This window comes from Acinonyx jubatus, chromosome B4 (genome assembly GCF_027475565.1).
Source record: "Acinonyx jubatus isolate Ajub_Pintada_27869175 chromosome B4, VMU_Ajub_asm_v1.0, whole genome shotgun sequence".
Lineage (NCBI taxonomy): Eukaryota > Metazoa > Chordata > Mammalia > Carnivora > Felidae > Acinonyx > Acinonyx jubatus.
Window position 1 is genome coordinate 57,350,896 of NC_069387.1, and position 982,654 is coordinate 58,333,549.

The following is a 982,654-nucleotide window of genomic DNA, read 5'->3' on the forward strand; positions in this document are numbered from 1 at the left end:
AGTTCCCCACCCAGGGGCTTTCTAACCACGGCTTGGTGATTACCAGCCTCAACACTCTGGGGGCTGGGAACCTAGCCCCAAGCCCAAACATTCGTGACATACGCTTTCGTCATTAATCCCAAGAGGGAGGAGGTCTGTTGTTTTATGTTACTGTTTTTATGGATGTTTTGAAGTCATCACAGGTCATTCTAAACAGCGACCTCAGATGTACCTACTGCCCAGGAGGGCACAAACAGAAGACAAACAGTCTTTAAGTATAAGTGCCCTTGATAGTTTAACCTGAGGAGAATCACTCAAACATTAATTAGAAGATTGAGATTAGTCAGTTAACAGTTCAGGGAGTTAACATGTTTAACAATGGAACAATTAAAACTGTTGGCATAACCCAGAGTCTGATAAAGTACCTAGAAAGGTAAATTGGGAGAGTTTTGAAGATTGAGGACCGGCGTCTATACCTAATAGGACCACCCATCTGAGCCTCTTATTTCTAGTTCTGTCTTTCTAGCCCACATCATAAAACAAGAATAAAACGATTATTTTAAATACCAATTATTATGTCTGTTAAGGTAAGCCTTTCACCAACTGTCACCCTTTTCTTGTACCCGTCATGTGGGCTGTCACCTGAAAGGCTTATCCTGGTCTTTCTCTCCTAGCACCTGGTACCAGGTAGAAGAGAGAGAAGAGAGGAAGTGGAAGACATGAACGGGAAAAGAATACACCTACTCTATGTCAAGTCGTTGGTAAATGTTTTGCACATATATCTGCTTTAATCATCACAACAGCTTCATGAGGTCAAATACTTTTCACTATTTTATAGATGAGGAAACAGATTTACAGAGATTAAAACTTGGGTCCAAGTTCACACAGCTGAAATGAAGTACTCTTCATGTCAGGTTACATTCACTCCTCTGCTCCCAGCTCTAGGGGCTCCCATCCCACCTAAGGGAAAAGCAAAAATCTCCAAGTGCTACATGGCCTTAGATTATGTGACACCCCTCACCCCTTATCTCTCTGATTCTATCCTACCAGTCCTTTCCTCACTTACACACACACACACACACACACACACACACACACACACACACACACACACACACAGGTTCCCGGCTGTTCCTTGAAAATGCCAGGCGGGCTTCTCTCTTGGGGAATTTGCACTTGCTTCCTCTACCAGAGCACGTATCCAATATATATCCACAATCTCCCTCTGACACTTAAAACTCTTTGTCCAAATGTCTTCTTCCAATAAATTCTTGCCAAAAGATCATCTTTGATATTGCATCTCGCCCTCCTCACCCCCAAATTCTGTCCTTCTTCCTGCTTTATTTTTTCCAAAGCACTCACCATTTTCTAATATACTATATAACTTATTTACTGTGTTTTCTTGTCTTTCTCCTACCAGAATATTAAGCTCCAGGAGGGCAGGGATTTTTTTCATCTGTTTTACTTACTGCTATATTTCCAGTGTCTACAACACAGTAGACACTCAATAAATATTTATGGAATGTTGGATGAATGAAGTTACGTCCCCTCCTTCTGAACTCTGTGACTCTAAATCCTTATTTAGAGTGCCTTAAACTCTCTGTAATCTGTTTTCACTTTCTTTCAAAATCTGCCTTTAAGCTCGCCAGGTCACCTTCTGATAAACCACACCTTTGTGGAGCCTGCACGTAACAGACACGATGAGTTCTTGTTAAATGAATGAATTTGTACTTATTGTATGTTGCTTTGTAGTCACTCCTAGATATAAATTACAGATTTTGTTTTGGTTCAACTTCAAGTGCATGATAAGCTCTTGTTTTCTTTGACAGCTGCTAATGCAATGTTCTCACTGTAGTTGGTGCTCTATAAATCTTAAAAGGACTATAATAAAAGGGAGGGGGGTGACTTTCCATACCATTTTTATGCTGATTGCAAAAATTCTGGCATTAGCAGAAACCTAATCCATCCCCATGGTCTCAGTTATCATCGAGGCTCATGATTCCCAGAGCAAACCTGCATCCTGATCCCTGTTCTGTGCACCCTATACTCTAGTTGTACCTCACACACCTTCCCTCCCCTTCCTTTTCACTCCTACAGCAATGTATGCATATGTTATGCCATGCTTTTCCACCCTTCAGTCATGGGTGCTTTCTCAGAAGCCAGCACCCACTCCCCAATATTTTCTTTCTTTCCTTGACCTGGGGCCAGTGGCAGTGGGTCTCAAAGGGAGATGCTTCACAAAGCACCTTGCATACTTAACAAAACTGCAAGTTCCCTCGCCCAGAGATTCCATTCGGTTGGTCCAAGGTAATCTAGAAATCTTCATTTTTAATAAATCAGATGATCCTAAACTGGTGGTTAGCAGTGTGTACACTGAAAAACCCTGATCTAGACACTCACATTGCTTGTGGTGGCCGCACTTTGTACTGTCTTCAGGGGTTTTCTTCCAAAGCTTGGTGGCTGCATTGAATAGTCTCCATGGCTCTCCTTTTCCTTTCCTTTTCTTTGCTCTCCCCCAAGACAAGCACACAAACCTACACGGTGATCATGACAGGAAAAGAGAGAAGAAATTGCAAAAAGTATAAACTTGGGGATTCTGGGCTTGCTCTAAGAGGTAACTGAGGTTTTTACCCTCCACTGTTGCACTCTTCTGGGAAAGCAGCCACATACATGCAGACCCTTGTGCACATCCTTTTATCTTGCTTTATGAAGATCATTCTGGCCTATCCTTCACAAGATCCTTCTTCTGTAGATATAATCAAAGCCAAAACAACAGGAATTCCTTTGTGCTAGCTGGGCTCTTGTGTGAGACATAAAGTACCAGGACACGTTCAGAGCCCTACAAATGCTGAGGGTTTATTTAGGGAACAAGGAAACTTCAGAAAACCATATCAACCGTCAGAACTAGTGTTGATTCCAGAAATTAACTGCTGTTTTTATGATCCAGCAACAGGCTCTGGTGCCTCGCTCATCCTCTCATTAACAAGCATCTATTGCCCACACTCTAGTTAATTTTGCCATTCTCCTGAATCAGCATCTCTCTGCTTCTTCCTCATATACAGTCTCAACTTCAGCTGCTATCTCTGCTTCTAGTGACTACTCTCTGTGACTTACATTTACAACATCCCAAGTGAGAAGATCTAAATGTATCTGTCATTCACTATTCAATAAGAAAGTCCTTTATGGGGCACAATTTTCCTGATGGGCCACCTAACTGGTGGCTGGTCTTCTTTATGCCTGGCTTAGAGGTGATTGCCTTCATTTGGGGGCCAATCCCGAGTCCAGACAACTGTGGCCAGAGTAGCAGGTCATAGAGCAGGAAGAATTAAGCAGAAGGAGCTACCTATGGGTGCTTTCATGGACTCTCCATCAGTTTTCTTTCGTGGGAAGTTTGTACCAATGATAAGTTCTATTTAATTCACTTTCTCTGCATATAATCTCCTCTGGACACTTACTTCATTAGACTTTATATTCCCTTTTTGCATATGTTTCCCCCCCATTAGGTTGTTAAATTCTCAAAGTCTCTACCTCATTTGACCCTGTATCCCATAGCCCTTAGCACATAGTAGGGCTTCTATAAGTATTTGTTGAAGTGAACAAAATTATAACAAAACTTCAGCCCCATTTCTACATAGTCACTTCCTTCTCATCTAGCCAAATTCTAGGCCATTTCTAAATGAATGTCCTCTCATCTTGGATGCCTATTTCCCCAAATCAACTTATTTCCCCAAATCAACTCCCTCTCCCAATTTTTCCATCTTACCTGAGCAGCATTGTGGCCCTTTGAAACACTTAGATTTAAAAACTTACATTAATTTTTAACCCACTCCACATTCAAACTGCTTCAGCTCCTTTTAATGATACTTCCTAAGTATTTGCTCATATATGTCTCTTCCACATCCTTTCCTTCATGCTTACATTTCCTGGAACAACTTCCTTGTGATTTTCCTCTTGGCTTTCTTCTTTTCAATTCAGGCCATATGCTGTTGCCAAATTAATCTTCCTTGCACATGTCTTTCATCATCATCATCATCAAACATTTACTTGGTACCTACTCCATATAGGCTGCAGTCATTCAGATTATATAGTTTTAAAGTGCAAAGAGTTCCAAGCTAAGTACCTAATGAGTACCTAAAGATGATGATAATTACCTTAGAAATTAGAAGGAGAAATGATCACTAGTCCCAGCAAAGCGTTCACTATGACCAAATCTTGCTTTCGCATCTTCAATAATGCTTTATATGTAGCTGAATCAGGTCCAAACCCTTGATGCCCGGCTTTTGCTCACAACATGCACAGACTGACACCATCCTGCCCTGTGACTTTGTCTTCCACCTTCCCACAAAACATCAGGTAAGATGTTTTGTGAATGGTGTGACAGTACCCAGTGACAGTGCGAACAGTGCACTGGCTGAATTTGCTAATCCTGTGAGTTAGAACAAATTCCTTAATCTCTGCAAGCTTCTTGCTTAAGAATAGACCAGTGACGTAACGGCTACCATTTGTTAAACTCCTCACATGAGCCAGATGAGTTTTATGCACAATTTCAAACAAAAAACACATCAACCCGTATCTGTCCTGCCCTCTTCCTCACTGCTACCACTGCAGTCCAAACCACCATCCATTGTCCCTGTCCCACAGGAACAGTCATCTCCAACGGGTGTCCTTGCTTCTATGCTTGCTCCTCTACAATCCAGTTCCCATGAGGCAGCCACACTGATTCTTTTCAAAATGCTAATTGAGTCTCGTGATTAGATCAAGCTCTTCCAAGGCTTTTCATTGCACTCAAAAATAAAATTCAAACTTCCTCAAGCTATTTAATGACGGGGTTTTTACGGGCCTCTGAACACACCATGTAGGACTCGTCTCCTTTCTGGGTTCCAACTGCAGTAGCCACCTTTTTCTTCTAACCTCTTTGGGGTTTTACACTTGCATGCTCCTGCCACCAAGCCTCTCCCTGCCTTTCAGGTGTCCACTTAATACCGCCACTTGAGTGAGAGATCCCCCAACACCCAGTCTATATCAGCGCTCCCTACCCTATTCCCTCACTTCTACCCTTCAAATAATCATCCTTTAACACAATGGCCTGTTTCATTCTTTTACTTAAGCACTCATCATATCTGGAATTATCGTGGTGGTTTATTTGTTTGCTTGTCTCTTCCTCTGCGGAAATATAAATTTTATGAGCCAGGGACCACTGAATTCTCAGATTTTATGAGCCAGGGAGAGTTTAGCATATAGTAGTTACTTAATCAAGATTTGCTGATAAGCTGCCCTAAAGAAAATAATAGAACTAATAACCCCCTCTAAGTGAGGTCTTTGCAAATCAATTTAAGTCTCTTGCTTTTGTTTCTATCTGCCTAATGCAATAGTACTTTATTTAATCTTGTTTTGTTTTTAAGAATATTAAAAGTCATATTAGGTTTTTTAATTGCTTTCCTCTAGTTCTCGAAGGAGGTGCTCATTGGACTACCTATTAATTATAGGCCTGAATTTCCTAGTTTCTGTCTTTTCTCTTTAATCACAGTTATTAGGTATGTTGTAACATTAATTCTAGAGTCTAGGAGCATTAACCCTTTGGGACCATCTAATTTAGTATCCATATGTCCTCACTTGAAAGAAGCAAGTCCTCTTTTTGGCAGATTCTTCTTTGTCAAGCGAAGATGATTTGCCTTGTCAGACGTCCAGTGAAAAGCTAAGATACAGGGGTTTGTGAATGTACCAAAATATACGAGGACCGGCCATTCAGATGCTGAAGACCCAGAAGAGTTTCTTGGTTTTCACTGCAAAGGTGATTATTTCTTATATCAGGGGTCTGTAAATGCATGGAGAGGCTGCAGATGGAAATATAAATGATTACTTCACTTTATTCAGAATTCTTGTCACAAATAATTCTAACGGGTGCATAAAATAAGTCCATCCTAATGTATGTTCAATCCTCAACAACCCCCAAATTACTGTTTGTTTCAGGGCCTTAAAAAGCCCATATTCATCTGACATGTTAGTAACCATTCATTCATTCATTCATTCATTCATTCATGTATTCAGTCAACGAATATTTGTTGAGCACTTACTACATACCGGGAACTCTGGGATACTCGGTGCATGATGCACAAAACAAAAAACTTCTGCTGTCTTAGAACTCACATTCAAAACAGTGGTTCTCAGACTTTTTGATTTCAGGATCCTTTCACACACTAAAAAATGATGGAGTTCCGGGGGCGCCTGGGTGGCGCAGTCGGTTAAGCGTCCGACTTCAGCCAGGTCACCATCTCGGGGTCCGGGAGTTCGAGCCCCGCGTCAGGCTCTGGGTTGATGGCTCAGAGCCTGGAGCCTGTTTCCGATTCTGTGTCTCCTTCTCTCTCTGCCCCTCCCCCGTTCATGCTCTGTCTCTCTCTGTCCCAAAAATAAATAAAAAACGTTAAAAAAAAAATTATGGAGTTCCGTATTCACTCATTTCAAATAACAGTAATAAACTCATTGCATGTTTGCACAAATAACATTTTTATAAAAATAGCTACATATTTCAAAGTAGTGAGAAGAACAGCATTGTTTTAACATCTTTGCAAATCTCTTTAACGTCTGCTTTATACAAGAAGCTAGATTCTCATATCTGCTCCTGAACTCTGTTTATTTATTTAAAAAAATTTTTTTAACATTTGTTCATTTTTTGAGAGGCAAAGAGAGAGCACAAGCAGGGGAGGGGCAGAGAGAGGGGGAGACACAGAATTGGAAGCAGGCTCCAGGCTCTGAGCTGTCAGCACAGAGCCCAATGCGGGGCTCGAACCCAGGAACCGCGAGATCATGACCTGAGCTGAAGTCAGACGCTTAACTGACTGAGCCACCCAGGCGCCCCCAATTCTATCTGTTTAGATATGAAACAGCCTCTAGAAAATTCCACTGTACACTTATAAGAGAAATGAAGGTGAAAAAAGAAAGTAAGAGCTTGGTATTATTATATAAGTGTGTCTGACCTTGCAGCCCTCCTAAAAAGGTTTTGGAACTTCCAGGGGTGTCAGGACCACACTTTGTGAACTGCTCTTCAAAAGAACTTTTTGTTAAATTTTTTTTTTTGTATTAAAACAGGGCCAAAGTTAATAAAAACCAGTGCCATAATTAGCTTTTCCAAAATTATTGTTTTTCTTCTCAGAACATTCTCAGAACAGGCTCTGTTGGGTCCCTATTAGACATTATCTATTGAAATAGTATTGGGGAGAAATTATCACTACGATAATATATAAAGGTGAAACAGATGTCCCAAATAATGTACTTCCTTGCAATAATTGAAAACTCTTTTTTTTTCCAGTTTTTTGTCTTTCAGGATCTTGAAGTACTTTACAGACATTACTTAATTGAATTTCCCAGAATGCCAAGGAAATGTTTCTAAATGCAATTTTTTGTGCGTTTTGCAGACAGTTGAACTGACAGGGTGGCAGGACTTGTCCTGGCTTGAAGAAAAGCTGTGAGCAAAAACAAAGAACTATCATGTATTTATTATGGCTAGAAACACACCACAAATCTTCCTTGACTTATATCCTAATAAACCCATCCTTAATTGAAAATATCGTAAGTCGAAAATGCATCGAACACACCTAACCTGCCGAACATCCCATCATAGCCTTGCTCACCTTAAATGTGAGAACCCTTCCATTAACCTACACGTGGACAAAACCATCTAACACAAAGCCTATCCTATAATAAAGTGTTGAATATGTCATGTAACCTATTGAATACTGTATATTGAAAGTGAACAACAGAACAGTTGTACAGGTACAGAATGGTTGTCAGTGCACGGGTTGTTTACTCTCATGATTGTGTGGCTGATTGGGAACTGTGGCTGCCACTGCCCAGCACCAGCAGAGAGGGTCATACTGAGTATCACTAACTCGGAAAAAGATCCACATTCAAAACTCAAAGTATGGTTTCTACTGAATGCGTATGGCTTTCTCAACATCATAAAGAAAAAACTGTAAGTTGAACCATGGTAAATTGGGAACCATCTGTATATATTTTCCAGATTGTTTGAATGTGTCAAGCTCGTCAGGAGTATGGATAATGTTACCATGAAAATTTCTATTCCCAATGTCTCAACAATACTTGATTTTTTTTTCTCTCTCTTCCTTCTTCCATCCTCTCCTCTTCCTTCCCTCTCTCCCCACCCTTTCCTTCCTTTTTTTACAAAGAAACAAAAACAAAAAACAAAAACTATGAAACTTCTCAGACTAAATCTTAGCCCAGCTCCATAAATCACCTTGGCTGTCTAGAAGTCATCATTCAGTGACCTCAAACTTATCCACTGATGTTCAGGTCCGTAACAATAAAACCCTGTTGCTTCTTTGTTCAAAATCTCCAATAACTTCCCATCTCATTCAAAAGCAAAACCCTCAAAATGACCTATGAGGAGCCCCCCTAATTTCCTAATGGTATATCCTCCTCCTCCTCTTTTGTGTGTGTGTGTGCTCCAATAAAACATTACTTATAGACACATTTTTATTTCATGCAACTTTCACATACCAGGAAATGTTCTTTTGACTTATTTCAACCATTTACACAAGAACCATTCTTAGCTCTTAGCCTGTATAAAAACAGGTGGTGGGCCAGGCTACAGGCTGTAGTTTGGTGACCCTTATCCTAGAGGGCAGATTTCCAGTAAGTTCCACAAAGCAGATTTTCAACAAATCCTGCCAGTGCAGTACCACAGCAACTTCTTTGATTTTGAGTGAACCACAGCTGCCCTATCCCACAACTTCTAGATCCCAGCCCAGGGTGTGGGGTTTAGGGGCAAGTAAAGCATCTCTTCTTTGGGTGCTTTGTCTCAGCCCTAGGGGTAGCGGCTCCTTATTATCTGCTATTCCTATTGTCTTAACTTAAAAGTTCTCGATACTTTCTGCTAGCTATATTGATTTCTATTGCTGCATTGAGCATCTTCAGATAATAAACACTGATTATCTCAGTTTTCACAGTCAAGAGTCTAGGCATAGCATAACTGGGTCCTTTTCTCAGTGTCTCAAGACTGCAGTGAAGACATCAGCCAGGGCTATGAGCTCATCTGGAGCTGGGGTCCTCTTCCAAGCTCACTGAGTGTTGGCAGAATTCACTCGTTGTGGTTGTGGTAGTGAGGTCCTCAGCTAAGCCTGCCACGACCATCTTCACAACATGGCAGTTTGCTTTAAGGCGTTAGAGCACATCTGCAATTTCTGCTTCTTGTGGCACTCTTAGCTTTAGGCACTCTTTGTAATTTCCCTTTTAATCCAAGTCAAGTGATTAAGGATCTTAATTACATCTGCTCCTTCTCTTTTGATGCCTCCTTTCTTGTTCCCTAGACGGACCAGCACACACTCACCTCAGGGCTTCTGCACCTCGTGTTCCTCCTACCTGGACGGCTCCTCTCCTCGGGTAACCATATGATTCACCCTTTCCTTTCCTTCAGGTCTTTGCTGAGATGCCTCTTTCTCAGTGAGGTCCCTGGCCACCTTATTTAAAATTGCAACGTTCACTCCAGAGCTCTCTCTTTCCTTTATCTGCATTGCTCCTCTCCACAGATCTTATCACCATCTGTCACACAATATGTTTTACTTATTTATTTGTTCACAGTCTATCTTCCCCCAACTAGAAACTAAGCAATACGTGAGCTAAGATTTGGGTCTTTTCTATTCACTATTGAATCCCCATCACCAGAACACATAGTAGACCCTCAAAAAAAAATGTGTTGAATAAAAAAAAAATGCAGAAATCCTAAAATGAACTTTGACATGTGTCAGATGATAAGAATGTGGCCAACCAAGAAAATATACTAAAATATAATTAATATGTACTTCTAGAAAACCATCCTGAGATGAGCTATGACATCAACAAACAAGGACAAATGGATACTCCCCTCAATTGTTTTTTCTGGTTTCAGAATGTTACACAGCTTGTATTTTTAAAAGTTAAAAGGGGCACCTGGGTGGCTCAGTTGGTTGAGCATCCAACTTCGGCTCAGGTCATGATCTCACAGTTCATGAGTTCAAGCCCCGTGTCAAGCTCTGTGCTGACAGCTCGGAGCCTGGAGCCTGCTTCAGATTCTGTGTGTGTGTGTCTCTCTCTCTGCCTCTCCCCCACTCATGTTCTCTCTCTCTCTTTCTCTCTGTCTTAAAAGTAAATAAAACATAAAAAAAAGGTTAATGGTAGGCTTATCTAAGGAGCTCTGTTAATAGAGAAGAATGCAAATTCTCTTGATTTTATAGGGGAGAAGGTACTAAACTACCTTCAAACATATTTTGTATATATCTCATTTTCCCCTTATGGTTTAGAATACCTACTATCCTGAAATCAGTTTGATGAAAATGAATAAAACAAAATGAACTCTCAATAACCAATCCAGTTTTGTAAATGAAAATTTGTTGTGATTAAATGTACTTATATCTAAGGGGCACCTGGGTGGCTCAGTCAGTTGAGCCTCTGACTTTTGATTCCAGCTCAGGTCATGATTTCAGAGTTGTGGGATCCAGCCCCACATCAGGGTTTGCCCTGGGCATGGAGCCTGCTTGGGATTCTCTCTCTCTCTCTCTCTCTCTCTTTCTCTGTCTCCTTCTGCCCTTCTGCCCTGCTCTCTCTTTCCCAAATAATCAAAAAATATTTTTAACATTTATTCATTTTTGAGAGACAGAGAGAGACAGAGTGTGAGTGGGGGAGGGGCAGAGAGAGGGAGACACAGAATCTGAAACAGGCTCCAGGCTCTGAGCTGTCAGCACAGAGCCCGACGTGGGGCTCGAACTCATGGATGTGAGACCATGACCTGAGCCAAAGTCGAATGCCCAACCAACTGAGCCACCCGGGTGCCCCACTCCCAAATAATTTTTTCAAATGTACTTATATCTAAAATCAAAGAGCAAATTCTATGTAATTGTATATAATTATTGAGAGTTTGGAAAATCAAAGTTCAGAAAACAGAGGTAAGAATGAGAAAAATCTAAGGGTCTATGTATAGTTAAGACTGGGAATATGCACGTGTGTGGATGGTGAGGGGGAGTATGTTGTGTTGAGTGTGCTTTACCAACACTGAGTAATGCTTGATGGTGACAGGATCATTTAGGCTAGCAGCTCTCAACTAAGCAAGGTGTTGAGATGTGTTTAGTGGTAAGAATGTCCACAAGTCATTGGTAGTTAATGCTAAAGTATTTCATACTTGAGTTGGCCTTAAACTTCGTCATTCATGGTCAGTTCTGCTTCCCAAACTGAAGTGCATGTTCATATGCTTTCCTGAGTTGGAAACGCAGCTCATTTTCGTGGATGTGTATGATGCATGTGATTATCTCCAATCGTTTGTGTCTCAGATGGAAAAGACTGAGAACCCTTTGGTCTGGTTCTTTTTCTAAGGAAAATCAGAAATCCTGTAAAATAAGGCAAAAGAAGAAAGAAGAACTTTGATGCCGTTATCAGTAGACCGTTGGGCCATCTTTCTCAAGTATTTCTAGAGCAGAACACGTGAAGGCCATTCATCACAAGCTTGCTCTCAGATCGTGTGATGCAGGCGGCTGTAATGCGCGGAATTAAACAGGGTGAAATGTGCGTTTATAAAATCCCAACCTGTTCAGTGTTCTGCCCTGAGACATTAACCTGTAAAACTCACCGTCCAAAAGTCGATTGCTTTTGGGTGTTTGCTCAAATCTGAGAATTCTCAAGAGCATCTGAGTCGGGGGGTGGGGGAGAAGCACTACTTTGTGAAAGAATTTGGGACTGGTTAGGTTTCAGTAACATCTCTACCCAAAATAGTAAACAATGTGTAGAATGGTTATTATTTTTCCTTATGTGCTGTGGAAGAAGCAAGCTGTTATGGAATTTTGCACCTTGCATGCGATCCCATTGCTATAAATTAAAGAAAGATGTGTAGTATTGCTGCAGTACTGACTTACCGTAAAGAGTTGTAATAAATAAATAATGAAGATGGACATAAATGCAAGACACTAACACAAATACTAAGTAGTAACACTGTTCAGTAGATGTAGTTTTACACTGACCATAATCCACACTCCGTCTCACCTAGGCTTTTGCACTGGGTTCCTAACTTGCCCCCACTGACTCTTCCAGTCCACTTCATCTACTCTTTTCAGGTGAATCCTCTTGAAGTAGAACACTGACATGCCCCGCCTTGTTTAGAATTCATAAATGCCTCTGGAATAAACACCTACAGAATAACATTCAAATCTGAATCTACTTTTCCAACCTCATTTCCCATGAATATCCCTCTTTTGGTGCTTGACTTGAAGGCTAAACGACTTCCCTACTTGCCCAGCCGCTAACACTTTGTCTGCTGCCTGGCATTCTTACTCCCTGGTCTGAATCCTCCCTAATCCTCATGCATTAGCAAAGACTTGTTCTCTTCAGGGAAAGCGCCGGGTGTAAGACCTAGTCCTTGGGTTTATGGGGAAGTGAATACCTTCAAAAGGTGCAACCCTTTAACCGCTCTTTTCATAAAGTTCTCTCCAATGTATTTTCAACATAGCTTTAAAAACTATCATGACAGTGGAATACTTTAAAAGCAGCTTAAAACTCCTGGGGCACCTGGGTGACTCAGTCTGTTAAGCATCCGACTGCAGCTCAGGTCATGATCTTACCATTCATGGGTTCGAGGCCCAAGTCAGGCTCCATGCTGCCAGCTGGGAGCCTGGAGCCTGCTTTGGATTTTGTGTCTCCTTCTCTATCTGCCCCTCCCCTGCTCACACTCTGTCTCTCTCTCTCTCAAAAATGAATAAACATTAAAAACAAATTAAAAGCAGCTTAAAAGTCCCATTTTAAGAGAGTATTTTCAGGGAGCAGTCCCTCCCTTCACTTCCAAGTAGGCATCCTCTGACCGACCTCAAGGCTCTGCTCAGATGATACTGTGTCTGTGAAGGCTTGTCTCTGATTCTCTCAGCAAGGGATAATTTACACTCTTCTTAAGTCTCATTGTACTTTACCTGTGTCTCTTGTTCAATAAGCAGTCCAATATCTGTGAGTCCTCTATGTGTCCAGGCTAAAACTTCAAAACGAGACCAATGCATGTAACCCTTTAAACCTCCCAAGTTTTGTTGTGTTGGGAGGGGTCTCCTCAGCATGCAAGGAACAGGCACACCCGGATCGCCCAGAATAGAACCATTGTCTCAACAGGAGATCCATGGAGAACAGTCCCACCTTCAAGACACAGTCGTGCTCGGGGCCCTCCAGGCTCAGAAGGAGCGCTAGCTATCTGCTTGGATAGCCATCCCCATTCCTTCTGCTCAAGTAGGACATCAGTGCTTGCTCCTTATTCTGATTTTCTGCTGTCACAATGACATAGTAAGCTTATCTCTCTACTTCTTCAACTTCAGCCAAATTATCAACAAACTTATTCTCTCTGCCTGTCTCACATTCAAACTTCTGGATGGTGAACCCAATCAAGCGGTCAGTGAGGCACTTGGCAATTTTGGACTCCTGTCTTGGGCAAAGCTTGTGCTCCAGACCGTTTCTAGATTTGAGTGTGGGTCTCAGATCTAGTCTTTAAAACACCGGGATGTATAACGTATATGTAAAGTAACAATTTCAAGCTATTTTTCTTTGAAGGTGTGTATGAATATATCAGGCTATCACAGTTTCATATTGGACCTACCTTTATTATAGCTGTTTGTATAATATTTCAGGTCCCCTACTTATTGTAAGCCTCTTGAAAACATAATTCCATTCATCTTTGTATCCTCCACAGAGAGTAGCTTAGTACCTGGTACAGAACAGATACTCAATAACCATACGTTAATATTTGCCAAGATTATATGCTGAATATAAATCCTGTGCCTCCCTACAAAATGCTGAAAAGTGCAATCTGGCTCTGGTTATTCTCTAAGGTGGTTATACAACTCCTGTTCTCAGCAGCGGGCACACCGAAATAGTTTCTTTTTTTTTTTTTTTTTTTTAACATATGGTCCCAGCCAGAAGGGTGTAAAGCCAAAGGTGGGGGTCATTTGTCAGTTTGTTTTTTTCTCCACTGTGGAATATGTTATAAACAGTTTTAGAAGATTTCACTAGAGCCTGGGGCCCCTACATACATAGGAAACGCTAAACTAATTACCAATTGATGTTTTAAATGTGGTAGAAAAGAATTTCAGGGGTGGAGCAAGAATGGGAAACAAAGATTATGCCTTAGATCCCATAACCGCACTGCTAGTCTGGTGATTTGGCAGCCATCCAGGGGGCGATACAGATGACATTCTGAACACAGAGTTTTACTAGTGAATTTTCTGGGTTTTGTTTTTTCCAAGTAATTTGTTGTTTCTCCTTTGTATTTTTTGGATTGTGTTTCTAGGTAACAGTCCTATGTTCACATAAAGCAAAACGTTTTTGGTTTTGTCTTTAAAGCCACTCTCCTGGAAACTGTTTATCACCAGGTTCTTTCTCATATTCACTTTGCAAGGTTTCTTTATTTCTCTACCACAAGCGATCAATAACTGTACTTTGTCAGACATATTTTTGATACATGCATATTTCTTTTAGTAATGACTCTTTCCTGAAAAGCATATCAATAAAGATAAGTCCATAAAAAATGTAAAATGTTTACATAAAATCTCATTTTACTTTCAAATCACTTATCAAATATGAATGCTTTCACCCCAAAAGAGAATGATTTATTTGCTTTTCCTGCATGATCTCCTCAGTGCTTGAAAAGAGAAACACAAAATCATTTTGTTAGACATTCAGTTTGAAATTTTTTCATTAGAGGCATTGCTGCTGGAACTGAACAAATGAGAGGAAAGAATGTTACACGCATCGTAAGCAAAATTTTATGGATCTATGAAACAGCACCGACCCTGTTTAGAGAATAATTCTAGTCTAAAGCATTAACAAGTTAAAGAAATGAATATTTTGCCTGTCTACTGGAAAAATAAAACAGGATGAATTCCTCACAACACTCTTTTTCAATTTATTACCCATCAGCTTTAACCTCTTGAGTTGACTTGTGAAATTATGTAGTTTCTATATTAAACGTTTTGTTACCCAGGAAATGCAGGCTTTTGTGGCATTAGCTCTTTAATAGTATACATAATGTATGACCGCCACCAGCCTCAATTTATATTCAGCAAGTCTTTGTTGCAAAGCATCCATACCATTAACGGAGAGATAAACATAGGTAAACACATTCGCCCCAAACTTTACACACCGCTCTGCGTTTTCCATAATAAAAACGTTAATAGTCCACGTGACATTCTATTTTACCACTGAATGCTCTTGTTGTCTATTATTTGCAAATTAAGCCATGTCATTCATGTGCATAAGCTAATATCATCAACATACAGAGAGCCCTTCAAGAATCTCAATATAATAAGCCATCTGTGTCTTGCTCCTGTAGGAATCTGTGAGAGCCAACAATATGTTTAGAGTCAGAGGTACTCTGGTAGTTGACAATTTCTGCTAGAAAATGCTTTTCTGTGTTTTCTTGGGAACAAGGACCCTTAAAGTCATGTTCAACAGCATAATTTGCTTTCATTTTAGGAGATGATTTTCCTTTCTCAAAGAATAGTTTCTGCTTTTTAGGTCTCAGCCCAGGGATTTTCAAGGTAGAACACAAATTATTTTATATGACAGCATACAGTCCAAAGCACAGCTGGCAATGGAACTTCGAACTTCTCACTCACATGTTTAGGTTAGAATGATGTGATGAAAGGCTTGTTAACTTTCATTTATTTATTTGTTTGTTTGTTTGTTTAGTGTTTATTTACTTTTGAGAGAGAGACAGAGTGCAAGCTGGGGAGGGGCAGAGAGAGGGAGACGCAGAATCTGAAGCAGGCTCCAGGCTCTGAGCTGTCAGCGCAGAGCCCGATGTTGGTCTTAAACCCACCAACTGTGAGATCCAGACCTGAGCCGAAGTCAGACACTTAAGCGACTCAGCCACCCAGGTGCCCTGGTAACTTTTACTTTTAATTTCTAGTTTGTTTTGTGATGGGAAAATCTCCCTTTAAGTATTTAGAGCAGTTTTTAGAAATCAGGCCCCCTAGTAACTCAGTAATCCATAGACTCCCTCCCTCTGGTTTTGTTGTTCCCAGGGGACTCCACTGCTATTTTTCTTTTCCTCTTCTCCTTCTCTGCTTCACTTTAATATTGGATCAGAAAGAACAACGCTGAGGTGCCTGGGTGGCTCAGTCAAGTAAGCATTCTACTCCTGGTATCAGGTCAGGATCTCACAGTTTGTGAGTTGGAAACCAGAGACAAGCTCTGTGCTGGCAGCACAGGGAGCCTGCTTGGGATTCTGCCTCTCTCTCTCTCTCTCTCTCTGCCCCTCCCCCTCTTGCTCTCTATCTCTCTCTCAAAATAAATTAAAATAAACTTAAAAAAAAAAAGAAAGAATAACGCCTACACCAGTGATAAAAAGGGAGGTTATATTAAAATAATTTACAGAAATTTAAAATAAAATAATTTACAGAAATGTATGTTTGGACTCTACTGATACACAATAGAATGGAAATAGGCATACTAAAGGTATGTCCAGCCACGAAGAAAAACTAAATTACGGCTACACACTAGTAAGAAACTGACTGAGAATAAAAAGTTTGACTCTGTTCAACAGTTTGTTTCTTGAGTGGTACCATTTGGCCAGGAGATAGAACGATTTGTCTTAACACCCTCGCAGCCTTACTACACAGCATTGGCAAACTGGGAAAACCAAACTGTGTAGTCCCCAGCCTTCTTAAATCACGTCAATGCTGGATCTGGTGCCTTTACTCCCACTCTGTTTATCCCTACAGGAGCTCCTAAAGGAGCACTTACTGTGCAGTTTTTGTCTCTTTTACTAGAGTATGAAGCTCTTTAGGACAAGAGTCATATCTTATCCATTCATTCATCCAGCAAATATTAATCAAATATCTACTCTCTCCTAGTCATTTTGGGCACTGGGAAGACAGCAGTGCAAAACCCAGACAAAACCAAACCAACCAAATGAAAAAAAACCAACAAACAAAACAAAACTCCCTGCTTCATGTAGCTTATAGTCTAACAGGTTCTGTGTCACGTTGCCTTTCTCGGACCTACTTGCCAATGTGTTGTCCGTGCTTTAATGTCTCTTACTCTCTCAATGTCTTTACTCCCTGTCCCTGTCCCCAACTCTGTCTTGCTTCAACAATAGATAGTTGTTGAATTGAATAATTTTTTCTCTCTGTTCCATGGAGATATGGCCTGTGGCATTCCTAAAGTTAGAAAAACATCAGCACGTTGGCGTGGGGCCCATCTGCAGGTAATGTGGGACCTACAGAGAGAAAGTTTTGTGGTGGTGACTCAGGCATGCAGAATAGGAGTGGCACAGGGTTACTGTGGCATGGCCTGTGCCCGTGCAAGATTCACTCAGGATATTGGCTAAGGAGATATGGGGGTGATTAAGGACATTGAAAAGTGATTTAAGAGGCACCAGGAAGCTCTCTTTCATCACCTAAGGGTATAAGCCTTAAAAAGCTGGGCAGAAGGCAATAAGCTGGTTGTTAACTGGTAGGTCACCCTGACATGCAAATATTCTTCTTGAATTGATGAAAACTGTTCTGTCCTGCTAGGGTTACATATTCTGACTGGGAATGAAGAAAAAGGGAGAATGGAAATGGAGGTGGACAATGGATAATGAGACTCTCCAAAAAAATAAGCTGCAGAGGTCTATTCTAAAGATAAATCAAAAGGTGGATAGAGGTAAGGAAACTCTACAGTGGGGCAGCAGGCTATGATTAAGGGAAGAGATGGCCTCCAGGCCCTTGGGGGAACCCTGTAAAGGGCTTTGGGCCTGTGGACTCTGAGAGTTACCAGCTCTAGTATCCAGGTTTGAACTGCTTTCTGTATTGTCCTCTCTGGTTAACCTTAGCGTTCAGTAAAACCTTGGTCAATGTTTAAAAACAAGATAGATATTTAGCATAGTTGTACAAGCAAAAAATAGGTTGTAGGACATTGCTAGTATAGACGATAGTATGGCCCCTTAAGAATGTCACATAGCTAGTAAGAAAGGTGACATAGAAGTATTATTTCTTATAATGTATTCCCAATATATCATTAAATGAAAACAGTGGACTGTAGAATTGTATGATACTGTTTCTGTTACAGGAAACGTATGTTTGCGTATGTGTGAAGGCTGTTCAGTGAACTATTAGTGGTGAAAAATAGTAGGTGGTGAAATAAAAGTTTTAAATTCTTTTTCAATTTTAGCAATACATTTCTTACTTATAAATTAATAAAACCATGCATGGCTTATAAAAATAGAAATAAAATGCAAAGGAAATTAGGAATAAGAATTTCTCTTGTAAGGCTTTGCAATCTTTATAGCTGCCAATTTGGGGTTTCTTTACTTACATGCATTTTTTTTCCCAGAGTGATTAGGAAATGAAATCCTTAAAACAAAACATGCCTTACTTATTCAAGCTACAGATATTTACTAAGCACCTACTGTGTGCAGGTATGACTGAGTTAGATGCTCGGTGTGCCAGTGAGCAGGTCAGATGTGGTTCCTAATCTCCCAGAATTCCGAACCTAAGAGCAGACCCATGCTAACAGCTTGCCAGCATCTGTTCCATAGTGGAGTACACCGAGGCCTGGCTTTGCAATCTGGCAGAAGTGGGCTCAACTGTCTTGTCTATAAAGCCACTGAGTGAAGAGCTCAGTCACTGTGGTCCAGTCCTCATGTCATCCACTGGTACACAATCATCACCCCACCTTCTAGAATCATGTTCTTTGGCTTTCCTGGCAGACTCCAGCAGACACAACCCCCTTTATTAGAGTTCTTCCCCCACTAAGGATAACTATGCAGTAAGATACTTTCTCCTTATCACCTTCCTTAAATGAAATTTATTTACTTAACGGAGCGGTTTTTAAAGTGGTGCAAGTTAGACAGTATGACTCGTGAATGGAGAGCATTTTAAAGTGTATGTATGCGCAAGAGCTATGGTAGGGAGACTGGGGAGCATCCCAGCAGCCCTCAGATCATGCTCCCATCAAAAGGCTAGTCCTGCTCCTAACGTAGTAATTTCCTGTACTGCTTGCAGATTGAAGACCTTAATGAAAACAGTAGCCGATAATATATGTTTGACTAATTAGTGATATCTACTCACTGCATTTCCCAGAGGCCATCAGAGAGAAGGGGCATGTATCTATTCATTTCATACACATTTATTGGGCATTACTTTATGCCAGGCATTGGATTGAATGGAAAAGATAGAACAATGAATAAGACTGGCAATACTCCCATTTCCATAAAGTATACAACCCAGCTGTGAAACAAAAGACCCCATCCACATAATGGTTTCTATCTTATAAATCCCGTATGCAAGTACTAGGAGGGCAGCAAAGCATAGACTCTTTGCATTGAGTTCAAGGCATAACTGGCGTTTTTTAAAACTTTTTTTAAAGTTTATTTATTTTGAGAGAGAGAGAAAAAGAGAGAGAAAGGGACCATGAATGGGGGAGGGGCAGAGAGAGAGAGAGAGGGTCAGAGGATCCGAAGCGGGCTTGGCAGAGAACCCGATATGGGGTTCGAAAAACAGTGGGCCAAAGTTGTACACTTAACTGACTGAGCCACCCAGGCGTCCCAAGGCAGAACTGGGTTTCATCTCAGGTCCAGTGATTTTTTTTTTTTTCAGATTCCATGTTTTAGAAATTTACATATAATATATCTTAAATAATAATATCTTATTATTGTCTTCCAGCCACGTGATTGGGTTCAGTTAAAACCTAATGTTATTCCTGGACTTACAGGCCAGTTGTTGATGGCCTTTCAATCCCTGTGTCATCTGTCCAAGGGACATTTGGGTGGTGGCCACATCTCTGGAGTGACCCAAGTACACTGTGTTCAGGGTCAGAGTCATGCCAGTGTTGGAAAAAGAAAAAATCTTACTCTAGGAATTCTTGATTATGTAACCATTAAATCATGGTCATCCTTTTAGACAATTGACATAATTATTAGGCTGGAAGAATCTAGAATTGCCACGCTTCATCCAACTGAATTTAGCCAGAAATGAGTAAGCTCAAATGACTCACTAATGGTGAGAATGGCCAACCAGCCAATTGGAGATAAAAGAAATTTGAAGACAGCATCACCAGTAACGCTTTAAGCTGTGCTAATAAAGTGTGCATGACTAACTCACAATGTGTGTTTTAAAAAAAATCTATCTTTACTTGGCTTTTATAGAAATTTTTTTTCGAAGAAAAATGCTTAGATTCATTGCCATGGGAAATACTAGTGATTATTTTTACAGCAAACATTTTTTGAGCACTAACAATATGCCACGCACCATATTGGGAGCCATACACATATTTCCTCTCATAATCCTCATGACAAGTCAGAGAGGCAGGCACTGGTACTGTATCCGTTCTTTGGATGTTGAAAATGACTGAATTTGATTCCGGAGCTTGTGTTTTTAGCCCTTGGACATAATAATGTTTTATTCAACGAATAGTTTGAACACCTGTATTATGCTGGGCGGTGGGAATAATGGGGAACAAGCAGAAATGGACTCTACCCTTACACAATTTACAGTGCAGAGGAAAGACAGTCAATTATGAAGTGATTTCAATAAAGCCTGATGACTATTATAATGGGAGAAAAATAAGGTACCAAGGGAACAGAGTTCAAGTGTAATTTTACACCAGCTGAGCTCTCCTGGTAGTTCTGAGACTTACTGCATTCCATAGCAAAATGTGGGTTGTTGATTACAAGTCATTTAGTTCACAAACCTATAATCCTTTATCATCTCAGTAGGCCTTTTTCCTTCTCTTCCTCTTTCTCTGTTCTTCTCTTTTTTCCCTTTCCTTTTAACACCTAGATTGAGAATATGTTTGGTTTCTTTCCTATTGCCTATTAATTTAGAATATGTTTGGTTTCTTTCCTATTGCCTATTGCCTAATTGCCTATTAATTGTTCATAACTGGAAGAAAGATTTTTCAGAGATTACTTTTTTCTGTTATACAAAGGAAGGAAAAATATTTGGTAAGGTTTGAGTCCGAGCTCTGAGACCCTTTTAAGAAAACATCTAAGTCAACTCTTTTTTGAGAAGGCAGTTTCACTGTCCAAAAACACCTCTTCGTTAAAAAACTTACTGAATTTTTAAACATCAATCAATTCCTATTAAACAGTACTGAGTTAACTAAAATGAATTAGAAATATGTACATCTCCCTTGAGACCATTTGAATGTTGAAAAGAGAAATTCTTTTAAAAAATCATTTTGTTTTTGCCAAGCAGATAATATTCGAAAAATAATTTGAAATATTTTGTGAAACCTCATATCCCAAAAGATTCATCCATCTCTCCCAAATTGTTAGAACACATGTTTTATTTCCACACCTAACTTATCTAATTTGGGCCCTCTCCTAGAATTAAAAAAACAAAACAAAGAAACAAACAAAACAACAACAACAACAAACACCTTTAAAGCAAGAGGGGAAAAAAGCTACCAAACTACAAATCCAAACCAACCGTGACTCCCGGACTCGAGTGTTAGCGTGCAGTTTCTGCCTTTGCTTGAATGATCTCTTCTAAAATAATAATCGCTACAATCTACGGAGCTCCTGTTTTGTTTTAGGAGCTGTGTAGGCTTCCACTATTATGTTAATTAGATTCTTTGGAGGTGCAAAGAACAGAGAAATGATCACTTGGCTCAATTAATGTGAGTTTATTAAAAAGGATATGATAGGGAGAAGTAGAAAAGATAGGTAAGGGTCTCCTCGGCAGACTTGTGGAAAACTAGATTTTTGTCACAGCCACTCAGCAGTAACTGAGTACTGGCTCTCTCGTCTAATAGTACAAGCTACCCTTTGGTGACCTCACAGGAACTCTTGGCTTCTTGCCAGGCACATGATTCAGCTCTTCTGTCTCTGTTTCTGTCTACCTGCTTATTTTCCATCTATTGCCACTGACTACACTCCACTCACTTTCTCTCTCCCTCATGGCTTTGCTTACTCATGGCTTCTGTTTCCTGTCTTCCTTCTTTCCACTTCTGCATTTACCCAGTGCTGACACTCCCGGGATGTTTCAGACTCAAACTCTGTAAGAGAGAAGAAAGGGCACTCCTTTTGTGCCACACTTCATCATAGGCCATTAGTCTTTAGGTCATGCCAATCCCTGTTGAATTAGCAGGGTACCTGGCAAAAACACATGGTTCATGCACCTTAGGGAACCTCTCACGAGGAATTACTCTGATGCTTTTCTGAAGAGAGAGGAATGCAACTGGCTATGTGCCTTAAAAGGTCTGCACACATGTTACTATTTAACTCTGAAACTAAACAAATGCACACTTTTTATATAAAGTGAACTCTATCATCACCATTATCATCATCACCGTCATCATATCTACCTTGAATAATAATATCTAAAGCTTGACAAATAGCACCTTGCATAAGTGTGTTGCTCTGCTTGTCCAATATTCTTGTTAGGAGAGAACGTTTTGGGACACTGAGGATTGTTAATTTTAGAAAAAGTCAAATAAGAAGGCATAACAGCATAATCTAATCTTCCAAACTGGGGATGTTACAGGGCAGCGGAGGGTGAGAGGCAGGGAGAGAAGGGAAGCAGCAAAACCAGCTGCTCAACCAGAGCATCCAGTTTATCTGTTTGATATTTTTCACATGCATAGAAACTGTTACCTCAAGAACAGATTCCATAGCTTAACAAAATGTTTGAAAGCTAGTTTTAGAGATGTTCAAACACCAGTTCTGCCTCTTTATCGCCATGTCAAAATGTGCCAGCTACCTTCTTTTGCTTTTCTTTCTTTGTTTTGAAAATGGGTATGGGGCACCTGGGTGGCTCAATGGGTTAAGCATCGACTTCTGCTCAGGTCAGGGTCTTGCGGTTGGTGAGTTTGAATCCTGCATTGGGCTCTGTGCTGACAGCTTGCTCGGAGCCTGGAGCCTGCTTCCAATTCTGTCTCCCTCTCTCTCCCCTCACTCACTCACGCTTTGTCCTTCTCTCTCAAAAATGAGTAAACATTTAAAAAAAAATGGGGATTATGGTAGTTCCTTCATAGGTTTGATGTATGAATCCACTGAAATACACACAATGCATCAGGATCATTGTAACTAGATAAACGTTAGTTCCTGTCTGCATCAAACACTGAACAGTAAAACTCTACTGGTAGCGACTTAATCTTTCATTACTGGTTTAGAGAAGGATTTTTCAGCAGCTTCAAAAATAATATGTTGGCTGAGAGTTACATAAAGTGTCTGTTATACAAATATTTAAACTATATTAAAGATACCAAACTATACTATTATGAAGATCAAGTGCTCCAGAAACTTTGCATTGTACAATCAAGGAATTAGGGAGAACATAAAGAAAAAACATTATCCCATTAGATTATTCACACATATTATTTAATATGTAATCAGTTATAATTTAAACCATAATTTCTTGACAATATTGGGTTTTTCAAATATAAAGTATTATCATTTTTGTAATTATGACTCATTCTATGTACTTTTGGCTTCTATGTACTTTTTCATGACAGCATTTTAAAACATTAATTTTACCCTATTGATAATGTTTCCTTTTCAAAATATTTCTAACAGTGAAATTAATTATACAAAATACAACTCCAGGGGCTCCTGGCTGTCTCAGTCAGAGAAGCGTGTGACTCTTGATCTTGGGGTAATGAGTTTGAGCCCCCCCATTGGGTGTATTACTTAAAAATAAACAAAATCTAAAAAAATGCAACTCCAGGTATCAAGAACACAAATGTGACTAAAGACCTATTTCCTTACACATACAAATGTTGATGATTTTTTTTGACTTATCAGTATACAAGTTGGATAATTGAAGTCTCAATAGTTGGTGACATTCCCAATTTTATACAATTTTAGGATTGTACATGTTTGAGGCACTTATCTGATAAATGAGGGAAATAAATGCAGAGAAGGCATGTGGAGTTATACCACAGTTAATCCTGGGGCCACAAACAGATCTGTTGGTTCTCAACCTCTGCTTCACATTGAGGCCAACGGAAAAACCACCTGCAGCCATTTGCTTAGTTATCATCTGAACAGGAAGTGGAACTAGAGTCTGTTCTTTTAAAGTATGTAATAATTGTCAAAACTAGAAAACTTACAAAATAAAAGTAGAAAAAAAAGAGTAAAAATGCAATGCTATTTACCAAGCTTAAAAACACAACAAAAACCAAAAAATTGTATTGTATTTGCATATTATTCTACATGAAGTTAAAAATCCAATATTCTGATAGAGAAGTCGATGAGAAAATCCAAGGATTAGAGTCCTCTTTAGATGATAGTAGCAGAACTCCTCAATTATTCATTTGTCTGAAAGAAAGTCTTACCTTTATTGTATTAACCAGTGGGAAAATGTGTTTAAATATCTACAAGTTAATATTTGTTTTTCTATGAGTAACAGCGACCGAGATTTAATATGTTTAAGTAAGCGTCAATATAGAATCTTATTTAAACTAACAGATTCTAAAGTGGAATTCAAATAAGTTGATTTGCTTTTTTTCTTCTATATCGACATATTAGCATCTATGATGGTTCGTGCTAATGTATATAACCCAGGTAAGTGTGTAAAGTATATAGCAAATGAATACTGAGTATCTATGGCTGCCAACTTAGTCATTGACCATCTCTCTGGAGAAGAACCATATCATTGTACGAGGCTTCTCTCTCCTCTTTACAATATCCCCACAATGCTGTCTGAATTATCTGTTGGTATATAGATAACATATTTGCATAGGGCAACAAATTACCCCAAAACAAGTGGCTCAAAACAACAAGTCTCTTACAGTTTTTGTGGTTCTGGGATTTGGGTGGCTTGCTAGGTAGGTTTTTTTTTTTTTTAATGTTTATTTATTTATTTTGAGAGAGAGACAGAGAACATGAGCAGGGGAGGGCCAGAGGGAGAGGGGGAGAGAGACAGAGAAAGAGAGAGAGAGAGAGAGAGACAGAGACAGAGAATCCCAAGCAGGCTCCACACTCAGCTCAGAGCCTGACATGGGACTTGATCCCCTGACCCTGGGATCATGACCTGAGCTGAAATCAGGAGTCCGACATACAACTGACTGAGCCACCCAGGCGCCCCTTGGTAAGTGGTTTTAAATCAGGTCTCTCATGAGGTTGCGGTCATCTGAAGACTATTTTGGGGCTGCAGGAACTGCTTTGAAGGTGGCTTGTTCACATGCTGACAGGTTGGCACTGGCTGTTGGCAAGTGGCCTTAGTTCTTCTCCATGTAGGCCTCTTCTTGAGACTACTTAAGTGATCTTACAACATGACGGTTGCCTTCCTTCTTGGCAAGGAATCAAAAAGACCAAGATAGAAGTCTCAATACTTTCTGTAGCTATCGAAGCCACACACCATCATGCACACTATACCTTATCAATCATATTTCTATTCGGTCTATGAGGATACTACAGAAGGGTGTGACTCCTAGAGTTTAGGATCATTGGGGGTCATCTTGTAGGCTGGCTACCAAAAGGATAATGTATTAGCCAGGGCTTTTTTGGTCCTCAAGTGATAAACACAACTCAAATTTACCTAGGCAAAGGGGAATTTATAGGTTCCTATAACTGAATAGTCGTTAAGGGTGGGATATATCTGTGCCTTCGATATTAATGAAACAAGATACACAAGCACCCAGAGAACTCCAGGCATCTGCTCCTCTTTGCATGTCAGTGGTATGCTTTCAAACCTATCACATGGTGAGGCACACCCCATTTACCTTTGTATTCTTCCCAGAAGAACAGACTCGTTTCCCTTCATTCTAATCAGAAAAGTCCTAGGGAAAGCTCTCATCAGCATCATGTGGTCATTTTTATGGCCATTGCTTTGGGTACTACAGTTGGCCATTCATACCACAACCAGAGGGTTGGAGTGCAAAGCAGACAAGTGTCCCAAAATGAATGGTGCTGTTCTCAGAAGAGAAGAATTGGAGAACAATGAAACGATAGTGGTCTATAAAAATTAAATATCTTAAATTACCTAAAAGACAACCACTTAGGTACTCTTTTTTTAACTAACCCACTTACAGTAGGCTACAACTGCCTCTCTTCACTGCCACTATTTCCTTTTACTCACTCTTATCATTAACACACTTTTAAATTTTTTGCCATCAAGGACAGTATTTGTTAAGCAAGAAAGCCTTTTAAAATCCTTTTTTCAAAGGTTTATTTTAAAAGCTATAGATTATGCATTATTTTAACTTGATATCAGTGTAATTTGCAGATAGTTCAAATGAACAATGCAGGTGCTGAATAATGGGAAGTTAATAAAAGATAATTACATTTGTAGACTGGACAAATAGAATATTTGAAATCTGGAATGAGACGAATTGGATGAAAATGCTAAGAACATAAAAATTGGTTCTATCTATTTGTCTACCTACATATATATATAATATTTAAAGTAAGAATGTGTATATGTATATAAAACATTTTCAGAGTAGAAGAACAAGGAACAGACATACTCACTGCTGACAATATATGATAAGATATTAAGAGACCAAAAAATGCAGAACTCCTCAAATCCTCCTTCCTTTTTCTAACATATATAACACTAAACTTTCAACTGGGAAATCTAGATCAATCACTGCTAAAGGAAACTTGAAGCTAAAGATAGATAAAAGGATAACAAGAGAGCACCTATTTGCTTTAATGAAATCAAATTTTCTGAGCCAGCCAAAGACTTACTACGTTACTACATAACTTGCAAATATGCTTGAGAACTCAATTTCAATAATCTTTAAGAAATCAAGAGGTTCTTCAAGTAGGCTGTGTTGACCAGATGTTATTACTATGTCTATACCAGAAGTATTTCCCCTCATGGATGTGAATAAATCAAACAGAGGTGCTTTCAAAAAGTAATCTCAATAAACCACCTCATCTAATAACAGTGATGGCCATATGCCTCAGAAATGTGGGCTGGAGAGGCTCAGTACAATCCAAGTGTTGGAGTGAATCCATACAAGTTACCCAGAGGATAGTCAATACCATTCACATTTCATTGAAGCTCAGAGAAAGACCCCAGAAAGAATATGGAGTCCTTTATTTGCCCCATCCTTTTTTTTCAGAATACTCAGAGGTAACTTCTTACAGATCCTATGAGCATTTTGAAAAACTGTTTCAATGATAGGATTTTTGTAGGACAATTCTTTGTCTCCTAGACAAGTTGGTTTCCAATAGACACATAATGCAATCTACAAATGTGAATCACATATGTAATTTTAAATTTAATAGTTACATTTAAAAACGTAAAAAGCAACTTGAAATTAAGAACATATTTTATCTAACCCAACATATCAAAAATGTTATACTCTGAACATGTAATCGATATATAAATTATTGAGCTACATTTCATTTTTTGTTTGTACTAAGTCTTTAAAATACAGCACATATTTTAAACTTAGAGTACATGTCAACTCTAACTAGTCACATTTCAAGTGTTCAGTAGCCACATATAGCTCGTGGCTACTGTATCAGACAGTACAGGTCTAGTCCAGAATTATGGACAGTTGGTTCTCAAAGTATTGTTCCTCCCTTCCAGGAAGACCCAAAGATTTATCAAGATTGCTCTTGGTAAAGTCCCCAGATAAAGGGAGCTTTGAAATCTAGTGCACAGGTCTTTAGCTTCTCTGCATCCTCTGTCACAGGCATGTTTCTTTCTTTCAGTTAACTTGATAGTGCTAAAAGTGGGGCCAATTCAACACATTTTCTAGATCTTTCTCCAATGAACAAATCTGGTTTAGAAAGAACACGAAGGTAAGATGTATCTGAGTTCAAATCCCATCTTTGTCACTCATGACTGCTGTGGAGACTTCTAATTGTCCCTAATATCTGTCTTCCCCTTTTGTAGACTTGGAAAACATGGCTTGACGCAAAGCCACTTAGAAAAAGGACTTCTACATTTCCAGAGTAATTTGCAGCTAGATATGGCTACATGCCTAAGTTCTGACCAATGGGGAAAAGAAGTGTCAAGGGGAAGCTTCTGGGAGTCTTCGCAAAGTGCAGAATGTGTGCCCGCTTTGGCATTTTCTAACTTTTTCCTGCTTAGAACACATATGCTGCCATCTTGGGCCATAAGATCAAGGCCATGCATAACTTGAAACATATCAGCTCCCTTTTACACTCCTATATATGCCACTTTGGCTTTGGATTTTCTGTTACTTGCAGCCAAAATCCTTAAAGAAATGACCTTGGGTAAAGGTTTAACCTCTAAGATTACAAGAAAGGTAAACGTGTCTGTTCTAATGGCTAGTACCATGTAGGTACTTTATATGGCTAGTTTTTTTTTAAGTATGTTAAAATTACAAATCCACTTAATTCTGTAAGATTCTAAATAAACTCATTTGTCCCTCTTCCAGCTCAGCTTCCTGGCTTCTTTCTGAACTAACTTGTAGATGATACAAAGATCTTCATCGTATTCGCATTTCTCTCCAGAAAATTGCCTTACTGCCAGTAGAGTCATGTTCATGAATGTCTGATGGCTCGGAAGAGTCTCTGCAGGAACCCCTCAGGCAAACATTTGGAAAGGCATTATGAGAGTACTTGGCAATGCTATTCTAGAATTTCTAAAGCAACACGAGGTCCCTCCTCACTCTATCTAAGCAGATCTATTTACTGTACTATTATTTTTAATAGGAAAACAAGATCATTAAAGGACTCTTAATAGGTCTCTCCCTTCTTAGGAGAATGAGAAGCAGACAGTGAAAAAGCACAGGGATCACTCAACGTTCTACCAGTCGTTTCCAAGTTCTTTTTTTTTTTTCTTTTGGTACTGGAAAAATACATGAAAAATGTCAAGGAACCTCATTTTCCAAAACAAAAGTTTAACTAAAAACAGTGATATCAGGAAGTATTTATTTATTTATTTATTTATTTATTTATTTATTTATTTATATTTTGAGAGGGAGGGAGAGAGTGTGAGCTGGAGAGGGGCAGACAGAGAGAGAGAGAGAATCCCAAACTGGCTGCAGACTGTCAGTGCACAGCTGGATGTGGGACTTGATGTCACAGAACTGTGAGGTCATGACCTGAGCTGAAATCCAGACTCAGTCGCTTAACCTACTTAGCCACCCACGTGCCCCTCAGGAAGCATTTATTGCAGAATGCCATAATGAAGGTAACTGCTGCTACAAATTAAAGTTCTAGAAGATGCCAATGTATGTAATTTGTATATAACACATTTTAGTGTGCATCATCATTTATTATGCTTTCAAAAAATGGTTAAAAACAAAAAAAGATTGGGAGTATGTCAGAAAGACAATGAGTTAGCCCAAAAGAACTCCCAATAACCACAGCTGGAAAAATTTGAGCAACAAAATAAATAATGGTAGTATTGGTTTGTAATTCAAAGAATAACATAAATATCTATAAGCCCCTACTAATAAAAATACATGATTGAATAAGTAAATAAATTTGAGGCTAAGGGAGAAATCCTTCTTATTCCTTGACCCTTGGGTATGAGCTGGACTTACTGACTTGCTTTCAAGGTATGGAAAGGAAAAAGGAATATGGAAAGAAAAAAATAGTAGTAACCGCATAGCAGAGAAAACTGGCAGACACGACCTTAACAGAGTGATCAAGGCTACTATCATCAGCGTTAAGTCATGTGGGTATCACGCACACTCTGATACGATGCAGTGACAATGGCACTTCACCCCGTGGAATTCTTTCCCAAATGTATAATCCTTGTCTAATCATAAGAAAACATCAGACAAACCTCAATTGAGGGACATTCTACAGAATACCTGACTGGCACTCTTCAAAATTATCAAGATCATGAAAACCAAGGACAGACTAAAGCATTGTTGCAGATAGGAGGAGACTAAGAAGACATGACTAAATAGCATGTGCTACCCTGGACTAGATCCTGAAACAGATTACATATGTATTACATAATATGGATGTATATTACATATGTAGTAAATATATTATATACATTACATATGTAATATTCATCTTATACATAGTTCTCCCAAGAGCTATTACATTTTTTTTTAACGTTTATTTATTTTTGAGACAGCGAGACAGAGCATGAACAGGGGAGGGGCAGAGAGAGAGGGAGACACAGAATCTGAAACAGGCTCCATGCTCTGAGCTGTTAGCACAGAGCCCGACGCGGGGCTTGAACTCACAGACCGTGAGATCATGACCTGAGCCGAAGTCGGACGCTTAACCGACTGAGCCACCCAGGCGCCTCCTAACAGCTATTAAATAAGAGAAGCATGGTTGCCCTCAGGGAGTTAAACTATAAAAACGAATCAGAGCAGATAGAATGAAAATCAATTTTGAATGATGATTAATATTTATATAATGGTTTATGTATACCAGGCACTATTCTAAGCACTTTACATAATCATTTCAAATCACTCAGTCCTCCTAAAACCCTACGAAGCAGGCACTATTACTATTCACAATTTTCTAATTTATTTATGATTTATTTTGAAATCATTTCAACTCTGTGGAAGCACTCTGTGAAAGTTACAAATGGTGAATTTGGGGTAGAAAATAGCGTAATGTTGTGCTGTGGATAGTTTTATCTTACTTGTAAATGATCAGGCAATTAAATGTTAAAATTTTACTGAATTGAATGTTGAAGTTTTCCATTTTTATAATTTAATTTCCATAGTTTTAAGAATCATGAGTATACTAAAATAGTTTAACACTAATGTTATCTGCTTTGCAAATTTTTAAAGATAAAAGTCAATAAACCAACTGCATGTTAAAGGAAAAATACAAGGTCAGGGAAACGTAGAAACAAAAAGGTAAAACATTACAAGATTAGCAAGCATAAGATATGTAAAATCTATATATCAAAGCAAGAGTGGCTAAAGAAGTACTAGGCAAGGAAGAATTCACAGAGCAAAAACATTAAGTGGAATAAATAAAAGCATTTTATAAAGATAAAATGTACAAGAAAAGTATAACAATGGAAAACCTTAAAGCACCAATGACCATAGAACAACATTTAGTTATATGTTTACTGGTAACGTCTCATTGAAAATGGAGTGCTCAAGAACTAGTATGTAAACTCAAGTGAAAGTTCTTTCAGTGTCCATTTTGTTCATGCTGCCTCTTGTTGAGTGAGTGAGTAAATGAGTGAATAAATGAACAAAGAGATTGGTGCTGTTGTCAGCACCTGCCCCTGGCCCTCATTTAGCTATAATTCTGGATGCCTTCCAGTGCTTTTCAGCCCTCTTCCATTCCTAACATCCAATCAATCCTCAAGTCTTAAGCAGACTCTACCATTTTTTCACCCCTTCACTTATTTTATTTTGTTTTTCCACCACCAAAATTATCATCGTACCTATATAAGTACCTATGTACTCTGCTTCCCTTCCTCTTATGATGAAATAAATGTCCCCTCTGTCTAAGGCCAAGCCCTCATTTTTTGCTCTCAGTTCATTTCCTCGTTTTAACAAGGATATTTTTTGGCTGATATGTTCATAAATCAAATAGAAAGTAGCCATTTTTTTCACATTTAGTATGTTAATAAGATTTTAAATAATAAAATAAAATTGAGTTATATTAATATAATTTTTTCAAATACTCTCTTGGTTTCCACGGTCATGTTTGAAGATGGACTTTTTCAATCAGCACCATTAGCATTTTAGTGAATGCCAACAATTCATAGCGTTTCAGTCAATGCCAACAGGGAAATACTGACAGCAAATTGAGATGGGAATGATAGATATACTAATTAGAGATTGTATATTTTTAAATATCTGTAACATTATGGTGATTTTTACAATTATGCCTGAGACAAAAGAGTTGGAAAATAGCAGAAAAAAGAATCACTGTATTTTGTTTAAGGGATACATATTTGATGGGTTTTCTCCATTCATTTTTTTCTTATGTAAATTAAGTATCCTTCAGTTTCTGCTTTCTTTATTAAAAGGTTTTTTTAAAGGAGTAGTTACCAGATTTAATAAAATTTTTTCAGCTTTATTGTGATATAAATGACAAATAATATTGTAATTATATTTAAAGTGTGCATGGTAGTGATTTGATATACATATACACCGTGAAAGATTCCTACCACCTAGTTAATTAACACATCTATCACCTCACTCATTCATTCATTCATTCGTAACTTAACAAAGATCTTGGCTCCCAGTTATCTCATTTTCTTTCACTTTCTTCCTCATGGCTGGGTTATTTCCATCTGCTGACAAGCGTGTTTTAATGTCACCTATGTTAAAATAAATGATGAAAACAAATCTTTGACTTCAAGCCATCTCTAGCTACCATAGATTTCTTCAGTCACCTTCAGGACAAAATTTTGAAGTTGCCCATGTTACCTGCCTCCTTCTTTCTCCTTTACGATCACTGCTCAATCCACTATGATCAGGCTTTTGTAAGTATCACTCCACCAAAACGGATTTTATGAATGTCACCAAATAATTTCATTTGGCAAGGTTCTTAGAGGCCAGCTTTCCACCCATCATTTGATCTCTCAATTACAAAAAATTTTTTTAATGTTTATTTATTTTTGAGAGAAAGGGGGAGGGGCAGAGAGTGAGAGACATAAGCGGAAGCAGGCTCCAGTCTCTAAGCTGTCAGCACAGAGCCTGACACGAGGCTTGAACTCACCAACCACCAGATCATGACCAGAGCCCAAGTCAGACACTTAACTGACTGACCCACCCAGGTGCTCCTGATCTCTCAGTTATTCTTTGTTGAAATATTTCCTTCTCCAGGCTTCCCTGGTATCACAGCCTCCTGATTTTATCTTCTCATAATAGTTCTTTTTCAATCTCCATTGTTCCCCATCCTCTTTTTTTTTTTTTTCTCTGCAGTGATCTCATCCAGGTCTATGGTCTTGGAGACCTGCCATATGCTTCTGACTCCCAAGTATATCCAGTTTTGACCTTTCCTCTGAGTTCCCAACTCACATATACAATCATGTACCTGACATCTCTTCTTGGATATCTAACAGGCATCTTAAACTTAATATTCCCACAGTGGAACTACTGATTCCTGGCCTTTCTCTGCTTCCCATTCTCCCTGCTCAAATGTACTTCTCCTCCTCATTTTAGTAAATGGTCCCATGACACACCCAGGCCAGAAAAAGTAGCGCTCATCTTTGACCCTGTGCTCCTCATGTCTCATATTCAAGACCTACCTGTGACACCTTCAATATAGCCTGAAGGTGAAAACTGCATCCATTCCACTGAGAACTCTGGTCCAAATCTCCTTTATCTCCCATCCAGTCCACTGTAACAGTCTTCCAACTGGTCTCAGGGCTTCCACGCTTGCCCCACCCTCCCATCTATCTGTTACTCAGGACCCATAGTGGTTTTCACACAGCATATGACATATTGATTTTTGACTTTAATGACTTTCTTTTGCCATCAGAATAAAATCCAAGCTATTTTTGAAGGTCCACAGACTTACATTATTTGGCTTCTGCCTACCTCTGTAACATCATCTCCTACCACTCTCCCCTTTGACTGTATATTTCTCCTTGCCATATATAGTTCCCTCTGCCTGGAATATTTTCCCTCTGACTTCTCTGACAGGATAACACCTACTTATTTCCTCAAGCTTCAGCTCTGTGAAGCTTTCCCAGGCACTCTTCTCTGCTAGATACGCAATTGCTCAGTATTTGTCCTTTCCTTGGTCTAAGCTTGATTTCACCTCAGGGCTTTTGTATTTCTTATTCTTTCTGCCTAAAAGGGTCTTCCCCCAAGAAGTCTTTATGGATGCTCCATTTTTATCATTTATGTATCAGCCCAAATGTCACTTCCTCAGAGACCTTCTGTGACCATGTAAGGTAAAGTAGTTTTACCATGTTCCCAGTTCCCTCTATGTCCTCCCCTGGTTTTATTGTCTTTATATCACTAAGAATTATCTGCAATGATTTTATTCATTTACCTGTATAAATGTTTTTTCTTGTGTCCCCCAGCTAAGATGTAACCTCTGGCACATAGTACGACACATAATAAAGAGTCGAATGGATAAACATTTAAGGGTAGTTTACTATGTGCCAGTTACTAATACTAGTTAAAGGGGAATGACACTGAATAAAATATTGGTCCCAGCTCATGACCTTTCAGGCTAGTTTTGAAGAAAGATATGTAATCAAAAACAATCATAATACAATATGATAAGTTCTACTGAAGTATGTATAATTAGTTGCTCTAGGAGCTCAAAAGAAGGAATAAGCAATTAATTCTACCTGCAGAGAAGATGGACTGGGAAGACTTAACAGAAGTGTTTGAACTGAGTCCTGAAAAATGAACAGAAGTTGCCTTTTAGTGAAGATAGAAAAAGTATATTTCAAGCAGCGGGACTAGTATACAAAAAATCATGGAGAACAAAAATTTTTTTGAAAGGGTGTAATACAAAATTGATCTATAGATCAATGCCATCCAAGTTATAATCCCAGAACTTTGTTTTATTTTGTTTGTTTGTTTGTTGTCGAAACCAACAAGCTGATTCTAAAATGAAATGGAGGGGCATCTGGGTGACTCACTCAGTTAAGTGTCTGACTTTAGCTCAGGTCGTGATCTCATGGTTCATGGGTTGGAGCCCCGAGTCGGGCTTTTGTGCTGACAGCTCAGAACCTGGAGCCTGCTTCGGATTCTGTGTCTCCCTCTCTTTCTGCCCCTCCCCCGCTCATGTTCTTTCTGTCTGTGTCTGTCTGTCTCACTCTCTCTCAAAAATAAAAATAAACATGAAATAAAGCAAAAATAAAAAAAATAAAATAGAAACATAGTGTGCAAGGCAAACTTAAAAAATAGGAGTATTTATACTACACGATTTCACAACTTAATATAAAGTTGTAATAATCAATAAATTATGGTACTGCCAAAAATATCAACAAGATCAATACAACAGAATTGAAAACCCAAAAATAAACCTATATTTAGAGGGTCATTTGATTTGATACCTACCAAAGCAGCCTTAGGGGGAAAGTAAAGTCTTTTTTTTTTTTTTTTAATTTATTTATTCGTTTTGAGAGAGACAGAGAGAGTACGAGTGGGAGAGGGGCAGAGAGAGAGGGATAATCTCAAGCAGCGTGTCAGCACAGAGCCCATGTGGCTCAAACTCATGAAACCGTGAGATCATGACATGAGCCTAAATCAAGAGACGGACCCTTAACCGACTGAACCACCCAGGTGCCCTGGGAAAAAGAAATTCCTTTCAACAAATGGCTCTCCCATAACGATGTATTAATACGAAAAAAAATTGTATCTTAACCTCTACCTCACACTGCGTACAAAAAAAGTAAATCCAGTTAGAGTATATATTGAAACATAAAAGCTACAACCATAAAGCTTTCAAGGGAAGGTATAGAAGAATATCTTTGTGACTTGGCAAGAGTTTCTTAGGATACGGAAAGCCATAGCCATAAAAGAAAATTTTGTTAAACTAGACTTCATGAAATGCAAAATTTCTGATTATCAAAAGATACCATTAGAGGGGCACTGGGTGGCTCAGTCTGTTCAGCATCTGACTCTTGATTTTGGCTCAGGTCATGATCCCACAGTTGTGAGATCCAGCCCTGTGCTGGGCTCCATGCCAGGCATGATGCCTGCTTGGGATTCTTTCTCCCCTCTTCCTCCGCCCCTCCACATCCCTCAAAAAGAAATAAATAAAATTTCCTTAAAAAAAGATACAGTTAGGAAAATAAGGAAGTACGCTACATAGCAGGGAAAACATTTAAAAAACACACCTGACAAAGGACTGGTAACCAACATATATAATGAACTCCTACAACTCAGTTAAAAGGGCCATGAGGGGCGCCTGGATGGCTCAGTTGGTTAAGTATCAAATTCTTGATTTCAGCCTAGGTCATGATCTCACAGTTTGTGGGTTTGAGCCCCATGTTGGGCTCTGCACTGACAACTAGGAGCCTGCTTGGGATTCTCTCTCTCCCTCTCTTTCTGCCCCTCCCCTGTTTGTGCACTATATCTCTCTTAAAATAAAGAAACAAACTTTTAAAAAAAAGTCTTAAAAAAAGGCAACGATTTGGACATATCACAAAAGTCTAGATATATGCAATGAGCATATGAAAAAAAACTCACCATTATCAGTCAACAGAGAAATGCAAATTAAACAATATGAGATGACACTACACACCTACCAGAATGACTAAAATTAAAAATGGTTAAAAAATTAACCAAATGTTGATAAGTATGTGGAGCAACCAGAACTCTTACATGTTGGTAGAGAAGCATAACATAGTACAACTACTTTGAAAAAAAATTGGGGTATTACTTATAAAGTTAAATGTATACCTACCTTATGACCCAGCAATTCCACTAATATTTACCCGAAAGAAATTAAAGTATATGTCTGCAGAAAGACTTGTCCAAGAATGTTCATAGCAGTTTTATTCGTAATAGCCAAACGCTAGAAACAGCCCAGGTTTTTGACAATAGGAAAATGGATAATCAAACTGTGATATACCCATACAGAGGAATACTACTCAGCAATGAAAAGGAACTACAATACACTCAGCTACACTCAAAAGCAGTATGCTGGGCAAGAGAAAAGTATATGCTGTATAATTCTATTTATATGAATTTCTATGACAGGAAAAACTGATCTCTGGTGGAAAAAAAAATTGAGCAGTGGTTGCCTCTGGAAGGCTGAGCTGGAATCAACTAGAAAAGAGTGTGAAGGATAGGGGTTTATATTACATGGCATTGGTCAAAATTCAGTGCATGGCATACTTAGGATTTGTACATTTTACTACTATATGTAAATTTTACCTCAACAAGAAAATAAAAGGCCATAAATAAGTACTGATCTCTTGTTAATGAATATACATGCTGAGGTGTTTAGGGGGAAGACTCCTGATGACTGCAATTTCCTTTGATGGCCAGAGGGATAGACAGATGGGTGGATACATGATAAAATAAATACAATAAAATATTAGTGATAAAATTTAGGTTATGGACATATGGGTGCTCACTGTAAAATTCCGGAAACATTAAGCCTGAAAATATTCAAAATAAAATGTTGCGGGGAAAGGCCGGGAGATGTGGAGGATGCAGGGAATCCCAGATGGTGTTCAATAGCTGGAACATGGGGTAGTTTGGCCAAAGCTGAAGCAGGAGAGGCAATCACAAGCAAGACTGTGAAGAGCCTTTCATGTCATGCTAAGGAGCTTGTATTTTATCCTGTGCGGCAATATTGCTCAATTGTCTTGCTCTGCTCACTGCTAGTGTATTTAGTCATGCCCTCATTACCTTCATCTGGGCTTTGGCGTCATATTTATTTAATCAAATTGGATTGAACTGAATCAGATATGAAGGATGCGCTTATATTTCTTGGAGTTTACATAATGTTTCCTGCTTTCATGTCAGGTAACTTGGAGATTTTTGCATATAAATAGAAATTGCCATTTGAATGCATTTTCAGTTGAGAGTAGTTTCAAAACTGTATTTTTGTTTTAGCCCTTAGGGTCTCACTTTGCATTTTCCCCTAAATAAGCAAGAAGCATACTTCATACGAAAATTTTACAAATTGACAGTGAGGATTGAATTCTTTTAATTTTTCTCAGTATAAAATATTGAAGCAAATGTTGTATATAAAATATTGTAGGAAACACTAGGGAGTTACATAAATTAGCTATTAATTAACTATTAAAAAATAGCTCCTGCCTCCAGGATCCTGACAGTCAAAATTCCTACACTTTATGAAACATGAATATAATTCTTTAAAATGTATGCTTTGTTGCTAGATTCTGTGGGCTCCCCCCCTTTCATTTTTCTATTCACATTTGATAATGAGACAACTATTTGCAAAGGTGTAATGGTAGATGATGTCATCAGTTTGGGCACATTGTTTACCCTCTACAGAGATAAGGCAACAGAGACTGAGTGAGCCTTCTATTTCCCAATAGCTTCCTCCAAAATGCAAACTCACATCCACAAGAGGCTTTTAAGAAAATAATTCTTAAAACACAATATTACTCATGCATCAATTTCTCCCTTTGAGGAAAATGGGGCTTTTTTTTCCTTCTTCTTACTTCTTACAAGATCTTTTTTCATTTAGATGATTTTTAAAATATGGGTATCTCTTAAGAGATTAAATCTTCTAAGCCTACTTAGTAAAAAATCCATTTTTTTCATGAGAACCCTTTTTGTTTTCACCAAACTTGTATCCTTGGAGTTTTGGCTAATGCCTGGCATCAAATAGTAGATACTAAATATTATATGAATAAATAAATGGATGCGTAAATAACAGACATGATAGCAGAATACTAGAAAATGCATTTATGACTATGCATTAAATAGTAAATTAAACAACATACAATCCCCTCTCAGCATTAAATCATAAAGCATTAGATATCCACGCATGTATCAAAGTAAATTTCATTAAATTACAGGAGTCATGATGTATTTTATCTGTGAAATCATTATTACAAAAAATAGTTGTCGTATACTAGCTTTGGTTGGGAAAAGGAAGCATAATGCCCTAGGTAGTGAACCCAATAATTCCATTAATATACTGTTTCTATCAACAGTTCCTTTGTAAATAGAAAATATCTATTGACAGGTGTTTCTGTGACTGGTGTACAACGACAATGGATATTAATTAAAGATAAGTTTAAAACCAGAATTGAGCTATAAGGAAAAGTTTGAAGCTTATGAATTGTGTATTTGGAGCCTTCCCTCTTGGGTCTTCCCCTCTCTCTTCCACTTCATAGGAGTATGTACCATTCATTCCTTGTAATAGATACTAGTTGCATAATCAATAACCAATTTTCTTGTTGTTTTTTTTTCTGTCCTAATAGAACCCTGCTTTTGTTTAGGGGCTAAATTCTGCTGGATCTAAGTAAATCGTGGCATTCTAATTCCCTTGTCAGAGACTAATATGGGCACTTGTTGATGACATCATTTCAACTAGTGCAACATAATCGGGAAGTTTACCTGGGAGTTTTGGGGAGACGTTTAGCCATCTCATGACACACAGGAGTAGACAGTGCCATCTTCCTCTGGACATTGTTGAGCTGTGCCTGGAGCTGGCAGCTGGACTTGTTATGGCCTTCCTGCTAGTAGGCTGGAGATGAAGCCAACTGGCAGAGAAAGACAAAGGCAAGAGATTACAGAGAAATGTGGCTGAATTCTATGTAGTCTACCTGACTTCTGTGTAAGCCGATTTTATCTGAAGTTTTCTGCTACAAGCAGCTTCACTAATCACCTTTCCCCTGAGTACTGGATATTCTCATGCTTTCCTTTGGTACCCAAGTCCCCTTATTAGAAACCATCCAATTTACTCTTTGTTTTTTTAAGATTTTTTTTTTTTTTTTGAGAGAGAGAGAGAGAGAGAGAGAGAGAGAGAGAGAGAGAGAGTGAATCTCCATCAGGCTCGATGCTCAGTGTGGAGCCCCAAGTGGGGCCTGATCCCGCGACCCTGGGATCATGACCTGAGCCGAAATCAAGAGTCAGATGCTCAGCTGACTGAGCCACCCAAGCACCCCCAATCTACTCTTTACAGTATTCCTCCCTCTACATTACCATTTCTTTTAGCTCGTTATTCATTAAAACTGCAATTATCTGACTGCCTCTATTTTCAGCTAGATTCTAGGGGAAAATCTATCTGATGCTAATTTTCACTAAAATTTTTCCAGGAGACAACTAATCTGATGCTGTATCATACTAAGCTGAAAATAACTGGACCCCTTGGAGCATCCATATTCTCAACGCAGAACTTGTTTACTGAAATAAAACTTGGATTGGCTTAAGTTTAGGAAAGTGAAAAATGAAGAGAATTTCAGGCAATGTGAGGAAATATCTGAAGTTGGCTGTTAACTCGTTTTTCCTTGAAGGTAGGCTAAATTATATCAACATATTTATAATGTTATATGGATTTTATCAACTCTAAATTTTGGAAAGTTGATCATCTATGAATGATGTGCATAGGAATGTAATTAACCAGAATGTTTTATTCTCAACCTGGTCTGCAATATGAGAATTTAATGTGTATGTTTAATAATTAATATATAATCTTTCCTTAAAGTCTTTTTGTTAGGGCTTAAGAAGATATGACATGAATTACATTAGAAAAGAAGAAAATTATTTTCTTAACCAAAAAGAATACTTTCACATCATATCTTGTGCAGTGCATCCTTAGAACTGATTGCAAAGAGTAAAGCTTACTTGATGGTCTGTGATTATTTACCCTCCACAAGGCCTGTAAATCTGAAGGATTTCATTCAAATGGGGCTAGCTCGCTCCACGGACACATGATGGGCTCTCAAACATAATTGGCGCCACTTAATAGGTTGGTGGTTAATATTGCTGTCTGAGTAAGGAGAACATGTGACTGAGGATCAATTTCACATCATCACAACTGAAGATTTCCTTTTCAAATCAGATTCTTCAGGGAATACTTTGAAAACCTCAGGTCAAGTGACAGAGAAGCTGAGAAACGCTTTTATGAGCATTTATGATGAAAGGAGCTATTTTAAAAGCTAAGATAAAAAAAAGAAAAGCTGATCCTTTCTCAATGGGGTATTCCAGGCATCTCCTATGAGTGAAGGCAAACGGGAAATTACTGTTCTCAGACCGAATCATGATAGCTCCATTATTCCACCAGGTGTAGAGTGCCATGAAAACAGGATTATGATTCATTGTGTCCCAGTACCTGGCACAGTAACTGGTACAGAGGGAACATCTCGTTGTTATTTACTGAATATCCATACAATATAAAGGCTGAAATGAAAGAATCAGTTATCCCCTAGCAGCAGCCATTGCCTGCTCTCTCAAAGGAGTTTCCTTATTCGTTTGCTACCGTTGTTTTTATGGTCTGCAAAGATTCGGAAAAAAAGAAGAGAGTTACATGTTACTGAGCACTGACTATATGCTAGGTACTATTCTGTTACAAAGGTCAATAAAATAGTCTGCTGTTTTTAGAGAATAAAGAGTTACAAAACAATAATCACAAAAGAACAAGTTGCTTTGGGAGCCCAAAGCAGAAAGCAATTAAATGCCTGGGGGAGGCAGGTGTATCTCCACACAGGTCTAACAGCCTCAGGGTCAGTGAACTCTTACTGAGTCCCTACTGTGTGCCAGTGGAGAGAAATGGGCAGCTTATCCAGGCACAGGAAGTCTGGGTTGGGACAATGCCCAAGGTTCAGGGTAATATACTTTGGAGTTCCTGGGGATGTGGGGAAGGGATTGGTGGCAAGAGATGAAATCAGAAGCTGAGTAAGCCATCAAGATTTCAAAGAGAGGGACTGACATGACAGAATCTTCTGTTTTAGAACGTGTTTCATGTGAAGAATGAATTCGTGGACAGAAGGATTGGAAGCAGAAAAGCCAGTTAGGAGGTCATTTTAACAGCTCCTAGGAGAGAATTAAATCTGTTTCTAGTGAGAAGAAAGAAAATACAGTATCCAGAGATTTTTAAGAAACAAGACAAAAGTACAATCAGGAGGACCAGGTGGCTGATTAGTTGTGGAGGGAGAAAAGGGGAAGCTGAGGATTATTCCAAGGGTTATAGTATAAAACTCTAAGAAGATATACAAATAAATTTTTCCATAAAAGCTCCTGTGTTTATGTATGTCACTAAATCACTGGAGAGAGAAGAGCACTATGAAAGTAATGTATTAAAAATTTATTAATAATAATAGGTAACAGATGGAAGCCATGGTAGAGCCTAAGAAAAGATCCTAAGTTCACAAAGTGAATGATATTAAATAACACATTCTCTGAAATTCAGCATATATAGTATTTCTTCTTATTACTCTTAGAGATGTTAACAACAATAATAATAAATAGCAACTATTTAAAATAAACCTCAACCGTACACAAGAAGCCAGAAGAAACATAATATTTTCAGTAATGTGTCTACATCTTCAATTAAAATTTTCTTCTTTGGTCTTCAGTTTTTACCCTGAGATTTCTGACTAAATCTTCACATATTTAGCCCCAATGTCCTATCAGTGAGCATTACTAGACATATTTTAAAAGAAAAGGAAATAGCTAAGTCATCTGTTTTCACTTTTGCTGCTGAGTGGGTCTAGACAGGATGAATTTATTTTAACAGAGCTTTCGGCTAGTAGCCATTATGTCCTTAGAAATGTGATTTTTCAATTAAAGGTACGCTACTGTAGTACTTCCATTGTTAAGAATGGCTCTTTGGTCCTTCATAAGTAATTACCTATTGTTATCACTAAAAATAACAACACCATAGAGGTATGGTAACATAGTTTTAAAATGCCTTTACATCTCTTACTTGACTCCTAACAGATATTTGATAGAGACAGGGCTGATAGAATTGAGTCCTTTAAAATAAGTTAACTCCTTTAATTATGAAATATAGTGAACATAAAGTTAAGTACACAAAACTGAAAGGATTAAGATAATCAACCGTGGAACCACCTCTAGGTCACAAACCATTGTCAGAGCTCCCAAATCCCTTCTGCCCTCCTCAACTCTCACATCAACCTGTACCCCGCAGGGAACCACCACTTTTATGGCCATCGCTTCCTGGCTTTTCTTTACAATTTTGCCACCCATTTATGCATCCCTAAACACTGTAATGTTTGTTTGTTTGTTTAACTTGATTTAAATAGAATTGTATTCTGTGAATTCTTTCCAGTTTGGCTTGTTTTGCTCAAGATAATGTTTTTGAAATTTATTGACATTGTTTCCACCTGTAGTTCACTCATTTTCATTGAAATGAAGTATTTTCCTTGAAAGGATATCCCACAACTTATTTATCCCTTTACTATTGATGGATACTGGATTGTTGTCAGGTTTTGGCTAATGCAAATAATGCTTTTATGAACTTTCTTCTATTTGTGTTATGGAGTGTACATATGCACACATTAGGGTAAATATATCTGGTAGCAGAATTGTTGGGTCACAAACTATGCACTTATTAGATAATGTCAAATTGTTTTCATTTGATTATACTAATTGATTATTCAACAGCAAATGATTATTCTTGTTCTGGCCACTCATTAGCATATTGCTCTTTGGTCTTTAATTTCATACTTTCTGGTGGGTATATAGTACTATCTCACTTTAATTTACATTTCTTTGATTATTACCAATGGGATGGACCTCTTTTTTCATGTGTTCTGAGGTATTTGTTGAAATCCCTTGCCCATTTTTTTCTATTGGGTTACCTGCCTTTTTCTTATTGATTAGTAGGAGTTCTTAATATATCTTAAATATATAAGCGCTTTGTCATTTATATTAAAGATATATTTTTTCTGGCTTATGGCTTGCCTTTTCACTTTCTGCATAGTGTCTTCTGATGAACAATTCTTAATTTTAATGCGGTCCAGCTTATCAATCTTTTCCTTTATGGTTATCGCTTTTTGTTTGCTTTCTTTGTTGTATAAGATCTCTCCACCTCCAAAAACATGAAGGTGTGTCCTTTTACAGACAAAAAAATGGAGACATAGAGAGATGGGGTGGTTTGACAAACCTGAATCCCCAGTTATTTTGATATCAAATTCTGCTTTATCTCTATTACACCACGCTAATTTCAAGTTTTAATGCAAAATTATTTTTATTTATTTTAGTCCCTGATCTTTCCTCATTGCTTGAGGAAGTACAAAGCTTTAAGAATCTGGAGAAGCAGGTGATGGTACTTAGGGATAAGAAAAGTCCATAAAGCTCCCACATGTCCCTTCATGCCCTCAGCCAGTTCTAGAAGTACTCCAGCTTTAATGCCCTTACAGCCTTTTTTCAGCTGGTTAATATTCCCACACATCTTCTGGCCTCACTTTTGTTCTACAGATTCAAGGCCAGGCAAAATACAGTGCAACAGGGGATTTAGGTTTGTAGAGAGTGTATATGCTAAGCCAATAAATCACCTAAAAACATTAAAAAAATTCTTTAATTTTTATTTATTTTTGAGAGAGAGAGAGAGAGAGAGAGAGAGAGAGAGAGAGAGAGAGAGAGAGAACAAGCAGGGGAGGGGCAGAGAGAGAGGGAGACACAGAATCTGAAGCAGGCTCCAGGCTCTGAGCTGTCAGCACAGAGCCTGATACGGGGCTTGAATTCACAAACTGTGAGATCATGACCTGAGTTGAAGTTGGACACCTAACTGACTGAGCCACCCAGACGCCCCGTAAAAACATTTTCTTTTGAATAGCAAAGTATATGGAAAATTTGGGGGAAGGATATGTAAACAAAGCAGTAACCCAGCATATTCCCAGTTGAATGTGGGCCTCCGCAAGTTTCCATAGGGATGTACAACTACATATGATACTACCTGTGCTAAATAAAGATTCCACCAGATTTAAGAAGCTTCCAGAGTTCCTATAAACACTCTGGCAACTTCCCCAAAACAGTTCTAAAAACTCTGGCTGCATCTCTGCTTGCTCACTGGGAGCAAATGACCAGTACAGATCAATTCCAGCACAACGCTAACATTATTTGACCTAAAATTAGTTTGACCTGATTTTAAACCCGCAAAAGTTGCAATAATACATGGATCTCCCTTTATGCAGCTTCACTAATATTTTTACATATTGCCCTCTTTGCCTTATCATTCTATCTATCTACACTGAATAGATATTTTTTCTGAAGCATGTAAGAATGAATTGGAGACGTCGTGTCAACTTTTCTCCTAAATACTTCATTACATTTCCCATTATCAAAATCAGGACATTCAACATAGATTTAATACTATCATCTAATCCATAGTTCATATTCAAACTTTACCAATGGTCCCGTAAGATTTTCTTTCTATTTTTCCCCAATTAAGGATCCAATCCAAAGGCAGACATTGTATGTAGTAGTCAGTCTCTCTGTCTCCTCTAATCTGAAATAGTACCTCAGCCTTTCTGTGTTTTCCTTAACCTTGTTATTTGTTTTTTTTTTAATTTTTTAATGTTTATTTATTTTTGAGAGATTAAGACAGAGCATGAGTGGGGAAGGGTCAGAGAGAGAGAGAGAGAGGGAGGCACAGAAACTGAAACAGGCTCCAGGCTCTGAACTGTCAGCACAGAGCCCGACACGGGGCTCGAACTCGGAAACGGCGAGATCATGACCTGAGCTGAAGTTGGTCGCTTAATCAACTGAGCCACCCAGGCGCCCCTAACCTTGTTATTTGTAAAGAATACAGTTGTTCCCTTGTAGGCTGACCCTCAGTTTGTGTTTGTCCATTGTTTCTGCATACTTAGCTATGTGTTTTGGTCAGGAAACTCACAGAGGTGATGTATGTCCTTCATTTTGTATCAGTCATATCGAGGCACATACTATTGATAATATTAACTTTGATCACTTGATTAGGGTGGTGTTCTTAAGTTTCTCCACTGTGAAACTATGTAAATATCTAGTTCCTCAGAAAAGTCTGACAGATTTGCTTTACCATTCATTGAAAATTTTTTAACTCTTTTATTTCTTCTATATTTAATGAGTTGGCCTTCTATTGGAAGGAAAAGCTTCCCTTTACGTATGTATGTCAGTATGGGCTCGTGGATTTTTATTTTACTCAATGGGCTAATCCATTACTATCATTATTTATTTTGATGACTAAATCGTCCAAGATTTGGTCAGTGGGGAATCCTTTACATCTGTCTCCTGTGTCCTTTTGATATAGGCCCATCATTGTTTCATTCTTAGAGTAAATCCTAACTTTCTGGTGCAATTGGTATTTTCCCTGCCTGAGCTTTGGAATAATTTTTTTTTTTTTAAGAATCTCTAGTTCTATGTAGTGGAGAATGGCATTTAGGAAGCTAGATCTGGATAGCATTTACACAACTACATGTATTTATCAAAACTTACAGAATGTACAGAGAAAGGGTGATTTAATTTTTTCTTTCTACTTCTTTGTATTTATAAAATATGTAATCATTGTAATAAGAAAAAATATGTTCTAAAAATTACAGTCAGGCCATTAGTATAGTCTCCACCAAGCAATCAAGATATAGTACTTTTCCAGCACCCACACAAATCATCTCTGCCCCCTTAATGTCAGTCTCTCCCCCTACCCAGACCCTGTTGGCCACTGATATATTTTATGCCCCTATAACTTTGCCTTTCCAGAATGCCTTATAAGTGGAATCATATAACATACAGCCTGCTTTCTCTTAACATTACTCATTGAGCTGTCTCCATGTTATCTCATGTATTGGTAGTTTGTATTTTTTTTTTATTGTTGCATGACATTCCATTGGATATATTAAGTTTATCCATTCATCAGTTGAAGAACATTTGAGCTTTGGCAATTATGAATAAAGCCACTCCAAACCTATATGACAAGTTCTTGTGTGAACATACATTTTTCATTTCTCTTGGTGAAATACCTAGGAGCAAGACTGCTAGATTTAATGATGGGTTTCACTTCATAAAATAAAACTTCATACTTTATAAGTTTTACAAAATGAAGTGTAAAAATGCCCTTAACTTTATACAGTTTACAAAAAACAACAAAACAAAACAAACAGAAACAAACGAACAAAAAAACACCTTTATAAAGTAAAACTGCCAAACTGATTTTTGGCTGCATTCCCACCAGCAATGAGTGAGAGTTCTAGGGGCTCTAGTCCTTGCCAGCACTTTGTATTGTAGCATTAGAAAACAACAACAACAGTCAACCTTCAGGTATTCTAATAGATGTATAGTTATAGTGATATCTCATTTATGCTTTATTTTTTTAAAGTTTATTTATTTATATTTGAGAGAGAGAGCGTGCATGAGCGGGGGAGGGGCAGAGAGAGAGGGGAAGAGAGAGAATCCCAAGAAGCTTCTGCACTGATAGCATGGAACCCAAGGTGGGGCTAGAATTCAGGAATCACGAGATTGTGACCTGAGCTGAAATCAGGAGTCAAAGTCTTAAACGACAGAATCACCCAGGCACCCCTCTTATTTGTGTTTTAATTGGTATTAACTTAATTACTAATGATATTGAGCATCTTTTTCTACAACATATATGCTTTTAAAAAACCAAAGTAGAGTTATATTGCATGTGCTGTTTGTAACCTACTTTTTATTTCCCACTTAACATGTCATTCACATTGTTCTACAATAGAATCAACTACTTTGTCTGCAGTCCAAGTAAATTATTGGCTAACAAATGTGAAAAATAGATGAGGAATCCTGTAATATATGACACTTTCTCTAATAAAAATAAATCTAGAATTCACATTTTGGTGCCAGAAGGACACTTATCCCCAACTCTTTCCCATTATTTGCTTACCCTCTTGGAAGAGCCTACAGATTGTTATGTAGTGTCTCATTTTTCAATTTCCCTTATCTCTTGCTGGAAGAAGCTTTCACTGGAGATGGAACTGGCAGAATCAATCTTCAATGTCTTCCTCTCTTCCCCCTAGTTCCCCTCTCACTATTTTATCAGCCTCTCCAAGAGGGAAGCCTTCAGAAAGATTTTGCTCCTCTCCTCACAGTGTGGGAGACTTTCCTTACTTAGTGTCTTTTAACTGAGATCTTAGAGCCAGTCTACTACCACGATGACAACTAGTTACCTGGGATCCATTGGACCACTCAGGACCCAATTGCTAACTTCCCTGCTCTCAACCAGTTCCTAGTTTATCACAGGGGTGTTAGTTTTCCAAGATCATGCCACATACTTATGTTGGGGTTGATTTTGTCAGGCAATTTTTTCTAAAGTTACTTTTCCCCGCATCATTTCCATGGAGTCTTCTGTTTAGCTGGGTAGATTCTGTAGAGCAAGACATGTAGACTAATTTGGGGTTTTGTTCACCTCACCCATATGGAAATTTAACATAGAAATTTGGTAAATAAGAATAAGAGAATGACTTCTCGGCGTTGGGATTTTAATGTCCCCTTCCCCGGGTATGCTTCCCTCTGACAGGAGATTGTTGACAGGCTTCTGTGCTCTCCCTTTTCCAGAAGGCAGATAGATCCCTTAGAAAGGATCACTGTGAATGCCTGGCTCTCAGACCCCACTTTCCCAAATGATATCTGACTCTGCTGGTGAAAAACAAGGTGAGACTCTTCTTGTTTTGAATGGTCATTATCCTCTCCCCTTTGATGCAGAAGATTTGTGGTAAGTAAGTTTCTCCACTAGCCTCTTCCTCCTCCATGTCAGTAAGTACTTCTTCCCACTCTTGAATAGATTCCCACAAGCTTCTCTCTGCCTGGACACTGACTCCACGTGGTCCTCTCCAATTGAGTTTCCATTGTCCAGAGAAGACATTTTCCTCCCACTTTGTTGGAAGATTTAATGAGGACAAGCTAAACTACCATCTTAATGCTTAACTAGTAATCAACACAAAGTCCATGGTATCAGAAGATGTGCTGAGAATGAGCTGGGATGTTGGTAAGATCTGAATCTGTCTCCCCTATTTAACATTCCTTCTAGACTTCTTGGCTCTATACTGCCATGTCTTCCTTATCTATCATTGTGTAATGAATCATCCCAAAATTTAGCAGCTTAAAACAGCAAACAGTATTATCTCACATAGTTTCTGGGGGTCAGGAATCTGGACTGACTTAGCTGGATGACTCTGGTGTGGGATCTTGCATGAGGCTGCAGTCACAGTATCAGTCAGGGCTGCAGTTTCTGAAGGCTTGACTGAGGCTAAAAGATTTGCTTTCAAGCTCATTCCTGCTGCCCTTGACAATTAATTTCAGTTCTTTACCACATGGGCCTCTCCACTGGGCTGCTCACGGCATGACTTCCCTCAGAGAAACTGACCTATGAGAGTGAGATAGAGATGAAAGAAAGAAAGAAAGAAAGAAAGAAAGAAAGAAAGAAAGAAAGAAAAGAAAAGAAAAGAAAAGAAAAGAAAAGAAAAGAAAAGAAAAGAAAAGGTCTCCTAAGATAGAAGCCAAAATCTTTTCATAGGCTAATTTCAAAAGCAACATATCATCACTTTCTGTTGTATGCTATATGTCACACAGCCTAACCTTGGTATGGTTAGGTATGATGGTATGATGCAAGAGGGGACTACACAAAGCTGTGAATACCAGAAAGTGGGATTCACTGGGGGCCATGTAGAGGCTGTCTCCCATATGCCAGCTACCTGTCTCTACTGATAGCATTCTTAGAAACTTTGTCATAAAGGCCAGCCTTCATGATTTTTGTGCCGGTCTGTCCATCAACCCTTTTTTTTCCCCTGAGATATCTCTCCTCTCCCGATTACATGGCTTTTTCCTTACCAATAAATACTTGCTTGTTGGCAATAAGCATTCTGGTGTTATGATAGACTTTTTTTTCTACCCTTTATTCCTAAATGTCTGCATTTAGTCTTAAAGTAAAACTTACTCAAATGCAAGGTATCATGTATGCCCTAAGCTGGCCCCTAAATCTTCTTTGTGTCTATACAACCTCACTGGCTTATGGAAACATCTCATTTGTAGATAGGGTAGGTGCTCCAATCCTACCTACAAGGTAAAGTCACTTTTCTTCATCTGGTAAAACTCAGCACCTTCTAAGGGTCGGTACAGAGTGTTAGAACATGAGTCATGCAGATCCCCTTCTCCTTCTTGGGAGTCTCTTGCTCAGTATTATTTTTTGTGACCACTCTGGTGTTAAAGCTTTGTGATATCATCTCCAAAACGCTTACCCATTTCTTCTTTTTGTAATCTTTAAGGCCTAACAAATCTGTAACTGGCAAATAAGTTTTTACTGAAAAGTTGCACAATTACAGAGGAAGCTAACACAGAGAGTAACAAATTTAGAAAATACAGCTAACAAGGTGGTTTAGAGGCTCTCATCTTGCACTCTACTCTCCAGAGCTGGTCCATCCTTCCTAGCTGCTTCCCTGCATCCACCTGGAAAAGTCTTCCGTTAATCCCAACTGGTAGAGCCCACTTCTCCAGACATCTAGATTCCTTATTATCTAGCCAGAATGAAGACAGAGCTCTTTATCTACCTAGAAGTCACCCCTACAGTTTTTCAGCCTCAGGAGTTTTCTCTTCTCAACAATGCAACAGGAAAGACATTACCTACCCTTAAGGGGAGAGACTGCCTTCAGACCCAAAGAACTATGGCTCTGCCCTTGTTAGCCTTTCCTGGTTACCATTTCTCAAAGAGCACAGTGACCCAATATTTGCATATGTAAATGCAGAAACTGGAAGTTGTTTTCTTACAACTACTACCATGATCAATTATTTTAATTACTGACTTAATTTCAGTTCAATTTATTCATGCTGAGAGGGTAATTCCCAGAGTAAATCAGAAAATGGCTACAACAAATACTGACAGAAGACAACAAATATATCATTTCTCCTACTAGGATGGGCATTACACTTAACATCATATCCTTTCAGAAGTGAGAAATAGATTCCAAATTAATTCCCATCACATGGTTTCACTCTGGCTTATTTCCCTGGTTCACACTAAGAATAGGAATGGCATCTAGAACTTTCAAAGGAATTTGAAAGTTCTGGAGGACAGCTCTAATCATAGGGTCCCCTCTGTTGTGAGGAGTAACCCTTAGGATGCATTTTTCCTTTACACAATATCTGTCATTAAAATTACATACATACACTCTGTCAGTATTCTCTGTACCTGGGATGGCAAGAGGATTTCCTATCAAGGTCCTAGAATACTGTACTGTGAGATATGACAAGGTTCCATTCATGATGAATAGCAATGAGTCTCTATAATTGATCATAAATTTCTACAGTTGGGTCTGGGTGGTCTTGTGTAGCCCAAATGCCATGAACAGGCTGTGCCCACCTTAAAAGCATTGCCTAGTTGGTGGGCTCTGGGATCACCCTGGGTTCTTCAACCAGTAGCCCATCTAGGCCAAATGTGCAGGATGCACAATTCCAAGGATCTCTTGGAAGAAGGTATTTATTCATTCCCTCCCCTGGTCCATGGAAGATGAATTCAAGTAGTTCTTTAGTTTAACAAGGTTAACTTAAAAAAAAAAGGCAGGGGAGAATCTAAAATTTTCTTATTTATACCCCTTTTGGCAAATTTGCATTTTAAATGGAACAAGTTAAAATCATAGAGCTAAACTGAAAAGCTTAAAAGAACTTGTGAAGTTGCTACAGATATTCAACAACAAACACTAACATGAAGCAAATTGTGTTTGAAAAGAAGCTCAAGAGAACAATGGTTTCTCTTAAAAGCAAAGGGGAATAAAAAACCTCCTGACACGACTTTATAAAACACCACACCAAGTATTTTAGGCATTCATGAGAACTAGTTCTGGAAGCTTGTGTAAAGAAAAGACATATTCTTTTCCAGCACCCACATAGCTGTAACTACCCTCCCAACAGTCTCCAGAGTTCACATAATTGGCCCCAAGATTTTCAAATGATTTAGCCAAGTCCCTGGAGTAAAATATTTGCCTTTTAAATGTTCATTGTGTCTTTCAATCATGCCTCCTCTTTGGTATCTTACTTCTTTGTCTAATAATTCATTTACCAATTTGTGAAATCACCAAATTTTTCTCTTTTAGTGTGAACATATGGTTTCAAGGCAAAGAATAATTTCCAGGATTTGGGATATGCTATATGACTCAATATTAAGGATCTCTATTCTAGTATATGTGGATGATAGGAAGGAGAACATCTTTCCATACACTTGAAGATGGGAAGTTACTAGTACTTAACGGTACATCAACTCTCCCTTTAGGTGACTAGCTAATATATATAGCATCCAAAAATATTTGCTAAATACATACTCTGTGTGTTGTGCATACAATGGGGGCTATATAGATTAATAAGGCAGAATTCAGAATTCCTGCCCTAAAAAAACTTACAACCTCATGAAGAAGGTAAGCAAGCAAGTATAATTTCCTATTCTTCTGTGATAATTGAGTAATAATGAATTGTGGCTAAATGACCATGCTCCCATCCCCCCCAAAATATGGTTTAGATCTTTTTTTTAAGTTTATTTATTTATTGAGAGAGAGAGAGAAAGCAGGGGAAGGGCAGAGAGAGAAGGAGAGGGAGAATCCCAAGCAGGCTCTGCACTGTCAGTGCAGAGCCCAGTGTGGGGCTTGAACTCATGAACCATGAGATCATGACCTAAGCGGCAACTAAGAGTGGGCTGCTTAACTGACTGAGCCACCCAGGCACCCCTAGATCTTTTTAATAGAAGATAAAAAGGTGAAGATAAAAAGGTGACTTCACCTTCTATAAAGGTGAAGTCAAAAAATAGAAAAGGATTTGGGGTTTATACATGGAACACAACAGTCATGCTTCATATATGCCCAATATTTCAGTGTTTGAAACACGTCTCTGTTGGGTTATTATGATCTCATCTTATACATAAAGAAATTGAACCTCATAAAGATTATATTATATTCCTTTAAAGCCACATAGCTAGGATGAATTAGAGCCAGGACTCAATCTCAAATATTCATACTCTAAGATCAGTTACACCATACATCCAAGTAACTTTTCTCTATATTCATATAGGTATCTTCACTATCCAGGAAGGCCCCACATGCAGGGGTTTATCATTGCATTAATTCGATTTCCTAAATTTCCTCATGTCTCTTCTTGAGAAAGAGAAATGACTTTGCAAAGTAATTACCCAAAGTTACCCAGTTCTCAAGCTCCACTGAAGAGAGGAAGAGAAAGAAATGTCACAGAGAAGATTAGATTAGAAATAAGACTCGAGCCATTAAACACAACAGGTTCCTGGTGATAGTTGTGCAATCTGCTCTAAAAGTATCTAAAAACAGGACAGATTCCCAGCTGCTCGGTGAAGTTTTAAAATGTAGTTCTGTCTCAAGGTCAGAGAGTAGTTCTGGTAATTTCCAAATCCCTATAATTACATGATTTAGGGGAAATGGCAATAACAACCTCTTTTTTATCCCAAGTGGAATCAAAACATTGAGTGTCTAGGTTGATGGTCAGTAATAAACAGAAGATAATAAACAGCTTATTTTGTAAGTTTTTAATATAGAGACATTTACCTCAAACTCTTTTTCTGCTATTGTTAAATCCTAGAGTTGGAGGCTTGTGACAAATAACTCAGACTTTTCTGTGTTGTAACAGCCAACGTTCCCCCAAGGAAAACACCTTTAAACTTCAAAAGAGAAAAAGAGAAAGTGTTCAGATACAAAATTTTCACTAGCATTGCTTATCACCTAGCAGATACAGCAAACCTATTATATTTAGAGTCTCTGCACGACTCCAGGGGGAATACAGAGAAGGCTAAGGCACAACACTTGTAATTGAGCCGTGTAGCGACTTTATTGGGATCAGGCTGGATTCACCAAGTAGCAAGGAATCTATGATGCATTTGCAGTTCTAATTAAAACTCCCCAGAGTGGTTTCTTTAAGCCCCAGCCCTAATTCATTTCCAGATAGCCCACCGTTTTAAGGTGATCTGTGTATCTTCTGCAAAGACTGTGGAGAAAATTCTTGGTAATCAGATGTCTTGTACAAATGTAATTTATGGATCAAATCAGAGAAAAAGCACTGAAGCAACTCCAAGGGAGGGAACATGAAATGCTCCTAAACCCTACAGTGTCCCTAACACATAAAGGCGCTTGAGAAACATTTATTGACTAAATAAAGGTGCTATGCCAGATACTGCAGAGGTTACAGAGGTGAGGAATACATGTTTCCTCCTCTCTGGAAGCTCATCTCTCATGTAGGACAGGGACACACAAATGACCGTTAAGATAGATTTGCCTGTGCCGGGTCCTTGAACCACTCCCAACATGAGCACAACAGAAGTCACAGGCACTGCATGAAAAGCGGTCATGAGCCCTTGAACATTGTTTACATAATTCCCATCTGCTCATCTTAAAACTGTCCACCTTGAACCTCCTCGCACATCAATGTGCAATTCCTGGTCCATTTGGTGTTACATCTCGGTCCCACCTGTCGGTGTGGAGCTTCACTTGAACTGGTAACATAAGTTAGAGCTGCTCACTTTGGCTCTGCCGAAGCAAATGTTTAGGAGGGTTGACATGGTGATTAGTCAAAGAGCACAGACTCTTAACTATCTTTAACCATCTGTATTTAAAGCTTGGCTCTGCTGTTTGTTAGCTCTTTAGTATTATCTTGGGCACATGACATAAGTTTTTGTTGGTGTTTCAGTTTCCTAATCTTTTGAATGAGGATTATAATAGTGTCTAAGTCAGAGCATTGTTACAAGGACTGAGTTAATACTTCCAAAGCACTTGGAAAGGTTCCTGGCACATAATTTCTGTATTAAATGAAAGATCCCCCCCTTGCAGTGTCCTCTTAGTGCTGTTTGACTAAATGGTGAACAATAGGCCTTATGGACTACATGGCCTAAAGGGGTCCTAGGACACCACCAGCTGGCAAAGAGCACTGAGTGAGCAAAGGGAAGGAGGCAGGAAAGTAAAGAATGTCTGATTAAGAGTCCAGTCTGACTAAAGCACTGGGCTCAGGGACCTGCACAGGTAGTAGTGATTTTAAAAAATTGAAAGGATCAGGTTTTGGAGTAGCTTGAATGCCAAGATGGGGCACTTGTAATCTCTTCTGTAGGCCATGTGTCATCCCAAGACTATGTCAACGCTCTAGAAAGAATCCTGGTCGGAGTCTGGAGGCTGGCGGGTGATGCAGGCAAGAAAATATTTTTAAAAAAGTTCCAGTGATATAGGTAAGTGATAATGCAACGTGAAACTAAAATGTTGACAATGTCAGCAACACCGAGAGAGAGAGAATGCTAAAAGAGTAGACACTATGTGGGACCAAATCAAAAAAAGCAAAGTGTAGAAAAATTATTTGCATGTCTCTTATATGTCAGGCATGTACAAGTTGCTTTGTAAAACGTTTAATTGGTGCAACATCTAGCTTGGGTAAATATGGCTACTTGATTAATTCAGATTAAGAAATTCAGGGAGATTAAGCAATTAACCTGAGGTCACAGTTATAGAAAGCAGTCGAAGAGGGATTCAACCCAAGTCAATTCAGTTCCAAAGTCTGGTCTTTTTTTTTACTAAGTTCATGGAGGAAATGAAAAGAAGGAGCTGAATGTGCTCCCAAATGCTCTTAGTGACTGGAAATGCATTCATCTGGGCAAGAATGTTTCAGAGATGAGATGACTCCTTTTGCTCTGATTTTAAATTTTAAATTGTTTTAGGATATGGAAGCGTGGAGCAGGCAATTAGAAATTCAGGCACTGAATTAGGAGAGAAGTCAGGATTGGAAACATAGCTTTTGGAATCACTTGCAAGAAATTGAAAAGCTCTCCAAAGACAGCACAAAGGATGACGAAGATCAAGAAGGCCCTTAGTAAAACCTCATTGAAAAAAAATTTGTTTTAATGTTTATTTTTCAGAGAGGGAGAGCATGAGTGTAGGGGGCTGCAGAGAGAGAGGGAGCACAGAATCTGAAGCAGGCTCCAGGCTCTGAGCTGTCACCACAGAGCCCGACATGGGGTTCGAACTCATGAGCTGTGAGATTACGAGCTGAACCCAAGTCAGACGCTTAACTGACCCAGCCACGCATGCGCCCTAGTAAAATCTCATTTAATGGATAGAAGAGAAAAAAAATGTCTGTGAAGTGTATGTGAGATCAAAAGTCAGGGAGGGGAGTATTAGACTTCAAGGAAGAGAATTTCAGCAGGGCATTGACCGTCAATAGTGTCAGATGCTGCTGAGGTCAGAGAGGATAAGAAACAGAGAAAAAGCCAGAGGATTTGTGCATAGCAAGGTCACTGGGACCTATGGGAGAACCATTTTAGGAGAGTGGAAGGAGCAGACCTGGATTTAAAAGTGAAGGTTTGGCCGGGGGGGAGGGGTGTGCCAGGGTTGCTCAGTCGGTTAAACATCCGACTCTTGGTTTTGTCTCAGGCATGATCTCACAGTTTGTGAGTTCAAGCCCCGCATCAGGCTCTGCACTGACAGCATAGAGCCTGCTTGGGATTCTCTCTTTCTGCCACTCTTGCACATGCTCTCTCTTTCTCTCTCAAAATAAATAAATAAACTTAAAAAAAGTAAAATAAAATAAATAAAAGTCAAGGTTTGGTAATAAAAGAAGGAAAGCAGATAGGACATTAGGGTGGGGATGAGGAAAATAGAACATGTTTACAGATTGACGAGAAGTCAAGCTAGCAAGGATGACTGAAACTTCATGGAAGGATGACTGTGGAGAACAAGGCCATACTGAAGACTGGGAAGGTTGCGATCACATGTAGGTGAGGAGTCCTCCCTACAGGAAGTAAGTCCCCTTCTCTTCAGAGATCCAAGGAAATTCATGGCAAAGGGCAATATAGTGAAGAATATCTGGCCCGTGTTGCCAGATCTCTGATTCCTCAATAGAGTTGATGCAAATAATGATCTGCTGAAGTTGAAGGGCTAGAGGGACATCTAAGGTGCATGAGAAGAGCAAATAATTCAGACCCTTCTCTTTGGCCTTCTCCTGACATATGTTGAATGGCCCACTATAGATATTACTTCTCATCTTCCTTTTATTGACTTGTTTTTTTTTGGGGGGGGGAGGGGTTGGCATCATACATGGGATATAGTAGATTTCCAGCTCTTTTAAATGGCTCTCAGTTTTTCCTGGCACTTATGAAATATATTTAACATTCTATGAAAAAGAATGAAAATTTCAGAAGAGGAAACATTTTAGCAAAACAATAAATAAATAGATATGTAGATAGATAGATAGATAGATAAGATATATTGACAACTCTTGTCATAAAAATACCCAAATAAAGAACCCAAAATAAGATTTTCGGTGAATTCCTGAAAATGGTAGCTAAATCGCTTAAGCTTTGTCTTAGATGACCAATTACATTTTCTACATTTTTCTCAGCTTTATCCTAGGAAAATGAGAAACATATTTTTACTTTTAATGTGTTACTCATACTTCATTTGCCCTATTTCAAGACAAGAAGAAGCATTTTTGTATCGTGTAAGTAACAATAACATCACTGTTGATGATAACAATGGAAACATTGCCAGTTCTTCCAAACTGTAGGTCAGGGACTGAACTTTAAAGGGTGAACACTGAAATTTATGCAGATTGGGATGAATTCCAGCCCATCTCCTGCAAAGCACTCCCCCACTCCTCCATTTTTCTAGAGATACAAGCAGTCTCCGGGATTTCCTGGTTATAGAGAAAGGGTTGGCACGTACAATTCTCACAGCTCTCTGAGGAACATACAAAAGAGCTGAATCATGGGGCGCCTGGGTGGCGCAGTCGGTTAAACGTCCGACTTCAGCCAGGTCACGATCTCGCGCTCCGTGAGTTCGAGCCCCCCATCAGGCTCTGGGCTGATGGCTCAGAGCCTGGAGCCTGTTTCCGATTCTGTGTCTCCCTCTCTCTCTGCCCCTCCCCCGTTCATGCTCTGTCTCTCTCTGTCCCAAGAATAAATAAACGTTGAAAAAAAAATTTTTTTTTCAAAAGAGCTGAATCTGGGAGAAAACATGAAAAGGGGATGATGAAATGAAAAGTTCCTGTGTGGCACATCTGTAATGTGGCTGAAAGAACTGATCAGAATACCACTCTTCTCTGTTACAACACTTTTCATCTAAAGCTTGGACATCTTTGGCCTAAGAGAATTCCCTTATATGGATGGGCATGGTAACTATGGCAGAGGAGTAACTACGCAGAGGAGGCACCCTGGTTATCCAGTTAGTTCACTTAGTAAAGGCAGAGGTTTAATCACACCTTACATATGACCTTTTCGAAACATTTTCTTCTAAGGAAGGGGTCACACATTTTTTGACTGTTTCTAGGTGAGAGGCTGTTATCCATTCACATAAATTAACATGTCTAATATTATCAACACCTCTGAAAGGTAGTTTTTATTGCCTCAATTTTATAAGACACCAACTATCTGGAAAATAAGTAACTTTCCCAAGATCATTCAGCTAGAAAAAAAATGGAACTGAAATTTGGATATAGACTGTTTGTATACAAAGCCCATGGTCTTTACACCTTAGGAAGCCACTTATCCTGGACCCCCTACCCTCACCCACATGTATACTATCTTCCTACCCTCAGACATAGACTTATCCTTTCCCTTGGTTAGAAAAAAAAAATTGGTTTTCAGTAAATTTGTGCTTAAAAATACTGAAGAAGAGAGCTCCATATTTTTATTCCTGAAAAGTAATTACCAGTACAGTAAAACCATGGTTTGCGAGCATAATTCACTCTGGAAACATGCTTGTAATCCAAAGCACTTGTACATCAAAGTGAATTTCAAGAGCCATTGGTTCAGTTGTGATCATGCAACATTTGGCGTCATGAACTACTCATATTGCAAGACATTGCTTGTTTATCAAGTTAAAATTTATTAGAAATGTTTGGTCATCTTGTTGAACACTCACAGAACAAGTTACTCATAAATCAAGGTTTTACTGTATTAGAAAACTGATTTTGTATTAAATATTTTGGATCCAAACTACTTCAAAATATATGTGTAATAATGTATTTTGAGAATGCTTTGATAATACATATACATATATAATTGGGGGTCCACTGAAGTCTGATTTCAACTTCAGTACTCAGCCAAAATTTACTATTTGATTTCAGTTTCAGACTTAAACTTGGCTTCTGAAAGTTAGAATAGCTGAAGGCCTATGCCATAATGTAGTATCAGTAACACAAACAAGGTGCATTATTCAGATTAATATTAATATCTGAATATTCACTTTCAAATATAAGTGATTACAATGTTTATATATTATGTATTTATAATATAAGCTTTTTAGAAAGGAAATATTATAATGAAATTTATAATATATTTATTTATGGAAATATTATAATACTTATAAGCATTCTAGAAAGTACTTAGGGTAAATTTTTACCTGTGTTTTGTTTAGATTTTGTCAGTTGAAGCATAAGTGCATTTTGACTATTCTGAGAATAAAATGTTGCAATAACTGATCATGATTGTAAATGTACTCATTTTATGTACCCCAAAATGCCCCTCAACTACTAAGAACTTTTAAATAGTTAAAAATTGACAGCTACTATAAATATAAATCTATAATCATTTTGTCCCATATATCTTATGGAATTCAGACATATTCAGATTTTAGGAAGGCAATATATTACATGCCCATATTTATCTACTCCTCTGGGGGATGTGGATGGGAGACTGGGACACAAAATAATGAAATATATTATTATATAGTAAGGTGTATGAATATTTCTACTAAGTTTCACATCAGATCAGACAGATTTTGTGGCCAAGTGAGTTGTAAAATATTTTCTATTTTCAGAGATTTTGGATTTTTAAATTGCATATAAAGGATTATAGAACTATTTAGGGGAGACATTAGCTGGATAACTTCAGGAAGAGTAACAAATGTTTTACAAACAAATGTTCAGAAACATAAAAGTAATAATGTAAGACAGAAAAATAGAGATAGGTATTATCAACATCATACCATAATGCTAATCTTGACAGTCATTTTGTGAACTGAGATTCATAACATTAAACAGCTATCATCTTTTAGAATAGTATTTAATTTTTAGCTATTCAGTTTTCTATTTAGGCCATTTTTCAAGGTCTTTACTTGGGATTTCTTTATACCTTGTGAAGATGAATTAAAATAATTCAACATTACCATCTATAAATTCCACAAGGGTAAAAAGCTCTCAAAGTATGTACAATCACACTCATGATGAAGATAAAATGTATGAGGGAAAGAAGATAATCTTAGAAAAAGATAAGGTACTCAAAACATACCCTGCACTCACTACTCAAATTTCAAAACAATAGACTTTGTAGCAATGTTTTTAGTAAGATACGTTCCTTTGGTTTTGAGTCCATGAATTCAAAAAATTTAAATAAAAAGCTTGTTTCAATGATTGTTATAGCTTGCCAACTATGTAGAGACAAAGGATTTTCAGACTTATCCCACTGTGAGTCCTAGATACAAATTTTCTTCCAGAAAACATGTTACCGAAAAACATTTTCTGCATTGCACAAAAAAAGTGGGTGATGTTACTCAAAATGGAGCATATCTCCATTGACACAAATGTAGGCTCTAGAACAATCTAACAGCTGACTATACTAAGAAATTATTGTTCCTGACTGTGATATCAAACTTTGAAAACTTATTTAATTTTTAAGAATAAAACTGTAGGGGTGCCTGGCTGACTCAGTTGGTAGAGCATGTGACTCTTTTTTTTTTAAGATTTTATTTTTAAGTAATTTCTATATGCAGTGTGGGCCTCAAGCTTAAAATCTCGAAATCAAGAGTTGCAAGCTGCACAGACTGAGCCAGCTAGGCACCCCAAGCATGCGACTCTTGATCACAGGGTTGTGAGTTTAAGCCCCACATTGGGCAAACAGTTTACTTAAATAAAATAAAATAAAATAAAATAAAATAAAATAAAATAAAATAAAATAATATTTTAATCATAATAAAGTTTAAAAATATAACACTTCACAATTATTTTTGTATCCCAGAAGTTGATTCTATAATGATAATATTAAGCTTCAGCTTCACCAAATATTGATTTTAACACTTGGCCACTTGTGTATATTTGGTGATATAAATGTGTATATATCTACTTGCAGAAATGTATTTTTATTATTATCTTATAAACAGAATCATAGTGTACATACTAAGTCATTCGTTGGTTATTGGGTTGATTACCTTTGCTGCCCAATTCAACTATCTTAACTAGTTTTGTAGAAAATATAACTTCAAACTGGGACTATAAAAAACACTATAGTGACAATTTTGACATTGTTACTGATGAAAAATCAACCACTATTTATTGGACTCCTAGTAATGCCACTCTTTGAGCAAGATACCTTCAACCAATGGCTCTATGAGAAAGGTGGTTTTAGTGAGAAAATCTCACAGGTGAGAAAATTGAGGCTCAGAGAGATTTAAATACTGGGTTTGAACCCAATTCTGTTTTACTTCAAATTTAAGGTACTCTTCATTCCATCAATGTTTTTGAAGTGTTGATAAATTATTTTTTTTTTATTTAAAAAAAAATTTTTTTTCAACGTTTATTTATTTTTGGGACAGAGAGAGACAGAGCATGAACGGGGGAGGGGCAGAGAGAGAGGGAGACAGAATCGGAAACAGGCTCCAGGCTCCGAGCCATCAGCCCAGAGCCTGACGCGGGGCTCGAACTCCCGGACCGCGAGATCGTGACCTGGCTGAAGTCGGACGCCTAACCGACTGTGCCACCCAGGCGCCCCGATAAATTATTTTTAAAATAATACTATTTTAGGATATATATATAAATGTAAGACTAGTATAAAACTCCTAATTTTTAGGACTCTCCTATGACAATAAAACCAAACCAAATTTACAAATCAAAGCCAAACTAAACCAGTATAATATCAATCTATAGCATTAATTTAATATTTTATGTTACTTTGTTAAAACTAAATTGCCAAGTTAAATAATGGAAAGATGTTTTGTGGATTTTATTCTACTTATCTACATGATTCTTGTGCTTTCCCACGTGATCAATCCTCCGCTGCACTGCCATGAGCACTGCAGTTAGCTTTTCTTCTTAATGTTTGACTATCATGGATTATTTTGTTCTGCTAATAATTTTAATAATGTCCTGCAGAATACAACCATGAGGACAATTTTGTAAAGTTTTATGATTTTAATTATGGTAATGTTAATAAATTGTCATAAGTTGGAATGCATGCAGACATAAACGCTTTAGATTCCTGCTCTGGAATAATGAGTTGCCTACTAGAGCACAGTTTCTCTGGGTTCAGCAAGTCCATACACCATGCTCGGGGTAATGATTCAATTTTCCAACCACTTTCTCCTATTCAAATTACTGGGAAATCTTTGCTTGTGCAACATAGCGTGATGTCATTGGGCTTGCTATTAACCCAATCGGAAACAGAAACGTAAATGGGGACCCTGAAGTCACACGACACTACTCAGATATAAGGTAGTTGCCCTTATGATCCGAAAGATACAATTTAATTGTTTTGGATAACAGAAAGAAAACACACACACACAAATCTTGAATTTCCAGACTCCTCAGAAAACAAAGACATAAACATAAGTACCATTAGATGTTATTAAATGTGCTGTAAAAAAAAAAAAACCTTCTGCTGTTGAGTATGTTTGGGGAACTTATTACCATATTAAAGGCTCTGGGAAATCTCATTAACTTTGTTTCACTCAGTTCAAACTAGAACGCATTTTGGCAAATGCCACTCTAAACAACGATACACAATGTACTGGAATCGACACAGTTAGAGAGGAACCCATAATTACAAAGACTGATCATCTCAGAATAGTGACTAACCAATTGTTTTCAACTCAGACTTTCTAAAGATTTTTTTTTTTTCACAGTTCCGTCTTCTAAGGTCTATGGAAATCAGCCGTTTATACTATACTAAGCACATATTAAGGGGCAAAAGATTTATGCGATTTGAAGAGAAACCAGAGCATATATACTAAGCACATATTAAGCACATAGTAATAATATCTGGATTCAACTTAACTCTCATTTAATTAATTAATTAACTAATTTTTTTTTTAAAGTTTACTTGTTTTGAGACAGAGAGAGAGAAAGGGAGTGTGAGTGGGGGAGGGGCAGAGAGAGAGGGGGGAAGGGAGAATCCCAAGCAGGCTCTGTGCTGTCAGCAGACCCCAACATGGGGCTTGATCCCATGAACCTTGAGATCATGATCGCAGCCGAGATAAAGAGTCAGATACTTAACTGACTGAGCCAGCCAGGTGCCCCTTAATTCTCATTTTATTTTTTTTTCAACGTTTATTTATTCTTGGGACAGAGAGAGACAGAGCATGAACGGGGGAGGGGCAGAGAGAGAGGGAGACACAGAGTCGGAAACAGGCTCCAGGCTCTGAGCCATCAGCCCAGAGCCTGACGCGGGGCTCGAACTCCCGGACCGCGAGATCGTGACCTGGCTGAAGTCGGACGCTTAACCGACTGCGCCACCCAGGCGCCCCTTAACTCTCATTTTAAAGAGAAGAACTATATCTTTTATTCTCATTATGACCACAGTGCCTAGCACAGTGTCTTGTGTGTCGTAAACACTCGCTAAATGTTTGATATTTGGCCGATGATGTAATTTCTCTGAGCTCGAGGTATGATTCACAGAGGTAATTTTTGTTGATAATAACTAAGTCCATAGGGACTGAATCACATAAGCACAAATGTCAAAGCCATGGTACTGTCAGGAACCTCTAGTTCTATTGCTGCTGGGTAAATGTAAATAAATAGCTATGGTATATGCAGAAATGAAATATAAGGACCCTTTTATTTATGAGTACAATAAACAGGATTGGAAAGAACACAGGATGTATTTTTAGCCCCATGTTTTCCCTTCTTATGAAACTGGATGGTTTGATGTTTCATGTTTTGAAAAAGATGTTTTCATTTCCTTTGAGATTTTTATGAGTTCTTTTCAGCTGGGAAAAACTGCTGCCTCGTGTGGCACACAGGTCTGTAGAAGCCGCTTGTGGATTTTGGCCCCGGGGACGTAGGCATTATTGTGTATTTCTACGATAAATTTTCAGGGATATGTAACTTGCCTGTAAAAATATGCCTGTGGGCTGAGTCTTGGCAGTTAGCATTTTAGTAAGAGATATATTTAGTAATATCTGAATGTCTAAACAACCGACACATAGGTAAGCTATTTTTAAAAACTGGGTGACAAGAAAACATTGCCGGCTTTTGAATGTGTTTGGCTATATAACTAAATATCAACTTCCAAATTTATTTTTTAAAAAACATTTGAGAAGCAAGGATTTGAGTTAGCCCTACATTGGGTCACCTCATCCTGAAAAACAAACAACACAAATCCTTCATTTGGAAAATTAGTGACACTGAGCTGGACTTTTTGAGTCAATATTAACACATATTGACTCAGGTTCTTGGGTTCAAATTTTGAGGGCTAGCAATGATTTGAGGTTCTCATTATGATCTCCCTTTTTATTTATTAATTCAGTTAGTTTAATAAGTATGTGTAGAGAGTATTTAGCATTCCTAGCTTTGTCCTGAAAGTACACGATGGCAGCACCTAAGAACTGGAGGGCAAGGGCACTGGCTTTAACAGGTGTCTATAACTTACAACTGTGGACGAAACAGATGAAGCATCATGGCAACTTCAGCCCTGTGTTGACAGGTATTGCCATTAATAGTTTATGGATGCGGACACAATTAATTAGTCCACAAATTAAAAAACCCAAATGAATGAATAAGAAGCATATTTGGAAGACAGGCTGGTGTAACGAGAACTCCACATTTGTCAAATTGGGATTGCTTTGCAGGGTGGCGGTGTTGTTGTGAGAAATAGACAAATAACAAAGTGCTCAAAAACCGGGGACTATATGATGAAAATATTTTTATAGCCAGGTCTCTGTTGGAGTTTCACAGCTAGGGAGTGCTAACGGTAGTACTCAGTAAGGGAAGGGGGAGGTACTCCAGAGCAGCTAAGAAAGGCCTGGTCCTCTCAGAGGTAAAACCTGTTGTTGTGGGTGGGGGAGAAGAAACTTGGTTTAGAAAGAAGGCTTTCTTTGATCTCACCTAGGGCTACATGCTAAAGCTACATGGAAGGATTGTAAATCCAAAATCGTTTGCCTTTCCACAGTCAATAGTATAGCACATTGTTTTTAACACTATGTTTACGTTGGATATGGTTATTATGACTGAAATTTTCTTTGACCAGAAATGAGAAAGAGCCAAGGAGAGACCTGTCACAAGATTTAAGAAGAAAATTAATCAGACTACGAAAAAACTCCTCTGTTATTGGCTCTATTTTCATATTTTGAAAAACACAGTGGTTTCTCTTCCAATCACTTATTAAGTCGAATGTTGGCTTGGTGCCTTCACAGACATGATCTCATTTCACCCAACAGCAATGTTGAGAAGTGTGTATCATTATTCTCACTTTAACCACGACAAAATAGGCTCAGAGAGCCTAGCAGAACCGGCATTAGATCCTGGGTGTTACTTACCTTTAACTACACCATGTTGCACATCACATCATTATCTCATATCACGATGGTTTTCTAGTGCTGTTCTTAAATTTCAAAATAGTAATTGAGGGAGGGACACAGAGAGGAATTAGTGTAGAGGGAGATCGGGAGCTCTTGGGGTGGAGATAGGGGTGTGGCATGTAAACCATGGTACTGAAATGGGGACTGGGTAGGGAGGAGACCATCACCAACCATATTCTAGGGTAATTGTCCAAGGTGCTATTAATTTGCCAAGTTTGAGGTTCCCAGTGAGAGGCCCCACAAATATATTTCTTGTTTCCTCACTTACTTATAGTATCTCACCATTTTGGGGGGGCATGATTTGTTATCATATGGATTTCTAGAATAACTCTGTTTGAGATAAGCAGCTGATGAAACCCCACTTCTTCCAGGAAGTCTCCCAGGACTACCACCAAGGATGCAATGACTGCCAGCAACTCCACCCAGGGTAGGCACTGGTCAACTCCTGTGACTCCTTCCCACTTGTCACTCTTCCTCCTCAGACCTGCTAACCTTTCTGTTTATTCAGGGTAAATCTTACCCCTGTATTCAACATTGACAATAACATCATCTACACCCCTTTTATAGTCTGCATACTGTTATCTGTTTATCAATCTGCCTCATCTTGCAGAGCAGGACTTCCTGACTGTTTATTTGAAGATTGGGAAAGATCTTGAATTTGCAAACCTGTGTTTCCATTTCAAGGAGGGCAGCCCAGATCCCAGGAGCCAGGGACCTGTCTTGAAGCTTTGGGATATTTTCTAGACTCCTCCTTTTGCTCTCAGACATACCAGGTTCACTCTGAGTGTGGTGTAGGTAGAGTTTTCAAAGACAATGACTATCAGCACAGTGTCTAGAAGAGTCCAGCCTTAAAGCCTGTTGTGTGCAACTACAGTAGTGTCTATGTCCCTACCATTGACCAACAAGAGCTTTTAGACAATTGGTGAAAAAAGTTTAGAGCAGAGCAGAGAATAATTTAAGCATGAGTTTAAAGTCTATTTCATTGTATTACAAAAGGAATCCATGTTTATTGTATAAACTCTGTCAAATGTAAGCATTTTCATATGATTAACTGACAACAAAATAAAAATCTCTTAACTGGTTTGGGGGCCATTCTCCTTCCACATCCTCTGCTCTCATTAAAAGACAAATGTGACAAAGGGCATCAAGAAGTTCCTTTTTCCTTTTCTCTTTTCACAGTTGCATCTGATTAGAATTTTACACAGAGGGGTTTAGGGGCCATGTCCTATTATTATACAGGGAGGGTTAAGGCTGTGAGTTTGCATGGTACTTTGACGTAAGACCTGAAACACCTCCATCATTCATTTTAAAGAAGGGCTTATGGAGATGTTCTGGAATAGAAAGCCCCCCCAAGCCACACTCATACTGCCAGAATTGCTGCAGAGAAATGTTCAAAGGACTATCTAGTTGTTTCTTTAGCTAACAAGCATTTATTGAACAGCTTCTATGTGCATTGCCATAAGGTAGATTCTAGAGGAACATAGAAAAAATAAATAAACTTTGGTTCCTGCCTTTATGGAATTTTTTAAAATAACAAAAAGACTTTGTTTGACATTTAGGTCATTTTCTACTAAAAATAATACTGTGATGAAATCCCTGTGGTTAAATTCTTTTGCACATCTATAAATATTTCCTTGGGTTACATTTTTAGAAGAGGATTTGTAAGGTGTCATTTGGTGATCTTAGAACTTATGATAAAACAACCAGACAAATCCATGAAACATACATAGAATTTAATGGATTATTATTTTGATATCTATAGGAGTTGGGTGTCTCTAAAACTATAAAAACATATGAAAAGAATGCAAGCATTTGACTAAAAAGACAGTTAAATATTTCAAAATTCGAAGAAATACAAAAAACCAATCCAATCCAATGAGGTATTCTCTATTTTTTAAAGGATTTTGTTAATTTAAAAAATGTTTTTTAAAGTGTTTTATTTATTTAAGTAATCCCCATACCCAACATGGGGCTTGAACACACAACCTCAAGATCAAGAGTCACATGCCCTTCTGACTGAGCCAGCTAGGTGCCCCCAGTGAGGCATTTTCAAGAGTGGGTGTCACAAATTCTAATATGTCTTGAAAATTAGGTTATAAAATGGCTCCAATCTAAGGTCTTTTGCTAAGTGACCACCTTTTGTTTTAAATGATGAATTCTCTGTTAAAGATTATAAATAGAGCTCAGTATGCCAGTATGCCCCATCAGTGTCACAATAAAGGATCCGGTATTGTCTCAGCCTGCACCATCTGGTCCTTATGAAGTTTCAACAAGTTTCAACAAAGTAAAAGTTACACGGGGAGGTAATCACCCAAACTGTGAAGGATGACATAATTACTTCATTGATGGCTAAGCATCTTTCAACTCAAAGAAGATTTAGAAAATTTTTCTTGGTATTAATGTATTTTGTGTTAGGAAATCTGTACATACTTAGTATTTCTGGTACTTTCAATGTTTCAATTTGGCTAGAAGAGTTAACAGATTGGTTTTTTAGTTACAGTTTAGAACATGCAATACCTAATGGATTTAGGCTTGTGATTAACGCTAAAATCTTAGAGAATTGGCATACATATGAGAAAAGTTAAATTTCATTGCATTTGTGAGTTTATTTTATTAGATTTATGGTTTATTTGGCACCACAAAGATTTTGTTTGCTAAATTGGACAATTATAGTATTAAAAGAAAATGAGTGCTTGCAAATTGTAAATAGAGATGTTCAAAAGCATTCACGTAGGGGCGTCCAGGTGGCTCAGTTGGGTAAGTGGCTGACTCCTGATTTCAGCTCAGGTCATGATCTCACAGTTTGTGAGACTCAGCCTGACAGTTGGGCTCTATGCTGACAGTGTAGAGCCTGTTTGGGATTCTCTCTCTTTCCTCTCTTTGTCCTTCTCCCACTTGCATTTGTTCTTTCAAAATAAATAAAAGTAAAAAACAAAAACAAAAACAAACATTCATTTAACTGTAAATGAGATCAAACATTAACTGATGGTCCTTAAATATGAGTGGAGTATTTACTGGACTTAGTATCCTTAGAATATTATTTGTAAACTTAACATCTTAATTTAAAAAACTACTGTTTAGAATTTTTAACTTTAATTAAAAAGTTCGGAATAATCTTTCCTATACACAAAATCCTTCTTCAAAGATAATTTTAAAATTTAACAATTTTGAATTTTAACACAGAATTAATACAAATGCACAAGTCTAGGCTTTTGGTAACTCTTGGGTTGTCCATGTTTGAAGTTTCAATTTTTTATCCCTGATTGAGTTATCCTCACAATATGCATAGCATTATCCCTACAAATCATTTTTTAATCTTTCTTTTTGGTCTCTTATTTTATTCTTATTCGACTGAATTCTGAACAATCTTGGTCTAGGGAACACATTCTGATTTATAAGCTGATTGGCATAATGAAGTTATAAGGGACATAAGTGCTTGTTTGGAATTCAGAAATTCAAAAGAAACCTACTAGTTGTAAAGTTTTTATATTAGTAGGTAGGAAAAAAAAAGAATTGAGAGGACTTTATGAAAGAACCATAAAACTAATTAAAGGTTTGTGAAATAAGCCCCACAGGAAAAAGTTTAAAGATCTGGAATATGTAAACTGGAGAATACTGAGGTGAAATGTCTAAACAAAGTGGGTTTAAATGTGACTTGAAAATACTGGTTGGAGTCCTTCCAATAAACTCCTCCCTTCGCCTCCCCACATGAAAGCAAATGAAGCTGAGATTTTTTTTTATTCATCAGGTGGTGTATTAAATACAGAATCTGAGGGTCTCTTAACATAGGAAGAGATATTCTATGAATTATATGCTAAACAGACATTTCCTTCCATTAGAGATAGTACAAAACCAGAATTAGCTTTAACTACAGAAAGAAGATTATAGGTTGACATTAGTAAAAAGATTTCAAGATGGCATTGTACCAGTAATAGATTGGTATCTTTTTTCCTGGACAAAGAACTTTTATTCTGGACAAAGAACTAAAATAAATAGAAACCATTTTTAGGTTTTGTTTGTTTGTTTGTTTTAAAGAATGTGATTATTTTTTAACAACTAAAAATTTATTTTGTTTTGTACATATTTATGAAATGTTAATACTCCACCACACTAAATACTACCTGTATATGATCAGTATTACTGTTTTTCAATACCATTAGGCTATGACCTATGGTTTCAAAAGGCTGTTTCCTCCTTAGTATATCTCTGATACCAAAAAAGTTATCTCAGTATGGATTCTCCACTCAATTTACAAGTTATTTAAGAGAGTCTTAAATTAGGGACACATGGGTGGCTCAGTCGGTTAAGCGTCTGACTTCGGCTCAGGTCATGATCTCACGGTTAGTGAGTTTGAGCCCCGCGTCAGGCTCTGTGCTGACAGCTCAGAGCCTGGAACCTGCTTTGGATTCTGTGTCTCATTCTCTCTCTGCCCCTCCCCCACTTGTGTTCTGTCTTTCTCTGTCTCTTAAAAATAAATAAATGTAAAAAAAAAAAGAGTTTTAAATTAAATGTGAATGCACCTAGATATTAATTGTTGGTTACACTTTATCAATAGTTCTTACTGTTATTTCAGATAGCATAGAAAATATCCTTTCATAAAAATAGTAGTATGTTTTTTCCTTTTACCTAAAGCTTTCTCATTTTAAATAATTTTCTGGTATTGGAAAATATGTTTCCTTTCTTTATTGGTAAAAAAAAATGCTATCCATATGCCTCTATGCTTAATTAACCAAGCTTTATAATAAATTAATCAACATTGTTTTTGTTCACTTGTTTGTCATGTACCAAAACAATTGATTTCTATGATTTAAGTGCTTATTTATTTTGAGAGAGAGAGAGAAAGTGCACACACACACACACACAAACACGTTCACACACCATCATGCATGCACACAAGCAGGAATGGGGCAGAGAGGGAGGGAGAGAATCCCAAGCAGACTCCATGCTAAGCATGGAACCTCACATGGGGCTCAATCTCACGGCCACGAGATCACAATCTGAGCCAAGATTCAGATGCTTAACCCCTGAGCCACCCAGTCGCTCCATGATTTCTATAATGGTTTAATGTCAACTAATATGGGGTCGTCTGGTAGTCTCAGTTGGTAAAGCGAGTGACTCTTGGTCTTGCGATTGTGAGTTCAAGCCCCACATTGGGTGCAGAGCTTACTTTAAAAAAATAAAATAAAATAATGTCAACTAATATGATTGTAAACATGTCAAATTATCATATTCCATGAACATTTCTGTTATACAGTTTAAACCCTGAAGTACTAAGTTTATATCTATAAATGGCTTATGGTAGTGTCTAACATATTTCATATGCTAAGTATTAACAAAATTCTAAAACTCAACCAAAATTGTTCGACCAAATCAACAAATTCAGTAGACACAGGATACAAATTTAACTTACAAAACTCAGTAGCATTTCTATATACTAGCAATAAATTTTCAGAAAAAGAAATAAAGGAATTAATCCCATTTACAATATCTCAAAAACAATAAAATACTTAGGAGTGAATTTAACCAACACCATTCTTTGGTGACCAGATGTGTCCAGAAAAAGGTACTGAGGAAACCTCACAGAGCAGAAGTGAAAGGAAAGGAAAGAAGGAAAAGTAGTCCTTGCGCATAGTCAAGTCTTACACATAATTTTAAAGATGTCAAATGAGGTCCCGCAGTTATTCCAACTTCAGACCTCTGGAGCCTAGTTCTTCTGAAGCCTCACTGTCATATTCCCTGCTCTGAACCACACTTGTCTTTGTCTAACCAGCCTGTCTCCAGCCCTCCAATCACCCTTTTGACTCGTGAAATCTGCTCATCTGACAAGGTAGTACTTATGAAATTGCTAATGGGTACCCCTTGGTTAAAGTTATCTTTGCCCAAATAGTGCATTTGCTCTATAATCAGATTCTCCTGAGGATTTAAAACTTTACTCAAAGTAATTACTTCAATAATAAAACTCTCTGAAATTTTGTTAGGACTAGGTGGGAAAAGCAGATTTGGGGGGTGTGGGCATCTAAATACTCCATGTATATTCATTCATTCATTCAATAAATAATTATTAAGTACTTCCTGTGTTCCAAACACTGTTCTGGACATGATGACACTGGAGAGGAACAAGATATACAATGTGCCTTTCTCACAGGATTGTGTTCTGGGTGTTTTAGGGAAGACAACTATAACTTCATATAGTGATAAGTGCGATGATGAAAACACAAAATCGTGATGAGACAGAGACAGAGTGACTGGGCAAGGCTGGATGAGATAGGAGGTGGGGGCAGGAATGGAGGGATGTGCTCCTTTTTCTGGATTGGACAGTCTTGGGATACTCTCTGAGCTGAGAATCAGAGTAATATGGAGCTTGCCAGGTAAATATTTGGAGACAGAGAGTTTCCCAGGAAAATCTCCCAATGAGGTTGGATGGTCTGCATAAATTCAACCAAAGAATACTAGTAACCCTGAAAATAATGGGCTTTCATTGTCTCTAGAAGTTCCAGAAAACTGTAGGAAATTCAGGCCAAAATTGGACACCCCCCATGATCTTTTTCGTCTTAGATTTCAATCTTCTAGGCAATTAGAATAGATATGCTCTGTTCATGTAAGGGTCTAATTATCCATTTATTCATTAGCTCTTTCACATTCATTCAATAAATATTTATCATCTACTATGTGCCAGATGATATAGCAGTGAACCAAACTGATAAAAATCCACATCCATATGGAGTGGGAGAGAGATACAATAAAGAAAATACCCTATTCCATGAAGTCAAAGATGCACAATTTCTCACATTTTAACATTGCTGAAATGGTCATGAAGCTTATTCAACACCATCTTACATTTATAATTGGCAGCTGTTTTTCTTAGTGATACAACATATAATATTGTATCTTATAATCAAAGGCATCTTAGATTTGACGAATACAGTTAATAAAAAAAAATACATACATAGTTAGATAGTGCTAAGTACAAAACAGAAAAGTAAAGCAAAAGCAGAGAGCTAGAAAGTGCTGGTGATGTTGGGAGGCAGGGGAGAAATTGCAATTTTAGATGGGAAGAAGATCTCGTTCAGGTGACATTCCTGTACAGACTTGTGGATGGTAAGGGACTTGAGGGCTGGTGAGCCATGGGATCATCTAGGGGAAAAGCATCCCAACCAGAGAGCTGCAAGTACAAAGGTCCTGAGGTAGGAGTTTGCCAGGTGTGCTTAAAGAACAGCAAGGAAGGACATGTAACAGAGTAAGCAAAGGAGAGAGCAGTTCGAAGAGGTAATGCATTGCCAGTTATGAATGGCTTCATAAGCTGATTTGCTATTGATGAAGGAGACTGCAGGAAAAGTGGGTTTGAGGAAAAAATATAAAGAAACCAACAAGGGCATGTTGGGAAATGTCAAGAAGTCAGTTTATCCTTGTGTCTAGATTCAAGAGAGAGGTCCAAATTGGAGCTATTGAACATAGGTAGATGGATAGAGATAGATAGATAGATATAGATAGCCGAATTAGTTATAAATTTGGGATGAAGAAAACTAAGGATTGAGTTGGAGAGGGGTGTGGTACTCCAGAATTTGTCCGTGAACCAACTAGGGAATCTTGTCCTCAAAGATGACTGACTTACCTATTCTCCATTTGCAACTTCACCCACAAGACTTAAAATTTCCTAGTCCAACTCAATTAATTTAAAAGACGGTGTGGAATACACTTAATGCTGCATGCATTTATCACAGTGGATGTTGTGACATGTGTTTATTCCTTGGGGAGCAGTGTTTTGATCTGTTTTACCTGTTCCAATACCTTCCAGTACTAATATCTTTCAGAATTAAGCATAGTTGTTCCATAGATATTATCCAATACAGATTTTTATCATTCCTCAAAAGTTACAAATAATGATACCAATTTGCTTACTCATAAAATAGGAATATAATAGCTACCTCATAAGATTATTTTGATGAAGTAAAGAAATAATGAGAGCATGTATGTCTTATTTCTTTTTCAAGGTATGATCTTGAAGATATTTTTAAAAAAATCCGTTGGACCAGTGTGTAAAGATATGTTCCAGGAAACCACCCAATGGCATCTGCAATTATAAAAAATGAACGTGCAAGGGTATTCCAAGATTATTTTGGAATCGTATGAAAAGATTAAATGCACAATCTTTTCCCCTTTGTAATGTTTAAGGAACTATTGTAAAGCTTTGCACCATTGGAACCGCTTTTATATGTAGCTTAAATTGTATCAACAATACTATTGGCTATTTATGCCAATTTTGCATACTGCTACTAAAAATCTAGCCTTCTAGATTTCTAACATGGTGCTTCGTCATACATATAACATGGCACTGCTTATACGTTGGTCAATAGATTAATTTAAAGGATGTCCATGTATTTCTTCAGTAACTATTTTTTTTAAGGACTTAACATGTACTGGGTAGTGTACTAACCACCGGAAATCCACTGGTGAATAAGACAGCATTTGTGCTGTCAAAAAGATTAATGGATGGTGGTATTGAAGAGTAAAGGTGAGAATGGGAAATTTTACAATAGGAGTAAGTTCAATGCCCTATGGGAAGACAAGGGCACCAGGATTTTCCCCAGAATCTTTCATAACTCATTGGAGATTTCATTTATTGGAGGTCTAGTGTCAGATGTCACAATACCATCTTATGAGTAGCAGATGATTTCAAATATAGTTTTGAAATGGAATTAGTATCATTAAAGTTTTCTTTTGCCTTTCTACAACAAGAAGTGTGACTATGAATGCCTGATTCTAACCCAAGCGTGGCCAGCCACAATAAGAATAGGTATTACAGTCATTTTGTAAGTCAAGCCTGAATCACAGTTTCAGTGAGTAAGTTATCTCTCTGTAGATCCTTTTGTAAAGATGCAAGAGTGTAAATGTCAGGCTAAATAACACCAATGCTATTTTCCTGCAGGGAAATCAGATCTTGTAAAATTATTTTCATTTTCTTCCGGGCATATTTACATTCAGTGCTTCCTGGAAACAAAATCTCCAACTGGACATAGTTCTTTTGTGTGATAACCTCTTAAGCCATTTCACAGTGGCTCTTTCTCTGGAGTGTCAAGGTAGATTACTAGCTTCCTTCAACACTTATTGAGTGTTTATGTGTCTGGGTTCCAGGGATGATGAATTTCAGAATATTCACCTCACACAGCCTCACACCTTTCTTTCGGGACATTGTGTTTTTTGTTTTGTTTTGTTTTGTTTTTTTGAGAAAGAGAGAGAGAGAATATGAGTGGGGGAGAGGGGCAGAGAGAGAGAGAGAGAGAGAGAGAGAGAGAGAGAGAATCTTAAGCAGGCTCCACGCTCAGTGCAGGGCCCCACACGGGCCTTGATCCTACCACCCTGGGATCATGACCTGAGCTGTAACCAAGAGTTGGACACTCAACTGACTGAGCCACCCAGGCAACCTGTGAATTCCCTTTGATCAACTTTCAACCACAGAGGTCTCTCTGATACTTGTTTATGGAGGTTTACCATTTGATGCTCATCAAGACAAAAGAAAACCATAATTAAAATTCAGCAATACCTGGACTACCTAGAAATGACCCACACTTAGGAAGAAACAATTCTATTCAAAATTCCTTGCTTATCCACTAACAAGTGATGTCAGACAATTTCTTTTTTTTTTTTTTTGAAAATATTAAGTGATTCAAAAAGGTTGAATTAGGGGCAAAATATTGTGGAAATTACTCATGGTTTTAAAATTTATCCTTTTTTTAAAAAGTAGAAGTATATTTTCCATTTTAGTTGGAAAGAATTATTATAGTTTTTCCCTAAAAGAAAGAAATGTCTCTTCAGATGCCTGGGTGGCCTAGTTGGTTAAACGTCTGACTGGCTCAGGTCATGATCTCACAGTTCATGGGTTGGAGCTTCATACTGGGCTCTGTGCTGACAGCTCAGAGCCTGGAGCCTGCTTCTGATTCTGTGTTTCCCTCTCCCTCTCTCTACCCCTCCCCCATTTGTGCTCTCTCTGTCAAAAATAAATAAACATTTTTTAAAAACTTAGAAAAAAAAGTAATGTCTCTTTTAAACCTAGGCTTGTATTGTGAGTAATAATTTATCTTAGGGGTGCCTGGGTGGCTCAGTCAGTTAAGTGTCCAACTTTGGCCCAGGTCATGATTTCACAGTTTGTGGATTTGAGCCCCACATGGGGCTCTGTGCTATCAGCTCAGAGCCTGGATCCTGCTTCAGATTCTGTGTCTCCCACTCTCTCTTTCTCTCTCACTCAAAAATAAAAATAAGCATTAAATCATAATAATTTATCTTATGTATTTTCCAACTAAAAAATCACATTCAAATTCAAATTCCCATCCTTCTTGTTGCCTCTTTGCAGACCTCAGTGTATGGGTGCTTATACAGATATGTAATTTCAAGTGAATTTGAGATTTGTTGACAAGGACATATGTTTACAGTTTTGTTAAGAAAGATAAAGCACATACTAATTAGGTCAGTTAGTGAGGGCTCTAGGTCCTTGGACTTAACAAATGAGTTGTATTGTATGAATTTCTTTATATCTGTCTCAGATTAGACTGTCAGTTGCTAAAGATCAGGGACTGAAATCATTAAATATGCATGGACCTGACACATAATGGAATCTCAATAAATAATTCTTGAACTGGATTCTCAAATGGGCACTGAAGTTAATTAGACTATGGATAAATAAGAATTGGAATAAAAATTAAAAATAAACTTTTAACTCTGGTCATATATTTCTTTAAGATATTTTATGTCCTAGCCCTGTACATAGAATTGCTGAGGTACTAGTAGATAGAAGAGAATGCAAAACTCCAGAGCAACACATTTGTAAGCAAACCAATCTGAAAGTAGATTTTTTTCCCCTGTTTTTTCTTGGTTGCTGTTATTTCTAGTATCTGCAATTAAATGAAGTGAACTGCCACATGCAACAATTTTCAGTGCTTATTGTCTAAAGCCAAATATAGCAAGATTCCCAGAGCAGTGGATTCTTGTAACAGTTTCACATCTTTCCTTTCTCAATAGCTGTGTGTCCGTTTTGTGTGCCCGGGTGTGTGTGTGTGTGTGTGTGTGTGTGTGTGTGTGTGTGTGTGCGTGTGTGTGTGTGTGTGTGTGCTTTTTCACATCATTATCTACCTATTTAAAGGGGAAAACTTCAGGATGCCTGGTTGGCTCAGTAGGTTAAGCGTCCAACTCTTGATTTCAGCTTAGGTCTCAATCTCACGATTCATGAGTTCGAGCCCTGTATTGGGCACTGTACTGACAGCACAGAGCCTGCTTGGGATTCTCCCCTCTCCACTGCCCCTCCCCCACTCGTGCTTTTTTTCTCTCTCTCTCTCTCTCTCTCAAAATAAATAAATAAACTTAAAAAAAAGGGAGGGTACTTTTGAGAAAAATCACAAGAGAGTTGAGTCTAGCATGCTCTGACAAACTAAAAATACGAAACCAAAAATGGACTAGTTTCAGTAAATCATCTCTTACCTCACTTTATAAACACTGGATCTATTTGCAAAATGACAAACTTTTAACTTAGAAGCTGCCTTTCCCTAAATATACATAATATGAAAAGGAAGTATAATAAAGACATATAATCAATGCAAAGCCAGAGTTTGTACCATGTTTCCAGGGTCCCCATTAATTAATGCATGTGAGGTAATGTCATTCAGAATGTCTCCCTTTATCATGTTGGGCTCATTCTATCCTCTTTGCACAAAGGACAATCCTGGGTGTGAGGAAGAGGAGAGTCTTTTAAAACAGCTTCTTTACCAGTTATCTTCCTTCCATTAATCAGTTAAGTCCATTACTATTTATTGAATGCTTACTAAGTATCCCTTGCACTGGGGGATACAAAGATGAATAAAACGAGGTCCATCTCCTTAGAGTTACAACAGTAAGTAGGGCAAGCACACAGGGGTGGAGAGGTGGATGCAGTGGGGTGGGGTGTGGAGGTTACCTGTCTGGGGACACTGAGGAAGGTTTCCCAGAAGTGTCTTTTCACTGGAGCAGGGAGGGGGGTTGGTGTGGGGGGACTCAGGGAAGGAGCGAGGTGGAAGGAAGGTCCTTCACCTTGGACAGGATGGAACCACAGGAAGAAAGGCATGAGGCATTGGAGGACCTCATATGTTTGACAAGTGGGAAGGCCTTTGGAAGGCTCAGATGGTAGAAGAGTAAATAGCATTTGGATTCTGAAGGCCTCAAGAAGGAACATGGGCTTTGTTTTCTAGACTTTAGATGGCTGCTTCTCAAACTGCTGGGTATGTACTCACCCAGTGGCATCTGAGGCTTTAGGATAAACATAGTACAGTACCAATTTAAAGTACCAATTTAATGTGAAGATTTGGGGAGGGAAAACCACCATTTTTATATAAAAATAAACATGTATGCATTGTAAAGTAGAAAGCAAAATTTTCTGTTTCCACAATTGCTTAGGGCTTTGCCCTAGACCCTCAGATTTCCTCTCCTTCCATCTCTTCTGTGTCCTTTGCTAATGTCTGGGACATGCTGTAAAGTCACCAACTGATGACAGGCCTAGAGATTGGACCTAAGTATCGCTGCCCAATCCTAATCAAGAGACTAGCACTTTCAGACTGGCTCCCCTCCCACTCCAAAAGAAAAAGCACCCCCTCAGTGTGAGGTTCCTGAATTCCATCCTTTGTCCCTTCTCAGGTGTGAACCCAAACTTTGAACAAAGTTTAAGAGAAAGGATAATAATTATCGCATCATTTATCAACACCAGGATGTGTCATACACTCTTAGTCTACTGCTGGAAACTGCATGTTTTGCATATGAGAAAACTGAGACCCAAGGTCACATAGTTTGGAACGGTGGGGTCAGAATTTGAAGTCAGGTCTATCTGACCCCCAAGCTCATTTTCTAAGTACTTTCCTTTATGCAACTCTGCTTGGGAAAAAAAAAATACAAATTCAGAATTAGTCAACCATTTCTGTGGTGAGTCCTGATGCTCAAAACAGCATGCTTGTACATGGTGTCCTAAATTCACAGAGACAAAGCCATACCCAGGTATAAGCCTGCCCACTGTGCACTTGCAGAGTCTTCATCCGGGTTGCTAGACCTCTTTCAAAGCCACAGACCAAAACAAACACTGGGGTTGGGGTGGTAAAATGCAGATGCCTCAGGCTGGGGTGGAGTATTCACTCTGTCTCTGTTGCCCAAACATAAGGAGTGAATACAGTATTAGCCTCACACCTTGTATAGAGGAACTAAAACCCAAACGAAAGAGCTAATGCAAGCAATCTCATTGAGCACCGCTTTAGGCTTTCAAGATATACATGTCTTGTATATAGATAGCTCTATATATTGGGCTGTCTGGGAGTCTGGGTGGCTCAGTCGGTTAAGCATCCAACTCTTGATTTTGGCTCATGTCTTGATCTCAGGGCTTGTGAATTGGAGCCCTCAGTGTGGAGCTTGGGATTCTGTCTCCCTCTCTCTGCTTCCTCCCTCCACCCTCCCCCCCTAAAAAAAGAGATCACTGCATATAAATAGGGTGGGGTTTGTTTGCAAATTTAGGTAAATTGGCACCTAATTTCCTAGTTGATCAAAGTTTTTCTTACACTTTGTACCCACCCTGGTATAGAAAGTTTGTTTGTTTTTTTAATCTGGCAAAGCATTAATTCACCAGAAACTAGCAAGGTGTTTTATAGAAACTTACAAATCATTTTACAACACAGACATTTTTAGAATCTTACTTGCTTTTACACACTTGGGGAAAAAATTAGTACTTAAAGGGAGAGAAACATTAAATATATGGTAAGAGCATCATTGCAGGATTTTAGTTGGCCTGAAGTGTCCGGTGTGAACTCATTTAGTGTTGGTTCTGGGTCCCGCCCTCTGGGATTCTGATTTCGCCCTTCTGGAGGGCCCATGAAGTGGCACAGCTAACAAGCAACCAGGAGATTCTGAAGCAGGTCACATTTTTGAGAAATACTGTCCGGACTACTGTTCTGGAATACAACATAATCACGTTGCTTGTTTTCTAACTTTTCCAGTTTAGAGATTGTATTACTCTTGTAATCAGAACCAAACAGCTAGTTTTAACAAAAAGAAAATGATTCCAGCTGCTGCCTTAGGCTATCATAAATACTTTGCAAGATTCCCAACACATCCCATGATTTCTTGCTGAATTTTAGTCGCTAAAAAATAAGCAACTGGGCATTAAGAATTCTCCGTTGGTGCTCAGTCTCTTGCCCCAACCTCCAAGCAGACTGAATTATTTGAGTCAGGTTCTTAATGCACAATAACAATAATGAGAAGAAAAAGAAAGATATGCAACTGATAGATGCATCAGTACTGTGAACTAAGGATTACGATGGAACCATTAAATTACAACTTGTTAGAAATTAAACGGCAATGCTGTATAAGTGCTTCATGAAGAGCTAGGGGCAGAACTCCTTACAGAGCAGGGCAAGAATGTCTGCCCTGTCAACCAGGACACCGTTCACACAAGTGAGAATGGGCGGAGTTTGCTTTTCAAGCCTTTACAAGTCTCCGCTTTTCCAGGCACACCCCAGGACTCCTGTGCTTTAGGGTCCATGGTTCCCAGGTTAAGAAATCCTGGACTAGCCTGTCGAGGTAGTTTTGGTAACTACCTCATCATCCAGGTATTTGCTGTCCTTCCAGGATAAGAAACTCTATCCTGAGTGGAGTTGGGCCAGTTTCAGGGACTCCTTGGAGAGACTCTCAGTTCTTAACAGGTTACCAGAGGTATGAGCAGAGTAAGAGGACTGTATATTGGATGCACAACTTGAACTTCAGGCAAAATACTACATTAGGCTTTCATATCCATAATCTAATTTAATTTCATCCAACTTCAAATTATCTAGAAATGAGGTTCAGAGAGGGTACGTAACCCTCCCAAATCCACAGAGCTGATGAGTGGTAAATCCCAGTTTCAAACAAAAATCTGACTCTCAAGCCCAGAAAATCTCAGGTCCAAGGAGGTCACATGAGAAACCCTGAGTAGGTTTCACAAGCCACAAACGTAATCTGGGAATATTATAATCTCTGAAGCCAACATAACACTGAAGGGGGCAAAGGAGAGACAGGAGAAATTGAGAAATGATGATGTGTTATGAGGTAAGTTTCAACATTTTGTTTACTTTGGGACACTATGAAATATATTTGAAAGAATAGCTTGCACCCATAAAAGTTAGGATACAAAATATATTGATGGAAGGATAGAGGTGTTTATGCAACTAGTCTCTAAATAGAACTATGTAATCAACAACATCAGCAGCTTAATTAATAAGATATGATGATAAAGGGACCTATTTTCAATTAAGAAGAGCACTAACCAAGATCAGCTTAACTGGTACATATTCTGCAAGACTGAAAAAGATTATATAACTGTGATACTATCTTATTTATAGAGAGCTTAATGTACTAGGAAAGATGTGTTCCATTTTGTTTCGGTTCAAATCAAGTCTATAAAAATTTGTGTTAGATAAGCAATGAAGAGGCATTAAATATGTCACCAAAAAGCTTCTCCACTGTTGTCACCACAGCTTCTCTCTATTGCCTTGCTGTTTTGTTTTCCTCAGAACACTTGGTACCACCTGCAATTGTCTTAATTTATACCTACTTGTGTGTTATCTGTATCCACTACCAGAATACGATCTCTCCAAGAGCCGTCTGGTTCATCACCGTACCCCTGGTCATACATCTGTGCCTGGCACATTGTAGGGGCTGGTTGCAAATTTGGTCAAGAAATGAATAAGAAAGTCAAAGCACTTGCATGAGGGATTCAAAAGAAATTATATCTGGCTAAGTTTATGTTTTGGATCTGGTAGTGGAAGAAGAATATACCTGAATCTAAAAATGTTACCTTATTATTTGGATTTGTAGTTACTATCCGGTATTTTTTTAAAGAGTGCTCTGAAAAGTTCATATCTTATATAAAATATAAATGCATATTACATATAAAAGCCAATATTTATTGTGTGCTTACTATGTGCCAAGTGTATATTATCAACTCAATCCCGCAATGGCACCATGAACTAGGGCAGTATTTTTTACTTTCTAAATGTTATAGATGCAAAAATTAAATCACAGGCAGATAAGGCAACTTACCAAAGTTGTCCAGAAGGATGGTTGTGGAATGGAGAATCAAACCTAAGCTACTGCACTCCAGAATCTATAGTCTCAATCACTATGTCCTACCGGCTCTCTGTTATGTATCAATGTCATCCATGGATATGCTTGGGGTTGTTTTGTTTTGTTTTGCATAAACATGGCAGGAATCACTACATACTTAGGAAAAAATTTTTTTAATTCTTTGATGGTCCTGACATTTGGTGTAAACCTGGTCTAAAAAGTAGACATGACCCCCTAAATTGCCTATTAGTCACCGAGCAGGAAAGCCAGTAACTATGCAGCCGAGAAAAAGACTACACCTTGACCAGATGACCAAAATCAAATCACCAGCGAGTAGGGGGCGGACATCATGTGTCCACCATGGATGGCACGCCTTGCAAAGGACATACCAGCACTTACGTAATGATACGTAACCTGAATCTAATCATGAAGAAGCCTCAAACAAGCCCAAGCAGAGGAATATTTCATAAAACAAAAACATCAATGCCCTGAAAGACAAAAGAAGTCTGAGAACCTGTTTCAGATTAAAGGAGAATGAAGAGAAATGGCAATTAAATACAATGCATGATCCTAGACCAAATCCTGTCCCAAAGAGAGAAAATGCTGTATGGTCCATTATTCAATTGACGAAACTCAAACATGGACTGTAGATTAAGGTATTACAGTACTATTGAACATATGAACTATTGAACAAATTTCCTCAGTTTGATAACCACACCGTGATTATATAAAGAGTATCCTTGTTCTTAGGAAATATACACTGAAGAGTAAAGGGATAAAGGGGCATGAATTGTGCCATCTGCTCTTGACTGGCTCAAACAATAATAAAGAATGATAAAATATGTAGCAAGTTCTTAAAAACTGACAAAAGTATATAGGTTGTATTGGGAGTTATTTGTATTACTCTGGAGACCTTTTGGTAAATTTAATTATTTCAAAATAAAAGTTTAAAGTTAACATAGGAAAAAATGCTTCAAGGAGGCATGAGTTTATTATTTGATATAATTGATTGACATAGACTGTATTTTAAGAAAGAGTATTTGGTTCAATATCTTATCCAAACTAGGACACAGCTTCAGTCGCCGGGTTTGTTATCATGGTCCTGTCACAGGAACCACAATGTTGTCACTAATTACAACCACTTACTATTGGCATTCAATTTCTCACTTGCCAAACAGTGAGATGTTCCCACAGTATCCTGTATGCCTTAAAAATTCTCTGGTAGAAGTGCTCAGAATCAACTCAATCAACGGTATCCTGCTATGAGGCAGGCAGACTGAGTGATGCAGGGAAAAGCCTGACACACCCCGAGCTGGTTGAGACCATGGGTTGAGATCTATGAGATGTTATTAGATCTCTGATTTACAATTTAAGATATGGAGGGAAAAAATGGCAAGTAATTGGCCAAAATTATGTATTCATGTGAAATAAGGAAAAAGCAAGTTTGGAAGGTGGGTAATAATAAGCAAGAGGACACAGAATGCATCTTTGTTGCACGGTTATATAATAATTGGTATGTGAGGACTTTGGCTTACTCCAGTATCTAGCACACATTGATTCCTAATGTTTATACAGTTTGTGGGAGCAAGAGTTTGTTCCTTTTTTTAGTCACTACACTAAGATTTAAAAACTCCCAGTTTTGATAGAGCTCTTTTTAAAAAAATAGCTATTTTAGTAAAGGGGTAATTTCAGCTGAGTGCCCAGGAGCTCCCCTTGGAATCCTCTTCATTTTGAGTAGACTACAGTTTCAAGATAGCCATTTAATCTTATGTGATGGTGATCATTATTGATAAGTACGATTTTCAAGTTTTCTCCCATACATAGTTACAGATGGGGAGAGAATCTTCTACCAAGTCATTAAAATGTATTTTTAAAAAACTGTCTGCAAGTTTGTTTACATTAATGATTCTAGTGGCCTAAATGAGCAATCCAGCTGTTGAATGGCTAATCTGTCCAAGTGCAGTATAATTCAATTTAGCACTCAGAATCCGGAAGGCAAAACTTGATTCCACTATTAGTTTATAGACCTAAAATTAGCTAATTACTTCTTCCTGAGCCCTGAAGATTAAATAAAGTATTAACATAGCTTATAACTAAAGTTATAAGTAAGGTGTCTCTCGTAAGAACTTTATAAACTAGAAAAATAAGATTATTTTCCTAATACAAAGGAAAGGTGATAGTGGTGATACAAAAGATAACCCAAGAGAATGCTGGCAATAGCGAATAGAGTTTTTTGGGGAAATTTACAAAACAATCCCTCTTCAAGGTGTTTAAAGTATTATTTGAGGAGGGCATGAATGGATGTGATTATAATTAAGAAAGACAAAATATAAACAACTGTATGTATCCAATGAATGAAGACTTCATTTGCAAAAGCAGAAGGAGCCTCGAAGGGGGGAGTCCTGTGAGCAGTAATGTGGCACCTTAATTAGGAGAGACTTGTACTCTCTGTGAGGGATAGCTGTGGGTCGTCAGCCTCACCTGGATCTGGATGAAATCCCCTTCAAGACTGGCTTCTCCTCTTGTTGCATTTCTTTTCCTCACTAAGCTACCATCTGCATTTGGCTGCTCAAAAGGAGAGAATGTACTGAGCAAATGAACTGGAGCTTCTGTTCCATTTGTCAGCTACATTTCTCATTTAAACGAAGAATTTGTCGCTCTGTTTAACACGGCAATCTCTTGCTGGTTTAGTTAGCAATATGAGATTCCTTGTTCCTATGTTGCCATGCTGACTCTTCAAAGCTGGGGAGCAGTTTTCTGGGAGGCAGTGACCATGCCCAGGTACTGCTAGATTACAGGAGCTGCATCCCCACAAACTCTCCCTAAATGACAGCTCTCTCTTGAAACCCTCAAACTATAATCACTGGGAAATATATCATTCTGCTAATTAACCATAATTAATTTTATAGCCTTAGTTCCACATCCTTTTGCTTTTAATGTTATTTCAAAATAAAAACCGGCAGAAGCTAAAGCATTACATCAACAACATGCTGTGCTATGTAGTATTTCCTTCTCACAGCTGGACGGATAGGACAAGGAGAGGAGGAAGCCTGACGGGGCAGGGTGAGAGGCAGGGAGTTGAGGACAGGCTCCATTCAGAGTAAGCACTGGTTTGTGGGTTGCAGTTCAAAGGACTTGAGACACATTCAGAAGACCGTCAGGCAGCATTGAATGAGCAAGGCAAATAGACCGAAGAGAGTCTGAACTCCCCTTTCTTCACCCACCGGAAGGAAGATCTATTACGACTGCCTGAAACCTTTACTCCAGAAGTGCTCTGCCAACCATTAATTTTCCTGATCTCACTGTCTTCACAATCCTGCAGTTTGCTCTTTAAATCATATTACCTTCAGGGAGGTGAGGCTATCTCATAACAGAAGCATACAAATATGAGTCAGCTTGTAGCTTTTGAATGCCTACTACATGCCAGGCACTCTGCTTCATATAGTCATCTCATGTAACCCACACAAGTCTGCAAATTAGTTAGTTGCTGCTGTTATAGAATATATATATATATATGTATGTATATGTATGTATATATATGTATATATATATGTATATATTTTTAAATATATACTGAAATACATATGTGTATATATTTACATGTGGATGTGGAAACTGAGGTCTATGAAGGTTAAGTAACACAGGTCAAAATTCACAGTGCCAATAGGTAGAATGGGATTGAAATTCACACCTGTCCATGTTCTTCCCACTGTACCACACTACAAGAGCACACTTGGGCAAATGCCTAGTCAACTAGTGCCCATTACCTTGGACTTGGGCCATTTTCCTAGAAGCTTGTTTTAGGTATTCCTCTGGAATTTCAGGGATGAAACAGCTTTTCATACTTACCTATAGAGATGGGCAGTTATTATTTTTATTTATTTATTATTTATTCAAACAGGACAAACATAATGTTCCATGAAATGCGCTTTTTAATTTTTACTTTCATACTGATTTTTACCTTCTTAGTGCCTTTATACTTAATCTCATATTCTTCTAAACACTCATGAAAGAGATAGCCAACCTGCATCCTTTCGAATATTCACAACTGTGAATACCACTTACACTTTAAAATTTTTAGTTTACTTCGGCAGAAAGCACGTCACTGACAAAAGACTATAATGTCCCTAAACAGCAAATAGAATTTTTACTGAAGAACTCAAAAGTGCAAGAGAACACAGACTACATTTTGTACCCTATAAGGGATCTGGAACGAGTTGGTGTTCAGTAAATACTAAATAGCATACTTATTGAATTTAAATTACCATTCAGCATTTCAGGAAAACTTTATACCTTACTGGAAAGGATATTATTTTCATACCAGTCCAGAGAAAATGATTAAAACTACTACTTGTAGATTGTGTTTGTAAGATATTGAAGCCCCCCACTGCTGCCAACCCCTATAGCTATTTAAAACGTTAATAGTAATCCTATTGTTACTTTCACTTTTGAATAAGAAAAGGCAATCAGACAGACAGTCATCTTTCCAGGGTAATACAATGACAGCAGATCAATTAATAGCTTCTAGTTTAGTCAACTTATGTTTTCACTCTTATGTTCCAATTTTTTGTTTTCCAAGAGAAAAGTATTTTCACTTATTCTTCACATCACTGCAGATATGAAGATGTCCAGGACAACATAAGAAAGTATTTTGTGTTAGGAGTAGTCAAACCAGATGATTTCTGAGGTTTCTTATAAATTTGATATTACTCTAGGAAGAAAGCATTTAATATTAAAATCAAATAAGTATATAATATAGATTTAATATCCTTTCAAAGTATTACCTATTTGTTATAAGACATATGAACAATATAGAATTGTGGGAAACACAAAAATTAGGCAGCTACTGCCATACTTATGGTAATAACTTCCTCAGTGACCCTGTCAAACCAGTTTCTCTGCTCTTTTGAAGAACAATTCCTTTTCTCACTCTACACATTGCTTCTAGATAGGAACTGCCATGTTCTTACATGACTGCACATCTCTGGCTACAGGGTCAAAGAGAGGGCATGTGAAACAATTTGGGCAATGATAGTAACTACATTATTGGCCCCAGTAATCAGTGCAGGAATGTGCATGTGACCCAAGCCAGGCCAATCAGAATCCTTCCCTGAGATTTTTGCTAATTCAAGATGAGGAAGGAAGAACTTTCTAAGATGTGAGCCTAGAATCTGTCAGCCATGGACAAGTCACTACTAGTAAAAGAAGCAAGCCCACAGTTAAAGGGGAATACAGCTGCGATGCAGAAAGAAAAATAGGAGACATTGTTTATGGTATTTAGATCCTTGATTCTAGATACTCCTCAGGCCAGTTGCACATAGGTCCTTCCTCCATTTGAGAACAATCCAATAAACTCCTTCTTTGTGTATGCTAGCTCAGATAGAGTTTCTATCATTTGCAGCACCCCTCCCCCAAAATCTGATTAGTACAATTAATGTATAAAGTTGACAGTGGAATAATCCCCCCCAACCCCATCTCCAGAGGTACTAGTCAGGGCATATGGATATAAGTGCAGAAACCTGGTTTGATCCATTTTAAACAAATAAGGCGATTCATTTGCTCATATAACAGCCTTTGGAAGAGCAAGTTGTGAGAGCCAGCCCTGTGGACTCTGGACACCAGGGGCTCATGACTAGTGCTGTCTCATTCCCGCTTTTCTCTGCAGGCTAACTCCATTCTCTCAGACCGATTCTTTTCCACTTGGAATGAAATTGACCACCACCAGATCAAGAATCATTTTGTAACTGGAGACAGAAAAGGCCTTTCTCCTCCTCCCAAAGGAAGCTAGTTAGAAAAACATGGTGGCCAGAGGTTCTCAGGTAGCACAACCAGTCAATTCCTGCAGCCACAAAGAATTGAAAAGATGATGGTAGCTTCCATTTGGGATAAGTGACATGAGCAAGAAGAGGAATGGTTTATCAGATAAAGAAGGTTGCTGTTTCTGCAAGAAAAGAAACGTGTAAAGCAGATAACCAGTTACTGATCACATGTCCTCTGTTAACAGTTTGGTGCATACCTTCCGGACTTTTTTCTCTTGTGAGAAAATGTAGAAAATAGGAAAATTCCAGTGTATCTGCTTATGCTGGATGCATCCCAGTGTTTAAAACAAAGGATAGCTAGAATGTAGATTTCTCTGTGAAAAGGAGACATGCCATATTGTATCTGGTATTGATATAAAGGGACAAAATTGTCCCTATTTCTTTTCTCTTTTAAACATTTTTAATGTTTATTTAGTTTTTAGAGAGAGAGAGAGACAGACAGACAGAGCACGAGTAGGGGAGAAGCAGAGAGAGAGGGAGACACAGAATCTGAAGCAGGCTCCAGGCTCCAAGCTGTCAGCACAGAGCCCAATGCAGGGCTCAAACCCATGAAGTGTGAGATCGTGAAGACCGAGCTGAAGTCGGATGCTTAACCACTGAGCCACCCAGAAACCCCTAAAGAGTCCCTATTTCTAACTGGTGGCATCCTACTTTCTTTTAGGAACAAGAGAAAAGCAGAATTTCCCAAAAGGACTTGGAGGTGCAGGCATTACGCTGCCTAACTTTTGGCCTAACTTTTCAGAACATCATTCTGAAAAGATATTACGAAGATGTCCTTGTGATAAAAAATCCTGAGACCACTCTGTCACTTTTGCTACATCCCTTAAGATATGCTCCTAGCATGGTTGTGGGCATACAGCATATTCTTAATAAAGAGATGATTAATTGCCTTAGAATCTGAAATAGGTATGTATTTTCATCAGGCCTGTGCTGTTTTCTATAATATTACATGTAAATATATATAAATATATATTTATAGGGGCACCTGGGTGGCTCAGTCGGTTAAGCTTCCGACTTCAGCTCAGGTCACGATCTCGCGGTCCGTGAGTTCGAGCCCCACATTGGGCTCTGGGCTGATGGCTCGGAGCCTGGAGCCTGCTTCCAATTCTGTGTCTCCCTTTCTCTCTGCCCCTCCCCCGTTCATGCTCTGTCTCTCTCTGTCTCAAAAATAAATAAACGTTAAAAAATTTTAATTAATATGTATTTATATTTGAAGAGACGTTAGCAGGTTTGCAGTTCCGTGACGTTTAAAGATTATCTGCAAGGCTTTATAATATAAGCTGTGGCAGCCAGTCTCTGTGAAGGGCCCTAGGGATTCTCACCACCGTGGTGTTCATGCCCTTGCATAATCTTCCCCCACAGTGAATCAAGGCTGTTTTGTGTGACCAATAAAGTAAGACAGAAGTAATGGTTTCTGAGGCTAGGTGACTCGGCACCTGTGCCTTGTCCTCTTGTATTATTCACTTTGGGAGAAGTCAGATGCCATGTCATGGATATTCACTCAGCTCTGTGGAGAGGTATATGTGGAAAGAAATTAATGACTCTTGCCCGTAGCCACACCAATTTGCCAACCATGTGAGTGGGCCACCTTTAGCCCCACTGAAGCCTTTACATGAGGTCAATCTCAGGAGACACCTCAGAAAACCTCTTGAGAAGACTGAGCCAAAACCACCCAGCCAAGCCATTCCCTAATTCTGGCCCATCCATGGATGAATACTATGAGAAATAAGAGAGGTTTTTGTTGTTTTAAGCCACTGAATTTTGGGGAGTTATTTGTTACACAGCAATAAATAACTAACATGTAAACTAGTAAACTACATCTCAGTAAGTTTAACAGCAACCTTTTCTTCTGAATTTCTAAGTCAGTTTTGAGATGTCAAGTGAGACCACATTACCACAAATGGAATATGTTTTCTGGTTCCTTCTTCCTGTTGAATCTAGTCTTCTGAGAAGTGCATATCTCTAAGGCAGTAATAATGAAATGTTTGACTTCAGCCAATGGGATCTTTGTTGCAGAGAAAACTAGAAACCCTGTTTTCTTCACCAGTAGTAAAAAATCAGGCAAGAGCTGAGGTCACTAGTCAAAGAATACAAAGTAGCAGTTAGGCAATATCCTCTCCCCCCACCCAACAGGTTTTCCTTTAAATGCTAAACAGACCTGCACCTTAAAAAAACACATTCAACAAAAATGCTGCTGTTCCTAAATTTTAGAATATCTGTTGTTTACTTTCACTAAGTAATTTGTTGAGAAAATGCACGCTACTGAAATATTTTGTTATATAAACTCCTTGTTAATTGCTAAAGGAAGGGGTTTTTGGAACCACTCATGCTAATATTTGCTTTCCTGAACACCAACTGTCCCTCAGCTACATGCTCAAAAGATTCAAAGAAAGAGCTTTAAATATTGTAAACAAGGAAGAATGAGAAAAAACTATTTTTTAAAAAAGAACTATTTTTAGAAAAATTCAAATTGATCTAAGCATTCTAACAAGGGTAACAATTGTCTTACGTTCATGTCTAAAATCGCACAATTTAACATGAGTAAATATGAAAATAGGTTCCTTTTTAGCTGCAACATTAAAAAAAAATCCTACCACGTTAAAAATCATTGTCATTCAGAAAGTAGGTTAGTGGTTGCCTAGGACTGGGGGTGCAAGGGATGGGGAGTGACGGCTAATGGGTTCAAGGTTTCTTTTTGAGGGTGATAAAAATGTTCCAAAATTAGATTATGATGATGGTTGTACAGTTCTGTAAATTTACAAAAACAAAAAACAAAACAAAACAAAAAACCATTGGATTGTGTACTAGAAATGGGTGACTTTTGTGAAATAGAAATTCTATCTCAATCAGACTGTTCTTAAAAATTGTCATTGATGACTGAAAATATTCAGCTAAAGGAATAGCAGTGTGCAGAAAGTTACCAAAAGAAGGATTCTAACTCAGATGTTGTTTTCCTCCTACTTCTAAGCTGTTAGATGTACATAACTGAAGCTGAAATCAAATTTTAAGATGCCCCAATGGGACATTTACAAACCTCTCTAACAAGAAACACATTTAAAAGGCTTTGTTTAAGCTTGGAGGTATGCTTCACCTTGTGCTCTGACAATAAATTTGATGGACTTTGAACTTGCTTTCAGAACTGAAGGGGTAATAGCTACAGTTGTTTGTAGTTACTATCAAGGCAAATGCACAGTGCAAAACTGAAACTCTTACAAGTGAAAAAGGCATGCTTTTCATGGACATTAGTGTAACCACAACAAAGCATGCCAGATATTTTGCATTTTAATTCTTTCAAAGGGTTACAAAGAAACTGTTTTCCTATGGGTTACCCCATATATATGTAACAGTTGTGAGCTCTAAAATAAGCAAGTCTGTTTTGTTTGTTTCAGGTTTTTTTTTGTTCTTTTTTGTTTTTTGTTTTTTGTTTTTTTTACTTCTGGCACCGCAACAACAACCAAAAAATCTTGTTAACTGGATTTTGTTGACTGCCCGAAATATAAAACTTTTTTAAGGGGGAAAGCTTTAGCTCTTAAGTAAAAGGCCAAAGATAATTAAAGGTACCCTAACTATAATTGCCGCTATACATTTATAAGCTAATTAAAAGCTTACTAAATGTCTCAGGCCAAATTGTATGTTTTATTAAAAAATATAAAAATGCATAATGAAAACATATTTAAAATAAAATATAATTCTTATAATGCAAAAAGCCAGAAAGGAAAGACTGTAACTGCATGATTCCATTTTTTCATGTTCTGGAAAAGCAAAACTTGAGGACAGAAAACAGACCAATGCTTCCCAGGAGTTGCTGGAGAAGGGGAGGAGACTACAAAGGAGCACTAGAGAACTTTCTAGATAATAGAAACGTTCTGTATTTTGTTTATGTGACTGTGCATTTGTCAAATCTCACTGAACTGTAATGAAAAGCGATAAATTTTAACATAAGTAAATTATAACTCAATATATGACATAAATATATTAGAAATATTAAATTTAACTACATATTTTGACCAGAGTATGTTGTCAGACTTAACTACAGAATGCTGAAAATACACTATGGCATCAGACAAAAATTAAGGCTATAGTTACTGGAGGTTTTATGATTTTCCCCAATTTTTTATCTTTATTGTAGAAAACTTGATGGGAAAAAGATTGAAAAACCAGTCTGGATAGAAACTCTTTAAGCTAAAATTAGTTCCTACAATGTAGATGATCAAATGTTTTGCAGGGTACTAACTTTCATCATTCACTCTATTATTAATTATGTATTGTATCTCCCTATAATTTCTCTATTGCTTTCATTATTGCAACAACTTAATAAGCCATAGTTCATTAAAGGCCTGCTAAACACCAGCCATTCTCTCTCCTCTCTATGTGTCTCTGTCCTGTCTCTGTCTCTCTCTCTATATATGTCAATTTTTAAAAAGAATTCATTTGATTTAGTTCCCTTGATGTAGACAATTTTTTACTGTTTGTTGAGGTAACAGACCAACCACATTATAATTTTTCTTGATATATGTATACATATGTGGCAATGTTACATATTTAGTAAATAAAATAGGAGAGATTTGAACCTAGATTTTTTTTCATTTGGAAAACATATCTCATCATGTTTATTTTTATTTTATACCATCATCATGTGAATTGTTTGAAGGAAGGGGCGATGTGATATGTGTCTATTCATTTGTGATCTCTATTATGCCCACCTCAGTGTAATAGACGTTGCACATGCTCATATATTGTTGCACAAGGGACAAAACTGATCCACTAATAGTCATCACAGAGAGTTGTATGCTATTGTAATATTTAATCTTACATCAAAATCTTTTTGGGAGATGTGCTTATATTAAGAGTCACAGGAACGCCTTCTCCCTACATCAGTAACAAAATTGATTTATAATTTATCCTTGAAAGTCATGGTCATTTTATTTTTAAAAAAGTGTTTCCACTTATTACGCAAGGCTTGGAGGCATAACTTAGTTCCATTGCAATGAATTTAAGATACCACTTGACTGTGGTTGTGATGGCTTTTGTAGATTAGTGTTGGACATACTTTCCATCATCCTCCTAATAAGCCTGCCTGTTCTGCAGAGGCTCCCAGATTCCTTGCAGCTGGGGCCCAGAATTTATTCAGGATCAGCCAATGAGATACACTTCTGGAAGAGCAAACCCTACTTCTGTTGTCTCTGCTGGCAAGCACAGTTGTGGAGGTGTTGTGCTTTGCTGTGACAGCTTGAGTACAGCACCCCCTGTGTCTAGTCACTAGCTTCATGGGTGTGGGCCATGGGGTTTACTGGTTTGGACTGTAATGAGTGTGAAGCAGTCCGAAGCCAGTAGCCATAGCCCAGGTTTTCTGATGGTGGCATGAGTAGCACAGTTCTGGAGCCTGCCACTTCCTGGCTGGGGAAGAGACAGCAGCTTTGTTGGTGGTCAGTTCTGTGCAGTGGTTTTATGAATTGTTGTTAAAGCTAAACCTCGAGGTCTGTTTCTTCAGCCATCTTGATGGTTCTTAGTCATTTAATACCCCATAATAAATCCTTTCCTGCTTAAATAAGCTTGAGTGGATTTTATTCTCTGCAAATGAACCCTGACCAATACAGAAATGAAATGGATTGTAGTCATCTATGGACAAACATTAAATGGATGATAGCACTATACTGTCAATCAATACAGTGACCAAAATGACTCCTGAGCCGAGCTAAAAGGAATGAATTTACAGTGTAAGTTTAGATGGAAATTCTTTGTCTATTTGTAATCTAATGAACTCCAAAGAGAAGGCTGCATCTGGCATACAAACTGAACATTGCCTGAAATAAGAAAGTATTGATCAGGATCTGTAGATTTGTATTCTCCTTTTGGCAACACTACTTAAAACTGATATTAGGCATGATTAAGTAGAAGTGGGAGGGAGGGAAATAAGTGAGTGAATCATGGGATATAAAAATAGATTTGTTTGAATGGAAACTTTTCTAAGATATGTTAATTTTATGAAAATCTACTGATTTTATTTGGTTCTGAAAAGTCTTTTTTTTTAAAATTTTTTTTAACGTTTATTTATTTTTGAGACAGAGAGAGACAGAGCATGAATGGGGGAGGGTCAGAGAGAGAGGGAGACACAGAATCTGAAACAGGCTCCAGGCTCTGAACTCTCAGCACAGAGCCTAACGCGGGGCGCAAGGTCATGACCTGAGCCGAAGTCGAAGTCGGACGCTTAACAGACTGAGCCGCCCAGGTGCCCCTGATTCTGAAAAGTCTTAAAGCCTGTGAGAAGTCAAAGCCCTCTCCAAAAGAGGGGGCCCCCAAATATTTGAGGGTACTGGATTAAAAGGGGAGCCCCTCATGAAAACTTTTGCTTAGAGGTCTAAAATTACACACAGGATATGTGTAAAATTTTACTCTGAAACCATATAATTAATTGGTGCTAGGCAACTTATTGCAAAGAATTTTTAACTTTTAGAAGAAAAAAATAGCCTTAAAATGTAGACTATGATGATGATGATCTATTTTGAAGGATATTTTTCTTGAGTGGTAGTTAGAGCCAGCATAACTATTTTCATGATGCTTTAACTTAAAATAGTTAAAAGGAAGTCTTGCAGTACCACCTAGGTGTTCAAGTTATATCATTATATCATTGTGAATGTGTCAGCAATGTAGAACTGCTATTTAAAAAGAGCTGACATAATCCTCCAGTATACTAACTGAAATATGACACACAAAAACTATGAAGTAATTTTTTCCTATATATATATATATATATATATATATATATATATATATATATGATTGGTCAAACCCATATTAGAAACTCACATCAAGTCTAAGGTTTCATTTTTTAAAAAAGAATGTGGAGAAACTAGAAAGGGAACAGAGCATAGTACAAAGACTGATTAAGGAGCTAGAAAATAGGGCATAAAAATGGTAAGGAAGCGAACTGGACTTATTTAGCCATAAGAAGGCTAAATGGTCTTAATGTGTAACTTAGTTCTTGGCTATAAAAATAAAATACAGACAACTTACATGTAAAAGTCCTAACCATCCAGACAGTAACAGCATAGAATTACATAAATAGGAACATAAGGTTTGCAACAACAATCATATAAATGAGAACTGGTTTTACCTTTTGATTCCAAAATAGCTAGCCAGATATAAACTGAATCACCGCAATGTAAAAACACCAGGAAAATGGGACTCTGGCTGAATCATAGAGCTTCTGTGGTGTCTAAGGATTGCTGGATTAATATGTAAATATTTCATTATAAGAAGAAATACTCCAACTATTATTTATTATGGGGAAAATCATTAATGGGGAGGCCAGTGTGCTGTCCCAGTTGCAGATATTTTCAGTAGAATAACTCATTTACATAGTCATCAAGCTCATTGTAATAGCAAGTTATAGCAAGTTTTATGAATAATTGTAGAGGACATACTTAACATGTACTGACAGATTTGAATGTCTAGTAGTAACACTTATTCTTAAACCTAGGCTCCTTGCCAACAGGGAAAAAACAAACTATTGGCTCTTGGGTTCCTGTCAACTTTCTGTGAGGTACCTGCATTGTCATAAACTCAGTGTTTAAAGAATAATCTTGGTCATTAGGCTCGTTTCTAATATAAACCAGGCTAGGATTAAAGATGGCAAAACAGCAGAAGGCTGTTATCAAATACCACTAATTACTTCTTTTGAAATGTTCTAAAATACTTGGATAACAAAATGAGGGTCTTCAGTTGCCAAAAAAAAGCATGACTCAGTGCCAGAACAGTGCCTTAGATCTTGGACCATGTTGATGACCATATATATCAAGATACAGAGACAGAGTGGTTCAGAATCGTGATTCAGAGTCCTTGTGGGAAGATATGGGAGGAGTCTGGAGGGAAGATAGTGAGGAGTAGAAAAGTGGTGTTGCTAGAGAGCTTCTGGATGTTTTCTGGAATCAGATATAACCTTGATGCTTTAACTCTCTCTCTCTTAAAGAAGCTTAGAATTCCAAGTAAAATGCAAAAAAAAAAAAAAAAAAGTGTGAGGAAATGTTTTCTTAGTCCAAATGAAGAACAGAATGCATAATTATCCAGTGATTTTGAAATAGGTCCAGGATGCTGTTAGGATAAGCAGGCAATATGAGAGTTTCATATGTGCCCTGTAGCGGAAATCAGTGGGGATTTTGCTGCTCTATAGGCCTCACTCTGGGCAAGTACTTCTCACCCCAACTCCATGGGATCTTGATAGGACAGCCAACTGCATAGCTCTGCCTGACATACCACCTGCCTGAGTGTCAGAGAAACCCCTTCCCCGGGCACTGTGGTTAGTCCAGGGTGGCCACAGGTCTAAACTGAGCTTTAGAGATTAGTGTGGCTTTTGGAGAATAGAGGCACAACAACCTAGCAAGCCACGTAAACCTGGGCTGGCAGAAAACCACCTTTCTTGGCACCAGGAGAGAGTCTGCAAGAGAATAAGTCCAAAGCTGAGGTGGAGCCAAGAAATCAAGACTAAAAAGCAATCCTGGCAGCAACATTTGAGCCAAATCCAGCAATGGTAAAGGCAAGCCCACCCCTGGAGTTTTTATGTTAACTGAGCCATAAGCTTCTTTTCTCTTTAACCTACGTGAATTTCCATTTCTGTCACTTCACTTCAACTAGTCAACAGACAACTGGATGTATGTGGACACAGTGACACTATCACAGTTTTAATTATTTGGACTTAAACACTTCGCATTTGGTAAGGTTTTATAGTGCAGAGATGAAGGGCATGGGCTTTGAGTCAGGCAGCCCAAAGTCCCAGCCCCAGCTCACACTTAAACTGGTTGAGGGCTTTGGTGGGAAGGGGGGGAAGAGCGACTAAACCTCCCTATGTATCAGTTTTCTCATCTGTAAAAAGAAAAAAGGAAGAAGAGTAATTCCAACCTCATTAAACTATCGTAAAGATTAAATGAGGTAGTGTGTACAATCTGTCGTGTGCAAACTCTACATAAACCATATACTGAGTGGTATACAGTAAGGAGTCAATAACTTCCTCCTGTTTTCCTAATGCCAGCGAATACCAATACTATAAATGGGACCTAGGGGAAGGTCCAAGCACTGGTGGGGTGCGGGGGTGGGGTGGGAATTTTGTGCATATCAGGGTATAGGGGTTTCTTTCCCCATGTTAATAGTAGTTATAAAGCTGTTCCGAACATTTATTAGAACTGTTCTTTTTAAAGTAAATTGTACCTACCAGTGCTGTGTACACATAACAATATTACAATGAGGGAGTTTTAAAAAGTTACATCAGGTTTGTCCTTCTCTGTCTCTGCTCCCTCATTCCCCTCACCCCCACCAGTTTCCTGGTTTCCTACTCTCAGGTTCTGACACTACACCCAACTTCAATCCAAGCGAGACAGCAAGAAGGAATCAATCTACTTTTCCTCCTTTCTCCTTATGCCTTGTTCATTTGCTGTTTGTGCTCAGATCTAGTTTCTTACTTTACTTTGCTCTTCCTGTAAAAGGCAAGCCAACTTTCTCGGGCTGACCTGCCAACCAGCCCCTAGTCAGGCTTGGCCAGTGGTGATTACAGGCCCAGGGGAAGGCATTGTCCCCTCTTGTCACTTGAGCTGACTGCATCTCTTTGATGGCAGCCACAGCTCCTGGGCTCTGGTGACACCACCTGCTCCTTTGCTCCCTCCAGTCTTAGAGGTAGTAAGTAGCCCTGCTCTTCCTAATCTCGGGGTTTCCAACTGTTTCCTATTAGCCCTTTTTATTTTTCTAACACCTTTGAAAATAGTTCCCCATGTTAAATTTCTTTTATGAAACTCACTGGCATTGGTTCTGCTTTCCTGATTAGGCACTGACCGATGGAGTCCTCTATATATCCAATAGTGACCGCCCTTGCCAATTTTTGTCTCTGTTTTTCTTCATTCCTTTCTCACTCCCTAATTCAGGCCAACATCTCTCACCTGGACTAATCTAATGTCCCCATTTCCAGTCCCTTGATCTTCAATCTTCAATCTAATTCCCCATAAAGACCTTTTCCACATGCTGCCGATGCAAGCTTTCTAAAACACAGTCATCTCACAGTAGACCTTGTTACTAGCCTTCAAAATCCCTGCAGAGGCTCTTTATCTTATACAAGAGCTCTGAGCTCCTTAGGATGATGGACAAAGCTTTTCATAACCTGTCTCTTAATCCCTGTCCAACTGCATCTGTGTCTTCTCAATGTTCCAGTAACACCAAATTGCTTAGAACATTGACTCACACACTCATTCACACATGTGCATGCACACAACTCCTCACACACAAACATACTGCTGTTCCACGCCTCTCTGGTCTTTGTCACTTTTGTTCCCTTCCTACCTCTCTGGCTAAACTCTCATTCAAAACTCAGCTCAAAGATGTCTCCTCCAGAAAGCTTCTGTGATGATCCAACCTGGGCTTCCTCTGAGCTTGAATAGCAACTTGCGAATACTTTTATGAGTGCAGTTACCATATTTTATTAACACACCCCATTTATGCATCTCTTTTACCCACAAGGAGTGCCTCATGGGCCCAACCACGCCTTCCTCATTCATCTGTTTCTGTACTTCCTATCAAGAGATATTGGTGAACTGAACTGAACTATACCCCCGTGTGCCCCAGCAGCCTAAATTAGGAACCCATGAATCATTCTTAATTTCCTTCCCCTTTACTCCTATATCCAGTTGGTTAACTGGTCTTAATTGTACCTCAGAAATTATTCTGATATCTTGATCCTTCTCGCTCACCCCATAGCCACTGCTCCAATCTTCCAAGTCAATGTTTTTAAGCTTTCTTGAACCTGATCCCATGGTAAGAAATACATTTTGCATTCTGACCAGGGATATGAATTCTGTATTTCAAATTTTTTAATAAAATCACTAATAAGATACCATTTGCAACCAAGAGGAAACTTAACTCAAGACTTAAACCTAATAATTAGCCACTCACTTTTTTTTTTCTTATTTCTCTTATTTTCCAGGTCATAAACCCTACATTACACTGAATGGCCTCAGTCCTGTCATGCTTTCTATCCAAAATAATGCTAAATTTTAACTAAATGTACTTTGTTAATTTTGAAGATTAGTTAAATCTATTGTAGCAGTGAATTTGTTAAAATTCAAATTTCCCAGAAGGTAAAGCACAACAAACAAGTAAATCGAAAAGAAGTTTTATGAAGCATTGACTCTTATTAAATGAGACTCTGATATTTTTTCCATTCAGATCTATTTTTTTTCTAAATGCAGGTTGTGACCCACTAAAATCATTTCAAGACCCACTTATGGTTGCGACCTACAGTTTGAAAACCACTGTTGTAGGCTTTCATGATCACTTGATTGAACTACTGTAATTACTACCAACTTGCCTCCTTATTTCCAGTCTGATCTCCATGCAGCTACCTCTCTAAAAGAGACAAGTCTAACCATGTTACTTTCCTCCTAGATAAAAAATGTTCTGGGAGACTGAGTCCCCAATACCTGTAAAATAAAATCCTTGTTCCTTAGCATGAGCATATCAAGTCCTCCAGGATCAGCCTAGCTTCACTTTTCAGTCTGGTGTCTATCCACTGCTGACACCCTGTCTACTATGCCACCCATCATTTACCTTTCCCCTCGCGGAACTTTCCTAGCTCCATCCTTCACCACTGCTGTTCCCTCTACTTGACATGCCCTTCCCCTTCTTATGGGTCTGTTTAACCTACTTTATTCTTCAAGGCCTAAGCATCAACATCATTATTTCTTTGTCCCCCTCACCTTCGAGAGGCTAGCAGATTAACAGCTTCCTCATTCCCATTTGACAACTCTGGTGTTCTCATTATTGCTCTGTATGAGGCTTAAGATGTACCTGTGTCATCTTTCTAAATATGAGCCTCTTGGGAGCAGAATATTTGTGCTATGAGAAGACATAATGACTGTAAAGCAGTTGGGACAGAAGTTGGCAATTCCTTCCTCCCAGAGTATCTCCTCCTCTGTGCCTCACACTGTGCTAGGCATGAAGGAAATAAAGGTGGACAGGACAAATACCATCCCTTTCCTTGTGGAACTACTGGTCTAATGTAACCATTATCAACCTTTCTTCCTTCCTAACACACTTGAGGAATACAGCATAACCTCATCAGTGCCAGGGGCTCATCGTGCTGTGATTTTCAGGTCAGAACACACTCATGGCAGGTTGGAAGTGGCGAGGGGTGCGTGGGGTTTTGGAGCAGGTCGACAAAGCACCCTGCATGATTCTGGTGTATCCCCATTCTACATGAATAGGGACACAGATTCAGCAAAGTGTAAAGGCACTTAGCATACAGTGTATAGGGGCTGTGATGAGAAAGTAGTTCATTGAGCAAGTTGGAGGAGTACCTACAGTGAAGTTGAGTGGAGGTCAAAGAGCTTTCTGGAGGAAGTAACATACAACGAGAACTGAAAGAGCAGTAGGAGCTGTTAGAAGAAGGGATGGAGATGGGATGATGTGGTATGGCAGTATTCTAGGAACAACTTATGCTAAAGCTCAGAAAATGAACAAAAAGGGGTGCCTGGGTGGCTCAGTTGGTTGTGTCCAACTCTTGATTTCGGCTCAGGCCATGATCTCATGGTTCATGAGTTCTGGCCCTGAGTCAGGCTCTGTGCTGACAGCGTGGAGCCTGCTTGGGATTCTCTCTCTCCCTCTCTGCCCCTCCCCTGCTCACACTGTTCTCTCTCAGAATAAATAAACATTAAAAAAAGAAAAGCAACAAAAGAATGTGGTGCCATTAGAGGAATTAAAAGAATTTTTTTTTTATTAAAAAAATTTTTTTTCAACGTTTTTTATTTATTTTTGGGACAGAGAGAGACAGAGCATGAACAGGGGAGGGGCAGAGAGAGAGGGAGACACAGAATCGGAAACAGGCTCCAGGCTCTGAGCCATCAGCCCAGAGCCTGACTCGGGGCTCGAACCCACGGACCGCGAGATCGTGACCTGGCTGAAGTCGGACGCTCAACCGACTGCGCCACCCAGGCACCCCATAGGAATTAAAAGAATTTAAGAAAGGCTGAAGGGTGGAGTGCAAGCAAGAGGGACAGCTCAAGACCTAGGTCTGGATTTAGTCTTGAGGGGCTTTGTAACTTGTGCCCTGCTTCATTCTGAGGGCAGTGGAGATGACTGAATGGGATTGATGAAGGGGATATGGCTTCCTGGTGAAGGATTTTTTAGGGGCTGGTAGGCAGAAGGCAGCTAACAGTCTGACCCATGGTAGGAGTTGGCCATTAATTGGATGTATTGGTTAAGGGAAAGAGGAATTAGCTAGGTTTTGACTTGAACACCTGTGTCGGAATACATGCAGGCAGAAGGGACCATTTATCATGGGTGGCTAGGAGGCAGATAATGACCAGTTCCGTTTGGAACATTTAAGTTTGACATGTCCAAGTGGGGACTTATGTATACAGTCAGATCTGGAATTCAGAAAAAAGACCTGGGCAAGAGAGAAGGACTTCAAATGATAACAGGGCCCATGGCCTGGATAAACTCATCTAGGGGGAATATGTTGAGCAAGAAGAGATGGGGCCAAGGTAGGGATTTTGATCTTTAAATACCAGCATTTAAAGGACTAGAGGAAGAGGAGGCAGCAGAGGCGAATGTCAGGAGCAAAGCTATCTATTAGCAGATGGGTAGCAAGTTGCCTTCCATTTCACAGATGAGGAAACTGGGTCTCACATTTCGCAGCTTAAGGCCTTCCAGCTGGGATGGGGCAGACGGAGCCTCAACCTCCATCAGGTGTCTGGCTTTCAAATCACTTGTTTCTATCACAGGCATACCTTGTTTTATTGCACCGGGCAGATAGTGTGGTTTTTGTTTTGTTTTTTAACAAATTGAAGGTTTGTGTCAACCCTGCATGGAGCAAGTCTGTTGGCACCATTTTTCCAACAGCATGTACTCACTTCATGTCTCTGTGTTATGTTTTGATTAATTCTTGCAATACCTCAAACTTTTAAATTATTATAGTTGTTACGGTTAGCTGCGATTACTGTTTACAACTGTTGAAAGCTCAGATAATGGTTAGCATTTTTAGCAATAAAGTACTTTAAAATTAAGGTATGCACATTTCTTTTAGACATAATGCTACTGCACACTTAATGGACTATAGTGCAAACATAACTTGTAAGTACACTAGGAAGCGAAAAAATTCATTTGACTCGCTTTATTACGACATTTGCTTTATTGTAGTGGTCTGGAACTGACTCTGCAGTATCTCCCAGGTATACTTGTGTACACAGTGTGGTTGTGTAAACAGGTACAACCTCGTCTCTCTAAACCTTTCCTCATTTGGATTTCCCTTCCCAGACACCAATCACAATCCTCCAAAAGCACAGGCAGTTTCCTTCCCCTGGCTCTCTCTGTTGCCTGGATTCTAGTGATGAGAGATTAGGCAACCGACAGGGAAAACAAAGGCAGGATTCCTCTGACCTTGAATTAGGCTGTGGGGTCATTCTGAACATGGCCTCTATACTAACTTAATGGTAGTCTCACTCAATTCTGTAGGTTCCCTATATGCTTCATGGGGAGAGCTGGAGCTCACATTATCCAACGGCCTGAGCTAAGAATGAAGTGCTATATAAAGTTAATCATTAAACAGCTTATAAGATACTGTTGCAAACACAGGGCAATGAGAAAATTAGTTTAGGTAACTTGGGTTTTCCTAACAGTCTTTCTTACATGAAAGGACTAAACCTTCCATTTGACACCCACCATGTTTAACCAGGACTAGGTTTTGTCTTTTTTTAGTAAATCTCTACCCCAACGTGGGGATAAAACTCATGACCCCAAGATCAAGAGTCACATCCTTTACTGACTGAGCCAGCCAGGTGCCTCATACCCAGGACTAGGTTTATTGTCGTTGACAGGATATGAGGGATGAATAAAGGCCCTAGCCTTCTTGGTGTGATGTGGGTTGAGCCTGGACGTTCCCCCGAACACAGTCGTCTCTCCTCCCCTCCCCCCCCCCCCCCCCCCCCCCCCCCCCCCGTGGAGCGCACAGAGAATTTAAACGCCCGGGTTTGGCGCTCCCATCTTCCTAGCTGACAGGTTGATTCTTGGAATCGGTTTCCTTATCTGTAAAAAGGGGATAACAGTACTCACCTCATCCAGCTATTGTAAGATAAAGTTCCACAAAGCGCTCAGCAAGCTGCTTAGCACAGGACAGTCAATAATCATTATCTATTGTCACCACCTTTTTTGTGTTAAGCTTTGCCCAGGGGTGGAGTGGGGCAGGAGCCGGGAACTGGTTACTAAGGTTACCTTGTAATGGCCCTGAACTGGAGAGTGAAGGAGCAGCAGCAGGGCAGGTGAAGCTAGCGTCAGACTCAACATTTTCCAAGAGGCAAAAATGTACCAATTCACAACATTCTGCCGCTTCGTATCTGTCGAGAGATTTCTAAGAAGCAGCGACAAGCTTCAGAGAATGGGCCTCTGGCAGGGAACAGGTTTCCTGTGACCACGTCCCTCGATATTGAGAAATGAGATCCCTGACAAGGTGTGGAGAAGTCCTTCAGTTACACACATTGTTGGGATTTCTCCCCAGACACCACCTGCTTCCCCGGGGTTGAGGTGAGCTCGCACGGAACTAAGGGTAACAGCTGAGCACTTCGTGCAGGCCCCCCACCCCCTCCTGGAATTTAGGAAATCCATGTAAGCGCCGGGCTATCTTTGAAAGGAATTAGTTGTGGCTTTTAAGGAGCTCGCGGGGGAGGGCAAAGCGTAGCAGCTCAGGGCACCCACGCTAGGAGTCCCCGAGCGCGCCCCCGTTCGCCCCGCCCTTGGCGTGAAACCCCGCAGCGCAGCGCCGCGCAGCGGGGCAGCCAGTGCCCCAGCCCGCGAAACCTCTCCAGGAAAAAAAGGGGGAAATTTGGGAGAGGAAGAAAGCCAGCCCTGCAGATGCAAGGGCTGCAATTTGGGTCTCTTCTCCCTTCTGACGTAATGCCAGTTTCCTGCTTTCGCACTGCAGTGTGCAGTTTGCTGGCTGGGAAGTCTTTAGATCAATCGACTAAAAGCCAAAATAATCACTGCCACTATCTTGCAAATTTTTTTTCCACGAATACAGTTTAACTAGTCCAATAACCCCGCCCCCAAATTCCACGACTTTTGGCTTTTCAGGCGGTATTGTTCTCCCCTCCCCCCAGGAAGGCCGCCTCTTACAGAGCACAGCCCTGCACACCAGGAAACGGCGCCCGTTTGCGGCTCAAATGTGGGGCCGGGGCGGGGTCGGTTCAAACGTTCTGCTCACTTCTTACCCCCCAGCTTTTGTGAGATTCAACATCCCTGGCTTTGTTTTAAGTGAAACTATTGCTGAAGCTGCAGCATTTCCTCCCTCTCCGGAAACCGAGGCTGGGAAGTGGGTAAGAACAGCCACCGTGTAACGTGCTCGGACGCTCCCCCAAGTCCAGCACCCCCCCCACCCCACTAGGATGGGACCAGCAGCGACCGCTCCGCCACCTCCCGCGCGCCGGGCTAAATGCACCTCCGCAACCTCCACCGCCGACACCGCCCAGCGGAGCCCGGGGAGACTCCCAAGGGCTCTTTAAATACGATCTATAAATACTACGGGCTCTGGGCGCGCGCGTCAGGGCAGAGTCGGCCTTCTATTGGCTGCCGTAATCTTGCTTATTTGCATAGTCGGATTGCTCAACCGGGCGGCGACCTCCGCCTAGCGCACCCCTCCTCCTCAGCTTGCGGCCGGGGCCGCGCGGGCGTGGACTGCAGAGTGGTGGCCGCGCAGCCTCGCGACCAACCCGGATCGGCGGCGGAATCCAGAGTGGCTGGAACTAGGGAACCTTTTAGATCTTGAGTCACGCGGCAGTCCTGCGGCTTGGCGTTTGCTTCCCAGAAGGATCAATTTTGGGAAGCCCAAGGCCGGCCCTTTTAGACTGGATTTTTTTTTTTTTTTTTTTTTTTTCATTTTCTTTCTACAGAAGGAAGAGGCAGAAAGTGTTAAGGGTTTAACTCGAGCAAACGCTCAGGGTGGCTCACAGAGGCACCACGTGAGACTTGGACACGCATCTAGAGTCCTGTCCAATGACTTGCGACTTGGGGTATTCAAAAATGGCTTTTTGCATTATCAGTAGTAAGACCTCATTAGCTTGAAACTGAAACAAGGAGGTTTCAGAAAATGCAAGATATTGGATTCCTTGTAGTTTAAGTTAAAAAAAAAAAATGCGCCAATTAGCTAATACGAAGCGGGGATGCGGAAACTTTCCCCACTGCCGTACTTGCCGAAGAGAATCTCTTGTAGCAATTGAAAAAGTGCAGCAACTTGACCCTGCCAGGAGTTGATTTGCTTCGGGGAGAGAGGTGGTGACCACCAAGGTCAGAGAGGGAGGAATAGACCAGGGTTTGAAATCCTTGAAGCGAACCGATGTTGTGGAGTGTGGAGAGGTACAGAGGATTCTGTCCTGAAAAAGCCATAGATTACGCGAGAGAAATACGCAGATATTGTTATATATTAATAGTTGCATGTTACAAAATCGTTTACCTCTTCAGGATGTAACCTGAGGATAGAGACTGTTTCTGCCGTTTTTTCCCCAAACATTTTAGGTAGAATCTATTATACAGTGAATTCTTTACGTTTGAATGGGCTAAATATGGTGACTTTTAATTTCTTGATTTTGCTTTAAAATGTTCAATCCTTAAAGCACACACAGCATATTTTAAAGTTCCAAGCCCTCCTGTGACAATATCCGGTGATGACTGCTAGAAGTATACGTTGGGGTCTTCCACCTAGTTTGTCCTCAGTAAATATTAGTGGAATGAATCAGACAAATACATTTATTCAGAAGAGATCAAGCATGCGCTAAAATCAAAGATCTCATTAAATTATATTTAACAAACGTTCCACTTTGACATCCTTCTCCCCTAGATAAAACTCAAAGCTCAAACGGTCTTACGTTATTTGAAAACAATACTTAACCACTGTTCTTTGTATGCTACCGAACATGCCGCCCCTAAAAGTTTTTTAAAAAGATTTTCGGATTTTAACAGAAGAGCGCCCCCTGCTGCCAAATGGTTTATGGGCAACGCGCCTGAAAAGTAAAACACGGGGTATGCCCATAGTAATGCAGGTCAGTTTATGCTTTAAAATCCTTATTAAAACAAAATATGGAATTGTTTTACAATCAATATTCTCTGCATTCACAGGTAATAATGTAAGAAAAAAGTGTCTTAATTTTAGAAATACTTTTTCCAGTAATTTTAGTACTGTGTGGTATGAATCATCAAAGTTGATTTGAATAGTCTACTTGCAATCGTTAACATCAGCCTTTCTCTTCTCAACTTGTTTCCATCCGTCTTTTTTTTTTTTAATGTTTATTTATTTTTGAGAGAGACAGAAAGAGTGTGAATGGGGGAGGGGCAGAGAGAGAGGGAGATGCAGAATCTGAAGCAGGCTCCAGGCTCTGAGCTGTCAGTACAGAGCCCAACTCCGGCCTCAAACTCGTGAACCAGGAGATCATGACCTGACCTGAGCCCAAGTCCGTGCTCAACCTACTAAGCCACCCAGATGCCCCTGTTTCCATCCATCTTAATTAGTGTTTTTAATTTCCCACGCCAGGTATAAGTGCATTTATAATCGCTGCCTTCTTGGTAATCATCTCTTTAATATAAAGACTGTCATTTTATTGTAATATCTGTATTTTATTGCATTTATACAGTATTTTCCCTTTCCCTTAAGTTTTTAAGTTACTTTTTTTTTTTTTGCTAATTCATTTATTGGTTTCCTTATTAATGTGCCCAAATGAAAAAGATATTTTAAATGTCCCAAGTAACTGTGTAAGTGGAAAATGGCACATCTCGGCTGCCACTTCTATTGGCTCTCATTTTTTAGAGCTGCTCATCTTGAGGTAAGAACTACATTCAGGGGTTAGCTGCTGGTACAGCTTTGAGTCACTAGGAGGTAAGAGGATAACTGGTAAACCACAAATGAAGAGATAAGGGAGGTGTATGTCTCCTGCTGTAAATGCTAATATGGGCATTTCAGCTGTGTTCTTCACAATAAGCACTTTACCACCTTTTATAGAAACATACAGATAATGATCACAGATTATTCTGTGGTTCTCAATTCTCTCTCAGTTGCAGAGGCAAAAATGGAAAATAGAGTTTATTATTATGCTGAAAAATGTATTTAGAAAAGGCTCAAGTACTCTCCAGGGCTGGAGAGAGACTCTGTCCTTGTGTAAGCCCGAGGCAAACAATCCAGGGCTCTTACAGAAGTGCCGAGTGTTTTGGCTGCTCTGTGACTTGGAGTCCCTCTTCCCAGTTAATGGTGCAGGTGTATTTTTTTCATATGGAAGGCCCTATGGTCACCACACCTCAAGCCAGTTCTAAAGGTTAAAATTGATAGCTGGATGTTGGTATCATGACAATATGCCTAGCAATATGTTTGTACCCCATTTATATATAATATTCCCCATTTATTTAGTGGTAAGTATAAATTGTCCTCTCCATGAAAGTTCACACTTCTACCATGCACACGTAGTTGGGAAAGATGTCAAGGCTTAAGGACAGATTGGATATTGGACAAAAGATTTATGAACTGACTCAGCTTCACTGCAGTTAGGTCAGCACATCCCTGAGATTCTGGGGGTAATTAATAAGTTGATTTGCAATAGAGTGTAATGCTGGCTTCTCTGGTCCATGGACTGAGGGATGGTCTCTAAATTGTATCACCAGTGCCGTTGCATACTGACAGGGAGATTATATGACCCATACGACATGAATATGGGGGTATGTGCATTACTATTTGTTCTATAAATATGAATTTGTGACAAAATCCAGTTGACTTTTATTTTTTAAAGTTACTCCTTCAAAAACTATGCTTCCTCATTCAAACGCAGCTTCCTATAAATAATTGTGTTCCATACATCAGATGGCCTGAAGAATATTATTAATAGAATTACCATTTAATTAGAATTTAGTATATACCAAGGACCACACCAAGGTTTCTTATAACCCTTATTTTAAAAGAGTAGTACTGTTGCTATTTCCATTTTATAAATGAGGTAACAGATATTTAGGGAGGTTATATAACTTGCTCAGAGTTAATGTCAGAGGTGAGCTTCAAACTGAAGTCTATCTATTCTGGGTCAAACCCTTAGGGAATATTGCAAATATATAAAATTAAAAATAAAAGCCGTAGGCCTAATACTAACCACTTTTTACAGTATGATAGAGTAGTACTTCCAAATTATGTATCCAAAAATGTTAGCTCCATATGATATGTATGAATGACATAAAGAAAAAAGGGGCACCTGGGTGGCTCTGTCAGTTAATCGTCTTACCCTTGATTTTGGCTCAGGTCATGATCTCACAGTTTGTGAGTTCGAGCCCCACATAAGGTTCTGTGCTGTCAGCAGAGCCTGCTTGGGATTCTCTTTCTCCCTCTCTCTCTGTGTCCTTCCCCTGCTCATGTGCTCTCTCTCTCTCTCTCTCAAAATAAACAATACATTAAAAAAATTAAAAAAAAAAGTTAAGTGTATATTTAGTTTTGAGAAAGAGAGTATGAGCAGGGGAATGGCAGAGAGAGAGGGAGACACAGAATCTGAAGGAGGCTCCAGGCTCTGAGCTGCCAACACAGAGCCCGATGTGGGGCTTGAACTCATGAGCTGTGAGATCATGACCTGAGCTGAAGTCAGATGCTCAACCAACTGAGCCACCCTTCAAAATAAATAATAAAAATTTTAAAACACACACACAGGCACACACACATACACACATACAAAGATAAAAGAGAGATCCATGATCCAATAAGTTTTGGAAGTAATGATTTGAATGGATATTTTTTTAACTGTAGAACTGTGCAACATTAGTGGGAGCTATTCACATTGTAGTCATTGTATTTATATAGTTATTACAACAATTTTCCAGGAGATAGCAAAAATGTGTCTTGAGTAGGGGGATTTTCTGTTTTGCACAATGGTGCCATTTGGACGCTCACTGGGGCTAGAGGCGGGAATAGTATGAAAAGACTAACACCTGGATACTATCCATTTTATGCATTGCCAACATCCTCACTTTCTAGTGTGAGTTGATAGATTATTTGTATCAGATAGATTTAAAAAAAGGGCTAATTATTTTTAGGGTTTTAAAGGCCTTACACTCTTACTTATTATACCTAAAAGATATATTTGGAAAGCTAAAGGATTTTCTTGCTAGTAAGAGACTTGCAAATGTGTTATAAGAACACTGGAATAATGACATATAAAATTATTTTTGAAATAAGCTAAGAACAGGTAGTTGGTTCAAGTAAAAATAGTTGAAATTTGTAATGAATGTGCTAATACATATGCATAAAATAAATTAGTTTAAACTTCTTGAAGGGAGAGGCTATTTTTGTTTCCTCGTCCTTGCCAAATACCTGGACCGTAGTGGGCTTTCATGTATTTATTAAATGTTTATTGAGTACTTTCTTTGTGCCAGGCATGGTTCTGTCCTGGACGCTAGAGATAAGAGTGAAAAAGTAGATTTTGGTCCTCCGGGAGCTTATATTTTGTAGGAGAGAAATACACAGGAAGTGGAGGGGGGGAGTGAAACCATGAAGTGGGTCTTCACAGTGAAAAAGCTGTAGGGTCAATAGGTCAAAGTTTTCAGTGAGGCCAAAGAATTTTTGAAATGAGGTAGAAGTAAAGGCACTGGGAGGGATCATTTTTTGGGAGGTGGTGTAATGACTGGTAAGGAGGTGAAGTCACAACTTTAGAACTGAGAGGATTAAATGGAAGACATAAAGGGTCATTGGAGAGGAGTTCTGGTTTGTAAACAGGCTTGATGTTGGATGTGATGGCACATGGACGTTTCAGTTGTTGACAGTGGCAGGAGAGGAGAGGAAGACAGTGAATCTCCCATGAAGCAACTTAAGAGATCGCAGATGACAGCATCAAGAGGAGCAGGCACTGGCTCAGTTGGATGGAATAACTTCATAAAAGCCAGAGTTTTTGAGGGACGAAGGAAGAGAAATGACTTGAAAATGGCTATTTATATAAATTCAGGTCAAAGGTAAAAGAAAGTGAGGGAACAGTGGAGTAGATGCGTTCCCAGGAGCAGCCAGATTTCATTTAGGCCAAGACTGTGATGGAAACATGTCTTTGTTGAATGAATAAATATTGGATCTTCATATTGACAGCATTATTTTGAATCATTTTTAATTTAGCCTTTTAAGTTAATTTACATTTAAAGGAATGCATGTCAATTCCCCTTGTTCATATTTTCATTTGTGTTTCAATATACTCCTAAGGATAAAAGATGGAAGTAGAAGAGAGATTTCTGAATTTAAAGGTGTGTGTTGAGAGGGCAACTATCGTATTTTACTTCATGCACTTTAGTATTTTAAAATTTATTACGAGTACATACTCCTTTTATAATAATATGAAGGTAAAGAAAAAGTATGTCTTTACCATAAATACATAAAGATCAGGACATCAAAAATGAAAATGGATATCTTGAACAGCTTCCCTTCCATTCCTGGGCCCAGATAATTTCAGAAAAAAAAAGTAACCAATAAGTTTTTTTAGATTGCTCTGCCATCTCCATTTCCCTACCCAAACAGGAATTGGGGTTGGATTTTCTCCAAACAACTGAATAGCTGCTCCCTTTCTCTTTGCAGAACAAGGAGCTCTAAAGACTTTTCATATCATATCCAGGCTTCAGTGAATGTTTACCCGTTAAGGAAGTGTATAGAGGGGTTCTGAGGCAAAAAAAAAAAAAAAAAAAAGAGTTCTCTCTGTTTCCTATTTTCCATGTAATTGACTCACATGTATATGGTGCCAATGAACTCTACCAAATCTTTTTCCTTTTGTTTTGTTTTTCCAGCATTATTGAAATATAATTGACAAAAAAAAATTTACATATTTAAGATGTACAATGTGATGTTTTGATGTGTGTGTGTGTGTGTGTGTGTGTGTGTGGTGAAATGATTACTACATTAAGGTGTGTTAACACATCTATTACCTCACATAGTTGTCATTTGTGTATGTATGTGCTGAGAACATTAATGATCTACTGTCCTAGCAACTTTCAAGTGCTTTTAACTAAGTCACCATGTTATACAATACATCCCCAGAACTTAGTCTTATGAAAAATATTATATAAAAATAGAACTATCATATGGTCCAGTAATTCCACTTCTGGGTATATATCTGAATAAAATGGTATATTAATCACCAATTAGGTTGACCTGCCATAACAACATACCTTGGACTGGGTGGCTTAAACAATAGGGATTTATTTTCTCAAAGTTCTGGAGGCTAGAAGTTCATGATCAGGGTGCCAGGATGGTCGGGCTCTGGTGAAAGCTCTTCTCCTGGCTTGTAGAAGGCTGCCATCTTGTCGTGTGCTCACATAACTTCTTTTTTGTGCATGCTTCTGGTTGGGGCAGTCAGGAAAAAGTGGAGGAAAATGGGAGAGAGAGTTTTCTTCTTCTTGTAAGTACTAATCCTATCAGATTAGGGTCTCACCCTCATGACCTCATCAATCTCTAATTACTCCTCAAAAACCCCATCTCCAAATATCCTCTTATGGGGGGTTATGGCTTCAAGATATGAATTTTGGGAGAATACAGTTTAATCCATAGCAATTGGGGTCGCATTCCTTCCTTTTCTATTAAAAAAAAAAGTTAAGAATTTGTTTTCTGATACTTCCTTTTAAAATTTTTATTGGAAATCATTTTAAACTTAAAAAAAGTTGCAAATAGAAGATAGGGAGTTCCTATGTACCTTTCACCTGGCTTCTCCTAATGTTAATAGTTCATATAACCATTGTATAATCATCAAAACTAGGAAACTACTATTACTCTCATACTATTAACTAAACTTATTCAAACTGTACCAGCTCTTCCCCTAAAAGCTTTTTTAAATTCCAGGATCCCATACCAAATTAAGTTGTCTCTCTAATCTGTGACAATTCTTCATTCTTTCCTTGTCTTTAATGACCTTGACACTGCTGATAAACACTAGTCAGTTATTTTGGAGAATATCTCTTATTTTACAGGGTTTGTTTCACATTTTCTCAAGATTAGATTGAGGGTCTGCATTTTTGTCATGAATATTTCAGAAGTGATCTTGTATCCTTTTCTGTGTATCATTTCAGGGGACACATAATATCAATATGTCTTCTAACTGGTAATCTTACCCTTAATCACTTGGTCAAGGTGGATTTCCTGGATTTCTCTAGGAAATATTACTACTTTTACCTTTGTAGATAAATATCCTGAGGGGAAATCATTCTCTGATTCTTGATTCTTCAGTGATACCTTAAAACAGAAGGAGGGAAGGGAGGAAACTTTCTGCCCACAATATCATATGTACTTTCACTTTGTTGGACACACAGAGTGTGAGACAGAGTAATATGAGGTTATTATTCCTTATTTATTTATTTATTTATTTATTTATTTATTTATTTAGTAAGATTTACACCCAATGTGGGGCTTGAACCCAATAACCCTGAGATCAAGATTTGCATGCTTTACTGACTGAGCCAGCCAGGTTCCCCTATTATTCCTATTTTAAGGAGGAAACTATGTCTTTTTTAGTTTAAGTGACTTGTCCGAGGTTACAGAACTAAGCCTGTGTTTGCTCATTTTGAATAACTATTAGATTTTTAGAAGAACTTATAAATATAATCACACAATTTGTGACAAGAGAATCCACAATTCAAATTTATCTAATGACAGAACATAAATTGTTTCACTGGTTTTCAAGTGCCTGCAATGTGCTAGAATTTATACAGTTTTTAAAAGGAAATGATAGCTCAATCTGAAGTGCTAATTTAAAACCATGGCCCATTTCCAAAACTCATTTCAGAAACCAAGTGCTTAATTGAATCTTCAGATTATTTAAATGCTTTTTAATAATTGTGTTGTGGTTTAGGCAAAAATGGTAGAGAAAGATTCTTGAAAATGTCGTATCATGATTTTTGGATGCAAAGATCATTTACTACATATAAGTAATGATGAAATGAATAACTATAATGATGACAGTAATTTTTAAGCTATCTAGGATAAGAATTTGTCAATTAAATCATTGTGAATACCTTCTGAATAGATGTTAAATTTGAGTGAAGGTGGAAAATGGCACATTATCTAAATTATATTTTTATTGGCAGATAATTGTGTAACATTTCCCAAAATGGCTAAAGATCAGAGGGTGCCCCTCCTACATCAAGCCTCCTGCCTTATTCTTGCACCTGGGGCACCATCCCAGGGGACTATTCCACCACCACTCAGGACTCCTGACCTCCACAGGGCAAGCCAGGCCAAATGGAACCCACCTTTATCCTTAACTGCCTCCATGCCCTCCTCCTCCTTCCATTCACCCCCAGCCCAGAATCTTCAGTACCAGACACGAAAACAGAAGCTCTGTTTTACAGTCCCCATAGCTCCTGCATTCCTTGTAATGTTGTTGTAGAGGGTGGGATGGTCAGATACCAGAATGGCCCCCCATGCTACTGGCATCTTAGGCCTCAGGAAAGCTGAGGGTGAGGGTAAACAGGTTACCGTGGCTTCAAGTAAAGAAGTTTTTAAGTGTCCTATAGTCCTATTTATCTAGTTTTTCATTTGTTGTCTATGCTTTTGGTATCATACCAAAAAAAAAATTGTTGTCACCTTTAATATGCTGAAGATTTTCTTCTATCTTTTCTAAGAATTTTATTGTTTTAAATCTTACATTTAGGCCTTTATTCCATTTTGAGTTCATTATTCAATATGATGCAAGGCAAGCATCCAACTTCATTCTTTTGCATATGGATATCCAGTTTTCCCAGCACCGTTTGTTAAAAAGACTGTCCTTTCCCCATTGTGTAGTTTGGCATCTTGTCAAAAACCATTTGTTCTTGTGCAAAAGAATAATTATTATATAAGGTAAAAAGTGAAAGGCAACTTCTATTTTTAGAAAGATGGTTTTGACATACTTTTCCCTATTTTCCCACTATATACAATTAAAATCCTTGGATATTATATATAAAACAAACATAAGAAGGATCTGAAAGGTAGAGATAAGAAGGCTGACTTACTAGGGGCCTTACAGCCCAAGGAACAACATAGTGGTAAGTATTCTTTTTTTTGTTGTTGTTGTTGTTCTTTGGTTTTTGTTTTTGTTTTTGTTTTGTTTTGTTTTGTTTTGTTTGCTTCACATATGTTAGACTTGGAATGGAAAACCCAGAAACATTGACTATCAACAAAAACTCAAACAACAAAATAGCTTTGACAAAAGCCTGTTTTCTCTAGCCAAAGGATCAGGAAAGGGACAGCCTAGCAAGACAAACTTTTAGACAATAACCACTCTAAGGTAGGCAAACACTACCTTACTCATGCCAGCAAAGGCTTTCTAAACTCACAATGCTATGACTTTTATCCCTGCTTGTTGGTCATAAGTTACCTTCCCTACCCCTTACAGTATCAAAGGATACTGGAATTCAGCTCCCCCCTGGAAGTAAAGGGGCTCCTCTACCACTTTCCCCTGACTTGGTGTCAGGAAGACCTAGTACAGAGTCAGGACTTTCAGCATCACCCAGAAATAATAAGACCACAAGCTGTGATGCTATTGGAGATCACGTGGGGGGTTGGAACTCTCACCCATGCTAAGAAGTAACAGAGGGACTGCCATTGTTGAAAATAAAACATATCAAAATTTGTAGGGAACAGCTAAAGCAAAGCTGAGAGGGAAACTGATAGGACCAATGCATACATTAGAAAAATAGAAAAAATATCAAATGAATAATTTGAGCCCTCACCTCAAGAGTCTATAAAAAGAAGAGCAAAATACAGCCAATGTAATTAGAAGGAAAGAAATAATAAAGAGAGGAAATCCATGAAATTGGAAACAGAGAGAGAGATAGAGAGAGAGAAAATCAATGCAAAGGTCATTTGAATTGATAAACTTCCAGTAAGACTGAGAAAGAAAAAAAGAGAAAAGACACAAATTACCAATATCAGGAATAAAATAGGGAATATAATTACAGACCCTGCAGACAGTACAAGGATAAGGAAATAATACAAACAGCTCCACAGACATAAATTTGATAACTTAAAAGAAATGGACCAATTTTTCAAAATACACAAATATACAACTCACCTAAAATGAAATAACTTGAATAGCTCTAAAATTTTAAGAAAATTGCAATCATAATTGAAAAACTCCCAACAAAGAAATGTCCAGGATCATATAGTTTGACTGGAGAATTCTATCGAATGTTTAAAAAGGAAAAATTAACACAAGTTATATACTTCATCCAGAAAAACAGGAAAGAATACCTCCCAATTCATTTTATGAAGCTAGTGTGAACTTAAAACCAAAACTAGACAAAGTGACACACACCAAAATGAAAACTACAAACCAGTGTCCCTCATGAATATAAAAGTAAAATCCTTAAAATATTAGCCAATAGAATTCAGCAATATATAAAAGCAATTATATACCACAACCAGGGTTTATTCCAGGGAAGTAAGGCTGGTTCAATACTGAAAAGTCAATAAATACAATTCATAATTTTAACATGGTAAAAAAGAAAATCACATCATTATATCAATCAGTGCCGAAAAGTGTTTTGTAAAATTCAAAACCCATTCATGACATACACAATTTGATTACAAACATCTACACAAAGCCTACAGCTAACATTATATTTAATAGTGGAAGACTGGCTGCTTTCTCACCCCAAGATGGGGAAAAAGACAAAGATATCTAGTGTTACCACTCTTACCCAACATAGTGCTAGAAGTTATAACCAGTGAAATAAGGCAAGAAAAGGCATACAGATTGGATGAGAAGAAATAAAAGTATATGACATGACTACCTACATATAAATCCCAAGGACTCTACAAAACAACTCCTAGAAATAATAAGTGAGTTTAGCAGGGTCACAGGATATAAGGAAAACATACAAAAATTGCTAGTATATAAAAATACAATTGATTTTTAAAGTTTATATTATATTCTACATGAAACTTATGAAAGAAATCAAAGATCCAAATGGAGAGAAATACTGTGATCCTGGATTGGAAGATTTAACATAGTGAAGATATCAATTGTCCCTAAATTCATATGTAGACTTCATACAATTCATATAAAAATTTGTACATAAATTCTTGAAGATTTGTACAAAATTATTCTAAAGCTTATATGGAAAGGCAAAGCAATAATAGTACCTGAAACAGTTTTTAAAAAGAACAAAGTGGGAGAAATAAGTCCACCTGACTTCGAAACTTATTATATACTTACAGTAGTCAAGACTCTGTGAAGGAATAGAAACAGGTCAGATGAAAAAGAAAACAAAAAAATAAAGCTAGAAATTTTGCCTCACTGATTTTTGATAAAGGTGAAAATGTAATTGAATTAAGGAAAAATAACTCTCTCAACAAATGGTGCTGGACAATTGGACATCTGTAGGCAAAAGATGAGCCTTGATAAATCCCACACCTTGTCCATAAATTAACTCAAAATGGACCACAAAGCAAATGTAAAACTATAAAACTTTTCAGGAAAAAATAGAACATCTTTGTGATCAGAGTTCTTAGGTCTTAACTCTTAGCAAAGAGTTCTTAGACTTGAAACCAAAAGGAAAATTTATAAAAATAAAAATTGATAAAGTGTACCTCATTAAAATTAAAAACTTTTGCTCTGCAAAACACTTTGTTAAGAGAGTGAAAAAACAAGTTGTGGGGTGTGAGACAATATTTGAAAAACACATATTTTAAAAAAGGATTAGTATTAGAATATATAGAGAACCCTAAAAGCTTTACAGTAAAAAAGCAAACACTCCAAAGAGACAGGAAGAGAGATATCTAGATATATACAGAGAATACACAGATGATAAATAAGCACAGTAAAAAATGGTCAACATTTTTTTGCCATTATGGAAATGCAAATTAAAGTCACAATGGTATTTAATTACACACCTATCAGAAAGACTGAAATAAAAACATAGAGAATGCCAAATACTTAAGAAAATGCCAAGTAACTGGATCACTCATACATTGTTGTTGGAAATTTAAAATGGTATAGTTACTCTGGAAAATAATATGGCAGTGTTATAAAAAACTAAACATGCAATGACAATATGACCCACATATTGTAGTTGTGGGCATTTATTCCAGAGAAGCAAGATGTTATGTTAACACAGAAACCTGTAGACAAATGTTTATAGTAGCTTTATTTGTAACAGTCCAAAATTGGAAAATATTTAAAGATGTTTTTTCCACAGGTGAATGGTTAAACAAATTGTGGTACTGCCATACCATGGAATACTACTCAGAAATGAAAAGCAATGAACTATTAATACATGCAACAGCTTGGATGAAAATCCAGAGAATTACATGAGTGAAACAAAGCCAAACCCAAAGGTTATTTACTGTTGGATTCTATTTATATGAATTTTTGTAATAACAAGTTACAGAAATGGAGAAAAGATTAGTATTTACCAGTGGTTAAGGGGGATATGGGAGTGTGAGAGAAATAGGTGTGGCTGTAAAAGGACATCTTGAGGGATCCTTGAGGTAAAGGAAATAATTTGTATCTCCACTGAGTCAATATTGTGGTTGTATATTGTACAGTATTTTTGTGAGATGTTACCAGTGGGGAAACCAAGGTAAAGAGTATATGACATCTGTGTATTATTTGTTGCAAATGCATGTGAATCTGCACATATCTCATATAAAACAGTGAAATCAACTCCTTTGAGCTCCAATCTCTTTCCCCAATTTAACCACTTAAACATTTTGGTGACCTTTGTTCCAAACGGTGTGTTAGGACAAAATCCAGATTTCAGGTAAGTATTCTATGGCCTTTTAGACCATGTAATACATATTGGTCTGAAATGCTCACCATTTCCATTTAGTAATATATTCCAGACAGTATATATTTCTAGGTCATTAGATCTCTCTCTCTCTCTTTCTTCATGACCATAGAGTGGTCCATTTATAAGGATGCAGAATTCCATTTCCACTGTTGATGGACTTTTAAGTTTGTTATGGGTTAAATGGTGTCCACCCCTAATCAAAAGATATGTGGAAATCCTAACCACCAGTACCTCAGAATGTGACTTATTTGGAAATAAGGTCTTTACACAGGTAATCAAGTTAAAATGGGGTTATTGGGATGGGTCCTAATCCAACATCTCTAATGTCCTTATAAAAAGAGGAAATTTGGATACAGAGACAGACATGTACAGAGGGAAGGTGGTATGAAAACACAGGGAGAATGCCATGTGAAGATGGAGAATTGGAACTCTGGCTAAGGAATACCAATGATTGGCAGCAAACTACCAGAATTTAGGAAGAGTCAAAGAAGGATTCATTCCCTTACAGGTTTTAGAGGAAAGCATGATCTTGCTTAAGCCTTGATATCAGACTTCTAGCTTCCAGAACTGTGAGACAATATATTTCTGTTCTTCAAGCCATCTAGTGATAGCAGCTCTATGAAACTAACACAATGTTGTTCCCCCTTTTTTTTTTCTATTAGAAACTTCTGTAATGAACATTCTTATACACATTCTTATTATTATTTCTGTAGAATGGATGCAATTTATGAATCATAGTGTATATATATAATACATATTAGTATGTGTATTATTCTTCTTGGGCTGACAAAACAAACATATCATAGACTGGGTAGTTTAAACAATATGATTCTAATTTTCACAGTTCTGGAGGCTGGGAAGTCCAAAATCAAGATGCATCAGATTCAGTTTCTGATGAGAGTCCTACAGGTCTACAGAGGGCTGCCTTCTTGTTGAGTCATCATGGCCGAGAGAGAGAGGCAGGGAGCTCTCTGGTGTCTCTTCTTATAAGGACATTAATTCTATGAAATTAGGTCACTACACTCACAACCTCATCTAACCCTAATTACTTCCCAAAAGTTCCATCTCTAAATATTATCACACTGGGGGTTAGGGTTTCAACATATGAATTTTGGAGGAATACGACTTAATTCATAGCATTCTGCTTCTGGTCTCCCAAAATTCATATCTTTATTTCATGCAAAATACAGTAATTGTGTCCAGTTAACCCCAAGTCTTAACTCATTCCAGCATCCACTCTAAAGTCTAAGGTCCAAAGTTATTTAAGTATAATTTAAAATCCCTCTCTGGCTGTAAACCTGTGAAATCAGACAAATTATGTACTTCCAACATACAATGGTGGGAGAGGCATAAGATAGACATTCCCATTCCAAAAGAGAAATAGAAAAGAAGAGGTGAGGCATGCCAAACAAGTCAAAGGCCTAGTATGGCAAATTCCATAAAATCTTAATCTCTTTTGCTGAATTCCCACCTCCCAGACCCACAGGGGCATGATCCTACCTTTTGGACCCACTGACATGGTGTTCCCATCCCAAAACTCTGCTGTGCAAAGCTGGTTCTTAAGACTCCAGGGAGCCCTGACCCCATGGTTCTGCAGGGTAGCCCCACCCCTAATACCTCGGGCAGAACCCATCTGGCCTCTTGTAACCAAAGTGGTGGACTCGCCCTTTGGAAGAGAGGAGGCAGCTCTGATGATCTTTGAATTGCCTTTGGGGTCATTCTTCCCTTTTCTTAAAGACCAGACAAGTGGACATTCTTTGTTTTTGTTTTTTTCCTTAACATGTATTTGTTTATTTTGAGAGAGAGAGCAAGAGTGAGAGAGTGCAGAGGAAAGGGGCACAGAGAGAGAGAGTGAGAGGAGAGAGAATCCCAAGCAGGCTCCATGCTGTCAGCACAGTGCCCAATACAGGGGCCTCAATCCAACAAACCATGAGATCATGACCTGAGCTGACATCATGAGTCAGATGCTCAACTGACTAAGCCACCCAGGTGCCCTGACCAGTGCACATTCTTAGCTGAATAGCTCTATGGTCTGGTCCTATAGGATCTGGGAGTTCTGACATCCTTCCTTCATTGTGTCTTGTTTTTTTTTTTCTGTCCCCATTAGATCCTACTGCCAATGTTTCTGCCAATAAAATCTCATTTCTATTCCTGGCTTCTGCTGAGATGACTGATTAAATCCATGAGTCACACCTATGGTCTTTTCATCTAATGGTTGTTCAGCCACACCTTTACATTCTGTTCAGAACAACTGTTCTTTTTTTTTTTTGCAATATGTATAAATTGAATTTTCTAAAGCCCAGCTTCCTGTTTGCTCAATAACTACTTCTTTAATTTGTCTCCTTCCTTTTGCATTATACTATAAGGAGTCAGGGAAACCAAGCTGCTCCTTCAACACTTTGTTTAGAAACCTCCTTGGCTAAATATCCAGCTTCATTGCTTATAAGTTCTTTCTCCTACAAAACATAAAGCATGATTCAGCCACATTTTTCCCCCATTTTAACAAGGGTCTCCTTTCCTACAGTTTCCAATAAGCTGTTAGTCATTCCATCTGAGACCTTACCAGAATGGCCTTTAACATCCATATTTCTGTCAACATTCTGTACACTGTTATTTATGTATTCTCTAAGGAGATAGAAGCTTTCTCTCCCACTCTCCTCTTTTTTTTTCTGAGTTGTCATCAGAATTCCCTTTAGGGGTGCCTGGGTGGCTCAGTCAGTTAAGTGTCTGATTCTTGATTTTGGCTCAGGTCATGATCTCATGGTTGTGAGATTCTCTCTCCTTTTCCATCCACCCCTCCCCTGCTCATGCTCTCTCTCTCTCGCTCTCTTAAAAAAAAAAAAGAAAAAAAAAGAAAAAAAGGAATTGCCCTCAATGTCCATATTTTTAGAATGTACTTACTCCAAAACTCTTCCAGCCTCTACTTATTATGCACTTCCAAAGCTGCTTCCAAATTTTTAGGTGTCATAGTAGCATCCCACTTCTTGGTACCAAAATCTGTATTCATCACCTTGGGCTACCATAACAAAATACCATAGAGTGGGAGACTTAAGCGATAGAAATCTAATTCTCACAGTCCTGGAGACTGGGAAATCCAAGGTTGAGGTGGCAGCCAATTTAGTTCCTGGAGAGGGTCCTCTTCCTGGCTTGCATATGGCTGCCTTCTTGCTACGTCCTGGTAGAAAGAGGTGCAGCAAACTCTCTTGTATCTCTTCTTGAAGAACACTAATCCTAGCAGATTCAGGCCCTACCTTCACAACCTCATCTAACGCTAACTACCTCTCAAAAGTTCTATCTCCAAATATCATCATCACACTGGGGTTAGGGCTTCAACATGTGTATTTTGGAGGCATACAATTCAGCCATAACAAAGTACCTATATAATATGTGATAAGCTTCCAAAATACCCCATTGACATTATTGTCAGAAGAAATGTCATCTTTTTGGGGATTGGGCCTGTAATTGCAGGTTCCATAGGAAGCCATTTCCCTCTATAGTAATTATTATACCACTGGATGTTTTAATCTCAATTAATGTGTGAATGGGCTGTTATTGTTTATCTGTAACATTGGCATCTTAGAGAATAGCCACACCTTTGCAGTACTCAGCCCTTGGACAACTTCTCCTAGCTGGATATGCTATACCCTTATTCTTGGTTCTTCACAAGTACTCCCTCCTCACTCCTTTCTTCCCTATCCTCACACAGATGTCAAAACTTGTTTTTTGAACTGTAGTATCAATGATTTACACAATTTTAATGATTTAACCAAATGTGCTTTTTCTTTCACAAGATTTGCTTTTTAGGTCTGGGATTTTAAATGTTAATAAGCAGAAAAAAGGAGGGTTTGGAAAATGGAGGATCAGCCCAAGTACACTTAAAAATTAGATACAGTTGGGGCACCAGGATGGCTCAGTTGGTTAAATGTTCAACTCTTTTTTTTTAACTTTTATTAAAAATTTTTAAATATTTATTTTTGAGAGAGAGAGAGAGAGAGAATGAAAGTGGGGGAGAGCAGAGAGAGAGGGAGACACAGAATCTGAAGCAGGCTCCAGGCTCTAAGCTGTCAGTACAGAGCCCGATGTGGGGCTCAAACCCATGGATCAAGTGATCATGACCTGAGCTGAAGTCTGACGCTTAACCAACTGAGCCAGCCAGGCATCCCAAACATCCAACTCTTGATTTTGGCTCAGCTAATGATCTCATGATGTGTGGGATAGAGCCACACTCATGGTTTGTGGGATTGATCTGTCGGCATGGAGCCTGCTTGGGATCCTCTCTCTCCCTCTCTCTCTGACCCTCCCCAGTTCACATGCATGCTTTCTCTCTCCCTCTCAAAATAAATAAACTCAAACAAAATAGATATACAGAACCTCTAGTCCTGTGCAGGCCTGATTAGCATGGTATTTCCTACATTCCCTCCATTTCTGAAACTTTAGGCCATATGTAATACAATGTGTTTATGGTGATTGTCCTATGTTTAGGCATCTGTGAGCTCCTCACTGTCTCTGTTCAGCAAAAGCCAAAAAAAGAGGAAGAGGATAGTTCAATATGGAGAAGGTGAGTGGACAAGTGGCTGAGAACCTCAGCTATTTCTCAGCTCATGCTAACTCTTTATTCCCCTGTTGCTCTTTGGAAATGTAGTAGGCAACACATGTGGCTTGCGTATGGAGAAAATTCTTGGAGGATAAGCTACGAAAAGATGTTGAAGTCCAAACTCACCTTCAAAGAAGGCCTTGCACGTTTCCTTTCCTCCCACTGCAACCCCTCTCTTCTAAGGGTCTCTCATCTGCTTTTGTTTCCTGGTTTTAAGGCTTTTTCATTTGCTGCTGACAACATAAACTATAAATTTAGTAAGGGTTTGGTTGAACTTTGGCATAAAACTGAAGCACAGCTGTTTCCTTTCTCTTGTGCTTTTTTTCTCCTCCCCATCATTTTTTCCTTTAAGTTTGGACATTTAATGTTTTTAAAAATTAGCCGAATATCTATATTTTGTAACCAGAATTGGTGTTTGAAAAAATCAGTCATATTTTTCCTTATAAGCACTGGCATACCTGAATGTTCTAGAACTCTAGCTACTCACTGTAAAATATGAAGAAAAATGATTGTTGGGCTGTTTTGAATGGAAGTGTCACTGTGGCAGGTTTTTTTTTCTTCTTCTTGCACACACCTCAGGAAAGAAAATACAGAAACACCCTTTAGACTACTCTCTTGAGAAGTACTCTTTAGGCTCAGAATAACCCCAAACAAGCAAAACCTTTGTGTTTAGCAGAGAGTGGGTCTGGAGGAGAAGAGGATGTTGAAAAAGATGCAGAACATTGGGCTCTTCTAAGAAAGAAATTCTGTGCTTTTAGTGTCTTCAAAAGCTGTTTACCAAGGGAAAGGATGGTAGAACATGTACTCATTACAGAGGTTGTTTGATTCTGTAAGTCTGACTTCAGTTTCTAAGGTGAATGGCTTGTGCAAATAAAACTAAAATTACCTCACATTTCTGTGTGCAATATTTTTCCTTCCTTTTCTGCCTGTGGTTGGCACTCCAGTTTGGGATGAGTTTGTAAGTAAAGCACTAGTTGTATAGACGGTAAATACTTCCAGAATAGACCAGGGCTTTTATAGTCCCAGGTTCATTAGTTCACAAGAAACCTTCATTTGGTGAAGCAACATGTATTTTTGATATTTTGATATTTGTTCTTTTTTGGAAAGACATTATTCCCATGGAATACAGGACTCTATTCACCATGGAATTTTTATATTTACAACTATCTTTTACAAATTTTCTGACTTCTTGTCTTGTCATGATTTCAGATTCAATCTGTCTAAAACCAAATTTATCAGCTTCCTCTGGTTCCTCAACAAATTTCTTCATTTACTGAGGGAAAAAAATGGAGTGCTTTCTTTCTTCTAGGCACTGGGCTAGCACTGGGCACTGTCCTAGCACCTAGCCTAGGACTATACTGGTGAATGACTTGATAAGTCTCAGCTCTGATGGAGCTTACATTCTGACAGGAGAGATCAGAGAGTAGGCAATAATTATCTTAATGGCTATGTAATTACAATTGAGGCACATGCTATAAATGAGATGCACAGGTGGCATGGGCAAGTTCAACTAGGGGAATCTGTCCTAATCTGGGGAGTCAGGAAAACGTCAATAAGGCAGCAATGTCTGAGCTGAACTCTAAAACTGACTAGATGCTCCTTGATGGAGATATTAAGGATGTATTCAGGGGAGTCAATGACCAGTGGAAAGGACCTGAATTGTGAGGAAGCATGATGTGTTAAAGAAACTTTTTTTAAAAAGGCACAAAAACTAGGGTTTCTGGAATAGAGAATGAAAGGAGAGTGATATAAAATTTAGTCTAATTAGGTAGACTTAGAGCATGAATATCTTTGAGCCTTATGGAAGATTTTAAATTTTATTCTAAGAGTAATAAAAGACATAGAAAGATTTGAAGCCGGAGAACGATATAACATCAGATTTGCTTAAAAAGAATAAAATAGGAGCACCTGGCTGGCTTAGTTTGTAGAGCAACTGACTCTTGCTCTCAGGGTCATGAATTCAAGCTCCGTGTTGGGTATAGGGATTACTTAAAATAAAAGAATTGACTGCTATGAGGAGAAAATAAGTGAACTCTGATAGTTAGGTTTTTGTTCATCTAGCACAGTATCCCTTTCCCTCCACTTCCAGTAACAGAACCCCTCTGTTTGTAGGGATCCCCTTCCATGTGATTTGAGTGGAATTGACTATCCCTCATTCCTTATCACAGGGATGGGAACAGAACCCATTTAATTTATAACCAATCAGAGTTCCCTGTTCTCCTGGCCTCAGTGTTTGGTTCAGGGGTGGGCACATAACTCGTTAGACTAATCAATACTCTCTGTAGGACTTCTGCTCAAACTCTCAGGAAAGAGATAATCCCTGTCTCTCTGGAGTTACTATCTATAAGGACCACCTCAGATCATCAAGGAAAAGATCAGCAACTTTTCCGTCATTTGAGGAGAGGCATCTGAGAAGAAAGATGGGGTGGGGTGCCTGCGTGGCTCAGTTAGTTGAGTGTCTGACTTCAGATCAGGTCATGATCTCACGGTTCATGGGTTTGAGCCCCATGTCGGGCTCTGCACTGACAGTGAAGAGTCTGCTTCAGATTCTCTGTCTCCTCTCTCTGTTCCTACCCCACTTGCATGCCTCTCAATCTCCCTAAAAATAAAATAAACATTAAAAAAACCAACACAAAGGGAAGCACAAGAGATGGAGAAAGACGAATTCCTGAACAAAGTGGGCAAATCCATAGGTCTAGTCATGTCTAGTTCACTTCCTCTTTTGTTATATGATCCAGTGAATATATTTCCTTTTTTTTTTTTTTTAATAATCTAGTTTGGACAGAATTTCTGTCATTTGCAAAGAGTACAGACCAGTTCCAGAGGTAAGAGTAAATGCAGGGAGATCGATTTGGTAGTGGTACACATGAGAGATGATGAAGGCTTGGACTAATGTGGTCATAATGCAGATGGACAGAAGCCAACACATTTAAAATCTATTTAGGAGACACAATTAGCAGTATTGAGTGATTGATCAGATTTGAGAATTTGAGGGTGAAGGGAAAAGAGAAATGTAAAAATTATTTGCTATTTTTCTGTCTTGCATATCTGAAGATGCCATTTGCTGAGATAAGAGACATCTAAGGAAGAGTAGTTTGGGAACAGTGGTGAAAGGAGGCCTTTAGTTCAGTTTTGGTCTTGTTGAGTTTGGGCTTCCTGAAATATGCATGCTTGTTAATGGCAGTATTATTCTATTAATCACTTTGACTTAACACTATTACCTTTGACTTACCTTTCATTATTATTCTTGCAAACCCAGGAAGATTTTAAGGTCTCTATTTTTAAAAAATCATTTTATTGAAGCATACTTTAGCTCTCCCAAATTGCATACATTTTACATGTATGGTACAAGTTGTGACACATGTTCACACTCATGTAACCATAAACACAATCAAGACACAGAACATTTCCATCACCCAAAAGTTTCCTTTGTGCTCATTCCCCAGCTATTTCCTGCCTCTCCAAACCTTGGTTCCAGGCAAACACCCATCTTCTTTTCATTACTACAGATTAAATTTGCCTTTCCTAGCCTTTCATATAGATGGAATTATATAGTACGTACTCTTTTGTGTCTGGATTCTTTTATTTAGTGCACTGTTTTTTGAGATTCACCCATTTTATTGCTGAATTATTCCATTCTACAGATATACTATGATTTGTTTGTACTCTGTTAATAAATATTTGAATTGTTTCTAGATTTTGGCTTTAGAAATAAAGCTGTTGTGAGCTTGTCACGTATAGGTCTTTGTGTGAATATGTGTTCTTACTTTTCTTGAGTAAATACCTAGGAGTTAGATTGCTGGATCATATGGTTCTTACCTTTTTTCTCCTGCCTTTATAGGAAATTGACAAACTGTTTTCCAAATGGCTATACTTCCCCAATGTGTGAGAGATCCAGTTACTTCCACATTCTTGTCAATACTTGGTATTGTTATTCTTTCTAATTTTAGCTACCCTACTGCATTTATAGTGGTTATCTCATTGTGCTTAACTTTGCATTTTCCTGATAACTAATGATGTTGAGCATTTTGTGACGTGCTTATTTATTATTTATATGTTTTCTTTGGGAAGTGTTCAGATGCTTTGCTCATTGTTAAAAAAATCTTTTTATTTTGAAATAATTATAGGCTCACAGGAAGTTGCAAAAGGAGTAATAGTCCCATGTATCCCTCACCTAGCTTTCTAGCAGTATCTTATGTGGTTTATATAGTATCAAAACCAGAACATTTATATTGATATTACTGTTCACAGACTTTATTCAGTTTTTGCTTTTCATAAAACCTGCATTCATTTTTTTTGTATGTGTATGTGTGTATGTGCATGAGTGTGAAGTTCTATGTAATTTAATCTCATGCATAGATTTATGTAATCGCCACTACAATCAAGGTGCAGAATCTATCACTACAAAAGAACTTTCTCATGAACTTTGCATTTACACACCCTTCCATCCTTTGTCCCTGTCTTCTAGCAATGAGTCTGCTCTGTATCTCCATAATTTTATCATTTTGAGAATATTATATAAGTAGAATCATACGGTATGCAACCTTTTGACATTGGCTTTTTCACTCAGTATAATTCCCCTGAGATTCATTCAAGTTGTGTTTATCAATAGGTGGTTCTTTTTGATTGCTGTGTAGTATTACCTAGTATGATGGATTTACCACAGTTTCAATACTCACTCATTGAAAAGACATTTGTTTGTTCCAGTGTTTGGATTCTTATAAAGCTGCTGTGAACGTCTATATACAAGTTTTCATGTAAACATATGTTTTTGGGGCTCCTGGGTGGCTCAGTTGGTTGGGCAGCCAACTTTGGTTCAGGTCATTATCTTGCGGTCTGTGAGTTCTAGCACCGAGTTGGGCTCTGTGCTAATAGCTCAGAGCTTGGAGCCTACTTCTGATTCTGTGTCTCCCTCTCTCTCTGCCCCTCCCTGCTTGCTCTCTGTCTCTCTCTCTCAAAAATAATAAACATTACAAAAAAAACTAAAAAACAAAACAAAATAAAACAAAAAAACCACATAGCTTTCCTTTTGGATAAATGCCCTAGAGTGTGATTTCTTGGGTTTATGGTAAGTGCATGTTAATTTCACAAGAAACTACCAAACTTTTCCTGAATGGCCATACCATTTTACAGTCCCACCAGCAATCTATAAAAAATACAGTTTCTCTGTATCCTTGCCAGCATTTGGTATCATCACCTTTAAAATGATTTTTTTTAGCTGGTTTACTAATGGGTAGTGATATTGCCCATATCTTAAAATTTTCTTTAAATGTTTATTTTTGAGAGAGAGACAGAGCATGAACAGGAGAGGAGCAGAGAGAGAGGGAGACACGGAATCTGAAGTAGGCTCCAGGCTCTGAGCTGTCACTTGACGTGGCACTCGAACTCACAAACTGAACCATGAGATCATGACCTGAGCTGAAGTTGGATGCTTAACCAACTGAGCCACCCAGGTGCCCCATTGCCCATGTTTTTTAGATTGCATGATTGTCTTGATTGATTATTGACTTACAACATGCTGTCCAGTTGACCTTACTACAGTCATCCCAATACATGTCTTTTATGAAATAAATGTTTTCCAAGCACTTGTCCCAGTTTGTGGTTTGCACAGTTACTTTCTTAACATGTTTTAAATAGCAAGGTTATTAATTTTGATAAAGTCCAATTTACCAATTTTAAAATTCTCTTTTTCATGCTTTTTTTGTGTCATATTCAAGAAACATTTGTTTAACCCAAGGTCAAATAATGTTCTATTTTTCTTCTCATACTCATGTAGTTTTCTTTTCTTTTCTCTTTTCTTTTCTTTTCTTTCCTTTTGAGAGAGCGAAAATGAGCAAGGGGATGGGGGGAGAGAGAGAGAGAGGGAGAGAGAGGAGAATCCTAAGCAGGTTCCACGCTGTCAGTGCAGATTCCGACTTCAATAAAGAAATTAGGGGCGCCTGGGTGGCTCAGTTGGTTAAGCATCTGACTTTGGCTCAGGTCATGATCTCGTGGTTCACGGGTTTGAGCCCCGTGTTGGGCTCTGTGTGGACAGCTCAGAGCCTGGAGCCTGTTTCAGATTCTGTGTCTGCCTTTCTCTCTGCCCCTCCCCTGCTCTCACTCTGTCCCTCTCTGTCTCTCAAAAAAATAAATGTTAAAAAAATTTTAAAACAAAATTTAATTCCTTTTATAGAGTTATGCCTACTCACTACTCACATGTCTATCTGACTGACTTTTGGTGGACTAAACCTCCCACAATGATATATTGGTTCCCCTCAGTTCATCATATATTTGCTTAGTGTCTACTATGAACCAGGGATGATGCTCAGCCCTGAGAACATGATAATAAGAAGTTCTTGAATTCAAAGAATTATAATCCAGTGGATCAAGCAAAGATATAGAGTTAGGAGATGTGGGTTGATTCAGGCTTTACCACTCTGAACTTAAGCGACTTGACTAAAAATTCTTTGAACTTCAGCTTCCTCATATGTCAAAAGACTGTAATGACAGTAGTAATAATAGTAATAATAATAATAGTAATAATAATGGTCAGTTCACAGGAATGTTGTAGTAACTAAATAAAATAATATTTGTGAGGAAAAACGTAGTTGTTATATTGCGGCACAAATGCTAGTTATTCTTTTTTTTTTTAAGTTTATTTATTTATTTTTGAGAGAGACAGAGACAGTGTGAGTGGGGGAGGGGCAGAGAGAGAGGGAGACAGAATCCCAAGCAGGCCTGGTGCCTGCCATCGGGCACAGAGCCCCATGTGGGGCTTAAACCCATGAAACAGTGAGATCATGACCAGAGCTGAAACCAACAGTTGGACGCTTAACCGATTGAGCCACCCAGACGCCCCTGCAAGCTATTGTTCTTAATAACAATGTACTGAGATAGGCAAGAATTGATGTCATTAACTTTAATAGCTTTGGAAACCAATGTCCAAAATGATTCAGTACCTTGCGCAGAATCACACAGCTGGTTTTGTGGGGTGCTCATTTCGGAACAGAGGTCTCTGCATTCACCCACTCTTGTACCGCAAGATCTTATACATTCCTGTTTATAAGGGCAGCCCGTCTATTTTAAAAATTATTCTGGAACACATCTGAAAAGCCATAAGGTGAGATTAAAAAAAAAATAAAACCTCTGTTTTGCATTTATCTTGGCAGCTTGGAGAGAACATATTTTTCTGGGCATGTTTGGAAATGGATGATAGTTTTTGATTCTTATCCATATCCTCCAGGCTTTCTTTGGGACACTTCAGAGATTATCTTTGGGATTCAGAAAAGCCTAATGTCATTTTATTTATCAAATCTTCAGGGTGTTAGAAGTTTTGGGTTTTATTTTCCTGTCTGCCATTTCATTATAGCTATTATTTTTCATATATGATATTCGTAACTCATTTTGTTGAAGAAGGGATTTCATTTTATGCCAATAAGTATGTCTGACTATTGGAAGAGAGAGAAGTGGCTGAACTGTGAGTGCTGGCAAGAATTATAAGGCATAGTATAGTAAAATAGAACATGGGGATTATGTCATTGTGCTCCTCTGTATAAACTGCACGATTGAGAAGAAAATGGGAATCATCTTCTGCTGAAATTCATCTTGGAAACATCTTCAAAAGCATGTTGGAAATGGATGATAAAATTAAAAGGACATAGTTTATTTTATTTGGAAAATCATAATCCCTTATGAGAGATCTGGGTAAAAAGACTTTATAGTTTTGGCTTTGTTCAAGATTCCTTGACTCATTGGGTGGCTTGAGAAATTGATTTAATTCCCTTGAACTCACTGTCCTTGAAAATTTGAATAATCATAGCTTGTAACACTGTACTTGGCATTTGGGAGGTAATTATATTAATGGCTGGCTGGTGTTTGTTTTATGATTACTATGTGCCAGACCACATGCTAAACATGTTGTAGGTATCACTCATTTAATCCTCTCCATACTCTGGGAAGGGTGTACAATTATTGTTTCTATTTTATAGATCAGAAAACAGTGGTAGGAATTTTTCAGTGTATTATAATCATATGTTTACATGTTGGTCTTTTCCTCTGGACCTGCATTTATAAAGGGTAGGCACCGAACTCTTACGGCATCTGCCACAGCCAGCAAAGACTCTGGTTCATAGGTAGTCAATAAATATGATCTAACCTGTGCTTCAGGAAACCACTGTGTGTAGGATCAACAGAAGTGCAGAAAGATGAGCAAGAGAAAGAGCTGAGACTTTTTCAATTGTTTAGGAAAAATCAAATAATGTATATTTGGATAAGGTATGTAGAAAAAGAAATGTAAGGGGAAATGAAATGATAAATAGTTAAGTGATTAAATATTTTAAAAGTAGTAAGAATCTGTACATCAGTTAATAAAAAATATCATTGGATATTAGAGCTTTGAGGAGTGATTTGAAGAAGAAATAGGATAAACAGTATGAGGATAATACAAATTGCATTTTCTAATAAGTAAATGATTGTAACAGCTATTTAAAAGTCTGTCTAATTTCAACATCTGTATTTATGGCTATTGATGGATTGTTCTTTTCTCTTGAGAAATGTCAAGATTCTCCTGGTTCTTCATATGTTGAATAATTTTGGATTTAATCCTGGACACTTTGAATGTTTGTTTTACGACTCTAGGTCTTGTTTAAATCCTATGGAGGATGTTTGTTTACTTGTTTTAGCAGGCAATCAAGCAGGCAAATTGAGGTTTGGTTGCAATTTCCTACTCTGCCTTTGTTGGTGGTGATTCCAAAATGAGTTGTTTTCAAAGTTTTTCCTGGACTACTTGGGTCAGTCCCATTCATGTTAACACCCAGAGAGCAGTCTGAGACTTGGGCAGCAGTCCACCCTGTAGATCAATTCTGAGTGCCTTCCGTATGTGGTTTAGGGTCAGATCCACTCATGTGCAGCTCAGGGATGGACACAGGAGTTCATACATAGTATTATGATCACTTTCTTGAACTTGCTTCTCTTCATGAGAATCTTTCCTGCTCCCAGTCACCCTCTTCCTGGTCTTCTGATGGATAGCCACAGCTTTAGTTTTCCTGGTTATGCACTTTCTGCAACTGTGTCTGCTACTGGGACCAAGTAGTGAGAGGTCACAGAGAAAAGAATGACAGGGATTTCTCTCACACTCTTGGATCTATGGTTCCTCTGGCCAGAGAGGAGCGTTCCTTCCTTCTGAGTTGTAGGCATTTTCTGAGCTATTGTTACTTCTGTGCCAGGGCTTGGGACAAGAGAGGGAAAAAAACCCAAAGGATTTCCCCAATTTTTTCTGACCTATAATAGGCCATTTTCTACTCATCAGACAAGAAAGACAGGGCTTCTCCTGGAACACTTTCTGTATGCACCTGTTATATTTCTGGATTTCATGTTGTCTTTGAGTCTACACTGGAAAAAAAGTAGATTTAAAGAAAAGAGAAACTCACCCCCAGTTTAGTGGTTCTCAGAGATCTGTTTGTCTTGCCCAATGAACTTGCTACCATTTCCTTTTCAAAGTCCTCAGGTAGCTGCTCCAGATATCTTCTCCAAGGGTTTTAGTTGCATTCAGAAGGAGAGGCAGGGTGAGGTATGCTTTCTCCATCTTATTTGGAAAGCAGAGAGTGCTTCTTTGTTCTAAAGTGTTTTAATGTAGGGTTCCTTAAGATGAAGGACTTTCTCTTATAGGACTATAATGTAATCAAAATCAAGAAACTTAATATTCTTATAAAATCATTTTCTAACCCGCAGTCAATATTAAATTCTATCAGTTGCCCCAATAATTTCCTTTATAGTCATTGTTTTCCTTGATCAAGGGTTTCTTTAAAGATCATGCATTGAATTTAGTTGTCTTGACTCCTTTTTCTCCTTTAATCTTGCACAGTTCTTTTGCCTTTCTTTGTCTTTTATGACCATGGCATTTTAAAGAGCACAGGGCAATTATTTTGTAGGATATCCTTAAATTTGTGTTTGATGTTTCCCAATGTTTAGGTTCAGGCTATTATTGGCAGCAATGCCACACGTGAGATTCTGTGTTTTTGTTTTTGTGTTTTTTTAATGTACACCATCGGAGGTAGATAATGTCTATTTGCACCATTACAGGGTTGTTATCTTTGATCCCTTGGTTAAGGTGTTGGTTAACAGTTTTTTCTATTGTAAAGTTACTATTTTTTGTGAGGGTTTTTAAAGGCTGGAGTTTGAATATGATCATAAGATTATAAAGAAAACTCCAGTGTTGTCGAATAAAATGCTTTGCAATAGGGCTCTTGGGTGGCTTAGTTGGCTGAGTGACAGACTCTTTATTTCAGCTAAGGTAATGATCTCCCAGTGGTGAGATCGAGCCCCATGTCAGGCTCCATGCTAGGTGTGGAGCCTGCTTGAGATTCTCTCTCCCCCTCTCTCTGTCCTTCCCCTGCTCACACATGTGCATGCTCTCTCTCTCACTCTGAAAATAAATAAACATTAAAAAAAGAGAATGCTTTCCAATAATGGAATGATCAATTCTACACTGTGCAATATGGTAGCCATTGCCACATGGCAATGCTATTCAAAAGTTCTTGAGCCTAGCACTGTAGCCACTAAAAGTGGCTAGCACAACCAAGAAAATTTAAAGTATATTAATTTGAATTTCAAAAATTCCACAGAGCACCCTAGCCTACCATATTCTTTCTTTTTTTTAAGTTTATTTTTGAGAAAGAGAGAGAGAGAGCATGCACATGCGAGCAGGGGAGGGGCAGAGGGAGGAAGAGAGAGAAAGAGTCCCAAGTAGGTTCCACACTGTCAGCACAGACTCTCACACGGGGCTCGATCTCCCATGAGATCATGACCTGGGCTGAAATCAAGAGTCAGAAGCTTAACTGACTGAGCCACTCAGGCACCCCTACACTACCATATTCTAAAGAGATTTTATTTTTAATACTTTGGTTTTCTGAAATGCTCTGAGGAAAAAAAAAAAAAAAAGAGTACCATGATCAAATAAGTTAGGGATCATTCTAGAAGGCATACTTGGAGAAACACAAATACTATATGCTGCCATCTAGAAATCTATACATTGTTTTTCATTTGGCCTAGTGCTAAATTTAGTAGGTAAAATTGTCAGATAATTACTCTGTGAGTCCCCGCACAACTTCTTAACTCGTTTGTGTTAATGACTTGCTGAACAACATAGCCAAGTCAGCGGCAATGGTGGGATTTATATCTAGGCCCTTATCTGACTCGAAAAGCTGAAGTATTTCTGGCACACCAGAAATAGTAATGGAGAAAATGGTATTGAAGTTCAGATTGCCTCATAAAATTTTGTCTAAGGTTGATGAAAGCAAGAATTCCTCAAAGGCATGTTACATAGTATTTGGATTCCATGTTAGCAATGCAAAAACAGGAAATGTTTAGCATTCACAGAATATGGTCATAGTAGTCCTTTTTAGGGAATTAATATTAATATTAATGGCCCCTGTCTAGCCACAGCATAGCTATTTGAGGAGGTGTTTCTTTCTATTTAAATAGACAAAATCCCAGAACAGAGTAGTAGGTTAATGCCTTAGTCAAAGTCATTCAGAGCAAATATTCTCATGCAAATATAGTTATCACAAAAGGGTCTAAGTGTCTCTCAAAATCACATACAGAATCAGTTACTGAAGGAAATGTAGGATGGTTAGAAAGCATGAGGGAAGGAGGCTTGGAGAGGCGCGAAAAGAGAACAATACGCAGAGAAAAAGAAATCTTGAGCCAGAGACTAGAAGCAGCAATTGGCTGGTTTGAATTAGAGAGGAGCGAGCAGTATACATTGTCTTCATTCTTTTTCTTCAGTGGAAGTTCCTTTGGGAAACTCTTTGCTGAGCCACGTTGGAGAAATTTCATTCCTGTAACTGTAAGTGTTGTTTTAACTGGCTTACCCCAGTGGTTGAGAGCTGTGGTTTGAAGATTTTTGAAGCAAAGGAACTTTGTCTGGTTGATGAGTTCAAAATTCAGATACAATCTTGAAAGTGGTAACAAGCCACTATTTTTGTCTGAAGCTATAATTCTTGAAGGTAATTGGGTTTAGAAGCAGAAGTATTTGGGAGATTGATTTCATCCTCAATAAAACTACATTTTACTTTCTTTTAAGGTGCACAGTGGAAGTCGTGACCCAGAAATGCCCCTATAAGACATTACAGATGGCTATTTTCATGTGCTGTTTGGCACATGTTCAGGAAAACCACAGGGGAAAATTGGCTCTGAGATGCTTGCACTTTAAGGTATACGCTGCGATACTTTGTAAAGATTCATTTTCTTGCCAAATATAACATTCAGTTACCAACTGGAAGTGTAAAAGTTCATATTTTCATGAAAATCTTACCAATGAGTTTAACAGGCCTGCTTAATTAGGTTTCATTTTTTCCATTCTTCAGTGCCTACTTAATTTACCACTAGAGGGCATTGTTGACAGTGATATCAAGGGAAAGCAAAACAAAGAATTTTGCCTAAATGTATTCTGAAATCTTTTTTAAAATTTTCATTTCAGCCAGTAAATAATAATGTGCATTCAAAGGCTGCTTTATTTGCTGTTTTGCTATTATATTTCACACCCCAGATACTTAACTTCTAGACTTTTTTTGGGGGGTGCATTAATTTAATAAAAGATAAATCCTTGCACAGTTTTGTTCTGGATTTCTCACAAACTCTAAATTTAGAACCTACCTTTCCCCCCTGTAATGTTATACATTCTTGCACATCTTCATGTGGAATGTTATCGAGCACTTGGGGACTCATTATTTTTTATTTTCTAAATCATGAAACAACTCTATTTTCCAAATCAAACATTTTCTGATATTTGTCAGAGGATCTTGGAGTGGGAAGGGGCCCATTTATTATAATAGATAACATCTCTTTTATATACTGAGGGGCGGTCTAAATCTAAAAATGATAAGAGAAGTTCTTTCCATTTTGGGGACAGCTATATTATTTATTAGATGTTCTTCATGTGAAGAGAAAAGTTTGCCTCTTTGGAGTTTATTGTATTGGACAATATCCTTAACTTGCAAGTAATAGAAACCAAGTCAGGAATGCTTATGTAAAAAAAAGTGGATGGGGTAGGGGGAATTTATTGTCAAGAAACAGAGATGGCTCATGGGCTGTGGCTAACATAAAATCTGGAAACTATAGACTTGTCAGGACATTGTCATCAGGACATTGTCTTGTTCTGCCTCTCTGTCGTTACCTCATTCTGTTCTCTCTGTATTTCGATACTCTCTGCTTCTTGAATTCTCATGGCAAAATATGCCATTTGAATGAGTAAAAATGACAAAATATCTTTTGTTACCTAAGAGTAGGCCATCCCAGCATTCTATGAAGCCAACTACCTCTGAATGGTGTAATATGTGAAGTGATCAGCGGTTCCCGTGGTTGTGGGCTCCCTTCCACATTACTTTCATGGTGAAGTAGGTCTTCTGGTTGGATGCCTTGTTGTGTGGGTTTCCAGGCCTAGGGTTGAGGTGCTCCATAAACCCCTGATAGTGGTCCTGGCTGAAACTCTGCAGGGAGGAAAGGGAAACATATACCTGAAATAATGTATCTATTCCTGTGAAGGTGAATGGCTGGTCTTTTCAACATGGAAAAGATCCATGTAGCCAACTTGTTACTAAGTGGCTGGTTGATTTCTCCAAGGAATGATGCCATACTGGGGCTTCACTGTTGTTCTGTTGCTGACAAGTTAAATTTTCAAAGTCAGCAGTAGCTGTTTGGCATTGGTAAGCAGGGTCCATGCTCTTGGGCTCACACATAGCTTCTGTTTCTGCCATCATGTCCACTCTGTTCATGTGTCCATCATACCTACTCTGGGTGACTGATGACAAGATTGGCTAGAAGATCAAGTGGCTAGTCATTTGTTTTCTTGGCTATTCAGGGCTTTTTCCATGGTAGATACTTTCTAGCCAGTACCCACATGTAATACACAAGTCTTGACACTTTATGCTATTATCTTTGTATGTCTATCCACAGACCTCCTTGTCTCTGATCTTCCAGTTTTTTCCTTCCAGTTTCCTAAGTAGATAATCAGGCTATTGGCCACTGCTGTGGCATCTCTATATAGTCTCACCTTGGGGCATGTCTCCTTCCACCCAAAGTGAATGACCAGCTGCTTACAGCTCTACCACTGGGAAGATTTCCCTCTCAGCTGTCTTACCACGTCTAGCACAGAGATGCTTAAGCTTTAGTTTGCTTTAGAAACATCTGGAAGCCTTTTTAAAACACTGCTGGGATCAGCCTCGAGAGTTTCTGATTTGTAAATCTGGGATAGGAATCAAGACTTCATTTCTAACAAGTTTCTAGGTGCTGTGGATATAACTGGTCTGGAGCTATACTCTGGAAATCACTGCTCTAGAGATTATAATATGCATCCTTAATTTATTAGAGTCTTTGAGGACTATTTTACCACTTAATGAACAATGTAAAAATCTCTAAAATTTCCCTTATTTTATAATGGCCTTTTTTGGGGGCTATTTTTATCTTGTATTTTACTTCTACCTATATTATAAACTCCACCTCATGTATTGTTTCTATCATTAAAATTTTTTTTTAATGTTTATTTATTCTTGAGAGAGAGAGAGAGAGAGCGCACTAGGGAGAGGGGGCAGAGAAAGAGAGGGAGACACAGAATCCCAAGCAGGCTCCAGACTCTGAGCTGTCAGCACAGAGCCCAATGCGGGGCTCAAATTCATGAACTGAGAGATAATGACCCGAGCTGAAGCCAGACGCTTAACAGACTGAGCTATCCAGGAGCCCCTATCATTTTGTTGTTTTCAGTAGTCACTAGTCTTCTAAAAAGTTTTAAAAGAATTAGTCTTTTACCTTTATCCATATCTGGAGGTCTTTATTCTTTTTTAAAACAATTCCACACTTCTATTTGGAATAATTTACTTTCATGCTGAAGAACTTATTTTAGAATTTTTAAAAATAAGTTTATTTATTTAAGACAGAGAGAGAGAGAGAGAGAGAGAGAGAGAGAGAGAACAAGCAGGGGAGGGGCAGAGGGAGAGGGAGAGATAAAAATCCCAAGCAGGCTATGCACTGTCAGTTCAGAGACTGATGTGGGGCTCAAACTCACAAACCATGAGATCATGACCTGAGCTGAAGTCCGACGTTTAACTGACTGAGCCACCCAGGTGCCCCTAGAATTTTTTTTTATATTATAGGTATGCTGGTGAAAAATTCCCTCAGTTTTGGTCTGTTTGAAAGTGTCTTTATTTCACCTTTACTTCTGAAACATATTTTTACTGGGTAAAGAATTCTAGGTTGGCAGTTTTCTTTTACTTTTCTTCCAGTGCTTTAAAGATGTCATTTAATTGTCTTTTGGCCTCCATCATCCATATAATTTTTCCCTTGAAGATGTATCCTTTTACTTTGGCTACTTTAAAAACTTTCTTTTATTTTTAGTTTTTAACAGTTAAGTATAATGTTCTTAGAATTTTTCCTTTGTATTCATTTTATTTGGAATTCATTGAGCTTCTTGCATCTGTGGTGGTGTCCTTCATCAGCTTGGGAGAATTCATAGACATTATCTCTTCAAATATTTCTTTTCCCCATTCCTTCTCTCCTCTTCTTCTAGAACTCTAATCACACATATGGTAGACCATTTGACCGTGTCTTTTCTTTTTTAAAAAAGATCTTTTCCTACTTGTGATTCAGTGTGAATTATTTTGAGCTGCCTTTGAATTCACTGAATCATTCCATAGAATCATAATTTCCTATATGGTATAGTTCTAGAAAGTTCATTTGGCTCTTTTCAGAGATTTCATTTCTCTCCTTAAATTCTTCATATTTTTATCCATTTTGTCCATCCTTTCCTCTATTTTATTTACAATATTTATAATAGTTATCTTGATATGTCAGTTAATTTCACCTTCTGAAAATCTATAGATTTGCTTCTATTATTTTCTTTTTAAAAAATTTTTTAAAAAATTTTATTTTTGAGAGAGAGTGAGCTAGAGAGAGAATGTGCATGCATGAGCAAGTGGGGAAGGGGCAGAGAGAGAGGGGAACAGAATCCAAAGTAGGCTCCAGGCTCTGAGCTGTCAGCACAGAGCCTTACGTGGGGCTCTAACTCATTTACTAGCAGATCATGACCTGAGTGGAAGTCAGATGCTTAACCAACTGACCACCCAGGTGCCTCTGCTTCTATTATTTTCTTGATTGCAAGTCACATTTTCTTGCTCCTTTGCATGTCTTTTTTTTATTTTGAATTTTAAAAATTTTATGCTGGACATTATATAAAAAGGTGTTAGATATTGACAGAAAGATATTTCTGTCCAGGTAGGGCACACTTTTTCCTCTATCAGGCAGCAAAGTTGAGGAGCTATTCACTTCACTTCCATCGGTAATTGAATTGGGAGGGGAATATTATAGTTTTAGGTTGCTTTAGTTCCCATCTGGTTTCAAATGTATTGAGAATGAGACCTGTTCTGTGTTCAGTACATGTGTTCCCTGTCTCTGACTTTGGGATTTAATCACTATGGGACGATGGAGATCTTTCTTTACCTTTTTCACCAGTGCCCTAGCTTCTCAAACTGCCCATCATTTATAAAAAACTTGGAGGTAAAGACCGATTGGTGGGGAATACTGCTTATTCTTTTGAGGGGATCCTCTAGATGCTAAGATATCACTCAAACTCATGTGTCTATTTTAGATTCTCTTAGAATAACCTTTCCCTCAAAAGAATTCCTTTTCTTATGGTGAGCTCAATCATCTACCCATCTATCCCAAACTCAGCAAATGCTACCAGGGAGGAAATGATTCTTCCCTATCTGGAATTTAACTCCTTTAGACCTCTTTGCATCCATTTATGTATTTATTTATTTATTTATTTATTTATTTATTTATTTTTAGCTTTTCAATTTCCTGTACTTGGTATAGCAAAAATTATGCTTGGCTACAGCCTTTTACATTACAACCTAAAAGAAAACTCATCTAAATTATTTGTAATCCTTATGAAAACCAGGCAAATTAGATATTTTCGTATTTATTTAAAGATTAAGATGAAGCTTAGAATGGACCAATTGCCTAACATTATCCTATTTAGAAGCAACAGAATTAGAATTTCAGTGCAGTTTGAACTTTCAATGCCAGAAGAACATGTGCCCACCTCCCTTCCCCAACCTGTCCCTCTTCTGTTTTCATTATTATGGCAGTACTTTAAGGTGACTCAGGAAAAAAAATGTTCTATGGTCAAATCAATCTAAGAAATGCAGTAGGCCATCTCCCTTGCTTTAAGAGTCATGATCTCCATCAGTATGTTAAAGGTCCTACAGTAAAAAACTGGTTTACACAATGTTTTCTACACTTATTTGACCTCAGGACTTCCCTCCACCTCAGCAAATAATATTTATTAATACTCCACAGAACTAGAGTTATGTGAAGTACATTCTGCACAAAATATACATTATTCTAACTCCCAGATTCTGCTGATTATGTCATCCTAAAAGGTCATTTATGCATTATTTTATAATAATTCACCAAAGCATTTGACAAAAGTCTACAGTGTTAAATTTTATTAATTTTATTAGTCCCTATAGAAGAAACACACATTTAACTGAATATTTAGAATAAATCTACTTTAAGTCATGCATTTTAAAAAAGAAAAATGGTAAATATGAGAGAAAAAAATAGCATAATAAAATATATTGTTTTATTTAGGATATAGTCTTACCTGAATTATGAAGTAAGTTGCTCCAACACCAGTAATGAGTCATTTTGTAGCATATAAAAATGCTCCTTTAGAAGTATTTTATATCAAAGAAGGGGCCAACATGGTGGAGAAGTAGGGGGATACAAACTTCCTGACTCTTTCAAACAAAGAAATGTTGAAGTCAAAGGACTTTGAACCCCAGGAGTCTGGGAGGAAAAGAGACTGAGTCCCTACCAGGGATACACTGGGACAACCTGACAGGCCATAGATACATGACTGTAAACTGTGAGAGATAAAATGAATGGAGGGGAGGGATCCCCTCCTGCAGAGAGACAAAGGGAAGAGAGAGAGGGAAGAGAAAGAGCAGCTGAGGAAGCATAGGACTGTATCTGGATAAGAGAAAAACGTCAGACTGGGATGGAGAAAGAGCCAGCCTCTAACTGAGGGGCTTTCTCCGGATTGGGGCTGGCTGCCCTGTTCACTCACCTGGGGAGGAGGGGAGCCAGCCCCAGGCTCAGTGGCTAGGTCAGGGGCACAGTACACAGTAGGAGAAAGCCATCCCCTCCCTGGAGTGCTGCGGGACAGGACAAAGCCTGTCTGGGGACCACATATCAGGGAACTGTACTTCCCCAGTACTGGGGCACACAGAGCAGGAGTCTGAATACCAGCCACGTGTCAGGGAATGGGAGTTGGTGGAGCCAGATAAACTGCCTCGTTTGCACCCACAGCACAGTGAGGATGGCTCATACAGAGTGGTTTGGGACACCAGGTCCGTGGAGGAGAGACTGGGGGGTCGCCATTTTTCTCCCTACCACCACCAAGGTGGGGCCTCAGGGATGTGTCCCTGAGGCCCACAGTGGAGGCAGGACCCGCCTACACCAAACCACTCCCCTCTGTGCCTAGTAACTGCTTATCTACTAGAGTGGGATAGTCGCTGAGGAACCAGATGGTCCCTCCTCCAGACCAGTGCTGCTGCATTGCCTGGTTTAATTCTCAGGCAATTCTTATCACATAGATATTCTTCCTTCTATTTCTCCTTCTTATCTCTTCCATCTTCAAGTCTGGTTACTCTGGTTGTTGGTTTGTTTAAGCAGACATATTTAATCCATTCTCTTGATATGTCTTCTACACTTCCTTCTTTACTTTCTCTCTGGATTAAGCCCTTTAGTCTCTGACTGGTCAATGTTTATTTTTAATTTTTCCCCACCCCTGTATTTCTCTCTTTGTATGTGCTCTTCCATTAGCACTGCCTCTACCCTGTTCTTTACTTGTAGATGATGTTTCTGGGTTTTTGCTTTTTTTTTTTTCTTTTTCTTTCCTTCTTTCTTTTTTTTTTCTTTGTGTGTTTTCATGTTTTTGTTTTCTGTTTGTTTGTCTGTTTGTTTTCCTTTCCAGGGCTACTTCAAGGAACAAATCAAAGCACACTTGGTGGAGGGTCCAAAACATCACTACGAGTAGGGAAATAAAATAACCAAAGTCACAACAACAGAGAGCAAGTAACACTCCAAAAAACACCTCCTGAAGGACTAAGCCCTGGACAGTGTACGATCCCGCTTTAATATAGCAGTGCTCGCAGGTGCAGAGCACATAACAAGCTTTTAAAACACATAAGGGACAGAAAAGTAGCCAAAATGATGAAATGGAAGAATTCTCCTCAAAAGAAATTCCAGGAAGATACGACAGCTACAGAATTTATCAAAACAGATATAATCAATATAACTGAACAAGAATTTAGAATAATAGTTATAAGATTAATGGCTGGGCTTGAAAAAAGCATCAGAGACAGGAGAGAATTTGTTGCTGCAGAGATCAAGGAACTAAAAAATAGTAATGATTAATTTAAAAACGCTATAAATTAGGTGCAAAATAAAATAGAGGCAGTCACAGTGTGTATTGAAGAGGCAGAGGGGAGAATAGGTGAAATAGAAGATAAAATTCTGGAAAAAGAGGAAGCTGAGAAAAAGAGATAAAAAATTCTGGATCAGGAGGGGAGAATTAGAGAATTAAGTGATTAGTGAAATGGAACAATATCCGTACCATAGGCATTTCAGAAGAAGAAGAAGAGAGAGAAAAGGGGCCAAAGGTGTACTTGAACAAATCATCGCTGAGAACTTCCCCAATGTGGGGAAGGAAACAGACATTGAAATCCAGGAGGCACAGAGAGCTCCCTTCAGATGTAACATGAATCAATCTTCTGCATGACATATCATAGCGAAACTGGCAAAATACAAGGATAAAGAGAGAATTCTGAAAGCATCTGGGGATAAGCAGGCCTTAACATACAAAGGTAGACACATAAGGGTAGTAGCAGACCTATCTACTGAAATTTAGCAGGCCAGAAAGGAATGGCAGGAAATCGTCAATGTGATGAACAGAAAAAATATGCAGCCAAGAATCTTTTATCCAGCAAGCCTGTTACTCAGAATAGAAGGAGAGATAAAGGTTTTCCCAAACAAACAAAAACTGAAGGAATTCATCACCACTAAACCAGACCTACAAGAGATCCTAAGGAGGACTCTGTGAGTGGAATGTTACAAGGACCACAAAGTACCAGAGATATCACTACAAGCATGAAACCTAGAGATAACCCAATGACTCTAAACCCATATCTTTCAATAATAACACTGAATGTAAATGGACTAAATGCTCCAACCAAAAGACATAGAGTATAAGAATGGATAAAAAACAAGACCCATCTACTTTCGGTCTACAAGAGACCCATTTTAGACCTGAGGACACCTTCAGATTAAAAGTGAGGTGATGGAAAACCATCTATCATGCTACTGGAAGTCAAAAGAAAGCTGGAGTGGCCATACTTATATCAGACAAACTAGATTTTAAACTAAAGGTTGTAACAAGAGATGAAGAATGACATTATATAATAATTATGGTGTCTATCCATTAGGAAGAGCTAACAATTATGAATGTCTATGCACCAAATTCAGAAGCACCCAAATATATAGAACAGTCACAAACATAAGCAATCTTATTGATAAGAATGTGGTAACTGCAGGGGACTTTAATACTCCACTTACAACAATGGACAGATCATCTAGACAGAAAATCAATAAAGAAACAATGGTTCTGAATGATACACTTGACTGGATGGACTTGACAGATATATTTAGAACTTTTCATCCTAAAGCAGAATATACTTTCTTCTCGAGTGCACATGGAACATTCTCCAAGATAGATCACATACTGGGTCACAAAACAGCCCTCAATGAATATAAAAGAATTGAGATATTACCATGCATACTTTCAGATCACAATGCTATGAAACTTGAAATCAACCACAGGAAAAGTTTGGAAAACCTCCAAAAGCATGGAGGTTAAAGAACATCCTACTAAAGAACAAATAGGTCAACCGGGCAATTAAAGAACAAATTAAAAGATATATGAAAACAAGTGAAAATGAAAACACAACAATCCAAATCTTTTGGGATGAAGCAAAGGCAGTCCTAAGAGGAAAATACATTGTAATCCAGGCCTATCTCAAGAAACAAGAAAAATCCCAAATACAAAATTGAACAGCACACCTAAATGAACTGGAAGCAGAACAGCAAAGACAGCCTAAACCCAGCAGAAGAAGAGAAATAATAAAGATCAGAGCAGAAATAAACAATATAGACTCCAAAAAAATAGTAGAACAGATTAATGAAATGAAGAGTTAGTTTTTTGAAAAAATAAACAAAATTGATAAACCTCTAGCCAGGCTTCTCAAAAAGAAAAGGGAGATGACCCAAATAGATAAAATCATGAATTAAAATGGAACTATTACCACCAATCCCTCAGAAATAGAAGCAATTATCAGGGAATACTATGAAAAATGATATGCCAACAAACTGAACAACCTGGAAAAATGGGCAAATTCCTAAACATCCACACACTACCAAAACTCAAACAGGAAGAAATAGAAAATTTGAGCAGACCATAACTAGTGAAGAAATTGAATCAGTTATCAAAAATCTCCCAACAAATAAGAGTCCAGGACCAGATGGTTTCCCTGAGAAATTCTAACAGACATTTAAAGCAGAGTTAATACCTATCCTTCTCAACCTGTTCCAAAAGATAGAAATGGAAGGAAACCTTCCAAACTCATTCACAAGCTGATTCACAAGCCAGACAGAGACCCAACAAAAAAGGAGAACTACAGGCCAATATCCCTGAAGAACATGGATGCAAAATTTCTCAACAAAATACTAGAAAGTCGAATTCAACAGCATATGAAAAGAATTATTCACCATGATCAGGTGGACTGCAGGGCTGGTTCAATATTCGAGAATCAATCAGTATGGTACATCACATTAATAAAAGGAAGGATAAGAATCATATGATCCTGTCAATCGATGCAGAAAAAGCATTTGACAAAATACAGCATCCTTTCTTAATAAAAACCCTCAAGAAAGTTGGGATAGAAGGAACACACTTAAATATCATAAAAGCCATATATGAAAAGCCCACAGCTAATATCATCCTCAATGGGGAAAAACTGAGAGCTTTCCCCCTGAGATCAAGAACACAACAGGGATGTCCACTCTCACCGCTGTTGTTTAACATAGTGTTGAGAGTCCTAGCATCAGCAATCAAACAACAAAGAAAAAAAAGGCATCAAAATTGGCAAAGAAGTCAAACTTTCACTTTTTGCAGATGACATGATACTCTACATGGAAACCCAAAAGACTCCACCAAAAGTCTGCTAGAACTGACACATGAATTCAGCAAAATTGCAGGGTACAAAATGAATGTAGAGAAATTGGTTGCATGTTTATACACAAATAATGAGGCAACAGAAAGAGAAATAAAGAAACTGATCTTATTTACAATTTCACCAAGGACCATAAAATACCTAGGAATAAATCTAACCAAAGATGTAAAAGATCTGTATGCTGAAAACTATAGAAAGCTTATGAAGGAAATTGAAGAAGACACAAAGCAATGGAAAAACATCCCATGCTCATGGATTGGAAGAATAAATATTGTTAAAATGTCAATACTACCGAAAGTAATCTACACATTCAGTGTAATCCCAATCAAAATTGCATCAGCGATTCTTCTCAAAGCTAGAACAAACACTCCTAAAATTTATATGGAACGACAAAAGACCCTGAATAGCCAAAGTAATACTGAAGAAGAAAACCAAAGTGGGAGGCATCACAATCTCAGACTTTAGCCTCTACTACAAAGCGGTAATCATCAAGACAGTATGGTATTGGCACAAAAACACAGACACATAGACCAATGGGATAGAATAGAGAACCCAGAATTGGACCTAAAAATGTATGGCCACCTAATCTTTGACAAAGCAGTAAAGAATATCCGATGGAAAAAAGACAGTCTCTTTAACAAATGGTGCTGAGAGAACTGGACAGCAAAATGCAGAAGAATGAAACTAGACCAATTTCCTACACCATTCACAAAAATAAACTCAAATTGGATGAAGGACCTGAATGTGAGATACGAAACCATCAAAAGCCTAGAGGAAAAAGCAGGCAACAACCTCAGCCTCAACAATTTCTTACTTGACATATCTCCAAAGGCAAGGAAATTAAAAGCAAAAATGAACTATTGAAACCTCATCAATATAAAAAAGCTTCTGCACTGCAAAGGAAACAATCAACAAAACTAAAAGGCAACCGACGGAATGGGAAAAGATATTTGCAAATGACATATTGGATAAAGAGCTAGTATCCAAAATCTATAAAGAACTCACCAAACTCCACACCCAAAAAACAAATAATCCAGTGGAGAAATGGGCAGAAGACATGAATAAACAGTTTTCCAAAGAAGACATCCAGATGGCCAACAGACACATGGAACAATGGCCAACGTCCCTCATCATCATGGAAATACAAATCAAAGCCACACTGAGATACCACCTCACGTTGGTCAGAGTGGCTAAAATGAACAAATCAGGAGACTATAGATGCTGGCGAGGATGTGGACAAATGGGAACCCTCTTGCACTGTTGGTGGGAATGCAAACTGGTGCAACCCCTCTGGAAAACAGTATGGAGATTCCTCAAAAAGTTAAAAATAGAATTACCCCATGACCCAGCAATAGTACTGCTAGGAATTTACCCAAGGGATACAGGAGTGCTGATGCATGGGGGCACATGCACCCCAATGTTTATAGCAGCACTTTCAACAATAACCAAATTATGGAAAGAGCCTAAATGTCCATCAACTGATGAATGGACAAAGAAGATGTGGTTTATATATACAATGGAATAGTACTTGGCAATGAGAAAGAATGAAATCCCGCCATTTGCAGCAACATGGATGGAACTGAAAGGTATTACGCTAAATGAAATAAGTCAGTCAGAGAAAGACAGATATCATATGTTTTCACTCATATGTGGATCTTGAGAAACTTAACAGAAGACCATGGGGGAAGGGAAGGGAGAAAAAATAGTTACAGAGAGTGAGGGAGGCAAACCATAAGAGACTCTTAAATACAAAGAACAATCTGAGGGTTGATAGGGGGTGGGGGAGAGGGGAAAGTGGGTGATGGGCATTGAGGAGGGCACTTGTTGGGATGAGCACTGGGTATTGTATGGAAGCCAATTTGACAATAAATTATATTAAAAAAAGAATTATTTTATATTAAAAGAACAAGGAAGTTCAGCAACTGAGAAACATATAGCTGTCTAGACAGAAGTCATAAAAACAGAAGTATTTTCTCCATAGGGTAGATTTATGGGATATCACTCTCTTGTCTTATAACATTTTATATGGATTTAACTGTAAAGGTTAAAGTAAAACCTATAAAACATACATGTTGCAGGAAATGTGTTAGAGTGTGTTAATTTGGTTAAGACTCATGATACAAAATTTCTTACAAACTGAAAATCAAAATGGCCTCTATTGGATCTTCTGGAATATCTGCCAATTCAAGAGTAAATGAATGTCCATCTTTTTTTTTTTTTTTTTTTTTTTTAGGCAGGAGTGCTCTGTGTGGTTTGAAAGCATCATGACCATGATCTGCTGAGTGGGAAATTCAGGGCGTTAGACTCAGACATACCAGGCAGTCGTTATGTCTCAGGACAGGAGGGTATGCTCCTGATTCTGAATACCACATGTTTACTGAGAAACATGTGACTACTTACTTGACAAAAAAATCATACATTTATCTCCCAATATTGTTCAAATAAATGATGAATAGTGGTTCCCTTTATGGGAATAGAAAAACAACATTTACCTTAGAAAAATATGGTGACCTCTCATATACTCATAATCCCAGCTTAATTATCAACTCTTGGCCAATCTTGTTTATCTATACCTCTTCCCACTTCCTGTCACTCCCAGTCCTTCCTCCCCCAACTGGATTATTTTAAGGCAAATCCTAGATATTTCATTTCAGAATAATTCTCTAAGGATTTTTTATTTGTTTCCTGCATGTTTCTTTTTGTCTTAATAAATATTTAATTTTGGAAGCATTTTGGTTTACAGAAAATTTGCAAATTTAGTGCAGAGAGTTTCCATATACTCTATACTCAGTTTTTTCTATTAGTAACGTTTTATATTCATATGAAATTTGAATTTTAATACTGATACATTTTTATTAATTAGAGTCCATGGTTTATTCAGATTTCCTAGTTTTTGCCTTATGTATATTTTTTGTTCTAGGATCCTATACAGAGCATTAAATTTAGCTACCATGTCTCCTTACTTACCATGTCTCCTTACAGTCTCCTCGTGACTGTGACAGTTTCTCAAACACTCTCTGGTTTTTGAAAAGCTTGACAGTTTTGAGAAATATTGGTCAGGTGTTTTGCAGAATATTTCTTTTAAAAAATGTTTATTTATTTATTTTGAAAAAGAGAGAGGGAGGGGCAGAGACAGAGGGAGAGAGAATATTTCTTTTTCTTAAAAAAATGTTTACTTATTTATTTTGAAAGAGAAAGAGGGAGGGGAAGAGACAGAGGGAGAGAGAGAATCCCAAGCAGGGTCTGAAAGCCCCACGTGGGGCTCAATCTCAAGACCCTGAGATCATGACCTGAGTCAAAATCAAGAGTTGGATGCTCAGCTGACTAAGTGACCCAGGCGCCCCTAGAATATTTCTTAATTTCTTAATTGATTTCTTAATTTCTGGTGTTTTTTCAAAATTAGACTGGGACTATGGGATTTGGAGGGGGAGGCTACAGAGGTAAAGTGCCATTCTTATCATATGAATGGATCAATGGTATATACTATCAACATATCATTGCTCTTAACCTTCATCACCTGACTGAGGTAGTGTTGTCAGGTTTCTTTGCCGTGAAGTCACTCCTTTCCCCAGTTTTCATACTCTTTGAAAAGAGTACGTTGTATGCAACCCACATTTAATGAGTGGGGAATTATGCTCCACCTTCTTGAAGTGAAATATCTACATAAGTTATTTGAAATTCTCCTCTGAGGAGATTTGTCTATTCTTTCATATTTATTTATTCAATCTTTTATTTATATCAGTATGTAATCATAGATATTTATATCTTGAGTTATAATCCAATACTAACTTTTTTATTTTGTTGGTCAAATTATTCCAGCTTCAGCCATTGAGAGTTCTTCCAGTTGACTTCTGTGTCCCTTTGGCATATTGCCATCATAGTGGGGCTTTTTGTTCATTTGTTTACACACTTCCTTACTATGCTTCAGTCTTCTCTTATATATTTCCTGCCCCAGTCTTAGAATTATCACTTTTGGATTTATTTATTTATTTATTTTTGGAGAATGGTACTAGAAATTTAGATCTAGGCTCTAGATGTGTTTATTACTACTGGAGTATCACTGTTTCAGGGTTCTCTCAGCTGACAGAACAACAAAATGTATTATCTGTAAGTATTTCTGTAGTAACTATTTGTATATTAAGCTAAAATGAATTCATACTGATGTCTCAAACTCAAATTCATTACCACATAGATCATTCTTATCTTTTCCCCTTTGTAGCCTCTCCTCCAACAGTGAGAATCCTGTCTCCCACCATCTGCCACCCATTTTACATTACGGATTTAATTGCAGTATATTCATATGGTGGTTTCTAAATTGTTAACCCAACTTCCATGGGAAATAACTTCAGCAATTAAAACATAGTTCCATGGGCAATTTCTTTTGTTTTTAGTTTTACATACTCCACTCATTTACAAAGTTATTTAGGTCAGCACTTCATTCTTCCACCCATCTAAAGAATTTCTAAAATCAAAAATAGGACAAAAACTATAATAAAATAAAGCAACCCATAAAACCATTCTTACCCCCTTAAAATTAATAATTCCCAAATACCATCAAATATTTAAGCAGAATTCACATTGTCTTCTATTATCCAATAAATGTTTTATTTTACTGCTGCTTTATTTGAGTCACAATATAAACAGGTCTCACCCATTGGGTCTGACTGATGTACCTCTTAAGATTCTTTTGATCTACAGGTTTTGTGCCCTCATTTTTATGTTGTCATTTATTTTTTGAAAAAAAGTATTTGTTCTATAGAATTTTCCATATTTTGATTTTGCTAATATTTAATATCTTCCTTTCTCTGTATTTTCTATAATCCAATATTCCTGTTATTTGTATTTCTTGTAGTCTTTTATTTATATCCAGAAGTCTGAGCAGATTTAATATAAGAAGGATGCTAATATTTCACACACAGTGTTCAGTATGTAGGCCATTCCATCAAGAACCACATACTATCTACATATCTCTCTTTGTGTGATGCTAAGACTGATCAATGTGTTAAGATATTGTCACCTTAACTATCTATTATAAAGTTCACCATTAGCCTTTTACCTAATCTTTTTAGCAACAGTTGATATTTATTGCTCAGATTCATTTTTCAACAGGGCTCAGAAAATAGTGATATTCTAATTGTGTCATTTTAATGCATTTGGTAGTTGTAAAGAACTTTATTCAACCATTGGTTTCCAGGAAACACAGTTTATACAGGAATGCCTGATTCTTTCTCCTTAATTTTTTAGTTTTCAGCATAATAAATTGACCCTCTAGCAACCCTTCAAGATTCATGATTCATGATTTTTCACAAAATGTTATGTTTCAATCTATTGTTATTAATTATCAAAATTAATTTTGATCCTCAAATTTCCTCTTTATTGACCCATGGAAGACTCTCAAATTGGCTGTGTCCTTTTTACTTGAATCTGATGTTGATAGTTTCTTTGCTTTGATATCAAGCTCATCTTGTACATTTCCTGCCTCAGATCTGGAATAAGTCATTTTTCAATGATCCCTGGTTCTTTTTAATAGGAAATAGTACTTAGAGATATGGGTTCAAGGATGATATACTGCTTCTAGGTTGATCATTATTTATAGACCTTTTTCAATGGGCATAGCTAGGAGATGTATACTCTCCAAAGAAAAAATACATCATGAGTTCATATTGATGTTTCTGATTTGAATTTAGCATCACATGGTTTTTACTCAGCTTCCTTTATTTTATAATTGCATTTATTATGCCAAAGACCTTGATTCCAAGTGAAAATAATGTAATTTATTATTTTAAAGGAGACAGACACAAAAGAAAATATACTTTGTGATTTCATTTACACCAAGTTCAAAGAACAGGGAACAGTAGTGTATAGTATTCAGAAATTAATGCTTAGGAGGGAAGACTATAGAGAAAAGCAAAGAAGTGATTACCAAAGAGTCAGGATGGTAGCTAATTTTAGAAGAAGAGAGGGAGTTGCAGTTGGGGGAAGCACTTGAGTTTTTGGCTTCAGGCAATGTTTTCTTCTTGACTTGGGTAGTGATTACAGGGGTGTCCATTTTAAAACAGTTCTTAAATTGACCATATGTGCTTTATGATTTTTTTTCTCTCTGTTATATTTATCTCCCCCCACCTTCTCTGTAAAGTGACAACACAGCAGCACCTGGGTGGCTCCATTAGTTAAGGGTCTGACTCTTGGTTTCAGCTTAGGTCATGATCTCAGGGTTGTGGGATTGAGCCCTGCATGGGGCTCCATGCTGACAGCATAAAGCCTGCTTAGGATTCTCTCTCTCCCTCTCTCTCTGCACCTCTCCCCCACAAGTGTTCTCTCTTTCTCAAAATAAACAAACAAAAAATAGTGACAGCACAAAACAAAAAATTAAAAATGGACAGATTGACAAAATCATGGTCCTGATTTGTTATGAGGATACACAGTTATATGTAATCTGTGTCTGACTCTGAGAGGGAGAACTGCCATGAGCCCACAGCAGAACTGAATTGAAAGGTGGTAACAGTAATCATTGAAGAGAAAGTACCTACTGAAGCCTAAGAATCATAATCCATTCATTTATTAATTCATCAATAAACTTTCATTGAGTTCTTCCTATGTGGTGGGCACTGGTGTAGGCACAAGGAGTATTTAGATGAATAAAATAGGGTGTTTGTTCTGAGAAGGGGCTGGGGCTGGTAACACTCATCTAAATAAATCAGTACAATAAAATGTGGATTCTATGACAAAGGTCTTTATAGCACAAAGTCAGGGAAATGGGTAATGATTCAGGTAAAGATAACAATCACTCTTTTTTTAATGTTTACTTATTTTGAGACAGGGAGGAGTGGATGTGCACATGGTGGGGAGGGGCAGAGAGAGGGAGAGAGAATCCCAAGCATGCTCCTCACATTCAGTGTAGAGCCCAGTGCAGGGCTCAATCTTGCAGTTGTTTTTTTTTTAACCAGAAGGAAATATTATACAGGAAATTAAGAATCTATAAAAACCTTTGTAATTTAAAGGACTCAAGATGTTTTCATAGAAGGACTATTGATATTCAAAATCTGTTTCCCACTAATCCTTGAACCTTAAAAGAAAGCGTTAGAGAGGGAGGAGCCAAGATGGTGAAAGAGCATGGAAGTTTTTTTGTGTCTTGCATCCATGAAATAGAGCCAGATCAACACTAAATCATCCTGAACACCTAGAAAACTGATTTGAGGATGAACACAACAATCTGCACAACCTGAACCACAGAACTCACAGAACTCCTTGCGTGGAGAGGTGAACTGGGGGAGAGAGAAGACACAAAGGGCAAGGAGCTATTTTTGCTTGCCGAGAGAGGACAGAGATGGGGGAGAGTATGGGAAAAGCACCCTTCCACCCCCGCAAAGCAGCTGGAGAGAAAGTGGAAGAGTGGAAACAGCTTCAGGGACTGAACTAAAAAAGGAGAAAGGAGAAAGGAGAGGGTTTAAGTTCCATAAGACTCTATAAACAGGGGGAGCGTAGAGCCTGAAACTGCACAGCTCAATACCTGGTGGTGCTCTGGTGGGAAGGGCAAATCCTCAGAAGCAGAGTGAGGTCCAGAGGGTCCTTGGGCCACACGGGGAGAGGTGGTTCCCCTGCTGGGAAGACATTTTGTAGAGACTGTGCGGCCACCCCATAGGCAAAGGTCCCAGCAAACTCCGGAGAATGGCCACATTTGCTGGTGCTGGAACAACATCATTAAGGGGGAAGCCTGGTGCCAGATGTATGTTGTGATTTTCCATAATCCCTGAAACGCTACTGCTACACGATCGAATGAACTTTTTCTGGGGTGGGCTGGCACCAAGCCACAGTCTCTGGCATTGGCAGCAGCACAGTCCTGCGAATGTTCCTGGGTGCGGCTGGCACCCGGCCTATTACTTGGGCCGCAGAAGATCTGAGTAGGTAAAAGCCACAGTCCCTCAGAAGTGAGGGGTTGGGAAACATAGCCACATCTGAGATAAAACTCAGGAGGGAGGTGCCATCTGGCAACCTGATGGCTTGGTCACGGCCAGTGTAAAAGCAGGGAATGGATGGAAGCCAGAAACAAAGGACAGGTGTGCCATTGCTGGTTGGGGAGGACAGAGTTCCAATACTAGAGACTGGGTAGCTGCATGATGCCATTTTTACCCCTCCCACACATGTGTATACACACCTACAAGTGCCACAACAATCCACCCCAGTAAGCTAGGAAACGCCATCTTGGGGAGAACAGAGTCATTGCACTAAACCTCTCCCAACTGGGCCAACCTCACTCTTCAGGAACACCACAAGTCTCTCTGCCTGCTTTGTTTATGGACTATGAAGTGCTTCATAGTTTGATTTTTGGGGAAAATGGTGTAATTTCAATCATATTTTAGTCTGTTCGCTGGTCCATCGATTCAATTTTCTTTTTTTTTCTTTTTCTTGAATACAGAAAGAGAAAAAAATTATTTTTATTTTTACTTTTTACTAAAAATATTTTTCTTTAATTTTTTCTATTATATTTTTTTTACCTTTTTGTAAATTTTTAAAATTCTATTTTACTTCTATCATTTCATTTTACTGTAGTTCAGTGTATTCATTTCAAATTTTCAAACATTTTCCTTTTTTTTCTCTTTCCCCTCCCTTTTTTCTCTAATCTCTCAAGCTCCTTTCAACAACCAGACCAAAACACACCTAGGATCTAGCATCATTTATTCGATTTGTGTGTGTGTGTGTGTGTGTGTATTGTTGTTTTTAATTTTTTAATTTTAATTTTTTTAACCTTATTAATTCCTTTTCTTCCTTCAAGATGACAAAATAAAGGAATTCACCCCAAAAGAAAGAGCAGGAATAAACAATGGCCAGGAACTTAATTAACACAGATACAAGCAAGATGTCTGAACCAGAATTTAGAATCACGATGATAAGAATATTAGGTTGGGTTAAAAATAGATTAGAAGCCCTTTCTGCTGAGATAAAAGAAGTAAAAGCTAGTCAGGATGAAATAAAAAAATGTTATAATCGAGCTGCAATCTCGGATGGCTGCCACAGTGGCAAGGATGGATGAGGCAGAACAGAGCATCAGCTATATAGAGGACAAACTTATGGAGAAAAATGAAGCTGAAAAAAAGAGGGAGACTAAGGCGAAAGAGCACAATTCAAGAATTAGGAATTCAGTGACTCATTAAAAAAGAACAACATCAGAATCATAAGGGTCCCAGAAGAGGAAGAGAGAGAAAAAGGGGTAGAAGAGTTATATGAGCAAATCGTAGAGGAAAACTTTCCTAACCTGGGGAAAGACACAGACATCAAAATCCAGGAAGCACAGAGGACTCCCATTAGATTCAACAAAAACTGACCATCAACAAGATATTTCATAGTCAAATTCCTAAAATACTCAGGCAAGGAAAGAATCACGAAAGCAGAAAGGGGAAAAAAGTCCTTAACCTACAAGGGAAGACAGATCAGGTTCACAGCAGACCTATTCACAGAAACTTAGCAGGCCAGAAGGGAGTGGCAGGGTATATTCAATGTGCTGAATTGGAAAAATATGCAGCCAAGAATTCTTTATCCAGCAAACCTGTCATTGAAAATAGAAGGAGAGATTAAAAGTTTCCGAGACAAACAGAAATTAAACAAGTTCATGACTACTGAACCAGACCTGCAAGAAATTTTAAGGGAGACTCTCTGAGGGTAGAAGAGACCAAAAAAAAAAAAAAAAAAAAAAAAGAGCAAAAGCAACAAAGACTTGAAAGGACCAGAGACTTCAAGTATACAAGAAACATAATGGCAATAAATTCCTATCTTTCAGTACTCACTCTAAATGTCAATGGATTCAATGCTCCAATCAAAAGACATAGGGTAACAGAATGGATACGAAAACAAGATCCATCTATATGCTGTTTACACGAGACCCACTTTAGAGCTAAAGGCACCTTCACATTGAAAGTAAGGGGGTGGAGAATCATCTGCCATGCTAATGGTCAACAAAAGGAAGCTGGAGTAACCATACTTATATCAGGCAATCTAGATTTTGAAATAAAGACTGTAATAAGATTACAGGGGTGTATCCACCAAGAAGACCTAACAATTGTAAGCATTTATGCTCCAAATGTGAGAGAACACAAATATATAAATAAATTAATCACAAACATAAAGAAACTCATTGGTAATAATACCATAATAGTAGGGGAATTCAAAACCCCGCTTACAGCAATGGCCAGATCATCTAAACAGAACATCAACAAGGAAACAATGGCTTTGAATGATACACTGGACCAGATGGACTTAACAGATATATTCAGAACATTTCATCCTAAAGCAGCAGAATATATATTCTTCTCCAGTGCACATGGAACATTGTCCAGAATAGATCACATACTGGGACACAAATCAGCCCTCAACAAGTACAAAAAGATCGAGATCATACTGTGCATATCTTCAGACCACAATGCTAGGAAATTTGAAATCAACCACAAGAAAAAATTTGGAAAGATAACAAATACTTGGAGACTAAAGAACATCCTATTAAAGAATGAATGGGCTAACCAAGAAGTCAAAGAGGAGATTAAAAAGTAGATGGGAGCCAATGAAAATGGTAACACCACAGGCCAAAACCTCTGGGATGCAGCAAAAGCAGTCATAAGAGGAAAGTATATAGCAATCCAGGCCTTCCTAAAGAAGGAAGAAAGATCTCAGGTACACAACCTAACCTTACACCTTAAAGAACTGGAAAAAGAACAGCAAATAAAACCCAAAGCCAGCAGAAGACAGGAAATAATAAAAATCAGAGCAGAAATCAATGCTATTGGAACAAACAAACAAACCAAAAAACAAACAAACAAACAAAAAAAACAGTAGAATAGATAAATGAAACCAAAAGCTGGTTCTTTGAAAGAATTAACAAAATTGATAAACCACTAGCCAGTTTGATCAAAAAAAAAAAAAAAAAAAAAAAAGGAAAGGACCCAAATAAATAAAATCAAGAATGAAAGACTAGAGATCACAACCCACACAGCAGAAATAAAAACAATAATAAGAGAATATTATGAGCAATTATATGCCAATAAAATGGGCAATCTGGAAGAAATGGACAAATTCCTAGAAACATATAAACTACCAAAACTGAAACAGGAATAAATAGAAAATTTGAAGAGACCCATAACCAGTAAAGAAATTGAATTAGTAATCAAAAATCTCCCAAAAAACTAGAGTTCAGGGCCAGATGGCTTTCCAGGGGAATTCTACCAAACATTTAAGGAAGAGTTAACACCTATTCTCTTGAAGCTGTTCTAAAAAATAGAAATGGAAGGAAAACTTTTAAGCTCATTCTATGAACCCAGCATTACCTTGATTCCAAAACCAAAGACCCCACTAAAAAGGAGAACTATAGACCAATTTCCCTGATGAACATGGATGCAAAAATCCTCAATGAGATATTAGTCAACTGGATCCAACAATACATTAAAAAATTATTCACCACGACCAAGTGGGATTTATATCTAGGATGCAGGGCTGGTTCAATATCCTCAAAACAATCAATTATGATTTATCACATCAATAAAAGAAAGGCCACAACCACATGATACTCTCAATAGATGCAGAGAAAGCATTTGACAAAATATAGCATCCTTTATTGATAAAAACCCTCAAGAAAGTAGGGATAGGAGCATACCTCGAGATCATAAAAGCCATTTATAAAAGACCCAATGCTAATATTATTCTCAATGGGGAAAAACTGAGAGCTTTCTCCCTAAGTTCAGGAACAAGACAGGGATGTCCACTCTCACCAGTGTTACTCAATATAGTATTAGAAGTCTTAGCCTCAGCAATCAGACAATACAAAGAAATAAAAGGCTTCCAAATCAGCCAGGAGGAGGTCAAACTTTCACTGTTCGCAGATGACATGATACTCTATATGGAAAACCCAAAAGATTCCACTAAAAAACTGCTAGAACTGATCCATGAATTCAGCAAAGTTATAGGGTACAAAATCAATGCACAGAAATTGGTTACATTCGTATACATCAACAATGAAGCAACAGAAACAGAAATCAAGGAATCGATCCCATTTACACTTGCACTAAAAACCATAAAATACTTAGGAATAAATCTAACCAAAGAGGTGAAAAATCTATACACTGAAAACTATAGAAAGCTTCTGAAAGAAATTGAAGAAGACACACACAAAAATGGAGAAAGATTCCATGCTCCTGGATAGGAAGAGAAAATATTGTTAAAATGTCAATACTACCCAAAGCAATCTACATATCCAAAGCAATCCCTATCAAAATAACACCAGAATTCTGCACAGAGCTAGAACAAACAATCCTAAAATTTTTATGGACCCGGAAAATACCCTGAATAGCCAAAGCAATCTTGAAAAAGAAAACGGAAGCAGGCAACATCACAATCCCGGACTCCAAGCTATATTACAAAGCTGTAGTCATCAAGAGAGTATGGTACTGGCACAAAAACAGACACTCAGATCAATGGAACAGAATAGAGAACCCAGAAATGGACCTACAAAAGTATGGTCAACTAATCTTTGACAAAGCAGGGAAGAATATCCAATGGAATAAAGACAGTCTCTTCAGCAAGTGGTGCTAGGAAAACTGGACAGCGACATGCAGAAGAATGAACCTGGACCACTTTCTTACACCATCTGGACCACTTTCTTACACCATTCATAAAAATAAACTCAAAATGGATGAAAGACCTCAATGTAAGACAGGAAGCCATCAAAATCCTCAGGGAGAAAGCTGGCAAAAACCTCTTTGACCTTGGCCGCAGCAACTCCTTACTCAAGATGTCTCCAGAGGCAAGGGAAACAAAAGCAAAAATGAACTATTGGGACCTCATCAGAATAAAAACTTCTGCAGAGCAAAGGAAACAATCATCAAAACTAAAAGGCAACCGATGGAATGGGTGAAGACATTTGCAAATTACATATCAGATAAAGGGTTAGCATCCAAAATCTATAAAGAACTTATCAAACTCAACACCCAACAACAAATAATCCAGTGAAGAAATGGGCAAAAGACATGAATAGACACTTCCCCAAAGAAGACATCCAGGTGGCCAACCAACACATGAAAAAATGCTCCACATCACTCATCATCCGGGAAATACAAATCAAAACCACAATGAGATGCCACCTCACACCTGTCAGAATGGCTAACATTAACAAGTCAGTCAACAACAGATGTTGGTGAGGATGCAGAGAAAGGATTTCTTTTTGTACTGCTGGTGGGAATGAAAACTGGTACAGCCACTCTGGAAAACAGTATGGAGTTTGCTCAAAAAATTAAGAATAAAACTACCCTATGACCATGTAATTACACTACTAGGTATTTATCCAAGGGATACAGGTATGCTGTTTTGAAGGGGCATATGCACCCCCATGTTTATAGCAGCACTATCAACAATAGCCAAAGTATGGAAAGAGCCCAAATGTCCATCGATGGATGAATGGATAAAGAAGATGTGGTATATATATATATATATATATATATATACACACACACACACACACACACACACACACACACACACACACACAATGGAGTATTACTTGGAAATCAAAAAGAATGAAATCTTGGTATTTGCAACTACATGGATGGAACTAGAGGGTATTAGGCTGAGAGAAAGAAGTCAATCAGAGAAAGACAAATATCATTTGACTTCACTCATATGAGGCCTTTAAGACACAGAACAGATGAACATAAGGGAAGAGAAGCAAAAAATAATATAAAAACGGGGGGGGGGGACAAAACATAGGAGACTCTTAAATATGGAGAACAAACAGAGGGTTACTGGAGGGGTTGTGGAGGGGCGTGCGCTAAATGGGTAAGGGGCATTAAGGAATCTACTCCTGAAACCATTGTTTCACTATATGCTAATTTGGATGTAAATTTAAAAAATAAATTAAATAAATAAATAAGTAAAATTAGAACCTCCCCTCCCCCACCAAAAAAAAAAGAAAGCAGTTAGGATCTGAAGTTTAGGAACATGGGAAACTTTGTTTATACGTCCATCTCAGTATGTGTAGAAGGCTCTGAGTGGAGGAAGGCACATTTGACATACCCAGTTTATAAGTGCCAAAGGGAATTAATATTTGCTCTTACTCCACAAGAAAAATCTCACGCTAGAATCTTGCATTAGTTATAAGATGAGAATGATGGCTCTTAAGCATGACATTTAGTCTTACTGCATTGCTATAACTTGGGAGCTGGATTTGAATGCTGGGACACACTGATTAACGATACACTTCCTCTTTCTAAGAAGACTAAGTTGTTTTTCTGATGTCACTTAGGTAGTAAGTGGTAAGGCTGGAGACTGAAAATAGGTTTGTGGACTGTGGACTTAGTCTTTTCCACCAAACCCTGATGCCACCCTGCTCTTTGTGCCCTTCAGCATTAGGTCAGCAGAAACCATAACATTTATTTGGCAATTTAGAAAGATGTAGGATATGCTTACTTAAGAGAGAGGGAAGTTTACTTTGTTAACAACCAGTTTTGTTTCATAGAGAGAAGAGGTGGCCCATGCCCCTTGCTAAGAAGAAAGTTTCTATCCCTGGGGGTCCCTGGGCTGATTCAGTCCTATGCGATGAATGGGCCAGTAAAGGACTTTTTTTTTTTTATTTTTTAAATGTTTATTTTTGAAAGAGAGAGAGAGAGAGAGAGAGAGAGAGAGAGAGAGAGAGAGAGAGAGAATCGGAAGCAAGCTCCAGGCTGAGGCTCCGAGCTGTCAGCAGAGCCTCACGCAGGGCTCAAACCTACAAACTGTGAGATCATGACCTGAGCCGAAGTTGGACACTTAATCGACTGAGCCACCCATGTGCACCAGTAAAGGACTTATTTAGTATCTGAATTGGCTTGAAGAGTCATCTGGCTTTTGAATCTGGCTAAGGAAAAAATGGTGACTGAAGTAAAAGAACTGCATGTCTGGCCTTTATAAAATACAAGTGTTCCAGACGTTGTCTCAGCACTCCATATTATTCTCATCCCTTTCTATGCCAGGCCTGGTACCTGGAGTTGAAAAACTGATTTTTCCAGCACAGTCTGGGACTCAACTTAAGTAATGAGAGCCAGATGCATTCATGTGAGATTTAGGATGTAAAGGAAAGTTCTTCAGGCATCAGTGGGTTCTTCAGTAGACGTGGGATTTTGCAGTTATTGCATTTCCCTGCCAATTACCCTCCTCAGGGTTGCAGGGAAGCTCTGACTTTAGCAGCTGTTTCCTTCAGTCTCTGGACCATGGGGCAGCAGCACAAGCTTCCGGATTCTCTGGACTGAAACTACAGCTAAATACTAAAGGCCCTCACTCCCTATAATTTTTTACCTTAGATCTTTCAGTGGCTTTGGAAACATCTAATTCTATGTACTAATCCTTTTTGCTTCAAAAACATTGAATAGATTCTGTTTTACTGATTGACCTCTGATTTATAAAGTTGTAACCCTATGATCCAGCAATTGCACTAGTAGGTATTTACTCAAAGGATACAAAAATACAAATTCAAAGAGATACTTGTATCCCGATGTTTATAGCAGCATTATCTACAACAGCCAAACTACAGAAATAGCCTGTGTCCACTGATAGATGAATGGATAAAGAAGGTGTGCTATATATACACAATGGAATATTACTCAGTCATCAAAAGGAATGAAATCCTGCCATTTGCAACAACATGGATGGAGCTACAGAGTATACTGCTAAGTGAAATATATCAGTCAGAGAAAGACTAATACCATATGATTTCACTCATATGTGGAATTTAAGAAACAAAAGATCAAAGGGCAAAAGAGAGAGAGAGGGAGGCAAACCAAAAAACAGACTCTTAACTATAGAGAACAATCTGATGGTTACCAGAGAGGAGTTAAGTGGGGAGATGGGTGAAATAGATGATGGGGATGAAGGAGTGCACTTGTGATGAACACAGGGTGATGTATGGAACTACATCATATATATAATGATATATATAACATATATATAACATAACACCATATGTTAACTAACTAGAATTAAAATAAAAACTTAAAAAATAGTTGTAATCAGAGTGTCTATGTCTGAAGTACAAATGGTAGGACCAATTTCTGTCTCTGATAGCAAGGACAATGGGAAGATCCAGACTAAGTTATATAACAGGAAAAAATATTACATGTTTTTATTTAAAAATGAAAAATGAACAGAAAAGTCATAACTATCAACATTTTGCTTTGTCTTTTTTTAACCTTGAAGATAAAGCTAAGTGTGCTTTAATCTTCATCACCTCTCCCACTGACATCATTTCCCCTTCCTTTCTCCCTTTGTCAGAGCAACCACTATATCGGGCCTCTTTATATACTTTCAATTGATATTTTAAATATAAATATGTAGAAATATTTTATGCATTTAAAGAATAGCATCATATGTACATATTCTCCATCTTGCATATTTGCCTCAAATCACACTGCTAAGGTTGATCCATGTAAGCATATGTAGGTCTAGTTCAATTGCTTCAACTGCTTCATAGTTTTTCCTGATAATCGATGATTCCACATTGTATTACTATGTGCCCTTTTTAGATTGTTCCCAGTTATTATGCTATTATTAAAACAAAGATATAAGAAGCTCTTCTTTTTGAATGCTTTCTGAGTCTTAGATTTTAGGGAAACTAAGACAACATATATGTTTAAAAAATATTTTCTTACTCCTTGGTATTCTCTTATAAGATACCTACTTAATAGTGATATGGTCCACACATTCTAAAAACTGAGTGAAGTCTGGTTTTATTTTATTTATTTTTTTAAAGTTTATTTTTATTTTGAGGGGGGGGGGAGAGAGAGAGACCAAGCAGGGGAGGGACAGAGAGAAAGGGAAAGAGAGAATTCCAAGCAGGCCTTGCTCTGTCAGCAGAGAGTCTGATGCAGGGATTGAACTCAAGAACCGTGAGATCATGACCTGAACCAAAACCAAGAGTCGGATGCTTAACTGACTGAGCCACCCAAGTGCCCCAAGTCTGATTTTAAACGATCAAACAAAAGAGATAGTTTAGAGGAACAGGCTTTCCTCAAATTCTCTATCCCTTCTGACTCTATGAAATCATAGACAGAACTGTGTTAATTATTTGTGAGTCTTTTGACTTTTAAACTGTGCCATTGCAGTATTTGCTTTAAAGTACCATGTTGGGTCCCCATCAAAGGGTAGCAATATGAAACTCCTTGCCTCATTTGGACTTTTTTCATCCTTAACTTTTGTTTAGGCTCAATGTCAATTTCTTGCTCCTTGACAAATCCCCTGGCAGTACAGAAATCAATGTCAGAGCGCAAAGTGTAGTGTGACAGTTATCCTTAGTGACTGTCCAGTGTAGTCCTTAACAAGAGTATTTAGTCTCTCACTTGAAAGCTGTGTTTCATGCAGAGAGATATGCTTTTAAGAGATAAAGTTCCAAGAGGGTTGAAATGAGTCATAGTAGTTGATTAGTCTATGATGGTGATGAGTCACTAGAACCAAAACAGTTTGCAAAGTGCTTGGCTGATGACCAAACGCTCTGGCTTGAACTACTCAGATATGACATTTTGGAAAATGGGAAGAAAATTGTGATATCCTACTATCTCCCCATGGAACATGTTTGTCAGCTGGGTGGAGTATTATTTTCATTTTTGCACATACTGCTCCCTTGACTTGGAACACCCACTCTAACGCTGCCACTCTGACTCGCAAATGCTTATTACTCATTTTTTAAGATCTGTTTCAGACCTGACGTTTTCCTGAGGCACCGTTACTCACTGTCATCACTAAGCCCCACAGCTGTTGGTTTCTACTGTTATTAGACAATCTGTCATGTCATATTGTAATTTACCTTTCCTAAATTTATCTTCTTCACCATTCTTCTGGAGCAGAGATCCTGTCTTGGTTGCTCTTTTGTATTTAGCACTTGTCACACAGGCAGAGTTCAACTCACTTTTGTTTCTTTGTTAAATGGGCATGTTTCTGTTCATATAGACACTATGAGATGCGAACAATGATAACAGTAATAGTTAACACTGTTTCTAACTTGTTGGGCACTGTATTGAGTGTTTTTGTTGTATTATTTCATTTAATCTCCTAACACCATCCAGAAAGTAAGTACTGTAATCCCTTTTATAGATAAGGATGCCCAAAGCACAGAGAGGTTATGTAACTTGTCCTAAGTCACACAGCTACTAAAGGTGGTGTAAGGAATTACACTTAAGCATTCTGACATCACAGACCACATGTGTAAGTACTATGCTATATTGCCCGTATTTTACCCTAGGAAGAGAATCTAAAGATAATTTTAAAGGGACAGAATACAATTTGATGTAAAAAAAAATAAAAATAGAAGTCACCAAGAGAATGTCTCGGAATTAATTTGAAGGCTGTATTTATTTGAGTTAGAGCTATTCCTATTGTCCCTGAGGGAGTCTCTGATTTACTGTGTAGGTAAGTAGGAAACAAAACTGTAGAGAAACTGTACTGTGATTCCTTGTAAATAAGGAGAAAATAATAGAAGGCTCACGCAGCCTGAAACTCTTCGTTTCACAAAACATACATGCAGGCCAGGCCGAAAATGTTATGATACAGAAGGAGACTAAAGCAGGGAGGTGAGCTTATTAATTTCCCCCCTTTTTTTGAATTATTTCACTGCGTTATTTCAGTGGAAACATGTCACTATTTAATATTTTAAGAGGAATTTAAAGAAAAAATTATTGAAGATCAATAAAGATTCTAGTAAGAAATTTCGAGGAGGTGACTTGCCAAGTCACACCTGGTAGGCAAAGTTGAGTTAATTCAAAGCAGTCCTCGTGAAGCCCTCATATTAGACGTGGCAGTTCCATTCTTAAGACTGTAAGAAATGAGGAAATTGCGACCTGAGGCTGATTGACCAGGCCTAGTGGCTGCACCATACTCATTCATGCATCTCCCAACTCACTCCACGCATTGCCCCTCAGGCCTTGGCAACTTTGCTCAGTGAGGGTCCTTGGCCACATGTCACTACCTGCTATCTCAGCCTTTCCTAGGAGGGCTCCTCATGCATCCCTGTCTGACCAAGTCTCTCACAAAGGTGCTGGTTCCTGCTGCCACTTCTGGGTTCAGAGGAAGGTACATGTTATGGGACAGGAGATTTGGCTTCCCCAGCAGCTGCCCCAAGGGGCTGGAAAAATGCAGCCTGGGAGAAAGGGGGAGGAGCTGCTTTGTGCAGTACATTTGAACATAAAACTGAAGACAGCCAGAACATAAATCCCTCTCTCATCCTCCCACGGATCAACTCTTCTGAGGCTCAGTGGTTCCAGATGGCATTTCCAGAGACATCTGTATGGTCAAGCAATGGATTAGGTCTTCTTGTGGAGCCATGACCACTGCCTTGTGCTCAATTTCTCTCCTTCCCTGTCTCCCTCCCCCTTTGCCCTCATTCCTGCTGCCCTGGGAGCAAGAGTGGTAGCATCTAAACTTTACATCACACTCTGTTTTCCAGGGGACTGGGGCCAAGTTGTGGTGGGATATTCAGGTTTAGAAATGCTGGCACCTGATGTTATAAATAGTCATTTAGACCAAAAGTTGGGAAACGCTGTTTCAAGTTTGAGCATGGGACCTGTGGGCTTTGGGGAAAAAATGTCTTTGGTCTGATACAAGAAAATGTAGGCTAGACATAATTATTCAGAAAAAATAAATTTTCTCTAGATTATATAGAAAAGAATTAACTTGGGATTTTTGTGGAGCAGAATTATGTGAATGACATTATTTTGTCTGTCTTCACTAATAGGATATATCTTTTGAATTAGCAACTTGTTAAGGCCAAGTAAAAAATACCAGCTTTATCTAACAAACGTTTGGCATTTTGACCAACTGTAAATATATAGTTAAAGCAAAAAAAAAAAAAAAATCTAAGGACGCCTGGGAGACCCAGTTCGTTAAGCATCCAGCTCTTGGTTTCTGCTCAGGTCATGGTCTCATGATTTGTGGGATCTAGCCCTGTGCTGGGCTCTGCGCTGACAGTACGAAGCCTGCTTGGGATTCTGTGTGTGTGTGTGTGTGTCTCAAAATAAATAAACATTTTAAAAATCTAAATAAAAGTAATATATGCTTATCTGGTAATGTGATGAATATAGTCATGAATGAAAATTAAGAATTGGCAATAATCCTACCATACAAATAACATTTTGTTGTATGTCTGCTCATGTTTTCTATGGATAGGATATGTACATATTTCACACATAGTTTTATTTATATATTATACATTTGTGTGCATAATATAGTTATATATATATACATATATATATATATATATACACTATGTATACATGTAGAATGTTTTTCAAATATACTGTATTAATACTTGTATACACTTTATAAAACTCACACATATCTTATATATGATTTGGAGTGTTATTGTTTAACTTAATATATTATGAGATATTTCCTAAGTTATTAAGTATTATGAAACATGCCTTTTTATGGAGACATTCAGTCTTTCATTGCCTGGATAGGTCAGAGTTTTTACCGAACCTAATACTTTGTTGTTGGACATCTAGGATGTTTTAGATAAGAATTTTTGTATAAGGTTCCCTTTCCCGTTTCAAAAATGTTATAGAATTTAGAGGGATAGGAAAGTCTTTGAGGGATGGTCTAGTTCACACCTCCTTAATCCTTTAATTATCCTTATAAGCGGGACTGAGAATAAGTAAAACTGTACAAGGGATTTATTCCATTTGCTTTTCTTTTATTCCTCTTCTTGCTTAGGTGTCCAATGCCTTCAGCCCCCTTCTCTCTCTGCATGTTGCCCAAATTATCGAAGCCTCATCTCTCTGGTTTTAATAATGATAGCAGTAACAACAACAACAACAAGTAAGGCATACAGGGCTTACCCTGTACCAGGTTCTAGTCTAAATATTACATTTACTTCAACTTATTTAATTCTTACAGAACCTTCTGAGGTAGGTGGATACCCTTACTCTCCCCCAGTTACAGAGGTGGAATCAGAGAGTGGTTAAGTTCATTATTCACATTCACACAGATTTAGTAAGTGGTGGACCCAGCATCTGAGCCTGGGCTGCCAAGTTCTAGAGACTGAGCTCTAACCACTATGTTGTAACAGAGGATCCCCAGGGTAAAGATGGCAAGGAAGTTTTATTCTGAGCTCTACTTGCAATTGCTGGGAATGACTGCCTGGAATGGTGTATTGAGGATTCGGAGGTCGCATCTGGGTTTAGAGGAGAAAAGAACCGTGATGTACAAACAATATCTCCCTTATGTGAAAGGGTGGAGCTGTTGCATATTTCCCATCTTTGCCTTATGGTTTTCATTATGCTAGAATTAGGGATACAGGGATAAAGCTCTAGAGATAAAAAAAATTCTGTAGGAGGAATAGAGTTAACTAATTTACTGTTTCTGCAGGAGGGACATGACAGGGCAGAGGTTAGGGCTATTACAGGCCTTGGAAATCACTTTTGTTCTACTCCCTTCCTGTCAACTGGCATGCTACCTCCTTCAGTGCTGATGACTCCATATGCATTTCAAGACTGCTATTTTCCTATTTGTTAGAAAACTCTGCCTCTTTCATTCTGTTCATCCTCAGTTGAAATAAAAACAGAGGGCAACGGAAGGAACAAAGGCTTGGAGACAGGGATATGGCCTTGTATTTTTGCTCCATTGAATCTACTCTTTTCTTGTGTAGCACTTACTAAGCCTCCCCTAACCCCAATTCTCTCATCTGGAAAATAATTCTTATGTTTTAAATTGTCATGGAGATTAAATCAGATAATTGTATTGGAAATGCCTTATATGCTGAAGATGAATGTTTCTTCCCTCATTCTTATTAACTCATACATTGTATCCTTTCATATTCTTTTTTTCCTTTGATTATTTCTGATGGAGGCCATTTACTCTAATATTTAATAGCTTGGTTTTTGGTTATATGGAAATATCCTTATCACGCTTTTAATTATGGCTAGTTCAGAAATAAACACTCAAATAAAGATCTGGCTAGTGCTTGGTGACTACACAAAACTGTGCAGAGGGTTAATTTAGTGCTTGCTTGTTCACAAATTGTATTTTAAGAAGTATTATAGAGGGGCGGCTGGGTGGCTCAGTCAGTTGAGCGTCCAACTTTCGCTCAGGTCATGATCTCACGATCCGTGAGTTCGAGCCCTGCGTCGGGCTCTGTGCTGACCGCTCAGAGCCTGGAGCCTGTTTCAGATTCTGTGTCTCCCTCTCTCTCTGACCCTCCCCTGTTCATGCTCTGTATCTCTCTGTCTCAAACATAAATAAACGTTAAAAAAAAAAGAAGTATTATAGAAAGCCAGTAACTCTCTCCTATGTTCATAGTGCAACCATTTCTTTTTTTTTGTAAGTTTATTTATTTTGAGAGGGGGTGGGAGAAGCAGAGAGAGGGAAACAGAGAGAATCCCAAGCAGGCCCCACGCTGTCAGGGCAGAGCCCAAGGTGGGGCTTGAACTCACGAACCACAGGATCATGACCTGAATCAAAATGAAGAGTCGGACGCTTAACAGCCTAAGCCACCCTGGTGCCTCCGTGCCACCATTTTCTAAATGGTCCAAGGCGGAAACTCAGGGGTCATCATATTCACTCACTTTAGTTTTGCATAACTTCTATTGTACACTAATCTTTTCTTCAGCAGTGTCCACTCTGGCGTCAATCTCATCTGTGTAGGAAACTTTGCATACCTTTTAGAAGGACCTACTTAGGAGGGCTGGCCCTTGGGTGCCACCTTGGAACCTGGCTTTGGAATATTCCCTACATTGATAAGGCTCTTTTGCCCACTGGCGAACTCCCTGCTGTACCAGCTTGCCTAAACATAGATTAATTGTACAGATGACGTATTTATAGTGAACACCAGCTTTCCTACTAGGAGTCTGGAGTTTCGGTAGTTGTAGAGGGTGCCAACATGACCATCCCCCAGTGAAAACCTTGGACTTTATCTTAAGCAGGCTTCCCTGGGAAGAAATACTGAATTTTGTTGGGAGGAAGGAGCATGTTCTGTGTGGCTAGTCCTCCATTCTTTACCCCCTCCGGCCCCAGAGGGAGAGCTTTGGAAGCCTGTGCCTGAATTCCTGCAGACTCCACCTATATGTCTTCTTCCTTTGTGGGGCCTGCTGAGTATGGCTGTGCTGTAACAAATCATAGGTCTGATTACACTCCCACTGTGGTAATGAGCCTTCTGAGCCATTCTAGTGAGTGATCCAATATGTGGGTGGGCCCGGGACACCCAAAAAACAATCCTCTGTATTTTTCATGCCTTAAAAGTTTAATTTGAATCTTTTTCATATCATCCATGTCTCCTCTTAACAAGCTCAATTTTTTCTCTACCTTCTTGAACATATGGAATATATTTCTTATAATTGTTTTAATGTCTGTGTCGATTAATTCTATCATCTGTGCCATTTCTGGGACTGTTGCCCTTGGATAATTATTTTGTTCTTCTCATAAGGGGTTGTTTTACCCCCCTTTTGGCATACTTAGTAATTTTTTTTATTGGATTCCTGATATGAATTTTGCCTTTTTGCTTATTGGATATTGTAATATTCCTTTAAATGTTCTTGTGCTTTTTTCTGCAGTTAAGTTACTGGAACATAGTTTGATCCTTGGAGGCTTTCTTTTGAGTCTTGCTAGGTGGGACCAGAGCAGCCTGTAGGCTCACAGCCAAGGCAGTGCTCTTCTGTGTTCCCTATCTGATGCTCTGCATATTACAGGGTTTTTCCACTCTGCCTGGTGGGAACACAGATTCCTCCCAGTCATTTGTGAGCCCCACGAATCACCCCGTCTGTTCCTTGAGGTGGTCCTTTTCTGGCCTTAGTAGTTTCTCCACAGCACACGCTGATCAGTGTTTAATTTAAGATGCAAGAGGAACCCTCAAGAAATCTCTAGAAATTTCTCTTTTTGTGGCTCCCTCCTCTCCACTCGGCTCTCTCCTCTCTAGTGCTCTAGTGCCCTGTGACTTGTAGCTGCCATGGCCTCTCCAAATTCTCAACTCTCTCTCCTCAACTCAGGGAGACTTCTGAGCTTTGTTTGGGTTCCCTCTTTGGGTGCTGAGGCCTGGAAACCAGGCAGTGAGTTAGGGCTATCATGGGGCTCCCTTGTTTGTTTTCCTTTTCTACAGGATCACTGCTCTCCACCACTTGTTGTCTAGTGTCTAAAGACCATTGTTTTGCATATTTTGTTCATCCCTTTTTAGTTAAAATTTTTTTTAATGTTTATTTATTTTTGAGACAGAGAGATAGAGCATGAATGGGGGAGGGTCAATGAGAGAGGGAGACACAGAATCTGAAGCAGGCTCCAGACTCTGAGTTGTCAGCACAAGAGCCCGATGCGGGGCTCAAACTCACAGACCAATATCATGACCCGAGCCAAAGTCAGACGCTTAACTGACTGAGCCACCCAGGTACCCCTTCACTTTTTAGTTTTTAAGGTGTGTGTGTGTGTGATGGTAGATCTAGCCTGTTACTTCTTCAGGGTCAGAAATGGACATCCATATTTCCACACTATCTTTGAATTATGAAGCTATGGGCCTTAACTTCTCTGGGGACAATGCCTGGCACACATTACCTGCTGAATGACTAGAGGACTGAATGACTGGTCTCCTTAACTTTACTATAGAGTTAAAGATACAGTATGATTCTTCATTTGCCAGACTAGACACATATTAGTAAAGCTTCAAATAATTATATTTAGATCTATGCATACTTGAAACAAAATCCCTGCTCTGGCATTTAGTAGTTACTGATCTTATGACTTATTCCCTTCTGAGGATAACATGTGGCTTATAGGGCAGGCAGGAGAATGAACCAAGAGGTGACGTGGGTAAAGTGCACAATAAGTTCTGAGTTAAAGTGGAGTTCTTGTTATTTTTAGTGTGCTGAAAGGGTGACCTTGCATTGATGCAAGACTTTATGATTCATGTGCTTTCCATATATATATTTTATATAACCCTAGCAATATATTTTCTCCCAAATAGTTACCTAGTTTAATAAAAAGCAAACAAAATTCTCAAGGTTCTTATGAAAGAAGAAAAAAACAAAACAAAACAAGCTAATATTTCACTATTTGGAGACGTGGGAGCAGAGCATTGTTTTATAGAAGCCTCTTGAACATCATGCTCTACTTCTGGCTTTGAAGAACAACATCTGGCTTGCATGATAGACTTTGTTTCTCAAGTTTTTAACTCGTTCTTCATCTACTTGTGTATGCCAAAAGCTGTTTTCCACAGACTCCCCTTTGTACTCACCTTCTGTGATATACAGCCTAAAACTGACAGCTGGTACAATTGGGAAGGTCTTGAATGGCTGGACTGCAAGTTCCCCTCCCCACTCTGCTCTCACGGATAAGGCCCCCCAGCCAAACAACCCTCCTTATCAAGGGGACCAGACACAGTCTCTGCTTATCTCTCACTAATGGGTTTTAGTTTCTTGCCAGCCTGTGGAATTATTCAAACAAGCCAATCATATCCCACTGTGGGAACCAGAGGGCACCTTACCCTCTTGACACTACAAAACCTACTTCCCATCCTCCCTGGTTGTTCATGCTACATCTGCATGCACCCTTCATGTGGCCCTGCGTGGGGCTCTGTGTCCTCCTTCCCTTGGCTATGAGGGCACATGACTCAGAAACTGCTGTTGATTTCATCTGCCCAATTCTGGGTATCAGATATTTGGCCATCCTCAGAACCCTAGGATGGGAATCTCTCCCTTGACAGTGGGGTGAATAGAAAGTGACTAAAACACCATCCTTGTCACCCACTGCACCTGCTCTCCTCACCTCTCAGCACTATTAGGGATGTGTGGAGACAGTGCCTCCAGATTCACTCCACCGAATAAAGAGATCAGGGTCTGAGAGGAGGAGGAAAGGGCAGGGAGAAAGAAGGCACGTACTAGGATGCTTGCTAATCCTTTCCAAGCTCTGGGAGTTTACAGACACTGGTTCCCAGAAGAGGTTGGGGGAGAGGGGATAAGGAGGCAGACCCAGCTTCTCCAGCTCTGGCTCTCAGTGCCAGCTCTCCCACACTCTGGCAGAGGATGACATGGAGTGTGGCAGGACAGGGTGTTCTTTCTGTGTACTCTTGTCCTCCCTTCATCATCACCCATGATGGGGAAGGAGTCTTTTAATCTGACGACATATCCAAATTATGCTGTGAGCAATCTGTATTAGGAAGAGGAAGATTTGCCTGTTAAATAACTTCTTTGGTCAAGAGTCCCACTGAGCATGTGAAATATGAAATTCATATGAAATATATATATATATGAAATATATATACATTTTTTACACGTGTTCTGTTTTATTATGTACAAAACCAAGCATACAATAATCATAACAGCAAATAACAAACATGCCCAACAGAGTCAGGCCATTTGAAAAGGAGCTCTGTACCTGCATGTAAATACATAATAAATACTGCTTCTCTGTTACTTTGAAATCTGGTATCACCTACAGTTTTATATTTTTAACTACTCAAGTAAGTGAGCATAAGGAGGACTTAGGCAATATCTAAATCATGAAAGGTAAATATTCTTTCATCTCTCTGGAAACTAACCTAATAGCTTAAGAACCACTCCAAGCCTTCCTCCCTTTAGTCCGTAGCTGCCTTAAGATCAACTATGTCCCCCGATCTTTGTTGACATGGGTACCCACCCAGCCCTACAAGTCACTTATGAACCTCTGGCCAGTCTAGCCATTAAAGATTTGAGAAATAGTTTCAATCTAAATAAGTGTAGCTAATACTGATATATTTTTGCAGTTTGTTTTTGTATGTTTTTGTTTTCCACTGATTCTAAGCCTGAAGTAATTCTTCTTACATTATCTACACTATTTTTTTTTACCTTGGATTATTTTAATTGGTTTAAACACAATGTGGATGTAAATAATTCCCCAGAAATGAGAGGCACTTCCCTGAATACTGAATGAATGACTCATGTCCCCAGACTAGCAGGACACTTGGTGGCTTGGACCTGACCAGCCAGAGGAGGTCATAACTCCCAATTGCCAGCAGTGTCTGCATGAAAATGGCCACATTCCTGTCTGCAGCATTTACATAAGGAGGCTGTGTTGGAGATGTGTATCAGAAATCACAGAATTCAAATTGTGCTTATGTTCTGTAGTGAACCTATGCCGTTCATCAGATGCTCCGATCCCATTGCAAGAATAGTGATTAACATAAACCATCAACCTGAGGCAAAAATGTAAACAGCCAAAGTCACTTCTGGAGGCTTTTAAAATGGTTTTAACATGTGACATTATAACTATTCTCCAAATTAGGCAACCGACTTCAATCAAAGAGCAAGGAATAAATGGAACATTTCAGGCACCACCTATAAATTTCTTTAAAAATTTTTTTTAATGTTTATTTATTTTTGGAGGAGAGAGAGACAGAGTGTGGGGGGAGGGCAGAGACAGAGGGAGACAGAATCTGAAGCAGGCTTCAGGTTCTGAGCTGTCAGTATAGAGCCTGTTGCGGGGCTCAAACCCACAAACCACAAGATCGTAACCTGAGCTGAGGTCGGATGCTCAACTGACTGAGCCACCCAGGTGCCCCCCACCTATAAATTTCTTAATCATGATGGCCTTCAGCTCTGACACATGCAAGGCGAAGCAGCCTGTGACCCTCAACCTGAGGGATCTCCAAGAGTACCCACAGAGAGCATTACCAGAGAAGGCAGCGGCTCAGCCTAAACCCCCTAGTATTAGTAACAGGAGTATGTATATGTGTATAACATGCTTACAGAGATTTATCAGCCCTGAAATGTTATCAAGAGCTAAGTAAAAATCTGAGCAGAGAAAGGATCATGAGTGAGGTGCAGTACCAGCTGTGTATAAAGGACTAGTCCATTTGTGCTCACAAGGAGCAAGACAGGCACAGAACACATGGGGTGCCACTCAGGAAGCACAGAAGAGTGAAGTAAGACCAGTACTATTTTCAAACTACAATACAGACACCGAGTGTAGAAGTTACAGCATCCCCGAGAACTTGGGAAGGGATGCCCACTGGATATGCATCTTTGTTCATATCCAAAGGTACAAGATCTTAGTGTGAAGAGCATGCTTTCTCCCATAGGGTAGTGTGAAAAATAAACAGACTCTAAGGGGGAATCTGTGAAAATCTAGAAATGAAGTCTTAGAAGAAAGAAATGACCATGAAAATGTGTATATGTTATTTAATACTATTAAAGTCAAATTTTAAAATGGGACCTTAATATTGAACTTTTGCCCATTATTATTTCATTTATAAATGCATCTTGTCCTCATGCTATTAACTTAAAGTGTCTTGGACAGCACTGGCTGCTCCGTGCAGCCTGTAGGCCAGTATGCATTTTCAAATGAAAAGAGCCAAGTTTTTAATTTGCCCCAAAGGTGAAAAAATTGAAACCAATGTGTATGAAAACAAAGAGAGTGATCATTTAAAGGCATAAAATCAGCTACAGTCATTTAAACATACTGGATATCAAGTAGTTAACCGAAGGTTTTAAGGATATTCACAATATCAACAGAAGTGTCACAGCACAACTGTACAGACAAGGAGGCATAACTTAAGGGCAGTTAAATAAGAAGCATCTAGAAGAGCCAGGGAGCCACAGAACCAGTTAAGGATATTAAGAAGACACTCAGTAATCCCTATTATTCCTATTCCACTCCCCCTCTCCATCTCAAAATGTGTCCTCACTCCTCTGCCCCAAAGCAAGGTGATAAAAGCTGCTCTTGCAAAGTAAAACAGACCCTTATGTTGACTACAGACAGCAGGATATCCAGGTCTCAAATCAGTAATGGAATGACTGTGACAGTCACATGTGGTTCTGTATGTGTCTGATTTCAGGCCTTTTGTGTACGAACTCTAAAATGTGGTTTTCCCATGCACTTTCTTCCAGAGGCCACATATGCCAGAAACACTAGGGTGCCAGAATTTTCATGTTTATCTCCCACCTAACAGTAGCATTCCTGCTGAGACCCACTAACTTATACCTGGACAAAGTCTTTGCACTACTTTAACTTCAAACCACAAAGACTCCAAAGGTGGACTTCACCACTGTGAAGCTATTACAACCCTATCACAGCTATCATTGCCCTTACACAAAATGATATCAAAAAAATTGTTGCCTTCTCCACCGGAAGTCAACTGGGACTCATGATAGTAACAATCAGCATCAACCAACCCTACCATGCATTCCTACACATTTGCACACATGCATTTTTCAAAGCTATGCTGTTCATATGCTCTGGATCAATTATTCACAGCCTAAACGATGAACAAGACATTTAAAAAATAGGCAGCTTATATAAAATAATACCATTCACCATCCCTCATTGTCAGAAGCCTCACACTCACAGGAATATCCTTCCTAACAGGCTTTTACTCTAAAGACTTAATCATTGAGACCACCAACACATCAAATGCCAAAGCCTGAGCCCTAATAATAACTCTCATCGCCACATCCCTAACAGCCACCTACAGTTCCCAAATCATATTCTTCGCATTCCTAGGACAGTCTTGTTTCAACTCCTTAATTTTAATCAACAAAAATAATCCCCTCCTAATAAACTCTATCAAACATCTTTTAATCCGAAGTACTTTTGTGGGGTATCTAATTTCTTATAATATCCCCCGACAACAATTCCACAGATAACTATGCCTCATTATCTGAAATTAACTGCCCTTGCTATGACTATTATAGGTTTCATTATGGCATTAGAACTTAGCAACTAAAAACCTAAAATTTAAACATACTTCAAGCCTCTTCAAATTCTCCAATTTGTAGGATACTTCCCAATCATTATGTACTGCATCCCACCAATAGAATCTGATTCAATGCTACTGGAAATAATCTGATTAGAAAATATATTACCAAAATCCATCTCCTATTTTCAGATAAAAACAACAACTACTATGTCTAACCACAAAGGATTAATTAAATTATATTTCCTCTCCCTCATGATCACCCTAACTCTTGGCCTATTCCTACTTAATTTCCACAAGTAACCTCCACAATTACTAGAATACCAGTAAGGAAGGACGAACCAGTGACAATAACTAATCAAGTTCCATAGCTATATAAAGCTGTAATTCCTAGGTTTCCTCACTAAAAAATCCTGAATCATCTGTATCATAAATAACTCAATCACCTGCACCATTAAACTTAAACACCACCTCAATCTCATCCTCTTTCAGAATATAACAAGCTGTTAATAATTCTGTAACACCTCCATAATAAATATTCCTAACACAGTCTTATTAGATGCTCAAACCTCAGGATACTGTTCAGTAGCCATAGCCATAGTATAACCAAATACCAGAAGCATGCCCCCCAAGTAAATTAAAAGACCATTAAACCTAAGAAGGAACCCCCAAATTTCAATACCACTCCACAACCAACACCACCAGCCACAATCAATCCAAACCCACCATAAAAATTGGAGAAGGCTTTGAAGGAAAACTAACAAAGCTAATCACAAAAATAGCACTTAGAATAAATACAATGTACATCATCATTATTCCCACATGGAATCTATCCATGACCAATGATATGAAAAACCACCGCTGAATTTCAACTGTAAGCATTTAATGACCAACATCCGAAAATCTCACCCACTCATCAAAATCATCAACTTATCATTCATCAGCCTTCCAGCTCCATCCAACATTTCAGCATGGTGAAACTTCAGCTCCTTACTAGGAGTCTGCCTAATTCTACAAATGCTAACAGGCCTATTCCTAGCCATGCACTATACAACAGACACAGCAACCCCCTTCTCATCAGTAACTCACATTTGCCGTGACGTCAACTATGGCTGGATTATCTGATATACACATGCTAACAGAACTTCTACATTTTTCATCTGCTTATTTATACATATAGGTCGAGGCATATACTCTTACACCTTCTCAGAAACACGAAACATCAGAATTGTACTGCTATTTACAATCATGGCTATGGCCTTCATAGGTTACATTTACCATGAGACCAAATATCCTTCTGGGGGGCTAATGTCATCACGAACCTCCTATCAGCAATCCCCTATATTGGAACTAACTTAGTAGAATGAATCTGAGGGGGATTCTCAGTAGACAAAGCCATCTTAACACAATTCTTTGCTTTCCACTTTATTGTCCCATTTATCATCTCAGCCTTAGCAACAGTCCACCTTTTATTCTTACATGAAGCAGAATCCAACAACCCCTCAGGAATAATATCTGATTCAGATAAAATCCCATTCCACCCATACTACACAATCAAAGACATCCTAGGCCTTTTATTCCTCATTCTAATACTAATATTACTTGTCCTATTTTCACCCGACCTTCAGGAGACCCAGACAACTACACCCCTGCCAATCCCATAAACACACCACCACCCATTAAGCCTGAATGGTATTTCCTATTAATATATGCAATCCTCCCATCCATGCCCAATAAACTGGGAGGGGTCTTAGCCCTAATTCTCTCTATCCTAATCCTAGCAATCATCCCCCTACTCCACACTTCAAAACAACAAGGAACAATATTCTGACCACTTAGCAAATGCCTATTCTGATTTTTAGTAGCAGACCTACTAACCCTAACATGAATTGGATGCCAAACAGTAGAATATCCTTTCATCACCATTGGTCAATTAGCCTCCATCCTATACTTCTCTAACCTCCTAATCTTCATACCTGTTTCCGGTGTTATTGAAAACCATCTTTTAAAATGAAGAGTCTTTGTAGTATATAAAATACCTTGGTCTTGTAAACCAAAAAAGGAGAATATCTGCCCTCCCTAAGACTTCAAGGAAGAAGCAGCAGCTCCACCATCAGCACCCAAAGCTAAAATTCTATTTAAGTTATTCCTTGCAATACCAGAAATTGACACCAGAACTTTCATAATTCATATATTGCATACTTTTTTACTGTGCTTGCCCAGTATGTCCTCATTTCACCATGGTCTGCAAACAAACCTTATGGCCATGTGGACCTAAGCATGTACAATAAATCTATTATAGTATATAAGATATACTATGCATAATCGTGCATTAACTGATATTCCCCATGGATATTAAACATATACAATAAATCTATTAATATTACATAAGACATATTGTGTATAATCGTGCATTAACTGATTTCATGGATGGTCTTCTATGGATCTCAACTGTCTGCAAGAGTTTAATCACCTGGCCTCGAGAAACCAGCAACCCTTGCTTGAATGTGTACCTCTTCTCACCCTGGGGCCATTCCAACATGGGGGGGTCTCTATACTGGAACTAAACCTGGCAACTGGTACTTACTTTGGGGCCATTTCAATTCTTTACTCCAATCCTACAACTACCTCAGATAGGACATCTCAATGGACTAATGACTAATCAGCCCATGATCACATATAACTGTGGTGTCATGCATTTGGTATTTTTTAAATTTTAGGGGAGGAACTTGCTATGACTTAGCTATGACCATAAAGGTCTTGACGCAGTCAAATAACTTGTGGCTGGGCTTATTTACTATGCTATGTCTCCACATCACACAGATAAGGTGGAATTCAGTCAATGGTTACAGGACATATACTTTAACTCAATGCTTCAACAGGGATGCACACACATACACGCACACGCACAGGTACACATACATGCACACGTACATATATACAAGTACACATGTCTTTATCCAACAGATAAATAGGTTAACCAACCCCTCTTACCCCCGTAACCTCATGATAGATATATGTATTTATTATTATATACCAAACTCCAAAAACAAGACTAAATTCGCATCTAAACATAAGGCCTGAGTACAAATCCTTATAGATACACCAAAAAATCCCAATTAAACATTAGCCATAAATATCAGCGTGACACCTCGACTCACAGCTATTTATGGATATGCAGTCCTGAGCTCTAATTTGTCCCTATTGAGCAATATTCTCTCACAACTAATACTATAAATCAATCAACTAATCCAACATACCTCTGTCAATGTAGTTTAAATAAGAAAGCAAGGCACTGAAAATGCCTACATGAGTCGCCAGTCTCCATAAACACAAAGGTTTGGTCCTAGCCTTTCCATTAGTTATTAATAGGATTACACCTGCAAGCCTCTGCACCATGGTGAAAATGCCCTCTAAGTCATTAATGATTTAAAGGAGCCGATATCAAGCACACAACAACATAGCTCATGACACCTTGCTTATCCACACTCCCACAGGACAGCAGTGATAAAAATTAAGCCATGAATAACAGTTCGACTAAACCATATTAAATTAGGGTTGGTAAATTTCGTGCCAGCCACAACGGTCATACAATTAACCCGACCTAATAGACCTATGGCGTAAAGTATGTTAAAGAGGAGCCTCATGCTAAAATTAAATTTTAACTAGGCTGTAAAAAGCTACAGTTAACATAAAAATATAACAGCAAAGTAACTTTAACACCTCTGACCACATGATAGCTAAGACCCAAACGGGGATTAGCTATCCCACTATGCTCAGCCCTAAACTTAGCTAGCTAAACAAATCTGTCCTCCAGAGATCTACTAGCAACAGCTTAAAACTCAAAGGACTTGGCGGTGCTTTATATCCTCTAGAGGAGACTGTTCTATAATCAATAAACCCTGATATACCTCACCACCCCTTGCTAATCCAGTCTATATACTGCCATCTTCAGCAAACCCCAAAAAGGAAGAAAAGTAAGCACAAGTATCTTAACATAAAAAAGTTAGGTCAAGGTGTAATCTATGAGGTGGAAAGTAATGGGCTACATTTTCTATACTAGAACATATTTCCATGAAAGCCCTTATGAAATTAAGAACCCAAGGAGGATTTAGTAGTAAATTGAGAATAGAGAACTCAATTGAATTGGACCATGAAGCACACACACACTGCCTGTCACCCTCCTCAAGTGACAAAAATCCAAAGATAACCTATTCAGACTATAAAAAACACAAGAGGAGACAAGTTGTAACAAGGTAGGCATACCGGAAAATGTGCTTGGATAAAACAAGATGTAGCTTAAACAAAGCATCTGGCTTATACCCAGAAGATTTCATATCAAACTGACCATATTGAGCCAAAATTAGCCCAAGCCAACATAAATTCAATTAGCATAAAACAATAAATCAAAACATTTAGTTAATTCTTAAAAGTATAGGAGATAGAAATTTAATTTGGCACTATAGAGAAAGTACCATAAGGGAAAGATGAAAGAAAAATTAAAAGCCTTAACAGTAAAGATTACCCCTTGTATCTTTTGCATAGTGAATTAGCTAGAATAACCTAACAGAACTTAAGATAGGCCCCTCGAAACCAGATGAGCTACCTATGAACAATCTTTATAGGATGAACTCACCTATGTTGCAAAATAGTGAGAAGATTTATAGGTAGAGGTGAAAAGCCTAACGAGCCTGGTGATAGCTGGTTACCCAGAATAGAATTTTAGTTCAACTTTAAACCTACCTAAAAACCCAAAAATTCTAATGTAAGTTTAAAATATAAGAAGGTACAGCTCTTTAGAACTAGGCTACAACCTTTTTTAGAGAGTAAGCATAAACATAACCATAGTTGGCCTAAAAGTAGCTATCAATTAAGAAAGCATTCAAGCTCAACAATTAAAACACCTTAACACCAAAAATATGCAACCAACTCCTAATACTTAATACTGAGTTAATCTATTTAATAATAGAAGCTATAATGCTAGCATGAGTAACAAGAAATATTTCTCCTTGCATAAGCTTATATCAGAGCAGATAACCACTAATGGTTAACAATAAGATATAAACAACCTAAGTATAAACTAAATATCAAATGAAATTGTTGACCCAACACAGGTATGCAATCAAGGGAAGATTAAAAGAAGTAAAAGGAACTCCACAAACACAAACCCCGCCTGTTTACCAAAAACATCACCTCTAGCATTTCTAGTATTAGAGGCACTGCCTGCCCAGTGACATAGGTTAAACGGCCATGGTACCCTGAAGGTGCAAAGGTAGCATAATCACTTGTTCCCTAAATAGGGACCTGTATGAACAGCCACACAAGGGTTTTATTGTCTCTTACTTCCCATCCGTGAAACTGACCTTCTGTGAAGAGGTGGGAATATGGCAATAAGAAGAGAAGACCCTGTGGAGCTTTAATTAAGAGACTATACCAACACAACCAACAGGGAAAACAAATCTCCACATGGGCCAACAATTTAGGTTGGGGTGACTTTGGAGAATAAAATAAGCTCCAAGTAATTTAGATCTATACTTACTAGTCAAAAGTACGACATCACATATTGATCCAAAAACTTGATCAACGGAACAAGTTACCCTAGGGATAACAACGCAATCCTATTTTAGAGTCCATGTTGACAAAAGGGTTTACAACTTCCATGTTTGATCAGGATATCCTGATGGTGCAGCAGCTATCAAAGTTTCGTTTGTTCAACAATTCAAGTCCTACGTGATCTGAGTTCAGAATGGAGCAATCCAGGCTGGTTACTATCTATTAAATAATTTCTCCCAGTACAAAAGGGCAAGAAAAATGAGGCCTATTTTAGTAAAGCGCTTTCAACACAATAGATGATATAATCTCAATCTAAACAGTTTACTAATTTACATTGCCTGAGAGTTTGGGTTCATTAGGGTGGCAGAGACCCGTAATTGCATAAAATGTAAATCCTTATCAGAGGTTCAACTCCTCTCCCTAACAACATGTTTACAATTAATATTCTTTCATTAGTCATTTAAATCCTCCTTGCCGCAGCTTTCGTAACATTAGTTGAACGTAAAGTACTAGGATATATACAACTTTGTAAAAAGGACCAAACATTGTAGGACCATATGATCTGTTTCAACCCATTGCAGACGCCATTAAACTCTTCACTAAAGAACCCCTTCGACCCCTCACATCCTCTATATCTATATTCATTATAGCACCCATCCTAGTCCTCTCACTAGGCCTAACCATATGAATCCCCCTACCTATACCATACTACTTACATAAACTTAGAAGTACTATTTATACTAGCTATATCAAGCCTCTCCATTTACTCAATCCTATGATCAGGATGGGCCTTGAATTCAAAATGCTCTTTAATTGGAGCCCTATGAACTGTCGCCTAAACAATCTTATATGAAGTCACACTAGCCATTATTCTCCTATCAGTATTACTAATAAATGGGTCCTTCATACTAATGGCATTAATTATCACCCAAGAACACATATAATTAGTTCTTCCCACATGACCCCTAGCCATAATATGATTCATTTCAACATTAGCAGAAACTGATCAAGCTCCATTTGATCTGACAAAAGGAGAATCAGAACTTGTTTCTGGATTCAACATTGAATACGCTTCAGGTCCTTTTTGCCCTATTCTTCCTAGCAGAATATGCCAACATTATTATCATAAGTATCCTCATAACAACCTTATTCTTTGGAGCATTCCATAAGCCATATATACCAGAACTATATACCGTTAACTTCACCGTCAAAACCTTACTTCTAACAGTCACCTTCCTATGAATTTGAGCATCCTACCCGTGATTCCAATATGACCAACTCATACATCTCCTATGAAAAAACTTCTTCTCACTCTAGCCCTGTGCACATGATATGTATCTTTACCCATTATCACAGCAAGTATTCCAACCCAAACATAAGAAAAGATAAAAGAGTTACTTTGATAGAGTAAATAACAGAGGTGTAAATCCTCTTATTTTTAGAATTATAGGACTCGAACCTAATACTAAGAATTCAAAAATCTTTGTGCTACCATATTACACCATATTCTACAGTAAGGCCAGCTAAGTAAGCTATCGGGCCCATACCCCAAAAATGTTGGTTTATATCCTTCCTGCACTAATTAAATCCCCTATTCTCATTAATATTATATCAACAGTCATTTCGGGAAGCATAATCGTGACAGCAAGCTCTCACTGCCTGATAATCTGAATTGGCTTCGAAATAAGCATACTGGCTATTATTCCTATTCTCATGAAAAAATTTAACCCACGAGTTATGGAAGCATCCACAAAATATTTCCTAACACAAGCAACTGCATCCATGCTCCTAATAATAGAAATCACTATTAACCTATTATATTTAGGACAATGAACAGTATCAAAAAATCTTGACCCCACTGCATCTATCATAATAACCACTGCTCTGACAATAAAACTGGGCTTGGCTCCATTTCATTTTTGAGTTCCTGAGGTCACACAAGGAATCTCCCTATTCTCAGGCCTAATCCTATTAACATTACAAAAAAATCGTACTACGGTCTATCCTCTACCAAATTTCATCTACCATCAACCCCAATTTACTCCTAACAATAGCTATCATATCAGTCCTAATTGGAGGATGAGGAGGATTTAACCAAACACAGCTGCGAAAAATCTTAGCATACTCCTCAATCGCCAACATAGGTTGAGTAACAGCTATCATACTCTATAGCCCTACAATAACAATCCTAAACCTAACAATTTATAATTTTCATAACACTCACCACCTTCATATTATTTATACACAGCTCGGCCACAACAACACTATTGCTATCACAAATATGAAACAAAACACCCTTAACCACCTCACTTATCCTAGTATTAATACTGTCCCTAGGAGGCCTTCCACTACTCTCAGGATTTACCCCAAAATAAATAATCATTCAAGAACTAATAAAAAAATTAAATAATCAATATACCCATGCTACTAGCCATTATAGCACTCCTCAACCTATGCTTTTATATATGACTGACATATGACACAGTACTAACTATATTTTCTTCAACAAACAGCATAAAAATAAAATGACAATTTGAAGATACAAAAAAAAAATAATTCTCTTGCTCCCTTTCATCATAACTTCAACCATGTTACTTCTACTCACACCAATATTATTCATCTTGGACTAGGAGTTTAGGTTACAACAGACCAAGAGCCTTCAAAGTCCTAAGTAAATCACATCTATTTAACTCCTGCACACCCAACCCTAAGTACTGCAAGAATGTATCTTCCATCAAATGATTGCAGATCAAACACTTCAATTAAGCTAAGCCCTTACTAGATTGGTGGGCCTCCATCTCACGAAATTTTAGGTAACAGTTAAATACCCTAATCAACTAGCTTCAATCTACTTCTCCCGCCGCCAGTCTAGGGGAAAAAAAGGCAGGAGAAGCCCTGGCAGCGTTTGAAGCTGCTTCTTTGAATTTGCAATTCAATATATTTCACTGCAGAGCTTGGTAAAAAGAGGGCTTGAACTTCTGTTCTTAGACTTATAGTCTAATCCTTTAGTCAGCCATTTTACGTAGGTTCATAAGCCGCTGGTTATTTTCTACTAACCACAAAGATATTGGCACTCTCTACCTCCTATTCGGTGCCTGAGCTGGCATTGTAGGAACTGCCCTTGGCTTTCTAATTTGAGCCGAACTTGGCCAACCTGCCACCCTACTAGGAGACAATCAGATCTACAACATAATTGTCACTGCCCATGCATTTGTAATAGTTTTCTTTATGGTAATACCAATCATAATCAGAGGCTTTGGAAATTGATTGGTGCCATTAATAACTGGACACCAGATACAGCATTCCCTCGGATAAATAATGTAAGCTTCTGACTTCTTCTCCCATCCTTCCCACTTCTACTCACATCATCAATTGTAGAGGCTGGTGCAGGAACTGGCAAACAAGCCCTCTAGCTGGCAAACAAGCCCATTCAGGAGCATCCGTGGACCTAACCATTTTTTCCTTACACTTTGCAAGTGTTTCTTCAATTTTAGGTGCTATTAACTTTATTACTACAATTATTAACATAAAACCCCCATATCTCAATATCAGACACCCTTATTTGTCTGATCTGTCCTAAATACTGCTGTCTTGTTACTCATTACTACCAGTACTAGCTGCTGGAATTACAATGTTAATGACAGACTAAAACCTAAATACCACCTTCTTTGACCCTGCTAGGGGAGGAGATCCTATCTTAAATCAGCACTTATTCTGATTTTTTGGACATCCAGAAGCCTATATGCTAATTTTACCAGGCTTCGGAATAATTTCACACATCGTCACTTATTATTCAGGCAAAAAGGGGCCCTTCGGCTATATAGGAATAGTCTGAACAATAATATCCATTGGTTTCTTAGGTTTCATTGTATAAGCCCATCATATGTTCACTGTGGGAACGGACATTGACACACGAGCATATTTTACGTCAGCCACCATAATTATTGCTATCCCTACTGGAGTAAAAGTTTTCAGGTGACCTGCCACTCTTTACAGAGGCAATATTAAATGATCACCTGCTATACTATGAGCCCTGGGCTTCGTATTTACTACCGTAGGTGGTCTAAGGGGAATCGTGCCAGCAAACTCTTAACTAGACATCGTTCTTCATGACACTTACTATGTAGTAGCTCACTTCCATTATGTATTATCAATAGGGGCAGGTGGTGGTAAAATATATGTATTTCACCTCGGCCTGGAGGAGACGCTGCCCGTCAGCCAGGGCCCCTGCCCCAGGGAGTTCCAGCTCCAGCTCCCGCTAAGCAGCTCCTCGGGAGAAGCGGTTCTGCTGTGCCGCCCCGGCTTCTCAGCTGAGCCACAGGAACTGGGAGCTGAGCCCCGGCCCCCATTGGCGCCACCTCCCCAGGAAAGGCCTAGTCAGGGCCAGGAAGTCAAACTTGGGAGCAAGTCAGGTGTTGCAGGCCCGAGATGCACGCCCTTCAGCCCGCCTTTTTTTTTTTTTTTTTAAAGGGGAAGCAAGTTTATTTGCAGGTGAACAGCAACAACATTTACAAAACACATTTTGTACAGTCAAGTCTGCACTGTCCTTACACAATAGGGGAAGGAAGACCTCGTCCTTCCAACAGCCATAAACAGGCCTGGATAATGAGTTTATGAAAAACACTTTCTTTTCCTTCAGCACACAGAATTATTTACGAAGCTGTACAGTTCAGAAATAGGAAGCAAAGAGAAGAAAACTACCTCAAGGAGAGCAACAGCTCCTTTCTGTTGGCAGTCGTCATTTTACAGACATACACTATGCATCAGAGACCTTACATTTGGAGACGAATGGGTGACATATCAGAGCTACAACAATAAGTATTGTGTTTATTTCTAATGGGGAATTAGAAGACCCTCTTTGGACATCAGTTCTTGAAAAGATGCTGCAATTTCAGAGCACATCAGTGCTGAGAAATCCTTTAGAAAACCTTTTGTTTAAGGGTTAATCATTTAATGTATTAACATTTTCACTTACAAACATAAAATTTGCATATACAGTGAAAAATAGGTTCTGTGAACACTGAAACATATGTACATGAAACATATATATATATATGAAATACATATGAAGCATATATAGAAGATGATCTGAGAATTAATATGATGAATATTTGATGAATCTGTATATTTTTCATAGGCAGCTGATTTAAAAATCTTCCTGCTAAGCTGGTAACTAGTGTGGCTGTTCTAGATGGTGAAGATCTCTTTCCACATTGACTAAATCAGAATGGTCTCTCCTAAGTGAGTGAGATAAAGAATCCTACTAAGATTCATCAACAATCTGGGGACAACACAAGGCTCTATTCTAAGTGCTTGCTTACATACATTATCTCATTTAATCCCCATAACAACTCCACAGGGTGCTGGCTGTGTGACTTCTGGCAAGTTACTTAACCTCTCTGAGTCTCTTCTATAAAATGGGAGAGTCACAATGCTTATCTCATAGAGTTTTTGTGAAAATTAAATGAGGGAATCGATGTAAACCGCTTAGCCCAATTCTTAGTATACATTAAGTGTGAAGAGTAGCAGAATACACTGCCCCCAAATATGTCTCTTTGGCATAAAACTATTTTGAGAAATTGCAGACATAGGGGAAACTCTGAAAACAGAAGAGAAGGGAAACTTACATTAGAGAGGGCCCTGTATCTGGAAGACAGCTACTACCAGAGGAAACTTTTTTCACTTGAGAGATTTTTCTGCATGGCAAGGCAAACTCTGTTTGGGCCATCATTTGAACACAAGCTCGGATTAAAGCTGGAGGTGGGCCTGTTACAGCTAGACCAGGTCTCTGACCACCAGGTGTGTTTGCCTCTTCTGGCCCAACGCAATGGTAGGCGGTGCACTATATGGCAAAGTACAGTGGCTGACACAGACCTTGGGGCTAGATTGCCTGTATTCTAATCCCACTCCTGCCATTTAGTAGCTGTGGAACCTTGGGCATTTAGTAAACCTCCTTGTACCTAGTTTGTCATCTGTAAAATGGGAAGAACAACAGCCCCTACCTCAGAGGACTGTCATGAGGATTAAAGGAGGCAGTGATGTAAACGTGCCTGGCATGCTGTGAGTACTAATGATTGATTGCTATGCCACCTTGATGAATAGCATTTGAGTAGAGGACTACTTGAAGCAGACCTAATACAAAATACTAATAAGAGGCTACTAGGAGTTCTCACCTCTATCATGTGGGGAACCCCCTGAAAAGAATGGTTTTGGGTGCTTAAACAGCTAACCCATATTGAGTATTGTTTACGGGGTGCCGTGCTTAAGCACTTTTCCTGTTTTAACTTATTTAATCTTCATAATAATGCCATAAGATAGGCACTGTTGCTCTTCCCAGTTTATAGATGAGGAAATGGAGGTACATAGAAGCTAAGCACCTACTGCTCTAGGCAGTAGGCAGGACTATGTTGAAGGGCCATATGAATGTGGTTTGGGGCACAGAGCTCACTCAGTCATAGTGTTCACGTGCACTTAGAGCAGGAGACAGCAGCCTGGTCTAGGAGGAGAGAGGGAGTATGCTAAACCTTTGAAAATTCCCTTGTTAGCAGAGGAGGTGGTGAGAGCCTGCAGGGTACGTTTCTTACCCTCTAACCTAGAAGCCACTGCCACAAGAAGTCACCTCACTGAGCCTTCTAGCAAAGAACATGACAAAGGAATGCTGTCCCAAAACTGGCATTCATGCAAACTGATAAGAACAAGGGATGGATGGCTTTGTGGGGTAAAATGACTCTAAGCACAACACTGAGGTGAGGCAGAGATGTCTTTCTGGCCAGAAATATCCATCCTACCACCTGTCTGAAAACTCTTTCCAGAATTCCCCGTTTAGAAAGGAAAGGACACAGGGAACATGTTAAACTGTCTTCAGGTACCACTAATTACCAGTTAATCCTTTGGAGTCGCTGTTTTATGTGTATTTGATGAAAAGATTGAATTTAATGTCATCCAGCTGAGAGGAGGAAAGGGAAAAAGATTAATAAGCTAAATGGTGTGTGTGGTTGGGGGTAAAGTGGGGTGGGAAAAAGGAGGGGGTAGGGGAACTAGGGGATCTGAGAATGAAATTGGGCACCAGAGACATTTCTGCCTGCTTCCAATTTCTCTTAGCCGGCCTTGAAAATGCCATTCAGGAGGACCTCATGTGATTCTTTGGCATGAATGTTGTATAACGCTGACCCTTGGGAGAGGGCAGACAGGAGTACTGTCTCTTTCATCTCTAAAAACACTTTACTTTCTATTCAGCAGCTGCCCTATTGCAATTTAAGTTCCCATCAGTCAAACAGACATTAAGTGGCTTCTTATGTAAATACTTACAGAGCTCTGACTTTGCAGGGCTCTCTGAAAACCATTGTTTCTTAGAAGTTCTTTGAAGTTTTCCATCGGCTCCAGCAAGTGTGTGCAGATATATCCACAGATGGAAAATATTCCTGTGGAAATGAACTCCAAAATTATAAAGTTACAAGAAAGATAATATGCTCAAAATTCACTGCTGGAGCAGCGCCCTCAAAAGGTCATCATCAGGTAACAAGATTGGGAAATTGTTTTGCTGTTAATTATTGTCCTCATTTAGAACAGAACTTTAAGAATTTTTTTTAAGTTTTCGGGTGTTTGACAGGGGTGCCTGAGTGGCTCAGTTGGTTAAGTGTCTGACTCTTGATTTCGGTTTAGATCATGATCTCACGGTTCATGGGATCGAGCCCTGTGTCTGGCTCTGTGCTAATAGTGTGAAGGCTGCTCAGGATTGTCTCTCTCTCCCCTTCTCTCTCTCTGCCCCTCCTCTGCTCTCTTGCTATCTCTTAAAAAAAAAGCATTAAAAAAATAAAGCGTTTGACAATTTTAAGGATATGATAAATTGAAGAATTTAAATTAAATTAAAAACAACATACTTAAAATACTGAAACAGTTTCCATTAACAATTTTTATTCAAAATATACCTGTATCTGTATCTTTGCCTCTACTGATCAACCAATCTACCTGTGGCCACAATAATATTTTGAGATATCAGCAAATTTTTATTGTAAATTTCATTGAATTATAATTTACATACAGAAAAGTGTATGAATCATAAGTGTACTGATGCACAAATCAATGTGTCTTTTTAAACTGAACATACCTGTGTGCCTAACACTAGCTCAAGAAACAGAAAGTTACTGGAACCAGTGTATATTCCCTCTGCCTTTGCTGGTACCCTGAGACCCTTTCTCTACCTTAAGCTAGAGTTTTCCAACTTCATGTCTTGGGAAAGGGAGGTCTCAGCAGATCACAGAATACAAAGCACTTTACTTTTTGACAGAGATCCAAGAATGAGAGATTTGGAAGAACATGAATCAGTCTCAGCCAATTTTTCTAACCATAAGCCCAGATCAAGGATTCTTGGATGGGGGAAGAGGAGGGAAAAAAATGGAGTGAGCAAATAAAACAAAGACATTGGTGGGTCTCCCAGAAGGGAATTGGCCTTGCCCTAAGTTCAGAAACTGTCAGAGAAACTGTATAGGAACTTTGATCCACATGCAAATGTTGCCAGATCCAATAGTATTTGGCTTTCATACAGTGAAGGCCTGAACCCTTGTTCAATTCAACTAAAGTCGCCCCCACATGCCATTTCTCAGGGTAACCTTCTGTGTCCTAATACGCACACTCTAGACATGCAGGTGACTCTGATGCAGATAGTCCTTGGTCTTTACTTTCAGAAACATGGATGTAGGTTTTTGTTCAGGCCATTCCCATGGTTCCCAAACTGGTCTGTGCATCAGAATTACCTGGGGGCCTTGTTAAATATAGATTCCCAGGACCCACCACTAAATTTAATCAGGCCTGGCAGTCTGAATGTTGACCGACTCCACAAGTGATTATTATACAACCAGTCTAGCCTTCACTGGAGGACTGGATTTGGGAAGCTGCTCTTCCAGTGGCCTGTGAACTACACCATTTTAGGAGGACAAAGACTCAGGGCAGTGTGTTTCTGTGACCCAGCAGAGCCCACTTAGAAGCTGTTGAAGGTTGGGTAGCAGCTTAGGTGGTAAGTCTCCTCTCCTGCCCTGAACTCAATAATATCAGCCCCTCCTACCTGAATATACTTGCATAAAGGATTACAAAGTTAAGAAAGGTTGGCAAACTACTCTCCATGCCACAGTGGCAACCATTATCAACCGCATCTTTGCTTTGTCATTTATTTTATCAACAGAAGAATTAAGGATATATAAGGATAAGAATACCCCTGGTAAGAGGCCAAAGTCCCCTCCTCATTCCCTGAAGAAGAGATGGTGTAGTTGTGACACTGTTGGTCAGGCCTTCCTAGAACCAAGGCAGTGTCTATAGGCCTCTTGAGGCTCCCAAGAGATGCTGCCGTGGATTAGCTTATATCCTTCTTCTTCTTCCTTTTTTTTTAAAAATTTTTTATTTATTTTTGAGAGAGAGAGAGAACAAAAGCAGGGGAGGGACAGAGACAGAGGGAGACACAGAATCCGAAGCAGATTCCAGGCTCTGAGCTGTCAGCACAGAGCCTGACAACAGGGCTCGAACCCAGGAACGGCGAGATCATGACCTGAGCCCAAGTCAGATGCTTAACTGACTGAGTCACTCAGGCGCCATGGTTATGTCCTTCTGACTAGAGAGTCCTCTGGGACTGGCTATGGAGGCTTTTAGAGCTCTGTTTTCAATTATTAAAAGCATGGCAAGGATCCAGAAAACATTTATTGTAATAATAATAATAATAATAATAATAATAATAAACACAACAAATATAATAATAGTAGTAGTAGTAATAATAATAATTTTAAAAGTCAGGGCTCTAGCAGATTTTTTTCAACCCCTCTAGATGAGCTTATCTAAAGTGAAAGCTCCAAATATAATAACCTACTAGGAGAGTGGATGAGTCACTGATCAGTCATAGCTAGAGTATGTCACCACTCATTGGGCCTATGTGTTTTGGGCTGTCACTGACTAGGATCAAGTCCCTGTCTGCCAATGGGAACAAATTGAAGAAATGGATAAAAGAGAAACCAGATGGAGAGAAATCTAGAATTTGAGACCATCCCCTACCCCCCAAATAATCCTCCAAATGTGATATTGGAGAAGTTTGAGATGATACAAAGAGAATTCATAGGGACCAGGTGATTCCTATTAAAAATGAGACTATCCAGGAAAAAACAAAGGATGGAGAAGAGGTGATCATTGAGTCACTTAAAATCCTGGTGCTGGCTACAGGGTAAGATGTTGAATGTTCTAACTTCTTATTTGGATTCAGGAAGAAGGATGGGAAAATATGAATCAGGTGGTGTTTATTTCAGTTTGCTTTTATCCAAATAAATTTTTATTTAAGTGTATCTTATATATGTGAAGGTACAAAATTATAAATTTATAGTTAGGTGACTTTTTACAAGGTAAACTTATGACTTTTATAAAGTGAGTATAGAATGAAGAATTATCAGTTCCCTGGAAGCCTCACCTTGCCTCCTCCTAATCACTGGTTCCCCTGAAGGAAATCACCATCCTAACTACTAACATGGGGGATTAATTTTTCCTACTTTTGAACTTTACATAAATGGACTCATATGGCATGTACTCTGTTATATCTGGCTTCTTTTACAGTATTTGTGAGTTCATCTACATGTTTGTGTGTAGCTGTTCATTTTCATTACTATATAGTGTTCCATCCTATGGACATACCACAGATTCTCTATTCTATTGCCAGACTATTTAAGGTTCTTTTCAACTCTTTGCTATTACAAATAATGCTGCTATGAATTTGTGTGTTTTTATGATAATCTTTATCTTTTACATTATTATAAAAGGAATTCAACTATTTTTATTTAAGAAGAACATGTTGAATGTATGACAAAGTATTTTCCTGGAACTAAAATAAGTATATTTGTATAAGAATAAAATATTACGAGCATACACTATCAATGGTACACATCACAACCTCCTCTTTTACTTTGTGAATAGTGGGAGAAAACCACAAACACATGATTAGAGTATTGAGAAGTATTGTCAGGAAAACTGTATTTATGGCTCCTTTGGTTGAGAAATTTATAATGTAGTTTTCTGTTTTTCACTATAGACCATAATCTGGGTGATCTTTTCCTGATAGGAAATCCTTAAACCAATTCATAATATCTTATTAATCATATATTAATATATTATATATATTATCATATATTATGATATATCATATATTAATATATAACATATATACATATATAATATGTAACATATAACATATATCATATATTAATCATATTAATCATATATTAAAAGTTCATTTAAAACTGTTGTTTCTCCATGAATGTGTTCTAGCTCTGGTGTCTTGGTGAGGGAGTGGTGGATGAATGCCAGCTCAGTGGTGCTCTCTCTGCATATTCCATAATGTCCATGTTGCCTCTGTGTATCAGTTAGGATCACGTTTAGCTCCACATTACAAAACAACAGTATGAAACAAGACAAAATAACAGTGACTTAAGCTTGATATGGTTTATTTCTCTCTTAGTTTGGGGATACATTATGATATCTTTAAGATAGTACTGGCGATCCAAGCTTTTATTTTCCTTATCTGTTATCCTAAGCACACAACTTCCATTCCAATGGTCACCTCATGGTTCAATAGGGTTGCTAGTGATTCAACTGATAGCTGGTCCATGTTAAAGGCAAGGAGGAGGGAGGAGGAGGAGGAGGGGGAGGAAGAAATTCTTGAACAGTCAGATTTCTCAAGACTTCTTTTAAATCAAAACTAAAGTAACCACTTAATTTACTCAGTAAGTTAGGTCAGCGGATACATACTTAAGTCACCAACATATATTAGTGTATTGCCTTTTCTTCTGATACACATACATACACACACACACAGTGACCCTTGAACAATACAAGAGCTAGGGGCCCTGACTCCGCATGCAGTTGAAAATCTGCATATATTTTGCCTCCCCCAAAACTTTACTAATAGCCTGCTGTTGACTGGAAGCCTTAACGATAACAGTTGATTAACACACATTTTATGTTATATGTATTATATACTATATTCTTAAAGTAAGTTGGAGAAAAGAAAGTGTTATTAAGAAAATCATAAAGAAGAGAAAATACATTTACAGTACGGGTCTATATTTCCACGATAAGTGAGCCTGCGCAGTTCACACCTGTGTTGTTCAAAGGTTTTATGTGTGTGTGTGTGTGTGTGTGTGTGTGTGTGTGTGTGTGTGTATGGCAAGATGTAAAGAATACTGAAAATAAATTCCTCTGAATTTTCACTTAAAGGCTAAGTTAAGCACTATCTTACTTTTCTAACTCAAATCTCTTCAGCAGTGTTTTCCTTTGTGGTAATGGAAAATAGCTGATTGTGGATGATTAGATAAAAGTGAAATAATTTGCAAAACAGTTCAGAATATGTATGAAAACAAAATGGAAACGAAAAAAAGCAATAAATAAAGAATTCTGCATACTCTAAACTTCAGGCTATAAAATGGCTGTTGTCAGCAGCACACGTTTGACTGTTACGAGGTAAAGTGATTAACTGGCTAAATTTGATTAGAATCAACAGAAGATATGTTGAGACCTAATAACTGTTAACTTCATATTGATCCCAGAACCACATTAGCTTCAACAGCTTCCATTGTCTTTAATTTTACATTTCCCAGTAATTGTATTTTTTACAGTTGTCAGAGATCATTAATCTTGATGTTCTAAGACAATTTACTTTCATAGGAAAAAAAAAATAAAGCACAGGACTTAACACCAATCTAAACCGCCACAATAAGACACTATTAATATTTATGCAATAACTTGATTCATCATACTTTTTGAGAATGATTTGGGGGTGTCTCTTTTCCTTATTAAAAAAAACCAGTTAAATTCTGGATAGATTCTTTGCTAATGTTCCCAGTGAGCGTCAGTAATCAAATGTAAGAGATAAAGACAAGTGTCGTTCCTTTTAAAATGAAGAAACAGGGAGCGAAATTTATCACATTTTGAATTTTTTCAGAAGATTCACCTCTCATATCCCTGAACTCCTATCCTCCTTGCGCCTTCCTGGGTGAGTGTGTTTATTATGTTCAGCCCCCTCACTTAAAAAGGCCCAGGCTCAGGAAACAGCTGTTCACAATTAAATTAATTATCATTTGTCAACGGCATTCTGGGGCCCAGAAATTCTATGTTCACAGAAGAGAATGTTGCCATGTCACAGTGCACTTCAGAATGTGTGTTCACTTATATTAACCATCCAGCTTGGTAAAGTGTTTTTAAGGTTTTCAAAGTAGTGACAATATCTTTGTCACTATAACTACTGCCACATGATCCACTAATATTTCTCTAACTTTAGACTGTTTGCTCATCATTTATCTAAGAAATTTTTAGTAGCCTTTGATTTTGACACAGAATTTATACATCTGAGTCAAGTAGCAGAGAATAAAATGGGTATAAGAAATATCAGTGTGGTCCTTTAAGAATGAATACTTAATGGCTGAAGCGAAAGTTTCTTAGGTAGTAACCTCACAAAATTTATGAATTAGAATTCTAACCCTTTAGGGGCGCCTGGGTGGCGCAGTCGGTTAAGCGTCCGACTTCAGCCAGGTCAAGATCTCGCGGTCCGTGAGTTCGAGCCCCGCGTCAGGCTCTGGGCTGATGGCTCAGAGCCTGGAGTCTGTTTCCGATTCTGTGTCTCCTTCTCTCTCTGCCCCTCCCCCGTTCATGCTCTGTCTCTCTCTGTCCCAAAAATAAATAAACGTTGAAAAAAAAAATTAAAAAAAAAAGAATTCTAACCCTTTAACCCCTTGGTTAAAATATTTCTTTGTTGAAATAAATAATCTGGAGAACTAAATAGGACTTGGAGGACCAACAGCTTTAAGTATACTGACTAACCTTAAGATTGTGTCTATTTATGCAAAGAAAGTTCATTCAGAAAGGGGATTAACCTCAAATTTTCCAGGTAGTTGACAGAAAAAGCAAGTGTATTTAAGTTACCCAGAGAGTTACTTTTGAGTTTTTCTTCTGGAATTCCTTTTTTTTTTTTTTAATTTTTGGAGTTGAGAATGAGGGAGTTAGATTTAGTAAATATTCACACTTTATTCAATTAGAGTTTTCAATTAAAGTTAAATTCTTCTCCCTAAATTATTTTTATTTATTTTTAAAATTTATTTATTTAGTTTTGAGAGACTGGGAGGGGGGAGGGGCAGAGAGAGAGGGAGAGAGAGAATCCCAACTGACTGAGCCACCCAGGTGCACCTAAATTATTTTTATTTTTAAAATAATATGTTCATTAGCATTTTTGGACACCAAGTAAATAATCTGACACATAGAAGTAATAAATATGCACAAATATGTCTCTTGAAGCATTGTTTACAATAGGAAATATTTAGGAAATGATTTGAATGTCCTATAGGTGAATAGATAGATAAATAAATGAGATTCAACTCAAGGCATTTTAAGCAGTTATAAAGACTATGAAGCAATATGTACTATGTTTATGATAAAATTACATAAGAAAATCCAATAATATTATTGAAAAACAAAAAGAAGAAAAAACGGTATATAAAGATTGTAGGTACTGATTTCAAGCATACTTATTTATATAGCTTTCAGTATCTTTATGATATGGCTACCAGTTTATTAGTGTAATTTGAAATAATATATTAGATTTATTTTATTTATTAAAAAAAATTTTTTTAATGTTTATTTATTTCTGAGACAGAGAGAGACAGAGCATGAGTAGGGGAGGGGCAGAAAGAGAGGGAGACACAGAATCAGAAGCAGGCTCCAGGCTCTGAGCTGTCAGCACAGAGCCTGACGCAGGGCTTGAATTCACAGACTGTGAGATCATGACCTGGGCTGAAGTTGGACGCTTAACTGACTAAGCCACCCAGGCACCCCAGATTTATTTTTATACCAAAGAGATATTGTGAAAATGTTACTGATAAAATCTAAAGGAAACCAGAAAATTTATTTTTTGGTAACTATTTGAGGTTAAACAACAACAAAAAACAAACAGTTCAGCAAATATCTTTTGAGATTCCAGCTCCCTGCTCCAAATCAGCTCTCCCTACTTGTTGAACATTTAAAAGTTTTGAATAAGTCTATAATGTACAATTTACTTTTTTGTAACATTATCCCATATTTCCATCTCCTAAGTCCCCCTTTCAAAAAAAATAGCAAGACATAAGCAAACAAACCTACACTTAGCAAAGAAACACTATAGATAATGACAGAAATCTATAGTGTTTGTTGCTAGCTGCAAAAGAACTAGCCAAACTCCATTTGGCAATTTCAAAGAGGATTTACTTATATTCGCAAAATTTTTCTAACATAAGTGAAATTTAAACCATAGTACCTCCTCTTTAAGGATATCATTTCTGAAACACATGGCAATTACAAAACTTATTGAGGCATATGTCCCTTAGTTGTCAGTGAACAAAAGTTAACAAATCTATTATCTAGATGGAATGGATAAATTTATAAAAGTTAAAAGTGAAGGATTTACAGTTAAGGTGTGGACAAAAGGAAACCTTATTTGATGGTATGGAAGGGAACTTGAAAAATGAAAATCACTTCTTAAAATTTTTATGAATAGCTTAAGTTCAGAACTAAAGCCTTTCCTTTCTCTTTTGCACGATTAAACTATTTTGTTTGTTTTCTGGAGGCGTAGGGTCATCAACATCTTCTAGGCTGAGTTAGTAGTTCTAGTTGAATGCACAACTTAATCAGGAAGTATGTGCAAAGCTTCTGTGATCCTAGTAATATACTTAAAACTCTAATTAGTGCTTCTCTAACACTGATGTGCATATTAACCACTGAGGAGTAGAATTAAAATGTGGATTCTAACTCAGTAAGTCTAGGGTTGATTCTAAGGTGATGGGTTTCAACAAGCTCCCAGGTGATTCAATGCAACTGTTCTAGAGACTAATCTTTGACTAGCACCATGCCAGAGTACCAGAAAGCAAAGTTCTTTGCCTTTGTAAAAGTGAAATAGATGTAGACAGTTGACAGAGGTGAGCCATAGAGCAATTGGGCAGATGTAAATAAAACAGCTGTAATTGAGCTCTAGTTGACTGCTGGTGTTGGGGGCCAATGTTGCCTGAGGATAAAATGAGAGCTGTCTAGTTCAGTGGCTTGTACAAAGTAGGTGCTCAATAACTGTTTTTTCCTCTTCTTTCTATAAAAACAATTATTAAATGAAACTACTAGCAAACAAGTCCAAATAATATTTCAGCATTCTATAATGATAAAATCAAAGGCTGATTAGAGAATGGGCCAATGGATATACTGGAGGGTGCAGAAGCCATTACTTAATTACTTAAATTTGAAATCAGGGTTCCTTTTGGAAAAGATTGACTTATTTAGCAACAATAAGAAAAAAGCTAGAAAGAGTAATTTTCCATAAGAGAAGTAATAGGAAAGTCAACCATGGAGGTGGGGGGATGGTTGGAGTTAGAACTGGACTAGGAAGCTAAGGAAATGGGGCTAAGAAGGAAGGTTGATGAAGCAACATACTTTTATGGGAGGAATGTCTTTGAGAAGTTCCCAGAGATGGTGTGATACTGTGATTTATAGTAAGAAATAGATATTTGGTCTTTGTACCTGGTACAGAGCTCCCCCAACCCTTGTAATTTCCTGTGATGAGAGAGCTTTTGTTATGTTAATAAGAGACTTTTGGAAAACATTTAAAGATGTGGGCTGGTTGCCAGGGGAGCCAACCTAGTGATTACAGTTTAGTTCCATATTACCACCCCCCACCTCCCCCCCCAACCTCTGGGGAGGAGAAGGGGGGCTGAATCAATCACCAGTGGCCATTGATTTCGTCAATCATGTCTCTGTAATGAAGCCTCCAAAAAGACAAAAATATGGGATTTGGAGAGCTTCCTGTTTGGTGAATATGTGAAGATTTGGGGAGAGTAGTATGCTCTGGGAGAGGGCATGGAAACTCTGAGCCTCTTCCCCATACCTTGCCCTATGTATCTCTTCCATATGGCTGTTTCTGAGTTACACCCTTTTATAAAAAGCTGGTAATCTAGTAAGTAAAATGTTTTCCTGAGTTCTGCGAGCTGCTTTGGTGAATTCATCTAATTCAAGGAGGGGTCTGTCGGAACCTCTGATCTATAGAGGTGGTCAGAAGCACCAGAACCTCTGGTCAGAAGCACAGGTGACAACCTGGACTTGTGAGGGGCATCTAAAGTGGTGGTGGGGTGGTGGGCAGTCAGGTAGGACTGAGCCCTTATCCTGTAGGATTTGATGCTTTCTCCAGGTAGTGGTAGAATTGAGTTAAATTGTAGCTAAGGTTGGAGAATTGCTTGGTGTGGGCAAACACACACACACACACACACACACACACACACACACACACACTATAACTGAGTGCAGAATCTTTTTTTAATGTTTATTTATTTCAAGAAAGAAAGAGTGCACCTGTGTGAGCAGGGGAGGGGCAGAGAATGTGGAAGAGAGAAAGTCCTAAGCAGGCTCCATGCCCAGTGCAGAGCCTGACATGGGCTCGATCCCATGACCCTGAGATCATGACCTAAGCAGAAATCAAGAGTCAGACACTTAACTGACTGAGCCACCCAGGCACCCCCAGAATCTTTTTGTAAAGTAATCTCTACACCCAACATGGGGCTGAAACTCATGACTCCAAGATCAAGGGTCTGATGCTCTACCAACTGAGCCAGCTAGGCGCCCCTGGGTGCAGAATTTTGTCTGGGAATATTGCAAAAACTTCAGAACAGATATGTTAAACATTCAGTTCTAAGTTAATTGCTGTGCTGTAGACTAAGTCACATAAATCCTCTCTATTGCCCCAATGCAATGTGTGCTGGACACACACAGCCTTACGTAGGAAGTACTTTGGGGTGTGGAGGATTCTGGTAGTATTCAGCCTCATTCTGGTAGTATCCAGTAATGTTTAGCTTGAGGGAAAGGATAGCAAATGCAGAAGGTAAGACAAGAATAGCCCTTGGAGAATTCAGCAGGAGGTAATTTGTGACCAGGGGGAACACCACCCCTCTATACAATCAATAATCCCCCAGAGTTACTGGGAAAGATGAGGGTTTCCCAAAATGTGGGCAGGAGGAGTCCTTGGGAACATTTAGAGAGTTGATAATTTACATAAAAATAAAATGCTAATTAGGATAGTAATATGCAAATAAATACAGAAGAGAGAAGCACAATTTGACCAGAAATCAACCAGAAGATTTAACACACCTTGGACTTCACTTCAGATTTCAAACTATAGGGGAGTAAGCACTAATGTGGGATCTTGAACCACAATATGTGAGCTAATTTTCACTTTGGAAAAACTAATAGTGCAGGCTTAAAAAAGTATAGGTCATTCTTATTAGCACATTTTTCAAAAGTCTTTTTAAAATTAGAATTATCTTCCCATTCCCCATGAAGTTTTTACCTGAAAATTCTATAACATAGGGTTAGAATAATTCAAGCCAACTTTTTAATTTAGGTTCACACCCCCTTAACAGAATACCTTACTCAGTTCCTGAGACCACTCCTTGCCACTTCCTGGCAATTTCCCAGTAGCATATTTTCACAAAGGAGATTTGACAATATGCCATTATTAACTTGGTAACATGAGTTAATTGTACAGATTGATATTAGCTTAACATTAAATTCCTGGGGGATGGGGAATCCATCACACAAACCATGGCTGCCTTCTTTGAGTTTTTATTTGTATGTTGTGTTCTAACAGTAGATGACGGAGGTAGAATTTTCAGAAGCGTATGCTGACAGCAAGATAGACCTTTACTCTGAAGCCAAAGCTAGATGTAATCAAACACTGCATTCGCTCAATGACTTTCAAGTTTTATAACTATATATGTGTAGCCAGAAATGCTATACTCCATGTTTTTATTTCTCACTGAAAAAAAATTTTGTTTTTATTTTTTTGTTTTAAAGCAAGTTTTATAAAAAGTGAGTTTGGAAAAGTTAAGGTTTCTTAGAAAAATAGTCATCATATTACAGTGGAACAAATTCTCCATCTCTCACTTTCCAATGTACTGACAGACTCCGAAGGCAAATCTGGAATTACTATGTCCCTTCTGTAACGTACGGGAGCAAGTTCAAACACTTGGCCCCAGAACACAAAGCTCAGGATTGGCTCAATCTACCTTACAAGCCTTATTTCCTTGTTTTTCCTTTCATTCCTTATTCTATGAGCACCAATATAAACGGCCATTTCTCAAAACACCCAGCGCCTTCCATTTATTTGCTGCATGTGCCGATTAACTTTCCTTTTCTCCGTTTGCCTGAAGTATCTTTACTTTTCTCTTAAAATCAGCTCCATGGCACCTATCTGGTATTCTTCATTCTCTAAGAACCCACGAGATGTTGTGTTTAGCTTTACTGTAGTATGTCTTTGATTTTTTTGTTTTTTGTTACAAGTATGTTTTCCACTGGCCTATGAGTCCCATAAAACCATGAATCATGTATCTTTTAAATTCAAGTGCTTAGCATATAATACTAGTTGCTCAAAAAATATTTGATGACTGGGGCGCCTGGGTGGCTCAGTCGGTTAAGCGTCCAACTTCAGCTTAGGTCATGATCTTACGGTTCGTGAGTTCGAGCCCCGTGTTGGGCTCTGTGCTGACAGCTCAGAGCCTGGAACCTGCTTCAGATTCTGTGTCTCCCTCTCTCTCAGCCCCTCCCCTGCTCATGCTCTGTCTCTTTCTGTGTCTCAATAATAAATAAACATTAAAAAAAATTTGGTGATTAAGAATGCATGACAGGGAAAATTGAGCCTACAAAATACAAACTAACTAAAATACAACTACAGGCCCTTCAAAATGTATCTCTAGCTAATCCACATATATTTTAGTGATTTAAAGAGAGAAAGATGTTGAGGGGTCCAAGACAGGTGGTGCAAGAAATTAAGAGTTAATTTACAATTTCTACAGCCTATTACTGTTTCAAGGCAATATTTTAAACAGGTGTCCCTTGCTCACAATATACCCAAATAAAGTTTCTTGCTGTTTTGTTGTGATTCTTTGAAATAGCAGGATTCAACTGGTCCACCAAATTAACTAGGAGATATATTTTATTTTCCAAGATTGGGGCACACATTCCCAACTGAGATAAAAAAGGCAAGATCAAATTGAAAAGAAGTATGTATTTTCTTGGTGATTTACAAGTAGTGCTGGTTTTAAAACAAGGCCACAATATTCTTAGGCCTCCGACAGAGAAGTGGTATCTATGTCCTCTCCCCTGGAATATAGGCTCCATAGCTCCTTGACTCATAGTACATGGCAGAGTGATGCTGTGTCATTTTCTGCAGCCAGGTCTTAAGAAATTGGTAGCTTCCACTTCCTATTTCTTGGGGCACTTACTCTTGGAACCTAGACACCTTGTATGAGGGAGCCCAAGCTGCCTCATGGAGAGGCCGTGGGTCAGCAACAATTTGCCTGCTGCTTGGATGAGCTATCTTGGGAGGGGATGTTCTCCTACCCACACCCATCCCCAAGCTCTTTATAGTTGCCCTGTTTTCAGCAGAGCAGGAATTATGAGAAATGACCTTGAAAAATATTTCCCATGATATTTCCACTCACAGTTATTATGTTCCTCCTTCTTGACCTAACTCTAATTATTAGTTGACTACTGTAAAATCTAATGTGCAAAACAAGTAGAAGGTAGGGAAGAGTATTTATCACTCATCCTTGCAATCTGTTGATATTAAGGCAAAATCTGGCTGCCTGGCCATCACACTAACCTCTTATTTAGAGAAAACTTTCTCCTTTCTCAGGACTACAATACAGACACATACAGAACATGGGTAGATCAGACAATACTGCTTTCAAACAATTTCACAAGTTTTACATTTTCTCATACTGTGGTAAAATAAAAACAACAGGCTGGTAATTTCATGGCATTCAACCTACTGAAACTGTCTTTAGTCTAAGAAAAGTAAAATATTAGGAAGGTAAAACTTTAAAAATAAAACAAAATTTATAATTGTGTCTAGTTTGTCTTGTAATGTATTCCAAAGAATATGAATATGTTATGAATATGTCTATATAGATATATTTCAAGTCCATATGTATATAAACATAAATGAGTGGTAACCACTTACATTCTCTAAGTGCAAAGCTGTATTATTGCTATACATTTAAAACTTGCTCAGATTGTTAGAATCTAATGCCTCCTCTACTTGGACTTGGGATCAAGTGCTAAGAGTAGCAGGAGTTTACCTCCTAAAAGAACTCTAGCCCTGATACTGATCTGAAAAATTGGCTTCCTCGTCAAAACTCATTGGCAATTAACCAAAAACACTTCATCATCAGAGCAGTGTTTACATTTTCACATTTTTTTCATTATTTCTTGCCAAAATCATAAAGTGTGTGTGTGTGAGAGAGAGAGAGAGAGAGAGAGAGAGAGGGAGAGAGAGAGAGGAAGGGGCAGACAATGTGCTGGGGTAGGGCTTGAAATGTTCACCTATTTTGGAAAATATTCAGCAGTAAGTAGGGTTTAGGATTTCTTTTTCATTGTAATTCATCTGGCTCATTCACCTGTAGATGAATTTGTTTCCCTAAACAGTGAATGTTGTTTAGCAGTGTCATTATTCAAATGCCTTATGAAATAATCCTCACAAGTCCTACAGTCCTCTGTTTGTAAGTAATTACAGAGTGGTGCTGCTAACCTTCAGAAGGCAACAATGAAGTGGAAATTTCTGAAACTGTGAGATAAAGCTCACTGCTATGTAAGGCTGCTGAAGCCTAAATGATCAATGTTGTAACTTTCACTCACAGAAGCTTAGGAAAACAAAATGCTCCAAATCCACATTCTCTCTTTGTAATCCTTAAATAGGCTTGCCTGAGTGTTAACATTTAGGCAGTAAATGATTTACACCAGCAAAGGTGGGTCTATCTTCCCCCACGTATACCATTCTGGACAGAAACTGACAGTTCCTGCACAGGAAGATAGTTGAGGCATTGTACTAGAACACTCTGTGGTGACTTAACTGGCAAGGAATCTACTACAAATCCCAGCACTGAGCATTTATTTCTCTTTTTTGCAGGGGCAAAAGGTTATACACTTTCTAAAAGTGCACTTTGCAAAAGTAAACAGTCCTTAAATGTACCATATTTTCAACCACCCAGAGAGGAAATGATCGGAGGAGATATTATGTTATTGATGAAGTGTCGATGAATTAGGAATATGTAGATGAAATTCTTCTGAAACTACATAATCTTTAAATATAAGGAAAACTATCTGAGCTGAAACGTGTTTTGCATTAGGAAACCTTTGCTCATATGAGGGAAATAATTGGAAACACCTGAAGCTTACATGCCACTTCTTTCATGTGTTTCTATCCAAATCTTTGAGGGAAGGAGGTTGGAAATCTGTTATGGGTGAGATTGCTTATTGGCGATAGTTACCAGAACCCTTTTGGTTGTATGTTTATACTCTCAATGTTAACATGATAATCACAAAAGGGGACAGCTGGAAGAAATTGTAAACCATGAAATAAGTTAACTTTTATTGTGTACTCTGATGCCCTGTGGTCTTCTCATAACACCAGGACTACACAATTTCTACAGTAACCATGAAAAAGACAGAACAGCCTACACAATTTAGCCAACACACGATTCAAAGATACTACTTAATAGTTCAAAGTAGCATAAAGTATTATTGGCAGTTTTCTGAAAACGGCCAGTCTATTCCTAAATGTCCAAAGAATGAGGAAATAATGTGATCAGTGTGGCCTGGTGACTAGAAAATATTTATGCTGCATCACTATGCAGGGGTTAATGTGAATCCTTTTTATATTAAACCCAAAAATATCTGACAATTTTTTTTTGTTAAGCAATGTATATCTTCTCAGATGCTTTAGACTTGCATATGACTTTTACTTTTCACCTTGGAAAAAACTAATCAGTTTTATTAAAGTTTTTTTTTATCATTTTGACTATTTTTAAATGTATAATTCAGTGGCATTGGATACACTCACAATATTGTGCAACCATCATCACTATTTCCAGAATGCTTTCATCATCCCAAATATAGATTCTATACCCATTAAATATAACTTCTCATTAACTCTTTCCTCTAGTCTCTTGTAAATTCTTTTATACTTTCCACTTCTGTAAGTTTGCCTCTTCTAGGTACCTCAGATAAATGGAATCATAGAATATTCACCCTTTTGTGTCTGGCTTATTTCACTTAGCATTAACATTTTTGAGGTTTACTCATGTTGTAGTATATATTAGAATTTCATTTTTTAATGGGTGGATAATATTCTGTTATATGCATATATCACATTTAAAATATCCATTCATCTGTTGATGGACACTTACATTGTTTCCACCTTTTGGCTATTGTGAATAATGCTGCTATGAATATTGGTATATGTTTGAGTGCTTTGGTATATGACTTTTTAAAAATAAGATATTTTTAGTCTTGGTGTTTGAATGTAATGAAACAGTTCAGTAGTCACCACTGGATGGATTTTGGGGTTATTTTACTTTTCTTTCTTTCTTAATGTTTATTATTTCTGATAGACAGAGACAGAGTGTGAGCTGGAGACGGGCAGAGAGACAGGGAGACACAAAATCCAAACCAGGCTCTAGGCTCTGAGTTGTCAGCACAGAGCCTGATGCGGGGCTCGAACCACGAGCAGTGAGATCATGATCTGAGCCGAAGTTGGATGCTTAACTGACTGAGCTACCCAGGTGCCCCTACTTTTCTTTATTTTTTTAAACAGATACCGGGAAAAATCCACACTTCTCTCACTCCTCACATTCCAGGACTGTGTATGCCCCATTTTTCTTCACAACTTATATAAATACACATAAATCAATGTAAGTTAAATTAAATTATGCAGGGTTACATGATATAGATGGGATTTGTCCTCAGAAACTGAAGCAATCATACCTTCTGACTACAAAGAGGGTCAACATTAAAAATGAGTACATTTCATTATTTTTCAAATTCTATACTTGTGGCAGGTATAGAATAAGATTATCAGAGAATAAGGAGTAAGAATGGTCGAATAAAAAAGTAGCTCCATCAGATTATTTAATTGAAACATTCTTGATATTTCATATACATGAGATTTGGGACTTAGTACTGCACCTAAAAGACACTGTCTTTGATGAATTTGGGGTAAGTGCAGGCGGGTTTAAAAACACCCAACTAGTTACTTCATAGAAACATCACCTATTACTTCCAGTCATTAGGAAGCTAAATTAATCTGTGCTTTAATGATACAGAACAGATTCCAAGTGTAAAGAATCAGACCACAGATTCAGAATTTCTGAAACATGCTTTTAGAAAATACACCTGCAGAAATGGCAGAAATGGTAGACCTAAGAGCTGGGCAGGTTATAAAAGACTGAAATTAGTTATTGGGGAACATTATATGCATAAAGTGAAAACTGGGATGCTTTTGCTTTTGACCAATGTTTTTCTTTACAGCCTAGAAAACAAATGGTTTAACTTGATCACAAACTTTATCTCCTTCTTTAAGAAATGGTTACCGTAAAGTCCTGAGGAATTATCTTTTCTAAAATAAACCATTTTCTTGCTTGCTGCTGGCTTCTTCTCCCTTGTGAAAGGCTGGCTGTGACATGTTGGGTATCCTTGTATTCTCTAGATTTGAATATTATTGTCCTGATGAAAAATAAAATAAATGGCAGTGCATGGTGAAATATAACACAGATGTTAAATATGCTGAAATTGTTATAGAATATAAAGGAGAGATATTTAAAGTCTTTCTTTCAGCTTAATCTTAAATTAAGCCCTGGAAATAGCGGATCTTGAACTTACTCAGGGATGAAGGACAATAATAGGAGGGAGGAAATTATTTTGTGATACCTCAACTTTCACCAAGGTGAAAGGATTCATTTTTTTGTCTTTTCTAACTCAACTCTGTAACGTGTGCTTATTTAGGTTACAGTTTTAATGATGATTTATGATGTAGGGGGCTCTTTGATTCTTAAGAAGCATACCTATTTCATTAGCTGGTCATGGATATTGTTTACTTCTGGCCTTGAATATGAAGATCAAAATTGTTCTGAGGCAACCAGTTTGATGAGCCATTTCTAAATGTTTGTGCCCTTCATTTCCTTCTTGATGGTACCTGAATATTATCTAACTATCTTTTTCATTAAATATCTAAGATGTTTCCTGGATTTAAAATATATGAGATAAAACATAAAAATGTAATAAAAAGGGAAAGTTTCCTTTCTCTGTGTATGCAACTGCTTGAGTCTTCTCTAGGAGTCAGAAGGAGACCTCACACTCTGAGATGTTTATGTTCTATGTCTCCTTTATGAAAGTGGAACTGGAGATGTTTGCATAAGCATCTAGTTTTCTTTAAACTCTGGAATACCTCTGACCCAGTGTGAATATAGATTTCAGGTCTTTTTACTCCCTCCTTACAACCTAACTGTGACACAGTAAGATTAGGCTGGGAAGATAGAGAACAGGGTGTCAAGCAGACTTTGAAGGAAGGAGGTTGTGGGAAACAAATATTCATGACATTTCAACTGAAGAATTTTGGAAACATAACACTTTGAGAGGTGATAGGAGAAAAATATTAATGAGTAAATGGCAGGAATATACAACTAAGTATAGATTAAAAAATAAAAACATTTGACACCAGAAAATGTAACCGTTAGATTTTTAAGACTTCTTTAGCAAGGTTTCACATTAAGGAGTGTTAAATATTAGTCCCTCTTTCCAGGCTGTTAAATACGGGCTCATTGCTCACAAAAAGTGACCCCAGGAGGAGAAATTGTTATGGATGGTTCTTGTCAGGGTCCCAAAGAAATTTCTTTGGAGGGCTAGAAGTTCATCTCATGTCCACTTTGGGCCATTCAGAACACTAAGAGATATGTGAACATAGGTTAGTTCACAGAAGGACTCCATCACCAGTACTTTACTAGGAGTGCCTCCTAGGTATAGGCACTGTTACCACTTGTGAATTTAGTATCCTGTGTTTACAAATTTTGGTGCTTTCTTGTCAGGTCCTAAGCAATTGGATACTCTTGAGGACAGTGCTGGTGGTAGGTAACAAATCCTGCTTCGTCCCTACCCTTTATCCCCTCTCTATTTTCTACCCTAGATTCCTCAGTGTCTCCTGGCAAGTCTGAGAGTTCATATGGCAGGTGGCAGACACAGGGAAATTACCTGGTCATTCCAGAGTTCTCTAACTCTAACTCATGGAAATTTCTGTTTCTGTAACTTCTGTGGCATCACCCACCTACACTGCCCATTAGTCACACAGCAGAACTCCCACACATTCCTTGCAAAGTACTGAGCAAAGAGCATTTGAGAGCTGTGACTCCAAGTACAACTGCATGGTTTTAATCAGTTGTAGCACAAAAATGTGATTAGCAGTCAAAGATCCTTGAGAATGAACTTTGCTTTGCTGTTTATACCAACAATTAGCAGTCTGTTCAATTAGCAGTTTTGGAAATAAGACCTGAATCTTTTCTGCTGTATGGAGCAGTCTTAAGATTCTCATGGTAGCCAACTCCTATTTTTTTTTCTGTGAGTAAAAATGTCTCTTTCCTATTTCTACTTCTAAATTAGAAGAGGTATTTTTCCTTTCAGATGAGTTGGGAGGGGATCAATAAGACAAAGACAATCTTAATGCTAGGATTCTAGTCTTAACTCTGTCACTTACTATCTAAGTGACTTTAGGCAAGTCACTGAATCTCTCTGAGCTAAAGTGTTTTCAACCATAAAACGAGATAATATCAGCCTATCTACTTCATAGGCTCAAACGAGATAATGTGAAAACCATGAAATGCTATATGAGCATATGGCATTATAAGTCGCCAAGGAAAGGTCATGGATATCAATGAGAACTGAAAGATGACTTAGTCTCTGAACAATTTTCCATAAATAGACATTCTGGCCTAAGAGCTGACTACCATATAAAATTTATTCACTGACAGATACAGTAAAATTTTGCTCCCAATAAAGTCTTCAGAAATATTCTGAGGGCACACTGATGGTCAGTCCTAAAGATATCACCAGATGGGGGTGGAGGCTCTGAGAAAACTGTAAGCCACCTGAAACTTTTCAAAACAGGGTGGGAAAAAAAAATCAAGCCTACCAAAGAATCTCCTACAGAGGGGCATCAATGAACAAATTTGTGACCATGGTGGTTAAGCAAAATAAGAACTGAAGAAAACCAACAGAGGCCAAAAACCTTTCCCAAAATTATATTATCCAATATCCAATAAGAGGATTCAAAACATTTTTCCCCCAACCAAACCCAAAAACAACAAATCCTTGTTTTTATATATAATAACATGTCCACTTTCCAACTTATATGTGGTATAATTCTTTCCTGGCTACAGAAATGAAAGGTAATTGAATTGTAGAAGTGCTGGTTGGTAATGTCTGTGGTGGATTTTAGATTCTCTCCTTTGCATTTCAACTACACTCTGCTCAGGGTTATATCAACTGGAGGAAATGGGTCCCAGGGAAGGTAGACCTCTGAGGGCAGGAATGATATCAGTGGGGATCAAGGCTGGATTCTCCAGTTCTCTGCAGTTAAAAGACCTTAGATTTAGTTTTGGTTCTGTGGTTGATTATAAGGTGAATTTTGGTAACTTGTCTCTACAGACTTCAGTTGCTCTAAAATGAGGTGTTTGAAATCTCTACATTCCTGATGTCCTATAATAAGTGTCTGAAAAGAAAGCTTCTCAGAAGAACAGGGAGGTTGGGGCCACCATATTTTTAGGAAGTTGGAAGCTCAAGGGTAATGATGCTACAAAAATAGAGAGTAAAAGTAGACTTGTAAAAGAGAAGGTGACATTCAGAAAAATAGAAGATGATGATGATTAGAGAAAATCTAGAGAGAGACAAGCTGAAATAAATTGGGCCAGCTGAGCAATCTAAGAAAAACTGAAAGGTTGGTACACAGATGTGGGTTGTAGGGGGCACTATCAAAGGCCAGTAGGTTGTGTGAAGTGGTAAAATTAGGCCATTTCTGCCAGTAGGGTCTAGAATACTAACAAGTTAGGGATCAGGTGGCTCCAGCTTTATTCTTAAACCAAGGAATAAACATAAAGCCTACTCACAAAAAAAGAGCAAGAAAACATATAAATAGATCAGTTATGCACTAGAGCAGCAAAGGATGTAAACTAGAGAAGAATATTGACCAAAAGGAATCCTTGACCACAAAAAATCACTTGTCATCAGCTCTTTGGGGAACACTTTAAACACAACCACCAACAAAACAGAAAGCCATTGAGATCTTCCTCAATTACTTAGCTGTTAATATCATGAAAAAGATGAGGCAATGTAGAAAGTGACTGGTTAAATGATACAGGGTCATTTATCAACTGAATAGCAGAGGTCAGAGTTCCTAATCCTCCCTTTCATTGCCGTTTAAGAGACATAAAACTATAGAGCATCTGCAATCTCTTAAACCAGAACAATTTCTGTTATGCTATTAATAATCTGTTGCTCATAGGAACCAAAATGTATTGGTATAGTTGCAGAATGTTTTTTGAGTATTTGAAGTGACTCTGGATTCTAATTGTCCTTACTTATCCACCAATAAGGATAGCATGAGGATATAGGGCAAAAAGTAAAGATGTGAAATTTCCTTGTTTCCCATTCTTAGAAAGTTTATCATACAACAGGGAAGATAAAAACTGATGCATCCAAAAGCAACATAAATATTTAACAGAAAATTAATGACTATAGAATATATGAGAACAATCCATGTTCTGATGGCTTTTTATATCTACAAATTATTTTAGTCTTCTTATTTTTCTGCAGAGAAGGAAAATTTGCAATACTGTTACTTACCTTTAAGTTCGTTGCCTATTGCTTTTGTAACTCAGATGTCTTATTTTTCGTGGTCCCTGCAAACCCCCCGCCAAAAGGAGAGAGACTGAGAATCCAATATTCCAGGCAGTGATTTTTTCACATTAAAACAAATCCTAGAATAAACTATAAAAAAGAATTTTCTTTCTTTGAAGAAGAAATCTAAAGTTTAAGGACATTATTTAATGGTAACTTTAAACAAGGGGTTTGAAAACTACTTGAAAAGTATTGTGTGATTATTAAGCCCAACTTTTCAGTGAATCATTTTAAAAGGAAACTTATATTTCAAGACATAATTAATCAAAACTTTGAGAGAAGAAATATCCATCTGAAAGATATATTTTTAAAAACTGAGATTGCGGGGTAATTTTACCAGCCTGTAAAATTCCTCAAATTCTCTATTTTCTACACTCACAGCTGCCATAATAATGAAGTAGCTAGTGAAGGGGGGTACAGAAATCAGGCTGCATCAGGAGGCAGGCATGAGATGGTGTGTGGACAGAAGTAAATGATGCTTAGCCTCTCAGTTTAGCTAACTTCACCCCAGTGATGAATGAGGTGACAGATATGGTGGCCTCCTTCACTTCTACATACTTAAGCAGCCATTGAAAGTCACTTTGTTTAATTTCTACACAGAAAATGAGAGTATCAAACTGAAATAGCACTCAATTGAATAATACCAAGTACCAATTAGTTCTAGCCCAGAAATGAGATGTTCTTTTATTCCTGTAAAATAAAAGATAAGAAGGCAAAATAATTTTCAAAGTACAGACAATAATGAGCTCCTCTGGAAAAAAAAACAACTACAGGAAAAGCTACTCAGTTATATCTAACCCTTTCTTTTTCTCTGAAAGCTCAGAAGAATTATCAAGTTAAATTGCCAGTATTTGATGACAAAGAAACAATATCCAGAGGCTGGATGTGAAAGTGTGATCTGAAAGAAAGATGAACAAAAATGCAGGGTGTTTCTGGTTAACACAGTGATTCTCTTAGTCACTAATAGGTTTCTGAATCCAATGAGTCAGCATGCTATTTGGCTCATCACAGTGAAAACTTTCTGAATAGTAAGTTGTGGACCTGGGGCATGAATAGGTTTCTAAGGTATTTTCCATACCAGAGACAGTGGCTCAGATGTAAGAATCTAGCTCATCATTTCTCACCTTCTGGAGCAATTTGTTGGCATGAAACAAACCTCGTGAATATTTTATGTATGTCTTTCCAAACTGAGTGGCCTGAGGATGGAGGTTTTGAATTGCACCCTGAAAACTTGTTCTTCAGCCAACAAAGTACTGATTTTAGAGATAAAAATATTTATAAAAAAATTCCCATCTATAATTCCTTGAAATTTAATGACAGAATTATCAGTAGCAGTGGTGTTTATTTCAATTTCAGTGAGTGATGGCAATTTCTTGATGGTTATTTGAGCCCGAAGCATTCAGCCTTAGTAACTTTATTATTGTTTTTTTAATGTTTATTTATTTTGAGAGAAGGAGAGAGTGAGAGAGAGAGAACACTTGCATTAGCGGGAGAGGGTTGGAAAGAGAGGGAGAGAGAGAATCCCAAGCAGGCTCTGCATTGCCAGCACAGAGCCCAACTCTGGGCTTAAGATCATGACCTGAGCTGAAGTCAGGAGTCAGATGCTTAACCAACTAAGCCACCCAGGTGCCCCCCTAGTAACTTTAATCTTACAATACTCTGACTTCCTGAAATAGTATTTCTTACTTGTGTGAAAAAATGGTTCACTAATTATTTTTTTCCATAAATGAGATTATAATATTTCATAACTAAAGGTAAATTACTTTAAAATACTTCTGTCTTATAATGTTGAATTGTTTTTAGATAACAGATCTAGCCATGAAGTTATCCAATCATTCTGTCATTAGAACTAATATCTTAAAATTCTTTGTATGATTATTAAAAAAAAAACTTTATTTCACCTTTAAGAAGAGACATATAAATGGTTTTATTTGTCTACTATTTAGAAAAATGTCCTGTAGGAATATGGTGATGTTATAGTATAAATTTTCTGAAAGCAAGCAACAGAAAGAAAAATCATTACCTCTGAATACGTGATGTGATATAATTTCCTTTATAAAAAAGTTCTTGATTTTTTGATGCTGTTATTTTGATAACAAAAAATTGGACAGAAACCCTTGACAGTTTTCAGTGTTCCTTCAACTAATTATTTTCTACTCAGTCTATGTGTAAGAGGTCCAAGTAATTGGCCTTTGCTATTCTAAAGGATAGTCAGATTTTTTCCCCTACATATCAGTTCATATAATTTCTAATTATATTATTGATTAGTACTATGTATGTGTGTGTATAGATAGATAGATACATAGATAGATAGATATAATGTTAAGTAAAAACCAGAGATGTAACACTCAACATTCCAAATTCTTAATTGATAAATGTAAATAATGTGACACAAGTATAAACATCAATATAGAGAACAAAGAACTTATATAGAGGATACTTAAAGATAATTTATTTCTAACTTGTATTTTTTCCTTTGTTATTATTATGGATTAGAAATATGTTCTTATAGGGAAGAAATACTTTGATCCCAGCACAGACAAGCCAGACCTATTGAACTGTAATGAGAACTTGCCTACAGTCCAACTAAAGTAAAACTCCATAAATGTGATCTTATGATATATAGAGCTTACGGTGGTGAGATTTTAAATGTTTAATTCTTGCATGTTATCTATGTTCTAGTTTCCTTTATTTTCTAACAGATTGGCTTTTATAGTGTGGTTCTGCTGTCTTCAGAAACAAAGGAACATTGTTGTTATTATTATTGTTACTATAATAACATGGTCTGGAAGACAGTTGTAGCTGTAGAGTCTACAATTAAAATGAATCCCACTACAGGGTGCAATATGGATCACAGATGATAGGCAAAGGGTATCAGACAGCATGCAAATAAGGTACATTAAATCGCACACACCACACTGCCTGCTTAAAACAATGTTTATAGGATACTATCTTCATACTAATTCCTGCCACTTAACTGAGCTACAGAAGAAGACTGACAGTGTTGTCCACATTCTGTGAGGTAATCTCAGCAAAAAGAATGCAAATTCTCTCTAGGCCTAGGAGAAACGGTGGCAACACAATGCAAACACATCTGCTTTGTCAAAGGTTAACCTTCCTAAGTGCACCTCCTTCATGGTGTCCTCATGCCTTGCCTCTGTGTGCTAATAGCTCCGAGGGCATACCACATTATATCAGAAATGTTTATTTTTTTCAAATTTTTATTGTGAAAAATTTGAAACAAAGAAAACATGAAAGCATAATACAACCAAATATGAATATCTGTCACCCCGCTTCACTAGTTAATATTTTGCCACTTTGCATGATCTATGCTTATATCACAGAACCATTGAAAAATTAAGATCTTTGTATGAATCTAAGAACAACCAATATAACCACAACAAAAAGAACACAATTAATGACACAAGGGAAGAACAATGACTTGTCAATATCTAATATTAATTCTACATTTAAATGTACTTAATTGTCTTAATATCTTTTTAGATGTGACTTTTGTTTTCTTTTTAACAAGTAGCTTTTTAAGTGAAATTAAATGGTAGTGATGTGGTGTAGGCCATCTGGTTTAGACACAACTTAACAAGGGCTTAAACAAAATTATTTCTCTCTCATTTAGCCTGGAGATGTGCTGATCCAGGGCATTTAGTGTGGCGTTTCCATCCTAACATCAAACTCACAGCTTCATCTCTGACCTGAAAGATGGCAGCTGCAGCCCTTGTTATCACAGTACACAGGAGACACAGAGAAGTACAACTCCAAGGGCATAATCCAGATGTTGCATACATGATTTCTGTTCACATTCCATTATGCAGAATATAGACACATGGTCCTATCTAACTGCAGCAGAGGCTGAGACAAATAGGCTTTATTCTTGGTGGCCATGTGTTGAGGTTTCCCTGGACTTGTGCATTGTGTATCTGAAGGAATGATGGTTTAGGGGCAGTAATTAGCCATCTCTGCCAGAGATATTCCTGGACATGACTAAGCTATGATGAACTATATTAAAATCAAATCCCTACATGCTGCAATATAATGATAGGCCTAGACTTATTTCAGATAAGACTATTTTTCTCCTACCTTAAATAAGCTTTCTTAACACTCATTTTGAGTTCATCAATCTATTTTTTAAGATTTCCTTTCTCTTTCCTTGTCAAGATATAAGATGTCAGTGCTCATTACTGTAACTAATTCTGCTTACTTCTCCTTTCTAATTTTCCTTTATTGTTGTCATCAAGTTTCTAAAAAAAAGTATTTTATCTAAGTATAACATACTTTTATTTAAGTATAATTAACATGCAGAAAAGTTCACAAGTCATAACTGCACAGCATGGTGAAAACAGTGATACATGTAAACACTATTCAGATCAAGAAGTGGAGCATTGTTTGTATTCTAGAAGCAGTTTGTGTAGCCTCCAAGTACTACTCCTCTCCTCCCAGAGATAATTATTCTGATCTTTAACACCATGGTTTAATTTTGTATGTTTTTGAATTTTATATAAATGGAATCATACAACATGTATTCCTTTTTGTCTGGCATCTTTTGCTCAATATTATGTTTATTAAGTTCACTGATGTTATTTCATTGGCAGTAGTTCATCCACTTTCATTGTTTATGGGGTTGTATTAATAGATCATAATTTATCCATTATATTACTGATGAATAATTGGATTGCTTCTTAGTTTCTGACTGTTACAAATGCAGTTGTTATGGGGTGCCTGGGTGGCTCAGTCAGTTAAGCATCCGACTTCAGCTCAGGTCATGATCTCATGGTTTGTGAGTTCGAGTCCCACGTCAGGCTCTGTGCTGACAGCTCAGAGCCTGGAGCCTGCTTCGGATTCCATGTCTCCCTCTCTCTCTCTCTCTGCCCTCCCCCACTCATGCTCTGTCTCTCTCTGTCTCAAAAACAAATAAATATCACAATTTTGTTTAAAAAACAAATGCAGTTGCTATGATCGTTATTGTATTTTTTTTGTATACTTATGTATATATTTGTTAGGCATATAAAATTCCTGGGAATGGAATTGTTAGATTATAAAGTAATGGGATATTTGTATATCCAGATATATTTTTTTTGCCTTATTGCATCCAGACTTCTAGTGTAATGTTGAACAGAAACTGCCATAGAGAGAATTCTTGTCTATCTGGATCTCAAAGAGAAAACTTTCATATCTTCCCCATTAGTTATGGCAATTTGCTTTAGGATTCTTATATATAACATTTATCAGATTAAGAAAATTCTTTCTGGTCCTAATTTTCTAAGGTTCTTTCTTCCTGGGTGGCTATTTAATTTTATCAAATGCTTTTTCTATATCTTTGAGATGGCTATATAATTTTCCTCTTTATTCTGTTAAAATGATAAGGTTATGGGGCACCAGGGTGGCTTATCAGTTGGGCATCCAACTTCAGCTCAGGTCATGATCTTGTGGTTCGTGGGCTCAAGCCCCACATTGGGCTCTGTGCTGACAGCTCAGAGCCCGAGGTCTGCTTCACATTCTGTGTCTCCCTCTCTCTCTGCCCCTTTTCCACTCTCTCTCTGCTCCTTTTCCACTCATCTGTCTCTCTCTCAAAAATAAACATCAATTTTTTTTTTAATCTCTAAAATGTAAGGTGACTTGATTAATTTTCAAAGCTTAAACCAACCTTGCATTTCTGAAATAAACCCACTTTATTTGTGATGTATTATCCCCAAATAATCCATATATCAAAGAAGATATCACATTAGAAATTAGAATATATTTTGACTGAATGATAATGAAACTATGACATATGTCAGACCATAAACATGACATTATTATATAATTCTTTTAGTGTCTATCCTAGATTACAACTTGAATCCTTGATTTACTAAAGACTACTATAAATTATAATTTTTACAACTTACTGGACAAAACATGTAATTTAGAGTACTTTAATTCCATTTACTCCCCTCCCAAATTATGTATTATTGCTGTTGCTATAGATTAAATTGTGTCCCCCCAAAATATATGTTGAAGTCCTAACCCCAGGAACCTGTGTATGTGACCTTATTTGGAAATAGGGTCCTTGCAAATGTAGTTAAGTAAGATGAAGTCATACTAGATTAGGGGGGACCATAACCCAATAACTGGTGCCCTCATAAGAAGAGAGAAATATGGACACAGATACTTAGGAGAGAAGGCCATTAAAAAGCCATCTACAAGCAATCTACAAGCCAAGGACCACCAAGGATTGCCAACTAAGAAGAGGGAAGGAAAGATAATCCTCCAGAGCCTTCAGAGAGCATAGCCTTTATGAACACTGTGATTTCAGACTTCTGGTCTCTAGAATTGTGAGAGAATATATTTCTGTTGTATTAAGCCTCTAAGTTTGTGGTACTTTGTTACAGTAGCCCTAGAAAACTAATACAGTTGTCATGTATTTAAATTCTATATAAATTTTAACCCCTACAAGACAATTTGTATTGTTTTGTATACTGCATATTCATTTATGTTTATCCATCTTTGACTCTTTCCATTTTTCTTCATTTTGTCCTTCATCTCTGTACATCCTTGCTTTCTTCTTGAAGTACTTCTATCAGTATTTCCTGACCTTGGATTTGATGTCGATGAATTCTCTTAGTTTTGTTTACCTGAAAATGCCTTTATTTTACCTTCACTTTCTGAAGTATACTTTTGCTAGGTATAGAACTCTAGGTTAGTAGTTCTTTTAGTATATAACACATTGACAATATCATTCCATCATCTTCTAACTTCTGTTATTTCTGAAGTTTTATTATAATATACATTGGTGTTCCCTTTGGATTTGTGCTGCTTGGGATTTATTTTTCATGATTCTGTGACTTGGTGTCTTTCATCAATTTTTGACAATTTTTTTCATTATTTATTTATATATTACTTCTGCCCCAATCTTTCACTTCTTTTCCTGTGGAACTCAAATTACAACTTTATTAGACCTACGTTTTCCTAATCTCTTTTTATAATCTGGTTTGTTTTTCTTTCCTTTCATTTCTTCCCCCAATTCTTTCCTTTCTAGCTTTTGGAATATTTTCTACAACACAACATTTTCAGCATTGCTTCTAAAATTTTCTTTAAAACATATATCTAAATCTATGAGATGCTTGCTTAAAAACTTTCAGTGTCTCCATTTCTGTCTGTCCTTCAGAAAACATGTATTAAACAACTATTATGGGTCATGCACTAAGCTTAGTGCAGGGGACAAGGTAAGCAGTGTAAAAGTTATTTCTATCCTTTTAGAGTTTATAGTCCAGCGATAAAGAGAATTTATAGTAGAGTGCTATAAGGGCTTTGTATGATAGGGGAAGTATAGGATGCTAAGAGAATACATATAAGGAACATAAAACTAATTTGGTGGAGGCCAGAAGATGGGCTCTTTGGAGGTAATTACATATAAGTGGAAATGTTGAGAATGGAGAATATTTATCCAGGTGAAGAGAGGAGTGACAGAACTTGTGAAGGCCTAGGGGTAGTTATGGTATGCGGGAGGAACTGAAGGAACTTCAAGCTGGCTGAGACACAGAGTGCAAGATGAATGTTGAGATAGGCTGGGTCAGGCTACAAGATACTTATGTAATTTCATGAGTTTGAACTTCATCATGAGGATGTTGGGAGAGAAAATGAAAATATTTAAGCAGGAAAAGTGAAGAGGTTATTTAAGATAAATAAACAAGATTCTGTGGTTAATTATAGGTGGGAGTTGAGAAAAAAAGGAATGGAGAAAGATTCTCAGGTCCTGGGGTTCTGAATGGCATTTGCTGAGATAAGGGGAAAAAGTGGATTGACAAACTTTAAGGGAGAGATGCTGATGAGGTAAATTTTGTAAATGTTGGGAATGAGACACTCATGGGGCATCCAGGAGATTATAGGTAATTGGCCTCATGAATCAAGTTCAGAATAGAGGGCTGGGCTGAAGGTATAGATTTTTCCTACTCCATATCATTTCTGATATAGTTTTCAAAGTTCTTTCAAAAATAGGTCTACCTATATGAGCCACCTGCTTATAAACCATCAGTGTCTCCTCCTAGCTATCTGATACAGTCCAAACTCTTTCACATAATGGTGTGCAAAGACTTTTATAGTCCCCACCAAACTTTCCAGACTAACATCTCAACATATATTTCAGTTGGATGCAATTTCTCACTGTTCTCTAGACACATAGAATTTATTTTTATCTCCATATGCTTTTAAAATATGCTATTTCTTTTATTCAGAATGCTTTGCCCACTTTCTTTTAAACTTGAATAGCTTCTATACATCTTTCAATATCATAGTTCAAATACTATCTCCTTTGAGTTGCCTTTTCATTTGCTTTCATGTCACTTTATAAACGTTTCTAAAACAATGTTTTTTGAACAGAGATCCTGTCCCATTTATTGGTAATGAAGTAAATTTAGAGGGTCATGACAGGTACTTAAAAATGAAATAGAATACAGTAGGAAATACAAACAACTCAGAAAATTAAGTACTGCCTTTTGAAACTTTTGTGTCAGTTACACATGTACATGTGTATATGTATACTGAGTAATGATGTAAACCATATTTCTTACTGTGGTTTATGGTCAAAAATATTTGTAAGTCACTACCTTACTATGTTTGTTGCTTTGCTATTTGTTTTTCTTCCCAGAAAGAGAGTGCCTTATTTTTGTGTCTGTGGTGCTTAGCACTATGATTTATTATAGGCAATCAGCCATTTTTGAGTAAATTGTTTATGGTATGGGCTTTACCCAGATGTCAATATTCTCTCCCTCTTTCTTTTGTTCAGTGTCCCTTCAATTCTTCTATTAAGGTAAAGAAATAGTTTAATTTTGTTGATAGCATGTCCTTAATACATATTCTTTGTAGAAGGAATGATGTATTCTAGGTTTGGAGGACACATTAGTAGCAACAGATAAGTTTTATGAGCTTCCACAGTTCATAGCAGAAAAATTTCAAAATTTCAAGTTAGATTTGAGGTGAACAACAACACAATACAAGCACCACCACCAACACCAACACCCAAGTTCATGTATATTGCTTCAGGGAGAGGCGGAGGAGACAAGGACCACAGAAGGAACTACAGGGGGATTCTGCTTTATAAGTAATACTTATTTATTTTAAAACAGAAAATAGCTGATGCAGATATGACAACATATTAACATTTTCAGCTGAAGTAGGAAGAGGACTGTGTTGCAACTTTATATATTTTATAGTATTAAAAAATTTCAAAGAGGGGAAATTTTCTAGCTCTATCACTTACTTTTTTAGCTGTGAAATGGGAATATTAATGGGACTTATAATGAGATGAAAATTTATTATTTTGGTATCTGTCATCAGATTTCTCTTATGATAGGGTAGGATATCTTGACAGCCTTTTGAAAGAAGTTGTGGTGATCTCTGAAGGTATGGGAGGAACTGTGCTTCTCAAAGAGAAGATGAGAGTGATTATGGAAAGAGATTTGAAGTGAAGGGCCAGTGGATGCCCCCACACCCCTTGTAGGACAGGTGAAAGGACTTTTAAGGAGATTCTCTTCACAATTTTTGGCTTTTTTTTCCTGGTAGGGGGCTTTGATGAAACCCTCTCTCATAACTCCATAGTTATCAGGAATACTTTCCTCATACAAGTGTGTGTGTGTGTGTGTGTGTGTGTGTGTGTGTGTGTGTGTATGTGTGTGTTCTACTTTGTTGTGAACATTCAGTGGGAGAGAATGAGTTTCATATCTTATTTAATCATTTAATAATCTGTTAATCCACTACGTTAACTGGACCTTCTGTGCATCTTGTGATTTCCATCCAGTTTCCATGCAGAACACTCCCCTATGTTTCTGCTAATTCCTATGGGAATAAATTCTCAGCAGACCAAATGATAAGTGGTAATTTTTGGCAAACATCCTGCTATTGCTTTAGAAACACTATTATCAAGAATAGAAACAAGCCAAAGATAGTCATGCTTACTGGAACTCTTCCATAACATACCAGAGAACCTAGTCAATTTAATAACATAAGAAAATAGTATAGGACTTCTGCAGAAGATAGCAGAGTAGGAGTATCCTAAGTTCACCATGTCCCATGGATACACCTAGATAACACTCACATCAGTGCAAATAACCAAGAAAACCACCTGAAGACTGGCAGAACAGACTCTCCACAGCTCAACGTAAAGAAGAGGCCATATCAAAGAGGGTAGGAAGGATGGAGACATGGCTGGGAGCCAAATGGAACCATGGGATTGTCCCAGGGAGGGAGGGATACCACCAGCATAGAGACAGGGAGAGGACCAGACCCCATACCAGGCACCTCAGGCACAGGGAACCCACATGGGGAGCCAAACGTTTGGCTTTGAAAACCACAGGTGCCTAACAATCAGTGGAATTTTAAATATCAGTGACTCAGCTCTGGGAGAGCTGGGAGGATGGAGTCTCTGCTCTTTTAGGGACAGCACAGCAAACAGCCCTGCTAAGACATAGTATAGAAGCAGCAGTTTGAAAAATGCCTGAAATATAGAAGAAGATTTTATTTACTAATCTCAGAGTATGTGCTAGAGACACAGGGATCTTTGGGCGACTACTCCAAGAACAAAAGACCTGGTGGGTGCCATTTCCCTCACCTGTCCCCCAGCCTAGATATACAGACACCTGTGGGAACCAGTGCAGTGCCAACACACTCCACCTAGCTTACTAAAAGTATACCTCACTCCTGGGCTCTTCTATGGACCTTCCCCTGCACCCAGCCTCTGGAGGAGTTCTCCAAAGTGGCTAATGGTCCCCTACCACAGCAGAGGTAACCCTACTAATACTGCATGCCAGGTCCCTGTGAGCTTCTGCAGATCTGCCCCCTTCAACCTGGTGAACCTTGGCAGTTTTCCCAGGTGGCTGTAAGGCCCCTCCCACAGCAGACCAGGATGGTCTTTGCAGGCACCACAGTCTACTCCCACATTTTCCTGTAGACTATCTCCTCTAATATACCCTTGGCTGGAGCCCATCCAAACTGGTGCCACAAGCCTGCAGTGTACAAAGAGCCCCAGCAGAGGCCAGGACCACTGCAAAGTAACTCCTGGGACAGGGGAAGATAATGATAGAAACCAGTCCAACTGAAGCCCACAGTAGTCTGGTAGTCTGGGGGGCAAATATCAGGACTGACTACAGGTTCCAACTACCAGCAAAAGCTTCTCAGTGGGCAACACAAAAGAAAGCTTTGCAGTTCAGTGCTACTGAAGTGCTGGCATACAACTGGTCTGACTCAACTCAAGCCCAAGGGTGGCCCCATACTGGCCCACTAACAATACAGAGACCAAACACTGACCACAAACAGCAGAGAGTCATTGCAAATAACTGGAATGAAGGCAAATGTGAGTCAGCCACAATAGTAGGGCACACACAACCTAGCAGGCACTCCTGAAGTACCAGCTTCTGGTAACAGGGAACACTGCACTGCAGGTCTTCAAAGGACATCTTCTTCATAAGGCCACTACTTTCAAGAGCAGGAGGCATACCTGATCTTCTTAACATATAGAAACATACACAGAGAGTTAGACAAACTGAGGGGACAGAGGAATAGGTCCCAAATGAAAGAACAGGACAAAATCAGAGTATGGGAGCTAAATAAAACAGAGATAAGTAATATGTCTGCTAGATAATTAAAGTAATGGTCACAAAGATACTCACTGGACTGAAGAAAAGAGTAGAAAACATCAGTAAGACCCTCAACAAAGAAAGAGAAAACAAAAAAGAACCAATCAGAGATGAAAAACTCAATAACCAAAGTTAAAATTACACTAGATGGAATAAGCAATAGACTAGAGGAAGCTGAAGAATGAATCAGTGACCTAGGAAACAGAGTAATGGAAAGCAATCAAGCTGAACAGGAGAGAAAACTAATAATAAAAAATGAAAATAGACATAGGGAACTCAGTGACACTATCAAAAGTAATATTTGCATTATAGGGATCCAAAAAAAAAGAGAATGAATGAAGAAAATTTGAAAAATAATAGCTGAAAACTTCTTGAATTTGGGGAAGAAAACAAATCCAGATCCAGGAGGAACAGAGAGCCCCCAATAAAATCAAACCAAGAAGGTCCACACCAAGACATATAGTAATTAAAATGACAAAAAGTAGTGAGACAGAGAGAATGTTAAAAGCCCAAAAAGAAAAGAAAACAGTTACATACAAGCCCTTAAGGCTAACAGTGGACTGTTCAGCAGAGACCTTGCAGGCTAGAAAGGAGTGGCATGATAGGTTCAAAGTGCTGAATGAAAAAAACCCACAGCCAAGAATATTCTATCCAGGAAGGCTATCATCTTAACATAACAGAAAAATACTTAAAGAGTTTCCCATACAAACAACAGTTAAAGGAATACATGACCACTAAACCAGGCCAACGAGAAATGTTAAAGGGGACGTTTGAGTGGAAAGGAAAGACCATAAGTAGGAGTAAGAAAAGTAGAAAGCACAAAAGCAGTAAATTTAAGTGTATCTATAAAAATCAGGTAAGATATTAACAAAATAAAAGGATGTAAAATATAATACCATATGCCTAAAATGTGGGAGAAGGAGGAGTAAAGAATGGGTTGAGACTTTAGTGACTGTCACCTTAATATAGACTGCTATATATGCATAAGATGGTATATATAAGCCTAATAGTGATAACAAATCAAAAATAATTCATAGATATGCAAAAAATAAGGAGAAAGGGATCCAAGCGTATCACTAAAAAAGCCAGCAGGGGCACCTGGGTGGCTCAGTCAGTTAAGTATCCGATTCTTGTTTTCAGCTCAGATCATGGTCTCATGGTTCATGGGTTCAAGCCCCACATCAGGCTCTGTGCTGAAAGTTTAGGATTCTCTCTCTCCTTCTCTCTCTGCCCCTCCACAACTCATGTGTGCTCTCTCTCCTCAAAATAAATACATAAACTTTAAAAAAAGCCAGCAAACTGTGAAAGAAGAGAGCAAGAGAAGAAAGTAACAGAGAACTACAAAACAACCATAAAACAAGTAACATAATGGCAATAAATACACATACCTATCACTAATTATTTTGAATGTAAATGGACTAAATGTTCCAGTCAAAAGACATAGGGTGATGGAATGGATAAAAAAGCAATACCCATCTATATGCTGCCTATAAGAGATTCATTTCAGACCTAAAGACACATGCAGATTAAAAGTGAAGAGATTGAGGGGCATGTGGGTGGCTCAGTTGGTTAAGCATCCAACTTTGGCTCAGGTCATGATCTCACAGTTCGTGGGTTTGAGCCCCACATCAGTCTTTGTGCTGGTGGTTCAGAGCTGGGAGCCTGCCTTTGATTCTGTTTCTCCCTCTCTCTCTGCCCCTCCCCTGCTTGTGCTCTATCTCTGTCTCTCAAAAATAAATAAACGTTAAAAAATGTTTTTTAAGTGAAGTGATTGAAAAGCATTTATCATGCAAATGGAGGTGAAAAGAAAGCTGGGGTAGCAATACATATCAGACAAAATAGCGTTTAAAACAAACACTACAACAGAAGACAAAGAAAGACACTATATAATCATAAAGGGAACAATTTAACAAGAAGACATAATAATCATAAATATTTATGCACCCAGCATGAGAGCAGCCAAACACATAAAGCAGCTAATAACATATGCATAAAGAAAGTAATTAATAGTAATATAATAATATTAGGGGACTTTAACATCTTACTTATCTGATAAAGGGTTAGTATCCAAAATATATAAAGAACTTATAAAACTCAACATCCCAAAACCAAATAATCCAGTTAAAAATTGGCAGAAGACATGAATAGACATTTTTCCAAAAAAGACACACAGGTGGCTAGCAGACACATGGAAAGATGCTTAACATTACTCATCATCAGGGAAATACAAATCAAAACTCCAATAAGACTTCACCTCACACCTGTCAGAATGGCTAAAATTAACAACACAGGAAACAAAGCTGTGGTGAGGATGTGGAGAAAGGGGAATCCTCTTTCACTGTTGGTAGGAATGCAAACTGGTGCAGTCACTCTGAAGAACAGTATGGAGGTTCCTCACAAAGTTAAAAATAGAACTACCCTATGATCCAGCAAGTGTACTATTAAGTATTTACCCAAAGGAGACAAAAATATTGATTCGAAGGGACACATGCACCCCAATGTTTACAGCAGCTTTATAAACAATAGCTAAATTATGGAAAGAGCCCCAGTGTCCATCAACTGATGAATGGATAAAGAAGATGTGACACACACACACACACACACACACACACACACACACAGGAATATTAGCCATAAAAATAATAAAATCTTGCCTTTTGAAACGTGGTGGATGGAGCTACAGTGTATTATGCTAAGTGAAATAGTCCGAGAAAGACAAATACCATATGATTTCATTCTTATGTGGAATTTAAGAAACAAAACAGATGAACATAGGGGAAAATAAAGAGATGCAAACTGGAAAACAGACTCAACTTTAGAGAACAAATGAGGGGAAATGGGTGGGGGAATGGGTTAAATGGGTGATGGTTATTAAGGAGGGCACTTGGAATGAGCACTGGGTTTTGTAAGTAAGTGATGAATCACTAAATTCTACACCCAAAACTAATCTTACACTGAATGTGAACTATCTGGAATTTAAATAAAAACTTGAAAAAAAATAACTTATACAATTGAATACCAAAGAAACAAATAACCCAACTGAAAAATGGAGAGAGGACATGAATATACATTTCTCCAAAGAAGATATACAGATAGCCAACAGATACATGAAAAGATACTCAACATCACTAATTATCAGGGAAATGCAAATGAAAACCACAATGAAATATCACCTCACACTTGTCAGAATGGCTAAAATAAAAAAAGACAAGAGATAACAAGCATTGGTGAGGATGTGGAGAAAAAGGAACCCTTGTGCACTGTTGGAAGGAATGCAAATTGGTGCAGCCACTGTGAAAAATAGTATAGAATTTCCTCAAAAAATTGAAAATAGAATTACCATATGATCACCATAGTGAAAATACTACTGGATATTTACCCAAAGAGAACAAAAACACTAATTCAAAAAGATATGCGCCCTTATGTCTATTGTAGCATTATTTACAATAGCCAAGATTTAGAAGCAACCCAAGGGTCCATGTATAGGTGAATGAATAAAGAAGAAATGGTATATATATACAATGGAATATGACTCAGCCTTAAAAATGAATAAAATCTGACCATTTGGAGAAACAACATGGATGGATCTATAGGGTATAATGCTAAGTGAAATAAGTCAGTCAGTGAAAGACAAATACCATATTATTTCACTCAGATGTGGAATTTAAGAAACAAAACATGTGAACAAGGAATAAAAGAGACAGAAAGATTCTTTTAAAAGAAGATTTAGATCTTTTAGATCTAAATTCTTATAGATCTTTTAAAATATTCTTTTTTAAAAATTATTAGAATGCCAGTGTAGTTAACATACAGTGTTAATTAATTGCAGTTCAATATATTACTCAGTGCTCATCAAGGTAAGAGTATTCTTAATCCCCTTCACCTATTTCACCCATCTCCCTGCCCACCTTTCCTCTGGTAACCATCTGTTTGTTTTCTATAGTTAAGAGTCTATGTTTTGGTTTGCCTGTTTTTTTCTCCTTGTCCATTTGTTTTGTTCCTTTTTCTCCACATCTTCAAAACACTTGTTTCTTGAGTTTTTAAGTTTAGTCCTTCTGCCAAGTGTGAGGTGATATCTCATTGTGGTTTTGATTTGCATAACCCTGATGATGGATGATATGGAGTATCTTTTCACGTTGGCCATCTGTATGTATGTCTTCTTTGGAGTAACGTCTGTTCATGAACATACTCTTGAATATACAGAACAAACTGGTGGTCGCCAGAGAGGAGGTGGGTGGGGGGATGGATGAAATATGTGAAGGGGATTATGAGTACAGTAATCGTGATGGGCACTGAGTGATGCACAGAGATTTAAATAATAATCTTGTACACTTGAAATACAATAAAATTTATGTTAATTATAGTTGAATAAAAAGATTAAAGAAAGAAAATTTGAAGCCAAATTTCTTTGAGAAACAAGTTGTCTAGAATGGGTAAAATAGTGTCTACTATCATTATTTGGAGAAAAACATAATTCGTGTTCTTCTTATGAATCTCAAATCTAAGTTGTAATGCACTAAAAGTGTGTGTCTGTGTGTATTATACATAAAAATTATATGTATAAATTATTGCTAAAGAGCTCTTTAAATTTCCAAATCTCTTACTTGATAGATGAAGAAAGTCAAGCACAAAGATGTAGGGTATTAATTTTATGAAATTGAATATATTCAGGAATTTACATAATTTTTATCATTCCACTTCTAAAAGTTACTATTTTGGGGGTACTACTTCCAATTATGTGTTAGTATACTCACACAGTGGTTTTCATACTATGGTATAGAATTCTATGATTCCAGAAAGGTACCTCAAAGATCACAGGGAAGGAGAGAAGAAGCCAGGGAAGATGGGAGGTAAGAAGGGTATAGTGGGCAGTGGGAATTGCTACCTTTTCTTCAATTTGGACAGGTTTCCTTGTAACATTTTATATATTGAGTCTGCCCAATATTTCATTTAAAAAAGCATCCCTCTACTAATTAAAAGTTTGCAAATCATTATAGCAAATCATTATTCAATAGATATTGAGAACAGTAGAAGACACTGTGCTAAAGCAAATGTAAGTGAATGATTTATGATACTTGCTTTAGGAGCCATCTACACTTGAAGAAATGAATAGTATTTATTTATTTATTTATTTATTTATTTATTTATTTATTTATGTTTAAGTTTGTTTATTTTGAGAGAGAAACAGAGAGAGTGAGTGGGGAATGGGCAGAGAGAGAGAGTGAGCGAGAGAGAATCCCAACCAGGCTCCATGCTGTCACTGTGGAGCCCTATGTAGGTCTCAAACCCACAAACCATGAGATCATGACCTGATCTAAAACCTAGAGTCAGATGCTCAGCTGAGTGAGCCACCCAAATGCCCCAAATAGTTTTTAGTACTTAGTGAATTTTATCACTTAACCCCTTTCACCAGGTCTCCTTCCCTCCTTCTCTCTCCTCCTTCCTCCTCTCTCTTCCTCCTCCCACCCACATCTCTTAACTCTCCAGTGGAATAAGTACTTTGCCTTACCTGGGCTGGATCAGACCCAGATGACTGAGGCCTAGGCTGTCTATCTAAGCTGCTTCCAGCCATGCTGGTATTGTGAGGTTCAATCAGAGGACAGTAGGGATGTGCAGGGACATTGGGACTGTGGCACCAAGGACTGCTATTAGGAAAAAGGGTTGGTGGGTTTTCTTTTTCTCTGTAAAAAAAAATTAAGTCCAAAGTGAACCAAAAAGGGATCATCATAGTTCATTATCAATGAACCTCAATTAAAGTGAAAGCATGTTTCAAGACCATGTTTTAAGACCATGTGGGCAGTGCTTTTATCACATCAGAAGTATTTGCCCACACATGTGTAACAAATTCTTCACGTTAAGCCACAAGGCAACTTTTGATCCAAGATGAAATTCCTAGATGATTCACTATTCCCTCCACCGAAGCACTGCTAAAGACATGGTGATAACTTCATCTCTTCACCTCTCCACAGCCTTGCCTCTAACAGCATTGCCACTAAGAAGTGAAATGGCCGGAGGGGTCTTGATATTGCCTAGCGGAAGTCACCAGCCTTTACTGTCCCATGACTATAACCCTGCTTTCTCTGTGTTTTTCACAAAACACAAATAGTATTATGGTTTTTATCATTCTATTTGAAATAGGATTTTTTTTGTCATTATTCATTTACCTATTCATCATGTCTCTACTTGTCACTCAGTCCTTCCTACTTGTTCAGTTAAAAATTTTTTTTTAAAAATCCAAACAACTTTTACCTTTTAAGAAAAACTCTAACTTGTTCCATCTGATTTTTTGAGGTATCCTTATTAGACTTGTCTTGTTTTTCTTTAGTTGTAGATATAGCTGTTGGCCAATGAAATATGTGTCTTCGAGACGTTGGACTTACTATTGAGCATCTGTCAAATTCAATGTCAGTCTCTAATTTCTCCCACACTTGTTTCCAGTGAATAGGAGTGTACCAGGCGACAGCCTAACAAAAATGATTCATTAATGTCAACTACCGATGGAGTTGGATAGATTTTTTTAAATGTCATAGGCTTATTGCAGTAAAATTTCAAAGTCAAACAATTTGATGCCACTCACTTACTATGGGTGAATTAATAAAACACACAGTGAGGATGTAATAAGACATCCTGGCCTTAGTTTCCAATTCTAAAACTTACAAACTGTATAACCTCAGACAGATTAGTTGCTTATTATCTTGGACTGTGTCCTCATATGTGAAATGGGGAGGATGGTGGTAGGGAATTGTTGTATGAGGGTGTTGTGAGGTTCAGTTAAGCTACTAAATTTCATTAACTATAAAGAACTGTGCAAAAAGCAGTTGTAAGTAGTTGTGTAGTTCAAATCAGAGTAAAAGGAGCAGTGTAAGTACAAAGACTAATTTCATTTCAGGGAAGGACAATTTACTCAAATAGGCATTCCAGGAGCTCAGAGATCTGGTCTCTCGTTCAACACTCAGTGTCTGGGAACAGTGTGCACACAAAGTAGAAACCCCAAATGTGTTTGCAGAACAAATAAATGGGTGGATAAATGTGATGAAAAATCTGAAACAGAAATGCCTTAATCATAATCTGCCAATGATTTTTTACAAGGCTGAGTAAATAACTTAGATTATATCACCTATTTTTCCCATCAATGAGAATCATTAGAAGTATTACAAAATTCAGTTTTAGCCCACTGAAAGATCTAAAGGTAAGTGAGTAAATGCTTCAAAATTACAGCTAATGAGTGGTCTCCCTATCTAACAACTGCTGTTATTACAGAAAGACATTAAATGGCTCTTAATAAATTAGCAAGTCTACTCAAAAGAGAGAGTACAATCTAAGAATGAGGTATAATGTAGCAAGAAAGACAATCAAAGGGATAGATTCCAATTAACATATTATCTGGATTAGTAGTTATATGACATAGTAAGTTAGACTGGGGGTAAGAAAAAAAAGATTTTTTAAGAAAAATTAAAATAATGTTTTTGCAAAAAGATTAACTTTTTTGTTGTAAACAAAGATAGCTTTCAACTTTATTAGTGTGTTTTTGGGCATATACTTAACGCTACTATTATGCTAAGGAAAAGGTAGAGTGAAAATATAAAATTGTCAAATACTGGGAATAAGTTACCTAAAATTATTAGTAATACACTTAATTTATGGTGAAGTTGATTTAAAGTATAGTTGTTACAAATTAGACTATAGATTCTTTCATTAGAATATTAATATCTTAAGAGCAGATATCATATCCTACTCTATGTTATATTCTCAGCACTTATTACAGCCATTGGAATGGACAATAATCTCAACAAATAATTGAGAAATGAATAAATGAATAGAAAAGGTCTCTATGTAGTACTTTCCTTTCTTATTCCACTCTTTGGGCTAAATATCATAAATAAAATCCATCCCTGATTCTAAAATTTGAAGTAACTTCTTATAAATATGGGCTATGAAAATTATTTTTGCCAACTTGTAAGTAGCTCTTTGGCATTTTGGCCCTGGGAAGAGGATGCTGTTGATTTGCCTGACATGTTATTGCAGTTGGTGATGGTTCTATCTGAGCTCTTAAGGATGGAAAATAATTGAGTCAGCTAAGAGGAGAAGGGGAACCTAAGGAGAGCTATGCATTTTTTAAAAGCTATTGTTGAGAATCAGACACTGACTTCACCATTAGGTTTGCACAGAATTGTTGTACAATCTGGGCTTGTTTTAAACATTTTTTGTTCTCTCCAAAGAAAATCTGATGGTGGCTGATGCTTTGCTTCAGATGCAGCTGCCCATACCTATAAGAAAAATGGTTTGTTAATGACAAATGCCATTGCAGCTTCACATAGTTTCATATATGTCAGGGGGTCATTGAAATGTGTCATTTTGAACAATGGTTTTAAAATATGACTGCATAATATATAATATCAGCTGTGTAAACCAAGCTACTGTACATGACTTAAAGGAAAACACAAAAAAGAAAGGAAACCTTCCAGCATCAACTAGTTACCTGTTCTCTAAGCAAACAATCTCTTTGCTTTTAAGGATTATGTTTGCTTAGTTTTGGGAACCTAAGTATTTCATTTTAATAGTGAAATCATAAAAACAAAAGGTATTGTACACCAAATTGAGGAAAGCAATGGAAATTGAATTACGGGTGTTAATTTACATCTAGGGATGGACAAAGTGGCACAAATAACCAACAACAACGAGAAACCACATTTTACGTAGAGATCAAATGATGAAGAAACAACTGGTGCTGAGCCAGTCTGGCTGGGTAGATGAGTTTTTCCTGTACAATTCTAGTTCAGAGCATCACAGCATTTATATCTGGCACTCACTGTTACTGTGCGATTGGCCTGCATTATGATATTTGGAAGGAAGCGGTACAAAGAGACTGTTTGTCCATTCACATTTTGCTGGAGAATATGACCTCCAATCTCCAGTTCTTTGTCAAGGGAAGAGTTAATGAGCTTCACGAATAAACCCTTGACATTTACTTCAGCTATTTTAATGTCTCCAAGAGCACTGAAAAAATAAAACACAAAGATTATAAGGCGACTTTAGAGAAACGTGTCTTTAGCTCATTTTAAGGACTGAATAATATGCTTTGAAAGTACAACTTTCAAATAGCTGTATAGTCTGTTGGACACAGTCTATGTAGAAATAGTGTATTTTATAACCTAAGACAAATGGCTTGATCTCTTGGTTCTGCTTGTTTATCTATGCAACAAAATTCTTTCACATAAAGTAATTAAAGAAAAGTTAGAAAGCACTTTAGGTGTCAAGGTATAAATGCCATAGGAAGATGTGTTTATCATTATTTACATTCCTTCTGTTCATCATAAAAGCACTGAGACACGAAACTACCATCTAAATGAAGGGGAAAGTTAAACCATTCAGATTATTTCGGATAAAGTTACTGTGAAGATGAATAGCAACTACATGCTTAAAAAGAATGATTGAAACTTAAAATATTATACAAATATAAAATGGTAATTTTTCCCTGCAACATGTTGAAAGCCTCGTGTGTACCAGGGACCAGGCTAAACATCTGTATGTTAGCATTTCTTAGAGTGTGGGTCACATGAAATCCCATTTGTGGGTTATAGCCATCATTTTAAAAGTGAAATGCCAGTAATAATAACCAATAATTATTATGTGCTGGGTACTTTGTAAAGATTGTATCTATAACTGCAATTTCATATCCACAATTCCAAAATCCAAAAAATCCTAATAAAACCCCAAAGCTTAAAAAAAATACGTTTGATATTGTGATGAGCACTGGGCATTGTATGAAAGTGATGAATCACTAAATTCTATACCTGAAACTAATACTGCACTGTATGTCCATTAGTTGGAATTTAAATAAAAACTTGACAAAAATATACATTTGAAGAAAAATCTGACCTGAATTCTTTCGGTGGCAAAATCTGACCTGAAACTCTTGGGAGGTTATTAAGAGTCTTCATTTGTGGTTTGTGTGAATATTAATTATGTTTGGCTGTAGAAAGATTAATGTTTGATTTTGGATACTTTTCTAAGCCCTGATGGGATGTTATGTAATATGTGTTCTGGTCATCATATTACTTTCCTCAAATTCCCCAAATTCAGAATTTTGAAACACATTAAGTCCCCAGATATTTTGGGAAAGGCATTGTGAACTTTCAGATATTCATTTAATCCTCACAATAAGGCTACCCATTTCTTATTGAAGGTCATGGTAAACAATCTGAGGAACACTAATATTTTATGTAATTCTTCCAACAAGTACCAGTGAGACAAGTACTATTTAGTCCCATTTTACAGACAAGGACATTTTACAGACATGTTTCGAGAGAGATTGCCGTGTCCAAGAGTACCCAATAAATGTTAGCATTAGCTCTTCTGTCTCACTCAACTAATGCATTCTCAAAGAGGTTTGATGCAAACATTCAAATTGTTTAAAGTCTATATAGCCTGGTGGTTGAGTACTGCTAGAAAACACACACACACACACACACACACAAATTACTGCCACAGAATAAATTGGTCTTCAACCACAGGTGGGCCCTTAATGACTCCCTTAGTAACTGGCAGCAAGGTGTGTGTGTGTGTGTGTGTGTGTGTGTGTGTGTGTGTGTGTGTGTGTGTGTGTTTTAGCAAGTTGTGTTCTTCATGAGCTAAACCAGCCTGGTCCATTATTCCTCCAACAATGTACAAAACCCTGCCTCACATCTCCATCCTTACTCTCAACAAATAATCTCACTAAGAAAACAGGGCCATTAGAGAGAAGTGTGTTTTCCTGCTTTCCTCTTAGAAGCAGGTTCACCCATACCCACTTTACCTCTTCTCTGTTCCAGCCCATCTTGTTTCAGTGGAAGAGGGGCCTTTCTCCCATCCACAGTGAAACCCTCTGCTCACCACCTCCCCCCACTGCTTCAGCATCTCAGTCCATTCATTATTCTTCTTTTGTCCTTTAATACTAACCTCTCCTTCCACAGTGCCCCTTTTCCCCAAATGTATATGTATCCTCAAACTGCCGCCACCTTAAAAAAAACAATCTTCCTCCATCTTCCACTTCATACTGCTATTACAATCAAGCTTTTGGAAAGACTATGTCAATAATTCTTCACCTCTTATTCACTCCTCGATCCACTACCATCTACTTCTGCCTTAGACCAAGATGACCAATATCCTCTTGGTTAGTAAACTGAGATAAATTGAGTGGTTACTTATTTTTTTTATTGATATATAATTGAAAAACATTATATTAGTTTCAAGTTTACAACATATTGATTCGATATTTGTATACATTGGAAAACGATTGCCACAATGAGTCTAGTTAACATCCACCACCATACAGAGTTACATTGTTTCTTGTGAGAAAAAATTTTAAGATCCACTCTCTTAGCAACTGTCAAATATGTATTACAGTAAATTTATTGAAGTATAATTGACATACAATATCCTATTAGTTTCAGGTGTACATCATAGTGATTCAATATTTTTACACATTACAAAATTATCCCCATGATAAGTCTAGTTACCATCTGTCACCTTACAAAGTTATTACAATATTATTGACTATATTTTTTATGCTGTACATTACATCAGCATGGTTTATTTTATAACTCAAAGTTTGTATCTCTTAATCCCCTTCACCTATTTTACCTGGCCCCAAGCTCTCACAACTCCAGTAACCAACAGTCTGTTTTCACTATCTATGAGTCTGTTTCTGGTTTGTTTATTTGTTTTGTTTTTTAGATTGCACAAATAAGTAAAGTCATATGATATTTGTATTTCTCTGTCTGACTTATTTCATTTAGAAGTATACACTCTAGGTCCATTCATGTTGTTGCAAATGGTTTCATTCTTTTTTACAGCTGAGTAAGATTTCGATAGATAGAAAGATAGATAGATATTCATCTATTGATGGACATTTAAGTTGCTTCTATTATCTTGGCTATTGTAAATAATGCTGCAATAAACATAGGAGTGCCATCTGTCTATCTCTTCAGATTGCTTTCATTTGGGGGTATATACCCAGAAGTAGAATGGCTGGATCCTATGATATTAATTTTTTGAGGAACTTTAATACTGTTTTCCACTGTGGCTGTACCAACTTACATTCCCACCAACTCAGTCTTTGTCTTAATATCTCGGTGGTATTTGCCTCTGCCAGATATGGCCTCTTTTTTGGAACTCTTCTTGTTTACCCAAGTCCACTGTTTTCCTTCTTTCAGTCTGGTTGCTCCTTTTCAGTCTCTCTCTCCCTCTCTCTCTCTCTCTTTTCTTTTTAGTCTCTTTTTCAGATTTTTCCTCTTCAATCATCTCTCAGATATTGATCCCCAGGATTCTGTCTTTAACCCTCTTTTATTCTCATCACACTCCATATATGTGATATCATCTATGAATAAGGCTTAAGTAAGCATTAATACACTGATGACTGCTAAATCTAAATTAGACTTTCCAGCTGAGTTTTGGACCCATAGAAACAATTGACCACAGACCCCAAAGGTGCCTCTAAATCAACATTCCCCAAATTGAACTCATCATTTGGGAAGAGTGGGAAACTTATTCTAGTTAATTGTGTCATCATTTATTCTGTTGGCCATGCCTGAAATTTCCATTACTTTTGCACTCTCTTAACCTTGCCTTATCTGTGACCAAATATTATTGATTCTATCCCTATGTCTTTCTATATACATCCCCTTTTCTCCATCCCTATTGCTACTATCTTCATTAGGCTCTCATCACCTTTGTATGATATTATAATAGTGTCCTAACTGGTTTCTCCATTATTGTACCCTCCTAACTAGTCTCCATTTTGCTTCCAGAGCAATCTTTGTTCAAGGATAAACCCTTCAGTATCTTACCATATACTTCCAGACAAAACACCAGCTTCATAGCATGGAAACGAGGCTGTACATAATTTCTTTTTTCCCCCTACCGCCTAGCTTGCTTAAACTGTAACCATGAAGTCTTAAAATTTACCACAAGACTTGTGATAATTCATGCCATTGCATGCTTTACTCACTGTCTTTGCAAGTGTTGGTAGTCACTCTTCTTATTCCCCACATCCCTACTAACACTTGAAAGTTTCAAATTTCTTAATATTTTCAATATCATGGGTACAAAATTTGTTTTCTCTGATTATAGAGAAGTTGAGTAAGCTATTTATTGGCCACACAGTTTTGTTCTGTGAATTCCCTGTTCATATTATTTTTTTCACTTCTATAAGGTTGTTTTACATTTTTATAATTGAGTTAATAGTATTTCTAAAATAGCATTTAAATATATACACATATTTTTGGAAGAAGAACTGTGCAGTAATAAAAGTATTATTCATGTAATTTTAAGTTCCTATATTGGTGATAATTTGTTATGGCAGCAATAGAAAACCAACATACACTTCTTATAAATTTTTAAATTGTGTGCTAGAAATGTTGCCAAAGTCTTCTGTTTTCTGTCTTCTGTTTTTCTAATGATAAACCACTACCAATCTTCTGTTTAAGTGTCTTTTTTTCTCTAAGATTTTCCTTATGTCTTCTGTTTTAGAAGTTTTTCTACAATGTAATCAGAGATTTGGGTTGTTATTTTTCTGCCTTTTATTTTTCTGGGAGTTGGCAGTGCTTCTTGCATCTGTGGCTTGATGTCTTTCATTAGGTTGGGAAACTTTATGTTGGATTTTGACCAATACTGTTTTGTCTTAATCTGTGTTTCCTCCCCTTAAGGGACTTCAGTTACAAGTAGTTCAATTTTGTTTTAAATCTTTCTCTATTTATAATTGTGTGCTAGTTTCTGTTTTTCTAAAATCTTTGCAATTCAGCCTGGGTATTTTCTTCTGAGAATGCTTTAGTGCAATAATTCTCTCTTGTGTTGCATCAAATATATTGTTAAACCCAACTATTTCTGAAATAGTAATTTCTCTTATTGGAATTTTTACTTCTAGAATTTCTTTTTGATAATTTCATAAGAGAATAAACTAATAAAATATTTATTTTGTCATTTAATTCCTTGAATATTTAGTCATTGTTATTTTAAAATCCCTGTCAGATAACCGTAATATCTTTACTACATAGGCCTGTTTTTTTTTTTAAGTTTTTTTTAATGTTTATTTTTATTTTTGACAGAGGGAGAGAGACAGAGCATGAGCGGGGGCAGGGCAGAGAGAGAGGGAGATGCAGAATCTGAAGCAGGCTGCAGGCTCTGAGCTGTCAGTACAGAGCCTGGCATGGGGCTTGAACTCATAGACCATGAGATCATGACCTGAGCTGAAGTTGGGCGCCCAACCACTGAGCCACCCAGGCGCCCCTACCTAGGCCTGTTTTTAATGTCCATTTTTAACCTTAGTTTTTGGTCAACTTTTGTCATTTTGTATGCCTTGTAAATTCTTACTATTGGGTGACCCTTTGAGGTTCCACCTGAAAGCCTGGGTTGTTTATCAATGGTCCTCCTTCTTGACAGGCCCTGAATCTCAATATTTATTCACCTAGTCTTATGAGACTGCCAATATATGATTAACTTCTCAGCTTCTTAGCTGCTGGTTTCAAATTAGCAACTGTTTTGAGGAGAAAATGGCTTAAAATGTCAGGCTATCACTCTGAGTTTCCTCTTCTAGAAGAGGAATTGTGAGAACAGAGAATGTAAACATCCATGAAGTCTCAATATGCACTACCAAACTGCTTTAAAAATAGCGGTCTAATTTCATACTTCCATTGCATTATATGAGAATGGCTGTTTTGCAGAGGTTTACTTTTGAGTAATTTACATACCTGTTTTTTCTTTTGCATTACCATTATGGTTCTTACTAAATTGTTGGTATAACATTTTACTCTTCTTTGCCTAGAATTCCTCTATGTCATCCTCATCCTACTGTTACTGAATTCTCTGTGAGATACTTTAATTTCTTGACAAGATGCCTTTTTGTTTTTCAGACTTGTTTTTTTTGCGTGGGAGATGAGCACTATTTTGAGTTTTGCTTTTAAACAGATAAGAACCTAGAATAGTTCCGTTATCCTTTTGTTATCATACACATAATGGAATATGCACAATTGCTTTTCAAAAACCTTCCATTATTTACGTGAACTGTTTATTCATTGATCTTAAATTTTTATTTTATGCACATAAATAGAATAAATTAGCTTGTCTGAAGGAAAAAATAACTTCACCCATGTCAGGGCTAATCACTTCGTTTCCCTGCCTTTTGATATTTGGCCAAAAGCTATAGGAAAATACTTCACACAGTACATAGAAATTCACAGAGGCAGGGCTGTTAAACTGCTATCACACAGCATTTACTAGTTATCTTTTTCTTTTTACAATAAGCCTTCCCACTTTTCTTTAGTAGAAAAGTGACTTCAGACCTCTGCTTATAAGTCATGATATGCTGAGAGTGTAAAATGTACCAATCATTCTTTCAGGAGTCTTGGCATGGGACTGATTAGTAAAGAGATTGAAGAGACATATGGCTATGTAACTTTTTAAAAAACAAACACTTTCCATTATTTAAGCCCTGATTTATCTAGTTCTTAGGTTCTTCTTGATAGCTTCATGCTACTTATCTACATTAAGGCTTCTACAACTCTAAAGTTTGCTAAAATTACCTTAGAGTGTCAGTTCTTCCAATAGACACCTACCTAACAATTCTCTGTACAGATTGGCACCTATGTTTATAGCTGTGGGAGGTTTGATGAAGGGGTACAGTATTTAAGACCTCATAAGGTTTTTAAAAATTTTTTTAAATGTTTATTTATTTTAGAGAGAGAGCACAAGCAGGGGAGGGGCAGAGAGAGAGAGAAAGGGAGACAGAACGGAAGCAGGCTCCAGACTCTGAGCTGTCAGCACATAGCCCAATGGTGGCTCAAACCCACAAACCATGAGATCATGACCTGAGCCGAAGTCGGCTGCTTAACCAACTGAGCCACCCAGGCGCCCCAAGACCTATACGTTTTTAGAAGACAAACTTAGGAAGACTCAGGGAGTTTGATTCAGCTCATTGCTATTACAAGAGAAAAGCCCTCAGATTTGTAACATTATAAGCTATTTTGGACAAAAACTATTCATGTAGTTATCATTATCTTGGTGAGGCCCATCTTGGCCCACAGCTTCCTACCATCCTGATTCTAGATTTACAGAATGAACAACTGCCTAGGGAAGTGTAGAGAATGAGAATGAGTGGGAAGGTAGCCTTCTTAATGTAGTTTGGTCACTCCTGAGGCATCTAGAACTGACCTGGAAGTTAATATATGGTCTTAGAGGTAGGAAGAAAGATCATGCATAGCTAGTGAAAATTCTAATAATTTCTTCATTTTGTTTCTTGCTGGAATATATTAAACATCCTTAGAGATAATGAGTGATAGCAGGAAATAAACAGCATATTTTACTGAAAACAATCAAATTGAGAAGAGGCTTCTGTTTCTGAGTTTCAGTAACAGAAACTGTATTTGACTTCTCACCTGAAACAACTAAGAATCTAGAAGAAATTATGTGAACTGATGTCTTCCAAGATATTGGACACTGTTCTCACAGACCGCGAGATCATGACCTGAGCTGAAGTCAGACGCTCAACCGACTGAGCCACCCAGGCGCCCCAACACTGGTTCTTTAAGAAGTTTAATAAAGCTGATAACTCTCAGACAAGATTGATCAGGAAAAAGGAAGGAGACACACCTGACCAGTATCAGCAACAAGAAATGTTACATCACTACAGATTCTATAGATACTAAAGTGGTAATAAGGAAATATCTTGAACAAGTTTATGAATATAAATCTGGCAACTTAGATGAAATGGACAAATTGCTTGAAAGACACAAACTATTCATGTTCTCTCAAGAAGATACAGCTAACTGGAATATACTGATATCTATTTTAAAGAAATAGAATTTGTAGGTAAAAACCTCCCCACAGAGAAACTTTAGGCCCAGAATGCTTTGCTGATGAAGTCTATAAAATATTTAAGAAAAAAATCAATCCTACAGGAACTCAGCTAGAAAATGAGAGTGGAATTATATCCTAACTCATTCTATGAGGCAAGTTTTACCCTGATGCCAAAGCAGACAAAGACATTCATTACAGAAGAAAACTACAGATCAATACTCTTCACAAACATAGATGTAAACATTTGAATCAAAATTTTAGCCAATCAAATTCAACAATATATTTAAAGGGTTAACATTATGATCAAATGAGATTTATTTTAAGAGCACAGGGTTGCTTTAACATTGAGAAAGAAAAACTATATGATCATCTCAGTAGATGCATAAAAAGCATTTGACAAAATGCTACTCCAATATTCATTCATAATATTCATTGCCACAATTAAACGTTCTGAATCATGATCCTGTTACTCCTTTGTCTGAAATTTTCCCATTGCTTCCCGTGCCCATTGTGAAGATCAAATTCCTCAGCCTGGTATTCAAGGCTCACTGTGATCACTCCCCAAATCTGGCCCCTACAGCCCTGTTACACTAATTGATACACTGCTCAGTGGAGCAATGCTGTAAAATGCCTTATATCTCCTAGATCCTAGCTTTTTCTGCCTCCTTCAGTTTGTTTATGCTGTTCCTTTGCTCTAAGTAAGATAGTGGTTCGCAACCTTGGCTGTGTGCTAGAATTACTATGGAGTTTAAAAAAATACCATGCTCTATTCCAGCACTAGAACATCTGACTCAGAGTCTAGGGTAGGATCAGGACATTAAAAACTTCTCAGGTGATTCAATTGTGTAGGTAGGGTTGAGAACTAGTGATCTAGGATGTTCTCAAAGACTCCAAATTTGCATACCCCAAATTTACTTATCTTTCTAAGATAATTCTAAATGATAACTCCTTCACAAAGTCTTCCCAGATCATCCTTGGCTGGGAGAAAGTTCTCCTCTAAATGCCTTGATACATTATTTGCCTCTCTCTCAATCCTTACACCTGCAGCTCTTTTCTGATCTACCTGAGTGAAAGTTCTTAAAACCATATTCACAAGTCTTTTTTGAATTTTTGCCCCAAACAAGTCATCATTTTTAACATGGTAGATAGATACTGAATGAACAATTTGATGAAGTGTTTTTGGATGGTTGAAAGAACACTTAGGTGTTCACTACAGTTGAATGGTAATAGTGGGTGATTTTAGGAAATGTGACCTAAGGGGAAATGTTTCCTTTATGTCTGATCATCAAACCTGGCTAACAACTTCTTTTAGCCTTCTAACACCCTCTGTCAACATGTGTTTATTACTAATAATTCACAATTCAATCTGTTGTTAAGGAACAAGAAAATCAGGGTTAAGTAAATGTATAGATGAGTCTACTCTTTTATTTCAGTTCTAATATCAACTTTCATCCTGATAATTCTTTTTGCCAGATACCAACAACCATAAAAATGGATCAAGGAATAAGTCCACCTTTCTCCTTATATCTTGAACTCAAGAGACTAGTAGAAGAGAAAAAAGATACTAAATCCATCTGAATGATTTCCCAATAATAAAAAAATATAATTGACTTTATTTGTAGGGATTATGTAGTGCTATTTTCTCTGGCATCTTTGAAAAATCAGCATCCTTGTTTGGTTCCCTAGAAAGTTACATTGATTTCTTATCATTGTTCAGAACGTGAAACAGTTGTATTTCAACAAGCTGTTTAGGGTTTTAGATGAAATCATGGATGTAACAACAGATTAGAAACAAAATTTTCTGGGGCGCCTGGGTGGCTCAGTCAGTTAAGCGTCTGACTTCGGCTCAGGTCATGATCTCATGGTTCAGGAGTTCCAGCCCTGCACTGGGCTTTGTGCTGACAGCTAAGAGCCTGAAGCCTGCTTTGGAGTCTGCGTTTCCCTCTCTCTCTCTGCCCCTCCCCTGCTTGTACTCTTTCTGTCTCTCAAAAATAAATAAACATTAAGAAAAAAGAAACAAAATTCTCTACTGATATAAAGTAGCTTCTATCCCAAGAGAAGATATTAAATAGTTCAAATAGAATATGTACCTGGATCTAGATTGGCCCACTTCTTCAAGAATCATGGAAAAGTGCTTCTGGGTGTTCTCTGCCTGGAATGAGCATGCAGCAAATTTCTTTGAATCACCAAACAAAGATAGGAAATAATCTTCTCCTTCCCCAGTTACAGCTGTCTCAGGAGCAAGGACTGACAGAGGCTGTTTCTTTGTCATTATGAAGCTGTTGACTCCTTTTAAAGAAATCAGTCAAAGAGGAAAGCAACAGAGAGAGAAATAAATAAAAAGACATTAAAGGAACCCAAAGTTGCTATCTTTATTCTTTGCTTCTACAAAATTATATTCTTTATACATTTTACGGTCACTGTCAAACTCAATGAGGATAATTAAAAGCTTTAAACCAAAGTCTATAAAATAACTAGTGATTATTTTTAGTAACACATAATTTCTAGAGATTATTTCAATAATCTTAAATTATCAATAATATCACTGGCATAATGACTTTTACTCAACTGATTATTAAATACTAGAAGCATTATAAGCTTTCGTATGTACTAGAAGCATCATAAGCTTTCCAGGAGGTAAAACATTTGAGTTTCTCAAATTTGGATATGTTATATATAAACACAACTTTATTTTATTTCATATTAGCCATCCTCCCCAAATTATTACACATAAATTAAAACCTCAAATGAATCCTTCCTACCAACAATTAGTAATTGTGCCAGGTAAAGACTTAAATTTCCTCTAATGAACTAAAATTCTTTATTAGAAAGATAAAGTAATGCTTAATCAGACTCTAGTATGCTCTTGGAAATTTGTTTTTTTTTAAATTATGATTTTTGCATGGAAAGAACCATGCTGAGTAAACCTAATCATGTGTCTGCAGAGAGAGTAACACTTCAGAGAGGGACCATGATGGAGTGGATAGAACAAAATATCTTGGATTTACACAGACCTGCAATTGTATCCAGGCTCTGCCACATAGTAAGCCAATGGATTTAAACTTTTTAATTCTCCATTTTCCTGAACACAAATTATACTACCTTGTGTAAGGCAATGTGAGGATTGAAGAAAATGTAGATAACTGTCTAGCACAGTGTCTAGTATTCAGCAAATATTCAGTAAGTGATAGCAATTATTGTAGTTCAGGGACTTTGGTTAATGTGACACTGGGTCCAAAATCATCAAAGGATTAAGGCAATCTAGAGTTTGCTTTATATTCTTGTGTCTTTAACAAAGCCAAAACAAGATGAAAGATGGAAAGGAGTAAACACGTAGTTCCTAAAAAGAATTCCTCAAAGTATTTTGTCTAGAAGCAATGTATGGAATTCAATTAGTTCATTTCCAGTCAAGTGAGTATTTACTTAATCATTAAATTTCTTTGGGGAAGGAGATTATACATTATCTTTGTATTCTAAAAAGAGAGAAGATGGATTAATTTTAGTGCCAGTTGTTATTTAATCTAGAAAGGAACCCAGGTATCTATCTATAGAAGTTGAATCTACGGTAACTGAAGGAGAAGAATACAGCTCAGCTCAAATCTCATCTTGCAAGGGGAAACCACTATGTTTTGTTTTTCCCCCTAATACTAAAAGATTGCACAGTTTAATCCAAATATAGGACATATACCATGATGATACAGTGACAAAGAAGGAAAAATATTCCCTCCCTAGATGTAAAGTTGGTATTTTCACTTTTGAGTGTATGGATTTTGGTCACTGCTAAAGGTCAGTGTGATCTTAGGAGGTCTTTGTAAAAAATATATTTTAGGTATACAAACAATGAAGCATAGGTAATAATGGCATTAGGTGAAATCCCCAAATGAAATAGGAAAATATCAGAAACAAAATGAAACACAGATAAACAGCAGCCAGGCTTAACTGTCCACAGAGTAATAGAGGAAAACAGAGGCATCAAGAGTCATGGGTGTGTTTGTGCTACCAGTTTGGAAACTTGTTGACTGGTAATTGAAATACAGACCCCAAATTTAACCTATTTAATGAGAAGGTGCTTGTAGATATATTCAGATTCACAACTAACTTTTATTTAGTACTTACTGTATGCTAGGTAATTTTCATAAATATTTTATTTAATTCTTAGGCCAGCCCTGTGAAGTTGACATTTTCATCCCTATTTTGCACTTGTGGGTAATGGAACTCAGGGATGTTAAATACCCTTACCTAAAATCTCCCAGTGCAGGAAGTAGAAATATAGTTTAGAGCTAGGTCCTCTGTTTCCAAGACCATGGTCTTTTCAGTAAACCTTGATAATTAATATACCCTCAAAGTTCCCTACACTTGTTTAAAAACAAACATGCTGTGGGTATTGCTAAATGCATTGTTTACAGTGTTGGCAACTGTCAAAACCTGACTTTTTCCTGTTATAGAACTGCTTCTGTTTTCTTCTCCTCCAAATTCATTATTGTTCTTTTTCTCTCCACCGTTTTGTCACCATTTATTTTGCTTCTTTCTGTTATCTGTCTTTTCCTTACATAAGCCATAAGTCTTCTAATGGCACAAATACACAAGACATCACTTAGTCTTTCTGATAGTGTTCAGAGGAAGGGGAGTAAATGCTACACATTAGAATTTTCATCTAGCAATTCTAGAGCACCTCAGCCATCAGCCCATGAACATTATGACAATTCAAGATATTTTAATCATGGGGATGATACATCTGGCCACATACATTTATGTGACCTGAGTATGACTCCAGTGCTAAGATCAATGGTAAGGATAATCAAGTTACTCTGCATATGACATTAAGAGATTTGTGTTATTGGAGACAAATCATAACACATCATTCTGACTTCTAGGCACATAAAAAACCTATTGAACTGCATGCTTTAAAAAATAGTCTAAAATTTTTGATACATGTTTTACTTACCCAAGCTGTTTGCTGATTGGGAATGGCCCTCTATAGTAGTTTTAGGAGTGTTCTGCCCAGTTGTTGATACAGTTATTCCACTAAACTGAGGGTCAGACATATAGTAACTGAGAGGTGTGTCATAGGTTAATGACTGTGACAAAGGCAGTGTGGCATCTGAATCTGTTTGCGGAAAAAAATGTACTAAAGATCGCTGTGTCACTGGGCGACCATCATGTGTGTCTTCTCTTCTGTGCACATAAAATAGTATAATAAACAAAGTAAGAAAGTCAAAACGAATAGATACAAACATAAGAATCATGAACTATGGTTACTACTCAGAGTTCTGCTTTTTAAAAGAATTATACATCTTGTATGCATAAGGACATCTTACAGTTGTAGTTTTAGCGATCTAAGTAAGATGCTTTAAGCCTCAAGACATGCTTTTATTTACTTTTTTACCTAAAAAGTAAATTGTGACTGTAGATGATTTTGAAAACGTACAAAAGTAGAAAGAAGAAAACAAAAGTTACCAAAATGCCACCAACCAAAATTTTTACAATTTAATTCCAGGCCTTTTAGTGTATTCTTTTTAACTCAAAATTGAGACTCTAGAAACCATTTACATCCCACTTTTATCACTTGTTACATAATATTTCCCTTTCAATTAGCTTAAAAAGCATGATTATAATACCTGTTTAATATATCATTGTTTACTAAACCGTTTTCTTTCAATTCCTGTTGCTTAACTAATTTTCTATTTCTATTTCTAATTATAAAAATTCTAGAGTTAATGTCTACTTTCAAATATAGTCTGAAAATTAATTTCTATAAATGCAGAGCACATGTGTACATGTGTGTGCGTGTGTGTGTGTGTGTGTTGAGGGGAATATAGAAAAGAGAGAGAAGAAAGACTTAATTTGCCAGTATTATTTTTATAAGTAAATCTTACTATGAACAAAGATTTTCCTTTCTTTCTTTTTTAAATGCATAAAGCATTTATTAACTAGTGTGCATTTAAACAAAGCCTCTAAACTACAACACAATTATTTTACAAGTAAAACAATATTCCCATGGCACGACTCATGAAAAGGTTTGTGACAAACTTTGTATGAGTCACATTGAGATTTAGTTACCTCAAAGCAATCTGTGTGTGTGTGTGTGTGTGTGTGTGTGTGTGTGTGTGTGTATGCATGTGTGTGTGTTTAATACTTGAATTATCAACAAAGTCCTGGGGTCCAAAATCCTTTAGATTTCTGAAAAACTTGGTAAATGGTCAGCTTATGCACCCCTTTACTGGGGGCCACTTATCTACCTCTGTTAGTCAAGAGCTAAGTATTTGCCTTCATGGATTGTCACTATTTTGATCTCTTTATTTTCCAGAGTTCCTATGAAGATATTTTAGCAAGTCTTCTGTTTTTTTGTTTTTTTTGTTTTTTGTTTTTTTCCAAATGTTTCCATAAGGGGACAAGGGCCTGAAGTTTCCTAATCCACCAAAGTGATATCAGTCTTAATCTCTTTGTTTACCAAGATATATTCATAATTTTGTTCTGCAATTTGTAAGTTCCTTCATCAGAAATATTGTATCTGGAGAGTTCTGTACTCAAAACCAGACTTCTCTAAATGTATCTCTCAGAAGGCACAGACATCCTAGTTAATTTTTTTAAATAATTAAATGGCATTGGCTTTGAAAATTGTACTACTAGCCCAATACATGTTAAGCTTGAGCATTTGCCATTTTGCTGACATCCTAAGCACTCATCTTTGTCATAAAAGCTCTAACCCATGAAAATATACTCTTGTCTATGATGTGGTGGGTAGTGGGAAGGAGACTATAGAGGTAAATTGTCAAATTAAAAATATTTCGTCTCTGTCCAACCTGAGACAGGATCATATGATATGATTTCTGCCTGATACTAGCTAGAATAAGCAGGAAAAGTACTTTTCTCTTTCAAAGTTCCTTACATCTATCTGGGTTTCATTACAAACTGCCTATATCTTTTCAGCATGTTCATTTTATAAGCTTCAAAGTTTTTTCTTCCTCCAGTAAAACAATAGCATTTTGGAATAATTTAATTCCACAGAAGATTCCTAATAAGCTTTTGCAAATGTTGTGATTAAAGAAATCTGGCCTAGGGCCACAAAGTATTCTTATTTTTGTAGTTGCATAAGAAATTTCTACTAGGTGCACATACTTTTGTAAGAGCTCCAACATTTCAGGAAGAGACACATGTCTAGATACATTATTTAAACCCTGTACTCCCTGACTTGTTAGACTCTTTTTGGAAGATAAGGGATTTGTCCTAGTGCTTAGTTAGCTTTGCCTCTATTGTATGGAATTTTCTAAGCTCTTTGTTAGTACTTTGTTACCTCTGGGATTGATTAGCATTAAACCAGAGGTAGTTATAAAAGTTCAATTCCCACATTTCAATGTTATTTTAAGGGGTACTACATTGGTAATACTGACACCAATCATTTCTCAGATGACCTCAGATGACCATTTAAAAAATGGACTTGAACTGAACAGTAAACACAGGACACCTAGGTGCGAAATAACATTAGCTTTAAATTGGGTATATTCAGGGAGTTCCTGTCTGGCTCAGTCTGTAGAGCACATGACTCTCAATCTCAGGATCGTGAGTTAAAGCCCCATATTGGACATGGAGCCTATTTAAAAAAAATTTAGGTATTTAAATTGGGTATATTCAATACTAGAGGCCATTAAAAAAAAAAACTGGAAAACCTATGCTAATCCTCTAATTGATAGAATGATTTAATTAGTAAAAACAGGGAGTTGTAGTTTTTTGCTTTTGTTTTTCTTTCTTTTTTTTGGTGGTGGTGGGGTGAGTTGCAGTTTTTATTTCACATCCTCACAGGCATTTTCCAAACCAAAATTCTCTATCAATTCTTTGTCCCCAAGGTCAGTAAAGTAGTTCTAAAGAAATTATCTGCCAATTTCCTTAACATGCTAGATATAAGTTTTGGAGTCTCAACCATGACTCATATGATAGAGATCTGTACAGGTGAACTTTTGTATTACTCAAGGACTGTACTTTATAACACAGTGGTTGGGGAAATAGTTGTATGTTATAGTTAATTTTAGAAAAATGTGTGGAATCAATTCTAGTTACAACTACTTCATAAGATATTTTGAAAGAAGAGGTCAAGTACGCCCTCATTATCCTCTAAAACTCAGATCCTTCTCTCCTCTCACTTATGCCATTCTTACTGTGCTTGATTCTCCATTTTATCTTCCTGCTCATGGACTTCACTCTGCAAGGCCACTGAAGTTTTCTGACTGGCTTGCATGTCTTTCATCTTGGCTAGAAGAAAAGTCTCTTTTCTTTCCTGGGGAAAAAAAATCATGATATTAGGAATAAATATAGCTGAATTTGAAGGTAGACTTTATTTTCAAGTGACCTCACCAGTTAATCTAACTACCTCAAAGCATATGCCAGATTAAATAATTTCTTTCCCAAACTGGTGCCAGAGCCAGGCTTCTAATGTAAATATGTAAATATTGACATAGCCAATACTGGTATTGGCTAATGATATTATGCAAATCAAGGTGAAGGTGTGTAACATTCACTTGAAGCAGCTCAAGAGGCAGGGCGGCAACCCAGAAGGCTACCTTTATGACTATAACTTTCACATCTGGCCAACACTGCCTGTTAGAACACTGTGAGGTAATGTCTCCATAGTTACAAAGTTCCAGTCTCTGAGCAATTACTATATTGATGCTGCACCTGCTTTTCAATTTGCAGACAGTAAATAAGGTAACTTGCTTTTAGGAGAGCCATATCTCTCACCGGATAAATTTTGATACCAAAATATTCAATATCCTATTTTGGATATCTGAGGGTCAAGGCCTATATATAAATACTGGGAGCATTAGTTACTGTTTTTAATTTTTTTTTTTAATTTATTTTGTTTTGGCAAATGTTCTCTGAACACACACAAATGGCCAAGCAGCAGGTACAGAAAACTTGTATACTTTTCAGGCAGAAAGAAACCTATTGGTAGAAATAGTGAAATCAAAGCTAGGAGGACCTAAATTCTTCTCCTAGTTATGCCAGCAGTATGGTTTAGAAGAAATCACTTAGTTCAGATTCCAACCTTGAATAAAAGATTCACACTTAATGCTTTATGATAATTATGACATAAGAATAAAATTAACACATAGGAAGGTACATGACTGTACACAGTAATAAGGCAGATTAACAATGATGATTACTGGGTGAGTAGGTTCATTTAATAAATATTTAAATAAGCATCCACTCTGTACCAGGAACCAGATAGGCACTAACAATTCCTTCTTCAAGGAATAAAGATAAACATCTTCCAATTTAGATTAGAAAATAGCTTCCATCAGGGAATGATGAATAATAGTTAAATACAAAGGCCAACGAACAAAGTAACTGCTTTAATAAGTCAAAAGAAAAAGATTTCTTAGGGAACCTATGAAATAGTGGCATGGAGGATCCTAAACTTACCTCTTCACACAGATACTCCTAGATAGCAGCCACATCAGTGTAACTAACTCAGAAAATGACATGAAGACTGGCAGAATAGACTCTCCACAGTTAATTTTGGAAAGGAGGCCACATAAAAAAATGGTAGAAAGGGTGGAACCCCAGTTGGGAGCCAAACTAACCTGTGAGACTAACCACAAATACCAGAGGGACACCACAAGCACAGAAAAGGAGGAGAACAGATTCCACACCAGGCACCCCAGACATATGGGGCCTGAACTGGGAAGATGAGTCCCCATAACATTTGGCTTTGAAAATCAGAAATTCTTAACTTTGAGTTTTCACAATCACCGGGTTTTAACACTGGGAACTTTCAAAATCAGTGGGCTCAGCTCCAGGAGAGCCAGAAGGTGACAGGAAACAGTTGCCACCCTTAACAAAACAGCACACAACTTTGACAAGATACAGCATAGAAGCAGCAGTTTGAAAAGCACCTGGGGTACACCAGGAAGATTTATTTACTAATGTCAGAATGTGTGCTAGAGGAACAGGAATCTTTAAGAAATTTCTCCAAGAACAAAAGAGCTGGCGGGCACCATTATCTCCATCTATCCCCAGCATGGATAGCCAGACATCTGTGGGAACCAGCATGAACACTTGGCACCTAGCTTAGGTTTCATCCTCCAAGAAGATGAGCACTTACCTTGATAACACTTATGTGCCCTGCCCCCACATTCTCCTGCAGACTGCCCCATCTAACCTGCCTTAATCCTTCCAAAGTCATGTCTGATGCAGCGCCTTCTACAAGCAGCCCTGACAGTGGCCAGCACCACTCCAAAATGACTCTTGCTCTGGTGAGAGGGAAAGATAATCACACAGGTCAGTTCCACTGCAGCCTTAGCGGTGGGCTGGGGGAAAACATCTGATCTAACTGCTGGCCCTGCCCACTGACAAAAACTTCACAGGGGGCAGCACAAAGAGAAAGCCCTGTAGTTGGGGGCGCCACTGCAAACAGACAGACTGAGGGCAGACATCTGGTCTCATAGGTTTCACTCACCAAAAAAAGCCACTCAGGAGATAATCCAGGGATAGCAGCCTGCAGGTAAGCGCAACTACAGTTCTGGATAACAGGCTGAGGGCAAGCGACTGGTCTGACCCAACTACACGCACAAAGTGGTCCCAGACTATCCTCATAATAGCACAGAGACCAAACCCTGCCCACAACAAAGATGACCACCTAGCCAACTGGAGTGAAGGAAAATGTGGCTCAACCACAACAGTAGTGTGTATGCAACACACATAGGAGACATCTCTGAAGTGCCAGGTTTTGATGAACAAGGGACATTGCACTACAGGGCACTATAGGACCTCTTCTTCATAAGTCCATTACTTTCAAGAGATATAATTGACTTTCCTAATACATAGAAACAAACATATTTAGACAAAATGAGACAGAGGGATATATCCCAAATGATCAGGACAAAATCATAACAAAATGATTTGGAGATGAGAAATATGCCTCATAGAAATTCAAAGGAATGGTCATAAAGACACTAATTGGATGCGAAAAAAAGAGTGGAATGGAGGATCTCAGTGAAACCTTCAACAAAAAGACAGAAAATATAAAAAAGGGCCAATCAGAGATAGAGAACTAAATTACTGAAATTAAAAAATACACTGGAAGGAATCAACAGTAGATAAGAGAAAGCAGAAAAATGGATCAGTGTGCTGGAAGACAGAATAATAAAAAGCAAAGAAACTGAACAACAAAAAGAAAAAAAAAGTATAGTAAAAAATGAGAATATTTCAAGGAAACTCAGTGACATTATCAAGCACAATAACACTGATATTATAGGTATCCCAAAAAAAGAAGACAGAGAAAGGGGAGGGGCAGATAATTTATTTGAAGAAATAATAGGTTAAAACCTCCCTAATCTGAGGAAGGAAATAGACATCCAGATCTAGGAGGAACAGAGAGCCCCCAACAAAATCAACGCAAAGAGGTCCACACCAAGACACATAATAATTATAATGGCAAAAAGTAATGGCAAAGAAATAATCCTAAAGCACCACGAGAGAAGAAAACAGTTACATACAAGGGAAACCCCATAAAGCTATCTGCTGATTTTTCAGCAGAAACTGTACGCCAAAAGAGAGTGGCATGATATATTCAAAATGCTGAAAGAAAAAAACCTGTAACCAAGAATACTCTATCCAACAATGCTATCCTTCAGAACAGAAGGAGAAATAAAATAGTTTCCTAGACTATTTAAATTTAAATTTAATTATAGAACCCCTATAAAATTTAAAGGGGTTCATCACTATATCAGCCTTACAAAAAATGTTAAAGGGAATTTTTGACTGCAAAGAAAATGGCCATAATCAAGAATAAAAGAGTTACAAAATGACAAGGTTTCACGGGTACACACAAACATAATAAGTAGTAGATTAATTACTTATAAAGCCAATGTAGCTAAATCAAAAAAGCAGTAAAATCATATATATAAAAAATCAGTTAAAGGATAAGCAAAATAAAAGGATGTAAAGTATGACATTATATACATAAAACGTGGGAGGGGACAGTAAAAATTCAGTGCTTTTAGAATGGGTTCAAACTTAAATGACCATCATCCTAAAATAGACTGCCATATGCATAGGATCTTATATATCAACCTAATGATAATCACAAATAGAAAACTGTAAGAGATATGCAAAGAATAAAGGGGAAGGATTCCAAGTATATCACTAAAGAAAACAAACCAAAAGGGAAGAGAGCAAGAGAGGAAAGGGAGAAGAACTACAAAACAAACCAACAAACCAACAAAAAACCATAAAACAAGTAACAAAATGGCAATAACTACATACCTATCAAGAATTACTTTGAATGTAAATGGATTAAATGCTCATATCAAAACATGGGATGACCAAATGGATAAAAAAGCAAGACCCATCTATATGCTGCTTTTAAGAGACTCACTTCTTTTTTTTTAATTTATTTATTTAAATTCAAGTTAATTAACATACAGTGAAGTATTTGTGTCAGGAGTACAGCACAGTGATTCATCTCTTACATATAATACCCAAGTGCTCATCTCAATTAATGCCTTCCTTAATGTCTGTCACCCATTTAGCCCATCCCCCCAACCACCTCCCCTCCAGAAACCTTCAGTTTGTTCTCTGTATTTAAGAGTCTCTTATGGTTTGCCTCCCTCTCTTTTTATCTTACATTTTTTTCCCTTTCCCTATGTTCATCTAGTTTGTTTCTTAAATTCCACATATGAATGAAATCATATGATATTTGTCTTTCTCTGACTTATTTGCTTGGCATAATACACTCTAGTTCCATCCACATTGCTGCAAATGGCAAGATTTCATTCATTCTGATTGCTGAATAATATTACGTTGTGTGTGTATGTATATATGTATATATATCTCATATCTTTTTTATCCATTTATCACTCAATACACATACAAAAATGCTGTCTTGAAGGGGCACAGGCATCCCACTGTTTATAGCAGCACTATCAACAATAGCCACATTACGGAAAGAGACTCACTTCTAGCCTAAAGATGCAAGCAGGCTGAAAGTGAAGGAATGGAAAAAGCATTATCATTCAAATAGAAGTGAAAAGAAAGCCTGGGTAAAAATAGTTATATTGGACAAAAAAGACTTTAAAATAAAGATTGTAACAACAGACAAAGAAGGATACTATTTAATGATAAAGAGAACAATCCAACACGAAGATATAGCAATTGTAAATATTTATACACCCAACATGGAGCCCCCAATTACATAAAGCACCTATTAACAGACATAAAGGAAGTGATCTATAGTAATACAATAATAGTAAAGGACTTTAACATCCACTTAAATTGATGGATATATCATCTAGACAGAAAAATCAACAAAGAAACTGTGGCTTTGAATGACACACTGGACCAGATGGCTCTAACAGATACATTCAGAACATTCCATCCAAAAATAGCATAATAAACATTTCTTTTTTCAAATGAACATGGCATATTCTTCAGAACACATGTTGGGTCACAAAACAAGTCTCAAAAATTCAAAAAGACTGATATATCATGAATCTTTTCTGATCATAATGGTATGAAATTAGAAATCTATCACACACATACAAATCTGGAAGAACACAAATACATGGAAGCTAAACAACATGGTACTAAACAATGAATGAAGATATATGCACCCTCTTGTTTACTACAGCATTATTTACAGTAGCCAAGTTATGGGAACAACCCAAGTTCCATCAATAGATGAATGGGTAAAGAGGAGGTGGTATATACACAATGGAATATTACTCAGCCATAAAAATAGTGAACTCTTACAATATACAACAACATGGATGGATCTCGAGGATACAATGCTAAGTAAAATAAGTCAGAGAAAGACAAGTACCATATAATTTTACTCATATGTGTAATTTAAGAAAAAAAAAACAAGAAAAAAAGGGAAAAACAAAAAAAAAGATTCTTAAATATAGAGAACAAACTGGTGGTTGTCAGAGGACAGGTGGGTGGGGGGATGGGTGAAATAGGTGAAGGGGATTAAGAGTGCACTTATCATGATGAGCACTGAGTACTGTATAGAATTGCTGAATCACTATATTGTACACCTAAAATTAATATAACACTGTATATTAATTATAATTGAATTTAAAAAATGAGTAAAAAAAGAAATGACAAGAAATATACTACTTGAAGTTATAGTGAAGCAAGTAAGCTAGAGGACGGTAAACATTTGACTGTATTTTCTCCCTTGGAGATGAAGCATAATTCCTTATTAGGGTTGTGGGCCAATTATGTAAACATAGCATAAAGAGATTTATAAATTTATACTTATTCTTAGGAAATAAGTAAAAATGAATTTATTATTTCTTACCACTATCCCAGTTTCCCTAATTCTACCTGACTGGTTTCTTAGTTGTTAAAATTTTCTGTACTTGAACTACATATATTACCATGAAGTCATTATGATCTCACTTGTTTTATCAGAGAACCTATTCACATTCTGCAACATAGTTTGGAGAAACAAAATTTCATCAACTGAGAAAAATTTTGAAAAGCTTTAAGTTTGCGAATGTTCCACTAGTCATTCCCCATACAGGATCTTCCTTATTTATTTTCCCAAAGTTATAGCATATATGCAACTAAAACTAAGCTCAAACTAAGTAAGTGGTTTTCAACAGGGTATGAAGTGAACCATGGAGGGCATTTTGCAAATGTGAAAGAACAGTGACAGTAGTCATAAAGATTGGTGGGGATACGAGCCAGAGACTTTCTTAAATATTGCAAATAATTTTCCCACATACTACATAATTTTCTAGACAAAGATGAAAACTAGTTTATAATTATCTGAGTGCAAAGCCCAATTCCATATTACCTATAAATACAAAATATTTTTTCAAACTTTAAATATATACTAAAATCTCCACGAAGTAACTATTTGTTTACATTGAGGAAGAGTGTATTGGTTTGTTCAGAACTTTTCAAAGAGTTGTTTGTCAGTTTGGAAAAATTACACCATCAATGGTAATACCACATGGTGTATTCATCTGGTTTATATAATGTACCTGAAAATACATAATAACGGTAGAAAAAACAATAATAGCAATAACAACAACAAAATCAACGTGATATTTAATAATATTAAGGAATAAAAGTTAAATATTTTAGGTGTGTTTGGCATTATGATTGTATTCGTTAAGAATAATCCTTACTGTTTAGAAATACATACTGAAGCTTTTTACATAAAGTTATATAATGTCTAGATTTGCTTCAAAATAATACAGATCATAAGAAGTGAATGGAGATGGAGATGAAAAAGATGGGCATGATTTGTAACTGTTGAAGCTCAGTAATGAATACAAGGAGGTTTGTTATACATTATGTCTATTTCTTCTTTAAATGTTTGGATTTTTCTAGAGTAAAAAGGCTAGAACACACATTTCATTTTGGGATCTGTAGACTTTAAACATTGATGGTATCATCATCATGGCTGTCTCTAGCTCAGGAAGGAGAGGGTCAAGCAAGAGCTGAAGGGGAAAAGCAGAAGCACCTACTGTTTATGAAGTACAATAGTCTTTACACAGATCCTTTCATCACAGCTCTGGAAGATAGGAATTGCTCCATTTTCTCAAATGAGGGGGTAGAAGTTCAGAGAGATGAATACCTCTTCCAAGGTTATACCACCAATAGATGGCAGAGCCAGAATATGGTCTCACATTTATTTGTTACAAAGACTCCTTCACTGTACCCCCTGTTTCTCTGTTGTAATTCTTATCCAAAATCTTCCTAACTCCTTCCATGGTAACTGCCTGACCACTTACTCCTGAACCAGCCTCTTCCCTGGTTTCTCTCTGCTTTGATCTCCAATGACTCTCTCCCCTGGCTTCCAGAACCTGTGTCAATTCTCTCTTTGGTCTTATCCTTTGTTGGAAAACTGCTAGAATTTTGCATGAGAAATTGAAGTACTCCCCATGAGACAGATATAGGGTAAAACAGGATAATGAAAACTTTTTTTTTAATTTTGTGAGCTTTTACCTTAATTAAGAAAAACTAAAAGAGGCAAAATACCATATTCAGCAATTTTAAAAAACCAGGGAAACATTACATGCACATAATTTTTTAAAAGCTGAAAAACACAAAGAACTGGCTTTATGCATTCTAGTCCTCTGTTTCCACATATGGAGAACATTTACACAGTAGGGGATTTTATTAAGTTGGTAATATAAATAAAATGTCTTGTGTGAATGCAGACTGTATATATAAAGAGAATTTCCATCCCCTTTCAGGCCATGGGTGGGAATATTCATATGCAGTAATATGCAGTTGAGGATTACAATTTAAAACATGACATATTTCACTAGCTAAGATTCAAGAGTTCGTATATATAGGAATACAGTTTCACATTTGCACCTACATAAATATAGTAAAAATTTCTATTGCAAAGCATCTTCCTAGTGTAAAAATGAACTAGGTTGATTCATCTCCTTCCCAAGATCCACATATAAGTAACAGAGCTGCAAACATAGATACTATTATTTTACCTTGCAGTCAGGGTCATGTTAAGATCCTACTGGAGATGTTCACAGAAAGGATAAAGAACCATTTGGGGGAGGTTCCAGTTTCAGATAGTTTGTCCAAATACCTTCACGGGTCTTTCCTGTCACAAAATTCTATTCGGAAACAACACTAAGATCTTAGATCTGCCTATGTGGTATTAAGTATCAAGCAATGGTTTCAACCCTCAGACATTCCTATCAGTTTTAGCACTGGCTCATAAATAACTGCATAGTTATTTCACACATAGGGTACATGTATTTTAGGTTTAGTCTTTATCCATCAATAGTTTCTATCCATTTTCTTTAAAGGAATATAATGCTTATTATTCTAAGACAGGTTATCTCAGACTTGTTTGGGGGGCAGAGACCAGATCACATTCTTATTTGCAGAGCACCATGTTCTTTGCAAAATATTAAAAAAATATAAATCAATATTTTTATTTCATCTACACATTATTTTAATATATTTTTACTAGCAAAAAGAAATCCATCGTATATTATTTGTATAACATATAACCTCACAACCACCAGCTTATACATCTTAAAACACCGAAGAAACTGTTGAACCAAGAACAAATGGTTGGTTTTGAGTTTTTCTATCAATATGAATTTGCAATTTCATTTTCTTCTGTCATCTATTGGCAAACTTTAGCAGAAAAGTGGTATCTGGAACCAAAGACTTGTAAAAAATCATTGGAAAACAATTTGAATTGAGTAAATGTTATCCATTAACTTTTTTTCCCCTCTGCAAGCAGGGTAAAGGCAATCACTATTCAATATTACAGTCAAATGCTCTCTCTCTACGGCTTATGGAACACTCGTACCCCATAGGAACACTGTGTGAAGCACTGGATTAAAAGAGTACGAAAGAGAGCTATTAGAAGCCTGAATATAAACCCTTCCAGTGGCCTCAGGCAAAAATACGTCTAAATGGAGCCCAGCCAAGCTCAAAGTGGAAGCACACCCAGGCAAAGGGCACCTCCTTCTCTTCCTCTGCACATATAACAAATTTGATCTGTGGTACCTACTGTTAGCATTACTCATTATTGATGATGGTGATAGGTGGCAATTGAGAGGTACAGTTCACCAAGGGTGAATTAGTTATTCTTGAAAAATCCCATGATACTATTTATATAAATGAAGCTGCTTTTATTATTTTACTGACAGTTTGAGTTATAAGTAAACTTAAATTGGGAAATTTAATTTAAGTTAGCAGCTTTCTTCTCCATGTGCAAATGAGAAAACAGAAGAAATCAGGATGTTTCTAATACTATTGATGACCCTGAGATTTGAGTTATATCTTTTATAAGAGGATACTTGTGACTTTGACTAGCAACAGAAAAGCCACTGGGGTGGATAATAATACTGTGTCTGAAATTTTACTGTGTCATTTCTTTGAGACCCTGTATGTTAGAAAGAGGTGAGAATCCAGACACCTGAGATGGAATGAGAAAATCCATGCACTGTTTGCAAATGGAGTTCTCAAAAGTTGGACAGTCAATGAACTGAGGCACCCAGGTGCCCCTCCATTTACTAGTTTTACTACAATTTGGGCAAAAATTCTAATTTTATAGTGGTAACCTTTTCACTGGTGTTCTATCAGGAGAAAAGTTTAAAAATCACAGTTACATACCATCCTCAAGAACTCTAAATCAAGTCAAATGATTATAATCAGAACTTGTAGGCTTAGCAAATGTCCATCAACTGATGATGGATAAAGAAGATGTGGTATATGTATACAATGGAATATTACTCAGCAATCAAAAATAACACAATCTTGCCATTTGCAATAACTTGGATTGAACTGGAGTGCATTATGCTAAGCATATGATTTCATATGATTTCACTCATGTGGAATTTGAGATACAAAACAGATGAACATAAGGGAAGGGAACATAAGGGATGAACATAAGGGAAAATAATATAAAAACAGAGGGAGACAAATCATAAGAGACTCTTAAATACAGAGAACAAACTGAGGGTTGTTGATGGGGTATTGGGTGGGGGGATGGGCTAAATGGGCAAGAGACATTAAGGAGAACACTTGTTGGGATGAGCACTGGGTGTTATATGTAAGTGATGAATCACTACATTCCATTCCTGAAATCATTATTACACTATATGTTAACCAACTTGGATTTAAGTTACAAAAAAAGAATTTATAGGGTTAGCGTATATAACTCTTAAAAAGCTGGTCTCACAATGATCCTTTGAGATATGGCTTCCTAGAAAAACAGATGATGTTGAACATAAATGGAATGGTCCCATTTCAGTGATATAACAGGGGTACTGTGGGACATAGCCCTGAGGAAAAGTGAGCCTTCAGTAGATAATGGCTAATCAGTGCGTATCAGGTGTCAAGGTGAAGTACAAGGACTTCCTGTGGATTCTCTCAATTCATCCTCACAATAAGTAAATGCTACAGGTTCTATTATCAGGCTCATGAGAAAACTGAGGTCCAGAGAGATAAAGCAACCTGCCTGCAGTTACACAATCATTAAGTGGTGGGATCTGGAAATAGACCCACGTCCATCTGACTACAGAGCCAAGATTCTGAAGCACCATTCTGTGGTGACATGATACATTTAGTAATCTTTTGAGTCTCAGAGTTACTGTGAAGAGAGTCCCCACACAGCCAGCCACCTCTTTTTTTTTTTAATTTTTTTTTTAACATTTATTCATTTTTGAGAGAGAGACAGAGCATGAGTGGGGGAGGAGCAGAGAGGGAGACACAGAATCTGAAGCAGGCTCCAGGCTCTGAGCTGTCAGCACAGAGCCCAACATGGGGCTCAAACCCACAAACTGTGAGATCATGACCTGAACCGAACTCGGACGTTTAACCCACTGAGCCACTCAGGCGCCCCAACACACAGCCACTTCTTATACGGTAAGTGTTACAACATAGTCTTAGTTTTGTTGTTGTTCTTTGTTCACATTTGTTTCTCCCTTAGTTTTTTGAGTGTATCCTCTTACAATTCAAAGTCAGCCATAATCAATAGTGAATACTACTACTGCTACTATCAGCTATTGTTTACCATGTTTTCTATTTGTGTTAAGTACTCTACGTATATGATCTCATGTCACCCTTTTAAGGATGCATTATTATCTGCCTTTCACAGATTAGCATGTTGATGCCTATAGCAGTCAGGTAATTGCCCAGAGTAACACAGCTATAAAGTAGCAGAGCAAGGGCCAGAGTTAAGGTCTCGTATCACTTTAGGGATTACTTTCTTCACCATTACACCACACTATTCTCTGAAAAATATTGAGCACCGCTGTTTACAAGGCATTTGGACTCTGTAATAATATAAACAGATGTCAAACATGTTCCTTGCTGTTCTGGAGTTTAGTCTTTTGATGGGACAGTAGTATCTGAATATGAAAAAAAAAAAACAATGCATAACAGAACATGATATGAATCAAAGGAATAGTTTGTTAAGAGCTACAAGAACTCAGCACAGAATTACTTGTGCTGTTGTTTTGTCACCTCACAGAAGAGGTGAGATAAGGTGAACCTCAAAAGATAGGATTTCAAAAGTCAGAGAACAGGAAGGAAGACATTTATTAACTTATTATTTCAGGCATGCATTCATTTAACAAATATGCCATAATTGTTTGCTGTTGCTAGACAGTGTGGAATGTGCTTTTCTGGCAAGCCTCAAAATGCAGGGGTAGACATGGCATAGGCATATCAATGGCTGAGACAGAGAGATAGGCTGGATGTGCAGTGTGAAGTGGAACCAGAGAGACGGGAGACCAGGCTGTGGAAGGCCTTACACCTAGACCAAGGAGTATGCATAATGCAGGCATTTATTTGTTCCTAATGGTTCAATAATTAGATTAATTATAGGACACTTCAGGAATTTCTTGCTTATATTTGTGTGTATGTGTGTGCGTGTATGTTGGAAAGGGGTTGTTTTTTTTTTTTAATAGAAATTCTTTATATATTCCAGACCAAAGTTCTTTGCTGGATTTATGTATTATAAATGTATTCTCTTAAACTGTACTTTGTCTTACAACTCTCCAGATGGTACATTTTGAGTAGACTTTGTAATTTTTAAACAAAATTTTTTAACGTTTATTTATTTTTGAGAGAGATAGAGACAGAGTGTGAGTGGGGGAGGGGCAGAGAAAGGGGGAGACAGAATCTGAAGCAGCAGGCTCCAGGCTCTGAGCTGTCAGCACAGAGCCCGATTTGGGGCTTGAACTCAGGTACAAAGAGATCATGACCTGAGCCAAAATCGGACGTTTAAGCGACGGAGCCAACCACGCGCCCCATTAGAGTTTGTTAATTTTAATGAAGTTTAATTTATAAACTTTTTTAACTTAATGATTTTGTGTCCTGTTTACGATGTTTATCTATCTCAAGGTCATAAAAATATTGGACTATTTTTTCTCTTACAAGTTATACTTTTTTCTCTTTCACATTTATAATTTAACTTAATTTTTGCTTATGGTATGCCAAAAGATTCAAGGTTTAGTTCTTTTTTCACATGGCTATCCAATAGATCCTGCTGTATTTACTGAAAAGACAGTATTGAAAGATAATGGTGCCTTAGTTGTAAATCATGTGACCATATGGTTGGGTCTCTGTTCTGTTCTATTAATCTGTCTATCCTTGTGCTATTACCACGCTGTCTTAATTAATGTAATTGTATAGTATAGTGTAGTATAGTATAGTATAGGTCTTCCAAATTTGTTCTTTTCAATGTTATTATTACTATTCTAGGTTCTTTGATTTCCATATGAATTTTTAAGAATCACCGTATCAATTAAAAAAACAGTTTAGACTTGTATTGGGGTTATACTGAATCTGCAGATCAATTTGGAAATACTGGATTACCTGTAATCTTCCTTTCTGGTAATATTTTTGTCAGGTTTTGGTATAAACATTATGCTGGTCTCATTAAGCAGTTGGTAAATATCTTTTTCCATCATTTGGAAGAATTTGTGTAAGATTGGCATTATTACTTCCTTATATCCAAGGTACAATTTACTGATGAAACATTCTGGTTATAGACTTCACTTTCTGAGAAGTTTTAAAATTCAATTTCTTTAGTAGTTATAGGACTGATCATATTTTCTATTTTTTTATGTTGGTTTTTGGTAACCCATACTTTTAACCAAATTTTTTTCAAAATATCCTTTTAATATCTTTTTAATGGTGGAATCTGTGGTGTCATCTCCATTTTCATCACTGATACTAGTCATTTGTCTCTTTTTTTCTAAATTAATTTTATCAATTCTTTTAAAGAACCATCTATTGATTTTTTGATCTTCTTTATTACATGATTAATGACATATTTTCCTTTTCTTATACTTTTTTTAAACTTTCTTTGTGTTCAGTTTGTTGCTCAGTTATGAGTACTTGAGGCAGATGCTTAGATAATTGCCTTGCAGGCCATTTTTATTTTCTCATATAGGCAGTTAAGGCTATATATTTCCCACTAACCATGGTTTTACCTTTTTTTTAAATTTAGTATGTAATATTTTTATAACTTATTTTATCATATTTTAAAAACTTAATTTTTTAAAAATAATTTTTAAGTGTCTTTATTTTTGAGAGAGAGAGAGAGAGAGAGAGAGAGAGAGAGAGAGAGAGAACATGAGCGGGGGAGGGGCAGAGAGGGAGAAAGGCACAGAATCTGAAGCAGGCTCCAGGCTCTGAGCTGTCAGCACAGAGCTCGATGCTCGTGAACATCGAGCTCATGAATGGGGAGATCATGACCTGGGCCAAAGTTGGACACTCAACCGACTGAGCCACCCAGATGCCCCTAAAAACTTAATTAAAAAAAAACAACTATAGCTTACTTTCCAAACATATGAAGATGTTCTAGGTTTTTTTTCCTCTTTTTTTAGTGATTTTTAGCCAATTTCTTTGGGTCAGAGAACATATTCTGAATAATTTAAGTCCCGAATTTATCGAGTTTACCTCATGGCCAGCGTATGGTCCATTTCTGTAAAACTTTTATGTATTTTTGAAAAGAATGCATACTCTGATTTTTTTTTCAGTTGCAGTGTTTTATAGGTCTCAATTAGTTTAATTGTAATAATTGTTATTCAAGTCATTTATATCCATACTGATTTTTTCCTATATATTATAAAAATTACAGAGAGTATAATTAAAATTTATCATTTTTATTGCAGGTTATGCCTGTATTTTACAATCCCACCAACAGTGCACAGGGGTTCCCTTCTCTCTATACCCTCATCAACACTTGTTATCTTGTCTTTTTCATAAAAGCCTTTCTAGCAGGTGTGAAGTGATAGCTCACTGTGGTTTTGATGTGCCTTTCTCTGATGATTAATGATGTGGAGCATCTTTTCAGGTACCTGTTGGCCATTTGTATGTCTTCTTTGGGAAAATGTCTGTTCAGTTTCTTTGACCTGTTTTTAATTGGATTATTATTATTATTTTGCTACTGTGTTGTATGAATTCCTTATATGTGTTACTTCTGTGTGCGCTCAGGTACCTGTCTTGTTTCTTCATATTTCTCAGTATTCCTGATGGAGCACCAAACACAGTTAATGAAAAAATTATGAGATATAACTTAGGTCTAAAGTGACATTATATTCCTTCAGAAATTTATATTAAGTGACTAGGGACACTAGGAAGTCCATATTAACTTAATTAGTTCAATCAGGGATTGAGATCATTTGAGGCTGGTTTCAGTTCCTGTGAAGGTCAGTCTGTTTCTGGTTTATCCTTACTCCTAAGGTATGACTTTCAAGGTTCAAACTCAAAGTCTGGAGGAAGATGTTACCAGGACTTCTCTCTTTGTTGGGCCTCTTACTTCAACTTCTGTCCTCTAAATTCTCAAATCTGTAAAATCTCTCTTCATACTATCAGCAAACTCTTCCTAAAATAACCTGACAACTTTAGGGCAAATTTGACAGTAAAGATGCATTATCCTTCTGGGTCCTTTTGTTCTTCTGGATCATGGGAATCAGGATAATTGAATGCCTTGAGAGCTTTCTGGTGTCTTTAGTTCTGATAATTTTCCCAGCTTTCCTAGTTGTTTTTAGTAGGAGAGTTAGTACAAATTACCTGGACAGACATAAGTGAAAACTTATCCTCATATTGTTTAAACAAAATATTTGTATGCCTTTTGACTTCACTGTTTATTATATTGATGTCTTTAGTTAGTAAACATACACACACACACACACACACACACACACACACCACCATTTTTCTTTTAGTATCGGGGTTAGACAAAAGAATTAATCCTATAGCCTGTAAGTTACATGACATATTTAAGGTGAGATTCAAATTTGTCTTGCTACTTGGTGATATTTCTTTGTCTTCATTATCTTGTTCATTTATAGCTACTTCACTCTTCTCTTCCTACTTTTACAGAGTATGTTATGCAAATTAAATGAGAAAATGTCTATGAAAGTTATTTTTAAATGTTTGAAGAAATATACAAGTATACAAGTAGCATAAGGTGGTGTTACTATTCTAGACTCATAATCATTTATTTTGTAAAAACCATATTCACACTGATTAGTACCTCTGAAAATGTTTTGGTGGGCCATTCTTTGCAGAAGGAGTGTCCCGCATTGAGTGATGACAACTAACCTAAACAGACATTCTCCTGGGAGAAAAGATCACAAAGTAAACAAAGAGAAATAGTTCTTTTGCTCATGAAAAATGTATGATTAAGTAACTTATCAAAATCATACAGCTTGTGCTTAATGGAAAAGGTAAAGCTAGTATATGGCAGTGGGGACTTAATCCAGGACCTTAGGAATCCAAATTTCATAAAATAGAAACAGTGTGACAATAAAAAATTAGTGGTGGTAGACCTATTTCTAAAGACAAATTTCAAAAATCTGATAATTAAAAAGAAAAACTTCTCAATTTAGAGCTATTGTGCTAGCATAATCCACCTTTCCTTCCTCCCTCCCTCCCTCCCTCCCTCCTTCCTTCCTTCCTTCCTTCCTTCCTTCCTTCCTTCCTTCCTTCCTTCCTTCCTTCCTTCCTTCTTCCTTCCTTTTTTATTAAGTCACCATGCTGTATATTACATCTCCAAGACTTATGTATCCTATAAGCACAAGTTTGTACCTTTTGACCCCCTTCAACCTTTTCAACCACCCCCACTCCCTGCTTTTGGCAACCACCAATCTGTTGTCTGTCAGTTGGGTGGTTTTTTCCTTTTAGATTATGCATATAATGCTTTAAAATGAACAGAGCCCTAAACTGGCTGATAGCATAACATTTTATTCTTTCACTGAAAGAACACAAAACCCCACCCAGAAAACTCTTGGCTAGACCTTTTGCCTAGGTTGGTGATGCCCAATTTTTCTGCCTGTTTATCAAGGGGTGGAATGGAAAGTATCCTTTTCAAAAGTCAACCTTGTGCCCTAGGAAATTGGTAACTAGCGGTGGGACAGAACTGGGATAAACAAACCCTTTTAGCCTAAGTAAATCCTTTTCCTTGTGGCTCAATTTTGCTTTCAATTTCTCTCATTTGGCCTTGAAAGGTCTTCCCTGGTGACAGTTAGTCTCCCCTTACTTCTTGAGTCACCATGGTCCATGCTAGGAGGCTCACAACATTGGACCTCCTTAAATTGGATTTGAGTTTACACACCTTCATCTAAGATTATCCATTCAGGGAGACTATCCTTGATGTTCAGAACTTTATAAACCTACCACCATTGATTACATATCATACTTTTCTTGGTCCTTCCCCCAAGCCTTTTCTCTACTTGCAAGGGAGTGTTAGGACATTTATAATTAAACATGTTAGGTTAGAGCCTCAATGGACCATATTCTCTTGTGTTTACTGTTTCTTCTTCTAGTATCACTCTCTCCCATTCATTTATTTTTCAAATTTTTATCAAACTTCTAATTATTTGGGGTGCCTGGGTGGCTCAGTCAGTTGAGTGGCAAACTTCAGCTCAGGTCATGATCTCCTGGCTCATTAGTTCAAGCCCTGTATTGGGCTCAGCATTAAAGCTGTCAATGCAGAGCCCACTTCGGAACCCCTGTCCCCCTCTTTCTCTGTTCCTCCTCCACTTGCACTCCTTCTCAAAAAATAAATAAACATTAAAAAAATAAATTCTAGTTAGTTAACATACAATGCAATATTGGTTTTAGAGGCAGAATTCAGTGATCCATCACTTACAGCATCTAGTGCTCATCATAACAAGTGTCCTCCTAAAACCCATCACCCATCTAGCCCATCCCCCACCCACCTCCCTTCATCAACTGTCAGTTTGTTCTCTATCTTTAAGAGTCTCTTATTGGTGGGGGGTGGGGGGGGCGCCTGGGTGGTTCAGTCAGTTAAGCTTCTGATTTCCTTGGGCTCAGGTCATGACCTCATGGTTTGTGAATTCGAGCCCTACGCCGGGCTCTGTGCTGACAGCTCAGAGCCTGGAACCTGCTTCAGATTCTGTGTCTCCCTCTCTGCTTTCCACCTGCTTGTGCTTGTCCTCTCTCTCTCTCTTTCTCAAAAATAATAAACATTAAAAAAATTAAAAGAGGGTCTCTTATGGTTTGTTTCCCTCTCTCTTTTTTCTTTTTTCCCCACTCTCATATGTTCATCTGTTTTGTTTCTTAAATTCCACATATGAGTGAAATCATATGGTATTTGTCTTTCCCTGACTTACTTCACTTGGTATAATACACTGTAGTTCCATCCACATTTTTGCAAATGGCAAGATTTCATTCTTTTTGATGGCTGAACAATATTTCATTGTGTATATATCTCACATCTTCTTTATCCATTCATCAGTCAGTGGGCATTTGGGCTCCTTCCATAGTTTTGCTGTTGTTGATAATGCTTCTATAAACACTGGGGCGCATGTACCCTTTTGCATCTGTATCATTGTATCCTTTGGGTAAATAACTGGTAGTGCAATTGCTGGATTGTAGGGTAGTTCTATTTTTAACTTTTTGAGAAACCTCCATACTGTTTTCCAGAGTGACTGTACCAGTTTGCATTCCCACTAACAGTGCAAGAGGGTTCCTCTTTCTCCACATCCTCACTAACACCTGTTTCTTGTGTTATTAATTTTAGCCATTCTGACAGGTTCTCTCAGACATTTAATCCCCAAATCACTTCTTCATCTTTGATAAATCTTCCTCCTCTGTTATTCTGTAATAAACTGTCTGCCAAGTTATTTTATTCTATCTCCATGACAACTCCCATCTATTCCTCCATTACCTAACTAAAACAAAATATTCAGTTTTACTTCTCTTATTACTTTCTTTTACCCACCCAATGCTCCAACCAAGTTAATCTATGTAGTATCTCTGTATGTGTGTCTTGCTTTCCCATTCATGCCTTTCTTCTGACTATTCCTACTAGTAATTAACACCCTTCCCAACACTGCTTCTATGTCTAAAAATGTATTCATTTTCAGAACAAGTTTTCTCAGCAATAAAGTATAATTAATATCTATTTTATACAGGATTAAATAAAATAACTTGAGTAAATCATTTTAAATGGTAATTATTATTTTTATTGTTAATATTATTACCCATCTCTTCTGTAAAGTATTTTTGTTCTTCTCAAACTAGAAATAATTCCTTTCTCTCCTGAATATCCACAGGGCATACTTTTCATCCCACAGCATTACTTGCCACATTACATCACAGTTATTTTGCGCATGCTTTATTCAATCAAAATAGACTCTAAGATCCTTGAGGTCAGGGACTATTTCTTGGGAATCTTTGTTCCTTCCTCAGGGTACAAGATAGATACATTAATAAGTATTTGCAAAAGCAATGAACAAAATCACCACAGTGGTAATTATGGCTTTATCACAATCTTTACCCACAAATTACACCTTGATGAAATTACAAATTAACAAATCCCATTATACCTACAAATTGCATAGTGAATCATTCATCTGGAGGGTGATTACCTAGGTCTTGTTGAGAGGTGTTGGCAGGCTCTCAAAGACAAGTAAAGACCTGAAGAAGGCAGTGCTGCTGTGCAGAAGTAATAAACTGTGAAGAATTTTTGTCCCTGGTGAACCTTTCCAATTCCAATACCAAATTTCTTATATTCTTTTGGCTATAAGATACACCATTATTTTATCAAATACGAAGAAAAACAGTCCAAGATAGGGAATCTAGTAAGATACCCTGGCATAAAGCTGGGATTCCTAAGGGACTACTTGTACTTCTTAACCTTAGTACTGGGAGGAGAAAGAAAAGAAAAATCTCCCCTGAGATTCTGAACCACAGCCATTATATAGATATGAGGTCTGAATTCACACCACTAGTGTGATGTAAAAACCTCAAGGATAAAGTTTAATTTAAAGTGGTACCAGGCCAATAGTAGTTCTAGGTAATTGTTGGAAATAAATGTTTATATAAGAAATTAAATCCAGGCAACACCAATGCCATAGGATGCCATTGATGATACAGAGGTGTTAAATTGTGAAAAATTACCATCTTAAAATTAACGTAATATGTTTTTTCCATCAAGTATGGAGAAGGTCTGCAAATAACTCAGTGAGGGAGATAGAAAAAACAAACCTTGGTCTCCTTGACATTTTGACCAAGGCCAATTGCCTCTCTTCCAGAGACCAGTTAGGAAGGAGCTTCTGCATTCTGAAAACAGATTCTGAGAGGGTAGGGCATTTCAGGGTCTGTGCTGGTCTCATCAACATGTCTTAGCAAACTCCTGGGAGGAGAAAGTTAGGGTTAAGGAGGAGATGGTGAGAACCTATTTCTCTAGTCCCAATATACTGACTCCTTGTATCTCGCACACACACAAGTGCACAGACACACCTTGGACACAACTTGGACACACCTTGGGAAGACTGGCTGACCGTTTTTAATACTACTGCGAATAAACCTAAATCCCTAAAATGTGCTGTTGCTTAAATGGGAGTTTAAATGACACCAGACAGGAGGAAGAAAGGTGATCTAGGCACCTATAAAGGGCAGGTTTGAGTGAAATACTGCGATGGTAGCCTTTGGGCAAGCAGAGTTAGTTTGAGGATTTGGATGCCTAAAGGTTAGGAAAACAGCGACACTAGTAGATGAGAATGTAGTGAAAACAAATTAATTATCTTTGTAGTTTTTTTCCCCTGGGGAGAGTGGTAAGGGCAGGTAACCAAATAGAAACAGAATATGCTTTCAGTGTGACTTGAAATACTGGTCTCATAATATATTATATGCATATGTCAATCAGTTTAATGCAAAACCATGTAAATGAGGGAGAGTCTTAATACTGTATTGCTTAATGATATAAAGATTCACTCCCATTATTGTAGATTTGAGCCAATTCAGACTATCTACCAATACTGAGCAGTTCCCCCAGTTGCCATTTTCTAAGTCACTGTTGGAGTTTTTATGGGCAGTTTATTATTATGCAACAGCATGCAATCTTGGAATTCACTAAAACAAAATAATAAAAGAAGTGTATGAGGGATATTTGCAAATCAAACTTACCTGTAGGGCAATCAAGATCTAACCTTCGACTTACCAGCACAATAAAATATCAAAATAAGCAAAACATAGTTTTTGAATACATTTTGATATTTATAAGTTATGATATGCAATCTATAAATTGACTCAAACCATAAAATTAAAACAAATTGTTTTCCTAAAGGGGGAGTAGTTAACATATTTTAGTTTCAAAGTATTTCTTCCGTACGTTGAGTTGTCTGTCAAGTGAGTGTGTGTGTGTGTGTGTGTGTGTGTAGCATAGAATAAGTACTGTTACTCATCTACATTTATAATTCTCTGTTTGACTACTCCACCTGGGTGTTCTGCATGACATATTATGTATGAAACCAAGATCATTATCTTGCTCACTTTCCAAACATACTGGATATGTTATCTCCATCTGCTTGTACTATCTCAGGTAAAACCACTAAAGTTGCTCAAGGCAAATTCATTCTTGACTTTTTCTTTCCCGCCTCAATATAGGCAATCAACCAATACATACAGTGTCTCTTACATTCCTCTCCTCTTTACAACAATACCAGTATAGATCCACATCATATCTCTCACCTAAATTATTAATATAGCCTCTACATGGCCTTTTCCCATTAGTATATTTTCTACAATACAACCGAAATTATCTCAAGCAAAGATGTAATTGTTTAGGTTCTTTGATGCCCAGGGAAGAAAAGTAAAAACTTCTTAGCTTAGGTTCATGATCTGGCTTAAAATGACTTTCTACCATCGTCTCTAGCCATTACTCCCCATGAACCCCATAATCTAATCATAGCTGCTAGGCATTTCTCAGTGCTTCCCAGCCTTAGTTTGTTTGCTCGTTTAATGTATTTATATTTAATTTAATTTTATTGCTGTAAGAACACTTAAGATGGGATCTATTGTTAACTATAGGGACAATGTTGTACAGCCGATCTCAAGAACTTATTCATCTTGCTTAACTGAAATTTTATGCTTGTTGATTGGTAACTCCACATTCCCAGCCCCTAAAACCACTATATAGCCCTTGTTTAATATAGTTGCTTCCTCTGCCTAAAAGGCCATGTCCTCTTTTGTCCAATGGAAAACTCCCACTTATCCTTCAAGGTTACAATCATGTCATCTCTATTTTCAGGTTGTTCATGATCACCTTCATCCCTTCCTTCCACCCGTCTCCATCTGTGTTCCCACATACCTCTATTTGAGTATTGATTACGTTATTATAGTCAAAGCTGATAGGCAATGAGCATGATTTTCAAACACAGCAGCTATATATAACTAGTCATGCTCTGATTGGTTGGTGCTTGTTCAGTATAGTTATTAAACATTTTGAATGGCACTCCTGATTATAGGTGTTATTTCATCTATATCTCTACCACGATGATATGAGATAAAGGATAGGGGCCGTGTATCTTATCCATACTCATATTTTCAGTGACTGGTATAATGCTTGTATACAGGTGTGCCCTATAAGTTTGATGAAATAAATAAAATGAGACAATCAGTCTTCATAGTAATTCTCTGAAAAACAGCATTACTTTTATCTTAATACTTTTATCTTAATAATTATGAAGTTTCTCTGATTTATACCCAAATGATCATGGACCTCTTTGATGATAAAAATTACACTTTGGATTTGATAAGTTCAGGAGCCAGATACATATAACAGGTGGTTTGGGTAATCTTATGACTTTCCTTTCTTGAAACTGGGCTGGGAAAGCCTGGACATTGGAATCAGACAAGCCTAAAATTGAATCGAGAGCAATCTCATAAAAACTATGTGATTTTGGTAAAGTGTATGAGATCAATTTTCTCTTTTTCAAAAACAGAAAAATAGATACCTCCTTTATAGAGTTGTTATGAGAACTAAGTGAGATCACGTATTTAAGTATATGGGATATAATCCTACATGAACAGTAACCTTTGATATACTTGGAACTAACTTAAGTTAGTAAATAACTTTTCATTTTGAAGAATAGCAATCTCTCCAGTCAGAAAGAGAGTAAGAAAAGGCACATGAGGCACATATTCCCTGGCAGCATCCCATAAAAGCTATACATAGTCCATCACATGGACAACATGCCTGTTACTATAAGCCAGTTCTGACTGTGGGTGACTGAGAAATGCTCATATGGCTGGTGTTATGTACTAGGGATAAATTAAAGAGCCCAAGACAGCTCTTCATTTTTCAAAACAGGAACTACTGGTGTTTTATCCCTAAAGCATCTGGTTTTAAAACATCTGAATCCATTTTCAATGGAGCAACTTTTGCAGATGAAATATGAGAAGTAACAGGGTAATATAGTTGGTAGGTCAATTGTCAAGATTGGTAATGTAATCAGAATGGTTTTATTTATATAACCCTCTGAATCTCTTAAGACTAGGAAAGGTGATTATGAGACAAAAAGAAGTTGAATATCTCTAAGTCACAAAATTTAGTAATAAAACCAAGAGAACAAAAAACAATTGTTCCACAATATTACTCTTTTGATTAAATTCTATTGTCCTAGGCATATAACTCTAACATGGAAAATTGACAGAAATAACTGATATTACAACAGGTTAAATCTAGGTTAGAAAATGTATTTACTTTTATTTCCCTGACTTACTTCCCTATTCTACTTCTATCCCTCTTCATTCATGTGAGGGAATAAAAACCTGGCATCATAGCCACTAGCCAACAAGTGTGAAATCTTTTCTTACTGAGGAACAAGATTATATGGTAACTCAATATGGATTTTTAGCATATAACAAGGAGTGGCCAAAAGAAGAATTCAGGGAAGAGGTCAGTGTGATTTCCTCCTTTCACTGTCTGCTTCACATTTTTTGCAGATCCAAATAGTTCTGTTTATATATTGGTGTCACCAGGGATGGTTAAGTTGGTGTGAAAACTTTACTTCCAAACTTATTCTATAATTTAACAAATTAAATCAGCTGTTATTTTAATATCTGTTCATCTGTACATTGCATACAAAGACGTAATTCACCTTACACAAGTCTGTCTCCAAATTACAGTCTTGCTCTGAAACCTATAAAGAATCACATGAAACATTTAGAAGATTGTATAATTAAGAATAATCTCATTGTCAGGTTCAGCAGGAAATAAGTATGAAAAACAACAAACAAAAAAACCTGCATAATTCTGAAATATTTCTTGGAATCCTTGCTTCTGTTCCCTGTCTGAACCTAGGTTTTATAAATTAGAAGTTCTGGGCGTGCCTGGGTGGCTCAGTCGGTTGGGTGCCCAACTCTGGTTTAGGCTCACTTCATGATCTCCTGTTTCATGAATGCAAGCTCCTCATCAAGCTCTGCACTGATGGTGTGGAGCCTGCTTGGGATTCTCTCTCTCCTTGTCTCTGCTCCTTACCTGCTTGTGCTCTCTCTCTCAAAATAAATAAATAAACTTAAAAAAAAGTTTCGGGCAAAGTAGTGGATATTGTTACTATAGAGGTCTCGGGTTACTTGCCTTCCTTGTCCTTTGAATAAGCTCCTTTGATTTTATGGTTTACCTCTTAGGAATCTACAGATATACATAGACTTAGGAATTTCTCCATATCCAGAGCTGACATAGATTCTGTATGTAAATGTAGCATTATTTGAAGTAAGTAGGTCTTAGAAACTATGGAAGAGTCCTGAATAAAGATTAAATTATAGACTGGACACTCCTTCAAGAGATAGACAAACCAAAATAGCCTAGCAAGGCATCAGTGGTTAAGATTTATCCTGTTTTAAGTTAACTGTGCCCTTCAGGGATTGAAGCAAAAGAAAGCACATGGTCATTGTAATCTATCTACAGAGGTCAAGGATACATTCTCACCATCATAGTTATCATAATTTAATTATAAAGATCTCCTCCACTATTTGAAAATAAAATATTCCTATGAGAACTTTTGTAAGCTGAAATTGTGTAAAGCAAAGAAAAAATTACCATTAATTAACATAAAAAGATTTTTTAGCATTCCCGGACCCCAAAAGTAACCCTTCTTAGGCTTTTCTGATACCGTAGTCATACCTGGCTAATTAATGCACAAGATAAATGGAGATAAAGCACAGATTCTCACAGAATGCAAAGCTACAGTGGTTTGATGCTGAGATGCTTATTGCAGTTTCCAGGAAGGAGCTGGCAGTACCACTCTCAGTGTTTAGGGTACATGTGGCCTCTATGAGGGCTCAGCTGCAAAATAAACACTGAATGCTATTTTTGATTTTTTGTTCTTGTTTTTTTATAAAAGAAAAAATACTCTTTGGATTTCTTTTAGTTAGTGAAAACTGTCACTACTGTAGGTCTTTCATAAAAGTAAAAAAAAAAACACTATCTTTTGAAAAGGGGGGATAGCTATATTTGTGAAATTAGTTGATTATTGTCTGTCTCATTTTAGATCATAAGCTCATTTGTGTAAGAGTTTGTTCTTGTTTTTTGTTTGTTTTAAAATCATACTTAATGGTGAAAACTGAAAGGTTTCCCCCAAGATGAGTTCCTCATAAAATAAGAATGTCTATTCCTGCCGCTTCTATTCAACATTGTACTGGAAGTACTGTCCAGATAAATTAGGCAGCAAAAGAAATAAAATGGATTCAGATTAGAAAGGAAGAAGTAAAACTATCTCTACTTGCAAATGACATGATCCTACATATACAAAAGCCTAAAGAATCCACTCAAAATCTACAAGAAAAGACAAGTTCAGCGAGGTTGCAGGGTATAAGGTCAATATGTAAAAAATCAATTGTTTTACTATACACTTGTTTGTCCAATCCAAAAAATCAAATTAAAAAAAAATCCATTTACAATAGCATTAAAGAACAAAATACTTAGGAATACCTGTAACAAAGTGCATAACACACACTGTAAAAACTATAAAACATTGTTTAAAAAATTAAAGAAGATCTCAATAAACAGAAAGACATCTTCTGTTGATATATTGGAAGACTTAACATTGTTAAGATGGCAACACTCCCCCAACTGATCTACAAATTCAGTGTAATACTATCAGAATCCCACCTAGCTTCTTTGTAGAAATTTTAATTTTTTTTAATGTTTATTTATTTTTGACAGAAAGAGAGACAGAGCATGAGCAGAGGAGGGGAAGAGAGAGAGGGACACACAGAATCCGAAGCCGACTCCAGGCTCTGAGCTGTCAGCACAGAGTCCGACGCTGGGCTCGAACTCACAGACTGCGAGATCCTGACCTGAGCCGAAGTAGGACGCTCAACCAACTGAGCCACCCAGGCGCCCCTAGAAATTTTAAGTTGATCCTAAAATTCATATTGAAGCTCAAGGGGTCCAGGATAGCTAAAACCGTGTTTAAAAATATGAAAAAGCTGAAGGACTCACACTTCCTGATTTTAAAACAGTATAAAGCAGGGCGCCTGGGTGGTTCAGTCAGTTGAGCGTCCAACTTCAGCTCAGGTCATGATCTCAGGGTTCATGAGTTCAAGCCCTGCATTGGGATCTGTGCTGACAGCTCAGAGCCTGGAACCTGCTTCCAATTCTGTGTCTTCCTTTCTCTCTGTCCCTCTCCCCTCAATCTCTGTCTCTTTCTCTCAAAAAGAAATAAAACGTTAAAAAAAAAATTTAAACTTAGTATAAAGCAACAGTAGTCAAGGCATGATGGTGCTGGCATAAAGATGGCATACAGATCAATAGAATACAACTAAGAGTTATGAAACACACCCTCACCTCTATGGTAAATTGATTTTTGTGCTACAGGACAGGGTGCTTAAACCATTCAATGGAGGAAAGAATAATCTTTTCAATAGGTGTGGGGACTATTGGACATTTACATGTAATGGAATAAAGTTGGACCCCTACCTCATACAATATACAAAAATTAGCTCAAATTGGATTGAAGATCTAAATTTCAGAGCTAAAATATAACAGTCTTAGAAGAAATATAGTAGTAAACCTACATGACCTTAGATTTGGCGGCAGATTCTTAGATAAGACAATAAAAGCATGAACAACAAAAGAAAAAATAGACAAATTGGAATTCATCAATATTAAAAACTTTTGTGCATTAAAGGACATTATTAAGAAAATGAAAATAATCCAAAGAATGGTAGGAAATATTTGCATAACACATGTCTGATAGAGACTATCTAGAATATATTAAAAAAATATTACAACTCAATAACAAAACAGACCAATAACTCAATTTAAAAATAGACAAAAGATCTGAAAAGGCATTTCTCTCAAGAATATGTATAGGTGGCCAAGAAGCACATGTCTTTGTTGCTCATTAAGGAAATGCAAACCAATACCACTTCACATACACTAGAATGACTATTATTAAAAAGATGGATGATAATAAGTGTTGGTGAAAATGGAGAGAAATCAGAATCTTCAAACATTGTGGGGATAATGTAAAATAGGGCAGGCACTTTGATAAACAGTCTGGCAAGTGCTCAAAAAGGTAAACATAGAGTCACAATTTGACTAGCAATTCCACTCTATGTATAAAACTAAGAAAAATTAAAACACATGTCCACACAAAAAATTGTACAAAAATGTTCACCTCATATCTAGAGAGACAGAAATTAGATTAGTGTTTGCCTTGGGCTGTAGGGCTGGGGAGGTGAGAAAGTGATAGTTAAAGGATACACAGATTCTTCTGAGAATGATTAAAAAGTTCTAAAATTAATTGTTGGGATGGTTGCACAACTCTATAAATATACTAACAGCCATTGAATAACATTTTAAGTGGGAGATTTGTATATAAATTATCTCTGAATAAAGCTATTAAACAATAATAATAATAATTATTATAACAATTGTATTACCAGTGCTCTTTGGTAAATAGTCTGGCAATTCTAAGTCAATTAACATAGCAGGCATATACACCTACTGGCACAAAACATATTCCTGCCATGTTATGGACTTAGAATCCCTAAGCAACACACGGGGTGCCTGGGTGGCTCAGTCAATTAAGCATCCGACTTCAGCTCAGGTCATGATCTCACGGTCCATGAGTTCAAGCCCCACATCAGGCTCTGTGCTGACAGCTCAGGGCCTGGAGTCTGCTTCTGAAGCTCTCTCTGCCCCTCCCCTGCTCACATGCTGTCTCTCAAAAAGAAAATAAAAACTTAAAATAAAATTAAAAACAAGAGTCCTCAAGCAATGTTCATTAGGTGTTCATTTTCATAATATGGAATATAATTTCTCTGCAGTAATCTTCAAATTTTAACATATGTAAGCCAACTAGGAGAATATATTAAAATGTAAATTCCTGGGCCCCAGGACTACAGATCTATTTCAGAAAGTTTGAGATGAGGCTTAGGTATCTGCATTTTAAATCCTTCTTCTAAAGCACTGTGCAAATACTACTTTAAAGAAATATTTTAATACTACTTAAGAAATTACAGCATGTTCCAAAGACAGAAGCCCTCCTCTGGATAAGCTATTGAGAAATTAGAAGTATTTCTGCTTTTCAGTTTGCAAAACATCTGAGGTATATGAGAGGGACATTTGTTTACTAATCTCAGAGCATGTGCTTCAGGTGAAGAGATCATTGGGAGACTTCTCCAGGAACAAAGGAGCTATCTGGAACCATTTCCCTTCCCAACCCCTGAGCTAGACACATGAAGATCTGTGGGAATCAGCAGGACTCCAATACTTGTTACCTAGCTTGCTAATAGCATGCCCTGTCCCCACATTCTTCTGTGGACATGTCCCCTACAGCCAGACCTTGGTCCCTGGTCTCCCACAGCAGACCCATGCAAACCTTGCTAACATCATGTGTCCTGCCTCTGCATGCTTCTGTGGATCCCCCTCCCTCAACCTGGACTACCTTGGTTCCCTGTGGCTGCAGCTCTTATCCCACAGTGGACCAACACAGACCCTGCTAACCTTGTGCACCCTGACCCTATGTTCAACTACAGACCTGCCCTCTCCAATAAGCCCTTGGCCAGAGCCCATCCAAAGTGGTGCCACAAGCCTGGCCTTGTGAAAGCAGCACCAACAGGGACCAGCACACTCCAAATGATTCTTGCCCTGGGAAGAGGGTAAGATAACCACATACCCAGTTCTGACTGCAGCCCCAGCAATGGGTTGGGGACAGACATCTAGTCTGACTGCAGGCCCCACCCATCAACAAAAGCTTGCCAAGGACAACACAGGGAAATCACTCTGCAGTTCTTTACTACTGCATTTCTGGATAACACCTGATCTGATTCAACTCAAGCCCAAGGTGGTCCCACACTGGCCTAATAACAAAACATTGCCCACAACAATCAAAGAGAGGCATTGTAAATGAATGGAATGAAGGCAAAAGCAGCTTAGCTACAATAGCAGGATGCACACAACACACATAGAAGATACCCTTGAAGTGCCAAGTTCTGGTGAACAAGGGACATTATACTGCAGGGCACTACAGGATTTCTTCATAAGGCCACTACTTTCAAGAGCTGGAGAGGTAGCTGACTTTACTAACACAGAGAAGCAGATATAGAGAGTTACACAAAATGAGGAGACAGAGGAATATGTCCCAAATGAAAGAATAGGGAAAAGTCAGAGCAAGAGAACTAAATGAAAGGGAGATCAGCTATATGTTTAATAGAGAATTAAAGTAATGGTCATAAAGATACTCACTGGACTGGAGAAAAGAGTGGAAAACATCAGTGAAACACTCAACAAAGAGAAAACATTAAAAAAAAAGAACGAATCAGATTTAAAAACTCAATAAATGAAATAAAAAATAAATTGTAGTCTAGAGGAAGGAGAAGAATGGATCAGGGACCTGGAGGACAGAGTAATGGAAAGCAATTAAGCTACTGAACAGGAACTATAAAAACAACAACCAAAAAAATGAAAATAGACTGGGGAACTCAGTAACATGACAACACTCACATAATAGGGATCCCGGAAGGAGAAAAGAGAGAGAGAAAGGGCAGAAATTAATTTGAATAAATAATAGCTGAAAAGTTCCCAAATCTGGGGAAGGAAACAGACATCCAAATCCAGGAAGCACAGAAAGCTCTCTAAAAAAATCAACTCAAGCAGGTCCATACCAATAGACATAGTAATTAAAATGGCTAAAATAGTGTTAAAGAGAGAATTAACACACAGACACACACACACACACACACACACACACACACACACAGAAAAGAAAACCATTATATATAAGGAAAACCCTATGGGGCTATCAGCAGATGTTTCAGCTTAAACTTAGCAGGCCAGAAGGAAGTGCCATGATATATTTAGAGTGATGAAAGAAAAAAAAAGGGCAACCAAGAATAATCTATCCAACAAGGCTATCATTCAGAATGGAAGGAAAGATAAAGAGTTTCCCTGACAAATGAAAGCTAAAGGATTCAAGACCACTAAACCAGCCCAACAAGAAATGTTAAAGGGGACTCTTTGAGTGGAAAGGAAAGATCATAAGCAGGAGTAAGAAAAACAGGAAGCACAAAAGCAGTAAAATTAAGTATATCTATAAAAATCAGTCCAGGGATTCACAAAATAAAATGATGTAAAGTATGATATCTTATACCTAAAACGTGGGTATGTGGGATGGGAGAGGGATATAGAAGGTGTTTAAACTTAAAAGACTATCACCTTGGGGCTCCTGGGTGACTCAGTAGGTTAAGTGTCTGACTTCAGCTCAGGTCATGATCTCACAGTTCATGGGTTCCAGCCCCACATTGGGCTCTGTGCTGACAGCTCAGAGCCTGGAGCCTGCTTCAGATTATGTGTCTCTCTATCTATGACTCTCTCTCTCTCTCTCTCTCTCTCTCTCTCTCTCAAACAAACAAAGACTATCACCTTAAAATAGACTGCCATATGCAACAGATGTTCTATAGAAACCTAATGGTAACCACAAATCAAAAATCAGTAATAGATATGCAAAAATAAAGAAGGAATCCAAGTATACCACTAAAGAAAGTCATCAAACTGTGAGAGAAGAGAGCAAGAGAAGAAAGGAACAGAGAAGAACCACAAAACAACCATAAAACAAGTAACAAAATGGCAATAAGTACACATACCAATAATTACTTTGAATGTAAATGGATTAAATACTTCAAATCAAAAGACACAGGGTGACAGAATGGATAAAAAAGCAAGACCCATCTACATGCTGCTCATGTAGAGTCTCATTTCAGACCTAAAGATACATGAGGATTAAAAGTGAAGGGATTGAAAAACATTTATCAAGTCAAATGGAGGTGAAAAAAAAGCTGGGATAGCAACACATATCAGACAAAATAGCCTTTAAAACAAACACTATAACAGATGATCAAGATAGACACTATATAATCATAAAGGGAACAATTCAACAAGAAGATATAACAATTGTAAATATTTGTACACCCAACATGATAGCACCCAAATACATAAAATAGCTAATAACAAACATAAAGAAATACATTGATAGTAATACAATAATAGTAGGGGACTTTAACACCCCACTGATATCAACAATTATATCATCCAAACAGAAAATCAACAAGGAAACAGTAGCTTTGAATGGTACATTGGACCAGATGGATCTAACAGATATATTCAGAACATTCCATCCTAGAACAGCAGAATTGTATATTCTTACAAGTTCACATGGTACATTCTACAGAACAGATTACTTATTGGGCCACAAAAACGTCTCAATAAATTCTAAAAGATTGAAGTCATACCATGCATCTTTTCTAATCACAAGGCAATGAAACTAATAATAAATCACAAGAAAGAATTTGGAAAGGCAGAAATACATGGAAGTTAATTAATATGGTCTTAAATATGGTCTTAAATAAGGAATCAAAGGGGAAATCAAAAAGTACATGGACACAAATGAAAATGAAAACACAGTCGTCCAAAATCTTTGGGATGCAGCAAAAGCTGTTTTAAGAAGGAAGTTGATAGCAATCCAGGCCTATCCTGGAAAGCAAGAAAAATCTCAAATAAACAACCTAACCTTACACCTAAAGAAGTTAGAGAAAGAAGAATGAACAAAGGCCAAATCCAGTAGAAGGAAGGAAATAATAAAGATTAGGATAGAAATATGTGAAATGCAGACTGAAAAAAACAAAATAACAAATCAATGAAACCAGGAGCTGCTTCTTTGAAAAGATCAACAAATTTGATAAACCTTTAGCCAGACTAATCCAAAAGAGAGAGAGAGAGAGAGAGAGAGAGGACTCCAAATAAAATCAGAAATGAAAGAGGGGAAATAACAATGAATACCACAGAAATACAAAAGTTTATAAGATAATATTATAAAAAATAATTACATGTTATCTAATTGGACAACTAAGAAGAAATGGATACATTCTTAGAAACATATAACCTCCCTCCCAATAGTGAATCAGGAAGAAATAAAAAATTTGAACAGACTGATTACCAGCAATGCAATTGAATCAATAATCAAAAAACTCCCAACAAAAGTCCAGGGCCAGATAGCTTCACAGGCTAATTATATAAAACATTTAAAGAGGAGTTAATACCTATTCTTCTCAAACTAATCCAAAAAATAGAAGAAGAAGGAAAGCTTCCAAATTCATTTAAGACCAGCATTACCCTGAAACCAGATAAAGACACTACAAAAAAAAGAGGACTATAGGTCAATATCTCTGATGAACATAGATATAAAAATCCTCAACAAAATACTAGCAAACTGAATCCAACAATATATGAAAAAAATCATTCACAATAATCAAGTGAGATTTATTCTTGGGATGCAAGTGTTGCTCAATATTCACAAATCAATCAACATCATACATCACATCAACAAGAGAAAGGATAAAAACCATACGATCATCTTAGTGGGTGCAGAAAAAGAATTTGACAAAGTACAACATCTATTCATGATACAAACCCTCAACAAAGTAGGTTTAGAGGGAACATACACCAACATAATAAAGGCCACATATGAAATACCCACAGGTAATATCATATTCAATGGTGAAAAACTGAAAGCTTTCCCTCAAGAGCAGGAACAGGATGAGGATGTCCAGTCTCACTACTTTTATTCAACGTAGTACTGTAAGTCCTAGTCACAGAAATCAGGCAAGAAAAAGAAATAAAAGGCACCCAAATTGGTAGGGAAATAGTAAAACTGTCACTATTTGCAGATGACATGATACCATATATAGAAAACCCTGAAGTTCCACTAAAAACTATTAAAACTGATAAATTAATTGAGTGAAGTCACAGAATAAAAAATTAAACTACAGAAATCTGTTGCATTTCTATTCACTAAATATGACACAACAGAAAGAGAATTTAAGAAAACAATTATATTTACAATTGCACCAAATATAATAAAACACCTAGTAATAAACTTAACAAAGAAGATGAAAGACCTGTATTCTGAAATCTATAAAACAGTTATAAAAGAAATTAAAGACAATGCAATCAATGGAAAGATATTTCATGCTCATGGGCTGGAAGAACAAATATTGTTAAAACATACATACCACCCAAAGCAATCTACAGATTTAAAGCAATGCCTATCAAAATACCAACAGCATCTTTCACAGACCTAAAACAAATAATCTTAAAATTTTTATGAAAGCACCACAAAACCCAAATAGCCAATACAATCTTGAAAAAGAAAAACCTGGGAATAATCACAATCCAAGATTTCAATATATACTAAAAAGATATAGTAGTCAAATAGTATGGTATAGGCACAAAAACAGACACAGAGAACCCAGAAATAAACCCATGATTATATGGTCAATTAATCTTTGACAAAGGAAGCAAGAATATGCAAGGGTAAAAAGAGAGTCATTTCAACAAATGGTGTTTGGGGAAAACTGGAAAACTTCTACATGTAAAAGAATGAAACTGGACCTTTTTCTTGTACAATACAGAAAAATAAATTGAAAATGGATCAAAGACCTAAATGCTAGACTTGAAATCATAAAATCTTAGAAGAGAGCACAGACAGTAATTTCTCTGACATCAGCCACAGAAACATTTTCTATATATGTCTTCTGAGGCCAGGGAAGCAAAAGCAAAAATAAACTGCTGGGACTACACCAAAATAAAAAGCTTCTGCACAGGAAAGGAAACCATCAACAAAACTAAAAGATAATCTACTGAATGGGAGAAGACATTTGGAAATGACATATCTGATAAAGGGTTAGTATCCAAAGTATATAAAGAACTTATACAACTCAACACCAAAAAACACAAATAATCCAATTAAAAAATGGGCAAAAGACATGAAGACATTTCTCCAAAGAAGATATATAACTGGGCAACAGATACACAAAAAGATGCTTGCCATCACTCATCATCAGGGAAATGCAAATCAAAATTACAATGTGGTATCATCTCACACCTGTCAGAATGGCTAAAATCAATAGTACAAGAAATAATAAGTGTCGACAAAGATGTAGAGAAAAAGGAAACTTTGTGCATTGTTGGTGGAAATGTAAATTGGTGCAACCACTGTGGAAAAGAGTATGGAGGTTCCTCAAAAAATTAAAAATAGAACTCCATATGATCTGGTAATTCCACTTTTGGTATTTATGTAAAGAATATAAAAACATTAATTCAAAAAAAAGTATGTGCTCCGAAGTATACTGCAGCATTATTTACAATAGCCAAACTATGGAAGCATCCTAAGTGCCCATCAATAGATGAGTGGATAAAGAAGAGAATGTATATATATATTACTCAGTCACAAAAATGAATGAAATTTTGCCATTTGCAACAATCTGGATGGATCTAGAAGGAAAAATGCTAAATGAAATAAGTCAGTCAGAGAAAGACAAATACCATATAATTTCAGTCATAGGTGGCATTTAAGAAGTAAAAGAAATGAACAATGGGAAAAAAAGACAAAGCAAAAAATAAAATAGACTCAACTACAGAGAACAAAATGGTGGTCACCAGAGGTGGGGAGGAGGAATGGGTGAAATAGGCAAAGGGGATTAAGGGTACACTCATCATGATGAACACTGAGTAATGTACAGAATTGTTGAATCACTGTATGTACACCTGAAGTGAAAATAACAGTCAATATGTTAACAACACTGGAATTAAAGGAGGGTCTGGGTGGCCCAGCTGGTTAAGCATCCAACTATGATCTCACTGCTCATAGTTCAAGCCCCACATCGGGCTCTCTGCTGTCAACAAAGAACCTGCTTCAGATCCTCTGTTTTCCTCTCTTTCTGCCCCTCCCCGCACTTTCTCTCTCTGTCTCAAACATAAATAAACATTAAAAAATAAAAATTAAATACAAAATAGAAGTCTTTCAGCTTTCTTTTTTCTTGGCAATGAGTTCTGGGACAGGTAGGGACAGTCTTTCTGTATCTGATCCATGTAGGTTGAAATATGTTTCTTCTTTAAAAAAATACAAATCTTACTTTATGCATAGAAGAAGTAATAAGTAGTTGAATTTTCCCCAAATTTGATACCCATTTTTATTTTTTGTCTTACAGATGAATTGATGAATTCATTAAACACACACACACACACACACACACACATAACACACACATATCCAGTCTATTGAGAGCAAGGGACAATGCTCAAAATGAGATCTCAATGGGCAGGAAAATTAAAATTTTATTGTTTTTTGATAAATTTCTTGAAGTAGAAAAAGGCTTCTCATGAAAACACATAGCTAAAATTTTTTTAAAATATAGCAACCTAAATCTGGTATTTAAATAAAATGCTGTATCAATATTCTATTAAACACAATTATGTGGAAAAGTATATCTGTATTTGATTAAGTTATTTTTATAGTACCTGTTAATCATAGAATTTTAGATTTAGAAGATACTTTGAAGTGCTGAGTTTGAAATACATGTGAATCCAACACTTGAAGAACTTTATGTTATATGATATATAATAAACTACTTGAATAATATAACAAAATATTTACAAATATCTTTTGTTATTATAGGAACAGAGACTTGTTTTTATCCTCTTTAATCCCTTTGCTATAATTTGTTACTGAGTCTTATAATATCTCATTCTTAAACATGCTTTGCATTCACTGCATCTTTTTTATTCCCAATGATTCAACTCTAATATTTTGTCCTTATTAATTGAAACCTGGATTAGTAAACCAGCTTTTGCTGAGATAGGGAGCAATAATAGAGATTGCAGGCAAGGTGTATCTGGCAAGAGGCTGGTGAGTCTGGGGACAGCGGGGGCAGGGGAGGGGTTACAGAGTGATGGAAGATGAGTGAGAGCTGACGGAGAAGCCAGATCCTCAGGGTTTTATCATCATGGGAAGAACATGAGGGAGAGAAGGAACGTCATCAGAGGGCTTTGAACTGAGGAGTGACAGGATCTGACTTCTGTTTTAAGAAGGCTACTTTGGCTTCTGTATTCAAAACAGACTGAAGGAGAGCAAGAATCAGAGAAATTGGAGAGGAGGAGACTGTTGCCATCATCCAGGGAGAGCTGATGGTGCTGGGCACCACCATGGGTAGCAGTGGAAGTGATGACATATGGTGATATTCTGGATATATTCTGGAGGAAATGCTGGAAGAATTGGCTGGTAGATTAGATGTGAAGTGTGAGAGAAGAGACAAGATGATTCCAGGGATTTAGGTCTGATCAACTATAGTATTTAAGCTGCCAGTGGATGGATGGATGGATGGATGGATGGATGGATGATAATAATAATAATAATAGTAATAATAAATTATCTATCCATCAATACACTGATACATTATCTATCTACATATGTATCTATATGTGCAACATAGTCATGATTTTTCTTACTTAAAGTGAGACTGAGACAATCAGAAATTGTGAGAGCGTAGCTAACTAGTTCACCTAAGGTTAGCTTGCTAAGAAGGGACAAGCTTGGCCTTAATGTAACCACTGAACCTATTCTCTTTGCCCTATAGCACAATGGCTCCTGTGCACATCTCATCTTTTTGCTCAGCAAAAGTTCTATACAGTGTTTGGAAATTTGATAATTCCCAGATCTTACATAATCGAAGATATTTTATAGACCTAATCAGGTATGCAGGGTTCTGGTGATGTCAAACACCCCAGGTCCCACATCCTGCAAATGTGCCACAATGTAATGCTTTGATAAAGAGTAAAGTACTTTGCATTTTAAGGTTTGTTTGTCAAATGTAAAGAATGATTAATTAAAAAATACAACTGACAAGGTCGAAAATTATTTGGGAACTTGAACATAAAACTGGCTTCAAAGTTGATTATATGAGGACAGTCTTATTTTCATTTGTTTTCTTTGGGCCACCTAAAAAATGTAGATTTTCATAAATAGACTGGGATGTAATACTTATTCAGCAAGGAATATTTTTCTTAGTGTGAGAAATGCAAATTTGGTGTTAGATATGAATTCTAAAATATTACATTTATATCAGATTTCCAAACTTTTTTGTATCAAAAGAAATACTAGTTGAAACACTTTCCAAGTAAAATGGATTATACCTGCTGAAAGCATTACTGGTTCTCATTGAAGTTGCTGATTTTTTAAGAAGAGTGACCTTGAGGACAGCTGCCAGTTGGCACAGAACACAATGGAGATGAGAAGAGAGATGTGAGCCAAAGCAAACACCTAAGTCTACCAGCTGGACTCTTTCATGTCTCCATAAGGCATTTGGGGTCTTGGATTTGAACATTCCTTCCAAAAGGCTCATCTTCAGCAAACTCCCTGCTAGTTTAGATTCACTGGCATTTTACAAAACCTGGCAGCATCCTTTGGTCCTGCTTGTTAAGACTTGCAAAGTACTATGGTCTCAGGCTGTGATCTTCAGCTGAATTTGGATATAGGAAATTAGCAATTACAAAGTGTTCTTTCTGCCAAAAATCACATGCTGCCACCATTACTTTGCTCTCTGATGAAACAGGTCATTTTAATCCTTTGTAGTAGGTGGAACAATGTGTACTCAACCAACCAAAAGGGAAAACACTTCTTAACTCAGGGAGATATTTTCAGCTACCACATGTAGACTTACATACATAATAGGAAAAGCAATCCTTTTTTCCCCCCAAGTACAACTTTTTAAGTATTCTTGAAATGCAATTGGCAAAATCCCCTCCAGTTTAATAAGAGATTGCAAATTCGCCAAATTTTAATACCACCAGACCACACCAAACTGGGTTTCTAAAGTGCCAAGTGCAAAGAGATGTGAAGCAATTAGACAGGAAATTGTGTTTACTTGAACTTTAAGATACTGCCTCACTCACTTTTTTCCACTGGCAAGGATTGCATGGCCAGAGTGATGCAAGGTTGTTCACATTGTGTTGTTGATTTGTACGGGGCATTGGTCTGATTAGTGAATCAAATAATTCTATAGCTGATTATACCTTTGACATTATCTAGTGAAACTTTCTAACTCTACATATGAAGTAACTAGAGTCCAGAGGATATAATTACTTGCCATCTGTCTTTCATTTGTCTGTTGACAGTCAGGTCTGGAAGTTTTCCTACCTCAATGTCTTGGGTAAAAGAGAAAGAGCCAGCATCCTATGTTATTTGGAGACTTGTATATCCCCTTCTGCTTTTAAGTAAGATCCAAACATTTGAGGAAAGCTCTTGGGAAAGGATATTGTCAAAGGCAAGGAGTCTTTATATTGTAAAAATACTACTTTGATTTTTTTCTTGTTTTGCTTTTATTTTTTTCCACCTGTTTCATGATGTTGAAAATTCCTTATGTTATCTACTCAGCCACTCAAGCCAGAAGCCAAGAGTTATCACCCCATCCACTAGATCACCAACTCTTAAAACATTTGGCTTCCCAAACAGCTTTTAGATCTTCCCTTCACTCTCCATCCTCACGAACAGTGCCCTAATGCAGTACTTATTATTTCCCATTATAATACTACAGTAGTCTTTTATTGGCTTCTCTCACTTCCAATGTCTTATTTCTCAGTGACAAAAACTGCCACTTGTCCTCCATTGACCCTTTTTTTCTGTGATACGTCCCTGCTTACCCTGCAGCTGGATGTGACCATGTATCTAAGATCCAGCCAATGGAGGGTAGGTAGAAGAGTCGTGTTGCAGTTCCTGAGCTCTTCTTAAAAAGACAGTTGGTGGGCACCTTTGCCTTCTTTTATTGTGTTCCTATTCAACTTTGCTGCCTGGACACTGCCATCTTACACATTATAAGAGGGATATATGACAGCAACATATGTGAGCAATAATATAGGAAGAGACTGAGTCTTTGACACCACGGAGTCTCTGATGCCATATCAGCTCTGAACTGGATCTCTGGACTAGTTTTCTAAAGCAGAATTATTTTGCGTTATTGTCAATGAAGCCAATCCTAATACTTACCATACAGCTAAGCACCTAAATTCCACAACATCTTGAAGGTAATATTTCTGAAACACAAATTTGATAGCGTCCCCATACTTAAATGGCTTCCTTTTCTCATAGGATAAAGTTCAAAGTCCATGACAAACCTTGACAAGACATGGACTTTCTGTGGAGCCTCATCTCTCTTCATGCTTCCTCTTTGTGCTTTAAACTCCAGCAATACTGAATCATCTGCAGTTCACTGAACTCACTATAACCTCCAGGCTTTTGCTCATCCTGTTTCCCTTGGCTGGAAATTTTCTATTCATCCTTTAAAAACTAGTTTCATGCTTTCTTCTTCTGTGATGTCTTCCCCTAACACACTGAACTCTAATAGAGTTACTCATTCTTTCTCTATGTGACTTTCACCTTGTTCTTGCTTTTATTATTGCCCTTATACTACATAGTAATTATTGCTCTATATCTATGTTTTCTCATCTGGACTATAAGTCCATTGAAGAAGAAATAAGTACTTTTTCCCACTTTCTTTCTTCCCTTTTTTATGGTTGGAGGAGGGGATATTGCCTAGGCCTTCAATAACTGTTGAGCTGACCTAATTTGAATCGAATTCTTCAGGGTGTTTTAGGAAAGACAGTGAGAGAACAAGACAACTAGGTACAAAGTAGTAAAGTTTCTTTTTAATTAGTATATATATAACCTGTAATGTGCTTGGATCCTCATTATTAGTGTTTATTAGGCACCATGGCTTAAGCAGAAAATGTGAATATTTATAATTTATCTAATTATTTCATATTATATTTCCATGAACCCAGAAGACCAGAAGTTCTTCTAAGGTATATATTTGGGCTACTGAAAAGAATAAAAAAGAACTGGCCATGCCTCAAAGGCAGTAGATGTAAAGTGGGGATGTATTAAAGTTAATTCATGACTATAACAAACATAAAACATTCAAGGATAAGGTAGCAATAAAACTAAAATAAACCTGCTACCATAGCAACTAACTAGCAATTTAGTGAAATCTCCTGACTCCACTGGAATTAACATAGATTTGTAAGTTCAGGTAAAAAGGAATACATAAATGGATTTAGATGAGAATTATTTTTTTAGGCTTATGGTTCAACTGATAATCCAATGTTAATTTGAGTTATAGGCAAAGCTATAGGACTACAGTAAGATGGACCCCAAATGCTGGACCCTGCAAGATAGGATATGAGATCAGGCTAAGTCTCACAAACAACGTTGATCTAAAGAAGCAAACTCCCCTTCAAACAAAATAAAGAAGCAAAAACCAAAAGAATATATAGAGAGTAAGCTCAAAACGGACCACATTAAACTATATTGTTTAGGAATATATATATAGAAGATAATACTATCAAGAGAAGCAAGGAATGATTATCAGGAAAATCAAGATAATGGTCTCCTCTGGAACAAAACTGAAGTTGAATTAGAGTTGAATTAGAGAAGGACACATGTAAGGATCCTGGAAATGTTTATTTCATGATGTATGTTGTAATTACTAAAATATTTCCTTGAAATTATCTATTAAGTTGTAATTTCAAATTATATATTAAATTGTACATAGATATTTCACACAGCATTTTTTGTATACTACTATATTTCACAATTAAAATGGGAGGAAAGCCTGTATACCAATAAGTAAAAATAAAATACTCCAATAGGAAAATGTGCAAACGATCAGAACTGTGTGGTTATTAAACATGAAAAATATGCTCTGTATCGTTAGTAATCAGAGAAACAAAAAATTAAATATGAGAGCCTTTGCTTAACCCATCAAATGTGATTAAAGAGTATGACAATATATTAGTGAGGCTAGAAAGAATAGAAACTCCTGGGGGTAGCCAAGATGGTGGAATGGCGTGGAAGTTTTTTGCGTGTCTCCCATCCATGAAATACAGCCAGACCAACACTAAACCATCCTACACACCTAGAAAACTGATTGGATGATTAACACAACAATCTGCACAACCTGAACCACAGAATTCAGTAGGAACTCACCCCAAAAGAAGAGCATGAAGAAACGACAGCCAGGGATCTAACCAACACAGATACAAGCAAGATGTCGGAACCAGAATTTAGAATCACAATAATAAGAATACTAGCTGGAGTCAAAAATAGATTAGTATCCCTTTCTGCAGAGATAAAAGAAGTAAAAAATAGAATGAAATTAAAAATGTTGTAACTGAGCTGCAATCACGGATGGATGCCATGGCAGCAAAGATGGATAAGGCAGAACAGAGAATCAGCAATATAGAGGACAAACTTATGGAGAATAATGAAACAGAAAAAAAGAGGGAGATTAAAGCAAAAGAGCATGATTTAAGAATTACAGAAACTAGTGACTCACTAAAAAGGAACAACATCAGAATCATAGGGGTCCCAGAAGAGGAAGAGAGAGAAATAGGGGTAGAAGGGTTATGTGAGCAAATCATAGCAGAAAACTTTCCTAACCTGGGGAAAGAGACATCAAAATCCAGGAAGCACAGAGAACCCACATTAGATTCAACAAAAATCAACTATTAAGAAAGCATATCATAGTCAAATTCACAAAATACTCAGGCAAGGAGAGAATCATGAAAGCAGCAAGGGAAAACAAGTCCCTAACCTACAAGGGAAGACAGATCAGGTTTGCAGCAGACCTATCCACAGAAACTTGGCAGGCCAGAAAGGAGTGGCAGGATATAGTCAACGTGCTGAATCAGAAAAATATGCAGCCGAGAATTGCTTATCCAGCAAGGCTGTCATTCAAATAGAAGGAGAGATAAAAAGTTTCCCAGAGAAACAAAAATTAAAGGAGTTTGTGACCACTAAACCAGCACTGCAAGAAATTTTAAGGGGAAGTCTCTGAGGGCAAAAAAGATGAAAAAAAAATATATATGTATATATATACACACATATATATATACATATACATATATACACATATATATACATATATATGAAAGATGAAAAATATATACAAAAATATATATAAATATATAAGGATGAAATATAGATAGATAGATAGATAGATAGATTGATAGATAGATATCAAGAGCAACAAAGATTAGAAAGGACCAGAGAACACCACCAGAAACTCCAAGCATCATAATGGCAATAAATTCATATCTTTCAGTACTCACTCTAAACATCAATGGGCTCAATGCTCCAATCAAAAGACATAGGGTAACAGAATGGATAAGAAAACAAGAGCCATCTATATGCTGTTTACAAGAGACCCACTTTAGACCTAAAGACACCTTCAAATTGAAAATAAGGGGATGGAGAACCATCTATCATGCTAATGGTCAACAAAAGAAAGCTGGAGTAGCCATACTTATATCAGACATTCTAGACTTTAAAATAAAGACTTTATCAAGAGATACAGAAGGGAATTATATCATAATTCCCTAAGAAGACCTAACAAGTGTAAACATTTATGCGCCAAATGTGGGACACCCAAATATATATATCAATTAATCACAAACATAAAGAAACTCGACAGTAATACCATAATAGTAGGACACTTCAAAACCCCACTCACAGCAATGGACAGATCATCTAATCAAAAAATAAACAAGGAAGCAATGGCTTTGAATGACACATTGGACCAGATGGACTTAACAGATATATTCAGAACATTTCATCCTAAAGCAGCAGAATATACATTCTTCTCGAGTACACATGGAACATTCTCCAGAATAGACCATATACTGGGACACAAATCAGCCCTAAATAAGTACAAAAAGGTTGAGATCATACCGTGCATAGTTTCAGACCACAACGCTATGAAACTCGAAATCACCACAAGAAACAATTTGGAAAGGTAACAAATACTTGGAGACTGAAGAACATCCTATTAAAGAATGAATGGACTAACCAAGAAGTTAAAGAGAAAATTAAAAGGTATATGGAAGTCAATGAAAATTATAACACCAGAACCCCAAACCTCTGGGACACAGCAAAGGTGGTTATAAGAGGAAAGTATATAGCAATCCAGGCCTTACTAAGAAGGAAGAAAGATCTCAGATACACAACCTAACCACACCTTAAGGAGCTGGAAAAAGAACAGCAAATAAAACCCAAAACCAGCAGAAGACAGGAAATAATAAAGATTAGAGCAGAAATTAATGATATAGAAACCAAAAAAAAAAAAAAAAAAAACCAGTAGAACAGATTAATGAAACCAGAAGGTGGTTCTTGGAAAGAATTAACAAAATTGATAAACCACTAGCCAGTTTGATCAAAAAGAAAAAGGAAAGGACTCAAATAAATAAAATCAAGAATGAAAGAGGAGAGATCACAACCAACACAGCAGAAATAAAAACAATAATAACAGAATATTATGACAGCAGAATGCCAACAAAATGAGCCATCTGAAAGAAATGGAAAAAACCCTAGAAACATATACACTACCAAAATTGAAACAGGATAAATAGAAAATTTGAACAGACCCATAACTAGTAAGGAAATTGAATTAGTAATCAAAAACGTCCCAAAAAACAAGAGACCAGGGCCAGATGGCTTTCCAGGGGAATTCTACCAAACATTTAAGGAAGAGGTAACACCTATTCTCTTGAAGCTGTTCCAAAAAATAGAAATGGAAGGAAAACTTACAAACTCTTTGTATGAAGCCAGCATTACCTTGATTCCAAAACAGACAGAGACCCCACTAAAGAGGAGAACTATAGACCAATTTCCCTGATGAACATGGATGCAAAAATCCTCAACAAGATACTAGCCAATTGGATCCAACAATACTTTTAAAAAAATTATTCACCAGGACTAAGTGGGATTTATACCTGGGATGCAGGGCTGGTTCAATATCTGCAAAACAATTAATGTGATTCATCACATCAATAAAAGAAAGGACAAGAACCATATGATCCTCTCAATAGATGCAGAGAAAGCATTTGACAAAATACAGCATCCTTTCTTGATAAAAACCTTCAAGAAAGTAGGGATAGAAGGATCATACCTCAAGATCGTAAAAGCCATATATAAGCAACCCAACGCTAATATCATTCTCAATGGGGAAAAACTGAGAGCTTTCCCCCTAAGGTCAGGAACAAGACAGGGATGTCCACTCTCACCACTGTTATTCAACATAGTATCGGAAGTCTTAGCCTCTGCAACCAGACAACACAAAGGAATAAAAGTCATCCAAATCAGCCAGGAGGAGGTCAAGCTTTCACTCTTTGCAGATGACATGATACTCTATATGGAAAACCCTAAAGATTCCACCAAAAAACTGCTTAGAACTGATTCATGAATTCAGCAAAGTTGCAGGATATAAAATCAACCCACAGGAATCAGTTGCATTCCTATACACCAACAATGAAGCAACAGAAAGAGAAATCAAGAAATCAACCCCATTTATAGTTGCACCAAAAACCATAAAATCCCTAGGAATAAATCTAACCAAAGAGGTGAAAAATCTATATACTGAAAACTAAGAAAGCTTATGAAAGAAATTGAAGAAGACACAGACACACACAAATGGAAAAAGATTCCATGCTCCTGGATACAAAGAACAACTATTGTTAAAATGTTGATACTACCCAAAGCAATCTACATATTCAATGCAATCCCTATCAAAATAACACCAGCATTCTTCGCAGAGCTAGAACAAATAATCCTAAAATTTGTATGGAACCAGAAAAGACCCCGAAGAGCCAAAGCAATCTTGAAAAAGAAAACCAAAGCAGGAGGCATCACAATCCCAGACATCAAGCTATACTACAAAGCTGTAACCATCAAGACAGTATGGTACTGGCACAAAAACAGACATTCAGATTAATGGAATAGAATAGAGAACCCAGAAATGGACCCACAAATGTATGGTCAACTAATCTTTGACAAAGCAGGGAAGAATATCCAATGGAATAAAGACAGTCTCTTCAGCAAGTGGTGCTGGGAAAACTGGACAGCGACATGCACAAAAATGAACCTGGACCTCTTTCTTACACCATACACAAAAAGAAACTCAAAATGAATGAAAGACTTCAATAGAAGACAGGAAGCCATCAAAATCCTTGAGGAGAAAGTAGGCAAAAACCTCTTTGACCTTGGCCGCAGCAACTTCTTACTCAACATGTCTCTGGAGGCAAGGGAAACAAAAGCAAAAATGAACTACTGGGATCTCATCAAAATAAAAAGTGTCTGCACAGCAAAGGAAACAATCAGCAAAACTAAAAGGCAACCAATAGAATGGGAGATCTTTGCAAATGACATATCAGATAAAGAGTTAGTTTCCAAAATCTATAAAGAACTTATCAAACTCAACACCCAACAAACAAATAATCCAGTGAAGAAATGAGCAAAAGACATGAATAGACACTTCTCCAAAGAAGACATCCAGATGGACAACCGACACATGAAAAAAATGCTCAACATCACTCATCATCAGGGAAATATAAATCAAAATCACAATGAGATACCACCTCACACCTCTCAGAATGGCTAACATTAACAACTCAAGGAACATCAGATGTTGACGAAGATGCAGAGAAAGAGGATCTCTTTTGCATTGCTGGTGGGAATGCAAGCTGGTGCAGCTACTCTGAAAAACAGTATGGAGGTTCCTCAAAAGACTAAAAATAGAAGTACCCTATGACCCAGCAATTGCACTCCTAGGTATTTATCCAAGGGATACAGGTGTGCTGTTCCAAAGGGACAAATGCACCCCAATGTTTACAGCAGCACTATCAACAATAGCCAAAGTATGGAAAAAGCCCAAATGCCCACTGATGGATGAATGGATAGAGAAGAAGTGGTATATATATACAATGGAGTATTACTTGGCAATCAAAAAGAATGAAATCTTGCCATTTGCAGCTACGTGGATGGAACTGGAGGGTATTATCTTAAGTGAAATTAGTCAGAGAAAGACAAAAATCATATGACCTCACTCATATGAGGTCTTTAAGAGACAAAATAGATGAACACAAGGGAAGGGAAACAAAAATAATATTAAAACAGGGAGGGGGACAAAGCATAAGAGACTCATAAATATGGAGAATAAACTGAGGGTTACGGGAGGGGTTGTGGGAGGGGGTATGGGCTAAATGGGTAAGGGGCACTAAGGAATCTACTCCTGAAATCATTGTTGCACTATATGCTAACTAATTTGGATGTAAATTTAAAAAAATAAAGAAAACAAGTTAAAATAAAAAAAAAAGAAACTCCTATATGCTGCTAGAAATCAAATTTAAAAATAACTGAGGCATTATCTAGCAACGCTAACACATGCATTCCCTATAGCCCATCAATGACTCTTTAAGATACATGTATATGTATGTTTATTTCAACATCATTTATAATAGCAAAATTTTGGGAACAATCCATATGTTGATCAATAGGAAAAAGAATAACATTTCAACTTATAAAAAAAGCATTTATCCATCTGAGAACAGTAAAAAATAGATTAGATCTACACACATCTACATGAATGACTCTCATAAACATGTTAAGGAAACAAGTAACCAGGAAAAAAAAGTATGACGTCTTTTATGTAAAATTGAAAATTACAAAATTATATTACACACACAGAGATCCACATGTTAGAGATGCAGACATAAGTGGTAAAATTATGAAGACAAGCAAAGAACTGATAAATGCAAAGACTTGCGGTAATGGTTGAAGGTTCCTATTAGGGCCAGGCACAGGATGGGTACATAGGTGACTTCAAGGCATTTTAATGTTCTGCTTGTTCTATCTCTTGGGTGGGGTGGTAGATATAATTTTGTTTTTTTACTTATTTAAAAAAATGTTTATTTATTTTGAGAAGGAGAATGAGAGAGAGAGAGACAGAGAGAGACAGAGAGAGAGGACAAGAGCAGTGGAGGGGCAGAGAGAGAGAGAGAGGGAGAGAAAGAATACCAAGCAAGCTCCATGCTGTCAGTGCAGAGCCTGATGTGTAGCTCAAACTCACAAACCATGGAGCATGATCTGAGTGGAAATCAGGAGTCGGATGCTTAACAACTGAACCACCCAGGCACCCCTCATTTTCCTTATTTTTAAAATTACATATACCTATATGTAGTTTTCTGAATATGTTGCATATTTCATTTCACACATTTTTTTACATTAACAATAAAGGATCCGATTACTTTGATGTTTCAGGTACCTTCCATGTTTCCAGGAAGGGATTATGAGATTTAATATTTTTATAGCAAGAATATTCCACATGGAATAATTATAAAAATGCTTTCTAGCCCACAATTAGACTAAAATCAGTATAGATGGCATAAAGCAATCATTCAGTGAGCAATTACCCCACATCTGCTTACTCTATGAGTCCCTGGCACTGGCAAAGTGTTACACACCAAGGCTAAGCCTGAAGCAGCCACCACTCACTCATCCTACCCACCTTACAAGAGCAGTACATTTGTGGGGATTAAAATCCCAGAGAAGATTCAATTCTTCTGCGAAACAAAGCTAATGCCTTTGGAACACAAGATACAAGTTTATAAGAAAGAAAATCAATACTTAATCATCAGTTCTCATGCTCCACTCTTGCTGAAAACCAAGTTAATTCTTTTCTGAATGGTTGGTCAACATCTTAATTCCTGTGCTATAATGTCAGAAAGCATGTTGCAGGTAATGATGTCAATAACTTTGATTGTTTCTAACCATGCGCCTTTTATATCTAGAAATTTATTCTAATTAATTAAAAATACCAGAAGGAGGGAGAGTAGGGCAATATTTAATTTTGGTATGAAAAATCTGTCAGAATAGTTGAAATCAGACTTGTAACTGGACAGCTGACTTGGATTGCAACTTGTTAGTCCTAAATTTCTCTTTCATAGGGCATGCATCCAACTGAAAAAGAAAATACCTACAAACTTCTTGCTACCTGTTTTTGGACCACATCACTCCAACTTTCTCTTGTTTAGGCCGAGGAGGAGGGGAAGTCAGAAGACAGAAGGGCACTGTAGCAGAAAGCATAAGATATACTTAGAGGGAAATCACTGAGCTCTGTTAATTCCTGAGGTGCTGAAGTGGTCAGGGAGTCACAGGACTTCCTTGTCTTGGCAGTGTCACATTTGCCTCAGACCCACATGGGAGAGCTTTCTCTTAGGCTTATTCTAAGGGGCTTTTATAATGGCTGACAGTCAAAAGATTCGGAAGATTGTTTCCTAAGAAGTGTCCTTTATCAAAAGTAAAAGACACTTTTGACCTGGTGAAACTGTCTTACTAGATTCCTATATATTTGGATTTTCCTGGATGCCAAAGTCATACCGTCACCTCATAATTTGGTTCTTAGCCCCTTAATTTGAGTCACTTGAGAAGTAAACACAGATGGGGGGGGGGGGAAGAGAAACAAAAGCAGTTGAAACAAATAAAGAATTTAGGCTTCGTTTTCAATATAAATTGCTCTTTTTTTTTCATCTTGTTTTATCTAACCTAGTGTAATAGCACTTCTGAAATTTGGACAACACAAATTTCTGTAAAGTTACACTGAAAAGCATCTGGGCTCTTGGTAGCAATTTGCCAAACAGAAATCAGCACCGATGGAAATATTCTTTATTTATATAAAAAGCAGGAAGAAAAGGTAAAGATAAATGAGTGGTAAAAACTTCTGATATATCACAATAAGATGTTCCCTTACTCAAGCCTTGCCAGAGTTTACTGTTTACCATTTGATCTTCTTTTTAAAAAATTTAAACATTTACTTATTTTTGAGAGACAGAACAAGACAGAGCACGAGTTGGGGAGGGGCAGAGACAGGGGGGTACACAGAATCCAAAGCAGGATCCAGGTTCTGAGCTGTCAGCACAGTGTCTGACACGGGGCTCGAACTCACGGACCGTGAGATCATGACCTGAGCCAAAATCAGATGCTCAACAGACTGAGCCACCCAGGTGCCCCTTGATCTTAATTATACAACCTTTAACTTTGTAGAGCTCTGATTTAGTGTCACTTAATTTCATAAAACCAGATGGAGAATTCTTTTAATGTTCAAAATTCTATAAGGAACATGTGTTAAATACCTCATAGGCATGTTGCAAATGTTCTTGAAAAATAAAGTTACCCAAATTTCAAAATCAGGTTTAAAAAACTTTCTTATAAAACCAGTTTGACATCACTATATCTTATTCTTTGTATTCATAATCAATATGGAGACAAGGAGGTTTTTATGTATCCATTATTAAATAAGTTCTAGAACATGATTCATAGACTTTTTGTTAAGTTACAAGGCTCCTTAGAGATGATTTAGTCTAGTTTTTTAATTCCAAAGTAGAAGAAATATATGTTGAATGAATAAAGAAAGGAATTATATTATACTGGGTTTTATAGAGGATATATCAATATAAGAGTAATTCCTGCCTCATGAAGTTGACATTCTATTAGGTAAAAGGAGAAATATACACAAATAACATGAGCAAGACTATTAAGTGCCTTAAATAGATAAATGAAGTACTGAAGTTTTGGAACAGAAGAACAACTCATCTATTCATGGTAGTATCTAAGATAGGAGGAGAGAGATTTTCCTAGAAAAGGCAACATATGATTTGGCCATTGAAAAACGGATAAAATTTTGTCAGGGGAACTATAAATTGACTGTAACTGCCAAGGAAATTACACATAGGGAATGGCATGGACATGCATAAAAATTAAGAGGGATAGCTGGAAAAGTGGGTTGGTCTTGCATTCTAGGCTAAGAAAGAGCTACACAAACAACTATACTACTGAAAGAATTATATTCTCGACTCAATGCCATAACATTCTCAGAAATGCATCCAATTTAAATAACAATCTCGGTTATGGAGAATCTGCTACCTCTCGAGAGCTCCTGTTTCAACTTTGTTTAGTTCTATTTTTTTTTATATTGAGCTAAATCATTTTTCTTACACCTAATTCTACCTAATTGTTCAAATTTTACCTCTTATGGCCACATGGAATAAAAGAAGTCCTTTTCCAAATGGCAGTTATTCAAATATTGAAGTCAATTATCTTTAAAAAAAATTGTGATTCTTACGCCCAAAGTATCTCCACTTCTTTAACCACTTGTTATCTGACATGGTCATGGATGTTTCCCCATCCTGGTCGCTGTACTCTGATTGAACTGTTTCTTATATCCCCCTTTAGGTGAAACACCTCCATAGGACACAATTCTGAATCTATTAATGTGCAGGGGAGGAGTCTACTTCCGCTCTTATTATTTTAGACATCATAGTGTAACTGATGCAGTTTACAACCACTTCATTCAGATTTAGTTTAGTAGGCAATGCAAGGCCATTGAAGGCTCTTGCACACAGACTCATAGCTGGCAGTGGCTAAGGTTTGATTAAAGAAAGAAGAGGGGCACCTGGATGGCCCAGTCGGTTGAGTGTCGGACTTTGGCTCAGGTCATGATCTCACAGTCAGTGAGTTTGAACCCCCCCATCGGGCTCGGGCTCTGTGCTGACAGCTCAGAGCCTAGAGCCTGTTTCAGATTCTGTGTCTCCCTCTCTCTGCCCCTCCCCCACTCATGCTCTATCTTTCTCTCTCTCTCTGTCAAAAATAAATAAACATTAAAAAATTTTTTTAAAAAGGAGAGAATGATGCAGAGAGATTATTAGGAAACTAGGACAATGGTGTGGGGAAAGGGCAGTGTGAGGCTGAATTAAAGGAGTGAATAGTAAAAAAAAAAAAAAAAAAAAAGGAGTGAATAGTACAAATGAAATGGTGAATAGGGTATAGGGAAGTAGATGCCATGGACCTTGGCAGCTCATTAGACGGGGAGAGGGAGAAGACACAGAAATTTTCAGCCTTTTATTTTTTAAAGATTTTTACAGTTTATTTAATTTTGAGAGAGAGAGAGCACAAGCGAGGGGGGCAGAGAGACAGAGAGGGGGAGAGAGAGAGAAAATCCCAAGCAGGCCCCACGGTGTCAGCACAGACCCTGACGCAGGGCTCGATCTCACGACCATGAGATCATGACCTAAGGTGAAATCAAGAGTCATATGCTTAACCAACTGAGACACTCAGGTGCCCCCTCAAGGCTTTAATTTGGACTGGGAAAATGGTGGTCTCGTTAATCAGATATAAGGAGCAAGTCTCAAGGCACAATTGGCTTCAGTGGAAGATGTGCTGGGAAGCCACCTTCTTTTAACAGTTGAAATGGTGAGTGGATAAGATCCTGAAAGTAACGTTTTAAATAGAAAAGATAACCTTGAGAAACACCTACTTTTAGAGGCTTGTAGGAGTCAGAAAAGGCAGCACAGGAGAGTCAGGAGAACAAATATAATGCTACTTTGAAGCATGCAAATGAAGGATGAAATTTTGTCATCAAATTCCAGGGAAGTCCAGGAGAATAAAAACTGGTAAAGTGATCACATCTGGTGATTAAGAATACATATTTTAAAGGGCAATTTTAGTGGTGTATCAGGGACAAAAATTGTACAAGGTGTACAGATAGGAGTAGGTGGTGAGGAAGGGGAGACCACAAAGACACTGCCAATAAAGTTAAGGAGATTAACAAAATCAAAAGAAGCTGACTGTTTAGATGGTGGTGGGAGGTGGTTTGTCTAGGATGGGGAGACCTGAGAAAAGGCAGTGAAAAGATATAGTGATGGGACTATGTGGGAATTACTGAGAGGAAGGAAATAAGTACATTCTGGGATCCTTGACTATCTATGTCTATGAGTTAAGATAGTTAAATATGATCCCATAATTTTACTCAAAATAATGGTTTAGCTCTAGCATTCACATATTCCATTTAAGAACATTTACAGTATAATACCTTAAAGTACAAATATTTAATGAAAAACTCCCCAAATATTGTTGAGAAATAAAGACTGTCTTCCCCTTCATCTATCTGTGTCTATGTCTGTTTGTGTCTGTCTGTCTGTCTGTCTTTCTCTCACACACACACATACACGGAGCCATGAGCATTTCCAAAATATTTCTTTGACTATTTTTCCAGGCAAGTGGTTTGATGAGCCAAGTTACTACATATTGGCCATGAAATTATTTCACACGAGCAAGTAAAGTAAGTAAAATGCAAGTATTCTCAGTGTTGAAGCCTGATCCTATGTCCTGAAAGAGCAAAAGCTTTACATTCAGAAATTAGATTATAATAGGATTCATTTTATGCCAACCTGATTTCTTATTGAAGTGGTTCTTTATAAATTTGGATTTCCTTTGCTTACCACTTTGGCTGCTTTCCCTTTATTATGTGTGGGAGAACTAAACAGTAAATGTCTATCAGTCAAATGTATTTCCCCTTGAAACAGCAAAATTTCAGTTCAGAGATACAGAATGCTTATTAAGCTTGTTTTATCATTTTAGCTTTTAATATAATTGTACCTACTCAAAGGTTCTTGTGTGTATTCAATGAGATAGAGCTTTGCTTTCTACAGATAACTACTGAAACGAGAAAAATGCTGTGGCATTTGATAGAGACTTAGCAAAATTAGAATTTTTCAGAGAAATTCAAATGTTCCTTGTTAAAATAAGTGAGTAAACTGCCTGAAAAAACAATGTCATTCGCTACAACTAACCATCTCTCTGTGAGGTACCTGTGATTCCTGTCAGCAGTACTGAACAACTACTTGTAGGACTTGGGTACTGGGGTTTCACATTTTTGGGCTTTATACAGTTTCTGTTCCTTTGTCTATATTGCTTTCAAGTTGCCTAGTAAACTCCTACTGCTATTCAAGACTTAGCTCAAACAATTTTATGTCTGGGAAAACCTTGCTGAGTCATTCAGGCAAAATGAGCTCTAATCATACTTTATACATTCCTTCACTATCACCGTCTGCTTGTTGTATGCCTACTACCTTACATGGTGCCTAACACACATAGGAGTTCCATGGTTTTTGGCTGAATGAATGAAGCACTGATTAACTTATCTAGATGTAAGGAAATGGAAAAGGGAGACTAGGGCTTAGAGTGATTTTTTTAATGTTTATTTATTTTTTAGAGAGAGAGAGAGAGAGAGAGAGAGAGAGAGAGAGAGAATCAGGCTCTGTGCTTCTGTGCTGAGAGCAGAGAGCCTGATGAGGGATTCAAACTCACAAACCACGAGATCATAACCTGAACTGGAGTCATACACTTAATCCACTGAGCCACCCAGGTGCCCTGATTTTTTATTTAAAAAATGTAGCTTCCTAAATGTACAATTTAAAGGGTATCATGTGTAATAGGCCAAATAATGGCCCCCAAAGATATCCAGGTGTTAATCCCTGAAGCCTGTATTGATTTTTGTGGGAAAAGACGGTAAAGGTGGGGAAATATGGGAAAAGGACTTGGCAGAGGTAATTAAGTTAAAGATCTTGGGGGGCTCCTGGGAGGTTCAGTCGGTTAAGTGTCTGACTTTAGCTCAGGTCATGATCTCACAGCTTGTGAGTTTGAGCCCCAAGTCGGCTCTGTGCTGACAGCTCAGAGCCTGGAGCCTGCTTCGGATTCTGTCTCTGTCTCTCTGCCCCTCCCCTGCTTGTGCACTATCTTTCTCTAATATAAATGAACATTAAAAAAAAGTTATAAAAAATAAATTAAGGCTCTTGAGATGGGGTGATTATCCTGGATGGGCCCAACGGAGCAATCACACGATCCTTAAAAGGAGCTGGAGGGAAATGTGCCATAAGAGGGAGAAGGCAATGTAATGATGGAAGCAGTGGTAGAAAGGTAATGAGAAGAGGGGTCATGAGCCACTCCTCCAGGAGTGCAGGAGAATAAATGCACGTTGTTTTAAGCTACCAAGTTTATGGCAAATTTTACAACAGCAATAAGAAACCAGTACACCATGGAAACCCCATTTTCCCTCTAGACATCAAAGTGTCCTTTGCAGCTAGCTCTGAGAGAGTGTCTGGAGTGGAAAGGAATCAGTACTAGTTTAGGAGCCAAAAGAACTGGGCTCAAGTTTTGACTCTACCAATTTTTAGCAAGACATTTTTGCCAGACATAGACTGAACTAGAAAGTATTATGCTAAGTGAAATAAGTCAGACTGAGAAAGATACCATATGATTTCACTCATGTGGAATCTAAAAAAAAAACAAATAAACTAATAAACAAACAAAAAGCAGACTCAGGCCTATGAATGTAGAAAACAAACTGATGGTTTCCAGAGGGGAGGGGGTGGAGAGATGGGCAAAATGGGTGAAAGGGAGTGGGAGATACAAGTTTCCAGTTATGGAATAAATAAATCATGGGGATGAAAGGTACAGTGTAAGGAATATAGTCAATGTTATTGTAATAACATTGTATAGTGACATATGGTAGTTACACTTGTGGTGAGCACAGCATAATGAGAGACTTGTCAAATCACATGTTATACACCTGAAACTAATGTAACACTTTGTGTCAGCTATACTGAAAAAAAATTTTTTAAATAATATGAAAAGGTTCATTGGAAGAAAATACAACTTTCAATTACTATCCATCAACTTTATTTAGTCAATCCTCTAGTATATTTAAATCCTTCTATAAAACTTGTAATGAAAGGTTATTATTGGTAAATTTGATCACCTCATAGATAAAAATTCTAGTAATTTTTTTCTAATTGGAGAAAAACAATTTTAATTGAGAATAATTTCTAAACTTTTTTGAAAATTCAAAAACAAAATTAGTGTAAGGAAATTCAATATGTTGTTAGGTTATCCTCATCACAAGGGCCCTGATAAGAGGGAGGAGACAAGAGAGTCAGAGATGAGGAGAGAACATGATGGTGGAAGCAAAAATGAGAGATATAAAATGTTGCTGTGTGTCCTTGAGAATGGAGAAAGGGGTCTGCGAGCCAAGGATGTGATGGCCTCTGAAATGTGGAAAAGTCAAAAGAGGGGGGAAGATGGCAGCATAGGAGGACGCTGGGCTCACCTTGTCCTGCTAATCACTTAGATTCCACCCACATCTGTCTAAATCACCCAGAAAACTGCCATAAGAGTAGCAGAAGAGACTCTCCAGAGCCAAGGGTAGACAAAAGGGCCACAGAAGAGGGTAGAAAGGGCAGAGAGGCAGTGCATGCTACATGGTACTGGTGGGAGGGAGCTGGGGCGGTGGAGGGGCAGCCCGCCCAGCAGGCAGAATCCCCCAGTCAGGCTTGCAAAAGTGGAGGGCCAGACTGTGTGAGTTCTGACAGCCAGCAGGACTTAACATCTGGAATGTTATAAGTCAACAGCTCTGCTCTTGGAGAGTGGGAGGGCGAGAGGACACTGAGAGGGAGAGGTGTTGAGCCCCAGAGGATGGAGCTCAGCTCAGTGGGGAACAAAGGCACTGGCCAGCGCCATCTCCCTCTCCCATCCCCCAGCTGAAATCCCAAAGGGAACCAGTTCCCGTCACCAACGCTGAGCAAACACCCAACACTGTGCTTCTGTGGATCCATCCCTCCAGTGGGTCTGCCTCCCTCCTGGTGCCTCAGGGCTCCTCCTGAAGCAGACCACCGAAGGCAAAGTGAGCTGAGTCTGCCCTTCCCACCCCTATGCACCTTGCGGATCCATCCCAGCTAATATGCCAGATCCCAATGAAGCAGCACCACAGCCTGGCAGTGTGTAAGTAGCCCAGACAGGGGCCACACCACTCCACAGTGAGTCCTGTCCCTGGGAGAGGGGAAGATAAGGTACACACCAGTCTGACTGTGGCCCAGCGGTGGGCTGGGGGCAGACATTAGGTCTGACTGCGGCCCCGCCCACCAGCACAAGTTAGTCCAGACAGCACAGGGGAAGAGCCCTGCAGTTTGGCGCCACCCCAGGGACTATCCAAAATGATGAAACAGAAGAATTCTCCTCAAAAGAAATTCCAGGAAGTAGCGACAGTTAATGAATTGATCAAAAACGATTTAAGCAATATAATGGAACAAGAATTTAGAATAATAGTAATAAAATTAATCGCTGGGCTTAAAAAGAGTATAGAGGACAGCAGAGAATCTATTGCTACAGAGATCAAGAGACTAAGAAATAGTAATGAGGAGCTAAAAAATGCTATAAATGAGGTGCAAAATAAAATGAAGGAGGCCACACCACAGATTGAAGAAGCAGAGGAGAGAATAGGTGAATTAGAAGATAAAATTATGGAAAAAGAGGAAGGTGAGAAAGAGAGATAAAAAAATCCATGAGTATGAGGGGAGAACTAGAGAACTAAGTGATAAAATCAAACGGAACAATATCCATATAATAGGAATTCCAGAGGAAGAGAGAAAGGGGCTGAAGGTGTACTTGAACAAATCATAGCTGAGAACTTCCCTGATCTGGGGAAGGAAAAAGGCATTGAAATCCAAGAGGCACAGAGAACTCCCTTCATACGTAACTTGAATCGATCTTCTGCATGACATATCACAGTGAAACTGGCAAAATCCAAGGATAAAGAGAAAATTCTGAAAGTAGCTAGGGATAAACTTGCTCTAACATATAAAGGGAGACCCATAAAACTAGTGGCAGACTTATCTACTGAAATTTGGCAGGCCAGAAAGGAATGGCAGGAAATCTTCAATGTGATTAACAGAAAAAAATATGCAGCCATGAATCCTTGATCCAGCAAGTCTGTCATTCACAATAGAAGGAGAGATAAAGGTCTTCCCAAACAAACAAAAACTGAAGGAATTCATCACCACTAAACCAGCCCTACAAGAGATCCTAAGGGGGATTCTGTGAGTGAAATGTTGCAAGGACCACAAAGTACTAGAGACATCACTACAAGCATAAAACATACAGACATCACAATGACTCTAAACCCATATCTTTCTATGATAACACTGAATGTAAATGGACTAAATGCTCCAACCAAAAGACATAGGGTATCAGAATGGATAAAAAAACAGGCCCCATCTATTTGCTGTCTACAAGAGACTCATTTTAGACCTGAGGACACCTTCAGATTGAAAGTGAGGGGATGGAGAACTATCTACCATGCTACTGAAAGTCAAAAGAAAGCTGGAGTAGCCATACTTATGTCAGAAAAACTAGACTTTAAATTAAAGGCTGTAACAAGAGATGAAGAAGGGCATTATATAATAATTACAGGGTCTATCATCAGGAAGAGCTAACAATTATAAAGGTCTACGCACCGAATACGGGAGCCCCCAAATATAGAAAACAATTAATCACAAACATAAGCTACCTTATTAATAAGAATGCGGTAATTGCAGGGGACTTTAATACTCTACTTACAACAATGGATAGATCATCTAGACACAGGATCAATAAAGAAACAAGGGCCCCAAATGATACATTGGATCAGATGGACTTGACAGATATATTTAGAACTCTGCATCCCAAAGCAACAGAATACTTTCTTCTGGAGTGCACATGGAACATTCTCCAAGATAGATCACATACTGGGTCACAAAACAGCCCTTCATAAGTATACAAGAATTGAGATCATACCATGCACACTTTCAGACCACAATGCTATGAAGCTTGAAATCAACCACAGGAAAAAGTCTGGAAAACCTCCAAAAGCATGGAGGTTAAAGAACACCCTATTAAAGAATGAATGGGTCAACCAGGCAATTAGAGAAGAAATTTAAAAATATATGGAAACAAATGAAGATGAAAATACAAGAATCCAAATGCTTTGGGATGCAGCAAAGGCAGTCCTGAGAGGAAAATGCATTGCAATCCAGGCCTATCTCAAGAAACAAGAAAAATCCCAAATACAAAATTTAACAGGACACCTAAAGGAACTAGAAGCAGAGCATCAAAGACACCTCAAACCCAGCAGAAGAAGAGAAATAATAAAGATTAGAGCAGAAATAAACAATATAGAATCTAAAAAAAACAGTAGAGCAGATCAATGAAACCAAGAGTTGGTTTTTGAAAAAATAAACAAAATTGATAAACAGCTAGCTAGGCTTCTCAAAAATAAAAGGGAGATGACCCAAATTGATAAAATCATGAATGAATATGGAACTATTACCACCAATCCCTCAGAAATACAAGCAATTATCAGGGAATACTATGAAAAATTATATGCCAACAAATTGGACAACCTGGAAGAAATGGACAAATTCCTAAGCACCCACCCACTTCCAAAACTCAAACAGGAAGAAATAGAAAACTTGAACAGACCCATAACCAGCAAAGAAATGGAATAAGTTATCAAAAATCTCCCAACAAATAAGAGTCCAGGACCAGATTGCTTCCCAGGGGAATTCTACCAGACATTTAAAGCAGAGATAATACCTATCCTTCTCAAGTTGTTCTAAAAAATAGAAAGGGAAGGAAAACTCCCAGACTCATTCTATGAAGCCAGCATTACTTTGATTCCTAAACCAGACAGAGACCCAGCAAATAAAGAGAGCTACAGGCCAATATCCCTGATGAATATGGATGAAAATTCTCAATAAGATACTAGCAAATCAAATTCAACAGCTTACAAAAACAATTATTCACCATGATCAAGTGGGATTCATTCCTGGAATGCAGGGCTGGTTCAACATTTGCAAATCAATCAATGCGATACATCACATTAATAAAAGAAAAGATAAGAACCATAGGATCCTGTCAATCGATGCAGAAAAAGCATTTGACAAAATATACCATCCTTTCTTAATAAAAACCCTCGAGAAAGTCGGGATAGAAGGAACATACTTAAACATCATAAAAGCCATTTATGAAAAGCCCACAGCTAATATCAACCTCAATGGGGAAAAACTGAGAGCTTTCCCCCTGAGATCAGGAACACGACAGGGATGTCCACTCTCACCACTGTTGTTTAACATAGTGTTGGAAGTGCTAGCGTCAGCAATCAGACAACAAAAGGAAATCAAAGGCATCAAAATTGGCAAAAATGAAGTCAAGTTTTCACTTTTTGCAGATGGCATGATATTATACATGGAAACCCAAAAGACTCCACCAAAAGTCTGCTAGAACTGATATATGAATTCAGCAAAGTTGCAGGATACAAAATCAATGTACAGAAATCAGTTGCATTCTTATACACTAACAATGAAGCAACAGAAAGACAAATACAGAAACTGATCCCATTCACAATTGCACCAAGAAACATCAAATACCTAGGAATCAACCTAACCAAAGATGTAACAGACCTGTATGCTGAAAACTACAGAAAGCTTATGAAGGAAATTGAAGAAGATACAAAGAAATGGAAAAACATTCCGTGCTCATGGATTGGAAGAACAAATATTGTTAAAATGCCAATACTACCCAAAGCTATCTACACATTCAATGCAATCCCAATCAAAATTGAACCAGCATTCTTCTCAAAGCTGGAACAAGCATTCCTAAAATTCATATGGAACCACAAAAGGCCCCGAATAGCCAAAGTAATTTTGAAGAAGAAGACCAAAGCAGGAGGCATCACAATCCCAGACTTTAGCCTCTACTACAAGGCTGTAATCATCAAGACAGCATGGTATTGGCACAAAAACAGACACATAGACCAATGGAATAGGATAGAAACCCTAGAATTAGGCCCACAAAAGTATGGCCAACTAATCTTTGACAAAGCAGGAAAGAATATCCAATGGAAAAAAGACAGTCTCTTTAACAATAGTGCTGGGAGAACTGGACAGCAACATGCAGAAGGATGAAACTAGACCATTTTCTTACACCATTCACAAAAATAAACTCAAAATAGATAAAGGACCTGAATGTGAGACAGGAAACCATCAAAACCCTAGAGAAGAAAGCAGGAAAAAACCTCCATGACCTCAACTGCAGCAATTTCTTACTTGACATATCCCCAAAGGCAAGGGAATTAAAAGCAAAAATGAACTATTGGGACCTCATCAAGATAAAAAGCTTCTGCACTGCAAAGGAAACAATCAACAAAACTAAAAGGCAACCAACGGAATGGGAAAAGATATTTGCAAATGACATATGGGACAAAGGGCTAATATCCAAAATCTGTAAAGAGCTCACCAAACTCCACACCCGAAAAATAAATAATCCAGTGAAGAAATGGGGAGAAAACATGAATAGACACTTCTCTAAAGAAGACATCCAGATGGCCAACAGGCACATGGAAACATGCTCAACGTCGCTCCTCATCAGGGAAATACAAATCAAAACCACACTCAGATACCACCTCATGCCAGTCAGAGTGGCTAAAATGAACAAATCAGGAGACTATAGATGCTGGAGAGGATGTGGAAAAACGGGAACCCTCTTGCACTGCTGGTGGGAATGCAAACGGGTGCAGCCACTCTGGAAAACAGTGTGGAGGTTCCTCAAAAAATTAAAAATAGACCTACCCTATGACCCAGCAATAGCACTGCTAGGAATTTACCCAAGGGACACAGGAGTACTGATGCATAGGGGCACTTGTACTCCAATGTTTATAGCAGCACTTTCAACAATAGCCAAATTATGGAAAAAGCCTAAATGTCCATCAACTGATGAATGGATAAAGAAATTGTGGTTTATATACGCAATGGAATACTACATGGCAATGAGAAAGAATGAAATATGGCCTTTTGTAGCAACGTGGATGCAACTGGACAGTGTGATACTAAGTGAAATAAGTCATACAGAGAAAGACAGATACCATATGTTTTCACTCTTATGTGGATCCTGAGAAACTTAACAGAAGACCATGGAGGAGGGGAAGGAAAAAAAGAAGAGGTTAGAGAGGGAGGGAGCCAAAACATAAGAGACTCTTAAAAACTGAGAACAAACTGAGGGTTGATGGGGGTGGGAGTGAGGGGAGGGTGGGTGATAGGTATTGAGGAGGGCACCTGTTGGGATGAGCACTGGGTGTTGTATGGAAACCAATTTGACAATAAATTTCATATTAAAAAATAAAATAAATAAAATAAAAATAAAATTAATAAAATTAATAAAATAAAACAAAATAAAATAAAATATGGAAAAGTCAAGAAAAGAAACTCTCTCCTAAGGCCTCCAGAGTATAGTCTGCCAATACATTGACTTTAGGTCTTTTGATCTCCCTATTTGAAAGATACTAAATTTGTGTTGTTTTAGGCGACTAAGCTTATAGTATTTTGTTATATCAAGACCAGAAAATTAATACCCTGAAAAAACAGACTGCCATTTTTATGAGATGAGGAATAAATTTATTTAAAAGGTTTTATCTATAATTCTAGATTTTTTTACTTAGCATTTGCTATGAGCTATCTCTATGCTAATCTCATATTTCTGTTAATATCCAAAAGCTAAGAGATAAAGTTTGTCCAGGTTTTATTTTTGTAGCAGTTTGTTCCTATACCAATTAGTAGAACTGGAATGCAGTATGTTATTTAGATGTATTTATTAGGTTTGCTTTTTATTATTATAATAGAATAGAAATGCCTCCTTATTAAAAAAAAAAGATAATTTTGTCAGAATCAATGAGCTTGACTTTCCTGCGGTTAAAATGATATCTGTCCAATCAATCTATTTTATGGAATATTTATGAGCATCACATGATTATTACATCATATATTATACACTTTATTTATATAATGTAACAAATGCAAACTATATTATTCCTACTTACTCTTTGGGACTTAGGAACTGAAGTCTTCTGGTAAAATGTAAATGAGTCTCATTTGGACATTAACTTTGAAGTCCAGTGCTTTGCATAGTGCCTGGCACCTAACACCTGTACACAGTTGTTGAGGGAATGAAAGACTGGATGGATGAGTAAATGAAATTGGTGAGTAAATGAAACTGGTGCATAAAAAACAACAGAATTTTGTCACAGAGAAGGCAAATATTGGGAGGAGACAAAGCATTTGGAAAAGTTTAGGGCACAGAGTACCACCTATGATGGGAACAGAGAGCTACAGAAGTGGCTGATGTGAAAGAGATGTGTTAAATGAGAAGTGGGGCAAAGTCAGATTTCTGAATAAAGCTGACATTTGAAGAGTGACTTAAGGAGAAGGAAACTGGGCAGCAGTGGGATAGCAGTCGGAGGGATGGGAAGAAGACCAGAAAAGAGTGCTGTGGTAAAGGAAGAGAATATTTCCAAAAAGGAGGAATGACTGTCAACGTCAAGTGCCATCAGGAGGTTCAAATAAAAGAAGACAGGATCTGCAGAAAGTGTCTTATTTACTGAGGTAAGTCACTAGTGGCCAGTGCTTGTAGGGATGCTGACAGGTGGGGTGGAGGAGGATGAGAGGAACTCTCCTTTCTCCTGGCTTTGAATGTTAAGCTTCATAAGCATTTTCCTGGTTCTCTTCCTGCCACATCAGCTGCCATTCTGGCTCCATTTCTGGCTCCTCCTGCTCTTCCTTACACTGATCCCAGTGCTTCCTACAGTTCAGTCCTTGGTATTATCTGGTCTGTGCAGATGCATTCCTTGATAAGCTCATTTCATCCTAAATCCTCAATTGTTGGGTCTCTGGGTAACATCTTTGGTGCTGACTTCCAGCATATGACTGCTTGTGGGTGCTTTTACAAATATCCCTCAGACTAAAGTTTAATTTACCTTCCACGATCCTATCAAGTGCAGTAAACTTGGTGCCCATTCTCTTTTGGGTGTTTTCTTTCTTTCTTTCTTTCTTTCTTTCTTTCTTTCTTTCTTTCTTTCTTCTTTTCTTTTTTAATGTTTATTTTTGAGAGACAGAGAGAGAGAGAGAGAGAGGGAGAGAGAAAGCATGGAAGAGGGGCAGAGAGAGAGGGAGACACAGAATCCAGAGCAGGCTCCAGGCTCCGAGCTATCAGCACACAGCCTGACGCAGGGCTCGAACCCACAAACCATGAGATCATGACCTGCGTCGAAGTCGGATGCTTAATCGACTGAGCCACCCAGGCACCCCTGGGTGTTTTCCTTCTAAAGTTAATTTTTGGAAACCCAGAAGAGAACAAGGTGACAGAAGGTAACTGCAGAAGAGCAGACTGCACTTTGCAAGCAGAGTGTAGGGAGACAGTATCAGAATTCAAAGTATGCTTGTTAAATAGGAAAAGTGGCTATAATAGCTTGCTAGGGCTGCTGTACAAAGTACCACAGGTCAGATGGCTTAAATAACAGAAATTTATTCTCTTATAGTTCTAGATGCTTAGGAGTTAGAGATCAAGGTGTTGGCACGATTGGTTTCTTCTGAGGCCTACTTGACTTGTAGATGTCTGCCTTCTCTCAGTCTTTGCATGGTTTTCCTTCTGTGTGTCTCTGGGTCCTAATCTCTTCTTATAAGGACACCAGTCCACCCTAATGACCCCAGTTTACCTTAATTACCTCCTAAAGACGCTATTGCCAAATATAGGCACATTCTGAGGTAGTGGAAGTTAGGACTCCAACATATAAATTTGGGGGGAACAGAATTCACCCCAAAACAGTGGCCAAAGACAGAATGAAGCTCAGTTAAAAGGGAAAAATTTAGGTAGCAAAATAAACTCCTTGTTCACCAGATGAAGATGGGCTGTGTATGTACAAATTGGGCAGAAAAAGTTCCTGAGGTCATTGTGAATAACATGCTGGCCACGAGTCACTGATGTAACTCAGTAACCCAATTCCTGGATATTCAAATAGGAGAACCACAGTATAATTTGTGAGGTAGTTCATCAGTTATGCTTTGCAGTGGTAATAAAACATCCTTTCCAATTCTGAATTCCAAACCAAGGAGGATGTGAAGGTTTGGGATTCAATTCAGAAGAGAACCACATAGAACCATATATTTTAATAATTAGTAAAGACACTGAAATTTCTCAGCTCAGGAAGAAGGAGGCTGAAGAAAGAGTTATTAATGCTCTTTAACTCAAAAATGGTCACTGGGAAGACAGTGATCAGTAGTTCTCAAATCCATAACTTAGAGAGTGAAAGGATAGGAAGATTTGCCATAAATTATTTCTTAATGTTAGTAATTTTGTTGTCATAAGAAAGTATTTCTCACCACTGTGAGTTGGTAAAAACTGCAATGGTTTGCTAACTTTAAAAATAAGAGGAGTTGTCTTTTATTTCAGGTGATTTAGCATGATTCTGCCTAAAATTATGAGCACGTGGAATATAATCATTCATTTACTTATTCAATAAATATTTATTAAGCGCCTGTCATGCTATCATGTGCCAGACACTGTTCCCAACCTAGCAGTGAATCAACAAAGTCCCTGTTGTTATGTTACTTACACTAGGGAAGACAGACCACACACACACACACACACACACACACACACACACACACACACACACAGATAATGTTAGTGTTAGGCTATGAAGAAAATAAAGAAGGCAGGACAAGAGGACAGACAGTGATATGACAGATACTATGTCAGACAGTGTGGTTAGGGAAGGGATCTCTAAGAAAGAAATACTTAAGGAAAAACTCAGATGAGTCAATAATAATAGCTGATATTTTTTGAGGACTTAGTAGGTGTCGGACATTGTGCTAAATTCTATATCATTTGATCCTCACAATAATTTATTTTACAAAAGAGAAATCGAAGCTCAGGGAAGTTCAACTTGACTAAAAACTTACACAGCTACTAAGACTCACAAGTTCTGGCTAAGTCTTGCTTTTCCCTTAGCTGTTATTAATATTAATATTAACATTAATGTTAATGGCTGAATAATGGCCCCCAAATTAATATTAACATTAATGTTAATATTAAAGTTGAGGCCCTGTTGGATATAGGGTTTTTCCCTATTTTTAATGAGTAGTACCTAGGTAATAGGTGAATTTTAAAGAACTCCAGAGTCCTATGAAATCTTTTTTTAATTTTTTTAATGTTTATTTATTTTTGAGAGAGACAGAGACAGAGACAGAGTGTGTGTGTGGGGGGGGGGGGGGGGGGAGGGGCAGAGAGAAAGGGAGACAGAATCCAGAGCAGGCTCCAGGCTCTGAGCAAGCTGTCAGCACAGAGCCTGATGCGTCTCTTGAACTCACAAACCACAAACCGCGAGATCATGACCTGAGCCGAAGTCGGACGTTTAACCAACTGAGCCACCCAGGAGCCCCTGTCCTATGAAATCTTGAGTAGCATCTGCCTCTAATTTCAGAGGCATCACCAATACCAGACTCTACTGACATTGATCAAGCCCAGGAGGCCTAGGTATCAGTAGAAAGGAATGGATGAGACCTCATCGACTGGCGGAGGGGCTGGTCTTGATTAGGAGAGTGGATCGTTCATCCATGGCGATTGGGGAAGGTAGGATGTATTGGCACTGAGGCAGGTGGTGGGTAGAGGTGGTGGTGGGTACTTGTAGAAGTTCTCTCCTGGTGGCTTCTTCTTTCTCAGAGAGTTAAAATAGGGAAGAGTGTTAAAAATTCAGTAAAATAAAGATTGATGTTTATTTTCTTAGTTGATAAAATGAACCTCCTTAGTGTGAAATGCCTCATCATACTTAACAGAAACCTGTCATAAGGGGAGATAGACAAAAAATTACATCAACTACAATGCCAAAGGATAAATGGGTGAATACTATTAGTCTCATTGGTGGGTACGTGGGGTCAGAGAAGGGGAGTGATTTACTCTTCCTGAGTGACTCAAGGGAAGTTTTACAGAGTAAGAAAATTTGAAGTGACGCTAGAAGGCTATATATAATGGTAATGAGAAGACAGTTTTCTAAGTATTTAATATCCATAATGGTCTTATGAGAGGTAGGTATTGTTCCTGTCCCCATTACAGGCCCAGGGATTGATGTCCTTGCTCACACAGCCAGTGTGTGCAGCACTGACATAAGCTTACCTAGTTTAACTCTAGAGCCTGCTCTCTCTCAACCATTTCCCCAATCTTAACTTTTTCAAACAAATACCATTACTATTTAAAAAACACCTTTACAACTTTGTATTTGTCCCTCTGTGGTTGTTTATGTGTGAGATGCCTGTAGGATTTTACTTGAGATGGATATTTTGATTGATCTCAACCAAGTCTGCTGATTAGGGTTGCACCGGGAGCTTTTAGAAAATTCCAAGTCCCAAGCTCTACCCTTGAGGATTCTGATTTAATTGGTCTTGATTGAGGCTCAGACATCAGTGTCTTTTAGAATCATTCCCCAGGTGATTCTAATGTGCAGCTGGAGCTGAGAATCAGTGACTTAAATGAAAGAGTTCTGAGGGGTAAATATAAGAATCTGATACTTGTAATGCCATTACTTTGGGTTAACACTTTTCTCCCTTAAAATGGAAATGTTCTTTGGGGTTGGAGCAACACATTGACAAGTCCCTAGAAAGATCTCTGTGGGAGTGATTTTTATCAATTCTCCTTTCTCCTTGTGATGAGAACTTCAGGAGGGCTGGCAGTACAGTACCTGGGTCTAGAAAGGAAGTGACCATTAGGATCAGAGAAGCCAAGGTTGAACTCAAAGTCAAGGATTTGCTCTTTTCTTAGTAAAATCATTTGACATCAATTTGAATATTTCTCAATGTAATTTAATAATGGACTCCAACACTGAACCACCTGCTAAAATAATCTAATGATAACCCTAAATTAATTTCAAGATCATACACTGGGTAGTAAAGTACAAAGATGGCAAGGCTATAACTCTTCACGTAAGCAGGTGTTTTATCTCACTGTGTCCATAGCCCCTAGTATAATACTTAATGACTTAGAAGTCATTCATTAAATAATGAGTGAAATTCATCACTCATCTTCCTCAATGTGAAATTATTTGCTCCAGGAGAGGAAACACGTTTGATGATTGGTTCATAGTTTTTGCCATACCATTGTAAGAACCTTCTATAATTTGCCTTATTTATTCATTTCCCTTTATTTATCCATAAATATACATTTATTTGTCCATTTCAGTGACATTTAGATTGTTCCCAGCTTTTTGCAAAAAAAAAAAAAAGCCTTTGTAGGTGTTTCCCTGTGCACTTACACAGGATTTTCTCTAGAATATAGCCACAGAAGTAGAATTGCTGGGTTGGTGGTATGTGCTCATCAACCTTGCATATTATTAACTAGCTTTCCAGCTTTATGCTCCAAATAATACCAAAATGCAAAATATAGAAAAGATTATCAATTTGAATTAAAATAATAAAAATTCTAAGTTACCAAATATATAATGAACAAGCTAAAACATGTTGTAGCCTTTTTTTATTTCTTTCCAGTGCAAGTAAAATATATAATAAACAGACTCAAAGCTCTAGGTTTGCCTTTTGTAATCAGCTCATAAAATGGTTAGTAGAGACCAGCTACCATCACCTGCCCTCCAACATCCTTTGTGTCTCTCTTTGCCTTAAGAAGTTGTTTTGGAGAATATTCACATCTCCAGATGGTTCTTCAGGCAGTTTGGCTGGTGACAGTCTGGCTGACATCCAGGAAAAAATGATCTAAGACTGCAGGTGCTTATTCTGCCTTTTTTCCAAAGTTCGTTCCCAGCTCTCGGCGGGTGAGGCAACACATAGGGCAGCCTGCAGCCCCTCCCTGGCACATCTGCCTTTTCCCTCCCTTGTCATCCCCCCAGGGATGGACTAGTTTTGGCTTAATGGATGGTGAAGCTATCCTGGGCATAATTAATTCAAGAGAATTCTCACTAAGGCTGACCATACATAGATTTGCTAATTCTTTCTTTTTTTTGCAACATTTGTTGCAAGATTTTTTCCTACATATAAATTCTGGCTACATGTAAATTTCCTACATGTAAATCAAATAACTCAGAGTTAGAGTAGAAGGGTCTGACCACTCTCAAGGAATCCTTTGAACTTTGTATCTCCAAAAACTTTAGCTTTATAAATATTCAAGAGATGTGAAATATACACATGGATGACCATATGTATTTTATGATTTAGACTCTCCTTTAACCCTGCTTGAAATTTGGGTGTACTATGCTAAGAAAAAGAAAACAAAAAAGCTTAGCTCTTGTCATATTTCCTTCCAGTTATGGCAGAGCTGCTCTTCCAGAAGAAGCTATATGTTCCCATGCATGATTGTACTTGAGATGAAATAGCAACACCTATGGTGATTTTCCATAAAATGTTTTAAAAAGACATTTCAGCAAAACAAAAACAAAACAAACAAAAAACCCACACAGGACTTTTGTGACGTTAACAGGAACTTCAACAGCCTCTTAGTCCAACTGCATTTAATTCTGTGCTCTCAATTCTCATTTTTACAGTTAGTAAAATAAATTTTATGAATCTGTCTTCTTTTTTATTGTTTCTCTGAAGGATAGGAAAAGTAGTAAAATAGATGCTTTCAATATAAATGTTTCTTTTCCTTTAACAAGATAGGAGTAAATTTGCTGGCTTTCCTGCCACAGAAAACCAAAACTATTGCTTTGGACTTTTCCATCAGTCTGTGCTCCAGGTACATAGTGGAATCACACAGAGCAGGTCATTCAGTTAGACTTGCCTCTGCACACTGTTTCTTTGAACTGACTTCTTTCCCTTGTGTTGAACATAAATGTACTAAACTCAGCACTGCAGCTTCAAGCACCAGATCACCTTGGTCCTCTCCCGAAACTTCTTGTGGATTGTATTCATCTCAAAAGCTATTACTGTTTGGCTCCCATGTCTTCATTTGCTCTAATGATGGTCAATATTTATTGAATTCTTGCCACATGTCAAATGTTTTATATGCACTGTGTCTCGTAATTCTCACCAACACTAGGCAATAGATACATCACCCCAACTTTACAGATGGAAAGGAACTGAACCATCAAAGGCTTCAGTGACTTGTTCAAGAGGCAGGGGGGAGACTCAAACCCAGGGAGCTGACATCAGAGACTGGACTGTGGACCACTGTCCTAGGCTGCCTCCTTGTCTTCTCTCTTCATCTCTGTTCATTGCCAGTGCCTGACCACTTTTCTTTTAGCTTGTTCACTGAAGAATTCCTAGGGCTTAGGACAGTGTGTGACATGTTAACACATAGTAAGTATTTCTTGAATTAATAAATCTTTTTGCTATACTTTGCTTTTGCTTATTCATGTATTTGTTCATTAAAAAAATGTTGATTGGGCCAATAAAACTGGCCTTATTCTATACACTTGAGATACAATAATGAACAAAATCCCCTCCCTCAAGATGATTACATTCTTGAGGGAGGAGACAGACTAATAAATATTTAGTGTCAGGTAAGGAGTTGTCAAGAAAAACATCAGGATAAAGGGGCTAGAAGATGATGTGGGGTTGCTAGTTTAGATAGGGTAGTTGTGGAAGGCTTGTCTAAAATTGGGACATTTGGACAAACTCCCAAAGGAAGAAAGGAAATGAGTCACTTGGTTATCTAATGGGAGAGGGTCCAAATAGAAGAAAAAGCAGATGCAAGGCCATGAGGTGGGAACATTGGGCATGTTCTAGGAACAATAGGGGGCCAGTGTGCGTGGTCCCTAGTGGATGAGAAAGAGGGCAGTAGGACACATGGTTGGAGAGGTAGGGGAAGGGAAAGGACTGGGTCTACAGACCGTGGAAAGGACCTCAACTTTTACACTGAGTGAGACGGAAACCAACAGAGAGTTTTGAACAGAGAACTGCTGTGATTTACTTCCAAAGTAAAAGCATCTCCCTGTGGGGATAAGTGTAAGAGGACATGTGTGGAAGCAGATAGACCAGTCAGGGCTGTTATAATAATCTGGGCTGGAGGTGTTGGACTAAAGTAGTGGCAATGAGAGTGATGAGAAATACTTAAATTCTAAATATCTTTCAAAGGTAGTATCATTTGCTGATGGAGTGAAAGAGGGATGTGAAAAAAAGAGAGGAATGTCCCTGTGGTTTTTAGCATTTGAAGAGGGGCATTTACTGAGTTGGGGCAGGCTATAGAAGGGGAAGCTTGGGATTAGAGGGGAATCAAGAGTTTGGGTTTTGAACATGTTTCTCACCATCTAGTACTGCCTTGTATGGTGAGAATACTCAATAAAGATTATATAAGACAGCAACTCAGGGACCTTAAAATCCAAACACCCTCAGGGTATACCAAGCAGGTAACCTAAATGTCTGACTTAGCCAAGTGTGAAATAAAAAATTAGTGGTGAGGCCAGTGAACTAGGGAGTTCATGCATGATCCACAGGCACTGACATAAAACAAAAGGTTGTTCTGGCCAGTGTTTCCCTTGACCTTGGGTTTGTGACTCCTAGAAAATGATACCAGCATCATTGGCTTTTACTCACATCATTCTAAGTTAATATTTGTATGTGCCTTCTGCTGAAATGGGCATATAGTTGAATTCTGCAGGACAGAAACTGCATGTTCTGCCTTCATTCAGCAATATATTATTCTTACAATAAATATTTGCTAAGCCCTTACTCTGTGCCAGTCACAGTTCTTGAAAAGACATGACAGCCAATGTATATTGCCAAATAACATTACAGATTATGTGAATACCTCACATAGTCAGAGATGACCCATGAAAATCTCAACTACTAAAACAAACAAAATAAAATAAAGCCTAACATAAAGCCACCAGAAAGGATTTTGAGTAGTTTAAATAGATGTTTGAATTTGGACGTTCAGGTATTTAAGTATATATGCTTAATTCATAACACTTTTTTGCAGGATCCCCATCTTGTTTTACACATAATTTTAACACACCTGAACATCTGTTTTTGTGACCCAAAACAGATCAATCAGAAACAAGTTGGCACCAGAGGAAAAGGGAAGAGCACTAATAAAAATGGACACACCAAGAAGGGTGAGATGCAGTAAGAGACATCGTCACACTGCTAGAAGAAAATTATACACAAAAAAACATACAAGTTTTTTAATGTGGTACTCTGGGGAGGCTCTATATTTCCTATATGGACAAGAAGTCTGAGCTTAACAAATCTGAAGGCTTCACTACAGTCAGGGATGGTCACCTAATAAGGTTTACACCGAGCTCATCAACTCTATTTTAGAAGTGCAGGAAATATATAATCCATTTAAAAGGCTTCCCTGGAAATAATGAATGTATACATTTTAGAAAGATTTGTTTCAGGTATCTGGAAAGTCCACCAAATGAAATATCTCATTCTGAAATAATATTGGGTATCTGCTCTGATCCCATACTCTGGCCTGGATGCCACATACATGGCCACATGTGTGATCAACAGACACTAAACACATACCCTCAGATACACGTCCTGTTTACAGCAAGTGCCTTAAACCTCTCAGATCACTTGTCCCCTTTCTCCCTCCCATTGCCATCCCAGGGTGCTGCAAGGGTCTGCTCTATCTGCTGGGACTGGCCCTTTGTGGCCTGCACTCAGAGGTGTTCCCTGAAATGTGGCTGTTTGTGTGGATGTCAGGTATCCACCTGTCTTCTCTGGGCTTGTGTACCTCAGAGCCTAGTCCAGCTTTGGCCCAGACTTGATCTGTACTGGCATTGGATCCACCAGAACTCCCTGTGACTGCCCTAATACTCAACATGCAGGAAACACCTTTTACATACGAAGAGGACACAACCATCACGTCATGAATAAGGATGCAATGTGAGCTGTTCCTGAGTTAATAATCTTTCTTTTCAGAAGTGGTGAACTCACAGAATCATACCTGTTCGGTTTAAAAGTATCCTCAAAAGTTTGCCATCAGTCTTAAACCGAATACTATCTACAAAGTTACCAACCTCTGAAAGTTTTCATTAGTCTTCCTTATTTTCAGAAAGAGTCATTTAAAAAACAGAAAACTAGGAAGAGGTACTCAGTCCATGGCTGTGGCACACACCAAAGCTTAAGAGTTAACAAAAGGATTAAACCAATGAGCTTGGCTTGTTGAAAGTAGAAAAAAGAGCTAGCTGGCCACAGCTAAGAAGCCTGACAGTGTGGAGCTAACTGAACAGCCCAAACCGTCCACTAAGTTTTACAAGTTTAGATAATGTTAACTGTTGTCCAAGATAAAGGAGGATTGAGCTACCATTATTTGCATTATTCAGGTGTGTGCTCTTTAACTTAAAATTAATTCCATTTAACCATGTGACCTGGGTTTCAAAACACATACAGATCACAAACACTTTTATAAAACAAGTTACCTGCATCCTCTGTCTAAAGGCAAATAAAATGGCAAGCATCCCAGTGTCCATGCATTGCCTTGCAATTGAAACTTTCTATTATTTTCAGTTGTCATATGGAAAAAGTGACCAACAGTAAATAGTAGCATTACAACAGCCACAACAGACCCAAGAATGTTGGGCACACACTTATACATACACATAAGCATGCATACCACCAGAGCAGAGTGTTAATGGGCTTTTCTCTGTAGCGAGGTCCTTTTCATTCACACTTACTCCCCATTTTTCCCTAGCCAGCTAAGCATAAAGTTAGTACGATGGGCCCCATTTGAATAATAACATAACTCTGATTTCACAGCATCCCCACAAAACTCCCTTAACCAACAGCTTTCAAAACTGCTTGATCCTAAGTTCTCAACTTACGCTCTTAAGGCTCCTGAACCAAAACATCTCTTGAATACAACTCAGTAATAAAGTAGTAAAATGATCTGATCTGAGTAATAACAAAGAATAAAATGAGCTCTGGAGGCTGGGAGATGACTGTTTCTGTCTTAGCATCACTGTTGATAGCCCTGCAACTGGAACACCACTTCGCTCTGTTTCTGTATCTATAATGTTAGGAAATTCATTGAACAATTGTTCAATTGTTTCCTGTGAAATGGACCCTGTGCCCTCATAGTCTGGTCTGCTGTCTGTGAGGGGTACCAGAACATTCTCAGCCTCCTCCAGTTGGACCCCCAGCTCAGGTTCTTTCAGGGCCTGCTTAATTTCTACTTAACTTACTTAATTTCTACTTACTCCCCTCTAGTTACTCCCTATCTTCCTGTCTTCATCTAGGAAATGGACTTTCTTTGTCCAGAAAGCCTTTTTCATCCTCGTGGTTGCCAGAGCCTGCCTGGGCCTTGGCCTGACCACCACCAAGGCAGGCTCAGCACCAGCCCCAGAAACAGCCCTAGAGCCTGAGGTGGTACCTCTGCCTCCCTCTAGTGGTGGCCTCTGGCAGCCTGGGCTGTGCACAAAATGTTTTCCCTAAAATCATAATCTTCCAAGAGTCTGTGATTTTAAAACTAATAATTCAGTCCTTTTCACAAATTGCTTATTTCTCTTATGGTTTTATATAAATGCCCCCTCCTTTAAAAAATGAAAAATAGAGTAGGGTTATACTTATTTCTTCTTCCCTTTTAGTGTACTTTTTCATCTGTCTGAAAGTGATCACAAATACTTTTGGGTCCCTATAAATTGCCTAAGAAAAAGGTGTGCCAGAAAAATGACTATTCTGTTAGCTTTTCAAAGTTCTAAACAAGCAAGATCAAATCCTTTTTTAATAGATTAAATAAAGGGGGTTTGGGGATGTTGTCTCTAGATCTGGGTGCTGGCTACAGAGGTGTGTTAAAATTGCTAAAATTTATAGGCCTGGGTATTCATGATATTTATTTTTTTATATATATTACACTTCAACAATTAAGTAAATAGGTCATTATTTTAAAATGCTGCCATATCAATGACATTTCTTCCTTATGTAAATGACACAGGTATAACTCTGTATTTCCATAAAAGCAGGAATTGCCTATGAAATTCATGTTTTATGAACAAAAGTACAATTTGATTAATATACTTAGTGATTGTCTAGGATTAATTTCCTAACAGAATTAACTGGGACCTAAATTTGTCCTTTCCCACTGAAAAAAAAATGCACATATTATTTAAAGGGCAGAGTACAGTGGAGATTGGACATAGCATGTACTCTATGTCACTATTTCTCCATGTTTATTTACAGGCTGTAGAGTTCTATGCAGCTGATAGAATTTTCAACAGAATAATCATAAAAGAATGCTCCCACCCAACCTGAAACCTCAAAGACATTCTCAGAGAGCTTGAACATCACTTGAGAATACAACAGACAATGGCTTTTCTTGATTAAAGAGATTTGTTTTATGATTCTTTTTAAAAACGTCTTTAAACTCAATCATTTGAGAAAATGTTTGATGTGCTCTTGCACTGCATTTATAGAATAGTAGTAAATCAGTGAGTCTAGTGAAGAATATCCTACAATAAAAAAGAAGATCTATTCCACAGAACCCAATTCCATGCCCAGAAAATACCCCCATGCTACCTTTTTTTCCTTCCTCTGGGCTGACACTACAAAGGGAATTTTACATGCTAACAAGAGGGCCAGATCAAATCTATTTGGCAGTGTAATCTATCCCTTTCAAGGGCCAGATTCTTTCCCTGTAACTACTGCTCATAAGTGACAATAGTTTATTGTTCAACTTCTCATTGAGTGGTGATGATGTGCCTGTGAAAGGCATCCATGGAGGGAGGGAGGCTCCTTCTTCCCTTTTCCTTTTCTTTCTTTCTTTTTTTTTTTTTAAGTGAAATGGCTTTGGAAAACTCTAAGTACAGACGTTGTTGTTTTTTTTTTTAATTTTTTTTTTCAACATTTATTTATTTTTGGGACAGAGAGAGACAGAGCATGAATGGGGGAGGGGCAGAGAGAGAGGGAGACACAGAATCGGAAACAGGCTCCAGGCTCTGGGCCATCAGCCCAGAGCCTGACGCGGGGCTCAAACTCACGGACCGCGAGATCGTGACCTGGCTGAAGTCGGACGCTTAACCAACTGCGCCACCCAGGCGCCCCCAGACGTTGTTGTTAAAAGGAACCATTTCAAATCTCATGATGACTTTTTCCTCCAGAGAACTGTGTGCAATCATTAATCAGTTCTTTCCATGGGTCATTTTATGCCACAAGAGAAATGTTAACATGCCCTGAATGTCCTTCAGGAGCTGGGGATAAAAACAACCCTAGAGAAAAGCACTGGAGAGGATCACACTTTATAAAATTAAATTAGTGAAAATATTTTTTGGGAAGAGACCCTCCCACACCACACAGTGCATTCAATTAAGTTTTCCAGAGCCCTTCTGAAATTGTGGATGATTTCTGTCATTTGGAATCACCAAAGGACACATTATCCATAAATTATCTAAATGTGCATATGTTTATTCCATAGTGCATATGATAATAACTACATTTTACTGCATATATTCATGAACATGAATTAAATTAACTTGGGGAAAACATCTTGCTTGCAGCCAATCCTGTTCCTTGAAAGGCAAAGATTGTTACGAAAGGTGAAATTTGAATACAATGATTGAATTGCATATGTCTATGTTTTATTTTTTTTTAATTTTTAATGTTTATTTTTGAGAGAGAGAGATAGAGCATGAGCAGGGGAGGGACAGAGAGAGAGGGAGACACAGAATCCAAAGCAGGCTCCAGGCTCTGAACTGTCAGCACAGAGCCCGACGTGGGGCTTGAACTCACAAATCGTAAGATCATGACCCCAGCCAAAGTCAGATGCTTAGCCCACTGAGCCACCGAGGTACCCCTGAAATGCATATATTACTTTTAAATTGAATTCAGATCACTAGTTTTGATAAAAACCAATTTTGTGCTTTCACAACTCACCATTTTAAATTGTAGATCTATAGATTAGACTCTACAAATAATATGGATTTTATTTATGTTTAATCATTCAAACTTCATGTTCTAACATAGAGGACTTTGGAGACATGGTTCTAGCTCTGCAACAGTTTAGGTATAGACCTCCAGTGATTGTAACTAATTCAAACTACAGTTTCTTCATCTACAAAGACTACAGTTCCTTCCAAAAACTAAAACTGCACAATTGCAGAGAACTGTGCCTCCCCCTGCCCTCCAAGATGCTTACATACTAATCCCTGGGAACTTGGGAATATCACCTTACATGGCAAAAGAGAAATTGCAGATGTGATCAAGTTAAAAATCTTCAAATGAGATTATCCAGGTGAGCCTGATATAATCACCAAGGTTCTCATAAAAGGGACAAAGGAAAAGTCAGTGCCAGAAAGCAGGCTATGTGACAATGGCAGCAAAGACTTAAGTTATAGGGTCCCAAACTGAGGAATGCTGGCAGCCTATAGAATCTGGAAGAGGCAAGGAATAGATTCTCCCTTGAGCCTCCAGAAAGAACTACTCCTGCCAACACCTTGACTTTAGCCCAGTGAAGCTGATATCAGACATCTGGTCTTCAGAACCGCAGGAAAATAAATCTGCATTGTTTTAAGCCACTATGTTTGTGGTAATTAGCCACAGCAGCCATAGGAAATGAAAACACCATATTAGGGAGGAACACTTCTCAGTGGTGGTGTGAGTAGTTCTGTGGACCCTCTTCCCAGCGAAACAACCAAGTTTAATGAAAATTATAAAAACAATTGCCATTTAGAGCCTCTGGAAATTGTCCTAAGGACATGAAGAAAATGAAGAAATATTTATTTAATAAAATCTACTAAATCTCATTAAGAACGGTGAGTCTCTGGCATTTGAGCCACAACTTGCTCCTCATCCTCTAGTTCAATGTAATGGAGCTCTACTCCAAGTGGGTGTGGCCAAGATCATGAATTCTTTCTTTCTTCAGCCTAGCATAGTCAGGGAAAATTCGACAAAAAATAAAGTAAAATAAAAGTCATCTAGATTAGAAAAGAAGAAGTAAAACTATCTCCACTGGCAGATGACATGAGCCTGTACATAGAAAATATTTTAAGGAATCCACTAAAAACCTACTAGAACTAATAAATTAGTTCAGTAAAGCAGCAGATAAAAGATCAGTATACAAAAATCAATTGTACTTTTATCCATTAGTAATTAACAATTGTAGTTTTATTAGTAATTAACAACCCCAAATCAAAATTTAGAAAATAATTCCATTTATAATGACATCATAAAATATTTAGGAATAAATTTAAGAAAAGAAATGAAAAACTTGTATTTTGAAAACTATGCTTAACTGACTGAGCCACTCAGGCGCCCCTGTATTTTGAAAACTATGAAAGATTGTTGAAAGAAATGAAAGATCTAAATAAATGGAAGACATCCTGTGTTCATGGATTTGAAGACTTATTGTTGTTAAGATGGCAGTATTCTCCAAATTCATTTACATATTCAATGCAATCCTATAAAAATCCAAGCTGCCTGCCCTCCTTTTTGGGCAGAAATTAAGAAGGTGATCCTAAAATTCATATGGAAATGCAAGAGAACCAAAGTAGCCAAAACAATATTGAAAAACATTGTTGAATGTTGAAAACAAAGTTAGAGGACTCATGATTCTGGATATCAAAATTTATTACAAAGTTAGAGTAATAAATATAGTATGGTATTGTGGCATTACAATGGACATACAGATAAGAGAACGTAACTGTGAGTCCAAAAACAATCCCTTACATTTATGGTCAATTAAATTTGGTAAGGGTGTCAAAACAATTCAAAGGGGAAATAACTGTGTTTTCAACATATTGTCTTTGGATAACTAGATGTTCACATGCCCGCCCCCCCCCCCAAAAAAAAAAAAAAAAAAAAAGAAGTTGGACCCTTCCTCATACCACATACAAAAATCAATTCAAAATGGATCACGTACTTATATGTAAAAAATAACTTGTAAGACTTTTAGAAGAATATATATAAAAATATGATCATAACTTTGAGTTAGGCAAAGCCTTCTGAGATATGATATCAAGAGTACAAGTAACAAAAGAAAAATATTGATTTCATCAAAATTAAAACTTCTGTGCCCCCAAAACCGTATGAAAAGAGTAAAAAGACAACCCACCAAATGAAAGAAAATATGTGCAAATCTGATAAAGAACTTGTCCAGAATATATAAACAACTCTTACAACTCAACAAAAGAAAGACAAATAATCCAACTTAAGAATGGGCAAAGGACTTGAACAGATATTTTTTTCAAAGACCAATATACAAATGGCCAATAAGCACATGAAAAGATGCTTAATATCATTAGTGATTAGAGAAATGAAAACTAAAACCACAATGAGATACCACTTCACAAACACAAGACTGGCTATAATGAAAAGGACAATAATAAATGTTTGTCAGTATTAGACAAATTATAAGCCACATGCATTACTAGTGGGAATGAATATGGTGCCACCACTTTGGAAAACAGTTTGGTGGTTTCTGAAAGTGTTAAACATAGAGTTACTTTATGACTTATCAATCCCACTCCTAGATATATATCCAAGAGATATAAAAACATATGTCTACATGAAAACTTGTACATGAATGTTCATAGCCACATTGCTCATAATAACCAAAAAGGGGAAACAATCCAAATATCCATCAACTGATGAATATAAACAAAAGGAATATATCTATATATGGAATATTTTCAGCGATACAAAGAAATCAAGTGCTGGTACATGCTACAATATAGATGAACCTTGAAAATATTATGCTAAGTTAAAGAAGACAGTAAGAAAAGACCATAAATTATATGATTCCATTTATATGAAATATCCTGAATAGGCCAATTTATAGGGACAGGAAATAGATTAATGGTTTACTCAAGCTAGAGCACTGGGAAAGAATGAGGAGTCACTGCTAATGAGTATGGGGTTTTGTGTTGGGGGTTCTAAAATTATATTGCAATGATTGCACAAGTCTGAATATACCAAGAATCATTGGCATATCTCAATAATTGCTAAAAAAATTTGTTATCTATTGATAAACCACTAGCCACTCTGATCAAAAAGAAAAAGGAAAGGACTCAAATAAATAAAATCAAGAATGAAAGAGGAGAGATCACAACCAACACAGCAGAAATAAAAACAATAATAACAGAATATTATGAACAATTATATGCCAATAAAATGGGCAATCTGGAAGAAATGGACAAATTCCTAGAAACATATACACGACCAAAACTGAAACAGGAAGAAATAGAAAATTTGAACAGACCTATAACTAGGAAGGAAATTGAATTAGTAATCAAAAACGTCCCAAAAAACAAGAGACCAGGGCCAGATGGCTTTCCAGGGGAATTCTACCAAACATTTAAGGAAGAGTTAACACCTATTCTCTTGAAGCTGTTCCAAAAAATAGAAATGGAAGGAAAACTTACAAACTCTTTGTATGAAGCCAGCATTACCTTGATTCCAAAACAGACAGAGACCCCACTAAAGAGGAGAACTATAGACCAATTTCCCTGATGAACATGGATGCAAAAATCCTCAACAAGATACTAGCCAATTGGATCCAACAATACTTTTAAAAAAATTATTCACCAGGACTAAGTGGGATTTATACCTGGGATGCAGGGCTGGTTCAATATCTGCAAAACAATTAATGTGATTCATCACATCAATAAAAGAAAGGACAAGAACCATATGATCCTCTCAATAGATGCAGAGAAAGCATTTGACAAAATACAGCATCCTTTCTTGATAAAAACCTTCAAGAAAGTAGGGATAGAAGGATCATACCTCGAGATCATAAAAGCCATATATAAGTGACCCAATGCTAATATCATTCTCAATGGGGAAAAACTGAGAGCTTTCCCCCTAAGGTCAGGAACAAGACAGGGATGTCCACTCTTGCCACTGTTATTCAACATAGTATCAGAAGTCAGCCTCTGCAACCAGACAACACAAAGGAATAAAAGTCATCCAAATCAGCCAGGAGGAGGTCAAGCTTTCACTCTTTACAGATGACATGATACTCTATATGGAAAACCCTAAAGATTCCACCAAAAAACTGCTTAGAACTGATTCATGAATTCAGCAAAGTTGCAGGATATAAAATCAACCCACAGGAATCAGTTGCATTCCTATACACCAACAATGAAGCAACAGAAAGAGAAATCAAGAAATCAACCCCATTTATAGTTGCACCAAAAACCATAAAATCCCTAGGAATAAATCTAACCAAAGAGGTGAAAAATCTATATACTGAAAACTAAGAAAGCTTATGAAAGAAATTGAAGAAGACACAGACACACACAAATGGAAAAAGATTCCATGCTCCTGGATACAAAGAACAACTATTGTTAAAATGTTGATACTACCCAAAGCAATCTACATATTCAATGCAATCCCTATCAAAATAACACCAGCATTCTTCGCAGAGCTAGAACAAATAATCCTAAAATTTGTATGGAACCAGAAAAGACCCCGAAGAGCCAAAGCAATCTTGAAAAAGAAAACCAAAGCAGGAGGCATCACAATCCCAGACATCAAGCTATACTACAAAGCTGTAACCATCAAGACAGTATGGTACTGGCACAAGAACAGACACTCAGATCAATGGAACAGAATAGAGAACCCAGAAATGGACCCACAAACATATGGCCAACTAATCTTTGACAAAGCAGGGAAGAATATCCAATGGAATAAAGACAGTCTCTTCAGCAAGTGGTGCTGGGAAAACTGGACAGCAACATGCACAAGAATGAACCTGGACCACTTTCTTACACTATACACAAAAAGAAACTCAAAATGAATGAAAGACCTCAATGTAAGACAGGAAGCCATCAAAATCCTTGAGGAGAAAGTAGGCAAAAGCCTCTTTGACCTTGGCCACAGCAACTTCTTACTCAACACGTCTCCAGAGGCAAGGGAAACAAAAGCAAAAATGAACTATTGGGACCTCATCAAAATAAAAAGCTTCTGCACAGTGAGGGAAACAATCAGAAAAACTAAAAGGCAACTGACAGGATGGGAGAAGATATTTGCAAATGACATATCAGATAAAGGGTTAGTATCCAAAATCTATAAAGAACTTATCAAACTCAACATCCAACAAACAAATAATCCAGTGAAGAAATGGGCAAAAGACATGAATAGACACTTCTCCAAAGAAGACATCCAGATGGCCAAAGGACACATGAAAAAATGCTCAACATCACTCATCATCAGGGAAATACAAATCAAAACCACACTGAGATACCACTTCACACCTGTCAGAATGGCTAACATTAACAACTCAGACAACAGATGTTGGCAAGGATGCAGAGAAAGAGGATCTCTTTTGCATTGCTGGTGGGAATGCAAGCTGGTGCAGCCACTCTGGAAAACAGTGGTTCCCAAAAAGACTAAAAATAGAAGTACCCTAGGACCTCGCAATTGCACTCCTAGGTATTTACCCAAGGGATCCAGGTGTGCTGTTCCAAAGGGACACATGCACTCCAATGTTTACAGCAGCACTGTCAACAATAGCCAAAGTATGGAAAAAGCTCAAATGCCCATCAATGGATGAATGGATAACAAAGGAGTGGTATATATATACAATGGAGTATTACTTGGCAATCAAAAAGAATGAAATCTTGCCATTTGCAACTACGTGGATGGAACTGGAGGGTATTATACTAAGTGAAATTAGTCAGAGAAAGACAAAAAATCACATGACTTCACTCATATGAGGACTTCAAGAGACAAAGGGAAGGGAAGCAAAAATAATATAAAAACAGAGAGGGGTACAAAACATAAGAGACTCATAAACATGGAGAACAAACAGAGGGTTATTGGAGGAGGTGTGGGAGGGGGTATGGGCTAAATGGGTAAGGGGCATTAAAGAATCTACTCCTGAAATCATTGTTGCACTATATGCTAACTAATTTGGATGTAAATTTAAAAAAATAATAAAATAATAAATAAAAGAAAAAAAATGTTATCTACAAGGAGGAGTTATGATGACAGAGCAGTAGGAGGACCCTATTTTTGCCTTGTTCTTTGAACATAACTAGATAAGTATCAAATCATTCTGAATACCTGGAAATCAATCTGAGGGCTAAGAACACAAACTGCATAACTGGAGGGAGAAGAGAGGCCACCTTGTGAAAAGTAGGAAGTTTGGTGATGTGATTTGGGGGAGAAAAGAATCTTGGGTACTGCAGAGAGGAAGTAGCCCTAATCACAGAGAAGAGGGGGGTAGAGAGAGAGAAAGACAGAGAGAGAGGGAGAGAGAGAGAGAGAAAACAGCACATAGGGGATTGCACAAGAAAAACATTTCCTTAAAACAAGAGGATCTGATTATTGCAAGTTTTTATAAGCATCAGAGCTGAAAGCCTGAAGTTTTCAAGTCTATGCCATTGTCAAGGTCAAGCCTAGCTAGCAGAGCAGTGCTCTTGCAGAGAAGGATTTCACATGAGTGAAATCATATGGTGTTTGTCTTTCTCTGACTGACTTATTTCACTTAGCATTATACTGCCTAGTTCCAAACATGTTGTTGCAAATGGCAAGATTTCATTCTTTTTCATGGCTAAATAATATTATGTTTTATACATAAACCACCTCTTCTCTATTCATCTGTCAATGGACGTTTGGGTTGCTTTCATAATTTGGCTACTGTATAATCCTGCAGTAAACACAGGGGTGCATGTATCCCTTTGAATTAGTGGTTTTGTATTTTTGGAAGTAAATACCCAATAGTGCAATAATTGGATTGTAGGGTAACTCAATTTTTAACTTCTTGAGGAACCTCTATACTGCCATCCACAGTGACTGCCCAGGTTTGTATTCCCAACAACAGTGCATAAAGGTTCTTTTTCTTCACATCCTCACCAACATTTGTTTCTTATGTTTTTTATTTTAGCCATTCCAACAGGTGTGAGGTGGTATCTCATTGTAGTCTTGATCTGCATTTCCCTGATGATGAATGATGTTGAGCATCTTTTCACGTGTCAGGTGTCCAACTTTTTATCAGAGATGTCATTTACAAATACTGTCTTCCATTCCGTAGGTTACCTTTTAGTTCTGTTGATGTTTCCTTTGCTGTGCAGAAGCTTTTTATGTTGATGTAGTTCCAACAGTTTATTTTTGTTTCCCTTGCCTAGGAGACATAGCTAGAAAGATGTTGGCTATGGCTATTGCCTGAGAAATTACTGCCTGTGCTTTCTTATGGTTTAAGCTCTCATATTTAGGCCTTCAATCCATTTTGAATTTATTTTTGTTTCTGGTGTAAGAAAGTGGTCGAGTTTCATTCTTTTTCATGTAGTTGTCCAGTTTTCCCAACACCATTTGTTGAAGACACTTTCTTTTTCCCATTGTATATTCTTACCTCCTTTGTTGAAGATTAATTGACCATATAATTGTGGATTTATTTCTGGGTTTTCTATTCTGTTCCATTGATCTATGTGTCTATTTTTGGGCCAGCACTATCCTGTTTTGATTTCTATAGCTTTGTAATACAACTTGAAATCTGGAATTATGATTATCTCCAGTTTGGTCATTCATTTTCAAGATTGCTTTGGCTATTTGGGGTCGCTTGTAGTTCCTTACAAATTTTAGAACTGTTGTTAGAAGTTTTACTTCTTTGTCACCAATTTAGATGTCTTTTATTTCTTTTTGTTGTCTGCTAGCTGTGGCTATGACTTCTAATACTATGCTGAATAAACATGATAAGAGTGGACATAGTTGTCTTGCTCCTGTTCTTAAGGGAAAAGCTCTCAGTTTTTTCCCTTTGAGTATGATGCTAGCTGTGAGTTTTTCATTTATGGCCTTTATTATGTTGAGGTTGTTTATATTTATTTTTATAAAAGTATATTACGGTATCAAAATTTCAATTTTACCAAGACCAGGTAACATTTATGTCCCAATTTCCTTTCCTTAGAAGTTGGTTGTTATAAGCTAATAATTTGGCTGCAAACCAAACCACAAGAACAAAATTATTGACTGATATGGTAAGCTAAATACAATGGAAAGGAGTTTCTATCAGAAAAATATGGATTCAAATATTGTCTCTGGAACTTACTACCAATGTAAGCCTGAGATGAGCTATGTAAATCTGAGTTCCTTCATCAATTAATGGGGAATAATAATCCTCTTCTACTTGGAAAGATTATTAATAATGTGTATTCAGAAAGCAGCGTAATTTTAATAAATGGCAGCTATCTTTATTAAGTTTACTTGAATTTACCTCTATTCAGCAAATAATATAATAACTCTTTGCACTATTATTTGTCCACATGGTAAACATTTAAAATGTGTTTTTGCTATGTCATAACAAGCTTTTGTGATATAATAAAAGGAATTTTATGGAACTCTTGATTTGCACAGAAAATAATTTAAGATGAACACAATTTAAAAACTAAACAATTACTGAAAACTTAGTCCACTGAGATTTGTTTGCTTTCTCATTCTAATCTTTTCTTTAAATAATAAATTTATCATTATTATCTGTCCTATTACATATAACTACAATAGGACTTTTAATTTTTTTTAAGTAGCTTAGAATTATTTATCCTGAAAAAACTGTGGATTTGCAATCAGAAATTCTTAAAGTCAATTCTTCAATCCAAGGGCTTTTGTTCACTGCACAGTCTCATTAATCCAACTACCATGCTTCATTTGAAACTTTTTAAAGTATTTCTCCAATGTTGCCAAATTTAATTTTATGATTTATATGCCATTAAAAAATAATAAATGTTAAAGTATCTAGGGTAAGGTTTGTTTCATTTGAGGCCTCAAGATAAAGGAGGCTTATTATTCCCAATACCCCCATGTGATAACCTGAATGTTTGTATCCTCCCCCAATTCTTATGTTGAAGCCCTGAACTATGATGGTATCTGGAGATGGGACCTTTGGGAGGTTATTACAGTCAAATCAGGTCATGGAGTTGGCGTTCCCATGATGAAGCTAGTGTCCTCCCAAAGGGATCAAGAGACCAGGCTCTCTCTCTATACCATGTGAGGATATGGTTAGAAGGCCATGAAAGGCCCTCACCAAGACCCAGATTGTGCTGGCACCCTGATTTTGGACTTCCCAGCCTCTAGAACTGAGAAATAGATGTTTGTTGTTTAAGCCACCCTGGTCTGTGGCATTCTGTTACCACAGCCTGAATGGACTAACACATCTCATCTCTCTTTGGCCATCTCTGCCAGTACTAGAGGTGCCAGAGAATACACATTAGCTCTATTTTCCAAATACAACTTTCTTCTCCTTTCAAAAACTATATAGGGGAATCTGGATGGCTCAGTCGGTTAAGTGCCTGACTCTTGATTTTGGCTCAGGTCATGATTTCATGGTTCATGGGTTCAAGCCCTCGCACCAGGCTCTGTGCTACTGCACACCCTGCTTGGGATTCTGTTCCCTCTTTCTCTGTCTCTCCCCTGCTCACTCTCCATCTCTCTCTCTCAAAATAAATAAATAAATGTTAAAATTTATTTAAAAATATATAAACAACAAAAATATCTTTTGCTCTCCTTTTCCCTCCTCACTTTAGAAAAGCATTAAGAAACTGTTTCTTATGAAGTATTATTTTGAATCAGAGCCACCCTAGCTGATGCTTGGTGGGTTAATTTAATTCTGATGCCACATCACCAATATGTACTTAATTACAGCCAATTACAACTATATATATATATATCTCTACAATTCAGCAAATATAAATATAAATGTTAAGCACTGTTCTAGGCACTGGAAATACCATACAACATCATAGTCTTGAAAGAAGATTAATATTCCCTCAATAATAAAATTCTCAATGGTCTTATATTCTAGTGAATGAGATGGAAAATAAAAAAAACAAGAAAATAAACATAAAAAAATGGCAATCTTATGTTGTGATAAGAGTTAAACAGTAAATAAGTCAAAATGAGCAAGGGAAACCTTTCTAAAACAGATGACATTTGAATTGAATCCTATATGATGAGAAGGAGAAAGCCATGCAAAGAACTGGAAGAAAAGCAATTCAGGCAGAGGGACCAGAGAAGGCACAGGGTCCTGAAATCTTGATGTATTGGGAAAATAAAGAGGACGTCAGCATGGTGAGTGAGGAAAGGAACAAATGGCATGAAATAAAAAAGATAAGCAAGAGCCCAATTGTAGAGGGCATTATAGACAACAGGGATAAACATGGGATAAAGAGGGAAGAGATAGGATCTGATTTACATAGTACTTTTCAATACAAGGAAAGTGTCCCTGGAGGCTCTGCAGCAGGTTTTTCTTTCAATTCATTAGCCAGAATTGTGTCACGTGTATGTTTTTATTTTTGAATCAGTCGCCAGCAGTAGGAATTGGACTACCATGATTAGGCCATGACTAACCAAGTTTCACCTGGGTGTCCAATCACTTCTGGTAACTACATAAAATCAAGGTTCCTCTTAGCAAGAAAGAAGGGAGGAATGGCTGCTGGATAGGCTTCTGATAGAAAGTGCCATGGAAAAATCTATGTTTGTTATCCAAGTGTAGGTGGCAGGTACTCAGTTAATTATACAAGTTTGGAATTCATGGAAAGGTGTTGGATGGCAGATGAAGTCTTCTCTATATGGCTGGTATTTATGGTCATGGACTAGATGCAATCAACTGGAGAGAATATATATAGACTTAGAAGACAGGCCAGTATTATGCTCTGCTATATGCCAATATTTAGAGATCAGGTACACTTGATCTTAGCCAAAAGGCCGAGAAGCGATAGAGATCAGGTACAGGTGGAGAAGCAATTAGTGAACTGGCCAGAGCCAGTTGCAGGAGAGTATTTGTTTTAAAAGACAAAGGAGAAAAGGAAGGGACTGGATAAGGGTCAAATGTTGCGGGGAGGAAGGTGAGTACAATGAAAACAGGAGGAGTGTGTAGAGGATCTAGCAATAATGAGATTCCTGGTGGCCCAGACAAGAGCAGACTCAGTCAATAGTTGAGCAGGAGCTTGGAGTAACCAGAGTGAGTGAAAACTAAGGAAGTTTTTTCAGGAGGTTGCTGTGGCAAAACAGAGAATTATAGTACAGGAAATCATGAGAGTCAAGGAAAGTTTTGGTTATTATAATTTGAGAGATTATAAAACTTGTTTGTATGTTGCCTGGAATGATCCAGTGCAGAGAAAGACACTGGTGGTATAGAATAGAGGTGAGGGTTAACTATGAGAACAACATTCTTGGAAAGGTAAGAGTAAGTGGAATCTGAGAATGAGTGGAAGGATTGACCTCTGAGAGAAACAGATAGATTTATTCCATTTCAAGAAGAGGGAAGGCAGAGAGAATAGGAGCACAGAGACAACGTGAGTAGCTTAATAAAATACAGGCGTTCCTGTATGATGGCTTAGATTTTTTGCAAGTAGGTATGAGCCCAAGCCATCAGCTAAGAATGGGGAGGGAGAGAGTGTGGGAGGTTTGGGGGGAAGGAAATATAAAATAGTTATTTCAAAGACTCCAAAGGGTGCTTTATTAGGAAAGGTAGTAAAAGCCCTTTGACACTACTGAGGGTATATTTGAGGCTTGGGATCACAAATTTAAAGTGCAGCCAGCAAACACTTGTGATATAATCTCCAGTAGGTACAGGCATAAAGAAGATGGCTAATAGGCTCATGAAGGATTGGGGTCTAGCCAGGAAAGTACAGGAAGAATGAAGCTAGAGATTTGAATATGTTTTCAAGTAAATTATTTTAATAATGGGTCATGAATTGTAAGCTCAGTAAAAAAGAGGTCAAATTGGGAGAGTAATGAAGATTGTGAAAAAGTAGCAGTATCAATGTACTGGAGGTTTTAATAAAATTAAGGAACAATTGCAACAGAAGTTCTAGAATAAGAAAGCTAAAAGAATAAAAGGTAGTGACCATCAGACCAAGTTCTCACTTTTAAGAGTCAGATTGATCATACGTTATTACTCTGCATTTTACTACAGACTTTTCAGAAAGATCAAAGTACCTGCTGAGCCCAGCTTGTTAATAAAGAGTACAATTATGTATGGCTATGATGAAGCCATGTGATTAGGGAGTTAGAAATGTGCCAATTCAGCAATGACATGGTAAAATTGTCCACATAACATTAGATGTGAATACAGCAACATTGCAGCATAAGGAAAAGATCTTGGGCTTGAAGTCAGAGCAACCTGATTTAAGCCCTAGCTGTGACACGTAGAGGCTATCTATTTTGGGGTATATTCCTTAGCGACTCTGAATCCTGGATTATCCTTTTAAACTGGGATATGGCTACCTCTTTCACAGGGGTTGTTACACACATGAAGAAGGATAGCAAAATATAAAGTGCCTAAAAACAATATGTTCTCAGTAAATATTAACTAGTGTGAAAATAAGGAGCCACGTTCCTACAGCTGCATGGCAGTTGTGGATCCATTTTGGAAGGCTGTGCTCTGAGTACAGATGTGGAAGGCATATGTCAACCAAAAAGGCAAAGAAAGGTTTCTCCTTACAGGGCTATCATAGGTGGGGGTAAAACTCGGGTTGATTATTGCATGATATATAATAATTTTGATGATAGAAATGAAGGTCTAATTTTGACTACTCACATTTTAGAGGTCACAATACCTGGATTAACATTTTTTCAATAAATGAAGAACAGTGAACTAGGAGACATGGTAGTGGGCTAGACAGTATGGAGTGGCAGCCTACCTCCAGCCCAGCAACAGCAGGCCAGGTGTTTGTAGATATCATACGGCAATTGTAGCGCCGTGTTTCTACATGGTTTTGAAACCATCCTAGTCTTTACATCCCTTTCTGTTCCCTCTCATCTCCCACAACCCTTTCCAGTTGCTCTGGCCTCTTATCTGCCCCTAATTTGTCATTCGATTATTCTATCTTGCCAGTTCATCTTGGGTTACAGCATCTAATCTCCCTTTTAAATGATCTTCCACTTTCCTGTTGATGCACTGCCACTACCCAACCTGTCCCCTCCCCCTGCCTTTTTTTTTTTTTAACTTGTGTTTTTTCTCAAAGCCCCTTAGAGGGCAACTGGGTTGGGACTGGTGATGTCTGCCATCCATGCGTGTTAACCCAAAGTCCCAGGTTTTTCAATACTCACTGGCTTTGATTATTATAGGAAGAAAAAGGAGACTGAAAATATGCAGCAAGGAAACATCACCCACATTTCAGAGAGAGAGATCACCACTAATTGAACAGGTGGCCAAAATAAAATTCCAATAGTAGCAAGCTGCAAATGTTTTCAAATATAATGTCCTGGTGGCCTTAGAAAATCCCTATAAAGTAGGTGAGGATCTCCTGGGGCTCAGAAAGTTTAAGTGCAAACCCGCTTTTCCATAGAAACTCTACTTTCAGACTAAGTATCTGCATTTTAATCTTTAAACTTTATAACCCAAATAATATGAAAACTTTTCCATAACATTTATCTCTTACATAGGAGAGGTGGTTGGTATACCTTGTCTAAAACCCATCAACTAAGAGAAAACAGGAAAAAGGGAGCTTACTCTTAAAATGCCTTTCCTAGTATTCTGGAAAGAGACTATTGGATTTTCTTTTGGTAGCTTCTCACATCTTTACAGTGAGCTTTGTTAAGATAGAAGATTAAGGTTTTGATGATTTGTACATAACAGATTGGCCATTCCATAATGTTGTGTTCAAGAAAATAATAAATATTTTTCTTACAGAATTTCTACAATACCACACAAACCATTTTGGAAGTAGTTACAGTATAAGTAAAAAGGAATGTGTGTAGTTAAATCTGTGGCAGAGGGACTGTGTTCATCTTATTCACTGCTTTACCCCCCACACATTGCATAGTTTCCCATGCTCACTAGGTGAATGAAGGAATCAATCAATCACTCAATTTTATCATCTTCTGAGTTCCCACTATTATAATCCAAAAATGCACTTATTAATATTTTATTTTTTAAATTTATTTATTTAAATTCAAGTTAGTTAACATATAGTGTGGTACTGGTTTCAGGAGCAGAACCCAGTTGGTGATTCATCACTTCTATATAATACCCAGTGCTCATCCCAACAAGGACCCTCCTTAATGCCCATTGCCCATTTAGCCCATCCCTCTACCCATCTCCCCTCCAGCAACCCTCAGTTTGTCGTTTGTATTTAAAAGTCTCTTACGGTTTGCCTCCCTCTCCAATTTTCTCTTATTTTTCCTTCCCTTCCCCTATATTCATCTGTTTTGTTGCTTAAATTCTACATATGAGTGAAATTATATAGTTGTCTTTCTATTACTGCCTTATTTTGCTTAGTATAATACCCTCCAGTTCCGTCCATGTTGTTGCAAATGACAAGATTTCATTCTTTTTGACCTCCAAGTAATATTCCATTGTATATATCCCACATCTTTTTTTTATTCATTCATCAGTTGATAGACATTTGGGCTTTTTCCATAATTTGGCTATTTTTGATAGTGTTGCTATAAACATTGGGGTGCATGTGCCCCTTAGAGTCAGCATTTTTGTATCCTTTGCATAAATACCTAGTAGTACAATTGCTGGGTCATAGGGTAATTCTATCTTTGCTTATTATTACTTTAAATAAATTTACTTCATTTAAAGTCTTGAAATTGGGTAAACTCTCCAGTCGACTTTCTATTAATTCTCTCTATTGACACTTGGAGTCTGGTAAAAACAGACAATTTCACAGCAACTACCAAGTTTGCAAATTGGTAAAAGTAGCCTTTAGGACAAATTTGACGATGGTTTTACCATTTATGTCTTCCTTTTTTCCCCTTTGGCCTATTGTATTATTGCACTGCTATTATTATTGTCAGAGGATTTTTTGGTTATTCAAGCCAAAATGTAGAGAATGTAGTTTTAAAAAATACAAAAAGTTATTTTCATATAAAAGTAGTGCATATATATTGGAGAAATTTAGAAAACATGGGTGAACCAAAAGAAACAACACATATCACCTAAAAGTCCACTACTTTGAGATACCTCTGTTTATACTTTAATGTCTTTCCTGTCTTTATACATGCATGTTTATTTCTATAATCCTGGAATCATAGTATATATACCTCTTAAACATTATTTTTCACTAGACTATGTGATGTTTTGCTTAAAAATTATGTTTCAATTCATGCAATTTTCATTATTTTAGAAGTGTCATCTACATATTTGTGAAAAAATATTGTCCTTTCGTATCAGTGGTGACAACAAATATAACCACTTTCTTTTTTTTTTATTATTGTTATTCTATAGAGAGAGCATGAGTGCTAGCTGGGGACAGGAGCATCCCAAGCAGGCTCCACACTGAGTGGGGATCAATCCTACCACCGTGGGATCACGACATGAATAGAAATCAAGAGTCAGATGCTCAACTGACTGAGTCACCAGGTGCCCTGAATCATAACCACTTTCTAAAGTATCAGATGTTACTGGTGTAGCAAGGAAATGAGGTAGGCCAGTTAATTACCTGATGGGAATAATCCAGATTTATTTCCTATTTACAGTGAATGGTCTGGACTCCGGAAATGCCAATGCTACCTGCTCTTGTTGGCTGTTGAATATAGCTTCCCTCAGTCTTTTGCCTGTTATACTCACACCTGGAAATTGGGTACAAAAAGTCATAGTAACAGCCCAGTCAGCCATTAGGATGGCTGGCCTAAAGTTCCTGCTACTGGCTTAGTGAGGCGACTTGGAACCCACAGCATGAGGTGGGAAGGTGCTCCTACCTTACCAGAGGGGCAGTCACCTTAAAAGTAATTCAGCCCATGAGCACACTCATCTTATGCCCTAGCAGGGCTCTAATAAGCTTTTATAGGTGTTACGGGGTCTTATCTCCTTGGTAGCCCAGTTTAATCATAAAGAAAATTTATGTTTTTTAAATTCTAATTTATGAATTAGCCTGCAAGCAAAGGACATTTGATTGTTATTGTCCTAAGTAAATTGTTTCTACATTCCACGTGAGGTTAATGAGTGCACGGTCATTGTAATGATATGTGTGTGTGCTGTGGGGTTATTCTTTATCTTTCTATAATACAAGGTACACTTACTTATTTCCTATTTCATTTGATAAATATGTACCAGCACTGTGCTAAGAACTGGAGAATCTTAGAAAGAACTCAGTAACCTCACTCATAGACTTCATATTCTAGAGCTGCTCCAATATTGTAGGCATTAGCCACGTGTGGCTATTTAAATTAATTAAAATTTTAAAAAATGAAAACTTTAATTCTTAGTCACACCAACCACATTTCAAGTGCTTGATAGCTACATGTAGCTAGTAGCTACCATGTTGGACAGCACAGAGAGAAACATTTCTGTCATTGTATTAAGTTCTATTGGACAATGCCAGTGGAGACACTGAGAGAATATCAGGGCTGTTAATAAATTATGTTATTGTACCTGTCATATTAGACCCATCCTTCAAAGCATTTTAATGACTCTCCCTGTGGGGTTTTGTAATTATAGAAACAATTCTGTAAGGAAGCTTAAAGAGAGATTTAGGAAGAGGGTAATTATTAGCATATGCTCATTGTTTAGGCAATTTATCTTCAAATATTTTATAAATGTATGCTAGTCTAGTAAACATTTTTGAACAAAAATACCAATATAGGCATTTGTATTTATAAAATAATTAATATAAACTATTTTCAGCTAATATTTCAAAGTGCAGTATATATTTAGAGCTCATTAATGGTAGTTGGTATAAATTCACATTTCAAATAATCTTATTGATGATTTTGAATTTTAGGGGCTAACTTCTTGTCATAGTCAATGAAATCACAATTGTTGTAACTTAATAGTATAGGTGAAAAAGGTTTTTTTCTAGGAGTAGATGTGTCCATTCTGCAATTTTATTGTTCACTTGTGTTTGCATATTATCTTCTATCCGCCCCTTGTTTGCATGCCTCTTTTTAAGCCACATGTCCATTTTGTTGAGGGTAAGCTTAGTTAATGCTAGACAATGTGATCTGTAATTTCAATTAAGTGGGCTTACATCAGGTGCAACACTGTACAACAGGCTTTCATTGACGAACCAGGGTGTGCACTGCAGTCAACCATGAACCCCCACTTTTCCTCTGGCTGTCTCACAACTTGCCTTCCCTAACATGGATCAAGGTGAGGGTGTGATTAATGAACAAATCAGGAGACTATAGATGCTGGAGAGGATGTGGAGAAACGGAAACCCTCTTGCACTGTTGGTGGGAATGCAAACGGGTGCAGCCACTCTGGAAAACAGTGTGGAGGTTCCTCAAAAAATTAAAAATGGACCTACCCTATGACCCAGCAATAGCACTGCTAGGAATTTACCCAAGGGATACAGGAGTGCTGATGCATAGGGGCACTTGTACCCCAATGTTTATAGCAGCACTCTCAACAATAGCCAAATTATGGAAAGAGCCTAAATGTCCATCAACTGATGAATGGATAAAGAAATTGTGGTTTATATACACAATGGAGTACTACGTGGCAATGAGAAAGAACGAAATATGGCCCTTTGTAGCAACGTGGATGGAACTGGAGAGTGTGATGCTAACTGAAATAAGCCATACAGAGAAAGACACATACCATATGTTTTCATTCTTATGTGGATCCTGAGAAACTTAACAGAAACCCATGGGGGAGGGGAAGGAAAAAAAAAAAAACAGGCTAGAGAGGGAGAGAGCCAAAGCATAAGAGACTCTTAAAAACTGAGAACAAACTGAGGGTTGATGGGGGGCGGGGAGGGAGGGGAGAGTGGGTGATGGGTATTGAGGAGGGCATCTGTTGGAATGAGCACTGGGTATTATATGGAAACCAATTTGACAATAAATTTCATATTAAAAAAAGGGGTGAGGGTGTGATTGTCAACACTTAGTAAATATTAGGAAAGCTTATTTCCTTTTTTTTGTGATAAAATATAAATACTGGTTCTAACATTTTCTTCCCTCACCCCAATGGATAATCTCATCTCATGGGTATAAAACCTTGCTTTGGAGGCAACTCTCTTAGATGGTAGTGGAATGTTTTCAATCCTGTCCTGTAATATATGGATGCTATTCTATTGGCATTTGCCTTATCTAAAATTATGTTTATGTTTAATTTAACTTACAACTCTCCCAAATGTATAGCAGCTTAACAAAAGTTTATACAGATTCGAAACAATTGGAAGCATGCCTGGGATCTTATATTCTTGGGCTACAGATTTGGTTATTAGCTTCCTAGCAGCCAGTGTAAACCAGGAAGTAAGCACCCCAGTAGAATGACCTCCATTTTACACTAGAGCAAATATAGGCTTAAGAGAGTTTAAATAATTTTTCTTAGTTTTTCCACCTAGCAACTGGCAGATGAAAATGTGAATTCAGTTCTATCTGATCCCAAAGCCATTTCTTTTGGAATAAGGCGAGTTATAAATATATCTAGTTGTAAGTGGGGCTAATGCTACTTACCCTGTAAATTCTTATAAGGACTAATTTAGAAGTATATTAGTTTGTGAGGGCTGCTCTAATGAGGTACCAGAAACTGGGTGGCTCCAAACAACAGTTGACAGTCTTACAGCCTGGAGGCTAGAAGTTCCACATCAAGGTGTCTGCAAAGTTGCTTCCTTCTGAGAATTTTCAGGGAGAATCTGCTCCCTGTGTCTTTTAGCTTCTGGTGATATCCAAAAATCCTTGGTTTTTTTTTAGCTTATAGATACATCCTTTCCAATCTCTGTCTCTCTCTTCACATTGTGTTCTTCCTGGGTCTCTTTTCTTATAAGAACACCAGTGATATTGGATTAAGAGCCCAAAGTACTCCAGTATAAACTCATTTTAACTAATGCTATCTGTAACAACCCTCTTTCCAAATAAGGTCACATTCTGAGGTACTGGGGATTAGAACTTCAACAGATGTTTTTGGAGATCACAATTCAATCCATAGCAGACAGTGTATATAAAATCTCCTCCAGCATGTCTGGCACATGGTAGGATTTCAATACATATGAGTTTCCTTTGTCTTCCACTAGGTTGAACTTCTTAAGGGCAATGACTTTGTCTTATTCCCTTTTGTGGTCTCAATACCTGACAAACACATAGTAGATGTTCATTAATAGTTTTAATAAATGGTGAACCCCAAACTAGCAGACACAGTGGTGAGCAAGATAGTGCCTCCAGCCCTGCAAGAGTAGGCCAAGTGTTTGTGGACATTATGTGGCAGAGTGTCATGTTTCTAAATATGTTCTGAAACCATTGTAGTTTCTACCTCCCTCTCAGTTCCCTCTTATCTCCCACAGCCCTCTCCTCTTGCTCTGGCCTCTCCCCTGCCCCTAATCTGTTGTTTGATTGTTCTGTCTTAGACTCATTTTAGTTTGTACCATCTAATCTCCATTTTAGATAATTCTGCTTTCCTGTTGATGGACTGGCCCCTGGATATGTCTTTACTTGTGATTTCTTTCAAAGCCTTTTGAAGGGGAAGCTGGGTTGAGAGTAGTGGTGTCTGCCACCAATGAATGTTAACCCAAAGTCCTTGTTTCTTTCACACTTTTTTTGATTATTATAGGAAGAAAAAGTAGGTTGGAAATATGCATCCTATCTTATTTCAGAGAAATACCACCCTAAGCAAATCTTCAGAGTTTATATACTATAAAACACTATATACCATAGTAAAGACCAATGTGAGTGGAAAGTTAGAATCTAAGAATAACCTATATTCGATTCTACCACTTTCATTATTTTCAGTCATAAGCAACCACCAAACCTAAGTTAAACAAGTATAGAAGATAATGCCTTATAATGAATAGATAAATATTGTTTGTAATTACCAAAATGAGCAATCCACCTTAGCACTGGCTATATTTATATATAAATGGATAGCACTTGCAAATGACTACAGTATGTAGGTAAAGTTTCCCATTATAATTTTCATGTATCACATTTGCCTAAGAAATTTCTTTTCTATCAGTAGAACTAATGAAATCCTTAGTTTGTGAAACTCCAAATGAAAAGAATTGTCGAATTACTCATTTCACTAAAAAAATGTGAATGAATACAAAATTCATTTGAAAAAGGATACTCTTTCTATATAGAAAACCAACTAAGTAGAGTGATGACTTTCCAAGTTAAATCTGTTCTCTTCTATACTATATTACCATGAACTGGGCAAAATAAGTTTTTAATTCGTTAAAAATCCTTTCATAAATGTTTATGTACCCCTCTCATTCCCACAGAATCAAATCTTTCATAAACTAGGTGCTCATTCTAGTTTGGTCACCTATTTGCAAGGAGAAACAGACCTTGGCAAGTCACTTGGTCTCTTCTGGGCCTCTCTTTGCTTGTCTGTCTATTAAGGGCATTGGAATATATTATTTTTAGGTTCCTTCCAGCTCTAAAATCTCAGATTCTATGAAAAGAAGTAGTTTTAATCTATATTATTCATATTTCTACAGAAAGTTATTTAAGCAATATGAAGCTTACACATTTTTAATTGGCCAAGAAATTAAGTATGTATTGAAAAATAAAATAAAATCCAATCCACAAAGCTACCTCTGCAAATAATAATTATAACAGAGAAACATGCTGGGCATGGACCCCTGATAAGGTTTCTATACGGTGCATTTATAAATCATACACTGATTTCTTAACTAAATGAGGTCCTTCAGGTTATGCTGTGGTTTTCGATATTATGAGAGCAAAGGACATATTCAGTGAATTTCCATGGTTGATTCTCCTCAAATCATTTTGCATATACAGCAAGCCGAATCTATTTAAAGACAAAAATCCATTCACCAAAGTCACCTTCCCAAATTTCAGCAAATGTGTAACTTAAAGCAATGCTTACAGTATATTAGATTGATTAGATTTTTTTTAAAAAAAAGACACCTTGAAATTGCATTTAATTTTGAAGTAAATGTAAATTTATAAGGCAATATATGAGACTGAGCACAGCTTTTTCCATGCTGATTGCATCAGGTGTTTTAAACAAAGCAGCAAAGGGGGTCATTAGCCCCTAAAGGAGCAATTAGGTAAAAGTGCTGTAGTTTACTAAATGTGTATGATGTTTCTGGAAGGGTTTCAGTCTAATGCAAAATGGTTCAAAATAATAAATTTTTCTTAAAGGAACACTAACAATTCAATACATTATCTATCTATCTATCATCTATGTTTTATCTTTGTATCATCTGTGTCTAAAGTTCCTTTCCTATAGGATGCTATATTGGACATTTTTGAGATTATACCTTGCTTCAAAAATGTATTTTTTTAGTACCGATAAAAATATAGGTTTACATAATTTTCAAATTTTGTGGCTTGGATTCTTTGTGTCTTTTTTCTATAAGGCAGGTTTTTCAATGCAATAGTTCTAACATATTAAACATTTATAAATTTATAAATTCTCACATTTATAAAAATGTGAAAACACTCCTATCATCTGATGAGCATAGACAATACTTCAAAGTTACTAGTAATCCCACCAATCCAGAAGGACAGCATTCCAGACTCTGGAAGTGTCCTTTTAGAGGGACTTAAAAGTCTCTGCAAGCAACTAAGAATTAAGAAGATGACATGTAATGAGAAAACTAATAGTGAAATTACTCATTTTAGTATATTGACTTTGAAAAGAAGGAGATCATTAGAAATTAAGAAAACAATAGGTAAAAATTATTCTCCAGAATAGGATGTATACATGATGTGTTTATCAAAGGCAGAGTAGAAGGTACCTGGAGAGAGGGAGACAGCACATGTGCTAAGGAGAGAGCACATGTGTGAGGAAACGAGTGGTGGGAGAATTGAGGCAATAGGTCAGCACAGGAGGCAAGATGGACTTGGAGATTAATTTCCCCTTCCTTTGGGAGAAAATATGGAAAGGGGAGAAAAAAGGAATCAAGAATGGCTACATGTTGAGCCACAACACAGAGGTACTTTACAGAAATTTTATTGTTTGGTCATTACAAGCACCTAGAGATAGATAGTAGTCCTCATTGTACAGGTGCCTTTACACAATTTATCCATTCATTCTATCCCTAGATAGGTAATTTATCTATTTATATGCCTCTGCTAATAAATGACACATACAGCTTGTTAGGCCCCAAATCCATGTTCATTTCCCATTTCACTGCCCTGTGTGCCAAAGGAAAAGGCTGAGCAGTCAGTGTAGACACACCATGAGGGCAGAAAAAGAAATGGAAGATAAAATTGGCAGTGGCTTACTTTTATCCCAGCATTAAGAGAGGATATGGAGCTGGAAGTTTAAGAAGGTAGAAATTTTTATCTGCGATACACAAATGAGTCTCTAATACAGCTTCTCCTTAATCTAGCTCTTACTGACTAGCTGAGATTGAATAGAACTTTGAATAAATGAAATCCTGTTGATTTAAGTACACTTTGTCTTTATGTCTGCATAATTTTCAATTAGGAATAGTTTTGACACTGCTTATCTGTGCCTCCATCTCTGTCAGCAGTTAAGAAATGCACCAAAAAACTTTGAACACTTTGTTGATATTTTTTTATGAATAACCCCATTTTAAAGCCACTAACTATCATCCAATTTGTTTGCCTTTGTTAATTTTCATTGAGTTTTTTAAAGAGTGTGCAGCTTAGGGGCATCTGGGTGGCTCAGTTAAGCATCTGACTGGCTCAGGTCATGATCTCACAGATGTGAATTTGAGTCTGGCCCCCGCTTCAGATCTTCTATCTCCTTCTCTCTCTGCCCCTCCCCCACTTGCGCGCGCGCGCGCGCGCGCACACACACACACTCTCTCTCTCAAAAATAAACACTAAAAAAAGAAGAGTGTGCAACTTACAGTGAGGTACTCTACAATTAGGCAATTCCAATCAAATCAATGGCAACAAATATTTATTAGGCACTGATGTTCTGGATGCAGCTTGGGCAGATTCACCCGATTATGTGAAGATGCTGGAGTATACCAGGATGCTAATTGGCAAGTGAAATAATCACTCAGAACAATAATGGCCTGAAAGGACCTTCTGTCCTGCCAAGACATAACTAGCTAAAGCAGAGGCTTATCTAGGAGGCTCAGGACCAGGGCACCAGCTAAGCAAGTGAGGCCTGGCAAGTACTACTGGACAGGACGTCAGGTAACAGAACTAACAAGCAGAAGAGAAGGATGTGTACTCCTATCCTGCACACAGATGCATGGATGTGTGCTGGGACTTCAGTGGCAAATGCCAGTACATGAGGAGAGAAAACAAGAACTATGGCTGTGAAAATTGACACAGCTATGGCTCTCGCATCCCAGAAAGTAGCCAGTAGCCCAAATGTGTAGCCAAAAATGGAGTGTGGCCTTATTAAGTTCTAGTCCAGCCTAGACAGATAGATACCCAAACGAGCACCAAAGCAATGAGAATCCACCCTCCAGGGAGTACGGACCCATGAAGTCAGGTGAAAAGCAGCATTGTGAGGCCAAGTGATCAGTCTGTTTGAAGACTACAGACAATGCAACATGGCTGAGTAAAAGTGAGACAGGGTGGTAAGGCCCAACTAGCCAGCTGAGCTAAATTATCAGGAGGGACTTCAGGGCACTGACATACATGTTCAACAAAAGTCCAAGGCATAACCACAGTTGTACAGAAGGGGCCACTATGGCACAGATAGGAGAGAGATCATTCCCAGATTTCTTGTCTATATCTATAAGACTAATTCCAGACCTCACCTGCTTAGGTTGGGGTGGAAGGAGCAGGAGAGGGAGAAAACTTCTCAGCTTCTCTCTGTCCTGGTTTGACTGACATTGGTACTAGGTCAGACTGAACCTTAAAAGGGGAAATGCTTCCATGAGTACAAAGGAGGGGTGCTGTGGAATGTAGGGCAGATGGAAGGCAAATAGCTTCTGCCTAATTTCATGCTTCCTGTTAGGTAAAGTCAGCAAGGACAACAGCCTGCAGGCAAAGCCTGACCAGGACTGGGACACCCACAGTTACTGGGATCTGGGAGTGTGAAAGCTTCCTTAGCTCCAGGGCCCACGCAGATGTGGGAGAGGTCATGCCAGGTCAGTGACCGTGACACCTGGGGCTGAGATCACCTTTCATGGTGACCTGTCAGAGCCTGGGGTCATGGAACCAAATTAGGGTGGAACATTGGAGATGCCAGTTCACTGGTCAGGAAGTGGCCCCTGAAGAGCATGCTAAGCAGGATCATCCTGTGTTCCTCATTCCAGCCCTTTCTCCGGGCTTCCTAAGCACTGGTTGGTTGGTCCATCTCTCTACCTGATTGTTGCTTATGGAGCTCTGGAAGCTACCTCAAAATGTTTTAGCTTATTTATTTTTTATCCCCAAGAAAGATTTTCTGATAAATAATAAACATTAAGTATCACATATTTTTAAATTAAATATTTTCTGAGCACCTACTGTGTACAGATCATTCACCTTCAGTGTGCTCTCAATGAAAAGAAAGACCTTGACCTGCTTACTTCCATACATATGCAATCAACAACATTTGAACGTCTATATAATCCCTCTCTTTTCCCATTATATCTCTCTTCCCCACATGGAACATGCTCCTGGGGAGAGTTAAAAAAAATAACCATTTTACCAGCCTTACAGAAAAAAAATCAGCCTAGAGAGTTTTGGGGCTTTACCAAAGCAAATTCCTATTTTCAGAAATCTCTTTGCTTTTATTTGCCACATAGCCCCAAGAATGCCTGGATTTGCATAGGAAATCCAGGCTGGTCTATACAGCAATTTCTGGGGAACCTCTCTGTTTTCTGGGAAATCTCAATGGGAGATTGCGCAGGTTGATTCAAGGGTCCCTCAGGGAAGGACAAGGGTGTTGATGGTGTATTTCAAATCCTTTCTTGGAGAAGCTGCTGATACCACAGGCATAAAGAAGTTTTTCTCTCTAACTTCTCTCTTCCTTACCCCTAGCCTTCACTACAAACTTGCACACACACACACACACACACACATACACACGTGTGCGCGCGAACAAGAGCAATTTTTTTGTTCAAATGTAAGGCCACAATGACTCTGCCACTTACATCTAATCAAATAGAATCATGGGCAAGGATGTAAGAAAACAAGAAATGATGCAGTATGTCAAGATGACCTGACAAAAATAATATAAACTGATAAAGTGCTGAAGGCAGACAAATATTTTAAAAGTCAAAGTAGAACCTTGCTCACCTAAGAACCTTGCTCATCTAAGGCAGCTAAAAGAAATAGCTGAGACTTGATCTGGATTGTGGAATGTGAACAAACAAAAAAGAAAGGCAAATGAGCCCATATCCAGGCTTGGCTGAAAATTAAAGAAAACAAAGAGAAGTTGGAAGAGCCAGATCAATGCTGTAAACCTGTAGCAAGCAAAGGACATTACTGAGAAGGTACGAATTATAATTTACACCATCTCCACAGTCTGTACATTTTCAAAATAAATTAATTAGTGTAGAAAAGAAAGGAAAAATGTGGTAATTCTGCAACTTAATAAAAATTACCACATTCTGCAATTTAATAAAAAATCAGTGTACAAATTTGAAAAAAAAATTATAGTCTTATTAACTTATTAACATTTTGACTTCAATTTTTCAGGATTTAACATGTGAATAGAAGTAACCCTTCATAGAGGACCATATCATAATATCCCATATGCACACATAAATTCTGCCACTAATTAACTAACTTCCAGGATCTTCCAAAGGACCACTGCTGACTGCCTCGTACAGGTCGTACTGTCAGAAGAAATGGGCTGAAACACAGTGTTTAACCACCCAGAACTCATGCTAATGATGCTCCCCTTGCCAATTCTCTGAATTGGAAAGGAGTGAGAATGCCCCAGTGTGAAGAGTACTAATGGGAATATGTGGAGGATTGAGAATGGAAAAGAGAGAGCTGAACCCTGGGCCAGAGTCTAACATTAGCTTTTTGCTAATGTTTCATCAGAGCTGCTGTAGGTCTCACTTTGTCAACTCTTCACCTTGATGGAATTCTCAAGGGGACTAGACACTATTCGGTCAACTGGAAGAGCAAGATTAACCCAAGAGCGACAGGATATGACCCTGGTAGACTGAAGATTAAAAACCACTTAAAACAAAACCCCACCCTCAAAACCCAACCAAACAAACCCAAAATCTTTAGAGGAGGAACAGAACCGTTTGTAACCCTCAGAAATTTGCCTATGCAAGTTCTAGAATTCAAGATGTCCCAAAAGTTCTATGTGAACACCCTGTTTGGTCAACTCTGACTATTGTTGTAAAAACACACATTTCTATGTTGCTGCACACAGTACTTTGAAGCACCTTAGAATCATTTGCAGAATATAATCTTCAATCCAGGCAAAGAAAGCAAACAGTTCAATTGTAATCCACACCAAATGTTGACAATTAGAAAAGCAGTTAAGTAGTATGCTTTACTATAATCATTGCTTTATGGTAACATAAAAATATATTATGTCTACATGTTGTCCAGCAAAGTTGCCAAATAAGTGCCAGGTTCTTTATGAGACAATAAAGAATAAATACAATCTGATAAAAATACAGGTTGCTGTACTGGGTGGTGTAGTGTTCCCGCAGCTCAGTCATCTGCTGCCACTGCAACTTAACAGGGGAAGGAGGGAGTGGTTGTCTTTCCTAACTGATGGGCCCTTTCCTGATTCTCTTCATCCCCTGGTGGGGCCTCTGTTTTGTGGGCTCCTTAGCAGAATGTACATTCCAAACCTTTAAGATTTTCTTAGTTGGTAGGAATGGCTCTGCCATTCACAAATCTGTTGAAATTCTTTCCAAATCCATTTATATTTTCTTCCATTACCACCTTCCAAAGTCATAAACTCCATAAAAAGAACTTTTAAGCCAGAGAGCAAAAATTTTAAGCCTTCTTTTCTCTATAAGAAACTATATTTAAATAGCCCAAAGGGATTTTTTTTAAGCAATTAAGCATATTTGGAATTTGCTAGGGAATTTACTCAAGAGAGGTGCTAAAAGAATTGAAGTTTTAAAATTTGGGGCCTCTGTTAGCCATATGAAGGGCCTGCAATATTTTAAGCTGTTGCACTGAGTTACTGTTTCACTTTTCTAAGCAATGAGTCCCAGTTCTCGGAAAATAGAGGCTCATATTCAGTCTATATATGTTTTAAAAAATATGACTGATGTAGTATGCTCACATATAATCTATGTCTGTCAGGCCTAGTTACAGATAAATTAAAATGTTAGGATTTTCTTATAATTTTTCAGTATTTTCCTCTTCTTTCAAAAGTTTTCCTATTACTATCTTAATATGCTTTATATTTTTCATAGAAACTATTTCTCTTTTTGGGGGGGATATAACAATAATTTTTCTTTTATTGATTCATAGACATTCTTTTTTTTTCAATATATGAAGTTTATTGTCAAATTGGTTTCCATACAACACCCAGTGCTCATCCCAAAAGGTGCCCTCCTCAATACCCATCACCCACCTTCCCCTCCCTCCCACCCCCCATCAACCCTCAGTTTGTTCTCAGTTTTTAAGAGTCTCTTATGCTTTGGCTCTCTCCCACTCTAACCTCTTTTTTTTCCTTCCCCTCCCCCATGGGTTTCTGTTAAGTTTCTCAGGATCCACATAAGAGTGAAAACATATGGTATGTGTCTTTCTCTGTATGGCTTATTTCACTTAGCATCACACTCTCCAGTTCCATCCACGTTGCTACAAAGGGCCATATTTCATTCTTTCTCATTGCCACGTAGTACTCCATTGTGTATATAAACCACAATTTCTTTATCCATTCATCAATTGGTGGACATTTAGGCTCTTTCCATAATTTGGCTATTGTTGAGAGTGCTGCATAGCAACTATTTCTATCCGACATTATGTATAGCTTTACCTCTTTGGTTTTGGCTTGAATCTCCCAGAAGAATGTGAGTCCATGGTGGCAGTAGTTTTGTCCATTTGTTCAAACACTGTGTCAGGAGCTGGAATAGTACCTGGTATATAGTATGGACTCAATAAGCATTTGTTGATTGGTGAGGGAATGAACTTTCACTCACACATTATCTCCCACCTAGCATTTCCCCCCAGAGAGAGGACAACAAGGCCAAGTGAAGGGACTCAGAATCCAATCAGGTCAAACAAGAGGTCACAGCCCAGCCACCAGGAGGTCACAGATGGCACACTCTGTGCCCTGAGGTCCAGCTTACTTTCTTAGTGTTCCCCTGCCAAACTTCCTTTTGCAATGTAACTCTTATTACTGCACTTGTTTTCCCAACCATACAAAAGCATAAAGGCACTGATTTTTTTAAATTTAAAATAATAATAATAATAATAATAATAATAATAAATAAAGTGTTTTGTTTCCTTGTGTTTAGTAATCAAACAGGACAGAGAAACTCTAGTCTTCATACTGACAATCTGTTGCCATAGTAACAATAACAAGCTTGATTTTTTTGGGAAGGAAAAAAAAACATTCCCAGTTGATCTATTGAGGGATGGTTTCTTGTTTTTTATGTTTGCATTTATTTGTGAGATAAACAAAGGACTATCTTATCCTTAAAAATCGTAGTGGCCAATCAGTACAGTTGCTTTGATGTCTAATTTTCCCACAAAGTTTGTTTTAGAGAAGGTACTTTTTATCAGCCAGTAGAAGATAGCATCACCTTCACTCTATGGTTCCTTTAAGAAGAGAGGTAATCACTTTGTCTCATTATACAGATGAGTAAAGAGAAGTATCACAATATGGGTGATCTATCTCAGCCCAAAGTGAAAATGATGGACTCAAATGATGAGAATTGTAATTAAAGCAGATCCTATTAGAATCTGAAAATGATTTGTAAAGCTCTGCAGATGTGGTTCTTTTCTCTTTTTCCATTTGGTTTGGTTTTCTCCTGATTCCATAAAATAGAAAGATTCAACACAGATGCCTATTAGTAAGATGAGTAACAAATGGAAAGAATGGAAGTGATTGAAGATGGGGTAAGCATTCATAAATGTTTGGGGCAAATTGGATTATTTTAGACTAAATGCTGTTTTGGGAAACTATGTATAAAGCTTCTGGTGAGAGACATTTTCTGGAACTTATTTTGTACTTTAAGATGCAGGCATATTGGGGCGGCCAGGTGGTTCAGTCAGTTGAGTGTCCAACTCTTGATTTCGGCTCAGGCCATGATCCCAGGGTCATGGGATTGAGCCCTGCACTGGGCTCTATGCTGACTGTAGAGACTGCTTAATATTCTCTCTCTCTCTCTCTCTCTCTCTCTCTCTCTCTCTCTCTCTCTCTCTCTCTTCCCCTTTCCAAAGCCCCATTCCCCCACTTGCACCTTCTCTCTCCAAAAAAAAAAAAAAAAAGATGCAGGTAAATTCTAATAATCAAAGATTTTTTGCAATATATGTATAAGTAGTATATGGCAAAAAAGAATACTAAATTACTGCTTTAATGAGTAAACTTGAATAACAATGACCTTTATATCACAACTTAATATTTATGGTTTTCTTTTTTTCAAATTCAGTCTGCCTTTCCTGATACATTTTACACTTTTTGAGGGTATGGATCAAACCTTCTTTATTTGCACCCAATAGTCAAGAAATGTATCATCAATTTCTCTAGCAGATGTAAAAGTAATCAGTGTTTTGTTTTCCTCAAAAAAGAATGTTTATTGATAAATAATTATTTCTACTCTAAAAACAATACACATTTATTTTAGAGCAATGGAAATAATTTAAAAATACAATAGAAATTTATTTTCTAACTTGGAAATAAACTAATAACATTTAGTAAATTTAATTTACCTCTTTTTTTGGTGTATATAAAATATGCTCTTTAAAAAAAAATCAGAACCACAATTGCCTTTCTGCTTTGTTTTCAGCTTCTTTCATTTGACACAAGATTATCATTTTCCACTTATGTACACTTAGCACAACATAAAAGCAAGGAATGAAAATAGAACACCTTATATTTTAAATCAGAATAAATCACAAACATGTGCAATGTTCCTTCTAAAATGTATCTTAAAAACCACTCAGCTATTATGAACTTCTAATGCAATAAACAGAACTGCCTGAAGCCCTGCTCTTAAGTACAAAAAGAGGATGATCTTTAAGTCTCAGTGTACATGTCTAGAGTTCTTTCCCCCTATTCTTCCCACTTCAACTGAAGCTGGTCCTGTCAAGGAGGCCCCAGTCAAAGGAAATGGCACAGAATGGCTCTAGTTCATCCCATCATTTCCTTTCAGTGATCCACACATGCAGCTATCTGCTATAACCCAAATACTAGGCTGACTCACCACCTCTTTGAGTCCTACTTTTCAACATAGCCCAGGTCAGAACCCAACCAGGACCACTCTTAGCATGGCCAATACACCAGCTCTTACTGCTCTCACACTATAGCTTCTTCTTCATGGTATTAGTTTTTAGAAGTCATTTTATTTTGTGTTTTCTTTTTGTTGGTTTCTTTATTTCACTTTTAAAGCAAACGTTTTGACACTCTTTAAAGTAATGAAGTGACTGAATCATTCCTTATGAGATATGAAAAAACATCTTCAGTATATGGAAGAAGCTAATATTTTATTGCATTATTTTATTTCCTTTTTTTTTAACGTTTATTTATTTTTGAGACAGAGAGACAGAGCATGAACGGGGGAGGGGCAGAGAGAGAGGGAGACACAGAATCCGAAGCAGGCTCCAGGCTCTGAGCCATTAGCCTAGAGCCCGACGCGGGGCTTGAACTCACAGACTGTGAGATCGTGACCTGAGTTGAAGTCGGACGCTTAACCAACTGAGCCACCCAGGCGCCCCTGCATTATTTTATTTCTAAAAGAAACAGTAATTTTAAGTTTTCCAGTAAATCTGTAATTTAAAAAATCAAATAGAAGTTTGTGGCTCAATAAAAGATGAATGGATAAAGAAGATGTAAGATTATATGTATATATATACATATATATATATACGTATATATATATATACGTATATATATACGTGTATATATATATACGTATATATATATATGCACATTAGAGAGAGTGATACATACAAACATACAATGGAAAACTACTCAGCCATCAAAAAGAATAAAATCTTGCCATTTGCCATGATGTGGATGGAGCTAGAATGTATTATGCTACGTGAAGTAAGTCAATCACAGAAAGACAAATACCATATGATTTCACTCATGTGGAATTTAAGAAACAAAACAGATGAACACATGGGAAGCAGGGGGAGAGAAGAGAGGGAAACAAACCACAAGAAACTCTTAATGATAGAGAACAAACTGTGGGCTGACGGAAGGAGGTGGGAGGGGGAATGGGTTAGATGGGTGATGAGTATTAAGGAGGGCACTTGTGATGAGCACTGGATGTTGTATGTAAGTAAAGAATCACTAAATTCTACTCCTGAAACCAATATTGTACTGTATGTTAACTAAAGTTTAAATAAACAAACAAACAGTTTATTCTTAGCACGAATTTCATTGAATTTAGCATATGAAACAGAAAGTGGAGCATTTGATCTTTTTAAAAGCTTTTTTAAGCTTATTTATTTATTTTGAGAGAGGCAGAGACAGCATGAGTAGGGAAGGGGCAGAGAGAGAGAGGGAGAGAGAGAATTCCAAGCAGGCTCCACCTGAAGCAGAGCCCTGCATGGAGCTCAATCCTATGAAGTGAGGTCATGACCTGAGCCAAAATCAAGAGTCGGATGTTTAACCAACTGAGCCACCCAGGTGCCCTATACATTTGATATTATTGCAGGGTGGCCAACTCCCAGTTTTGCTTGAGACTACTCCAGGTTAGTGCCAGTTTCAGTGGCACTAAAATTCCCTTCTCCTAGGGCAATTCCTCAATCCCAGACAAACCAGGATGGTTGTTCACTCTATGTATTTTTCAGTAGGATAAGCTGTATTTACCAGGCTACTGATGTTTATGATGTTGGTGGTATTTTCTAGGGAATGAACAGTAGTTTAAACAAATCAGACTTACCCACTTTATGGTCTAATTATGGTCAAATGTAACCAAGCTATTGAAGTCATTATGGGAGAAATTTTTAGCCCTCTACATTTCTTACAAGAATATGTGATCTGAAAATGTTTGTTAATTGTCTAAAGTCATATGGTTTGTTTAGTTTTGTTTAATGTTTATTTATTTTTGAGAGAGAGAGAGAGAGAGAGAGAGCATGAGCAGGGGAGGAGCAAAGAGAGAAAATCCCAAGCAAGCTCCATGCTCAGCATAGAGCCCGACACAGGGTTCGATATCAGGAACTGTGAGATCATGACCTGAGCTGAAATCAAGAGCCAGACACTTAGCCAAATGAGCCATCCCAGTGCCCACTAAAGTCCATATGCTGATGCATGCATAAAATAGCAATTCAGTAAAATTGTGAAGGCTTCATTTTCCATTGCCATTTTGTTTCTGGCTACTGTTAGTTCTGAACTGAGCCAAAGCCCAGGCAATTCCAAACTTTGTCTTTCAGATGTGAGTTTTTACCCAAAATCTTTAGCACTGTGGCCTCTATTAAAGCTAACATTTTCCTGTAGTTCTCGAGAGCTGTCTCTCTGTAACAATACAAGGCATCCCTGAGAGGCCTGAGAAGGAGTACTGTGTTAGGTAGTACTATATATAACTGAAGAACACCTGTCATCTTTTTGCCTGATAGGCAAATCACTATCCTTGAAGGTTCTCTCTGTCTCTCTCTCTCTCTCTCTCACACACACACATACACACACACACACACACACACACACACACACACACACACACTTTTTTAAAGACTTTGGTAGCAATCTGTCCTCAAGCTGACCTTATCTCAATGCTCTTTTGCATATGCTAACATAGTGCAATATGGTGACTGCCTCTTTAATTCATCCTGGAGTTCAAGACTGAAAGCCATATAATTCTCAACATCTTGATGCACAAGTCATATTTTGTTAATATGAAAATTCATTACTGTTCCCACAAAGGGCACAGAAAGATTTTATAGCAGCTAGGAAAAAATATTGTATCATTTAAGAAAAAAATAAAAATATACTGACATTTCCTTTTCACTTTGTACTAGTCTATAACTTGTACCCAGGAAACTCCACAGTGTTGATGTCATTACTTGAGCATCTGAGCATCTGGAAAATGGAAGCTCATTGTTTCTGGCAAATTTTGCCTATATGTTATAATGTATGGCAGTTTCATATCTCGGAATTTAATTTCATTGTAGATTGAGAGACACTGTCACATTCTTTATCCTGATAAAAATATCAAGGCCATTTTTTTAACTCACTAAATATAGTTTTGAATTTAAATAGAGACCTCAGTTTGAATGGTGACTAACATAATTACTATGGGACAATATTTTATTCTTAGAAAATATTTCAAGAGAAGAACTATATCATCACTCAAAGAGATTTTATAATTTGTTTTATACCTCAGATTAAAGAGCCACAATTTTCATGCCTCAATAGAAGATAAATGGAATTTTGTTTTGAGATGCCAGTTTTAAAAAGAGCTCTCAGAGATGCATTGTAAATAACTAGATTCCTTAAAATTTATCAGTTTATAAATATTATGTGAGAATTCTGTTGGCTCCATATGGCTCTTTGAGGGTTTGAATTTTCTCTGGAGTGTTAGTGGAAAATGCATAAAGAATTATGCATTATATCAAGTTGTAAGTAAAAAGGCAAGTTCATGAAGAAACAAGTGAACCAAGAAGAATAAGTCAGTTTGGTTGGAGCAGGTTGAGTGCATGACTGGTGGAAGATAATTCCAGAAAGGGAGAAGCATCATGATTGTGGAGAACCCTATGCAACAGGCAACTGACACTGGCTTTTATCTGGGGGTCAGTGGGGAGTTGCCAAAGCTGTGAGAGGAAGAAGTGACACAGAAAAGAAATGCCACTGCTCCCATTATGACGTTTTAATTCTGAACTCATCAACAGTCAGATAACTTTGCTTATTATCTCCAAAGTATCTGTCCCATACCTCTCTCTTCAAGATAGCCAACCACGCCACATACTAAGTCTTGAAAGTGTGTAAAGCTAGCAGTCAACTACAGCCCTTGTTTCTGCAATAGAGAATAAATTTCTGCCCTTCTGGTTAATACCACAGGTTTGGGAGGAAAAGTCCTGGATTCAAATCTTAGTTCTGCCACTTACTAAAGAGTGATCTCAAGAAATTACTTAACCACTCTAAGTCATAGTTTCCTTACCTCTAAAATTAGGTAGTCATCATATTAACTCATGAAATTTAAATGCCACACATGTAAAGTACTTAGCAGGGACCATGGAAACTGCTCATATGACACTATGACTCCATTGCTCCATCTCATCTCCCCAGTTCGTTAAATCTCTTATTTTCTTTGGCCTCCAACTTTTAACACTGTTTCTTCTTCTCCCATACATTCAACAATCTGATTGGGCTCCCTTCTCTATTATCAGGGACATCTCAAAAATGGTTGATCCCCTCAAAGGATTCAAGCCTAAAAAGAGTATAATAAAGGAACTACTTACAAAGACATGGACTGGGTTAAGAAACCAAAGATGGTGGGCCACCAATGAATGGGAAATCATGCTTTAGGTTTAAAATACAAGAGGGACAGGGGTGTCACTGGAGCCAGGTGGTAGTTAAAGCTGTGGTCTGAGAGGAAAGCAGCCCCCCTAGAACAGCAGTAAGACAAGAAGGGAGCAGTGTGTGCATAAGGGAATAATCCAATTTCTTTCTCCTCCTTCCCTCTAATCTCTTGCCAGTGACTCCCACTGGCTGAACCCAAATGGAAGCAAAATAATAACAGAGCCAGATGATAGATGCAGTCAATAGAGGTCAGTTTTGCTGGGGGCAAAAGCAGGGCAAAAGCAGAAAATAGATGGTGGAGTTGGGTTGGAGCAAAATGTGCTGTTGTTTTTTGCATAAGTGGGAGAAGTATGGGAAGGAACTGAAACATCTCAATGGAAGAGTCTCATTGCCCCCATGACAGGTGAATGAAATGAAACTCAGAGGTAGTGAATTGCCAAAGTTTTCAGCTAGAAAAAGGAACCAGATTCAGATCCTTAAATGGTGCCTCAGGCCTATGCTGTTTCCCACTATACTGCATGGATCTGCTCAGCGTCACGGCTGAAATTATCTTGGTCTCACCTAAATAATTTCTTCCCTGAGATAAACCAAGGGTAGGAAATAATATCTTGTTTTTTGTCCCTATTTTAGTCCCCTACTCACCTGGTCTAAATCCATTCATTGTGGTTTTATAATCATTTCTCAGAGAGGGTTTCTTAAAGATTAATTTTGAAAGATGATAATAACCAAACTAGATCCCCTCCTTTTTAGAGAGAGGGAAGGTTATATCTAAGATATGAAGGCATCTGAAAGAGAGAGATTGAGAGGGGGAGAGAGAGAGAGAAGAGAGGAAAGAAGCAAGGAAAGAGAGGAAGGGAGAGAAGGGGAGAGGAGGGGAGGGGAAAGGAACAGAGAATGAGAGATGTAGGAATAGAAGTTTTGCAAAATCAGTTTGAGGAGCATTATTTGTAATAGCTAAAAACTGGAGACTAACCAACTGTGTATTAACAACAGCAGAATGGAAAAACAAATTGTGGAATATCTATGTAATAGGATATTATACAGGAAGAGAACTGAAATTGAACACAAAAAAAAAACGAATGAAACTCCTAGATCTAGTATTAAGAGGAAGAAGTCAGATTCCATTCATAAGATCTCAAAAGCAGGCTGAAATAATCTATGGTGTTAGAAGATAGGATTGTGGTTATTTAGGGTCTGGGAAATGACTGGAAAAGGGGCTTCTGTGTTGTTAATAATTTTCTTATTTTTGTCTATTTGTTTTTGTTTAATCTGGTTGGTGGTTGTACAGGTGTGTTCCTTTTGTGCAAATTTGTTCAGCTTCTTGCCCCTTATGATTTTTGCCCTTTTCTATATGCACAGACACGCAAGTTGAGGTAACTAGTTGCATTAGTCAGTTTGCTGCAGTAAAAAAAATCAATCTCCCCAAATCTCTGTGGCTTACAATACAATTATCTCTTTATAGTAGGCAGAATTCTAAGAAGGCCCCCAAGGTCTCTATCCCTTGGTATTACTCCTGCGATTATGTCATGTTACACAGTAAAGTGATTTTGCAAATGTAATTAAGTTGATTAATCAGTTGACTTTAAGATAAGATTATCTGGGTAAACTTAACCTAATCACATGCACCCTTTAAAAGTAGAGAGTTCTCTCCAGTTGCTGCTCAGAGATCTCCCAGGGGAGGGAGACTCAATGTGCCACTTCTGGCTTGAATATGGAAGAGCCACACTCAAAAGACCTGAGAACAGCTGCTAGGAACTGAGAGCAACCCCTAGCCAACAGCCAACAAGTAAATAGGTCTTCAGTCCACAGCCACAAGAAAATAAATTCTGCCAATGACCATTAAGCTCAGAAGAGAACTCCAAATGCCAAATGAGAACGGCAGCTGACACTCTGATGATATCAGCCCAGTGAGACCCTGAGCAGGGTACCCAACAGGGCCACTTCCATATTTATCTGACCTACAGAAACTGTGAGATAAATATATTTGTGGCTTGAAGCTGCTAAGTTTGTGGTAGTTTATAATGCAGCAATAGAAAAGTAACACACACTTGCTCACGGTTTGGCAGCTTTGTGTTGGCAGCTGTTGAGATTCTGCCCAGCTTTCCTCCACATGTCTTCACAGTTTGACCCATATTGAAGGAGCTTCCCCTATTTGGGACATTCACAGGACAGAGGGAAAAGAGCAAGTAAGCGGCTCACATCTGGTCACACTCTGGTGGCCAAACCAGGTCACATAGCCATGCCTAAAGGCAATGGGGCAGGATGTATCATCTTATAGAAATGGAGAGATTGAGTAATTTTGGAAAATAATACAGTCCACCACCATGGAACATTATAACTCTGGCTTGACAGGAAAGAGCAAAGTCTTAGCAGTCAGGAAGACTTGAGTAGGAATTTTGGTGCCATTACCTTACTGGCTGTGTGAAATTAGGGCATTTCCTAATTTCTCTGAGCCTCAGTCTCTTAAGTGGTAAATACATGCCTTAAAGAACTAGTGTAAATGTTAAATGTACCAGTATAATGCCTGAGAGATATTCTAATATATGTTGGTAAATATTAGCTTCAGACTCTTGTCTCAAGGACTCACAGAATATAATTCTTCCAAAGGGAAAAGTCAGGGAATGGAAGTCACATCTTAACACACTCCCTTTTCCTCATTTTCCTAATAAAACTAATGCAGAATCCTAAAGGCATAATTCCTTTATGTGCTATATCTCTTTGAACATTGTAGTAATAAATCATTTATACTAAAGGGACTATGGTATTACTCTTCTGAATGGGATTATTAAATACAATCAATATCAGAGGTGGGATTACTTTATAATTACATTTCTAAGTGATGATTCACTGTAACATCTATTTCTGGTTTGTGAAAATGTTGTCATAAAGCCACTGTCATTGCGGTTGAAAAACTGGGCAAATCAAACAGCTAATAATACTTTTGTCCTCGGACTATTTAGACCTTCCTTTTAACTGCCCTGATGGTTGTAAACACTATTTCAGGTTTCTATTTCACAAATATTTGTCACTTTTTAAAAAATGTTTGTTTTTGAGAGACAGAGCATGAGTGAAGGGCAGAGAGAAAGGGAGACACAAAATCTGAAGAAAGTTCTGGGCTCTGTGCTGACAGCAGGGCTTGAACCCATGAACAGAGCCCAACGCGGGGCTCAAAACCACAACAGTGAGATCATGACCTGAGCAAAAGTTGGACGCCCAACCAACTGAGCCACCCAGGTGCTCCAATATTTGTCACTTTTAAAGTAACTATTACGAGTTGTTACTGTTTAAGCCTCAATCCACAAGTTAAGGTTTTAATTTTTTTCTTATTACACAAAAAAATAACCACCTCTTTCTTGATCTCTGTCTCTCTGTCTCTGTCTGTCTCTCTTGCACGCCCCCACACACACACATACACACACACACACACACCATGAAGTCAGTACACTTTCATCAGAAAAAGGAATAAAAGCTAAGTCACTCCAAAAAAAACACAAAAATTTATGAGCTGAAGATAATTGCAGTCAACATTTTGGTGCATAATCTTCCAATTTTTTCTCTGAATATTTACATAATTAGATAGATAATATATGTTCGCATTTCTGTGTATTTACATTTATTTCTTTCACAAAAATGGGGTGACATATACTATTTTATAGCCTGCTTTTTCATATATATATATATATATACATATATGTGTGTATATATATATATATATATATATATATATATACACACACACCACTGCTTCAATGATTTCATTTAATAAGTCTATGTATATTTTTCGACCAGTACCTTATTATTGGATATTTAGATTATTCGTCAATTTACTATATTCCAGCCTCTTAAACAGAACTTCCACTAGCCCATACATATGAATTAGAGGAAGCCTATGTGTAGGGCTTGCTGGCCAAGGCACTAGCTGGATTTTGGAACTATTCACCCCGACTTTCCCCTTTGATCAGATCCCAAAGATTGTAGCTCTGCTCTTAAATATCCAAATATATACTGGAAACGTTAAAGAACAATAAGCATAGAATCTCTTTCAGAATGGATGAGCCTGTTGAAATCTCCAGCCATTTTGTATTATCAAGATGATAATATATCAGATGATATATAAAAGTGTCTGCATCTTGGTTTATAAACTGCCCTTTCCACGATTTGTCTTTATTGACTGGTTAATTTCTTTGTGAAAGGGCATCACAACTGATTAAAGTGCTATAGATTTTATAGTTCATAGAGGCACAGAGTGTACTGTTCCCAGTGTCATCACAAAGGTGCCCCTGTGATTAAAGCACTCAGGTGGTGTCTTTTTTTTTTTCCCATAACAAAAACTGAAAAGGCAGCCTTGTGTTCTGACTCTTCTTTTGCTTCAGACAAAGAAAAATGATTGCTTATAAAGTCCCCAAAAGAATGGCCAACAATGACTTTTGAAAGCCCTGAATGAGCCATTGTTAATAGAAATATGACTACTTTTATGTGTAAAACAATTACATTATTATCTATCTATCTATCTATCTTAAACATATAAGGATTCAATGCACGTTTCTATTGGCCTCTGTTAAGAAGGCCTTTGGAGAGACTGGGAGGCTAATTACCAGGAGCTGGTGAACACTGACCTCTAACTTGGGCCCCTGGTCCTAGCCTTCCATTGTCTCCCTCTGGGCTCCAACTGCTGTTCTTCTGATGAATATTCTATTGTTGGGCTTTTCAGAGAGGAGCTGTTAAAGGAAAGGGAAGATTATTTGCAAGTGGGTAGGAAAATGTTCCAACAAAGAATGAAATGAAGTAATTAGCGTCCTTTTATATATAAGCACCAACCCAACACTGTTGCCAAATCTTCAGGCTGTAGTGACTGAAGAAAATAATGACATTGCTGATGCAAAGCAGAGTCACCTGTAGCCACTGACCAATCATGGGTAAAGCCACCCTCCTCTTTACCCCAGGGGAGGATGGCAGGTGGCGATGCCCGTAAATTTATGCTAAGATATTTCTCATCTTATTAAAATCTTTTAAAATGAGGGGCACTTCTTGAATGGGAAAACTATGTAAAACAATAAGCCCTAAGGGAACTAAAAATTTTTAATATGACATACCCTTTTAAAAGTAAGAAGTTGAGAGATCTGTGGGTTTGTGTTAGCTGATTGTTCATTTTTGCTGTATATAAAAGGTCTTGCTAGGGCCTAGAATAAAGCTCAAGAGAAACCTTATCACCACCCTATTCTGGTGAGCTTAAGATCTGACAGGAATCTCAAGTCTATGAGAAAAAGCTTCTTAAACTTTATCTGTGCTCTATTGGAAAATGAGGGAAGATCATGCATTGTCTTTCTCATAGACAATTTGACATTGTGGACTATTGAAAAATATGAACAGGAAAATGGACAGGGGAAAATGTGTAAAGCAGAAGGATAAAAAAGGAATATCTAGACCTGACCCTAGTTAGCTACAAGTTAGCTGAAGCTATGTCCAAAGATGGATGATGACATGGCTGCTATATGGAATGAGGTTTCCTCATTTTCAGCTTGAGGAGAGACTTGAAGAAAGGAAGCTGGTGGGTTTGCTGAAGGCCTGGAAGTGCTTCTGTGAAAATGGATGCCACCAGTGATGGAAAATAATAGTTAACTTCCAGGGGCACCGTAAGAACCAACCAAAGGGTTTATTTAAAGAATGGAAGTAGTTAGATGTGGAGGACGAGAGTTAGGAAGAATGTGAAGGCAAAAAAAGAAGAAGAAAAGATAAAAGCTTAACACTTTGAGATCTTAAACTCCCTTGCTTCTTACCTTTAGACTTCTCTGTCTCAGGTCAAACACTCTAAACAACACTGCCTCTAGGAAGCCTTCTGTACCCAGACTGAGTGAGATGTCCTCGTCTGGGTCTTTGGATGCCCAGTGTCCACCTGTTACCACAAAGGTCTGAGATGGCCTAAATTTCCTTGTCTATCTGGTAGACACTGAGCCTCATGAGTTCAGTACAATATATCCACTTCGCTCTCTACTGTAGTCTTAACACCTAGAGCAATGCCTGATATATAGTAAATTTTCAAAGGTATGTGGAATGTATAAATTGCAGGGGCAGGGTACAGAAGCATAGCAGAGAGAAGAGTCTGATCAGAGTGGAGCAGATTCCTGGGATGACCAAGGTCCACAGGTAGAGAATTGGTACAGTTTGGGAATTCAAAGAAGCACCACAGAGTGTGAGAAAGTGTCAAAGATGGGACTTGAGGGACAAATGGGGTTGATCACAAAGAGCCTTCAAGCCATGTGAAAGAGATTAAAATTAATGCTGAGGGTAGCATGGAGACATTGACAAGAAAGTTGGGAAGTAATGATATTAAATGTGTGCGTTTGGAAAGAGGAGTGTGTTGCAGCCTGGAGACAGGGGTCCTCTTTAGAAGTAAGTTGCAGATATCTGTGGGAGATATCATCATGTGTTGAACGATATAGTGCAGAAGGGATGGAGAAAGTGGACTGATATAAGAAATATTTCAAGGGTAGAGTTGACAGAGTTTTGATATTGATCAGAGAATAAGGAATAGAAAAGGAGATGTTAAGATTGATAGCTATATTTTAAGACTGACAGCTTGAGCAAATAGATACTGAATGGTGCCACTCACTAAGATCAGCAAGTAGGAGGAGTATTTTTGCACTTTTGTAAAATCAGCTTCAGGCAGGTTAAAGTCAATGCGCCTGTGCAATATTGAAGAGGGCACACCTGGAGGCAGTTAAATATGCACATCTTGAGAGCTCAGGTTAATAACGGAGCTGGAGACACAGATTTGGTGATCATGGGCAGAGGTAGTAATTAAAGCCAGGGAAACCAATGAGATTGCTTAGAGGAGTGTTTAGAGGGAAGAGACAAGAAGACAGGACTCTCCAGAACAGACACATTTGTTTAAAAGGGCAGAAGAAAGTAACCTGAGAAAGAATAGTACAACAAAGCAGACTGAGAGATAGAGACATGTCACAGAAGCAGAGGGGAGAATTAATTTCAAGTAGAAAGAGTGGTCTAAATATCAAAGTCTAGAAGAAGTTAGGTTGACAACCGAGACAGTGTCCATTATATTTAGCACCAAGGCAGTAATTCATTACCTTGATAAGAATGGCTTCCATAAAAGTCTGGGGACAGAAGCCATATTACACTGGGTTGAGAAGTGAACAGAAGATAACAGTGTGACTACAGTGAGTATGGACAAATATTTCAAGAAGTTTGACTGAAAAGGGGAAAGTACTGACAGTTTTCAAAGCCCTTAAAAATTCAGTCCTTATGGGAAGAAATAATTGGCAACTAGTTGTGGCCTAAAACAGACCCCAAGAGCTGTGGATAATTCCAAAACCTTGGAGGCAGTGGTCTCACTGACAGAAGGCAGAGGGAAGTGAGTTTGCTGGGAAAGTTCCTTTTTAAACTCTGGTATGATGAGATGGTGTTTTCCCAAGTGAAATTACACAAAAGGAGTTAGAAAGAGGAGTGGAATTGACAAAGTGCTCTGGCTGAGATGAACATTTCAGGACTTCCATGCAGTAGTGGCAGCTAAGGCTGTTGACAGGTATAAAACTCCCAGGGGAAAAATGTGAATGAGAGGAACAGACAAGGACAATATGACACAACAGTCCACTGATATTTGTCACCTAGGAACCAGGTGCTTTTCCTGATTGGACAACTGGTAAGGGCAGTCAAGTTATCATATTTATGCAGACTTGTAAATCTTTCCTAAATTATTATGAGTATAGACAAATTTAAACTTTTGATTATTAAAGACAAGTTAACACCTCCATCCCCAGGCTACGTACTATACAATACTCTTAACTTTACAACCTAAAATTCATTCAGTAAAATTTATTCAGATACCTTTAGCATTTTCTATATTACATAATTGTTATGAACAATGTATTTCCCACCATAAACTACTATTTTCAATAACAAGTAAAATTATGACAGATATAAATATATAGTTCAGGCTCTTTCTGAATGAATGCTGAATGGTGTCATGTATTTGGGCAACAGCCAGAATGTGGATGACTGACACTTAGAAGATACAGAGCACTGTGCTAGGAAGTGGAAGCTAAAAAGGTGGGTGACAGATCATTTCAGGTCTTCAATATTTCACTAAGTACTTTTAGCTTCATTCTGCAGACTATCGAGAAATCACTGAGTTATTGTGGGCAGGAGGAGGGAGGCTTTTATCTGTGTTTTAAGAAGGTAATTCTGGTAATTAGTAGGCTCCCAAAACATATTTGCAGACTGAATGGGGAAATGATGACTGAAGCCTGCGGGGTCAGAGGAGAGATACCATTACTGTTTGGAGGATAATGGGAGATAACGTGGAAGGTCTCTCATTCAGTGAAATCAGGGACTGAATTTGGTCAGTCATTTGCAAAACTTAACAAATCAGAGGATAATAAATAAAAGATATTTACCTCAGATATATTGTAGATTAAGACGGATATGAATGCATTCATCCAGCAATTATATAACAGAGCCAAGGCCCCTTGAGTACAGGTCTGTCATATGGACTTTTGTATCATTTTTCCTGCATGAACCACACCCATGTTTCTGTTTATTTAAATTGCAGCAAAAGGCAGTTGGAGTGCAGAATCTTAAAGAAATTTTTACGAAAGTTTTCCCTAATCATTTTTGGCTCCCCTTCTCCATCCTTATTTGGATTATAATATTTTTCAGTCACTGGCTCTCATCTATTTTTTTCCAAAGCTTTCAACTCAATTTTCATAGGACAGCTCTCTTTCACACTCATATCTCATTACTTTACATAGTATTTAATTAAATATTGTAACATAATAAAAAGTACAACTGCATTGACCAGCTTGAGAACAAAATACAACTGTTTCTTGGTAAATGTGCAACTAAATTGATGGGACCAGGAAAGTTCAACATTCCAGGCAATTTCTTACTAGTCTCCAGTGATAAGTGTGTGTAAGAGGATTGAAGAGTGTTATTAATGACATGATTTGACTAATTGGAGATTGGCTAGCAGAGCTTCTACTATGATGATCTGAGCTGGGGCTACAGCAATGGAAAAAGAGAGGAGAATAAATTGAAAAGGCATCAAGACTGTAGCTATGGAAATAAATAGGCTTGAGTTCAAATTCTGACTTCACCATTGAGTTATAAGCATCCAAGTTTCTGTTTTCTTACATGCAAAATAAAATTGAGCAAAATATAATGAAAGATTGGGAAAATCTACCTAATGCACTTAGCGATGTGCCTGACAAAGTAAATAATTAATATGATATTAAGTCAATAGAATTTGATGTTGAATTAAGGAAAGTAAAGAGTCAAAGATGACTCCCTATTGTGTACCTTGGCTGAATAAAAGATAATAATACCACTAACCGAAATAGGAAACACAAAAGGAGAAATAGGTTTGGCAGATAATATAATAATGTTAGTTTGGGATGTATTGAGTTTCCTGGTATGATACACATATTGAGATGACTAGAAGGCAGTTGGAAATGTTATTCTGGCTTTCAGTGAGTGGTCTTGGTTAGTGATATCAACTTGAAGTCATACATATAGAATGATAAATGAAGCCATAAAATGGATAGGTTTGGTCACAAAGAGAGTGAGGACATGGCAGGTTGGCTGGGGGAAATATACAATCAGACATGAAGCAAAATCCAAGATACAAGAGAAACCAGCTGGGATAGTGAAGCAATAGAGGCATATCCAGGAAACACAGGTATGGTTTCCATGATTAGATGAGTTCTATCTATATCTTGCACATTGTCTTGGCTCAGCCTCTCAAGCCTGAGGCAACTTTTTCACTCCAGAGGTGTCTTAAAGCTCACCGATAGCACTGAAGGTTAGGTGGTTGCTATGGAGATTTCATAGTAGTTTTTGAAAGGGAGGCAAGACCTAGAGAGTTTTTTTGTTTTTTTGTTGTTTTGTTTTGTTTTTTAATAGTTAGGGTTAGGGTCCAAGAGAAGACTTGAGCATGTTTCCAGGTTAAAGAAAGGGAACTAGTAGAAAGAGAATTAAAAAAAAAATATATATATACATATATATGTATGTATATATGTATATATATATACATATATATGTATATATATATGTATATATACATACATATATATATATATTAGAAATCAAATGTGGTTTACTGTGTAATATGAAATTGTAGATTATTTTTATATTCATCTTAGTTCCTTTCTGTATGTTCCAAATTGTCTGCATTGAGTATATAAATAATGGACTTGGAAAAAAATTATTTTCTTTAACATGAAATTGGGGTAGTCTATGAAACAATGTTCCAGAAAAAGTGGAATGGCATTGTATCAGGAACACAGGTGGAGAAGAGAGCTTGGAGAGGGAACAGGGATGCTTTTCCCATTGAGAGAAGAAAAGAGAACGGCTTAAGATCCAGAGACATTTTTGAAGTGGAAGTGAGAGAGTTTGAGCAAAATCACATCATTTGGTCTGTATATTTTTTAAGTAAATTAACAGCAAAGTAGTTTGCTGAAACTGAGGAGGAAAGATAGGACTAGAACTATGGAAAGAGTGAAAATGTTTTTAAAATTCAATATGAGGAGTAGAAAAGGATTTACTTTGAAATTGGTAAAAATATCTGCAAAGAGCCTGGAGACACAGCTGACGTTGGATAATATGTACAAGTAGTGTAGCCGGTTACTGAGTTATCTCCCATGGCAACAGTTACCTGTCCATATAGTGGCAGCGGTTAGATTTGCCAGGCAGGTGTCCGAGAGTCAGTGGGCGAGGAAATCTAAGGTAGCCTTCACTCCCACTCCCGTGAGACCTTCCCTCTTATGTTCTTGGTCTTGGGCAATGACACCACCAGGACTGCTATTGCTAATTGCAACAACCTTGAAATCATCCGAGATCCCTCTTTCTCTTTCACGAACCCCATCTAAACAATCCCCAAGTTCTTCCCACTTCTTCTCCAAACCCTACTCCTACCTTTACTGTCACCATGCTTGTTGAGACCACTATCATGCTCTGGCCCTGGCTATTGCCTTGGCCTCTTAACTGTTCCTGCCCCACTCAAATTCCATTCTTTACACTCTGTCTTTTATAAAAAACAAAACAAAACAAAACAAAACAAAAAAACCAAACCAAACAAACAAAAAAACCACATCAAGTGTTGTTTTACTCTTTTTAGGTCCTTAAAAGGTTTCTGACTGCTCTTACAATAAGGACAAAAATTCTCAACACAGCCCACCAGGGTCCTTATGATCTACCTGGTCCCTGCAACATCTCCAGACTCAACTGGCATAGTCCCTCCCCTTGTTTTCCATTCTCTGGCCATACGGGCCTTCTCTCTGCTCCTCAAAAACATGGAGATAAAAAGTGACTGACAGAGGCAGAGATGGAGAGTGTCATATCATCAGATGCTATGCACTTTAGATAAAAACAAAATAATAAAAGAAAATATAAAATAGGCTGAACTTTGACCCAAATAGGTTGAATAATTTAAACTAAAAAGAAAGAAGGTGACATTTACATCTTGTTTAGCTTTCCCAATGTTTAGGGGCTTATGAGGAAGCTGATCTGTTTTAGGGAATAAAAACTCAGACCTTTCACAAAGCACCAGACCACTAGGACAATGGTCTCTGGGCACTTTCCCTGGATGCCCCATAGCATCTTACTCTCAGCAGCTGCCTCCTCCCCCTCTACTCCCATCCGTCTCTGTAAGCCTGTAAGCCACACCCATGCCAGAGCCAAGTTGTCCTGGTTCCTTCCACACCTGGTCCTAATGATGTAACACCCCAGGCCTTCTTAGCCAGACCCCCAGCTTATTCTGCCCTGAGTCTAGTTCCCCTCTCGTCTCTCCTCCCATACACACTCTGCTCAGATACTAAGCTCATCTTGTATTTTTAATGTTTGTTTATTTATTTATTTAGAGGGAGAGTGAGTGGGGGAGGGGCAGAGAGAGAGGGAAAGAGAGAATCCCAAGCAGACTCCGTGCTGTCAGCATAGAGCCTGACAAAATGTGAGATCATGACCTGATCAGATCAGAAATGAAGAGTCAGACGTTTAACCACTGACCCACCCAGGTGCCCCAAGGCTGGTCTTTCTAAATCATCAATCCCATCACATTTACACTCAGGTTGAAAAAGAAAAAACAAAAAAAAAGGGAACCAGTAGAATGTAGGAAAAATGTTGAGGTTGTTTTCTAAGCTTGACATAAAGAGCAGAGAGGAAAAAAGGATGACCTCTGTTTGAAAGGATTATGATTCAAGTGGAATTATCAGAAGAAAGCAAAATTTCAGTCAGTTGTATCTTTAGTTTTTCAATACAGATTTAATTAGAAAATATGATAAGTCAAATATTGCTCTATATAGCTGTGAAATGGCTGGGCATTGGAGATGATGTATGTTAGTACAAAAGGGCAGACCCTTTTTCATAAATGAGGCACAAATTTCTGTAAAGCTTAAATTAATTTCCATATAAAAATTCCACAAAAATTTTCAGGCCTTTTGTTTCATGATAGTAAGATAACACTTACGATGGTTACTGAAAAAAAATCCTTTGGAAATTGGTTGAAACTCAGCAATGACTCCAAGTGAGATCACCGGATAATATGTACAATTGATGTTCTCACATTTCCTGACTCGACAGGTGACTCAGCCTTTGTTCAGCAGGGCCATAGGGACAAGCTATTGCCTGTGGCCTCAAGATCACATTACACAAATTAGGTGTTCATAGTACTCTTTTCTAGTGGGCTGGGGGGGGGGCACAAAAACCCACATCTCAAACAGCTTGTTGGTTTAGCAAAGAGCCTTTTTTCCAAGGATCATGGGAAGGGAGCCTTTTTCAACCTCTTTATGTAAATACCAAAGCCCTTTTCAAAATGTTATGAGAGCATCCACTTGAAGTGCTTTATTTGACAAGTGAACAATGGTTTTCAACCAGCTCCTCAAATTATAGCCCCAACCTGGTAAACAAAGACATCCAGGAATTGTCTAGAGCCTCAAGCTTTACATGTCATTTGTCTACATAGATGATTGATATCCCCACCCAAGCCTAAACTGGATTCAGACATTCTGGAGGTGTACAAAGTGATATCCTGAAGCATCTTTTGAAGAACTCAATAATCTTGATTAAGAGACACCCTATCAGCAGTTAGAAGATAGAAATAATTCTGAGTGCAGTTTGGTAGCTGTCTTCTACTCAGCCTTACAAATAATAACTGGATGAAAGAGAGAGAGAGAGAGAGAGAGAGAGATTGAAAGAGAGAAAGTGAGTTAGGGGCTTGCTTTGGCTCCTAAGATAGCATGACCCAGAAGGTTCATGTCTCACCTCATTCCAGACCTCCATTCAGCATGCTACAAGAAAACTTTAATGGCATCAACCAATGTGGAATCAAGGGTCAGGAACCACACTGGGCAGGAGGGGATTTGTCAAGACCTTTGCTGCAGACTGGGAGCAATACTTGTTGTGGAGAGTCATTTTCCAGGGAGAGTAAAGTCTAAGATCATTTACAAATTCCAGGCGTGGCCAACTGATCATGGTGATGGCATTTCCTGAACTAGAGAATAGAAGAGAAACAGATGATGAGCAGGTCAGTTTTAGACATGTCGAGTTTGAGATGCTTATGAAACTTCTCAGAGAAGGTGTCAATAAGGCAGTCAAGAGCTTTAGAGAGTGTCTGGGGTAGAGCTATAAATTTAGTGTCAGAAGTTTAGAGATGTCAGTTGAAGTAATGAGAGGTGGTCCAGAAAAAGTATGTGAAGAAAGCAAAAAAGACAGTAAAACCCTAAGATTATCTACATTAAAAAGGGTAGCAAAAAGTGGCCTTCATGGGAAACATTTGAATAATAAGGTAAATTTAGGGGATGCAAGAAGGAGATCTGGAGGAACTTGCTACCCAAAGAAATCACACTCAGAACTTAATCTGCAGAGTTGTTTTTGGAAAATTATATTACTTCTTTGTTTCCAGATCTTCCCTTTCAGAGGAACTAACTGCAGAATATTACATCTGAAACTGAACTTCCAAATAAAGGAAATATTTGTAAGGATTTTGTTTCAAGGATATTAATCAGCAAGTAGTTAAGCCAGGGAATAATAAACAGTCATTAGCTGAAACATAGCAACTTTTATGTCTTTTTAAAAATTGATTGTCCAGTAAGACACTAATAGCATAAAGAGTCACATTAATTGGTGCTTATAAAGTGATTAATCTCTTTATTTCCCCTCCAGTCATTTGAAACATTCTATAAGATGTCCTTGTAAAAAAAAAAAAAAGTATTTTAAAAGGAACTTTACAAGAGCTTTCATTTTGCAAGGTTTTAGAGTGTGGTGGCATGGTTCTTGGTATCATAATTCAACAACAGTCTACTTTAAATCAGATGTTTTTATTTAGGTACAGAAGATATGCAGGACCATGAACTCTAACACTGAAATTTCAGAAAGCAATTCTTCCATTTTAACTGGAAAATAAATAGTCTGCTATCTTCTTTGTAAAGGAGGCCCTACACGATTAAAAAAAAAAAAAGAGGATGACAGCTTTGCCAAATTCCTCCATTTCCTCCTTCTTTAGGAATAAACTAACTACTTAACATCAGATGACATGGAGCTCTGTGCCCAAGTCCCACATTCTCCATGTCCTGTCTCCTGAAGAATCCCACCCATAGCAAGTATTCTTTCTTCAGAAGACATAAAGAGGATGAAGATGCATACAAACACAGTATTTATAGGTCTTCTCTATACATTCCTCACAATACTGAGTAGGTTAGGAGACTCAGTTGGTTCACAGTTGGTTTCTACTTATCAATTCCCAGAATTTCTAAGCCCTCAGGAACTGAATGAGCAGTTGCTGCAATCAGCAATTAGTAGGCCCCATTTCCTCTTTCTGTATCTTCTCCTGGTTAGTTCTGATGATCTTCCATCTATGTGTTCAGTCTTGCCCTTCTTGGACAGGAAATATTTACAAGCCTGGGGACCTTGATCTCTTCACAGTCAGGAAGAGTTTAATATGAAATGTCCTAGAGGGAGTCCATTGGCTTGTGCTATGCTACTAAACACCTTGCTGCCTGCATACATTAGGGTGTGAGCCCCTTTGTACTGGTCTACATATTGCCTCTCACTCCTCTGTAATGTCCCCATGGGCCTCCTGCACTTGCCTTGCCTTTGAGAACTGTCTCTCCTTTGTTCTTGCTGGTTCTACCACTTGAAGCTTTGCCTTGATTCTAATTCAGAGGCCATGTGCCTGCTATTCTTATACAGGCCAACTAGATGCAGCCTGTCAATCTCTATGAACTCCCATCATGGACTTTCATGGCTTACCACTTACTGGAGGCTGCTACAACCCTAAAACTTGGTGCTTTCCACCTCCTGGGTGGGTCTGTCCTGTCAGCCCTGGAATTGGCACAAGGTCTTCTTGGGCAAAGCCTACATTACTAAGGGGGCCAATATCAGATTAATTACACTGATCTGCTCTGATTTGCTAAGAATAAAAAAATTGATGTATCCCTGACAGATCCCAAATTATACCATTAACATCTAATATACAAGAATGCTTCACTCTGTATCAAAACAATATCATTAATTACGTGTGTAATAAACTCTCTTGATAAAGTGAATACATTTTAAAAATGTTTTTGGATCACATGGATGTGGGGCCTGAATATTAGTAAAACCTTTGCAAATAATCATTTTTAGTAAATGTAGGGTGGTCAACTTTAGACTTGAAAGTCCTACAAACCAAGATGTTTATTTACCCTAGGAAAATGAGTCAGTCTATCTAACTGCCCTTGATCTGTAGAATGAGAAAGGACCCAACAATAACTATACATAAAATTATCATGTAATAAATCTCTTTTTAATTGCAGCCTCTTCCTGCCCATTCAGCACACTGTAAGTAGATAGTGCTTTCAGCTAAATGGGGGCCTTTCCACTTAGAACACTCTTTCTTTTGAATGACCTTTTCTATTCCCTACATGACACGTTCTGTTCCAAAGACCATCATTAACTCTATCTTCTGGATTTCAGCAGACCATCTTGATTCAGACAGTGACCCTGGCTCTATGGGGAAATTCTTTATCCAAGTCTAGCAGTTGTCCCTGTTTTCTCACTATTTTGACTGATGCATTGCAAAGCCCCATTTTCTCTATCCTACAGCAAATGTTGTTAAGTGTTTAAATCAGTAAGGAAGTAGAAACTCAAATGCTAGTGTAAGCCAAATAGTTTTTTTTTTGTACTCAACAGGATGTCTGAAAGTCTTAATTTGCTACATAGTATACACCGCCAATCTCCAAAGGAATCAAGGGTGTTCACTCTTTCCCAAACATACTTGATAAATGGATGTCTTCCTAGGAATAGCATTATTAATACCTTGTGGAAATCATGTCTGGCTGTATACAGTTTGGGAAGTGCTAGTATAAAAGGAAAAACAGAGATTTGGTGCCAGAGAGCTCTGGGTTCAAATCTTAGCTTCAAACCTTTTTAGTTCGGTGACTTATTTACTTAACTTATCTGTAAATCTTTTATTTAATTACATTTCCATATTGTTATTTTAAAAAATTCATGTAAGGAGGGAGGTAGATTTAAAAGCAATTTTTGTTTCCTCTTTTGTACTCCAGGTATCTACCTGGTGGGACTGTTGTAAGGATTTATAAGCTTACATATGAAAGGCACCTACCATACTACTTCAAAAGCTTGTGGTGTGGATGTAACATGAATATCTCACTCCAAAGACTATGGCTTCATGAGAGATTAATGGATCAAAACTAAAAAAACTAAGAGCAGAAAGCCAATATGCTATGATTTAAGCAGAGAGTGCATGTACAACACCACTGAGTATCATTCAGAATTCCTTTCCTTTGAGACTTAAGATTTTTATCATCTTAAATCATTATCAAATGACCCCTTAGCAGGAATTGTTCAAAAGATAATGGCATTTAAAAAATAAATGGGTAGAAAGAGAAGAGAACCAATGTATGCACTGCACTCCTTCTTGTAGATCCACAGGCATATTACCATAGTCAAGTCTCCTTTTGGGGGACATTGGAGCAAAAGGTCGTAAAGAAGGGGGAAAGAAGAGGCCAGAGACATTAAAGATACACTTCAGACCCTTCATACTCAACAGATAAGAGGTGAAAGGGTTAGAGACTCAATTGTTAAATTCTCTAGCTAACTGTTCTTTTGGGGGAAAAACTCAATTCTATACTCAGTCTTATTTCACAGACTAGATGTGTTCCAGAAAAGCTGACCTTTACACAAGTTTATTAAGCACATATTCCCACAGGATCCCATTATGAGAACAGAGATACATTGCCTGGCAGAAGGAATAGGCCTACACATAGTCTATCATTATGTTGTAGTGAAAAGAACCACAAATTTTGTCTGCTGTACAACACAAGGAATGGGATCTCTCCCCTTCTGAGGCTTCAGTTTATTATTGAAAATAGGGATGATGATAGTGATGATGATGATGTTGATGATGATGATGTTGATAATGATAACAACAATATCCTTCTCCAGGATGATTATCAGGAACAAATTAAACAAGTTACATGAAAAGCTCTACTAAACTGCCACCACTCTGAGGATAGGAACTATGTCTATCTTGCTTATCATGGCATTTCTAGGATGGTCCCAGGGTCTGGCCTATGGGTGGCAGCGAGTACATCCATGTTAAAAGGGTAAATTCATACTTTATAAACTTAAAATCCCTGCACAAATTCTTGTTTGATTTTTGTTCCTTTCTTTATATATCTTAGGAGTGTTTTATAACAGTGTTCTAGGACTTTTAGATTTCACCATATCGATTGTTAACTCCATTTAATCTAAGAAGGAGCATTTTCAAATTAAAAAAAAAGTAGTAATAATGTTATCTCTTTTTATAAGGCAGTTATTCCCCCAAAAAATAACCATTAGTATAGTTAAACTATCTAAAAATAATATTACTTGCATTTATCGAGTGCTGTTTTATGTGCTTATATGTAATAACTAATGGAATCCTCATAATACCCCATAGGACAGATATTTTTATTACAACCACCATACAGATGAAAAAACTAAGGTACAGTAGGGCTAAGTAACTTCTCAAAGATTACAGAACCAGAATTCAAACCAGGTCAAGTGGCTCCACAGCCCTCACTTTTAACCATCATGCCTTGTTGCCTCTCTTAGTTCTTGATATTGTCTTTATTTTTCACTAGGGAAAACTTCATCATAAATTAGCACTGGTCTGAAGTGTAGAGAACCAGTGATTTATTTTACTTGAGGATTCTTTTTGTTCTAAGTATCCTTTCCTCTGAAACCCCAGATCCCAGGAATTTCATCTACAATTTGGGGAAAAAGTGATAACCAGTTCTGATCAGAAGATAATAATGTAGAAAAAGAAAATATAAACAGATGAAGGCTTCCATTGGTAAAAAGAAGACAATCAGAAAGGCATATTTAGTGGGACTAAAATCTGTACTGTTAGAGGGGGCAAGGTATCAGGAGCAATGAGCAGAATTAAAAGGACATAAATCAGTAGACTCATGTACTAGTCATTAAATTGGTGGTGGAAAACCAGAAAAATGTCTACCTGCTAGGTGGACAACCTGGCAAATGTTACTTTATTTAACCCAAAAGAATGAAAAGAGCCAAGAGCATGAGTGGAGTTGCACCAAATGGAGCAGAGGGGATAAATGAAACTGAATTCTGCATACATTAGGCCTCTCCTCAAGTTCATGAACTAGTCAGTGCAGAGGTGGGCCATCATGTGGTCTATGCCCCACTTGGGTGAACTTAGAAGCAATGAGGATTTCAGGAACAGACATTTTTCCTTTGTTGGCTGGGTCCATGCTAGGCCCTGCGAATGGCAGTGTAAGAGGCTGACTGAGAGGCTGAAGGAAGAGAAGGTACTTTCTCTCTTTCTTCCAGATATCCTGGTTGCTTCCCATATCTTTGGGCATCTCAGTAGCAATGTTTTTTTGTTTTGTTTTGTTTTGTTTTGTTTTGCTTTGTTTTGTTTTAATTAACTAATTTATTTATTTTTCCTCTGCAGCAGTTACTCCAGTATTAATTGGTTGTAGTTTTCAGATTTGTTTCCCACCACCTTCCCAGAATCAGCTTTAACAACCCCTCTTAGGGGGCGCCTGGGTGGTGCAGTCCGTTAAGCGTCCGACTTCAGCCAGGTCACGATCTCGCGGTCCGTGAGTTCGAGCCCTGCGTCAGGCTCTGGGCTGATGGCTCAGAGCCTGGAGCCTGTTTCCGATTCTGTGTCTCCCTCTCTCTCTGCCCCTCCTCCGTTCATGCTCTGTCTTTCTCTGTCCCAAAAATAAATAAACGTTGAAAAAAAAATTTTTTTAAAAACAACCCCTCTCAGAATTACCAGCCAGTTAGTGACCCCTCCTCAGAGGTCTGGTTCAACTGGGCAGGACCCCTCCTTAGAGCTTTTAAGTTCTGATACTTCCAAACTCTTGGTTTTGTTTCCACAGTGTAGGAGCGGGAGCTGCTTCCTGCAGTTACCTCTGGGTTCCCTTTTTCCTTTTCAGTTCTCTAATACCCATTTGGTCAATCTCTTTTTAAAAATACTTGATGTTGTGGAGGGTGCCTGGGTGACTGAGTCAGTTGGACATCTGACTCTTGATTTTGGCTCAGATCATGATCCCAGGGTCATGGGAAGGAGCCCCTTGTCAGGCTCTGTGCTGAGCATGGAGCCTGCTTCAGATTCTCTCTCTCTCCCTCTGCGCCCTGCTCTCTGTCTCAAAAACATGACAAACAAAAACCCAAACCTGGTGTGGTTTCTGATTTACCAGCAGGACCTTGGTAGAACAGTATCCATCGCCATCTGTTTTTTGACACTTATTCTTTATATCCTTCACCTGTCACTTTGTATTTGCAGATTTGCATTGTTGTAGAGGTTGGTTGTGTTTGTTTGTCTCTGCTTACTTATTTATTTATTTGTTTATTTTTTAATGTATGTGTTCTGACTTACCATTTAGATAAAAACTTTTGGAAGCACACACACACACAAATTTACAATGTTCAGATTCAGAAAGATAAGGATTTAAGATCAGGTTCTTCCATTTCACAAAAATAAGTGATTCTGAGCAAATTATTTAACAACTCTACGTCACTGTCTCATCTATAAAATGGTGACAATAATGCCTGCTTCATATCAATGTTGAAAGGATCTAAAGAGGAAAAAATATATATAAATGCCTTAATAAAGATGCTTAATACATAAAGGCACTCATCAAATGGCTTTTGAGTTTATAGCTATGCATGATTGCCTAGAACACTGGCTTGTACACAGTAGGTACTTAATACATACTTGGGGTTAATGATTATGATTTAGCATTTTTGTGTTTGTGTCTGTGTACCATGCCATTGGATACTGGCTTGTACATAGTAGCTCTCAAGGAATATTTGTGGATGATGACAAATGTAAGCTTGGATTGTTTGATTAATAACCCACAACATATTATAATCCATTTGTTGTGTATATGCACTAAAAAACTGACTGCTGATCTGCCTACAAAGAATTCCAGAACATGTCATTTGGCTGAAGGTCTGTTTTACTGCTGTGGAACACCACTCATGGATCACGTGCTGGTACAATGTGTTTGACACGAAAGGTCTATTACCTGTTCAAGTGTCCTTTCTGTTAGGAAAGAAATGAAACTCTTTCCAGATAATCTTCCTTGAGGAAAAAATAAAAAAAGTCTGTGACCTTCATTACTGACGGACTCCTACTATGCAAACGGCAAACATGCACCACCAATAGTTCACAAAAACCCAGAACAGCCATGAGGACAGTGTAAGTGTTTTGGTAACGGAACAGCAGAATGTGAATTCCTGTAGCTCCTCTGATTGCCCTTGAAGAGTCTGAAAGCAGAGCTGCATGTTTAATCACGGGGAAGGAATAATGAAGATCACGATGCCTGGGGAGGGAGCACTGTGTAACTCCAGCAGGCTCTGCTGAACACTCTAAGAGTAAAAAATGCTTTGTTGTCTCTGTAGCTTGCTTGCTTTAGATAAGGTCCATCCCACACTAAAGGTAAAAACAATTAGAATCCTTTGAGGGTTTGAGGGGAGATTTTTTACCTGTTTTACTTAGTCTTTAGAATGTATTTATATGGAACAACACCAACAACAGATATTCAGAATGTTCACATTTATATTTATATGCACTAAGCTCATTAAGAAATTGGACAACCAGGGTCTCCTGGTTGTTACTGAAGGGAAGGTATTCTGTCAAAATGGGCTAGTTCAGGGAGGTGACATTCATTTGTGAGATCTAAAAATAAATCATGACTCAGGAGTTTAACTGTGCTGGTATTAAAATGCTGCCCTCCTCATTGTTCTGGGCAATCAAGGATGTGTGTCTTAAATACAGGAGTTCTCCTTTTTTTTTTTTTTTTTAATGTTTATCTATTTTGAGAGAGAGAGAGACAGACAGAGCACAAGTGCAGGAGGGTAGAAAGAGAAGGAGACACAGAATCTGAAGCAGGGTCCAGGCTCTGTGAAGTGTCTGCACAGAGCCTGACATGGTGTTTGAACTCATGAACCTTAAGATCGTGACATGAGCTGAAGTTGGATGCTTAACCGACTGAGCCACCAGGAGCCCCTTAAATACAGCAGTTCTTAAGTGTCAGTGCATGTAATAATTACCTGGGGGGGAGGGTTGGTAAAATACAAATTGATGGGCTCAATCTCAGGGTAGACCCTGAATGGAATTCCCAAGTGTATTAGCGTAACAGAACCAATAGGACTGACTGACTGATAAGAAATTGGCTCAGGTAGTTAGAGGGGCTAAGTCCCAAGAGCTGCAGTCAGCAAGCCGGAAACCCAAGAGAGCTAATAGTGTAAATTTCAGTCTGAATCTGAAGTCCTGAGAACTAGGAGAGCTTATGGTCTAAGTTCTAGTCCAAAGGCCAGCAGGACTGAGACCCAAAAACAACCAATTTTTTAATTCAAGTCCAAAGGCAAGAAAAGAGGTATATCCCAGCTCATGCAGACAGGCTGAAATTCCCTCCTACTACTGGAAGAATAAATATTGTTAAACTGTCAATACTACCCAAAGCAATCTACACATTCAATGTAATCCCAATCAAAACTGCACGAGCATTCTTCTTGAAGCTAGAACAAGCAATCCTAAAATTTGTATGGAGCGACAGAAGACCCTGAATAGCCAAAGTAATGTTGAAGAAGAAGACCAAAGCAGGAGGCATCACAATCCCAGACTTTAGCCTCTACTACAAAGCTGTAATCATCAAGACAGCATGGTATTGGCACAAAAACAGACACATAGACCAATGGAATAGAATAGAGACTCCAGAATTGGACCCACAAAAGTATGGCCAACCAATCTTTGACAAAGCAGGAATGAATATCCGATGGAAAAAAGACAGTCTCTTTAACAAATGGTGCTGGGAGAACTGGACAGCAACATGCAGAAGAATGAAACTAGACCACTTTCTTACACCATGCACGAAAATAAACTCAAAATGGATGATGGACCTGAATATGAGACAGGAAACCATCAAAACCCTAGAGGAGAAAGCAGCCAACAACCTCTCTGACCTCAGCTGCAGCAATTTCTTACTTGACACATCTCCAAAGGGAAGGGAATTAAAAGAAAAATGAACTATTGGGACCTCATGAAGATGACATTCCCTCTTACTCAGCCTTTATGTTCTATTCAGGTCTTTGATTAGATGAGGCTCAACCACATCAGGGAGGTCTATCTGCTTTACTCAACCTACCAATTCAAATGTTAGTCTCATCCAGAAACACACTCACAGAACTATCCAGAATAATGTTTGACAAAAGGTCTAGGTACCCCATGGCTCAGCAAAGTTAACCATCACACCAAGCAATGCAACTGTTGCTGGTCCAGGATTCACACTCTGAGCCACTGGTAGAGAAGAAATTGGGTCAGGAGTGGAAACTCACTACTTGATTTATCCTTATTACAGAGCCTGGTACCTAGGTAGGTACTTAATAAAAAATATATTTAGTGAGTAAATAAAGTAATAGAAGAAGGGAAGGGATGAAGGGAGGGAGAAAAGATCTCTATATAAAGAGACCTGAGTGAACATTAAACTATCAGGGTTCTAGTCTAACTAGACCTCATTTTCCTCAGCTCTAGAATTTGGTCTATATTCTCTCAGGTCTTTTATGGCTCCATATTTCTAAGTTCATCTCTAGTTTAAAGACAAAATAATGGTTAACAATTTTTAAAACAAGTAATTTATTTAACTAATAACAGTGAGCTTTCATTGCAAGCCTGTCATGTGCCAAGTACTGTGCTAAAAATTTTATATCTCATTTGATCCTCACAATAACTCCATTCTTTCCATTTTACAGATGAAGAAACTAAGTTCATACATTGAGTAAGTAGTTGAGCTGGGATTCTATCCAGGTTCTATCCAGCTCCAAAAACTTTCTTCTTACTGTACACTGACTGTACCACAAACATTTACAGAAGACCAGATATGGGCAAACCACCACACTAGGGGAAAATCTCAAGGCATTTATCATCTAGTGAGAGTCAACATTTTATTTTTTAAAAAGCCAAATACCTAAAGAAATTTGGAATAGAAGAATGGTCAAAATGTTACTGGAATGTAACATTAAGGATTAAAGCACTATGTATAGGGGTTTTAAGAGTGTAAATTTTAAGATAAGACTATATGGGTTTTAATCCCATTTTCATTAATTATAAGCTGTATTAATTTGGCCAAATTACATAATCTCTTGCCTCAACTTCCCTGTCCATAAATACTTACCTCATAAGGGTGCTTACACCTACAGGTTGGATTACGTCCTCACCGGATTAAATGAATTAACATACGTAAAGCACTTATATAGTGCTACTTACAGGGCAATCAGTATATGAGAGCCTGATTATGATTATAATTATGATTATGATTATTATTATTACATCCCCAGCACCTAGCCCAGCGCCCAACATATGAATGATAATCCGCATATAACTGTTGACTGGATACCAAGAACCCGTACTCTCTAGAGATTATAGCAGTTACCTATCTAGCAGCTATATTTCCCTATATAATTGACCTTCCTGAAGCTCACTCTAAACCTTGGGATAGCTTCTTCCTTTTCTCAAGGTACCAAATTCAATAACATGTTATTACTACCTCTCTAAGTGTCTGCTTGTTGCTGGCTCAGTGATATATTAATACAGTTTTGATGTGCTACAGTATTAAATTCAGAGTAATAAAATGAGAAGAAAATCTGAAATTTGCTTGAAATTTCTGTTTTCAGTTCTCATAGTTGAAGATGATTGAAACTTTAAGAGATAAAACAAAACCTTTTAACCAGGAAGAAATTTTGAATACCCTATGTATAAATTGTAGGTAATGACTGCTTGTTTTGCTTCTCAGATCAACTTAATAAAAATCACTTGAAAACTCAAAGCTGCACTCATACTTTCTTTAAAAAGTGGCACATTGCCAAAGAATTCATAGCAGAGCATAGTGAAAGCTGTGGTATGTTCTCTGACATTTAAAAGTATACCTGAGCTCTTTAGCACATGGATGCTAAATATTCAACAACGGTCTGAAATTTCCAGTGCTGTTGCCTGCTTCAGCACTTTAATTCCTAGGATATGCCAGGGTTGCACATTAGCATTTAAATGGACAGCCAAGTTCTGCAGAAACCTAAGATATATGTCACACTGTAACTGGCTTCAACTCCTTCAGGGGCTGTGGAGTTTCTTTGCCTCTTCTGATGTTCCAACTTCTCTTTCAACTTCTGCCTTTGTGGATTTGGGATGATCAGTTATCTGCAAGATTTATAACCAACAGCTTTGATGTCAGACAGATGTATGGTGTCAACATTCTGCAATTCAAGAAAACTCTCTTTCTCCTTTAGGATGTAATGTTGTGTTTTTCTGTCTGCTGACTGCTCACTTTAATATAATAAAGCAAACTTCAGTTCTCTGGGTTTCTCATAGGAAAATTTTAAATCAGTCCTCATTCCAAATTGGAACTTAATTCGCTATAATGTCCCTAAGCTTCACTAAACCACTAGGCTAGATCAGAAAGGGCTCAGTCTCCATATACCTAAAATCCACAGCTGTTTATGTCTTAACAGCAGAACCACAAAGTACTAATTACTAGAGTGCTTTTATTTGGATGTGCTTACTCATCTATTGAAACTCAGACTAAATACACAACTTAAATCACATGTTTCTCAAAAAGCCATCATGGAATCTATCCTTTGACCTCGAGAGTGATAAAGGTACATCTTATCAATATTCCTGGATAAACTTACACTGCCTTGTCGGTATAACAATGGATATAGGAAATAAAGCTGGTGGGTTGAGTGTTAGACAAGTGTTCATTCAGACTGCTTTCCAGGGTGCTTCCCTTAGGGCTGTTGCACGAAGCAGCTCACTAATGATCATGTTCATGGCATCACCTATAGCTGTGCTGTCCCATATAGTAGCCACTTGTTACACTTTAATTAAATTAAAAATTCAGTTCCTCAATTGTGCTGTTCATATTTCTGGTACTCAACAGCCACACGAGTCTACTGAATTGAATAGTTTAGGTATAGAATATTTCCATCATTGCAGAAAATTCTTCTGGACAGCACCAATCTAAAGTCAGGATTTAAGGGACCTTAGAAAGGGCAACTAACCATCCCAGGACTGAGGAATTCCTGGGATCTGGGACCTTCACTGTTAAAATGATGACATTCCCCAGAAAACCCTAACAGGTCATCTGGTCCAACCATACACCTAATGTGGATATTCCTTCCGTGAAATTCTTGACTTTGGACATTTCTGAGTCTGCTAGCCAAATGATGTTACGTATTAATGTATGTGGCTGAAGCAGGCAGTATTTGGAGAACTAAATTAAAGAAGATTAAACTAAAACAATAAATGGGTGGTCAGTTTCTGATTTTCACCAAGAGGTAGGAAGTTCACAGGAGCAAGTAGACTATTCAAGCAAACATACATTATGAAATGGCCCCACCCACTGAAAGGGAACACATTTCATAAGCAGCCTGCAAGATAAGTAATGAGTCCAGCATCAAAGGCACATGGCTCTTAGACATGTCTGGTAAATCAGGGTCCTGTGTCATATTAACAGGCAGGGTTCTGTTGAATTATTCTTCCCAAAAGAAATAAATATATGTATTGCAGTCATTGAATTCAAGAATTCAAAGAAGCCTTGGGGACTTTTCAGCCCAACTGTAATTTCGCAGAAGAGGGACCTGAAGCCCAAAGCGCCTAAATGCCTTTTAAGATTCCACAGTAACGGGGAAGGTCCATATTGCTTTTCTAAGAAGCAAGGGCAAAAGCACAGACTACTCTAAATTCCTGTAAAGAAAATTAATGGCATTTTAACTGAATATTACATTTTTATTACTTGCCATGATTTTTGTTTAGTGTTATTAAAACTATTTTACTTTATATTAACTTATATTTGAAGTAGCTTCCTATTGAGAAAATTATTAACAGACAGTGGATAGGAAAATGCTTTAATGTTATCAGATGGTAGAGGGAAGGCAGAAGTATTCTTATTTTGCTTTGGTTTCTACAACCAGAAGAATGATCACTTAATGAAAAGAGTACAACATCATTGTAAAGGAGAACTGAAGACCAATTTAGGCAAGGAAATGGAAAGAGAACATTCAGGACTCCTTAAATATGATGAAAACCCAGGCTCCAGACAAAAACAGACCTGCAGGTTTACAGCTGGTTCCAGCTGTGATGTTGGCGAAGTTATTTTACTTCTCCATTCCTCAGCAAAGTCAATCTATAAAATAGGATTATAACAGAAACTATCCCAGAAGGCTAAATAATATGTATAAAGTGCTTAGAATAGTGTCATGCCTGCTTAATGCTCTATAAATGCTATTAATTCCTCCATTATTATCATTAAATTACAAAACTGATTTCAAGTGTCCAGTTACAGATGAATTATATAGCAGGGGAATGAGTAACTTGCAGAAATATTTGTTAAGTGATGAATACACAAATTACAACAAATCTGGCATCTGTAGTTTGTGACTGTTGCCTTAATAAATAACATAAAATACCTGCACTCAGACACTTGCTAAAGCAATGTTTCACAAATGTCAGTCATTTGATGAATATCTGTATTAGTTTCCTATTTCTGCTGCTATAAATTATCATAGGCTTAAAACAAGAGGCATTTCCTTTCTTACAGTTCTGGAGGTCAGAAGCCTAAAACAAGTCTTTTAAATAAGTTTACAATCAGGTTGTTGGCGAGGCTGGTTCCTTCCTGGAGCTACAGAGACTTTGCTCCTTTTATTTTTCAGCTTCTAGAGGCCGCCTGTGTTCCTTGGCCTGTGGCCCCTTCCTAACAACACTCCAACCTCTTGCTTCCTCGTCACATCTCCCATTCCTCTGTCTTTGACCCTCCTGTCTCCCTCTTAGGAACACTTGTAATTACATCATTGGGCCCTCCAGGATAATCCAAGGTAATTTCGTCTCAAGATCCTTAGCTTAATCATATTTGCAAAATCCCTTTCACCATGTAAGTGAACATTCACAGATTTGGGGATTAGTGTTGGACATCTTTGGGGGCCATTATCTAGCCTGTTATAGTATCATCCTCACTATTTGATTTTTTCCATGTCTGCTGACCCATATACTATAATTTAATAGCTGTCTTAAATCTTTTTTTCTTAATTTTATCTGTGAACTCATGGCTTCAATGAACTAGTTATATATTTATTAAAACATATTAAAATGACATTATTAAAAATTTTGTTTATCCTCTTACATCTTCACTTGAGCTATGGATGATACATATAACACACTTTAGAAAACACTGATTATAAATTCTCCTATAAATTTACATCCCTCAAAGATCGGCTGAAGACCTTTCTACAATTTTAGGTAATTGGGAAGTCTAGCCAAGTCTAATGAGCAGGCTTATTATCTTCTCTTCTGAGTTTTTTGAGTTTTCTTCCCAGCATTATTTTAGAATACCTGAAGGAATGGGTTTTTGAATCATTATTATTAAAGCCAAAAAGAAATTCCTTGACCAAGTTACAGCTTACTGTTAAGTCCTCTACCTTTAGCATAGGCCAATACAAGAATCATCTCCTTGAACTGCATTTTATGATCCTTTTATAAATCCACAATTGGAGATATGACCCATTATGGTAGTGAGTGTTCTTTGTACAGGGAAGCAAGTAATAAAATTCCTGTTTGAGTTTAGTTCCAGGAAGAATGATGGTATTAAATTTATTGGCTTTCTTTTGTCATAAATAGAAAACAAGAGTAGCCTAATGTGTTTCTGTTTTTGCCCAAGCTGCTAAACACAGATTCAAGATGTAGATTAAATCAGCTCAACTCTGGGACCTTGGCAGATTCCTTTGCTCTCCATTTATGAAATATATTGCTTTGAGGCCTGGTTGTTGTAGTTTGTATTGTGCCCAGCCTTGTTTGAAGTAATATAATATACAAGTCCTATTGTGACAGAAATTACAATTAGGTGGATTTGGATGGTTTATATAAAATGAATTCCTGAATCCTGAACTATATTTCATATTTTAAGAAAATAACTGTGGTGGGCATGAGAAGGTAACCACAGAGAACTTGATCAGGGCCCAGCTGCCATGCTCCCAAATCCATTCCCCTGTTTGTACTAAGGCCATGCTTAGTACAAAGCAGCACTGGGCTGCTCCCAGGTTAGGGCTGAGCATTGGCAGGGCTACTAAAATAGGTCCATTCCTGGGAGATTCAGAACGCCTTTGACAGCCAGGTTTGGCTGGAGAACTTCCTGAGAGTCTTGCTGAATCTTCCTTAGGCTGCATGGTAGTCTAGAATCCTTCCATATGACTTTCCTTCCCTTTTCTTGTGCTTGGTCCTTGCACAGCACCTTCTCGGACTCCCACCAATTTTTCTCTCACAGAAATCAAATCTGTATGTATTTAATCCCATTGTGGCATTTACAACTGGAAAGGCCTAGACTAACAAACATTATGACTTTCTGATCCTTCAAATAATCAGAATACCTTAAAATTTTTTATTTGAAGGAAGATATGTATCTACTTTATACAGTGGTTTTACCAAGTTGTTTGGTTGTATATCTGTATATCTAAAAAGAGAGGGCATAATACAAATACATAATACAAAGTTCAAAGCTTTGTTCTGGCTTATTTAAACCTGGGGTTGTATCTGCCTCTTGGAGTATACTGATGTGGAATGAACAGCTCAAGATCCATGTAGAATGAACAGCTTAAGATCTACATCAGTATAGCACAGTTAGCGCCTTAGGCCATCAAAAAACTGCTGATAGAATGATGAATGACGAAAAAGACTTCAGTAGCTATTACAGGGTTTTGTGATGAGATAAAGAGAAATAGAGTTATCATAGTGCTCAGGTATGAAGTAATTGGTATTGGATCTTGATGACAATTCCTTTAAGATGGAACATGGGAGAACCAAAACCACACCTATACTGAAGGCAAAAAAATCTAGCCAAGAAATGATATACTTAAATAGTTGGCCTGAAATTTCCTTTTGAAAAGATAGGGTGCTTATACATTATACCCAACTTGAAGACGATATAATATAAATAAGTTTTGGTCTTCTTAAATGCTTCAATAGCAGCCACTTTCTTGTTTTAGCCTATTTTGAGTTATAGGACTTTCATCTCTATGCCTCAAGCCATGGTGGTGTTTCAAGTTGTGACAAAGGGGCAACCTCCCATGCTATAAACTTTAACTCCATGCTATAAACTTTAACTCCATGCAGCTCTTTCAAATTCCAGCATTTTCATGCAGGATTTACAGTCCTGATTTTTAACATATACATACACATAAGCAGACTGCCAAGTATATGTTCATAATATATGGTGATTCTTAGGACTAAAGTATTCATATATACTTCATATATATATATGATTCTTAGGACTATATAATCATATATATATATGATTCTTAGTATATTCATATATACTTCATATATATATATATATATATATATATATATATATGAATATTGCAGTGTATAATGGCCATCTTGCAAGCATCTTAGATGGTACCTTGTATCATAGCATAATCCCTTTAAATTTGACTTTAGGTAGCGTAGACAATCAGGGACAACTGATTCTTTTATTAACTATCATATTGTCTAAGAAGAGTTGTTTAGCTGATAAGAGTTGAGTCTGTGGTGCTGAGCAAGATTAGTAGTACATAGTACTCTAGAGAGTCTCATCTTCAATACAACACATGAATTAGATATTGTTGGTGGATATAAATTATGTTTGAAAATTTTATGTTAAAAATAGCTTATCTTATAAAATATAAACATAAGTTAGTACCAAGTTTAATTTAATTTTCTTCAAAATATTTCAATTGAGTAATTGAAAGAAATATCATTTTAAAAGGAGTGGAGTGTTGAAAATAGGAAAAGCCATGAAGATGTGGAATTATTTCTGTAACAGTTTTAACTTACTTACTTTCTTTCTTTCTTTCTTTCTTTCTTTCTTTCTTTCTTTCTTTCTTTCTTTCTTTTAATTGATACCATGATAATAACTACCCTAAAACATATGCATATTGGGAAGGAGAGGTAAGAAATTGGGGAATTAATTATAAAGCTTATAGGAATTTTGTACGGTTATCTTAAACTATTCAGTATACATATTTTTACTAATGGAAAATACATACTACTTGAAAGAGAAAAACATTTTGTGTTTCTCCTCTACTTTACTACTCATAATAACTCACTTTTGACACCAGATGTGTGGGCTTTTCATACCAAACAATTCTCCAGCTTTCTGGATACCAACTAGGTATCCTATAACTTAACTGCTGCATTGTACCACATCTCACAGGTTAGGGGCCTAGTATCACAAGAATACCCTCTCCCATCAACTTCAGATGCCAATCACAAGTCCAGGCTGTCACCTGTGCTTCTGACTAATTGGCTCTAAATCAGAGATACTATGACCTTCTCCCCAAATTTGATAATCTGCTAGAGTGGCTCACAAAACTCAGGAAAACAGTTTACTTATGAGATTAACATTTTATGATAAAAGGGATACAGCTCAAAAACAGTCAGGTGGAAGAGATGCAGGTGGAAGGTTTGAGGGAAGTGGCATGGACTTTCCATGACCTCTCTGGTCATGCCACTCTCCCAGCACCTCTATATGTTCACCAACCAGGAAGCTTTCCTAATCCCTTTGATTAGGATTTTTACAGAAACTTCATTATGTAGGCATGATTGATTAAATAATTAGCCACTGATGATTAACTCAACCTCCAGCCCTTTTACATCCTCTGAGGTCAGAAGGTGGGACTGAAAGTTCCAACCCTCTAATCAGTTAGTTCCCTTAGCAGCTAACCCCCATCCTGCAATTATCTAGGGGTTTTTCAAAAATCACCTCAGTAACATAAACTCAGATGTTGTTGAAATATGTTTGTTGTGAATATCAAGATATAGCAAAAGAAACTATGCAAAATTAAGCATAGAGACCACAAAAAGACTGAAAAATTATTTGTGGGACAGTATAGTCTAATGTATGTGTAATTAGAGTCTCAGAGGAGAGAAAATAGAGGGACAGAAAAAAATGTCTGAAGAAAGAATGTCTAAACATTTTTCAATTTGATGACAATTATTAACCCAAGATCCAAGAATCTCAACACACCCAAAGCAGCATAAATGTAAAGAAAACCATGAAAGTCACATTATAGTCAAGTATCAGACAAATAAGGAGACAATCTTAAAAGTAGCTGGAGAAAAGTAGACACATTACATACTGAGAATCAAAGACAAGAAAGAAAAAAACAAAAAACAAAAAACAAACAAACAGAAAAACAATTGGAAATATCTCTCAAGTAATATCAACCTAGAATTCTATACCCAGTGAAACTATCTTTCAAAAATCAAGACTAAGTGAAGACATCACTGGACAAACAAAGCTGAGAGATAACAGAAACAACAGTCAATTACAATTGACTTCACCTTTTTCATATAATTTGAATTATTTGAAAAAAACTTGCATTACCTGGAACTAGCAAAGATATCTCAGACTTCTTTGAAATTTAAAGGCTTATCCTCTTCCACTCTCCCTCACACACAGCATTACAGAATGGGTCCATGTTAAATAATCCCAAGACATGAGGTAAACCTGTGCATTCCTAATACAAATTTGCAGGATTTCCTCATCTCATCTATCGTACTTTATCACAGTATGATGGAATTGTACTGTCATACAGCTTCTCAGTCTAAATATTACTAACTTTATAAGACATAAATCACAGAAAAGAGAACTCCCCTTTTTAAAATAAAGGTAAACTGTATTAGTTTCCTCATGTCTATATAAGGTTCCTTCTATCTCTGAAAGTACATAAGCCCAATAAAAATGCTTCCGTAACCATTTACTGAATAAGAACTCTGCAATGCTATCCCTATAAAACTAATAAATACATAATTATAAATTGTGTTAAGTGTTACACAGGACAAAACATATTGCTATAAGATAAAATAATAGGGGATCTAATATAGGTTGGGGAAGGCTATACACTGAATTGCATCTGCCCTCCTGCTAAATTCATATACTGAATCCCTAACCCCTAATGATAGTATTTGGAGATGGGGTATTTGCAAAAGAATTAGGTTTAGATAAGGTCATGAGAGTGGGACCTTCATGATAGGAATAGCTCCCTTTTTTTCAAGTTTTTATTTAAATTCTAGTTAATTAATATACATGGCAAAATTTGTTTCAGGTGTAGAATTTAGTGATTCATCACTTACATATAATACCCAGTGCTCATCACAAGTGTCCCCTTTAATGCCCGTCATCCATTTAGCCCATCCCTTCACCCACCTCTTTCCATCAACCCTCAGTTTGTTCTCTACAGTTACGAGTCTCTTACGGTTTGCTTCCTTCTCTCTCTCTCTCTCTTTTTCTCCCCCCTTCTCCTATGTTCATCTGTTTTGTTTCTTAAATTCCACATATGAGTGAAATCAGATGATATTTGCCTTTCTCTGACTGACTTATTTCACTTAGTGTAATGCACTCTAGCTCCATCCATGTACTTGCAAATGGCAACATTTCATTGTTTTTGATGGCTGAACAATAACCCATTACACACACACACACACACACACACACACACACACACACACACCAACTAGGTATCCTATAATTTATTGCTGAACTGTACCACATCCCATAAGTTAAGGGTCTAGAACCACAAGAATTATATGTACAATCTCCCACATCTTCTTTATCCGTTCATCTGTTGATGGACATTTGGGCTCTTTCCCAATGTGGCTATTGTTGATAATGCTACTATAAACATCAGGGTGCATTTGCTCCTTTGAATCAGTATTTTTGTATCCTTTGGGTAAATGATTCATAGTTCAATTGCTGAGTCATAGGGAGGTAGTTCAAGTTTCTGAGGAACCTTCACGCTGCTTTCCAGAATGGCTGCACCAGTTTGCATTCCCACCGACAGTGTAAGAGGGTTCCCCTTTCTCTTCAGGCTTTTGTTTCCTGTGCTGTTAGTATTAGCCATTCTGACAGGTGTGAGGTGGTATCTCACTGTGGTTTTGATTTGTATTTCCCTGATGGCAAGTGATGTGGAGCATCTTTTCATGTGTCTGTTAGCCATCTGGATGCGTTCTTTGGAAAAATGTTTGTTCATGTCTTCTGCCCATTTCTTAACTGGATTATTTACTTTTTGGGTGTTGAGTTTGATAAGTTATTTATAGATTTTGGATACTAATCCTTTATCTTACAAAGGATTTGCAAATATCTTCTCCCATTTCATAGGCTGTCTTTTAGTTTTGTTGATTGTTTCTGGGAATAGTGCCCTTATAAGAAGAGACAACAGAGAGTTTCTGTCTCTTTCTCTTTGCCATGTGAGGACATATCAAGAAGGTGGCCATCTCAGAGCCTGGAAGAGAACCTTCATTGAACCTAACCATGCTAGCACTCAGATCTCAGACTTCCAGCCTCTAGAACCGTGGGAAAACAAATTTCTATTGTTTAAGCCACCTATCCACCTGTCACATTTTGTTATGACCACCTATGCTAAGATTATAAGGCTGTCAAGTAATGCCTCCCTCACGTAGTAACATTTCAGCTGAGACTTAAAGGATGAGTAGGAACCAGACACATAAAGTGTATGAAAAGCATTTCAGGTAGGAGATAGCATGTGAGTGGAATTGCAGCTAAGAAGAGAAGAGTGACTTTGAGGAACTGTAAGAAGGGCAAAGCTATGAGGGTGGAGGAGGAGGATATGGGGATGGAAAAGCCAGATTAGACAGGTGCTTAAAGGCAACATTACAAATTTTTGTCTTTATCCTATGTGCAAGGTTTAAAGCAAGGTAATAATAGGAACAAAATTTTATTTTAAAAAGATTACTGATTACAGTCTAGAGCAGGGCTGTCCAGTGGAAATACACTGCCAACCACATAGGACATTTAAATTTTCTATTATTCACATTTTTAAAAGTGAAAAGAAATGTATCAAACTATTTTTACTGATAGATCTTATTTAACCCAACATATCCAAACCATCAGGTCATTATCATATCAACATACAAGTTCATTGACATCTTACATTTTTTACATTCAGTGTGTACTTTAAACTTCCAGCACATCTCAATTCAAACCTGCAGCATTTCCAGTGCTCAGTAGCCACATGTGGCTGGTGGCTACCACCTTAGACAGTGCAGATCTAGGGAATGAACTGAGGCGAGAGGGTGCAGGCATGGGAGCAGAGAGCTCAATTGAGAGATTACTGCAGAAGTCCCAGTGAGGCAGGTGTTGCTTGGGTTAGGCTAGTAACAAGTCACTAATAGGCTAGTAACAGAAAGTAAAAGGATTTCAGATTAGTTTGGAAGGAGTTAAGAGCAATAGAAAGGAAGGAATGTGAGGAAAAGCATTAAAAGGTAAATACAACCAGAAATAAACCATAGGATAATTCTAAGACTGTTCTTAATTAATGCTTTTGATCTTAAATTTCCTCTTTGTAGAAGGGCCTTAGCAGGATATACAATTTCACTATCACTTATGATTTTATTATTTTCTTTTTTATACTTATTTTCATTTTTGATCAACTGCTTCTGACTTGGTTTGCTTCAAAATTCCTATTTCTTTTTTCAAAATTCCCATTTCTTTTTTCATCTGCATAGTTAATTCAACTTGATTTAACAGATATAATTGAATGACAGATTTGTGCAAAGCTTTGTGCTAAACACTGGAAAGATTTAAAAAAATAAGAAATGAAACCCATATTAAGAAGTTAAGTCTAATATATGAGAGCTAAAATGTTTACTCTTTCTCTCCATTGTTTTTGCTGGGTTTTGTTTGTTTAGGGGTGACAACATTACACTAGGCAGCTTTACTTGTAGAATTTGATCCAAAAATCCAGAAAAAGCATAAATAAAAGGAGCTGAGTCTCTATTATGTTAGTACACAAAATAAACCAAAATTTCCATCAACTGTTACAATGAGATCATATAAATGTATTTGCAAATGATCTTATAAGGGAAACATGATTTAAAACATGGGAAACTTCTAACAAGCAAAGACTTAAAGGCACTGCACTGTATATCCCCTAGATTAGGTTAGCATGAATGAACAAAAAAGTAGGTCCAAAATGCATTCCCCAAACACCTTCTTCAGATGGAGACTTCAATAATTGTCTGTGGTAAAAAACAATCAAACAAACAAACAAACAAACAAACAAAACCACCAACTCCTGTTCTTCATCATATTGGATGGTCATTTTTGTCCATTTTTCCCCATGATGATGATTCCATTTTACATCCTTCAGTTATTATGAAAACACTTCAAATCCACAGAATAGCAGACACTTCCATTCTTGCAAGTGTAGGTCGTGCAGGGAGATCCAGCCATGTTGACACTGAGCTGCTAAGCCTTAAAATGCCACCTCTGTCCAGACAAGTTTTTCTGATATCATAGGCAGTGTTATCAGCTAAGCAGGGGTCACTGACTCAGCGGGGACAGCAATGCCTTTCCAAGATGACTGTGTACTCGCAGCTCAATTTGGAGCGAGTGGCCTGTAATCTAACTCTCTTTCCAGACACCAGCACTGTTGACAGCTGTGAGTCCAATTGTCTCCATTTTGATACAGCTTGTGTCCATTATGATCTAAATATTGACTCGTGACATTGGTGTCACACTTTGGGCAACAGAAAAGGTCAACGTTTGGATTCCAGCAAACACAAGTTATCTACTGGCAGAGTATCTTTTGGTCCTCACAGGAATGGAGAGAACACCTGTTTTTTTTCACAATCCACACCTGCCATTTGCACTTCAGTCTTCCTTCATGTGGGCAGTCACCAGAGCAGGAGGGCCCATAAAGACAGAGGCAGTCAAATCCCCCTGCCAGGTTGATGGAGGCAGAATCATTCCAACAGGTATAAGTTCTTAAAGCACATTCATCAATGTCAATATAGGCCTCCTTGGACAGTGAATAGGTCCCATCATTATAAAAACCACTTCTGCACTCACAGTCGTACCAACCAGCAGGAATAGTTGTGGCATGCTACGATTTCCCCTGTGCATTCATCAATATCTTTTTCGCAGTGGCTTCCTTTGAATCCAGATGCATTTGTTAAGAGCCACAGATATTCCATATCCGCTGCCCTCTTGGCAGAATTCTCTGCAGATGGTCCCAATCCCCACATAGCCCAGTTTGCAGGTGCAGCAGTGTCCCAGCCAGTGTTGGTGCAGATGACATTCTCATCCCAGTTGTGCTGCCCAGGGCCATATTCATCATACTCTGTACAAGAGAAGTCACCCACAACGAATGTATCCCAGGACACAGTCACAGTGATATAAGCCAGGCAAGTTTACATACATAGTAGTGGCATGACAGTAATGCATCTTAGCTTCACACTCTTCAATATTTCTACAGCAGTCAGAATCTCTCTGGGCAGAGATACAATCATTCTTGCACTCACAAGTAGCTTTTGTGTTCTAGTTTTTGCACTGTGAGTTTTCACCACATTTAGATCTTTCTGTAGAAAAGTTATAACCTCTACTGCCTGTGATTCTTTTCTGAGCAGTTCAAAGGAGGGCACGCTTCTGTAATTTTTTAGTAAAACTCCACCTCAGCATTCCCAGCAGCTTTTAGCTAAAATCCACTGGCTTTCTGAAAGGACTTTTCCTGCACAGACAGATTTTGCTCAGCAGACTTTACAGCACTGGCCAGCGATGTGCATGAGGAGGGATCCTGGGGAGCAACCGGGAAGGGGACAGGAAATTCTTCAACATTCCACAGCACCACGTTTGCATGTGCATTTCCTGTAGTGATCACCATCAACCCAGAAGACTTGGTCTCTGTAGAGTGGTCCACTCACTTGGCAAGTCTTCTTGCAGTGACAGTTTTCCAAATGACTAAGTCTTGTCGCTGCATAATTTAGTTTTTTAGGCTTGGCCAAAAGCCTCTGTAAATCCACTATTCCTTGCATCAGGCTTAAAAAAATCACTGCAAGTTGGCAAGGGTGATTCAGGTTCAGACACTGTGTTATGTATCCATTTGGCATAAAGATAATATTCCCATCCCAGATGATAATTCCCTTGAATAAATCATGCTTTTGGTTTCACTGACAAATGCGAACTTGTGCCACTGTCCACCTGCCATCCAGTACAGAAGGTTTTCAGTCCTGTGCTTCCTGTTATGTTTATAGTGGTATCAAACCTCATCCCTCAAACCATTGCTCTTCAGTTCAAAATAGCTGTGTTCCAGTTCTCAAATGGACAGTGTCACTCCTAAAGTTAATGATTTCTGCTGTACAGTGGTCAAGAAGAATAACTCTTATTCCAGAACAGCTGAGTCAATTTCTTACTCACACGAGGGGCTGCATGGATCTCTTTTTGTATACCTTGGTATACCTTTGTATACCTTTGTATACTCCAGGTTTCCTCAGTTCATGTCCCCTTCCTACATCTTCAAAGTCAGCAGTGTGGCATCTTAGAATCTCTGCTTCTATCCTCATGCTATACCTCTCTTTATCTTGTCTTTCCTGTTTCACAATAGTTTCCAGTTTTCAGTTTCATCCAGAACATTCTCAGACAATGTGTACACCCCTATTTTTGGCAGAATATCTGATCATTCCATCAGGGTCAGTCAGAAGGACAAAATCACTGTAGGTATTTTGAACAAAATAGGGTTTAACATTGGGAATGAAAGACTTACCAAACCATTCAAAGGGCTAGGAGAGCGAATGTCAGGGAAGCCCCTGCAAGGTTTCAGGAAATCTAGAAGTGCAAGAACATAAGGAAAGCTGCTTCCATTGACCTTAGCTGATTCACAAAAGTGAATGTTTCTCAGGAGGATGTTTGGAAGCCACTGGAAAAACTTCACATTAACCATCTCCAAGCCCTCACCTGCCTGCCTATGGTTGCCACTGAAGAATAGTGGATTTTTTTTTTCCTTTTTATATTTTGAGGAAAAACCTCCCATAAGGGAATATAACCTGAAACCTTCTGGTGAGGGATTTTAGAAAATATAGTTCCCAGGATCCTTCCCTGCAATGGAAGGGAGAATATACAAAGAGGGTGGGCATGAAGCTAAGTTGAAATATACAACCATGCATGTGTAGATTGGACATATTGTTAGTTCTGAGATAAAATATTGTATGGCTATAAGTCTCAAATATGCAATTTTAACTTTGTACTCCCAAATAAATTTTTAATTAGATTTCTAACATTTATATCCTGAATAATGTTTCTTTCACCAGGGTCAGAAAGTACCTTAGGGAGTTCAAAGGCAACTAAGCCCTGGAAAAATATTGAGAGACTGAATATACAAATGGAAAATAGACCATATATAAAAATAGAACTTTGATCCACAACCTGCAGCAACCTGCCCAGGAAACCAATCCCTTTATGTACGATAAACAACCCAGGAAGCCAGCCAACTTTAAATCAGACTACAGGAAGCTAGATTGCTATCTCTAGTGACAATCCAGGAAGGTAAACAATAACTTCTGTAACAATCAGCCCCAAGTGGCCAGGACTTGATTAATAACTGACAGCTTCCCTACTTTTTGTCCTCACTTTCAATTTAGGACCAAGCAGAGAAAGTCAAGTACACACCCTAACCAATCACATAAGATGCTCCACTTCTAGTTAGCCTGCTTACAGCTTCTCCATGACAACAACCTCCAATCAGGACACACCTGAAGCCTTTCCTTTTTTCCACTCGGAAGCTTTCCCAATTTTGCATTTTTCATTTGGTTGATTTTATTTCTATAGCACTGATCAATTTCGGATTTGATCTAAAAAGAAACTGTATTTTGCAAGGGAAATAATGCATGGATTTCTAGGCACCAATTTTTCCATATGTAGCAGGCACTATGGCACAATGGTTAAGTGCCTGAGTTCTGGAATCAGAAAACCAGACTTCATCTTGTATCATTTTCACTGTCTAGCTGTATTATTTAGGGTTGTTAAAAGGATTAAACTAGGTGATTGTCGTGAACTGCAATATCTAATTTCGTACTATCATTATCTTCTCTTTCCAATTTCATGACCTCCATCCTGTTCCACACATAAATTACCTCTTCATTCATCATCCTTTCTCCATATGATCCTTCCTTCAGCTCATCTAACAAGAAGCAACCAAATAAATCTTCCTCAACTATATCATTCCCTACTCAAAAAACCCCAAGGCCTTTAAAGACATCCATAATCCACCTTTCCACATCTTCTCACTCTCTCTTACAAGAATGACCTTCCATGCTAGCCAAATACACATATTCACTGGTCTAGAAGTATCCCACAAAATCCCATACAAATGACAATTTTCCCTCCATTGCTCATATTTGAAATAAACCACACCTCCTTTCTCAATATCTGAATCTTACATTTCATTTACAGTCCAGCTCAAATCCTCTCTCTCCCATGAGGCCTTATCAGACAACTGCATTCCATAGTGATTTCCTCCTCTCTAAAGCCCTAAAGCTTTTATTAGATTCACTGAATCATATTCTGGTTTGAATGGATACAACTTTTCATATATGTGTATCAAAACCTCAGTGAGAAAATACTATTTCTGAAGGCAGGGACAGTAGTTTATTCTTTTTTGTGTATATGTAAGTATAGGAACAATAATCATTATTCAGAACTATGGTTCCGTTACTGTGCTGAACATTTCATTTTATCTGATTTAATCCTCTCCAGAACTCTTGAGGCAGAGACTATAATTAGTCACTTATCAGGCAAGAAAATTTAAGCATAGAGAGGTTGAGTTATTTGCCCAAGTTCACAGAATTAGTAAGATGGATTTGAACCATGTAGTTATCTCTGACTCCACAGCTTATGCTATTAATAACATTTTGTGGATTAATTAAACATACTGATTTATGAAATCTTTCCAGACATGCATATACATTTCCTCTCTTTATTTCCAATGTCCCCTTCAGAAACCCAAATATGGGATTCATTTTAGAGATCATATATTTCCACAATGCAATCAATTTCCTAAGGCATTTTTTCTTTAATCTGTGATCAGGAAGGCATCAAAAAGTACATTTACTGGGGCACCTGGGTGGCTCAGTCAGTTAAGTGGCTGACTTTGGCTCAAGTCATGATCTTGCATTTCATAGGTTCGAGTCCCATGTCGGCCTCTAAGCCTGCTTCGGATTCCATGTCTCCCTCTCTCTCTGTCCCCACCACTACTCACGTTCTTTCTCTCGCTCTCTCTCTCTCTCTCTCTCTCTCTCTCTCTCAAAAGTAAATAAACATTAAAAAATTTTTAAAAATACATTTCCTTAGACATGTAAATTGTTCAGAATTGAGACATTGCAGAAGAAATCATATGAGACCATGAAACATCTATTTGCCATTCATTCCTATTTTGAGCAGAATTTGGGTGCCACTATTCACGGCTGGGTTTTAGAATACAGGTCTTAGGTCCCAGCTAAAAAGAAGAATAGTTGTTATTTATAGCATTTCAGTAGTATATGATGATCAGAACTAATGTAAAATTTCAAATATTGAATATTCCATAAAGTTTTATTGTGAGAAAGGATATTTTTGGCTTTTGATTCATTTGTTTTTTACTTGTTCTCCCAATAATTTTGGTATATATTAATTTTTAAAATGGTGTGGGGTGGTGCATCTGGCAGGCTCATTTGGGAGAGCATGTGACTCTTGATCTCAGAGTCATGAGTTCGAGCCCCATGTGGGGTGTAGAGATTATTTACATAAATAAAATGTAAAAATAGTAAAATAAAATAAAATTATGTGGAGAGGTAGAAGCATGGTGAGGTTGGAAAAAAAGTATCTTACAGTTTTAAATTCTCTAATCACAGAAGTATATGAACTCCCTTGAGTCTTACTGAATTAAAACAAACAAACAAACAAACAACACTACCTAATTTTAAACCTGACCTCAATTCAAGAATGTTAAACTGATTTGGCTCTTTCTGCAACCCATGGAAAGGAAAGGAAATCCTGACAAGGAAATTCTAATTCAAAGAGGGTAATGTTAAACAAAGATCTTTCTCCAAAGTATAAAGAGGCCATATCTTTATTTTATTCTTGTTTGTTCAATAAAAATACAAATGTATGGAAAGGAAATGAAAATTTCAATCAACATTCAGTGGTAATTAAAAGCAATTGTAGTCCTCAGGCTGTTTCTTTCCAATATGATCCAGTGATCAGAAGGAATTGGAAATGATTACATTTTAACTAGAAACACATTTCTGTCCAGAACTGAGCTTCGAAGCATGAAAAAGGCACAGTGGTGGCCCCTGTTTGTGTTTCCATCTGGGGCTCTAATTTGAACTTCAGTGATTATTCTGCCAGACTTCTGGCTGTGCAAAGATCCAGAAAGTCAAGGCCAGCATATTCTTGTATGCTGTTTCATGCAAAAAAATAAAATTGCACCAATTACCATGTTTGCATTTTGTAGAATGGCTCTATTTAAATCGATTATAGGTTAAACAAGACTGTTTGTAAAATTCACAGCTCAGAGTTAATCTGGCTTTATTCCAGGACATCCGAATCTGAAAAGTGATTGTGAGCACTCTTGGAAAAAAAAATATTTCTATTACAATGGTCTGTAACAGAAAACAGTTTGGAACAATTAAATTTGGCTTGATTTTCAAATTAAGAAATTCATCCCATGGTTGGCCTTTTATCTGAAAGATTTCTTCAAATTCCATTAAAAGCGCTCATCATTTTCTGATGTTGTTAGTGCTTCTAAAATGACATCATCATCAGTGATAAGGATAAAAGCAGTAAAAAATGTAACGCCTCATGCCAGGAATTACTTGGTCATAGAAAGCACCTGAAGGCTGTTGTAGTTGCTCTGTTCACAGCTCCTGACACTGGGAATTCTGTTTTCTGTGGCCAGGAAAGAACAGTGTGAAGTCACAGAAGTCTTGAGAGGGAAAAAGATAGCTCTGTGGCCCCTAAAGAACTTGGCAACTTACTATATTTGACATGAAATATACAGCTCTTTCATTTTCTTATTCTAAGCACACATGAGTCTTTTTGATCAATGAATCTCTGCTCCTGATTCTTATCCTTAGGATCTAATTGTTACTTAGAATTTTTATGTAAAGTTTTTAAAGGATATGATATAATTCTTGGGGTTTTCAAAATTTCTTTACAAGGTATGAAAACTTAATTCCTATAAAATTACAGAGTAAGATCCTCCTACCTCTGTCTGTAATCATTCAGTGATATTTTATTACCAAAACATCTTCCTCAGGAAGATAAAGGGGACAAATGCTCTAATAGGAAAAGCAGATTATGATTCACAGGAACTAGTCAGATGCTCTCAGATGGCGTATTCTTTTCATTGATTTTATTGCATTTCACAAATACCTATATAATGTTTCCTATGTTCCAGGTGCCGTTCTCAACACTTTACAAATATTAATTCATTTAACCCATATATCAACACTATAAAGCAGGTAGTATTATTAATCCCATTTTATAGACAGGACAGAGAGTTTAAATAACCTGCCTAAGATCACACAGTTGGGGAGTCAAAACGCTGAAGTTCTGCGGTCTGTCTCACGTTTGTAAGAAACCCTGATGGAGCGAACAAGCACACGGACCACACAGACCGTCAATAAAAGCTGTTCAATGGCATGGGCTTTGAGAGCAAATGGTAAAACCATTTTATATTTGGTTGTACCTTAGAGGTGGCTTTTAATGTTTGTCATGTAAAGGGTAGAATTTTCAAATGCTGCCATAAAATCTCTAGCTGCATATGTTGAAAAAAATATACATAAGTCAGATGATTTGTCTGTCTTTTCTTATTAGCATGTGATAGCAGGGCTAGATCCTTATAATGCTAAGATTAAAAATAGAAAGAAAATTATATGTGTGTGTGTGTGTGTATATATATATATATATATATATATGGTACCATTTATGTAAATAAAATCATAATATGTGTTTTACAAGTACATATACAAAACCAAAGAAGAATATGTAGCAAACACATTAGAAGAGTTTAAATAAAACAGGAGCAGAGCTTTACAGGGACCATTAATCATAGACTAAGGTTTGTGATTAACTCAACTCCCTGCCCCTGAGGTCTGAAGTGGGGAGAAAGCATTTATCTATTTATCCATGCATGCATAGAATCTTATCTATGTATGCATTCATACCAACAAGGGAAAGTGAGACTGTTTTCAGTGTTGCTGATACTCATTAGATTATTTTATTATATAATAATTTTTAACCCTGGATAGCAGTAGTTCTCCCACATTTTAAGCTTGGAATAATTTGCATTATATAAATTATTAAGGACTCTAAAGAGTTTATAGCCTAAAGAGATATGTCTATATCAATTTATGTCTATTGATACTTTTCATAATAGAAATTAAGGCTGAGCACATTTAAATATTTATTAATTTAAAAATAACAGGGACAACTTCTTTACATATTAATATAAATAACCTATTTTTAATGAAAAATAACAATTATTTTTCAAAATAAAAAATCTAGCAAGATTTTTACACATTTTTGCAAATATCTCTGATATTTGGATTAACTAAAGATAGATCCACATGTCTGCTTCTGCCTTCTGTGTTTGCTGGGTGTTGCCTTGGTTGGTGTATATAAAGAAAATCTGGCCTCACACAGATGTGTAGATGGAAAAAGAAGAACATTTTAATGGCATTTCAGATAACTGTGGATATGTTTTGATACGATAGCGGATCTTGAAAAGTTATTAATGGTTATTGCAATGTGGAATCAGAAACCACATCAGTGAACTTTTCATACTGTGTTACGTTAAAATTCACCAGTGTATATTATACTTTGACTGGATCTTTTATACATGCATGCTTTGAAACAACATGCATCCATCACCTGAAAATTACTGGTTCAATGAGTTATGGAGATCTTCGGAATGTTGACACATTTCATTAAACAATATCAAAATATCACATTTGTTAACATTCATGTAATAAATGTAAATCTCATCCTAAAAGTCCCTTTTAAATTTGTGGAAACTTCAAGCTCACAGTGGTAGATACAAATTTTCCAAAAATTCAAATTTTTGTTTGAAAGCTTAAATGTTATCATTGGCACCTAGTAAGTTATTTTCCTTAAAGTGACATACCCACTTCATTCGTTGTTGATAAAATGATAGTGTGTAGATATTCTTTTATGTAAAAATGTTATTCAGCTTGCAACTCAAACAATGATTTTTCCTTTAGACAACTATTGAGCTTTGGTATGCAGAAGAAGTACTTAATGTGTATGGAATATTTATAAGATATGTACTTAAGGGCTGAAATTTCATAAATTTTCACTGCTCTGTCAAGGACATTCTTAAGTAAGACATCTTTTTTAACTGTGAGTACATGGTAATGAAGAACACAATGTCTGGTACTATCTACTTGGTTCCTGCAAAGACACCAGCAGATTTCCCTACCACCAGGACATACTTAATAGAAAATAAAATCTTAGCATCATTTTGAAAATAGTTTGATGTCACAGGATCCTCAGGGATCCTTAGGATCCCTGAGGATCCAGATCTGCAGGATCCAGAGACTGCACTGCTACTCTACAACATGAGATCCATTTGAACACAACGCCTAAAGAAAGACTTTACATGCTAAACGTATCCTAAAATACCTAATGAAATCCGAATCAGGTACTTCCTGAGTCTCAAATAAGAATGGCTTCAGAGTTTTCAGAACCATCTGTTCCTTAATTAATCTTATTCACCTTAGTGATATTTGCGGCATTGATTTTTAAAAAGATAAACATTTAAGTGAATTTTCAAACTTTCTTAACTTCCTATACCCAAGGATTTCACAGCTTCCCCAATGAGATTTCCAGTTAAATCAGTGAACAATTCTTTTGCTTTATGGCTTATTAGAAGGTAGTTCTGAGGCTGTTTCGGACCTGAGCTGGGTCACTGATCAATACTTAATCAACCCACACACTACAATTCACTAAATCAGTTTTTGGAGTTGTCCATCCAATTCTGGTTCCCAGTACATCCCTACTGCATTAAACTCTGCAGAAACATTGCCACAAGTGTTCTAGTTCTTGCCCTTGAAGCACATCTTGAAATTGGTACTCAGGATATTTTCTGTGTTTCTGTACCCTTCTCCTCACCACCCACCCGTTTCTTTCAGTGTTTATGGGATGTTCTCTTTTAATATCAGCCAGGTAAGGAAAGTAACATATATAATTCATCAAGAACATAAATAAATCCCAGTTAACATTAGTCAGTAAAACACTTCTTGGTAGCCTCATGAAGACAGTGGACTGATAAAGGGAGAAGAGCAGCAACATTATAAAGAAGATGAAGTTATAGTTCTTAGCCTCCATAAACTGAAAATATGTTTGAGAGGAAAAGCTCAGCCTTCACCTGAAATGGCAATAACGATTGGAGGTGATATTCAATGAGAAGTCAAATGAACAATACTAAGTCAGGGCTGCTCCTACAACTCCAAACCAACTCCTGGTTGCATTACCTTTGCACTTGATGTTCCTTCAGCCTGCAAACTTCTTCCCTCAGTTCTCCACACTTTATGTACCTCTCAACTCAAATGTCACCTTAGCAGGGGGACTTCACCCTAGCTAAAATAAGATCCCCTATTACCTCATCCCATTTTAGTTTTCTTCACGGCATCTACCATATCTGATATATTATATATTTATTTCTTTGTTTGATAGTGTCTGCTTCATTTCATTTCAATGTAGGTTCCCCAAGGGCAAGGACTTAATTGTTCACTGCTGCATCTCAGGGCCTAGACACCTCCTGGTACATAATAGGACACAAGAAGTATTTGCTTATTGAATGAATAAATGAGTGAATGCTATAGCAGCTCAGAATAGGGACAGGAGACCAGTGGGATTGACCATGTGGTAAGGAAGCAATTTCATAGCCTGAGGTTTGAGCTGGGCCTAAAAGGTTGTTTCCCATATGTAGGGCCAATGAGTAGTCTACTTGTCTTATAGGAGTCAAGTGAGATGCCATCTTCTCAGGCAAGCCTTGTTGGGGCTCCAGGACTGGATGAGCTGCCACTGCTTTGGGGGTCTCATAATTCTCCATGTTCTCCCCTATGTTAGAGTTCACTCTAGTGTATCTTGCTTCCTATTTACTTGACTGGCTGCCCCAATAAAGTACTAGCTCTGGGATGATAGAGGCAGTGTCTTATTCATAGTTGTATACTCAGCCATAACACAAATCTACCCCATAAATACTATTTGACTGCATAATCTTGTGAACTAAGCATAAAGCTCATGTAATGCAGTAGGAAAAACATAGTATGGACCAAATCATGGTTTGTGGAGCTGAGACATGGAGTCTGGTTTCCAGTTGGGACATGCTGTGACAATCCATTGTCTTAACAAGGCCAATATGACCATGTGTTCACGATGAGGCAAGTGAAAAAATAATTAGTCTGAGAGACAAATTATAACCATATTTCAATGCTTGAGGCACAAAATAATAAAGGCCTGGACCTGCCTGGTGGCAATGGTAATGTTCATGAAGGAACAAATGTAGCCAAAGGTTTTGGTCACCGATTCGATGTTAAGAGCAGCCATAGATGACTGCACATCTTAAACCTATATAACTATGGAAGGGTAATGCAGTCACTCTAGCTCACATTTCAAATCTTAACCCTTTTAAGAAAAGAATTTTTGGCAAACCATTCACTGTAATGGCACAATTTCTTTATTTCTGTAATGGCACAACTTCTTTATTTCAGTATACTTAATGGTAGACTCTGTCAGAGTTCATTTATACAGCCTATACTCTGATATTAAGCTTTTAAACAAAACTTTAAAAATGTAAGATTAAATTTTTTTCCTGATTGCTGACAGTTATCTATGAAAAGAAGTTAATCTGTAGGAGATAAAAGTAAAGATAATAAAATATTAAATTTCATCCAATTCTTCTTTGGAAGTATCACAGACTTCAGGGCTTCAAGAAACCTCAAAGCAGATAAAGCAAACAGGATTTCTCTCTCATGGGAATTATCTAAGGCTGCATATGGGCTCAGTGGTTCATGGGCTAGGCTGAAGTGGGGAGTAGAGGAGAGGAGATGGGACCACACGTACCAGTTCTTTTCTCTTCCTGCCTTAGAGGTCAGCTCTGGTGCCTTCTCTTTTGCAAATAAAACAGTTGCAGTAAGCTAGTGGAAAATGATGAGCCACCCAAGGTCACAGGGCTGAACTCAGCCCTGACTTTCAGGGCTCAGAACTCCTGACTTTCAGGTAAGAAGGCAGAGTAAACATACATTTTTAAAACAGTACTTTTTAATAGGAATAGGTAAGCTTCAAAAACCAAGGAACAACTTTGGTTCTCTATATCTCCTCCTCGGCAAAGAGGAACACAAGCAAAGAATAACCAGAAGTATTTCTGAAGTGATAACAGGATATAGAAAATCTGAAATGCTAGAAAAATCCATGGGAAGAAGAGGTGTAAAGATAAGGTCCCAATTGGTTTGACACAAATTTTCTTCTTTGTATACTGAATCTGGATCCCTATCATTGTCACTTATATTTTTCTAACCAAAAGCATATGTGGTTTGTGATTATATCAGACCTATCCTTTCTATGCTTGGTGCAGTTGCATTTTTCACCTTCAGGCATGATAGATTCGGGAGTTCATACGACATCATCTTAATTTAGTCTTGCTTTTCCTTCTTGTCTCTGCTTTTTTTCTTTGATTCAGTTTTTAGATCTCTGCACATGGTGGCAAATTAGCCACTATACTATCCTCTCAACAAACACAGCCAAAGGTCTCTTTTTCAAAGTTGCAACAAATGCCTCCCAAATTGAATTCCATTGGCCTTTATTATGTCATGCGGCCTTCTATGAACGAGTCATTGTGATTAAGGGAGTGATAATTGACCAAACATGGGTCATGTGCCCACAGATGGAATGAGTACATGGGCCAGTTGCATCAAATTTCATGGACCTTAGTAAGAAAGAATAATTTTCCTAGAAAAAAATCAGTGTGCTCTTACGAAAAAGAGAGAAAATAGACGTTGGGTACAGTGATGGCAGCTGTCTGCTATACCAACTCAACCTAATTCAAGTCAAAGTGTATTCCCCCAAGCAAACATGTGTTTGGAATTGGGCCTGGAATGTTTTCACGAAAATGAATCAGTTAGACAGAACTTGTTCCATCTCTCTTGTATCTTTTCCTCTCTCTGCACATCCTTTCTGTGCTTTCTGAAATATTTCTTCAGCTTAAGCATAGTTTTTGCTTTCTTCTAACCAGCTTGTCAGGGCTTCAACTTGGTAATAGCTATCTCTCACTGTGCTCTTTCAGTTTCTGCACTGTCTGCTAATTGCCTCATTCTCATTAGTTTCCTAATTCTAAATTCCTAAGAAAGGAAACTGATTGCTTAAAACCACTGCCTGTCATGTCAAAGGTGATATGCCACAGGCTAGACATTACAATCTATGGATTGCCTACCCATCCAGTGCTGGTTCTTTTACTAATCAGCTTAATGAGGGTGGGAAAAAAATGTTCTTAACCCCCCTGGCCAGATCATAGGCAGTCAAATTTCCTTTAGCAAAGTGAGCTGGAAGAACAGCTTTTCTTACCAAACATAGTATCCGCTTACTAACTTTACATTCCTACTTTTCAAATCACCTACTTTACACCTGGTACCCTCTCATCACCCACTCACTGCTTCCCTGAGAAAACATACCCAATCAAAAAGGGACCACTTTATTTTCCCATCCGCAAATCCACCAACACACATTCCTAAGGCTCTACCCACCACTGGTGCTCTGAATCCCATCCCACTCCCCTTTCCAAGGATTTCTCTCTAACCATTATCAGTTTCCTAAAATATATTATATATTTCTCTATGTCTTTATTATCTGTGTCTTCCAACTTGAGTCTTTCCACTAGAAAATAAGCTCCTTGAGACAAGGATGCTGTGTGTTTAACACTATTCTCAGCACCTAGATTAGTGATTCACAATTAATTTTTGTGGTTTGACTAATTTGAGTGTGGCAGCTGCTCAATAAATAGAGCTACTCTTTCTCTTACTCCGTTCTTTAAGTTTGTTCTGCATTTATTTGGAAATAATTTCTGTTCAGAGAAAATTTACTATAAACAAAATACAGATAAAAATTTATCTGGTAGAAAAACATCTTTAGTTTGCTAATCTTGAAGATAGCAAACACATTGATGTGTATATGTTTTCCAAAAAGATGTATGTGTTTTCCTGATGTATTTTTCACAATCTGCATAGCTTAATCAGTAAATCCATAATACTTTCAAATTGTTGAGCTTCCTGTTTGTATATTTCAGGAATAAAATAAAATAAAATAAAATAAAATAAAATAAAATAAAATAAAATATTCTCAGGGAGCTTTCAATCTAGTAAGATAACCAAAGTCATATGTGGAAGGATGATTATCACTTTGCTTTATAAAGGACTTATCAAAGTACTAGTCAAATAAATTGTAATTGGTAAAGAAACATATTTATTGCAGCATTTCTGTAATAGCAAAAGACTAGGAAGAACCCAAATGCCCATCAATCGTGGACTATTTGAATAAGCTAAAGTCACACCTACAATATGAGTACTGTGCAGCTGTGATCACAAAGATACATCGATAACTGAGAAACACAATATGTGTAGTCTATGCCATTTTAAAACTAAGAAATATAGGGGCAATATGCATACACACACATGCACACATTTTTCTAAAAAATGTCAAGATAAACCAGAAGTTAATAATAATGGTTACCGTTAGGTGAGATGGGAATTAGGTGAAGGGATAGAGATAAAAGTTAGATTTTCAACAATATTTTGTAGATTTTTTTGGAAACATATAAATGTTTTTGCATAATTAAAATATCAAAACTTAAGTACCACTCCCTAGAAAGCTGAAAGAAAATAATAATCAAGTGGTTTTTTTGGTATTTTTTGTTTTTTTTTTTTTTGTTTTTTGTTTTAGTTTTCTGGCTTCATCACCCAGAGAAGACTTATCTCAAAGTGACTTTAAAGCAGTAATTCTTTTGTATATCCCTAGTAGGATATATTCTAAGGATGAAATAAATGCAAGAAAAAAATTCTCAGTAATAAAAAATTCTACTCAATAATCATAATGTTAGTATTAACATATCATCCTTCTGAAACTATAAGATAAAACAAATAATTATATTATTCCATTTAGAAACTAAGGTTTTCAATAAAAGGGGAAAAGATACAAATATAAATCAAATAAGCAAAATTCCTATAACCAAAATTTGAAATGGAAATAGTGTAGACTTCTCAACTATTTTCCTAGCTTTGACTACTGAAAAGATCTAGAAACAATAGTCAACTCAGCAACTAGACGGGATTCTAAATACTGTCTCCATTAAAAGGAACCTTGGAGAAATGGCTGATTCCAGATCTAGGGCAGGAAATATACAAGATGAACATGGAACATCTCATTGCTGAAGTATATCCTGAAAAGAACTCAGGAACTAACTTAAAAATGTTCTCACCACCCAAAGATAGGACAATTTGAGCATAGAAAGGAAAAAAAAAATAATAGCAGTAGATCTAAAATATTGAATATGTTTTTAAAAACCATAAAATAATACTTTTACAATATTTTTATACTAATGCTTTTAAGAAGTCCCTTGGTGAACTTTTGCCAGATGTTAAGGAATTAGCTCATTATTCTGATTGATAAAGGAATGAATCAAGCATTTATATGCCTTTCCTATACTTCAAGATAAGCAAATAGTTGATATAGAAAAGCTATCCTTGGGGCACTTGGGTGGCTCAGTCTGTTAAGCATCCGACTTCGGCTTAGGTCATGATCTCACAGTCTGTAAGTTCGAGCCCCACATCGGGCTCTGTGCTGACAGCTCAGAGTCTGGAGACTGCTTCAGATTCTGTGTCTCCCTCTCTCTCTGCCCCTCCCCTGCTCATGCTGTCTCTCTCTCTCTGTCAAAAATAAATAAACATTAAAAAAAAAAAGAAAAGCTATCCTTTATAGAAAAAATTCTAGCTAAGAAATGAAGAAGAAATTATAAAATTGGATTATTTCAATTTTGCAACCCCTAATGAAATAATTGATTTAGGTGATGATCATAAATAGTCACCAAAATTGTTAACTGAAAAGCTGATAAGATGAAAAGATTTGGCTGACATTACTTAAAAAAAATGAATCACAAAAAGAGAGACAAATAAGCATACATCTCTCCTGATATGCTAAAACAAGAAGTAGATAATCCTGTATGAGGTATACCTGCAAAAAGAAAAACAAAATCAAACCTGAATCTGATCAATTTATAGAAATACAAGAGACCAAGGAACACAATAAATGACACCACAGGAGCACAAATTAGCAAAATCCACAATATAACATATTCTATAAGTTTTCTCAACAAATGCAAGAAAAATAAACAAAAGAAAAGTGAACCTATATATTAAAAGAACACTAAAGATATAACAACAAAATGCAATTATGTGAACTTGCTGGGACTCTCATTAAAACATACAACTGTTAAAAAGCAGAGAGAAAAAGAGATAGAATTAGCATATCATATTCTCAATACCATTATTACTGTTTTGGGAAGTGATATTATGTTTGGGATTATGTTTTTTTTTTAATTTTTTAAATGTTTATTTATTTTTGAGACAGAGAGAGAGACAGAGTGTGAGTGGAGGAGGGGCATAGAGAGACAGGAAGACACAGAATCTGAAGCAGGCTCCAGGCTCTCAGCTGTCAGCCCAGAGCCCTACATGGGGCTTGAACCCACAAGCTGTGAGATCATGACCTGAGCTGAAGTTGAACGCTTAACTGACTGAGCCACCCAGGTGCCCCTGGGAATATGTTTTTAGAAAACCCAAAGAATCCTTATTTTGCACAAGTTCATAGTATAGTATTAACAAATAAATGAGATGATGTTTGAGATTTACTCCAAAATAATCCAGTATGTAGAAGGGAAGGGAATGGGGATGGAAAGGGAAATGAAACAGATTAGCCCTGTGTTGATAGCTGTTAAAGCTGGGGTATGGGTCCATGTCAATTCATAATAGTTTTATCCCTACTTTTTATATGTTTGACAATTTCTATAACAAAACATTTTTAAAAGTTATCTCAGTATCTTTATTCCATTTTCTTTCAGTTCTTTCTGGAAAACTATAACATGACTCATGGAAAAAAATAACTATGAAAATCCCCTTTCAGAACAGTCTGAAACCTTAATGAATTCCATAAGCATTAAGTCTTCTCTACCCTCCATCAGTTATTTAAAAAGAAGACTATTTCACACATCAACTGATATCAAATATTTATATAATGAACCTTTGACTAGAAGGTTTTGATTTTGCATGAAGGAAATACAATAAGTGAGTTAGAAAAAAAATATGGATTTTTAAAAAAAACACAGATTGTTTTGAGATGAGTTTCTCCCTAAGGTAACATTCTATTAATTTGACTCTCAGAAGGACTAAGGTATATTTTACTATTTGCCAAACATCTGTCACTATATAGTGACTAAAATTTTGATTTTTTTTTCCTGTACAATCAAAACAATAGAATATCTTTCTTTAGACTGAAATCAATCCTCCAAATCCTTCTAATATTATTTCCTACAATAAGCCTGTCATCTGTACTATGCCTGAGCTGACAATGGCTTGGCCTTTCCCAGCCAAATAGGCTGACATCATCATCTTGAATCATGAATATATCTTAATTCTCATAGGTAACTATAAGACTAAAGTGATTAAACAAATGAACACACTGCAGCAACAAACGATAACTAAAACAAACGTTACATAGTTCCACATTTCTAGTAAGCAGAAAAATAAAGACAACACTTAACAAATAAAGGATAAAATAGAAGCAGAATGTTACCACCACCAAGTTCAGAGCGACTCCTAAAAATTGCATATCATGCCCAAATGAAGGCAGAACCATATTTTCTTCAAATATGGAGACTACATGCATGCACACGTGTGTATGTTGTCATTGTACAGGCAATTTCACAGAATCCCTGAAAGTTCTGCTATGGTGTATGCTCAAAAATTCTTAGAAAGGCAATGCCCCTCTGCTACTTTATAAGAAATACAATAATATGGTTGATAGCCATATACCCAGAGATCTGACTGCTTGGGTTCAATTACCAACTTTACTATGAATTAACTGTGTGGCTTGTTACTTATCTTTCCTGTTCTTCAGTCTTATCACCTATGAAATGAAATTATGTAGCCTTGAGACATAATATCACCTTCTTCCCAGGTTTTCATGAAGATTTTTTTGATGAAGTGCTTAATGAATGAACTGTGTATGGCACAGCATTAAATTCATAGCACTTGGTGCATAGTTACCAAAGGGAAAGGCCCCATCACACTGACATTTTAAGTCATTATGTTTGGGTTGAACTTCTTCTTGTCAACACAACATTTGGGAACTAGAGTGGAGATGCTCATTGTCCAGTCCATCATCCAATGATTCTTTTCTCCATAATGGAATCCTGGCCTTTGATGGGGCACATTGTCAACTGGAGTAAAAGACAACACTTCCCAACCTCCTTTGCTGCTAGGAGGGGCTACCCACCTATGTTCCAGGCAATGAGAATCAACTAGAAGTGTGTGGCCCTTCCAGAAAATTTTCTTGAAGGAGGTATGTCAGCCCTTCCTTCTTCTCCATCCTGCCTCTTGGAATGTGGATATGATAGCTGAAACTAGGTGCCACCTGAACTGTGATGCCATGTACTGAGCATGGGAGAGTACCTGGACAGGAGTCCAACACCTGTATAACTCTGGGTCTGCCTTACCAGCCCAGGACTTCTCACTTTTAGATCTTTTCATGTGGGTGATAAAGTTCTGACTGGTTTTACTCATGAGGTTTTTGTTTTGATTTGTTGCATTATTTTTGTTGTTGTTTTGTCTGTTACATACAGTCAACCAAGCACTTTATTTATTTTTTTAATGTTTATTTACTTATTTCGAGAGAGAAAAAAAGCAAGTAGGGGAGGGGCAGAGAGAAAGAGAGGGAGAGAGAGAATCTCAAGCAGGTTCTATGCTGTCAGCGCAAAGCCCAACGTGGGGCTTGAAATCACAAACCGTGAGATCATGACCTGAGACAAAATCAAGAGTTGGACACTTAATCAACTGAGCCACCCAGTCGCCCCCAACCAAGCCCTTTAGATATGGTCAGAGACAACAAACACTGGCTGAGAAATACATTTCATTTGTCAATGTCTGTGCCAGTCCATATGCAGGTGAGAGAAGAAACACAGAATTGCAGAAGATGCTTATCTGAGACTATGACAGATTAAGAAAACATATCAACCAGGTAAAGAAATAAAGGAACACAATTTTGGGAAGATTATGAAAATGAATATATGGCTATGAATCATCATTAATATACAACAGTGTAATTAGTATACAGAAATTCTTTGGAGACTTGAGACAAAAAAGTAGATAAAGTGAAGAAACAACATCTGGAGATATTGTTAATGGCTCTGGAGCGTGAGGAGAGGAATAATGTATGCAATTCTTGGGGCTTGAGAATGAGCCAAAGTATTTTGGCAGTTGAGCACTGAAAATCAGTAATCTATAATAAGTGAGAGCCACTACACCAAAATTGTTCCTAGAATGAATCCACTCTGAATTTAGTAAGGGAAACATTCCCATACATACTGAGAATTATTAATTTAATGCCAACCTTTCTTATTTTGTTTGTTTCACTGGTCATGGGTCAAGGCATGCACACTAATTTAAGTTCTAAGAAATTGTTGGTTTTCTCTTTCATAATAGCAAATGCAAATCTAATGCAATCAACACTAAAAATCCCGTCAGTCTGGCTGACCTGGAATTGTCTGTTAGAAGCTGATTGATGGGTCTCAAGTTGTGCTTTGTGTGACAGCCAGAGCATGCTAAAACACTTGCCTCCACACTGTGGCCGATCCATCTCTTTGATAGTTGATTTTTTTAACAGATTTTTAATCATGCAACATATCTCATATGTACACGCAGCTCCTTGCTATTTTCTAGTTATATTCCAAAGCTATAAAGAACCTTCAGCATTCATCTGGTGCAGCCCCCTGGTTCAGGTAGAAGTCAAATTGAAAATACCAGGTCTGGGGATTATCTACAAAGCTTTAAGGCAAAACTTCTCTATTACAGACCTCATAACTAACTGAGCAGTCCAGTCTGTTATTTTACCACTAAGCTTGCTAGAAGTTCTTCTTTATACAAAATTTAAAAATATACACTGTTTTAATGTACTCCTTTCCTCCTGTTTGGTCTCTGTGGACACAAGGAAAAACTGATCAGAGTCTTCATGGAAAGCCCTTCTTATTCTTGAAAACAAACCAGGTCATCCTTGATCTTCTTAAAACTAAACAGCTTCAATTTTTGACTTTTTTTCATATATCATTTGCATATTTTTTATTCTCTTCTCTGTATATTTTCCAGTTTCTCTACATTCTTTTAAAGGCCTGATCCCTCAAACTGGGCACATTGATCTCCTAAGCATCTGACTCATATGAAGTATGAAGGAAAGATCATTTCCCATATATGATGTCAATATATCTATATTAATATATATACATATATATGGGTTTTTCAACTTGGCACATGCATGTGTACACACACACACACACACACACACACATACACACACACATGCATACAAACACACATATACACTGTATGGTCAGTAATGGAGCCAAATATGTTTTCTGCTATTCTTCTCTTTAGATGTGAAGAAGCCTGACAGTATGATTAAATACATAAATATATAGAAAGCATACAATATTTTTATTTAAAAGTTTTTCAAATTGATAGAAAAGCTGAATGACCTGTGTTGATGGGTTTAAGAATACAATTGAGACTTCATCCCTTTTAACCTCTATTCTGGTTTTGTATGTGCTACCTATACATACTGTAATAAGAATGTTGCAAGCAGTAGCTATGGTTTAGAAGTATTCAAACCAGTGTGGAAATTCTTCCTAGGGAAAGATAAGGAATACATAATATAAAACTGGCCTCTGAGAATGTCTGGTAAATTATGGTAAAGAGCTCCAAGATAATTGACCATTTACTATGTACCTAGCACAGGGCTGGCCTAAATCTTGTAACAAGTGCAGGAGGTGGATACTTTACTTCATTTTTTTCAAAGAGAAAAATAAGACACAAAGAAGTTAAGTAATATCTTTGAACTAACTGTAACTATAGGAGGCAGGATTTTAACCCATGGCTACCTGACTCTTAGGCTTGTGCTTTTAATCATTACATTAAAGTACTTATGAATATAGATATGTCTAAACAAAGGAAAATTGGGGTAAAATCTCTCATACTAGAGAAACTGAGATAATCTAGATAGTCTATAAGAACCAAGCAACAGTAGGTGCTTAATCAGTACAAGAGTTTCCATACAGCGCTTGCCTTTAGCTCGAAATAATTTAGTATTAATTCTAGAAGGAAGGTGTTCAGAGGCCACTTGGTTATTGTTTCACTGGTGACAGCAACTGATTTTTTAACATGAGAGTTGAAGTGTGTTTGTGATTAACCTGGATGTAGACTTAGAACTGGCCTAGAACCTAGACCAGACAAGAAGTGAGAAATAATGCTATATAATAACAAGCACTACTTTAAAAAAGTAGATGGGTCTGCTTATACACATACAAAACCTATTTGGGATTTTATTTTTCAAATGTTCCCCAGATGGTTTGGCAAAGGAAAAGTGTATCTAGAGAAAAGATTGGAACAAGTGAGGATAGATATTAACAGAAAGTTAGGGTTGTCAGATTTACCAAATAAAAACACAGGATGCCCAATTAAATTTGAATTTCAGACAGACGACAAATAATTTTTTTAATGTAAACATGTCCCCAAAATTGCATGTACACTTATATTTAAAAATTGTTCATCATTTATCTGATGATAATCAGATCATCAAGTTTAACTGGATTCCTGTATTTTATCTGGCAATTCTACAGTAGATGAATCCAGACAGGAGTGTATGAGCACTCACTGTTCTTCATTCAACTTTTGTATCAATTTGAAAAACTTTTAAATCAAAATATTATATGCTTTCTATATATTTATGTATTTAATCATACTGTCAGGCTTCTTCACATTAATGACAAATTTTGTTGTGTAGGAAAGGGGGAATTATAGCAAAACTGCATTTACTCCATGAAGATATTGAGATGAGAGTGGTAGGGATGAAATTGGCAAGATGAACTCAGCTATATAGCAAGCAGTCTAACTTGAAAGGTTCTTTGTCCCCATGGGCTTAAGACTCTCCTTCCCTGTCCAGAAACACCAGGGCAGCTTGGGGGCACTGAAAAGGAAATGCCACTATATATGCCCGCCCCGCCCCCCCCCCCTCCCCAGACTAAGAAACACCTAATGGCTTTGCCTGGGGACATTCCTTCACTCTTCAGACATTGCCTTCAGGGACAACTGAGAATCCCATTACCAACATACAAACCAAGCAGATCAAAATAAGGCTCTAAAAATTAAACTGCCAGGGTGCCTGGGTGGCTCAGTTGGCTAAGCATCCCACTTTTGATTTTGACTCAGGTCATGATCTCTCCATTCATGGGTTCAAACCCTGCACCAGGCTCCATGCTGACAGTGCAGAACCTGCTTGGGATTCTCTCTCTCCTCCTCTCTCTGTCCCTTTCCCACTCTCTCTCTCTCTCTCACACACACACACTCTCTCAAAATAAATTACTTAATAATAATAATAAAAAAGATACAAGTTAAACTGTCTTTGAAATCACAATGCATAACTAAGCCAAGATCCATTTAGGTGCTAAACCTAAACCTGCTAAAATCAAAGATTTAAATAGGATCCAGAGCCTCCTAATATAACAGACAACTTGTCCAAGGCACACAAAAAAAGAAAAAAATCACCTGCCAACACCAACACCAAGAAAATCCCAAATTGAATGAGAAAAGACAATCGACACCAACCTCAACATGAGTCATATGTTGGAATTATGTGATAAGGCTTTAAAGCAGCCATAAGAAAAATGCTTGAATAATCAAGTACAAATTCTCTTGAACCAAATGAAAAAACTGAAAATCTTGACAAAGAGATAATGTCAATTCTCTTCAGGAATATATTCAGTGTATTATTACACTGAATAGTATTAGTCAATGGATCATTTAAGATTTCTTCAAAGTCTTTGAAGTAAATGTAATAACAGTAAATATAGCCAAAGTAATATGATATAGTACAATGAATGGCCAATATAAAAGAAATGATATCTGGAAGGTCAAGCAAGGCATATAAGTTATCTGTGCTTGTTTGAAATTCCTACTTTTAGAATACTATTGCTAGAAACAAAAGAATGTCTTCAAAGTTATACGAATCTAAGCAATCAATTCCTATTTGCCTTAAGGCCATTGCCAAGAATTTAGAAAAAAGATCAAATGTCAGAAGTCTCTAAGGAACTGAAGAAGCTAGGCTTTCCAACTGTTGCTCTACAGTGGGAATTGAAGCATCACAGAGATACACAAAAGTTATTTTTTGAAGTCTTATGCCAAGTAGAAGTGAAATGTTGCAAAGTCAACATAGATGTAGTCTCTACATCCCCATCTACTAAGAAGATATGTGCTATGACAGTTGAATTGAATCACATTTAGCCAAGAGAAGTATTTGGTAACCAAAGATGTGATTAAAACAAATATTTCCACTTTGGAAAAGTTTCTAGATTTAATAGACATTATATAATACCAATAATTCTAGCAGGAGTTTATTGTGCACTTACTATGTACCAGACACTGTGTTAAGTATTTATTTGCCTTATCTCATTTAATGCATAAAGCAACTCACATGGTAAATAGTATTCCCATTTTACATGAGGCCACACAGTTTGCTTAATGAAATCTCATTTGCTGAATTTAAGTCCTGTTAAATCCAAATCTCTGATTACTCTATAACTGCCTCCCACTTTAAAATCATGACCGTGGACCTTAAGGGATTACTTGATGCTGCTAGCATTCAAACTACATTTCCCCAGGTCACTAGCATTTACCTTTGAAGGCAAACAGCTATAACTTCTTCAACTTCTAACCCGTCCTTTCTATCCTCACTCTCAGCTGGCTACTTTGCTTCCTACTCTCCTAAAAACATACAATCTAAAGAGAAAATTCTGAATCTACACACTCTGCCATCCCATTTGTTACTATAGATGAACAGTGTGCTCTGTGCTCCTGAAGCAGACTATCCCTGTGCTCTGTGTACCTCTCTCAAATAATCCCTCTCCTTTTTCCTTAGACCTCACCCTCTCCTATTCCAGGACATCCTTGAGCAATTCTCTCATTTCACACATGCATTATTATCTTTTTTCCTTTCTGCTGAATCATGCTTAACAGCATGCAAATATACTGTTATTCTCCCATCTGAACAAAATAAATAAATACAAAGGCAAAATTTATCTTCTTTCCCTAGCCACCGACCATGTACTATCGCATTTGTAGCAAAATTCAAAATTTGTCTGTCCTTGACCTCTCCATTTCTTCTCATTCTCTTTAAACCACACTACTCAGTCCTTCCCCAGTGAAAATGTTCTTGCCAAGGTCAACAACGACCTCCACATTGCTACATTCAGTGGCCAATTCTTACTCCTGTTTGTACCTGGCTTTCAGTAGCATTTGACACAGTGGATCACTTCCTCTCCTTGACATGTATTCCTCATTTAGCTTCCAAAACACACCTGAGGTTTTCCTCCTACCTCCCTTACTGCTTCCCCTCAGTCTCCTTTGCTGGTTCCCCCTCATGGATCCAGCCTCTTAACATTATCATATCCAAGGCCCCCATCTCAGCCCTTTTCTGTTCTCAACCTTTCCTCATTCCATCAATGATCTCATCAAGTCTCCTGGTTCTAAATATGTTCTTTCTTCTAATGACTCCCAAATTCTTATATCTGGGCTACACCACTCTCCTTAATTGCAGATTCAAATACTCAACTGCCTATTCTCACTTCCCCTTTCATATCTCAGACTTAGGATGCCCAAAAGTGTAAAACCAAATTTCTTACCTTCTTCCCATATCAGTCATAATTCTGGCGAGAAACAGATGGAATATTTAATTTAAGCTATTTGAGGGCCATTTTATAAAGGGGCTATTTACAGGGTGTAGGAAAACAACAAAAGTTAGTGCAATATCCCAGTGCCAATAAAGGTGGCTGTTGTCCCACCAATTCTGAAGGGCAATGGAGTAAAGGGGGAGAGCACTTGTTACTAGGGGAGGGAGAGAAAGAGAAAGAGGTGTGAAGAAGGTCAACTGACAGGAACTTGACCCTTGGTGGAGGAGTGTAACCAATTTAAAGCAACTCCTTCCTTCCCTCAAATCTCTCATCAGTATTCCTCATTGACTGGACATAGCTGGAAAGGTAGAGAGCAAGAGATCAGCCAGTGCATTCTGTAGAGGCCAGCCTCCTGGGGCACATAACAGAATGAAGATGGACAGAAAGTGGGTCTAGAGAGGCAAATAAAAAATATCCTGTCCACTCTCAAAACAACTCCACCTAGAGTTTCCCCCCTATCAATGCGTGGAAAAGACATCCTGCTTATTCTAAGCAAAAATCTTAGAGTCATCTTTGACTCTCTTACATCTAATCTATAACGAGATCTCAATGGCCCTACCATTCAAATATATCCAGAAGCTGACCACTTCTCACCACCTCCACCGGTACCATTCACATTGAGCCACGTCTTGCCATTTACAACTCACAGCTTTCCCTATTTCCAACCTTAACCCTGTACATGAAATTTTATACATAGTAAACAGAGTAAGCTCTTATATCTTTCTAGAAATTTATCCATTTCATCTAAATTTTCTAATTTATTGGCATTTAATTGTTCAGAGTCTTTCTATATAATCCGTTTTATTTCTTTAAGTTTGGTAGTAATGTCTCCTTCTTCATTTCTGATTCTAGTAATTTTAGTCTTCTGTATGTTTTTTTTTTTCTTGGTCACTTAACTAAAAGTTTCTTAATTTTATTAACCTTTTGAAAATATCAGCTTTTGTTTTTATGGATTTTCTCTATTGTTTTTTCATTCTTTACTTCATTAATTTATTTTTTAATCTTTATTTTTCTTTTTTTTTCTGCTTGCTTTAGGTTTAGTTGATCTTCTCTTTCCAATGTATTAGGTGGAAGGTTAGGTTATTGATTTCAAATTTCATCTTTTTTGAATAGGAGTGTACAGCTATAAATTTTCCTCTAAACATCATTTTAGCTGCATAAGTTTTGGTATGTTGTATCTTCACTTTCATCCATCCCAAAGTATTTTATAATTTCTTTTGGAATTTCTTCTTTTAATCATTAGTTACTTAGGAATATGTTATTCAGTTCCCACATATTGGAGGGTTTTCCAATTTTTTTCCTGTTAATGATTTCTAATTTTATTCCATTGTGGTCAGATAACATATTTTGTATTCTTTTATAATTTTTACCATTTACAATTTATTAAGATTTTGTTTTATGGCCCAGTATATGGTCTCTCCTAGAAAAATTTCCATGTACACTTGAGGGGAATGTATACTCTGCTGTTGTTGTATGTAGTGTTCTATTGATGTCTACTAGGTATAGTTGGTTTATAGTTTTGTTCAAGTCTTTTATTTCCTTATTGATCTTCTGCCTCACTGCTCTACCCATTATTGAAAGTGGGTTATTGAAGTTTCCAACTATTATTATTGTATTGTCTATTTCAGTTTTTGCCTCATGTATTTTAGTGCGCTATTAAGTGCATATATGTTTATAATTATTATATATTCCTGATACATTACAACATTATTCAATGTCTCTCTTTATCTCTCATAACAAGTTTTGTTTTTAGGTTTATTTTGTCTGATACTACAGATTTCCTGTGAGTGCTATTTGTATGATGTATCTTTTTTTCATCCTTTTACCATCAACCTACTGAATTTTTTAATCTAAAATGTATCTCCTACAGACAGAATATAGTTAAATTGTACTTGTTTTTTTAATCCAATCTAACAATCTCTGACTTTTGACAGAACTATTTAATCCATTTTATTTTAATTTAATTATTAAATAATTGGATTTATATCTGCTATTCAACTGTTTTTCTATTTATCTGTCTTTGTTTTTGTTACTTTATTTCTCCTGCACTGCTTTCCTTTGTGTTAAGTGAATATTTTCTAGTGTATCATTTTAATTTCTCTAATGATTTTTTCCACCATATTATTTTGAGTTATTTCCTTAGTGGTTGCTCTAGGGCCTACCTTATCTTATTAAACACTGTTCCAATTTTACACAAATTTAATTCTCGTGAGTTATAATAATATTACTGCTATATAATCCTATTGCCTTCCCCCTTTTTTGTGGTATTGTTGCTATAAGTATTACATCCATAAATGTTACAAGCCCATAACTACATCATTATAATTATTACTTTATGTAATTTTATGTCTTTTAAAGAAGCCGAGAAGAAAAAAGAATAGCAAGTATATACTCACAGTTTTCATTATCTTAAACTTTTATTTATCATTTTCAGCACTTTTCATTTTTTCTTGTAAATATGAGTTACCATTTGGAGTCATTTCCTAAGCCTAATACACTTTGCTACCACCTGTCTCCTTTATACTATTATTGGCAATTATATCACATTTTTATATGTCATAGTCCTCTAAACACATAATGTGTTTGACATATAATTATTTTTGTACATCACTTTATACAATTACTTTTTAAATCTGTTAAGAACAGAAAGAAAAATGTGCATTTATACTTCCTTTTATAATTATATAATTATTCATATTAGTGCTCTTTTTTTCATGTGTATTTTAATTACCATCTGGGGGTAACTTGCTTTCAGTCTAAAGAACTTCCTTTAGTATTTCTTGCAAGCAAAGTCTGCTAGTAGAAAATTTGCTTAGATTTTGTTTTTCTGGGATGTCTATTTCACTTTCATTTAAAAAAAAAAAGCTTTGCTGGATACAGGATTCTTAATTGACTTTTTTTTTTTTTTTTTTTTTTTTTTTTCCCATTGAGCACTTCAAGTATATCATCCCACTGTCTTTGGCCGCCTTTGTTTCTAGGTCAGCTGTTAATCTAATTGCAGTGCCTGTAAATGAGAAGTCATTTTTCTCTCCCTGCTTTCCAGATTTTCTGTCTTTGGCTTTCAATATTTTTGCTGACATGTCTATTTTTATATTTCTTTGTATTTATCCTACTTGGAGTTCAGTAAGATTCCTGGCTGCATAAATTACATTTTAAATTTCATTAGCTTTCAGTCATTATTGTTTCAAATATTTCCCTTCTCCTTTTCTCTCTCCTCTCCTTCTGGTATTCCCATTACATTGATGTTGGTGCACTTAATGGTGTCCCATGTTTCTCTGAGGTACACTGTTATTCTGGGATGACAGTGGTTTTGTCAGGGCTCTCTTTGTCTGTTTCCCTGACCACACCCAGTTGTTAAGCTCCACTAATTGTAGGCTGACTGCTGTGTTGTTTTCAACAGTGCTTTGTGTCATAAATCACTTCATAGACTGATCCAATCAGAATTTGACACCTTTGAAGGGATAATTCCCAAAGTCAGTGTATGAGCTTTGTTCTGAGCCCAGGAGGGCTTTTCCCAGCTGTCTCTTCCCAGCTCTCTGGAAAACTAGCTGACCTACATCCAGTTTAATGCTTATCACCAAAGAATCTATCAGTCTCCTCCTACTTGGAGGAATTTTGCCACAACTGCCACTGCTTTTGAATCACTTTAGGCTTGAACTTCTCTACACTGTTGCAAATGAAGTGAATCCTTTGAGGAAAGATTTCAAGTTGTCTGTTTTATGGTCTGCTTTTCCTCAAATCTCTGAGCCATGGCATTGATATTAGGGGTGGAGACAATGATGCAAATCTCCCTGAGTGACTCCCCACTTTAGGAGTTGAGCACTCTGCGGGACAACAGCCCTAGGTCTGCTCAGCTGGCTTCTCTCAGCATGGAACTTCTATTCCACACAATGAAAGAGCAATCAGAGTCTCCATATTCTCAATGGTGCCATGTTCAAAGTATAGCCTCCATCCCGTGAGTGGGCTGAGTGGGGGCTGGGTAGGAAAAAGATACTAACCTGGGACTTAGCCTCAGCAACAGGTAACTGGAAACAGATGAGAAATGCTTAGGCACTGCTCCTCCTGAAATGATAGCCCTCCAACTATGAGCTGACCGGAAAGTGAGCCCTGTGTTTAAGATAGTACCATTCTGGAGTTTCCATCTCACTGAGCTGAGAGTTGGGAGATTGCGGGTCTTGGTTCAAATGCCACAGACAATTGCAGTTCTTACCAAGTTTTGGTAGATTTTCTTGAATAAATGTGTCTTTATTTTGCTATATGTTCTCTGGGTCATTTCCAGAGAGACCTTAACTGGTTGATTTAAAAATAATTTTCACTAGTTTCCATGGGGAGTGGATCTGTGGAACTCCTCACACTGTAATGACAGAGGTGGAACTCTCCTCCAAAGTAAGCTTTCAAAACATAAGTGAGATCATACCACTCCTCTGCTCAGAATCCTCCAATCTCTCACACTCCCTAAGAAGAAAACCTGAAGTCTCTAAAATAGCCCAAAGAGGGGCACCTGGGTGGCTCAGTCGGTTAGGCATCCGACTTTGGCTCAGGTCATGATGTTGGTGAATTCGAGCCCTGCTTCAGACTCTGTGCTGACAGCTCAGCGTGAGTCTGGAGCCTGGAGCCTGCTTCAGATTCTGTGTCTCCCTCTCTGTTCCTCTCCTGTTCATGCTCTCTCTCTCTCAAAAATAAATGAACATTTAAAAAAAAAATTTAATAAAATAGCCCAAATGACCCTGTAACCCACTTACCTCTGCCAACCTCTTTGACCTCATTTTGTGCTTTTCTCCCCCTTGCTTACCTTGTTCCAGCTACTCTGGCCTCCTTGGTGTCCTCAAACCAAGTTTGAGGTTTGCTGATGTCAGCAAACTTATACTACTAGGCACTACTAGGCTTTACACTTGTTGTTCCCTCTGCCCAGAATGCTCTTCCCCTCGATGGCCACAAAGCTAACCCTCTCATTTCCTTCAAGCAATTATTCTAATATCACCTTTTCAGTGAAATCTACCCTGACTATTCTATTTAATATGGAATCCACTCCTGACCCTCCCAGCATTCCCAATCCCCCATCTTAAAAATATTTATAGTATGTATATCTTTTAACATGTTATACAATTTGGTAATATATTGAAGTTTATAGTTTTTATTCTCAGTCTCTTTTAGTAGCATGTAATAAGCTTCAGGAGGGCAAGGATTTTTGCCCTTTTTGTTCACTGATATATTCTGATTATCTACAACAGTGCTGTCACTAGCAAATGCTAAATTAATAATTGTTGAATGAGTACTGATTTGAAGAAATAGTGGAATTGGGATTTGATCAAGAGATCATGCTTTTAATCACAAACCTATGTTGAGACCACTTTCAAACTTTAGGTCCTGCTTAAATAAAATTCATGGGTTCAAATAATATTTTACAAATATTTATAAGCATAATGAGTTCTTTAAAGTGTTCATCTTTAAAATGTTCATCTTTAAAGTGCTTGGAGAGCTTCAGATGACTGATGTCATTGGCAGGCATCTTTGCAGAAATACAAACCATAATATTTAGGAAACAAAAAGGAGAGAAACTTGAGGTCATATTTTATAATTATCCAACAGAGTGAAGTCTATGCAACCATGGAAGATCAGATTTTAATCTATTTCAATTTTTAATTGGTATTTGATTGGTATTTAATTGGTTTCCATAGAATTTCTTCAGTGATAAGCTAGGATTTCGTATCATTAATGAGGTTTCCTGATAATGAGGATTTGTTTGGACAGTTTTTGTGAAACCTAATCATTTAGTAGCTTAAAATTTTGTGGCAAATATCATCATTAGAAAGTGTAAACCAAGGTCCAGTATCCTTTTTTAAAATGTATGACTCTGGAACTGGAATAAAAAGGAAGGTTGGAATTTTTTTCTATGCAGCTAGGCCTTACTGTGGATGTTTAAAATAAAATTCGTGGGTTGAAATAATATTTTATAAATATTTTTCAGTATAATGAATTCTTACAGCAAAATAAAGTACAATTTTCCAGGTCATCTTTTTTTCTTTTTTAAGACGAATATAAAATCTACCCTCAAGTTCTCTCCTTCTTGTTTTTCAAATATTATGGTTTGTATTTCTGCAATGACTTCAGTCACCTGAAGTTTTCCATGCACTTTAAAAATGAACATGATGGGTGCCTGGGTGGCTTAGTCGGTTGGGTTGAGTGTCCAACTCTTGATTTTTTTGGTTCAGGTCATGATCCCAGGGTTGTGGAATCAAGCCCCATGTTGGGCTCCTTGCTGAGTGTAGAGCCTGATTAAGATTCTCATTCATTCTCCCTCCCTCCCTCTCTCTCTCTCTCTCTCCCCCCCCCCACCCCTCGCCCCAGCTCGCACACTCACTGTCTCAAATAAAATAATAATAATAATTAATAAAAACAAAAAGAAACTCAAAACAATTCAATAAAAATGAACATGAAAGAACTCACTATGTTGCAAATACCAATCTGCCTTCTTCCTTCTTGCTCATACAAAGTTTAGATCTCTATCTAAAGCCTCTCTGCACAAATTTCTCTACATGACTGTCCCTAAAGCCTAGAATTTTGTGAACCTCTTCTTCCTTGAGAATTCTACTTTCTTAGTGATCTAAACAAATTATGATAGCTGTTCTTTACACTGCTCAAAGACAATGACCAGGTACACTAACCTCTTCACTTTGTAGACTTTCAGTCTAGATCTGTATTCCTCAACTTGGCTGCATATTACAGTAGAGAGTTTTTTAAATGCTGATAGCCAGGTTGAAACTAATATAACTCTATATGTTAATTATACTTCAATAATAAAAAAACAAACAAACTGATGGCTGAGTCTCACTCTTAGATTCTGCCTTAATTGATTAGAATGGGGATTGGTACAGATATATTTTAAAAGTTCCCTGGTTGAATTTACTATGCAGCCAGAAATTAAACCTGTAAGTCTAAGAAATAAGCCTTGCAGGGCCCTGAGGAACTATAATGTTGGAAATTACTTTTATCTTCCATATTTACACTTTATCTTAGCATGGCTTGATCCAGTGATTTTGATTCTGAAACAGTAAGAGAATGCCTGCAGTCTGGTAGACACTGCATTTTGCTAGCAATATGGAGCTGAACATATCTCTCACCTTCATGTAGCTTTGGGTATAAGTATAATAAAGGGCAAGATAGACATTGAACAGAAAGTCACAAATGCAAAGAGTGATCACAACAGACCTTCACATCTATAGGAAAAGTCATTCCTCTTCACTCTACCTCTAGAACTTGGGTATAATGAGGGATATACTTGGTAAGTATGCATGGGGTGTTTGAATGATGTCAAGATACAAAAACTATTGAGTGTGACTGATAAAGGAAATCATTTCAGTTAATAAATTCTCTCTTTCAATGAAAGTGCATTAGCAAAGATTCTTTCTAACCTTAGTGTGAAATGCTTTAATGAAACCTCTAGTTCTTCTTATCACTTATCTACTTATACAGGTAACTTGCATAAAAGGGATGATAGGACATCTGACTTCCAGAAAGATATTTGTCCTTAGGAGTTTGTGGATACCAGAAATCAATGATTGTCTGGAAGAAGAAGAAAAGCTGCAGGAGGTGAGGGGGGAATTCACCATCTGCTCCTTGATTTTACCTAACTTAGTGTCTTTACACCATTACTTAGAAGGCTCTCCTCCCAATCTTTGCTGGCCCCTCTTGCCATTCAGATCTCAGCTTAAACATCACTATATTAAAATGTATCTGAAATTTGTTTTAATCAGGAATGGCAGAACACAGAGACATGGAAATAACGATCATGAAGAAAGAAGATTTTTATATTCATAGGTCCTTAGAAATAGGAGGCATGGCACACAGGGGAAGCACCAAGGTCAGTCAAGAAGCAGAAGGGTGAGGAGAAAGTATGGACCTAAGCATTTGTTATCACTGTCATAGGAAGAATGGGCAAGATAGTGTGGACAGCTGAATAAGTTTAAGATTGGATAGTCTGAGTAATTTTAGCAGTCTTTGGGCTATAGGCATGGTTCCTAGTTGTCTGGTACCTGGTCTTGATTCATTTAGAACAAGGAAATAGTGTCCTGGACTGCAGGACCCTGATAAAAGGAAATGATGAACATACAGACTCGGGATTGGTTGGCTGACATATCAAGAGCATCTGCTATCTCCAGGAATTAGTTCTCTCCAGGATTTGCAAGTCCTCAAGATGCCAAAACATCATAAAACACAGAAAATAAAAAGCATGAATATTATAATAGCCTCCTCAAATAGGCTTTCCCTGATCTCCCAAATTGAAGTGATTAGCAGTTACACTTTATTCATCATTCTGCTTTAATTCCCCCAAAATACTTCTTCTCTGATATTTTTCTATTTCTATAATGGCTTGTTTATTTTCTCCTCCCATTAAAAGAAGAACACTGTTCATCCTGAGAACATGTAAAATATTCATTCAATATTTGTTGAATTAAATGTGTGCTTTCTTTTCTTCTTAGACTTCCCATTTCCACTTCCTCTTCATTGCAGGTGTTATAAGAATCAGCACAAATTTAACACAACAATCATGAGCTTTCTCTATTTCCAGTACCTTCAGAACATTGTTCCTATAGAGCCACAAAGGTTAATGGTGTAAGGGTATGAGGAGAGAAATGAGACAGAAACTTTCACAGCTCATAGAAGGCAGAGATTGATGGGTCTGTTGATGGCAAAGGGAAGGAAAGGGATGGTAAGAGAAAAGTTGGCAGTCATGTGGTGTCACTTGAAAATTTTTATTTTATTTAAATTTAACTTCATCCATTCATTTTTATTCAAAAACTCCTTATTGATAAGCTGCCTCATGCCAGGAAACAAAAAATTCTCTAATTCATCCAGAAAAAAAAAAACAAAACATCATTAAGCTGCTTCTCTATACACTCTGTGCTGGACATAGAAGAATATTGGTTGGGTCTCACATTAAAAGAAAGAAATAGGGGCACCTGTGTGGCTCACTCGGTTAAGCATCTGACTCTTGGTTTTGACTCAGGTCATGATCTCTTAGTTCGAGAGTTTGAGCCCCATGTCGGGCTCCACACTGACAGCACAGAACTTGCTTGGGATTTTCTTTCTCACCTCTCTCTCTGCCTCTCTTTCCCTCAAAAATAAATTTAAAAAAATAAAATCAAATAAAGAAATAGAAAACTAAAGATAGTCCCAGAAGGCACAGAATGTATTCAAATACACTTAAGACAGCTACAAATGTCAAAAAGACATATTTGCAAATGGACTCAATATTAAAAAAATGAAGTTTGTAGCAGCACTTTCAACAATAGCCAAATTATGGAAGGAGCCTAAGTGTCCATCAACTGATGAATGAAGACAATGTGGTTTATATGTATAATGGAATACTACTTGGCAAAGAGAAAGAATGAAATCATGCCGCTTGCAGCAATGTGGATGCAACTGGAGGGTATTATACTAAGTGAAATAAGTCAGTCAGAGAAAGACAGAGATCATATGTTTTCACTCATATGTGGATCTTGAGAAACTTAACAGAAGACCATGAGGGAAGGGAAGGAGAAAAAAAATAGTTACAAACAGAGAGGGAGGGAGGCAAACCATAAGAGACCCTTAAATACAGAGAACAAACTGAGGGTTGATGGGGGGTGGGAGAGAGGGGGAAATGGGCGATGGGCATTGAGGAGGGAACTCGTTGGGATGAACACTGGGTGTTGTATGTTAGCCAGTTTAACAATGAATTATATTTAAAAAAAGACACACAGACAAAAATGAGGCTTTTGAGTTTTCCTCCCTGCTACATAGAACATCCAATATCTATTTGTTGAATGAATGAATTACATAGGAAAAGGAACAAAGGTTTGACCAGCATAAAATCCTCGTAGAGCTAAACACCTTTTACTTAGTTAATAAATGTTAGGATTAATATTACAAAAACACAGTGGTTCAGTTTCTCTTATTTGTTTTTAGTGGTAAAAAAGCAAATGATTAAGAAAGTTATAGAACTTGGCTAAGGCTCCCAATACATTCACAGTTAATTTTTAGAATAATACAAATTACATAAATCAGAGCTTCACATTCATCAACTATATAAATAGGTCTAAATTCCCTGGAGAGTAAGATAAATGTTGTTATGTTTCATTGTGCATGTGTGTATGATTGGCTGTGTAACAGATGCTGAGAAAAATGATATCCAGAAAAAGAGAACTGAACAATAGTTGTACAAACATCAGTAATACAAAGAAAGTAAAGGGAGAGGAAAAAGAGAAGCCCCAGTTTACAAACACAGCCAGTCTAGATGAATGGCCTCAAAGGGACTCACTCTAGTCAAGATGCACAGATCTGCTTCTAATAGGCCCCTTGGATACTGAGAGCAGGCCTCTGATGTATGAGCTGATGCATCTTTATTTGCATATTAAATACATAAATAACCACCAGTGCACAGAAGAGATAGGGGAGCAAATAGGAACACGGCATTGAAGGGCATATTCATCTAGTTAAAAACTCACTGGAACACAACCAGACTCTAGAGCATACAGACTCATCTTTTTGTAACAAGGACTGAATCCAAAACAAGAGCGATGCACAGTCCTCACCTGCCCAACACAGCATATGGGGCTAGAAGACAACTTGCAAATCATTTGTGTGACTGTCTCTTTCACTCACAGAAAATTAAACTAAGGCAGGCCAGACGGACTCTGATAACATTAAAGCGTAAGTTACGAACCATGCTATAGCATATAAAGGATGAATGAGACATGACACTATTAACGGACTTTGTCATTTATAGGGAAAGGGGAACAAATGAATAGTGAAATTCTATAGAACATGATGAGTTAAAAGATCCAGGTTTGTACTGCAGAAGCCCAAAGGAGGGGTAGCAGAGACGTAGACTATGGGGCAAGGAGGTTGTCTAGTACTGGGCCACAGGTAGTATAAATTCAATCTAAGACAGCTTAATTTTCTCTCCCCGCCCCTGTTCATGGGGAAGGTTCACTTTATGTATTTGTTAGTTCACTCTATGCATTGCTTCTGTCTACATTATGCTCCCTTTATAATTACTAATCTGGTGCCAGGTTGCCTATTTTATGACTAACTCAGAAACCCCATGGAAAGCCACCCTTAAAAATTTCTCAAGATTCTATGTAGGATCTGCCATGGGGTAACAGCATTTTCCATCCAGTTTCTAGGGCAGTTCTGGCTGAGCCCCTTCCTCCAGTTCATCTTGAAATGAGATTAGGCTCAGCCTTTCTCTTAGGTAGGTGAGTGATTTTCTTCTCTGTTTATAAAAAATAAAACAGAGTCATGGTTTTATAACAACATTTATTCACTCAAAGTTCAAGCATTAACTGAGCCAAGTCCTGTATGAGTTTAAAGGTGTTCTGATCACCAATTCTGGTGTGTGTTTGTGGGAGGTTTCCCCCACCAACAAGCAATTCTTGGACATCAGCTAGGTGTCTACAATTCAACTCAATTCTGACACTATCAACTGGAGATAGTATCAGACTCCCCTGGTTAGTGGTTAGTGTTCAGTCCTATAAGACTGCCCTCCACCTGCCCCCACTTCAGATGTCAATTTAAAACTCAGATTCTCATCTAGACTTCTAACCAACCAACTATAGAATAGAAGTCCCCTGGGGCACCTGTGTGGGTCAGTCAGTTAAGTGTCTGACTTTGGCTCAGGTCATGATCTCATGGGTTTGAGCCCCATGTCGGGCTCTATGCTGACAGCTCAGAGCCTGGAGCCTGTTTCGGATTCTGTGTCTCCCTCTCTCTCTGCCCTTTCCCTGCTCACACTCTGTCTCTGTCTCTCAAAAATAAATAAATGTTAAAAAGAATAGAGATCCCAAAGACCTCCTCTTTGAGTTCAAATAATGTGCTAGAGTGGCTCACAGGACTTAGGGAAACATTTTACCTACTAGATTACCTACTGGTTTATTATAAAAGGATATAACTCATGAATAGTCAGATGGAACTGATGTATAGGGCAAGGTTGTTGGAAAGGGTACAGAGCTTGCATGCCCTCTCCGAGTGTGCTACTCTCCCCCCATTACCACACATTTACCAATCCAGAAGCTCTCTGAACCCTATACTCTCGGGTTTTTGTGAAAGCTTCATTCTATAGTCATGATTGACTAAATCACTGGCCACTAATGATTAAACTCAATCTACAGTCCCTTTCTCCCCCAGAAGTGAAGAAGGTGGGACTGAAAGTTCCAACCCTTTAATCACATGATTGGTTTCTCAGGCAACCATCCTTAATAGCTTTCTAAAGCCACACACTGACATAACAAAAGACGCCTTATTGCTCTCATCACTTAGGAAATTCCAATGGTTTCAGGAGCTCTGTGCCAGAAGGACAAAGACCAAAGTTTACTTATAAATCACAGTATCAGTAGCGTAGAAGGGTGGGGGTAGATACAGCAACACACAGGACAGGCAAGTTCTGTCCTCCGGGGAGGACTTTCGTGGGAGGTGGCCTTACCTAGTGGTTCAGATTAGACACTGCAGCCACACTATCTAGGCTTGAATCCTGGCTTCTTCTCTGTGACACTAGGTAAATTTCATCATTTCTCTAAACTCAGTTTCTTTGTCCATAATAATAATACCTATTTCATAAGATAACTGTAAAGATTTTGTAAAAATTAATCAATGTAAAGCATTTAGAAAAATGTTAGGCTCATGACAAGTCTAGTAACTATTATTATTATTATTATTATTATTAATTATAATTATTTTTGAAAGAAAGAAAATTAGCAATTAAACCAGCAAACTAACATTAGATAATGATAAGTATTGTAAAGGAAATAGAACAGGATTACGAAAGAGAAAGTGATTGCCAAAGTTACTTTACTTTGTGTCATTAAGGAAGGCCTCCCAGAGATGTGGCATTTAGCTGAGCCAACCAGATCAGGAAACAGCATTCCAGGTAAAAGGGACTGTGGCGCAAAGGCCTTAAGGCAGGATAAGGCTTAAAATATTCCAAAAAGAACAGGCAGGCAGTACAGCTAACAGAGGGGAAGAATAAAAGGTGATGAAGTCAAAGAGGTAGACATAGGCCAAATCACAAAAGTCTGATAAGGACTAGAAATAGGTTCTTGTTTCTCTCAGTGGATGGACCTTACACAGAGCACACAGCCTTACTAGGCACAGGTAGGTATTAGACAAGGGAGGTTAAATGCCACTTTCTGTTTTCCCAACCCTCAGGGGGTGAGAAAAGAGATATTCCCCAGGCAAAAAAGGGATTCAAAGGGTAAAGCTTCTCACCACTCCAAGTAGGGTACAAGCAGAGAGGGAGAAGGTATTGCTATAAGGGAGGGCTGAAAATTCTCCAAGAGACTAGACTGAGTGAGGGTCCACAGTTCACCAATGAGCCTACATGTAATAGCCACAGTGCAGCCTGGACAGTAGCCTGTTGACTCAGGCTGTGCTGGAGAGCTGGCTGAATCCCTCCATGAAGAAGGCAGGGCTCAGGGGCAGAATTGCTCACATATGAGTAACTCACTGCTTCTTTTGAAATATGGCTAAAACCAGTCAAACTAAATTCGAACTTCAGTATTACACTCAAACTGCCTCAAGCATTGTATTTAAGGCTTATGGACTTTGATTAATTTAGGAGGTGAGACTCCCACCTCCAGAAAAGGTTTATTACCATGTAGTATTCATAATATTTACTTAGGGGAAGGATGCTCCAGATCCCATAAGCATGGTAATTATATAATTTGTCAACTAGGTCAGGACACTTTGGAGAATGAAAGGAGGTGTTATTAATAATAATCTTAGAACAACAGTATAAGCTAAGACTATCTTGGACAATTTAGGACTTTCTAAGACAAAGACCAAGGGAAGGACTTGAAATTTTATTTAAATGAGGTGGGAATCAGTGGGTTTAATTGGGGGAATTACATGGTCTCATTTATATTTTCTAAAGATCTCTCTGACTTCTGTGTGAAGACTGGATTGTAGGGGCCCAAGAAGTAGGGAACATTTTAGAAGGGTTTTGCAATGGTCTAGGCGAGACATGATAGGGGTCTGAACAAGGGTGGGGCAGGGAAGATGGACAGAATTAGTATAATAAATACTTTTGAGGTAGAGCACACAGAACTTACCAATGGATTAAAGTCTGAGGAGGAAGGAGGCTAGGGTCCAATAGCATGAGTTAACAGATGAAGTTGACATTTACTGAGATGCAGGATTTTTTATGTGTCAGCAAAACTGTGTGTCATATCTTTAGCTTGATTGGGTGCAAGTAAATAACAATAACAACAGTAATAACCAACTTCTTCTGATTGCTTATGTCAGATACTAAGCACTTAACATGTACTGATTTAATCCTCATAACAACCTATGAGGTAGATATGATCATTTTCAACATTTTACAAATGAATGAGCTATAGCACAGAGAGATTAAGTAACTTAAGTCACACAGCCAGTACATCATAGAGACAGCATTGGGTTTTATTGATTTGGGAGCTCTGATTCCAGATGCTGCCTCTTAACCCCATGCCATACTGCCTGTCTGTTTGACCCCAAGATTCCTAATTCTAATCATTGGCTTCCTTAGTGGCTTGCTGTTTTAAACAAGGGTCTCAAGTGATAGAGTATGAGTTGGCTCACCTCCAAAATACTCATTGAGTTTGGAACACATGCATGCCCCCCTTCCCCAAAGATACTCAGAAAGAAAGTCACTGAAATCAGAAGGTCATGCACTCATCCTAAATGGGACTGTGATTCCACAGAGTAAGCAAACAATCCTGTATGTATTGTAATTTATGAACTAGGAGGAGGCATGTTATATTCCTCTACCTCATTTTACTCATTTGAAATAATGGGAAGTACTTTGCATTAATTATCTGGGAGGGAGCCCTGTATGTACCATAGTTTAAAAGACTGTTCTGGAGTCAGATTCCTGGGTTCAGATTCTAGCTCACCACTTGTTGGCTAGGTGAGTTTGGTATATTACTTAACCCCATTATGTCTGTTTCCCCATCAGTAAAGTGGGAACAATAACACTATGCCAGAGACTGCCTAGTGTTTCAACAAGTCCCTCTCCTTCTGTCCAAAGAGCTAGACTGTATTTCCCAGCTTCTCTTATACTCTAATGTAGCCAGATGATGCTGGCTATTAGGAAAGGGGAGGAGTGATGGATACCACCTTCAGCTCTGGTGCATATAAGCCTTCCAAGTTACACTCTATGCTCTCTCTTTCCTGACTGCTGAGTGAATACAGAGAATTTAGAAGAGGACTCTGGGCCCCCAGAGGACTGTAGAGCCACAGACTAGAAGGTGTTTGAGTCTCTGAATGACCTCAAGGAAGACCTCCTGCTAGATAGGACTATTCACTTTGGACTTTGTATAAACCAGAGTAAGCACTTACTGTGTGAAACTAGTGAGGTTGGGGGTTTGTTTATTAGAGCAACTTGAATTACTTACCTGAATATATATATATATATATATATATATATATATATATATATGTATAAAAATACACACACACACACACACACACACACACAAACCCACACCTCATAGGGTTACTTAAAGCACTAAAGTATCTACAAGGGAGTGGTGTAAATGTGCTCTCAGAACGTTCAAGAAAAAGTATCTCCATCATTCTTTTTCTAAACTCTTTGTCACAGCAAGAGGATGATGTAGACCTCATCTGAAATCGAAATCATGGTTCTCCATGTAAGGCATCTTTTTGTGACTGACAGCCCAGTCTATTTGTACACAAAAATAGGTGTAAGTAGATTATATAAAATGAGCAAAATAGCAAGGAGGTGAGCAAATGTGACTAGGCCCAACAGAAGATTTTAAATATAATTGATTATATCATATAGAATCTGACATGTATGTTTAGAAACGGAAATCATTCTTGAGGGATGCTTAGATTTTCCTTTGAAAATCTTTTATTAGTAAAGTCAAAGTCCCAGAAAAACTTCAGAGATTCAAGAGAACATTCAGCAAGTGGTCAGTTACAGTTCCACTCAACTGGAATATTTTGCACAAAATGAAGACTTAAGTGACTTGATAACTCCCTTGTAGATTTACTTACTTCTACCTGCCCTGACAAGTTTTCTTTAGACTCTTACTGGCAAATACATCTCTTGAAATTTGATTTTGATTTTTTTCCAGTTCACCTTCAGGCTGTTAAGATGTTGTACTCCGTCATCCTCATTCACCATCTCTTATCTCTAACATATCACAAATCTTATTGTATGATACAGCATTGTCAGCAGATACACTGCTTAGGTGACACAAAGAATACTTCATGGATGTCTAAAGTGGCCTTGTAGATAAATAAGTCTTATCAGCTCAAAGATATTCATTTACCCACAGACATGTCTCATCATTGGAAATTTTCCAATGTATCAAAGTGTGTCTGAGGCAGTAAGCACCAAAACAAAAAACCCATTACAAAAGCTTGTAACAATCATACTGATATAATCCTAAGGAAGCCTTGGTCACTTGGCTCAGTCCCAGAGGGCTGTTAAATTCAGAGATATGTAATCCAGACAGGACATCCAATGTTTATATGCATATTTCAACATCTTTAAAGAGGAAACATTACATAAACAACAAAACTTATTAAAATCCTTTCTTTTCCTATTTTATTATGCCCCAAGGCCCTGGAAGCCACTTTCTTTCCTTCTCTAGAAATTGCTTATGCTTCCACATCATTCTGTCATCCATATTTCTTTCTTTATATAATTTATTTCTTTATGTAATTTCTTCACAGAGCCCCCTAGCAAAAGATGTGCCTTGCTACAGACCTCTAGACACTAGTTCTCTTCTGGGCTCTTCTTTTCTGTAAAAAATCCATCTGCTTTGGTTTGGGCCTTTCTGTCTAATCCTCATTCCATCAATTTTGCATCATAAAAGCCTAAAGAATTGCCTGGAATTGGTGGAAACTTCCTCTATATTCAGGGAAAGATAGGGAATTGAGCAGGCCAAACCACAACCTTCCTCATATGTTAATTACTTTTGTCTTATCACACCTATTAAGAATTAGACGGTGGAACAATGTCCTAAAAGTGTACATGTTGCCTGTATAGGTTCATTTCCAAAAAGCCTTCCAATTCAAAAGGAATGCTTTGGAGAAAATAGAGACAGCCATTTGCTTCTGGTAAATGATTCAAGAAGTCCAACATGATAGCACCATCTCTCAAAGGCTTCGCACAGCTGAGCCTTAGGTAACATAAAAAGTCTCCGTCTGTCGCCTAGTAAAAGAAGAATAGCTTATTCTCCTACTGGGACTAAATTAAAAGATGTGGCTGTTTCATCATATTTAGCAGCATTCCTATAATGCACAAAAGCTTCTGTGGCACTGATTAAAGGAGAAAATATCATCTGGCTGGTAGAAAGGATCTGCAACTAAAACAAAAGTATTCTCACCCTTGACTAAACATTTACTGTCAACAATCTGTCTTCTGTATGTGCCCAGGAAAACAACACTCCCAAACACACACACATAAACACAAATGTTCCAGTCACAATAAATCTGCTCTAAGAAACAATTACCTAGGAATAATTCTTTGCCTTTTAAGCTAAATGCTTTATAAATGAACATCAGAATTAAACATACCTCCTCTAAGTAGTGGAGGTCCACAGGTCACTTATGCTGCTGGTTTTCAAAAGATAAAAAAAAAAAAAAAAGAAAAGAAAGAGGGATTATTTTCTTAGCCCTTATTATGGTCATTATGTTGATCATTATTTCCACAAATAGATTTCATTAATCCAAAATTAACCGTCTAGAATCTCTACCCTAGGCTTCAATTTAGGGAAGGGCATAGGCCTGATATTCTTTGTGCATGTGTAACATCCTCGCTGTGGACAAGGAATCTCTCTGCACCTTGATCTTCAAAAACTAGAATGAATTCATCTAACATAGGCATTAATTATAACACAACTTCTCTTTCTAGGATTTTACATCTTAATTTAAGTGAGATCCAAACGTTGGAAACTTTGGATAAAAGACTTCTGCCTTTCTTGTGATAATATAAATATTTCTTTAAACTATAGACAAAGCATTTTTATTTTGCTTCCTAAGCTGTTAATACCTCCAAAAGGAAGAAATACCAATCTAAAATATGTTAACATTATTTATACAATGTTATATGTCAATTATATTTCAACAAAGCTAGAAAAAATACGTTAATGTTTTTCCTATTCAGGAAACTGTTACTATAATTTATAATTATAATTATTTCAGTTTAAGTCTTACACATTTTTGAAATGTTTCCTTTGTGAAATAACTTAGGAAAGAAACAGAAAAGACTATGATAAATGCATTTAATAAATATTACTCTAGTTTTCTTATTTTCCAATGGCTTGAAACAGTATTCCAAATCTCATTCATTCCTATTAATATTAACTATCCTTATGTAAAGTGGGGAACTTGTTTGTACAGGAAAAAAAGAAAAATCTAATTAGATGTTATACTTAGTAATTTCTTAATCTTGAGGTTTGCTACTCTGTATTCTTCTATTTCATATACCATTTAAAATTTCTCAGTATTTTTTATGGGTCTTTTAAATCACATTGTTTTATTTTTGTATCTTAGAAAGGAAGGCTTTTACCAATTTAATTTGTTATTTATTGTCCCAGCATGGCAAAATCACACCTACAGATGCTTATTAAAATTATCTAAAGATAAATCACAAACCTTACATTCTGTTCACATTGTAATGAAATGAATATAAAAGCAAAATTGGGTTTTCCTTCTAAGTCCTATATTTGGAGTGGAGCAAGGCTCACATTAGAATAATGGAGACAGTCTGGAGCCTCACACTGTAAAGAAGAGGGGGGTTTGGAAGCAATCCCAAAGGAAAATGATAAACATGTTCAATTATTGAAAAATACATCAGATGGGAAAAGCAACTGCTCTTGCTTAACTTAGAAAAGGGAGCGTTTGTTCACACATGGTTCCCAAGCATATGAAGTGCTGTTATTAAGAGGAAGATAATTAGCTCTTCTCTCTCTCTATCTCTCTAATTAAAACAGATGCACAAAAATATTTGTAGGAAGCAATTATGTATAAAATTTTTAAAACTGTATGTTTGGACCAAAAGCTGAGTTAGATTAGATGTGTCATGAAGAAAGGTAGGAAATAAAGCTGGCCCTATGAAAAATCATCACACAAGAGGCTTATTTCTATTCTCTGGCTTTTTGTCCCTCTATACCAACTCAGTAACCCTAATCTTCCCATTCTGTAAGGTACCAAAGACCCTTGTTATTTTTTTTCCCCCATTCCTATCAAATCTATCTCAATAAAAGATGTTAGGGGCACCAAGGTGGCTCAGTTGGTTGAGCATCCAACTCTTGGTTTCAGCTCAGGTAATGATCCCAGGGTCCTGGGATCAAACCCTGTGTTGGGCTCCCCACTGAGCATGGAGCATGCTTCTTGAGATACTCTCTCTCACCCTCTGCCCTTGTCCCCATCTTGCTCGCACACGCTCTTTCTTTATATATATATATATAGAACATAAAATAAAAATATATAAAAAAAGATCTCATAAAGTAATCCATATTATGGTAAGTAACTTAGATTATTGACACTTAAACATATTAGTCCTCAGTTCAGCACAATAAATATTTTTGGAGTTCCCACTGAGTATTAAGGTTTGTATTAGGTTCCTTGTATACTATTTCTGAGAGTCTAAATTGGTATAACCACTTTTAAATGCAATTTGACATTTTTAGTAAAGGTAAAGGTATATACATTATAAACCAGTAATTCTACTCCTGCATGCATATCCAAAAGAAAAATCACGAGATTTACCATAATCCCTGAAACGCTGCTGCTACGCCATCACGCGAACTTTTTCTGGTGTGGGTGGGCACCTGCCGCAGTCTCTGGACAGCGACAGCAGGACGGTGGAGCGAATGTTCCCGGGGTGGCCGGCACTCCCGCCATTGCTCAGGGAGACCCTCGCCCAGAGGGTTTGAGCAGGTCAAAGTGCAGCCCCTCAGAAGTGAGGGGTTGGAAAACAGCCCCATTTGAGGTAAAATTCGAGAGGGAGTTGCCACCTGGTAGTCTGAAGACTTGGTCACAGACTATAGAAGTGGGAGTGGACGGAAGCCAGAGACAAAGGAAGCGTGCTTGATTGCCGGTCAGGAAGAGCACAGAGTTCTGAAACTAGCGCGCGGTAGCTGGGTGATGCCATTTTCGCCCCTCAGGCGCATGCACATACACGCCTACAAACACCACAGCAATCCCCCCAGTAAATTAAGCAGCGCCATCTAGTGGAGAACGGAGCCATTACACTGAGCCCCGCACAACTGGACCAACGCTGCTCTTGAAGAAAACAATTCTCTCCGCCAGCTTAGTTTATGGATTATAAAGTGCTTCATAGTTTGACTTCTAGGGGAAACTGGATGTAATTTCAATCTTATTTCATTCTGTTCGCTGGTGCATCTATTTATTTTTTTTCCCTTTTTCTTTTCTCATTCTTGAATACAGAAAGGGAAAAATATTTTTATTTTTTGTTTTTATAAAAAAGATTTTTCTTTAATTTTTTCTACTATATTTTTCACTTTTTTGTAATTTTTAAAAATTCTATTCTACGTTCATCATTTCATTTTATTCTATTTTATTGTATTCATTTTTTTCCAAATTTTTAAATGATTTCCTTTGTTTTTCTTTCTTTTCTTTTCTTTTCTTTTCTTTCCCTTTTTTCTCTATTCTATCAAGAATAGAGATCAACAACCAGACCAAAACACACCTAGGATCTAGCATCTTTTATTTGATTTTTTTAATGTTGTTTTTAATTATGTATTTATTTATTTACTTAATTTCTTTTCTTCCTTCAAAATGACAAAACAAAGTAATTCACCCCAAAAGAATGAACAGGAAGAAATGAAAGCCAGGGAATTAATCAACACAGATACAAGCAATATGTCTGAACCAGAATTTAGAATCATGATAATAAGAATACTATCTGGGGTTGAAAATAGGTTAGAATCCCTTCTTCTGAGATAAAAGAAGTAAAAGCTAGTCAGGAAGAAATTTAAAATGCTATAACTGAGCTGCAATCTCGAAAGAATGCCATGGTGGCGAGGATGGGTGAAGCAAAGCAGCAAATCAGTGATACAGAGGACAAACTTATGGAGAATAATGAAGCAGAAAAAAAAAAAGGAGACTAAGGCAAAAGAGCACGATATAAGAATTAGAGAACTTAGTGACTTATAAAAAAGTAATAACATCAGAATCAGAATCATAGGGGTCCCAGAAGATGAAGAGAGAGAAAAAGGGGTAGAAGGTTTTTGTGAGCAAATCATAGTGGAAAATTTTCCTAACCTGGGGAAAGACACAGACATCAAAATCCAGGAAGCACAGAGAACCCCCATTAGATTCAAAAGAAACCAACCATCAACAAGGCACATCATAGTCAAATTCACAAAATACTCAGGCAAGGAAAAAATCATGAAAGCAGCAAGGGAAAATAAGGCCTTAACCTACAAGGGAAGACAAATCAGGTTCACAGCAGACATATCCACAAAAACTTGGCAGGCCAAAAAGGAGTGGCAGGATATATTCAATATGCTAAATGGAAAAATATGCAGCCAAGAATTCTTTATCCAGCAAGGCTATCATTCAAAATAGAAGAAGAGATAAAAAGTTTCCCAGACAAACAAAAGCTAAAGGAATTTGTGACCACTAAACCAGCCCTGCAAGGAATTTTAAGAGGGACTCTCTGAGGGGAGAAAAGACGAAAAGAAAAAAAAAAAGACCAAAAGCAACAAAAACTAGAAAGGACCAGAGAACACCACCAACATAATGGCAATGAATTCATATCTTTCAGTACTAACTCTAAACGTCAATGGACTAAATGCCCCAATCAAAAGACATAGGGTAAAAGAATGGATAAGAAAAAAAAAAAAGACACATCTATATGCTATTTACAACAGACCCATTTTAGATCTAAAGACACATTCAGATAGAAAGTAAGGGGATGGAGAACCATCTATCATGCTAACAGTTGCCAAAAGAAAGCTGGAGTAGCCATACCTGTACCAGATAATCTAGATTTGATAATAAAGACTGTAACAAGAGATAAAAAAAGGCAGTATATCATAATTAAGGGGTCTACCCACCAAAAAGATCTAATAATTGTAAACAATTATGCTTCAAATGTAAAATAACTCAAATATATAAATCAATTAATCACAAATATAAAGAAACTCATTGATAATAATGCCACAATATTAAGGGGCTTCAACACCCTACTTACAGCAATGGAAAGATCATCTAAACAGAAAATCAGCAAGTAAACAATGGCTTTGAATGGCTCACTGGACCAGATAGACTTAACAGATATGTACAGGACCATATTTTATCCTAAAACCAACAGAATACACATTCTTCTCGAGTGCACATAGAACATTCTCCAGAGTAGATCACATACCGGGACACAAATCAGCCCTCAGCAAGTACCAAAAGATCGAGATCATACTGTGCATAATTTCAGACCACAACACTGTGAAACTCGAAATCAATCACAAGAAAAAATTTGGAAAGATAACAGATACTTGGAGACTAAAGAACATCCTACTAAAGAACGAATGGGCTAACCAAGAAGTTAAAGAGGAATTTAAAAAGTACATGGAAATCATTGAAAATGATAACACCACAGCCTAAAACCTCTGGGATGCAGCAAAGGGAGTCATAAGAGGGAAGTATATAGCAATCTAGGCCTTCTTAAAGAAGGAAGAAAGTCTCGTATACACAACCTAACTTTACACCTTAAAGAGCTGGAAAAAGAACGGCAAATAAAACCCAAGACCAGCAGAAGACAGAAAATACCAAAGATTAGAACAGAACAGAAATCAATGCTATTGAAACAAACAAATAAAAAAAAACCCAAACAAATAAACAAACAAACAAAAACGCAGTAGAACAAATCAATGAAAGCAGGAGCTGGTTCTTTGAAAGAATTGACAAAATTGATAAACCCCTTGCCAGTATGTTCAAAAAGAAAAAGGAAAGGACTCAAATAAATAAAATCAAGAATGAAAGAGGAAAGATTACAACCAACACTGCAGAAATATAAAGAATAATAAGAGAATATTATGAGCAATTATATGCCAATAAATGGGCAATCTGGAAGAAATGGACAAATTCCTAGAAACATATAAACTGCCAAAACTGAAACAAGAAGAAATAGAAAATTTGGACAGACCGATAACCAGTAAAGAAATCGAATTAGTAATCAAAAATCTCCCCAAAAACAAGAGTCTAGGGCTGGATGGATAGCTTTCCAGGGGAATTTTACCTAACATTTAAGGAAGAGTTAACACTTATTCTTTTGAAGCTGTTCCAAAAAATAGAAATGGAAGGAAAACTTCCAAACTCTTTCTATGAAGCCAGCATTACCCTGATTCCAAAACCAGACAAAGATCCCACTAAAAAGGAGGAACTACAGACTAATTTCCCTAATGAACACAGAGGCAAAAGTCCTCAACAAGATATGAGCCAACTGGATTCAATAATACATTAAAAGAATTATTCACCACGACCAAGGGAGATTTATACTTGGGAGGCAGGGCTGGTTCAATACCTGCAAAATAATCAATGTGATACATCACATCAATAAAAGAAAGGTCAAGAACCACATGATCCTCTCAATAGATGCAGAGAAAGTATTTGACAAAATACAGCATCCTTTCTTGATAAAAACTCTCAAAAAAGTAGGGATGGAAGGATCATACCTCAAGATCATAAAAGCCATATATGAAAGACCCACCATTAACATCCTGAATGGAGAAAACCTGAGAGCTTTCCCGCTAAAGTCAGGAACAAGACAGGGATGTCCACTCTCGCCACTGTTATTCAACATAAAATTGGAAGTCTTAGCCTCAGCAGTCAGACAACACAAAGGAATAAAAGGCATCCAAATCAGCCAGGAGGAGGTCAAACTTTCACTCTTCACAGATGACATGATACTTTATATGGAAAACCCAAAAGATTCCACCAAAAAACTGCTAGAACGGATCCGTGAATTCAGCAAAGTCACAGGATATAAAGCCAATGCACAGAAATCCGTTACATTCCTAGACACCAAAAATGAAGCAACAGAAAAAGAAATCAAGGAATTGATCCCATTTACAATTGCTACAATTTACTTTTTGATGATTTACTTTTAACACAAAATAATTGATGTAAAAAATAAATAGGGGGTCCAGTTCAAAATGGTGATGTGAGATGATCATAAACTCACCTCTTTTTATGCACATATGCACACACCAAATTTGTAGCTATATATGGAACAATTTCCTCTGAAAATAAACCCTAAAAAAACTAAGGGAGAGAGACCCCTTCACATTCGAAGCAGAAAGGAAAGGCTGAGACACATTCTTGCCATAAGCCCCAACACTGGTGTGGCAACCCACATTTGGGAACAGACTCAAAACCAGGAGCTTCTACCTGAGGAGTGAAGGGTTCATACCCCACATGAGGCACTCCAACTTTTGAGGCTCCACCTGAGAGACAAATCCTCAAAACACCTGGCTTGAAGACCATTGGGGCTTGTGCCCATGAATCCCACATGGCTGTGGTGAGCTATGGAACAGCTTTTAAAGGGCTCACCCACAGACTTACCTGCCCCAGGGCCCAGTGCAGAAACAGCCTTTGAAAAGAGTTCACCTAGACTTTGTGTGAAAGAGTCTCATTTCCTAATTTTGAAGCACTGGTCTGAGGTGCAACAGCCTCCTGAGATACTCTTCAGGGACAGAGGCTGGTAGGTGATGTCTTCCTGCTCTTGCTCTGCCTTGCTAAAACCAGTAGGTACTGTCTTCTTTTCCCCTCCTTTTTTTTTCCTTTTTTCCCTTATTTTTTTCTTCTTTTCCTTTCCTTTTCTTTCCTTCTTTTTCTTTTCTGTTTTCAGTGGGAACTATTGTTGTACTTCCCCTCTGCCTCTTTCCAAACAGTACTCACCATTTTTGCATTCTCCTGCTGCTGCACACAAGAGTGTCAGTACCTCTCGAAGGGGAGCTTCTAGCTACATCTGGAGACCCAGTTTTGCAGCTGCCATCCAGGGAACACCCTCTGATTGGCTGGCCCTGGAGACCAAGGTAAGCTTGCATTCCTGTGTCCCACAGGACTATAGCAATCAGAGATTTACTTCTTGGCAGAATATCACTCCCAGGGCACTGCAGACATAGCAGGCTGAAACACACCCTGGTCTTCCTGAGAAAGAGGCCTATTTGCATCCAGGCACTTTGGCCTGAGGGGCAGGCTTCTGTTTTGGCACATCCAAGCCGGTGGATGCATCTTTGCACACTCTCTCTGCCTTGCTCCACTTTGCCTGTGTCTTCCAGAAGGAAGTTTATAGCCTTCTCTGGTGCCTTGATTTTTATGGCTCCTGTGCTACATTGCTTGGGTCTGACGGCCACTGGTACCTATGCTAGTAGGCCCCAGAGGACTATAACCAACAAGAAATAATTCCTAAACAGCTACCACTCCCCAGGGCACATCAAAAGGTAATAGACCCAGAAGCTCAATCTTTCTATGAAAGTGGCTTATTAGCTTATTGTTAGAGCTGCAGTTCGGACAGGGGGCAGGCTTCTAATTATACCTAAGGGCTAAGTATAAATTTTTCTCTCTGGAACATTGGTCACTCAAGTCAGTAAATAATAAGAAAGTGACACTGATTACTTCAAGTCAGAAAATGATAAACTTTAAAGTTTAGGAGATTTCAATCAGTGGTTCTCTTTTAATTTTATTAATATGTATAAATGTGGAGGAATTTGTGGTCCCTGTGTCCACAGCTCTAGGAAGCAGGAAGGACATATTGTGAGGTCTGGACTGTGGAGAAGTATGGAGATGGCAGATACAAGAAAGCTCATGAGAATTTTTTTACTTCATTGGGAAAGTCAGAATATAAACCTCTATCAATTGGTCAACTGATCAATTCATTGATGTATATATGTCAATGTACAAACGTGAAGTTGGTATTCATATGCAAGGAATAGCCACAGACATGTACTGACGATAACAGTGGAAGATGCGACACAAATCTCTCATTTTTAATACCGAAATTTAAATCTAAATAAAGATGCTGCTTGAGTTAGTCTGGAATCTAATATCTAGGCTTTATCCTAAATAGTCTGAGCTATTGGGGTGTCTGGGTGGCTCAGTCGGTTGAGTGTCCGACTTCAGCTCAGGTCGTGATCTCACGGTTCATGGGTTCAAGCCCCATGCTGGGCTCTGTGCTGACAGCACAGAGCCTGCTTCAGATCCTCTGTTCCCCTCTCTGCCCCTCCCTCACTTGTGCTCTCCCTGCTAAAAAAAAATTAAAAAAGAAAGAAATCTGAGCTGTTATTCTAATGTTAATGACAGCAAAAGTTTTGAATGAGATATATAACAAGTGCTTAGTGCATTTTACATATATTCTCCTATTTAACCCTCAACATTTTCATAGCAGATAAATATTGCTATTATTGTCAGCATTTATTCAGCAAGGTCACAGAGCTGGCAAGTAGTAAATTATAGACTCAAATACATGACCTCTGGCCTCTCAGTTGCTTTTCTTCTCAGTTGTGCCATGCTGCCCCAGTAGCACTGAACTTCTACTTCAACAACCAACAGCCTGATTACATTCTGGTAAGCCTAATGTTTTCCTGTTTCCAGGTGGAATAATATGTACTATGTGTTTTCTAGGGAAAGAATAGTGGTGTTGAGGAAGAGACACCTCTGCCTTCTGAGAAACTGCTTAGAAATTTTCCAGACCATGTCATGGAAATAGCTTAACCTCAGACCCAAGACATTTAGGTGAGCCAGGATGGAGTGTTCTCTGAGAGGAAAGGGTCAAGTAAATATTTCATCCCTTAGATACAGTCATTGTCCTTTTTGTGTCCTTTGGCCTGAGAGAGCACAGAACAATGAGGTCAGCCAAACAGATGTGAGGGCAAAGCTTACCATGTGCTAGCTTTCTCCAGACACTATAATGAACATCAAAGACAGCTTTGAAGTTCAAAAGGAAAAGTTATTTAGACTGCCTGAGGGTCTGTTAACCTGTGAAGAGCACTACTTCCTTGGCAGTAATGCTACGTTTTGAAGTGGGGAGTAAAGAGTATAAAGAGACAAATTATTGAGAAAACTGACATCTCAGCTTCTAGCTTCACTGATCATCCCACAAAACAGTAAACTCCATGAAGACAGCCAGTTCTTTACTATCTACCTAATGCCTACTTCACAGCAGGTAGTATATAGATAATAATTATCCATATGTTCAATTGTGTTTATTAATACAGATTGAGTGAATGATTGATAGAGCATATATTATGTGCTTCTGTTATAAGTGCTAGAAACACAGAAGTGGATGAACCAAATTCCCTGTTAATGAAATTAACAAGTCAATGTAAATATATATTATGTTAGGTGGTATAAGTGCTAATAAGAAAAATAAAACAGAGTAAGAAGAAAGAGAATAAACATAACAGAGTGAGGAACTAGATAAAGATAAGACTGTGATGAATAAAGATGTCTCTACTAAGGGGCATTTAAACAAAGAGCTCTGAAGGAATTGAAGGAGTGACTGTGTAGATATGGAACAACATCTAACATAATTAATGATTTTACTTTCATAATCTCAATGTCTCCAGCCCTTACTTGCTTGGGTGTAGGATGTCCAGGGTCTCCCTTCTGGGACTATCTAGGAATCTAGGTGCATTGTCACATGTTCTTGAATTAGACTTGGTAACTGGCTTAAAAGTCTGCTTCATACATGTAACCACATAGTATTGGTTTTTATATCACCTAGTGAGTATATTTCCTTTTCTGCTTGCTGGTCATTTTCCTAAAAGGTAAATAGTAAGAGACTATTTTCCATTTCTCACATCTAAGGGAGCTTTTATAACATTACATATAATTGAAAATAAATTTGAAGTTTTTACTTCAATTTGAACTCTTTAAATCTGTCCTGAAGGAGTACTAAAGAAGTTTGAAGTCATATATTTAATCATGTGGACAATTCAAGTATTGGACAATACATATTGGCTGCTATTGACCAGACATTTAATTTATGTGCTGATTTTTATAAAACCTCACTCTAAAGGCCAGAAGTACAATGTCCCAGGACACGACAGTAATAGTAATAATAGTAATAGTTGGAGCCAGCAGAGGAGCGGCCAACCTGGAGAATCCATAGGCATGTGGTCAAGTTCTACATGACTTTCCTAGAAACAATGCATTCATGTGTATGATCAATCTTTATTTGATTCAAATCTAGCAAACATTTATTTAGCACTTTCTCTATGCAAGACCTTATGCTAACTGTCTGAAGGGTTTGTAATTTTAAAGAATGAAATTTTGATCTCATTGCACCTCTGGTTGCTGCCACTGTCCTTTCACAGGGTCTACTCATGCCATGGATTTTACAAATGTAATGCACATGTGTTCTTGAATTATGTAAACAGTTACATTAATAAATCTGGAATGTTTTTGAGTGAAAATTAGCCCCTAACAGATGAATTCCCAATTCTCTTCTTTACTCTAATGCTGAATGTTTTCATATTCGGACATTGACCGAAGTTCTATGTCCAAAAACTTTCCACCTCAATTGGCATGTTTTTAAGTACCAGTATAGATACATTTAGCTATATAAAGAGAGTGTATAAAAGTTAGTGTATAACTTGAGTGGAATACAATATATATTTGTTCATTTATTTAAATATTCAAGAAGGATTGTTTATCTATGAAGAATTTACTGAAATTTATTTGATAGGCACATGATATCAACAGCCCATCTCAGTGTTTCTCATCTTTTCATGATAAGCAAATGACAACAACATTTAAATATAAGGATTCCCATTCCAATAGTGAGAAGATATGATTCCCAGGCATGCCTCACTTGTGGAAAGGTGTGTGGGAGATTGAGGGTACACTGATAATGTTTCACAACATGATGATAAAGAATTGGTTTCTGGGAAGAAAGATGCCACAAGAAAGGTTAAGGTGCAAGAGAGATAACACTGCTATATCCCATGGTTACTCAGTGGCTCAGCCTCTCTCATGGGTCACTCCAGAGGGTCAAAACCCTGTGTCTGCCCTGTGAGAGTACAATGTTATTATAATAAGGGATATTCATTTATAGAACACATTCCAGTTGATCAAAGTCCAGAAACACTGGGTCCAGGAATTATTTTGGAAGTTATAATATATATTTTCCCCTTAAATTGTAGCTAAAGTATTTACCATGCTACTTTTTGAATTCTAAAAAACAAAACAAAACAAAATGTGCACATTGACTATAGAGTAAAAATTCTCTAGCATACCAATACATGAATCTCAACTTTAAGCACTATGTAGAAATGATGCAAACAAGCCTTTGAATATGTAGATGATGCTGCTAAACTGGCATTAGTAGGAAATGGGTTTTGACCTATTATTATTTGGTCACATTGAGATGCATTATGGTCTTTTGTTCACCCATTCTGAGGAACCAATGTGAGGTATTGGACTTAATTAGGAAAACCATATATTATACATGTTCCTGTGAGCCAAGTCTCCTCCTATAGGCTCCAATAGAACATTGTTTGGTGGTAGGCTGGTAAATACACTTTTAAGGGTGAAAATTTATTAGCAGAGGTCTATATGGACTGTCTAGTGTGAGAATGTCTTCAAGAAGAAAACAAAACTAGACTTAAAGTAGCTCTGTTATTTCTTAGCTGTATGCTTTTGTATAAATTATTCTAGTCTCTCTTTTACCTATAAATTGAGTTCATGGTATTTATCTCACCTTGTGGTTTAGATAATATGAATTGAACATAGAGCCCAAAATAATAAATTCTCAATAAGTGTTAGTTTCCACATTCCACTGAAGATCTACTTGTCATAATATTTCTAAAAATAGTTCACTCTGACTTCTATGTCTGACCAAGAAGGACTAAAAGGATATGTATTTGCTCTCCTATTTAAACAACTTTGAAAATGGACAAAATATATGAAACAACAGGACCTGACACAACAAAGACAATGACCTTAAGAAAAAGAAAATAAGCAAAGTCAGCCCAATAATTGCTGCAGCTTACTCCTTTGAAGAACATTTCTTGGCCACAGCACAGAGAAGGGAAATACAGGCAGAGTCTGGCAATCTCCCTGAAGCAAGGAGACAGAGCTAGGAATCTGGAGAAGTCAAGGTGGTTACAGTTTCCAGGGCATTGTACAGGAAAGGAGAAAGCTGTACAGAGAGAACTCTGAGAACTGCAGAAAGTCCCTGTCAAGAATTCAGTTGAATACTGATTAAGCATGTGTACAAAGAAACTATCCATACTGGATAAAGATCTAGTAGAAATTATTAGAGGGACAGTGTCTGACACTCTCAAAGGGGCAGGAATAATGCCAACCCAATAGCCAAAATAGAAAACTATATGATCCATGGGGAATGAATTAGAATACTCATAAATATTTTGCCTTAAGAGTGGAGAAAATTAACCTTGGATTAAACATCGCTCTGGTGCCTCTTAACAAACTTTGAAAGAATGGTCCAAAAGGATCATCTATTTCCAAATAACTGTCCCAGAACAAAGCTCAATAAATAATTACAGGAACACAAAAATATCCAGCACTTAAGTAGGAAAATTACACAATGTCTATCATGCAACCAAAAATTACAGGGTATGAAGAGGAGAAAAATAAAATAATCAATCAAAACTGATTCAGAAATGACACAGGTATAGAATTAGTCAACAAAGGCATTAAATTATTAATTCTAGTTATGTCTTATATGTTCAAAAATATAGCAGAAAAATTAAACATATTAAGTAAATACATAGAACATATTAAAAAGACAAAAATTGATTTTTTAGAGATGAAATCTATAATGTTAAAATAAAAAACATACTGGGTGAGATTAAAAGCAGATTAGACATTTCAGAAGTAAAGCCTAGTGAACTCAATGACATAGCTATAGAGACTCTCCAAAATGAAATACATTGAAAATTATTTCAAGTATCCAAATATATATGTAATTAGAGTCACAAATGGAGTGGGGGAAAATATTTGGAAAAAAAATGTCAAAATGTTTCCAATTTTGATAAAAACTATAAATATACACATATAAGTACCTCAGAAAACTTCTAACAAAAATAAAAATATACCAAAAAATCATAATAAAATTCCTTAAAGACAAATTAAAGAGAAAAATCTCAAAAGCCAAATAGGAGGAGGGGAAATTATATGTTACATACAGAGGAACAAAAATGAACATGACAGCAGATTTCTCATTGAAACCATGTAAGCTAGGAAGTACCAGAGCGACATCTTTAAAGTACTGACAGGAAAAAAAAGGTTGTCAACCTAGAATTTTTCACCCAATGAAAATATCTTTTGGGAACAAAGATAAAATAAATGCTTTTTTTTAACATATAAAAGAAGAAAATAATAACAACCTGACAATATAACTACAAGTATGTTAAAGTAAATCCTTTAAGTAGAGTAAAATAAAATCTGATAAAAACTTGAACCTACAAAAAAGAATAAAGAACCAGAAATGGTAGTAACTACCTTTGTAAATACAAATATATTTTTTTATTATTTAATCTCTTTGAAAGTTAATTAAGAGGTTAAAGCAAAAATATTAATAATGCATTTTAGACTTTATAATATGTATATAGAAGTAAAATGTATGATAACAATAGCACAAAGACTGACAGGAGAGAAACAGAAGTGTGTTTTGTAAGGATCTTACAATGTGCTTGAAGTATATTAATGCTAAAAGTTAGACTGATAAAGATGTATACCATAAACCTTAAAGCAACAACTAAACTAATGCAAAGAGTCAGTCATAGCTAATATGCTAACAAAGCAGATGAAGTAGAATCATACAATAACACTCAACTCAAAAATACTAGACAGAGAGACAATGCAATAAAGAACACATGAGACAAATAGAAAATAAATAGCAAGATGATAGATTCAAAAGTCACATTGAATGTAAAGGGTATGAACACATCAATTAAAGGCAGAGCTTATTATATTAGATAAAACAGACCCAACTATATGGTTTGGTATAAAAGCTACAAATAAGTTGAATGTAAAGGAAAATAATATAGTCTGCTAATGTGAATCAAAAGAAAGTTGTAGTGGCTAATTAACATCAGAGTAAACAATATTCCCACCAATAAAGAGAAGCATTTCTTAATGATGAAGGGATCAATTCATCAACAGGATATCATAATCCTAAACATTTAGGCACATTCAGGCACAGACTTTCAAAATATGTGAAACAAAATGGGTATAACTGCAAGGAGAAATAGATAAATCTATAATTACAGACTGATATCGTTTATTAGCTCTAATAGTTTTTTGTGGGTTACTTGAAGTGGTCAATTGATTTTTGACAAATGTGTAAAGGAAATCCAGTAGATAAAGGGAAGGCTTTTCAACAAATGATTCTGTAATAACTGATACAAAACAAAAACTCTGGTCCATTCCTCACACAATACACAAAAAACACAAAAGTACAGTTCATAAAAGAAAGAAAATTAATAAATGAGACTTCATCAAAGTTAAGAACTTTTGCTCTTTGAAAGACACTGTTTAGGGTTGTTAGTCTTTCCGTACAAATGTTATGATTTTTTTTTTACTTCTGTAAAAAATGGGTTGGTATTTTTATAGGGATTGCATTAAATCTGTAGATTGCTTTGGACAGTATGGACATTTTAACAATATTTTTTCTTTCAATCCATGAGCATAGAATATCTTTCAATTTGTGTAATCATCAATTTCTGTCATCAATTTTGTAATTATTTTTAGAGCACAAGTCTTTGCATCCTTGGTTAAGCTTACACCCAGATGTTTTATTATTTTTGGTGCAATTGTGAATAGAATTATTTTCTTAAATTCTCTTTCTGCCACTTTATATTTAGGGAAGAGAAATGCAACAGATTTCTGTATATTTATTTTGTATTCTATGACTTTACTGAATACATTTGTCATTTAAGTAGTGTTTGTGGTGGAGTCTTTCACGTTTTCTATATATAGTATCTATCATGTCATCTGCAAATAGTGAAAGTTTTAGTGTTTCCTTACTGATTTGGATGCCTTTTATTTATTTTTCTTGTCTGATTGCTATGGCTAGGACTTACAGTACTGTGTTGAATGAAAGTGGTAAGATTGGACATCCCTGTCTTGTTCCTGATCTTAAAGGAAAGACTCTCAGTTATTCACCACTGAGTAAGATATTAGCTGTGTGTTTTGCATATATGCCCTTTATTATGTTGAGGTATGTTTCCTCTAAACCTAGTTTATTGAGAGTTTTTATCATGAGTGTATATTGTACTTTATTAAAAAAACTATCTTTGCTTTATTGTATTGCTCTCAGTTCTTTGTCAAAAATCAATTGACTATATTTTTGTGGGTCTATTTCTAGGCTCTTTATTATGTTCTACTGATCTATTTGTCTGTTCTTTTACCAATTCCACATTATTACTGCAGTGTTATAATAAGTCTTGATATCAGGTTATATCAGTGCTCTTTATTCTTCTCCTCCAATATTCTGTTGCCTATTCTGGGTCTATTGTCTTTCCATATTAACTTCAAAGAAGTTCCTCAGTATTCAATAACTCTCTGGGATTTTGATTGGGATTATATTGAACTTGTAGCTCAAGTTGAGAATAACTGACATCTTGACCATACTGAATCTTTATACAAAGGATCCTTTAATGAATTAATAAAACTAAGCACTATAACTTCCTTCTTATAGCTTTTATCTTAGTTTTTTTTCCTTTCTTTCTTTCTTTCTTTCTTTTCTTTCTTTCTTTCTTTCTTTCTTTCTTTCTTTCTTTCTTTCTTTCTTTCTTTCTTTCCTACTAAGATCTTTTCCAAGATGTCCTCTTTTCTCCTAATTTGCTTTTTTGCACTATAAAACATGATATCTGTCTTACAACTGAGCATGTAACAGAGCTTACAACCTAAAGTAAAGAAATAAAAAGAACTCAGGTATAAGATGGAGAAAATGTGGTAGGAAGGATAGGAAAGAATGTTGTGGGATGAGTAATATGCACTTCATCACCTACACAAAGCCTTAACACCTTGTACAACACCTTTCCAAGGCACTTAATTAATATTAGTTAAATGAATGAATGAATGACTTGCAAGTATGACCTCTTAGTCATTTATCAGTAGCAGAATCCATTGTGACATTTATAGAGCTTCTTTGAATTATTCTTTTCCTTAGGTATGTTTAAATTATTGACAATTTGTTATACGTGTAGTTCTATAAGTGCATAGTATGCTATTTATATATTGCATAAAAATATGAATATTCTTTCTAGACTAGTATACACCTATCCTTAAACATAGCAAGCAATAGCAAAAATATATTCTACCAGATACATTTCTCTATATGCTCCAATTCATGAAACTATCAGCGATGAAATGGAGGTATTTTGATAACAGCATTACAATGTGATATCTTTGGGTGGATGTGTGACTCAGACATTGGATTTTCTTTTCATCCAAGGCATTCTTGATGAGATCTCTTAAAACTGAAATAATTTTCCCATTCCAACTACTTATTTTTCTCTGTAATGTAGTAAGAACCCACTCTTCTCCTGCTAAGTATTAAAGTCAGGCTATCCAGGATAATATTCGTGCAAAAAAATTAAAATTTGGAAGGGAGGAAGGTGCGAAATAGAAAAGGACTCTCTGGCCCTGTAAAATGGTGCCAAGCTTTTAGCAGGCACCTAGAATGAGTTAACAACAAGAATGGCATTTTAAAATTGTATATTTATATCCATTTTCCAAGGCACTTTCACAGATGTAATCTGGCCTAATTGTCACATGAAACCTGCAGAGAGACCAAGTGATTTGCCTAAAATGAAAGTGGCAGGGCGCCATCTCAAACCTAGTCCTCATATCCCCCTTGTTCTTTTCATTTATTTCTGAGCCTTCAAGTCATTTAGTCATCACAAAATTATGCATCTAGTAAGAACCATATATTAAGAGTCTAGATGAAAATCTTAATTTTGAAATTTTTTTATATTACCTCATCTTTGCTGCCAAAAAGAAAAGTTATGCTTTTATTTTCTCAGTTTGGTAAGCAACCAAACTTACTACAACTTCAAAGTAGTAAAAGTTTCATTTGCCATCCTATGCAATAAAATAGGTAGCAACTTGTTTTTCCATTTTTTTTATTAAAATGAGACATGTAAAGAAATGTTATGAGATTTGGAAAAAAAACATGTATTTTTCTTGTACGATTTGTCTTCCCATGATCCTCAACTCTACTGATCTTCAATGCTACGATGAATCACAATCCAAAATTAAGGGAAATCCGAACTACAAAAGAAATGAAACGAGCTACTTCTCAACTAAAATGATATTGATATTTATATGTAGAGTTGTGTGACTGACTGTAGTACTCAAATTCTAATACAGAGAACACTATGCTTTAACGTAGAGCATAAAAAGCCCAGATACTTGTATACCAACTGTTCAAAATCAAATGAAAACGAACTATGAAAATAAAAAGTTTGAGTAATTTTTAAAAATAAAGCCAGATGTAAGTCTTAAGATTGACTTGATTTATACTGTTTTTAAGTTATGCAAAAGGAAAGTGCTCTCTTTGGGCAATTATAACAATGGCTTAGCAGTTTTTAGAAAATTAGGGGCCAGTCCTGAATCCACTACTAATAAGCACTTTATGATTACCTAGTATTTCTTGGTCTTAGCATCCTCATTTGCAAAATGGTAGGCTGGGACTAAGATATTTTTCACATCTGATTTTCTATCATTCTAAATTACTTTCCAAGGACTCCCAGCTACTGATAGAACCATGTCTGGTGCTCAAGGAACTCTACTGGAGTGTGGTATTCTCTTTTTAATACGATGCTGAAATTGTTAATTGCATGTAAAATAGTACCCTGTGAAACAAAGAATACTTGATCTAAAATAGAGGGGCGCCTGTGTGGCTCAGTTGGTTAAGCGTCTGACTTCGACTCAGGGCACAATCTCATGGTTTTTGAGTTCGAGCCCTGTGACAGGCTCTGTGCTGACAGCTCAGAGAAGAGCCTGGAGCCTGCTTCAGATTCTGTGTTGCCCTCTCTCTCTGCCCCTCTCCCGCTCACTCTCTGTCTCTGTCTTTGTCTCTGTCTCTGTCTCTGTCTGTCTCTCTCAAAAATGAATAAACATTACAAATAAATAAAATAAAATAGTTAGAGGTCAATAGTACAAAAAGTACAGAAAAGGTAAGTGGTTTTTCCTTAGTAAGAACATTTATTTCCTTCTTTTTATGGTCACTTGAAATGTTGAAACACTTTCAATACATGTATGTGAATGGGCAAACACAGTCTAAAAATATATCTTCTAGTTGATCCTTTCATTTTAAGGACATTTCACTCTAACTGCTTTTTTATTGATTTCTTAACGTTGCATACTTTAATGAGAGATGTTTTAAAATAGTGAAATACACATCAAATGTCTGAATTGCACTAAGTTTATAATACACTTTTTACATACCCGTCTTTAATCTAATTATAGCAAAACTGAGTTTTGAGTCATGTTTATAGTATTATGTCTGCAAAGATTAAGCAAATGCTTTTCATGATCTTTAGGTATTTCTAGTAAATAGAAGTTATAAAATTAACAGTCCTCAATGTCAGGGAGCTACATCTCAGACACAGAGAAGAGACTAACTGATGGTGCATTGAAAGAAACAGGCAGGCCTTCCAAATGTACAGGATGATGTTCAAAATACGAGGGAAAGAAGCTTATGAAACTTGAGTCATAAATGTACTGAATCTTTTAATATTTTTCTGAAAAAAATTTACAACCAATTTTCATATTAATTTGTATAGCATTATTTGGATGCCATCTGTTCAATATCATAACTTTGACACTAGAGAAATAAAAAAAAACTTTTTAGTGAGGTATAACACATGTTCAGAGAAGTACACAAATCACAAGGGTACAGCCTAATCAGCTTAAGAAACAAAGCAACTCCAGTCTCCCAGAACTGCCCTTTTTGCCCTCTGCTAGTCACTAGCACCCAAAACAATCACTATCCTGGCTTAATTTTTGAATTTTATGTAAATGGTATCATAAGTAAGTACTGCTTTTGCCCAAAATTATGTTTCTAAGCTTCATCCATATTGTTTTGTGTAGCTGTGGTTTGAGTAGTCTCATTGCTGTGTGGTATTCAATTACGTAAATATATTTCAATTTTCTTAAAGTTTATTTTATTATTTGAGAGAGAGAGAGAGAGAGAGCAGGGGAGGGGCAGAGAGTGACAAGGAAGCACAGAATCTGAAATAGGCTCCAGGTTCTGAGCTGTTACCACAGAGCCCGATGCGGGGCTCGAGCTCACAAACTGTGAGATCATAACCTGAGCTGAGGCATGGCAACCAACTGAGGCACCCCTCACTTTTCTTACCCATTCTAATGTTGATAAGCATTTGGATAGCTTTCCGTTTCTGCCTGTTATGGATAATGCTGCTAATGAACATTCTTACATATATGTATTTTAAGAATTATACATGTTTTTTATAAACATACCTATGTGTTTTTTAATCCCCGTGTCTAGGATATGCCTCTTTACTAGACACTGAAAAATGGTTTTCTGAAGTGGATATACGAATTTACACTCCCATCAGCAGTACGTGAGAGTTCCAGTTGTTCCCTATCCACACTCCAGCACCTGGTTTTACTAAAGCACTTAATGACATTTTTATTTTCTTGTATACTTATAGCTAGAAAAGAAGTGATTTTGAAATAGTGAGCATTTATTCATTAAAGAAAGAAATGAAATAATCTGATCAACCTTTGCAATAAAGCTAGATATGTTAAATTTGTCCTAAGAGTGTTGAGAAAATTTTGAGAGTTTTGAGAAGATACAAAACATATGGGTTTTTCTCTCCAACTATGTTTTGTATGAGAAAGCACTAAGTGACATCACTGTTTTAATGTGTAAATCAGAATCAATCTATGAATTTTAGCTGAAGAATCCTAATACTAGGTTAGAAGATATGTGAGTTTACTAACAGAAGGAAAGTTGTGTGAGGAGTGAAGTAATTTCCCTGTATTGGGGTATGAATTCCAGGAGAATTCATTTTGAGATACTTAAAGCTAGGATTTCTATTCAGTTGGACAATACTAGTCTAAGGAAATCGCAAACATTGATTGTTTGTAACCTCAGGGGCCACAATTTTTCCCAATGTCTCTACCAGAGGTCCAAACAACATAATTTACAAGTGTAATCAGTAAAACCAAAGGTGTATTCACAGCTCAAGTCATATTTTGGTTTAGGGAAAAATTAGAATAATTATGGATCATTTGTCTTCATTTCTTAAATTTAGAAATGACAAAGCTTTAGTTGATATAAGAAATGTTTCTCTCTCGAAGTGGAAAGCTCAGAGCCATGAAAGTCCAAAGTACTGCTTAGAAGCTATGGTGGTAGGAAAACTCATCCTTCTAAGTCCCTTCTAATAAACTGGTGTTCCCATTTCCCTTCACTGCTAGCTGATCTCTTATCACCTTATATTTGGATGGTTTAAACTTTTCCTTCTCGTAGCTATTGCTTTAAATTTTTCTTCTGGAGAAACAATGCAAAGACATGCCCATATATTTTGCTATCTAGAAATCACCTAGATTTCACTTAGTCATGAATCCCTTTATTCAAAAATAGTTGTTGAACTCCATATAGAACTTCCAGAAGAAGACTGAGGGTAATAAATTTTGGAATCATTAATATAATTTAATGAGTAAAATATTTTAAAGGCTTAGTATAAAATTTAAATGAAGTTTATTAAATAGCCATTTCTAGATGTCTCTAATTATGACTATATTTCCCTCTGATGAAAAATGTTGTGGAATATATGACTTCTGAATTTCTTCAGACTATGAAGACTCAATAAGCCCATTAATAATACTTTTCTCCTCCCTGTATTTAGATGAAATGACTCATGTCTGTATTATATTTACAGCAGACTAAACTCCAGTGCGAATGAAGCCTTCTTTGTACCAGTTAATCATCTCACAATATCCAATACAATAACACATATAAAAAGTTATATAGTACTAATCATTTCATTATTAAGAAATAAACTGAGGGGCACAATCTTACAGTGGAGTAATACAAAGATAACAAAGATAGCTAAATTTTATTAAGTGCTTCCTTCCAATGTGTCAAGTGCTATGTATATATGTGCATTTATTTTCACATTTACTTTTAGTAATACCCCCCAGAATCATTATCCCCTACTGTAGATGAAGAATCTGAGGATCAGATAAGGCAACTCACCCAAGGCCACTTGAACCAGGTATGCCTGTGCCCTTAACCACCATACTTTCTCAAAGCAAAGTACTCTTGGCAGAGAGAGAAAGAGCTGTCACAAGAACACTGTCTAATCATCAACAATAGATATATTTCAATTTGCATCTCAACCACTGACTACCGAAAGTCCCTCAGTACATTGGATATCCACTCTGAGGCATTCTCTTGACCTCATTACAATAGTAATGGATTTTTCCTTTTAAGTCTCTCATTTCCAAAAGAAGTCATGTTCTGCAAAGAAAAGCATTATTGGAATGACGCTCTCTTAATTAGAATTTTGCTCCTATAAAACTAATATGGAGATGATAGCCTAAGTTTTGAGGCTGAACCTGGGGACACGGATCATGAATTGATTGGCTGGACCATTTTTGCATTCAGGATAACTAAATATTTAGAATACAAGATACAGACAATAAATTTCATGGGAATAGTGGGAGGATGCATTAGGTCTACTACCCATCACAATCCTAAAATATTAGTCTCATAACTGGGGTTCAAACAAAGTTTTGTGGAGGTAAAAGAAAATACTGCTTTAATGCATATTCTTCAGCCTTCAAGCACCCTGCTCAGGACCCCATTATAATATTGTGCCCCTCAGTTCCAGGTCTATCTAGGAAGAGTGAATAAAGCTGAGCTGCTCCCTGAAATTAGGGGTTGGGGATTACTGCAGCTGAGGCCTTTTGTCCCAGGGGCAAAGACTAGGTGATGAAGCCACAGCTGTTTCATCAAATCATGCAATCAGGGTTATTTTAATGATTAATGACACTATTCCTATGCTCATCAAAGACCAACAAAAGGAAGTGCACTTTAAACTGCAAGAGAAATAGGTGCCCAAGTGAAAAAAAGATTGTGATATTAGTATCTGGTAAACATAGTCACAATTTCCTGGGCACTTGTTCTTGGCCAGGCACTATCAAGAACTTTACAAGAACTATTTGAATACTCATAAGATCCCGCATGGCTATTTCCTCAATTTTTCAGGTAAGGACATTGAAACTTGTGGGAGCAAGAAGCTTCTTTCAGCTCAAGCAGGTAATTGGTGGCTTAGCCAGTCTTGCCATCCAAGTTGACATGACTAAAAAGTCATGTTCTTTCTTCCTACAGATCATTTCTTAAGCTGTGGATTTTGGAACACTAGTTTTATGGAACAGTAAGAGTTATAATGTCTAGAGTAAACATGTTTGAGAAATACTGATTTAAACAGAGTTTAAACAAGTTTTTTTTTTTACTACCAACTTTGTTTATATGCATTATAAATCTCCAGTGGAGGGTTCTAGTGTCTAGTGTCTAGCATTTTCCAAACGTGTTTTGTCACGGAACTCCTTTTTCTGGCAAAACCAGAGTCTCTAAGAACTCACAATGCATGGGACAGAATTTAGGAAAACCTGTAATATACTCTGCTGCTAAGTCTCCTTCAGTAGAGACCTTTTAAAAAATGAAAGAGTTAATTCACAGACTCACAGAAACAGGGTAATTCAAATTCCCGGTGGCTACTGGATTTCCCTCATCTTCAACATATGGTAACATATTTCTGGTTTGTCTGTGCTGGTGAACACTGGACAGATGACAAACTCTACCTTCACACACACAACTCTGAACTGTTAGGAAAATCCCCCACTTTCTAACGAATCTCCTTTCTTCTCCAAGTTACTGTATGAAGTCAATTCTTGACCCCAATGAACAGTAAAGCAAACCTTTCTCTACAGCCATGTTTAGTCACCATGTATTTCACTTGTTCACTGTGTAGTCATAACCAAACTTCACTGACTGAAGAACGCAGGCTATAACTACCGAATTTCTGATGCAGCTCAGTGTGAAAATAAGGGGGCACAGAAATCCTAGATCAGGGATTCTTTCTTCACAGTCCAAGGGCACAGTAAGATAACCCCTGTCTGGTATTGCAGCATCCCAAACCCTCTGCCCTTTGACATTTTTCATGCCTCCAGTCTTTATATGTATGGAAAGAAGAGTCACATTACAGTTACTGGAGAGGTAGATAGCAGTGCTCCCCACACCTGTGCAAGTGTTCCCTTAAGCTGCTTTGTGATGCCAAACAGCAGCCTTTAAAAGCAGTGCTGACATGAATGTCAGACACACCCTGATGCCTAAGGATTAGGGCAGGTTGTGTTTCAAAACAGACGTGGTTTGCACTGTATCAACCCTAGCATCACCAGACAAAAGAAGACTACAGACTCCTCTCTTTACACCACAAAAACTTTCTCCCTAATGATAAAGCATTTCTCTATAAGTATAGTCTTACAAAATGATATACGTTTCTTCTTTCCTCTTTAGAATAAGGTAAGTGGAGAAAGAAAGCAAATGTAATATGGAAATAACCAATATAATTATTTCTTCAAATGTCTGAATCCTGTAAGCATGTAAATATAATCCTATATTTGTTGATCATAAATTCCCAGAGGGCAGGATTGTGTCTTATTTGTTTTGCTAACATCCACAGTTTCTAGCAGAGTGATATGCACTTAGTAGGCATGAAGAAAGAGTGAAGTGAATTAATGAGCTTATTCCAGTTACTTGATTAGAAAGAAAAAAGTAGAAAAATTATTAAGAAATAGATTCTCACTGGGGCACCTGGGTGGCTCAGTTGGTTAAGTGTCCCACTCTTGATTTGGGCCCAGGTCATGATCTCACGGTTAGAGAGTTCCAGCCCCATGTTGGTCTCTGCAGTGATAGCTCAGAGCCTGCTTGGGATTCTGTCTCTCTCTTTGTCTGCCCCTCCCCCATTTGCTCTCTATCTCTCTCTCTCAAAATAAATAAAAATAAACTTAAAAAAATTAAAAAGAGGCTCTTAAATTTTTTCTTATAGAATAAATAGACTTACTAATTTAAAATGAGACCTCTTCTTGGAGAAAATTCAGAGATATTTCATAAAATCCTGTAAGATCATTAGTTCCTTGGAAATATAATATTCCATTTAAAATTTTAAGTAGGGATTTAGTAAAAGTGACTTTGTGCCTTAAATACAGAATCTGCCCAAACTATCCTACCCCTATAGTCTCCTTCTTAGAACTAAAACTGTATTGATACTCTCTTTAATTCATGATTATTTAGAAATAAGCAGAGAAAAAAAATATATATGCACACACTGTATAATCCCAAATATAATTACCTGAATGTGAAACATATTTCCAGTTAATATTAAACAGTATTTCTGACTTTGATATTCATAATATTTCAAGTGCAATTGGCTAACAATCAGGCTAACAACTACCATGCAGATCTACTAATAAGCTCTCTCCCTCCTCACTTAATAAACAAGAAAATTGAAACCTAGAGGGAAGGGCTACAGTACCACTGCCTAAGGTGATCCAGCATGTTACTGGCAAATTCGGGACTAGAAACCAAGTTTCTTAGGTCCTGGTTCAAGTTGCCTTTCTCCAAAGTTGATCTTCCAGGTTTCCACACCAAATCAACTCCACCTCTGTTGACCTGACAGCCTCTCCTCATGGATCAAAGAATTAGCCTCATTAGAAACAGGGTTGTTGTGTTTTGTTGTTGTTGTTTTCTTGAAATCACATTGTTTGACACCATTTCTTCTTAGGGCTTTGGCTTTGAGATTTTTTTGCTAATAAAGAGAGATATTATTTGTGTCAACAGCACACTTCAAGAGCTAAGCAGTCTCATGATTGCACCTTGAGCAAGACATTGAAAGGAAGATTTGTCTGATAACTGAACTCTTTCATGCCAGGGTACATTGTCATTCAAGAAAAATTATTCTTTCTTCACTGAGGAGTGGATCTTATTTATATTGTTTTAGGGTTCTCTTTATTCTGACAAAAAAAGGCAATAAAATACTTGCTACATTTGTGACATAAATAAATAAAACAAATAAATATATAAATAAAGTAAATCCTGTGTAAAGGGTATTTTAGAACACAATGTTCCCATTATGTACCAGGTTACCATTCTCTGGATAATGACTAGAGTGGTAGCTTTAATAGTGAATTAATCCTTCACGAATCTCACTTGAACTTGAAGTTCAGCAGCCTTTTTCTTTTTTTATTCAGGGGACTATCACCGGGTTAGCTAAATCACTTATAAGACATAATGTTTTAGGATCATGGTATTTCTCAAACAGGCAATCCTGCTGAAAGAAAAGTCCAACTCTACAGAGTTAGCCAAATCATATTTTCTTGCAATTCAGATCAAGGAATTTATTGAGAGAAAGAAAACAAAACAAACACTTGGTCCAAGACCCAGACTCCACCTGTAATTGCATCTTTAATAAGGATTCACTTGGCGGTGACTTTAATAGCACAGTAACTTACAGAAAATGATAAGGTGATGCATAATGGAAACGTTGGGTTTAAAGTACCCTTTAGACGGGCTTTTCTTTATTTACATATTTATTTGTTTCATTTATTTTTGCCACATAATGTAGCAAGTATTTTACTGCAATTGTTTTTGTCAGAATAAGGAGAGCCCTAAAGCAATCTAAATAATATCCACCCCTGAGTGAAGGGAGAACAATTTTCCTTGAGTTACAATGTGTTCTAGCGTGAGAGAGGTCAGGTCTATTTCTTCACGAATATTTTCCAGTTTTTCCAGGCTTAAAGGAATCAACAGGGAAGGGAAAAGGGAAGTGCATGCCAGAAGTCCCTGAATCACACTGGGTCTGCATTTACTCCTCTGGAGTCTTTTGCTGTCTGGGGAAGTAGGGTGAGCCTGGCTGATTCAGGGGGACAGATCTGCTCAGTGTTCAGTCACTTAATGTCAGCTGGCTGGGGCAGGACTCCAGGGGAGAGCAGTTTATCAGACACAGAGCTCTTGGGAAAGCTCACCACTGAAGAATGGGCCCCATGGGAGCAGAACACTATCAGCTAAACCATCTGAGTTCTGCTTCCTATTACGATTCCTTTTAGCAGGAGAAATGATTTCCTGGTGGTTGGGCATGTTCAAATTTATTGCTTTATTTGCTGGCTATTGAATTAAGGGGGAAAATCTACCACGAGAGTTCCTTAGCAACGATGAAAGGTCATTCATCTCATCAAATTCTGTCCTTTCGTAGCTCTCTCTCTATCTAGAATTTCTCTAATGGCTACTTAATAATTCTAGCATTTGGTCTCAGCAGTCTTCTCTGCATGAAATACCTGTTTTGGCAAAGTTCAAAAGGCCTCTATACTCACTAAAAATGATCTGTTTGGGAGAGTGTATTTCTAATGATTCCAGAGTTTTTGTTTCCATTGTCAGCATACACATACCCACACTCAAGCAACCATGAAACATGCACATACATTTTAAGTATCTCTAGATCCTGAAGGGTTACTTTGAAGAAATTCTTCCACAGATCTGTATAGTTGGCATTGAGGCCAAATAATTCCTTTTCAATAATATATTATATAACATTATTGACATTGCATTCTTCCAAGAAGTAGTGTTTGTTTTGATTACTATCCATGATAATGAACAGTATTATAATTACTAATCCATATAAGGCTACATGCATTCAAAAATCTGATTCTAAGCAATAGTATTTTAGTTGCATAATAGATTATCTGTACTCAGATACATTTCTTAATGTTCATTTAATTGCTAGATACTCCAATATGTATATGATAGTCTTCTTCTTAGTATTAGTAGTAGTATGTCTAGTTTGACTCTTTCACTCTCATCTACCACCCATGATTTATGGCTACTCACACATTTTAACTCGTTTTGAGATGCTATTTTCAGTTCTGTATTGGATAGGGTATAGGTCCCATGAGGGGTCAACATGGCACAAAGTTAACAGATTTTGACTTGCAGCTGGACCATTTGGATACACTTTTAGACAGGGATCCTCCTGGCCTCCTACCAATGCATGAGCACCCTGTGAGGGTCCTTGATCTGTTGCTACCAGCTCAATAAACTACAGGTATCAGTACATGGTACAAATATTTGGCAACATCTCAAGTGAAAGGTAGCAAAACACAGTGGAAGGTAGCTTTGGAGTCAAATTGAGTTTAAATCCTGCTCTGACACTTAATCTGCAAAATAACCTTGGGCAGGTTATTTTACAGTTCTCTGACTTCTGGAGATAAAATTAATCATAAAGAATTATAGTTGGGTTTAATATGGTTGGCCATGCAGAGAAGTGGTTAAAGGCATAGCTGCCTAAGTTCCAGTCGAGTCTTGTCTTCCATTTTTTAGTTGCTCAACATTGGGCAAGTTAACTTAAGTCACTCTGCATCTTTGTTTCTTCACCATGCAACATGGGGATAATAGTTAACTTCTCACAGGGTTTTGGAAGTAATAGATTTTAAAAATAAATGAAAACCATCTTTCACAATATTTTGGCACATAGCACTCAATATTTATTTTTATAAAATTTATCTCAGGTTCCTAGCATTAGTAGGTATATAATACCCTAAGTCCAGTGTCTCTTTCACCCATGTTTCTGTACATAGTCTCTTTTCCCTGTGGTCTAACTAATGCCAGAGACAACAGCCAAGAGAATGGGAGTAACTGAAGAGTTAGTGAAAAGAACTGATTCCTGTAAAATCTTCTAGAAAATATACTCTATTTTTCATCTTTGTAGGTGTTATTTTCAAGCCCTTAAAATTATTTCTATCTTTGAGCTATCTAATCCTGAAGCTACATATTGTCAATAAAAAGTATCCTTCAGTTATTCTCTCTACTGAAATATCTATGCTTGTTTGTTTATTTTTTTAATTTTTTTTCTATTTGAAAGAGAGAGAGAGAAAGACAGAGTAGGGGAGAGGGGCCGAGGGAGAGAGAGAACGAAATCCCAGTAGACTCCATGCTCAGTGCAGAGCCAGATGCAAGGCTTGATCCCATGACCCCGGGATCATGACCTGAACTGAAATCAAAGTCAGGCACTCAACCAACTGAGACACCCAGGAGCCCCTGAAATATCTGTGTGGTTTTTTGGGTTTTTTTTACTGAAACAGTTGTAACTGATGTGAACACTCATCAGTCAAGATACTTGGAAAAGGTTTTTCTATTTTCATTAAATATGCCTATCCCAAAGAGAAATGCCTTATGCCTTCAACATTGCTTTTAGAATGATACATATTTATGACATAATAGTATGCCACTCTTGGAACACTTTTGCATTTACGTTTCTAAAAATTGATATTTACATAAATGTTCCTCAAGCATTTGTGTAATTCTCTCAAGTATACTCCTCAATGATTTTACATATACATATTCCTTTCATCTTCTAATAGCAGATTTGCTTATCTCCTCATTCAATCAGAATATTTTAGATGAATACTGAAATAATTATTGACTTTATAAAAATCATGTAATCACAGCTGGGTATGGCTGGAAATGATATACATATTTTATCAGTTTTAAAACAGACTCATTCTTTATAGCAAATTTCAAATAAATGGATTTTTAAATTACTTTTGATGGATAGTTTATATTTATAAATGAAGGTAGTTTACCTTTGCTACCATCTAAAGAAAGCTTATTATCAACTTCTAAACTTTGGAAATGTGGAAGATATTTCTATTTTCTATTGGTGCACAATTTATGCATTTATTACCTGTGTATGTGTATACTTTTTTATATATCAATAAATTAAGTATAAATATAGTATTACATATTAAAATAGCAATAGGATATGCTACTAATGCAGCCAAGGCACCATCTTTCTCTAACCCTTCCTCTAATAATCACTTCCATCCTCTCCCTTCTATTACCATCACCACTGATCATGACTATGGCACCATCCACACCCATTCAGTAATCATGATAAGGGATACCAAATAATTCTGTGTTTCTATGCTCTGCATGCTTTTTCATAGGATTTCCATCCTCCCCTAGCCTTCATCCCTACCCCAACATATGCACATGGGCCCATGCACACACATGCACACACACACAAACACACATACTACTGCAAGTTCATGCCTACAGTGAGAATTGCCTTAACCATGCTTAAAAATTTATGCTGTTTTCTATTGTGCTTGTACATAGGTAAATTATCCATATATAATAAAAATATATTTTAATTTTAATTTCTATATACATATATACCTGCAGGTTTTTATTTTTATTTCCTTCTTTTTGGTCAAACAGTGGTTTTCCTTCCAGATGTTAATTATACATAGAGGAAGCTAAATATTCTCCCAATGACCTCGCAATCTGAGGGCAAATTTGACACCATTCACAGACACTTCCTTTCTGTTTACAGTATTTCTACATGTAACCTGGAGCAGATGGGAGTTGGAAGTAGGGGAATGGACACACACTCTCTTAAGGATTTTAGATATGCAGCTGCAGTCTCCATAAATGTTAGGTTTGGATGTTTTTCCACACTGCATTTAGAATATGTCAAAAGGAGTGAGAATTAATAAACACAGGCTATGAGAAAGTTGGTCTGTTTTTAAGCATAAGTTGCAAAGACTGTTTTATCCCAAGTTCCTTTCTGAGTACTGAACACATTGTAGGCACTCCAAAAATATAGATTAAGTGACTGGCTGAATGAATGAATATACTGCAGTCATGGTTCAAGTCAAAATGAAAAATGGAGAAAAAGAAATTTCTCTCTCTCTTTTTTTTTCAGGGATTCATCACTATGCATTCTGAAGATAGAGAAGAGAATCTGGTGGCCTAGAACACATGTGCTATTTCCTAGTCATGCAAAAAGAAACTTCACAGAGAATCAGAGTCATGATCTAGTTACAGAACCCTAGACATGGACTGAGATCAAACAAAGAAGTGGAAGAGAGGTCACTTAGTCTAAACATACTCATATTCCTTAATCAATAAGCTTGTGAACTAATGAACACCTTGTTCTCTCCATCTGGCCTCACTCAGCCTATGCAGAAAGCTCCAGAGTCAACAGCAAATGTCTGAAAATCATGTCTCATAATGACAGTCTGGTATTACCAACAGTCTACTGGTCTTAGTGTGGCTACCTCTTACTTTCTAAATTTAATGCTAGTACAAAAAACAAAATAGGATGGGAGTCTTGGCCACTGCCACCTTTTTATTTTTTTATTTTTTGAAGGAGAGAGAGAGAGAGAGAGAGACAGAGCATGAGTGGGGGAGGAGCAGAGAGAGAGAGAGACACAGAATTCAAAGCAGGCCCCAGGCTCTAAGCTGTCAGCACAGAGCCCGACACGGGGCTCAAACTCACAAACTGTGAGATTGTGACCTGAGCAGAAGTCGGATGCTTAGCCGACTGAGCCACCCAGGCACCCCAGGCCACTGCCACCATTAAAGAAAATGTCATCCTGGGACACCAGGGTGGCTCAGTCAGTTGAGCGTCCAACTCTTGAGAGTTTGAATCCCAATTAGTGCAGAGCCTGCTTGGGCTTCTCTCTCTTTCCCTCCCTCTCTGCCCCTCCCCGGCTCATGCTCTCTCGCTCTCTTTCTCTCAAAGATAAATAAATAAATATTGAAAAAAAAAAAAGAAAGTGTCATCCAACAATCAAACCTTCATAGTCTTGTGGGTGGCCACTTTAGGAATAGCCCCACAAAGGATGCTTAGTACGCAGTTGACCAGGCTTCTCTTTGGAAACTAGAAATCCAGTTGACCTTCCTGATCTCCTCTGACTCAGCATTTCCTTAGACTGATGCATTTGCATACGTTCCATGCAGTCTAATTCTTTCTAACTTAGTAATAAAAACATGGCAAGATAGGATACACACCATGTTTCATGCATTTTAATGTCCTAATATTTGTTAACTTGGAATGAAATATAAAATATATCCAGTTTTAGCACCCTAGCAAGCTGAATGCCTGGCCATCTGTTCATTTCTAGCTTTTATACTTCTTAGCCATTTCACTTCTGCTTTTAATTGTAACTGCCACTTTTATGCTGATAGCACAAATCCTGAGACTCTTTTTAATGCCATTTGAAGTCCTCTTTCTGACCCTTGGCTCATCTAAAAAATGGCTTAATCTCAGTTGCTTTTAAATTTATGTTTATACCCAGGAAGTGTTTTCTTGAATAATACAATTTCATTTTTAAAATCTTATTTCCTGTTGCTTTGTTTTGTTTTGTTTTGTGTTGTTTCCCATATTGGCTAAATGAGTCTGTAGTCTGGTCCCTAGTACTGTAATTTTTTTTCTTTCATGTCTTTCTCCATTCCATCACAGCTGAAACTTTCAATCACATTATCCTATTGCACATTATGAGTTTGCTTTCACATTGCCACCTACTCTGCTTAATTAAATAATTTGTTGACACACTCAGATTTCTGTTTACTCTAGCTCTGGCATTCCAGCCAAGATGATTACATCTAAGGCTTCAGGATCTGCCTGTGGTAAAATGTTGAAGTAGAGAAAATCTGTCTTTGAGCTTTCTCCAACAGGACTTATTAACTCTATTTCCTCTCTTCTCTCCTTCATTTCCTTTCCTCCCTTCTCTTTTTTTCCAACATGTGAACGTCTATTTTAGATATTCCACCCACTCCTGATTTTAAATATTCTTCCCCATTTGTCATTAAACCTAACTGTAAATCCATTGTCCCTATAAGGTCAAAAATACGGTGAAATTAGCAAAATCCCAATCCCAGTATTACTACTAAAGTATTAAATAATAAGACTGTCAGTTCTTAAGCATTTAAGATAGTTCAACTCTGTTGAAAATAAAAGTACTTGTTCAATGTCATCTGTACTCAAGGTGCCATCATAGGTACTAGGCATATGAAGAGGAGTGAGACACCAATCCTTGGCCCGTGGGGTCTAGTAAAGAAAACAGGCACAGGCATAGAAAATTACAATATGTTATGATGGGTTCCATGGCAGTTAGTTACATGAACTCTAGGAGAACAGGTAATGGGCAACTACTCTGAGCCACCCTCCCTTCATCTATAAATTCTATGTTTTCTTTCTGAAATGAGTGTCATTTTATCAGATTTTTTATTAATAGTAACCGTTTACATTTGTTGAGAAAATACCATATGCCCGCCTTTGCTCTAAATATATTTTATACACTAATTCACTAGTTCTCATAAATGATACTAGTAAGTTGACACTTAAAGCCTCATTTTATAGATGATAAAAGTAAGACACAGAAATATTAAATTACCTGCTTAGAGCCACACAAACAATAAGTGTCAAAGATGTCATTTAAATCCAGTCAGTTTGGCTCTAGAGCAGCACTGGACAAAAGAACTTTATGTGCTTGATCAAAATGTCCTGTATCTGTGCTGTCCAATACAGCAGCCACTGACCACATGTAGCTATTGAGCATTTGAAATGTGGCTATTTGCACCAGAGAAACTGAATTTTTTTTAAATTTTTTTAACGTTTTATTTATTTTTGAGCGAAACAGAGACAGAGTGCGAGTGGGGGAGGGGCAGAGAGAGAGGGAGACACAGAATCTGAAGCAGGCTCCAAGCTCTGAGCTGTCAGCACAGAGCCAGATGCGGGGCTCGAACCCACAAACCGTGAGATCATGACCTGAGCCGAAGCCGGACGCTTAACCGACGGAGCCACCCAGGTGTCCCCAGAGAAACTGAATTTTTAATTTGACTTAACCTTAACCTAATTTTAATAGCCTTGGCTCCTGACCATTAGGTCTGCTCCTCATCAGTAAGCTCTATTCCTTTCCAAAGCAAGGTGGTAGTGAAGTGAAAAAGAGGGACCAATCTGAGTAAAGATATCTGGTGTGACCTCCCATCAGACATGTTGACATTAATAGTCTGTTCTAGAAAATACTTGAAGATTTGAAAAGATAAATGCTCTCAAGGTGGAATAATTTATATGGAATGTAAAGGCTGAAATGCTGAAATGTAAAGGCTGTGCCTTCCACCAGTAACCTCTCATCAAGGCAGGTCCATCATTTATTCATCCTGGAACCACACAAGGCAAGAGTACACAGTGGTGGGTACACAGTGCTGGGTGTGCTGTCCAAATCCCCTCTATAGGACTAAGACACTCATTCTTCTGGCTCCCAGCAGTGTTGGGGGCTGCATTACTCTCCATGAATTGTCTTCACCGAAGAGAGTCATGTCACCCAAGGTCATACCTCCTTCCCTGATTGGCTGATGCAAGAGTTTAAGGGCTCAGTCCCTTGCCCCAAGATGAGTCACTCCGAAGGGCCATTTTAACTCTTGAGCTCCTTGAGAGATCAGCTGAAGCCTTTTTTGGGACTGTGTTGTAGTTCAACTCCTCCCTCAATCCAATGCTGTTTCCTTCACTGCCCCACAGATGTGAACACGAGGGTGTTTGCAATACACCTCCTGCTTGCAAATCCCTCTTTCAGAGGCTATTTCCCTGGAAACTGACCTCAGACAGTAAATATTACTATTATGGTTACCCCCATGATACATATGAGGAAAGAGAGGCTTGGAGAAGTAAAGTAATTTGATCAAATTTAAACAAATAGTGGGAAAGGGATGTAAGCCAGAATGGATGAGAACATCCTATGCTGTCTATCATGAGCAGCCTCTCTGCTGCCTCAAGAACAAATGCATGAAAAAAGAAAAAGAAAAAGAACAAATGCATGCACAAATAAATGAACTCTCTACCTCTACATCTAAAGATGTCTCCCATCAAGGTTATGGGCATCTTTGGGCTTTTCCACCAAAGAAGGGAAGCTGGCATGGACCAAATCTGTGGTGTTTGCTCAGGAAAATACAACAGGGTCTAGAACCTCCAGATAAGCCTAGGATAATGCACCACTGGGGATCCTCTACCATCTTTTGGATCACTATGACATCACACAGGCCTTATCTTTGAAACACTTTTTAAAAATCTGAGATTATTAAACTACAGAAGAGAAGATTGAGGTGAGACAATTTAAAAGGAAAAAAAATTTTTTTGAGGATGATAATTAGCTGTTTCTGTTTCACATGACTAAACAGAGAAAGTGATTGTAAACATACTCATGTAGTGTCTAAGATAAACATGAGAAACAATTTCCTGATAGTGAAAATGGATCGTGAGTGATTCTTACACACAAGTTGTTATTGTGGAATCTTTTCCTCTGAAAGCAAATCATAATAATCACAGAAACTAATAAAATATTTGGAGATAATATAAAATATCAACAAGTTAGAATCGTTTCTAGAAACTGCATATGTAGGAACTTCCTTAGTTCCCTTTAAGATATAAAAAGCAACTGTGTCTGGAAGACTTTGAAAAAGTGTCTGGACTGATGTTTTAGGTCATTTCAAAAAGTTAGGAATGGATCCATAACCTCTCAAGATAGTTGTGCCTTAAGGAACTGAACTCTGTGATTAATTTGGGTGGAAAAAAATGAGGGTATAACAATAAGCCTTTCTTTCCAATGTCTTTTTTTTTTCCAATTTTTCCGGAGACTCTCTGTTAGTGTTTGTGGGTAAAAAGGAGTCATTTCATTTAACCTAAGAAATATTTATATCATATACATCTAGTAATAGAGGAAGACAAAAAAATATGACTAACTTTTTCTGAGCTCGTCTGTGTATATATGTGTATGTGTGTGTGAGAGACTTTTCTTAAAACTACTTTTTCTAGCCTTATTTCGAGACACACTCTGTAGTGGTTTATACTAAATATATACCCAGCACACATAAAAGGTGATAAAAAGCTCTCTTGGCTATATATAAGTAAGAGGAAAGATTGTTACCTCTGAAGTCTGCATAAAACAATGCTTGCACTTCCAGTGTTTGTTTTTTTCATTTTTTAAATTTCTAATTGAAGTATAGTTGACATACAATATTGTGTTAGTTTCAGGTATACCACATAGTGATTTGGCAATTATATACATCACAAAATGCTCACCATAATAAGTATAGTTATTACCTATCATCACACAAAGTTATTACAATATCATTGACTATATTCTCTGTGTTGTACTTTTCATCCCTGTGACTTACTTATTACCAGAATTTTGTACCTCTTAAACTCCTTCACCTATTTCACCAATCCCCCTATTCCTCTCCTCTCACAACCACTAGTTTGTTCTCTGTATTTATGAATCTGTTTCTGTTTGTTTGATTGTTCATTTGTTCTGGGTTTTTTGGATTCCACATGTAAGTGAAATCATATGGTATTTGTCTTTCTCTGTATGACCTATTTCACTTTGCACTTACCCTCTAGGTCCATCCATGTTGTCACAAATGGCAATGTTTCATTCTTTTTATGGCTGAATAATATTCTATTGTATATATGTACCACATCTTCTTTATCCATTCATCTATTAATGGACTCTTAGGTTGCTTCCTTATCTTGGCTGTTGTAAATAATGTTGCAATAAACATAAAGGTGCATATATCTTTTTCAATTAGTGTTTTCATTCTTTGGGTAAATGCCCAGAAGTAGAATTACTAGATTGTATGGTATTTCTGTTTTTAAATTTTGGGGGAAATTCCATACTATTTCCCACAGTGGCTACACCAATTTATATTCCCAACAATGCAAAAGTTTCCCTTTTCTCCACATCCTCACCAATACTTGTTATTCCTTATCTTTTTGATACTCACGATTCTGACTTGTGTGAGGTGATATCTCCTTGCATTTTTATAATGACTAATGATGTTGAGCATCTTTTCATCAATTGGCCATCTGTATATCTTCTTTGGAAAAATGTCTATTTATGTCTTCTGACATTTTTAAATTGGATTATTCATTTTTTGGATATTGAGTTTTATAAGTCCTTTGTATATTTTAGATAATAACTTTTATCAAACACGTCATTTGCAAATATCTTCTTCCATTCTGTAAGTTGCCTTTTAATTCTGTTGATTGTTTCCTTCACTGTAGAGCAGCTTTTTATTTTGATGTAGCCCAATAGTTTTTTTTTTTTTTTTACTTTTGTTTCCCTTGCCTCAGGAGACATGTTTAGAAAGAAATTGCTATGGCTTACACCAAAGAAATTACTGTCTGTGTTCTCCTCTAAGATTTTTATGGTTTCAGGTTTCATATTTAGGTCTTTAATCCATTTTGAATTTATGTTTGCATTTGGTATAAAAAAAAAAGAAGGAAGAAGTGGTCCAGCTTCACTCTTCAGCATGATTCTGTCCAGTTTTCTCAACGCCATTTGTTGAAGAGACTTTTTCCCATTGAATTTTCTTTCCTGCTTTGTCGAGAATTAATTGACTATATAATTATGGGTTCATTTCTGGGTTTTCTATTCTGTTCTATGACCTATGTGTCTACTTTTGTGCCAGTACCATACTGTTTTGATTGCTACAGTTTTGTAATATAACTTGAAGTCCAGAATTGTGATGATTCCAGGTTTCCTTTTCTTTTTCAAGGTTTCTTTAGCTATTCGGGGTGTTTCAGGATTCCATACAAATTTTAGGATTGTTTGTTCTAACTCTATGAAAAACGCTATTGGTATTTTGATAGAGATTGCATTAAATATGTAGAATTCTTTGGGGTAGTATAGATATTTTAACAATATTTGTTCTTGTAATTCATGAGCATGGGTTTTTCATCAGTGTTTTACAGCTTAAATAGTACAGGTCTTTTACAGTTTTGGTTAGGTTTATTCCTAGATATCTGTTTTTGGTGCAATTGTAAATAGAACTGATTCCTTAATTTCTCTTCTGCTGCTTCATTATTGGTGTATAGAAATGCAACACATATCTGTACTTTGATTTTATGTCCTGGGAATTTACTGAATTCATTTATCAGTTCCGGTAGTTTTTTAGTGGAATCGTCCAGGTTTTCTATGTAGAGTATCATGTCATCTGCAAATAGTGAAAGTTTGACTCCTTCCTTGATGATTTGGATGCCTTTTATTTATTTTTGTTATCTTATTGCTATGGCTAGGATTTCCAGTACTATGTTAAATAACAGTGGTGAGAGTGGACATCCCTGTCCTCTTCCTGACTACAGAGGAAAAGCTCAGTTTTTCCACACTGGAGATGATGTTAGCTGGTGTTTTGCATATATGGCCTTTATTATGTTGAAGTATGTTCCCTCTAAACCTACTTTGTTGAGGGTTTTTATCACAAATGGATGCTGTACTTTGTCAAATGCTTTCTCTGCATTAGTGAAATGATCATATGATTCTTACTCTTTCTTTTATGAATGCGGTGTATCACATTGAATGCTTTGCAAATATTGAACCACCCCTGCAAACCAGGAATAAATCCCACTTGATTGTTCTGAATGATTGTTTTAATGTGTTGTTGGATTTGGTTTGCTAGTATTTTATTGAGGATTTTTGCATCTATGTTCATCAGGGATATTCGCCTGTAGTTCTCTCTTTTAGTGGAGTCTATCTGGTTTTGATATCAGGGTAATGTTGACTACGTAGGATGAATTTGGAAGTATTCTTCCTTTTCTATTGTTTTGAAATAGTTTGAGCAGAATAGGTATTCATATTAACTCTTATTTAAATGTTTGGTAGAATTCACCTGTTAGGAGGTTTTTGATTACTGATTCAAAATCTTTGCTGGTTATAGGTCTATTCAAGTTCTCTACTTCTTCATGTTTCAGTTGTCGTAGTTTATACCTTTCTAGGAATTTATCAATTTCTTCCAGGTTGTCCAGTTTGTTGGCATATAGATTTTCATAATATTCATTTACAATTATCTGTATTTCTGTGGAGTTGGTTGTTATTTCTCCTCTCTCATTGGTGATTTTATTTATTTGGTTCCTTTCTCTTTTCTTTTTGGTAAGTTTAGATAGGGGGTTATCAATTTGATTAATTTTTTCTCTTCTTCCAGAGTTTTATTTATTTATTTTGAGAGAGAGAGAGAGAATATGCACACACATGAGCAAGGAAGGGGCAGAGAGAGAGGGAGAAAGAGAATCCCAAGTAGGCACTGTGCACTCAGCACAGAGCCTGATGCAGGGCTTGATCTCACAAACTGTGAGATCATGACCTGAGTTGCAATCAAGAGTCTGATGCTCAACTGACTAAGCTATCCAGGCACTTCTATTAATTTTGTTTCCCAAAGAAACAGTCCCTGATTTCATTGATTTGATCTATTGTTTTTTTTTTTCAGTTTCTATATCATTTATTTCTGCTCTAATTTTTATTATTTCCTTCCTTGTGCTGGAGTTAGGCTTCATTTGTTGTTCTTTTACTTTTGGACCGCTGTGTTTTTTTCACTTGTTTCCATGTATTTTTTAATTTCTTCTTTGATTTCCTGGTAGATGCATTCATTGTTTAGTAGCATGTTGTTTAACCTCCATGTATTTGTGTCCTTTCCAGATTTTTTTCTTGTGATTGACTTCTAGTTTCATAGCATTTTGGTCAGAAAAGGTGCATGGCATGGCTGTGATCCTCTTGAATTTGTTGAGAATTGTTTTGTGGCCTATTTTGTGACCCATTCTGGAGAATGTCCCATGTGCACTTGAAAAGAATGTGTATTCTGCTGTTTTAGGATGGAATGTTCTGAGTATATCTGTTATGTCCAGCTGGTTGAGTGTGTCATTCAAAGGCATTGTTTCTTTGTTTATTTTCTGTTTAGATGATCTGTCCATTGATGTAAGTGGAGTATTAAAGTCCCTTACTATTATTGTGTTATTATCCATTAGTTCCTTTATGTTTGTTATTAATTGTTATAATTATATATTTGGGTGGTCCAATGATGGGTGCATCTCTTTGTCTCTTTTTATAGGCTTTATTTATTTTATTTATTTATTTATTTATTTACTTTAAATATAATTTATTGTCAAGCTAGCTAACATATAGTGTATACAGTGTGCTCTTGGTTTCAGGGTACATTCCCTCGATTCATCACTCCCATACAATACCCATTGCCCATCCCAAGAAGTGCCCTCCTCAATGCCTATTACCCATTTTCCTCTCTCCCTCCGCCCCCCCCCCCCAATCAATCCTCAGTTTGTTCTCTGTATTTAAGAGTCTCTTATGGGTTTGCCTCCCTCTCTGTTTGAAACTACTTTTTCCCCTTCCCTTCTCCCATGGTCTTCTGTTAAGTTTCTCAAGTTCCACATGAGTGAAAACATGATATCTGTCTTTCTCTGACTGACTTATTTCACTTATACAGGCTTTGTTTTAAATCTAATTTGTCTGATACAAGTTTTGCTACTCCAGCTCTCTTTTGACATACATTTGCATGATAAATTTTCTCAACCTTGTCACTCTCAATCTGTAGGTGTCTTCAGGTCTACAATGAGTCTTTTGTAGGCAGCATATAGGTAAGAATTGTTTTTTTATCCATTCTGACATCCTATATCTTTTGATTAGAGGAGTGTTTAGTTAATTTACATTCAAAATAATTATTGATAGATATCCAATTATTGCCATTTTATTATATGTTTTGTCATTGTTTTTGGAGATCTTCTCAGAGCCTGTCTTGTCTTTGTCACTTTTGGTCTGTCCTTTACACTCAACAAGATCCCTTTAATATTTCTTGCATGGCTGATTTTGTGGTCACAAACACCTTTAGTTTTAGTTTGTCTGAGGAACTCTTTATGTCTCCTTCTATTCTGAACGATAGCCTTGCTGGATAGAGTATTCTTGGCTGCAGATTTTTCCCGTTCAGAACTGAATATATCATCCCATTCCCTTCTGCCTTGACAAGTTGCTATTGAGAAATCTCCAGCTAGCCTTATGGATTTTCCCTTGTAAGTTAAGGACTTCTTTTGTCTTGCTGCTTTTAAGATTTTTTTTGTCACTATATTTTGCAAATTTAATTACAATGTGTTGGTGTTGGTCTGCTTTTGTTGATTTTGATGGGAGTTCTCTGCGCCTCCTGGATCTGGATGTCTGTTTTCTTCTCCAGATTAAGTTTTTTACTATTATTTCTTGAAATAAATATTCTGCCTCCTTTTCTCTTCTTCTTCTAGAACTCCTATAATACGAGTGTTATTACATTTGAAGGAGTCACCAAGTTTCCTAATTCTATTCTCCCTAAGTCTTTCTTTTCTCTCTTTATCTTTATTATTTTCCATAATTTTGTCTTATAGGTCACTAATTTGTTCCTCTGATTTTTCCACTTTGCTTTTCATTGCATCAAGCCTATTTCCAATCTCATTTATTGTATTCTTCAACTATGATTCTTTTTTAACTCTTTTACCTCTGTGATAAAACTCTCACTGATGTCTTCCATTCTTTGCTGAAGCCTAATGAGTATCCTTATGATTGTTGCTTTAAATTCTCTGTTAGGCATGTTACTGATATTTGTTTTGCTTAGATCTCCAGCCATGGCCTTATCTTGTTATTTCCTTTCTCATTTGGGAGAAAAATCTGAATCTTGGAATTTTGTCTAAGTCTCTGCCTTATTCTATATGTTAGACAAGCCAGTTATGTCTCCTGCTCCTGAGTGGAATGGCCTTATGAAGACGAGGTCATGTAGTGCCCAGGGGCTGGCACTTCAGCCAGTGTCTCTGGTGCTAGTGCTGCATGCACTCTGCTGTTGTGTTTTGGTCACTTTATCCATCAGGCCAGTGGTCTGCAGAAGCTCTTCTTGCCTGCTGGTGGCAGTATTTTGTCCCTGGCCTGTATGGTGCACTTTAACTAGGTGCTCTGGTGATTTGATAGTTACCTTGTGTCCACGGGACAAGATGAGCCTAGGGTCCTCCTACTCTGTGGTCATCTTCCTCCTTTCTCTTTGCACCTCCAGGAATTTGTACCCATTTTAAATTTACATAAATTTCTTAAATATCATATCCTCTTTTTCTGAAAACATTTCATAATGTTACTTTTTTTTTTATTTTAGCCCACAAACTCTTTCAAGTATTTGTTATCTTTCACATGCCAAGCACTGTATTAAAAGTTGAGGAAACCCTCTATCTAGTTATTTACAGCCTAAAAATATAAACCCTGAGGAATCTATTTAAGTTTTTTCTATCTCTTTGTTCAGATCACCAAAATATAGCCATGTCATGGCTCTCAAATGCTTATAGAGCCAAGGAAATACCATAAATGAATTTGAAGCTAAGACATTTTATTTGCACACTAATCAAAAAGGCACATTCTTCACTTCCACAAAGAAACTTGCTTTCTCCTATTTTTTTTAAACACAAAGTCCTCTCATATTTTGTTTTCCCATTTCTGATAGAGTAAAATGTTTCTTTCTTCTTAAATTTACCACAAGAAAATAAAACCACAAACACAATGATCAATGTCAACAGACTTTGGCCACAATATTACCAATTCATCAAGGAATGCCAGGATGGGGTCACACTTGAAAGCCCAGGTCCATCTAGAAGAAGCACTTGCTGTTCACTATGTAGGAATGCAGCCCCGGTACTGCCTAGTATCCCAAATTTTCAAGGGAAAGCTAACATGCAGATTTTTATTTGAGAAATCATTTACTTGAAAATTTTGGCAACCAATCCAAAAATTGTAAGAACTCAACATGTGTCATCACTATGGAGGACAAACAACACAGAGTTAGGGCCAGCTGCAGCCTGGAGGCTGTCAGGACTACTTGATCTCTTTAGTTTTTTTCTTACTCAAGCCGTTCTATGTGTTTCATTAGAAAACCCTGGGATTGGGATCATAATGGTATGAATCCATTAAAATCACATCTACAACTCCCAGAGAGAGTCTCAATTTTACCTGTCCCTGAAAACAAAACAAAACAACAACAAAAAATCATCCTAAGAGAAGTTATGCATTACGTTTAATAAAGTAGCTGGTAACAAGAAGCCTTGGAGAAGATCATTAACTTCTAAATTAGGAAATGTCTATATTTAGGTGCCAGTTATAACTCTCTTGAGATCTGTGGAATAACAGATTTTTGATATTTGATGTCACTAATATGGATTGAAAGTTGTATCAGTTTTCTGAAATGGAAAAATCACTTTGATATTTTATTGATCAAAATTTTACATCATCAGCATCCAGAGAATCCCATGTCAGAAAGTGCAAAGCAAGGCAGATTATGTGACTTAGTACCATGGATTCAGTAGACACATGGTTTCCATTGTGATATGCACCCACGATATCAGCTTAAGGCATCTCAAGTTAATGGTACCTAAAAATAGTTTCAGAGAACATGAATTGACATCTTGGCATGCCATTTATTAGTCATGTGTCCTTGGACATATTACTGAAACTCTTTGGGCTCTTTTTTAACCTGAAGAATAGGAATTTTGTGATAATTAATCAAAATATTATATGCAAAAGGCTGAAATAAATTAGGTACATTCAGTAAATATTCATTGAATTAATACTGGCTTTGGTTAGAAGATTCTAGAATATCTAGGACAGGGTATCTCATGAGAATATCCTAACAAATTAGGGAATTACAACAGTAGTGGGGAAAGATGGAAATTAGAGTGTGCACACAGGAAATTACACATAGCCCAAATCTTATCTCTACAACAGTCAGACTGTCAAAGTCTGAACAAACTCTTAGATGGATTTAGACATACGAATTTATACCCTAATAACAAAAGACACTGAGAAAATCCAAAAATGCTTTTCACATTTTTTGAAACAAATTCCTTTATTATTTGTGCAGTTTACTGTATCTCAGATCATTACTAAATTCTGACTGAAAAACAGCCCACTTTATTCTATTACATTACCAGGGCAGGAATTAAAGCAGAATTGATACAACTAAGGAGAATCAGGGCTGGAAATTCATGCTATCCAAGCTCAGAATGTGCCAAGGATTCAATTTAGTTTATAAAAATGTCAGAGACTGTCTGTCACAGCTTCTCTGACCTCATGAGACCTCTCTGTCCATGACTCCATGAAATCACCCCAGGTGGCCAGTTTCTAGGCCATCACAATTCTTTAAATAATAGCTAAAACAAGATAAAAGAGCATTTATCAAGACTAGAATTGAAGGTTAGAAGAAAACTTTTGGCTGGTAGATAGATACTTGTAACTTTTTGATTGGTTGTGGGGAGAGTGGTTCCTTTTTAAATAAACAATAATTTAGAACTTCTGATATTCTGAGTTAGTGTTAATACTTGGGACTTATGTGGGTTTTGGACTTTGGGTAAGTCCCCTTCCAGTACTGTATGTTGTTCTTCTAAGACTTGCATCTAACCTTTGGCCCATTTTGCAATCTCTCCTGCCTAAAAGATGGCATAGAGATTGCCTGAGATATAGACTAACAGCTGTGTTTTTTCTGGCAATTCAAACACTTTGAATATAGGTCTTGGCATTTGAAATGCTAGCCTGAAAACTTCGCACTGAAGCTCCCTGAGAATTCATCAATTTGTGTTTAGGGACTTTTCAAATGGAAAAATGAAGTTATTCATGTTTTCACAGGCAGCTCCAAATTCCAAATTGTGTCAAGGGTAAAATGTTTCTGTGTTTGAAAGGCCAAGGCAGACTTACATAACCCAGAAGAGGACAATATAATGCTACCCCAGGAGCAAATTATAAGGCTTTAAAAATTTGATATTGTATAATTTTATGTAATAGGAAGTGGTTCTTTCTCACCCCTTAGGGGAATTGAATTTGGTTTTCATAATAAACCTGTAAGGCCCAAAGAATTAGAAATTCAAATATTTATCATAAATAAAGGAGGTTTTGTTTTATATTTTGCACATTTAGGAAACTGAGGAGTTTTGCCAGTGACATGCTCTATGGGTTTTTCCGTGTTGCTACTGGTAATTGTGATCTGTGTACTTTTTCTTTTCTTTTTTAAAACAATTGGCACTTCAGAGCCTTTGTGAAGCCTGATTACCACATAGGTTCACAGAATTCATTAGTCAGATATTTTTCTGAGCTAGGTTCTTCTTATTAGTCCATCTTTCACTCATGTTTTAAGCTATGAAATAGGACGTGGGTTACATAATATTAAAACCCAGAAAAATGTAGGGTACATTGTAATTGTTGAGAAGTTGAGATGTGGAAGGTTTTCTTTTTGCGGTAAGGGTTTATATACTTGAATTGGTATAAAAATAAAAGTTTCTACAAAGACAACAAGCTGGCTAAACCAGCAACAGCAAAGAAACCAATACCAAGTCCTTGGTTGGTTTGGAACCAAGGGATTCAAGGGATTAAAACCAAGGGATTCAAGAGCTAAATTCTGGAAAAGGAATTGAGAGGAGATAAAAGTATGGACCTACAGGAAGGAGGGATGCATCATATCACGGAGAGAATATCCTGGCTTAGGGTTTTTTACTTCCAGAGCCCATGGTTTTTCTACAATCCTGTGTTGCATTTTGCCTGCAACTATTCCCATTTGGGAAAATCCTGCAACTGATTTCAAACTATAAATATATACATTGGAATATTTGCAAGCAATGAGCTTAGTGAGGAAGGATAGTGTGTTTAAAAAAAAACACTATTCACCTTTAAGGGAAATTGATATGACAGCTATTCTTATAGATTGTTTGTGTCAAAATTTTTTGAAAGCAAATGTTTCTAAAAGAAACTCTGATACACACCCTAAACCACCACAGTGAAAACACAAGATGTTTGAAGAAAGAATTTAAGAAGAAAATATTAAAGAACTTGGAACTCAAAATGTCCCAGAAGTTTCTTTCATCTACAACAGAATAAAAGAGTGAAAACTGTGTAATCAAATACTTTGTTTTAAGGGTGGGACAAACTATTTTTTTAAAGGTTACAAAAGCCAATCCAAACTTTTATTCAAACTGATGTTACTTGTTGTGATTTGCTTGGCTTTATAGTGAGCACAGGTAGAGAAAATGTTCTCCACAGAGCCTGAAGATGGAAAATAGTGTGGTCATCCCATTTCCCTTTAGAAGGGCATAACACTATTCTATTAATTCTTACAAGGACTTAAAATTTGATGTAACAGATTAATAGATATCAACCTTGGAAACTTATATGTATTGAACAAACAGAAAGCATTAGCACAGCATTGCCTAAGATGATTATGCTTATCATCCACTTTCTTGTTTCTTCACCTAAAATAACATAGAAGCCCCATTTATATTTTCTCCTTATAGTGTTTGAATTAGAGAATATTTTTCCATGTTACAATTTCCCACAGTTATTTCTCAATTTGGTTTTCTTGGCAAATGAGAAGAAAAACTAAGAAATCATTTATATATATATATATATATATATATATATATATATATATATATATATTCTGTAGCAATTTAAGGATTTGAAGTAAATAAGTTTAATTAATTTATGTGTTTGAAAGTTCAATATAGTTCATGTTAGTCTGCAAATATCTGGATGGTTATAAACTTCAGAAGGCCTATATCTTTTACTTTCACCTGATTTTTTATTTCACTATATATTATTTATTTTCACTCATTGAGATAAGAACTTAATTTATACTCAAGAAGTAACATTCATTTATTTCACAAATATTTATTAAACATCCAACATATGCCAGGCAATAACTAAACACTAGGATATGGTAGTAATATCTAGAATCTCTGCCCTCACTAAATCTATAATGATCCATCATAGAACATAGACAAACAAGAAATAAAATAACGAGTGCTATATTATAATGACAGAAGTGCTTATAGGAGAGTTCGTGTCATGAAGCATCTATCTTTGTTTAGGTGGGATCAGGAAAAGCATATAGAAGGTACATTCGACAATTATCTCCTTTCTAGTATCTAAAATTTGTTTGTTTCCATGTTTACTGTCTCTCTGTTCCCAATACTATGTCAATTTCTTTTTTTTAATTTTTTTAATGTTTTTTATTTATTTTTGAGAGAGAGAGAGCGAGAGAGAGCGAGCGAGCACGAGTGGGGGAGGGGCCAAGAGAGAGGGAAACACGGAATCTGAAGCAAGCTCCAGGCTCTGAGCTGTCAGCACAAAGCCCGTCCCAGAGCTTGAACTCTTGAACCCTGAGGTCATGACCTGAGCCAAAGTTGGATGCTTAACAGAGTGAGCCACCCAGGCGCCCCAGTATACTATGTCAACTTCTTAAGGACAGTGACTATTTTGTTAATTCTCTTTCTCCAGAGCCTAAAAACAAGGTCTGGTACACAATATGGGCTGTATAAATATTTGCTGACTAAATGGCTGGTAAGAAATGACACTGAGAAGGTAGATGACGGCCTACCTTCTGAAGTTAGGCTGAGATGATCAAACCATTTCTAAACCAGTGGAAAGCTTGGAATGGTTTTCAGCAGGAGAGTGGCATGACCTGATATATACTACCACACTAGCTCCTTGGAGAAAATGGACTGGGCAGAAAAAAATTGAAGAACTTCAGTGAGAGAGCTATGCCCAAGTGTGAGTCAAAATTGATGGCGGCCTAAAGTTCACGATGGCAATGGGGATGGAGAGAAGTGAAAAGATTCAGGAGACATTTAGGAAGTACAATCAACGGTAATTGGATGTGGGGCAGGGCAGATGGAGATTACTAGATCTGAATTACTGGAGATAGTCGAATGTTAATGTTCACTAAGATACAAAGCACTGGAGCAAGAAGCTTTCTTGGGGAATATGAAGAATTCAGTTTTGAGCATGAGTACCTTGAGGTGCCTAAATGATATCCAAGTAAAAATATACAATAGATAATCAAGTACATGAGTACAAAGAAAAGAAAGGTTTCTGGACTGGAGATAGAAGTTGAACTCCCAAACTTGTTAAGAAGTTACAATCAAAACAGCACACTTTTTCTTTCCATTTTCATGACACTTGGCATGCCACACTTGCTAAGCATTAGCTGCTGCTGATGACAACTTCCTGGTGTCAGACTAGTCTTCAAGTTGAAGTGCCGAACTGAACTGACAGGGGCCTGGCCTAGTGCAATTTCCAAATTGCTTGGCAGCTGAAAGAGGTGAAAAACTCATTACCAAGCCATCTGTCCTGAGGTTCTGTCCTGATTTCTAGGCCAGAGAAATTTGAATAATTCTGAGAAAATTTAAATAGCTCACATATAAGTAAATTCATTCACTATCAGCTCTACATCCTAGTTTCTTGAGCTTTAATAAAAACCTCAGAAAGTCGATCAAGATGGCAGTATTACCAAGTTGATACTCTAGAGGTAGCCTTCCTTTCAGAACACATAATTTAACAGAGGATCAGAGGTCTTTCCATTAAGTATACAACATTTTTGTTACTAATGTTTTTTTCCTCTGATTTCTATGCTTCTAGTCCTATATTAAGGTATTCCTGTACAATTAAGTTAAAAGACAGGTAGCAATGAAATTAATGTAATGATCAATTTGAACCTCTTGGGGCAACCCGGGTGGCTCAATCGGTCAAGCATCTGACTCTTGATTTCAGCTCAGGTGGTGCATCTCACATTCCCACATTGAAGCCCCACATCAAGCTCTGTGCTGACAGTGTGGAGCCTACTTGGGATTCTCTCTCCTCTCTCTTTGTCCTTCCCACTCTCCCTCTCTCTCCTTCTCTCTCTCTGTCTCTCTCAAAATAAATAAACAACAACAACAAAAATGAACCTCTTGCTTGTTGTAGAGAAACTTTTCTGGATTCAGCTTTCCTCCTCTACTTCCCTCTAGTCCTTTCCTCTGCATTTTTCCCCTCTTCCTCTTCCTCTTTCTTCTTTCTCCCTCCATTTCTTTCTTTCTTTGTATAATGAAAGAGCATGAGATTTTCAATCAGATAGACATGGGTTTGAATCAGATCTCAACTTTAGTTAAATGCTCTAGGAGTGTTTTCTAAATTTTAAATAATAATAATAATAATAATTATAATAATTATAATGATAATTTGAAATACCACAGGGTTACTATAAGGGTTAGATGAGAAAATATACATAAAATCCACTGCATAATGATGGCTCACGGTATGTATTCCATAAACATAGTTTGTATTCTCTTTCCATTTCCATTTTCCTCCACTAAGAAGGCTACTGAACCTCAGCATAATGAAACCTATTAAGCATGGTTAAATTAGTTCAGTGAGTGATGGAAGAAAAGGCTGGATGAATATGGTTTCAGAAGTGAATGAAAATAGACAGTAAGTGACTTAGCCATTCTTTCAAAAAGTAGACAGAGGTAAAGAGATATAGAACAATGGAGCAACACTATGAAAGGGAACTTGAATCAAGGAAAAATTTTTGTTGTTGGTGGTTGGTTGGGTTTTTTTAGGATAGGAGGTTTGACCATGCCCATAATAAGGGGAGGTGGGGGCTGATTGAGAGGGAGAATATAAAAATCAGAGGGATCAATAACAGAGAAAATACCCTAAGGGAATAGAATATAATAGCAGCACTGATAAAAGTTACTGTAGCTATAAAAATAATTTTTTATAAATTTTATGAATTTCCAAATGAACACAAATTCTTTTTGGACAGTACAAGCAGGGCCTTTGGGGACCTGGGCTCACTATGACCTAGAACTTCAATAGGCCGATATTATTAGCCAACAGGACCAAAGGGTTCAGTGTTCAGGGCTGAGGAGTATTATAAGAGCCCCCTATATGCAGCTGCCTTTTCCTAATGCCTAAAATGGCAATTACTCATTATATGTCAAGTGGTTAAGACATATATAGCTTAAAGAGCCTCTCTGTGGGAAATACAGACATGAGCTTGAGTGTGAACTCTATAACATTTATATAATCTTGGGAAAGTTTTAAAATGTCTCTGAGCCTTAGTTTCTTTAAAGTAAAAGTAATGACTGCCACATAATAGAATTGGAGACAATGTATATCAGGTAATTAATAGTGATTAGCACAAGAAACAATTTTCAGTGTGCTGTGTTAGAGTACTGAAATTTTCTTATTTGCTTATTATTGAATAATTTTTTGTTTTCTTTTCATAAAACATTGAACACATCTAACATAATGGGCTTGAAGAGATTTTAGCTGATATCACCGTCTCTGGTGTTATTCTAGGGTGGTAAAATGAGGAGACTGTTCCAGGATTCTGAATGTGGTCTGAGCCAATACAGCTGTGACATTCCCCCAAAGAAACTCAGGTCTTTTGTGCCATAGATATATGTGACCCAAACCTTACCATAGTATCCAGGTGCAACAAAAGAAAAGAAGGAAAATTTTCATTAAAAGTTTTAAATGCTGAAGACATTATCCTCAGGAACTTTAACCGAGACTTTGACATCTATTCACCTATTTTCTCCAGATTTATATCAAAATGATCCTTTACCAATGTGATGGCAACTATGACACCAATAAAAGTGCAAAAAATAGAAATGCCAAGGTAAAAAGAATGTCTCATTCTACTATTTCATTTGTGGACATTACTATTGTTATTATCATAATTTAATAAGCATTGTATTTAGCCAGTAGTTTTGACTAAACCAATCCATTAAGAATACATTTTTTTCAATATATGAAATTTATTGTCAAATTGGTTTCCATACAACACCCAGTGCTCATCCCAAAAGGTGCCCTCCTCAATACCCATCACCCACCCTCCCCTCCCTCCCACCCCCCATCAATCCTCAGTTTGAAGAATACATTTTTTAATGTAACAAACTCTGAATGTTGAGACATAATTTATAAATAATCCAGTTTTTGTATTGTCTTTCCTTAATCCTGAGTTCATATTTCACCTAGAAAAGGCATAATCTGACATTAGGCCCCATCTATTACATAATTAAATTGAATAGTGAAGAATATTTGGAAATGCTTAAAGTAATAGGGCACTGTGCGGGGGGAGGCGGGGGTGGGTGTGGAGGCTAGGAAAGACCGAATAGAATAATTTTTTGATACAGTAACGAAATGCTTCTCAAACTGTCATAGACATAGAAGTCAGCTAGAGATCTTGTTAAAATGTAGATTCTGATTCAGTAGGCCTAGAATGGGATCTGAGGTTTTGCACTTCTAACAAACTTCCAGGTACCAAGGATGCTATTGTTCCCCCACCACACTCTGAATAATGAGGAAGAATCTAGAACCTAGTAATGAGTAGGGAGGGACAATGGCATGTGCCTTTACCTCAGCATCACAGAAAAACATCTGAAAAGTCAACCAGAAGCCATCTGCCATCTGGAATCTCTTATCTTTTAACATAACAGCTCTCTGACATTCTGATGCCAATAACTGACTTACACCCAACCACAGGCAGAAGTCATAACCTCTGGAAATATTTCTTTGTCTGGAACCCTGATGGATATTGGTCAAATAGTCAGAGAAGGAACAATACAGGTGACATTATCTCCTGAGGTGATAAAAGCAAAAGGTGACATTATTTCCTGAGGTGCAAAAGCAAGACCTAGAACCTAATCAACTGCCTTTATCAGAATTATGCCATTCCATACACCTAAAACTCATATGTTATATGTCAATCATATTTAAGTGAGAAAAAAAAATAATTGGGCCGTCCTTCACATACTCCAATGGTGAATCACAAGGTAGATCATTTGGGGAGGTTATAACAAATCTTTCTATTAAGATTTTTTTTTTTTTTTATGGTGGGCCTATCAGTATGGAGTGGTTCTTCTCCATCTTCCTCCAATATAAAACAAATTCAGGTTCACATTAAATTTCAATAGATTTTAATTCTTTACTAAGCAATTTTATTTTAGAAGGGGGCACATGAGAAAAATACTTGAATATATGAAAACCTTAAAGAGAGGTATACCCTAATTACTTTTAGAATTATTTGCTTCACTGAACACAAGAATTAGAGTGGAAATCAATACTCTGGTGGCGTATCTCTTTTTAAGGGTATCTATTTTCATTAGAATATTTTTGTTCTAAAGTCATTCACCTTCTTTAGGCAATGAAAGCAGGCTAGTTGTATTCATTCACTTCCAACTGTGGTCAGAGGTAGTACACATTCTCTAATGAACTCAAGAAAAATAGTCAAAGGTGTACTGTGCTTGAAGATGTGTACTCAGCAGTGAGCTATCACACATACTTAAGCATTTTATCTTTAACAGCCAAAGAGAATGCCAGAAGACTCATTTCCTGACTAGACAATAACCATCCTGTCCTAAGCTTAGCCGAGTACACAGCATATCATTTCAATTGTTGCATGAGTGATGGCGTAAGTATGACAGCTGACATTGTCACTAAATTTTTATTCTTGGAAACAAGGCAGTCTATAATCTCAGAGAGGAAGATTTTGCTAGCTAGGTGTTTATATCTATACTTGCCACCTGGGGAGAATAATAGCTTCATTTTAGAACATGTTGTATAAGTAGAAATATATGCTAAATTTTACAAAGGAGTACCAGATGCTTTTGGTTGTTTTTTTTTTTCAGTCATTTCTGTTTTGTTTTCTGAGTATCTTAATGTAAAATTACTCTGAAAAGAGTTTTGCAAATTTATCTGTGCCCATCCTCTGGGCTAAAGAGTTATTGAAATTGCTTCAGAAATGGAAACCCTGATTTATATTTCACAGGTATTTTTGAAAGCACAGCAGCACAGTGGGACCTATGTTCACTTGTCTTTGTTCCCCTGATAAGCAGGAAAGCATCCTAGAGGAGCGACAGGCACAGGCCGTCACTGAGAAGCTAAGGTTCATGTTCCCTGTGAGAGCCATTCCTGTCACTAACATGATGTTTTACTTAAACTACCCAGACAAAAATAGATCTTCATTTGAGCTGGGAAACAGTGGGAAGGAAAAGTATAGAACTACAAGTTTAAATATTTCAGCTCTGTGAAAATGACTCCCTGTTTGTCTGTAACCTTGATCAGATTAGTTCACTTAAGCTGCCACGAATTGATCCACCACCTTTCCTGTCAATCAAGTGAACCACTTTTTTTAAAATGATAATGAACACAGTCAAAGAAAATGCAGCAAATTAACTTGAAGCTGACATGATCAGTTTGGACCACCACTGATGACATTTTGATAGGAAACAAAATATTGAATTAAAAGTGCATTTGCCTTTTTTTTAAAATAAGAGGTAAATTTCAAAACAAATAACCAATTTTAATTAATAATGATTTAACTATATCATTAACTTTTTCTAGGATATAGCTATTAAAATAAAAGCCACAATGTGACAATTACCTTTTCTTCATTAGTCTCCAATTGTTTTATAGGGACTGCTATCTTTTCTAACTAGATTATAAACACTTTAAGGGCAGCAATAAAGCATTTTTCATTCATGATTTAGGGCTCTATCACGAAATCTCTGTGTTGGCTCAGAGATGAGCTCAACATGAATAGAGAGTTGGGAAAGGATTCCAGGCTAGACTCTAAGAAGTCCTCCATTTGCCTTAAGGGAATAAAATGTCCTCTGTGTCATCAACTTCCTAATTACTCTATTCCTTTGTGCCACTGCTGGGTTAAACTAGAAGTATAATGGGGATTTGGAGGCAGAGGGAGAAGGCTAGGACATGTCATACCCTTCACTCACCTTATGGTTGTGGCCCTCATGCTACTGTACCAACTCATTTGTCCTACTGCTCCTGATAACTGATTAGCGTAAGTTTTACCTTTCCTGGAATTTAAATTTCTATTCCTTTATTTTAATAGAACTGAAGTACCTCTATGCAGCAATTTTTGGTATGGCAATTTACTTTGTAATTATACTTCCACCAATAATTACTATTTATTGAGCATGCGTTAAATGATGAGTACTCTAAGTAGTTTATCCAATTAAATCTACTCAAAAACCTTATGAGGTAGCTATTGTTAGTCCCAAAGTAGAGAGAATGAAGTTGAAGCCTAGAAATCGTATCTAACCTCACACATCTGAAAAGTGAAGGAGGGAGTATTTGAAACTGGGTCTGTTTGAATACAAAGGCATGCTGTTAATGTGAGAGCCTTGAACGTTTTTAACTTCTTCTCATCTTAGAAAATAAAGCATCTCTATGTTTTAGGTTCTATGGCTACTGAACAAATGCTGCACAGTGGGATAAGGAAATGGATAGAGCAATCATTTGTTCAGGTACAATTAAAACACTACCATAAAAATCCTTAGAGGCACCTGGTGGCTCAGTCATTTGAGCACTTTACTCTTGATTTCGGCTCAGGTCATGATCTCGTGGTTGTGGGATCGAGCCCCACATCCCTCTGTCCCTTCCCTGCTCATGCTTTCTCTCACTCTCAAGAAAAAAATTTTTTTTACATTTATTTATTTTTGAGAAACAGAGTGAGACAAAGCGTGAGTGGGGTAGGGGCAGAGAGAGAAGGAGACACAGAATCTCAAGCTGCCTCCAGGCTCTGAGCAAGCAGTCAGCACAGAGCCTGATGCAGGGCTCGAGCCCACAAACTCCAAGATCATGACCTGAGCTGAAGTCGGATGCTCAACCGACTGAGCCATCCAGGCACCACCCCACCCCCAAAAATGTTTAATGATGATTGAGATGAAGTTGAATGCCAAGATGTAGGTGGTCCTTTCAATTGATAGAAAAATGAACTCAACCTTGTTGGATGATAGACCCTGAATAATTTGAGACAACAAGAGATTCAGAAAACTAAATCATTGTTCTTCCTCATGACTTTGTCCATAATGCAAAGTAAAAGAATGGTTGATGCAGACACCAAAAAAGGGTGAAAAGATAAGTCACAAATTGGGAGACGTGTAATGCTCATAACTCACAAAAAGAACCTCTGCAAAGTAATTAGGAAAAGACAAAGAAGCCAACAGAAAAATGAACAAAAGGCTTGAGCAGGCTCTTCACAGAAGGGTAAGCACAAATGGCCAATACAAAGAAAAAGATATACAATCTTATTAGAAATCAGGGAGGTGAAGATAGAAATCACAGTGAACTAGCATGTTACATATACCAGATTGACAAAATTGTTACAAATATGGTGAGAATGAAGTAACTCAAGTAACTCAAATGAACTAACACAAGTCTGGAGGAGGGTAAATAAGTATGACTACTTTGTAAAGCACTTTGACCTTACCTAGAAAGTTATATGCCATAGGGACAATTTTGTCCATGTGTACAGGGAGAAAAAAGGCTCATAACAACATTAGTGTAATAACCAAAAAAAAAACAAAAAAACAAAAAAAAACCCAAAAAAACAAAAGAAAAGAAAAGAAAAGAAAAAGGGTTAAAAAGGGAAGCAACCCAAATATCAATCAACAGATCAACAATAAGTGGATAGATTATGGTACAGCTGTGTGATAGAATATTATATAATAGTGAAAATAAATACATGTACAGCTACATGTAACAATATGAATGAATTTCAGGAATTAAAGATTAAACAAAAAGCTGTTGCAGAAAAGTACATGAAGTAAAATTCCATTTACAAAGCTCTTTGACATGCAAGATTAAACAATACAGCAAAGGAATGATAATGAAAAATTCAGGCCAGGACAGGGTTGTGCAGAGAAGAGAGGGATGACACATTGGAAAGAATTTCACAAGAAAGTAAAGTTAAAAATAGTGTTTTCTTCTTAACTTTGGTGGTGGGTGTCCAGGTGAACACTGCATAACAATACTTTTTAAAATTATTTTTTTGTGGTGTTTTTTAAAAAACTGTAATAAAATATATATAACACAAAATGACAATTTTACCAGTTTTGAAGTATACGATTTGGTGGCATTAAGTACATTCCACGTTGGCAATCATCATCCCTAGTGCAAAATAATTATTCTTTTTGTCTAATAATATTTGATTAAAGGAGTTTATAGCAATGCTTGGTGATATCACTTTCATATCATCAGTGAATTTTAGCCAGCTCATGATTGTAATAAAAAAAAAGTCTCTCATTTTCATAAATAACTATAGTAAGAAACTTGTTTTTTCTTGCTGAGAAAAGTACATTGAGTTAGTCTGGGGAAATTAATAGAATATGTAGAGGAAGATTAAGATGCTTGATCTCCTGAAGTAAATAAGTTGCAACATATTCGCAATGAGATCTGATGGTTCAATGACACCTAGAGTTTATCTGTTACTTGTAGGGTTGATTATAAAACAAATTTTAAATCAGGGAGTTGTTTTATTGCATTCATTATATTTCAGCTCTCTTTCTAATTACTTTATAGCCCAGTAATAAAAAAAATGACAGTTGCATCTGGACACTTTCCAAATATTACATAGTTAAAAGTAGCAAGTAACTGTTTTATAATGCTTTCTATCATACCAACTGTTCGGGTGTTCTGTGAAGAGCAAGGATAAAACAGCAGGTATGAAACCTGATGGAGTTATTCCAAATCTTCCATCAACTCACACTTTCGAGTATTATTGATCTCCTCTTTTTCTCCAGTGCTAGGATTTCAGACCCAAGTGTAGCAATTTCTTGCTGCATTTGTTCATTTGTTCCCTGTGCCTGTTGCAGCATGACTTAGTCATTGTTTAAATGCATTTGTAACTCCAGAAAGAGCAGGGGGAAAAAAAAAAAGAAGAAGCAGGGCTGTATTAGGCAAGAATTCTGTTTTATAATAAAAGCCATTGAACACCAAAGCTGATTATGAAACAAACCCTATCAAGGTCTGAAAATTTCACCAGAGAATGAAGCATGATGGGAATTTTCAAGTTCTAATTTCTTTTCTGCCTGCAGCAGTTCTTTGTTAAAAGCAGTATATAAACTCATTTTTAAAAAATCTGGCAAGACTTCAAAAAAAGTAGTTTAATCTGCTACATTTTATGACATTTTATAGCCTATTCATGTTTTAACAAGTTCATTCATTTAATAATTATAATGCATTATCTGATACATTTCCCTTTTATAAACTACATTTTTTCTCATGAACTATTGTTTGGTTAATTTTTTAAAAATCAGTTTCTTTACAGCATAGTTCCATCAATATTCATAATGTGTAATTTTATAATATACTTTTCTGGTTCTGCTTCTTTTTTTTTTAATGTGTACTTATTTTTGAGAGAAAGAGAAAGAGCACAAGTGGGGGAAGGGAAGAGAGAGAGGGAGACACAGAATCCAAAGCAGGCTCTAGGCTCCGAGCTGTCAGCACAGAGCCCAATGTGGAGCTCAAACCCACGAACCGTGAGATCATGACCTGTGTCAGAATCACGCTCCAGGTGCCCCTACTTCTTTAGGATTTTAATTAAAAATAATCACATGGCATTAAGAAGGTGGCATATAGATGATTTGTGAGAAACAACATGGCATAGTAAATTAAAATTGTAAACAATTGCTTCATTGTCCTAATGACTAAGTTTACTGCATTCTGAGAACCAGTGGAATCCATTGGATGACCTACACTAAATTCTGTGTTCTAAATAACAGAAAGAAATGAAACACTAAGTGTACTATCTAAACCTATTATAATTTGTTGGGAGAGTACTCTAACTTAATTTACTAAGTTGACCAAGTTCTAAAACATATACTATTTACTCTGTTGTAACTATTCTTTCCACTATTTATTTTGTGTTATGGTGAAGTTTTGACCCATAATTAATGACAATAAGTCAAAGAGTACAGAAGTTAACACTTACACAAAGGTGGTGAAGGGGATAAGCAGACCATAAGGTGTTTTCAAAGAAATGACTTAGGAACCAGAAAGTAAAGATCATAAAGCACTTAGTAAGTTTTCAAGGTCCTTTGACCTTCATAAACATCATAGACATAATTGCAAGCTGGAGGACTGACCAGCAGAGAGAGACTTTTCATGTTAATTGTCTGGAAAACATCTCCTTGGGGCTGTCCTCCAAAGAACCCACATAGAAATGACCTTGCCATTTCTGGGAATCCATCCCCAGAACTAAACCCACTTTGCTATAACCAAAAGTTTTCCAGAGACATGGTCTTTTTTGGAAAGTGATTTTAAAAATAAGGCTTTTTATAGGACAACAGTATTCAAGAAACTGGCTGAATCACTCAAGGCACATTATAGAGTGAAGGGATAGATCACATATGGTGAAAACAAAAGAACCAAAGGAGAGAGAGAAATGTTAAGAGAGACAATATGTTAAGAGAGAGAAAATAATTAACTGACCTAAGTTTAAGTCTCATGTCTGACCTGGCACACTTAATGAAAAATGGAAGTCACTCTTCCCAGGGAGTTGAGAGGCTTAGAATGGCAGAAGACATTGGGTAAATTAGTCCATAATTTAGTTATGTTGGTCTTGCTCAACTAATAGTGCCTGGCATGGGTGTGTGTTTATGTGTGGGTGGTGAGTGGTTAGTGAATCCACAAATAGCCCACATTACCCAAGTAAAATCAGGCTCTACATAGGAAGTAAAGGCAACATAGTTTTCCAAATTGTAGGTAAAATCTTACAAAAATTGTACTAGTAGGAAGATTCCACAGTGAGTATACAGCTTACCACTTTTGATGTTAAAACAATTAAAAAAATTCTAAGGTATCATAGCTAAGTTATATGTTTAATCAGAAGACAAAGGAGTTTTCTCATAGCTGCTTGCTCAGGGGAAAACTATGAGAAACCATAAAGGGTTATTTATGGCCTTTTCTCTAAATTTTTAACCTTGATATGTCTTTTTTTATGCCCACTTTACATGAAATGTATCCATGGCAATCAATCCAATTGAGTCCTAAAAAAGATACTTTGCTTCCAAAATTTGGACCTGTCTCCAAAAACATTTAATTTTCACATTTTCTACAAACATTCCCCCATTTTCATTTCCATATCTTACAGATTGGGAGAAAAAAATACGTGAACTCCTCCATACAAGTCTTTCTTACCTTCACCTTTTCTACACACATGTATGTTCAGGGGGAAAGAAAAGAGACGAAAGAAAAGTTAGAGACGTAAGAAAATCCTCTTTGCAGCAAATAAAACAGTGTTTAACCTCTGTCAATTATTTTACCTGCAGTCTTCAGAAGTTTAAGGGGCGGGGTTATGGGACAAGAGGCAAAGGAAGTGGGAAGGACCCATAAGTGGCACATTCACTCTATCAGCAGTGCCTGGGCTCACTGACCAAACGGGGGACACCACCATCAATAAGATGCAGCCCCACTATCAGGGAGCTGTCATTCTAAAGATAGGAATGCTTACAAATAAATAAGCAGCAATAAAATAATTATAAAATTGGAAATGTTATGAAGAAAAAAAATGAGGGATGAAAGGTAACAATGACTGTTGTATGTATTGGTGGTAGAGATCTTCTTTGGACAGCATACTCAAGGTCAAATGAGGACTTGGCCATAGGAAGATGGCGAAGCATTTCCTGGGGAAAAACAACCAACAGTATTGCTCCTGAGGTAGAAAGAGCATGAGGGGCAACAAGGAATTAGGAACCAACACCCACAGTGACCAACTGCACTTCTGCAAAGATTGCTCTGGTTGTCCTACAGAGAATGGCCTGGAGGAGTGAAGAGGAAAAGTGGAGGGGGTTGTTGCAGAAGTCTTGGTAAGAGAAGTGGCCATCGGGACCACACGGGGCCAAGGAGATGGCAAGAAGTGAAAAGATGTGGCTTGCTGATGAAGTGAGTGTGGGGACTCAAGAAAAGAGAAGATTCAACAATGACTCTCAGGTTGCAACCTTGAGCATTTGGGTGGCCAGTGGTGGCATGCACTAATACAAGTAAGATCAGACACTGGGAAACAGATGTGGGGGGAAGGATTGGGTGAGTGAAATGCAGAATTCCATTTAATGCTCTCTTTATGGATTGACTCTGTAGATTTATTCTGTCAGAAGTGGCCATAAGCAGAAATTCACTTAAAAATAACCTCATCGTTGATCCTGTTTGAGCATGAAATATCTGCTTTTATAAAATGAGATTACAAAACTAAATACTGTAATTATTCCTCTCAACCTGGTATAACACCAACCATGTGAGAACTATAATGAGTCTCAATGCACAGCACATTTTGAGCTTCTCAGAGGAAAGTACTGATAATATGTGGAAGGCTCATTAATTTGGTATCCAGAAATGTGTTGTTGGATGCAGTAGTGCTAAAAATAAGAGTAGAGGTCTAAAAATACTAGCACAATTTCCTCCTCCAAAAATGCTTTCCCTAACAGATTAATAAGTGACACTGTTCCTGTTCATGTATCCCGGCCTAGTTTAAGACTCTGTGAGCATTGAAACAAATAATTTGACAAAGCTCACAATTAAAAAGGTATTGCTGCCTTATTTGAAGTAAAGTCCATTATATTTAGAGATGAGATTCTCCCCATGTCCTTTGGACTTCTGTATTATTAGAGTTCAGACTCCCAGAAGTTACATGTGGATTTACCCAGCTCAAATTCTTGACTAAGGACTAATTATTAATTGTACAAAATTACTCATATAAAGTTGAATATTGCTCTTCATGCCATATCAGTTATTTCACTACATTGCTTTTTCAGTGTTTTGTATGAAATAGTTTATGGAGTACCATGTGTCAGAAACTGTAAGGGGCTGAGGATACAAAGTTAATGTTTTTATAAACTGCCCTTGGGCGCCTGGATGGCTGAGCCAGTTAAGCCTCTGACTTCAGCCCAGGTGATGATCTCACGGTTTGTGACTCTGAGCCCTGCTTGAGCTCTCTGCTGTCAGCACAGAACCCATTTTGGATCTTCTGTCCTTCCAGCTCTCTGCCCCTCCCCCACTTGTGCTCTCTCTCAAAAATAAACGTTGAAAAAAAATAAAGAGTCTCAAATCCCTACTTCTATTTTTTTTTTAATAGTAGCAAATATTTATTGAGCACTTAGTGTGTTCCAATAAATGTCTTAAATAGTTTCAGGGAATAACTCAAGAGTCCATTGTTTTGCATACAAATTTTCTCACATTACAAGGAATAGGATGTCCCAGTTTACTTGGGACTGCCTCAGTTTTTTTTTTTTTTTAATTGAGGTGAAATTCACAGAACATAAAATTAAGCATTTTAGATTGTATAATTCAGTGGCATTTAATCACATTCACAATGTTGTACAGTCACAACTTCTATCTAATTTCAAAACATTTTGATCACCCCAAAAGAAATTCCCCAACCCATTAAGCAATCACCCACTATTCCTGCCTCCCCTAGCTGCTGGTAAGCACCAATATGCCTTCTGTCTTTATAGGTTTACCTATTTCTGATGTTTCACATATATAGAATAATAAAAAATGTGTGTCTGGCTTTTGCGTCTGGCTTTTTTGACTTACATAATGTTTTTGAGATTCATCAACATTGTACCATATATCAATACTTCATTCTTTTTTGTGGCTAAATAGTATTCCATTGTAAGAATATAACACATTTGTTTACTAATAATCAGTGGTTAGACATTTGGGTTGTTTCCACCTTTTAGCTATGGTGAATGGTGCATCTACGTACAAGTATTTGAGCACCTGTTTTCAGTTCTTTTGGGTATATACTCGGGAATGGAATTGCAGAATCATATGGCAAGTCCATATTTAACTTTTTGAGAAATGACCCTATTGTTTTCCACAAGGGCTGCACTATTTTACATTGCCAGCAGCAATACACAAGAGTTCCAGTTTGTCCATATCCTTGTTAACACTCATTATTACCCACAATGTGTGTGTGTGTGTGTGTGTGTGTGTGTGTGTGTGTTGTTGTTATAACCAGCCTACTGGGTGTGAAGTGGCAACTGTTTGTGGTTTTTTTTTTTAATTTTTAATGTTTATTTATTTTTGAGAGAGAGAGACAGATTGTGAGTGGGGGAGGGGCAAAGAGAGAGGCAGACACAGAATCCAAAGCAGGCTCCAGGTTCTGAGCAGTCAGTACAGAGCTCGACGCGGGGCTCAAACTCACGAACCATGAGATCATGACCTGAGTTGAAGTTGGATGCTTAACCAACTAAGCCACCCAGGAGTCCCTGTTTGTGGTTTTGAGTTTAATTTCTCTAATGTCTAATGATGGTGCATCTTTTTAGGGGTTTATTGGTCAACTGTCTATCTGATTTGGAGAAATGTCTACCAGGTACTTTGTACATGTTTTAATAGGGTTGTTTGTCTTCCTGTTGTTGGGTTCTAAGAATATGTTTATATTCTGAATACTAACCCCTTGCCAGATGTATGATTTGCAAATATTTTCTCCCATTGTGTAGGTTGTCTCTTCACTTTCTTTGTGATGTCATTTGGTAAACAAAAGTTTTAAGTCTGATGAAGCACAATTTATCTGTTTTTCCTTTTGCTCCTTTTGGTGTCCTATCTAAGAATACACTGCCAAATCCAAGGTCGCAAAGATTTAGGGCTATATTTGCTTCCACAAGTTTTATACTTCTAACTCATATATTGTCATTTATTTTACATTAGTTTTTATATATGGTATAATGTAGGGGTACAACTTCATTATTTTGCATGTGGATATCCAGTTGTCCATTTGCTGAAGAGACTCTTCTTTTCCCACTGAATTGTCTTGGGGCCCTGGACTTAATTATCAATTGGCCTATGCTTGGTGGTAATTTCTTTGACATTGGTTGTAGAAACATTTTTCTAAATATGTCTCCTCAGGCAAAGGAAACAAAAACAAAATTAAACTATTGAGACTACCCCAAAATAAAAAGCTTTTGTACAGTGAAGGAAACTATCAGCAAAACAAAAAGGCAACCTATTGAAAGGGAAAATATAATTGCAAATAATGTCTCTGATAAGGGGTTAATATCCAAAATATAATATAAATATAATATAATATAATATAAATATAATATAATATTAATATAATATAAATATAAATATATAAATATAATATAATATAATATAAATAACATATACTCAACACCAAAAAAAAAAAAGACGAATAATCCAGACAAAAATGGGCAGAGGATCTGACTAGACATTTTTCCAAAGGACATATACAAATAGCCAACAGACACATGAAAACATTCTCAGAATCACTAATAATCAGGAAAATGCAAATCAAAACCACAATGAGATATCACCTTACACTTGTCAGAATGGCCAAAATCAAAAACACAAGAAATAAAAAGTGTTGGCAAGAATGTGAAAAAAAGAAACCCTGGTGGGAACACAAACTGGTGCAGCCACTGTGGAAAACAGTATGGAGGTTCCTCAAAAAATTAACAATAGAATCACCACATGATCCAATAATTCCACTACTGGGTACTTACCTAAAGAAAATGAAAACACTAATTTAAAAACATATATACACCCTTTTGCTTATTGCAAGCATTATTTACAATAACCAAGATATGGAAGTAACCCAAGTGTCTACATATATATATGTACATATATATATGTATATGTACATATATATGTATATGTACATATATGTATAATGTGTATATATACATATATGTTATATATGTATAGTATACACATACTATATATAGTATACTACACATATATAATATATATGTATATATACATTATATATGTATACTACATATGTATTATATATATAATATATATTATATATGTATACTAAACATATATATAATATATATAGTAACCCAAGTGTATACATATATATAATGGAATATTACTCAGCCATAAAAAAGAACATGATCTTCGGGCACCTAGGTGGCTCAGTTTATTGGGCATCTGACTCTTGATTTTGGATTGAGCCCCATGATGGGCTCCATGCTCAGCTGAGCTTCTCTTTCTGTCTCCCTCTCCCCCTCTTCAGGGCTCATACTGTCTCTCTCTCTCTCTCTAAAATAAAAAAAATAAAATAAAGATAAAAAATCATAAAAAGAAGAGTGAGATCTTGCCACTTGCAACATGGATGGATCTAGAGGGTATAATGCTAAGTGAAATGAGTCAGAGAAAGACAAATACCATATGATTTCATTCATATGGAATTTTAAAAAACAAAACAAATGAACAAGGGGAAAAAAAGATGCAAACAAAAAGATTCAAATAGAATAATCTGGTAGTTGCCAGAAGGAAGGTAGGTGGGGGATGGGTGAAATAGATAAAAAAAATTTAAGAGTACACTTCTCTTCATAAGCACTGATATGTAGACAATTGTTGAATCATTATATTGTATACATGCAACTAAAATAATAGTATGTTAATTATACTTCAATAAAAAATAAAATTAAAATAAAGCAATAAGAAGCTACATTAAATACAAATTCAGCACAGTGATATTTCAGTGTGTGTTACACATACCTATTTTGTAATGCTTATACAGAATGCCTTCAGAACATTTCTTACAAGATATGTTTAAGAAGCTACATTAAAGACACAATAGCACAATGCAATTTCAGGGAATAGAACATGTTCCCATTTTGTAATGCTTATACAGAACTGTTTTTTTTTTTAGATTAAAAAAAGAAAGAAAAAAATCAATTGGCTATAGATGTATGAGTTTGTTTCTAAACTGTCAATTCTATTCTGTTGGTCTATATGTCTGTTTTTATGCCAGGACTTAAACTCTTCTTGAAGTGGAGGTGGGTAAGGCAGAGAGAGGTTCATACCAAAAAAAAAAAATGTTTATATATATATATATATATATATATATATATATATATGTATGTGTGTGTGTGTGTATAAAAATTTAAAAATAGAGTTTCTAACATTGAAGAGCTAAATCAGTCTAAATTAGGGATGTACAATGCCTTGAAATTATACAAAACATTTTCATGAATGTATAGATCCCATTTATCTAGGAAGAGGGATTCATAGTTTTCCTTAGATTCCCAAAAGTGTGCATAAAATAAACAAAAGGATAAAAATTAATTAAGGGAACAGTTGTTCTCAATTTTAGGTATATACATATTAGAAATCCCTAGGAAGATTTTAAAACCTACTAATTCTTAGAACTCATTCTAGAGGTTCACATTCAATTATATGGGAGTGAGGCCCATATATTAGTAATTTTTTTAAGCTCCCAAGTTATTCTAATGTGTGGCCAGTGTTGAGGACTCCTAGTCTAAAGGGACAGTCATTAGTATCATATAATAATATAGTTTACTACATGTTACATAAGTAATTGCAAGATAGTATGATAAATGCTAAATACAGACATCTACAATAACAGTTTTTTTTTCCCCTAAGGTATCACAGATTATGATTGGGAAATTCTGATATAATATAAAGACTAAAAGAAAATTTTAAGAGAGTTTTTAAGCCAAATACATATAATTATATATATATAATTTTTTTGTCTTAATTTTCTCTATCTCTTTCTGGACGCTGCCTCAAAATATCTTACTGAGCCAAGTTTGACTGCAACCTCAGAACCTCAGAAACCCTGAGCCAGGGCCATCAGCTAAGCCACTCCTGGGTTCTTGACCCTCAGAAGTTGGATGAGACAATAGATATTTGTTGTTGCAAGTAACACACTCTTGGGTTAATTGTTATGTAGTAACAGATGACAATGCAAATGACAAATAAATATCCAAACACTTCATTAAAAATAAGCATGCTCTCCATGAGTGTCCCCATGTGTAGAAGAAAGAAAATGGTTGGCTTTGGGGTCAGGAAGCTGGGTTCTAGTTGAGTTTCATTAATTGCCCTGTGAAATGCGAATTAAAATTCTTATCTCCTTGGCCAGAATTGCATCACAGATCCATACCTAAATCAATTATGAGTCATCCCTTTTGGCTCAGGCTGGGCTGTCAATAAAGTGTGTGATTGGTTAGAAGAAAGTAGATACATTTACGACATCAGGGTCTATTTGGACAAAGGTTTAATGTTTCTTGAATAAGCAATAGAAACCATCTCCTGTCATCACATACTAACACAATGACCTTGAACAAATAGTCTCCCTACGCCTCGCAGAACAGAAGCACTGATGACAAGCCTTGAGTGCTTATAGTGGGATAAGTAAGAGAAAAAAGTGAATACAAAAATTATAATTTGTTTAAATATTACATGCCAAAGAAGGGTTGGAAAGATAATTTTGTTATATTAAGGAAGATTATATTTTGTTATATTAAGGAAGATTAACCTTCCTTAATATAACTACCTATAGCAACAACAGGAATGAACCATGAGGTAATGTGATGGTATGTACTACGAAAAATTAATAGTATCTGAAATATCTTCCAATTGGTAAAAAAAAAAGGAAAAATATTTTTCATAAGTTAAAAAATTGTCTGCTTAGGACTTCTAAGAGTAATTTTGAGGCTTAACGAAGAGATTTTTTATTCCAGTTCATAGATAATATAGTACCAATAAAGAATGATTTCTTTATGCCAAGACAGGGGCACAAATAAAAACAAAAACATAGTATGATAAAATTTTTCTTCATTTGGCAAATAAATAAATAGTAAAACGGCAAAGCAAAGTTTCCTATAGATATAACTGAAAACAAATTATAGGAGAGTTTTATCAAGCACTTAAAATCTTCAATTTCTATAGATTCCTAAGTTTGCTGAATAAATACTTGGGACCCATATTTTTTTAACTGAATTTTTTCTGTACCACAAATGATTTTCTGTATCTCTCTTTTCCAAAGCTAGTGAACAGTTATTAGGTTTCACTGTCCCTTTGTATGACCTGCATTATATAATATGGGTAAAGAAAACAATAATGCTTTATGGGCTTCATACAAAGTGTCAGAAAAGAGACCATCTGGGTCGTTTTTATTATGCAGCTTCTCTTAGGTATTTGGTAGCTCCCCACAGGCAATGTACTAAGGAAGCAAGAGTTTGTTGTAACCTTTTATAGTAGCTTCTCCCTAGATCCTGGTTTGGACATTTAAATCAGTGTTCACACATGAAGTCATCTAAAACATAGGGTGAGGAGCTGGGAATACAAGTAGAGTAGGTGAGATTGTTGCAAGTATCAAAGTGTCACAGTACTGGAATCTGGAGATTTTTAATTCTAAGTGTTAAGTGTTTTCTTGCTAGGCAAAACTTGAATGATATACTTGAGTTAGTTTCAGGTAAACTCTTCATTGAAAGAGTACTAGGTTTCTACTACACTATGTGTCCTGATTGTTTCTATATATAGATATAAACGTACAGATATTTTATTTTTAGTTGTAAGATTGCTTGAGTTAGAATCCTAGGCTCACAACTCATTTGTTATTTAACCACTTCATGCCTCAGTTTCCTTGCCTTTGTGTACTTGTTTGACTTCTGTAAAATGAGGATAATGTCTACCTTATATCTGATGTTGGTATTAGGGTTAAATGAGTTAATAGATGTAAAGTGATTAGAACAATACCAGCTGCAAAAATTAATGTATTTCTAAGAAAAAAATGAAAATGTATATATTTTTAACTCATCTTTAATTCTTGTGTGCAAAAGCTATTTTTTAATGTTTATTTATTTAGTTTGAGAGATATTGAGAGTGAGTGGAGGAGGGGCAGAGAGAAAGGGAGAGAGAGAATCCCAAGCAGGCTCCATGCTGTCAGCTCAGAGCCTGATGCTGGACTGGATGCCACAAACTGTGAGAAATCTGAGAAACCTGAGCCAAAATCAAGAGTCAAATGCTAACTGACTGAGAGACCCAGACACCCCAAAGCTATCATTTTGTTAAAGCTGGGTCTTCTGTGGTTTCTAACCTTAGCATGGAGAGTTTATTTAGCCGGATTTAGGAAGTCCATGGATTTATGGGGTTCTGAGCCTGTCATATCCAGGCCTCTGCTAATACTCCAGCTTCTTATGGCAATGACAGAATCACTGCCATCCAACTTGCCTAGCTGCTTCTCCAAAATGACTTAATTTTCTGTGTCCAGTTCATGGGGAACAGCTGTTAAAGCGAAAAAAAAAAAAGACAAAAACACCATAACAATATCCCCTAATTAGCACTTTTGTGAGTGGACTCAACAAGAAGACTGAACTGTTCTAGAAACTAAATCACCTCATCTGTAGGTGAGCCCTTCAGCTCAGCAGGAGGAGTCACCACCGCACAGATAACTCCTTCATACCTCTCCTGTGAATAAATGGGGCCTTCAGTCTCTCAGGTTATAAATCTGGCCATTTAAAAAACGATGTTTTAATACTATCTTTCTTCTTTCTTTTGCTTCTTCTCTTTCATAAACACAAAGTGAGATAACTGTACTTTTCATATTATGACTGACTCAGAAACCCCACTATTTTTTATGACCTCCTATCAGGAGCAGCATAAAAATATTACCAAATTAAGAACTCGCAAGGTAACCTCTAGGAAAAAGAAAGAAGAAACGGGGTGAGGGGAGAGAGAAAACCTTGTTTTATCATAAGAAGTTTTCAGTCAAAAATCAAATGATACCGAATGATGATTTTTGATGTTCTAACATGAAACCCAACATTCATTTGAGAATATTTTCTCCTGACTTAACATGCAGCATCCTCTGATAGGATTAATTTTAATATCATGAGAAGAAACTCCAGCGTCTCAACTACTTCATTTGCATACTATAATTTCTATATGATTCAGTTCCATATCAATTTGAAGCCCAGGAGCCCAAAATAAATGTATCATTATCACAAATTGCAGCATTTCTCTCTCTTTGTAAAGATGAATTTATTCTTAAAATAAATTTTATTCTAATCCAACTTGAAATATACAGCCACTATCACAGTGGACTATTCTGAAGGCTAAGAGAAAAATTAAAGGGTCCTCAGGTCTAACACACCACTTTTAGAACCCATCAGGTAGAGGGGTTTCAATCCCAGTCTTATGATCCCCCTGGGAAAGAAATTTTATAACATCTCCCAATAACTTTTTCTGCAGCTTTGACTATACAGGAAGTAACTATACAATTAAATGTATTTCTATAAACCACTGTGGAAAATCTTTCATTTCAGAGTCATATTCCACAAAGGGAATTTCTGTCAGGTCACCAGAGTAACTTTCTACCTTTTGTACATTATACAAGTTGTTAGGATGAAATTTTTAATGAGTTGTCTTTTATTTAGCCTCTTATTTTCTCTTTTCTTTAGTGTATTTTAATAAATGATGTTTTCTTTACTAAAAATTCTTTATTTTGACTTAAGGGGCTCATCATTAGGCTGCCTTTATGATGATTTTTGATCATCATAAATAATGTTGTTATCTATGATTCCCTAAAAAAGAACCATATTTATTCTCTAATGTAAAAGAAAAGAAAAGAAAGAGGGAGGGAGGAAGAAAGAAGGGAAGGAAGAAAAGGAAGGAAGGAAGGAAGGAAGGAAGGAAGGAAGGAAGAAAGAAAGAAAGAAAGAAAGAAAGGAAGGAAGAACAGACAGGCATATTAGTGATTGGTCGTGGATAACTGCAGTATTTTTTTTTTCCTGCAAGAATACTAACCAAATCAATCCTTTTAGGAGTTAAGTACAAATAAATGCTAGTTTATGAAAGTCCATCAGTTTTTATAGCTTATAAGATGAATGTTCCCTTTTCAAAAGGGCTTATAATTGTTTTTGTTTCACAGAGAATGTTATCTTCTTGAGTTTCTTTCATATGCTCCTAAAGAGAAATGTGGTTTTGTTTAGTAGGTATTTATTAATACCCACTATCTACCAGATGCTGTGTTCAAGAATAGGGATACAAAGCTGAGTAAAACCAGGTTCATACCTGGTGAAGCCTGCAGTTTTGCAGGAACCACCAACATATAACAAACACATCATTTCCATACAAGTGGGAAGTGCCATGAGGAAAGCTTTTATTGGAGTATGGAAGGCCAAAGGAATGAGAAATCAGGGAAGACTTCATAGAAGAGTTGCAATAACTAGAAAAATTTATTTTCTTTTTTATCTTTCTTTTTTTTTAATTTATTTAAGTTCAAGTAAGTTAACATACAGTGTAGTGTTGGCTTCAGGAGTAGAACCCAGTGATTCATCTCTTACATATGACACACAGTGCTCATCCCAACAAGTGTCTTCCTTAATATAACTTTTAATTTAATTTAATTTAATTTAATTTAATTTAATTTAACTTTTAAGAAAATAGTCCAGGGATGCCTGAGTGGCTCAGTTGGTTGAACATCCGACTCTTGATTTTGGCTCAAGTCATGATCCCAGGGTCATGGGATTGAGCCCTAGGTAGGGCTCCACCTTGAGCATGGAACCTGCTTAAGATTCTCTCTCTCTCCCTCTGCCCTTCTTTCCTGCTCACACTCTCTCTAAAATAAAAAATAAATAAAAATGAACAAAAAAGAAAAAGAGAAAACAGTCTAATAGAAAGTTAAAAAGTACTCCATATTTATGGCAGACAATCTGGGAGGGCATGTATTAGAAGATGAAAGTGAATAGGAGGCAAAGTATTAATCAACTGTGTCACTGACAAAGGAAAAAGATTTCCTCTAAAATGCTTAAGCATAGTTGGCAAACATTCCCAGGCCTGTTTCTAAAATTCTGACAATTCCAATGTGTGTGTGTGTGTGTGTGTGTGTGTGTGTGCGTGTGTGTGTGTGTCTGTGTGTGTGTGTGCGTGTGTGTGTGTGTGTGTGTGTGTGTGTGTGGTTCCACACCAAGGAATTCTTTCACATCAGCTGAATGTTCTACAATTCAACTCAATTCTGGCACTATCTACTTGGAGACAGCATCAGATCCCACAGGTTAAAGGCTCAGTCCCACTAGACCGCCTCCCCCATAACACGCACACATATTTCAGATGCCAACCACAAGTCCAGGTTGTCACCTGTGCTTCTGACCAACCAGCTATAAATTGGAGGTTCCCATGAACCCCTCCTCAGCTTTGATTAATTTGTTAGAGCAGCTCACAGAACTCAAAAACGTGCACTTATATTTACCAGTTGATGACAAAGGGATATAACTAAGGAACAGCCACAAGGAAGAGGTGCATAGAACAGCCACAAGGAACAAGGTACAGGAAGGGGCACACAGCTTCCAAGTTCTGAGTGTGCCACTCTGCTCAAAGCTCTATATGTCCACCAACCTGGAAGCTCTCCAGCTCTCCAAACCCCATTCTTTTGGGTTTTTATAGAGGCTTCATTTCACTGGCACGATTGATTAAATCTGGCCATTAGTGACTGAACTCAATCTCTAGCCTCTTTTTCCTTCTGGAAGGAGGTTCCCCTGGCAACCAACCCCCACCCTCAGGTGCTGTCCAAAAGTTATCTCATTAACATAAACTCAGGTGGTGTGGTTGAAAAGTGTTTGTTATGGATATCAAGACACCTTCATCACGCTATTCACTTAGGAAATTTTAAGGATTTTAGCAGCTCCTTTCTAAAAATGGGACTTAGACCAAATATATATTTCTTATTACAAATCACAGTATAGTGATTTGTAATCACAGTCCATACCCTGGTCCTCAAACACAAACCCTAATAGCAAAACAATCATAAAAGCCAAAAAATATTGGCCATTACTAGAATTTCATCCATTCATTAATAACCATCTAGTTCATCATCATCACATCATATGAAAATGTCACCTAAACTAAGGCTGCTCAGGTTTTCAGACTTCCATCCCATCTCATCAGGTTCCAAAAGCAATAGCAATGCCAGCAATATATGGCTTCACCATATCAAGTGACATATCCTCTCTTGCTCTGAGCCTTTTTTGAGGTGTTAATGTAACACCGGATCCCCCTCATTACATAACCCATGTATTCATTCCTTTACCCATACCTACTATTTTCCCTTCTCTCCATTTACACCCAAACTTCCACCTTTGGAAGGGACAGTAGATCTGGTCACTGTTCTGGTCCAGATTGCAAGCAGCAATACTAGTCTAGTAAGTGCCTCCTGTCAGTCCACACTCACTCAGATAGGGCAAGGTTACATAGATGCAGAACTGGTGGGCTTTCTTTACCACCAGGCAATATAGCTGCATTCACTGTTAATTCCAATTTTGCCAGATAGGGTAAAGACACACTCTGCTCCACCAAGCCCTTAGAAATTTTGACATATATATTAAAAATATAGTTACAGTTTCTTGCTTAGAAATCATCCCTGGTTCCAGCCCTTGTAGATGCAGCCCTCTGACCACTGCATTGACTTTTTTTTTTTGCCATTTTTCCCAAACCAGACTGTACATTATTATCACTTGATGATTTAAACAAACAAATATACCTGAAGCCACACCTCCAAAGAAAGGAGGACTGGAGAGCATCCATGGATCTACTTTTTTTTAAGTTTATTTATTTATTTTGAGATAGAGAGCACATGCATGCCTGCACAAGCAGGAGAGGAGCAGAGAGAGAGGGAAATACAGAATCCTAAGCAGGCTCTGTGCTATCAGCATGGATCCCAACATGGGGCTCCATCCCACAAACTGTGAGATCATGACCTGAGCTGAAATCAAGAGTTGGATGCTTAACTGACTGAGCCACCCAGGTGCACCCTGGATCTATTTTCAATACAATAACCCCAGATAATTGTTTCATAATAAACTTCCCACCATCCCCTGGGTGGAACAATATTTGGGAATCATTTTCTAAAGAAATGGCTCTCAAATTTTGATGCATTTAAGAATAAGTGGGGTCTCTGGTTTTTGTCTTTGGAGTCATTTTCCTATGAGATTCAAATGCCTGCCTAATGTAAGAAACCCTGGTCAAGACAAAATGTGATTGATTTGAGTTTGGTTTCCTTAGGTACCATGTACATGTATAAGAAATTGGAGGGTTTTTTAGACAAAATGGTAATACTAATGAAGTACTCCCATATTTGGCGAAAGTTTTAACACAAAGCAGACATTGGGTCAGTGCCCACCCTTCCTCCTTGGTCCTCTTCCAGCTGCCAATATTTGCATCTCTGGCCTGAGGACACTTCCCAGGACCAAAAGACAATCTGCCTACAAAGCTACCACGGAAAAGCCAGGATGAGCAACCTCAGAAACAGCCCTCAGAAGCAGCTCTCAACCAATGGTTCTCAGGGACTCATGTATAAATGCCCCAGCAGCCTATCTCTTCAGCAGGGTAATTCTGAGGCATGTGTTTACCCACAAGAATAAGCTCTAGTCACTCATTGTGGTAGCTGGCTTAATAATGCACCTTTAATCAGCTGCCTTCCCTTCCTTGTATTCTTTCCCTGCTCCCGTATTGGTGTCCCCTAAACCTCTAAATTGCACTCAAATCTTTATCTCAGGCTCTGCTTCCAAGGGATTAAATCAAAGGGTCATGACCCATTAAATATAATGGTATCTTCAGGCTGAAAAAGTATCTTATAAATACCCCCAAATAAAACCAAAATTGCAAAGATAATGAATAAAACAGGCCAGCTTAACGACAATATTTTGTAAAGCATATTAGGAAGCAGACATTTGTTCAATTACATAATTTTGGTACCAGGAACAAAACATGGTTTGCACACACATGGAATAAAATCACAGTAAGGGCTGAAACCAAGTAAAGACAGGTCAGTCATCATTCTAGGTACAAAGCCAAAGAACGGTACAGATGGCAATAGAGGTGTCAGGTGGAAACCTGAAGAGAGGTATCAGGTTTTTTTTTATAAGTGTGCAAATGTAAGCATGCATTTTGAAAAATCCTGGGAGACTGCAAACCCACTGCTTCTCCAGCCGACTCTAATAAGAATAGTGTAATTAATAAATCATGACACATTGGTGTGCTAGAGTTGGCTCAGACCAGCTCATGAGAGCTTGAGAGCTGATAGTGAATTTCAGGTATTTTGCAAGCCAGATTACTTCATATTGTAGCTTGAAATAGTCCATGGTGGGAGTATTTATACCACAGACATGGGCAAACGCTATAAAGCAGGCTTCCTTCCTTCTGCAAGAGCCAGGTGTTAAACATTTACCATCATACCGCTGAATCATCATGTTGTGATTATTCACCTGTTTATTGGTCAATCTTACTGCAACAAGTAGAGCAAGGACTGGCAGTAGATCAAGATTCACTTCAAGGTATGCCTTATAAAATTGTACTCGATTGTAAGAGATGAGGAAAGATATTGCCTAGATAGGTGATCTTTACACTGGGCTTTGCTCGGGGTTACATGCACAAATAGTTTTAAGGGACTAAATTTCCAAATCGTCAACTTTCATATATGCTCTTTCCAAAAACTGATCTGCCTGAAAATGAGGCTACCTCTCCACAGTCCTTCTCCTCTTTTATAAAAGAAAGGCATGCCTTCACACATATACACATCAAATCTTACTACTGGGCATTTCTCTGGGGTTGTAAAAGTCTCCAAGGCCCCAAAAAAAGGTAAACAGGGAAAGACTGGTTTGGAAGAAGACTCCTTCCATGATTGATCAAGGCATCCTAAACACAGAGAATCTCCCATCTTCCCATCTGTTAAGATGAAGCTTGCATGGAGGCACCTGCATGGCTCAATCGGTTAAGCATCCGACTTCAGCTCAGGTCATGATCTCACAGTTCGTGGGTTCAAGCCCTGCTTCAGGCTGTCTGTTGTCAGCGTGGAGCCTGCTTCAGATCCTCTGTCCCTCTCTCTCTCTGCCCCTGCCCTGCTGGTTCTCTCTCTCAAATTTAAAAATTTTTTTAAAAAGATGAAGTTTGCATTAAAAAAGAAGTTATTTTAACCTATTTTAAAATTTTTTCTGAATTCACAATAATTAACAAATACAGATCAATGATACTAATCCTTTTCAATGTAACCGGAGTACTTTACAGAACTTTATAGGACAAAAAAATCTAAAATATTTGAAAAACCCCATAGCTGTAAATTTTACATGCTTCTTTGCTATTCAGGGTGCTTTATCCAGTTAGGTAATTAAAATATATTTAATCAAATCATATTGTGAAATATTTATCCAATTACAGTCAATCCTCCTCTTATTTCATTTTACAAGATGTTCAGTATTTTCTACTTCCTAGTAACAAAAAAATGAATTTCCTTCAATTAACAATTAAAGTGAATTTACATGTCAACTGAAAAATGACTGAAAAGGTGCATAGTTTTTAGGAAAATTCCTTTACTGGGTACAGGAGCAAAGAAGTTTGGCATTTCTATATAGCTGAGGTTAGTTTCACAGCCTTTACTCCTGGAAAGTCCAGACTCTCCAGAGGTGCACTTGACAGGAGCAAATAAACACCCTTCCAGAATACCCCCCCAAAAAAGAGAAAATAAATCCCTTTGAAGAATTTACTCACTGCAAATGTTCACTATAGTTGTTATTTAACAGAGAAAACAACCCTCATTGATGTTTGAAAAAGAAGTTTGTGAATAAAGAACCCATAAGACAATAATTTTTCAAAATGCTTATTTGTTTATTTTTGAGAGAGAGAGAGAGAGAGAAAACGTGAGGGAGGGGCAGAGAGAGAGGGAGAGAGAGAGACTCCCAAGCAGGCTCCTTGCCATCAGTGCAAAACCCAAGGCGGGGCTCAAACCCACAAACTGCAAGATCACGACCTGAACTAAAATCAAGAGTTGGATGCTTAACCAACTGAGCCACCCAGGTGCCCGACAATACTTTCAAAGCACTGTGATCTTTGAAAAAAATTATGTGTGTGTGTTTATTTAAATATATGCATGTGAATGCTGACTTGTCATTTCATTTAAGAAGAGTGGTGAGCAGAAAAAAGGAAAATCTCTGATTTCTATGACTAGTCATTAAGCCACAGCCAAGAGTATATCTTATGGCTTTATTTTTTCAAGTGTACCAAAAAGTTAGCTTTTTTAAGCTCCTGTGATCTAAGTGTGCCTGATGTAAGTTCTACTACAGAGTCATACTGGATAGTAAATGTCTATATTATTCATAGTATCAAAGTAGTAAATGTGTCCCTGACATAGGCTAAACCTAGGTATTTATGAGGCACCTGCACAGTCTTTAAGAGTTCATTTTGGCAGAATACATTCAATCGTTCCTTCTAAAAGCATCTACTAAAAACAACCCTCTTTTCCTTCTTTATTAGGAATTCCAGAAGTTATGGTCTCCCATAAAGTAAAAATCATGTGGGAGTAAAATTTATATTCTTCAGGAAAGTTCCTCCCAGCATTACAGATGATGTATTTGTGGCCCTTCAATCTGTGTGGCAGCCATCTATGATGACTGTTCCAATAAAATTCTCAATTTAAGGGTAACTTATTTTGGCAACTTGACAATTACAATTAGCCAGGTTGGAAGTGTGGAGGCAAATAACACTTTCTTGATCAAGAAAACAAAAGTGTGTGTGTGTGTGTGTGTGTGTGTGTGTGTGTGTGTTTTATCAAAATGTAGACAATCTCAGTAGCCACTCTTACTTTTTGGCATAAACAAGTGTAAAGAATGGTAAGAAATAAATTTTCTGTTTTAGTGGAAAGAATCTATTCCTATTTCATTCTCTAGAAATGGGGGAAAGAATTTATCCTGGCCATTCATCTATTTGTGTGCATTGGGAAACTTACTTAAAAATTCTTTTCCTTTGTAAATGTGTTCAGTAGTATTGAATTAGCTTCCACTTCTCACATTCAAGGCAGGACATCAAATGATCACTTATGTGCATGAAGGGAAATGAAAGACTTAGAAAATGCTTCGTGTCAAAATACTATATATTAAAGTCAAAGCGACCACATTTTAGAGAGCATGAGAAAGGGATACAAGTCATGAAAGATTTCAATGAAGAACTATGCATGTTCAGTCTAGAGGAAGACACTTATATATGCTTAAATGACAATCATGAAAGGGAGCAGCCATTGGTTTTGTTTATTATTGAACAATCAGATGTCATAAAAGAGACTTAAGAATTACCTTCTGGACTCAGTCTCCATTGAGGGCAGTTCCTGAGGCCCATTATGGAAGCTTCCACAGCCTTCTCCTTGGTGGAAGCAGATAAAAGACTCTCCTACTCCCCGCCCCCCACCCCCCCACACACACTTTTTCCTTTCCTTCTTTTTCCTTTTCTCTCTTCCTTCTTGGTAGGACTCAGCTTAGCTGCTGCACTGTATTTTTTTTTTATCACCTTCAGTCTGCCCACTTACATTTTCCCCAGTTTACTGAGGAGCTTCAATTTGTTCTGGGTGTAAACAAAAACATCTTATTTCTTCCAATAAATAACTGCCTCCAAATATTTAATATTTCTGTCGATGCTCCCCTTTTTCTCCTTGCTGATTAATGCCTTAAAAGTATTTTCAGCCACTTTCACTTATTATAACAGTGTACTTCCAGTGTTTAAGACACAGTACTATTTGTCTTGAAACTTCCAGTTGCTGAATTGAAATATTTTTCCTTTTCTCTCTTTAGCTCAGGCTAAGGAGAATGTGTGAATGTATGTGGTGGGGACTAGAGATGGCCCTTAGGAAGAGGTATTTCTGATCTGTTCTAGCAGGCCTCATTCCTTCCTCCTCTAGGTGCTGGCTCCTCCAGCGTTAGAGCAGTGAGAAATGAAAGAATGGGTCAATGCCTCCTTATTTGATGGAGCAAAGTTGTGGTTCTCACTATTATCAATGCTGTTTCTCCAACAGCAACTTTTGTTGCTGTTTGTGTGTCTGAGAGTCAAACACTGGTGTAGAAAATATATGGGGTTCTTTGCAGGACCAGCCTTCCCGCTGCAAGATTTGCAGATTTGGGAGGGGGGCTCTGGCCACCCACTCTTAGCTCCCACCATTGGCCATCAGCCTCATGGCCTCTTGGTTCAGAGAATTCATCTTCCAGAATATAGCCTAGCCCCATCTACTCAATTTTCATGCCCTTGTCAATAGAGGAAGAACCACTGTGTCTATGCAATCTGGTCTCCTGGCCTGTTTCTTTGCAGAACTTTATCTATTTGCCCCAGGAACAACTGGCACTCAGCAGTCTAATGGGACTCAAATTTCAGTGAAGAGATCCTAGTTTCTGAGTCTGTGGAAGTGGAGAGGGCAGAAAAGTTCAGGCACCCTGCCCCCTCCCATCCCCCATCTACCCACCCCCACCTTCACCCCACCCCACCCACCCCATCCCCACAAGCTGTCTTGGCAATTATCTTGACATATCCCTTCCTTGGCCTTGGGAGGTGATAATGTATACAGTATATGAAAAGAAAAACTTCTCTCCACAAAGATAGTACCTTTTTAAAGGCAGCATTTTATCTCCAACCACCCCCCCCCCGACACACACACACACACACACACACACACACACACACACACACGCAGTTTATTTGGGGACCTTAGCTGGGAAGGGAAGGCAGGGAAGGTGGTTGGTTATAGGGCTGGTTCTCAGCACCAGCATCTCTCACTACACCCTGACATCACTTTAAATATAGAAAGTGAGGTACTTTGTGCCTTTAATCCCTCAGTAATACAAAAAGAACAATCCCATTTTTATATCCCGCTATGCATGGAGTGATCTAGATAAGTCATTGAGGCAACTTCCTGACCTTAGGTTCACTTGAGAGAGAGTCCTAGACTCCTCCTTCTGCCTTGTTGGACACCCAATCTCCCTGACTTATATTTGGCATTGGTCACGCAGCTCACTGGTTCTCATCAGCCCCAGAACAGTACCTGGTATATGGGTAAATTTCTTCTTCTAATCACAAGATATAGACCAAAACTTCCTATTAACTCAGATACTCAAATAACATAAAAATATACAACAAACTGAGGGTTGTGACCTAGGAGCAGCCTATCTACTGACAGCTAAGCTCCTCTTATCATTTTCCCAAGGACCTGTGCATATATCCTAGCTCACCTCTTCAGGAAACAGCCTTCTCTGTGTGCCCATTTTATATTACCAATCAGAACATTCTTGAATTACTCCCCCATCATTCCCCAACCCTGAGGGAAAGAACATACTGGAATCCCCTGGGTTATGGTTACTTCCTTGCTTATCAAAAAGACGCATGCTTCCCCCCAGGTGATAGATTCCTTTCGATTTCTCTGACTGTGCTATGTTCTCCAAATCCCACCAAGGCAAAAGTCCAGTGACAAAGTTTTTGCAGCATTATTCTAAGTTGCACCAGAGTTAACTGTGTAGAACTATCATTTTTATAAAAATCAAAATGTACATGTTAATGCAAGATCAACCTATGGCAAACTGCGAGGCAACTCCCCAAGGTCCTGTGCTTTGGGAACCACAGAACACAGATGCCTGTGTAGAAACTGAGATGGTTTCTATTGGAGGCAAAGCAATAGCTGAGTAGTTGCCAGAAGGGAAAAAAACCACAAGCGTCTTGAACACATAACTAATCTGTTATTTCTAACAGTATCACCAAGGAAAAGGGGTAGGATCTCCCCTTCCCTAAGATACACTCTCCAAGAAGTCCCTGAACTTCTTTTCCCTACAATGTTTATAATAGCATTGCCCTTAGAGGTTTTATTACCAAGATTCTGCGTGTTTCAAATGTGGACAGAGGAAGGAAAACAGATGAGATATATTTGTATGGAAGCAACTTTAAAACTCTGAAATTATGAAGCTGTTATAAATGAGCTTCTAAGTGAATATGACTCTTCTTCCAACCCTTTGAATTTACAGGCACAAAATTTATTTTTCCATGGCCACAGATATACAACTAGAAATAAAAGTGCACTTCAAAACATGTCTTTCTTTTCTGTAGAGATTTATGCCATGAATGAGTTATGGAGAAATAGAAGTATCTAGGAACCTCATTGCATGGTTCCACCTTCTTCCTAAATATCACAAGTCCAACATCACCCCATATCTCAATCATATTCTTAATTACAAAACACACTGAAGTTTGGAACAGATTTCTTAATTTACCTGTCTTGATAACAAATTTAGATTGCTATAACTTATTGTATCATATAGTGATTATCTCTAATTGGTGTCCTGGTACATACAAGAATTAATCTGTTCTTCCCCAATTGAATGTGTCAATAACTCCTTGGAAGTAAATTGCCCTTCATAGGAATATCTTTTTATTTTTTAATTATTATTGTTTTTTAATGTTTATTTAATTTTGAGAGAGAGAGAGTGCGAGCAGGGGAGGGGCAGACAGAGAGGGAGAAACAGGATCCAAAGCAGGCTCCAGGCTCTGAGCTGTCAGCACAGAGCCCAAAGCAGGGCTCAAACCCACAAATCACAAGATCATGACCTGAGCCGAAGTTGGACACTTAACCAACTGAGCCACCCAGGTGCCCCAGGAATATCTATTTAAATGTTTATTTATTTATTTTTGAAGAGAGATGGGGGAGGGCGGGGCGGAGAGAGGGAGAGAGAGAATTCCAAGCAGGCTCAACACTGCCAGCACATGGCCCAACATGGAGCTCGAACCAACAAACTGAGATCACAACTTGAGCCGAAACCAAGAGTCAGTCGCTCAACTTACTGGGCCACCCATGCACCCCACCCCCTTCATAGGAGTATTTAGAAAGGGGGAAAAAAATCTTAGTCGTTAGGAATGTCTTTCCTTTTTCCTTTCCTTTCCTTTCCTTTTTCCTTTCCTTTCCTTTCCTTTCCTTTCCTTTCCTTTCCTTTCCTTCCCTTCCCCTTTCCCTTCCCTTCCCCTTTCCTTTCCTTTCCTTTTCCCTTCTCCTCTCCTCTTCTCTTTCTTTCTTTTCTTTTCTTTTCTTTCTCTCTCTCCCCCACCCTCCCTCCATACCTTTCTTTCTTTCTTTCTTTCTTTCTTTCTTTCTTTCTTTTTCTTTTTCTTTCTTTCTTTCTCCTAGGAATTTAAAGCACAAACAAGTTCAAGCAAGTCATTTTGCCTTCCTGAATCTTAATGTCATCATTCATTTAATGATTAATGAGGATAACAACGAAGATGATGATGCTTATGAGATGTTATAACCCAAAAGGACTGTTATACTAATGGCTGTGGAAGACTTTATAAACTATGAAATCTGATGTAGACATTAGTTACCTACAAAATCCCTCTAAAAGGACTCTGTACTCCTCTATATCACCCTGTATTATAATCAATAATAATGGTCATCTGGATGTGTATTTCCAAATATATAGTTATGTATGCAGATTGTCACAAGTTTATCGATCATTTCTAAACACTGCCTTTAAAGTAGTGCTGTAACTGAAAGTGTGTGACACATTTTAACTAAGCTAACAACCCTCCATCTTCATCAGGTCCTACAACTCCTGTGCTGCTCAGTCATTGCTAACTGCAAACTGTAAGAACTGAATCTTACACTGCAAAAGCTATATCAGGAATTAACCAGTGAGTTCTAGGCACACAACCCTGTGTCTCCTCCAGAGAAACGGGAGGTAAAAATAACATCAATAAACTGCTCCATGGAGCCCTTACAATGCCGGGTACAATGCTAAAGGCTTTCCATATACCTCATACTTCACTCTCCTGACAGCCTTATGAACTAAGTATTACTTTCCTCATTTTTGAGATGAGAAATTCTTATTTTCTAATAAGAAAAGAGCAGGGACTGGAACTCATGATTGCTTCAACTTGGTTCATCCAGTAGATGGGGTTGGGTCCTTCAAAGCAGAGTTTAGGGTAACATCAACCTATTAGTTTATCAGGCCTGAAGATAATGGTTTTGCTTGGGCTTTCGCCTCTTTTCTCACCTCCAACTAGGAAAGAAAGAAAATAAAACATAAAGCAGGTTCCTAGAAATTTTTTTTCTGTTCTAGATCAAGGTTTTTAAAGGTTGGATCAGGGGGTACTTCACAGTCCTAGCTCTAAAGGGAATGTGGGACAACCTTCCAGATTTAGTTTGTTTTGACTCTCCTTAACACTGAGATGTATGCACATTGAAGCTCCCTTATGAATATGTAAGAAGCATATATTCTCCTGAACACAAGCGTCCAAGTGCATTAGCAGCTAATGCTGCATTCCTTAGGAACCTTTTGAAAATCTGCCTGATGTTACAGTAAAGGGTCTTTTTTCCTTCTGCAACACCCCAATTTTAACAGCCTCTGATGTATTTTTGTTTTTACATTTTCTTCCACAAATGAGAAGAATTTCAAAGAGTGAGTGACAGTTGAGGCAAATCTCAGCTTGTCAAGGATGATTTCCCTGCACAGGGCAGCTGGTGAAACTGACTTCTGCTCTCATGGAGCTAAATCCTGCACCAGCAGATACACAATTAAGTGCAGCATCATTCATTCCAGGCTGTCAGAAAGAAATACACAGAGGCATCATCATATTCCTGTGCCCGACAAAGTAGAATATATGCTAATGACCAAATGTGATATAAGATGAAGCCACAGGATCAGGGAAATTTAGAATGAATGCCTAGATGAGGTTTATTTTTTCCATCACTCAGGCAGGAGTCCCATTTGCCTAGACATAACAGATAACATTTATCTATTACTGTGTGACAAACTGCCACAAACTAGCAACTTAAAATAGTGTCCATTTATTATTTGACAGTTCTGTGGGTTGAAAAGTCTGGTGGTCTTGGCTGGATCTACAAGGCCAAGGTCAAAGTGTCAGCTGCGCTGAGCTCGCATCTGGATGCTCTGAGGAGGAATCTGTTCCCAAGTGCATTCAGATTGTTGGCAAAACACAGCTCCTTGTTATCATAGGATGGAGACTTCCATCTCCTTGCTAGCTGTTGGCCCAAGATGGCTCTCAGTTTCTAGAGACAACACACATTCTTCATCATGTGGTCCCTCCATCTTTAAGCCAATAATAGCACATGAAATCCTTCTTGCATCTTTATTTTTGTTAATATATTTTTTAAGTTTATTTATTTATTTATTTATTTATTTATTTATTTATTTATAGAGAGCACGAGTGGAGAAAGGGCAGAGAGAGAGGGAGAGAGAGAATCCCAAGCAGGCTTTGCACGGTCACCATGGACCCTGATATGGGGCTCAAACTCACCAAACTGTGAGATCATGACCTGAGCCAAAACCAAGAGTCAGACACTTAACCAACTGAGCCACTCAGGTGCCCCTCTGGTCTTGAATCTCTTTGTCTTTCTTTTCTGCCATTTTTAGGAGAAAGCTCCCTGCTTTTAAGGGTTCATGCAGTTAGATTAGTTGTACCTGAATAACCTCTCTCTTAAAAGGTTAACTCGGCCATATAATATACCATTTCCAGAGGTTCTGTGGATTCTTGGGTGACCATTTTAGAATTCTGCCTACCACACCTAGCAAGCAGAACTAATAACAATATTGTTAGACTTGTATCCTCAAAAGATCAAGATATTATAAGTACAGCCAGAAACTGTTAGAAATAACATTGAGAATCATGTCTAACTTCCTGGACATGGAAGTGTCAAGTTTAAAAGTTTAGACTGACATGATAAAGACTCAATGTCCTTTGAAGAATGTTGCAACATTACTTTAGCAACCAATTTTCCTTACTACATAGTTCTAGGAGACACTAAAATATACAAACTTGCCTTACAAAAAATAAGAAACCATAGCTGTCCTGCCAACCCTACATCTTTAATTCAGCAACCCCTTGATATCCTCTCCTTTATTCGCAGCCATTGGCTTTGAGCCATCTTGCCCTCCATCCCCTAACCCCCAGTTCCTGAGCCTTTAACATCGTTTCCGTTAACTGCCTTCTATGACCCATCGGACTCCACTAGAGCTAACCGCTATAGCTCTTCTCTAACCAGGTCTGCATTGCTTCCGGCCATTCTGTGAGCAATTTGTCGGGAGCTCCCTCACTCTCTGCCAAGCCAAGTGGCTCCTGTGATTGACTTCTCTCAGCATCACACCACCTACCAAGGAAACCTGTCCTTTCCTCAAAGAATAACTGCTTCTTCCCTGGCTAAACTTGTGACTTTCAAAGTCCTTTTGTTTACCATCCTGTTTTCATGCACTTTGTTCTTCCATTTACACATAATAAAAATACAACATTTATTACTATTATTACTATACAACATTTATTACTATTTATTACTATTATTACTAAATTTCTTATTTAAAATGACTTATGTCTCCTTTATATTTAGGTCAATATTTTGTCTTGGATTAGACACACTTGCAGGTGGGCAAGGTACTAGCAAGTGTTAAAATGCTTTGGGAAGGGGGCGCCTGGGTGTCTCAGTCAGTTAAGCGTCGACTTTGGCTCAGGTCATGATCTCATGGTTTGTGAGTTCAAGCTCCACATTGGGCTCTCTGCTATCAGCACAGAGCCTGCTTCAGATACTGTGTCCCCCTCTCTCTGCTCCTCCCCTGCTCATGCTCTCTCTTTCTCTCTCAAAAATAAATAAGCATTTTAAAAAATGCTTTGTGAAATATTTGCTCAGTGATGATGACTTTCATGGTATTGAGATGTTCTGGGGAGATATCCCCAATTTAATGCCTATATATCACCCAAATTCCAAGACCTATAAGGTTAAGATGATCCCAGGTTTATAAATGGTAAATTGACAGCCACATTGTTGGAAATTGAGAGGTTAATAGAAGTAAGAATTTTAAGGTGACTTTTCCTGTTTAACTGGAACAAAAGTTGCTCCTAACTAGTTTCCTGAAAGCATATTCCCTGGCTCCTATATCTCAGAGGCCAATGTCAGAATTTTTTTTCTGGTTATTAAACATGTATTTTTTTATTTTGATTTTGATTAATAATTGATGTATTCATGCAAGTAAAATAAAGTGTTTTTCCTTAGTCACTGCATTCAATTTAAAACAAAGTGTTGACCTATCATGGTTTCCTAAGCTGAAATGCAAGCCTTGTGAAATTCCATTTTTTTTTAATGAGTAAACTTTATCAAAGCAGAAAACCTTGCTTCAAAAATAAATTTTGGAAATCTAAATGTAAGCATAATTTTATCAATTTCTAAAAATAAAAATATTCTAGGTATTCTTGGCCACAGGCTGAAAATTATTTTTAACGTCATTTAAAATGTTTTATTTCTTTTCCCTCTATGTCATTAGGTAAGTTGTCCCTGATTCCAGGTAACAAAAATGAAGCAGTATGACAATTAAGGAAATCATTTCCTGATAATATCATATCAATTTCCTGATTAAGATCATCATAATCAACTTGGGTAGCAGGCACGTGGAAACCTTCAAAGGTAGGAGAGAAGGATTTTCATTCACCAGCAATGTCATTAGCAGACCTTTGCCCTGGACTTCACCCTGAAGAATCCCTGTCAGGTCTTTTTCCTGCCTACTAGATCCAAAATAAAGCTTTGCAGCCAAAATATTCAGTGACAGATGGCTCATTTCATTGCTGTAATGTTACCCTTTGGGTCTCTGAGGGAATGGTTCCAGGAATAGAAAGCAGGGCAAACACAGGAGTGGATTTATAACAAAATCTAACACAATCAGGGTTTCTCCAGTCACTGATGGAGAAATTCTTCTTAATCAACAACATGAGTGGCCCCTCTTCTATGTATGGTAATTAGTGCATAGACGGAGGAATGGGTCCAATCCTTCCTCTGACCCTGACAAGTTCAATGATTTTGAGCCTGCTCCTTAATTTCCTCATAAGTAAAATGAGCATCATAATAGCAGTTAGCAAAGGCAACAAAAGCAAAAATAAACATGTGGAACTACATCAAACTAAAAAGCTTCCACACAATGAAGAAAACTATCAACAAAATGAAAAGGCAACCCATTGAGTGACAAAATATTTGCAAATCATGTGTCCAGTAAGGAGTTAATATTGAAAATATATAAAGAACTCATACAACTCAACAGAAATAAAAAATCTTAGCCTTAGCTAAGAACTCAATAAATGGTACTTAACATTTTCTTCCCCATCTTTGATTAATTTGTTTTTGTATTAAAGAACAATGCATAACAACATAAAACAAGAGGCACAACATAGGAAACCTATTAATGGAAATGACAGTTTATTAATATTCTTATTTCAGAATGGACTTAAGACTAAATAAGACTAAAGTTAGCATTCTACCGTGTTATTATAAAATGGGGGTAGAGGGGTTGTTCCCACTGAAAGAGGCCTTAAGAGAATTAGTTATTCTTTCCACTGCCGAGATCTCTAAGGCTATGGAAGATTGTGACTTATTTCTAGTCATGTCTAAGAAGCTGTCTTGGTAAAATTTCTTACAGTGCTCATTAGAAATGGTTCTAAATTTCATTTTTTAGTTGCTTCCTTTTTTGTGAAAAGGGATGTACTTTTTCCATCACATGCATTTATAAAGTTAGAATTCATGAAGATTCTGGGTCTTTTTTGTTTTTTGTTTTTTTTTCCTCACTTGGCATATCCCCATATTTTCCCTAAGTTCTGTATTTATATTGCTATTTTCCAGGTTGTCCTGGTATCATTGCTTCACCATTTGGCACCGGGGTCAACATAACATAGTTTTACCATCTTATCTAAACAGCACCACGCCATCTGAATGTATTTCACAACTGCCATCCTCTGTTCCATGCCTATGGGTCTGCTTTCACATCCTGTTACCCCTCCATCTGCTCCTAAAGAATGCCATGAGGGAGTGATGGTGCTTCATAAAGAGTTTTAAGATCTTGATCTTCATTTGAGTTTAGTCACTGCGTATCACTGGATTCCTAACTTCCTTCCTTCAAGATTCTTTCCAAACTGAAAGTGACACCAAGTGAATCAGATTCATGTTTTCAAAAGCTCACAAGCTTTCTATCTAATTATGATTGATTTGGGCCTAATGCCATTTATAGTTAATCATAAAGTACCAGAATCTTTACATATTTTACTTTTATTATTATGATATCCTCATGTGTTAATAAGTGCTATTATCCCCATTTTATAGATGTGGAAACCAAGAATTGGGGAATTTAAGTAACTTCCCCAAGAGTCTACAGTAAGTGGCTGCCTTTCCCACTAAGCCAAGATATCTAAAAGAGTCCTTTGAAGGGCATAACAATTGTTCTCAACTGTTACTATGTATGAAAGTTATCTGACATGTTTATTAAAAGTGTATCCCATAGTTCATCCCCTAAATTCCAGGCACCATCCTCCAGATTCCAATTCAGTGGGTGGATCCAGGCTCTTCCTTTCTACAAACTCTCTGGGAGGTTCTGATATAGGCCATCTGTGCAGCACACCCAGCTCAGGAGAGACACAGCCTGACTCTGCATTCCCAGCTATGTACCAGCCCCTAATGAAGCATCACCACATTTCCTGCTTTTCTTCTCCTGAAAGCCATAAAATAACCGAGTGCTGAGATTTACTTTTATAACAAAACTGAAGCTGAACGGGGTTTTCCAGAATTCAGGTTTTGTTGGGAGGCAGAATTGTAGCCTGGGGATCAATAAAACTGGCTTCTTTGTCTCTTTCCTTTACTGACTTCTTGCATGTCACTTGATAAAATAACCTCATTGTGTCTCCATCTTCTCTTCTGTAAATGAAATGTGAAAATTCATGTCCAGTACTCACCTAAAAGACCACTAAAGAGGAAAACTGACTGCTGGAGAAGCATGAAAAGCTCCTGGTAAAGAGCATGATCTGAGTCCTCAAGATTCAGTTATTCTCTTATCCAAGAGGGGTGTGCTGATTATGACTGACACTTATTTCACAGAACATGAGGGATAAAACATTTTGTTGGCATTTGTGAGACTGGGGTGTAGTACTATGCAATCAGCAGATTTTGAGTTCTTGGAAAAGTTGTTTTAAGACTATGTACCTCATTTTTTTCATGTATGAAACAGGAAGACATAATAATATCAACTTCATGGGGTGTTGAGTTCTGTCACTTCTTGATTTGCGTAAACGAGCTTTGATGAATTACTCAGCCTAAATATTTTCATCCTCAATAGTCTAGCTTCAAGCTATGGAAAACATCAGTATGTTCACTCTTATGTCCCTGCTCTGTGCTTTGAGATACTAGGTTTTACAGAAAACAAATATGACACTGTCCCTGCTCTTAAGAAAGTTACTCTCAAGTAGATGAGACAATCTATTGTGGTACCTAAAACAAATGATTTGACAGGATTTTCACAATGGGGAGAAAGGGAGGAAAGCTAGATACAGAAAAGTATACAGAATATGATGTTAGTTTTTTTTTTTTAAGTTTCTTTATTTTAGAGAAAGAGAGAGAGAGACAGAGTGAAAGTAGGGGGACAGGGAGACACAGAATCTGAAGCAGGCTCCATGCTCTGAGCTGTCAACACAGAGCCCATAGCCAGGCTAGAATCCACAAACTGAGAGATCACGACCAGGGCGGAAGTCAGACGCTTAACTGACTAAGCCACCCAGACACCCTTGACCTTAGTTTTTAAAAACAAATTTAAAACAATTACCAATTTCTCCATAGCTTTGTATATATCCGTTATACATACATATATAAAATATATGTATATATATTTATATAATATATAATTTACTAAATATACATAAACATATATATCATTAATGTAAGTAAGATATTTTGGAGAGAGAATAAAGAAAATAAAGGAATAAAGAAAAGGAAGGAAACATAAAAGAAACATAAGTAAGTAATAAACAGTTTTAAAAATACATAGATACCTGTGATAAAAGGAGCATATATGATATGATCCCATCTAAGTAAATTTGCATCTGTGTGTGTATATATATGAGACTCATGAAAACACAGACAAAACACTAACAGTGGCTATTTCAAGGTAGTGAGATTTAAGTGATCTTAACTCTTTTTCTATATCTATATATGTATGTATATTTATATTTTAATATATATTAATTACTATATAAATATATTAAATATACTTTAATATATATCAAAATATATTAATATGTCAATATATTTAATATAAATATTTTATATTATTATATATATTTTATATTATATATATTTATATATTTTTCTATTTTTTATAATGACATGTTATTTATAATAACTGAAAACATGTTAGAGACAAGAGACTGTCAAAGTATTTATTATTGTACATGATGTATTGTTTTACTTTGTCTTTTCAAATGGTCTCTAAAATGTATGAAATACTTTGAAACGAGAAAAATGATATTCTTTAAAGAGGTATTCTCAGTAGTAATAAAATGCTGTGGAAAAAGGATACTCTCAAGAGAAGAAGGCCAAGGCTGCTTTAGTATCCAAATAAGTCAAAGTGCTAGTTTTGCCAGAAGAAATTCAAGTCACTGAACTTGTCTTTTTCTTCTTTTTTTTCCTTCATAAGTATTTTGAATTAAGTAAACTTAGATTTGTTCAAAGAATCTATCTATTTTTAAAAATTTTACGGTATGGTTTTACTTATGTTTTTCCAACTCATTATCATTTTCTACAACTCAACATGTCCCAAGCTGAACTTATTACTTCCTTTCCGCCTCAAGTTACTTCTGTTCCTGTTTCCTTTTTTAAGAGGTATGTCACCACGTTTATCCAAATCACCTAAACCGGATATCTGGGAGTCACCTTGGATTTCTCCCTCTGCATCCAATGAGTCAAGCATTTTTATAGATGCTACATCCATCAGATCTCTCCTTATCACATCTCTTCTCCATAGCTGCTGTCCTCATTGGTCCTACCCAGATTGTAGCAATTATCTCTAAATTAGTCTCCTTATCTCCACTTTGAAAATTTGATCAAGCAAAAGAATGTCAAAACTTCTTTACGTGCTATGCAAATGGATGTGAATTGTTTGCCTATTTTCATCTCCTTCAATGAAACACTCTCTCCCCAAAACATGCTGTCTTGGGGACTGTCAGTCACAATATTCTCACTCCCCATGATATTACAAGCCAGGCAGTGGCAGCTTCATCCCCCTTGGCTCAATGACTAGTTCATGGATGACCTTATGATAAGTAGGGTCAGACATTCTGTCCCAGGACTTTTCTACTACAGATAGAAGAAAAACTCTCTCTTGCTTTTGGCAAACCACAGATTAATTAATTGCTGTAAGACTTATTTCTTCAAAGCTTTCTAGGAGAACATGTTCAAATAGTGTAAAGACACGGAGAAAACCAATTCTTTTACTTATCCTATAAGTAAGCAAAGATTTTCATCTGGTTTTAGAACCAATTCCAACGTTAATAAGGTAACCAGGTTAGTGGTGATTTAAGATTTCTCCTTTATTATCAGTGTGATGGTTCCAAAAATTAATTAATTCCAATTTCTAATTTCAACCAGACTATAAATGCCATTATTTTTTAATCATCCCACATTATAGGATTGCCATAGCAATTTTCTATTTTTTATTCTAACTTTTATTGATTAAAAACATGCATAAAAAATACACAAAGTGTATAGTTTAATAAATCTTCACAATTGAATACAATTTTGCTACTGCATATATATTTTATGCACATAAAAATTTTTTAGGATGTTTAAGGTCAGGATCATGTTTTCATTTTTCTCAACATCTGGTTCAATCCCAGGCTTAATGATAATGCCCACTATTGATGTGACTGTAGTTTACCTACCAGACATTTTACACCCAGAAGTTATCAGGTAAAAGGGTAGAAAGGCTACTCCAGCACATTCATCTGACAATAATTCTGTGAACAGCTAACAATTATCAGGTGCTTATAGGTACTATTGCCATAGTTTTACAGATTAGCAAACTGTGCTAGATGGAGATTTAAAAAGTGACTGAGATCAAATAGCCAGTAAGTTGAAGAGCAAGACCCCAAGAAAAAAAAATTCCCATGATATAAATTAAGCCCCCGGGGTGCCTACGTGGGTCAGTAGGTTAAGTGTCCAACTTTGGCTCAGGTCATGATCTCACAGTTCATGGGTTTGGGCCCTGCATTGGGCTCTGTGCTGACAGCTCAGAGCCTGGAGTCTGTTCTGTGTCTCTCTCTCTTGTTCTGCCCCTCCTCCACTCATGCTCTCTCTCTTTATCTCTCAAAAATAAAATACTTAAAAAAAATTTTTTTTAAATTTAAGACACTGAGGTCTTCCACTATGGTAATTACCTTTTTCACTGAGATGAAAAAAAACTTAGCAATTTTTCTAAAGACCAAGAGACAGAATACCATTTTCTTTAGTAAACATTAGCAATGATTCAGCCTTGGAGGAGGGAGGCAGTTGAGTGAACTCTAATAGCATTTAAAATTCTGCAAAAAAGACAAGCAAGAGCACATGTAAAAATTAGACTTACTTTTTTTATTATAAGCATCTTGAATTTCTTCCTGGATTCAGATCACCTCTGAAGCACTGACTTCTTTTCCAGACTGTTGCTTTTTTGGAATCGGTGGAATCCTTAATTTGGGTTCTCTTCCTAATGGATGGGATGATGCTTCTGAGTGGCCAGGCTATCTCTGATCTCTTGAAATGCCTGTAATTTTATTGTAAGAAGATAAATGAGAAAGTCAGATTGTCTTTGAGGCCATTGAGAAAATCCCAACCAACCAACCAAACAAACAAAAACAAAACTCACAAAATCATTTACCCAAATTGCTTAAGGTGAGGAAATTCTTAAGATTCCTTAAGATATGTTAGAAAAAGAGAGAGTGGTCCAAGATGGTAGCATAAAAAGACCCTGAACCTACCTCATCCAATAGACACACCAAATCTACAACTACATATAGAATAATTCCCACTGAAAAAAAACTCTGAAAACTAGCTGAATAGCTTCCTCCACAACAACAGATAAAAGGGATAGGAAAGGAAGAGAGGAAATCTTACCAAACCTACATACGGCAGCGCAAACTAGGGAAGGATCTCATAGACCAGAACCTCTCCTTGAAAAGTGAAGCATTTGTGCCCACCCCATATTGGGCATCCTAACCCTTGGGACCTGCACCAGAGAGGAGGTACAAGGAATGTTTGGCTTTTGAAATCAATGAGGTTTACATTCAGGGGACCTGGGGGACTGTGGGAATCTGAGATACTCCTTTTGAGGACCTCCTAGGCAGCCTCACTCATTCCAAGAAGCAGGGAAAATACAGCAGTTTGAGAGGTGACTGAATTATCTGTGAAGGTGATTCAGTTGCTATTTTTAAAGCATCTGTCAGACATATATTAATTGATGAGGGAGCGTAAGGCGAGCTGAGGGCAAAGTACAAACTAACAACACCCCCCCCACACACACCCAGGTGGGATATGTGTGATATTTCTTAGGTACTCCTGGCTGCCTAAAAACAAAGAAAAGGACAGAAAGCAAATGGTTAAACTGATAGAGTATCCATCAGTTTACAAATATCTTAGTAAATTACAAAAGGGCAATCTTATCAATAGCCTAATCTCCAGGAACTACCTACTATCTTAATGACAATGCTTTGCCAGAAGGAAAAAATAACCTTAGCTTAACAATAGTGAGGACTCCAGTAATCTGTGTCATTAGTATATGGAAATCCCTTTAAGAAAACTCCTTTTGACTTTATCTCCTCCAACTCCACAGTATATAAGCAGTCACTCTTCACAACCCCAGTGCAACTCTTTCTGCCCACAAGTCCTGTTCCTGTGCTTTAATAAAATCACTTTTTCTGCACCAAAGATTTCCTTAAGAATTCTGTCTTGGGGCACCTGGGTGGCTCAGTCTGTTAAGTGTCCGACTTCGGCTCAGGTCATGATCTCATGGTTCATGGGTTGGAGCTCTGTGCTGACAGCTCAGAGCCTGGAGTCTGTTTCCGATTCTGTGTCTCTGCCCCTCCCCTGCTCATGCTCTGTCTGTCAAAAATAAATAAATGTTAAAAAAAATTTTAAGAATTCTTTTTTCTCTGTCATCTCCAAAGAACCCCCACCACCACTTCAAAACTCCATCATTAATTAGTTAGTGAAGGCACTAGAGAGTGACATTTTTTGCACTCTCTCTGCCTTGCTAACACAGGCAGACACACATGGACACAACCTTGAAGTCTTGCTCCTAGAACTCATCTTGGTCCTCACTAAAGCCATAGGCATACTCTGCCCCTAGCACTCTTATCTGGCATCACTAAAACTGCAAGCATGCCCTGCCCCCAACACTCTTTCCTGAACTCGATAAAGCCACAGGCAACCACAGCCCCACTAAAGCTGGTGGGGAGATCAATCCACACAGTAGAGGTGTTTTGATTGTCTGGTTCTGGTGGCCAAAGGAGCTTGTGCTTCTTGACCTAAAGGGACTGTAACAATTAGAAAGACATTTATGGGCAAGATACCACACCTAGGATGCTACACAGGCAGCACACTGAAACAATATCCCCAGTCTACATGAAAAAGGCCCACTTAATTGTCCTGGAGCTTCAACCTGACTGATAAGATTCAGGTTTTCCACATATCTAAAGACTACAGAGTTGCTCTGAGGGAATGTAGGCAAGGACATACCATCTGTGCACCCTCCCTTGGCCTCACCACAGCTCACTGGTACCCCCCATAAAGCAGCTTAAACACTTGTCTGAAGCCCTGATTCTTGCAAATGTTATTCAGGGGACACGTCCAGATCTCCTAGTCCAGAGGTCAGCATCTATAATTGAGATCCCACAAGACTATATATATTTGCACACTTTAAAAGTTGTTGTCTAAGGATCTGGCTTCTAATCAGCCTGAATCTAGGTACTGACTGAGATCACTCCCTTTGGAACAGTGACAGTTTCTGGCACACGCTCAACAACTGGGACCTGTAAAGAATAAATCAGGCTACTCGTTAGGCTACTAAGGCAATCCCAAAGGTTTGACAGGCAACCAAGAGTGAGGAAAGAGTTAAAAGACAAGGTCCATCTACTACACAAGGACACTTTTTCAACTAGGAGAGGTAGTTGTTTCACCTAACATATGGAAACAAACATAGAGAATCAAGCAAAATGAAAAAGCAGGAATATGTTCCAAATGAAAGAACAAGATAACCTCAGAAAAGACCTTGATGAAACAGAGATAAGTATTCTACTTATAAAGACTTTAAAGTAATGGTCATAAAGATGCCCACCAAATTCAGGAGAATAATGATGAACATAGTAAGAACTTCAATAAGTGACAGAAAATATAAGAAAGTACCAGACAGAAGTCACAGAGCTGAAGAGTACAATAACTGAACGGAAAAACACGCTAGTGGGGTTCCACAGGAGACGAGATGAAGCAGAAAAAAGGGTCAGAGACCTAGAAGACAGGACTGTGGAACTTACCCAAACAGAGCACATCAATGACAAAAAAGAATTTCAGATGTGAAGATAACTTAAGAGACCTATGAAATAACATCAAACAGAATAACATTTGCATCATAGGTGTCTCAGAAGGAAAAAAAGAGAAAGGGGAAGAAAATTTACTTGAAGAAGCAATGGCTAAAAATTTCCCTTCCCTGGGGAAGGAAGCAGACATTCAGGTACAGGAAGCCCAGAGAGTTCTAAAAAAGATAAATCCAAAGAGATTCATACCAAGACACATTATAATTAAAATGCCAAAATTTAAAGATGAAGAAAGAATCTTAAATGGAGCTAGAGAAAAACAACTTGGTATATACAAGAGAATCCCCATAAGACTACTAACTGATTTTTCAAAAGAAACTCTGCAAGCCAGAAGGGAGTGGCATAATATATTCAAAGTGCTGAAATAAAAGAACTTCCAATCAAGAATACTCTATCTGGGAAGGGTATTATTCAGAATTGAAAGACAAATCAAAAGATTTCTAGGCAAGCAAGAGGTAAAGTACATCACCACTAAACCAGCTTTATAAGAAATGTACAAGGGTCTTCTTTAAGCTGAAAAGAAAAGGTACTAGCTGATAACAACAACAAAATTACCAAAGTTAAGATCTCGCTGGTAAAGGTACATATAAAAGTAGTGGATTAACCATTTATAATGCTAGTATGAAGGTTAAAAAACAAAAGTAGTAAAATCAGTTTTAACTACAATAGTCAGTTAAAGGATAAACAAAATTAAAAAAATGTAAAATATGATACCAAGAACAAAAAATATGCAGGGATGAGTAGTAAAAAAAAGTAGAATTTTTTGGAATCATTCATATTTAAGTTGCTACCGACTTAAAGGAGACTATTGTATATGAACCTCATGATAACCACAAAGCAAAACATACAGTAGATACACAAAATATAATAAGAAAGGAATCTAAATGTAACAGTAAAGAAATTCATAAAACCCCAAGAGAAGTGAGCAAGAGAAGAAGAAAGGAGCAGAGAGGCACTACAAAACCACCAGAAAACAATGAACAAAATGTCAACAAGTACATACTACCAATAATTACTTTAAATGTAAAGGGACTAAATTTTCTAATCAAAGATATAGAGTAGTTGAATGGATTAAAAAAAAAACAAGCAAACAAACAAGACTCATTATGTGTCCACAACAGACTCACATCACATCTAAAAATATACATACACTGAAAATTAAGAGATGGAAGGTTTTCCACACAAAAGGAAATTTTTAAAAAGCTGAAAGTTATACTTATATCAAGCAAAATACTTTAAAACAAAGACTAATAAAAGACAAAGTAGAGCATTACTTAATGATAAAAGGGTAAATCCAAAAAAAGAATACAGTATTTGTAAATATTTACATTCCCAACCTAGGAGTACCTAAATATATAAAGCAAATATTAACAGATGTAAGGGGGGAAATTGGCAACAATACAATAATAGTAGGGGACTTTAACACCCCCACTTACATGGATGGATAAATCCATATGGATACAGTAATTAATAAGGAAATATCAACCTTAAAACACATTAGATCAGATGGACTTAATAAATATATACAGATAATTCCATCCAAAAGCAGCAAAATACACATTCTTCTCAAGTGTATATGGAACATTCTCCAGGATATATCACATGTTAGACCACAAAACAAATCTCCATAAATTTAAGGAGACTGAAATCATATGAAGCATCTTTTTTGATCACATGATATAAAACTAGAAATCAATCACAATAAGAAAACTAAAAAAATCACAAATACATGAAGATTACACAACATAGTACTGAACAACCAATGGGTCAATGAAGAAATCAAAAGGAAAACTAAAAAATACCTCAAGACAAAATAAAATGGAAATACAACAACACAAAATTTATGGATGCAGCAAAAACAGTTCTTTAAAATTTTTTTTAATGTTTATTTTTGAGAGAGAGACACAGTATGAGCAAGGGAGGGCAGAGAGAAAGGGAGACACAGAATACAAAGCAGGCTCCAGGCTCTGAGCTGTTAGCACAGAGCACAACATGGGGCTCAAACTCACAAACCATGAAATCATGACCTGAGCCAAAGTGGGACTCTTGACTGACTGAACCACCCAGGCACCCTGCAGCAGAACCAGTTCTAAGAGGGAAATTCAGAGCAAGAAAAAAAAAAAAAAAAAAGCTCAAGAAGTAAGAAATAAGCTCAAGAACTAAGAAAAAACTCAAATGAACAATCTAACTGTATACCTAAAGGAGTTAAAAAAGGAAGAACAAATAAATCCCAAAGGTAGCAGAAGGAAAGAAATAATAAAGATTTGAGTGGAAATAAATGAAATAGATATTTAAAAACAATAGAAAAGATCAATAAAACTAAGAGCTACTTCTTTGAAAGGATGAAAAAAACTGACAAACCCTTAGGTAGACTCACCAAGGGGAAGAGGGGTGTCAAACAAGTAAACTTAGAAATGAAAGAGAAGTTACAAAGATACCACAGAAATATAAAAAAAATCATAAGAGACTTACTGTGAATAATTATATGCCAACAATTGTACAATACAGAAAAATGAATAAATTCCTAGAAATTATGATTCTTCAAAAAATTAATAAATTCCTAGAAATATACAATCTTTATGGTTCTTTATGAACCATGAAGAAATACAAAGTCTGAATAGACTGATGACTAGTAAGGCAATTGAATCAATAATAAAAAACCTCCCAAAAAACAAAAGTCCAGGACCAGGCAGCTTAATTGGTGAATTCCAGAAAACTTCCAAAGAAGATTTAATACCGATCCTTCTCAAACTCTTCCAAAAAATTGAAAAGGAGGAAATTCATCCAAATTCGTTTTATGAGGCCAGCATTACCCTGATACCAAAACCAGACAAGAAAACTACAAGAAAAGAAAGAAGAAAGAAAGAAAGAAAGAAAGAAAGAAAGAAAGAAAGAAAGCAAGCAAGCTACAGGCCAATATCCCTGATGAACATAGATGCAAAAATCCTCAACAAAATATTAGCAAACTGAATTCAACAATGCATTAAAAGGATCATACATCATAAGCAAGGAGGTTTTATCCCACAATGAAAGGATGATTCAACACCTACAAACCAATCATGATACATCATATTAACAAAACGAAGGATAAAAAACATATCATCATCTCAATAGATACAGAAAAAGCATATGGCAAAATTCAACACCTATTTATGATTAAAAAGTTCCAACAAAGTGAGGATAGAGGGAATATACCTGAACATAATAAAGGTGATATATGACAACTCACAGCAAACATCATACTCAACAGTGGAAAGCTGAAAGCTTTTCCTCTAAAATCAGAAACAGGACAATGCCCACTCTGATTCAACATTTCATTCAACATTGTATTAGAAGCCCTAGCCATGACAATTAAGTAAGAAAAAAAAAGCATTCAAATAGGGGGCGCCTGGGTGATTCAGTAGGTTAAGTGTCCGACTTTGGCTCAGGTCATAATCTTGTGCTTCATGAGTCTGAGGCCCATGTCAGGCTCTCTGCTGACAGCTCAGAGCCTAGAGCCTCTTTCGGATTCTGCGTCTCCCTCTCGGTCTGCAACCCACCCCCACTCCCCTGCTCACACTCTGTCTCTCTTTCAAAAATAAATAACTATTTTTTTAAAAAAGCAAACAAATAGGAAAGAAAGAAGCAAAACTGCCACTATTTGGAGATGACTTCATTCTATATGTAGAAAACCCTAAAGATTCCACCAAATAACTCTTAGAACTAATAAATAAATTCAGTAAGGTTGCAGGATACAACATCAATATATTAAAATTGGTTGTGTTTCTATACAATAATAACAGAAATTTACCAGAAAGAGAAATTTAAAAAAACCATTCCATTTACAATGGCATCAAAAAGAATAAAGTACCTAGGAATCAATTTAATCAAGGAAATGAAATGCCTGTACACTGAAAACTATAAGACATTAATAAAAGAAATTGAAGATACGAATAAGTGGAAAGATATTCCATGCTCATAAATTGGAAGAATCAATATTGTTAAAATATCTGTATTATGAAAGCAATGTACAAATTCAATGTAATTTTTATCAAAATTCCAATGACATTTTTCACAGAACTAGAACAAATAATTCTAAAATATGTATGGAGCCAAAAAACACTCAAAAGAGCCAAAGCAATCTTGAGAAAGAAGAACAAAGCTGGAAGTATCCTGCTCCCTGATTTCAAACTATATTACAAAGCTACAGTAATTAAAACAGTTTGGTATTGGCATAAAACAGATGCATAGATCAATGGAACAGAATAGAGAGTTCAAAAGTAAACCCACACATAAATGGTCAATTAATCTATGACAAAGGAGGCAAAAATATACAATGGGAAAGGACAGTCTCTTCAACAAAAGTTGTTGGGAAAACTGGACATGCAGAATAATGAAACTGGACTGCTATATTATACCACACACAAAATAAATGCAAAATGGATTAAAGACTTAAATGTAAAACCTGGAATAATAAAGAAGAAAACGTAATCAGAACACTATTTGACATTATTCTTAGCACTATTTTTTTGATCTGGCTTCTCAGACAAGGAGAACAAAAGCAAAAAACCCAAATGAGACTACATTAAACTAAAATGCTTCTACACAGTGAAGGAAACCATCAATAAAATAAAAAGGCAACGTTCTGAATGGGGGAAGATATTTGCAAATCATATATCAGATAAAGGGCTAATATCCAAAATACACAAAGAGCTCAATAACAACAACAACAAAATGTTGATTGAAAAATAGGCAAATAATTTGAATAAACATTTTTCCAAAGAAGATATACACAGATGGGCAATAGGCACATGAAAAGATGTTCAACATCACTAATCATCAGAGCAATGAAAATCAAAATCTCAATGATATATCACTTCAAACCTCTTAGAATGGTTATTATCGAAAACACAAGAAATAACAAGTGTCAGCAAGGATGTGGAGAAAAGAAATCCCTTGTCCACTGTTGATGGAAATGTAAACTGGTGCCGTCACTATGGAAAACAGGATGGAGGTTCCTCAAAAAATTAAAAATAGAACTGTTATATGATCCAGCAATACCACTTCTGGGTATTTATCCAAAGAAAATAAAAACATTAACTTGAGAAGACGTATGTACCCTTATGTCTATTTCAGCATTATTTAGAATAGCCACGATATAGTTATAGTATAAGTGGCCACTGATGGATGAATGAATTAAAAAGTTGTGATATATACACATCAGAATACTACTCAGCATAAAAAAGAAGAAAATGTCACGATTTGCACAATATGGATGGACCTTTAGAGTATTATGCAAAGTGAAGTAAGTCAGGCAGAGATAGACAAATACCATATGATTTCATTTATATGTGGAGTCTAAACAAAACAAAACTCATAGATGTGGAGAACAGATTGATACTTACCAAAGGGGAAAGGGTTTGCAGAGTGAGTGAAAAGGTCGAAAGGTCAATTGTATGGTGATAGATAGCAATTAGACTTATTGTGGTGATCACTTTGTAGTATATGCAAACATCAAATAATTATGTTGTACACCTGAAACTAACATGAAGTTATAAACCAATTTACCTCAATTTAAAAAAGGTATGTTAAAAATAATCCAAGACTCTTTACTTTGACACATAGCTTGAAAAGCTACAGATATTGCTGAAACATTTCTAGGTGATACATTTATGTTCTGATTCTGATTTTATTATAAATATTTCTGCTAAAAAATAAAAAGCAAACAGTAGGTATTAGTGATTTGGTAGCTGCCTTTCTTTGGTTATGTTTTTATGTAATATATCTAAGAGGCAAAAAGAAAATTTGGTGAGACAAATATATATACTAATTTGATGTCCTTGTCATGAAATGCTAAAAAGAATACAGTGGAATCAATACATGTTGATTCTGGACTAGAAGAGACCACAACAGGAAGATTGTGTACATTATGGATCTGTAGTCACAGGAGATAAGATAGATTAGAAGCATAAGTTCGAAGTTCCCTTATAATTAAAGTTAATGCATCATTGTAACTTTAAAAGCAAAAGTAAATCTAAGCAATTTAACGGACTTCAAGCTGTATTACAAACCTGTAATCATCAAGACAGTATGGTCCTGGCACAAGAACAGATACTCAGATCAATGGAACAGAATAGAGAACCCAGAAACAGACCCACAAACATACAGCCAACTAATCTTTGACAAAGCAGGAAAGAATATCCAATGGAATAAAGACAGTCTCTTCAGCAAGTGGTGCTGGGAAAACTGAACAGTGACATGCAGAAGAATGAACCTGAACCACTTTCTTACACCACACACAAAAATAAACTCAAAATGGATGAAGTACGTAAATGTAAGAGGGAGCCATCAAAATCCTCAAGCAGAAAGCAGGCAAAAACCTCTTTGACCTTGGCCACAGCAACATCTTACTCAACACACCTCTGGAGGCAAGGGAAACAAAAGCAAAAATGAACTATTGGGACCCCATCAAAATAAAAAGCCTCTACACAGCAAAGGAAATGATCATCAAAACTAAAAGGCAACTGACAGAATGGGAGAAGATATTTGCAAACGACATATCAGATAAAGGGTTAGTATCCAAAATCTATAAAGAACTGATCAAACTCAACACCAAAAAAACAATCCAGTGAAGAAATGGGCAAAAGACATAAATAGACACTTCTCCAAAGAAGACATCCAGATGGCCAACCGACACATGAAAAAATGCTCCACATCACTCATCATCAGCGAAATACAAATCAAAACCACATTGAGATACCACCTCACACCTGTCAGAATGGCTAACATGAGCAACTCAGGCAACAGCCAATGTTGCTGAGGATGTGGAGAAAGAGGATCTCTTTTGCACTGCTGGTGGGAATGCAAACTGGGGCAGCCACTCTGGAAAACAATATGGAGGTTCCTCAAAAAATTCAAAATAGAACTACCCTATGACCCAGCAATTGCACTACTAGGTATTTATCCAAGGGATACAGTTACACTGTTTTGAAGGGGCACATGCACCCCAATATTTATAGCAGCACGATCAACAATAGCTAAAGTATGGAAAGAGCCCAAATGTCCATCGATGGATGAATGGATAAAGAAGATGTGGTATATATAATTATAATTATTAATATATCATTTTTTAAAGTGAGAGTCATTTTTTCATTTTCATTTTTTTTTAAGTGAGAGTCATTTTTTCATGATTAAAAACTATTGCAGTTATAAAATACTATGATACACAATGCTTATTAGGGAGAAACATGGTCCTAACCTTTAAAATATCTCTGGCTCTTTATTTCCCAAAACAACTATCTGAATAATGTCTTTCAAACCAAGTGGTAGCAACCACAGAAGTCATGCCAGTCTGCATTTGCTTTATTTACTAAATTGATGATCTGAAGAATTGTGAAAGGATGATGATTCCATTAAGCTGTCAGCCCAAACTACTGTGCATGCAGCACTGTAAATTACCCATTTCTTCATTGTGCTCCTCTTATTTTCAAATATTAGACTGGGGTACAGTTAGGCTCAGGAGGGCCCCAGAAGAATATTCTCTGGCCTTGCCTCTCCTGCTTCCCTGCATCCTGCAACTTCTCAATGACATAATCCTTCAAATCTCATCTTACAGGAGTCACAAGGTCATGTTCTATGAAGTTCCAAACAATAGCTGCCTTTTAATATGTTGTTTTTCCTGATTCATAGCAACTTTAATATTATCATAAATATGCACCAACATTATTTCTTTCTAAACCAGAAAACCAGGAAGATACCCTCGTCATGACTACAAAAAAAAGGTAATGTTTGGCTAGGCAGAGTGAGCTGTCTATCAGTACAATACTCAGCCGTTAAACAAAGTAGCAGGTAAATAATGACTGAGTTAATAGCTATACAATGATTCATATTAAAGAAATAATATCAGCTGCTGAACATTCGCTATGTTCCATTCACAGTGCTTATCTCATATCTTACAACCTCGGAGTTAGGTGAATTGTTTTCCCAATTTTACAGATGAGGAAACAACAGTTACAGAAGCTGTGACACTGCTAGCAGCAGAACCAGGATTCCAATCCTGCTTCAAATTTTGACTCTAGAGTTTAATTTTAGACTTCACACAGGAAGCTGTGCGTCCAAACACACAGAGAAACCAAGCTTGGTCCACCATGAAGCTGTGACATAAAGAAGAAAATATTGTTTTTTCTGAAAGTTTGATATGTCTATAAGGGTGTTACATAGGCAATTTACCTAACTTCCATTATGAAATGAAAGAAAAACTAAAGAGCATGGAAAGCTGGTACTCTTTCAGGAATAATGATAATGAGGTAACACCCATAGAGCCCCCCACTAAAGGCCCTGCCTTTTTTCTTAAGTTTCCTATCTGTGGCCCTACAGGCATGAAATTGAAAGGAGCAGACATCCCCATGGCAAAGAAACCCAAATTTCCTATCTGAATTCTCTATAATGTCTCCATTTTCAAGCTTATTTTTATTTTATTCTTTATTTGGTTCCAGTGCATTCTATATCAAGGAAATAGTTCCCAACCTTCCTTTCGAGGCTGTAAGTCTCATGGCCTTTATTCAATTTCTTCTCATCTATTCTACTATTTCCATGTTTATGCTTCATCTTACTCTTTCTACTTTCTTCTGTGGCTGTGAACATTATGAATACCCCTGCTGCTGTCCTGTGAATGTTATAAACCCTCTGCTTACATCATCTTTATTTTTCTCATTTCTGTATGGCATAGCTAAAATAACCCCCCATATTTACGTAATAGATAACATCTATATAATCTCTTGTGTATATATTTGCTAAAGACATGCAAACATGTATTTGTTAATTCATGAATTTATTTGCAATTGATATTACAGTATTTATCCTAGAGTACATATTAATTATATAAATTCTTTGACATTTAATTACACATATAGCAATGATTTTTTTAAAGAATCATTAGAAAATGAACTATATTAAATAGCAAATACATAAAAACTTCACGTAATAGTGATAATTATGACTGATAACTTATAACCTTGATAATGATAATAAAGATGGCAATGATGATGATAAATCTACAAACTAAGTATTACTACACTTGTATACACACAAAAAACCTATCTTCCTTAGGTGTTGATAAAGAAACCTACAACAAATAAGCCTATGATGATGGTTGACTGTAGTCGTCCCACTAATATTGCTGTTTACACAATTCCTACTTAGTGATTTTGAATTCAATGTATTTCCAAAGGCATTGCCAGATGCCAATGAATACATAAAGATGACAAAAGAGGAAAAATAGAACAAATGCCTTAAAACATTATCAAGTATCAAAAGCTTTCTATTAACTTCTGGAAAGCTGAAAAGTAATTCACCTTGCACTCTGCATCATAGAGAATCTAGGTTCACATTTACTTACATAACTGCTGTTGTCAGGAGGCTCTGTTATTACCATTTATTATTTATGGAGTATCAACAGGATTTTAAGACATTGTCCATATATGTTGAGTCACACTCAGTCTACATAGGACAAATGAGATGAAGCATAAAAACCCGGGAGTAGGTGGGAGTATTAAGTTCTTGCTCTCTTTGTTTGTTTCTATGCTACTTTCCTGGATGACAGAGAACAAAAGCATCACTGTCCTTGATCAAAAAAGGAGAGTAGGAAAAAGAGGAAAACATAGCCTAAGTCAGGACATGTCAAAGAAATGGGAAAAATCGCTTTGATTCATCTATTATAATTCTAGCTTTAGAAGGAATAAAAAAAGAATATTGTTCTCTCGAGTCTCAGGAAGAAAAAAGAAGTCTAAGAAACAAGTGTGAAATCAAACTTAAGAAAAGAAAATGAGTAAGAAAAACTAAGATTTGCTCTGATGCTTATTCCATTGAGTTTTATTGCTGCTCTTTTTACTGTGAATTATGTAAGTGACATGTTAAAATACTTAATTCATATTCATTTGCCATTAGTTTAGTTAAATGGCTCTGTTGGCCATTCTTACAATAAAGACAACTGATAATAATGACAGAATTGAGAAAGACATATTGTAGCCCATGCATCATTTTTTAATACTAGAGGCAAAATAGAATCCAGGACTCTGGAGCTAAACTGTATGGGTTCACATCCTGGCTTTGTCATCTACTAGCTGTGTAACCTTAGACAACTTACCTAACCTCTCTCTGTCTCAATTTCCTCATCTTTAAATATGGACAATAATAGTATCTACCCCACAGTGTTGTTGTAAAAATTCAATTAGTTAATAAATGTAAACATTTAGAACAAGTGCCTTCCATATATTCATCACTATTTAAGTATTTGCTGTTATTTGAAAGTTATTTTTGAAAAAATATGTGACCAATTATGACATTCATTTCTGGTTTTATGAATTTAAAATATTATTTAATATTCATAAAACCAGAAATAGAAGAAAATTCTTAATGTTAGGTATCAGTTAAGAATGCTTCAGGTGGAAAGTAACAGAAAACTCCAGGAATGGTGGTTTAAGCTACAAAAACATTCTGTGTTTATTTTAAAAGAATTTCAGAAGCAGACCATCTCGAATTGGGTCAGTGAGCCAAAAATATAACCCAGGACTCAGGCTCATTCCAGCTTTGTGTTCTGACCATGCTTAGGTGTCAGCTCTTCATTCTCATGCTGGTTGCTTATTATTAGAATGGCTGCCACAGCTCCACACATCAAGACTAGATGTAGGCAATGGAGAATTGCCAACAAGTTCTGCACTCACATATGAACGGATATCTATCCCTTAAGAGGATTCAAGTTATTCGTCTTTTAAGACAAACTAGTAGACCTTCCCTAACAGAAGTAAGTTACAGGCTCTCCAACATCAACGAGAGGCCACAGAATGGCTTTAGAGTCAGTCCACTAGCAAGGTCTGTTACTTTGATAATCTATCAGAGGGCTGGCTGCCTGGGTGGCTCAGTCAGTTAAGCATCTGACTCTTGGTTTCCTCACAGGTCATGGTATCACGGTGGTGGGATCAATCCCCACCATCGTGTTGAACTCCTCACTGAGCGTGGAGGCTACTTAAAATTCTCTCTCATCTCTCCCTCTCTCTCTGCCCTGCCCCTGCTCATTCTCTCTCTCTCTCTCTCTCTCTTTCTCTCTCTCTCTCTCTCTCCCTCTCTCTCTCTCTCTCAAAAGTAAATAAATAAGCTTTAAAAAAAAAGATAATCTAGGGGCACCTGGGTGGCTCAGTTGGTGAAGTATCCAACTTGGCTCAGGCCATGATCTTGCGGTTTGTGAATTAGAGCCCCACGTGGGGGTCTTTGCTGACAGCTCAGAGCATGGAGCCTGCTTGGGATTCTGTGTCCCCCTCTTTCTGCTCCACCTCCCTCGTGCTCTGTCTCTCTCTGTCTCTCTCAAAAATAAATGAACATTAAACAAACAAACAAAAAAAGATAATCTATCAAAACCAAAACAAATGTCAAACATATGCTGAAACAAAGCATTCTGATTGAAGCTAGAAACAAGAAATCTGCTTATTTATAGGTATTATTTAATATTTTTATAGAGGCCTTAGCCAATGGCCATGAGCAATGGAAATCAAAGATAATCAACTGAAAAATTTAGATTTGAAATGAAATAAAATTAAAATTCAATTCCTCTGTCTCACTAGCAACATTTGAAGTATTCAATGGTCTTATATGGTTAGTGGCTACCATGTTGGACGACAGAGATCGAGAACACTTCCGTCATTTCAGAAAGTTTGATTTGACATTGCTATAGTTTAGAAGTAAAGTTGTCAGTATCTATCAGCCTTTAAAATGTGAATATTTATTGAATGTACAATTACACTATTGAAAATAATCTATCTTACTGAAACAGTGCACAAAAATGTCTGTATAAAATTGCAGTATTATTAGCAGTACCCAAAAGCTGGAAATGATGTAAGTGCCCATCAAGCAAGGGGGATTTAATAAACATTATAACACATCATGCATATATTTGAAAGAATGACATAGATCTATATATAATAATAAGGAAAAATGCTTGCCATGTATTGTTGAGTGAATCAAGCAAGTTACACATGTACAGTACAATCCCATTTTGATTTTAAATTATAGCTAAATTTGTATAAATTATATGCATACATTTGCATATGTATCAGGACCAGGATAGGGGGAAGTGAGTGAGGTGCCTAGAGCACAAAATGTAAGGTACTCACTCTCAATGCCTTTTTAATTTTGCACACTAGATGCCTGTATCAGAGTCCTGGCCTTGAAGAATCTTTGAGAAGAACCATACATGAGTAAAGGAGTATTTTCATTTGAATATTTTTTACTTATATATTATCTGATTTTTATTTTTTTAAGGAAGGATGTGACCTGAAGCAAGTTGTTTAATGAGGACTGTATCCAAGGGACCAATGGCTACCACACAGCAGTGAAAGATCTTCTTTAGCCTGGAGCCCCTTACAGTACGGCAATACGTTAGTATTTAAGCTGGCTTTCATGTTCATTTCCACATAACTTCTGAGAATTTTCATTTGTTTTGTTAATTCTCTGAGTCTTCAACAGAGACTATCTATCTATCTATCTGTCTAACAGAGAAATACTATCACCATTGTATGAATAATCATACTTGCTTCCATTTGTGTTTTTTAAATGTTCTCAGTGCTTATTAGTAATAGCTCTTCTAGGGTCAGTTTCTGTATAATTACCATGTAATCGACTGAGCAAAATTTTAATGACTCTTTAACAACACAGAAAGTGGTCAGTCATTTGCCAAATAATTACATTAGCTGGAGTCACTGGTCTGTGTACCAATGATACTCTGCTAACCATGGAATCTCCAACATGAATACGAGTGACTCCAGTCTTTTTCATTTAGTCTATTTACCTTTCCTTCTGGTCAATAGTCATCCCCTTGTTATTTTGTTTTTTCCAAGTTTTGAGCTTTACATAATTATTTAAATGAGATTTGATAACCTTATGGTTTCAGGAGAGCATATTTGCTGTATCCTATTACCTTTAGTAATTAAAACTAACAATTGGCTTAGCTTTTTTATTATGCATACTTTTCACAAAAGATAGAGTAGGAAGTGTGCCCTATGTTTTATACTGATAATAAATTGACACAATCTTCTTGCTATTTATATATTATCTCCCTATGGTGTGAAATGTTTCCATTGTGTTTTGTTGTTTTTCAGAGACAGGGCTAATAGTTTCCTTTTCTGTTTTAAAACATTCCAAATCCTCCCATAAAAAATCCAACCCATAATTCCACCATCCAGATTCACAATTATAAATTAGTAAATGGCTGAAATAAACAAAGAATTTTTAAAAATACAGATTACTTGGTTTTTATTTTTCCCAAGTGTAATTCATGTCCCCAAATCCTCTGGTGTGATGCCAGCATGTCACAGTCTGTTTGTGGAAGAGTGAAACCTTTATCTAAGTCAGCCAGCTGTCTGGGCTCCATGATGCCAAACAATGGATTTGATTATTTTTTCCTAATTACTCAATTAACTTTGGTAACATGAAAATACTGATAGTTGCTTAGAAATTAAAGTTAAGATGATGTCAATTTATAATTTTAACCAAAGTCCCATTTCAATAGGATAGGTGCTTATTTGTTCCTTTAGAGAGTAAAAAAAAACTAAATTAATATTTTAATATGAAATAAACTGGTTCATGTTACAAACATGTCTGTTTGTAAATTTTACCTACATTCCCTCATTGAACAAAGAGTGAAATCACTTTTAAGGAAAGAAATTAACTGTTTTTAAATAAGTAGACCCATCCTATTTCAGTTATGTGGTAATAGCTCTGCTATTGGCTAGATTAAGTTGCATGAAAAATAACATTAATTTGATTCCTAATACTGTTAATTAGCTTTGAAAAATTTAAATCCTTAAAAATCTTTCAGCAGTCCATTGTTTATGTCCATTATCATAATTACATGGAAGCATTTGTCAATAATATCTATTGAATATTTTAGATGTTTCTTTCTGGACTTCAGTTTACCTACTTATAAATTTAAAATTAGAATGTCAAAAGAAAAAAATGTCTAGTTCTAAAATTCTATAATTCTAAGTTTTGAAATGGTCTAATAAAAATATATTCTTGCTTCATGTTATTTGAGGTGCATAATTTTTCTTTAAAAATTTCTGCCTTATTACTGTATTTCTCTGTCACTGTTTCAAATTAACTACTTATTACTAGCACTATTTGAATTTGATGTGTTAATAAGATACCTTACTTGCAAAGGATGGAAACCTAGTAACATGTTAGTTTAAGCAAAAACAAAAACGTTGGTTCATATATCCAGGAGATTCAAGGGCTTACTAGCTTTGGATAGAGGAAGCAGAATCCAAGTAGTCTAATGTCCTCAGGCATGTGTCTCTCTCCATGTCTAAGCTCTTTGGTTTGAGATTATTTCCAGGCATATTTTTTATGTGGAGCATTAAAAATAACTACCATTAGCTCCATTTGTCTTTACATCCAATGAACTCAGGCAACTTCATTGTTGCTAAAGTGCACATTTTTCCTGATAGCTCTGAAGCCCTGGGATGAGCTGTCTTTGGCCTGGCTTGGGCCATGCAGTCACATCTGAAGTAATTCCAATGGCTAAGAGGATATGCATTCTCATTGGCCTGACATAGATCACACACCCCATCTCTGACATCAACTGTAGTCACTCTGATTCGATCTATGTGGACTCAGAGTGGAGGAATGAGTCCCCCCTCCAAAAAAATTAGGTGTGGCACATTTAAGGAGAAGGAACTTAGGGCAGGTAAGACCACAAGATGTCCACTGTGCTGACTCCCAATAGCATTCCATCAACTCGAGTCCCTAAACAACATTCTCTACCATCCAATCCATTTGGGCAGCTGTGGTTAATGCAGTTGAGTACAAAATGCTTATTTTACAGCATTGACTTCATATTTTCCATAATCTAGTATCTTACATGCAGTGATGAAACATTTTTAAAAACAAGTATAAAATACATTCTATTATAGAAATGTCTTTTATTAGTATTTTATACATTTTTTCAATAGTATTTTACACATTTTTTTCAATTTTTCTATGTCTGTATTATCTAATTTATAATTTAATATGATAATGAATAGATCAGTAAACATTATTCACTTGCTCACTTTCCAAACTTGTAAGATTTGAGGCTCAGTAAATTTTCTACTCATCCTCAAATTCTTTTATTACTAAGTTATTCATGGGAAAAAAACACTGTTCAGTATACTTTCTTTATGAAATCCACTTACGGCATCCACCTACTTACAATAAAATCCTTACGTTATCAATTAAGATCCTGATTTAAGATCCAAGAGAGATGTACAATAGTCAACAGCTACATTCTAACATGCTTATCACTTCTAAAAAAAATTAATTTTAGGCAACTGAACCTTTCAAATTTCTGATAATAAATACTTAAAATTGTCAATAATAAAAATAAATTTAGCACCCTGATTTAAAGTCTTACTTGTATTTCCCTCAGTATTTTAATTGTGTATAATTGATCATATTCATGATTCGTCCAAAATATTTTTACTATCAGGTAATAAATTCTTTAGAGAATTCTTCACATAAATGAGCCTCCTCAGACAAGGTCTATTGTGCTTGAAGTGAATAGTATCATTTCAGATGCAAATTGAGGATAGACTGGAGTCTAATGTGACTCACAGAGCCAGATATTCTGCACCTCCAAATAGTTTTATATTGTAATTAAGCACCACTGTATACCTTTAGGCTATTAGGGAGCAAATTTATGAGGTTTGTCAGCATAAAAAACAAGTTACAATTTTTCTCCTTTCTTTCTTAAGGAGCATGACTCTTGTTTCTCCCAGCAGTTTAACCAGGTTCTGAGTAGGTGACTCTCTGGTTCTTAAGATAAATTATATAAAGACATTCAATAAATCAATGGCTCTAATTTGAAACATTTGTAGTGCTGGATAAAAGCCAGCCACCTCCTTTTCATGGAACTGTAACAGTTTTATAGAAGCAATGAAGACCTGATCTGATTGTGGAGAAGGTTCTTAGGACATTCTTATAAGAAAAAAGTCTTAACAAAAGTGTTCAGTTCCATTGCTTTAAGGAAAGCCTAATGAGAATCAAAAAGTGACCCTATCCCCCTCCCCAAGGAATAAGAGGAGATTATCGCTGAAAGGGACCAAACTACCATTGGAATGGCCCTTAGAGCAAAGCCAAAGGATGGCCATGCTTTAATTTACCCACCTATCCGGTTTCCCCTTTAGTGAAATTTCCCTAGATGCCATATATCCTGGGTGTAGTATCCATGGCCATGAGAACTGATCCATGTAGTGAGGAGTAAAAAAGCACAGAAGTGTTCCATTTTACAGACTGGGTCAACAGGGTCTGACTCCAGTGGGCAGCAGCCCAGAGTATTACCTGGGAATCCATCCATGGTAAAAGGATAAGGGAGCAAATATAGTGCTTCAGAGCTTAAACTTCTGAATTAAACTGACCTAAGATCTTTTAAAAAGGGCACCTTTACAACTTGAAGCCTGAGTGACTGGGGAAAACTGTCTTATATTTCCATCACCCTCTTTCCTTCTCCAGAAAGTGGACATAATAATAGCATCTATGGTGTAGGGGTATTGTGAGTTCCTGGCACAAATTAAGTGTGTTCACTCTAAAGAAGGAGTAAAACAGTGGCCCAGAGAACTAACGATGGTGTTGTGAAAGCTGAGTGACAGAGTAGAAAAGCTGAATAAGAAAACAGAGTGTCTCTTTACTTGAAGTCAGAGCCACATTGTCACGTCACAGCAGGCAGGGAATGGGCATCTGTCCACACCCACACTGGGCAGCCTGTTAGCCAGTTGGCCATCTTTCTAAAAATAGAACATGTAGTTGCAGCACAAGACACCGTCAAACTGACTTCAAGAGTCCTCAAGTGAATCATAGATTAAAAAGTAAAATAAATAAACCCTGATTTGAAAATAATTTCTCTAGATCATCTAGTCTGTTTCCCTTTTACTAGACAGAACTCAATTTAAATATCTCAAAAAAACTGTAACATGACTTTAATTTCAAGTATCTGTAGAAAAATAATTTTCACAACCTCACCTGACAAACTATTTCAGCACCTCCCAATCTTTATTTCAGAAAGATAAAAAAAAATTTGACTGGGTATACAGCAGTCATTTCTAATGCATAATGACTGATACTCTGTCTGTAATGGACAATTCTTAGTCTTTCTGAAGGGTTTATTTCCTTTAACCAACTTCCAGATCAGTACATTGAATCCTTAATGAAAAAAAATGTATATAACATTATAAGTTAGAATTCCACATATATGTCATATTTAGCACATTCAGGTGTGAAACCATAGGCATGAATTTCAGTTCCAACTTCTCACTACAGTCCAGTTTGACTCATAAAAAGTGGATAGTCTCCTGTTCTTCATCCCCTCCAAACATCCCATGGTTTCATTGTCTTCAGCTGTTCACCACATAGACTCACCCAGAGAACATTTAAAAACTTCTGTCACTAGAGCCCCACCCCCAGATATTGAGTTAATTGGCCTGGGGTGTGGCTTGTCATTAGTTCTTTAAAATTCTCAGGTGATTCTAGCAAAGTTGAGGGCCATTGCTTTCTGCGGAATTATGTATACAAAGGCATGCAATGCTCTTTTCTTTTGTCCTTTAGTTTCACAATTTAGTCATTTTAAGAAAGATTATAATAGGAACACTATCTCTTTAATTAAGAATACTTAGATGATTGCATAATGATTCTGTCTTTTCATCTGAGTGATTTAGAGAGGAATGATATAGTAACACCTATAGTTACTATAAAATGGTCTCATAAATTCTATCTTTAAATTACTGAAACTATGTTAACCAGCTAATGAACTTCCTTTTTTTTGGCTATAAACCAAAGCGACACAAATTTCTATAAAATTAAGTAATAAGCAGTTTTCACCTTGTATAAGAGAGAGATACTCTCTGTTTCTACTAACATCACCACTAGTCCCCCAGGTACCCATGCCTGATTCTTGCATCTCTACCAATGTACTTTATAGTAGGCTAAATAGAGCTCATTTTATTTTCAATTTACAAATAAAAACACCCTATTTGGTGGTGATTTGGATAATTAATGCCTCCTCCTGTTTTACAGTGACTTTTATCTGCAATTCTGTTTGTGAACTCTGCCCCTGCTGTTTCTGGAGCTGCTGGGTTCCTGCCTCTCCATATTGTTCACCAAACCTTCATTTAACAAATATTTCTGAGGCATCTATATGTGCTATACGCTATTTAAAACTGTGGACTTGTAGCATTGAGCAAGACAGGCCAGAAGAGCCAGTTCTTTCTTTGAGATTACTCTTCAGAAAGGGAGACAGGATAAAGGACAAATAAATAAACATGAAAATATACTCTGGGTAGTACAGAGCATATAATATATCACAATCTTTCATTCTATTTAACACAATTTGGGAAATTCTCATCTCTGTTTGTATCTAAATAAAGTTTCCCCTCCCTGGTTATCACAAATGATTTAGTTATTTTGTCCCAAGAAATCTTTCACTCCCCCTTGCCAACAAACTCCTATAGAATTAGGTCTAGCTTAAGTTTCCAGAATTTCTCATGTTGAAAGCTCATTCTGACTATTTTATCTTGAAGTTCAGGAGAGAAATGTTGAAAGGGGCATGGCCATAACATTTCAAATGAACTTAGTCTTGCTTGGAACTCCTAATATGCTAATAATTTTCCTCTTGCTTCTTTGTCATTTTCTATTAGCCTCGACGTTAAATTTTCTTCATATTCTAGCTCTTACACTGACCAAAGATGAGATTTTCTGCTCCTTCTATTAACCTGGATATTCTTTCTCTTCACTCAGCTCCTAAATTCAATTTGGTGAGTACCATTTTCATTCTACCCTTCTCAAGTTTTGTTGACAAGCCTGGTGGCTCCATATTTTCAGGACTCAGCAAAATACATATGCTACTTCCAACTGTGTTGGTATATTAATTATTCAACAAATGTTCAATGACCATCTACTGTGTTCTAGGATCCATTTGATGCACAGGGGTTACAAAGATGAACAAGATATGGTCCATCTCCTATACTTTACAGATGCTTAAAGCAACACAGGATAAGGTCTGCAGTCAGTTGGTCAAATACACACAAAAAACTATTAAAGTGGGGAATCATAACACAAAATTGAAGTGTATTATTTTCACTTTAAACCTTTAAATATATACTCACTCATCAGACCTTAGATATAGGGTCAAGCTCTTTTCTCCCATTGCTTATTGAAATTTTGCATGATCTTTCTTGCATAGCCGTAACACATCATCTATAATTTCTAGTTTCAATTTGCTTAAACAGAGTAAGAATGTTACAACACTATAGAAGTATCTGAGTACCAAAACCACTTAGATTTTTCTGATTTTTTCCCCTAGTCTTTTACAGTTCTCTTGCTCATACCTATTCTGATAGCACTTGTTTTAGCATTCATTTTTATAGTCTTTCCAAAGTATTCAGATACATTTTCAAGAAACAACTCTCTTTCACTCCACACTGAATATTTCATCAGTTTGATGTTTAATTAAATTACACATTTAAAAATATCAAGTATGATTAACATAATCAGGTTTGAGTGCAAACACTACTGACTCTTGGTAGGTGCACACCCCAGGGGAGGAAGGCAGAGACATGCAAACAAGAGAGGAAGACCTCCCAGCTGGGAGCATTCAGTCCACCTCTATGTATCTATCACTATATTTCCCAGACAGAAAGGAATGCTCTGGTTAATCTGGAAGGTTGCTTAAGAGATCTGCTCATATTATATTATTGCAATACAATACAAATGGCTTAATAAAAGCTTGTGCAATATGTTATGTTATATGTTAAAATGATCCTTCCTGTGTGTTACCCAGCATGAGTGTTGTTTTGGAATTAGTTCTTCTTGCCCCCACCCTCCTCCTCCTTCTTCTTCTTCTCCTTCTTCTTTTACCTTTGATTATTTTATCTTTTGGAACAAGCAATATAATTCCATAGTCCAAAATTTTTAAAGTAAAACAGTGAAAATATCTCTGCTACTCCTGCTCCCTAGCCACCAGCGTCCCTTCCCAGAGGCAATCAATGTTATCTACCAGTTCCTTCTGTGTTCTTGCAGAGTTTTTTAAATGAATATAAAAACATATCAAACACATAATCACATACATTCTTTCTTTATCCTTTTATAAAAATGAAAAATATTAGCATGATAATTCTCCTATTTCTAGGATGAGTTTTGAACTTTTCCTTCACCCTCTTGGGAGACCGAATTTTCATCAAGCAGGTCAAGAACTTGTCAGATGCTGTGTATTTAGCTGACTAAAGCTTCCAGCAGATGGCAAGATTATGTCCCCATTACTACTATATCTTGATTCTGTGCCAGTTTTGTAAAATATATCAAGAACACATCATCTATTTCCTCTCTAAGGTCAGTTCAACATCATTTCTTTCTCATTTATTCATTTGTAAGGTATATATTTGGTGGATTTCCTTAGAGGTATATCTTCTTGATATACAGTACTGGTATACCTTCCTTCCTATTTGATGTCTAGTTATTATTTATTTATTTTGTGCATGAGATAAACTATTATGAAAATATTTCCAACTAGTCTTGGTATTTCCCTTTAGCTTATATGTGTGTACACATGTTGCAATGTGTATTCATTTTATTTACAACCCCTGTGCTTTACATTTGTTGTGGTATTTGAAATTTTAAGCAATACTTCCAGTCTCTTCTAATTATTTTCTCATGTGAGTCGCTGAGAAGTTCCTTCAGTCTTATTTTTCTTTCCATGTCCTATCTGTTCTTCTCCAGTGAAATCAGCATCATGGCTTTATCTTACAGTTTGTTCTGCTTTCTTTACATTTTCAATGTAGAGTCCTCTTGAACAGGTCAGTTAACCTCTGGGAAAACACATTTGTTCTTCCCCATTTTGAAATATTCAAGTCACCCTAGCCAAAAGCCTTCCAGGATATTAAGTCATGATCCAGGTATCTAAGTCCATTTCACCAACACTAACTGCATTGTCAGTAGTTCCATTTCCAGAGATTCCTCTATCTTTCCAATGTTCTACTCCAATGAAAAAGAAACAAAGGAAACATGACTTACAGTTCACAGTTTCCTGTCTGAAAATTCATAGTCCCTAAAGATGTTTCCCTAATCTTTTGTTAGTATCATATCTTTTTTCTGTTCAAGAATGAACAAGTTGCTAATATGCCAGCTTTGTTAAATAACTCATTACTTTATCCAACAAATATTTATTCAATTCCCAGGGGCTGTGTTACTAAAAATTATTAAATTTTATAGAAATTTATTACTGTGTGGCTGTAGTGTCTATAATTTAAGCTGGTAAATATTACATGAAAGTATGTTACAAAAGATATAGGATCAGTAAGGAAGATGTGACTAAATCTGGTGGGTAGCAAAGTAGTGGAAGCAAGTAGGAAGGCTTTACAGAAGAGAAAATCTGGGATTTTAGAAATAAGTAGGAGTTTGTCAGGCAGACAAGGGAGAAAAGTGCATATAAGTAGGCAGAGGATTGTGTGAAAAAAATTGCGGTATGAATACACATGTAAAGCCTAAATTAAGGAAACGTCAGTAGTAATGAATAGGTAAATACAGAGTGGGGAGAGAGTGTAGTGTCAGAATTTATAGGGTTTGCTGACCATTAGGATAGGGGAAATGAGAGAACGGCAGGATTCCAGAATGACTAAGTTTGGTAATGGGTAGACTGATAGATGGTGAAGTCTGAGATGATGAAGTCAGGAGACTGGGGGAAAGTTTGAGTATTAGGCAGATGATAATGAACTCAATTCTGCACATACAGATTTTGAGGTAGCTATAAGATATTCAAGCAGAGGAGTTTTATAAACTATGAGAACTATTAGTTTGAGTCCATGAGGGAAAGCTGAATAAAACATAAGCATGGGCAATTGTTAAGGTCATAGAAGCAAAGTCTGATGTGGATTGAAAAGTTAATTAGAAGTAAACAAGCGTATGGCTCAGTCTGTTAAGCATCTGGCTTCGGCTCAGCTCATGGTCTTGCAGATCATGAGTTTAAGCCCTGTGTCGGGCCCTGTGCTGACAGCTCAGAGCCTGCAGCCTGCGTCTAATTCTGTATCTCCCTCTCTCTGCCACTCTCCTGCTCATGCTCTGTCTCTCTCTCCCTCTAAAAAATAAATAAACATTAAAAAAATGATAAACAAGCAGAGCATCTTGTCTTAAATACTCTTTTAAGTAAAAGGTAAAACTGTTAATGATTTTTTTAATCCATTTATCTGTCTTAACAGGCTAATAATAGAAAAGTATATAGTAATAGTAATAGAAAATATTAGTAATAGAAATAGAATAGTAATAGAAAAACAACAGAACTTCCGAGGAAGATGGCAGAGTAAGAGGACCCTAAACTTACCTCACCCCAAAGATACAACTAGATAACACTTGCACCAGAACAAATAACCCAGGAAAGGACCCAAAGACTGATCAAGCAAACTCCACAACTAAATGTAGAGAAGAGGCCATATTGAAGGGGGTAGGAAGGGTAAACACTTGGTGAGAACCTACACCCTGTGGGTTTGACCACCAGAATAAGGGAGGTGTGGCCACAGAGCTGGGTGAGAAACTATTACACCAGGGAGCCTGCAAAGGGAAGCAAAATCCCCATAGCATTTTGCTTTGAAAATCACAGGGGTTACTCACCAGTGCTTAAAACCAATGGGACTTAAAGCCTGGAACTTTCATAATCAGCAGACTCTGCTCTGAGAGGGCCCACGGGGCAATAGGAAGCTAAGTTCCTGTCCTTAAAGAGACAGACAGAAAACAACCCACAGAGACCAGTTTAGAAGCAGCAGTTTGAAAGATGCCAGTGGGTTACAGGAGAAAGAGTTACTAATCTCAGAGTTTGAGGGACTTCTTCAGAAACAAAGGAGATGGCAGGCACAATTTTCTTCCCCCAAACCCTCATTATAAACACACAGCCACTTGCGGCAAACAGTGCGGTGCTGTACTCATTCACTCACTCACAATCTAACTTGCTTCCCCTGTCAATCTCCCACCCCACCCACACCCCCATGAGCCAGATTTGCCTCAGTCTCAGTGCTAGAGATCCCCTTACTCAGAAGACTGTGCAAACCTTGCCACCACTGCAACTCTTGCCTCCTGCAGAGGACACATACACCTTATTAAAACTGCACACCCTGCCAGCATGAGCTCTACAGAGCAGACCCTGCCAGCCTGGTCTCTACAGGAGCTGTGTGTCCCGGTGGTGGAAGACCACAGCCATCCACTTAAAAGTGCACCTCCTGCCAACTACTTTCCAGAGCAAGAGACATGGCTGACTTTCCTAACACAGAGAAACAGATACAGAGAGTTAGGAAAAATGAGGAGACAAAATAATATGTCAGAAACAGGACAAACCTGGACAATGTCAGACAAAATAATATGTCAGAAACAGGACAAAACCACAGCAAGAGACCTAAGTGAAACTGGTTCACCTAAGTGAAACATAAATAATATGCCTAATAGAGAATATAAAATGATGGTCATAAAGATATGCACTGGACTTGAGAAGAGAGTGGAGGACATCAGCGAGACACTTAAAACAGATTTAAAAAAAGAACCAATCAGAGATGAGGAACACAATAAATGAAATGAAGAATACACTTAATGGGATAAAGAGCAGGCTGAAAAAAGCAGAGGAATGAAATAATGAATTAGAAGAAATAGTATGGAAAGTAATCAAATGGAATAAACAACCCAGAATTATGCAAAATAAGAATACACTTGGGAAACTCAGTGACACCATATGATGTAATAATATTCTCTTTATAAGGATCCCAGAAGGAGAAGAGACAGAAAAGGGGGTAAAAAAATTATTTGAAGGAATAATAGCTGAAAACTTCTCTACCTTGGGAAGGAAATAGATATCCAGATCCAGGAGGCACAGAGATCCCCCCAAAAAATCAACCAAAGGAAGTCCATACCAAGACACAAAGTAATCAAAATGACAAAAAGTAGTGATACAAAATTTTTTAAAGCATCAAAAGAAAAGAAGACAGTTTACCAAGGGAAACCCTATAAGAATATCAGCAGGTTTTCAGCAGAAACTTTGCAGGCCAGAAGGGAGTGGCATGATATATTCAAAGTGCTGAAAGGGAAAATTCTGCAGCTAAGAATACACAAGACTGCCATTCAGAAGAGAAGGAGACAAACAAAAACTAAAGGAGTTCATGACAAGTAAACCAATCCTTCAAGAAATATTAAAGGGGACTTTTTGAGTGGAAAGGACAGATCAAAAGTGAAAGTAACACAAAAGCAGTAAACATAAGTACTTATGTAAAAAAAATCAATCAAGGAATTCACAAAATAAAAATATGTAAAATATGACACCAAATACCTAAAACGTGTTAGGTGGGAGAGAAGTAAAGAATCTGTTCAAACTTAAGCAACTATCAACTTAATATAGACTTCTATATGCAGAAGTATGTTGTATATAATGGCAACCACAAATCAAAAGCCACTAATAGATATGTAAGAATAAAGAGACAGGAATCCAAGGATATCACTAAAGAAAAACAGTAAACTGTCAAAGAGAGAAAGATAAGGATCAGAGAAAAATTACAGAAACAACCACAACACAAGTAACAAAATGGCAATAAATACATAGCTAACAATTGCTTTGGGGGCACCTGGTTGGCTATGTTGGTTAAGCACCCGACTTTGGCTCAGGTCATGATCTTGTGATTCATGGGTTCGAGCCCCATGTCAGGCTCTGTGCTGACAGCTCAGAACATGGAGCCTGCTTCAGATTCTGTTTCTCTCTCTCTCTCTCTCTCTCTCTCTCTCTCTGTCCCTCCCCTACTCATGCTCTGTCTCTCTCTCAAAAATAAATAAACACCAAAAAAAACTGTTTTAATAATTACTTTGAAGGTAAATACACTAAATGCTCCTCCAATCAAAAGACATACAGAGACAGAATGGATTAAAAACAAGACACATACATATGGTGCCTACAAGAGACTCATTTCAGACCAAAAGACTCCTGCAGATTGAAAGTGAGGGGATAGAGAAACACTTATCATACAAATTAATGTCAAAAGGAAGTCAGAGTAGCAATACTTATCTCAGACAAAATAGACTTTAAAACACAGACGGTAACAGAAGACAAAGATGGACACTATATCATAATAAAGAGGACAATCCAACAAGAAGATATAACAATTGTAAATATTTATGCATCCAACATAGGAGCACCCAAATACATAAAACACTTAATAACAAACATAAAGGAACTAATCAATACTAATATATTAATAGTAGGAGACTTTAACACCTTATGTACATTGATGAACACATCGTCCAAACAGAAAACCAACAAGGAAACAGTGCCTTTGACACACTGGATGAGATAGATTTAACAGATATATTCAGAACATTCCATCCTAAAAAACAACATTCTTTTCAAGTGCACATGGGACATTCTACAGAATAGATCACATACTAGGTCACAAAAGAAGCTTCAACAAATATAAGAAGATCTAAGTCATACCATGTATCTTTTCTGACCAAAACACTGTGAGACTAGAAGTCAATCACAAGAAAGAATCTGGAAAGACCACAAATACATGGAGGTTAAATAACATGCTAATAAATGATCAATTAGTCAACCAGAAAATAAAATAGGAAATTAAAAATTACATGGAAACAAATGAAAATGAAAACACAATGGTCCAAACCTTTTGGGATGCAGCAATAGCAGTTCCCCGGGAGGCAAGGAAAATCTCAAATAAACAACCTAACCTTACATCTGAAGGAACTAGAAAAAGAACAAAAAATGAAGCCTAAAGTCAGTAGAAGGAAGTAAATAATAAAGATTAGAGCATAAATAAGATATAGAAACTAAAAAAACAAACAATAGAACATATCAATGAAATCAGGAGCTGGTTCTTTGAAAAAATAAACAAAATTGATAAACTTCTAGCAAGATTTATTTCAAAAAAATAGAGAGAGAGAGAAAGAAATGAAACAAAATCACAAATGGAAGAGGACGAATACCAACATCACAGAAATACAAATAATTATAAAATAATATTATGAAAAACTATATGCCAACAAATTGAACAACCTAGAAGAAATGGATGAATTCCCAGAAATATAACCTACCAATACTGAAGCAGAAAGAAATAGAAAATCTGAACAGACTGATTATCAGTAAGCAGATTGAATCAGTAATCAATAGAAAACCCAGAAATAAAACCACAATTACATAGGCAATTTTCACTATGGCAGGAAAGAAAAGACAATCTTCAACAAATGTTGTTGGTAAAACTGAAAAGCAACATGCAAAAGAATGAAACTGGACAACTTTCTTTTTTCCTCTTTTTTTTTTTGAGAGAGAATGAGTGTGAGTCGGGGAGAGGGGGCAGAGGGAGAGAGAAAAAGAATCTTAAGCAGGCTCCATGCTCAGCACAGAGCCTGATGTGGGGCTCCATCCCACAACCCTAAGATCATGACCTGAACTGAAATCAAGAGTCAGACATTCAACTGACTGAGCCACCCAAGCGCCCCTGGACCACTTTATTATACAAATACAAAAATAAACTCAAAATGGATTAAAAACCTAACCATGAGACCAAAACCAAACAAATTCTTGAAGAGAACACCAGAAGTAATGTCTCTAACTAACATTGGTCATAGATATGGATATTCAAATATGTCTCCTGAGGCAAGGGAAATAAAAGCAAAAAATAAACTATTAAGTCTACCTCAAAAAAAAAAAAAAAAAAAACTTCTACACAGCAGTCAATAAAACTAAAAGGCAACCTACGGAATGGGAGAAGATATTTGCATATGACATATCTTATAAATGGTTAGTATCCAAAAATCTATAAAGAACTTCTAAAACTCAACACCCAAAAAACCAAATAATCCAATTGAAAATAGGCAGAAGACATGAATAGACATTTCTCCATAGAAGACATACAGATGGCCAATAAACACAAGAAAAGATGTCAACATCACTCATCATCAGGGAAACGCAAATTAGAACTACAATGAGATATAACCTCACGCCTGTCAAAATGGCAAAAATCAAAAACACAAGAAACAAGTGTTGGTGAGGATGAGGAGAAAAGGAATCCTCATGCACTGTTGGTGGGAATGCAAACTGGTGCAGCCATGTGGAAAATGATATGAAGATTCCTCAAAACGTTAAAAATAGAGCTACCCTACAATCCAGCAATTGCACTACTGGGTATTCACCCAAAGAATACAAAAACACTTATTCAAAGGGTTACATGCACCCTATGTTTAGAGCTGCATTATTTATTATAGCTAAGATATGGAAGCAGCCCAAGTGTCCATTGATAGATAGATGCATAAAGAAAAGGTGAAATATATGTAATTTGTATAAATATAATAATATAATAAATAATATAACAAAACATTATTCGTAAAAATGAATTCATAAAAATGAATTAAATATTGCCGTTTGACGTGGACTGAGCTAGAGAGTATAAGGTTAAGCAAAATAAGTCACAGAAAGACAAATACCATATGATTTCACTCATATATGGAGTTTAAGAAATAAATGAGCAAAGGAAAAAAACAGAGAGAGAGAGAGAGAGAGAGAGAAACAAACCAAGAAACATACTCTTAAGTATAGAGAACAAACTGATGGTTACCAGAGGGGAGGCAGGTGGGGGAGTAGGTGAAATAGGTGATGAGGATTAATAAATGCACTTGTTGTGATGAGCACTGGGTTATGTATGGAATAGTGAAATCACCATATTGTATACCTGAAACTAATAGAATACTGTATGTCAGCTATATTGGAATTAAAACTTTAAAAATATAAAAAACAATATAAAGAGTAAGATAAAATAGTAGTAGAAAAAATATGTCATAAACAATACAATGTTGTCCTTAGGACCAAGGACACCAGCTCCCGCACTCTTTGCTATTTATGACCCTAGTTCTGAATCATTCTTTTCAACCTTTTTTGGCAATATCATACGAGATCCTCCCTGATAATTAGACAAAGACTAAAATCAGCAAGTCATTCGGGGTGCCTGGGTGGCTCAGTCAGTTAAGCGTCCAACTCATAATTTCGGCTCAGGTCATGATCTCATGGTTTCTGAGTTCAAGCCCTGAATCGGGCTCTGTGCTGACAGCATAGAGACTGCTTGGGATTCTGTCTTCCTCTCTCTCTGCCCCTCCCCCACTTGGTCACACTCCCTCTCTCTCTCTCTCTCTCTCTCTCTCTCTCTCTCTCTCTCTCTCACACACACACACACACACACACAATAAGTAAAAATAAACCTTTTAAAAAATCAGTAAGTCATTTCAGATACCTGAATTGACCAAATATTTGTACCCATTTACTATTTAACACATGATCTATAACTTCCAATTGCTGCTATTGTAATGACCTAGCAACTGGCTACTTTTAGATATTTATGAATGTCAAAGAGCTAATGGGCCAAATGTGACAAATGATTCCTTACTGCTATTACCAGATAATTCAATTAGCCCTGTAATTTGGTTGCAAAAGTTACTGGTTATTTAGCATTTTAAGTTTCTTAATGAATTCAATATAAATGAAGGAGATTTAATATATCCTCAATATGTCACTGTATTGGTTGGGAGTAGTATCACTGTCCTTTCAAATATTTTATAACAACTATAAAGTGGGTTAATTCATAAAGATAAAAAGAAAGCAAGAGTTTCTGAAAATTCCAACACAGAAAAACCATCTATGAGAGAAGGAATTCAGGCAAAGCAGAATTATAAAATATTGTGTTGAAAGTAAATAGGTCTGTTTCATGAGAGAAGCATGTCCACAGAGGAGAAACTGGGCTGAATGAATTTTCATTTCATTCAGTTCAGGCTCTACAGGAAATTTTCCAGGGATGTGACAGAAAACTAAACTTTCAGATTTCTTTCACTTTCCTGCCATTTTCAAGGACAAACTAGATCTGTTGAATCTTTTGGTCCAACATCATTTCTACTCCCATGTCCCCATGGTCATTTATAGAATGGAAACTGAATGCATTCTTTTTTTTAATATAAGCTTTAAAAATTGTTTAAGTTTATTTATTTATTTATTTTGAGAGAGAGAGAGAGAGAGCAGGGGAGGGGCAGAGAGAGGGGAGAGAGAGAATCCAAAACAGGATCTGCACTGTAAGCACAGAACCCGATGCAGGGCTTGAACTCACAAAGTGTGAGATCATGACCTCAAGCCAAAATCAAGAGTTGAATGCTCAACCGACTGAGCCACCCAGGCACTCTGGAAACTGAAGACATTCTAAATCAAGTTACATGAGGGCTGCAAGTTTGTTTAATTTAAAATTGTATCCAATACCTAGGTCAGCTCCTGCTCCATGTGGGTGGTCAAATATTTGTTAAATTAAATAAATGCATTTAAAAAAATCTATGCCCATCTCCATAACTGTCACAGATTTTATCACAAAAAGTACTTTCCCATGTCTCCTTTGCAAGTGTACAATGGAATCCCAGGGGAAGTAAAAGATCTTGAATCATTGTAGCAACAGCTATTAGTTAGATGATCAATTATTCCTCTAGTCCAAGCTATGAAGAAGCCACCATGATGTCTTTATATTCTTTGGAATGTTAAGGGAAAAAACATATAAATATGTAGATCTAACAGATTTGTGTATGTGTTGTAAAAGTCTTTATTTCAAACACTCGTGACAATAATAGTAAAACCAACCATAACTTTCAAGTTCTGCTTCAACATACTCATTTTTTAAGTGGCTAATAAACTCTGGCCAAGTTTATTTTGCCTCACATAATCTCAGTCAATTATTGGCATCTCTATTCCATTTCTCTTTACTATCCAGGACAGAGATCATGTTTATATTACATACCAATCTTCTCTCCTTACTTTGTTCTTCATTGTACTCTCTTCATCTCCTTCAGAGATCAATTATTTATTACCTGCTATATGTTAAGTATTGGAAACACAAAGATATAAAATGTAGACTCTCCTCTCAAATAGTTTATAAACCTATAGAGTAAATCAACAGTTATGATAATTGAAAAATGTACTGTATTTCATGTGGAAAAGGCAGATAGCTCTTACTTCCCAAAATAGCTAGCAACATGGACTGAATCTTGAATGACAACTAAAAGTGAACCAAGGAGATAGCATGTGCAAAGTAGCATGGAAACAAGAGAAACCACAGTACATCCAAGAAGTAAGTAGGTCTTTAAAGATGAACATAGATACTGTGAGATGACGTCAGCAGACAAGATAGAGGTAGACAGGACTAGATAAGATCACTAAGCTTCTATGCCATCCTAAGGAGTCTGACTTTAACTTGCACCCTCTACGTAGACACTGAAACACTTAGTTAGAATAGCATTTCCATAATAGGAAAAGGTTCTCTGATAACCCAATAAAAAATATACTGAAGGCAGAATGAGAATTTAGGCAGAAACACAGTTTAGGGGAAGCTGTTGTAGTGCTCTAGAAAAGAAATGACATCTCAACTATGGTATTGACAGAAGAGAAGTTTAGTTCAAAGAACTCTAACCAGTTGGGAGGAGGACCACAATCATCCAGTGAAGAAATGATGTTGTCCTAAAACAGGGCTGGGACAATAGAGATGGGAAAAAAAAGGAGATGAAGAAATTTTCTCTCAATTTCTACACAATATGTAGAATATGTGAATGAAAGCTGTGACTTTCTCGTTCCATGGACTGGATAAAAATTGCCTAATGTTGTTTTCATTTGTAGTCATTTGAGATTAAGATCTAAACATAAGTACATTTTTAAACACACATTTTACCAACTCCTACCTGGAAGTACATGCTCTAAAAGAATTTAATAATCAGTCAGAACCCTAGTGAGCTGGCTTCTTAAATGGATGAAAGCAGTTGGTAGAAGAGGTTGAAGAGCGATCCTGTTAGAATGTAAGTTAATCATCTCACTCCTAGTAAAATCCTTCAATGTCTTTCCGTCTTGCTCTGAGTAAGAGTCAGTCCTTTTACTGACTTTTTACTAACCAACAAGGCCCTACAAGAGCAGGTATGTGACTCCCTTACCTCAGTTCTTCAAGTCCTACTACTCTTTCCCCTCCCTCATTTTGGGGTGCCCATGTCAGACTTCTTGCTGTTCCTCAAAGTCTGAAAGCATGCTTGCTCCTCTCGTTTCCCAGTTATCCTCCTGGCTTGCTCCCTCACCTCCTTCGTGTCTTTTCCTTACCGTATCACTTTTTGTTAAGAGGGTTTTTTTTAATTTTTAATTTTAATTTTATTTTTTTTTAATTTAAAGCCAAGTTAGTTAACATACAGTGTCATCTTGGTTTCAGGATTAGAACCCAGTAATTCATCATTTACATATGATACCCAGTGCTCATCCCAACAAGTGCCCTCCTTAAGGCCCATCACTCATTTAGCCCACCCCCCACCCATCTCCCTCCAGCAGCCCTCAGTTTGTTCTCTGTATTTAAGAGAGTCTTATGGTTTCTCCCTCTCTGTTTTTATCTTATTTTCCCTCCCCTTCGCCTATGTTCATCCGTTGTGTTTCAACAATAGCCAATTATGGAAGGAGCTCAAATGTCCATTGACTGATGAATGGATAAAGAAGATGTTACACACACACACACACACACACACACACACACACACACACACTAGAATACTACTCAGCAGTCAAAAAGAATGAAATCTTGCCATTTCAACAACGTGGATAGAACTAGAGTGTATTATGCTAAGTGAAATAAGTCAGAGAAAGATAAATATCATATGACTTCACTCATATGTCGAATTTAAGAAACCTTATCACATTTTTAAAAAAAAATAAGGAGCGCCTGGGTGGCTCAGTCGGTTAAGTGTCTGACTTCAGCTCAGGTCATGATCTCACATTCCGTGAGTTCAAGCCCCATGTCGGGCTCTGTGCTGACAGCTCAGAGCCTGGAGCCCGTTTCAGATTCTGTGTCTCCCTCTCTCTCTGCCCTTCCCCTGTTCATGCTCTGTCTTTCTCTGTCTCAAAAATAAATAAACGTTAAAAATTTTTAAAAAATAAATAAATAAAATATCTCTCTAACTTAGCATTCTTTGGCCAATTTTAATTTTTCCATAACACTTATTATAAGCTAATAACCTTTATATTCTACTTATCTTGTTTAATATCTATCCCCTACTCTCCCACAAGTAGAAAGTAATTCCAAGAGGGCAGGGATGTTTAGTGTTTTCTGTATCTCTGGGGCCTAGAACACTGGTAGAAACCAAATGAATAAAATTCTGGTTCAGCATGACTGTCAATCATGGTGTTTCTTCCAAAGATCTAATGGATTGAACAGCAAAATCATGACCATGGAAAGAATCCTGCAGTTAGTTAGTTATTGTATGTGCCATCAGGAGACTACTAGCAAAGTCATTTATTGTCTAAACTGTTTCCATGAACACAGAACTTTATATAAGACACCATAAATTGAACCTGGTTCATAATAAATTTATAATCAGTCTTCACCTGACAGTTAATGACTATAGAGCTATATTAAATTCTTTAGCATAGTATAGCAGCTGTGCTTGATTATTCATAACCACAGCTTTCTATTATTTGTTAATAGTTGTTACTAAATAGTAACAACAAAATTCTCATTGTTCATTACCATTGAGAAAGCTTTTTGTTGAAACTAATTACACTGCCTTCAGCTTTGTGGTTAGACATCTTAGGGTCCTCACTTGAAGGTGACCATATCAGCTGAAGCAATCATCACAATTAACAAAACTAAATTATTGGGTGATGCATTCAAAGGCTCTTTTTAAGTGGTCTTAATTTTTGGAAGGTTTTTATTGCTATTTGATCTTATAATACATAAATGATTGTTCACTGTATAAAAAATCAATTAATATAGACATAGAATTAAAAGGATAAGTTTGCCTTCATCCTTCTCCCCAATTCTATCCTCCTCCCCAGAAGTAACAAATATTAGTGGTTTGGTACATATTTTTCTATGCTTTTCCTATGCATTTACATAAACATACACACCCAGAGCTTTAGTTTTGGAAGATACACACACACACACACACACACACACACATACAAATACACATAATTTTTTTGTAAAGTGTTTTCTTTATATAGCAGTATGTTTTGAACTTTTTTCCACATCAGTACATACTGAATTCAGCAATTGTATGTATAGATTTATTCTATTTTCTTAGATTAATTGTTGATAGTGTCCTCTTTCACCATCAAAAGTAGCCAAGTGTGAACAATGAATTATGTGGTACCCTAATATAAAGCTACCTGATTAATGAATTCATAGTAGTGTACAAAACCATGATTTTTGTCATCATCACCCTATAAATTAACATTAAGAAATCACCCTTTTTTGTTTTATGAATAAGGCTGCAGTGAACATCCACATACATATATCTTTGTGCATGTGTATGTATATTTGGATAAGTTCTTTAAGTCCAATTATGATGTTAACGGATAGTATACATTTACAATTTTTATACACTGTAAATTTTTTTCTAAAAAGCTATGCCATTTGCTACTCCCATCAACAACACCTATGTTCCCATACCCTTAACAACCTACTCTGGATATTATACATTTTTTTTTGCCAATTCAATGGGCAAAATATCGTATTTCATTCTTATTTGAATTTAAGTTTCACTGATTACAATAGAAGTTAAATTATTTTTTCATTTTCATATTTTTTCAAATTTTTCAGTGAGTTTGTTTTTCTGTTACTACTTTGCACATATTCTTTTATATTAAATGTAATATATAAGCTGTAAATATTTTCTCCCAGTATTTCACCTAGTTTCCCAATAGGATAAAAAACAAATGTGCCAATTTCAAAGCTATACCCATCAATTTTTTTTTCTCCAAAAGTAGTTAAAATACATGTAACTCAAAGCCTACTTTCAAAATTTCTTATCTTCCAACATAAAAATTATATGTATATGTATATATATATACATACATATATATATGTATACACACACACATAGCCATACATAAGTATTATAAACTATAGACAGGTATGGTCTACCAACTAAATATGTTGTGAATTATTTTAATTGTATATATCATTTCTCCAAATTTTACATTATTTTTTCAATAACAAATATTTTATTTACAACTTTGAGTACAACAAATAAATATGTATTGAATATAAATTACTCTAGCTCTTACAAATAAAATCTCATCTCTTTAAAGGAAGCAAAACTTAATCAGATTCTTTTGCATTTTTCATACTTTGACTACATTTCCTAATTTTATCTTCAACAAATTTCATCAAGGTTGAGTTAACTTTCATCCCGAGGTCAAAATGGATTGCATTGTCTGTCATCCTAGCATGGAGATGACACCTGAAATGTTACTCATATATTTTTTCTCAATAATTTATGAAGAAACGGAGATAACAGGCTTCCGTACCTCGAGAAAATGTTTAATGGTTTCCAAAGATACAGAGAACAAGCAATTTATATATATGTATATCATAATATGTATATTATTTTACATATACATGTATTATATGCATATATAATCACTTTATTCAATATTCTATAGGCAAAATATTTCCCTGAAACACTTTCTCAAATGAATACATGCTATTTGCCACAGGTGGTTATTAAATAGTCTTTCTTTTTAGTTTGTATGAAAAAGCCACTTAATGGGGGGGGGTATTATCTTTTCTCTGAATAAATGCAGTGTTCATTAATTAACAAAAATTAAATATAAAAATAGAAATTAACAGTACCAGGAATTCTGATTAACAATATGATATTCATCCTTTAAATAGCATTTGTGTTTTATCAAAATCTCATTACAACTAACAGGCATTAAAATTGGATCTCAGCATTTTCATTATAACTTGATTTATGTCTAATGAGGCCTCATCATTTCCACACCTTTTATTTTTTTCTTTTTTTAAATTTTTTTTAACATTTATTAATTTTTGAAAGGCAGAGAGAGAGTGTGAATGGGGGAGGGGCAGAGAGAGAGGGAGACACAGAATTGAAAGCAGGCTCCAGGCTCCGAGCTGTCAGCACAGAGCCCAACGTGGGGCTCAAACTCATGGACCAGGAGATTATGACCTGAGCCGAAGTCGGCTGCTTAACTGACTGAGCCACCCAGGCACCCCTCCACACCTTTTAATTAACAGGTGACAAAAAGGGCATATCTGGTCTGCTCAAAAAATACCATAGAACAGCAACTGGAAATAATTCATCTTTCCCTATTTAGGATCAACTTAATAAACTGTGGTAAATTAGCTGAACTGAAGCTTTCAGGTTTGGCCAATTTATCTATATATACATATGTACCAACATATTCTCAAACAAGACATCTAAATTATTAGATAAATATTCCTTTTATAGTAACTCCACACCTCTGTCCATTTTGCATACAGGTCACCTACACTAATTTATGACATTCTTCATACTCTTGAGACTCTCCATAGGGGTTCACTAATGACAGTCCAGGTGTGAGGAATAAAACTTGGTTTCCCTGCTATCTGACTCTATGCAATTGTTATAATTCCCTCGGCTGAGATTCAAGTTGTCATTGTTATATGAGATGAGACTGGAAAGGCAATATATAGCCGTCTCATTCCTCTGAGGATTTCAAAGCATTGTCATCATAGAAGGAGCTCTAATGGAAATCATGGTCCATCCTTAAAAGACTTGAGTGAAAAACTTTAAAAAGTAAAAGATCTTTTTCCTAATCTCTTAGGGTAATAAAGCTTGGTCACAGCCAATCCCACCCAAATCCCAGTTTGCTAGAACTCCACTAGTTTTCTGGCAGATTTGATCATTATTTCTAGAATGTAGTTTGTGTGAAATAAATTTTCTGCCAGCTTTGATCATTATTTCTAGAATGCAGTTTGTATGAAAGAAATCATTCGTATATTTTTAAACTAGATATTGATTTGAAGGTTTTTAATAGTCTGCAATTAAGGGAAAAATTTGACATCTTTGAATGGTTTTCTCCAATACCAATTATTCATAGCTGTACAGTGAAATTGGAATCACTGGATTGAATAGTTTTTCCTGTATGTCATCTGTTGATACTGAGAAATTCCTTTCTAATGTTCTAATGTTCTAATTCTGTCCTTCATTTATGACAATTAAGGAGGCTGTTAATCATTTAGACAAATCAGCTCACTATTGCTGCCCACAATGAATCCATGCAAGGGTTTTGGAGCTAGAGGAAACTGGAAAACTGGATTACATTTCAATTCTACCACTTAATAATTATGTGACCTAAGCAAATTACCTCTATTCTCTAAATCTCATAAAAATGGAGATTGTAATAGTCATCTCATAAGTTATTATGAGAATAAAATATTAAATGTTCAGCAAAGTGCGTGGCACTTTTAAGCATTCAAAAGTTGATGCTATTATTCTTATAACTTTTCTTTGGTGAATTATTTTATAATAAATGATGGCAATCTTTCATATCTTTCAAAACCATCATAAAAATTTAGCTCTCATACCAACATGCACTTATGAAATTGGGGAAAAATATAAAGCCCAATTGGCTAGGATAATCTTCTGAAGTGAGTAATTTTACACACTGCTGATGAAAGTACATGTGGGTATGTTCTTTCTGAAAATTTGGCAAAATATGTCAAAAATCTTAAATATATTCACATTGTTCAGGTCAGTGTTTCCTTCCCACTTACCCTAAGGTTTTAGTCATAAAGATATTCACTGAAGAGTAAATATAATACCAAAAGTTAGAATCAACTTATATATTCACTAGTTATGAATTATGGCTCAAAGATAGGTATAAAAGAAGTACAACTAAAATTCTAGACATTTTATCTAAAAAAACCTAAAAAGACTTTGAAAGACTAGAGAAAAAGTAAACTGGCTCAGGACCTGAAAAAGACATGGCAGTGAGTTACCTGGGTTTTTCTTTTGCTGGGGAAATAGTAACCTGTAAGTACCAATAGGCACAAGCAAACAAAGAGGCCCAAGGAAGAGCCACGTCTCTCTAACCAAAGGACTAGGAAAAGAATACACTAGTGAGATACAAAACTTTTAGATAATAACCACCCCTGCCTGATCCATCCAGTCCTGAGGGAGATGGGTGGTTTGTTACTGCTTCCTACCTGGCCTCCACCAATACTACTAAGTGGGGGTGGTGGTCCACATAGCCCAGTGGAGGCCATGTAGACTGATACTCCTACTTTCTGGTAACAAGGCACCCCTCTACCACAGCAGTGTCAGTGGAGACACCAAGTAGGGAATAGTAATGAGACACCCCTTTCCCTCAGGCCAGGGTGATGCCACTGGTAGCCTAGTGGGAAGGCTGACTCCTTTGACTACCCATCAGTCATAGGACTCTCCCTCAGCCCTTCTGGGTATCAACAGAGACCAGGTGGAGTATCTAGACTTCCACTATTACCTGCAAGTAAGGAAGTAGCTTCCCACCCTCTTCTCCTCTGGAATGGTGTCAGATAAAGTCTTCTGAGCCAGCAGAATTAAGTAAGACCCAGATTCTCAAAACATAATACTCTAGGGGAGTCTGGTTGGCTCAGTCAGTTAAGTCTCTGACTCTTGGTTTTGGTCAGGTCTTGATCTCATAGTTCATGGGTTTGAGCCCTGCATTGGACTATGCACACTGGTAGTGCGAAGCCTGCTTGGGATTCTCTCTCTCTCTCTCTCTCTCCATCTCTCTCAAAATAAATGCCCTCTCTCTGCTCTCTCTCTCTCTCAAAATAAATAAATAAACTTAAAAAATACTCTAAATGTCTAGGAAATAATCAAAAGTCACTTGTCATACCAAGAAGAAGGAAAATCTCAACTTGAATCAGAAAACAAACAACAGATGCCCAACACTGAGGAAACAGAGATGTTGGAATTACCTGACAAGGATTTTATGGCAGCCATCATAAAAATACTTCAACAAGCTGAACATGCTTGAAACAAATGAAAACAATAGAAAAAATTTTTGATATCAATTAGAACTAAATGGAAATTTTAGAACTGAAAAATACAATAACTAAAAAATGAAAAGAAAAACTCAGTAGATAAGTTCAACAGAAGAATGGAGAACACAGAGAAAATAAACAGCACACTTGAAGACAGCATAATGGAAATAAACCAATTTGAGAATCAGACTGAAAAGAAAAATGAACAGAGCCTCAGGGAACTGTGGGACTGCAACTAAGGATCTAACGTTTATGTCATTGAAGTCTCAGAAAGAGAAGAGAAAGAGGGAGGGCTGAAAAAGTAGTTTTTATACAACTGCTGAAAACGCCCCCATTTGGTGAAATACAGACATTTTCAAGAAACTGAGCAAATTCCATATAGAAACTCAAAGAATTCCACAATAAGACACATCATAGTCAAACTTCTGAAAAACAAACACATAAAAAAATTCTTTACAGCAGCAAGAGACAATGACACCTTACCTATCAGGGAAAAACAATGCAAATTACAGGGAATTTCTCAACCCAAACTATTAAGGCCTGTAGAAAGTGGCATAACATTTTCCAAGTGCTGAAAGAAAAGAACAGTAGACCTAGAATTTTATATCCAGCAAAAATATCCTTCAGTAATGAAGAGGAAATCACGATATTAGAAAGAAGAAGGAAAACAAAAAGAATTTATTACCAACAGACTTGCTTCAAAAAATGACTAAAGAAATTTCCTGAAACAGAAAGTAAATAATAAAAAAGGAATCCTGAAACATCAAGAGGGAAGGATGAGCAACTAAATAGTAAAACTATGATAAATATAATAGACTTTTTTTATTGGTTTTTCTAAATTGTGGTTGACTATTGAAGCTAAAATGAGAGCATTGATTTGTTTAAAAAAACAGTGTAAAATGCATGTATGTAAAAGAATAGGCAGAACTCATTCTATGGGGCCAGTATTACCTTGTTACCAGAAGTAGACCAAAATATTACAAGAAAACTAGAAACCAGTATCTCTTACGAATATAGACAAAAAAAATCCCCAACAAAACAAGCCAAATCTAGCAACATATAAACATATTAGCAAAATAAAGGACAAAAACCATGTTATCATCTCAATAGATGCATAAAAAGCATCTGACAAAACTTTATCACCTTTTTTTAAAATTTTTTTTTAGCTTTAATTTTGAGAGAGAGAGAGACAGAGCATGAATGGGGGAGGAGCAGAGAGAGAAGGAGACACAGAATCGAAAGCAGGCTGCAAGCTCTGAGCTGTCAGCACAGAGCCCGACATACCTTTTTTTTTTTTTTAAAGCAACAAACTAGGAACAGAAGGGAACTTCCTCAAACTAATCTAAGAAAAACCCACAACCAAAATCTTACTTAAATGTGCAAGACAATGCTTTCCCCCTAAAATCAGGAACAAGAGAAGAATATTCACAACACTTCTATTTAGTATTGTGCTGGGAATTCTAGACAGGGCACTTAGTCAAGAAGGAAAAAATAAATAAATAAAGGAATCCAAAGTGAAGAGGAGGAAATAAAAGTATTTACAGATATATAAATTCAATGCAGTTCCCATTAAAATCCTAGGTGAATTTTTTTCTTTGCAGAAATTAACAAACTGATCTTAAAGTTCATATGGAAATGCAAGGGACCCAGAACTGCCAAAACAATCTTGAAAAAGAACAAAGTTCTTGGAGGATTCATACTTCCTCATTTCAAAACATACTACAAAGCTACCTTAATCAAGACGGTTGGTACTGACAAAGCTAGGTGTATAGATCAATGAAACAGAAATGATACTCAATTGCTTTTTGAAAAGCTAGCCAAGACAATTCAATGGAGGGAAAGAGTAGTCTTTTCAACAAATGGTACCAAACAACCAGATATCACATGCAAAAAAAAAAAAGAAGTTGTACCTCTTCCCTACACTATATACAGAAATTAACCCACAGTGGATCACAGACCTTAATGTAAGAACTAAAACTATATAACTCTTAGAAGAAAACACAGGAGTAAATATTTGTGACCTTTGGTTAAGCAAAGGCTTTTAAGATATGACACCAAAAGCACAACTGATCAAAGAAAATAAATAGATAAATAAATAGGAATTAATCAAAATTAAAAACTTTTATGCTGTGAATAATACCATCAGGAAAGTGAAAAGACAATCTATAGAATTGGAGAACCTATTAGCATATCACATATCTAATAAAGAACTTGTATCCAGAATACACATATGTACATGTAAATGTGTGTGTGTGTATGGATATATGTATATATATATCCATATACACATATATATGTGTGTGTGTGTGTGTGTGTGTGTGTATGATAAAGTATAAGATAAATAACACAATTAAAAAATAAGTGAAGAATTCAAATAAATATTTCTTCAAAGAAGATATACAAAGAGCCAATAAGTACATTAAAAAATGTTCAACATCACTGGTATTTAGGGAAATGCAAATCAAAACCAGTTCACCAGAATGATTTTATTAATTTTTTAAAGAACAGAAAATAACAAATACTGGCAAGGATGTAGAGAAACTGGAACCGTCAAACATTGTTGGAGAGTATGTAAAATGGTATGCAGTCAATTAGGAAAAGAGTTTGGCAACTCCTCACAATGTTAAATATATAGTTACCATATGACCCAGCAATTTCACTCTGAGGTATATACCCAAGAGAAATGAAAACATACATCTCCACAAAAACTTACACACAAATGTTCAAAGCAGCAATAGTCATAACAGCCAAAAAGTACAAACAGTCCAAATACCCATGAACTGATGTATGAATAAATAAAGCACAGTATTTCCATACAATGGAATATTATTTGACAATTAAGAGAAATGAAGTACAGATACATGCCACACATAAATGAGCTTTGAAAACATGTAAGTAAAAGAAATCAGTCATAAAAGGCCCCACATTTTACAATTCCATTTATATTAAATATCCAGAAGAGGCAAATCTAAACAAACAGAAAGTAGATTAATGGTTTCCCAGGGCTGGAAAGCTGAAGAAGGGTTGGGGAGAAATAGGAGGAATGGACTGGTTGCTTATGGGTATGAAGTTTCTTTTGGGGGTGATGAAAATGTTCTAAAATTGATTGTGGTGGTGGTTTTCCAACTGTGAATATACTAAAAAACACTGAATTATCTACTTTAAATGGGCAAATTGTGTGGTATGTCAACTACATCTCAACAAAGTTGTTTAAACTGTCAATAACAATTAAGAACAAAAAATTTTAATGATATGGGTAAATTATTATGTGCTAACATTAAGAAAAAAGCTGAAAGTAAAATTATTCATCCATATATGTCCAACTATATGTAAAGGATACAGTGCCTATTTTCTAAATTTCTTATTTTCACTTATTTGTCTATTAAAGTATTCATTTACACATTTTCTTCTATTTTTCTGTGTATTTATCTTCTGTTTCCTTAACTTGGCAATAGGAGCTCTGTGACCAAAACTCAATTTTGCATTTCTTTCTCATTTCTCACACAGTACCTGCTAAGGTAATTTGTATTTAATGAATAATAAAAAATGTTGCTAACTTATTAGACAGCTGACTCTAGTATATTGAAATTTTAGACATAGGACTCAATACATGTGTTTAAGAATAACATTTCCATCTCCATGACATTTGAGTATGGAAATAGATCCAACAATGGTCCACTTAGAAAATATTTACTCTATTGTATTTAATTCCAACTATTTTCATTTGCACAATTTGTACCCAGTGTTAGATTGAGATAAAAGAAATTATTTGGGAATATAGATGATCTTTTATCCAATTTCATTCTTTATACTAAAGATATAATTGAGGTAATTAGGTATCAAAGTAATCTGAGAAAATAAAAATTTAGATTGAAAGTAATCATAATGGTAACAATAACTAACATTATTGAGCATTTACTCTATATCTCACATGATTCCAGGCACTTTATAATTTCATTAAATTATCTCCCAAATCCTAAGAGATCAGTATTATTATTATTACCTTCTTTTTACAGATAATGAAATAGAGGCCTGCAGAGTTTAAGAAATTTGTCCAAGTTCACAAAGTTTATAAATAACAAAGATTCAAAGTGAGGTTTGCTTGATTCCAGAGACTGAGATTTACACTACAAAGCTGTATATCTTCAATTTACCAAGAACATGTTGTCTCTGAAAATCATACCGTTCAATCAATTCTCTCCTTTCTGGAATTAAGTTGATTAAAGATTTAAGTAAGTTGGTGAGTTATAATGACTATAAAACAAGGAGTCCTGTCTCTCCCTTTTCTCCAAATAAAAAAATGAGGTATTTTGGAGAGATGCTTTTCCTAAGTTTCATAGCTTTGGCAATTTTGGACCAAAAAAGGTAATTCCACCCCATTTCAATCCCTTAAGTAAACGTAGCCACCTTGCTGAGTGATACTAGTGCCTTCTAAAGAGTGACTTCAATATCTGCATTAGAGTTCCAGAACCTCTCAAGCTCTGCTCTCTTGATGTCACCTTCCCCCACGTGTTTCTTTTTTTTAAGTTTTTAAATTTATTTTGAGAGAGAGAGAAAAAGCACGAGTGGGGGAGGGGCAGAGAGAGGTGGAGAGAGAGAATTCTAAGCAGGATTGAGCAACCCAGGTACCCCTGGTTTTTTTTGTTTGTTTGTCTGTTTGTTTTTTGCTTCTTATCAAACTCTTTCTCTTTATGAAGACTTTGGCCTGGTGACTCAATTTAGATTCTAGCACCACTGTCCTTTTGCCCACTGTGCTTTTGCCCACTGTGCTAATACTTTGATAAATGACACCTCACTTGCCTCCTACCTCTTGGATCCCTGGACCCCACTTTCATCAAACCATACACACATGTACACACACAGAGAACAGGGAAGAAGGGTCTGACAAGAGTAGGCAGGCCATGCTAATTAAAGCAGGCAACACATAATTGTCTCCAGCAATACCTTTCCAGGTCACATTTATAGAGACTTACACATTATTTAGGAGGCATAATCTCAGAAGAACCTGAGAGCATTTCCTGACCTCTGGGGTGGATGTGCAGAGAAATCATGGAACAAAATGAACTCTTCAAAAATCTAGTAAAATTCTGCATATTTATCTTAGGGGAAAAAAGAAATCTCTAGGGAAGAAATTCTTAAACAATTCTGCGTCACTAATTTTAAGTTCAATAATGTATTTTGCAGAAGGAATAGTCCAAAAGAAGACAATTTCAAATCAATAAATTCAAACTAAGACACCAGGGAAAGGGGAAATGTGAAATAAATGAAACCAGAGGTAATAAACTTTAGGATTTGTTGACAGTGTTTGTTGAAGAAGAAAGAGGAGAAAGAGGAGAGGGAAAGAGGGCAGGCAGGCAGGCAAGAAGGAAGGGGGAGGGAAGGAAAGAAGAAGGAGGGAAAGGAGGAAGGTGGGGAGGAAAGGGAGGGAGGGAAAAATGAACTTATTCACTTTGCTGAGAAAGACATGAACTTTTTGTCAAAAATATTTCAGTAACTGAAATTCCATTAATGTTTCTAGAAAACTAAAATGTTCTTTTTCTCTTTTTGCTCAATTATTGTCTCCCCACTCTCAATCTAACCTCTTCCTTCAGACTTCATTGATTAGTGTTTTCCTTCACTGTGATATTTGTCATCTGTACTTATGGCTTTTGATTCTTCTTGCCTAAACTTCAACAGTTGCGTACTGCCTGGTCCAACCCCCTAACCTCCACTACCCACTCTCTGCCTCCCAAGTGCTTAGGCCACCTCTAGCACAGCTACTATTACATCTCTCTCTTGCCCCCCAAAAATCATAAAGTCCAAATATGCCTAGCAGATAAGTCCTTCTATCGTTTGGCCTCAACCTGTGCTTCCAACTAACCTTAAATCTCGGTTCTTTGCTTCTTAATAACAAACCTTAACATTTTGATGGCAAACAAGCAGAAATGCCTACTGAGTCCCAGTCATAGGCACCTGTCTTGCTATCAGGAGAGTTGTAAAGGAAGCAGTAGAAGCAGTTCCTCCCCAGAGAAACTCACAGCCTAATGAAGGCAAAATTAACTCCAGCAACGAACTTAGAGTTATAATGAAGATGCACTTGCACTTACTCAGATGATATTTTCTACAGAAGATCTGAGGAAGGGCAGAAACTACAACATATAAAGCACTTGTGAGGCAACATTAGGATCATATATACGTGAGAACTGAGTATAGGTAATACTGTTCATTAAGCTTTGTACTAAAACTGATGGGAGAAACTTCCAAATACATCTTTATTCACTTACAATCCTCTTTTATTCTGATCCACTCAAGATGACACAAATTTACCCTCTTCTTTAAGGAATAGATGTGAGTTGGCAAGAAATATAAGATTCTGATCATACTGGACCAGGTTATTGCTGCTATGAAGTTAGCCTTCATTTTCCTACTTGGAGACGGGTGGCAGTGAGTGGCTAGCCCATCAAGCCAATATCTCTTGATCCTTGAAAGAACTCACTCACCAAAGGCCTTGTCAGATATGTTATCTAACTAGTGGATCAAGGAAATTTACTTTCATGAACACAAACAGGCATTTTTCACAATCACGATTATTTACAGATGCAAATGCCGTGTAAAATATAGTGCCTAAACTCAGTGGTGATTTAACACTATTTCCATAATGAATGTTTAAAAGAATTAATCAAAGACCCTCCTACTGAACATGTAATAGCTTTTAATAATCTAAGGGCTTCTTCAATTATTTGAATTAAAATAAAAATTGAGGATTAAAAACTACAGGATTCTCCATAGAGTTCACAACAAACCACCAAAGAATATACTCAAAGCAAACAAATTTCATTGGTATAAACAAGACATTATATCTGATCCAAACAGTTGTAATTCAAGAAAGAAAATACATGAATTCGTTCCGGATTCAAATATAGATATATGCCTATAACATAAAGAAATTGATTATTGGTTTGACTTGTTCTTCAATGATTATGCAATAGGAAACTCCTGTGCCAATATAACTTACCCTATCCACTAAATATTAGAGTCTTCCATTTTGGAGCTAAAACAAGAAAAAAAAATTGCTTTTTTTTGTTTGTTTGAATTTTACATAACCCTAAACTACTTCAAAAGATTTTTTAATTTAAAAATATGTTTAAAAATTTTAAATTGTTGTCATATAGATTAAAAAATAGTTGTTTGAACCAAAGTCAAACTCACTGTGTGTGTGTAAACACAATCATTATCTCACCACATGATTTTTAATTTTTTTTTAATTAGGTATTTTCTACCCTTGTAATGTGAGTATATTTAACAAGCTACCAAAGAAAACTATTCTTACAGCTCAAATAGATTGCAATAGTATTGAATGAATTTCATCCCTCTAAACTCTTCTGAAGAGAATGTGCAAGCATGTGGTTTTATTTACAGTTTCCCCTTCCTGCACCCATAGATCACTATGACTTAAAAGTATGGGTTCATGTTTTTTCTGGAAGTTTCTACACATTACAAAGAGTAGCAGAGAAAACACACCAATCACATTGCTATGGTTTTAGTGGCCATTTCTTGAGCCACTGATCACATTCTACTTGATGTCGCTATTGTGTTTAAACCCAGGCAGGTTGTGTCTTGTTCATGTTTCTATCCTCCTCAGTGCCTCACTATGCACGTTGTAGATACTGATTAAATATTTGCTAAGTGACTGCCCAAATAAATGAATAACTAATAACTGCAGTTGTACTTCTATTCAGAAGAGAAAACTGGAACAAACCTACCTGTATGCCTTTACTGGATGAAATGAAAAACTGTATTCTAATGGAAGTAATTTGGATTTCACTATGACTCATCAAGGTCCTTCTCAGTTAACTTTACTCTCAAAATCACAAATTGAAAAGAGAAAAGTATAAGTGTGCCTCTGAAATTTCTTAGAAGTTTTTTATTATTCTGATGAAGAATAAATGACTGACACAGTTTGGGGGTGTTTTCAGAATTGAAGGTCTTGGGGAGGATTGTTTTATCATTGAAATGCATTCTCTAATTCCTTCTTTATACACACACACACACACACACACGCACACATACACACACACATACACACAAGTACACACAAATAAGATGTCACATCTTAAGAAATTTTGGAGTACCTCCTAATTTAAGCCTGACCCTTAAAGATTGGTGATCCCTAGGGTTTTGTCTTTGGTCCATCTCTCTACTTACTCTTCATGTTCTCACTGAATGATGATGTTCACTTCCATGGTTTTAACTTCCATCTATATGCTTAGAACTTCTAAATCATTCTAACACTGACCTTGTCTTAAACTTCAAATTCCTATATCCATCTGCTTAATAACATCTATACCTGTATACTTCTTACTTTCCTAAATTCAAAACTTCAAAACCTCATCTCCTCACTCTCTAACTCACACTAACAAAATTGGCTAAATCTCTCAATTATTAGCATTTCCATCTGTTTAGTCATAAGAAAACAAAAACCTAGAGTTTTATTCTAGACCTGGTGTCGGAAAACTACATTCCATGTACATATTTTCATAACTAAAGTTTTATTGGAACACAGCAACACCCATTCATTTATATGTGTTGATGGCTGCCCTTCTACTACAATGGCACAGTGGAGTGAGGTAGAGGCCATATGGCCCACAAAGCCTAAAATATTTGCTATTTGGCCCTTTATTTAAAGAAGTTTGCTGGCTCCTATCTTAGATCATTCCCTCTCTCAGAAGGCAAAAGCTACCTATTTTTTCTTCCTATATATTTCTCAAATTCATTCCTACCACCTCTCAAACTTAGGCTCTCACATGGATGATTGCAACAACCTCCCAACCCCCATCCCTCACCTACTACCAGAATGATACATCTAAAACACACATTTTATTGTTATACTATTGTGGAAAACTCTTCACAGATCTCTAACATTCTTGCACATCTTGTGAGCAGAGGCATTGAAAGCTTTTATTCCAGATTATCTTTTCAAGAATATTTGTATGGCAAACATCCTTAGAAAATATAGTGTCTCCCTCTAGGAGAGAACAGATTTTTTTGCTGTACACAGTATAATAAAAATAATCTCTTCCCCCAGGGAAAGATTGGGCAAGTTTGCATACATCTTCCTTATAAAATATTGGGGAATTCTGAGCTTTGGGTCTCTTGGCTGTGATGCAAAACCACTATTGCACAATATCCACCTGGGCCCATCTTCCTGTTGCCCCCATGGAAGGAAAACCATATGAATTTGAACCTCACCCTGTCATGAGTAACAAAATCCTTTGTCTCTGACCCAGGAGTCTTGTGTCCAAGCATTTATGGAATTCTAACAGCCTAACTTGTTAGCTTGCAAAGTGATTAAAATCTCAAACCCTTCACAGTCTGTAACATTCAGCCCCTCTCTATTTCTCTCCAATACCTATAGACTGAAGTCCAAGTGCCTTAGCCCTCAGTACTCTGAGTGGATCTGTCCCTCTACCATCCTTCTCCTCATAGTAGTTACTCATGGTCCACAGCTGATCATAGTTCTCCAATTAGCACATCCTATTCTGTATCTTCCCATCTTTCTCACCTTGTCCCTTCTGCTTGAATTGCCTGCTAGTCTCCCCAACCAGAGTTCTTCTTTTCCCCTTTCTCACCTCAGACTTTTTTTAGCCTGCAACCTCCTTTTCATACCATAAACACAGTGCAGGCATTATCCCCATTTGACAGCACCCATTCCTAGGTTAAATTCAGGTTTCTTCTTGTGGGTTTCCAGAGCACCCTGAGAACTACTCAATCAGCCCTTACCATATTTGTGAAAGTGTCCATCTGTGTGTTTGTCTCACCCATAAGACCCAGAGTTACTTGAATAAAGAGACAGTATCTTCTTCATCTTGGTATCCCCAGCACCTCATTTGATGCTAGTACCTGTGAATGCTCAGTAAATATTTGTTGAACTGATAAGAACTGAAATAAACTAAACTGATTTTATTAATTCTAATGCCCTTACTTCTCACTCAAAGAAAAAAAATAATCCTTTTCATTTGTATTCTTAAACTGGGAAAATTGGTTTCCTGCTTCCTTTTTAAATGCTATTTTCCTTTTTAGAATATGACTCATTAAGACTTAAGTCCTTCCAGAAGAGGTAAGAATTTAATAAAACATTCTATAGAGGAGTGATATTTCTCTAAATCTAGTTTTATTCCCCAAACCATATTGGATTAGTCAAATGATTCTTGATATAAGTAACTGAAAAGAAAAGCAGCCCAATTCTTTAACACTAAGCACTTGAGGATTGTACTGAATAATGCCAGAGAATATAGGCCATGTGAATAGACTCAGCATTGCCTGAGTACTCTGTCTCCTGGGAAAACCCCCTGATTAGGGCACTGAATTATCAGTTCTAAAGGAAATGTTTTCTAGTCTTTAGTTAACCAGGTGAGACAATGTGTCACACTGGTGCAGGAGGTGGGAAGGATGTCATCATTCTATTGTTCAGGACCATCTCGCATAAAGTGTGTGGTGAGAAATTCATCTTTTGGAAAGCACACAGAGCACTCTGACACCAGGCCTTTTAGAACATCCCCAGCACTTAAAAGTTTACAAATGGTGGAGACTGCTTACCATTCCCTTGATTACCCTAGGGAAGGATTTATGCTTTTAAAAACTGAGGAAGAAAGGAAAAGAAAAAAGAAGAGTGGGGAGGAGAAGAAACCATTGTTAGCATCCTAGGTTTTTAAAGGCTTCCTTATACGGTTCTCACTGATGCACATAAAATAATTCCAGGCAATGTAGTTTCTCACCTAGAGGCTAGTATTGATATTGAGGCTTCCAGATAATTCTTACAAACCCAAATGAACCCATCCATCCACAATGCGGTAGGTAGACTAAACACTCACTGCACCATGCATTCCAATCAAGGAATTCTATATCTAATGAAACTTGGCTAAAATATCTTTGAATATTTTATTGGGTACAGTATTTACACACTCTAGGGAAAAATCTTTTCTTACATCTTCCCACTGACTTTTCTGAATAATATAATCGCTGGTCCCTGTGAACCTAGATTAAGAAATTTAACCTGACAATTCAATCAGTCCTACAACTGCTGTCATTAAAATACTAATTTTTTAAAAATTTGGTGGTAGAGGGGCGCCGGGTGGCTCACTTGGTTAAACACCTAACTTTGGCTCAGGTCATGATCTCACGGTTCATGAATTGGAGCCCCACATCAGGCTCTCTGCTGTCTGCACAGAGCCTGCTTCAGATCCTCTGTTTCCCTCTCTCTCTACCCTCCCTGCTCTCTCTCTCTCCCAAAAATAAAAAATAAAAATAAAATAAATAAAAACGTGGTGGTGGAAAAGGGACATGGTCTGCCTTCACCTCAAGCTACATTACAAAACCAAAAATATGCCCCCTCCCTAGTTAAAAGGCAGGGCTCTAGCCTAAGTATAAATCCATATTGCATCAGGACAACCCTTCACAACAACTAGCTTGTCCTTTTCTGAATCCTTTGCTTACTACCAATGGTAAGTGTAATGCATCAAATTACCTAAATATAATCCACCAAAGTATTAATGAATTAATGACTTAAGACATATATTTTGACTTCATATAAGTGGGAATGATTTCAGGATTTGAAATATCTTGTTGAAACATTTGGCTATAAAAATAACAGATATATTTAGTATAAAAACTATTTCTTAACATCTTACTAATACTTTGATATTGGAGAAAAAGTCTAAAAATTCCTAGTCTTTTTTGCTTTCTTATAAAATCTATGGTTAGTATGTCTTTTTTAAGACAGCAGGAAAAAAACTTTAAATAAGCTATGGCAAAATTAAGTTTATTGTTTATTTTAAAAGACATTGGTAGTGACATTTACATATATGCAAGATGTTTTTGTCTATTTCCTAAAATAAAAACTTTATGAAAGAAAAAGTTCAGGATTTTGAGAACTAATCAATGCACTTAAAATGCTAAGCATAACAGATGCTCAGTAGGGAAATATGTTCAAAATAGCTAGAAAGTAGCTCTCCAATAATGTTGACAATGCAAGATTATTGCAATATTTGCAAAAGAGAATTGCAACAAAAGAAGACTTGCATATTTAATTCATTAGCTTTAATTTCTCCCTGAATATCAAGGGATTAAATTCATTTGCATCAGGCTTTGGTGTTAATCCGAAGAATTTATTAGCTCCTCTGCAGCATTGTTTTAACAGTACTTACTGTTTTCTTTCTAGATGTTCTGAGATTTTAACCTCGTAGGTTCCAGGAAGTTTCGGCAGAATATCAAGGTAAAATCACCATTCTTTCAGGCTTGGACTCCTGGGGCAGCTACAGCCAGGTTTGTTGTGGGTTGTCCCAGGCAGCAGCTGTGCTGTTACAAGGGAATGTTCTCCATTTAACTGGGCATGGTCTACTGCATTAGTTAATATGAGTAAATAACAGGCAAGGGTGTATTGTATGAAAGTTTGTGCTTGACTGGCTCAAGTATGCTTATTATAATAGATTTTAAAATATTCAGATGACATATGCTTACAAAAGCATGGTGGTAATTATAAAATCTATGGTCTATTGTGCCGATCACTACCTATCTTCCTGACTACCATCTTTGTTCTAAGAAGGATGACCATTTTAAGATAAAAGTTCCAGGTCTGTAGGATGCATGATGTGAAAAACTGTTTTCATGATTGTTTATCAATTCTACTCTCTTAGAGACACTAATTTTCTGACTCATCACAGCTTTTTATTTTTCCCTTTAAAAGAGTTCTACCATATTGTACATTAAGCTTTCATTATGTTGATGTTTTTCACAGTTTTATTTTACATTTAACTTCCTATCATTGTTGTATCCTTGAGTTGTTGATTTGCAAGACAGCATTTACTCCAGTACAGATAAGAAGCACATGCATTTCATCACTCCTGAGAAGTAAGGTTTTAATGACAATGGTAATTCCAAAGCAAGGATTTCAAAACTTACAAATGACCTAATGGCACTAGAAAAATATTCTATTTATAGCCCATGCTGCATATATAACAATTTGGTATTTATTTCTCTTTCTTATGACAGGGAAATGAGCCTCTTGTTTATTATAAGAAAAACAGTAGCTGTCTATAATTAAAGACCATATTTCTTCATTCAAACCTGAAACATCGAAATTGATAACTCTTAAATAAAAAATTCCAGCTACTGCCCACCCTTTTAAAAAAATTTCTTCACATAAGTGGCATGATTTAAGATTGGCTCATTTCTGTCCAGTTTGCTTGCAATATTCAAAAGCAGCAATAATATTTGCTTTCTTAATTGCAAAGGACTGCATCCAGGTATTGTCCTCAAAATCATCAAATCTGTTTATGCAGATTTATCTGTCTAGGTTCTTGCCTCTAAATGCATTTGAATCAGAGCTACTCAGTACTGACATATTTTATGTTTGCAGATTAGATTACTCTGCTGTGCTGTTAAAAATTCATCTTCAGTAAAATGAGATTGGATGATTTCTAATCTTTTATGTTCAAACTTTCTATGTTGTTGAATTCTCCAAGGAAATGGGAATCATTTCCTATGGTAGTATATTTTATGGTTTACAAGCCTCAAAATGTGGAGTTCTTTCTTAATCATTTCTGCAGTAATGACTGAGGCCTTTTGCTGTCATTTACATAGGAAATGTAGTTGGTATTGGGACCCAAGAGAGCACAAGTTGAGACAAGTACAAAAGATTGAAAGAGAAATACTAGCAATGTCCTAAGAAGCAGAAACTTTCTAATTCTCTGTTGTTATTAAATTAAAAGTGATATGAACTAATGAAAGCAGCAAATCTAGGTGCAACGTGAATATGGGATTAAAAACATACAAAGGGGAAAATAAGAAGTCCTTCCATCAAGGTTGCAATATGATGAGATATCACCATTATCAGAAGCTGAACTTCCAAAGAAACACACAGTCCCACTGGTGTTTTCACAGAAAGTTGTTGTGGGAAAGAAGGAAAAAGAAAACTGTCAATATTCTAGCAATAACTGAGGTTCCTGTGTTATGTACACAGGAGATTCAACTGAACAGGAGGATGAATGAGAGAATAGAGGTTTTCATATCTATATATACATACATTAGCTTAAAAAATTAACAGATTCATTATCCAGTTTTTTGTATTATTTTCATAGTTTTATTATAAATATAAATACATGTGAGATATATTCTCCCAGATGTACACCAAATTCTTCGTGGTGACTACTTCTGGGAAATGACTTTGTGGAGTGAGAAATGGTGGAGGACCTCCAGTTTTTAATTTGTAGAATTCAGTATTATTTTTTTCTGTGCATGTATTTTATGCAGTAAAATGTATATCTCTTTCCTTTGAAATTCATAAATAGAAGCTATCATATATCCTGGAGTTAAAAAACAAAAACAAACCTATCCTGGCCATCCATACTAAGAATTAATTTGTGCTGAGCTAAACCCTTGTGACAAGTTTAATAACTAAGACTTCTCAACTTTAGTTATTTAGTGGCTATTTTCTCTAGAACAAATTATTTTAAAGTGAAATTCTAATGTAATATGGGCAGGCAGTATATTGTTTCTAATGTTACTGCCCTTTTTTATTAATAAAAATGCAGCCCAGCATTAAACTTAATCACTGCCCGCCAGGGGATACATAATCACAATACAGGGTTTACCAATTTCCCCAAGAGCTTGCTATAGGCAGGCTGCCTCAGGGATTTCTTTCACTTTCCATGTTTGCATTTCCCGTAGGATACAAGTGATAGAAAATACACATATGTGGACACAGAGTCTAAAGGACTCACAGTTCATAATATTCCGGTTATAGGGCGAGCCAGAGATTAAGCTGCTGTAAGCAGTGGCTTCTATTTTGACACTCCCTCCTAAATCCTGTCACCTCTCAAAAATAATCATCACGTCTTCTGTTTTGGTGGCAGCCATAGCCCTGGTCATTTCATATACATCTCATATAAACTATATCTAAAATGTAATTCACTGGACTCTCATCCTTTGTGAAATGTTGCAGGTAGGATTTTCCAGGAAATAGATTCTAAAACAGAAGTTTGCACACAGGATGTTACAGGATATGTTCATGGGGGTCAACATCTATACAAATGTGAAGGAAGTCAGATTGCACAGAGAAAGCAATTGGGCTGCATGGGAGTTCCAACAGAGGCTCATTCAATCCTATGGTGACCTCTGCAACTAGAATGGCCATGTAAAATTGTCCCAAGTTAGAGCAAGGTTAGACATTAGTCTCCTGAGTAGACTAGTCTTTAGATGCAGGCAGGGGCAGTACATTGGGAAAAATAGCTCTTTTCAGCCCAGCACTGTCACCAGAGAAGGGATACTCAGCTGTAAGAAGTCTGCCATCATACTCCCAACAGCTGGAGGAGTTAGTGCTTCCATCCAGAAGGGTGGAGCTGAGCAATGCTCCACAGGGGCCAGCACACTAAATATACCAACCTCTTTCTAAAATAGCAGTTGGCACTTACCAGAATAAATCATTTAACTGAGACTCTTCTGTTTGGTTCATTTGTACACTCTTTTTTTCTTTTTAATGTTTGTTTATTTTTGAGAGAGAGAGAGAGAACATGAGCGGGGGAGGGCAGATAGAGAGGGAGACACAGAATCTGAAGCAGGCTCCAGGCTCTGAGCTGTCAGCACAGAGCTAGATGAGGGGCTCTAACTCACGAACTACAAGATCATGACCTGAGACAAAGTTGGATGCTTAACCAACTGAGCCACCCAGACACCCCCTTTTGTACACTCTTAATATGGACCATACATAAATATGCTCTAGTTTATTTATTCATTAATTCATTCAGTTTGTTTCAATCCAATAACTAGGTGTTGAGTACCTACAATATGCCAAGTATTTCTTAGCTCTGGTGATACAGAAATGGATATGGCATAGTTCAGAAGAATGATCGTCATGTTATAAAATATTTATTGAATTTTTACCACGTGCCAGGTTCTGTGAATTTCATTTAATTCTCTAACAACCTTGTAAATTACATTCTATTTTTATCCCCATTTTTCAGTTGGGAGGACTCATGATTGGGGGGTTTACTAATTGTTCCAAGGTCATTCTGCTAATATGGTTTGGAAGAGGGTTTAAACCCCAATAGAATAACTTCAGAACTGGAGCTCCTAACCACCAAGCCTGGAGAGTTGGAGAAAACATCCTGAAGGATGTAATACTGAGAGCAACTTGGGTGATGATTAGGATTATCAAGGTTAAACTGCATTCTCAGCAGAGAGCTACCACTAACAAAACAAAGAAGTGAAGTGGAACCACAAGCAGTGCAAGATTACTAGAGCATAAAAGTGCAAGGCAGGAGTGGCAGGAGGTGAAATGGAGGTGGAGATAGGGGCCAGGTCACAGTGAGCCTACTATGCCATGCTAAAGCTTAATCCTGAAGGACAGGAAGCCATCCAAGAGTTTAAAATAAGGAAAAAGAAAGTATAGAATTTGTGCCTCAAAAGATTTCTCGCTTTGGTGGAGGATTCAGGGTGCAGTGACATGCTGAAGACATGTGAATTAGTTGTGGAGGAACTGGCTGGGCAGTTGGATATTTGAACCTGAAGTGCAGATGAGGGTGAGGGCTAGATATAGTTTAGTGACTTATCAGAATGTGAGTAGTAATTAAAACCATAGGGTTAATATGATATTATGGAAGTTTTCTACATTGAGTGTTGAAAATAAGAACAGGAGACTGAGTACCAAATCTTATGGAAGGGTAAGCAGAGACGAGTTTACAAAGGGCTGGAGACAGGGGAAGTGCCCAGTATCAGTGAGAGAGAGACAGCAAGAACCTTACAAGAGCTTTGCAATGAAAAGAATAGTCCCCAGTGCCAAAGGCATAGGATAAATCAGATAATTTTAGTGCTGGAAAGTGCTATTGGGGTTTGGCAATATGTGAGCCATTGGTGACTTTGCCAAGAGCACCTCTTGGAAGTGAAGAGGGTAGGAGCCTATTGCCCTGAGTTGGCAAGGTGAATGGGAAATAAAAGGGTGGAACCTAACGTGGTGTTGATAATTCATTCAATAAGGTAGAAAGGAAATGAACACAAAATGGGGACCCAATGTCAGAGGGACATTGCTTTAAAAAAAATCCCTACACTCAGAGAAATACAAATCAAAACCACAATGAGATACCACTTCACACCTGTCAGAATAGCTAAAATTAACAACAAGTGTTAGTGATGATGCAGAAAAATTGATAGTGGGAATGCAAACTGGTGCAGCCACTCTGGAAAACAGTATGGAGTTTCCTCAAAAAGTTAAAAATATAACTACCTTAGATCCAGCGATTGCACTACTAGGTATTTACCTAAAGGATACAAATACACAGATTTGAATGGGTACATGTACCTCAATGCTTGTAGCAGCATTAACAATACCAAAGTATAGAAAGAGCCCAAATGTCTACTGACTGATGAATGCATAAAGAAGATATAGTATACATACACAATGGAATATTATTTGGCCATCAAAAGAAATGAAATCTTGCCATTTTCAAAGAATTAGATGGAGCTAGAGTACATTATGCTAGGCAAAATAAGTCAGGCAGGGAAGAAAAATACCATATAATTTCAGTCTTATGTGGAATTTAAGAAACAAAACAGATGAACATATGGGAATAAAGAGAGAGGGAAACAAACCATAAGAGACTCTTTATGATAGAGAACAAATTGAGGGTTGCTGGAGGGGAGTTGGGTGGGGGGAATGGGCTAAATGGGTGATGGGCATTACGGAGGATACTTGTGTTGAACACTGGGTGTTATATGTAAGTGATGAATCACTAAATTCTACTCCTGAAAACAATATGATACAATATGTTAAGTAGCTAGAATTTAAGTAAAAATTTGAAAAAAAAAAAAAATAATCAATCAATCAATCCCTAGACAACTAATATATGTCAGATGCTAGGAAGACAGAAATGACTGAGATCTCGTCTCTCCCTTCAAGGGATTCATAATTTAGTGCAGGAGATAGAAACACAAACAGCTACAGTAAATGTGATGACAGTGGAAACAGCAGTATGATAAGAGAACAGCAGGAAGAGGCAAAAGACCCTGAATTTGCTTAGAGTTCAAGGAAGTAAGTGAATTAGCTGAAGATCAACAGACAATCGGCAGAAAATTGAACAGCCGTGGAACAGCATGGAGGAGGAGTGTAAAAGACGGGCATCATTTATTGAAATGAACGTTCAGTGTAGATGAGTGCAAGACACTGGTGGAAGCAAGAGATGATGCTAGAAAGGTAAAACTGAGTTCAAATCACAACACACTTTGTTTACCACATTAAAGAGTTGGGCTTATTCTGCTAAGCAATTGAGGAGCTTACTGAAGAGCTTTAAGCAGACCAAGTAATATGAAAAATTGTTTTAAAAGCTGGTAAGAGAGAAGAGGGTGGCTTTGGAGGAAGCAACTCAGGAGTTAGGAAGACCAGTTATGAGACCACAGCCATTTATGATGAGGGAGTGACTAATATAGCAAGGATGGTAATGAAGAGGAGGGACAGATTTGAAAAAAAAAAAAGAAATAGAATTAATAGAATATGATTATGCCGATTTGGGGCAGGAGAAGGAAAGGAACAACAAAAAGATCATTCCAGATTTCTGAATTGGTGGCTGGATAGATGTCACTAGAATTAACTGAAACAGGGATTCCTATGTCAGCCATTGGGTGGCTCAGTCGGATGAGCAAGTAACTCTTGATTTCAGCTCAGGTCATGATCTTACAGTCACTGGATAGAGCCCTACATCAGGTTCTGTGCTGAAAGCTCAGAGCCTGCTTGGGATTCTCTCTCTCCCTCTTACTCTGCCCCTCCTCCCCTCACATGCACATTCATTCTCTCTCTATATATCAAAAGAACACAAATAAACATTTGTTTTAGACCCTCGAGAAAGTTAGGATAGAAGGAGCATACTTAAACATCATAAAAGCCATTTATGAAAAGCCCACAGCTAATATCATCCTCAATGGGGAAAAACTGAGAGCTTTTACCCTGAGATCAGGAACACGACAGGGATGTCCACTCTCACCACTGTTGTTTAACACAGTGTTGGAAGTGCTAGCATCAGCAATCAGACAACAGAAGGAAATCAAAGGCATCAAAATTGGCAAAGATGAAGTCAAGCTTTCACTTTTTGCAGATGACATGACACTATACATGGAAAACCCGATAGACCCCACCAAAAGTCTGCTAGAACTGATACATGAATTCATCAAAGTCACAGGATACAAAATCAATGTACAGAAATCGGTTGCATTTTTTACACCAATAATGAAGCAACAGAAAGACAAAGAAACTGATCCCATTCACAATTGCACCAAGAATCATAAAATACCTCAGAATAAACCTAACCAAAGATGTAAAAGATCTGAAAACTATAGAAAGCTTATGAAGGAAATTGAAGAAGATACAAAGAAATAGAAAAATATTCCATGATCATGGATTGGAAGAATAAATATTGTTAAAATGTCAATACTACCCAAAGCAAGCTACACATTCAATGCAATCCCAATCAAAATTGCACCAGCATTCTTCTTGAAACTAGAACAAGCAATCCTAAAATTTGTATGGAACCACAAAAGATCCCAAATAGCCAAAGTAATACTGAAGAAGAAAACCAAGTGGGAGGCATCACAATCCCAGACTTTAGCCTCTACCACAAAGCTATAATCATCAAGACAGTATGGCATTGGCACAAAAACAGACACATAGACCAATGGAATAGAACAGAGACTCCAGAATTGGACCCACAAATGTATGGCCAACTAACCTTTGACAAAGCTGGAAAACTGACAGTCTCTTTAACAAATGGTGCTGGGAGAACTGGACAGCAACATGCAGAAGAATGAAACTAGGCCACTTTCTTACACCATGCACAAAAATAAACTCAAAATGGATGAAGGACCTGAATGTGAAACAGGAAACCATCAAAACCCTAGAAGAGAAAGCAGGAAAAAACCTCTCTGACCTCAGCTGCAGCAATTTCTTACTCATCACATCTCCAAAGGCAAGGGAATTAAAAGCAAAAATGAACTATTGGGACCTCATGAAGATAAAAAGCTTCTGCACTGTAAAGGAAACAGTCAACAATACTAAAAGGCAACCGACAGAATGGGAAAAGATATTTGCAAATGACATATTGGATAAAGGGCTAGTATCCAAAATCTATAAAGAACTCATCAAACTCCATACCCAAAAAAACAAATAATCCAGTGAAGAAATGGGCAGAAGACATGAATAGACACTTTTCTAAAGAAGACATCCAGATGGCCAACAGGCACATGAAAAGATGCTCAACGTCACTCCTCATCAGGTAAATACCAATCAAAACCACACTCAGATACCACCTCATGCCAGTCAGAGTGGCTAAAATGAACAAATCAGCAGACTATAGATGCTGGAGAGGAGGTGGAGAAACAGGAATCCTCTTGCACTGCTGGTGAGAATGCAAACTGGTGCAGCCGCTCTGGAAAACAGTGTAGAGGTTCCTCAAAAAATTAAAAATAGATCTACCCTATGACCCAGCAATAGCACTGCTAGGAATTTACCCAAGGGATATAGGAGTGCTGGTGCATAGGGGCACTTGTACCCCTGTTTATACCAGCTCTTTCAACATAGCCAAATTATGGAAAGAGCCTAAATGTCCATCAACTGATGAATGGATAAAGAAATTATGGTTTATATACACAATGGAATACTACTTGGCTAAAGAAGATGTGGTTTGGAGGGGGTAGTCAAGATGGTGGAACAGCATGAAAGTTTTTTGTGTGTCTCGCATCCATGAAACACAGCCAGACCAACATTAAACCATCCTTCACACCTAGAAAACTGATTGGAGGATTAACACAACAATCTGCACAACCTGAACAACAGAATTCAACAGGTACGCAGCGCAGAGAGGTAAACTTGGGGAGTGAGAAGCTGCAGCAGACAGGGAGCTGCTTTTGCAGGTGGAGAGAGGACAGAGACAGGGGCAGGAGGAGAATACGGGAAAAGCACCCCTCCCCAAAAGCAGCTGGAGAGAAAGTGAAAAATTGGAAACAGCCACAGGAGCTAAACTAAAAAGGGAGAAAGGAGAAAGGAGAGGGTTTAAACTCCATTAAGACTGTAAACAAGGGGAGAGCAAAGGCTGTAACTCCACAGCTCAATACCTGGTGGTGCTCTGGTGGGAAAGGCGAATCCCCAGGAGCAGAATGGGGTCCGGGAGGTTCTCAGGCCACACGGGGAAAAGCAGTTCCACTGCTGGAAGGACATTTGGTAGAGACTATTGAAGCCACCTGGTCCCAGCAGACCCCAGAAAATGGCCACATTCACTGGTGCTGGAACAAGGTCGTTAAGGGTGAAGCCTGGTGCCAGACGTGTGTTGTGATTTTCCATAATTCCTGAAACGCTGCTGCTACCCTATCTCACAAACTTTTTCTGGGGCAGGCTGGCACCTGGCCGCAGTCTTGGGGCACTGGCAGCAGCAGGGTCCATCAAGCATTCCTGGGTGCATCTAACATTCAGCCACTGCTCGGTGAGACCCTCCCGCAGAGGGGAGGAATGCGTCAAAGCCCCAGTCTTTCAGAAGTAAGAGACCGGGGAAAACAGCCACATCTGAGACAAAACTAGGGAGAGAGGTACTGCCTGGGGCTTGGTAATGGACAGTGAAAAAGCGGGGAGTGTTTGAAAGCTGAAGACAGAGGACAGGTGCACGATTGCTGATTGGGGAGAACAGAGTTCTGATACTAGAGACTAGGTAGCTGGTGACGCCATTTTCACCACTCCCGCGCATGCGCATATGCACGTACAAGCGCCACAACACTCCATCCCAGTAGGCTAGCAGTGCCATATAGTGGAGAACAGAGAGGTTACACTGAGCCCCACCCAACTGGGCCAACCTCCCTCTTCAAGAACACAAGTCTCACCACCTGCTTAGTTCCTAGACTATAAAGCACTTCATCGTCTGATTTCTAGGGGAAAACGAAGTAATTTCAGTCCTATTTCAATCTGTTAGCAGGCCCATCTATTCAATTTTCTTTTTATTTCTCTTTTTCATTTCTTTTCCTTGAACACAGAAAGAGAAAAAAATCATTTTTATTTTCAATCTTTATTAAAAGTATTTTTCTTTAATTTTTTTCTACTATATTCTTTAATTTTGTGTAAATTTTTTCAAATTCTATTTTACTTTCGTCATTTCATTTTAGTCTACTTCAGTGTATTCATTTTTTTCAAATTCTGATTTCCATTTTTTTATTCCCCTTTTTTTTCTCTAATCTGTCAAACCACTTTCAACACCCAGACCAAAACATACCTAGGATCTAGCATCATTTATTCAATTTTGTGTGTGTGTTTTTCATTTTTTCATTTTCATATTTTTTCATTGTAATTTTTTTAATTTTAATTTTTCTACATTAATTCACTTTCTCCCTTCAAAATGACAAAATGAAGGAAGTCACCCCAAAAGAAAGAGCATGAAGAAACAACAGCTAGGGATTTAACCAACACAGAAACAATCAAGATGTCTCACCCAGAATTTAGAATCACGATAATAAGAATACCAGCTGGAGTTGAAAATAGACTAGAATCCCTTTCTGTGGAGATAAAAGAACTAAAAACTAGTCAGGATGAAATAAAAAATACTATAACTGAGTTGCAATCATGGATGGATGCCACGGCGGCAAGGATGAATGAGGCAGAACAGAGAATCAGCGATATAAAGGACAAAATTATGGAGAATAATGAAGCAGAAAAAAAGAAGGACATTAAGGCAAAAGAGCACAATTTGAGAATTAGAGACATCAGTGACTCATTAAAAATGAACAACATCAGAATCATAGAGGTCCCAGAAGAGGAAGAGAAATAGGGTAGAAGGGTTATGTGAGCAAATCATAGAGAAGACTTTCCTAACCTGGGGAAAGACACAGACATCAAAATCCAGGAAGCAGAGGACCCCCATTAGATTCAACAAAAACCAACCATCAACAAGGCACATCATAGTCAAATTTACAAAATACTCAGGAAAGGAGAGAATCATGAAAGCAGCAAGGGAAAAAAAGTCCCTAACCTACAAGGGAAGATGGATCAGGTTTGCAGCAGACCTATCCACGGAAACTTGGCAGGCCAGAGAGGAGTGGCAGGATATAGTCAATGTGCTGAGTCAGAAAAATATGCAGCCAAGAATTCTTTATCCAGCAAGGCTATCATTCAAATTAGAAGGAGAGATAAAAAGTTTCCCAGACAAACAAAAATTAAAGGAGTTTGTGACCACTAAACCAGCCCTGCAAGAAATTTTAAGGGACTCTCTGAGGGGAGACAAGATGAACATATAAACAAACAAACAAACAAACAAACAAACAAATAAATAAATACCAAAAGCAACAAAGATTAGAAAGGACCAGAGAACACTACCAGAAACTCTAGTTGTACAAGCATCATAATGGCAATAAATTCCTATCTTTCAATACTCACTCTAAACGTCAATGGACTCAATGTTCCAATTAAAGACATAGGGTAATAGAATGGATAAGAAAACAATATCCATCTATATGCTGTTTACAAGAGACCCACTTTAGACCTAAAGACACCTTCAGATTGAAACTAAGGGGATGGAGAACCATCTATCATGCCAATGGTCAACAGAAGAAAGCTGGAGTAGCCATACTTATATCAGACAATCTAGACTTTAAAATAAAGACTGTGTCAAGAGATGAAGAAGGGCATTATGTCATAATCAAAGGGTCTATCCACCAAGAAGTCCTAATAATTGTAAACATTTATGCACCAAATGTGGTAGAACCCAAATACATAAATCAATTAATCACAAATATAGAGAAACTGATTGATAGTAATACCATAATAGTAGGAGACTTCAACACCACACTCACAACAATGGACAGATCGTCTAATCAAAAAATCAACAAGGAAACAATGACTTTGAATGACACACTGGACCAGAAGGACTTAACAGATATATTTATGACATTTCATCCTAAAGCAGCAGAATATACATTCTTCTCCAGTGCACATGGAACATTCTCCAGAATAGACCATATACTGGGACATAAATCAGCCCTCAACAAGTACAAAAAGATCAAGATCATACCGTGCATATTTTCAGACCACAACGCTAAGAAAATCAAAATGAACCACAAGAAAAAATTTGGAAATGTAACAAATACTTGGAGGTTTTGGGTTGTGGTGTTATCATTTTCATTGGCTTCCATGTACTTTTAAGTTTCCTCTTTAACTTCTTGGTTAGCCCATTCATTCTTTGGTAGCATATTCTTCAGAAGTTTCAGGATATAAAATCAACACACAGAAATCGGTTGCATTCTTATACACCAATAATGAAGCAACAGAAAGAGAAATCAAGGAATCAATCCCATTTACAATTACACCAAAACCCATAAAATACCTAGGAATGAATCTAAGCAAAGAGGTGAAAAATCTATACACTGAAAACTATAGAAAGCTTATAAAAGAAATTGAAGAAGACACAAAAAAAATGGAAAAAGATTCCATGCTCATGGATTGGAAGAACAGATATTGTTAAAATGTCAATACTACCCAAAGCAATCTACATATTCAATGCAATCCCTATCAAAATAACACCAGCATTCTTCACAGAGCTAGAACAAATAATCCTAAAATTTGTATGGAACCAGAAAAGACCCTGAAGAGCCAAAGCAATCTTGAAAAGGAAAACCAAAGGAGGAGGCATCACAATTCCGGACTTCAAGCTATACCACAAGGCTGTAATCATCAAGACAGTATGGTACTGGCACAAAAACAGACACTCAGATCAATGGAACAGAATAGAGAACCCAGAAACAGACTCACAAAAGCATGGCCAACTAATCTTTGACAAAGCAGGAAAGAATATCCAATGGAATAAATACAGTCTCTTCAGCAAGTGGTGCTGGGAAAACTGGACAGCGACATGCAGAAGAATGAACCTGGACCACTTTCTTACACTATACACAAAAAGAAACTCAAAATGGATGAAAGGCCTCAATGTAAGACAGGAAGCCATCAAAATCCTTGAGGAGAAAGCAGGCAAAAACCTCTTTGATCTTGGCCGCAGCAACTTCTTACTCAACCTGTCTCCAGAGGCAAGGGAAACAAGAGCAAAAATGAATTATTGAGACCTCATCAAAATAAAAACTTCTGCACAGTGAAGGAATCAATCAGCAAAACTAAAAGGCAACTGATAGAGTGGGAGAAGATATTTGCAAATTACATATCATATAAAGGGTTAGTATCTAAAATCTATAAAGAACTTATCAAACTCAACACCCAACAAACAAATAATCCAGTGAAGAAATGGGCAAAAGACATGAATAGACACTTCTCCAAAGAAGACATCCAGATGGCCAACCGACACATGAAAAAATGCTCAACATCACTCATCATCTGGGAAATACAAATCAAAACCACAATGAGATACCAACTCACACCTGTCAGAATAGCTAACATGAACAACTCAGGCAACAACAGATGTTGGTGAGGATGCAGAAAAAGAGGATCTCTTTTGCATTGTTGGTGGGAATGCAAGCTGGTGCAGCCATTCTGGAAAATAGTATGGAGGTTCCTCAAAAGACTAAAAATAGAACTACCCTATGACCCAGCAATTGCACTACTAGGTATTTATCCAAGGAATACAGGTATGCTGTTTCGAAGGGACACATGCCCCCCAATGTTTATAGCTGCACTATCAAAAATAGCCAAAGTATGGAAAGAGCCCAAATGTCTATCGATGGATGAATGGATAAAGAAGAAGTGGTATATATATACAATGGAGTATTTCTTGGCAATCAAAAAGAATGAAATCTTGCCATTTGCAACTACGTGGATGGAATTGGAGGTTATTATGCTAAGTGAAATTAATCAGTCAGAGAAAGACAAATATATGACTTCACAAGGACTTTAAGAGACAAAATAGATGAACATAAGGGAAGGGAAACAAAAATAATATAAAAACAGGGAGGGGGACAAAACATAAGAGACTCATAAATATGGAGAACAAACAGAGGGTTACTGGAGGGGTTGTGGGAGGGGGAATGGGCTAAATGGGTAAGGGGCACTAAGGAATCTACTCCTGAAATCATTGTTGCACTATATGCTAATTTGGATGTGAATTATAAAAAAATAAAATAAATAAAACAAAAGAAAAGAAAAAAGAAAAGAAAAGATGCGGTTATACATACAATGGAATACTACTTTGCATTGAGAAAGAATGGTATCTGGCCATTTGTAGCAACCTGGATGGAACTGGAGAGTATTATGCTAAGTGAAGTAAGTCAGGCAGAGAAAGACAGATACCATATATTTTCACTCATATGTTGATGCTGAGAAACTTAACAGAAGACCAGGAGGGAGTGGAAGGGGAAAAAAAGTTACAGAGAGGGAAGGAGGCAAACCATAAGAGACTCTTAAATACTGAGAACAAACTGAGGGTTGATGGGGAGTGGGGGAGAGGGGAAAGTGGGTGATGGGCATTAAGGAGGGCACCTGTTGGGATGAGCACTGTGTGTTTTATGGAAACCAATTTGACAACAAATTATATATAAAAAAACACATTTGTTTTAAAAAAGAATTAACTGAAGCATAGAAACTATAACAATGTTCTAAAGGTTATCAAATATAATGAGTTTGATCCTGAGATGCCCATGTGCCATCCAAGAGCACAAACATCCAAATACCCAGCACAATGAATGTGTAGAGCGAGGGGATGGGTGGAATTTGGAAATACAAATTCAATGGATGGTAGTTAAATCAGGAGAATGAACAGAGAAAGAAGGGAAGGGCCTGAGGACAGCACCCTGGAAAATACACATTCAAGGGGCTATATAAATGGGAAATATTTGGAACAGCCATTTTTGGAAATAAGTGGGAAAAAAGGCCAGGGAAAAGTATTGAGATTATTATTATTTTTTAATTTTTTTAATGTTTATTTATTTTTAGAGAGAGAGGCAGAGCACGAGCAGAGGAGGGAGAGAGAGAGACAGGGAGACATAGAATCCGAAGCAGGCTCCAGGCTCTGAGCTGTCAGCACAGAGCCCGATGTGGGGCTCAAGCCCATGAACTGTGAGAACACGACCTGAGCCAAAGTCGGACACCCAACAGATTAAGCCACCCAGGTGCCCCAAGTATTGAGATTATTAAATGGCATTGAGCTTGGCCTGAAATGGAAAATTTACTTCTGTAGGGGTTCTATCCATAGGGCTGTATGAGTTTACATAGCAATTTTAGGCGACCCAAAAGAATAGGTGAATTGACCATAGTAGGAAGTTTTCTGGGCATATAAGTCAGAGGGAAGCAATGTCAAAAGATTTGAAGGCACACATTTTTTCTGTTGTAAAAACAATAAAAGTACATTTTGGGAAATAGGAAAAATCTTCACATTTCCACCATCTACACAGCTCATGTCTTGATTAGTTTATTGCCTTCTATATGATGTACATAATTGAAACCATGGTTTACATATAATCACCCATACTTTTATTTTCTTTATTTCTTTTTTAATTTTTATTTATTTTTGAGAGAGAGAGAGAACACAAAGAGGGGAGGGGCAAAGCAAGGGGGACAGAGGATCCGAAGCGAGCTCTGTGCTGATGGCAGTGAGTCTGATGTGGGGATCTAACTTACGAACCTGAACTACAAGATCATGACCTGAGCCAAAGCTGGAAGCCCAACCAAGTGAGCCATACAGGTCCCGCTATCCTTTCATTTTAATTAAACATTATAATATAAGCATTTTCCATGTTGTAGAATAACTATTATAATTAATCAATGGGTTCATAATAAGTGATTCAAATAACAATTTTGGAATACTCTGGATCACAGATCAAGATCCTCATTTTTATGAAACTAAAGAGGAGGATTGCAAAACATCAACTAAATTACCAGGAATAAAGAGGGAAATGACTCATTTTTGTCTTACTGTTAGAGACCCAGGGTATTCTGATTTCTCGTTTTGATGGTGCAACCATCACTCTTCCCTTTTGCCAACTGCATTCCTCAACCATTTGAAATTGGGAATATTAACATAAGTTTGTTCAATGTACAGATCAAGGTCTGTAAGTGCAAGAGTTATATTAGATGGCTCTTCCTCCACCCTCAGAACCAGGCCTTCTTTTTACAAGTGTGTCAAGAAGATACTCGATATATTCTTATCCTACATACAAGATAAGAAAGTTATAAAATTTCATTTGTTCTCATTTCTCTACCCTCTTGTTTTCTCCTGGTTGGAAAAGATTGGTTTTTAAGTCTGTTGAAAGACGAGATGATTTAGTGCAGTAAGAATTTATTTTACCTTTTTGCTGAACCCCTGAAGTCTTCCCTGGCAAGCATGGATCCAAAGACACATGAAGAAAAATTCTCATTGTTCAAGTTAGAATTAAAGATGTGCTAAAATTGGCAAAAATCAAAATACATACTAAGAATCCTGAGCCGGTATTTATGATGGTGAGTACTGTGTTAATGGGTCTTTAGAAACATGGTCTTGATCTATCATCTGGAGTATCCCCAAATTGAAAATAATTATAACTGTAATTACATAAAATTTGTATTATATAAAAGCTATGTTACAACATCAAAAATGCTTCCATTATAATGCTAAATTATACTGTTAAATTAAAATAATCAATGATCATATGTAAACTATGGTTGCAATTATGTACATCATGTGGAAGGCAATACACCATTCCAGACATGAGTTGTGTAGATGGTGGGAATATGAGGATTCTCCACCTCTATTTTCCAAAATGTAGTTGTACTGCTTTTACAATGAAAAGAAAATTCATCTATTCTTGGCACAGCTAGGAAATATGTAAAGCACATTCAATAGATATGATCCTGTACCACGAGAGTTTATAAGTCTTTTCTACTCTAATGACCTTCAGATCTGCTCTACTTCGAAAATCAAGCCCTGAACCCTGTCACTCACTGTCTGGAACAGCTAAGACTCTGAAATCTTAAATCCTGTATTCCATCCTCAGACCACAGTGGCCTGTCTTTCTAGCTTTTTCACGTCTTTACCATGATACCAGCTTTTCAACATCATTGAGACCTCTAGCTCTCTCAGTCTCACTTTATTACTGGAAGACCCCATTACTTCTCCCTTCACCTTGCCAGATCCTTGACTCTTCAATTCCATCCTGGATGACTGATACTCTTTTCATATTCCTTTGTCTAAATTCCAAGGTATATATATTTTCCCCCACAGATGCATTATACTGGAAAAACATCTAATCTTACAGGTCTGAACCCCAATCAGGAGGCAACTTTGACGACTACATAGGCAGACATTGGTAACTACCTCCTCTATATCCTTCTTCTTTACTAGAATCTGATTTTCTTTTGCATACTATATGCATAGCCTAAGATTACTCTCTTAAAAATAGAGCTAACTCTTTTTAGATGTAAATGAGATATACTCAGTAGTCATCTGCATAGGTGTTCCAGAAAGCTCTTTAAAGGAAGCTGACTCTTTTGGAAGATGTGCTCCTTTGGGCCTTTCTCATTTCTTCCCTCTTCATGCCTTTAACCTGAGATATAATGGCTGGAGCTTCAGCAGAAGTTTTACAACCATGAGGAAACCTGCATGCTAGGGATAGTGGAACAGAAATCTAGAAGGAGCTTGGGCACATTTTATTGTATAATTATTGTGTTGTATAATGATGTGTTGTATAATTATGTATTGTATAATTATAACATGGACTTTTTTACATGAAAGAAAATAAACCTCTATTTTTTGAAGTCATTGCTATCAGGTAATTGTTACTAACTTGGCAATTCCTAATAAATACACTTTCATTCATTCACTCATTACCATGTATTTGCTGCCTGCTTATTTTAACATCAACCTTATGTTAGAATATAGGTAACAACAGAAAAAATATAAGAATAGTTTTATAGTAAAAATATATCTCTATTTCATCTATTTAAGGAAAGACAGATATATCTTAAAAATTAAGATTAACTTCATGGCAATATAGGATATATAATGTATAGTATATACATTAAAAATGTAGGCAATAAGTACTGAGGATTTTCAAAGATGGCAGAGGTGATCTGTGAGCTGCAGTGGTTGAGAAAGAAAGTGATGAGACTTGAGTTGAACCCCCACCCCCCAAAAAAAGGATGGGGATTGGGTTAAAGCATTTCTCCTCATGCTACAAGAAAAATTATGAGCAATGGATCAGAAAGGAAAGTAAAAACCATAAATTCAGGAGGTACTAAAGACCAGTGGCTGGCTGGACTGATTCTGCTGTGAGTCCTTAAGTAAGATAGTCAGCCTCTCTCTCTGTTCTGGAACTTTCCCTCCTTCAAAAACACCACATATTTATAGCAGGCTTGGGGATTGTTGGTTGAACTCTGTACAACACTCTCAGTGGCACAGGAGTTTTATGATAGTAGAATATTGACCTTTCCTCATAAGGTTATAAGAATATAATAATAACAAATTATGTGGGATTAATATTTCATAGCCCTTCGTCTTCATGTCTTAAATGGTCAGCCAATGCCTATGGTGCTTGTGCTGAATGAAATAACTCTTTGTGGTGTACTTTATCAGGTCCTCCCTGATGTGGTAGGAACTGCCTGTGGCTTCATTTTTCTCAGTGAGTGTGCCTTACTTACTGTTTTTGTCCTGTTGTGCTGTATTGGCTAATGTATCATGTTGTCACTAAAGGTTTCGTTGTAATACTTTACCAAATGTCATAACCAGAATACATTCCTCTTCCTATAATCACAGTTCAGAAAGCTACACTGGCAATTCAGTCCCTTAAGTTACCTATAGGCAGTATTTAACCATCTATGCACCACTGATACAAGAAAATCACTCAGTGCAGTAAAAACCAATACATTTCTATTTCCCCATTTTCTCCCCAGTACAGATCCTAACATGCCTCTAAGCCTCCAGTTAACTGACCCTTCTCCTCTGTACTTTCTTTTCTCATGAATCAGTTCCTGTTTCTCCAAGTGTTTAATGATATTAAATGGTGTTTCTCAGATTTCTTCTACAGTCATTTAGTATTTCAGCATAAAGCTAATCTTTCAGTAATTCAATGCTTTGACTAAAGGCCTTACCCTGCACAAACACTCTTGTTTTTATTTTGACCAACTGATTTCATTTTCTAAAGCCTGGTGCTGTTTAAGAAAAAAAAAAATATTACAAGATGTCTTCTGGGCATGTGAGAGACCAAACTTATAGAATGTGGGAGAAAGGCTGGTGGGAGGCTGCCTTGCAGGGAAACATCTATCCCAAGATACCCTAAATGAGATTCAAGATACTTCAAACACCTTTTCACAGAGAATCAGTGTGGATTGAGGATCTAGACAGAGTGTTTCAAATACTTGCTCTATCACTTACTGGCTGTGGATCATGAGCAATTCACATAAACTCATTGAGCAACAATTTCCCATTCTATAAAACAGTATCATTTCTACTGTGTGGGGTTATTGGGATATTTAGCAATAGAAGGCTTTTTTTTTCAACGTTTATTTATTTTTTTGGGGACAGAGAGAGGCAGAGCATGAAGGGGGGAGGGACAGAGAGAGAGGGAGACACAGAATCGGAAACAGGCTCCAGGCTCTGAGCCATCAGCCCAGAGCCTGACGCGGGGCTCGAACTCACGGACCGCAAGATCGTGCCCTGGCTGAAGTCGGACGCTTAACCGACTGCGCCACCCAGGCGCCCCAATAGAAGGCTTTTAATACCTGGTAGATATTGCTATAAATATAACATATCTTCATGTTTTTCCTAAAACACACACAAGTGTATGCACATACACAGTGGGGTGAGGGGGAGAAGAGAAGAGGGAGGAGAAAATGGGGCAATGATTCTATGTCATTGAGAAAGAGGAGGCCTATAGAAATATGCTTTAATTACTTTATCATTTCACCATTCTAGGAATAATCTAAAGCTCACCTGAGCTATGGATTTTATTTCTAGAGTTAGCTTCCATTCAGAGAAATATATTACTTTAATTTCCCAGAGAATGGGCAAGAAATTTTCTTGGAGAGGGAAAGGGAAAGATTGCCCATTAGCCATATCCTCCCAGAGCGGCTAAATATTCTAATCCACCTGGATGAGCCACCCCTGCAAATTTTGCAAGAACTTTGGTAATCCAGCCATGGAAAGGAGTAGGATATGTGAGGGGAAGGGGGGTGGGGGTAGTGAACCTTCTCTTCCTCATTCCTGCTTGCCACTGACAACCGTGTGTGTGTGTGTGTGTGTGTGTGTGTGTGTGTGATTTTCCACAACAGTATCTGTCTTTCCAAGGCAGAGGAACAAAGCAAGGACTTCCTTTCTTAAAATACTATCTTCAGCGCCTGCCATTTCACCAAGACGCTGAGAGTCTATAGTGGATACATGGAGAGCTGCCCAGGTCCCCCTGCAGGCTGAGCCTCTCATCCCCTCTGCCACTGGGAGAACTGCCTCCTGACAACTCACAGCTGACTCTTTCCCCAGGAATTGCCCTCAAAGGGAGCTTCCTTGTTCTCCTGTGGGAGCCCATAACCAGCGACTACTTGACCTGGGGGTATAAACACCCTGTGCCTTCTCCTTAACTGAGAAAAGGCCAATCCAGTTCTGGAACTCTGCAAGGGAGCTGCTGAGACCTCTGTTGAAGCTGCATCATAATTGAAGTCTTCTTCTGTCTACCCTGAATGGATGCTGGCTCTTCCCTTTTCCCTCACTCCCTAATAGGTGTTCCTGAGAGTTCTCCCCAGTTCACTTTGGCATGCAAATCTCTATCTCAGAGCCTATGTCAGTGAAACTCAGCCTACAAAAGTGGCCTTCAACAATATTGGGCAGAGTATGGTAGAACCATGCTGCTGGCAAGATTCATGACCATCCACTAATCACATGCACAGCTGCCAGGGAGGCAGCATGCTGTGAGTATCTGCTCACTAAAGGCTGACTGGAGACCTGCATTTATCATAGAAGCAGTCTAGTAGAGGAATTAAGCACCTGGCGTCTCAAGCCAACTTCTCAGGTGGAATCTCACCTCTTTGCCACTTGATGGTTATAGGTCCTTGGACAAAGTCCTTAATCTCTGTGTAGCTTAGCATCTGTCCTTTATAATAGTACCTACCTCATATACATGTGTGTATATACATATATATACATACATATATATAAATATAAATATACATATATGTATATACATATATCTATATAAATACACACACATATATAGTATCTACTTAATAAATTTGTTGGGAGGATTAACGGAGTCAACACGTGTAAAGAGCTTAAATTAGTCCTGGAAGATGGTATACACTCAGTAAAACATAAAACATAACACATCTGGATAACTCATATGTGTATCTGTATTTAAGAACATCCAGGTTAGGGGCGCCTGGGTGGCTCAGTCGGTTAAGTGTCTGACTCTTGGTTTTTGGCTCAAGTCATGATCTCACAGTTTCGTGAGTTTGAGCCCCATGTCAGCCTCTGCACCGACAGCCTGGAGGCTGCTTGGGGTTCTTTCTCCCTCTCTGCCCCTCTAGCCAACTCTCTACCCAATTCGTGCTGTTTCTCTTTCAAAATAAATTTAAAAAAACATAAGTAAACTTAAAAATAAAAAATAACATCCAGGTTATCAGAGTACTTGAATCCATTGCATATATTTATCTCCATTATTTAAGATACTAAATTCCTTGAGGGCAAAGATAATGTACTTAATGATTAAATAAATACTAACCCACAGTTCATACATTTGTACATATCTATGTATTTGTAAAAGCGTGTGTGCATATAAAGTATGACTATGTGTCAAGCTGCCTCTCTAAAACTCTACGTATGCAAGGATACCATATAAAGAGAATCAGAGATGTAATGACCCTAGGCAAAGGAGCTAGAAAGAACAGAGGCACTGAGCTCTCCATTGTGCACTCCACTGGTCTGCACTCTCCCCTTAGGCTCTGATCCCTTACTTTGAGAAGGATTCTTTAGCAAACAAAGGAACACATTAGAGAACAGGACCTAGGTCTTGACCTGAATAGTTCTGGCTCCTATCTATGGAGACAAAGGGTTAGTCTGCATATTTGATGCTTGCAATTGTGATGATTTGTAAGATAGTAACTGATGTGTTATCATCATGCAAGGGTTGAAACAGATTGAAGGCAGGACTGTAGGGAATCTAAGGGCAATCTGAGCTTACTGTAGGATGCAAAAGAGAAACCTGGTCCCAGCTCTTGAAAAAATGATTGCATGCTTTCCAAGTGTTTCTGCATTGTGTGATTCTGGGCTACATGTGCATAGAAAGAAGAATGGGGTGATAAAATGCCAGTCATTGTCCACTTCAAAAATTCAGAATCCATCCCAGGGCAAGCTGAAAACTGGCCTGGAAAATAGCAACGGCAGGAGCATTGTTATCAAATACAAGGAACAATAACAATAATGAGCATTAGGAGGCTGTTTACAGGTTACAAAGTATTTTCAAACACAACATTTTCCATCTTCATCATGGAAAACCACCAAAGGAGTAGGTGTGTTTGATATTACCGCTACCTGCAAATGAGGGGACTTAAATTGGTTCAGAGAACTTCCCCAGGTCACACACCTGAGCCAGGACTGATGTGCAGTTGTCACTCCAAGCCCTGGGCACATTTCCCTAACTCCAACAGTACCTCAGTTTGATGCTCTCTGCTCAGCTATTTCATCATAGATCATTGAGTATGTAAGGTAAGGAGTGAAGTCAGAAACGTGAAATACTTATACAGATATAGTATTTCTCCCACCCAGAACAAGGTCAGTCACTCAGTACCAGAGATTTTTTTTGTGCACTGAAGACCAAATGTGAGAGTTTTTTTTAGAGACTACCTGATTTAACCCATGGAACTAGAAAGCATTTTAGCATGTACGTATAGAACGTTTGTGTTCTCATACTTAATAAATCCAGCCTTTGTTTCCTATGAGACCAAAACCACTCTGAGACCAAGTTCCTACCTCAAGAACTTTGTAAGAAGTACACAGACCTCTTCACATATGAAGGTGAAGGAATTTGGAGTAAGGGGTAGGGCAACTGAATAGTGATCCCCTTAGAATTCTGGGCAGGAAAACAAGAATTTTTTATCACCTGTAATTGTCATGATGAATTCAAGCTCCTTGTGTCCCACCCTATCCCATGAACATTCACTATTTTTAACTGCCTGACCTATGCATGGATCTATCTGAAGAAGCACCCATGACAGCAATTTTCAAGTATGATTTTTTAAATGTAAAAATCATAAATGTACAAGTTGCTGAAAAAAAGCTAAAAGAAACTCTAGAAAGGATTGTTAGGCTTACCTAAATGTTCAGGTGTATGACGCCTAAACCAAAGAAAAAGTAAAGCTTTCATATTCCATGAAGGAAATGTGGATTAAAACACTGCTTGTTTAATATTCTACTTAGTTTTCTCGAGCCTGTAAAGTCATTTTCATTTCTTAAACTTATTACCAAAGCCCAGAGAGAGGATTAAACCTGAATTTGTTAATAGGTTATACTTAAAGCTTAAATGTGTGATATATGATTGGGGAAAGTATATATTTGGTTGCTGCTATGTGGATCTCACATTGGTTCCAGTTTGATTTGTGAGAGGCTATTCTTAAGTTGCTCTACTTATTAGCTGTTCTGATCTCTAGGGTGTCCATTTATGGCATGCCAGAGGGGAACATAACATTAAGAGCAGATTTTTCTTAGAGCAAAGTGGGAAATCGCCATGAACTTTTTAAACGGAACTTTGAATGCACTCCAATCTGGAACACATAATTATTTCATGCTGACTAAAATCAAGAAGAAGTAAATATGGGACTATACTCACAAATGTAATTACAAATTGCAACCTGTGCTTCATCACTGCCATTGACTCAAAGATACTCTTTGCTGGATTTCTTAAAATGATGACTTCTTATTTCTGTAACTTAATGGAATCTTGAGTATAATGTAACACTAGGTCATTTCTAGGCAATTTATGGTGCCCGGTGACACTTGTTGGAACTGGAGGAACATTTCTAATGACAAAATGTATTCACAAGCACACACAAATTTTGTTTTATCTTCTTTTTCCTCCTTTTCTATTTATTTAATAATTCCTTTTAAAAAAAGAATAGGAATAGTCTACAATAACTCCTGAATTCCTTTTCATAAGTGTTACTTAAACTCATCATTTTATAAATACAGCTTGAATTATTTTCACATAAATGTGTGATAACCCCATGTTTGTCAGAAAGAAGCTCATTTGCCACTTTCCTGTCCATTAGCCTCTGAGATACTGCCTCATATTTTCTATGTGTACCTGGCATCTTTCCATCTAGAAAAATGTCATATCATTTATAAATTTGAAGTTTTCAGTCATCTATAAAAAATTTAAATACACCCAATTCTAGTATTCATCCCAGGTACTCATTATTTGTACTTCTATATTATTTATAAATATTTTTTTAATTCTTCTTTTGTTTTAGATCTCCAAGCTAGTCATTTATCCATGTCAGAATTTGTTCTTCAATCCCCTGATAACTTCCTCAAAATTTTGCTCTGTTTATTTGTATCCTTAGAGGAAAATAAACCTTTTCCCCAATAAATTATGCTTCTTGGGCACTTAATGAGTCTCTGTTTAATCTTGGTTTCCAACAGCTTTCCAGGTATAGAAATGAAACATTCTAGGCTGTTGTATACATTTCTGTGGCCCTTCCACTGGATGGAGGCCATTATGGAAGACTATCAAAAGTGTTCTAGCATAGTCCTGCAACTGCTATACAGTCCTTATCCTTTAATATTTAAATCAAATGTTATCTCCTCTGTGAAGTTTTCTATGACTCACCCTATTCCTATCATCCTGCTTGCATGAACAAAACCAAATATATTTGGGAATCAGTGAGTAGGAACACTTTTTCCTCAAAGTCCAGAGGGATATAAAACTGGTTGGATGAGTTCATAGAGACATTTTAAGGCAAACAGGTAGAATAATAGGAGAATTTTCGTTAAACAATATTGACCACCTATCTAAAGCACAGTGGCTTTAGATAGAATATGGACCCAGCTAACTGAATACAAATACAATTTTTTTAACATATAGGGCTATTCATGTACTCCATTTCTTCGTCAGTGAGCTTTTGTGGCTTGGGTCTCTTTAGGAATTTGTCAATTTCATATCAGTTTTTATAATATACTTTTCTTATCCCTTATTTTTTTAATGTTTATTTATTTTTGAGAGAGAGAGACGGAGGGCAAGCTAGGGAGGGGCAGAGAGAGAGAGAGAGAGGGAGAAACAGAATCTGAAGCAGGCTCTGCTGAAAGCACAAAGCCCAACACGGGGCTCGAACTCACAGACCACCAGATCATGACCTGAGCCAAAGTTGGATGCTTAACCGACTGAGCCACCCAGGTGCCCCTCTTCTTACCCTTTAAATGCTGGTACTGATGGAAACCACATAAGGATAGACTCATTGAATGTGTAAGAAACAATTTAATTTGTTGGATCTGCAGAGAGGTTCTCTTTTGCTTTATAATATTGGTTATCCATGTTTTCTCCTTTTTCTTTTTTTTCCTGCTCAGTCTGGATAAAGTTTTACCAATTTTATTAAGCTTTCAAAAAAATTTTTTTTTTAAATTTCATTGATTTTTCTCCATTGTTTTTCTGTGTACTCTTTCAGTCATTTCTATTCTTATCTCCATCATTTCCTTCCTTCTGCTTATTTTGAGCTAAACTTGCTCTTCTTTTTCAAGTTTTTTTAAGATCATTGATTTGAGACCTTTCTTCTTGTCTAATATAAGCACTTAACGTTATAAGTTTGTCTCTAAACACTGTTTTGGCTTTATCCCACAAGTTTTTATGTTGTATATTCATTTTCACTCAGTTCAAAATATTTGATAAATTTTCTTGTGATTTCTTCTCTCACCCATAGATTATTTAGAATGTATTATTCAAATTTCAGATTTTCCAGATAAAATTTGTGATTGATTTGTTGCTTAATTCCTGCTCCCCATCTGGTCCTGAGTTTGAAGTTGTGACTTTGATCTCACTGTCTGGGCTATAATGATAGGTTCCCTACTAGGATTTGATCCCTGAAATGTGCCCTCCAACTTCATACCCTATCCTCTTGCCCTTCAGTACTCTTCATGGGACTCATCTGGATGTGTCTGACTATCTTCTATCTGATGTAATAGAGGGATAATAAACAATGGTAGATTTGATAGGAAATCAAATACAGATCAGTTAAAAAAACTACCAAAGTGCATTAAGGATTTGAAATACTTTAGATTAATAATACACACAGAGTAAACTTCTCCAGAAATAGTCACTGAGGAATAGGGCACTGAAAATATATAATAAGGTTTTACTCAAATTTAAGAATTAACAGGGTTGATAAAATCAAGGTATAGAGGACTTTCAATTATTAGTAGGACTCTTCTTTGAAATAACCCTACAATTCTTTCCAAATTATCTTCCCATTTTCCCCCATTGTCTTCTCAGCGCAGATATATAATGATTATGTGAATTAAATATTCTATTTGATACCAGAGTTACAACAGAGAATATTACCAGGTTGAGCAAAAGTGTAATCCCTATTCTTCTTCAATGACTATAATCACAATTATATAGAGAGGCAATTCTTTTAATATTGGTGATAATATAGTCCAGTCTATTTTCTAACTTTTCAAAACTTAAATTCATTTCATTAATGTTTCAGGTGTGAGAATTATAACAAGGAGAATTTTTTATTAAAAGTGACCTTATTTTTAAAAGACATATACTGAAATATATGTAGATAAAATGATATTTTTATAAAAATCTAAATGTAATTATTTATTTATTGGAAGAGATTTTACTGGGAAAAATTTTCAATTAATCTCAAATGAAAAGTACAGGAAGAAAAACAGCTGAATTATATAGGATCTCGTGTCTATATCCCCTCCATATAAAGTCTTCAGACAGACATCTTACACAATGATACACAAACAAACCAATTCATAAACACATCCCTTAATCTGGAGAAAGTCATGATTGATATTCATGGAAGCCAGGCCCTACAAAATATATCCTCTAAATGGCATGGAACAAATTACCAACAACCAAAGGAGATGCTTAAACAGGCAATTAAAACGTGAGGATGCTACTTAATCTGATTATAGACAAAGCTGGGGCCTACCTTAGGTTGATCCCCTCTGTGCTTCCTAACTCATAATTCCCCTTCTAAGATAGCCTGAAAGAAGAGAAAATAAAGCAGCTTTGACTAATAAATTGGGTTATGTCTATATGTACAAACAAAAAGGGCGACTTCTCAGCTAAATTTTATCTCTCTATACTCAGGAAGCACAGGATCCTTACTCACTTGTAAAATATTTACAATTGTATATTTATATTACAATGATATTACAATAATAAATAATAAAAAATAAATATTACAATAATATTTATCTTTAATACTGTGCATTTATTAATCTAGATATAGCACTAACTATATTTATAGGGTTTAAATTATCATAATTCATATCTGTAGAATTTGATGAAAAAAACTACAAAGACACCAGGTATTTCCATCAATACTTTAATGGTAATTGATTTTTTAAATCAGCAAGTTAACTTGCAATGCTGCTGAAGGCAACCAATCAATTTTCCCACTGTTTTAAGCTATTTGTCATTTTGGGAAATGAAAAATAATTTTCTTGTAAAAAATTAAAACATACAATTTGCTTTTGGGATTAATGTTGTGACATTGTGTGGTATCACTAATTTAAGAGGATTAATTAAATTTTGCTAAAAGTCCTTGGATATTAGATTTTTAAAAATGTTTTATAATCATAAAATATATCTTAGACATAAAATCAGATTCCAATCTATAATCAGTATGGCTTAGGAAATTTGGCTGAACAATTAGGAAAAGGCAAGCAACAGGGGAAAAGAAAACAAATGGAAGGTTAGGGGGTGAGGTTTTAATTTTTAGAAAGGATAAAAACCAGTCCAATAGTCAAAACATGTGGTTATTTATTATAAACATAGTGGAGAGATTGAATTAAAAAAATCTTGCCTCGCTAGCCATCTGTCCACACTCTGTTTACTGCTGCTGCTCTGAGGAAAATAACTACATCCTGGGTTGAACCCAGGAGTACTGGGTTCATTATTATTAACATTCTCACTAATGTGCCTTAGTCGATCTTTCTGCAGTCTAGAAAAATATGATAAATAAAAGTCAGATGACAGAGTGTGGATTGATCAGATGTCATATTTATCATTTTGGGTTTTTTTTTAAGTTTATTTATTTTTGAGATGGAGACAGAGAGAGTAAGCTGGGGAGGAACAGAGAGTGTGGGGGAGAATCTCAAGCAGGCTCTGCACTTTTAGTGAAGAGCCCTACACAGAGCTCAAACTCACAAAACTGTGAGATCATGACCTTAGCTGAAATCAAGAGTTGCATGCTTAACTGACTGAGCCACCCAGGAACCCCCCATTCTGCAATTCCTAACACCCCAGAATTCCATTTCAGTCTCAACAGGAATTAAAGAATACTAACATTATACTGTTCCAGTTTTTAAAATGAAGCCTGAAATACCACGTAGAGCAATGGCTGGGGAAGAAAACAACAATAAAATTTGTTTTGTTTGACAGTGACTGACAATAATATTATTGACCATGTCTGTCTATAAATACTATTGTATTGTGCAGCTCTTTCCCCTCAAGTATTATCTAGGTATGGAATTAGTTGATCAACTTGTTACCATGGATACTAAAAATCTAACAAAGTGACCTATATGTAGATTGTGGGTAAAATTGTATTGGTATTTGTTGCTTATTGGTATTTGTAACTCATGCTAGTGCTCTGTCCTTCCTCATTAGAAAGAACAGCCTTAGGGAAGGGGTCCAATGTCCCCAGAGATTCTTATCCCCGTGGGTCCTGCTCTCACCTTTTACCTTCCTTGGCTCCACAGCTCTCTCAAGGTTCTGAACTCGTAGATTCTACTATCTGCTTGCACAGGAATTTAATGATACCACCACTGGTCCCAACTGCTTGTCTCTGGGATACTTACATCTGATCTCTAGGGAGTTACTAGTTTCTTTCTTTATCTAAAATAAGTTTGAAGAATGTTTTATTTTGTCTTAGCTTAAAAAATGCTTAACCCAGAAAATTAGGAGGAAAACAATGAATTTAAAAACAAAACTTCAAATTCTTGTTCTACCTTTAACTCACTATGGATCTTGAGTAAGTTACTTCACTTTTAATCATTCATTCAACCAACAGTTACTGAGGAACTACCATGTCAAATAGGCTTAGGCAACAGTTATGCAAAGAAAAATAGTAAATAATTCTGTTCTCAAGGAGCTCACAATGGTAAACAGAAGATAGACATATACACCAATGTTTGCAAAGCTGGGTGACACAAATCACGATAGGAGGAAATTATGAAGTTCTTAGTGGGTCATCTAATCCAGACTGGGAAGCTCAGGGCAGGCTTCTAGGAGGAGAAGAGTCTGAGGTGAGGCCTTAAGGATGAGTAGGAGACAACCAGTTCAAGCAGGAATGAGGTGAGAGAGGGAGTGCAAAAGAAGGAAAGAGTGCAATGTTAATGGCCTTAAAAAGAGGACCATTCTACATTCAGCCATTCTACTTGACCCACCATGAAAAAGTGTCATGATAATATAAATGCCATTAATTAGCTTTTAAAGCCAAACTGCAGATAAAAGTATTGTTGATGGTTTCAGCATGGAATAATTAATAACATTAAATGTCAACATTATTTAAGCATATAAAAGAAAATTATTACATCCAACCTAATTCCACTCCTTGGTACTTACACAAGACAAATGAAATCATATTTCCAACAGAAACCAGAATAAATATATTATTAGCAACTTTATTCATATTAGCTCAAACTGGAAACAACTCCAATGCCTATTAACAGTGAAAGAGATAAGCAAATTATGTATATTTATACAATGTAATAATAATCAGTGATAAAAAGAAATCAACATTCAACAACATGGATGAATCTCAGACATTATACTGAGAGAAAAAGCTAGACATACACATAAAGGACAATACTGAGATTACAGTTATGTGAAATTCTAGAAAGAAATCTACTCTGTGATAAAAAGATCAGATAAGTTTTTGCCTCTTGCAGGGGCAAGACACTGACTAGGAAGGAGCACAGGGGAAATTTATGGAGTGTTGAAAGTAATAGAGATGAGGGTCACACATGTGTATGCACTATTACAACTCATTGAATTGTGGTTTTCCTTTCTTGAGGGGTTGGCAGCAGGGTGGGAGGACCCTGTGCTTGCCTCATCCCACAAATGTGACTAGATGGCTATCAAATCATCTTAAGTGCCCCAGAGGTCAACCTGGAGACTGGCAGAACAGGCTCCACAGCTGAAGGTTGAGAGGAGGTCACATTGAGGAAGGTGGGAATTGTGGAGATGTGGTTTGAGAGAGAGACAGATAGTGGCCCCTATGGTGGGGAAGGAACAGAGGTCACAGAGTGGGGAGAGGGATGGGCTGGTACGTGGTAGAGTGAGTGGGGAAGACGAGTCCCTATAGCAATTGGCTTGGAAAGCAAGAGGGGCCAATGAGTTCTTGCAACTAGCAGGGCTTAAAGCCTGGAGTTTTTGAGGACAGCAGGCTTGGCTGGGATAGAGCCTGGAGGGCATTGTGCCAGTCTTGGAGAGAAGGCAGGGCAAAGAGTCCACAGACAATGCAGCATGGAAACAGCAATCAGAAGAGCACCTAGAGCACACAGTGGGAGGTTGTTTGCTCATCTCAGAGCGTGTCCCAGAGAGGCAACATTCATGGAAATACCCCTTTGGGGGGTTCTCCTTTGGGAACAAAGGAACTGGAAGGCTCCATTTCCCTTGCCTGCCCCTAGCATAAGCAGAGGACCACCTGTGGCAACCAGCTCAGCCCTGACATTGGCTACCTAATTTGCCTGCACCAACCACCTTCCCCCACAACTCCAATAAAACTGCCTTTCCCAGTCACACTTGCCTCAGTCCAAGCATGGCGGGGGCCCACCCCCAGAAGACTAGTACAAACCCTGCCAATACCACATCTCCCGACCCAGGAGTTTTGCAGGGCCTCAGATCCAGCAGCAGTGGCAACGGGTCTCATTCCACAAGCAGACCAGAGCACACCTAGTAAAAATGCACCACATTCAGGCCACTGACCAAACACTGCCCACAACAGGCAAAAAGAGCCTCTGAAGATGGCTGGTCTGAAAGATAAAGTGGCAGGATGAAACCACAGAGCACACACAACACACATTGGAAATACTCCCTGAAGTGCCAGGCCTTGGAGAACAGGGAACCCTATAGGAGCTCTTATTCATATGGTCATTACCTTCAAGAAGAGGAGATGTAGCTAACTTTACTAACACACAGAAATGGGCACAAGTACTTAGACAAAATGAGAAGACAGAGGAATTTGCCTCCCAAAAAAGAATAGGACAAGGCCACAGACAGAGATCTAAGCAAAACAGTAACATGGCTGATGGAGTATTTAAAGCATTGATCATAAGCAGAACCTGAGTGGCTCAGTTGGTTGAGTGTCCAACTTTGGCCCAGGTCATGATCTCACAGTAAGTCCAAGCCCTGCATCAGGCTCTCTGCTGTCAGCTCAGAGCCTGGGGTCTGCTTTGGATTCTGTGTTTCTCTCTCTCTCTCTCTCTCTGCCCCTTCCCCACTTATGATCTCTCTTTCTCTCAAAAATAAATAAATAAACATTTTTTAAAAAATAAAGCATTGATCATAAGGATACTCACCAGACTTGATAAAAGAGTGGAAGACATCAGCAAGACTCTTAACACAGAAATAAAATAGAATGAATCAGAGATGAAGAGTGCAATAAATGTAATTAAAGGCCCTTTTGATGCAATGAACAGCAGGCTGAAAGAAGCAGAGGAACGATTTAATAACCTAAAAGACAAGAGTAATGTAAAGTAATCAAGATGAACAAGAGACAAAAAAGAATTATGCAAAATGAGAATAGACTTAGGGAACTCAGTGACTCCATCAAATGTAATAACATTCATATTATAGGAATCCCGGAAAAAGAAGAAAAGGGAACCGAAAATTTACTTGAAGAAATAATAGCTGAAAACTTCCCTAAACTGGGTAAGGAAACAGACAACCAGATCCAGTAGGCATAGAGAACCCCCCAAAACATCAGCAAAAGCAGATCCACACCAAGACATATTATAATTAAAATGGCAAAATCTAGTGATAAAAAAATTTTAAAGCAACAAGACAAAGGAAGACAGTTACATACACGGAAAACCCCATAAGGCTCTCAGGGAATTTTTCAGTGGACACTTTGCAAGCCAGAAGAAGTGTCATGATATATTCAAAGTACTGAATGGGGAAAATCTGCAGCCAGAATATTCTATCCAGCAAGAATATCATTCAGAGTAGAAGGAGATAAAGAGTTTTCCGGACAAACAAAACTAAAGAGATTCAAGACCACTAAACCAGTACTATGAGAAATATTAAGGGGCTTCTTTGAGTGGAAAGACCAAAAGTGACAATATAAATGTAGGAAATACAAAGCCAGTAAAATTGAGTGATTTTATAAAATATCAGTCAAGAAACTCACAAAATAAAGGGATGTAACATATGAACCCATATACTAAAACATGGGGAGGAGAGGAGTAAAGAATGGATTCAAACTTAAGCAACCATCAACCTAATAAAGACTGTTATATGCAGAAGATGCTATATACAAACCTAATGGTAATCACAAATAAAAAACCACTAATAAAATGAAAAAAAAGAGAGAAAGAAGTCCAAATATATTACTAAGGAAAACCAGCAAGCCATGAAAGAGAGAAAGACAAGAAAATAGAGAAAATCTTCAGAGACAACCATAAAACAGGTAATAAAATGGCAATAAATACGTAGCTATCAATAATTACTTTGAATATAAATGGACTAAATACTCCTCCAATCAAAATATATACAGTGACAGAATGGGTTAAAAAACAAGACACATCTATATGCTGCTTACAAGAGATTCATTTTAGACCTGAAGACACCTGCAGATTGAAAGTGAGAGCATGAAAAAACACTTATACAAATGGATGTCAAAAGAAAGCCAGAACAGCAATAGTTATCTTGGGCAAAATAGACTTTAAAACACAAACTGTAACAAGAAACAAAGAAGAACACTATATAATAATAATAAAGGGGGCAATCCAACAAGAAGATATAACCATTGTAAATATTTATGCACCCAAATACATAAAGCACTTAATAAGAAACATAAAGGAACTAATCAATAATAATACAATAATAGTAGGGGACTATAGCACACCAGAACCATCAATGAACAGAGATAATCCAAACAGAAAAACAACAAGGAAACAGTGCCTTTGAATGGCACACTGGACCATATGGGTTTAACAGATATATTCAGAACATTCCATCCTAAGAAAACAGCAGAATATACATTCTTTTCAAGTGCACATGGGGCATTCTCCAGAATAGATCACATACTAGGTCACAAAAGAAGCCTCAACAAATTAAGGAAGATCTAAGTCATGCATCTTTCTGACCAACAACACTGTGAAACTACAGAAGTCAACCACAAGAAAGAATCTGGAAAGATCACAAATACACGGAGGTTAAAAACATGCTAATAAACAATGAATGAATCAGCCAGGAAATAAAAGAAGAAATAAAAAAAAGTACATGGAAACAAATGAAAATGAAAGTACAATGGTCTAAACCCTTTGGGATACAGCAACAGCAGTTCTGCAAGGGAAGTTTGAGCAATGCAGGCCTAACTCAAGAAGCAAAAGAAAAAAAAATCAACTAAACAGCCTAACTTGAAGGAACTAGAAAAAGAACAATAAATGAATCCCAAAGTCAGCAGAAGGAAGGAAATAATAAAGATTAGAGCAGAAATAAAAGATAAACTAAAAAAACAATAGAACAGATCAATGAAACCAGGAGCTGGTTCTTTGAAAAGATCAATAAAACTGATAAAACCTCTACCCAGAGTTATCAAGAAAAAAAAGAGAAATGAACAAAATCAGAAAGGAGAAATAACCAATACCACAGAAATACAAAGAAGAGAATATTATTAAAAACTATATTGAAACAAATTGCACAACCTAGAAGAAATGAATAAATTCTTAGAAACATTATAACCTACCAAGACTGAAACAGGAAGAAATAGAAAATTTGAACAGATTGATTACCAGCAAAAAAATTGAATCAGAAATCAAAAAACTTCAGGACCAGGTGGCTTCACAGGGGAATTCCATAAAACATTTAAAAAAGAGTTAATAATTATACTTCTCAAACTATTGCAAAAAAAAAAAAATAGAAAAGAAAGGAAAACATTCAAATTCATTCCATGATACCAGCATTACCCTGATACCAAAACAAGATAAAGATACCACCAAAAAAAAAAAAAAAAAAAAAATCTACAGGACAATCTCTGGTGAATACAAATACAAACATCCTCAACAAAATACTAGCAAACCAAATCTGACAATACATTAAAAAAATCATTCACATCAAGTGGGATGTATTCCTGGGTTGAAAGGGTGGTTCAGTATTCACAAATCAATCAATGTGATACATTACATCAATAAGAGAAAAAGACGGGGCACTGAGGTGGTTCAGCTGGTTGTGTCAGACTCTTGATTTAAACTCAGGTCATGATCCCAGAGTTGTGGGATCGAGCCCTGTATTGGGCTCTGCACTGAGCATGGAGCCTGCTTAAGATTTCTCTCCCTCCATCCCTCTCTCCCACTCATGTGCTCTCTCTCTCTCTCTTTCTCTCAAAAATAATAATAATAAGACAAAGGATAAGAACCACACAATCATTTCAATAGACACAGAAAAGGATTTGACAAAGTACAACACCCATTCATGATAAAAAATCCTCAACAAAGTTAATTTAGAGGGAATATACCTCAACTTAGTAAAGGCCATATATGAAAAACTCACAATGAATATCATCCTTAAAGGGACAAAACTGAGAACTTTTCCCCTAAGGTCAGGAATAACACCAGGATGTCCACTCTCACCACTGTTATTCAACATAGTACTGGAAATCCTAGCCACAACCACCAGACAATAAAAAGAAATAAAAACCTTCCAAATGGGCAAGGAAGAAATAACACTTTCACCATTTGTAGATAACATGATACTTTATTAGAAAACTTGAAATATTCCCCTAAAAAACTGCTAGAACTGATAAATAAATTCAGTAAAGTCACAGGATACAAAATCAGTGTGCAGAAATCTGTTGCATTTCTATACACCAATAATGAAGCAGCAGAAAGAAAAATTAAGAAAATAATCCCATTTACAATTGCACCCAAAACAATAAGATATCTAGGAATAAACCTAACCAAAGAAGTAAAAGACCTATACTCTGAAAACTATAAAACACTGATGAAAGAAACTGAAGAGAACACAAAGAAATCAAAAGACACCCAGGCTCAGGGATTCGAAGAACAAATATTGATAAAATGTCTATAAAACTCAACCAAATCTACACATTTAATGCAATCCCTATCAAAAGATCAATAGCATTTTTCACAGGACTAGAACAAACAATCTTAAAATTTTTCTGGAACCACAGAACACCTTGAATAACCAAAGCAGCCTTGAAAAAGAAAACCAAAGCTGGAGTCATCACAATTCTGGATGTCAAGTTGTATTACAAAGCTGTAGTGATCAAAATAGTATGGTACTGATACCAAAAAGACATGTAGATGAATAGGATAGGATAGGATAAGATAGGATAGGATAGGATAGGATAGAATAGAATAGAATAGAACAGAATAGAATAGAATAGAATAGAATAGAAAACAGAAATAAACCCACAACTATGTGGTCAATTAATCTTTGACAAAGCAGGAAAGAATATATCCAATAGGGGAAAAAAAGGCAGTCTCTTCAACAAATGGTGTTGAGAAAACTGGACAGCAACATGCAAAAGAAAGAAACTGGACTATTTTTTTTTACAGTATACCTAAAAATAAACTCAAAAGGGATGAAAGAACTAAATGTGAGACCTGAAACCATAAAAAATTCTAGAAGAGAACACAGGCGGTAACTTCTCTGACATAGGCCATAGGAACTTTTTTTCTAGATAAGTCCTGAGGCAAGGAAAACAAAAGCAAAAACAAACTATTGGCACTACATCAAAATAAGAAGTTCTTGCACAGTGAAGGAAACAATCAACAGAACTAAAAGACAACTAATGAAATGGGAGAAGATATTTGCAAATGACATATCGAATAAAGGGTTAGTATCCAAAATATATAAAGAACTTCTAAAACTCAACACCCAAAAACCAAATAATTCAATTTAAAAATGAATGGAAGGCATGAACAAACAGTTCTCCAAAATGACATCAAGATGGCCAACAGACTCATGAAAAGATGCTCATCATCACTACCATCAGGGAAATGCAAATCCAAACTACAAGTGATACCTCACACCTGTCAGAATGGCTAAAATCAATAATACAAGAAAAAACAGGTGTTGACAAGGATATGGAGAAAAAGGAATTCTTGTACACTGTTGGTGGGAATGAAAACTGCTGCAGCCACTGTGGAAAACAGTACGGACGTTCCTCAAAAAGTTAAAAATAGAACTAGCTAAGGTCTAGCAATCACACTACTGGGTATTTATTCAAAGAATACAAAAAAACACTAATTCATAGGGATACAGGCCCCTGATGTTTATAGCAGCATTATTTGCAACAGCCAGGATGTGGAGGCAGACCAATTATCCATCAATTGATTAATGGATAAAGAAGATGTGGTATACACACACACACACACACACACACACACATGATGGAATATTATTCAGCCATAACAATGAATGAAATCTGGCCAGCTGCAACAACGTGGAAAGAGAGATTATAATGTTAAATAAAATAAGTCAGTCAGAGAAAGACAAATACCATATGATTTCACTCATATGTGGAATTTAAGAAACAAAACAAACGACTAAATGGGGAAAAGAGAATGCGAGAGAGAAACCAAGAAATAGACTCTTTAACTATAGAAAACAACTTATGGTTGCTAGAGGAGAGGTGGAGGAGGGGGGAAGAAAGGGTGAATAGGTAATGAGGATGAAGGAGTGCACTTGTGATGAGCGCCAGGTAATGTACAGAATTGTTGAATCACTATATTATACACCTGAAATCCTATAAGACTGTATGTTAACTAAGTGGAATTAAAATAAAAACTTTTTTTAAAAGAATGAAAAACAAAAAACTAACTGAATTGCACATGCAAGTTTTGGGGCTTTCACTCTGTATTTTTTATCAAAAAAAATGAAAACAACCATTAGCTTTAATCATTAGGTTTGCCTTTTTTGGCAGTATAAGTTAGTCATTCTGAGGCTACCTCCTATGTTCTAGGTTTGAGCAGAATTCTAGCATTTTGAAAATAATGGGAGCCAGGTTTCTCACTGTAGAGGAATTGGTAGCAAATACAGAAAGAAAGAAACTAAAACTGTGCTGTCCAATATGATGGGTATTAGCCACATGTGGCTTTTGAACCTTAAAATATGGCTAGCCCAAACTGAGGATGTGCTGTCAACATCAAGTACACAGTAGATTAGGAGTCCAGTACAAAATATGTAAAAAATCTAATTAATAATTTTTTATGTTGATTATATGTCAAAATCATAAAATTTTTAGATATATTGAGTTAAATAATATATTATTAAAATCAATTTCTGTTGTTTCTTTTTACTTTTATAACATGGCAACCAGAGAATTTATAGTTATCTATGTGGTTTGTATTTGTATTGACTGGACAGTGCTGAAATATAATGTAACTTATGGTGCTGGACCGGAATTGGAGCTATCATTCCAATATGTGAAATCAGAGTCCTATCTCTCTCTCTCTCTCTCTCTCTCTCTCTCTCTCTCTCTCTCTATCTATCTATCTATCTTTTTTTCTCTGAAAGGGCCTGGAAACAATGACATACCAGGAGCAATGAACATAACTAGGTACCCAAATCTTGGTACCATTCTCCATTAAAAGGAAATATAGTTGATTACAGAAATGGCTGATTTCAGGGCTGGGACAGAGAAAGTACAGGATGAGTGTGGAACATCTTATTTCAAAAGAAAGTAAAGGATTGCTATAAAAATGATGGAGTATATCAAAATGACACAAAAGAATCACTGGTGCTTCCACTCACCAAATCTACGATAATTTGGGCATCAATATAAATGATGATAGTAATGGATCGTAACCTATTGAATAAGAAACCATGAGTCCGTAATCATTATAATTACATACATACATACATACATACATACATACATACTTCCTTATAGTGGAATGCCAACCAATAAATATAGAAAAAAGTGACGGAGGTAGAAAATTATCAATGAAATTTATCATTGGATAAAACCAATGGGTAAAAGTTTGATGAGAAACAGCATTATTTACCTAGTTTCAAAGTATCTCCCCATATGTCAATTACAAAGGAAAAGATTTTTTTAGAAGAGTAATTTAAAAACTTTGCAGTTGAAAAAAATTATCACAATAAACCCAAACTAATTATGTAATCTTGCTGTCTTGGTGTTTGTAAATATCCCTGAGAGGATTCAACCTCCCCTTCCTACTCCCAGTTTGATGAAGGAAAATTAACCTCATCTAAGTTTGGTTTTTGAATCACCATTAGAGTCATCTGAATTTTTTTTTATGAAATCTCTCTAAGACATAGGGGCAGAAAGTCTTCACATCAGAGGTGCATGGCAGTAGTGGGTACAATTAAAAATGTCATTTACAAAGCTAATTAGCAAATTTGGTCAGGAAGCAAATGAGAAAGAATAATACAGGAAACTACACAATTATTTTTCATAGTTATACTTATTATTGTCATAGTTTATAATGATGTAATTTTAAGTAGTGTCAAAATCTTTTGTAAACCTTTCACTGACACTTCCTAAAAATACTTCATGTAATTTTAAAAGCCATAATACATCATGAAGGTAAAAATTTTTTTCTGAGAATAGGACAAATATAGGAAATTACCTATAAAATTAGATATTCTATTCTTAAGTAAACTCAACAATAGCAAAGTATACTTTATGACCCAACTTGTTTTAATCAACTTCCATATTAAAGTAGCAATAATGCACACACACTGGAGTCAGAACAGTTTAAATCAATTAACAAGGAGTCAGTAACTATATGGTATCAGGCCAAAAATTTAAAATTCAATTATATGCCAATTGCTGTACAATTTAAATCAAGAGGATCAAATGATTTATTCACTGATTTTTTTCTGTTTGCTTCATTGTTTTAAGATAACCACTTTTCAAAAGATTTGAGTTATTTACAAAGAAGGCATATGGAATATGTTATTCAAAATGGAGTATAAAAACTTTCCGTGATACATCCACAGCAGGTTTGAATGTGAAAAGGAAGTTGCCTGCTTTCCAGAGTTTTCTGAAAAAGCAAAAGAATTTTCACGGAATTACAAACCAGAAATCTAGCAGTTGACTCCAAGAGAGCTTAAAAAGGCAAAAGGAAGCTTCTTAATGAAAGGGTTAAGTGCTATCATAAGGATTGTAGGTAGGAGTACAGGAATAAAATTTGAATAAATTAGATGGAAAGAAAAACTGGCAGAGACTGGGAATCTTTGTACTTCAAATTAATATTTGTCATTAGGATCAAAAGAATCCCAGATCCTTCACTGTCCAAAACCTCTTGGCCTTCAGTAAAACACTTCCTGAGGACTGTGAAGTAATATATTTCATAGATTCCCTAATCTCTAGAAGACCGGGAAATAAGTCATCCTGATCTTTTGGTAAACATGGCATCATCTACCACAAAAACATAATCATCAGATTTATTTGATTATGAAAGCTTTCAGAGCAGCAAATAATTTACTGTGTTCTTTACAGTGTATTTGCTGCATTAAAAATACAGTGTATTTGCTGCTGTATTAAAAAGGCAATACTACATTGTGTGCAAGTGTGGCAGAGGGGAGGTGAATGTTTGCATACACTGGTCCTACTCTTTAGTTTCTTTTTTCCTTTCTGAAGGTGTCCAAACGTCTGTCTGAGTCATTTACCAATGGAACAAGTGAATGGACACCGGTATATAGAAAATATGTGTGGAAGGAGCAAGATTGGCTATAGAAATTACAGCATAAAAGCCTTTTCAGAAAAATCAACTGAAGGTATCTACAGTGACTACTTTTAAAATATGACTATCTTTTTAAAAATTTTAACACAGTTTAAAACATAAGAGAAAAAGAAAATTCAGACCAAGGGACCAGGAGATAACATAAACATGCAAACTCTGAGCATTGTTAGAGTTGCCATGATAGTTTCAAATCTGTATTGAACTTCCAGGCAGCCAGGATGCTGAGCACACTATAGTTGTAGAGCTTTGTTATTGGAATAAGGAAATATCCTAGTTTCTCAGAAAAGAAAAGACTTTCCTTGATTTAAAATTCGAAAAATATTGGGGTGCCCAGGTAACTCAGTCGGTGAAGCATCTGACTTTTTATTTCAACTCAGGTCATGATCTCAAGGTTCATGAGATTGAGCTCTGAGTCCCGTGTCAGGCTCTGCACTGTCAGCACAGAGCCTGCTTGGAATTCTCTCTCTCCCTCTCTGCCCCTCCCCTGCTCATGCTTGCTCTGTCTCTCTCTCCAAAATAAATAAACGTTTTTTAAAACTTCAAAAAATATTTCTCATGTGAAGAAAAGAATAATAAATGCTATAATATAGTATATAGTATCTTCAACTGGATTTCTGTTGCTAATATCAAATGACTGTCTGTGGCATATGATAGTAAAGTACTGTTCAGTGAAGGCAGTCCTAGGAGGGTTAAGGAAAGTCCACTAAGCATACGGCCTTCTGGAACACCACTGTTCTCTGGAGAATACATTATGCTCCTTAAGGTACATCTCAATATGTTTTTCCACTTAATTATATCACTCTAGCCAATGGGATCAATTGCCACAAAATTCATTACCTAGTTTGTTGTATGAACACAGAAACAAAGGCTCTGAAAGTTGGAGGGATTTTAGAGATCTCTTGGTCCAATAATAAATTAGAGCAGCTGATGTCATAAAAGGCATCTCTGATAATCAGTATAGGAACTTGGCTGGCACACCATGATGGACAGTTGGATCACTCTCTCACAAGTCCATCTGTTCCACTGTTGAAGACAACTCTTTTTTACATTATGTTGAACACTTCTGGACTGTAATTTCTACCATCTTTTAAAGTCTGTCCTCCAGATCAATGGAGCAACCCTTCAAATATCAGGAGACACTTTTGATATACCACTTCTGCCTTACCTTCCCTAATCCTCAATTTATGCTATTCGCCTATTCAAAATGATGATGATAATAATATTACTTAAAAGTCCTATAACACTTAATTTTTTAATTTTTTTTCAAGTTTGTTCATTTATTTTTGAGAGACAGAAAGCACAAATGGGGGAGGGGAAGAGAGAGAGGGAGAGAAAGGGAATCCCAAGCAGGCTCTGCACTAGCGGGTTCCATACCTTCAGTGTGGAGCCTGATGTGGGGCTTGAACCCATGAACTGTGAGATCATGACCTGAGTTAAAGTTGGGCACTTAACAGTAGGTGCACCAAAATCCTGTAACGCTTTAAACTTTTTCCACTGCTTTATATACATGATCTAATTTTACCATTATAATATATCTCTGAATGCTGTATAATAGGCATTTGACACATGAGAAAACAAGCCTGCCCAAGATCTTACCACTGGTTTATGGCAGAATATAGACTAGAAGCTTGATCTCTTCACTTTTTCCTATCTCTATATTCCAACGAGCATTTATATACTACATTGAACACTCACTAACCACAATAAGTATTTAGGACAAAAATTTTTGAAGTTCTTTTATTAATATTAAAAAAATAATTAGGAAGATACATTTATGGTAATTATTACTCGTAAAGATACAAATTTTCCAAGTGGCAAGAGTTTTATATGGGTGTTCGGAACTTCAAGAAGATGTATTATGAGTTTCTCTTCTATTTCCGGCTAAAATTTTTGACCAACTATAGGTTTGAGTTCAAGTTCAGGTTTGAATTCAGGTTACATTTTCTGATTATTTCAACTGTACAATGATATACTAATATAAACCCTCTGGTTTGCCAAAAAAGTAGAACTCTTACAGTAATTTTTAAAATGTGTGACAATTCTAGATTTTTGTATTTCAGTCAGCTCAGCTACTGTTTTCCTGCTGGTTTTCCTATATTCATCTTCATCACTCATATTTGTTGACTTCCTGTGCATCTCTGGTTCCTCAGCAAGCAATGCCAGCATTCAAACATTTTTCCTTAAACAGCAACAATAAAAAAACACTGCATACATAAAACTTCACCTCTTGGGATAAAATCCTTAAGGCCTTAGAACTGAATAGAAGGCACTCAATTTAAATACATGGAGGCAGCAGTCATTAATGGTATATAATTAAAGTGTCAGCTTTAAAGTGTACCTCCACAGGCATTTCAACAAAGTCTGATCTAAAGAACTCTCACTGTGCTAAGAAGGTGCTCTACTGAACCCAAGTACATTGAAATATCAAGTGGTGAGAGCTATCCATGATGGACAGCCTGCCCTTCATCTGTTGTATATGGAAGTATGTACCACTGACAGAACTCTGAGTGCAATCTAACATTATTGGGATAGCACGGAAGCGGAACTAAAGAGGAGAGGCTCTCAACCTCTGCAGGAACTCGGTTGGAAGCCTTTGATGATGTGATGAGCTAGGATTCATGGCAGGTTGGACAACTGGAAATATTAGCCTGACCACACAGTCTGTTTGAGTAGAATGCTTTGTCCTTTAGTCTCTTTTTCCTTCCTGAATGTCAATTTGAGCCATTTACCCAAGGGACAAACTAATGGACATAGTTATACAGAAAATGAAAACTAATTATTATGCCTTCAGGCTACAAAATTGTCACAATGAGAGAGGAGCAGGCTGGGAAGCCATGTATGAAATTTAGACCAGCCAGCCTTTCCTTGAAGGGTCAACCCAGCCACCTGCCAGGCCCAATTCCAACTGTTTGGTCTTGGAGGCAATGACCAGTTGTTGAGCGCCAGCAATTCAAGTTACCATGGTACCGAAGTACAATATGTGGCTCCTTCATCATGCATCTTACTAGGATTCTTTGTAAAGAATACCATTCCTTCCTCCTCAATTTTTGGTGTGTTTTTTTTCTAGTAGCAACACAATCATTGGCAAGAAGCAGGCTCTCAGTGAAACAGTATACATTTTTTTTTAATTTTTAAAAAAATATTTATTTTTGAGAGAGAGAGAGAGAGGGAGAGTGAGTGAGTGAGAGATGGGCAAAGAGAGACACAGAATCCAAAGCAGGCTCCAGGCTCTGAGCCATCAGCACAGAGCCTGACATGGGGCTCAAACACACAAACTGCGAGATCATGACCTGAGCTGAAGTCAAACACTTAACCAACTGAGCCACCCAAGCACCCCTCAAGTGAAAGTCTACTTTTAACCTATGTTCTCCAACCTGTAAGGAGGAGGCAATGCCTGTCTTCTAATATTTTCTTGTAGTAAGAGAGACCTCAGCTGGTATAACACTCCTGGCCTCTTCACTCCTTTATCACTCTGGCTCCAGGAATGAGGAGCAAATTATTTGATTGGTACATTTGAGAAGAGAATAAGCACGGCTTGCAGAGCTCAACCATTGCCATGCTCTCCTTCCTTGAGGAATGGCTACAGGAATGCATATATTCATGTCTTCTCTTCCATGCTGGAAGTTTTACAAGGGGAGACCCCCACAGGAGGAAATGTGTCCATCTGGCCTGGGTTGATGGATAAGGCTGCATATTTCTGAGCTGCAGTATTAGGAAATCCACAGTTGCTGCACTCCTAAGCCATATTATCCCTTCCAGCCTTAATCAGTAATAAGTATGGTATTCTGATCTCCATCTGTCCTATTCCTTGTCTATCTTTTAAGTGGCCTGCAACTCAGAACTACTTTTTAGCCGCGTTGACCTTGGAAAGTTATTTTACTATAGTCATCGTTATCTACTCATATTTGTCAAGTTTTTGAGCATCTTCTGGGGCCTCTTTTGGATGTTATCATTATTTCTTAACCCGGCAGGACTGCGAATGTAAAGTGCCTAGCACAGAGCTTTGCATTCAATTAAAGTTTACCTTCCCTTGCTATTATTTTAATTTAGCCAGCACTACATTTTCTTAATTCCTTCTTCCCTTTAACTTCCCCCAATAAGTTATCTTCTATCTCTCCTCAGTCTTCAACACTTTCTTATTAAGCCTGTCTCTAGACATTGACCCAATTCCACCTAAATTTTGTTCTTAAAATGTGGTCCCAGGACCAGCAGCATCAGCATCTTCTGGAAATTTGTTGGAAATGGAAACTCCCAGGCCCCATCTCAGATTTACTGAATCAGAAACTCGGGCTGGAGCCCAACAATTTGCACTCTAACAAGCTGTCCACGTGCTTCTGATGCTCATTTAAGTTTAAGAACCAGAAGCCTAGAGGCACCTGGGTGGCTCATTCGGTTAAGTGTCCAACTTCAGCTCAGGTCATGGTCTCACAGTTTGTGGTTTCAAGCCCCTGTCAGGCTCTGTCCTGACAGCCCAGAGCCTGGAGCCTGCTTCAGATTCTGTGTGTGTGTGTCTCTCTCTCTCTGTCCCTCCCCCATTCACACTCTGTCTCTCAAAAATAAATAAACATTAAAAAAAAACTAAAAAAAACCAAACAAACCAGAAGCTTAAATCATACTGTTGCTGTTCAGTTCCATGGCTAATCTCTTTTCTTTTTGTGCATTAGTCTCTTTCGTGATTGCCATTTTGTTTGTAATCCTTATCAAATGTTTCACACCTGAAAGCCCCATCAACATCCAAAAAGGAAAACAAAGTTTAACTATTTTTCCCTGAAATCATTTAAGATCTACAAAGTCTCTTTTATACATATTTTTTATTCACTCCTAATTATTATATCTGATTTATTGAAAATTTGGGCAACTCAGTATGTTTTAATTTAGTTTACTAGATGTTCATTTTCACAGCCACTGTATAACATAAACTACTCACAAGTCTGTAAATCTTTGCTCTGTGTTTTGTTTTTAATGAGTAAACACAAAATCTCCTATCACAGGAAACTACAGGTAGCACTGAAAAAAAAAATTGGTTTTCACAGTGCTGGTTTCCCAACAACTTGAAAAGCATCAAGCAATTCAATTATTCTAAAATTGCCATCCAATTTGTTTCTCTGTGGGAGAGCTAGTATTCTTATGTCATGAAGACCAGAAATTTATCTGCTTTTTGGAATATGTGAATCTTTTTCTTCCTAATTTTGCTAAATCTCTGAAAGAATATTTAGGGGCAGCAAGGATGGGGGGGGAAAGGTTGGTTGGGGCCAGGGGGAAAAGGAGGAGGTAAAATGGGAACTCACAAAAAGGTGTTTTTCATTTCAAATGACCCCAAAATATCATTATGTAATTTGTTAAATATACTTTGAAATTACCCTTTGGTAAACTTAATCTAATGCTTAGGTCCTTCAAATAATTTATTGGTTCAGGTATTTATTAACTTCCCTCCCACCAGTCCTCAAAAGTTTATGCAAATTAATTTTCAATCAACAAAATTTGTAGACATCCATGATTTTATAATAAATTAGTATTAATGTGTAACATTTTGAAGAAATGTCATTCTTTCTCATGCCATTCAGTATGAGGCATTTTGTGGGGAAGCTAGTTATTCATTTAAATTGTAATGAAGAGCATTGAGTATTTATTAGTTTGTGGGAGTCTTGTTCTCAAGGGAGTATTTCACAGCTATTATTCATTCAATCTCAGTTTCCCTGGAAGGGAGGGAAGGGGGAGCCCAGTGAGCCAAAGTCAATGAGTTATTGTTCAGCCCCATTCCAAAGGACTACTCTGTTTCAACCTCAGGTTCAAGTTAAGATTCTCTTAAGGACTTTCTTTGTGACCTAGTCTTATTGGCAACATCTCAGACATCACTTGTCTGGTCTCTGATCACCCTTCTGGGAGGGCCCTAAGATGCACAAGATGGAACAAGAAATATTCAAAAGGAACAAGGGCTTTCCTGGGTAAAGTAGACATTCCTAGAATTCCATCTTCAGATTTCATCTGAGATCCCCACAGTACCCACATGGCCAGATGTTCTATCTTATTTTCAACATTCCAAGATCTTAAATTTGGTGGTAGTAATGAAACACTCCAAGATCTTAAATTTGGTGGTAGTAATGATAGATGTCCTCCTTTCTGACTTTATCTTCATGATTGCTGTCTTTTGTACCACCTTTGTCTTATACAAAGGGCACTTTGGTCTTATTTGTCTCAAGTCTTTTTTTCTAATCCTAGCTGATCAAGTTCCTTCTGGTTTCCCATGATCTACCAGTCTGGACTGCAGGACAAGCTATTTCAACACTGTCTTCTTGAACACTCATTCCACCCCTTAACTTTTCTTGAGTCTTCCACATTAATAGCAGCTCCTGATCATCTCAACTTTCTTTCCCCTCTCTATACCTAAGCTGCCAAACTTTGGGGGAAAGATTATGAAACCGTATCAAACAGTTTTTTCTCAGCAGTTCTTTCAGACCCTCCAGTGGACTTTATATAGCTTCATGCAAGACAGTTATTGGTTTATCCTCCTGAAAAGTCCCATCATAATCCCAGCTCCCTGATTCTATGTAGGTGACCTTGCCACTTGTCATTACATCCTTTTCTGCCTCCTCCTTCAAATTTTCTTTGTGCTTCACTCTTTTCTTTCTTCCTTAATTGCTTCATAGGGAGTTTGGCTCTTTCTATGTTCAGCTCAGTCATCAGTTCAGCCTTTCCTCCATTCCTTTTCCTGGCATTTGCTCAGTTCCGTCCTTGTCTCTGTCTCCTCTTTTCATCTCTCTCCTAGATGCTTTTGTTAGGCCTACAAACACTCTGCAGTACTTTCCTATGAATAACAATGAACAAGCAAGCAAACAAAAGTCAACTTCCCTTGGTTTTACAACCCCTTCAGATTGTTATCTTCTTGGTTTCCTTTCCAAGGTAAATCTGTTTGCTCCTGGACCTCCTGAAAACTGGTTAATGCCACATTGTTTAATAAAAATTGCTTTCTTAGAGACCACCATGATCTCTAATCACCATATCCAATGAATTGATTTATTATTCAGTTTACCTTATCCTCTGACATGTCTGCTCTTACCAACTCATCTTGAACTCACTCCATAGCTTGGCTTCCAGAAGACATACCATGCACTATTTGTGCCTTCCTTGCTTCCTTCAAGGATTCCAATTCCTTCCTCTCCCAACTCATCAAAAATGATCTTCTCTAGACCTCTTTAATGTCTTCCTTGACTTCATCAACTTCCACCTTTCAAACTACTGCTTCTTGTGGATCATTCCAAAATCTAAATCCAACTGCCACTGGACATTTCTACCTTGGATATTCTGGAGAAAGGCTTGGCAAAATGATTTCTATAAAGGATAGAGAGTATATATGTCAGCCTCCACAGGCCATATGCTCTCTTTTATGACAACTAAACTGTTGTTGGTGCGTCTGAAAGCAGCCACAACACATAAATGATTATGTTTCAATAAAACTTTATTTATGGACACTGATATTTGAATTTCATATATTTTGAATGTGTTATAAAATATTACTCTTCTTTGGATTAAAAAAATTAAAAATGTAAAAGTCATTCTTCGCTCTTAAAAAGACAGGCAGCATGCTGGATTTGGCCCTCTGACTGTACTTTGCTGACCCCTGTTTTAGAGGCATTCCCATAGTCACATGCTCCTCAGCCTTATACTACTCCTTCCCATTGTTGACAGTATTTCCTCTTTAAAAATGTCTTTATTTTTATTTTAAACTAAAGGGCTTTATGCTGCGTAATATCTGCAAGTACAGACTTCCTTTAGAGTGGGCTTGGGGAAAACAAGTATGGATACAGTATTCTTATTTCAGAAATGAAGTTGAGACCCAGCTTGGATTATCATAGAGTTAAGTAGTACTAAAGCCACCATTAGAACTCAGTTCTCCAGACTTTTTGGACCAAGCCTCTACATACCTTGTCACACAGCAGTCAATTGCCTAGAATGTATGGTTTATATCTTCCAATACAGAAATAGAAAACTTATCAAGGTTCTTTTCAGATCCACAATCCGTATTATACTGCATCCCGTCACCCTCCCCCCACCACTCCATAAAACGTGTTCTTTTTTTTTTTTGTCAGTCTGATGGCTCATTATGATGTTTCTACCCAGCTTGGTCAGACAGCCAGGAACTGATGGAAGAGGGGCAATGATATTTATTAAAGCAAAGTTCTGCAGATGTCAGTGTAAGGCTGAAGTAGAAATCTTCATAAATGTAATGAAGATCTACATAACAACTATCATAATTTTGGTACTGGCAGAGTGTTAAAGCTGAGTATTGTATTTGAAAAAAAAAGCAAGATGCATTTGCTATTAGAGAGAATGGATGATGTTCCTATAGCTCATGCCTATTTTATCCACTTGAATATTATTTTCTCAGAACTCAGGGTTCTGAGTTTTACTAAGAGTACTGTAATACTCACTGAGTTTTTATAAGTTTTATGAGATCATAGATTCTTCTGTAATCTCTTTTCCTACCTCTTCAATTTTAGGATTGAGAGAAATGAATTCACCCTTCCATCATTCAGAGTCCACATGTTTGTTTTTTAGCCATGGGCCAATTTGGCACTATTTATTTTAACTTTCATATTTTCTATTATTTTGTTAACAACTATTCTGATGGAAGAACTTTACAAAAAACCCTAAATTATAATTAATTGTTTTGTGAGGAAAACAGAGCAAACCACCAAATGCACAAACAAAAATATTCAGCAAAGAAGCACCATTAGTATAATACCAATTGTAGGTATAAAAAACAAACCATGAACAGGTGTGTGCGATTCTACCCTCTGTCCAATTTATTTATTTATTTGGAAAGTTGATGATGTTAACCTTGCTTTATGTTGTTTTTCATTATTGTATTACAGAGTGAACCCTGAAGAATCTTGTTTTTTAGGAATACATTTGATCATAAGCAGAATTTGGCCCTAATTAAAACGGGATTATCACAGGATACTATATCAAAGAAATGTGCTTCTGAAATGGGTATTCTTTTACTTATTTTCCTTTAACAGATGTAATGAAGACCAGAACATACTACTCCTTTCAAATAACAATTCTTTGGAAAATATATCTGACTTTGGTAAACAGATTTTTATGTCTGAATGGAAGATTAAGTTAGCCTTATTAACATTAATGTATAGAGAAATTCACTAACAGAATCAAAGGAAAAACAGTTGAAAATGTCTAGAGCTTTGTTTTCTGAAGAAAATGATTTTTTGCTTATATAGTTTGATTATTCTCTATATTGAGGTAAAAGACTTTACAACAGACATCTTGTAAAATAATTTCTGTAGTAGTATTATAGAGTAGGCTAAGCCACTGTAAGAAAGAAAGCCCCCAAACTCAGTGGTTCAAAGAACAATGAAGTTTATTTGTCTCCCAGTTAACAGTGCAAGATAAGCATTCCAGCTTGGTGGGCAGCTCTGCTCCAGTCAGTCGTTGGAGACCAAGGCTGGCAGCAGCTCTGCCATCAACAGTTGGCTTGCGGGGCTGGTCTGGTCGTCGCCATTCCAGCTGACTAAACAGGGGAAAGCCAGGGAGTCTCCAGCCAGGGATATCTTCTTAAGCAGATAAAGTAGAAGTTCCTTAAATCACTTGTACTCATATTCCATTGGCAAGTATCCAGTCACACAGCCACACAGAGCTACAAGGGAGACTCTCCACCAGGAAGAGGGGAAGAACAGAAGCGGCCGGCAACTGCAGCCCCATAGACTCTCTGATTGTTAAAAATTATGTAAAAAACAACACTGTACATTGCAAGGCCTCCAGAATGTTACACAAACATAAAAGAATATAACAAACACATTATTTTTTTTCTATTATGAGAATATTCAACAAGGTAAAAACCAAGGCAGGTCCCTCTGATTTTATGTTACCACATCAAAAAGATTTTTGTTATCAAACACACAGAGGAAATACCCAACTTAAAATAAATCATGTTCTAAAAGCTGGGAATTCATTTTCTCAAAGAAACAATGTTCTAAAAATGGCCAGGTTCCAAGATTATTTCAAAGGGGCTCATTTACCTCCTGTGGTATATCTGTAGTGAAAAGTAGTGGAAGACAATACTGCCCTGTGGCACTCAAAATGGAATGTTAGCTAAAAATAATTTTTAAAAATATTTTTAATAAGGAAATTAAGTTTAAGTAGAGAAGGATGTGGTGGGAAGTGGGAAATGAACACTTTCATGTAAAGTCAAAGTGAGCTTTCAAAAGTGTTCTGGTAGTGGCTCTTTAGTTTGATTTTCCTCCAAAGTTTACTTCAAGCAAAATGAATGTGTTTATCAGTCATGCATACAGGTAGATTTTTGGAAGAAAATGGGAGAAAGAAAATACTAAACAGGTGTAGGAGGACAGTGTTCTGTAAAGTAATCAGGTGAGAGTTGGGAAGGGAGGTAAAGTCTCATGTCTCCACATCTACAGGAATACATCAAGAAAGAGATAAGCAGAGGGAAAGACAAAATTGAGGGTAGGAAGAGGAATGAACACAGACATATGCAGGATCTCTCCGGAGGAAGGATGAGAACAACTTGGGATAGAGTTTTCTCTGGTCCAACCTCCAGGAATTTGCTTACTTACTGCAAAGAAGGTGTCAGGTTTGGAGAGGCAGTGTATAAGCGACAGAGTGTGGAAAAAGAATGTCCACAGGCTGAGAGGAATTTAGGGAGTAACTGACTTCTATTTCAGTTTTCTTTAATTGGCACAAGGAAAGTTCATAATTTAAAATCAAGAAAAGGAAAACCTATCAAAATGTGTATCAGAAGAATCTTCATGGCAGAAAAGACACATCTGAACAGGACCCTTACAAATATACCTAGTATAAGCCTCTTTGTGTCTTTCAAGTACACATTTGTTTTGTTTTGGGATAGCTGTTCTATTCCGGTACAACTTAATAGTTCCCCTATTGCTTATAATATGACCTCTGAAGATGCTTGATTTTAGGTAAAAAGGCAATTTCAGACAACTTTATCTGGGGTAAGTCCTGTGTCTTAAATACAGTGAAGGGCTATTCTCTGTGAGTCTGATTGACTGCTCAAAGCCCATTGATTGCAGAACTCACCAAGAGACACTGGTTTCTCTCACTTGACAACTGCACGTACTATAATCAGAAAGACATGACAGTGAGCTCCTCCAAAAAGCCCAAGCCTCAAATTGTTTTTGAACAGTACTTGTTCTAACAGTGGCATCAGCAACAATGAACCATCACCATGGGCATCAGGAGCCCAGCCATTAAAGCCTGAACATGGAACAAAGATTTCTTTAACTTCTGAAAATGAAAGCACACTTTGAAAATAAACATAGATTCTCAAATTGGTTGCAAACTATTCAATCAAATGGTTTTTTTGTGGTTTCAGAGAATATTAATACAATCTTAAACATGCTGGCACAATTTTGCTCACAAATTTCTCTTATTCCAGCCTGCTGCTGCATTAACTATTTTGCAGAGGGATACAGGTTGACAAAACAAAGGACAGAAATGATGGGGGGGAGGGGTTAAATACAAAATGTTTGTTTGCATTCTGCCTGGAGTCTTAACTTTGAGCCTAATTAGCTGCATTATCTTGAGCAGGTCCCTAGACATCTCTGGATTTGATTCCTCACCTGGAAATTGAAGGGATTGGATGAGATGAGCTCTAAAATCCCTTCCAGCTCGACAGGCTGTAATTCAAATTTTTTCAGCTTCAGTTGTGCCATGACAGGGAACTTTACTGGCAGTCTTGAATTACTTAAAGATGGAGCACACTGCTTCATGCCTATGCAATACTGCTCTGAACAGATCGCTCACAGCTGCTCTGCTTTCTTCTGCTGGAGGCTGCTTGGATGGGGGTAAGTCTATGAAATTCTGTGCCCAGCTCTAAAAAGTTTTTAAAAAGCTGCCATGTGACTCTTAAGATTTTCCGATTCAACCTGACTACCCTAAGCCAACTTTACAAAGTGACAAACAGGCATTCAAAATCAACACTAAGAAAAGCCTTCAAATGTTACCCTCCTGCTCAGCCTCTGCCTTGCCACACAGAACTCTCACTCACAACAATAATGTCAGGTCTAGGCTCAGATTTTAAATAAAAGACTGATTTAAAAAAAGAAAAGCAATGATATTTCAGAGGCCTGGTTTTCCAGTATTTTCATTCACCATAGTTAAGTTCTTGGTAAGGATGTTTATCAGTAGGATGGACCAAAAACAAAACAAGTATAGGAAGAAACTTTTCTTCTAATATTCACCCACCTGGGGGCTAAAATCTGCAGCTGGTACTGGTCCTCATTTCTGATTCATCACCAGGGCATCAGGTCTTCTCTTTTCCACTCTTGAGAGGCTAGGTTTCTGGTCTCACACCTGAGTCCTTATCCCACCATAAGACATCATGTGAGAGAACATCTCATTGTACAGTCAGGCCTCCAACCCCAAACTTCTGGTTTCAGTAGAAAGATTAAGCATAATAGCGAACTTGAACTGCAGCCTATGCTAGGTCAGACACAGTTAACCATTCAACCACTCTATTTGATAAATATTAATTACGGTCATCTCTTTTTACACATGCAGAAACTGAGACCCAAACAGATTAAATAAATTGCCCTAAAACAGCACCACCATCCTGATTCTAATGCTGATCCACACACTTCTCAGTTTGCCTGAAGCATCTATAGTGCTCAGTTCTCTTGCCTTCAAAAGGGGGGTTATGATAGCCAGGAAGAAAACAAGTTAAAACAGACAAACAGCATTAGAAGGCTTCAACATGTTTCATTCTCAAATATTCTATCTTATCTTATAACTGTCCTCACTCAGTCAGACTCAAGTATCTGAAGAAAGTTCTGAAAAGTGCATTTATATACCTAACAAAAAAGACTCACGCAGGCACCTCTTACTTGCATAGTAACTACTGAACTGTCTGGTGGAGAGTAGGTTTAAAAGCAGAGAAAAGAGCTCCAGGATGTTGTCCATGGCCTATGAGGATTATAATTCAGTACCTAAAGCCTTTCAAAGGTCTTCCAAACCTGTTACTTCCCAACGCATCTTCTTTCCTGCCTATATTAAATTTGGGAATCATCTATCTATAGTCTACTTTCAATCTTAGAAATTTGAATTTTAATCATTCATGTGAATTCTGCACTATCTCTAAAATATATCCTAAGGATGTCCTTGAGCTCTCACAGTAAAACAGTTATGTGCAAAACAGTCTCTCTTCCAAATCACCACTTCCTTTTCCAACTTCAGCCTACTAGAAAGAAGTGATTAATTAAAATCACCTGCTTTGAATGATGATGCCACAGGGTCTCCACTGGTTTCCTTTGTTGCACAGCACCCTGGAATGGGTGTTAATTGCCCAGGTATGGAATTTTAATTCCATTTTGTCTTGTTTTGCTTATTTTTACTTGATCTTTCTTTTGTTTTCTTTTCTCTTTTCTTTTTTTTCCTTTCCTTTCCTTTTTCTTCTTTCATTTATTTTTTTAATTTACATCCAAGTTAGCATATAGCGCAACAATGATTTCAGGAATAGATTCCTTAATGCCCCTTACCCATTTAGCCCATCTCCCTTTCCACAACCCCTCCAGTAACCCTCTGTTCATTCCCCATACTTAAGAGTCTCTTATGTTTTGTCCCTCTCCCTGTTTTTATATTTATATGATTTTTGCTTCCCTTCCCTTGTGTTCATCTGTTTTGTATCTTAAAGTCCTCATATGAGTAAAGTCATATGATTTTTTGTCTTTCTCTAATTTCGCCTAGCATAATACCCTCTAGTTCCATCCACATAGTTGCAAATGGCAAGATTTCATTCTTTTTGATTGCCAATACTCCACTGTATATGTGTGTGTGTGTGTATATATGTGCGTATATATATACATATATATATGTAGAAGTTGTGGTATGTACATACCACAACTTCTTTTATCCATTCATCCATCGATGGACATTTGGGCTCTTTCCATACTTTCGCTATTGTTGATAGTGCTGCTATAAACATGGGGGTGCAAGTGTCCCTTTGAAATAGCATACCTGTATCCCTTGGATAAATATCTAGTAGTGCAATTGCTGGGTCATAATATAGTTCTATTTTTAGTTTTTTGAGGAACCTCCATACTGTTTTCCAGAGTGGACGGCTCCCACCAGCAGTGCAAAAGAGATCCTCTTTCTCTGCATCCTCGCCAACATCTGTTGTTGCCTGAGTTGTTAATGTTAGCCATTCTGACAGGTGTGAGGTGGTATCTAAGTGTGGTTTTGATTTGTATTTCCCAGATGATGAGTGATGTTGAGCATGTTTTCATGTGTCGGTTGGCCATCTGGATGTCTTCTTTGGAGAAGTGTCTATTCATGTCTTTTGCCCATTTCTTCACTGGATTATTTGTTTGTTGGGTGTTGAGTTTGATAAGTTCTTTATAGATTTTGGATACTAACCCTTTATCCAATATGTCGTTTGCAAATATCTTCTCCCATTCTGTCGGTTGCCTTTTAGTTTTGCTGATTGTTTCCTTTGCTGTGCAGAAGCTTTTTACTTTGATGAGGTCCCAGTAGTTCATTTTTGCTTTTGTTTCTCTTGCCTCCAGAGACGTGTTGAGTAGGAAATTGCTGCGGGAAAGATCAAAGAGGTTTTTGCCTGCTTTCTCCTCAAGGATTTTGATGGCTTCCTGTCTTACATTTAGGTCTTTCATCCATTTTGAGTTTCTTTTTGTGTATGGTGTAAGAAAGTAGTCCAGGTTCATTCTTCTGCAATGTCGCTGTCCAGTTTTCCCAGTACCACTTGCTGAAGAGACTCTCGTTTTTTTTTTTTTAATTTTTTTTTAACGTTTATTTATTTTTGAGACAGAGAGAGACAGAGCATGAACGGGGGAGGGTCAGAGAGAGAGAGGGAGACACAGAATCTGAAACAGGCTCCAGGCTCTGAGCTGTCAGCACAGAGCCCGACGTGGGGCTTGAACTCACAAACCGCGAGATCATGACCTGAGCCAAAGTCGGACGCTTAACTGACTGAGCCACCCAGGCGCCCCTGAAGAGACTCTCATTCCACTGGATATTCTTTCCTGCTTTGCCAAAGATTAGTTGGCCATATATTTTGTGGGTCCATTTCTGGGTTCTCTATTCTGTTCCATTGATCTGAGTGTCTGTTTTTGTGACAGATTTTTTTCCTAATAACCCTCTCATTTGCTCCTGCATAAAATGACCAGACAGGCCTAGAACCCTTACCTACAAAGACCCCACCCCCACCCACAGTACAATCATGATTACTCTTATTACAAGAGAAGAGAGACTGACATGTTACTCCAACTTTGATCAATTTCTGACACTTGGGTTCTAGTACATAGTTTTTGTTTTAACCAACATTTCCCTAGAGAACATAAGGTGCTAAAATTAAAACACAAAAACAGAAAACAGAAAATGTCTCTGCCCTGAGGAGAAGAAAAAAGATTTCCCTTTCTTTACTCTCTGAAACTACAAAGCTGAATTGATTACTTCCATCTAGAATCACTGGATTATTGTGCAGTTTTTCTACAGTTTGACATGCTGTCATGACCCCTATTAGTACTTGGACTTCCCAGTTTTAAGGGCAACAAGTAACATGAGGCTATTTCTTCTTAGGGTATCTACTCTTTGTTCATTTATTTCTTATAAAGCTCCAGTGGTTCATAGACCTCACAGGGCAATGACTGTTTTGAAAACCAATGCTCAGAAATTGATATATAAATTGAATGCTCAGAGTGAAGTCACAGGACAAAGTAAAAACTATATAATAGAATTAGGTTGACTTGATATTATGTTTCTGGTGCAAATCTATTTTAAAGCCTCACCTAAAATTTTTTTTCTGGATTTTTTTAGCTGGATTTTATTTTATTTATTTTTTTTTCAACGTTTATTTATTTTTGGGACAGAGAGAGACAGAGCATGAACGGGGGAGGGGCAGAGAGAGAGGGAGACACAGAATCGGAAACAGGCTCCAGGCTCTGAGCCATCAGCCCAGAGCCTGACGCGGGGCTCGAACTCACGGACCGCGAGATCGTGACCTGGCTGAAGTCAGACGCTTAACCGACTGCGCCACCCAGGCGCCCCTTAGCTGGATTTTAAACTGCTATTTGGGTCATTATTAGAAGCAGAAACAAGCCTATTCTGCCATGTCTCCTCTCTTTCAATGGAATCAATTATTTATGATTCATATATTCAGAATGTTAGAGCTACATGTGATATTGGAGGTAATTTTGTAAGCCCTTGCTATAAGAACAATGCAGTCCCACCTGGAATGAAGTGTTTTGCAATAAACACACATGGGGGATAAATAGGGAACAGTAGAAGAGGGAAAGGGGACTCCCACTTGGCAGCCAGATCTGCCAGTCAATGCTGGGGTTCCAAAAACCATTGGCAGCTCATACTTCTATCTTACAGAGGTCCCAGAAAGTAAAAGGACTTGCCCAGAGTGACAAAGCTGATTTAAGCAGTAGAACTAGCACTCACTGGGTAATTTTTAGGATGGTCCTTTACCTAGTAAAAGACACATACAACCAGGAATGCCCTTTAAAATGCACATGGTTACCTTAGTCATGGTTATCTGTGGGTTATTTTCTCGATTTGCTTATATATTGACTTGGAAACTTATCAATCTTAAAGTAGTATGCTAACTTATTTTGCTAGATAAACAGTACATGATGAGGAGGTTTTAATGCTGTGGGGTCTGCCCAATCTTCACTCCCCACCCATTCTCCTCAGCACATTCTGGATGAAAGGAACCTGCTTAACCTAGATCTCAATTTGTGATTCCATTCTGATCTTTTCACCTTGAATTTGTGCCAATTCTATGCTTAATTCTCTCTGCTATTTTTAATTCTTGCCCACTCTTCGATTACATATTGTACGGGTAAAGACTATAGATTTTGAAGCCATACTTCCTGGGTCTGAACCCCAGCTATGCCATTATCCAACAATGGAATCTTGGGTATATTACTTAATCTCTCTCTGCTTTGACTTCCTAATCTACAAAATGGGTGTAATAATAGTACCTACCTGATAAAGTTGTTGTATTAAAGTTAATATATGAGAAGCATTTAGAACACTCTGGCACAGAGTATCCTGAAACAATAAATTATAGTTATTGGCTTTGCTGGAAGTACCTTCTCACCTAAGTGCCTGCAGATAATAACACCACTTACATAACCAGGCACTGTGCTGAATGTTGTACACACACTATTCTAGTTAATCACAATAACTCTTTTTGTGCTACTACTATCATTCTCTCCTCTCCTATATCTTATTTTTTTTTAATTTTTATTTACTTATTTTTGAGATAAGAAAACTAAGGTCCAAGACCCTGAACAATGTGACTATGGTCGCCCAGGTAATAAGAAGCAGTTAGGACTTGAACCTAAGATCTGTCTTGGCATCTCTCCAAAATCTCTGAGAAAAGGGCATTAGAGTTCTTTTAAAGTTCTTTTATTTAAATGGATTGACTTGCCACCCATACAGGTCAGGAAGACTGGGATCTCCAGGAGGAAGGGAAGAGTCTCTCTTAGAAAATGTCAGGCATGGGATGATTATACCATTGATGTCTTAACCAGCCCCACCTCCTACCTTCCACTGTGCCATACAGCATCTACATGGACTGTACTTCCAGAGGCCAACCCCAACCCCTAGTTTATTTTAGTATTAGGAAATGTTCCGATTCAAGCCAAAGTGGGAGTATTTACAATTTCAAAATCAGTAGTTCTTCGAGTCATTTATTTCCACCCCAGTAATGTCTCTTCCGTTCCCAGATTAGCAAAAAAATTATGATTTTCCTTCCTTCCTTCAGAGCCTATAGTAGCCAGTATCTTCCTACTCCTGCTCCAAACTGACATATTCTCAGTTGTCAACGTATCTTTCATTAGTCTAAAATGGTGTCTTCAGTGGAAGGTAGGGCCAGGAGAGGGAAGAGTGGGGATAAAGGGCCAGGAGGGAAGAGAAGGAAGTCCCTGAGTTTTCTAGAGGAACAGTATGCACTGCCTTGTCCCTCTTCCTGTACCACCTGCTCACTCCTGTATCTCTTCTGGAGTTGTCTACTTACACTCCCACACTGCATCCCAGAACCTTCACCGAGCACCTCCTAAAACAGCTTCTGGGTGCTCCCTTGAAATGCAAGTGAATCAAATACATGGGCTTGTTTTTCCCAAAGACCCACCTGTAGCACCCATGCTGGGCTTGGCTAATTGGGCTAATCTAGAAAGGAGAGAGCATGGGAAGGATTTTTATTCCCTTTCCCCATACCTACCATCGTATTTAGCTGTCAAACTATTAAAAAATGTCAGAGAAGCTGAAGTTGGATGTTTGTTATACAAGGAATGGTGGAAGAGCTGTTTGGAGAAAGTTAAGTAGGGCTCTGGAGGAGGTCAAGGGATATAGAAATCCTGGTGGGCAGCAACAGAATTGATAGAGTAAGGATAAGCAGGTACATATGTTTTCGGGACCACTGGAAGAAAAGAAAGGGGGAGACTGGCAAGTTGACCTCAGATATAAGCCTTAACCCAAGAGTCCCCTACCGCCATCCCAGCCTCTCTGGATTGATACTAAATTTTCCTAACATCCTTAGTTCCTTCCCTGATGGGCACCTTGCCTCAGTCCCTGAAGCTGCCATTACTACCACTGCTTGACACAAAGGGTGAGAGGAGAGCCCATGCCAGGAAAGAAGTTATGTTCCTTGCATCCTTAGTTGTGCTCTGAACGTTTTTCCTTTAGAAACAAGGTCATACATGTTGTTTCACCTCTGTAGTGCTTTTAGTAGTATGCTTCAGTTGTTATGGGATCATTAAGGGTTGTTCTGGGCCTCTAACCTATATACAACATGTAGTGGATACTCTTGGTGCCCTGCCCAGATCCCCTTCTTGGACTGGTACTTGCATCCCTAGCTACTGTGTAAGTGTTGGCTGCTAGTAGTTGCCCTCCTCTCAGAGATTACCTTTGGGAGAACAGAAAGTGCCTTGCCTTGGGAGTTACCACCAACCTTCAGCTAATGAGTAACTGATAATGGGGTGCAAAAGGCCAGCTTCCTGCCCCAAGTGGCCAACTCTGTGGCACAATTCCTTCTTTAGATTCCCCATAGAATCAGGCTGAAGCTGGTCTCCAGCTGAGACCATATCCTTACATAGCTTTATTCCCCCCACACCATGCAACCTCCCTCACATCCCCTCTCCTGAGACATGCTCCCAATAATTCACTTGCACCAGAATCCCTGTCTCAGGCTCCACTTATGTAACCCTACCTCAGATACATACTTATTCCATGTATTTATTGGAGGTCCTTTATTGGCACCAGAATAATACATCTCTGGGAAAACCAAAAATAAAATAAGGAGCAACTTAACAGGACCCTAAACCAAATCTGGACATATAACCCAACTCAATTTATACTATTTCTAGGCCTATACCTAATATCTGCTCTCTTGTAGACACTAACAGACCACATTCTATCAAATCCAAACTGAAGACTTATTTATTCATACTCTATTTTTTCTCTTACTATAGAACATTAATTTTTATACCTATTTTAAAAATTATCTATGTAGCATTTATTATTAACCAATACACTTGTTGTAATTCTTAAAAATGTGGCTGGATGATTTTAAGTTAATTTGTAATGATTATTCTTGCTGTGATCATATAAATCTTACACTTTTAATCACTTGTTGGGTTTTTTCTTCCCATGAACTATAAATTCTGGATTGTGGATGGTTGGGTCCCAGATTAGCAGGTTCTGGTTAATCTAGCAGTGTTATAAAACAGATCAAATTTCCAGATTGCAATTAATAAAAATATAATTAAATATATACAGGCAAAGCAGAAGATAATTTAATCTTTCTGCTATGATTCAGAAGTCATTTTAGGTCATCATTATATACCTCAATTATAGTATTGCACAAGTATAGGAAGAGTGGTGAGTAGTATTCAGGTTGAAAGAAGTCCAGACAGACCAGATTTTACTTCATGTATTTACAAAGATGCAACCTCATAACACCAGGTACTGCATTCACTGTTTTCCCCCAATATACTGATCCTAATATAGGCTCTTGTAGAGAGCCCCCTATAGTTAATCTCAGCTGATTAAATTCATTCTTCTAGCCTATAATAAAAAATATCAAGACTTTTTCATTTTCATGGGATTATCCTCTCAAAAAACTTCTACATAAATAGGACCCAATCATATTTTAAATACTATTTCTGAATATATTTGCATGTATTCCTTTTGGTATAGCCAGTTACAATTCCCATTTATAGCTTATGTTGTATTTTAATTCCATACTGTACTTCATTGCTTAACAAAATATACTGGTCATCACTCTCCTCCCCATCAAGTTATTGGAGGGTTGCTTAAGGGGTTGTTTATGACTTGGTAACAAATCTTTTTTTTTTTTTTTAAGAAGAAAATATCATGAAATTAAAAATTCCTACAGATCTGAGAACTGTGCTTTGTTTCTAAAAAGCCCCTTTATGTTGGTCAAATAAATCACAATATTTACATATCTTTACCTTATTTCAGTATGTATACAGGTTTTTCATTAAGAATGGGAAAGAACACCATATTTACTTGCTTTCCATATATACATACTGAAGAGAAAAGGTGACTGTTTTCCTTTTCCTTCCAAATTTATCAGTAATAGTGATAGGCTGAATAAATGACCCCATTTGTACAAATTTTAGCATATGACTTTGAGCTTCCAGGTAGCATTGATGTCACAAGATTGCTGCTGTAACTCCAGCTATATCAATCATATTCCAAGCAATCATAGGGCTTGAGTCAGCCCTGCTAGTAACTTACCACCAGGTACACAAATAAGGAGTTCCATACAATACCTCCCATCCACATACCATTGCCTTCTGCAAGGAAGGTTATGAAATGAAATTTTTCACTGGGCACAAAATCAGATTTCTGTTACTAAGAGCAAAAGGAAGAAAGGAAATGAGATAGGGAACTAGTATTACCTGCCTTATTTTCTTTTTAAGTATGTGTTTCCTTAGATGAACTGTGAGGTCATGGAAGGCTGAGATTATGTCATATTAATTTTTATAATCTCAGAACCTAGCACAATACCACAGTTTATTACATTTTTCAAAATGTTTATTAATTAAAGACAAGTATAACAGGTGAGTAAGTGGCATGAGTTTGTTCCATTTATTTTTTTTTATTAAAAAAAATTTTTTTTAACGTTTACTCATTTTTGAGAGACAGAGGAGAGACAGAGCATGAATGGGGAAGGGGTAGAGAGAGGGAGACACAGAATCTGAAACAGGCTCCAGGCTCTGAGCTGTTAGCACAGAGCCTGACGCCGGGCCTGAACTCACGAACCTGTGAGATCATGACCTGAGCCGAAGTCAGATGCTCAACTGACTGAGCCACCCAGGTGCCCGGAGTTTGTTCCATTTATATTGTCACTCATTCATTTAATTGTTATTTCAACTAATATTAATTGAGCTTCCAGCCTGAGCCAGGCCCTGTATCAGGCATGGGGAATACAGTGATAAATACAACATAGTTCCTGGCTTTACAAAGCAGGTAGAGGTGACGTTAGGGGAGGATAGGAATGGCTGTAAAAGTAAACAGGCAATTTCGGGGCGCCTGGGTGGCTCAGTCGGTTGAACGTCCGACTTTGGCTCAGGTCATCATCTCACAGTTCATGAGTTTGAGCCCCACGTTGGGCTCTGTGCTGACACCTGGGAGCCTGGAGCCTGTTTCAGATTCTGTGTCTCCCTCTCTCTCTGTCCCTCCCCTGCTCACACTCTGTCTCTCTCTCTCTCAGAAAATAAACATTAAAAAAATGTTTTTAAAGGTACACAGGCAATTTCAAGGTGATGTGGGAAAGAATAAGAAGTGGTCCTGAGCCACCATTTGAGAGGTTATGAAGCTGTAAGTAGTCTGGGTGAAACATACAGTTAGGGAAAGAAGAAGAGAAAAAGAAGGAAAGGTGGGGATAGATAATAAAAAAAATAAGTTATAATCATAAGCCCATAATTTATTCCTGCCAGCACACATACCTATTTGTTGTGACAAAATGTTTGTTTCTCCCTTAGACTTCCTCATGAAAGAATTTCCCAACACTCTGTCCTTGATGGATCTGTCTCACTGACAAGGTTCTTGGTTGGCCTAAACTGTAATCACAACTGTGTTCTATGGACCTTATATCCAAGCATGGAGCAACTGTCTTCCCAGTATCCCATCTTACAGGATGATGTTCCCTGGTAGGCCAGTTTGGGAAATGTTGGTCTAGACACATGTTTCTCAAACTTGGCAATATGAGTCTACTAGACACCATAAAAAAGAGTTGCCAGGCATTTCCAGAGAAAGGGAATTATCCCCAGAAAGTGCAGATCTGAACCTGGTTTTCTGAGTGTGTTTACACCTTGGGTTTCAGTTACACGAGTGACCAGGACGGATATAGGTTTAGCTGGACTAATGGGTCACCACTTCAGCAATTTTACAGTCAAATAAGTTATCCCTGTGATGCTGTGACTAATAATTAAAGCACTCATCTCTTCCTACAAATAATCCGGTTCAATTCAGTTTGTAACATATATGGCTAGAAATGTATCTACATCAATTCCTATTTTCTTTGCCTACCTTAGAGAAAAAGATAGCCCCTAACCATGAAGCAGAGGTCACAAGAAGAGAGACAGATTTGAAGATGATATGTATGCTATTGCCTTAAATACGGAGGAAGAGGCCACAAGCCAAGGAAATCAGATAGCATCTACAAACTAGAAAAAACAAAGCAATGGATTCTCCCCTAGAGACTCCAGATGGAACACAGCCCACACCTTGACTTTAGAATTTCTGACCTCCAGAACTGCAAGATAACACATTCTTGATTTTAGCCACTAAGTTTGTGGTAACTTTTTTAGTAGCAATAGGAAAATAATAATACACAGTAATATATCTCTAGATGGTGTCCCCCTCCCCCTTCACAAATCTTTCTTGGGATTCTCCTCTTTTCTGAATCTATCCTCTCAGATTATTTTCCTGAAAGTCAAATCTGATTATGTCACAGGGCTTAAGGTGCATGAATACTCACTGATTCTAGGTAGATTACTTTTGGGGAATATATTAGAAACCAGAAATAAGAGTTGTTTACAAAATCCTGTCAAGGACATTTGGTATGATCTCAGGAAAGCTTAACAGGGATGTGATTATAGCTAAGAAAGCTTAAAACAAATTGCACTCTACACTGAAGAAAAAATGTATTAACCATATGGGGTTGAGGTAGAGAAGAGATTTTTCTGGGTTGATTCAGGACTGGACAGAGATAAATTCACTTGACTCTGGCACCATCAGTAAGACACACGCTGGTTTGGAGGCGGGGATACTTCATCATGTACCTGGAGCCTAGTAAGTGTTCCTAAATATTGGTCATGGTTATACTATCACAGTCAACTTCATCCTGATTTAAATGCTAGTCATGTGAAAGTCGGTTGTCATAAGCCAGTCCACTGTTCACCTCTGGATGTGTGATAAAATTGAGGTCAGGACGCTACTGGTGACCAACAGAAACTAGATTAAGGTTCTTCTTCTACTTCCATTCCCCTTACAGAAAGATAAAAGATATGTCCTTCAGTAAGATCCTGAATCCTAGTTTAACAATAGCCACACTTCTGCCAGCTATCACTCACCCCTGTTTCAAGACCTCCACCAAAAAGGGAGGACTATCAACAACAACAAAAAAGGGTGGGGGGAGGAAAGTTCAAGGAAGGAAGAGGTCAAAATTGGCAAATGCCACAAAGGGCATAACAAAATGCGGATTAAATTTTTCCATTAGATTTGGCAATTAGGTGGGTGACTGATGTTGTTCAGTGGAGTGAAAGGTTGACAAGGGAATGAGAGTTTAGGAAATGTTAACGTTAAGTCTGGAAAAGTCCTCTTGAGAAGAGGATCCATGCCCTAAGGAATCACCTTAAATAAAATTCCCTCAGAGTTTGCATTTGAATCCTAGAGAACTCTCCTTGTCCACAAATCCTCCAAATGTTTATCAGCCAAATTTGAGTCTCACTGATCTCTCTTTCTCCTCAGTTCACCTCAAAGGCAAAGGAACTAATGAGCTGTGCAATAACTAAAGGTCAAAAAACAAGAGGAAGAAACAAAAGACTTACAAACACAAACTCAAAACAAAACAAATCAGGTCTTTGGTAAGAGAAGCTGTACCAAGTTGTCCTTCAAATTTAATATCCTTGTTTTGATTTAAAAAAAAAAGAAAGAAAGAAAACTGTCTGGAGAATTAAAAGGGGCATTTTATAATTGGAATGTTTTCTTGTATCTCGACCATTATCTTCACTCCATCTCCCTCCAAATTAATAGCTGTTGCTGAGTTGTGGGCATGTGTGAGCACAAGCCTGGACCAAAGACTGAATTTTGTCCAGTGGCTAGAGTAATTGCGTGCCATTTAAAAAAAAAAAAAAAGGTGGGATAGGGAGAACCACATACATATCTGCATTTCCAGATGAAAGCACTGGTTTTCTTCCTCGACGATTTGCTGTATTTAAGGGTCAGGGAGGGGGGGAGTTTTCTGAATCTGAGCCCAGCTCTTTCTAAACTTGGTTACTCACGTCTGATTCATTTGCTGTGTTTTTCATCTCCTGTCTCTGTCACTGCCTGCCGCTGAGAAGGGGGTCGCTGAATCACTGCCACTCCAGATGAAAAGCAATTCAAACCCAGTCCGTGGAGGATGGAAGGTTTTGTTTTGTTTTCTTTCCTTTTTTAAGCGTCTGCAGAATAAGCCTCCTACTTTCCGACATGACCGTAGAGGGCAGTTTTACAAGTCTCACCCGGAGCTCTGGAAGATTTTGCTCCTGTGAGAGTCAATAGGCACTGGTCACCTCACCATTTCTGGCTTTTCTGGTCCATAGGCCCCGGTGGTCGGGGGTGTGTGATGGGGCGAGCGGCGGCGGGGCCGAGCTAGGGGCGCCGGGGTGAGCTTGGCCCGGTGGGCCCGAGCGGCTGCGCCGCGCTCCCCGCCGCTTTAAAAGCTCCCACAATGCAGCGCTGGCGTCCCAGTTCCGTTACAATGTCTCTCACGGCGCGAGTGAACCGGCAAGGAGCGGGCGGGGAAGCCGGAGAGCCGGGGCTGTAACCCGAGCGCCCGGCCGAGGGGGGCGCCCCCGCGCCGCTCCTCTCGCGCGCTCTACCCGCGGCCCGGCGAAGGGGCGGAGCCGCCCGGGTGCCCGAGCCCGGCCCGGCCCCCAGCCCGGCCCCCAGCCCAGAGGCACCGGCCGCGGGAGCGAGCCGGCCGCCAACTCCACCGTCCGGCACAACGCTCGCCGCCCCGCTCCTCGCCGAGCCTCGCTAGACCAACCGCGGCAGCGGCGGCGGCGCTGGGGGCGGCTCCTGCGGGCGGCACAGCCGCTGCCCGCGCGCTCCCACAACGCGGCAGCTCAGCCAGGGGCGTCCACACTCACCTAGCGCTGGCCGGGAGGTGCGCCGAGAGGACGCGCCGGGAGCCGGGGCCTCCAGCCGGTGCGGGGCGTGCGGCCCGCCGAGTGCGGCGGAGGGAGGCGCGCCGGGCGGCACGGCCGGGACAGGAGCTGGGCGGCCGCCGAGCTTCGGACGCCGTCGCGTCCTCAGCGCCCCGGCCGGCCTGGGCGGGCGGCCTGCGGGGGCGGCGCAGTTGCGAAACTGAGTAAGTATTAACTTTACTCCGCTGCTGCGATTTCTGGGCAACGTCTAGGATCCCTCCCTTCTCCTCCTGGAGCCTCGGGCTCTCCCTTCCCCGCCCCCTCACCCCTCCGTCTGCACCTTGGGTTTCTTCGCCGGTTCTACCCTGCGGCCACTGGCTCCCAGTTCCTCCGGTTCACCTTTTCCCTGTTGTGTTCGCCTTTGCGCGTTCTGCCCGCCGCGCACACGCGCCTCTGAGAAGTACAAGCTTGTGTCCTGCTTCTCTGTTTCCTCCCAGTGTCCTTGGCAGGGGAGTTTAGAGGCCACTTTTGTTGGGCAGGGAAATGTATGTATGGCTTCTTTAACATTTTTCTCTCCAAATGGAAATCGGATGTTCGCTTGCCGGGTGGCGGTTTGGTGAACGCTTACTTTCTCCTCTGAAAACAGGATTGGTTTTTAGGTTTTAAAATTTTGTTTGAACGCTTAACCGTTCTCCGTCCCTATTTCCCCTTGCCGCCAACCCGTCTGGAGAGGCGAGTCCAGACGAGGGGACTTTAAAAGTAATTCCGTTTTGCAGACTAGAAACTTTGCGAGGGTTCATAGCAGAAAGCATCATAAGCTTCAACCTGAAGGGACGTGAGCTTTGAATGTGGCTCCTTGTGCGGCACTAGAGCTTACAAGCGAGTACCTGGGTTCGTAATTGAGTGTTGGCGTTGTTATTTTAGCATCCTAGAGCCGCCTGGTGTTGCTAAACCACTACTTTTTCAGCATCAAATGGCATCTTGAGCAGAGCAAGCGTTGAATGTAATTACGGGTCAGCATTGCCCCTGGTCTTTAGGGACTTAGAAGAGAAATAGATGCAGGGCACATTTCATAGCTGTGAAACCCATCAGGTTAGCTGTGTCAGTGCATCACAGCATTGCATTAAAAAGAATTCTTCCAGCCTGGTAACAGCGAGGAGGAACATTTACAAATTTTCCAGTATGATGTGGCTCAGCAATTCTTCGTTAGATCTGTTGTGTCACTAGAAAGGACCTTTAAAAAGGTATAGAGCTCAGCTTTTCTGCCGATTGGATTAACCCCTCATTCTGGTAGAAGGCCTCAGGTAGTCCTCCTCCTCCCCCCCCCCCCCCGCCGTCTTTCTTTTTTTTTTTTTTTTTCTTTCTTCTTTGGGTTGTCAGCAGTTGGCGATCCTGTTTTGAAGGACTAGAAAACGGGAAGCTTTTCTTAATGGATTTTCAGCATCCCGTCCTTTGCCTGGGTGAGGCAGTAGTGAATGCCAGCTAGATCTCTGCAGGGAGAGGTGCAGGTGGACACAAGAATCTGGCAGAAGGACACTGTAGTACTATCATTGGGGGGGGGGGTGGTTTGTGTGTTTATCTTTTAGTGGGCATATTAATGCTACTTTTTATTTATCTCCATGGGGAATCTCCCAAAACCATGAAAATTACATGTGACCATACCCAGCTTTAAGAAGACTGAATGTAATTTGATTATTCTGTTGAAGGATCAGACTTAACAAAATAGAATTTGTAATGTAGGCGATAAGACCTTTCAAAAATCTCTCCCTTCCTCATTTTCTCTCCTTTTAAGAGCCTCAAGCTGGTACTTTCAGTAATAGACACAATTGTTAGTAATGCATTGAGTTCTTTCTAGGTTCATTAATCAAGCCTAATTTCTGGCTTCAATAGCTGAGGGGGACATCAGCCCAGAGAGGGAGAGAATCATGAGACTGTGCAGATAGGAAAGGCATTTCAGTTTGCTAAAGTGTCAATGTGCTGCAGAGAAAAGCAGTTAAAAAGAAGAATGTTCAGGTTTTAGCATGCACATTTACTGAATTTGGCATTTGGTTGAGATATTTGGGAATTGCAGATTTTAAATTCTACAGTTATGGTATCCTTTCTTTTTGCCTAACATTGTATCCTTTTAAGTTTTTGATTGTTTAATGGAAATCTCAATACTTCCTTTTGTAGCCTTCTGTACTGGGTGGCTTGCATTAATTTTTTACTTGAATGGTTTAGCCATTTTGAGAAATAGTTTTTCAGAATTTCTTACTCAGTTGATCTGTCTTATATTGATTCATGTATGGTTTGTGAGTAAAAATATTGTTCACTGCTGGGTGTTGTTGCTCTTTTCATTATCGTTGATTTCTGGCATAGTGGCTTTGCTCCTTTATTGTAAACCATTAAGGTCCTAGGTATCTTGTGGGTGTTCAAAACATTGCAAAACTCTGCAGGGAGAAGTGGAGAGGGGATAGGGAAACATTATGCATCATAAATCTGAGAACTTGGATTTATTTTTTTTTTTAATTTTTTTTTTAATGTTCTTATTTATTTTTGAGACAGAGAGAGACAGAGCATGAACAGGGGAGGGGGAGAGAGAGGGAAACACAGAATCCGAAGCAGGCTCCAGGCTCTGAGCTGTCAGCACAGAGCCCGACACGGGGCTCAAACTCACAGACTGTGAGATCATGACCTGAGCTGAAGTCGGACGCTTAACCAACTGAGTCACCCAGGCACCCCTGAGAACTTGGATTTAAAAAATAACATTTCGGGGCGCCTGGGTGGCGCAGTCGGTTGAGCGTCTGACTTCAGCCAGGTCACGATCTCGCGGTCCGTGGGTTTGAGCCTCGCGTCGGGCTCTGGGCTGATGGCTCAGAGCCTGGAGCCTGTTTCCGATTCTGTGTCTCCCTCTCTCTCTCTGCCCCTCGCCCGTTCATGCTCTGTCTCTCTCTGTCCCAAAAATAAATAAACGTTGAAAAAAAATTTTTTTTAAATAAAAATAAAAAATAACATATCACCTGTTTACTCACCTTGGGTGCTAGCTTGCTCCAACCCCATGTAGATTTCAAAATGGGAAGTATGGACATAGTTTCCAAGAACTGTGTATAGTGAAAAGAATGCTTACCCCACAGCCAGCCAACCAGACTTGAGTAGCAAGTGACTTTGTCACTTTGAACTGATTTAGCTTGGCCATGCTACTTCAACCTCATGATCTACAGTTTGCTTTGTGTAAAATGGGAATACTGTTCCTAAAAGGGATGCTGTGACAAGTGAAATAGCTAACATAGTGTCTGGTACATCTCAGTCAATACATGACAGTATCTGACACTTCTCAAGAACTGAGCTCTTGATTACCCAACCTTTCAGCCTGTTTCTCCTGTGTTTTTCATCCCCTCCATCCAACAAGTGGCTCAGGCCAGAAGGCTAGAGTTTAACATTCACTTCTGTTCTCACCTCCCCTCCCCACCCCCATCCAGTTTGTCACAAAGTCTTTATTTACTTTTCTGGAAAAATCTCTTTCAAACCTGTCTGATTTTCAATCTCCACTATGTTTCCATTCCACTTGAGGCCACCATTATCTTTCCCCATTGCCTTCTGCATGTACTCTGTATCCCTTCCAGTCTCTTTTCCTACCAGCAGCCTAAAAAGAAAAAAAAATGTCACTTGCTATTTAAAGTCTTCAAAGCTCTAAGAAAACACATTTATTTCTCCAGATATAATATTAGATCTTCAACATACCTATAAAGTCCTGCATGGTTTGGGCACTGCCCACCCCCAATCTTCGTCTCTTGCTAGCCACATTGTTCAGTTCTCCAGCAGGCTCACATCAGGGCTCTTGCTCATGCTATTGGTCTTTCTATTTTAGGACCATCTCCTTGAGTAATTTGTCATCCTTGGATATGGATTCAAATATCCTCTCTATAAATGTCTTCTCTGAGAAGACCCTATCCTTAGCATCATGTCATTTAGAAATTCTTTATTTTCTCCCTCATAGCACAATCATCTTGCCTTCTTTGTGTGTATCATAACTTACATATTATTTACTTAATGTTTCTTTCTTAGCCTGAAGGTTGAAGTAATACCTGGTTTATTCACCAGTCTATACTCAGTGCCTGGTATAGTTAGTAGGTGCTCAATAAAGGATTCTTGTTATAATTAATAAGATAATGTCAGTTTTATATTTGTGTCTTGGTTGCCTCCTATGTCACTGTTCATTCTGCTTTTCATAACAGAAAAGCCAGACTGGTGCTCTCCTGTGTTCCTTCATTGCTGGTGTTAAATGTGTAATATGAAACAGCCTTTGCAGATACGAGGCAAAATTAATGCATTTGGGCTATGTGGAAAATTCATAGTAATAAATTGAGACACCTTTTAATTAGTGTTACCCTTGTGATTTTCTGTTGTAGATAATCCTTTTTCTAAGTACATCATTAAAGTAATTACGGTTTTTTTTCATCAGCACAGGATTACTGAAAGAAAAAAATCTTAGTAGTTCATATTATTTTACACATGTCATAGGATAATATGTTAGCAGCTATTGATCGCTCAGTGTCAGACTTCAAAGGAAGGTAGAGAAAACTAGCAGAAAGATGAGAGTTCTAGTTCTAAGGATGTTTAGTACTTTCCAGCTGTTGATGTGACTTGCATAAATAACTACATATCATTTGAACATTTAGTTAAGGTAGCAGAGTAGTTATTTAAAAATTGGAGCCACCTAGAGGTCTGTAAATTCTTTTTCCTTCTCTCACTAAAGCATTCCTTCTTTTAGCAAAAAAAGTCTCATGACTTTCCAAGGCCAAGGAAGGCTTAAAGCTTTGAGTATTTTTGTCATGTGGTTGCTTTCTACAAATTATTAGTTTGATGCACTATAGTTCTAAAGTGCTTATGTCCTTAGTATTAATGTTTCTACTCTGATTCTTAAGTAATAACCCACATTTCTTTTGACTTATTTCTTAGGACTTGAGTTTCTTTTTAGAATTTTCCCTTGCACTCTTAGAGTATAAATCCAACTCCTCTTTCGTTTTGTAGCTTATACTTTAGGTCATAAAGTATACAGAGAATTTAGGAGTTGATTCTAGTTCTTTCACGATTTATTTGTTTGCATTTAACCTCTGGGTGTCTCCTAAATGTTATACCTCATAAGTGGTCTAGACTCTTGAGTTTTTGTCAGCAAGAAGCTGGATGCCCTTGGATTGGGAAAGTAAGGGAGATTACAGCAGCATTTTTAAGTCCCTATTATATGCCAAGCTTGAGGCTAAGTGCTCTCGCAAAAGAACAGTGAGTGGTTCATCCAGTCAAAATCATAAAAAGGAACCATAACCTTTCCATACATTTGCTTCACTCAAAGAAATTGTTTTTGTTGTTCCTCCATTTCCCTACCCTTTATTTTTCTAGTTAGGAAGGCATGGCAAGATAGTGAAGCCCTCTCTAGCTCAGCCCATTACCTTACCTTTTTATTTATTTAGACCTGAATTTACTTGTATAAAATACCGGACGTGGGGCCAGAAAGGGGCATGCCCTTTGATTTGTCTTTGAGGTAGGTCTCTGTGCTCCAGGATATTTGCACCATGAGTAGCTACTACTATGGAGGAGAAAAAAGTTATGGTTGAGAGTCCTAGTTATTTTTCCCCATATATATATATATATTAATATATATATTAACATATACACACGCATATGCATATGTATGTATATATATACATACATACGTACGTGCTTACTGGTTACTTTGGGTGACCTTGAATGAGTTGCCTGAAGCTTTATAGCACCAACAATATCTATTACCTATTTATTTCACAGCCTTGCTATTGGATTTAGAAGACTTATTTTTGGCAATGTTTTTTTTTTTTTTTTTTTTGTCACATTCAAATATATCACAAAGCTCATTACAATTAACTCCAATGCTGTCAAGTTCTATGCATTAAGAAAAATGTTTTCTCAGCATATGTTTTAACTCTTTGTTTTGATAAGCAATCAGATATGAGTATAGGTTGTAACAAGAGGAGAGCTGTAATACTTTTCTACCAGCTTTTATTCATGTGTGTGATATATCTTGTCGATTGTTAATGGTCATTGGCTTCTGGTTAATCATGTTTATCCTTAATTGTAGTAAATTTATTATTGGAAAATCACCTAAAATTAAATTATTTTTCAGAAAGAAGCACATACAGTGGAAAAATTAGAGTGCTTTTAATGGATAGGTATTGGACAGAAAAGTAAGATATCACTCTAATTTTTGCTTAAAATATTTGAATAGATTTATAATTTCTGAAATCCTACTGCAGAAATAGTATTGAAAGGTAGGTTGGGAATAATTTGTAGTGTTTAATGTAAAATTTGGGCGTTTCTGAAGCAAGTTCTAATACTTGATGCCATTAGATGTCAGGAAAGTAAACTAGTTTATTTGTGCTACATTTTCCTTATTTTCTTTTTGTATATAATGACTTCCTTCTTTTATATCTCTTTTTTAATTTTTATTTTTTATGTTAACATTTTTTAATGTTTATATTTGAGAGAGAGAAAGACAGAGTGAGCAGGGAAAGGGCAGAGAGAGAGGGAGACCCAGAATCTGAAGCGGGCTCTAGGCTGAGCTGATGCACAGAGCCTGATGTGGGGCTTAAACTCATGAGCCATGAGATCATGTCCTGAGCCAAAGTCAGAAGCTCAACAGACTGAGTCACCCAGGTGCCCCATCTCTCTCTTTTTTTTTAAACCTCTTTAGTGAGCTAAGCTGAGGTGAACAGCTTAGTAACATGCAATGAACTGCACACATTTAAGTGTACAGTTTGATAAGCTTTGACGTACATATATAAATATGAAATCATGACCACAGTCAAGATAGTGAATATATATATTACCCTCCCCAAATTTCCCATTCCCATGTGCAGTCCCTTCCCTATCCATCATCCCCTCCCCGACAAAGCACAGCTTTGCTCTGTCTCTGCAGAGTAGTTTGCATTTTCCAGAACATAAATTAATGGAACATGTAATATATTCTTTTTTGGTCTGACTTCTTTCACTCAGAATAATTATTTATTTGGAGATGCATTCATGTTGATGTATGCAGCATTGATGAATAGTGTTCCATTATATGTATATACAACAAATTATGTATGTACCTATTGATGGACATTTGGGCTGTTTCCAGTTTTTGGCTATTACAAAGGAAGCTGCTGTGAATATTTGCATATAATCTTTGTGTGGACATACGTTTTCATTAATCTTGGGTAAGTACATAGGAGTAGAATGGCAGGGTGATGGTAGACATACATGTTTAGCTTTTTCAGAAACTGCCAAACTGTTTTCCAGAGTGATTATACCATTTTATTTTCCTACCAGCAGTGTATAAGCATGCTAGTTCCTTCACTTCCTTCCCAACAATTAGTATGATTAGTCTTTTTTAATTTTAGTTATCAGCAGTATTTCATTTTTATTTTAATTTACCATTTCCCTAATGACTAGTGGTGTTAAGCACCTTTTAATGTATTTTTTGCTATGTTTGTATCTTCTTTGATGAAGTGTTTGTTCAAGTGTTTTGCCCATGTTTTTATTGGGTTGATTGTTTTTTTAATTGTTGAATTTTGAGAGTTCATTATATATTTTGAAAAATCCTTCATCCAGTATATGTTTTGCAAAGATTTTCTCCCAGTTTGTGGCTCACACTTTCATTTTCACAGTGACTTTTGAAGAGAAAAGGTTTTTAATTTTGATGAAGTCCAGCTTATGATTTTGTTCTCTTATATATTGTGCTTTTGGTGTCCTTTTTAAGAACCTTTGCCTAAGCTAAGTTCACATAGATTGTCTTCTAAAAGTTTTCTGATTTTCTTCTAGAATTTTTATAGTTTTAGGTTTTACATTGAAGTATATCACCTATTTGAAGTTATATTTTTAAAATAGACTTTACTTTTTAGAGCAATTTTAGGTTCACAACAAAACTGAGGAGAAGGTACAGAGATTTCCCATATACTCCCTGTCCCCACACATGCATAGCTTCCTCCATTACAGTATTCCCCACCAGAATGGTGCATTTATTGTAGTTGAACCTACATTGATTGACACATCATTATAACCCAAAGTCCATGGTTTATGTTAGGGTTCACTCACTCTAAGTGTTCTAAGTACTGTGTGTTTAGGCAAATTTATAATGACACATATTCATCATTATAGCATCCCACAGAGTAGTTGCACTGCTCTAAAAATCCTCTGTACTCTGCCTATTCATTTCTCCCTCTCCTAATCCCTGGAAACCACTATGATCTTTTTACTGTCTCCATAGTTATCCCTTTTCCTGAATGTCATATAGTTGGAATCATATGGTATGTAGCCTTTTCAGATAGGTCCTTTCATTTACTAATACGCATTTATGTTTTCTCCATGTCTTTTCATAGTTTGATAGCTCGTTTTAGCCCTGAATAATATTTCATTATCTGGATGTACCACAGTCTGTTTATCCATTCACCTACTGACAGACACATCTGTGTCCAACTTTTGGCAATTATAAATAAAGCTGCAAGAAGCGTCCATGTGCAGGTTTCTGTATGGGCATAGTTTTCAACTCCTTTGGATAAATACAAAGGAACACAATTTTAGGGTCATGTGGTAAGGGTATGTTTGGTTTTATAAGAAATTGCCACATTTCCCAAGTGGTGTACCATTTTGCATTCCCACCCTCAGTGAATGAGAGTTCCTGCCCTTCCACATCCTTAACAGCATTTGGTGTTGTCAGTGTTTTGTATTTCAGCCATTCTAATATTACATTGTTGTTTTAATTTATATTTCGCTGAAGACTTATTATGTGGGGCATCTTTTTATATGCTTATTTGCCGTATCTCTATCTTTGGCAAGGTATTAAGGTGTTTAGTCTATTGAGTTAATTTTTTTTTTTTTTATTGAGTAAGTTTTGGGTAGAGTTGATTTTCGGCATATGGCAATCTAATTGTTTCACCACTATTTGTTAAAAAGACTATTATTTCTTTACTGAGTTGTTTGCATTTTTGTAGGAAATGAGTTGTCCTTTATATCTCTTTTTATTATATCAGTTGACATTCATACCTGGATAAAACAAACTAAAGGAAAAGCAACTAAATCCTATTCTGGACAATGAATGTGTTTTTGTCATGTTTAGTAAAATTTCTAGTTTCCTTACTGTAGCCTTTATGTAAACCTTTCCTACGCAAACATTTCTTCTCCCTTTATTTCTCTTTTTGTTATTGGCTATGTATTATAATAAAGTCTGGTGGTGGGACATGCACAACTTACCCCTGTAAATTTTAATTAGCTTTACTGTTAATGAAAATTATTTGTTTTCTCTCTTTGAAAATCTCTCAACCTAGATTACACCTTCCATTTTAATTTTCCTAGTTTTGATGGTCTGTCTCTTCTCCTATTGTTGAGTCATGACATATGGTGTATATTGGAAAGACTGCTCACTTCAGTTAAAAACCTGGCTGGGACTGGGTAACCTTGGAGAAGTTATAAAGCTCACCCCTTCTCAAGTTTCCTTTAAATGGGGCTACTATTTCATCACTCAGGGGTGTTTTGGAATAAAAGTGATGTTTGTATGTGTCCATATATGGAAATGAATGTAAATGAAATGTCTCAGTGAAGAGTTAGTGCCTTTCTCCCTTACCCAACTCCAGTTAAGCTGTGGATACTCATTCTCTCTCAACTGAACAGGCCCCAGTGCTCTTTGGAGCCAACTGAACAGGAGTCTGAACAGGCCCCGGTGCTCTTTGGAGAAGACAGGTGCTCCACAGTCTGTCTAGGCAAGTGGTCTGAGGAGAGAACACTGTCAGTGTAGATGATAGAAAGGTGGGAGAAGAGTGTTTGCTAGTTAACGTGGGTGACATCCTCCTCACCCCTCGCAGTCTGGAGTTGGCTGCCCTCTAGGCTATTCTCCATTAGTAATCCTTTCTCCCTATTGGATTTCAGTCTCATCTTTCCTTCTCTTCTTATCCTTAGCCTGGAAAGAATATGCTCAAATCTCTCTTGACATTGCTACACCTCCTGTCTACTTCTGTCTCCTTTCTCAGCCAACTTCTTTGAGGAGGTGTCTGTGCTTAATGCTTCTACTACTCACTCCTCAGCCAGGTACCATTTCTTAGAAACATTTTGCCACAGCACCAATTTCTTAATTGCCAAAATCAATGGAAACTTCTTACTTCTAATATAACAGAAGCTTTTTGTAGCGTGTTTGCACTGTTGAGCTATCTTCCTGTGTCTCCAGACTTCTCCTCGGCTTCCTTGTCAGCGCTCTTTCTTTGTTCATTTATTTATTCAAAAATGACAACAAAACACACAACACTGCTCTCATAGAAAGTGCTCCATGGAGGAAGTTAGATAATGAGTAATTTTACATTCTTTATATGATGATAAATGCATCAGAGGAAAAAAATATAACAAGTTGGAGAAATTGAAAATGCTGGGGTTGGGAGTGGAGGTGTTACATGATATTGGATAGGCAGGAAGTCCTCACTCATGAGAACACATTTCAGTAGAAAACTTAATGAAGCGAAGGACGTAACTCTGCAGCTGTCTGGAGGAAGAGCACTCTACACAGAGGAAACATTGAGTGCCTAGGCACTGAAGCAGGTACATACAGTTGTCTCCAGATCAGTGAGGCTGGGAGTGGGGCCAGGGCATGGGACAATAGCAGGAGATGAGGCAGTGGGGCCTATATACCAGGCCCCTTATTGGCTGTGACAAGGATCTTGGGTTTTACTCTTGAGTGAGAAGACAGTTGAGGATCTTGAAGAGAGGAATGAATGAATTGGAGAGTAGCACGGAGTAGTAGGTGAGAGGATGAACTGTGGAGCCGGCTGCTTAAGTTAAAATCCCAGCCCTAAACTTAACTGGCTCTGTGACCTTGTAGTAGTTCTGTAGCTTCTCTGTGCCCCATTGGTAAAATGGGAATACGAATGATCTCTATCTCACAGTGTTGTTATGAGGATGAAATGAGTTAATATTTATAAAGAACAAAGCATGGCAGATAGTATTATAAAAATGCTTGTTAAATAAAATCAGTAAAATAGAAAAGGCTCCCTGTGCTTCCAGGTCTTGTCAAGAGGAATTTAGAATAGAAGCAGAAAGCCTAAACATGGAAACAACCTAAGTGTTTATCAGTCAATGGATGGATAAAGAAAATGTAGCATATGGAATATGATTCAGCCAGAAAAAAAGGAGTTTTGCCATTTGTGACAACATGGCAAACCTTGAAAGGACAGACCTTGAAAGCATTATGCTAAGTGAAATAAACAGAGAAAGACAAATACTGGATGATCTCACTTATATGCATAATCTAAAGAAAAAAAAAACACCTGACTCATAGATACAGAGAAAAGATTAGTGGTTGCCAAAGGCGGGGAGTGGGGGTGGTTGAAATGGTTGAAGGGGGTCAAAAGGTACAAACTTGTGCTTATAAGATACGTAAGTCCTGGAAATGTAATATACAGCATGGTGGCTCAATAGGAAGGAAGGAAAAGGAAAAAAGAAAACCAATTAGGAGATGATTGCAATAATTCATGCAAGGAATGGCTTAGTTGAGGTGCTAGTTGTGAAGGTGGGGAACAGGGTCACATTGTGGGTGTATTTTGGAAATAAGGATGACTTATTGGCTCAGGAATAGATCTGCTTTTCCTCCCATCTCTGATCTTTCTGGCTCAGTCTTCTTTGCTCCTTCCTCTTCTCCCTTTTGACCAAGGGTTCTCAGAAAGGGTAGTAGTGTTTGGAAATATGTGGGAGCCCTTTTTGGCTGTCACAGAGATGAAGTTGTGGATATTTCTTGTGTTCAGTGAGTGCTCAATATCATGCATGATGAAGATATGTCTTCTGCAATTTGCCGGTAGCTACCTTGTAGAGAAATGCTGCTTTAGACCTTCTTCCCACCTCTCCTACCTGTCCCCTGACCTAGGATTTCCTAACCTGTGGTCCTGTGTGGGTAGCAGGGGGCCTATAAGCTACCAAGTATTTTTTCCAAAATGTTTGTTTATATACATTTTAGTGAGTGGGGTAGTGGTAAGAATTTTAATCAAGTTCTCAAAAGGGTTCATATCCTCAGAATGCAAGAATTCCTGTTATGGGTGGTCTTACCCACCTTCATGGTTTTTATTCTGGCCTGTATGGTGGTGGACTTTCAAATCTGTTCCTTTAATGTTCTGTGCTTTGACTTCTAGATCCTTCTCTACTGAACCATGCAACACTTCCTCAGGATCAACATGTCTTCTAACTTCTTCCTGTATTTCCCACCTGGGTTTGTGGCACCATCATCCACCTTATTCTTAATCTTGCCTTTTTTGTGCCATTTCACTTTGACTAATTCATCTAGTTCTGCTTTTACCTCCTGGACTGCTGGGGAATTTTTTTTTTTTCCATTTCCCCTTCATACACTACTCTAATTTAGCATCTCTGATTTAGATTGCTGCCACTTTGCTGGTCTTCCCACCTGAGACCCATCTTCCACATATCAGCAGATGACTGCTTGGATACAGAAATCTCATTGTGTCACTGACTTGCTAAAAACTCAGCTCTGTCAATGCCTGCAGGGTTGCATACAGGATCTCTGAAATCTGGCGCTAGTTCCCTGTCTTGGGCTGTTCAGGAGGCTGTCCTGCCTCCCTGCTTGGCTGCCCACCAGCTCTCCTCCCTCACCTGTCTTTCTGTGCTGGCCTCTAGTAGGACCAAACTAATAAGCTGTTTTATGCATTGATGCTGCAACATCTAAATATGCTATTTGGCCACATGAAAAAATAGTTCAGTCTCTTTCTTACCCATACTTTATAGCTTTAAAACCAAGCTTGGCTATCCTCTCTTCCTGAAGGAAGTGCTCGCTCACTTAGAAGTCCATCTTGCCTTCCTTATATATCATATGCATGCATATTTCTCTTCTTTCTTTGTGCTGTAATTTCAGAAGCTCTCTATTTCAAACAGATGAGCTTCTAAGAGGCTCTTCTTAAGCTCATTTGTTCATAGGTTCAAAGTGACTAAGAAGACTAAGCTTGCAGTCCCCCAGTGCAGTTCAAGGAGTGTAAGTTGGTTCTTTGAAGCTTTGTAACCAGTTATGCCCTTGCTGCTGGATGTTCAGTGGGGCATCTTTTTCTGAAGTGGAGCAGCTTTGTCTACATTAAAAATCTCTTGAGGCAGATGGGTCCTTTATGGTCTCTTTGGAGCCCAGGGGAGCCCCTTAGTAGCCCTTGGAGTCCAACTTCACTCCTTACCTCTCGAATTATAGGAGCCTCAGTGGGTTCAGTTTTGGCTGTACTCAGCCTTTCTGTTCTAGAACAATTTCCTGGCCTCCTGAACTAACTTTGGGCCAAGTTTCCATTTTTAACACTGATCATCCTGTTGTATATTCAAAATGGAAAAACTTCTGAAGATCTATCTTCTCTGTTCTGGCTGATTATTACTGCTAGGTTAATAGGTATAGGTTAGCCTGTTTCACCCTCAGCCCCATTCATCCTTTATCCTTCAGGGTTCCATATACAAAAGGAAAAAAAAAGAAAAATATTTTTTACCACTCTCAGCTATTTTTATTAGTTATCCTTTTGTTTCTGCCATAATTTTGTGTCTTTTTTATTAGTACATTAGACATGCACTGTAGCTTTTCATCGTGAGATAATGATAGGGTTAATAATGTTTTTTTAAAATACTTTAAAACATATTTTAAATATAGCAAACACATTCATCCACAGACTAATGAACAGGAAGGTGCCCACCCAAGGCAGAGTTTTCAGAGTTTGGCTTTGGAGCCAGTATATGTCCCCATCTTGGCAATTGTGATACGAAAGCTCAGGAGTACGGAGGTCAGGATGTGTTTCGTGTCACCTGCTAGATTGTGGATCTCCTTGAAAGTGAGATCCATATTTAATTATCCATCAACTACAATCTCTTTAATGGCAGGAACTTGTCTGATTCTCCTTGGATTCGTAGAGCATGGAACTGTTAGTTGTTGAATGAATTCATTTGCTAGCTAGTATTTATACCCTCAAGGGGAACCGTACTAAACTTCCTCTAAGTATATAGTTGTGTAGACTAAACAAAGAGTTTAAAATATAGACGACTAAAACATTCATGTTACATGGATGACTGAGGTGATACTGAAATTTGGGTTGGTAGGAATGGATATTTTACTTGGCTTTTGAAAACACTTCAACAAGTAGCAACTACCATGGTCAACAGTAGGATTTTGTAGATGATATGAGGAGAGGTGATGTAGTCTGTGGAAGCTTATTGAGCAATGAGGATGCAGTAAATATATAAATAATTACATATGGCAGAGTATGTTATATATATTATAAATATATTAAGCAGAGTATGAGGAGAGAGTGGCTAAATGACTTAAAGGTAAACGTATTTGCTATGGCAATTTTATAATAATAATTGGAAACATCTAAATGTTTGATTACAGGGCACTGGTTAAGTAAACGGTGGCACAGCTTCCAGATATACTGTTAGATAGCCATTAAAAATATTTATAAAGAATTTCTAGTAATTTGGGTAAAGCATATGCTTTATTGTAGGGGGAAATATCAGAATATAAACATATATAGACAACTTTTTTTTTTAAACCAGGCATCTAGGAGGAAGAAAAGCACCAGGAAGAAAATAAACCAAAATATATACACTGCATCTGACTTCAAGTATATTATATGTGTGTGTGTATCTATGTGTGTGTATTACACATATACAATACATATCATAAATATACACTTCAGTGAGTTTTTTACACACTGAACCTATCCATGCAACAAATGCCTAGATTAAGAAATAGAACATTATCAGCATTCCCACAAGCCCCCCTGTGCTCTTAACTTTCAGTGACATTCCAGAGTTTTGACTGTTTTTGTTCCTTCCAGAAATGTAATAATACAACATGTACTCTTTTGTGTCTTAATTTCTCACACTCAGCATATGTGATTCACCCATATTGTGTATAGTTTTTTAGGTTGTTTATGTTTATTACTTATTATGGATGACTTTTAATCATGCTCTTTTGTGTTTTCCAAAATTTGCTATAATGAGCATGTATTTATAATCAGAAAAAGATTACATTTGTTTTTTCAGAGATGCAAAGTCAAGTTTATTTGTGCCTGTGTAGATTCAGTTACCCAATTCAGCTAGACCATGGAACGTATGAAGGAGAATTGAGAAAATAAATTGTGGCTATGTGCAGTGCAATATGAACTCAGTATCAAGACAACCAGATTCTGTTTTGTCATTTAGTAGTCATCAGACTGTGGACACACTCTTTAATTCTTTGTTCCTCAGTTTTCTCATCCATTGGTCAATTAGGTATGATGATATCTTCCTTATAAACTAGGCATAAGGGTTAGCTGGAGATCATGAGTCTGTGAGTCTGCTAGGTGGTGAGGTCCTTCATTTAAAAACTGGAGTTAGAGAGGGTGGATGTGCAAGGAGGGAACTCATGTCCAGTTCCCATTTTCTCTATGAAGTGAGGGCTGAGGGTTCTTTGTAAGCAAAAGCACATGGCTTTGACGTATTAGTTTGTGCAAAGCAAAGAAGCTTTGGGGCAGGCAGCCCTTAAGTACTCAGGGAGCTAGGGGACCCAAGGGGGAATGCAGGAAGAATGCAGCAGTGTTGAGGGCCCAGCTGAGGTTGGAGCATAAATGTGAATATAGTGTGTAAGTTTTTCCTCCAGAAGATTATGATTTATCTGGGCTACCATTAAGGTGAGTCTTTATTATAAAAGTGGAGGAGGAAAAAACAGAAAGAAAAAGGAAGGAGGAAGAAAGAAAGCCACTGACACATGAGAAGTACGATGTCTAATCTACAAAGAGAACACTGTTTAAAGGGAACCTCTGATTTAAAATGTGTATTATAGAAGTCCACAGTGATTTGGAACTTAGATTGTCTTTTTCCAAGCATATTTGCACTAAAAGGGAGGGCTAAGATTTTAGTCTAGCCCACAAAGGTCCACAGAACAGGCAGGTAGGTATCTTTTACTAACATGTTTTCTAGTTCTGAGAGTCCTAAAATCAACTAGTTTTAACTATTTTAGATCCTTCAAATAAAATAGGGCTTGATGTGTCAGCCTGGAACTGTATTCATGGATAGCATTGTTTCTATGAGAGTAATACTCAGGTACAGTGAAAACTTCTGGGAATGCACTCTGAGTTTTTTCTGACGCCTCCAAATATAGGGATAGGTGAGCACTAGTTTCTGAGCCCAATACCTGGAAGGTTAGCTATTTGTAGATAAATGATGTTGGTTCCTTTGCTCAGTTTTAATCCATTCACACAGTATCTATTGAGTGCCTACCAGCTGGATATGCAAAAACAAAGAGAACCAGTCTTATCTTCCAGGTAGTTTGTATCTGGGCCAGGTATTTAAAGAAATAATTTTTGGAATGTGATAACAGATAAAATGGAGATGTGGGTTCTTAAGGTGGGATTGGAAGTGAGTGTTTCTGGAAAGGTGTTTCTGAGTCTGCCTAAAGAAATCAGGGAAGGTTTAAGAGGAAAATTCACTCTTGAGTGAAGACTTGAGGAAGAAAGGCATTTTCTAGGAGGACACTCCATACTGAGGAAATGATAGACACCCCCCTGGGAACAGTACATAAGGGAGAACATGGTCTGTTGGAAAAGTACAGTAGTTTTGATATTTCTTAAAGTTAGATGTGTACAATGGAGTCGGGGAATGGCAGGAACTGAGGTAGGGACCCCCACTCCCCGGCTCCTCTTGCAACCCAGGGGTTGGGGAAGGATAGCACATTGTCCTAAAATTAGTTTAAGTTTCTGTTGATAGCATGATTGGTTATGAGAAACAGTTTTTCTATTTCTGTTCTGAATTAAGATTTTTACTTCTTTAGATTTTACATTAGGAAGAAATTTAGAGATTGCTTTAGAATTAACTGGGGCTTAGAGTACTGCTCAGTGTCTTTTATTACAGTGTATTTAGATCACCTCGTGAATACTCCACAAACATTTATGAAGCACACATTATGTTGAAGGAATTATACTTGTGGTGGATGGTATTACAAGGATGAGAAATGGCCCCTGCCTTTCAAGAAGCTTACCGTCTAGTTAGTGAAGCAAAACTTGAATTTTCAAAAGTCCTATTATGGAAATAAAGATAATAGCAAAAGAAAGAGGATTAAAGATAATAGCAAAAGAAAAGAGGATGGGCTTGTTACTTAGAACTATGGGAAGCTGAGGAATGTATTTAGAAGACCACGTAATCAGGGTGCCTGAGTAGCTCAGTCAGTTAAGTGACCAGACTCTTGATTTCCGCTTGGCTCATGATCTCAGGGTCTTGGGATTGGCCCCGCATTGGGCTTCAGGCTGTGTGTGGAGCCTGCTTGGGATTCCCTCCCTCCCTCCCTCCCTCCCTCCCTTCCTTCCTTCCTTCCTTCCTTCCTTCCTTCCTTCCTTCCTTCCTCTCTCAAAAGAAGACGACGATGACAGTGTAATCAAGGACTGAAAAGACCAAAAGAAATATGACTGGGGGACAGTGGTGTAAATGTGGGGCAAGGTGATTGGGGAACTGGAAAGAGGCCACCCCAGCCTGAGGACCATGGTGGAGACTAGCCCAGAATATAGATGTGCAGAGTATGGTTGGGAGGTAGTCACTCAGTCTGGAGTGTACTGCTGGGAGTAGAGGGCAATGGGACTTTGTGGCTGGGGCCAGGTGTTGGAGGTCTTACATACTGCACTGAGGAATTTGAACTTTATTCCAAGGCGGTAAGGTTTTAAGATCAAGTCTTCTACTGATCTTCCTCTCCAACTCAGGCTGCCACTGTCTCTAGTTCTCCCTTCCATTTGCTATGTTCAGAACAAGCCCAGTGTAATTTGCCTAGTCCTGACACCATCTGACAGAGACTCTTCCGGTTTTGTACAGATTACCAAGGAAATTGTGATTTTGGTCTAGAATCTTAGGATGTTTTCATAGTCAGCAGCTAATCCTTTGGTGTTGGTTCTCCTTGCCATAGATTTTTGCAGCACACTGTTCAGTTTTTCAACTATTTTTGTGTCCATTGTATAATCTGATACTTAACAGTTTTTGGAAATAGATCAGACAGCTTATAGTTAGAGAAATCAGCTCAGAAAGCCTAAATGAATAGCCCAAGATCATTCAGTGGTGAGACTTGAAGATGAAATTAGAAACAGTGACTTTATGACCCTGTTTGGTCCAGGGTTCCTTCCATTGAGTCATTATACCATGGCCTTCCATGAGTGATTCCGACTACCAAGGAATGCACGTCAGCCATGTTGTTACGGCATCAGCGAGGTGCTTGCATGGGTTTATACCTGTTGGGTGTGATATTTTGAAACAGCTGAGATTATGAGTTACATCTGTAATCATTACACAGAGAGAAACTAACTGGCTTATATGGGAGTTTGCCTATAATCATCTTATTTATTATTTTTTATAGGAACAGTCTAACTTCTTGGTAAACCTTTTTCATTCAACAAATCATTTTGATTTTTTTTTCTGGAAATAATATGCCTAAATCATTGGAGTTTTTATTCTTAATTTCATATAGTTAGCAGGAAAATTGTTTTCATCCTTCAAATATTCAGCAAGCTAACAAAGTATATTAATTTTGTGAGTCATTTTAAAGCAATAGGACTTACGAAGTTAAGTGCACAACTTAAAATATTTGTAAAAAAAAAAAAATTGAGGATCTTCCTTTAGAATTCTTTGTGCCAAAAGCAACAAAGTTGGCCTTTTAAAAATCATAATTGAGATTATCTAGGTTGTAAGCAGCTATAGTATTGGCAAAAATACTATCTTTATAATTAAGGACCACTGACATCAAACACTAAACCTATAGAATTCCTATAGAGATGTGGTGGTGTTGACACTGGAGAGACTGGGAGGTTGTACCATATTCAGAAGAGCAGTCTCTGAAGAATAGCAATGGAAGGTCACATAGTGTTAGGATATGGGACGAGGTCATGAGACCTCCTAGGCTTCCTGTTGTTAGTAGTAGGATCAGGTATAAACTCCTCAGTCTGTCCTAGGCCTTCCATCTGAGGGAGTGTGGGAGATGGAAGCTTTTCCCAAGTCCAACAACAAAGGCACAGAACACAAACAAAAGTAAGGACTTGCTTATCAGCACTGAGTGAATGTAATTTGATGGCATTATAGTAATGACAGTAAGTTTCAGACCTATCTTAGAAATAAAGATGAAACTCTTCTAACATTCTATTAAAAAAAAACACAATAGATTGTCATTGAATATGTAGGGGCTTCTGAGCTTCTGATAGAGCGAGCTGATCTGGAACATTTTGTTCAATTCTAAGGTCAAATCAAGTTATTTTTAAGCTCCTAAATGACTGGGACTGGCCTAAATATAATATCCTTATGTATCTGGAAGTCAGACTGGCTAACCTCACCTGTCTAATAAAAGCATTTACAGTGGCAGTCACAAACCTCTATGTTTCCTAGTTTCTAAATTTATTATTATTTAATTCTATATTAATTATGTGTGTACTATATGTGATTATGTTAATGATATTAATTGTTAAATAATAAATGTTGCTTATTTCCGGTCCAAAATGTTTTAGACCTTTGACTGAAACCTGTGTACGTACCTGTGTTTGGTGGGGAGGGGTTCAGGAGCAACAGAATGAGGGCCTTAAAAACAGGCACATAGATTAAACAAACATTCAGGAGGCAGGACAAGACCAGCATTCTTTAACTTCAAAATATTGGACATGATTATGGTGTCTTGTAGTTTTCTGATCATTTTCACATCTTTTAAATCATTTGATTGTTCCAGAAAACCTGTAAGAATGGTACGCTGGGCATCATTCACATTGTCCATGCAAAGTGAAGTCATAGACTACGTTGTCTAATGTAACAGATATTTACACCATTCTTCCACAGTCAATTTGGTCCTGCCCACCTTCCTAGGTGTCTTATTTGGGGGATTAGGTAGATAATGGTATCTAGCAAAGAAGCTTGAAGCAAGTGAGAAATTCTTGGTCTCTTATAACATTACTACTGGGTTATAATGAAAGCAAATTTTGATTAAACTACACATACAGATAATTTTTAGATAAACATTTACTGGCAAATAGCAAAAAATTGTTAATACAGCCTGGTGTATAAGGTTGATGAAGGCTCAAATCTTTGTGTTTTTAGGCGTTCTGACACACCTTGCAAGGAACATTTACTTAAAGCAGACAGCAGTGTGGCAGAGGAGAGATACTTGGTCTTTTACTTGTCATGAGGGGTTCCAGGCTTCACCAGATTCTTTGTTTACTGCAGGGTGGAAGTATCTCTGAAACATTTTAACAAGCCATACATACTTGAATCCTTTAATTTCATCAATATGATTCTATTTCTAATATTCATCAGGCTACTTATAATTAGCAAGCTGCTGAATACACTGAAGAAAATCCATCCAGCAGGTAATGAGCAGTGTCCCCAAAGCATTTGTCTCTTATAACCACTGCTAAAGTATGGGCTTTCTGATTCCACTCTGGACAGTGCATTCCTACTACTATCAAAGTTATTGCCTAACCTAAAAAGTGTCACAAATCACAGCCTCTATGCTAAAATGGCTCAAAAAGTAAATTGCAGATACTGAAACACATCTAGACTTTTGAGATGTCTAGGCAAGTTACACTATTTGTGTATTCTGTTTAATAAAGAAGTTAGCAGGCACATTAATTTGCTTATAGAAGTCTTAACAAAATGTGGAGAGTGAGTTTGTGGTGATGTTATTTTTGCCCACATCAATGCAGCATGAATAGGCATGTGTGCATGGTATCTGTTTAGTGACTATTTGTGTGTATATATGTATCATCTTTATACAGCCCAAAGACTAAGTGAATTTCAGGTGTAGTATTCTGGGAAGAAATGAGAACTAAAAATTTAAAGATTTGCATTACTGAGGTAAGGCTAGGGTTTTGACACCCACCCATACATACATACACTTAAAACAAGCTATAGTCTGGTGAATGCTATGCAAATATTTACATACTCAAGCATGCAATAGGTGCAGTTTGGTAGCTAAACTTAATGTAGATGGTTTTTGGGATAGGTTGGAATATATTATGTATGGAATAAATGTGAGGATGTGACATGCAAATATTTTTTTCTAAATTTAAATTTAATCTCTATATGGTCTGTATCCCCCAAATATAAAAGCTTATTGAATTATACACTCTGCTTTCCCACAAGTGGTAGTAGTTGAAGACCAATTAATAGATAAGCTTGTCCTAGAAGCAGGTGTAGAGTAAGAGTTAAATAGTGAGAAGCTGCAACAGCTGGCCTAGGCAAGAGGAGAAGCCAGAGAGAGAAGGTGAGAGCAGTACCTTCCCTGAATGCAAAGGGGAAAAGTCTCAATAACCAGCAGAAATAACCAGCAGTATTGAGTCTTATAAAGTCTATACACATTTTTATCCCCCATTTTACCTACACAAAAACTCAGGCACAGAATAATTTACCCAAACTTACATGGGTAGGAAGAGTGAGGCAGAGCTAGGGTTCTAACCCAAAAGTGGCTACACCACTATTAATTTTAACTACCATTCCACGCTGAAGCTTTGCCATAGAGGAGAGTTTAGGTGCTTTGTTGGGTGATGGGGACACAGAGACACTTCCTACCCTAGAGGAATTTTTACAAGAATAGTAGGGTAGATGGCTCAATGACACATGGAGTGTTTTCATTTCTGTGATAGTGTGTCGCAGGTAGAGTCAGGACACAGGAAGACTGTGGCCGGCTTTTAATTGTTGGAGGAAGGAGAGAGGAATCAGGATAGGTCTGTTGGAGAAGGTAACTCTTAAACTGAGGTTCGCAGTGGCAAAATTTAGAGTGGTGGTTTAAAAAATTTAGGTACAGGAAGCTGGATTTCATCCTTAGGTCTGCTTCTTTGTTTCCATCAAATTTTCTAAGTACTCTTCCCATATGGTTAAAAACTGATTTAAGCGAATATGCTGTGTCTTTAAAAGTCTGCAATGGGTTTGTCCTAACAAGGTATTTAACTCACAAATGTGAATATTTTGTTATTTGTTTTGGTTAGGTGGGTCATTGTGCTGTAACATTTATAATACAATTATATGCAATGTTCTCTTTAGAAAAAGAGTAATTAAAAAAAGTGTAGTAACTACTATGCTTTGTGTATGGGGTGGGAAAGACCTTTCATAATCATTCCTGTGCTTTCATTAAAAGCACCTTAGAAGAAATGAAGCTGTTCTCCAAATGAGGAGAACAAGGAAAATTAGGAAAGAAGGAATTCTGGAAATGTTGCAGGATTCTTCTGAGTAACGTCCCTTCTATTACACAGGTGCCCTGTCTCCATTAAGTGATTATATGATGTAGCTGAGTTTATTATGTCTTCTTTATGTATAGTTTTGTTACCTGTTTTTTAAAAGCAAGCACATTATAACTTTTTAAAAACTCAATTTCATGAAGTTGTTTTATTGCACTGGCTCACTCTTGGGTTTTTTTTTGGGGGGGGGTTGGGGTGGGGAGGGCCGTTGCCCTAAAAATAGTAAGAACAACCATGCACTAAGTGAACATTGTAGGTGCAGAGGCTATGCTAGGTCCTTTACCCACATTTTTGTTTAATCTTAAAATTCTGCAAGGTAAATTTGCTCATTTTACAAATGAGAAAATAGGGGCGCCTGGCTGGCCCAGTCAGTTAAGCATCCAAGTTTGGTTCAGGTCATGATCTTGCAGTTTGTGAGTTCAAGTCCTGTGTCAGGTTCTGTACTGACAACTCAGAACCTGGAGCCTGTTTTGGATTCTGTGTCTCCCTCTCTCTGTGCCTCCACCCAGCTTGTGCTCGCGCTCTCTCTCTCTCTCTCTTTCTCTCTCTCTCTCAAATAAATAAATAAGCATTAAAAAAATTTTGAAAAAATGAGAAAACAGGTTTGGAGAGGTTTTTTAAACTACAGAAAGTTAAGCAGCCAGTAGGAAGAGCTGGTCTGAGAAGAAAGAGGCCAACATAAGGAGAAAAAGCAGGTATGAGGGAGGGCATGGAAGTGAACAGAAGAATGAGGGATGAGACAGATGAATCATTCAGCAGACTCACGTGTGTGGTGTTGGAGGTTCTTGTTCTGGAACCCCTGAGGCTGTGGATATGCGATGCCCTTGTCTTGGATATGTTAGCCTTCTATGTATATGGGGTGTCTCTTTTTTTCAGATGCTTTTTGGCAAGGTTTACAAACTCATTACAGCAGTCATGCAGATGGCATTAAGAGGTGAGGTGGGGTTGGTATAAAGGATGAGTGGTTAGGACTGTGGCAAGTTAGAGTATGCCTTAACTAAAGGGGTAGTCACCTGCTCTGCTCAAGTTGATTACTGCCCTTAGGAAATGTTTGGCTTATATTCAGGCTTTTTTTCAGAGAAGCCATATATCTGGATATTTTGGGTCATTTCCACCTTTTTAAAAACATCAAAACACCATGTTAGCCAAACAAAATGGAAGGTGAATTTGTGCTTTAAATTGTATCAGTGTCTTTGTTAGCTGGTGAGAGTAGGGTAGGGGTAGTACTAAGTTCTTAGGCCTGTGGGAAAGGGTGTCTTGGTTACCTGATTAGCCTCAGCCAGCTACTGAGCAGGCCTCATCTGGGCAAGGACTCGTTATAAATGCACTAATTTTAATTTTTGAATTACAGGGGACGTAGATGTCAGATTGTCGAAATAGTCTCATTTCAAGAATAATTTAAATCTAAGCTAATTTTTAAAAATTCGTGGAACGAGATATTTCAATTCAGTGAATTTTTTAGATAATTTAAATTCCTTTAAAACCTTCATTTTAAGAATTAAGGATATCAAACTGCCTGTTTTAACAAATATATTAAACATAATATTTGTGAGGGATGTATTAAAAGACATTATTAGCATATTATCCCATAAATTTAGATTTTGTTCAGTAGAAAATTGACAATGGATGTGTACTTTTATGAGCAGTTTAAGGAGATACTGAGGCAGTTGCTTTATTTAAAAAGGAGGAGGTATATTGCTAGGGTGACAACATATCCTGACTTACTGGATCAGTCCTGGTTCACTCTTGTTCTGGAATAATTAAAGGACCTTTAGTCCAGGATGATAAATTAAATGGTTACCTTATATAATGTTAATATGTTCTTTAGCTGTTAGTCCCTTTCTCATAGACTTGGAATGAGCCAGGTATGCTGAATGACCTTGTTGCTTCTTGGAAAATTAATCACTGAAGCAAAGGATAAACCAGTCTTCACCTCACTGTTACTCTCTCAGCCCTCTCTGAAGGATCTTTGCTATTGCTGTCATGGTTTTACTTGTCAGCAACATTTAAACCATGATTGATTATATCTATATCATAGTTTTCAAAGCCATCCTTCTTGTTAATTTTAACCTACTCTTATATCTGTATCAGATTTAATTTGTGGTGTGTGAGGGAGGCATAGCAATCCCCATTTCAAGGATGTATACCAATAGTATCCATAATCATCCTTCAGTGACACTTAGGTAAAGGTAATAAAACCTTAATTTTATATAAGCACATATCCAAGCAAATATCTTTTATTGCATGAAATTTAACATACTGGGTGCTACTTTCCTGATGTATCAATTTTTTTTCAGAAATTATGTTTTATAATTATATATATGATGGTTATATATATATAATTATATATATATATGATGATATATATATATAATTATATATATATATATGATGATATATGAGTGATACCATGTTCCACATCTTTTCAACTTGGAATAAATATAATGAAGTCATGTTAATCAGGTTCGTAAATGAAAAAAATTTGAAGATGTAGATAAAAATCTAAAAATGACAGATTGTGAATTCAGAATGATTTTAATGTCTTAAAACAATGGCTGAACCATAAAAGGACTAAATTTAATGGATTATGAATTTCTGCATTTAGATTAAAAAATAACAGTTACATAAGTACAGGAATGAGGAAACATCTCAACATACCTCCTATGAAAAATAACAGGAAGTAATGGCCTTTAAAAAAATTAATGCTACCTTTCATTTCTTGGTATGTGAGACTAAATATGCTCAACTTCTTTTCTACCACAAACTAAAAGTGCTAGATAAGTTACATAATTGTGTCTTTAAACGGTGAGAGGGAAACTTTGGGCTGAAAGTAAAAGCAACTCCATGAGGTACGTGAAACGGCCAATATGTGAACACTTGTTGAATCCAGCAGATGTGAGCTGTGATTTACTTGGAGATAGAAGACAAAGCCCAGAGCCTATGTGAGGGAGAAAAACTTTACTAGATGTCTCCACATCAGTCTGGAACCCTGTAAAGACTACTTTCATTGTGTGGTGTTAAACCAGAGCTAACTTTTCCCCCTGATCTTCTCCCAGTCCCTAGCAACTCTAAGGAAAACTGCCTAATATTTCATAGCAAATAGCGTTCATGCAGGTTTTTAGTCCTAATTTAGACCTACTTAGGTAGTTCAAAAAAGACAAATAGTTGTTAAGTGTTTTTAGAAAGCAGAAGCAAGTGTAGATTCCTTCTGGAGGAATCTTTCTTCAGTGTAGGTCTCAAAGAGTTCAAAAAATATAATTTCAAGAAATTTCAACTCATAATCAAAATTATAAAACAGACAAGTAAACAAAGCATCATGAATAGAACCAGCCAGAGTAGTAGATGATAGAATTAGACATGTAGTGATCTAAGATACAGTTATCAGACAGAGAATGTAAAGTAGCTTTGTGTTAAAGAAATGGGAATGTTAAAAATGTTAGTAAATAGCAAGTGAATATAAAAATGACAAAGGAGGTCTGAAAATACTAGATAGAGCTTTGAAAATTTAAATATTTACTTGGAATTTTAAAATCAGCAAACAGGCTTAGTGGTAAATTAGACATAGCCAAAGAAAGAATTAATCAACTGGAGAACAGTTCTGAGCTTTCTGACTGTGACCCACAGTAAGAAATTCATTTACTGATGTGTGTGTGCATGTAACACGTGTATAATTTAAGTCAGAGTTTTAAGAAACTGATTGTATCCTCCTAAGAGTAATATTCTCTATTATTTTTCCTTTCTAATTTGTTCTTTTTCATTTAAAAACAAAAGTTGGATCCAACCCAGGAAATTTTAGGAACCACACACAATAGGTCATGACCACAGTTCTGAAGAAAACTGATTTTAATAAAGTTGAAAATATTCATACCCTGCAGCCCAGCATTTATCCACCGATGTTCATAGTGCTTCATGTGGCCCATTCCAAAAAACCTGGAAGAAAACCATCAGTTGTAGAAAACATATCTGTGGTGTGTTTTATACACATAGTGGATTACTGTAGGACTAAGGTGATAACATGATGAATGACCAGTAAGTGCAACATGGGTACCACCCCATCAGAGTGGATGCTGCCAGGAAACAGCCGGCCTCAGCCCACACCTGTGCGCGCAAACCTTTTCTGCAGCTTTGGAAATGCATAGAGCACCGATCCAAGCAGCAACATCACACTGAGTGAAAAAAAAAAGCAAGGTGCAAAAGATTATATGTGGTATGATACCATTTATATGAAGTTCAGAAATTTGGGCAAGCTAGTAATCATTTGGGGATACAAACATGTAATTGAATTATTTTTCTAAAGATGAGTACACACAGCATTTAAGAGAGTTTCACCTCTAAGTGGAGGATTAGGGAGGGGTTAGGAAGAGTCAAAAGGGGCTTCAGAGGTGTTAGTAATTTGGGTTTTTTTTCTTAAAACTGGTTGTGGCACACACGTTTATTCCCTTAGAATTCTTTATATATTGAGCATTAAATGAAAATAACTTAATAAAAAAGCCAAGGCAGGATCAACACAGATAATAAATCTTTTATGCTGATCAGACCATCTTTAGAAAGACATTTTTAGTTTGGGGTGCCAGATTTTATGGACTTTAACAAACTGGAATGTGTCCAGAGGAAAACATCCAGAGTAATGATATAAACCTGGTCTTGAGCCTTTCATTTTTTAGATGAAAATCATGTGAATTTTGAGCATGGGGCAGTTTTGATTTCCCTGATCCATTAGCTAGTGGATGTGGGAAGTGAACTGTGCTCTGTTAAGTCTCAGGGTAATATACTTCTGCTGCACCATGCAGAAATGAGTTCTAAAAAATGTCTGCAATTGTATTGTTTTTTCTGTCAAATGCTAGAACTGTAGGCCTTATGTGGCATGTTGTAATATACCAAGTAATAGCTCAGAAATGGGACCTTTCATTACTGGCTTCAGACAAGCCCTGTGCTATCCATAGCTCCTGAAAGCATCTTTAGATTCAGGTAGTATCCATGGAAGGGAGGTGCATCTGGGTAATTTGGTTTGGTGTCTTTTGGAGGAAAAGCAAACTCAGTCCTAGCATTGCTCTGTCTTTGGCTATGCAGGGAGCCAGTTTGTCTGACCAGGGCCTTAGTTGGACATAAACATGGAAGGTTGGGCAAATAAATGGTAACCTTTATCTAGGTATAATGATCACTGGAGGTAAAGGTATAAGTTAGCAATTGTTGAGGATCTACAATGTGCCAGCTGTTGTTAGGCATTTTTTTAAGACTTTAATTTTTTTAGAGCAGTCTTAGGTTTGCAGCAAAATTGAGGAATTTACCAAGATTTCCCATATACCCCACACATGCATAGCCTTCCCCATTATCAACATGCCCCACCAGGGTGATACATTTATTACAGTTAATGAACCTGCATCCACATATCACTATCACCCAAAGTCCGTAGTTCACACTACAGTTCACTTTTGGTGTTGTATCCTCTGTGTGTTGGGATAAATGCACCAAGATATGCATCTACCATTAGATTATAGAGTGGTTGCCCTGCCCTAAAAATTCTCTATGCTCTGCCTTTTCGTTCCTCTCTCTCCCCCAACCCATGGCAACCACTAATCTTCTTACTGTCTCCATACTTTTGCCTTTTTTTGAGTGAATGTCAAATAGTTGGAATCATACAGTTTGTAGCCTCTTCAGATTGGCTTCTCTTCCACTTGCTCATACGCATTTACCTTTCCTCCATGTCGTTTCATGGTTGATAGCTCATTTTTAGCTCTGAATAATATTCCATTGTCTGGATATACCACAGCTTATTTATTCATTTACCTACTGAAGAACATCTATTTGCTTCCAAGTTTTGGGAGTTATAAATTAAGTTGCTATGCAGGTTTCTGTGTGGACATAAATTTTCAGCTCCTTTGAGTAAATACAAAGGTGCATGATAGGTAGATCCTGCCAGCAGGGAGTATGTTTAGTTTTGTTAGAAACCACCAAATTGTCTTTCAGAGTAGCTATCATTTTGCTTTCCCACCTGCAGTGAATGAGAATTCCTGTTGCATTTTATGTTGTCAGTGTTCCAGATTTTGGCCATTCTAACAGGTGTGTAGTAGTATCTCATTGTTTTAATTTGCATTTCCCTGATGATGATTTCATATGTTTCTTAGGCATTGTCACATAAAAATATTCTATTCCTTTGGGAAGGAAGTGGTCTTATGTCCATCTTACAGATGTGAAATTCAAGGAGAGGTGATTAAAATCACTCTTTGGAAAGAAGGTCTTCCTGTCAGGAGAGCAAGCTGCAGGGTCCTGGCTAGAGGCAGTGTTGTGGAGTGGTTAGGAGCACAGACTATTCATATATACACAGAATCTGCCATTTGCTAGCAGGGTGAACTGGATTATGAGTTATTTGCCTTATCAGGAAATGAGGAAAATCCTTATTTTATGGGATTGTTATGAAAAGTAAATGAATTAATGTATATAGTACATAAAACAGTGGCTTAGCACATAGAAAGTGATTAAAATGAAGTGTTTACAGAAATATTTTTCCGGACTCTGGCTTGTAGCAAGCAACTCTCTTGGTCTCAGTGACCTCGTAGCAGAGCCTGCCATCAGTCTTAAAGAGGTGAAATAGTTATGTCCAGTCTGGTATCCCCAACATCCCAAGTTGGGTTCTGCCCCATCCAGAAGGTGATAGTGGCCTTGATGATTTGCATTCATCAGTTCGTCTTCTTCCAAGATCCTTCATCTTCCAGGGGCATAGAGATGTTGATTATGATGCAGTTACTAAAAGACATAACAGGTACACTGATTTCTAAGAGCTTTGCTCTGCAGATGAGAAATTGAGGCTCAGGGAGGTTGTGAGTGTCCCAAATGCACTTCACATCAGAACTGGGATTAGGGTGTTTGCTCTCGTATGTACTACCTCCAGAACTGTGGAGGATAAAGCCAGTTTTCTCTTTGAAGCCTCAATTTCATACAATATGAATCATCTCACATTTCTTGGGTTGACTGGACCATCAAGACTGTGGGTTCCGTGTGCCTTTTGGGGACTGGTAGGCTGTCACCAGCGTCCACATCATGCCAGGGCTGTTTGCCTTTTCTATTAAGGCATCTAATGGCTGCTCCTCCTTGCCCAGTTTCTCTCTGAATTGTGCAGGGATTAGACTTCTGTTGGCTTCCTCTGTGTGTTTCTCTTGTATCTGACCTATCATTTCCCAGTCATTGGCTTTTCATAACTCTGGCCAGGTTCGTATTTACTTACTCCTCCCCCCCCCCCGCCCCGCTTCTTCTGCCACTTCTGTTTCCTTTAATCATTTTCCCTTCCTTATCCTGTTTTCTCTCTTATTTATTCTTACACATTGGCTCTTGTATGTTTTTGCCATTTTTCCTGTACCTGGGGTCAGGAGAGGTCTCTTGATTTTTAGAGTCATTATTAGACAGTGAATGGTATGAACTGGAACATGGCACACTGACCCAAATCCACAATACAGCATGTGAACTAACTTAACTTCCTTTTGATTCCCTGGAGCCAAAGTGAACATTACTAACACAGCATTATAGTCAATATCATAATGGTCTCAGTAAGGGAAAAGAAGACACCAAAACTGTAGAGACTATAATTCTAGAAATGATCCAAGGACTTCCCTTCCCTAAGGCACTAAGGCAGGAAATGATAAGATCTCAGAAATAGGTAAAGTGTAATAATAATCACAAGTTCCTGGCTTAAATAGTGTTTAAACATAAAGATACTCTTTTCTTCAACTTAAGATAGCTTTATTGCTTAATGCTCTTCTTTGAACCGAAATGAGGACATTTATTCAAGATTAGCATATATGATGAAACTGTTCAATTTAGGAAATTAGATAATTGTTTGAAACATCTGAGCATGCCAAATGCTATAGTGATTGTCAAATTTAATAGGAGGATATTCTTTGATCTCTGTTTTGCGTTTTTAAAAAACATGCTAAAAATTTTCTATCAACTCCTATTTTAAAAGGAGAGAATAGAAATCATTGTCACTTAAAATCAATTAGTGTTATTTTAAAAATGAATCCATCACATTTGAACATACCCTTCTTTATGGTAGGGTTTTAAAAATTAGTTCTGGGGCGCCTGGGTGGCGCAGTCGGTTAGGCGTCTGACTTCAGCCAGGTCACAATCTCGCGGTCCGTGAGTTCGAGCCCCGCGTCAGGCTCTGGGCTGATGGCTCGGAGCCTGGAGCCTGTTTCCGATTCTGTGTCTCCCTCTCTCTCTGCCCCTCCCCCGTTCATGCTCTGTCTCTCTCTGTCCCAAAAATAAATAAAAAACGTTGAAAAAAAATTAGTTCTAAGACTGTTAGAAGAAAAATGAGAGAAAGTTTAGAACATCTGTGGACAACCTTTCAGTCAGAATTGTCAGGTCTTTATAAGTAATCTAGGGATTTTTCTTGTTGCCTGGTAGCAGTATTGAACATATGCTAAATTTACAGAAATAAAGCTGGATAATCAAATCTGATAAGCTGAGAAGAAGTTAACTAGAGCAATCTGTGGTATTTTAAAAAATTTCCAGGGTAATTGGGGACTGGTGGCTGAAATCAATATTTGGGATTTCATTTGTGTTAATACAAAAACAAAACCACAAGTTTGCTTTTTAATTAAATTATTTTTCTTTGATTTAAAAATAGTCCTCCGGGGCGCTTGGGTGGCTCAGTCGGTTGAGCATCTGACTCCAGCTCAGGTCATGATCTTGCAGTTCATGGGTTTGAGCCCTGCGTCAGGCTCTGTGCCTATGGCTCAAAGCCTGGAGCCTGCTTCAGTTTCTGTGTCTCCCTCTCTCTCTGCCCTTCCCCTGTTCGTGCTCTGTCTCTCTTTCTCTCTCAAAAATGAATAAACATTAAAAAAAATTGTTTTTAAATAGCCCTCCTACCTTCCAACCAATCCATCCTTGTTGGGAGAGAAAGAAAAGAAAAATTTCTATCAGCTAGCTGCCTGCATGCCACCTCAGGAAATAGCATGTCAAATTCCTGCTTTATCAAGATCCTCTTCCTGGCCTTCCTCTCATCCTCATTGATTGAGTGTGCCAGATTCTGTGCTAGGTGCTGGGCCTATAAAGAAGTGAGACAGGATTCCATTGTACGGTAGGGGAGTAGGTCTAACAAATAACACAAAACAGGGTGGAAACCTCCAAAGAATCCTTTTGGTATGTTTAGAGAAGCTATCTGCTGAAGGAGCTGTCAACTTCACCAGCTCATTACCTTTTGTAATTCATTTAAATAAAAAACTAGTTAAGTTCTTTGAATTTTTCCTGTTCTTTACAAAGCAGCTCTTTGACAGGTATTATCTGTCCCACCTAAATTCTTCTGCAAACTCACTGTGCCTCCAAAAGAGCCTTGTACTTTCTGAGCAACAGTAAAGACAGCTTTGCAGAAAAAGCCCACTTCCTTTTCTGTTCTTCAGGTCTTTTTCCCTCCTAACATTTCCATCAGTTTGATGTTTTCTCAAACACCAGGCCACATGTGCTGTCCTGATCACGGAACCACACCAAGATCATGCTGTTTCTTTCTCAGTGCTTGCTTAATGTAACTCTTTAAGACGTCCCAGTATCACATTTGTCTGATGTGTGTTCTACAGGGAAACATAGCTTCTGTTAGCATGGTTATGTTTGTTCTTTATATGCATTTAACAGTGGCTTTTTTGGCCAACTCAGACTGGAATAATAGAGCTTCAGTTAGGACAACTAGATAATTTGATGAATGCTTGTTAAACTCTGCAGTTGATCTGAAAACAACTCTGGTGTGTAGGTTAAGTGTTAGCTAGGAGAGGGAGACCCTATCCAAGCAATCATTGGATAGCTTCTCTAGCAAAGTTTATGAAATGCATTTTTCAAACTTCTCTAAGCAAAAGTGATTGCTTGGCTGTTTAAAAACTAATTGATCATGTCTTTTGTCTTCTCCTTCTCCTCCTCTGTAACTCTTCTGATTTCCTGTGTGACATTTAATAACAAATCATAAGACTAACAAGGATGGATTTCAATTCCTGTGGTTTATGGATCAGTTTATTAGGCCAGAAAGGGAAGGTGCAGTAAAGAATGTGAACACTTACTGGGAGCAGCACGGGTTAGGAGAACTAACCTGGGATGGGAGTCTGGGAGAAAAAAGAAGGATCTTTCAAATCAGGTACACCTAAGTTCAAATCAGGGCTCTGCCATTTACTAGCCATGTGAATCTGGAAAGGTACCAGATCTTCTAAGGTCTTAGTGTCCTCATCTGTAAAATGGGGACTGTAGGATTTACCTTCCCAGTGTAGTGAACAGCTTCTGAATTATGCATTGAGTGTTGCCTGGCACTTATTTTCTGAGTGTCTACTATTCCTTCTTTAAAAGGCAGAAACTTGGTTCAGATCAAGTCACTTAATCTTTCTGAGCCTCCGCTTTGCCATCTGTATAATGGGAATTATAACATATTAACATGAAAAAGCTCAAAAAAATTTTAATCATATGCAAGTATATGACATTTCACAAAGGCTTCCTAAATATCCAGGATATGAACTCTGCTGTAGCTTTTTTTACATTTTTTTGGTGCTTCCAAAACATCTATTTGCTATTATTATTACTGTATATTAGTTATATCTCACAAATATTGCACAATTAGTGGGAAAAAACCCTTATCTTATTCACATTTATAATCCCTACTATAAATATATTAAGAGCTTGGTAGATGTTGATTATATAAATAATTCTCTGCTTTGCAAACTAATATAGCTTATAGCATCCTAATGGATTTACTTCACCTTTATTGTTTCTGTAATAATTTTATTTTAACATTTTATATTAAATGTTAGAAACCTAAGATACTTTTCTTAATAACTGTATTTCTTGTAGTAGAACTGAATTATGTTCACAGATGCAGGATGTCTAGGAGTTTTGGTGTCAAGAAAAAAAAATTGTATGTTCCTACCCTCTTTTATTAGAAAAACTAAAAATTCAGGAGAATTTCAAATTTGCATAATATTTATAGTTTTAATTTATTTTGTGTATACAAAGAGATATCACTTATAAAAATGTGCTGTTGCAGTCTATTTATAATTGAATATTTATAGTTGAATATAGTTGAATATTTAGATGGATTTTTCCCTTTCCAATAAAAAAATGTACTTTTTTAACTTTTTAGTGTCTTGAAGTCACAGAGTAGAGAGTAGCTTCCTCTAAAACCTTTAGAATTTTTCCTATATGACCTATAAGACTTGAACAACCAGAACAGTAACCTCTTTTCTGACTGTTGTCCACTGATTATTCATTTGGTGGGCCTAGTTTAGAAGAAGGGAATATACCCAGCAATTAACCAGTAGTCATTAAGGGATAACCTACAAGCAAATGAAAGGCCTGCATGCTTCATTTCACCTATTAAAAAAAAAAAAAAAAAGGAAGGAAAGGAAAAAGGCAACATCTCTTAGAAAACTGGAATTTATTTTGCACTTGAGTTCTTAATCATTCTATTTTGGTTTTGTTCAGTGTATAGGAATTGCGATAACCTGATATTGTGTTCATTTGTTATCAGTAATTTCCATTTGCATTCTTATAAACTGAATAAAGGCTGTGTAAGTGACGATAGATATATATTAGTTATCTATTGCTGCATAACAAGTTGCCTTGAACATAGGGATGTAAAACAATAAATGTTTGTTTTTTATCTCACTAGATTCTTTGGATCAGGAATCCAGGAATGTCCTAGGTGGGTGGCTCTGGCTCAGAATCTTACATGAGATTGCAGTCTAGACGTCATCTCATGTTATAAGTAGTCTGTGTGAAGGCTTTACTGGGGCTGAAAGATCTATTTTCAAGGTGGTTTGCTCACATGCCTGGCAAATTTGAGCTGGTTGTTGCCAGGAGACCTGTTTCTTACCATGTGGACCTTTCCATAGGGCTACTTGACCATCTGCATAACATGAGCAAATGATCAAAGGGCAGGATAGAAGCTGCATCATCTTTTGTGACCTAGCCTGGAAGTCACACATCATTTCCATGATACCCTTCTGGCTATACAAATTAACTCTCCTCATAGTTGGAGGAGAATATTCAAGGATATGAAGACCAGGAAGCAAGGATCTTCAGGGGCTATCTTAGGCGCTGGCTACCAAACCAGGAGAATGCCTAATCTAATATGTGCAAGTGTCCAGTGAATGTTCAAATAGCCTTAATTTTAATTTTATCAAAAATAATATAAATTGGGGTGTAGAGGTTTTCAGTTTTTACATCTTTTGCTCCAAATTGCATGTGTTGGTATACATTGGTTATTGGTTCATTTCAATTACTTATATAACAGATACCTATTTTCGAACATGTAGGCATAGGAGAATTCTAGGTAAAAGAAATCATTTAGCAAGGCAGGACTTTCATTGGTGATAAGCTCAGCACCACTGAATAACCTGTTGCCATTCTGTAAAACTCTGAATTCATCAAGCCCTCAACAGACATTTACTGAGCACCTCTTATGTGCTAGGCAATATGAATACAGATAGCAATGCAAAATGTCTCTGTGCTCAAGGAAAGGGAAACATTTCATTATAATTATGCCAAATACTATAACAGAGGTACATACTACAGATGATGAGGTCAGTTGTTGAAGAACATGGGCTCTGAAGTCAGTCTACCTGAGTTCAATTTCCAGCTCTCTTATTTATTAGCTATCTGACCTTGGACCACTTATTCAACCTTTCTATTCTTTAGTTTTCTGATTATTCCCTTTTTACAACTTACCTTCCTCATAGGGTTGTAGGGATTTAGGAAACAGTACCAGTGAGTGCTCTTAGCCAGCCAGAATTCCTGGAATGATCAGTTTGGATGAGGGAAGATTTCCAGAGAATGTGAGATGATTGAGTTGTTTCTTGGAGGGTAAGTTGGAGTTTGGTCAGCACAGAAGATTGGTGGAGCCCAGGGATGAGATGCCAGCATGCAGTAGAGCTGGAGCCTGAGGAGCTGAGCAGGGGTAAGGCTGGGGCCTGTCATGTGGTAGCTTCAAGGGAACGACTAGAAATGAGTTTAGACAGTGGCATGCAAGGATATGAAGTCTCAGGTGGAGCCCCAATACATTGTAAATTTTCTGAGATTATCTGTTTAAATATCAAATTTCTTGCTGTCTTCAGATTGCTAGATCTTATGTCCATATTTATGGTTAGGAAGAAATTGTCACCATAATGACAGGCCAAACAAAAAAATTTGGACTTTTTTGTGGAGGTTTTAAAAACAGTAGAATGATAGGATTTGCTCTTTTATTTCTTTGTTTGTTTTTAAAGTGGTTTGGGCAATGGGTTGAGTAGTTAGGATGGTTATAGTAATCAATGGGGAGAGGGTTGAGGCCACGCAGGAGACTAGAGAGGTGAGTACAAGTATACCGGAACCTGGCCCTTCTTGTCAGGTTTGGCATTTCCCATAGGCATCCCAAGCACATTCCCGGGACCCTGGCAGGACTAGGACACTTCCCATCCTTATCTAAAGAACCTTGACTCATCCAGAATTTTGGAATTATAAGAATCTAAGAAGGAGAGATTTTAATGTTAGCATATATCTAAGTATCATTTTGAATTACATATGAGGAAATAGGCACCATAATCTTCTTGGCCTTTAAATGTCTGGCTCTAGTCTTGATAACCTTATTTTATGGATAAAAGAGGATAATGATTATGTCAATTTTAGAAACTCCTTAACTGCCAACTTCCCACTTTCAAAAGTTTTTTTTGAAAACAAAACTAAAAAGAGAGATGAGGCTTTAAAGAAGAAAAGATGGGTAAGAAATGAGATTTTTGATTTAGATAAATAAGAATCCCTTTGCCAACCAGGCTGACTTCTAGATAGCTTCTAGGCCCCAGGGTGGGAATTAGAGTGCTTAGTCTATTTAGCCTTTCTCACATGTCTTTTAATTCATCTTCCAATACTCTCTCCCAACAGGGCTGACCCTTCATTGCTTTTTGGATGACATGTTCCACGGACAGACTCTTTTACCAGGACACACGAGCCTCCAATTTGTGTTTTTCTTTTAGCTTCTTTAGGAGGTAGTTAGGTCTAGTTGAAGCCAGAAGGCTCTAACCCATCTAACATAAAATGACGAGACAGGAATTCTTTGATACCTAGTTTGCTTAAGGCTTATTTATTTTCATTAGAAAGAATTTTCATGTGAATGCTTCCCTCTTTTTCTTTTAAAACTTAGAAGCATGCACTAATGCACCTTTGCACTACAGCTATAACACTATTAAAAAATAATCCAGAAATGGATGGTATTTTATAACAACTATTAAGTTGTATGAAATGTTAGTGTAGCAAACAGACTGAAAGACAGTGTTTCCATTCAGGGTTATATAGCCTTTCAGGGAGAACCCAGCTATGGAAGGGGAAATTTTGAAGTAACTTATCCCTTCCTCAATTATGTTTGAAATTTATATATTTTCTGATAGCTTGCATCGTATTTGGGTTCATTTTCCTTACACTATCTCTAATTTGACATTTCATATTATTTCATAACTAAGAATTTAAGGATTGTAACTTTTTTGGTGATAGTTTTTATTCATGAAGTACTTTAGTGTGAAAAGAAAATGGTTGATGGAAGATGGTCTTGTTATTAAAGTAAACCTTTCTATAAATAAATGCAGAAACATCTGTTAAGGGCAGAGTCTGAATGTGGCAGACATCTGAATTGCGTCAATTCCCGCCTTGTGGCCAAATTTCTTAGGCTTTCTTTATAACTAATGGCAGAGTTTCACATTCTCACAGCATTAGGCAATAGAATGGGCAAAAGAACTGGTGCCAAGTTACCCTCTTTCTTGGGTTAGCTAGTGGTAATAATTTATACTCCCTAAGGAAAAGTGTGGCGTGTTTTTGTTTTTATTTTTGAAGACTGAAAACCTGAAATTTCTCCCTCAACATCACTTTTAGGTGCTGGCTTTTGGCAGTTTTCCAAATGTCTAACTGCTAAACTGCTCTCAATAAATTATTGTGGTGTTGCAGTCAGCTTTGGTCAGGAGAAAGAGGGCACAAAGTCTTTCCTAGAACACCATGGGCCCATCAAATGACCTTTTTGAGAAACAGCTGAGATTTCTTTTTCAATGGCACAAAAACACTAATTGAGATCAAACAGAACACAAACCCACCCCACAAATACCGCAGTTCAAATGAGGAAGGGAGAAGGTTGGAGAGGGGAGGAAAAATTGTTCTTCGGAAAACTGTTTGAAGCTAAGGGCTTATGTATTTTGTTCTTGGATAATTAGAAGTTAAAATGGGGTGATTTAGCATTTTTAAGGTAAAAATTAGCCAGGACTGTAAGAACACTGTGTACCTTTTCAGGTGCCTGTGTAGTTCCTCCTAGAATACCTGTCTGGTGCTCCACTCTTCCTCAAGACTACCTCAACACTCCTCCCACTTGGGGACTCCAGCGCCCTAAGGTGAGTCTGAAAATTTGTACTCCTTTCATATATCCTAGAAAAATATCACTTAAAGTGACATTTTAAAAACAATTTTTCAAAATTGGGGGAGACTTTCAGAGGTTGTGTTCACTGGTGAACTCCTAAGAATCATTACTTATAAGTCCTGTATTTAGAGAAGTATAAAGGGTAGTTAGCACTAGTATTTCCTTGCCAGTGTACCATAAATCCTAGGTCCAAATTTGGGGTGACACTACTAGCATTATGAACCATGCTTTAGATTTCAAACGTGGAGTCTGAAGCAAATTTTTTGCAGGTTGGTGTGTCACCACTTAGGCTTTCTGAGCGTTATTCTACTTGTGCTTTAAATTGGCAGCCTCTTTTATTTATTTATTCATTTTTATTTTCAGTTTTTATTTTAATTTCAGTTAGTTAGCATACAGTGTTCTATTAGTTTGGGAGGCACAATATAGTAATTCAACACTTCCGTACTTCACCCTGTGCTCTTCAAGACACGTGCACTCTTTAATCCCCATCACCTATTTCACCTGTCCCCCCATCCCCCTCACCTCTGGTGACCATCAGTTCTCTATAGTCTGTTTCTTACTTTGTCTCTCTATCTCTCTCTCTCTCCCTCTCTCTCTCTCATATTTTTTCCCTTTGCTTGTTTGTTTTGTTTAAATTCCACATATGAATAAAATCATAGGGTATTTGTCTTTCTCTGACTGATTTACTTCAATTAGCATAATACTCTGTGGCTCTGTGCATGTTGTCACAAATAGCAAGATTTCATTCTTTTCTGTGGCTGAATAATATTCTGTTTGTGTATGTGTGTGTACACACATTTTATATATACACACACATACCCACCACACCTTCTTTATCCATTCATTAATCGATGGCCTGTTTTACAGCAGAGAAGTATTTCTAACAGTGAAGATTAGAAGGTCTTGATAAGTTTGAAATAGCTTATAGTTTGAGCTTCCATCTCTTAAGTACTGTAATTGTCTTCATTAAAGGGGGTTCACAAAGTCTCTTAAAGTGAGAATATACAACTAAATTAATTTTCACTTGCTTTTTGTGTGCTTGATGTGTATCGCCTCTTGAAACATTAAAGTGCTTCATTGGTCTCAGAAGGGAAAATAATTTGACCTTGTTTGTAGTATGTGAATCACTTGTGAATAAATTGTCCACATTTTACAAGGTGAATTAACTCTTTAAGGGCACCAACCAGCATGCTGTTTCATAAATTCCTTAGTCTCTTATTTTGCAAAAGTTACGTGCTTGCTTTTTTGCTTTAATGATGTATCTTCAAAGGTGTTAACATAAATTAATCCATCCCTGAAATAAAAATAACCTTAGAGCGTTGTAGTAATTGCTAGAATATTTGGAGGGAAATGAATTCCTAAAACCACAAGTCCTTATCCTCACTGGTTCAGTTTTTCTCCTACAGACTCGCATTGCTCGTGGCATTAGCAAAATCCATGACAAGCAGGCCACACGTGCTGAAAGTAAAAGATAGTCAGATTCTCATTGGACAATTTTGTTATATCCATATCAGAAGCTGAAAAATTCTAGTTTAGCCCTGCTATTTGTCATGTGATCTAAAGAAGAAAAGTATAAGGAATAAAATGTATTATGTAGTCTAACTTACTACAGTTCTCTCCATAATTATGTTATCACTTAAATTTTAGGTTTAGCTTTCATCACTGATGAAGCTATTCTGTAAATCTTTCTTTTATTTACATTAATTATGTTTTGTTTGGGAGGATTTATATATAAGTTATAGGAAGAGGAACTATGGTTCAGATTTAATGTTTAGATATTGTGTACACTTGGGTTTGAATGCTTCAGTTATTTTGTTTCTTTTAGAACGCTGGTAGTTATACATGTAGAAGATGTAGGACCTGATTCAACTTTGCAGATAAAGAGTTAATTTTTTGCTATTTCTTCTCAAATGCTTACTATACTAGGAATTAACAGTCTTTGATTTTTGACTTCAAGTGCAAAAAAGATTCCCTTAGCATACTGCCTTGTTTTCTTTTTTCAAATGAAGTTTTATCTGTTTTAAATAAATGAGGGGTTTCTGGATGTGTTATAGTAATAGATAAAACTTTTTTGCCTTTTGCTGGCTGCTGAAGTAAACCAGTTTACTCATAGAAAGAGGGTATCTGAGTTCCCTAAGCCTTTCTGAATGTAGCATCTAATTTTAGTCATATTAACTTTCTGGCAACAAAACCAGCTTTGAATTTTCAGTATTGCTACACTGTAAAACTACCTTAAATATTCTTTTATGGAGTGACTTTAAATTTTTAATGTCTTGCAATCAGACTATTTCTACTAAATTACATTTTCTCCACAATGATGTAGTTTCTCGTGAGCCATTATTCTTTTAGCGAATGATAGAGAATAATTCACATTTTATTTATCACAAGGCATCTTTCCTAGGTTTTAAATTTGAGGCTGTGTAAGAAGAAACTTTAAAACTCATATTTTATGTAAAAAAGACAGATTATGTAAAACAGAATAAGACATTACAGATAATTTATTTGCTTCTCTTTCTGTTCCAGATAAGACTGCATTCTTCTCCCATCCCCCTTTTCTGGTACCTTCCTGTAAAAAGCATTAATGGAGGGAAAAGAATGATAAACAGGACTTAGCTCTATAATCTTCTTTCAAAACTGCCCTGTAAATAATTTCCTATAGTTTCTGTAATGAAGCTTATGGTGGTAATATTTTGTGCCTCTGGTAGTGGGGAATAGTTTCAAAATACTCTCAACATTTTACATTTTTAGCTGTGTGTGTGTGTGTGTGTGTGTGTGTGTGTGTGTGTGTGTGTTCATGCTTTCAGGTTAGGTTTTCTGTCCCACGTAGATTTAGTGGAATTTATTTTTTATATGCTTATACTTGGTTTTAACGGTTTAGGTGGGGGCATTTCTAAATAAAACTTGTTAAAGAGATGTTTATTGTTGTTACAGGTAATTTATGCACGCAGAGTTTAGGAGACTTGAAATGATCTTTTGGCAAAAAAAAAAAAAAAAAAAAACTTGGTAGAAGAAGGGGGGACATTTTCTGTAATTTAAGTTGTCATAGTAACTTGCATCAAGACCGATACTTGGAATCCAGGCCTGAAGAATTTCAGTGACAATAAACATTCCAGTTGCATTCATCATTTTTTTCCCCTCTGAGAAAAGAGCCATCAATTGTGATCTAATTATTCGCTTTCTGTTTTTAGAAGATGAGTAGCAGCTTGCATTTTTTAACACTTTGAAACTTCCCTGGTAGAGTAGAAATGAAAAGTTAGCTGTTTATATTTAAACTTGGCATTTTCTGGTAATGTATCTCAAACTAACCATTTCGGATGACAAGATAGGTTCAATATAATGGTTACTTAATGAAATATGAAAAGAAAAAGAGAAGTTGATGAGGATTTGAACACATTGCCACACACATTTGTTAACATGCAAATTTTAATATTAAGAGTATTGGAAAATGGTTTTCATGGAACTCTGATCTGGGAATGTTAGGATTTTCCTAATATCAGATTTTTAATATATTTATGGTATCTTGTATTCTTAAGCATGAATGTATTTAAATAAAAAGGAGGAGATATCATTTTTATTAGCAGAATAAGTTTACTTTGAGAAATTTGTATCCAGGCATTATTGTTAGATACGCTGTCTTTCACAAAGGACAGTACAATATTGTTTTTAAAGAGAAAGCTTTTTTAGGTTTTGCTTCACTCTTGCCTTCTGCAAGATACTGATGACTAACCGACCCATAATTTAGAGTTAGAAACATTCTCCTTAAGCAAGGAACATTAGGAGAAATAAGGAGATAAAGGTGTATGTGTCCATTCATTTTAGGAAACTTGGAAAATAAATGGGAAGAGTTTGTAGCTAGTCTAATAGTAAAAAATAATATACAAAATTAGCAGCTGTTGAATATAACTGTAGTCATCTGTAGATAAAAGTGGTAATACTTTTGTAGAAACTTTTCCACATATGTATGAGAATCTGAATCAAATGGGCAATCTTTTAAAAAACATAAATCAACAAAATTGAGTTTTAAAAATATAAGGTAGATGTAGAAAACCTAAATAAACCTACATAATTTACTGGAAATTGTGAAGGAAAATATAATCACCTATTATCTCACTGTTTAGAGATATTTACTGTACGTGTTTTATGGGAAGTATCTGAAGTTATGTGTTATAAACAAATTAAGGATCAAGTTATCAATAGCCAAAATACTAGTAATGGTGAAACACACAATTTTATCTCCTATTAGAATTAGCAGCTTACTTGCTGTCATCATTACTATCTAAAATAGCTCTGAAATATTTAGCCAGTATATTAAGAACAGAAAAAGAGAATTATTGAAAAGGACAGAATTATTTGTAGATAATAAAAAATGCCCAAGATATTTAATATAGTAAAATTCCATTATAAATAATGTAAATATCATGATTTATTTATATATATATCTGTTCATAGTAGCAACAAAAATTTATGCTGGGGATTAAACTTTGTAAGAAATGCAAATGGCCATGGGCGGGAAACTATTAAACTTTATTCTGAAGATGCAGAGACTCAATGTATCTGAAATTCTAGAAAAGAGGCTTTTAGCAAAGCATTAGTTCTCATATATTTAAAACAATTGCTCATTAAAAAAAAATACAGTTAAGTTTAAAATGTATAGAAAGGTATAAAATGAAAAACAAGATTCCTTTCTTCCTCATTGTGTTTCTTCTATCTAAAGGAACCATTGTTAACAGTTTCTTGGGTATCTTTGCAGAAAATGTGCATACAACATTTATTTATGCCTTTTTAAACTTACAGCAATAAGTAATAGTGTGTGTGTGTGTGTGTGTGTGTGTGTGTGTGTGTGTGTGTGTGTGTATTACACGAGATTCTTTACAGGTTGACTTCTTTAATTACCAGAATAATCTTAAAGGCAGATATGATTATCACACTGCTCATTGAATTGGTGGGAGTTCAGTAAATATGGTTAGTGTGCATTCTTCCATTTGGCTGAGTTTATAAAAATAAGGTTAGTATGGAATTACCTGGTATACTCGAGATTCTGATTGAGTCTACTTCTGATTGCGCCTATGACTATCATTCTCTGTGATCTGGTTTCTATCCCTACAAATTGAAATGGTGCTTATATCTGCCTGAATGTGGTAGACAGAATACAAAAATTAAACAGGGCCAAAATACAAAATCATTTTTTGTTCTTAAGGTATTACTAAGATAATACTCAAGAAATAATGATACCATAACACTTTTTATCTTTTAAGTTTATTTATTTGAGAGAGAGAGAGAGAGTGCGCAGGAGCATGAGCAGGGGAGGGGCAGAGGCTTGGAACTGTGAGATCATGACTCCAACCGTTAACCAACTGCTACCCAGTCATCCTCCATAACACTCTAATTTTACAAAGGCAATTCCTTTTATATAAAGCAGACCTCATGAAAGTTATAAAGTAGAATAGGATGGAGTCCATATTTTCTGCTGTCAGGAATATATAGTCTCACCAACTTAAGCAGGTTCACGCCAGATGGGAAAAACATAGTTTTTAGTTTTTATTGCTAAGCGATACCATGTTATAGCAATTCTTGAACTCTTGAACTTGCATGCTCTCTCTTTCCCTCTTCCTTTCTCTCACATTTTAGCTAGGGTATACTTGGCTCCTTAGAAATTTAGGGAAACTTGTCTTAAATCTCCAGTTTCAAAGCTTATAAAAGTGTCCCCATGATCTTGATAGGTCTCAAGGCTTCGTGTCTCCAGTGAGAATCCCCTCATCTGTCTTCGACTTGACTCTATGGATAGTCTTCATTTTGTCCAGGGTTAAGCCTTCCTTTTTTAATGGATTCTCTGAGAACACAGCACAACACAACACATGCACACCACTTAGTAGAACCTACCAAAGATCTGGGACTTAGAGGAAAGAGATTCACATTGTGGGAAGGGCAATCTTGATAGTCTTCCTAGACTCTGGCTTCAACCTCATCCCTTCTTAAGATGCCTCAAAAAGCTACAAAAACTGCCACATGTCATCTGGACTCATCTGTCAGGGTACAACTCAGCTTATCCCATTATTAATTGAGTGACCTTGACTGATTAGTCTCTAAAATCCAGTTTTCTTACTCGGATGTTAGGTAAGATTAAATTATGCAGTTGATCCTTAATGTGCTGTGTTTAGGGGTGCCAGCCCCCATGCAGTTGAAAATCCACATGTAACTTCTGACTTCTCCAGAACTACTGGGAGCCTGGATAACATAAACAATCAACACACATTTTGTATTTTATATGTGTTATCTGCTATATTTGTACAATAAAGTAAGCTAGAGTAAAGAAAATGTTAAGAAAATCCTAAGGAAGAGAAAATGCATTTATATACTACTATACTGTATTTACTGGGGAAAAAAATACACATAAAAGTGGACCCACACATTTCAAACTTGTGTTGTTCAAGGGTTAACTGTGTATGTAAAGGTCTCAGCATGTACAAAATTCAGTGTATTATAATTATCACCAGTTTTATTGAAAGAGTACTGTTTTCCCCAAATGCTTCGATCTTGTTTCAGACTTAGGCTAGGTATATTTTTATATAAGCAGATGTTCACCCTTCTGTACTTATGGAAACTATGTAATTGTTCAAACCAGACACTTTGGAGAGTGAAACATGGCATTATTGTTAATTATGCTGGGATAACCATGTAAACTGTAAACCAGGATGAGTGGTCACTCAGCATGCCTCATTTGTGGTGCATGCTCAGAGAACACAGGTCATTGTCATTGAGTGAGACAATGAGGATATAGGACAAGTGAGGTCACATTCATCTTTTTGAGCTTTAGTTCCTTACTCATTAAACTGAGATTAACAATAACTAGCTCACAGGGTGACTAGAAAGATTAAATGAAGTTGTAGTCTGATAAAACATTGTATATATGTGGAAATTGGACACCTGTTAATTCCCTTCTCTGTCTCTGCAAATTACCTTAGTTCTGCTGATGGGTAAGTCTGTGTATAGCTGTGTTATTAGGTACTTAACCTTAATGTATCTTTATAGTTCATTCCACTGGACATTGTAGGTGGTAGTCATAACCAAGTGCACATGTGGTTCCTCAGTTTCCTGTGGAGAGTTGGTCTATATTGCTTCAATTAATCACTTTTTAACACTGAAAGCATGAATTGTAGTGTTCAGGGACCACACCCACTTTCCCTATAAATTCTCCTGTGGTATGCTTTTTTTTATGTGCTTTCCTATTTTTTGGATGAACATAATCTAAATAGGGGGATTTTTTTCTTAAATATTTCAGGTATGAATGTTTATTTGCATTTAATACATGGTGAGAATCAAAGGCACTTGTTTTTGCACATCAGTTGTAGAGATGTATTTCTTCCTTGGGAAAAAAAATCTAGCCGAAACCTTAAAAATTAATAGTATAATTGGTAATATACATACCAAGTTTGATTTTCTTATCATTTACAAATAAATTTTAATAACACAAAACTGGAAGAAGTAATAGATAGACCTCAAGGTTTGGGCCTTTTGCAAAATGATCACAGCATTTTCACCATTATTTTTCATAGTTGTTGTCTTCATTAGCAAATCCATATTCAGACTTGGTGGTATTTCCCGGTCTTTAGGCTTACAGAGAGTCTGTGGAGGACAGACAGGTGGTAAATGATTTTAGTCCTGTCATAAATTTTGTGGAATGAAGAAGGTGCTATGGGAGCACATGGGAAGTACTTTGTGCAAAGGTTTAGGAAGGCTGTTTGTGGCTACCATTTAAGTGTTTAAAGGTAAGTAGGTCTTTAAGGAGTGGGGAGAAAGCCTTTGAAAACGGCCTGGGAGGGGCGCCTGGGTGGCGCAGTCGGTTAAGCAGCTGACTTCAGCCAGGTCACGATCTCGTGGTCCGTGAGTTCGAGCCCCGCATCAGGCTCTGGGCTGATGGCTCAGAGCCTGGAGCCTGTTTCCGATTCTGTGTCTCCCTCTCTCTCTGCCCCTCCCCCGTTCATGCTCTGTCTCTCTCTGTCCCAAAAATAAATAAACGTTGAAAAAAAAAAAAAAGAAAGAAAATGGCCTGGGAAATAGCATATGCAAAGCCTAGAAAGGCATATAAGGAGCATGATGTGTTTGGGAATTAACAAGTACAGCTAGGTATGAATATGAATGTGGATGCCAAGGAGATGACTAATTTAAAAAAAAAGGAATTCTTATTCTAAATGGTAGCCCTTTTCTAGGGCTCTGGGCTTTATTGTAATTGAAAGAATCAATATTATAAGTAGATAAAGTTCTAGTTGGAAAAGAAGTAGAAGTGTTAATGACTTAGAACAACCTAAACTTTAGCTGTCTCTGTAAGGAGAAAAATTAATTTCTTTATTCTTGATGGTTTTTCTATAATCTCAAGAAATTAAATATTTACAATATCCTCATTCTTCAAAAGGATATTGCTACTTTAAAATTTTCTCACTTAAAAAAAATTAGATATAAATAGATAACATTAAAATCTATATATACTGGTTCCAGCCAGTTAGCTTAACATTCCATTCATTTTGTTAACATTTTATTCTGTGAGCTGCTCTGTAGCCACCAGACAATATTGGTGTGCAAATTCTTTGCAGATTTTGCCTTGTCAAAATGTGAATTGCGTGAGGGATGAAATGATTAAAAGTGCTATTTTTTTTGTACAGCAAATAATGCTTTCAGAAAAAAACATGCTGATATTAACTGCCATTTCTATTCCATTTTGCTCCTGAGAATTGTTTGAATGTATACTCTCCATCTTTTTATTATATCAAGAAGTAGAAATATAATGACATTTACTATTAACAAAATAGTAATTTCATGTAGTAATATTTACACTCTCATGTGAGAAATAAAATAATGTCATATGAGTGACTATTTTAACTCTAGTACCATCTTGCCTGCTTCATTTTGTATTTTCCCTGTGCTACACTATAGCATATACATAAAATCTTTATTTTTTCTTGGAAAGCACTCTGAACATTCAGATTTGAGCTTGAAGAAACCAAGGCCCAGTTGGAGACTGATTTCTCTCAGCTCTCTGAGGGCAGAAACTCTTCTCATCATCTTTGTAGTCTCAGTGCCTAGCCAATAAATAAAGATCTGTCAAATAGGTGGATACATCTCTTACAACACACCTCATTTGATTCCTGGTCAGCCCATGTTCTTTGTACATTGGTACCTCCCCCATCTGTTTTCCCTCTCGCAAAGTGGATTTACATAGCAGCAGCATTCCTTAGGTTTCAAATTATGTATTTATGCATGATTGTTGGCTGTCATAACCCCATCCCCAACTCACAAGAAAGCCAAGCTCATCAACATGTTAGGACAAAGGGGCCGTTTGGACTGAGAATCAATGGATATACCAGAATATTCCTGAATGAATTTAATTTCCACACTCAAGATAGATGGCACTTTGTGCTTTTCAATATGTTGTTCATTTTTTTTTTAAGTTTGTTTATTTTGAGAAGAATGAGTTTGAGCTGGGGAGAAGCAGAGAAAGAGGAAGAGAGAATCCCAAGCAGGTTCCACACTGTCAGCACAGAGCACAACGTGGCTCAGTCCCATGAACTGTGAGATCATGACCTGAGCAGAAATCAAGAGTCGGATGCTTAGCCTACTGAGCCCCCCGAGGCGCCCCATTCATGCTTCTTTTGATGAAATTACAGAGTCAAGATATTCTGTAGGATCGGACACTATATTTTTAGAATAGTGTTTCTAAGCAGGAGTAATTTCACTATTGGGGTGTTTAGAAAATTTGTCAGAGCATTGTTGATTATTACAGTGATTGGAAGAATACTATTGGCATTTAGTCAATGGGTAACAGAGATGCCAGGCATCCTGTAGTGTACAGGACAGTTCCACATATTGATATTAAAATGGCCCCCTCAGTTTCCTATTGAAAAACCACAACTGAGCATAACTTTTTACATGTATACACAAAGCATTTTTGCATTGTCTTAATATATAATGAATTTTCTAGGAATACAACTGTTAATGGAAATTAAGGGAAAATCATATTTAATTCAGAAGTTGAAAAAGAGTTGTTCTCCAGTTTAATAACCATGTCACAGACAACAGTCCCCTTTGTAGTATTTGAGTTTCCTATCAACGTACCTGCACTTTACATACCTACGTTTACAACTGTTGCATTTATGACATAGACATACCTCAGAGATATTGTAGGTTCAGTTCCAGACCACTGCAGTAAAGCAAACATGACAATTAAGTGAGTGAACTAAATTTTCTGGTTTCCAGTACATATAAAAGTTGTATTTACACTGTAGTCTAATAGTGTGTAATAGCATTATGTCTAAAAAAACAACATACATACCTTAATTAAAAATACTTCCTTGTTAAAAAATACTAACCATCAGAGTTTTCAGTGATGATGATGATGCACTTATCACAGATCACCATAACAAAGTAATAATGAAAAAGTTTCAAGTATTCTGAGAATTACCAAAATATGAGAAAAACACAAAGTGAGCAAATGCTGTTGAAAAAAAGACTTGCTTGTTGTAGGATTGCCACAAACCTTCATACTGTAAAAAACACAATATCTGCAAAGTGCAGTAAAGCAAAGCACAATCAAACAAGGTAGGCCTGTAAAGGTGTGAGCATCTAGCTACTTCATTGAGTCTTGTCATTTACATAGTTAAGCTCATACCTCTCTGCTATAAATCCTTTTTCTTTTATTTCTTTCTGGCTTCTTTGTTGAGAATAGCCTATTTGGGGGTAGAGGAAGCACAAGTGTAGAAGCAGGGAGACTCATGAGGAGGCTTTTGCAGTTAGGTGAGCAATTATGGTAGCATAGACAAAGATATAGCCAATAGGGTTTCCTGGCAGATTAGATGATGGCTTGTGAGATAGAGAAATCAAGGATAACAGTAGGCATTTGGACTTAAGCAACCAGATGGATACATTCTAATTGCTTTGAACTGAGATGAATATGGGTACAACAGATTGGGTGGGGGGTGGTAAGATTAAGAGTTCTTTTAAGACTTGTTGAGTTTGAGCTAGAAAGGCAGTTGAGGAGGAGGGAGCGGTTGGAAGGGGTACGCTGGCTTGGCATGCACTCCAGACCTCGGGAACGTTATCGTGCGTAGAATGGCTGATTTTGGAAGATTATTGCCCAGAAGAAAAGATGTTTGGTTTTCACAAGCCAAAGATGTACCAAAGTATAGACGGCTGCTGTATTTGCAGAGCTAAGTCCTCCAGTTCTCAATTCACTGACAGTAAATGCTATGGAAAGGACTTCCAGAGCTGTTTTGGGTTGCATGAGACTCGTTCAGGAGACATCTGTAATGCCTGTGTCCTGTTTTTGAAAAGATGGAAAAAACTGCCAGCAGGATCAAAAAAAAACCCACAAAAAACAAAAAACTGGAATCATGGTAGATGCAAGGGCAGGACCTAGTCTGAAGACAGCATTGAAACCAAAGACAGTGAAAACTCTATCTGGAAACAGGATAAAAAGCAACCAGATCAGTAAACTACAGAAGGAGTTTAAACATCACAATTCTGATGCTCACGGTACCACCTCAAGTGCCTCCCCAGCTCAGTCTCCTTGTTATGGTAACCAGTCAGATGATGGCTCAGATACAGAGATGGCTCCTGGCTCTAATAGAATGCCAGTGTTTTCCTTTTTAGATCTCACATACTAGAAAAGACAGAAGATATGTTGTGGGATTATCTATAAAGGCCGTTTTGGAGAAGTCCTCATTGACACACATCTGTTCAGGCCTTGCTGCAGCAATAAGAAAGCAGCTGCTGAGAAGCCAGAGGAGCAGGGGCCAGAGCCTCTGCCCATCTCCACTCAGGAGTGGTGACTGAGGTTTAGGTAGAAGGGGAACAAAAAAACGATTTAAATTTTGGAAAGAAAACAAAGCAACAAAACCCTCCTGTTTTTAACTTGGATACCTGCTATTCTGCCAAAAGACACTTTCTAGAATAGTTTTGAATGGGTTGTTATTTCTCCTCCAGTTCCACAAACTCTGAAGCCAGTGTCTAGCTTACTAAAAGAAAAAAAGTGTACATAATATTTAAGATGCTGAGTATTTCATAGGAAAGCTGAATGCTGCTGTAAAGTGCTCTTTAAGTCTTTTTTTTTTTTAATCCCCTTCTAATGAATGAATCTAGGGGAATTTCAGGGGACAGAGATGGGATTTGTTGTATGATAAACGTATGTAGTTTTAGTCTTTCTATATTGAGAAGCAGTGGTTGGGGCATTTTAAAGATGGCTGGCTATACTTGTTTTCCTTCATGATAATAAATTTGTCATAACTCAGTAACGTGGACTCCAAGAGGTAGTTGTTAATAATTTAAGGTCTTGCCAAGGTTCTGATGATTCAAACCTGTACTACTGAATATTAAGCAGGACAGACTAAGCTCTCTGGTGCAAATGCCTTGAAGGAGTAGTTTCTAAACATACAGAGAGGTAACTTGAGTGTATATGTTGCATCCTCTGTCACCTCCCTCCATATTCATTTTTGATAAAGATTTTAATCTATATTGAAACTTCTAAAGCAGAATCAAAGCTCCTCTGGGGAAATGACAAGTTTTAGGATGAGCAGCCCTAAATGAAGAGAACCAAAGCATTACCGCATGGTAGAGATCACATTCTATTAAAAATGTTAAATTATCTTCAAAAATGTACAAGTCTTCAAGATGGCACACACAAAAAAACAAAGGTTAATGCTTCTTGGGGCACATTTCTTAGAGGGCTTGCCTAGTGTGTAAATAAATGACTTTTGTTTGTGTTACGTGACTGGTGACTTCATTGAAAATCTGCGCAATTCAGTTTTAGCTCTGGATTACTTCAGTTGACCTTTGTGAAGGTTTTGTCTGTGTAGAGTGGTTGTTTGACTGGTTTTAACCTATTAGGGTTTGGGGTTTTGGGTTTTTTTTTTCCACTCTATATTAAAGTAAAATTCTAAAAGAAAAGAGGTGTGTGTTAATGCTGAGTGGGCTGGTTTAGGTTTGACTTCTTTTAGTCAGGCTTTGTGAACATTGAGATGATAGATAATGCATCCGGAACACGGAGCTCTTCAATTCCAAAATCTTCATTTGAAGGCTTTTTACTTGAACCCAAACCAAAGTACTGTCATTGCCTGTTTTCTAAACGTTCAGGAATAACCTATCACTGGTTCAGACTTTTCATAATTAGGGAGGATCATTTGCCTACCTCATAATAACATGACTCAGTGCTTATTTTTAAAACTGGATTTTAAAAATTAGATAGTATAAATAACAGTAAGGAGTCAGCCACTTTTTTACAGGCACCATATAGTTTTATAGTTCTTAATCTAAACTTAAAATTTTGTATTTCTTCCTTATGGCAAAAACTACAAGCCACCATATGCACAGATTACACCGTGAGTTGGGTTGGCTCTCCCATAGCCTCTGAGGTGAATTACAAGAGTCCCAGCCATTATCATCTTCTCCTGTTGTTCTGAAATTTTTTTTTTTGTACATTTTGGCTACAGTATTGGTGGTAGAATATACTATAATATGGATCATCTCTACTTCTGTATTTATTTATTTATTAATTTATTACTAGACCTCAATCACAGCCTTCTTCTTCCCCTTCCACCTCTTTGCCTGTAGGATGTACTGTATATAGTCACGCACTTTGTATTAATATATTATAAATCTACAAATCTGTTTTGTACTTATAATCAAAACTTTTACTAGGGTACTGAATAAATTTAGTCTAACTATAAAAAAAAAAGACATGTTGAGTTTGAGATGTCTACCACTCAGTAGCAACACTAAGTAGGCATCTGAATGTGAGACTGAAGTTCAGAGAGGAGTGTGAGCTCGAAATTTTATGGGAATTGTCAAGTATATGGTATTTCAAGTTATGATCAAATTGAGTGAAATCACCAAGGGAGTGAATATAAATGGAAAAGATCCATGATTGAGATTTGGAATTCTCAAAAGCATAGAGAAGAGATTGAGAAGGAACACCAGTGAGATTGGAGGAAAAGCAAAAGAGTGCAGCTGTTCTGGAAGCCAAATGAAGAAAGTGTATAAGGATGAGAGAGTGATTAATTGACTCTTAGATTTAGCGATGAGCTAAACATGATGGGTGACCATGGTGTTGGTGGAGTGATGGGAGTTAAGAGCCTGACAGGAATGAGCTCAATGGAGATGGAAGGTGAGAATATGAAAAGGGATCAAGAAATGAAGGATAGCTGGTAGGGGAAGTGGGATCAAAAAAAATTTTTTTTGTTTTTGTTTTAAGATGGGTAATATAGCTACTTACGTATTCTCTGATTGACAATAAAAATTGAAGAAGATAGTGATGATGCTGGAGCTGATATAAGGGGGCTGACATGCTGCTTAGCCATGGGATGCCTATGGCTGCACCACTAGTTGTCCAAGCATCTGGTATGACATAGCTCTGGAATAGTCAATTAATATATAATAGATTTTGAGGCCCTGGGATCATCTTCTCACTCTCTGGTGTTTCTTCATTTTTTTTGTTTAGTAAAGTTGATCAGGCACCAGACAAAGGTTTAGGCTTTAACCAGACACTAAATTAGAAATTAGTGGGAAATTAGAAGGGAAGGCAGAACCAATTCCTTCTCAAAAAGCATCTGAGTGCAGCTTAAGTTTTTCCTTCTTGTCCACTGGGACCACCTTAACCATTTTGACTTGTGGGTAAATGGCACAGGGATTTTAGAATAAGGAAAGTGAGTCACCTATGAGGGCACAGACTGAGGAGGCACTCACTTTTAGAGTCATGCAAGTATAATGTTGGCACTTGAGAATGATGCCTCCTTACATTTTGCACCCTACACACTTTGCTTGCTACATGCCCCCTAATTCCCCTGGTCCTGAGAATGGGCACTGTGGTTCATTTAAGGAATAATAGGAAAACTCTTTCCCTAATTATCTCTTCTTATATTACCAAATGGAGATTTATGTGCTTTAGTTAGTCTGATACTCCTCTCTCTCCTCAATATGTGGTTGACTTTGCCAACTAACAAACATGAGGAATACTTGGTAAAGAAGAAAAGAAATGCTTCTTTTCTGCAAAAGAAAAATTAGTGATGAGACAGAGTAGAGAATGATTGGTTGGAGCCTTTAGGCCAACAACTTGAAGGACTTTTAGATACCAAAAAGGCTAGAGAAAAGGAACTGGGGGATAGAAGGGAGAATCCATTCTGTTTGTGAAGACAAAAATAGAAACTGTTCCATTTTAGCTTAGTACATTTGTCATTTTTAAGAGTTTTAAGGGCCCTGGTACCATCTTGTCCTTCCATCTTTGGAATCCAAGGTGATAGGTTATCACTTACCTTGTTAGTCCTAAGAATCGACTTTCTTGTTCTGCCCAGTGCAGATCTGAGAAAGATCTTCTGAGGTCATCTGAGGAATTATCCATCTTTGTATCTCAGAAACCAAAAAAAGACTTACAGTAACATCTGCAGAACCCAGAGAATTCTCAAGGCTTTGTGTCATGTGATCTTGTGTTTGTCCCTTCTGAGGGAGCCACAGCGGTAAAGATACAATAGAGGATCACGGACCATCTTGACCATACTATATGAGTTGACAGATTCTCATATGAGGAGCATTTAGGACCAAATGTGTACAGATGGTGCAGATGTGCTTGTGTACAAAATGAGAGTCAACTGAAGGAATGGTGGGGAGAGATGTACACAGACAGCTCTTAGGAGCTTCCACTAAGAAGTGTGGGAATGGGAAAAGCCAATTGAAATTACAAGTGAGAAAGTTTTCTTCATTTTAAAGTGGTCACCATGAAAACTGGAATGGCAAGAAGTCCATGACTAATTACAAATGAAATAAAAGATAACTGATTAATGATCCTGTTATTTTAAATCTTGAGGTATTTCACTACAAAATTAAACCTTTATAAGTTGCAGCCACATATGAATGAATCCGGGAGCAAAACTATCAGATGACAGAAGTTTTTATTGCAGTTTCTTTTGGGATGAGGCCTGATGCTGGTTTAGCTTGTGTTATTTCCATATCTGAGAGCTGAGAGTCATGTGCCCATGGAAAGAAGTCCTCACTGAAGATAGTAGACATTTGACTTTACTCAGTGTTACATAATCAGGAGGTCCTTTGAGAATTTCCCCAGAACTGATTTTCCAAAAAATTAGTCAAATATTTCCCAGAAAGACTTTCCTTTTTTTCGTGAGCAATATCATTTTTGTTAGTAGTGGTTACTCTTCTAGGCCCTTGCCTCCTCTTCACGTCCAGTCCCCAAAACAGCTGAGTCAAGTAAATGTGAGGACATAATTAATTAACTGATAAATAGAGACTAACTCATCAACTTGTTTAAATCTAGTGTCTTTAAACTTTTGTTGTCATATGTCTGGCAAATAGTAGACCTTTAGTAAATGCTTTTTTGAAACCATTAAGTATAATATATATTCTGCTTAATTATTTATTTTATTAGATTGTAGGGTATATTAGTTCATGGTTTGAGTTCTGGTTGCATACTGCCTGGATTCAGATCCTGGCCTTACTCCTAATGAGGTGTGTGATCTTGGGCAAGTTTTGTAACTTCTCTGTGCCATGATTTCCTCTTACAAAAAGTGGGGATAATAATAGTGCCTACCTTTTAAGATTATTATGAGAACTAAATAAATTGATACATTCAGAGCACTTAGAATAGTTCCTGGCGTGTGGTAAGTACTTAATAAATAGTACGAATGATTTTAACAAAAGCTGTCAGACATTTAATATTTAAAAAGTGAGAAAACCGAGTCTCTACTTCTTCCCCAAATAACACTGTAGCTGGCAATGAATACTTGAATGTTGGTTGCTTGAATACTAGATAAGCCTTTTTTCAGTGGCTGTAAACAGCTTTCTGTGTTTCTGAAGGTGGAGGAATAGAAGTCATCTTCCCATCTGGCCTCATGTCAATACATCATTCTTGACACACTCTTGACACTGTGTTCATATATTGTTTACATTTTTGCTAATCACAAAAGTGCGTTGAGTTTTTAAAAAATTTGTGAGTACTATGATTAGTATCCAGATTTGTTTTTTGTTGAGTATTCTGTGTCTATGATGTTTCCTTCCACGTGAATTTTAAGAGTGGTACAGTTTGTTCCATCTTTGTGCTTTGTCCACCCAAATTTATAGAATCAAAACACAGGAAGGTATATCTCCCAAAATTAAAAAAAAAAAAAAAATGGTGAGATTTCCATGTAGGCAGCAGCATGATATCCACAGGGTTCTTTGTTGATCCAGGCTCATAGTCAGGGGGTTGGGCAGTTCTGCTCAATAGAGGGGGCAGAGTTCTCTTCATGTGCTGTGCCCACAGGACTTCCCTCCCAGCTTCTCTCGTTTGCAGTAATCCAAGTCTGGTTTATAAACGCACGGAAAAATGTGGCTTCTCTGCTGATAGCCACCTGCTGGGACAGCACTTTGGTGTTCATAAAACACTTTTAAATAGGTGAATTTAGGGTGATGCTCACAGCAGACTAATGTGAAAAATATTCTTATAGGTATTCTACAGCTGAAAAAAAAAATGAGTTTAATGCGTGAGTTTAAAAGGGCGTTCACTTAAAATATAAGTGAACCCAGGTCTGCTGACTCCTTAAATCCTGTGTCTTCCCGTTTTATTGCTTTCTGATCAGAGTCACTCAGGCTCAGCAAAATCATGTAATAGGAATAATAGCTGAGACTGTTCATTAGAAATCATAATCATAGAATTAGAATTTCAAATACTGTAAGATTTGACACTGTATTTAGTTGTTGAGAACTTTACTTTTTATAAAATAAAAGGCCCCAGTTTCTCTTTAGTTATATTATTCATTCTTTCTGGTTATGTATTCTTCCTGCTTATGCATTTTCTAACTAGCCTTAAATTTTTAAAGGTATTTTTTTCGTTATATGTATACTTTGTCATTAAAGTAGATTTCATGTTGATAGAAGTCTTTTTTCTTTCAATGTGGCTGGTGTTGAGTAGGCCTAGATTAAGAGTTTTTCTGAAATTCTTAGAAGAGTGTAATTACCAGTTCTTATCCTGTTCTTGATAGGTAGGTGAGTGGTCTCAAGAAGAATAAAATGGTTCTATTTTTGTAACCATTATTTTTCTAAACCTCATTCTGAGTAAATGGTGCTTTTCTGTATTGTCGGGACAAACCTCAGACCTGTAGCATTGGTTTGAAGAATAGGAGAGTGTGGGCCTTTGTTGTTTCATGGGGTTGTGTTCGTGTCCCCTGCCTGAGCTGCCAGTGCTGCAGATGCAGCCACAGCTGGCTGGTGCCATGTGTCCAGTGGCTTGCTGAGCGAAAGCTCGCTCACTATGACAAGCAGGTTTGGGCAGAGAACTGCCTATTTCAAGATCATGTTCAATGATCAGTCGCTGATGAGTCCTGAAAGACCCTAACTCCTATAGTAATACCAATAGCTATTTTTATTAAGCTATTTTTATTTTTATTTATAGTCCTATAGACCCTAACTAACTCCTATAGTAATACGAATAGCTATTTTTATTAAGTAATTGCTGCATGCCAGGTTGTATTTAAGTCTTCATGTTCATTGTTATTTAACTCTGACAAATTTAAGGATTATTATTTCCACTTTAACATTTATTTATTTTTGAGACAGAGAGAGACAGAGCATGAACGAGGGAGGGGCAGAGAGAGAGGGAGACACAGAATCGGAAGCAGGCTCCAGGCTCTGAGCCATCAGCCCAGAGCCCGACGCGGGGCTCAAACTCATGGACCGCGAGATCGTGATCTGAGCTGAAGTCGGAGGCTCAACCGACTGAGCCACCCAGGCGCCCCTATTATTTCCACTTTAGAGCCAAGGAGCTAGTAATTTGTCTCAAGTCATATAGCTAATAAGTGGTAGGGTCAGGATTTGAATTCAGTGCTGCCTGACCACTAAAATGTGTTCTTAACCAGCAACTTACATATGAAGGATGATGAAATATGTCATATGTGCATACATGTGCCCATGGCAGACATGGTTAATTGCACATGGTATGTGTTCATGCTGAGCTGATAATCCTTTCTAGCAATCGTTACATTCTTGGCTTCTGTAGTCAAACAATCAGACTTTTAATAGGCAAGGTAAAATATACATGCTATCTTTAACTCTAAATGTGTCTTTTATTAGCTTTCTCTGAAATTTCAGTGGTGTGTTGAAATTGGGCCAATTTGCTTTTGGGAAATAATAAACAAGGTGAACTATTGCTTTGTTTGATAGGAAGAACAAATATGCAATATTTATCTATGGAAGCCTTCATTGGTGTGGACAGTTGAATTGAATTCAGGATAACTTTCATTTTAAATAGCATATAAAAGTCATCTCCATGTCAGAAAAATTTTAAGGCAAGTTGATTTTACTTATTTATAATATTTATTTATTTGAAAAATTTTTAGAATGGATATTTGAAATAAACAAATTTTGACGGTGGTCATAGAGTTTGTTATAATGAAATTAGATTTTTTATACAGTCAGCAGGAAATTAATTTGAAACTCTGTGTATGGCTGCAGTTATGGAAATAAAAAGCTGTTAGGATTACAGCTTTATTTACTTACTTACCTTTCTTATATACTTATTTATTTATAGTCCTTTTTTCTTTCAGACCTTACTACTACTTCAACTCGATAGTATTTTTTTTTTAATTTCACATATGATCAAATAGGCATTCCAGTGTGTCTTTTGACTCCTTGATATGAGGGACTCCCCTCCCTGCAGTATTGTTGAAGAGCATCTTAGGACAGGATTCAGGGTTGGCATGTTTAAGCCAAAGACCAGTAATACCTGCTATAATAAATTGTCATTCCTGTCTGCTCTTTACTGTTCACATTTCTAGAAAATGTATTCTTCATTTTTCTCCTCTGAAATAGTGGCACAAAACTGAAAAATAGAAAATAATTGATATCAAAATATTTTTCCAGCAAAGAGACTGAGGTATAATTTAATCCAAATTAATATGTGAGGCCATGGAAAATTCTTTATCTTTTGTGTGTATCTTTAAAGTTAAGTAACCTTATACTTTAAGTTACTTATCTCCATTTACAAAGAAATGAAAATTTTCCTTGCTTATTTTTATAGTGATGTTAGGAGAAGAAAATATATAATACTGAAGAGACTGGACAGTCTGTTATTGTGTTGTGAGAAATGCTGACTTGAGTGTGCTTTTTGGAAAAATAAATGAAATTAAGAGAAATAACTCAATAGTGTTTCTTTAGTAACTCTCCTTGTTCTCAATAACACGTTTCTGTTTTTTCTTTATTGATAAGGTCTTAGTTATTCATACTTTAAAAACAGAAGACAGTACTTCTCTATAACACTGTGACCACAGACCCCACTAACTCTAACTAATGGTTACTTTGAAGTGCTGGTGGCTAGTTGGAGTTTATAATTTGTTACCAAATTACTATTATCTTTATTTTCATCCTGTATTTTGCCTGTCAAGCAGTCATATTCTCCAAAATTGGAGAGTCAGAACCTTCAACTAAAGAGTTTGTTTAACTAGAGTCAGGAAGAGCCTGTTTTCCCTTGAAACACATGGGACATTCATTCATTTTCATTTGTTTTAAACTTAAAAATCTGGAAGTTATTAAGGGTTGCTTATGGAGTTTTTTGTTTGTTTGTTTGCTTGATTGGTTGGTTGGTTAGAGATTTTGGTTTTGGGTTATCTAATGACTCTCCCTGGTTTTAAAGTCTAACTGGTGCTTTTTCTTTCCTTCATGTATAGTGTTCCTTTAGATTAAGAATTTGTTTCTCCCTAACCTAAGATTTTAAGATCTCCCAAATCCATGGCCAGGATTTTTATTGTAATATTACCTTAGTTAATCTACATATTATTGCTATTCTAGAAAATAACAATTTTCTAAGGAAGAAGGAAGTTTTTTTATGTATTAATATTTTATTGAGGCATAATTGATACATAATGTATTAGTTTCAGGCATACAGCATAATAATTCTGTATTTGTATGTATCGTGAAACAATTACCACAATAAGTTTAGTTAAAATCATTCCCATAACACAGTTAAAAATTTTTTTTTCTTACGATAAGGAACCTTTAAGATCTATTGTCTAAGCCACTTTCAAATATGCAATATAATATTATTAACTGTAGTCACTATGGTGTACATTACATCCCCATGACTTATTTTATAACCAAAAATGTGTACTTTTTGAGCCCTTTAGCACATTTCACCCACCCCACACCCTGCCTCCTGCCTCTGTCAGCTACCCATCATTTCTCAGTATCTGTGAGCTTTTTTTCTTGATGTTGTTGTTGTTGTTGTTTTAAATTCCATATATGAATGAAATCATACAGTATTTGTTTCTCTTATTTCACTTAGCATAATGCCCTCAAGGTCCATCCATCTTGTTGCAAATAACATTTCATTCTTTTATGTTTTATTTTATATTTGAGAGAGAGAGCACGAGCAGGGGAAGGGCAGAGAGACAGAGAGACAGAATCTGAAGCAGGTTCCAGGCTCAAAGCTGTCAGCACAGAGCCTGATGTGAGACTCAAACTCACAAGCAGTGAGATGACATGAGCCAAAGTTGGACGCTTAACCAACTGAGCCACCCAGGCACCCCACAGTTCATTCTTTTTTATGGCTGAACAATATTCTGTTATGTATATGTCACCGTGTGTGTGTGTGTGTGTGTGTGTGTGTGTGTGTGTGTGTGTGTGTGACATTTTCTTTATTCATTCTTACATTGATGGAGAGCACTTAGGTTGTTTCCATATCTTGGTTATTGTAAATAATACTGCAGTGAACATGGGGGTACATGTATCTTTTTTAGTTAGTGTTTTTGTTTTCTTTGGGTAAATACCCAGAAATAGTATTACTGAATCATATGGTAATTCCATTTTTAATTTTTTGAGGAACACTTATACTGTTTTCCATAGTGTCTGCACCAGCTTACATTCCTACCAGCAGTGCACAAGAGTTACCTTTCTCCACATCCTTGCTAACACTTGTTATTTCTTGACTTTCTGATGATAGCTATTCTAACATGAGTGAGGTGATAGCTCGTTGTGGGGTTTTTGTTTAATTTTTTAATTTATTTTGAAGGAGAGAAAGAGCAAGGAGGGGAAAGGAAGAGAGAGAATCCCAGGCAGGCTCCACATTGTCAGGACAGCCTGATGTGGGGCTCGATCTCACGAACCCTGAGATCATGACCTGATCCAAAATCAAGGGTCGGATGCTTAACCAACTAAAGTACCCAGGCACCACCCCCATTGTGGTTTTCATTTTCAATTACCTGATTGTTGATGATGTTGAGTGTCTTTTCATGTATCTGTTGGCTATCTGTATGTCTTGTTTGGAAAAATGCCTGTTCAGATCATCTGCACATTTTTTAATCCAATTGTATTTTTGCTGTTGAGTTTTATGAGCTCTTTATATATTTTGGATATTAGCCCCTTATCAGATATATGATTTGCAGATATTTTCTCCTATGCAGTAGGTTGCCTTTTCATTTTATTGATGGTTTCCTTTGCTTCACAGAAGCTTTTTAGTTTGAGCTAGTCCCACTTGTTAATTTTTGCTTTTGTTACCTTTGTTTTTGGAGTCAGATCCAGAAAAATCATCTCTAAGAGCAGTGTCAAGGAGCTTACTGCCTATATTTCTTCTAGGAGTTTTATGGTTTCAGGTCTTCCATTCAAATTTTTTTTTCTTGAAAAATTTTTTTAATGTTTATTTTTGAGAAAGAGAGAGACAGAGACAGGGCACAAGTGTGTGTGTGGGGGGCGGGGGGGGGAGTGGTACAGAGAGAGGGAGACACAGAATCCTAAGCAGGCTCCAGGCTCCCAGCTGTCAGCACAGAGCCTGACGCAGGGCTTGAACTCATGAACCGTGAGATCATGACCTGAGCCGAAGTCAGACACTCAACTGACTGAGCCACCCAGGCGCCCCTTCCATTCAAGTTTTTAATCCATTTTGAAGGTTTGTTGGTTGGTTGGTTGGTTTTGTATAGTATAAGATATTTAGAGTTCTTTTTTTAATCTATTTTGAGGTTTTTGGTTTGTTTTGTGTGTGTGTGTGTGTGGTATAGTATAAAATACTCTTTTGCATGTGACTGTCCAGTCCAGTTTTCCCAACACCATTTATGGAAGAGACTCTCCTTTCCCCATTGTATATTCTTGACTCCTTTGTTAATTGTGGTTAATTGACCACATATGCATGGTTCAGTTCTGGGCTCTCTTTCCTGTTCCATTGATCCATGTGTCTGTTTTTATTCCAGTACTATACTGTCCTGATTACTGTACCTTTGTAATCTAGTTTGAAATCAGGGAGCATGTCTCTAGCTTTGTTCTTTCTCAAGATTGCTTTGGCTATTTGGGATCTTTTTTGTTTTCAGACAAGTTTTAGGATTGTTTGTTGTATTTCTGTCAAAAATGCCATTGGTATTTTGATAGGGATTGCATTGAATTAATAGATCATTTTGGGTAGTATGGTCATTTTGACAATATTCTTCCAATCCACGAATATAGAATGTCTTTCCATCTATTTGTCTTTAATTTTTGTTATCAGTGTCTTATAGTTTTCAGTATACAGATATTCCCCTCCTTGGTTAAATTTATTCTTAGGTATTTTATTCCTTTTGACACAATTGTAAATGGGATTGGTTTCTTAATTTCTCTTTCTGATAGTTCATTATAGGAGGGATCTTTTTTATTGATGTTGTTATCTAAATATAAGGACCTATGAGAAAGAGCTTTATAAATAAAGTTTAAAGTTCTGTACAGTTTTTATATTGAGTGAGAAAGTTGTTTTTAGGTAGTTATAAATATAAAATATAAAAAATAATTTTCAGAATTTAAGTTGCTTTTAAAGTCGTTTGCTGACAGTTGTCTATGTCAGCCCATTTAAAAGGTGTGAAAATATTTTCTTCTTCCCCTTTTTCTTCATGCTATTTGATTTGTATTTGTCCTTTTACATAAATGTTCATTTGTATTTTTTTACTTACTTTAACATGACAGCATAGATAATTAAAATGTTATCTGAAGTTCATTCATTAGTTGACTAATTCCCTTTTAAAGACCTTTCCTTTTTCTTTTCATTTCTAGTGATTTGTAAAATTGACTTGATTCTTTATTTCTCTGCTATGCACAAACCAGGCAAGTTTTCTTTTTTTATGCAAGCTTTAGCTTCACAGTTTTAGTATTTTCAACTGGAATGTTTCCCCTGTAGATACGTAATAGTAAATGAGAACATTCTTACTTGTTTTTCTCTGGTTTTTCATATGGGAGTGAAATTCCATATAGGATTAGGTAAGTAAAGTATTTTAACAGAAAAGCTTTTTTCTGATTGTTTTTGTCTTTATTATATCAGTATTGTTCATTGTTAGTAAGTGTATTTATTCTAAGGTACACAAAGAAGAATTAGAAAAATAGTGCTTTCCATTGCTGAACAAATCTGGGCCCAGTCAAGAGAGAGGAAAGATATGGTCCTTTGAATAGTGAAAATTTAATAGAGGACTGTAAATATGGCAGGGAATATGAAGTGAGAGATTGATACGAGGTAAAGAGAATTCTGTGGAATATAGGAATAGCAGATATAATATGATCTTAATAGCCACTACCCTAAAACTGAGATTGAGTATGCAAAGAAGAGGCCCCATGGGACTGAGATTCAGAGTTTGTTGCATAAGGCCTGGCTGTGGCTCTCTGCAGAAAAGTCAGTGTGGTGCCTTGTTGATGGAACTTACCCAGAATCCAACCCCCCTGGAACTTGCTGAGGATGCGTCTTACCACAGGCACTCCGGTATAAAATCACCCAAAGCCAGTGCTGGGAAAGCTGCTGGTTCTGCTGACCTCTCTACACTTGTAGGATCTGGGCACTGGGGGAGCTACCAGGAAACAAAACCCTTTCCTCTTGCCCTCTCTAGTGTGTCTCTCCAGTGCCCTCTCTTGACAAAATTCCACGTGGTGCGGTTGTCCAAGGAAACCTACTTAAGGCGCCAGATCCATTTTCAGAGTGGGCCAAAGGGAAGAATTTAGAGCTGAGAGGCAATAATTTAATAACCAACACAACCTGCAAGATCATGACAAAAAACATTTTCTCTTTCCCATGTCTGTGAGATAGCCTGATGTCATTTCTACTAAAATGTAAGAGGCATGTGAATTGTCAGGCATATCAGTTTACTTAACGTCTAGTGAAATGTATTAATCCTTTATAATTAGTGCACATATGCTCCTTAAGAATTTGTCACTATAAAGGCTAATTTTTATGATTTTTTAAAAAGCATTGTTTCATTTCATCGTGCTTCTGACCCATATTCATTACACTATAAACATCCACATAAATGTTATACAGGGGTTGGCAGCCACCTGTGAAGAATTTATTCTTGATTAAAAGTATTTTTGAAATAGCTGTAGAAGCTTGTTATTTGCTTAACAAATCCATTTTTTAATTTTAAAATTCTTGACGTTACTAACTAGATTGAAATTTTATGACATTCTGCTTTAATATTTCTTATTGACAAAACTCATGAGCTAAAAACAAAAACAAAAACAAACTAGACTGAAAACAAGAAAAGAGGGCACCTGGCTGGGTCATTTGGAGGAGCATGTGATTATCAGGGTCATGAATTTGAGCCCCAGGTGGGGTATAGAAATTACTAAAAAAATAATAATAAAACTAAAAAAAAAATTTATAAAACCAAATATGGATCCCAGCATTAGTAGCCAAACAGAGAACATGATTTTAATTTCTTAGAGAATATTAAAAATGTATGCAAACTAAACACTTAAAATTATTTGAAACTTGAAACTACTGACCAGAAATTATGTAGGTCCTGTGGGAGAAGTCGCAGAAAGTATCTGTAGGTAAAACTGTGTTGCCCTGGTTGTAAACGTGCCACTTCCAGAGGAAAAGTGATATTGAATGGATACGGGGCTAAGTCAAGGATATTGATCTACCCTGTCAGAAGAGCCTTTCACTGCATTTGGAAAATTCAGTCTGGCCCCAGACCTGATGACTAATGTTGGCCCCTGTGTAGTCAGTTACATAGAATAACTAGTTCATGTGTGGCTTCAGTAGATATGTCCAAATTTGCTCAATAAGCCTTCTCAAGAGTTGAACTCAACTCTGGTGAACCTGGAGCTGTCTACATCACGGTAGAGACCGTTGTCTTCTACCTGCCTTGGTTTGGCCATAGCGGTAGTGTGCTATCATTGAAACATTTATAGGAGGTGGCTTGGGGTAGACTGCACAAAGACGACTGGAAGGCTGGACTGCAGTGGTCATAACTATCCACTGGTGAATGTCTCCAGTAAGACCAACATGTCTGCTTGTCAAAATTGGTTACAGATTACAGTGTACCAGCATTATTCTTTTAAAATAATCTTAATATAATTTAATATATATTTAAATAATTAAACATAATAAGATTATATAATTAAAATAATTTTAATAATAACAAAAACATGCCCTATCAGCATATTTTATTTTTAAAAATAAGAGGTAACTGTCTCAGTTTCAGTGAATAATAATTATGAGTGAGTTCAGGAATACTACTGATACTTAGAAAATATGGCCATTAAAAATAAGACTTTTTGGAGTATAATAAACTGATGCAGAAGAAATTTTTAAAAGAAGAATTACAAATACCATTTGAGAAGTTGCAAATTATGAGTAAGTATATATTTCCCAAATTGCCTTCCCTAATGGGTACAGTACCCATCAGCACGTGAAGTATGAAATTCTATATTAAAGAAAAATGTCTCCTTACTTTGTACTCCTAACTCCTGGTAATAGCTTTGGTGCACCAAAATCCAAACTTTTTACCTCCTAGAGTAGACTAAATAAATAATATAAATGGTCTTCATGCCTCACTGATGTAGAAGAGTGTATGTGTGTGTGTATTTTTAAATTGAGTTTATAAGATATTTTGAATTGTAAAAACATTCCTGAATGTAGGAAAAGCTTTACCATTTTGCAGAAGGGCAATGAGTTATTGTTCTTTCAAAGGAATGTTTGGATGAGGTATAAATCTACTGATTATCTTAATGCCACATTTTTAACTTTGATGTTTTAGAGAATTCTCTTATAAGAGGGAATTTAATTTTCTAGATATCCATTGTTTGAAAATGTTTTTTTAATTATATCTTTGAAAGTGCCTCAGGGCTGTAAGCTTAAAATTTGCAGCTTTATGACATTTGTCTAAGATGTAACAGGAAGAAAATGAACATAAGAATCTCACTTGTCACCTTACATGATAAGAGTGAATATTCCCTTAAATGACAAAAGAAATAAGTATGTTAAATCTTTTTCCTGGATTATCTGGGAGGGCCCTAATGCAATAATATAAGAGAGAGGCAGAGGGAGTTTTTGAGACAGAAGATGATGAAGCAGTGGGACCATGGAGGCAGAGAGATTGGAGTGATGTGGTCACAAGCCAAGATACCTGGAGCATTCCAGAAGCTTGAAGAAGCAAAGAAAGAATTCTGTACTAGAACCAGTGATGTATGCATGGCCCTATTGATACTTTGATTTTGGTGCAAAATCAAAACTGAGTTTTAGATTTCTGGCCCCCAGAACTGTGCGAGAACAGTTTTTGTTCTTTCATACCAAGCAGTTTGTGGTAATATGTTATAGCAGTTCCAGGAAACTAATTCACTTAGTGCATGGACTGAATCTTTGTTTCTCCCTAAAATTCTTATGTTGAATTAATTACTAACTCCAACGTGATGATGATATCTGGAGGTGGAACCTTTGGGAGGTAATTAGGTTGGGATGAAGTCAGGAGCCTATATGATAGAATCAGTTCACTCATAAAAAGAGATCAGGTGGCCGTCTGCAAACCAGGAAGTGGGCCTTCATTAGACACCAGATCTGCTGGCAACTTGATCTTGGACCTCCCAGACTCCAGAACTGGGAGAAATAAATGTTTTTTTAAACCATCTAATCTGTGCTCTTTTGTTTTAACAGCCCAAACTAAGACACTTAGTAATGAAGCAAATATAAAAATAAAATGTAAATATAAGATAAATCAACCATATGAGAAAATATTTTAGAGATTGATAGCTATTTTTTTAAAAGAAAATATTGTATGTAGTGATGGTCGCTAGATAAGACAGATACTATCATACACTGCTATGAAAGTGAAGGAAATTTGGCAATTTGGAACAAAATTATGGTGCCATTAGAAACTGTTTTCAAAGAATATTTAAGGTAAAAATATGATTACCATATACTATGTAAAAACATGATTTAAAATTTAAAATTATGAACTAAATTTTAAGTAGGTATCTGTTTATAGGAAAAGAAAAGTAAAATTAAAAAATACAGTCTGTGGAGCAAATTTACATGTCTTTAATCCCTGCTTTTCCACTTCTTAAGTGTGTGACCTTGGGCAAATTACTAAAGCTTTTTGGGCCTCTGTTCACATCAATAAAATGAGGATAATAAAACAAACTATGCACCTTATAGAGGACTAAGTGTGTATTATTTTTAATCCCTCAAAACAACACCCAGCATGTTTTAAAGTGTGCAACATATGTTACTTAGTTTTTTTGTCTTTTTAAAACATACTGCAATAAAAATTTTAAAATCTAAGGAAGTGGTTCACCTGATTACTTCAAAAACTATTTCATTCTTCCTTCACTTAAGGTATAGATACTGAAGAGGGGCTCCATTTCCAGAAGCTCTGTGATCTGCTTCACAGCAAAATAAGCATAACTAGTGGAAACTATTTTTAAAAAATTAAAGTCACTGGATATTGTTCTATAGGTTTGCACCAACTGAAGAAACATTTGTCCAGGAAAACCTGCTAGTACTTGATAGGGGCAGCCAGTAAGGCAGTTAAGTAATGACGAGCTCCTGCCCTACGCCACTTCCAACAGCTCAGTTTTATAATAGCTGGACTGTCAACAGGTGTGGCTAAGAAAACAGGTATTCTCTCTTTCATCTCCCAGTGAAAAGATACCATGTCTTATGAGGAGGGCAGACTACCGGCATTTCTCATCCCCTCCAACTTTAAATTATAGAGGCTAAATTCCTGGTGAGTACAGCCAAGATGTCAAAGGTTCCCTTCCTCCTCCCAGCCCCCACTGATATTATGGAGACTCTATTCCAGATGTGGCAGACCTGGAATACTGGGGCACAATTGCCCATGTTCTACCTTGCTTGAAAAACAGAAGTTTCATACAGAGCGAGGCAAGCCCAAGAAGACCAGAGGCTACTGCCCCCACTCAGCCCCTGGACCAGTGGCTCCATGATTTTGCCTAGGGGAAGAGGTAGTCCATTAGAACAGAGAGTAGTACCTAAGCTCTCCCAGAAGGAACTCATTTTACTTGAAATGGAGTATGGGGAAACAAAAACCTAATGGTGCTCTCAAAAACAATGGAGATCTCTTAAGCAAGTAAGAGCAGCAAAAAGCTAACCCAAAGGCCATCTTGTTCACAAAAGAGAACTGGGCAAAGAGCTAAGAAGAGGTCAGAACAAACCTCAAAGACTAGCCAGAAAAACTACCGATGCCCAAATTTAACTGGATCAGACTATGAAACAACTTATGCCCAAAGCACTGTTTAAAACAATAGAGCAATCAGCCAGCAATTAGTTGAGCCAAAGATCTGGGCAGATAATTTACCAGAGATAAAAAAAAGACAAAGTTTTGCTAACATGACACTGGCATTCCCTGATGATTTTATGAACATAATGTCCTCCAGGTTCATCCACTTTGTAGCATGACAGGATTTTTTTCTTTTTTATGGCAGAGTAATAGTTGCATGTGTATACATTTTCTTTATGCATTAATCCATTCCTGGCCATTTGTTTCCAAGTGTTGGCTATTGTGCATAATGCTGCAATGGACATGGAAGTGCAGATGTCTCTTTGGGATCCTGATTTTAGTTATTTTGGGTAAATATGTAAATTGGGATTGCTGGATCATATGATAGTTCTATTTTTAATTTTTGGAGGAAACTCCATACTGTTTTTATTTACAATAGTGCACCCACCAACAGTGCACAAGAGCTCCAGTTTCTCCACATCCTCACTAGCACTTATTTTCTGCTGTTTGTTTTATGCAATAGCTATCCTAACAGATGTGAGGTGATACCTCCATCTAGTTTTGATATTTGTTTCCCTGTTGACCAGTGATGTTGAGCATTATTCATATATCATGATGTAGGCCATTTGTATGTCATCTTTAGGAAAATATCTATTCAGGTCTTTTGCCCATTTTTAAATTTGGTTATTAGTTTTGTTTTTTTCTTTTTTTCTGAGTTCTGAGAGCTCCTTATATATTTTGGATGTTAAATCCTTGTACGTGGTTTGCAAATATTTTCTCCCATTCTGTAGGTTGCTTTTCACCCTGTTGACATTTTCCTTTATTCTGCAGAAGATTTATTTTAATGTGCTCCTCTGTGTCTATTTTTGCTTTTGTTGCCTGTAATTGTGATGTCATATCCAAGAAATTATTGCCAAGCCTAATGTCACACTTTGTCCTTAGGTTATCATCTAGGAGTTTTAACAGTTTTAGGTCTTACATTTAAGTCTTTAATCCTTTGGCTTTGTTCTTCTTTTTTTTTTTCTTAACTTTTTTTAATGTTTATTTATTCTTGAGAGACAGAGTGTGAGCAGGGGAATGGCAGAGAGGGAGGGAGGCACAGAATCTGAAGCAGGCTCCAGGCTCTGAGCTGCCAGCACAGAGCCCAACCCAGGGCTCGAACTCACGAACCACAAGACCATGATCTAAGCCCAAATTGGACATTTAACCAACTCAGCCACCCAGGCGCCCCTGTTCTTCTTTTTAAGATTCTTTTTGCTCTTTGTGGTCATTGTTGTTCCATGTGAATTTTAGGATTGTTTCCTCTGTTTCTATAAAAACTGTCAGGATATTGATAGGGAATGCATTGCATTTGAAGATCGCTTTTGATGGGTTAGACATTTTAACAATACTAAGCTTGGCAGTACATGAATATGGGGTCTCTTTCCATTTGTTTGTATATTCTTTAATTTCTTCCATCAGTGTTTTGTTGTTCTCAATGTACAAGTCTTTCACCTCCTTGTTTAGCATATTCCTAAGTATTTTATTCATTTTGATGCTACTGTAAATGGGTTTATTTTTTAATTTCTTTTTCAGGTAGTTTCTTATTAGTATATAGAGACAACTGATTTTTGTGTTGTGATTTTGTGTCCTGAAATTTTATGAATTCATTTGTTAGTTCTAACAGTACCTATGTGTATATGTGTGGATTCTTTAGGAGTTTCTACATATAAGATCGTATCATCTGCAAACAGATAATTTTGTCTCTCCCTTCCCAATTTGGATGCCTTTTTTTTTTTTTTTTTTTTTTTTTTTTTGCCTAATCGTCTAGCTAGACCATTCCAAGCCTATGTTGAATAGAAGTGGCAAGAGTAAGAATCCTTGCCTTAATTCCTGATTTTAGAGGAAAAGCTTTCAACTTTTAACTGTTGAGAATGTTATTAAATGGGGCTTTTCATGTACAACCTTTATAAGTTGAGGTATTTTCTTTTGATTCCTAGTTTGCTGAGAGTTTTAATATGACAGGGTATTTAATTTTGTCAGATGTTTTTTTTACATCTATTGAGATGATCACATGATTTTTTTATCCTTCATTTTGCTAATGTGGGATGTCATATTAATTGATTTTTGTATTATGAACCATCTTGGCATACCAGGGATAAATCCCACTTGGTCATGATGTATGATCCTTTTAATGTGCTTTTGAATTTGGTTTGCTAGTTTGTTGTTGAGGATATTTGCATCTGTGTTCATCAGGGATATTGGCCATAATTTTCTTTTCTTGTACTGATTTTGTCTCACTTTGATAACAAGGTAATGCTATCCTCATAAAATGAATTTGGATGTGCTCCCTGTTCTTCAGTTTTTTTGAAAGAGTCTGAGAAGAATTGTCACTAATTCTTCTTTAAGTATTTGATAGAATTATACCGCTCAAGCCATCTGGTCCTTGGGTTTTCGTTGTTGGGAGATTTTTGATTACTGATTTAATTTGATTACCGATTCAGTCTTTGACTACTGTTTTATTAAAGACCAATCTTTAATCAGTTGGTCTGTTTGGATTTTCTGTTTCTTCATGATTCAGTCTCGGTAGGTTGTATATTTCTAGGAACGTACCCATTTCTTCTAAATTGTCCAATTTGTTAGTCTGTTATTGTGTATAGTACTGTTTCATTCTTTGTATTTCTTTGGTATCAGTTGTAATGTCTCTTCTTTAATATCTAACTTTGAGTCTAATCTCTTTTTTGCTTAGTCTAGCAAAAAAACTGTCAGTTTTGTTAATCTTTAAAAAGTATTTTGATTTAAAATTTTTTTCTGTTCTCTATTTCTTTTATTTCTGCTTTAATGTTTATTATTCCCTTGTTTCTGCTAATTTTGCACATAGGTTATTCATCTAGTTCTTTGAGATGTAAAATTAGGCTGTTTGAGATCTTTCTTTTTTTAATATAGATGTTCATTGATATAAACAACCCTGTTAGTACTATTTTTGCTGCATCCATAAATTTTGATATATTGCGTTTTCATTTGTCTCAAGATATTTTCTCATTTCTTTCTTGCTTGTTGACCCACTGGTTGTTCAAGAGCTTTATTTAGGGGAACCTGGGTGGCTCAGTCAGTTAAACGTCTCACTTTGGCTCAGGTTAGGATCTCACGATTCATGACTTCCAGCCCTGCTTCTGGCTCTGTACTTTCAGCACAGAGCCTGCTTCAGATCCTCTGCCTTCCTCTCTCTCTCTGCCCCTTACCCTCTTGTGCTCTCTCTTGCTCTCTTTCTCTCTCAAAAGTAAATAAAACATTTTTTTTAAAGTGTTTTATTTAATTTCCATATATTTGTGGATTTTCCAGTTTTCTTTCTCTTATTGATATCTAGGTTAATTTTATCGTGGTTAGAAATGACACTTACTAGGGCGCCTGGGTGACTTAGTCAGTTAAGCATCTGATTCTTGATTTGGCTCAGGTCATGATCTCAGGGTTATGAGTTCAAGTCCCTCATCAGGCTCTGCTGACAGTGTGAAGCCTGCTTGAGATATTCTCTCTCTGTCTCTCTCTCTCTGCTTCTCCCTCCTCTCCCCCCCGCCCCCAGCAAGTCTGTCTCAAAATAAATAAATAAATAAACTTAAAAAAAAAGATACTATAATTTCAATCTTAAATTTGCTAACATTTTTGTGACTTAAAGTGATCTGTCCTGGAGAATGTTTCATGTGCACTTAAGAAGAATACATTTTCTCCTGTTGTTGGTTAGAATGTTCTGAATTTGTCTTCTAGATCTATTTGGGCAATAGTGTTCAAGTTTTGTTTTTTTATTGATCTGCTCTGTATGATCCATCCATTGTTGAAAGTGGGTATTGAAGTTCCCTATTATTGTATTGCTGTTTCTCCCATTTCTGTCAATGTTTGCTTCATATATTTGGATGCCATGATTTCCGTATAATTATTAGGTCTTCCTAGTAAATTGACCCATTATCATTATATAGTGATCTTGATTCAAAAAATACTGGCAAATGATTGCACGTTTGTTTGATTAAAGTTAAATGTGTTTTTATGATTGACTGCTTAATCCATTTTTGCAGTTAGTCAGCCAATTGCTATTCTAGCTATAGTGGATAAGAGACATCAGCTGGGTGGTTCTGGTCTTGGAGCTAAGAACTTCTTGGGAGATTAGATTTGAAATTCATTAAGCCATTAATAAAAATTAAACATTCATTGAGCATCTGTTGTGTGTTACTGCCTGTCAACATGTAGCTAATAATTGATACCGCAAGAATGACTTTGCTCACTTAGGGAAAAGGTGTAAATAAGTGGCATAGAGGACAGAGACAGGAAATCAGTAGTTAATGTTGACATGAAAAAGAATAGCTCATAATGATGACTCCTAGAGAATGGCCAGATGACTGGGAAAAGCCATGGAGAGTGGGATGTAAGAAATCAGGTCAAGAGGGTGTTTGCAAACAACAGTTTGGTCAGTAGTGCCAATGCTGTAGAACATCAAAAAAGGTACAAAGAGGGGCGCCTGGGTGGTGCAGTCGGTTAAGCGTCCGACTTCAGCCAGGTCACGATCTCGTGGTCCGTGAGTTCAAGCCCCGCGTCGGGCTCTGGGCTGATGGCTCAGAGCCTGGAGCCTGTTTCCAATTCTGTGTCTCCCTCTCTCTCTGCCCCTCCCACGTTCATGCTCTGTCTCTCTCTGTCCCAAAAATAAAATAAAAACGTTGAAAAAAAAATTAAAAAAAAAAAAAGGTACAAAGAAAGAATAAACGGAGTATAAAGATATGGCCCTCCAAACATGAGATTCTTGGTGAACTTGTTGGAAGTATTTCATTGGTAAAGGGAGGACATATTACAGTGGCGTTTGTGAGGTAAATGGAGATGAATTATAAGAATTTGAAGCTATGTGTAAATTTTAATGTCTTAAAAATATATTTCACTCAGAACTGTATTCTTTTTCCCATATTCTGTGGGATCATAGTTGATTTTATTTTCCTAGAGCCATTGTCCATTTACTGAATATTCTATAATGAACATATTTTACCTTTGTAGTTGGAAAAGAAAGTTGCTATATATCTAAAAGATGCAATGATGTGCAATAGCCTTATTTGCTAATATGTTGAAAATACAAAACAGTTTTCTAAAGAAGTATTTTACAAACTTATAAGGACTTTCACTGGCCTGCTAAGTGACCTTTGCTTTGGGATTTCCTTTGGTGCTACTTTAACAATAAGAAAGATTGTGTTTTAGAAAGTTCTAAATTATAATATAATCATAAGGGTCTATGCTGAACTGTCTCTTGGCTGCTTTAATCTACATATATGAAATAACCTGCTTTACCCCTTAAATTTTACTTCTACCTGTGGCTTACAGTAAATGGAGAGAATTGGGCCCTACCTTACCTAATGTAATAGAAACAAAAGAGATTGAAACTTTGGGTTTTCCACGCCTTCTTATATGAGGGATGGCGTGAGTGGGGAAGAAGGTTTACATACTTTGTGTAAGACACTATGATAAATTAAGGGTCTCTTTAATTGTAAATATATATGCTGAACCCTGAAGAAGCCCTGGCTAATTTACTTTTTCCTTAAAGCCAGATTTGGCACACAAAAGTTAATTTTGACATGCAAAACTAATTTAAAAAGCAGTATAAATCTTTACTGCAGTCTTTAGCTGAAAAATGTCCAGGAATGCTTAGATTTGTAGTACAATACACAGTAAAAATTCTTGAAACTGAAATTTCATCCAGTTTCCTCCATTATCTCTCACAAGTACCTGTTCACAAATCTCTCTTCTTCAAGAAACTCCATCACCTATTCCCCTTCACCTACCCCTCACTGCATGATTCAGCTGTTAACATTGATCATTTTAGCCTCTCAGGCTGTTTTCAGTTTTCCTGTTCTCCATGACCTGTATGTCAGCATTAAGGGTAAAGATGGAGGAGGGGGTCCCTTCTCAGGTTGGGTGGGGAGATAAAATTGCAAACACATGCATTGTTTGTTTTTGTTGTTTTTTATATCCTTGTAACAAACACACAATAAGTGGTGTTTCACAAACCCTGCTTTTCATCTCTCTGGGGAAGGGTGACCTCTGGTGGCTAAAACAAAAAGCCCCAAATTCAAGAGACTTAAAGCTTTAATTATCTCATCTCTGCTCAAATTGTGTGTATATATGTTCATGTTTTGCCACTTTTTGTAATGCTCCATGTGCTCATTCCAAGTAAATCAGTATCTTCTGCCACCATGTTTAAATCCTGCATCTTTTGTTACTCAGAGCTGTGCTCTGTCAATTCATAATTGACCTTAATTCAAGATCTAAAATATTTCTTAATAAAATATATTAATTTAATTATTGATGTAAATATATCTAAAAACTATATATATAATATTATGACTAATAAAGTATTATTAATTTCTTAATATAGTTATATAGCATAATATATTACATAGCTATAATAACATTAACAATTAAAATTAATTGATATATTAATATAATTGTATTTTCTTAACGAGACTGTCTCCTTGGTACTAAAACTTAAAACTTTTCTGTTTAAATTATAGTTTTTAGTGATTATTCTAGTTAGAAAAAAAGTTTTACCTACTGGTTAAAGAACCTATCAATCTCCAACTATGCTGTCTGATTCATACTCCAGGCTACTGTTTATCTTTGAACCAACCCTTTAACCAATATTTAATTCAGCTGCTTCCTCAGAGATATTTGTCCTTTACTTGTTTAGTCTGTCACTAAATGGCAGCTGAATTGTCCATTTTGTTTTCATATCAATCTTCACTGATTTGGTTATTTGTGTCCCACTTTGTTTAAAAAGGATTTAGGGCAACTCACAAAGATGCATACTATAAAAATGGTAAAAATTATTTTTAAAATAAAAATGAAGCAAAGAAATAAAAGTATCTTGGGCACAGTTTATACTATAGAATGTCTAAATTTTCTCAAAATTGATTTAAAAAAATTTTAATGTTTATTTACTTTTTGAGAGACAGAGACAGAGCGTGAGTGAGGGAGGGGTAGAGAGAGAGGGAGACACAGAATCAGAAGCAGGCTTCAGGCTCTGAGCTGTCAGTACAGAGCCTAACACAGGGCTCAAACCCATGAACTGTGAAATATGACCTGAGCTGAAGTCAGACACTTAACTGACTGAGCCACCCAGGCACCCCATCAAAACTGATTTTAATCCATTGTTTTTCTGAAATGTAATTGATAAATGCTATCATGATTAATGTGGGTGGGTTTAATAATAAAATAATTTAGTAATTTTTCCCCATGATCAAAAGAATGCTTTATTGTGGAGAAAAGAAAAAATTGTTTCTATGACAGTAAATCTACGTTCTCATGCTTTATAATCCTGAGTAGGGAGAGTATAAGAAGCAGAAATTAATCTATTCCACAGAATTCTACTTGTTTTCAAAGAACTTTCTGTGAAGTTCAATAGAATGACTTTTTAAAAACACTTATCTAGATAAGATGGATTCTATTCTTTTGTAATCCAGTATTGAGTTTGCGTCTATCATGCATTTTTACAGCCTGTGATGCTCTGCAGAGCTATTACTAATCCACAGGCATTTTTGCTGAGGTGTTTGGTATGAAACAAAAATTACCGTGTTACTCTAATGTAGTAGAAAAGTGTATTATTCTAATAAATTATATTTAACTGCTTTTTAAACCAATTACGTGTCTTTGAACTTCTTTTTTCCCAAGATTACATTTTAATTAATAAGCAGTCCCAGATTAATGTCTGAAGCAAAGAATGCAAAAAGCATTTTTTTCTCACATACTGTACAAGTTTTCAAGGTTAATTGTGTGTCACAAAATATATCCAAACTATGGCATAAAGAAAACAGTACTACCAAAGGCCAGACTATGCTTAATTATTCTTGGACCATTAACCACTATTCTATTGATAACCTGAGATATCTTAAATTTCACAAGCATGTATGATTTTGGTATATTTTTTCCTATCGGGACATAGTATTTAAGTGTCCTATAGTGATAAAACAATACAGATATTCTATAGTTGGTTATACAAAGAACATACTAGTTACTCAATGATCACAAACATGTTTTTGCAAAGTATCAGTACCATGGAGATGATGGTGCAAAATACAAATATTCTGTATAATAATAAGGGTTTTGAACTATTGGCAGTGAAAATGGCAGTTGATTGAGATATTTTAAAATAGAGAACTGGTAAATGAGTGTCTGCTTCTGAAAGTGGCTTGGTAAGTGGAATCTGAGTGATCAGAGTCAGGGTGGGAGAGCTTGAGAGAAGAGGGTTTAATAGAGATTTCAATATCAACTGTACATGTAAAGCCACAGCTATTCCTATCATTATTGAAAATACTCCTTATTCAGTGAAATTCAAGAAGTCTGAAAAGATGCTTCAGTGGTTTGATCTGACCTGTATGTTTTACTTATAAATGCATTCCTAATAAATCTACCAAAATATCTTAAGTTTCTCATCATCACATGCTATTTTAATGAAATGTACGTTTCTGTGTGTTTAGTTCAAACTTAGGTGCATGATATCAGCAGCCTGCAGCATAGGAAGGAAACTTCCCATATCCTAGCAGAGCTAGTGACGAACATATGGTTTTGGGAAGTTTGGAAATTTTATGGCTGGAAAACTTCTGGATTTAGGAATTTTTCCATTGAGTTTGCTTCCCCTTGAGAAGATCCTTCCTCTTAAGATAGTCTGTAGCTTTATTGGCCAAGCTCATCTATTTTTGTGATGATTTACTCATTTATTGTCACATATAAAACTTTTAAATATGGGGCACTTGGGTGGCTCTGTCAGTTAAGTGTCCACTTCTTCTCAGGGCATGACCTCACAGTTTGTGAGTTCGAGCCCCACATAGGGCTCTGTGCTGACAGCTCAGAGCATGGAGCCTGTTTCGGATTCTGTGTCTCCCTCTCTGCCTTTCCCTCTCCCTCTCCCTCTCCCCCTCCCCCCTCCCTCTCTCCCCTCTCTCCCCCTCCCCCTCCCCCTCTCTCCCCCTCTCTCCTCCCCCCCTCTCTCCCCCCCTCTCTCCCCGTCTTCCCCTCTCTCCCTCTCTCTCTCTTTCTCTCTCTCTCTTTCTCTCTCTCTCTCAAAAATAAATAAACATTTAAAAAAAACTTTTGGGGCGTCTGAGTGGCTCAGTTGGATAAACCTACTTCAGCTCAGGTCATGATCTCGAGGTTTGTGGGTTTGAGCCTCACGTCAGGCTCTATGCTGACAGTGCTGAGCCTGCTTGGTATTCTTTCTCTCCCTCTCCCTCTGCCCCTCCCTCACTGGTGCTCACTCGCTCTCAAAATAAATAAACATTAAAAAAATTTTAAAACTTTTAAATATCTTTTTGGAAAATTTGTGGAAATATGTATGTTGTTGCTTAATTTTTCCTAAAAAGGAGTAGGAGAAATTTGAGTCATTAAATATAAAAACAATTCTACTATGTCTGTATGCAGTTAGATTCTCAGCAGGTTTCTCAAACTCATCTAGGTAAGGAACTTTGGAATGTTCATTCAAAACAAATTTCTTGCACTGTTTGGTGTAGAAACCCAAAGTCAAGTTGTAGGACTCATGGGAAACTTCCATGGCTTAATCAAAGGTTCCCTTGGGACACATGGATTTTTAGAAGGGAGGACAATAACAAAAAAGGATGTGGAAATTGCTACACTTGTGTGCAGCAAAGAATTTTGAACAAAATATTTCCGTGCAATTTTTATATCTTATTTACCTGTTCTTTATAGCCTAAGATATGTTTAAAGCCATAAAACCTCCAAATCTATTGAAAGTCAAAGGAGTTAGATAGATTTCATTAACATGTGAAATGCCCAGTTTTCTTTACCCTTCTATAGTTATTTAAAGTAGGATTAGTAATAGGAATATCAACTGAGAAATTCTGTTGATGTTTGAAATGCCTGGGGTGCCAACATAATTAAACAGCATGTGTACACACTTTGGCCCTGTTCCAAAACCAGTGATTATGTGTCTAACATTAATCTTGTGTGTCTACAAAAGCTGTTAGGGTAAACATCTGGGATCTTTTACTACCTAACCTAAAGTATTACATAACCAGTTAAGGGAACTTCTTACCCACAGATGTACTACAGAGAGCAATTTATGTGTGTGAATTTATTTTAAAGCACACAGGTGTTAGGAACTAAATACATTATATCACATACTTCAGCCATCCTTGGATTGTGACTTTTCTTCTAAGGCAAAAAGTAAGGACAGTGTTCTTCTCACTTTGGTAGCACATATACTGAAAAAATAAAAAGTAAGGACAGTGTAAATGTTGTTAATGAGTTCAGTTTGACCCCAGATACTCTATAATGAGACTTAGGATCAATTGGAGATCAAATTCTTACCAAAATTATGTGGTTCAGCTTTTAAGCCATTACAGAATTTGTTGGAACTCCTTTGATCAAAAGAATCTGATACCTGCTCATGTAAATATTGAAACTCTAAGTAAAACTTGTGATCTTTTAGGTCACAACAGATACCAATTTGCTTATAGCATTTTTTATTTTTATAATAGAAAATGACAAGAACAGTGAACTATGCTATATCTTTTTATAGATTTCCACTACATTCCTCCTTCATGCATAGTAAGGTTATTATCTCACTCTTTCATCCTAAAAAGCACATTAAAATTTTCAAGAGAGTGTACATGATTTATCTATGAAATTGACATTAATATAATTATCCAGGTTTTGTTTTAGAAAATTAATAACATGAAGTGCTATTGATTTTTTATGATAGACATAAGATGAAACTGAATAAAATCATCTTCATAGAAAGAAAGAAACTTATGGCCGTGTGTTTAAGCATGTTTCTTTGTCCATGGAAAACTGTTTCTTTGCATTTAATATGCAAACATGCCTGGTCCCTGTGGGCTTTCCCACCCTCTGGGTAAAGATTAAGAGTAAGGACTGGAGTCAGACTCAATTAAAATCCTTGTCTCATGTTATACTAGTTGTATCTAGTCCATTAACCTTTCAGAGCCTCTACTCATTTTGCGTTATTTTTAGTTAGTATATGTGGCTGACATAGAGGAAGCTCATGGCTTCTGCTGATGTGTCTTTTCCACCACCATCTCATCAAACTGAGACCAGCTGATTCCTAGGGGCAGTGGGTAAGAAGGAGGAGGATGTTCTAAGTAGAGAAAACAGTACTTGGTGGGGCAGAGAGATATGACTACCTCACAAAAGGAAGTGTAGTTGAGGAACGGGCTGGACTGAGTTGGACAATGGTAGGAAGTTTATCCTAAAGTCAGTGAGGAACATTCATGGATTTAAGCAGAAGAGGCCCAGGAATATAGTATTGTTGAGTGGATAAATTCATGCAGAAATGAACTAGGTTGCTTTTGGATGGATTTAAACTGAGAAAAGAAGCTAAAATGAAGAGATTGTCATGATGTCTGCTGTTGAGACTGCTTATGGTTAAAGGAATGAAGTTATGGATGGTTATGGATTTCTTGAAAAAGAAATTTTAAGTGTATAAATAAGTTCTAGCCCAGGTGATATTATTCTTAGCCCCCTATAAAGATAGGGACTGTCACTAGACCATACAACTTAATTATGCAAGAGTAAAACTGGCTAGGGAGTAATGCCCACAGAAGAGGGGTCAGTGCCTTAGTACAGCCTAGAGAAGAAGTTTATTAACCTTACCCTTAGAGGTTATAATTTTTATCAGTAGTATTTGGCAGTTGGGAAAATGTCCATTAAAATTTATAGGGAAATACTGGAGTAATCTTCATAAATCTCAAAAATAAGATATATTCCATAGCAGCTAATGCACATAGAAATTAGGGGCACCTGGGTGCCTCAGTTGGTTAAGTATCTGACTTCTGCTCAGATCATGATCTCATGGATCATGGGTTGGAGCCCCATGTCAGGCTCTATGCTGACAGCTCAGAGCCTGGATGGAGGCTGCTTCAGACTCTGTGTCTCCCTCTCTTTCTGCCCCTCTCCAACGCATGTGTGTACGCGCACTCTCTCAAAAATAAATAAACATTTAAAAAAAAGGAAATTAAAACCAAAGGTTGCAATAAAAAGAAAATATCCAGAAAGGTAAACCAATTGGAAGAACTCTGCAGCTTATAAATCTGCTATATGGTATTTTTTAGTTAGATGGGCTTTAAAAACAATTAAGAATTAGTATCATAGATTTTAATACATAGATTATGTGGAAAAGATATAATAAATAATTTTGCTGTATTTGGACCTTATCCCAACCTTGTTTGGTTTTCTCCCTCTTCACCCCTGCATTTTGTAAGGAAGTAGGAAGCAGGAAGTTCTACAGTGTTCCCTTAATTGAAATATGGATAGTAAATGCTGGAGGATAAGGACTAAGAGTTACTTAGCCTGCCAGAAAAAAAAAAAAAAAAAAGTTTTAATTTCAGAAATTAAGAGCGATGAAATCCTAGATAGGGCATGGGAGTATTTCACCCTGTCCCTGTGGACTCAGGGATTTTGACATATCTTCTCTCATCCCCATACCCCAGCCATTGCTATGACTCTTCCAGCTGACCAGTGTGTTCATGAAAGATATGTGTCCTGTTTCTCTGGTATTAGGGCTGGAGACCAAATGGAGAGTCCCTGACCTAGATGATCTATAGATCCTTTCAAGGGCTTTGGATCTATATCCTTTCAGATGCATGTAACTGCTACTAAAGAAGTACTGCAGGAAAGTAGATGGGAGATTATCCTAAAACAAAAAAGGGAAGAAGCAGTTGAGCCTGTGATAAACCATGTAGATTTCAATGAGTTATAAATGTAGCTTTGAAGTACAGCAAACTAAACAGACTAGTTAAGAGATGCAGAATTCATTTTAGCCTAGCATTGTTTTCCCCAGAGTTTGTTAAATTCCCTTTTAATAGGCAGCAAAATAAAAAGGAAACAAAGACAAGAAACAATTTCAACGTCTCAAATTAAATAATATCAGTTATAAAATACTTTCCAGTGGATCGCTCCCAGTGCCCACTCCTTATCCTCTTTGGTATATGCTCTTATAAAAGTGAACTCTTTACAAATAAATTTAAAATTGTATATGTTATTTTGTATAATTTTTGTATTTTATATACTTTTTGGAGGTAGTTTTAGAAATAGGGTAGAGATTAAAATGTTTTACTACCAGTATCCCATTTTATTCTGCCTTTTGTCAAAATCTTCATCCCATTTTTTAAAATTTTGTGACCAAATTGTATTTTATTAATAATTTTCTTGTTTGTTTTTGTTAGACTTTTAAGACTGAAAGTTTTATTAGACTTGTAACACTTGTAGTTTATTCAGATTAGCACTAAATTTAGGTAAGTGTTTTCAAAAGCAAATATATTTCATAGCATGGACTGCCTTTTTTATGGCTGATGGACCACCACGACTACTTCAGTGGACCCTTCTACATTGGAGGGGGGAGGTGTGTGCACACCTGTGTTCACATGCACACAAAGAGATTCACGAATGGGATGCAGGGGAAAGAGCTTCAGAGGGGTCCTGAAACCAAGAGTTGGTCCCTAAAGGTCACCACAACATGCTTGTTGCCCAAGAGTCAGAGTCTAAAGGAAAATAATGTTCCAGCCATCCGGAATGTGAAACAACTTAAAGTTTTTCTTAAAGAGAGAAGAGCAGATATGTATTAAACCAAGCTCAGCTCAATTCTGGGACTGAGCTTGAACAATGCCTATGATATACATATGCTTAAGATCTCACCTCCTCCTAGTGTATTATTATCTTTCTACCTTGTACATACCTCCATCATCAGTTATCACATCAGATGGTGATTGTAAACCTCTGGATTTGGCACACAGATTATATGTGGTGTATATGCTTTGGATGAACTAATACCACTGTAATAAAATATTTTGTTCTCTTTGTAATGTTTTCTCTGCTGTTTTATACCTATTTTTTAGAGTGAAAGTTTGTTTCAAGATCAAAGTCTCAAAGGAGAACATCTCATCTGCTTTGGAAATAGAACTGACTAGAAGTAAAAAAAAAAAAAAATACAGTAAAGACCACAAAGATAAATAAGCTGAAATAATGTGGTTTTGATAGTTTCCTAAAAGTATTTTACCTTCTCAATTATGAGCACCACAGATCCTGCATGCTTACTTGTTTGTTTTTATACTCTGCGTTTAGAACCCAAGCTTCTGAGGCATGTTGGAAACCACAAAAATATAAAACTAGATATTTGGCTTTTAAGTGTATCTTCAATGTACACCTTCATCATTGTTACCCAGGGCACATTAGAAAAAAAGTCACTTGCATAACCTACTCGTTAACTCCCAAGATTAATTTGGGAAAATAATTTAAAATGCTTTATTCTTTAAAATTCTTGTTTAAAAAAAAAACACCATTTAAAAGGGAGCATATTTAATTTGCTTCATTTCCAACCAGATATAATTAGTGCTTAGTGAAGCCTCATCTCCCAGTGCACAAAACTAGGACATTGCTTTGTCTCTTGTTGGTTTTATTTAATTTGACTTTAGTGTCTTCACAATGAATTTATTGGCCTGATAAATTACTCCTTTGTTTTCAAAGACAAATCCTTCCTGTCACTCAGGTCTGTGTCAGTCCTTTCTACTTAGAGCTTTGTGGAACAGTCCCAGATGTTTATTCTTCCTACGTAATTGTAGGACTTTTTCTTTTTTTCCTAGAAAATGTTTGTATTTTTCAAGTTTGTTTTTGAGTTGTCTTTTAAAATATACATATATATATATATATATATATATATACATATATATATATAGACACGTGTGTGTGTACATATATGTGTGTATATACATATTTAAATATCTATGTATGGAAATTAGAATATATTTGTATATTCTACTGGCACTCACAATGTGAAGCATTAGAATCATAACTGGAAGGGATATCGTGGTTGTTCCTCATGATTGGGCAGAGAACTGATCCAAAGCTGTGGGTTTCATTGAGCCTCCTCTTATGAAATTTAACATACTGCTTGTGGTCAGGCTCAGAAGGTGAATTTTTTTTATCATATTTTTTTAATTTACATCCAAGTTAGTTAGCATATGGTGCAACAGTGGTTTCAGGAGTAGATTCCTTAATGTCCCTTACCCATTTAGCCCATTCCCCTTCCCACCACCCCTCCAGTAACCCTGTGTTCTCCATATTTAAAATGACATATCAGATAAAGGGTTAGTATCCAAAATCTATAAAGAACTTATCAAACTCAACACCCAAAGTACAAATAATCCAGTGAAGAAATGGGCAAAAGACATGAATAGACACTTCTCCAAAGAAGACATCCAGATGGCCAACCGACACATGAAAACATGCTCAACATCACTCATCATCTGGGAAATACAAATCAAAACCACACTTAGATACCACCTCACACCTGTCAGAATGGCTAACATTAACAACTCAGGCAACAACAGATGTTGGTGAGGATGAGGAGAAAGAGGATCACTTTTGCACTGCTGGTGGGAATGCAAGCTGGTGCAGCCACTCTGGAAAACATTATGGAGGTTCCTCAAAAAATTAAAAATAGAACTACTCTACGACCTAGCAGTTGCACTACTAGGTATTTATCCAAGGATACAGGTATGCTGTTTCAAAGGGACACATGCACGCCAATGTTTATAGCAGTACTATCAACAATAGCCAAAGTATGGGAAGAACCCAAATGTCCATCGATGGATGAATGGATAAAGAAAATGTGGTATATATATATATATATATATATATATATATATATATATATACAACACAATGGAGTATTACTTGGCAGCCAAAAAGAATGAAATCTTGCCATTTGCAACTACATGGATGGAACTAGAGGGTATTATGCTAAGCAAAATTAGAGAAAGACAAATATCAGGACTTAATTCATATGAGGACCTTAAGACACAACAGATGAACACAAGGAAAGGGAAGCAAAAATAATATAAAAACAGGGAGGGGGACAAAACATAAGAGACTCTTAAATAGGGAGAATCAGAAGGTGAGTTCTTAAGGTGACTTTCATGGCATCTCCAAAGAAATCATCATCAGAATTAGTTTTGTGAAGTAGATAAAACAATCTCCATTCCTTGGTTTTGCTTAGGCAGGTGGAAGGTGGCCTCTTTATCTGCTGCAGATAGTTCACTTATAATAAATCTGGGAGGCTGTTAGGGGTCTGAGTTGGTGTAGTCCTAATTTCAGTCTAGACTCTGTTGAGTCTGGGTGTGAGAGGACTCAAGATTAGAGACCTGAGTTCTTTACCTAACTCTTTTAACCTTAACTCTTGAACTCTACTAACCTCAACTATTTGGTGGTTTGTTTTGTTTTTGGTAGTGGGAGGGGGGGAGTATTATAAAATGATAGTATTATAGATTATATATTATAGAGATATAGTTAGAGAATATAGATTATATGGATTATAAAATGATAACTGCTTGCCTAACTTCATAAATTATCTAGCACTTGTCAATACATGATGTATTTAAAATTAAATCATTATTTCATTTTCTGGCCTTGCATCATCCTCATCCTCATGAGTATTTGATTCATTTGAACAGTAGCTTTTTGCTTTGATTTTGGTAATAATATCAATGTTTTTGCTTTTTAGTTGTTGAATCATAACTTTAAATATATTAGTGTTTTGATTTTTAAAAAGGAAATTAGGACATTGTTTAATCTCCTTAACATAAGATTTCTGGTTCAGTAGCTAGGCACAAATAATTGGTTCCTTGGACTTGAATTTAAAAAATGAAAAATTTCATTCTCTTAGTCATTCTGCCACTTCTAGGTAAATTTTGAGCAATGGAAAAACTTTGCAAAAGTTCAAATTATACTTCTATTAACGTTTCAGTTAACTAGCTATAGATACCTCTTGACTGTAAAAACTACTGTCCCATGCTACTGTGCTGAAACCTCCTGATTGCCCTTCTTCATTCCCTTTCTCTGCCCCTCCCCCCACCTCTGCAGGTTTTAGACATTAAATCTACTGGCTTTTAAATAGTAAATATGTTAGGCCTTGAATCCTTGATTCCTGTTTTATTAGTAAGGTAACTGCTGACTCTTCATTATACTGAGACTTCTTATTTTCTGAGCACTGAATATATTTATATAGAACTAACATGAATCTAATATATTAATATTGGTCACATGTAGGTTTCAGTCTCTGAGATTTTTTTCATAGTCTAAAGTTTAATAATTTACTTAATCTTTTTCCCTGAATATGTTGCTTACCATCACATTAAAACACAAGTCATGAGTTTTTTGACATTTCTTAAATTTGTTTTCATATGTACAGCTTTTAGAGTATTTCATTGTTTAGTTTGTTCTTCAAAGGTCTATACTCTTTCACTTCTTTGGGAGCTCAGTTGGAGTAATATCATTATGGATTTGTAGAAATGTAGGCAATCATAAATGCATCGATTTCCTGGCTTTGATATTGGATGATTGTATAACTTAAACAGTTGTTATCAATGCAATGAGCCTGCACATTGTTCACAACATTAGCTGTTACAAAGGAAACGAATTCTGACTTCTAGTTTAAAATACAGTTAAGGAATTAGAAGGGTGTGTGTGTGTGTGTGTGTGTGTGTGTGTGTCCATCCATGCACATGCACACACATGTATGTGTATGAATATGTTTGTATACACATATATACACATATACATACATTAAAATACAAATTTGCAAATCTAGATCAGTCTTAACAATGGAAGTACAGGACAGCCTGATATAAATGTGTACAATAATGCTAAGGAGATACTATTTAAGGGCATAGAGTATACTTGAGTGTGTTTTATGGCTTTATGTCACCTTTCTGATACTGTGATGTTGTTGGATCTGTCTTCTCAGTTCCAGATGCAGATTTCTAGTTTTGCTGAACAGCTCTACAGAAATATTGCTCTTACAAATTCAAAATATCCAAAACTTAAAAACTTTTGTTATGGCAAAATCATATTGAGAATATGAATTGCTAGTTATTGTAAATATTTTGGAACTTTTAGGGTCTAGTTTTAATAATAAAATGAAGTACATGTTTATTTAATTCTTTTCTTAAATAATATAGTTACAGAAAAGATTAGTTTATCTTTTCTGCACCTAAATAAGCTAAACATAGCAATTTAAGAACTTGTTTACAGAGAATACAATGTATTTGAAAGAACACTTTGGAAAAGACCATATGTTGTGTTCACTCTGTGTATTCCCAAGCTTTGAAATGGAAAAGAATATTAGCCACAGGTCTATCTATGGGTCTATTTGTCTTCATAATCTTAGATAAGTTATTTAGATAGGTCATTTATAAACCGGAATCTGAAAATGGCTTGAGAAGTCCGTACTGTTTACTTTATCAATTCCTTTGTTTTGATTTCATTAAATTCCTTACATTCTTTTTATTAAAACTCTCTGAGTGTGTAGGGTGGAGCATGTCTTTCTTTTTAACTGGAGACATTTGGCCTATTTTGATTAATCTGTTTTTAGGGAGGGAAAAGCTTTGCTTAAAGTGATAAGGTGTTGAGAAAGAGCCCTGTCAGCAGAATTTTATACTACACTGATATTTTTTTCATTTCTAAACATTAGGCATTATTTGTGCAGTTATTTTTCTATCTACTCTTTTACTTGCACACTTCCTTTCACTGAGCATTTAAAAATTAATAGCCATAAAATTATTTCAATTAAATATTTAAGATCACATGGAAGCCACAAATTGTAGATTAGAACAGTAGTATTCCTTTCATAGGTATTACCTTGAGATATACAATATTTAGGAATTTTACAATGTAGTGTAATATTCATCGTAGCATCACTACTGGAGTAATCCTTGGCCATATTTTTTGACGCATTTCATTCCATTGGGTGATAGTTCTACAAGGGACTTTGCCAAGGTAACTGCTAGATTAGCAGTACTTGAGCTTTTCATTTTACTCTAAAAATATAGGAGTTGATGAAATGTAAACACATTGTAGAAATCAGATGTACTAATGAAATGTAAATAAATTTATTTAAACATAACAAAAACTTAAGTTTCTACCCCCTATCCCCACCCCTTGTTTAATTTGGAAAGTGTTTTGGGATTTTTAACAGTTAATTGCTTTAGTTGCTGTGCCTTACAGTTGAGCCATTTATATTAATTCATGTGCTCTAGGTTAGGTGTATAGCTGTCCTCATTCAGTCTGCCTACTGACTGACAGGTCACACCCATCCTCACCTAGCACCATTAGTTTCAGTAAAGGGCAGGGACTAGGCCTAAGCCCAATTCTTTAAATAGAATATTGTCAAGTAGAATACCACTTTAGTCAACATCAATGATCATATTTATAATAAATACCATGCCTTTTGCCCCAATATGTCATAGCACACATCTCAAACTTAGCATCTGTCTTCTCCAATAAGACTGAATGCCCCCTCAAACAATGCAATACTTCATAGATTATTTGAACTCCAAAACTTCCCCCAAATGAATGCAGAGCAGCACATAATACCTCTTTAAAGAGAATGGAAACTAAAGATAATGTAAGGAATAAAGTATGGTACTTTGGAACAATAGCATTATGGGTACACTGAATAACCTCGGTATTAAATTTATGCTATGAAGGAAAATACCTATTACTTACTAAAATATAACCAAAACATGCACCTATTTTTGCATATCATCTAGGGGTTTAATTATTTAATTGGCTTAGATTGTCTTCTACAAAAAGCAAAATTCTTCTTGACTCTTTTTTCTTATCTTTTTTTTTTTTTTTTTTGAGACAGCATGTGCACATGCGCATGCATGAGTGGGGGAGGAGGAGAGGGACAGGGAGAGAAAAAACATACAGGCTCTGATAGCACAGAACCTGCTACAGGGCTGGATCTCATGAATTGTGAGATCATGACCTCAACTGAAGTCAATAGTCAGGTGTTCAACAAACTGAGTCACCCAAGTGCCCCTCTTCTTGACTTTTAACGATTATGGGAAAACTGTCTTTTCATATTGTTCATACTTTTTTATGTGTAAAGTTTATTTATTTATTTTGAGAGAGCACAGGAGGAGCAGAGACAGGGAAAGAAAGAGATATATATGTGGGACTCAAACCCATGAACTGTGAGATCATGACCTGACCTGAAATCAAGAGTCGGAGGCTTAACCAACTGAGCCACTCAGGTACCCCTGTTCATACTTTTTAAATTTTTGAATTGAAATAGTCCACTTTAACAAAGATTCTTAGGGATCATGCATGTTTAGTTTTGCCAAATACAATTTCAGGCCTCTGTAGTCTTAAAGCATTTAGTACTTCACCAACTGAGTAAGTATAGTAATGAAATTTTGGAAAACATTTGAACTGTTGCACTTTATATACTGTGTTAATTAAATCTTAAAATTGAATTTAGTGCAAATTTTATAGTCTGGCAACTACTTTGAGCCAGGAGTCAGGCACTCACATTTTCTTTAATTTTATATATTTATTTCATTATTATTTCCTCCCAAAATTCTTTTATTTTGGCTTTCAAATGTTTACATTCTAATTTAGCTTAGAAATACTAATTTCCTGTACCTTCAGAGAAACATGTTTTGACATATAAATTTTGGCTATTTGAAGTCACCATTGTAACTGTAACTCAAAACAATGTTCTGTTGAAAAGTTTATACTTATTTCATTGTAAGTATAAAAATGGGCTTACTTGTCGGAATTGATGGGCTCACTATTTATGAAAACATGAACGAGAAGTCTGTAGTGATCTTGGCTTCATGAATAAAAAATAAATTTGTTTTTATCCCCTATTAAGTAAAACATTGGGTTTTATCACAGAACGTCATTAATACTAAATTCAGGAAATAGATTCTTTATACCTGAATGATGACCATAAAGTCACAGCATAATTTTGTCACTCAAATGGATAAAAATCACTAATGAAGTAGCCAGTATCTATTCAGATGTGGAGAAGAAAAATGATTTTGCCTTGCAGACAGTTTATTGTAGTAGAAAGGATCTAGACTTTGGAGGTCTAATAACATTTGGATTTAGACCCAAGCTCTATTCCTGCTTCACTGAGACAAGGGAGGTATCAGAGGAGCAGTTTCTGGTAGGAATCTCAGGGGTCATGTATTCCTTACTAAGTCTGATTATTATTGAATATTAGCTCCTTGCTTCTTCTCAGCTCTATGGCAATGATTAGGCTAAATATATCACTCAACTTAGTCATATTGGAATTTATATGTCCCATGGTCACATCCACTTGATTGCTTTCTCTCCTGAGCCAAGACTGGTGATTACAGAGTCCTGGAAAACTTTATTAATAACTTTATTTCATAAATATAAGTAACTTTTTAGTAGTTACAAGCATTATCAGAGTGGATCTTCTACTTACTGGCTGAGTAAGTCTGGGCAAGTTCCTAATTTCTCTATACCTCCATTTCTTCATTTGTATCATAATAATTCATATCATATAGAGATATAGATGGGTATTAAAAGGATTAAATATAACAGTTAACTTTTCATGTATCACAAAGTAAGAGCTGAGGTAGCTATTTATTATTATTCTTGTGTTATAACAAAGACATGTTTTTATTTGAAGGGTTGGTTTACAGTGAAGGTACTAAAGTGCATTTGCTCAAGGAGAAATATCACAAATCTGTTTGCACTCACATCTACATTTAAAATGTCACCAAGTTTTCAGGAGTTTTTTATTTGTCTGGGAAACTCCTTTTATCTCTCCTTGTATCCTAAAATGACAGCCTTGCTGGATAGAGTATTCTTGGCTGCATATTTTTCCCATTCAGCACAGTTGAATTCAGCACATGCCACTCCGTTTTGGTCTGCCAAGTTTCTGTGGACAGATCTGCTGCTAACCTTATTTGTCTTCCCTTGTAAGTTAAGGGATTTCTTTTGTCCTGCTACTTTTAGGATTTTTTCCTTACCTGTATTTTGCAAATTTTACTAAGGTATGTCTTGGTGTTGGCCTGCTTTTGTTGATTTTGTTAAGAGTTCTCTGTGCCTCCTGGATTTGGATGTCTGTTTCCTTTCTCAGATTAGGGAAGTTTTCAGGTATAATTTGCTTAAATAAACCTTCTGCCTTTTTTTCCCTCTCTTCTTCTGGGACTCCTATGATATGAATGTTTATGGAGTCACTGAGTTCTCTAAGTCTGCATTTGGGATCCAATATGTTTCTTTCCTTCTTTTTTTCAGCTTAATTATTTTCCATAATTTTGTCCTCTATATCACTTATTTGTTCCTCTGCTTCTTCCATCCTTGTGGTCATTACATCCAGTTGGTTTCATATCTTGGTTATAGCATTTTTTTTATTTTGGCCTGACTAGTTTTTAGTCTGTGGTAAGGGACTCTCTGGTGTTCTATGTTTTTCTCAAGCCCAGCTAGTATCCTTATGATCAATGCTTTAAATCCTGGATCAAGCATATTACTTATATGTGTTTCAATTAGACCCCTAGCTGTGACCTTTTCTTGTCACAGATAAATTTTTGGGGGGGATAAATTCTTCCATCTTGGCATTTGTCTGTTTCTGTCTTCCTTTTCTGTGTCTTAGGAAAGCCTGTTATGTTTCCTGCTCCTGAGAGTAATGGCTTTATAAAGAAGAGGCCATATACTGTCCAGGGCCTGGTGTTTTAGGAAGTGTCTCTGGTGTATGCTATGTGCACTCTGCTGCTGTGTTTTAGCTGCTGTTTCCCTCACGTCACTCCTCTGCAGAGTTTCTCCTTACCTGCAGCGGGGAGTGTTTCAACCTTGTCCAGAGTGTGGCGAATTTTATCTAGGTGTAGTCTGGTCTGCTTGTTAAAAGAGACCTGATGCTATTTTATACTAGAGTTGAAGCTTTGCAGAACTCTAATTGTCAGTAGACTTGGTGCATGCAGGGGGTTGGAGGGGGAGGGTTGTGCTGGTCTTCTGTGGGTGGGGCCCGCTGCACTGGTTCTGACACACTTACCTGAGCAAAGCAGCACCTGCAGAGCATGGGGGTGGTGGAGGGCCTGGTGTTGGTAGTTTACACCGCCACTGTTGACCCTGTGCTGATTACTGAAGTTAGTTTATGCTGAGGGCGGGGAGAGATAAATGGTACCCGCCAGCTCCTTTGTACCCATAGAGGCAATGCCACCTCTCTCAGATGTGCTCCAGGAAGGGGGAACTGTCTCTCCCAATGTGTCCCAGGAGATCTCAGATCACACTTCCATCTGCCTCTGGATTATCTGCCCTCCTTCTCCACAGGAGCACTGCAGTGTCCACTGGGCTCCACACCTGCCATACCGTGGACCTCTGCAACTCCAGTCTTTGGTTGTAAAAACTCATGAAAATCAGCCCCTCTTATTTTCCTAGTCAGTGGCTTTGGGGAAACATTCCTCCTTGTGTGATCCCCTGTGCACTCCTCTCTCTCTCACCTTTCTCTGTGACCAAGGATCCCTCCCTTCTCTAGCACCCACAATCCACTTCTTTTCCAAATCACATCTCTGCACCTCCTGCCTTCCATGATTCCCCTCTTCTCTGTCTCTCTAGTTGTGCAGTTCTGTCAGTCCTTAGATCGTCTTCTTGGGCATTCAGAATGAATTGGTATTTATCTAGCTTAGTTCAAGGGACCAAACAAGCTTCAGGTCCTCCTCCTACTACTTAACTCCTCCTTTCCTTCAGTAATTTTTTTAGAAATACATTATAGCCTTGTTCACTGCAATGTTTTCTAATGATTATGAGTGAGAGCCATGAAATAGCACATATAGTAAAAGGCATGATTTAATTGATGCCAGAGTTTAGGGCTTTTACATTAAGAGTTTTGAGAGTGTGACCCCTCATCCCAGGCTGAGAGCTCTAACAGGAATTAAGCCATCACAGATCTTGACACTGCACACATGCCTCCAACTACCTCTAAAGGGCCTCAAAGTAGACTGGGATCCTAACAGAAGATATAATTACAAAACAGATGGCTTTTTATGTTTCTTTTTTATATTACTTCAGCAAGAAATGGAACCCAGTGGTATATTATTTTTTATATTTCTTAGGAGATTTTGTCCTAGTAAAACCAAGTTGCAAGGACCTCTACTGTTCCACCTTCCATAAACATTTGACAAAATTAGCAAGAACAGACAACACATATTTTTTCATACTTCTGTTATATCAATGGTAACCACCATTTTATGGTCTATTTTGTTTATAATTATTTTTTTAAGCGTATATATCTATTTTGAGAGTGAGAAATAGAGCATGACCAGGGAAGGGGCAGAGAGAGGGAGAGAAAGGATCCCAAGCAGGCTCCATGCTATTAGTGCAGAACCCAGTGCAGGGCTCAAACTCCCAAACCGTGAGATCATGACCTGAGCCAAAACCAAAAGTCAGACGCTTGACTGACTGAGCCACGCAGTTGCCCCTGGTCTGACTATTTTAACTAGAGTGTTTTATAGGAGCAACTCCTTCAACATCTTCTATAGTGGACATTTAATTTATTTCAGTATATGTAAATATATTTAATTTCAGTTTTCAGACTAATACTATTCCAAATATTGCCTAACATCTATTCATGTGACCTTGATCAAATGATGTAATTGGCCAGCCCCCAGCCTTTTGTGTTCAGATAAATGATTACACTAGTTGATGGCCAGTGAGTTGCTAGCTCTGAAAAACAAGATATCTTATCCATTTGGTTTCAGTGAACTCTATGAAATGAGAGAAAATACCATCGTGTGCCTATCCCTCTCTGATTTCTCCAGTGCATGGAATCTACAGCTTCCTTGTTATAAGTTTTACCAAGTAGAGCCAAATGTATTTTGGGGTGTTGTTGGCTGTCTTGTGACTTGGGAAGAAGAATATGGCAAAGGTAGAATGGTAGAAAGGAAGGAATAAAAGAAGGTGCATGTGCTGACATTTTAGTGGCACTTGTGTGGAATGGTGACATTCCAGTTAAAGTTCCCTCAGGGCTACTACCACTAGAGAGACTGTGACAACCATAAATTGGCTTACAATGATGGCTATAGGGGCCATTGGAGGACTTGAACTGGATTGTTTCTGTGTGTTGGTCTACGTTCATCTCCATCACTATTATGATATTCCTACATACCTACCAAGTGGTCATTGTCTCATGCCACCACAATAGCTCCCTAGCATCTTCTCTTGTGATCCTTTTCAGGCTGTGATGTTCCAAGTTAAATTCCCAAGCAAAACACTTGATTTAGTAGTGTTCTGTCAACCAGAAGTCAAAGAAGAATTCAGTCTAATAAACATGGCCTTGTGTTTCATGGATTATTAGAATGATTTTACAAATGGTAACCATTTTGTAGGGAATAGGCAAGAAATGACTTTCTGGTAGTGTCAGTATGTTAGACTGGTAGAAGGAATTATTATCCTGAAGCAGAGCTTGCTTTTGTGACTAACCTTAATTACTAGAAACACATGGGCAATTACAAAGATTTTGCTTCCTCTCCAAGTTATAATTCTTACATAGAAATCCTGTGTTCCTGCTTAGAGTTTTAATTAACAGATCAAAGTTTACCCAAATTCTTAGTTCAGAAATAAGGTTGGTGAAGTATTATACTCCCAAAAGTTTCTTGATACTCTTTTATGAACATTTGCTTAACATCTCTGGGTATAGGAGATACCAAAGTCATAGATTATCAGTTTAACATTATATATGATTTAGAAAAATATAATTGCCAATAAGCTTTCTGGAGGTGGGTTTGGAATAGGAAACTCAACTGAAGGTAATGGCTCTTATACCACTAAATTTGATGCTAAATAAAAAACTAAAGTTACTAGCTATATTTATTTTAAAAGTTTGTTTTTTAAGAAAATAAAAAGTAGTTCTTAATAGCAAAATCAATATTTCTGTTCCAGTAATTTTAATTTGATTTGTATCTTGCTTATACCAGATGCAGTTGAAATTTCCTAAAATGGATGCTAATCCCAATTATCATTTCTAATCTCTATCTAAAAACTTCGAGAATGTTGGCTGCTCTTAAGTATATGGTATAATAACCTAAAATGTCTTTATTTTTAGATGCTCTTATTAAAATAATAGTATTTCTGAAACTTTTCTAAGTATAATAACTTACAATATTATAGTAAAAAAGTTTCTAACTTCTGAAAGCTATATTTATTTCCATAACTAACTTTTGTTGAATTCATACTTTGTGCCAAGCCCTGCACTAAATCCATTTTAAAAAGACATGTCATTTCTCACAAATGCCTCTTGAAAAGTTATGCATCTTGACTTAAGTCACACAGTAAGTAATTGACTCAGGATTTGAACCTTGGTGCATGCTGTTTCCACTAATCAGTGTTACCTTGGGGGGAAAAATGGCTTTTTCCAAAAAGTAGTTTTTAATGGTGTGAACTTAAAAAAAAAAATGCCAGAAATCTCTGAAGCTTTGCTTTGTATTTAATGAAAGAGTTAAAAATTATTACAAATACGCAGACATATTTATTTTGGACTCTGTAAATAAATCTGGATATAATTTTCAAAAGCCGAAGGAATAATTTGTTAGTGCTGAAAATGAACCTAATCATGAGACACTCGCTTTGCTGACTTGTGTATTTATTTGTCATAGGTTCTCTGAATTAAAACTGTAGTTTCTTAACATGATTTAGTTGGTTTACTCTTTACTTTCTCCTAAAATGGACAGTATGCACATGTTGTCTGATCCTTGCTTACTGACAAAAATAAATTTCTAGGTGATGATAGATGAGATTTCTTAGTGTAACTTAGGACATTTTAAAAGCATTTATTTGAATACATTGAATCCTTCTAGAGAGGCCTGCCTTATTCATGCTTTAGTTTCTTCATTCATCCCAATTTTGAATATATGCCCCTATTCCTAGGTTTGTGACCTTGAGAGAATTATTTAAACTGAGATTCACTTAAAATGAGACTAATGGTACCTAACTCACTCGTATTGTGAGGAATAAATGAGAAACAATACACTGTGCTTACCAGATGGTAGGTACTCAGGCCATTCCTTGCCATAGTTGCAGAATGGTCACTTGAACATGTTAAATCTGGAAAATGTTAAATCACTGCATGTGTTTAAATGTTGTGACCTGAGGATAATGAATAGTAGAAGGAAGAGCACGGGTTTGCTGGATGTAATAATTAATATGCAAATATTGCTTATCATTGTGAATTTTTAAAAATGTAATATCAAAGAAAAAATCCTATGACTTTTCTAAAAAGAAAAATATAAAACCTATCTTTAGAAGAGATGGCTTAATCATGGCAATTAAGACTTTTCATATAAGAGAAAGAGAAAAGCTATTAAATTTTCTCATTTGTTCTATATTATTCCTACAATATAGTTGTATCCGTCACCACTTCTGGGTGTTTCAAAATACATTAAAAGGCTAACAGAAATCTCATTTTACATACAGCATATCTTCAAAAGTTGGTAATTTTGTATCCTGTAGTTCAGTGGGATATTTTATAGGCATTATGCCTCTTTTCCACTCTCTCACCCTCCATGCTGAGTCACTGAGTACTAGTTTAACAAAGTTTAACCAGTTTCTCTACTGTGGGATATCTTGCCGCACATTGTCTCCCACACTGTATTTTGAAATGTTTCCCAAAATTGTTAAACTGGGGAACCTTATTTCCTTATGGTGCGTGCACAGGACTATTGTTCTCAATATTTCATTTGGGAAGGATCTTATTGATATCACTAAGGTCATCTTCCTCAGTGCCCACTTTTAACATTTTGTACTTTTTATGACAACCTACTCTCTGTGACACCATTTCCAGAACTGTGTTATAGCAAAATAATGGGTTTTCTGAAAGCAACTGAACATTCAACTGTATTTCCAAAATACAGAACCAGAGTGTTATAAAACATGCATCACCTGAACACTGCAGTTCAGGGGCAGATAACCTATGACTGGCATCTGATGCAATTTTCCAGAACCTGTTACCTGTACCTACCAAAATCTGTTTTCTTACCCACCGCCTTCCTTCCTAATCTGTTTTCACTCTTCTCCTTCTCCACCCACATTGTGCTTCATCCTCTCATGTTATCCAGGTTGTTTTTCTTTTTTTTTAATTTATGTTACTTTCCCATCACCCACAGGCAATATGTACCTATTTTTTTCCTTACCTCAAAACCATTTGAGCATTAAAAAGTTAATCCTTTTTTAGTTTGTAGCAGTTGTTCTACATAACTTCATAATTCCCACATCAAATCAGTTTTAGAATAAGGTAATCTAAAGTTAAAGTCCCTTTAGTTTTTATTTTTTCACTAGTTTTCTATACAAAAGAGAATTTGGGTATCTTATTATTGATTCCAATAAGTATTATTCAGGATATACCATGTTCATTGTGCAGAATCTCTTTCTGTATGATGCCAAAAAAACTAGTGCGTAGCATTAGTATTTTATTTAAAGTAGCTAGTTTGATTGTAAAGATTTTATTATAACTCATTTTATCTGTATGATGTTTCTATAAAGAATGCTTTAATATGCAGTAACCAAAAACTGGACATGAAAGAAATGATAAAATTGGCAATAAGCTTGCTTGTATGTTTGTGTCTAGTGTCCAGGGAGTAAAGGAATTTGCTCAGTAGCTCAATGGTAGCCATCACAAGGAACTTACACCATTTTTAAATATGCAGTCAGCACTTATTTGTGAGAGCCTTTAGTCACAACAGTTTTGTCCGCTGATCAAGACATCACCTTGTTTTGTGTGTTTTTCTCCTGAAAGATACCTTATTTGATATTTATTGTTGATTCATTAACATTGAGCTCACAACCAATAGCACTATAACTCACACCCAAACCAAACCTATCTAAAAACATATTTTCTTCGTAAGTCGCATCACAACCTTCTTGCATTTAGGAACACTAGATAGTGTCTGCACTGTGTTTGGGAGCCATTTTCGGCAATGAAATCACCAACAAAGACCATAAAAATGCCAAAACATGGCACTAAAAACACTGAGAAAAGATAACTTATTGATGTTATGAAAACTGAAACAAGAAGGCAGAGTATTGCCTCTCTGCATTTTCCACTGCTGTATACATGTCTGTGAATGACTGTGAAAGTGCCATAAATATTGATTTTGGGGTTACAAATTTAGTGAGTGGATGAATTCACAAATAAGGAACCCACAAATAATGAGGATTGACTGAAATTGCTTTATTAAAGTACTGGTCTTGGAGGAATATGTCTCCACAAATGCAGATGCTTAATTCCAGTAGGCTTTCAAGACAGTAAATGGTTTTTAACTAAAGAACACTTTGTTCCCAGTAGCTTGTTACTGAATAAACCTAGTTCTTCATTATAAAAATTAAAATCATGGTTTGAATATAGAAATCTTATAGTGGAAACCATAACTGAACTATAATACAAGAATACTTTTGCAGCAGAACCTTACTTCTACCTACATCATTGTTTCCATGGAAAAATGTATTCCAAATTCCAGCTGAGATGCCAAAGCCCTTTAGCTTCTCGAGTCCTTAGTTCCAAGGATGACCAATCTACGAAACGCACCTACAGTGTAGGACTTTATTCTCCTTCTAGTCTAGTTCTGGGACTGGGAACAGAGCCATAGGAATTAGACTCTGGAGGATAGAACAGGGTTGCAGATCCTGGAAGGGAGTACCTAAGGGCTTAGAGAGGGACAGATTCTACAGATGACTTCCATGAATAACACCATGATTTTTAGGGAAACTAGGGATGATTGTTAGTACAGCCCAAACTGGACAGAAGCCATATTCTAAAAACAATAGCCCTGTTAGAAATAAAATTTTGGGCCACATGATCTATTAAGGCATTTTTTTTTTACCCTCCTTAAGGATTTAAGTTTGAAAGAGAATATTAGTAGTGTAAAAAATGCAGATGCTGGTCTTCTCTGTGATAAGCCATGGTAGGAAGTCTCTGATCAAGAGGATAAATACCTGCAAGTTTATATAAACTAAGCAGTATTATTTATGCTCAGTGTTTTCCCACAATGTTACTATATTCTGTAATATTTAGTAGATGTACATGTGTTCTTTGTTCATTTGTATTCTCTTAATGATTAAAAGTTTGAGGCAAACAATGATAATTCAAGATAGGAAAATATGTGGTAGTGTACTAAAATCTTTGTAGAACTTAAAAATGAACCTCATAAGTGTATTTTAAATGACAGGTTTCTTTGGGGGGAGGAGGCCTTTAATGAGATCTGCTGTCTTACTTGCAAGGTTCCCCAAGTGTAAGATATTTTAATGAAAAATAATGGACTAGGTATTAAATAGATTTTAATTCAGTTTAGTTTTTTAAATTCAGCTTTTTATTTAATAAAGTAATTTAATTTTTTATATTAATTTAATACAATATCTTAATGTTGGGCCAGTTTTTTAATCTTAACTATATTCCAAGAAAGAATAATACGTATTCTATTTTTAATAAGTAGAGCGTCTGGCAGAAAATGAAAAATATCTTGTTTTAAAGTCAGAATTCTTTTTCCTTTCATCAAATGGTCTTTAAATGGATTGGGGACAGTAGCATATTTGAAATTCTCATTTGAAATTTCAACTATACATCAGCCTATTAAATGGTCTAACTGTAAAGAAACTTGTTTAACTTTATTTGTAGAATTTCTTACATTTCTCTGGCTTTGGAGCCCTTTTCTCCACCCAGAAACTTCACCATTTCATGAGATTTCATAACTAAGGAACACAGTTATGGCAATTTAGCTTGTCAGAGGCAAATAGCCCTTTATCTGGGTGTAGAGAGGGTTGATGAAACCACCTCTGTACTGCAGCGTAGGCAGAGGGAGCTGAAGTAACACGCTGGGAAACTGTCAGTCCTTTCCCTTGTTTTCAGGATGACAAAAAGTATTTTTGCACCTTCCCTGGAGAAAGCAAATAAGCTTATTTGCCTTCACTCACATATGTTCTGACTCATCTACCCAGGTGGCCTAGAACTATCTTAGGTCCTTTAAGAAAATGCATAAGGACTGTGTTACTGTTTATAACAAATGCTGTTTTACTAGAAAAGTTTTTAGTGTTTTTTTTTTTAAATAAGCTTTTCAATAAGTCATTAATGCTGAAACACTAGTTCCATTGTCAACCTTTAAATAAATTTAAATATTGTTTTAATTAATTAAATCAATGTTTATTACATCTCATAAACTTTAATATTCTTTTCAAAGAAACAAACAAAAAACAGGAAGATCATAGGACAATGAACAAATCATAGATTGATTAAAGATTTAACACAGGAAGAACTGGGATTTTAAAACCCTACAGGAAAAAGAATTGTGTGCAATTGATTTTTAGTAAGCTAATAACATTCTAATCAATACAAGAAATCAAGACATTTGGTTTGATTGTAGGAGAGTGTGAAAATTTCTGCATGGCATATGAATAAATGCAACTAAACAAAAAAAAAACAATGAGGAAACACCACAAATACAACAAAAATTGAGATTTATATTATTAGAATAACTTGTAATTTAAGAATATTATCAAACCCCAGTGAAATAAATAAGAAAAAGTCAAGCAGTGCATATATGGGGAAGTTGCCAGCCTTAAGTAAAAGAATTAATTTCCATCAACTAATATTTTCTGCACACCTATGCATTATACTATGGTTAGTGTTAGAATTTCTGTGGTAAAAGCAACACTCTCAGTCCTTTTGGGAAGAGAGGGAGGCAAGGTTCACATGAAACAAAGGAATACAGTGGAGTTCTGAAGATACATTTACAAATGCCGGCAAGGCTGTGGAAACTGGTTCAGTTATTATTCAAAAAATGACAAACATCTTTTTTTAACCTCAGAAGTGATCCTAATGAGATATTTTTTTTAAAATAGCTTATGTGTTTTTAATAAATTGCTTCTATGTTGAGCAATAGGGCTTGGTCCAGTAAGTAGGATTTCTTTACCCAAAGAAGAGTTACTTTATGATTAAAATTACAATTATATGGGGCATGTGGGTGGCTCAATCCATTTAGCATCCAACTCTTGATCTTGGCTTAGGTCATGATCTCATGGTTCATGGGATCAAGTCCATGTCAGGCTCTGCACTGACAGCATGGAGCATTCTTGGAATTCTCTCTCGTTCTCTCTGCCCCTCCCCTACTTGATCGCTCGCTCTCTCTCTCAAAAATAAATAAATAAAATTATAATTATGAAAATTGTACTAATATGAAATAATGTCATGAATAGGTGGCTATACTTGTATTCATGCTGCTGAATTCACTTCTGTGAAATAAGTAAGTACTTGGTCATTAATGGTAGTAGGATTATGAGATATTAAAATTTATTTTGCATAATACTTAGGAAATTTTAAGACTCATTTTATTAAAAATGTTTTTTCCTCTTTTTAGCTGACTACACAAGACTCTGCCTTCCTCACATTTCCATAGCCAGCGACATGACCTGACACCTTGATGACCAGTCTCAGGGCCCTTGGGTGACTGGCTGGTGCACCATGGAACTTAAAGTATGGGTGGATGGAGTTCAGAGGATTGTTTGTGGGGTCACCGAAGTTACAACTTGCCAGGAGGTTGTAATAGCCTTAGCTCAAGCGATAGGTAAGTGAACTCTCTGAGAGTCTGAGACAAAGTGGTTTATCCTTCCTCTTGTTGTTTGGGGGTTTTTTTTGTATTAAATATAGATTTCTAGTTTTTTATTTGGTTCCATAATACAACTCGAGAGCACACTTTTACTTATTACAGTTCCCCATGCTTAAATAAATCTGTAAAGACACTTGTCTTCTGGCTTCTCCCAGATTTACTGATCTTGAGTCCAGAGTCTGCACTGTCTCTGTTCTCTTATTGTTTATCCTAAACAATGATTTCTGGAACTATAGATGTTTTCTTGAGCCAAAACATAGATTCCTAGTTCCCAGACCCCTCATTAGGAAAAAATCCTATTTACTGTTTATTCTGACTACTTTTTGAAAAGAAAAACATTGGGGTGCCTGGGTGGCTCAGTCATTTGAGCATCCAACTCCTGATACCAGCTCAGGTCATGATCCCAGGGTCACGTGATAGAGCCCCGCATCAAGGCTCCATGCTGAGCATAGAGCCTGCTTAAGATTCTCTCTCTCTCCCTCTCTCTCTCGCTCTCTCTCTCTTTGCTTGTGTGCTCTCTCTTTAAAATAAAAATAAAAAATTCAGGGGTGCCTGGGGTGGCTCAGTCAGTTAAGCATTTGAGTCTTCATTTCAGCTCAGCTCGTGATCTCACAATTCATGAGATTAAGCTTGAGATTCTCTCTCACCTTCTCTCTCTGCCCCTCCCCCGCTCACATGTGTTCTCATTCTCTCTCTCAATAATAAACATTTTTAAAAAATAAAAATAAGGGGCACCTGGGTGGCTCAGTCAGTTAAGCATCCAACTTCGGCTCTGGTCATGATCTCACAGTTCGTGAGTAGTTTGAGCCCCGTGTCGGGCTCTGCGCTGACAGCTTGGAGCCTGGAGCCTGCTTCAGATTCTGTGTCTCCATCTCTCTCTGTCCCTCCCCCCACTTGCACTCTGTGTCTCTCTGTCTCTCAAAAATAAATAAATATTAAAAAAAAAAAAAAGAAGCCATGGGCAGTGTTTTAAAAGAAAATGAGTATATTTTACAGGGTGGCTAAGGAGTGCAGTAAGCTGCATCTGTCCATATCATATGATAGTCACATTTTCTACACAGAATTTCAAAGGGAAAATGCCCAGATATACCAGGTGTGTGTTTATCAATTTGAACTAAACAGTGTAATGTACCTGTTTGTGAACAAGCCAGAAAGAAGTTTTAACTAAAATCTACCCCCATTTTTGCTTTCTCGGTAACTGAGTCCAGACCGTTTTGAAAAGTTGATGACTTGAATATAGAGGTTTTATATTTCTCCAGACTTGGCCAAACAACTCTTTTCCTGTATCATAAATACTTCATTAAGTTCAGAATTCATCTGAGAGATGACTCAGCTGGCAACCAGCCGAGGACTGTTGATCCTTGTTTCTCTTGTGCCATAAGATTTTCTCAGCTTCAGATGCAGTACGCTTTTGATACATACTTAAATATTTATCTGTCTTGTAATGTGGGTTATTGGCATTCAAAGTTTAAACACTAAGTGAAAGTTTTATAGTATTATTTTGACCTTATTTCCACTATAAGAAACAATAAGGGGTTTATCAATTGGGGAAAAGTAATTCTGTGACATACAGTCCCAGAAATTCTATGGTTTAACACAGTGAAAGTTTAGGTATCCTGTTAGCGGAGTATGTACTGAATGAGAAAACTGCAGATGCTTCTAAAAAATGTATACTGAAGCAACTTGTAGAATACCTTCATGGGTTCAAACCCACACATTTGCCTCATGGGATGGAAACACCATAGATATATTCTTGATTAGGGATTACTGAAATTCTCTGGATAGCTAAAATTACTTTCAGGAAACCATCAGGACACAAAAATATTTACACAACTTGGTAATTTGCAAATATATATGGCAGCAAACATTTTTTGACTTGGTGCTGCTAATCAATTGAGTCAAATTAGAAAATAGCTAAAAATAGAACATAAATTGGTAAAAGATGTTGAATGCATCTAATAGTATAGAAAGAAATCCTTTCTACTCTGATCTGTGACTACCTGGACAGGTTATATCTAGGTGGTGGAATAATGAGACAGAATAACAAAATAAAAACATAACTCTGAAACATTTAATTGGCATGAGATGGATAAACTGTCCTGCAGCGTGCTGTGTGTTTGGTCACTGTATACATCTTGGGCTTTCTGAAACAGTCCCAATTTCAGATATTTTATCTTGTTTTTCTCATAAACTATCCCAGAAATGCCATTATTTCACAATTCAAACTGCTTCTCAAATCTGTATGTGAAACAGAAAGCCTGTTTCAAGTTATAGTCCAGAAAATGCATTTGCTTTTACAATATTCCCAAAATATGAAAAGAATGTATTTCTGCCCTCAAGTAGCTTAGAACTTAAGTAAAGTATGGCTAACAAAAGATTAGAGAGGAAAAGAGGAAGAAATCAAGACTGAGGGAAAAGTTTTCTGATTCACAACTCCTTTGTTGCCTGGTACCATTTGAAGTACTAAAGATTTAGAATTTTTCTCTGTTCCCACTTCTAATGATCTTATTCCTATATCTCCTTCAACTGGGGCCAGAGTTAGCATTTAATATAAACAAATTGATGGGGCTGGGGTCCAAGGTGGAGTGAACTGTTCCTAAGAAGCCTTGTTTCATATAGTTTGCCCCACGAGATCAGTTTTCAAACAAGCACATTTTATACTGAATTCTAATTTAACTATTCAACGCTTCTTTTCTCTGGAAGTCCCCCTACAGTAGGGATCCTGCTTGTTTATTCTTCTTACACCATTGCTTTGCCCAAAGTAAGTATTCAATAAAACATAGTTTCTAAAACAGTGGTGTCTCGTAGAACTTTCTGCAAGGATAATAATGGTCTGTATCTGTGCTATGCAGTATAGTAACCACGAGCCACATGCAGCTACTGAGTACTTGAAATGTGGCTAGTATAACTGAGGAAATGAATTTTTAATTAAAATTTAAATGTGGCTAGTGGTTAATGGGTATTGTAGTAAACTGTTCTAGAAGACGACTAACTGGTATCTCAAACTTCAAATGAGAGAACCCAAGTCTGTTTCTCCGCTGCTGCCCACCCACAAATTTCTTCTTTCTCTTTATCTCAACAAATGAAATCTCTTTTCTTTTAATTGATTAGACCAAAAACTTTTATGTGATCTTTTTTGTTGTTGTTCTAATATCTTACAACTAATCCAGTAACAAATCCTACCTGTACTACCTTCAGTATACATGCAGAATCTTGTTTCTCTTCACAGTCACTGTTAACAACTTGATGTAAGCCACCATCATTTCTCACTTAGGTTTTTGCTGTAGCCTTCCAACTCATCTCCCTGAATCATCTTGGTCCCCTCCAGCCTATTCTTAACAAATTTCTTTTATTTAATGTTTGTTTATTTTGAGACAGAGAAAGAGAGAGCACAAGTGGGGGAGGGTCAGAGAGAGAGGGAGACAGAGAATCCCAAGCAGGCTCCACACTGTCAGCACAGACCCCAGTGCAAGACTGGATCCCACAAACCATGAGATCATGACCTGAGCCGACATCAGGAGTTGGATGCCCAACTGACTGAGCCACCCAGGCATCCCATATTTCTTTTAAAGTAATACTTTTTTTTTTTAAGTTTCTATTTAAATTCCAGTTAGTTAACATACAGTATAATATTAGTTTCACGCATACAATTTAGTGATTTCACACTTACATACAACACTTGTTGCTCATCATCAAATGCCCTCCTTAAGCTTCATTACCTCCCCTCCACCCACCTCCCCTCTGGTAACCATCACTTTGTTCTCTATACTTAAGAGTCTGTTTCTTGGTTTGCCCCTCCCTCACCCTCCATGCTCCTTTGTTTTATTTCTTACATTCCACATATGAGTAAAATCATATGGTATTTGTCTTTCATTGACTGACTTATTTCCCTTAGCATAATACTTTGCAGCTCCATGCTGTTGCACATGGCAAGATTTCATTCTTGTTTTTGAGTAATATTCCATTGTGTGTGCGTGTGTGTGTGCGTGTGTGTGTGTGTTAAGTCCATACAGTGGTCTTCAAGACACTAATGAATCTCTACCCCCTCACCAATCTGACTTCATTCTCTACCACTTACTTTTGATTGTCCCTTTACTTATACCAAAGATATTTCTGCCTCAGTCTTTGCCTCTGTTCTTTTCTCTGCTGAGAATACTCTGCACCCAGATATCTTCAAAATTCGTTCCCTTGGATCTCTGCTTAAATATCTTCCCACAAAAGATGTCCCTGACCACATATCCATACACACATGCACATACACTCACATACTCTTTATCTGCCATACTCTAATTTTCTCTATAGCACTTACCCCTCCTGACATATTACCTATAGGCCACATATATGGACCATATACACATTTTTAAATCTAAACATTTCTGAAAGCCTTAAATTTATCATACTTCATTTGTTAGCCACACTTGGAATGTCTTGAACTCATCTGGTGCTAAAAACTGTTCTGATTCAATATGAGGCTGTTTTTAATTTATATTTATTCCATTTGATACGAATGTTGATACATTTTACTTCGTAAACTGTAATATGTTTGATTATAGACCTATAGGGATAGCACCATGTTACCTTTCTAAAATCCAAAAAGTTCTGAAGTTTCAGCATATCTGGCCTTAAAGCTGTTGGATAATGGACAGTAGACCTACATTTATTTGTGTGCTGTATATTGCCTGCTACTGTTTTGTTATTGCCTATTCTCACAGCTTAAAGCCATGCCTAAGTAGTAGACACTCAATACATATTTGTGAATAACTGAATGAATTTTTTAAAGTTTTCTATAAATTACAGGCTGAACTAGGTGACCACCTAATGCCCTATCCATTTCTAAGAGTATATGATCCTTTAGAAGATAAGGAAAATAATAATTTATGTTCTCACATTTAACTCTTATTAATTTCATGCATAAATTATCAATTTTAGAAATTTACAAATTTACCCATTTTACAGATGTATTCATTATAGACTTTTTTGAAATTCAGAAAAGATACAAAGAAAATTTTAAAAATCACTCACGATCTTGCCTCCTGGAAGTAATCACTATACACACTCCTTTTATGTACCTCTAGATAAGTTTAAAGATTTCACTCTCCATAATTCTTGATAGTTTTAAAGTCTTATTTTTCATTTACTGGATTGTGAATTAAATTTTCCACTTAATCCTCGCAAATCTTATGAGGATCAGCTATTATCTCTATAGATGATCAAGCTAAGGCACAGAGATACCAGATAACTTGCCCAAGCTCCTAGAGCTAGTAAGAGGGTAACTGGGATTCAAACCAGTAGTCTTAATTCAAGAACCTTGCTCTTAACTTCTTGTATACTGTTTTGGTTATACCCCCTATAATCTCAGTGGACATCTGTTAGAAAGTATAGTTATTGATTGAATTATACTGAAACAAGAAATAAAAGTCCTTAATAGTAAATTATACTGCTTTTATGTAGCCAAGATTATCTTTTACAGTTTTGATATTTATAACAATAGTGTAATCATTCATAATTCTAAGTACTTTCTATATTTTCTACATCCATAAAAGATTATTTTAATGAATGTAAATACATGTAATTCATAGCATGCATCAGTCAGGATGGGTTAGATTATGCTACATTAACAAAAAGTCCCCCCAAATATTACTGGTCTATAGTGATAAATGTTACCTCTTATTTTGATTAATAGTATTTATGCAAAGTAAGCAACACAGTGCCTAGCAAATAGAGGCATAATAAATGTAAATCATTATGAAATCAATAAATTTAATGGTTTTATTATTTTTTTAATAGTAGTAAACTCATCATATAATACTAAATAGTTCCTAAATTAATGTGCAGTGATTCTGTGATTACACGATAGATTACATGATATTTTCATCAACACTGTGGGAAAATATACTGTGAATGACTTAACTATGGGTTGTCTATAGCTGACCAACAGGTTATATTCAGAGATATTTACATTATATCACTGCCTTATAAATTAAATACTCTATGGTTAAAATTATCTTAATAGCTACACTTAGGACTTATAGAAAATCCATTGACAAATTTGCAGAATAGTTGTATGTAATTGATAAATTGCTTTAAATTTTTTAAGCTTTGATTTCTTCACTGAAAAGTTGAGGATCATATCTATACTGCTTATTTCACAAAACCAATTAAGCCTGTGTATAAAATATATTTTTATATATTTTATATATCTTTGTTTTATATATATATGTGTGTGTGTGTGTGTGTGTATGTATGTCAGCATCAAAAGCATTTAACAGACTATAAAATGATACAATGCAATTTCTTTTACAGAGATGTTCCTTGTAAGAATTCTAAGTCATTATGAGAATGATTGGTTATGTTAACTAGAGTCTATATAAGAATCCAAAATGTTTATATAGCTCAAGGAGCAAAAAGTATCTGTTATTGGAAAAATTCAGGGCGGTAGGATTCATGATAAAGAATAAGTTTACTGACATCACTTCTAATATATCCAGAAACAGGAAGATTTGTTAGCATTAAATTCATAAGTGATGAATGCAACTCTCTGTCATGTTTTTTTGAATAATGTATAGTATTCATTTTGGGGGTAAGAAGGATTTGAAACTGAAGAAAAAACCAAATGTCAGCTAAAGCTAAAACTTACAAAGAGGGTTGATGATCAAGGTGTTCAATAGAATTTATATCCCTAGGGCCTGACACTATTTCTACAGGTATTTGATGTTCTATATGTACTTGTTGACTAAATAACAAGATGTGACTTTTCAATCATGATTTTGTTATTTGGCTCTCTATTTAGAAAATTTAAAAATGATTTACACAATGTTGTTGAGTGGTTGAAATAAGGGCATAATGTTTCTGAGTGACTCATATTTGAATATTTGAGTTTTGGTGTATATTTTCAAAAACTTCATATTACATACTATTCTGCTTTAACTTAGATGAGAAGAATCTATTATCCTATTTCCTTTTAATTTATGTCAATCATCCAGTGAGATTCCACTAATGCATTAAAGTCTCTCTATGTGATTTTCCTTATTATATGATGTTAATATAATACTGGGAATACACTCAATTGCTTCATCTATCCAAAAGTACAATCAGTATTTTATTTACCATTCATTATTGTGGCACACATTTCTAAATAGCCACAACAGCCTAATCTACAAATGCTACAGGTAGGTAGGTAGGTAGGTAGGTAGGTAGATACTACTTTTTGTTAGTTTTAGGGGTACATCAAGATGGAATGCAAGGTACAACTCAGTGTATCCGTTTAATAAAATGCATTGAAAGGAGTTTTGCAGGAGGAATTTGAATCTATCCAAATGAAATAGGATCTTTAGGGTCTTGCCAAGTATGGTATTAAAAATAATTATTATGGGATTTAACTGTTACATAACCTATCTAAAACCCAATTTTTATAATAAAATCAAAGCTATTAATTTACCTTTTATAAAAGCTTTTTTATATTACTGGATAGATTTTTTTTCTTTTTGTCTAACTGCACTAAATATGCATTATTTAACAAAAAAGGGAAAACTGGCATTAAAAGTAATTCTAAATAATCTTCTACCAAGACATTCTCATAGGGCAGCAGTACCATTAAGCTTTGGAAAAATTAGCTTCGTATTTAATTATGACTAAATTAGGGTCTTTAAAATTGTTAATATAACTTGTATAATGTAATGATTCTGTTTTCTTTTTCAAGATGCTTCATTGGCCTGGTAGAATTAGAGAGGGCTCTGCTGATCTAGTCTAACCCCTCACATTACTTATGAGGACACAGAGCTCCAGATAAGAGTGAGATTCTAAAAGTAGTTGACAGGCAGGAAAGCCAAGAACACAGAGTGCTGTGATCTTTGAAGCAGTGAGTACACGTAGAACAGTTTTTGCCTTGCAGATTTGTCATGTGGTTTTTCTTGGAGTAATTACAGTAACTTTTAACCTGAAAGTCACTAGAAACGTTTTTACTCCAAGAAGCCAATCCACTGTACTAAGGCTTTCTTCTTCATTCCCCTTGTTTGCCCAGGCATTTTGATAATAGTAACAACTAATATTTGTATAGAACTTTTCAATTTTAGAAAAAAAATTTTATATTTCACATCTCATTTGACTCACAACAGTATCAGTAAGAAAATACTATTCTCACCCTTTAGATGAGGAAACTGAAGCCAAAGGAAATTTAATGCATCACGCAGATCATTTAAGTAGCTGGCAGAGCCAAACTTGAACACAGGCCTTCTGACTCCAGAGCCTTTTTGCTCTTTCCAGCTCTGTATAGTTGAGAGTTGTTGAAAGGTGCTGAAGGATTTTTAAGTCAGATCATTGTCATGTCACATCATTTTTAAGAGGTCTCTGGTCAACCCTTTTGTTATGTGACTAACAATGTTTAAAATTAATAATGGCTACCATGTATTGAATGCCTGCCATGGGCCAGGCAGTGTTGTAGGTGCTTACTATGTCTGACTCTGACTCCCAGAACCTGTGACATACTGCTACGGTCTCTATTTTAGAAGTGAGGTTAGGCTACTTATCCAGTAGGCAATTAAAACATAGGACTGAGGTGCCTGAGTGGCTCAATCTATTAAGCCTCAGACTCTGGATTTTAGCTCAGGTCATGACCTTATGGTGGTGAGATGGAGCCCCATGTTGGGCTCCATGTTGGGCGTGAAACCTGTTTAACATTCTCCCTCTCCCTCTCCCTCCCCTTCCCCTCCCCCCCCACCCCTCTCCCCCTTCCCCTCTCTGACTCTGTGTCTGTCTCTCTCAAGAAAAAAAACAAAAAAACAAAACCTGGGATTAAAACTCCAGTCTGTTTGCCTCCCAAGCTTCAACTTTGCAGCTGTACCCAAGATTCAGTGTCCTTAAAGGAGAATATATGCATATGTTTAAAGCAGTATCATTCTTTGTGTACTAACTCTACACTGCATACATGGCTACTCATATACATAGGAATATGTATATCCAGATCTTAATTTATTGACCTAGTAACTGAGAAAATAACTACTACTGGTTCAAAAGCTCATGAAATTCAAAAAGAAGATAAATCAGTAGCTGTATGGACCAGTATTATAATTACTAGGTGCCAGGATCAGTTTTTTTCTTCCTTGTAATAATGTTAAGTAGTAATGGATGCTTTTTTTATTGAGATGTAATTGACATGTAACATTTATATTAGTTTCAGGTATGTAGTGGATATTTTTAACAAAATATCCATCTGACCTACCTACCTTAAATGAAAATGTTTAGAAACTGTGTTCAATTTAATGATATTATACTGCCTTCTGAAATTTTATCTTCTGTAATTACTAGTTAGGTTCAGTATTTCTATTTATATATGATTTTATTACTGTTTTTTTTTAATATTTTTGCCTTTAAAAATTTTTTTTAATCGGCTTCTAAGCTACAACTATCAAAACTGTAGAAGGCTTCTCTTTCAGCCCCTATTTTTTTACAAAATTATTTTGAAGAGTTGTTTTCACTGAAGTGATTTTTATTTGCCACAGGTGTGCAGAAAGATACCAGCAGTGTGAGCTATGGGATGGCCAAGCCCTTATGCAGAAACAGAGGAAAGACCTGTACAGCCACCTCTTAGCTAAGTAGCATGTTGTTCACTGGCTCAATATCTCCTTTCAGGAGGAAAATGGGCCTCTAACCTTCCCAAGTTCTAATGTGCAGAGAAAGCATAGGAATTCACAAAGAGGAAATTTATTCCAGTTTTGAAGTTCTACCTAGTTCCTGCGACCAGGCCCTCATGGCTTCCAGCGGGGCATTCTCCTGTCATCCGTTGTTTTATCTAGAAGTCGTGTCCCACACAGGAAGGTCTAGGGAATCAGGCATTTAACAAGAGCATAAAGGTCTCCCTGAGTTTTAAAGTATTCAATTTCTAAGCAAATCTGAAGGATATATGTAATTCACATCCCATAATTTTATGCTGTTAACATATCTTCAAGGGAAGTTTTAAAAGCAGCATAGACTAGACTTTGATGCTAATCAAGAAGACACATTTATTAAATAGTGTCCTCTGTAGCATTATTTTAGCTATTGCATATGCCACTTTGACAGTTTCTTATTATCTTTTTCATCTAGGTCGAACTGGAAGGTACACTCTTATAGAAAAATGGAGAGATACTGAAAGACACTTAGCGCCTCATGAAAATCCTATCATATCCTTAAACAAATGGGGGCAGTATGCTAGTGATGTACAGCTAATTTTACGTCGAACTGGGCCATCTCTTAGTGAGCGACCCACTTCAGACAGTGTGGCTCGAATTCCTGAAAGAACTTTATACAGGCAGAGTTTGCCCCCTTTAGCCAAACTGAGGCCTCAGATTGACAAATCAATCAAAAGGAGAGAACCTAAAAGGAAATCATTAACATTTACAGGAGGTGCCAAAGGATTAATGGACATTTTTGGAAAGGGTAAAGAAACTGAATTTAAGCAAAAGGTGCTGAATAACTGCAAAACAACAGCGGATGAGTTAAAGAAGCTGATTCGGTTACAGACAGAGAAGCTTCAATCCATTGAGAAAGAGCTAGAATCAAATGAAATCGAAATACAGTTTTGGGAGCAAAAGTATAATTCTAACCTTGAAGAGGAAATTGTCCGCCTGGAGCAAAAGATCAAAAGAAATGATGTAGAAATTGAAGAGGAAGAATTTTGGGAAAATGAATTGCAGATTGAACAGGAAAATGAAAAACAGCTGAAGGATCAACTTCAAGAAATAAGACAGAAAATAACAGAATGTGAGAGCAAATTAAAGGACTATTTGGCTCAGATCCAGACTATGGAAAGTGGTCTTGAAGCAGAAAAATTACAACGGGAAGTTCAGGAGGCACAAATCAATGAAGAAGAGGTTAAAGGAAAGATTGGGAAGGTCAAAGGAGAAATTGACATTCAAGGCCAACAGAGTCTGAGGCTGGAAAATGGCATTAAAGCTGTAGAGAGATCTCTTGGACAAGCCACCAAACGATTACAGGTAAGAACATTTTTATAAAAAGGATGTTTCGTCTGTTTAAAAGAATTAATATATTCTTGGCATTTTCTTTAATGATTGTCCATTTTCTCTTATATTGAAAGTTAGAAAGCTATCTTGGCTTATAAGTTTCTTAGAATTTCTGTGACTTATGACAAAGCTAAGATGTGAGACCAAAACAGAGATGAGCGCTAAAGCCACACTGATCCTTGTTCCATGGCAACAGGTTTCTTACTGTGTGTCAGTTGTAACATTAGGTAATTGGATACAGAGAATAGAACCTCGGAGCTGGAATGGACACTAATGATGAGGTAGTGAATCTGACCTTCACTCCTTTTAAAGATAAGGAATCCAGTGCAAAAGAGATTGCTGCAGATTGGTTTGCCAGGGACTGTGTGGCTAGTTAACTGCTTATCTATTACTTCTCCATTGTTGCTAACCCCATCTTTCTTGAGATGTAAATAGTTCCCTTCTCTCCACATTACTTACTCTCCTTTGCTTTCCTGAGGAGAGGGACACAGAGGTTCCTCTCTGATTTTCCACTCTCTGGTTCACATACGAGAATATTTATATTTTGCCATTAGGTGCTGATTACTCAACTTAAATTTCTTAGACACCCGTTCTTGAAAAGAAAATGTGATGATGTTAGGAGAATTACAAAAGAGGTATTAAAAATAAATAATAGTTAAAATATTAAATATTAATATTAAATAAAAGCTTACATAGTACATAAATTCACATTTCTGATTTTTGTTACATTTGGCCACATTTCAAATGCTCTGTGGCACATGTCTAGTGGTTGCTGTATTATTGATCAGTGCTGGTTAAGAAGCTTGCTATTCAGAGTGATCCATGCAGTTCAGGACACATTTGTTAAAAATTCAGAATCTATATTTGTAATAAGGTGTCCAGATAGTGCCTACGCACGTGGAAGTTTGAGAAGAATTTCTCAACTGGAATATCAACAGTTTTATCAGCAGAGAAAGCTGAGCTTTCAGAAAGAACTTTCATGATTTCCTTTCTGTGCCACTAACCATAGTGAGAGAGAAAACTGCCACCAAAATTTTGAAAATTGAGAATTTCTCATGCAGTGGAAAGTTGTTAACCTCTGATTTGTCAGTATTCTATTTGGATTCACTTTGACCCTTAAAAAGGGTACAACTGGAAGTTGTGTTGCCTTTGCTATTATCTACAGGAAACACTAATTCTTGACAGCCATTACTAGTAAATCTCACCACCCATTGAAAAATATTTCATAATCAAACTAACATATCTCCAAGTACCTGCTACGCTCAAAGTAAGTGGAGGAAGCAACCACTCATTTCTGGTATCTCTCCCCTACCCCTGCCAGGTTCATCAAACAGACTCAACCTGGATGAGTCCTTGCCACCTTTCCCTATAGTGCAGTAAAGGAGAGAAAGAGAACTTCATCAATGCCTTTCCTTGTTTTTTGAGCTTCCTGGCTGTCCAAACTTGATCTCCTTTCTTTAAAGATCTTCGGTTCTCAGATCTGTCTTTGCCAAGGATTTAATTAAGAACCCCACAGTGAAAATCTTGTGGGAACTTTGCTTTCCTCATGCTCTAATATAAATCTCAATAACGGATCCCATGAACACTTGAACAGTCCACCAAATACAAGAACTTTTCTGAGTCTCACAGACCAAATGACTATGAATTTTACAGTCGGTTTTGAAGTAAATAATAGGGAAATTTATTTGTGAACAGCTTATAGCAACATTGCTATAAACACTGGGATGGATGGAAACCGGTATTTATTGATGAAAGTCTATAGATATAGATTTATTTCATCAGGTGTATAGTGAATTCCTAACAGAGGAAAGCATCACATTTAAAAGGACAGACTAAAGAAGCTCTTGTCCTTTATTTGCTTACTTTTTGGCCTGTGCCACAGAACAAAAATGACCTCTTTTTAGCCTCTTTTTAGCAAATTTAACACAGATTTGTTGACTGTGTTCTTGTGCAAGCAAGTATCGCACACACAGCCCCCACAAGCAGATGGACTATCACCAGGATGTCTTTAGCTGGCCAATAGTGACTCCTCCAATAAAAAGAAAAATTTTAACTTCCATCTAGGACAAAGAACAAGAACTGGAGCAGTTGACTAAAGAGCTGCGTCAAGTCAATCTCCAGCAGTTTATCCAACAGACAGGGACAAAAGTTACCGTTTTGCCAGCGGAGCCCATCGAAGTAGAGGCCTCACATGCAGACATAGAAAGGGGTAAGGTGTTGAGAAATCTGTTCTTTTCCCTTTATTCTCACTGGTTAACTTTGAATAAACTACTCGCATTCAGTTAAAACGTTAACCTGCCACTCAAAGCTTGGGCCACTTAAAAAAAAATTGATGTATGTCCTGTTTCTGGGGAAAATCAATAATATTTAGGTTATTTAATTTACTTAGAAAAGCATGTAATCCCCAAATCTTCTGTCATTTGTTTTAAACTGCTTCTTTAAGAAACTTTTTCCTGACGTATGAGTCAAATTTTAGCTTCTGTTCCTGACACCCCTTCCTCCTCTCCTAAAAGTCTTTATTATTAATTTGTGCTGATATTTAAAAGATATGTATCATCCGAACAACCAAGAAAGAGAAGCAAAATGCTCACCTTTTTACAAAGATCATTAACTGTTGAAACCACTGAAAACTGTTTTTATCACTGAGAGGGTCAAGAAGACTTAGCCTTCTCCTCGTACCCCAGACCCCACGGGGGACTACAGTTTTACAGTTTAATGTTAGTTGGCTCTTCAGGCAGGAAAAATTCTAAATTTTCACGTTGCTAAGTCCTTCGAGTTGCTGAGTCCACAAAATGGCTTTCTTTGTTTTCTGTGTAGAGGCACCATTCCAGTCCGGGTCCCTGAAGCGGCCCGGTTCATCTCGGCAGCTCCCCAGTAATCTCCGTATTCTACAGAATCCTATCTCATCTGGTTTTAATCCTGAAGGCATATATGTATAACATTATCTGTCTTCAGGGGAGAGACCCAATGAAGGTACCAAGGACAGTGAAAATTCCTTCTTTGATTTGTGCCAATGATGAACAGAGGATATATTTCACAAGCCACCGTATCTTTTTTCTGTCCTAAACTGCATACCACTTGGAGCCATACCCTGTGCACTGATGCTAAAGAACAAAGAAACTGTGTTTTCACACATCAACAGTGTTGACGTTTTTGTCCAGCAGCTGTAATGCAAAGCCTTCATTTTTATTTGTAGCATTTTGAGAGCATTAGGAAAGTATTATACTGTGTGTATACATAAATAAAACCATGACAAGAGTGAAGAGAAATACGTGACTGGCTTAGTTTAATTTATTCCATATAATCGATTAATGGGTAAATGTTGATGTTTTAATATTTTTTATTAATACTTATCCTGTGACCTAATTACATTATATATGGTGTGATTATGACTGTGTGCATGTTGCCAGACTCCATCCATACATTGCCAATTTACAGCTCTACAGGTGTCATAGGGTGCTCCACCATCAAAACTAAGTCTTTAAGAACCCACTTGTATTTATTTTGTGTACCTGTCCTAACCATTGCTTAATTAGATCCAGTCATTCAGGTTTTCTTTTTAATCTGGACTTTAATCTTTTCTTTACAATATTTCCAGTACATGAATGACCACATAGCAGAATAGAAATATTTTCATGAGGTTAATTGTATCTTTAACAAACAAAAATGTAACTGTTGACTATCCAAACAGGTGTGGGGTTTCCTGATACATTATGTGTTTTGTTTCTGCCCTGCCTTAATCACTTTAATCTCATGGGTCCTCAAGAGTTGCCATAATACATAAGTTAGAGATACCTGGTGGGTCTGCTTCAGAAAGGTTACTTTAAGTGATACATTTTTAAAATGACCCACTTCATATGTATGATCTGTTGGTGTAAGCACCCATGGGCAAGCTTTCACTTGCACATAATTTACTCTGTACTTTATGAACTATTGCTAGTTCTCCAATCGCTTAGAGAGAAAGTATGTTGGAGTTAGGTACTTTTTGCAAAGGAAATTAAGTTAATCTTTTTTTTTTTTTCCCATTTTTGAGCTTGACTTTTACATGTAGGACATGAGTCTCCATTTGTACATATATTTTCTCTATTTATAAAACCAAAAATGAGTCAACACCTCTCCCATGAGTGGTGACTTAACTAAGATTCACAAGTAATATCTGGATGGATGTGGTCAGATACCATTTAGCCATTTTTACATTCCCTCTGATCAAAATTTGGTACAGTATAATTAAGACTTTAAACTGAAATTTAAAGTAGTTTTTAATTCTGAGGAAAATATATTCTCTGTATTACATGCAACAAAGTAAAAGTGGATTAGTATATTAATGCCATGGTAACAATAAAAAGATGTAAGTTATATCTTATGCATGAGGGCAACTTTGGATGTTTTAACACATTTGACTTATTTTTGGTTTAATGAATGCTGAGAATGCTGCATTTAGGTTTCCAATGAAAACTTTTAAGAATGGCTATGAAAATATATAGAAGCTTCTAGAGAACTGAAAGTAATAATGCAGAGTTGCCTTTTCTAGTCCAGCTAAATGGCAGACCTCAACTAAAGATATTATTTTCTTTGGGTTCTTGGAGTTATCAAGTTGACTGTGCCATTATACTATTTTGCAAATAACTTGATAAATAAGTTATTCTTACCTAAATAACTACAGTCTGTACACATTTGCTCTCAATTTATAATAGTTATTTCATATTTACATATATTTAAAAATTAGGAGAATTAAAAAAATCAAAATAATTTGTAGATTTTGTGACAGCAATGATTTATGTATGCCCAATATATGCCTTATTTTTAAAGGGTTCCATCCTATACCAAGAGTCATTTTGTTATTGTTGTTCAGAGAAATTAAGATCTTATTCACAAAGAAAAACATTTTTATAAATTGATCACATCCTATTTAAATCAAAATGTTAAACTGAAGATATATTAAACTTTGCAGTTTGTAATTGCAAAGATGCCTTGGTGTGCCATCAAAAACACGAAGTCAATATCCAACTTAATTGTTGTAAATTATTATCAGCATTAACCTAATAACTTTAAAGAAAGACTGGCAGCATTGTGACAACTTTATCTGAATTTTCAAATGCCAGGTAATCTTTATGTACCTAATTATAGATAGAAATACTATTTCCTAGGTGAGAAGAATATATAAATGTGAATTTGATAAATACATTGAGCAGCTATACTTTTTAATCAGTTATATTACTTCTGGAAGAACATCTCTAAGAAATATTTTCTAAGTCTTTTTTTAAAATAGAAGAAAGAAAACTCATTTCCCTAGAACATCTTAAAAATATTGTAGTCTATTCCTGATCATTTTTATCTATTGTGAATATAGATGAGTTAGATTAAGTGCCACATCTTTTGGATACATTTCGGAGGGGGGCAGTGGGCAATGATATACAAAAAATACCAAATATAAAATTTTGCATCTGGGGGAATATTCAGGTTCTAAATACTAAACTAGATTATAAGGTTTTTATTATTATTATTATACTTTAAGTTGTTGTTTTATTAGGATTTCCTGTATTAAGTACATTAGAAGATATTTTTTTCTTACCAAGGAACGATTTGAAATAGCACTGATATATTTGACCCTTTAGAATGTCTAGCATCTTCAGAGAATGATCCATAGTTGGTTGCCTCAGTCCTTTTTTTTTTTCCTTATGAGATATTTTGGTTGAGTAGCATGTTTTGTTTTGTTTTGTTTTGTCCTGATGCACAGGGAATTGATATGTGAGACTTTGGTTAGTATTAATAGTAGTTACCTATTTAATTCCCTCAGTCATCCCTGAATAATCATCAATTCCCATAGTTCAAATAAATCATAAACTAGAGCTAAAACAGTAAAGATGAAGAATTTATGGTGTGAAGTGTGATTATTAACAGTGTTCAAGAACAAAACACTTGCTTCCAGAGCATAAATAAATTTTGTACCTGCATTAAAAGAACATTTTCTTTGTGAATAAGAGAAAAACGGTCTTTAGAGTAAAGAAACTTCATTTAAAAGCCATTTCTGTGAACATCTTTCCAAGTTAGAACTATAATAATGGATTGAGGAAATAATACGGAAAAGGCAAAAACTCTTGATTTCAGGTGTGCAAAGGATGTGGGCAGATGGGCATTTCCCTGTGTGCATTGCCTTTGAAAAATTGGGCCTTAATTTATATGTATATAACAGTGCTGTGTTCACATCCCTCTTCTACCTAAAGTTGTCTTTATTAATCCATATTGTATTAAAATTTAGCTCATAAGTATTACTTTTATATTATGTCCATTTTTTTGCATGTTTATACTATTTGCTACAGTATTTTTAAGTTTTGGGTGAAGGCCATCAGCTGTGTGGAGAAGACAAAACAATCACTATTTATTCAGTATTGCTGCTTTACGTTTCCAGAATAAGCTTTCTATGCCAGGACAGTGACTGCTTGAAAGCTGCAGGAGCTCTATTCCAATGCATTTTATATATTTTTAGAAACCAAATACATGCAGATAACTATTTAGTATACTAATTATATTAAACCAGCAGAAATATAAAGGCAATAAAGTATATACATATATATAGGGGGGGAGGGAAAGATTAAAAAATAGGTTTACAGCCAGACATGGTGATAGCCCTAAATATATTTCCAATCTGTCTTTTGGTATTGACCCAAGGAGGATTTGAGTTGCTGCAGCTTTAAACAGATAATTGCCACGTTCACTACTGTGGACACATAAATATGCTTTTAGTACTGCTTTGCTTATGTACCAATAAAATATCTGTAATATGTATTATATGTAATTCTTTTTTTTTTTTTGACTTTCATTTCAAAATGTATATTTTCTGATTATTATCATGAGCTGTAAAACAAAGGATCAGTATCTGATATTCTCCCAAGTAATAAATTTTCAGGATTCATTGGGGCATTACAGTTGCTGGTTTGTTTCTTATGTGTTTAATATTTCAAAATATGAGTTTGTTTTCTTTAAAAGATACTAAAGAGAAAAGGTCTGCATAACCATGACATAAAATTACATTTCTCTGAAAGTAATGTTAAAAGAATTACCAATTGCTAGATAAGGTAGCTGTTTTATCCAAGTGAAACTTACTTAAGAAATTAATGCCTCCCTTTTATTTCAAAAGCAAAAGGAAAAAATTGTATCTTAATGAACCTCTGTATTCTCAGATTTCTTTAAAACCATAAATGAGGGGAACAATTAAATACCTACTATGTACCCAGTACAATAATAGGAGACACATTGAGCCATGCAGGGAAACTCCTCCAAATCATACAACTAATGAGTAACTTACAGGGCACTTGAACTTAGACCTTTCTGATACCAAAGTACTTTTCTATATTCCATGACAAACTACACAAGCTTTATAATGGTCAGTTTCTGTTTTTAATGTGAAAGTACATAAATTGTCATTTTTGTATTCTGTATAAATTATATCTTGACCAAGAAATTATACATATGAACAATAGTATGTTAAAAGACAATGGCAAATTATTAACAAAATAATGCAAAATACAAATTATTTTTGGCCTACTTTGAGGGAATTTAAAAATCTTAATTATCATGTCCTCCTCTATAGACGTTTGTTTAGTTAATGGCAGAGCAAGAAATAACCTTTCTTCACTTGATTCTTCACCTGCTGCCCACTTCACCTATTTGTGCTGCCTCTTAGGAAGGGCCAGCAGAGTCCTAGCTATTAAAACAAGCAGAAACTTGCTGGACACATTCTCGCCGTCTGTTGCCATTTCATGAGCCTTTATTATTGGTCAGACATTGTACTGAAATTAGTATGATTTGCTTTGCACCTCAAGGAGGTTACAGTCTAATGATCACCGTTAAAGGAGCAAGGATAGAGTGCCATGGAAATGCACCAGAAGGGCTTAGCTGTGGTCCAGAGTGTTGGCACACCCTGGAGAAGAGAATATAAACTGGGGAAGGTTATCTGGCACAGACTTACAGATGGGAAGATGTAGAGCCTGTGGGGCTGTGACCACAGTGAAAAGGTCTGGAGGGCTAAGAGGGAAGGTCGTCGGCATCCTGAAGGGCTTTGGTTGCCATGGTAAGGAAGGACTTTATCCTTAGAGCTATGAAGGAGTTTGGCATGGCGGTGCAATGATCAGACTAGCATATTAAGAAGATCATCCTCGCTGGCATTGTGGAGGACTGACTGGAGATGGTCAGGCCTGAAAGCAAGAAAGACCACTTGCGGTGTCTCCAGGAGTCTCAGGCAGAGGCAATAGTAACTTGAACTAAGAAAGTAAGAATTTGGGCTTTATTTGATAACAGATGTTTACTGAGCACCTACTTTGTGCCAGGAAGAAGAGAACCAAACAAGTTATAGACATTCTAAGTAAACAGTAGCAAAAGGATATGGTGTTCAAATGGTGGGGGCAAAATAAAGGAATCCAGGAAACTCCAAGTGTTTGACAGCTACGCACAGCCTTAAATGGCTGGTAGTAATGGTGCTGTGAGTTTCGTAATGATGAGTAGTCACAGATACTCTGTTCTGTGTGCTGGGGGTGAAAGATTGGGAGAGGAGGAAGGGAAGAGAGAATAGAGACCTGAAGAATATGTACTTGAGAAGTGATCTTCCAATGAACCTCCCCCTTATATAGAGCCCATGCAGCCTTTCCTGTGAGGATGGTGTGGATTTGGGGAAAAGCTCTCTCTCTCTGTAGCACCAGATGTAACCATCAGTCTCCTCATCTGGTATGTTGGAATCCTGTTTTCCCAGCATTACTTTGTGTTCTATATAGGCCACTTTTATTCATCTGCCATGAATATGTGTCCAAGACGTTAGAAGGGTCTGACCATGGTCCAAAGTGAAAGTAAGTGAAGAGGGTGGACAATACAAACTTGTCTCTGTCTATGCCAAGCCAATATTTACAAGTTTCCTGCAACTGCTAGCAGTGTGAAAATCAAATAAATGATTGGAATACCTAAGTAACAAATGATTTTTTTAAAGCATACAACAAATCAGTGACACTGTAACCAAAGAACACGGTGAGCTAAAATGCTCTGTGGCAACAGGTAGCATGCAAACAGAGGCTGGGGAGAGCAGGAACTTGAGCAAGATGCTCACCAGGAGCCACCCACTAAGCCAAGACGGTGCCAGTTGTGGCAGTCACTGAGCTGTGACCATCTTCCATACCATAACATAACATCCCTACTAAACCCAGCCTGCATTAGAATCTTCAAGGACTACCATCCTGGGTCACCTCAACAGGCCAAAAATCTCTCCCTTTCATTAAGCCAAAATAGATTTCCTTGTAATTCACAACCTTTCTTAAAACCACACAGAACAAACAGTTTCCCACCAATATGACAACACTTCAGATATTGAAGGCATCTATTATGTCTCCTACTATTCTCTTTCTGAATTCCCAATTCTTTCAAGTAGTATAATTTCCAGTCTCCTCTCTTTTGAACATGCTGTGGACACTCTTGAATGTGGCAGCCAGAACTAATCACAAAATTCCATTTGTGATTTGATCAGGTCAACACAAGAACTTGATTTATTGTTGTGCAGCCTAAATCTAAAATTAAGTGGTTTATTTTATTGGTATTAAGTTTTTTTGTGAACCTCCCCTCGCTATTAAATCTTTGAACTTACTAGCAAACCAGATCTAACAGTACATTAAAAGAATTATTCACCATAATCTAGTGAGCTTTATTCCTGGGATGGAGAGCTGGTTCAATATCTACAAATCAATCAATGTGATACATCACATTAATAAAAGAAAGTATAAGAACCTCATGATCTTCTCAATAGATGCAGAAAAAGCACTTGACAAAATACAGCATCCTTTCTTGCTAAAAACGCTCAAGAATGTAGGGATAGAAGGATCATACCTCAAGATCATAAAGGCCATATACAGAAGACCCACAGATAATATCATCCTCAATGGGGAGAAACAGAGCTTTCCCCCTAAGGTCAGGAACACGACAGGGATGTCCACTCTCACCACTACTCTCACCACTGCTATTCAACATAGTGTTGGAATTCCTACCCTCAGCAATCAGACAGCACAAAAAAATAAAAGGCATCCAAATCAGCAAGAAGGAAGTCAAACGTTCACTCTTTGCAGATGACATGATACTCTTATGTGGAAAACCCAAAATATTCCACCAAAAAACTGCTAGAACTGATACATGAATTCAGCAATGTCACAGGATATGAAATCAATGTGCAGAAACCGGTTACATTTCTATACACCAATAATGAAGTAGTGGAAAGAGAAATCAAAGAATCAATCCCATTTACAATTGCACCAAAAAACATAAAACACCTAGGAATAAATCTAACCAAAGAGGTGAAAAATGTATACACTGAAAGCTATAGACAGCTTATGAGAGAAATTGAAGGAGACACCAAAGAATGGAAAAATATTCCATGCTCATGGATTGGAAGAACAAATACTGTTAAAATGTCAATACTACCCAAAGCAATCTACATATTCAATGCAATATCTATCAAAATAACACCAGCATTCTTCACAGAGCTAGAACAAACAATTCTAAAATTTGTATGCAACCAGAAGAGACCCCAAATAACGAAAGTAATGTTGGAAAAGGAAAACCAAAACTGGAGGCATCACCATTCCAGACTTCAAACTTTATTACAAAGCTGTAATCATCAAGACAGTATGGTACTGGCACAAAAACAGACACATAGATTAATGGAACAGAATAGAGAACCCAGAAATTGACCCACAAACATATGGCCAACTACTCTTTGACAAAGCAGAAGAGAATATCAATGGAAAAGACAGTCTCTTCAGCAAATGGTGTTGGGAACATGCAACATGCAGAAGACTGAACCTGGAGCCACTTTCTTACACCATACACAAAAAGAAACAAAATGGATGAAAGACTTAAATGTAAGACAGGAAGCCATCAAAATCCTAGAAAAGAAAACAGCCAACAACCTCTTTGACCCCATGTCTCCAGAGGCAAGGGAAACAAAAGCAAAAATGAACTATTGGGACCTCATCAAGATAAAAAGCTTCTACACAGCAAAGACAACAATCAGCCAAACTAAAAGGCAACCGACAGAATGGGAGAAGATATTTGCAAATGACATATCAGATAAAGGGTTAGTATCCAAAATCTATAAAGAACTTATCAAACTCAACACCCAAAAAACAAATAATCCAGTTAAGAAATGGGCAAAAGACATGACTAGACACTTTTCCAAAGAAGACATCCAGATGGCCAGCTGCAACATGAAAAAATGCTCAACATCACTCATCATCAGGGAAATACAAATCAAAACCACCATGAGATACCACCTCACACCAGTCAGAATGACTAACATTAACAACTCAGACAACAACAGATGTTGGTGAGGATGAGAGAAAGAGGAACCCTTTTGCACTGCTGGTGGGAATGCAAACTGGTACAACCACTCTGAGAAACAGTATGGACGTTCCTCAAAAAATTAAAAATAGAACTGCCCTACAACTCAGCAATTGCACTACTACTATCCTTATTCAAAGGATACAAAAATGCTGATTCAAAGAAGTACATGCACCCCAATATTTTATAGCAGCACTATCGACAATAGCCAAAGTATGGAAAGAGCCCAAATGTCCATCGATGGATGAATGGATAAAGAGGATGTGGTGTATATATATATATATATATATATATATATATATATATACACACACACACACACACACACACACACACACACAATGGAGTATTACTCAGCAATTAAAAAGAATGAAATCTTGCCATTTGCAACTACATGAATGGAACTAGAGGATATTATGCTAAGCAAACTTAGAGGAAGACAAATATCATATGACTTCAGTCATATGAGGAATTTAAGACACAAAACAGATGAACATAGGCGAAGGGAAGCAAAAATAAAACAGGGAGACAAACCATAAGAGACTCTTAAATACAGGGAACAAACTGAGGGTTGCTGGTGGGGTGTTGGGTGGGGGGGATAGGCTGAACGGGAGATGGGCATTAAGGAGGACGCTTGTTGGGTTGAGCATTGGGTGTTATATGTAGGTGATGAATCACTAAATTCTACTGCTGAAATCATTAATATGTTAAAAAAAACAAAAATAAATTTTTAATGTGCAAAGAAAAATAAGTCATTGGACTGATTGATAGTTTGCCAAAGCCCTTTTCCTGCTGTCAGTGAAATCTTTCCTAACTTGTATGTGTGGTTGAGTTTTAGGATGCATATGCAGAATTTTAGTTTATCAAAATACTTATCATCTCTAAACACTTTGAAAGTAATCAATTCCAGAAGGAAGATGTGAGCTTTAATGTCAGATAGATAATGATGATACTTTGGTCGAGGACAGAGTACTATAGGAGCATACAGGAGGTGAGTGGGAAAATCAGGAAAGGCACCATGGAGGGGGTTCAGGCTCCTGAAATGGGCTCTTGAAGAGTGAATAGGCTTTCGCTCATACTTACTGAATGCCTACTATGTGGTAGGCACTAGAGATACAGCAGTAAACAAAAAGGCCAAAATCCCTGTTCACTTGGAGCTTAATATGCTAGAAGGAAAGACAGAAGAACAAAGAAGTAAAATATGTAGTATTTTTTTAGATTTTTACTTTTACTTATTTTGAGAAAGATACAGAGAGCAAGCGGGTAGGAGCAGGAAGAGAGAGAGAGACGGAATCCCAAGCAGGCTCCGTGCGCTGTCAGCACAGAGCCTGAAGTGGGGGTTGAACTCAAAAACTGTGATGAGATGACGACCTGAGCCAAAATCAAAGTCAGATGCTTAACCATCTGAGCCACCCAGGTGCCCCAAATATATTAGCATTTTTTTTATTGTGAAAAGAGCTAAAGAGAAAAATAACAAAGCAGTAAAAGCAATAGGAAGTACCAGAAGTTGGGGAAAAAATTGCAATTTTATAGAGGTTGCCTGAGGCCTCTCTTAAAAGGTGATGTTGGAGTAAACACATAGAAGTGGTGCCAGCACACCTGCAAAAATGAAGAGGAGGTATCTAGGCTCTATAGCCCCCATTAGGCTTCTGTGAGAAAGGCAGAAGCTGCCTGAGAAGCCTGTGGAGTCTGGCTCTCTGTTTCCAAGCAACTGACTCAGAATGCATAGGCCTCTTTCTGGCTATGAGCCAGTTAACTCCTCCCAATTATTCGTTCAATCAATCCTCTCAAATCTAAGTAAGTGAAGGGAAAAGATATTTTAAAGATATTTTAAAAGTTTGAAATCTGAATGTAATTACTCTTAATCCTTTCCAAATTTAAATTCAGAAGTAAAATGTCCTTCTATGCATAGACTTACATTTGACCTCTATTTTTCAAAATAGTGGCTAAAGGAATACTTTTATATCTAACGATGCTGTATTTTGCTAGGCATCCCTCCCAAATTTAATGCAGCTTTATAACTTAAAAGATAGATGTTTTTCAGTTCCAAGATATTAAACAAAAACAAGCCATTTTCAGGTACTCTGCCATATGATGATCAATGTTACAGTCTATGTTTATGGAAGGGAACTGTAATTTGAGTTCCATGGACTCCCAGGAAAGGTTTCAGAGACACATTGTGTAGAGACTCCTAATACAGACATTTGGGGGCTTGTGGAAAATTAGAGTGCGCACTGAGTAGGGTGGAAGGTAAGGAGGAAGATGGAACCATACTATGAAGAACTTTGAATTTCATCAGGTGGGTAGTGGAGAGCCAAATGAATTCAAAGGCGCCTTAAGATTAGACTTAATTTTTAGAAAGCTTACTGTGGCGATGTTGCAGTTATTGGGCTGCAGCAGGAAGAGATCGGTATTGGGGACACCCCCTGGGAAGCAGTTGTAATAGATCTGCATAAATGTTACACTTTTATGAAAACTTCCCTGATCTTCCATCCCTACCAAATTCTCTGATAAATAGCAGTGACAACTTTTCACCTTGTGTCGCCATTTTGCCCTGAAAATATATCTAGCATAGCCCGTGAAGAAACCCCAGGTGGACCTGAATGGACAATTCCTAGACTCTGCCATCCAAGAACAGATACAGAGAGATTACTCAAACAATGGCATAGAAAAATTCCAAAGCCTGTCATCTGGCTTAAGGCCCTGTCACATTGACACATAAAAATTAACCATCACAGTATGTAGGTATATGTGTATGTGTGTGTGTGTGTGTGTGTATATATACATATGTATATGTATACATATAGATCTATATATGTATATAAATATGTGCCTTATGTTATATATACACAGTATTTATATTATAATACATACAATAGCCAAATAAAAACCTTTCTTTTTTGTGTACCATTGTACACAAACTCTCCGGTATTCATCTAAAGGTAACCACTGGAATTGCTTTATTGCTATTGCTATTTGACCATATCTCTCCTACCAAGAGCTCACACAAAATTTATGAGATTTAGAGAAAACAGAGGATCAGCTCTTTATGGGGTCTTCTCTGAGCAAATACTCATGGAGGGCTTCCCTCTGCAACGTGGTAAATGGAACTTCAAATGGAGTCTGGGCAAGTTCTTGAAAATCTGTTGCATAGGAACCAGTTCATATCTAACCATAGTGGCTTGCTGCCTTGGCAGTTTCTTTTATGGCACAAGCAAATATGAGAGAGTGCTTCCAAACCAGGTTTTCACTTTCTTTCATTTGCTATTGCCTCAAAGTTATATCCTGGATTTTTCCAAATCAACAAACATTTGGCATGTTTTGGGGATCCATTTAGGGCATTGGGGAGCTGGTGGACATTATTCTGAAATTCTACCACTTTGTGATATCTTTTTAAATTTTTTTTAATGTTTTATTTATTGAGAGACAGAGAGAGACAGAGCATGAGCGGAGGATGGGCAGACAGAGAGGGAGATAGATTCTAAAGCAGGCTCTAGGCCCTGAGCTGTCAGCACAGAGCCCTACGCGCGGCTCGGACCCATAAACCATGAGATCATGACCTAAGCCGAAGCTGGACGCTTAACCAATTGAGCCACCTAGGCACCCCTACTTTGTGATATTTTTAATGCAAGTGGGATCCACCAGGAAGGAGCTGTTTAGAGGATGGTGAGTCAGGTTTTGCACTTGTCCTGTCAAGATGCTGATAGGATCCAGAAAGTATTTGAATATGAAGGTCTGAAGCTTGAGAAGGAAATAAAGCTGAAGATGGACATATAGAAACCTCACTGAGGCAATAGTTGAAAACACAGCAGGAAAACCCCCTTAAAAACATTGAAATATGTTTTTAAATGAAGAAATAAATTTTCTCAGAAGGATAAACATCTGGTACTTAGCAGCCTCAGTGTCACCAAGAACTGGTTAGAAATTTAGAGTCTCAGGCCCCGCTCTGGACTTAATGAATTTGAATTTGTGCTTCAGCAAGATGCCACATTATTTATAAGTATATTCAACTTGGAGAAGTGCTGAAGTACACCAAGAAGAAGGGCAAGGACAGGAGCTGGAGGAACCTCTGCATTTATAAGGCCAACACACAGGAGACCAGAGAGGGGGACCATGAGGAATCAGAAGCTGAAAATGTCAGAAGGGTCATTGCCAACAAGCAGGTGGATGGAACATTTGTCTAAACAGAATTCTACTTAGGTAATGGGGTGGGATGAGGATGAAAGTAACCAATGTCTTTTAGTTTTTAGTGTTTTTGTTTTTAGCAACTCCAGATTTTCTAGACAATATTAACAGCATTCCCTTTCTCTGCTCCTCTGACCTCCATGCCCTGAAAGGAGAAAAGATCCAGACATCTGGACTCTTCTTACCTCTTAGGATGGCAAATTGCTTTTTGTATGTGAGTGATTTCGGCTAAGTGAAGAGAATTTTGAAATGGGAGTAAATGGCCCTGCAAATAATCTTTATGGTTTAAGTAACAGGCAAAAAGAAAAAAAAAAAAAACAAGGAATAGGCTGGATTGGACCTGAGGGGCAACAGCTCAGTAGGGGAGTAACATCACAGCTGGAGATGAGATTGCCCAGGACTGAAGGAGGGGGTGAAAGTTCTAGGCATCAGAGCCATCTGCATAGTCTCTGTGGCATCACCGCAGTGCTGAGCTCTGCTGGGGGGCATGGCTGTGGGTGTGGAGGTCAGCACCAGAACTGGCTACCTTCAAATGCTTCACCCTCAACAAAGGCTGGGAACCAAGCCACTCCTTTTTTCCTGAATTATAGAAGTCCAGGGGCTTGTGCTTCCAAAGTGGGGCAAAGAAGGAGGGTAGGGAAAGTGCCGATAATTGACTGACATTGTATGTAATTAGGAAAAAGAACAAATGTGATGCCTTTTTCATTTCCTTTACCCTCTATTGCCAGAGTTGCTTCATTTCAGAGAGATTTTATTGAAAATGGTGTCTAATAGGTTACGATTATGTTTTCTTGAATTTCCCATTTCCTGACTCTGTCAGATACTTATTAAAGGAAAAACAAGCATAAGGGTAGAAAATGCAGATGAGCCTGGAGACTCAGTTCTAACACCATCTCTATTTCGTAACAGCCATATGACATTGGGCAAGTCATTGACTTTCTCTGGGCCTCAGTTTCCACTTCTGTAATATGAAGAGATGAGATGAGATGATTCCTCACTGTTTTCCAGCTCTGGCCCCCACAATCAATGATGTGTAACAAAGACAGTATATATTAAAATGTCCAAAAGTCATGAAGATTAAGAACATGAATCACAAATACAGCAGCTACTAAATTTGTCAATTTAATCTTTTTGAAGTTTGTTACCGAACATTGTCCACAATATGGACAGCCAGGGAAGACAGTTGGTAAGAGGGAGGCAGACTGAAGAGGTCACTAACTCCTAACACACAAGACGGAGATCCAGTCTTCCCAATCAGTGTGGCTTGACAGAGCCTCCTCTGGCTAAAACTTACCTCCTCCCACATGCTCACAACAGTGTCCTTGTATATTAGGCTGCCTGTTGCTCTTAAAGGCTGAACCTGCATGAAGAGCCCCCTGTGTTGTCAATCTTCACATCTGCCCTATAGGTTTTAGCTAAAAAACTTGACCTAACATTTCCCCTCTCCTCCCCCTTTCCCTCTCTTTAGGTTCACCTATTATGTGCTAATAGCATCCTTGACTTACTATCACAGCAGTTATCATAGAGACTGGTTTGTCTGGTTATTTAATGTCCATTTTTACTACACTGCCTGTTTTGTTACCCCTCTATTTCCAGCACATGGCATATGGTATGCATTCAATAAATATTAATTGAAGGAAAAGTTAATTAATGTATTTCATCTTGCTTATGAGAAGATGAACTCTCATTAAGGAAGTCAAATCGCTAATAAGTGAGATAACAAAATCATGGATGCGTTCTCACTGGCTCCACAGCATACCCATCGTCCACTTTGGGTGGCCTCCTCGTGTCTCTCCTGGACTTCAGCCTCCTGGCATTAGCACTGGTGCAGGAGGAAGTGATGAGGGAGAAGCAGACGCAGAGCTGAGGGTATATTGCCTCACACCCGGTCCCTCCTCACTTGCCCTTTCTCCGCGTGCTTGCCAGTGCTCGGTATATACTTTATGAATATGAACTCAGAACCTGCTTGAAAGAAGTCTGCCTGTTTGCAGAAGGTCTTACATATATGGCCCTTGCCCTCATGTGGAGGAGCATAGTGAAATATTCAGAACCATGACCTCTCCTCTCTCATTCACCTTCATCTATATCTTGGATGCCAGTATGCAAACACTCAAATTAGAAATACATGGTATTTGTATTTCTCCAGTGGACTCGATGTGGGATCATCTCTCATCCTTAATGCAGCAATTTTATCTCTGGCCCAGATACTTGGGTTATATAATCTGAGGTCAGCCCTTGATCCACCATGCCAAGCTGTAGGTCCATTTCCAGAGCCCAGGTGTCCTTTGCTCCATTCCTTTGTCTTGCCCAGAGCTACACTCCTCAACATGTCCACTCCATCTGCTGTATCTGCCTACCTCCCCCACTCTTCCATGCCCACAGCTCCCTCTCACTGAATTATTTCCTTAAAATCCATTAGGCTTAATACCTCTGATTTAAGATAAGCAAAATAAACACAGTCCTGCCCAAATGGAAATTACTTCCATTTGAAGAACTATCTTTCTTCACCTTATAATGTCATCAAAGCAAGTTCTCAAAATCTGAATGGCTCAAAGTACTTTTTAATGAGTCTTTTACTTGTTTGTTCTATTTATCACAACACAGAGAAAATACATCCTCAAAAGACTTTCCTCAGCCTCTGTTCACAGTTTTTTGACTTAAAAAAAAAAAAAAAAAAGCCTAACTTTCCCCAAACCAGCCCACAGTGCAGAGAATGTGTGTGGAGTCTGAAAGTTTGCCCACATGGAACACACAGTTAAAGCCTGACTCGGCATCTTTCCTTCTTCTCCAGTTGCCACCGGCATTCTCCAGTTTTCTATCAGAGCGTGACTAAAATGGGTCTCCCCTACCAGGGTGATGGACTGAACCACAGCTGTGTGCTCCCTGCCTGGTCATCCGGTGCCCTCTGCAGGAGGACTCTATTTTGGCTTTGTTGTATCCAGAATGCTTTTACAGTCTTTACAAAGCCAGAGCTTGATCTTGTGACACTGTGCATATTACCTGTAATTACCCCCACAAATTGCCATCCGTTTAAAGTTGGAGATTTGTTTTCATGCTACTGAATTTCACACACACACACAAAAATATATCTACATTAAAAACCTCTGGTGCTTGAAAGAGTTTCAAATTTGGAGGGAAGGTCTGATACAGATATTAGTATTCCGATTTTAATTTACTTCAAAAATCTCTTGGCATATAAAACCAAATCCCTTTTTGTTTTTCCTTTGTTCTGGATCCCTACCATATACTTTAGTCTGTATTTTGGTTTGATCCTTCATACTGCAAGGAAAACATTTCGAGCAGGCTGAGATGAAGAGCAGAAAGCATTGTCGTGAGAAACGAGCTGTGTTCTAGGCCTAATTTTCTGTTATTTACTGTAATGCCTTGAAAAGCCATTTCACCCCGCTGGTCTTTAGTGTTATCTTTTGTAAAATTAAAGGGTTGACCAGTATGATTCCCAAGTTTTCTTCCGGCTCTGAAAATCACCTTATGCATACACCTGGGTCACCCTTCTCTGCTAATATTTATCGCCTTTCTAAAAGGTCATATAAATTAGTTTTATTTCCTACCTTATCTTCTGTGCCTTTTAATGGCCTCTGTTGCATTAGCTATATCCTTTAAACAGACATTGATGATTTTACACTAGATCTTTTGAGAAAAAAAATGACACAGTCATTGTGGTCATGGTTTTAAATTTTAAGAGTGGTTTCTTTTCTTTTCTTTTCTTTCTTTTCTTTTCTTTTTTTTTTTTTTTTTGTTTTTTGTTTATGTATTTCGAGAGAGACAAGAGACAGAGACAGCATGAGTAGAGGAGGGGCAGAGAGAGAGGGAGACAGAGAATCCCAAGCAGGCTCCACTGCCAGCACAGAGCCCAGTGCAGGACTTGAACCCATGAAACCCCAAGATCATGACCTGAGCTGCAACTAAGAGTCAGATGCTTAACCAACTGAGCCACCCAGGTGCCCAAGAGTGTTTTCTTTCCAAATTATTTTTAAATTCAATGTTTCTTCACTCTGTAGATTCTTTGGTTTCCAGCATCAGTGTTTTAGCCAGGGATAATAGTTAATAATCTCTATCATCCAACAATAAACTTATTGAGTAAGTACCTACTATGAGTCAGGTATTCTGCTATGTGCTACAAATACAAAAACAGACAAACCCTGGACCTTGTAAACTAAGGCTAAGAGAAGATGTTCCTATATGTCTAGAAGTTAATGCGCTCCTGCCAACTCCTCACCATTCCTCCTGTGTCCCAAAACTGACTTCAGGGAAATCATACTGAAAAGCCACTGACATGAACAAATAATCTAAGGCAGAGGAACATGATCTTCATACACTGAATATGGCTTCTGCTGTGTACATGGTTGGCAAATGAACTTAATTCCTACCAATTGCCTCAGCTTCTCTATCTGTAAAACTAAAAAAAAAAAAATTGTAGTCTTGGGACAGTGATTGGAATTCATGATTCTAAGATTTCACTTTCTTATAGGCCTGTGGTTTAGATATCAAGTTCAATTGTATAATGCCTTCAATAATTAAGACTCGGGACTTGACTTCTTCAAAAAGACTAGCAGAAATGAAGCAAAATCCATGGAATCTTCCACTGTAAGAAAACTAACATTGTAGGAAAGCTTCCATTGGAGGAAAACTAAATATCTATCCAGTCATTCTATTTATCTATGGCAGTAGACTAATGGGTCAAGGCCACAAGACCAGTGGAATAAAAACTCACTTTAAAACAGGGGCACCTACATTCAAAAATAAATCTCATCTCTGGATGATTGTTATTATCTTTCAAAATAAATGTGAAATAAAGTTGAAAAAATTCTTCACCAGAAGACCTGCACTATGAGAAATGTTAAAGGAAGTCCTTTGGACAGAGAATGATACCAGTTGGAAATACGGATCTCCACAAAGGAATAAAGAGCTTTACATGGATGCAAATTTCATTAACTGGTGTTCCAGCCTCAGCAGATCAGAGGCAGCAAGTGAAGAAATGGAGAGTAGAAGGTCTGGTAGAAACAGATACACTGATTATTCAGCTAATAACCCTACACCCAGGGAAGAAAACAAGAAAAAGAAAATTTACCAGAGGAGGAGAAAGAGGGGAGAAGAAGAAATAATTTTAAAATTCTAATAATGCCAATGCATGTTGGCCATCTAGAAAAAAAAATCAAATCAGATTCAAGATACCCTTTGCATAGGCAAGAAAGTGAGATATGTCTGTAAGAAATCTGTGTCTAAATGGAGTAAAATAAAATTTCATTTCTAGACTAGTAAAAATTCTTTTATTTGGACCTTATACTACTTTCTGATAATGTCATGGCTACAGTTGGATCCTGGTTGGCAGAAACTCTGCCTTCTGCCTCTGGACGCCCCCTTCTGTTTTCCCTCTGGGTACGTGCTTTAAGCATGGCACACCCAGAACACATGTGTTCTGATTGAATCTTTGATGCATTCATTTATAAATTTTCAGCTAAAATTCAGTCCTCCTGCCAGGCTTATTTAGCTACCCCTTTTGAAAGGTTAAGCTGAAGAAACCCTAGCACTTGTCTATTTTTAAATACTATGAAGTTTTAAAAGTGAAGTTAATTTTGCCTCTTGTCACATGGTTATGCTGAGGAGTCAGGAAGACTTTTTCTGATTGCTCTACAGCAAATATCCTTCTAGTCTCTTAGATATGCCCCCATTAGCTGTTGAACATTCTTTCATGATTCCTACATTAGTAATCTTTATCCTCACTTTGAAACTATAGGCCTGAACACAAACCAGACTGCAAATCACGGTAGTCCAGAGGCCACTGACCTAACATGTGGCTCCAGCCACAGAATCCCATTTAGCTGTCCCGGCCAGGAGTACCTGTTGGCCAGCGGTTGTATACTAAGAAAAATCCCTCCACATTCTTCCAGAGTCTAAATTGTACATTCCCATTCAGAACTGTTGGAAATTCACACAAGCAAAACAGATTTTGGTTGTAATTTTGCAGAACTGATTAAGGTTACACATGGCCAGGTTCATGGGTATTCAATCTGTGCAGCCACACAGGCCACCCCTCCCCCCCACACACACACACACAGAAGGGCCCTGGGCTTGCTTTAATGCTCTGCTGTCACTGTCATGAAGTACTTAGTAATTCTGGTTTTGAACTTGTGTGATGTCAGCTGGCACAATGGAATGTGCGTGTGAGCAGAGGAGATCCACTCACCAAGCATGTCCATTACTCCTCACCTTCCCCTCCACATAGGGCATCACAGTGTCCCATGAACACAGAAGTCTGGGACCCACAATGCGAAGGACTTCAGCAAGACTCAAAGAAAGTGCAAGATAAGTGTGTTCTGTCTAAATGGGAGCACTGAGAGCCCTGGGAGGTCATCCTTTTCTTTTACCATAATTTCTTCTAATGCAGCTAGAAGCCACTGGTGTTCTAAGAAACACAAATGACCAAGAAATCCTATAATATCCTTTCTTACTCATGTTACTTAGCCAACCACTTACTGTGCATATTTGGCATAGAAGAAAAAGGAAAAATAAGACAATCCATAAGCCCCTTTTCCTTTCAGTTCTTATTTACTCATCAGCAAGCCAAAGGCAGAGGGTGTTGGTTGAATGTGCATGAATCATGAAGTGAAATAAAAACAATTGAAGTACCTTTGTTCAGTATTTCCACTGTTATGGGAAGAACAAAATACATATGCATGTATGAGGCACAAAATATACATTGTGTAATTTCAGTACAAGTTATATTTGCACTTGATACAATTACATTTGTTCTGATGGTTGCACTTACAATTTGCATTGCACAATATAAAGAGGAATGATAAAATTCATTTTGGTAATTAAGATCTTAAATTGTTCTTTACTTTAGAACGACAACTTAAATAGCAAATTAAAAAACACCATGACAAGTCAAGCGAGAGATTGCAGAATAAAGGAAAAGGCATTTTTGTACCTTTAATGGCACCCTTTTCCTGATTCTTAGACCCACATTTTCATTTAGCTTGGGCACTGCAAATTATGTAGCCAGCCTCGACAGGAAAAGCAGAAAATGATGAGAAAGTCAAACTTGAACCAGTGACAGGAAAATATTTAAATGACTATTTCTTCAGGAAGTTACCAAAAAAAAAGTGTTATAGTTACTCATTCCGAAGGAATGGTATACTAAAAACTTCCCCATTATCTGCATCATTTAAACAGAGCACCTTTATTTCTAACGCATTTGTCAATCCGAAGTCTGCAGTAATAATGAGCGCTACACTAGGGGGCAGCAGCTACCGCCTGCCAGCCCTCTGGGCCTCCACAGCCCAGGATTCCTGATTCCTTACTTGAAGAGACTGAGGGAATGAAGAGCTACTGACCACCTAAGAAGTCTGTTGTTTATCTCTATGTTGGTTTGCTCTGCTGCATGGTTTCTGAAAGACGATGGGCTTCTTACACGGACTTGAGGTGTTTCTTTGCCAAAAATGAAGTAGCAGTGAACGTGTTTTTATCTGTTCACACTCTGTGACTCATTTCTAAAGTGAGAAGTAACAGTCTGAAAGATCATTTTAAACTTAGTTTCTCTGTACAACTTGGTAGTAATTGGACATTTTTATCTACTATGGATTTGATCAAAAGGAAAAATTCATTTCACTGAGCCCATGTAGCAGCTATCAAGTGATAACAATTTGTAATCATGAAGCATGTACAGATTTCAGAGGCAAACTGCCAAGCCAAAAGTTTAGAAAACCACTTACAAAATCTACACTCAGTCACTCAACTTGGCTGGAATTGTTGAGGAATCAGAATGTCCTGAACAGAACAAGAACCTAAAAGTCCATCTTTTAAAGGAAAAAATTTGCAAAGATCACTATATTTGCCAACAAATGGAAAGCCATTCAGTTAGCATTAAGGTGAGAAAAGCATTGCCCTACAGATGAGCTGGCTCAAACATAGCTTGCAGTATTGTATTCACTGGCTGCCACAAGATTTTCTAAATGAAAATTTTGTAAAAAGTGGATTGAAAGTTCTATGAAACAATAGGTTAAGAAACCACTGTTGTGAATTTGACTCTCTGGAAAGACTTAAATTTTAAAGAGTTCCTTTTATCCCAGCTTATCACAAACGTCCAGGGCAGTGCTTCTCAATAGAGGCAGTTCTATCCAGTAGGGGCATTTAGAACTTTGCAGGGGTATTTCTGGTGGTCCCAGGGAATGGAGGCACTACGTCCTTTTAGTATAGTTGGAGAGTCAGGGACAATAACTCCTACAATGCATATGTCCTGCCTTAATTTTACAGATGAAAATCTTCTGTTTCTTAGAAACTAAGTCTGTTTTACGTACGAGCACAAATCACTTGTAGCATGGTTTTAATAAAATTCAGTGTTCTGGAATATAAGTACCAGGTAAGTCAAGGGAAATTTGTGCTTTATTTAATTCAGAACTTGACCAAGAGTTGTAACCATCTCTGAGGATCGTGGCACCAGCAGCACCTGGTAGACCCGAGTCACCAATAGAACACACTGGCAACAGTCCTCCTTTGTAGCTCTTGATTCATGGTGGTTCTAAGTGCTTGTTTAAATATACCTTTTTCAGGCACCTGGGTGGCTCAGTCGGTTAAGTGACTGAATCTTGATTTCAGCTCATGTCTCATGGTTGCTGAGTTCAAGCCCCACCTCGGGCTCTGCACTGACAGTGCAGAGCCTGCTTAGGAATCCCCCCCCCCCGCCCCTCCCCTTCTTGTGTGCGTGTGCGCTCTCTCTCTCTCAAATGTAAATAAACATTTAAAAAATGCAAACTGGTGCAGCCACTCTGGAAAACAGTGTGGAGGTTCCTCAAAAAATTAAAAATAGACCTACCCTATGACCCAGCAATAACACTGCTAGGAATTTACCCAAGGGATACAGGAGTACTGATGCATAGGGGCACTTGTACCCCAATGTTTAGAGCAGCACTCTCAACAATAGCCAAATTATGGAAAGAGCCTAAATGTCCATCAACTGATGAATGGATAAAGAAATTGTGGTTTATACACACAATGGAGTACTACGTGGCAATGAGAAAGAATGAAATATGGCCCTTTGTAGCAACATGGATGGAACTGGAGAGTGTGAAGCTAAGTGAAATAAGCCATACAGAGAAAGACAGATACCATATGTTTTCACTCTTATGTGGATCCTGAGAAACTTAACAGAAACCCATGGGGGAGGGGAAGGAAAAAAAAAAAAAAGAGGTTAGAGTGGGAGAGAGAGCCAAAGCATAAGAGACTCTTAAAAACTGAGAACAAACTGAGGGTTGATGGGGGGTGGGAGGGAGGGGAGGGTAGGTGATGCGCACTGAAGAGGGCATCTTTTGGGATGAGCACTGGGTGTTGTATGGAAACCAATTTGACAATAAATTTCATATATTAAAAAATAAATAAATAAATAAATAAATAAAATCCAAATCGAAATTTAAAAATAAATAAATAAATAAATAAATAAATATAAAAATGTCATATCTAAAAAGAAGAATCAAGTTGAAGATTTTCCTGCATCACTTAAATTCCAGCGTACTCATAATCAGTGTAGGCATATGACCACCTCATTATGTTTTTCAGTATAGCTGTATCTGTGCATTTCCATATTTAAATATATATTTCTTTCCTTTCATTTTTCCTTTGTATTGCAATTAAGGCATTGTGTGTGTGTGTGCGTGTGTGTGTGTGTGTGAGTGTGTGTGTGTGTATAATTTTAATTATGTGTCTTACAGACTATATTTTCTATGGATTTCATTTCAGAGTAGTAAAGGAACAAAACAGAATATTTGTCATAAAAGGGGCTTTTGGTCTCATACGTTCAAAAGCCAAGGCTCTAGGGGTTTTCCTCCCACATGCAGCTACCTCACCATTCCTTTTCCCCACCCTATTCCTGCCACTTGCACAGAAGGAAATGGGCAGTAACAAGAAATGGTTAGTAGCTTGCCTGTGATGAAAATTTTATTCTATTAAAATTAACTAAATAGGCAGTTGAAAGTTGAGCATTCTTATATGATATGGATATAAATATAGCATTGTCAAAAGTACATATTGTTTCATTCAGGAAGTATTACTAAATACTGTACTAGGTGTAAAGCATTTTGCTAATAAACAGACTGTGTCCAAATAGCCCCCAAATCATTGCTACCCTAAGGAAAATCTCTTTCTGGAAACAAATCAATTGGGCTTTAAAAAAAATTTTTTTTTAATGTGTATTTATTTTTGAGAGAGAGACAGAGTAGGAGCAGGGAGGGGCAGAGAGAGAAGGGGACACAATCCAAAGCAGGTTCCAGGCTGTCTAGCTGTCAGCACAGAGCCCAACAGGGCTCAAACTCACAGACGGTGAGATCATAAAAACCTGAGCCGAAGTCAGATGCTTAACTGACTGAGCCACCTAGGTGTCCCCCAACAGGGATTTAAAAAGGATATTACAATAGGTTGCAAAGCAATTGATCGGGTAAAATTTTTAACTGGATATTTTGGAAACATTTTAATATGTATCCATCCATTATAGGCAGGTTAGGTCCTAATAAACCAAATCAGAATAGAATTGCAAGAAAAAAAATCAAGCTAAATCTTAAAAAATACCACATGATAAGAGATAGAGCAAATTTTTAAAAAAGTTAAAATATGATAAAAGGGTGAGACTCTTATTATATTTGACCCAAATATACATTTTTTTTAAGAATTAGAATTACATGACTGTGAGATTAGTGTATTTTTTAAAGTTCTTTTGTATGGCTGCAACAAAACTCTTTATAGTAAATTTAGTAATAGAAAGAAATAGTCCTTTGTAATTATTAGAAGCAAATGTTATTAAGGAGCTTTCTTCTTTCCTCTGGCCGATTGCTAAAATCAAGTGTGGAATAGACAAAGGCAACAGGCTATCTGACTAGGAGCAAGTCACCTGACTTCTCAGTGCCTAGGGTTCCTTATATTGTAGCACCGTATTAAATGAATTAGTACATATTATGTGCTTAGAACAGTGCCCAACATTTATAGTAAGAGGCACCTAGCAGACAGCATAATCATTATCTCTTTTTCAAAACCAGAAACAAAGGCTGTTAGTGGAAACATCTGCTTAATTTAGGAAGGGCCATCTTGACCTGGCTAGACAGTCACGTGACATGACTTGCTTAGAACTTCAGGGCTCCAGATGTGAGAGATGCCAAAGAATCCAAATGTAATTGAGTGTTTGACAGCCGAGGAATCCTAGGGTGTTCCTGACTAAGCTGTACTCAGTTGTTCTAGTTAGAAAAATAGAAAATCTGTGCAGATTTCAATTTCGAGTTTGTTATCCAGCAACAGATTGAAGTTCCTGAAGAAATTCTGAATTATCTCATAAGCGAAGCAACTTCCTGATTGGTGGCTGTAGACTCTGAGCCCAGTGAACCCGAGAACTCGTGATCCTCTGACCCAGAAAAAAGAAAAAGAAAAAAAAAACCTCACGTGAGAACTGATTAGGTGGCAAGACACCAGGAAAACTAGTTTTACAACCTATCAGGTGGCTAAAGGTTGGTGGAATTGTGGGGTGGGGGGAGCAGGAAAGGCAGAGCCACTGCACTTCACAGGGGCATCTTCTCAGAATACACTGCATGGGGATGGGTTCCGGGTCTCTGGGCAGCTCTGCAGCCCCAGAAAGGGCCAAATGCAGCTGGGGCATGCCTATTACACCGGCTGGAAGCTGCGTCCGTCTTCCCACAGCATCACATAACTACCAAACCACCCAGGAAGAAATGCAAAGATTTTAGATTATGTCATTTAGTCCTCAGAACTATCCTATCTCCCTAAATCTGTCCCCTTTAGGGATAGGGAAGGGAAACATAGATTTAGACAAGTAACACTTAAGGTCACAATGCTGATAACTGACACTCACACCAGGCTGCCTCACTCTAAATCCCACGCTCCCGACCTCTATGCTAGACTACCTCCATGGAACCAATTATGATAAATGTTTAGTGTTTTAACACTCAGAAGGCTCCAAACCCTCGTGGGCCTCTCCATGACAGCACCATACTCTCCATCATGTAGATAAGGAAACAGACAAAACGATGTGTAACTGATTTTCTCAAATTTACACAATTAGCTAGTGGAGGCATCCCTGGTATTTAAATCTAAGTAGAATTTACAGGTAGAGTGTTCAGAAAGAATGGGATAAGCTATGTTGAGCACCCCACGGAAGAGGAAAGATTCTGAGGTCAGGACCTCAGTCTATTCTTGTCTTTGCTATCTCCCCAGACAATGCTTTTACATGAATAGAATTAGAATTATCATCGAATTCGGCATCCTGATGACTGTATCTGTACATTTGAGGGCTCTACTCCCTTTCTCTAGATGGTATGTAGGACTTGTATAATCTGGTAATGTCTTTTCTGTTGAAGATGAGTTTTCAAGAGAGCACTTTTAGATTTAAGCAATATCCTTAAAGTAACATGTCAATACCCTATGTAAATCCCCCCTAGATTAATAAGCAAATACTAATCGTCCCGAATGCCAAGAGCTAGAGGACCACCACAAGATGAGAACCTTCCTTCCCTCTGGAGGACAAACATCTCTGAATTTTGGAGAAAATGGCATTTCCAGGCTTACTCCATTACTTTTATCTAATAACCTGTTACTTATTACAGATTTCAGAAGGCCTGGTGAAGGGAAGGTAGCTGAATCAATAGGACATTGTTCTGTGTGAGAAAGGAAATAACCTGTTATAGATCTCTGTCAAAGATTACTCCCATGAGCTGGTCTTGAGACACTGTGCTGCTGGGTCTCAAAACGCTGGCAGGCATCCTGAACAAGTTTTGTGAGCTTGGTGATACCTGCAATCATTTGGAGGAGGCCTCAAGACTAAAGGTAGAAGCGAGTTACTGGGATCAGTTACCTCACACCCATTGTACCACATTTTCCCCACTACAGAGATACTGAATCTGTTCGTCTAGAGAACTGGCTTTTGTTTTTGTTTTTTTCAGTTATAAAATAAAATGTTTAATCAATTAATCCCTTTAGGTTCAATTATAAAATTTATTTAACTTTCTCTACTTAATTTGTTGTCAATTTATAATAAAAATAGAGTATATTGTTGTCATGAGATAAAACTTCCTCAAGAATATTTTTGGGGCACCTGGGTGGCTCGGTCAGTTGAGTGTCCGACACTTGATTTGGGCTCAGGTCATGATCTCAAGGTTCAGGGGATACAGCCCCATGTCAGGCTCCATGCTGACAGTTCAGAGCATGCTTGAGATTCTTTCTCTACCTCTCTCTCTGCTCCTCCCCGGCACACACACACACGGGCATTCACTCTTTCTCACTCAAAGTAAATAAATAAACTTAAAAAAAATTTTTTTCACTCCATGAAATAAAAGGTAACACTACTTTTTCCTCAACTACAGAATAAGCTGTCAGTACCACCAAATTTTACCTATTTCTGATAGTAGAAACAAAAAGTTTAGAAGGGCCATTAATTTTATGAGTGAATGAGTGATGGGTGAATGAATGAATTTTTAAAATACTTACTGAATGTGAGGCATGGTACTAGGTACTGGGAATACCCAGATTAATAATTAAATAAAGCCCAATAAGCCACACTGGACATCAATACAATCAATATAATTCCATGAGCAGGATTAAGAAAAGTAAGTATGGGGTGCCTGGCTGGCTCAGTCGATAGAGCATGAGACTCTTGATCTCAGGGTCATGAGTTTGAGCCCCATGGTGGGGGAGGGGTTACTTAAAAAAGAAGAAGGAGGAGGAGGAGGAAGGAGGAGGAGGAAGAAAAGGAGGAGGAGGAGAAATGCACGTATAATAGAAGTATCCTAAATGGAGACTTTGGGGAAAAAATCAAAAATACTAATTAGCAGGCTTTTTTTTTTCCCCCTAGTCTGGCTTAATCACTTTGTCCTCTGTGTGAGCTAGAGTGCACATATTCTCCCACTGGGAGAGGAGAGGGGTATCATACACTCCAAACCACCCAAACGTGCCTTGGGCAGAAACTGTTATTGTTAAGACAAATCACATACAATTTATTGTAGACCTAGACCAAAATTGAATGAAAAAGATTCCTGAAACATGGGCTTGGATGCCTGATAATAGTGCTTTGGAGCTTGACAGACGTAAAGTTGAGCAATTCACATTTACCTCTGCCAAAATACATATTTCCTAACAGCCAGAAAGATAAAATGACTGAAGCCATGAATGTGAGGAGGGGAATTTTGAGTATTAAAATTTTGAGATGTCTTGCAGACTGATGCCAAATCCTGTGAGGAAAACCAGCACATCAGGGTTCTGACCACAGCCAACTCTCCAGGAAAGGAAACCTAGCCTCCATAGGCAGGTGTCAGAGTTTACTGGTGATAAAGGGATAAAACGACACTGACTTTCAAAGTGGCCACGACCATGACAAACCAACTCATCAAGCCTGATAACCAGTTCCCTGAAATTGGGCAACCTGGGGATTTCTAGCCAGGTCAACTGTACAAGAATGAGCCCTCACTGACATGAAAATGAGGCGCACCAAACAACGAGGGTGCTCCAAACTACCACTCAGACAAATGGAATTGGGTAGTCTGGAGTGGCCCAGGCCTAATTTCTCAATCAGGAAAAGGTCAAGATGGTTATCTGTCTCTAAATTCAGGTAGGAAGTGCAGTCAGCCTGATTTCACAACAGAGAAGGCAAGCCCTCTGATCTGAGGTTATCTCCTATCATCCTCCTCCTTGCTCACTCTCTATGAGGCATGCTGGCCTCCTTGCTGTCCCTCAGCCAGGCTGCACGGGTTCCTAACTCAAGTCCCTTGTACTTGCTGCTCCCTGCCCCTGAATGCTCTCCCTCCAAGTTTCTTCGTGGCTCCCTCTCTCACTTCCTTCAAGCCTTTGCTGGAATTTTACCTTCTCAGTGAGGTCTACTGTATTCATTTAATTTGGCTTCTATAACAAATTACCAAAAACATAGTGACTTAAAACAACACAAATTTATTATCTATCATTTTGTTGGTTGGAAGCTCAGTAGGAGTAGCACTCAACTCAAATCATGGTGTTGGTGGTCTGTGCTCCTTCTGAAGGTTCTAGGGGAGGATCCATTTCCTACTCATTTGGGTTGTTGACAGAATTTAGGTCCTTGTGATTGTAGAAGTCCCTGTTTCCTTGCTGGCTTTCAGTTAAGGGCCTTTTCCCCACTTCTAGAGGCTTCTCACATCCTTTAGCATGGCCCCCTGCCTCCGTCTTCAAAGCCAGCAATGACAGGTTAAGTCCCTCTCCTACTTCAAGGCTTTCCTTTTTCTTCTTTTTTCTCTTTTCTTTCACTGAACCAGAAAAGACTCTCCACTTTTAATATTTTATGTGATTAGATTGGGCATACCTGGGTAATCCAGGATAATCTCATCATATTACATCTGCAAAGCTTCTTTTGCAATGAAAGGTAACATACTCACAGGATTCAGGGATTAGGGCATGAATATCTTTGAAGGGGGGGATATTAACCATGTTTAAAATTAAGAGTTTTAAATTAAAATAACAATTTAGTAGAGTTATCCAGGAAGAGAACAAATAACTTTGTTTAAAAACCTAATTCAGGATTATCCACCTTTTCCTGTGATCAGTTTACCTAAAACAAAATGCAACATGTACCTCAAGTATTATATGTGTCAGTGACCATCCTTCCTAAGCCCAAGGCCTCTAATGAAAACTCCTGTGATCCCAACAGTTGATGCTGGGGGGCAGCTATGCTAGATATGTGTGACCTTTTCTCATAGTCAGAGCCGACTGGAGTAGGGAGGACACTTTACCCAAAGGGCCACCAGTCTAATGATTCTTTGACTTGAGTAAACAAGATCTAAAAATAATGGACAAACATGAGATAACTAATATTTTCCAAAATTTGTTGTTGTGTGCCAGGCTTGTATAGCTCCCTATTGACCTCTACTCTGTGAGCGAAATTTGCCCATATGTAATGCATACATGTGTGTCAATACTCACAATACCCTATGATGAAGGCACTCCTACTAAACCCAACAGATGAACCCAGATAGTCAATCTCCAAAGCCCACACTCCTCTTATTGCCTTCTAACTGGGATGGAATGATCCCAGAGAAGTCAAATATATTTTTTTTAATGAAAACTTCCTTCCTTTCTTAATGACAGGAAGTATATATGTGTATATTTTAAAATGTATGTAAATGTAATATTTTAAATATTATTTCAAATAACGATATCCTAAATGTCATTCAAATGTTATGAATGACATTAATTCAGTAATACTGGCATTTGGATTAAAGCAGAACTACACTTAAAAAGTCACTGTTTTATACAAATGTCATAGATTTCTCTGGACTATAAAATTATAATAAAATTGATAAATGAATACACATGATCATTTCTCTAGAGATGGATTCTACTTAAGCTAGGTAGACACAAAATGAAATGGCCAATATTTACCCAATTTGGAAAGGTATTTAAGAAAGGTGTATTTAAAGATACTCATTAATTCTTAATTTGGGTTATAAATGTTGAGCGAGAAAACCTTATCACAAATCAGCGGGTACATGATATCTACATGACTTACCACTGGTGATATTAGCCTTAATCACTTGGGTAAAGTGGTGTTTGCCAGGTTTCTTCATTGTAAAGTTACGTATTTTTTTCTTTCCAAACTCTAACTTTGGATGTGAATCACTAAGTCCAGTCCACATCCAAGGAATGTTTTGTTTACTATTTATTTTGAAAACATTTCAAACTTCTGAGAAGGATACAAAGCAGTGTGATAAACCCACACATACATTTCATCTAGATTCATCACTGATAGCATTTTCCATATATACCTTATTAATTTCTTTCTCTTGCTCCATCTACAAAATACGTATTACTGCTATTCAAATTATTATTCTTTTCACTGAACCATTCGCGGGTGAATCGTAGACAACGTAATCCTCTATCCCAAGAATTTCAGCATGTAGTCTAAGAACAAGGAGTGCTTCCATAACCCATAGTCAAGGAATTCTTTCATGATCAATGTAATGATCAATTTCAGGAACTTTAACATTAATGAAATACTGTTGTCGAATATGTAGCCCAGCATTTCTGCTTTTGTCTGTGACGGAGTATCTGGTACTAGCTCTCTTGTCTTAGCTATAAGATTAGACACAATGTCTGAGGCAAGTATTTTCAGACATTGGAGAATAAGCAACACAAGGCAGAGCAGGCAATGCAAGACTGCAATCCATCCCTGAAGGCAGGGAAATATAAGAGGTGAACCTCATGAAGAACATGATTCCCTGCCTGGGGAAAATTTCCTGATTGCAGTGTAGTGATCTGGAATCCAAGCAGAGAAGGGCAGTCCCTCTGAGCTGCAGAGGAAAAGATCAGAGTTTGGGACAAATGAAGCACTGGAATCTGAAAGGCAAGGCCCCTGAGAGGCAGGAGCTTTGCAATTTATATAAATATAATCATGAGTTTATACTGATACTTCAAATTCTGATCCAGTATCATTAGGCTTTCCCTGGTCTTCTCCTATTTCATATCTCTGGCTCTCTTCTAGAAACTCAGCGTGAGAGCAGACTGGCAAGGTGAGTCACCATTGTCACTGTCAAGCCTCCTAGCTGAGGAAAAGCTTGCCAGCAGTAAAGTGAGCAGAAGGAGGGACGTGGAGGAACAACACTGTGTGAAACTCTGAGAACTAATAACATAAAACTAAAAAAATAATGGATTTGGTGAGAGACTGCACCCAACATCAACAGAAATTTAGGGGGTAGACAATAGCATACTTGCCTCCTGAGAGCTCCAACCATTATATTCTGTAACCAAAATGCCAAGTTATTTAACTGTAGTTTTATTTTTCAATCAATTAAATAATGACCTCTCACTGCAGCCTCTTCATTCCTAAGCTCTTTATGTTGATTCATTTCTTGGTTGTCTGGTGTCCATCTTTCAGTAGTTCTTTCGAGGAGGGCTCATGGAGAATCATGACCTTGAGTCAATGATTCTCAACCTTGGCTGCCTATTGCAATGACCTTGAGAGGATGTGAGAAACTACTGACTTGGGCTATTATCCCAGACCAATTCAATCAGGTTCTCTAAGAGTATGATCCATGCAACAGTATTTTTTAAAAATCTCAGATGGTTCTAATGTGCAGAAAAGTGAATATTTCCAATCTCAGAGAAATTACATTAACATGCTCTCCTGGGAGAGGTGGGGGAGAAAAAAGGCCAAAGGAAGCTGTAAACAAGGGTCAAGGGAATCACCTGGGTTGAGTGAGAATCACTACTTTATTCCTTCAGATTTGAGAATTTGTTGTCTCTATACTATAGACTCCTTGGGTGGGCCTTTAACAATTGTATCACACTTTTGTTTCCTCAGAATCTAAGATGTATGGGAATCGCCTAAAAATCTGGCCACATACAGACTCTGATTCAGTAGATATGAAATGGCACTGAGATTCTGCATTGCTTATAAGCTCCTAAGTGATACCAATGCTGCTGGTTCATGAATCACACTTCTGAATAGTAAAGGTATAAGCCTTACTCTTGTGTCTTCTGTACAGAATATTGCTATGGAAGAATCTAGAGTTATCTCAACTTAACTTTTCCCCCACTTTTGGGTGGCTGGATTCTTCTTCCTGGATGTCCATGTGATTCTCTTTTCAATCTTTGAAATCCAGATTTAGTTCTGTCACACGTATTAACAAAGTAGAGAATAAAGATTCCCACACTGACATTGCATTTGTTTCTGAGCTTTTGTTTGTTTTAGTGCCTGTGAGGCCCAAAACCACATCAGTTCCAACTCTTCCTGAGGATTTCCCATAGGATTGGCACAATACCTGGCCTGCATAGTAACTGAGATTTCTGTTTCCCCTTTCACACATTCATTCCTACAATAAAATAATCATCAGTTGAGGTAACTGGAATTAGTTTGTTCCTTGCAACCAAACAAAATTTCTTAAAACAATTAGATCATAGATTTTAAAATATACAATATAAAAATAAAGATTGCATGAAATCCTATGTCAAAAAACAACATAAATGCAAAAAAAACCAAAAACAAAAACAAAACGTACTTACAATAATGGCTGGTAAGAAGGGGGTCAAGGGCAGAGAAGTTTTCCTAATTTCAATGTGTTTCTTAAAGGTCATGATTAATTGACATAATAAATAAGAAAAAAGATAATAAAGTTATAGCGTCAAAAAAGAAAGGGAAGAGAAACTAAAGATTAAAATGTAATGCTAAAGGATTCTGAAAGACTTATAACCAATTAAAAGCTGAAAACTGAGAAATAAGAAAATCTTAAAGAAACAATAAGGCAAGATTTTAAACCAGGAGGATTATAAACACTCTTAAGACAAAAGTACAACATCGGCTATAAAATAAGCTGAAGGAAGGTTAGAGAAAGAAAATAAAATTCAAAAGGAAATGAGAAGGTTAAAGTAGTTTCTAAAATTAAAATAAAAGTGAAGTCAGTTCTAAAATAATTGTAAATGGATAAAACTCAAAATAAGAAAAGACTGAAAGCCAACAGCTTAATAAGGAAGATATAAAATAGGATATGAGATACTTGTTTACAACATGAGAGTGGGATTAAAGAGAAATATAATTAGATGATTTACATAAATATACCACCAGAATATTTAAAAAATTAAAAGGTGGCAAGTTAGAGGAAAAGAGAAGAGAAAAACTGTTTTGAAATGTAACAAGGAGTAAGAAGTCTTGGTGCTTATTGTCTTTCCCCAAGCAACACTCTGCTGGTGAAGCAGTGGTGTCTTCAGGTGGAACCTTAGGGGATAGAGAGCAATGTGAGACCTTGGTCACGGAGGCTTCCCCTTTGCTCCCCTCAGCAAGTGCCAAAGGAGAGCCTCACCAGCAGTAATCAGAGAAGACAGACAGGAGGTATTAATACAGCAAACTCACAGCTGGATGGCACCAACCTGACCCAGGAGAAACTCCCTCGCCTGCCAGCTACGTTCCCTCCTGGATTATCTCCTCCAAATTTAGCCCACGTTCAGAGTCAGGGGAAACTACTTTCTCTAGATGAACCACCTACAAAGCATCAGGTGTCGGCAGCAGTCTTACGCCTCTAGACAATTGTTTAGGAACTGTGGTACAGCCCCCTGATAAAAAAAAAAAAGGCATTTATTTAATATATGTTTAGTGGGCATCTGCCCTGTCCCTAGTAGTTTGCTAGGTTCCAGGAATACAATGATGAGTTAGTAACAGAACTCCCTTAACAGAGATCCAGACTCACTGCACGGAAAGGATGGCAGAGCTTTAAAAAATAGTTTTGATGTGCTACCGCTAATGCAAATAGAAGGGCTGGCTCTGAGTAGGAGGGCCACCTTACCCTCTGCAGTGGTAGGAAGGGAAGTGAGGGTGTGGGAGGGTGTGGGTAGGTAGGTAGGAAGAGTAGAGAGTTTGGGGATATCATGCTGGATCGGCTGAATTCTCTTGATGAAGTGGAGGTTTTCCTGAGAGTCTGGAGGCAAGCAGAGGCCTTGAGGTAAATGGGAGACAGAGGTCTGGGAGGGTCATTAAAGAAACTCAAGAAGGAGCTAAGAACAAGTAAACAGTCTGACACACAGCAGCCAGGGCCAAGCGCCAAGTGGAGGCTGGAGGTGGTGCCAGCATGAGTGACGGGGGTGTGGGTGACCAGCTGTGGGAGACACACACAATTACTTACAAGAAAATGTGAAGAGTCCCAGTGTGACAGGGTAATTTATTGAGACATTAATCTGTGTCTACTGTCATTGCATTTTCCCCTCTACCTATGTTCAAGAATGACTTCGGGGCTATTTGTGTCAGGGACGTTTGGGGTTAAATGCTTGAAGGAAAGCCTCCTGCCAGGCTTCTTCTAAAACAGAGGTCTTGAAGTGACCTTCTCCAGACTAATACTTTTACAGGTATGCCTCATTTGTAATGAACAGTGTTTCTGAAGTTTTTAAAAAATAGTTGGAAACATCTGAAAGTAGATTTTACCTTAAAATGTAGATTCCAGCCTCTCCTGGAAAAACCGGATGACCTGGCAATGCTAGGCAGCATTTTCATCTGATAACAATTAGTTGGAACTGAGTAATGTCTGCCTCTTTTAAGAGGTTACAACCCCCAGTTCCCTGGGGTCCCTTCGGTTCCCTATGGTCTCACACTTAGCCAACATGACTAATGTAGGTTAACTGCCTGTCTCTAGAAGCTCTCTCAAGTTGGAGGGATGCTAGGAGGAAGAAGTAGAGGAAGAAGCATTAAGGCCTGTGGGGTCGCAGTTCCTCACTTTCCTTAGTGTGTCAAAGACACAGAGGAGAATGGGGACCCAATGCTCCTAAGGTGTAGCTCACCCATCCTTGGCAAAGATTCCTACCTAGAAAGACCCAGAGAAGCTAGGGATACCAGGCAGCATGCAGGGACATGACAGTTATCTAGGACAGTCTGAAAATAAAGGGGTTCTTCCTCTGTAATCATGGTATCCCAGGTCCTTGTGAAATCCTGAAGTGGGTAGGAGTAGGAGAGCTCACAGTGACAGGATTGTTTGCCACCAGCCTTTGGGGAGGTGGCTTGAAGTTTCAACTAATGACAGAAAACAAGAACACACATCACTTCTTGCACACACGCACACGTTTGTAAAATAAGATTTTAAACACCCAAGTGGAGATTTAAAGAAAGGGCTAAGAGAACAGAAAGCAAAGGAGTGGGTGAGGTTAAGTTTTGACTACCATAGTTTTGGAAGTTTTCACAGAGGATATTTAATTTGAGCTGTGTGTTGAAGCATGAGTAGGAGGCCTCCAAATAAAGGCTATTCTACTCAAAGACAAACATTTGAGAGTAGAAAGCATATTCGGGGACCCGTGGTAGTTGAGTGCAGCTAGGGCACTAGATGCCCATTTCTGGTTGGGGAAAACAGGAGAGGAGCTAGAATAAAGGTGAAATGAGAAGGGAAGGTTTAAGCCTTCATGCCTGCTTCCTGTAGTGGGGAGTCCCTGGTATAGGATTTCCTGGCAGTGTGGCCTGTGCATGGGGAAAGGAAGACTGGACAAAGGCCACTGAGCAGATTCGTGCAATAATGCAGGTGAGAGATGATAAAGCTTGGAACTAGAACAGTGATTGTGGGAATGGAGAGGAGGATTTGGATTTCAACAGCCATTTATTGAGTGCTTACTGTGTGCCAGGTATTGTGCTTGGTGCTGAGCACACACTGATAAATAGATGATACTAGCTCTTGCCTTGAAGACGCTCATTCACCAAGGAACAAAGGTTACCACACCTGGAAGAGCCAGTGAAGAGCTAAAGCATCCGGGATCATCAAGCCCTAGTCATATGTGTTGTGTATTCCATCATGGGTGGAATTCAGAGGCTCTCACTCAGTTCTACACAGGTTCAAGAGCGATCTGAGAGCTGAGATACACCCTGTTTTGAAATTTACTCCTTCTACTACAGGGCTACTGTAGCTTGTTCTCTTTGACTCAGGAGATGGAGAAGTTATCAGAATATATTTTAATTTCAAAGAAGGTATTTCAGTTAAGCAAATAATTTTTTAACACAATAAATTGCAATCATTTAGAATAAGATTAAATTGAGATTAATTATCTTGTTAGGGGAACTCAATCCTTTAATGCTGTATCTTAATGCTTTAATAACATATGTTATCATTTTGTTGTGACAACAAAATTCAATCAGCTTCCAGACCACACTCTTTTCCCATTTACAATTATAGGACATTAACTGCCTTTGACTCCTTGCTGACATCTCCATGGCACACAGTACCTGGAACATAGCAGGTGCTTAGTAAGTGTTGAGAAAATGGATTCATAATATGAAAAGACACTTTGAGAGGGCCTGTGCTATGGTCTTTGGTGAGACAATCAAGCTAAAGCACTTGCCAGAGATGTTCACTCATTCATCCAGCAAATATTTATTGAGAATTGATACATGTTTATTTATAAAAGGCAAATAGTTACCTATTTACTGCCAGGTACCATTCTTGGCAATGGACAAACAGGAATGAACAAAACAAAGTCCCTGTTCATTCTAATGAGACAGACAAGCAATAAACAAATTACGTGTGTGTGTGTGTGTTGTGTGTAGACACATATACCAGTATGCACACACACTATGTCAGGGGTGATACACACTGTGAAAAAAAAAGTAGAATAAAAGTAAAGAATGATAGGGGGAACTGGTATTTTATATATTGCCTTTGGGCTGCTCAGATAGGGCCTCTCTCAAGAAGTGGCATTTGAACAGAGATCTATAAAAAGGTGGGGGTTGGGGGGCTGGAATTAGCTAGCCAGACATCTGGGGCTGAATGTTTAAGGCAGATGGATGAGCAAGTACAAATATTCTGGGTAAGGATCAAACTTACCCTCTTAGAAGGCTAGACAAGTATGGATCCAAAGGGGGTGGGAGAAGGGGAAAAGAAATAGGAGAAAGGATATGGGCACTGATGAGACAGGAGATGTAGTCCTTTCACCTGGCAAGTGCCAAGTGAAAAAGAATCCAGTGCAGAGGGGTATTGATCACTGGTTGTAGCAATAATAATCGATTGGCAAGTGCCTGACAACCTGTGAGGCTTTATTACAGGTTTTGAGCACCATGATGGGTGATGAATTTGTCAGTATGGATCACTGCTATATCCCCAATGCTTGGCACATAGTGAGAGCTCAATATAAATTTGTTGAGTGCATATTTGAAGTCTATCTTTGCTTTTTAAACTTTCTGGATATTATTAATAACTAAGCTGTCCAGGACATTATTCATACATATTATTAAAAAGCGGACAACAATGAAGTCGTCTTGTGCTTTCTGAATGTCTGTTAGCTTATAGCAGTCTGTCTCCAGGGTGGCACTCACTGTACCCTTTCCACCTGACGGTACACAACCGCTCTATGATGTCTTTGCAAATACTGGCACCTGACCTGTCCAAATATTACTGGCAACGTTGGAGATCGCTTTCCATCACAAGACCAAAAACATAGTTGCAGGAGGTAATGGTGCTTCCCTACTTTTGTTACACTGCTGGGTATTCTCGGTTATCTAAAGGGCATCATGAATTCCAAATTCCCCCACGCTAATTACTGATATTAGATCATTTACAAGCATGCATGTTTCTAGGAGTTTTACAAAAATCAAATATGGTGATCACTTCGAAAAGTGAGTGTGAGATTTGATCATTTTTTCTGAATCGACTTGTAAATATTTTTTAATTAAAAAAAACACATCTTTCAGCCACTGACTACATTAATTTCCTTCACTTTACTGCACCATGCAGAATCCGTTACTGCCACAAAATCACTTACTTTAAACCTTTCATAGAAAGTCCCAATAAATTTTATCATAATTAACTAAATCCCCTAGTTAATCAGTGGGAATTCAATTTGTAAAACTGAGACTACTGAAAGCTACAACGACTCCACCAGCCGGTAACATCGACGCCGGGTTTGCTCAGGTCTCCCACCGACCGCCCGGGGTTTCTCCAGGAGGACGTGGCCCTGGGACCAGGGCAGGACGGGGTCTGGCCCCAGACCCGGCGCCGCTGGGTGTGTCAGCCACCTCCCTCCCCCATCCCCGTCCCCCTCTCCCGACCTGTCACTTCCCCCCGGCCAGCCCAGACTTGAAGTCTCCGCCCCAAGGCCCTCCCTAGGCGGCTGTCGACCTTCCTCTAACCCGCGCCCAGAAAGGCTGCACGGAAACTGCTGTGTCAGAACGGTTCGAGGAGCCCGGAGTCAGAGCCAGCTTTAATTCGGGAGGAATGACTACCTAGGGCCGGCCCGCTCAGACTCAGCAGGGAAGACTGTGTCGCAGCTGTTGGGAGGGTGCGTCCTCAACCCCACCCGGCCGCCCCGCCCGCGGCCCCGCGAGCCCTCCACCCCGCCAGCCAGCTGGCCGCCCGCTCCCGGAGGCCGCGTCTAGGCGGTGTTGGGCGCGGGGTCCAGAGCGCACGCGCGGAAAGTCGCGAGCAGGCGCCTCCCCGCCCCCGCCCCGCCCCCTCTCACGTGCCGCGCAGCGTGCGCCCGGGCATGTGCGGACACACGTGACAGCGCTGCGTCCGGCTCCTGCTCCTTTACCCCGCACGGCTGTACTTTGAACCCCGGCGTGGGAGGGGGAAGGGGGGGTGGGGAAGGAAAGCCGGCCGGGAGGGGACCGGAGGGGGAGGCCGGCCTCCGGGAGAATGATATCATCGTCAGATTTATCGCTAGGCAACCTAAGAATGCTTCTCTCTTTCCAATCCTAGGGCTCCTTGAAGATCTCAAGGCTGATGATATTATTCCCCCCTCCCCTCCCCGCTTTAATTCTCCACCAAGAAGCGCTCGTAGGGAGATTTAAGGAGCTAGAGTTGGCTTACCAGTGTTTAAATGAGTGCGTTTCAAACAGACCTCAGAAATGGCTCCTTCATCGCGCCCACATTGCTCTCCAGGGATGCAGGCGTATAGTCCGGTTTCTTCACCTGTTGGGTCACGTGCGGATCACCCAGCTGCGTTATAGCTCCGCAGATGAGTTTCGTTCAACATAATACATACTCGAAAACCGAGCCCTGCTTAAGGTAGTATGGAAAGAGAAGCCAGTGTCTTTAAAATGTCGTATTATAAAGGAATTTTCTGATTACCCTAAGTAACAGAAAGTCTGCAGGAACAGGATCCAGGGTGGAGTTCCCCTGTGAAAACTACTTTGTTTTTTTTTTTTTTTTTTTTTTTTTTTCTTTTTCTTTTTAGGGTTTATTCAGTTTTCAGAGACAGAGCGTGAGCGGGGGAGGGGCAGAGAGAGAGGGAGACACAGAATCTGAAACAGGCTCCAGCCTGGGAGCTGTCAGCACAGAGCCGGTCGTGGGCCGAACTCAGGACTGCGAGATCATGACCTGAGCTGAAGTCTCAGGCTTAACCGACTGAGCCACCCAGGCGCCCCATGGAAACTAATTTTCTAAACGCAATACTGAACCTGTAAGGCTGCATGTGGAATCAAAGTTTACTACACGAATGTGTGGTGGATACTGAATACGTCGTTGTGAAACATTTGATATTCTAGGTATACACATGTGCATAGCAATATGTAAAAGGCTTCAAATTGAAACTGTAGCTAAAGTTTACAACATCCTAAAAATACCCCATGTAAAAACTGTAGCAAATCGCCCTCTTTCCTACTTCCTCAAATCTAAATGTTCCTTTTGTCCAGATTCGTAGTTTGCTTTGATCCCTTCTTCCATGGAGAATCTTTAGAGTTCAACCAGACCACGTAGGTAGGAGGCGTAGAGGCAAAGGTGGAGCGCTCACCAGATCATGTGGGGACTTCCAAACAAAGGAGGGCACATTTCTGGATGTCTCCAAATTTAGTAGACAGAAAAACTGTATGGTTCTTTGTAGAGGACCTTGACTATTGTGTCTCCAGAATTTATCTTCAATTATTGCATGCTCTATTCCATGTTTTGGGAAGGGGTTGTCTGGCCATCTTTCCTTCTCCACCACCAACTATATATTCTTGCCTGTTAGGACCTCACGTGGACTAGCTCCACTCATGTCATGAGCAAAAGTCAGGCTTTCCCCTCCTCATTACTATTGCTATGGGGTAATAGCTTAAAGAGCAGTGGACTCAGAACCAAAAAATCTGGTTCCAGTCCTCATTCTGCTACTTACTGAGCTACATGACCTTGGACTAGTTGTTTGCCTCAGCTTCCTCCTGGATGTTTTGAAAAATAGACCTAAGGAATCCTTGTTTCCCTTTAGGACTCCTCTCTATTTCTCTCATTTCCCCCTCTCCGGTGCTGAGTGGAGAACATGGATCATCACGCCCTTACGTGAAGGGAAAGAAGTCACCCTTAGTTTCTTCTGTAAGAAAGATCAAAGGTTGAGGTGAGACAGAGGCTGCTTGTGAGGTACTAGGTTTTTACCCCTCTGCTGCATTAGAGATTATCATGCAATGAATGTTCTCTTTTGCAGTAGGAAATGTTATGACCACTCAGTCCCAGCTCATGGTTCAGGTCCTCAAGAGGAGATGATGGTGAGAGAGTACAGCAGTCAGGTTCTAAAGAGACTAAGAAATTAGGAAATCCTTGCTCAGACCTTAGTCAAATATAGCCAATTAAACTCCTGGTACTCAGCACAGGACCAGAGTATATCAGAACCTTCTTGGAGAGAGCCCCATGGACTCATTCACCTGCTCGTTCTGTGAAAACCAGCTACTACTACTCTAGGCTGTCTCAGACTTACTCAGATGAAGGTAGCAACCATCACCCCCTAGTATTCACCTCTTTATAGCACCTACTATGTTGCATTAAGTTCTTTTAGTGTTGGTTTGTCACTCCCACTAGACATTGAGATCTTCAGAGATTATTAATCTTTGATTCTCCTGCACTGTCACAGCACCTTACATATAGTAGGGTCAAACCAGATGCCTGTATCCCCAGGCCCACCGTTTGTTCAATCTATAGGCTCACTGAGATAAGGAGTGTGTTGCAATCAGTAGGAAGTCTGAAACCTCTTACCAGAAGCTCTCCAATGGGTGTGTCTAAGTTCAGAGGCAGCATCTGGGCCCACACACCTCCCTGCCAGTTCCCCAGAATGTTTTTGCTGGATGTGCCACTCAAGATTTCTAAAACCCGGAGGTGGGGGTGATTACACAGCAGAAGCAGGGCCAGGGTCATCCATGAATCAAAATGCTGAATCAGTTTTTACTAATGACCCTTGGTGCTCTACTCCTATCAGTCTGAGAGAAAAATGTTCATCAGATAAAATAATTTGTTTCTGGCATGAAAATGTCATTATTTTGTGGTTAGCTGTGGAATAAAGCCATTAGCAAGCTGCTTTTTTACTTAATAAGATGATCAAAAAATATATAAAATATCTGAGGGCTTTTGCATAAGTGTTCTGATAGGAACATTGCCAAGAATGTGAAAAGTAAAAGAAATGAAGAAAAAAGCGTCAGGGGAGAAACATGTTACTGATTCTATAAGCTCACACAGTTTAGAAAAGTGGCCCTAGGTACTTCTGTTAGAGCCTATTATTCTAATTTTAGGCACATTTCAAATGGGTGTGGTTTTTGTCGAATGGTTTCCCAGGTCTCAGTAAGTCAGAGATAGCAAATTAGATAAGAGTTAGAGGCAAGGACTCTGACACATCAAGAAGTGACAGCTGGCAGCCTGATCGTGAGTAAAGAGATTGACAAACCTATAAAAAGCAGATATAAGAACTCAGAAAGTATTTAGTGCAGATGCTAATACTCCCAGATGACATGCATAGTGCAAAAGTGGTATTTATAAGGTTGACCCTGAATTATGGAGAATGGATAACTATGGATAGGGTATTTATTTCTAAGACGTGTATAAGACAGTATAGAGGACCTGTGTAATATCTTTTAGGAAGCTTTTCACTAAAATGTTAAGGAAAAAAAGAAAAGATAAACGAATAAACTTAAACATAGAACCTTCAGTTTTCTGAATCATTGTTTCATGGGGCACGTGTCATTCCTTGAAGCCAGATAAATTGGGTATCACTAAATTCATAATTTTAAAATATCAACTTTGAAAAAGGTATAGTTTTACATTTGTTTGTAGTTTTCAATATGGTAATCACTGAAGTAGGGAAAGAAACCCAATTTTAAGACAAATGTCCAACTCCTTTCTAGGAGCCTATTTTTAAGCACATGCTGCACATGCTTTTTAGTATAAATCTCATCCTAATCACAAGAAATATGTGATAATTTTCCTTGTCAATCTCCTATTAAATTATGTGAAAAACTAGAACTTACATTGGACTTTAACATGCACTGTATATCCATTTTGAACTTACATAAAACAACACAGAACAGTAAGTATTGATCTGAGGGTCCAACAGATTTTGTTTAACGAGAAAAACATCAGATTGAAGTAAAATACTATTATCACAATAGTACAGCCAGGTTTTGGCATTATAACAGCCTTAATTGGTTCACGAGGCCTCTGTTCATTTCTCTTTAAAGGAAAAGGCCTTAGTCTGTTTGCCCAGCCTTGTCTTCCAAGGATCTCAACCGGCAATCACCTTCCATGGAGAGGTTCAAAATTGACCTGTGACATATTCAGAAATTGGCTGAGGCCTTCTTTTACATACTTTTGAACCAATCTCAGTTGATGAGCAATAACCAAACTTATGGCCTGCATGGCCAATAACAGTGAACTAAATGAAAAATAATTTTCACAATGATAGGAACTAAAACTCCAGTCATACTTTAAATAGCTATTAAAATGTAGTTTCTAGTGCCTTAGCTCTTTGTCGGGGGAAAGGCCACTTATCAATTCAATATGAAGTTTGCTGAGAAATACATATGTACATAAAATTAAGTGGCATAATACTATATGTATAAAAGCATTACTAACTCAAGATTCATGTCTGTCCTAGACTGAAAAATCACATATACTACAAAACATTTTGGGTAAAATTTCACCACTGCAGGTACAGGACCATCCTTGGTAAATCATTACTGGAGTCATTACTCTAGTGTTTTAATTCATAAAATAAATCAATTACGAAAATAATAATTTTCAGATGCCATATAGACAATATTATTGTGCAGCTGTCCTAACTTTATATTACCATATAAGTATATAGACATTTGGACTAAATAACTGACCTATAAAATCTGGCCCAACCCTAAGATTTTTTACTCTATTATACCAAAATTATACAAATGCAAAAACATTTTACTGTTCTCTGATTTACTCTGCATCATTTTTGGTTCTGAAAGTAGTATGATTACAATAGGACATTAAAATATAGCTCAAAATATTTAAAATGCTACTTTATCCCATTATTCTGGTATAGACAATATCTTTCTAAAGTTCGATAAATTATGGTGCTCAAAAATCCTACCTGGTTTCCTAATGGTCATTTTTATTTCCTTTGTTCTTGTGGTTTATTTATGATGGTTCACGAATGCTACCCAGTCAATTTCAGTTTATGTGGTTGAAGATACTTCCAGTGGGAGGTAGTTTACTGACTGGGGGGATACAATAGTTCAGGCCTCTTGTGATACCTCCAGCTAGCAGTTTGATCTTAGGAGGATATATGATATCTTTGGGCTTCATTTCCCTCATATTATAAAATGCAGGGGGCTGGACAAACTGATCTCTGAGATTCCTTTGACTCCACATTCAATGACTTGGAGTTTCTTTGCCGTAAGTCAGCAGAGGGAGCACTTTTTCTACATCTCATAAATTTTGACTATTCTTTCAACACCTTTCAAAAATCAAAGGGTTTGTGAAGAACATTACTGAAACTAAAAATTGACAATCCTTCACACAGTTTATAGTAAACCACAAATTTGATTATGAATTTGAGACAAGTCTAAAGATAATTATTTCTTTTCCTTGAATTCTATGATGAAGTTCCACAGTAAAATTATTTTATAAAGATTAAAGAGCTAAAAATGTATGGAGAAATTAAGCTCTCCTATATGACAGTGTGTTTATACCAGAGAAACACCAGGCCTATCTGGTGTCAAGATGAGAAATGAAAAATACATCAATCGTAAAAACATTAGCAAATTGGGTCTGACATCAACAGACCACGCAAGTGATTGGTAGGTTTTTCTTTTGCACTTTTCATTGAGATACACTGGAAATAAGTAGGTAGACACAGCGAGAGCCTGGAGGCTTGCAAGAAATTGGAAACGTGTGATATCAAGCCAATGACAAAGTTCTTTCTTTATCTTAGAACATTAATAGCTTTCATCCCTAAATTCATAGATATCTTAAAACTAATTGAGCAGTATGTCTTTTTAATTATTAGACAATCTCATGTCGTATATTAAAATTTTTATTCCTTAGTAAGAATTTTAAAATCACAAAATAGTGTGGCAATATTTAGGTAATAGAATTTATGGAGTGCTGAAAATACTAGAATATAAAGATAATTTCTAGTTTATCTTCACATACTAAAACTTTCTAAACCAGCTGGTTTCTTGCAGACAGTATTTATTTTTTTTTAATAATTTAAGACAGCATAAGCTTGTACCAAGCATAAGCATTATAACAAAAGTGCAACTTTTCAGCAAATCCTCCCCAAAAGATATTTAACTCAAAATATCATTAGCACATAGTTTCTCCCTACAAAAATAGCATGTCAGACATCATTAATTGGATGTATTAACAACTATGTACATAAGAGCCACCTTGTAGGCTAAGAGTTTAACGTTGTTTAAACACAGCGTTTGAGGCAAACAGTAGCAACAGCAGCAGCAAATGCACCAAACTGACTAAAAGACCCAGATATTTTCTTCACTTATAGTCAGACTGTTGTGTCTCACCCCTTACATAACATTCAAGTGAGATTTCTCACAGTGCTACCTTGGCAACAAACTAAAAATATCTAGACAAGGTCTTGGTTTAAGCCTTATTAAAAAAAGCTTTTCTTTGTGATTATCTGGTATCTGGTTTGGTCTCCAGAAAATACATAGACTTGGAGATAGGAAGGCCACACAGGGCTTCATTCCACATCTTTACAGCATTTCCACTCAAAACTGACCAGTTTAATGCTTTTCTCCACTTTTGTTATTTAACAGAAAGAATATAGGATAAATCATCTTGGACTTGTTTTCTTTTTTGTTTTTAAGTTCAGTGCACATTCCTTTTTTTTTTACAGCAATATTATAAAAACTTAGGAACCTGATGGATTAAATAATGACAAGGTGGGAATAGATGCAATATATATATCTATATATATCTATATATATACACATATGTGTTTGTATATATCTATAGATAGATACAGATATATAGATATATAGGTATATAGATATATAGATATATATCTATATATATATATATATGAAATTAAGACAAGTCAATTGATTCACGGTCAATTTCTCAATAAAGTGCTAGTAAATGTACCAAGAATGATTCCGGCCTTCCTCATCCATCTCCTTCCCTGACTTAGTTCTGACAATGGCCCAACTCCGTGTCTCTTTAAACAAGAGCAAGTTACTAGGGGATACCATTCAAACCACTTCAGAATAGGTTGCAACGCAAGTGACTGCATCCTCACTTCTTCCTCTTTGAAAAATATATACCTTTTAAAAAGCTGAACATTATAAAATACTGAAGGGTAAATTCAGTTCTAAAAGGTCCTCACTGTTTGTGGAAAGCCTCCTGAAGCAGGCAGGACACAAATGAGGCAGGCAGATAACAACTGCCTACCTGCCTTTCAGGTCAACTCCTGGGCCACCTTGCTCCTCCCCTGGTTCAATTAGCTCACCCAAACAGCAGACCCTTCTCACTTCCTCCAGAATTAGGTTCTGTATTTTAAAAAACAATGGAACATGGCCTAAAGGAAGGCAAAACTTATTTGGGGGGAAATTCTTTAAAGAATAAAGTATCAATACCGCAGAGGATCTTTTAGAGCCGGTGGGGGAAGAAAAGGATGTTAGTGTGCGGAGGGTGGGGTGGTGAGGGATGAGCAAAACAGGAACTCCAAATGTACACAAAACACCTGTGTTGTTGTTGTTTTAAAAGCCTGTCGTGCATCTATTACACTTCCTCCCTTAAAAACGTTAAGGGTGTTTTAACTTATTAATATTATTATTCCGCGTGAACCCTCGTCCTGTCTAAGAAAGAGGGCGAGGATTCAGGGGGTCTCCTTTCCTGGCTGCGAGGGATCTTCCTGAGCAGAGCTCTCCGGGTTCCCGGGCTCACGGGCGCCAGCGAAGGACAGGTGGGTGCGGCCGTGCGGGTGCGGGGGGTGCAGCGCCCCAGGGGGCGCCACCTCGTGCGGCAGGAGGGTCGCGGCGGCGGCGCCGGCCTTCTCGGGAGGGGGCGACAACACCGAGGACAGGCAGGGGAAGGCGGCGGCGGCGGCGGCTGCAGCGGCGGCGGCGGCGGCGGCTGCCGGCGCGGGGATGCCGGGGTACAGTAGTGGGAACGGGGCGGCGGCCGCCGCCGGATACAGGTACTTCTCCAGGCCGCTCTTGTCCAGGAAGGGCTGCACGTAGGCGGCGGCCGCCGAAGGCGAGAGGAAGTAGAAGGGCAGGCAGAAGGGGGCCGCGGCGGCCGCGGCGGCCGCGGGCTGCGCGAAGGGCGCGCCCCCGCCTCCGCCGAAAGCCACCAGCGAGCTGAGCAGGGCGGCGTCGGGTCTCAGCAGCGCTGCCGCGGCGGCCGGGTCGGGCCCCAGGAGCGCGGCCGCCGCCGCCGCCGCGCCGCCCCCCAGGCCGCCGCCGCCACGGGAATCCAGCTTCATCCTCTTGGGCGCCGGCGAGTCCTCCCCGGGGGGCTCCTGCTTGATAGTGACGCGGCTCGCCCCGGCGCCTTTGCCCTTCTCGCGGTCCGGCCGAGCCTCGGCCTCGCCGCCGTAGCCGCTGTCGGTGTCCGTGTCGTTCTCGGCGGCGAGCTCGGCGCTGGGCTGAGTCCGCTGGATGACCGGGACGCAGTGGGCGAGGGGCTCAAGCTTCTGCCCGGCGCGCTCCAGGCAGGGGGCGGCCGCAGACCCTGCGGGGGCGGCGGCCGAGGGCGCGCCAGTGCCTTTGCTCAGAGGAACCTGTTGAGTCAACAGCTGAGGGGTGGGCAAGAACTGGGTGGCCACGGCGTGCAAGTGGTTGATCAGCTGGACACACCGCTGCTCCCTGGGCGTCCAGCTCTCAAACCGGGAGAGGTATTGCAAGACTTCTTTGGCGCATGTTTGAAATCCGGAGTGGAACGCATCCAAGTCGGACTGAATGGGCGATTTCAGAGATCGCTCCCCTAGGATGAGGAAGGGGTGGGGGTGGGGGCAGAGGAATGGAGGCAAGAAGAAAAATACCGACGTTAAAACATCTGCTTATCACGTGGGCCCTACATTGACTAAAGTGATCTCGGTTTTTCCTCTGTATTCGGGTGATATAATCCACTGGTTGCCGGGGGGGGGGGGGGGGGGGGGGAGCAGGGAGGCGCTCTACTCCCAGCTGAAAAACCAAAGTGGAGAGCGCAACCGCCACTTTAAATAAAAATCTGAGTTCTGCTGAAAGCCTCTAGGATGCTTCGGGAAATGGGCACTTTCCAATGAAGGGAAAGTATAAGCAATTTAACAAATGAGACTGCGCCCATGGGCCCAAGGAAGGAGGAGGGGGTGGGGGAAGAGTCCTAACACTGCCCCTCTGTGGGCTACCCGGCTTCATCAGGGTGGGTTGGCCTCCCTGAACTGACTTACCATTCTGTAAAGCAATTATCTTCTGATGCTGCTGCTCGGTTAAGGCTGTTAAAGCTTTTAAGTGTTTCAAAGTTAATTCCAATACTACCGCTTTCTCCAGATGCCCCAGAGTCTGCAGTGGTGCAAAAAAGAAAGGGGGCACTTTGGTTACTTAAAAACACACATTTGGCTCAATCGGCTCTCCACTCAGCACAGCAACTTAAGCAAACACTTTGAAAGAAGTACTATTCCTATACTTCTTAAGCTTTCCAGAAGACGAGTTATAAATGATTTCTTGCCTTCAGTTGTGAGCACCTACTCTTGAGTTTGTGGGAAACTCTACACTACAGCCCAAGTCGTAAGGCATATGATATTTACATTTATTCTTGTATCTCTGGGAGTAGTACCAAGCTATTAACACGCCCTTGGAGAGCAGCAAAGAATGAAAATGTACATCTTACTGTCAACTTCAGATGTTCAGGCAGTAAATCTTTCAGCTGAGCAATGCATTCATTAATTCGATCTCTTCTTTTCTTTTCTATTAATCTGTGCGGTAATTTGTAGGTATCCTTAATATACGACAATCATGGAAAAGAGAAAACAATAAGCTAAACATTTATAGGATAAAACAATACCCCTCCCCAAAACCCCCATATTATGTGATAAACTATGCCAAGAAAGCTTTTCCTTTGGACTGTTCTGAAATGCAATTTGAATTCAGGTATGATGTTTAATCTCCCCCTGAGAGTATCCAGCAAACCACTTAAAATTCACAGTTGGGGAAGCTCAAGGGCTGGAATATATTTGCGGGCAGAGCTTCGCTGTGAAATCAATGGCCCTAATTAACTATCCAGGCAGGTTATGGGGAAACATCGGAAACTTACACTTACCTTGCTATCGTCTCGCTTCATGCTCCTTTTGGGCTTACACATATACAAAGAGGAATAGTCCAGTCTGCAAAACAGAAATCAGCATCAGGCACCCATTCGGGGAGGGGCACTGCCGTTGCCCGCTCCATACCACTTTCTGGAGAAGGAAAAAAAAAAAAAAATCAAACTGAAGCCTAGACAGATATTCGCAAGGGTGCGTGCACCTTACCCTATAAAATCTCTATGTTCCAGTAACTGTCTCTCTTGCAAATGAGGAATTCCTTCGTCCATGTTCAACCGCTGTCCGTTTCCTCTGTTTCGATTTTTGGGGTTCTGTTTTATAATCTGTGGGACGACAGCTTTGGGAGATCTTGGGGGGATCTGTGCGTCTCCAGTCTCTCTCTCTCTCCCTTCTTCAGTGCAGTGTTGAAAGTGTGAAGCAGTTGGTTCCCCCCCCCCCTCCCACCGCGCTCGCTCTCTCGCACACACGCACACACACGCACGCACACTCGCGCCGGCCCCACTGCGCTGGTAGTTTGCTCTCACTCCGGGCAGTGTTTGGCCACAGGGCACGCGCGTCGCCGGCCAGACCAGCACCCAGCTCACGTGCGGAACGTACCATCCGCGGTCCAGCCCGGAGGGGGGCGGGGGAGGAGGGGCCGGGCCGGGGCGGGGGGGTGTCGGGAGCAGGCTGCGAGGGAGAGCGAACGGCAGGAGGGGGCGGGGACACCTGATCAGGGCCACCGGAAAGGAAAAACAACTTCAGCCAAGCTATTCATCTTCCCAAAGGCGTTGCAGTCAGCTGGGGGTGGGGGAGGGGACGCCGGGGGTGCGGGGCGCCAGGGCTTCCTGGGCTTGGAAATGCTACTCCTTCAATTCGCCCGTCATTACGGTGCAGGAACGTGAACGTGGCTTTTTGCTTCGCCACCGACTGCGCTGTTGGTTTGGACCAGAGAAAGGAAAGAGAAAGAGAATTCGCGGTGGGTAAACTTCAGTCCCGAAGGAAAATTTGGAGACTTGTTTGCTCACCGCTCAGTGGCCTGGGGGGCGGGGGGGGGGGGGCGGGCTGGCCCAGGTTGGAGGTTGCCCCCTAATGGGGCAACTTGAAATCCGCTCCCTGAAGGATTTAAGATAAATGGAAATGTAGTCACTGGGTCAGAATGTCGCAATCCAAGTGTCTTTCGGCGACACGGTGTCCCTGGGCCACCCAAACTTCCCGCAGCAGCCGGAATTGCGGTGCCACTAATCACAGAAGCAGATGACGACGTTTGGGGCCTCTGGTGCTCCCAGAGGAACGCGGCGGGAGAGAGGGGGGAGGAGAGGACGAGAGGGGCTACCGCGGAAAAGCAATGCAGCTTTATCACTCGCCAGCTAAACTCCGTCGCCCCTCATCGCCTCGGGTGGTGCTGCGTGCTTCTCCTCCCCACGCGCCCCCCCCCCCCGGGATAAGCGACGCTGGGAGTGTGCAGAACCCACGTTTACTACCGCTGGCACCTCCAAAGCCTCCCTCCTTAATCCTGTCTCAAACGGGTACCAGCACAGGGCCAGCAACGTGATCCGACCTGCCGCTGCTGCCACATCACTGCGCGGGGAACCCGTGCGCGCGCGCGCGCTCGCCCTGGAGCGGCGGCGCCCGGTGCTGGGAAGCACAAGCCAGCACGAGCCGGGTTACCTATCCCCAGAGCCATCCCGGGAGCATGACTCACTGCTATCGAGAGTTACCGAGAGGTGCCGGGAGATGCGCACTGCCCACGCCGCCCGACGCAGCGGGCGGCCAGGGGCCTTGGAGGCCAGGGGCAAGCTCGTCCTACGGGACTCCCAGGGCTCCCGCCCCGCTGCTGCCGCTACTCGGCTCTGCTGGGGGTGGATAGAGAGAATATATGTTGATCTCTCTTATATAAGTAGAAAGACATAAAACCAAAGGTCTTTCCTTCCTGCAGCAAGCGTAAGATTCACATTCTGGGTTATCCCCGAAACCTTCATCACTGCCAACGGCACGTGAACCAAGGGGAGAAGTACGGCGAAAGCGCACGCACCCGGGTGCAGCAGGGACCGGGGCCGTCGCTACGTGTCCCCCCCCCCCCCCCAACCCTACCCCTGGCCCCGGCCCGCCCCGCAGAACGCGGGTTCCGGGGACGGATCTGGGTCGCGGGAAGCGGCGGCTGGGAGGAGGTCACGTGTCTGCGGGAGTCGCGTCTCCTCCCAGCCTCCAGGAGCCGCCCGGGCCGCGGCCGCCGCGCGCGCTGCTGCAGTCTCCAGAGTCCTGGGCGGAGACGCGCCGCGTCTGGCTTCGTGACTCCCGCGGCTGCGGCGGCGGCGGCCCAGGCTCACCCCGGCAAGAGGAGACGCTCGCGGTCTGTCCACTTCATCTGTGTAGAGAGCCCTTTAAGGTCTCTCGACTTCCTCAAATAGGCGGACGTAGTTTGCATCAAACAGACAATTTTTATAATGATAACACTTAAATAATGTTTAAATACTGCCTTTATCTTAAACCTCCATCCAATCTCTCTCTTGTTTCCAAGTCATTGGGTAGTTAATTCTCTTTAATGGGGAGGGCAATTTGATGCACTAAGAGCGGCGTATCCTTGCAGTGCTATCCTCTTGTTCTAAATTGGCCAAAAAACGGGGGTTGGGGAGTGGTTGGGGAGGATGCCTTTAAGATGAAACCTCCCCTTATAGGTTTGTAAATGTTTGAAGTAGGAAGAGGGTATAAATATTTGCTCCACAGCTAAACTTTCACTTGAAAAGCATAGCTGGAGTATTTAGTGAAAATAAAATAAAGACTGGATCACTTCATCTTGGCCTTGTTGGTAGAGCAGACAAGACACAAGGCAGACGTCTGACTAGGGCGAACCTTAGGGACTAATTCTGGGGAGGACTCTAAAGCAACTTAGAACAGGAGGAAAAGGGCGGGGGTTGGCGGGGGAGGGGGGGGAGAACAGGAGGGAAAGGGAAAGAAGACTAGTGGATCATGGGTGTGTTAATTTTGGATGTACACTTCTCATAATTTGAAGACATAGAAGCCTGTTGCTGCAAATGAAGCCTTTTGTGTTATTACTTTGATCACCTCTCCCCATCATCCTGTCCCAAGCTTCCCTACTTCTGTACACATTTTTGTTTTCTCTTCCATTCCTTTCTCTTTCTGATACCCAGCCCAAACTGTGAATGCAGTCATTTCTAATTTTTGGTTTCCTTTGTTATTCTCAGTTTTCCGTTTCTTCTGTCTTTCCTTTCCATGCCCACCATTTTACTCATTTCCCTTTTTCTTGTCTTTTCCCTTATGTCTTCCTCTTCCTACCTTTTCCCCATGAAATATCTGTTTTTTCTCCTTCTTTACAGTTTTTCTTTTATCTCTTATTGGCCTTTTTTTTTTCTTTAACCATTCACCTTGATAACTCTTCTTGCTTATCCACTTCCTTTAAAACCTGAGTCCTACTCCTCTTCTCAGATTCTCACCTTCTGGAATATGAGACATAGTTTAATATTTGCTGCAAGGAGGGTATAACAATAGCTAACAACTATGTGGCATTTACAATTAGAGAACCAGAAACTACACTAAGGGGCTTTTAATGTATGAACTCATTAATTTTTCCTACAACCTTGTCAGGTAGATACTATTATTGTCTCCATTCTACAGATGAGAAAATAGATATGTAGAGAGATTTCAAAAATGTGCCTATGCTCCCAGACCCAAGATATAAGCACAAGTGGGCTCCAAAGTCTGTGCTCTTAACTATTATTACCCCTTGTTGGGGTAATAGGACCAATAGGGAATGTTGACTGGCTGTTTAAAGGATGTTTTAAAAAATTTACCAGTGTCAGGGTGCCTGGGTAGCTCAGTGGGTTAAGCTAAGCCTCTGACTCTTGTTTTCGGCTCGGGTCATGATCTCACGGTTTGGGAGTTCCAGACTGGCATCGGGCTCTGCATTCACAGTGCGGAGCCTGCTTGGGATTTGCTGTCTCTCCCTCTCTCTGTGCCCCTCTCCTGCTCTCTCTCAAAAATAAATAAATAAAAACTTTAAGAAAGTTAACAAAAAAATTTACCAGTGTCAGTATGCGCATTTGTTGGAGTGGGGGTGGGGACAGTGTTGGAAGAGAGAGGGAAGGGAGAGATGTTAGCTTTGGGATTGAGAAAGCAAGGTATGAGGAAAAGAAGGGTGGCAGTCTGTGTTCAGTGAGTGATTCGTTTGGCACGTAACTCCAAATTTATTGATTTAAACCCAAATAGCCTAATTAATTGTTATAATTTCAGACTGATGGACACAAAGAAGTACAGTATAGACAAGGCTAATGGTGACCAGCTGTTCACCATTTCCACTGAGCAAACCAAGCCAAACTCTAATGTGAAGACTTCAGGTTAGTAATAGCAAAAGTTCACCTGTGGTGAGGTTAGAAAGGACAAAAAAAAAAAAAAAAAAAGTTCCCTAACAAAGGAACAAAAGACTAGAATGCCCTCTTTGGATATGTTTAAAAATAGGTTGAGTCTTATCTTTTTAGGAAGATTTAATGCTGTCCTGCTGAAAACCAAGGAGATACATGATGAGCTCGAAACCCCTTTGAGCCTATAATTAAAGAATTTTGTGATGGCTTGCTTTCAGTTAAAGATACCCATCCTTGTCCTTTTAATAGGTGGAGGGGAGGCTGCTTGCATTGCTTTCCTTTGGTTAAGTAGGGAATCACTACCTATGGAGACGTTAATGAAAGGGAACACTTACCCCAGTTCCCACCCTTCCCCCTACCCCCATGTAAGTATTCAAAGGGCTACACTCATTATATTCACCTTGTGACTTTGGAAGGTCTTATCATGCTTACTTGCAAAGTCTTGGATTTCCAACAGAAACTAAACTCTCCTGAGAGAATTAAAGTTTCCATAGAGAAGAGAGGTTTTCTGCCTTTAGGATTCTTTAAGACCTACCACTCTCCTGGAAGATGACTATGGTGTTATGGGACTCCCAGTTTGATTCAAACTAAGCATCCATCTCCAATAGCTGTAAAGACCCCAGATCTGCCCAAGGGTATGAGCCTTCTTGCCTGATGGGCTGTGAAAATGCCCCATTAGGTGGGCAGATGCCTTTCTTAATCACCTCTGTTTTGGGTGGTGGACAAAAATGTATAGTCACTCCGTATCATTTTACATCAAAAAGGGAAATACGTCTCACCAAGCAGAGTTCATAAACATTGGAAAGTTTAGGGTTGATGCTAAAATGAAGGAGGTGGGGGGAGCAGACAGAGTGGGATGATAGATTAGGCATAAGTGAAAGCTTCCCCTGGAGTCCTTTCTCTGGGCTTGCCCATTGCTCTTAGCTACAAAAAGTTAGTGTTGTCAGGCACAGCACGGAAAGAAGGCCACCTCATAGAAGGATCTTAAAAGGGAGGGAAACCCCAGTGCTACTCACCAGAAGCTAAATATAACTTTTAAATATTGATAATGCTGTTTTGTGAAGGTACCGGATTTCATATCCCAGAATAGAAGGTAGGGTTTTGCAGTTCGGAACTCAGCGAATTAGCAAGAACAGCACAAGAGTCTGTTTAATTTGTAAAAGAACTTACTGTAGACTACCAATTAATGTGTCTGTGGTTGTAAATATACACATGAATCACGTTTTATATGTGTGTTAACACTGCTTGAGGAGTTTGTAAACTATTAGTCTTTGCATAGCACCAAGGAGCAGATAATATGAAGTGGAGGAAATGAATTTTATTGCTGCTGAAATGATTTGTGTTTCTGTATTCATGTGATTATCACAAACATTCGTGTAGGTGTTACTGAATTTACTATATGCTTCAGATTCCTGAAGTTCTTACATACAAAAAACAGCTAGGAGAGAGACAACTAAAGCCTACAAGTACAGGGGGGAGCTCCCTGGCTCTCCTCTCTCTAAGTATCTGGCTCGTCTCTCCAGGTGCCCCTGTGCTTACAATACCTATTAGGCCTGGAAAACTGGAGTGAGGAGCACATGACAAGTCCTTAAGAATTTCCACAAAGTGATTCCTACCTTCCTCTGGATTCTCCTGGACTAGCTGGATAGTGGAATCCAGAGAGGCTACATGAACATGGGGTCTGTTGACTCATTTCCCCCCTTGTTACTGTTGATGAAAACTGTACAAAGTTCTCAAAGAGATTCATATTTATGCATTGTGGGACACAAATAGGAATAGGATATACTAAACAACCATTTATCTCATCTGTCCATTATAGGTGTGATCCTTGAATACTGATTTCATATGGTGTCTGCCCAGTGCAGAGAGCTATATGCTAAGAGACTCTGGTACTTTATAAAGGCAACAGAAAGACTAGCTAAGGACGATTTAATCTGCACTTAGAACTACTGGTAAATGTTATTCAATAGTTAACTTAAAGCAATAATGCGTATCTAATTACCCAAAAAGTAATAAGGTTCTGATATTAACTTATAATCCTCATTGACAAGGAAACTGATGGAAATCTAGTTTAGATGTGAGTATCAGTTAAGAGCTGCATTTGATTCAAAGAAACAGCTTAAACATATTAGGGGTTTCTTTTTCTGTCACATAAATGAAGCATGGAGGAAAAGAGTCCAGAGATAACATGAAGTTGTAACAGTGCTGTGAGCAGCTCAGACTTCTGCTTTTCTGCTCCACTCTCCACCAGCTTCCATCCATCCTCAGGATTTCCTCATGGTCATAACATGGCTGCTGGTGCTCCTGCAGGGGAGGACAAAATGGTGCGTCATAACTGAGAAAACCTCCTATAAAGAGCTTTTCTTATAATTTCCACCCAATAACTTCTACTTATATCTATGTCAAATCCTATTACAGGAGTGCTAGAAATAGAGTTTTCTAGTTGAGGCTCCCCCACCAATGTAGGGGTTCTTCTAGTACAGAGGGAGCAGAGAATGGATATTCAGTTGGCATGAGTCATCTCTGAGGTGGTCTGATTAAAATAAATGGCTGGTTCAGGTCCTCTTTTTTTTTTTCATCAGTGGATCTTTTTTCTCTTCTATGCCATATGTGTTGGCAATGTCCCTTTGTTGTATGAGGGTACTTAATACCAATTTCAGAAAATTTTCAGCCTTTCCATCTGCAATTGTATAAGCTTAACTAACTCCTTAAGCACATGCTTTTTAACATCTGTATTCTTAAGTCCTAATAATTACAGAAATCTGCTTAGGGAGGGAATTTAACGGGGTTTGCTCTTCTTCCCGTAGAATGCAAATTGTGCATGCATGTTTTCTGGGAAATGATTGTCTTCCCTTTTATGTAGTGGCATCTGTCCTCTGGTTGTTCTGTCTCCATAGCTCTGCCTTCTGCCCCTGGCATTTGGGTGGAAGAAGACAACCCCCAGCAGAAATGCACTCTCTGATAGTTTCCACCTGCATGGAGCCAGGATTTTACTCTTCATCTACTTCGAACCATACTGCTGTAGGCCACAATAGCTTCAGCGTAGATGAGGGAGGAGAGAAGAGGGAGGTGAGTGCAATAGAATGGGAACAGAGGGACCAATCTCAAAGGCTGGAATTGAAAAGTGAACCCTGTAAGAGAATGCATCTCTGGAGCACTTTCGTATGCCCAGGTATTCAGACACTTGTCCTACGAACCTTATTTAGTTCTCTGGACTCTTTGATCTAGGCACCATGAACTCCACTTTGCAGATGGACAAACTCAAGTTTAGAGACTTTAGGTAACTTGTCATTGCCACGTAGTAAATAGGGAATCTAAGGCCTGAGGTTCCTGTTGTCACTATCTGGTCTAGGGTTCTAACAACCACCTTCTCCTCTCAGCCCTCAGGGGGATACCCCACCCAAACCTTCTACCTTTCTTGGTAAAGCCCCCCCAGGTCACAGGAGCCATCAGAAGAGGCTGGTTATAATTGCTGAGACAAGGGGAAGAGGGTGGGGTGAGGCATTCTTGATCTTGTGCAGTGGTGTCCTGACATTTGAGTTGGAATTCTGGGTGTATCTCCCCGCAGACAGATGTGTGGATGAGAGTTGTGGTTAGTCCACTGGAATATTTACTGTGCTTATAGATGCTGTGCACTGTGATGGGCACTGAGGATTCAATATTGAACCTTGCCTTCAACGACCTTCCAATCCAATAGATCAAAATTTCTCTAAGAGGAGAGATCACTAAGGAAGCTAAGTGGTTATCCTAAAGCCATTTCCTGTTCCCAAGGTAGTACTCAGATGCCTCCTCTTTGGTGCATTTGAGATAACACTTAGAGCTATGCTTCTCTAGTAACACACTTTAGAAATCACTACAGAAAGTGTAGTCAGTGGCCTCAGTCTATGGGTAAGCCCCTGTTCTCCTGTAATCAAAACATTCCTGTATGCAAAGAAAATGCTGTCTGCCCTGCTCCTGTAAACTGTCTAGACCATCATTACCCTCCCCTGGTTTGGCCAAACTCCCTGATGTTGGTGGGAATGCTCCTTCAACAGCATCCTCTGCAAGTACGTACAACTTCACTTTATGTGCTCTTGATCTGCAGTCTGTGATTCTGTCATCTTCTATCACCTGTATTGTGACCTTCTCTCCTTTTGGCTTAGTGTTTGAACTTTCTCTCTTTGAACTTTGCCCTGTGGATTAACATTTGGTTTTCATCCTTGGTGCTCCACACCTCTGAAGTACCTGATAAGTAGCTCCTGTTCCATCCCAGTCCTCAGCCCTCACCCTGACCCCAGCTGCTGGGTCATTGCCCCAAAAATTCCCTTTTAGGTTGAAATTTGGACACAGCCTGGCTTAATTAATTTCATCTGCTCCAGACCTGGCTAGAGCAGTTTTGAAAAAGATGATAACTCATTACAGTGGCTCATAACCTCCAGGGTACAGATTTTTACATCCCGCAAAAGGGCACATCTTTTTCACCATCATGCTGTCAATTTCTTTTGTTCCTTTTTGGTCTCAGCCTTTCAATCTGGAAAGGGGCCTGGCTGGGCTAGCAACTTGGGGAGGTCTGATGTCCACATCCCTTCCCAGCTACACGGACCAGATGGCAAAGTTAGCAAGATTGCCTGACCTTAAAACCAAAATCTCAGTGGTCATTTTTGGCCCCTTCATCTCTCTCACTCCCTCCATTTAGTTAATAACAATGTCCTATAGATTCTGCTTCTTAAATGTACCTTGAATCCATCCTTTTCCCCATCCTCACTGCCTGCACTGTGGACCAAGCCCCCCTAATCTCTCACCCCAACTACTGCAAGAACTTACCTTCCTAACAGTTGGAGCTTAGTAAGGAAAACAGAAACCACTTCAAATATTTCAGGTAGGAGGGACTTAACAGGGGGGATTAGAAGCATACATAACCTTTGGATACATAAGCTGGGGTAATCAAGCCTGGGAGAAACTGCTGCTGACCTCCAGCAAATGTTGACAGTCAGAAGTTTAATGAAAACCTGGATGCCACTGAGCTCAGCTGCCTGCCTTGCTGAGGAGGCTGACCTGCAGGAGCTTGCCTGGCAGACTCTGTGAGCCTCACGTGCACACAGCTGCCACTGAAGGAATCCACTGTGTCTTTTCCACTTTCCACATCTTGCACAAGGGCCTCTTATTGGCACAGTCTAAGCTGGAACCCTGCAGGCAAGGGATAGTGGAAAATGTCATTCCCAAGCTTCTTGCCTGGGATGAGAGCCAGGTGTAGAAGGCAGTGGTACTGGTGCTGAGTTGACAACTGACATCTCACACTCCATACACACTAGGTACGCCCACTTTCCCCCTCCACCACACCTAATTCACTTTTAAGTTATGACCAGAGTGATCGTTCTGTCCATGCCATTCCCTTGATCAAAACCCTTTGGGGGCACGTGGGTGGCTCAGTCAGTTAAGTGTCCAACTCTTGATTTTGGCTCAGGTCATGATCTCACAGTTCAAGAGATTGAGTCTCTCATTGGGCTCTGTGCTGAGCAGGAGCCTACTTGGGATTCTCTCTCTCTCTCTCTCTCTCTCTCTCTCTCTCTCTCTGTCTCTCTTTCTCTCTCTCACTCTCTCTGTCAAAATAAATAACATTAAAAAATCAAAATTTCAGTTTCTCCAGCAAGCTCTCTCTGAGCTCCTGGATTAGACTTGTCTCCTTCTGTAAGTTCCTTTGTACCTTGTAATTGTCTTTGATAACATTTATACTGTTGGAAAGACTCATAAGACTTTTCAATGTTTGTATTCCACATTCCACACTAGTTTGTAAGCCCCTCCAGGGACAGACACCTGAATTGTTTACTGCTGTGTCTCCAATGCCCAGGACAGAACTGAACACAGAATAGAAACTCAACTGTTTTTTGAATGACCTCCTGCAAGTGCTCCACCAAATCATCTATGAACTGAAGCCTTGTTCCAGCAGAGGGCTTGAGTGACAAGTTACAACCCAGCCACATAGCATTTGAAGAGTACTCAGACCTGCTGGAAGTGAGGATATAGTGTTGGCTCCTACCTTCCCTCCCCCCACTAGGACTTTCATATAGTGATGTGGCTCTTAGGGGCAGGAGCACCGTCACTCCACTTGGGGCACTGTGAATTTCTTTCTTGGCCTCAGTAGGCATGTGAAGACTAGGAAGCAGACAACATGAAGGACCATAAAGTGCTCCTGATGTAGCAGGAAACCCAGGAGCCTGGCAGGGCTTTGAGTGGCATGGCAGGCAGTTCTGTTGGGGATAGAACTCTGGAACTGCTGCCGGTCACTGTGCCAGGGTGGACACGTTCTGTGACCAGAAGGCAATCAGCTCTGTCATTGTGCTCCCTAATGGCTGTGGTGAGTTGGCGTTTCCCAGTCTCAGAATCGTACTTCCTTTCACAGCATGCATGACCAAGGCAGAGAGACTTTAGGGGTTGAAGCTGGTCCAGCTGAATTCCACAGGTGCTCCAGCGACCATGGATCGGCAAGGTGACATTCAGGGGATGGTTCTCAGAGGCCAGAGGTGGGGAGGGGGTGCAGAGTTCAGTGTGACAAGCCATATTTACAGGTCTGCTGGGCTGAGTGGATCCAAGGAGGGGGTCCCGGGGCAGTGCCAAAGAGCTTGGTTACCAGGAGTGCAGAAAGAAACAAGCACTGTGCCAGGATGTAGGAGTCAAGCCTCAGACTGTGGAACAAAGTAGGAGTGTTGAGATCCAGGAAGCCACTCCATCAGAATGCCAAGCTGGTAGGCACAGAGGAGACAAGAAGTGAGAGGTCAGTGCAGACAAAGGAGAGCTGGAACAAGACAGGGGTGGTAGAGACCAACTTGGGATGAGACCCTACTGATGTGGGGGAATTCTCTTTGGGGTGGTCAGTCTTGCCCCTGATAGGCTGGAAATATGGGGAGGACAACTTCAACCCTCATCCACAAATCAACTTTGCATTATTCCTGGCACTTAAGACTTGCAAAAACAGAGGTCCCATTTTTCTAATAATGTATTTGGACAGAAAGCGTTGATTTTCTTAAGCATGCAGTTGCAAGATAAGCCTGCACTTATGGAACATAGCCCTGGTGGTAGCAAGCCATCAGTAGGCCTGGGTCTGAGTTCACACCTGCTCAGCACTCCTGCATTGTCGGTGGTCATCCAACAGATACAATTCTGAGTCTGTTGTGATTCTGGATAGCTCTGCTGATGATTTTTCTGGAACCCATCCCATATTTCTGTCCCGTTTCGTATTATTTCATGTTCCTGCTTACAGTGGTAGAGTGATGTGGGTTCTGGCTCTAAGTTAAGAAGACCTGGGTTCAAATGCTGTTTCCCTCTGACTAGCTGTGTGACCTTAGGCAAGTTATTAATGAGTCAGTTTCTGCAAGTGCAAAGCAGGGATTGTGTCTACCTCTGACTGGTTGTTGTATGGGCTCGTGACAGTGCAGAACACCTGAGGCACAGCAGGCGAGCGGTAAGTGGTAGCTATTGTTTCTCCGATGATTGATCAGCTGCCTGATCCAAGTGGTGGATATCATGGACTGTGGTTTGAAACTAATTGACAGTTTAAGTAACATATTTTAGGTTCAAGAGGTAAATGTATTGCTTTCAATTATCCTTTACTAATAGGCGAAGAATAATAGAGGGCAGACCTGTGAATGTGATTTTCCATGAATGAGATATGCTTATATTTCATGTGCCAGTTGGAAATGGGTAATACCAGCCACAACCCTATGATTTTAAAACATATCCTTCAGCCAGCTCTCCTGAGAGGCTAGTCAGTTCCACATTTGTGCACGAATAGGAGGAGATGCTGTCAGCCCTTGCTCTGTGATAAGTTAAAGCCTACTCAGGTTTTAAATGAATGACAGGGATGAATTAAGTTTCAAATGTTGTTATCAGACCATGGGAGACATGTTGACTTATTTCCTCTCTGTGCCATCTATCCTAACAGAAAGTGCTTTTATTGTAGTTACTTGATGCCATGCTCTGCTCTGTTTTAGTGTTTTACAAATATTTTTTACATATTTATTTTGAGAAAGTGAGAGAGCAAGCATGGGGGAGGGGCAGAGAGGGGGGACAGAGAATCCCAGGCAGGCTCCACCCCATCAGCGCAGAGTTGGTCTCAGGGCTCAGTCTCACAAACCGTGAGATTATGACCTGAGCTGAAATCAAGAGTCGGACACTTAACCAACCGGCCGCCCCATGTTTTGCAAATATTAACTCATTTAATTGCCCCAAACTCTTTATGTTAGGTACTGTGATAATGCCATTCATAAAAGGAGGAAACTGAGGTACAAGAGGAAGTAATTTGTCCAAGTCAGGCCAAGCCAGGATGCCGAGCAGGCACTGTGACTGCAGGGCCGATGCCCATGATCTCTTACTTTACTGCCTTTACCCGGTGGCTTCCCCAATATCCAAAGAAAAGTTGAACATTCCCATTTACCATCCATGATTCTGTTTAGAGAAGAGAGGGTTCGCCATACGGAAGGAACATCTGAAACTCTGACCAGAAGGTTAAGCTTTGTGACTGCCTGTTTGCCTGAGTGCAAAAGGCAAGGTATTGAACTTCTACGAGCCTCAGTGTCCTCACTTATTCAGTGAGGAAATTATGTATCCGTTGTGAGGGTGATTAATATTATGCCTGCCACCAAGGAGATACCCAAGTAATGTTAGTGCCCACCTTGAATACTAAATACCTAAATATATCCACGTGTGCAATTATTGATGGTTTCTTTTCTCCTGACAAATAAATTCTTGATTCCTTTGACTTTTCATTTTTTTAAAAAATAGGATAAATTCTGATCACTCAGTTAATCATTGTGGATCATCTTTTATATGGAAGGCATTTTCTGGATTGATGCTAATAGAACTTTTTGTGATGATGGAAAAGTCCTATAATCTGTGCTGCTCAATATGGTACCCACTAGTTGTGTGTGGTTATTGAACACTTGAAATGTGGTTAGTTTAATTAAGGCCCTAAATTTCTCATTTTATTTACTTTTAACTAATTTAAGTTTAAATTGATACATGTGGTCAGTGGCGGTCATATTGCACAGTGAAAGTCTAGATGTTTTAATCTGGTCCAAATACTAGCTGATCAGCAGATAATTCTTTTAAGAAAGCCAAGACAGGTTTTTAGTTTGTTCTTTTCCTAAGGTGTCTATGATGCTCAGTATCTATGTAGGAAGGAAAAAAAGTATCAATTATCAAGCATAAATTCAGGCAAATAAAGAGAAACTGTAGCCATCAACCTCACTGGGTTTTATGATACTTGACAGATCCATTTTAATTTTACTGGAACCCAAATGACATAACTTATCAACATTTTAAAATACTGATCATGAATTTGCTATGAATATTTAATGACTTCCCATAAATGGATAGTAATATAATAATTTTAATACTGCATATCATATCATATGTATGTTAGGTTTGGATATAAGCAGTGGTGTACTGGCAAATCTTTAACTGGTCCTCTGGGAGAAATGTGTGTGTGTGTGTGTGTGTAGTTTATTATACATTTTATTATTGTAAAGGATGTGTAGCACAGCAACCATTTAAACATAATAATAAAATATACATTGCTCCTAAAAATTCCATATAGCCAATTGATTCTCGCTGAACACTTTTATTGATTTTTGCCGTATCTTTTATCCCTTGCCAGCCTATGGTTGTGATTAATTCATAAGTATAATTCTGACATGAATGTTAGGTATTTTTATTTATGGTGAGGAAAGTGAAATTGAAACAATAAAGACATTTGTTTGAACCTCACTCATTCATCAGTGATAGGAGCAACTTCCTCCCTAAATCAGATAATAATTTTCATATACTAGAAAAAGATTTCCTCATTTTTTTGTGCTATTCACAATATCATGACTATAGACATGACACACTTTTAAGTCCAATCTATGTGATTAAAATTTCTCTATTACTTTCTTGAGTCTAACAATTGACAAAATAATAAATCAAGCTCTAATTTGTAGCATTTGCCAATTTCCACGGCATCGGTACTCCCACTGCGATCAACTGTACATTAGTCATAAAGCAGCACTGAAAATGGAGTTGGTAAGCTACAGGAGACATAACTATCTCAAGAGCATAGGTAATAGAAAAATGTATTAAAGTTACCAGGAAGTGACAAGTTTTTGAATATTAACCACCTTTGTTGTTAATATAATCTATTTAGTCATAAGTTTACATAACTTAATTTTTAATAATGGCTAGTCCCAGAATTCATCCTGTCATCAACAATTTATTGAGGGGCCACTCTGTGCCAGGACTAAGTGCTAGGACTATTAATATCAATAAGGCCTGTCAATATTTGTGCCTTCCAGGATGTGCTGTTGCTCTCTTCTGTATCAGCCTTTCCTCCCCGAATGATCTCATCTAGGCTTATGGCTCTAATATCATCGTTATGCTGATGACTCCTGAATTTATTTTCAGCTGCAAGCTCCAGACCTGTAAATCCAACAGCCTACTTGATGGCTCCCCTGGGATATCTAATGGTTATCCTAAAGTTGACATGGCCATTCCAGCTTGGCACATCTTAAGGTTCACCTTCTGCCCCAGGGCCATCTACTCTTCCTCTGTTCTTCACCATATGCTCTGTCAATGGCACCACCATACACCAGTGGTTTGAGCCCCAAATTTAAGACCCAGCCTTGGTCCTTCTCTTTCATATTTTCAACACCCAGTCCATCAACAACTTCTGTCCTTTCTATACCAGTATCTTTCCTGAATCTGGACAGTTTGCAGTATCTTCACTGCTATCTTCCTCATCAAACGCACTGTCTCTCATGGGGACTATGGAGAGATGCCTACTGGGTCTTCTTGCCTCTACTTTTCCATACACAGAGTATGAAGAATCAACTCTGAAAAATATAACCCAGCTCATGTCACTTTTTTTGTTTAAAATCTCTCTAGCAGTTATTTATTTTAATTAGAATAAGGTCCAATGTCTTGCCATGTTTGTGGTAGGCAGAATAATGGGCCCCCAAAGATGTTCATGTCCCAATCCCTGGGATCTGTGACTAAATGTTTCCTTACATGGCAAAAGGATGTGAGTCAGTTAAGGACTTTGAGATAGGTAGGTTGTTCACATGGGCCCAGTGTAATCACAAGAGTTCTTGAAAATGGAATAAGGAGGTGGAAGAGAGTCAGAGGGAGATGTAACTACAGAATGATCAAGGAGATGCAACATTGCTGGCTTTGAAGACAAAGGGAGGGGGGGACAAAAGCCAAGGAATAAGAGCAGCCTGTAAAAACCAGACAAGGCAAGGGGAGGGATCCTTCTCTAGGGCCTCCAGAAAGGAATGCAGGTCTGCCAACCCCTAGGCTGTAGCCCAGTGAGACCCATGCCAGACTTCTGACTTAGAGAGCCGTAAGATAATAAAATCATGTCGTCTGAACCACGAAATTTGTGACAATTTGTTACAGCTGCAACAGGAAACCGATGCAATAGCAAGACCCTCCCAGATCTGCTTCTGTCAGTCTCTATGATCTCATCACCTGTCAGTCTCCCCACTGGTCACTGCGCTCTGGTCATCTGCACTTTTGTTTTGTCTGCACAACAAGGTGGACCCTTCCTTAGGGCTTCTGTACCAGCTCTTCCTTCGCCTATAACTTTCTTCCTGAGATCTTCACAGAGCTGGCTATTCATCATTTGGATTTCTGAAACCTCCTCAAAAAAGCACTATCCCCTAGTCGCTTCCAATCTGTGTTTTATTTTCTGAATAGCTTTTTATCAGGATCTGAAATTGTCTTTATCTTTCGTTTATTGTCTCTGTACCTCCCTTCCCACCAGACACATACTGTCAAAATATAAACGTCATAAAATCAGGGACCTAGTCTATCATGTTCACTCAGTAAGCACTCAATGAATACGTATTGAAAAAAAATGAATGCAAACACGGTGCCTTGCCTCAGGGTACACACATTCTGTGAGAGAGAAGATGAAAAAAGCAGTGATGATGGAACAGTGTAGTGGCTGCTTTGAAAGCAGTTCCTGTGAGATGCTATGGGCACCCATGGGAAAAGGACCTTAGTAGGCTTTCCAGAGGAATGACTACTGGCAAGATTCCTGGGGAGAAACTAGGAAAGCAAAAGCCGGGTAAAAAGGAGCAGGTGGATTGTCAGGCAGAGGATGTGGCAGGGGGAGCAAGGGCAGGCACAAAGGTGTAAAAGGAAAGGTAACATGGGAACTGCAGGTGGTTTGGTTACCTTCGGAGCCTAAAGTGAAAGGTAAGAAAACGCCTTACCACAGAAGACTTGACACGAGCTACCAAGAGATTTTGAATTCATCCAGGTGGCAATTAGGGGGCCTTGAAAGTTTGTAAGCCGTGTCAGTTTTGCATCATAGAAAATTCATTCTGATGATACTATCTATTGAGAATCAATTGAAGCAGAGGACACCGATTGGGAGGATGTGGTCATTGTCAAGAAAAAGACCCTAGGGCAGTGGCAGTGAAGATGGAGAATGGTGGGGTGATGTGAGGAATATTTTAGAGGTAGGTTCCATGGGAATCTACTGCTTCTCTAGAGCTCCAGCCTTTCAGCTGACAATATATAGAAAATTGTGTCAAGGCAAGTCAGGTGCAGGAAGGGCACCTCAGAGACCTGCAGAGAGGCTTTGGTAATTTAAGTGCCCACAATCTGCTGTGCATTTTGATGGTTAGAAATAAATAGGCGAGAGAGTGGCCTGTGAAACAAATAGTTGGATTTTTGTTACTTATCTTAACACAAAGACTTGCTGGTTTAAACAAATACTAAAATAAGATCAATTTCATTCAGTAAGATATTTAGAATGCAGAATTTTGCTATGGGATACTATAGCACAAAAAACAAATACTGGCCACCATGATCTAAGGCAGGCACAAATGAATTTAATGGAGCAAAAGACCCCAAAGAGGTTTTAAGTGCCTGAAGTAGGCACACTTTTAAGAGATATTGTTACTGTAGTTCTAGTAGCAATATCCAGTTCTTCCTGGTTCTTCACTATGTAATCAGGAGGTGGAGAATGGTCTTGGCTCTCACTAGCCTGTCAAAATTGTAACATATATAAATTATGTCTGTGTTGGACTGTGAGCCTATAAAGAACAGAGCTCACTTTTCTCATTGATTCTGTAGCAAATACACAACAAGAGGAGGCAGTGAATAGGATACAACTTGTATCAATTATTGCAATGGGGGCAGATACAAGCTCCAGAAGGCAGAGGCTTTGCTGTTTTTGTTTACTGCTGGCCTTCACCATAGATCCCGAGCTCAGTAAATATTTGTTAAAGGAATGGCTTTATAGAATGGGGCAAGTGTCTGACAGGTGAAATGGATCTAAATCTCTCCATTTCTTCGGTCTGTGATTATAGTATTCAGGGTCCAAATTCCTATTAAAAATAATGTTGGTCACTCTTCCTCTGTGCTAATGTAGTATAACAAACTACTCATTTTTAAGTTCACTTTTTCAGGTTATGAAACATAATGATAAACTTGCTGTGTATAATCACTTCTCTAGTGCCATATTTATATGTTTTTAACTAATATTCCAATTAATTGAATAATACAACAAATTTAAATGATTATCTTACTATATTATTAGAGAAAAAAAAAAGAATTCTAATAATGTGAGACTCCAACTACCCAAATCCCTATTTGATGAATTGCATATAGTCTTTTTTTTTCCTGTTTATTGAGAAAAACTAGAATTTACACATCTGTCAAATTCTTGTCGTATCTACATTTTGGTAATAGGAATATCTCAGGCTTCATCAACCAGATAACACCACTGTATTATTCAGGAGTCACCCCACTGCAAGTGACAGAAACCAAATTAGCTGATGCAGCTGAGGAGATTATTGGTTTGCATAAGCAACTGAAGGGAGGGCATGGTGAGTGTGGATGTGAACATCATTGGACCTCATTCCCTCCATCTCTAAAGTCTCTGCAAATTAGCTTTATTCTCTCAAGCCAGTTTCTTCCCTGAGGCTAAAACTCAGGTGTGTAGGGGGGCAGGTGGGTGGGGAGGGCTGCTATAGCATAGGCACATCTTTAGATTTGTAACCAGAAAGAAGGTTAATCCTTCGGTTTCAGTTCAAGAAAAACTGGGAAAGGACTCTGACTGGCTCCTTTGAGGACATTTGATTAGTTTCTATGTCCTGGAAGGACCGGTGAGGGGCTCTGACCCATTAGCCTCAGTAACAGCTCTGCCCTTATGGTTGGAGAGGAGGTGGGATCTATATCAAAGAACAGGTGAAAAACAGTGGTGCCCACTACACTCATGACATTAGCATTCATACCCTGATGGCTATGAGCTCTCACGTAGCAGATAGCAGGAAGTTCCATCTTGTACAGAGCCTCTGTGCACTGAGGATTCTGGGAATGCTCAGGATGCCTCTAAGTACCCAAGACGTGGTCTTGGCTTTCACTCCCTGCTGTGGGATCCCACGGTCCTGGACTTGTTCATGAAACTCCTCATATTAGCAGGAACAGCGCCACCACCATAGTCCTGGATTGGGTACTGGTGGAGATGAGTACTCACTCCCTGAAGATAAAACTGAAACGCTGCCTCAGGCCCCTCTGCCCTGAGTTAGCTCCTTCTAACTACTGCTACTCCAGAGTACACAGACTACCTTGGTGGACACACTGGGATGGGATGGATTCGGGTATCACTTTCCATTGCATATGCAGATGTATGATTGTACTAGTTACCTGTGCTCTAAGTTCATTAGCTCTAACTTCGCGACTTCCTGGGGCCCCCTCAGTCTCATTCCGACCTCTGTTGGGGCCGTTTCCATTTAAGAGGTGTAGGCGACCTTGATGCTGGTAGATTGCACCACCCAGGAGGGATTCTTTGATATCAGTTGACTTAGTTGTCTGCATAATTCCTCAAAGTACAGATTCGCCTTAATTTTGGTACTAATAGGAAACTCACCCTCTCTACACACAACTACTAACTTTTAAAACCGTGTGGAGAGTTAGGACAAACGTACTGTTTCTAAGTTTTTAAAATAACAGTTTTATTTAGATATAATTTACACACTGTAAAATCAGTGTATAATTAATTTACGGTGTGTAGTCTTTAGTATATTCACAGAGTTGTGCAACTATCACCACAATCAAATTTAGACCATTTTCATCGTCCGAAAAATAACCCCCTTGGCCCATTATCAGTGCCCCCTACTCCCCCACTGCCCCCTACTTCCCTCCCCTCTAGCCCTAGGCAACCACCCATCTTCTTCCTGTCCCTATGGATTTGCCTATTCTGGACATCTCATATAAATGGGATCATACAATATGTTGCCCTTTGTGTTTGGCTTCTTTTACCTAGCATAATGTTTTCAAGACTGCTTCTTGTGTATCAACACTTCACTCCCTTTTATGGCTGAATAATATTCCACTGTGTGGTTATTTATCTCTTCATCGGTTGATGGACATTTGAGCTATTACGAATAATGCTGCTGTGAACATTCGTGTAGGTATATTTATGTTAACACATACTTTCAGTTCTTTTGGTTGTATACCTAAGACTTGAATTGCTGGTGCTTATGGTAATTGAACTGCCAGACTGCTTTCCAAAGTGGCTGCACTATTTTGCATTCCCACCAGAAGAATATGAGGGTCACAATTTGTCCACACTATAAGGGATATTTTAGCGGAAGACATAAATGTCAGAGTGAGGCGTGTGAATTCATGATCTCTATTTACTGGCAATAAGCTCAATAAACTTTAAATGTTTAAGATCGATTGATTTGACCTCAAGAGTAGTATTTAAAATACATATGTCTCATAAACTAGAAGTCGAAATAATATTACAAGAGTAAAACTTCAATGTGCAGTGCAAGTTTATCCTACAAGTTCTAAAACGTGACCGATAGTGAGGATTAATGTCCTGCAAGAAGATTTTGGGTGGGTAGGATTCAACAATCTTTCCAAGGATGCTCTTCGACACGTAGACAAATTAGTCAATACAACTGGATAGGTGGAGATAGGGGTTTTGCAGAATTCCATTTTCTGGAAATATATATGTCTGAGCCTTAGTTCAGCCAAGAAATCCTGTAATGTGTGTAATAAAGCAATAAACAATGTAGCTAGATATGAAAAAGATAAAGCAATAATATTTACACATGACAAAAAAAGTGTGGAGGTGCTATTCAAATGCTACTTAATGCAACCTCATAAACTCTTCATGACCAAAGACAAGCTATAAGTGATGGAACACTTCTTTTTTCTCTCCATTCTTCCTCAGCAAGCCTGACAGTGGAAGGCTTTTAAGGCAGCAAGTGCTTGCCTCTCAATGATCTGTCCCCTTCCATCATGAGGTAAAGTTCTGCACAGCCATGGACCCTATGGGTAGATGGTTAGGTTGCTGTAATTTGTGGGCTTACTGGAAGGCTCTCAAAATGTATCTAAGGGGGTGGGGTGCATTCATACCTGTCTTTCACTGATAGAATCTTCTTTTTAGAAACATTGTATCTAAGAGAACTTTCTGGAGCTTTAGAATACATCTTATTGTTTATATAATGAAGCAAATTCTTCATTTCATAATTGGTACATTTATTTTATGGTTTGGAATTCTGTTATGTGAATTTCTGTCAAGGGAGGGACTCGAAAATCTTATCTGAGGGTAATAGCCCATAACTTAACACTGTGCACTTCTTAAGGACCTCTGTGATCTGGCCCTGGTTATTTTTCCATTCTCCGACCACTCTCCTTGTTACTCATGGAGTGTCAGGGTCTGTCGGTGGTTTTATGTATCTCAGCCTTACCTTGAGGCTATTCTGGACTCACCTGACTTCTTCCCCAGATTCTAATTAGGTGCAATGGCCTAGGTTTATGCTGCTGGGAAGTGAATACGGTTGAGATGCTACCTAGCTTGTGTTTTTGTTCTGAGCACTGATGGAGAGGAGACCTTAAGTCGATCTGAATGAAATGTAGGCAGTGAATAATTCTGTTGAATGTGTTGGAACTGATTTGTGAGATAAATATGAATATTGTGGGCTTGTGTGTTCATTAAAAATTGCCCAACATGATATGCTGATCTACAGATTGGATGTAAGTGGAAAATGCAGGGGTCGGAGAAAGCTATAGTTTCTCTACTTAAGGTTTTGCACTTTTGACATCTTGCATTCTATAACACTTAACTCAATTCCACCTTGTTTCAAGCATGGTTTTCTAAAACTATGTCTGCATCAAGGGAAAACATGAACTCAAGAGATTGTAACATGAATTTTTCTTTTTGAGAAAAACTTACTTTATCATTATGAGATTCTCTCAGTTGTGCCATGTGATATTTCCATTCAGAAATGTCTTGAAAATAAGTGAGGATTTTACAGAAATCACAGTGGACAAAATGCTATGTCTACCCGATCATTACTGGCTAATCTTAGTGCAATTACAGTTCTTATCTCATTTCATTGTTACACACTCAGACCTGCTGGGTGCCCCATGCAAGTGCCTGCCTGCACATCTTTTTTTTTTTTTTTTTTTTTTTTTAAATCAGAACTTCTCTTTGTTCTTCCTCAAGGTTTGCAATTAGCAAAAACTTCAAGCCATCTTGGACTAAAGAAATTTTTTTTGACATTTATTTATTTTTGAGAGACAGCACAAGCAGGGAAGGGACACAGAGAGAGACACACACAGAATCTCAAGCAGGCTCCAGGCTTCTAGCTGTTAGCACAGAGCCTGATGCGGAGCTTGAACTCACAGACCAAGAGATCATGACCTGAGCTGAAGTCAGACACTTAACCAACTGAGCCACCCAGGCACACTAAGCCATCTTGGATTTTAAAGCAATGGGAGATATTTCTTCCCCAACGTTTGTCTTATGTGGAGAAGCACTTACTATAAATTGATGAATACAGGGCTTACTCCCCTGATGTGTAAAAACTATTTTCAAATCAGCTATAGATGTGACACAGTTTATAAATCCCACCTCCAAAGTCCTGTGTCTATTTATTTGTGTATTTGCATTTATGAACCTCCAGTAAAAATTTACTCATTCATAATTCTCATGGTTGGAAATCTTATTGCTTTGAATTTTTTAGCCATCTTCTGTGTGGTAATTAGTGACCAGCCTGGTGATTCAGAGGTACTATGATAATAGAGATTATTTTCTAAATCATCAAAGAAAGATCAAACTTCACCCTTAGTGATTTCAATATTGAACTCATTTTATTTTAGCATGAAAAATAGGCTTCACAGAGACCCAACAGCAGACTTGAAGCCCAGCTTCACCCTTTTCTTGCTCTAACCTTGGACAAGTTTCTTAACATTTCTTAGCCTCATTTTCCTCATCTCTCTTTTGTTGATAATCACATACAGCTCGTAAGTTTCACATGAAAGTTGAACAGGCCAGTAAATGTACTTGTCTGGCACATAAAATTGTCCCCTCAATACATGTTGCTGGCTACAACAAGTCAGCAACAGCAATGGTAACAACGATAGTACTTTGGAAATATAGTACTCCATGTGGGACTTATGTTGTAATCTTTTTAACAAATAATGTGATAACTCATTAGTCAATTACCATACCATTACAAAGGTAATATATGTAGCTATGCCTATATGCAGTCCATATGTACTGCAACGGAAGTTTTTAAAAAGAGGTTTTTGAATTTAAATCCCCCTGTATTTGGATACATATACTCTCAAGGTCAGTGCTTCTCCCATCTTCTCAAGTGTAGGAAGAAACATGGGCACATAACTATGCTATATGGTATACTGTCTCAGACTGGAAGACAATCCCGGCCGACTGAGCACTGTCTTAACCTGGGGCATCCATGGTTTATAGCTGCTTCTTGATTGTGTCAGGAAGGGCTCAAGGACAAACTTGTATTAGCCATAAGAAAAAAAGCACTTTGGAGAGAGTAAAAAGTGGATTTAACTCTGGGGTGCTTTGTTTTGCCTACCCAGCTCACACACATTATACTTGATACAAACTGCTACAGCAACATCACACAGTCACACAGTTAAATACCCTAATGCTGAACAACACATTTCAGTGAATGCTTTTGATAATGTCTATGTGACACCCTCCCCAAAATGGCAACCTCATACTTGATAAAGTTAGTCTATTTATCAGTTATAGTTTTCCATACTGATGCTATAAAACTGGTTTATTAGTTTTTTCACTTAAGCTAATTCATTTTCCCAGGAATGACTAAGTTATTTCTTTGCCCTATACATATACTTTAAATATACTTCAAAAAGCCTTGTTTACAAGTGTCCTTTAAAAAATAAAAACCAAATGAAAAGTCCTATTTTATTCTTTTTGTGCAAGTCTCTGTACGATTTTAATTTGGAGAGTCCTCTGCATCATTATAATGCACTTACCTACTAAAAAATGCATTATGGGAGATCTTTGAGACCTCAGAGCTGAGAATACTTTGTAATAAATGAGCATAAAGTCCAATACTATGAGTGCTAGTGGATTTGGGAAGACACATAAGGCTTTTGTTGTTGTTGTTGTTGTTGTTGTTGTTGTTTAGATCCCTCTTAAAACCTAGGAACAGGCAGTCATCATTGGGATTTGTGATGTATTCTGCATGAGGATAATTTTGCCTCTGGGAAAGTCAGAGCCAGGCCAAAATCACTCCTGGGATTTTGAAGCCTGAAGTCACTTGTTTGGCTCTGGTCACTAGAGAACCCAAGAATGCTATTCATTGGCCAGTGTGAACAGTGGTTGAGAAATTATTTGTTGTAACAATCATTTCCAGAAGTTTCTGAGATACAGAAAAACTACATTGCTTTTCAGGCACTGGAAAGGCAAATCTTAGTGGGGTTTTCAGGTGGAACTTAGAAATAAAGGATCTAGTGATTATTTTAAGAATCCCATGACTGTTCTTTCTCTCAGAGAACTCTTAAGTGCCCTGTTAGTCTTTTGAACAGGTTTTTTTTTTTTGGAAAAATAATCATGTTATAATGCCAGTATGAGATCAGCTTTTGTTAAAATACCCAAGCAAAACCATCAAACATTACTGAATCCTTTTGGAGATGCTAGAAAAGAGCAAGGAGGAAAAATGAAGGGAATAAAGTTCATTCTGGGATATTTAGATCAGTACTGGCATTATTTCCTTCTTAGATCTCTTCTCAATCATGAAAAAATAGTCACACACACATTGTGTTACTTTTTCTCTTGCTGTTAACCCACATGACTGCTTTTTAAAATCCTCAATTGGGTCTCAAAGCTTCTGTCTAGAGATACTTTTTCACATAAATGTTTCACTATCACAAATAAAAAAAATTTTTTTTAATATTTATTTTTTTAAGAGACAGAGAGAAACATAGCATGAGGGGAGAGGGGCAGAGAGAGAGGGAGACACAGAATCTGAAGCAGGCTCCAGGCTCGGAACTGTCAGCACAGAGCCTGATGTGGGTCTCGAACCCACAAACCATGAGATCATGACCTGAGCCGAAGTCGGACACTTAACCAACTAAGCCACGCAGGGGCCCCATCAGCACATACTTTTTAAATGCTTGGTGCGTGTCAGGCAGTATTGAAAGTTCTCAGGACCCCTCTGTGAACAAACAGACGAAGCTCCTTTGTCCCCTTACAGCTTGCAGTTTAGCTCACACCAAGCATCGAACTTGTCTGGGCATGACAACATCCAGCCTTCAGCATGCTTACAGTGCCCCTCTGGCCCCAGGGGATCTATTATAAATTCCTTATAGTATGACTGCCAATTCAAATAACATATTGCACTCATAGCTACGAAAATAAACATTTTTTTAAAATTGTGTCTGTACCTGATCTAATCTTCCTTGTATGTGCCTGTCTGGTAGAAGATGGAAAAAAAAAAAAAATAGCTAGGCTTTGTTTTTGTTTTTGTTTTTTTTCCCCACCCAGTGCAGCAATTTAACCATTGTTTCTGGGAGATGTTTGTTTCCAAGACTGAAGGAAAGAGGGAAGAGGAAGAGGTGCTGCATCAGATAATACTTTCTTTTAAATTTTTTGTTTTAACGTTTATTTTTGAGAGAAGAGAGAGAGACAGAGCACAAGCAGGGAAGGAGCAGAGAGAGAGGAAGACACAGAATCTGAAGCAGGTTCAACGCTCCCAGCTGTCAGCAGAGAGCCCAACACAGGCCTTGAATCCATGGACCACGAAATCATGACCTGAGCTGAAGTTGGACGCTTAACCAACTGAGCCACCCAGGTGCCCCATATAATACTTTTGAATCCTGGCAGACTATCTTCTCAATATTTTCTGCTACTCGAAATTTAACGTCTGCAGACACAATATACTTTTAAATCTGATCTGTGTTATTAACATTTCCCCCATTGTTTTCTTAAGTCTAGACAGCCGACCACACAATAAGTCAAGCCCTGATTGAAGCATTTGCAATCTCCATGGTGTAAATGCTGCCACCACAGCTGATCTCAAGCTACCAATGTGATGTCACTGAATGTAGAAAAGATATGCAGTAGCTCCCCATTATGTAATATTTCCAGCAAATGGAGACGTAGCCATAAATAACTTCCAGATTGCAAATAATAAACATGTAGTAAAATAATTGGGAAGTGATGAGTTTTGAGTATTTGTTACCTTTTTTAAAAATATAATTTACTTAATAATAAATTTAAATAATTTAATTATTAATAATGGCTATGTTGGACAACTGGCTTGCAAGCTTCCTAAGAATTTAACAATTGACTCTCACAAGACACTATGGTAGACCCAAACCATAGTAATCATAAATGATCTCTCTTTTTTTTAATAAATGGTCTCTTTAATTCCTTTATCACTCCCCTTCAGTCCAACAGCAAACTATGTTGACTCTACAATGTATCTTGAATCACTCACCTCCCTACTATCATCAGATTATTCATCACATCGCCTCTCAGTTGTGTTCCTGCAAATAGCCCCCTAAATGCTCCCTCTGCCTCCACTACTAATGTGTCTATAGTCTGTTCCCCACACAGAAGCCAGATCATATTTTTAAAATGTGCATCACATCACATCACTCCCCATCTTAAACTTTTCAACGTTTCCCCGTTGTCCTTCGAAGAAAACTCAAACTTTTACCAGGCCCAATAAAACCCTGTATCATCTACCTGTAGCTTCCCTTATAGCTTCATCTTGCCCATTGTCCTGCTCAAGCACTATGTGCCACCACACTGGCTTTCTGCTTTTCCTAAAACATATCTACTTCATAGGAATCTCAGGACATTGGCTTTTGTTCCCTTTTCTAGGAATGCTCTTTCCTCACAACATTCCAGGGCTGACTCCTTCTCATTAGGTTTCAGTGAAATATCCTTGTGGTGGTTAATTTTATTTGTCAACTTGACTGGACTATAGGATACCCAGACATCTGGTTAAATATTATTTCTGGGTGTGTATGTGGGTGTTTCCAAAGAGATCAGCTTTTGAAACGGTTGACTGGGCAAAGTATATTGCCTTTCCCAAGGTGAGTAAGCATTATCCAATCCATGAAGGGCCTGAATGGAGCAAAAAAGCAAAGTAAGTTGAATTGGCTTTCTAATCTGTTTAGATTTAATGATATTAATGACTTTATTTCTAGTAGTAAAGAGAGCACTGGTAGTTCATGGAGTGAACTTATAATAGAGATCTGCAAAATATCTGCACTGGATACTACTAATCAACCACTTGTAAGAAGCAAGCAGTTGAATGATTGTGTATGTGGTACTTTTTAACATTTTTGGAAAACTATTGAATATAGTGACATTGGTGGTGGGCATCTCCTAATGTCTCTGAACAAAGTAGCAAAAGAAGAGGATGAGCTCAGAGATTTGGAATTCCCAGCTCAAGCACTGTATAAATGACCTGAAGGCTTCTGTTTGAGCCCTGAAGGAGATCCTTATCTCCAGTAGATGCAGGGCTGAGATTGCTGAAAATCCAATGCAGAATCTCATTCTGTGACTGGCGCAATTACAACGTATGTTGAACTGCCACCTTTGGAAGGTGTGTACTGTAAAAGTGAGGGCATTGACTGGGAAATAAGCAGATCATATAAGTTGGGATGGGGACACAGAGGAAGACCCTGATGAAATTGGGGACAGTGAGCCCCTACATTCTGATGGGTCCTCTTTGCTAGTGTAAGAGATCTCCCTACCCTACATGGAAGTGGTCTCCCTACCCCACTGGAAGTAACTTCCTTGCTCCCTGCAGAAATGGCCTCTTCACCCCAAGAGACAACAGCATCCTCCAGGGGTACTGGCTTTTCCACTTCCAGCTGAGGGGATTAACTGTGTGATGTCTGAGAAACTATAATGGCATTTCCTGAAGCAATTGCTATGCAAGACATTGCTGCTTCTCCTCAGGACCCACCTCAACCACTCCTTTTTGTTTCTAGACCTATAACTAGACTCAAGTCTCAGTAGGGCCCTAAAGGTGAGGTACAAAATGAGACCCATAAGGAAGTACTCTACAATCCCAAAGAACTATTTGAATTTTCTAATTTAGGGGCACCTGGTGGCTCAGTTGGTTAAGTGTCTGACTTCAGCTCATGTCATGGTCTCACTGTCCATGAGTTTGAGCCCCGCGCCAGGCTCTGTGCTGACAGCTCAGAGCCTGGAGCCTACTTCAGATTCTGTGCCTCCCTCTCTCTCTTTGCCCCTCCCCATCTAGCTCTCTCTCTCTCTCTCAAAAATAAATAAACGTTTAAAAAATTTTGAATTTTCGGGGCGCCTAGGTGGCTCAGTCAGTTAAGCATCCAACTTCGGCTCGGGTCATGATCTCACGGTCCGTGAGTTTGACCCCCGCATTGGGCTCTGTGCTGACAGAGCCTGGAGCCTGTTTCAGATTCTTTGTCTCCCTCTCTCTCTGACCCTCCCCCGTTCATGCTCTGTCTCTCCCTGTATCAAAAATAAATAAACGTTAAAAAAAATTTTTTTTTAAATTTTTGAATTTTCTAATTTATATAGACAGAAATCCAGGGAACATGTGTGTGAATGGGTACTAAGAGTGTAGAATAATGGAGAAAGGCAAATAAGGTTGGATCAAGCCAAGTTTATTGAGGTGGGCTCACTAACAGAGACTCTGCATTTAATGTTATAGTCGGGGAGTTAGAAAGGGCTCTAACAATTTGTTTGGTTAGTTGGCTCACACACAGATCAAAAAGTGGCCCACAGTGAACTGAAATTGCCCAACCTGCCTTGGTTTAATGTAGAGGAAAGGACTGAAAGGCTTAGGGAGGTTGGAATGTTAGGGAGTTTGGATTTGTAATTTAAGACCTCCTTCCCCACATTGGGAGGGTCCAGAAGACCTACTTTACCCCCAGTACTGTGAGAAATACATTTGTGAGGGGAGTCCTGACGTCCCTCAAGAGCTCTGTAATTACTCCCTGTAGGTGAGACCTCACAGTGGGAACTGCAACCACCAAATTGGGAAACCTGAATAGGATGGGGGTAATTGGATCCCAGGGTGGCTGGGCCAAGTGGCCACACTCAATAGCAAGGGCAAGGTGAGCATGGCTACTGTAATGGACAGTGAAATCAAACACATTCAGAATAGTGACTCATGCAGACCTATGGAGTCCGCTAGTTGATCACGATATTCCAAGAAATCAAATAAATAGGAAGCCTACTAAATTCTCATTTGGTCAGTATAAACAGAAAAGTCCTAGGTCAAGTGAACCAGAGTCTAACCTGAACCATAAAAACAGAGTCATGGTCCCTTAATCAATTCCCAGACTGGAGACAAAGCCCCTTGCATGAAGGAGAGGCTGGTTTCCCTTGAGGAATGTTATGGACTGAATGTTAGCAGCTACGACCGTGTGACCATTTGCAGAAATGAGGAACGTTACTACAATAAGCATTTCCTCCTTAGTTTTTTATGAATACATTTGTATGTGTGTATGTGTCAAATATTTTTGCTTTTTTTCCTCTTATTCCTTTATTGTGTAATATAAGATGTATTGACTTTATATCATAGTATTTAAGTATTATGAATTTTACATCACAGTATTTAAGGTACAAGATATCAAGGAGAAGAATAACATCATTCAAAAACTTCACCTCCTCTCAGAAGAGGTTAGAGTGTTCTCAGTGGTAGGCAGGATAGTTACATGTTAGGTGGAATTATAATCTTGTTATTTTCTTTATTGGGAAATTAAGTATGGTTTAAGAAGAGGTGAGTGCTGCCAGGTTGACAAGGAACGGACTTGCATTAGTTAAGTTTGTGTCAACTTGACTGGGCCTTGGGATGCCCCGATATCTAGTTAGCCATTATTTCTGGCTGTGTCTGTGAGGGTGTTTCCAAAAGAGATTTGCATTTGAACTGGTTGACTGAGTGAAGCAGATGGCCCTCCCCAATGTGAGTGGGCATCATCCAATCCTTTCAGGACCTGAATGGAATGAAAAGCTAGAGGAATTCCATCTTTACCTGACTGCTGGAGCCAGGACATCAATTATTCTCCTGCTTTTGGCTCCTGGTTCTCAGGCCTTCAGACTTGGACTGGCTTTCTGGCTCTCAGGCCTTTGAACTATACCATTGGCTTTTCTGGGTCTCTGGCTTGCAGATGGCAGATCATGAGATTTCTCAGCCTTCATAATTGCATGAGCCAATACCTAATCATAAATATCTATCTATCTATCTATCTATCTATCATCTACCATCTGTCATTTCCCCTGCTGGTTCTGTTTCTTTGGAGAACTCTGACTAATACAATGTTGTAGGAGAGTCTTACCTAGCTTTTTTAATCTAAAGTACCCCAACTCCCCACATCACCTCTCTGTCACATTACATTATTCTCACAAATTCAGGCAAATTCCTTAGCTTTTTATGCCTCAGTTTTATTATTTGTTAAATAGAAGTATCTGTAATACTGCCTTCATGGGGTTGTAAAAATAAAATGAATCAATATGTGTAAACTATTTTGAATGTTACCTGGATCATATTAAATAGTATATAAGTTTACTGCTGATACTATTATCATTGTTATTATTATTGTTATTAAGATGTTTGTTGTACTAAGTACTTTGTGCATTTATTTGTCTGTGCATTTTTTCCCTGTTTCCTCCACTGGAGAGCAGTGACCTTGAATGATTTGTGCAGTACTGTGTTCCATCACCTAGAATGGTGCCTGGTATTTTTTGAATGAATGTGTGTATAAATGAGTAAACACAAGAACTGGTAGTGACACCATTCTGAGCTTTGATTTATTTTTAGAAAAAATTATCAAAGAGGCTTGTCATCAGCATGATTGTAAAAACATGGCCTTTCATGTAGATGGGGGGATTCCTTGACTCCTGTAACATACCACAGGACTTCTATGAATTCTGAGTCCTGGTCCTTCCTGAGCGCCAAGTAGCTGATGACTCTGTGGTCTCAATTGTCAGTAATGCTATGGCTGAGCTCTGCTTCAGTAGTGAAGTCTAAGTTGTGAGAGTTAGTAGTTTCTACCCATAGCGATGAATGAGCCCAGACACAAAATGATGATCTTGGGATTTTGGAAGCAGCCTGATGCTTGGGAGTCCGGCGCCTTGGACACCTTTGTTCTCCTTAATGAGGAAGCTCAGTGATGATTACCTTTAGTGGAATAACTTAGAATTGTCTCAGGAAGACTTACAACCTTTGCTTTTTTAGTGGTTGTATTTAGAGCAGATACGTCATCTATGGCAAAACCTTATCTTGAGCTCACCTATCTTAAACATGAGCAGTTGTTCAAGAAGGTGATTTAGAAAGGCCCATTCCCATATGTTTCATTTTTCATTTAGATCCCTGATATGTCAAAAGATGGAAGGGTTCCTGAAGATTTTCTGCACCTCACCCTCTGTTGATGTGGAAAACCAAGCTTCTTCATTCTGCTATGGGCTTTTGGAGGATAGATTGCTTGTCTTTCTTACCATTGCATGTTTTATATCCGAAATCCTAGAAAGCAAGGCCTTGGTGAAGTTCTGTGCAGTTCCAGAGGCCAGAAATTTTGAATAATCTCCCTTCCTTCCTTCACCAATTCCTCCCAAGGAAGCACTGAGCAAAAAGAGGGCAGGCTTTTTCAAAGCCAGGTCTGGCTTCAGGTCCAGACACAAGTTAAATGACTGGTTAAAGGTAGCTACTTACCCTCTCTGAGTTTTCCAATCTGTAAAATAGAAATAAAATGGGTTCCTATGAGGATTAACTGAGATAGGATATGTAATTTTAGCTCAGAACCTGGTACCTACCATGAGTTAAATTACTGGAAGCTGTAGATATGACTCTTGTAGAGTGCTTTTTGTTTGCATATTATCAGCAAGCAGATTAAGGGACAGAAGTATGTCTACAGCAGAGTAGGATTGGGTCTAGTAGCAGATTCATTGCTGGTCTTGGGCCAGAAGTAGGGTTGGGCCTAGAGGCTGGGGCACTGTGATGCGAGGTGTGCAGTGAGGAAGTTGGGCATGATGGTATAACAGAGAAAACAATCTATGGAACCTAGGTTAGATGGGAAATTTTACTGGGTATTATATCTGGATCTCTATCAAATTACTCTTCACTAAATATCTACTCTTTAGAGAAAAAAAAAGTGCTAAACCATGTTCTAAGAACATGAATTGGAAGAACTTGGCCGTTGACTGATTTTAAACTAATGACCAGTGTATTCATCATATAAAGCAAAGCCACTGGGTAACATCTGTTTCTTATATTGGGTAGATCATATATTAGCGAGTGAACCATGAGTTAGAGTTACTGGTCTGGATTGGGGAAGGTGAAACAGTAGATAAAGGGGTGAAAATTAAAGAAGAGGTAATCATGAATTTGAAAGAGAGGACCACAGAAGAAAAGGACGGAAGCAGGTACCTGAAATAGAGGGGATAGTATTGTGTTGTGGGAAGAGAAACAAAATGAGAGATAAGCCTTTGACAATATAAAATGGCCCAGGCTTTATCCTTAAATGGCTGGAGCTTACAACTTTAAGACCTCAAAAGGAATAAAAATCCACTTAAGAAAGTGTGCTCTGGCACAATAATAGACTGATGCCCCTTGAATGGTTTTGTAATATGTGTGTAGGCGAGAGAGTAATTTGGCAGAAGGGGGAAGAGTTCATCTGAAAGAGGAAATTTGAGGTTAGAAGAACATGAAGGCAAATCATTCATGATGAATGCAAAGGAAAGAGCAAGATTTAATAATGAATCAGGGGGACAAAGAATAAAGCTAACATTAGTGACTATGTACCACACATGAAACCCACTATGGCAAGCTTTTTATATCTCCCATCACATGGAATCAGAGCAACCTCTGAGATGATGGTTGGCTCCACTGAACAGGGTAAGTGGGTGACTACGGTCATGGGGCAAGGAGGAAGGGGATCTGAGGTTTGCATCTAGGGGTCTCTGAGACAAAAGCTCATGTGTTTGACCATTGAGCAATTGTGCCCAAAGGGCTGAGGAAGTGAGGAAGATTGGGAAGGAAAGGTACAAAGAACTTTGATGTTAAAGAATCTTCTAATGAAAGTAAGACACAGCAAAGAATAAAAAGAGGAAAGCATTTATAAAGGAATAAGGAGATTAGTATTTATTGAGCATGTTGAAGACTCAGCCACATATATATAATCTCTTATCACCCGAGAATGCTTTGAAATAGGCATGATTTCCATTTACACAGATGAGGAGCTAGAAATGCAGAGAAGCCGTTGTTCATCACTTAGGTGGTAAATACCAGAGCCAGGATTAGAACCGCTGTCAGCAGCACTAGAAAGCCCACAGCATTTCCACTCAAGCAGCTGCCTTGGGAAAGGAAGTGCTCACAGTGGGTGTGAGAGAGCAGAAATGGCATCTCCTTCGAATGGTGGGCTAGAAATGCAAATAAAACATGACTAGAAAGCCAAAAAAAGGAAATGAGAAAGGGAGGACCATAGGGTGATGATTAGGCTCACACCACCTGTTTTTCCTTTGGCCAAAGAGGTCCCTCTGAAAGGCTTTGAGTGAAAAACAAAGCAACCCAGTGGCTCAGAAAGGCCAACAGAAACTCTTCCATCGGTGGTCACATGAAATGTTCAATGGTGCTGAAACATGTGATTTGGAGAAACCCCAAGCTGTGACAAGAAAGAGATTCTGGACAATTGGCATACTGCTGGCTGCAACAGGTGCTTCACAGAAAACAATAATTTAAAAAAGGCATAGATACAGGGTAGCTCAGGAAGACGCCCTAACGGTGGTTGGCAGGAAGTATGGTTATGATATAGGATAGAGAGACACCTAGGTGGGTATGAAAAACAACCCTCTGAAGCTGGTAGAGGTTTTATTATCACCACTTTGCATATAAGGAAACTGCAGCCCGTAGAGTGTGAGGACTGGCCTGTGGTAGCTGACTTTTAGAGTCTTGATGCCTGACTTTGACTTTAGTGTGCTTACTGCTGCGCCATTATCACTGAACGAAATACATTTCCAATGGCGAACTTGGGGTATCAGATAATGGGGGAAATATTTTTGAGCAGGGCTCTTTGTGCTATTCAGGTAGATCATTTGAGAAATTCTCTAGTTTTTAATAAAACAACCCCTACTTTCCAGATGAGGATGACATTCGGCTCAGTCTTGCTAGTGCAGGTTTTGGTTGTGCTAGTGTTTTCCAGGTGCAGCTTTATACAGAACCTTAACCTTGTATTGGCTAATAATTAACAAAGGTGAATGCTGACTTCACAAAGTGATTGCGGGATTTTACTGCGAGCCCTTTTGTTTGCTGCTGTCCAGGATACAATGATCCTCTGGAAGGCAGTTCTTTGATGACCAGCTCAATGTCATTCATGGAGGTAAGCTGACTGCTGGGAAATACACCCTCACTCCCAGACCCTGGAGTCCTTGTTTCACACCTAAGTGTGTCTGAGCAAAATCGAGTGAATTAACTTTGGCCCATTTAGAATGGAATCAACTTATTTTGGCCCACAAAAATTCATATTGAATATACTCACAATTATCAATGCCATGCTGATACTCTTGAGCTGTTCAGATTACTAATTTTGCTTTTCCTTTAAGGAAATCTGGAGAATGCCACCTCTCACCCCCGATTTCTGGACTAAGGTGAATAGAAGACACTAGAAATCAGGGTCACGGTGACTTTGAAGTTCACTGCTGAATGTCTCTAGACACTTCATGGCTATCTATTCCCCTGCTCCATTCCACTTGGATAAAATAAATATTCCCCAATTATTGATACGACTAAGTGGCTCAGTAACAGCATGGCAACCCCACATCACAAGACAAAAATCAATGCCTTTGACTACTATGGAAGGCTCTTCATGAAGAAAACAGCTATTTCCTGAGTGCAGACGGGCAATGAGCTTATTTCGCCTTTTAACACATTTTATTCAGGATCCAAGGCATTTTTACAAGAAAGAGCACACAAATCTCATTATCTACCTTCTGATCTGTGATAAGGTCATCTTAAAGGGGTAGATCATCTTTTTTCTTTGCTCAAAATGTCACATCCAGGACAACTAGAAATAGAGAATAGGTTTTGTTTTAGAAGGTGGAAAACATGTTTGTTTTAATACAACAGAAGAAACAAGAAGGATATTAATTAGTAGCTCGATGTGGGAGATCTCTAGAATCTTCCCCACCTTGCTGTCCTTCCTTCCTTTCTTCCCTCCTTCTTCCCTCCCTTACTTCTTTTTTTTCCCCTTCTTTCCTTCTCTCTCTTTCCTCCCTTTTTCTGACTTCCTTATTTCTTTTTTAATTCTCCCCTATTTGTACATCCTTCTCCCTTCTGCTCTGGGTCTCCTCCTCCCTAGGATGTGGCCATGTGTGAGCCCACCCTGCCCAGGTTCTGGAAACAGACATAACCTTCCTGGCCACATCTGATAGCCTCAGACAAGAGGGTCATGATAAAGAAGGTTTGGCAGCTTGGTCATAGCTCCTTCAGGTTCGGAGTGACAGAGGCATCACAAGGTCTGCAGGAAGCCCTTCTAACTGTGCTCCCTGACTCTGAAAGGCACTTTTTTATGACCAGAACAGATAAGGTCCTGGCTAAAGGAGGCTGAATTGGTGGTTTCCAAAAAAACAGAGCTGAGGAATCCCGGCAGGGAGGACTGCCCTAAAAGCTGACGATTGGAACAAGGTTTTTGTATCTTCAACTCTGATTTGCCCACAGCCACACAGTAGCCTCTTTAAAGCCAAGGGTTGTGAGATATTCTCATGCCATGGGCATGATATTGACCCCCCAGCCTGGCCCCCACTGCTGCCAGTGTGATCCAGTGTGATCAAGCTCAGAGGCATAGAGGAAGGTATCTGGGGCCATTTCAACAGATAGGAGCAAGGATAGATTGTCAGGAACTAGTTTGGGCCACACTCTCCTTTGCCCTATTGCCTTTAAAAAAAAAAGTTTATTTATTTGGAGAGAGAGAGAGAGAGAGAGAGAGAGAGAGAGAGAGAGAATCCCAAGCAGGGGATTCCCAAGCAGGACAGGGGGCTCCTTCTCATGAACCGTGAGATCATGACCTGAGCCGAAATCAAGAGTCAGACACTTGATCAACTAAGCCACCCAGGTGCCCTGCTCTACTGCCTTTAATAAAGACTTCTCATGGACACAGCTGCCAGGTGACTATCTAGGGGTCAGGAAAAATGATTCTGCCCCACTGCTCTACCTAATCCCAGGCCAGATCATAATGGATGGGAAAGGGAAGTGGTGCTAGCTGGAGTGCAGAACCAATCCATGGGGTGTGACAGACAGACTGACAGAGGACAATAGGCCTGAAAGGTATGACCCTGCTGGGACATGCCCTAGCTTGGGGCACGGGTCTTGTAGGACAGCAGAGAAGTCCCAAAGCTAACTCTGCGTCCAAAGACCCTACTGCCTTAGAGTCTCTGCTTTCAGGTAGGAGTTTTGCTAATACTGTAAACAATGTGTGTTTAAAATGAGGAAACTGGCCTAGGCAGCACAGAAACCTAGGCAACATGACCAGGCTAGGGATTGGCCACCAGAGGAAGACTGGGGGGATTATGGTGTCCCAGGTGTCAAGATGGTTGTATGCCCTCCGGCAGGGATCCCTTGGGGCAGGTGGAACAGTGCAGGGACTCATGCCCAGCTGAGCCACCTTTGGCTCTGTCTATCTGGATGGTTTCAGTTGCTGTTCCAGGATGGTTCATGTTTGAAGAGGCAGGGTCCATTCTGTACCCATTCATGAGGATGGTCATGTCTACAAACACAGAAAGGGCTAATATGTGGAAACAGGAATAGACACAGTCTGTAAGTATTCCCGTCCAGACGACAGAATCCCAGATGGAGGCAGAATTTACAAAGAGACAGATGGTTCAATGAGAAAAACACATTTTCTAAACCTGCCCGCAGCACAGATGCTTCCCTGAGTGGTATTCTCAGTACCCAGCACAGTGCCTGGAACACAGTAACTGTTCACTGAATGGACTGCTCCTGCTCACGATTGCTTGCTAGAGAACAGATCCCTCTGTCAGGGTCTAAGTGTTGAAGGGAGGTGGCTATGAGATATGTCCCCTGATGAATATTTGTAGAGGATTCTCTAGCTCTGAGTAAAGCCCTTCCCTGCAGCACTGCCAGGAAATCTCGCTACAGAGGTTTGAGACGTGTGGAAGGGTTGGGAAGCTGAAACTAGGTCTGGCCTGGGATGGAACAGGAGGTGATGGAGGATCCAGGCAGCAGAGGGGAGGGGGAATTCTATTTTGAAAGAGAGAATGCAACAACTTAGCACATGTCTTGGTCTGAGACAGTCCATACTCAATATTTGATCAAGGTAAAGAAAACAGAAAAATTATTTTGTGTACCAATGGACACTTGTTCTATATTCCTCGTTTACCTTTGCCCCTCCAATGATCTTTCACTTTCAGGTGTGCTTTCACTTTATTTTTTAAGTCAGTTTACTTTGTCCGCAGACTCAAGTAATCACTGTAATCTAAACACATAAATAACATCAGTGCATTAGGTTGTAAGAGAAATTACTCTATTTTACAATAGCTGCTGGAGCAAACGCATCTTTACATTAGGTGTTGTCAGTCATTTTTTTTTTCAATATATGAAATTTATTGTCAAATTGGTTTCCATACAACACCCAGTGCTCATCCCATGTTGTCAGTCATTTTGAGAAATTACGCAAGCAGCAATATTCAGCGTAAACAATATAAACACACAGTGGTTTATTTTGTTTCCTTGATGAAAAAAGGAATGTGTGAATTCTTCCTTTATAGGTACAACTGCTCTGTGGCAGCTCTTGAACTGTCTTTCTTCCTTATTTATAACCTGCCATCACCCTGCTTCCTGCTCACTTACTACCTCCACTGCTGCCACCCCGGTCAGAGCCATCCTCAACTCTCGTCTTACTGCAAGACCCTCGTGAAGGTGTCTCTGTTCCTGCCCTTCCCTTCTTCAACCTATTCCCAACACGGCAGCCTGAGTGAGCATTCATGACTTAAAGTCATCTCCTGTCACTCCTCTGCCTAAAACCTTGCCATGGCTCCCATTTACTCACAGTAAATATTCAAAGTCTTGAACAAGCCCTTCATGATCCATTCACACCCCCTTCCCTCTAATCCCCTCTCCTGTTTCTCTTCCCTCACCCCCTTCCAGCCACATGGCCTCCATGCAGCTCCTTGAACCCATCAAGTTCCTTGTGCCTTAAGGCCTCTGCTTTCACTTGACCTAGAACAGACCCCTCCACCCCCTGCTCAATGACCCTGATCTCTCTTAATCTGCAATCTTTCCTTCTCAGCACTTATCACTTCTTAACATACTTTATGATTTACTTATTTACTGTATTTTTCATTTATTATTAGTGTTCCACTAATAGCATGTAAACTACACAAGGAGTACATTTGTTTTATTCTTTTGTAAGTACTAGAACAGTATTTGGCATGTGGTAGGTACCCAGTACATACTGCTGAATGAATGAGTGAATAAATGCATGTTTTTGGTGCGTATTAGTTTGCCCACACCTTTTTCATCCTTCTGTGTAACAGACACTGGCTCTTTCTTTCTTTCTTTCTTTCTTTCTTTCTTTCTTTCTTTCCTTCTTTCTTTTTAAGTTTATTTATTTAGTTTGAGAGAGAGAGAGAGAGAGAGAGAGAGAGGGAATCCCAAGCAGCCTCCGCACTGTCAGCATGGAGCCAGATGCTCACCAGTCCTTTCATTCATTACTTCATTCGTTCTTTGAGCACCCATTGGTATCCCATTTGTTTATCTTGGATGCAAACAACATCAAAAGATCCTTTTTCTTTTAACTTGAGAAAAATCACATCCACATTCATCCATATAGCTGTTCTTTCTTTCTATGATTATTCCAGTTCAGTAGGGCTTCATGAGAACCTGTCAGCCAGGTCCTGCTTTTAGGCAAGTAGAAAATCCAAAGTTTCTAGCCCCCTTGCTATTCTCATCCTCAGTCAATGGTCGCAGCTGAATTCCTCCTGCTGTGAAACTTGTGGTTCTCCTGCTTTAGCTTAAGCCCTGAGTTTCTTATTTATTCTCTGTAGACAGGGATAACTGGTAACCAGGCACCTCTTTCCCAAAAGCCCTTCATGGAGCTGAAAAAAGTAAAGCGAATCCCTCAGCATTCTGGTCTATGGATGAAACAGCTCCAATATCATTAATTTTTCATAGGGAATATGTTTTTTTCTGAAAACATGTTACTTTAATGAATAGGTTTCAAAAGGTGGTACATATTTTGCTCTATGCAACAGTTCACTAAAGCTTAGCTTAAAGTGGTGAACAAGGGTATTACTCAGAAATCAAAATGAATGAAATCTTGCCATTTGCAACTACATGGATGGAACTAGAGGGTATTATGCTGAGCGAAATTAGTCAGAAAAAGACAAATATCATATGACTTCACTCATATGAGGACTTTAAGATACAAAACAGATGAACATAAGGGAAGGGAAGCAAAAATAGTATAAAAACAGGGAGGGGGGACAAAACATATAAGAGACTCTTAAATACAGAGAACAAACAGAGGGTTGCTGGAGTGGTTATGGGAGGGGAGGACGGGCTAAATGGGTAAGGAGCATTAAGGAATCTACTCCTGAAATCACTGTTGCGCTAATGCTAACTACCTTGGATGTAAATTAAAACATAAAAAATAAATAAATTATTAATAAAATCAGGCAAAAATAAATAAATAAATAAAATGATAAAACATTTAAATTAAAAAAAAAGTGGTGAACAAGGATTGCCTTATGAGGCAACCACTGTATAACCAGAGTTTTGCTTGGTTTAAATAGTAAAATATTCATGACAGAAGAAGAAATCCTATGAAGATACTACAAAAATGATCTGAGAGCTTGGGAAGATGAGTTAATGTTATTTGAAAAAAATTATACACAGTAACATCCAAATGAAGTTAAGTGAGTAGGAGGATGTTTAACTAGAGTGAACAAAGGAGGTTAGAAGAAGAGGATTAGGCAGAAGCAAATACTGTGTGCTTCAGTGTGTGTGTGTGTGTGTGTGTGTGTGTGTGTGTGTGTATGTGAGAGAGAGAGAGAGAGAGAGAGAGAGAGAGACAGACAGACAGACAGATAGACAGAGGGAGAGAGGGAAAGAGAGAGAGAGAGACTGCTAACCAACAGAACAAGAAATCCTGAGGCCTGGGCCCTTTGGAACTTAGAATGTAAATACGGTCATGGCATCACAGCATGGAGATACTGAGAGCAGTCTTTTCTTAATAGAGGGTAAGTTTAGACCTGAATGGACTAAAGGTTAAGTGTGGGGAGGAGAGTGACACATAGTATTGTTCTTAAGAAGGGGATTAGTACCTTCTCTATGGCAAATTGTAACCAACTGTTAAGGTAATCTGAAATGGCTCTGAAGCCCTTGGCCAGAGCAGGTAGAATTGGGTGAATATTAAGCACAAAAATAAGTGAGAGAAAGTTTTTCCATTCATAGTGACAAAGCTTGACTTTAAGTGGGAATCTCTGTTACTCACAGATTTATATTTCTTTAAATGCAGATGTGCTATATATCATCTCTTATAACATTGATAAATCGTTGTGCCTAACATCCCACAAACAAATATAATTGAACTCCCTTGTGCTCAGCACTAAGACCATCAGGGTGAACAAAACCAGTCTCTGCTTTCAAGAAACTCAGAGGACAGAGAAATATTAAAATCATAGTGTATATCATTTAAGCAGTTGTTTTAATGAAGAGTTATATTTTTAAAGAAATAAAAAACAGAAGCAGGTGGCCTAAGCATGAATGGGGCTACTCTCATTCATCCGGTCTGTACAAAGCCCAGTGAGTAGGTCACTCAGTTGAAAGTCATGGCAATGCCACCTACCAAGAATAGGTACTTGAACTGCAGACAGTGACTTAAAAGAATTAATCACTTTCTAGAGTAGTGTTCCTCGAAGTGTGGTCCAGAGACCAACCTGCATGTGAATCATGGCACAAGCTTGCAGACACAGATTCTTGAGATCCTTCTCAAGAAATTACTATCATATTTACAGTAATGGGTTCTAGCGTCTTACTTTTAAAGCATCTCCAAGTGGTTCTTAGGCATTGTTTCAGAATCATGCTTTTTGGGTTTAACACAGAATGATTTTTTTATATACCTAAACCTATGACAGGATGGCAGACGTCAAGATATCCTAAATTTATATTGGCTCATCTTCCAGTGACATTCCATTATTGATTTAATTCAGCTCATTGTCAAATATCAGCCGAAACTGCCTTTCTAGGATATGGAGGTCTAACCAGTCCTTTCCTATATTGCATTTGTGTTCTTTGTTGACTTTTCTTTTCACTTTAGGTATATCCTTTTACATTTGTCACTTGAAATTTCATCTTATTAGGTGTGTTCCTATTAAATCTATAGAGTTTTTAAGAGTCAACACTATTTTGAATGGATCTCTCTTTTTTTTTAAAGATTATTTTCACATTTAATTTTTTTTTAATGTTTACTCATTTTTGAAAGACAGAAAGAGACAGAGCACAAGCAGGGGTGGAGCAGAGAGAAAGGGGTTGACAGCATCTGAAGCAGGCTCCAGGCTCGGAGCTGTCAGCACCAGAGCCCGATGCAGGGCTCGAACTCACGAACCACGAGATCATGACCTGAGCTGAAGTCTGACGCTCAACCGACTGAGCCACCCAGGCGCCCCGATCTCTTTTTTTACTAAAGTTTATTTATTTATTTTGAGGAGGGGAGGAGCAGAGAGAGAGAAGGAGACAGAATCTCAAGCAAGCTCAGTCCCTGATGCGGGCTCCATCTCACGAACCATGAGATCATGACCTGAGCCAAAATCAAGAGTCAGACGCTTAACTTCCTGAGCCATCCAGGCACCCCAAATTGACCTCTTTTCTCTGCAGTATTTATTAACAGCCCCATGTGATTTAGACCAAGTCACATATTTACTAGACCCACATATGATTTTTCTTTCATTTGTGAGGATAAAGACGAACAAATCCCCTTGTAACTCCCTCCCTGGACGGATTTCGGTGGAATACCACTCTATCCATTAGTCATCCTTAGCCATGAGTAACCTTGGCCTTAACTCCTTTGACATTCTCACAAAGAGAAATGACTCTTTTCTTTGTATTTAGTTTATTGCCTGGTTTATACAAAAATCCCCTTAAAAATATTTAGAGCAAGGGAGAGAATATAAAGAAGAGTTGAGTATTTTTATTTGAAAGATCCTTAACTTCCAGTTGGAATAAAAATGGTAGGTGTACTTTCTTTGTATCTTAAAAGAAAGAAGTGATTTAGAAAAGCTCTGGGAGATGAGATAAGCTCCCAGAAATCTTGGGCCCTGGTCTGCATCTACAGAGAGCTGGAGAGTTCACTGCCCTTCTTGGTCTGACCAAGTCCTCTGGCCTTCAAAATGCCTTGTAAACCTGCCCCTTCTAGATTTTGAGAATAAGAGCTGTAAAAAAGCTGACATTTTAATGCACTGTGTTTTAACTGCCTCTTTGTTATATGTATCCTAATTTAATATTTTCAATTTTGTACTTATGGCCTGAAGCAATCTAATCATCCAGGATACAATTTAATAAATTGAAAAAAATTTAAAAATGTACAGTAATGAATGGGACTAATTGCTGTTGTGCCTCACACAGTGGAATGCAACCAGAAGATGTTTAATAAATATTAATTTATGATCATGACAGTTAGCCCTAGAGGCAGGGAACATGGTTTTCCTTTTTTTCTGAGTTACCATCCAATCAGAGAAAAGGAATTTTTATTCTTCAGTTTCACAATCCACAAAAGGAAATAGTTCTTGTTCCTCATTATCAACCCAGGAGAGAGAAAGAAATGCAGAGGGATTACCTTAATAATTGTCTTTGTGTTTGAAGGTGGCAGCTGGCCAGGTGTTCTCAGGCTCAACTGAAGAATTAGAATGAAATGTGTTTGAATAGGGAAGATAAAGGTTAGATGATGAAATCCTGGAGTGCCCCTTCTGGACACCTTTTAAACTAGAGCTTTGCTTGCTTCAGGTGGCCAAGGCAGATGACCCCTCGTACAGCCTTGTCACTCTAAATCGATTTAAGAAAATGGTTACTGTCCAGAGGTAATAAACTGCAGAAGGTAGGTCTTAATAATCATGTAATCCAGGAGGAAAACACTGCCTATTTAAGTGGCCCAATGAGAAGTTTAACAACCAAGGAATACAGTTGAGGGTAACTGTTAAAATTACCAGCAAAAACCTGGCTGATTGTGCATCCTTTGACCCAGTAATCCCTAGACTCTAGAGCAAACTATAGGCCAGCTGGCCATGTCTAGGCTGCTTTTTACTTTTGTACCTCTTATGGGCTAAGGATGGTTTTATATTTTTTACATGACTGGAACAAAGTCAGAAAAGATGACATTTCATGACCCATTAAAAGTGGACAAAATTTAAGTTTGATTGCACATATATAAAGTTTGATTTGAACATAGACGTGCTCATTCATTTGTGCATTGATTATAACTGCTTCTGCACTACCTCAGCAGAGGTGAGTGGCTGAAACAAAGACCATAGGAGCTGCTCTTTTACTAACAACCAAAAATAAGGTTGAAGGTATAGCAAATATTTGCTATCTGGCCCTTTGCAGGAAACGTTTGCTCACCCCTGATCTAGAGAATCTATCCAAACGAAGTGGCCCACAAAACGTGTAATAAGCTCATCATCGCAGTGTTATCTATAATAGAAAAATTGTAAAAATATAAATGTCCCCCAAATATATAGGTATTAATAGTAAATTGTGGCATATCCACTCAACAGAAATTTTCAAAACCACTAAAAATAAAGGCAATGATTATCTACCAATATCAAAAAAATAAAAGGCTTCTGTCAGTTAATGTGGATAAAAACCAGAACACCAACTTGTGTATACCTGTATGATTCTAGTCTTTAATTTGTCCATTAATTAAGTTATCCAATAAATGTATATTGGGGGCTACAATATTATTGAGACATATGCCTTATACATGAGAGGGAAAAAACAAGCTAGAAAGTGTTTATAGTGATTGAATAAAAGTGATCAATTTTGTTATTTTTCTTGTCTCTCTCTTTTTCTTTCTGTATGATGTTTATGTTATTTACATATTAAAAATCTCAGAAAAGATTGAGGGAAACATCAGAGTGCTCGACAGGGTGAAAACCAGCTCTCTGCAAGACTGAAACTGCCCAGTGGGGCTCGCAGAGGACCCCTGACACTAGGGACTGTGGCTTGTTCTGCTCCAGCAATTTCTGCCTATATCTCCTCTTTTACCACTTTTCTCTTTGTAAAAGAAAAGAGCAGGACCCCCTTTAAAAACTTCTCTGTTTTCTACCTCCACCAACTCAGGGAGCCAGGAAGTATGAAAGCCTGTCCTTCCGTTCAATAAAGATAAAACAAGCATATTTACGAACCGTTGTGCCATCTGAGCAAACCCAACTCTTTCTCTGAGGAGATTTAATTGGTATTCTGTGTCCTTCACAATGACCTACGCACTCACACCAGAGCAAGGCTGAAGTGAGAGTTTTTCTGAAATGGAATTGGTTTTGGAGCCTGGATACTGAATACCCGGTTTCTTTCTCCCTCCCCCTAGTCAGGAAAATGACCATTAATTATATTACATTTCAGTGTTTCAAGTAATATATAGCATCACCATTTATTAATATTTCTTTTTCAATATTTCAAGACATATAGGGATGAAATTAATAGCAAAGGCAACATATTAGGATTAAATGTGTGACTAGCACTGAACAATGAAAGGCATTAAGAAATTGTTATGTGCATAAGGCATCCATAAAAAAGATTAAGAAAAAGAGTTTAAAACATACCAGAATGATCCAAAGAGTGAGCCACTCAGCCCAGTGTCCTGAGGCTGTCAAGGGCAGTGATGATCCCCTGGGAATAGTAGGCAATCATTGATAGTTGTTTCACATGAATGAAGTAACATTGACATCAGGGAAGGTCCTCTCTCATTGCCTTTGGATACAGTTCTTAGGCTGATCAGAGATATCTATGTAGGGAATGGAAGACTGAATTAAATCTAATAAGTATTTAATGGGCACCAACGATATTGGAGTGAAGAAATAACTGAAGATAGTGTTGTGTTCTGGGAAGCAGGGAGTTGGTGGCCTGGAGGGAGAGGGACATCAAACTACCATGGCTGTGATTCAGATACGAGGATACAGTGACAGTAGAAAAAAGGAACAAGAGGCAAGAGGAAAACACAAGATACATTTTCAAAAGACAAATCTATACGACTCAGTGATTGATTAGATAGGGGGCATTATATAGACATTTGCCTGAGAGCAGAATTTGTGCCCTAGACATGTTACAATGGCTAACACAGCCCCTGCCATTCATGTAGCAAATGTGATTTGAATGAAATATGTTGAAGATGATTGTCATGTTGGGAGAAATATAGTATCATTAACAAGATTAAAAGATAAAGCAGGCCAGATTTTTTTTAAGAGAAAGATTATGAGCCTTGTTTTGAAAAAAATAATTTAAGGTAATGGTGGGTCATCCAACATCAACTATCTAGTTAGCTGATTGGAATTATGGCATTCCAGGGGAGCTCTTGAAAAGCATTGCTGTGTTCAGCAAGCATTTCTTTAGTTTTGAAACTCCTGAAGAATTGATGCTACTCTCTACTAACCAATTTTGCTCTTTGTTTCAACCTTTTAAAAGCATTTGGAAGGCTCTCAACTAATATGCAAATTAAGGCTATCTATAAAATTGCCTGAATTTGGAGTAATAACAATCAGTTGTAATGGGGGTTATTTTTGAAATATACTGAGATTTTTCTCATGGATTTTCCTTTTTCTTCCAGAAGCACCATTTGCCTTGAGAAAGGATTTAGGAAGGTTATGGAAGGAATATGAAAGGCTAGGAAGGGTTAGTATTTAGGGGACATCTGAATGGCTCAGTCCATAGCGTGTGCAACTCTTGATCTAGAGTTCAGTCCCCACAGTGGATGGAGAGCTTACTTAAATACACACACACACAATTTAAAAAATATTAATTAAATAAAAAGAAAAAACAACAAATAAAAATAAATACCAAAGGTTAAGAAATATAGGGAGGGTTAGTATGTAGCCTCTGACATCAAAATAGGATTTTCAAAAAGATAACAATTGTTAATTTTGCCTGAAAAGAAAGTTTTCTAAATTTCTTTAACTGATAAGAATAAGCCATGAGAATTCAAATCATAGATTTTCTAACATAGTGAGTAATGTATAACCCTTCCCTTCAAGGCAGCTAAGCTATGAGGTTGGCTGATAAAGGAGACAAGAGGATATGATGTAGACGAAATAGAAAGGATGAATCCTGCCCCTTCTGGTCCAAGAGAAGTATGACAGGAGTTTGAAGAGGTCAAATATCCAATTCTCAACTCTATCTCCCATGTGAGGTTGAAAGCTCAGCAAGTAAGGTTTTAGAAATGTTCAGATGGGTATGTGGAAGGTTGAAAAACATTTGGACTAATGCCTTACTTTTCTGGTGGTGAGCAAGAGGCTGTGGTTCCCCCCTGCCCCCAAAAGTTCCAGCCTTTGGCTTGATGCATATCCAAGATGGCAGGAGGGAGATAGCAGCCGCATGAGGGCAGCAGCACAATGTGGGTCAAGAGTGAACAACTGGTTCCTCCTACCCACATATGTGACCTAAAAGGCGATGTGCACTCTGTGAGGAGTGCCAGGGGTGCAGAAAGATTTTGTAGACTTAGAGACAGAAAGGAGAGGCCAAAGGCTGTGAAGAATTAGAGGCAAATGACCTACACCACCAACTTCAGCGCTGGGAACTAAGTTTTCATCTTCAAAGGTCAGATAGAACTTGTCACCAGTCCAAGGAGCAGCCCCCCTGCATCTCCCCTAAGCTTCAATAAGGATGCAGAAGCCTCAGTCCCTTTCCCTATACCCAGAAGCTTTCCTAGAGAGAAACAGAGGAGGGAGCCAACCTTTGAATGCCTGAGCACTTATCTGAAGTCATCCAAGCAGAAGCTGGGTTTTCTGAAGAGAGGGTCCAAACGATTGGACAGGATTAACATCTGCAGATGAAACAAAATATGTACCCACCGGCCACCCCCTATATTCTCCAACTCCCCCAAAACATGGGGGCTTATGAGGAAATCTGAGAATCTGAAGAGTAAAATAAAGAAGCTTCTAGTAAAAATAAAGAAGCTACAACTGAGTGTCTACGATGTGAGTGACTATTCAGCACTTCTACACAATGTTAAAATTAGGAGTCAAATGAGGATTGACTGCAATAAATTATTCTTAGTGTAACTCAATAGGTATAGGATAAAGCTGAACTAAGAAACTTGTCTTCAAAATGCATGGCATTATTTCCATTTGCTGAAAGTAAGAACTGTCCTAAGCTATTATTAGACCATCTTCCTCCAATGATATTAAAGCCGACTTCAGAAGATAGTGCTATTTTAAGGGTCTTCATGTATTTACTAAGATCCAAACAATTGGATTGATTACCACTATTGAAATACTTGCAAAGTAACGAAGCACTGTAAAAAAATCTATACAAACATCCCTGAGTTGTATGCTTCACCTCTTATTCTTTAATCATCTATTGTCATTACTCTAATTTTTCTGTGCAGTCTATGATTTGCTAATGCCAAGTCAGCTAGAGGAAATTTGCTTCAATTCAGTATCTGATATTTTATGTTTTGGAATTCATTGAATGGATGCTTATTGAGCAGTTCCTCTTTTGAGGTAGGTGTTTTCTCCCTATTTTAGCCCCACTTCTTAGTCAAATGGCGGAGACTGAGGGAGTGCTAGCTTTGCCCATCCAGTGACAGAAGTAATAGTAAACGTTTAAGTGCTCATCATTTGTCAAGCATTGTATGCAATTTAATTACTTTGTATAACTTATCACATGTCATCATCACGGTGACTCTACAAGTAGCTATTATTTTTAACCTTTTACACATAAGGAAACTCAGATGTAGATAACGTATCTTGTAAAAGTCCTACAGCTAGTAAAGGACAGAGATGAGATTCAAACCCATTGGCTTAATTTACAAGCTCCTGTTTTAACAATGTCACTGTATTCTAGTTTGGTTTTTCTATTTCTCTATCAGAACACTGTAGATTATACTATTGTTCCTTAGTTGCTGTGGTACATTACTGGACTTCATTTATTGATTTATTCCACATTTATTGAGTATTTCCTAGGTATATGCTATTGTAGTAGGTGCTAGGTGGGGACTGGAACACAGGTAAGTTTTGGGGTTAGTAGAGGACATGGATTTGTTAACAACTATTATACAAACAGTAAAATTAAGACTAACCTGAGGTTCCAGGAATGAACCATGGGAACAACAATGAAAGTGATTTGACTTCTTTCTGGGGAGATCAAGGAAAGCTTCCTGAAGGAGTGGAATCCAAAGTGTAGTCTGGAGATCACTGGAAGTCCCTGGAACCCTTTCAGGGAGCTTACAAAGTCAAAACTGTTTTTCTTAATTTTGCTAAGATATTATTTGCCCTTGTTATGTGTGCAATGGAATCTTGCCAGGGGCAACTTGATGTGTGCTTTCCCAACACAGTGAACGCATCAGCAGTCATGAGAATCCCACTGTCTTCTGCCAATCCAGAGATTTACAAAAATATTTGAGGTAATGCTCCTGCTTTCACTACTTTTTTTTTTTGTTTTGGAAACCATAGTTATTTTTTTCCAAATATTTATGTTACCATATGGGTTTTTGGTCTTGTTTTTAAATGGATTAATAACTAAATATTTTAAAGATCTCAATTTTAAATTTTAATACAGTAAATATCAGTAGATATGATCTATATAAACACAATATCTTTGGGCTTCTTAATTGGAGGGGGTATAAAGAAATGCTAAAATCAAACTTCTGGGGATCGTGGACACAGAGGAAAGAACACTGGAGTTTGACATCTGAAGGTTCTCGCTCTGGCCTCACCTCTGCCGCTCACCCACCTGTTTGCTCGGAGCCATCTAAATACACCTGGTCTGGTTTCTTACTGAAACAAGAGGATAACCACCCCTACCTACCCTCTGGGTGTAGATCAAATGAGATAACATATATAAAATTGCCCAAGTCAGGAGAGTCACTCATTACATTTGGTGGGTGATAGATCCTGCTTGTTTTGGTGTGAAGTATATACATTCACCTTAGAAATTTTTAAATGTGTGTGAAAATAACTCAAGTGTATGGTAAAAAATCTAAACATTCCAGAGGTTTGTTTTTTTTTTTCATTTTGTTTTTGTTTTTGTTTTTGTTTTTGGTGGGGAAAAGGTCTCCTGGCCTTTAGCTCATCACTTCCGTTCCCTGGAGGTAAATATATGTCCTATTCCCTTGCTGCTTCCACCTTTCTGGGTAGTGACCATCACTACTCTAAGTAGGAGTAGCTTGCTTACTCCTCCATTTCTTGATTAGCAATATTAGATGGTGTCTAAAAGGTCCATGTTATAGAGAAAGACAGATACCATATGTTTTCACTCTTATGTGGATCCTGAGAAACTTAACAGAAACCCATGGGGAAGGGGAAGGGAAAAAAAAAAGAGGTTAGAGTGGGAGAGAGCCAAAGCATAAGAGACTCTTAGAAACTGAGAACAAACTGAGGGTTGATGGGGGGTGGGAGGGAGAGGAGGGTAGGTGATGGGCATTGAAGAGGACATCTTTTGGGATGAGCACTGGGTGTTGTATGGAAACCAATTTGACAATAAATTTCATATATTTAAATAAATAAATAAATAAATAAATAAATAAAAGGTCCATGTTGTGAAAGATGAAGATACAGTTTATTTGTATTATCCCTGATACATCATCTTACAGATTTAAAATTTTTTTTAATTTATTTTTGAGAGAGAGAGAGTGAAAGGGGGGTGGGGCAGAGAGAGAGAGGGAGACACAGAATCCGAAGCAGCTCCAGGCTTTGAGCTGCCAGCACAGAGCCGGATGTGGGCTCCATCCCATGAACCGTGAGATCATGTCCTGAGCTGAAGTTAGACACTTCACCGAGCCACCCAGGTGCTCCACTCATATATCATTTTAAATATGAATAAGATAATTAGGCCTCTACTTGCTGCCCCACTACATTTTCTTCCTTTATTACTCTAATATCTCTTTAGACAGTCTCTTGACCCTACCCTATAAAACAACAGGATATAGCTTTATTAACTTGCCCTCCATCTTCACTTCTCTTCTGCTTCCCTATTTCTGACAGTGTACCCTTCTCACTGTTATTACATTTTATGCGGTATCAAATTATTTTTCCTGTATCTTGTCTATGTGTTCATTGAACTATCAGTATGTTTGCATCGTTATGACTTTGCAAATACTGTTCACTGCATGTTCTTCTCTACAGGCTCAAAGCCAGGTGAGATCTTTGTGCCACTTGAAGGAAAAGGGTTCCAGCCTCAAAGGCAAATAAATGCATTTTTCATTTTACTTATACATTCTGTAATCCTTGATTGCTTGTTCATACTTAGACAATGGGACAGGATATAATGACTGCAAGGCTTCTGGGTGATGTTCAGCTTCCGGAATTGGGGAGACTTTAGTACCTAGTGAGCTGCCATCATAGGAATCTCTATTTGTTTCATCTCTGTAGAGGATGGGGCCAAATGTCAGGTTGGCATGTAAATGTTATTCTACATTGAAAAGCGCAGATGGAGACAGAGAAGATGTGTGCAACTGCTCTATGAAGAGAGGTTTAATTAAGTCCCCAGTTTTCAAGTCACCTCTGAACTTTGCCCTTTGTCCTTCCTAGGGCTATACTTGGAACGCTGACTCTGGAACCCTCTTTTTTGGGAATAATCAAGACTGCTTCTCCTGTCAACATGCTTCCTTCCTCTTCCCCATGTTCAGATATTGTTGATCTCTTTAACATGCTTATAATTCCCTTCCCTTTCTCTTTACTTTTACAAGCTTTTTTTTTTTTTTCTACCCTTTTTACTCCTTTATGGCCATTTTGGTAGGGTTTTGGGAAGGAGGATCGATAAATCACATGCTCAATCATTATATCAGAAGCCTGTGGTAATTTCTCTTAAAAAAATGTTTTAAGGATTGATGCACTAGCTATTGTATCCTCAAATTTTTTGTTTCAGGAGATTTGGAAGTGAAATCTCAGTACATTAAAATATATTGTCCTGATTATTTTTCTTATTTCTTTTCATTATTATGTTGACTGTGGTTCATGTAGGGGTATGATTAAACTTAAGTGACATCTTCAAGGATGAATGAAGAAATGAAGATTTATGTGATACCATAAAACTGGTAGACAAGGAAAAATTCATTTGCAACTATCTCAAAAACTCAAATGAAATACTCAATTCATGTGATTTCCATATTAAGTTTACAAATTTCTTTTAGTGGAACATTCTAGAACATGGACAGGCTCTCATGGTTAAAAGCATCCTAGGGAGGAAATGGCCAGGCTTTCACTGATCAGCAAGAAAATAAATTCACCTTGTTTACAACCTAGTAAAGATGAAGTAGAAATAAATCAGGGTACTTCCTTGCGGTACCCATGAAAAATGTTAAACGTTATTTGAAGGTCAAATTCATGCTTTTAGGGCATCATCACTACCTTATTATACACATCTGATCTTTAAATACCATCTTGGTTAAATATTGATTGTTCTTCAGGTTCCACTTAACCTACAAATACTGACCACATCTACTTATTTTTTCCCCATTTTTTAACAGCTTTATTGAAGTATGATTGACCTACAATAACCTGCCCATACTTAAAGTATACAATTTAATAAGCTTGACATATGTATATACCTATGAAATCATCACCACAATCAAGATAACAAATTCATCACCCTCCAAAATTTTCTTCTGTCCCTTTGTAATCCATTCCTTCTATCTCTCCCCATCTCTGCCACCATATCCAGGAAACCAGTGGTCTGTCTTCTGCTGCTCTAGATTAGTTTTCATTTTCTAGGATTTCATGGCACCATCTGTGCTTTTTCTGTCTGGCTTTTTTCTCACGGAGTAACTATTCTGCAGTTCTGTCGTGTGGTGCTTTCCACTTTAAGGCTATTACAAATAAAGTTGCTAAGAACATTTGCATACATGCTTTTGTGTGGATACAGGCTTTCATTTCTTTTGGGCTGGGTCGTATGGCAGGTTTATATTTAACTTTTCAAGAAGCTTGTACTATCTTGTGCTGCTGCTATTTTGGATGCCTACGAGCAGTGGGTGAGAGTTCCAGTTCCTCCACATTCTCACCATTACTTGGAATGCTCAGGTTCTTGAATTTTAGCCATTCTAATGGGTATGTAATGGTAGCTCATTGGCTCAGGTCATGATCTCCTGTTTCATGGGATCCAGCCCCACATCAAGCTCTATGCTCACAGCGTGGAGCCTGCTTGGAATTCTCTCTCTCTTACATTGTGGTTGTAATTTACTAGTTTAAATTAATAAGATTAATTTTAGTTACTTAATCGATTATAATTATTTAATTAATTATTTGATTAATTTATTTCCCAAATGACTAATGGTATACTTACTTTAAAAAAATTTATTTATTTATTTATTTATTTATTTATTTATTTATTTATTTTGAGAGAGAGAGAGAGAGAGAGCAAGCAGGGAAGGGGCAGAGAGAGAAGGAAAGAGAGAGAATTCCAAGCAGGCTCCACACTGTGAGCATAGAGCTTGATATGGGGCTGGATCCCATGAAACAGGAGATCATGACCTGAGCCAAAATCAAGAGCTGGATACTTAACCTACTGAGCCACCCAGGTGCCCCTACTTATTTACTTCTTATACTTATGGTACTTATAGGTGCTTATTTGCCATCCATATACCTTCTTTTTTGACATGTCTATCCAAATCTTTTACCTATTTATTTTTATTATTTTTATTATTAAAAAAATTTTTTTAGTGTTTATCATTTTTGAGAGACAGAGAGAGATAGAGTGTGAGTGGGGGAGGGGCAGAGAGGAAGACAGAATCTGAAGTAGGCTCTGAGCTGTCATCACAGAGTGCTGCACGGGGCTCGAACTTACTAACTGGGAGATCATGACCTGAACTGAAGTCGGATGCTTAACTGACTGAGCCATCCAGGCTCCCCTTACCCATTTTCATTGGGTTATTTTTTTATTCTTATTTTTGAATTTGAGAATTCTTTATATATTCTGGGCACAAGTCTTTTATTAGTATGTGATTTGTAAACATTTTCTCCTAATCTATGGCTTGTCTTTTCATTCTCTTACCATTTTATTTTTTGTGATCTTTATGGGAATGTTTTTAAAAGCAGTAATGACAATCATACTGATAAGTAGCATAGCCCGTCCAGCTGTCTTAGACAACTATACAGAAAGGCTGAGATGATGCCTCAGACTTTGAAACATAATTTCAAAGATGCAGTTTACTTGAACCATTAGTTATTATGCAAAATACAATTTGATATAAATCTCAGAGCTTATTTCTCAAAATTAAAAAATTACCAAAGCTGTAATTTCATGGCTGTTTTAAGTGAATCATATTCTGAGCATAAAAATGTATTTTTAATTTCTTAAATTGTAAAATATGCTTCAGATGTAGAAATTCTTTTAGTTTTTGGTTTCTTTCTCTCTCTTCAGTTAGGTATTTTAACCTGCATTACTCTAATGAAATAATTTATTCAGTCTCTCTGTCTTTCAATTTATAGATAGATTCATAATCATTAGATTGTTTGTAGAATATTGGGTTATATGAATCACATTTGGTAATAAACGGAAGGGAGTCTATGAATGATGGGCCTATCCCTTTTATGAGGCTCTCTAAATTCTTATATTTGTATCAAAGTTCTGCTAAATTTAATCCTGAGATGAAGACAAACTCCAGACAAGGATGTTCAAGTAGTATATTTAAAGCCAGCATCCTGGATTTGGTTATGTCCTCATGCATAGGAAGGAAGCTGAACATCGCTGGACAACTCAACTCAGTATCTTCATTATCAAAATTCTTCTTTATTGCTTCTATTCTTGTATTCTTGGGTGCTTGTGCAACATAAAAGTAGATATTCGTCCAAAAATACTTGAGGTTGAATGATCTAAATATTCTTTGGAAGTAGCTACTTTATCCTCTATCATGGAAACACTTAACCCCTGAGTTGGTTAAGTCAGATACTTGGGCGTTAATTTTCTTTCCGTCCTCATCCCCAATTCTACTGCTTTGTTCAAATCACCATCGTCTCTCTGATGGATTCGTACAGCAGCCTCCTTCCTGATATCCCTGCCTCCATTCTTGCCCTCTGTCAGTCCATTATCCACACTATAACCGGGTGGTGTCTTCAAAATATGACTCTAAACACATTTCTTGCCTGCTAAAATCTTGGCCATAGCTTTTCATTACCTTAAGAATAAAGCCAAAATTTCTTAGTGTGACTTTACAAAGCTATTCATGTTGGATTTTATCCTTAAAAGAATGAGAATATAAGAACAGGGGGAGATAGAATTTTTTTTAAGTTCAAAATATAAAATTAGCAAAGCTGAGAGACTGAATGGATATGGGGTTGTGGCAAGGATCCAATGAGATAATTTAAGTAAAAGGGCTTTGTGAAGCATAAAACATTATGTTAATGGCATCATCATGTTAGTATTACTCTTGTCTCTCAGCGAATCTCTGAGAATTACGGAACCCAGATTTTGTTTTTAAGTGGCTTGCTATTCGAGCCTATGCTCTTGAAACCCTGGCATATTTGATTGGTTGCTACATTTCTCTAGAAACTCAGATAAATGCCATACTGTTGGATACCTTTGTCTCAATTCTCAACCCTTACAGGTGCTCAGCCTTGAGCAGTCATGGTACCCAGTAGACAGCTGGGATCGTCCTGGAGGAGGGGCTGTGAAAGTGATAGAAGCTTCCCAGGGATCACACATGACTTAAACCCACACCACACCACCTGTAGTTTCTCTTCTTATCAAGGAGCCCCTTGTTTTCTTCTCTTCTCACCTGGAAGAGCTGACTAGGCTCCTTAGGGACCATAAGTCTTGGGGCAGTGGATTCTAGTCATAAATCTTTTGGTCATAAGAAACAGAAATCCCCAAAACTGGGAACAAGAAAGATTAAGAACTGGAAGTAGTCTCTCCAAATCTGAAGTGCCACATGGTTTCTCTGGCTATCTGCTGTGCTCTTCTGCTTCGGCCAGCTTTCTACTTCCTCATCTTGCACAAGACCCAATGTGGTGCCATCCAGTTCTATATATATCCTGAATATCAGGGCAGGTCATCTGTGACATGCACTGTTGCCGGATCTTTTTGCTCATTTCTCAATTCCAGGCTTTCCAGAGAAGAATCTGATTGGTCTAAATTATAATTATAAAAAGACCCCAAATCTTAGTTCACTGGCTGACTTATGGATCAAATATCTTAGGCCAGCTATTTAGCAGGTGTTTAATTATTTGAGGCCATGCAATGCAAGGTCGCAGGCTTTGATGTTCACTCGGTAGGCTCTATGAGACCTCCTGCGGAAAATGATGCGGTGAGGGCAAGAATAGACATCTCTAATACATGAGAAACACTGAAGTGTGGTAGTTAAGAGCATGGACCGTGGAGTTTAAACCCTGTCTCTAGCTGGTAACTTTGGGCAAGTAGCTTTACTTTTCTTTGCCTCAGTTTCCTCATCCAAAGAATAGAAATAATAGAAATATTGTTGTGGTAAAGATGAAATACGTGTGCATTTGTGCAAGTACATGTGTGCATAGTATATGTTAAGTGTTACCTAAGTGTGAACAATCATGATAAGGACAAAAACCTCAAGTACAGAATGGGGCAAATTAGGAAGGGCTGTCTTTGCTTGACTGATGGAATAATGACTGCCCAGATATAGGGTGAAATCCAGCTTAAGTGGGAGGAGTGGGGAAGGAAAGCAAATTAATGAGCACGGTAAAAATGGAATCTGAATTCCTCAGATGAGGGGCGCCTGGGTGGCTCAGTTGGTTAAGTGTCTGACTCTTGGTTTTGGCTCAGGTCACGATCTCACGGTTTTATGGGTTCGGGCCTCGCGTCGCTGCCAGCGCAGAGCTTGCTTGGGATTCCCCCTCTCTCCCTCTCTCTCTGCCTCTTCCCCACTCGTGCTGTCTCTGTCTCTCTCAAACAAATACATAAACTTAAAAAAATTATGAATTCCTCAGTTGAAATATTTGGGACAGAAATATGCAGGGGTTAGGGAGAGAGGAGAGGAAAAAGGAACAGAGTCATCTGGCTCAGATGTAGGCAAAAGTCTCAGCTGCTGAAACACAAGAAGCTCAGATGCGCCCTGAGCTCACAGCCTCTGCCGTGGTCTCTTCTCCTGCAAGTGTGGCCTCTGGTCTGTTCCCTCAGTGGGAGCAGCTGGTCTGGGGTAAAAACCTGAAAGCCTTCTTACAAGTTTAAAGATATTAGGTTCTCCAAAGATATGATATTAGTGTAGATATCTGGGCTAGATTAATTCATTGAATCATTCAGTCATCAAATATTTATTTGGCATTTGCTCTGGGCCAGACTCTGTGCTGGGGATGCGGCAATAAACAAGTCTATGTCAAGAGCTCACAGACACAATGGCTTATAGTGGAGGAGGGAACATGACATCACGTGAAGAACCGGTGATGGCATAGGGACTTCTAAAGCAGCAACACAGGTGCTCTAGGAAAGGGCTTGAGGGGCAGAGCTGACTGACTAAGGCCAGAGGATCAAGGCAGGCCTCCTGGGAGATAGCTGGAGGAGTGGGGGAAAGAATGGTCTGGGTACAGAGAATGGAATGTTTGTTCAAAAGCCCTGCAGCAAGAAGGAAACGGTGCTTGGGGTCCCTGAGTGGCTCAGTCGGTTGAGCGTCCAACTTTGACTCAGGTCGTTGAGCTCTGTGCTGACAGCTCAGAGCCTGGAGCCTGCTTCCAATTCTGTGTGTCTCTCTCTCTTTGCCCCTTTCCCACTCATGCTCTGTCTCTCTGTCTTAAAAATAAGTAAACATTAAAAAAATAAACAAATGTACCAAATTGCTCTTAAAAATTAAACAAGAAGAAGAAGAAGAAGAAGAAGAAGAAGAAGAAGAAGAAGAAGAAGGAAGCAGTGCTTGAGGAAGGACAGAACCCTAGTATGGCTGAAGACAGGACAGAGAGGAGAGGGTAAGAGTGAACGGGCCAGCCGGGAGTCATGATGAGGGTTTTGTACTTTTATACTGGGGACCATGGGAAGGGGTGGAAGAGATTAAGTTTGTAACATGTGGACTGGATTTCACTCATGCCACTGGGTTACCCTTCCTATTTTTCTGGGGGACAGGAGTCAGGCACTGTGGCATGGGGAGTGGCAGCAGGTGACACAGGACCACCAAGACAGAGGAGTATTCAAAAGCGAGGGGGACCCCACGTCAAGAGCAACCTCCTCTACTCCACGATGTTCCTTAAACCGTCACCAGTAAACAAAAAATGCCCTCCGCATGGGCGTTTTTTTCAGTTTCTCATGACTGCACCCATATGGCATCGGGAATACTGGCTTTACCATATGGCCCCAGTTCTCAATGGCTCTAAGACACCCTACAAAATGGTGCCAGAAAACTATATGAAAGTCATCAAGAACAAGCAGACTAAGTTTCCTCCTTCTTGGTTTAGGGCTACCTGTTGAAGAAGGCAACAGCTCCAATCTAGGTTTACCCTCCCTCTGTGAGATCTTGACACCCCCCCCCCCCCCCCCCACCAACACACACACGGTGTTGCAGTCTCTGCTCACACCTAGCTCTTGGGTGACTGAAACCTTCAGATAGGTTGGGTCCTGACTTTAGCCAGGCTTTTATTATTTGCGAGTTTGTTTTTTGCAGTGCCACGGTAAAACATTCACTGAGGCCCTTGCCGAGGACACCGTATGTCCTGGGGTGAGGACGTGTTTCTGATGGCACAGCAGAAGCCTTCTGCCCTCCAAGCTCCTGGCTCTCCCACAGCCCTCTTGCAACCAGAGAACTTGGTAAGATTAAGGATGTAGTTGAAAAAAGTTGGTGAATTTCTATTTCATCTTCTTTCTCCACTTCTTCTCCTGGAGGTGTGAACAAATAATGAAACTGCTAAAAAAGAAAGGCAGCAGGCAAGAAGGAGGCCGCACAATTGGACCTTGAAGATACAGAATGTAGATCATTAGCCGTGAATCTGAGTTGGAGGTGCTGAATATTCATTCACACGATTGTGCACGTAGCGGCGAAATGTCTTTTCTTGACACGATGAACAGAGTGTCCCGACACCTTTAGACACTAGGGTGCTTGCAGAACCTAGTCAGAGGTGACAACAAAGAAAGGGACTTTTTGCTTCACCTCCCACACTAGCCCCAAAAGCCCCACCATTTGTACCTCACGTACATAATCTCATCCTACAGAATGTAAACCCAACCACTAAATTTAAGAAACTTGATTGTTTTCTCACTTAACTGTCCCCTGGGCTTTCTGGGCACACAGCGTATATCCCCCCTACCACCCCAATCTAAAATTTAGTTTGACGTTCACAGTTTAATAAGTAAGCATTTTTAGTCCAGAGATACAGTCAGGAGTGAAACAAACATTATTTTAAGATACGCACAAACTTGAAAGGTGCCTTGAGATCTTTTGAGAGGAATGGAGAGGACATCAGATTTTTGTCTTTTCATCTTCTCAAGAATCACACCACATCCTGCACATAGTTAGTGACTCAACAACAGTTGGGTTCAGCTCCAGGCTAAGACGTGGAGTAAATCTTGTTTGCAGGAATTGAACATACGGAGGGTAAGAGTAACAGTGAGAGCTATGTGGCAGGGTTTATAGCTCTGGAAGGGAAGAACTAAACATCTCCAAGGGGGAAACAACCCCTACTGGCTACCAGTCCATTGAGATGTACCCACAATCATGCTTGCCAGCGTGGCTGTAATCCAGGGAAGATACCGTAATGTTCGAGGACCAGGAACAAGCTTCACAGAAAGCAGAATGATTTTCTGACACTGCACAGAATCTCACAAGAGTGTTACTTTTGTTTAAAGGGGATCTATTTTCTTTATCACTTTGGTCATATCAGTAAGAAAGACTGTGATCTCTGTGGAAATCTTTTTCCTTTCTTAGAGTTTGGTACTCTTTTTTTTTGTTGTTGTTGTTGTTCCTTTTCCAAAGAAATTGTTCTCCATATAGTTCAGAAAACTCATTTTATCCACTTCTTTACCTGGATTCTGCGCTATCTTCTCTCTGAAGACAAGATAGCAGCAAAACTTACGTTGTAAAACAGAATTATTATTTAGGACCAAAGTCCTACTCCAACATTTCTGACTGTGGAAAGGAGATCAATAACGATGGTAACCCCCTTACTCTGTCTTATTGTTATAATTTTTTCCTTGATGGTGGCTTAAAAAGAAGGTGTGGTAAGAATGTGTTTTAAAACCACAATTTCTCTTAGTTCTACGGGTTTCCAAAAGGCAATTAGGGAGGTAATCTGGCAGTCTTATCTCAACATGTATGATTGTGACAACAGAGACTTCAATTACGGATCAAAGTTTAGTTACTTTTTTTTTCTTTTTGCTCTGTAGGATGATCAGAGCCAGGCTTGTCCAGTGAGATAATGGCCCAAAGGAAAATACAAAGTAAACTAAACCTGTCTCATTAATGCCTCTCATTGGAACACCTATAAGTGGAGGGTAACACTGTGCAATTTTTAGAGATACGAAATCAAAGACTGAGTTTTAAGAAACCAGAACTTACATGTAAAAATAAATATGTCCCTTTTAAAATAGTCACTTTGGAAGGCATTCCACTCACATAGTGTTGCTGTTGCAACAAGTATTTTTATTAATTATTTTTTGAGAATTGTTTTTAAACCCTGTGTGGTACATTAGTTTTAATATTCTATATGCAGCTGATAGCAGTCTCCAAACAACAGCTGTTTGGAGTTGAGTAAAGCACGTGGCAGGATGGGAGGAGTTGAGTACAAAGAGTGAGCTAACCTGATTTTGAATCCCAACACAGCCATCAGGTCATCAGCAAGGAGTGACACTACAGGCAGGTGACACAATCTGAGCCTCATCTGTAAAAATGAGGAAGTGGAATCATTCATTCATTCATTCATTCATTCATTCATTTTTCATCCAAGAGAGGCTTATTGAGCATTCACTGTAGGAAACTCCATACAGGAGTGGAGGGATGAGTTAATTACCTCTGACTCTAAATTTCTGTCCTAAGTTGGTGATAAATCTTTGGCAAAATAAAATTAACAGGTTAGGTTTATACAATGATTAAGTAATAAGGATAATTATCTTGATTGGTTTTTAAAACATCTTTGATTGAATGTCCCAAATAAAAGTTCCAAATGTTTGAGCAACTATAGCTTTACTAAGTAAAAGTTTAACTCTTTTAATTCACAAGGGTGAAGGATCAGAGTTATTTCAGATGAATTAGTTGGTGCCTGGACTTTATTCTTCTTTTTTAATTTGAGACAACAGCTTACATTCCTAGTCATGTATCAAGATCATCTATAGAGCCTTTGAAAACTACAAATGCTGTATGCCAAATTCACTTCCTGAATTAGAATCTCTAGAGAAAGGTCTAGGTCATAGGTATTTAAAAAGAACAACAGTGTGGGTTATTCTGATACACAGATGGGATTCAGAACCACTAACTGATTATAACCCCTTTACTTTCAGAAATTGTTACCTTTACCTTAGTATATTATACCTATCTTTTTCCCCATAAAACTTTCTTTAAAACTATTATCTTAGAAGTATCTTATTTAAACAAATATTTTATTTGTTTATTTTTAGAGAGAGAGGGAGAGACAGCATGGGAGCAGGGGGAGATGGGAAGAGGGAAAGAGAGAGAGAGAATCTCTCATTATGGGGCTCAATCCCGTGACCCTGGGATCATGACCTGAGCTGAAGTCAAGAGTTGGGTGCTCAACCAACTGAGCCACCCAAATGCCCCATTTAAGCAGCATCTTATAATTGAAACTAAATTCAATTAGTATATGAACATCTGGTCCAGAGAGAATTTCTCCATCTACTAAGTTGTGATTTTTTTAAATTGAGCATCTGCTATGTATCTGGTTGTGTGTTTGTTGTTTAGGAGACTGTAAAATAAATTTTAGACCTAATCTCTATCCTAAATGGCCAAGGTTAGAAATTGGGGAGGATGTTGATGGTATTATGAAAAGGGTGTTCAGAATACTTAGATCTATTCCAAATCAAAGCCACCCTCCCTCATGAGTTTCCTAAGGGATATGAATGCATAAAGAAGGTGCTAAGTTGCTAGCTGGACTTTGGACCCAGACACCATCATAGGCTGCAATATGATTCTGAGCTGGATCACAAAGCCTAGGCTAGCCACCCATCCAGGGCCTCGTCACAACTCCTGGTCAGCATCCCAAATTATACTGTACTCTAGATGACCATGTGGAAGGAAGAAACTGAAATAAAGGAACCTGTCTTCAAATAGGAGCATCAGGGGACTATAAGCTTCCCAAAGAAATAGCCCCCACCTCAGCCTGCTACCTTCACTTGTGAATGAAAACTTGAGGAGAGGAACAACAAACAAGCTTGTCCTTCTAATCAGCCCATAACAATTTTCTGAGGGTGTTGGCCGAGGACTAGGGGGGAACAAGGAAGATTGCTGCTCCATAGCCTGCAAAAAGCAATCTGCATGAGGAAAGATGAAGGTATCCCCTTTCTGGATTTGCAAAGCACTGTGCATATTTATAAATTGCTGTTATTTATTACACTCTCTTCTGTAACCCATCTTGTTCGTTATTTAGTGCTAACATAGTTCTTAGCACAAAGTAGGTAACCAATAATGCTTTATGAGTGAAGACTGTCATGTAAAGCAAATGCAGACTGTAGGATCTTGTAAATAACTTACAGAATTACATAATACATATAATGTTGTAGGAGTTCAAAAAAAGAAATAGTTGAATGGCATGGAGAGGGAGGAAAATCTTCACAGGGAGCATGGGCTTAAGACAGACCTTTACATAGAGTAAACCTTGTGTTTACAGAGCAAACATCTGACCTGTGACCAGGGATGTGAACTCTTCCTTTGGATGCTGGAGAATAGTGACAAGTCAGCTGGGACTTTGAGAGGGAATAGAAGCTGCACACCTGGCCAAAGACCATCAACAGTCAAAACGTAGAACATTTAGTGGCTTTGTTCGTTTTTCTTCTAGATGGGCATCCACAGAAGAAAGAGCATTATAAACATTAGTAAATAAAATGGAAATATTTTATCTCATAAAGAGGAAGAGAGCAAAAATGAAATGCAGCCTGTAAAATGATGGAAGTGAGTTTCTCTTAAAAAGTAAGTGTTTCTTTTTTTTAAATTTGTTTTTGTTGTTTGGTTGGTGATATCACAATGTAATGTGCCCATTAGAGGACAACACAAAAATAGGAAGACGGGACAAATATCATGTATGTCTCACTGCCCCCAAAGGAATTGCTTTGAACATTTCGATGAGTTTTTTTTAGGTGCCAGTTTCATTCTTATTAAACCCCAAGCAACTTGCTTCAATAAATGTTTCACATTTTTCCCTTTTCTCTTATGTTGTTTCCCCTACTCTCTCTAAACAGGATGTACAAAAAGATAAAATTATTTTGATTTGAAATATGGAATGTTAGGCTTTTAGTAACAAGATTTAAAATAATGCATGAATTTTGAAATACATGATATTGAGAAAAAATGCTCTTTCTCACCACTCACGTGATGTATGAAATGTATATTGCAGATGGCTTATGTACAAAAAGTATGACTAAGTGAAAAATAGATGTTGCAAATGATTGACAGGCATGGGAGTCATGAATTCCAGCAAGACGTTGGTTCTTGGTATTCAGTGGAGCTGAGGGAGGGCCGTCCTCCAGGACCAGCAATATAGTTGGGTATTTAGTCAGTCACCGCCCCCCCCCTCACCCCCAATACCTTGTCCTGGTCTGATTATACCCTTATTACCTTGGGGCGGAGGGACAAAAAACGGGAAACTAGGAGGGTTAGTCTCCAAGACCTAGGTGTAGGGAAGGAGCTGCTGGATGAGTGACAGGATTTCATGAACCAACAGGTCCAACCTGATACATTTCAGAGTTACCTCATGGATAAATAACCACAAGGCATGAATGATCACTCTGCTATGCCACACATTTCCCAACTACACATTCTGTGTGCCCTAGATTGTGACACACTGTAGTAGTCACTTGGCCCTTTGTGCCTTGCTACACCTGACACACAATCCCCTTCTCACACATGTACACTTTGTTATACTTTTCTGGTATGTGTCTCTCTCCAGTTGAATGGGTTTCTACCTTTTTACCATCATGCCTACTGGGTTACTTGACAATTTTAGACACTCAATAAATGTTGGTGGAATGAACGCAAGAATGAATGTTGTACAGGCAGCTCACTACTGAGAAAGAGGCACCAAGAAGAAATAAATTGATATAGTTACAGTTAGCCTTTGGGAAGGGAATTGCCTTAAGGTATGACAAGGGTGTTGAGCTTAGTCTGGGTGTGTCCTCGACAGGTTTATAGAGTGAGACTTAAGCATGAGGGTACATCCCACACATACTAAATGCCTAGAGTCCAGCCCAAATATAACTAAATCTGGAATTTGGGGAAAAAAACCCCAACATGTCTTAAATACTCTTCAGGTGATTCTGACCTTCATTCTTGACTAAACACCAGCATGCAAGTATCTGTTAACATGTTACTTAATTTTAAGATTTAGGCTAATTAAAGAGCAACAAAAGCTTTAGGTGTAATTAACTAATTGAGCACGATGCTTTATTTGTACAAATAAGCTAAAGGTGGTATAGATTGTAAAATAGCACTTGGCATTTCCCCACATGCCAAATTGTGAAAGTGTCGTAAATGGGCACTTTATAAAATGTCTATCCTACCCTACAATGGCTTCATACTTTTCTACACAGTTTGACAGGGGAAAAAATGTGTTATTTTAACATTCCTGTCTTTTTGGAAATGAACGCACTTCTCACTTGCCATTTCTATATGTTTTTCTTACCCTACTGTAGGTCTGTTATTTCAATACTGTAGGGGTATTCATGGGCAATGCTGAAGTTCACCTAGGTGGGTGCATAGTTAGGATACCTTCAGTTTCAAGGGAAATAACTCACTTTTAAACAAAAGGGATATCTTTTGACTTGTTTATTTATTTAGCTATTCAACAGATACTGATTGAGCACCTAGTATGTGCTGAGAATTGATGGTGCAGTGGCAAATAAGACAATCTCTGCCTTAGGACACTCAGGGAACTTGCTTCAGGCACAGTTGTTTTCTGAGGCTCAGAGAATGTTGTCAAATTCTCTGTCTCTCTCTTCTCTCATCTCTGTTTCTCCTTGTTCATTGGTCTTGTTCTTACCTGTTACAGAAAGATTCCCTCCGACTTGTGCGAAAGATACCCTACAACTGGCAACCTCCATTCCAAAACAAAAAAAAAAAAAAAGAGAGCGAGAGGATTGCACCCCACCCCAGCATTCTTGTCTCATGCTTCATGGAAGGATTCTCACTTACTCTGTTTTGCCTTCGTCTTTCATGTTCCTGACCCTTAATGCCAGCGTAGGAGCAGAGGTACTACGATTGGCTAGACTAGGGCCAGAGGCCAATTCCTGTGGTCAGGGGATGGGCAGAAGTCCCACAAGACCATATTGGGATGGGTGAGAGGCCATTCCCCAACATCAAAAGGGATTTTAGGCCACAAAACCAGTGTCATCCACCATACCATGATCTTATAGGGAGTAGAACATTTGAGAAGTGTAAACTTTTTTCTATCATGATTTATCTCATCTCACTTAATGTTAGATTATCAAAACATTGTTTCTGAAGTGCCAGCAATTCAGTAGCTTCTGTGAAATAATTTGAAATCAATTGGGGAAGCCAAGTGTGAGTTTCCTTCCTAATCTGATGTTACCTTCACAAGGTGCATAGCACAAGATTATAAATAAAACGGTAGCCCTTTTATGATTGACTGGGGTGAGTGTCAGATATTTGAGTACAGTCACTTCCTTGAGGCAGTGGGTGGGGTCAAAGTTCAGAGGAGAGAGCTTTAAGGCAGTAGAAGAGAAGGGGCTGAATCATCTTTTTCTGGAGATCATTCTGGAAAAGTCCCAATTACTGATTTGGGTGAGAGTACAGTGGGTGGTGGTGAGGAACAATAAAATTTTATTGTGAAGCCAAGCACTAATTTGGTAGCAAAACTTGAGAGATATCAGGCAGTGAGTGTACGAGAAGGACAGTGAGGGTTACTCTTCTGTGGAGAACGTGAGAGGGGAAACCATGAGGACATGCCAAAGAGAAATTGCAAAGAAAGATAGTGCATAGGAAAGGAAAAGTGAATAAGAAAATATGGCAGAGCTAGGATAAGAGCTAACAATTATTGCTTAGTTATCCATGCCAGGGAACGGTTCTCATGTTTTCATCACATAGTTACTAAGACTTAGAGCTGAGATTGGAACTCAGGCAGTCTGAGTCCAGTGTTTGCATTCAGAGCTATATAAAGGTGAGAGAATTCATAGAAGAAGTGTAGGAGAAAGAGAACATGGCTGGCATGGATTTGTCTTATGGCCAAAGATGTCTTTAAAGGTGGTGATGACTGGATATGGAACCAAACGCAGGGAGTCATAAGTCTACAGAAACCTGCACATTCTGAAAAGGATAAAAGATGTTGGTCTGTCATAGAGTCAGACAATGACTCAGTTATTCTAACTAAGGAGGAAGATTTGTGGTCAGAATGAAAATTATAGTTTGCTTGTAACAACATAGGATATTTAAAATGACTTTGTGGTGGTTTTTTAAAATACTTTTTAATATTTATTTATTTTTGAGAGACAGAAAGAGACGGAGCACGAGTAGGGTAGGGACAGAGAGAGAGAGGGAAACACAGAATCCAAAGCGGGCTCCAGGCTCCAAGCTGGCAGCACAGAGCCCGATTCAGGGCTCTAACCCACAAAACTGTGAGATCATGACCTGAGCTGAAGTCGGACGCTTAAGTGACCGAGCCACCCAGGTACCCCGACTTTGTGGTGTTTTAAATGTTATTATTTAGAAATCCTGATTATAATTCATCCAGTGTCCATTTGAGTTACTCCTAAAGACAACTCTTAACAATGAACAAACAAAATATGCAATTCAAGAATTTTAAAGAAATACTGTTACACCAGAAACACCTGAATCTAGATGGATTGCATAAAAACAGCATAACTATTTAGGATCTATAAATATTTACTAAAACCATACAAAGTTCTATGTGCTGTGCTGAGTACTATAGGACTGATGGTGATTAGGAACGCATGGAACACCTGGCTGGCTCAGTCGGTGGAGTGTGAAACTCTTGATCTCAGGGTTGTGATTTTGAGCCCCATGTTGGGTGTAAACATTACTTAAAAATAAAAAAAATTAAATTAAAAAAAAGGAAAGCATGGTTTCTGCCCTCATAGTGCTTATGGCCTAGACTCTAGACAGCATCTGTCCATGCTACTCTGGGATCTGGCAGGGATTGTTGTGTACGAAGCACTGTATGCCCTGGTGACACTGTGATTTAGAAGAAATATATATTTGATTTTTGTCTCATTTCTGGCACAAAGCTCCTAAAATCCTCAGAGTTTCCTAAGGGATGAGAGTGATAAAGATGTCTTTTTTTATATCAGTGAGATGATATTGGGACTAAACCTAAGGATGTGGACTAGCTGCCAGAAGAAGCAGCCATGTGATTAGAGGTTTGGAAGTTTCAGTCCCACCCCCTGACCTCCAGGGATGAGAGGGACTGAAGGTTGAATCAATCACCAGTAATCAATGAATTAATCAGCCATGGCTATGTAATGAAGCCTCCACAAAACCCCAAAGGGATAGGATTCGTTGGTGAACTGGAATCTTCCTCATGCTACCGAGCCAGGCCCCAGACTCTGTGAGGACAGAAGCTCCTTTGCTATGGACCTTGCCCTGTGGATCACTTCACCCGGCTGTCGACTAGTATCCTTTCATATCATTTGTAGTAAACCAGTAATCTAGTGAGTAAAGTAGTTTCCTGAGTTTTGTAGCCACTTAATTAATCAAATCCAATTAATCAAATCCAAGGAGAGGATCACGGCATCCTCTGTTCATAGCCAATAAGTCAGAAGCACAGGTAACAGCATCTGAAGTTGGGCCAGTCTTAGTCTTAGTGGGGCTGAGCCCTTAACCTGTGGAATCAATCAATGCTGTCTCTGGGTAAATACAGTCAGAATTGGATTGAAATGTAGCATACCCAGCTGGTGTTGGAGAATTGCTCGGTGGTATGGGGAAAAACCTACACGTTGGAATTGGGAGCATAGCCCTTAACGCATATGTTTAACATGTATGTTAACATCAATGTACTAATTCAATTTCTTTATGCAATAAAACTCATCAAGCTATACATTAAATGTGTATCAATAAATCTAACAAAATCCAATTCATATAGCTAAAATATATCGAAAGAACGCCGGTCTTAGAGTAAGAAGGAAAAAAATATAGCCTTGAGCAAATCATTTAACCACTCTGAAGAAATTCTGACTTCACCGGATTTTGATGAGATTTAGAGATAATATGTGACAGAACTTTGTAACCCATAAAGATACAGATACACATTTCAGACATTATTATTATTTTTTGTAATTTTACAGAAAATTATGTTTTTATTCTTTTAGAGAAAATTTTCAGAAAATGATGTAGTTTTATGAAATGTATTTATAATTAGATATAGTGATAAAATATGCTGTGAGATAGGATGTGGAAGTAGAATGGCTCTCTATCTAAAATCTGCATCATTTAGAAGAAGAATATTTGATATTACATTCATTGTATATGTATCCTGGAAGAGGCCAGAAGACATGAATTCTCTGAAATGCCTTCTTTCCATCCCTGCAAATTTAACTGCATTCCCTTCAGTTCTACATTCTTTCCTCGTATCTCAGCCTGTGAAGGGAATTTCCATCTGACTAAGTCTCTTGCCTCAAGGAAGTTATCTGATCAATTAACCAAAAAAAAAAAAAAAAAAAAAAAAAAAAAATGAGGCAAACTTTTCTTCAACTTTATATTTTCCCTTTAGCTACAGCTTTTTCTTTTTCCTTCCCTTCACAGCTAAGCTTTTCTGTAGATTTATTTCTACATGCTTTCCCCCTTTGTCCCTTCCCACTCACTAAAATCTTGAAACTACTATATGGGGCTGCTCTTGGCAAAGGCAATCAATGGCCATCTTGCCACTAGAGTCTATGTACATTTTATGTTTACCTTGCTTGATTCTTTACAGAGTTCAAGGAGCGAATGAGTTTGGGGTACCTTTGGGACACTCAAATGGAGATGTGAGTAAGTATTTACATTTGCAGACCTAGAACTAAGCACAGAAGTCTGGGCTCCTTACATTTGGGAATCTTCAGTGAACCCATAGAACATATAGTGTAAGGAGACAGAATATCAACATTTAGGAGTTCAGCAAAAGAAATACAGTCCATGAAGAAACTTGAGAAGGTGAGTGTGGTGGTTTTAAAATATGTCTTTGATACTATTTGATACTTTGATACTCTTCCTTTTAATAGAAGGCTCTTAATTCCTCTCCCCTTGAGTGTGGGCTGGACTTAGTGAATCTCTCCTAAAGAATGTAACTCAAGAGTTACTACGTGACTTTTGTTGCTGGGTCATGAAAAGGGTAGCTTTTACCTTGTTTCTTCAGTTTCTGAATCTCTTGTTCTGGTTGAAGCCAGTCACCATGTTGTCAGGATATTCAAACAGCCCTGTGGAGAGGCCAGTGAGTGGAGAGGCCACAGGGGGAGGAACAAACTTGGCAGCTGGAGGAGTGAGCCACACTGAAACCAGAACCTTCTGCTTCCGTCAAAACTTCAGATGATCCCAGACCCCAGTCTTCAAGGCTTCCAACTGAGACCCCAGATAACATGAGGAAACAAACCATCCCTGCTGTTCCTTATTTTAATATTAGACCAACAGAAACTATGAAATAATAAATAATTATTGTTGTTTCAAACCACTAAGTTTTGGGGTGATTTATTATGCAGCAATAAATAATTAATACAGAGGAGCCAGAAAGGCAGGAGATAAATTAAGAGAGTTTGATAAGATAATTTGAATTTTAAAAACTCCAACTGTCTAATATCCAAAATATATAGGGAAGTTATACTACTCTAAATACTAAAAAAAATCTGATTTAAAAATGGGCAGAAGATCTGAATAGACATTTTCCCAAAGAAGACGCACAGAGATGGCAAATAGAACCATGAAAAGATGCTCAACATCACTAATCATCAGGGGAATGCAAATCGAAACCACCGGGAGATATCACTTTAACACCTGTTAGGATGGCTATTATCAAAAAGACAATAAATAACAAGTGTTGGCAAGGATGTGGAGAAAAAGGCATCCTTGTGCACTGTTGGTGGGAATGTAAATTGGTGCAGCCACTGTGGAAAACAGTATGGTTTCTCAAAAAATTAAAGATAGAAATACCATAGAATCCAGTAATTTCACTACTGGGTATTTACCCAAAGAAAACAAAAACACTAATTCAAAAAGATACATGCACTCCTCTTTATTGCAGCATTGTTTACAATAACTAAGATATGAGAGCAACCTAAGTATCCATGGTTAGATGAATGGATAAAGAAGATGTGGTATATATATTACATTATAAGGGTATATTACTCAGCCAAAAAAAGAGAATGAAATCTTGCCATTTGTGACAACATGGATAGGCCTAGAGGATATTCTGTTGCCAACTCCATAATCATTTTTTAAATTCAATAATCAAAGATTAGTTTTGCCTTTATAATTTTTTTATACAAATAGAATTATGCAGGGCATATTATTTTCTATCTGGTTTCTTTCTTTCAGTACACTCCTAGTGAAATTCATTCAGGTCATTGCTTACAGAATAGTTCATTCCCTCTTTTTTAAAAAGAGTTTAATTGAGGTATAATTAACATACAGTGAATAGTTCATTCCTTCTTATTGTCAAGTGGTATTCCATTGTATGAATGCACCACAACCATTCTCCCTGTACTCTTATGTAAAATACACTTAGTTATTTCTTCTTGGTCATAGGCAGTGACAACATCAGAATTACATGGACAAAATTATATGTAGAAAAATTTGATATCATTATAAATAACATCAAACAGGTGGAATGCATTAGAAAATGATAGTTATCATCTCTCCAGACTCTCTATAGAATGAGAAAGTTAGAAGTCTTCTGTTGACCATAAAGAGTATACTGCCCATATAACACTTAACCTGAAAATATAAACTGCAATGAAAAAAATCACAGATGGGTCAATTTTTTGAAAAAAAAAAATGAACCAAAAGATATACTGAAAATTAATGACATAGAAAAAAAGAGAATAGAAAAAAATGGGAGTTTTTAAAATTTCTTGTACACACAACAAATACACATGCACACACATACATATCAGCAATACCTGTAGTCATTTTATGTAGGGGCCAATGGTACTGCATATCATACAGTTTTCAGTTGCTCTCTGAGGAGTATTTGATACTTCTTTAAATCAAATCTAATAGAAACTTAAAAAAAAAAGAAAGAAAGGGGTGCCTGTGTGGCTCAGTCAGTAAAGCGTCGGACTCTTGATCTTGGCTCAGGTCATGATCTCAGGGTTTGTGGGTTCAAGCCTGGAATTGGGCTCTGCAACAATAGTACAGAGCCTGTTTGGGATTCTGTCTCTCCCTCTCTCTGCCCCTCCCCCACTCATATGTGCTGGTGTATGTGCTTTCTCTCTCTCTCTCAAAATAAATAAATAAACTTTAAAAATCTAAGTGAATTCTTTGATATATTTAACTACACATTAAAGACACTCAATGCAGACCTTGTAACTGTAATAATTTTTCTATGAAATCTCTTTTGTTCTTGGTAAATCTCATCTCATGTGTTCAGAAATACTTTGGTTTAAAGATTTTTTCTAGGGGCACCTGGGTGATGCAGTCGGTTAAGTGTCCTCCTCTTGATCTCAGCTCAGGTCATGATCTCACGGTTTGCAACTTTGAACCCCGCATCAGGCTCTGCGGGATGGTGCAGTACCTGCTTGGGATTCTGTCTCTCCTTCTCTCTGCCTCTCCCCTGCTTGTGTGTGCATGTGCTCTCTCTCTCCCTCAAAATAAATAAACTTAAAAAAAAAAAGATATTTCTATTTGGATTTCCTAAGGACATTTTGTTAATGATACTAGTTACAAAAAGAGTTATTATCTTCCCAGTTCTGAACTTCTGAGGCATAAATACTTCACAATAATGTGGAATTGGGGACACAGCAAAGATACTAAGCTTAATTTTGTTACTTTCCCCAGAGGATCAATATAAAGTCAAATGGTGTATCAACTTCTGTCCTGCAATTTCTACTTTACACTCTGTTAGTTTTGAGTTCTAAGAGCAGCCAGGAGAGTATCTGAAGACACTTTGTTTCTACTTTGCCTTTCTTCCCAGTAATATACATATCTGAAAAGGTTATTGCTTAACCTATAAAACAGAGACATTCAAATTTATGAATACTAAAAACACCCTGTTCATTTCTGTTAAACGATGTGATGAGCTGGAAATTGTGATTTTTCTCAGTGGAAAGGACATGTCAAATAAAGGAAGAACTTTCCTTGTCGCATTCTTAACGACCCTCTGATTCCATTGTAGCCTTGATTATTCTTTATCACTAACCTTTTGACCACTTTTCTCACCCTCTTCTTTGTTTCTACTTCCCCATATCAGTAAGTCAAAATGCCATTCTCACCACCATCATCTCATGGTTATAGACCAGGCCTCCTCAAACACAGATTCAACCAAACAGTTGGGGATTTGAGCAGGCGTATGGTTCCCTGTATCGCTGTTTCCTTCACTGGAAGCTGGAAATTGAAGTCAGTGGTTGTAATCAGACTAGAAGGATTACAATTCATCTAGGCTATTATTCATTGCTGCTGGTTTCATTTGTAACTTTTCTCTGCGAAGCGATTAAAAGGAAGCCGTTATTATAAGAATTTATGTACAACTGGCTTATGAATGTAAGCCACACTGGTTCTGAAACTTGTAAGACAAACCTACAGGAATATCCTATTATTTTAACTATTCTAACTTACATCTAATTTAAAGTTTTGAAGAAGATTTTATTTCTAAGACAGCATAGCCGTATGGTCAGCAAATAGAGCCTGTGTCTAGTCACAAGTTAATAATAGAAATAACAGTTTCCATTGACTATTGTATATATCATGGTGGTGAATCAAGATATTTTTGTAAAGTACTCAAATAGCCTTAGGTTCAACGCTAACAGCTAATTCCATGATGGATAAAATACTACCTATGACCATTAAACTGTTTAAAATCACAAATGAGGGACACCTGGGTGGTTGTCGGTTAAGCATCTGACTTTGGTCAGGTCATGATGTCACAGTTTGTGAGTTTGAGCCCCACATCAGGCTCTGTGCTGACAGCTCAGAGCCTGGAACTTGCTTTGTATTCTGTGTCTCCCTCTCTGTGCCCTTCCCCCACTTGTGCTCTGTCTCTCTCTCTCTCAAAAATAAACATTAAAAATTTTTTTTAAAAAAAATATCACAAATGATTTACACAGTCCACTTGTTTGCCTATAGGAAATAATAAATAAGTAATCCACAAGAGTTACCATTTGGCTTCCCTCACCTCCATCCCTAACTAACTAGGTGAGTGGCTTAATAATCTGGTTACTTGATAATTTTGATATTCATTTTTTTTCATATTTAAAAGTGCAAACTATAATTATAAGGTGGTTGTGAGGAGTAACTGGCAAGTATGTAAAGCACCTGCCATGTACTTGACATAGAGCAGGTACTGAGTAATTGGTATCTATATTATTCATAACAACAAATAATTAATTCTGTGTAATCAATTAGCTTCTTAAAAAACATTTACCATTTTATGTAGAAAAACCATGTACAGTTTTGTCATTTGGGTTGTTCTCAGGTACCTTGGTGTAACACCACCTTTTTTTTGGTCTGTTCTCACTAGAGATGCTAGCCCTGTAGACGTCCCAAAGTTGACAATGACCTTGCCTCAGCCCCTGAGTTCCTCTTGTGAGAGAGCACTGTTTCTACTGCTTCTGGGCTGTGTGGTGTGGATTCTGCTTTTGGGGCTACTGCCTTTATTCCTTGGATCATATTTTTCTCACTGATCCAGAAGGAAGGTATAAGAAAGCACTGAAGTTTATAAAATAAGTATGAATATATTTTGTACTTCAAAGGTGCCTTTTTTGGGACTTGACAGTTTACAAGGAGAGTTGATGATGATTAGTTTATAATTCTAAGAAAACAAAGCGGGGAGTTAGACTTTCTTTAGATTAGCTGATAGGGAGCAATCTAGGAGTAGGCTTTATCTATCATAGCAGCATACCAACATCATTTATTTTTTTTAATACAGCTTTCCGAATGTTACGATGACCATCCCAAAGTAGATATAAATACTCCAAAGTGGTGGGAGCGTTTCTTAGCGGTTTCACTGAAATTTTCTCTAAGTGCTACTGAGTAGAGATATGCAGGAATAAGAATAATCTGTTTTATTGATTTGTTCTGTGACTTTGGGCTGGGACTGAATCTATCTTGAACATTCTTATGTTGTAGCACAGGGTAGATGCTTTAAAAATACCCCAAATGGAGGGCACCTGGGAGGCTCAGTTGGTTAAGCTACCGACTTCCACTCAGGTCATGATCTCATGGTCGGAGAGTTCAAGCCCCGCATTGGGCTCTGTGCTGACAGCTCAGAGCCTGGAGCCTGCTTCTGATTCTGTGTCTCCCCCTCTCTCTACCCCTCCCCTGCTCACGCTCTGTGTCTCAATAATAAATAAAACATTTTTTAAAAATACCCCAAATGGAGACGGAGTTGAACTGTCCGTGACCAAGCTCCCTATGCACTGATGTGGAAATTAGTGAAGACTGATTGGGAAGTCCATATAGATGACTGAAAGAAGTTTTAAAACCAAATGCATTCGGGAGAGTGTATTAGTCCAGCATCTCCATAAACAGTGCTTTTAAAAGCACCTACTTCAACGGGAAAAGTGCCTTTATTTGTCAGCCAGATTGCAGAACTTACAAAGAAAGAGAAGAGCCTGTTTCTTTGTTGGAAAATAAGAACAATTTAACTTCTGGAAATGACTTCACAGCTTGGAGCCTAGCAATGCCTAGTTTGGATTAAACTGCCTATTAATTAAACTCAAATGATTAAACATTCATCACCTTGCATTGCACCTCTCAGAAAATAAAAACAAAACCAAAAAAAAAAAAAAATCCTGGGGTTTTGAGTGAGGAAAACAGTCACACTACACACACACACACACACACACACACACACACACACGCAGCCTGTCTAAAGTGCACAGGGTTTACAAGGCCAAGGGACCCGCGCTGACTGCCGAGGGCGATTGACAAACCCTGCTCACGGGCCCAGCAGGCGCTGCGTCCCGGCGCGTTGGCAGTTGGCGACCCCCCTTGACTCCCCCTCTGCGGCGGGGCTCCCGGTGGCCTTTGGAGGCTCGGCGAGTCGGCTCCAAATGCTTTCCATATTTGTTCAGCCTCCGTAATTCGAATACCAGGGCAGGCTCAGCCCGCCCAGCGCCGAGCTCCGGGGCCCAGCGCGCTGCACACGCACCCACCCACCCACGCAGCGGCCATGGGCAAGGAGAAGCAGCCCCGCGGCCAGCGCAGGCAGGGGGGGCCGGCCGCGGACGCCGCCGGACCCGACGACATGGGGCCGAAGACGGGCAAAAGGGCCCCCAAGGAGTGCGGGGAGGAGGAGGCCCGGACGTGCTGCGGCTGCCGGTTCCCGCTGCTGCTCGCGCTGCTGCAGCTGGCCCTGGGCATCGCCGTGACCGTGCTGGGCTTTCTCATGGCGAGCATCAGCTCCTCCCTGCTAGTCAGAGACACTCCATTTTGGGCTGGGATCATTGTAAGCATCAAGTCTGTTTTGCCTAAGCGCGTTTGCCAAACAGGAATGCACAGCAGCATGGTCGAGTCCAGACTAACCCAACTGCATGCGCCCTTCCCCAGCTCCACTCCTCTAACTCGCGCTCTGCTTGGTGACTGGTGCCTGCCACACTCGGTGTGCCTGGGGGCAAGGCTGGGCGCGGTGAGACTCGTGCCCCTCTTCCGCTTCTTGTTCCGAAGGGCCTGCCTTTGACGTTCTGGAGCTGGCGAGGCGAGTCAGAGGCTGCTTATTTTGGTTAAGTTGGACATTCTCGATAACAACAGCAGATTCACTTCGGCTTTGTCCTCATCCTGGTCCCCCGGACCCCACCCTTGTCTCTAGATAAGTAACAGAAAGCGAAGTAAGTTCATCTCGTAAAAGCAGGTTTGGAGAAAGCCTGCGTTTGGGGTTGCCACGTTGGGTCGTATTGATTTTATTACTTTTATATTTTTACATTTGAGATTTCATGAGTAGTAAGTTTTATAAAGAAATGTCTTAAGGCAGGATCTGTGAATACAGCAAGCACAGCCTCACTCTACTGGAGTCTAAATAGGATAAACCCAGGGGCTGGCTGCCGCAGAAGTATATTTGGGACTCTGCTAATGGATGCACTGTTCTAAGCAGAACACTGGTCAGCTGTTGTGACTGAGTGTTGGAACGCACAGCATACTTGGCTTAATTAAATGGATTCTTTGATGTGAAATGGGTGCCATTTACTGAGCACCTAGTGTTGCCTGTCCTGCAAGGGGCCTTCCGTACTTTATTTCTAATCCCCACGTCATCCTTCTGAGACACTTACTATCATTTCATTTCTCAGATGAGAAAACCGAGGGCAGACTCACCCGGAGTCATGAGTTGGCAAATCAGCCAAGTTGATTCCTTCTTGCACCAGACCACACCTGCATTTTCCTCAGTGAGCCACGCTGCCACATTTAGTTTGTGATTTTAATATTGTTAGAGTGCCTTGAGGCTTACTCAGATCTCTTTCACGTGCAGTCTTTTCTTTCATCCGTGAAACAACACTTTGAGGTGGGAACTGTTACCCTTCTTTGGACAGGAGGAAGCAGGCTAAGAGAAGCGAAGTGACAATCTCTAGGCCCAGGGATTAAAAGTGGCACAGCCAGGCGACACCAGAATGGATACTTCTGGCTCCTAGTTTCATACTGCGTCATGACTGCTATTACTGACCACAGGAACTAGAACTCATAAAACCACCCTCAAAATAATTTTGTATCAGGGACAAGGACAGATGTTAAAAACACCTAATAAATATGCATCGATGCAGGTATTTCCTAATTAAGATTATTTGAACTCACAAATTCTTGCAGAGTAATTTAAAACTTCTAATTTGTGTACTACAAATTCCCATGAAATTATCATGATTGGAGTTTTCTAAATCAAGTAATTTTAAAAATAGCTTTTCACTAAGATATACTGGGTATTTTAGTCACCTAAGTGACTGTCAACCAACTCAGGGGAAAAAGTCTGTCCTTTAAGGCTAGGCGAATTAAAAGAGAGAAGGAATGAGGCTCCTTCATTCAGTGGTTTTGATGTCATTTGTGTGTTTTCTATCCTTTCTCTATTTCAACTTTAAAAAGCTCAGCACTAAAAAACCAAATTAGACGCGAAAAAAGCGTCCCGATGTTTAAGGCACGGCCATGCGAATCGTGCAATTCTGAAGTTTCATGGGCTCCTATTAGAAGCATCACATGCTCCTAATTGCCTTGGAAGCTCCCTGGGTGTGATACAAAGAACATTGTATACGGCCAGGTCTCTGTTCTTTCTAGTTTTCCGGTTTATAATCTAGGATCCATTTGAAGTTTGCTCGTAGTGTGTAGGCCTGATGATACCTGTAATCTTAGGCTTTCTTTCAACAGAGAATCTATAGAGAAAAAAGCAGTCAGTGGAGATGCCCTGAGACAAGTTGAGGAGGGTCTCCTGGAGTTAGGCGAGGAGAAACTCTCATCCCGGCTCAGCCAGAGTCCCGGGCTCCCACAGACACCGTGCTTATGAGCCTCATCTCCCTGTGTGTGGCTGGTCACGGGCACTCGCCCAGACTTTCAGGGAAGGGAAAAGACAGGGAGGCAAAAGTGTAAACACTGCTCCTGGTACTGAGTCCCAACTTGGCCATTATTTGCTAAATAACTTGGGGCAAGTTATTTGATCTCTCTAGGCTTCCATTTCTTCATTGAAATCAGAATGGTAACAATAATTCCTACCTCTTAGGGTTGTTGTGAGAATTAAATAAATGAATACAAGTCCTAATACTTAGAGCAGTGCTGGCTAGTGGTAAGCATTCAGGAGTGAATTAGCTCTTTTTATTAGCAATCAGAGAAGCAATCACTGGTAGTGGGAATCACTTTTCAAATTAGAAGCGGCTCTATTTTATCTCCAGTCTTGTGGAACAGTTATTTTAGACTTGCTACATTTCCTAGACCAGTTGAACCCTGAAGGAGATGTCAATTTGATTCTCAAAATTTCTCTGTTCATAGCCAAGTTACTGTGAGCAATCTTATGGTATTAGATTAGTCAGTACTTTCTAGATCTCTCTGGAGGTTTATAACAATTAACTTGGAGGAAAAAGACCTCCTCAGGGTCATTTTCCCTAGGGATATGGAGTGATTGTGGTCTGGGATATCCTGCAGGAAATACTGAAACATTTGCACACTTTAGGATATCTGCTAGACCAAAGCAATACAGGTCAATCCCTGGGGCTGAGCCAAAGTCAAACCCACTTCTATAATTTAGGCTGCATTCAAGCAGGGCACCCAGACTGTACACCCACCCCATCAACAGCTTTAATGCTTCACTCTTCTGTTTCTCTTTATACTGGTTGCGTCTCCTCTTACCATATAGTACTTACTTCATTTTACAAAGGTTACTATCGTATTACTTTAGGATTTGGAGACTGCCATTCTCATCGTAGAATCTGGGTAGGTAAGTGAATCCACTCAGGTGACTTCTCATTGACCGATGTCTGGGTAACTTGATGAATATTCGGTGAACTTCTGGTTATAAACTGAAGTCTGTCGATCTATGATCAGAGATTTATATCCAGTGGAATTTTAGGAAAACAAATAGGTCATTTCTTACCTACCCATAAATGTGACTTTCCTCATCCTCCATCAGAGAGATGACTGAAGTCTTTTTACTTCAGTTACAAAAGATTCCTGTAAAGGAAAAAAATGGAATGGAGCCACTATTGAGACTATGTAACCTGTAAAAGTGCCATTCTTCTCTCAAAATTCTTTATAAATGGTTGGAGGGTTGTAAGTCACACCACAATGACAATACAAAGTGAAACAGGGTCTTTGAGGATGAACTTGGCTAGAGGCAGGGAATCCTAGGAAATAAAAGTTTGCTCTGCATTTTATTCTACTAATGGCTTGAGTAGTTGGGTCAAATAGGCATTCAGGTGTGTTCATCATTCCAGAATCCTTATTGATAAAAAAAAAAAAAAAACACATATGCATTGAAGGGATCTAAGAACTTTGAGGCCTTTACTTAACTTCTTACTCAAATGAACATAATTTGGCTTCAGTGAAGTATAACATGTTTGAACTTTGGCTTATTTTTCTTCATTCAGTAACATTTGTTGGAGGTGTCTGCTGTGCTAGGCATTGGGCTAAAAATAATAAATCATATACCAGGAGGAGATCTCTAGAGATCCTGATGGACATGTGCCCTTATCACATCTGACAGTAATGAATACTTCCGATTAGAAAATTTAACCTACACAAATATTTTTAAAGCCCATTTACCTTTCAAAGTATTTCACTTATGGGGATTTATTTGCTTTGGCATCTCTACCCCGAAGTCAATTTAAGAGCAAACTCTTGCCTCTCATCCCCAATGGGGATGCATAGTATTTGTTAGTCTCTGGGCCCTGGTAGGGAATATTCCCAAGGAAAGTGGGAATTTGCGTTATTGTGGTTTTTAGCTTTCCTCACACTTTCTCCATTGTACCCATACCACACTCAGATAGAATAAAAACCCTGAGATATATACCACATTAATCACATTGGAAAGTTTAAGGAAAGGGCTTAAAATGGAGGGAAGAATATTTCTTTTCTTTAATGTCATTCATAAAACTCAGCGTATGAATCTGGAATGATTAAAAGTCCTGTCAAGAATTTCAATAGCAGTTTTCATATGTTAACTTACTCTAAGGAATTCAAAATGCAGGTGTATTCAGATTTTTAAAATCTATTTTTAACCCTTGCTTAATGGAATGAAAAATTAGGTGGTTATTTATTTTAAAACAGGATAGATCCTGAAATGTACAAGTAGGTATATGACATATAGCAAGTAAGGAACAGATAATATTATCCGCAATTTATAAGTAGAAAAACTGAGACATGGTGATTTGGCTAAATGATTTGATCATGGTTATAGGAGAAACTGAAGGTGAGGAAGGTTTGGCATTTGGATTTTGGACAGACCCTGAAAAAAATCAAGAAACTAAAAATGGTGTCAGTTTTCCATTTAAGTATATTGACATTTGAGAAATTTAATCTGAAATTATGTTTTTAAGAAAACATTACATAATAATACATTGTTTTTCACATTGGAACTTGATATGCTTCCAAGATCTAATGTTGTACCTCTGGCACCACTGGGAAATAATTTTTATTATAGCAACTGTCATAGGATTGTTAGAAACTGAGGAATGATAATTACATGGCCTAATCTGTTTCCACTGAGTGTATATAATAAATAATGGTAGGAAAATTATCTTATAGGTATGTGAAGTTCTCCTAGTAAGTATGAAAAATGGAATACCACTGAATTAATTTGGCAAAAGAAATTAATTTAAATAAGTATATGAAAATAATGGAATATTTGAGAATTTGGTGACCTCTTTCCCGAAAGGATCTTAGAATAAAGAATAAGGAAGGTTAAGATTGGACAGAATTATTAGGAGAAATATATTTTCAAGTCTGCAAGTAGCCTCATACTAAGCCACACATGCGAAGGCCAAGGAGGTGCGTATTTAATGAGGAAGTTATCCCTGGATCTTCTTTCTGTTTTTAAAATAAGGAGGAGAAGTGATCGGTCCAGATATTTTTAAATCCTGTAGTGTGGATATATTCAACTTAGAAATTTAACCTCTGGAAACTTTTGAGGTATCAGTCATCATTTGGTTTTATTTTTTATGGCAGAAATACTAGTGCATAGGATTTGGGGGGTAATCAAATAAAAATAAAGTAGTTTATTCTCTTTAAGTATGGCGCATGTCCATGGGACTCCTACGTAGCATATCCCTAGACACAAGATGGGTACCCAATCAGTGTTGAATTGAACTCTGTCTATCCCACACTTCCCGTTATCATAGCTTCTGCTTAAACTTGTGAAAACACATTTTTTAAACCATGGTTTGAGGCATGATATATAGTTGTGTTTTACAGTACCAATTTAAGTTTATTGATAACACTTTGAAGAACGATGAGGTAATAATAAGGAATGTGTTATTCCTGCATTTTGGGCTCCTAGGTTCCAGAAATATCCAGGATACACTAACTTAGCATTACTGAGATGTTTAATTCTGTGTTATAAAATAACTACAGGATTAAAAAAAGAGGAAAAAGAGGTCGTTTGACTTATTTCACATTTCTTTAAGTAGAATAAATGAGGACAAATTAGGATTGACGTGGCTGAATGCTGATGTCTTCCTTATACACAGAAAGCAATGGCATAGGTTTCCCCAATTTAGTCCAAGAGTTTTGTAGTTTGCCAGTATGATAATCCACTTTGAATTTGTTCTGAGTAAGTGGATGTTTTCTAGTTTTTCTCTTGCCTTTAGCCTTGTCTTTGCATTTCTACAAAGGGTATTCTATAACTGGGTCCACCTTCACCCTAAAGGGTTAGCATCAACATTAAAGGCTCTGTGAAGAGCTCACTATACATATATCTGTGTTGCTGGAGGAAAGGAATGGAATCTAGTCATTAAACTTTAATTAGATATCATTTTGTTGCAAACTACAGTTCATTTTTAGGTCCTAGATCCTGGCAAACTAGAGAAATGCTGATCAAAAGGGCCCATCAGCATCTAGAGCTGGATGGGACCTCATGATGTCATATTTTAACTCTAGTTATTTCTCGCTGTGAATATTTAAGTCCAGGTTTATTACTATGAGTTCATAAGCTCAAGGTGAAGTTTTTTTTTTTTTTTAAGTGGATGTTGGTAACAGTGTTTATAACACAAACTATATAAAAGCTTATTTCAGAGGCACATCCTCTTTCAGATGTTTTGGATGCCACCTCACATCTCAGTGTATTGAGATAAAACTTGGCAGGAGTAGCAGATGCCTGAGCAATGCAGCTCACTGGATCACCCTGGTTAATTTTAACATTCATATGTGTATACCTACATGTATGGCAATAACCAAAACACATTGTTCTTTCTGTCTTAGTCTGCTCCAGCAGCCTCTGTTCAGGTCTCTCTTCCTGGCTTGCAGACGGCAGCTTTCTCACTGTCTGCTTCCATAAGCTTCCCTCTGTGCCTGTGCCTGTGCCTGTGCCTGGAGAGAGAAAAAGATCTTTCTCTCTCTCTCTCTCTCTCTCTTCCTCTTATAAGACCACCAGTCCTATTGGATTAGGACCTCACCCTTATGACTTCACGTAACCTTAATTACTTCCTAAAAGCCCTATCTCCAAATTCAGTCCCCTTGGGGCTTAAACATAGGAATTTGGGGAGGACATAATTCAGCGGATAGCACTTTTAGTGAAGGATCAAAGTTCATACAAGCACCTCCGTGTTTTTTAATCTCATTTGCCAGCTTATTCATAATGGCCCTATGACTGCCACTGGAACAGACAGAAGTCTGAATGTTTCTAATGAGAATTCTGGGCCAGTAAACTGCTATGTGGTGGTGCAACAGGGTGGTGTGGCTCTGTGCGCATGCCAGGAGTGAGACATATGGAGGAGGTTGTTTTTACTGCGTTTACAGATTGCTGCTTTTTTGTCAAATTTCTGTAGAAGTCAAGTGCAGTAGATTCAGCCAGTGCCTACAATTCTCAGGGTAGCTTAAGCATTTCATTTGCCACCAGCTCTTTAAAGCTTAGGAATCACTGTTTAGTAAATCTCTGCCTTTCTTTTCTGTCCCAGGAGTGACTTGGTAGCAGGATCTAGCGAAATGACACCTTGGCTTCAGAGGCAAGGAAATGAGGGTGGTTGGCTGAGCATTGGTCATTGTCCTCTGATGGGCAGTGAACTCATGCTCGGTGTTTCTAGAACCCAAGGGAAGTCACCTCTCAGGTCTTTATGCTATGCAGCTGTTGTTTTCATTTTTTTTTCTTTTTAAAAAATTTTTAAAAATGTTTATTTTTGAAAGAGACAGAGACAGAGACAGAGACAGAGACAGAGTGTGAGCTGGGGAGAGGCAGAGAGAGAGGGAGACACAGAATCCAAAGCAGGCTCCAGGCTCTGAGCTGTCAGCACAGAGCCTGACATGGGGCTGGGACCCACGATCCATGAGATCGGCATGACCTGAGACAAGTTGGACGCTCAACCAACTGAGCCACCCAGGTGCCCCTGTTGTTTTCATTTTTGACGATGGTTCTGAAAATTACCAGATTATCAGTGTTTGTTCTATGGAACAGGTCAGAATAAAACCAGGGAGATGTTTCCACCTTGGGTCTCCTGATGTAACAGTCTAGGAGCCTGTGTCTCCTTAGTAGATCCACCCCACCCAGGGGAGATACCTTGACATACCTTCTCATAGGATCCTATGTGTCTAGCTTAGAAATCCTAAACTAGGCTCTGCTTTTCTTTATCAAGTGCTGCACAACCCAAACCATCCCAGAGGGAAAGTCGAGAGTAGACTACCTCGAACTGTCCGGTATGCCTCCTTTCAATAGTTGGTCCAGTCCCAGGCCCAGATTAGGAGCACACACAAGGCACGGTCCTTGTTCCAGGGCCCCCCTGCAATATCTCAGCTTTGATCTTGGAGCCTATTTGAGGTTGACACCATTCTAACCTTGCTAGAGCCACGTCCCCTGCCTCACAGCCATGGGCGTGTTCCAGCGCTGTGTTCCCTGGGTGCCGGCAAAAAGCCAGTAAGTGACTGGACACTGGAAAGCAAAGTGTTTGCTCACAAACAGCATTCTCAGATGCTGCTGAAGTTCTGGCGGGGCCTGCTTCTATTGTTGCAGAAATGAGCAGCTCTCCGCCTTGGCTGGGAGAGGCTGCGAGAAACATCAAGGATGCTGTTTTAGTGGCATCCCACTCAACTGTTGTTTTGAAAGTGTTTGATTCAGCATTCATTGTAACGAGCCAGTAAAAAACCCTTTAAGATAGGTTATTATCAAGGCCTCTCTCTTGTGCGGAAGATAATGACAGGTGACAAGAAAAGAGGGGGGATTGCTAATGTGCTAACTAGACCCTGACTAGGGAGAGAATTTTGGCTGTATTACTAGGGGCAAAAAAAAAAAAAAATAAAAAAATAACACCAGCTTCCTTCTAAAGTATCAGGTGTGGCACACCTATCAGGCCATTAGGCTCAGGCTGAATCTTATCTCACATTTAGCTGGGCCAGGAACGCTATGAAGGAAGGAGGCCTTTTCCAAGATAAGGGAAATAGCAGTTCAGTCTTCATCATTTCTGTTGGAGAGCAGAACGTGCTGCTCACTTAGGGAGAATCCGGAGTTTCCATCCCTCTCTCAGGGAAAGGGTGGAGCGTCTAAGGCAATGAAAAAGCAGATCAGGTCTCCATAAGGTGAAGACATTGTAATCGATGGAAAATACTTTCTCCAGGACTGCATATAGATGAATGGCAGAATGCAACCATTTTACTTTACAGGTTACACGTTCACTAAGTTTATGTGTTTCTCTCCTGCAGTCAGCTAGTCAGATTCTGGAACAGAAGGATCAAACCCACGCAGGCTGGCTTTGCTTCATAGTCTTTTCGTGAACAAGTAGTTTGGGACGCCTATTAAAGCGTTTTGATCTGAGTTAAGGGCTCTGAGACCAAATAGATTTTTTTTTAGATGAACATAGGGTGACCGTAACTATTGTGTTAGAGAACCCTCAATAAATAATTCTCATTCAGTCGCCGAATCTAGTGCGTCACAAATTTTTCCACCTCGAGACCTCCCTGAGGCCTCGCTCCCCTTCTGCCTGTCCTCACACACATCACAAAAAGCTCAGTGTCTAGCTAACCCATGTTGCCATGGAAGGGAACAGGAGAAATGCTAGTGAGGCTGCAGGCTGCTTGGGGACACTGACCTCTTCATTTTGAAAAGGACAAAACACTTTACAAAGGAGAAATAATATTACTATATATCACTTAATGTTACATTATAGCCTGTTTTTTTGTTTTTTTTTTAACGTGCTCTCAATTAGAAAACCCACTTGATAATATTTTTTGGAGGTTGAACAGAATGGTCTCATTTACACTCTTGTTACAATGTTATATAATTGAATTTATATTGATTTACTGTATAATTTCTATATACTGTACCACTTCATAACTTTTTATTTATTGTACTATTTCAGATATATGAACCCAGAGGTGTCAATATAGAATTATTTCTGCAATCATTTCTAAAGTGGGACCTAATTTGAGAACCTACTTAATTACGGCTGAGTAATAAAATCCAGCCTATAACTATACCACAGGAGTAGGCAAAATCCACATTTATAAGATTCCTTTCCCTTCTGAGGACTTGAAAAATCCCAGAGTGAAACAAATGAAGTATAGGTTGTTAACTTTTCCCACAAATATGTAGCAGTTCTGTCCCTCCTGTTGATTAATGGGAGATGCTAGAACACAAACTTTGTTTCTCTTACATTCTTTGAAAATGGTTAGTTTTGCAAACGCGGGTGTATATTGAATATATTGGCAATTCGTTTCTGATAAACCACCAAGAGAGTGAGTTAGGTGGTGGGTAAGAACAGAAACAAAAGCCTATATAAGAAAGATACTTCCTAATAAAGGCTTCACCTCTTAGGCTGCCTTGGTCTTTCCATATGCCAGGGACAGTGCCAGCAGGAGCTCAGTGTCCAGGAGAGGACACACGTACAACCAGCTACAATACAATTTAAAAACCCTAGTGCAAGAGTGGTACCCTGATGAAGGTAGCATAGTGGAGGCTGTGATGAACCTTGCCCAGAGAGGATCAGAAAAGTCAAGGAGAGGGAGTCTGAAATTGCAGAATGGGCATCAGCTTTGGAATGAAACAAATGTGGGTAGAATACTAGCTCTATCAATTTGTAACCATTTCCAAAATTTTTTTATTTTGCTCCTTATTTTCATTTTTGTGTGGGTTTAAATAAGTACAAGAGGCTCTATGCAATTCTGTGATTATTTTTTAATTACGAAAACTTTCACGCATATAATGGCATATAGAGTATAGTAAGACAATCACCTGCTTATACCTAGGTTTATCATTTGAATATTTTCTCATTAATTGTCTTAGTTTTTTTTAAGAAAGAAAACATTACAATACATTGACATCACCTGTTTCTTTTCTTAGTCATATTCTCTGACCCCACCCTCCTTCTGAGTTATCTACTCTCCTGAATTTGATATTTATTACGCCTATGTGTGTTTTCATACTTTCATATATGTGTATAACCGCAATCAATAATTGTGTTTTATGTTTTAAATTTTATATAAATGGTGACATAACATCATTTTTGCTCAAAATTGTTTTTGAGATTAATTTATAATAGTACATAGATACCATTCATTCACTTTTGCTATGCTATATTTCATTATATGAATATACAACAATTTATTTATTCTCCTGTTCATGAGGTATTAGGTTATTTTCAAAACTGATTTTTTTTTTTTTTTTTTTTTGCAATTACAAAGTGTTGCAATGGACATTCTTTTCCATGGCTCCCTATGCACGTATTTCAAAGATTCTTTAGGGCACATTCCTAGGAATTGAATTATTGGATTATAAGATATAGACATCTTCAACTTACTAGCTATCGCCAAATCAGGGCCAAAAGCCACAGGTGTATGAATTAATACTCCCACCAGCAGTAAATTAGAATTCCCACCAATCTACAACTTGTTAACATTAGTTACTGTCAGACCATTAAAATTTTTACCTATCTTATTTGTGTGCAATATCTTGGGTTTTGTTTTGTTTTGTTTTAAGTAGGTTTCACATCCAGCATGGAGCTCACTGTCGGGCTTGAACTCATGACCATGAGATCAGGACCTGAGCTGAGATCAAGAGGTGGTTGTTCAACTGACTAAGCCACCTAGGCACCCCCATGCAATATATTGTTTTAATTTATGTTTTTCTGATTGCTACGGTAGTTGAATGTATTTTAATGTTTACTGGCCATTTTATTTGTTTTCTAGTGTTTATTTACTCAACAGATATTTTCTATGAGTTGTCTCTTACTCATTGATTTATAGAATTTCTTTTCTTTGTTATTTAACCTTTGTGTTTTAGCTACTGGAATATCTTCTCTTTTTGGTACCATGTCTTTTATCCTTGTTTATGGAGCCTTTGTTGTGAATAAGGTTTAATTTTAACATACCTATATTTATCAATATTTTTTTATGGTATGTGCTTTGATATATGTTAAGTCTCTCTCTACTCCAGGTCACAAAGACATTTTTCCAGACTGTGTTCCAAAAATGTTGAAGGTTTACTTTCGTATTTATATCTTTAACCTATGTGTTCTAACTTTTTTGCATGAGATGTGAGGTAGTGGCCAATTTTTCTCATACAGATGATTAATTGTTTCAGTACTATTTAGTGAATAATTGATTCTTTCCGAACTGAAATGCTATGGCCATTTATCATCTATCAAGTTCCCATATTAGATTGAGAATTGTGTCCGTAAGTCTCTTTAATTTCATCATTTTATTTGTCATTCACTATGCCGGTACCACAATGTTTCAATTAACAGCGCTACAGTGCCCCTTGTGATGAAGATGGTAGCATAAGCAGCTCACCTCTACCCATCCACAGTCCCGTCTTATTTTTCAAAATTGTCTTGGTGAGACTTAGCCACATTCTCTTCCATATATATGTTAGAACTGGCTTCTTTTGAAGTTTCAAGAAAAATCCTTTTGGTATTTTCATTTGATTGATTCATGTACTTTCTCTACGTGAGCAAAGAATCACTCCCCATTTATCTGATGTTCTACAGTTTAGCTAGAGTGTGTCCAAATGTGGATTTTCTTTCTGTTTGTCCTGTTGGAGACTTGTTATGTTTCCTGGATCTAAGATTTTTGCGTTTTCATCGATTCTGAAAAACATTTCTGAATATTTTAATTATTTGAAAATATTTATTTATTTATTTATTTATTTCAAATAATCTCTCTCTCTCTCTCTCTCTCTCTCTCTTAGTCTCTCCATTTGAAACTACTATTAGAGATATGTTTGGACCTCCTATTTTGTCTTCATGTTTCTTACCCTCTCTGCTGCATTTCCTGTCTATCTCCTGTTCTGTATTTTGGGTTATTCCTTCAGATCTATCTTCCAGTTCACTATTCCCCTTTTCAGTTGAGTTTAATCTACTACATAGAGTTTTTAATTCCAATGATTTTTTTTTCATTCTAGAACTTGTCTTTTGTTTTCATTGATGTTTTATTTTTTAATAGATCCCTGGTGTTTTTTAAAGTGCCCTGTTCTTTATTCATGTTTTCAGTTTCTTCTTTCATGGTTTCAGTTATTTTGAGTGTGCTTTTTTGTTTTTAATTTAATTTTGAGAGAGAGAGAGAGCACGAGTGGGGGAGAGGCAGAGAGAAGGGGGCACAGAGGATACAAAGTGGCTCTGCACTGACAGCGGTGAGCCTGATGTGGGGCTCGAACTCACGAACCTTGAGATCATGACCTCAGCTGAAGTCAGTCAGTCGCACAACCGATTGCACCACCCAGGTGCCCCAAATGTACTTTTTCTATAGGCTCTGTCTTTAGTTCCATTATTTGAAATTCACAAAGTTTAATTCTTAGAGAGAGAGTGTGTATCTTTGTGTGCACACATAAACTTAATGCATACAGTGCCGGCCTTCACTAATGAATTGATTGTTTATGGGATTGCTATAGTTGGTTTGTGAGTTCATTTTCCAAGAGGCTTTCTTTATATGTAATAATTTGCAGTGGCCTATTTGAGGGTGTAACCCTTCAAGATGGTTTCTCGTGCCAGGTGTCCCAGTGCTATTATGAGCCACTTTTTTTTTTCTTAACCTGTTTATTATGGAAAGTTTCAAGCATACAAAAAAAGTAGATCAAATAGTATAATGGACACCTGTGTTCCCATCACCCAGCTTCAATAATTATTAACTCATGATCAATCTTGCTTCATTTATATGCTCTGAAACTCCACACCCACACACCACGTATGGTTTATTTTGAAGTAAATCCCAGATATTATATCATTTCATCCATAAATACTTCATATGTAAGTCAAAAGATGAAGACTAAAAATAATCAAAATACTAATCATCCCTAACAAGTTAACAATTTCTTAATAGAATCAAATCAGTGCTCAAATATCCACGATTAACTCATGAATATTTCTTCAGTGTCAGAATTAGGATCCCAATAAGATCTATACATTGCAATTAGTTTATATATTTCTTATGTTTCCTTTATTCAAAGACTTACCCTTTCTCTTTTATATCATGTCTCTCTCTCTCACCCCTCCCCTTCCTCTTTCTCTCCTCCTCACAATTTTTTGTTGAAAAAACTCAAGTTTTTTTTTTTCAGGACTGCTTTCATGTTACTTTCTCAAAACCTCCACCTCCACCTCCACCATCAGCCAAGACAACAGTTTTCTTGATGACTTCCAGTGCTAGTGGGTTCGTTACTTTTGAGTCATGTAAGGGCGTAGCCATTTGAGGGGCCTACCTTTATTTACGCCACGGTCTTAGCTCCATCTCTTAGCCTGTAGAAGCTCAGAGCATTTTAATGTCTTTCACAGCTAGAAGAGTTTCATATAAGTTAGGCTTTAATATTATGCAGAAATAAAACCTCCTGATGTTTAAAAAAGTCTTTGGATCAACTTGCAGATTTCTTAACCTCTCTCAGTCACAATTTTCTATAAGACGGAGTAGTATTTTTTACTTATTGCATTGTTTTACGGAATAAATGAGCAAATATATAAAGTAAGTAATGCACGAAACATACTCTGTCTGGGTAGAGGAGATTTTTGAGCAGGGTTTGAAGAATGAATATTACTGGATTCAAAATAATTAAAGGAGAAGTACTATACCAAGGGGGATGGAAAAGTAAAAGGGCATTTTAGGTGAAAGGCACAACTCATGTCCTAAACCTAGTTTTCATCCACAACCAACTTTATTGCTTCACGATTCTGTTGTTTGTGCTCGTTTAGTTTTTTGAGGATGTAATTGCAAAAATTCCCAGTAGTTACTATCAAATATGAATGTTAACATAGATACACGAATCTGTTAGAATACTAAAATAAGACCCAAACCAAAGGGATTCTACTTGAATGTTTCCATGATAAGTCATACATTAGGACAGTTGTTGGATTTGTCTTCTGTTTTCTCTGTGTTGATACAACACTCAGTTGTGAGATTCACTGGTCTAAAATGAGCTATTTGCAATAATCTTTAGGCAAGGTTTTTGGAACTTGTGAATTGTAGCAATTTCATGCTGGCACATCTCTCAAAGATTTCCCTAGCTTTCCAGCCTTAAATTGGCAGGGACATCAAGGAAAGCACACTATATCCATAGGATTTGGGGGATTCATGCTCCCTTCATCCAGCTGCTGATCACAAATTTCAACTCCTTTTTATCAGTTCCGTCAGGATAGTTTTCTGTTATCTTATAAAGCAACAAATGAGCTACAAGTGAACATCTGCAAAGCACAATGTGTGCTGAGAAATAAGGCAGTCACTTGACAGGCACATTTTCCTTTCTGCTCTTTCTGTGCTGGCACAACAGATGTGGCTAAACTACACAGAAAATGCAATTGCAAGGCAGCACTGGCTAGGAAAATTAAAGATATATATATGTACGTATATTATATACAAATATATACAATATATTTAAATATACATAATTATATATATATGTACATATATATATTTCTTGCAATCAGATAGTTTGAAATCATTATAAAGGAAGCCACCACTTTGAATTATAAAGGATATATCCTACCATGGGAAAGATTTTAGCCGGTATGTAACTGCTCTTTACTATTCCCTACTTCTTCACCAACCAATGAGAGCTTTTATCGCAACAGAGAAGGTGAATCTGTCTCATCACTGATGATTACATGAGCAATGATTGCCTTTAGAATGGCCTCATTACTTCTTAGAAATCTTGTTTCTACAAGTTATTTTCCAAAGAAATCTAGATTGAGCCAAGTTCTCGGCGATGAAAGGCCTGCTTTGTTTTTCAACTCAATCCATTACCACATAAATTATTTATTTTGATTCAATTTCAGTATCATTGCACACCATATATGAAAAGTCTATACATATATTTACAGTAATTCAGACATGGACTTGTCAAGTATCAATTCCTCAGTCAAATATAATAATAAAGGGGAGAAAAAGACTGAGTGCATATTACAGATGGGTTAAACTCAGGTGTGATGGAGCAAGTGTCATTTGTCTTTAGACTCTGAAAAGAAATAATTTTCTGTGATAGAACTGGTTATCTAGAATTGCCTTTTCACAGAGAGATTTTGACCTGGATCATGACCTGAGCCGAAATCGAGTCAGACACTTAACTGACTGAGCCACCCAGGCACCCCATCTACCGAGCTTCTTTTAAAACTAATCTCTTAGGTTGTCTTTGCAAAGCAAATATTGCAAATTGTTCCCCCCAACCCCACAGGAGGATGGGGAAATGCATACATGACAGTGTGTGTTGTAACCCAAACTCTATCCAGGGTAAGCAGAATTTAGTCCTTGAATTACGAGAGTATTTCTTGACTAATGCTGTCCATTGACTATTTTTACTCTAAGGAAAAAACAAAAATGAAAAGAGTAAAACAGTGAAACTCTGGGTTTGGAGATTCCTAAGGCAAATGAAAAGGCATTGAATCCCTTCCTGATGTATGATGAGCCAAAGAAAATTCTCTTTAGCAAAAGTTGCTAGACATAAAAAGTTGTTGCTAGCTATAGTTTTGTTTTAAGTGGAAAAGAAGCTACTACTTCACACTTGGTTTAATAAAAACCAAGAAATTTTTTTTCAAATTTATAATAATGTTCTGGGTTTTAATGCCTGTACATTAATATTTGTAGTGTTTAGAGACAGATGGTTACAGCTTTCTCTCGCATCTTGATGTTTAATACTGCCATAAACTCTTTGGTTGATTTTGAATCTTTATATTTATATCACTTTTGGAATTTCCCATTAGTATCTGTGCACTAAGTTTGGCTAAAACAATTATACTTTATTTTTTATGTTTATTTATTTTTGAGACAGAGACAGAGACAGAGTGCGAACAGGGGAGGGGCAGAGAGAGAGAGGGAGGCACAGAATCCGAAGCAGGCTCCAGGCTCTGAGCTGTCAGCACAGAGCCCTATGTGGGGCTTGACCACACAAACCGTGAGATCATGACCTGAGCTGATGTTGGACGCTTGACCGACTGAGCCACCCAGGTGCCCCCAATTATGCTTTTTCTTTCTTTCTTTTTTTTTTTAAAGGTGATACTAATCTTGGATCTGCTTTGGACAGAAAATATTTTTAGCTGGACAGTAGTTTTTCAGAAATTAAATGCTTGTCTTTGTAAAACCATAATAGTGTAATCAGAGAAACATATGCAGCTCAGCATGGTTACCAAGATTGGAATTTCCTGGGTAGTAGAGAATAAATAGTTTTGATGCAGAAGGCAAAAGAAGCAGAAAATGAACTTTATAACTCTTAGGTATTTGCAAACTATTTATGTCAACACTATTGGAAAGATTTTTGAAAAGTGGGCCCTTGCTATGAGAGCTAAAGTAGCCCAAGTCACTAAATGAATAGATTTGTTTATTTATTTGACACATGTATATATATTGACTGCTACATACGTGCTGGGTATTGTGTTACGTCTTTCATCCCTCCTGTCGCACATAATCCTTACAACAGTTTCTGAAGTGGGCATTGTTGATCATCCCACAAATGATGATGGTACGGAAGCTTGAGGAAGTTAACCTGTCCAGGACAAAAAGCTAGTATGTGGTGGAGGTGGGTTTTGAACGCAGGTCTGTCAGATACAGAGCTAAGATATATGGCCTCTGTCTCTGTCTTTATGTACGTGGACCATTTTGCTGTAAAACTTCATATACTTACCCTCTGTTGCCCCTTTCCTGCAGGCATGTATAGGTTATCTTTTTTGGAGCCTGTTAGGTCTTAGATAACTTAGAGCAGATACATGTTGTTGGAATAACAGACCCAGCAAGGTTCTCATGAGAAAAAGCCGTAAGTCAATCGTCTTTTTTTTTAAGGGGTCAGTGGGCATTACCAGTTCAGTTTTTGAGAGGGAACATACCGCTTTGAGGACTTATCTGCATTTTGCTAATTACTAAATGTCCTGTTTATGGGAAAAAGAAGCAATGATGTTAAGTCCTATGTTCTCCATGGCTCCTCTATGACTGACATAGGATGTATCTACTAAGGCATTTGTTTATGGTCACTGTGATTTTGGTCTCTTCTATTTACTGAAGTATCTCCAGATCCTCAAAGAGTACCTGGCACGTGGTAGGTACAGAACGAATATTTGTTAAATGAACAAAATGAGATTATTTCTAAGATGTGATAGAGGGCTACATTTATATGTGTTATTCATTTCAGCTCAAGTTTCAGAGTAAGTTATACTGGCACAGTTTGAGGTCCTATGAGATGGAGAAAAAACAATATCTACTGCAATTGCAGGCACATCATTCATGATCCTTAAAACAAATTATAAAGTGTTCTTTTCTCTATGTTATCCATGAAGAGGCTGAGTCTTAAAGACTGTGTCACCTTCTCCAGGCTTGGACAGTCATTTGCAATCTCAAAGACTTCTCCCCACTATGCCTCCGGAGTGGTACTTCACACCATTCAGCATGGAAGAGGAGCAGATAATGGATCTGCAGCTGTCACTTTGTTTACAGTGCTGTCCAGATTCCAACATAGAGGTGGCCAGGCTGGGCGATGGTTAAGAGCCAGGCTCTGTACTCTGGTGCAGCCAGCAGCTCTATCTTTGCTCTGTGACCTTGAGCATAAAACCTTTTTGAGCGTTAGTTCCCTCATCTATGAAATGGGGCTGATGATAGTGACTACTTCATAGGATTTTCATGAAGACCAAATGGGATCATTTACGTAGAGTGCTTAATTTAATGCCTGGCATGTAAAAGTGCTCAAAATTAGCATTAAAATGTCTAACCATTTAGGCTTGGTAATTACCTTTTCTTATGTAAATATAAAGATTATGGAATATATTCACCGGTATCCACTAATACAGAGTAGACTGTGTGGCAGTTGTAACCAACACAGTGTATGTGTTATAAGTTTTAAACATGGTTAATTGGTAATTCATTTGTGAGCCCTTAAATACGCTCTAAATTTGATCTGCTCTAATAAACATATGAGTGACTTGCAATAATAATTATTATAATAATTACTGCCAGTGTTTCTCCCGTTATTTCTTAAGCATTATTGTAGGCGCCTTATTTACATTATCATTAATCTTTGAATTAACCATCAAAAGAAGGCATTGTTGTCTCTATTTCATAGATAAGAAAACTGAGGCTATGAAGAATGAGCTTTGTTCAAGATCATATAGCTACAAAAATAATAGAGTCAAGCATCAACTCTAGCCCACATTTTCCCACTGTGCAGCATTTAATTACACGTACAGTTTCCTAGTTGATTGTAACAGAACTAAAAAGCAGTTACCACTTGTTGAATGAACTGTTAATTAATGTTTCATGCTTTCAAGAGTTTTTTTCACCTTTCTTACCTCATCTGTTTAGGAGGAGTATTTTTGAGTCCGTTTACCCCAAAATGTAATTTAAAATAATAACTAATTATAATAATAAATGTGGGGAGGGAATAACCTCACAGTTCCACCATATTTAAGTCCTATTTAGCACCAAAAACTTTATTGTCTTTAAAAACTAATACACAGGAGGAAAAAAAACCACACAGTTGATTCAATGTCCCTTACGTTTAGAAAGGATGGGGGGTTTCGATGAGTGAACAGTAAGGAGGGATTTGTATGAGCTACTATTGACTGTTCATTTTCCCGCCTGGCCAAAACTGATCAAACGACATTACCCATGGCAATTAATTTTCCTATGCCTCACTTCTTCAACAAAGTAGGGATTAAACTGTAAATTTCTAAAGGGCAAAGACCGTATCTTATTCTTCTTTATACTCCCAGTATCTACCTCAATAAAGGTTGTTGAGCTAACCTCAGTGGGGAGTAATACCTAGATTAGGACAACCATTAATAGAAAGATCTGAAAGATTACATTGTACCAGTTCTTACTCCATTTCCACTCAGGAAATGAGTATTAGGATTGCTCTCTGGATCTCTCCCTCCCTTGCATCTTTTTATGTGATTCTGCAGGCTGGTTTCAGGGATTCCAAATAACTAGGAAAGAATAATGTGCCAAACTTTGCCCTTTAGTTACAGATGAATCCCACTTGGGAAGCAGATGCTTCTGTAAGAGAAGGGGCTGAGAAAAGGCAGAAAATGTGGTAGAGATGCAGGAGTGTGCTACAACATTCCTGGCGGGCTTGTGACAGCTGACCGCACATCTCTTCCCAACTCTGTGTTCAGTGACTTCATGTTGATAGCAATGAAGGGTTTTCCCTTCAATTTTAAGGATTCCTATGACAGAGAAGACTAAACTTCCTTATGAGAAAATTATTGTTATTATATCTCATTATTACTTATAATAAACAGCTCTTCTATAGGAAACCCCACTTGTCAGTGTATCACTCTAGACCTCAAACTTTCAGATAAACCCCAGACCAGGTGTTAGCATTTAGAAGACTATGTTTTTAGCTTAAACTACCTGTTCTGAAAGTGTGGCTTCAGGACTAGCAGCAAAAGCAACACCAGCATTACCCAGGAATTTGTTAAAAATGCAAATTTTTGGTCTCCACTGCAGACCAATTGGATAAGAAATTCTGGGGACTGGGCCAGTTTTTACCAAGTCCTCTAAGTAATTCTGAACTACCGGCTTCGACTTTGTCTTACCATAAGGCCGTGGCAATGACAATCCAGTAAAAATGCTTAAGTTATGCTAAAATATTCTCTCCCATCTTTCTGAAATCTTGATCCAATAAACATCTCTTAATAGATGCTCATGAAATGTTCTTTTATATATTATTTAAATCTCGGACACACCATGTGTTAATCAACAATTCTCCTGGGTGAGACTGCATTCAGTTGACAGATTGCAATATGTTTATCATTTGTTGAAAGTGATTTCTAATATTTGACCTTAAATCCTATTAAATAGATGAAAATCCACAGAAATTCTCTTAAGAAATATCCAGAGAAATATTTACAGTTCTGCTACATCTCTTGTTGATCAATTATCTGTGCAAACATGAGAAGAGAGTTCATCTTGTTACTATATTGACAGAATATAAAGGTGAAAGTTGATTAACTTACAGGAATAGAGTCACATTTCAGGTCCACAAATGAGAGGGCGGGGGTGGAAGGAGGAGAGAAACCTTGAAAGGCATTTGACAGGGGAAGGTTGTATTCCCCAGATAGCCCTGTCAAGCAGCTCTGTCGACAACAAAAAGAAGAAAACAAATATATTGGAGGCTGTGTGAATGTCACAAGACCAGAATATAAACACGTATGACATGGGGAGAAGTAAATACCAATAATTCACGTTCTCACAAAATGTTTTCGAGTGGGATCTTCTAGCTATGCCGGAATGAAAAGGAAAAAAAAATGATGTCTAGGTAAATCTCCAAGACACTGGTCCGGCACTCACCTTTTATTCATAATGCCAACCCTTAAAAAGCACCACTGCAGGTACAATAGGGCCAAATAACAAAAACAGAAACAGTGTGTGACAGGACTCAGGACTCATCCATCTAGAAATGGATCTAACATTCAGAGAACATTTCATCTCTGTTTAACTTTCTAACCCACAAGAGAGAATGCAGCCTTCACTCTAAGCAGACAAAGAATATCTTTAGACAGAAGGTGGAATTTAGCACTTCGGTTTTCTCTTTACACTAAAGAGAAAACGAATTGTAGACACGTGCATCCAAAAACTGATTTAAGATGATAGTAGTTGTCTTTTGTTCCCATTGAAAAAAAACTCATTCCAAGCTTTTCTTATTAGCATAATTCTCCATCTGTACGTGAACTGACTGGACAAGTTCTTAAAGCCTCGCTGCCCTCTCTACACTACTTTCCCCAATGCTACCCCACTCTTATTTGGCTTTGTGCTCAGTGACACCACCTGTCCACCCCAGGCCTGGGTGTCTGGTCCAATGAGTGCCTTATTGAAAACCTTACATAACTGCTTTTTTCCTGTTCCATGAGGCTCACCTCACCAAATCTAATGGAAGCTCTGGCCCAGAATCCAGGAATGTTGTTCCAGATAGACCTGGCGGGTCTCTCATTAACATGAGCTCCTCCTCCCTGCCTGGGAAGTCAGAACACCCTGTCTTCCTGGAGCGTCCATGTCCTGCCAGCTCAGGAAACAAGACCCTTAGTCTGGCGTGAGAAATCTGATTACCTCCCCATGGCCACAAAGCTTTCAGTTTTAAGTTTCGATAAATGCTACTCTTCTAAAAGGTGCTGAACACCAATAAACTCTCTGATACAGAAGTATTGTTCTAACGTGCAGACCTGTAAGAAAAAGAAGTCCCCCCTCCTGGAACCCACTGAGCCCTAGCAGAAGGCTAAGAAATTAAAATGTGTTGAGTTTATCCAGGCTCCATAGCAAATGTGCTATACAAAGATCTCAAAGTGAAATCCAAAAATCCAAGAGGGTAATCAGTTTCATAATATTTAGACATGTTATGAAATAAAACCAAGATTGTAAGAAGTATATTTAAGATGCTTTCTGTTCAAAAGAGTCAAAAATTCTGCATAATTGGGTAACTTGGCTCTTTTCTGTTTTCACTAGACTCTTTCTGGATGGTCTAGCATTTCTAATGGCTTCAATTACTTCACATATGCTGATGACTAACAAGTGTTTATCTGCAGCTCAGACCTCCTTCCTGAGCTCTAGGCCCCTGCAGTGAGCTTTGAATCCATGTGGGCATCTTCGTTTTCCACTCCCATTCTGCTCTTCCTCTTGTATCTTGTGTCTCCTTAAATATCAACACCATCCACCTGGCAGCTCAAGTCAGGTGGCTGAGCACCTTCCTGACCCCTCCGACCCCAGCAGCCTTCACATCTGGTCTTTATTTAGGGCCCAAGGATTCTGCCTCCCTCGTGTCACTCAAACACACCCACTCTCTCTCCCCACTGCTAGCTGAGCTCAGGCACTCATCATTTCTCCATAGATGCACAAAGGCCTCCTAGCCGGTCTTCCCTTCCCAGTGCATTCTTCACAGCCTGAAGGACCATTCTCAAGGGCAAAGTAGATCATAGCATCCCTCCGCTTCAAACGCCCTAGAAGGAAACAAAAGTCCTTTGTGACCTACCTCCTGGCCATCTCTGTAAGCACTTCTTGTGCCTTCTCTTATCCTCTGCACTGGAGCTATGGGAGTCCTCGATGTTTACTCTGCACTTCTGCATGCCTTTGCACCTACTGGTACTTTCTTGACCCTTCCTCACATCCATCTCCTAACTAGTTTCTGCTTATCCTTCCAAATCCATCTCCCTTCAGAAAGTTTCCCCCAGTTGCCTTTGGGTTAATCACCCCTCCTGTGTATTATGGAAGATGAGGTCCTAGTACTTAGATGGTATTCTAACTTCACTGTGCTCTCTTTCCCACTGGACTGAGAGAGAGAGCTCCTTGAAGGCTGAGACTCTATCTTTTCACCTCTCAGTTCCCAGAGCTGTGCAAAGGGTCTGGCTAGTGTATGTCCTCAAAAGAGTTCTGTCAGTTGACCATGAGAAATGCCCTAGAATGAGGTCATATGTTCCTGGGCACCTTCTTGCTGGAAACTGGCCTAATGAAAGCTACAAAGGAGTAGATACTACTAACGTGGGAAAATTTGTTCAAGCAAGGCACAGAAGCAGATTTTTAAGATGCGGGTCCAGTTAGGCCTGATTGTTGGAATGTGTCTCTCATAAAGACAAAGAGAGGAGTCTTGGCAAGTGCCAGCTTCGCAAGAGCCTCTAGGGACAAAGATAGCCACGTGGGAGAGAGCCCAACCCTGTGCATGCACCTGCAAACAAACACTAACAAGGGCGTATAGGCACGTGCTTCAGGATTTAACAATCCTCACAGAAGCAAGTTGAGGAGCCTCCATCTGGTTTGTTGCCAATGAACAAAAAAGGAGGTCTTTCTTCCATTGTTTCAGTTGTGTAAATTCTTAGTGTGACAATACATAGTAAGTCCCTACAGGTCTTATCAAACTTCTACCTAACTTTTAAAAATGAACTTTGAGAAAGAAGTTCATCCCTGACTTGGAAATGTCAGTCATGTTGTGGTCTACACAAATAACTTCAGTATCATTACTCTGCATCTGCCGGTCCTCTGCTGAAAAGTTGCCTCCCTGGGTCCTACCTGCTTTGTTTTTTACCCAGATCTCTCCAGCCTGTGCCATGCTCCTGTATTTTAATGCTATATCCCTGTGCTGGGAATGTTACTTACTATTAATTTATCAGCCAGTCCAAATGATGGAAGAGCCAGCACTAAAGGAAGGTCTGGCTTTTGGCATCACAGCCCAGTAGAAACCTGAACAGCGCTCAATTTGAGAACCCACGGGGGCACAAGCAAGTTACTGATTATGTAAACAAGGAGAGACTAGGATAGAGGCATTACCCTAAAATGCTATGTTGATGTTGTAAGTAAACAGTTCTGCTACCCTGTGGTGTAAAGCTAGCCCTAGGGGTAGAAATTATTACCAAACCAGTCATTTAATGGCTTACTAGGTGACACTCAGCTACCCTTCAAACATCCGTCTCTAGGAAAACCGTGCTTAGCAGAAGATGCGATTCTGTTGCTTGGGGTTTCTATCCTAAAGTACAACTTAGCAACATTTTAATGTTTCCAAAATTAAGTGTGAACAGATACACTTTGATTAGAAACTCTAAATCACATTTGCAAAACTTCAGAGCACTAAAAAAGAAAATCTGGTTCGACAAAGCAGTCGAGTATCTTTTGTCTCAAAGTTGTCATTCCTCTTCCCAGCGTCCTCTCAGCCAGACACGTCCCTTTCTTTCCTTCATGGACACTCAGACACGTGGGGATCACTTACTGTTTCTCCCTTGCCAGTGTCCTCCTATCAGCATGCAATAGCCAAGATATACAGATTCTGCTAGGACCACACCTTTCCTCTCTGCCTCTTTCCCTGACTTTGTGTCATCTCAGCTCCGGCCCACCTGATATATTAATTCTGCTTAGATTAGTAAAATAATAATCCTGATGTGGGTTGGATGCCAACCCACCCAACACCACTGCTCATTTTCCTGAAACGTGATGCCTTGAATCATGTCATTTGTCTGATTAAAAATTTTCACGGGAGTCCCACTGCTTATGAAATCAATCCTGTATCCCTAGATTTTTAACTTACCTTTCTGCTCTATGTCTTGTTATTTCGACTGCGGGTGTATGTTTACTACTCTCCCCCCACAATTGTGCCATCCTACCTCTGTGCTATTGCTTGTGCTATTTCACCCAAACCACCTGGTTTGAGTGCTGGTTTCATTATTTACTAGCTTTGTGCTTCTGTTTCCTCATTTATAACATGAGGATCATAACAGCACCTGCTTCATGGGGTTTTGTGATGATTGCAGAGGAAATCCATACAAAGCCCTTAGAAGATGGCCAGCACAAAGTAAGTAGTCAGTAAATGTTAGCGATCATCATTATTATTATCATCATCCTTTTCAAGGACCATTTCAAATCCACCTCTTTAGTGAAGTCTTTTTAAATTGCCCAACTCAATGTTGTTTTTTTCCCTCTTTTTGTACTTCTCTGAATAGCATTTGACATGTAATGCCCTGCCTTAGAATAGCATGTCCACTTATCTTGGCCTAGACTGGACCGTACACTTATTGAGGCTGAGGAGGTTTTATTCATCATTGTACACGCGAAAGGACCTTGCATAGCACCTGGCACATCAAAAGGACTTAATAAATACTGGCTAAATTGAAACAAATTGATTTTACTATTTTAAAAAAGTCTGTTCCTCGAGCCGAGAGAAAAATAACACATAAAGATAAGTAAATGAAATGAGCACCTGGATAACAAGGATGTTATTGGTGAAGGACACTGAGATTGATGTCATTAGAATGCACGACTTGCCCTGATAACATCCTTCCGTCCATGTTCTCCATTGCAGGTCTGCCTAGTGGCGTATCTTGGTTTGTTTATGCTTTGTGTCTCATATCAAGTTGACGAACGGACATGTATCCAGTTTGTTATGAAAGTAAGTTGTTATTTTTTTCTCTTTTATCATCACATGGGGGAAAACACAAGTACAAAATAAAAGAATGATTTTTAAAGGGTTGCATATCAGATTATACTAGAAGTTGCATTTTTAGGCAGGCCAAAAAAATGTTTTAGGAGGGCATTCATCCAGACCCCAAAGGTAATGCTGGTCTTTTTTTTAAAGTCTTAATTTCCATGCACTAAGTTGGCATAGATCACATAAAGTCTGTCCTTCAATGCCCCTTACAAAGAATTTTGAAAATTCATCAGTTCAGCAAAACACTTGGCCAGGGAAAAGGTGTCTCTATTACTGTCCACTTCCATATCTTTGGGTTTTTTAGAATATTTTAATAGGGAGGCAGTCTAAGTGTATTTCCTCTTGTAGGTGGGACCACTGAGACAAAAAAAGTACATTGGGTGCATCCAAATGATCTGTGCCAAGAGCCTGAGGGTATTGGGTGGGGGGGAGGTAGGTGGGTAGGATATGCATGGTTTAAGGTGTGTGTGTGTGTGTGTGTGTGTGCGCGCGTGTGTGTGTCTTTCACGTGCATGTGATTTTTTTCTCCATTAAAGACAGTGCATTCGGTTGGAGCCCATTCAAGTACACAGCATTTTCACTGCACAGTAGAATCTAGTCCAAAGGGAAACATAGACACACCCTTTTAGAGTTCAGGGAGATAAAAACCCAACCCAGCAATCAGAGCTAGGAGAAATCAAATTCCTACATTTCCTTTCAACCACTTGTAGCAGACAACAAAATGTTTTCTGTAATATTCGTTTGTTGGGTATTTTTTTTTTTTGGTCCACTCACACTGTTTACTTTTTCTTCATAACCAAGCACATAACAATTAGATACTTCTTTGTTCACAAGAAAGCATAATGCATAAGAGTAAGTCAATTCTATTATTTAGAAATTACAAAGAGGCAGAAGAGTTGTTTTTTATTCTAGTATGGTTGAAGTGGTTGACATACAAAAGCAAAGTGCTTCTATTATATGTATATATATTTAAATCATGTTGTAAAAGGGTAATAATGGAATAAAAGGGCTCACATTATATTAACTAGTCAAAAAAAAAGCTGGCTACGCAAAATCTATGGTGTGATCCTACAGAAATAAAAAAAAATAGCTCTCAGTGCATAGAAAAAACGGTTATCTGTGAGTAGTGGGAGGATAGCTGCCTTTTGTGGTTTCTTCTTTAATTCTGAAATGTTCTCCAATAGTTAGACATAACTTTTCTAATTAAAAACATAATGGGGGTATCTGGGTGGCTCAGTCGGTTAAGTGCCCAACTTCCGCTCAGGTCATGATCTCACAGTTGGTGAGTTCAAGCCCCACATCAGGCTCTGTGCTGATAGTGCAGAGCCTGCTTGGAATTCTCTCTCCCTCTTTTTCTGCCCCTCCCCTGCTCTCTCGCTCTCTCTCAAAAAATAAATAAGTAAACTTAAAAAAAATAATGGATTCTTTAAAAAAAAAAAACCCGACAGAATTTGGTGGATATACCTACATTTGGAAATTTTAATTTTTCTGTCTGAGGGTGTTCCTTAAAGAAGGCCAGAGAGAGCAGACATCAGTCCATGTTTACTGTTTTTGTAGAGGTCTCACTAAACACAATAAGGCTTAGTGATGAATTAAAACAAAACAAAACAAAAAAAAACCCTGGAAGCCTAATAAGAAATGGCCTGTTAAATTACAGGGACCTCTTTCACTAGGTAAAAAGTGCTCTACACTAGGTTCATCAGCTTATGTGAAATGCCCTCGTTTCCCCTCCAGATGACCCAGCAGAGGCCCCCAAAGCCACCTCAACATCTGCACTTGAAATAAGGAGCAAGGGCAAAAATAAAATAAAAAAGTCACTGCCAATGTCAGCCAGGTTGAGAATTCCCCACTAGGAAGATCTCATTAGCCACCTTTTTTTTTTTTTTTTCCCACCTGTGACAGACATTGACAAATACGGAGGCACTTTTCTCTTCTCCTGAATGTGACCTTTAGTGATGCTTGCTGCCAGCTCTCTAAGGTGCCCGCTACATTATCTTCAGGTCTAAAATGAGCTTCAGTCAATCTCCAGGTTTTCCAAAGGCACAACAGGTTACAGCAGACTTTCCTTGTGTTTCCACACCATTGGATGGGGGGTGGGGGGGAGGAACAAAATGGATCTTCATGATGTGTTTCTCACTTAGCCTTACCGCATTTTAGTGCCTGCGTATGGATACCCTGGCCTAAGCTTTGTTGAAGATTTTTTCTCTCCTGTTGGAAGACCCAGATGGCCAGGGCAACCAGTCAGGGGGTGCTAACTGCGTCTCTCTGCAGCCTGAGCACGCGCGCGCGCGCGCACACACACACACACACACACCCTCCCTTTTTCTTGGAGACAATAGCCACGGGACCTGTCTTTTCATCTGAGGCTAGCGCAGTCTGCTCTCTGGCAGGCCCGCGACACCACCGGCGCATTCTTTCTTTCTCCCGGGGCTCTGCCCGCGGCCTTGGCGGGCCATTCGGCCTCCGATTGGACCGCCTGCCTTTCCCCGTGGCCCTGTTTTCTCGGGGCTCACCTTGGTTATTTGCAGAAACGTGTCCGGTTCATGTGCTTGCAAACACTCCCGGGCACATTCCCCAGGAGGGCATTTAAGGCGCACTCGCCTCGTGCCCACAGCCAGGAGGCCCCTGGGCTGCTGCTGCCGCCCCCTCCTGCGCGGCGAGCGGCAGCCGGGCCTCACCACCCCTGCCACCCGGGAAGGTAATTAAATCGAAGCCGAACCGCCCTCCTTCCAAAGTCACCGAGCGTTGAAGCCGCAGCCGGGTACCAATTAGAGGCAGCGAGCGAGCGGAGCCGCGCCTGGGCGCCGCTGTTACATAAGCTCCGGGGGCCTCGGCGCCCCCGCCAGCTGCCGAGCGCCAGACACACGGGCTGACACCGGCAAGACAAATGCGTCCCGAGCCAGGCTTTTATCAAGATATATTTGCTCGCATTCCCAAGGTCATCGTAAACACTTTCATTGATAGTTTATTCGTGCCGCGTAGGTAAAACAAGCCACTTGATTTTAAATTACCGATTCTAACCCAGAAGCTTGTTGCTGTCAGATGGATTAAAAGCCCGTGAAGGGGGGGAGGGGGAGCGGTTGGGGAAATGCTACAGCGTTGCAGATGTAGCCCGCAGGCCTGGGGGATCAAGTATACATTTATGTCTTAGCATGGATAAGAAATTTGATTCTGTGGTTCACTCCTGTTTACTTGGCCTGATGCTTTCACAGAGTGGTAGATGCAGGATCACACTGTGTGAGCTATGCACCAGTGAAAGTATTCATATTCAAGGAGCTAAGGGGCAAGGCTTTTGTTTGGGCTCCCAGCATATTTAAGTTGCTCGCTTAAAATTGAGCAATCCCTGTGTCTGTGTAAATGTTTACATCTTTTCTACAAGCCAAGCCTGCATTGTTACTCCCACATGACAGAGAATAAGACAAAGCCCGTAAAGTTGATATCCTAAGAGTCTTGAGAACTGGCAGCTCTTTCCATCTCTAGTAATTTGTTTATTGATTTCACAAATACTTAAACAGTGCTGCTATGTACTAGAGGCAGCTCTAAGCCCTTTACAGATATCAACTCTTTTGATCCTTATAATAAGCCTATGACCATAGGGCTATTATGATCATCATTCCAAGTTTAAAGGTGAAGTAACATAGGAGTGCAGGGGAATGATTAATTTGCTCCAGGCCCACAGCTAAGAAGGGGAGAATCAGGCTTGAAAGCGGGCAGTCTGGCTCCCCTATTTATGCTCATAACCATCACTCGGCTTGTACACTTGTTAAATGTCTTGAGTAAATCTTCCAATATCTAAGCCAAAAGGAGATCTTTTAAAAATAGGCAAAATTTTGGGGTACCTGGGTGGCTCAGTTGATTGGCTTTGATTAAGCCCTTTGACTTCGGCTCAGGTCATGGTCTCATAGTTCCTGGGTTCAAGCCTCACTTCCAGCTCTGTGCTGACAGCTCAGAGCGTGGAGCCTGCTTTGGATTGTGTCTCCCTCTCTCTCTGCGTCTTCTCTGCGTGTGCTCTTTCTTTCTCTCTCAAAAACAGAATAAACATTTTTAAAAAAACAGGCGAAATTCTCATTTCAGCAAATGGGTTTTCGTGATTGTGTGAGAGAATAATATTTTTGCAGCCATTCGAATTATTTACAGACTGAAGGAGGGATTATTGTCATTGCCTCAAGATAGTGTCCCAATGAATGTTATAGAAATCTGCTAAGGATGTGTGTGTGTGTTGGAGGTGGGAGGGTTATTACAAGACTTCCTCAGTTCCAGCCATTGATGGCAATAAAATGTGCAGAGAAAACTCCAATGGGGGCCATTCTGCTAAGCAGATGACTCTCAGGTGGGAAATTACCCCTTTAATTTGGGCCTTCCCTCCTGGTAAAGTCACCAATGTACCCATGTTCCCAAAGCAAATAGCTCCCAGGTCCATGCTGCCTGCACTGGAAACACAGTTACAGTGGGTACACATGTACAACACCACCAGCACGATTTAATTTGGCTCTTGGTATCAGGAGTTTGAGGTCAATCATCAGGCCTGAATATTTCATAACAACCCAGAATATTTCAAATATTCGGCTCCAATGTTCCCACAAAAATAAAAACTCCTACATTTTAGCCTAAGCACTATAGTTTTTGCAGGAAATATGGCCACAAAAATTTAGGCGATGTGTTCAATTTCACAAATTAAATATTTCCTTTTTAAATGTTTTAATGGTGCCCCTTGTATTTATCTGCTTCCCTTCCTCCAAGGGAGGACTAAACACATTGAATAGAAGTTATCCTTGTTGGAGCGCTTGGGTGGCTCAGTCGGTTAAACGTCTGACTTTGACTCAGGTCATGATCCCTCAGTTCATGGGTTTGAGCCCCACTACATCAGGCTCTGTGCTGAGAGCTCAGAGCCTGGAGCCTGCTTTGGATTCTGTATCTCCTTCTCTCTGCCCCTCATCCCCCTCATGCGCGCTCTCTCTTTCTCTCTCTCAAGAATAAATAAACATTAAAAAAAAAACCCTGAAAATTACAATAAAAAAAAGTTATCCTTGTTATGTCCCTGAGATATAAGATGTTTCAATAAACTGTTTCATGGATGAAAAAACTTGAGTTCCATCTGGCAATTCTTCAAGAGATTTGAAAAAGATTAGTGTGTGTGTTTATGATATCTTTGATGAGGACATGCAAAGAATCCATGCACTCCTTGGCTTTGCAGCCATGTTAAGACAAAGTGGCTTTAACCAGTTCCACTCTCTTCCTGTGCCCTTAGTCAAGCTTTCAAGCAAACTAGACACATGGATAGGGCACCAGCACGCGCACACACACACACACACACACACACACACCACATTCAAGAAGAAAAAAATACATTTTTAAGTATTCTATATTTAAGACTTGAAAACACTTGAAATTGTCACCATGTGGAGAATAACTCATTTGGAGGACTTTTGTACACATATTTTATAATCTTGGCTATATGTTTTTATTTTAAACTACATATCATTGGAAGTAGAGAGAGTGCATAATCTTTTCAGAGCTGCTTTAATCTAGCCCTGGACATGAGTAGAGCTAATCTTACTTTGGGGAGTTCACATTCATGAGAACTGCCCTACAAACAACATTGGACTATGGTAATGTACATCTCACATTAGGAACTTAGTTCAGTACACTAGTCCCGACAGTTGGGGACTCTGTTCCTCATCTAGAGCCTCAGTAGGTGGGACCAGAAACATTTCCAGTAGGTGAGTACAATCCCAAGAACATTTCTTGTCATATAACATGGTTTATATTGTGACTGTGTCAACAAGCACTCACAATTTTTGATCAACATATTTCAGGTGTAGGCTAAATGTCTTGTTCAGGGATTCCATGGTTCTTTAGCAGCAGAGTTGGAACTTGAACCAGACTTTTCCATCACAAGGCTATCACACAGGCCAACGTGTTCAGAGCCTCGGCAGCTGAGGAGCCATTTAGAGTTAATTTTTGTACTCAGGAACTAGATGGTTAGAGGTGGACTTGGGTTGACACTTGTAGGTGAGGAAGCTGACATCAAGTCGTCTACCTTCTGGAACCATAATTTTTTTTTCTAGCAACCTCTTACTGGGGCTTCTGGCATTTCTGGACACAGGTTGGCAACCACTATATTGACCACGGTCATTTTTATTAACCTGTGTTGCTAGTTGATCGATCACTGCCAATTTTGGCCAATACAGTGTTTTCATTGCCTTCTAGCCTTTCACTTATCTTCTAGCCTTTCTGCAATCTTCATATGAGCAGCTTTTGAGGTCAAAACAATCATGGCATGTCTTTCAGGGACGGCTCTCATGTTTGGGATTCATCTAAAGTTTGCTACATCCATATACAAGTATCCACCATCAAGCTAATATTGTTGGCTTGGTGTATGCAAAGCACTCCGCATCCACATGGCAAATAACAATACGATCAGGGCTTACGGATTGCTTCACTAACAAATCGACATGGAACCATTCCTATGTCACGAGTACTCCGTTACTGAAAAGACAACAGCCCCATCCTTCAGGGAACTTCCTGCCAGAGAAGAAAAAGACCAGCTTTTATTAATGAGTTTTGTCAATAGTCACCCACTGTGCTTTGTAACTGGCAAGGTTTTCTTCTGCTTTCTTGCAGCTCTTGTACTTTCTGCTGAGTGCCCTGGGCTTGATGGTCTGCGTGCTGGCCGTGGCCTTCGCTGCCCACCACTATTCGCAGCTCACACAGTTTACCTGTGGAACAGCACTCGACGCCTGTCAGTGCAAACTGCCCTCCTTGGAGCCGCTCAGCAGGACCTTTGTGTACAGGGATGTGACTGACTGTACCAGCATCACCGGCACATTCAAACTGTTCTTACTCATCCAAATGATTCTTAACTTGGTCTGCGGCCTTGTGTGCTTGGTGGCCTGTTTTGTCATGTGGAAACACAGGTACCAGGTCTTTTACGTGGGTGTCCGAATGTGCTCCCTGACAGCTTCCGAAGGCCAGCAGCAAAAGGTCTAACATACTCGCTCAAAGGTGGGAGAGAAAACAGCACACTGACTAGCTGGGGTCAAAAAAGGAAAAGGAAAAAGAGAAAGAAGAGGAAGAAAGGAAGAAAAAAAAAACTTTTGACAATAACTAATATTCACTGTTGTAAATGAATATTTTTCTATTTTTCAGGAAGTAAGAGCATTTCTTCAGGTTTCTAGAGTATTTTTAAAAATTCTTACAGGGAAAATAAGATCCAAATTGACTTTAAGACATTAAAAGAACACTGAACGGGGAAGGAATGGCATACATTTATTTTTGCAGGTTGGAGTTTATTTCTTAGTACAGATTACCCCCACCCCCGCTTTCTGAACATAGAGCATTCCCATGAAAACTTCCGTGAACCGAAATGGCGTAAAGCGAAGGCACTGTTTTATAGAAGCAGAAATCTTCAGATTTCTTTCGGTTGGCGAAAATGGGTGCTAATGTAGATATTTCCTAAAGCAAAACGGCATAGAGCAAACTTTCGGATAGCGGGGAAAACCTGTACTCATTTTATTCATTATTTATATAATCCTCTTTCCTGTTCAGTTTATAGTGTGCATTGGCATTTCAGGACCACTTGCTAAATTTTGCAGTCGTTTCCAGAACTTCCCACCTCCCCCCATTCCTTTCACTATGCCTTGGAGAAAGGGGGGAGAGCTGAGCAACTAGGTTGACTCTCTGGATTTTCCCTGGTAGAGATGTCTTCAAGACATGAAACAGCTTCAAGGGTCAGAGTAGAAAAGGAAGAGACTTTGCAAAGGCTAAATAATTATCAGCACCTGGGCTGGGGTGGAGGCCTTTTCTCTTCAGCTCCCTTAGTTTGGCTCTGTAAGTAGATCACTTACTAAATACTTTGGATGATTGTCTGCTTCTCAATAATTGAAAGTTGGTGGTAGTTGTATTCTTAATGATGTAGAAGGCTTAAAAATAATTACATTATGCTTCTATTCTACCATCTAAAACAAATCATTAAAACTAATTTCTACCTAATTGTTAATTATAATTATGCTCAGAAGCCTACTTAATGAGCCCTGTCTGTACTTATGTAGCACCATCGGCATTAGGAGAAATTACTCTCACAAGAGAGGAGGCTTAAAGATTCTTTCTTCTGAAGGCCAAGCTTTACAAAGGAGAAGAAAAAAAATTTTTTATTAATAGCTCAGGTTAAAAATACTCATTTAAACAAAAACAAGAGCATTTGTAATGGGAAATGTTTATACAAATAGCACATTTGTGATACGTTATAAAGTATCTCTCTTGGCAGCTAAGTACTTTTGAGGAAGACTGGGTAATGCCGAAGTGTTCCATTCACAAAAGTGCATCTGATATGCAATCCTATTATTGATATTTATATCCAGTCAACCTAGAGACTTAAACTAATGTCTTGATGTCCTTATTTGAGCATATGCCCATTGACTTGGAAGGTAATTTTTATTTTGTTTTGTTTTTAAGTTACTGTGACTTAAAAAAGCACAGGCACACTGGGGTGGGAGTCTTTTCTCTCTTACTTGGTTCTGAACAATACCAATATTTTAAGGAAGCAGCTCAGAATGCAAATGCATGCAGCATTAATGTTATCAAGATCTTTCTCTCTTAGCATGCTCTATTGAAATCAGAAATTCAAGATAATAATTGAGATGAATTTGCCTCCCCACATTGCCTATTGATATACTCTGCTAGTCATGAAATTCTACCCTAAAAGAAAATCATTTTCTTGTTTGCCTTAGAAAATAGTTGAACAATTCCATTGGTTGTGACGACAGTGTCAATTTCTACACAATATAAATATCCAAATAAAAGGGAAAACATTAAGTCAGTTAGTTGGAGAATTGTAAAAAGCTTTTATGTCCTCCAGATAAAACACCTGATTAACAGATGTTAAAACCTTTTTTTTTAATGTATTGACTTGCTTAAAAAATGGCCTTCCTACACACCAGCTCAGGCCAAGAACTCACATTTAGTGGATAAGACTCTGGAGCAGAGGTTGGATTACATGCAAAAACTATATCGAGAGAACACCAAGCATCCAGATGATGACCTAAAAAAAAAAAAAACAATGACTGAATCCATTCTGATTTGGACAGTTTTTGACATAAAGAAGAAAATGACAGAGAATCTGAAATATTGTAGGCTGTTCTGTAAAGAGAGAGAAACTGATGATTTAATGCTAATTGCTATGAATCAGGCACCACTAGAAGCACACCCTGAATTCCTTTTTATAGCAAACACTACCGGTTTTATATTAGAAAATTAAAAGTCTACACATCACTAAGGTGCTCAATGTTTTACAAACAATTCACAGGGTATTTCACATGGTAGAATAACTTTAGTTTATGTGTTTCTTTTTCTAAATAATGCAACCAGAAAAGGATGAGACAATAAGTTTGATAATAATCAGGAGATATATATATATATATAATTATGTATGTAATTAAATCATTCTTAAATCTCCAAAGGAAAAAAATAATCATAAGTGAAAGAAGGAACAAATAAATAAAGAAGGAAAGAAACCAAGAAAAGATTCCTGTGCTGTGAACTCACTGAGTATTGATACATGTAAGAATTGTGTTGCATGAATAACAAACTGCTTTACGCTGGATTTAAAGTATTTTGAGGTTGTGTTTTGCAAATATTGAAGTTACAATAACCGGCAACAGAAAAGGAACAGAGACACAGCTTTACACTTAGCAAAATGTTACATTTAAAATCTGACAAGGAGCCAAGATGGTGACTGTCTCTTCTAAACCATAAAACAGTAAGATTTGCGCAATCCTCCTCCTCTTCCACCTCCTTCAGGAGAATTAAATGAATCAAGACTTTGGAAAGAGTGGAAACTGCCGGGACTTGGCAGTACTTGAAATAGGAGGAATACAGCAGCCTAAATGTACAGACTTTGTAACCAAGCCCACCCGATCGGTCTGTGCCTTCACGTGACCACCATCTGTGCCTCCCTCGCTCTGTCCAAATTTGTGGAGGCAGCTCCTTGGAGCAAAGCCTAAAAATATAGCTACACCAGGCCCTAGAAACTGTAGTCAAGTAACAGGCCTGACTTTTTTCCCCTCTTTGAATTAAACGTCTGTCTATATGATCTCTTTGGAGGGGTTTCCAGCTGCAATAGCCATGTGTTCTGACAGCGAGAGCCCATTATGTGTGTGTTTTCTGTTCACGGGCAGGACATCAGAATCTCTTAATATTCTTGTACTTCTCCTCTTGCATGCATTGTATCAGGAATATGTTTATAGATTTTTAGTAAAAGGTGGGGTAGAGGTTATCCAAGGAAGATTCTGAAGGTCAACAGTGGAGCAGTTATTTAACCAGAAACAAACTGAGAAGTTGCCCTGAAAACCAATCCCATCCTGTCACAAAACATACCTTCACGTTTTCTAGTAATTACCTCTCAACTATTGCCATGGAGCCGTTAATTTCTGTAAATCATGCTGGCTGTCAGTTTTTACTATACTCAGAGAACTCTATCATGTTTTTAGATGTACACTGAATATTCAGGACAGTGTTAAAAAGAGCTGATGGCCAAATATACTGACTTGTGGTGGAAACATTTGTTTCGATGAAGGCTCAGTGTTTCAGCCTGGGCAATGAATACCTTAATTCTTTTCTTCTGATTTTCTCGATTATCTTCTTGATTATCTCAAATGATTATACCCTTCAGAAATATCGGTCTGCATTTTGGTGTTGTGATTTCATTTTCCTGCCATTGATGAAATAGTGAATAGAAAACAAAGTGCTTTCTGCAGGTATGAAGTGGTGATTTTTAAAGGAGATGCATATGTGCAGATTTTCTTTGTTAATAAAATTTTCATAATCTCTGAAAACACCGTGTTTGGATGTGCTTTGCGGTACGTTACACGTGAACTTGTGTACAGAAAAACCTCTCAGGTTAGTGTTTACTTCCAAAATTAGGTTTTGGAATAGATGAGAACTAATACTCATTTTGACGCCTTTATTCAGGGACTGTCTCTATTTTGGTACCTGCACCCACTGTGGAAGTCAAGGTTATAAATGCTCCCCAGGCCTGAGCTGAAAAAAGATCTTGCAAAAAGTACTTGGAATGCTGATTCTTAATTTATATCTATTAATGTCAAGTAAAGCTTGGCCTAGAGAAAGGAACACACGTTTGAGTGCTGCACATTCAATCATATCCTACATTTAATTATACGGAAAAACACACGGCCTAATTCCATTTCAAATCTGAATGCAGGGACTCCTTATGAACTCTGGGGCAATTTAAATAGTTGATTATACTGTAAAATGTGGTGGTTCCTTCTGTTTAATTTAGTTAGAAAGACTTGTAGAATGTGAAAAGAAAGGAATAATGACTTAGCATACACTCTCTGAGGTGGATTTCCTATCCTTAGTGTTAGGGCTGCAGGTCTCAGGGGGTGGAAATCTGACTGCCACTTTCCGGCTGTGTGACTTTAGACACACCATTTCATGTTTAGCTTCCTCGTTCGTACAGTGGAGAAAAACATAACTGCCTCACAGTATCATGGGGAAGGTTACACGAAATAGCACTTAGCAAAGTAACTGGCTCCAAGAGGCTTAGTAGACATTTGGATTCTTCCATCCTTAGCTGGGTTCTGCAAGCCTGTGATGCTTCTCATCGATGCAGGCTCCAGTCCCCATATCCAATTGGAAAAATGGCTCTGCTTTGCTAACCCCTTTGGTGACTCCCTCTTTTATAAACCAGGAACATTATCAAAGGAGCCTCCAGCAGAAATTCTGCTTTTTTTTTTTTTTTTTATTAGGCTCCACACTCAGTGTGGACCCATGACCCTGAAATCAAGACCTGAGATGAGATCAAGAGTTGGATGCTGAACTGACTGAGCCACCAAGGCACCTCAGAAATTCCACTTTTAAAATAAGATAGCACCAACTCTTATTGATGATAGTGCACAGAATTATGGGCTGGCGGGATCCCTATTTGTTGGTTTATGCATCTGGATGTTTCCCAATTGTGGCCATCTTTTCTCGGTTCCTTCCTTCAGGAAGACCTAGAAGCTGAGGCATTTCTTCTGATTTTCATGTCACTTTGAATTATTTTGATAGAAGTGTGTTTAACCCCAACATTTTCAAATGAAGCTTCATTGAGCTCTGGTACATTATCAGTCCCCTGTATTTTAGGTTGTGATGTACAACCCCTCATTTATTTAAAAACCAACCACCAACCACCTTTGATATGCTTCACTCTGTGGGTCGCTGATTCTCATTCAAGAATCATAAAAACGTCTAGTTTTGAGCGTAGTCAGCAAATACCAACCGGAGCTTCATTCTCCATATTGGATATGAAAACACTCATATAAATCTTTAAATTTGTGGCAAGTTATTGAAATTATACGGCCAGAAATCTACTTTTTCCCTTGATAGAGTCTATCTATCTTTATAGCTCATAAGTTATTATATTTATATTAAATTATTTTTTTGTTTGACAGACTCATCTTTATGAAGTACAGGATTAATATTGGCTATTTTATTTTTAAAATTCAGACTGTAAGCAAATAAAAATGAAACTAATGTATGGGGGTGCCATCTTGAAGACAGCAACTCATTCTTTCATTTCTTTCCAACAAATATTTATCTATGTTTCTTGATCCCTTTCAAAGCATAGGATCTGAGAGGAAATCTCTTTTGTTGTTGTTTGGGAAGGTCACGAGAAAGATCCTTTAATTAGAGGCACACGGGACATATGCTCATCTGTTATTCTTGGGAAAAAGCAGATTCGGGGCCATGATCCAGATTTCCACAGAGACATGAAGCCTTGTGTTCAACAAGGCTCTCTGACTGGGGCAGGAGGGATGTGGAGGCCTGGAGAGTCTCCTGTGGCACACCCTGCCCCTTTGACCAGGAAGTCAGCTGGAGAAGAAGGTGAGCCTCCCTGCTGCTGGCAGGAATTGTGGAGGAGGCTTGGCTAATGCCTGATGAGGGAGCTGGACGAGAAGATATCTGTGGGCAGTTTGGGGGTCTCTGAACCTGGAGATTTAGGACTATGTCTCTCTCTGGATGGGGTGCCCTGCTTCTTCTTTCTACCCAGCCACCTTTTCTCAGAAGCCCACACTGTGTTGTCTCTGCCCGGCCAGGTACGATTGTAGAGGGCAAGACGGTGACTCGCAAGGACCACAGGGGGCTGTGGCCAGAGAAGATGACTGCCATCTCGTGCAATCCACTCCCAACTGGTCTCCCTACATCTTCCTACGCATGTTTTAATGGACTGTTGGTGACCCAGTCACCAACAGGCTTGAAAGTGGTGTGCTGGCCACAGTGAATTAGCAGAGATACAGGCAATAGAGTCTGAAAATTATGTGACTAAAGTTGTCAACCGCCTCAATGGATCATTTTTAATTCTCCTTCACTCAGGATAGAATTCATGTACTCTTACAAAATAACCAATGATCCATCAGGTATCTTTATGGGCACGAGTAGACTTTTAAGTTTTTATTAACTTTTTTTTCTCAATTGCAACAAAAGTGACTATACAATTGAAAAGAGAGAGAGATTGTTTCAATATACAGAAGCTTAGGACCACGGACGCTGAACATGGCTATTAAACTAACGGCTGGGAACATGCACTCAGGCAAATGCAGGGAGGAATGATACCATAAGTATGTTTGGGGTCTGGATGAAGTGACCACAAATGAAACCCTGGATTCCAGTTGGCCTCGCCTGGGTTAGAGTAGGAGCAGCCATCTTGGTGCGACCCTCACACCCACCCACCATCAGATATTGAAATTGCTTTGGACAGGGGTGCCTGGGTTGCTCAGTCAGTTAAGCGTGTGACTTTGGCTCAGGTCATCATCTCGCGGTTTGTGAGTTCGAGCCCTGCAACGGGCTCTGTGCTGACAGCTCAGAGCCTGGAGCCTGCTTCGGATTCTGTGTCTCCCTCTCTCTCTCTCTCTGCCCTTCTCCTACTGGTACTTTGTCTCTCTCCCTCTTTCAAAAATAAGTAAACATTAAAAAAAATTTTTGAATAAAATTGCTTTGGACAATTGGGGATAAAATGACCAACAAGGTCATTCTCTACTCTTCCAGAGAAGAGACTGCTGCCCCTCCCCCACCTCATCCTACAGCTTTCCCCCTCCCACCCCCTGTCCCATTTCTATGACACTCAATCGACTCAGGTATCCTAACTCAAATGCCCGGGGGTTAAAACCTTAAAATACAGAGATCCCTATAAATATTGTTTTCATTTGAATAGGATATTCCTAAAGATCAGGAAGCTTCAGTTCCAGATAAATGAGGCATGATGCCAGGGCAGGGAGACCTGCCCAATAGTCTTTCAAACTCAGCCATGTAGGTAGCCACCTACTCTGTTTGACCAGCAGCATCATAGTTGCAGAGCTGGTGGGACTTGGAGAACATTTCCCATTAGCCTCAGTTCTGGCTGTGGCTGGGGAACCTGTGTGGGTCTGCAGCTGAACAGGCCGCTAGTTACAGCTGAGCAAATCTCTGCTCAAACTAGTTGCAGGGAAGCTTCCAGAAGTCTAAGGGAAGAGGTTTTCCTCCCACAATTTCAGAGGGCATTTTACTGTGGAAGGCACAATGAGTGGGAAAAAAAAAAAAAGTAAGAATTCATGCAGAACCTCTTTGCCCCCAGTGCCCAGCTCCCTGAGCATTACTTGTGACAACTCACCAGGGTTGACTGACTTTTTGCAGACCCCCAGGCTTCTCTATTCATCCCACACAGAACACCCTCAGAGACTTGGCTTGGCTTCACATTGCTGCCCAGAAGAGGACGTGTCAGGCAATAAGCAATAAAAATGTTCATTTCTCGTTGAAAAAGTCCCAAATTATAACTAAACAGGGTGATGTTTTTTTTTTTTTTTTAATTTCCAAAATGTGCTTTTCCCCTAGAGTCCTTGAGCACAGACTCGTGGTTTTGTCTCTCCTGGGTTTTACAGTCTATCTGCCTCAAGCCAAGAGACTTGGCTCTGCTCCCCCTGAGTCAGAGTCTCGGCTGGTAGCTGAACCCAGGAAGCTCTGGCCCCACAGCTCTCCCTGGAACCACCAGACCACACAGCCTCCTGTGCTCAGTCCTTTGGCTGGGTATCCTGCCTCCTCTTTGTTTGGAAAGAGATGTCTTACGTAACTGTACAACCTACTAAATGCTCCATTGTCTTCCACTTGGGAGAGCTCAAAATAACCCATTAGTGACTTACAACTTATCGCAAAGATAGAATCTATTACCCACATCCTCACAGCCCCCATGGAGCAAGCCTCACCTATCTTACTTAGATCAATCATCAACAACGAGACTTAATGACTCTTGTCTTTGGGGGAATGCTAAGTTCAGCGCAAGGTACAGGAAATACAAAGCCTTGTTTATCTATAGGTCACAGCGCTTTGCTTGAGCACCACGTGAAAGTCATTTGTAATTCAAGATTGAGACAGGCATAAACAATTCTGATCTGATGATCCTTTTACTAATCTGATTTTGATAAACAGCTGATGAAAGTGGAAGGTGTCTGGTCACCAGAGGAGAGATACTCAGGCAGGGAAATCAGTTTCTCTTACCTCACTGGGCAGGGATTTATTTCAAGGCTCCTGTTAACAGTCCACAATGCCAAGAACTGTGATCACCACCCTGGACTGCAAGAGCCTTCTAAGCAGAATACAGAAACCCACTGGGTAAGGTCTTCTCCTCTGTCTTTATTTTCTATGAATCTCTGATTAGCCCAGTTGGGAATTCTAGTAATTACTTAAGCTGGCACCTCTAGAAAAAAATATACCTCTTAGGATTCAATTAAAAATGAAAAGAACCTCTGTCTGCATGGTGTTGCCAAGGAGTTTTCACTGTATAAGGCAGGGTTGTAGACAAGGATGAATAAAACACTCTGCATTAGGTGACATTTCCATCTGGTTTTGCTGCCAGAGCAGCTCTGGGGAGAGAAGCTGGAGAGAGTTGGGGGCCAGCCTTCTCCAGCCTACTCTCTTCCCCATGGATCTCTCCGTCTTTGAAGGATCCCTAAAGACTCTTACTTATTTCTTTCTGCAGCAGACATTTTTTTTTTCATCTGGGACCAGCTACGTGATTAGTTTCAGGTGGAGGCACATTTCTTTCCCTGCTCAGTGACATGTGAGTCCTCAGCAAAGCTTTCAGAAAGGGACCCTGAACTTGCTGAAGTGCAGCCATCTCCATCCACCACGTGGAGCATACCTGAGTAGCATGGAGAGAAAAGGTGAGAGCCCATCTCCCCTTGCTATGGCTGCCCCTGCCATGTCTCTTAAGGCCTCAGTATCGCGTACTAATCTGCCAAGTTCCATGCACGGATCTCAGAACAGCAGCAAGCAAACTGGCATGTAAGAAATTTTGCTGCGCTGAGTTTTGTGGCACATGTGGCTCATGTCTCATCCTGTCCAGCTCACTGATTTAGAAAAAGCTGAAAGTACAAGGGAGCTTCCATTCTGTTCAAGAGTGATTTCTACAAGGAGCTCTAAAGCCCAAGCTTCTTGCAGAAGCTGCTTGCTTACATTACAGGACAAGGTATGGGAAACCACTCCAGCTTTGAAATAATAAGAATAAGAATAAATCTTTGGTATCCCATTTCCAGGAAACAAGGTGGAGTTCAAGTCCCTCTCAAATGAAAAAATTGGAAAGTTTCCATTTTATCTGAATACAATATGCATTCAAAAATGGGCAGGGACTCTTTATACTGTAAGAACAACATAGCTCATGGAAGTGTTATTACAAATCCATTTTTCTTTTAAATGCTAACTTGCTATGTAGGAAAGATTTAGAATAGACATTAAGGAGAAATTCCTAATGACGAATGTGTAAAGTATGGAGAAATTACCAACTTGTAGAATACCTATCTCAATAGAATATTAAACAATTTTATCTAAAGGTTATTAATAAAATAGTACACAACTCTTTTCCTAGAATGGCTTCAAACCCAACCTAAAAGCTGTAAGAAAAAAGAATTCTTCCAACTGGAATTCATGGGGACTTACCAAACCAACAGACTTCTAATTGTGTTGCTGTCTTTTCTAACATGTCCCTTTGCCTCTTCTATGTCTAGAAATACTTCTGGCTTAAGAATTTTGGAGACAGAGTCAAAAATAGGGAAGTTAAGGGAATGTAGAAAATCAAATTGAAATATCAATTATCACTTCAAGTTAGCAATAAAAATAAAATTTAAATTAAAATTATTTAATAATGGACTACATATCTTAAGCACACACATGAAAATATTATGCAAAAACACAGTCCTCTTTAACTGGACATCTCTGAATGATATTTTAAGGACCCTTTGAATTCAGTGTCGATATATATATATTTGAGAGTCCATATATTATGGCCTATGAGAGTCTGGTTTTGGAACCATACTTGAATCTTGAATTCTAATATGGCCTTGGGCAAACAACCTACTCTTTCTGTGCCTTCCTGTCTTAGTTTCTTTGTCTGAAGGATAATCATAGGGTATTTGTGAACAGTGAATGAATAAATGGATGGTGATCTGTAATGGATTTAGAACAGTTCCTATGATCAATGCTATGTAAGTGGTTGGTTTTGAGTATAAACTGTCAGCAAATTGAAATTCAGTGGCATATCAGGAAACCAGGAAAACTGGTAGCCTCTAAAATTTCTAGAGTGAAGCACTTTAAAGAAACACACAAATTAATAGCCTTTGTATTCTAAAGCCTAAGTACAAAACAGCAATCCCTCTGCCTCATGTAAACATGGGAAGTACAATACAGATAATTTTCTTATATTTTTTCCTCTACCATGATTTCTACTCAGTTGACAAACTGGAGCAGGGCGTCAAAGTCCTGGCATCTGGGAGCCCTGAGGCTCACTGAACTGGGCCAGAGTAAGTCTTTTAAGGGCCCAGAACCATCCTGTGGGCCTCTTCCCTACTCTCATTGATATGGGTGACTCCAGGTTGTAGCAATTACTTCACATAGCCTTTAAGGGAGTGAGAAAGTAACAAAGAGGTTTGAGTAGTGGACAAGGCACACTGGGAAAGGCAAACCCACCATTTCTGCTTTGGAGACCCTGGCAGTTTATGAATTAAGTGTTTTTGCAGGTACATTATGACTTCAAATCTAGCTGGTAGAGTCATTTTCTTCCTACCATCCACGAGCTGAACCCTTGCCCAGTGCAAGTGACTCAGGCTCCATGTAGGGGTTGGATTTTGGCAAAGTCCTGGTAGGGACCTCTGTGTGAAAATAAAGTGGTTGATAGCAAATTGGGATCCTTGAATTTTATGGATCCATGTCCAAATAGCCAAGGTCAGTACTGGAATCCAAGAGAAAAAGTTTGCAGCAGACTTTTCAAAGCTGCTCTCACCAGGCCCAGAAGTGGGCTCAAAATGCAAGCCTCCTCTGTCCAAACCTAAATGCAGAGTTCTATAAATTGACATCTTGGGTACTCTGAAGAGCTAAGATAGATGAGATTTAGATTCACAGCACGCCTGTGAATTAAAAATAGAAATTAAATACAGGCATGAGCAAACTATCCTGTTGGAGGAGAGGTGACTTTCTTGCCTTAAGGCGAAATGTAATGGGATCTCATCTGACCAGGAGCAGACACTCCAAGCCACATCCATTGCCTTGACAGTCGTAGAACTCTGACGTCAAAAGTCAAAAGAGAGACGTGGCCCACACCACACTTAACTCCAAACCACCTCCCCTTCTGCCTCAAGTTTATTCTCTTCCTCTGCTTTTTTTTTTTCATGCTGAGAAAGAAACGCTGCAAGGACATGGGGGGGAGGGGGCACTGGGGGAGGAGGAGGGACCAAGGAGACATTAGCATAAAAGCCTTTGGATATCTGCCTGCAGAGCTTTGTATTCTTTCCTCCTATAACACAAAAGCAGTTCTGGATGAAAAAGAGTCAGAAGGTCAGAGTGACTAAACACATTATGTACTTCAAGGCAAGCACCAGGGTTGCGTGGAAACCTGGGATTTACTGAAGCTTCCTTACTCTTTTGTAAGAGGAATTAAGCGTCAGGTGGGTTTTTGAGTGAAATTATTAGATTTTTAAATGTTTTTTAGAGATCATATTTCTCTTCCACCCTCAGATTATACTCCCATCCACGCTCAATGTCTGTGCATTTGTCTCCAAATGCAGTCATGGGCCTTGACATACAGCAAAAGGGAGAAATGTTTTTCTGCTCTTAAGTTTTAAATTCTGAGTCTTGTTATTTACAGTGAAAAGTTATTTATTACATTTGCTTTAGTTGTAAGGAAAATATAAAAAGGGGAAAAATGTTTTACAATCTCTTTTAGTTTACTCCTAAACTTTTCCCTTAATATTTATTTCTCATCTTAAAGTCATTGTATTAGAGCTGGAAGGAATCCTTATCCAATTCCCTTATTTTATAAAAGAACAAACAGGCCAGATGAGGGTCAACTGAGTCCAGATGAGGGTCAGTGACTTGTTTAAGGTCATGTGACTCCGTTTCTCTCTCTCTCTCTCTCTCTTTTTCCTTTTTAATGTAAATATTTGGCTTTAAACTGGCACAAGCTTTTATTCCTAATTTCTTTCTTTACTCTGCCATATAAATTGAAATATTTTACTGTTTGATTGGGATCTGCAATTACACACGCTCTTATTTCAACAAGTTGAAAATCCCTGCTCGCTCTTCTTATGGAGGCTAGGAAAGGTGTGGGGCAGGGCACAAACCCCACATTCATATTGCTAGTGTGTTCCAGGACATTTCTTCTATGCTTCTTTAGAATAAAATTAAATAAAATAAAATAAAAAGAAATTAAACAAAGTTTACTCATCCTCTCTCAACCTCAGTGACCCTGAAGGAATGGAAATAGTAGAATGAGAAAGGTGATTCATAGTGACCCAAGAGTTTGAAGAAGAGTAAGTATAAGTGTGAGTAATAAACACTGAGGGGATGGCCAAAGTAGCCTCTTTTTTTGAGAGCCTGCCTATGGTGGTGGTTGTATGACATTGGTGACTGGAATCCCCGAGGGAGCTTCCCATCTAGCTTGGTTAAAAACAGGCTCTGGAAACAATCAGATTACCTGGGGTACATGTCTACGTTTTGCTACCATTTACTAGCTATAGACTGTTGGACAAATTCCTTAACTTCATTCACAAAATGAGAGTAATATGACTTCATATCTGTAATGTGCTGGAAAAAGGGCCTGGAACATTCTAAGGCCATAATCTATGCTTATTGTTATCATTATGTATTACCAAACCTGCTTCCAAGCCCATCTGAAAATCTGGGCCAAAGATAGAAGAGGAAGGGAATTGTTTTATTATGTTTGACCAGGTACTAGGGAGAACAACATAGTTATGGCTTGAGTTGACAGTGGAAAATCCTTTTTCCTATACCTAAACCCAGATTAGGTGTATGGTTATTAATGCATACATTCAAATGGTTATTAATGCATACTATCAAAATAGAGAGCAGTTCCCAGAATGTGCTTTTTAGAGAGCTTTCTGGTAGCCTTCACGAGATTAAAGTCTGGTCTCTGGCTGCTCTAATCAGCCTCTCTCTAAGTGGTAGGAACCAGGTTTTCCTGTTGTAGCACCCGATCTGCAGCAGGAATCACAGTCCCACCCAACCCATGTCTTCAAATGCAGGATGACTTACAGACTCTGTTCCAAATGCTCCTATCGCCAATAAGCATTGGAGGATCCTTTCTGGTAACTTTCCTGTGCCTTGGGTGATGTCCATTTCAAAGCTGGATTTGTCTTTGGGAGAGATACATCCTAGTGCTTTTATTTTTTTATTTTTTTTTTCAACGTTTATTTATTTTTTTGGGACAGAGAGAGAGAGAGCATGAACGGGGGAGGGGCAGAGAGAGAGGGGGACACAGAATCGGAAACAGGCTCCAGGCTCTGAGCCATCAGTCCAGAGCCTGACGCAGGGCTCGAACTCACGGACCGCGAGATCGTGACCTGGCTGAAGTCGGACGCTTAACCGACTGCGCCATCCAGGCGCCCCCATCCTAGCGCCCCCATCCTAGTGCTTTTATTTTTTATTTTTTATTTATTTATTTATTTATTTTAACGTTTATTTATTTTTGGGAAAGAGAGAGACAGAGCATGAATGGGGGAGGGGCAGAGAGAGAGAGGGAGACAGAATCGGAAACAGGCTCCAGGCTCTGAGCCATCAGCCCAGAGCCCGACCCGGGGCTCGAACTCACGGACCCCGAGATCGTGACCTGGCTGAAGTCGGACGCTTAACAGACTGCGCCACCCAGGCGCCCCATCCTAGTGCTTTTAAAGAGCAGCAGGATTTGAGGGCCAGCCCTTCTGGCTGCATGAAAATTTCAGGGTAGAAGTAATGAGACAGTCATTTCTTCATCAGATCATTAATCTTTCCAATGTTGTGTCAATCCTTTTGTCTTTTTTTAAAAAGTTTATTTATTTTGAGAGAGAGTGCACGTGAACACGCGCGCATGTGTGCATGGGGAAGGAACAGAGAGAGAGGGAGACAGAGGATCCCAAACAGGCTCTGTGCTGTCAACGCAGAGCCTGACAGGGGGCTCCATCTCACGAACGGTGAGATCATGACCGGAGCTGAAATCAGGAGTCGTATGCTTAACCTACTGACCCACACAGGCACCCCAATCCTTTTGCCTTTAGTACGGTTGCAGTGGACCACTCAGGAGGTATCACATAATTACCAGCACTCAAGGGAAAAGTAGAGAGGGATTTTGAAGAGAATTTCCAACGGCAATTAATTAACCTGACACCGATAAATTCTGAAGGCCATAGTAATCGGGAAAGAAAAACAGTGATCTGGGAGTCTCTGACAATGCTAACGGAATCATGCTGCACAAAAACTTTCCCCTGCTTCCGGATTTTTTTTATCTGTGTCTTTTGTACAACCACCAACACTACAGGCAACACAGACACAATGACTGGGGAATCTGGCGAATTTCCTAAGTCCTTCCAAAGCACTCAGGAATCATTCCTTCTCATTGCATTTCAGGGAGGAATCAAATATGCAAGCTTAAAGCTAAAAACATGGGACTTGGCGTCTGTAGGTAAAACAGGAATAAGCACCATGACCTTGGTCATGTCACCAGAACAATTAGAAATAGTCTTCACCTGCCCAATTTGAGAAAAGGACTCGACTCCCACTTACCTTCTGCGCAGTGAGAGGCTAATGGGAAACGAGCTGTGGGGAAGGCTTCCATGGCCTCGGAGTAGGCTCCTCTGCTCGGTGCGGTGCCCTTGGCAACACAACAGAAGGCTGCGGGGGCTGGGGGAGGCCAGACTGAGAAGAAAAGAATGGCATGAAATACGATGCAGCTGCTGAACTTTCTTTTCATTAACTTTAAATTATATCAGTTTTTAGACTTTTGGAAACTTACTGAAAGGGGGAAAAAAAGTAAGAAGACAATCTGTCTGCTTTTAACCTAACTTGAATTGAGCAATAATAAAAGTAATTTAGCCAAGGGTAGAAACTGGACCACTGCTGTCCCTGCTCCCCCTCTTCCAATCCCCTTTAGCTAGAAGTTTCCATTTCAGCTCTCCCCATCTAAGACAAGGAATACACAGCTCCAGAAAGGAGGCTGTCCCTGCAGCTGTCTCCTCTGCCTGGCCTTACAAGAGTGACTCAGCAAAGCAGCCCCTTCCAGGGCGGGAACAGGGCAGGGCATTTGTTAAAAGGCTGTAGAAGTGCGTACCATCTTTCCAGCTTGCTTATTCATGCTGTCCCGAAGCTATTAGAAATGGCCATAGCACCTGGATCATTAAATTATTTACGTACTCCATATTGCAAGAGTCTTTTGGGGAAGAAGTGACCAAGAAGAGAGACCAGCTGAGATTGGTGTGAGTGGGTGGGCATATATTGGGTGGAGGGGCAGGTATTAACATTCACCTCCAAATCCCCCAGTGTTCAAGATCCTAGCACTCTAAGCCCTTCCCTGATGTTCGCCATGAGAGACCTTTTGTTATAACTGGAGCCATGAATGTTCTGAGCTTCTCCAGAACACCTGTACCTCTTGGCCACAGGATAAAAAACAAGGAAGTGAAGAAGGGAAGGGAATGGAAAAAATTCAATACTCCAATGCACATTTATCAAATACCTACTTTGTGATAGTCCTCGTTTTAGGAGCTGGATGTATAGGGATCGGTAAATCTTACATTCATGTGGGAAAAACAGACAATGAAAATATAAGTACGTGAACAGAACATTTTAGGTAGTGGTGAGTATTCTGAAGAATAGTCTTATTGGAGAGAGTAAAGGGGCAGGGTGATACTGGGATGATAAGGGAAGTCATCTTTTGGGACATGCCATTTGATCTGGGACCTCAGTAATGGAAGCAGCGAGGCATGCAATGACCTGGGTAAAAAGCCAGTCAGAAGTGACAGCAAGGATTAATGCCCAGGGATAAAGTTAGGTGATCAGGAGAACAGAGAGAAGACAAAGGCAACTTAATAATGGTATTGGAGGGACAGGCTGTGACCAGATAGGTAAGCTGGGGTCAGATCACAGAGTGGCTTGTAGGCCACAGGAAGAGTTCGGGAGCCACTGGAGTGTTTGTAAGCAGTGGAGTGACATGATGTTTACCCCGTTTCCCATTTCCATATACATAGGTACTTACATACAAACACAGGGAAGGTATGTGGCTAGGGTGGAAATTGAGTTTGGGTTGTGAAAATATTTTACATTTTTATAATTGCATGCCACTTCAGATTTGATATTTAGAAGGGCAAACAATTTCAGGGGGGTCTGCATGGTTCAGTTGAGTAGGCATCTGACCATTGATCTCAGCTCAGGTCATGATCTCATGGTTTGTGGGATCAAGCCCCACATCAGGCTCTGCACTGACAGCTCAGAGCCTGCTTGGGATTCTCTTTCCCTCTCTTTCTGTGCCCCTCTCCCACTCATGCATGCACCCTCTCTCTTCCTCAAAATAAATAAATAAATTAAAAAAAAAAAAGAAGGATGAACAATGTCAGCAATGCAAAAGGAAGGGCTAGGTTGGAAAATAAGGCAAGTGTTTTCTTAAAGCCCTTTTATGAAATTAATACCCAAAATGAAACAACATCATCCACGCAGGTCATGCTGGACATTGACCTTTCAAAGCCAACTAACTCTTAAGACATTTTGAATTAACTAGAACAGAGACAGAGCAGGGAAGAGAAAGCTGGTTATCTTTCTCACTAAGTCTGCAGGACTTACCCATTAGAGAAGGCATGACTTGGTTTAAGAAACCAATAACCAGGGGCACCTGGGTGGCTCAGTCGGTTAAGCATTCAACTTCGGCTCAGGTCATGGTCTCACAGTTTGTGGGTTTGAGCCCCATGTCAGGCTCTGTGCTGACAGCTCAGAGCCTGGAGCCTGCTTCAGATTCTATGTGTCTCTCTCTGCCCCTCCTCTGCTCATGCTCTCTGTCTCAAAAATTAAAAAAAAAAATTAAAAAAACATTAAAAAAATGTTAAAGAAACCAATAACCGGTAGTTTACAAGTGCGTGGTTTATCCATAGTTGCACAGAATACCAGGTCTCCCTCTGAGATCCAGACGAGAACCTTCAGTTTTAGCCACTTGTTTAACCACGATGGTCTCTCTTTGTTCCAGGACATTGGAACCACCCTGGAAGATCCAGTCAATGAAAGAGCTTGGACAAATAAATGTTTTGGGGTGTTGACCTATGAAGCTCCTTCAAATATTCCTTTTCTATTTGGCTTACATTTTCTTCCTTCCTTCCTTCCTTTCTTTCTTTCTTTCCTTCTTTCCTTTCAAGAATTTTAAGAACAGGAAAGGAAAATATGAGGGAAAGGGGACATAATTTTTATTATGAACTCTGTGATTATGTCTAACATGGCTAAAATTACATAATATTATTTTTGTAAAAGGATGGAGTTTTAAACACCTAGTGATTAGAGGCATTCTTCAGACTACAAGTAAACAGAGACTGCAAACCCACAAAATATGTACAAAAGTGAAACAAATACCTTTTTTTTAAACAAAGTTAACGTCTGTAGAAAATTGATGGACTTGAACAGAGTAGCTACTAACAAAGAATAAATGAAAACATAAGTTACATGTAGATATGTTTTTATTCAGCTCATCATATTTATCCCCTGGTGACTTAAAGACATAATGGAAGACAAAATGTTTTAAAAGAGTAAAAAAACCAGAGGTCAAATACTAAATAAGATGGAGTATATATAAAATAGTAAGAGAAGCTACTATAATTAAGCAAACTACATAACTCTGAAAAATGTGGATACTTTCTGCCATCCTGTTTTACTTTGATAGTGTTTCCAGAGCCCTAAATCAATTAGATTTAAACATTTTATTTTTACCTCAGAGACAGTTCCTTCATTTGAATAGACATTGGGAAGTTAGCTCAGTGATTAAGAATCTAAAGAATGAAATTATGAGAGACCGAATATTGACTCCCAAGGATATCCACTTCTAATTCCTGGATCCTGTGAATGTCACTTTATACAGCAAAAAAGGACTTTGCAGATATGATTAAATTAAGAATTTTGAGATGGGGAGGTTATCCTGGGTTATCTGGGCAGACCCTAATTTAATCACATTTTTCTCATAAGAGTGACAGAGGGATATTGACACAGAAGAGGAGAAAGCAGCGTGACCACTGAGGCAGAGAACAGTGTGAAGGGGGGCCACAAGCCAAGGAATGCCAACGGCCAGTAGAGCTGGAAGAGGCAAAGAATAGGTTTCTTCCTTGAGCGTCAGGAGGAATGCGGCCTTAGTGACACCTTGGTTTTGATGTGGTGAAACAGATTTCAGACCAAGGCTTCTGACCTTCAAAAAATGTAAATGGGTATTGTTAAGACAGCCGTGGAAAACTAATATACTAACCAAGCAAGATAAGGGTATAGTCACCCTTACTATTTCCTTAATACCACCTCTGTTTTCCTGAATTGCGGTTTTTATCAACCGTGCATTTACTTTCACATTTTCAACGTTAATGATGTTTATATTCTGTTCTATCCCAGTACTAGAGGCGTCGCATGAGAATGGGGTCTGTAGCAGGTTGGGCACATTTGAACCTAGTCCTACTTAACATCAGCATATTAAGTTTGGGTAAGTAATCTCTCTATACCTGAATCCTTATCCATACTATAGAGACAGAAAAATAGCGCCCACCTCAGTGTTATTGTGGGGAATAAACAAGTCAGTGCATGTTAAGTGCTTACAAGTGTGATCAGCACATCATCATCCTCTTCATCAGCATTCAAGAAGTATTGCTATTTTTATTACTATGTTTACATTTTTGTGATTTGAATATATTTATTCTAAAAATTGAAAACCAACAAATTGCATTTACATAAATAGGACTAAGTATTGTTCACAGCAGTGCCAAATTGTGTGTTAGTGTGAAATATCCTTATCTGCAGGCCCCATGTGATAACTTCTGGACTATCTGAAGGAAAATGTTCCTAGCATCAAGGTCAAGTGGATACTATTTTTTTTTCTTATATATACATCATCAGTTTCTCAAAATTTGTCGTATTTTACTTTACTTTGTATTGGACAATGGCTTTCTTATTATTCATTTTCTCATCTTTGATAAAAAATTATTTTTCACAATACCTCAAAATGACCCAGTATTTTAATAAGTCAAAAAATTTGATAAAAATCTACTTTCTCTTCAGGGGTATTTCTCAGCTCTAATCTGGACTACTTCTTAAAGCTGTGAAACAATGGTCCAACTGGGGTTTTATGGTAAATACTTGAACACTTTTTTTTCCTATTTGTCAGTAAAAATAAACCAAAAATAGCACATAAAGTACATTTTCCTGGAAAATTCTGTTGGTATGACAATCACATATTGGTAGTGGTTGCATGAGGCAGAGGGTCATCTTTGAAATCAGACACTCCTGAAGCCTAATCCTACCTATACCACGTCCTTTTTGTGGGAGTTGAGGCAAATGATGAACTTTTCAGAGCCCTGGTGTCCTCATCTTCGGAATGATGACAATAGTACATTGCTGATAATTCTGTACATGACAGATTAAATGACGTAATCAGTGTCAAGCTCCACCTGTTGCATGGTAAACTTTTACTAAATGGGAGCTATAAGCACTCTCAACAATAGCCAAATTATGGAAAGAGCCTAAATGTCCATTAACTGATGAATGGATAAAGAAATTGTGGTTTATATACACAATGGAGTACTACGTGGCAATGAGAAAGAATGAAATATGGCCCTTTGTAGCAACGTGGATGGAACTGGAGAGTGTGATGCTAAGCCATACAGAGATAAGCCATAAATAAGCCATACAGAGAAAGACAGATACCATATGTTTTCATTCTTATGTGGATCCTGAGAAACTTAACAGAAACCCATGGGGGAGGTGAAGGAAAAAAAAAAAAAGGGGGCGGTTGGTGGAAGAGAGCCAAAGCATAAGAGACTCTTAAAAACTGAGAACAAACTGAGGGTTGATGGGGGGTGGGAGGGAGGAGAGGGTGGGTGATGGGTATTGAGGAGGGCACCTTTTGGGATGAGCACTGGGTGTTGTATGGAAACCAATTTGACAATAAACTTCATATATTGAAAAAAATAAAATAAATGGGAGCTATAATCATTATTAGTCAAGAACTATAGCTAATCACCCTCTTAGCACTTAACTCATTTGAAGAAAATTATTTATTTTTAACTTATAAATTCTGGAATATAAAACAGTAATAAAAAGCATGTAAAATGTAAATGTCCAGCTTAATCATTAACAAAAAGTGTTTCACAGATAACAAACACAGATTTTTAAAAAATGCATCGCCAGAATCCAAAAGCCCTCACTCTCCTTTCCCCTTCTACTTCTCCTCCTTCAAAAACGTTCCCTTCCCCTATACGGATAACTGCTATTTAATTTTAATTTTCACTTTTCTTAATTTATATGGCAAACACTTCCCCCTTTGTTCTTTTAGATTTACCACCTAAAGAGAGCTACCTCTAGCAAGGCTTAGATACCTTATAAGTTGCCCAAGAAAGTTTGCTACATTGATTGCATATTTATTGAGAGATATAGTGTGCAGAAACTATACAGAAACTAATAAAGTATTATACTATTTACTCTCTAGCAGCTTGCAGTGATGAAAAATAAAGCCATGCTCCCAGCTCCCAGCTTCCTTAATGCCCTTTGTTCCACTTTTCTATTGAGTCTAACAATATTTACTAGAAACAAAAGTAATGCTAGCAGTTGCCCTTGTCAGAATAGTTTTCAGGAGCGCCTGAGTGGCTCAGTTGGATGAGCGTCCGACTTCAGCTTAGGTCACAATCTCACAGTTTGTGGGTTCAAGCCCCGTGTCGGGATCTGTGCTGATGGCTCAGAGCCTGGATCCTGCTTCCGATTCTATGTCTCCCCCCCCCCTCTTGTTTTCTCTCTCTCAAAAATAAACATTAAAAAAATTTTTTAAATTGTTTTCAAAGACAACTCTGTACCCACTCCCATAACATGAAAAAAGGGAAAATGAGAAGGGGCTTAATATTTATTGAGTACCTGCTACATGCCTAGCGATGTGCTAAAGATTTTCCACTGTACTTATTAATTGTTACACAAGCTAATATGATAGATATTATTAATTCTATTTGAGTTGTAAGGAAGTTGAGGCAACAGCTAAGAGTCAGGACAATATAATGTTAAAAATGGAAAATGAAGAGACTTCCATGTCACTTCATCAGGAAAATATAATATGTAAATGCACCTAATAATAGAGTCTCAAACTGCATGAAATAAAATCTGATAAAATTGAAAAAAAGATTAGACAACTCAATAACCAAGGTTGGAGATTTCAAAACCTTATTCTCAATAATTGATAGAAGTACTAGACAAGAGGCACCTGGGTGGCTCAGTTGGTTAAACATCCGACTCTGGCTCAGGTAAAGATCCCGTTGGGGCGCCTGGGTGGCCCAGTTGGTTAGGCAACCGACTTCAGCTCAGGTCATGATCTCACGGTTCGTGGGTTTGAGCCCTGCGTCGGGCTCTGTGCTGACAGCTCAGAGCCTGGAGCCTGTTTCAGATTCTGTGTCTCACCCTGTCTCTGCCCCTCCCCTGCTCATGCTCTGTGTCTGTCTCTCAATAATAAATAAACATTTTTTAAAAAATTAAAAAAAAAAGATCTCGTTGTTTTGTGAGTTCGAGCCCTGCATTGGGCTTTCTGCAGTCAGCGCAGAGGCTGCTTTGGGCTGTCCCCCTCTCTGCCCTTCCTCCACTCATGCTCTCTCTCTCTCTATATATATATGTATATGTATGTATATACATACATATATATCAAAAATGAATAAACATTAAAAAAAAGAAATACTAGACAAAAAATTATCAAGAATATGGAAGACTTGACAACACTATCAACCAACTCAACCCAACTTACATATGAAGACATTCTGCCCAACAACTGCACAATGTACATTCTTTCAAGCACACATGGTTAGATCAGGATCATCCATATGCTGGAACCTAAAACAAGTCTCAATACTTTTGAAAGGGTTAAGGTCATACGAAGTATGCTCTCCAACAGAACTAGAAATCAATAACAAAGAGAAATCTGGAAAATTCCCAAATATTGGGAAATTTAAAAATGCAATTCGAAAATTAGAAAATAGTTTAATTGAATGAAAGTAAAATATAACACATCAAAATTTAAGAAGCTACTAATTTAGCTAATGTAGTGTTTTGAGGGGAATTTAAATACATATATTAGAAAAGAAGAAAGGCTTCAAATCAATAACCTAAGCTTTCACTTTAAGAAATTAGGAAAAGTGAGCAAAACCCCAAATAAATAGAAAAATGTAAGTAATAAATATTAGAGTAGAAGTCCATGAATAAAAAAAATACAAGGACAATAGAGAGAAGCAATGGAAACAATTTATTTTTATTTTTTTAATGTTTATCTTTATTTTTGAGACAGAGAGAGACAGAGCATGAGCGGGGGAGAGGCAGAGAGAGAGACACGCACAGAATCCGAAGCAGGCTCCAGGCCCGGGGCTGTCAGCACAGCCTGACGCGGGGCTCGAATTCGTCAACTGGGAGATCATGACCTGAGCTGAAGTCGGATGCTCAACAAACTGAGCCACTTAGATGCCCCTGGAAACAATTTTTTTTTAATGATCAGGAAAGTTGACAAACATTTATGGAGACTGATGAAGGCAAAAAGAAGACGCAAATTACCAAAATCGGGATGAAATGGAGAATGTCACTACTAACCCTCCGGAAACTGAGAAGGGTTATAAGGGAATATTGTGAATAACTGTATGCCAATAACTTAGACAGCTTAGATGAGATAAACAAATTCCTAGAAAGTCACAAATTTCCAAAATTGACTCAGGGAGAAATAGAAAATTGGAACAGATCTATAACAAATAAAAAAATGAAATTAGTAATTAATAATCTTCCCGCACAGGCGAGCCCAGGCCAGAGAGTTTCACTGGTGAATTCTATCTAGTATGTACAGAAATAATAGCAGTTTTTCACAAAATCTTTCAGAAAGTAGAGGAAGGAATACTCCCGGTTCATTTTACGAGTATTACCAGTATTACCCTGATACCAAAGTCAAAGACATCAAAAGAAAACTGCAGACCAATAATAACCTCCATGAGCACAAATGTAATCATCATTATTAACACTATTTTAGCATACTGAATCCAGTAATATATACAATTAAGATAAAGTAGGATTTAGCCTAAGAATGCAAAGTTGGGGTTAAGATCTGAAAATAAACCTAAAATACAAACAGCCCCTGATCATCTCAACGGATACAGAAAAAGCATCCGACAAAACATGACATCCATTCATGATTAAAAGCTCTTAACAAACTAAGAACCTAATTTTTTCAATCTGTGGATGTGGTGATGCTTGCTATATCTCTTAATTTACTATAATCATATAATTGTGTATTTACAGTAGGTAATTTTTTTTAAGTTTCTTTCTTTATTTAAGTAATCTCTACACCCAATGTGGGGCTCAAACTCACAACCCCGAGATCAATAGTAGCACACTCCTCCGACTGAGCCAGCCAGGCGCCCCAACAGTAGGTAAATTTTATTACACGTAAATCATACCTCAGTATAGCTATTGTAAAAAATGAAAAAGTTCTAACATGTTTAATTCTTATCAGTAGAAACCACTATAGGCAAGAAGAGTATCTTTATTATGTTGTCTTTGGAACATAACTCATCAAGATTCTCAATCAATTTTTAGTAATTCATTCAATGAACTTTAAAAAGTTAACCATGTTCCATGGACTATACAATCTATAGCCTGGCACTCAAGTTGCTACATGTTCTTGCCACAATTTATTCTGTTTTATCCACTCTGTTTCCACCAAAGCAGCTTTTGGTATCCACTTTTTCATGTCTGTGCCTTTGCTCATGCTGTGCCCTTCATCCACGAGGTGGTACTTTTGACACTTATAGCTTTGTTCCTACACCAGGGTAGTTTGAAAGAGGGAAACTCATCATGTAAACAGGCCATTTTTTACTTGAGTAGTCACAAGCCAAAGAGTCCCTTTACTAGATGTAATTGGACAAGGGTAACTCACATTCATAGAATAAGTCTTTTCCTTTTCCTCAGCAAAAGTTGAATATGAAGGATCTCATTTTACAGAATTTTTTCCAAAATGTGAGTTCCTTGGGCTAAATTTAGGGCTTCATTCATTAACTCTTCAACCAGCATGTATTGAGAGTCTGCTCTGTGCCAAACACTCTTCTTGGAGTTATTGGAGATACAGCAGTATACAAAACAAAGTTCCTGCCCTCATGGGGTTTATACTGTAGTTGAGGAAGAAAAGAAATAAACAAATAACTGCTGATTTTTAGTAGGTAAGGGCTTTGCAAAACCCTGAAAAGCAGGAAAGGGGGGAATTGGGAACAGTGGAGATGGCAGTTACCATTGTATGTGGAGTGGATGGCCAAAGCTTTTCTAACAAGATGACATTAAGCACATCAGAAAGAAATGAGGGAGGGAATCATGCAGCTAACTTGAGAAAGCAACCAAGGCAGAGAGAAAGCAGAATATACAGATGATTTTAGGCAGGAGCATTCTTGGTATATTAATATATGAGCAAGAAGGGCAAGCATGCGGGAGTAGCACAGTGTGGAAGGGGTTTGTGGCAGAGATAAGTTTGGAGAAGTAGACGTGATCTGGCTTGTAGAGCATGAAGGGACTTGCAGGGCATTTTAAGGTATTTTGGTTTTACTCTGAGTGAAATAGAAGCTACTGAAGGATCGTGAGCAAAGAAATGACAGTCTGACTTCGGTTGTAAAGGGATTACTCTAGTTGCTGTGTTGAGATTGACTATAGTAAGGCAGAGGCAGAAGCTGGGAGACCAGTTAAGACACATATTAATAATCCAGGCAAGAGGTGAGAATGGCTTAAATCAGGGTTAGCAATGGAGGAGATAAGAAGTGGCCGTATTTTGTGTATATTTCTAAGGAAGAGCTAACAAGATTAGCTGATGATTAGATACAAGGTGTGAGAGAATGAGAAGAGCCAAAGATGATTATTAATTTTAATCACTTAACTGAAGTTTATGTAGTACTAATTATATGTCAGGGGCTGTTCCAAGATCTTGACAAATATTGACTCATTTAATCTTTGCAAGAGCCCTAGGAGATAGCTACTATTTTTGTTCTCACTTCCTGCCTTCAAGGTTTGGCTCTGAGAAGCTGGAAGGATGAAGCTGTCGTTTACTGAGAGAGGGAAGACCATGTGAAGAGCAGGTTCAAACTGATATGTTAAGGTTGATGAGACCAAAACAACTGTGTGAAGGCGTCAAGCAGGTGGTTGGTCACACAAGTCTGGAGTTAAGGAGGGTGGTCCTCTGTGTAAAGATACTTTAAATGGTGCAATTAGAGGAAATCTCTAAGGGAGTATAGATTTGGAAGAGAAGAGGACCAAGGATCATGCTAGGGGCCATCCAGTATTTAAGAATGGGGACACAAAGACGAACTATCAAAGAAGACAGAAAAATGGCCAAGGGGCGTGGCATGCTGGAAGCCAAGTGAAGGAAGTGTTGCAAGGAGGAGGGAGCAAGCAACTGTGTTGAATACCAGATTGGTCAAGGAAGAGAGAACTGATCATTTATTTTTTGGTTACCTGGAAAAGAACTGTTTTAAGAAGTGGAAGTTTGAATGCAACAGGTTCAAGATAACGCTAGAGGAGGAGAATAAGAAATGATAAATAAAGAGAACTTTTCCTAGGCGTTTTCTGTAAAGAGTAATAGAGAAATACAGCAGCAGTCATGGAAGAGTATGGGGTCAAGAGTGGGACTTGTGTTTCATTTGTTTTGCTTTGTTTTAAATATGGGAGAAATAGCAGCATATTTGTATGCTGGGGGGAAATGGACCAGTAGAAAAGGAAAAAAAAATATTGCTACAGGAAAGAAGAGATGAAGGGATGTTAATGAGCTGATAAAAGAAGATGGTAACACACAGGGCTTGGACTTAGACGCACAGACAGTTCACCCTCAGCAAATGGAGAACAGACAAGGATGTCTCTACCCCCATATATATGTGAGAGATGTGGTTGGCTGTCTGTGGAAGTTCTGATTGCTTCTGTTTTTGCAGTGACTGGAAAAAGGTCATGGGCTGAAAGAGAAGCTCGGAAGAAGTATTGGACTTTTAAGGAGAGCAAAGGTGTGAAATGAACTTCTAAGGAAATGAGGACTATTATCCAAAACAGCCAACAGTCCTTCCATCGTTGCAATTTCATTATTTGTGTTCAGAAAAGTTTGGTCTTCAAGAGGCCCCTATTAAAATGCAAATACTTAGAAGCCCCGGTGCTTTTCAGTTGGTTTTCTCGGATAATGCATTTGTTTTTATTTTTTAATTTTTTTAATGTTTATTTATTTTTGAGGGAGAGAGAGACAGAGTGCAAGCAGGGGAGGGGCAAGAGAGAGGGAGACACAGAATCAGAAGCAGGCTCCAGGCTCTGAGCTGTCCGCAAAGAGCCCGATGCGGGGCTCGAACTCACGGACCTCGAGATCACGACCTGAGCTGAAGTCAGACGCTTCAGGAGCAAGAGAGCAAGAGAGACAAAGTTCTGTTGTCTGTTGTCTTCTGAGACTTCTGTGTATCACTCAGCCCAGATTCTAGACACTCTGGCCTAGGGAAAAGGTTAGGGCTCCAGAACAGCCCCACCGGACAAAGGCCCAACCGATAACAGGAATTGTTATCCATTAACTTGACCAGGTGGAAAGGAGTCAGCCTACGCCTGACCCACTGGTTTACAGGCCACAACTATGGGGCCATATGTCTTTTGCAACCAGCTACAGGGCGGGCTGACTCCCATGCTTGTCATCTGGCCTTTTTTCTGTCTTGGCAGGTGACTGTTTACTCTTCTTTCCATAACTCCAGAAGCTGGGCTAGGGCTCTTGGTACAACTTGCAGGTTATGGTGTGCAAGGGGTTTTAGTGTCTTTATTTAGCCATGGACACTCTTCTCCCAACAAAATCTCACACCAATGTCCAAGATTTAAATACTTCCAGTTAATTCTGGAAGTATTTGGCATAAAGTGGGAAGTAGATGATCCAAAGCTGGCCATCTCCACCCTTCCCAAATCTATCATACACACACACACACACACACACACACACGCACACACACACACATACACACACACAGTTCTTGAGGCACCTCTTAAGAATTCCTAGGAATCTAAGCAAAGACAGTTTGATAGTCTTATCCTTCCTTTTTACAGATGATAAAACAGATCTAAATCTGCCCTGTCCAATACGGTAGTCACTAGTCATGTGGCCAGGGAGCATTTGGAATAGCTAGTCTGAACTGAAATGTGCTTCAAGTACAAAATAAACACAGCATTCCAAACACATCGTAGTAAAAAAAAGAAGAATTTAAAATATCTCACTAATACATTTTTATTGATGACAGGTTGAAATGATAATATTTTAGATAGTCTAGTTTCAATAAAATGTATTATTAAAGTGAATCCCACCTGTTTCATTTTACCTTTTTAAACACAACATTAAAAAATTCGAAATTGCACAGGTGGCTCACATTCCGGGCTCATGTTTTAATTCTATTGGACAGCACTGGTCTAGATTATTCTGCTAAATGCATTGTTCAAGGCCACCCGATCAGTGGAGGCAGGTCAGCACTCAGGGCTCAGTGTTGCCTTTGTTCCACCCTCCTCCCATTATTCATGTACATGGACACATAACTGACAGATAACACCTTAAAATGCCATCCCTGGGCAGTTTCATTTAATGTGATGGGAGAAGAGGAAAGAACTTGCAGGTGAAGGTGATGGTAAGTGTGGGGTAGTATTAGGCCCATGGATGGCCTCCCCAATCATATATGTTTGTTTGGCATCTAGGGGGGACATTTACCTAGAGAAGGAGAATTGGCTTAGAAGTAGAAAAACCAAAGTCTTAGACCCTTTGCTGATTACTCTCTCTCCTTGAACACATCTCCAACTTTCCTGGGTCTCCTGTTCCTTATCTGTAAGGTAAACCACTCCTTTGGCAGTTTCTTGACTGAGCAGGGGCTTCTGAAGTCCTGGCCAGGCTCCAGGTGGGTGAGGGTGTAAACTGGGGCTCAGGGAAGGTGCCCCTTGGAGTGCCCAGGGCCCTCTTTCATATGTAAATTATGTGATTTACCACTTGTGCATTCATGATATTCTTCCCTGCTAGTGAAAGTGAATACTTTTTGATGAGGTGTTCCTGCATCCACTTGTTTTCTTTGTTCATATTCCACTCCTAAAAACTTCAACAAAGAGAAGTTGGATTGGATAGGGGAGATTACTTCAAAGACATCTCCAAGTCACTTCCTTCTGTCGTTGACCTTAAGAGCAATAGAAGATAAGCTATGTGTTCTCACCTCTATTCCAGTAAAGGAAGAGGAAGAGGGAAAGGGATAGGTGAAGGGGTGGGACAATGAAAGGAGAGAAGAAGGTGAAGAATCAAAAGGACATGAGTTTTAGAAATCAGTATCTAATGGGATGATTGCTCTTCTATCTGGACTCCTTGGCCTGTAAACTCCTGGAAACCAGGGACTATGTCTTATTTTCTATGGAGTGGGCTTATCCTATGCAGTACCCAAGCACACTGCTCCGCAATGGACAATGAACCTGAAGCAATCTCTTCATTTGTTTCCTTAGGTTATTTATGGCCCCTCCTTTTCTGGCTGGCACATTCCTAACAGGCATGATAATGAAGGTGAATGAAACACATAGGCACAGAAAGTAAGAGAAGTCAAATTAAACAACAAATATTAAAATTTTACCCTCCTTCAGAGGTCCTATGAAGCAGAAAACACCCAGACATTGTTTTAAGTCAGGGAGTTTCCAGCTTTGCAACTGAACTCCCTGGCAGAGGGCCAGGCCTGCCGTCAGTGCGTGGGAGAGAGTGGCATTCTCAGGGCTGTGTTGGAAGTTCCAAGTTTATGAGGCATTTATGTCAGGATTTAGTGGTTACCTATGGGTTCAGGGTTTAATTTTTTTCTCTAAAATACACTTCAGCTCTGAATTGCAGCAGGTGCTAAGATGCTCTTTGTGCTCTGTTTTCTTCTTAATGCAGCTTTAATTTTTGTCTTGGATTAAATGATGAGGTTACCAGCTTCCGTCAGATCCCACCCATACCTGAGAGCCCCCGCAGCGGGAAGAGTAGTGTTAGGGGGGAGTGGCTCTGAGAAACTGTCCTGAGACACTGGCTCACAGCGCCCTATTGTCCTCTTCTTCGTGTGGGTGTTGTAGAAGGGACAAGGCACTGATGCAACTTTGAAGGGCAGCTTGAACTCCAACTTGTCTGCCCACCCCGGAACGTTAACAGTTGAGGTTAGCTTTGCCAGGAACCAAAGAACATTTAATTAAAATAGATGAAAGAAAGAAAGAAAGAAAGAAAGAAAGAAAGAAAGAAAGAAAGAAAGGAAAGGAAGAGAGAGAGGGGGAGGGAGAAGGCAAAGCTAGGATATTTAGTTAAAATATCAGATTTCTGGAAGGTTAGAAAAGATGAAACTGAAGCAATTGATACAGTGGGGGTGGGGAGAGGGATCCAGTCGTTAATCCTTCAGGCTGTTATCCTGTTGATGCTGGTGTCCAATACGTGCCTCACAGGAAACAGAACACAAAACTGAGCTCTACCAAAGCTAATAGCCGACTATCTAGTATTGTGCATCAGGCAGGATTCGTTCCTCAAGGGTTGACTGAGACCCTCTCAGCCAACGTCTACAATTAGTCTCCCTTGATAGGCTCGAGGTACATGGATAAAGCACTCCTTTGGCAGTTTCTTGACTGAGTAGGGGCTTCTGAAGTCCTGGCCAGGCTCCAGGTGAATGTGGTGGTAAACTGGGGCTCAGGGAAGATGCTTTGTATGTTGAGCACAGTCTATTCAGATGGTGCTGGTCAAAATGTCATGGCCTAAAAAGCCCACATAATTGTGTTTCCTTATTGGGGCCTTTGGAAGACTTTTATGCTTCTCCTCACCAGGCCTATGGGCCTTTGCGTTTTGCTCAAAGAGCCTTGAAACTTGGTCTTCACAGTTCCATTCATGCTCAGGGATTGTAATAGCGAAAGGAAGCCCTCTCTCTCTGCATGCCCTAGCTTGTCTTCTGAGAACAGTACATAAGAGGTCAGTCTTTGAGCTACAAAGAAAAGCCAAGGTCTCCAAGTCTAGGGGAACTGCAGGGTCACCATGTGGCAGTCTGCTAGGGTTACCACAACAAACTACCATAGGCCGGGGAACTTAAACAACAGAAATTTAGTGTCTCACAGCTCTGAAGGCTGGAAGTCCAAGATCAAGGTGTCAACACAGTTGGTTTCTTCTGAGGCCTTTCTCCTTGGCCTACAGATGCCTGTCTTCTCCCTGTGTCTCACGTGGTCTTCCTTCTGCAGGTGTGTGTGTCCTAATCATCTCTTCTTATAAGAAGACCAGTCATATTGGATTAGGGCCCAACTTCTTACCTCATTTTAACTTAATTTTCTCTTTAAAGGTCCTATCACCAAGTACAGTCACATTCTGTGATCCTAAGGGTTAGGACTTCCACGCACAAATGGAGGGGGACACAATTCAGCTTATAATACCACTTCTCTGACGTTTGGGAAGGCTGAGAACCTCAAGACAATTCCCTTTTCACGGCGACATACCACATTTGGATAACTCAACATCATTCCATCTCCATTTCTTACCAAAATGCCCCAAAGTTGCTGGTCGTCCTGAGCACTTTAGGCCAGCCTTCTCAGGATCTAATTTCTCTGTGATGTTGGGGATGTTTCCTGGATCATTCCCCTTGAGGACTGCAACATTGCCAAGCTCATGCTGATATGCTCCCTCTCCCACAAGTCCTTCCCTAGGAGCCCTTCCCAACTCAGCCCAGGCAGACAGTGAGGCCCAGCTAAGGAGGGTTGTGGTCTTGCGTAAGGAGCCGGGTATACACACACCCCAACCTCCTAGGGGTGGCATTAAAAAAAGATAGCCTCCTTCTCATCAGTTTGTACTTCCTGTGTCATTTATAAGCAGGCCTTCTCTGTGTGAAGCAAATTCCAGAAATGGATTTTCAGAATTTGTTTTGCCACTACTCAAAAGTAATTCCCTGGCATTGCAGGCTAGGAAAGAAGACAGGATTACTGAGCCCAGAGATGATCTTGTCTAACCCCTCTGTTTCTTTCGAAGAGCAATTTAAAATCACTTCTCTCCCTGAAACAGAAACAACTGTCTCCTTTGCAATTCAACTCTATTTTCTCTGATCACAGTGCTGAGCTTATTACACAAAAACAGCCTTTGCGAATCCTCCCTCCCCCAAAGATGATCATTCTTGGGTGGTCCTTCTTGGGTGGGTCCCTGGGCATTGAAACCCCACGCCATGCTTCCTTCTCGGCTGAGCGTGCCCGGGGAGAGTCTGCCTCACGAAGCTCTGCTCCAGCTCATCAAGAGATAAGATCAGAAACACCGTGGAGGGGCCGAGTTTTAACAAGGCAGAAAATACAAGCTATTTCAAACATCAGGCCTACTGTGCAAAAAACAAATCCCTGCAGCACACCCAGGTTCGGGGGCCTTCTCCTGGAGCGGTTTCTCCCCTCATAAAGATTAGTATCATGGGGTGAAGAAAGAGTCATGTCACTCCCAGCAGGGTTTCCAGTCAGAAAGGCTTCACTTTCAATTACCCAAGAGCAGCTGTCGACCGCTGCTTATGTAACGGGCTCTGTGCCTCCTTCTTGGGAGGAGGATGTGGAACCATTTGGTGTTTGCTGAATAATGAGTCATGGTCAGATTTAGGGAGTAGAAACAGTGAATTTCTCCCCTGCATTGCTTCATCCGGAACTTCTAGTAAAGAATGATAAGCACTGAGTCAGTGCCCGGGGGTGCCTGCCCTGGGAAGGGAAAGCACCACAGAAAGTTCTGAAATGCAGGCCCCCAGAGGGCTCACGTGTCCAGCTGCTGAAGGGAACTTTAGGGACATTTGAAGCTTAGCTGGGCAGTCTGTGAGGAGAGTCACTGTTTATTTAGGCCTGTGGCTGGCCTGACAGGGGTTTTCCTATCTTGGGCAGTTGCAGCCTTTTTCCAGGCCCCAGTCGGGATCCAGGAGTGTCGAGGTGAAGACAGGAGCTGCAGAACGAATAGAGCTTTCTCCAAACCTTATTTTAATTCTCAGAAATGAAACGAGTCTGATATGTTGGGCGGGGGTTGCCTATTTATATCAACTGAGAAGTTAAAAGGTTCGGTTTCAGCCAGACATAAAAAATTAAGCTATTCTACATTTCATCATGTTCTGAGTTAAGCAAACAAACAGAATCAAGAAAATGAAATTAAGCCCTGTGCGAAAATGAACCAGAAATTATTTGTCCCTCTTCTAAGAAATGCAGTCAAACTTTACAGACTTTTCACATCAGCAAACAATTTCTTATAACCTTCTTCCCCATCCCCTGTGATGCTTTTCAAAATGCATGGCAAGAAGTACAGCCACCTCTGGGTGCCTCAGTGGTTCAGTTGGTTAAGTGTCCGACTTCAGCTCAGGTCGTGATCTTGGGGTTTTGTGAGTTTGAGCCCCGCATTGGGCTCTGTGCTGACAGTTCGGAGCCTGGAGTCTGCTTTGGATTCTGTGTGTTCCTCTCTCTGCCCCTACTCCACTTGCATTCTGTCTGTCTCTCTTTCTCTCAAAAATAAACATAAAAAAAACTTAAAAAAAAAAGAAGTCATAGCCGCCCATTGGCCCTCTTTAGCAAATCACAACCCAAATCTTCGTGCACATGCGGGTGTCTCTCATGCAGCTGGTGGTTCTACCTGATGTTGTAAAGGATGCTGCAAGAATTTCAGGGTGTCTTGCTTAAAGAACAATGTAGGGAACATTTTCCTCAGTGCACAAAGCTCAGGAGGCTGAGAGCTCTGCCTCGGAGAAGCAGCATCTAAAGGTCAAGGTCAAACTGCGTGGGTTTGAATCCCAGCTCTGCTACCAACTGCCAGCCATGTGACTTTGACATACAATTAGCTTCTCTTCTTGGTTCCTTCATCTGTAAAATGGAGGCATTGAGAGTGTCTACCTCATAGGGTGGTTGTGAGGTCTGAGGTAAAATATATAAAGCATCCTGAACGTTTTTTTAAACCTTCATTAGTGATAACGATAGTAATTTTAACAGTATCATTACCATGACTCTCATTATTTAATGTTAGCGTACTCTTTGTCTCCAGGGATTTCTACCCCAAAATATGTTAGTGAGTTAGACTAGCAGGAGCAGTTCTGATGGTCAAGCAGATAATGGCCTTTTTACAACTAGTGGAGATTTCCTTTAGCATTTGGGTTTTTATTATATTATCTAGCCCATAAACCCGAATCTCTGCTCAAATAAGTTCCAGGTTTCTTTATCCCATATAGCAAAATGAAGTTCCAACCCCCAGATCACAGACACCCCTTTTAGAGTATTTCTACATTTATTTAGGACATAAAATTTCCAAAGGGAGGTGAGTTCATAGAATTCTAACTTAACGCAAAGGTCAGAAGGGGCCTACTCTGGAGTTTGGTTGAGAAAAGAAAGGATAAAAGAGAAAGCAGATCTTTAGATTCTTTAAGAAGGGCTCTTTTGGCCTCAGTTATATTGATTGATTTCCTGGCTTGATTTACTCCATAGTATCTTGTTCAGCTCAGCTGACCACAGGAAGCAGATGACGCACCACCTCTGGGACTGGCTCCGAGTGCTGTAGGATGAGGAGGCAGCCACACAGCTGACATCATCCTCCTCCTCATCGCCCCACATAGCAGCCACATTTAGGGAGCACTCACTATATGTGTCAGATACAGTCAAAGGCCATTTACCTCAATTTTACAATTAAGATGGCCATGTTGGCTAAATATTATTTTCTCTATCCTAAGGACGAGAAAACAGTATGGTTCAGAGGCATGCAACCTGCCCATGATCCCACAACTGGGGTTCGGATCTGGGGTTCTGATCTTGGAAGTATCATGTCTACCAGGTTATTACTACTCAGCCATTACTGCTGAGGGTTAACCCCTCTCCATGTGGTGTATAAGTCATCTGCCTTCCTATCCCTGCTGAGTAGCCATCAGGTGACCTGCTGTCCAGGAAAGCTCACAGTCAGTCTGTATTTGAAGGGAAACTGCAGCCATTTCCAACGGGCTGGAAGAGGCCTTTGTCATCCTTGGGCTCTTGGTGTAACCGAGACAAACTTGAGAGAGACAATTCAGTTCCACGGAAGAATGAAATTCCCCACGGCACTTCCAAGTTATTCTGTGGAGTCAGCAGTAAGGGATGGGGGGTGCTCCCTCCCCAGCCATCCTTTGGTGTGGTGACCTCACACGAGAATGACCCCAGCCCCCGTGTCTTAATGCAGCTATCAGAGCCCTTTGAGAAGGGCAGAGCTGATGGCTTGGACAAGTTTCTTTTCTTGAAACAACTCTAATTTGTCCAGTTTTGTGGTTTTTTTATGTGGAACAACATTAGCTCATCCAAGCTTGTGGTTTATTTGAAAATGAAATTCCGGTAAATCTTTCGCACCATCTGGCAGTGCGGTGATTGGCCGCCAGTTAGGAACAAGCCACTGAGCACACAAGAAAACAAAGCAAAGAAAACCCACCCCAAACACAGAGGCTCTCTGTAATCTCTGTGCCCAAGCAACCCCACAGGGCTCTCTGAGGACGGGGCTGCCCCCATGAGCGGAGCTGTAACCTGTCACTCTCAGGGTAGGACCTGATTTCTCTCAATAGCTGAGGCCCAGTGGAAGTTCTTAGCTTAAGCTTTAGCCAGGGTCTTAAATGCTTTCTATAGAAACAGATTAGAAGGGGCCCTCTGAGGGCAAATACAGAGGATCTAGAAACCAACATCAGTGATCAGGAGAAAAGGGAACTTGAAACATTGGCGGTTGACTCTTTGGAGTGTGGAAAAATGATGAGGTCTGGGTCCCTGAGGGACCTTAATGTTATTCTTACTTATGTGTCTACCACACCCACCAATCCTGCCCCAGTCTTCATTATACATACATCAGATGCTTCCCCAGTGCTGACTATGTGCCTCGCACTGCCCTAGGCACAGTGGACAGAACGAAGAAACAGGTAGAGATCGCCCTGTCTTTTAAATCTTATATTCTGGTAGGATAGATTAGAAAATATATCATTTAAAATAATCATTTCAAGTACAGTAAGTGCTATGAATGGAGAAACAACGGGCTGAGAAGGAGAATCAATGTGGAGGTTGGGCAGATCAGTTTTTAGTGGGACTGCTCAAGAGAAGCCCTCTGGGCAGGAGACATTTAAGCTGAGACCTCACAATGAGGTGTTGTTGGCCATACAAGATGTAGAAAAGCCTAGGGCTTGAAGGAAGTGAAGGGCCAGCCCAACTAGACCGCAACAGAGAAGGAGGGAGCCATGAGATAAGGATGGAGAAGCAGGTGAGGGCCACATCCATAAGGCTGAGAGAAGCCATTTCCCCCTTTTACCCAGCAAACAGGCATGATCTAATTTATATGGACAGAAGAGCACTTTTGTCACTCTGGGGAAAATAGACTGTAGGAGGTCAAGAGTGGAAGTAGAAAAACCAGTTAGGAAGTTACTTCGTTGTCCAACAGGAGATGATGGTGGCCTGAGCCAAAGGGATGGCAGTGGAAAGGGAGAGAAGAAAGAGATTTGAGGTAGAACCAATAGAATTTGCCAATAGATTTGATGTGGGGTAAGAGGGAGAAATCCTCCTAGGATCTTCTAGTTTGTGCTTCTAGGTCCTTCAGATTCACCAACTGGGTGGATAGTGACACCGTTTACTGAGGTGAGGAAGCTTGGAGATGGGAGCAAAATATCTTGCGGGGGAAAAATCAAGAAATCTGTTTTAACCATGTTAAATTTGAGATATCTGATTTATTTAAGCAGGCATATCAGGTAGATACTCTAGAGCTCAGTGGATAAAAAATATAAATTAAGATGTCATTAGCATGAAGCTGGTATTTGAACCCATGAGAATTCATGAGCTGACCTAGTAGATGGAAGTAGAAAAGTGTTCCAAAAAGGAAGGTTTGGGGATTTCTCATGCCCTGGGCTGCATGGGCCCTTGGCCTGGAGTATTCAAGGAAGCTCTAAGTCACATCAGGAGGGGCCTCATGCATGTGTGTGTGGAGACCCCAACCCACTTGAGCACAACCCCCAATCTCCACCACCTGCCTCCGCACATAACACTCATTGTCCACTAGTCAGGGATGAGTCTGGGGAAGAGACCCCCATGCAGGTCTTAAAAATGAACTTGAACTGTTTGGACAGGAATTCCAGGGCCCTGGGTAGGCATGTCTTCTCAGACTTGTTGACTCTCACTCACCTGGGTCAGCATAAGAGCAGAGACTTCTAAAGCATGGGATATAGGGCAGGTTCTCCAGCAAAGGGTGGTAATGTTATATTTATCAGGGTAATTACGGCCATTTCTCCAGGCAGCTGATAGATAGATCTGGAAACAGAGCCTATGTAACTCACTCTGCCAACCCCCAGACTACTCCTACAGTTTCTCTTACACAGACCTGCATCTTGCCCCTTATTGACCTTATCACACTGGGTATGGGCACCTTTCTAAAGTTGCCAAAACTTACACTGGTGGGGAGAATGAGAAAGCTAAGGTGAAGGTTTAGGTGAAAGAGAAGCAATCTACCTACAGAGGCTAACCCCAGCTAGCTTAGTCATGGGCCCGATGCATAGGGTCCAGTGGGCTTTTAATGGGTTAGAATGTTAAGTGTGGTTCACATAAGTGCCAGTGGGAAGCCATCCCTCATGCTAAGCTAACAAAGGGAGTTTCAGACCCTGAGTGATGTGCAAGGAGGTAAAAAGTACCATGGCTTCTGTTGGACTGTCGATTGTAGGCCCAGATTCAGCCAGGTGCTGACTGGCTGAAAAATAAGTGCCCTTTGACTCCAAGTTCTGGGATTTAGCAAGAGTCAGCTAAGGAATTTGAGGCTTAGAACTATCTTCCCATCTTAGTGCGTTATGAGGGGGCTAGGGAAAACAACTCATTTCCATTCTGTAAAGTGGATCATCATTTTGGAAGAGAAAGGGATACTAGGGGTGAGATAAACTTGGTCATTCACATACTCATACCTTCAACACTGGGACTACTGATGTCATGAGTTAATTTCCTATTCCATGTAGAGGGCTAAGTCTCCTGACATGATTGGCTCAGGCCAAGGCAAGGCTGCAAGCAAGGCCTATCAGCATTCCCTTTCCAAAGACTCAGGGACTGGCAGGCCTCCCATCAATTCCAGGACTGGTGACCAGGCTTTATTCGCTGTCTGAGTAATAAAATCCTTGGCTTTCCTTGTCTACTGAGCAAATTCACAAGGGGCAGATGTCATCTACAATAGGGCTACAAAAATAACAGCAAAATGATACCTTGTTTTTTTTAATGTTTATTTATTTTGGGGAGAGAGACATAGAACACAAGAGGGGGAGAGGCAGAACACGAGAGGGAGACACAGCATCTGAAGCAGACTCCAGGCTCTGGGCTGTCAGCACAGAGCCCGACACGGGGCTCAAACTCACAAACCACAAGATCATGACCTGAGCCGAAGTTGGATGCTTAACTGACTAAGCCACCCAGGTGCCCCTAAATGACACTTTCTAATTCATTTCTTTTTGTCTTCAGACTAACCCCTGTAACCAAATAGAGGTAGGGCTGTGAAGGCAAGGTCCTGAAAGCCAGGAACTATATGTCTCATTACAAACCCTGGTGGTAGTACATTCTGTGGCCTTGGGCAAGTCACCCAGTCTGTCTGCTCCTTCTTTCCAAAGTGAAAAGGGACTGGGAGAATTCATTAGTCTGGTGGAAAGGCTTGGGCAACTTGGTTCCATCAGTGTAATAATGACCTCTTTCTATTTACAAGACTTTGGCTCCTATCCTCATTTCGCTTTTGATAGTCAAGTGGATTTGCAAGTTAATGGGAGCTCTCAGTGGCAATCTGTAGAGCATTCTAAAAGCCATGGTTTGCAGTATCCCGAGAAAATGTCAGGGACTCTTTAGAGTGTTACTTAAAAGGGTTTTCAACAAAACTTAAGTCAAGACCACTCTGAAAAAGGTTTTTTTTGTGCAAACAAAATTATGCTACATTCCTTTTGCAAATTAAGGCAACAAAATTTGTGTTTCTGAATTGTGACCCTGAACTTTATATACATTTGGTTACCTCAAATGTTTGACTCATACCTAGTGTACTATTTTGCATGTGACACATTTAAATGCTTAACAAATGTTTCTGGCGAGATAGATGGGCGAAAAAATGACTAAATTGTACTTAGGAGAGTCACTTGTCAAGTTTGACCCTTGTTCGGGAATTCTCAAGACTTGGGGTTTAGGATTCTTAGGCTTACTTGATGTCATCTCCCATAATCTTACTTCATCAGATTTCAGGTTTTACTTAGATTGAAGTAAAACCAAAAGCAGATTCACTATGCTTCTTGTAGTTATGGAGGGCACTAAAAGTATGGGTTGTGCAGGGCAAAACCCCTCTGATATGGACATGATTTATAGCAAAAGAAACTAAGGCTTGGAGATATTGTACATTTCAGTGCGGTCTTATCCCTAGGTAGCCACCGGTGATTTCAGAGCCATTGAACCCTCTGGTCCCAAACTTTAGTCTTCCATCTTGCTTACAATTCTCTAGATGTTCACTGATTCTCTGCCACAGGAGATTCACTGACACAGGAAATCAATGTCATGTATAATATCTTTGCAAGATCAGTTTATCAGATCAGTTTCTGAAAATGTCAGCATCATCAGGTCCAGAGAAGAGACCAGTTAAACCTTAGTGGCCACCAGCTCATAAAGCAGCCCAGACCAGCCACTAGGTCTAGGTATGGTCCAGAGGGTTCCAAGTAGGCTCATAAATACCATCTCCCCATTCCACCATGAGGTCACTTAATACATACTTGTTCCCCAAATACCCAGACACTATTCCTGTGGGGGAGGAGACAGAACTCTGAAAGAATTAAGTATTTTATGTAAGAGAGACTACAAAATTACATAAAGAGACTATTTAAATTATAATACTAATACTAAAATATAATACATGACTAAGTTTATTGTCATGTCTAAAAGCCTTACTAGTCAAAGTATGGGCCCCAAATCAACAGCTTTAGCTAGGAGTTCCTTAGAAATGCAAAACTCAGGACCCACTTCAGATATGATGGATCAGAATCTTCATTTTAACCAGATCCCTAGGTGATTCATTCATACGCACATAAAAGTTTGAGGCAAGCTGGTCTGAAGTGCAGAACTCTTCCTTGTCTCTTCCCCATTGTCTGATAAGGGTGATAAGAGCAGCTGTAGCAGAATATGAAACTATATTATATCTATAGATCTGGGTGTAAGAAGATATGTGACCTTGCCATAGTTGAATGAAAACAAGGAGCAAACTGAACAGAACAGTGGGAGCTACCAGCATCCTTCTGAGTCAAAGGAAGCAAGGAAAAGCATGTTGGCAACTGGATGTCCATTCACATGTTGGTTCCTTCTGTTGACAACTCATGTCTTAGGTGCTGGGTTAAGAATTCTGAGTCACACGAAAGGTCAGTGGGAAAGAGTGCCATGCCAAATTAGCCATGAATGCCATGGGTGGAGGATAGGTGAGTACTGGCTTACCTTCCCCTAATTTGCCAGCTCTGGGGTAGGAGGTGTGCTGAGAAAGAACTGGCAAAGAGTCCTTGACTGCATCTCTCAAAAGTTACAACAGCAGAAATTCTAAATGCTTTCTGATGTTTGAAGGAAGTTTGTCATTGGATCAAGTGGCCATATAGCAAGCAAGCCTACCTCATCATAGGAGAGGCCATGAGCCTTATTCTCCAGGATGTGTCCTTATTTGGGATTCCACTCATTTGGTTTCATACTCATTAAGATGGGAGTGGCCAAGAGAAAGGGTTTTGCTAAGCAAAATAAGACCACATTATCAAGACCATGCTCACCTTGTTTGTGAAACATTGCTTTCTTAAGTTTTAGATTATATTATAGATTACATTTAGGTTACATTTTAGGTCTCCTATGAATTTTACCGGCAAAGATATTTTTTGTGAAGTCAGAAATACATTTACTTCAAACTATATTGTTTAAAAGAAATTCCATAATTAAAATTTTAAAACTCAAACTTCTCATTTCCTTCCTTTCCTTATGGTATTATGGTAAGAGCACTGGACTGGGACCGAGGAGGTGTGGATTCAAACTCTAATCCTCCGACTTACTAGCTATGTCTACAGGGAAGTTAATAAGTCTCCCTAGACCTCAGTTTCATTGGTGACTGGTATATACTAAGCAATAAATAAGGTTTTTGTTTTTTTTTTAAGAATTCAATCCTAGCCTCCACTATAAATTGTATTTATTTTGAGTACATATTTTTAATAGAGCAACTTTCATCTGTGATATTTTCAGGGCATCTGGCAGATGCTGGAGGTGGCAGGGAGGAAAAACCTTTGCTGCTAAAATTATGTCTTTTCTGTCTTGAATGGTTTCATATTACAGAGCTTCCTGGAAGCAAGAGACCAGGCCAGAAGACCCCTTGAGGTCCCTGGTACCTTTCAGGTTATACCATTCTCTAAATAAATGTGGTCAGGTTGAAGAATATGAATAGAAGCAAAAGTACAACAGGAGTTTGCTTCTTAGTCTCCCCCTCCCAAGCAGCTAAAAACAAAAGAAAACAAACAAAAAACCAAAAATAGGCTCCTTTAGATGGCCTGGCCTATGCCATGTTCCCAGCCAATCAGGAGGGCGGAGGAGGCTCCCCGATGCATGAAGTGCTGGTCCCAGTGTTCCCAGACACTCTACACTTCTTGATTCCAAAGGACACATTCCAACGTCACTCACAAACAGTTGCATTTGCTGGGCATCTTTAGCAGCTACGATGGTCCCACTCTGGACAGTCAGAGAGCACAAAGGTTAGCTAACTGGGCCCTCTCACTTCCAGTGGGTAGGGTGGGAAAGGGGGAGAGGGCTGAGGTCCTCTGGCCAATTCCCAGCTGCCAGCTCTATTTGGAGGCTGAGAACAGGGACAGCAGATGGGAGAGAGATGATCTCCTCCTGCTGCAGGTGATTCATAGGGCATCCGGGCGCATGGCCCACCTCCAACACCAGTGGGAGCAGATTTCACATGGATCCAAGAGCCTCTGCTGGCACATGAGAACCGCACGAGGCTGGGAGGTGGCAGGGAAGTGGGGTGGGGGGTGCCAAATCCCCGCACATCTCCTTGCTTCATTTGCCCTCAGAGGCTTTGGTTTGTTTCTCCATGAGCCTGCTGAGGGCAGCTGCATTTGCAGCCATATTTGCCTTCAAACTGCCCCAGCTGCATTTCCACCGCACTTTCATAGACATCCCACATCTCTGCCTCTTGGGGGTGAGTTCTATATCTCTTCTGCTGATATCCTCACTGACAGGAGTCCCATACTTCCTGGCAGGATGCAATCACTTTCTCTGCACAGCAAAACAGCATTCTGGCCAGGTTCTCTGGCACCTTATTGCCTATGCAGTTGTGTGAGGCTTGGGCTCCCTGCCTTGTAGTGTGAGGATTCTCAGGCTACAGGGAAACAGAGTAACTCAGTTCTTTGGCTTTTTCCCAGGAGACAGTCTCCAGTGGGGTTTGACCCATTTATTCAACTCCTTTCTCCTTGCCACAAAATGCCTTGGTCAGGATATTTGGCACTGGAAATCCATCATGTGCCAAACAGGAATTGAGGTGCCCCCTTGATTCCGGGATCAAGGAATCCTGATGCTTCCAGCGTGACGGAGGCTGACAGTGGCTTCCTTCTCTTCATTGTCTAAGGGGTTTTCCCCCTTCTGGACATCTTGAAGGCATTATAATCATTCTACCCTTCCCTCTCTTGTACCATCCTTCTCCCACGGAGGGAAACTGAGAGTTCTCTCCTCATGTAATTTCTAGTCACAGACATAACCCTGAGGTCAACACTGGTTTGCCAAAGCTTATGTCTGTGCTGCCTACTATCCTTCCCTAGCTGCCTGGTTGGACATTACCACAGCGGGAGTCTGGAGTCACTTCCTGGCTCCCAGCATGTGACCCACACATGCCCAGAAGCATGAGGAGCAATGCTACCTTTTAGGAGATTTTCCAGAGCAAATGAGACAGTCCATGGAGTGTTATTTATGTCTCTTCTTCTTCTTTCCTCCTTTTGGGAGCAGCTATCTGGAATGGACAGACAGAATAAAACAGAAGTCAAAGAAATTTCTATGCATCCTTTCCCCAGCTATAATTAAGATGGAAGCTCATTTGCCATCCTGAGGATTGGTGTAACCAAGCATATGACAGAGCAAAATTTTGGACCATTTTTATCAGTTTTGGAACTACAGCTCTCCCATGGCCAAATTTCTCTTCATGTTTCAGATTTCAGAGCAAGGACTAACATTTCCTGCACAGACAGGCCATCCCTTAGCAATCCTGATTCGGCTGACCACTGTTCACTGGAGCCGCATGCAAGGGATAGGGTGGACGCATTCCAGCACACTGGGGTTTGGAACAGCACCTCTCATCCCCAGAGAAGGGATTCTCTGTGGGGGCTGAATTGGCAGTGCTTAAGCTTGCCTTGCGGTCGGCACGTAGGCCATCAGAAATCATCTGGGCGTCAACCTGCCAAGCTGAGGCTGTCCTGGGGTGAGGGGATTTATTGCTAACAGAAGAAAGAAAAGAAGTCATTTTCTTAATTCCGCTTTGCAGGCCACTTTTATGTAAAGAGACTCCACTGTTGCTTCAATCAGTTCAATATCTAATTCATCATGCCTGTGTTCTTCCAGCAGTTCAGGCCTGCCTGCTACCAGGAGCAGGTGCCAAATCAGAGTGTGGAATTTTCCCAGCAGGCCTTAGGGTGTGTTGCTGCCAAGGCAGCTGTGGTAGGGTTGAGGAATAATGAGTGAACCACAAATCCAGAAAAGGAAGAGGAGGCTGCCTTTTTGGCTTGGGCTGACTCAGGTACAGGCTGTCCCTTGAGGAAAGATGTGGGCTGTGAAGACCCCTCCAGTGCCAAGGCTGGACAAGGCCAGGGCAGGCAAGAATGGACCCCACAGAGCAGCTTCCCAGAACTAGGTTAATCAGACCAGGTGAGGACAGCTCAGAGTGGCTGCCTGCTAAGGCCACAGCAGGCTCTGCCCAGTAGGAGTAGCAAAAAGCAGTTGGTTGCTGGGAAAGTCCTAGAGACCTATGTTCAGTGGGCAACAGAGCACCGACTGAGCATCTGAAGTGTGGTCTGGAGTTGTGTGCCAGGGAGGAAGCAGAGCTGTGTGCCACATAGGGCATTCAAAATAGCAGGAACAAAGCCAGTGATAGCCAAAGAGTTGAGGTCAAAAGTCCAAGCCAAATGAGTAGCAAAAGAGAAGCAAGTTCTTTGGAGTCAATCAATGGCAAATACATATTGACATCACTTGATAGAGTATGTTTTTTCTCATGTCTCATGGCCAACATGGCACATAGTACACCTAGACAGACACAAGACTTGTCATCACAGCTGTTAGTCCGCCTTTACCTGTCCTGGACTCCACTATCTTGGCTGCAATTCTGAGACCACATTCAAGGTCTTTGGGAATGACTGCCATGGTGTGATGTCTGCCACGGGAACAGGAAAGGAAACAAGGTACACTGGCCTTGGCCATGGTTTTGTTCTTCCTTCGTTTGAGGGTTTCTTTAACTTCACAAAGACAACAAAATATTTTGTTGAGAATGACTGAGCCTGTAATAGGACATGAGAACCATAGTTTTGCATTTTACTCTACATTAATGTAAACAAATCACCTAAATCAAACTAAGGACATGGGGTGAGATTTGATATGAAAGTCCAGGACTTCATCATTAAACAAATGAACACTGTCCCTCCGTGTACCTGCGTTTTCTACCCTTATCGAATTTTGATTCATCCACTTCTATTGCTTCTGTTCCATGTACATACTCTTTTGATAGGATTAAGATTTTTCTGGTTTGAATTCTGAACTGAAAGTTTCACTGGGCTGAGACATAGATACCATGAGACTCCCTGTATTCCAATATTAAACATCCCCCTGGTAGAAAAATCTTGAGATTTTCCTTTCTAAAAACAACTGAGTAGGTATTGAAGGGTTGTTTTAACCAATGTCCTTTAAGGAGGTGGAACAAAGCTATTTCCTTCTACTTTTTAAAGGGACATAGCTCTGAATGTCTAATATTTGTATGGGGTTTAAAACCTCAGAGTTTGGAATGGTCACCTGGTAGGAAGATGAGTAAACAAACATTGAGTGGTCAGGTGTCAGGTATTGCACTAGTGCTTTCCTGCGGGTGTGTCATTAAATCCTCAGAACAATCCAGAAAGGAGTCTTCACTTATGTCTTTATGTATGAGTATGGGAAAGTTCAGGGAGTTTGAATGTTACAGACTCAACTGATTGGCATTTGAACTGAGTTCTGATTCTAAACCCCATGATGCTGTTGGATTCTATTCTCCTGGTGGTGGCTGTTTTGAACCACTTGTTTCTTTAAGCACTTTATGCTATAGCCTTGTGGCCTAAAACATTAACTGCATTAATAATTACATAAACAAACTAATACAAAATGAGCTGATTAATCAATTTGGAAAAGACCTTGATGTTCTTATTTCCTAGTAGTTATTGTTTAATATTGTGTCTATAACTTAAATGTGGGTGATATTCCAACAAAATTTTTAATTCACAGGCAGGTTATTCTGAAAAGTTTATGGTATGCAATAAAAGGCAAAAAAGTACAACATGAGGTGACCTCATTAATTCCTCCATTTCCATTTGGAGATTTTTAAAGTTTCCCAGATAGTCCATGGGCATCATAATTCCTGCTTAGGAACTAGATTCATTTTTCTCTATCATCTTTTTTTCCCTCACCTGCTCATTCTCCTTCATGTGGGGTATGCAGATCTCCTGACTCTGGGATTTCAACTCAATAGAGAACTATATTTTAAAGCACGAATAGTGCTGGTATATCTTTTGGAAAGATCTCTGAGGTATATAGGAATATGGAGGCAAAGAAATTATTGGCCTATGTCATAACTGATTATAAACAGATTCTCAAAGTCCAGATCTGTTCACAGGAAATCTGGCTATTGCAGAGAAAATAGGCAGCATTTGAGTCTCAAAACAGAGAAAACCAGAGGCTCTTAGGAAAGAGTCTATAGAGAATACAAACCCTTGAACAACAACAAAAAATTACTTGGGTGCACAGGTGCTGTTTTTATCACTCAATTCTGCTGAGAGTATAGATTTCAGATGGAAGAAAAAGAGCTAAGAGATCAATGACTGCCTATCCAGACCGTGATGATGAACTGGATTTGGATTTGGGGCCCATTCGCTTAAGATGCTAGAATACTAGGTTCTTGGCCATGAGTGGTTCACATTTCACATGCACAAAAGGAGTGTCTGCCTAGAGGCTAGACTGGCAGAACCAGAAGCTTTTAAGTCAGTATAGTGGAGGAGGAAGAAAAATAGTCCCAAACATGTGAAAACAGTTACCGTGGATGGTAGCAGGTAGAAACATGTAAAGAAACAATAGAGTGGGAAAGAGCATAATGAGTCACAAGTGTGATGGGGAGAAGGCTTCAATATCAGTGCACACAGACCATGGGGAATTCACAGTGGAGCTGGAGATGATGATGCAGATATCAGTCCTCTGTCACTAGGGCTTGAGGAAACTTTAGGGCAAATGCACACCATAGCTGTGGAATAAAGCAAGAGGCCAGGAGGAAGAGAGAAAGGAATAGGTTGTAAATTTGATCCCAGAGTGGTTTGTAGTGACTGGGTTCAAGAAGTAGGCTGTGGTCTTCTCTAGGTTGCTAAGCATTATTGAAACTGGTGAATGTATTTGCTTGGGAGGTGATGAGTGAAGGATGGTTTCTTAGAAGGCCTAAACCTGGGCCATAAATACATCATTGGGCTTAATTTTATACATGTAAATAAAATTGGGTAGAATGGGACTCAAGAATCAGGTAATGTTTCTTACTGAGTCATTGCTTATTCATCAAATATGAATTGGGTGCCTACTTTATTAGGGTGCTGAGGATAGAGCACTGAATGAGAGAGACAAGAGCCTTTAAATGATGCAGCTCACTAACAAATGGGAGGGTGAGTGGCAAAACATAAACAGGATAGCAATTAAATAAGAACATTTCATATAGTGATTTTTACTATGATGAAAAGGTAATAAAGATTGAGAACTGGCAGTGGAGATGTAGTGAGATGAACAGTTAACTTTGGATTGTAGGTAGTGAGAATGGGCACTCTGAGGGTACATCATTTGAATAAAGTGCCGAGAGATGGACCCACAATATAAAGGAATGGGGACAGAGTGATCCAAGTAGAGGGAACCACATCAGCAATGGCCGCAAGGGAGGAGTCCACCTGAAAAGTTTCAAACCAAAAATAAGCTAGAAAAGCTGGAGGATAATAAGGGGGGTGGGAAGTGGGAAGAAGTGAGGTTGGAAAGGTAGATAGGGCCTGATCATGTAGATATTTGAGAGCAATGATGAGGAATTTTGATTTCTTTTTAAGTGCAAAAGGAAGCCTTCAGACCCCAACAAGACTATCAGTGCATTTCTCAGCAGAAAGTTTTCATGCCAGAAGAGAATGGGATGATATATTCACAATACTGAAAAAAATCCTGTCAACCAAAAATACTATACGCAGCAAAGCTGTCCTTAAAAAATGAAGGGAAGATAAAGGCTTTCCGAAACACACAAACACTGAGCGAGTTCATCACCACTAGACCTTTAGAAAAAAATGTTTAAGGGTGTTTTTCAAGCTGAAAGAATGCTAATTAACAGCACAAAAACATATGAATGTGTAAAGCTCACCAGTAAAAGTAAGTATAAAGTCAAAGCCAGATTCTCTAATGTTGTAATGGTGATGTGTAAATCGCTTACAATTCTAGCTTAAAAGTTAAAAACAAATACGGCTTGTTTGTTTTTAAAACAAACAAACAAACAAAAATAGCCATAGCTATAATAATTTGTTAGTGGATACACAATATAAAAAAGATGTAAACTGTAACATCAGTAACCTAAAATGTGAGGAAGAGGGAGAAGTAAAAGTATAGTTTTTCTGTATGCTGTCAAAGTTAAGTTGTTAGCTTAAAATAAGATGCTATAACTATAAGATTTTTATCTAAGCCTCATGGTAACCCAAAGGAACAATCTGTAGTAGACACGAAAAAAGGTTATATTGAAACATACAACCACAGAAAAATTATCAAATCACGAAAGAAGACAGCAAGAGGGGAAGAAATTAATAACAGAAATACAAAATAGTCATAAAACAATTAATAAAATGGTAATAGTAAGTCTTTACCTATCAATAATTACTTTAAATGTAATTGGAATAAATTCCGTAATCAAAAGACATACAGTGGCTGAATGGATTAAAAAAAACAAGATCCAATAATATACTGCTTACACTTTAGCTTTAAGGGCACACATAGGCTGAAAGTGAAGAGATGGAAAAAGATATTCCAAGCAAATGGTAACCAGAAGAAAACAGAGGTAGCTATACTTATTCATGTAAAGTTAGATTTTCAAAGACAACTGAGACTTGTTTTGTGACCTAACATATGATCTATTCTAGAAAATGTTCTGTGTGCTTGGGAAGAACATGTGTTCTGCTGTTATTGGATAGAATTTTCTGTATATATGTTTAGTATATTTGGTTTTTAGTGTTGTCCAAACCCAATGATTCCTATTGATTCTCTGTCTGAATCATCTATCCATTATTGACAGTGGGGTATTAAAGTCCCCAGCTATCACTGTATGCTTATTTATTCTTTCAATTCTATTAATATTTGTTTTACATATTTAGGCGCTTCAATGCTGGATGCATACATTTTTTAAATTATATCTTCTTGATGAATTGCCTCCTTAATCATGAGACAAAGATCATTATATAACAGAGGATCAAGTCTCAGCATATTCAAGAAGATAACATGGATAGACTTATGGGAGTTGAACATGAAATGTAAAAATCTTTGTTTAACATATTATCTACATATCAAATAGCATCAACCACAAAATACTAAAATATTAATCAGAATGACTTAGCCAGTTGACATCAGCAAACCTCTGTCATCAACCACTTGAGTGCTGACACAATGAGATTATGAATGCGATACAATGGTAGCATGATTGGAGGATATTCATGGGCTCAACAGCATGGGCTTGTACTCACCAAGCCTGCTCTAGATACTCCCTCTGCCTAATGTCCAATCTGCCATCAATAGAACCAATGCTGGTAAGATACAATCCCTTGAGATCAACCAGCCACTTGATGGCAAGTTGATTACATTGGACCCTTCCACCTAGAAAGGACAGTGGCACATATTATGGGAATGAAATTTGTCTGTCCTAGGGCTTCAACCTGTACTGCTATCCAAAGGCTCATAGAACATTTGAGCCATTGACTTGGGATCTTGCATAACAATACATTGGACCAAAGAAGTCACTTTACAGCAGTGGTTCTCAAAGTGTGGTCCCTGGATCAGTACCTTCATCATTACTTGGGAACTTATTAGAGATGCAACTGAGCTAAGGCCCAGAAATCTATGTTTTAATATGCCTTCCAATAAATCTAATGTACATGAATATTTGAGAACCAATTCTTTATAACAAAAGAAAAGATGTGGCATTGGACATATGGCCATAATATCTACTGGTCTTATCACATACTGTGTTACCAAGAAGATACTACCCTGACATAGTGACAAAAGGGTCTTTTGAAAGTACAGTGCCTGTTTGGAGATAGTACCTTGTATAGATATCATCCTCTAGGGTATATTATATATCTCAGTCTTTCTTAATCAGAATTCATGAGAGATTTAGACCATACCAAAAATTGTCTATTTTTTCAATTTTCCCAAAGATAGTCCATAGCTAATACTATTTTAGACTCTTAGACTCTTAGGAAGAAAGTTAATTCATTTAATATAATGGATATACTGGGGCATTAGAGCTTAATTATCATGGAAAATGCTTGCTAAGAAGAGCTTCCATAAATCAATGACCATTATAATGTGTTGTGCCTCCAATAGGAAAAATAAATGGGTCTAGGAAACAAGGGGAGAAAGGGAAATAAGAGTGGTAATTCTTATCATCCCTCCCAGTGACCCTTCTGGGAAATTTAGTCTTCTTGTTCTCATAACTCTGGGCTCTGTGAGTCTAGAAATCCTAGTTCCCAGAAGATGTGTCCCAGCACAAAGAAGTAAACTGAGAAAGAATAAAACATATTATCTAGAAAAGAGTGGATTCAACTTAGGAGAAGAGTAGAGAGAAGACTTAGGATACTCACTACACGACCTAAATTGAGAGCAACATTTACACTTTGGAACAGCAGTATAGGGGGCTTGGGAGACAGGTATCCAAATTCAATAAGGCAGATATTATGGATGGTTATGTGATGGAGCATCCAGAAAAAAATTAAGAATATGCATATGGAAATTATGCAAGTGAAAATTTTTAAGAAAGAAAAAATTATGGTAAGAGTAGTATATATATATATATATATATATATATATATATACACACAGTTGACCCTTGAACAATCCAGGGGGTGGGACCCCTAACACTCCATGCAGTCGAAAATCCACATACAACTTTTGACTACCCCAGAACTTAACTACTAATAGCTTACTGTTGACTAGAAGCCTTAATGATAATGTAAACAATTGGTTAACACATATTATCTCTGTTGTATGTATTATAACTGTATTCTTACAATAAAGTAAGCTAGAGAAAAAACGTTATTTAATAAAATCATAAGGAGGAGAAAATATATTTACAGTAGTGTACTGTATTTATTGAAAAAAGTCCATGTGTGAGTGGACTCATGCAATTCAAAGCCATATTGTTCAAGGGTCAACTGTATGTGTGTGTGTGTGTGTGTGTGTGTGTGTATACATATGAATATATAGCTATACATATATGTATGCTTCCTGTCCCTATAACTCTGGTCCCCAAATATTGGTACAGTAAGTTAAATTTACCAATGGTATATATCTACCATATGTGTGGGGATACATATATTTATGAATAATAACTCAGGTAGAAAGAAGTATTATGAAGGGAAAAAGAGAGTTGGTGATGGAGGGTGCCCTCCTAGCTCAGGTGTTTAGGGAAGGCTTGAACAAAAACATAAATAAAATGAAGGAGTAAATCATGAAGTTAAGAAGTTAAGAAGGTGGAGTGCAAGAGAGCCCCCAAGGCAGAGCAACAACAAACACAAAGGAACAGAAGGAGCATTAGTATCTAGAAGGTCAGCAGGAAAGGGAAGGAGTTGTTGAGTATTGAAGGAGTGAGGACTTATATGAAAACATCAGCTAGGAGAGTGGCAAATCAACTACTAGAGAAATAAATAAGTAGTACCAAGCAGTGCTATGAGCTCATTTGAGGTCTTTGGTCTTAAATTTAAAGGAAAGTATTTAAATTTAAAGTGAGACTACTCAGTATGGTTCTGTGATTTTTTTCCCAGCAATATTATAAGATGGAAGGAGGTAGGCACAGTATAGGATGTAATCAGGACCAGAGTTTAACCAAGTAAATACAATGGGGAAAAAAAGAGCAAGATATTTAAGATGCTTGTGAGTTTTTCTAATGATGAAATTTAAGCTGACTCTGCAGGGAAGTGGGCACATGAGGGAGGATAATGGAGAATGAAAATTTTCTAGGTTCAAAAGATTTAAAAAGATCTAGCCCTGGGGCACCTGGGTGGCTCAGTCAGTTAAGCATTGGACTTTGGCACAGGTCATGATCTCACAGTCCATGAGTTCAAGCCCCACATCAGGCCCTGTGCTGACAGCTAAAAGCCTGCTTTGGATTCTGTGTGTGTGTGTGTGTGTGTGTGTGTGTGTGTGTATGTGAATATCTAGCCCTGTAGGAGGGGATGCAGTTTACCTGTATGCCTGTGTGGAAATGTATACATTTGAGGATGAGAACACCAGATAGGCATATGGGTAGTTTTAAGGAGACCACAGTTGGGGCCAGCTGGCAGAGAGGATACTTTCCTGACCCAGATCGCAACACAGCTCAGAAACCTTCTCCAGCTAGGAGAGCATCTGCAAGGGGTCTCATTTGGCTCAAAGTGGAGCATCTGACAAATTTTTGCCTTACTTTGCTGACAGAATTATCAATCACTAAGTGGAGGAAGAGACAGAGGGAGCTTATACTTTAATAAGGAAGAGTGTCTTGGTGAAAGTGAAGTTGATGGGAATTTTGAGAGAAAATGGTCTAATTCCCTTAACTACTCTAGATTAGCCTAATTCTCCTGGTTCATGAGATCAGTGAACCCACTAGTGGTAAATTTTGTGGAATTGTGAAAAAATAAAATACTATTGGAAATAGGTAAATGTTCTGACTTCAAGAAAGAAGCTCCTGGGGCACCTGGGTGGCTCAATTGGCTGAGTGTCTGACTTGATTTTGGCTCAGGTCATGATCCCAGGGTTGTGGGATCGAACCCTGTGTCAAACCCCATGGCAGGCTCTGCACTGTGCATGGAGCCTGCTTGAGATTCTCTTTCTGTCCCTCTGCTCCTCTCCCCTGCTCATGCTCTCTCTCTCAAATTAAAAAAAAAAAAAAAGAGCGTAAAAAAAGAAAGAAGTTACCTTCTTTCTCTTCCAAAATAGCCTAAGGACTACTAAAGAAAAAGATAATCAGATAGAAAAATAAAAAATTGCTTACCTTACTTGAAGGATGAAGATTAGTCAATCAGAAGATGTTATTGGTGGCAGTTGACAGAAAGCAGGGGTTAACAAAAAGAAGCTATCTCAATCCCCAATGGATGCCAAAGGTTGGTATGGTGAGCTAAATCTACCAATGGCAATTACTAGAAAAAAGTAACTTTTTTTTATTGTGTGCTTACATGGATTAACATTTATATACCTTATTTCTAATCCTTAAAACAACTCTGTAAGTTGAATTTTTATACTTACCTTATGGTTGAAGAAACTGAGGTTAGACAAAATAATTGACTCTCTTGAAGGATATGATGGAGCCAAGATTCAAACTAGGTCAGTCTCTCTAAATATCACTCTACAATGTCACTTATATCTGAAAAATAATTGTTGATGTAAAGTGTATGTAAGAGAACTTTGTAGTGAAAAAGACAGTGGTTTCAGTTGGCAGTAAGCTCATTTAGAACCAAAAGCATGGTTGGGTCATTACTAAAACTAACATTACCTTAGTTTGCATCAACAGGGGGTCAGAATCTTGAACGGTCACCATGTGTCCCAGCCACATCCAACTGTGAGCACCATGCTTAAAAAGAGATACAGGGGTGCCTGGGCAGCTCAGTCAAACACCCTACTTCTGCTTAGGTTATGATGTCACTGTTCGGTTCATGAGTTTGAGGCCCACATCCGGTAAGCTTGAGCCCCACTTTCGCTCCACACTGACAGTGCAGAGCCTGTGTGGGATTCTCTTTCTCTCTCTCTCTCTCTGCCTCTCCCTCACTTGGGCTCTCTCTCTCTCAATAAAAGAAAGAAAGAGAGAGAGAAAGAATGAACCAAAGAAAGAAGGAAAGAAAGAAGAGAGATATAAACAAACCAGATGATATTTGTAAGAAATAATGGAAATTCAAAATCATGTTGAAGGAACTAGGCATTTGGAGAAAGGAATGTCTACGTAGAATATGATATCTTTTCTAAAATATTTGACAGGCTTTTTGTGGAAGAAAAAAATATGATTATTCTGTATGAAAACCAAATGATAGACAAAAACTGATAAAAACCAAAGATCCAGATAAAATAGGGACTACCTGACTAATTAATTAAAAGTATTAAATTTGTCATCCTGGTATATCTTCCAACTACTGGTATATTATGGAGGCATCTCAGGCCTCAGATAGGTGATTGTGTTACACGATTCTTCTATTTTCTCCCAACTCTAACATTCTATGATTCTATGCCTTCTCATTTTTAAAAGACCAAGTTTCTTTACATACACAACTGTATAGTTTTGTAATGCATAAATTCTACTGTGTCATACCTGATTTATTTAGTAAGTAAAGTCCGATACTTTTCTTTTTTTTAAATTGGATTTCCTCTCTTAGTCTCCTCAATCCACTGATTTCAGCAGCTCCACACCTCTATGGGTTCAAATCCTAGCTTTGCCACTTACTAATTGCATTCTTGAACAATTACTTAACTTTTCTATAATAATACCTAGTTCACAGGATTATTATGAGGATCAGTAAGTTAACACATGTGAAGCACTTAGAACTGTACCTTGCGTTTAGTAAGCAGGAGATAAATCTGAGGCATTGTATTCCCCATGTAAATCCCTCCATGTCAACGGGCAGAGTACTAATCGACTATAATGGCTACATAATATTCTGTAATTTATTCACTCCTTCTTTCTTTGATGAGTATTCTCTTTTTTTTTCCAGCTTCCTCCCTCATACAAGTAGAATTGCAGTATATAAGTGTACTTATATCTTTTGTATTGCTGTTTCTATGTCTATCCACAGGAGTGGAGTGAAGTGGATTGTTGGATTGAAGGCTAGATGTATTTTTAATTTTAAGAGATGTTGCCATTTTGCCCTCACCAATAAGGCTGTAAATCTTCATATTTCCTCGAGTAAGGTATAAAAGTCCACTTCTCTCTACATTCCCACCAGCAATAAGTAGTACAGCTCTTTCTAACTTTTGCCAGAGTAACAGGTATCAGTAAAGTGATATTTTATTGTTTCTTTAATTTGTGGTCCCATAATTTTAAGGAATTTGAACACTTTTTTCATGTTGGTTAGCCATTAACTCATTTTTCAATTGGGTTGTTCATATTGTTCTGGTCAACTTCTAAGCACTCTTTGCATACCATATATATTAACTACTTGTGTGACTTCCCTTAAAACAATCTTGGTTCAGACCATGAGCACAGCCATATTTGGCCTGCTTCTGTCATTTCCTATCCTAACCTTTCCTCCATTCTTGTCTCCCGAGTACCTTGGATGGAGATTAGCCTATGAGGAAGTAAAGTATCCAATAAGAACATAGTGGGGTTCCACTGCAGAAAGGCCTGCTACCCTAGAGTTTATGAGAGAAGAAACAAAGACTAGGCAATGGGGTGAGCAGGATGAGAGACTAATCTGCAGAAGCCAAAGACACAGGATCCAAGTCAGGATCCCAGAGACATGAGTGTGGAGCCAGAGAGATGAGATCAAAGTGGAGGTAGGTCAGGGGGAAAGGGCAGTGGTGTGGGCCATTTGCTTAAAATACCCACTAATGTTTGAAACTTGTTGTTATAGCCCAGCAGGAGTATAATGCGTGCTGGATGGACCTGACTTCAAATGCTCAGGCAGGAACAGATAATTTGCTTGTTCAAAACTCTTTATTGAAGCCTTAGTGCCTAAATAGCAGAGTCCCAGGTACTTGAACTTGCTCTTCAAGGTCTTCTAAAATATGATCTGACCTTTCCTTCCTCACTTTGCACTCTCTATTCCTTTATTGTTCCTCAAATTCCTTTCATCTTCTGGTTTTTGTCTGGAATGCCTTTCTCCTGCCTCTCCTTCTGTACAATTTCTTTTCATTTTTAAAGGCTCTGTTTCTCTGAATGCTGTCCTGACCACTCTAGCCTGATGTGAACTCTCCCCACTCTGGACTCTCACAGTCATTATTATCTGCCCACGCATTTGGCAATTGGTCATTGTCTCCTTGAGATTCTTTTGGAAACAAATCCCCCACCAAGCCAACTTAAGCAGTAAGAAATTTATCATCTCATGTAGCAGGAAAGTCTGAGTTAGGACAGACTCCAAGGTTGATTTAGGGACTTAAATGCATCATTGGTGACCCAAGTTTTCTCCACTCTGCCATCCCATATCTGGTTTCTTCATGGCCATAAGATGGCTGCCAAAAGTATCTAGGGCCACCTTCTTCTAGCAGCATACAGTGGGAATCCTCTCCCTGAGCAGTGGCTATTGTTTCTGTCAGTTGGCTTGAGCCAGCATTGGTCCCGTGCCTACTGCTGAACCAGTAGCAGTTGCACAGGGAATGTCATGCGTTACTAGTCCTTACTCATTAGGACTGTCACTTGGTCTGGGGAGAGATCCATCTTCTCTATCCCCTGGGAGGAGTGGATACTTGAGTAAATTTGGACTCCTGGTAGGAATCAAGAAGAGGAAAGATAAATGCTGCATAGTCATTTATGGTGTTTATTATCTTGAATTGCTATTTGTACCTTGTATTGTCACCTTTTCACACTTTTTATACCTTTTGCCCCCGATGTAGATCGCAAACACTTTAGGATAAAACCTATATCTTAAATTTTGTAACCCCTAAATGTGTCAGTAAATATTTATTGTAGATGTAGATGTGTCTGTAAATATTTATTGATTTGATTTGACTTCTCTGAGATTCACCTACATTCTCTTTCTAGTGCTATAGAGGATGCTACTGAAGTTTCCAAGCTTCTGACCGTAAACACAAAAATATAAGACTTTGGAGACCTTAAGCCCAGAAAGCTAGAGGTCAGTTTGGCATCATGTTGTGCTCCTTCCCTACCTCTGCCCCAGGAACTACCTGGATATTAGCATCAAACCCTGATCAAGAAAGTGAGACCAAAGAGACTGAAAATTATATAGGGCGATAGATCTTTTCAGCCTTGATACTTGCATTTGAATACATTTCACTGCTGACGACTACATTTGCCTTAGCTACAAAGTATGCATTTTATTATATTCTCAGGAAGGACAGTGATCACAAAAATTGATATTTAAGATATTTCATTCATTCATTCATTTAACAAACATGTTTTTGAATACTTATTACTGATCTCTGTATTAGGTACAGAAAATAAAAATTTGGATAAGAAATTCTTCCTGCGCTCGAGTTGTTCATTAGCAGATATGCTATCACTTCTTCAAATTTGGTAGAAGTTATTTCTGTATAGTCACTGGATTTAGACCTCAAATCATCACCTGGAGTGGCTGATCTAGGGCTAAGTGTTTTGCTATGGACACTGCTGAGGAAGAACTGTAGTTTCACACCCTATTCAATGTGTAGCCTAAGGTGATTCACTTAGATCGGCTTCTACATCACTAAAATGAAATCATTACTACTAGCCTACTTCTAGTACAACTATAAAACCCATTACCCATGTGTGAGGCATAATTCTGACAGCCTAAGCTGGAGAATATCATTAGCTAAAGTATAGTAAGATTGGGTGAGGTGGTTGTTAGGAGGTTTCTGAATGAGTCAGACCTCTAGTGCTAAATTTATTAATGAGTCATTTTCCTTGCCTAGCAGACACTGTGGCAGAAAGTGAAAGAAGAAGCCATTCAATGTCTGTTTTTAAAAAAATGTATTCTGACCTTCAGTCTACCAAAGTAGATTTCAACATATTTTAGCATTTTAGACAATAACTTGTCACTGAAACATCCTCCTGGTTCCTCTCAATTTGGAAAAAGCAAGTGAGGTGTATCCTCCAGAAATGGAGAAATTAGTTTTCATTTCTTCCCAGGGGTTTCAGATGATAAACTTCTAGTGGCCAGATATGGCATCTATCACCTTGTTCAGTACAAAACCTAAAATTCAAACTTGATTATTCCAGCCTTTACTAAAAGCTTCTTAATGACAATGATTATGGCAACTTACTGACCTTACATCCTCTTGCCTTTTATGGCTTTACTGGCCTTCATCTCCAGGCCATACCAGGTTCCACCCACATAGCTATATCCTGGTTCTCTTTGTACATTTCCCAACTGAGTTCTCAAATTAGTCCTTTCATTGTTTATATTGCAACCTCGTCATCTATTATTTCTTACATTCACTCATAAGAACTAAAAGTCCTCTTCTACTATTATTTTAGCTTCAATTATTTATCATTCTTTCTACCACAACAGCACATGGGAGACCTTCTAACTTCTCTTGCTGCTTCATTCAGTTTGGGCTACATGGTCAGCTATTATAATATTGCCCCCCTCATCTTAGTCTCCTCTATCCATTTGGCATTTTGCTGTGTCCATCATGCTAACCCCAAGCCCTTGTCTTCACCCACTATGTTCTTTGGACCTACCCTTAACAATCCGAAACTTTGGAATCAAGACTCAAAATCTTATAGGGTTTGTCTTCTTCAAATTTGAACTTTCAACTGATCTACAAAAATCAATTAAATTGAAAAGAGGAAATCAATAGAGAAAAAACAATGAAACCAAAAGACGGTTCTTAGAAAAGACTGATAAAATCAATACCTCCCTAGACAGGCTAACTGAGAAAAAAGAGAGGACATAAATTAATAATATCAGAAATGAAAAAGCATCCATCATAAAGGAATGATATAAACAATTCTATAGACACAAATTTGATAACCTAAATGAAATGGACCAATTCCTTGAAAGGCACAACCTGTCAAAATGCACACAAGCAAAAATAGAAAATCTGAATAGGGCTATGTCAAATAAATGGAATCAATAGTTAAAAACTTTTCAAAACAGAAAGTGCCAGGTCCAGATGAATTCACTGGTAAATTCTACCAAAAATTTAAAGAGATAAAAACAAAAGGAGGATTTCCTAACTCATTCTATGAGGTCAGCATTACTCTAATACCAAATCAGAGAAACATTATAAGAAAAGAAAACTACAAACCATTATCTCTCAAAAACACAGATGCAAAAATCTTCAAGAAAATATCTTCATATTAAATCCAACAATGTGTAAAAAGAAAATAATTAAACAAACTATGAGAAAATAGGATTTATCCCAGATATACGAAGCTTGTTCAATATTTGAAAATCAATTAATGTTATTCTTCATATCAACAAGCTGAAAAAGACAAGTCACAGGATCATATAGACATAGAAAAAGCGTTTGACAAAATCCAACACCTATTCATGATAAAAACTCTCAGTAAACTAGGAATAGAGGGGGAACTTCCTCAACCTGATAAAAATAACTACAAAAAACCTACTGCTAATATCATCTTTAATGGTAAGAAACTTGAAGCTTCTCCTTAAGTTCAGAAATAAGACAAAAATGTCCACTCTCACTACTTGCCGACATTGTCCTGGAAATCCTAGCTAATGCAATAAGAGAAGAAAAGGAAATAAAAGTATGCAAGTTGGGAAAGAAGAAATAAAACTGTCTTTGTTCAGAGATTACATGATTGTCTACATAGAAAATCTAAAAGAATTGACAAAAAAGAAAAGAAAGGAAAGGAAAGGAAAGGAAAGGAAAGAAAAGAAAAGAAAAGAAAAGAAAAGAAAAAAGAAAGCTCCTAGAACTAAGAAACAATTACAGCAAAGTTGCAGGATACAAGGTTGATATACAAAGATTCTTTGCTTTCCTATGTACTTGCAATAAACAAATGGATTTTGAAATTAGAAACACAATATCATTGTATGTATATACCACGTCTTCTTTATCTATACATTAGTCAATGGACATTTGTGCACTTTCCATAATTTGGCTATTGTCGATAATGCTGCTATAAACATTGGGGTGCATATATCACTTTGAATCAGTACTTTTGTATCCTTTTGGTAAATACCTAGTAGTGCAATTTGTGGGCCATAGGGTAGTTCTATTTTTAACTTTGTGAGGAACCTCCATACTGTTTTTCAGAGTGGCTGCACCAGTTTGCATTCCCACCAACAGTATAAGAGGGTTCCCTTTTCTCTGCATCCTCATCAACATCTGTTATTTCCTGTGTTAATTTTAGCCATTCTGAGAGGTGTGAGGTGATATCTCATTGTAAGTTTGATTTGTATTTCCTTGATGATAACTAATGTTGAGCATCTTTTCATGTGTCTGTTAGCCATCTCAATATCTTTGGAAAAACGTCTATTCAAATACATAATGGAATACTACCCATAAAAAAGAATGAAATCTTGCTATTTGCAATGATGTGGATGGAGCTAGAGTATTAATGCGAAACAAAATAAGTCAGTCAGAGAAAGACAAATACCATATGATTTTACTCATACGTGGAATTCAAGAAACAAAACAGGTGAATATAGGGGGGGATAAGAGAGAGGTAAACCAGAAAACAGACTCTTAACTATAGAGAAAAAACTGAAGGTCACTAGAGGGGAGGTGGGTGGGAGCATGGGTTAAATGGAGGATGGGTATTGAGGAGGGCACTTGTTGTAATGAGCCCTGGGTGTTGTATGTAAATGAAGAATCACTAAATTTGCACCTGAAACTAATATTACACTGTAGGTTAACTAACTGGAATTTAAATAAAGACCTGAAGTAAAAAAACCAAACAATATAATTCATATTAGCACTCCCCCAAATTAAATACTTAAGTATCTCTAACAAAATATGTATAAACCTATATGAGAAAAACTATAAAACTCTGATAAAAGATATCAAAGAAGAACTAAAAAATAAAGAGAGATTTCATGTTCATGGATAGGAAAACTTAAAACAGGTAAAATATCAGTTCATCTCAACTGGATTTATGGATTGAATGCACTACCAATTAAAATCCAGCAAATTATTCTGTGCTATTGACAAACTTATTCTACAGTATATATGGAGAGGCAAAAGACCCAGGATAGCCAACACAATATTGAAGTACAAAGTTTGAAGAATGACACTACTTAACTTTAGGACGTGCTGTAAAGCTATAGTAATCAAGACAGTGTGGTGATTGCAAATGAATAGACAAATGGATCAATGGAATAGAATAAATAACCGTTTTGAAAAAGGCATGTGATGATTGATTTTATGTTTCAACTTGACTGGCCACAGTATTCCAAGATTAGACATTTCTGGGTGAGTCTGTGAAGGTGCTTCTTCACGGGCTCAACGTTTGAATTGGTCGACTTGTAAAGTAGGTTGTCTGTGTGTAAGCATTATCAAATCCACTGAAGGCCTGAATAGAATGAAAGTTGCAGGAAGGAGGAATTCTCCCCTTTTTGCTTCTGCTTGTTGAGCTGGGATATCTCATCTCGTATTCTCTGACCCTTTGACTGGGATGTACACTATCAATTCCACTGGTTCTCAGGTCTCTGGACTCAGACTGAATTACATCACCAGCTTTCTTGGATCATCAGCTTGCAGATGGCAAACTGTGGGACTTCTTAGCCTCCATAATCATGTGAGACAATTCCTCATAATCAGTCATCTATATCTGTATCTATATCTATCTATATATAATCTATACTCTCCTGGCTCTGTTTCTCTGGAGAAACCTGACTACTACAAGCAAACCTATGGAAATAGTAAAAAGATTAGTGGTTGCCAGGGGTAGGGATAGAGAGGGGATGAACACACAGAACACAGAGATTTTTTTTAAGGAAGTGAAACTACTCTGTATGTTGTTATAATGGTTGATTGATGTCATTAAAAATTTGTCCAAACCCATAGAATGTACATCACCAAGAGTGAACCCTAAGGCAAACTATGGAATTTGGGTGATCATGATGTGTCACCGTGGGTTCATTGTAACAAATGTAACACCGTGGTTGGGGATGTTGATAACAGAGGTGGCTACGTATCTGTGGGAATAGGGGGTATCTGGAAATTCTCTGTACCTTCTCTCAAATTTTCCATGAATCTGAAACTGCTCTCATGAATAAAAATTAGACAAATGTTCATATTTAAGGATGTTCATCAGTGTTATTTTTAATAACGAAAAACTGGAAACTACCTTAATACCAAGCAATAAAGGATTGGTGCATTAAAATGGAGGGCTTTGGTATGATGAATACATTAGCATTTATTACTAGGCTTCCTGTTTCTGGCCCTAACCTACCCTCCAGGCCTTTTTAAAATCTCTCTGACCCTAAGATTTCTGTGAGTCCCCAAAGTTCTTTCACAGGAACTGGGGTCAGTCTATTGGATACAACCGCATGTGGGTTTTGCCCAGTTCTTTTTCTTGCCCCTCCCCCATTTAGTGTTCTCTATTCTCAACACCCTTTGAAGGAACCTCACTCATACCATTGCGGGCAGGATCTGTCATGAGTGTCACCATGGTCCAAGCTCAGAGCCCCAAATCTACTGACCTCCATAATGTCAGAGCAGTGCTGAGTAGAAGTGACTGGAATCCCTCTTGTCTTCAGGGCTCAAAAGCACTCTCAAAGCTCCTGAAGGAACCAAATACCATGCCATCCCTCCACTGTCCTCATCCCTCCCAGCTTGCTCTCTGTCTCAGGAATTCCTCACCAAATGCCATCATCATCCTTTGGGTAAAAGCCAAAGTCTTCCTGAAACCCAAACTCATGAAAGGAGTTCCTGGTTCCTGGTTCTATAAACAACCCCCTGGATCCCAGTTTGGGATCAACAGGGGTACATGTTTGTGTATTTATACATGTAGCTAAATAAATGTGGCAGTTATAGTACAGCTTCGGTGTGTTTATTTTATTTTAATACATTACACACATAATAATACATTAAGCTCATCTGTTAATGCAAAGGATGTAAGTGATCTACCCTCCTAGGGAAAGAGCCAGGAGTCATCCCCCCATTGTGTGGATGGCTCAGTGCTCTACCCCTTTCTCTTTCCACTTGTGCAAGTGCAAGTGGTAGTGGTACCTAAGAGGGCATCTGAGCTTTAACTCCTACTATGTGTGGCTAAGTGTCAGAACAAAACACAATGTCCAAGGAGGGCACTGAATTCATAGGCACCATTCCAGGGAGTAATCCAGGGATAGTGAACCACTGGAAGCACAGACCCATCATGGAACAGCTATAGTCATTCAACATATTGGCCCAAACACCTGCAGAGACTCAGTCTTATTAGGTTGGCTGATTCTGGGTCCTTTGACTTTAATTCAGTTTGTTGAATAATGGATGATGTAGACAAGAAGCCTTCATCTGGGTCACCAGCGTTTTGTTCATTTGTTTGTTTTTATAGCTTGGACTTTATGTATAAGTCATAATGAATTAGGATTTTTGTTTTGATCCGGTTCAGCAGTTATCTGAGTCTGAAAATCTCAGCTAGACACCTGGATACATCCATTACATAGTTTCATTGCAAATTATGTTGTGAAGGGAAACTCTATAAATCATTATCTGATTCGTTCCAAAAAGGAAAAAGATGGCAGGATTATATAGCATTTAGTGTCACCAATTACAAAGTCTTGGTGCTGAACCAGTCATTCCAGAACTTAACACCCACAAACTCAAGTGTAAGTGGCCTCTTTTAATGATTTGGGAATAATGGGCCTCAGGGAAGTGAGTGCTTTCAGCCTTGTGATCTGAGCAAGGTTCAGGAGCTGGAGCCGATTTGGCTGAGTCACCACTGGCTGCATGACCCCACACACATCACCTGACCTCCACATGCTTCAGCTGGCCCAGCTGTAGAGATGAGTAAACGTGGCCCGGAAGGCCCTGAGGCGCAGAGACAGCTTTCTGCACACGGCTGCCCTGGGGCAGCTTCCGGGGGTGCAGGTTAGCTGTCTCAGGGGCAGGGGACCCTAAGAGAGACTCCCAGAATAGCCACATCTAAAAGCCACCTCTGGAAGAGAGACCCTTTCACGGTCTGCGAGTAGGAATATAAATTGGCAAAAACTTTTTGAAGTCTTAGAAATATTCATGCTTTTTGATCGTATGATTTTACTTGAGTGAATTTATTCTTCAAAAATAATCAGAGATACACATCACTATGTATAGTCAACAAAGTTCATCACACAGGTATTTTTAATATTGAAAAATGGAAATTATCTAAATTTTAAACTGTAAAGTGTTTTTAAATAAAATACAGCACATTCATATGTTGGAAGGCTAGACAACCATTCAAAAAAAATCACTGTGACAGAATAATGATCTGGAAAATGTCCTCAATAGCCTAGTAAGTAGAAAAGAATTATTAAACAACGTTGTTAGAATAATCTGACTTTTTTAAAACTACATATACTTCCACACGTACAGACAAGTGACTAGAAGGATATACACTAAATTGTTAAGAGTGTTTAGTGTCTGACTCTTAGAATTGTGAGTCCCTCTTTAATTCATGATTCTTCCTGTATGCTCTGAAATTTTTGCAACGACCATGTGTTCATTTTGCAATAAATATCAATTTTCCAGGTCTCTATTAACTTGGACTGTTGTGTATCGGGCCAACCTATGTGCATACCTATGAAGCAAATATAGTGACAAGCCTGAGAACCACGGCTTGAGCAATTCCAGCCCTAGAGGCTCATTGGCCCGGGAGCAGAGTGGGATTTTTGTTTAAGGAGACTGAGCCTGGAAGAATGATGGCTCTGTGGGTGGTTTCTTAGATCTCCAATGCACGCAGCTTCCAGCCCTGACTCTGCCCTGAAATTCTGGCTTGCTGATTAAGACTGAAGAGTGAGTTTGCCTAAGCAGCTAATTCCCCTACAGGAGCCCATGGTTTACTCTGTATCTATTTAATATATATTAAGCAACAGGTGACCCTGTTCACCAGGAAGTATGTTCCCAGGGAAACATTTCTTCCAAAATTAAGCAAACAACCTTGGTAAGGGCCCTACACCTGGGAATCATGCAGTTAATGTTTTCAAGCATTCAATCTGCATGAATTTCCTGAGTCTCATTACCACGGTTGGCTGGATGGTGATTTCACTGTGGTGCATCCTGCATGGGAAAAAATTTTTTCAAATGGCACATCTTCCTTTGAGAAGAAAGTTGTTTCCTCCATAATTCATATGGGAAAGAAAACAGGCAATTTATGAGACAAAGCTCATCCCCTATACAGCTTTCAAGATGATATTTTCTAAAGCAACTCAGTCATTCTTAATCCCCCTTACCAAAGCCAAGAGGCAGGGGCAGTAGGTAATCTCAACATTCTTGATATCAGGCTTTGGGATATAGTGCATCATTTGCCTTGCTTAGGTCAACAGTGAGCATGTGCCTTCTCTGAGCAGACTTGTTGAAGATGGCCCAGAGGCATGGAAGTAAGCAGAAAAGGCAGTCTAAAATAAATTTTAACATTGTTACAGATACATCACAGTGTGAAATAGGGGTAATATTATCTCCATTTCACGTAAAAGAAATAGAAGAATCAATCAGATTACTGATAAACTTTATTTAGCATGTACTTTGTGTCAGGTACTGTTTCAGGGGAAAATGGGGAAATGGCAGTGAACATAACAGATAATGTCCTCACCTTGCCCTCAAAAAGTTTACATTCTATTGAGAGGAAACAAGCAGATATAGAATATATTGGATACTAACTCATGATGAAAAATAAGGCAAGATAAGGGGATAGGGAATAAGGGATGTGCAATTTTATAAGGAGTCCCTAGTGGAGCTTTCTCTTGTAAACTGAGGACAGACACAAAGACAGTGGGGAAGTGAGCCATGTGAATTCTTGTAGGATAAATGCTTGGAATAGAGAAGAGAGCAAGTGCAAGACTTTGAGCTGAGACACATCGTGATGTGTTACAGGGTCAGCAAAGAAAACAGTGTAGCCGAAGGCCATGGCGAGGATTTTGGCTATTGCTCTGAATAAGGTGAGAAGCCATGGGCAGAGTGTCAGCAGAGTGACATGATATAACGTATCTGTGGGTTTGGGGGTGGGCGTGGCCGTAGATGGGATCAAGATAGCCAATAAGGTCGCTACTGTTATTGTTAGCGTGACCATGGTTTGCACCTGGCTTCAAGCAGTAAGGGTGTAAGAGGTGGAGCAATTTCAAAGGAAGATACAAAAGGACCGGCTGATGTAATGCACGTGGGAGGTAAGAGGAACCGGTAACGAAGGAAACTGTCCCGAGCAACCGGAAGAATGAAGTTTTCTGACATAAGAATGGGGTTAGGGGTGTCTGGGCCGCTCAGTCGGTTAAACTTACGACTTCTGCTCAGGTCATGATCTCACAGTTGGCAAGTTCGAGCCCCATATCGGGTTCTGCATTGGAAGCTCAGAGCCTAGAGCCTGCTTTGGATTCTGTGTCTCCCTCTCTGTCTGTCCCTCCCCTGCTCACGTGTGCTCTCTCTCTGCCTCTCAAAAATAAATAAACATTAAAAAAGAATTAAAAAAAAAAAGGAATGGGATGAGAGGGATTCACTGTTAAGTTTTGGATATATAGTCAACTCTCATTATTCACAAGAGTTATGTCCTGTAATGTCACCATGAACACTGCATCAGTGAATACTGAACCATTACTCCTAGGGGAAATACAGGGTGAGCTTCCCATGAGCCCCTGGTGGCAAATTTTTTTTTTTTTTGTCAACTGATCAATACATGATCTGCTTTACATATGCTTTAATGACACCTTACTTAATATATATTGTTCACTCATTGCCATTGAACTCATGGCCAACAGCATTAGAATTCATGTCTGAATGAAACTTACCTAACACACATATTTTCTCCATAAGGCACATTGCAGCCTTCTTGCACTGAGGAACACTAGACAGCACTTTGAGGCAATGCTTCAGAACCATTTTAAACAGTGAAGTCACCATCAAAAAGCACAAAAATGCGAACAAGGTAGCATTAAATAGATCACAAAAGGATGCTTACTTATAAGAGCTGAAACAAGAAGGCAGTGTGTTGTCACGTTCAACCTCAGCTAGAATGTGTTTTTTGCAGCTCTTCGCACATCTGCAAATGACTGTGAAAGTACCAGGGGTGTTGATTTGGGTGTCACAAATCAATTTTAGCAAATAGGCAAATACGCAAATATGGAATTCAGCAACAATAAGGGTTGACTATGTTAAGAGAGGCCTATTATTCATCCAAGTGGAAACATGAAATATGAGTTGGAGTTCAGGGGATTCCAGGGGAAATGGGACTGGAGGCATCGATTTGGGAGTGTATCTAAATCTACAGCTGTAGCTAGCATGAGACTAGTTGAAATCATCTGAGGAGTCTAGAAAAAGGAGAGAAGAGCTCAGTGGCTGAATCTCAGGGTTCTCCAGTGAAGAAGCGCCTGCAAAAGGAGTCTAAGAAAGTCGGGCGTATGCAGGAGGGACAGAACCAAGAAAGAGCCGTGTTTCAGAATGAAGGAGTGGAGAATGGGTCTAATGCTGCTGAAAAGTTGTGTCCCATGAGAGGGACCTTTAGAATTGACCTTCAGATTAGACAAGATGGAGGTCACTGATGATTTTGATGAACAGTTTCACTGGAATCACAGAGATAAATGTCTGCCTGGGGTGGATCAAAGAGCAAATGCACATTTTTTCCCCCCACAGGAGTTTGATGTACGTGGGAGAAAATGAATAAGGTCAAAACCGGAGGAGGATGTTGCATCAAGGATTCTTGTTCAAGGAAGCTATGACAGTCTGTGTGTACACTGAGGGGAATGAACCAATTGAGAGGAAATGATCAAGAGAGGAGAAGAAACAATTACGGCTCGCCCTCTCTCAGTTGTCGTAACTCATAACGTCACATCAATTTTATGTGATGGGTACTGTTCCTTGTCCGCATCTGTGAATGAGAAACACGAGGAACAGAAAGACCAGAACCCTGTTCCCGGTCTCCCCGAGAGTAAGTGGCAGAACCGGGATGCAAATCTGGACCCTTGTGGTGCTTTTAGAGGCCACTGTAGTTTTGCAACTTTAGATTCTAATCAATGCACGTAGATGGGTTACCTTGTGTCTAGCAAGGCTGAAGGTGAGAGCAAGAAAGAGTGAAATCCCAGACTTGTGCCTTTTCGCTCGCCATGCGCTTGGTTAGAAACCCCACACTTTGCCCTCCCAGGCAAGTGAGGGAAAAACACTGCGGCTGTGGTTTGAGGGAAGCCCGTGAAGTCTGGGTCAGTGCTAACACCTGATGCTTCTAGAACGTGTCTCACCTTCAGAAATGCTAAGAGGTCGATCTTGTAGCACATGGGAAATAAAATCCATTCCTTAGGGTCATTCCCAAATCAAGAATTTAATTAATTTTCTCATAAACTTCTCCTGCTTTTATTTTGGTCCCATATGAGAGATTTCTGAGAAAATAGCTCAGCTTTTCCCAAAATGTATGCAGCTTGGCATCCCTCGGACCCCGTCTAGAGTAGTTAAATAAATCACTTGTTGCTAAACAGAGCAATTTATTCCCCTGACATCTACATGGCCCTCTTGGTTTATTTTAAAATATATCAACTCACTTACCACAACTGCCATTGCTTTTAATATGTCTGACACATCCAATTTCAATAGCTCAATGAAAATGTCACATAATAAAATAGAAGCAGGCAGAGGAGGCAAGGAGAGCTGATGTGTAGACACGCACCCTTGGAAAGTAAGCAATGAAGACACTTGTTTAGGTGGGTTTCAGGAAAGGGACTTCATGCCAGCAGTTGGAGAAATTAATTAGTTTGCATGGAAATACTTTTTTTAATATATGCTCTTTAAAGCATTAATTCTCCCATATGCATTATTTTAGCTAATGGAATCTGCCCACTCCCCCAAGCTACTTCACATGAGGTAACGCCTGCTTAACTAATACCTTTAATTTTTCATTTCCATGAAAATATTTACTCCGGAATGTAGTCATGTTATTTATCAAAGTAAAGAATTCTGGCAGGGTAGATGTGTGGCACCCTTCCACAAATGAATAAATCCAGTGATTCAATGCTATTGTACGCTGGGCATTGTGATAAGCATCAAGATCACAAGAATTAATAAGAGCAGTTTTGACTTTAGTGAGATTTGCAGGCTCATGAAGATGATCTTTTCCATAGGAAAAGGTAGAAGAAGGTGGTTCAGTCTTTGCTCTGCTTCTTGCTGGGTGATCATTAAGGCAACTGACTTCGATTCCTCATCGGTAAAATTGGAAGGATATTCAATATTGCCTTGGACAAATATTAAATACAGACCTTTAGGATTATTGGGGCAGGGGCAGGTTTAAAAATAAGATATGTCGGGGTGCCTGGGTGGCTCAGTCGGTTGAGCGTCCGACTTCGGCTCAGGTCATGATCTCACGGGTTCGTGAGTTCAGGCCCCGGGTCAGGCTCTGTGCTGACAGCTCAGAGCCTGGAGCCTGCTTCCGATACTGTGTCTCCCTCTCTGCCCTTCCCCCACACGCGCTCTGTCTCTCTCTGCCTCTCAAAAAAATAAAATAAATAAATAAAACATTTAAAAAATTAAAAAAAAATAAGATGTCAAAGCACTGTAAAACTTGATACAAGTTGTGAGTGTTTCTAACTGAATTCATAGTACATGGGGATGATTACCTCTTCATGTATAATGTTCAGGAAACTGATTTGGTTGCTGAATATTTACTATCCATTACTAGTGTCTTTATAGTAAAGCTATCTGATACTGAAAATAAAGTGTTAGGCAATCACAATGATGATACCGTTTTGCCTCAGCAATTATAGAGTCTATGATAATATTCCTCTAGGTGCCGTGCAGATTCCTCAAACTCAACAGATCACGAACGTATCCACTGTTATGAATTCTCGGCTAATGGACATCTACCCTTTTTCTCAAATTAGAACCTTAATATGATCCGATCCTCAATAATTCTCCCCTTGTTGGTCTAAAATCCCGGACCCTTACCTCACGGGCATCTCTCGGGTCTGGCCACACTTCTTTGTCAGACTGCTAACCGCCCTGGTACAGGCCTTTGGTTCTCCTAACTGAACTGACCTTCGTGTCTATAGCTTCTTCTTCTCCAATGCATCCTCACTCTGCCTCTAGTTATATTCCCCAAACTAAACATGATCATGTTCTGCTTCCTAAATAGAAGCTTTTGCTACCTGTCCCTGCCCCTGCCCCCATTTTTTCCCTAGTTTAGCAACATGGAACAGTTTCATAACCAGACTCTTACTACTCCCCCATGACATACCAGCCATTGTGACTTTGGCTATTCCATGAACACGGTTCATTTTTTTCTTCTTTTCTCTCTGTTTGCCTGTACACTGCCTGTAACTTTGAATGCCCGTTCTCCCTGATTCCTTTCTTGACCATTTCTAACTTCCCATTCAAATGTTCAAATGTCATTTTTTTCTGTGCCATCTCAACACTTTGGACCTTCTTCTTTTAAGCTCCCATGGCACCCTCTGTACTTTGACCATAGTATGTGCTACATTGGACTCAAATACATTCTGGACTGTCTTACTCCTGAAACGTGAGCTTTGTAAGAACAGCGTCGGTGTTTGATTTATTGTTGTATCTCCAGCGCCTCGCTCAGTGCCTGCAACAGTATCTGACCCTGGCAGATGCCTGATGGATCAATAAATGTATGAAGAAGCACTACCTCCTATCCTTCAAGCATTTTTCCTGGATCTTCATCTTCTGAGAGCTGCCTAGCTTTCTTCCCACGTCTACCTCTCTTGTTTCTATCTTTCTTTAACTATTAAACCACAACGCTACATCTCTCCTGGAACATTATTTGTCCTAGATCTTCTATTTGTTTATCAGTGCACATGGTTGCGTGTGGGTTAAGAGTATGGATTTCAGAAGCAGACTGTCTAGGTTGAGATCTTATAGGCTGTGGAACTTTTGGCAAGTTGCTTGACTTCCCTGTGCTTTGTCTTCATCCTCTTTAAAGTAGAGATTATTATAATACTTACTTCATAGGGTTGTATGAGGATTAAATGATTTAATACATGTGCAGCTTTTAGTGACCTTTAGTGCACGCTCGGGAATGTTAGCCGCTAGTAGTATTAGTTGAAATGTGAATCTCCCTCTGCAAACTCTCCTTTCTCCTCCATGATCCTTCTTCTGGGCTCCACAGTCTACTTCTCTTATCACACTTACCACCTGGCTTTGCAGTTGTCTATGTAGCATTACTCCTTAGTGACTGTCAAGTTCTTTTAAGACAGATCATGTCTTTTTATTTTTATTTCTTCATTCCTGCCTGCCACTCTCTACCTAGAGTACGGTATTAGGCACAAAGTTGGCAATCAATGTATTAATTCACTTAGGGATGTGTCACTGACCTTTAGCCAATATGATGACCTAATGGGAAAATGTTAGAATGCCACGGTCCTTTTTCTCTTCCAATCAGTGCTTTTTTACAGGGCGTGTTCTGAAGTCATGCGTCCACTACTTTATCCGCCATTCTCCACACACAGCAAAAGTATTATTAATTTAAAGAAGTGACTAATGAAAGTAGGCATTTCTAATCAGGAGACAGTGGAGTCCGGCCACTCAGCAATAAGTACAGCCTTCACAGACTCAGCCATCACACCGTTGGATTGGCTGCCCCCATAGCTCATTCACTGAGCCAGCCCAGGGTCTTTAAAGGAGACACGAGATAAATAAAATTGAGCATGGTGCCAAGTTAGTCTCAACAGTTTGTAGTATAGTACACTTGTTACGTGTGTTTATCTATCTGTGTGTCTACACACAATATTGCTGTACTGCTTTAAGCCAACATAAGGGACATGCCACAGTGTATGTGTCAAACCATTAGAACAATATTGAAACTGTTAAGGAAAAAAAAAACCACAGGTATATTATCATAAATCTTGAAGCCAGAACATTGAAGCCTACAATTAGGAAGCAAATCTGAACTGATGATGGCAAAATGCTTCTCATTTCAAATATCCTGACCTTATACTTATTTGTAGTTCTTCACGTAGCTAAATTTAAAAGTTCAGATGCAGGGGAGGCTCCCTGGCATCTTTCTAGTTCAGCATTCAGCTATATCTCTACAATGTGAAGGTTGACTTGAGAGCGTGACTGAGACATGGTTGCTTGGGGCCTTCCGTGCTACACTGAGCCGATGCTATGTGTTATCTTCCTAGATGCCCTCCAGTCAGTAATGCTGGAAGAATGAGTTCCTTTTGATAGAAGGTCATTTTCTTTACTCCCACTCTACTTCTCTGGCTTGAGCACGTTGATGTGCATAGCTGGCAGCCCAAATTGCATTGTCCAGAAAACAATCCTTGAAGAAGCAGAAATGCTTTCCTTCTGCACCGATTCTAGAGTCAGATGCAGTGCATTCTTTCTTATTTAATATATGTGGAGAACCACAACGTCCAGTAAGCATTACTGCTGGCAACCTTCCTGTCCAGGCTCATACCACTTTTCCTCCACTGACTAGATGTGCCAAGATGAACCTCGCTTCTCAGCCACCTCATTCTATTTCTTGCAGTGTCATAAACAAGAAGTTTACCTCTAGAGGTAGAATAAGAAGATTTGGGGAGTATGGAAGGGAATAGAAGGTTGACATAAGAACTGACTGACTCAGAACACAGTTCTCCTGTAAAAGGGATGGTCACCTCTTCCTCAGATGAAGATGGAATTAGAGACAAGCTGTGAGAGCATGTCAAATTTTTCTCCTAGTTTCTTACGCTAGGCTGTCAACAGACTGATTCTGAGATTGGAATGCCTAACCCGTGGCCCAGATGCAGGTAGAAAAATTCCTTACTAGACTTTTCTTAGCTTTAGTAATGGTATTAAGTTACCTAGTTTCTGTATGATTATGGTATTTTGTTTTTATATTATATTATTGGGTGTGGTGTTACCCTCTACTTTTTATATGTTTATGAGTAGAAAGTTAGGAAGGGATAGATGAGGCTCTGAGAGGATATGAGCACATTTGTTAGGAAGTTCCTCTCTTGAGGAGTTTTGAAACTCCTCCCTTGACTTCTGAAACCTCATTTCTCTTTGTTCTTACACTTGCTGATTTTTTTCTATTTTTTTTTTTTTTTTAGCTTCACTTGCTTGATTTTCTTTGGGAATGTATCTTTGATCTTCTCTTCTTAATGTCTACAGTCTTTTAGCATTCATTTATTCCTTTTCTCTCACCTCCATGTATGGCTGCCTTGATGACTTTTAGATCTTTTCTCTCCAGCCTTGATTTCTTTCATGGACCCTAAACCTCTATATCCAACTATCTAACAAATCTTTTTTCCTGATGTCTCAAAGAACTAAAACTTAGTATGTCCAATAATGAACTCATCTTATACTCTCCTACAGTCTACTCCTCCAGTATTTCCTATCTCAATGGACAACATCACTGTTTTCCCATTCATCAAGCCTAAAGCCAAGGAATCATTCTGGATTCCTCCTTTTTTCCTCATTCTTCACCCAACTAAGCACCAAAATTCTGTAGATTTTCCCTTTTGAATATTATAACCAACCCCTCTTTCGACTTCCAGTGCTTACTCTTTGAGATAAAACCCTCATCATATCTTGTCTGGACTCTGGCAATTGTCCTTAAATATAGTAAGCACTAAATAAACATACATTGAAGTAAATTAATATATGAATGTGAAGCTAGATGTTATTCAGAATTTCATGGATGGTTTTGTTTTTACATGAATGATTGTCTACTCTATCATATATTTATTCACCTGAGCTTTTTGGAGTTAAACTTTACATGTATCCGAGTTAAAGTTCATCAGAATAGCTTTGTTCATTGTAACAGTTTTCTGACATTATTGTTACTGTCATCCATCACGTTCACTCTACTCCCCAACTTTATGTCGTCTCCACATTTTATAATTTTGCCATCTATTTCTTTATTCCAGACATTGAATAAATGTTGGTAAAGAAAAGGCCAAGGGCTGACATCCTAAATAAACCAAGGATATTTTACTCTAACCTCACATTAAGTAAAATCATTCACTTGCATAGGGGATTTGTAGACCCCTACTCTCTTCTAGGACATATTTTTCTACCTCATCTACAGGAATATCATGCAACTTTTCAAATTTTTATTTAAATTCCAGTTAGTTAACATACAGTGTAATATTGGTTTCAGGAGTAGAATTCAGTGAGTCATTACTTACATACAACACCCAGTGCTCATCATAACAAGTTCATGCAACTTTTCTTAAATGTCTTTATGAAATCAATATAAGTGGTGGTGATGGTATTCACTTCATCTACAATTCCAGTTATCTTATAAAAATTTTTAAATGAGTTTGGGAAAACTTGCTGGATATCATACGACTTTTATTTCCTTTTAAAAAATTATTAAACTATAAAAGCAGTTTTAAAAATTTAGAAAATAAAGGCAAAGGAAAATAATGTATAATCATATAATTATTTTAAAACAAATATCATTATAGTATATTTTGTTCATGCCTTTTTGAGAAACATGTTTTTATATAGTTGATGGTGTACATATAATTTGTAGCTATTTTTAAAGTTTATCCTGTTTTGGGGTGCCTGGGTGGCTCAGTCGGTTAAGCGTCCGGCTTCGGCTCAGGTCGTGATCTCATGGTTCATGGGTTTGAGCCCCATGTCGGGCTCTGTGCTGACAGCTCAGAGCCTGGATCCTCCTTTGGATTCTGTGTCTCCCTCTCTCTGTGCTCCTCTCCCACTCATGCTCTGTCTCTCTCTCAAAAATAAACAAACATTAAAAAATATTTTAAAGTTTATCCTGTTTTACAACATTGCCTCAGTTTACATACTTCTCATAGATTTCATAACATTCCATTCTATGACTGAAGTATAAATTTTTACACACCCAAATTACTGGACTTTGGACTGCATATAATTTTTGAATTATAAATAATGATATGATGACTATTTTGTATATGTAGATGTTCCTTTATATTTTTCCTGGGTACATCCCAAAGTGTATTTTCTGGTGCCAAAAATGCATATATAATACATATATCTGTATTAGGTAGTCTGGGTTATGCTGCAGTAACAATCACACATACCCACATTAGTTATTTAACAACCAAAACTCCTTTAATTTCAATAGCTTAACACACGAAAGTTGATTTCTCATTCACACCAGTTCTGCTCTGCCCGTCAAGGCTCTTCAGGGTAGTTCCCTTCAAAGAGGTAACTCAGGGAGTCAGGCTGCTTCCATTTTGGTTTCCATAATTGATGTGGTGAGGAGGGAACTGGAAGTTGTGCTGGGATTTTTTTACTGCCTCAGCTTGTCAATCACTCACAATCCATTGGTCAGGACTACTCATGTATTTCCCGCTCAACTGCAATTGGTGCTGGGAATGTGTCTAATACGTGTTCAGTAGAAAAGGAACATCACTCTTGGTCTATTCCAGTGGGGTGGCTATATACTGTGTCAATCTAGCTTGGCTGGAACTATGTTTCCCAGAATTCCCTTTCTCATAGGATTACAGGTTGATTTTGAACTCAGAAAATTCTTTCACAAGATGTGGTAGATGACGTGAAGCAACAGCCCTCAAGTTCAGAAGGAAGAGGAACAGCTTGATCTCCTGGCACACCTTGCTGGTGTGTGGCAACAGCCAGTCCACACCTCTCCAGCCCCCATCAGACTCCTTCAGCTTCTCTGAGTCCTGGGTCACATGCACACACAGCTCCAATGTGAAGAATGCCAACTTCTTTTTCGGTCACATGGGCTATGGAGTTTGGTGGCAAGAGCTAGATGCAAATTTTAGTTTGTTCCCGTGGCTTCCAGTTTGTCCTTGTTCTTTTTCTGCTTCATACCCAGCTTTTCTTTTTGACTGCCAGCCCTACTGACTTAGTGACTTCAGACTCACGACTGGATGCAAAAGAACCAGCTTTCTGTAGAGTTCTTCACTACAACTGCATGAGGTCAAATCCCTAAAATAAATCTCAGTCATGATGGTTTTGCTTCTCTGATAAAAACTGTAATTGATATGAAGTATATTAATTTTTTTTTACAAAGTAGGGTCTAACTCTAAGCTATTATGTTTACAGAATTTTTATTTCAATATACTGCCAAGAAGAGCAGGATCACGAAGAAACATTTATCCACGTTGAAAAAGAAGTACCAGGTTATGGCATATAGAAAGGCAGATACAATTGTCCAAAGTGAAGACAATTATAAACTCAAACTAAAAGCAGTTATTAGAACAGGGAGCAGCTCAGGCACTTTTTCCTAAGCAAATAGATGTGATGGGGTGGCGGTAGGGGTGGGACTTTGGAGGGATGTGTTGCAGTGGATTGCAAAAGAAATCCACACCTGTATCCACGTTTCCACAGCTGAGGAGATAATTCTCTCAGGAGGTGACTTTATCCCCAGGACCAGCATTAAAGGGGAACAGGCTATTCTAGGGGAAATCCACATTGAAGTGTAAGAAAAAAAAGAAAAAGGAGAAATTTCTGTTGAATTGAGTCCAACTGTGCTCAACGACTAATCTCTGTTCCTATAAATTTTCTACCTGCATAAAGTTGGGTTTCTGTGTTTCTTTGTCATGTGGCCGATTCCATATAATGTCCC

The 982,654-nt window shown here is 38.0% G+C and overlaps 4 protein-coding genes, 2 long non-coding RNA genes and 2 pseudogenes across 39 annotated transcripts; 4 read left to right on the forward strand and 4 right to left on the reverse strand.

Moving 5' to 3' along the window:
- Positions 1-325: 325 nt before the first annotated feature.
- Positions 326-6,004, reverse strand: LOC128316368 (uncharacterized). Its single transcript, XR_008300181.1, has 3 exons — positions 5,593-6,004; positions 2,380-2,513; positions 326-939 (listed from the first exon to the last, which is right to left on the reverse strand). It is a non-coding gene; the product is annotated as an uncharacterized LOC128316368 (long non-coding RNA).
- Positions 6,005-130,443: 124,439 nt separating this feature from the next.
- On the reverse strand, positions 130,444-639,673 carry LMNTD1 (lamin tail domain containing 1). 28 transcript variants are annotated; one of them, XM_053226029.1, is made up of 17 exons: positions 638,530-639,670; positions 601,003-601,056; positions 574,088-574,238; positions 521,025-521,201; positions 431,353-431,391; positions 357,975-358,076; positions 355,407-355,506; positions 243,898-244,016; positions 240,690-240,919; positions 237,835-238,033; positions 227,725-227,911; positions 227,062-227,181; positions 225,164-225,378; positions 224,424-224,595; positions 216,544-216,706; positions 207,240-207,295; positions 199,848-203,075 (listed from the first exon to the last, which is right to left on the reverse strand). In XM_053226029.1, exons 7-15 carry the CDS (start codon positions 355,488-355,490, stop codon positions 216,617-216,619), a joined length of 1,416 nt encoding a protein of 471 aa, XP_053082004.1. In that variant the 5' UTR covers positions 355,491-355,506; positions 357,975-358,076; positions 431,353-431,391; positions 521,025-521,201; positions 574,088-574,238; positions 601,003-601,056; positions 638,530-639,670; the 3' UTR covers positions 199,848-203,075; positions 207,240-207,295; positions 216,544-216,616. The 28 variants fall into 28 exon arrangements, with proteins under 28 accessions (XP_026891578.1, XP_053082010.1, XP_053082012.1 ...); XM_053226031.1 differs by lacking the exons at positions 574,088-574,238; positions 601,003-601,056 and adding an exon at positions 366,628-366,856; XM_053226030.1 differs by lacking the exon at positions 601,003-601,056.
- On the reverse strand, positions 388,554-396,576 carry LOC128316369 (protein kinase C-binding protein NELL1-like; annotated as a pseudogene).
- Positions 639,470-756,815, forward strand: RASSF8 (Ras association domain family member 8). 4 transcript variants are annotated; one of them, XM_015065197.3, is made up of 5 exons: positions 639,470-639,599; positions 738,644-738,850; positions 748,973-749,862; positions 751,954-752,098; positions 752,707-756,815. In XM_015065197.3, exons 2-5 carry the CDS (start codon positions 738,748-738,750, stop codon positions 752,826-752,828), a joined length of 1,260 nt encoding a protein of 419 aa, XP_014920683.1. In that variant the 5' UTR covers positions 639,470-639,599; positions 738,644-738,747; the 3' UTR covers positions 752,829-756,815. The 4 variants fall into 4 exon arrangements, with proteins under 4 accessions (XP_014920683.1, XP_053082028.1, XP_053082027.1 ...); XM_053226052.1 differs by lacking the exon at positions 639,470-639,599 and adding an exon at positions 670,680-676,963; XM_015065195.3 differs by lacking the exon at positions 639,470-639,599 and adding an exon at positions 735,727-735,829.
- Positions 686,030-700,447, forward strand: LOC128316370 (SIN3-HDAC complex-associated factor-like; annotated as a pseudogene).
- Positions 756,816-789,962: 33,147 nt separating the features above from the next.
- On the forward strand, positions 789,963-793,806 carry LOC128316371 (uncharacterized). Its single transcript, XR_008300182.1, has 2 exons — positions 789,963-790,931; positions 791,101-793,806. It is a non-coding gene; the product is annotated as an uncharacterized LOC128316371 (long non-coding RNA).
- Positions 793,807-796,146: 2,340 nt separating this feature from the next.
- BHLHE41 (basic helix-loop-helix family member e41) lies at positions 796,147-801,393 on the reverse strand. Its single transcript, XM_027035785.2, has 5 exons — positions 800,605-801,393; positions 800,397-800,460; positions 799,968-800,075; positions 799,528-799,639; positions 796,147-799,082 (listed from the first exon to the last, which is right to left on the reverse strand). Exons 1-5 carry the CDS (start codon positions 800,664-800,666, stop codon positions 797,974-797,976), a joined length of 1,455 nt encoding a protein of 484 aa, XP_026891586.2. The 5' UTR covers positions 800,667-801,393; the 3' UTR covers positions 796,147-797,973.
- Positions 801,394-857,781: 56,388 nt separating this feature from the next.
- On the forward strand, positions 857,782-911,213 carry SSPN (sarcospan). 4 transcript variants are annotated; one of them, XM_015065198.3, is made up of 4 exons: positions 874,736-874,875; positions 899,664-899,748; positions 900,256-900,342; positions 907,006-911,213. In XM_015065198.3, the coding sequence occupies exons 2-4, from the start codon at positions 899,698-899,700 to the stop codon at positions 907,369-907,371; spliced, it is 504 nt and encodes a 167-aa protein (XP_014920684.1). In that variant the 5' UTR covers positions 874,736-874,875; positions 899,664-899,697; the 3' UTR covers positions 907,372-911,213. The 4 variants fall into 4 exon arrangements, with proteins under 4 accessions (XP_053082029.1, XP_014920685.2, XP_014920684.1 ...); XM_053226054.1 differs by lacking the exons at positions 874,736-874,875; positions 899,664-899,748 and adding an exon at positions 857,782-857,923; XM_015065199.3 differs by lacking the exon at positions 899,664-899,748 and having other exon boundaries at positions 874,439-874,875.
- Positions 911,214-982,654: the final 71,441 nt, after the last annotated feature.

Excerpts from the sequence above, each read along its gene's own strand:
- LMNTD1 (XM_053226028.1), bottom strand. The coding sequence starts at position 355,490 with ATGGGTCAAACTGTGAAGACATGTGGAGGAAAGCTGGGCAGAATCTCA. Across the intron at positions 227,912-237,834 it reads GTGGGCCAATCTAGATCCAG|TGCTCTTGGAGACATTAAAA; the intron begins GTACATATTCTA and ends TTATTTTTTCAG. Across the intron at positions 227,182-227,724 it reads AGGCCAATCGCACAGTAACA|GTATGGGCAGCTGCATCTGA; the intron begins GTGAGTGCCAGA and ends TTTTTCTTATAG.
- RASSF8 (XM_015065197.3), top strand. The coding sequence starts at position 738,748 with ATGGAACTTAAAGTATGGGTGGATGGAGTTCAGAGGATTGTTTGTGGG. Across the intron at positions 738,851-748,972 it reads AGCCTTAGCTCAAGCGATAG|GTCGAACTGGAAGGTACACT; the intron begins GTAAGTGAACTC and ends TTTTTCATCTAG. Across the intron at positions 752,099-752,706 it reads ACATGCAGACATAGAAAGGG|AGGCACCATTCCAGTCCGGG; the intron begins GTAAGGTGTTGA and ends TTTTCTGTGTAG.
- BHLHE41 (XM_027035785.2), bottom strand. The coding sequence starts at position 800,666 with ATGGACGAAGGAATTCCTCATTTGCAAGAGAGACAGTTACTGGAACAT. Across the intron at positions 800,461-800,604 it reads GAACATAGAGATTTTATAGG|ACTGGACTATTCCTCTTTGT; the intron begins GTAAGGTGCACG and ends TCTGTTTTGCAG. Across the intron at positions 800,076-800,396 it reads TGAAGCGAGACGATAGCAAG|GATACCTACAAATTACCGCA; the intron begins GTAAGTGTAAGT and ends TCGTATATTAAG.
- SSPN (XM_015065199.3), top strand. The coding sequence starts at position 874,600 with ATGGGCAAGGAGAAGCAGCCCCGCGGCCAGCGCAGGCAGGGGGGGCCG. Across the intron at positions 874,876-900,255 it reads CATTTTGGGCTGGGATCATT|GTCTGCCTAGTGGCGTATCT; the intron begins GTAAGCATCAAG and ends TCTCCATTGCAG. Across the intron at positions 900,343-907,005 it reads GTATCCAGTTTGTTATGAAA|CTCTTGTACTTTCTGCTGAG; the intron begins GTAAGTTGTTAT and ends GCTTTCTTGCAG.